At 37.1% G+C, this 1,153,433-nt stretch overlaps 5 protein-coding genes and 3 pseudogenes across 14 annotated transcripts; 4 read left to right on the top strand and 4 right to left on the bottom strand.

The window, feature by feature from the left end:
- Positions 1 to 160,171: 160,171 nt before the first annotated feature.
- LOC121481015 lies at positions 160,172 to 183,578 on the bottom strand (annotated as a pseudogene).
- A 52,486-nt stretch (positions 183,579 to 236,064) lies between these two features.
- On the top strand, positions 236,065 to 769,863 carry SYT1 (synaptotagmin 1). 3 transcript variants are annotated; one of them, XM_041739098.1, is made up of 11 exons: positions 236,065 to 236,414; positions 356,458 to 356,578; positions 419,047 to 419,094; positions 560,469 to 560,651; positions 614,328 to 614,512; positions 620,364 to 620,477; positions 625,360 to 625,527; positions 628,779 to 628,946; positions 674,016 to 674,133; positions 762,282 to 762,415; positions 766,814 to 769,863. In XM_041739098.1, the coding sequence occupies exons 4-11, from the start codon at positions 560,486 to 560,488 to the stop codon at positions 767,018 to 767,020; spliced, it is 1,260 nt and encodes a 419-aa protein (XP_041595032.1). In that variant the 5' UTR covers positions 236,065 to 236,414; positions 356,458 to 356,578; positions 419,047 to 419,094; positions 560,469 to 560,485; the 3' UTR covers positions 767,021 to 769,863. The 3 variants fall into 3 exon arrangements, with proteins under 3 accessions (XP_041595032.1, XP_041595030.1, XP_041595031.1); XM_041739096.1 differs by having other exon boundaries at positions 620,355 to 620,477; XM_041739097.1 differs by lacking the exon at positions 419,047 to 419,094 and having other exon boundaries at positions 620,355 to 620,477.
- LOC121481014 (uncharacterized protein C2orf15-like) lies at positions 553,452 to 554,185 on the bottom strand. Its single transcript, XM_041737986.1, has 2 exons — positions 554,150 to 554,185; positions 553,452 to 553,664 (listed from the first exon to the last, which is right to left on the bottom strand). The coding sequence occupies exons 1-2, from the start codon at positions 554,183 to 554,185 to the stop codon at positions 553,452 to 553,454; spliced, it is 249 nt and encodes an 82-aa protein (XP_041593920.1).
- Positions 580,703 to 581,641, top strand: LOC121481358 (cyclin-H-like). The gene has a single exon (XM_041738663.1). The coding sequence runs from the start codon at positions 580,709 to 580,711 to the stop codon at positions 581,639 to 581,641; it is 933 nt and encodes a 310-aa protein (XP_041594597.1). The 5' UTR covers positions 580,703 to 580,708.
- A 29,022-nt stretch (positions 769,864 to 798,885) lies between the features above and the next one.
- Positions 798,886 to 799,550, top strand: LOC121480940 (annotated as a pseudogene).
- A 38,004-nt stretch (positions 799,551 to 837,554) lies between these two features.
- On the bottom strand, positions 837,555 to 938,777 carry PAWR (pro-apoptotic WT1 regulator). The gene is made up of 6 exons (XM_041738255.1): positions 937,974 to 938,777; positions 872,080 to 872,211; positions 864,651 to 864,685; positions 845,819 to 845,963; positions 843,307 to 843,411; positions 837,555 to 840,160 (listed from the first exon to the last, which is right to left on the bottom strand). Exons 1-6 carry the CDS (start codon positions 938,490 to 938,492, stop codon positions 840,074 to 840,076), a joined length of 1,023 nt encoding a protein of 340 aa, XP_041594189.1. The 5' UTR covers positions 938,493 to 938,777; the 3' UTR covers positions 837,555 to 840,073.
- LOC121481161 lies at positions 865,392 to 871,469 on the top strand (annotated as a pseudogene).
- A 54,442-nt stretch (positions 938,778 to 993,219) lies between the features above and the next one.
- Positions 993,220 to 1,131,404, bottom strand: PPP1R12A (protein phosphatase 1 regulatory subunit 12A). 8 transcript variants are annotated; one of them, XM_041737875.1, is made up of 27 exons: positions 1,131,056 to 1,131,403; positions 1,083,258 to 1,083,388; positions 1,067,115 to 1,067,233; positions 1,057,444 to 1,057,603; positions 1,053,202 to 1,053,346; positions 1,047,031 to 1,047,105; positions 1,046,256 to 1,046,344; positions 1,045,728 to 1,045,885; positions 1,041,739 to 1,041,860; positions 1,034,696 to 1,034,812; positions 1,034,094 to 1,034,309; positions 1,032,172 to 1,032,266; positions 1,031,433 to 1,031,537; positions 1,030,334 to 1,030,501; positions 1,029,763 to 1,029,939; positions 1,022,807 to 1,022,897; positions 1,021,237 to 1,021,437; positions 1,020,830 to 1,020,998; positions 1,018,685 to 1,018,806; positions 1,013,062 to 1,013,127; positions 1,008,600 to 1,008,616; positions 1,007,242 to 1,007,377; positions 1,005,185 to 1,005,289; positions 1,000,331 to 1,000,378; positions 998,630 to 998,642; positions 997,841 to 997,891; positions 993,220 to 995,394 (listed from the first exon to the last, which is right to left on the bottom strand). In XM_041737875.1, the coding sequence occupies exons 1-26, from the start codon at positions 1,131,290 to 1,131,292 to the stop codon at positions 997,860 to 997,862; spliced, it is 3,114 nt and encodes a 1,037-aa protein (XP_041593809.1). In that variant the 5' UTR covers positions 1,131,293 to 1,131,403; the 3' UTR covers positions 993,220 to 995,394; positions 997,841 to 997,859. The 8 variants fall into 8 exon arrangements, with proteins under 8 accessions (XP_041593809.1, XP_041593804.1, XP_041593807.1 ...); XM_041737870.1 differs by lacking the exon at positions 998,630 to 998,642 and adding an exon at positions 996,785 to 996,954; XM_041737873.1 differs by having other exon boundaries at positions 998,612 to 998,642; positions 1,131,056 to 1,131,402.
- Positions 1,131,405 to 1,153,433: the final 22,029 nt, after the last annotated feature.

Raw genomic sequence — 1,153,433 nt, 5'->3', positions numbered from 1 at the left:
TAGCACAAAAATTTCTATAAAAACTGGGAGAATGAGTAACCATTATTGGAGGTAGCATGTTACTCATGTGAATGATATCTTTTAGTTGGCCAAAACAGAAATGTTAAATATCTCTGCTCAGTTATAGTCTGTTGTCTGCTGCTTGGCTGAAAGGATAATGATTTTAGAAGGCACATCCTGGTTCTGTTTTCTTCTGGATTCCTTGGCCTCTCTTCGTCTAGCTTATGCTAAATTGTGTATATCCATTGTCTATTTTTTGTTTGTTTTTTGTTTTTGTTTTGTCAAAAGGAATCTTTAAGTTCCTAATATCTAGGCAAAAGAAATGAACAAACTCTCCTGCGTAAACTTAGATTGTGATATCTTTTTTTTTTGTACCTAAGTTTAAAAACTCACTTGACAGCTGCTGAAACAAGGATAGCATATTTAATGCAGAAAATGAAATTTGCATACTAATTCCTACTATATAAAAGGAAAAAAAGAAAACTAGAGTTTGGATTTTAGCATCTTTTGAAACTGTTTGAGGATTACATAGACATATTTGTAGTTTTGGAGATGATGCATACATTTAAGAATAATCTATAACAGTGTATGAGTACTTACTATAAGCCTAACATCATGGCGGGTACTTCAATTACTCAAATAAATATGTTAATTTCTTCCATCAACAATCTGGATTATAGCTGATGAAGCAGTCATGTACATAGATAATTATAACACAACCTACAGACAATTGAAGTACACTATCATTATAATGTAGATCAACCCTTCCAGAATAAATTAAAAAAAAACTCTAACCTTATTACATTCTAACTTGAAATCCTTAAATATTTTTCTAGTGTCTAATGGAAAAAAGTCATCATTATGAGGTTTCCTGTGATACAGGCCCTGAATAATTTCTAAACTTACTCTTTTTCTTTTAAGTTTTTATTTAAATTCCAGTTAGTTAACATACAGTGTAATATTAGTTTCAGATGTACAATATGGTGATTCAGCACTTCCATACAACAACACCCAGTGCTCATCACAAGCGCCCTCCTTAATCTCCATCAACCTACAACACCCATCCTCCCACCTGCTACACCTATGGTAGCCATCAGTTTGTTTTCTATAGTTGAGTCTTGTCTTTTCTTTCTTTTTTCCCCTTTGTTCATTTGTTTCATTTCTAAAACTTCACATGTAAGTGAAATCATATGATATTGGTGTTTCTCTTATTTCATTTAGCATAATACTCTCTAGCTCCATTTATGTTATTGCAAATGGCAAGATTTCATTTTTTATGGCTGAATAATATTCTATTGTATGCTGCAATAAACATAGATCTGCATGTATCCCTTTGAATTAGTATTTTTGTATCCTTTTGGTAAATACCTAGTAGTGCTATTGCTGGGTAATAGGGTAGTTCTTTCTATCTTTAACTTTTTGAGGAGCCTCCATACTATTTTCTGCAGTGGCTGTGCCAGTTTGCATTCCCACCAACAGTGCAAGAGGGTTCTGCTTTTTCCCACATCCTCACCAAAACCTACTTTCTTGTGCTGTTGATTTTAGTCATTCTGACAGGTGTGAGGTTATATCTCATTGTAGTTTTTATTTGCATTTCCCTGATGATCAGTGATTTTGAGCATGATACATATTTCTCCATCCCCTCATTTTCAATATACAAGTGCTTTTATGCCAAAATTAAATCTCTTATAGGCTGCAAATATATTTTTAAGCCATTTTGTCACCCTCTGTCTTTTGATTGGAGCATTTAGTACATTTATATTCAAAATAACTATTGGGAGATATATTTATTGCCACTATAATTGATTTTGTCATTGTTTCTGAAGATTTTCTCTGCTCATTTCTTATCTTTCTTTCATGATTTCCTGGTTTTCTTTAGTGATGTATTTGGATTTCTTTCTCTTTATTCTTTGCATATTTACTAGTGGTTTTTCATTTGTGATCATCATTAGGTTTGTATGCAACATCTTCTGCAATAACGGTCTATATTAAGTTGATTGTTGTTTAAGTTTGAATTCATTCTTTACTCCTGTCCTCCCCATGTTTTAGGTATACGTTGTCCTATTTTACATCCTTTTATTTTGTGGTTTCCTTGACTTATTTTTAATAGGAATATTCATTTTTACTGCTTTTGTGCTTTCTACATTCATACTGTCACCTTTGGTCTTCTTTTTCTACTCACAAAGACCCCTTTAGTATTTCTTGCAAGGCTGGTTTAGTGGTTATGAGCTCCTTTAATTTTTGTTTGTCTATGAAACTTTTCACTTCTCTATTTTGAATGTTAGCCTTGCTGGATAGAATATTCTTGGCTGCAGATTTTTCCCACAGGCACTTTGAATATATCATACCAGTCCTTCTGGCTCAGAGAGTTTCTGCTGAAAAATTTGCTGATAGCCTGATGGGCTTTCCCTTTGTCTTCTTTTGTCATGCTGCTTTTAAGGTTGTTTCCTTATCATTATAATTTGCTAGTTTAATTGTATTCTGTATTGGTGTGAATCTGCTTTTATTGATTTTGCTGGGGGTTCTCTGTGCCTGCTGGATCTAGATATCTATTTCCTTCCCCAAATTAGGGAAATTTTCAGGTATTATTTCTTCAAATACATTTTCCATCCCTTTCTCTCTCTCTCTCTCTCTCTCTCTCTCTCCTTCTTCTAGGACTCCTATACTATGAATGTTATTACATTTGATGCAGTCACTGAGATCCCTATATCTGTTCTCACTTTGCATAATTCTTCTTTCTCTCTTTTGTTCAGCTTCATTGCTTTCCATTACTACTACTAGTAGTAGTAGTTCTTCTTCTTCTTCTTCTTCTTCTTCTTCTTCTTCTTCTTCTTCTTCTTCTTCTTCTCCTCCTCCTCCTCCTCCTCCTTCTAGAAACAGAAAGAAGAGAGTTGAGGGAAGAAGAGGAAGAGAGAGAATTCAAGCAAGCTCCATACCCCGTGAGGAGCCAGACACAGGGCTTGATTTCATGACCCCCAGATCATGGCCTGGGCCAAAATCAGGAGTCGGACACTTTTTTAAAAAAATATTTTATTTAGTTTCCAAGATCTATAAATAACTTATTAAGCTCAACAGCAAAGAAACAAACAATCCAATCATGAAATGTGCAAAAGACATGAACAGAAATCTCACAGAGGAAGACATCGACATGGCCAACATGCACATGAGAAAATGCTCTGCATCACTGGCCCTCAGGGAAATACAAATCAAAACCACAATGAGATACCACCTCACACCAGTGAGAATGGGGAAAATTTACAAGGCTCCAGGAAACAACAAATGTTGGAGAGGATGCGGAGAAAAGGGAACCCTCTTGCACTGTTGGTGGGAATATGAACTGGTGCAGCCACTCTGGAAAACTGTGTGGAGGTTCCTCAAAGAGTTAAAAATAGACCTGCCTTACAACCTAGCAATTGCACTGCTGGGGATTTACCCCAAAGATACAGATGCAGTGAAATGCCGGGACACCTGCACCCTGATGTTTCTAGCAGCAATGTCCACAATAGCCAAACTGTGGAAGGAGCCTCGATGTCCATCGAAAGATGAATGGATCAAGAAGATGTGGTTTATGTATACAATGGAATATTCCTCATCCATTAGAAATGACAAATACCCACCATTTGCTTCAACGTGGATGGAACTGGAGGGTATTATGCTGAGTGAAATAAGTCAATCGGAGAAGGACAAACATTATATGGTCTCATTCATTTGGGGAATATAAATAATAGTGAAAGGGAATGGAAGGGAGAGAGAGAAGAAATGGGTAGGAAATATCAGAAAGGGAGACAGAACATGGAAGACTCCTAACTCTGGGAAACGAACTAGGGGTGGTGGAAGGGGAGGAGGATGGGGGGGTGGGGGTGACTGGGTGGCAGGCACTGAGGTGGGCACTTGATGGTATGAGCACTGGGTGTTATTCTGTATTTTGGCAAATTGAACACCAATAAAAATAAATTTATTATTAAAAAAAGAGTTTATTTATTCATGAGAGACACACAGAGAGAGGCAGAGACATAGGCAGAGGGAGAAGCAGGCTCCCCATGGGAAGCCTGTTGTGGGATTCGATCCCTGGATCCCAGGATAACAACCTGAACTGAAGGCAGACACTCAACCACTGAGCCACCCAGATTGCGCCTTCATTTCTTTATCTTCTAGATCATCAGTTCATTTCTCTGCTTTTTCCAGATTGCTGTTCATTTCATCAAAGGGGTTTCTAACATCCTTTTTTAACTCCTGTACTGATGTCTTTCATTCTTTTCTCAAATCCAATTAGCACCCTTATTATCATTGCTTTAAATTCTCCATCTTATGTCTGTTTCACTTAGATCTTTGGTCATGACCAAGATAAGGTCATGTTTATATTGTTTTTTCATTTGGGGTAAATTCTTTTGTCTTCTCATTTTGTCTAAATCTTTTTCTGCTTCTCTCTGTTAGAAAAGCCAGTTATCTCTCCTGCTTCTAAAAGTAAATGATGAAGAGGTCATGTAGGACCCAGAGCCTGGCACTTTAGGGAGTGTCTCCAGTGTGTGCTACATGGGTTCTGCTGTTGTGTCCTGGCTACTCTATCCTTCAGGTCAGTCATCTGCAGAAGCTCTCCTTACATGCTGTGGGCAGTATTTGTTCACTGGCCTTAATGTGAGGAGTTTTAACTAGGTGTGCTCTGGCCTGCTTATTAAATGAGACCTGTCACCACTGCCACCAGAACTGAGGCTCTGCAAAACTCCTGAGTCAGAAACACAGCGTGAACAGGGTTTGGGTCAGTCTTCCAGGAGAGGGGACCTGCCACACTGGGACTAACACAAGCATGACTGAAAAGGGCAGTTCTGCAGCAGTGCAGGGGGATGGGGCTTAGTGTAAGCAAGATAGGCAGCCTGCATTGGCACTGCACTGCTTCCTGAAGGTGACTGTTGGTGTTGAAGGGTAGGTGAGGGAAATGGCACTGACCAGTGCCTTTGTTCCCAGAGAGGTGTCTCCATGAACAGTGTCTTTTGGGGCCATGCACCAAGTACAAATAATCTCCCCACTATGTGGCCCAGGTGCTCTTTAGATCACTGTTTCCGTGCTGTATGTCTCTGGATTGTTTGCCTGCCTTTTCCCCAAGAGCAGCCTGATGCCTCTGGCTTCTCCCAGAGTGCAGCCCACTAACACAACTGCAGGGTTTTTTCTTAAGCCCTGCTGGTTGCAGGAACTTATGAAATTCAGCCCCTTTTGCTTTCCAAGCCAATGGTTATGGGGAAATGTTCTTGTACATTTCCTTGTGTGCTCCCCCCTCTCTCACCCTTCTACATGACCACAGCTCCCTCACCTCCACAGAAGCCAAGGTCTTGTTACCCCCTACACCGTGTCTCTGCACTTTGTACCTTTTTCAATGTGGCCCCCTCTCTACTGTTAGTTGTGGAGTTTGTTCTTTTAGTCTTCAGGTTAATTTCTGGTATATTTAGGATGATTTGAGTTTTCTAATTGTTTTTGTGGAACGAGGCAATCATAGGGTCCTACCAAATTTATTTTTCCTCTTCCCTAATTTATTCTTAAGGAACCATTTTAATACTCCATTCTTTAGCCATGCTGAATTACTATGCTTGCAAATCTTCTCTTCCTCTGAGTTTAATTATGTAAAAAATAATTTGATATAACTTGATATTATACACTATAGTGTGTGTATGTGCATGTGTGCATATGTATTTGTTTTTTTTTTATATATTTGATTTCTAACTCCCTAACTAGATTTTAAATGCTCAGAAAAATAAAATTTATGACTTAAATGCATTCTTTGTCCTGACCCAAGGGATAATAGTTCTAAACACATATGAAATTGTGCTGTACAATTTTTAGAGCAAAGAACAGTAAAACAAGAAAGAGAAAAGAAGGAAAAGTTAGTTGAAAATGAAGGTGAGAAGGAGAGAGAAAATGGACTTGACTCCAAAGACTGAGACTTTCTGGAACTGCTGACCTTATGCACTGTCAACTGCAGTTTCCAGGAGTCACATGTGGCTATTTAAGTATACATTTAATATAAAAATTATATGAATTCAGTTCCTTAGCTAACTAGCCATATCCCATGTCCTTGCTATCTCTATGTGACTAATGGCTGTAGTACTAGAAAATGCAAGAACATTTCTGACATTGGAGAAACTTCTGTTGCACAGCACTGATATATGGCATCTAATCAGTCCTGCTCTTAAGTGTTGATATATACCAAAAGTTCTAGAAACCTTCAGATATTTTCAAAGTACATAATGTTAGAGTTTTAAGTATTGTTATAAATGAAATTTGTATGGAAAAGAAGCTCAGTGTGTGATGAATTAACCATATATTTGTGGCTAACCTCTCTTTTCATTACAGAAAGCCATGTTTTAATAACGCAGACCTACTGTCTAGCCCTATATATACCTCTTCAAACACAGTACCTGCTTTGATTGGCAAAAGAAGACCTGATGGCCAAAGGAATATTGTTAATCAATAGTAAGCATTTTTAATCATTTATTGCTTAGGAGATACTTGGCTGTATAAAATTTGGTGTGTTTTAAACATAAATTTAATGTTAGGGTAACATGTTTCTGGTATACATACAAAGTTTCCTATTCATTCTGTAAAATGGATTAAAATGAATAATTAACCTATCAGAACAATCTGTAAGCTAAAGAAAGATCATATGTTGAAAGTTGATTCAAGATATCAGGATGATTATGATTGCAAGTAGAGAAGAGATAAGCCACTCAGCCTTACATGAACCTTTAATAAAAACATTTGTATACATTTAGGCAGGTATTCATTAAACTAATATTTTTATTTCATGATGTACTCAAAGCTAATAACCATGTGTAATTGTGGGCATGTTCTATAAAAATCAAAAACAGTTAAGGGAAGTAAATTCTACTAAGAATGATTCACATCTTGGATCTTAGCAAATATCTGAACATTCCCAAGTGGTTCTTATTTATTGAAAAAAATAAGAAGATTTGAATATATGTTAATAGATTGTTCATATTCAGACCACTGGGTGTTTGAAGCACTCATTTTTCTTTCTAAGGAATTGTTGTAGATCAAGTTAAAGCAATATTTGTCCTAAGTTATTTAGATGAATATCCTTTCAAGGATCACTAGTAGAGAAGTGATGACAGAGTTGAATGTCCTTTCGTTGTGAAAGAAAGAAGGTAAATTAAAACAGTACTTTGAAGCATTGAACCTGAATTTTGAGAATATACTCCTGCTTGCTTTGTGAAATCTGAAGTAGCTGTTAATAAGGTCATCCTAAACTTGATACAAACTTTAATGTTGAATGTGACACTTTAATTTGTTTGTACTATATTACACATTAGAAAAACTAATAGGGTAAATGTGTAGCTATATAAGCATCCAGATTTTCTGTCTAGAATTTTTTAAAATGACTTTTATTTTGTTTCAAAGTCCTATAAACATTTTGTTTTTATTCAAAGAGAAAAGAATGTATTCTACAATAACATTTATAAAATCATGATGGGTATTCTTTGAGCCATTATATAATTTTTATTCTATCTTTAAAGCATTAATAATAACCTAGTCTCCTGTACCTATTCCCTGTCTCTGAATAAGGAACTATAATGAACCTTTTTTTTCCCTTGCTCTGTTTTGCTTCCTTTCTTTTTATGAAGATTTAGTAAACACCTCCTCTGTGCCATAAACTGTGGTAAATGTTGGGTCATTGTCAGTAAACCAAATGGAGATGTTCTTTACCTTCTTGGAATTTACAGCATGGAAGAGACAAATTAAAAATTCATGTGTGGTATAGATATAATTCTCACATCGTATTATGGTATAGAGGCAAATTAAGATCACAACTAATACAAGTTCCCACTGCCAGAGTAATCCATTAATACTCTCTATGTTGGAGTCTCCACTGTATCACTTAGTTTGCTGTTATTTGCAACCAAGGAATAAAATCAAGCCAATTTGCTTTAAAAAAATAAAGGGCAAAATTACCTGCATAATAAAAAGTCCAAAGGGAGGGTGTGGTTCCATCAAGGCTGTCACCTCTGCTTCACCCCTGCTGCCATCTTTCATGCTCCTGACCTCAGAGCAGCATATCACACAACCAGAGAAGAGAGAAACTGTCTCAGAAGCCCTCATCAGTCTTTGTAATTCTCAGCAATCTAAATTGGGTCAAATAGACACCAATTATTGTGTCAATCTCAATAAAACTCAGAGCACAACAGCAAAGTAGGGAGGTCCCTAGATGTTGACAGGGGTACTCTTGGCAGAAGAAAGAGGCAATGGAAGTTGGTGAGATAACCGGAATCCATTTTTTGCAGCACATCTTATACTATACTGAATATCAAATAATGCAAGCTGTACTAACTCTACAGTGGAGAAACAAAGGGCAGTACTTTTATAAAAGTCTTGGTTTTGTGGTCCTTCTTCAGGAAAAAAAGAGTATTTGTAAAATGTTATATTACTTGCTATCCAGAAAATTGTTCACCTTTTTTTAAACTTACTATTTTTTCCTCCCTACTTCCTAGATGGGCAGTGCATGGAGAGAAACCCTGGCATGGAATTAGTTAGAAGACTTACTCAAATTCAAAACCAGTGGATCCTAGTACAATTCATAGTTGCAATATGTGGTCCAACATTTCATTGTCACATTTCAATAAAGACGAAAAATGAGGACATACTCCCGGTGCTTCACATATGGTAAATAAACAATTTATATTGGTTGCTTTTGACATTGCTGTTGTTCTTGTTCGGCCAGTCAGTAATTGCTTGCCTTTGACTTAGTTACTTGATAACTATGTGGCTCGGTTCTTTGAACTCAAAAATTAGATGTTTGAGTTCCTGTTTATGCAACTGAAAACTTTGCAATGAGCATAAGTTTGGATAATGTATATAAGGTTACATGGAAAGATAATATAAAAAATGAGGTAGTAATATTATCTATTGATTAATAATACAGAGCTATAAGCCTTGGTTATCAAACATTAAGAAATATGTTTTAGATATATCAAAGACCATATGTTATGATAGAGACTGGTAACAGGAGTTAACAAATAATTGCCTCAAATATCACTCTTACCTGGGAATTATCCGTCCCTGTCAATCGGACTTTAAAAGTATTCACTTGATGGGGATCCCTGGGTGGCTCAGTGGTTTAGCACCTGCCTTCGGCCCAGGGCATGATCCTGGAGACCCAGGATCGAATGGAGCCTGCTTTTTTCTCTGCTTGTGTCTTTGTCTCTTTCTCTCTCTGTCTCTCATGAATAAATAAATAAACAAATCTTAAAAAAAAAAGTATTCACTTGATAGCTCTAGATGATTAAGGTTGGGTGAAATTCAGTATATTTTTAATGTAAACTATTCTACTCAGGGAGCACAAAAACAGTTTTTATTACACATCAACAAGAGCAGCAGGAGGTCAGTGCTCAATGATGGACTGGGGCAGGGAGAGTTTTTCTAGCTGACAATTTGTTCCTAGGTCAGATGCCATATGGGCCTACTGACATTTGAAAATGTAGCTGTTCCCCCCCCCCACACACACACACACAGATTTTTCTTTTCTGGCATTGAAGTGTTATATTCATTTCCCTAAAGAAGCAACAGGGAAATGAACTGTAACAAATACTGTTTATTTCTGGAATGAACCCCCTCAAGTCCTAGAGAATGGCCTGGGATTAGAGGAATCACTGATACTCCTAAAAGATCTCGTTTCCACCAAACAAAGGAGCAAAAAGCGTGATGGCTGTTACAAATAACAATTATAATTTTAATATAAAATTGCTTTGTGGAAGTGATTTGAGTTCTTTGCAGAGATAACACACAAATTTTGACTAAATAAATCCATAGAGATAAATGTAGTTCTAAAAAATATTAAATGAAGGATCGGAGAAAAGGCTAATTTCATGTTCCTCAGATGACAGCCTTAGATCAGATGGTTAATGCTTTTAATTGATCTTTGATGAGAACCCTGAGGCATAAATCCAATTAAGATTTACATGGATATATGCATAAAAGTCAAATAAGCTACTCTATATTTTATCAAAATGAGAAACTCTTCCGGAATTTTAAAATTGGAGTGTACAAAAGTGAGTATCTTTAGGTTACCCAATTATGAATGCTTAAAATAATTTTGTAATAATACCACTGCTTGTCACATATATGGAATGCTGGTACATTTAGTTGTAAAAGGCACAGTTACAATTAAAAGTATTCTGGGACACTTGGGTGGCTCAATGGTTGAGTGTCTGCCTTCACCTCAGGGCCTGATCTCTGAGTCCTGGGATGGAGTCCCGCATTAGACTCCCCACAGGGAGTCTGCTTCTCCCTCTGCCTCTCTCTCTGTGTCTCTCATGAATAAATAAAATATTTTTAAAAATAATTAAAAGAATTCTACTAAAGATTCATCAGGAAGATGATACATCCAAATTGGGCTTCTTTTTCTTGCATATTTTTTTTCAAGACAAGTGAATTATTTCCCTTTTTTCCTCTCAGATGTGAATATAATACCATTAATTTATCATTAAGGAAGTAATGTCTTTTATAGAGAAAGATGAGGAAATTTAAGATTAAAAGTTGAAGTACCTGACCTAATTCAATCATCTAGTAAATTTTATACCAGGACCAGATGTTCAAGCCCCCAATTTTCTGTTCTCTACATGTAATCATGCCTAGAATGAACCTAGAAATAATTCAAATCAACCTTCTACTCAATATATGAATCAGTTTATAGAAGCTCAAAAAAAGACACCATTTCTTCTCTGATTAAACAGAGATTTGGCATGTCGTAACCCATTTCATTTTTATTTTCATTTTTACAAAGATTTTATTTATTTATTTGAGAGAGAGAGAGAGAGCACATGCATGGTGCAGGGGGTGCAGGGGAGAGGAAGAGGAGCAGAGGGAGAAGCAGACTCCCCATTGAGCAGGGATCCAATGAGGTGCTCAATCACAAGATCCTGGGATCACGACCTGAGCCAAAGGCAGACACTTTACCGACTGAGCCACTCAGGCACCCCACCCATTTCATTTTTAGATAGTTCTAAATTGTTAAGTTCTTTCTAATATTAAGCTGACAGTTGTCTTTGGACAACTATCATTCATTGCTTCTGCATTTATGATCTAGTACAAAAAAGAACATACTTCTTTCAAAAGGTAAGCCAGCTCTTATAACACTTCCACCCCCCTCAACTTGATGTCTTCTTTTTCAAGTCAAAACAGTTCCATCAATCATTCTTTATGCATTGAATGCAGTGGGTCCTCAAGACCTACCTGTTGAAATGAATTTAAATGGCTTGAATTATTTATAAAGTCTTCACCATGATTTCTTAAGTAGGATTCTTTAATTACCCACCTGAAATTTTGCACCTGGAACAACAACCAAAAAAAAAAAAAAAATTCCCTTACCTCATACATACACAGAAACATAATTATAATATGGTTTGACTATAGTATATGAAAGTATACTGAAATTCTAAATGAGCTTTTCTTGGTTTAATAGTAAGGTATATAAGTGTTGTTCTTGCCTTATACCTCTGGAACCCTTAATGTACATTTGCCAGATGACTTGTGTTTACCAAGATGATCTTTTGACATGGAACAGGAAGGATTCAACTATGAAGTGATCACAAGATCATGTCTCTCTTAAATTCATCAGATATATTATATTGGATACCTCTTAATGTTCACTATGTAAAAATGCCCTACAGTTAAAAGACTTGTATGAGAGGCATGTCCCATAGGGGTTTGCTTTCCCGATCTTGTTTCTGGAGACCTAGGTTCTTCTCTCACATGAACTAATAATCGAACCTAGCCAGCTTGCTTGCCTCAAGTTTAATCCCCAGTTTATCCTTCATATTGATAATGGGATTATTTCTATAATATTCATATTTTCATATTTTGCCATAAGTAGAACTTACATTAGGCTTACTTAAAAAAAAAAAATAGGTCAGAAAACTAGCCGGCTTAGCAGGACATTGAACTCCAGGCCAAAGACTGGGAGAGATCATATAGGTAATGGAAAGTTGTTAAAAGTTTTAGAACAGGAAACAAAAATAATAAAAATTTTGACCCAGGGAGACAATTTTTGTAGTGCCTGACAGAAAAGAATTTACTAAAGGTATACTGGAAGTAAATGAAATAGAAAATTTTCACTTTGTTCTTTCTATTACTGACAGGCTAAGGGAAATAATATAAAAAAAAGTTAATCCTCTACTTGCTAGCCTATGAAACAGGAGTGATTCCATTATTTCATTAAAAAAATATGAATTGATGTGATCTTTCAAAATAAATGTGTTACACCTTCAAAGAAAAGACAAAGTAACAAAAATTATGGTGAAAATATAATGAACTAGTCGCATTTTCTTTTTTTTTTCAAATTTTCATTATCATTATATTAATTTACACAGGTAGTAATTTCAACACTATGCCTTTTTAAATACTCCTTAGAATTCAAAGTAATGAAAATGTAAAAATGATGTCCATATTAGTACCTCGATTAAGGCAGATGATATTTAACATGCATAACCTATAATAGGCAACGATAGGCAGATGGGAAGTTATAGGGTCTGTATGTGATCATAATAGAAAATAACCAAGATAATGAAACATTGGCTGTACAGCTCTTATAATTGTTATTCGTTTATTAATCTCATCAGTTTAATTTAAAGCAATACACAACACAGTAAGAAAACCAATTCACGGTTACCATGGTAAAGTCAAACACATAGAAAAAGCCAGCTGTGAATCAGTATTCCAAACATTCAGTTATTAACTCAATCAGCTTCAGTTAAAGGACCAACTACCGTAATACAAAGGCAATTAACAACTACCACAGAACAGCCAAGTGTTTTGCACACTTTTTCATTATTATGTGTCAGGAAATACTTTGATAGTATTATCCACATACCATCACTCACCACAGGGTCACCAGAACTGCAAATAATTTCTTATGCTAGAATAATGAAATAGTTGAATTTATAATATAAATAAGAGTAAGAGTTACAAAGTATTAACCTATTATATTTTAAATGTATTTTATATAAAGATTACAGCAATTGACAAAAAAATGACTATTCTCTTACCTCTCTTAGCCACAGTGAATATTATTACATATAAATGAAATGAGTAATAGAAATAATGCAAATTTCATGACTATGTTAATAAGAAAAATGTAAACTTGTATTAAGCAATACAATCCATTGATTTTCTTTAAGGTGCCAATATTAATATGACCCAGAGTTCTCTCCATGCTCTATCCAGTATGTGTACACACATGCAGATGTGTATGCGCACATATACGGGAGTGTTGTCTATAGACTCAGGGAACAGAAGAGATGGAACAAATATTGAGCATCATCAGAAGATAAGCACGCTGAAGGCAGGGGTTTCCAACCACTTTGGTCACTGTTTTATCCCCAGTGAGATACAGGGTATATTCATGTAAGTTGGATCTGTTCAATAAATGAAAAGAATATTAAACCTGATTTTTAAAAATGTATTTCTAAAGTAAGAGTGCTGGTTCCTTTGGAGTTTGGACTTCATCAGTGAAAATAATTTTAAAAGGGGAATTCCATAGATATTTTAAGAAAATAACCTAGTTGCCTGCTTTGACAGATCTATATCATTTGCATTATATAAGCTCTCTAAGTGCATTCTGTAAAAAATCAGGTCTCATTTATATTCATGCATTTAGTTAGTCTTTAAAATCCATAGTTTAAAAGGAATTTTCAAAATCCTTTACAGAAAGGACAGTTGGATCCCTCAGTGGATTAAGCATCTGACTCTTGGTTTCAGTTCAGGTCATGATACCAGAGTTGTGAGATCGAGCCCCACATCAGGCGCTGGGATCTGTGTGGAGTCTGCTTGAGATTCTCTCCACCTCACTCTGCCACTCACCTCCCCTTTATATAAATAAGTAAATAAGAAAATAAGTAAGTAAATAAATAAATAAATAAATAAATACAATCTTAAAAAAAATCCCTTACAGAATGCAAAAGAAGTGATCTGGTAACAAAGAATAAATTACCTACTTAATAGTGTAGGTATCTACAATTAATACTTTTGGTTTATTTAATTTCTTTGTATATAAAGCATCAAATAAAGAACTAATGTATACACATTCTTAAAACCACATATTTGAGTTGTAGTCCAGATTTTGGTGTTCAGGAAAGGCAAATTCCCTCTCAGAGTGCCTTTAGAGACAGAATTTTGGGGTCAGCTTTCAATTTGTTTCACCAATGTATGAACACTAATCAAATTTTCCTCATTTAGAGTTGACTAACTATGGGTTTACTATCATTTCTAATAATTTTGGAAGTTACCCATTCATTATTAATTTAATGAACAAGTATAGACCACCTCTTCTCTGCCATCACTCAGCTAGATGATGTAAATTCAAGATGAATAAGAACTCATGATCTAGTTGGAATAGGTAGATAATTAAATGTTTTTTTGGGGGGCGGGGGAAACACCAGGATGCTGATCTGAGAGTTGTGACCTAAGAAGATGGATATGAAAGGTGGATGGTGAAGCCTGCAAAAGGTGAGTTTGTAAAGCTAGCCAGGCATAGATCACTTTAAAAACCTGTTTTATTTAGACATTTTTAGCAGGCTGTGGGGTTCAGAAAATGGTATGAGAATTGGTTTGATGAATGAAAAGTTTGCTTTGATGACACTGTGGATGACAAGAGAAAAGAAACAAGAGGCCAATCTGACAAATTAGAAGCATATTTTGATAGATAAGCCAAAAAATGATGAAAGCTGACTCAAGTAGAAGCAGTAGAAAAACAAGAAAGACAATAACCCACAGAGGTGATAAGCTGATATAATCGATAGTACTTGGTCATCACTGGAGGTTGATGACAAGGAAGAGTCTGGAAGGAATATAGAATAAATTGTAAAACTGGGTGAATAATTGTATTCACTAAGAAGGAAATAACAACAGAGATTAAGTTTTGGAAAACAAAGTGATATCCACTTTTGGACACTAGATTTAAGTTGCCAAATTGCAAGTAAAATTTCCAGCAGTCAGATAAATGTATAGCTTTGGAATTTAAAAAAAAAAATGAAGTCTAGGCTAGAGATAACATTTGAAAATGATCAGCATAAATGATAACCAAAGCTATGGGAGAGATGAAGTTTTACCGGAAGAGTGATGAAATGCCATTCGTTTGTTTGTGATTGTGGAAAAAGGAAAATGTTGGAGGGATCACCCTTTTTTTTTTTTTTGGAGGGATCACCTTTTAAGAAAGTTATGTGCCTCAAATATTAGGACTGCTCAAGCAAATGACTTTAAGAATTCTGAATGAATAATAAATGGTTATGGGAAACAGAGAAATTGTTAGAGATATTTGTTCACAAAGTGGCATGCAATTGACTTTTCCCTTCCTTCATATTACCTCCTTATTACAGGATATCTTACACAACAGGATTCTTATCACAAAAGGGTATCTTTCCCTTAACTCTGGATTCAAATCGGAAATCGATTTAAAAGGTCAAAATGTTTGAGAAGATCACTGAATTCATTTTTTTATATTCCCTTAAAATGAGATTCTCCATTCTCTACACAGAGTACATGAGTTAGAACACTTCTAGCTGCAATGATTAGAAAATCAAAACCAAAGTCATTTAAACAATAAAGAAACATATTGACTCACATCACAAAAGACTAGGGATGTGGTGATGTAGTGATGTCATCAAGAACAATGTGTTTTCCATCTATAGGCTTTGACCCTGGTTTTATCCTGCATCTGGTTTCCCATATGATTCCTCATGGTAGTGGGATGGCTGCCAGTAGCAAACAAGGTTATATACTTCCAGGCTCACATGAGAGTTGTAAAAAGAGATCTCTTTTATGAATGAGAAAGATCAGTCTTAGAAGCCTCCACTAACCCCTCACGTGAGGTTAGTATCATTGACCAGCATTATACTACGTGATGGAAATTGCTCCTGCACAGATCAGACCTGCTGCTAAAGTTGAGGGGTGAAGACCTGTTCTCTCAGCTGTATGGATACTGTATTTAATATATACAAAATTGAAGGTCTGTTAGGAAAGCACAAAGCAGGGTGGTTGTTTAGGGGGGTCAGTGTCAGCAATGCTTGCGGCAAGGTGCTTCAGTTCTGCATTATAAATACTCATCATATTAAGAGTTTCAGAGAAATACATCAAGAAAAGTATGAGGCACTTTATATGACTTACCACATTTAATTGTCACAACACTATGTTGGTGACATTTTGCAATTGAAAAAATGGAAGTTATTAGAGATTATGAAATTTACCTGTAGTCCAAAAAATGCAGGTCTTGATTCCAGCTTTGGTTCCCAAGATATTTATCATTACAGTTCATTCAGTCTCAAGGAAACCTCTTTCTCTTTCTGCCTCATTTCCCTTTTGTTGATAAAGATATTGTTTTTTCCAAACAATTGACCAAGTCCCGCTTGGTGACCTCAGATCTTCGGGTGTATGAAGAGTGTGGCTTATATAAGAAATCTCCTCTTCTTATTGTGACTTCCTTCCATCCTAGAGACCCAGGAGAATACCATAAAGCCACATGCTCGAAAACAATGTAGATCCTTAGAGTCTCTTGTACACAACAGGGAATATGCAGCAGTTGTGCTAAGAGGCAGGAACGGAAATAATTCTCTCACAGCTCCTGCTTTATGGAAGTGCTCAGAAAGATGGATAAGTCTGAAGCTTTCTGCTGGAAATCTATTAGTTTTACAAATTAGAACCAACAAGGTGAATGGGAATGTAAACTTAGGCTGTGTCATGAAAAAGCACGTCTAGTTTAGAAAGGTCGCATGGGGAGCCCAGCCTTCTAAAGGTCATAGAGTGGCAGCCAAGTGTTATTTTTCTTCATTGACTCTGTAGTAAGCAAAGTGGAGAAAATTTCTTTATATCTGGCTTGGAAAATACGGGTATAGAGTTTCTTTTATGAAACGTGTCTTCATTAAAACTTTTTTATACTAGATGAAAGAAACCTAAGAAATGAATAAAAATGCTGACTATCAAAGTCTTTACTTGAAGATGCTTGTTATACACTAATTTAATAAATGGTTCATTTCATTCTTTATATGGCTTGATCAAAAGTCTATCAAAAATCTGGGATAAAAAATCTTGGTTTGATTATAATTTTAATTGGGGTTATTGGATAATTTAGGAAGTTATGATAGGAAAATCATTTATTTATTTATTTATTTATTTATTTATTTATTTATTTATAAAGATCTTATTTATGTATTTCACAAAGAGAGAGAGCACAAGCAGGGGGAGTGACAGGCAAAGGGAGAGGGAGAAGCAGACTCCCCGCTGAGCAGAGAGCCCACCTCGGGGGATTCCATTCCAGGACCCTGAGACCATGACCTGAGCCCAAGGCAGGCACCTAACTAACTGAGCCCGGATAGGAAACATTTAATTGTTAAGAATGTACACGACCAGGAAGGAAGTAGAATGTACAATAAACCAAAGTTAGAGAGGAAGAGGACTAACATTTTCTCTTTCAAGAAGCTAACTTACTGTAATGTATTTTCTAATAGAAACTATGTTTATTCATTTACCTTGAAAACATATTTAGTTCATGCACAGAGCTATCTACAGCCTTAGATGTGAATCCAGCCGTAAGTGGCTGAGAGTGGGATAGGGAAATAAGATTTGTATTTAAATAACTGAAATGCAATGTGAAATTCAAAGTGCCATACAAAAGGTAAAGATTATGGTACTACCAAGGGAAAAATGTCAGGTGCAATTGAATAATCAGGGAAGATTTGGTGAACAGGTAGGTTGGCCCTTGGGCTGAATTTGAGGATTTGGAGTTGCAGATAAGAAAATGAAGGATCTCAAAAAAAAAAAAAAATGAAGGATCTCTGCAGCGAGGAGGAAGAGCACAATGATCCAACGGAAGAGCAGTGGGTATGATAAGCTTCAGGCTGGTAGTTCAGTTGGACTAGGGGAGACTTCTGCAGGCCAGTGCCTGGGTCTTTGTTTCTTCTTGAGGGAAGAGACTGACCTTATCTAAGATTAAAATTCTACTCATCTGGGGCTTAAAAGGTGGTGAATATGTTCCCACTCTTTAGTGTCCCCTTCCCTGGACATGGACAAAAACACCCCAGGCTTTTGATCTGAAGCATGAAAGGGCTGTCCAGATTGGCAGTGAGGCTGGCCTGGGACCAGTTGAAAGGAGAGAGTCTAGTGGGAGGGAGCAGGTGCTCTGGCCATGGTGTCTCTGAAAGTCTGGTTTATCTTTCTTGTACTGGTTTCTATTTGCTCTGTATATCTAGTATTTTTAAATGTTGGATTGAAGCATTAAGATTATTTGAGGAGAGAAAAAGTGCATAGCTGCATGAAGGGAACTTGAATTATCATAAGAAAGAATTGGGACTACTTAAGGAGAAATCAGTAAGTCTGTCTTGTTTTTAGGAAGGGGAAAGAACATGACCAGATTTCTGAAAAGGAAAGGGTTATGATTCATTTGCCTTTCATTCTTCAGGATCTAAGTATAGCCTTGCAAAAACCAGATGCTTACTAGGAGTTTTCATTTTTAATTGTTAGCCATATCAACGAACAAGATGAAGTGAGTGAGAAAAAAACTAGTGGCTGAAAAAATTATTTCAAAGATTGCAAGAGGCCAACAGTGAACCTAACTGGGGAGTGACTAGTAAATATTTCAAAGACAGAACTGACAGGAATTGAAAGCCGATAGGGTATTAGAGTCAACGAAGAGAGATCAAAGGTGATTCCTAGTTTTAAATCCAGGGTTTTGTGAATTTGATGGTATGCAAAGAATATGTATATAAGGAAGGCAGAAGGAATATTTTGAAGATGAAAAGTTTAGTTTTGAACATGTGTTTAAGGTGACAGATATATTTTAGATGCTTAATGATAAGTAGTGGTACAGGCAAGCCTGACTTTTGCATGAGATAAGAACTAGAGATAAATAATAGTAGAGAGGCATCTGAGTCAAGGTAGTTAAGAAAAGAAAGACTTAACAGAAGATGAAAGCCTGGGACATATTTTGAGGAATCTATCTGGAGAAGTTTTTATAGATATGATGTCAAGAAGCTATTTTGTTCAATGACAAAATTAGAAATTAATGAGATAGTAGGAAGCAGAAGTACAAAGACTGTGCTTGAACTCCTTGTAAGCCAAGAAAAGAGAAATCGAAATTCAAGCTTAAGAACCAGGATGCAGGGACGCCTGGGTGATCAGCGGTTGAGGGTCTGCTGCAGGCTCAGGTCATGATCCTGGGATGCCGGAACTGAGTCCCACATCAGGCATGCAGCCTGCTTCTCTCTGCCTGTGTCTCTGCCTCTCTCTCTGTGTCTCTCATGAATCAATGTGTAATATATTTTTAAAAAAAGAACCAGGATGCAGGTCCACAAAAGAGCCATGCTTGGCTGGCTTACCACTCTATTCAGTATCTCGGACTCAGGAGTTGATCAATAAGTATACAAAGATATTTTAATAGATTAAATAGCTTAAAAGTCCATAATTTTTGTGGAATAATTATCCTCTCTGTTCTTTTTTTCTTTTTAAAATTACAGATATAGTATATCCTGATAAAAATTTCAAACAGGAGAGTAAAAAGCAAATGGGAAATTACTATGAATGGTCTATATGTGCATTTTGGACATTTTTATATGCAATATATACATATGTATTCATAATGGATTTGCTCTTTATCCTTCACAGTATATTATGGGAACTCGATCATATTAGTAGATGTACATCTATCTTACTGGTTTTAATAGCTATGTAAAATGTTCCATAATATGATTTATAATGATTCTTTTTGCCATACCACTACTAACAGGCACATAAGTAATATGCATTTCCCCTCACAATGTGTTGCGTTTTCTTATATAAATATCTTTGTGAACAGGTGTGAATAATTTTGTAAGATGGATTCCTTTTGGTCAAAGAGTATATTAATTTCACATTTGTTAGTTATTGCCAAATTTCCTTCAAATCGGCAGTGTCAATATAACCTCTTTATATACATATAAAAGCAAATATATAAAGCAACTCAACCACAACTGGTTTGCTCATTGCAATTTGACAATAAGGATTTAAGTCTCCAAGCATAACTTTTAATTATTTAAAATAATGTTTCCTGTGTGAAATCTATAGCAATGAACAAGTATTCCCTATGGTGAAGATGTGCCGGACTGTTTCTCTCCATTGGTCCCCATCTCATGATGCCACTACATATACGTGTTCATTGGAAGAGCTGGGCTTATTGCAGTTGAGTTTCATGGTACAGGTGTGGTAATTCTAACAGGAGCAGTAAGCCCATGTTTGTCCAGGGAACAGTCAGGTAATAAAAATATATGAAATTGGCAAGTTTGATACCATTAGGATTCTGAACAGGAAGATTATATACCTAATAGAGCAGGGATATTCAAATTTAATTTACCTTAATAATCCAATTTAATATTATACGAAAGTCCAAATTTAATGTTATTTAAATATATTATTACATATGCCCATCAAGAAAAGCACATCAGTGGGGCAGATTTTATGAAGCATAATGCTGGTTTTAACTCAGTTCCCTTAGGGCTTGGGGCCCAAATTGAGTCTGATTGGATGATCCACACCTATTGCAGTGTCTGGGAGACCCTTGGCCACCAGAGAGAGGGGAGGCTGTATAGAACTTACATGTTTGCCAAAGGGTAGTGGGAGCTCCTCTGTAAACCTAGTACTTGTCTTATATATCATATATCTATAAAATGGCTTTATTACCCCCAAAATATGTTTATTGTTCCACCTAAATAAAATTTCATAACCTCTCTGTAGATTTTTATCAAGATTTTATAGATCAGAAAGAGACGAGGCCAGGGAAGTAACTTGAACCGAGTTTACACGCAAATAAAGGGCATACTAACCCTCCAACTTCAATTTAACTGTAGATTTCGTGCTTTTTCTAAGATACCGCAGTTATTCCTGTAAGTATCTGAACAGATTCCTGGAGTGAAATTCTATGGAGAAATCCCAGTCCGTCCTCAGGCCCCTCTGTGTTGCATGTTTAGGCATCAGGAGATTAAAAGTGCCTAAGTGGTTGGGGCCCTGTCACTATGGGCACATGTGGCTGACATAGAACCTTGCAGGGTAATTTGTTGCTTCGGGATGAGCACTGGAGTGTTATGTAACGCTACCAACCAGGAAAAACAAGCTACAAATAGTAAGGACTCCACATTCAAACTGTGTCTTCCTGTGGAAAGTGACAAATAACAACCAAGTTCCTAGGAACACAGAAGTGGCAATGTATATCTGGGAATGTCACAGTCCTTGGAAAGGGCGGTTTTAGAATTATGTTGATGTTACTAGAGATTAGCACTTTCCGTGGGGGTAAAAACCAAATAAGTTATAACTGGCTCAGTTAAGACGACCAAAACTTAAATTGTAGAAATTAACATTTAAATAACTTTAAACATATGTCTCACCTCTTATTTATATCCTCTCAACAACTGTGCCACTTCTGTTTACTCCAGCTCTACAAGTAATTTTAAACTATTTATTCCCCGACATCGATAAAATCCATGTTGCTTCATAGAGGATAGTCTCACGTCCCTCTTATCCTCCTATCCATCCACGTGCACTTTATGCCTTTCAGTATCAGCAAAATAAGAGAAAGCAGCAAGCATACGAGTTAAAAAAGTAGAATCAGAATTCATTTTGTCTGTCTTAGACTTGCTAAGTAATTCTCTTTAGGGCCGACCTCATTTATTTTTAAACATAACATATACTTCTTTAAAATCTGGCACAAGACAGAAGTATATTTAGTCACCATATGGTAACAGCTATGACAAACCATTCCAAAATCTCAGTGGCTTCATACAATAAAGTTGTATTGTCTTTCCTGGGTCATAGCCTATGGTAATTCATTGGGAGAAGGCAAGCTCTACTGCATACAGTCACTTAGGGACCTGGGCTCTTTGTATCTATCTCCATATTAAACTCTGAGGCTTTCAAGTCCCTGGTAGGTACATTATATCCAGGCAGCGGACCAGGAAAGAGAGCATGGAAGATCACCTTAGGGAAAGTTTGTGCACCAGGCCTGAAGATGGCATAGATCGCTTTCACCTGTGGCAAACCATTGGCCACAGAATCTAATCATGAGGCCTCACCTAAAACTCCAAAAACAATTAGAAATACGGTTTTAAAGTAGACCAAGGAGGAAACTAGAACATAGACCTCAGTTTGTGCTAGCCATCTCCACCACATGTAGCTACTTGACTAATATTCCTCAAAAATCTGCCTCATTACGTTTTACTTTTACTCTTAACTAGCACTAATAAGGTTAAAAAAATGTTTGAGAAAGAAGAGACTCCACCCAAACATATACAGCTATTTTTCCTATGTCTGTTGTAAAACACCTGCTAGATTCTCTAAATATGAGAAACAAACTTGTATATTTCGTTGTTCATTATATTAATAAAAAATAAAATAAAATATCTTTAAATAGCTAGGAGAATGATTATGTAAATTTTTTACCTACCCATATAGGAATATATTATGCAAGATACTTGGGAAAATATTTAGGGAGACGAGGAAATTGTCCTGATGTGTTTTTGGTAGGTTTATTGAGGTATAACTGATGTATACTACATATATTTAAAGTGTATGGCCTGATGAATGTTGATATATGTATGTATTCATGAAATTATCACTATAAGAAGACTATAAGATAAATCCACTGACCTAAAAAATGTTCTCTTGCTCATTTTACAATCCTTACCCACTGCTGCCCATCTCCAAGTACCCACTCATCTGCTATCATTGTAGTTCTCATTTTATATGGTTTTATATAAATAGAATGATAAAAATGTGCACTTTTTTGCTCTCTTTCATTCAGCATAATTATTCTGAGATTAATCTATGTCAAACTAGGTATCAGTACTCTTTTGTTTTTGCTGAATAATATTATATGGATATACCACAGTTTATTTATCCATCTCTTAATGGACATCTGGATTGTTTCCAATTTGGAGTTATTACAAATAAATCTGCTATGCATAGTCATATACACATCCTCTGGTGGACTTATGCTTTTCTGTCTTGGGGAAATACCTAGGAATGGAACAGCTGGATAATATGGTAGGTGTTGTGTAGAACTTTTTAAATGAAAATTTTCAAAGTACATAATTGTAGCATTTTATATTCCCACTAGAAGTGTATTAATTTCCAATTCATTCACATCCTTACCAACTTTTGGTGTGGTCAATCTTTTTGGTTTCAGCCATGCTAGTAAGTTTGTAGTGGTATTCCTTTTCCTTTTCCTTTTTTTTTTTTTTAGATTTTATTTATTTATTCATGAGAGGGAGAGAGAGAAAGAGAGGCAGAGACACAGGCAGAAGGAGAAGCAGGCTCCCTGTGGGGAGCCCAATGGACTCGATCCCAGGACCCTGGGATCACCACTGGAGCCAAAGCCAGATGTTCAACCACTGAGCCACCCAGGTGTCCCTAGTGGTATTTCACTGTAGTTTTGATGTGCATTTCTTTAATGACTAATAATCTTGAGTATCTTTCCATGTTTATTTATGCTACCTAAATGTCTTCTTAGGTGTTATCTGTATTCAAATATGTCTTTTTTCCATTGAGTTTTGAGTGGTGGCCCTTTTTTTCTAGGTTTTGGTGCCAACACTACTCTGTTCAATGAAGGAGATGATCCAGGACTCTGGACTTTCACCCTCTGGGGCCATGTTGACAGTAGCAGCCCTGAGGGCCTCTGAGTCACCTGAAGAGTTATTCTTTCCTTTTCTCAAAGGACAATACATGTCCACAGCCAAACTGGCCCATTTCCTATCTTCTAGAGTCCCAGAATTCTGACAGCTTTCTTTATTTCATCCCATCTCTGTCCCTTTCCATCCAAGCTGGCAATATTTCTGCTTAAGTGGTTGATTGGATCCATGAGTCGCATGTCTACACTCTCCAGCAAAAATTTGTACAGCCAGACCTTGGCCCAGTTTCAGAGCCCACTGTGTGGATAGGCTGAGAATCTCCCAAATCATCGAGTTCCACTTCCTTTTTGCTTAACGATTTCTTTTTTTAATATACCTCTTTTCTCTCACACTGGCTATAAGCAGTAGGGAGAAGACAGGCTGCATTCAAAACTTGCTCTTTAGTTAACTATCCGAGTTCATCTCACTGGAAGTTTTACTTCCTACCCAATAGCTGAAAATAATGCAGCCAAAATTTTTGTCACTTTACAAAATCATATATATCCTTTTACATATTTAAATATACTATATGTGTGTCATCATACTGTATATAAATTTCTCTCTTTACCTTGCTAATACATTTCAAACATTATCCTATTTTGATACACATACACATGCATAAACACATAAATCTATATAATTCTTCTTAATGTTTACATGTTATTTTTATAATATGCAGTTTTGCATTCTTCTCCATCCCTTAAGAGTTCTGTGCTCTTAGGGCAAGTTACTTAATTTTCCAGTACTCCAGTTTCCTTATCTAAAAACACTGATGCTGATAAAATATCGACCTCAAAGTTTTGTTGTAAGAATTGAATTATACCCCCATGAAGCCATTATAACAATATTTGGCAGATAATGAACACTAAATAATTGTTACCTATTATTATTACTTCCAAGGTTTTATGCCAATACTTGTGCCTGTGACCAGAACTCCTGGACAGGAACAATTCCTTTTGGCATTGTTAAGAGTGAGATATTTCTTCCACATATAGTCTCTCTGCTTTTGTTAAGTCCTCATTCATCTAGCACTTTAGCCACTCAGGTGAACATAAAGTTTGCCAGTGACAATGTGGAAAAACAATTCTGGATTACATGCCTGTCACTTTTCACTGTCTTAGCTGCTTCCCTCTTCATCCACTGCCTGCTAGGCCCCCTTCCACATGGCACCTCTGAATCTGACAGCCTCCGACACGTTGCCCAGAAACATCTTGCTGTGAAGTAGCTACGCCACTTCTCAGTGGCCCTAATAATCAACCCTGTAGGACATCCTAGAAGGTATCTATCCTCAAAACAGAAAACAAAAATCTAAGTTCAAAATAAAATTATATTTAATTCAGTTATTTTTTTTTTATTGGTAGAGAAGGAGATTGACATGAGATCAAAGAAGTGTAAGATCTGTACAATCCTAGAAGGTGGCAAACCATTGCTTTGAAGAGCAGGGTAGGGGAAATGTATTCTCATTTAAAATTTATTGGTAAAAATCTGATTGGTCATTAAATTTATCAGTGTGATTCATCAATTTTCAACCAAGTAAGTTGTCAGTGAGGTAGAATTCTGTAGTGTGTGAATCCTAATCTAATAACTTAATCTATAATCAAGGAGTGAATTTCTCAAAACATCTCCAGTTCAAATTCTCTAGTGAGATTCTTTGGGGCAGGCATGGAGAACATACTTGATGTTGGTTAATATTTAGTCTCCATGTGTCACATCACACTGGTGTTTGAGTTTGCAACATAAATTTTGAGAAAACAAGGAGTCCTCTTCATTGTCTTTGGTATGTTTATACAACTGGCACCCGTTTTTAAGAGATAAGATGAGATTTTGCTGTATTTTGGAAACTGGGACCAGCCAATTTAAGGTGAGACATGTAGCATGTTCCTTGGCTTTTCAGACAATTTTTTAAAGAGAGGTTTGCTTTCGAGATGGTGGCTGCATGAACGTACGTGTCTCCTTTTGCTCCACAGCAGCAGTTAAAAATCCATTCGGAGGTTTTAAGCAAAGTTCACTTGATTGTAGGTCAGTACCCAGTGGATAAATCACAAAATTGCTTCAAATAATGTACATGATTTGCTTTTTCCCTGCTGAGGAGAAGCTCTGAACTGAGAGAGCATGAAGTAAGGATTGTTTCCTCACCCCGAAGGTTAATGCCCCTGTCACAGCTGAAGTCCCTGTCAAGGAAACACAGAGAAGTAGCTTAAAATGCAACTGTTTTCATCAATCTGCCACAGGCAGCAGAAAACAAACGATTGTGGTTCCTGTCTTTGCCAGTGGCAGAGCATTTGTTAAAGTACAAAGATAAGAGAAGGGAAAGGGACAAGAAATCCTTTGGCAGAGAGCATGAATGAAATATGCCACCAAAAGTGCAGGGCCTTTCAAAAATAGTCTCTCATAATCACTGAGGCCTGTTAGGGTGGCAAAGTGGAATGTTTTGGTGAATGCGTTGGGTGAAAATTCCCATTTTAGTATTAGGCTATTGACCCCCTGCTTCGAGAATAATCTTTCTCAAGCACCATTTTCATCATGTCATTCCTAGTCAAGGACCCTTAGGGAAGAGCACCCTGGTGCCTACCATATTAAATCCAAACTCTTGCTCCTGGCATTTGCAGTCACTCTCTCCACCTGATTCCTGCCTTTGTTGCACCAGCAAACTGGCCCTCTTCAAATACATTGGGTTGCTTTTCTCCACGCATTCCCCCCCGCACCCCCAGAAACTGGCTTTAAATTTTTGCTCCTCATCCTTTCCCAGCCTAGAATATTCTCCTTGTTCTCAGTATGCTTATTCTAAATACATACTCACATATGCTTCCATTCCATGTCTGTCGAATTCTCTAAGATTAGCTGTAAATTGGATTCCCTCAGGAAGTCTTTCCTAACCATACTCTTATTAATTTTGATTCTGTATCTCTCCCAACTCATATTTTGCAGTATCTTTACATATATATTCTATACAGTGAATTCCACTTCTACAAACTTGGTGCCCCAAACTAGAGTCAAAATATAACAATGGTAGCATGTTCTATGTTTGTTTTACCGATGACTTGATCATCATTTTATTTATTCAGTAAATAAGTAATAAGTTTACACTTATTATATGTCCAGAACATTGCTAAATTCTGAGTCCAAAAATGGACAAAGACTGTTCCAGGTTGAGGAAATACTTAAATTCTAGTTAATTTAAGACCAGAGTGTTGTGTAAGTGCTGAAAAAGTTCAGGTAAAGCTTTCTGAAAAAAAAAAAAAAAAAAGCAGCTTCATCTTCACCTATATGTGACTGTATTTGGGATAAACTAGGAATTTCTTGGAAAGAGGAAACAAGATCAAGAATCTCCTTAGCATAAAGTAATAAAAAATTTTATGGGGTGTCAGAATATAAATGTGATTCTTAAAAACCTCAACCTTAACTTTTTGCTAGCACAATCATTTTTCTTCTTCTAGGCAGGTTTGCTGAATGCAAGTTTATTTTTAAATTTTGGGTCTTTTAAATAGATGCCATGCTAGGTATTGCATGTTATAGAATTATTTAGAATTTACCTGGTAGTCTCAGAGAGTAAGTAAATTTTATTACCCTCCATGGGTCATAAAATTTAGATATGTGATCACTCTCAAAAGAGTTTCAGGGCAGCCCCAGTGGCCCAGCGGTTTAGCACTGCCTCCAGCCCAGGGAGTGATCCTGGAGACAGAGAATTGAGTCCCACGTCGGGCTCCCTGCATGGAGCCTGCTTCTCCCTCTGCCTGTGTCTCTGCCTCTCTCTCTCTCTCTCTCTCTGTGTGTGTGTGTGTGTCTCACAAATAAATAAATAAAATCTTAAAAAAAAGAGTTTCAGTAAATATACTTTTTAGTGTGTATGGATGGATCTACTTATTTTTATTAACATGGCTTAGTCCTTTAATTTTTTTTCTGTTTTAATTTGGTTTGTCGTTTTCAACCCAACTTCAAAGTAGGTAAGTCTCAGATGAGCTACAGAACATAAATATATGGGATTTTGGATGTATATGTGAGTTTTAGCTATTTAAGGTGATAGCCCATTTTGGAAGCTATATTGGTCAGAGTTCTCCAGAGAAACAGAACAAATGTGTGTGTGTGTGTGTGTGTGTGTGTGTGTGTGTGTGTTTGCATGCAGAGAGAGAGAGAGAGAGATTGAGAGAGAAGAGACTGAAGACCCAGAGAAGATCCATTGTGCAGTGCAAGTCCATCGGCAAAACTCCTTCTTTGAAGAGGAGACCAGTCTCTATTATATTACAGTCTTCACTTGATTGGATATGTTCACCCCACATTATAGGGGGCAGGCTTCTTTCTCATATTTAAATGTTAATCTCTACAAAAAAATCATCCTCAGAAACATCCAGGATAATATTTAACCAATTATCAGATCATCATGGTCCATCCAACTTGACACAAGAAAGTGAAGTCAAAAGACAGAAGTCAAAGGTTTATCTTTGGCTTACATTAGACCTTTTTAAAAGTTAATGGCAAGGGGTGGGAGGGCACATGGGTGGCTCAGTCGGTTAGGCATCTGACTCTTGATTTTGGCTCAGGTCATGATCTCAGGGTTGTGAGATCAACCACCAAATCAGGCTCCACACTGGGCATAGAGCCTGCTCAAGATTCTCTCTCTCCCTCTGCCCTCCTCCCTTCTCTAAAAAAAAAAAAAAAAAAAAAAAAAAAAGAAGAAGAAGAAAGAGGAGGAGAAAGAGGAAGAGAAGGAGGAGAAATAGTTAAGAATGGGGAGGAAACTAGGTCCAAGGCTAAGCTTTAGAATTCATATGACTTGACTAGATTTGTGAATTACAATTCCCATGACTGCCACCCCCTCACAACCACCACATACTCCTACACTGCCTCTGTATTATTTCCTGAAATTTTCCTAATTCTGTATAATCAATAAATATTAAAACCTAAGTGTCCCTTGATAGATGAGTGAATAAGCAAAATGTGGTACACACACAAATATTATTCAGCTATAAGAAAAAAGAAATCCTGTCATTTGTGACAACAAAGATGAATCATTATACTGAGTGAAATCAGACAGAAAAGTCAAATACCATATGATCTCACTTATATGCGAAATCTTTTTTTTTTTACTTATTCATTTTTTTAATTTTTATTTATTTATGATAGTCAGAGAGAGAGAGAGAGAGGCAGAGACACGGGCAGAGGGAGAAGCAGGTGCCATGCACCAGGAGCCCGACGTGGGACTCGATCCCGGGTCTCCAGGATCGCGCCCTGGGCCAAAGGCAGGCGCCAAACCGCTGCGCCACCCAGGGATCCCTTATATGTGAAATCTTAAAAACAAAAACAGATTGGTGGTTGCCAGAGGTGGTTACCAGAGGTGAGGGGTGGGGGGAGGTGAAATGTGTGAAGGAGATCAAAAAATACAAATGTTCAGTTACAAAATAAATAAGTCCTAGGGATATAATGTACAGCATAATGACTATAGTTAATATTCCATTACATATTCAAATATTGCTAATAGAGTAAATTTTAAAACTTCTCATTACAAGAAAAGAAAATTGTAACTATGAGTGGGAATGGATGTTAACTAAACTTACTAGGATAATAATTTTTGCAATACATACATGTAGGAAATTATTGTGTTGTATGTCTAAAACAAATATAATGTTATATGTTGGTTATATCTCAGTAAACAACAATCACAGACTTATACTGACTGCTTATTAGGTTTCATGCACTATTCCAGGTACTGGCCAGTGCATAGCAGCCTATTTTTGTGGACCTTACATCCGATTGAGGGCCATAGACAACAATAAATAAATAAATGAACATAACATACACTCTGTTATATATTTATAGCAACTACTATGAAGAAAAATAAAGCAAGGTATTAGGGCAGAGAAAAGTAGGGAAACTATGTTAGACAGTGTGGTCAGGAAAGTCTCTTTGTGAAGGTGATGTTCCTATTTCAAGCATGAACCTAAAGAAGTGTTGGGACAAACTAGGAAGATAGCTGGGAAAAGTATGTTTTATTCAGAGAAACTAGCAATTGAGAAATCCTGATATGGTTTCAACTTTTTATATTCAAGGAATAACAGAGGCCAACCTGACCAGAAGAGAATGAAAGATAGAGAAAAGGTAAGAAATGAGGTAGCTAGCAACAGATTGTAATTGGGGATTTCAGGGATCTTGCTATATCTTCAGAGAAGTTGCTATGATGATTTCATTAATGAACAGAGAAAAAAGGAATTTTGGTTCCTACTTTCCAGGCCATGGTTTTCAAATGTAAATTCATGTCTGGACTCGTCAGATAGGGAAAATGTGTGGGGCATGTTGATGGAAACTCTGGTGACTTGGAGAGTAAAAACCTTGTCAAACGTGGGTTTCTGGTACCAAGCTCTAGCTTGTTATCATCATACAGGGAATTCAGCTTACAGGTTGCAAATCTGAGACTTCTGATAAAATGGCTTGCTATGCTAATCATTATTGCATTAGGGAAAGGAATATGCATTTATTAAATTTCTTTTCTCTGCCAGGCATTGTAGAAGTAGCTTTCATACATCTTATCTCATTAAATTCTATCACAGGTACTTTTTAAAGAACATAACTATGAGGAAGGTAGTTCCTAACTTACAAAATGTTCGGCAACCATGGCAATAAGTTGGAGGTCTGGATTGGTCCATGCTTTGTCACACAGTTAGGTCAGTAAAATGGCATTTGTAAATGAGGCTCATCTAGCTTGGGCCATCATGGTTTGATAGCCCTCGGGTACCAGAGACAGGTCATTATGTATAAATTTCAACGTTGCCTTCCAAGAACTAGTTAAGTACTCTTAAATTCCTCATATATAAAAAGGTTCTTAAATAATTGAGAATAAGAGAGGTGTTTTTGCAAGGATTTCCTTTTTATAAGCTATGCTATGAGCTCCAGACCCAGAAAGAAAAAGGGTAAGGATATTGACCTATCACTAAAAGCCTAAAAAGAAAGGTTTCTATAGGATTAACTGAGAAAACAGTTGTCTCCTGAATCTGAATCCCATTTGGAAAATCTCACGGGCCAGACATGACAGATTTGATGGCAGGAACTTAAGTAGAAGGTGCTACTGAATTATTATCAGATTATAGAAAATTATGCATAGACTAGTTAAAGCTGTATAAATGAGTGCAGCTGCTTGAGTTACACTTGGTCCTGTACAAAGAGGAAGAAAACTTACCTTGCTAGATATCTACTGATTGAAGAGGCACTAAAAAATGAACTGATATTACATCACGGTGTCAAGGGAAATGCAGATAAGTGGGTCCCAACAAGGGGGAATTTCTGAAGAACACAGAAAAATGTTCCAGGAGAGAGTTTAAACATTGGCCAGGGTCAAAGACCTTGAAACTAGTGTATGGGATTAGCAATCAAGTGAGAATTTTACCACTCCCTTATCATCCTCCATTATATTCTCCAACCTAGGAAAGTGTCAGCCTCCCTCATGACAATGATGTTGATGTATAGAGCACACAGCTGAGTGTTTTCAACAATTACTTCAAGAAATGTTAATGGCTAACCATCTCTAGATCAAACTACTACAGTCTAACTCATACATGTCTTTGCCTGAAAGAAAAATTCTCTCAGACTTCCACAGCCATCCCTTAAGCCAGAATTTGGGAAATTTCTAAGGTAAAAGTATAACCAATAACTATCTTACACTTTGCAAGCCAGATGGTTTCTGTCCCAACTTTTCAATGCTGCCACTTTCAGTATGAGTGTCTCAATAGACAATGCATAAGTGAACGAGAGCTATGTTCCAGTAAACATTTATTTACAAAAATAGAAAATGGGCTGAATTTGTTCCATGAGCCATATTTTGCCAATGTTTACCCTAAGTGGTTTACCCAACCATATTCCTGTTTTATGGGATAGTGTCATTGTGATATCCTGGAAGTAGTGAGTAACCCAATTGCTGAGCAACCAGAAGTCATAGCTACTTAGTTTGGCAGTGACTAAAGCCTTACCTATCCTTGTCTAAACTGTGCTTTTTTCCCCCTCCTCGTTTCAAGTGCAAGAATTCAAACTTTTCATTATCACTCTATTCATTCTACCTTTTTCCTACAATATTTTGGTGACCTGTACTATATTATTTTCTGTGATTTCATTCACTTGATTTTTTTCACTAGCTAAAAATGATGCTGTTCCCTTATCCAAAAAATGAAAACTATTGCCTTTTTGAATCAATTAGTATATTTCTAGATCAATGTACCTTAGATTCTTATATAAACAATCCTAGTAGATCAGTTGATAGTCAAATATAGTCTATGAAGCTCTATAATCTAGTAAGTAGGTTAAAGGTTGGAGAGGTCACTGTGTCCAATAAAATCTTGTCATGCCTAAAGGTTGGAAGTTTCATTTCAAGGACTTTGTCACTAGATTTTCTAAAAACAAAGACATAAATAATAGTTGCACTTGAGGTAAAAAAAATAAGCATAAGAAATAAATTTAATCCATGTCATTTATAACATTGCCTATCTTAGCTTTATTAGTTTATTAGGCATAAGTATGAGAATCTAATGAGGCACTTGATTAATTGATTTTTAGGATGTGACTCAAAGTAGAACTATATGTTACACATCATGGTGGAAATAAGAGAAAAATTACTTTAGAAGTATACCAACCAGAAAACAGCAATTAGGGAATCAATCATTGACAGAATATTTAAGCAAATTACTGGAGTAGAAGATTATTTGATCAGAAAGTAAGCTTATCATGTAATATTATTTTGGTTGGAGAGAGATAAAAATAGGTAATAAAGCAAATGTAATGAAGATGGAGTTGTTTGTTTAAAGGGGGAATCTATAGGGATGAAAGTTTTGTGCTTTTTGTTATTGTTTTGTTATTACTAATGTTTGAGTTAGAGTGAAGATGCTTTTTTCCTATTCTCATACATAGATGTTAGGTCTAAAGCCTACATTTTGAGAACTTCATAAAGGAGTTTTTTCCTCCAGAACTATGGAAAGTTAAAAAAAAGATGGGGGTGAGGATAAAAACGGAAGTCTCATACAATCCTGAGACTCTTGAAAGATTATAGCTAGTGAAAAAGAAGACTGAAAAAAAAAATCTACTTACTGCCTGAAGGAGGTGACAAGGAGATGTCTGTATCTATCTGCAACATGGAATAAAGGAAGTTCCTAAGAATAAAAATTCATAGTATAGCAGTTCTGCAAGTGTGAGTTTTGCATATAAATGCAAATACAATGCAAAATACAATGTAGGGTTCAGAAAATAAGAAAAATAAATAAATTGCAGGGTTAATAGCTCCTAGAGTTATGTGACAGAAATAAAAGCAATTTTTTTTCTTAAAGGACATGCCTTCATGCCATGTCTCAAGGAATTTGTATGGTTAAAGCCACATGAAACATGGATTCACAGACCAGATTAAAAGCACATATAGAAATAAGCTACCTTGAAATCATCAGAAACAATAGTATAATTAAAATTGTGAGAATAGAATTTAATTGAAAAATCAGAAAATGAATAGAAAACATATATTAAATAAATTCAGAAAAAAGAAATCACAAATATAAGCAAGGTGGGCCTGAAAAAGCAAAAGAAAATTTGCAGCAAAGAAAACTATAATTTTTAAAATTAAAACTCAAAAGATAAATGAAAATACATGCAACCCAGCTTAAAATAGAATTAGTGAACTGGAAAATCAATTTGAAAAAATTATGCAGAATATCATAGAATAAAACAAAAAATACATCCAAAAATTAAGAAAATATATTCTCCTCAAGTATACATAGAACAGTGCTAAACAATTGTTCTCTAAATAAAGCAATTTAGATACCAATAACGAAAGAAGTTTAAAGAGAGTAACAGGAAAATTAAAGACACACTGCAAAGAAGCAGTATTATAAAAATTAGAAAATAATTTGACTCTACTAACATTATATATCAAATCTATGAAAAATAGCTGAAGTGGTATATGAAGGAAACATAAACCTTAACCATTTGCATTGGATAAAATTGTCAGACTAAACATCCAGCCAAAGAACTTAGAAACAAAACAACAAAATACACCCAAATAAAGTTTGAGAACGGAAAATATAAACATAAAAGCAAATGTTAGAGAAGATCAATAGAACCAAAACTTTATTTAAAAATTTAAAAGAGACTGACATAATAGACAATTTTTTGACAAGAATAATCAAGGAAAAAAAGAAAAGACTTGAATAAATGTTAGTAAAATTAAAAAAGAAATGTAATTATTGATTAGAGAAGAAAATATTAAAGGAAACACTAGGAAAAACTCTAGATCATTAAATTTTAAAATATATAAACTGAAAAATTTCCTAAAACAAGAAAAATAACTTATTTAATAATGACTCCGAAAGAAATAGAAAATATGCATATATTGTTGATCATCAGAAAATATAATCAGATTAATGAGTAGCTATAAATCTGCCAGTCAAATACTATAGCTATTCAACTACTAGGCCTATAGTACCATTTTACAAATAAATTCTAACAATTACCTAAAATACAGAAAGGACTAACAGTATAAATTAGATAAAAAGAAATGATATTCCCAAGTTCTTCTTATGAGACTAGTGTGATCTTGATAATGTTTAGCCAAGGACATAAGAAAGTTATAAGTAAATCTCATTTGAAAAGACATACGAAAATCCAAAATGAGTATTATTAAGTTCATTCTAACAATATATGAGATTAACATGTCAAACAGAGATGTATTTATCCCAGTAATGCAAATATGGTTTAACATTAGAAAAATCTGTCAGTGTAATCCTCTACACCAACTGAAGGAAATAACAATATGACCATCTCAAAAGTCTCATGAAAAGCATTTGATAAAATGTAACATTCATTAATATTAATCATTAATGATAAAAATAATAATATGCTTCTATTAAAAGGGATTATAAATCCCTTAGTCTGATAAAGGAAGACTACTTACAGAGTGTCACAGGAATTTATAAATATTTCTGTTACAGTCAAGAGTAGGGCGATAAAGTCCATTGCCACCACTCTAATTCCACCTGGGACTGAAAGTTCTGATGAGCATGAAAATAGAAGAGGAGTAGTAAAGGAGAATAAAGATTATAAATGGCTAAAATATATATAATCATCCAGAGATTATGTGTTATCCACATAAAATGTTCAAAAGAACCTAAAAAAAAAACAGAAAAATAGGGATACAGCAAGATGGCTGGACACAAGTTTGGTAAAGAAGAATCACTGGCTTTTCTACACAATTTTAAAGAAATACATAATTTTTAAATGTCACTTATATTAAGAACAAGAATATAAAATACCTAGGTATAAATGCAAATCATGCTTGAGAGCTGTGTGGAAAAAATAACACTTTATTTAAAGGCATTAAATATACCTAAAACAAATAGTAGAGATATATCACATTAATGGCAGACCTCATTATCTGAGAGATGACAATTTCTTCATTGCGATACAAATCAAAATTCCAAGTGGGTTTTTCATGAGCTTGACGAGCTAAATTTTTAAAAAAATTGTAAGAGCAGATGGCCAAAAATAGACAACTCAATCTTAAAAAAGAATAAAAGGTGATGAGTTCTCAGTTACCAAGATTTATTGTCATATATTTATTATAAGATACCAAGATTTATTATGAGTGAATCATAAGGATGCATCTATGAAAATTTGATTTATGATGGCAGAAGCACTACAGATTAAGAAGAAAGGATGAATTATTTAGCAAAAAGTGGTGGTTGATCAATTAGTAAATCAGGTGGAAAATAAAATACAGTTATCTTCCAACCTTGCAACACATACACACAAATTATGGATTGATTAAAAACATAAATATGAAAACCAACATTTGTAGAAAAATACTACAGTGGCTTTTGTTACGAAAGGATATCTCAGGACACAAACAACAGCAAAACCAAGAAGAAAGATAGTTAAATTTTATTGCATTAAGATTAAAGACTCCTGGGACGCCTGGGTGGCTCAGCAGTTGAGCGTCTGCCTATGGCTCAGGCTGTGATCCCAGGGTTTAGGTTCCAGTCCCGCACTGGGCTCCCCGCGGGGAGCCTGCTTCTCCCTCTGCCTGTGTCTCTGCCTCTCTCTGTGCGTCTCTCATGAATAAATAAATCTTTGGGAAAAAAAAAAAAGGATTAAAGTCTCCTATTCATGAAATGTGACCAATACAAGGCAGACACAGGGAAAATGTGTTGCAATGCCTTTAACTGACAGAGGATTAGTGCACAGACTATGAAAACCAAGTCCAGATTAATAACTAAAAGACAAAAAGTCTCATAGAAATGTGGCAAAAAGATACATTTTGATGGAAGAGATAACCCCAAAACACAAGGATATTATAGAAAGTTTATCAATTGCACTAAATAAAGGGACTCTAAAATGAAAACACAATCATGTATAATGATTATCATGTATAATTTTACACCAAACTGGTAAAAAAAAATAGTCTAATGATTCAAAAAGTTGGATACATGAAAGCTACACTACTGACACAAATGTATTTGGTATAGCCTCCTCTGAGAGAAAGTTGGTTTACACTATATGGCACATAAAAAAATGGAAATTGGGGCACCTGGGTGGCTCAGTCAGTTAAGCATCCAACTGTTCTTGATTTCCACTCAGGTCATCATCTCAGGGTCATGAGATCGAGCCCTGAGTTGGGCTCTGGATTGAGTGTGGAGCCTGCTTAGGATCCTCTCTTTCCCTCTTCCTCTGCTCCACCCCTCCACCTCTCCCCTTCTCTAAAAATAAATAAATAGATAAGTAACATTCAAATAAATGGAAATAACTGGTGAAATTCTACTTCCAGGTATATAGAGAAACTCTGCACAAGGAGGCATGCACAGTAGCAATGTTCTAACAGTCATAAAGAAGTGGACTGTATTTATTTAACACTATACAGCATTGCAAATAAATAATCTAGAGCCACATAGATTAATATTGATGAATTTCACAAACTGTATTGAATAAAGATGTTATTTCATAGTGATAGGAAGAGAATAAAGTGTGCCTGAGACACACAGAATACAGAATATTTGGGTTAGTGTTTCCTTCTGAAGGAATGGAGTGTGAGATAAGAGAAGGTTACACTATACTTTAGTGGCGTTCACTGTATTGTTTATATATTTTCTCTTGTCTGAAATTGTTCAGAGTAAAATGCGTAAAAGAAGGAGAAAAGAAATGCTTAAATACTTTAATCTTTTTTTTTTCTTTTCCTATTATATTGTCTACCAGCCTATGCCACCATTTTTAAATTGTGATCCCCAGAAAAATCTTGGCTGAATTCCTTCTAGAGTATTTAACTTCACTACATGGAGCTTGAAAGTGTATACTCTGTCCTTACTGCCTGATTCTTGTATTGTTCCAGATTCACAGCGGTTCTTGAGCAATTAGTGTGAAAGAGAAAGTGTCACGTTTGCTATACAATAAAAACTAAAGAACACTCTAAGGATTTTCTCAATTTTATTCTTAAGTTTCAGAGGCTGTTTGGTATCAAGAATAGATCTGATCTTACAGCTCTGGAAGCAGTTTGGCTCTTCAGAGAAGTACCCGAAAGCCCAAAAGCTATTCCATGAAAATAGAATTAGTGAAGCCCTGTTCAATCATTCATTGTCATCAAGTGAATTAAAGCGTGTATAAACAGCACATCCTGCTCTATTTAATTGAGGAGAGTAAGTATATTCAGTGACGCAAGCAACAAATAAAACTTGCGTGGTGCAGGGATTTAGGAGATGTGATGGAATTTCTTTTTAAATATGTATTTTGTAAAGATACAAGCAACCCCAAATCAAGGAAGTAAGAATAAGACATATATAGGCTAAATGGAGGAATTCGGGATTGATATTTTTATTAATAATCTAAAAAGGCACTAAATGTTGCTTCATAGGAGAACCAATATATTAGTACAAAAACTACAATGAGCAAACTTTGAACAAGCATCTGTGATGGAGTAGGGATGCTAAAGACGTAAGGAGGAGGAGATTATCCAAAGTGGGTGACCCTTAGAAGATGCTGATAAAAACTTCTCCTTTGAAATGAAGCAATTAATAGAATTATAAGGCTTGTGTGCCATAAAGTGGCAGCAACAGGCCCAACATGAGCTTAAAGGATACCATCACCCTATAACTGCTGCAGTAGTTGGCACAACTCAGCTATGCGGCATGTGTGCGGTAGGGTGTAGCATTTATTGTCATTAGAATGGTTCAACAGCTGCTGTGGAAGAGAAAGTAATACATTTTCTTGCTCGAGAAGCAGAAACAATAAAGGACACAGCCCGCTGTGGCACAGTAGGGTAACCAAAGGGAGCAAACCTACCAGCTTGCTTCTAGCCACACAGAATGAGTGGGTCACCCTGGAGGGAAGAGGCAAAGAGACACAGAGGGGTGGGCCCCATAAGCCAGATGCAGCTGTGATCCAAAAGGACATACTCAGGAGCAGAATTTTGCAAAGGAATATCCTTCAGGCATTTTAACTTGAGGGCCAGGAATTATTTTTTGCTTTTAATATGTGCCTACAACTCTGTGTATATATAAAAAGAAACTCAGATTAATAACCGTAACAGAAGACAAGGAATACATATTTGAGTTATACTTGAATGAAAGTAGCTGTAAGCACCTCTTATTGTGGTAGATTCCTTGCTGAGTTTTAGAGAAATAGTTGCCTTTAACTCCCAGAGTTTAGATTCCTTTGAGATGTTTGTAAATTTCCAGTGAAGCAAAAACATTTGTAGAGTCATCCTAAAACACTGTAACAGAAAACACTGCATGACATATTTAGGTCCAGAATGAAGAAAAAAATGTAGATTATATGAGGTCAAAAAAGCTTTCCTGGAGGGTAAGTTACTTGAGACGATCTGTGAATACTTTGCAAGATTTTGTTAAACAGATTTGAGTGGAAAGTGTCTTCTGTATAGACAGTCCCCGTGTCAAAGCACAAAGACAAGAATGAGCTTAGAGTGTGCAGGCAACTGTCAATAAAGCGGCCTAAGAACAAAACAGTATTTTGTATTCTTAGCAAATGGCATTGGATAGCGTGAGATTCCTGAGAGCTTTGGATTCCTGGACGGGGAATCTCATTGCTAACTTACCGAAGAGAGGAAAGCATCCAGTTATACGAACTGAGCTGCTTAGAACGGTGTGTTAGAAAGATTAACCTCTCTGTAAGTGTGGAAGGACCATTTGAAATGGAAGATTAGAAACTTAAGAGAAATAAGGAAGGATTTGCATTAACCAATGTAAGCAATGATTAGGAGCTGGGCTCCCGGTGGTAACAGGAAATGGTTGATTCTACTCACATGCACCGTTATTTTTAAATGTATTCACTCCATTTGTTTATTCAGCTAATATATAGTGAATGCTTACAATGGGCAAGCTCTATTCTAGGCAGGAGAGATACCGCAATGACAAAGTAAGTCAAGCTCCCTGTTCTCGAAAAAATTACAAGAACCAGGGAAAAACAAAAAAATAAATAATTTTATATAGTGTTAAGACTAGTGAGAAAATAAAGTAGAATGATAGGATAGAAAGTAATGAAGACAGTGGTTAGTTGAGAGGGAGTGTGTGGTTAGGGAAGGCCGCAGAAAAGATAGGTTTGAGCTGGGTCCTGAATGAAGTAAGGGAATGATCCTGAGCAAAGAACATCCTAGATCAAGGAAATAATAATCCAAAGATGCTGAGCCAGAAGCATTCCTGGTGTGGAGATTCACTACAGACAGCAGCATATTAGCTTCAGAGTCCTGTTTAAAATTTGCTAGCACTTCTCGAATTTGTGCGATCCCAAACTGTACTTACTATTGCGGCTGTTTTTCCTTAAACACCTGTTAGTGTATTGTGCTAGATATTTTCATGTCAAAGGCCTAATCACGTTGCAAGCTCGCTTTTCTCATGCGTAAGAGAAAACATGTGAAAACAGGTAAAAATGTCACCACCTGGAATACTACCTGCCTCATAAGAGTGAATTTGCACTAAGTAAATGAAATGCCAGGTGTTATTCTCCTGGTTCCTGGAGACTAGCTCAGTGATGCATCCTCTCAGCTCCTCTGGTATTGCCACCACACTGCTCCGATCATGCCCCCCTCATCAGGGAACACCTCCCCGGTCAGTGTTCAAGTCATCTGCCACCTTCTGGGCTCATCTCATTTTACAACCCCTACTGGGGTGATCATCTTGAGAAGCAGCTTCATCTAGTTGCTTCTCTGGTCAACAACTGATTCTACTTCGGTTCCAGAACAGAGTTAACGCTTCTTTGTATGAGACTCAAGGCTCTTTTTCCAATGACACCTCAATCTCCTTTTTGAAATTCTTATCTCCCCCCGTTAGCCCATGTTGAAATTTCCTACCCATTACCGGAATACGGTGTTCCTCACCACCTAAAAGAATATTTCCCTCCCCTTAGTGTAAATCTAATTCATGTTACTCATATTTCAAAGCCTATGTTGTTTTAAGGATCTTTAACCGAGACCACACAGCTCACAATTTTCTCTCTTCCTTCCCAATTTCTATAACATTTGTTGTGTGGACTTCTAATGTGAGATAGGTAGATATATCTGTGTATTCTCTCTCTCTCTCTTTCTCACACACACACATCTATCATCTATTGTAATGTGCTGTATATATCACATCATACATAGATATTTGTTTATCATTTTTCTAGTCATGAGAGTATATACAGGTATGTCTATTATATTCTGAGCTTCTGAAAGGCAAGCATGGTTTACTTACTTCTGTTATTTCTTCTAACACCAGAAGAGTTGTCAGCTCATAAGAAATACTCAACATTATACGTTGACGACTAAACAGCTACATATAAATTATAGACAAATACAATTCATGAATTTGCTGATATATTTGTGTTTACTCCATCATTAGTCAAGGTTTGACTTATTCCACAATATGTTTTCCATTTTCCCCTCTTACCCCACATATATGTCTTAAAATGTGCTGTGTATATTCTCTCTGTCTCCATATACATATATATGCACATACATATGCGTTTGCACATACATAGATATATATACATACCACCTATGCAGAGTCTTTCTATATATAACATATATGGGATATGAAATACATATGGTACACGGTTGGCTTGACAATATAAAGTCACATTTAGAACTACTGTAGGCTCTCATTTATTATTTTTCATTTTAAAATGTATTACTGGGACACCTGGGTGGTTCAGTGGTTGAGCATCTGCCTTTGGCTCAGGTTGTGATCCTGGAGTCCTGGGATCTAGTCCCACATCGGGTTCCCTGCAAGGAGCCTGCTTCTCCTTCTGCCTCTCTCTGTGTCTCTCATGAATAAATAATAATTAAAAAAAACCTTTAAAAATAAAATAAGATAAAATGTATCACTATTCTATTTTTATACATGTTATATATATACATATATATGCTTAGAATATAATATCTTGCTGATAATTAACCTGTTATTATACAGTAAATCTTTTTAACTCTAGTCATGGTGTTTTTTTTTTTTTTAGTCATGGTTTAGATTGATACTCTATTTTTTTCTTTTTTTTAATTGAAGCATAGTTGACACTCTAACTTTTATTTCTGAGAATTAAATAAACCAAGAGTTAGCAAATCTGACCCATTACCCATTTTTGTAAATAAAGTTTTATTAGAACACAGTCACACCCATTTATTTACATATTGTCTATAGTTGCTTTTCCTCTAAAAACAGAAGTTAGCTAGATGCATTACGGAGCATATGGCCTACGAAGCCTAAAATATTTACTATGGCCCTTTACAGGAAAAGTTTACAGACACCCGATACAAAATAGGAAAGAATGTATTGCTTTTGGTTTGTATAGTCCTTGAGACCCAGGTGTCAAAGATCAATCAGTATTCTTCTGTTTGACTTTATTCGCATTTTGTATAGGACAAATTCACCCAAAGGGACATCATCTGCAAATCATTCTTTTGTTGTTCAAGGCATTCAGTTTGAGATACGCTGATCTTGAAAATGTGGAAGATATTACAAGGACATGTCAGAAGGTGTAGAAGTTGAGCTTAATTCAGAATTATTTTCTTTCAAATTTCCTTTGATTATGCAAGGCCTAATTAGCAAGCTAAATCATAACACGAAGAATGTGTTTGCTTTGCAAAATCAAATCAATTGCACAATTTATGTTCCCTGCAGCTGCTACTTCCCATTTTTATAGAAGCAGACCCATTCCAGCTGTGGATATGAGCAGCTCTGCCTCCTACTCATTGATAGTGGAGATATTTCATACTCATCAATATGATGTCAACAACCATAGCTTGTAAGCAAATTTCTTTAAAAAAAAAAGAAGAGGCCTGTATTTTGGAACTGAAAACTGACTAAATTTTAATATATTGTAGGTATTTTGTAAGCCTGAGGAAGTAGAGTAATATTAAAGTAATATACTATTATATCTTAACATATCAATTTCAAAGTTCTGTCTATTAACTTGGGGGTTTGAATTCTAGGAGTCTTTTTGTTCATCTCAAACTGACACATTAAATTATTAACTTACGACAAATTCTAAAAGCATAACACTGAAGAATAATATTTTTTATTTCTTCGTAACATAACCTTAAGCAACTAAAGAGAGGTTATACCTCATTTTAAACAACCAGTCTCTTGTTAATGAGTTAACAAATGAAATAATTTGACATTCTCAATAAATTTCATTGACCTTATCATATTCAAGCATATATCTGTGCAATATCCAAGGTATGGGTTTAGGCTTAATGTTTACTCATCAATATATGTTTTGCTTAATAAGTCTCTAATTTAGTCATGTTGTTATTTTTCTAGTTCTATAAACCATTTTATTGTATTGTATGCCATTAATTTTGCAATATGGCGCAGTGATTATTAAACAGTCCCAGAACCGTAAGAATATAAATTTTTGCCAAGCAAAAGCAATACCTAAGAACTTTAGTGATTGGGTAAGAAGGATGATAAGGATATTCTTGTTCACGGAGCAAGATTCTGAAGTGACTTTCATTAACTTTTCCTGTGTGTTGAGAACCTTTTTTAGATGAAAGCTGAGACGTTAGCCAAAGTTATTTTTCACACAATAACATGCTGCATTTTTATTGTTATACATTTGGTAATTAGCACTTCATGTTTCTACATTTTACTTTTACTGTGGTAAGGGTAGAATTGATTCTGGCAAGGACAGAGGAATAAAAGACGAGTACACTGTCACTATGATAACATGTAATATTATTTTAAAGTCTAATAGATTTGGAATTCGTACATTAGCATGACATTTTTATTTGTGCATGTGGCAGTTACTTTTGAGCCGACATATTCATTTAAAACTTAATCTAAGAAAGAATATTCATGTGGCATGTCTTATAATGCCATTAGCACCAGTTGAAGAAATGTTCCTGAGCTTCCCTCAGGATCTGAGTCATGCAGAAAAGAGTTGTGTATATAAATAAGGGAAACATTTGATAAGCCTATCTAGGAGTAAAGAAAATTCAATGGTATTGATTATTATTTCATAAAGCATAGATTTATTTTATAGTTGCATCATCAAAGTTAATGTTTCCGGGGTTGAATAATTTTTGGAAAACATTACATGTTATTTCCATTGAAAACTCAGTGTTCAGTTATATAGTAGAGTCTCTGAAAAATCTTAATTCAGGGCTCCTACATTTGTTTTGTTTTGTTTTACTTTACCCTTCATTCTCCAAATTTATTTAAGCATAGAATGCTTTCTTAAAACAACATCTCTTGTCATCCTCTGGAAAAAATACTCCAGAAAATACTTTGGGAAGGATGGAAATAGGTCTTTAAAAACAACAACAATAACAACAACAACAAAAACAGATGAAAACACACATGGAAGTGTGCAAAGCTCATAGAGTCCCAGCCACTCTCTCACTGGTTTCATTTACAGTAGGTGCCAATTCTAGGTTCATTCAGGTGTTTTCTGGTTAAGAAGTGACCCTGCAAAAGAAAACTCTCAAAAGGGAGCTGGGAGTGTAACTGATCCACAAGCTTCTTAAATGGGTACTTTCCAACTGGTAGGCACCTTTCCAGGAATACCTCGTTGTCCTCTACGATTCGTTCTGGGAATTTCTATCTGCTAAGAGTTACTTGCTTCCTACATGCCATATCCTTTGTTAGGCCATAACCCACAATCACGCATTTAACAGTAAAGAGGTAATAAAACACATTTCTTTCCAAACCAGGGTGTTTGGTAATTACATTAAACAAATTTGGAGCCCAATACATGTGTCTATCTCCGTGTTAAGGGTGGAGATTTAAAAAATGATAAAGTAAAAGCCTCAGAGGAGTAACAAGTTAGTGTAGGAAATAGTCATATAAGCAAAAAGCACAATAAAGTATGACAAATGCTGTGCTAGTGGAGCAATTAAAGGGTCATGGGATTGCAGGGGTGAGGGAAAGAATACATTCTGCTTGTGGAAGACAGGTAGAAGGTGGTCACAGTTTCACCGAGAAGGTGACATTAATCAGAAATAATTTTATAGTAAATAAAATAATATAATGGAAAGAATTCACACCATGAAAAAAAATGAAGAAAGCTGTTGCCTGTGAGGTGCCTGGGTGGCTCAGTGGTTGAGCGTCTGCCTTTGGCTCAGGTCGTGATCCCTGGTTCCTGGGATCGAGTCCCACATCGGGCTCCCTGCATGGAGCCTGCTTCTCCCTCTGCCTGTGTCTCTGTCTCTCTCTCTGTGTCTCTCATGAAAAATAAATAATAAATAAAATATTAAAAAATAAATAAATAAAGCTGTTGCCTAGTCCAGAGTCAAAGCCTCAGCGGTCTCCAACCACCAGGAACGACTCTATCAGGTCACACCACCACTTGGGTCTAGCTATGACCTTGAGTAGTAATAGCTACTGGTATAGCCATTTAACAAACATTTTTGAGAATTTCCTACGTACAAGGCATACTTATTAAGCAGCAGGCATATATACCTGTGAACGAGACACAAACCTCTGGCTTAAGATTCCAACAGTATAATGGGAAAACATTCAAAGAGGCAATTAAAGCAAGTATTTTAAAAATAAATGTATGCAAAATGCTGCCAAGTTCAGTAAGTCTGTTCATTGTGTTTATTAAGAGTTTACTTTGCTGAAATAGAGTGGTAAACAAGTGATTCTGGTCATTGCCCTCAGGAATTTATAGTCATCGATAGACTTTGATAAGGCTTTGATTCTAATTGCGTGTGTATTTATGTGTGTGTGTGTGTGTGAGAGTGTGTGTGTGTGTGGAAAGTTATTTCCTTTGTAAAGTAATCCAATAGCAAGCCTCAATGGCTATATAGGTAATGGTACATCTTCAAAATTTCAAAATGGAACATTGTAAATATTCAAAGCACATGAATCCATACACTTATGCATCACAAGTAAAGCTCTAGTTTGATCACCACTGGAGGATTTTTCTCAATGTGCCATTTATGTTTTGGATATTTTCTGATATTACTAGATCCCTTTATTAAGAATTAGGGATGGAACAGATAGAAAGCATTTCTGTATCTTGTCTCTTTTTTCTTTAAAACTTTGTACAAAGTTTTAATAATACATTTTCTACTTCTTTCACAAGAAAAATCTGGATTTGTGTCATGGGGTAAACACAGTCCATTACTGGCAAACTGTGCCTATTTAGGTAAGGTACTATTTTAAATTGAGCATTCATCTTTAAACTCAGTAATAAAAAAAATAAACTCAGTAATATACACATGTGGATAATTCCAGGAAAAAAGTTAAATATGCACACACTCAAATACATCATCTATCTTCAGTCTCCCCTAGAACCACAAACTATTCAAAATGAATTTGTTAAGGTTGAGTTCATCTTTGTAAAAATTCAATTTATAAACAACGACTCATTTACTCCTTGATTCTTGACATGATAAAACTTCCCTGAGAGTTTCACTGCTGCTGCATAATTAAGACATGATTATCTCTGTTGATGGAAATCTTAGTTTTACAGGTGATAGAGACATCACGTGGTATGCCGTAACGCATGCTCTCAGGTGGCAGGAGCATCCTATGTCGATGTTAACAGGTGTTAACAGGAAGAGCATACATCATCCACGCCAAGTTCTTAGCAGTAAATGGAGCTGCCTTCCAAACTGGATGAACTGCCCTTCCTCCAACACATACACACATTTCTATTCAACATAAATTAGAGATGATTTCTGAACTTTTATTACTTCCTTTCTTTAGAGAAAAATAATGGCAGTTTCTTCATAATCATCTACTAATTAGTAGAGAAGCCGAATGTACCAGTGGCATTCCAAAACTAGTATATCACTAAGAAGAGAGTATCTCGTGCATCTTGACCTATTTTGCTTGTACTTTAAATTTTCAAAAGACAGTGAAAACAATTAAGGCAATTTCTACCCTAGATTCCAATGAGAAAACTGAGACAAAATAATTTATTACCAGATGGAATCACTGAAAATACAGAAAGAGAATTTGTTAAACCTTTGCATGACACTATATACTAAGAAACATTTCTAGGTCTCAGTACTCTATCTCTTGTATATTATACGTATCCGTTCAAATGTCACTGTTAATGTCACTGTTTACATTTCCTGAAATGTAAAGGTAGTCATATCAGAGGAGTTGAAGAGAGCTTTATCACCATTGAAAACTTCATCCTTTCAAAAAGTCTGCTTCCTTATCTTTGTGATTTTTTTCACATTAACTCACTTTTATTACTTGATTTACAAGGTAGTGACCATCCTCTCCAGCAACTCTCATCACATTCTTTCAGACAGCATTCTTATAAGATGCAAGATTGATCCTAACACCAGAGACATAGCTCCAGAGCAGCTGTTGCTTGTTAAAACTCCTCTTTTTTTTCTGATTATGAAAATTCAACGTTAAAGGGGGCCTGTTGCATCTCTAGGAATATTCTAGGAACTCATTCACAGACACACAGAATTATGGACTTCTATTTTACCAGGCTTCTAACCGATCCGTTTTAGTACTCACGGTGGTCCCACAAGCACTGAGTGCAGTACCTATTCCATAGTGGATGCTAATACTGGTTGAATGATTGAATTTGTTGAATGTATAAGTGGATCTACTTGATCAAGTAGATCCACTTATAGATGAAGTAGAACAAAAATGGGATACACTCATTGGTTAAGGAAGATGATACGATGATAACCAATAGCAGAAAAGAGGCACAACTGTTTATCTTCACGTTTGAGAATGAAAATGTTTTCAAAATGTAAGGGAAAGAGCAAATATTTAAAAGGAAATTAATCTTCATGCATGTCAGTATAGACCAGTCTATGCCAGAGTACAAATAAGGCCTACTATTTTGCAATCCATTGTGGGTCTGGGACTCTCTTTGGCAGGAAACAGCTTTATAGGCTCTTTCCCATCTTAAGTTGCTGATATTTTAACCCCACAGTGCCCAAGTACACTACGTAGGGAAGGGTCGGGAATTATACAGAGGTTTTGTGGCAAGAGTTGTAAGATAAAAATAAATGCAGAGATCAATGGGTGATTGATCGCTCAATAGGTAAATATGGTATTGCCTCTCCACATCAGTCACATGGTTTAAACATAACTGCAGAGGAGTCTCAGAAATTTGTCAAACAGAATGCCCAGGAAGAGGAAATGGTGTAGTAAGCACTTTAGACAGTTTTAGACACCGTGCTCAAGGTTGATAGCCACTTTAATTGAATTCAAATCGCTAGCTCAAATTAATTGAACTTCATATTATATAAGGAATTTACATGTTTAATTGTGGAATCGTTACAAATAATCATATTTAAATTTTGGAAAAATAGAAGTGATGCCAAAAGAATTGGGGTGGGAAATGTTTCCTTAGATTTTATTTTTAACAATTCTAAAAACTTCAAACTGGCAACCACAAGTTTTCTGTAAAACTCTAGAAGATATGACTAAACAGATGCTTTATGAACCCCGCAAAAATAAGGGGTAGTAGCTAAGAGCCAAAATGAGTTCACTAAATAGTCAGCATAGGTGGCATAATTATCTTATGGCATAATTATCTTTTTAATTATTATAACTTTATGACCCGAGAAAGCTGACATAGACAGGAGTGGAGTGGATGAAATGATTAATGTTCAAGAATTAGACAAGGAGACAAAACCACCGACCAATGTTCCAATGAAAAGAAAATAACGGTGTTAGTAGAGTACAAACCCAATGTAGGTCAACAACATGAAAACATAATAAAAAAGTTAATCTATCTCAGACTATACAGTGGTAATAGATAAAATTCAAGAGTAATTAGTTGTTTATTAACTACACTAAAACAGTACCAAGCCTAGCAGGTCAAAATGTGATTCTACTTAATTTTTGACACTTGGCAAAATCCCAACTAACTGAATTTATTTTCTTTCTCGTATAACCAATTTCTTCTGCAGTCTCCAGCCTAATCAACGAACTCCACTATCCATCTAGTCCCACAATCTGAAACATGGAAGTTATTCTCCATTCATTCCTCTCTTCCATCATCTGTCAATCACTGTGCCCTTTTATTACATCTCTGTCTCCTGCTTTCCACATTTTCTTTTCTTCTGTAATATTGTAATTGTCTCTTAGGTAGGCTTGTTACTTCCAGTGTCAACTCTCTCCAGCTTCACCTCCTTGCTATTGGGAGTGGTATTTCTAAAATATATGACCTGATTAGGTTATTCCTTTGTTCCTTCCTTCATATTCATTCACTCAAAAGACATTATTTATTTATTTGAGAGAGAGAAAGAGTACTTGAGCAGGGGAAGGGATAGAGAGAGAGGGAGAAGGGAAGCAGACACCCCACTGAACATGATGCAGAGCTTGATCCCAACACCCTGAGATCCTGCTCTGAGCTGAAGCCAAGAGTAGGATTCTTACTTGACTGAGCCACCCAGAAGCTCCATGTTATTCCCTTATTTAAAGTCCTTGCTCTCTATTTTTTTTGTAGGATAAATTCTAAATTCCTGAGAAGGATGTGCAAACTATGGTACAGTGCACTATTAATCAAACACTAGACTGTGATCACTTAGTGGTTCCATAATAAATTTACTTTTTTGTGACCAACATTTCTAAAAAATAAAAAAAAAATTAGACTATACTGGAATCAAAATTGCCAAATAAGTTATACATAGTACAAATAACTATAATTTTATAGAATTTGAAATCATATATACTATGGATAACTATAATTTTGTGGAACTTGAGAGATATATACACACACGTGCACACTAATTTATGACATAAAATATATTTCTCACTGCAGATTGAGGTAAGAAAAAAAATTACTTTGAAAGCCACTGGCAGAGTGGTTAAAAGCATGAACTCTGGGGCAAGATGACCAGAGCTCCAAATTCAGTTCTGTGACTTACTAATTGTGTAACTTTAGGTAAATTACTTACTATCATTGTGCTCCAGTTTTTAGATTTGTAATAAGGCAAAAAATAATTACATTTGTGATTATTTTGAGCATTAATGAGTATACAATATATATATATTGAATTAAAAAGTACCTGATTCAAAGTATGTATTTAATCAATGTTAACTCTACTGTTTGGAGGTTGTGAGGTTGTTTTGTTTTGTTTTTAAATCTGGCTCCTACTCTAGTCTATGGCTTTATTTACCCTTCCCTACCTTACTTTACTACAGCCTATTTGAATTAACATTCTTTTCTTTTTTTTAAGATTTATTCATTTATTTGAGAGACAGAGAAAGCATGGGAGCATGGGGAAGAGCAGAGGGAGATGGAGAGAGAATCCTAAGCAGACTACCCGCTAAGAGTGGAGCGGAGAGAGAATCCTAAGCAGACTACCCGCTAAGAGTGGAGCCCAACACGGAGCTCAATCCCATGATCTTGAGAGCATGGCCTGAGCCAAAAATCAGGAGTCGACCCCTTAACTGCCTGAGCCACCCAGGAGTCCCTGAATTAACATTCTTTTAATGTGCCATTGAGTTTAGATTTCAAAGATTTCTCTCTGAAGAGACTGGGGAGGAGAGAAGTAACAAACTTTGTCCAAATTCACAGACCCAATCACTCTGGTCTGCTCAAGGTCAAAATCCATGCTCCTAAGCTCCATTCCACACCCCCAATATTGCCTTCACTGTAATCATCATCTCTCTAAACTTCCCTCATTCTTACTTGTCTTCATTTTGCATCTCTTAATTAAATTCCCAACTACTTCATTATATATCTGCTTTTCGTTTTAGATTGCCCTTCCTATTCTTGAAATGTCCTTCTCTCAAAAGTTTTTTTTTTGAAAAGTCCTACATGTCTTTCTAGACTCTTCTCATTAACCATCCCTTTCTAAATGCAACTGCTGGCAGGCATAATGAGTTATTATCTCCTTGTATTCCAAAAGTACTTTGTGATTTCCTCTAACAGTATTTCTTAATTTCTGTTATGGGCAACAGACACTCTTATGAGTTTCTTTTTTTAACAGATTTTAAGAGTAAACATTGAACCATTATTTGGTGTAATGCTTACTAATGAACCTCATTTGAAGATACTGCCCTGTTAGTACTTATCCTCCTAAAGTGAAATTTTTTTTTCCCCCCATGCCTACCCTTTTCATTTGAGTATTGGATGTTTGTTGTTTGGGCAATCCAATGTTGCAATACCCTTCCTGTTTTGGAATAACCCTTCAAAGTTTGGGAAACAAAATTTCACCCACCACCGTGAAAACTGAGGGGCTCTATTACCTTTTGATGTTTGATACCTAATTGCCCCTTTTTATATGGGAATTTAGGTATTTGAGGGAAAATTAAGAAAGTACAGGATATTTATTGCTATTTTTGATAAAATCCATGACTGTCAGGGTCCAGAAGTATTGGGGCCATTGTTTTCCTGTGTCAATCAGCTTTTCCTGCATAACAACCAACCACAAAAATCTCAGCAGCATGCAGTAAAAGCATTTATTTACTTCTCACTTCTGAGTTACATGTTAATTGGGGCTCAACTGATCTAGACTGTGCAGGGCTGGACTTGGTTTAAAGCCAAGCCTAGTGTTTAGGATTTCTCATATCACTCACACTCTTTATGAGATAGTGAGATACCTGCCACATGCACATTCCAGACACATCCCAAGCCTTTGCTCTCCCATGCCCACTAACATCCCATTGGCCGCAGCAAGTCATATGGCCAAGCCCCATATCAAGAGACTAGGAAATATGCTTTTTCTACCAAGAGACGATGGCAAGGGTGTGAATGTATAATGATATAACAGAATGGAGAGTTGAGAGCGTAACATAATCTGCCACATGTTCTATGCACATATTTCTGTGGCTGACACTTAGTTGAATCTTCAGTCCTTTGGTTCCTGCTACAGAATGTTTCTCCCGTCTTCCTATTGATTCGTTGAGCTACTTGATAACCTTTAGCAAATTGTGACATTTCAAATAATGTGGCATCATATGGGCATGTGGGAGAGAGTCTTTGACCACAAAGATGAGATGTGATGTCAAGAGGCAGCGTTCCATGTTGCCTTCTGTAAATCCAGATCCTGATTTATAAATCTTACACTCTCCCACCAAATGTTTATTATAGGGAAAACTTGGTCATTACATAATTTTTAGGAATATAATTTTTAAAATAATAAATATCTTTATTAAGATATAACTATTTCAATTTTTCATTCCAAATTCCTCATTTGTATTATCTTTTAAGCCAAGATTTTCACCAAAACACTCACTCTCATGAGTTGAAAGTAATGATATGTGTGTTGTTATTGTTATTTTTTCCTATCAGGGATCAGATTTGGCAGAGGAGAGGGTCTCCAAATAATTACAATAGTAGGTATGAAATAGTTGAGTTCCAGCTTGTGTTAACTATTTTTTTCCTACGAATGTAATATTCTTCAAAATCACTAAATGTAACTGGTACTTAGTTTATTAACTAATATTAAGGTTTAATATTTAAAAGAGTACTTCCACTTGAGGGCAGACAATACATATTAGACATCAAAAGAATGCCAGTTAACAACAGAATAACAAAACCAAGACCTGGAATGAAGACAATTTCTAGTATATGTGGGCAAAAACAAGCGAGCCTGATGATTAGTCAGTGTGAATTTTTCTCAGTGCTCTCCCTTTCGGTTAGAAATTTGAGCATGTAGAGTAATGCACCTGCACATCTGTGACTGCTGAAGGGAGTTGAGTGAAAGCACGACTATCTACCAAAAAAGAAAATAGCATTTTAAAATACCTTGTAATGCAAGATAATGAGCTGATATGATTACAAGCGAATGGACTCCATTACAGCACACAGTGCCACTCTGGGGTCAGTCTGATATTCCTCTTCTCTCACTAAAGATGCCACTCTGCTACTCTTTTATCCCTCTGCTTTTACAGTTAGCATGTAGATTTCACTATGTTGTATATTTAATTTTGTGCAGAAAAAAAAAGTCTTGGTGAATTCTGGTCTAAGTTGGTATTGGAGGTCTGAAAAGTAAATATTAAACCAATGCTTTATGTGCTCTGGGAAAGGATATCAACTAGTAAAGAGATGCATCACTGAGAGCCACTGTCAGGGGTCTACCCATGTCACCAGCTGCAACAAAACAGTCCTGCTTCTTCAAACTCCAATTCTTTTTCCTTAAAGGAGTAATTTTTTGTGGCAGACTGTCTATGCCATGGAAGCCCTATCAGTGAATGCTTGAGTGTATTGAAAGTAACTGAAAGCCTAAATATCACAGATTAAACAAAATGAAGTTTATTTTTCTGGCAAGAAAGATAAATTGGAGAGTAGACCTTAACTTTTACTTATATATCATTGTCCAGAATTTAGCCACCTGACCAATGCTACATGCAAGGCATTATTTATTTGGAAATATTGCTACATTCAACTAAATAGTAAAGACAAAAAGACAAATGGGTATAATAACACTCTTAGTCACGTATCAAGTCCAACAGCAACAGTCCTGGGACCTCATGGTAAGAGAATACCTCATGGTAAGAGAGACAAACACAACCAGCATTTGGAATATAATCTCACTTAATAAGAATAGTAGAGTACTCCAGGTGGCTGTAGAGCAAAGTATTTTGAACTATCAAAGAACAATTATACTATGCAGAGTTAAACAGCCAAGGAGGACTTTATTTAAGATAATTGCAATAGGGGAGAGAGATTGAACTAAACCCTGTTGGAACAGAAGGTGGGAGACTTGTACAAGCACTGGAGTGAGCTCATGGTACAGTACTGAAAGGCCTTGGTTTGAGAGCAGCTGAGTCAGTGTGATCAGGCCATCTGTGTTTGCTAACTGGTGCTTATGGAAGTTAGACTCCTATCCTCCACAGAGACTAGGAGACAGGGGCACTATCTTGAGTACATTTGAAAGGGATGACTCTCATTTTCTAGAAAGAATTCCCCAGTTATAAAAATGGCAAGAGGCTGGGAGAAGATTTACATCTCAAAGGGGAGATACTATAAGAAAAGGAAGTATTACCGCTTATTATAGTTATGAAGAAACTGGTCTAAAGTTTAATCATGCTAAGGACCTCTTGGTTCATCTCATTAATGTTGTTCAGAAACACTAGACTATGACGTTGACAAAAAGCGGAATAAACTTAAGTCAGTTTTTTTTTTTTCTTAAGTCAGTTTTTAAAAGTTGTTCTTAAATTCTCCAGAGACAATTATTTCCCCTTGTTGCCTGCACCTCAGTGCAGATATTCCTACTGCCTCCTTTTCCTCATCCTCTGCTATGTCACCTCAAGTAAGATTAATTTTACGGACTAGTCAATAAAAATTTTAAATATGTGTGTTTAAAGTTCTGTAAGACACATTTGAAATCATGACATTTATTAAAATGCACAAGGAATTAAAAAACAGTTGGCAGAAATGAGATAAAGAAGCACTTAGACATATTGGAAATGAACATTATATTCACTGACATCAACATTTTATCATGTTTACTCCTAGAGAATTAGTGAATTGAAGAGTATTCAGCACCAATGGACAAAAGAGCTCTTTGAAAGATAGCTTCAAAGATACCTTGGAAGATATCTGGAAAAGCTCCAACAAATATTTAACCAGAAGTTTTGAATAAAAGAATGGCGGAAATAGTAAAAAAGCAGTATCTAAGTGGCCAACTACTGCAAATTTTCCAAAACTAAAAATACAAATTATCAGATTAAAAGCTCACTGTAAGTAAGGACCAAGAAGGGTCAATAAACATAAAGTCACATCTAAATCTATTGTTTTGGATGGAGCCTAAGAACATCAGAGAGAGAGAAAAATCAGCAAAAGTCAGCAAAGTAAATTCAAATGAACAACAAATAAAAAATATTAAATGGTCAACAGGTATCTCAACAGAAGGGAAAAATGAAATATTTTAAAGGGATGAGGGATAATAAATACGAAACTAAAATATTGTAGCTTGATAAATTACAAATTATGAGCCTGGGCAAAATAAAGCTTTTTTAGTCATGCCAGATTTTTGAAAGTTCACTCAAAAAAAGTATTTAAGGATTTTTTAAAAGAAATATTTATTTATTTGGGGGGGAGGGGCAAAAGGAGGGAATCTCAGACCCTCCACTGAGCAAGGAGCTCCACGCAGGGCTCGATGTAGTCAGGGCTCCATTTCATGACCCTTGAGATCATGACCTGAGCCAAAATCACAAGTCAGATGCTTAACTGACTGAGATACCCAGGCACTCAGTGATTTTTTTTTTTCTTTTTTTGAGAAACAAGTAAAACCAGGAAGCAGGAAAGAATGTTGCACATATAAATTGATAAAATATTTTGTAAATGAATTGTAAAATAGTGATAATTTTGTACTTAAGAAAATATAGCTAAAGTTTTTTACTGCAATTGCAAAACTAATTTTGCATTTTTACATTATAAGATGTAAAATAACTTTAAATGTATGGCTATTTATAATTTATAGTTAAACAATAATGTTTCAAGAGGATAACAAAAAATTAGAAATGCAATATGTAACTCCCAGACCAGCAAATGAAAAGCAGGATGGAGGGAGGTGATAAAATTTTATGAAGCCATTAGAAGGCAGAAAAGGTAAATATGTAATTAATCATAGTATAAGTGAGCATTAAACTCATTTATTAGAAGATTGGTAGAAGTGATTAGATTAAAAATTCAACTGTATTTTACTTTTGGTCATAGAAAATTTAAGAGAATTCATATAAACCATTAAAACTATAGGAAAATTCAGCAAAATATTTTAAAAATAAAATTATTACATCACAATATAAAATTTAATAATTTTTCTATATCCTAATAAAGAACAAATAAGAAAATACAGTTGAAAGAATACTATTCACACATCCCTAAGTAACACTGAAATAAACCTATAAATATATGCAAGATTTTAGAGTAGAAATTTTGAAAAATTGAGAAGATTAAAAAGAACACCCTATAAGTGGAAATTATAAAATATTTATGGATGGAAAGACTCAATACCTTGAACATATCAAATTGTCCTTAATTAATCTATAAATTCAATGCAACTCCAATCAAAATTCCAGTAAAAATTTCCAAGGAACAGAACAAGCTGACCCAAAAAAGCATAGATATGTACAAAAGAGCAAGAAAAGCTAAGTTAATTTAGAAAAATAAAATATCATGTTTTTTGTCTGCAAAATATAAAAGTATGCTATTAGAATGTCATAATAATTAAGGCAAGTTGTTATAGACAAATATAGTGGAAGAACAGAATAGTTAGCCAAGAAACAGACCCTCATTATATGAAAAGTTGAAAGAATGGATCACTGAAAAAAGAGTGCCAATGTAACTGGTCATCCAAATGAAAAAAACATAAAAGTAGATTTTAATCTTGTAGCATACACATGCATGTGTGCACACACACACAACACAATTTCTATTTGGATTTAAAACTCTGAGAAAAACTTGAAAGTTTTAGGGAAAAAAAGAAAATATGTTTGATTTCAAGATATTAGGTTTTTTTTCTTTTAGAAAATGGCCTGGTGATACATATCATTTTTAAAGTTGAATATTTTACTTAATTAAAATGAAAGACTCTTGTATCACCAAAAACACCATGAATGGAAAGGGAGGCCATAAGTGGGGAGAAGATATTTGAAATGTGCAAAACCAATAAAGGAACAGTATCCAGAATGAATATAAATACTCTTAAATTATAGACCATACATGCACCCAAAATAATAACTTTGGGGAAAAGACAACAATAAAATAAACTGACAATTTGTAGAGTAAAAGCCAATTGACCAAATGTATAAAAAGTAGCTAAACAAAAAAGTAAAACCATTTAATTCATCAAACTGACAATGTTCAAAATGCTATGAAAAATACTTACTGGTGAAGAAATAATTTGTGAGAAATGCCCTTATTGTTGATAAGTGTATCTATTGGTAAAGCAATTTCATTTTTTTTAAAAAAAATGTCTTTATTTGTGAGAGATACAGAGAGAGGCAGAGACACAGGCAGAGGGAGAAGTAGGCTCCATGCAGGGAGCCTGACGTGGGACTCAATCCTAGGACCCCGGGATCATGCCCTGAGCTGAAGGAAGATGCTCAATCACTAAGCCCCCCAGGTGTCCCGGTAAAGCAATTTCCAAGGGCAAATTGATAAATTGGTAAATTAAAGAAACATATATCTTCCTACTCAGCAATTCCATTTATAGGTATATCTCCCTGAGAAGTCCTTGAATGTATGCATATATAAAGATATACAGCAAAACTAATTACAGCAGTGTCTATAGTAATAAAAACTAGAAATATCCAAAATATCTGTTACTCGAAGATTGGATTAGTCGATTTTAATAAGTTTATATACAGGGACATCAACCAGCATTTAATGTGAATGAATAGAGTTAAATATGTCAACACAAATACATTTCAAAAACATAAGATTGAACAAAAGAAACAAATTACAACATGGTAAGTATAATATAATATTTATATAAAGATTGAGAATATGCCAACCAAATTTATGCCTTGTTTATGGATTAATTCATATGTAAAACAGTATAAAATACTGGAGAAGATTCTAAAATTCAGTTTGAGAGGAAAAACATCATTCAACAATTATACAAAGGGATTTAAGAATATTTATTATTATTATGGGTTGTACTTTGCTCCCCCACAATTCATATGTTAGAATCCTCACCTCAGAATGTGACCTCTCAAGGAAAATAGTAGAAATAGGATCTTTGCAGATGTAACTAGTTAAGATGGGTTCATATGGAATTGGGTTGTATATCTGTGTCCTTATATTGGGAAAATTTGGAGAGAGAGAGAGACACACACACACAGGGAGAATAACCATGTGCAGATGGGCTGCCATCATACAAGGAACTAGCAGAGCTAGAAGAGAGACCTGGAACTGATCTTTGTCTCGTGCCTTCACAGAGAACAAGGCTCTTCAACAGACTTCTGACGAGACTTCTGACCTCTGGAACTGTGAGACAACAAATTTCTGTTGCTAAAGTGACTCAGTTTGTGCTATCTTGTTAGGCAGCCAGAGTCATTTTTTGTTTCTTGAAATTTATCTACAGCAAGTACTACAAACATTTAAAAGTTGATAAAAATGAATGATAATTATATGTAGGCATGTCATATTATTCTCTATGCTTTTCTTTGAACTTGAAAATGACATGATTTTAAGAAATAAAAATAGACAGCAATCCTCAAAAACAGAATTAATAAAATAGAAAAGGTATTTAGCCAAGGAAGCTAGAATGTGTTAAGAAATCGGTTTCATGAAGGGCAAGAGGGAAGTCTTAAACAGTAATAAATACTGAATTAGTACACTTAAAATCAGTACCATTTAGAAAGTTATTCTTTAAATTTAAAAAAGCAAAACTGAAAAATTCAATTAATAAAAAAACTTTATACGCAGAAGATATGTAAAGAAGACATTGGTTCTGTAAAGATATACAGAGATGATTTTTAAAAGGATGATGATACAGTTATCAAAGTTATATACTAATATATTTAAATCCCTTTGGAAAAAGAATCTTTTAAAAATTATAAATCACTTGATGTACATCCAAAAGAAAAAATCCTCAAATCCTACTGTACACATGTGGAAAGTCTGTATCATATAATTTATAAAGGAGGAAGCACACAATTTAAAAAATGATCAAGGTTATACATCACACAAGTACAAATTAAGATCATGAAATGTATTGTCATTTACCACTCTGTCTGCTTGAAAGAAATCCTAGTATCCAGGCACGGAAAGTTTAGGTGCCGCAATAGGGTGGACAACTGCAAGGTAGTAACTTAGGATGATAGAGGCTTTGGACGTTTCAAAAGTAGAAACATCCCTCTGAACAAGTCCTCAGCACATTGTTTTGTATTGACCCCTTTACCTGTTTCTCATACTAGGCTCAGAGTATCTTGAAAGCAAAGATTTTGTGTTTTTTGCTTTGATATTCCCCAAAATTAAAAAAAATAAAAATATATGGAAATGCATAATGATGGCAAGGTTGTAGGTGAAAAATAAGTCTATTACATGGTTAGGAAGAATGGACATTGGAAGAGAAATAATTTGGCAATCTGTAGTAAAATCCTTCAAAACACTCTTTCTCTTTTCATTAATAAATCCATTTCTTGAAAACCAGTCTAACGAAATAACCAGAGGGACGCCTGGGTGGCTCAGGAGTTGAGCATCTGCCTTCAGCTCAGGGCGTGATCCCGGGATCTGGGGATCGAGTCCCACATCGGGCTCCCTGCAAGGAGCCCGCTTCTCCCTCTGCCTGTGTCTCTGCTTCTCTCTCTCTCTTTCTGTGTCTCTCACGAATAAATAAATAATAAAATCTTTTTAAAAAGAAATAACTGGAAATGCGAATAAAGGATTTTATCAAATATGGTCAGCTATAATAGTAAAAAACTAGAAATCTCCCAAATGTCCAACAACTAAAAAATAGCTAGTAAAGTATAGTAAAGCACATCATGCAATCCTTTAAATAAACTTAATCACGAGCTTTTAATGGGGTGGAAAAATCACTTATGATATATCATGACTCGGTTTTCCCAATTATACAAAGAGAATCATAACTACTAAACAAGAATCAGAGAAGGGGCACACATCCCAAAATATGAAGAGTGCATATCTTAAAGTGGTGGATTAATGCTTCATTTTAATTCTTTTTTATATTGGTATGTATTTTTTAAGCTTTTTTTTTTTTTTTTGAAATCATGTATGATGTTACAGTAAAAAAAAATTGTTAGGAAAATCAATATGACAGGAACCCATCAGACAACATCTTTCCAATCTAGTTAACATAAAGGTGAAAAGGCATAAAAAGTAATTTAAAGGGCTTATCACCTCTTGCCTCATCTATTCTAACAGATTCACACTACATCTCTCACCTCTTGGTATACCACTCTTCAGTTTATTTTCTGCGCTGTTGCCAGAATGCTCTGTCAAGAGCACAGATGTCATTGTTCCTTTTACTTCCTAAGCTTATTTGGTTCTCTTTTGCCTGAAGCACTGGTTCTCAACCATGACTACACATCAGAATCACCCTGGTTAGCTCTAAAACATGTCCGGTGCCAGACCTTCCTCCTCACTGTGACCCGCAGAGTTTCTGATTTAATTATTCTTGAATACAACCAAGGCATCAGCATTTTCTAAAGATCCCTAAAACTAAATGCCTCACGATGGTGTATAATGAGGGTGGCTACCTCTCTAGCCCTGTTTCTTACCAGTTTCTCTTAAGAAGGCTCTGGATTTTAGGCTGAATATGACATACCAATTTCACAACTTTCTGTTTACCTATGATTCTCCTCCCTGGAATGAACTTTCTTCCCTTATAAAGTGGAATTCTCCTAGTCACCCTTTTCACTCTTTAAAACTCTGTTTAAACAGTCCCTTGCTAAGTAAACCTTCTCTGATACCCTAAGGCAGTTAGATGCCCCCACCCACTTTGCTTTACAGAAGCCCAAACACAGCCAGGCCTGGAGAGATTAGGTCTTGCAGCAGGGTGAACCATTAAAGAAGTAGAATGTGACAGGATTTTGACATTTTGAAAATAGGACCGTCACGTGACAGAGACCTTGATTCATTATTTGATAAATGTTCCCTTTTGCTGTCTTTTCCCACTAGACTGAGAGCTCCTGCAGGCAAGGATCTTACATACTCATCTTTGTATGACAGCTCTTAGTCCAATGTCAGGCAGTTTGTAGATACTCATTTTTTTAAGTCAATATAAGAAGGAATTAATACAGTGTATGATAAATGGCAAATATATGGCACAGAAGAAAATATAGTAGGAATTCAAAAGAGCAAGTTTGCTCAACGAAGTTTTCACCACATCACAGTGCAAGGGGGAGCTCTGGGTTCGCACAGACCAGAGTGCCTCTTGCTAGCTGTATCATGGCAAACAAGTTACCTGACCTTTCTAAGCTTCGACTTCTCCAAGTGTGAGGATGACCATCTTGATCTCACTGGGTTGTCTGTAGCTCATAATGTGCTTGGCAGATACAGGTGGTCAATGAATGTTGGGTCCTACCCCTCTTCTTCAGTTTTTACACTATTATAATGGAAACTTTCTCAACAAGTGATGCACTCCTTGGAAGCAGAGAGGACATCTTACTCATTGGGTGCTACTTCATAGATTAGAATGGTGCTGAGTACAAACCATGGTCTCAATAGATTGTTTTTCAGTTAAAGGAGAAATTACATGGAATTGAAGGTTGGGTCTCATTGGATACACAAAAGTGTAGCAAGATGGTGAGAGGAATAGTGGAGATTGAAAGAGGTGAAGCATGAACATAGTGGAAAATAAAGTTATTAAGGGAGGAGCTATGGAAGAGACGTTAACTCAGTGAGGTAGATGACTCAGGTAGGGAAGGAATTTAACAGAAGAGTGCCCAGAAGGTAAGGTTAAGATTTAAGATTTTATCCTTTATATAATGGGGAGCCGTGGAAGAATTGGAGACAAGTATGAAATGTTCTCCAGCTCAAGACTTAGAGCTGCTCTCCAGATTTGAATAGCATGAAATAGAAGTTGTTTGCAAATAGAAGTTGGTTTTATACATTTCATGCATTTAAAGAGAACTATTATTAATGCTAATCATAGGTGTGATGTAGTCCTGAAGTAGAGTAACATCAGAAGAAATAAAGGTGAAGCATGGTATGCAATTATTATTACTTGGCAGATCAATAGAACACGACAGGGAAAGACAGAAAGAGCATGCACAATAAGAAATGCAATGAACATGAAATGAAAAAAAAAATAAGCTTGAAAACTGAGAATTCAGAGAGAAGATCTATTCAGCATTAGATAGGGGGGATGGTATAACCAAATACAAAAGCCCAGTAGGCATTTGGAGAGGTGGGACTGGATGGACTCCTAATTACACAATGATTACACACATGATAGGTTACAAGATTAGAGTAGATGAAGACACACTGGCTCGAAGTACAAAAAGAAAAAAAAGAAGGCCTAAGTTGCCTCCTTCAGAACAAACTACTAAGTGTTAGGAGCCAAAGAAGAGAATCACACAATCTTGTATGTGAAACAGTCTTCTATGCTTCACATAATTTTAATGTTCTGCTTTGTTTTGTTAACAAAGAACGATAATTCAGGGAAAATTGAGTTTTCTTTGGATCCTTTTAAGGCAATCACTTTATTTTTTTTCTTCTGTTAAAAAATAATTTTATTGAGACATAATGCAAATAGTTCACTCTTTTAAAGTGTACAATCCAGTGGTTTTATCACACAGTTGTATATTGATCACTGATATGGAATTCCAGAACATTTTTATCATCCCCAAAAGAAACCCCATACCCATTAGACTCAGACCTATGCCTCTTTCCCTCAGCTCCTGACAAAACTAATCCCCTTTTTCTGTTTCTAGAGATTTGCCTATTCTGGATATTTCATTCATATCAATGGAATCCTACAATCTGTAGTCTTTATATATATTTTTTAATATTTTATTTATTTATTTGAGAAAGCGAGTGTATATGCCAATGAGTGGGGGGTGGGGCAGAGGGAGAGGGAGAGAGAGAATCTCAAGCAGACTCCCTGCTGAATTGAAGAGCCAGACTTGGGGCTCGATCCCAGGACTCTGAGACCATGACCTGAGCTGAAACTAAGAGTTGAAGCCGGACCGACTAACCCGTTTTGTGCCTCCTTTACTTAGCATGACGTTATCCAGGTTTATCTATGTTGTAGCGTGCATCAGAACATGACTGCATTTTAATGGTTGAATAATATTCTATTGTATGGATATACACATTCTGGTTAGCCACCCATCAGTTGATGGACATTTAGTTTGTTTCCACTTTCTGGTTGTTACAAACAAGGCTGTTATGAACATTCATGTACAAATTTTTCTGTGGATGTATGTGTTTATTTATCTTGGTTGTATGCTTAGGAGTAGAATAGCTGGACGATTTGATAACTTTATGCTTAACATTTTGAAGAAATTCCAAACTGTTTCTCACAGCAGCTGCACTGTTTTACATTCTCACCAGCAATATGTGAGCATTCCAGTTTCTCCACGTTTATACCAAAATTTGTGTCTTTTTGACTATAGCCATCCCAGTGGACATCTCATTGTGGTTTTTATTAGCATTTCCCTAATGACTAATGATGTTGAGCATCTTTGTATGCGCCCATTGGCCATTTGTGTACCTTCTTCGAAGAAATTGTCTATTCAAATCCGTTGCCCATTTTAAAATCAGGTTGTCTCTTTATTGTTGAATTGTAAGAGCTCTTTATATATTCTTCATACTAGAACCTTATCAAATATATGGAGTGCCAATATTTTCTACCTTTTGATTTCACTTTCTTGATGTGTCCTTTGAAGCCCAAAGCTTTTAATTTTGATTAAGTCCACTTTATTTTTCTTTGATTGCTTGTGCATTTGGTATCATATCTAAGAAATTATTGCTTAATTTAAAGTTACAAAGACTTACCTAAGTTTTCACCTATGAGCTTTACAGTTTTAGTTTTTATGTGTAGACAGGGTGTACATTTGCATTTGAAGTGGATTCAACATTCCGGATTTAAATATTTATTTAATTCACTTGTTTTTAGTATGTACCTTTAGCTATGTCTGACCTTCCCTACTGGCAGAAAGTCTGTTTTACTGTCTTTGGAGAACAAATCTTCCCTCTTCTGCCAGGATTGGAGGGGACACACATCTAGGTGGAGAGGATAGAACTGAGGCACTACCAACTCAGGCAAAATTTTAATGAACTCCTTGTAGCCCCTCTTCCTCCTCTAACTTAGAGATACCAGGTGCCACCATTGCCTAAGATTTTCAGCTGTTAACGTCTATGGTATAAATTGGGTTGTTTTCCTGAATTTTCCCTACAATTGCTTTGGGATTCAGCACTCTGAGGACTGGTAAGTTGGTTCTTTTCTATTTACCTTTAATTTTTAAAGATTGTGTTGCTGGGGCACCTGGATGGCTCAGCGGTTGAATGTCTGCCCTTGGCTCAGGTCGTGACCCTGGGGTCCTGGGATTGAGTCCCACTTGGGCTCCCCACAGGGAGCCTGCCTCTTCCTCTGCCTGTGTCTCTGCCTGTCTGTGCCTCTCATGAATAAATAAATAAAATATTTTTTAAAATTGTGCTGCTGTTTTATTTGGGAGCAAATACTGTTCTGTCATTGGGAGAAGTGTCTTTATTAAGTTATGTCTTTCTTGTGCCAAAAACTCAGAAATAGCAAAATTTAAGCCACCAACTCAATAAGTAGTATTTAGTAAGTTTATTGTGCATATAAGAGCAGTTCAGGTACTGGGAGCTTCCAAAAATTAAAAAACCAAACGATAGGAAGTTAGGCGCATGAAGTTACAGGATGGTTCGTAGAGCGAAGACAGGAAATTGTCTGATCTTTAAGTGATTATTAGTGAGGTTTTATAGACAGCAAGGATTGATTAAAAGTGACTATCTCATACTATTTTTTTATCTCATACTATTTTTAAGAAGATGATTTAAGTGTCTTTGATGATTGCCAGAGAAATTTGCAAGAAATAGTTTAAGTTTTACTTATGTTCATGAAATAAGCTCGGTTTAGTTTTTCTTACATGCATGGCTTAAATGGTTTTGTCTGATCAAGGAATACTCAAGTCTGATCTCCATCTTGTTTTTAATTTTAACACTAGAAGCAAAGTCAAGCTGTGCTGTGTCATTTTTTTTTCCTCCCTTTTTCTATTTAATTAATGATTGGTGTTAATTTCTTTCACATTTTATTATGATGTTTTCTGACTTCTTAGTTTCTAAAGTTGTAATTCTTTTTCTAAAAAATTGTCTTTATGGATATATTAGCGATAGGCTGAGAGAGGCTGTATTAGAATCTTCTAGTCACAGACCATTTTGAACCAGATAATATTGATTTAGTTTAGAAAATTGTGTGATACAATTGGATGAAAAAAACTCGAGTTGGGGACACTGGTTTGGATATTCTATTCCTGAAGAGAAAGTCTTTTATCACATTTTTTTAAAGTAACTTTTCCCATCACCTGAAGCTTATTTCAGTATATCCAGGTCATCACACCTCACAGGTGTTCAATGAATATGCTCACGCAGCTACTTTCCTGATGCTTCTCTTACAGCAAAACTCCTTTAAAAAAAAAGATGCCCATACACACTTTATCATGCCTGTTCCCTGGGTAATATCATTCCATTCTATGACTCTAAAATATGATCAATAAGATATCGGATCCAAAACTTATAACTCTTCTCAAGTTTGCACTTATTTAATCAACCACCTCTTGGATGCCTGATAGGCATCTTTAAAAAATGTCTTAAATCCACCTATTTAATCTTTCCCAGACAGAAAAGATGTTTCTATCCCTGTCCATGGCTACCATTTACCCTGTTTCTCAGACCCAAGTCCTAAGAGGATTTTTTTTTTTGAGGTATAATAGACCTAACACCATAATAGTTTCATGTGTACAACATAATGATTTAATGTTTGTGTAGGTTATAAACTGCCACAATAAGTCTAGTTAACATCCAATACCATCTCTAGCAAATGGGCTTCATTCCTGTAAAGTCTGGGCACTTTTCACATGGTTGCTTCTGCCCTGGGCCCTGGAATGAGTGAGTGTGTGCAAGTGCATCGGTGCACCAGCTTTAAGAGGTATGTCTCTGTTCCCCATGAACAGGCAAAGGGTGAGACTTCAGGTAGGGTAAGAATGGGGACCCCCAAGTAGGCTCTGAGGATATTTCAGGGATGCAGATGCTGAGACAGAACAAAGGGATCAGGAAAATGTAGACCACTCTATTCCAATACTAGGGTCAAAATGTTTTTCTAATAATTACATTGTAACCACAGAAAATAAAAATAACCACAAAAACTAATCATGACTCAGAGGAAAACTTCTCTATAAAGATTAATGAGACCTAGCAATTCATATCTATAGATCATAGATGTCACAGAAACAAAACTCTCACACGGTGTGTAAGCATCACGTCTCATTCCAGGTCACTGACCTAACCACCATTGAGTGTCCTGGTAAAGTCCTACTAAAAGGCCAGAGATGAAAACCCTCATTGGCAACCCAGATGGGACCCCTCTCACTCCTGAGAGCTTCCTCTGGATCCGTGTGTAATAAAACTTACTTTGCTCACTCTCCTTTGTCCACGAGATTCATTCTTTGACCCCATGATACAAGAACCTCCCTCTCCTGCTTTACCCACAGCTCCAGGGGACCTCATGGGCATAAGACCCATTGATTTTCAAGCTAGGTGCTGTGTGGGCTTTAAAAGTTGAAGGGCTTGTGAGGGGTATGCATGCTTCCCTCTTCAGAGAAGCTCCAGGGTTTGAGGTCCTTGCTGATTCCGAGTCCCTGTGCTGGGCTGGCAGTGGTGTGAGGGGTCGGGGTGGGGGTTTGGTTTATAGCAAGATTGTGCCTCAGCCTTTCCTACCCACCTTAAGGTGGTTTTATTCTCAGTTCCCCAATATGGAGGAGTTCCACTAGTTCTCAGGGTATTTTGTTGGTTTATGTTCAGACAAAATTGTTCCATGCATAGCTGTTGTGGGAGATGAATTCAGGACCTTCCTACCCGGGCATCTTGAACTGGAACCTACAGCAGTGATCTCAGAAGATAATTTGAGAAATGATCTGCTCTTATGTAGGTTTGCGGCTGAAGGGTGAGACTCTGCCGTGATTATCCCTATCTATTCCCTAAAACCTCCTACTGATTTTGTGTATTCGTATGGGTAAAAGTTAAGAATGATGCTTCTTAGATTTACCTCTGATAAAATGGTTACAGTTACATTTATGTTTTACCATAACTTAGAGATCTGTGGCCAATCGCACTTTGTATAAATGAAATTAAATGGCAGCAGTGTTTTAATCTGAAATAATTCTGATTATTCAAAAAGCATCATTTTCAGCCTTCTTCCATCTGTGCCTTTGATCTGGGTGAACTGATGAGCTGTCTATCCTTTACAAATTAATCTCCAATTAAAAGCTGCTCCTGGAACTGTGGATGTTGCTCATTTTAATCAGGAACCATGAAATAGCAGATTTCCTTTAGTACTTGAATGTGGCAGAAATTCACAGATTCTGAAACTTAGAGCTTTTTAAAATAAAATTCGAAGTCACCAAAAACTGGATGCATTACTTTTGAAAGGTTATTCACAGGACTTCGCTTAACACACTTGCAAATCCCTGGTGAATTAGTTGACTAGATGATCACCTAAATTTTGGGGTTGGAGTATCAAATCATTTCTGTGTGCATTTCCATGCCAACCCTGAAAATGAAATGCCTGGATCTTTCCTAGAGGAAGAGATGCTCTAGTCCATTGTTTCTTTTCTTTTTCCCAGAAAATTGTATCCTTCTAAAAATGAAATACATTTTAAACCAATATTACGCATTGTTTTTTAAACAAATGAAAAAGGGCAATGGGAATTTGCAAGCCTACGTCATAGACTCCACAACTCAATGTATCCCAAAATTTCTTAAATAATAAAAAATGCAAAAGGTAGCAAGATATTTTTTTCCTGAGGCCTGCAGTGTGTGCAGCCCTAGTTGCCTGAAAAAATTGTCTGAGACTGAAAGCTACTTTTGACAAACAACACAAAGACTCCTGCTTGAATGCCAGGAGACTCAGCCTGTCTCCCCACAGTCGTGCACTTAGCTACAGACAGGTGTTCAACACAGCTCTTACTCCGTGACTTCCCGTAGATAAGCTTCAGAAACACCTTTTTACCCCTAAAACAAAAGGCAAAGAAAAACCTGGAAGACTCTTTTGCAATTCATATATGATAATGTTGCCAGTCCTCATCCCAGATCCTTGAGACTTTTGAAAGGTTATTCACAGGACTTCGCTTAACACACATGCAAATCCCTGGTGAATTAGTTGACTAGATGATCACCTAAATTTTGGGGTTGGAGTATCCTGTGGCAAGATCTCACGTGAAAAACATTTGAGTATTAAAGCAAAATAATCCTAATGATTTTATCTTTAATATTTTTAAAGATCTGATTTATTAGCGAGTGAAGAAAAATGTGGGGGAGGGGGAAGGGTGTGGGTGAGTAACATCTGTCACCATACCTAGTTGTAATTTTGTTCTTGTGATGGGAACTTTTAAGACTTATTCTCTTAATTTTCAAATATATGCAATGCATTATCATCAACTAGAGCTGCTGTGCTCTGTATTGCATCCTCATGACTTATTTTATAACTGGGAATTTGTACCTTTTGATCTTCCTCATCCATTTGGCTCATCCTTTCACCTCCTGCCTCTTGCATCATCGCCAATCTACTTTTGAAGATTATACCTACAAGTGAGATCACACGATATGTCTTTCTCAGACTTATTTCACTTGGCCTAATGCCTTCAAGATCTCTCTGTTGTTGCATGTGGCAAGATTTTATCCTTTTTTATGGATGAGTAATATCCTGTTGTATGTATATATACAACCTGCTTATTCATTCATCCATCTACGGACACGGGTTGTTTCCATATCTCGGCTATTTTAAATAATAGCGCAGTGAACATGGGGGTGCATTTATCGTTTTGAATTCATATTTTTGTTTTATTTGAATCAATGCCCAGAATTGGGACTACTAGATCATGTGATGATTGTATCCTCAATTTTTTGAGGAATATCAACACTGTTTTCTGTAATGGTTGCACCAACTTACATTTCCAGCAACAGTGTGCAAGGGTTCTCCTTCCTTCACATCCTCGCTAATGTTTGTTATGTATCACTTTTTAGAACAGCCATTCAAACAGCTGTGAGGTGATATTGAGTTAGGGACACACAGGTTCTTGGCAGGGCTACATAGGGGACCACGGAAGCAGGCTCACAAAAATCCCAAAAAATGCTGAGGCGTAAGGAAACCAGAGATAAAGGAGCAAGCCAAACCACCCTGCCCTAACGTGTGGGTGGAGAAGGTGTCTTGTTATAACAGCTACTTGTGACCAACAAAGAATAACCAGACCCTGAAGAAGAAGTAAGCCATTAAAGATGTTATCAATGGTCCTTACTCAATGGTGACATCAATAGATAATGTTAAAAGGATTTAGGTTCCCTGAATAAAAGACCAACCCTACAAGCCCTCAGTGGCAACCCTGTCAGGCCCCCTTTTGCTTCTGAGAGCTTTCTCTGTATTTTTACTTAATAAACTTCTATCCCTTTACTTGCTCTCCGGTGTCTGCGAGATTCATTCTTTGACTCTGTGCAACAATATTTTGATGGTGGTTTTGCCTTGCATTTCCCTGTTGAGTGATATTAAGCATCTTTTCATGGACCTGTTAGCCAACTGCGTCGTCTTCAGAAAAATGTTTATTCAGATCTTCTCATTTGTCAACTAGGAGTGTTTGGATTTTTTGCTATTGAGTTGTATGAGCTCTTTATATATCAGAAGCTTCTGGTAAGTATTGTGGCTATGAGATTTCTGAGAGATTCCCATCAACCCTCTCTGTTCTGGCACCTTCCACCTCCCATTACAGATGGTCCTCTCGGGAATGTCAAAATTAGTTAATGGGCCTCTACTTTGAAAGGGTTATCACAGGGGATCCAAAAAAGTATCTTTCACACCTTGTCCAGACAAAGTAATGTTGTCTAACAAATTCTACTTTTAGCCAAGTGCAAAGGAGAAATGATTTCTCCATACTTAACAAGGAAGCCATCTGGATGGAGGATGGAGGGAGTGAGCAGGAAAGCTGTACTCGTTTCCTCATGGCTTTTGGAGCCCATTACACTGAGGCCTGTAAGAGGAGCCCCGATGTCTCACTTGCCTCCCACACGTCTCCAAATGGTTTTCTTAAATTCGTAAAGCAGACATCTTTCATTTTCTTTTCCCAGAAATAAAGTTTTAAAGGTCAACTATATTGGAAAAAATGTAAGCATTCTTGGGCAGTTACTTTTTGTTTAAAGAAAAACAATCTAGCTTTTTTGTCTTTGAAAATATTTCTTCACTTATTTTTAAGTCTTTTACTTCTGTATCTCAAACTTCTGAGCAAACTTAGAGTGAATCAAGGCTTGGACTAGTAAATATGAGAATAAGTGGAAATTTATGCTTTCTTTATATTACTGATTTTATTAGCACATGCCCTAAATTTCTAATAGAAAAAAATAGCAATAGGAGAAAGAGTCTATAGTAAAACTCGTGCAATTCTGTAAAATTGCCTATTTGGTTAAAGACTTGCTGGCACAATTCCTATCTGAAAATTCTGAGAAGAGGTAATCAGACTTGGAAGAATAAAATTTTTCATTAGGGAAAGAGTCTGTTAGCCTGTATTACATAATTATGAGAAGCACAATTAAAAGCAAATACTGGAGTCGAAGTTGATCTATATCCTTGAGGTACCACTGTTGAATATTTATCAAATGTCTTAACTTCCTCAAAAGCCATATTGACTCTTTTTTCCCCAGAAAAATTCAGATGGTCTTATCACCAAGAAGATTGAGTGACAAGCTTGCAATAATGCAAAGACAGGACTATTCTGTTTCCCTTCATTAACTATCCCCAAATCTTTCTTGAATGATTGTTCTCACCAAAGTCACTCTCTGCTTAGCCTCACACTCTCCTTAAACCTGTCAGTACTACCATCAGAGTGATCTCAACATAACACAAAATGGACCTTTTCTTGTCCAAACCTTTCAATGGCTCCTCAATGATTATGGGATAAGGGAAACGTGATTTCACGTAATTTTCCAGAACCTTCATGCGTGTAAGCCTGCCTCTGCTTCAGGGTTATGTTCTGTCATTGTCCGTATGAGGAGTAAACCATCTATTTGCATGAGATTCTAAAGACCATTTTATGATGTGAAACCTGGTTTAAGTAAATGTAATACAAGGAAGGGAAATTGAAGTTGACTTTATTCTGAGTGACTCAGAAAATGGTGATGATCATTATAAAGTTAAACCAGAAGAAAGCTGGATTAGTTAGGAAAGGGAATTGTTCTGCATTTCAATTTACTGAGTAAGAAACTTGAAAAATTATCGGTAAAAACTTTCCACATGCAGTTGGTTAAATGGAACTCAGAACTCAGCTGTTAGAGTAAAAGTAGAACTAGAAACTCAATTTTGATAATTTTAGGCAGAATGGTGAAAGTAGAAGCCACACAAATTATTAAAATTGACAAGAAAATTATGTAGGAAGAGAAACTAAAGATGCATTTAACATTTTACAATGCGCACAATTAGTAAGTGGGTGTAAGAGACTCTCAGAAGGGGAGACTCCTTGTCAGAGAAGGTTCCTTTAATGAGCCTCTTTAAACCGGAATGCCATACACACACATCCCATACACTGCACAGGCCTCCAGGTGAACACCTACTACTCCACTTCCCAACCCCAATTCCATATTCTCCTTTTTCTTCCTAGGACTTGTCACCACCACTGATTCATAGATCTTCCCCCTGTGAGAACAGAGTCTTTGTTTCCTTCCCTCTGTATATTTGCTCCTGGAACAGCGTTTGGCACATGGCAAAATTTTAATAGCTCTTTGTTTAAAACTATCTGAATAAAAAGAGTAGACATAGATGCACCCAGTATTAGGACATTTTTTCTAGCATTTCTGATCATTTCAGCACCAGGGAACAGAGAAAATAAATGATTCAGGATCCGAGATAGAGAAATTCCTAGGAATTGTCAGACACGTGGTTCAAGAGATGGGTCAAGGAACCCCCCTATGAAAGAGGCAAGTAAGGCTAGGGGGGGATTAAAGGCTTGGAGAGTATATAGACGCTGGTATTTCACAAGCATGCAGAATCAAGAGGAGACCTTGTGGAGATTATAGTAAGGATAAGAAATGTTAAATTCAAGTTACTGCCTTAGCTCATGTTTCCTTCCTTTATGGATTTATTTTTATCCACTTCTGACTTCAGTTGTCATCTAAATGAAATATATTGAGTGTCTGGCTCTAGAAAAGAATTCAATGAAAATAAGCTATTATCTTTTCGGTATTATTTGTTTATATGCAAAAGCCTCCCACACAGGCTTTCTGACATCCCTAAGATAGCTCCAGATTTATCATTCTAATTTTGACCTTAAGTATCTCAGATACAACTTGTTCAAAATACAATTTATCAATTCCTTTCAAGGAAAAGCTATTGTTGTTCTCCTGTGCCACAGTAAATTCCATCGTATATCCAGTCTTACTGTTAAGGCCTTAGAATCCTCAGTTTCCATCCCTTTCAGACACAGTCCCATCTAGTCTCCATATCCTGCCAAGTCCCATTTGAAGATTTATCACTTACCCTCTCTAGCTGAGACGCCTACCATTTCATTCCTAACCAATTCTGTTCTTCTCATCAGCTGTTTATATATCTCTCCCATTCTCCTCATTGTCATCATTGCTATTTTTCTAAAACTACAATTAAGTCAACAACATTCAAGATACCTGATGGCTCTTAATTGACCACAAAATGAAAACGTTTATTTGTTCACTATGCACCCATTGTGCCAGATGCTTTTCATACAGTGGAAAACAAGGCACTTGTGACCCACCCATCTTATGCTGGTTCCCTTTACTTCATGCTCATCTCAAGCCATGCACTTGCCATGCCCTCTCTTCCCCACATTGAGTTATGACCATCCAAGGGTGTTTCAAGTCTTTCCATAGTTTATTGTCTTTGTCCATGCTGATCCTGCTGTCTAGGAAATACTACCTGCTGAAGTTCAAATGAGAAACTTTTCAGATGCTATTCCTTCTGGGAAATGTGTCTGTCTGTGGCCAAGAGATTTTCTCTTACCTGTCCCAGGACTCTGCTAATGTTTCTATCAGAGTACTTAGTATGTTTATCTTTCTTTTTTCCCTTTATTGTGACTTCCTATAAAAATATATATACCAGTTAATTAACTGAATTCAAATAAAATTTAAAATATATACATATATATAGCTAATAGCAATACACACAAACACACACACATACACCAAAGTATAACATAGTGCTTGACATACTGTATACCCTGAATGAATGAGAAGCATATGAATACTTTGAAGATTGGACAATCAATGGAAGGTTTGTACAGACTTTGTAGGAAAACTTACCTACTTTGAATTCTTAAGTCCTTTGTTTCTTATTATAAAACTTGAGCAAGTAACTTAATATCCTTTTCTTTTTAAAAAAAAATCATTATAATGGAAAACTTCAAACATATACAGTATCAAAGAAAATAATATTATGAACTCTCTTCTATATTCCTTACCCATTATTGGTTATGTGAAATCGTTTCATCTGTACCCTACATCCCCCTTTCTGAACTACTTTGAAGCAAATTGCAAACTTACTCAGCTTTAATCCAAAATTTATCATGTATCAGTAAAAGATAAAGACTGCCTATATTTTATAAGACCCTTTAACATCTCAAATTAATAATTTCTTAATATTACCAAATATATAATGAGCACAGAATTTTCCCCATTATCTCTAAATCAGCATGTTTGTTTTCTAAACAGCTGGTGTGTGTGAACTGGTATCCTAATTTCCACATTGCATGTGTTGATACATCTTTTAATATGTTTTAATAAGTTTCCTTTCTCTTTTTATTTCCTCCCTGATATATAGCTATTGAAGAAACCAGTTTCTTGTTTGCCTGTAGAGCAGTGCTTCCCAAATATTAATGTACTTATGAATCACCTGAAAATCTTATTAAAATGCAGACTCTGAGTCAGTGGATGTGGGTTGAAGCCTGAGAGTCTGCATTTTTGGGGAGGGGGTGGAGTCTGCATTTCTAACAAGCTCCCGCTTAAGGCCAAAGCTGCTGGCCCATGGGCCACACGTTAGACATAAGACCATAGAGTATTTCACATTTGAGACTTTGCTGATTCCATCTTCATGATGTCATTTCCCATGTTCCTCTGTACTTGGTGATATTTTGTAAATTGACAGTTATATCTAGAATCCTACTCCTCCACCTTGGCTACACACGGAACTTTGCAAAATTTTCGTGTCTAAGCCATACTCCAGATAAGATATTCAGGATAAAAATCCCCAATTCCTTTTAGCAACTTTTAGAACAATGAGTTACTTCTCAACATCTTCCAAAAGATTTTATTTAAATGTACTTATTTGAATACATTAGATAAACATAAAATAACCAGAATTCTTAATAGAAAAGGAAGGCTCTATTTTGCAACATATGTATTGATGAACTATTTACATGTAAAATAGTTGCTCTTTGGGGTGGTGGTTTGAGGTGAATGCTTTCTCTTTTTTTGTGTTTTTGTTCTGTATCTGGATACACAAGAGTAGCTGTGAAATGTGCCCTTGTCTGCAGTAAGTCCACCTTGACACGGCACTGACCTCTCTGCCAACCCCTGGCCTTCCTCATGCACAAGCTTCTCCTTCTGGGGCTGCAAATACGTTGTCCTTTTTGCATCCTGAGAGCCCCAGAGCAGTTGCCAAAGTGAGTGTGGTTCTCTGCAGCAGCTCACAGGAGGGGAGAGTCTCTTCTGAGTGTGCCCTGAAGCTCTCTGAGTTTCTCCCGCACACCTTTGTCAGAAACCAGGGATTCTTTGTCTTCTAAAACAATTCTCTTTTCAGCTCTGCAAAATTCCAGAGACAAGGTAATAGTGGTCCTTGCTCACTGGCTAAGATAGACAGAAGAGGGGCAAAAATATGGAGAACAAAGTAAGATATGAGTTCTTGTCACTTAGAGTTGTCACTGACAGGAGTCTCTTGTCTGCTTTCTCATTTTCCTCATCTGGCTTTAAAGAGCACATGCACATGAAAACCCACTGTCAAACTTTACCTTCTAGAAACACAACTAGAGATTTTATAGATGTGGATGATTAAACCTATATGTGGGCCACTGAAAAATTAGTTTGAAGCTTCTAGAAACTATTTCCTTATATGCATTTGTCCATAGTACCATTGAAGATTTTAATCAGCAGTCTGTCTAGCAATCAGGAAGGTAATATTTAGGAATGTGCTTCAAATGGAAAAATCCCCTTACGTTAAAAAAATCAACTTCAAGTGTGCTTTGTTTTTGTAGTTTACAATGGGATTTTAAAAATAAAACCTGTACAAGACTAAGATACTTTGGAAACATTCGTGTAAACTAGCTCTGATTTTTTTTCTTTTCCCAACCTGGAGGATTAAAATAGAGTGAAAGCTGAAAGTGCTGCCAGAAAACAAACTGTACTATATGGTTGGAAAGAAGCTACTTTTTTCCAACTGCTGCTGTTGATTTACATCCACTTTTCCTGCACTGTGGTATCATGCGATACACTGAGGAGTGGGTGCTTTAAAAGTATAGTGGCATTGTAATTACGATTAGCATAACACTGCCTAAATGATAAAATATGTTGAATGTATGTATGTGATTCTATAACAGCCCAAAAACTTAATCCTTACAATATTCCTGTGAGACAGGCACTACTATAATACTCTAACTGAGACTGAAACTGAAGTTCAGAAGAATAAAAGCTCATGTATGAAGATCGATCTATCAGAAAGTAGAAGTCAGGGTGTTTCTTTGTTTTAATGCACAGACTAAATCCAGATGAAATTTGGTCTGAGAGGCATAATTATGTTTAGGACTAATCATATCTATGATTAAGTCCTCAAGAAAAATGGCTTGCTAATGATGTCTAAGATACTAAATAACCACCTTTAGATACCACAAATTTTAAAGTACCTTTACTACTTTAATTTCATTATAGCCTTCCAAGAAACCTGTAAGTTAATATACTTCAGTACCCAAGTGACAGATGAATAAGTAGAGGCCCCGTGAAGTTGCAGAACTTATCCAAAATTAACATGTAATTTAAATTAATTTCCATTGTGATGAAACCAGAAAACTACTCTGTCTTTGACTCCCCAAAGTGACCCTTTCCAGAACTAGAAGCACTTCCTATATAAATATTTATGTAGCATCACTTTTACCAACAAAATCATATTTTGTAACCTACACCCATTTCAGGACTACAAAACTATTTAAACCTCTGCAGTGGGGGGTGGGGGGAGGCGGGCAAATAAGTACATGGGAAAGTACATTTTCTTTTAAAAGCACCAAAAAAATCCAGTTATGTTTGCAATTTGTGGTGACACAAATCTGCTACAGTGTTTTATATGTACCACTGCTACCTTTATCTTGTTAGTTTAATCCTTTGGCCCAATATTTAGCCATAAAATAAATCATAATATAAACATTTGGTGCAGATGAAAACAGACCTATTGTTTCCAAAGGGAAAGACCTTGACCTGCTTACAAATTGCCTTCTGAGAAACATCTTACATCATTAAGACTTTGTTACCAAGATTATACTTTCAGAGTTGTCTCTCTCTCAGAAATCCTTTACACAGAGAAAATGAACGTATTGTGCATTTGAGTCCCTTTTGGGACTCCCAAGCCACACAGCTGTGAAAAGCTCCTCTCCTGAAGTGAGTTGGGCTCAAGTAGAAAGGCTTACTTAGCCCCTTGTAGGAAATGATTCAGGAGGAAAGTAGTTTTCAGCCCAATTACCACCAACTGAGTTGGGAAATCTGTCTTGACACCTTTATCCAAGAAAGAATATTTGGATATCTGATGCTTCATGGAAATTGGTGATGAGGGCTCTGATGTTTCAAAAGCAAACTACTGTACTAGGTCTCACCCTAAAATTTTAGGCACTTTTGATGGAAGAAGAAAGTAACTCCATTGCTTACAGTGACACCAAAGATTCAATGTGAATCAAATATGTTTTGATGATTCTCAAAATCTGCTGGAGGCTTCAGACAGCCCATCAGCAAGCCAGCCATATGACTAACCAGAGGTGACTTCAGAACTGCCAGTTTCCCCAACCAGGGAAGACTTCCAACGAGCCATATGCCACTAGAAATGTGTCTGTCACAATTTAGCATCTGAATGTAAGGTTTGCTTTCCAGCTTAGGAAAAAAGAAAAAAAAAGGTAAAATGCTTCATCATTCTACCAGAGGTTTCCCTTACATTCAATTAAATGGTTACATTAGTTAGTGGCCAGAGGTTACAATGACTAGTTATGAATATAAAAAAAATTACAAGCCACCAGGAAACAAGAGTCCTAAACTTTCAGAACAAAAACGGTCATGAAAGTTCAGCAGTGTTATGGTACTTAACCCTCCACTAACCCGTCCCAGTCCCTCAAGGTCCTAGCTCCTGAATAATGAAACTCAGGTCTAAGAAAGTCACTGGAAAGATCATGCATACAGGTACTACATAAATATGTCTATGCTCCCAGGCTGTTTGCATGTTAACAGAGACTAAAAGACCTTAAGTCAAAGTAATGACACTCAAGGGAATTACCTTCAGGCATCACTGAGCAAGAGGGAAAAGTATATTTCACCCGTCCCTGTTTAGCATCCTGGAAATCCTAGAATATGAACAGATGACTTACTTGCCTGCAAGTTTGGTCCCCAAATCAGGACTGTGTGGATCTGATTGCCTATAAAGCAGCAACTTCTTTCATCCCCATAGTAATGCAATGATAACAATAAAAAATGTTATTAACTCTGTACTTGCTAATAATACATCGTTCTTCCCCATAACCTTGAGTTATGCAAACCACTTATGTGGACACCTCACCACCACCTTGTATTTTTCTAGAATAAAAAAAAAATTATTCTTCTTTTTCTAGAAAAGACAGTCTGGGAGAGTCTAACCTCCTAATAAACAACAGCAGTAGGAACTAGGATTAACGTCTGGTCTGCGGAAGCTGAGTCTTCATCAGTTATGGTAGTGGGCTCTAGAAGCATGCTTGACTGACCCCCAAAATGCACATTTTTCTTGAAAAGAAAGGGAGAACGGTAGCTATTGTTGCACTGGTCTGTGCTATAAGCACGGAGTGTAGGGGAGAGTAAGTACAGATAATTGCAAACGGATGAAAATGAAAAGAATTAATTAAAGGATGTAACAAAAGGAATGAAAGTTAAATAAAAAATAAACGGGGGCTCCTGGGTTGGTTAAGCTGATTTTTGATATCAGCTCAGGTTTTGATCTCAGGGTCATGAGTCAAGCCCCGCCGGGGGTCCATGCTGGGCATGGGGCCTACCTAAAAACAAACAAAACCTATCCCCTAGTATAGCAATAACATGTTTCTGTTGGTAGAAAGGGGAGGAAAAGTGCTTAGGATTGTTGTATTCAAAGCAGGTTTCCTGATCCATTCTCAGTGAGCTACAGATGTGAAATTATGAAAATGTGAGTTTTCCCAGAAGAAACACATTCTTGACCAAAGCACCTTGTAAGCTGCTGCCATATGACAGGAGAGACAGAGCCCACAAAGCAATTCCTCCCGGCATGTGAGAAGTGTGTGCCTGGGAAACTGTTGATCTGATTATTAACTGCATTTTATAATAAGTTCTGCTATTGACCACCAATACGATCTGTTGGCATATCCAAATAAAACTGAGGAAAAGGAGGAATTTTCAGAATAAATAATGAAGCACTTGAAACAAGGATTAGAAATAAAATACTGTGCAAAATAAATAGTTGGGAGTACTCAGAGGTCTTTCTATATATTTAGATATCCCACTTCTTAATTCTCTACCATATTCCTCTTTAAAAAAAAATTATTTATTTATTTTTTCATGAGAGACACAGAGAGAGAGAGAGAGGCAGACACACAGGCAGAGGGAAAAGCAGGCTCCCTGCAAGGAGCGTGATGCGGGACTCTATCCCAGGACCCCGAGCTCATGACCTGAGCCAAAGGCAGACGCCACCCAGGTGTCCCTAAGTCATGTTTTTAAGTCATGACTTAGCAAGTCATCTTGCTAAGATCGTGGAAGAGATTAAAATGGGCCTCCTATTCCCTTTTTCCAATGTGCTTTTAGGAGTGCTTGAATATATAGCAGCATTAGGGATTTTAGCAGTATGTTTCATGCTGATTGAACAAAATTATCTAGGCATGAGGAAAAAAGATAAACTAGGAAATCGTATCACATGAGCTAAGATGCAGTCCTGTAGTTTGACATTCATACCTATCTCAGATTTAGGGTAAACTTTAGGCCTCTGCTAAATGATAGCTTAATTGGTTAACACAATTATTGATATTATTCATGTTCCTGTTGCTCATGCCAGACTCTTGAGGGAATAATATTAGTTTAAGACAGAATAATAAAAGGATATCTGAAGGTTAATGAAGCCAATGGTAGCAAAGAAGGGAGATGTTAGTTCTGGCACACCAGCTGCGTATTTCAAGTACAGGAGCATCTGTCTCCTGTCTTTAGGCCTATTCCTATTAAACTTGTCAAGGCAGCAGCACCCAATAGAGCTTTCTTTTTCTCCAGTAGAAGGGCATTTCTGACAAAGCTGAAAGAATGTTCTTGAGTTCATAGAAAACTCATACTTTGAAAACCTGGTTTCCCTTTTAGATCTTAGACCTTTCATTTCTTGCCTTCAAATCTGAAGGCAAAAATCCTGAACAAATCTGAGTACAGACATCCCAGGCAAACCCTTTTCTTCTATAAGGGCTTGTTCAACTAAAAGAACAGAAGCCCAGCATAAACAGGCTTTAAGTTACTGAGGCCTGAAGAAGGACAGCATAGCCAGAGAGCAGGTCTCAATCCCAGTCAATGAGGATATCAAATATCATGGCCACAGAGGCAGAACTGAGCATCAGGATTCAGGTACCTGAGCTGCCTTTAAGATAGAGAAACAAGCCCCCATTGACCCTGAAACCCATCCTATCCCCTTCAGTATTGGTAGTGGAGCACCAGGATAGAGCGGTTGCCTTTGCAATGATTTCCAGCCTCCCCCCCCCCACCCCCAAACATTACTGACTTGCTGATGAAAAATCCCCATATAATTTTAAGTACTCTCTTCCAACAGATAAATCCTGAAATATTACAGGACTAATCTAATAGCTATGGTGGAATTAGCTATTCGTCAAGCAAAAATGCTGCCTCTACTTCCTTGGAGTTGAGCTGTCACTGGGAAGAAACTGTCCAGGCAAGGGTTTTATTTTATAGCCCTATGGAATCAAGGGTGATTGTTACTGAGCTGTGACCAGTGGAATGTAGGTAGTAGAAACTTAATTCTACTGTCGTTTCTGTCCCTGAAAAAGGAGACCAACAGCGTATCTCACATATGCAATCTTCTCTTTAACTTCCTTTCTCAACAACTTGTCAACATCCAGGGAAAATGGTTAGAAGATGGCAAACTGCATTCAGCTGGATTTCTGATTGAGTCGAAGTCCCCTACCTCAGCCCCCTGCAATTTGAGGGAATTTGCAGACTGGCTAATTCTTGGTCTCCTTCATCTAATGCTTGCTAAATGCTGCCTACTGCAACTCCTAACATTCTATTTCCATCCTCATTCCTAACAGACAAAGTCATGGGTCTCCTGCCCTGCCTTCCGAATTATTGTGTGACAATTTAACCCAATGTTTTGTCATTGTATAACATGAATGGGCTTTCCAGACACCAATATCCATTTCCTTATTACCCAGTATTCAATTATTGAGCCAATGCTACAGAGTTTCATCTACTTTTATGACACCACGTCACTTCTGATAGCAATTTCTCTGAGTACAAGGAAACACTAGAAGTATAACAGAGAAATCCTAGGGTCTTAGAGTTAACACAATTACCTGGTTTCTCACTCAAGTAGAAGTCAGGTGACAGCGGAAAAGGAGAAAATTCTACTTGACACAGCCATTCTGGGATCCAGGATGACGAAGGTTTTGCTATCTTCATGTGATCGACATGAGAATCCACTCGGGGAATGCAAACCCAGACATTGGGAGTGATAAGAGACTGCATGGTGGTTATCCAAAATGTCTCAATGGGACAGGGCCTAAAGTATCACGTGACCAGCCCAACCTACATGCAAAGGACTAGTGTCAAAGGAATGACTAGAAACCTACTTCCTGGCTAGACAGCCTCTGTTCAAAAACTAACTATACCATGGTAATCCCTCGTCATCCCAATAGAAACATCAGAGATAGCAAGAAACACAATTAGAATAATAAAAGTAAACACTTACTGAAAATCTAATGCATACCAGCCTTTTATAAAGATCTATGCTAATTCTCAAACTAATCTAGATATAACAAATATTATGCCTATTTTATCACAAAGGACTTGCAATGCAGACTGTTTTGTAATTTTGCCGAGCTCCTGTCATACGATCATACTCACATTTTGCACTGAGGTTTTCTTAAGCCAAAAGCTGTGTTCTTTCTGCATTTTATGCCTATCTATATCTAACCATGAGTTGCAAGTTCTGGCAAATAGAATGGCTAAGACTGGAAATAGAAATAAGTATAACTCATAGAAATTAAGCAAAAATAGTTTTAGGCAGCGTTTACCTAAAATAGTCAATAGAAAAATAGCATAAACAACATTCAGCATTCTTATATATTGTTAGAAAAAATTGCTGTCTAATATTTGACTGATCCGAATTTAAATGAAAATATTTTGGAAAGCAATTTTTTTAACCTGATAAATTATTTTTAGGAAGTTAGTCTAAGCCAAAAAAAATTTGGTATAGGAAAAGCATTAAGCACATGGTGTTTTTCTAGCTTTATTTATACAAATTAAAGACAGGAGGCAATATAAACATTTAACAACACCAAATGGATAAACATCCTCTGGATGCAATCTTACACAGTTGTAAAAATTGCTCTTTGTATTCACTCAGAATACAATGATAGAGAAAATACTTGTTGCTGTGACAAATTAAAAAAAGGTATACTAAGTTCTTTATACATATGTACATAACTCTTTGTTTCTTAATTTATATTACATAATGTACAGAAAACCAGAAACACTGAGCATTAACTGTGGATATTTTTAGACAATGGGAAGATAGTTGTTTTGTCTTTAGTTAATTGGGTATTCTTTTTCTCACAATCCCTTGCATGGATAAATTTTATAATGGAAGATATCTGACCTTTTATTTCAATGAGTGCAGTAGAGAATTAGATTTGTAAAAGTAAGAGTGATTAATGCAATTATCATCTGCAATCAGTACTCTGGGTATAACACCTTCCATGACCTACTCAATAAATGCACAATCATAGATGTCTATAATATGCTAAGTAGCTTTTTAAACCCCATCAAATTATGTAGCCCTATACATTTCATTTTAAACTAGTTATGTTACTTTTTCCTACAGAGAAAATAAAAGCTCTGAGCCTTTAAATTATGACAGGAAGGCATTATTATCTTCATCATTCCTATGATCATCTCACTTTTGATATTTAACACAAGTACTCAGAAAATCTACACATATTGTTCCAGACTAGCCCCCTATCAAATCCAAAGACTTCTGATATGAGTTTATATTTCATGATCTATGATAGATAATTTTTGCTTAGCAGTCCCTTATCCAAATTATTTTTAGCCAATTTATTCCTGAGAGAGGGCATAATTCCACTTTTTAGAGCAATGTATCATCATTACCCGTTTTAAGAATCCTTATCCCAGGGATCCCTGGGTGGCGTAGCGGTTTAGCGCCTGCCTTTGGCCCAGGGCATGATCCTGGAAACCCGGGATCGAGGCTCCCGGTGCATGGAGCCTGCTTCTCCCTCTGCCTGTGTCTCTGCCTCTCTCTCTCTCTCTCTCTCTCTCTCTCTCTCTCTCTGTGTGTGACCATCATAAATAAATAAAAATAATAAAAAGTTCTTTAAAAAAAAAAAAAAGAATCCTTATCCCATGAATCCCTATGCATTTACATCTGATTTTGTTACTTTTGTTACATCTGATAACTATTAACCACCACCTCCATCCTGGAGAAAGCCTTGATAAAAGAAGCTAATTTCAAAATACTTAATGATACCCTACCATTTGACCCTAACATTTTCTATTTCTACTTTTTAAATAAATTATTATAGAGTTCCTAATTCACATCTTATTATAGTCAAACTTTTTTTCAATCCTGATACACAAGTTCTCTTTAATAACGGAATACTATTTAACATACCAAAAATTGAACACTGATCCTCTGTCCTTTCAACATACAATGGTCCAACTCACTTCACTAGAAATTCACATTTGTGTTTTTTTCCCCAAACCTCTCTGGTGCTACCTCCTTCTGGAAATTTTCTCTGACCCTGCAGCCTAGGTCAGAGACCCTGACCTAGGGTCATGGGAACCCAGAGGTGGGGTTCCCATGACCATCCCAAGCTTCTTCCAGTCAGGGAGAAACTACCCAAATGGTAAATTAGCACATGACAACTGCAGGCCACCCAACATGGCTTCCACTCTAAGCATTATTGACACAGACATAAGTCACATACAAAGGAAAATGGCCGTTATATTAGATTCATGAAAATCTCAGTGTCAGATCATGTCTATCTATATGATCCTCTGCAAAGTGTGACTGTGACTAAAATCACATAAGCAATTTGTCATGCCTGTTCTCATTGAGAAAGCAATCAATCCCGAGGCCTTTAAGCTTTAAATGTCTGGTACCCAATAATGTATTCCCATTATTTCCTCATCAGGCTTGTCAAACATGACTAATCACCTGTACACATGGAAACAGTATAGTCTTAACCTCAGGCCATATAAATTATATGTATAAAATATACAAACTGTAGAATCGTGGAACAGAAGACAGCTGCAATATCTGGTGGAATAAAAGAGGTTAAGACTCAAAGATAAGCTTGATTGGTCCTTTTTGTTCTTTGTTGAGTTTAATTATCTCCAGCGTTTTAGTCTACTACTATCCCTTTTTAAAAGAGAAGATCTGAGAGAGGCACATAGGGTCATGAGCCTTGAAATTAGGCTAAATTCTGGCTTCAGATCCATGAAAAGAGAAGTCCTCTAGGGGATGCCATGGCCGATGAGAAGAGGTTGGATAAATATCATCTAATCAGACTGCTGCATTCTCTAAAAATGTTAACAATGTAGTGACCACAATTAAGGGATGTGTTGTCTGGGCATGTTTACCAAAATTATTAATGAACCAACCCTGAAAATGTTCCATCTGGCACAAAAAGGGTAAAGTTTCTTTAATATGAAGTTACATCAGACAAGACAAAGCCCACTGAGTCATCCAGGAGCTCTGAGGAGTCTTTTAATGTGCCCTAATACCTCTCTCTCAGGGAACGAGCCAGAGCGCTGCATTTTCTGTCAGAATCTCTAACCCACTTAGTGCTCTGTTTCTGGGCCTGGCCTATTGTTTATTTGCCTTAAGCCTGGACCTGATTTAGTTAGACAAGCGGCCCTAGCCAGATTCTTGTCATTCAAAATCACTTCCTGACTCTTTTGTTTTTATTAATATTATTAGACTGCTCCTGACACCCTGAGAAGACATTGTCAATTATTGTCTTCCTCCTATATAAACGTTTAAATTCCCAGATAAATTTAAATAAGCCACTTCAAGCTGGAATATTTATAATAATATATTTAAAAGCTCACACCACAAGTTTGCGATTTAAAGGAAGTGTGTAGACATGAGTCCTCTTACAAAGCAAAAAAGGCTAAAGGAAAGCAGAGAGGAATATGCATTGAAATAAGCATTGGACCGAGAGAACCAGATCTAGGTCCTAGATCTCAAAAAGCCTTATTGTGTAATCTCAGGCAAGTAAATCGTCTAACCTTTCAATTTATAAATGGAGTGTTGGATCAGATAATCTCATTAGCTTTAAAATTTTACTAAACTGCCTTAAACCACCACCTGAATTATGAGCACCCAGCCTCAACACAAATGACCCCTTACATAAAGCAGTCTCTAATTCCACTGTGAACTACTCCTCTCATGTGCTACCCACACAAAAGTTGTAGATTCTTGCTCTGAATGCAGAGCGTTGTAGCTCAGTGTCAAAATGAGACCTTGATTAATTTTCCAATCTTTTCATTATGCACATTAATTCCTCATCTTTAAAAAATGTGATAATTGTTTCTTTTTTCACAGAGCTATCACAAAGATTCAATAAGATAATACCTACTCTGGTGCTAATATTCTGCTCTACTCTCTATGCTGGGGAGAAGAGAACAAATTTGACTTTTGACATTTAGATAAATTTCTAACTGCCTAAAGGCCATTGGCTATTCTGGTCTGAAACCATGAGAGATTGAACAAGACATGAAATTGTTATTAGTCAAATCTATTTTTCCCTCTACTTGCCACCATCCTTAACAAAGCTATAAATTAATCTGTAGCAGGGCCCAGGCTCAGAATTGAATTCACTGGAGTATCTATAGTATTTGTCCCCATATGTAGCATATGATATGTCTTGATGCTTCATGGAAGTCATGGATTTGGCGGTATCCAAGAAGGAATAGATTAGGAAATTTCAGAGTTAGAGGGCATTATAGAAATGCAATAGAAATGTTTATAACTTTAAAAATATTATTAGCAGTGAATATAGAACGATGTGGATGTACTTGAAAGACATTGACAAAATAGAAGAAGTAATACTAGGTGATTAAGTGGTTGTGAGTGGAAGGGAGAGAAAATCTGCCAGGTGTTTAGCTTGAATTGGGCAGAAGATGGTGTCATTTACAGAGTGAGGAGAGGTTTTATACATATTACATCTGAGATGACTGTGAGCCATCCAAATGTCAAACAGATGGTTGGATATGAGAATCTTGAAATAAGAAGCAATGTGAGAGCTCTAGAAATCCAGCATTCAGACTATCACTGAAGTCTTGGAGCGCATCGTATTCCATAGATGAAAGGATATAGAAGAAGCAAATCTAGAAGAGGATCCTGGTAGTTTCTAACATTTAGTGGTACAGTTCAGAAGAAAAAGCCAATATTGAGACTGATAAATAGAGGACAGAGATAAGGGAACAGAATTTGAAGAAGTGATACCATGAAGATAATGAGCTTTAGAGACATCCATTTGGTTTAGTAACATGGAGCTCATTAATTCAGTAAGAGTAGTTCCAGTGGAATGGAAAGAGGGGAAGCCAAATTAAAACCTATTGAGAAGTAAGAAGTAGAGATACTGAGACTCTGAGCACAAAGGTTTTTTTTTTTTATTGTTTCATTTGATAATGAGAAAAGAGAGTAGTGAGTGGAAAAACCATAGTGATAAACGAGATTTTTTGGGGGGCTATTTATTTTTAAATGTAGATGAAATGTGATCATGTTAAGGTGCAAATTAGAAAGGGTTGGTGGGGAAGTCAGGTTTGAAAGTATAAAAAGAAAGAAAAGAGATAAGTGAAACAATGACATTTTTGAGAAGACAAAGCAGATGGGATCCCAAACACAGAGGAGTTGTTATTTCTCCCATTGTAACTAGAAAGAAAGAAGAAGAAAGAAGAAGAAGAAGAAGAAGAAGAAAGGAAGGAAAAAGTAAAGCCATAGATACAGGAAAGTTAATAACTGTAAGCTGAAGTAGTTCTTATCCAATGGTAGCAACTAAGTGAGGGTGAAGAGGGGAATCCAGAGATTTGAAGAGAATAAAAAAGTATAGAGTAGCGATTGGAAAGAATAAGAAGTCTGTAGAAGAGAAAAAAACCAAAAACCTTCCATGAAGAAAACAAATTAAAATCAGAAACAACACAAAAATTAAGACTGGAAAGGGGAAAAAAAGTCATTAGACAAAGTCAGTAGAAGCAGGTGCATGTCCATCTACCCCTGTTTTCTCACAGAATGCACCATTAGCAGACCACTTCATTCCACTGTTAAGTTTTCCACGACTCCTACTATCCTGTCTTTTCTAATCTCTCCATTTAATTCCAGAAAACACTTGACTCTTTCTCTTTAGCCTGAAGGATTTCTCCTTTCTTTGTTCCATTTGTGAACTTGAGTTTTATTCTAGTCATGGTTCAGGAGTTGTAGTGTCATGCTAGTGAAAATACTTGCTTCAAAACAAACATAAGAACGGGCACTGAGGGGGGCACTTGGCGGGATGAGCACTGGGTGTTATGCTATATGTTGGCAAATTGAACTCCAATAAAAAAAAACATAAGATAAACACATAGTTTGCGATGAAATAGGCATTATAAATCATGACTGTCCATCAGTTCCAAGCAGATTATAAACCCAATTGTTTATCTCTTTTGCTTGAGTCTGCTTTAGGTTTAGTTCCACTGAGTCAGAATTTTAAAACCTTTTCAATGTTCACGCCATTGTCTTATATATCTGAAGATGAGCCTCTTATCAGATTTGTTTTGCAAATATTTTCTCTCATTCCATACGTACCCACACTCACATGTTCATTGCAGCACTATTCACAATAGCCGAGATATGGAAAAAAACTAAACATGCATTGACAGATGAATGGAATACTATTTAGCCTTTAAGAAGAATGAAATTTTGTAAAATGCAACATAGGTGAATCTTGAGAACCTTATGTTAAATGAAAAAGCCACTCATAAAAAGACAAATGCTGAATGATTCCACTTACTTGAGGTATCTAAAATAATCAAATTCATAGAACCAAAGAGTGGAATGGTAACTGTCAGGAGCCTAGGAGTAATCATAATCAATGGGTGTAAAGTTTCAGTTTTGCAAGCTGGTAAGTTGAATCAGCTCTAGAGGTCTCCTGTACTATATTGTACCTATAGACAACAATAATGTATTGTGCGCTTAAGGATTTAAGAGGGGGGAATCTTAGGTTAAGTGTTCTGATCATGAAGAGATTCTAACAATAAAAATTAAAAATATTTATACCATTTTCATATTAACAACATTGTAAGTAATTTGCAAACTACAGAAATCCACGCACACAAAAAAATCACTTATAATTTCATCACTCTGAGATAATCTCAGATAACTTGATACTTTGCCTACTGGTGCTTTTTGGCATGCACAACCCTGATATTTCAAATGGACCCTAGCAATATGGTCCATTTTATGTTTTCTTAAATAATTGTAATGCTGATAACTGTAGTACCATGTTAAGTCAGTCACTGTAAATCTGTTACTTAAAGACACTGTAGGTTTTAGGCACTATAGGTTATCAAGACACAGATACCTAAAATGTACAAATTGATAAGGCATGAATAAAAAAGTAATAAGAGATGTGAACAGTAATGGAAAAACAAGCGATTGCTTCAGGAAAACACCCACAGAGTTAAGCATTTTTCAATCCTCTGCGAGATGCCTCATTATGGACCAAATTTTATCAGTAAGAAAACTGAGCTACAGAGGATTATTCACTTATCCGAAGTCACACAGCTAATGTGAGATATGGCCAAGATTTTAATCCTGGCAATCTGAAGGCAAAACCCATGCTCTTATAGTCACCAAGGTGATGCTATCTCCGTTCACTAGCATGACTTTATTTTGCAGACGGTCTGCACAAAGGCAAAGCAATAAAAATCCATGATAGGGGGATCCCCGGGTGGCGCAGCGGTTTGGCGCCTGCCTTTGGCCCAGGGCGCGATCCTGGAGACCCGGGATCGAATCCCACATCAGGCTCCCGGTGCATGGAGCCTGCTTCTCCCTCCGCCTGTGTCTCTGCCTCTCTCTCTCTCTCTGTGACTATCATAAATAAATAAAAAATTTAAAAAAAAATCCATGATATACTCAAGGAGGAGCCAGATATTTTCTCTAGTAGTAGTAGGAGAGGTTCAGTGTGAGGTAATGGATGAGATGAGACTGGAAGTGTGGGTAGCAGACAAATTTTAAAAATTTTAATTCCTTGTTAAGCAATTTGGACTTTATCCTGCAGGCAATAGGGAGCCGCTGAAGAAGTTTAAGCAAAAAGAAGACATGGTTTCTGTGTGGACCTCCAGTTCATAGTATTGGAATCAACAGCTTTAAAGTTAGAAATAACTTGTTAATTTGTTTCTTCGCATCTTTATGTTTTTAATTTGTTTTGTTTTGTTTGTTTGTTTGTTTGTTTGTTTGTTTGTTTTTAGAGGGACAAAGCATCAGCAAGAACGTTGACAGTAGTTACAGCTTAGATGGAACAAGAAAATCTGAGTCTAACTTCACGGGAAAGTTGGAAAAGTGGTAGGACAGGTAGGGTGCACCTTTGTCTAGATGCACAGGGCTTCACAGCTTTTGCCACCAGCTGGAAGGGCCATCTTCTTCCTGTTACTTATGTTGCCCAGGTGGCCTTGGTCACCCTGTAAACACTGAAGAAGGTGCAGGCCAATAAGACATTAGCTTTGAAGACTAAAGGAATACAGATGATTATGTGAACTATTAATTTACTATTGGAAAGAATAGCAAGCTCTGATTACTGAATATCGTTTTTAGTTACTTGGCTGTAGTCATTTTTTTTAAAGTACCTAATGACTACATCAAATATGTATTCTCTAATTTCATTTTACTCCTTGAGAAATGGACAATGTTTTTACTAAAATAAGTAACAGAATTTCAAATCAAGGATATAATTGATCACAGACGCCCAAGATAACGCATATCCACTTGGGAATCTGTCTTTTGGTTTTCTATGGTATTAGATATCCCATAGAGCAATTGTTTTGGAGATGAAACAGTTTCTATTTTAAATTAGTACTCACAGTTTTTACCTGTCCCTCTTTAAAACACCAGCAACCAACAAAACCCAGTAACAACAAAAATACCTCATTTTTTCCTAAAACCACTAAACGTTAAAAAAGATTTGGTTGACGTTTCAGACCTCGATTTTTTTTTTCTTTCCTTTTTCCAATTTGGAGTTCCAGGAAAAAGAGAATGAACAAAAGATGAGAAAAAAGGCATAAAAGGATAGAGCTGGATCATATTCAGAACACTCATAATAGGACTTGCTCATACTCTCTCTTAGCAGATACGCCCTGCAGGGACAGATCATGTCTTCTCATTGGCAAATTTGACCATTTCTTTTCTTATCTATAAACAAACAGCCAAACATGGAGCTTCCTTTATTTTGCAGCTGCATTTTGCAGAGCTATGGACTCTGCTATTCTGCTTCCTAGAGACCAAAGGTAATTAGTCATGGTTTACCAAAAATCTAGTCTCACAAACAGAATATTAAATTAAGGTGAATAAATATACCCCTGCTCCTAGGAAACTTAAACAGTGGAACAAAGAAAAGATAGATTTTGCTATTGGATGGATTAACAGCTAAAATCGAGGCTTGAAATCTAGGGCTGAGCTCCGCCCTTATCTCTTTATAAGAAACTTCCTTTAAACCAGAAAGGCCCTGTGCAAACATCCAACCTTGTTCATCCCTTACCTCCGTTCCTCTCTCTTGCCTCCCTTTGTTCTGTGTGTCACCTGCCCACCAGCTGCCTCTATTTCATTTTTTTTCATTTCATTTTTTTAATCTAATTCACACGGAGGTAAAAATAAGTTGATTTTAGTGGATGATGTCAGGAGCAAGCAAAGCCGATCCCCGAAACACAAGTGTGTAGTAATAAACTTCAAACAATAGAACACCCGGATCAGCATATAGTTTTGAGGACAGTGAGTCTAGGCAGTTCTTTTAGGTCTCACTGAATGATCTGAATGATTGTTGTGCAGCAGGACTTTAATCTTGAGAGTCATTGGATCTAGAGGCTTGAATCCTAGGTTCACTGCAGATATCCACTCAGATGCAGCTCTGGAAACCTGTTTGAGCATAACACTTCATGTCAGTGGTTTTAGTTTCCTCATCTCTAGAGATAAGATGATAGAAGCCATGCCAGCTTAACGGACTGATGGAGAATTAAAGGAGTTATCACATATAGAGTGTTTAAAACCATTTGACCGTGGCAAGCGCTCTGTTGTTAACTGTTATTTATGCATTTCTACATTTTTTTTCCATTTTCTAAAAGAGAAAAAAAAAGATGCCTGGGATCAATTTTGATATCAGTTCCCAAGGATCATGATTATTACAACATGAGACTGTATGTTAGTTTTGATCTATGATTTGTGGGTTCAAATAGTTGAAATTTCCTCCACCAAACTTACTGTTTTCACTGAGTTACGCTTCTTAGGAAGATGGTGGTAGAGGCAGGAGAACAAGCTGTTATCCTACACAGTAGAAGGAGGCTTGGATTTACTTATGAAACTTACTTCAAATATTGGCTCTGCCACTTAAAATCTAGGCTGTTTGCTAAGTTTCTGCTAGTTCTCTGTGAAGTGGAGGTAGCAGTTGTGCATTTTGTTGAGTCATGGTGGTAAATGGAGGATAACACTCCTACTTTATGCCCTATTAAAGGAGAAAGAAGGTTTGCGGTGGGGTGTTGGTTCAGCCACGGTAAGAGTTACATAAATCTCCATTTCTTCTTCCTGCTATATGTCCATTGCTACCAAGTGATCCATTAAGTTTGATCGGGCTTGAATGGGCCCTGGCTTCATAATGTCCCTTGGGGAGGCTAATCGGGCAATGTGCTGTGTTGACTAACTTTCTCTGAACGTTTTTCCCTTGGCTTCAATAAGATTTCTGATTTTCCTCCTACTTTATTGGCCACTCTTTCTAAGATGGTTATTTATGGGCTTATCTCTTTTTAATAACTCCATTTAAAAGTCCAAATTATTCTGTGTCCTTGGCTTGCCTCCATGCTGTTTATATTCCTCTTGAATGAGCTTAATAATACCTTCAACTTGCATTTGTTGGGGGGCAACCCACAACTGTCTCCAGCTCAGCATAGTGCTTTGCTTTCAACTAACTGGCTACTTGCTTAGAGCTTCATGGGATGTCCCACAGTCATCTGAAACTCTATAGTCTAGTACTGAACTTATCCCAGTTCCTAGGTAAAGAATCTCTTCTTACATTCTGTCTTAGAAAATGGCAAGCCATCGACCTGGTCATTCAAGCCAGAAACCTAAGAAATATCTCAGACCATGGCTTTGTATGTAGCTTCCATTATCACTTTTATATATTTTTCCTTAATAATATCTCAAGTCCACTCCTGGTTTGCCCTCATAGTTTCTTAACTGAGGGTAATAAAAGTAGTCTATGTTTAATATCTCATCTCCCAGTCTTTCCTCATCTTGTGATCATAGTCATCTATTTTAAGGCAAAACTGAACTTGTCTTTCTGCTGCTTAAAAAATGTAATGCTACCCCCACTCCACTTTGCTGTGCGCATGTATGCATGCACACACACGCACCCCCCCCACCCACACAGCTATAATGACTTTCCACAACCTTTAGGATACCTTTTAAAATATATAAACTGGTCCATGGGTACTTCACACTCTGCCCTTGTCTCTTTGTTTTATCACTGGGTGTGCCTGCAGTATCCACTTTTATCACATTTATAACTGTCCTGAAGTCACAGGACAGTTTGTGACAGAGACAAGCGGAACATCAAGAATTCTTTCTATTCAAAGAATTATACTTGAGATACTTCTTCCACGGCACCAAATTATTTCCAGAGACAAAGGAATGAAGTTAGAGCTAGTTACCCATCATTTGGTGGTTGTTTGCTGTGGATTTTGGAGGTTTGGTGACACAGTATTTAAATGACATTAGTTGGAATCTACAAGCTAGTGCGAGCCAGGTGTAGGAATCCTATCTTAATGGACATATCTATACTTAGTGGTTAATACAATGCTTAGCACGCATGAAGCACTAATTAAATGATCACTTAGAGAATAAGAGAGAGCAATAGGGGAGGATGTGATGTGAAGGTACTTGACCCTGCCCTCCCTTAGAAGGATGCAGAAAAAGTGTGTGAGAAGAGGAAAGAATATAAACCAGAATTTTTAAACATTTTGTATTGAGATAGAATTTACAGATAATAAATACAGTTCTTAAATGTATGGTATGATGTGTTTTGTACAAATGTTCACCAGTATAAATACCACTCCAATCAAGATGTAGAAAATTTCCATCCTTGTTTTTTTTTTTCATGTTTTCTTTCAGGCAACCCCCTACCCAAAAAGCCAACTTTGCTCGCCTCCAACACCATAAATTAATTTGCTTGTTCCTGAGCTTCATAGAAGTTTAATCATGTAATGTATACATTTTTCTCTTTGGTTTCATTTAGTTATTTTAGAGAGTAAAATCTTTTAAAGATTCATCCATGATGTTGAAAAGATCAACAGTAAATTATTTGTTGCTAATAGCTTATCATTGGATATATAAATAGGTATATATATATTTACACACACACACACACACACACACACACACACACACACCAAAATTGTGTTTATAATTAACCCATGGTTGGACATTTCCACCTCTATGGAGATCTTATATATTTTTTACTAAATATAACCCCTTTTTTATTTTATTATGATTGGTTTTGGTTTCTAAATTTCATTATTCAACTGTTCCTCATTTAGCAAACTGCAACTGATGTATATATAGTGTCCTTGTGAACTACAACCTGGATAATTTGCTTGATCTAATATTTCTTTCTTTGCAGAATTTCTGTGGCTTTATTATGAACAAAATTATGTTGTCTGGAAAAAATATATTTTACTTTTCAATCTTTATTATTTTTCTTTTATTTATGTTATTGCACTGGGTTGCAGCTGATGCTAACTGTAGGTTTCTTTTTCTCCTAAGTGACCTCTATCAGATTTAAGAATTTTCTTTTTATTTCTATTTTCTTGAGAATTTTTATCATGAATGGGCATGGAGTTTGATCAAATGCTGTTTTTGTACCTATTGAAATGACAATATAATTTTTTAATGTTTCCTAGAATTTACCATTGAAATCATTTGAGCCTAATGTTTTATTTTTGGGAAAGTTTTAAATTTTGAATTCAAGTTATTAAGTATATATTGTTCAAGATTTTTGAGATGCCTGGGTGACTCAGCAGTTGAGTGTCTGCTTTTTGCTCAGGACATGATCCCAGCCCCAGGATTGAGTCCCACATTGGGCTCCCTGTGAGGAGCCTGCTTCTCCCTCTGCCTGTGTCTTTGCCTCTCTCTGTGTGTCTCTCATAAATAAATAAAATATTTTAAAAAAGATTTTTATTAGTTTCATTTTGGTAACATGTGCCTTTCAAGGAATATCTCTGTTGTATCTGAGTTCTCACATTGATTGGCATAAAATTAATAATATTCCCTTATTGTTTTTTGAACACTTGTAGAATCTATAGTAATTATTCCTCTTTATTCCTAATATTGGTAATTGGTGTTTTCTTATTTTGTTGTTCATTATAGTTGTAACTCTATCAATTTTGTTTGGCTTTTCCAAAAACTGGTTTTGGGTTTCACTGATTTTTTTTCCTGTATTTTCTATTTCATAATTTTCTACTCTTAATTTTATTATTTTTGTTTTCTTACTTTGGGTTTAATTTGATCATCTTTTAAAGCTTCTCAAGATGGAAACTTGGATCAAAGATTTTAGAACTTTCTAAGTCTATACATTTTCTCTAGGAACTCTATAGAAGCTGCACTGTGCTCTGTCAACTTTGGTTTTTTTTGTTTTGTTTTGTTTTGTTTTGTTTTGTTTTTGTCAACTTTGAAGACTGATTTCTCCCTGGTTACTTTGCAAATGCTGCTTTTTTCTAATCCCCCAGAGAAATATGATTTTCATTTTTTTCTTTATTTGTCTTATTTTTTACCATGGGAGAAAAGGCCTTTCAAGCCCTGTACTTGAAAGAGATTTTTCTCTTTTTTAAAGAGATTTTATTTATTTTTTAAGAGATTTTATTTATTTATTCCTGAGAGACACACAGAGAGAGGCAGAGACACAGGCAAAGGGAAAAGCAGGCTCCGTGCAGGGAGCCCGATGGGGGACTCCATCCCAGGACCCGAGGATCACGCCCTGGGCGGAAGACAGATGCTCAACTGCTGAGCCACCCAGGCATCCCACCACCTGTACATTTACTTGGTTTTGGAAATCTTTTTTTGTGTCTGTGTTTTCTTTTAAGAGTAGATGTTCAGAACAGACTGAGGTTCTGCTGATAGCCAGTTTAAAAACACTCATTCTAAGCATCTTTCCCCATTTTCTTAAATTACCCTTAAGTAAAATGTTAGTATACTAATTCTGCAAGATCTCAGTAAAAATTACAGTAAAAATGGTAAATATAAAAGATTTAGCTTTTCTAGGAAAGAAAAACAGCTATTTAAATTATTTCCTCTATAAGTGTTGCTAATCTGTTAAATTCCAAGATGTGGTTATACAGAGTATTTCATTCACATCTTTTTATTTCAGCTTTAAAATTGATGTCCGGAAATAATAAAATGTGCTAGAAAGTGATTCTGCAAAAGTATAAGTGTAAAATATCTTCAAAGAAAAAGGTTGGAGAATGAAGGAACATTTTAGTCTATCACAAGATTCATGTATCAGATAGTACATCCTTTTAGGTAAATTTTTTTCTACCTTTTCATGAATGACAGCTATTACTTCAATTATAGAACATGTATATTTCAATATCAAATTGCCATGGACCCCCAAAGGGCTACCTATTATTATTACAGATGAATCATGTCAGATCACCCTACTGTGAGAAGCTAAAGCCATGCCCACTTGATGATTATATTTCAATAGATCTCATTTTCTTTTTTTGACTGCTACTTTACTCTCTGCCTGCATTAGAAAAAGGAATGGTTAAAAGAGTCCCATTATGGAGAGAAACCAGGAAAAAGCTTTGCTACAAGGCAATAACTAATTCATTATTCTGCAGGGGCTGATATTCATCTATCCTTCAATAAAAGCTAATGGCTCAATAGGCCCAATGCACTCAGCTAATCTAGGAAGAAGTTGATGCTTGGGAACTGGGATTCAATCAAGGATCATGCATAAGTGCTATTACTGCATATAAAAATATACTAATATCTACTTGATATAAAATATGACTAAATTTTAAAAAATCTAACCAATTGGCTTTAGTCTCATCAATATTAAATAGACATTTGAAAGGTGTTAGTTTTGGGATGAGGTACTACTGAATATCAACTTGGGTATTACAGCAAGTTATGGAATCTGCCAATTAGAAAATAAGTAAGTAAATCTCTAACCTGGAACTCAGCCTTGTTTTCCCAAGGTCCTTTAAAGGTTTAGAAATACTTAAGTAATGCCATTTTAAAATAACTCAATGATTGTTATTATTTAGTATTCAGACATCCTAATTAAAGGAAATAAGCTTTCCCATGAAAAGTATTTTTGCCAAATATCCCCAAGAGTAAGAGTAATTTCCCTTGCGTAGCATATTGGCTAAGATGCTGCCATGCTGTACATATCATGTCCTGCAAACAGAGAAAAAAATCATAAGTAGAGGAAGAAAGCAAGTGGAAGAAATAAGCCTCATAAAATTTAGAGACAATTGAAGTTCTTGTACAGGTGAAGAGCGGGGTGGTTTTTTTAAAAAAAAATTTAAAGATTCCCTATATCAGTTTAGGAATACTATGTCCACAGTGTGAGTAATGAGTAATTAGTGGGGGAAAATAAAGCCTCTTATAAAATACCTTCTCTTCACTTATTTACATGCTATTTCTTTAGATGGTTCATTTTAGTTAGTCAAAAACAAGAAATCATAATGTTAAATTGCTTGCAATTACATGAAGATATAGCAGTTTAAAATTTTTGATTTACCAAATACTCTTTTTTTTCACTACCAAATACTCTTAATAAAAGAATCATATGCTACTATTTATGTCATTGCAACCACAATACCTAGTTTCAGTTTTATCTGGGATGATGTTCTGCATCTAAAAAGTTGACTAGTGAAAGTGATGCCTTCCTTATATGTTAAACGTAGCCCTGTTTATGCACAGGCATGTGAAATTTTATATAAAACATATGCATCCAATATATATTTATTCTCTTGACATCCTCACATATGTTTGAATACTCTCTATCATTGGAGTATTATTATATATGTTGAATTTTTAAATCGTCTTTTGCTGAAACAATTAGAGTTTTGGTCTAAGCAAATAGAACATGCACTACTAGGAGTTATTTCTCTTCAGTATAATAGGATATAGACCAAACCTTAAGAGTTGTATTATATATTGAATATTCATTATGAAAACTCTCTACTAGGACTTCAGTTTGCTCATCAGAAACTGTGTGACCTATATGAACTCCTACACCTCTAAAAGTTTTAATATTCTATGATTGTGTGATTGTTGACATTGTTCATTATAAGGGATAGAAGTATCTTTACCCAAGGAAGAGCTTTACAAAATTTCTCAGATAACTGGTGTCTTCCTTAGGAAGTTGTGACCTTTGAAAGATTCAGGAACATCAGAAACGATTGATCTTTTATTTTCGAAGGTTAAAATGCATTGCTCATTCCCTGTAAAGAATTAATTTTGACATTCTGTACAGGCTTGCTTATCTGAAAAGGGGATATAGAACCAGAGTGACTTGAAAATGGTAGTTGTTTGGCTTAGAGGCACATCTGTGCTTATTTGTGAATCCTAGAATAGACTAAGCAACTTTACTATAGTTGATTAACAATAACATCTAATATTTATGGAGCGATAAATGTGTCAAGAATTCTAAATGGGTTAAACGTATAAACTTATGTAATCCTAACAACAATATTTGAGACCATTGTTATTGTTATGCTCATTTTAAAAATGATTCACGAAGATTAAGCAATTTGCACAAGGTATTAAATGGTCAAGCTGAGGATTCAAGCCAAGCATTCTGGCTCTGCAGCCTGCGCTTGAAATCAATACACTATCATGTGTCTATGGAATGAATAAATATTGGATTGAACACTGTCAACAATAGTTCCAGGTCATTGGTTTTATTTTTTACCACCAAATTGGATAACATGGAGTTTTTTTTTTTTTTTTTTTTTTTTTTTTTCAGATTTTACAGATTTATTTTTAAAAAACAAAAACAAAAGGTTAAAAAAGTCCTTCATTTCCAACCCTGCCTGGGGGTGTGAGTGGGGAATAGAACAAGCTGAGAAAGGAGCCCACCCTCTTCCCAGGGAGAGCCCTGCTCTTCCCCCAGAGCCTCCAAGGACAGGGCAAGTCGGAGGCAGGCCCTCGCCCTTCCTGCCCTACCTCCTCCGCAGGTAGTTCAAATTGCTAGCAAGTTCGAGAGGCAAAGAAGTGTGGAGGCAGGAGGCCCAAGGCTGCTTTCTTCACGGCCACATCACCCTGGGGGCTCTTCTCTGCCTTCGGACGTTCTCTGGGCCCCCACGGCAGGCGGGTGGGCAGGCCAGGAGGCCTGGCCCGGCCTCCAGCGGCTCCCTTAATGCTGTTTGTGGCCCAACAGGGCAGTGGGGGGCTTCACAGTGTGGGAAGGGCTTTAGTGGTCTGTGGCAGCTGAGTTTTCCTGCTTAGAGCGAAGATTCCCACACCAGAGCTATCCGGATCTTTCCTTTCCAGACCCTGATTTATGTATGTACTCATTCAACTATTGACTATCTATTATGGAGCAGTGATGTAGTTGGCTTGCATTGCTAAAACAGAATGCCACAGAGTGGCTTAAATTACATTTTCTCACAGCTCCAGAGGCTAAAAGTCTGAGATTAGGATGCCTGCATCATTGTATCTGGTAAGAGCCCTCTTTTGACTTGGAGAAAGCTGTTTTCTCACTGTCTCCTCCTCACATGGCAGGTATCCTGTCTTTTCTTAAAAGGGTATTAATTCCATCATGGAGTTTCACCCTCCTGACCTCATCCAAACCTAATTACTTCCCAAAGACTCCACTTCCAACTACATCACTTTGGGGGTTAGGGATTCCACGTAAGAATCTGGATGTAGGGGCGCACATGTTCTGTCCATAATAAGCAGACATTGCTCTAGGCACTGGGGATACAGAAGTAATAAACAAGATAGACAAAAAGTCTTGCCCATGTGAAACTCATAGTCCTATGGAGAAGTTAGATAATAAGCAAGATAAGTAAAGTAAACAGATTGTATGTGCTAAGAGCAAGAATAGGCTAAAATATCTAGGGGGTTGCAATTATGGGTAGAGTGGTTTAAGACTCCTGAGAAGGTAACTCAATCTGAATGAACCAAGCTGTAGGAAGACCCAATGCAAAAACTCCCAAAGAGGCGGAGCAGAGCAGGGCTGTACAAAACAATGACAAGACAGCCAGTGGGATAGATATGATTTAAGGAGAAAGTGGAAGAGATTAGGTTAGAGACATAAAGGGGCCCAGACCATTAAGGTCTTCATAATTCATAATAAGAACTTCAGATTTTATTCTAAATGAGATGGAACCTGTTGGAGGAATTTGAATGGAAGAGTGACATCATCCGACTTCCATTTTATTGTGTTAAAATGGCTGGCTTCTGGCTTCTCTGCTGAAAATAAACTGAAGAAGGGAACATGAGCTGAGCACTGATACCAGTTAGAAGGTTATTATCTGTCAAATTATTAAAAGAGATTAGGCAAATGGGTGCTAATCATGTCTCATCTGAATTGATCAAATGTTTTGTTTGCTGCACTAATAAAATTTGAATGTTATTTTAATGCTAATTTGGGAAGACTTCCAAGAAAGTTGGCAAAGTGTGCAAAGCATTAATCTCAAAGAAGAAAAATAATCTCAAATTGGATATAAACTGTCTAGATACTAAATCAGAGGTGATAAAGCCATACTTATAATTCTAAAGGTTTCTGCTAGATTATATACAGTTTATACCTAGATAAATTCCTCAACAATTAAACTGTTATGTATATTCTTATTTTTAAGTGATTTATTTGAAAGAGAGAGAGAGAAAGAATATGTGAGTAGGGGAGAGGGGCCAAGAGAGAGGGAGAGAGTCTTAAGGGGACTCCAAGCATGAGGCTCAACCTCATGACCCTGAGATCATGACCTGAGCTGAAACCAAGGGTCAGATGCTTAACAAACTGTAGCACCCAGGCACCCCAGGATCACCTATAATCTTGAATCTGATAAAGAATTAGGAAGGTGGCGAGTACTACTAAATTCTCTATCTTGGAGGTTAATAGTGGAAGATACTTAGGGACTCGTTCTTATTCCATGCAACAAGGAGGATAGTGAGACTGAGCAAGAGATCTTCTGATCACACAAAAATAACTGTCGTAACCAAATAAAAAGGAAAGGGCAGAGATTGTATCTATAACTCGGTCAAAGGAAAAACAAAGAAACAATAGTACCAGGGACATTTTGGGTCTACAAAGATATTACGTGAATAGATTCAGTAGCAAAATCCTCTGAGCCATCAAGATTCCCATCAGATGAAACTTTTTCCAACGTGGTATCACTCCTGAAAGCCTAGTCATAGAGATCTCATTCTGACCTCACAATTAATTGACCAGATATGCTAATAGGAGACGGAATTTAATGAATCTGTAGGAAAAGTTGACAAGAGGTTGGCTGCCTAATGCCTTTTTCTCTCAGTACCCCTTCCTCCCAATAGTTGAATAAGCTGAACGTTGGACAAAAGAAAAAAATGACAAGTCCTCACACTTAAGACAGCAAAGTGATGCCATGCTTAGGGGTTGTAAGGTCAAAGAAAATCTCTACATAGTATTTAGGGGCAAATGTTGGCCTCAGTGGGATTGTTTATATTAAAGGTGAAATTAAAAATAAATGCAGGGGATGCCTGAGTGGCTCAGTGGTTGAATGCCTGCTTTCGGCTGAGGGTGTGATCCTGGAGTCCTGGGGTCGAGTCCCACGTTGGGCTCCCTGCATGGAGCCTGCTTCTCTGTCTGCCTATGTCTCTATGTGTGTCTCTCATGAATAAATAAATAAAATCTTTCAAATAAATAAATAAATAAATAAATAAATAAATAAATAAATACAGTATTAATGCAAAAGCTCTCACAACAAAATGAAAAAATACTGTGTGCAAAGCATAGGCAACCTCAGATTTTGGAATTTTAGGAAATAATTGCTTTGCCTTTTTAGGTACATTAAGGATACCAAAGGTAAGCTATAAAATACTAAATTATTAATTGGAAGAGATGCCTGGTTAGCTCTGTTGGGAGAGCATATGATTCTTGATCTTGGGGTCATGAGTTCCAGGCCCACCATGGGGTAGAGTTTACTTAAAATACATATATTTTTTATCAATTGGAAAAGAAACTACCTGAACTAATAAATTAGATCATTTCAAAAACATACTGAAAAGGGGCAAAATGATATTATTAGTATTCATTCTATAGCATGCCAGACAGACTTGAGTATAAGTAGATATTGCAGTAAAAGGAAAAGAAAAAAAATATGATCAGTGCAAAAATTGACTTGACAAAATAGATAAGGAGGACTTTACTGAAAGCTATTACATACAATAGGTGAGAAAGAATGCAGTCTGAACTCCACTCTGCTGACAAAAGGGGCAAGAGAGTTTTTAATTCCTGAGGTGTGAGGACCATTGGCACCATCTTGTATATTTATGATGAAAGATTTTGGAACTAGGTGAGTTAGGCTTCCTACCCTCTCACAGAAACTGGGAGATGGGGAGTATTCTCGCCCATGATAATTAGGGATGACTCCCAGGTTTGGGGGAAAAACCATGGGAGGTTATAAAACCAGCAAGAAGCTTCTAAAAAGATGTAAATCTGAAAGAGACAGAGAAAGAATTTATAATGAGAAGTTTTCTAATGTAAATGCTCTAAGAAAAGGGAGAAGAGAGACCTCTGTGGTTAGGCCATGTAGGTTTCCTAAGGCACATGAGTGGTCAGAGGAAGGAAAAAGCCTGCCTGAAGTTTAATCAAGCTGAGGGAAAGGGTAAGCTTGTCTTGGTCAAGACAGATGATAAAACAGGTGATATGGAAGGCCAAAGAAGATTCAATCTATACAAGAGTGCAGAAAATACTTTCAAAGACCTAATGAAAGAATAATTCCTGAAATCAAATAACATATGGACCACTACGTATTCAGATCACGTTCTAGGGAAATTTAACACCATGGTTTATCTTGATAAAACAATAAATTTTCAAGGATTAAAAAGAAAAAAAAATCCTACAAGTTCCAGGGGAAACAACATAATACACTTTCAAAGGGGGAGAGATATTTAGCCAGGCCACCTTTACACCTCAGGAATTGGCAAGTATGGTTCAATATCATTCAAATATTTTCAGAGACTGGTCAGATTGCAGAAGGCAGTAAATTCCAAGCTAAGAAATACTATCATTTGTTTTTTTCCTGTATGTACATTTTAAAAAACAGTCTTATTGAAGTATAATTTTAAATGAACTACACATGCTGAAATGTGATAAATTTCAACATATGTGTATACCTATGAAACCATTATCACAGTTGAAATAACCTTTCCATGAACTCATAAAGTTTCCTGATGCTCTTCTGTAGTCCAGCTTTCCCACTCTGCCACCAATGTGTCTTCTGTCATTATGTTAATTGGCATTTTCTAGAATTTTACATAAATGGAATCCTATGTTATACAATCATATGTGTATGACTGTATACTGTATGTGTATGGGAGAGGGAGGATGTGGCTTTTTCGCTTAGCATATTTGTTTTGAGAAACTCATGTTATTATGAGTCAATTTTTTTAAAAAATTACTAAATAGTATTCCAATGTGTGATCATACCACAGTTTGATTCACTTATTGATTGTCATTTGGATTGTTTCTAGCTTGTAGTTAAAAATCCTAGATTTTATTTATTTATTTATTTATTTATTTATGAATGAATGAGAACGTGTGTGTGCACACACACATGAGCCAGGGAGAGAGGCAAAGGGAGAGGGAGAAGCAGACTCCTTGCTGAGCAGGGAGCCCAATGAGGGCCCAGTCCAGGAACCCTGTGATCATGTCCTGAACCTAAGACAGTTGTTTAATGACTCAGCCACCCAGGGCCCCCAAAACTTCTAGACTTTAATAAAGAATTACTAACAAATATCCTGTGAGCATTTGTGTTCAACAAGTCTTTGTGTGAAAATAGGCTTTAATTTATTTAGAGTATATACGTAGAAGTGGAAATACTATAGCATAAGGGAGCTGTGTATTTAATTGTGTGAGGATATGTTCCCACCGGCTGTCTAGGGGAGTTCCAGTTCCTCTTCATATGCACAAACACTTGTTGTGGCCAGTCACTTTAATTTTGACAATACAAGTGGATGTTTTATGGTATCGCATTGTGATTTCAATTTGCACTTCACTGGTGACTAATGATCTTGAACATGTTTTCTTGTATTTGCTTTCCATTAGTAATACTTTTTGGTGGAATGTTTGTCCAAATCTTTTGTCTATTTTTTTTCCTTTTTAATTAGGATGTGGGTCTTTTTATTATTGAGTTGTAGGAATTCTTTATATATTCTGGATTCAGGTTCCTCATCAGTTATATATTTGCCAGTATTGTCTCCTGGTCTGTGGCTTGCCATTTCATTTCCTGAAATGAGTATTGAAGAATAGAAGTGTATAATTTTGATAAAATCATTTATCAATTGTTTTGTAGCTCATATTTTAATGTGTTTTTTTCCATAAGAAGCCTTTCCCTAACATCACAAGAGTTTTTTTCCAGTGTTTTTCTAATAGAAGTTTTACAGTGTTAGAACTTATATTTAGATGTATGGTCTATTTCAAGTGAATTATTGTATATAGTTGAAGTAAGGGCCCAGATTTATTATTTTGTATATGGATACCCAACTAGGCCAGCGTATTAAATCAACTGCAATATATAGACAGTACTTTATCTAGACTCTCCATTTTGTTTCATTACTTTATATATCTATTTTTGTATCCATATTACATTATTCAGGTTATTGTAATAATGAGTCTTGAAATCTAGTAGTAGAACTTCTCCAACTTTCTTCTTTTTCAAAATTGTATGTTTCCGGACCTTTTCACTTTCATGTAAATTTTAGAATAATCCTGTCCATTTCTACCCAAAAAAGCCTTCTGCGATTTTGAATATGATTGTGTTGAATTATATGTCAAATTGTAGAGAACCAACCTCTTAACACTAATTAGTGTGTGAATTTATGATCATGGTATGTCTCCTTTTTAATATATATATTACATAAATATATACCTTCTAAATTTTCCTAAGCAATGTTTTGTGTTTTCCTTGTGAAAGGATTGGAAACAGCTTTAAAATATGAATTTGATAAAATATTAGTTTTAAATTTAGTTTTGAAATTCCAATTATCAGTTGTTAATAGTATACAAAAATAATTTTTATATTGACTTCATACCCTCCAATTTTGCTTTCTTTGTGGATTCCTTATGCATGTCTCTCTGTTCCTCAGCTTTATTTGGTGTATAATTGACAATTTAAGATTGTATATATTTAAGGTATACACTTTGATGATTTAATATCTGCTGTATACATTGTGAAATAGTCATCACAGTCTGTCTTGATTTTATGTCAGCTATTCCCAGCTGGATGTTCCAGAATCAATGTATGCTTCATTCTCTCTCATTCCTACTTTGAAGGTTCATTTCATATATTAGCACGTTAAAGTCTTAAATTCCACACAAACATGCAGAGCTTTCTCAAACAATGTTTTCTGAATATATTTGGGTAGAAAAACTTTTTAGGGAACAACTTTGAATAATCAAATTACAGCAATATCCCCTAAAATTTCTGCCTTAGGTCATTTAATCAAAAGATTGGCATCAACAAATGGGTGTTCAGGGGGGATTAACACAGTGTCTGTGAATAGAATGGATTGGAAGCCAAGAGAGTTTACGACAAGAAGGCCATTGAGATGGCTGCTGCAATAAGCCAGTCAGGAGGAGATGAGAGCCTAGAGAGCTATAAAGAAAGAATTGACATAATGTCTTGCTGACTCCCTTTGCCTGAAATGCTCTATTCTCTCTTTTCCAACACAGATTTTAAAGAACTATTTTTGTTTGAGTAACTACAACAACAAGGAAAATAGGGTGACAGTATCGACTACTTGACAAATTATAATCATAATTTTTCCCTTTGTTTCTGCAATCCTCTCACCTTCTTTATTTGAATTGACACGGAGCTTGTTACCAACAGATTAGCTAGCAAAGATGGATATAATAATTTAATATTAAAAATCCTATTGGTGGGATCCCTGGGTGGCGCAGTGGTTTGGCGCCTGCCTTTCGCCCGGGGCACGATCCTGGAGACCCGGGATCGAATCCCACGTCAGGCTCCTGGTGCATGGAGCCTGCTTCTCCCTCTGCCTGTGTCTCTGCCCCTCTCTCTCTCTCTGTAACTATCATAAATAAATAAAAAAATTTAAAAAAAATAAAAAATAAATAAAAATCCTATTGGTAAGCTCGACCTCCATATGCCATCCCTAAAAATTACTGTTTTATTTATTTTTTTTAATTAAAATTTTTTTTATTATTATTTATTTATGATAGTCACAGAGAGAGAGAGAGAGAGAGAGGCAGAGACACAGGCAGAGGGAGAAGCAGGCTCCATGCACCAGGAGCTCGACGTGGGACTCGATCCTGGGTCTCCAGGATCGCGCCCTGGGCCAAAGGCAGGCGCCAAACCGCTGCGCCACCCAGTGATCCCAAATTACTGTTTTATAACATGAGTTAAATCTCACTTTTTCACAAAGAATTCCTAGACCATGCTCTCATGTTTTTACTCTCTCATCTTTGAATTACCTTGGCATTCATTTTCGATATTACTATAATATATTCAGCTTTAATTTGTTGTCTTCTTTATATTTATTCTTCCCCTACATCTATATTATAATTATATTTCATGGAAGGAACCTTTTCTTAGATAATTGCTTGTCCTCGCACAGCACCATCTATGGACCTATTGCATTAGGTACAAGATAAGTAATAATTAGATTTAAATATTAGATTTAAATATTCTACTTTCTTTTATGTTCTATTTGATAAAGAAGTTGTGAACTTTAATATTCTATATACATTGGAGAGAAATGGCACAGAATAAGGTAATTTCTCATGGGATGGTAAGTTCTTAGCCTTTAAAAAAAACTTTAAAGGGAACATATGCACAGTTAAATTAGTAGGAAATTATTCTTGTGAACTTTCCATTAAATTTATTATGTCTCAGCATCAAACAGGATAACTAAGAATACTTAGCCAAATCTATTCAGCATTGGAACTTATATGGAAATGAAATGTCATTTCATTTTTAACCCAGCATGTAAGTTGCCTACCTACTCTTCATTTTTTTTTAAAGTATATTTTTGAAGAAAAAGGACAGGTACCAATAGCATTTTCTTTGACTCTTGCTTACAAAGAGTAGGTTAAATAAAAATATCACATGAAGCACAGTGATGGAGTATATACTCTGGAGTCAATGGAAATTTGGTTTAAATTACAGTTTCTGTTTTGTTAGCTAAGTGATCTTGTACAAATCACTCTGTAACTGTCCATTAATATCTTCCCATGTTGAAAACGATAGAACTTTCTACAGAAGATCACTATGAGGCCCATAATATAATAGTTGTAAATAAATGACAGTTGTAAATAGCTGTAAACAGTAAAGCAAGTATGTTCTGTTGTTTTTGTATAATTTATTGTAAGATGTAGGGAGATATGTAAGCAAAAGAACTTTTGGTAAAAAGAAATGAAACATCTAAATTTGGGAACAATTAGTTTTAGAGATAGGACAGTAAGAATTCAACTTCACTGAATTTACTCATGTTGAGAGGAAATATAATAGACCCCATTAAGTTTTTAATTTTCAGGAAAAAAGGTTTGTATAGCCCATTGGCACAAAGTGTTTTTTCTAGTGTGTTTTCTAGAAACTTTATAGCTGTAGGTTTTACATATACTTCTATGCTCTATGTTCAGTTAACTTTTTATGTGATGCAAGGTGTACACTGAAGTTCATTCTTCTACATATGGATATCCAGATAATCGAAACAACTATCCTCTCTCCACTGAATTGCTTTTGCACCTTTGTTGCCAGCCAGTGGGTCATATATGCGTGGGGCTATTTCTGACTCTCTATTTTGTTTCGCTGATCTCTTTGTCTAGGCTTACACCAACATCATCACACTATTCTGTTTATTGTAGCTATATAAAGAACTTAGGGAGTGTTAGTCTTCTAATCCTTTCAAACTTGTCTGCTACCCTAGATTCTTTGCATTTCTGTACAATTTTTAGAATTAATTTGCCAATCTCTACAAAATCATCTCTTCAATTTTGATAAGAATTGACTTAAATTTATAGGTCACTGTGGGGAAACCTGGCATCTTAAAAATATTGAATCTTCTAAGGCTTATCTCTCTATGATATAGGAGACCTTGGTTCTTGTCTCATGGAGTCAAAGAATGAATCTCCCAAAGGCGAGTGAGTAAAGTGATAGAAATTTATTAAGCAAAGATATAGAGAAAGCTCTCAGAATTGAGAGGGATTCCGAGACAGGGTTGCCACTGAGGGCTTGTAGGGTTGGCCTTTCATTGAAAGCCAACCAGGGAACCTAAATCTTTTAACATATCTATTGATATCACCATTGAGTAAAGACTAGTGGTAACATCTTCTAGGGTCTAAGAATTCTTTGTTCACAAGTAGCTGTTATAACAAGACCCCTACCTCTGGCACCTGCACAAGATGGTCTGGTTTATTTATCTCTGGTTTCCTTTCATCTCCACGTCTTTGGGATTTTTGTAAGCCTGATTTTGTGGCCCCCTGTCTAGCCCTGCCTACCCTCATTTGTCCCTAACTCACCTAGATTTTTAATTTCTCTCAACAGAAATTTAAAATTTTCCGATGCTTTTGGTCAGGTTTATCCTCTGTACTCATATTTTCTATTGCTATTGTAATTAGTATTGCATTTAAAATTTCACCATTTTGGAAGCTAGTTGGATAGTTTCTTAAAAATTAAATATACTTCTGACATATGATCTACCTGTTTCCTTTTTAAGTATTCACTCAAGAGAAATGAAAGCCTGTATTTTAAAAAGATTGTACGTAAATATTCCACAGCAGCTTTATTTGTAATTGCCAGAAGCTGGAAACAACTTAAATATCCATCACAACGTGAATGAATAAACAAACTGTGGTATAAATGTACAATAATATAATACTTAATAAAAAGAAATGAACTATTGAGCCACAGTTAGAACCTAAATGAATCAAAAATTGAGTGGAAGAACTCAAAAGTGAACACTATATATGATTTCATTTATATAAAATGGTGCAAAATACTAACTAACCTATAGTGAAATAAAGAAAATCATTGACTTGCAGATGGCTGCCTTCTTATATTTATAAGCCCTTTTCTCTCTGTGCCTGCAAGCATTCTTGGTATCTCCTTCTATCCTTAGAAGAGCACCCATCATACTGGATTAGAGCATCACCCGTATGAATTCATTTAACCTTAACTACTTCCTTAAAGTCTCTAATTCCAAATACAGTCAACTTGGGTGTTAGGTCTTCAACATATGAATGGAGGGGCACAATTCAATCCATAATATTCCATCCTCTACATCCCCTAACTTATGTCCTTCTCTCATGAAAAATACATTCACCCTTTCTGAAAATCCCCAAAGCATTAACTCATTCCATTCCAGCATCAACTGTAAGTTTAAAATCTCCTCTGAATATCTAAATCAGGTGTGAGTGAGACCATTTCATCCTGAGGCAAATTTCTCTCTACACTGTACCTGCAAAATTAAGGAACTTATGTGCTTCCAAAATACAATGGTGGGACTGGGATGGGATAGACCTTCCATTCCAAAGGAGAGAAATTGGAAAGAAGGGGAGATAAATCTCAGGCAAGTCACAACCTAACAAGGCAAATTCCATTGGCTTTTAGGGATCAAGAATAATCCTCTTTGGTTTACTGCTCTGTTTTCTAGTCCCAGTGGGAAGGCAACATCTTCTGCTTAGTGGCTCTAGGCAGAGGTCCCACCTCCACAACTCTGGGCAGAAACTTTATCCCTGAAGCACTGGGAAGTGGCAACCTGCCTATTGAGCAGGAATGGGGGACAGCCCATCTTGGGAACACAGGATGAAAGAGCCTTACTCCCTCCCATCTGTGCAGAAGTGGCTGACCTGCGATTTCTGAATCATCTTCAAAGTCGTTCTTTTCTTGAAGTATAGTGCATTTTCACAGACTAATATTTGTCTCCTCTTGTAGAATCCAAATGGTTCTATAGCTTTCCATTTTGGCCATTGCTGTTCACTTTAGTTCCACCTAGCATTGTTTTCACTAATTTAATACCATCTCTATTTCTGGTTTCTGCTGAGATGGTCTACAAATCCTATCTGTGATCTCTTTGCCAAATGATTTTCCATGCATATTCTTACTTTTCCCTCCAGAACCTACTTTCACTTGGGAAATTTTCCAGTTTCAAGTTCTGGTTTATTTTTACTTAACAATTCATTCCATTTCTGTCTCTTACACTTTATGTATTAAGGAGAAACTAGACCACACCTTCAAAAATTGCTTAAAATCATCCTCAAGTAAATATCTAAGAAATTAAAATTATATCAGGTATATCACTTTTAACTTCTTTCCACAGAACATAGTAAAACACAACTCAGCCAGGCACTTTGCCACTCTTTTATAGGATTGGCTTTCCTCCAGTTGCCAATGACTTGTTCATTTCCATCTAAGACCCTACCAGCATCACCCTTAATACCCATATTCCTATCAACAATACCTTTAGGTCAATCTAAGGCTTTATTCAACATGAATCTCAAAATTCTCCCTGTTACCCACCTCCAAAATCACATTCACATTTTTGGGTATTGTTACAGCAGTACCCTACTTGTTATTAAAATCTATGCTAGGGTTTCTCCAGAGAAACAGAACCAATAAGATGCATGTTTATGTAGAGAAAGAGATTTATTATGAAGAACAGTTACATGTGATTTTAGTGTATGGAAAGTCCAAAATAAGCATTTTAGGCCAACAAGACCAAGAGCCAATAGTGCATGTAGAGACTGATGGCAGTCCATTGAAGTCTTTCTTGCTTGGGAGGCTCTGATCCTTTTGTTCTAGTAAGGCCTTCACCTGATTTAGATGAGTCCCATTCACAATATAGACAGCAATCTGCTTTGCTCCAAATCTTCCAATTTAAATGCTAATCTTATCCAAAAACACCCTCCAAGTTGACACATGAAATTACCATCTCAGGATTATATTATGTTCATTTTCTTGACTGTGGTAGTTTCATGGGTACCTAAAAATGTCATCACTTAACCAGTGTATTCTTGAAATATTTGCAGTTTTATTATATGTCAAATATATCTCAATAAAGCTAGTAAAATGTTAATGAGAAACAAATAAGACTATTATACATGCATATTTGAAATCAGTTTATTGACCAAGACCTATTAGGTGATTTTTTTTTTTTTTTAAGGAAGCAATTAAGCACATTGTTGGCAAGCAAAATTAACTAGAAACAGGTGTTTAAAAAGTAGGGGCTGGCTACAAGAAAAGTTACAAAGTTTGCATCTACCTTTGTACTTACTTTTCATCAAATGATATATATCACCAAAAGAAATATATGAAATCCAACAAAATAAAAAAGGGTAAAAAACTTGGCTCATAGCTATGGATTTATTTTAGCACCTTGGTGGCTCAATTGGTTAAGCATCTGCCTCTGGCTGGGATCATGATCCCAGGGTCCTCTATCCCTCCACCTCTCCCCATGCTCATGTTCTCTCTCTTGCTTGCTTTCTCTCACATAAATAAAATCCTTTTTAAAAATATGTATGTTCCTTTACCTAAAGTTCATGTTCTCTCTCTTGCTTTCTTTCTCTCTCAAATAAAATCCTTTAAAAAAATGTGTGTTCTTTAACCTAACACCTTGAAAAATTGTGTTTTAAGGTTGTGGCTAATGAAATTATTTATATTGTTTGCATAATTGGTGGTTTTCCATTATAACTTTTTTTTTTTTTATGATAGTCACAGAGAGAGAGAGCGAGAGAGGCAGAGACACAGGCGGAGGAAGAAGCAGGTTCTATGCACCGGGAGCCTGATGTGGGATTCGATCCGGGGTCTCCAGGATCGCGCCCTGGGCCAAAGGCAGGCGCCAAACCGCTGCGCCACCCAGGGATCCCCTCATTATAACTTTTTAATAAGAGGTAGCAAGGTCAATACAGAAAGAATCTAACATCAAGTACCACAGATCAAAATGGGATGCAAAGTGGAGTCAGTGAATATCTTTGAGAACTAAGTCGTTAAAACCTGTGATATTTTAAAAATTCACAACTGGCTGGTTCTCCCAAGTCGTTTTACATAGGAGCTTAACCTGCTGTTTTCACTCAATATTGCAATATACCTCCCAGCTGTTAGTATTTAATTTGGTATGAAGTGGCTGTTTACCCAAATGGCAGGTCTGAATTACATAGTGTAATAACTAATGACTATGCCCTGATGTAGTCTCAAGAATTCAATTAGTAAATAAAACAAATTTAGGGGAAAAAGTCATAATTTGGGGAGCTCTCTGTATCTGACTCCAAACACTAAACAGGATTTCTTATACATACTCTATTTTTCCTTTTAAATAGTCTATTTTTAATTCTAACATATTACTTATAAAGTTGTTAGTAGTATTTAAGTCACCCACCTACCTAGAAAGGGAAATAAAGTGTAATGCCATTCTTTAGAAACAGAAGGTATTATTCATATAGAAGAATAAATGCGAATGACGTATAGGTATCTTATTAATAAATACAGCAAAAGACACCCTCTTCTTCTTCTGCAGGTACTACCTACTTTGCTTTTTAAATGTCATCCATATTTATCAGACTGCATGGTTCTTGACATTTAGAATTTTTTTTAATCAAATTGTAACTGAAACTTTGACAATAGGAGCTAATTATCAAGGGACTGAAGAGTAACTTTTTTTTTTCCAAGAAGCAGGCTACAATAGATGTGTGAATTATCAACCATTTGTAATACTCTGTTCTTTCTGAAAGCACTTATTAATTTTTGGAAGCATCTATGGAAAGTTTCAGGAATTAAGCTGAAATTATTAGATAAGTTATTCTATGTTCCCAAATCATCTATGTACATCATACTGATAAGTGTTTGAAAATCTCTCACAAAATAAAAAGTCTAATTTGAAAGATATATTTAATAGAGATAACTATTTCCCCATGAAAAGTGCATGAAACCAAATGTTATAATGTCTATTGTAGATCATTAAAACTAATCTCTTAAAAGTCCCATTTCTAAGTAGATTCATGATTAGCCAACATTTTATAAACTTTGATATTTCCACTAGATATATTTGCAAATTATTAGTGGTAACATCATTGTTTTCCTGCTCTTAAACAAGTTATGATGATATATATCAACCAGCCTAAGTTAATTAACCTCAGGGAGACATCGTGTATGTAGAGAAAATATACTGGCAAACTGTTAATAAAAATAGTGGATTTATCAAGGACTGTGGAGTATCTGAGATTTTTTATCCTCCTTCAAGTTAACAAGGTAGCCTGCCATAGTTTTAAAAGTGTTAAGATAAGACCCATGACTTCTGGATCAAACACTAATAACACTTCATTTCTCAACAATAGCAGTAGACTGAGTATCATTCTTACTTGGATTTTCTGAGCTTCAGATCTCACAGGGGAGTTTACAGGGGACCAGCTAACACCTGTAAATACAGTAGATTGAATTATAGAAGAGGAACCCTAAGCTTGGGGAACCCAAATATTTTATAATGGGAAGTAAATGTACTGACCTTTGTTCTGGAAGGAGACTGTATCTTTATCTTTCAAAGTTGTTTGCTACTCTGGAAAATACAGTAAGGAAAAAAGCACCTCTGATCTCAAGACATGAAAAAACATGAAAAACCTGTGAAGAATAGTATCCCAGTTGTATTTTCTTGTGTATGTATTTTTAATAGTAAATTTCTCTAAAGGATATCGATTGTGTGAGTAATCTTAAAATTTTTTAAAGTTTAGTATATTGAGGTCTGTGGGATTAAACTAATTTATTAATTCACTTAACATAATTTAGGCATTATATGCAAAAATCATATTTTCATATTAAAGGAAAGTTTATTCTGAACAGTGCCTAAACTAGGCATCCTTCTTTAATAATTCTGGTTTCTATTACAAAGTTCCTTCCTTTAAAAATCTAGTTAATCTATTTCTTATTGAAGTGGTTATTAATGCACCTTCATAGCACTGTTTTCATTGTTCAATTGTTTGAAGATCTATGGTGTGTAGATGATAATTTTTTTAAGTGAAGTACGCTAAGGTAACATTTTGCTGTAAGATGTCCCTGTAGATGTCTGGAGAAAGAGGCAAAATAAGAACAAATCTGCCAATGATAAAAATTACTCCGCTATGTAAGATGAAATTGAAGGTGTGATTTTAACATTAGCACTCTATGTACTTGATACTTCCTCAATCTAAGATCAGCTAATGCAAATTCCTTATATGTAAAAACCCTTTATCTAATTTGGTAACTTCTAATATTTTTTCTAATTATTTCTGTTAAAATTAGAAAGGGAGTAATACATTTTCATGGAGATATTACAGGCTTAGGAAATAGACAAATAGAACTCAAAACTTGATTCTCCCATTTTAATGTATACAAACTTGAGAAAGTTATCATGTCCTCCAAGTCTTAGTTTCAGCATCAGTAAATTAGGACTTATAATACCTAGTTTGCACAGGTTTTGAGATCTATGACATGGGTACACAATAATAAGTGCATTACTTGGACTCAATAAATACTTAAGAAATGAAATTTGATATGAGAATGGAATTTTTGCCAATCCTATGCATATTGTACTTTTTTCTGACACTAGCTAATCAATCCCTTAAGGACCCAAGTTATCTTTAATATAAAAGGATAATATCATTATTTTCCCCAGGTTTCTTTTTATTCCTCTGACATATTAATATTATCCATGCTTTCTTTAAGTTTCCATAATTTGCTCTTCCTTTTTGGTGGTGTGTGTGTACATGTATGTACACATGCAATCATATATGAACACACAAATATCTGGATAAAAGGCACAGCAAATGAGAAGTTGTTTTTTCTGGGAAATAGCATGGCAGGTAGGGGAAGAGATGCAGTTACTTTAACCATACGTAATTCTGTACAATATATATTTTTTCACAATATGACATCGATACATAATAGTATGCCATACTTTCCTATTAAAGTGATATTTAAGCTAAGAGGTAATGCTGGTTTTATTTGCTAACTCTTTGGCTTTGAAATGTTGAATTTCTTAATTCAAACTATCTTTAAATTTATGCAGTGGCTATCTTTGCTTTCATGTGACCTTTGCACCATCTACACCATCTTTTAAATCAGGAGACAAATCATATTACTTTAGTTATTATATTGTCCCTCTTTTTTTTTTAAAGATTTTATTTATTTGAGAGAGAGACATAGACAGAGAAAGAGACAGAGATAGCACAAGCAGGGAGGAGAGGGAGAAGCAGACTCCCCGCTGAGCAGGGATCCTGACAAAGGTCTCAGTCCCAAGATCCTGGAATCATGACCTGAGCCAAAAAGGCAGATGCTTTTTGCTTCAACGTGGATGGAACTGGAGGGTATTATGCTGAGTGAAGTAAGTCAATCGGAGAAGGACAAACATATGTTCTCATTCATTTGGGGAATATAATAGTGAAAGGAAATAGAAGGGAAGGGAGAAGAAATGGGTAGGAAACATCAGAAAGGGAGACAGAACATAAAGACTCTTAACTCTGGGAAACGAACTAGGGGTGGTGGAAGGGGAGGACGGCGGGGGGTGGGGGTGAATGGGTGACGGACACTGAGGGGAGCACTTGACGGGATGAGCACTGGTGTTATTCTGTATGTTGATAAAATGAACACCAATAAAAAAATAAATTTATTATTTAAAAAAAGGCAGATGCTTAACTGACTGAGCCACCCAGATGCCCATATATTGTGCCTCTTTCATATACCAGTTGAAATACTAATTTTAAACTTCTTACCAGGAAGATTTACTTTAAAAGAAAAAAAATGATAGTCTATAGTGGATACTGAAGTTTATTATAGTAATAACAAGTATTATGCAGCAATAATTTTCTTTATTTAGATTGCATGTGGTCATAAACAAAGAATTGATCCTACACAAGCCGACTTATAGTTCCTATGGGTCCAGAGAAGCATTGTAAAGTAGTTACTATAGTAAAAAAGATTTCGTATGCAGTGTGTGTCTTATAACATACTGCAGTTTTGTAATCTCCAAGGAGCCCTTAAAAATAGATTTTCTTTATGGCAGGCTTTCCTATGCAATTCATTTTTGATTAGAGTTTCCTTTTTTTTTCTTCAGATCTTTCAAAGGCAGCAACACCTGAGTTCACAAAACAATGTCATTGTTATTCTTTATTACGTAATTTTTACAGACATTAAGCTTTTTATTGTCATTTTATGACTAAATGATATATGTTCAAAGCAAGACTGCTATTTAGCCCATAAACACTATTTTAAATCATGCCAGATGTTCCAGATATTAGAATTTATGATAATTTCTAAACCAAAAAAAAAAAAAAGAGTCACCACCTCAGTATCTCCCTTCAGCATTTTGTCCAACCTGTTAAGACTGCATTACGATCTAGGGCTAATGGGGTAACATTTGAACAGTATGGACCTCTTGAATTCTGCTTTAGCTCTGCTTAGTAGGTATCATAATCATTTTTAAATACTTTGAATATCAAGCTATATTGTCAGGAAGGTAATGCACATTGCATACTATTTTTTTAAGAATTTTTTATAGTTAGAAAGAGGTGTACAGAAAAGCTTAAGAAATCCTTTGCCTGTAAGTGAAAAAATTGCACCTAATGTAGATGAACATTCCTACCTCAATAGGCGCAAAATAGAAGAAATACCCACAAGTTGCAAAAACTATCTTAGATTATTATCATCCAATAAGTTAAGTATTTGATATTGAACAAATAAATTTTTAAAATGCATTAGTGGGAATCCCTGGGTGGCTCAGTGGTTTAGCGCCTGCCTTCGGCCCAGGGCCTGATCCTGGAGACCGGGATTGAGTCCCACGTCGGGCTCCCTGCATGGAGCCTGCTTCTCCCTCTGCCTGTGTCTCTGCCTCTCTCTCTCTTCATGAATAAATAAAATGAAATCTTTTAAAAATAAATAAATAAATAAATAAATAAATAAATAAATAAATAAGCAAGCAAGCATTGGTTCACCAGTTGTTTTTTTTTTTTTAATCCTACAAATGTTATTCTATTTTAAAGATGTTATTTATTTATTTGACAGAGAGAGAGGGAAGGAGAACACACAAGCAGAGACAGGCAGCAGGCAGCAGGAGAGAGAAAAGCAGGCTCCCCACTGAGCAGAAAGCCCATGGGGCTCCATCCCAAAACCCTGGGATCATGACTGAGCTGAAGGCGGACACTTAACCAACTGAGCCACCCATTTGCCTCTTACCTGACTCTTTTTTACATGTGTTTTTTATTGAAGTATAATCAACTCGTAGAATTATATTAGTTTCAAGTGTACAACATAATGATTCAATAAGTCTATGCCTTGTACTCAGTTTTTACCACAATAAGTGTAGTCACCATCTGTCACCAAGCAACATTATTATAATCTTTTTTTATAATCTTATTGACTATATTCCCTATGCTGTACTTTTTATCCCTATAACTTGTTTTATAACTGGAATTCTATGCCTCTCAATCCCCTTTATCTATTTCACCCCTTCCCCTATCCACCTCTCCTCTGGCAACCATCCTTTTGTCTTCTGTATTTGCGGGCCTTGTTTTATTCATTTGTTTTATTTTTTAGATTCACATGTGAGTGAAGTCTTATGATATCTGTCCTTCTCTGTCTGACTTCTTTCACTCAGCCTTATACCTTCTAGGTCCATCCATGTTCTTGCAAACGGCAAGATCTCCTTCTTTTTTATGACTGAGTAATATGAAAACCAGAATGAGCTATTATCACCCTACACCTGTTAGAATGGCTGGACTCAAAACGATAAGAAATAAAAAGTGTTGGTGAGGATGTGGAGAAAATGTGGAGGATGTACTATTGTTGGGAATGTAAATTGGTACAGCCACTGTGGAAAACAGTATGGAGGTTCCACAAAAAATTAAAAATGGAAATACCATATGATACAGTAATTCCATTACTGGGTATTTACCCAAGTAAAGCAAAAGCACTAATTCAAAAAGATATATACACCTCTATATACTGCAACATTATTCATAATAGTAAAGATATGGAGGCAACCCCAGTGTTCATCAATAGATAAATGGATAAAGAAGATGTAATATATAAATATATAAACAATGGAGTGATTCACTTGATTCTTACCTGGCATGTTACTTCCATAGTTATTAATATAGTTTACTTCCCATACTCTTTCCTTTTCCATAATTCCCCTTTACCTCCACGTTTCTGAGTACCTAATGGTGCTCTATTCTAGCTAATGTTCTATTCCACCTTTGGAATAATCTTGACAACCCAGGGATTTCTGATGATGCTGAAAATAATTCATCTCTCTGTGATAAATATAAGATTTAATTAGAAGCAAGAGAATAAGTCCAAAGGGAAAAGATTTGAATGTCAAGGTGAAAATTATTTTTTGTTTCTGATTCTCAGGCTATCTTCATTTGTTTTGTTAAAAGAAAACAGAAATCTCAGATAATACAATGAGAGATCCAGCTTATTGTGTAAATGATTCCACTATTTACTTTTATTTTGCTTTCAAACAAAAAGAAAAATGTCAAATAAAATAATTAAATAAAATCTAACTGCAAAATTTGAGCTAATCCACTAATGCTATATGTTCCCTAAAATAACCATCGTTATATCCTTATCATGGGGGTAAAATTAGGTGATTTTTTTCTCTGGCCTAATCTGAATATTTTGTATGTTATTTATAAATCATCATTGTTCATGGAAAATGTCTACCATGTTAAACTGAGCAGCCTCCCAAAGTTATACTATTAACTCTTGCTTCAGAACAATTCATCTCAAACAAACAAAAACAAAAATCAAAGCTGATTGATCTGCAACTATAATTTTCCCAATGAAACTAACTGGTGCAGCCTCTTAAATTTCTGGAATCTTTTCGTTTTTGAAGGTAAACCGTTCTCTCAGCCGCCAAAGTTCAGCTCTATGCCAAGACAGTAAAGTGCTAAAATTAAATGCCATTCTCATTTTAAACAACTGAGAAGAAAAGCCAGCTCTTATTGAATAAATTAAACAAAAGACTTTGACTTCAGAGGATCACTGAGAAAAAAGCCCAAACAAAACCATGTGCAATATTAGTCAGTAAATCCGTGAAAAGCCCTGACCGAAGACAAAAACATATTGTAGTATTTTAATATACTGTGGGATTTTTTCAATTTACATAAAATGGATTTAAAAGGGTTTGAAGTGAAGGAGTCTTTATTCAATAGCTTATCTACAAAAACAATCAATAGAAGACTTAGACATCTTTGTAAAACTTACCTTTTCACAAACCTTCGTGATCTTACAAAGCCAGGCAACTGAAGGAGATTTTAATTCACAGGGACCCTTGATTTGGCTTGGCTTGACTCTGCAGGACAGAGGAGATGCTATCATAGCATGATTGCTCATCAAACACTTCTCTTTGCCCTAACAACAAGGTGTCTGTGGCAATGCAATTAGTACAGAGTCCTTTGAGATAAAGTAATTGTTGCTTCAACAATTTTGTACTATGCAGTCTCTCTCTCTCTCTGTCATCTCGTAACTGAGAATCAATGAGTAGAACTAAAGTAGCAAATGGATAGCCTCAAAAAATGTACAATGCACTGGAATCATTAATCAGTCTTGACAGGAGCTTAACCTTGAGCTGAGTGGTACTCAACTTCAGACCTAAAGAACGAGATTTGAGGGAAATGGACTAAGAGACATACTATCATCTATTCCCTGAATTCTTAAAGTTTAACTTCCTATTAAATAAAATCATCAAGCAGTGATTTATTTGGTTCCAAGGAGAATATAAGAATTACCCATCATATACATTCTCCATCTCTTACATCATTTACAGATCACCTTCTTCCTCTTTTGGTAATATGGTCTATTAATTTTTTTTTTTTTTTTTTTTTTTTACTACTTAGAGACAGCACTGAACAGCAGAAACTTCAGTGAAATGCAGAATAAGAAAAGTCTAGATTCCTATTCTGGCCTCTTGATACTCACAAGGCTATAATCTTTTATAAAGCACTTAATCCCTTTGGGCCTCTGTTTTCTCATTTGAAAGAGAAGCAGGTCAAACCAAGTAGTTTCTACTTTTCCTAGCTCCAAATCTTCAGAAATTTTTTATTATATTATCTCTGGTATAGGGGGATAGCATGTGTGATGTACCTATTGTCTCTCAGCTCCAAAACCACTACTAGAAACTCCTGCTCTGTGATACTCAAGGCTAGGACCCTGCAGACCCATTTCTCTTTCACTATCTGGTTCCCTGATTGATTCTCTCAAGAGGAGGCCCTGAAGGAAGACTGTGAAGCTGAAGGAAGGATATGGGACTTGTTCCTTTCTTTTTGTTTTTTGTCTACGAGCAAGGTCTAGCAACCATACATTGCCTTAACAATTTATTTTGGTTTCCAGCCTCCTTTAAAACTCACACTTCTTTTTCAGCCCTCTCTATTTAGCCATACATCTTTCTTATTTTGAATTCCTCCTTGTACTTTCCAATGTCCTGTGTGGACAGATTGGTACTTAGAGCATGGTACAATGAGAGAGCCATGTCTGTCTTCATCTCATTCGATGCTGCATTCATGGTCTGAAACATAGTAAGCTCTCAATACAAACTGAGTAAATACAGACTTTCAAAGACTGGTGACCCTGAATCAAGCCCTAGTCTTACCATTTAAAAAGTTCTGTCATCCTGGGAAAATTTCCTAACATTTCTGACCCTCAATTACATAATCCCAAGAGTAGAAAAGAAGAAATTGTATTTAGTAATTCCTGGTTACTTAAAAAAAAGAAAAACTGGCTTAAAGGATCAGGTTTTTCTTACACACCTTAGTGTCCCCAGCATTCAGCAGATTGTCTGGTTCATGGTTGATATTCAATAAATTTGTGTTGAATGAAAGAATGAAAGTTGCACGTGATCAAAAAAGTTATAATTAGCCAGAACATGGTAGATACTTGAAAAATTCTGTCTATAACATGTTACTATTTTTTTGAGTCCGTATTTCCCAAAGAATAGAAGGTTTATGGGTAAGGACCATATTTTCCACAGCTCTTTGTTCTTGATGTATATATAGCACAGCACCTGTGCATATAGATACTAATGAATAGTTGAATGAAGCCTATTGTAATTGTGCTCAACTACAGTAAGTGCCTCATCTTGATACTGGTTGCAATCATCTCTTTTATTATTACCCTACCTGCCCTGTGTATGACATGGTAAACTTGTATATAAGAGTTTAGCTGCCAGTGTTCAGAACCAATTTCCACAAATTACTATCTGTTAACCATTCTGTTCCACAGCTCTCTAATATATAACAGGTCTTATTACAACTTTCAATCTCATAGAAGTGTTTTGAGGATTAAATGAATTACTACATCAAAAGCTTTTAGAACATTGCCTAATATATGGTAATCACTCAATAATAGAGCTAGTTCATAGCTGCTAAAATCTGACACTTGAAATAGGTGAAGTATAGATTATAAATAAACCAATTACTAAGTTAAGTATATTCTAGAAAAATAGTTGAGGGCATTCTTTTGATCGTGAGAAAAATAAGATTGTTATTCAGTTTTTATGAATAAAAACTCATCCGTATACACAAGCCCCTTCTCTGGTTCCCATGTTCCTTGAGAGTTTGCTTGCTCTCCTCCCCTCCTAGAGAAGGGTAGCCTCTGAAGTGCCATGAGCTTCTGGGTGGACTTGTGCTATGAGGAACTTCCCCTCTCCTGTGTCTGCCTACCTGTCCTCTATTAAATCTTATTGCATGTTGCTGCATCTCATGATCACATCTTTTTCTTTAACTGGCCCTCAAATCTCTCTTGCTCGTTTTTTTTTTTTTCTTTTTGTTGTTGTTGTTGTTTAGCATTTCTAACATTCACTCTTTGGTTTTTATTCTTGTCACAGGTGCTATGGTTCAAGACAATCATCTTTAGCCTCAGCTTTTAAAATAGGCTTGAAGCTGGTCTCTTCACCTCAGTTTACTCTCCACACAATCATCAGGATGACCTTCTCAAACATAAACCTGATCTTGTTATGTGCTGCTTAATGTCTTTCATTAGCATTTCATTGCACTGTGCCTTTGTTGAGTTGAAATATACAACACAGACATCTAATTCTAAACTTTTAGGGATCCCTGGGTGGCGCAGCGGTTTGGCGCCTGCCTTTGGCCCAGGGCGCGATCCTGGAGACCCGGGATTGAATCCCACGTCAGGCTCCCGGTGCATGGAGCCTGCTTCTCCCTCTGCCTGTGTCTCTGCCTCTCTCTCTATCTCTCTGTGACTATCATAAATAAATAAAAATTAAAAAAAATTATAAAAAAAATAAACTTTTAAGGTAAATAACATAAAAATAAATAACATATATATAAATATAAATTAGAATATAAATTAAAATATAATAAGTTATAAATGATGTGAAAACATACAGGATGATCATTTTAATGAGAGGCAAATTAGTATTAGTCTATATATGTAAAAAGACCTCTAAAAAAATCTTCATAAATGCTTCTAAAAAAGCAGATTTAAAATTATGTGAGTATATTACAGTGATTTTTCAAGTAGGTCTGTGTTATTTCAGTGTTCATAAAGAGAATTGTCACTCATTTATAAAAGGGTTCAAAAGGCATAGGATTTTAAAAAGTAATAGAAAAAATAAAAATAGCAATATATCTACCAAATGTGCAAATTTACATGCTCATTCTAACCAAAGTTGTTTGGGTCAGGTTGGATTCATTTGTCATTTAATAATTCATAAATTAATCATAAAAATTCTAAAAAAAATCTCTTGTGAAATTATTAATCCTCTTTCACCAGATAATTTTCTAATATCTGGAATGTTATACGTGTTTCAAAGGTCAAATTCCAAAGCTGTCTCTCAATATTCATTCACCAATTTAACTTCCAATTTCTAATTTTGTATTATATACCAAGCTCTGTGCTTGGTGTTGATATAAAGACAAGTAGAAAAGATCCTTGATCTGTAGTAGTTTATATTCTTTTACAGGGAAAAAACATATAAAAAATAATTGTCACTGAATGAAAATGACTACACACCGTCTTGTTTATACAAGATATAGGCATAGTTTAGAGGAGTCAATGCCCTTTAGGTAATCAACCCTCTTTTAGTGAATGGAGAAAAGATTGCAAAGAAATTTTTGGCCTGGATATTAAAGAGAAATTCTTTAAGACAGCATGATTGGAAAGTCACTGCCAACCAGACACTAGCCTGTCCCAGGATCTTAACTCTTAAATAATTTGACATATGGTATCAAATATTATCTCTAATAGATTTTTACCATTTTACTTCATCATAAAATAGTATTTAAAATTCTCACAATCTGCAGTTTAAAGGAGAAAAATATATATACTATAGGGATTAAATATGATAGAAAAGAAATCATCTGTGCCTCTACTTCCTCATGTAAAAATGGAATGCAAAAACCATATGTAACATAAGGTTATGGAAATCATTATTATCTGTGCAAAATGCTTAGAAGAGTGTCTGTAACACAGTAAACTCTAGTTAAATGTTATTTGTTGTAATTATCAACATCATCCTCATTGTTAAAATATTCTGAATGCTCACAGATAAATTTTAGTGACTCTTTAAGTGAGACAAAATAGTATTTTTATGTTACTTCTATTATATTTCTTATTGTAATGTAGAAGTAATAGTAATTCACCATAGTATATATGATAAAATGATTTTATTTATAACTTATTACTTAGAGGTTAACTTAAGGTGGTATGAGATGCTTTGTATTCAACCCATAACATCCTGGATGAAGGACCAGAGACAGCATCAGGAAATAAATGGTTCCTACAATTTCGAGCCCTGGAAGTGTGTAGAGTCAGAAGAAAAACATGGATTGAAAGGTATTAAACCAGAGGCTAGCTCAGTTAATAGAGCATTTGGCTCTTGATCTTGGTTGGGGTGGTGAGTTCCAGTCCCACATTTGGCATAGAATTTACTTAAAAAGAAAGGAAAGAAAGAAAGAAAGAAAGAAAGAAAGAAAGAAAGAAAGAAAGAAGAAAGAAAGAAAGAAAGAAAGAAAGAAAGAAAGAAAGAAAGAAAGAAAAAAGGAAGGAAGAAAGGAAGGAAGGAAGGAAGGAAGGAAGGAAGGAAGGAAGAAAGAAAGATAGATAGATAGATAGATAGATAGATAGATAGATAGATAGATACTGAGCCAGGAACTAGTCTGTGAAAAGTCCTCCAATCTTAGAGCTCATACATGAGAGAAACCTGACCAATGTTTTCCCAAATTAGATGATGATTCTAAAGATCTATGTGATATTGACAATAATGATCTTTAAGTCTAAAACAATCATTTCAAACTATCAATAAAAAAATCAATCTACTCTGGTAGAAGGAATTTTTATATTTCTAGTTCTAATAATCTCTATAGAAAATGATTTACAAAATTGCTATCATAGGAAGATGCAACCAAGAGGTTCACAGTGAAGGGACACCTGGGTGGCTCAGTCAGTTAAGTATATCCTTTTGGCTTGGGTATGATCCTGGGGTTTGGTATGGAGTCCCACATTGGGCTCCCTGCACAACGGAGAGCCTGTTTCTCCCTCTTCTCCCTGCTCATGCTCTCTTTCGCTGTCTCTGTCTCTGTCTCTCTCTCTCTCTCTCAAATAAATAAATAAAATCTTAAAAAATAAAAGTTTGAATCCAAAATTTGTAGGGAAGCAGTATTATAAAGGCAGTGTTGATGAATATAAATACTGCTTTATTTCCTCATTTTTATGGTAGTTGTAGTCCCAATCAGCTTTTAGCAAGTTGTACTTTATTTCAATTCCTTTTCTCTCAATAATACTTTTCTCTCAACCATACCGTGCCAATTTCTACTCCCTATTTTGTATCTTTAAAATATGACAGTGCCCCTCAAAATTGTTAGTCCTGGGCCTCTCTTGCTGAATGTTGTTTTTACATCTGATTGACGATGGAAGAAACTGAGGCACAGAGCCAAAACTCACATAGCTGGTCAGTGACAAAGCAGGATTACTGCTATGATGTGATAAATGTGATGACAAATATATGAATAACAACGATGAATAGCGAACCCGGGAAAACAGATCAAATGTTCAATCGATGGAAAAAAACCTAAAAGAAAAGAATTCAATTATATGTATTTGAGGACAGAGAGGCATATCTTTGTGTCCTGAGCAGATTGATGGAGGGAGCAGAGACCAGTAGAAGTTTGCAGACTGAGTGAGGAGGTGCTCTAAGGATACTTTGGGAGGAGGTGGAGAAGCAAAGTCGGGAAAGGGAGACAAGATGAGGGAATAAAAGCAAGCTGAGGATGAAAGGAAAAAGTGAGAGAAAATAAAGCTTTTGGTTTGACTGAACAATCTGTTAGGGTTCTGCCTCCAAAGAATAGACGCCTACTTGCAAGTTTGTTTTTGAGTAATATTGTGTGAGGAACATATGTGAAGTATCTAGTGAAAATTTAATATTTGGCTCTCTTAATGTTACTTCACAGTTAAAAAATATATAAAAAATAAAGAAAATTGAATACAAGAAGGATGAAATAAAAAGAGTAGTTGTTCTAGGTCTAAGTAAAAATTACATTAAGATTATTCAAAACTTTGAAATATATGGTAAAATAACACCATTATAGGCTAATAGAAGTTTTATAAAGCCCAGAACTTTTGAGGAAACTTTATATAAGGTAGTAAGAGATAGATATAAATAATGAGAATAGTACCCTTATCCCTTAATTACATTACCACATAGCACCATCAAGATGAAGTTAATCTGATGACATGAAATATTTTATCTAGATTGTTTAAACATGTATTCAATTGTTTCTATTCTTTTCATTCTAGATCAGTTGATACAAGATATCTTAATCAAAGACTGAGCCAAGGACCAGAAATATTGGCAATCATTCCTTCATTTATTCACTTATTCATTCAAAAATATTCAGTACAAATTATGATGCAAGCACTAAGCTTTGAGCTGGACCATGAATAGCAAAACCAGGCACAATAGCTTCTCTCAGGGAATTTATGTAATACATCTCCACAAATCAATCACAAAAATGAATGTAAGATTACATTAGATGAGATAAATGTTATACAGGAAAGTAACTGAACGAGAAGACCCTCCTGAGGATGTGTCTATCCAAAACAGAAGTGATGGAGAAAGAATATTCTAGTAGAGCAAACCAGTCTGGTTAAGGTCACTGTACCCTAGCCTAAAAACAAAGTAATTCAAAGATGGAGAATGGATTGAAAAGGAAAAAAAAAAAATGTGATTAAGAAAAAGTCAGGATGACAAGCAAAGTAGGAGAAGACAAAGTATGTCAGGATGGGCTAGGGGTTAATGTTGGAGATTGAGAGAAATGGAAATATTCAAGAAATATTTCAGAGAAAACATAAAAGATTTACTAATAAATTGGATATGGCAGGAGTGGTGAAAGGAAGAGCAGTATCAGGAATGACTTTCAGATTTTGTTTGTTCTTCTGATAGATGTTTTACATACTAACCTGGAAGACACCAGAAAGGTGGGGTGGAAGCATGGTAGAGATAAGGAAGGTTATCTTATCAGATTGCACTAAACTATGCCAAACATCTACTGCTAATACATTACTCTAGGCCTCCGGGCTCTACACTAAGCCACAATTACCTCTAATGAAAAATGGCCATAGAGGCATAAGTCACTTAGTAGTGAGCAGTATTTCATCATCTTCACAGATAATTCTATAACAGGACCAAGGGAAGAGTAACAGCACAGATTACATTCTGTTCTTTAATTAGATGGTTTCTTCTGGTTCATATAATTGTTAATTTGGTAGCAGAATGGAAACAGAATATGTAAGAATATGTAAACATAGATGCAAGAACAAAGTTGGCCTTTTAAAACTCTATGCTAAATGTGTTTGTCTTTACATTATTTCTAAGTAGCCTTCCTGGAAGATGTAGTCAGTTTACTATAATCAGCTTATTGATCTTCTTTCCCAACATAGTTTAAATCAGAATAAGATATTTCTACTTAACAACAAAAATCTAGATAGACTTCATACTTAGCTACAAAGTTGTTTACTTCTAAAGAGACTCATGATAAGAAGAATATCCTTGCATATACCCAAACTGCATTTTTACACAATTTTCTTTTCTTTTTTTTGGATGATTAATGGCATGTAAAATAGATGAGAATTATTTCTTTCTATTCAATAGAATTCAGCCTCCATCAGAAGATAATGTATTTGGAAATATACTCTTCTGGATATGATTCTAGCTATTACAGCCCATGACTTACCAAATTTTAGTTAAGAGTAGATTTTAAGAACAGATTTCAAATACATGTCAGATTTTGATTCAATCACTTTATTCCCTACAGTGTTAAAAACTCAGTAGCTCATGGAATTAAAAAAAAAAAAAATAGAGCTAATTTTTTATGAGAAAATCAAGGCCCAAGAAGTGAAGCCAGCCTCATACAGCGACGTAGAAAGTTCCTGACCAGATCAGAGCCTGGGCTAATACTGCATAGGCTCAGGCCAGTGTTTGTTTTACTGCACTACATGCTGCTTCTCCACTAACGTGGGCTCTTGAAGCCATTTTATTTAACACTCAGCAGATGCTATATCAATTCCTTGATAAAATCTCCAATGTTTGGTCACCTCTAATTATTCCACTTTTATAGGGGATAGAGTTGAGCCAGAAAGAGATCAATACTGTACTTCAGTAAAGGGTAGAACTGTATTCCAAGTTATGAAGCCTGACTTTTGCATCAGTGAACTTGATTAATGCATTATGCTGCCTTTTCAGAGAGGCTCCCCAAATAACTAAACCTGAAAATGCTGCCTTTTTTCTAATAATTTATTTTTTATAAAATATGGCAATATATATACTTAAACCACTAATGTGAATAATTTAAACATGTTCAAGGATATTTTTAATTATTAAAATATAAGAAATTCTCATGGAATCTCAGTAATCCCCTAAACTTAATTTAACATATTTACCTCTTCATAAATTATTATTCTTTATATTCTTCAGAGGAATTCTAATTACTATGACTTGAGCCAAGTGTAAAATGAGCATAGAACTCCCTAATAGCCTTTAGAAGTAGAATAATTTAATTCACCAGAGGTTCTAGTCTTGTTAATTTCCTTCTTTTTTTTTATAGCAAGGAAGTGGTAAGATAGCAAAGAAAGTCCAAAATGGATTACAAGCTGATCATAATGTCCTTGTTTGATTAACATTCTACTTTGCTTTTTCTTAAAGACTTGATTGAAACCTCAGATATGCATACAAGAAAATATTTTGAATGAAGTGAATTAAAAACAGTTGATGTTTTATGAAATTTCCCACCACAATAGTGTCTATAGAACTAGAAGCTCCATTAGAACTGTAGATGGGGTGTGGTAAAGGATAAAAATCACTTTTGAATTAGGTGTTGGGTATTTTCACACAAATTATCTCATTTTTGTCACAGCCCCAAGATATGCATATGTTTTCTTCATTTTACCAATAAGGAAATGAAGGCACAAAGGGGGAAAATAATATATAACATGTGGTCAATTATAAGAAAATTGAGGACCCAGATTCTGGAATATGTGTATAACTGGAGCTTTCTCCATTATTTGAGCCCCATAGTGTGAAAATGTACAAATAAGAGAAGTAAAGGGGATATTTTTGTCTAAGGAATCCAGGAGCATTTTGTGGAAAGGCGTGTAAAAGGGAGAGGAGATATACAAGACAGCATGGGTGCAAGAGCACAGCTGGGGAGAAAGACAGACAGACAAATGGAGACAGATCACACTCTGGGGTGATGGGAAATGTTGACAGGATAGCTGAGATGCCAGAAGGAGAGGGGAAAGAAAAATATTTTCTAGTAGTTACTGTGTGGCATGGGTGAGAAATAGGGAGTATCTAATGATAATATGTTAAAAATTGCTTTCACAATTCATGGACTGAGATTTTTAAAGCCCGAGCAAAGATTTAATTTTTTTCTGATAGAATGTTGTTATTTATTTTATTGTAACTTTGCCTAAATGCTGGACCATGTGGGCTCTCCATTTTATCAGTTTTACATATTAATGATCTCTACTGATAGTAAATTCATTCATAGGCATTCCCTCATGTTACCTCCTGTCTTGACCTTCCCCTTTCTGTGTACTATGAGGGAAAGAGAAGAAGATAAAAGGCTACACTAGACCTAGAAACATACCTATAGCATTTTATTACACTATAGGAATCAGTGGAAATACAAAAGAATGGCATTTTGGCTAAACTGAAGTAAGTTCACTTTTAAAATGTTTTGAATTGTGAAAGTATTACTAATAGTGAGATTATGAGTCACTCACATGTGACTATGCATCTGAATGGGCATATAAAAAATGCCTTTCTCATTACCCAACATTCTTTTCCGATACTCATCTCTCTACCACTTTCTTTTCTTCAAACTTCACGTGTTCATTTATTCATCTGTGTATCTTTTGTTGGTGAAAAAATTTCTTGATTTTATTCATCTATCCACTTAATGATATTGCAAAGCTGAATTTATAGTTTTATTTAATTTTAACTAATTTAAATATAAATTTAAAAGCCACATGTGTTTAGTGGCTACTAAATTAGAAAGTGTAATCCCAGACACAAATTCCTTAGAGCATGAATATATATATGGGAGGAGGGAGAACCAACTAAGTACCATGAACTATGCTCAGAGAATATACCCTAACACTAACCCTAACCCTAACCCTAACCCTAACCCTCAGTCTTTCCATCTTGACACAAATATTCAATTTATCTTAATGTAAGCAATATTATTAAGAGTATTCATAGATCTATTTGGCTATGTTGACATTCTCAAAAAATCTTCAAAATTTAAGAGAAAAAGTCTGGTAGAAATTCACTTCTATTTTTATAAAAATTCCCCTAGAATGAAAGTTCCTTGAAGTCTAGGACTTTCTTTTTTTTTTTTTTTTAATAAATTAATTTTTTATTGGTGTTCAATTTACCAACATACAGGACAACACCCAGTGCTCATCCCGTCAAGTGTCCCCCTCAGTGCCTGTCACCCATTCACCCCCACCCCCCGCCCTCCTCCCCTTCCACCACCCCTAGTTCGTTTCCCCGAGTTAGGAATCTTTTTCTTCTCCCTTCCCTTATATTCCCTTTCACTGTTATTTATAGTCCCCAAATGAATGAGAACATACACTGTTTGTCCTTCTCCGATTGACTTACTTCACTCAGCATAATACCCTCCAGTTCCATCCACGTTGAAGCAAATGGTGGGTATTTGTCATTTCTAATGGATGAGGAATATTCCATTGTATACATAAACCACATCTTCTTTATCCATTCATCTTTCGATGGACACCGAGGCTCCTTCCACAGTTTAGCTATTGTGGACACTGCTGCTAGAAACATCGGGGTACAGGTGTCCTGGCGTTTCATTGCATCTGAATCTTTGGGGTAAATCCCCAACAGTGCAATTCCTGGGTCGTAGGGCAGGTCTATTTTTAACTCTTTGAGGAACCTCCACACAGTTTTCCAGAGTGGCTGCACCAGTTCACATTCCCACCAACAGTGCAAGAGGGTTCCCTTTTCTCCGCATCCTCTCCAACATTTGTTGTTCCCTGCCTTGTAAATTTTCCCCATTTTCACTGGTGTGAGGTGGTATCTCATTGTGGTTTTGATTTGTATTTCCCTGATGGCAAGTGATGCAGAGCATTTTCTCATGTGCGTGTTGGCCATGTCTATGTCTTCCTCTGTGAGATTTCTCTTCATGTCTTTTGCCCATTTCATGATTGGATTGTTTGTTTCTTTGGTGTTGAGTTTAAGAAGTTCTTTATAGATCTTGGAAACTAGCCCTTTATCTGATACGTCATTTGCAAATATCTACTCCCATTCTGTAGGTTGTCTTTGAGTTTTGTTGACTGTATCCTTTGCTGTGCAAAAGCTTCTTATTTTGATGAAGTCCCAATAGTTCATTTTTGCTTTTGTTTCTTTTGCCTTCGTGGATTTATCTTGCAAGAAGTTACTGTGGCCAAGTTCAAAAAGGGTGTTGCCTGTGTTCTCCTCTAGGATTTTGATGGAATCTTTTCTCACATTTAGATCTCTCATCCATTTTGAGTTTATCTTTGTGTATGGTGAAAGAGAGTGGTCTAGTTTCATTCTTCTGCATGTGGATGTCCAATTTTCCCAACACCATTCATTGAAGAGACTGTCTTTCTTCCAATGGATAGTCTTTCCTCCTTTATCGAATATTAGTTGACCATAAAGTTCAGGGTCCACTTCTGGGTTCTCTATTCTGTTCCATTGATCTATGTGTCTGTTTTTGTGCCAGTACCACACTGTCTTCATGACCACAGCTTTGTAGTACAACCTGAAATCTGGCATTGTGATGCCCCCAGATATGGTTTTCGTTTTTAAAATTCCCCTGGCTATTCGGGGTCTTTTCTGATTCCACATAAATCTTAAAATAATTTGTTCTAACTCTCTGAAGAAAGTCCATGGTATTTTGATAGGGATTGCATTAAACGTGTAAATTGCCCTGGGTAACACTGACATTTTCACAATATTAATTCTGCCAATCCATGAGCATGGGATATTTTTCCATCTCTTTGTGTCTTCCTCAATTTCTTTCAGAAGTGTTCTATAGTTTTTAGGGTATAGATCCTTTACCTCTTTGGTTAGGCTTATTCCTAGGTATCTTATGCTTTTGGGTGCAATTGTAAATGGGATTGACTCCTTAATTTCTCTTTCTTCAGTCTCATTGTTAGTGTATAGAAATGCCATTGATTTCTGGGCATTGATTTTGTATCCTGCCACGCTACCAAATTGCTGTATGAGTTCTAGCAATCTTGGGGTGGAGGCTTTTGGGTTTTCTATGTAGAGTGTCACGTCATTGGCGAAGAGGGAGAGTTTGACTTCTTCTTTGCCAATTTGAATGCCTTTAATGTCTTTTTGTTGTCTGATTGCTGAGGCGAGGACTTCCAGAACTATGTTGAATAGCAGTAGTGAGAGTGGACATCCCTGTCTTGTTCCTGATCTTAGGGGAAAGGCTCCCAGTGCTTCCCCATTGAGAATGATATTTGCTGTGGGCTTTTCGTAGATGGCTTTTAAGATGTTGAGGAATGTTCCCTCTATCCCTACACTCTGAAGAGTTTTGAATAGGAATGGATGCTGTATTTTGTCAAATGCTTTCTCTGCATCTAATGAGAGGATCATATGGTTTTTGGTTTTTCTCTTGCTGATATGATGAATCACATTGATTGTTTTGTGAGTGTTGAACCAGCCTTGTGTCCCGGGGATAAATCCTACTTGGTCATGGTGAATAATTTTCTTAATGTACTGTTGGATCCTATTGGCTAGTATCTTGTCGAGAATTTTTGCATCCATGTTCATCAGGGATATTGGTCTATAATTCTGCTTTTTGGTGGGGTCTCTGTCTGGTTTTGGAATTAAGGTGATGTTGGCCTCGTAGAACGAATTTGTAAGTACTCCATCTCTTTCTATCTTTCCAAACAGCTTTAGTAGAATAGGTATGATTTCTTCTTTAAACGTTTGATAGAATTCCCCTGGGAAGCCATCTGGCCCTGGACTCTTGTGTCTTGGGAGGTTTTTGATGACTGCTTCAATTTCCTCCCTGGTTATTGGCCTGTTCAGGTTTTCTATTGCTTCCTGTTCCAGTTTTGGTAGTTTGTGGCTTTCCAGGAGTGCGTCCATTTCTTCTAGATTGCCTAATTTATTGGCATATAGCTGTTCATAATATGTTTTTTAAATCGTTTGTATTTCCTTGGTGTTGGTAGTGATCTCTCTCATTCATGATTTTATTAATTTGAGTCTTCTCTCTCTTCTTTTTAATAAGGTTGGCTAATAGTTTATCTATCTTATTAACTCTTTCAAAGAACCGACTCCTGGTTCTGTTGATCTGTACCACAGTTCTTCTGGTCTCAATTTCATTGAGTTCTGCTCGAATTTTAATTAACTCTTTTCTTCTGCTGGGTGTAGGATCTATCTGCTGTTTTTTCTCTAGCTCCTTTATGTGTAACGTTAGCTTTTGTATTTGAGTTCTTTCCAGTTTTTGAATGGATGCTTGTATTGCGATGTATTTCCCCCATAGGACTGCTTTTGCTGCGTCCCAAAGATTTTGAATGGTTGTATCTTCATTCTCATTAGTTTCCATGAATCTTTTTAATTCTTCCTTAATTTCCTGGTTGACCCTTTCATCTTTTAGCAGGATGGTCCTTAACCTCCACGTGTTTGTGGTCCTTCCAAACTTCTTGTTGTGATTAAGTTCTAATTTCAAGGCATTATGGTCTGAGAATATACAGGAGACTATCCCGATCTTTTGGTATCGGTTCAGACCCGATTTGTGACCCAGTATGTGGTCTATTCTGGAGAAAGTTCCATGTGCACTTGAGAAGAATGTGTATTCAGTTGAGTTTGGATGTAAAGTTCTGTAGATATCTGTGAAATCCATCTGGTCCAGTGTACCATTTAAAGCTCTCGTTTCTTTGGAGATATTGTGCTTAGAAGACCTATCGAGGGTAGAAAGAGCTAGATTGAAGTCACCAAGTATAAGTGTATTATTATCTAAGTATTTCTTCACTTTGGTTATTAATTGGTTTAAATATTTGGCAGCTCCCACATTCAGGGCATATATATTGAGGATTGTTAAGTCCTCTTGTTGGATAGAGCCTTTGAGTATGAGATAGTATCTCTCTTCATCTCTCACTACAGTCTTCGGGGTAATTTTTAGTTTATCTGATATAAGGATGGCTACCCCTGCTTTCTTTTGAGGACCATTTGAATGGTAAATGGTTCTCCAACCTTTTATTTTCAGGCTGTAGGTGTCCTTCTGTCTAAAATGAGTCTCTTGTAGACAGCAAATAGATGGGTCCTGTTTTTTTATCCAGTAGGACTTTCTTTTGTTCACTGTTATACGTCCTTGCTTAGAATGGAGTATGGACATAGTAAACATTCATTAAATCTTTGATGCAAGGAAGAGATAAAGAAAGAAAGAAGAAAAAGAGGAAGGAATGAAGGACAAGTATATGTGTTTTCTTTTTCTATGAAAGCTTATAATGTTGGATTGTGGTGTTGATGTTAAATCATATGATTACACTGATACATAATGTAAGAAGAGATAAAATGGGATTTCCTTGCCTCTCAGCTATGTACAAGGCTATATCAGTTGGCCCACACAAGATTGCTCCAAATATCTAATAAGTTGTGCTGGAGATATTGAAGAATTTAACTTTTTTAAGAAGCCAAACATATTTCAAGACTTCCTATTGCTATTAATGACCAATTTTATGTTAATTTAGCCAAGTCATTTACAGATCAAAGACAATTATAATGTATTCAATACTATTGTTAGAATTGAAAAAGTTTTATATTCAAAAAAATTACAAATACTGAATTGGTAAAAAGAATGGATTAATGTCAATTGAGGGGGTTGGTGATCGATGTAGACTCAAAGGTCTGGAGACCATGAAGGTCAAAGTGAATGCAAACCCATGATCCTGAAGGCATAGTATAAAGAAAGAGGATGTGCTTTAGAGTTAGAGTGATCTGAGTTTCAGTCCTTTCTGTGCCAAGTCCTGACTTAATGACCTTTAGATTCACTGTGTGTAATTCTCATGGTGATATTTTGTCGATTGATATAAAGTACCAGCATTGAGTCTGATTCATAGTTAGCACTTAATAAGTGCAAATTCCAACATGGAAACCATCTTTCCCCGTCTAGTATCTCCCTACTCTTTTTTGCAAAATGGTTTATCTCATGTTGAGATGGCATTTTGCATTATTGTACCAGAACAGATTCTTTTTCATGTGTTCCCCAAATTTTACTAACAACACACTGAAAACGATGATTTTTGCAAACATATTAACTATATTTGCTGACGTAGTAGGCTTTTCAGTGCCATAGAAAGTTTTTGATGAAAGGTTTTCCTTTTCTTGAAATTCTAAGCAGTAAAAATGGGAATCTTTCTTGCCCTTCAAAGACCCAGTTGTGAATAAATCACAAAGATCATACCTTGTTTAATAGAGATTTTCAGTTTAATCAAGGAAGTCTTTCCATGTAACTCACATCTTCTGAGCTAAAATAAGCAAATTATATCAGTTATAAGTGTTATTTCTCAGCAAGTGTCTATAATGAATTCTTTTTCAGAATTTCCATTTTGACCTTGAATGACTCTTGCATTATTCCCATACAATCCATGATGGATCACAGGGAAAAGTAGGTTGGGATGGAAAAATGAAAGATGAGGGTAGGACCAGGAGAACATTTCGACCCAATTTTCACTTATACTCATGTTCCAAAAATGGAATGAAAAATGTGAAATGCCAAAGATTCATTTTTAAAGTAGATTTAAATGGGATCAGAAGAACATTGTATGGTTACTTCTCATTAGGATGTAGAGACAGTAAACTTGAATATTAAAAGTGATACAGGGGGGTTCCTTATCAGCTCCTTTCTGAGGATGGCAGGAGGAAAAAAACATAGAAGATCTCCTATTTTTGATTTTGAGATGCTCTGTTTTATTTCAGTCTAGACTCAGTTTTGTTTTAAGATTGACAATATGGCCTAGCTTCATAGTGCATTTCTTCCAAAAGCAGTGTACTGAAACAACATTGCAGTATTGATTCATTCTACATGGTTGATAGTGTGATTGTATAATTAGAAGAACTGTGAAGAAAGCTTTCACACCTCTGCCCTGGTTGAAGAAATAAACAGCTCCATGGGATGAATCTTTAAAACATTAAAGGATTTAAAAAATAAGTGTTGTGTGGGTGAATCATGCAGCCCATAATAATTTGGGTTACATTTGTCCTTTAGTTACAAAGAATGATACTTGAGTGAACACTTTCTTGGCATAAGGGAGACTTAGATATTGCTTGACTTACCATAGCTAATAGCAGATAATAATAATGAATGTTAACAGTATTTCTCAAAGTTTAGTATATGTATATAAATCACCTGGAATCTTATAAAATGTTTATTCCCAGGCCTTACACCTTGATATAATAGGCAAGATTTGGGCTTAGGAATTTGAATTCTGAATAAACCACCAGGTTATTTTGTTATAGGTAATCTTAAAACCACATTTTGTGAAACACTGGAGTAGAACACAGCCTTCCTATGAATCAGTTAACGAAAGAGGTATGCATCTTATAATGGGCATAAATCTCTGTCTACAAAATCAGACAACTTTTAAATTCTCCTAGATTTAAAGACATTTATAATGAGGCATAGTAAACAACCTCAGAAATAATGGGGTTTTTGCTTGTTTGTTGTTGTTTTAAGTACCGGGAACAATTTGATGACATAGACTATTAAGGACATAAAACTATTTCAACAAAATGACCATGAAAATTGAGTCCTTATTCAGATATCCAGGAAACCTGAAATAAGGATCTAATAAAAGAAATTACTAGCTTCTGTTTCACCAGCATGGAAATTCTAGGAATATTAAAAGAAAATCAGAATATTATAGTCTGGAAGGCATTGTTTTAGTTTCAGTTGCAACATGTAAAGAGTTTGGAAGTCTCATTCTTGTCCTTACAACAAAAAAAGCTGGACACACAGAAAATCAATGACTTTTCTTAGATGCGTTAGAGAAATAAGGTTGCAGGGCAGACTGACACTGAAATCTGGGAGACAGAGGCATATTGAGAGTCACCTTATATACTTAATTGGAGCAGAAGACAAAGTCCTAAACTAGTAGAACACTTAAATTGTAATCTTGACAAATTGCTAGAGGCTAAATGTAGATTAGCATAAGAATGAGAAACTCCTGTGATTTCGATCCTTAGCAGGTCCTTCAGGCCACTGTGGGATTTACCTCCAGGAATCCCAATATTCTCAAATTGAAGAGCTGGGAAAAATCAATTCCTGGATCAGGTGGGGAGAAGAGTCAGGATGAAATACACTTGGTATCTACTCCATAGCAAACAAAGGTCTGCTCTCCAGGAAACAATAATTTGTGAACCTTATCTCATCTGGAAGAAGGACATATAGAGAAAGTAGGCAACATGCAAGGACAGATAGATAAGGTAAATAAGTGGAATACAAGAAACAGTACAGATGATCACAGGGGAAGGAAGGGAAAACTGAATGGGAAGTCATCAGAGGGAGAAAAACCTCGTAACCCTCAACAAACTGAGGGTTGGAGGGGAGGTGGGTAAGGGGATGGGGTAATTGGGTGATGGGCATTAAGGAGGGCACATGATATGATGAGCACTGGGTGTTATAGGCAACTGATGAATTATTAAACACTACATCTGAAACTAATGGTGTATTATACGGTTAGGGTTAGGGTTAGGGTTAGGGTTAGGGTTAGGGTGTTGGCTAACTGAATTTAAATAAAGGAAAAAACAGGTAATGTTAACAGAGATGAACACTCTGGAAAACAATAATAAGGAAATACTGTATATCGAAAATTCAGAAACAGAAATGAAGAATATTCTTTGGATGCAATGGTGTGCTAGAATGGCCAAACTGTGAACTTGAAAAAGAAGTCAGTAGAAACTTAACTGATCTGCAAAGAAATACAATGAAAATATAGACAAGAACATTCAGCAACTATGAAGTAATTTCAAAAAGTATCATATACATGATATTGGAATACAAGACTGAGAAGAAAGAGAATGGGCAGAAGAAATATTTGACTCAACATTCCCAACAATTTTTCAAATTAACGAGAAACTCTAAGCCACAGATCCAGGAAGCTCAGAGAAAATCAAGCTGGACAAAAATAAAAACACAAACAAAAACCCACCAATGCATGTAGTTTTTAAACCACAAGGAGCCAAAGAAAAAGTCTTAAGTAAAGCCACAGGAAAAATATATTTTACTGATAGATGAACAAACGTATGAATCCTAGAGGACTTCTTGACAAGCAAGAAAAGAATAGAATGAAATATGCAAACTGGTGAAAGAAAATAACGCACCAACCTAGAATCTTACATACAGCAAAATTATTCTTCTAAAATGAAAGAGAAATAGACTTTTTCATGCAAACAAATATAGAGAATTTATTACCAGCAGAACTGCCCTGCAAGGAATGTTAAAAACAGTTCTTCAGACAAAAGGAAAATTATATACGTCAGAAACTTGGATCTATGTTTAAAAAGCGGTGGGGGGGGGGGGCACCAGAGAAGGAATAAGTAAAGACTTAAATGTCTTAATTGTCTAAAATAAAGCTGGTAAATTAACAAAAGTGGCAACATATTGGGTAAGTATAACTGATAGCAGTACCCCAAGGTATGGGAAGGAAGAATTAGGAATACATTATTCTAAGTCACCTGTACTATATGTGAGGAATATAGTGTTATTTGAAAATAGACTTAGATTAGCTAAAAATATATGGCTTTTCAGGGCAGCCACTAAAATTTCTAAAGTGTAATATGCTAAGAGAGGAGATAAAATGGATTAATATATAAAATGCTCAATTAAAATCAAAAGGCAGAAAAAAAGGGAGCAAAAGAAAGTGGTCACAAACAGAATATGAATCCAACTAAAGCAGTAATCACTTAAAATATGAAAGATGTAAATGCACCAATTAAAAGAGAATTTACAAATGGGTAAAAATACATGACCCAATTATATGTTGTCTACCAGCAATCTGCATTAAGCAAAGAGACCCAAGTTAAAAGAAGAAAGGTGTGCTGTATTAACACTAATCAAAAGAAAGCTTGAAATAGCTATTTAATTTCACAAAGAAGACTTCAAATCAAAGAAAATTATGAGGGATAAAGATTAGCATTACATAATGATAAAGAGATCAGTCATCCAAGAAGGCATAGCAATCCTAACTATATAGCACTTAACAAGAGAGCATCAAAATTTGTTAGGTAAAAACTGATAGAACTTGAGATCAGTGAAAACGGTGAAGTAGGAACCTCTGAAAATTCTCACCTTAATGAAAATACAACCTCCTCAAAATTACAAAATTTGTCAGTACCAACTTCTCCAGGACTTTGGGAACTAACCAAAGGCCCAAAGGCTTGAAGAAACCCAGGAAGCATTTATTACAGAAAAAAAAAAAAAGCTAAATCTTGGTAAAAACTGAGCTTTGTGGCATTTTAACTTGTCCCAATCCCATCTCTTGTCCCCAACGATGCAGTAGTCTTAAAAAAAATAATAGCCCAAATTCCTAGTGCAGTCTGAAAGCCACCTGGGGGAACAGAATGTAGCTAGAGCTCTTTGAAAGTCTTATTTCAAAAATGTTGTCATTATTTAACGTGTTTGCTGGTTCCCTGGAAGACCCCACTTGTGAGACTGTTTATATTTGACTTGACAAAGGATATATCCAGTACCAAAAGCCTTTTTCCCCCAGAGCAGTGTGTTTAAAATAATTACATCAAGCATTTTAACTTCCTAGCTGTCTGAGGGGGGTAGATAACAGTGGGGGCAAACAATAGACTAACTGAAATTGTAAAAGGAAATTATGGGGACTGATGATCTGTCCATAAGGGCTTTGAAACACTCCAACATAGTTTTAGGAATCCAGAAAGTCACATGCATGCTGTGGACATGCTCAGGACAGACCTGGGAAGGCTGCAAACTCTCACCTCCGGCTCACCTTAAGTATCAGAGAAAGCAGAAAGTGAAGGCCAAGACCAAATAGGTTCACTGCTTTACTGCATGTAGAAGATATGCCTCACATGCACAAAGAAACTTGGCAGCTTCATTTATCATCACCCAAAACTTGTAGCCACCAAGATGTCCTGAGACAAGTAATGAATAAGCAACCTGTGGTATATCCATGTAATGAAATATTATTCAAGCAGTAAAAAGGAGCGAAATCTTAAGCATAAAAGGTATAGATGAATCTGAATATATATTTTTTTTTTTAATTTTTCTTTATTTATGATAGTCACACAGAGAGAGAGGGAGAGAGGCAGAGACACAGGCAGAGGGAGAAGCAGGCTCCATGCACCGGGAACCCGACGTGGGATTCGATCCCGGGTCTCCAGGATCGCGCCCTGGGCCAAAGGCAGGCGCCAAACCACTGCGCCACCCAGGGATCCCGGTATAGATGAATCTGAAGTGGATATTGTGAAGTGAAAGAAGTCAGCCTAAAAGGACAATGTATTTTATTATTGCATTCAAATGAAATTTCCAAAAGACAAAACTATAGAATATAGTAAGCAGAACAGTGGTTGGAAGAGTCTTGGGAGAGAAGGGGTAAATAAGTTAAGAACAGAGGATTTGGGGGGAGCAGTGAAATTATTCTATAAATACAGTCGTGGTGAATATGACTATGTATTTGTCAAAACTCATAGAATTTTACTGCCATAAGGGGAAGCTTTCATGTATGAAAGTTTAAAAAAAAAAAAATATTCGGCGGTCAAAGGATCCCAAGATAGAATGTGGATTATGACAGAAGAACCAAACTGTTTAAGAAAGATGTGAAATAGCTTCACTTACTGGAGCTGGGGAATAAGGCACCAACTTGAGTGACAGTGAACTGAGTAGTGTCTGTAAAGCAGCAAGCAAAAGAAACTGTGCATAAACATTACACTCTAGTTGATAAAGTTGGCTCCGACTGGCTCATGGGTTCACAGTTCTGAACTCACCGTCTACTGGAATTGAACAATTAAAGTAAATGGAAGGGGACAGTGGGAGGTCTGTTTTCTCACTGCTGGAGTGGAGATAACTTGGAAACAAGGAAGAAAGCTGGAATGACTCAAGCGGTTATGCGCGGGAGCAGAAACATCAGTATCGACTCATATTCTGCTTAAAGTCAGTACAGATGTTTGCATGTGGAGATATTTATAGTCAGGTGATGATACACAGATTAACACACACACATATTTTCTTACTCTGTCAGCTAAGAGAGGCTTTGTACAAATAGTTGAGACTGTTTATTGAGATTTTTGAACTTCCTTTCAAAATTCAAGACCTTTTTATTGTTTGCTATGTTAATCCAATCCCGATTAGGACATCTTAATGAGTGTGGATAACAGAATATCGACAATGGAGTCTACTCATTGGTTCATTTGCTCATCCAAGAAGTATTTCCTGTGTCCAATAATCCAAGAATGTTCCACCCTGGGTGTAAAATCAATAATGTCCATTGACCTCACAGACTAATGAGGAAAATTCAATAAATATATATTTACTGTATAACTTCAATATAGTAGGTTCACCTAAAATAAGTAAAAGAGTTTTGATGTTATTACCTTGTAACAAAATTTCAGAGCCAAAAAATATTTAGTTCTCTAACTTGGTGTTTGACAGTAGGGACAGTTTGACAGTGCTTGCAGTAGGGAACATCTAGTCTGATGACTGCAGTGATTCATTAATCCAATTATCTACTCAATTCAACAAATACTTGTTGGCACCTAATATGCTATATATATACATATATCCTGTCAAGAGTTAGAAATATCCATTCATTCCCTTAGTCAACATTTATCGAGGGGCAACTATGAGACTATATTTAGAAATTTCCAAAGATGAATTAGACATATTTCTTGTCTTTAAATAGGCCAGTATAATGAGAGAGAAGTACAATTAAAAAAAAAAAAAACTGAAACACTCTGTGGCAAAATGTGCACAAAGCATTATGGAGCTACAGGGCATATCACTTAACTTAGCCTGAAGGCCAAGAAGGATTCTTGCTACATGGCTTTTCTGAGCTGCAAGACTAAAAGTTTGAGAGGGTAGTTAGGCTCCAGAAGCAGATAGTAAGAATATAAGGAGCAAGGACATACACCACAGAGAACACGAGCAATGAGAAAAGAAACAAAACAGATTATGTAGGGCACTATGAGCGCTTTAGTGTGGCCATTACTTCAGGGTCAAGGCAGTAATGGTAGCAGATAAGGCTGGACAAAACTGGACAAAGAAACAGCAAGATTGTAGAGAAGCTTAAGCCATGTTGTAGGCACTTGAATCTTATACCATGGGGATGGTACGTGGGTTTTAAGCTAAAGAATGATACAGTCAGATGTAGAAGTAAATGATGTATTCCTCTCCTTGAAAATCTTGGAATCTCAGAAATCAACATTCTCTTAATAGGATTACCCTCAGTCCTTGAAGAAATCCAGAGTTGAGGGATAAAGGAACAAATTCTTGACATCATACCAATGCCAAGGAGAGATACCAAGGTCTCAAGGAAAAATAAATATAGTGAGAGTTATCTTAGTAATTTTCTTTCTTTCTTCTCTCACTTTTTTTTTTTTTACAAGAAAGTTGGGACTGTGAATTCTTGAGTTCTGAGGCTGATCTTTAGAAATATCTATTTTAAGGACTGAAACATTTAAAGAGCAGGATATCTCTAGAACAGGTTGGCATATGTAGGAGGAGTATATTTTGTATACTCTCAATGATCTAAGCAGGATCACTCAAGTGGTCACAAGCAAAGGATGATCATAATTGAAATTAACCTTTTTGGTTTCTTCTTATTAAAGATTTGCCTTTTGGTTGGCATTATAAAATGCTCAACACATGAAAGCACCTTTTTTGATGTTTCTACAGTGATCACAGAAAAATATAACTCTCCTCTTGGTGAATTAAATGAAGCAAATTATAGTGAGGGCTATGAAGAAGAAAATTACATGTTGTCATCAACTGAGGCAATAGAGTAATAATTTTAATAAAAACTTTCCCTATTAATTTTGTCAGTCATTTTCCTTCTATGAGTTACTGTTGGATGACTAACCATCCCAATGGTCTAGATGGGCTCACATTAACAGTTTTGTTCTTTGGCAAAAGTTTTCTGAGAGCTATCATAGAATGTAGCATTCCCACTCATTTGCCAAAAAAGTATAATGAAAGTGACACATAATAAACCCAAAGTTGTTGAGAAGAGAGCTAGTTTGAAAAACTCTTGACAACTCACTAGATCTCAAATTTCATGCACCACAGAATCACCTATGAGTATGGTTTAACATATAAATGCTTCAATCTCAATCTCTGTCATTCTCAAGAGGGAAAATACCATCTACATTTTAATGGCCTCCACAGATATTTCTCCTGCATCCCAAAGCTTGAGAATCAGAGTTAACAAATACAAATCCAGAAAATATCCTGGATCAATTTGGAAAACCGATTTTTATTTTTTTATTTATTTTTATTTTTTTTATTTTTAAATTTTATGAGAACAAGAATGCTTCTTTGCTGCATACTTAAACATAAATTTCGAGCATGCTAAATTCTCTTTAAAGTATATGCATCAGCTAGAAGATTCGAATTTACGTAGAGGAACAGAAGGTAACTAATGTGTTGAAACAATACAATAAAAGAAAAGTTAATGAAAAGTAGAAATTAGTGTAGTTTCATCTGAGAATGACCAATGCAAATCGAGGCAGACCCCATTGGGAGGGAAAAGAGTTTATGTCTGTGCAAATGCTCTGAATATAGTAAGTTTCTATGAAAAAAATGAAGTGTGAATATATTGAAATATCTGTTTTTCAGGTACATAGAAAGAAAAGGTGGAAAAATGTATGTTAACTGGGAAAAAATTCAGAAAAGTAATTGCCTCTAAAACCTGATTTTGGTTCTCTGAAACCATCAGTAGCTTTTTTGTTTTTGTTTTTCTTTAAACTTGTATGACATGAAAAGAAAAAAAAAAAAAAGGGTGTACGCCAAACAAGCACATGCTTCAAGTTTTTAGATATTGGTACAAAGAAAACTCAGTGTCTATGTGCAGCACAAACATTTAATATTGATTCCATATGTATAACTCGATGTTTATGAAAAGGGTTCTTTCCCAAAAGTTAAACTTTTCTAATGCTGTGAAATTTCCATTTGTCTCCCCAGAAATAATCTATAAAATTAAATTTCTAAGAGTTAAATGCATTAACCTGTGACATCTGGTATGTTGTGGGCCTATCACCTTAAACTGCCAAGGTTTACGTAATCCTACTGGAATGAGTAGGGCATTGTAAGTAGAAGGGACAAGAGGGACTAGCAGGCACAAATTTCACAGTTAACTCCTGCTCAGCTCGAAAAATCAGTCTCCTGTCAGATTTTTGTAGATATATGCTTCCCCGGGGCTATTGCAAACTTCTAGGTTCTGCTCTTCTGATTCAATTGTTCAGCTCTCAAACAAATACGGTGGATAACTTTTTGAGTGCACAGAAACAAAATATGGAGTCCAAAACTCAGCTAAAATTGTAAAATGTCAGAATGATTTCCCTTGCCAGGCCTGCAAGTCCTTTGTTCTGTGTTGAAGTGAAATGCAGCCAGCCCTGTGTTTGTATTGGAGTGACCATTAGGAAAATATACTGGACAGTGTATTCACAACCGCCAAAGTAAGAAACACAGTGGGTCAAAGTGTCAGGTTAATGTTAGAACTGGATTCAAATCCTGACTCTGGTGGTATGTCTATGTCGCCCTAACACCTGTCTCTCAGCCTTTTTCCTCATCAGAAAAGATGCTTCCTATATCTTGATGAATTCTTGTGATGACTAAATGTAATTCACATAAAGTACTTAGAGCCATCTAGAAATAGTATCTCTGAGTAAAAAATATGTAGCCAGAATCATTCATTCCAGATATATTTACTGATCACCTTTGTGTAGTAGGGGTGGCTGGTCATATCGAAATTGCCTAGAGCACCTGTGCCATTTTTCCCTTAGTATTGCAGTGTAATTAAGCTCTAGGGAATGGGAAAGGGAGCCAAACTGTCACATGCAAAGATTTCCAAGAGTTTATGAGGGATTATAAATTGACAGTAGCAAAAGATAACACAAGTAAGTTACTTTTTCAACTGTACTGAGACTCCCAGAAGACAAGGAGAAGAGAGAATGTTAGAATTATTCAGGATTAGAGTACTGCTGCTTTTTGGTTTTATTTTTATGGGCAGTTAACAAAGATCAAAAGGAAGCAAGGACACAAACGATGTTGCAAAAATGTAGTTGAAGTCACAAACACACACACACAAAAAACATTGAGAATGGAATATTGGAGTTTAAAATTTTGAGTTAGAATAGCTGAGAAAAATGAGCAAGCGGTTTCTGATATATGACCCTGGGTGTGCATGACTTGAGTAAAGAAGAGGTTAAGGAGATTAAGACATTCCAAAGGAGAGCAAGAAGACTAGATGTTTATTCATACAGATGTCAGAGTGCCTCAAGGTTGTGTTGAGGCTAGAGATGGACAGACACACGCTGGGTCAGTCCACTGCATCCTCCGATGGCTATAGATGCAACCAGGGCCAGGCTGGTAAATAACACTATTAAGGAGAGATAATAAGATTATATGGGTATATATCAATGGGTATCCCGAATCTCAAAAGAAAAGGGTTCCTATCAACATATAACTTGACAATGGAGAACAGAAGCTAAGTGAATGCTGACACCACCACTATCAACATGAACATCGAAGCTGTGGTCTATGGATACAATGAAATATTCCTCAGCCATTAGAAACGACAAATACCCACCATTTGCTTCGACGTGGATGGAACTGGAGGGTATTCTGCTGAGTGAACTAAGTCAATCGGAGAAGGACAAACATTATATGGTCTCATTCATTTGGGGAATATAAAAAATAGTGATAGGGAATAAAGGGGAAAGGAGAAAAAATAGGTGGGAAATATCAGAAAGGGAGACAGACCATAAGAGACTCCTAACTCTAGGAAATGAACTAGGGGTGGTGGGCAAGGGTGGGGGTGACTGGGTAACAGGTACTTGATGGGATGAGCACTGGGTGTTATTCTATATGTTGGCAAATTGAACACCAATAAAAAATAAATTTATAAAAAAAACATGAATATCAACACAGTGCTTATTCAGTGATGGGAGGAACTGAGCTGAATGGATTCAGTAATATGAGGTAATTAACAGCTAAGGAAAACTACAGGAGCAAGGGGAACTGTGAAATAGTTGAGTATGTGGCAAAGTTTGTTTACCATTGCAAGGGCCGTTCCAGAGGCCAGAGAGATGAGTTAGGAGGGAAAAGAACAACAACAACAACAAAAAAGGATTAGAAGCAGGTGTATGGAAGGTATAGGAAGAGGTTATGAGAAGACATGTGTCAGGAAAGGAGGCATTGGCGTGATATCTAAGGATGTGGTGTGTCACTACAGTTGGATGGCTTAATCTCTAAGATCCCAAAGAATTTTTATTTATTTATTTTTTCAGTTTCTGAAGTCTAGATGGTTCAGGTGGCTTGCTTATTGGCAGGAAGCGTATAATACTAGTTAGGTGCATGGATTGTGAGGTCAGGTCACCTAGTCACAGATCTCCCTGCAGTGTCTAGTGGCTGTACAACCTCAGTAGAGTTACTTAATCTCCTTAGATCTTGGTTTAACCATCTATAAAATGCTCAATGTCACAGGCCATCCTAAAGTTGTTGGATTGAATGACGTAATGTGTGAAGCATTGAGATTTAGGCGTAGCACACAATAAGCTAAATGTAGACCGCTTTTGCTATCGTACAAGAGGACGGATGATGGTGTAGATGGCCCACCTTTGCAAAGAAAAGCAACTTAGTGAAGAGGGGAAGGATGCAAAGGGGATTAGTTTCCAAGACTGCCGCCTTGATTGCTACAAAACAAACCACTTTGAATGTAGTGACTTTAAATAAACATTTAAAAAGTGATGCTCTCTCCTAGTTCTAAGGTTTACTGCCCTCAGTTAGGCTTCTCTCTCTCAGGCTTCCCCATGTGCCTAAAGTCTGGTAGTGACTCTAAAATTCATTTTTGTTTCATAACTTTTATATATATAAAATTATCACAAAAATAGAAAATTCCCATATACATCATACCCAGTTTCCACTATTACTTGCATCTTATATTAGTATGGTGCATTTCTCAAAATTAATGAATTGATGTTTATGCATTACTATTAATTAAAGTGGGTAACTTATTCAAATGCGCTCAGTTTTGCTCCAATGTCCTTCTGTTTCAAGATTTCATCCCAGGTAACACATTACGTTATATATACATCGTCACCTCTCCTTACAGTCTTCTTGACGGCGAAAGCTTCTCAGACATTCTCTGCATTTGAAGACCTTGTCAGTTTTAAGGATTGTTGGTCAGGTGTAGTGTATAAAGTGCTTCTGTTGGGATTTATTCTGGGTCTTTCTCATGGTTAGACTGGAATAATGTGTTTTGGAGGGAAGACCACAGATAGCGTGGCATTCCCATGACAAATGTCAAAGGTACATATTATCAATATGACGTCTCCCTGTTGATGTTACCTGTATTCATTTTCTATTACTGCTGCAACAAGTTACCACAAATTTAGAAGCTTAAACAACCAAACATATTCTTACATTTCTGTAGGGTACAAATCCAACATCGGGATCATTAGGCCAAAATCAACATGTCAGAAGGGCGGCATACTTTTCCAGAGTGTTTAGAGTAGCGTATGTTTTCTTGCACAGAGAGGTTTTAGATGCTGTCCATAGTCCTTGTCTCTGGGCTTCTTTCCTCCACTTTATAGGCAGCAGTATTGCATCTCAGTGTTTTGCTTTCATACTCATTTCTCCCTCAGATTTTGTTCTTCTTCCCCCTCTTTCATTCCTTAAGTACCCTTGTGATTACATTAGGTCCATCTGAACAATAAAGAATAATCTTCCTACTTTTAAGTCAACTGATTAGCAAATTTCATCTGCAACCTTAATGTTTCCCTTTGCTATGTAACATATTCACATGTTCTGAGCAATGGCGCATGGACATTTTTGAGGTCATTATTCTGCCTAAGATAGTAATCTTGATTAATGAGGTGTTGTTTTTTTTCTCTTTTTCCATAATATACTATCTGGAAGAAAGTCACAATATACAATCCACACTTAGGGGTGGGAAATGATTCTATACCTCTACAAGGGCAGTGTATCTACATAAAGTATTTGGAAGCTTTTATCTATTTTCTCCCCTTATTTTTGCTAATCATTATTATTATGGACTAATGAACATGTATGAAATACATATTTGGATTATAACCTAATAATATTTAGTTTCCTTTGTTCCTAAGTATCTCCAGCTTGGCTATGGGAAGCTCTTTCAGGTGACTCCTGCTTCCCCTTGACATACCGTCATAATTGCAGAGGGGGTTTTCTGGTTTTTTTGGGGTTTGTTTGTTTTGAGCACTTTCTTATAAGTTGCCCTAGGTTTGTCTTACATACTTCCTGTTCCATTGCAAGAATTAGTCATTTCCCTAAGGAGCTTTTGCTCCTTTCACAGAAGTCCAGAGCCTGGTGCTAGGTGTGCTTGTTGCTTTTATAGTGTCATTGCTTCTAGGACCTCTCAGCTGGAGCATGGAGCATGAAGATAGATATGTGTGCACTAACCTATGCATATGAAGATATTTATAAGTATTTTTATATTTAACCACCTGAATCTATATTAAGCTACGGGTTGATAGTGATGTCTCCAAGTCTGATTAGTTACTACACGCATCTTCTAGCTTCCGCCCTTTGCCTATCTGTAGCCTCCCACTCCAATATTGAGAAGCCTTACTACACCCCCTTCTTCTATTTCTTTAATTGTTCGATTTCGTCATATGTATAAAGCGCAGCTGGAATTGTTAACCTCTATGCCCGTGGGAAAAATCTTTAACAGCAAGAGTGCATTTGTTACGTATAATTCCTTTTGCCTTTAGTCTAATATTCTCCACTAATTTCCAAAGTTACTCAAGTCAGCAACCAGTTCCTCCGCCCCATTCAGTGAGGTTGTTTCATGTTTATAATACAGTTAGATTTTTAGTCACATTAAGCATTTCGTCCTGTGATTCCTATAAACCCTGGAATAATGTCACAAACATCTGCCTACATTGAGACTCATCGTTTGAGCTGTAAAATTCTGTGACTTTTGACAAAGGCTCAATGTCCTGAATTTACCATTAAAGTATCAAATGGGTCAGTTTCACCACCTTAAAAGTTCCTATTCCTTCACCTAACTCCTAACCCTTGAGCTCCTGACAACCAACCAATGTTTACCTTGTCTAGTTCTGCCTTTTCAGAATGTTATAAGGTAATATACAGTTTGTAGCTTTCTTAGACTGGTTTATTTTACTGCCAATATCTATGGAAGATTTATCTATATATTTTTTGTTTTTTTAAAGATTTTATTTATTTATTCATGAGAGACACACAGAGAGAGGCAGAGACACAGGCAGAGGGAGAAGCAGGCTCCATGCAGGGAGTCCCATGTGGGACTCAACTCTGGGACCCCAGGATCACACCCTGGGCCAAAGGCAGGCGCCAAACCGCTGAGCCACCCAGGGATCCCCTATATTTTTGTATGGCTTGATAACTCATTTCTTTTTATGGCTAAGTGATATTTCGTTGTACAAATGTACCACAGTTTGTTTATCCATTCACCTATTGTAGGACATTTTGGTTGCTCCCAGTTTAGGTGTGATAAATTTACTATAAATATTGATCCCTGGGTTTTTGTGTAGACATAGGTTTTCATCTCAATTGGCTAAAAACGTAGGAGCCCAACTGTGGCATTGTATGATAAGGCTAGATTCACCTTTGTAAGAAACTGTCAAACTATCTTCTAAATCCATGATACCATTTTGTATCCTCACCAGTAAGAGTTCTTGTTGACAGTTCTTGCTGAACGTGTCTTTACAAATATCGATATTATCAACGTTTTTAGATTTTGGCCATTCTATTCGATATATAGTATTCTCTCACTATTATTTTAATTTGCAGTTCTCTAAAGGTAAATGATGTTGAGCCTTTCTTTATATGGTTATGTCACCATTTTTATATCTTCTTTTATGAGGTGTCTGTTCAGACCTGTTGCTTTTTTTTTTTTTTTTTAATTGTGTCCTCTGTTTTCTTATTGTTGAATATTAACACTTGCTATTTTGGATACATTTTTCCCCCAGATTTATGTTCTGCAAATACTTTCTCCTAGTCTTTGGCTTGTCCTGTCATTCTCTTAATAATGTCCTATGCAGAGAATAAATGTGTTATTTTTTTTTAATGAAGTACAACTCAATTTTTATATCATGAATCATGCTATCAGTACTATATTTAAAAACTCATCACCAACCCAGGGTCTTGTGGATTTTGTTTTAAGTTTCCATCAGAAATGTCAATGCTTTCAATTTCACCTTTAGGTCTATGATGCACTTTAATTAATTTTGTGTGAGGTGAAAGGTCTGTGTTTAGGTAAAATTTTTGCATATGGACTGCCAATTGTTTTAGCACCATTTGTTGAAAAGACCATTATTACTCCTTTGAATTACACTCATAGCCTTATCAAAGATTAGTTCACTATATCCGTGTGTATCTATTTCTAGGTTCTCTGTTCCACTGATGTATGTATCTTTTTGCTTCAAATATCATGCCATGCTGATTGCCATATAACTAGTGTTATAATAGTTCTTGAAACCAAGTAGTATGAGACTTCCAACTTCATTCTTCATTGGTATTGTTCAGGTATTTTAGGTCCTTTTCCTTCAGAAAAATTTGGCATCTACAAAATAGCCTGCTGGGAACTTATCAGGGATTGCATTGAATCTACCAACCAGGTTGTGAATATGTGAAGTTTTAACAATCTATATTACCTAGTGATTCTAGTCATCCAGGAGTGAGAGAGGACTTCTTCGCAGTGTTTCTGACCTTGATGGGAAAATGTTGAGTTTCCTACAATTAAGTATGATGTTAGCTGTAGAGTTTTTATATCAATTCTTCATCTGAGGAATATAAATAAGAAAAGTTACTTCTATTCATAGTTTGTCAAAATTTTTTTCCCAAGTTGTCTACTGGTTGATACTTGTTGATTGGGGTCTTAGCTTAGCCAGGGGTGTCACAGAGGTGTATATATGTGACCTCTCCAAATGGATTGGTCTTTTTCACATCTCAGTACCTGGTTTCTATAGACAAACACCCTAAGTGAGAACCTGATGGATATTGTCTCAACTTAAGTAGCCTACTCTTAGAAGGCATGCAATGTCAATTGCACTGCGTTCTATTATAAGCAAGTCACAAAAGTCAGTTCATAGCCAAGGAAAAAGGAACTAAACTATATCTGTTAATGGAAGATTATCAAAGAAATTGTGGAAATATTTTAGAAATCTCCACAATGACAATATCTCAAAGTTGGAAACATTGGCACGAGTTCTTTGTGTGAAATGAAAATACTGCCTGATAGACTAGTTACGGTCTGATTTTAATTGTGCTTCTGGAGCCTCTCAGCACAGGTAGTCTAGGTTAGTCTCTGTTCACACTTTTCAAGTCAGATGAGCACTGGCAACAAAAATTTAACATAGCCCTTAGAAATGAAGATGCTGTATGCAAATACAGGAGAAAGAGAGATAATGGAAGAAAAAGTCAAGGACCAAGGAAGACCCCTTGGGAGTTTTGAATTCTGGTATCATCTATGTGTTTCCTTCTAAAGAAAATACTAACATATAATGTATAGTAATTCTTTTAATTGGAAGTGAGTTGGTACCTCAACTGTATGACTATTAGACTAAGTTATTAGTTAATTGATACATCTGATTATATCAACTTGATTTATCAGACTGATAATGGATATCTAAAATAACTAAACTTTTGTATTTCACTTGTATTTTTGTACACATTTTGATTTATTATTTATTACTATTGATTTGAATTATTTATCCTCTTATGACAACTTAACGTTGTTTGGTACAACTAGGTTTAATGTTGCTCTGTTTTAATTGGTGATCTATTTTCTACTTAAAACTGTGTTCAAGTAGAAACATCACAAAATTTGGAACATAGGACATGAAATCTTACCGGGAACTACTGCTTCAGAAAACTAATATTAACTCTTGATGTACAAGCTCTCTTTTTTAATGCACAAAGTGATGTTTATAAAGACATCATTTTTATAAACAAAAATTCTACATACTCACTTATTTCTTTGTGGGGAAATTTGTATATGTACAAAATAGGAGTCTTAAAAATATAATCCTATGCATTTCAACTAATGTATATGGAACCATTTAACAAATATCTCAAGGTACAGAACATTTCCATCATACTGTTAGATTTGGTTGTGCTACTATCCAAGTTTTCTCCACATATTGTGATTTTTACCATCATACATAATATTGCCTATTCTGGAATTCATATAGATGATATCATACAGTCATACAGTATGCATACTTTTATTTGTTTTCTTTTTCTCAAATATTATTTTTTGAGAGATATATATGCTGTTGCATGTATCAGTAGCTCAGAGTTTTTCTTACTGTCAAGAAGTACTCTATTCATAAATATAAATTTTATCCATCTTTTTGATAAAAGATATGTGAGTAGATATGTGAATTGTTTCCAAGTTTGTTTGTGGTGGTGATGGACCATCTTCTGTGGAAATACTTTTATTAATTTGTCTTTAAGACCCTTCATTATTTGTTCTTCACTCTGCTGAGTCCATATACTACTTAAATTTTTTTCAGATTATTTCAGTTTTCAGGATTTTCATTTAATGCTTGTTTTTATTTCTCATTCCTCTGCTGAGAGTTTTTACTCATTTATTCAACATGGTCATCTTTTATTTAAGTCTTTGAATATTTATAATAATTATATTAGTGTTTTTTGCCTGCTAATTGCAACACGTAGGTCATTTTGAACATCTGTTTCTACTATCTGCTTTTGTCTTTATTTTGTGCATAGCTTCTTCCTTATACTTCTATAAATATTTTTGAAATTACGTTCTGAACATTGTGGTTGATGTTGTAGAAAATCTGAATGTTGTCTTTCTTAAAGAGTATCAGATTTAGTTTAGTCAGGCACATCAATGACTACCAAATAATTCATTTTAACTTGTCAGAATGTTGTGTCAGTGTGGTGTTCTATTTTTTTCTCTACTATACACAACATAGAGAACCACTGTGTGGAGTTCTGTGCCCACTTCTCTGGGCATTTTTCTTCTCTGTCCTGCCTTGCCCAGTCAATTCCAGGTACCTCAGCAGCGTCTCAGATATCTGCCTCTCAGCTTAGCAAGACTTCTATGCTCTGCTATGTGTCCATATCCTGGAAGCATAGTCTAGAAAAGGTACCACAGGCAGGAAATGAGGGTAAATGTGCAGTTTCTCCTTCTCTGGAGAATCAGTCATGTACTGCTTGTGTTTGACGGGTAGAGACAATTTTCTCAAAATTCTAACCAGTTTTGTAGTTTGCAGAGAAAGAGCAAGTCTAGTGTTAATTACTACATAAGGAGTAAAAGAAGCTTTGTTTTATAAACGTTTTATTATTTAACAACCACACATCATATTATAAAATGATAATAATTGGTATTCATAAAAATGTTTTCTCTACCTTTATATTTTTGTTCCTGGCTGATACATAATCTTTAAGCTTCGTTGTATATTTTTTTTTTCATATTCTTTCTATGAAAGAGTGTTGGTTAAAAATAAATTTAGAAAATAATTTAGAAACTCCTTGAAGGGTGGTAATTACATTCTGCAGCAATAAAATGGTAAAAAGATATTAAATATTGGAGTGGTAAGTTAAAGTGGTTAGGATGATAACAGGAGAAGTAGTGTTATGGAGGATAATATAAAGAAAATCTGCTAAAGGAGACCTTAGAGTGAGGAAGATTACTGCAAGCTCTGAATAACAGAATGATGTAGAAATAGAGAAAATTAGACAATAAGAGATAGAAGGCTCTGCTGGCTCAATGTATAGAAGTATGAGTTTATTACACTTCATTTCAGAAATGTCTTTACATCAAGTTTATAGAAATGTAAACACTGCCATGGAATACAAGTAAATTACTAAATCAAGAATAAGGAAAACTTTTAGATCAAAACATTAACATTAACATACAGTTTGCTCAGAATAACACAACTACGTCTTCTGATGCTCAGGGGTAGCATTCTTTCCTTTACCCTATTCATCTATTCTAGTGCAAATACATTGACAAATACAAATATGTTTTATTATAAAAATATTGGTAGTATGTTTTCCTTGATCTGCAGTAATTGTCCTTAATATTACTTGTAAATACACTTCAGCTTTTTTTTTTTTCATATTCAGCTACATTCATTCTTTCTTTTATGTGGAAATCTATATATCATGTAGATGATTGGATGGATGCATGCATGGATTAGGAGCATGAAAAACACTCAAATCCTAAATAATAACTTCCTGTGTTGGAAGCAAAAATGTATTTCTTGCAATGACAAACATTCATTTACCAGTATGCCAGTTGACCAAATGGGACATTTAGGAGCAGTAATCTTCCAGAAAAATACTGGATCAGGGCTTACAATTGACCTTTTTGATATTTATTATAGTTCAGTCTTCTTGTTTCCTAGCTTTCTTTAAACTCTGAAATGTTGGGACTATGCTAATCTCAACAGGAACTTTATAGCTTTAGCCTTCCCAGATATAAGAACATATTTGCATAGCATGAACTTTATATTGACTCTTATGATTCCTCAATAAATGTCTTTGATAAATTTAAAAATGAATAAAATCCATCTCACACAAAACTGAGATGGAAAATTAAAGACAAATTTTGATTTGTTTTAATTTTAGATTTAAAAAGCACCATCTTAGTAGAACTAAAAGTGTTTTAAAACTTTTGACTCCCACATTTCATGATCATGACCTATAAATGAATAATCTTAAAATGGGAAGTAGTAATGAGTATTGACTTTAATTATTTTATTTGTCCACACTCATCTTTTATCTTACTGTCCACATGAGTATGAGTAGTTCATGGGGAAAAAATTAAATGACAATTCAAGTTTAAAACACCATGAAGAGATTAGGTAAAAAAGGAGAATTTTTAGTAACCGAAGAAAGATTTTCACCAATCTTTTTAGGTGCAACTTTTTATTTTAAAGATGTACTTCAAATGACCCCATTATCAGTAATTCTAAAAACTAGGTGAAACCTTTATCAGAGTAAACTACAAAGTCATTTATATTATGACAAACTGACTAGACAAGAAACATGGGAAAGAGACAGGAGTTATGATGTGAAACTACAGTCGATATTGTTCCTGGTTAAATTAAATAAATGTGATTTTGAACCTCTTTTTCTGACTCTAATAGAATGACTTGTATGAATACATTTCAGAAAACATAAGCAATAATTGACTATATGACAACGCTGCTTTGTCAAGGATTTTTTTAACTACACTGCAGGATATCTTATTTGGTTGGGATATTTCTAAAGTGATAAGTATATCCCTTTAATTAAATATTTTTTTCTAAATTGTAAGCATGTTTCATAAACTAGGAAACAACGTATATTTCCTTTTTTCTGGAATATTACATAGAATTTGCATTTAAAATAATTGAAAACGTTTTTTGTTAAATGATCTATGAACATTGCTTGCTTTTTAAATATTTTAACAGACTTTTTGTTTACTCATTATTTTTTTATATTCATTTCTAGTCATTTATGTTTTCCTAGAAAATTACCAATTTGCCCAAAATTTGAAATGTATATCAGCATAGAAAATATTTCTAAAAATTTTTAGAGATTTTAGATTCAAGAATTGTTAACATATATGCCAAGAGATATTTTAATAAATTTGCCTATTACAGGCAAATCAGATATCAGCAATATGTCTTAACCCATTGTTTATTCTGAAAAATCCTACAGTCAATATGTCTCCTCATTTATGTTTAACCTGGTATTTTCTAAACATTCTTGAACATTGACAATTTTACCACCACACAAAAATATTCCTATAAATATACTATAAAACAAAGCTTTGTGGGACAATGGCTTAGAAACACAAACACGGATGCCTGGGTGGTTCAGCTGTTGAGCATCTGTCTTCAGCTCAGGGCATGGTCTCGGGGTCCAGGATCAATTCCTCCATCAGGCTCCTGCAGGGAGCCTGCTTCTCCCTCTGCCTATGTCCCTGCTTCTCTATCTCTGTGTCTCCCAAGACTAAATAAATAGTCTTAAAAAAAGAACACTAACATACAGATATAAAAAGCAATCTCCCATATTTATTATACATTGCTTTTATAATTGCAAAATATATACAAACATAAATGTGCATCAATTTAGTGAAAATCCTGATTTCTCACCCTCCATATATGTTTACTTTTTTTAGATTTCTAAGTAAGTGATTATTTGCTTTTTTCTTAAGTAGTAACATATTACGCATATAAATTCCTAACTGCAGATTTTACTGTATAATTTATAATGTTTTATTTACAATGCTTCCAAATTTTGTTTGTTTCTTATTTGAAATAATGACTGTTTCTTTTCTTAATTTAATAGTGGATGAATATTTCTTATATAAACTTTTTTCACTATCTAGTTTGTTACGCTATAATTAGAAATCACACCTGACTTTAAAAATATTTTGAGTATAGTTAACACACGTTACCTTAGTTTCAGGTACACAGCTTGGTAATTTGGCAGGTTTATACATTGTGCTATATTTGCCACAAGTATAGCTATCATCTGTCCCATCACATCACTATTACAACATCATTGATTATATTCCTTATGCTCTGCTTTTTATTCATCTCACTTGCTCATCCCATAACAAGAGACCTGTATCTCCGTCTCTTCTTCACCCATTTGGTTTACCCCTCTCCCTTCTGGCAACAATCAGTTAATTCTCTATATTTATAGTTCTGTTTCTGCTTTTATTTGTTGTTCATTTTTTTTAGATTCCATTCATGCATGGGATCATATGGTATTTTTCTTTCAGTCTAACTTATTTCACTTAGCATAATAACTTCTTCAGTACACTCGAAGACACAATCTCATCTTTTTTCATGGCTTTGTAATATTCCTGTGTGTGTGTGTGTGTGTGTGTGTGTGTATCACAGTTTTCCTTATCCATCTGTTTACTGATGGACATTTAGGTTGCTTCCATGTGTTGGCTACAATAAATACTGCAATAAACATAGGAGTGTGTATATATTTTTGAGTTAGTGTTTTGTTTTCTCTGGGTAAATACCCAAAACTGGAATTAGTGGATCATATGGCATTTCTATTTTTAATTTTTTGAGGAACCTCCATACTATTTTCCACAGTGGCTACATCAGTTTACATTTCCACCAGCACTGCACAGGGGTTCCTTTTTCTCTACCTCCCCACCAACACTTGTTGTTTCTTACCTTCTTGGATTTTAGCCATTTTAATGGGTGTGAAGTGATATCTCAAGGTGGTTTTGATTTACATTTCTCTGATGATGAGTGATATTGAGTATCTTTTCATGGTCTCTTGGCCATCTGTTTTGGTCTTTTTTGGAAAAATGTCTACTCAGGTCCTCTGCCCATTTTTTAATAGCATATTTGGTTTTGGATGTTGAGTTGTATAAGTTCTTTATATATTTTGGATTCCCGTCTGGTTGATCTATCCATTGATAGAATGGAGTTTTAATGTCTCCTACTATTACTGTATCTCTGTCAGTTTCTCTCTTTATGTTGGTTACTATTTGCTTTATGTATTTAGGTTTTCCGGTGTTGGGTACATAGATATTTATAATTGTTACATCCTTATGTTGGATTGGTTCTTTTATCTGTATGTAATGCCCTTCTTTTTCTCTTGTTAGAGTCTTCGTTTTAAAGTTTATTTCGTCTGATGTAAGTATTGCAGCCCTGGCTCTTTCCCCTCCTCCATTTGCATAGTATTTTTCCAGCCCTTTACGTTTAGTCTCTGTGTGTCTCTAGGTCTGAGGTTAGTCTTTTGTAGGCAGCATGCAGGTGAGTCTTATTTTTTTTAATTGATTCTGCTACTCTGTGTCTTTTGATTAGAGCATTTAGGCTATTATTTAGGCTATTATTGATAGGTATATACTTGTTGCCATTTTAAAAATATGTTTTCTAGTTGTTTTTGTAGTTCTTCCTTTCTTCTTCTGCTGTTCTCTTTATGATCAATAAGTATCTATAGTGTTTTATTTGGTTTTCTTTTTATTTTTTTGTGTACCTATCATAGGTTTTGGGTTTGTGATTACCAGGAAGTTCATATATAACATTCTAAGTGAATAGTAGTCTATATTAATTTGATGGTCTTTTAAGTTTAAACACATTCTTAAAAGAGGGAAAAAATATTCTTTTCCTTTTTCCTCCTTCTCTTTCCTTTTTACTCTCTTCTTCAAATTTTATATATATGTTGTCTTATTTTACATCTTTTTATTCATGTTTTTCTTTATGTTTAATTATGGTCATTCCTTTCCACTTAAAGAAGTTCCATTAACATTTCTGTAAGGATGGTTTAGTGGTGATAAACTCCTTTATCTTTTGTTTGTCTTGGGAATTCTTTATCTCTCCTTTAAATCTCAATGATAACCTTGCTGACTGCAGTATTCTTGGTTGTAGGTTTTTAAGTTTCAGTACTTTGAATATATCCTGCCAGTTTCTTCTATCTTGCAAAATTTCTACTGAAAAATCAACTGGTAGCCTTATTATTTTTCCCTTGTAGGTAACTTTTTGTGTCTCTCTTGCTTCTTTAAAGATTCCCTCTTTATCTTTAAATTTTGATATTTTAATTATTATGTCCTATGGTGTGGACCACCTTTGGTTCATCTTATTTGGAACTCTCTGTACTTCTTGGACTTAGATGTCTATTTTTTTCCTTGGTCAGGATATGTTTAGTCACTACTTTTTCAAATAAGTTTTCTATTCCTTTCTTGCTCTCTCCCTTCTTCTGGGACCCCTATACTAGGAATACTTGTTCACTGGATGTAGTCCAAGAGATCTCTTAATCTATCCTAATTTTTGAAAATTCTTTTCACTTTTTGCTGTTTAGTGTGTATGTTTTCCATTACCCTGCTTTCCAGACCATTCATAGTTCTTCTACATCTTCTAATCTACTGTTGATTCCTTCTAGTTTTTTTTTTTTATTTCAATTATGGTATTTTTCAACCCTGTTAGTTTTTAAAAAATATTTTCTCTTTGTTGAAAGTCTCACTGAGTTTTTCCACTCTATTTCTCCAGCCTGGTGAGTATCTTTACAGTCATTACTTTAAATTCTTTTCAGGTGTATTGCTTCTCACTGTTTCATCTAGGCTTTTTTCTGAGTTTTTTTCTTATTCTTTCTTTTTGAATATATTCCTCTGTCCCATTTTGCTTGACTTTCTATGTTTGTTTCTACGGAGTAGTCAAAGTGGCCATTTCTTTTAAAGCTGAAGGAGTGGTTTTGTGTATGGTGTTCCTTAAACAGCCTCTGATGACTTTTGCTGGCTGGCTGGACCTGTGGGCTGTTATTCTAGTTTCTCTTCTAAACGTGGCGTGTTCTTCTCTTGATCTCACCTTCCATTCTCTCTTTGTTAAGTAGCTGTTTACTCAGCCCTGAGTTCTTCAGGAGAATTGTTCTACTAATGGGTATAATATGGTGTATTCCATGGAGGAAGTGAGTTCAGAGTCCTCCTACATTGCCATCTTGAACTGGAACCATAAATCTGACTTATAGGTGCTGATTGAACTATTCTGTTTAATCTAGAATATAATAAAGTTTGTAAATGTTTGCAAAAATCTATAGTCTTTTCTTGTAAAGTTAGATATTTAATATTAATCAGTTTATTATATTAATATATTCATTACCCAATATTCATACAGCATTCATTCAAAAAAGCACATGAAACATGCCAATGTTGTGGCTTTTCGAAGTAGAACATTAAAGAAAAAGGGAGGCCTGAGAGAATTAAAGGTATTTGAAAAGAAGTATTATTAATAATAATTACATTAAACTTCCACGTGATGGATTTATCTATTTTGCCTAACCATTCTGCCTAAACTTTGAACTGTATTTTGGCCAATTCAACTAGTCTAATTCTCTCTAATTTTTGTTAAATTTAGGAGTTTTTGATTTAGATTGAGTCATTTATTCCTTCAACATATCTTACAGACATTCTTCTAGGTACTGTGGATATATTAGTTAGTAAAAAAGTTAACAAAAATCCAAAAGTCCCTGTCCTTATTGAGCTCATGGTACTGTCTTTGATGCTGTAATATTTGACACTAAAATATAATGAAAGGTATTCAGAGTAAGCTGTTAACAGTTAATATTTCCACTTTTGCTTCCTTAAATTTGTATATGCCTGGTAAAATTTTACCTATACTTCAAAAAAATTTTTGTACTTATTTTTCTCATCTCTTTGTCAATTATCTGTTGTATAGAGAACATGCCATTCTTTTATACCTTTGATATTATTGTTTGTTCTTGTCTTTTCTGTTTAATTCAGTACTCTATTTATTGGTATATAGCTGGAAGCAGGCAGCTTTCTAATCTCTAGGGATAGAGCAACGTAAATTATATCCTAGTTTCCCATTTCTCTGGAATTTACCTTCAGGTAGGGGGAGAGATCATTTTTAGAAATTAGTAGTGCGACAGAGGTAATAAAGCAGTTGAATGAGACAAGGGGGATCAGGGAAGCTCTTTCTAGGTAGGTGGCATTGGCTACTTTCTGAATGAAGATCTAGTTATGCAAACATTTAAAATAGTGTCCTAGTAACAGGAAACATCCAGGTGCATAAGATGCAGGAATTTAAAGGACGCCATTGTAGATGGATTGCTTGGAGCAGGTGGGAATGAGGTTAGAGGGTGTGTAGCAGCTAGATAAATAAAGCCTTTGGAATTATGCTGTGAGTTAAGTATGTCACAGAATATTAAAATAAGACTGCTCCCATCATGAAGTCTGGCCTCAAATCTGAGAATAATTAGTGCAAAGTAACCTATTATTCTAAGTATAAAACTTTTATGCAGAACATACCAAAGAAGTCTCTCAAACTGGTCCTGTTACTGTCAATCCCTCTCCCACCAAAATTTTATATGAGCGAAGACTAGGAATTGTTTAGAGAGAGCAATTTCTATGAAGAAAATAAGGAATTCTGTGAAGAGAGTGCTTGTCTCCTCTTCTCTCCCCAAGGGCACAGACCTGTCACTGCCTCCCAACCAAGAAGACAGCTCACCCCAGAGCAAATGCAGAAAGACTGACAGGTGTCCCAGAATTGGGAAGGTGCTGCGGCTGGTGCCTATAATATACAGACAAAATAACTGATGGCCAGAGGCTGGCTGGAGGGGCCTGGCCTGACATAGGTGAAGGAGATGTGCCGGAGACTGATTGAGATTCAGAGCTGAGCAAGTAAGGACGTCGTAGGTCTTCCTGTGGAGCACTTCTGAGGAAAAGAGCTCCCATCCCAAAGCTGATCAGCAGAAGCAGCCCTGCTCACATCACATGCTGCATGTGAGATTCCAGTGATGGGTTCCAAAAAGCCCACACAAGCACTGCCCAGACAGAACAAAAGAAGTGTTATTTACTTATTTACGTACTTATTTTAAGATTTTTATTTATTTGAGAGACAGGACACTCGAGCTTGACTGGGGATGAGGGGGAGAGGGACAGGGAGAGGGACAAGCTGAGCAGGGAGCCTGATGTGGGGCTGGATCCCATGAGCCAACTGAGGTGCCCCAGAAGTGATGTTTAAATACCTGATACAAATATGGTTCCAGATTGCTGGACTACAGTAGCATCTGCCACATAAGGTGGCGCATTCTTGTGATGTCCTACTTTTACTGAAGCTCGAGAGAAAAGAGGGGAAAAAGAGAAAACCTGGAACTCATCCCCTTTCCACTTGGTGGTTTGTATCTGGCATCAGTGAGGGAAGAAGGAAAGAAGCTTTGAAGGGAAAGAGGAAGTCAATGTTGGCTTTGGACCAAAGGAGAATTTATGAATTAGAACATGAAGCTTTTAGGGGCCCCTGGGTGGCTCAGTGATTGAGTGTCTGCCTTTGGCTCTGGGCGTGATCCCGGATTCCCGGGTTCCAGTCCCACATTGGGTTCCTTGCGTGGAGCCTGTTTCTCCCTTTGCCTATGTCTCTGCCTCTCTCTGTGTGTCTCTCATGAATAAATAAATAAAATCTTAAAAAAAAAAAAGAAAGAAAGAAAATGAAGCTTTTAGCCAGTATGTGTGGGGCTGAAAATCCATGAAATCTAGATGGTATTCAGGAGCCAGGAGTATGATGGAGTCAATTTTAATAATTATAGTCCTACAAGTATATTTTGTTCAGTAAATTGACTGCCAGCACTTCAATACACAGACAAATATTTTAAAATCTTTATCCATTTATTTTCATAATTGACAAGTTTGGTCTTACTTTCTGCCCACATTTAGTCTCTTACTGATGTTATCTGAGAAGTATATTAATATTTTACAATTATTTATTTTCCTGTTAAGAATAGTGTTTAAACTTTACATTGCTTTTAACTCTAGGGGTTTGTAGACTACATCTTTCTCTATCTCACCTTAAAGCTTTTTAAAATCACAACCTCTTTGTTCTTCCATTATTGTAATTTATCACTCAAAGTATCTCTTTGACTAATTTTTTCAAGGAAGTATATTGGCCTTTTTTTTAGATACACTTATTCAGTATCATGATACGACTATTGCATTTAGCAATCAATAGCATAGGAGCAAAAAAACCCAACCAAACAAATAAAAAACCCACTACATTAAAGCCCTTGTTGGGAGGCTTTACACTTTCCACAGAGCAGAAACTAAAATAACCTCTTATCCAATTAGTCATAAATACAGTCCTTGAGTTTTTTACCCATATGCATGAGTGTTGTCTAAGACCTGTCCGCTTGTAGCAGCTAGGCCCTGCCACCACTGTGCTTGCCTGAGTTCACCAGTCTGTTGTAACCTGTAGTTTCCCTGTCACTGCTTGGCTCTCCTCTCCTACTGAGCTGTTTTCTGGCAGGAGTTAAACCCTTCTGTGACAGCCCTAGCTAGTGCTGCTGCTGTTGGAACCCGCAATAGCCACCTTGGTATTGTGATTTGGCAAAGTATTGGCCTCCACCACCAAGGGGGCCAGAGTTTCTGCCTCCGAAGTTCATTCCTTTCATGGGTCCAAAATTTGAAGATTGATTTGTAATTGCCAAAATCATTATAGCTTCCACCACCTCCAAACTTGATTGTACTACCACCACCACAGCCACCTCTGCATCCTCTAGTGTCACAGCTGGGCTAGCTGCCACTCTTGCCGTAGCCACTGCCCTGTTTCCATAACCCTGTCCTCCACTTACATAGCCTCTGCTCCCCCCAGAGTAACCAGGGCTGCCTCTTCCATAACCATCATTACCAAATCCATTATAGCCACCGCTACTGCCACCATATTTACCGCCACCTTGCCTGTCATCACAGCTACCTTGCCAGCTGATGTTTCCTCCACGGCCAAAGTTGTCACTCCCACCAAAATCACCTCCATGACCACCACCAAAGTTTGCAGAACCACTTTCACCTCTTTGGCTTGATGAAACACTACCTATCCCTTGCTTAGATAGGACTTTCTTTGCTTCCCAGTTGTGGCCATTCACATTATGGTATTTTTTAATGAAAGTCGTGTCTACAGAGTCGTGGTCGTCAAATGTTACAAAAGCAAAGCCTCTCTTTTTTTGCCACTGCCTCAGTCAGTATGATTTCAATCACTTCAACTTTCCCTTTGTGTTTAAAATAATCTCTGAGATGATGTTCTTCAGTGTCTTCTTTAATGCCACCAAACAAAACAAAACAAAACAAAACAAAAAGCTTTTTCGTACTTAAGTGGGCACCAGGTCTTTGAAAATCTTCTCTTGAGACAGCCCTCTCCACCCACTTTGCATGGTCTTACATTCATGACTGCATCCACCTCCTCCGCAGAGAGCCTCTGGAGTGGTTGGTGTTTGGATGTCTCATTACCACAGTCCATAAGCATCCCCCCCACCCCCGCCCATTGCTCGTAATGGCTCCTCAGACTCTTCTCGATTTTTTCAAAGCTCAAACCTCTGATGAAGAGCTTTTGCAGCTGTTCAGATTCTTTGGGAGACTGGTTTAGACATGACAGTGGTGGGAGGGTCTTTAAGAATGCTTACTCAGAAGGGACATTGGTCTCTTCATGTCCGAGAATGGTGCCCTATCATCTTTGTAGAGGAATGACAATTTGCTTGGATAAATATTTCCCAAACACGCAATCTTTTTTACTTTAGAACTCTTTTTTTTTTCCTGCTCAATATTGCACAAATGTCTGCTGAAAATCTGATTTGGTTTCTAAGGGTAGTTGTGGAATTTTGTTTTGTTTTGTTTTCCCTTCATCCTTCTTATTACCAGACTTCGTCTAAAATTAGGTCTCTTTTCCTTATTCATAATTGCTTTAGAAAGAATTTTAGAACTTTTCCAGGCCAAAATGTTTTCTCTTTAAATTTGTTTGATCACTGCTTGTAATCCATCTATCCTGTTTCTCATTCTGACAGGTGTGTTCTATGCAAGTTTAAAGTCTTTATATCTTGTATAAGCTGGTCTCAAGGACAAATATTCCATTTTGAATCTGTAGTGATGTTATGAGTCTCTGCCCCATTGCTTCCCCAGCATTTATACCTTCATATAAGAAGTTCATTTGGCATGCATACTAACATAGATTCATTAAAGCTTAAAAAGACTGACTTTTTCAGCACTGATATGGGTTTTCCTCTTTTGTTTCTTCCTTTTTGCCATTTCTGTGGAAATCTAGGAGAGAGATGTATCCATCTCTAATCTAATAACAAGCTTATCCAGAAATCCAAAAGCACTAATTTGAATCACTGTTACATGTTATGCCCTTATAGAAATGTCTATGTCCATGTTACTGACTGTAATACCTAGGATAAATTTATATAAGTAGAATTATTGGCTCAAAATTATGAACATTGAAGCCTTTTTTTTAAATTCGAGTACTAGTTAACATATGGTGTCATGTTAGTTTTAGGTGTACAATAGTGATTGAACAATTCTGTACATTACTCAGTGCTCATCTTTCGAAAAATATTTTATTTGTTTGTTTGTTTATTTATTAGAGAACAGGGAGAGGGAAAGAGGGAGAGAATCCCAGGCAGACTCTGCTCTGAGCACAGAGCCCAATCTGGGCTCAATCCCACAACCCTGAGATCATGACCTGAGCCAAAATCCAGAGTCAGACATTTAACCAACTGAGCAACCTGGGCCCCACTATGTGCTCATCTTGATAAGTGTTCTCTTAGTCCCCTACACCAATTTCACTCATCTCCCCACCCACATTCCCCTCTGGTAACATGGAAATCTTCTGATGGATGTTATCAAAATTCATTCCAGAAATGTAATGTCAAATTAAAAGTCCTCTGTCAATAAATAATATGTGTGTTTGTTTTGATAGGCTAAAAATTATATCTCAATATTTAAGCCAATTTAAACTTTCTTCCAGTGAGGTTGGACATAATTTAATAAAATAACTTGATACTGCATAAATTGTCTTTTTGGGGCCTTTGATCTTTTGAAAAATAGATTCCAGTAAGTCCCTTAAAAAGTGCGATTAGTTATTTGTATAGTAAGTATACTAAAGTCATACTATATTATTTACAGTAAATTCACCACTATAACAAATCGACCTTTAAAAGAATCTTTTATTGATATGCAAATTTATACATAGTTGCAATTATTCTACACATGATTTTTGAAAAAAAAATTATTTATTCATGAGAACCCAGAGAGAGAGAGGCAGAGACACAGGCAGAGGGAGAAGCAGGCTCCCTGCGGGGACCCCGATGCAGGACTCGATCCCAGGACCTCAAGATCATGCCCTAAGCCAAAGGCAGATGCTCTATCACTGAGCCACCCTGGCATCCCTCTAAACATGTTTTTTGACAGTGGTCAACACAAAAATCTTTAAGTGTTCCATCTTTGTCAAGAATTCCCTTTTTGGAGAGGGTAGATTATTTTGTTGTTGTTTAGCTTTTCTTTGAGCACAATAATTTTAAATTGTTTTTTTTTTTAAATCAGGAATTTCATGTGAATTGTATGATTAAGGATGTGACTCAAAAATCACATTTTCCATTAGCCTAAAAATTCAGAACCAAAATTTATCCAACCCATAAGAGAAAAACTGAACAAATAAAGTGAACTTCCAAAATCAAGAACCAACTACATTAAAACCTAAAAAGTTCTTTCATACTATGTGTATGTTTTAGATTTAGATTGTTGTCAGGTTTTTTGTTTTTGTTTCTGTTTTATATTTTTCTCTGCAAAGCTCTATGAAAACAGGGTCTACTTCTGTTTTCATCACCAACTTATCCTAAATCTTTGCAAAATACATGCCATATTATAATAATTGCTAAATATAACAAGAAATCTTAAAGATATATGTGTGGTGTGTGTGTGCGTGTGTGCATGCATTAATAGTGCATTCAATAAGTGTTTAGATGGTATGCTTTCTGAGTCCTTGTATGTCTGAGAAACTCGTCTAATGTGAGAAAAAAAAACTTGGTTTTCTATAAAATTCTTGAATTTTAAACTTGTTTCTTCAATACCTTTAACTATTTCTCTACTGCCTTTTAGTAATTTTTAATTTATGATATAAATTCAAAGCTATTCTCTTTTTGTTCAAAGTATATAGGCTTTGATCCTCCTCTCTTTTTGAAATTCAGAATTTTACCAAGACATGTCTTGATATGGATCTTATTTGGCTGATTCTGGGAGGAGTATAGTAGTCCCTTTTTATCTATATACCTAGTTTATATTTTAATTAAAATAATTTTTCTTATTTTTAATATTGTTTCTGTTATTTGTTCTTCACCCACATTTGTAATTCCTAACTTCCTTTCCATCTTCCTTCTTTCATATTCACTACTTCCATCTCCTTCATTTCCAATTTCTTAGATTTTAAAATAATATAATTATTATAAAAGGAAAAAATAGAGGAGAAGTAGCAGGAAGTCTCTGCCACTGGAAAATAAAATAAAAACTCTTTAAAAATCACCTCTTATACCAAGGGACAATAAAAAAAATTAAATTGTAGAACTCAACAATAGTTATTATTTATGAGTATCTATGGGAAGCTGCTAAAATAGCACTGAGAAAAATTTATAACATTGAAATGCTTACATTAATAATAATAATAATTTATTCAACAACTCAGAATAGACTAATGAGAGAATTGAAAAAGGTAAAATGAAGGAGTTAAAGGTAAATGCATAAATGAATAAAAATGGAAACAAACACAGTAAAGTAGCAAAGAAATATATATTTTTAAATGGGCAAAATAGACACAACTAATACTATTTTTTTAAAAAATAAATAACTAACTAACACTAAATAAATAACTAACACTAAATAAATAAATAAATAACACTATTTTTTAAAAAATAAAAAATAAAGTTAATATGACTTCAGACCACAGTCTTGCACAATAACCCACTTGTAGTTTACAAATTCTGAAGGGAGATTCCTCCCCTTGACCTAGTGTCAGGGTGAGGATAGACATGTTTCCTTGTTGACCCCTTCTGCATGGTGAGGTTCATTTTTCAAAGAAACAAAAAGAAGGGAAAAGAAAAAATACTGCAACATGAAATTTAGTGATTCTTATGTCAGCTGACTTTGTATAGTATTTGTATGTAATTTTGAAAACATTAAGATGAAATGTATAACTTTCTTAACAACTATAATTATCAGGGCATGTGAGGTGGCTCAGTCAATTAAACATCAGACTCTGATCTCAGCTCAGATCTTGATGTTCGAGTCCTGAGTTCAAACCCTGTGTTGGGCTCTGTGCTAGGCTTGGAGCCTACTTAAAAAATAAAACAAAACAAAACAACTATAATTATCAAAATGACACAAATAGGAAAAAAATTGAAACTCCACACTATTATAGGAAAAGCTGAGTAAAAGTACCAGTTTTTCTGAAAAACAAACAAAACTCAACACTGGGAAACAACAACAAAATAAGACTGACATATATAGCTTCACATTGTACGTCTGCCAATACTTGAAAATCTCTAACTAAAAGTTACTTACATGTTATAGAGAATAGGAAAAGGAAAGCCATTATAATCTAAACCTGATATTGACTACACAAATAAAAAACATTTCATTTATGAATACTCATGGGAAAAAATCTCAAAGTACTAAGAAACATAATCCAGTAGCACATTAATAAAATAATGTCATGACAAAAATGTAGTCCATTTAAAGAAAGTATAATTTGTTCCACGGTAAGGACTCATTAATATAATTAATTATGTTATTAGTTCTAACAAAATCATATGTTATTTTTTTTCTGTATATGGGCAAAAAATTGGACAAAATTCAACCTTCATTCCAGGTTAAAATTTTAATTTGAAAAAATTTTTAATTCAATAAAATGGAATTGGTGGATGTATTTTTAGCATAGTCTACTCTTCTGTCTTTTTGGTTTTGTTTTTCTCTCTTTTTTAAAAAAGTTAAATTCAATTAATTAACATGTAGTGTTAATTAGTTTCAGAAGTAGAGTTTAGTGATTCATTAGTCTTATATAATACCCAGCGCTCATTACATCACATGCCTTCCTTAATATCCAATATCCAGTTACTCCATCCGCCCCATCCTCCTCCCCTCCAGCAACCCTCAGTTTGTTTCCTATGATTAAGAGTCTCTTATGGTTTGTCTCCCTCTCTGATTTCATCTTGTTTAACTTTTTCCTCTCTTCCCCATAATCCTCTGTTTTATCTCTTAAATTCCACATATGAGTGAAATCATATGATAATTGTCTTTCTCGGGGGATCCCTGGGTGGCTCAGCGGTTTAGCGCCTGCCTTTGGCCCAGGGCGCGATCCTGAAGTCCCGGGATCGAATCCCATGTCAGGCTCCCGGCATGGAGCCTGCTTCTCCCTCCTCCTTTGTCTCTGCCTCTCTCTCTCTCTCTCTCTCTCTCTCTCTCTCTCTCTGTCTATGATAAATAAATAAATAAATAAATCTTTAAAAAAAAATAATTGTCTTTCTCTTATTGACTTATTTCGCTTAGCATAATACCCTCTAGTTCTATACCCGTTATTGCAAATGGCTAGATTTCATTCTTTTTGATGGCTGAGTATATTCCATTGTGTTATGTATATGTACATATATACATACATATACCACATCTTCCTTATCCATCTGTCAATGGACATCTGGGGTCCTTCCATAGTTTGGCTATTGTGGACATACACAAATATGGGATACAGGTACCCCTTTGTATCACTACACTTGTATCTTTGGGGCAAATATCCAGTAGTACAATTGCTGGGTTGTAGGGTAGCTCTATTTTCAACGTTTTAAGGAACCTCACACTGTTATCCAGGGTGGCTACACCAGCTTGCATTCTCACCACAGTGTAAGAGGGTTTCCTTTCTCGGCATCCTCAGCAACATCATTTCCTGATTTGTTAGTTTTGCTATTGTGACCAGTGTGAGGTGGTATCTCATTGTAGTTTTGATTTGTATTTCCCCGATGCCAAGTGATGCCGAGCATTTTTTCATGTGTCTGTTGGCCATTTTCGTGTTTTCTTTGGAGAAACATGTCTGTTCATGTCTTCTGTCCATTTCTGGATTGGATTATTTGTTCTTTCGGTGCTGACTTTGATAAGTTCTTTATAGATTTTGGACACTAGCCCTTTATCTGATAAGATATTTGCAAATATCTTCTCTCGTTCTGTCAGTTGTCTTGCTTTTTTTGACTGTTTCCTTTCCTGGGAAACAAAGGCAAAAATTAGTTTTTGTTTTAAATAATTATTTTATTTCCAGGGCAAGATTTGTTTGTAGGGTGAGTATGCTTTCCTGTTCCGCTGATTTTAGACTTTACTCTACAACTTCCTTTGACCAATAAAACAAGATTGAAGTACTAGTTTTCAGTTCTAAGCAGATACTTCAAAAAGATATGTTTACTCTCTTTCCTTGAACTCCTGACCTTCATATGAAAACAGTATGTTCCAAATAGTGGAACATTTATCTCTTTAATTCCTTTTACTTTAACCTGGATTTTAGCATGAAAAGACATGTGCAGTAAACTTGAACCTATAGCCCAGAGTTAAGCCAAACTGAGGTCAGAGGAGATGGTCAAAGTCACAGTCAACCCATCAATCTGATAAGGAGAAATAGGTGCTTACTATGAGGCTCATTTAATTTTAGGATTGTCTGTAGAAATGTTGCCTAATATATTGAAAGAGTAATACATTGAGCACACATTGACTTGAATTTCTTCAAGTCTGAAAAGAGTCTGCCACCCTTATCATTTTTATTTAACATGGTATTAAGCTATTAGCCAATAACTTAGGTAAAGGAATGCAGTTAGAGGAATGGAAATAAAAATTGAGATGAGTTTTACAGAAAATATGATTATATTCCTGGAAAACTGAAGAGAATTAGTGGGAAAACTACAAAAAAATAAGAGAATATTATAAAATCATGAGAAAGAAATATACAGCAATGAATATAATTAATAATCAATTAGAAGATATGCCAGAGAAAAATCCTATTTTCCATAGCAACAATAACAAAAAGAAAGAAAGAAAGAAAGAAAGAAAGAAAGAAAGAAAGAAAGAACGAACCTAGGTACAAATTTTTTAAAACTGTTTAAAAATTATATAAGGAAAAGTTTAAACCCCCAAAAAGATACATAACAGATAGAAACAAATAAAAAGCAAAAACATATACTGTTCTTGGATATGAAAACTCAATATCATAAAAATGCCATTTCTTCCTAAGTTGTAAATTTGCATGATTTCTATAAAAATATATATAGTCTTATTTTTCCATATTAGAAAAATAAACAAGTAGAAATTTCTAGAAAATGCACAAAAAGGGGAGTGTTGGGGTATATAGTCCTATAATATAGTAAGACATTTCCAAATATGTGAGGAAATAGGATTTTTTACTAGATATTGTTGTGAAGTCACTTCAGAAGAGACAAATTTAGATCTATATATCACATCATAGCACACAAGAAATTCCAAATGAACCAGAGATGAAAATGTGGAAATGTAAGCCACCACGTACTTAAACAAGGCATCAGTAAATTGTTTTATAACCAGAGAAAAGGGAAAATTTTAATTATGATTCAATGTTACTAGGTTTGAGCACATTAAAACTTGCATTCCAGAAAATAGTAAAAAAAAATACAAATGATAATTTACATACTGAGAAGTATTTGATATCTTTAATATACACCAAAGGCTAATTATTCTAATATATGAACAGACTTTTCAGAGAGGAAGAAATAAAAATCTCCTAAATATGTGAAGAGATGATCAAGCTTATACATAATAACAATTAAAATTAAAATTATATCTCTTAGTTCTTTGCTCAAAATCCACCAATTTGAGAAAAAAACTATCATATGAAAACATTAAAACTTATACATTGTTGATGAGAGTGCAAAATGATTCAGCACTTCTGGTGAAGAATGTGGCAAGATCTAGAAAAATCGCTAGGCATTTACCAATTCACTCACTAGTTCTTTTTTAGAAGTCTATTTCTAACATAGATCAACAAAAATATGAAACTACTTCTGTACAAAGTTATTCTTTGTGGTATTATTAATAGTGTCCAGTTACTGGAAATGACCCAGATATCCTTTAATTTGGTTCTGATTCGATAAATTATGATCCGTCTACACAATCATTACCATGCAGCTGCAAAATGGAATAAGGAATATGCCTATAAATTGAAATGTAGCAATCTCCAGGATATAATGTGAACTGGAGAAAAGCAAAATGTCAAACAATAAATAGAGTTTGCTATCTTTTGTGTAATAAATACACAAACATATATATAGATATTTTCTTACATTTCCAAAAAAAGCAATCACTAGATTGGTAAACTAAAAACACAGTATTGATAACCCGTAGAACTGAGGAGATTGAATAAAAGGTTTGGTGAAAAAAGTAACAAAATACAGTTACAATATTATTTTTGTTACATTATTTTCTGATATTTTTGTTTCAATCTTACATTTCTGGACTAAGCATAAGATCACTGAATAATATAAAAGGCATCTCTTTAAGGAGAAATGTTTGCATCCTTTTTAGGTCACAGTGCCAATTTGTTTTTAATTGATATTTTGTTGGCTTTGTAATTATTAGAAATTTTTAATAGAATCTGACAGTGAGTTGACTATGAGTCTCACTTTTTACATGTAATAATCTTCTTGTTATAATAATTATTATTGTTAAGATTTTATTTTTAGGTAACCTCTACACCTAATGTGGGGCGCAAACTCATGACCCTGAGATTAGGAGTCACATGCTCCACTGACTAAGCCAGCCAGGCACTCCAGTAATTTTCCTTTTTTTTTTTTTAATCTTTTCATAGGCATTTTTAAAAAATGGAGAAGTTTGCATTATACTACTCATAAAAATTCACTCTCTATGAAATTCTAATTATCTTTATGATATATTTTAAGATCTGACATGACAAGTAATCTCATTCTCCTTTTAAAAATGTCTTGGCTGATCTTGTTTATCTCAATTTAGTTAATATTCCAAGTCATACTTGCAAAAAAATTCAACTTTCCTCATTTGAGATTTTGCTTCAAATTGCATAAGCCCATAATTACCAGAAAAGACTTTGGAGAGCCTATAGAGGCTCATGACATAAGTTTTGATTTCTAAGATTTCTGTCATATTTTTAAATATTTTAAAATAATTTTTATAGTAGTTTCATATATTTATTAAAACTTTTCTGAAGATTTTATATTTTTGTACCAATTATAATATACGACATCTATTTATTCTGGTATGATTATTTTGTACCTAAGCACTTTGCTTTCCCATTAGTTCTTATAGGTAGAAAAGCGTGTTTGCTATATTTATGACTATGTTGTCAAGTTTCCAAAAGTTATAACCAACATATCTGATTTGTGGCTTATTGACTTTACATTAAATCAAATATTTAATATCAATTTAAAGTGAAAATTCTTTGAGTTGCATTTAAATATGCTGATTATTCTTCATAGTAAGAGAAAACCTATCTATTCTTACTTTACTATTAGGAATTTTCTCTGCTGTTCAATTATTAGTTTCTACTTTAAAAAGTGGGAATTCCAGCAGGTCTCTTAAGAACATGTTCCAATAATTAATAACCTTCATTATTAGGAAATATCTTTTACCTCACTTAAATTCTTAGTGCTTCAGTTCAACTCAACTACTTATACTATCCCTCATGAATTGAGATAGTTCATCATCAACATTTTCCTATATCTTTCAGTGCTCATTTTTTTTTTAAATTTATTTATGATAGTCACAGAGAGAGAGAGAGAGAGAGGCAGAGACACAGGCGGAGGGAGAAGCAGGCTCCATGCACCGGGAGCCTGATGTGGGATTCGATCCCGAGTCTCCAGGATCGCGCCCTGGGCCAAAGGCAGGCGCCAAACCACTGCGCCACCCAGGGATCCCTCTTTCAGTGCTCATTTTCTTCATGTCAACATTGTTTCTCCTTCTTCAATTATTCTCACATATACTTCAAAAATATTCAATAAAGAGTATGCTCATCTTAATAAACACATCATAGGCTAAATTTCAACTATTGCTATAAGCTTTAATTCCCTTAGATAACAATACTTATCATGCCTGAATAAGTTTCAAGTGGCTTTTGGCCTGGTTTTTAAAATTATTTGGAAATCATTTTTACCTTTATCATATAAAGAAAATGCTAACCAAAACGGATTATTCTAATTTTACTATAAGGAATCATTAAGTAGGGACACCTGGGTGGCTCAGTGATTGAGCATCTACCTTTCGCTCAGGGTGTGGTCCTAGTGTCACAGGATCGAGTCCCACGTGGGGCTCCCTGCATGGAGCCTGCTTCTCTCTCTGTCTATGTCTCTGTCTCTCCCTTTCTGTGTCTCTCAAGAATAAATAAATAAAATCTTTAAAACAAGGAATCGTTAAGTAAAAAAAAAATGCTTTTTTAAAAAAAGTTTTTATTTATTTATTCATAAGAGAGACAGAGAGAGGCAGAGACATAGGCAGAGGGAGAAGCAGGCTCCCTGTAGGGAGCCTGATGCAGGATGCAATCCCAGGATCTTGGGATCATGACCTGAGCTGAAGGCAGATGCTTAACCACTAGCCACACAGGTGCCAGGAAATGAGATTTCAGATGAAAATGAATGTTCTTAGAAAACTAGTTTAGACACATGAAATTATTTTTCTAAAGCATTCTTCATTGGAGGTGATATTTTCCAGTTGTGAATTTTTTTAAAAAAAGATTTATTTATTTGAGAGAGAGTGAGTTTGAGTGAGGAGAAGGGAAGAGAGAGAGATAGAATCTCAAGCAGGCTCCATGCTCAGTGGGTTGCACAGTGCAGGGCTTGATCTTAGGGCCCTGAGATCATGACCTGAACCAAAATCAAAAATAGATCACTTATCCAACTGGGCTACCCACTAGCCTCTCCAGCTATGCTTTTTAAATTGAGTTTAGAAAACAAATGTTAGATGATTAGTCAAAGGTAAATATGAATATTAGAAAACATACATAAATCAAAATGGACTTTGTTAAATACGTAATATCAGTAGTTAACTACATAAGACAGTAAAAATAATAAATATGTGAAATAATTTTTTACTTCTATCCAAAACTATATGGTTTGATGTTTTCATGTTAGATAAGAGCAAATGATTTTTTTTTAAGATTTTATTTATTTAGTCATGAAAGACACAGAGAGAGAGGCAGAGACTCAGGCAGAGGGTGAAGTAGGCTCCATGCAGGAAGCCCGATGTGGGACTCGATCCTGGGACTGTGGGATCACATTCCAGGCCGAAAGCAGGCGCTCAACCGCTGAGTCACCCAGACATCCCTGATTTTTTTTTAATTTTAAGAGAACATTATTTTCTAAACAAATATAGGGTAGCTCAAGAGGCCTTAAAAATGAGGATTACACTGATATTATTATTATATATACATATACTTGGAACATTGCTTTCAGAAGCAATGCTCAAGATTTGAGACAGAAAAATAATTTTGTTTATTTTAATTAAAGTTTATTGAATGAATGTATACATTTATTAAAATTAGCTTAAGATATTTTTAATGAGAGAAGGTTCTGAGAATACCAATGAAAGGCTTAGTTTTATGTTAACTTTTTATTCAAAATTGATTTGTTCCCTGAAAAAAACTAGAAATTATGAATACCTAGATCCTATGATCTACTTTTTAATTCAGATCAGTAGAAATAAAAATGGCTTTTTCTCTTCATCTCTAAATATGTCTATTTTGCTTCAAGGGCTGTCTTTATCAGTAGAAACAAAATGAATATAGACTCTTCTTCTGTACAATACAAATTACTCAGGTGTAGGTCTGTGATGGATAACTACTCCTTCTTCACAAATTGCCAATGACCTAAGCCAAAAAAAAACAACAATCAAGAAGAATTATGTTTTGAACTTCTAAATGCTGCCTACTGTGATTACCCATCATAATTAAAATCAGAAATCTTTCAAGTGTCACTAATTTAAATAGGGCTCTTGTTTTGCAAAATCTAACGGACCATTCAGAATGGCTAAATCAATTTTTCTTCTTTTCCATGGCACCAGGGGCCTAATTCAGTCATTATAAAACAATTCTTCAAATAAATAAATAAATAAATAAAACAATTCTTCCTATATTCCTATGGTCTAAGCAAAAGTGAGTTGAAATATTACAGAAAACAATGAATATGATTGGTGGAAACCAGAAAGAGATATATTACTCATTAACTTTGATTTTTATTCTCCTGATTAACTTGGGCTTTTCAATGAGAATGGGCTGTAGAGCTGTGGGTAACATGTTTGTTATTCGGGAATATGGAGAAATGCAATACAACTGAAGGTTGACTCTGCTGTGAAGTATAAAAACTCCTTCGCAAATAGTGTGCCATCTTATTGTTTAGAACAATCAAGAAAGTAAAGAAATTTATGGATAATGAAATCTAATAGAGATGGTAAATTTAACATGGGTCTGCTCATTCCGGAATGAGAGAGCTCTATGCTCTGAGCCTTGTCTCTGTGACAATAGAAGGAAAGAAAGAAGGAGATGGTGTTTATCTGAGACAGGGGTTTCATGAGGTCACTGTGTATTTCATTTGTTCAATACAAATTTATTGAGTTCCTATTATGTGACAGTTACCGATTTTAGGCACTTGGATACAGTGATGAACAACACAGATAAACTCCTTGCTCCCATTAACATATTATAGACATTGGAATACGACTGAATACATAGAGTACATAATCTCTGAAAAACAGTACTTGTAAGGTTAAGCAAACCAACAGTTTACAGTTACTTCTTTCCTTCGGTTCTGAACAAAGGGCAGGAGACTGATGAGCAAAGAATGTACCAGGGAAAAGGCCTCTACTAACACATAGAGAAGGAGCATAGCTCTACAAGGATGGAATAACAAAAAATAAAAACAGAAGGGACTAAGATTTCAATAAGATGGGCTGTGCAGAGGACTAAGATCAATACTATGTTAGTTTCCACTCTAGATATTTGGCAAAAATTAAAGCTATCTGAGGCACAAGATTGAGCAGCATGAAAAAACTCTAAGGAGTGAAAGAAAAATTTTGAGTCGTCTACACATGTAGGGAAGACCTGGATTAGGGTTTAGAATTCACCAGTGAATACCCGAAGCGTAGTTGGAGGGTCTCATATCAAGCAGCTTATCACCTATATGTTTTCTTTTAGGAGTTTTATGGTTTCAGGCCTTACATTCAAATCTTTAATCCATTTTGAGTTAATTTTTGTGCATGATCAAGTTTTCATTCTTTTGCATGTGGCTATCCAGTTTTCTTAGCACCTTTCAGGGAAGACACTGTCATTTCCCTATCGTATATTCTCGGTTCCTTTATTGTAAATTAATTGACCACACAGGCATGGGTTTATTTCTGGGCTCTCTTTTCAGATCCGTTGATTTATTGTGTCCATTTTTATGCCAGCAGCATATTGTTTAGATTATGATAGCTTTGTAATATAGTTTGAAATCCAGGGCTGTGATATTTCCAGCTTTGTTATTCGTAAGATTGCTTTGGCTGGTTGAGGCCTTTTCAGGGTCCATACAAATTCTTAGATAGTTTTTCTATTTGTGTGAAAAGTGCCATTGCAATTTTTCTCTGGGTATGATTGACACACACTGTTATCTTAGTTTCGGGTGTACACAACTAGTGATTTGACAGGCTTACACATTATGCAGCGTTCACCACAATAGAGCTATCATCTGTCTCATTACATCACTACGCAATATCTTTGACTGTATTACTGATGCTCTGCTTTTTATTTCTGCCACTTAGCTATTATATAACTAGAGGCCTATCTTTCTCTCTCTCTGCTTCACTCATCTTGCCCAACTTCCCACCTCTCTGGCAACCATCAGTTTGTTCTCTATATTTATAGTTCTGATTCTGCTTTCTTTTCATTGTTCACTTTTTTAGATTCTATTTATGTGTGGAATCATATGGTCTTTGTCTTTCTCGGTCTAACTTATTTCACTTAGCATAATACCTTCAAGACCCTCAAAGGCATAATTTTATCCTTTGTATGACTATGCAATATTCTATTTTATATATATATTATATATATGGAATATTCCATCTTATATATATATATATATATATATATATATATAAATATACCACAGTTCCCTTATACATTCATCTACTGATGGACACTTAGGTTGCTTCCATGCGTTGGCTATAGGGAATGATACCACAATAAACACATCGGGGTGTATATATGTTTTTGAGTTAGTGTTTTTGTTTTCCCTAGGTAAATACCCAAAAGTGGAATGAGTAGATCATATGGTATTTCTATTTTTAATTTTTTGAGGGACTTCCATACTATTTTCCACAGTGGCTACATCAGTTTACATTTCCACCAACAGTGCACAACGGTTCCTACAGTGCACAAAGTTTCCTTTTTCTCTACCTCCTCACCAACACGTGTTTCTTGTCTTCTTGGATCTTAGCCATTCTAATGGGTGTGAGGTGATATCTCATTGTGGTTTTGATTTGCATTTCCCTGACGATGAGCGATGTTGAAGATCTTTTCATGATCTCTTGGCCACCTGTCTTGGTCTTCCTTGGAAAAATGCCTACTCAGGTCCTCTGCCCATTTTTAATACGATGTTTGGTTTTGGGGTGTTGAATTGTAGTTCTTTATATATTTTGGATACTTACCCTTTATTCAGATATGTCATTTGCAAATATCTTCTCCCATTCAATCATTTTGTTTTCTTGTTGATATCCTTTGCTGTGCAAAAACTTTATTTTGATGTAGTCCCAATAGTTTACTTTTGTTCTTGTTTCCCTTATCTTAGAAGACATAGCTAGAAAAATGTTGCTAGGGCTGGTGTTATAAGATAAATTACTGCCTGTGTTTTCTTCCAGGACTTTTATAGTTTTGGGTCTCACATGTAGGTCTTTAATCCATTTAAGTTTATTTTTGCATATGGTGTTAAGAAAGTAGTCCTGTTTCATTCTTTCACACGTGGCTGTCCACTTTTCCCAGCATCATTTGTCGAAAACACTATCTTTCCCCCATTACATAATCTTGCTGGTACCTCCAGCTCTCTTCTTCATTCTCAGGCCTGCTTTGACTCTTCAGGGTCTTCTGTGATTCCATATAAAGGCCAATGTCATTTATTCCAGTTCTGTGAAAAATACTATTGGCATTTTGATGTGGATTGTATTGAATCTACAGATTGCTTTGGATAATAAGGACATTTTGACAATATTAATTCTTCCAATCCAAGAGCAAGGATATCTTTCCATTTGTTTGTGTCATCTTCAGTTTTTTTCATCAGTGTTTTATAGTTCTCAGAATACAAGTCTTTCACCCCTTTCGTTAAGTTCATTCCTGGATATCCTATTCCTTTTGGTGCATTTGTAAATGGTGTGAATTTTTTCTTAAATTTCTCTCTCTACAACTTTGTGATTGGTGTATAGAAACACTACTGAGGGATGCCCCGGTGGCTCAGCCATTAAGCGCATCTGCCTTTGGCTCAGGGCGTGATCCTAGAGTCCCAGGAAAGAGTCCCACATCAGGCTCCCTGCAGGCAGTCTGTTTCTCCCTCTGCCTGAGTCTCTGCCTCTTCTTTCTGTGTCTCTCATGAATACGTAAATAAAATCTTTAAAAAACAAAAGAAACACTACTGATTTCTGAGTATTAGTTTTGTATCCTGACACTTGATGACATTTTTTACCTCTAGTAGAATTTTTGGTGGAGTCTTTAGGATTTCTACATGCACTATCATGTTGTCTGCAAGTATTGACAATTTAACTTTTTTTTTTTTTACCAATAAAGATACCTCTTACTTCTTTATTCTTTCTCATTGCTGTTGCTAGAACTTCCTGGACTATGTTTAATAGATATGGAGAGAAATGGATTTTGTTCCTGACCTTAGAGAGAAAGCTCTCAGTTTTCATCATCAAGAATGATGTGAGCTGTCAGGGTTTCATATACACCTATGGCAGGTGTGCACTTGAGATCTCTGGGTTTGCTGAGGTTGCCAGCTCTCTATGATAACTGGACCCACCTTTTGTGACATCTGGATTTGCCAGTTACATTGTCAAGATTCTCCATTTATGGCATCTAAACTCGTTCTTTATGGCATCCAGACTCTGCTCCAGTTGGGCTTCTAAGGTAGGAGAGGAAAGAGTGTTCTCACATCTCTTCATCCTTCTTAAGCTATGGCTTTTTTTTCCATACCCCATCCTGAGTGGGGTTGGTGTGGGTGTGTAGACAGTTGGCCCACTAATGTTGCAAGCTCAGGGATGATAGAACTCACCAGTTGCAGCCAGACCCTGCTCCATTCAGCCTTTTAATGTGGGGTAGAAACATAAACCATGTCATTCTCCAGTCCCTTTGACCCGGAGAGCTTCCCTGTAGTTTCCCCACCACTCAGCAGACTTCTCATGTTATATGCTTGTGCCTTTTTTAAACTGTGGCTTGTTTTCTGTGCCCAAGGACAGAGAGTGATCTGTTCCTAGTCCCTCAGCACTATCCCTCCCCACTGCTCTTTGCAGCATCCAGTGATGGGAAATCCCTTTGTTACAGGATCTCTTTATCTTTTGCTGTTTTCTTTTCATTCTGTCTTTGCCTGTTCAGTAGCTTTTCAGTCAGCCCTTGGTGCTTCAGGAGGATTTGTTTCCGTCAGTTGGTGTGATTTGCTGTGTTCTGTGGAGTGGGTGAGATCAGTATTTGAACAGTGTTTAAAAATCTTGATTGGGAACTCCCCACCACTGGAATATTCATACAGATTGGATTGAATCAATAGACTGTTGTGGATAGTAGGGGAATTTTAACAATATTTTGCTAATCCATAAACATGAAACATCATTCCATTTCTTTCTTTTATTAATTTCTGTTTTCAGTGCACAGGTCTTTCACTTCCTAGGTTGTTTAGTTCTAGGTAATTTATTCTCCTGATGGAATTGTACATGAGATTGTATTCTTTATTTGTTTTTCTCACAGTTCATTATTAGTATACAGAAATGAAACAGACTTAGTATATTGATTTTGTATTTACAACTTTACTGAATTTGTTGATTAGTTCTAATAGTGTTTTGGAGGAATATTTAGAGTTTTCTTTATATGTCATCTGTAGATAGTGACAGTTTTATTTCTTCCTTTTCAATTTGGATGACTTTTCTTTATTCTTTCCTTCTTTTTCTCTTTCTTACTTTCATTCATTCAACTGCTGTAGCTAAGACTTCCATACTGGGTGGAATAAAAGTGGTAAGAATGATCATCTTTGTCTTGTTCCTGATTTTAGAGGAAAAGCTTTCAAATGTTCAACATTGAGAAGGATGCTAGCTGTGGCCCTGTTATATATAGCCTTTATTATGTTGAGGTATGTTCCCTCTATATACATTTTTGAGAGCTTTTAAATCATAAATTCCTGAATTTTGTCAATTTTTTTATTGTATCGATCGAGTTGATCATCTGATTTTTAGCCTTCATTTTGTTAATGTTGTGTATCATGATGATTGATTTTTCAGATGTTGAACCACATTTTCATCCTTGGAATAAATTCCACTTAAGCATGGTGTATAATATTTTTAATGTATTATTGTATTCAGTTTGCTAATTTTTTTTTATTTGTTTTGCATCTATGTTCTTCAGTGATATTGGCCTGTGATTTTCCCGTGGGTTCCTTGTCTTGTTTTGTTATAAGGGTAATATTGGACTCATAACATAAGTTTGGAATGATTTGTCCTTCTCAATTTGGAAGAGTTTGAAAAGGATTTGTATTAATTCTTCTTTGAATGGTGAGTAGAATTCACCAGTGAAGCCATCTGGTCTTGGACTTTTGTTTGTTGGAAGGATTTTGATTACTGATGCAATTTCCTTACTAGTAATCCATCTATTTTTTCATGATTGAATATTACTAGGTTGCATATTTCTAGCAACTTATGCATTTTGGGTGTTGCCCAACTTGTTCGCATATAATTGTTCAAAGAGTATATTATGATTTTTTATATTTCTGTAGTATCAATTGTAACATTTCCTTCATTTCTCATTTTTTTTATTTGAGCCCTCTCTCTCTCTCTCTTTTTTTTTTTTTTTTTGGAGAGTTTATCAATTGTATTTATCTTTCAAAAGCCAGTTCTTAGATTTATATTTTATATTATCTTTGTAGTCTCTATTTCATTTATTTTTGCTCTGATCTTGTTACTTCCTTTATTGTACCAACTTTGGGCTTTGTTTTATCTTTTTCTAGTCATTTGAGGTGTAATGTTAGGCTTGTTTTTTTGTTTCATTTTGAAATTTTTGTTCTTTCTCAAAGTAGACATTTATCACTATTAACTTCTCTCTCAGAATGGTTTTTGCTGCATCCCATACATTTTTAACGTTACATTTTGTCTCATGGTATTTTTTCTCTTTTGCTTTATTCTTTGACCCATTGTTCAGTAGTATGTTGTTCAATTTCCACATATATATTAACTTTCCAGTTTTCATCTTATAATTGATTTCCAGTTTCATACCATTGTGATTGGAAAAGTAAAGAAAAAAACTTCATTTGTATTAAGAAATAGTTTATTTCCAAATATGATTATTTATGGAAAGATAATTTAGTGGCAGGAATCTATTTGCTAATGATTTAATTTCTTAAACTTGTTTTTTATCTAAAACCTGAAACCAGAAATTTTGAAGGGAGTAGGAAATTCAATTAATGGATGATAATGAAAATAATTGGAAGAAGGAAGGAAAGGAGAATGAAAGCCAGACTGGACAGGTTAACAAGTGATCAAATATTTGAGCCTTGAAGGTCTTTGTGACCAATATATGTTAAAGACTAGCTACTATCCCTGCTTTCTAGAAAATAAATATGCCTTTGAGAATCTTCTCAAACTCTGGTCAATGAGTTAGATCTTAGAACCAGATTCTATTTGTTTTAGACAGGAAAAAAAAAAACAATATGGCAGTCATTTCACTTAACTGTTTTAGAGCAAATTTTCATTACGAAAACATTGAAATCTTACTATGTTCCAGAAAAACTGCTAAGCATTTTCACTTTAATTATGTCATTTAATCTTCATCAAAATCTTTTTTTTTTGTATTTTTTTTATTGGGGGTTCAATTTGCCAACATATAGTATAACACCCAGTGCTCATCCTGTCAAGTAATCTTCATCAAAATCTTTCAAGAGACAGTGCCGGGTTACACATCAGCTCTGCTTTAACTATGAAGCACAGGGAGTTTTGTCGCAGAGGATATTTTGAGGGATAGTGCAGATATATGCCACAGTAGGACATTTGGCAGATCTCAATAGAATGTTAAAGACTTGTGGTTACTTAGGGAAAGGAGTGTAAGAAATCTTGTTAAATACCAAAACATATCCATAAAACCTTATAAACATATTGTTATTTCAATTATTTGGATAAGGAATATGATCTATTACTCAAAGTGTGCAAGATAAGCAGCAGCGTCTATGTTACCTGGTAGATTGTTACAAGTAAAGAATCCCAGACACATTTTAGACCTACGGATAAAAACTTGAATTTTAACAATATAACCGAGTGAATCTTATGCACCCTATACTGCATTAGGAGACAGAAAATCTGGATATGAATTTTGGTTCTACTTTTATGACTTTGGCCAACTACAAACCATATTCTTTATCCAGAGAGAGGTGAATGCAAAGATATTGAAAGCATGATATATGCAAGATTAGCTTGTTACAACATTGGAATAATTACAGAAAGAGTAATTGAAGTCTTATATATATTTTTCTACTATAAGATGGCAAATCTTGGGATGGAGGAAATGCTTTCATTATACCTTTACTAACAGAAACAGTCACGAGGTGAACAAAAATACGTGCATAATGAAAACAACCATACCATATCATACTCCAGTAGGGCAGTAGGGGGAGTGGTGGGAAAGCCCTCGAGTTTTAGGTAGGTTTTTGCATATGGTTTCTGCATCAGTTTAAACAGGGATTGGCCTTGCCTTTCCCCTACTAAACCAAGATGGTTACTGAGGAGGAAGGTAAAATACAAAGAAATAGAAATTTTCTTATTTCCTGTAGAAATTGAACATGATTGGATAAGATTGCTAAAAATCGTTGTATTTATTGAACTAAGTGTGAAAGATTTCAGATATTTGGCTAGATGTCATTCCTCCTACCACACACATACAAACACACACTTGCCTGGTAACTGCCTAGAGGGTATCAAGTAGGTGCTCATGAGCTCAAATACAGATCAAATACAAACCAGACCAAATAGAGATAAAATAAATAATTCACTCTTCCTCTCCATACCTGAACTGTACAGTGAGCTAATTTTGCAACATTAGTGTGTAAAGATTTGGAATATAACCCATTCATGACCTACTACTTGTGCTTTTAAAAATTTTGTTATATTGTTATACTTAATTAGAAGAATATCGATAATAGTTGGTGGCAGTATTTTAGATTATTGTTTAGAATACTTTACTACTAATTTTATGAGCAATACTTCAGTGAACCTGGCTTTTGAAAGTTGTGTTCAGTTGCCTTTAATGGTTACTTAATAATAAACATAGTCAGGGTTTCTAAGAAAGATATATAAATTTGGGGAAAAATGAAAAAAAAAACAATGAAAGAAACCATAAAAATGGTGATTGGATTGTTTTTAAATTAAGTGTATTATTTATAGCTGTTATGATTGAGTTACTCACATGAAACTGAAAAATCAAATTATATTTTCTTCTACTGGTTTTTATGGTTAAAACCACAAAGGCGGCTGTTTTATTTTTAATTACAGTCTTTTCAGGTTTCTGCATTTCATTCCTCTTGAAGCATATGCAGTTCACTATGTCAGTTTTCACCTAAGGGTGACAGTCTCATTTTCTGGAACCTCTGAGAACTCATGAACCATACTTTTTCATGAGTTTTTAAAACGTCATTTTCTTTTGACCTGACACATGAAAATAGTTGAAGTTAGTAATAATAATAAGCCTATTTCTATGGAAATGGTCTAGATATTATTTAATCAATCCTGCTAGATGCTGAACAATTCATGAACTGCTTTTTGAAATTCAATAAACAGTTTATGAATATTTGAATGGAGAAATTCTTTAAAAAAAATCAGAAACTGGTAAGTTCCAATGGTGACAAATGCTAACCAGTCCAAATTCAAACTGGCTATGAAACGTCTGTTTTTAAACTCATCCTGAGTTGGCTCATGGCGGTGAGAATAGACAAAGTGTGACTATAAGGTAATGAAATTCATTTTCTTAGCTGGTTTGTAAAACAGGTTCTCGGAACAATTTCAGTTAATGAATTCCAAAAGTGTTTCAAGCCTTAGTAGCATCATTATAATTAATGTACACAGTCTCCCAGGGTGATTTCTTAGAAGGACAGAACTCATTCTGGCGTTTGCTAGCAATTGTCCTTATTTTTTCCTGGTCACACCTTTTAAGTTGGTGTAAAGCACTCGGCACCTGAAAGAATGCCTTTTAGAGGCCCTTGGAAAGGATGGTGCAAGGAGCCCCCAGTCGTGTCTGGTGTAGGGAAAGAAAATGCAATGGCATCCCTTGTGCTATGGGTGCTCATCCTTCTCCTGCCACGGATGATTTTTTTTTTAATTTAAATTTTAGTTTGGTTAATGGTGCACTATTGGTTTCTGGAGCAGAATTCGGTGATACACTTTTAATTGCTGTCCTTACAACCTTGATTCAAAAGCCTCAGAAGTAAACACCTCTCTATCATTATCCTATTATGAGTGAACAGTCTCTCAATCCTGACCTAATTTTTAGAAAGGAGAGAGGAAAACACACACACACACACACACACACAAGCATTTAAAAATTCATTCTGAAATACAGTTTCTACAAACGTTTTCCTGGGGGTGATCTTACTATAGTTTATTAAATAGTGGTAAGCGCAGAACTTAAAATATGGAACCACCAGCATGTTAGCACAGTGTGTGATCTGAGCGCTCGCAGAGTATCCAGCACTCACAGTGAGCGGATTTCTAGAACTGTTGCTGCACCAGCTGTCCGGGGAGCCGAGGGTGCCAGGCCACCCTCCTATGCCCCGTGGAGGAGAAGGGGTGGTAGCAACAATCCCTGTGGGCGGAAACTGAGGAAATGGAGAAATAAAGTAGAGGAGGGGGGAAGGTGGCTCCCGGCTGTGATGGAGTAGATGACACAGCTTGAATTCAACAGTGCTCCTGTTCCTGTTTTTAGACCGCTGATGTGCAAAGCCCTTTGTCTCCCCCCACCCCTCCTTTTTAAATTAGCAAACATAATCCTTACTAAGCACCTGGCTGCCTGGCTTCTAGACCGCATCGAGGTCTGTCTCCTTTCATCTGTCATTTTAATGCAAAATATGAATGCAGTTTCACTGCTTTAAGACATTCACTGGGAGCCTACTGATATTTTTCCAAGGACAAGAACACTTAAAAATACATCTTTTATCGGAATTTCAAGTATTGAAATAATAAAGGAATGAGGACAAGAAGAAGCAAATGGCTTAGGGGAAAAAATCATAATCTACCTTCCAAAAATAAGTTTTTAAGAATCCTATTGCTAACACAAGTCATAATTAAATTGTTATGTAATTAAAATGAAATATTAGGCTATAAGAACTAAATGTTATGCTTTCAGTTTGTGTCTCTCTTCCCCTTCTTCCCCAAAAGGATGAAGAACACCGGATGTCGCAGGATTAGGCTGCAATGAATAGTCCAATTACACAAACATATTTTTGGTTGATTCGGATAAATATTGAAAATTTTGTTACATCAATATATCAGCATGACCTTTTCTTCAACAACACAAATGTTTAAATCCCCTTTGGCTGCTCATGTGAATCCAGCCCAACCACCAGGCATGTACCTGACTGCAATTAGCTGTAAACATACAATTCCCGAGATAGACTGCTTCAGGTTGGGTGGAAAGGCTGCCATTCGTATTTCTTGGACACAATCAGATAAGTTATTGCTGCATCAAGGCCTAGGCGTCCTCCCACTCAGGAATGTGTCTAGCTGTGCGAGTTTCTAGCTCTAGCTACGTTCTTCACAGGATAGTCTATCATCACACACTATTTGAATTAAATATATACACAAATAAGAAGAGACGATCTGAAAGATTTCAAAGCTCCAGTTCTTTGGGGTCCTGAATACAGTTATCAAAGTAGCAATTCACCCAAATCCGTGCCTATGGCCTGTACCATGAATCAGAACACCAGTTATTTCATGCGCCCACTTCTTTATAGTGAATGTGAAAGCCTGCATACAAAAAGCAGGGTAATAGCTATACAGAAAAGAGGACAGGTGAATATAAACGTAGAAAAGATGTCAAGTTGGCCATCTACCTTCCAGGACACTTGGCAATGGAAAAAACAATCAGAGTGTGAAATTGAGGGAATCAAAAAATAATTATGCATGGCAGGAACATGTCCAACTATGTGGACATTTCAGAATGCTTTTGGGAATTCTCCATTCAAATGTGGGTGTAGATACCACCTTATTTCATTTGTGATATGTGTTTTTTACAAGTTCCACATTTAAAGCAGGTTCTAAAGTCTGTGCTACAAAGCCAAGTTGAAAATAGCCTAATTCTAAAATTATATTCCTGTTGCTGTTACTGCACGCATCTACTTTGGAAAATAATTAGACTGCTTAATATCTTAAAAACTTATGTTGAGAAATCTCATGAATAAATATTCACCAGGGTTTCCATTTGACAATGTGTGAAATAATGGATCCCAGTACCGTATTTATGTTGTAAATTTGTAGCTCCACATTTGACGAAGAATCTTCTAAACACAGACTAAAGATCTTTGGTTTATCTTCTCATTTTAGCTATACTGGACACTGTCAAGTTATCAGAAATTCTGATAAAAGTTAAGTCAGTTGAAGATCTAGTTCTTCATGTCAAAGATTATAGTTAATCTAAACTGTTAAACTCTGGATGGATTACCTCCGATCCGATTCCACAGAAAATACATTTCTGTTTTCAGAGAAGGTAACTATTTCAGAGACTCTCTAAACACTTCCACAACTTTTAGTCAGTAAGATTGTTTTGTGAAGTAAGATACACTATTGATTAAGATAATGGGATTTTGGATTCAGGCTGACCTGGATTTTATTCTGTGGTCTACCACTTGCTTTTCAGACCTAGACAAATCGTAAAGTCACAAAGTCTTGGCTTTCAGATTTATTAAACGGAGATGGCAATTTATCTCATAAAAATTTTTGTGAGGATTTAAATGATATGAGTAAGTTGTTTAGGACAGGGAACAAGGGGATCCCTGGGTGGCGCAGCGGTTTGGCGCCTGCCTTTGACCCAGGGCGTGATCCTGGAGACCCGGGATAGAATCCCACGTCGGGCTCCCGGTGCATGGAGCCTGCTTCTCCCTCTGCCTGTGTCTCTGCCTCTCTCTCTCTCTCTCTCTCTGTGTGACTATCATAAATAAAAATTAAAAAAAAAAAAAAAAAAAGGACAGGGAACAAGAGGTATTGACCTAAAATCAGCAAGTTTAATCAGTTCATATTCAAAAAGAAATTAGGGCAATCTAAGCATAAGGAAGATGAAGCCCAAGAGAAAAATGATCTTGCTTCAATGAAATAAAAATGTCAGAGGTATTTAAGATGAGGTCTTATCTTCCACCAATAAAGAATGCAAAGAGATGGAGGAAAAAGGAGGGATGAGGTATTACGTAATTTAGCAATTCATATTGAAAGTTTTCCTCCTCAGGTCAGTAGATCAAACACGATCTCAGGCGGTACAGAAGACTCTAAATATACCGATTGTTCCTGCTGTGAAAAAGACAGAGTATATAATTAAGCTCTCATCCCACCCAGGTCCATACCAGACTCGGCTCACCCAGGAATGAGTCACGGCTCTGATGGGCTGATTGCCCTGGGCAGAGCCAAAGTAGTGATTAAATAGCTCAGAGTTTGAGGGAACCTCTGCTTTAATTCTCCTTCAAGCTTAAATGAGGCTCATTCTGGAGGAGAGCCAGTGATTGCTAGGGATTTAAGAGGATGGTCTTCTGCAAACCATCCACAGGAACTGACGCCAACAGACTCTTCACTGAGCAGATGAAGTGCGGGTTGGGGAGCTCTCGGGCTAATTTGTTTCTCATATATGATGAATGTTTTCAAATATAAATTATTAATTGTGCTTTAAAATTGACTGTATAAAATGAATTTTCAGTTAACCTACACTCCAAATGGTCTGCAACAAATAAACAACCAAAGACATGAAAACATTTCTTTACTCAACATATGACTAAGTTATTCCTTTGAATAAAACATTACTTTTTCCCCCCCTGGGCTCTATATTACACTAATTAATTCTTGTTTTGTCACATGAGAAGATTTTATTATAAAGATCCAAAAAGACCTTTTTTTAAACTGCTCAAAATAATATATTTTAGGTTAATCGGCCCAGAAGGTTATATTGGATACCGATTAGTCTCACTGGTTAAACATGAACATGCTGCTGAGATCCATGGCTCTAGTTTTGCATTTCCAGGTTATCCATAGATTATTCATGCATTGCACATCCAAGTTATCCATGGATATTTGTGCATTGCTTATCCAGCTGTGCACGGAGAATAATTTAGCTCCATACCCACGGTTGTGCACATTCATGGTGATAGGAATTTTAAAACATCTACCATATTACATATATAAGAAGGATTGTATGCAACCCATCACCACTCTTCATTGCTCAAACTGAATATATTTGGGGGAGTAATGGTTCTAGATTTCTATAGGCTTATAATCAAAGATAAGTGAACAGAATATTCCTAGAGTGTATATTACTATCATGGTAAATAAGCTCCTTTAAAAAGGTATTTGAACAAGCAAGACACCTTGGTGGCTCAGTCAGTTAAGTGTCTGACAATTGATTTCTGCTCAGGTCGTGATCTCAAGGCCCTGAGATGGGGTCCCATGTTCAGCAGGCAGTCTGCCTGAGATACTCTTTCTCTCCCTCTTCCTCTGCCCCTCCCCTGTGTACACACACACACACTCTCTCTTTCTTTCAAAATAAATAAATAAATCTTTTGGAAAAGTATTTGAACAAGTTGGATTTCCTTTTCAGTTATAAGTAGCTGGAAATGCTTTCCTTCCACTGGAAAGAAGAAGATAATACATAGTTCATCATGAGTAAAATCTCCCACTTTGAGGCATTTCCCCTCTCATACATTTATAGTTTCTGTTTTTCCAATTTGATTCAAGGGGCCTTGAACAGTGAACTTTTTTTTTTTAATTTTTATTTATTTATGATAGTCACAGAGAGAGAGAGAGAGAGAGAGAGAGAGAGGCAGAGACACAGGCAGAAGGAGAAGCAGGCTCCATGCTGGGAGCCCAACATGAGACTTGATGGATCACGCCCTAGGCCAAAGGCAGGCGCTAAATCGCTGAGCCACCCAGGGATCCCCATTGGTTTTTTAATTTGGTAAAACAGTCTGGAAGCTGATAAGTTTATATTGTATTTTAAAAAAGAAATTAGAAGTATTCCCCGAATTCCCTCATTATGCCTAGCTGTCTTAGACACTAGTACTGTTTATAAAACCACATGGTGTCTCCCCTGATCCCCCCTTTTTTAAATAATTGAGGTATAACTGACATAAAGCATTGTTTCAGATGTACAACATAATTATTTAATATTTGTATGTATTGCAAAATGATCACTACAACAAATGTAGTTAACGCCTGTCACCATACATAGTTACAACTTTATTGTGATGAGTTCTTCTAAGAACTACTCTCTGAGCAGGTTTCAAATATAAAATATAGTGTTATTAGCTATAGTCACCATTCTATACTTATTTTTTTTATAATTTAGTTTTCATCTTTTGACCCCCTTGACCCATTTTGTTCCTTTTCCCCTAACCTCTGGCAACTGCCTGTTGTTCTGTTCTCTGTATCCACAAGCTTCTGCCTTGTTTTGATTTCACATGTAAATGAGATCATGTGGTATCCGTCTTTCTCTGACTTATTTCAATTAGCATAATACCCTCATGCCCTTAGCATAATTTCCATCCATGTTGTTGCCAATGGCAAGATTTCTTCTTTTTAAAATGTTCCATTGTGTGTGTATTCCATGTATATCTACATCCTCATATGTATACACACACACTCACACACACAAACACACACCATCTTTATCCATTCATCCTTTAAGGGATACTTAGGTTGTTTCCATATCTTGGCTGTTACAAATGATGCTACAATGAATATGGGGATGTATATATCTGTTCTAGTTAGCATTTTCATTTTTCTTTGAATAAATAAATACCTGGGATTGCTACATCATATGATAGTTCTAATTTTTAATTTTTTCAAGTACTGTTTTCCATAGTGGCTGCACTAATTTACATTCCCATCAACAGTGCACAAACGTTCCCACATCCTCACTGGATACTTTCATATCTTGTCTATCTAATAAGAGCAACTCTAATAGGTGTGACCTGATACCTTGCGGTTTGATTTGCATTTTCCTATGATTAGTGATGTTGAGCATCTTTCCATGTACTTGCTGTCTATGTCTATGTCTTCTTTGGAAAAATATCCATTCAGGATTTCTGTGTATTTCTTTATTCAATTGTTTGGGGTTTTTACTATTGTACTGTATGTGTTCTTTATATTTTGAATATTAACCCCATATCAGATTTTTTTTTCTCATTCAGTATGATATTTTTTCATTTTGTCGATGGTTTCCTTTGCTGGACAGAAGTCTTGTTTTTTGTTTGTTTGTTTTTAAATTTATTTTTAAAGATTTTATTTATTTATTCATGAGAGACACAGAGAGAAAGAGAGAGGCAGAGACACAGGCAGAGGGAGAAGCAGGCTCCATGCAGGGAGCCTGATGTGGGATTCGATCCCGGGACCCCAGGATCACACCCTGGGCTGAAGGCAGGAGCTCAACCACCCAGCCACCCAGGCATCCCATGGCCAAAAGTGTTTCAATTGAATGTAATCCCACTAGCTTGGGAGTAGGATTTTTTGTGTTTTTGTGCCTTTGCTTTTGGCGCCAGATTAAAAAAAAATGATCACCAAGACTGATGTCAAGAAGTTCACCATCTTTTCTTCTAGGAGTTTTAAGGCTTCAGGCCTTACATTTAAGACTTTAATGCATTTTGGCTTATTTCTGTGTATGGTGTGACACTGTCCAGTGTCATTCTTTTGCAGGTGTCTAATTTTCCAAGCACCATTTATTGAAGAAATTATTCTTTTAACTTACCTTAAACAACAGTCAAAATAGATGTATATAACTGGCTACCATGAGGAATACAAGATAAAATAATTTTGGTAAGAGACCTAAAGGAAAAACTACTTCTAGTTAATGATAGTTATGCATTTATTTTATCTTCTGTATTTATGTAAAACCTTTAAAACTTTATAACTAATATTTTATGTTTTGCAATCCAATGTATGACAACCTCAAAAAACTAAAAATTAAAAACCAACATCCAATGACATTTCCAGTAAAACTCAGGAAGAGATTTTCTTCAAACTATTCTTTCCCGGAAAATTAATTGCCCATATATGTGTAGGTTTATTTCTGAGTTCTCTATTTTGTTCTTGATCTAAGTGTCTGTTTTTATGCTTATGCCATATTTTTTTATTACTTTAGATTTGTAATATAGTTTAAACTCAGGGGGCTGGAAGTTTCCAAATTTGTTTTTCTTGACAATATCTTTTCTTTCTTTCTTTCTTTCTCTTTTCTTGCTTTGACTATTCAGGATCTTTTGTGAGTCTATACAAATTTTAGGAAGCTTGGTTCTATTTCTGTGAAAAACACCATTGGAATTTTCATAGATTGCATTGAATCTGTAGATTGCTTTGGGTAGTATGGACATTTTAACAATATTCTTTCAGTTGGTGAGCCCAGAATATCTTTTTATTTATTTGTGTCACCTTCAATTTCTTTCATCAAGGTTTTAATTTTCAGTGTACACGCCTTTCATTTCCTTGGTTAAGTTTATTCTTCATTTTTTGTTGTTGAAATTTAGATGACACTGTGTTCTAATTTTTCTTTCCAATAGCTCATTATTAGGAATGTATAGAAATACAACAGACTTTTGTATAGTGATTTTGTATCCTGAAACTTTACAGAACTTGATTGATTATCACAATTTTTTAAGTGAAGTCTTTAGTGTTTTCTATATATAATATCATGCTATCTGCAAATAGTAACACTCTTTCTTTCCAGTTTGGATGCCTTCTATCTTTTAATTTTTTAAATTTTTTTCTTGCCTAACTGTTGAGGTTAGGACTTAAAATACTTCACTGAATAAAAATTCTAAGAGAGTGTATTTTTGTCATATTTCTTATCATACCACAGGGTATGTTAGTTGTAGGCTTGTTATGTACATATGGCCTTTATTATGTTGAAATTCATTCCCGTTGTCTCACTTTGTTGAGATTTTTACCATAAATGCATCCTGAATTTTGTTAAATGTTTTTTCTGCATCTATTGAGATGATCATATGATTTTTATGCTTTGTTTTGTTAATGTTATGTAATCAGTAAATCACTGATTGATTTGAGGATGTTGAATCATCTTTGCATCCCTGGCGTAAATCTGCTTGACCACAGTGTATGATCTTTTTAATGTATTGTTAGATTTGATTTCAGGATGTTGAATCATCATTGCATCTTTGGCATAAATCTGCTTAATCATGTTGCATAAACTTTGCAATGTATTGTTGAATTTAGTTTGCTAATGTTTTGTAATGAATTTTTGTATCTATGTTCACCAAGGTATTGGCCTGTATTATTTTTTTTTTTTCTTTTGGTATTCTTGTCTGCTTTCAGAATTAGGGCATACTGGCCTCATAAAATTAGTCTGGAAGTGTTTCCTTCTCTATTTTTTTTGGAAGTGTTTGGGAAGGATTGGAATTAATTCTTTGAATGTTTAGTAGAATTCACCAGTAAAGCTGTCTGGTCCTGGAGTTTGGCTTATTGAGAAGTGTTTAATTACTTTCAATCTCCTCACTAGTGATTTGTTCATATTTTGAATTTCTTTTATGATTCGGTCTTGGTGGGTTGCATGTTTCTCGGAATTTATCTATTTCTTCTAGGCTTTTCAATTTGTTAGCATGCACTTGCTTATACCAGTCTCATAATCCTTTGTGTTTCTGTAGTATTGTTCCCTCTTTCATCTGATTTTTTTTTTTTGAGTACTCTTTTCTCTGGTGACTCTAGGTGAAGATTTGTCAATTTTACATTTTCAAAGAACCAGTTCTTAGTTTCACTGACTTTTCTCTTGTTGTTTTTTTTTTAATCCCTAGTTCATTCATTTCCACTTTGATCTTTGTTATTTCTTCCCTCTCCTAACTTTGGGTTTGATTTGTTTATTATAGTCCCTTGAGGTACAAAGTTGGGTTATTGACTTTTTTTTTTTAAATTTCTTGAGGTAGGCCATTTATCACTATGAACTTCCCTCCTAGAACTGTTTTTGCTGTATCCCATCAATTTTGATATGTTAAATTTCCATTTTCATTGGTCTCAAACTATTTTTTTGTTTTCTCTTGATTTCTACATTTACCATGAATATGCAGGAGCATGTTGGTTATCTCCATATATTTCTGAATTGTCCAGTTTTCTTATAATACTTACTTCTATACCATAATGGTGAGCAAAAATACTTCATATAACTTCAATCTTAAATTTATTAAGACTTTATTGTGGTTTGGCAGATGATATGTCTGGGTGAATGTTCCATGTACATTTGAGAAAAATGTGTATTCTTTTCCTTTTTGATGGGACATTCAATATATATCTGCTAAGTCGACCTGCTCTACTGTGTCTTTTCAAACCAATGTTTTCTTGTTCTGTCTGGATGATTTCATTGATGTAAGTAGGGTTATTTATCCTTCTAAACTACATATTTAAATTTATGAACTAACTCTTATAACTTGTTTTTTTTTTTTTAATTAGCTTTTATACTTGTCTTTACCTTAACCAACAAAGTAGATGTATATAACTGGCTACCATGAAGAATCCAGAATAAAATCATTTTGGTAAGAGAGCTAAAGGAAAAAGTGGTTAATGAGAGTTATGCATTTATTTTATCTTCTGTATTTATGTAAAACCTTTAAAACTTTATAACTAATATTTTACGTTTTGCATTCCAATGTATGACAACCTCAAAACACTAAAAATAAACACCAACATCCAATGACATTTCCAGTAAAACTCAGGAAGAGATTTTCTTCTCTCCTTGTCTCAGTCAATACCAGATTAATTTCTTTTTCATCACATACAACTGTATCACAAACTACTTTTATGAGTGAACTTGAATGTGTTAGATCAGTTGCTGTTTCGGTCCTCTTATGTTATTTAAATGAAAGAACAACCTTAACTGGCAGGAATGCATTTATTAAAAGGATTTGTTAAATATTTTTCTAATTTTTACCCTTCCTTGAGAGCTACAAAATGGCAAAGGACACAGTGATTTTTTTCTGTTCATATCTAATCAAATTGTATAATGTGGAAATAATGTTAACCTGCTTATCACATCTGGAATGCAGTACAAAAAACATAACCATATGGAAAAATTTATTATTTTAATTAAAATACATGAATGATTTGAAATACTGAAACTGTGTATATATGGCTTAAATTTAGTTATTTAATTTGTCACTGCCTTCAGCCCATGGCGTGATCCTGGGAACCTGGAATCGAATCCCACATCGGGCTCCCTGCATGGAGTCTACTTCTCCCTCTGCCTGTGTCTCTGCCTCTCTCTCTGTGTGTCTCTCATGAATAAATAAATAAAATCTTTAAAAAAAAATCAAGTTTAACTCAATTAAGTAAAATAATGTAATATGGGTACATTAATCTCTTTAATTTGGAACTTTTATTTTTATTATTTTTTTAATTTGGAACTTTTAAATGTATTTATTTGTAACCATCATGGATTTCTAGTTTTTGTTTTCATCTCATTTTTCTTCTTTATTGTCTTACATTATTTGTTCAGGTATCTGGTTCTCCAGCAAAAGCTCTATCTTCCTCAACTAGTATTCCCATTTAGCTGCTATATTGTGCTTCACCTAATACAGGAGAATACCGTTTATTGTAATAAAGAGTTATATAAATAATAGTACAGATATAGACTATTATGTACATATTAAAGTTTTGAAAGAATGTTTAATGACATAGAAAATATTTTTAAAATAATCTAAAAAGACCAATGCATGATTTAAATTTATCTAATCATAAATATAATTTCAATTTCACATAGAAATATACACACATATGTAAAAAATGCTAAAGATTACTACACCAAAATAATATTCTATATACTGAGAGTTTAAAGCCAGAAAATGAGATTAGAGATAATATTGCTTTTCTTCTTTGTATATTTTATCTCCAAAATTTCTACAGTGAATATGTATTATTTTTACAATTAATATTAATTAAATAATGTTTTAAAATATATTTTGAATATTTTTATAACTAACAGCATTGAGTGTAAACTTTTTAATAGCTACTACCTTACTTCATTCATATCCAATCTGATGTTTTTCCTGGAAACAATCATGTACCTTTTATTACTCTACCAAGAACGGAAAAGTACAGCTAAGTTCCTTATTTACTACTACAAGTTGAGGAAATGAATTACTCCACCTTCTCCTAATTATATCTCTGATTTAAAACAGCCTATATTGAATAGGAAAAACTAAAGCAAAAAAAAAAAATTCTGATCTGTCAACTTCAAAGATTTCAATATGAAGATAACATCAATAAAATTTTACTTGTGAAGCAGTTACTGGTTTTCAGTTTTACACCAAAAAAAGTTGTTGTTGGTTTTTTTTTTAAACAGAGTTGAAAGAGCACAAGATAGAATTATGTTGTGATTTTATCTTTTAAACTTTAGTATGAGCTTTAGATTAGTGTGCAGATCAATTTTTATATATTCTTTCCTTTGTGAAAGTAATAAACTTTGAAAGTTTCTGTAAAATATAAGAGCTGCTTGATACATTGATAAAACAAAGCTACAAAGAGCATATCATACAGACAAGATCCAATTGGGCATGAGTCTTAACTGTAATCTTAGCTGACATTTATCTAAGATTGTCTTCTACTTCGTCTTTACACTATTAGAGGTTCAAGTTTGGCCCATAAATCAGAGATTCTCTAATTCTGTCTGAAAAATCAAGGTTGATTTATTTAAATTTATCTAGAATCCCAAGGCCATTAGAGGATGGATTATTAAATAGAGATGTATGGCTCTCTTCAAGGTAGCCGACATTGCACTGTGGTCCATTAAAGCTCTATACTTGCTCCAGTCTTTTAACTGGTTTACCAAGGCTCTCTAGTTCAGAATAGAAGGTATAAAAAAATAATCTTCATTTTATTGAAAAGCTTTAACCTATCCTGTTTTACTCATAGAAAGATTCTCTTAAACTGACCTTGGAAAGCTATCTAAAAGGTTGCAGTTTTAAAATGAAACCTTCCGTACAAGAATTCTACCCAGAATGTTTGGAGATGGTTTCATGTCCATGAGGTACATGGAGATTCTGAAGAGTTAGGTAAATGTTCTGATCCATTGTATGAATCAGTGACAGATTCCTGTCTCCCAATTTACTGCTCTAATAATATTTTCTCATTCAGCATGCGTAAATATGAGGACAATGACATATGTGCCCATATATTAAATTACTGCCATCTTTTATTAAATTGACATCTCTAAATGTTTGATTTTCAAAACAAAAGATGTGGGTCCTTTAAATAGCATCCAAAACAAACCAAGGATGACAAAACTCTAACCTTATCTTAAAAAAACCATAAACAGATCTGAAGTTGAATAATTATTTTGTTAAAAATCCTTGTGCTTGATATATTCTTATTTGAAATTTTGATCCTAAGTTAAAATTTCTTATTACCCAAAATTTTATATAAAGAGTAATTGCAGTTGTTTTGCAATTCATTTCGTGCCTCAGTAAAACAAAATTTATTAACTTCCAAGTCTCCAGAAAGTATTGAGTTTTTTTAACTTCTAATTGTACTTTTAAAAATGTAGTCCATAATTTTCTCTTTTGAAGGAAGATACAGTTTTTAAAGAATATTTTGTTCATGTATTTATTTGAGAGAGAGAAAACACAAGTGGGGGAGGAGCACAGGGAAAGGAACAAGTAGACTCTGCACTTACTGGTAGAGCCTGACATGGAACTTGATCCCAGGACCCTGAGATCATGACCTGATCTGAAATCAAGATTTGGAAAACTTAACAGAATGAGCCACTCAGGCACTCTTGAAAGAAAATATAATTTAAAATTTATTTGCCATGATTACCAACTAAAGCAAATACTTTGGCAAAACAAACACCTTTTAAAAAAAAAACTTATTTGACAGAGAGAGAGAGAGAGAGAGCACATGCATAAGCAGAGGGAGTGGCAGAGGGAGAAGCAGACTCCCCGCTGAGCTGGGAGCCCAGGTTCAGAGCTAATTAACTGAGCCACCTAAGTACCCCTAAACACCTTTTTTAAAATCTAAAATTATTTAAAAGATGAAAATTCCAGAATTTATAAGGCTACCTTCTATCATGAATTTCTTTTATTAAAATCATAATGAATAATATAAGTTAATGAAAGTTTCAGAATTATGCCAGTTGAAGAAATCGTTCATAAATGTTACAGAAACTTAATATCTTCACTTTGTAAAGTACCATTTTACACTTTGCTTACACTTTGGTTCCCTTCCATGAGATCAATGTGAGGTGATAAATTGAATATACCCATGGAGAAAACCATACAAAGCTTCTAGGCTTCTGTTTTGAATTCGTATAAGTTTCTTGTGTCAAGAGTGCGGAAGAAAGACAGAGGATAAAATATTTGGCTTGGGTCATGACAATGCTGCAGAAAGATAAAGTAGAAAAAGAACTTAGAATCTTGTTCTTGCTTCTTCCTGCCATTACCTTAGGACAAATAGTTCCTGCCTGACACTGGCAATGATTCAGAGCACTGCTTAAAGATTTGCTAGGAGTAATCTGAAGCCCTATGCACTTAAGAATTTGATTAAAAGAGATATATAAATTTAGGCAGTGCTTCCCCACCTCTCTTTTTCTAAATTTACTGGCCTGATAAATTCTAACCCAAAGAGGATCTTCTCCTAATGTTTTATCTGTGGCGAGGATAAAGGTAAAGTTTTTTCTGACTCTAGATAGTAAAGACTGAATTGTCCCTAGTTTTCTGGTGAATCTGGATCTGCATCTGAGGGCTCATTTTCTCAGCTCTTTGGAGCTGTCACAGCCTTTCCACTTTGTCTGACAAATAGTTGATATACTAAGGGCAAATGAGCTCAATGGGTAATATAAAATAAAAAATAACCTCTCCCAGTGCACCATTTATTAAACGAACTGTCTTTCGCTCTGAAGGTAATCTTGAACTAATAGATGAAATCACCCAAACTCATCTATCCCCCATCCACAAAATAATCTGTTATTGCTGGTCCAGAAAAATATTAAAAAGCTTATCAACAACAGTAAAAAGAACCCATCGTTCACAAAAAGCTAGTGTGAAAAGAAAAAGTAAAAATCAAAAATTTTCAGCTGAAAAAATATTCCAAACCATAAAGCAGAAAACAACTGGTACATAACACCAATATAAATTAAACCCAATTAAATAATCATTGCAGATAAAGTACACTATAATGAATTGAATATTCAAAAACTGAAAATAGAAGTGGAAAGCCACATTATTGAGGAAGTTAAGTGAAGAAAAACAGAAAATTAACTCAGAAATAAATATTAAGATATAAAATGCCTAAAGAAGGTAAATATGATTGAATATACAGTGAGACATACAGAGAATATAAATATAGCAAGGGAACAGAAATAAAATCTGAAAAAAAAAATAAAATCTATTTTTTAAAAGATATTGAAGACAGGCATAGGAGATCCAACATACATACAATTAGAATCAAAAGGCCTAAAAACAAAACAATGATAGAGCTAAATACTTTCAATTTTTCTGAAATAAAAGCAGACCTGATCTCTCTACTAAAAGGATTCCCCTCTTTGTACCTAGGAAAATTAACCTGGTGGGGTCAAGTCCAAGAGTAAAATTATTAAGAAAAAACTGTGCTTCCAGACCAAAAAATGTCACTTATGAAAGAAATTGGTATAAAACTTCTTTTGTGAAATATCTGTTGAAAAATTTTCCTATTGTTTAAACTAGGTTGGTTCTCTTATTATTGACTTGTGAGTTCTGTATAAAGTCTATTTAAAAAATTTTAATCATACACATGCTTTCAAATATTTTCTCCCAGTTTATAGTTTGCATTTTCACATGTATTTGTTAAACATTTGAAATGTGACAAGTATGACTAAGGGAAAGGAATTTTTAAAATGTAAATTTAATCTAAGTTGAAAAGCAAATAGACAAAAGAAGATAGATGAATGCCTAATCAGCACTTAAAAAGATGTTCAACACCATTAATCATTTGAGAAATGCAAAATAAACTATAAGATACCGCTATAGATCCACTAGTATGGCTAAAATGAAAGGAGCTGGCAATACCAAGTGTCTGTGCAAATGTAGAACCAACTAGAAATCTCACATATTACTAGTATTAATTTCACATTAGAATATACCTTACCAGATGATCCAGCAGTGCTACTCCTAGATTATTTAATCAGGAGAAATGAAAATTTATGCTGTAAATTGTTGGGGTAATGGGAATATTCTATACCTTGATTATGGTAGCAGTTATATGAGTACATACATCTGTCTCAAAACTTATCATGCTGGGGTGCCTGGGTGGCTCAGTCGGTCAAGCATCTGCCTTCAGCTCCGGTCATGATCTTAGGGTCCTGGGATCCAGTCTCGCATCAAGCTCCCTGAGTAGTGGGAAGTCTGCTTCTGCCTCTGTTCTCCCCTCTGCTTGGGCTCTCTCTTGGGCTCTCTCTCTCTCTCTCTCTCAAATAAATAAAACCTTAAAAAAAAAAAAAGACAAAATTTATCATGCAATTCATTTAAAATTGATGACTTTTGCTGTATGTGAAATATCCTCAAGCTTATTATAATATTCCTAGAAATGAATGATTGTAAAACTAGTACTTATAAAAACCTATAGAATTCAAAACTGCTGCTTTGTAGAAATCTTATAGTTTAAATATTTATATTGCGAAGATTGGAAACACCAAAATGAATGAGTTTAACATCTAAGAATATTTTTTAAATTGCTAAAGAATAAAACCAAATAAACAAAAGGTAAAAGAAAAATTTAAATCATAATGTGTGTGTGTGTGTATATATATATATATATATATATATATATATATATGAACAAATGTAATAAAGAGGACATTACAGCAGCTAAGAACAAAAACATACACAAACTTGGCAAGATCAATTAGGTTTTCAGTGGTGAGTTCACTGGTGCTTATTGCATTATTTATTAAAATTAATGACCAAACAAAAATGTGCTAAGTACTGACAATGATGAGTATGTTCAATGAACCAGAGGTTATTTTTCATCTAATTCTGTGCATCTGAAGTACAATGGAGAAAACACTCTTTTGGAAAACCTTGATTCTTGTCTTTACAAACTTAAATAACAATAAAAATGGTCTGAAATACAATTGATTCTTGAACAATATTGAGGTCAGGGATGCCAAGCCCCAACACCGCTGAAAATCCAGGTGCAACTTCTGGCTCCCCCAAAACCTTACTACCGCTATTCTGCGGTTGACCAGAACTGCCTTACTGTCAGTTAGTACATATCTTGTGTGTTCTATGTATTAATATTACATTCTTATAATAAACTAGAGAAAAATGTTAAGAAAACCTTAAGAAAGGGGAAGGGGTGCCTGGGTTGCTCAGTCAGTTGAAGCATCTGCTTTTGGCTCAGTTCATGATCCATAGGTCCTGGGATTGAGCCTCATGTCCTGCTCCCTGCTCAGGGGGAACCTGCCTTTCCCTCTGCTGCTCTCCCTGCTTATGCGCTCTCTCTCTCTCTCTCTCTCTCTCATGAATGAATAAAATAAAATCTTTTAAAAAAATCATAAGAAAGGGAAAATACACTTAGAGTACTGTACTGTATTTATTTTAAAAAATCTATAGAAGTGAATCATGTAGTTCAAACTTGTGCTGTTCAAGGGTCAACTGTATTACTTTTTAGGCATATGTATCAAGATATTACATGTTTGAATTTTCTCAGCTTTCCAGATTTTTAAAAAATATTTTATTTATTTATTTATTTACCTACTTACTTATTCATTCATTCATGAGAGACACAGAGAGAGAGGCAGAGACACAGGCAGAGGAAGAAGCAGGCTCCTCGCAGGGAGGCTGATGCAGGACTCAATCTCAGGACCCTGGGATCACGCCCTGAGCCAAAGGCAGATGCTCAACCACTGAGCCACTCCAGCGTTCCCCAACTTTCCAGAGTTTTGAGGATTTTTTTTAAGGAAATATCAAGATTAGTAACCAGATTAATTTTTAACAATTTCATTAAATTTCTAAAATAGGACAACACATGTTTGTGATTACGAATAAGTACTATAAAATATTTCTGATTCAGGAAGTACATTGTAGCATATATGTATACACACATACATATAGACACATATATACATATATATCTTATATGGTATATATGCCATAATATGTTGCATATAAAAGTATGTATGTATATTTGCACCTTCTATTCATTATTTTAGTAGGAAACACTTTTTAAAGCTTGCTTATACAAGTACTCATCTCTACCACTGTAGAAAAATATGGCATATTAGGAATTTGTAGTTTATGAAGAAAAACCACTGGGGAACATCAATATTAACCCATTTGCTTTTCCAGTGCATGTGGTTACAAAACCAGAAACATAGCTTTATTGCATCCCTCATATTTTTGAGGAATATAATTAAAGTTCTTCATTTATTGGCATTCTTTGACAGTTTCGTAAGTGTTGACAAGAGCCAAATTCAAAGAATTTTATAGACCTATAGTGACACTTCTTTTATATAAATGTGGCTTTAAAGCTTCTTAGTTATCATTTAATGTTAAGTGGTAGGTATGTCTGAATACAACTAGTTCCACACTTAAAATTATACTTAGGTCTTCATTTTTATATGAAAATCAGTTTCCTTTCTCATATAGCCTCTCCCTGCAAAAGCACCTGCATGAATTTCAAATGGACTGGTCACTTTAATCTGCTTAAGTATTAAGATTCTAAGAAGCCAGTAAGAAACCCAGAGATGTAATGCAAAGCTGCAGATACAAAATTTTAGTGACTAACATCCAAGAAAAGTTTAGTTCTTGCTCACTTATCAGTTCAAGGGGTGAATTCTGATCTGCAGATAGTTTTTCCGTGAGTCGTAATCAGGCGACCAAGAATTCATTCATCTGTGGTCCTACCATAGTGGATTCTCATTATCATTTGCATCCAGCTACGGGGAGGGAGAAACAGTGTGGAGTTGACCCACACAATTTTTTTAAACCTTCTCCCAATAAGACACAGAGCCTTTGCATTTGATCCCATTGACTAGAACTCCATGATACATTCTCACCAACCGCAAGCAACCTGGGACATGTAGCCTATTTGCGTGCCCAAGAAAAAGAACAAATAGATTTCAATAAATAGAAGTCACTGACACTGAAACTAATTCTATGCTGTTAACATCTGGATGATGAAAAGTGAAAAGGCTAAGTTCCAGTGATGGAAAATGTGCATAGCATGGTGTCATAACAAAAGGATGAATTAAGAATGATTATAGGTGGGCCCTATGCTATCTCTACCTTAAAAACTGAGTAAATAGGCAAGTCATTTTGTAAAATTCTATTTTGAGTTTTGTGACTGGATTATCTCTAAGATTAGCTACAGCTCTAAAATACTATAATTATACTTTTGACAGTTTCTGAGCAGTTGAGTGAGACTTAAATGTACAAAGTTCCAGCAAATTGAAAAAAGGTGAAGAATAATTTCTGAAATGAATATTAAGGTTCATCTGATTGATTTTTATTACATATCAGAGTTAATCTATTCTTTTTCTAGGAATTAAAATGAAAGTCAGTGAGTAATTATATTACATACCAATTGATTTTAGTCACAGTTTTTCAAAACTTATGTATTTTTTTTTACCATTGTGTGCTGACACTGTTATTTTTGGCACATTGTAAGTACTGAATAACCATATGCTGAATGAATAAATGCATGACTAAATGGATAAAATGAAATTTAACTTTAATAGACTGAATTTGAGTCAAAAGTACCCCTTACCTTATAAACTATCTCCACGGTTAATAGAAAAAAAAGCATACAAATAAAATACACACAAGAAATGGGCTTCTGTAGAATTTAATACTTAAATGCAATGCTCTCTTTTTCTTCAGAGCATGTTGTAAACAAAATTTATATTGGTCTCATAACTAAACTAACTCTAGCAAAAGTCCAAAAACTATAATTTCACAACTGGGACTGACAAATGTAAAGACATAACATAGTTCACATGAAGAAGAGTGCATTTTCCATAATATATCACTTATAAGAATTGCTATTTTTAGAAGAATTTCCTAAGGGAAAGAACTAGAGAAGAAATGTATTACGTAAATGTTAGAGGATTTAGATTCTGAAGCTGGCAGAAAGCTTCGAGACACTATGGGATAGACACATTTGGTCCTTTCATATTCTTGAATATAGCTGTCATCCCATTCCCCTACCAACTTAGAGAAGAGTTTCCCTTTCTCCAGTTTTATGGGAGAGAAAATTTTACTTCCATTCAGGTAAATGTAAGCTAATTTCTTCTACATTTATATAATTATTGCATTTGTCCATTTCTTCAACAAATATTTTTTTGATTACACAATTTTCTTGTAGTTTTCTTTTCTAAAAGATATAATTGGCATATAATACATTAGTTTCAGGTATACAATGTAACAATAGGATGTTTGTATATATTATGAAAAGATCACCATAATAAGTCTGGTTAACTTCCATCATCATACAGAATTACAAACTCTTTTTCTTGTGATGAAAGCTAGTAAGATCTACTCTCTTAGCAACTTCCAAATAAACAGCAGTATTATGAACTATAGTCACCATGCTATATATTATATTCTCATGACTTATTTATTTTGTATCTGGAAATTTGTGGGTTTTGATCTTCTTCACCCATTTGCCCAACGCTCTGCTACCTCCATCTCTGGCAATCACCAATCTGTTTTCTGTGTCCATGAATTCAGGGTTTTTGTCTATTTTCTACAATCTACATAAATGAAATCATATAGTATTTGTCTTTCTGTCTGACTTATTTCATTTAGCATAATGTCCTCAAGTTCCAATCATGTTGTTACAAATGGTAAAATTCCATCCCTTTTTTACGCCTGAATAATATTCCTTTGTGTGTATTTATCACATTTTCTTTATCCATTCATTCATGGACACTTAGGTTGTTACTATATCTTGGCTCTTGTAAATAATGTTGCGATGAACATGGGGTGCAGGCATCTTTTTGTGTTAGCGGTTTTGTTTTATTTGTATGAATACCCAGAAGTTGAGCTGCTGGATCTCATGGTAGTTCTATTTTAAATTTTCTGAGGAACCTTTATACTATTTTCCATAGTGGGTGGGCCAATTTATACTTCCACTACAGCTCCCATCCTCACTGTCTCTTGTTATTTCTTTTCTTCCTGACATTAGTCATTCTAGTAGGTATGAAGTGATGTCTCCTTGTGGCTTTAATTTGCATTTCCCTAATGATCAGTGATATTGAACATCATTTCATGTACCCGTTGGCCATCTGTATGTCATCTTTGGAAAAATGTTCAGATCTTCTAGTTTTTTAATTAGAGTGTTTAGTGGTTTTGTGTGTTCTGTTTGTTATTGAGTCGTATTAGTTTTTTATATAGTTTGGACGTTGTCCTCTTATTAGATACATGGTGCATAATATTTTCTCCCCATCAGTAGATTGCCTTTTTATATTGGTAATGTTTCCTTCATCCTGCAGAAGGTTTTTAGGTTGATGCTGTGCCACCTGTATACCCATAGCTGTTATTTTTCATAGATTAATTGACTGTATGTCTGGGATTATTTCAAGCCTCCTTATTTTGTTCCATTTGTCTGTCAAATTCTATGCCAATATCACACTGTTTTGATTACTATAGCTCTGTAATATAGTTTAAAATCAAGGAGCATGATGTCTCTAACTTTGTTATTCTTTCTCAGGATTGCTTTGGCTATTAGGATTTTTTATGAATCTATCTTCAAATATTTATCAAACAATTTCTATGGGCAAAAAACAGCTCTAAGTCTGAATATATACTAGTGATATAAACATGTCTGCTCTCATGCAATGTATAATCTCCAACAATAAGTCCCACATTATAGTACTGGATTGAGTAAAAAGAGAAAAAAATTGGCATTCATCAATTATAATAAAGGAAAACATTAGAAAATTAAAATTAGTATAGAGATTACTTTCATGTGAAGAGTTAAATGAAGTGGGGTAATAGAGGGTTAATCCCCTTTCCTCTATCTTTTAGTATCCAAAAGGGTGTGGAAATGGTAGGAAAAATATTACAGATCTAAAAATTTAAAAAGGGCCTAACTTGGAAGATAGATTTTGTGAATTCTATTAATTCATTTATTCATTCTGCAAATAGTGAGTTCCTACTATGGGCCACACACACACACACACACACAGATTAATATGATATTCTCTAGATAAGAGAATGTACAATGTAACAATTATTTGAAAAGCACAAAATATAAAGAACATGGAAGGGCCACTTAATACAAGCAAGCATATGTCGTGATTTAAGAAAACTTGGGCACTTTGTAATTTAAGAGAATTTGAATGCATAAGAAAAAAATTCCAAGGACGATCACTGTGTAAAATAGATGTTGTACAGAAAAAAGACTATGTTTGAAGTAGAGATTCAACTCTGACAGCTGACTGTGAGTTTGGACACATGACATGAGTTCTCTGAGCCTCAATTTTCTCATACATATCAAGGAATGACATCTACTGCAAAGGGTTGTTGTAAGGATTTAAAATATAGGCCCAGAGTCTGATGCATACTAGATCTTCTATAAATGGTCACCAGAGTTAAGACTGTATATGGAGTCTTTTAAATTCAAGTAAGAATAGTCAAGGATGTTCCAGATAAAGGAAAGCACAAATAACAAGGCTATAATAATAAAATGACTTTGTATGAGGTCTCCAGGTAACAACAGAGAAGGTGGTAAGCAGTGGGCAGAATAGAGAAGAGATTGGTAGAGAACGACTCTGGAGAAGTAAAATAATGAAGGACTGATAGGATATGATACAGAATCAGATTTTCGGTTACAAAAAATTTTCTTGGTAGCAACTGGAGTGTGAATTGGAGATGGAGCAATATGGCAGTAAGATCATATATAAAACATTTGGAGATAAGTATCCATTCCTCCTATGCACCAGCACAATAATGCATGATATTAATCCACAAATGAAGAGATATCTACCTTTAAATCCAGGAGGGAAATGATGAAGATTGGCATAGTGGAAGCAAAGGGAAATGTGAACCACAGGTTTGGGAGAACCTTGGAAGTATGATTGACCGGAATATATAACCCCATGGATGTGAGATAGGAAGAACAGAGAAGGGTCAGTAAGATTCTCGACCTGCTAATTGAATCACTGGGTAGATTAGAGGCTGGCTAGCCCTCAGTGCAGAGCATAGTCTCTAGAGGAAGGCCTGCTTGGGTTCAAGTCCTAGCTTCATCATTTTGTAACTGACATAACTGGAGTAAGTAACTAACTCCTCTACTTACCAGTGTTACACCTACAGTAGATCAGGAGAGACTTGGAGTTCAGTCAAGTGGAGAGATTTTTCTAGAGTAAATTTTTATAATAAATAAAAAAGCTTGAGGCAGAAATATAAGCAAGGTGTTTGGGGAGGTTTGGCTGCTGTCCTGCCCAGTGCAGGAGCTACTAGCATGTTACATGTGGTTAATAAAGCTTAAACTGAATTTTAAACATTTAGCTTTATGGTCCACTAGTTGTACTTTTAAGTGCTCAGTAGTCACGCGTATCTAGTGGCTACCATATCAGACAAAGACTGCACAAAATATTTTCTTCACAACAGATCAGTGGACAGTGCTGAGCTCCTTGAAGAAATTAGAACAATATTAGAACATTTTAAAGAAGGAGGAAGAAGGGTATTCTTGAACCTTTTAGGGTGAGACATGTGTTTGTTCTATGTGAGTGTTTACCAAATCCCTCTCTATTGAAGAGAAATTTAACCAAGAACATCATATCATTCAATTTTATTCCAGCTACCTGATAGTTTGTCCAAAAGGTTATTAAATAAAGTACTTATTTGATAGTAAGGAACAGTATTGATCAGCTCAAAAATCATAGTCTTTGACTCAGTACTGACCCTGCTATACCACATGTAAGAACCCAATTTTCCAGAAAGAACTACCATCCCCGAGCCCCTAACTCAATAACATACCCCAAAGGGTGCAGCCAACTCCATTCCTGATGTTAAGCATATGACATTGTACATCTTTCATTATGGAGGGACATGAAAGACATATATTCTAAGTTTAGATGTTTTTCTGCTCATTCTATTATACCAGCACAAACGTTCATAGACTTGCTGAATGACTGGTCCACTCTTCTGACATGATGATATCATCACCTTAAGGAAATTGCATTGTGGAAAAAGCGAAGTGATTATGATTCATGGGCCTTATCAGTTAACTGATGATGATCAAGATGCAGCTAGCATTATAAAATAATGCAATTCCTATTAAAAATTTTCTGGCATAAGAATTCAAACTATTTTTAGGTTTGGATACCATCTTATGCTTAGAGGATGCGCTATATGGCCTGTATGTATGTCGTCTTTCTATCATACAAGAACTCATGTGTTCAGTTTCCTCGCATGGAGTTTGACATGTACCTGCCCCTAGGAAAGTAAATGACCCACTTGTTTTTTTTATGTAACTGAAACAATATCTCTACCAATTTAAAACTGATACTGCTACTTGGCCAGTTGAGGTTCTGCATGTCACTCAGTGAGAAATTCTAAATTTAAGTTTACAGAGTTGCCATATGGGCAATGGATCTGTTTTAAGGAAAACTGGGTTACAATTCCCCCACTACAGGAATTCCAGCCCTGTGTATGCTTCTCTACATATTCTCTCTTTCATACTTTCTTTCACACTTATTACATTTTAACATCATAAAAAATTTACTTATTTAATAATATTTAGTGTTTGCTATACATTACTTCATTCTTCATTCATGTTAGTGACTTAGGGACAGGGAGATTTGATTTGCCCACCAAAGTATCCCACTTATAGAAAAGTGCCTAAAATATATGAGTTATTAAACAAATATATATTGAGTGAATTAAAGCTGAATGGAGCCAGAGACTCTCCTAATGTCACCTGTTTAGTGATAGAAGGTAATGAAAAAACACTATAATCCATTATAAATAAGATCACTATAAGGCTCAGATCTCACAAAAATATCCTGCATCTTCCTTACAAGTTGAAACCAATAACCATAGTCAATGTTCTGGCTAAAGGTAAAAGTAATAATGAATGGGTCATAGGGTTAAAAAGTCATAAATAACAACTATGACCCCAAGACAGAAGATGGCTATGTCTGCAGAAAGAAAGGATATTGTCTATGCTTGCATGTTTCCTTCTTTCCTCTCTTTCTTCCACGAGCATTTATAAGCCATTTTTATTGAGATGGGATAATAATAGGCTTAAGGAAATAGAAGATGTCACCTAGAAGTCTTAGACTTAGATACCTAGATTCTTGGAGTTGTGTACAATAACTGATGAGATTTTGGATTGTTTGCTTTTCTGGAGGGGATTGGGTATGTTTGCAATCTTAAGGTTGGTTATGTTACAGGCAAGTATTATTTTTAGAGATGTAGTTTAGGTAGAAGGATATATGAGGAAATCTAACAGCCAAAGGAGTAATTTTGTTAACATTTCATAGTTTGAGCGACCATCAATGTTGAACTCTCCTTCTACTGGTAAAAAAAGGAAACAACATGTGATTGTTCTATTTCTCCCTATGGAAACAGCGAAAAGACACCTATCAGCAATAAAGGTATATAAAAGTACCTAAAGCTCAGCCTTGGATATTATATCTGAAATGAATGATGTAAAGAAATAAGATGGGTGATATTTATTAAAGTGGGCTCTGACTGTGACCATACATAGAAATATCCTATTTATTTTATTTAGTAAGTACACATATATGGGCCTTAATATGTGCCAAGTCCAGCTCTAAGTGTTTTGTATATATTAACTCATTTAGGAACTGGTAGTAATCACTGGTGCTCCTTGCCAAATATTCTGGGCTCAGTAAGACTGTACTCCCTGACGTCCTTCCTAAGCAAGTTATCAGTTTCGTTTTAAGTAGAGTGCATTGTAAGTAGAAATGATATGTGTCACTTTCAGGCCTACCAACACTCCAATATGATACACTCCAGCCCTCTTTTAATGGCCATTTACAATGCTCCAGAGAATTTCTCTTCCTTCAGCCAGGATTTAGGAGTTGTGATGACAAAAATGTGGAGCTGTCACCTAGCCAACCGGTAATGAACATGTTCTACGAGCATAAAATGAATCTTTGTTTTTAAGTTAGTGATATTTGAAGGGGTTATTTGTTATCAGAGCATAGTTTGCCCTCACCTAAAACCAACCCTTATGACGTAGGTACTTGTTATTCCCATTTACAGAGAAAACTAAGCCACAGTGAGGTTACATAACCTAAATGAGCTCACACAGTAGGAAGCAGCAGACACAGAATTCAAACTCAGTAAAACTGGCTTCAGAGTCTATACTCCAACAGATAGGCTATGCTGCCTCCCTAGACTATCATTTATAAAGGATAATTTCTGTTCTTTCTGATTTTTGGAATCCCGGAATGACTGTGTTCCTGTATGACTTCCAAGATTCTCCATTAGCTGCTCATTATTAGTGCAGGCCTTCCAATAAGCTCAACTTTTCTTTTTTAAAATAGAGTCGTTTTGGTGCTTATAAACAAGAACCCTGAAAGGAATGTGTGTGTTTGTGTTTGTGTGTGTGTGTGTGTGTGTGCGCGCGTGCACGCGCACGCACGTGTGTTTATCTTAAAAGCAACAAGGATTTACTGAAGCAGTTTAAGCAAAGGAATCGCGTGATCCAGTTGTATTTAAAATAAGCCAGATGACCTTTATATATAGTCGCAACTAATTAAAAGTATATTAAAACAAATTGATTAAAAATAACAATGTTGATAGAATATCTCTAGGTGTCCAACAAACTGAGTCACAAATCTCAGAGAATTTTAAATATTTGGAAAACAATATAATAATGCTCTCCTCTCATTATAATGCTATCTTCAAATAAATCCCAATTCAGACACAGTATACTTTTTCCAATCCTCAGAAATGGTTTCTATAATGGTATGACCAAGGAAATATATTATTGAGCTACTTTTTATATAGAGCTACTTTTCTATTCACTACTGATTTTAAAGTGTTTTCAAAACCTCTGGTTAAACATTTGGAACTCTATTTTAAAGGTAACAAAAGAAGCTCTGAAAAACTAAGACTGAATTTAACATTTAATAAAACTGTCAATTGCTTTTCAAATTGGTAGCTGAAAAAATATTTAGAGAGTAAATTGAAAGTTTTTATATCTATCATTGAAAAGTGGTGTTTATTTCCAGGATGTCTAAGGTAGAAATATGTAATCATGTGGAGGCCTAAGGAAATTTTTGCTTACAGTAGCTTATATTCAATACTTATCTCCTAGAAGTGAGACAATGCATGTTGCCAACTTTTGTCTTTCATTGTTTCCATAATTGCCAGACTCTTTAAGTCAGATTTGAAGAATCTGAAAATAAAGCAAAATCACAATTTCACCCATGACACTTGAAAACTGCAGAAAGTTCTCTATTAATCGTATGTATTGAAACCTTGCTAAAGAATATAGGTCTACATATTATCACACAAAATCAACAATAATTGTTAGTTTTTAAGGTTCCTACAGTGACTAGACATAAAATAGAAGGAACATAATTTTCATTTAGGTCATATAAAAGAGAAAAGCTATGCTTATAAAGCTCTTTTTTCCTTGTTTAATAGAAGAGTTGGGTATATCCATGTGTGCATGTTTATTTTGATTTGCTGTTATGGGTTGTTTTTTTCACTATCATTCTGATTGCAATGACTTCTTTCTATGTGAATAGATAATATTAATAAATTTAGGGCCGTTGTTCCTACATAAAGTTTGCCAGAGGTCAATGCATTCTTTTCATAGAATGACATTTGCATATTTGTACTTAGGAAGAATGAATTAACATATGCAAATCCTATGGCTTTTTTTTTTTTTTTTGGTAGATATGACCCTTTTGTCTTAATCTAGCTAGAGTGAGGTTTGTCCATTTGTTTAAGGTCTAATAAGATTGCTAAGCAAGGACCTTTGCCTAGCAAGTACTATTGGGAATAAAAACCAGGGATGCAGTGAATAAATTTTTGTCATTAACATTGCCTAGTCATGGTATAAATTTTTATCATAAGCTTTCTCCAGTGATGGAATGGAATGGTCAGAAACTTGCCTGCTGAAGGAAAACTGGAGGCTAGAAATGACCTTGGTTGGTGGGAGCATCAGCAAGCCTGGAAGCTTACATGCCTGGACCATTGAGACCTTGAAAGTATCAACTACTGGAATGGGGGACTGGGAAGCAGTCATGAAGCAGTGTGGTCTGTTTATTACTTTTATTTTTTTTATTTTTTTTATTTTTGGATATTACTTTTAGTACAATTTTAATGGGCATGGCTTGACTCCTCAAGTCGAGACCCTAAAACAATGAATTGACAGTGTTTATTTAGAATCCAGTATAAAACACCTAGGATAGGGACTAAGATGATTTCAACATTTGTGCACCATATTTCTCCCATAGTGAATATGAATAAACTGAGCTTTGATGTTTGTGCTGGAAATTTTACCATTATTAATCTCCTCATCTATCGAAATACTTACTATGTGATTATTACACGGACAAGAATGTAACAATGAAAGGAATAAGCATTAATTCCAAATTAAGGTTACCTCTGAAGTCTGTCAATTGTACATTTTCTTAGTCCCTTAAATGAGGAAAGAATAGTCCTCATAATTATATTATTTATTTACCTGAAAGAAACAGGAAGAGCTAAACATATGGTTTAGAATCACAATTAGATGGTTCCGTGCAGTGAGCTCAGTAATCCATGATAATTTGATACAAACTGACATTTGGCTAAAACTGTGACAAGGAAAAAAGCCAATTTTCTTTGGGAAATAAGTGAATAATCTCCTAGGATCCTGAGATTGGGGAAAAAATAGGAAGAACAGGATAAAATGTAGATTTGTGGTTGGCTATAAGCTCGTAAGTACTATAGCACTTTCCTTTCTCCAGATTTCCAGCAAGACTATAATTCACAGTGGCCCCTTGATCCCTTTTTTTTTTTTTTTTTTTTTTTTTTTGCCTTATGCACTTGTTTATTTTTCTTGAAAATGTCCCCAGTGACTGCAGACATTTTTCTTAACAGGTGATTTTTCAATGAAATGTCATTTTGGCTTTGTGAGTTTCCTTAGTGGCATGTACCAAATGACTCATTTCATTTGTGACCAGAGCCAAATTCAAATTTAATTTTCCAGAGGGGACAAGTTAATGTATAACCTATTGTGCCACCTGGCATCCTAAATTAAATTTCCTGAACTGTTTTTACTGAGAACAGAATCAGGTATAGGTTTTGTAAAGGCATTTTCAACTGTCAGCTGTGCCTTCAATCACTTTTATAGTTATATAATTAATCCATTTGTTATAATTAATAAATAATAAATACCCAGGATTCTTAATTTTGAAAATGACAGCTGGATTATTTAGTTCTATGGAACTGCAATGATGTATACGCTGAACATTTGAGAAATATGAAAACCTCTCATCTGAACTGCCATTATAAATCATATGCTAGATACTGTGCCTCATGAATGCTGTCATAGAGTGAAATGTTCATTAGAGTCAAACCCAAACCAGCTTAATTCCAAAGCTCATGTTCTTTCTACCACATAATGGTAGAGTTATAGGTGTTTTCAGATCCTGAGTCAGATTGAAATCCCAGGTCCACCATCTCTTAGCTGGGCAACTTTGGGAAGTAGTATGATCTCTCTGGGTTCCATCCGTAAAGTGGGAATGGCAGTGATGATAATAACAACCATAACACTGACCTCATTAAGTAATTATGAGAATTAAACAATTTTATTTATGTGAAGAACCTCAGGCTCTCTGCTTATATCCATTTGACAAACAGCTGCATCTTCTTTTGCAGTGCCAGCTATGTCCCCAAGACAGTGAAGGTCAGAGCAGATGGATTTCACCATATGGGGCACCTGGTCAATAGGGCTGTTTTTACCCCCGCAAAGTGGATATTATCACCATCAGTGATTCCCTTTATTGATCTCAACTACTTGGTCTACATGTTCCAGTATGATTCTACCCATGACAAAGTCAACAGTACAGCCAAGGCTGAGAATGGGAAATTTGTCATCAAGAGGAAGTCCATCTCCATCTTCCAGGAGCAAGAATCCACCAACATCAAGTGGGTGATGCTAGTGTTGAGTATGTTGTGAAGTCCACTGGGGTCTTAACCACCATGGAGAAGACTGAGGTTCACCTGAAGGATAGGGACAAAAGGGTCATCATCTCTGCCCTTTCTCCTGATGCCATGTTAGTGATGGGTTTGAACAATGAGAAGTATTACAACTTTGTCAGCACTGCCTCCTGTACCACCAACTGCTTAGCCTCTCTGGCTAAGGTCATCCATGACGACTTTGGCATTGTAGAGGGATTCATGACCAAAATCTAGGCCATCACTGCCACCCAGAAGACCAAGGACAGCACCTCTGGGGAGCTGTGGCATAATGGGCAAGGGGCTGCCCAGAATATCATCTCTGCTTCTATTGGCATTGCCAAGGTTATAGGCAAAGTCATCCCTGAGCTGAATGGGAAGCTCACTGGCCCGGCCTTCTAAGACCCTACTTCCAATATGTCAGTTGTTGATCTGACGTGCTGCCTGGAAAAGGTGCCAAATATAATCAAATCAGGAAGATGATGAAGCAGGCATTGGAGGGCCCCTCAGAGACATCCTAAGCTACACTGAGGACTGGGTTTTCTCCTGGGGCTTTGACAGTATACCCACCCGTTCTTCCACCTTCAATGCTGGGGCTGGCATTGCTCTCAATGACCACTTTGTCAAGCTTATTTCCTGGTATGGCAATGGGTTTGGCTACAGCAACCAGATGGTGGACTTTATGATCCACAATGGCCTCCAAGGAGTAAGAGCCTCCTGGACCTCCAGCTCCAGTGAGACCAACAAGAAGAGAGAGAGGTCCTCAGGTGCTAGGGAGTCCTTGTCCCAACTCTCATCCCCTAACACACTGAGAATCTCATGACTTCTACACAGTTTCCATCCCAGACCCTCTGAAGGAGGAGAGGGGCTTGGGGATCCCTAGTTTGTCAAGTACTATCTATAAAGTATACTGTACTAAAAAAAAAACCCTTCAAACTGTACTTACACATAGCGAGTATTCGAAAAACATCATGTACTACTATTAGTTGTTAAAGTCTTCACATTTATAGTATCTTAGCATGATAGCTAATCGATCCATAATACTCAGTTCCCACTCACTACTATATTTCTTTCTCCTTTTCTTCCTTTTTTGCCTCATTTCTTCTGATTGTGGTCGGTAAATAATAATGGTGAAATATTTATAAATAAAGAAAATCCATGATGTCTTTCCATCTAAGCACATGCACTATAAATATTTTGGAGTGTTTTTTCTCAGTCCTCCTTAGGTGTGTGTGTGTGTGTGTGTGTGTGTGTGTGTGTGTGCGTGTATGCTGTAGTCATGTTACATATACAATTCTAGATCTTGTTTTATTCACATAATGTTAAAAATTTTAAAAACCCTCTTCATTACAAAAATGATTTAAGGTATAAACATATAATAGGTTTTAATGGTTTAAGCTATGAATTTATACCAGGCTATTCAACAATCTTATCATTGTGAATCAGTTAGTTTACTTTTATCTCTCTCTTTTTCTTCTTTTTAAAATAATGATAACTAATGCTGTGATTCATTCTAACTCACCAAGTTAGAATCTTTCCTGGCTAGATGATACAGTAGGGAACAAAAAGATGCAAAAGCCCTACCTTTCTGGAGCAAATGTTTTAGCTGAGGAAGGAGCAATACACACATAACCTCTCTATACATATAAACGAATGGCATGTGCTATAAAGAACATTATGGTAAGGTGTGGGTATACATGGTAATGGGGAGGCTGTCTTTTAGAAAAGCTGAATTTGGAAAGCTTCTCTTGGGTAAAGATATTTGAGCAAACACCTGAATGAAATGATTAAGTCATAAAAATTCTAGTGCATAAAATTTATTGCAGATCTTTTTGAATACTTGTATTTCTATATGCAGATGAAAACCAATAAATGTAAGAGATGTACATAATTTCATGTCACATCCTAAAGTTAGTTCCCAGCAAGCATTTAGCATAAAAAGATCTAGCACTATACCTTATTAACAGCAGCAATATAAACATACTCGGTGGTTCACATACGAGAGTTTCAAAATACGGCTCAGAGAGTTCCATGAGTACTCAGGCCAATTTCCTTACCTGATGGGTTAGAGGTCATAGACCTGAAAACCAATTTTGGTTTCATATTTGCCAATAAAATCCTCATCTATTTACAAGATGAGATCAAACTCCATGGAACATCTATGGATATGATTTGAACAGGCTCATCTCTTTGGGTTCAAGTTTATTGGCAGCAGCACCTACATACCTACTTATCTTTATACTTATAAAACAACCCCAAATCTCCTGTGGAATCCCAGCAGGCAGCAACCAGCTATATTCAGCACTATGTAACCTGCAAAGGGTTTCTGACAGTCAGGGTACATCACGGAGATTGCCTTTGCTTAGAAGTTTACATAATCACTTACAGTCAGCCTTCCTGAAGAAATTCCCACATTCAGCACTACAGCCCTTTGATCATAATGCAGTAGAACAAATGTCAGGAAATACATTCCCATAAAGTGAAATAAATCTTGTTCTTTAACCCAGAAATGACTATAAACATTACCTTCATGGAAAATTCTCTCATATGCATATTTTCAGCTTCTGCACGGAGAACACTGAATGACAATTAGATAGTGGTGTTTTAATTGAGGACTAGATTAAACCTTATTTATCAGATTCTCACAGTGGAAACTGATCGCTTTGGTCTGTATGCGATGGTTAAAGACATGACACATTGACCTCAAAGCATTTGAGAATTGTTTAATTTTCTTTGGCTAAAAGAAAAATTAAATGAATTTTAGTAAGTTGTCTTGAGAAAAAACTATACAGTATTTGTGTATCTATCCTTTTGTAGTAAGCTCATATATTTAGAAATAGCACGTTTCCTTTGATTTTCCTTTTGTAATATAATGCTGTAGGTTTCTATCTCACGTGGGTTGGAAGTTGCAGAGCTTAAAAAACCCTAAACAAAGACACAGGTATAAGTCCAAGCCTCAAATTAGATTCAAGAAGAGGAAATAATGACTAAGAAAAAGAAGAAAAGCAATGAGATAAGAGGAGAGCTAAAAATTATAGAGAAGAATTATGCTAACATCAGGCATGTAAGGGTCAGAAGTACCATGAGAGGAGAAGGCAGAGAGAGAAGCAGAAAAAGAGACCTAAAATGTGGATAGAAATTAAGACGCAGGAGGGAAAGGAAGAGAAAATAAATGCCAGTAGAGAGAATTATGTCAGACCTCAAATAATAATTAAAAAAAAAAAGTATCAGGGCAGAGAGTGGAAATAAAAGATCTAGAGAAGAGGCAAAAGACCCTAAGTTAGGATTCTTCTGACTGATACAGAACTATCCCAGAGAACACAAAACATAAAAGTTCAACCAGGTCTTTCCAAGGACTAGCACCAGAACTAGAAAACTGACAATGTCAAGGATTCTTTTTCTTCTATTCTTCCCTTTTTCCTCCATTCTTCCCTTTCTTCAGACTGTCTTCTGGTTGGAAGTTTGGTTCTTCCAATGTCTTCCTTTCATTGCTAATTATTCATCCACTTAGTGAATCAACATCAGAGAGTGCTAGGATTTCCGAATTTAAATCTTTTTTTTTAAAGATTTTGTTTATTCATGAGAGACACAGAGGGAGGCAGAGACACAGGCAGAGGGAGAAGCAGGCTCTTCAAGGGGAGCCCGATGCCTGAGATCATGCCCTGAGTCGAAGGCAGATGCTCCATCATTGAGCCCCCCAGGTGTCCCTAAGATTTCCTAATTTTATTAATTAATCAATTTATTTATTTATTTATTTTAATAAAACAATTTCTTTTTTTATTTTATATATTTATTTTTTATTGGTGTTCAATTTGCCAACATATAGACTAACACCCAGTGCTCATTCCGTCAAGTGCCCATCTTAATTTTAATCTCAAATTATCAAAGAAGATCCTTCAATCCAGTCAGGTCACAGATCCACCTTCGGTGTAATTGCTTCAGTCATCCTACATGAGGGAATGGTAATTAAATTGAGAGGAGTCAGTCTTCCACTTGTGGGATGGTAGTTCTCAGGGAAGGGAGTCCTGGAACAGGTAGGGAAGTTCAAAGATACCAACAGTTTAGAAGTAAAGAAGATTCATTAAGGGAGTAATGGGTGAAGAATGAAGAAAGTAAAAGGAGTTTTGGAGAAAAACAAACAGGAAGAGAGAATGGGAGAGACGGGATGTGTTAAAGAGGAATCAACCCAACTATAACCACAGCGCTTCCCGCTGACACCTATGCTTGTGAAACTACCTAATGCCACAGAAATTGATTTTCAGCTCTACATTTTTAGGAAGAACGGAATGCCTACTTATGAATTCACATAACTTAATCTTCCACTACTGACATATTGAGGGCAAGGATTGACTTTTTTTCCTGATTGTGGTGAGAAAATTAACAGGAAACCTACTGTTAATAGATGTTTGCATGTACAATCCGGTATGATTAAGTATAGGCAAAATGTATAGCAGTTCTCTAGAAATATTTGTCTTGAATAACAAACTAGATACCCCTTGATTAGCAACTTCCCAATTATTCCTCCCTTCAGCCCTGGCAACCATTCTTGTCTCTGCTTCTATGAGTTTGACTATTTTAGATAACTGATATAAGTGGAATCATTGTTTATCTTTTTTTGTGACCAGCTTATTTCACTTAGCGTAATGTCTTCAACTTTTATCCATGTTGTCACATATTCCAAGATTTCTTTCTTTTTTAAGATTGGATGACAACTCATTGTGGGTATATATCACATTGTCCTTATCTGTTCATCTGTTGATGGACATTTAGGGTTTTTTCCCCATGTTGGCTATTGTAAATGGTGTAGCAGTGAACAAGGGAGTGCTAATGCATCTTCAAGATCCTGATTTCAATTATTTTAGTTAAATTCTCAGAAGTGGGATTGCTGAATCATATGGCAGTTTTATTTTTTTAGTTTTTTTAAGTAATTTTCCCTACTGTTTTCCATAGAAGCTGTGCAGTTTTGAATTCTCAATAACAGCGTAGGAGGGCTCCAATTTCTCCACTTCCTCACCAATACTTTTTGTCTCTTTCTCTCTCTTTGGTAATAGGCATCCCAACTGGTGTGAGGTAATAGCTCATTGTGGTTTGATTTGCAGTTCCTAGTTAGTGATGTTGAGCATTTTTCAGAGATTTGTTGGTTGTTTATATATCTTCTTTGGAGAAATGTCTAGTCAAGTCCTTAGTCTTTTTTAAAAATTAGGTTATCAGTGGGAGGTGTTTTGTTTTTGAGTTCTAGGAATTCATTATATATTTTAGATATAAATCCCTTACCAGATACCTGGTTTGTATCAAATATTTGTCCCATTTTAGATTCCCTTCTTGTTTTATTATTTTCATTGATTTGCAGAAGCCTAGTGTGATGTAGCCTCATTTGCTTATTTTTGTATTTGTTGCCTATAATTTTGATGTCATAGCAAAAAAAAAAAAATCACCAAGACCAACGTCAATCTTTCTTTAAATGATTTCATCTGGGAGTTCTACAGTTTCAGGTCTTACATGTAAGTGTTTAATTCATTTTGAGTTAATTTATGTGTATCATATAAGTTATGGGTCCAATTTTATTCTTTTGCATGTGGTTGTCTAGTTTTTCTAACATGTTTATTGAAGAGACCATCTTATCTCTATTTTGTATTTTTGGCACCACTGTTGGAGATCAGTTAACCCTATTTGTGTGGATTTATTTCTAGGATCTCTATTCTGTTCCATAGGTCTATATATTGTTCTTTAGTCTGTACCATATTGTTTGACTACTACAGCTTGTAATATTTGCTAACAGAAAGTGAGATGCCTCCAGCTTTTTCTTTTATCTCAAGTACATTTTGGACATTTGATTTCCTTTGTGGTTTCATATGAATTTAAGAACTGTCTTTTTTATTTCTATAAAAAATCTCATTGGGATTTGAGAGTTATTAGCATTGATTAGTATGGACATTTTAACAGAATTAAGCCTTCCAATCCATCAACGTGGGGTGTCTTCCCATTTGCTTCGATTTTCTTTAATTTCCTTAATCAGTGTTTTGCAGTTTTCAGTGTACATGTCTTTCACCTCCATAGTTAAGTCTATTTCTATGTATTTTTAAAATTTTTGATGCTATTGTAAATGATAGTGTTTCTTTCATTTCTTTTTCAGATTACTGTCACTGCATGGAAATGCAACTGATTTTTGTATGTGGATTTTGTATTCTGCTACTTTACTGAATATATGTTTATTAGTTTAACAGGTTTTTTTTTTTAAATTCTTCAGGGTTTTCTGTATAGAAGATTATGTCATCTGAAAATAGGGGCTATTTTACTTAGTTCTTTCTGATTTGGATGCTTTTTATTTCCTCCTCTTACCTAAAAGTTCTACCCAGAACTTGTTGAATAGAGTGGCTAGAATGGGGACCTTTGCCTTGTAGTTAGTGACTTTTTTTTTTTTTTTTTAAATCACCACTCCATTTTATGTTAAGAGAAAAAAGACAAATCATTGTCAGGCTGTAGTGCCTACATCTGGCAACTGGATATAATCGCATTGGACCTAGAACACCTTTCCTTGTGGGAAGAGACACGGAAAAAGATTATTTGAAAAAAAGTACAATCTAGTATGAGCCAGGCAGAGATGTAAAAAGGTACAAGTGCTCATCTTGAGAAGAAAGTGGGACCAGGTTAGGCCTGAAGGGAAGTGTAGCTCCCTGGGCAAAGACAGTGAAGTAGCTTCCGTGTGCTATTCTAGATGGACATTCCAGAAACAGCAAGAGGGAAGGTTGGATCTTAGAAAGAAAAAGTTAAGTTTTTCACCATTGAGTATGACATTGGTTGTTGCCTTTTCATACCTGGGCTTTATTATATTAAGGCAATTTCTTTCTATTCTTAGTGTGTCAAGAGTGTTCATGATGAAAGAGTGTTGAATTTGATAAAAACACTTTTTCTGCATCTATCTATCAAAAGTATCATATGACTTTTATTCTTCTACTAAAATTGATACTTACAAATGTTGAGCTATCCTTGCATCCTAGGGATAAATCCCACTTGGTCATGATGTGTGAAACTTTTAATGTGCTATTGAATTGAATTTGCTACAATTTTGTTAAAGATTTTTGCATCTATATTTATCAGGTATACAACTTATAGCTTTTATTTCTTGCATTGTCCTTATCTGTCTTGGTAAGTATTTGAGAAGGATTAGCATTAATTCTTCTTTAAATGGTAAAATACACCAGTTAAATCATCGGATCCTGGACTTTTCTTGTTGGGAAGTTTCTGATAACTGATTCAGTCCCTTTACTATTTATTGGTCTGTTTTTATTTCTTCATGATTAAGTCTTGATAAGTTGTATTTTTTTCTAAGTATTTATCCATTTCTTCCAGTTTATCCAGTTTGCTGTCATATAATTATTCATAGTAGTCTATGATCACTCTCTCATAGTAGTCTCTCATCATTTTTAGTTCTGTGATATCAGCTGTAATGTCTCCTCTTTCATTTACAATTTTTATTTTGAGTCATCTTTTTTCCTGAAGTAACCTAAAATTCATCAATTTTGTCTTTTAAAAAATCATTTTTTTCTATTTTTCTTTTCTCTATTTTGTTTATTTCTGCTCTAATCTTTATTAATTCCTTCCTTCTAATTTTGGCCTTAGTTTAATCTTTTTGTTTGTTTGCTTCTCGTTCTCTGAGGTGTAAATTTAGGTTTTTTATGTAAGATCTTTGTTGTTTAATTTTTCTCCTCTCTTTTTTTAAATGTTTATCGTTGAAAACGTTCCTCTTAGTACTACATCCCATAAGTTTCGATATGTTATGTCTTACTTCCATTTATCAAGATATTTTCTAATTTCTCTTTGATGTCTTCTTTGATCCATTGGTTTAAAATATTTTATTTTCACATTTTTTGAATTTTCCATTTTTCCTTCTGCTTTCGATTTTTAGTCTTATTCCATTGTTTTTGGAATGATGGTACTTGTTATGATTGCAGTCTTTAAAATTTTTTATAAGACTTGTTTTGTGACAAACGTGTAATCTATCCTGGAGAATATTTCATGTGTGTTTGAGATTATTATTCTGCTGCTTGTTTTTTATATGTCTGTTAAGTCCATTTGGTCTATAGTGTCCAAGTCTGCTTTTCCTCTATTAATGTTCTACTTGGTTGTTCTATCCATTATTGAGAGTGCAATATTGATTTCTCTTACTATTACTATATTGCTGCTGTTTTCTCCCTTTCATTCAATCAATATGTTTTCAATCTATGTTTTGTTTATATATTTAGGTGGTCTGATAGTGAGTGCATACATATTTATAATTGTATCTTCCTGTTGAATTGACTCATCCTTATTTAATATACTTCTTTGTCTCTTGTGGAAATTTTTTATTTAAAGTCTATTTTGTGTGATATAAGTGTAGCTATCCCTGCTATCTTTTGTTTACTATTTTCATAGAAAGTTGTTTTCCAACCTTTCATTTTCAGCTTATCTGTGTCCATAAATCTAAAGTGAGACTCTTGTAGCCAACATATAGTTGGATTTTTAAAAATCCATTTAGCCACTTTTGATTATCTCTTGATTGGACAATTTAATCCATTTGCATTTAAAGTAATTATTGAGAGGAAAGTAAATTGATTTAAAGTAAGTTTTATTAATTGTTCTGTTTGTCTTATAGTTCATTTGTCACTCTACTCCCCTCTGGCTGTCTTTCATTGTGTTTCATTGATTTTTTTGTATTGATATGCTTTGTTTCTTCTCTCCTTTTCTCTTATATAACTTCTATAGATATTTTATTTGTGGTAGCCATGGAAATCACATAAAATGCAACAGTCTGTTGTAAACTGATAACAACTGAAATCTCAGAGAAAAATCCTACACTTTTATTTTTCCCCAGCATATACTTTGTTATTGATGTTGCAATTTACAACTCTTTTCAGTTTGTATCCATTAACACATTTTTTAGGTATATTAATACTTTTGTCTTTTAGCTCTTAGACTAGAAGCAAGTGATTTAACTACTTCCATTATAGTAATAGGAGTTTTATACTTTGTTATCATGTTGCTATTTAACTCTTTTATTTATTTCAACTGAAGAACTCTCCATAGCAACTCTTTTAAGACAGATCAAGTAGAAATTAGCTTCCTCAGCTTTTATTTACCAGATAATGTCATTCTTTCTCCTTTATTTTTGATGGACCAATTTGCCTGTAAGCATTTTTGCTTGGTATTTTTTTTTCCTTTAACTCTGAGTAAATCATACCACTCTCTTCAGGCCTAAAAGATTTCTGTTAAAAAATCTGTGTGCAGTCTTAAAAGGATCTCTTGTGCATGATAATTTTATTTCCTTTGCTGCTTTCAAAATTCCCTCATTGTCTTTAACTTTTGACAAGTTGATTTTATACTTTGTCTCAGTATGAATTTCTTTGAATTCACCTTATTCCAGATCCTTTGAATTTTCCTGGATGTAGATGCCCATTTTATTTGGAAAGTTTTCAATCGTTATTTCTTTGAATAAGCTTTTGGGTTTAATTTCTTCTTCTGTGACACACATAATGCATATATTGATCTTCTTATTGATATCCCATAAATGCGTTATACTTCCTCACTTTTTTCCTTTTTGCTTGTCTGAGTAACTTCGAATGTCTTCAAGTTAGCTAATTCTTCTGCTCAGTCTACTCTGACATTGAACTCCTTTATAAATTTTCCAATTCAGTTATTATAGTCTTCACCTCTAAAATTAATGTTTGGTTCTTTGTTTTTAAAAAAAAGTATTTATTTATGATAGACATAGAGAGAGAGAGAGAGAGAGAGAGAGAGAGAGAAGAGACAGGCAGAGACACAGGAGGAGGGAGAAGCAGGCTCCATGCAGGGAGCCCGACGTGGGACTCAATCTGGGACTCCAGGATCATGCCCGGGCCAAAGGCAGGCTCTAAACCGCTGAGCCACCCAGGGATCCCCTGTTTGGTTCTTTTTAAATATTTCTCTTTGTTGAAATTTTTACTTTATTTTCATGTATTATTCTGAGCACATTGAACATAATGAGGATTTGATAATTATTATTTTTAATTTTCTGTCAGTCTGGTAATTCATATATCTCCATTTCATTAGGGTTATTTTCTGGAGTTTGATCTTGTGCCTTTTGAGGAGGGGGGAGGGAATCATGTTTCTATGTATATTTTTCATTTGTCTTGATTCTTTGTGTTAGTTTCTGTATGTTAGGAAAAAGTGCCACCTTTTTCAGCTTTTGTGTATTGACATGATATTCACTAATCAAGCCAGTCAGAGCTTCTGTAGGCCTCTCAAATATTTGTGTTAGTCCAAACCACCATGTTTGTTCTTATTCCTGTAAGAGATAGAAACTAATCCTTTGGGTGGTAACTGGAGAAATCAGAACATCAAATGCACCGTCCAACTCTTTCTCTCCCGAGGGACAAGCTGGGAACTGGAGTTTTTCACTAGTTGTACTAGTATGTGTGTGTTTATGCGGGGTGCTGGTGGTGGGTATTTGTGTCATAGTTCAAATGACCTTTATTCTCAGTGATTCTGACATGTAGAAAATGCCACATCCTATCAGTGCTCTGATTCATGCAACAGAGAGGCCAGTCCCTTTGGTAACCTCTGGAAAAGTTGGAACTTTTGATATGCAGGCCAATTCTGTCCCTACCCAAAGAAAAGCTGGGAGCCATTTGTTGTTGTTTTTAACCTGCTTGTTCCTTGTTGAGCTGGAGGAGGAGCCCTGGTAAGTGCTCATACACTACAAGCCTAATCTATTGCCTTGCTCTCTGTTGACCCCGAACGTACAACATATTCTGAGTCCGACCAGTACTCTGAGCCAGGCAAAAGTTAATCCCACAGTAGCACTCAGAAAACTTGGAATGCTGAATGTGAGACCCAACTCTTTCCCTCCCCAGGAAAAAGCTAGTGGCTAGTTTTATTTCTATTTTTGTTTTTTTGCCTGCTCATTCTGTGCTGAGCCAGAAGGAACTGTGGTGAGTGTGAGTTTGGCATACTAGCTCAAACTACCACCTCTGTTCTTGGTATCCATAGGGGTCTAATGGATGTCAGGCCCTGTCAGTGCTTCAAGATAGGTAATTAATTCTAAAGATTTATTTATTTATTTATTTATTTATTTATTTATTTATTTAAGATATATATAGAGAGAGAGAAAGAGAGAGGCAGAGACACAGGAGGAAGGAGAAGCAGGCTCCATGCTGGGAGCCCGACACGGGACTCGATCTCGGGACTCCAGGATCGCACCCTGGGCCAAAGGCAGGCGCCAAACTGCTGAGCCACCTGGGGATCCCCCATTAATCCTAATTCCTTGGATGGCACCCCAAAAATTTAGAACTTTGAATGTGTAGTCTATATCTTTTCCTCCCCAGAGAGAAGCTGGGAGCTGTTCCCACCCCACCCCACCCCCATCCACTTGTTCTGTGTTGAACTTGAAATGTAGCTGCAGTGAGTGGATGTGTTCAGATTAAATTGCTTTCTTTGTTCTTTATAGTTCCAGGGTTCTAGCATATGTTGATTTTGTCAACACTGAGACCGATGAGATAGAAGCTGTCCCCTAAGAGCACTCAAAAAGGTTGGAATGTCATCTGTGTGGTCTAATTCTCTCTTCAGGGATAAGCTGGGATCTGGAGGTTTCTTCCTAATTATGTGGCAATGTATCAAGGCTGTGGATCATGGCAAGAAGATGTGTCCAATTTTCCTATCAGTTTTGTAGCTAGCTTCATAAATGCCTAGGCTGCAAGAAGAGCCTCTCATTTTAATTAGTTTCTGGATTTCTCAGAATAAGAATTGATCTGTGTATTTCTGTTGAATCAATGTATCTACTGGGGAAAGAAAGTCCAAGGTTTCCTAGTCTGCCATCCTGCTGACATGATCTGAGTCTTACTTGTTTTTATAATGGCATTTGCAAAATATCAGGCACTTAATGCTTATGGATTAAGGATAGAAAGTAACATACTATTGAAACTTTTGTGCTATTGATTTATTGAATCATATATTCATTTCAATAAATGAGTCCCTTGTTACTAAGCTCCTTTTTTCTAAATATGAAAGATTCCCAATAGGAAAGATGAAGATAAAATGGCCAACTCAACATACCTAATGTACAAATTGCTCTAGGCTAGGTTCCTTGAGAAAGTCAAATGAAGAGTATCCCTCTTTCCTGCCTGGATCCTGGACAAAATGAGAGGCAAGATAAAAGGCCAGCAGATGGAGAGTCAACATATGTCCTTTACTACTGATTAAAGGTTAAGAAGAAGGGTATAATGGAAAAATCAAAATTGTTTTGCTTACTGGATCCACAGAAATTGACTGATTTACCAACGGGACTGCTTTAGACTGGATCAACCACTCTTACAAAAGAACCTGCCCTCTGAGAAAAATATAAAGGAAATACGGTATCTGTGAGCACTCCTAGGAGGTAGGAAATAGGAATGGTTTATCCCTATAGCACTCCAAATTAATGCACACAAGTCTAAATTATAATGAGTAAGATACACAAATACTGAAATGAAAATATCAATGGATTATTTTTAAAAATGAAAATGTTTTACTAAATTTTTAAAAATGAAAAAGTTTTACTAACTTTTGTCTCAAAGATTTAATTTCACTCATTAATGACGTCACTGATTTCAGCTAGTGATTAATATCTCATTACAGTTTTTATTTCTTAATGCCAACAAGGCTTTGGTTATAATTCTCCTACATTAATTTAGTGGAAGCTATCCAATGGCAATCTATTACATTTTCCCAGTTAAATTAGCATGATGGAATTTTAATGGATCTTTTAATAAACATGATGATGATCAAGAATATTGTGAAATCAAAATCACTCTCAATGACATTTTTGACTTTGTGTAGTGACAATCCTCAGTCACTGATTCTGGTCCTCTGAGTAATAACTCAAAATGTATTATTAATATCTTTCTCTACTGTTAGCAGTGACAAAGTGAACATGGACTAGGCCAGATTAAAAAAAAATAAGCTATTTAATTAGCTAATCTAAAGTTTTCATTTCCTGCCATTGTGGTTCTCCAACTTTGTGATCTTTCCCAATAAAATATAAACAGAAGAGATGAGATTTGACTTGGAATTGAAAGAGTAATAGACCACCTATTTGCATTTATAAACTTTATGTCTTAGGGTTTTGTGTTTAGACCATTCACAAAGGCAAATCTTGAGTTTAATGTAACCCAAATGTAAAACGACATTTCCTCTGGAAACAAATTCTTAAGATATTCATGTTCAGTGGGGTGGCTGTTTTTCTTTGCTCTGTGAAAACGCACATCTAGACTCGAATTAGCAAAGCAGGAGAAGCTCAATAACCGAACCTGGTTTGTGTCTTGAGAGAAGGCTGCTAAGCTGCATGCTGAGATTCTCCTAGGACATATTTGAAAGAAATTTCTGCAGGTGGTTGAGAGTTGTCCTTTATGCAGCTGTGGTAATGGAATGAAAATTGCTTACTCTGGGAACATTGACTGTATCATCCTTAAATTATCTGTGCAATGCTTAAATAGTTTACATTGCTGTAGGGATAGGAAGGTTCAGTTATGTTGCCATCCTGAGATCATCACTGCCTGTAAACACTGAGTATTCAATGCAAGCAAACCAAATCATACCATATTTTTTATTTTAAACTTTTATTACATTTTTATTTCTATGTAATATATTGTGACTAAGAAAGACGAATATACATTTAAAGACAAACAGGGATTTAGGAAAGCTTGTCCTATAATCTATCATTTAAATATAAACACTGTTAATATTTTAGTTAATAACCATTTGATACATTTATATAAGAAGTATATATATTTTTATTTTCTTTCAAACACTCATGTAATAAGGGATCATGTAGCACTAATATCTCATGAATGTTCTGGGATGCTTGGCTGACTCAGAAGAACATGCAACTCTTGATTTTGGGGTTGTGAGTTCAAGCTCCATGTTGGACCTAGAGCTTACTTAAAAAAATAAAAATAATATTCTATATTTTCCAATTAAATACAAATATTACAGAAAATCAGAAAAATGAAAAAAATTATAATAATTTGGGATAGCTATAAATCCTTGCTCTCACAACTACTGGAAATATATTAAGATATAACTATATATTTCATTTTCCCAACTGGTATTCTGAATAATTGGTATATTTAAATAATATATTAAGAACATATTCCATGTCAATAAATGTAGAGAGCCATATGAGGCAGAGTCCTCACTCCTCAGCGCTCTGAGTGCTGATGTAGTCCTGCAGGAGTGCCTGTGCCTCTGCCCGCCCGCTCATCTTGGTGGCCTTGCCCTGGAAGCGGCCTTTCTTCCCAGCTCCTTTGCCCTCCAGGACCTCAGCCACCCTGGGGCCCAGGGTCTCCACGGCCTCAGCTGGCCCTGCCAGTAGGAAGAGCCCAGCACCTTTCTCATCGCCCACAGTTAAGAACAGGAGAGTCTCCTCTGACCCGATCTCATTGGCGATGATATTCATGAACTCAGAATCACCCTCCTTCCTATGTAACGTGACCACACCTCCCCAGTCCGGGCTGTTCCGAAGGCTGTGGGCAACGTGCACGGCCAGGTCTCTGAGTAGATTCAGGTTGTTCTTCTGCAAGAGCTTGGTAGAGTTCTGTAGCTTCTTCACTGCTTCTACGTGATCCTCCACTCCACATTTAAGTAGTGCAGTGAGTGCTTTTTCAGTTCCATGGCTTCTCTCCATCCACTTCAGCACCCGGTTCCCAGCCAGAAATGCCAGGTTGGTTTTGTTCTTTTTCCCCTTTTCAATGCCCAGAATTTTAATAACCTGAAGGTCACTGAGATTGTGATCAAAAGAATTGTCTCTCTAGAGTCAGATTGCCTGGTTTTCTAATCTAGGGCTGCCATTTACTTGTGAAACACAGGACAAATTACTTACCTCTACTACACCTCATCTCTATACTGGGAAATGAAAGCACTACCTCCCTAATACAGCCATTATAAAGCAACTAATACATAGTATTTTACAGAACAGAATATAAAGTCTTACAATTGTGTTTATACTATTACTGAGTAGTTTGTCAAGTGAGTAGATATACCAGAGACTAACCAATTCTGTTTGGTGGATTTTTATAGCATTTTCAATTTTTCGCTTTTAAAAAGAATATATAGTCCTTATACCTTCATCCTGATACATTTGTCATATTATTTTCTTAGAATGCATTGTACTAAATGGGAAGTCAGAAATTATTCACTTGAAAGAATTTTAGGAAATACAGAAATGTTTAAAAATTATTATTGTAGTATAATTGGCATATAATGTTATATTAATTTCCAGTGTATAACATAGTGATTGGACAGTTCTACACATGACACAGCGTTTACCACAATAAGGGTAGTTACCATACATCACCATACAATGTTATTACCATACTACTGATTACATCCTTTATGCTGTGCTTTTCATTCCTGTGACATATTTATCTTATAACTGAAGTTTGTACCCTATAATTGAAGTTTGTACCACCTATTTTGCCCATCTCTCCATGTCCTTACCCTCTTGCAAACCACCAGTTTGTTCTCTGTATTTATATCACTTTTAAACTCTGAAAACATAAAGGAAAAGTATTTATGTGAAATGTACAGTGAAGAAATGAAATAAAATCTTAGTGTTTTTAACAACAGAATTCTAATGTACAAAAAAAGGACTTTTTAAAGAACATGTAAGATCTTGCAATAGAAAATACTTTCATAATTAGTTTTAATCAGAAAACTGCCCTAATCCATTGGAATGAAAGCAAAAGAAGTGAACTCCTGCAGTGTTTTGTGTCTGAGAGCAATGAAATATCTTCAGTACAAGCGTTAACAGGCATTTTGAAAGACTATAGAAAAGCACAGAATTGGTGTGCATTAAAAATGAAAAGGGAAATTGGCATATGTGTGCTAGTTGCTCCATCTTTTCCTGAATCTCACCAAATATAAAATACCCCATCTCCGTAATCCTGTAAAGCTGTAACTTGTAAAGCCAAAGAGTTTGTAATTATTTAAGGTAAAAATAACTTTTGAATAACCCAGAAGTGAATGTTCTAAACTCTGACTTGTGTATCAGAACCACTTAGCTATATAGTCAGAGCTTGCACATGTGATGCACTACAATTTTGAGAGTGCATAGAAAGTTTAAGAGACTCAGAGTGATTAAGTGATCATAAGAAGAGGCTAAAGGAACAGGCTAATATTCAAAAGAAGAACCTGTAGTTCCTCCTTTGAGGATGAACTACAAACTATTGTTTGTAGACAAACTATTAATTTGTCTAATATTGTGGACACCGAAGGAATACCATGTTATTTCATCGAGTAGGGTCATTTGTACTATGATGTCCTGAAAATGTGTCAGATCTATCTAGAAGATCAGAGTAATTAGATTCAGCATTACATGTTTCAGTAAATTTCTTATATAGATGTGAAACTGTATGTAGCTCCCTTAAAGAAAAAACTTTAGTGCGGGACCCCATCTACACTCAATTAGAATACATATTCCTAGAGTGTCCTAACCATTCCCTTGATCTCTCTTAACCATACTACACAGGGTCATCGAAAGTGATATTCTTGACACTTAAAATATAATGCCATTCTCTTGTCCCACTCTCTCCTTCTGGGCACATGGGATCATGTTTTATTTCTTGTTGATTTTTTTTATTGTGGTAAAATATATATAACATAAAACATATATAATATATAACTAAAATTCACCATCTTAACCATTTTAAAGTGTATAATTCAGTGGCATTTAGTACTTTCACAATGCTGTTCAGTCATCCCCACTACCTGGTTCCAGAACAATTTCATCACACACACACAAAAACCCACAACACTATATCCTTTATAGTTAAATCCATAGAGACATAAAACACGTTATGTGACCTTTTGTGTCTGGTTTCTTTCACTTAACATAATGCCTTCAAGGTTTGTCCATGTTGTAGCATGTATCAATACTTCAGTACTTTTTATGGATAACCAGTATTACATTCTCTGTCTACTACATCTTGTTTATCCACTTATCAGTTGATTGAGAGATACTTGGGTTGTATCCGCACTTTGGCAAACGGGAATAGTGCGGATATGAATATTTGTGTAGAAATTTTTGTTTGAATATCTGCATTCAACTATTCTGAGCATATATGTAGGAGTGGAATTGCTGGGTCGTATGGTAACTCTGTTACTTACTGAGAAACTGCCAAACTGTTTTCCATTGCAGCTGAACCATTGGACAGTCCCATGAGAAGTATATGAAGGTTAAAATTTCTCTACATCTTTACCAACATTTATTTTGTTTTTTTTTTTATTATTGTACCTATCCTAGTGGGTGTAAAGTGGTATGTCATGGTGGTTTGTAGTTTAATTTCCCTAATAATTAATGATATAGAGCACTTTTCATATGCTTTCAGCAATTTTTATAATTTCTTTAGAAAGATGTTAATTGAGTCCTCTTGCCCATATTTTAATAGGGTTGTTTATCTTTCTGTTGGTGAGTTGTACATTTTCCTTATATATTTTGAATTCTAAACAACGTGATCAGATACAATTTGCAAATATTTTCTAGAAATTTGTGAGTTGTCTTTGGCTCTCTTGATAGAGTCTTTTGCACAAAAGCTTTAATTTTTCTTTTTAAAGATTTTGTTTATTTGAGAGAGAGAAAGTGAGAGAGAGAGAGAGAGAGGGAAAGAGAGAGAACAAGCTGAGGGAGGGGCGGAGGGAGAGGAAGAAGCAGGCTTTCAGCTGAACCGGGAGCCTGATAGGGGGTCAATCTCAGGACTCCAGAATCATGACCTGAGCCAGAGGCAGATGCTTAATTGACTGAGCCACCCAGGTGCCTTACACAAAAGCTTTAAATTTTGATAAAATTTCATGTTTTTTTTTTTAATCTTGTGTTGCTCATACTCCTTGTGTCATACCTAAGAAATCATTGTTAAATGCAAGGTCATGGTTTACTTGTTTTATTCTAATAGTTTTAGCTCTTAACTTTAAACTTTTGATCCACTTTGAGTTAATTTTAAATACGGTGTGAGGTAAGGGTACAAATCCATTCTTTTGTACATTGCTATACAGTTTTATCAGTACCATTTTTTGAAAACACTGTTCTTTCTCCCAGTAAATGGTCTTAGCGTCCTTGTAAAAAACCAATTAGCTATACATGCTTGATTTCTGTACTCTCAAGTCTAGTTCATTGGTTTGTATGCTTATACTTAAGTCAGTGCTACAGTAGTTTGATAACCATAGCTTTGTAGTTAGTTTTATAATCAGGAAATGTGAATCCCCCAATTTTGTTTTCCTTTTTTGATATTATTGTGGCCACTCAGAGGATCTTAAAATCCCATATTAATTTTAGGATCAGATTCATTTCTGCAAAATGGTCATTGGACTTTGATAGAAATTTCATTGATTCTGTAGATTGATTTGGGGAGTATTGCCATTTTTTAAAAATTTTTTTTTTTAATTTTTATTTATTTATGATAGTCACAGAGACAGAGAGAGGCAGAGACACAGGCGGAGGGAGAAGCAGGCTCCATGCACCGGGAGCCTGATGTGGGATTCGATCCCGGGTCTCCAGGATCGCGCCCTGGGCCAAAGGCAGGCGCCAAACCGCTGCGCCACCCAGGGATCCCCTAAAATATATATGTGTGTAGGTGCATATATATTGAACATATATATGTGTGTTTGTGTGTGTATATATATGTACATATATATATAATTCCAAATAATTATTTCACAAATAAACTTTTAATTTATTGATTGATTATAAGTAAAAGTGTCTCTTCATTGTATTCTTTATATTAAGTTAAGATCTAAGGAACTTTTTAAGCAGGGCTAAGCTCATTGAGATTCTTGCTTATTTCCTTGTTAAAAATTTTATGCTGAAGTAATAGTACAAATGGATTCTTGCTTATTTTCTTGTTAAAAATTTTATACTGGAGCAATAGTACAAAAGGTGAGAATTTTTCTTTCTTATTCCTCTATATGAAGCCAATCACAAGTAACTATCTCTATGTCTTTAAGTGATTTAAATTCTTTAGACAAACGTTTTTCATAGAAGATGAATAAAGCAATTGAACTATGATTTTCTATATATTCATGTAATACACACCCTCCCTCTGATTTCAAAGGGAATTAGTATAAAATCTAATGTTGCTCTTGTTCTTTTAGTGAACTGTTTTCACCACACTATGTTCCTTATATAATAGAGTATTCGAAAAATATATCATTTGTTTTCTAAGACCTTTAGCTAACATTAGCTCAAACTACTTTTATTTTGCCCTTGAGATAGATTCACCTAAATAATATTTTCCTTGCTAACCTCAATAGCCTGACACAGTATATTACTTTTTGAGTCACTGTCGTCCTTTTCATTTCCAATATTTTCTTAGTCATAACTTTTAAGAAAAGGCTTTTGTAAAGCCACATTGAATACTGCTAGCTCTTTATTTTCCTTGGAAAGTGTAAAGTATTATAGTTCAATTATGGGGCTCTTACTCTCTTCCCTAGAGACTTGACTCCCATCTGTATTCATTTTTTCCCCTCACTCAACTCTAGATTCTCTTTATTTAACATTCTGTGTGTCCAGTTTAAAAATACGTGTGGTTAATTTCTCTTTATCTAATTCTGATACAGAGTCCTGATGTTTTTTTCCTTGCCAGTTAGCTATAAAATTATTAGCAGTACTGCCAGACCAAATGATCTTGAGAAAAGGAAGTGGAAGGGAAACCAGAATGGATAGCTCCTCTGCCTGTAAGTGTCGTTAAAACAAGTGGATGACTCCAGTTGTTTGCTAGAGAACGAAACCACAGTGTTCATAAGTTTTTTTAGCACTAGAATCAATTTTCTCTTAATTTTAAAAGTAATATAAAATAAATTTTAATGGAAAAAACAGTACTTATGTGCACATTCTCGAAACATAAAATCGCTAATTTTCTAAAAGATTACAGTTTAAGACTAACATATGCCAGATAGATAATTATTGACATTTTATGTGTAAACGCGTTCTTATAACATGGATTTAATTTTCTTCTAAATTCAGTTTTCACAGGTGAAGAGCGTACACCTCACTATTAGCTTAAGTTGACTGGATGATGGGAGGAAATCAAATCTCGAAATTAGAAGTCTGAAAAAGTGGCAGTAGTAGCAGTGATAATAATGATAAAAAAAATAATAATGGTTAATATCTTTAAGTCCTTGATGTGTGCTTGGAAGTAGCACTTTACGTACTCTACTTTATCCTCACAAGAAAACTTAAGGATATATGTTGTGTCTTTATTTTAATTTAATTTATTTATTTATTCATGAGAGAGAGGGGGGGGGGGCAGAGACACAGGCAGAGGGAGAAGCAGGCTCCATGCAGGGAGCCTGAGGTGGGACTCGATCCCCGGTCTCCAGGATCACACCCTGGGCCTAAGGCAGACGCTCAACCACTGAGCCACCCAGGTGTCCCTATGTTGTATCTTTACGTATATATTATAGATGAGAAGATTAAGGCTTGGAGGAGGTTTTGTACATTTTCAAGATCATACAGATAATTAGTGGTGAAGCTGGAATTACATCCAGATTCCTACCCCAGAAAACAAACATTTAATCAATTCTGTGACCTGGGAAGGAAGGAAGGAAGGAAGGAAGGAAGGAAGGAAGGAAGGAAGGAAGGAAGGAAAAAGAAAAAAAGAAGAAAAGAAAGAAGGAAAGAAAGAAAGAAGAAAGAGCTGTATCTTGAAAGGCAATGGCAGAAACTGTATAGACATGAAATTTTTAAAAAGCTATGAATATATACAAATAATAGGCAAAATTTAGAGAAGTTGATTATTTTCATTTTTCACAATCAAAATGATACTTATGAATAGATTTTACCAGACAACAATGTGATTATTAAAGGTATAACGTTTTTTTTTTTTAATTTTTTTTTTTTTTTTATTTATTTATGATAGTCAGAGAGAGAGAGAGAGGCAGAGACACAGGCAGAGGGAGAAGCAGGCTCCATGCACCAGGAGCCCGACGTGGGATTCGATCCCGGGTCTCCAGGATCGCGCCCTGGGCCAAAGGCAAGCGCCAAACCGCTGCGCCACCCAGGGATCCCAGGTATAACGTTTAATGATATGTGAAAACCTTAATGAATTGGAACTCTGTAGTACTAGGATATACAAGTGTTTCCACCAACATGGAGAATTTTCTTGGTACCTCTCTTATATATCATTTCTGTGGTCTACTGAAAGTCTTGGCTAGGTTTAGAATTAATGAATTTCTAAAGGCTAATTCCCATGCTTGCCATAAGACAAACTTTTCTCCTCAGTACTTCAATCCAGTTTAGTTTCTATTCTGATTCAGTAGCTTAAAATAGATGGTGAAGGGAACGTTAGAGTAGTAAATAAATGAATAAAGAAAATGATGAAATGAGATCTTAATCAGAGCAAATATGTGAGGAAAAAATGACAATAATCTCTTAATGCAAAGAATGGAGAAGCAAAATGTTAAGCAAAACATTAAAACACTTCTAAAATAGGAAATAGTGTTTAAAAAATCTCATACAGTGAGGGGATAAATTAAATGTCAGTGGATTAAAGAGTATCTGAGAAATGAAATAAAGAGAGAGAAAGGACAAATGACCTGATTCTTCTTTTAATGAAGATAAACCTTCTATAAAGGGCAAAGAGGTGATGTCCACTGATCTGTCAACCTGGTAGCACCTGGTGGAGGTCTTCAGTCTATTCCCAGAGTTTGGGTAGAACATACGAATAGGAGAGAGAATAAAAATCTTAGTCTCGGGGGACCTGAGTGGCTCAATCCGTTAAATGTCAGCCTTCAGCTCAGGTCATGACCCTGGGGTCCTGGCAGCAAGCCCCATATGGGGCTCCCTGCTCAGTGGGGAGTCTGCTTCCCCCTCTCCCTCTGTCCCTCCTCTCCCTGCTTGTGATCTCTCTCTCTGTCTTCTTAAATAAATAAATAAAACCTTTTTTTAAAATCTTAGTTTTGCAAAAACTAGAGTAGATCTATATCCAGTGTGTAAGTAGAGTTTTCGTAATATTCCTGAACAGAAATGGTATTAGTTGTAAATTTAATCTCAGTACACAAGTAAGGCCCATTTCTTGTTAGCCAGTAGTCTCCTTCAGGGAACTTTGGGACACACACATTTAACGCCTTAGTTTTTAATAAGTGGGATCTAGAGATTGTGCCAGGAGTATTTTTAGAATGAAGATTTCTTGGAGGGATATTATGACGATCCTCTCATACAAAGACATTTATCAGAAAACAGGATTAGAGAGGTAATTGATTATTCTTTTTTCTCTTCCTCCTTTCTTCTCCTTTTTTCTCATCAGATACTTAAGACTGATTTTAAATGAACATCTATGACCTCAATTCTCCAACTATGAAACTATTCTAAAGTAAGGATTGAGAAATACTTCAGAAAATGGAAGACATTTACCTCAAGCTACAATCTTGCAGGACACACAAGCACCTGTCATTAAAAGGATTCGTTTATATTAAGGTTGTCTCCTCTTACCCCTCCACTTGGACTAAGGATCTTAATCTTAAACATTACATAAATAGGAGTGATTTAATTAAAACTTCAAGAAATGTGTTACTGTTAATTGAATTCTTGCTACAGTTACCTTTGCAAACCAATGTTAATGAAACTCCAGTTCAAAGTGGATGGGCTTGGGGAATTGAGATAGCTCTTCACTGCCTCACCTGAGATGCCACCACACCGTCTTGTCAGTCAAACGGGAGAGCCCAATTTGTAGCTATTGATCCCCTTTTACACAAACTGCTAGGATTTAAAAAAACAAACAAACAAACAAACAAAACCGAACCAGGGGTTCCAAGGCCATGAAGCAGGGTCAGTGAGTGAGAAAGGGAAATACTTCTGAGCTTCTGGAAGCCTCTCACCTGTGGTGCAGGGCCCACGCGGTGCTGGGTCCCGCTCTGCCCCTCCCCCAGCTCCCGGCCCCCCGCCCCCCCCCCCCCCCGCGCGGCTTTATCACCGAGCTCTAAATTACCCTGGAGCTTAGAGACAATCAGGTCAGCGCCGCTTCACTAGGGAAAAGCTTCTTACTTCCCAGCAGAAGCCTTTGTGGAGGGGATGGAGGGGAGGGGATGGAGGGGGGAGGATGGAGGGGAGGGGATGGAGGGGAGGGGATGGAAGGGGGGAGGATGGAGGGGGGAGGATGGGGGGAGGCGATGGAGGGGGGGAGTATGGAGGGGAGGAGATGGAGGGGGGGAGGATGGAGGGGAGGGGATGGAGGGGAGGGGATGGAGGGGGGCAGGATGGAGGGGAGGAGATGGAGGGGGGAGGATGGAGGGGAGGGGATGGAGGGGGGAGGATGAAGGGGGGATGGAGGGGAGATGGAGGGGGGATGGAGGGGAGGGGATGGGGGTAGGAGATGGAGAGGGGAGGATGGAGGGGGGGATCGAGGGGAGCGGATGGAGGGGCCGACGGGGACCGCACCCCCGGGGGTCGCCCTGCACCCGAGCCCACGAACTTGGCGGCGCCGCGGAGTCTCCTGTGCACCTGCTCCGCCCGCAGCCGCAGCGCCTGGGCGGAGCCGCGCTCCCCGGGCCCCACCTACGGGCAGCGGCCGCCCGGGCGTCGTGGTCCCGGCCCCCGCCCCACAAGTCTGCAGCCACCAGCTCGCGAGGCCCCGGTTGTGGCCGCACCGCCCCCCCCCCCGCGCCCCCCCGCTCCCTCCCGCTCCCCGGAGCCCTGCCTGGAATCCGGGGAGCAGCCTCGGGTCTACACGGACCGTGCACGGTCCCCCCCGCCCCCCCAGCCCTGCTGGCATCCCGGCAGCAGCCTCGGGTCTACACGGACCGTGCACGGTCCCCCCCGCCCCCCCAGCCCTGCTGGCATCCCGGCAGCAGCCTCGGGTCTACACGGACCGTGCACGGTCCCCCCCCGCCCCCCCCAGCCCTACTGGAATCCGGGGAGCAGCCTCGGGTCGCCCAGCGGACCCTGCACCGCCCCCCGGAGCCCCCCTGCCCCCCGGAGCCCTTCCTGGAATCCGGGGAGCAGCCTCGGGTCTACACGGACCGTGCACGGTCCCCCCCGCCCCCCCAGCCCTGCTGGCATCCCGGCAGCAGCCTCGGGTCTACACGGACCGTGCACGGTCCCCCCCCGCTCCCCCCAGCCCTGCTGGAATCCGGGGAGCAGCCTCGGGTCTACACGGACCCTGCACGGTCCCCCCGCCCCCCCCCCCCAGCCCTGCTGACATCCCGGCAGCAGCCTCGCGTCTACGCGGCCCCCTCCCCGAGTGTCGGGCCAGGCCGCCCCGCGCGCTCGCAACTCCTCGGGGTCGGGGGGGCCGGAGACAAACTTTGCCTCCTCCCCGCCCCCCCACGTCCCCAGGCACCCGCAGCCCGTGCGCCCACACACCTCGGGACTCCGAGGGGTGCTGTCGCGGTCTGGGCATGCTCAGTATCGGGGCAGGATTTGATTGAAAGTTAAAAAAAAGAAAGAAAGAAAGAAAGAAAGAAAGAAAGAAAGAAAGAAAGAGAGCGAGGGAGCGCGAGGAGGCGTGGGGGCGGGGGCGGCTGTGCGCGGGGCCTGCGGGCGCGGAGCGGGTTGCGGGGCTTCCCCAGGCGGATGCCCTTGAGGCGGTCTCCTTGGGGGGCCGCCCCCGCCCCCGCCCCCGCCCCCGCCCGGGTCCCCCGCCCCGGTCCCCGGCCGCCGCGGGCCGCACACCCACGGAGGGCGCTGGGCTGGGCGACGCCGGCCGCGCGGACCCGCCCCCTGCGAGCCGCCCGGATTGGCTCCTCGGAGCCGCGTCCCGGGTGCAGCCAATGAGGCGGCCGGGGCGGGGGCCGCGGGGCGGGGCTGCGGGCGGCCGCCTCCTCCCGGAGGGATTCCTGGAGGAGCTGCAGTGTGGGGATGCTCTAGCCCGAGCGCTGCCCGCCGCGCCGCGCCTCCTCCGCCTCCGCCTCCGCCTCCTCCGCCTCCCGCAGCCGCAACTTGCAGCCGCGCCCGGGCCAGCCCCCCGGGTGGTGTGCACGGCGCCCCGAGGGGTGTGTGCAGCGCGGGGGCGGCCCTGGGACCGGCTGGCGGCCCCGGGGAGCCTCCCACGCACCCACACCCACGCGCCCCTTTTGTGTTGCAGGCTGCCCCTCCACGAGCAGAGGCAGCGGGAGGACGCGTGCGCCCGCACGGGTCCACGCGGGCAGAGCCGCGGGGACGGACACCGGCACCCCCTCCGGGTCCTGCCTGCAGGTAAGACGGCGACTCCCGCCGCGTGGCCGCCTTGCCCGGACCCGGCTGCAGGACCGGCCCCCCTGGCCGCCTGGGTCTGGGCGGTGGGGGCTGCTGCAGGGGAGGGCGCTCCGGGGGGGGGTCGTGATCCGCGCGCCCCGGGGGCAGCTCCTGCAGGAGCGCCCGCGATGGAGCCCGGAGTTGCAGCTGGGCCCCCCGCCCCATCCTCTTGCTCCCTCTCCCCTGCTCATCCTTTCTTCTCCATCGCATCTCCCACCTCCCCCGCCCCCGGGCTCGGGCTCTCTCGCGTCCCCACCCTCCTCCCATCCGAAGGAGGCACAGGGTTTCCTTTCTCTTCCCGGAGAGGATCGCCTCTTCTCAGAGCAAAGAGGGGGGTCTACGGGGTCGCGAGGGGTCGCGGGGGGTCGGGGTGGTGATGGTGGGGGGACCAGGGTAGAGACAAACCTTTGCAAAAATTCGAGAACTGAAAGCAATTGGAGGGAATAAAGGTAGTCAGGCTCCAGCCCGGGCTGTCGGGAGGGCAAGCATCAAGTTTGACTCCTTCTCCTCCTTGCAAGACGCTGTGCCTCTCACTTGATTCCTTCCAACGAAGCAAATGTAACCCACTGATCTAACCCACTTTCAACTGCTTAATTGCCGTCGCTTTGAGGTGCCACCATCCCACTTTGCCCGTTGGCCTCTGTCCTGCGGGGCCGGCTAGGGGCTTCTGCCCATCCGTGGTAGCCTCTGCTGAACTTTCAGGGGAGGGGGGGGGTTCTCGTGTAAAGAAAAAAAAAATTCAAAAACCAGATCATTACTTAGTCCTGAGGTTCCCTGCTATGGCCTTTGCGTTGGGGGGCAACGGATGTAAAGTTTCAAAACATTTGCAAGGGACACCAGTGTGACCGGGAGGGTTGGATTTCTACTTTGAGAAAGCTAATCTTCTCGTTCGTTTTGCCTACGTGTTGATTCCTACTTTATTGACCATTAACCCTTCAGTGAAATGAAGCAACTGTTTCACTGATAATGTGTATGCAGTTGCCAGCTCTCTCGGCCCTTTCACTCTGTGTGCCTTATGTTGCCGGGATATCCAGGTCCTGCCTTGCCTGATTTTCTTTTAATGAGGATGTTGGGCGATGCAGACGTGGTGTGAGTGCAATTTCAGTTCTCCATTTGGGAGGCACATGGAAGCTCAGTTGGCCACGAATCCTCTTGTAGTGGAACAAAGTTTAGAAAGTAATCGTAGGGAGATAACCTCAAATTTTAAAAATCTTAAAAGGCAAATTTTGTTCTCGTGTCTTACTATAAGAGGAAGATATCCAAAGAGCCCTGTTCCCTGGCTGCCCACACCATAGGTCGAGCAAAAGGTCCTTGTTGGACAGAGCCTTGACAGCAGCTTCAGCAACATGCAATTCCCTCATCGGCGCTGTACACCTTCCTTTCCTGTTATTCATGACCAGGATGGCTAAGTGATTGTTGTCGGACGGGAGGAGGTAGAGAGCAGTGCCCGGGAAAGCATTCCAAGTGCTTCCAAGCATTCCAGAGGGAAGCCAGCAGATGTTAGCGTCCAGCTGAATCCCTTCTTTTGGTTTATCAGGGGAAATGCCAAGTCTCACTTTTTTTTTTTTTCCTACGTGCACCCTTGGGATAAGAAAAGGTAATCTTCTTTCTAACTCTATCGGCTCTTCCACACTAATTTATGTACCCCAGAAAGCCTTTTTTTCTTTTTTCCAGCACATAGCTTTGGTGTATAAGTTTATACGTTGACTTAGAGAAGGCCTGGTTTCATTTGCCATCACTGTAAATGCACATTTTCTAAACCCATTTTCCATTTGAGGCACTTATCTTTCCTATCTAAGTAGAATTGTCTAGTCACAAAAACAAGATCTTCCATCTAAGGTTTTGACATTTAAATGCCTTTTTTTTTTTTAAATGTATCTCTGTTGAAAGCTAACTAATTTTTTAGAGGTACCACCTTTTGGATACAAGGACAAAAGGACAATCCCTTAATTGCCTCATGTGTGTACAACTGAATTAACAAGTTTAGACATGAAAAGATGTACAAAGAGGAACCCAATTACTTCCCATGTGAGCAAATTAGGATTTTGTTTGCTTATTTCTCTCCTGTCTTAGGAAAGGTAAAACTTTGGGCTTGATTTGTGACATTTATTTTCATGTCTCTTTACAAACGTTAATTATAGCAATGACATGTGAGAGAGATGCATAGGAGTGTTTGGTTTCTCGCATACTTCTGAAAAATTAAGCCTTTTATATTCTAGAAGTCAGAACTAATTCTAATATATAGTGAGTGTGTTGAGAAGAGACTTGAAATGATACATTGTAAGAAATTATTTCCCTGTCATCCCATAAAATGTTCTAGCATGACAATTTTATACAGTCTTCATATTTTCTCCTTTAAAAAGAATGTCTTAGTAAATCTTATCAATGTTTCAGGGCAAATATGGTAAAGAGGCTTTAACATATATTTATCAGAACTAAGGGCTGCTCCTATACAGAGGAGATGCTAAAATATTAATTCTACAAAATACCACACAATAGAGAGTTGCAGAGTGGTTTGAAGCTTCGTTTCCTAATGGAGAATAGTATTCTATTTGGTCCGATGATCGGATAGTTCTAATCAAGAAATATGAAAATGGATAACATGGTATTTACATGATAAGATTTGCATCTTAGGCTTGGTGCTAACTGAAAATAAAACAATATGCTAGCTTTATTATTATTTATTATGAAAATAAGCTATGGTTACATTTGCAAAATGAAATGGAAGATTAGTAAATAAAAAGCAGAATGTGTTAGAAATCTGAAAGTTAATTGGAACTCCCCGTTAGCCTAATGACACCTTGGACACGATATCAATTCCTCTCTTTTGAAGTCAGTTTATGAAGTCAATTTAGAGAAATTCCCTGAAACAGGTTTTGAGAACCATCTAATCTTAAGGAATTCTACTTAAGACAGACAATTATATGAGCCTGAAATACTTATAGCTCTTATGATTTCCAGTTTGTGCATGGCCGGGAAGAGATATCATTAATGCCAAATTGGAACATAACATTTTTTTTCTAATGGTAGTGATTAGATGATTTGGGGGAGGGAAAGCAGAAATAAAACAGTTTGATTACATAATGGAACAAATTTGTTCTGTTATTACAAAAAGCCAAGACCAAAGTTTGACTTTGTGCCATAGCATAATGTAGGTATGGGTTTTGCAAGTGTTTTTGCTAAGCGGTAATGCTTTTTTTAAATTAAGTATCTGATCTACTTGTGGATTTTTAAAATTTGTAATTGATTTGCTTGTCATAAATCCATCTGTATCAAAAGTGTAATGTATAAGAGATGCTTTTTAGTTGAATTTGTTTTCCATTCATTTGAATTTGCTTTTCCATTGAAATTGGCCAAAGCTATTTAAACCGGAATAAAGTGTATGGCAGCCTAAATACATAAGTATTTAGCATTTAGGGATATATATACACACATATGTGTATATGTGCACACATATGCGTTTACATGTGTATACATTTTTAAATTATGTAACTTTTTCTAAGAGGATTAGAAATTAATGGACAGTGTCAAAACTGCTGAAGCTAGGGAGTACTCCTGTAAAAAAGTACCATTTAAAGAAAAATAACAATGTCTTGGGGATGCTTTTAATGGTATTTTGGATGAAAGCCTAGGAATACCCAGAGGCAAAATGAATGGGGGGTCTAGATCTTTCCCTTTATATAGCTCTTCTATGGCTTTGGCAAGAAGTTATTTTTGCATGAATCATGGTTTAAAAAAAAAAGCCTCTTAGAACAAGAAAATGCACTTCTATATACAGGTAACAAGCTGAAATCATATTTTTACATGATTTGGACATAATGGAAGGATAAACTTTCTGTTTTTCTAAGGCTCTTATCAGGTGTTTCTTTCAACATTTGCATAAAGATAAACTTGTTCCTAATCTTTTACATAATTGAATGGCATGGTTATCATTGCTTTTTCAGGTAAGGGCTTGTGAATTGGTATCTTTAATACTTACTCTAGTAATGATCAATATTTTTTGTAATATTTTTGAAAACTTGATTTAAACCTCTCCATTAAGGGTGCCCCCCCCTTTTTAAAGCACAATTTCTCTAGTTAGAAGAAGACAGTATTTTTCCTTTAGCTTCTCTGTCATTTTAAGAGTTCTTGAAGAACTATTTTATGTTGACTATAAGATAAACTATGGTAGCAGGGCATATAGATATCATTCTACTCATGTGTTAGTAATAGGAAAATAAACTTATTTTAAATTATATTGCAAATATATTCATGGTATCTATTGCAAGAAAGAGAGCATGCTGTCCTTTCTTGTATCTATGAATAAAAGTTTAACTTTTACTATTTTTTTAAAATTATTTTAAGGTGTACAGTGAGAAATTTGCTATGTTGTCAAAAGAGTAAGCACTGGAAATGCTATTTGTGTAGTTTTAAATAGAATTATAGAGGTCTTATTGCAAAGAAGCCTCCTTTTCAAATATGTTTCCTTCGTTTAAAAAGTGTTTAAGAGAGTTCTAAAACAAATTAAAGTTCAATTTAGAATAAAAATAAAATAGCATTAGAAATGAATTTTCTGCCACATGTTTAAAAAGAGGCAAAGCATTTTTTAAAAAATCATTTCTCTAATTTTTATATTTAGTTTAATTATAAATTTTAATTGTATAGAACTAGTTCTTATTCTTTCTGGGTTTCTTTTTGTGTCTACAAAGCTCAATGCTTAGTTTATGTGGCACGCTGGTTTCCATAATTTACCAGTAATGTAAATGAGGGGAGGTCAAAGTTCATCTTTTTGGTTACCAATATTGTGGAGATATAAAGAAAAAATACTGGTCATTCCTATATTGGTCTCACATGTTGTATGTTGAACACACTAATTATACACATAGGGAGTAATTTTGTTAAAGAGGAGCCCTGGAAAATTGTAAAGCAGATGAAGATAATAAATGCCCTTTATTTCTTAGCTGTTTGTACAAAATGGGAGCTGAAAAATTTCCATGCAGAACAAGAATGGCCTTTTTCAGCTAGTATAAGAATCTAGTGAAACTATTGGGTTAAGATATAATTTCCTAACAGGCCTGTAAGACAACATTTCATCACACATGCCAGACGGCAACTCGGCTAGAATAACCCCAAATACTGTGGGTAAGACATGTGGTTAAGTGCCTTAGTCAGGAATTAATTTTCGGTTGAAATATCCAATGAATCAAATCCAGGTATGGTACTGAAACTTGAGTCTGACTTCATCCCAGTGAACCTGTTTCTCTCTCAGTGAAGTGTAGCCTTGCTTTTAATTCTGTATAGCGTAGAGTTCATATCATTATTTGTTTGTTTGCCAAAGAGTATTATGAGTAAAAGAGGTTGTATTTTTTTCCTTCAATAGGTAAATGTTTTCTTTTTCTTTTTTTTTATTCTCTAAATAATTCAACTAGATAATCAAGGATAAAATGCACACAGGCACTTAAACACAAATAGAATCAGAGGTATTGAAATGTAGATCATTCTTATACCACAATTGCTTAAATGATACACACTATACCTTGTTGTCCTCCCACATCTTCCCTGACTACAACCATCTTTCCAGTCTCAGGGGGTTTGAGGGGGGAAGGCAGGCCAGGCCACCTGACGCCTCCGAGGAGTAGTTCCCAGGTGTGGCCTCCAGGGGGCAGTCTCTTGTTTCTAGAGGTCCCCTCTCTGGGACAACCTTGGGGCCCAGACTTCACTGGAGCTTGGAAGCTGGTAATTGGATTTACTAATTGCTACTTAGAGATTTGTGGGCATATTTTCATCAAGATGAAGGCAAAAGCACATGCAATACTCAGACAAAAAAACATACACAGCTATTCCAAAGTTAGTGCTAAGACTTACCAAATGTGATGTTGACCGTCTGTGTTTTACAGTAACTCATGAAAGAACTTTTATCTCATGTAATTTCCTTTCACTACACACACAAAGGATCCAAGCAGATGGTGAGATTGTGAAACTATGAATCGGTTCACAGTAACTTTCTGTGCTTTTGAATACCATTGGGTAAAGCTGAAATTACTGTTAAAAAAGAATTTCAGATCCTTGGATTGGCTTTAGTACTTGTGAAATGTACACCTGTGTCTTGTTAGGGAGCCCCTATGCATTTACATTACTTGTCCTTATCATCACAGATAATCGAGGATTGGTTTGCATTTCATGGAACCTCTGGATATTATTTTGAGATCCCAAATAAGGTTGCTTTTAGGATGGGTTATTATTTTCCGACATAATTTTTGAGGGTTACTGTAAATGTAAACCATAGTATAGCCTCACGGCAGCAGTCTAGACTCACAAAAATGTCAATGTGTCATTGTGTGCACTCTCCTTGAGGAGGAGAAAGAGCAATCGAGACTATCTTTTCCTTCATGACGTACTGTACCCAGTATTCTAGCCGTATAAGCAGAGGATAGGACCTTATTTATCACCTATAAACTATAGACACTGCTTAATTCTGAGAAAAAAAAAATCAACAATAGTTTTTAGACCACTAATGACTTTTGAAACAGGGACAAGTAGTGTAACACGGGTTGCAAAGGCCTAGCTGAACTTCCCTAGCAATCACGCTTTGAGTTAGCAAGATTATGAAAAAGAGTTGACACAATTTCTCAGGAGAAAGACAAGGGAGCAAAGCACCGAATCTGTTTCTGACTTGGACTGCCTGCCAGGTCCTGGTTTACAAGGCTGGCTTTCTGTGTAATCCCCAGCATTTTTATCAGATTTGAGGAATGAATAAAGTGAACCATTGGACATTTGAGCATATTTCCAGAGCACCAGAATCTCCTCTATAAATAGAATAACATCACCATCCTATTTTAACCAGTTTCCAAGCTCCAAGGCCACAGTTTTTATATTTAAATGTGTATAAATCAGACCATTATATTCCTAAAAATGCTCGAGTTTTATCTCGAGAGTACAGGAAACTCTCATGTTAAAAGCGTAGTTCACGACATGATAATACATATATCTATTTTTAGTATTTTTATTAAGTTATAACGTTAAATTAAAAAAAAAACTAAGCAATCACCTTGAGATATATCTAATAATTCAGGAAAGTGACATTTCAACCAAAAAAGCCAACATCCTCCTCAATTGACCAAAACTGGCTTGGCTTTTAAATTGTGAAAACGAAATAAGACCAAAAAAACAAAATGTACTTGATATGCAGGTTTCCAATTTTTTTTTTTTAAATCAAGAATCCTAGATATTTTCTAAGCCACTTCTGGACACCACAAAATGAATATTGATGCTAGCGGAGAGCTAGCTCCCTTAGGAAAGAGTAGACTAGTTCTGCTAAGGCTTTGAGAATGTTTCAGGATTTACATATTGAACACATAGCAACAGTTTTATTTCTCTTGACTTCTGGACCCTTGGGCCTCTTTGTGTTGAAGTGCATCACTACCCCCTGCCAGAGTGGAAAAGGTCTGCTCAGCTCTCCAGCCACAAGCGATCTAGTAACTCCCTTGCCGTCCCTTGCACTTTCTTCCTCACTCTCCTCTTCCTTTCCTACCCTCCCCTTATTCTTTCTTCTTTCCTGTTTTTTCTATCTTAATGAGTTATCTTCCTATAGAATCACTAACCGGGAGCTTAATACTCTAGGACCCATACTAATCTCTAGCAGCTGGATTTAATATTATTTTTTTTGTCAACAAGCAAGAAATTTAATTCTTAATTTGTATACATTTTTAGGTTAGCTTCACAAAACAGCTAGAGGAATAAGGGAGCAGCCTCTTCACTTGTTTATGGACTGTGCCATGATTTGAATGTTTTTAAGATCTTGCAGGTGAACTCTAGCCTACTGGTAATTTCAGGAACAAATTTGACTACAAAGCGAATGAACAATAATGTTTGAAAGTGCACACAAATGGCATGTCCTATTAGGCACTTTTTTCTCCCCATTTTGTTCTTCTAATGATAGCAATTAAATCATTATTTTCGTGACAGTTACAGAGCACGGTATTTTTAAAGAATTGCATTGCCTTATTTGACTTTGATGATGAAGAGATTCTCCATTTTACAGTTGCAATAAAGGAGATGAAGTTGTTTGCTTGCAATTACACACTTAGGAAGCCTTTTATAATTTTTACCTACTGGATCATACTGACTCAGCATTCAATAGAGAAAAAAATATGTTTTCAAATTTTCTCAAAATATAAGTAGTAGTTTGCTATTTCCTATAAAGATTAGAAATTAACATCACTAAATTTGGATACACTATTTACATTGAGGAGATAGGGAGGTTTTAACACACTGGCATTTCATTTGTGGCCCTAACTTTGAAGTAAATTGTATGTATATTTTAAAATTATCCAAAGGACAGTTTTCTTAAATTTAAGAGAAGTCACTAAGCCTGAGTCACTAAGCTCAGTTGGCCCTTAGTCATTGCTATATCAGTGCAATATGAGATGTCATCACACTTGTTTTTTTTTTTTTTTTACTGGTCAACTATAGGATCCTAAGCCACCTCCCAAGTGCACAGAGATGTGATCGAGATAGTGAGGGATGTAGCTTCACCCCAAGTTCTTTATCCTCATCTCTCATTATCTGCCTCATTCACACTCACACACACAACTTGCTACTGCTTCCTGAACCTAATATTAATGGAAGTCGTGAATCTAGCAATGCTTTTCCCTTCTACTCCATGATAGAGGATGTTAAGCAGGGAACATATCCAAGCCCCAGTTATTTTTTTTAATATTTTTTTCTTTATTTATTATTTATGATAGTCACAGAGAGAGAGAGAGAGAGAGGCAGAGACACAGGCAGAGGGAGAAGCAGGCTCCATGCACCGGGAGCCTGATGTGGGATTCAATCCCGGGTTTCCAGGATCGCGCCCTGGGCCAAAGGCAGGCGCCAAACCGCTGCGCCACCCAGGGAACCCCCCCACCCAGTTATTATTCAGTCGTCACTGAAGTCCATCAATTGACAATTCTTAATGTGAAGAAATAAACACGTTTGTGAGTGTCAAGAGCCATACATGCTGTGATGTGGACTGACTTAATTGACTCTCTCGCTGATCCGATATGAGGAAACAGGAGTTTGAATTAGGAAAGACCTATAGAAAGAATGCAAGATTAACTAGAGCATAGGAGAGGTATTTATAGGGATTCCTGGACAAACACAAGGTAATCACATTCTTGTGTTCTTATTACATGTCAGGCACTTTTCTGTGTACTTTCCATGCTTCATTCTTTTCAGTATTTTCAATAATCTATAAGGTTTAAGTGAGAAAATTGTGGAAAAAAGTAACTTGTCAGAGTGGTATGCCTGTTCTGTGGTAGGATATGGATTCAGACACAAGCAGTCTATTTACAGAACCAATACTCAACCATAAGCAATCATGTAATCGTTAAGTTCCTCAGTGGATGAAGGGGAACAAATGGTGACCAAGAAGTAGAGGTGTCTGAAATAGATCCAGGAGTCCCAAGCAGACTTTATCTACTTCATAATTTGAATCAATATGGCCATCAAGGTGATGTGACACAAGCCTGAAACTTACAGACCTGCATAAAATACCTACTCTGTCATGGTAAGCTTCAGTAAGATATTTCACTGCTAGAAGTTTCATTTCACCAGAAAGAGAAATGTAACAATGTTTGCAAATTGTCTCATACCCTGTTAGTAGGAGGCAGATCTGGCTGGCCACCCTTGTCAGCCATTTTTTTATTAGAAACTCTTTCACTTGCAGAACTTCCACCTAACTCCAAATGGTTTAAGAAAGAAAAGGGTTTTGAGAGCTCAGGTTACCATAAAGTTCAGGAGTATTTTGGATTTGGTTGTAGCTGGAAATGGGAAATGAAACCACACAACCCCCTATTCCCTCCTCACCTCTCATCTTGGTTCTTTTCTCTGCCATCACTTTATTTGGAGTCAGGCTCTTTGTTTACAGTGGTAGGAATGCATCAAGTGACTATAGGGTTATGTCAGAAATCTCCATGTAAAGATAACATCTCTTTTGCAAAAAAAAAAAAAAAATCTGGGATAAGCTCGATGGGAACAACTTGGATCACTTGCCCTGAACTCTTGAAATAAGATACTTACCTAGGCTGAGCATAGTGTCATTCCTGGATTTAAAAGTTGGAAATAAATAAATAAATAAATAAATAAATAAATAAATAATAAATAAATGTTGGAAATAGCATTACTTAACGGAAAGAGAGTTTAGCTGTTATAAGAAGGAAAAATGACTAGATTTAGGGCAGGCAGAAGCAGCACTCAGTTCATAAGGTACAGGCACTGACCCTGAGAAAGGATGTGAGCTGGCATTAATGATGGAGCAGGCTCCTAGAAAGCCCCTCTTGTTCCAGACACTAACCCCTCAGTTGGTGAGTCAGGGGAAAATCCAGGGGATTCTAGGGAAAGGTCCATAATAGTTGAGGATGTAGAGAGGAGTGGCACTCAGAGGCTTGGAGCAATGGCCATTTACCAACATTTTCCATACTATGGAGTATGGAAATACTCAATAGTCTGTTAACAGGTATGACTGTATTTGTGTAGGAAGACTGAATATTCAGAGGCTGAGGGCTAAGTTGAGTGTCATTTAATTCTATTTGGGTCCTTACTGCCTTTCTTTCTCTTTTTTTTTACTGCAGTAGGCAGGTACTTGTAGAACTTGAGGATTCTTAGACTTTGAGCTCAGGAAAGCCCAAAACAGCAAACTGAAGATATGTACGGGGCCAGCTGTGCATAGGCCACTACTTTAAATGTTTGTTGGGTGTGTGGGGTTACTTCAAGTTTATAACCATCCTAATTAATACCTTAACCACTTGTATATTGCCATAGATACAACATAATGAATTTGCACTGCATTTTCTCCTTGCTGCACCCCAAAATGAAAAGGAATTATTTTAAGAACAACGTGTGTTTCTCAGGAAGTACTCACATGCTTTTATTACATGCCAGGCATTATTTTGGATGCTGGGAAGTTAGAAGCAAACACAGCAGACGAGGCCCCTGCTTCTAAGGCAGACGACGAAAACCAACATCACTTAAGAGCAAAGCACAGCTAAGCTGGTTTGAAAAAGAAATGCTATGAGATAATAAAACAGGCGAGTAAATAAAGCAACATTGGAGACTCTGGTCAACTAAGAATATGCAAGTTGAGGCATAAAAGAAGGGACCAGCTACCTAAAAAGCAGAAGAGCCCTATGGACAGAGGAACCCTGTGCAGAAGCGCTGCCAAGGAAGTGAGTGCAGTTTGCTCATGGAAGAGACAAAAGGCAAATAGAGCTGAAGTGTAAAGATGCTGGGTCCATGAGTTGAACCCTGCTTTAATATTTTAACTAAACCAGTCTTAAACATGATCAAGGGAACTTTCAAAATGATACGATCACACAACCCCCACATCATTTAAAGATATGTGGTATCTTCTATCTGTGGAATCATTTCCAGTCTGGGTCCACAGGCTTACATTTTTTATGGTTGCCATCATGGAACATGTACCATTTCCACTCAGACTCTCAAAATGCCTTCTTAGGTGTCTTTCAGGTGTATATTTTCATCTTCCATATTCATCTTTAGAAGTGTAGCTCCTTTTCTTTCACGGCATGTATTCCTGAGACACCCTCGATGTACCTTCTGTTGAATCTTGATAACCTTTCTCATTTTGCCCTCATTTCTAAGGGAATCGCATCTGTGGCCTACGCCCACTTTTATGATTTCTCTGCATTTAAGTGAACACCTTGGCTTTTTATCACAGTAATGATTTTTTTCAATGTAATTTCCTTTTGACTATATATTCGATTATATCCTACAAAACTCTAATTTAGATTTTGAAACAAAAGTAAATAAACACTGGAAACATAATGAAACAAATCCTTTTGTGTCGATTGTCATTTAGACAACATGGGTCTCAGAGCATTAACCGGAAATTATTTTTCCTTTATCTGGTTTCATATCCTGGTTTCAAGAACTCAATAACCGAAGTCTACCTAGGTCATTTTATGATAGTAAACTGGGTGCTGACAGAGGCATATTAACTTCTGTGAGATTGCAGTACCACTCAATACACCGCAGCAGTAATGAAGTAATAATTAAAGCGTCAATCTTGAATGGCCTTCTGGTCTCCCTTAAGATTCCTCTGGACATTATACTCTGATAACCTATTTTGAAAATGGAGTTTTCTTTGCTGAAACCACGTAAGGCCACCTTTGTATGAATATTGCAAGAGTATTATGATAAACTCTTCTGGTCAATACGTGATATGCTCTGTTTTCCTTATCTGTGGAACCAATGCTCTTTTGGATCTTGAATAGCTTACGTTTTAGTACATATATATTTGCATATATTTGAATATTTTAAAATATCGCTGATTGCACCACTAACTGCAAGTGTTTCAGGATTTTGCAGTGGTATTTTTTTTTTATCATCTCTGACTTGCCAGTGCCTAAGAGACAGAAGGAAGAGAGCGTTCTCTAGAATCATTGCGTTTACTTAATACACAAACACACACAATAGGAACAGAAATTCAGTGAAATATTTTTTATTTTTTATTTTCATTATTAGTTGTGTTCTAATAATTCATCTTCAGTTCTCTTTTTTCCCCTCATTCATTAAATAAATATGGGCATGACCAAGTAAGTTAACAACGTACTAACAGGTAACAATCTGTAGTTTTAAAAATACTTCTCTTAAAAGTATTACCAATTTTCAAAGAATTACAGTGCATTTAAAATCCCATCAAACATATGTAAATAAAATGGGTATGCAGAAATACGCAGTGGCTTATTTTGAATATAAGGGATCATCATACTGCTTCCATACAACACCTGGTGCTCATTGCCATTGCACTCTTTAATCCCCAAAGACTATTTCACCCATTCCCGCTACCCACCTCCCCTCTGATAACCATCAGTTCGTTTTCTATAGTCTGTTTCTCGGTTTTCCTCTTTTTCCCCCATGACCATTTATTTTATTTCTTAAATTATATGAGTGAAATTAAATTACATTTAATTTAATATAAATTTTACGAGTGAAATCATATAGTATTTGTCTTTCTTTGACTTAGTTCACCTAGCATAATACTCTCTAGCTCCATCCACATTGTTGCTGCAAATGGTAAAATTTCATTCTTTTTTATGACTGAGTTATATCCCATTGTGTGTGTATGCATGTGTGTATATATATGCATCTTCTTTATCCATTCATCAGTCAGTGGACATTTGGGCTCTTTCTATAATTTGGCTAATGTTGATAATAGTTGCTATCAACATTGGGGTGCATGTATCGCTTCAAATTACTACTTTTGTATTCTTGGGGCAAATACCTAGTAGTGCAATTGCTAGATTGTAGGGTAGTTCTATTTCTAACTTTTTGAGGACCCTCCATACTGTTTTCCAGAGTGCACTGGATTATTGTTTTTAACGTCTACACAGAATCTGGCACCAAAGCTGTTATTGGTCATCCCCAATCAAGCAGATCCATGTTGGTCAGCTACGTTTTGAGAAATTCAGTTAATAGCTACTAGTTATAATAGCTAACAGCTAAAAACCATTAAGCTTTATTTTTGTTGAAACTGTGTCAGCGTGCTGTACTCCTTTTTTGGTTAGGAGCGAATTTTCTTGTAGAGTAGATACACAGATGTGGTTAGAATATAATTTCTCTTCCTTTAAGGTAGTGAGTAGAGAACTAGTCTATGGAACTAACAAAGACTGAGCATCGATACGTAGAATTTTGTGTTCACATTTAAAAACAATCAAATGATATAAAAACCTTCAGTCTGTCTAAGTTAGTGATGTGATTTTACTAGATTATCTCTCTGACACCTTTCATGATTCTTTTGGCTTTCCTGCTGACTGTGAATTTTTGCATAATGGTGCATAAGATTGGAGATTATGTCCTCAATCTTTCAGTCATTTCATTCATCTGCTCAAAGATATTTTAAGAGTACAAACTCCCAGACATCCCAACCACCTATAGAAGAACAAAGTATAGGTTCAGTTGAGAGATACCATAAGCCAGTAAAGATAACATACCCAGATGTGAACTGTGAGAAGGTCAGGATAGGGTAGGATTCGCTTTGATAATAAACAACAGGAGAACATGAGTGGCTTAAACACATAAGCCTTATTTCTTGCTCCTACTACTTAGCCATTGTGGATCTGTGTGTGTGTGTGTGTGTGTGTGTGTGTGTGCACGTGTGTGTGTGCGTGTATACACTGGCATGTGTGTGGCAGAGGGAGGGGTGGGGGACGAGTGTTTCTCAGATTTACATCCTCCTTCAAGGACCCAGACTGATGAGGGCCTCAGTGGCTTATAACACTGTCATTTCAACATCATGTTTAAGGATTCATTGCAGTAGAGAGGGAAGCACTGGAAGGTTCCTCACCGGCATTTAACTACTTTGACCCTATAAGAGGCAAAAATAATTTCTGGTCAGAGGTGATTAGCCAGACCCAGTCTACATGTCCTATAACTACAAGGGCTCAGAACGTAAAACTCTCCCCTGAGCCCTGGACTTGGAAGGAGAGGACGTCGTCAAGGTCTTAAAGCCTCTTCTCTAAGTTGCAACCGGAGACTGCAAAACATTTTGAAACCACGTAAGAATGAATGATCAATGAATTGAGGCAGCCATGGCTTCATAGAGGAGGCTATGCATGATCTGCACTCCGAGGGACTTTTGTTTTATTATGGGGGATGCTTAGTTCATACTTTAATGGAAGCTTGTCTTTTCTTGACCTGCATCTCAAACAGTGGGTATGTATTTGATTTAAGAAGGCCAGCCCTCCCGCGGCACTTGGCTCTACCTCAGTCAGCAGAGCATGTGATTGTCGGTCTTGGGATTGTGAGTTCAAGCTCCACGTTAGGTGGGTATAGAGGGGACTTAAAAGTAAAATCTTAAAAATGAAAAATGCCGGTACTCCTGGCATTTGGAGCATAAACTAAGTCATTTGTGACCTACGAGTCATTTCATTCCTGACATGAAAACAGCTGCCAGTTTAATAGATCAGTTTGGATATGTTAAAGACTCCTCAAATCCACCGCATCCAAATCTGAACTCATTCATTTCACCAACAAATCTAGTCTTTCCCCAAAGTCTTTGATCCTCATGAATATTCCACCATTCAACTAGTTGTGTTATCTAGAAACTCGTTTTCATAGGCTTCTCATCCTTAACCCCAAATCCAAAATATTTGATGTTTTGATCACTTTTGGCTCACAAATATCTTTTAAATTTGTTTACTTTTCTCTACCTCTATTGCCATACCATAATCAAAACAACCTGGCCTTAAAAAAAAAAAAAAAAAAAAAAAAAAAAAACAACCTGGCCTTATTAATTCTACTGTTAACTTGAGTTACCAGCCTAATTTCTCATATTATTTCTCTCATCTTCATGCTCTGGTCACATTGGTCTTCTTACAGGTTTTTAATATTCCAATCTTCTTCCTGCCTCAGGACCCTAGCACATGCTAGGGTCACTAAGTTAGTGATGTGATTTTACTAGATTATCTCTCTGACACCTTTCATTATTCCTTTGGCTTTCCTGCTGACTGTGTGAATTTTTGCATAAAGGTGCATAAGATTGGAGATTATGGCCTCAATCTTTCAGTCATTTCATTCATCTGCTCAAAGATACTTTAAGAGCACAAACTCCCAGACATCCTCAACCACCTATAGAGGTTACTATTTCTTTTTCTTTTTTTTTTGTATTATTAAGTATTTTGCAATATAAAGTTAGAATTTATTTCTATTACAATTCTTTTCTTTGAGAACTGTGGAATGTATCTGCTATGGGCAGACAATAACATTGTAATTCAAAAATGTAATACGGCTGACTATGTAAAAATAAATTACTATTATTTATGTTTGAGAACATGTTCAGTTTTTCCACATTATAAGAATAGGAATATATTACTTTTGAAAATTACAGAGCTGTCAAGAATTGGCAAACTGTGGTAGAGAGGGATTTGAACAGTAATTGAAATTTTTTTTTTAATTTTGGGAAACTAAGAGTTTAAGTTTGAAAATGTTGAATACTTAATTGCTTTTAAAGAAGAAATCTATTTATAAATTTTTATCTTATAGGTGAGGATACTCATAAGATTAAATTGAAGTAAAGTAAATCCTAAGTGGGATGTAAAGAAATGCTTAAAATATATATTACTGAAATTTTAATTTTAATCTTAGTATTTTTCCCAATTATTTTGGTAATGTGTTGTCTCAAAATCATAGCATCACAGATTTTTTTTTCTTGTTTGTTTCTTTTCTTTTTAATGGGAACACTCTGTGATCGAACATCCTCTGGGTGTGAAAACACATTTCCAGAAAATATCTGGAAAAAAATGCAGTGAAAAATAAATCTTCTGGCTAAACATGAAATAGTGAGATTGTAACAAATACAGGCTGATATGATCTTTAACATTCTTTGATTACTGATTACTCATTTGAGAATAATTGTGTCAAAAAAAATCTCTGAGATATGTTTTCATTTCTATACTCTTCTTCCAACAATAATGCATTAAACTATAAAATTATAGCAATCTTCTTTGTTCATTAATGTTTACTACCACAGTGCAGAAAGTCAGATTGAACTTGAGTGCTCTCTGAGTGCAGGAAGCATTTTTATGTTGTTTCCAATTATATACTCATTGTTGACCTACCTAGAGGTCCTTAGCACTTACTAAGTAAGTACTTAAAAATCTTTGATGAATATTACTGGATGAATCATCCTTGCTGATTTTGTTTTCATTTGTTTCTCACTCATTCCTATTTTTTTTCAAACAAATATAGTAACTTAATGTGTGATCTTGGTAATAAGAAATCTTCATGAACTGGAATTAATTATAGTTGACTCTCATTTTTATATAAGGTGAAAGATGACTTCCTTGTTTTTACAGTCTTTACCTCCCCAAATAAATTGGCCAGAGAGCTCATTATTAAGTTCCAAATGAATGTGTGTTGATTTAAGTGTTCATTTTGTGATAATTAAGAGTGTAAACATGTTGAAGAATATATTTCAATTCTATTTTGAGGGGACCACTATTTTAGATTATTTGAGGCAATGCTAACTATCTTTCAAAGAGATAATCATTGTTTTGCTTTACCTTTTCCCTTTATACTCCTCTTCATCTTTCTTACCACTCTGTTTTTAATTTCCTCAATTATATCAAAATCTGTACCATATTCAAGGCACAGAGATTTCTATTACTGAAAAACAAAGATACTCGTTCTGTATAGATTTTCGATATATGTCTAGTTCTCTATATTGGAAACTTTTTTAAAAGTATGATTTGTTGCCAGTAAAGAAGAATGCTTTAAAAAAATATTTTAACTTTTTAAGTGAAAATGCATTCTAAAAATTATTTAAAATATTCAAATAATCCAAAAATGTGTAAATTGAAAAATAGTTTTTCCCAAATCCCTTGTTACTTCCCAGATGTAACCACTGTTAGGAGCCTCTTATACCTACTAAGAAAAGTATTATATGCATATGCAAATATAGTACATTTAAAATCAGTATTCCATTATATACAATGTGTGTAATGCACACTTTAAGTGATTAGATGATTTTACTTGGGGTAATATTTCATACAAACTATAATTATTTTGAAATGTATATATTTTTAATATTAGAAAGAGTTATATAAATTATTCTTGGTTAATACAACATGGAATAATTCTATAAAATATGTTAAATGCAAGTGGTTTGGTTTACTTTAAGCTAATTCAGTTTTATAATTTTAAGTATTTTCTGGTATAGTTTATAAAGATTGTGTCAAAACACATAAGATATATTAAGTGCTTTTATAGATTTGAACATATTTAAAGATGTTTTTAAAGTTCCACTTTTATCATATTGCAAAGTATTCTTGGGTAGCAGATATTATAATATCTTGTTTACAATTAATACTTTCATCAGTTATTATTAGTGATCATAATCTTCTATAGTATTTTTAATGTTTGATTTCCTTTATATATTCAGACAGTATTATAAATAAAAATGTTATAATCACATTTAGTATATCTTTGAAGGCTGAAATATGCTAATCTTAAGGACTTTAAAGTATTTCAAGATCTAATGTTTTTAAGAATGATCTTGCACATTTTAGCTATGTGACAAATATTTTAAAACAAAGAGTATATGGAAGATATTCTAAGGAACATGAGGTTTTCAGGAGTTTAAACAAAATTCATTACATTTACTACAAATAGTTTACATGTAGAGAGCTTTAATTACGTGTCATGTGCCATTCTAAGAATTTTTGTGCATTACTCATTTAATCCTACTTCAAACCTATTGCGAGCTTTGTACTATTATTATGGCCATTTTGGAAATGAGAAAATTTAGGTCACAAAAATGATGCTTTTACTCACAATTATACCACTGGTGTTACAGCTGGGATTCAAGAGGAGGGTTTCGCTTTAGAGTTACTAAGATCTAGATCATTTATTCTTTCATTAATTCAGAAAACTGAGCATTAGGTTAAAAATACTCAGTATCAATAACCTAGAGCCTTCAAAGAGCCTACCTTTTATCAGGGGCAAAAAAGAAGTGGAAAAAAAAGGGAGAGAGGGAGGGAAGGAGGTAGGAAGGAAGGTAGAAAAGGGCTTTGATGGTGGTATATTTTATTTAGCAAAGTGCCATTAAGGAAGTAAAAACACAAGCAACAAAACAAGTTAAGAAAGCAGAGACTGCCAGTTTTGGCAATAAAGGCATAATGCATTTTATTACTATTTCTTTTTTGTATTATTAAGTATCCTTTTTTCAATATAACGTTAAAACTTATTTCAATTACAATTCTTTTCTTTCATGCTACAGCTATTGTAACCTTTAGTAGCATATAATTATTTTAGAATAGATCATTTTTAATGATTCATTATGTATGATGTCATTTGATGAACTAATTAACTTTTTAAAAATTGAGTTATAATTAATATACAGTCATATTAGATACAGTATACAATATTTCAGGTATTCAACAATTCTATGTATTTCTCAGTGCTTATCATGATCAGTGTAGTCTTAATTCCCTTTGTTTCACCCATTCCCACCCACCCACCTCCCCTCTAGCAACTACCAGTTTTTCTCTGTATTTAAGAGACATTTGTTTCTCTCTTTTTTGTTGTTAGTTCATTTGTTTAGTTTCTTAAATTCCACATATAAGTGAAATCTTAGGGTACTCTGTCTGACTTATTTTACTTAGCATATACCCTTTAGGTCCATTCATATTGTCCATCATTCTTTTTTATGGCTGAGTAATATTATATATATATATATATATATATATATATATACACACAAACAACATCCTCATTATCCATTTATCTAGTGATGGACACTTGGGTCACTTCCATAACTTTGTTTTTTTGTAAATAATGGTGCAATAAACATTGGGGTACATATATCATTTTGAATTATGTTTTCATTTTCTTTGAGTGAATACTCAGTAGTAGAATTACTGGATGATATGGTAATATTATTTTTAATTTTTAAGGACATTCCTACTGTGGCTACACCAATTTGCATTTCCACCAACAGTGCAAGGGGTTCTCTTTTCTCCACATCTTTTTCAATACTTGTTATCTCTTGACTTTTTGATCTAATCCTCCTCACAGGTATAAGATGGTATCTCATTGTGGTTTTGATTGCATTTGCTGATGATGAATAATGTTGAATGTCGTTTCATGTGTCTGTTGGCCATGTGTATGTCCCCTCTGGAAAAATGTCTACTCAGGTCCTCTGTCCATTTTTAATCCGATTATTTGGGGGGTTTTGGTGTTGAATAAGGGTTATTTTGTATATTTTAGATACTAATCCTTTATTGGATATATCATTTGCAAATATCTTCCCTATTCAGTGGGTTGCTCTGTCAACTTGTTGACAGTTTCCTTTGCTGTGCAAAAGCTTTTTATTCTGCTGTAGTCCAATAGTTTATTTTTGCTTTTGTTTCCTTTGCTTGAGGGGATGTATCTAGAAAAATGTGTCTGTGGATGATATCAGAGAGTCTACTGCCTATATATTCTTCTAGGAATATTATGGTTTCATGTCTCACATTTAGGTCTGTAATCCATTTTGAGTTTATTCTTGTGTATGGTGTAAGAAAGTCCAGTTTCATTCTTTTGCACATAGCTATCCAGTTTGTTCAGCACCATTTAAGACTCTTTCCCCTATTGTATGTCCTTGTGGCCTATGTCATAGATTGACCATATAAGTGTGGGTTTATTTCTGGGGGTATCTATTCTGTTCTTTTAGGTCTCTGTTTTTGTGCTGGTATCATATCATGGTTTTGATCATAATAGCTTTGTAGTATGTCTTGAAGTCTGGGATGTGATACCTCCAGCTTTGTTCTTTTTTCTCAAGACTTGTTTAGCTATTTGAGATCTTCTGTGGTTCCATACAAATGTTAGTATTATTTCTTCTAGTTCTGACATTTTGATAGAGATTGCATTAAATCTATGGATTGCTTTGGGTCATATGGACATTTTAACAATATTGGTTCTTTCAATCCATGAGCAAGAAATCTCTTTCCATTTATTTGTATCATCTTCAATTTCTCTCATCAGTGTTTTATAGTTTTCAGAGTATAGGTCTTTTATCTCCTTGGTTAAGTTTATTCCTAGGTATTTTATTTTGGGGAATACAACTACAATTTGGGTTGTTTTCTTAATTTCTCTTTCTGCTAACTCATTATTAGTGTATAGAAATGCAACAGATTTTTGTAAATTAATTTTATATCCTGCAATTTTACTGAATTCATTTATTAGTTCTTGTGGTTTTTGGTGGAGTCTTTAGGGTTTCTATACTATACTATCAGGTCAAACACAATTGGTGCAAGTTTTATTTCTTTCTTACGAATTTGGATGCCTTTTATTTCTTTTTCTTACTTGATTGCCATGGCTAGGACTTCCAGTACTATGTTGAATAAAAGTGATGAGAATGGACATTCTTATATTGTTCTTGATCTTAGAGCTTTTCCTAAGCTCCTAAAAACTAAGAGCTTTTCATTGAGTATGATGTTAGCTGTGGGCTTTTCATATGTTTTTTACTATGTTGAGATCTGTTCCCTCTAAACCTATTTTATTGAGAGTTTCTTTTTTTTATCATCAATGCATTTATCAGAATCGGATGGTAGGTAAAGGTTACATTTGAACACAGATCTGAAGGAAGTGAGAAATTGAACTTTAATAAGAGGTGTATGGTGATTTGGGGAAACCAGGAGCCATAGTGCTCTGGTTAAAGTAGTGGAGGAAGCAAGAATTTATTTCAGTGAGGTAACATGGGGGGAGATGGTGCAGGGCACTGGGTTGACTTTGGCTTTTATTCTGAATTATATGGGAAACCATTGGAACGTTTTGAATAGAAGGGTATAATGTTCTAAATGAGTTTATTTAAGAGTCATTTTGAATAAAATGTTTTTGCTCTATTGCCTGAGTGGGGTGAGAGTACTCCCCCCTTCTCCTCATCTCTAAAATAATGAGTAAATAAATAAATCTTTTTTAAAAACAACAAAAAAATGAGTTTAATTTCCATTATGCAAACTAGAGCTTATCATAACACTGATTTTTTTTTTAGCATTTTATACATGTGTTTCCCAGCCACAGTGCCATCTAATTCATTGAGCAAGTAGATAAAAGTTGGGTTAACTTTAAGGCATCTGGAAAGTGGCAGAGAAAAAAAATTTTCCTATGCTTGAAAGACTTACTAATGTACTCTCAAAGTCAGAGGAAGAGAAACATTAAGGGTTCATGAATATAAAGTGAGTGCAATCGTCTTTAAAAGCCATCCTCCATAAAATACCTGGATTGGCACTGATTTTCAAGAAAATTGTTTTTAGACAAAATGCTTTTGCTTTTCAATATTTTACATTTAATCTCATTTTAAACAAAAATACATCAATGTCAACATTTAAATGATACTCTGCTGAAGGGTGATTTTGAAAATTATCAGACATTTGATGTTATTCTCCAAAAGTAACCATCACCTAAATGTTGCTTATAGTTAAATGCATATCAACACATTAGCAATTAAAAGATATTTATAACCCTTACAACAGTGACGATATATATTTCAGTCAGTATGTATTCCTGATGTTTTAGGTACCCAGTCAGCAAGTATTTTTCTATTGCTTACTATGAGATGAGCACTTAGTCACATATTCCAGATTTTTTTTCCTAAAAGCTTTGTTTTTTTCAAGGAGAACAGAATATAGTTAAAGAGCTAAGAAAGACTCAAAAAATACGTTTAGTGAAAGTATAAGACAGTGCATTATTTGTTGGTGAAGCAAAAAAGAATAGATAAATAATAGACATGCTGGATAAACAGATACGAGGTATTTAAGATTAAGTCATTTAATAAGAAAAACAAGTCATTTAATAAGGTTTCATGATCTGTATGCGCTCTTTAGTCATGTGATTGGGAGCCTCACAAGTCATACATTAGTTTAAGTATCTTACAATACAATACGGTTGTTTGTATACATTGTTCACCTTTTCCATTACAACATGAGCTCCTTGAGAATGGGGAGAATGTCTTCATTTTCTTTAAATCCCAAACAGTATGTTTTACAGAGCCGATATTGATTACTTACTGATTGAATGAGGTATGCGCATTCCTACGATGGTAATACATGGAAAAATAGGTTACTATTGCTTGTTTGAGAACGCCAGTTATGTTTCTCAGATGTGATGTTTTTGGCTTACAGAAGAAAAGCTCACCTTTTCTAGATGGAAATATTTAAAACTAACTTCTATTTCTAAAGAGACATTCTCAAGTTTCATACTCCAAAACTATTACTAGAGCATATAAACCAAGTTATGTTGAGAGGATAGTGATCAAACTTATTACATGAGAAAATTGAGATGCTAATTAGTAACAGTAATAGTAGTAAAAAGTATAAATTGGTGGAACCGCTGACATAAAAATCATTTTTGAATCAGTTTTAAAAGTACTTTAACACTTTTTTTTGTGATTTGGAAAGATTAAGTATTGCCCTTGTATATAGAAGACTACACAACTGTGTAATGTGGCACAAGTAAATTGCTCATATTTCAACTCATTTCCCATTTTACTTTCATTTTCCTAATATCATTGTGTACAATGCTCTAGTTGGATGGATAGATCCATTTTCATTTTTAAGCTGTAGTGAAACATATTCAAGCTGCTGTGATAATAAAATATATTCAACCTACTGAGAAATAATGCATGCGAAGTGATTCGTATGATGCTTGACACAGATAAATGTTCAATGAATGATAATTTTATCTATGATGACTATTATTATTCTTACTAATCTTGTTGGAGTTGTTCACTTTCTGAAATGCTTCAGAGATCACTTCTTCCAGCTACCTTCTGAACTCTACACGGTTCAGCCTACCTTCTCCCGGTGATTGGTTAATATCTTTGGTAGCTTCTGAGTCATGCTTCATCAGGAAACCAAGGGTGTGATTTGCATCCCCGCATATCCTCCCTCCTCCTGCTCACTGTCACTTCTATTTTTTACTTTGGAGCACAGGATTCTTTAAGGCATCTTATATTCCAAGGCTTCCTACATACACAGATTTACTACTTGCTCCCCTATAAGAAATGTGTACTTGGTGACAAATTTTTACTAGAAAAAGGCAGCTATGGCTAGGTTAATACCCAAAGCCAAAGCTTTTCAATTTTCCTAAATCCCCTACTTGTTCCCCTTCCTGGATTCTTAGCAATTTCCTGCCCCATTTCTCCCAGGGTTCCTGGTCCAGTTAATTTTCTTAAACTGATCAAAAATTATTTGAATACTTCTAGTTAGTTAATCCATTGACAAGCATGCATTGAATTCTTTATCAAGGGATGTTTGTTCAACACTAATTCAGGATATCTTATCCTGGCATTTGTGTTGCCTCGGGGGTTTCAGAATATTCAGAATTGTGTCCAGAAAGTGGTGTGTATGTTTGCATAAGCAGTTTTCTAGGGGATTGAGCTCATAGCTTCCATCAGATTGTCAAAGGATGAAGACTCTAAAGAGATTAAGATTTACCCACTAGAGAGGCAAAAATGGATAAAACATTTTTCTGGTTAAGGAGCTTGCAATATAAGTGAAATTGACATAGTAAATGACAATATGAAAATAAGGGTGAAGTGGCATACAATACAATAGGTAAGAACAGAAAAATCACTTAGTGATAAACTGGAGGGAGGAACTGGGATTTGATCTAGTTTAGAAATAGGTAATTTAGTAAAGTCTCATGGGACTTCCATCCTGTGGGGAAAAGAGCATGGGGAAGGCCTTGGGGTTAGTACTGGTTAGTGTTTGGGAAGATAACGAAGAGACTATGTCTTGAATAATATTGGATTATAAAAAAAGTTTTTGAGAGGCACGTGGGTGGCTCAGGCTGTTAAGCGACAGACTTTTGGTTTCCACTCAGGTCATGATCTCAGGTCATGAGATGGAGCCCCACCAGGCTCCACACTCAGAGGGGAGTCTTCTCTCCCTCTCCCTCTTCCTTTGCTCCTCACCCCACAAGTACACATGTGCTCCCCCACTAAAATAAATAAATTCTTTTTAAAAAAGTTATTGAGTACATGAACTATTCATAATTTTCATGGTTTAAAATGTTGAATAGTAAAAAGATGCATGGCGAATTATCTTTTAGCTAATCTTTAGATTTAAAACCAGTTAGGTTCTGAAAACCTTAAATAATCTTCAAAATTTTTTTGGTAAAATAACTGTTAATAACAACAGTCAGCATAATATATCATTAAGAAGCATGCTGTGGTCCATTTCACAAAAACACAATGCGCAGTTCTTCATTAGCACATTGTACTGACCTAGACTAAATGTTTATATTTCAGTTTTTAAAAATATATCCAATGTTTCTGGACTTGTATTTTATCCAGTTGGAAGGGGGGAAATGCTCAGATATCATTGATTAAGAGAGTAGATATCTCCACTTGAGTATAACAGTGGCATCTCAAAATTAATGTTTCTTAAACTAGACCTTTGACAACCCTCTTCTTCCTTCTCACATCATCTTCCTTTTCTTTTTCTTTTCTTCAGTGCTTTACAGTTTCTGTCAGTTGCAATCAATCTTTTATTCTCCACTTCACTCTTTCCAAAATTGGCCCCTTTACCCCAGATATCCTTCTTAATCTTTTCCTTACGCCACATTGTTCATCTTCACTCCCCACTGTACTTGCATTTCCAGGACCCCCAATCTCCTATTCAGAGTCCAACTCTTTTCTTTCCATTGATTTAAATATCACCCTACCTTCAAGGCTTAGCTGAAAAACTTCAGCTAGAGTGTTTCTAAATAAAAACTATGCAAAAGTGATCGTGCCACCAATATGAATACTAACAGATTTTGGAAACATAGATAGTACCCTATTTTACACTGTCTTTTCCTTAAAGATCTATTTAGAATTAATCCTACTTTTCATGTATACGTTTTATGTGTACATAAATTACTTTTCCTTCCTATCTGAGCTATAATCTTGCTGGCAGGGTTAAGTCTCTTCTTGGTTTTTTGTTTGTTTGCTTTGGTTTGTTTTTATTCATCACATCATTAGGCACAAAATGGGCTCTCAATATGTAGTTTTTTGTTAAAACATTGGCAAGATATTAGGAGGCAAATGACACATAATCAATACTAATACACATTACAACTTGTGGTGTACAAGGCATTTGCATATGCTTTTTCTCACTGAGCATAACATTATTATATATTCTCTTCATTTTGCAGATAAGGAAACAGATTTGGTCAAGATTAGGAAACTAGTAAATGGCTGGGCTGGGCATAAAACTCAATACTATGACTCCCTACCCAGCTTTCCGTGTTGCCAGAGCTGCCCTCCAAGATTGCATTTTATAAAAGAAAGTTAAAGACTGAATAGTTTCTAATATCTTTCTGATCAAAGGGAAGTATATCCGAAACAAATTTGTCAAAATAGATAGCAGGAATTCTGGACGTTACTGAATTTTAAAGTATCCACCATGAAATGACAGTTGGGTGATATTATACATGGAAGAAGACATTTTTAGCAGCTTTTTAAGGTGTAAAACCTAAAGGTATTCAGAACACGTAGGATGAAAGGAAGCTTGGTCAGAAACGTCCCTAGAAACCCCGTCAATTTGAATTGTGCTCAAGAGGCAGATCAGAAATCACTGCTTTAGTGATATCCACTAAGCATTCTGTCCTGTTTTAGGAGCTAAGTAGTGGGTTCCAAAATAAACAAACCACAAAATGAGATATGTCTCATCTCATGCGTGTCTTCTTAGATCCACAAAGCCAGTGAGTTAAACTTAAGTGCTGAGAATTATTCTACTAAATTCTCTTATATATGACAAATATTCAAGAGATAATAAAGCTAAGAAAACTATGAATAAGTTAATAGCTATATCATCATTGTATATATTAGCAATTATCCATTCTGTTCCTCTTGAGGTATGTTATTTTTGTCTTTGGGCTTATGAATCAAGGGTCCAGGCCTGTCTGGTTTCCTTCCATTCCTTCTATGATTTACCTGAGCTCTCAGGCTGGGGAATCCTCACCAAGTTCGAACTATCCTAAATGGTATGGTTTGATAAAAACTAGATGGATTCCTTAACTCCTGAGACTTGCTAAAATGGAAAACACCATCTTTTTGTGTTTTTAACATAAAAACCTACCTAGTGCCCATCATTAATTTTAAGAATAATAATTTTATCATTTGTCAAATTATAATATCTTTTGAGTCCTACACATAAAAGTCCTCAGAAATTAGCTTAGTCACACACAACCAGGGGATCAGTAACTGCTATTTAAAATGTAAAAGAAAAAAAAAAGATTTTAAACTGTTCTTCAATATAAAAATAGAGAAAATAGTTTAACAATCCAAAAAATCACCAGCATTGGACCCCAAATAACTGATTTATATCCTCTTTCCCTACTTCCCTGCACACACTAATTATGATGAGAGGGATGAGTTATTTTTGAGAATTCCACAATATTTTATAGATAACTCAATATGAATTCTAGTTTGAGAAGAATCACTTTGACAGAGATAAGCATAATTAAAATTCTAAAAGTAAAAACTGTCACTTGTAAGTATTATGATGTTCTCATTATGATTTGTGTTCACTAGTAACCGAATTGCCCAGCTATGTTTGATCTGCTGATGGCCTTTGCCAGCAGGTGTTTACCAAGACCTACTAGGATTGCGCAGACAAATGGATGACTGCCATTGTTGCAACCGTTATGAAGGCGCTGAACATGAGCATCCATGCAAAAACAATTCCAGATTTGCTGGCAATTGCAACATCAAAAGCAAGAGTAATTATTAGTGAATGAAAAGGACCTTTTCAATTCTAACAATAATTCTTGCCTTATTTTTTTGTTTTAGGGGGGAGACTTTCCATTGGCTGATTTATCAGAATATATAAACACTGATAGTAAAGTTATTAAGCATCTAGGCCAATAATATTATTTCTTAATATAATAATATACATATTTGTAAATTAAACTTTTTAAATGTGTACAGAATTTGATTTCAATACTAAGCATAATTTCCAAAGCCAGCATATGTGGGCGTATACCTTTCTTTCCATCTGTGTTAAAGAGGAGGAAAGTGTAAATACCAACATTGCTGAATACTCAAAAAACACAAAGTTTGAAAACTTATACACTCATGAAGTTCAGGCTGTAAGAGAATTTTATGGAAAAGTTTAGTCAAAGATACTAAGCTTTCTATCTGAATAAAACTTAATGTACTATGATTTCTGCTAAAATGAGGCCAGTAGGTGATGAAGTGTTACTGAAAACAAACTTCTCTTAAATGAAACGGAAACCTAAGCCTAAAAGTAGGCTACAGACTGGATTCATGTCACATTAAAAGAGAACTGAAATAAATGAACATAAACCATGATATATTAAGTTAATAAATTAGAAATTAGTTTAATGCATACTGTTTAGACATATGTTCCTGTCATATCCAGTAATATAAAACCTAATAAAGTACCCCCTATGTTTCTCCTTGATACCTCAATTTTCAAGGTGCCTCATGCACACAAATCCCTCAAGGTAATGGGGGAATAGGGAGCCTAGGAGTGGATATATTTTTTTGGTAAAGTTTTTCAAAAATAAGATAATTTAACCAAAATTTGTGGGATAACTGTTCTTTCTGCCTAACTTTGTGTGCATTTTGCCTTTACTGTCTTTTCTTCTGATAGTCCCTCAGAATTATACAAGTGTCAGGAAACTCAACAGCTGGAACTGCTCCTCTATGCTTTCCCTCTGCCCAGACCTCTCTTTTCTCTTACAAATATCTCTTTGGTGCTGGTGTTCTGATTTGTTACTGGCACTTTGATCATATCTATTTTTAGTGTCAATCTTACCCAACCTTAGTTTATTGTATATGGTATTTCTTGCGTTTTGTCACCAGCATAATCTAGTACCAGTTGGCTCAAGCCCAGCAGTTAGACTGACGAAGACTTTCTGCCAAGCCTATGACTTGTGGCCACGCAAGTCACTTACTCTCTTACTCACTTTGTGACTATCAAATGAGGATCGAAATAATAGTACTGTCATGTAGACTTGTGGCTAGGAGTAAACAGAGACAGAGTTTATTGTAAAACCTAGATAATAGTAAAAACTTATGAATTAGTTCTTAACATGTTTATTTAAGTCAAAATTTATGACGTACCTTCCTTTTAGGTTTCCATAGCACCCTGTAAAATACCTTAAAAATAAATAATTAGGGGGCAGCCCAGCCCAGCGGTTTAGCACTGACTTCAGTCCAGGGCATGATCCTGGAGTCCTGGGATCGAGTCCCACTCAGGCTCCCTGCATGGAGCCTGCTTCTCCCTCTGTCTGTGTCTCTGCCTCTGTGTGTGTGTGTGTCTCATGAGTAAATGAATAAAATTTTTAAAAAAATGTAGTGAAATAAATTATTCATAGGAGAATTGATTATTTCAAGACAGAATCAATTCAAAATACAAAATGAGAAGAGACAAAGTGTTATCTTCATAAAACTAATTTATGAAATTTAGGATTATAGGATTAAGTAATCAACATAGTACATAAGGCAATCAAAAATTCTTTGATATAATATTTATCCTGTTAAATGCTTAATGTAAAATAATATTTGGTTTAGCAATTACTAAAGGGTTGGCACTTACGTGTTTACCATATCCTAAACAAACTCCAAAAAAAAAAAAAACCAAAACACGTTTGGTGGCTTGATCTGTGGCATTTTCATTTCAAAAGTAAAACATGTTATCACAGAAACATTTTCATTTCTCTCATTGACATTTTAAAAATATTTTTAAAGTTATTCTATAAAAACACTGTTTCTGAAGTTATTCTATAAAAAAACATGCTTTTTCTTAAATCCAATATATTAGGACCATATATTTAAGGCCATAGGATACGATAATGAATTATTGTGATATGTGCAAAATGCTCTAAGAATACTAGCTAATTCGAGTCTCTCTAGGACACTAGAAAAGTACAAGAGTAACAGTAACTGTGTCAAATGCTTTAAGTTTATTCCGTATTTGAATTTATGGACTACGTTGCAGTTTGCATTTGACTAGCTGAGATTCCAACCTAGAGAAATCAGGCCTCCCACTGTGCTGAGAACCTTACAAACAATGCAGTCAGTGGTATAGGAGAAAGAAAATGGACAAAAGAAACCTAAGGACAGGGAGCAAACTCAGCTATTTAGCTGCCGTACGATAGACAGTTCCTTTATCCCTGAGCCTTTTCCTGAAACGTAAAATGGGAGTGATTATACCAACTTTAAATGTAGGTGATTCTTAAAGCACTAAATCAGTTTCTAGTATATAATCCATGAATTTGCTATATGAATAAGTGAATGAAAGAGTGTGTTTCTAATATCCAGCTCTGTATAACACAAATCTCTTTCATATGCTCCTGTTGATCGTTCAACTCCTGTTAATCGTTCACTCTTTTCCACTAAAATTGCTACTTGCCCGTTTGAATAAAGAACTGGCTATTTCAGGCAGCTCGGGTGGCTCAGTAGTTTAGCGCTGCCTTCAGCCCAGGTCCTGACCCCGGGGTCCTGGGATCGAGTCCCACGTCGGGCTCCCTGCATGGAGCCTTCTTCTCCCTCTGCCTGTATCTCTGCCTCTCTCTCTCTCCGTGTCTCTCATGAATAAATAAATAAAAAATTTAAAAAATAAATATACAACACATTTGATTAAACTAAAATGTGTTATGGAGTAGGTTTTGTACTTTCTTTGAAATATCATTTGAAAAAATATTAAGTGTAATTTATTTTTATTAAATGCCAGATATTAAATATCAGGCTATTAATGATTTCTGAGCTTAAGAGAAAAGCTACTTTTCCTTTCTCATAGTTCAATGGTATCAACATAGACATATGACTTTATAAACTCTCCTTAGAGCACTTTAGGATAGGATTCAATGTTTGGTGACCAGGAGCTAAAGTGTGTTTTCTATTAAACCGAGTCTTGGACACTCTGCAAAATTTGGAGGTGGATATTCACCATTGCATAAAACTGTAAGCTTGAATAATGATGGCCTGAGACCACTGTGTAGAGGCATATGCCTCAGGTTGACCTGATCCTTGAGAAGCAGTGGACGATGATGCTTTGACACTGACCCATATTGGATCCCATCAACTGATTTGCTCCATACAACTAATAAGGATCTATATAATTTACTAAGTGCCACAGAGGAAATTCTATGCTAGGGCTTTACATCCATCATCACGCAAAGATCACAATTAACTTATTGATAAGTGTGTATTGCAAGTTAAAATTTTGGTAGAGGGGAGGTTTCCTTTCCTAGTGGTTTTCGAATTTTGTGTTGAGCAGGGAATACAGTGCTGAGTATCTGTGTTCTCACTGATTTTTATTTTGTGGAGCTAGTCCCCACAACACTCTGGGCAGAGCTAAAATTCTCAAGTTAGGAAATGAACCAAATATAAAGGCCCATTTAGGCGTTGCGCATAGGCAGCCTTCCTTATCTTCAGCTCCCTAAGGGGTGAAACATCTCAGATTGAACTATTCCTATTAACCAAGACTCCTAACCTTACTAACGAAACATTTCTTAAAGCATTCATAAGTGCTTGAATGTCAGCAGTTCTGGTTTAGAGTGATATAGATGATGTCTTTTGTTCTGTCTATCTGGTTGAAAACATGTTGTCTGGAATAAGAATCTCACACTAACACTGTACTAAATAACTCTACAATATTGAGCAAAATACTTAACCTTGCTGCCCCGTATTTCTTACCTGTAAAATTACAGTAAGAATAGTACTACCTCACAGACTTGTTCAGAGGGTCCAAGTGACTTCATAAATGCCAGTGTTCTTGGAACAATGCCCGGAAAGAGTAACAATAAATGTTGATTATCATTACCGTCACTGTTTTTATTGTTATTTTCTCATATGTAGGACAACCGTATAGCACACCAAGACAATTCAGGGGGAAAATATCAGTCCAAATAGCCAGTTGGTGCAGGAGCGTTTGCTTTCCGTTTGATTGTTTTATCATTGTGTCAAGGCATAACAAAGAGCATAATCTCTATTCTCAAAACTTCCTCAGTCCCCTGATCTTCCCATAGTCACAGAAAGTAGGATTTGAATGGCTTTCATCTAGTTTGTCTTAGTAATAGACCCACAGTCCATCAAGAAACAAATGCCATTCTATGGCCCTAGTTAAACAGAATTCATGATTGTCTTTCCCCCTAGGACTGCCTTGCAACCGCAGATGAGAATGGCAGCCTGCCAGCGGGCCCTGCCAGCTGGCTTTCCACTGCACTCTGGGCTTTGGAGAACAGGAGCATAGATATTTTTGATTCTGTAGGCCAATTCAAGCACAATTTACAATGGGCAGGAAAATCTTTAATGGCCGTTTCACATGCATTGAAGTTACATCTTTACATTAAAAAATGCAATTTCTTTATGTGTAGCCTTTCAAAATGGATGCTGGTAAATTATCAGCTAAAATTGGACATTTATGAAAGAGTATGTTTTCCAACAGTTAATTGCGGATCCTGTAATGATACAAAATGATGGGACTATTGATAGCGAAGTGCTTCATTCATCCCTACTTTGATTCATCTCTTCAATCCATATTTAGTGAGTGCCTACTCTGTGCCCAGTACTTAGCATGAGACTGCATTTACTTCATTATTGATGGTTTTGAGTTGGCAAATTCTGCTGTGATACTATTACTTACACTAGACTAACACCCGAAAATCTTGCTTACTAAATGTCACCATTTTCAAACAAAATGTGAGATTACAAGCTTGCATTTAACAATATTTGAGGTTATTGATGGTTTTCTTATGGTTATCTCTAGTATAGGACTTTGCCTTGTCTTCCAGTACATTCTGAGAGCTAGAACATTGCTTAGTTCGAGTTAAAAGTGCAACACAATAAATAATTGAATGAAGAAAAATCACAATCTAAGTGATGCAGATTGTCCATTAGAGGAAGCAAGCTAATGATGAAAAGCTATAAGCCCTGGGAAAAATGTTTTTATTTCAAATTTTATGTGGTAACCTCCAGATAATTTTTTATATTAAAAATGTATTTTATATATTAAACATATTAACGTATTATGTAGAAAAGATGTGTGTAAGTGTGGGTAGAGATGGGTACTGTCTACACCATGTAAAATATTTAAAATGTACTTAGGAAATATTAATATTTTTCCCCTAAAAAGATTTTTCTTTTTCGCTTTCTTCTTATCCAAGAAGACTTTACTCTTTGAAACTTAATGTAGCTTTTAAAAATGTTCTGTCCTCTGTTTAATCTGCAAACTCAATATAATTGGATTTTTTGAAGCCGACTCTTGAAACACTATGTGAAAACTTTTTCTCTAATATCCTTAGTTCAATATGCTTTATGTTTCTATCAATGCTTTTTAATGAAACTCCAAAATAATTTTATATCTAGATTATTTTATAGGTAAAACAGAATATTTTCCCAATATAAAGAATTTTTGAAGGAAGTCATTAATTTTGTATAATTGAATTTAGCTCCTAGTTTTTTTTAAATCTGTTACCTTTAGAAACACAAATTAAGAAAATCATGTGAATAGACTCCTATCTAAATTAAAAATATCATTATCTCATTCATTGAAATTGTAGTTCAATAAGACCAACACAAATGTGACAAAATAAGTTAAATAAATGGTCATTGGAAGTTGCTAATAGATCCACTGGTGATGACTGAGAGACAATGGATAAGGACAGGTATATTTCCATAGTTTTCTGGCAGAATAAATGTTTTGACAGGAAAAAGATGCTGAAAAGATGTTTATTTACTATTCCTTTGTTGAACAAATCTTCATTTGGCCCTTTTGCCAGACACCCTTCTGTTACTAGGGCTAGATTGGTAAGCCAGCTAGACAACACACTGCTCTCATAGAACTTACGTTCAGGAGGAGAAGACAGACATTAATAAGTACATGAGAAAACAAACAGGGTGAAATCGAGTAGATTTGAGTAGGGGAAGAAAACCACCAAGGCTAGAGAATGACTGTGGAGACATACAGCCAATTTTGTTTGAATAATCAAGGAAATTTGCATTTGACCTGAGACCGAAATGACAAGATGCCAAATACTGGGAGATCTGTGTCAGAGGCTCTAGGCAGAGGAGAGAGCTAAAGACCCCAGGGGAGAGGCTTGAGCATAGTGTGAAGAGAGATGGAAAGAAGGCATGTTTGGAGTATGTACAACTAAGGAAAGGACAGGAGAGGAAGTTAGCGGCAACAAGGAACACCCCATGAGTCCCTGAAAGCCATGGGCAGAGCTGGACTATACCCCGAGTGCAGTCAGAGTGGTGAACAGCATAATGGCAGGCTGTTATTTATAATTTTAGGAGAAAACTCTTTTATGCGAAAGATTATTGGTTTTATACTCCTTAAAGTTATAAGCACTTGGATCCTTGTTGGAGAGAATATTCATGTTAAAGTAAATATTCAATACTGTCAGAATGTACAGAATTTTTAAGTAAATTTAATGTAATTTATCAGAACATTGGAAGGAAGTCAAAAATCACTTGACATATTTCCTTTTCATCCATTTGCACAAATCCCTTTTTAAGTTCTTTTGTAATGAGATAATTAAACATCCAATTTATGTGTTTACTTATTTACTTACTATGCTGTGCATTTGATTCCTATGACTTACTTATTCCATAACTGGAGGCTTGTATCTCCTTTTCGCCTTCACCTATTTAGACCATTCCCCTATTTCCCTCCCTTTTAAAGCCATCAGTCTGTTCTCTCTAGTTCTAATTCTTCTTTTTGTTTGTTTGCTTGATTTTTTAGATTCCACATATGAGTGAAATCATATGATATTTGTCTTTCTCAGTCTGATGTATTTCACTTAGCATAATACCCTCTAGGTGGCATGATCTCATTCTTTTCGTGGCTGTGTAAATTCCAACACACACACACACACACACACACACACAAACATATATGTTGCTTTCATATCTTGGCTATTGGAAATAGTGCAATAAGGGTGAAAATATCTTTTCAAATTGGTGTTTTTGCTTTCTTTGGATAAAAACCCAGAAGTAGAACTGTTGGATCATATAGTATTCCTATTTTTAATTTTTTGAGGAATCTTTGTACTGTTTTCCACATCAACTATACCAGTGGTTCCCATCAACAGTGTATCCTGGTTCCTTTTTTTCCATATCCTCTCCAACACATGTTATTTCTTGTCTTTTTAATTTTAGCCTTCCTGACAGGTGCAAGATGATGTCTCATGTGGTTTTGATTTGTATTTCCCTGATGATTAGTGATGTTGAGCACTTCTTCATGTGACTATTGACCATCCGTATTTTGGATAGTAAGCCCTTGTTGGAGGTACCATTTGCAAATATTTTCTCCAGTCAGTAGGTTGTCTTTTTGTTTTGTGGATGATTTCCTTCATTATGCTAAAGCTTTTTATTTTGGTGTAGTCCCAATAGTTTATTTTTACTTCCGCCCCCCCCTTGCTTTGGACCTATCTGGAAAGATGTTGCTACAGTCAATGTCGGAGAAATTATTATGTTCTCTTTTAGGATTATATGGTTTCAGGTCTCACATTTAGATCCTAATCTATATTTAGTTTATTTTTATGTATAGTGTAAGAAAATGGTACAGTTTCCTTCTTCCTTTTAAACTTATTTATTTGAGAGAAAGAGGGAGACAATGGGTGGAGGTATAGAGGGAGAGGGAGAAACAGACTCCCTGCTTCTGATGCTAGGCTTGATCTCAGGACCCTGGGATAATGACCTGAGCTGAAGGCAGACACTTAACCAACTGAGCCACCCAGGCACCTCTCAGTTTTATTCTTTTACATGTAATTATCCAGTTTGTTCATGTCTTCAATCCATTTATTTAACGATATCCTTCCTACATAAAAACTTTAAGCATTGAGGGGATCCCTGGGTGGCTCAGCAGTTTAGCGCCTGCCTTTGGCCCAGGGCGTGATCCTGGAGTCCCGGGATCGAGTCCCACATTGGGCTCCTGGCATGGAGCCTGCTTCTCCCTCCTCCTGTGTCTCAGCCTCCTCTTCTCTCTCTATGTCTATAATAAATAAATAAATAAATAAATAAATAAATAAATAAATAAATCTTAAAAAAATAAAATAAAAATGGGAACATCCCATATCTTTAAAAAAAACTTTAAGCAATATTTTTAAAGGCATCCATATACGCGTGTATATTGAGCTAACTTGATACTAATCCATCGTTTCTCTAACTTGAAAGAATAATCACGAACAATGTTTTCCAGTTCAACTATTTAACTGTCAACATTTTTCATGATGATGAAATTTTGTATCTTCCAGAAACAGAAACTGAATTGAATTTGCATCTCTTCAAACAACTTTTTCCTTAAAAAAAGATAGTCTTCCTACATGATTGATGAAAATTAAAATTGGTTACCAAGTTTTTGAGATATTATTTTGGTCCAGTATTTTCCTTCTCTTTATCTTTCAGACATGAATATCTGCCAAGCAAACACTATATTTAAACCCCTGAGAAGTTCAAAAGGGTTTGGAGACAGCAAAGGGAGTTCTTTTATATTTCAATATCCTCTGTAATTAACATTTATATCTCAGCATTAATGAAACTAAGCTTTTGCCTGCTTTTTATTTTCATTTTAGTGGTGAGGCCATTATTATTTGTGAGAAAGGACAGTCTAGCTGTTAAAAGTAACACAAGTGTAAATTGGAGGGTAATTGGAAGAGATAATGTGCTGTTAGGGAAACATGTCCAAATATTTGTTTGTGTAGTTGTTGATGAAACGGTGATCATCAGCCCAAACAAATTCTCCTTCACAAGCACGAACTGGTTGTTGTTGAATGACCTTGGCAATATTCGTGTGATCACATTCCATCATACATACCTGAAACTGCCTCTTAAATGGAGAATACTCTTAGTGAAAGAAATGTGCATGGTGCTTCTTTCTCTTTACGTCTTAAAACTTATTTTAGCTACCAATCCTTATACTAACTCTGATCATAGAGATGTTTAACCTTAACATATGTATGTAACTATGCCCACTGACTCTTAGAAAAGAAAAAAAAATCTGTGTAAGAACACCTATTTTCCAGGACGCAAGTGAAGGCAAGCTCAACATATAACAATTGTCAAAACATAAAAGATACTTTAGGAACATCTCTGAACCCTGTACATTAGAGCTTCATATATATCCCCTTCCCAAAGTGCTAATGATTTATAAACTATGAAGCAAAATGGCATTTTAGGCAAACTAAAATGAACAGTAAAAACAATACTTTATCAATTGTCATTCCCGTCACTGAAATTTAGAAAATTATTAAAATTTTTGATATTTTTTATTTTCCCCCCCAGGAATAATCAGTTTTTCTAGAAACTGGAAGAGCAAGAGCTGGTTAACAACAAAATAAACATCACTGACTAGTTATCAAATGAAGACAGATAAGAAACTAAGAAATAATTTATTGTCCTTCTATATAGGCACATCTACATTAATCCAAAATGATAGTTAAGGTAATAATTATTTCATTGATAATTATTTGTTTTGCATGATTTGACCCTTCAGGGGAATTATATTTTATTTTCTGATTGTCGTGGAATTTGTAGCCTGCCCTGAAAGTCTTATATAAAACATTATTAATAATTTGACATCTCAAATAAGCACTGGATATATCTGATATACAATATTTGGTGTATCCAGTTTTCTAAAAGTAATTTGCGGGATTGTATCATAAAACAGGGAACTTGAAACTCAGATTTTACTATTAGAATTTCTGGCTGCTGAATTGGGGTTAAAAATTTGGCCACAGTTGTACAGAATTAATTAACAATTCTCAACTCAGAGAACAGAAAATAGTAATTTATATTATACACAGTTTTATTTATTTTTAAAGATTTTATTTATTTATTCATGACAGAGAGAGAGAGAGAGAGAGAGAGAGACAGGCAGAGGAAGAAGCAGGCTCCATGCAGGGAGCCTGATGTGGGACTTGATCCTGGGTCTTCAGGATCAAGCCCTGGGCTGAAGGCGGCACTAAACCACTGGGCCATTGGGGCTTCCCTATACACAGTTTTAAAGTGGGTTGATAGCTCAAAGCTGGAAGTAAAGTAAAAAATTGTTAAATCTCAAGTCAATCTTTCAAGGTAAACATGGATACATCTTTTTGCATTTTATATCAAAAACGTTGGAAAAAGTATCAAAATTTTAGTTATTTGCATTAGAATTATGTATAAAAACAATAGGTTTCTGTTCTTTCTGCATTAAACCTTTTGTTTGTTGGTTAAAATGATACACAAATATAACAATTTGAAAAATTGCTGAGTGAAAATGATATTTTAGGATATTCTGAGCACTTAAATTACAGGTATAGATTTATATATACATAACTAATTCAAAATGCTCATAATTTTCAATGGCAAAAAGCCCTTCACATTTCATAAGTTATTAATTTCATTGGAAACTATTTTTTTAATTTTTTTATTTATTTATGATAGTCACACAGAGAGAGAGAGAGAGAGAGAGGCAGAGACACAGGCAGAGGGAGAAGCAGGCTCCATGCACCGGGAGCCCGACGTGGGACTCCATCCCGGATCTCCAGGATTGCGCCCTGGGCCAAAGGCAGGCGCCAAACCACTGCGCCACCCAGGGGCCCCCATTGGAAACTATTTAACATAAATAGTAATACATTAATGTATATAAAATATGAAAATATTTTTTAAGAGTCTCTTACCCGTATTTTAAAAAAAACGAGTCATTGTGTCCTTTAAGGTAGGAGGCAATAATGTTACCCCACTTGTTTTTCTTCAGTTAAAGAATCACCAAACGTCTTATAAATATACTTTATTTTATTGCACTTCACTTTATTGTGGTTCACACGTACTGTGTTTTCTTTTAATAAATGTAGGATTTGTGGCAATGCTGTGAGGCCTAAATCTATTGGTGCCATTTTTCCCCACAACATTTTTTCACTTCGTGTCCTTATGTCACATTTTGGTATTTTTGCAATGTTTAAGACTTTTTCATTATTATTATAGTCATCATGGCAATCTGTGATCAGTGATCTTTGATGCTATTATCACAATTATTTTGGGGTTCCACAAGCTGTGCGTAAGTAGAAGGCACACTTTACTGATAAGTATTGTGTGTGTTCTGACTTTTTCACCAACCAGCTGTGCTCCCCATCTTTCTTTCTCTACTTGGGCCTCCCTATTGCTGAGACACACCAATGTTGAAACTAAGCCAGTTAATAATCCTACAAAGGCCTGCAGGTGCTTCAAGTGAAAGAGTTGCATGTCTCTCACTTTCTTTTTTTTTTTTTTTTTTTCGTCTCTCACTTTCAATCAAAAGCTAGAAATGATTAAGCTTAGTGAGGAAGTCACGTTAAAAGCCAAGATCATTTGAAATCTGGCCCTCATGCTCCGGTTCACCAAGTTGTGAATGCAAAGGAAAAGCTCTTAAAGGAAATTATTGAAAAGTGCTATTCCAGTGAACACATGAATAGTAAGAAAGCAAAAGATAGTTTTATTGTTGATATGGAGAAAGTTTGAGTGGTCTGGATGGAAGATTGACATTTCCACCACATTTCCTGAAGCCAAAGCCCAATCTAGAGCAAGGCTCTAACTCTCTTTCATTTTATGAAGGCTAAGAGTTGGGAGGAAGTTGTGGAAGAGAAGTTTGAAGTTGGCAGAGGTTGAACCGACCATAACATAAAAGAGCAAGGTGAAGCATCAAGTTTTCCAGAAGATGTAGCTAAGATTAATGAATGAAGGTGGCTACACTCAACAAACAAAAACACCTTATATTGGAAGAAGATGCATAGAACTTTCATAGCTAGGGAGGAGAGGTCAGGATCTGGCTTTGACGCTTCAATGATAGGCCCTCTCTTGTCACGATTCATGAGAAGAGGTCAAAATATCCACATTAATAGGAGTTTGGAATACGTTGATTCCCACTCACATGGATGACTTGGAGAGGTTCGTCAGTGGAGGAAGTAGCTGCTCATGTGGTGGAAATAGCAAGAGAACTAGAATTGGAGCTTGAAGATATGACTGAATGGCTGCAGTCTCGTGATAAAACTGTAGTGATGAGGAGTTGCTTCTTATGGATGAGTGAAGCTTCTTGAGATGGAATTTATTCTTGGTGAAGGTGCTGTGAGAACCATTGAAATGACAACAGAGGATTTGGAATTTTATATAAATTTAGTTGATAAAGTGACAGTGTGGCTTGAGAAAATGGAGTTTAAATTTTAAAGAAGTTCTGTGGGCAGAATGCTAGCACACAGCATTGCCTGACACAGAGAATTGTTCATGAAGAGTCAACTGAAGTGGAAAAGTTCACTGTTGCCTTGTTTTAAGAATCCGCCACCGCCCCAACCTTCAACAACTGTTACGCTGATCAGTCAACAGCCATTGGCACTGAAGCAAGACCCTCCACCAGCAAAAAAGGTTATGATTTGCCGCAAGTTCAGATAATGGTTAGCAATTTTTAGCAATGAAGGGTTTTTTAACTAAGGTATACATGTTGTCTTTTGGACATAATGCTAGTTCATGTTTTTTTTTTGCTAGTTCATGTTTAATAAACTATGTTGTAGTGTAAAATATATCTTTCATATGCACTGAATAATAATAAAAAAATTAACTCATTGCAATATTTGTTTTATCGCAGTGGTCTAGAACTGAACCCACAGTACCTTTGAGGTATGCCTATATATCCCCTGAATCTGTGTGATGCAAAACTTGACCTGTCTCATCAGTGGGGCTAAACAACGTATTAGGTAAAAATAATAATTCAAATAGCTATGCCTAAAAGTATTACAATCCCAGTTAACTAAAATTTAGTTAGAAATCAAATTTGTCAATACCTTTTTTCATAATTAAGTGCTAGACTTTGAAAAGCAAATTGAAAATACTAGTGTGTATCAGAGTTTAATTAATCTTTTTATGGAGAAGGTGGCCCATAAATATTGTAAAATTTCAGTTCAGTCGTATCTTTGTAACGGAGTCCTTAAAAGAATTGTTTATGAGCATATGTGATTCATTCATTAGGAAGCTAATGCAAAGCTGAGATGTGTTGTAGGTAACCATCATTATCCCATAAAAGTATAAAAATTTAATTGTTCAGTAAGTATTTAATGCACACCTATCCTGGGCAAATCAATAAATTGGTCTCTGGTAAAGAAAATCAATGGATCTAAATGTTGGGATGCTGCATTTCATTAATGATATGCATTATCCTCAAAATTGTGATGAAAATAAGGTAGTAGATGTGTGCAATACTATGATAAGCAACTAAAAGTCCTTACTTTTAATTATCATATTAAAAGCATATATAATTCCAGAAATTATCGGGGGATGTCTAGATTAAATCAAATTGTATTTTACTGTTTTAAAAATCTGTTTTAACTTAATAAACATAAATTAATATTCATTGCTTGCTTACTTTCTATGAGCCAGGTACTGCTCTAAATTCATTATTGCTCAGAACACTTATAAGACCGATGTGTGAGTATCTACATGATACATGAAGCATGCAAAACTAGTGAAGTGGAAGCAGTTTTCAAAATTGTTCCTATATTCATAAATTACAATTCAATTTGTATATGTTAATCTAAAGAAAAATCTTTTATTTCCTACAACTGGCTAAATGTTTTATAATTTCTTAATAGGCGTTTGAAAATTATTTGCATTCTTAAAGTCAGAAGAATTAAAAAATCATTTTTTTGTCTTTCTGTAAATCCCTTTAAATACTAATGAAATCTTGCAAAAGATAGTATATTAAGGAGAGATTACAGGTTATTCAGATTTTGTTTATATTGTTAAGATGGGAGAAACAATGGGTCCGCATTTTTCCTTTCTAAAAACCCTTTGAATCCTCATAATATATTGCATAATGTAATACAGTAAGTAATATAGTGAAATAAAGTCAAAAATCATAGAAAAACAATGGTATTATTTCCCTAAAAAGTGAATATAATCGAGGAAGCAATCACTCCCTGTTTTCTATATAAAGGAAAATTAAATAAACACTGTTAACTATAGGAATAATATAATAATTAAAACCACTGTTAATACTTAAAGGCAACACATAAAATGAGAGCTTTCAAAGAAACTTGATATCACTCACAGTGGTTTAGGTTCAGCGTGATGTTGGATCTATTAGGTAGGCATTAAGTTTCTTTTTGTCTTATAAATTCCATGAGGACTTTAAGCCTCAGTGCATGTAAAACATAAACAGTAGTTTCTTGAAAAGTGTTCTCTTTAGGTACCCCCAAATAATTGTCTAGCTTCTCCCAGGGAACCAGAGTCATTCTTCAAGGTCTTCTGCTTCTGACTCTTTTAAATTAAAGAAAAAGAAAGAAAGAAAAGTTAAATTTTAGCTGGTGAAGAGTGTCAGATACTTTGGTAGTTTCTTAATGTGAAATATTGCACAGGTGACTTTTTCATATGCTGCGATGAATTCTTTTACCAATCCTATGTCCTGTAAGAAGTTGCTCAACACATCGGCTTTAAACATCAAGTTCTTTGAAAGTTCTAAGTCCAAGCTTCCTTGGAGTTCTAATTGTATGAAAATACATTCTATCTGATTGATTTTTATTATTAATAATGAACATTCAAAATCTAGTATATTTATTTAAAAATATGCTTTGGGGACTTAAAGGATAAATCTTGTATGCAGTTTCCATTGTGCATGCATGTTTATTCCCACAATGGCACTTACATGGCATGACCTGAATGAAATCTAGAAGTGAGGTGGGCTGGGGGATGGGGTAGCAGTGACAGGCGTTAAGGAGGCCATGTGATGTAATGAGCCCTGGGTGGTATATGCAACTGATGAATTACTGAACTCTGCATCTGAAAGTAATGACACACTATATGTTAACTCATTGAATTTATATAAGTTAATAAAAAAATAAAGATAACTTGCCTGATAACTTTTACAGAGCCTACAGTGTGGTTTCACACAAAAGATTTTGATTCAAAAAGCAAAATCTGAGTTGCCATTGTATTGGAGTAGACTCCACATGCTTCACCCTAGATGAAATATAAATAGGATTAGGAAGAGGAACTTTTCTGAACAGAAAATAGTGGGGTTCATAAATGAAAGGATGTGCTCACAGAAAAACAGCTGTGTTATTAAGTTATTCTAAACTATTTTTTAGAAGACAAAGACAATTTTTTCAACGCAGAGAGTTTAGATACAATGATGGCCAGTGTAAAATATCAACTGAGAAGCTCCAAGTATTAGGAACCCATCCTGGAGACATAAAAGCTGAAAAGATACATAATGAATATTTAAAAAGCGATTAAAGCTATGAAAACTGGCTAGAGACATCATTCACTTCCATTTCCAATACTGACAAGTGGCTGAAAGAATAGAGTATATGGAGAAATCAAGATAGTAAACGAAATTATATTTTATTTAAGTTAAATGGTTAAGTTATGAGACTGTGCCAAGAGACAAAAAAGGCTAAAACTGTGATTTGGACTCCACAATTTTGTATTTAAAATAGGCAGATAAACTATAGTTATCATGCTGTATATGACATCACCAGGGCTTATTTATCTTATACTTTGAAGTTTGTATCTTTTAACCTACACTTAATTCCTTCTCCCCTACCGTCCCGTGACAACCACCAGTCTGATATGTGTCTAAGAGTTCAAGGATTTTTTTAGATTTCATATAAAAGCAAAATCATACTATTTGTCTTCCTCTGACTTACTTCACTTAACATGATACCCTAAAGTCCTATCTGTGTTGTTGCAAACACACACACACACACACACACACACACACACACACACATTTCTTTATTCATCAACCAACTTAGATTGTTTCCATGTCTTGGCTAGAGTAAATAATGCTGCAGTAAACATGGGGGTGAAGATATCTTGGCAAATTAGTGTTTTTGTTTCCTTTGGATAAATACCTAGAAGTGGCATTCCTGGATCATATGGTAGTTATATTTTTAATTTTTTGAGGAACCTCTATACTGTTTTCCATAGTGGCTAAACCGATTTATACTCTTACCAACAATGCACATGAGTTTCCTTTTATCCACTCCTCAACAACACTTGTTACTGTTTGTCTTTTTGATGACTGCTGTTCTAACAGGAATGAGGTGATATTTCTTTGTGGTTTTGATTTATATTTCCCTGAAGATTAGTGATGTTGAGCATTTCTTCATGGACTTATTAGTCATTTGTATCTCTTATTTGGAAAAATGTCTAGTGAGGTCCTCTACACATTTTTGAATTATTATCATTTTCTTGCTACGGAGTTGCATGAGGTCTTCATGTATTTTGACTATCAATCCCTTATCAGATTAGCAAATGGAAGTAGCAAATATTTTCTCCCATCCTGTAAGTTGCCTATTCATTTTGTTGATGATTTCCTTTGCTTTTTTGTTTGATGTAGTTTTCAATTGTCTGGTTTTTTTTATTGCCTTTGCTTTGGGTTTCAAATAATAATAATAAAAAATCATTGCTAGGACCAATGTCAAGCTTACCCTTTGTGTTTTCCTCTAGGAATGTTCAATATAATGACTATAGTTAACAATACTATATTCTACATCTGAAAGTGGCTAAGAGAGTAGATTTTTAAGGTTTTCTTTCTTTTTTTTTAAGGTTTTTGATCACAAGAAAAACAATTTGTAACTATGGGAGATAGTGAATGCTAACCAAACATTATTGTAATCATTTTGCAACATATATATCATTATGTTGCACACCTTAAATAATAAAATACATGTTATATATCAGTAAAATTGGAAAATATTTTAATAAGTTAAATAAATAAAATGGTCTATTAAAGAAAACTAAGTATATTCTTATCCATACCTTTTTCTATGTTAGAATATGATGATACCCCTCCGTTTAATACATTGCCAAATGTAGAATATGGACTCAATACATAAAAAATCAGCCACTGCATAATATTTTCTGAATTTTTTTTGTAATTTTTTTTTCTACTTGAATGCTCTCCTATCACAGTTCTTTCATTGTTACAATTTCTTTAAAACAAATGGAAGTCAAAATATTTTTGCCTCTATTTAATTTGTTAACAGTTCTCATGTTTTCTCCAGGAATCAGTTAGTCAAAACCTATGATGAGTTTGTCAATGAAATAGTTTCTGGGGACACATTAGTAAACAAAGAGACCCAGGGACTTCAAGAAGCTTCCACTCTAAGAACTATGAGAGATCATCAATGTCCTTTCACTTAAGAGCTTGCCCAATACTTTGGCACAATTTATATATTGTCCAATAAAAAAGCAGAAGCGCAATTGCTAAAGTCTTGAAACTTAAAAAAAGATATAAAAAGAAAAATTTGTAAATAAATTTGCAGTTTTGCTTTCCAAGCATAAGTCCTAACATGCTTGGCACTAAATATTTTTGAACCCAAGTTTTATTATTTATTTATTTATTATTTGAAAGATTTTATTTATTTGAGAGAGCAAGAGAGCATGAGAGGGGAGTATGAGAGGGAGAAGCAGACTCTCCAATGAGCAGGGAGCCCAGTGTGGAGCTCAATCCTAGGACCCAGGGCTGAAGGTGATGTTTCAGTAACTGAGGCCCCCAGGAGCCCCTGAACCCAACTTTTAATTTGCTAAGTACATTCATATATAAGTTGAAAGCACTCAGCTATTTTCTATAGAGCTTTAAGTTTATTGGTTAAACAGAAATTTTTGAAAATTGATTATAAAATTTTCTAAGCATCATATGATATTCTCAAGCATAAAATGCCTCAAACCCTATACTTGTATTTTCTAGTTATCAATTAATAGAACCTCTTTTTAGGGATAACTATGGTTGAACAACTGCTTTCGGCTCAGGGAATGATCCTGGGGTCCTGGGATCGAGTCCTGTAATCGATCCCTGCATGGAGCCTGCTTCTCCCTCTAGAGTTCGGTTTTGCTTAGAGTTCACTTTATTTTAATTTCAGTTTTTGTAAAATAAATACAAATACCTAAACATAAGAATACTATTTTTAAATTGAGATGTATTTGACATAGAACATTAGTTTCAGGTGTAAAACAATGATTCACCATTTGAATATATCGCAAAGTGATCACAAGTCTGGTTAACATTTATCTCCATAGTTACAAAAATTTGTTTTCTTGTGATGAGGACTTTTAAGATCTGTTCTTTTAGCAAATTTCAAATATGCTATAGTATTATTAACTGTAGTCACTATGCAACACATTACATGCCCATGACTGACTTCTTAATTCATAATTGAAAATTTATACCCTTTGACCTCCTTGACCTATTTCACCCATTCTCCACTGCCTCTGGCAACCATCACTTTGTTCTCTTTATCCATGAGCTTCTTTTCCTTTTTCTTTTTGATATTCCACATAGAAATAATATTATATGGTGTTTGTCTTTCTCTGTCTCATTTATATCACTTAGCATGATGTCCATCAATGTTCTTGCAAATGGCAAAAAAAAAAAAAAAAATCATTCTTTTTTATGTCTGAATATCCCACTGTATATGTACTACATTTTTAAATCTGTTCCTTCATGATGGACACTTAGGTTGCTTTTATATCTTGGCTATTGTAAATAATGCTGCAGTGAACATAGGGGTGCATATATCTTTTTCAATTAATGTTTTAATTTTCTTTGGTTAAATACCCAAAAGTGGAATTACTGATCTTAGGTACCTCTTTTTTTTTTTTTTTGAGGAAACCTCATACTGTTTTCCATAGTGTCTGCACCAATTTACATTCCTACCAACAGTGCCCAAGGGTTCCTTTTTCTCCACATTTTCACCAACACTTGTTATTTCTTCTCTTTTTGATAATAACCATTCTAACAGGTATGAAGTGGGGAATACTATTCTTTGTAAGAGAAATGACCTTGGAAAAGGAAAGATAGACTAATTGGCCTATTTAAACAATTAAAGAATTATAGTACATTACAGTGCTATTAAAAATATGTAACATAAAACCTGTTTTAATCTCTGACATGAAGAAAGATAGTTCTGATTATATGTGATAGAGCATCAGGAAGTTTTTTTTCCCATCCCCACAGAGGGCTTTCTCTTATTTCATAAACACTGATGAGTTTTCCCTTTCCTCAGGTAAGATAAAAATATTTATCCTCCTTGTCATATATTTCCAGGAATCTAGAGAAATCAGAGTACTATTTTTAGCATACTCTCCATCAAGTCAGTGAATAGAGATATGAATTAAATAAATGTGTGTATTAAGAAAATACAATTACAAAGTTTTCTTTTTCACCCTTTTTTCTTTTTTTTTTAATTGAAGTATACTTGATACACAAAGTAACAGGAGTCTCAGGTGTACAACACAATGCTTTGATAACTTTTATACATTATGTCATGTTCATAAATGTAGCTACGATCTTTCACCGTGCAACACTGTTAAAATACCACTGATTATATTCCTTATGCTGTACTTTTCATTCCCAAAGATATTTCTTTTAGTAGAAGAAGGCGAAGGCTTCAGTTATTTTCAATATTAAGAAAATCTTTAAAAAATCTAGAAAAATACAGTAAAATCTTAGTCCTATTAACTGCTAATGACTAATTTTATTCTGGGCATCTGTTCATATAACTAAAAGAATAGGAAGGAGTTAGCATGTAAAACTGCATTTCCTCATGATAAGCAGAAGTTCTTTGAAACAGTCAGCAAATAGTTAGGAGTCCTCACCAAATGCCGGACTCTAAGTGCTGAAGATAGGTGACAAAACAGGTAGAAGTGTCTGCCGTTGTTGGAGGAGGCAGACAAATACCGAAAGGTAAAATATTTAGTACGTCACACGACAAAAAGTGCTACGGAGACAGAAAAATGGGAAGAGGCACACGTGTTGCTGTAGGAGTGTGGGTTGTCTCCTGGCCACCTGCTCAGGTGATTAGCCTCTGAGTGACTCTGATTAGAAGAATGACTAAGAAGGGAGGTTGAAACAGAATTCTTCCTGTCTTGATGCAGTCGTGATCCAACTGTCAGAGGCATGGATGGGAGAAAGTAGGGTCTGGGCACCATCTTCCCTGTACCCGGGCACACAGCATCTGTGGGTCATATTCATCTTTCTGTCATTTCATTTCATCTCATCATTAAAATATCAATTTTGGTGCCTACTATGCCAGGGGTTGTGCTTCATATTGTGAGTACCAAGACAGCTAACACTTCCTAACTGTACATGAAAAGCTTACACTGTGGCACCTTAATAATATCTACTGGTATAGTCAAAGAGCTCTTTGACATAAATTATTTGAAGATTGTGTTTTCATGTTCTGATTCATTACAGGATGATACTTAGGGTGAATTGTTGTCGGGAAGGGAGTTTAACATCCATTAAGGACATTCTCTTGCTCACATTCTAGGGAGAATGTTTCAGGTACATTACTTCATAAAATCAGTAAAATAATCCCAGTATTATGATTCTCACTTTAAGATAAGGGGGGTGGGAACAAAAGGGTGTCCAAGTTCATGGACTAAGCAAGTAGCAAAGCAGACACTGAATCCAAAGCCTTCATTTATTCTTTGTGTCAAAATATGTGTGTAGAAACCACCGCTCCATGAAAGAGATTCATTTTGTGGCCTGATGAGATCATCATGATTGCACGTATAATGTGGAAAAATGAAAATTATGTGAAATGGGTTAGAAGATAATTCAACAGAAATATACAATATATGTACACAAATACACACGCACGCATGCACTCACACACGTTCATACATACACACTTCTCTGATGGAAGACAAAGAGATTGAACTCCTCCAAGCGAAATGATCAGGTTTAAGTGATGATGCTTAGAGATTTACATCCTTGAAGCAGTTCTCCTTTCCGGAAGTTGCATACTTATTAGACCATTAACTACTAAATTCTCCTTTTATGTGCTGATGGAAGTCTCAAAAGATGAGCTGTCTGTAGCCAAAATGTAAAATGCCGTGTGCAGTTGGGTCAAACACTCTGATCTGCCTCCCAGTTATTACTGTCACGAAGCTACTTTTTATTTTGTCAAATGAAATAAAAATGTGAGTTTGCTTATGCTTTGTAACCAGAAAAACACCATCAAAACCACAAGTTCTTGGGATTTAACAGAAGCAAAATGATCAAGATGGCTGCTGATACAAAACACTGGTCCAGTTCTCTCTGCCTTATGCTTTGAAGGGAACATGTAATTTTAATTATCTCTCATGTATAGAGGGGAGAAAGCCTTTTCTCTAGCCATTTCCCTGGAGTCTGCAATATTTGGAATTGCTCAGCCAGCAGCCATGTTTTTTGCATGAAAAATCATGCAAGTTTCATTTCAATTTCATTTTATGCCCAAAAGGTGAAAATAATTGGGTTTATTTGAAATAGAAATTTTCAGACTACACCACAGTCCTATTTTTCTCTGTTTTTCTTATATCCTTGTTTACACAGAGACACACATACTTTTGTATAAATGACTGTTATATATATACACACAAAGTCACTGTGTTCCTGGCCAATGGTAGAAAGCCAACGTTTTAAGAAACTCAAGGAAAAGAGTCTCAGAGTCTCTGGACTTACCGACTAACCTTCAGTAGCTGGCATCCTGGGGCAAATCACTTCATACACCTTAGCCTCAGTTCGATTACATCCATAACCTCCAAACTCAGTAAAAAAATCTATTTACACATCAATTCATACGCACAGAATTTATAATTTCCAGATTCAGGAGGTCTTTGTTATTGCATTATTTTATTTTTATTTTTTAAAGATTTATTTATTTATTTATGAGACACAGAGAGAGAGAGACAGTCAGAGACACAGGCAGGGGGAGGAGAAGCAGGCTCCCGGCAAGGAGCCCGGTGTGGGACTCGATCCCAGATCCTGGGATCATGCCCTGAGCCAAAGGCAGATGTCTGCTCAACCGCTGAGCCACACAGGCATCCCGTTATTGCATTATTTTAGTTGAAGTACTGATTTTATGCTTACAGAACCTGAAGACAGATGAGGATTTTGAGTACTAATTATATTATTTCCAAGTGTAATGTTATCTTAAAGGTAATGGGTGCTACTTCAGAGATACCAGAAGCTTGGGCCACAGTCTTTTCTAGTTTCGATAATTACGTATCTCAATAATTTATAAAACTGAAAATTCAGAATGCAGCAGTTCACTGTGAGTCCAGAATCTGTGTCAATCATTCTGCTCTACTGATCAGAATTTAAAGTCATAATTTTCCTCCCTAATCACTAAAACAGTGTTTCATGTTCCTGTGGTTCTTTGATGTTTCTAGTTTGCCCTGTGTTGTAACACTCCTTCTATCTGTGAATAGCATTTTCAAGACAATGGGTAAAGAAAGACTCGTGGATAGGCTTAGGACAGAGCCCACTCTCTGGCTCTTGGAAGAATCTCTAGGTGTTGAGGTGAAATCTCCTATCAGGCATTTCGAGGAAATCAATGTTATTCACTTAAGACTGATCAGGTTCTGGGACACTGGTTTATAGTCTACATTTTTTTCAAAGAATTGATTTAAATATCAGAACACAATTCATTAATGTATAATGAAAGACATTTTGCTGAACTAAAAGACTCATAATCTCTCCAACACAAAGAGGACATTTTATAGCATACTCCCTGCTCATCCTCAAATGATGGAATAATTATCCAGAAATGTTTATCTTATGGGCATAGCACTCAAGAACTACATTATATTTCTCTTTTTCCCCCCTAACTTCCATTTAAAGCCCTTGCTCCCATTCATATTTTCATTTACTTATTGTAAAAGCCCTTGCTCCCATTCATATTTTCACTTACTTATTGTAAAATATTCCCAAAGTGATTATATTATATAAATGTGTGATTGGTTTAGTGACTTTCTGATGTCATTATTTCTTATCAGCCATCCATTTATTCACAAAACATCTCTGTGTTAATCACTTCTAAATTGTTTTGCTTCATCAATTTGTCTCCTTATTTTTCAAGTAAAAAGGATTGATTTTTTTTTTTTTGGTCTTGTCTTTAAATTTTTTCAGGACACATAATTGTGTTCTACCTGTTAATATTCCAACAAAAATCATGAAAACAAGCTTAGACTTTACACATATGGAAAAAAGTCTAGGGACATATATACTTCATTTTTCTATTTCCAGAGAATTGTAAAACCTATCCAAACCAGATTGTTTCCATATTTTCCTGATAGGTAAGCCTTGTTTATTGTGTGTGTGTGTGTGTGTGTGTGTGTTGTTTTGTTTGTTTTTGTAATTTAAGCCAGTATAGATATAGGTTTGTTCTTCATTATCCTCCATGAAGGAAAAATACAGATGGCTATAAATCAATATATGTTTTCTGAAGATAGCACCAAACTGGCATTTCAATAACATCCACCTCAATATAATCCATTATACTTTTGATTCTCCTGCAATCTGATAGTGTGTCATTCTGGTTTACTCTTGAAAGTGTCAAATGCCACATGCAATATGTTATTTTAATTTTTAATGAATATGTTGTCTCTTTAACCAGTAGCCATGTATAATGTTGTTGAGTACTACTGATGCTCTAGAATCATCTCCAATGTTGTCTGAGTGAACTCCTTCCTCTTCTGTTCACATATCCATCTAGGCATTATCATCCTTCAACCCTGCCACTTTCTTTTGTCATGTGCATTTCAGAATCATTGCAGTTCAGACCTAGATATAGATTAGAAGCTCCTTTTTTACCATTGGGTAGGCCTCAGAGCCATTTGTCCATCATATTGAAAGCTTTCTAAGGGCAGGCATCATCTTACCTTTGTAGGCATAATCCTTAGCATAGTCCATAGTGCATAGTAGACATTTAATAAAGTTTTTTAAGTAAATGGATGAATAATTGAATAAACTAAGGAGTAACCTTAAGCCTTGACCTCCCTTCCTAATGCTTGCTAGTTTCTTTACCACATATTCAGGGTCCCAGTTCTCAAACATTTAAAACCTAAAGTTTTATATTAAGCCTGGATAAACTTTCCTAGGCTCTAGATGTCAAATAGTAAAACTTCTTAGGGATTTATTTTCTTTATGCCCTTCTTATTCATTAGCCAAACCAGCTTAAGCCTCTGGATATTTACACCTATCCAGTTCAGACCACAAACATTAATTTGTTCATTCATTTAATTAGTGTTCATTGATTTCCTACTATGTGCTGGGCATTCTGGATACAAAAAGGAGCAAAAAAACTAGCAGAGCCTTTGTCTTCTTGAAAATTATAGTCTACAAAAAAGAAAGAAAAGAAAGAAAGAGAAAGAAGAAAGAAAAAGAAAGAAGAAAGAAAGAAAGAAAGAAAGAAAGAAAGAAAGAAAGAAAGAAAGAAAGAAAGAGAAAGATCGGGCACCTGGGTGGTTCAGTGGTTGACCGTCTGCCTTTGGCTCAGGATGTGATCCTGGTCTGGGGATCGACTCCTGCATCGGGCTCCCTGTGAGGACCCCGCTTCTCTCTCTGCCTGTGTCTCTGCCTCTCGTGAATGAATAAATAAAATCTTTCATGAAAGAAGAAAGAAAGAAGAAAGAAAGAAAGAAAGAAAGAAAGAAAGAAAGAAAGAAAGAAAGAAAGAAAGAAAGAGAAAAAGAAAGATTATAGTCTAGAAAAGGAAAAAGGAGTAGATAATTGTAAAAAACATAAAGTTTCAACTCTGCAAAATGCTGCAAAAGAGAAAAAAGATATACAGTATTCTGAGAGTTCATAATAAATAAATTTTACTTTAGGGGTAAGCTATGCTTTCCTGAATGAGGTACCCATGAGCTTCTATTGAAAGAACAAATTAGAAATTAACAAATTGATAAGTGTGGGGGAGAAAAATACAGGTAAATCCTTGAGAGAGAAAAACAATGGATGGAAAGGACCACTATGCTAAAGCACAGGGAATGTAGAAAAGTATGCTAAGGAAAACAATTAAAGAAATAGAGATAATCAGATCACATAGGATTTTTAGGTCATATCAAAATTTGTCTAAGAGGAATGAGAGGCCATGAAAAGTGTTGAACAAGGGTGAGAAGTGATCAGATTTTCATTTTTATTTTGTTTCATTTTAAAAGTTTTATTTATTTAATCATGAGAGACACAGAGAGAGAGGCAGAGACACAGGCAGAGGGAGAAGCAGGCTCCATGCAGGGAGCCCAATGTGGGACTCGATTCCGGGACTCCAGGATCACTCCCTGGGCCAAAGGTGGCGGCAAACCGCTAAGCCACCCAGGGATCCCCAGATTTTCATTTTTAAATGATCACCCAAGTTTCACTGTTGTGAGTGAAGTAAAGGGGCACTAAGGTGGAGGTGGATAGATTAGTTTGTCATCAAGATGAGTTTTCTGGCTTGTACAACTGGATGGATGTGGGTGTTATGCATTGAGACAGAAAACTCAGTGTGTGGGAAGATCGTGAATTTGATTTTGGACATGAATATGTGTTTGGAAATAAGTCCTAGGAGAGATGCCTTATAGGATTTTGGACATGAATATGTGTTTGGAAATAAGTCCTAGGAGAGATGCCTTATAGGAAATTGAACATACTGACTTAAAGTCAGAAGAAATTACTTGTATTTGGGAAGTAATTCAAAATGTGGATGTGAAAGACAGTATAGAATAAAAGTATGAAAAGCCTAAATCTAAACTTTGAAGTACTCCACCACTTAATGTCTATATACATAAGAAAGAACTGCAAGCAGTGAAGAAAGAGCTGACCCAGAAGGAGTGAAATATAGTAAATGTGTGACAAGACCAGGGAAAAATATGTTTTGAGAGGGAAGAATGACACTGTCAAAAACTATCATGATCTCAAAATCTGATAAATGTTCATGAGATTTAGGAACATGGAAATCATTAGGAATCTCAGCAAGAGTTGTTTCACTGGACTCATGAGACTAGACTAAGCCCGAATGATGGGTGAAGAGTTGAGTGGAAGTCAAAAATGGAGATAAGTGTAGACAACTCCAGCTTCTCAGGCTTTGTGATTATGATATTGGTGACTCCCTGGGGAAGTAAGTGACATAATGCTTTGGAAACTCTTTTGCCATTGCCTTGTTTCTTTTCTCTCTTTATTCTAAACAAGCTAGTGATGGAGTCCTAGAGTGTTTCCTAAATTTTTGCTCTCTATACTGCCTAATTGTATCAGTAGATTTTTTTATTTAAATTCCATTAACCAACATATAGTGCATCATTAGTTTCAGATGTAGAGTTCAGTAATTCATCAGTTGCATATAACACCCAGTGCTCATATCATGTGATGTGCACCCAGTGCACATCATATCATGTGTCCTCCTTAATGCTCATTACCTAGTTACCCCAACCCCCACCCACCATCCTTCCAGCAACCCTTAGTTTGTTTCCTATAGTTAAGGGCCTCTCATTTGTCTCCCTCTCTGATTTCTTCCTATTCAGTTTTGCCTCCCTTCCCCTATAATCTTCTGCACTGATTCCTATATTCCACATATGAGTGAAGCCACATGGTAATTGTCTTTCTCTGACTTACTTATTTCACTCAGGATAATACTCTCAAGTTCCATCCACATTGATGTAAATGGTAAGATTTCATCTTTTCTGATGGCTGAGTAATATTCCATTGTGTGCGTGTGTGTGTGTATATGTGTGTGTATATATATATATTGTGTGTGTGTGTGTGTGTGTGTACATATATTTATGGAGAGAGAGAGAGAGAGCGCACTACCCCAGGATCCAGCAATCGCACTACTAGGTATTTACCCCAAAGATACAAATATAGAGAGCCAAAGGGGCACCTGCAATGTTTATAGCAGTAATGTCCACAATAGTCAAACTAAGGAAAGAGACCAGATGTCCATTGACAGATGACATCTGCACAGGTCTAAAAATAAAGAAATATTGGTTATTGTAATAATCCAGATAACAACTTTAGAGAGTAAATGTAAATAAGAAGCATTATGTAATGGAAGTATTCTCAAGACTTAGTAATTACTGGGAACATGTCAAAAGGAGCTTTACATGCAAGATACTTTAAAAGGGAGAGATTTTTATAAGTTAAAATATAATTTTTGGCTTCTTAGTCATCATGTGATGGTAGGACATCCAAGCATGCAGAAGAAAACACAAGCCCACTGAGAGCTATTGTGCAACTATCTAAAAATTTCCTCAAATGCTCCCTGAGAAGGCCCACTCAGTAACCAGCATTCTTTTTTTTTTTTTTTTAAGAATATCTATGTTGTATCAACCTACATGTGCTATAAGATCTAACAATGACCAAGAATTGTTAGGTAATTTTAAACTAAGCCAAGTACACTCAGTGTTGTTTTTCCATATTAGTTGAATAGACATTTGAGTAGAACCTTAAAGTTTGAAGAATAATTGTCCAACAAAGTAACAGATTTCTATTTAATGTTATATTAAACACTATATTGATATTTAAGGAACTATAAATATTTTTCTCTAGATCTAATGATTTTAAATTCATACATCCTTTAAAAATGGTTCATCTCATTTTACAGATTATTTGAAAATTTTTCTCAGATGATAGCAATTATATTTTTGAGAGAGAAAGAAAGAACAAGGGGGCAGGGGCAGAGGGAGAGTGGACATGTGAATCTCAAGTAGGCTCCATGCTCAATGGGTAGCCAGGCAAGGGGCTCCATCTCATGACCCTGAGCTCATGAACTGAGCCAAAGTCAAGAGCTGGCTGCTTAACCGACTGAATCACCCAAGTGCCCTAGCAGTTATGATTTTTATAAAACGCAGAATTCTTTCTTCATTCCTTACTCTGAACAAGTCTTTAAGTAAATGTTCCCATTATGTGAGTTGTTATGTTTATTATTTTTGGTTTTTTTTGTTATTTAGTTTTGCTTGATTAATAATCAAGTATTTTACAATATTTTCTTTATCTAGTAAAATATGTGATTTACTTGACTCAGTGATGTATACAGATAATGATTAAACTCACAGTAATTGAGGTCTAATTATTAACCAGTGATCTAGATAATGAACAAATGAGCCGTATGCATCGCTGTTCACATACTTGGGGAGATTCAAAGGGTGTAGTGACACTTTCCTATCCAAAATATTGTTTGTGTCTTTAGGAGTCTCCTAAAAACTTAAATATCTTTGGGAAAATTAGGTATGTTGGAAAGGGAACTGAAGTGGATCTACTTTGGGGAAATCAGTTAGTCTTATTTAGTTTCAGTTTTTTTCATTTACAAAGTACAGATCATTTTTGTCACATAGATTGTTCTCTTAAGATAACATATGTGACTTTTAAAAACTAGAACAATGGTATTAATCTTCAATTATTCTTTTGACCACCTTGGCATTCTTTTGATGCATCCCTGAGCAAAATTTTGAGGATATAAGGAAGCTTTCAAATAGGCTTTGGGAAAATTATTGTGGGACTCTGACCCTGGAGAAATGGAGACTATAGTAATGATACCCAGGAAACTATATCCATGGGTGGGAAGAAGAGGGAGGTTGAGCTGATATGGAAGAGAAAGATGCATAACTAGGGACCAGAATCACAGTGAAAAGACATTTTTATTCCCTGGTTTTCTTTCTGGAATATAGTCTGTTAATAACCTATGACCTTCCACACCAGATGTTTTCAGATGCTTTAGCCACAGAGCAGTTCAATGAGTTAGGCCTACTTTAACAGCAACAAATTACAGAGTAATTTGTTTTCTTTTATTGATATACATGTTATATATATATTTCCACTGTAATGTCCTCATTTGCATAAGTTTAAATTGGCGTATGAATTATAGCTCTGAGGCTGATGCACAACAGTTTATGGGTCCCGACACCTGATGCCGACTTAACCCCACATACAGCTCAAATGCTCTTAGAAACATTTCTTATCTTTCTCCTTACAAAACCTCTGAATTTAACTCGAGTCAAGAATGCTATTTTGTTTTCTATCTCTTCATGCATTAATTAATATGAATCATTATCTATTTGTGTGAAATATATATGCAGTATACAGCTTGATAATCCATTGTCCCTATCCTCAATTACATGTAATCTAATGCAAAAAGTAAAACAAGGAAGATATTTATAATACAAAAGTCAAAGTCATAAGCACCACATCGATGATACAGCATGTTATGGAGGTTCCAAATAGGAAGTGATGACTTTTATCATAGGCAGTGAAAGTGGGCATCTTGGAGAAGGTGTCTTTTGATCTGTACATTGAAAGATGATTGGTAATCTCCTGAAAAAGGCAGACTAAAGATCATTTATGAGCTATTGAAAGTTTTAGAATAGGAAGGTATTATCAGAGAGATGCTTTAGGAAGTTTGAAGTGGTGGCTTCAGCTAGATAGATTAGAAAGGAGGGCATTCTGCAAGTATAAATGCAATTAGGGGAACATTTTAGCAAGAGGTCAGTAGGGGCGCCTGGGTGGTGCAGTTGGTTAAGTGTCCGCTCTTGGTTCTACTAGGGTCATAATCTCAGGGTCCTGGGATCGAGCTTGTAGTCAGGCTCTTCACTCAGTGTAGAGTCTGCTTAAGATTCTCTTCTTCCCTCTGCCCCTCCTGCTCATGCTTGCTCTTCTCTATCTTTCAAATAAAAATCCTAAAAAAAAAAACCAGTCAGTAATTCTCAAGCACTGACCCCTTGCCACAGAAGTATTTGCAAATATTGTTTTCCACATTTTACTGAGATATATCTGGCACATAATATTAGCTGAAGGTATACAACCTAATGATTTGATATATGTGTCTCTTGTGAAATGATTACCACAATAAATTTAGCTAATATCCATAACCTCACATAGTTACTATTTTTTTCTTGTGATGAGAACTTTTAAGATCTATTCTTTTAGCAACATTCAAATACATAGTACAGCATCATTAACTGCAGACATTGTGAAATACATTGCATCCTTAGAATTTACCTTATAACTAGAAGTTTGTACCTTCTGACCACCTTTAACCAATCCTCCCCATCCCCACCCCTGGCACTCACCAATATGGTTTCTGTTATCCATGGGTTTGGGTTTTTTAGATTCTACATGTAAGTGATCACACAGTATTTGTCTTTCTCTGACTTATTTCACTTAGCATAATGCCCTCAAGGTCCATCCAGGTTGTCAAAAATGTCAGGTTTCCTTTTTTTTTTTTTTGGCTGAATAATAGTCTATTATATATATTGTTTTGTTTATCCACCGATGGACCTTTAGGTCATTTCCACGTCTTGGCTACCCTAAATAATGTTGCAATGGACATTTGAGGGCAGATATCTCTTAGAGATACTGATTTTCTTTCTTTTGGATGTATACCCAGAAGTGGAAGTGCTGGATCATGTGATATTTCTATTTTTAATTATTTGAGGAACCTCAACACTGTTTTCCATAGTGGCTGCACCTATTTACACTTCCACCAACAGGGTGTGAAGGTTCCCTTTTCTCCTTGTTTCTGCCAACATTTGTTATTGCTTGTCTTTTTTGATGATAGCCATTCTAACAGGTGTGAGCTGATATCTCATTGTGGTTTGGATTTGCATTTTCCTAATGGCTTTTGAGGTTGAGCATCTTTTCATGTACCTGTTTGCCATTTATATATGTCTTCTTTGGAAAAATTACTTTTCAGTTTTTTAATCAGATATGTTTTTCTGTTGAGCTATATGAGATCTTTATATATTTTGAATGCTAACACCTTACCAGATACATGTTTTAAACAGAAAATTTCCAGGTTCCTCATGAGACTTTGATTCAACGGGTGTTAGGTATGGCTGCAAAACCAATACTGAAAACCCGCCAAGTGATTTGGATGCACAGACAAATTTAGGAACAACAGCTTGCAGTGATAAAGCTTCTGGCCTTTATTGGTAGAGACTGGAATTAGGATAAGATAATGAGAGCAAAAAAGAAAGAAATGTAGGAATGACATAGAAGTTACTTTACTACTATTAATTTCCAACATTCAAAATGACATTTTTTACTATTATTTGCATTTTGTAAAAAATGCATTTGCAAAAAGTCTTCTTCTTGTTTTATTACCATATTTATAGTGCATTTAATGTCTATGTTTGCCATTTTTTTCTCTTGACATCACAAATTTGTCAAAATGTTTCAAAAGTATTTCTTCCTTCTACTTTTGCTGACTATAGTTCTTTCTAAATTTATTTTTAATTTTTATTTAATTTTTATTTTTTAAAAGATTTTATTTATTTATCAGAGAATGAGAGATCACAAGCATGGAGCCTGAGCAAGGAGCCCTATGTGAGGGCTCAATCCCAGGACTCTGGGACCAAGACCTGAGCTGAAGGCAGATGCTTAACCAACCACCCAGATACCCCCGACTATAATTCTGAAGTTATTTAAAATTTCAAATCATTTTATAATCATACTGAATTTTAAAATTACTTGCTATCATATGTATTTTTAGGAAGAGAAATATCAGCTGATTAAGAAAAGAATATTATACTTCAAACAGTTTTCAGGGCTTTGTTACCTACTTTACATCCTCAATTCTCTCTCTTTATTAAGATTCCCAAATGCATAAGAATGGAAACTGGGATTTACTTTTAAATGTACATTTAACATATTGTATTTAATTATGCTCTGTTTATAAGGATGTGCTATTCCAGATTTTAATCAGATGTTTCTAGGTCTAAATGAAATGTAGTCTTATTGTAATTAAATGGTAGACTATGCTCAAAAAAAAAAAAAAAAGATGGAAAAAGCTAAAAGAAACCTAATGCAAGATTCACTTTCAGTTGTTGATTTGGTAAATGTAAAGTAGCTCAGCTTTCAAGCTGAGCCAGCCAGATAAGTTTTGAAATTATGTACGGGACCCATCTGTTAAACCAGGATTTTCTTGTATTTAATTTCACTGAAATGCCTGAATATATTACCTAGACAAATATATGTGTTTTTTTGTTAAATATTAGAATTGTGGCAAAACCAATGTTCTTTTTGGAAGTAAATGATAAAACAGGTAATTGTAGATAAGGTCATTCAGAACTTATTTTTTAGTAAGGAAGACTCAGATTGTTTATTGAAACTAACATTACACTTGATGACATTTCTCTTTTCAGTTCCGAAGTTCAATCTAGCTAAATCCATTTATTTCCCTTCTTTTTGTTTACTAGACACTAAATATATTTAGCTTATTGCATACTTATTGATCTGTTCTCTTGAATTATACAGTTTTCTTTCCCTATTGTCGTGCATAGAAAATGAGTAAAGTATTTTTTTATTTATAAGTACCTTGTTTAGTTTCACCTACTGAAATTATGAAGACCCCCATTTAATTACATCTAGAACTTTACTATCTGTCCAAGTCTCTGGGCTGAATACTTATGAAAGCATAGTTTATTAATGCTGTTTTGCTAACTCATTTCTTTTCAAGAAATATACAATTGAAAACTTTTCCGTTCAGTCTCAGCATAAATTCTCTAAGCAGTAAAAACTGACCCTGTGCTTTATTAGAAAATTCTTTCCTATATTGAGTTGAAATGTTTTTTTTTCTATTTCCACCTATAGCTGAATCCCTGTGGCTATGCAGAACAAATCTTATTCCATACAACAGCCTTGCAAGTATTTGAGGACAGTTATACTCCTACTCCTACATTATTGCAGTTTTTCATGAGTCATGGCTTTGGTTTCTTTACCATCCTGTCTTCAAATGTATCCCAATTGGTCAATGTACCCAGAGTTGACTGCAGGACACTGGCATTCATCTGAACATAACAAAATAAAGCAGGACCTACACTAACCTTGTTCTTGAGAATATTTTTCCATTAAGAGTCCTCACCACCTAGCCACACATAAGCACACTTGCCTGATCAGATTAGCTTTTAAATTGTTTCATAGTGTTGTCTCTTATTTAGTTTAAAGTTAAATAAAATTTTGGGCATGAGATAGAACTGAAATATCAGTTATTGGATCGAGTAAGAACACAAAAAAATATTCAGTTAAATCTTAAAAACTCATGTATTATACTGAACAAATCTTTTAGAAAAAGCCATATACATTGTCAAGACACTTTTAAGTCTTCCATTAATTTTTTAGTACTCTCATATCAAATCCTATATAAAGTAATTTAACTCAGATGTTCAGGGTAAGTAACATAGACGTGTTTTCTTAAATAAGACTGCACCATATATGCTGAGTGGGCTTAATTTCTGGTCTCAAGGGAAGAGACCAGAAAGCACCGACGCAAGATGAGACATTCCCTTGCTAGTCTCTCCATTTCAGGCTGGTTGCCTGCCACGGCCTCGTTCCTACCTGTACAGCTGCCAGCATCAATCCATGCAGCATGCATGTGTAATTTGCTTTTCTGGGGAGCTATATATCAGGGCAGAGTTGACTGATTGAGAGCTACAGACTCAGATAAAAGGGCTGCCCTGAGGACATAGGAAGCTGCTTACATTTTTGCCTTTTTTCAAGCTACAGAGATAGAGCTCTTGGTAAATATAGAAAAGGCAGTATTGGCTAGATGGAAAGTGCTCTCCTGAACAGTGCAAATGATCTTCAATGTAGTTACGTTTTTCACGTAGCATTATTCATCAGAGCACCGCCTAGACACACACAAACAGCAATATAGAGAGAGATCAGCTGGGCCAAATTTTATATACAGGATAGTGTTCATAGAATTACTTATAATTGGAAGAAAAAAAAAGATACTTTCTCAGTGGCCAGCAATTACAGTATTAATTATAGTACCTCCATACAAGGAAATGCTATACATACATGTATGGTGACAGTAAAGAAAAACCTTCAATATTTCCTCGAAATATTGATGAGATACTAAAAAATTTCAAGGTAGTGTGTGATGTATGTGGAGAGATACTAATTGAGACTGAGATGCAGAGACAGAAGGAGAAATAAAAGATTATAAACCATAATTTTACATTATTTATTTCTAGATGGTAGAGTTACTGGTGACTGAATATTTTAATGTCTGTATCTGTGCTTATATGTGCTTATGCAAACATTATATAGGCAATAAAGTCACAACTTTTATAATAAATGTATATCGTTAGAAAGTTAAACAATTATGACAGGTGTAAAAGTGAAGTTTCTAAGTTACAAACAACAGAAATCAGCCCTAGCAAACTTGAACAAAAAGGGAGGTGTTCAATCTGCAGGGTGGCTGGTTGCATGATTGAGAAAGATGTCAAGAGAGCAGGATACCAGGATTCCAAGGGAAGCCAGGATAGCCAAATAGAGAGCCAAATCAGGCAAAATAAGGGAAGAGACTGCTTAGAACTATTCCAACTGATACCTTTACCAATAGGCAGTCACTTGACACCTCTGCTTCCATCCCTGGAATAATCAGTAATTCTCCTTACATCATGATTACCTCACTTTGTTAAGATACAAAAGTCCAAGATGGGATGGTGTGTGTTAATTGGCTCACAGCACAAAGCATGTGTCTATACCTAAGCCTCCAGGAACTTGCATGACAAATTTTCTGCTTCTTTTGGCTTCAGGTGGAGACACATCTTCCATTTTGGAATTATTATTACCTCCCTCCAAACAAAGGGTGTTGAAGGTTAATTAGTGACAAATGTGCTGTGCATCAAGTTTTGGAATGGGATAGTAAAATACTGGGTTAATATTTCTCTGGAGATTCTTAAAATCCTTAAATAGGATGTTTTAAATAGATTTTCATCTGTGTAAGAAATTGTGTTTGCCACAATTCCTATGACTCTGGAACATTTCAATCGTGTATATATGTGGATCAGGAATAACAGAAATGCATTCTCCTGAAGACCAATACATAAACTGATTGATGCACTCATTGCCAGCCTTAGACAACATATATTAGTACCAGTGTATTGTAGAGTATCATCGCAATGGTTTTTGCTCAAGAGGGCTATGACATTTTGATTTTTTTATTTAATACTAAGGAAAATGAATTACTGAACTGACAAAATTCAAATTAAAAAATATATAAACCTTTTTATTTTTGAGTGATATGTAGGAGTCTTTTTTTAAATTAATAGACTTAAGAAAAATGTAAACTAAATAATGGTCTATATGTTTAGATAGCACCAGTGAGATTATTACAATGCATTTACAAATTTTATTTTATTTGGTATTCATACCATGGCTTGAGTCACAAAAGGTTGCAGAGATATGGGTTAGGAAAGGATAAAAGGTGGTAAGAATTAGGTGTAAAATTTAATAAATAATGCTTGAATTTTATAAGTAAGCAAAAGAGCATCATTTTTTGCATGTCTTTGTACTGGATGAGACAGCAAATGTAGGTCTAAGAGAAGATAATACATAATACTTTCAAGTCAAAATATCCTTTACCATCACTATAGAAATTTCAGTGTATTTTATCTTGTATCAAAAAAATAATACCTAAATATGTATTTCTTTTTTTATTTTTATTTTTTATTTATTTTTATTTAAAAAAAATTTTTTTAAGATTTTTATTTATTCATGGTGGGGGAGCGGTGCAGAGGGAGAAGCAGGCTCCATGCAGGGAGCCTGACCTGGGATTCGATCCCGGGTCTCCAGGATCACACCCCGGGCTGCAGGCGGCGCTAAACCTCTAAGCCACCTGGGCTGCCCCCTGTGTTTCTTTATAAAAGTTTCCTTAGGGCTACACAGCAAACCCAGAGAGGTACAGAATTACTTGACTTTTCTCTATGCAATTCCAAATCAACTAGGATTCTCTGAACTATGAGCTTCTGTGATCAATTGGAGATCTTGAACTGGACTGTCCCTTATACTGAGCATAGGAGACAGTTCTGTATTTTCCACACCACTGTCCCAGTATGTACCAGCATTTCCATACAATGTATGTGCTCAACAAGTTACAGTAAATGCATAACGAAAGGAATCGTTTAGCATAAAAGACTCGGAATTGCAAGACTTACCGTCAACCCTAGGCTTTGCCACTTGACTACTTCTAATTTAACATCTTAGAATGTAGGCATATTTATAAAATAACTTTCTTGGACCATTTTGAGAGAGATACATAAACAACCTTCCAAAATTATAAGTAATCATTATAGAGTCATTTCTAAAGCAGAAAGGCAGTCGTCTTCATATCCTGGAATCACAGTGTCTGTATTGAAAGAGACCTTAAAAGTCATTAAGTTCAACCATACCTCTGGTGCTTGATTATTTTTTTAAATAAATATGTGATGGATATAAAATGCGTGTTTTATTTTACACAGAAGAGATCATTAACTCTGTCCCCCCATATGTCTTAGGAACATTTCCTTTGAGTTATAGAGGAGTGTTATTTTCTGTTCTTTACTCCACTCTTTTAATCCTCACACAACTCCATTAGATAGGTGCTATTCCTATCTCTATTTCATAGACGAGGAAATCTAAAAAATAATTGTGATGTCAGTTGCCAAGGATTCACTGCTAATAAGTTGTAAAGCCTGGACTTCATCCCAGACAGCCAGGGTGCAGACAGTCTCCAGAATTTTAAGTAACCATAACCAGCACAGCATACTGTCCCCAGGTGAAGTGGGATGTGGGAATCTCCTTTGCTCCCTGCATGTAATTGAAGAACCAACTTTCTAATTTTAATAATTTAAATTTAAATTAAATAGCTACATGTGGCTAGCAGCCACATAGTGAGCACTTATTGAACAATGCAGTTCTAGGTTTAGATCAAGTCTCTCCTGTTTTCTTTCTTCGGCATATATGAAAACTGCATTTATATGTGCGGCACTCTCCCTGGTTGGAGCCAGGCAAGACAAAGTAGTGGTAGGAATTTAGAACAGTACAAATAATTCCTGTATACCTTCACTTGTAACCTCCAAGGTTAATTCCCTCTCTGTGTATGTGTATGATTATTTCCCTGAACCATCTGAGAGCATACTGAAGGCATGATTCCCCTTTCCCTTATGAAATATTTAAATGTATATTTCCTAAAAATAAAGACATTATCTTAAATTAGGAAATTAGCATTTATTAGTCATAACGCTATTATCTAATCTGCAGACCTTATTCAGATTTCAGCACTTGTCCCAATAATGTCTTTTATATCCAAGCAAATGCCATCTATGCTTTGCACTTGATTTTCATGTCTCTTTAGTATCCTTTATTCTGAAACAGCTCCTCAATCTTGATTTGCACTTCATGACATAGATATTTTTTAAATGACACAGGCCAGTTTTCAGGCTTTCTCTCAATTTAGGTTTGTCCAATGCTTCCTTATTGTTAGATTTATATTGTGCACTTTCATTAGGAATAAACAATAAAGTGACGGTAGGAACAAGAGACTGATGTGTCGTTTGTGGTGCCTATCAGGAGGCACATGATGTCCATTTGTCCCATTAGGGTGATGTTAACTCTGATTACTTTGTTAAGATGCTGTCTACCAGGAAGGTGTTTGCTAGTCAAGCTTATGATCCTTTATTTCTTTTTATGCTCAATTGTCTACATTTGGACAGAGAAAGCCTTCTCAGCTGGTCCCTATATCTTTTTGACATGACTCCAACATTATTTGAGTATATCCCTTATTTCTGGCACAAGAAGAGCTTTAGACGTGTTTGTTTGTTTTTTTTAACTTTCCCCAACTATCCTTGGAATCAGTAATTTTCCCAAAATGCCTAGATTTCTTTTTGTTCTTTTAGATTACTTTTTGAAAGAAAGGTATTTTGAAATCAAGATCTTGGGACCAGTTATGCTTCTTGTCACTGCTGGATGTGATTGTTCTTAGGCCTTCTGCAGATAGAACTAGGAAGTACACATACACTCATCGTGTACATATGGTACCTATACCCAAATCCCTGCATGTTTTGTATTATATAACTATATATCTACATGTTTCTGTATCTTAAAAGCCATAAATTCAAACTGATATGTCACGGTGGAGTTCCCATATAGGAACTCTCTTCTCTGACAGTATAAAACCAAAATTGAATGTATTTGTTCATTCCTAAGATACAAAAAAAAAGTTTCTAAATTATTAACCCATGAATCTGAGAAAAGATGGCTACTATGCAGTATTTGTTTAGAATTCTTTATGTCTTCAGACTGAGGATATATAGTCCAAATAATTTAAAAGTCACCTGAAATCTCCCTTCTGCCCCCATTGCTGATATTCATAGGAAATTTAACTCTTCTGTGTTTTTTTTTTAGTTTCTACATTTTTTTCTACTCCCAGTCTTGTCTATTTTTTTTTTAAAGTAAGTCAAACATTACAAATTTCTCAAAGTTAAAACTGTACCAGGAATTACACTCGAAAGTGTTATTCCTTCCACATTTTCTTCATAAAAGTTTAGAGGAGGTTATTAATAATGTGATAAATGTTTAAATTTTGTACAGCACCTGGTACCTATTCAGGTCCCCCAAAAGTCTGATCTAGCTGCTCATTGAATAATATTGCTTTACCTATGTTCATGCTTCATATCTTTTCCCCTCATCTATGAAACCAATTAGAATGCAAGTATGTGAAAATGCTTCTAGAGCTTGGGTATTTGATACCTTACTAGTAATTGATTATTTGAATCTTTGTTACAATTGATCACAAAACACTATTGTGTTTAGTTTCCTAATTAAGAATTACTGGATGGTTTTATTCCTTCAAAAGTAGAATATGGTTATTGCATCTAGGATAAGCATGATGTTATTGCAGGAGTAATGTACAAAACATATCAGTCAGGCCTCATTTCAGTGGTTCCTTAAATGTGAAGAAAATAGCTGTAATTCTGTATGAAGGTTATAATTGTTAGTCAGAGTGAAACAAATAAAGAGTCCTGAGGCATGCCTGAAGAAATGAGCGCATTACATGCTTAACTAATTATGAGTGATAAGGTTTCCAGATTAGGTCATGCTCCACAAAAGGAAGGGAGGAAGAAGTATTACATCATTAGAATCACTTTCATTTTTAATGAATTTCTCTTACGAAAAAGCTTTGTTTCTTGGAAGCATTACTGCATTTCCCTCCCGAATTCTGTGCATACTTTAAACTAGTCATTCTATTATGTATATGTTGCTAATAGTATTTGATAAATATTTCAGAGAACAGATTTCTTGTCATGGTTAAACATTTGCAGTAAAAATCCTGGATCAAATTTGAAGCATTTCTTCCATTGGGAGAAATATATATATTTCTTTTTATGATCACATAAAAGTTACTACATTTCATAAAAAAAAATTTTAAGACACATTTGATTTTACTGTGATTTTACAACTAAGCAATAGAAGAAACAAGGAAAAGTGTATTTATAGAGAACTCATAAATGACAAAAGTAACTATGAATCTAAAACATTTAAGCTTATGGAAAGTAAATACAGAGGATATAGCAAGACCAAAAATATTACATTTTATCATGTAGAGATCAACAACATGACAATCTCCCTAAGATGGTTACTTTTAAATACTCTTTCTACTTTCTTGATAGTATATCAAAACATATTTTCTTGTCCCTATCTTAATAGCAGTGGGAACTTAAGGTCATTAAATTAAATGCAAGTTGCACACACTTAAAATGTTAGTTCTAATACATTTTTAGTAAATGTCATTTCTCAATTTTAAAGAGAAAATTTAACATACTATATGTTAAATATGTATATATTTATATATATAAATATATATATTTTAAGATTTTATTTATTCATGAGAGACACAGAGAGAGAGGAGCAGAGACACAGGCAGAGGGAGAAGCAGGCTTCTTGCAGGGAGCCCAATGTGGGACTGGATACTGGATCCTGGGACCCTGGGATCATGACCTGAGCCGAAGGTAGATGCTCAACAGCTGAGCTACCCAGGTGCCCCTTTAGCATAGATATATTAAAATTTCTTTCTTTATGAATAAGCATTTTCTAATATATCTCCAGTTTCACTACAAATTTTTTAAAGCAAGACAAAGCTGTGTCTTAGTTGTTTAGTACCCAGTTTCCACATTTGTGGATCTCATCTTCCAAATGAGGTACATACAGCAGCCCCTCAGAACCCAACTCTTCTGCATGCCATGGTTTCCCTGCACCACCAGCCCTTCTGAAGATTTCTTTCTCATGCATCCTTTATATGTCCACCTCTATCCTTGCTGCTGGAGAGGAACTTTCAGTTATCATCACCAGATGTCTTTGGGGTCCAGCTGCATACTGTCCCCCAAGATTTCCTTGGGATGCTTTTGGAAACCCAATCTTTATTTAAGTTATTTCTGTGAGAAATTGAGGTGCAATGTTCAAAGCAATTTAGCTATAAGTTTTAAGACTACCGTGGATAATAACTTTAAAATTTTTATCTCTCATCATTGTGATATTTCCCATTCTTTAAGTGGGACCAGGGGATCATGCCTAAATTTTCTTGGTCCTTTTGAAATACTTTTCCAAATATCTAGAATAGGTTTATAACTACCTAATGTTATCCCCCTCCTTTTTTGGTCTGAATTAAATATTGAAGAGAAATTATCCTAATAACTTTCTTTTCCTTCTCCAAATGAAATTATTATCATGGCAAAGAAAAACATTTATTAGCTTTTCCAGTTCCATTGCAATAAGGTTTTCAGTAGATATCAGGAAACTCATCAGACCCCTATTAGTACAAAGCTTGCTTTTCTCTCACCTGATTTTGTAATTATCATTAGGAATAAAGCACCCATAGCCTCCAGCCAGGCATCTACAGCACAGCATACCCCCTTAACAGGATGCTTCTGTCTGCATTTTTATTAATTTCTCCCAGTGCTCCTCTATGCTTCTTCTAAAAAATATATAGATTCCTTGATACCATATGTTACAGTATTTCTCTCCTCTTTTCCCTACTGGGATTTGAAACTGTGTACTTAAACTCAAAGTAAATAATACTAATTGACACAATTTTAAAAAATCTGCTATTGTAAGATGGGCGAAAGTATAGCTTTGAAAGATGTAAGTTATAAACAGTAGTAAAAGAGTTTTGGACATTTTCTCTTGGCTGATCTCATTAGTAATTATTGTAGGAGTCATTTGACACTCCATTTTAAAGTGTGAATATTTGATTCATGCTCAACGGGGAATAATTTATATATCATATGGTGATTTACCTTTGGGTATAATTCATTATCCCTGCATTTAATAATTTCTAAAAGATGATACAATTGAAGAATACAGATATTTTTATTTCTATGCTTATTTTGCCCTTGGATCAAGTAAGTAATATTCCACCACTAAATTCAGCTTAAAAAAAAAAAAGGTCACAGAAAAGTGATGACCTTAGAAAAGTTTGTGACTTCATTAAAAAAGAGAAAAAAATAAGAAACAGAAGAAAAAATTCAGAATTTGGGAGACAGAAATGATATAACAAATAGGGCATGTCAGAAAATCTGAGAATGTTGTTATTGATAGTTATGCTTTAAAAATATAGTAAATTTTAACACATTCTGAATCATGAATATAATCACATTGGGAGTTATCTTGTAGGGATCATCTTAATCTAGCTCATACGTCCATTTTGAGAACAAATTAAAAGCTTCTGTTTAATTTTTCTTGTGATTATCTGGAAATATGGTGAACAGTTTTAATCTAAAATTTCCTGTGTAAAAAGAGAATAAATTAGAAATAATGCTGATGAAGCTAAAGATCAGAGACTCTAGGCAATAACAAGGAACCCAGTATGAAACCAAAGTTTAAAAATGTTAGAAATCTAAAGCTTAAAGAGAAAATCAAGTCCTGTATTTCAGGAAGGATAATAAAGCAAAATGTTATCAGTTGGATCATATCAAAGAATGTGGTATTATTTTACCATAATAGTTACAGTTGATCATTCCAGTCTGAACACTGTAGCTAGAATGTGACACCGTGACCATCTGGTACCATAACCCAACTTACATCTAATTCAGTTCTTTTTTTTTTTTAAGATTTTATTTATCTGAGGGAGAGAGAGAAAGAGCAAGAGCCTGGGCAGGTGGGGAGGAAGGGCAGAGAAGAGGCCGACTCCCCGCTGAACAGGGATTCCCCACCTGGGGCTCCATCCCAGGTCCCTGGGATCTTGACCTGAGCCCAAAGCAGATGCTTAACTGACTGAGCCACCCAGGTGCCCCCTAATTCAGTTCTATTCTAACCATGATTTAAGTAAGCATCTGCTAGTCACAGGGTAGTTTTAAGAGGGAACTTAAGACTGCTAACCAAAAACAAAACAAAAAGTAGCATTGCAGAAAATTACATATAGTGTGTCCTGTGTCTGACTTAATAATAAAGGAAAACTGAATAAATACACAAAAAGTCACTAAGAGTAATTATTTGGGGGAAGGTAGAATTTTTATTCAGTAATTGTATTTTCAAACGCTTCTTACTCATGAATGATCATCAATTAGCAGTTATCACCTATCTGATTAAGAAAAGATAATTTTTTCAAAAGATAAACTTTACAGAAAAGCCAGATGATATAAGAAAGCCAGAGAATCGATAGTCAAAACATGACAACTATCTAGCCACATGACTTCATAGATGTCACATATTTCTTCTGAACCTCAGTGTTCTTATCTGGAAAATATGATCGATACCAAAATCACCAAGCTAAAAGGTTGCAATGTATGAGAAAGTGCTTTATAAGCTGCAAATAGCAAAATACCTTTGGTAGTAATATATGTACAATTTTTATATTAAAATATAATTAATATGCCATGTTAGTTTCAGAAGTACAACATACTGATTCAACTATTCTGTATATTACTCAGAGCTCATCAAGATAAGTGCACTTTTAATCTCCTTTGTTCTCTGTCGTTGAGGTTTCTTTTTTTTTGTTTCTTGTTTTCTTTTTTGGATTCCACATATAGGTAAAACCATTCGGTATTTGTCTCTCTCTGACTTATTTCACTTAGTATTATGCACTCTAGGTTTATCCATGTGGTCACAAATGGTAAGGCATTATGATTTTTTTATGGGTGAGTAATATCCCATTATGTGTGTGTTACACACACACACGTATATATAACATCATTGTTTATCTATCAATAGATATTTGGTTTACTTCCATACTTTGTTGAAAATAATGCTGCAATAAATACACTGATGCCTAGATCTTTTTGAATTAGTGTTTTTGGCTTTTTTTTTTTGTAAGTATCCATTAGTGGAATTATAAATTGTATGGTATTCCTATTTTTAATTTTTTCAGGAACCTCCTTATTGTTCTACATACTGTTGTCTACAATGGGTGTATCAATTTACATTCCCACCAACAAACAGTGTAGAAGGGTAGTTTTTTCTCTACATGCTCATCAACACCTGTTATTTATCTTTTTGATTTTAGTCATTCTAGCCAACATTTGTTATTTCTTATCCTTTTGAATCTAGCCATTCTGACAGGTGTAAGGTGATATTTCATTGAGGGTTTAATTGCATTTTCTTGAGATTAGTGATGAGCATCTTTTCATGGTCTGTTGGCCTTGAGTAGGTCTTCTTTGGGAAAATGCTAGTGTGGTCCTCTACCCATTTTAATCAGATTATTTAATTTTTTGGTATCGAATTTTATAGATTATATACTTCAGGTATTAGCCCCTTATCACATATGTTATTTGCAAATAACTTCACCCATTCAGTAGGTTGCCTTTTCATTTTGTTGATGACTTCATTATGTAAAAGCTTTCTGTTTTTGCTTCTATTCCCCTTGCCTGTGGGACTACTGTAGAAAAAATGTTGCTAAGACTAATGACAAAGAAATTACTGCCTATGTTTTCTTCTTATATTTAACTCTTTAATCCATTTTGAGTTTATTTTTGTGTGTGATGTAAGGAAGCTGTGTAGTTTCATTCTTTTGCACATAGCTGTCCAGTTTTTCCAGCACCACTGAAGTGAAGAAATTGTCTTTTCCCCATTGTATATTCTTGCCTACTTTGTCATAAATTAATTGACCGTATTAGCATGGGTATGTTTCTAGGCCCTCTATTCTGTCCCACTGATTTGCATGTCTATTTTTGTTCCAAGACAATTGTGTTTTTATTACTCCAGCTTTGTATTGTATCTTGAAATCTGGGATTGTAAAATCTTCAGCTTTGTTCTTCCTCAAGATTATGTTGGCTTTGAGGCCTTTTGTGGTTCCATACAAATTGTAGGATTATTTGTTCTAGTTCGTGAAAAATGGTGCTGGCATTTTGATAGAGTTTATATTGAATTTGTAGATTGCTTTGGGTAATATGGACATTTTAACGATGCTAGTTCTTTCAGTCCATGAACATGGAATATCTTTCTACTTGTGTCATCTTTAATTTTTCATCAATGTTTTATAGTTTATAGTCCTGAAAACAGGACTTTCACTTCCTTGGTCATGTTTATTCCCAGGTTGTGTGTGTGTGTATGTGTGCAGTTGTAATTGGGATTGCTTTCTTAATTTCTCTTTCTGCTACTTCATTACTAGTGTATAAAAATGCAACAGTCTTCTGTATATTAATTTTGTATCCTACAACTTTACTGAATTCATTTTTCAGTTCTAGTAGTTTTTTGGTGGAGCCTTTAGGATTTTCTATGTACATTATCATGTCATCTGCAAATTGTAATAGATTTACTTATTTTTTGACCAATCTGGCTGCCTTTTATTCCTTTCTCTTATCTGATTTCTGTGGCTAGGATTCTATGTTCATTAAAAGTGGTGAGAGTGGACATCTTTGTATTATTCTTGATCTTAGAGGAAATGCTGTCAGTTTTTTACCCTTGAGTATGATGTTAGCTGTGAGCTTTTCATATATGGCTGTTATTATGTTGAAGTATATCCCCTCTAGACCTACTTTGTTGAAAGTTTTTGTCATGAATGGATGTTGTATATTGTCGAATGGCTTTTCTGCATCTATTGAGATGATCATATATTTTTTTTAATCCTTTCTCTTGTTAATGTGATGTATCACGCTGATTGGCAAATATTGAATCACCGCATATCCCCGAAATAAATCCTACTTGATCATAGTGAATGATTCTTTTAATGTATTGTTGGATTCAGTTTGATAATATTTTGTTGTGGATTTTTGTATCTATGTTCATCAGAGATATTGACATACAGTTTTCTATTCTTTTTTTTTCTTTGTAGTGTCTTTATCTGGTTTTAGTATTATGGTAATGCTGGTTTCATAGAATAAATCTGGAAGTTTTCCTTTTCTATTTTTGTGTAATCTTTTGAGAAGAATAAGTATTAACTCTTCTTTAAATGTCACTTGTAAAACCCTTAGTCTGTTGTTTGTTGGGAGTTTTTTAATTACAGATTCATTTTCATTACTGGTAATTGGTCTGTTCAAAAATTATATTTTTTCCTGATTCGGTTTTAGAAGGTTAAATGTTTCAAGTTTACCTATTTCTTCTAGGTTGTCCAATTTGTTGACATATAGTTTTTCATAATATTTTTATAACCCTTTGTATTTCTGTAGTGTTGGGCGTTATTCCTCTTCCTTTGTTTCTGATTTTGAGCTTTCTCTCTTTTTTTCTTGGGAAGTTTGATTAAAGGCTTATCAATTTTCTTTAGCTTTTAAAAGAAACAGATCTTTCTATTAACTTTGGCCTTTGTTCTTATTTTTCTAGTCCTTTTATGTGTAAAGTTAGGTTGTTTGAGATTTTTCTTGTTTCTTGAGGTATGCCTGTATTGCTATATACTTCTCCCTTAGAACAGTTTTTGCTGAACCTCAAAGATTTTGGACCATTGTGTTTTCATTTTTATTTCATGTGTATTTTTAAATTTCCTCTCTGATTTCTTAGGATGCTTGATAGGATTTTCATCTTCTCTAACTTATTGGGACTTGTTTTGTGGCCTAACATGTGATCTATCTTGAAGAATGTTCCAGGTGCACTTGAAAAGAATGTGTATTCTGTTTTTGGATGTGTTCGCTGTATATATCTGTTAGGTCCATCTTCTCTAATGTGTTGTACAAAGCCACTGTCTCCTTATTGATTTTTTTTGTATAGATTATCTATCTACTGATGTAAATGGGGTGTTAAAATTTCCTATTATTGTATTACTTTTACATATATTAATAATTGTTTTATCTATTTAGGTGCTCCTATATTGGGTGCATAGATACATATAACTTCTACACATTTATAATTTTAAAAATTTCTAATATTTACATAGATATCCTATTGTTGGATTAATCCCCTTATCAATGTCCTTTTGGTTCTTGCTACAGTCTTTGTTTTAAAGTCTATTTTGTCTGAATTGAGTATTGCTAGTTATTCTATATAGCTAGAGGTTGGACAGTGGCCAAAGCTTAGGCATAGTTAAATGATAACACCAAAATTTGATCTATTGAACACAATTCATCTCTTCAAACGGACATGTAATCTTGTCCATATTAGTTATCTTCTTGAAGCCTCATTTTGCTCATCTGTTAAATGAGAGTAAAAATCATAACTATTTCATGAGGTTGCCTGAAGGAAAAAACAATGTGTCTGTTATAATACTTGAGACTGAATAGATGCTCACTAAATGGTAAAAAAAAATTAAGTATGCAGAGAGCTTGCTTCTGTCCTTAACACTGAGAACTTCGATCTGCATCTTTAGAATTAAGATTGATTACTTAGAAATGAGTGAACAAATGCTTAGGCATGATGTAGATTTATTTTTCTCTTAGGAGTTATTTTAGCAAGTTTCTTTTGAGAATTTTTACAGACTATATGTAGATTTCCTATCAGCTTCATTTGTCTTGTGCCTCTTGCTGGCAACTACTTTTTGTCAATAGAGATGAGCCAATTTGTTCGATGTTGCTTTTGTGGGAGAGAGGGGTCCTTTGGGTGCAATGTGTGACTGTCATGCAGAAGATTTTCTTAATCTAATGAATTAGAGAACTGAGCATCCAGGAGAAGTAGTGTTCGTAAAAACAGAGCCTGTTTTCTGTACCCACCACTCTCATCTTAGTACAAGAACCACTTGAAGATGACTCCCATAGACATATCATGTCTGAGTGTGTATATGGATAAGTCTTTCAGTGGGTTTGGACAGCCACGTTCCCTCACTGCAAGGTCCATTTTCTTTTTATCTTTAGTGGGAGTTTGGTTTGATTTGTTTCCTCCTCTAATCTATAACATCCTCAAAATATAAATATCCAAATATAGCTTTTGGTCTGGTTTCATATTATATTTATTTTCTCCTAATTTATTACCATAATGGCTTATCTAAAGATAAAGTAAGTGTAGCTTGTACACTACACTGGCAACTTTGCTGACTTTATGTGCTTGTACCTCAGTTTCCTCATACATATTAGGAGATAGGTCACTATTTTTCACTTGTCCCACAGGATTCATTAAATGTCAAATCATGTTTGTTTTAAAATATGACATGCCTCCAAAATTATCTTGCAAAAAAGTACTGATTTTAAAAGGATCCCTATGGTAGTTAAGCTGTCTGTTTAAAATATTTTGCCTTCAATTTTATTTAAAAAACAAAATCCACTTCTAGTTAAGTTTGCAATGTGAAATTTTAAAAATTTGTGTAAATAGTAACATCACAGAAACAGAAATCTCATTTTGTTCAATTGTATAGCCATCGTTTATTTCTTAACTATCTTTGTAACTTTCTTTTCACCTGCCTGTTAGGGAACATAGGAATTAGCTCTTGAAGAGTTCTCATATCAATTCTTACAAGTAAAAATAAAAAATTATATAAAATTATACATTTTATTTACTTAGATAAGAGGCAGTTCCTTCAATTCAGTTAAACTGATTCTTTTTTTTTTTTTAAGATTTTATTTATTTATTCATGAGAGACACAGAAAAAGAGGCAGAGACAACCAGAAGGAGAAGCAGGACTCAATCCCAGGACCCTGGGATCATGCCCTGAGCAAAAGGCAGATGCTCAACCACTGAGCCACCCAGGCATCCCTAGATATTTTCTTAAAGATTCTATTTGTTTATTTGAGAGGGAAAGAGAGAGCACGTGGGAGGAGGAGCAGAGGGAGAGGGACAAGCGGACTTCACACTGAGCATGGAGCCTGATGCAAGGCTTGATCCCACCATCCTGAGATCATGACCTGAACCAAAATCAAGAGTAGGAGGCTTATTAACTGATTAAGCCACACAGATGCCCCAACTGTTACTACCTTCTGAAACACACACACAAAAAAAAAACCTCAGAAAGTCTTACTCATGTAAAAAACTAACAAAAAACAACAACAACAAAAAAAACTTTAAAGTTCTATCTACATAAATCAAATCTTTGCCACATCAAGATATCCAAAATTAAAAGGTTATTAGGCATCATTCTTAGTATCCTTAAAACTTGTTTAGTTTTAAGGAAAGCCATAAGCAATCAAGTAATATTTTTAACTTTCCTCTTCTTTGAACCGGTGTGCCTGTTGAAGAAATATCTAGGTCATAGCTAATACACTCATCTCTCTTATATCATCTTGTATACTCTCTGTGTTGGGATGTACATGTTTAGATGAATCTGTGTGACTATTATCAGAGTCATCTTGACTCTACTAGTCTATCAACTTCTGTGAGCCTGACTGTTCTCAAAAAATTTATTGATCGAGGTATAGAGTCTCTAAAATATCCTAACTTGAAGAAGTCTAAAGAAGTAAAACAAACAAACAAAAACTCTCTATCCTGCTAAATAAAAATTTAGTCATGTATTATCAAAAGTAGTCCAGGAATGCATTTCTTGAGGCTTCTAAGTCCTTCAATTTAACAATACAAAAAATTTAAATGTTTCTTGAGGTAGCATTTATTTCCATCCTAAACTACTTGTCAAGTGTAGACCATGTGATACAGTATTAGTATTTTTCTAATACAGTCCATTAAATTCATCCCATTTGAAAGAGTGGAGAAATGAGAGTAGTCGAATATCCTCAACTTCGTGTGTCAGAACCCCTTGGAGACTATACATTTTAGGAATAGTTTAATACTTTCTGAATACTTACCATAAGCTTCTATACAGATATTAGCAAGAAATCTAGAGGGTAAATTTTCTTTATACATCCTTTGGCTTTTTGAGAGAGAAAGAGATAAAGTGGAATCCCTCCTGATTTAGAAATTTTTAAAAATGCCTGGTTTGTATATTTAGTTCTTTTCGGGAAATTCATTAGAAGAATTTGTGGATAATCTATATTTAACAAATGCAGTTTATATGTCTTATAGGTCATGGTCTCTCTAATGAAAGAACATTTGTTCAAATCTCTTTACTCAATAAAGATGTTTTAAAATTTGCCATTTATAAAATATTTTGTTTGACCCTTACAGCAATCCTCTGGGGTGAGTAAAAACAGTATTATTATATTTCTTTCTGGAGTTGTTGCTAACTGATTCCTGACCCAGAGTCAGTACCAGTCCATTCCACTTGTGAAAGACCTAAGAGTCAACTAAGGAAACATGAACTGAGATATTAAAACCGTTGTTTCTACCTCACATCTAGAATTGAGAAAGCGTGTCACCCAATCAAAACAGATTGTCTATGTACTATCAAACTAGATATTGAAGTCAAAAATCTAAAGAACCAAATATATAAAAATAAATATGAGTTGTTTTTGGAAAGACAATATACAACCCTGTCTTGAGAGTACAGTAGAAGCACAAGAAGCAGCTGTGGGACCCTCAGATTCCCTGGAGGCAAATAATATCTCGAATTTACAGATTCTTACAGGTCATACGGAAATATTACATGTTAGTAATTGAAGTTTGAAAAGCCAAAGGGTCATCCTCTGGTTAGTACTGCACAGAAATCATGTCTTGCCTAGTAGGTTTAGATTTTGTTGTGTCTATTTCCAGTGAAAGAAGGAGAGGAGCTTTAAGATGACTAAAATTTGAATCTTAGATAATTTGGAATCTGTCTTTGAACAGAAGAACAACCATAGGGAGCAATTAGGCTTCCTGTGATGACATCAGAGACACCTTATCCCCTGAGTGGCACCGGTTGCATTTCTCAAGAAGGTTAGTCTAAAGTCTGAGGTAGATTCTCCACTGATAAGATTCTGAGAGGTGAGTTTTGGGTCTCCCTGATTTATGGAATCATTTATTCAGTTAATAAATTTAGCTCCTGCCATTAGGCAGAATGCAGTACAACGTAGATATGGCTCAAGTTCTGTGCAAACTTAAAATGTTATTGCTTTACTAAAAATAATATTACTTATGAGAAGGGAGGCTCAATATAATATAAAAGAACGGAGGTAGGACCCCTCCATAAGAGGAGACAAATCCACAAGAATAGAAGTTGAAGTGTGGGTTCAGGTTGGGCAAATAAAAATGAGATTAATGGCTCTTTATTTATGTTGAGAATTAAGGTGGTTGGGGAGGAAGAAATCTCCCATTATGTTACTCCTAAGATTCACATGCTTTTACGTATTGGTTTCAGTTAGTTATTTGCCAGTGAGAGTTGTTGTTTTTTAACTTTTAAGAATTTTTTATTTAAATTCAATTTAGTTAACATATGGTGTATTATTAGTTTCAGGGGTAGAATTTAGTGATTCATCAGTTGCATATAACACCCAGCGCTCATTACATCAAGTGCCCTGCTTAATGCCCATCACCCAATTACCCGATCCCCTATCTACTCCTCCAGCAGAGAGAGCTTTTAGATAGCAGTTAAGGGAAATCTGTAAGTCAAAACAAAAAGAGATAATCCTTAGTATACCAAATTATTAGAGATAAGAACATATATTAAGAAATTTGCTGTACAGTCATTTGAAAGGGTGTATTGTAGCCATCTTAGCTAGCTAGTCATATAGATAAAGGCTCATCTTGATCAGCCATCTGAAAACCTGTACTTTGACAGTCTCAAAAAATATTTCAAAGTAAAAGACTCAGATTTTCCTTGAATAAAATAAAAAAAGGTATAGTAACTAAGCAAGGCTTTGGAGATAAGGTAGGAAAGAATTGTAAAGAAAGTCAAGTATTGAAGTTCATTGTATTTAAGTTACTTTTAGTCACTTTCAAAGTGGTAAAGTTAAAAAAAAGAAACAAAGTGGTAAAGTTAGGAGAAAGTTAAGTTTTGTGTTCAAAGAATGTATAGTTTAAAAGGAAAATTTCAGTGTAGAAACATTCAATTTGGAAATGTTTACTTCTTGAAGAACATCCTGTTCATGCTTCTTTATTTGTGATGGTAGTTAACCAGCATTATCTTTAAGTTTGCTAGTAACTTGAACACTATGATTTTTTAACTTAAACCCTAAGGAGTCAAGTTCAAATGATGGCTTGTATGCTCGTTATTATATAATTGAAAATTTCAACCTTGCTTTTTTAAGGTTTTGAAAATCATTACATGAATGTTTCATCTGTAAAACAGCTTTAAGTATAATCCTTATGAATTGACTTTGCAGATATGCCCTTTTTTTTTTGTTTTTGTTTTGTTGTTTTTTCTCTCTCTCTTTAAAAGGAGTATTTATAGGTAGGTAGCATTAGGAGAGTTTAATTGCAATTTTTTCCCTATAAAGATGCCAAACTTTCATGTTCACTAATTTTCTCTGAATGTAACCCAGTGCTACAACTTTGCATGAACAAGCAAGGAAGCCTTAATTCAAGGCTTCTGCATTAGGAGAAACCAGAACTCAATCTGAGTTCTACTCCACTGAAACAAGGGCAAGAGAATTTTAATGGTCAGGTGGAGGCTTCTGTTTGCTAACTGGCTTTACGTACAGGAAAAGGAAACTTTCCCCTATCCCACAAGACAGGAGATAGTTTTACAACTTGGACCAGGCCAGCTAAAGATAGGGGCATTATCTTCCTTGGTGATTAAATTTTAAAGGGATGGCTTCCAGATTCTTGAGGAAGACTATTGTGGGTGGTAAAACCGGTAAGAAGCTTTTAAAAAGATTTACATCTCAAAGGAGCACAGAAGGATTTTACAGTTACAAGCTTTCTAAAATGCCCTTAGAAAAGAGAAATCAAAGGCCTAGAATTAGGAAGAAGACTCTGAAGTTTAGTCAAGTTGAAGGAAGCCATCTTGATCAATATATTAGGTTGTAATAATTATGCTACAATTTGGACTTCTTTGCCAAGGTTCTTTGTCGACCTGGGTATAAGGTATTTGGATATGGAAAAGGGGAGGATAAATAGTGATGATGCTTTTGGTACTCTACTCTCTGTTACCCAGTTTCTTGAGAGGCTGCCTTTTATGACTTTTAAATGTTATAGTTTGAGAAATTAGATTTTATCTTATAAATGAACAAAACTGAAATCCTATCTTAAATTATTAGAATTGCACAGAAAAGAATGATCATAGAAATACAATTAGTAGTACTTTTAGTACTTTCATTGAACATACCATCATGATGCATAAAAAAGAGACATGGTTGTAATATAAAGACAAACAAATTAAGGTAAGTCATGCTGAACAATTACTTAAATAGCCATATTCTTATACCAGGAGCTTCTTATTTTCAAACTGGAATTAAAGATTGTTTACGTGCCATTTTGTCAAGGAGACAGAAATAATTATAAATTCTCTTAATCCTTCAGATTCTTTTAAACAAAAAGCCTCACTTTAAAAGATTTTGTCATGCTCTAATGCTGAAACATTGTTCAGAACAAAATAGCTCATAAAAATGTTGATAAGTGCTACCTAGATAATTCTTAACTCTCTGAAAGCTAGAATGCTCCAATATCTTTTTTTTTTTTTTTTTTTTTTGAGTGCTGTTAAAGATCACTGAGTATGGTTTTCCAGTTACTTGGGGAAGATATTCCTGAAATCCTAATTTTATGCCGTTTACTGTGATGCTGACCATACAAGATAATATGAAGATGTGAGGCAGTATCAGTAAGGATTTAGAACTGTGAATCTTGGGACCCCTGGGTGGCGCAGCGGTTTGGCGCCTGCCTTTGGCCCAGGGCGCGATCCTGGAGACCCGGGATCGAATCCCACATCGGGCTCCCGGTGCATGGAGCCTGCTTCTCCCTCTGCCTGTGTCTCTGCCTCTCTCTCTCTCTCTCTGTGACTATCATAAAAAAAAAAAAAAAAAAAAAAAAAACTGTGAATCTTTGAGCTGTATTTTAAAGAATTATAGCAAAAGCCTAAAATCATCTTATTCTTGCTTTCCTTCTTTCTTTGTTTCCTTCTGCCATCCCTTTTCAGCTGAATTCTTAGGATCTCCTTCCTCTCTCTTCCTTTCCAATTTTTTCCCTCTATTTCTTTCTCCTTTGACACTGATCTTTGCTAGGAAAACAGGACATTGAAAGAATATATAACTTCAAACAGCTATCAGGGAATAAGCTCTTAATTATGCCAGTACTCGGTAAGCCATGTCTGAAGATGCAACTTTTCCTCTGGGTTTAATAGGATAAAGCTAGTAGTGGAATAGAAATTGAGAAATGTGGTCCAACTGATAAGGAAACCTCGCCATAAAGTATGAATTAGCAGCAGTTTGCAAGATTTACTTCTGGAGTATTTCATCACTGTTATAGCACCTATTTTATCCTTTGACTTCTATGGACATATCACCTAAGTTAGTGACCCTCCAGCTATTTGCACAGGTGCAAGAAAGTGGAGGGGGCTGAACTATACACACAGACACACAGACTCTCACACACACATAAGCCTGCCAAACATACTAGATGATAGAAAGAATAACTCATCAATGAGGTAAATGTTATATAGTCCTGTGACTCATCATTCATGATTTACTCATTTCAAAATTACTTTTTAATTTGTTTTATAAGTCGACAGATTGGACCAGAGGCATAAATCTAAGCTATCCAGGAGGTGTAACTCTACAGTAACACTATGGGAACAGCTGCTGTGTTTGTGTGCCTCATATATAGGTTGCTTTTGTCGATCTTAATGATGACAGAGCCAATTAGCAGATTAGAAATTGCCAGAAATCAGGGATACCTTGCTTAAGAATCACTAAAAATGAAAAGTATTCTGCAACTGCTATTCTTTGTTATTCTTTATTCATCTAAGAATTTGTAGAATAAGAGTGTTATGTGTGTAAACATCTGCTGCTTCGGGAGAGCATCTCTCATGCAGTTGCCAAATGACAAGGAGAGACACTTTATGAATCTGGAAAGACCTTAGGATCTATGGCACTGCTGAATTTCCTACCACAGATTAAAACTTTTAATCAGTATTTTTAAATAAAATAAACCTAGTTCTTAAAATGATCTGTTGAATAGTTTGACATAGAAGAAAGCATCTAAAAGGATATTTCATTTATTTATTTATTTATTTATTTATTTATTTATTTATTTATTTATTTTTATTTATTTATAATAGTCACAGAGAGAGAGAGAGAGAGAGGCAGAGATACAGGCAGAGGGAGAAGCAGGCTCCATGCACCGGGAGCCTGACGTGGGATTCGATCCCGGGTCTCCAGGATCACGCCCTGGGCCAAGGGCAGGCGCCAAACCGCTGCGCCACCCAGGGATCCCAAAGGATATTTCATTTAAATGTAAATGTGGACTATGAGTTATTAAAGAGAATGTGCCTTTCGTATTCTTGTTTTCTAGACACCTGGGATCAAAGTCACCTTTGGAACTTGCAAAGGAAGCTTCTAAACTTAAATCTTACTGTTAGGATTTAAGTTCTTTATTTTCATTGCCAAAAGACAAATGCTACCTGAAGCTTTATCTGTAGCATTAATTTTCCCGTAAAGACAAGGGAACTGAATTAACAGGGGAAAGGGTAGGACTCTGGAACATTTAGGTCATGGCTTTGGAATCAGAGCTCTCAGCAGTTTCGTGCTTTGTGGATAATTAAAATCGATACAAAATAATTACACAGCTAGAAGGATCTCCAGATACTTAATCCAGTCCCTTGCCTCTAGAAGAAACTAGCTGTAGTCTAAACTAACCTCCTCACAGGCATTTAGGTTGTTAGGTGAGAAATGGGAATCCTAGATTCACCTCCTACACTTACTTAGAACATTGCAAATGTGGCTTGGTAGTAAGAGAGTGTTTTTATAAGTGTGATGAAAATATCCTACAACGGTCTTCTACAGTCCCGAGATTAGCAATAGAAGGTCATGATGGCCAAAATGACACTTACTTTCTTATAATCACATTGACAGAGATTTTAGGATTTCTGACCATGTCCCATCTGCTAAGTGGTTTTGCCATTTTTAGTGTCTATTACCTCATATCTTAAAAGTACAGATTAAGGGCAAATTCCTCCATGCAACTTTACTAATCTCAACGCCTATTGGTTATTTTATTTTTGCTTCTTTAATAAGGATTTTAGGATGTAGAAATAAAGCACAGGTATAGATAACCATATAAAATAGCATTTGCTGTCTCTCCACCATAATGAAAAATCCTTGAGTGCTAATTCCTGGAGCCTACCACAAAGATCTCTACTTAGTCATTATCCAGTAAATGCTGGTTCATATTATTTTCTAAATTTGGTTGAAACTAATTCTCCTTATCATTTGTCCTCTGGGGAGATGAGGTCAATGGTGAGAAGTGTTGAGTGCCTTGGCTGATTTTAATTCTCTATTTTGACATTATGTTTCTCTTTACTTCACTTTTAAGGTTCCTTCTTTGTTTTGTAGAGGTCAGATATCATAAGTTCAAAGTAAAACAAATATTTCCAAGTTCCATTAATGTTCCACTTTCTTCCAAGTAAAATTTAATGTGACAAAATTAGTGTACAACAAAAGATTTTGGATAGTCTTTTGGAGTTCAGCTTTATTTTTATTTTTTAAAGATTTTATTTATTCATGAGAGACACAGAGAGGCAGAGACATAGGCAGATGGAGAAGCAGGCTCCCTGCGGGGGGCCTGATGTGGGACTCGATCCCAGGACCCCAAGATTATGCCCTGAGCCAAAGGCAGACGCTCAACCACTGAGCCACCCATGTGTCCCTCAGTTTTATTTTTTAGATGCACCATTCCTAAGGAAAAGGGCAATGGTTCTTCAAGGTTTTGTAAAAAAGTAGAATCCAAAATCCCTGAAGTAATGTGTCAAATTATATTTGTGGATTATTCCAAGGATACCTGAAAGTTTTAGGGAAACTTATTACATTAATTACATGCTTTGGGAAAAAAAATGGAGAACTTTTATCCTATATTGAACTTCAGCCACCGTATGGAACTGCATCCTATTTAGACCCATTATATGTCCTTTAAGTCTGCCACCGTTGACTACTGATAAAAATACAAGATTTCTATTAAATATTTTCCATTGATTATCATGTCTACAACTAACTGCCTTCATGATCTCTTTATTTATGACCTATATCTTACATTTCTTTATGGAATGATCCTTTTTTTTTTCCCCCTTGAGATTAAACAGTTACTCCACTCATAAAGAAATTGAAGCAATCCAAGTGAAGCTGTTCTTCCCTTACACCTGGAGTCAAGTTGGGGAAGGGGAGGTTTTCAAGTGGGAATGACATTCAAAGTTACCATTCGAAGATCATCACTATCTTTTCATTCAAAACCCTTCCTCTGCACATATGCAGTCCACTGATCACTAAGGTCACCGAAACCCAGCTCACTATTTTCCTTTGACCACAAACCCAACCACCCTTTTGTACAACCTTTGTAGAGGCCCCATCAATTTATTCTAACGGTTTCAACTAACACTCCATCAACACACATCATCAAAGCTCGAGCCCAAAGAAAATACTTTTCATTTGAGTCGTTATTAGAAAAGGTCTCTATTTAGCCTACATGCCCTTCAACCCTGTAATTACCAATGTAATCTTCCCCAAACACCACATTAATCCATACAGTTGCCACCTGTTGAGTTGTCTTAGTCTGGTTTTCAGAGACCATCAAAATTGGTCCTTGACCTTTATCTGTATATATTCTTACTAATTGTTGAAGATTATAATTAATATAATAGTTCTCCAAATATGCCTAACTTTCTAAACCTCAACATATTCTCATGGCCTTTTATCCTATCCTACCCCTGCAAAAACAAAAAACAAACAAACCAAAAAAACCCACCACTCCTTTTTAGCATCCAAATTACTAAGCTTTTATGTCCTTCCTATATGAAAATGTCTGTATCCATATCAGAAGTTCCATAGAATTGCACCCCACTATTTGAAAGCATTTATTTCTTTATTTTGTGGTTAACTATGTATTTATCTAAGTCTCTTTACCTAAAATGAGGGAGCAGCTTACTGTATTAGTAGAGTATTAGTTCAGTGTCTGCCTCTAATTAGCTCTGTCTGACATCACGTTGCTCCTCTGAACTACAGTTGTATAATATGTAATACGAGGATGTCAGTTAAAATAGTGTCTTAAATTTTGCATGTATTCTATGAAATCATCAGAAACATTAACCAAGGCTTTCTGTATTTTTTTTTCCTCCATATCATTTTCGGTATAGTAGCCTGGAAATAGTTAATAATAAGTATTCATTGAATAAGAAGGAGATATTTACTAAATTACTTTGTACAGACTATAATAATTGTTAAGGAGCTAATAACCCACTTAAGGACATAGTTCTCAGTCTACTATAGTCTCAGTCAACTGTTAAAACTAGTATAAAAGCATGGCATGCCAGGTTTGGAAAAGACTTAAGTTTTAATGACAAGTTGTATGATACTGCCACTCCCACCACTTTTTTTTGGAAAAGACTTTGCCAAACCTTTCAATTATATCTCATTGTTATTGTTCTTCTGTCTTCCTGGATAGTTCTGTAATGAAACTATGTAAATTTGACTTTTTTGTTCATCATTAACAAAGCTCCATCATATGGTTTATTTTGTTTGAACTTCCTAATGAATCATAAATTAGAACTTCTTTCTGGTATACCGGTTGCCTAGAGTTGTAAATTTTGCATAATTATAGATTTTTTTTCCAAATGATGGTAGCTTAATAAACATGGCAAGATAAATCTTTCAGAAGCTCATATCCTTTTGGATTTATGCATTGATAAGCACACAGGAAAATTTACTTTATTTTTACAAGGACTTTAGAATTTTAATCTCTGAAAAGGGATATATGCCAACAGATGCTGAATTTTCAGTGTAGCCCAAATATAGCCTATGCCCAGAGGACAGTTTTCCTTTTTAAAATATTTAAATAACAGTAATCTCAACGAATACCATCCTTCCCCTCACCCCCACCTTCAGTGTGTAGTACAGGAATGATTTTGTTAGCTGTTAAAGAGATTAATTTCATTTGTCTTTGCCCTAGAGATAAAGAGTAAGCAAAAGATAGGAATAATTTTTAACAAATTAGTTACTACAAACAGTGGTTTTGATTTAAAAAATGAAAATAAATTACTAATTCAGCCTCAGGACTTTAATTTGATTTGTGTGCCATCTAATATTTGTTAGTGGGGATCCCTGGGTGGCGCAGCGGTTTGGCGCCTGCCTTTGGCCCAGGGCGCGATCCTGGAGACCCGGGATCGAATCCCACATCAGGCTCCCGGTGCATGGAGCCTGCTTCTCCCTCTGCCTGTGTCTCTGCGCCTCTCTCTCTCTCTCTCTCTGTGACTATCATAAATAAATAAATAAATAAATAAATAAATAAATAAATAAATATTAATATTTGTTAGTGGACTTGACTTTAGGCTTATCTTGGGAGTTCAGAATGCCAGTATAACAACAAAATTCCTGAAAAAATTTTACCTCATGAAAACCCCTTCAAAGAATTGTTCAAAAGATAGGTTACTTTCTTTCTGCAATAAATAAAAGATCATCGTGTGCAAAATGTGAGTGAAATGAGGTTAATTTGTATTACAGAAAGGAAATAATAAATTTAAAACAGAACTGTACCTTACTTATAATTAGCTTACCTTAATTACCTCAGTATTTGATAATTCCTTTAAATGTAATTTTGGTTAAACGTCCAACTCTTGGTTTTGGCTCAGGTCATGGTCCCAGGGTCATGGGATCAAGCCCTGCATCAGGTTCTGTGCTCAGCCTGGAGTCTGCTTGTCCCTCTCCAGACCCCTCTGCTCCTTCCCACATTTTCCCCGTGTGCACGCGTGTCCTCTCTTTCTCTCTCAAATAATTTTAAAGCCAATGTAATTTTGGAAAACTTGTGCTTTTTTGGCCAAAATTTTATTTTAATAAACACATACACATTGGCAGTGCAGCCCTCCATCATAATACTTTCTGATGATGAATATCAATATACAAACGTGTTTTATTCCTTTAGGTCTGAGACATGATTCAGCATTCAAAACTTTGTACTAAAATTAAAAAAAAAAAGTTTTTGGAGCACCTTCTGTTTTTATACACCAAAGTTTGGAAACATGTGCATGAAAAAAGACAAGTCACCTGACCACCACATTAGTTCTCATTTCTGACAATATCCTATCCTAGTAAAGCAGTTTAAAAGCAATGCACGGCCAAAGATATCTGTGTTAGAAATAATACAGCAATTCATCTCTTGGATTTGTTTTAGAATGAATAAGGGACTATTTCATAAAATATCCAAATACATCATCCATATGTGTATATGTACACATATTCATACATATGTGTTCTCTCTGGAGTTGCACAATTTCTGGTTAATCAATGATGTGCTTAGGCAAAGTTACAAAGTCAAACTCCTCTGTTCAGGAAATGAGATCAGCAGGACTTATATGAAACACTCCTGGAATCATCAGTCTTTGGTGTTAACTTAGTCACATTAGTGTTGTGCTTCACTAATGTGGGTTCTGGCCGTGAAGTCACAGACACAAATCCAACGATATATTAATGGGAAATCACTTCTGTTTGTATCAAGAGAGTAAAGGATAGATAATGGTGCTAACTGCGTTTACTCAGTTTCCCATCCACTCCCCCAGAACCGTCACGCCTCCCCATGTCCTACCTAAACTGAAGGCAGCCCTTCTTGGCCTTATTACTTTTCTAATATTTCTTATCCTCATAGGAGAAAACCTGAGGAGGAATTTTTTAAAAGTCCGATTTAAAATATATAGTTTCTGGGACACCTGGGTAGCTCAGTTAGTTAAGCATCTGCCTTTGGCTCAGGTCATGATCTCAGGGTCCTGGGGTAGAAGCCAGCATCGGGCTCCCTGCTCCTCTGTCTCCCACTCATGCTCTGTCTCACTATCTTTGTCTTTCTCTCAAATAAATAAATAAGATCTTAAAAAAATATGTGGTTTCCTCTTTAATGTCACCACTGTACTTAACATTGTTGAAAGAAAAACCCTGAATCTTTTTTTAATGTTACAGCAGACTTTATAAATGAGGGTCCTTTATATATGAGAATTCTAACATAGAGACCTTTTATTTTTATTTCAGTAAAATGTTCTTTTAATAGTGTTTAAACATCTGAAAGAAATATTTTCCCAAAATATAATCTCTTTTACAATAAGGGAATAAATTGATTCGTTTTGTAAGAATTCAGAGGTATCTGGTATATGCCAGCCACCTCTTAACTGGCAATATAGCAGGAAACAAGAAAAGCACAGTTCCTACCTGCCAAGGAAGTTACTTTCCAGTAACACTTAATGGATAAAAGCATGTATTTATAAAACCAGAGCTACTCTCAAAACCACTTCACTCAGTAACTTTATAGTGTTTATAACATCTTACACTAAATATGTAATACTTGTTTCGTTATATATTAACTCACCAAGTTGAAATGTCAATGAAAAATACACTTTTAGTCCAAATATCTCAGCTTTAAAGTGACCAAACAAAAGCACTGAATTTGATCAGAATGCAGTATAGAGTTACTGTGTACTGTTATGAGTCTACCTTTAGTATAAAGGATATGAGATTATTTTATATCTGTTTTCAAAAAAAAAACAACTTTAATGACCTTAATTAGCAATGGTTTCTTAATATACTGTGGTAGAGCACCACCTAAGTTTTTCCGTTGCTGTTGTTATTTTGTTTTATTGAAAGATTTGCAGCTACTTTCCCCCACCAGCTTGGTTCTTCCTATTTCTTCTTGGCACATAGCTGGAATGTTAAGGATTTAGGAATTAACCCTCAAGAAGATGCTTTAGATGGTGATGTACTTGTGGACTGCCCAGTTCTGTAGCCTCTCTTTTGGGCACAATTTGGCAAAGTGAAAGTACGAGCAAAGATAGAGGGGAAAGAGGAGGGTAATTTTGCATTGGCAATTTTTCACTGGTAAAAGAGACACCACTCATATTTAGGCTAGATTAATACACTATGACCTGGAATTAGAAACCCAGTGGGTAGTGAGTTGGGACTCTTCTGTGAGATAAGCAGAAGAATTTAAGTTAGAGTCCTGGACTCTTCACACAGGCTGTCACATTCAACCAAATGAAACAGTGCTTGATAAAAGTTTGACAGAAATCGGAGAAGAAAAACAGATTCACCTAAGAGAAAATGGCAAATAAGAGATTACTGTTGTTCAGGCTGATAATATTCTTAGTGCCCACCAGACCACACAAATACTGGAAGAGCTAGTATAGCATTAGAGGATGACAGAACTTTTGTTTGTTACTTATATTTTATTCAAATGATTGTTCTTTATGGAACTCCTTGGGTTATTTTCATTGGTTTAGAAAAGCATGGGCCTGTTGCAAGAGGTACTCAAGAATATGACTGAATTTAAAGAAGTTGTGATTCTGTATGGATGAGAGGAAAAATAGGGTAGGTCTAAACAAATCTCTTAAATTAAATCTTAATATTTTAATAATCTAGCCCTACAGTCAAGTAGTGTTTTTGAAATACCAGCTATAATTTGTCAAGTTCATTTTTTTCATAGCTCTTAAGGAAGCCTAGGAATGCTGTTTGTAAAAACTAATAAACAGTAGTGATAGAAAAACACGTATATATAAAACACGAAGTGTCTTGTGGATTATTTTAACCATTTAATTAAGAGGAAAAGAAAAGCACCATTTCTCAAATGATTTTTTAAAAGTCACTATTACTATAACTCAGCATATTAAAGGCTCTCAAAATGAGGGAATTAGCTATGTAATAAAATTTTCTACAATTAATGACTTACTTAATTTTCTTATTTAGTCATATTGCTATCTTTACTACTAATCAAAATATAATTTAGAAAATGTATTATTTCATCTAGAAATTACCAGCTGGCTTGTAAGAAACACTTATGTCAGGTTAATTACTGCCTTTTAAAATTTTATAATATACTGTGACAGAAAATTAATGATGTTCGCAGTGTTTAGCATGGTTCATAACCCATATTTTAATGAAAATATACTGTTATTAATGATACACATTCTACAGATATAATATACACCAATTGTTGGTCATTTTATGTTTCTTCTCTACAGTTCTATAAAATAAAGCCATATTTATCCTATTTATTAATTTAGGCTTCATGGGGTAAAATTTGCATTCATTATATTCATGTGTATATAGGATTATATGAATTTAATCAACCCAAGGCCTGGCAAGTGGTATTTGATTGACAGTTCCCTCAAGATTCTAATCTGGTCAAGAATTCATTTTCCTTTCATCTTATCACAGATATATGAGCATCTTAAATTAGACTGAGCATTTTAGCATTTTAAGTAGTATCCATTTCCTTCATGCTCACTATGCCAAAATAGAGATAAATATTTGCTTAGTGTCCACAGAAAGAAGCTTCCATATCATGCACTGATATTAAATGTATCTGGTTCCTTAAATGTAAGTTCCTTACATACCTCAAGTTAAAGCCCCTTTTTCCTGTAATAAAAATGCTTTTTACAGGTGGTCCCTTACATCATAGTACATCAGTTGTAAAATTCCAGGTTTTTAAACAAGACCACCTCTTTCTTTCTCCAAACCAAGGCTTACAGTAATAGGAAAGACATGCTACATTCCAAGGCTAATGTGGGAACAGTCAATTTTTAGAACCAGAGATCTTTAAAAAAAAAAATTGGAGATACTTTGGAAATGTGCAACTGCCACAGAATACTTGCAGAAATATTGAAAACCATATTTTATGAATTGTCAGGATATCTACATTAATAAGGGGAAATATTTTTTTTCATAAAATAACACCAGCCAGTATCTGCAGAGCTATGATAATGAGTAAAATGCATTCAGTGGTTTCAAAATAGTTCCAAGTCAGTTTAGAAGGGATGAATTGTCACAATACTACAGTTAGTTTTCTAAGAAAAAAAACAAAACAAAAACAAAACCTTAAATAATACCCAGTTTGAGAGACTTCAATCACAACACCATTTCATTTATAATTCACTTCTGAGTCCTTGCTAGAAAAAATATCTAAGATGGAAAGGAGCAGAAATAAGTTCCTCTAAAAGGAACTAAGTAGAGAAATTCATTTCTGAGTGAAAAAAAACCACACACTTTCAAATCTCTTTTTAGCACATACCTCACATTGAAAAGGAAGCATACGAAAAAAACAGAGGAGCTAGAAAGAATAGTAAGGTAGTTCCCTCTCATTAGCTGGAAAAGAGAAAGAAGGGACAAAGAGTATCCTAAATTACACTGAATTATCTGAACTATAAAAACCTTTGGAATATGAATTTCCCTCTAATTTAATAGGAACAGAGTAGATGTAAATGAATACTATAAGCCATGTCTGTACAGGGCAACAGAATAAGAATTTTTTTTCCAAAAGTTACAAATGTTTTAGCCTTTTTTGGTTACATCATAATTCTCAAAAATATGAGGGGTACAAAAATAACCCCTAAAAATAAAAATAACTAAAAATTAAAAAACCCCTAAAAAGTAATTTTCAGTCTCATATGGATCTTTTCAGATTTTTTATACATTATATACACTAACCATATTTTTACTTTGTGTAATACTCTTGTGCAGACTATCTTTTCACTCAATCATATAAGATATAGCATTTATACATATGAACCTACTTTATAATTTTTTATCACTATCATGTTTCATTAAATGGATGCCCTGTAACTCATAAAGCAATTCCTTTCTAAGTATATTCTTTTTTCTTTAAGATTTTATTTATTTATTCATGAGCAATGCACAGAGAGAGAGAGAGAGAGAGAGAGAGAGAGAGGCAGAGACACAGGCAGAGGGAGAAGTAGGCTCCATGCGGGAGCCCCACGTGGGACTCGATCCCGGGTCTCCAGGATCACGCCCCGGGCTGCAGGTGGCACTAAACCGCTGCGTCACCGGGGCTGCCCTCTAAGTTATTCTTATTATGATAATATAAACAATCATGAAATACACATATTTCTAGTGAAATTAACATTCTGACACTGTTTCTGATAAGCCCCAGTGATCAGTTGGGACTAGTTTCAGCGGAGTATATACAAAGTTTTCACACAGTAGTTCATGTCATCACAATGACCTTTAGATGTTCAAGTCTTAAGCATTATTTTCCAGGGCAGAACAATATAATTAAGAGAGGTTAAAAAGTTTATTGAAGAACATGTAGCTAGTAAATAACAAAGCTAATATTTGAAACCACTTATGTTTGAGTTATTCCTTTCTCTTGCCATGTCCTAGTAACTGTGAGAAAGTCACTTCAAGTGCATACATTTTTTAACCATGCCTTTTTAGTCAAATATTTCTTTAACTACAAACCCTTCATTTTATTTCTAAGAAAATTACTGAAAAAAATTGTCCTATTTTATTTTTCCCCTAACATCCATAATAGGAAACCCAGTTGCTCAAATGAAAATAGAGTAGCTATCATGCTATCACCAGAGTACCAATTTACAAATAGTTTCATGAGGAATGATGAGTTTCTACATTAAAAAATAAATAAATATAAAAGGTCAGTATCCAAAACCTATAAAGAACTTATCAAACTCAACACCCTCCCAAAAATTCAGTTAAGAAATGGGCAGAAGACATGAGCAGACATTTCTCCAAAGAAGACATCCAGATGGCTAATAGATACATGAAAAAAATGCTTAACATCACTCATCATCAGGGAAATGCAAATTAATACCACGATGAGATACTACCTTACACCGGTCAGAACGGCTAAAATTAACAACACAGGAAACAACAGATGTTGGGGAGGATGCAGGGAAAAGAGAACATCCTCTTACACTGTTGGTGGGGATACAAACTGGTGCAGCCACTCTGGAGAAAAGTAAGGATGTTCCTCAAAAAGTTAAACATAGAAACACCCTATAACTTCACAGCTGCACTAAGTATTTACCCTGCACTAAGTATTTATCCTGATGTTAAACATCACCCTGATGTTTACAGCAGCATTATCAACAATAGCCAAACTATGGAAAGAGACCAAATGTCCATCAGCTGATGAATGGATAAAGATGTGTGTGTGTGTGTGTGTGTGTGTGTGTGTATACACACAATGGAACATTACTCAACCATCAAAAAGAATGAAATCATGCTATTTGTAACAATGTGGATGGAGCTCAAGTATATTATGCTGAGCAAAAGACGTCAGAGAAACACAAATACCATATGATTTCACTCGTGGAATTTAAAAAACAAAACTGAATAACATAGAGGAAAGGGGAAAAAAACAGAAGCCAGCCATAAAAAACTTTTTAAAAAAAGATTTATGTATGTATTTTAGAGAGACTGGGCAGGAGGCAATGGGCAGAGAGAGGGACTCTCAAGCAGACTCCCCACTGAGCAGGGAGCCCGACCTGGGGCTTGATCCCACGACCCTGAGATCATGACCTGAGCCAAAATCAAGATTTGGATGCTTAACCGATGGAGTCACACAGGCACTCCAAGAGACTCTTAACTATAGAGAACAAACTGAAGGCTGCTGGAGGGGAGGTGGGTGGGATGATGGGCTAAGTGGGTAATGGGTATTAAGGAGGGCATTTGTATGAGCACTGGGTATTATATGTAAGTATGAATCACTAAATTCTTCTCTTGAAACCAATATTACCCTATATGTTAAGTAACTAGAATTTAAATAAAAACTTGAACCCCCCCCCCCAAAAGATAAAGTTTTACATTCAATACATTTTTATCTTATTTTGGAGGTGGTTAGTTTGAATGGGAAATGAGGTAATCCTCTATGTAAACGTGCAGTGTATCCCTTCAGAATATTAGTTAAGTCCAGACTCTCAGTATATGGATTACCTTTGTCCTAGTTCAGTATAACCATCCCCACTTTTGTCATAATAAAATATCACATTTAACTTTTTTATAAAACAACAATTTTTCTTTTGGATAGAAGTTCTCAGCATCTGGTCATTATCTACTGAGGGACCAGGAGCTTCATTCATTTGCTTATTAAGAAAAAGCTTATTAAACAAGTATTCACTAGATTTATGCTGAACCCTAGGGATGTAAACATGATTTAGAAATGAAGACTATGTCCTCAAGGAGCTACCAATGTTATAGAAAAGGTATATGAGAAAGGAATTGGTCAAAAATATAAGGCAAAATGACAGTCCAGGGATAATTTGGGGTCCTGATACAGAAAACATTGAAGTTTAGGACAACAATATGGGAGATATCATAATATACAAATTATAAAGTAATTAGGATTCCCCAAGGCAAGGGAGTGGTTCTTAGTTTAAAATTTATCATTTACTATGTGATGTCAGTTTATAATTGTATATAAACAAAATGTCTGGTTAACATTAAAATAAGACCCTCACAGTCTGTGTTATGTTAGTACAGTGAACAAGTTAGTCAACCCAATACAACCAGATTTTTTGTTCACCTGAGTAGATGTTTTGTCACAGTCTAGTCACCACCACCCTGTAGCTCCTAGTGATTTGGCTACAAGAACACTTGCTGGACTTTATGTGTCACTCAGAATGTCTCTAGCGTCTCAATTTCTTTCTTTTTTTTTAATATTTTTTTTAAATTTTTATTTATTTTGATAGTCACACAGTGAGATAGAGAGAGAGGCAGAGACACAGGCAGAGGGAGAAGCAGGCTCCATGCACCGGGAGCCCGATGTGGGATTCGATCCCGGGTCTCCAGGATCGCGCCCTGGGCCAAAGGCAGGCGCCAAACCGCTGTGCCACCCAGGGATCCCTGCGTCTCAATTTCTGACTGTTCTAATGACCATGCTCAGCAAGCACCAGCTTTCGAAGGAGACTCAACTAATTAGCCTAGTTGATATAGCATCTGGTAACTGGTCGGTGGGATAAACAAAAAAGACTCCTGAAGTGAAGGATGGAAAAATGACTTCTCCAGGCCACGAAGACCCAAATGAAATTAAAAACATACAACCCGAAGCCATGAGCAGCTTGATCGTTTACATTAGCCACGTCTTTAACATTGCTTGGCAGTAAATCCTGGTCCAAAATTTAGATAATTGGAGTTACACAATGCTCAGCACTTCACTTTGGCATCAGTTTCATAATATAATAAAATTTATCATTTGTAAGCCCGTCTGCTTTTTGGGAAAAAAAAAAAAAAAACAAGAACAATTTGATCTGTCCTGCTACAGCAGACACTGATGCAGGTGGTTTAAAAACAAAGCATTTAATCAGGCAGGGTTTTACTTAAACTACTTGATGATTCATCATCCAGCCTCTGCTCATTGTCAATTGTGCCTCTCTGAGCTATTATTTATAGAATATTTAAAGAGCCTGGACTACATGTGCCTCTGTCTTAGGTTCTATTGTACTATAAATTATAGCTCCAATTTGTTTCAGATTCAGCATGGACTGTCAGGGTACGATGACTCATACTTTGTTGAAGTGAATACTGTATAGTAGTTACACCAAAAAGCACTATTGTCACTATTAATTTATTAGTAATTCTTAAATATTTCTAGACCACAGTTTTGTCACGTTTTGGCCACATAAAATCATTCTACTCCTACATTTCCTTAGTTGTTTTTTTTTTTCTACTCCTACATTTCCTTAGTTTTTTTTGTTTTTTGTTTTTTTTTTTTTAAGGGCAAAATTCAATCAGTGGCTTAATGAACACTGTAGATTCTGGTCTCCTATAATGGCCATTGCTGTATGAGATTCCTTAGGTTGACACAACCCTTTCTCCATAGAGAAGATCACTATTTGTGGTATTCCCTTCGTAGAGACTACATAGATTTCTTGGATCACTTTCTATACCCTGAGTTATTTTTTTCATATTCTATTAAAAACAAAGCAAAGTAGAATGAAATGAAAGACAGTTTAATCTTAAATGACAATAATTTTTTGCTTGACATGCTTAGCACTTAGAAACTGCAATTAAATCGTGATTTCATTTACTTCACCCCATAGGTTCCCTGGAAGAACAGTCTTGTGTTCATCATTGTTCCCTCAGCCTTCAACCACATAGAGGGGCACAGCAAAGATTCATGGCAGGAACTGATGCATGAATGAATGATTCCAAAAGACAAGCTATGGGGCTAGACCATTGGAATGCTGAAGGAAGTTAGAAAAAAATAGTAAATTATAAAAATAGTGCTGAAAACTATGGAGAAGGGCTGAAACAGCCTCAGAGTCCACCTCTATCTTCATTTGGGTTGCCATAACGAATGAACAGATGGACACCTTCTTCTTGCTGTTTCTTCACATGGTGGATAGGCTCAGAGAGCTCTCTGGGGTCTCTTTCATAAGGCCACTAAGTCTATTCATGAATATTCCACCCTTGTGACAAAGTTCTATATCCTAATATCACATTGATGATTAGGAATTCAAAATATAAATTACGGGCAACATTCAATCTATAAGAGCAACCTCAAAATGAACATCCCCTTCTCAGAGCACATATTGCTTATGTGCTATTACACTCATTAGACTTATTTTGTTATAACTCCAGAGGTACTTGGAGTTTGTTCATCTTTTGTTTCCAGCATAGCATATGGCGCATTAATAAATACTCAGAGCGTTAACGGATGGACTGAAGCAGTATGTACACGGTATCATCATCTCCAAATTCTAAAGTCTCACCCAGTTTAAAGAGAGTTGAAGTGTTGAGAAACAATGCAAACTGCATGATCTATCAGAAACAATGCCTGAAAGAATTTAGGCATTCAGCAAATATAAATTTCAATGAAATTTGAAAATTCAGACCACAGTATGATGTTAAGAAAACACAAATATGCTTTGCCAGAGGGAAAGGTTTTTTTTAAATTTTTCATTTAAAAAAATCAAGAAGAAAAGAAGGTAGGGTTTGGAGAGGAAGAGTAAGTAGTAGGGAATACATGAGAGGGACTAGAAGACAACGTATCAGATTTCTCAAACTAGCCTAGCTTGCTTTGGGCCCCTAGCCAGGGATGATTTTTATACCTATTCAAATTTGGAAACAATCCTCAATGATGTTTCAAAGTCTACTAATATCTTAGTCATATTTTAGGGTCTGTGATATGCATAACAATTATTCAGATTTACATGGCAAAGACATTTAATAGAACACTTGGACTACTTAGAGAATCTGAGAAATGTTTCCTCTAGCTACTTCATTTGTGGCCTTAGAGAAATAAATGCATTAATCTGCAATTAGATCATGTCATCTTTCAGGATGTTTAGCTAAGGTGAAACGTGTAATTAGACATTTTAAATTGCATGTCACCTCCACCCACAGGGTTGACACATGTTGTTTTCTCTTTGGTACAGTTCTGTGTAAGGATTCACTTAAGTATTATCCAGAAGTCACCTTGACCATGAAAATAGGGCTGCTGCAATTTACAGCTTCCGAATTAAATCAAACATTATCTTCCATTATTTGTGTACTCTAACTTAAATGAGCATGCATTTGATAAATAAGTTTTTCTTTTTTCTTTTTTTTCTTAAAGATTTAATTATTTATTTATTCATGAGAGACACAGAGAGAAAGGCAGAGACACAGGCAGAGGGAGAAGCAGGCTCCCTGCAGGGAGCCTGGTGTAGGACTCGATCCCGGGACTCCAGGATCACACCCTAGGCTGAAGGCAGGCACTAAACCGCTGAGCCACCCAGGCTGCCCTGATAAATAAGTTTTTCTTTTGACTTACTAATTTAACATAAATGTTATATTTGAAGCCATAATTAAATTATCAAAGCAATTTAAAGGTAATGAATGATAGACTTAAAAATGCTCTTACATGTACCCTGCATACCATATCTTCATTATGGCAGGAAAATACACGGAAAAGATCGGTAAATGTATCTATAGAGTAGAGAGGGGAATATATGTAAATATCCTCGTACTGTTGAATCCAATTCAGTTTCATCAGTTTGTTGTACATGTGATAATTATGTTAGAACATTTTTTAAATAATGGCATGTTTGTTATTATAAATAACTTTTCTACTTTTAAATAACTTTAAATATGTATTTTTCATTTGAGATTTTGTTACACACTAGCATGTACAAGAAGAATAAAAGATGTGTATATGTGTATAATAATAAACATTAAATGTTAAAGACCCGTTTACTACAGTGTACTTAAACTAATGCAGCATCGCTTGCGTTGTATTTCTCTACTCTTTTATTGCAATGTTAATCAGGAATTTAAATTCTATTTTGGGGCATGGTATCCTGAGTACTATGTGAAAAGGAAGTGATGATGGAATTTTTATTTTAGTGTTAACAACAGTTTTCAAGGGAGCTAATTAAAATCTTTATCTGTACCTTGAAGATGGGAAAACTGTGAATGCATGTGCTGAGTTCATATGCCTTTGAGATTTTCTTTTCAATTTTATAATTTCCCATTTCTAGTTTTTTTATCCTTTCTCCTACAAAAGCAGTATTTCTTGATATCATCGAATGCTTTTTCAATTTAAAGTGACAGTTAAACAGAGTTTCTAAGATATTTTGAAATACCTTAAGAGAGAAAAACATGATTTTTTAAAGGTTTAAGAGTATTTCAGAAGTCCCATTTCGTTTCAGCCAGCTGCCATACAATATGTTATGGTGAGGTGCTGCCTAGATGATCAGCAGGATCAGAATCCAGAGAGGAGAAAAAATGTTACTTGATTAATTTTCAAACACACCATTCAGGTTTTGTCAGTATATCTTGAGTGGGATAATAATGGTTGGACCTCAAGGAGCAATAAATGCTTATCTGTCATGGAAGGATTTAGTTGGTATCATTGAACTGCAGCTTAATAATGACCAGGAAAATAGGAAGAAAACACATTTTCCTTGTCCTTTATCTTACGGTTTTGTGGACTATGCATCTTATTTTCTGCCAAGATATTACATGTGTGTAAGATAGGAAGGATGGGATGGATGGATGGATGGATGGATGGATGGATGGATGGATGGATGGATGGATCAATGGGGTAGATAGGTAGGGAGTATATGTGTATATGTGTGAGAGAGAAATACTCAAATACAGTGTTTCTTTGCTCTGTGGTCATCTGGAAGATAGATCAATTGCATTTTCTTGCCTTTCAGAATTTCAAGGTCAAATCCATAGTTTAAGATTAATATTTTTCTTTGGTGGAAAATGTGTTGGTAAATGTAGATTGAGGTGGCATAAGAGGCCAGGATGTGTAGGTAAGGATAGAAAGATTATAGATATAATTTTCTATAATAGGGAAATTATGAAGAAATGAAGTTGCTTTACTCTATATTGAGTTTAGGTCTTATTTTTCTGAGTGAAAACATACTGCGTAGTGATTTGGGAGGGGATCCTTAGTAACAAAGGAGTACTAACATTGATGAAGGGACTAGTAGTGTGTGCGTGTATTTAATAAGTCTTTCACACAGTAAAATAACATTCTGAGAAATATTTCAAACAATTCAACATAATATATTAATATAAAGTATAGAGTCAAAGGAACTGAGTGAATCCTGGCTCCGCCGCCTGTAATTTCCATCATGGGCAATTCATTTAATTTCTCTGAGCCTCAGTTTTCTTATCTGTAAAACTGGGACAATAATAGCCTCTACCTCATCAAAATGCCTTGAGGATTAGATGAGTTAATGTCCCTCTCCTCCTTTTGCTAAAAAGGAAACTCCAGGAGGCTTTCATGTGGATGTATTTAAATAGCTGAAACGATGGTGGCAATCACCTTAACTTTAAAATACTCGTTAAAAGAAAAAAGTGTTTATTAAATAAAATTAATGACTGGTGAGGACATTTGTAAATAGGTTCTATATTTTAACAGCAGTTTGTTGTAAGATTATGATGTTTATTGAGATCTAATCTCCTAATATCGTCTATAGATTGATTAGCAAAGAATAATTTTGGAACTCTAGGAAAATACAGGTTATCATCTTAAAGTTTGCCTATTATGGGGAGTTCCCCTTTGAATTTTATGGAAGAAAAGAATAATTCTAGAAAATGGAGGTGGGACATTATCTTAGCATCACAGTTTACTGACTAAAAATTGGAGGATTTTTTGGATTTGTGTTTTATTTTTTTTAATTAATTTATTTATTTATGATAGTCACATAGAGAGGGAGAGGCAGAGGCACAGGCAGAGGGAGAAGCAGGCTCCATGCACCGGGAGCTTGACGTGGGATTCAATCCCGGGTCTCCAGGATCGCGCCCTGGGCCAAAGGCAGGTGCCAAACTACTGCGCCACCCAGGGATCCCCTGGATTTGTGTTTTAATGACAGATACCTTAAAAGATTTTGTTGTTGTCCAATATCATGAAGGCCATTAGAGTAAAAAGCTCATCAACTTCCTGAATAATTTTTGTTGTTGTTATTGTTAAATACTAATCACCGGTTAAATAAGCTTGGTGACCAACATCAGAAGTCATTTCTCTAGTGCTAATTGTAAATCTGTTTTGTACTATGTAATCTTTTTTATGTTTCCTTAATCAAACTCTGTCTTTGCTCTATTGAATGTCACCTGCCTGTAGACCAGCAGCACATCTCTCTCTCCACAGATGCACCTGCCATAACAAGCACAGTGCCCAGCTCTTGACAACTGGTGGTTGAATGGTAATGAACGAAATGTGTCATTCCATTTTATTTCTATCTTATCACAAATAGTTCATTTTAAGGAGTAATAAAATTGATATTAAGACTCTTGCAGTGAAGGTACCATTGTGGGAACCCAAGGTGTTGAGGTGAGGTTGAAGAGTTACATGGTCAGAGAGGACAATCAGCACTTGGACAGAGCTCAGATCTATGGAAATTGGCAGCTGTTGTATAGATGCATGCATTATCGACATTTGTTGACATGCTAAATATGATTTCAAATGCTTTGGCTTCTGCTCAAGTCTTTACCTTCTAAAAAATCACTGCTTTTAGTGATTGATGACTTCATTCATAATTGAATTAGAAAACCAAAAGCATAAGTAAAACAAGTAGAAAAAACCCTCACATTATATAGAATTCTCTTTTTTTTATATATAGAATTCTCTATTAAAATGCTACCATATTTCATATTTCATTGATAAGCAAAAGTCTGCTGTTGATGACTTGTTGGTATTCATATGTAAGAATCCTGGACTTACGAAGACTGAATTTAAAAACAATTTCAGGGACACCTGGGTGGCTCAGTGGTTGAGCATCTGCCTGCGGCTCAGGGCGTGATCCCGGGGTCCGGGACCAAGTCCTTCATCGGGCTCCCTGCGAGGAGCCTGCTTCTCCCTCTGCCTGTGTCTTTGCTTCTCTCTCTCTGTCTATCATGAATAAATAAATAAAATCTAAAAAAACCACAATTTCATATCAAATCTTATACTACATACTTGTGTTCCTTCTTCCATCTGTATGGCCTGCTTCTATTTTTTTATGATTTTTTTGCTTAAACGTGTTTACAGGCCTCCTTTCTTTGGACCACTTAGCTAATTTTTAAAAATTCTTGTGAAAACCCCTCCAAACCACAAAGCCTTTCCTGACTAAAATGAGAAAAATCAAGTAGGAAATCCAGATCAGTGATTTTGATGAAAATGTCCAATGGAGTGAACGTGGACTCACTCTACCCTCCGGTCATTTAATCAGAGCACCAGACAGATAATACCACAAAAATAATTTGCTGTTGAAAGTTGTATATACTCCATTGTACCAGGTGTCCAGTGATTGAGGGAAACTAGTGGATATTCTATATAGTTCACTTATGACTTGTCAACTTAATGGAAAATATGACAGTGTACCTTGGTTATTGAGAAGAGTAACAAGTATTTGTGGGGTTCTCTTTTCTGTTTAAATGAACATCTTCCTATTTTCTTATTACCACTTGCTGAAGCATTTACTATATTTCAAGCATTGAGCTTAATACTATAACTGACAAAAACTCTACGAGAGTGATGTTATTATATTCTGCAACTACATGGACCAAAAATGATTGACTACTTTGCTCATGGTCATATAGTCCAATAAGTAGGTAAAACCAGAATTGGATCCTAACTTTCTAAATAGAAAGCCTATGTTCTTTGCTTCTCTTGGGATTCAAAATTCACTGGATTGGCCCAAATACAATACACTTTTTCTTTGACTCAGATGAATTTGTTTTTAATGTACACACAATCTTGCAAACACCAAAGATCTTAACCTTATAAGTTATTTTTTTTAAAAAAAAAAAACCTCCCCAAATATATAAATATAGAAATCCTGCAAAATATTAAAAAGTAGTAACATTATACCATATTTGGTTAAGAAATCATTGAAGACTTTAAAATTAATTTATTCAACCTGTGATTTTATATTGTAGTATTAGATGATTTTCAAACATCATTAAAAACAACGTAGAAATTTCTTTTCCCTCAATTTCCTCTCTTATCCCCTAAATCCTTACATAGCTTCATTTGCGATCACAGCCTCCTCTAATTCTGTTCAAACTGTAATGTTCAAGGAAAAGAAAAGCCACTTTTGAGTGTACCTTTCATCTTTCCTTATGAAGAAAGTTACAGTCACAGATAAAGGTTTATCTTCCTTCTCCAAGTACCCTTCAATAAATGGATTATGCTTCTGAGGCCCAGGTAGTTCCAAACCACAACAAAATCACTGCACACAAGAACTGTCACTTAGAAACCAAGGAATCAATAGATACTTCACATTTCTCTCTAATTTATTTCACAAATCTAAACACGGTGGAAGTTTGTCGATCACTTGCCATTTGTTCTTCCTTTTCTATATTCCAAGGTTATAATTCTTACCTAGTCCCTACCAGGCAAGTTCAGACACATAGCAAAGATCATAAGAATAGCATGTATTATTCTTTCTTGCAACTGAGTTTTATTACTTGGAGCTATAATTAAGTAAAAGAAAGTACACTATGCAATAATCTCCTTTTGTATCATTTATGCAAGTGTGAAAACATTCAAGATCCATTTAATATCAATTGAGAAAAAAACTGTAGGGCCCAAGAGTCTATTGTAAGTAATATATGTGAAATTGTTTTATATGTAAATATTTATTCTCAAATATGCTAATTTTAAACTAGTCTCTCCATTTTTTCAGCAAATTTTTCAGCTAATTATTTTTTTTTCCTACAAACTGATAAAAAGCTCTGTTTTCTAGTACTCAGCTCCATTTTGTGGAATTTAAGCAGTATTCTAAAAGGATTAAATCAGCTGGAAGAAAGATTTTCTTATTAAATAAATATATAACACATTTATAATAAAAGGCTATGTAACTGCAAATAAGATTTTTAAATGTTTACATACAGGTATTGAAGCAGCAATCTTATTTAAGAGTAATTATAATCAAAAAGCATCCTTACCTAAAAATATTGATTTTATTGTGTTTCAAATGTCCTTTAATCCTTGTGCCCCTGCCCATTATTACAAATATGTTGTGTATGAACTGATGTTTCCACCTTAAAACATAAATGATGGTGTAGTCCACTAAACAGATTTTTCTACATGAACACAAATGTGACAGGTTAATAGATGCAATAATTCTGATGGATAATTCTTACAAGAGGCTCTTAAAAAAGAAATAATCAAATATCTAGGCTCTATTCTTATTACAGAACAACAGATGTGAGGGCTTCCTTAGAAAATGTATGCCCATCACAGAATGCCACTGGAATCTACCCTGTTTCAAACTAATAAAGACACAATTGCAAATGCAGCAACACAAGCTTAGGAGGAAGTCAATGAAGAGGTGAGAAAACAGTTGGAAATGCTTCCATGTCCTCAAAACAAGGAAACATTATTTATGATTTTTGAGAAACCACAGAAAGCCAGAGTTGCAAAGAACTGCATTCCTTTCTAAAGTCTTACATTTATTTTACAGTCTAATAGTCAATGTGTTAGTAAAGAAACTTAATAAATATGGCACCTTTACTACCTGTGTGCTTTGTTGGGAGTTTTGCTGGTCATAAAAGAAAATAAAAGAAGGCAGACTAGGAAAACTTAACTATTCTATTTTGTGTTTTAATCCATTCTTTTAGATTCATTTCTAATCTTTAGCCTTTCCAGAGTTTCTCTTAATAAGTACTTAGAGTAATGGCATAAATTTTAGGGAATTCAAAAAATATTTTCTGCTGTAATTTAATATATACAACAATCTGGCAATATGGTGACCTGCAAAGTCAATGCTCATTTCTTGAGTGGATAAATAAATATGTTGAATAATTTGGAAAATAAACACACCTTTCTGAACCATTTTTTGTCACTTAGTTCTTCATTTTAAAAAGAAGTAAGGTCATTTAACAACTAATGAAACCATTTGGTGAGCTAGATGTAATGAACAGATGTATTAACATGCTCCCTGCCTCTGGGATATCAGACTCTACTGGAAAAGACCAGCAAGTAAAAGATGCCAGTGCAGAGCAGTAGTATGAGTATCATTAAGAGGGGGTCATGGGATGCTCTGGAGTACACAGGGGTGACTCTCATTTAGATCACTAGGGTTAGGGATGGTTTCTGTGAGATGTGAATTGGAATGAGGTGCGCTTCTGAAGAATTTCAAATGAGGAAAGTAGTCTAGATATAAATGGTAAAGAAGAACTGCTTTCCCTGTAGAACTAAATATATTAGTTTATACTTGATCTACAAAAATTTCTATTAGCCCAGTGGCCTTTGTGTCCACATACTGGCTAAGGCACAAGTAATGGAGGCTGGAAGCAATATAAAACTACTGGGATCCTACTTTTTGTAGCCCCAAATAAATTTGCCATCTATTTATTATCTAAAGTTTTCTTCATTCTTCATAGATAGTTATATTTTCATTCTAGCTCTTTAAAATTCTGCATGTCTATACTCAAAATACCCATTGTGTGGAATTTCAATATTTGTTATTGCCTCAAGTTTGCTATTTCAAGCTTTTAACAGTTGTCACTCCCTTAAATTCTAGTGAGTCAAGATAGCTGCAAACAAGTTCATGTTGACCCAGTCGACTGCCTTTGTGTCTTTATAGATGTTGATTACATGCTTCTTGTTTTTCTAAATGGAGATACTATCTTTCCAACCGTGTCCCCCAAAGTAGTCTGCTCCTTCTCTGGATCACAAGCAGTCAGTCATATAAGAAAAATGAGTAGGTTACATTGCTTAAATAATGAGCACTTCTTCAGTATTACTAACAGTAAGTTGAAAACTATTTAATTGGCAGAAGGACACTTAGCACCAGATAAAATAGTCATCCTTCCAGAAGATGTAAGTTCTATAATTGAACTGGAATAATCGTGAGGCAATGGATGCATCCTTCCTTTTCTACTTGACATAGTTAAGTGGACATGATATTTACTATGTTACCGTGGTGCTAGACTTTAGCCACTTCAGAGTAAAACATTTGACTCAATTACTCAGAACCATCAGAGACTAAATGCAATAATGTTACATTCCTATAGTTTTGTTAGAGGAAATTTTGTGACATTAGAAGTGTATTGAGATGAAATTATCAGATTGGGGTTTTTTTTTAATAGAGTTTTTCTTTTCTTTTCTTTTCTTTTCTTTTTTTTTTTTTTGCAATGGGGGAAATTTTTAAGGCTCGTTAGTTTGATTTTGCTTACTTCATACTTTTGGACTGTGTTGATATGAACCGTGCAGAAATTTGAGTCACATAATTTAGGAAATGATCTCAATGAGGTTAGTTACATAATAGATCGTACATCCATAGAAATTAGAGAATTGTTACAGATATTAAGTAACTTAATACAGAGCAAAGTATAACACTGCTTGGCACACAGTGATCAAACAATAGCATTTTTTTTTTTTTTTGCCTATCATAATTAGTATCACCTGGAAGTGAATTACCTTTACTTTTCTTCATGCAAACCTATCCTGGATAAATGATCAATAAAAATTGAGTGTCACTACTAGATAACTAGCTCAAAGTTTATGACCTAACTACTACATCAAGTAAATATGTCGGCTTTGCAAAGAGATTAGAAAAATGTGGTGAGTGGATAAATGTGTGTTTGTGGGGGAAGCAGAGAGAAGCTGACCTATGTACATTCGTAGTTCTAAATCTGTATAGGATATTCTAAAAACCAGCAGTCCTTAAAACTTAAAAAAAAAAAACTGGCTCATGAGAACAATGAATTTGGTCAATTGGGATTGCAAATAAATAATGTATAACTTATCCATTATTTTTTTTCTGAAATCTATCCACCACGCCACAGCCAAAGTGGTTTGAAAATTCAACACTGGTCAAAGTCCTACCCCACTTAAAGCTTTCTGATGATTTTATAAAGTATAAGTAAAATGTCCAAAATCATTGCTGTGACAAACAAGAGGCCCTGGGATCTGTATTCCCCATTCCAAACTTATGGCTCCTCATGCCCTTTTTGCTCTGTGTGGTAAAGCTGCCTTGGTTATATGCTCAGTCACTTCAGAACTTTGTACATGCTGAACCATCTCCCTGGAACGCCTTCCCCTCCCCCTTCGTAACATTGCCCAACTAATTTTTAATTATAATTTCGATATCAGCACATAGTGTAAGTGCCCATAAATATATATGTAGCATGAATGAAAAAAAAAAGCGAATCCTTAACTGAATGTGCATTTTCTCTGAAACTCTGTAATAGAGGATAATTTGAAATTTTTTCATTAGTAGTTTTTCCCTCTATATGAATTATATTAAAGTCAAACTCAATTTTAAGATTCCCTTCTTTGTATTCAAATTTATGTATCTGAATTTTTAAAAGATTTTTGCCAGGTTAATAGAGGGGGGGAAAGGTCCTTTATATACTACTGTATTCTTTTTCAGATTTAGAGTTGATTTATAATAAAGGGGGAGGGAGTTCATATATTCTCTCCAGAATTTTGGGAGATTTTGAAATAAGGCCCCAAACTTAGCTCTCCAAAAATGGAATGACTGCACCTATCAAATATACATTGAATGTCCACAACAGTGAGCATGCTGTACATGGCATAAAAGCTCTTTTATAACTTGTGGTGTAAAGATGTGGTGAAACTATGGCCATCCATATGTGTAAGCTTTACAACAGTAAACCTCCTGCAATTGTCCCGGTCCCTTCTCATGACAACTTAAGTTGTTTACAGTGAGGAGCTGTGAGAAAAAGAAAAAGAATTCCTTTGGAAAAAACACAATGTTGGGGACCCAAAGCTGATGAGATTTCTTTAGCTCTTAGTGTGGAGAAAAGAAAGATGTAGCCTCTGAGCTGTACTCTATAGGTAATAGGGTTGTTGTTACCAAATGAAGAATTTAGAATTCTATACATTTCTATCATAATGATACAGACAATGACAAGATTTTATTATTAATTACCAGTAATGCCAAAAAAATCTATATTCTATAGAGGAAAGTTATTTCTCATGGATGAGATAAAAGGGAAATGAGGCCCAATCTGAAGTGAGAAATTATTCCTCATGTTGTTTCTACACTTTAAAATATCGTTCATAATTTTGAATTCTTCAGGAATTTACTATTCACTTTTATCTCCCATCTCTTTGTTAGTGTCACACCATCTTGAAAAAAAAAAAAAAGAATATTGTCTGAGTTCTTAGAAAATAGGAATTAAATATTGTGGGATATTTTTTTAAGCCTGTAAGAGATTTTTTTTTTTTAGTTCTTAAAAATTCTAGTCAGTATCCATCCCAAATGTCCCACACTACTAATGTCCCCTGAATAATAGGTAACAGCGCACACTTAAAAGTATTGCTCTGCCTTTTCTGTGTTATTACGTAGCAGTACCTTTTATTCCATTGCCCATTGTGTGTTCTCCCTCATTGTGTCTCTGAAATAACTCTTCCAAGAGATATACTTTGAATCTCTAACTTAGCTTAAGGACACACTCACGACTTTTGGAAGTTTTTTCCTACTTTGTACCCCAACACAATTCTCTGTTTCTTTGACTGATTCTTAACCATTGTACTAACTGTTGGTATTCTCTGCTCACCTTGTATTAAAGGCTGGTGTTCCTTAAGGATACTCAGCCATCTTCTCTTCTTACACTTTATAGGTCCTTGGGAGATTTCAGCTACTCCCTCTGACTCGGTTTTTCATTATACATGAACAATCTCAAATCTCTACCCCTAGCTCCTAGATCTGTTCCTTGTTCCTCGGTTTTGCAAACTAGGGACAGTGGTTAAGAGTATGGGCTCTGATGCTAAAACACCTGGATGAGAATGTCAGCTTTATTTAGTGGTTGTGTGACCTTGAAAGAGTTATTTAATGTTTGTGCCTCATTTTCTCATCCGAAAATATGGCACCTACTCCATAGTATGGTTATAAAAACTAAATGAATTACATATGTAAAATTCTCGGAACAGAACCTGGCACATGGTAAGTGCTCTATTAGATTTGTTTTCACTGTTGTTATTACTGATTGATCAGATACTCTGAACACAGGGAAATATATTACTGAACAAACAAGATATGACCACTGCTTTTCTGAAGCAGATAGTCTATAATCCTCTATTCCTGCCTCCTACTAGATATTTATGCTTGGTCAACCTGCTGGTATTTCAAATAAAAGATATTTAAATTGAAATCAAGTACATGGTTCCCTCTCAAATCTATCTCTAGTCCTAATACCATTTAACATCTTTCAAATGATTATCACAGGTGGGAAACAGCATCAGCCACTACCCAGTGATCATATAGCTAGTAAATCCTAGAGCTGACACTAGAGCCATGATTGCTCTCTTGACCCCAGAACCACATTATAGTCTATTATTTAAGACATCATGTTGCCTGGAATCCAGTAGATCATCAATAAATATTCTTGAAAAAAATGAATACAATACAATGAAACCTTTATTAATTCAGAGGTCATATTTTTTTACTATGTCTATTTTCTGTTCTGTTGAAAGACAAGATAGTGAAAAGGAACCAGCATTTGCAGAGCACTAAACATTTACATATATTAATTACTTGTCATACTTTATCTTATTCTCTTCTCTTAACTATAAGACTGGGACCATTATTACCATTTTAAAGATAAGAAAACTCAAGAGTTTAAAATTTTTCTCAAGATGTCTGAGCTAGTCCATGTTAAAGTCACAATTCAATTCCAAGCCTGTCTAATTCTAAGGACCCAAAGTCTTTAACTATTATATCATCTTGCTGATTCATTTTGCTTAGAAATCTGTAGAGGCTAGTTTTTTCTTACACCTCATTTTTAGCTTTTCATAACATATATGTCAAAAATTCATCATATTACTGGTTTCAGACAAGTCAGAAAAAAAACATTGACAAGGTAAGTCACCTATCTATTTACAGAGCATTGGACAGAAAACAGAGTTATCAAAATTCAAGCATGTGATTTAAATCTCCTTTTGTATCTTTTGGATGTGATTTTGGTAAAAGGACAATTCCTTCTGTGTTCCTTTTACACATATAAAACATTAAAAAGGCTACTATTCTTAAAAGCATTGTCTTACACATAGGTACTGAGATAAATTCAAGTGAATTAATCATTCATTTCTGAATTTCATAAATAGTAAGTCAATATATGCTTCTACTCTCTTTAATTTTTCCAGTGTACTATTAAGCAATTATTTATTCTAAAACTAAATACCAAGGATAATAAATATTACCCAATATTGAGCATCAACTATTAGGGACAATAATGTAGTGTTATTTTCTCATGTCATAGTAGAGAATAGCATTTCAGCAAGACTTGTACAATGATGACATATTTTCTGAATTGTTTTTTCTCACATATCTTATCTCAATATAACAAACATTTATTAAGTGCACACTATGGGCAAGGTGACACTGTGGAGGATATAAAAGGGGCTAAGATACCACTTCTGCCCTTGAGGAATTAATAATCTGATGGTAAAAGCAGATGTGTATGCAATCAACTGCAGTATTTGGAAGAATAAAGTGAATCTTTTAATAGCAATACAGAATGTTCTGATAGTGTTGAGAGAGCAAGGCTAGAGGGCAGAGCGATGTGGAGCTTGCATTGAAGTGGCAGGATATTAAAGGGAAGACATCAGTTATGAAGCTAAAGCACATATAAGCAATAACATGATAAGGGCCTGTAGTAGTTAGTGGACTGTAGAATCCAAGGGAAAGCATAGCAGGGACATTTCAGGGGAACAATCAATAATACGTGGCACTTAATCAGATGTAGGAGTAGAAATTAGGTGGAGTCAAATATAAATTTAAATTTTCTTATCAAATACTGAGCTAGGAAACATAAAATAAGAAAAAGCTGTGAGGGAAATACTCAACATTTCATTGGAAGCTTGTGGATTTTATATGCCAGGAAGACATTTATAAGTAGATAGCCATCAGGATGAAATCTGGGTCCAGAGTATAGCAAAGAAGTCAATGCTAAATATATAATGTTAGCAATAGTCTGCAAAGTAGTAATATTTGAAACTACCAGAGTACACGCAAGAATACAGAAACAGTAGATCGCTGAAGAAAACCTTGGGGAAAAAAGTCAACCTTGGAATTAGACGTGGATATGGCAAAGGAAGAGCAAGCAGAAACAGACTGAAATAAAATATTAAATACCAAAAAACAAAAAGTGTGTGCATCAATACAGAATCAAAGCTTTACAATACTAAAAATGGTCCTCAATAATCCCAAAGATGTGGAGAAATTGAAAATGGACAAGTAGGTGTTGGATTTGACAGTCATGAGGTTCATAATGACTTTAGTTGAATGAATGGGGAAGCCAGATTGCAAAAGATTTAATATCTATATGGAAGTAAATGCAGAAAAGTTACTACAAAACATGAGATACTGCTAACTCTGGGAAATGAACAAAGGGTTGTGAAAGGGGAGGAGGGCAGGGAGATGGGGGGACTAGGTGATGGGCACTGAGGGGGGCGCTTGATGGGATGAGCACTGGGTGTTATACTATATGTTGGCAAATGGAACTCATATATATATATATATGAACTCATATATATATATATATATATGAGGGTGTGTGTTTATAGATATATGTGTGTGTGTATATATATATATATATATATATATATATATATATATAGAAAAGTTTACTACTAACACTTTATAGCCAAGAGGAGAAAGTTGAGCCTATGACTAACAGGTAGTTGATGTGGAATCATTTTGGCTTAGTATGAAGAACACTGAATGTGTCTGTAAACTGGTAGAAAACAGAAAAAGAAAAGAGAACGAATAGAATTCTTAACCCAAGGTCCATAGAATAGGAGTCTGTTTGGGGCTCAATTTGGTTTTGATCTCTTAAAAGCATAAGTAATATATTGAGTGTGTGTGAATTTTTATTAAGAGAGTCATAAGATTCTCATAAGGATCCATACTCCCCATAAACCCCCCAAAAGAAATTCTGAAATCTCTGAAATATACAGAAGGAATATTTTATGGACAATACCCAAGGAAACAGGAGGAAATTAATTTGAGAAGATGTGTATTCTCATTTCATTGAAAAGCTAATCTGTGAATCACATAGTGTTTCATGTATATTTTTAAGAAGTTTGAAAGGATCTCTTATTTTGAAGGGATTCAGACTGAATTATGAAAGGAAATAGATCTAAAAGGACCTTCACTGTATTCATCATTTCAATAAATGGTTACTGAGCCTCACTTGTCTACTCTGTGGCAAGTTTAGTACAGGGTAAACTCAATTAACCAGGATGTCTAATCCAGAACCCCTTAACTTTAGGAGGTCTGTGGCAGTGTAAGATTCAGTAATATTTTTATTATTTTTTAATATTTTATTTATTTATTCATGAGATACATGGAGAGAAAGAGAGGCAGAGACACAGGCAAAGCAGGTTCCATGCAGGGAGCCCAACGTGGGACTCGATACTGGGACTCCAGGATCACACCCTGGGCTGAAGGCAGACGCTTAACTGCTGAGCCACCCAGGGATCCCCAAGATTCAGTAATATTTTTAGCAGACATAATATTGAGACTGAGACGTGAAGAATCCATCCATTCACTTAACAAATGTTTATAGAGTGCCGAAATGGGCCGGAAACTGTCAAAGGTGATGGTATCATGGCACAAATAAGACCAAACTTTCTGCCTGAATGCATTTTAGCATGGGAGAAACCAAATAAACAAATAGACAAAAAATTATATAAGGTCAAGTAGTAATAAGTGTTACAGAGGACATATGGGGCAAAGATACAATGACAGTGGAAGATGTCCCCATGTAGGCAACATCTGATAAAAGACTGGACTAAAAAAAAAAAAAAAAAAAAGACTGGACTAAACTGAGGGAATAAGCCAAGCAAATATCCAGGGAAACTTTATGAGATGTAGAGGGAAGAGCAGGTGCAAAGATCTTGGGCAGGAACAGGGCTCGTTGGGAGAGAAATGGCCGGTGTGTCTAGAGCAGACTGAGGAAGACAGAGAACGGTGGATGAGGCTAGAAAAGGCCCCCTAGGACATAGTAAGGAATTGGAATAGGAAGTTGTCCAGTGAAAATTAGAGGAAGTAACTTGACTTATTCCAGAAATTCAATTTGACTGTGACATAAAAACTGAGAAGAAGCATGGGGAAACAAGGTTGGAGAAGTTGGCAGCATCCAGAAAATAAAGTACCTTGTAAGCATAAGGAATTAAGACATGTCCTTAGACCAAAAGTGAGCCTTGAGAACTTTAAATGGGGGAATAACATAATGCATCAGTTTTGCATTTTTAGTTTTATGTTTTTGCTGGATACTTTATGAAAAACGCTTTTCAGGAGATTAAGATTGTCTTTGGAGAGAAAACATCTAGGTTTCCCCAGACTCATTGTCTTTTGTTCTTTAAACTAGTACCTTCTCTGCTAATAATGAGACTTGTTATATATTCAAGTATTTGGGGAAAATTAATTTGATGTTGGTATTTAGGACAGATTGAAGGTAGAAGATTATTCCAGAGGTGGTTGTAGGAATCCAGTGATAAAGACTTGAATTGGTGGTTTCAATCTATTAATGGTGGAAAAGGAGAGAAAAAAAGCAAGATGCTACTGTAAACATTAAAAATCAATAATTGATAGACTTGTGGCTGGTTATAAAAAGAGGAAAGAGAGCCAAGATAACTCCAAATGGTGTTGATGATGAAAGTAACTATCATTTTATTTGTGTGTTTAGCCCATTGTAAATCAACAAATGAATGAACACGTGACCAAATGAGAAAGAGGGGAAAGGAGGCTGATTGAATTAGTTTTAGTTTGGGGCATTTTGAGTTGTAAAACGAAGTTTAAAAATCTGCCTAAATTAAAACATGTCATCAGCATACAAGGCCCACCCTATACTATTTCAGCAGTATCATTTTTAAAAAATAGCCAATTTAGCTAGGTAATCCTATTATTTTGGCCATCCATTGAAAAATACAACACAGTGTCATGTCACTGAGGATTAGCCTAAAATCCTGATAGCCAGGTTGAAATCTCAGCTCAATCTCTCACTAGTGTGACCTTTATCAAGTTATATAATCATTACATTTCTGAGTTTCCTAATCTATAAAATGGAAATAATAGTATTATCTTCCTCATAGAATTGTAAGGACTTCATAAACAAGCCACAAGCCTTCAACCAAATGCTTGAAACCTGAGGTTTGTAGAGCAAAGACATTACTAGATAAACTAATTATTCAAGATTCTCGACCAAGAGATACTATCTCTGTACAAGACACTATGGAGTACAAAGCTTCAGACTGAAATAGATATACTCTAATATAGTAAATTTAGGTAATTATTAACATTTTCTTACTTTGCATTTGCTAAAGTTCCAAGAGTTTTCAAAGTAAATATATTTCACTGATTTATATGTATATATCTTAAAGATCATTAAAATAAAGTAGCTATTTTTTTTTAGTTTAAGTAATTCTAAAATTCCATACGTATTATGAACAAATGGTTCAGTCATTAATTGGGCTTTAACAAAACTTTAATAAATATACAAATGATAAATGGATGATATATCATTTAAAAATAGGTAATCAATAAAGTTTAGAATCAAAAGTGTGTGGCTACTATTACATGAACAGGCTATTTCAATAGAGTCTTCCTTGTTCTATTGCATTATACTTGTATGGGTTTTCTCATATCTGGGTTCTTCTGACACTGATAATAATAGGATATAAAAATGTAGAATGTCCTAAGTATTTTATTCAAAATAAACTCTTCTATCATAAAGTACACTTTAAAAATTATCATAATTTAAATAATTTATTGTTAAGATCTTTTCTTCTCAAAGTGTACCCCCTTCTCTAAATTATAAAAATTTTTATTGTGGCTTAACTATAAATATCAATAACTTAATTTATTTAGTGCTTGCTCACATTTAAAAAAAAGCTAAAATCTATGAGATAATAATATAGAACCATTCTATCATCAGTTTACCCTGTCTTCATTATTGTAGTTAATTTTTCATGATTTTGTTGCCTTGTTATGAAAGGTTATATCTTTTGCAATTTCTCACATTTAAATACATTTTCTAAAATATTTACTATGTATATATTTATGTCTTTATTTTTGTATTTGGCTCTCCAACATTGGCACTGGTAACTGAATTTAGCAAAGAGTAACAGTTTTAACTGAGCTTTATAAGAACTTAAGCAACATGAACGTGGAGACTTTGTCTTGCTTGCCCTTTCAACTTCAGACCTACAAAAGTACCTACCGTAAGGTAGGTACTCAATAAATATGTGTTGACATAAAGTGAAAAAAGAGAGACAGAGGACAAGTGATAGGGGAAAAAGAATTAATCTTATTTTTGCCCTCAAGATACTTAAATGCAACATAAGGATATATGGTATGTGCATAAAAAAAAACAGGAACAATTCGTACAGTGATATACATACACTTCAATGTCCTGTAGTATTTCCTGTACAGCATTTAAGAATGGGAACCTCTGGGTTGTAGTGTTTTCAAATTTAAATCTGCGTTAACTTTATATTAGGAAGAATAATTTTATCAATAATGAGGGTAAAATAGCTGACCCAATAAGACTTAGTATGTGGTAGTATTTTAATTCAATTAATTTATCCAATCCTTTTAATACTGGAGAATTATTATATCCTATTTTTTTATGAGGAAATTAAGGAATATAGGTAAGAAATCCTAGAGCCTGGATTTGAACTCAAGCTGACAACAGACCCAATGACAACCAAAAATAAGTCTTTGAAAGATCCATAGAGTCCTTTACTATAAATATCACTCAAAAATTTTTATACAAGATTCCGTTCATTTTTTTCTTAAATTGAATTTATAGTAAAATAGTAATGGTTATATATAACAATGTAAATGTTACCTCAAATTATTTAAAAGTTTAAATTTGTTAAATAGCATAAGTGCTAATGAATTGTATTTAATCAAAAAATTTATTGGGCAGCCTGGTGCTTTAGCAGTTTAGTGCCGCCTTCGGCCCAGGGCCTGATCCTGGAGACCCGGGATCAAGTCCCACGTTGGGCTCCCTGCATGGAGCCTGCTTCTCCCTCTACCTGTGTCTGTGTCTCTGCCTCTCTCTCTCTCTCTCTCTCTCTCTCTCCCTCTGTCTCTCATGAAGAAATAAAATCTTTAAAAAATTTTTTTAATAATAATAGAGTACCTTTTGAAACAAGCAACTAAAGAAAATCTAAGAACATGTTAATGTTCCGGTTCTACATTTTGTATCTCTAGATTTCTAATCTTGCCTACAAATTATTGCTTGTTCTCTTTCCCCACTCCATTCATACATATCAGAGAGTCTGCTGGAACTTGAGCAACTGATTGCTGTGCAGAGTATATTTTTAATCTCTTGGTTTATTCAATCCAAGAATTATTGCAAAAAACTGAGGCTGTGACTAACTCATTGCTGTAAAATTAATTACTTTGGCTTTAGTCTCCTAAAATGCTTTTTGTATATACACACACACACCCTAATACATATATCCTATCTCTCTCTCGACACACACACACACATATATATATATACACACACACACACAATGTGTATATGTGTATATATACACAATATGTATATATATATACACAATATATGTAATATATTTAATATTGCATTTTTATTTTATTTATTTTTTTAGAGATTTTATTTATTTATTCGTGAGACACACACACACACACACACAGAGAGAGAGAGAGAGAGAGAGAGAGAGAGGCAGAAACACAACACAGGCAGAGGGAGAAGCAGGCTCCATGCAGGGAGCCCAACATGGGACTCGATCCTGGGTCTCCAGGATCACACCCTGGGCTGAAGGCGGTGCTAAACTGCTGAGCCACCTGGGCTGCCCTAATATTGCATTTTTATATATACACATACACACACGCTTATATGTAATGCATTTTATACATATACCTTCCAGAAATCTATTCTTTTATTTTAATTTTTACCTGCACTTCAGATCAGAGTTCACCTATATTCCAACAGTGGTCAACTGCTGCTGGTGTTGCTTTTGTTAGATATCTGGGAATTAATATACCACTAACAATGGTCAATGGGGTCATGTGCACTTTGGCTAGTTTTAGCAGATCTTTAGACTAGATTCCTTTCTTTAAAAAAAATGTTTATTTATTCGTGAGAGACACAGAGAGAGGCAGAGACACAGGCAGAAAGAGAAGCAGGCTCCATGCAGGACCCCCATGCAGGACTAGACCCTTGGACTCTGAGATCATGCCCTGGGCCAAAGTCAGATGCTCAACCACTGAGCCACCCAGGCTTCCCAACTAGATTCCGTTCTTAACTAAATTTATCTTATAAAGCATTTTAAACTTTTTGAATAATTTAGAATCAAACATGGATATATTTCTCTTTTGTAAATTTATTTTCATTTGTCCCCACTAACAAAGGAATTGAGAAGCTGAAGTCAATCAGTTGAACAAAAACAAGTTGTCAAAATTTGCAGTGTATTCTATGTTGAGACTTCAGAAAAAAAAAAAAAGATGAAAGTAGATGCATTGTTTTGTGTATTAAATCAAATAAGAGAACCAAGCTTTTGAAATGTACGTTTTCTGATTAATTCAAGAGAAAAATTATGTAAAATTTCTTGTGGCTTTCATCTTGCATTGACTAATATGGTAAAAGGATTTCTCTCTGACATTTTTACCAAAAATGTCCCAATACTAATAATAAAGCGAACACTTATTTAAGTATTTTAAGCTGTTTTAACTCTATATTTCAGAGAGTTTGTAGACTTCTTGGAGCTGTAGTCCTCACCAATAGGTAAAAAAAACTGGGAACTAGACAATCCGTAAAATATTTTTGCATTCTAACAAAATTTGCAAACATTTTCTCCTAAATTATTATCTTAACTACAGAAGAATTCTTTTTCACTTGAATGGTACAAGTAAAAGCCTATCTCTCCCACTTTCTCCCCTACTTTTTGCCTTTGCTCATTGCAGACAAGATTTTTCTATGCAAATATTCCATAGGGCATCTTGGCACAAGGGATTTTTGAATGCAATTATTCTTTGAATTGTTATGTGCTGCGTAATTTACTGGTATACCACTTGTGATCTGCTTATACATAAGGTCAAAAACCTGAGTAATGCATCATAAACTAGTCTTTTATATTGTCTTTATCAAGGTTCACTGGATCTTTTAACCTACATTGACTACTATAAAGTTAATTTTCCATAATAAAGCAATATTCAAATCAGCCTTTTAAAAATCACACTATAAAAAAATGAACATACGTAAGTCAAAATTAAGGGCGTCATAAGCAAATAACCTTTGGCACAGTTACTTTCATGTGAGGTTTTATTTTTCATACATTTGTTTTACCCAAATTGGTTTTATTTATACTTTTCTCATAAGCTACAACAACTCTAAAGACTGTTTTTAATGACAAATCACCAGGAGCATATTTTGTTATTCTGCTATGTTCCCCTTCACTGTGCAAAATTGACCTCACATGAAAGTAACTTTGGGAAAATAAGAACACTAAATGATTGCTAGCATCTGGGAGGCAATTTTCGGAATTATCCATTCATTTGCACATTCAAGATATATTTGTTAGGCTACTATACTCCACACCAAAGATGTTCCAGGCCCTGGATACTTATCAGTGAACCAAACTGGAAAAAAAATAAAAAGTGTAGCTCCCAGAGATTTTTGTTGAGGTGGTGGTTGCAAGAGGAGGAAACAAACAAGCATATATGGATAGTAATAAGTACTATGAAGGAAAACACGGCATTATTTAAAGGAAAGTATGTCAACTAATTTCTAAATCAAAATGGTAAGTTTCATTTCTAAGGATAGGTAGATTTCTTTTAATCATGATACCTACCCCCAATCACCCTACTCAAAAGTAACTAAAGGGATTAGATCTTGCAGTGGTTCCTCATGGTTCCCATGCCTGCCTCCAGCCCTAATTAACACCTTCCATGCTTCTCTATGCACACTAGATTACAAACACATTGATTTTTGTTGTTGTTGGTTCTCAAACACGTAAACCTCCTTTTTTCCACATATTGTTCTACCTTGAATCTAATCTACCCCCTTTACCCCACCCCAGCTCCAAATCCAGCTAATTCCTAAATGTGATTTCTGCATGGGAGCCAACTCTGGATGAGGCTCCCTGCTCTCACTCTCCTAGCATTTTGACCTGTCCTTTTAGGAACTTATTACAATTTCTATTATGTAATGAGATAAGGCATCTTGTGTATTTATCATCTATCTCTTTCATTAGCCTGCAAGCTCCATGGGATGAGGGGAGGTGGGGCACTGGAGGCAGCTGCTTCTGAGCATTGCCAATGTACTTTCAGTGTCTTGCAGCCTGCCTGATACAAAATAAGCATTTAAAAAATTGTGAGAGAAAGAATGATTTTCCATAAAAAATATCTCTGGTTTACAGCACATGGTTTTATGCAACACATGGCAAAGTGGGTTCTGGTGAGAGCTGGTAATATCTTTTAAACCATGTGACTAAGCAAACGATTCTAGTTGAATCCTTGTGTTTTTAAATCTGTGTTACACACTGTTCCTGCCCCAAACTCTGCTGGAAGTCTACTGCTTGCTCACAGGCTCACAGTCTCAATGACAGATGGTTTTTAATCTTTGCTATTTGGCTTCCAGAGTGGGTGGATATTGCTAACTCATGTATTCTCTCCAACATGTAGAAAATGACTCTGGTGGCCATACTCTGTAAGGAAGCAGATACTTTCTGGGATCTGTAGCTATGGGAGAAAGGTTTTAAATGCTTTCAGGTGGGAAAAAGCCACTTTTTCCTTGGAATTATTGTTGAAAATAATCCAACTGTGAAAAGCCACGGTTGTGTTAATCATAAAATAATTCCAGGACTTCACTGTTTCACCAACTCATGCCCAGTACTCTGAATGGCACACATACGTATCAGTAGAAACATACAGTGTTGGTAATACTTCCTACTTGTTTTGACATGAAAAATGAGAAATCTCCTTGAGAAGACGAAGAACCCTTTCTCAGCACCTAATATGGTCTAAATTTCCATTGTGGCACTTATCAATTTATAGAGTGATTTTTTTTCTACATCTGTCTCTCTAACTCCTTCAACAACAAACTGTCTTTTCTCTTCTTATCCCTAAGACCTGACCAAAAAAATAAGGTTCATGATACACATTCAATTAATATTCATTGAGTAAATCACAGATAATAAATAAGTCCCTACATTGGAAACAGCTTGGGTTGGAGGAGACACTCCCTTGTCTATTTCAGTCAGGCAAAAATGGAGCTCGGTAGCCACTCAGGAAACCAGGCTCTCTTATGCAGCATCTATCCCTCTAAACCAAGGACTAAGGTTTTCTCAAACCCAATAAATCCTCAGAAGATTTTCCTATGTGGATTTATGCCAGAACAATTCGGTCCATTAGTTGGCAAATAAGGACCCCTTAACAACTGCAGAGGAACTATAAAATTCTATTCAGAATATAATGAAAGCTGCAGGGGATTGTGTATTCATTTATCTTGTAGTAGGAAAACTTGAATCCTCAAATAACAGGGTGTTGCCATGTTAGCTTCCTCTAGAGAATTGAAACCCAAGCTGTAAGAGAGTAGAATGGTCTGATTGGTATCAGAGCCACTGGAATCTGCAAAGCCTCCATTCTTAATTGGGACCAGAAGATTCAGCCGATACCAAAGTCTCCCTACCTGTGTCTCTACATACGTGAAAGGATTGTGCTACTTCACTTAGTATTTTGAGATCTCAAATTCTAAAATCATGACTTAGAAAAATAATAATAAAATCATTACTTAATAGCCTAAAATATAAGGTAATGGGGGTTGCTCTATATCAAAGAATAGATAAACGCAGGAGAAATGCATTAAAACAGAGCAAAAGGAAGACAAGCAAAAGGAAAGGAGTGGAGGGAAAGAAGGAGAAAGGATGGGAGGAAAGAACAAAGTAAGGGAGGAAGGGAACTGTTAAAATGTTTTATCAAGCTACTCCACATCCCCGATGTTTTGTATGTGCAGTATTTCAATGTCCTTCCTAGGTAAATAGCAAGGCTTTTCCTTTTTATTAGCACTGCTGCAGCTGCTGTTGCTTACAAAGAGATTCACAAATCAAAATAGATTCAGTTAGCTTTTCAATAATTCTAAAAGGTGGGGGAACATTGCCAGGGAAGCCTAGCACTCCAGTATCCTAACAAGGAGTCTTGTTAGCAAAACAAAGTGTGAATTGCTTAGAGATAATTCCCTGCGGTTGGTAATTCCACTGGGCTCCTCAGTGGCAGCACGAGCTATTTCTCCTCAATAGACCAATGCCACCGAACAGAATGTGTCAGAAGAAATGCAAAAAACAGGCTTTCTTGAAACATTTATTCTCCTAGATTTTTCTTTATGTCAGCATGATTCATACTTATTGGTTCTTAGCCTGGAGCACCTAGCACAACCAGGAATTGAGGAAGCTAGAGCAGAGTGTGAATAATGAATGAGCTACATAAGCAGAAGTCCATACACCCAATCAGTAGCAAATGCAAGTGCAGAGTTGCAGGCCAGCATTTTCATGGATTATTTCTATTATTTTCTCTCAAGGGAAAACACGAAAACAAGAACCAGCAAGAGCTTGAGTGACAAACGCCTGGCTTGAGATTGGAAGACTGTTCTTTGCCTATTGCTTCATTCCTCGAAATTGCATTACAACTGCCAGATTAAGGTATATGGAAAAAAAACGAAACTTTGATAGGTTTTGTTGATGCATCCCTCTGTCTCCATATATATTCTTGTGATGTGGGAGGGGGGGAAAAGCATTTGTTTAGAAGATGAACGAAAAGTGTTTCATGATATTAAAGGAAATATTAATATTTTTTGCAACTTCTGAAATTATTACTAGTATTAATGCCCTTGAAGTGCTAGTTTACTTGATGAGGCACTGGTCACTTATATAACATTTGTGCTTTCTCTCACTTTCATTTTGTACTTCATCAAATCTGAAGTTGTCATGGTTCATTATCTGTAGATGATCTTGGGCAGCCTTGCATTCTAAAAGAATATGCCATGGCATCTGCCTCTGTGCTTTTGTGCCCTGCTGTACAGATGATATTTCAGCATGAGTATTGGGTAAGGGGGTGAGAGTGGAGGCAAGATTTGTCTCAGACTGATGATGTTTCTTTGTGCCAGACTATGTCTTCTTCTTTTGTGTCTGCCTGATTCAGCAACGAAGTACATATATCACATTGTGACTATTACATATGTTAGAGTACATAATTGGGGTTGTAAAGTATATGCTTGAATGTCTTAACTAATGAATTCCATCAAATTCAATTACCATTCTTGGACTCTTCATTAACCAATCAAATTGCTTCTTTGGTCTAAGTCATTTCCAAGACACTTTCATAGGCATAAACACAATTGTATGAAGTAAATTGGGGGTGATTAAATTATCTTACTAGTCATTATTTGGAGCTGAAGTTTTGGATTCCTAAAGAATGGACTTTCATGTTATTCCCATTGTATACAGGAGAGAGGATGTTGGAGCATAAGATTATGTCTTCAGGAGTTTATTTCACTATTTGCATCTTTACTCTCTTTTCCGAGGAAGTGGGTTACAGTAGGTCACCAATACTAAAATTACATAGAAGTAAACCAAGTCTTATAAAGTTTATGGACTTATTAAATAGATCTGTCCAACAGGCTTGTGTTATACCGCAAGTCCTTCACCTTTCCAGAATGAACTGTTCAATACCAGAAGTTTCTCCCGTCTCTCCTGCAGTGTGATACTTCAGTCTAAGATCACAGTTGTTACTGTTGAGGAATGCTTTTTTCCTAATTCTCATATTTTCTTTGCATGACTATTAAAGTAATTTTGAAAATGCATATATATCCAGAGCCAAACGTAGTTTACTTTCCTAGGAAATCACTGTCACCATGCTAATGTATAATACTATTTCAATAACTTTACAATGAAGGACATGTGCTGATGTTGTGGCATGTTCTCTACACTTAGGTTTCCAATCAGTATGTCTTTGTCTTCTACTCTCCCTTGGCCCAACAAACATTGTTCATCCTGAAGCCTGAGTTCATTTATTTATCCAATGATGATTTTGTTAAGTACTTCATATGCCAGTCATTTTTCTAAGCCCTATGTCCAGGCTTCTGTTCTCACGGCATTTTCATGTTAGTGGAGAGGCAGACCTTTCTCAAAGAACAAATACATAAATATACAGATCCACTAAAATGTTGGTTATCCAGTATCTAAAATCATATTTTTTCTACATCTTTTTTTTATCCAAGTTTTTTCCAGTGATCCTACTCTTTAATCTTATTGATTCTTACTGTTGTCAACCATGCATTAAAATTGATCCTATCGGGATCCCTGGGTGGCGCAGCGGTTTGGCGCCTGCCTTTGGCCCAGGGCGCGATCCTGGAGACCCGGGATCGAGTCCCACGTCGGGCTCCCGGTGCATGGAGCCTGCTTCTCCCTCTGCCTGTGTCTCTGCCTCTCTCTCTCTCACTGTGTGCCTATCATTAAAAAATAAAAATAGAAAAATAAAAAATAAAATTGACCCTATCCACTTACTTCAACTCTCTTAAGGCTTTACATTTCCTTAAATGGAACAGACAAGGAAATGTATAAATTTACATATTAGACAAGCTGTTTTGCCTGAAAAATCTAATCCAGATAGCTGGGCCCAAATAACACCAGGATGGCTACACTGTGGCCAGTATCAAATCAAATACCCTACAACCCATTCACAAAAACTATCTTTCTGATCCTGAGATTTTTCTTAATTATATTTTCCAGTGATTAAGTGTTCTATTCTGGAACACATCAGAATAAATCTTTTGCTCCATTGTTCTATCAGGCAAAGTGACTTTGGTACGGATTAAGTTAGACTAGCCACTTTTTAATTCTATAAAGATTGTATGCATCTAGTCAATATAAAACAACAATAGACGCCAGAGGATTTATTGTGGTAACAGAAAAAATGATTTAATCAAAGATACTGGATATAAAGCAGAAAATAGATGATAAGAATATACATGGCAACTTATGTATATTTTTAATATAAGAAGAGATAAATCAATATCCTGAAAAAGTCGTAGAAATTGTATATGTTAATAATTTCCCTTAATTATCACTTAAACTAAAAACATTTAAATGCAACATATAGAGAACCACTTTAATATTAAAATGATTTTTATATTTGCTTATGTTGATACTTATTTCAGCCTAATAAAATATTTTACAGAGAGTGAAATACTTTTTATCATAATTTAATAAAAGCAAAAGTTTTGATGCTTTCATCAGTTTATTTAGTTTTGATTCATTTTTTTATTTGAATATACTTTTTCCAAGTGTTAGGCATTTATAGAATCTTTATTTTACCATACATGGACACCTAGTTCACATGGACATGGGAGAGAACTTGATATAATCTTATAGAGAAACATAACCAAAGTAAGAACTGTATATAATAGATAGGAGAATATATTTTATTTTTTATTTTATTTTATACTATTTATTTTATTTTTTATGAGAATATTTTTTTAAAAAAAAACCAGTAAGAAAAAAAAAATAAAAAAAATAAAAACCCAGTAAGAATATGACACAACAGAGGGATATGTTAAAGGGTAGAAAATTACTTCAGGTGCTATAGTAATGAGCTCTGGAAAGCTGTCCATTCCCTCACATTGTAAAACTCACACTTAACTACCTGAAGCATTGCCTAATTTTACTACATGCATCTAAGTTAATTATTGATTACAATTTGTATCGGCAATTCTGCTGAACTGAGCTGAAGCACTCACCACTCCTATTCATATATGCCTATCTTCACAGCAACATTATTATAAATATTTCTAAATATATAGATCAGTGCACAAATACAAAAGTAAAAATCCTCCAGGGTCAAAAAAGGGACAATTCAAAAGCAGAGTACGAAGTAGAAAGACTAAGAGCTGATGTCATGACTGAACAGGCAGGGATGCGTCCCTTATCAAGTCTCTAATGATTAGGGATCTGGAACTGAATATCTCATATACATTCAAGACCCAAGAAGAGCTGTCTTCTCTTTGATGAAGCAGCAAGAAAATTGTACCCACTGATCCACGGAAGTGACTAGAGCTTGTCTGCCTAGGAATCTAGATGAAATGGGGAAAAAAGTAGCTCTCCTGTGACAAATAAAAACACCAAGCTGTGGTATATACCACTTATGGGGTTTATATTTATATTATTCACAGCACATGAATCCTTCAAAATTTTATTACTTTATTTTATTTATTTTTTTAAGATTTTATTTATTCATTCATGCTCTCATGAGAGAGAGAGAGGCAGAGACACAGGTAGAGAGAAAAGGAGGCTCCACACAGGGAGCCCGACATGGGACTTGATCCCGGGTCCCCAGGATCACGCCCTAGCAGCACTAAACTGCTGAGCCACCCGGGCTGCCCCCTTCAAAATTTTAAAGAATAATGGAAACCTACAATTTTGTATAGAAACATATCTGGGCCAGAGACACAGGACCCTTTAATTTAAAAAAAGAAACCCTGAAAATGAATTTATAATTAAATAATGATAAAGCCCTCGCAGGAGAATTGTCCAACATAATGATGAATAATAAGCAGACACCGCAAACTACAATTCTAAAAATTTTAAAAATAATTGCAAACATTAAAGGAAAGAAATAGGGACACCTGGGTGGCTTAGTGGTTGAGTGTCTGCCTTCGGCTCAGAGCGTGATCCTGGGGTTCCAGGATCGAGCCCCGCATTAGGCTCCCTCCAGGGAGCCCGCTTCTCCTTCTGCCTGTGTCTCTGCCTCTCTCTCTCTGTGTCTCTCATGATTAAGTAAATAAGATCTTTTTTAAAAAGGAGAAGAAATAGAAACCAACAGGAGGGCTTTATAAAAATAAATTAGCAAATTTGAAAAAGAAATAATACTCAAAGAAGAGAAAAATATAGTTTTCAAATTTAAAAACATAATGAAAACTTTAAGGAGGAAGAGAGAAATGGCCTAAGAGAGTATTAGTGGCTACAAGTTAAACCTGAAGAAATTATCAAGAATGAACACAAGAGTGTTAAGCTATGGAAATGCTGAGAGATATGAAGGAATAATATGAAGTACACCACATACCTACTAGGAATTGCAGGTGGATAATTGTAGGATAATAGCTGAGAGGTTTCTGTGTTTGAAGAAAGACATAAGTACCATAAAGGATCATTCCCAGTCACAAGCCAAATAAATAATAACAAATCCATGCATAAATACTTTAACAAGTCCACAGAGCACCAATGATAATGCAAAGACCTTAAAAAATCAATTAGAGCAGATAGTATATAAAAAAACAATGAAAAATAATAATTTCAAGTGTTGAAGGAAAATAGAAAACTCAAATTCGATGCTTATGTAAACTATTTTTTCAAGAGTGAGAGCATATTTGTTCATATTTGTGAAATCCTGGTTGTGAATGTGTTAGCCTTAAAAAGTTGGTTATTCTATGACTCACTAAACCAAAAGACATTATCATCCATGGAATATTGTTAAAAGACCAAATTCATTGAAAACATACCTTTACATATCAAATGTTCGAACATTTTAATGGCCTTAGAGAAAAGCCCTTTGGACAGCTAGTTAAATGGCCTGAAATGTGGAAACTATGCACTGCCCTGACCATTTACCTGTTTTGGGTTGTAAGCCATACCACTGCCATTCTTCTTAGTAGCAACGTCAAGTGTGAAATCTGTGTGCTCTCCTAGGTTCATCCTTCTAATTCTTGAACTGTCATTAGAGTAGCCTTGTGCATTGCAAAAGGCACATCCAGACACTTATATGTACATATACATGTGCAAATAAATATCTCTTTTGCTCAAATATTCTGGAGTAGTATGAAAATTTTATAAATAATTCAGTGCCTAAAACTTTCTACTGACTCCTTGTCCAGCACACTTAAGAAATATAGGACAGCTGAGCTAGAGGTTGTAGAAAAGATTGTTGGGAGTCATCAGAGTAAGTTGTTACCAGACAGCTTATGATCATTCACAACTTCTCTGTATTGAAACCAGTAATTCTGTGAAGATGACAGAAGAGCATAGACTAATGACTGAGCAGCTTACCAAGACTGTGCCTTTACCTGGGACAAAAATTTAAGAGCTCCTAAAAAAAGGCCCAGTTATGAAGACAAATGTGTGTAAATAACTTCTCTACCTCTTAAACTGGAAAGAACATTTACAAATCAATTATAGTCCTTTATATACCTGTGATGTTTTCTTATGTCCTGGACAGAATGTGTCAAGATAATTAACAATTCAGACCCTCCTAGCAAGACAGTGATATATAACTATTATATAATCCCGTTCTATTTAATTCTCAAAGCTAATGTACTTATTTGTTTAGATGATCATAAATTAGAAAACAATAAAAGAATGAATTTAATAGAAAAAAGCAATAAACATATTCATGAAAGAAATACAACTCCATAAAAGTGAATTAAAATTTGCTATCAAATATACAGAAAATTAGATGGAGTTTTTGGTTCATCAGTTTTTGGTTCACAATAGCTTACTGATTGGCAATATTAAAATGCTGTTAAAAATGAGCCTTATTATCCTAGGCTATATATGTAGAAAGAGAACAGGAATAATTCTGGCCATGATCACTGTGCTGGAGAACTAAGTTCAAATTTAAGTCCATAACTGAAGAATATCAAGAATAAAAATGTAGAAGGAGCAAAAAAATTAAAGTTTGTGGAATAAACCTGTAAAAAAAAAAAGAATAAGGAAATTTCAAGATGTTGAAATGAGAAAACATGAAGAATCAAATGCGGTCATAGCGTAAATATATGCCATTACAAGAAACATTGTACACTAAGGGCCAAAAGGAGAGAAACTTATTTAAATTGTAGAAGAGTGGTAGATGTGATGATGCAACATTCTGCAGGAGAGAATGTTGAAATCTGCTTCTGAATTTGTTAAAAAATGATATTTATCTTTTCTGAAAACTTTTAATACAATTCTAGCTGACAAGGAAAGATGCATTTTTTTAATATTTCCTAACTCTCACATATTTATAAATATTGAAGCTGCACTTGGGAAGCTTATTGTAATAAATCTGAAGGTTTTCTGAAATATGAGCACAACGTGACAGTTTTCTAGGTGATAAGTTATTTTATGATTTTGTTATTATGCTTCAAATGGGCAAAGGAAAATCTGGGGAAAAAAATTCTAGGAAAAAAGTATCTTTCCAGAATGGCTCCCTGTCAAGATGGCAACTGAGTACAGAGATGGACTAAATTAATCCTTTGGCTTTAATGGTTGTTTCGATGTTCCATAGGAGAAATGATCATTCTGTCTTGACATCCAAGAAAGCACTCCTCCAGGGATAGGGTGATCTTGCTCACATTCCTCATACCCCCTACATTTTAATGGGCACATTCCAGGCAGAAAACATGATAATAAGTTTTATATGTTGATTTAGAACTTTTAATTCTAAAAACTTTGGAGATTTTTAATCTACTTATGTTTAATTTTGGGGTATAAATGTAAAGATACTTGGTTTTATAATTTAGTTGCTTGAGTAACTTTTTAAAACTGATTTATGGTCAGCATGCTCCAAGTTTATCTTGGATGCAAAATTTTCCTCATGCAATTGACCCAAATCAACAAAGGAAATCATTCCAAAAAATATTCATCCAATTAAAATTGTATGTAGTCAGGAAAGTTGATATTGATCTCTTTTCATTTACCAACATCCTTGCATTTTTCCTTATGAAAGCACTTTGGAGAAGGTAGAGAAATTAAAGGAAAATGAAGAGAAGGGAAATTTATAAGCAACTTTAAAAGCTATATACAATTTTGCCTGATTTTCATGTAGCCTAGTATTCAATTCTTAGCTGGTCTTCTCTGATTCCGTTATGCCATAGACAGGAGAGGCAGTGTTTTCCCATCAGTTTCTTCTGTATAGATAAAAGCATTCAAACCAAACATCTAACAGTTTGTATTTTTCCACTAAAAGAAATGTCTCTGGTGAGTAGGAAAGATGATTTACGTGCATGTACCTGACCTTATAAAAAATAATATTTGTGTTCATCATAAAGTTGAATTTATATTGCTATCAAACATTTACTCCAGTTCCTTTTTGTATATCTCTAATATACTATTTAGGTTATAGATCTCTGATACCTGAGAACACCGGACAGTTGAGAGAAATCCATTGTGTTTCCCTTCCAATTTTTTTTTTTAAGTTGGTAGTTTTTCTTCTTCCTTTAACGAAATATAATTTAATGGTTACAAAAAAGTTTGCAAAGCTTTAGCTAACACATTACTGAGACCAAAAATTGGCCTTCCTATTATTTACTGTTCAGAAAGTAAATGGTAAATATATTTATTTATCTGTAAGATGGAATAAAAGTTATTTGGCTTCTTATACCAAAACCTCTTGTTTATATACGAGGAAGTTCCTAACAGGGGAAAAGAACTCTTGTACATTAAGCCTTTCCATTCATATTCTGAAACTACCTTTTTCACCCTGTGGAATAGAAGCCATATATTTATTTGATATGGATGCTGAAATTTAGTTCATGGAACAGAATATATATCTCTTTGTTTGTCTCTATATAATAAGACTCTAGACTGTGATGAGTGGCTTTCCATATACACATGAAGGATTAGATGCCTATCTTTCTTCTTTCCCAAAATGCCATCAGTATTGTCAGGCCTTGAATGTAGGTGGAAAACTGACTCAATAATGCTCGTGTTTCTTGCTAAAAAATAGCCACAATGCAGAATAGAGCAACACTGAAATTTTATGAAGCATGACCATGAAATAGCAAAACTCCTCCTTTTAAAAAAGCTCGTGTACTAGAATTTATATCCAAATGAGTGTTGTCTTTCACTGCGGTCATCTTAGATTTTAAAAATGCTGCCACTGTTGAAAATATTTTGGTACTGTTTTTAGAGCCAGTTATGCACAAGGAAGCATTTCTCAACAAACCCCGCAAAGGTGCTGTGTTAATTACCATCAGCGCAAATGTGGAGGCGGCCTTTCTGGGACATTTCTTTCAATGAGTTTTTTGACCTCATCAAGTATATTTTTATTTTAAATAGTCCTTTTTTCCTCTAGACAAAAAGATAGATATATCATATAGAAGAAGGGTGCTGAGGCTGGTGGGCCCATGAGGTCACATGTTGGGTAAAGAAAGCATTAAACTCTTTCCAGATATTAAAAACAAAAAACACACAGGAAACACTAAGTTTCAGGCTGGATCGATGAGTATGGGCTCATTGTTTTACTCACTCCTTGTTGTATCATTTAGTTACATACTCATATAAGTATATAAGGTCCTTACTAGACCCTGAAGACTATACATAACCCAACCCTGCTACTGCTTTTAATTGGGACATAGAACTTTACTGGAGCCTGTAGTACTCTGCATACCCAGTTACCGCTTGATAGTCAGTTTGCATAGGGATGTATAAAATGGACCCTAAGAAGCCAGTCGATACCAGGTCCAGATGGGTTCACTCATGAATCTTACCAAACTTTTAAGGAAGAAATTGTACTAGTCCTCTACAGTCCCTTCCAGAAGATAGAAGCAGAGGGAATACTTCTAACTCATTCTATGAGACCAGCATTATCCAAACACCAAAACTAGATGCATGCATTACAAGAAATCTACAGACCAATAGTCCTCATGAACAGAGATGCAACAATCCTTGACACCAGCCAGACTATAAGCAATCACGCCAGGTGAAAACTGTAATGGAGCTTGGAGGGATGCTCCACCTCCTACAGGAAACTGTTCATTTATTCCACCAGCATTTACTGTTCAGAGACTATTCTATACGGTCATGAGATCACACTTCCTACTAGCCCTCAGTCACTTATTAATTCAGTCATCCAACAAATACTTCTCGAACCTGTACAACATATCAGGAGTTGTAGGTGGGGTTGGGGGATACAGCAGGGAGCAAAATAGGACAAATAACTGCCTTTGTGGAACTTACATTCTACTGGGGAAACAGACAGTAAACAAGATCTACATGTAAAATGTAGGCTTGTATACAATAAACATACAACCTGTAAAATTGAAACACGTCATTGATATGTGCATGTACATGGGGGTGATATTTGCATAGGTTGTTCAGACATAGCCTCTTTCAGAAGGTGACTTTATGCAAATCCCTAAAGTATGTGAAGGAGAGAATTTTGACAACATCTCCTGGAAAAGAGAAGATAGTTGGAGAAGACACAGTAACTAGAGAAGGACGTGAGAAGGGATGTGATTGGAGATAAAGTTGAGGAGTTGGGTTGACACTGACAAATGCGTGGCCTTGTGGGAAGTGAGACGGAGCTTGGCTCTTCCACCTCATCTAATGGGAAGCTACTAGAGGGTATTCAATGGGGAAATGCCATAAAATGATGATTTTAAAAAGCTCATTATAGGACGCCTGGGTGGCTCAGTGTTTGAGTGTCTGCATTTAGCTCAGGGAATGATCCTGGGTCCCGGGATCAAGTCCTGCATCAGGCTTCCTGCAGGGAGTCTGCTTCACCCTTTCCCTGTGTCTCCGCCTCTCTCTCTGTGTGTCTCTCATGAATAAATAAATAAAATCTTTAAAAAGAAAACTATCTTTAAAAAAAAAAACAAAAAATAAACATGTCATTCCAATTTCTGTGCAGAAAGGTATATTTAGGTGCCAAAAATACAGGCAAAGAGCAGGAGAAGTTATTGCAGTATTACTAGCAAAGAAACTACCAGAGTTCAGTAGCTTTAATGAGGCTTATGAAAGGATAATGGTGAGAAGAGACTTGAGACATATTTTGAAAGTAGAACCTATAGGACATGTTGAAGGATTAGTTATGGGGAACAAGAGAGAAAAAAATAAATCAAGAATTCCCCCTACGTTTTTGCCTTAAACAACTTGGTGAAGCCATTTACTGTGATGGGAAAGACCCAAACAGGAACAGGTGAGGGAGGAGAAAACATGTTTAATTCTTGCACAGCAGTTTGGAGATTCTCAATGGACTTCCAGGAGATGTCAAATAGGCAGTTAGATATGGGAGGCTGGCCCCAGGGGAAAGAACTGGGATGAAGATATGAGAATGAGGTTTGCGTGAAGTAAACTCCTCAGTAGCAAATTAAGGAACACCTTACTCAAAGTTGCTTAACTATTAGTGACACTTATTATATCACCTTATTATGTCTATTTATTAATTCTAACTTTAGGGAGTACCAGGGTTGATGCTGCAGATAATTGCTATCAGAAGCCAGGTCAGCTTCTAAGAGAGTCTCCTGGCATATACCCCATGTTGGCCAATACTGGTGCTGCCATCTTAGTATCAGGTCTTTGCATGGCAAGGGAGAGAGCAGGATCACTGAAAGGAGAGAGTGTGGCAGGAAAGGGCTTTTAAGAAAAATACAGCTCTCTCTTTTCTAATTGGAGAGCAAAATCTTTTCTAGAAAATTACCAAGAGACTTCCCCAGTGTCTTCCTGCCCAGAGCAATATCGAATACCCATCCCTAAACCATTCCTTGCAAAGGGAGAAGGGTATTATCTAAACTTGATAAGACAAGCATGAGTCATTTCTTCTGGCTGAGGTTCCTTTGTTAATGAAAAAGTAAGGATATATTGGGAAGGTAAGCATCCATGTCCACTACAGGAGGCACTGGCTTGGAAATGGTACTTAAAATCAGGACAGGATGATGACACCAAAATTAGATCCACTGTACACTCAAAATATTTTTACCTTCTCTCTGCAATGTCCATTTTATATGGCCGCTGGTAGAACAAAATCATACACTCACCTAATGTACCACCTATCAATTAGTTGCTTTTAGAAGTGAAAGAAAAGCAAAACCCAGAACTTAAGCTGGTAATTACGAGGATTATCTCTTATCATAGATGAAAAACAGACACACGCAGAGACATGCAAACACTCAGTATAATTTCCAGTTACTTCCTGTTTTTATGAGAGCTTAGGGGAAACAGGGCCCAGACTATTTTGATCTTAAGTATATTTATTATGGACTTAGATTCAGCAGATCTAATGGCCATTCTATCTTCATGAGCCATAATTTACTCATCTTTGAAATACCTCACAGCTTTTTCCCTTTGCTGTTCATTCAGGATTTTTTTTTCCTTTTTTAATTCACATTTTCTACTTCAAAATACCAAATGAATTAAAGTACCTGACTATGCTTTCCTGGCCACAGTAACTGGTTTAAGGATGGGCACTAAATGCAGGCAAGTTAATTATGAAACTCCTTCCATGATTATAATGACTTTATACGCACATACATTTTTATACTTGTCAGCTATTAACCTAGGTTTTCCTCTCTTAATTTAAAAATGGAGTGAGAACAATGGCCTGCAATTTTGTACTATGTTTTTATAATGTTAAAATTAGTCATTGGCTTATAAGCCAAGATACAAATAAAGACATTTCTTGTGAAAAATGTACCTATATTTGTGAGCTAAAAGCTATAAATTGGAATACAGAAATATCACAAGGACTACCTCCACTGGCTCCTTAGTTTGCCTATCTACAAAACATGCCTAGTAAGTTTACTAACTTCATTGCCCTTTTTCAAAGCCCACAACCATAGGATATATACCTCATTTGGCCTATTCAGTGACCCATCTAGGGAAGGTGCTTGATTAAGTTATCTGAAATGCATTTGCTGAGTGACAGGAACCAAAGTAGACATTAGAATTTTTCATGAATAAAATGTGATCAATGCATCTGAATGTTTCACAGCCTAGTTGGAGACTGCCCATAGTATATTGAGTAAAATAAACAGAAAGGGGAACAAGAAGTGTCTAGGATAAATGAGACCCAGAGAGAGAAAGAACTCTGAGAAAAAAAACAAAAACAAAAACACAAAAACCAAGAATGCAGATGTAAACATATTTAATTCAGGGACTATGCTAGAAAAGTTAATGAAATCAGTAAAAAAAGGGGGTGGGGGAGGGAGGAGATTGAGAATGGGGAAAAGACCTGTTGAAGAATCAGAAATAGCACCAATCAGAAATATTAGAAGGAGAGTTTAGAAAATTCACAGAATAACCTGAATTCCAGAAAATCAGCTGTTGGGTTTTTAGTAGAGGGGTCACAGGATAGGGTTTAAACATAAACTTACGGATGTGAATGTGTTAGGGTGACCTGTGAATGTTGCCATCCACCTGCCACTTCCGTGAGCGGGGTTCGTAGATATGAACTGTTCATTTCTTTACCGAGACTCTCCCGAATGCCAAGCCCTGTGGCAGAAGCGAATAAAAGGCTGAGGCCTCTGTCCTCAGGAAGTCATCACCTCTGATACACAGATAATAAGCAATGTGATAAGATATATTTGCCACGATTCCTATTATTGTACTCCCCCCCCCTCAATTTTAAAAACTAACCCAGCTAGCCCATTGGCATCTAAATCACGACTCTCTGGTCTACGCCATCCTTCCATACTATTACTTTGTTCTATTTGTTCTACTATAGGAAAAAAAAAAAACAATGCGAGTTGATAACTGCATGTGTTTTCAAGTACAAACTCTTATCTGTGTCTGCTGTATCGCACTGTATTGTGAGAAGTCCGAAATTCAGGTTCTTTCTGAGATTTAATTATCTGGTATTTTCCTACAGCAGTCTGTCTCCTATTGACATGTCAAATTTCATTTTGTTCACATATCTTTGGTGTGCGTCTCCTTGATATTGATAACAGTGGCTGGTGTAAGAGCTTATCTACTTTTGATTCTGAAAATGTAATAAAGAAGGGAAATACAAAGCAACAGCCAGATGTACTAGTTATGCAAGCATCCATCCAACCTCTCTATCAGTGTTGGGGGAATATGGTATGCACGCTGCAACTCCGTCTCACTGCTATCAAAGACAAACACCAGTGGCAAGGGACAGCCACTTCTTTCACAAGTGATTCCTTTGAAGGAATAAATTATTGAAACAAAACAAGCTAAAATAGTCTTATGTGAATCTTTGTTTTACTTTTAAGGTATCATCATTTCATGAATGTGATTTTTTTGGATTTCTTTTGAACTTATTTTTTTTTTTAACTTAAGAACCACAACAAGGCTTTTATTCTTGCCTAATGATTTAGGAGTAGAAATGTTGTGAGAACTAGGAGAGATTGTATTTTTTTGCCCTTTTTAAATTTTAACTATGGTTAGTCCATTTGAGTAGATCTTAGTTAAGTATCAAAATTAAAGAAATGTTTGAGAGAAAACATAATATGAAAAGATATCCTAAGAAGTGGCGTATTTTTTGCCTGCCTGAGCAGGTTCATCCATTTGTAAAGGCCTTCCAAAAAGGGAGTCTCACAACATCTTGTAGAAATTCTTCCCTGTATCTAACCCAAATCCTTTATATTCTGTATTACCCTGGTGTTTTTTCCTTTCTTAGAGAATTTCTAGTAGAAGATCATGTCTCTTTGGCCTATAGCCAATTCCAAAAACAAGAAAATTAATGTAGACGCTTAGTAATTGTGGACCCATCGATAATTGATGCTGTTTCCTTTGGATTTCACAGGTAAAAATAAACTTAGATTTATAACTAAAAGAAGGGAAGAATTAGTCATTTGGAATCATTCTATATAAAGGTTTTTTCATCATTGATCTAAAATCACAAATCAGACATTTTTATCCAATAAAATTCTAGAGAAATAAATTTTATTTCCAAATGTGATTTGAAAAACTCACAGACATTGAGCCTTGCCCTTTCTATGAACTTTTTCCCAGGTTAACAAATTTTCTTAATCCTATCATTTTTGGTGCTGTTTATAAAACTAATAGTTGCGTGTAAGTACTAAATTTATTTATAGATTTTATAAAATCATGTTGAATTGTTTGATGGGTAAGTGTGTTATGCCAAGTTGATTTGGTTCTATGTGGATTACTGTTTGAGGGGATAAAAGCTGATTAGTTTGTAGTGAGGGTTATTACATGAAGAGCCATTATTTCCTGGAACATTTATTTTGGGCCCTTCCATGGAGTCTGAAGGCCATGGGCAAGCTGAAGGACAGGCTTCTCACCAAGGTCATTGTCCCTCTCATACTATCAGCCTTTTCTCCAACTTAGTATCACCCTGGGAGGAAGATTGATTTATAGAAAAAAGAAAGGGATAGCTCCTTCTTTACCTATGGAGCTACAAACAGCAAATAATGCCTGGAAGTCATTTTGGAGGGTTGAAATATTTAAGTTTTAGAAGCGGTTACCCCCAGACTCGAATCTTAACTCTACCAACTACCTGTGTGTGGTTAGGCAAGGTGATTGACCTCTCTAGCATATTGTCTTTCATATATAACAATTTATTTCTTTTAAATTCTTTTTATATATGCAATAATTTAAGAGTCCTCCCAACATTATCTCAGACAGGAAGTGAAGGTAGATAAGGTTTTCTAAACTCCTTTGACTTCTAGTTTGTCGGTGGCATGAGGTTCTTTTTTTTTTTTTTTTTTTTTGGCATGAGGTTCTATTAAGAAATAAAATGCTTGTTTAATACAGGTGGTGACCTATGAATGGGTCTTGGAATCATACTAATGGTTTGTAACCACTGTTTGACATGGAATATAATAAAACAGAAAATATGTTACATCAAATGCCATGAAAATTAATACTACTGTAAGAGACATTTTACTTACATATTTGCACTGTGTGCACTGAGTAGTGCTATAAATATATTTCTTACCATGTGTCGAAATTTGAAAAATCTTTAAAAGATACTGGTTAGAGAGGTGGGTCATGCAGTACAAGGTGAAAAGAAAGCCAAAAAGAATCATCATTCAAAATAGCACAGACCAGCTATTCAGGAATCCTGGAAGCAAGCCGTGTAGTGATATCTCCAATGTCTGTGACTGCCTTGGGTCTTCTTGGTAGTCACGTTGTTGCATTAAGTAAAGTTGCTGAGCTGTAAATGTCTATGTGCAAGGGATATATGGCAACTCATCATGTTCATCTACTTGGACACTTGTGGGAAGAAAGCAAATAATTTAGTACATCCTTGCATAAGAAATGTTTTTAGGTGCATAAATTAGTACATCCTCGTATAAGAAATGTTTTTAGGTGCCTTTCCTCAAAATTCACCATGCTAAGATTATTACAGAGAAAATTCTCTCTTTGTTTCCTTATAGAGGATGTGATGTTACTGCTTTGACATTGTGTGTGTGTTTGTGTGTGTGTGTGTGTGTGTGTGTGTGTGTGAAACAAGACAGCTGCTCTACACTAATAAAATTCTCATGCATCATCCCACAACTCATCTATTCCGATAGCTGGATATCTAAAGACTTAGAGCCTGCATTACATTTCTCTATTTCCCATAACAGAATATGAAACTGTTGGGCCTAAATTATCCTGAACCCCAATCTGTGAAAGGACACATAATCATGGAAAAAATATATTCCTTATCAGAACAAGCAGCTGTGCTCAAATATTGACTGAGCTGCATAATCATTTGGGCAGAGTATATCTTGCAAGGAAGGACAGTAATATTAAAATGCTTATATTTTTATGTTCTGTGAGTTTGGTATTTTCCCTTCAGAGTAATCATTTTCCACATTCTTAGTGAAATCAGGCTGATACATCAAATCGGCCATCCTTGAATATTTTAAGCCTTTGACATTAGGTCCTGTAATGTTAATTTGCATATTGCTTACTGATGTGAATGCCCAGTCAGAAATTCAGCTAATTCCACTGGGAACCTACTTTTGTTTTTCTAGAAGCAGTTGCACATCAATAACATTCATCTCCTGGATAGAAAAACTTTCAAACTAAAGACCATGCTCATTTATGTTAAACTCATTTTTTAAGAAGCAAATAAAAGAAAAAAAGCACATTTTTGAACCATATAAAAGTGCTATTTGGCTCATTTTGACCTATAAGAATGGCAATTTCAAACAGTTTAGTCTGATACTTTTTTTTTTCCAATCTGATAGTTTTGAAGAAGACAAAATCCTGTGTCCAGTATACAATTCCTTTTAAATATCCGGACTTTCTGAGGTTCACCAGGAGTAGATATGGTCAGAGGATTTTCTTTATTCTTGTATTTAGTAAACATTTTCCTAAATTTCTATTTGATTCAGAACACCAGGCATGTGGTGAAGACAGAGATAAAGCCAACAGACTCTTAAGAACTGTATAATGTTGTTTTTCTTTTTTCTGATAGTAAGCTGGTGGCAAAATAAAGAAAGTTAAATGCTTCTTTTCACTCATAAAGTGACACAAAACTTGATAACCCATCAAAAATGTGTAGGTTTTCTTAAATATTGCCCCAGTTTGGGATAATTGTCATCAAATGGCTTCCTATATTGGCCCTATATGTACTTCCTCCTGCTGGCGTAGTTTACTCTTTACCAGGTATTTTTCTCCAATCTTTAATATTAATGATCTAATCCAAGAATTCAGCTCCCTGAAGTCTCCCTGTGTCTTGAAGCATTAACAAAGCACCAACACAAGTCTTTGACGTTTAATTGTTCCAGCTCTGATCAATAAAATATTATAGTTGTTCATATGTTCCTGACCTTTGTTTTTGAGGAGAGGCTAATGAGTGGATGCCCATGTAGTTTGCCCCTTTCTAAGACATTCATTGGATGATCTATCTGTCGCTGTCTCTCTCACATTTACGTTAAATGTTGCATCTTTTTGTGTGTTTTGTTTAGTTTTGACTGGAGGGAGTCCTTTGTACTGTGTTACTATTTTTGAAACTACTGCTTCCACCTGTCAATAGAGAATGCAGTAGGGCTTTTGTTTTCTCCTTAGAATCCTCATTGTGTCTTCTTATTGACAGTCCCCTCTGTGACTGCTGCACTGAGGACCCCCAGATGCCTGTAACCTGAGTAACAGGAGGCCGCGCAGCTAAGCCAGTGATTCTCAACCTTGGCTGCATGCTGGAATCACCTGTGGGGTTTAAAATATACTGACCCCTGGGTTCTGCTCCTGAGATTCTAATTAAATTGGTCCAAATAGAGGGCGGGGCATCAGGATCTTTCGAATCTCTCCCGGAGCAAGTGTAATACACAGTAAAGTCTGAGTACCACTGACAGAAGTTTTAAGAAATCCCAGGCATAGGGGCATCTTTGAACTCATTGAAGCTGGGCCCAAACTTTGGAGTAGGCTAAAAAATGAATGTTTATTATCCACTTTTAGTAACCCATTTTGGTGATGAGCTGGCTACCATTTCTAGTTTTTGCCATCTGCCCTAAATTCATCAAAAGTAGAGTTCAGATCTCAACAAAGGTGAGAAACAATACCCATAATAGCCCTAGGTCACTTATCCACTGCAAGATTATTCTACTCACATGACGATTTGGGCAGCTTTCTCCTGAGAGTAATTAACATCTGTGTAAAGATGTAATCACCTGGAGCAGCTATGTAAGCCAGAGCAATCTCAAGAGTTTTCGTTTCTAGAGGCAAAGAAATTGTATTACAGCAGCATTTTGCCAGCATATCTTGGAACATCAGTGTAATCAGTATTAGAATGAAGCATTGTAAGACTGAATAACAGAAAGAGATTAATTTCTATTAAATATCTACATCTTTTGGTTCTCCAAAGTAGATTAGGCTGGGATGGAATAATGGAGGAATTTACTCAAGCTCCTTTGACTCTGTACACAGTTCCTGCAGTTGCTGCTGAGGTTCACCAGAAGGGAAAAAAGGGAGTAAGAAGTAGCCCCAAACATGTAACTAATCCCCAAATTAATGGCTGTTTGAATGAACTGTATTGTGATTTTCTTATTCAGTTTTAATTTACATTGACAATGACATCTCTTCCCTTACAAAAAAAAGATTTACTATGTAACATACACTTTTAGAGTCAAAAGCTTACCTGAAATTTCTGAACTGAATTCACTATTGTCCACATGTCAGTTTCATAATAATCCAGGGCTGTCCCCATCCATTATTGTTATAGAAAGGTTGACATATGCAATTACGGGTATAATTTTACCTCTTTCTTTCCACGTTCATACCATTTTAAAAGAATTGAAAGATCTTTGTCAGGTTTTGCTGTGACTTTTAGGTTTCAAAGCCTCAGTGCATTCAGTAAACTACTAAAATAGGCATCAATAGTAATTTTTAATGAATATGACGTTTCTGTTCCATATCAAAACCCAGCTGCTCTTGATAGAATCTCTTGGATCATCTCTGCAGCTATGATTCTGGCTTAGGGAAATGTTACCAAACACTACTTTTTGCAAAGGGGAAGAGTTGGTTTCAAGATTTTATAGGAGAATCTCACAAAAATAACTTTCTTCTTTAACTACAAACTATACTACATTGATACCAGCTTAAGAGCAAAGCATGAAATAGGAACTCTACTAGGTTTCTGACGTTTTGGAGTCTTACTGGAACTTTGGTAAAGCTCTGGGGAAGTGCTTTAACCTTTCCTTGATGGTTATTTCTGTTGCTAAGAGTAAAGGGTGTTCAGAAAGACCACACTGACACTGTTGTCTGATCAAGAGATAGGTTTATAAATACTGCATCAAACAGCATATGTTAAGAATGACCCCAAAGCACAGTATGAGTTGAGGATGCTATAGAGTCCTACATCATACCCAGTAACCCCATGGAACTGCTTTACTCCATCTTTATGAGTCCTATCAGGCAAAATACAGAAAATGGGTCAAATAATTCAGAAACATAAAGAATGAAGAGAAACTCACACAAGTGGCCTTGGAATTACAATGCTTAAAAGAAACTCAGAGAAACAAGGATTGGATTACTCACAAAATAAAAAAGGAGAGATAATCAAACTACAAGCACATTTTTGTATCATGTTATTCCCAAAGTCTCAGGCTTTTCTATTTTGCCTAAATTATCTCATATTTCTGACTGCTAAATATTATGTAATTGTACATTGAGAGAAGATGGTGATATTTTGTTTTTTTTAAAAAAATAGGACCATGAACAATATTGAAAATAGACATCTTTCCTTTCCTCTTGAGTTTCTGAGGGATTGAAAGAGGAGCATGACACTGGGATGACCCTCTTTCTTCACAGAAGCTGACTTTTACCCTAATCTGTCTCCTTCCATTTTCTTTCCCTCTTTTCCTTTCCTAGTTTTGGAAAGAGAGATGGTGAGGAGAGACTGGAGTTGGGGTGAATGGGTGAGTGGGAACAAAGAGAAATGCAGTGAGGACAGAAGAATGAGGAAGAGGAAACACAGGGGCAAAGACAGTCTTCCAGAAAACACTATGTTCAAAAAATGAGTTTCCTCACTCAGTAGCCTCATGGAAAGTTAGGGGGAACAAGTGCCTCAAGGAGCAATTTTAGACAACTGAGGCTGAGGCTGGCTCTTACCATCACGTCTATCCATTTCCCATGTCCCTGCTGCTCAAGGTGACTTTACAAGAGCTCAGAGTCTTCAGTCTACATTTGGTAACAAAAGATCCAATTGATGTAAATTTAAAACAACTTGCAAATTGACTTGTATCAAAGCTTTGCTCAAAAATAAGTTTTGATAGACTTGGAGAGGAACAGAAGAATTATTATTATTTAGATTTTATTTATTTATTCATGAGAGACACACACACACAGAGGCAGAGACACTGGCAGAGGGAGAAGCAGACTCCCTGCGGGAAGCCCGATGTGGGGCTTGATCCTAGGACCCTGGGATCATGACTTGAGCCGAAGGCAGACACTCAAGCACTGAGCCACCCAGGTGCCCCCAGAACAGAGAATTATAATAACCTAAAAGGAAAAGTAGGGGAAAGTGCATACTCGGAGAACTCCCAAAATGACCTTTAGTCTCCTTATAATTTGCCCGGTGCTGTCCTTAATTAGAAGTCATTTTATTTCACTTACCTGGGAGAAATGAAAATACTGAAATTCAGACCAAGCCTGGAGATATATTAGAGACACTGACCTTTAAGTTAGCAGAAGGGAGAGCTGGGGAGTCAAGAGCATAGAGGTCAGGATCTCACAAAGAAATTTCATTCACTCTCCTTGGAAGGTAACCCTAACTGTGTGAATTCAGGGGAACCCTCATCCTTTATCTGAAAACAAGCTTCTTTTCCAAGTAAAAGTGCTTCTTGCTTTGTCCTGGCCACTGGAGGGGAAGCAACAGGAAGGCAGCTGTCATATCTTATGTACGAGATATGAATACCTAGCACCTAGCACAGGGCCTGCACACAGAGGCGCTGAGTAATCCGCTGAAAGGAGAGCCCTGAAGCAGAGTCTAAACAACAATACGAATTTTGAGAAACGTGGAGAAGCAATATAGAATTAACACAGGGTTTGAGAATGGGGGCCCTTGCATGAGACCAAATTCTTTCAAATCATGACATTGCCAGTTTCTAGCTCTGCGATCTCTGCTGATTTGTTTAATCTCCCTGAACTCCATATCCTTCTCTTCAAAACTGGGGTAATAACATGAATTTTCTCATTAGACGGGTCTTGAGAATAAATCAGCTGTTGGACAGAAAGCACTTAGCACATCTCCCACCACACTGGTGCTCAGACATATTAAGTATAACAAGTTGTCATGAAGAGTTACGTGCAAAATCCAATCAAATTTTGTAAAAGACCTTGAGTTTTAGTATTGGTAGAAATATTTACTCTTTACTTATCAAGGGATGGATAGAGTAAAATGAGGAGATAAAAAGGTCCTATTCGGGGCTATTACCATCGACGTTCTGTAGCAGCAATGCTCTGTGACTGTGTATCAGAGTATGGGGTATTTCAGTTCCCCATCCAATCAACTAACCAACAAATAAGCTATAAAATATTCCGATTGGAAGCTCTGATCCACCATGAATTTTTGGACATTCCTACCTGCTGTTTTTCTTCCAATATCAGCATGACTCAAAAGCATTAGCATGTTCTTGGCTGTGATTGCCAGTGTTTTGGAACCTTCATTTGTAACACGTCCCTAGAAGGGCAGCAAGTAATTTGGAGGCAACACGATGGTGTGATTGCTAAGGGGAGAGTCTTTTGTGTATGTAGAGTTTCATTTCCTGGGCTTTATTTTTAAAGAGCCTAGATCTTTAACATGTTTTTATGTTTTTTGGCTAAAAATGGGAGATTACTGGCGCTGATGAAAAGCAGAATGACCACGGCATATACTACTTCTGAAAGTCTTTCCAATGACAAGCTCAGCTCTGATTTTTATCACCATTACTTTTCTAATCACTCCAGCCTGGCGGAAAAAAAATTTTTTAAGTTTTATTTATGTAAGTTATCTCTACACCCAATATGGGGCTCAAACTCACAATCCAAGATCAAGAGTCACATGCTCTTCAGACAGAGCTGTCCAGGACCCTCCCCCACACCCCCCCACACACACCAGATAGTTTATTTTGGATTAAAATTTTTGTTTGTTGGACATATATGCTTAATAGCAACCAGAGCTAAGAGCATCTCATACTCAAAATTTGAAATTATGTGTAATAGAGATGAAAGGGGTGTGTAGTGCAGGGCCCAATGCAATATGTTGTCCACTATACTAGAGGTTTTTTCAGGAATCATTCACTGTCAGTAGTTAATGTATTCAATGTGTTAGTGAGAAGGGGGGATGGGATCATCAGTGAAATGTAGAATCTGGTTAATATTCCCACAAAGAATTCATTAACTTCAACAAGATGTGATTTGAGAGCAAAGGTTCTAATCACCACACATTTTAAATAAGCACTTGCACTTAATAGGTGCCAGGGTTTTGATTATACAACTGGGTATTTCATACTGAGAAATGCTGACATTTTTTAAAGGTTCTTCTTGAGGTTAGTAGAAACATACAAAATGACTGGAATGTGTAATAAATGCAGGCATTACAGATATTAGATCAGATTATATTAAATTGGATTGGGGTATGTTAAAAATAGAAGACAGGATATATTTCAAAAGCAATTCAAAACTAATTCACCATAAACTGTGATTCAGATGCAAGCAAAATGGGATGTAGAGTGCTATTTTTCTTTTTCAGGTAAGCAGTGGAAAGATGAAAAATTGTAAACTTACTCCAGGGAAACAAAATACCTCTCTTGCTTTTGAACATAGATAGTATTTTAAAAAATCACTTTTTAGAACTACCTTCCCACTTCCTTATGTTGGGTGTAAAACTATCCTTAAAGGAAATGTATACTTTGTCTCTACAACTGAAGTTATCGAGTCTGAAGCTGGATTGCCTAATAATTTCTTACTTACAAAACTCACCCCAGGCCAAAAGACTCTAATCAGTATTTTGTTTTCAAAACATTTTGTCATCATCTTTTCATGAACTGAATATGGTTATTGGGCCAAGTGGTTTACCCTTTATATCAATGTCAATTGCGCAAATGTCTATTTACACTCCAAGCAATGCCAGTTTAAATTCCCAAATATATCTTTACTTGAAAATAGTAAACAATAGAAAACCATCTTAATCAAATTGTCAACAGAAATTATTTTGAATAAATTAAGTAACTGAACAGTATCTTTTAAAGAATGCCAAAGGGTCAGGGGCGCCTGGGTGGCTCAGTCCGTGAAACGTCCAACTCGATTTCTGCTCACATCTTGATCTCAGGGTTGTGAGATCAAACCCTAGGTCAGGGTCCGCGCTGAGTGTGGCTAGAAGCAGGGCTTAAGATTCTCTCTCTCTCTCTCTCTCTCTCTCTTCCTTTGCTCCTTCCTCAACATCCAAAAGGTCATACTTCCAAGTAGTTGCTCATGGGATCCTTTTTCTATAGGCAGAGTGCCACTATGGTCTCCATCTTAATTCATATACCATCATGGTGAAAAATCACAGTAAGTTTGGGATGCTCCAGGACAGGACAATTCCCGTTTAACCTTTGCAATCACTAAAAGCTGCCAGTATGATACTCAGTTCCTCTATTTTACATGTTCTATTTGATAGTCTAAAATAGTGACATTTTACAGATCCTTTACACCTTCTAAAGTTCATTTCAGTTAAATATATAAAATAAAATTCTCCAATCTCACTAACAAAGCCCCTCCTCGAGTGACAGGAGAACATTCTGGAGATTTCATCATTCACAGATTATCTAGAAGACATCCATTGTGGATTCTGATTAATTGGATTAAGTAGTCAATAAATTAGGGTTTGGGGTTTTTTTTAGTGCAAATTGTAACTCCAAGCCATTTTATAAATAAGAAGACAGTAAAATGCGTTATTTAAGGAGAGAATGTGACTGGGATTGGGAAGACTCAAGATGTTACTCTGCTTTCCCCCCAACCTGTTCACTTGGTTGGAAAGAGTCTGTGCCATTAGTGAGTACAGAGGCTGTGAGAAGTGAGCACACCACCATTATCTGACTAATTGCTTTGTGAAGTGCTTTTAGAAAAACTGGAACTGAAAGGCACTCCATACTACCCATTTATGGTCTATTCTTAGTGCCAATGATGCCCGAGAGAGCAGCACATTGTAAAATCTGTTTTTCAGATGGTAATATTTTTGACAAAGTGATTCAGATTTTAAAATACCCTCTTACTGAAAGGTGCCAAGTGATCATCTGCTTTTCATGATGAGAAGTTCATCCGGAATGTTCGCTTTCACTTCAACTTTCTTCATCTGAATCAACTTTCTTTTTTGGGGGGGCAGGGGCACTTCAAATTTAAAAGAAAATGAACAGAGTACGTGGATTAATTTCAGGAGTTGGATTAGCTGAGAGGTTTTGCTTAGGTTAATTTCAAAAAGCTTTATCATTTTTTAAAAAGGAATATTCTCTGTTTTAATAATCTTCGTGGTAAAATAACCAAAATATTTAAGGAAAAACTGCTGTTGTGGGGAACATAGAAATATTTGCAGATTTTTTTAAAAAGGGATGGAAATATACATTTTGTTTCTCCTTATATTATTCAAAAAGATTAAAACAATTTTACATAATTTTTACCATAAATCTTTTCCTGGTTAAAAAAGAATGGCAAAATGGCATTGATTAAATAAATTTGAAGGAGGATGAAGCACCTCAGTACGGTGTGCTCTCTCCCTAGCAGAAAGACTATAAATTAAAAGTCATCACATCATGTGCTTTCTGAATATTTTTACAATTTTTCTTTATGGACAACTTGTTTGTTTTTAGCTAAAATTTCTTTGGCAGAAGGAGTAGCAATGCACTTGGCTCCTGCAAGATGAATTTATTCCTTGTTTGGCTTTTATTCTCATTGTCATGTTTTTTATTATGAGGGAAATTTTGCTTAGAATAATGTTTTATCAATTCATAGTTTTGAATTTCTTTTCAAGTGAATAAAATTTGGCTTTTGAACCTCAGGTTTGGTATCTAGGTAGCAAGTGAGTTCTACAGAAAATATTCTGGAGCTGTCCTGAAATCTTGCCCTGAACTTATTTCATTGATATTCCATGTCTATGCAAACTTTGAATTTAGGTTAGCATGACTAAACACATTACATTTGCTTAATGAGTGTGTATTCTTTGAATCTCAAATTCACCGAGTCACTCTTTTGGGATCCTTCTATCGTTGATAAAATAGGCAAGAAGGGTAAGGTATGGCAAAATGAGGAAAAAAACCCACAAAAAAAAAAAATACTTGAACTCTTTTTGCTTTGTTTGGAGGTAATTTCATTAAGTATGCAGTATTGGGCTTTAAAATATATATATATATATATATATATATATTTGTTATATTATCATCAGTATGTAGCTTTCTTTTAAAATGAGTAACAGGATATTTCATTTATGCAGCACCTTTCACCTCCCAAGGAGTGTTATAAACTATATACAGAACACAGAAACCACTTTACCCACCACTGAAGTGGAACACAGCAGTTGTTTAACAGGACACAAAAGGCAAAATCATTTAACAAAGGAACTGAATGAGAATACAGCCTCCAAAAGAAACTACAGGGGGATTTAAGAAAAGCAGACTACAATCTCTCCGCTTAGAATTTGGCCAGGACATTCAAGCCAAGCACTCCACTTCATTCCTGTTTTTCTTTTAAATATTCTAGTGCCTCGACTCAGTGATTGGTGTCTTGACATTTTGGTATTTCTATCACATGACATCTCCTGAGATCTAGTCCCTTAATAATTACCGGTCCAGAACTGACCCAGAAAGAAAAATTCCAATCAATGACTTTTCAATTTTCACTCTTCTAATGCACCTGGGTTCCCACCTTCACGTGACCTTGCCAAATGCCACTAGTCCATGTTAAAAATACTACAATGTCTATGTTATTTAAGATTCCAGGTGGCAAAGTTGCAGGTTATAAGATAGATTTTTCTCATTTTTTGTAAATATGAAAAGACACATGCTTAAGACATGACTGAAAAGTTTGAAAGATTTTGAGAGATTCAATGAAGTGAATAACATGCAGGTAAAATAGATCTAATGTGTGTCGTTGAGGGATTGTTACTTCTTGTTTCTTATTATAAGAAAGGTCTACTTTAATTTATATTATACTGTAGATCTTTCCAAAGAATGATAGTGATTTTTCTGTAGGTAAATTGATTTTTAAAATATGTATGTGTATTTCATTTTCCCTTTAAAGGACTATTTGAAATGTTCATAATTTCTATGATCTATTCATATTTTATGTTTTGGTGTTGTATCCCATCTTCTCAATTTGTGTGTTAGACAGTCCCTTTTCATCTTTTATAATTCTATAGAAATTCTTCTACAAAGAAGAATGTTGGCTTTAGAATTAGGTTAGAGCTATATTTTTTCATCGGCCAGATTTGAATCTTCACTCCCCTACAAGGATTAATTTCCCTTTTTCCAATTTTAAAATAACAATTGCCAACATCTTGAAAAGCATAAATTATGTGGGAAAACTGCCATAAGTAGAAACTATAATGAAATAGCCAAGTAATAATGTCATCAAGAATGCAATTTTCTGTGCTTTCAGGTATCTCATAATTCTGTTTTTTACCTAATATTCTAATGAAGAGAAGACAATACCATGTAGTTGATATATATGCCAAATGATAATGAAGAAAACATACTTACATTCACTGAACTTTTGTTTGATTTACAGTTGTTAATGGTGAAAGTTACTACTTATCTAAATTTCTTAGAGTAATATATTTGAACATTTAAAAGTAAACAGATCATAAAGGTGGTGATAACTATAGGTTCTCTTAAATAATTATAGAACGTAACTAATTCATCTAATTCTTACTGACTTTTCTTATGTGTCTAATTAATTCTGTGATTTGGATAGAAAAGCACTTAGAACAATGTTGGGAAACATTGAGCTCTATACAAATTTTGTCATAATTATTGTAGGATTGTTTTCTTTGGTGAGCATAACTAAATGTATTTGAGAAAATTTTCAGTAATATCATATGTGTAAGCTATTTTGTTTTGTTGATATGGAGCTAAAGATGAAAAAAATGATGTTGCTCTTGTTTTGGGGTATTTCAATAGTATAGTGGCAATTGTTACTATCTACAGGGTAGAACTAAGAATGTGAATTGAATATAAACACGAACTTTTCAAGTATCTAATATGTTCTTGTGTCCTGTAAGTACCTTATTTCATTTTACAACATTATGAGGCAAACATTATTTCTATATTTAGATTTTAAAAATGGACCAGAAAAGCATTCATTCAGTAACTTACTCTAAGCCACACAGTTATAAAGCAATAGATCAATGTAACTGACTCTAAACTTTCCGCTCAACAATGATACTGGTTTGCTGAATAATGTGCTCATATAATGTCAAACTTTCAGAGAAGAACTCACATAAAACCTTGAAGCTCAACTCTAACATAACCCTAGTAGATGGTATCTCACAAAGAATCTGGTATCTTTACAGTGAGGGCACCACAAGATTTTCTGATAGATCCTCTGTATCTTAGCAGCTAAGAAGCTTCCTATATAACTATGCTAATTTTGCTCACCCCAGCCATAGAAGATGAGGTCAGCAGAACAACCTGTGTCAAAGGTCACAGCCAACATCATATGTTAGAGGCCAATGATAGAATTTAGAAAGGGAACATGAATTAACTCATAAAATATCTGAACCCATTTAATAATCTTTTAATATTATTTAATATTCAGATGATGGAATCAATAAAACAAGTATTTATTAATAAGAAAACCCACAGAAATTTAAAAAAAAAACAACAAACAACTTTAAGACTTTAAGATCACACAAACCTAGATTACTATACTAGTTTTCCTTTCCTTTTACTAGCTCTGGATTGAAGGGAAATCATTTCAACCCAATGATTTGCAGTTTCTTCCCAGGAAAAATAAGGCTCATAATAGCATCTCACAGGGGCTGTGGTACCATATATATTAAATGAGATAATAGGGACGCCTGGGTGGCTGAGCAGTTGAGTGTCTGCCTTGGGCTCAAATCGTGATCCCAGGGTCCTGGGATCGAGTCCTGCATCGGGCTCCTCACAGGGAGCCTGCTTAAATGAGATAATATACGTAAAATACAGATATATGACTCATTGGAGGCACTTCAGAAATGATGATTATTTGATCATATTCTAGCATTATTATTAATATATACCAGATAGCATGGAAGATCCTTAAGAGCAAATAAACATGCCCCCTACATAGACATGGAAGTTTTGAACTAAAAAGATAGGCAGTTAAACAAACACTAACCATGTAGTTCATAATTACTATGCTGGAAGAGAATTGAAATCTTCAGGGGTTCCAAAAGCTTTCACTTAGTTAAAAAAAAAATCCAAATTGAGAATGAATCCCACTGAAGGTATGTATTTCACGAGGCTCCCAATCCAATCTCACATCTTCAAACTATCCTCACCACCATGGAAATACCTCAGTGCTCATGGTACCTAGGGAAGTACTGCCATTTGGAGGGTGCTCAGTTTGCATGCCTTTTTTCTCTCTAATGGGTTTGCTTTGATGGGTGACGGTATGGTTTGGGGGGTGCAAAAAGATCATACATCTTAGTTTCTAGCAAAAAGGTATGACTGAGTAGAAACAACAAAACAGAAAACAAAACAAAAAATCAGGAGTTTCTTACTCAAGGTCCTCTTCTAGGGAAGACCAAAATTTTGAAACTGACTGGAAATACTGATTTCTATTTCAGCTTGGAGAAGTAATGGTATTCATTACTTTAGGATTTTCTATCTCAGGCAGGTCTACTTGTGACCATGTATGAAGATCACTTATATAAAGCATGGGAATTAAAGTATTAGATTAGATTCTGTGTCATAGAGAGAATACTTGGTTAGGACTGGCCAAGGCAGTAATTTGCCAACAGCTGGCCAAAGCTGCCAAGGCCAAAGGGTGGCTATTCTGCAAGGAGTGGTTTCCATAATTGTAATTGGAGTCTGTTATGAGGGGAAAAGGAAAGGCAGATATGGCAATGACCATGAATGAGCTCCAGGCAACAGATGCTCTTTTTTGGAAAACTAGTCATATTACTAAGAATGATGACATTGCAGGCTAGGATATTTGGCTTTCTTGTCTTTTGGCAGTCAGTAGGGATGAATATTTGGTGCCATCTTCTGAGAGTCCCAGAAATGACATCTGTCCAACCTATTTGTATTTTTTTCCTTTTGTTTTTGGTTATCTAAAATGTACGATGTAGGATCATCAGATATTCACAGAAAGCCATTGTCAGAAAGCTTTGGAGATTTACTTAGTAAGTTTGATTCTAGAACAGGATAAGAAGGAGAATCCTTCTACACAGTTCCCACTTTCTCCATGATGAGCCATGTCAAAGCATATGGCAAAACACAGGACTATCATGATTAATTCCCTTGAACGACAGTTTAGTTTCAAATGATTAAGATGTTTTGCATTGATTATGGACTTCAGTAAATAGGTAGCTCCTGTTTATTTTGTTGCTTTTTACATTTTTAAAACCTCTGGGAGAAATTTAAAAGAAAAGGATTTGCATCCATACAAATAGACTCTTTGTTAATGGGAAGGTGTTCTTCTTCCCATAAGCATTTCAATCTGTGGAAGTTTTAAATGTTTTCAGCCTGAAATTATTCATGGTTACCTTGTTGGCCATTTTTCAGCTAAAGGGCTGCTGCTGTTGACAGGCATGGCAGCCAGCCAGGAGAAACTGGGCAGAGAGGAGATGCAAATTTCCCCCTCAAAATTAGGTGAGGGGAAATTATGTGACTAAGTATAGCAGCTATTTAAATCCAACAGTAATTCAAGGCCCATCTCAAGTCCCTCCTCCTCCTCCAAATGCTTCTTTAATTACTCCAGGCCATGATGACCTCCCTGTCCTCTGTATTTCTACAGCTCACAATTAACTCAGGTAGTCATGAAATTAAAATTAAGATGTATTTTATAAGTTTATGTGTAAGTTAGTCATTTGACAGATGGAGCTATTGGGGATCATGTTTTATGTGATTGTTATGTGTTTTTTATATCAGCTTTATTAATATTAATAGGAAATTAATGTCTGGACCAGCCCCAGAGCCACTAACCATCTTATTATAGCAGTGACAGTATTACAATAACTTGATGTCCTAGGAACCTCTTTGTCCCAACTTCTAGAGTTCTCTTTCTCTTAAGTTAACAGATCATCTGAACTCAGAGGGTAGTGCAAGGTCAAGTTGGTAATAGTGAGGAGAAACTAAATAATATTTATACTTCTTTTTGTTGCCATATATCAACTTTCTTCTCCTAGGTGGTGTCAAGAAAAGGCTTTGGGAGCAGAAAGTAAATAGAAGAACTATGGGCTCAGTTCTCATTAGAAAAGTAAGGAAATATTTTCCATGTAAAAGCTCAGCGAAGACAGAAAATAATTCTGGGAGTAGATGGCTTCAGAGATAGGGAATATATCTGGATGAAAGGTATAGGTAATGACAACCTTCAAACATATATGGAATAATGAGTATTGAGTTGAGAATAAATAGAAAGCCATTTATATAGGATGGTCATAGAAAGTCTCTGAGTCAAAACTTAGAGTAACAACCAAAACAAATAAATAAACAGCAATGAAAAAAGAGTAACAACATACTGGAATAATTGCAGGGGAGGGTTCCAAGCAGAGCATTCAGCATATATGCAAGAGTGCTGAGACAAGAATGACCTTCATTTGTTCTAGGGGCAGAAAGTAGGAAGAGTTTAGTACACAGAGAAGGAGAATGTGAAATAACACATGGGATCATATAATCCATAAGAAATGGTTAGATTTAATTCCAACTGTAATAGGGAATAAGTGAAATGTTTTAAACAGAGAAATATTACAACCAAACTCATAGTTGACAAGAAAATGTAGGCTACAGGTCAGATATTGACTGTAGGTGGAAAAGAGTAAAGACATTAAAGCATTCACCTAAGGAAAAGATGAAGGTGTTTTGGACCATGACAGTGGCTGTGGAAATGGTAAGAGACAGTCAATTTTGGACCATTTTGTTGAGGTGGAACAGGTAGGTTTTAATAATACAGAGATTGAGGGAAAGAAAAAAATCACAGATGATTCCAGGATCCTGGGCTCACCAGTAGGTTGGATGCATAAGGTATTCCAAATGATTCCTGAGTTATCGTCTACTGTTTATGCCTGTTTTTTGTTCATCTTATTTCCCCAACAAATGCCCACGTGAACAAATTCCCTAATGTCCTTCTGTATCCATTGTGTATGTCCCAACAGGGTTCAATAAAAACTCCATTAATTTATCTTCTCTGCTACTTGAGCAAGAAAACATTATTCAAGAACAATTTTCTTCCATAGGAGAAACACTGTAAAACTGTTAGCAGTTTTGGCTTTGCTCTCTATATATTTATGCTCCCAAGATTACTTAGAGCATTATTACTCCATTTCATAGCCTTGCAACAAATTATAAATCTGAGTTGTTCACTTTCATTAAATGTTTAACTTTCATAATGCTACCTCTTTTTGTTACCTGTAACAAATTCTGTGATAGCTGTTGTGAAATCTGAAGTGGTACTTTAAAAGCTTTATGAATTTTTAGTACTTTCGATGAGAAAAACAAAACTCTTTTAGCACTCATGTATTGTATATTCTTGTATCAATACCTCAAATCCTAGTGGCTTTATCTTTACCATTTAGATACAGATCCCTCTGATCTTCTGTTTGTTTTGGATTTCCAATTACTTATGCAAGACCATTCACTCTGCGGATTGTTTAAGGCAGTAGGCAAGCCTACTTTCAGTTTTCTCCTGAAACCCAGAGTAATCTTTGGTTGTCTCCACCATTTCATTATTAATGAGTATTAGCAAAAGGCAACAAAGCAAATCATAGCTATTAATACTAAATTACATGCATTAAGTTCCTACTTGTTTCCCAGCACCACGATGAACATTCGTATGTTCTACTTCACTTATTCAGTGTCAATATGTTATGAAGTTAAGTAGCATAATCATCCCCATTTTACTGATAAAGACCGAGACTTAGAAAGATTTAAAGGCTGTGTGTCTAAGATCAACCAGCTGTCAATCAGAACTGAAATAAATACAAAGGTACAAATCGAACTTTTAACTGAAAGGTATTTTGCTATTGACATAAGAAAGTCAATCCAATTGGTTGATATTTTAGTTATTTTATAATTTGGTCAACTGTAAATTTATATTTTCCAAAATGTTGAAATTCCACGTGCTTTAACCTGTATCTCCTCTTTGTTTTCCTGTCAATCTCAATTCTATTTATTTCATTAATCCTTTTCTTTACCTTTCTTTCATTTTCATCTTTTCTCCCCGAACCAGATTTGGTGCTTTAGTCCATAGGTTCTTGAAGCTTAGCCAGAGGAGGTGTTCCCTCTATATTTCATGACACCTTCCTTCATTGCTCTCTATTGGATTTACAATACTGAGCTCTGATAATATTCTGAGATTTCTTAACTTGCTTGCCAGTGCCCATGAACCAAGTAGTGTGAGCCATGTGGAGTCTGAGATCTGTACCAGAGGTGTTACGCGTTTCTTTTTATTGCTAGATGAATACTATGCCATTCCTATTACTGCAGGTTAATGTTTTTTTTTATCCTGTTCTTTCAATATTTTTCTAGTACAATAGAGAAAGAGGTGGAAAAATCAATAGAATTAGAATTGAAAAGAGACCATGACAAGATGAAAATTGGACAGAAACAAACTGAATGTTATTTTTTTTTCTCAGTCTTAGCTCAAGATTAGACTAGATGTCCCTCACTTCTCTCAGAAAATAAAAGGTAAGGAATAACTCACATGTATCCACATCACATCCTGTTTTCACTTTGGTTGCCTGTCATGGAATTCTCCATTGCATTATGAACAAACTCTCCTCCCCAAATGACGTCTTGTTATGTGTTCATACCACGGATGGTTATCTGTAATAACTTTCCCGACTACTGTCTTTCACGAAGCTCTTACTTTTGCTGCTCTTCTTGATATGAAACCATATTTGAACCCTCCACTTATCAGCCCACTGAACTGTATTCTTCATTCAATCTGGATTCTTGATTAGCAACTTCAGTGTCTCTTAAAATGCCTCCAAGACACTCAGATCCTGATTTTTCGGTCTTACCTATTATACTTTATGTGTTCCTATACTTTAGGTTTATAGTTCCTGTCCTGATAGCAGTTTTCATGCCAATCCTGTCGATGTTCTTCCCCCCAACACACCCCAGACCTCAATCTAGCCATTTTGTCTTTTTGTCTGTAAATATAATTATTTCAGTCTTTGAAGACAATTTTCTTCTAAAGCTAGATCTTCTAAACCTACTTTTTAATTAATACCCATCTAATTCCTGAGCCATCTTGCTCCTATGGGTATGCTTCTATTTTTCAAGCCTATTCAATATCCCTTTCCGGAAAAGATAGAGACATTTTCGACTATGGTCATGGCTGCAAAAATGGTGAGAGATGGCCAGATTTGGGCCATTATGCCAATTACTGTTGAGAAGTTCTACCAGAATTTTATGTCTATTTCTTAAATGTACTCCAAAAAATTGCTTTAGGATCTAATATAAGACCTTAAATGAAATAGTATCTTTTCACTGGAGGTTAAGAGAGATCACAGTCTTCAAGTAATCAAAACATTTAACATTTCCTGCACGTTTTTTTCACTCAATAAGCATTTTTATTAAGGGTTTCTTAAGTGCCAGGTACTCTGCTAGATATCAGCAATTCTACTGAGCATAAAATAGACAGTGTCTCCCAGAGTTTATAGATAGTTTAGAATAAAAATAATCCGCTTTATTACGAAGGAGTATGATGAGTTATTTGGGAATTACACAGAAGGATGTGAATCTACAGAAGAGCATGCCATTCAGTCAAGAGGCAATGACATTTTGTCTGAGATCCAAAGAATGGTAATAATTAACCCTCTCTTAGTGCTGAAGAGAGAAAGTTGAAAAGGACAGCGCTCCTGACCTTGAAGAACTTATCATATAAGGGTGTATATGATTTCTAAGAGATCTTCCTAGAAATAGTTCAAATAAACTAAGAAATATTTTACCCCAATAGCTCTTAACTTTGCACTTAAAATTCACTTAAGCTTCATTTTAAAAAAGATATTTGCCCAGTCACCCCAAAACTCTTGAATTAAATTTCCTGAGTGTGGATCTTGGGAATTTCCATTTTATAAGTTCTTTGGTGACTCTTACATATAGTAACGCTTGGGAATCATTGCCTAAGACCTAAACATAGGTTTTCCTGAGAATCCTCTATGCACGTTTTATATCTGCAGATTCTTGAGCATGCTTGAGAATCTTGAGGATCCAGAATTAAGAGGCCCAAACTTTTCATTTTTTTAAAAATCAGTTCAGTTGATTCTGGTTCAAGAGTAGGGAGAGCATATGAGGATAAACTGTGCTGTAAAGTTTTAGAACAATATTATATGTTAAGACGATAACTATGGCTGGATCAGATATTGACTTAAGTTTTAGAAGATTGGTCTCATTAACTGGATAATGTCCTTCCTTCTGGCCACATCCAACTCAAAAGTCGTCTCCCACTCAAGCCTAACTGACTAGTTACTACTCCGATGTACAAATGGCAAACCACATTTCTTTGTTCGTAAAAATTGAAGTGTATGCAGAATTTCCTATATGTAAGGAAAGCGCGTGGGCTTTCCCAATTCTCTTATTTGTTTTTGTAACACTTCTGAAATCTATGGGGTTAAGTCACATTGTATAGCTCTTGCTTTCAGAAAGAATGGGGACAAAATTACCATACCATCTCTTGATTTTTATAAGGTACGTAGGCAAAACTTGACAGTTTTCCGTAGGCACATGTTAAGCCTTCTGAGAAAAGCTTAGTGCACTTTGTAGCTGCTTCCCATACCTCTTCCCAGACTATCCTTGCCCTGTGACCAGTATGTAATTTTCCTCCAGTGGTTTCTCATCATCTTTAAGATGTAAGTCATTTTTTAAATGAGGCCCACCATGCTCTATAGGATGTGCCCCAACCCTCCTTCAACTGCCTACCTTCTCTTTCTTTGCTTCATTAAATGTGCCACACACCTCTATGTAATAGGGCCTCTTCTCTCATGCAGTCTCCTCTACCTGGAGACAGTCATCTCTGACACTTCCGTGTCAACCCAACTAAATACTCATCTTTCATATGTCAGCCCAAAAGTCACCTACTTAGAAAATCCAGCCTTAATTCTCAGTCAAGGTCAGTTTTTATCTAACACTATTTTTAGAATGCTTTCCAGAGTGTTATTATACACTCTTTCTTGCATTTATTTGCTTAATATCTCTTTAATTAGACTGATAGAAACTATATGTGTCTTTTTTTATTGACTACATACAGTAGGTGCTTAATAAATATTTGTTGAAGAAGTGAATGAAAAGTTCAAAATACTCTAAGAGAGTCAGGTTTGTGATTTCAGTTCATTCCACTGGTTCATTTTATACTTTTTAATATTTGCTATGTGCTGGACCCAGTAATAAGCACTAGGAAAGAAGAGATGAATTGTTTGTGAGCTACAACCACATTATGCATCCTCAGTTTTAGCCAACTTTCTTGCAATTAGATGTTGCTGTATCACCTGTTTGTATCAGTGGTAGCCCTTTCTCACTAATGCTTCTCCCCTACTTAGCTGCAATCAACTTGGGCATATTCCATTATATTATTTCTGTTTTTCCCATACAACACCTGGCTCATTTCCAGGGGGTCTGAATAAGGCATACAATTCAACCCAATTCTTGAAAACAAACCAAAATCCAGATTAAGTCCTGGTTTAGTATGTGAAAAAGCACTTTTTTCCTATGTAATTATAAAATGTAGGACTGGCAAGGTATATAGGAGATTAAGTAGTCCATTGCTTTTTTCTTTATATGAAAATAAGATTATATCATTTATCATTTTGTTTTAAAAATCTAGGGTATTTTTGATAATATCTAGTGAAAAAGCAATTCAAATACTTTCATCAAAAACAACTCTCATAATAGCGACCATTTATTTTTCCTTAAATCTAGCCTAAAATCTACATTCAAATATGATTACAACTCTTTCAAATACTTGATGCCACTTAGAATGGTGTTTAGAATTCTTCTTCCCTTTAACCATTCTATGTCATGCTTATATTTGGTGCAAATATTTTTTTCCCTTTAAAAATATGTTCAAAAACTTCATATTAAATTTAAGTTAAAAAATTCAAAGCTAAAGTTGTACTCTAATATAAGCTTATTCTTCAGAGGCCTACTCCGTTTTAAATATTTGTAATCTTGTGCTTTCATTTTGAATAATAATAAGTCACTAACTTTTAATATATTTGCTTCTCCTCTTTTTTAAAATATGTACATTAATTAACATCGCCTTTGTTTCTGGGAGTTTCCTTATCTGATTAATATTGTTTCTATCTATATCACTTACTACCTTGTTAATGGTTCAGAATAGAAGAGTCACACTCTAAAAATCAAAATAATAAAACTGTATGTATTACAGAGTCTCACACAATATAGATTATAGTATTATAGTTTTATACAGCCAGCAGATCTATATCTAATGGACCAAAATAAGTACCATAGCATCTATTTAAATAAATTCAAAGTACATAGTTGTCCGAACAGTTCTATGTGAAGACAGTTTGTTCAGAGGTTTAGCTTAGTGACACAGTGATATTCTTAATCCACCATGGTTATCCTTCATATTAATAATCTTTCATGGTCATATATCGAATATATAGTGCTAGTGTTTGTTTTTGCCAAAGTGAGGTAGACCAAGATTAGCTATACTTTACAAATGAAAAGAGGTAAGGAGAAGTTAAATGACTTTGCCAAGGTCACACAGTGAATACACAGAAGATCTAAGATGAAAACAAAGTGCAGTGAGCCATGGTGCCTCCCTACCCAGGAAATCATTTATCAGGCAGTTATCCCAAATCAAGATTAATTGGGTCAGATGATAGCTCTTCCTTCACCAAAGTACATTCAACTAATATAGCTGAGATCTGTTATTTGTGTGTTACTGTTCTACGTAGAATATGTAATGAAAAAAAAACACAAAATTAAAGACAAGTTACTTTCCTCTAATTACATCAAAAAATGTTCTATATTTTCACTATCACATCCATGTGAGTTAGGGCCTTATAGTGAATTTTCTAATACACTATGTCCAGCCAAGAAGAATACGTTCATGGCTCTTCAATGCTCTAATCTTATACTTGTTGTTTTTAGAATTAAAGCTGCCTCCAGTACGTTTCCAGAAGCATTATGTTTTCCTTTGGAGTCAGACTGTTCCTATTTAAACAGCTGTCCTCACTTCTAATGCTGTCATACTGGTTGTAATTATATTTCAACTGAAAACCATTGTTGCATTTTTATTTATAACTTGGCAAAGGAGAGCGACTTAAACTACACAGAGGTCGGTTTTTCAGAACTGAGATCAATTAAATTATTTACTAAGTGCACCGGTGTCAGAAATACTATCCCATGGTATATTTATAAACTTAAAGGGGAAAAACTCAATTACAAAATCCATGAGCATTGGATGGGTAGCAGTGCTTTCTGCAACTTAATTTGAAATGGATTTTAAACTGAGTAAGAGCTGTTCCTAATGATGTCATGGAGGAGGCAGTGATTGTTAAGTTCCTGTATATGCTTAGGATTTAAATATCTACATTTGGTCTCCTAGTCACTTTGTAACAACTCAACAACTCCCAATGAAGCATGCTTTGAGAAAATTATTAACATTTATTAGAAGGATATGGTAGTACGATGGAAAGAGGCCACCACAGGTCCAGACTTCACCGCACACTAGCTACAATCAGTTTGGACGTTTGAAGAGACAAAAGACTGGTCTCTCCAATTATCTACTCCCAGATATGAACAAAGGGCTTCTTGTGTTCCTATCAATTCTCATACTTCCATCACCCCCTTTTGAAGATACCAGTGGTTAGAATTTGTTGACTTATTTAAAATCCCTGCTGGGAATAGGGGAAAAGCATAATGACTCCATAATATTTCATAAGACTTCCAAAAGTGGTGTTAAAGAAAACCACCTCAGGACAGCTAAGTGAAACCAGGAAACTGCTCTGCCTTTCAGATCAGATATTCACATTTAAGGAAAGTAGGACTTCAAATCAGGAAAAAAAGATACTATAAATAACAGTATGCACATTCCACACTTATCTGTACGAGTCACTTGTTTTGTGCCAGGAACTGTGCTGTTAAGAATACAGAATTAACTAAGCATGGTTATCTTCAAAGATCTTACTAATTAATAAAATAATCAGGCACGTAAGCAAATAACCACAATGCAGTGGTCATCTCTCTCACCGTGGCATGTAGATAAACCAGGAAACATGACAGGCTAGTCTGAGGAAAGAGTACAAGTTTCACTGGAAACTTGGTTTCCATAATGGTTTAATGGTTTTGCAAAGGTTTTTTTTTTTTTTCCTTTTTTTTTTTTTTTTAACCACAGAATTGCTAGATAGGGAGGGGCTGTGAGCAATGTGTTTGACACAGCATTGGGAAATATAAAAGATCATGACACACAGTGGGTTGGGGACTTCAACATGGTCAGAATACGCTGAGTTGGGAGACAATATTGGAAGAAGGGTTCAAAAATGTAAAGAGGCATTAGGTTGATAAAGGCCTGGTATGCTTTGCTGAGGAATTTCAGGAAGCAGCTGTTGAAGATTTTTAACTGGACAATTGGCATGACTGGACTGTGCCTTGATTAAAAAAAAACTGTCAATAAAACAACAATATAATAAGTGGACAGGAGAAGGATCCTAAATCGGAAACTCGTGATGGGGAGTCTAGGAAGGAAGCCATGGCCATGGTTCAGGTAGAAGGGGAAGAGGTCAGTGGGGATGTTTAAAAAGGAATCTATTTGAAAGAAAATTGCTAGTGTTTATTAGGAATGCAGCATGGGTGGCTCTGGATAATGGAAGAGGAAGAGGAGACCAGGTTTATATTATTAGTAGGAGGATCTCTAGGTTAAGAGCAAGAGATATGGTTTTCAAGGTTTTTCTTATAGCTATTAAATTCTTTATTTCAAGTGGTAAGAGATTTTGATGAAAGCCAAGTGCTAGGGAGGAAATAAAGGTGCTAGAAACAGGTGTCATTTGGGAGGAGGGGAGAGCGAATCCTAAGCAGGCTCCACTTTCCTCGCAGAGCCCAACGTGGGGCTTGATCTCATGACCCTGAGATCATGACCTGAGCAGAAATCAAGAGTCAGGTGCTTAACCAACTGAGCCACCCAGGTGTCCCTATTATCATTAAGATGGGAGAATAATACCCCCTCATACAATTATTTTGGGGATTAAATGAAACAACGAAGGTAAGATGCTTTATGTTCTTCTCAGCATATAACAAGCACTTTGTAAATGGTAGCTATTTGCAAATGTTTATTGAAAGCAGAACATGTATCAGTTAAATTGAGTTGCTATACCTCAAATTTATATTCCTTTCGATCTTGCTCACTCCTTTATTCATTCAGTAGGCAGTTTTTTTGAGCCCCTGTCCTATATCAAACTACATCTGGAGGTACAGATTGTTGACTATGGTCTAAAAGTCTAATGGGGAGAGAAATGCAGTCAAAATAAAGACAGCACAACTTGATCTCATGGCTTATAAATCTGTGGGCATGATATTTCATTAACATGCATTCTTTTAATATCCTTCTTAAAATAATTTAATTTGGGGGTGACTGTTTAAAACTACCGCGGAAATTTGAATCCCAATTAAGTTAACCAAAAGGTAACCTGTTTGAATTACCACAAGCCATCCCAGAATTATAATGCAACACTCACAGAGGCTGTGGCTTCACAAATTACTGTATATGGTGATGATCAGTATCATAAATGCAAACATAGTCGGTACTTTGTAGAGATGTAATGATCAAAAGTAGCCAACAGGAGAGAATTTTTTTTTAGGAGATAATTTTTTTAATGATTCATCTATCCTGTTGGTATTAGGTTAGTTAGTTGCTTTTAACTTTGTTAGGCAAAATACCACTTGGGTTTTTTGTTTGGTTTTTAATTTTTGTTTTTTAGAAGTGTGGAAACAACGTACAGCATTTTTTTCTGACTAAAATCCATTTATGCCAGAGAAAAATTGTTGACCAGAAAAACCAGAAGCAAAATCTGCAAATGAAGTAAACAAAATACTAATCAATTTTTATATGTATTAAAATGCTTCCATTTTCCTAACCCATTTAACAAGTAGGTGTTTCCTGTGATGCAAAGGTACATTATTTTTTCTCTTTCAACACCTCTACAAATTGCTTTTGCGTAAAATACGGCACATAGGATACTCACCCAGAGAGCTGATGCAAAACCTCATTTTGAGAAACAAAAGCAGTGTCAATTTATATGGCAAGAGAATGAATACTGCATTCCAAGTCAATACAGGATCTGACACCTCAAATCTAAAATAAATTATTTGGAAGGCCTACTGTCTTTTTTTCCCTGACCTTGGTATTAACAGCATTTGTGACCTCATATGCAAATGAAGTAAAACACCGAGGATGTTTTTCATCAGTATGAATTAGCAGATTTTTAATGTATGTTTCTGTGATCATGAGTTTATTTCCCAAAGTGTAATTTCTATCTCCCTAAATCAATTGAACCGGCAGCATGTTGCGAATGTGACTCATTTCATCTGAGCCTGTGGTTAGCATTATGTTGCTGCAACGAGACCACCTGACAGATTTTTCAGCGTAGAAGTTGTCCCTTTCAATTAACAGGACACTCAGGACATTTCCCTGTCAGGATAATAAAAGCGTGTGCTGCTTCGCCTCCTCTCTTGAAAAAAGAAGAAAATATTACGTACTGTTAATAGGAAGTCAACTTCCCCTTTTTTCCTTTTTTTCAGAACACAAAGTCTCAGCAGAAAGTGAATATAAATAATGGAAAACCATTCTGTAGGCTGGGACTTAGAGAAGTGGGGTTCCTTTTTTCTCCACTTTGTAGTGTATGCGCCTGGCATTCCTTTCCCAATTGTGTCACTCCTGGAGAAAAATAGATGGACACATCCGTGGGTTTATACTGTGCATCTTGCCTGCTGTGACCTGTCCACGGCAACAGATCTGGCTTTTCTGGGCTTTGGAAAGGAAACACTTTGAAGACAATGCACCATTCTAATGGTCAAATATTGTTTCCTATTTGAGTCCTTTGGAGAAACTTAATGGTGTTTAATTCTCAGGCCAGCGCTAAGCCAGGCTACCTGATGGGTAGTATAGCAAAGGTGCACTGCAAAGGCAGCTCCAAGTGGCTTCGTGAAGAATTGGTGGGGCTTTGCAGTGATACTCTGATGAGATGAGAAACTCTGACGTCATCCCATACTTAGTCAACACTGTTGGCTGCTCGACTTTTCCTATCACTGCATCTGTAAACCATTGCTTCTCTGGCCCCATTGAATCTCTCTGTGCTCCACTCTTGATAAATGTCTTTTTTCTGATAGTTCTAGCAAGCCAACATCAGAAAGGAAAGCAGCCTGTAGCAAAGCTTCTTGCAACTACAGCAACATCCCTGCAAGTACACGCAGGCCCTCGTTAGAGGGACCGTTCTGTAGGGTTCAGTTTCACGGGCTCATGCCGGCAGCATGCTGCCCGTTTAGCCGAGAGACAACTGTGTCAGAAAATTCGTTTGGGACTCCTGAGAAGAAAAAAACGGAGCTAAACAGCAGAGACTCTCTCATGAGGTATAAGATAGGAAATTTTTCTTCCTATGGTGAGTTTTCCTAATACTGGTTGCTTTTCCTTTGTGTGGAGAAGGGGCTTTAGCCAGGTCGCTCCTCCCGCCCCCCGGGCACTGGCCTGCAGTTAGCAACGGGCCTATATTCGTGGTGATGAGAAGAGCCCAGCACGTTGCAAATACCTCTTTTATGGTAAAAACTCCAATTATTTTAGAGATTTGGGAACTGAAAGGATGAGCACCTAAACCCTCTAAGAATCATTATAAGGATGAAAACTGCTGTTCCAAGAGGTTGATTTTCTCCAAATCAGAAAGGCAGCTAGTGATGGAAGCACAGAGTGCCATCATCTGCCTCCTAGAAAAGCATTTGACCTTTCTGTGTGCTGCTGTATTACTTGACAACAAGAATCAGGGGCTGAGACGATTTAGAGCACCCACACCTAGGCTTCTTAAAGAAATAATTTAGCATAACTGATGTTTTTATCTTATCTTTCAAAGACTTGAATTTTGTGTAAGCAGCATACTTTATTTGCATTCTGCTGCCAAAATAAGTGCATTGCTTATAATTCAGTGTCCCTTTTACTTTTTTAAAACCTCTTCAAATCACTGTCTTTTGTCACTGTTGCTGACCTTACAGGACAGCTTCCTGTATCAGTTTGGGTTTTTTTGTTTGGTTTTGTTTTTTGTTTTTTTCTCCCCCACTGAGGACACGGAAAACAAGGGAGGTACGATACAATCATACCAAGTTCACAAACCAATCCACACAGACATTAAGAATGTAATTATGGGTACTCCTGGGTGGCTCAATCGTCCAGCCTCCAACTCTTGATTTCAGCTCAGGTCAGGATCTTGGGTCTCGAGCTGGAGCTCTGAGTTGATCCCATATCAAGCCCCATGTTGAGCCCTGCCTCAAGCTCTGTGGCAGGCTCCACACTCAGGGGGGAATCTGTTGCAGATTCCCTCTGTGCATCCCCAACTCTCTCTCTCTCTCTCTTTCAAATAATAAATTTTAAAAATACCCATGTAATTATGAGTGCCAATGACTTTGCAGAAGAAAGAGAGAGATAGGAAACTTCCTTTTACCAAGTATGAGTGATTCGTGCTAAACTATTGGGAGAAGCTTTATGTTATTTCATTGAATTATTCGTGAAGGAGTTATTATCTCTATTCCTTAAATGATATACTTAGTCCCTTACAGGGTAAATTTAACTAAAGCCGTAAAAACATCTAGAGGCAAACCTGGGATTCAAACTCAGGATTGTCAATCCTAAACTAATGCTTGATCTTAAAGAAAAATAAATAAATAAAAATAAAAATAAAAAAAAAATAATGCTTGATCTTGCAGATTAGTGGTTCTCAAAGCATGGTGTGAGGACTCTGCAGGCCCAAAGAACATTTTAGGAAGTCTATGAGATCAAAACTATTTTCCTAATATATTTTTGAATTTCATTATCTAACAGTTTCACAAGGGGGTTTTCCAGAAGTTATACATGATACAGTACAACACAACAAACTGACTAAAGAAGCAGACACGAGAATCCAGCTATCTCGTATTAAATCAGATGTTTAAAAAGATCTGCAGATGTGTAAGACAGTGACCCTCTTCCTTTTTTTTTAAATATAGTTTAAAAAAACATGTTAATTACATTAACACATTATAGATTTATTGTTGACTGTTGTTTTAAGTTAGTAATGTCTCACATTTCCTATTTTTAATTTCTAATAGGTTATGTATCTGTAGATGGAACTTAGAAAAAAAGTTCTCTTGAAATTCTCAATAATTTTTAAGAGTTTGTAGAAGAGTTCCAGAACCAAAACATTTGAGAACCACCATGCTAGATGACCCTTCTTCACGGAGCAAAATTGGGAGCTACAATATACAGCAAAATGGCCCAGAATCTGTCTTTCTAAACTAAGAAAACCTATGTGTACATCAACCTTAATACTAGAAATAACGTTTAGATAAACCTTGCTGTCCTGTCATTTTTAAGTGTAACTTATTCTAGAGAGAAATCCATAATTAGTTCATTACTTGGAGGTCCTGAGTTATGAATTATCACTATAACCAGGAATTTAAATCTAACTTTTGAAAGCAAGTTTCGTTTCAGCAAGGGCCTCAAAGGCCAGGAAGGAAATGACAAGTGATAAAACCTGTACCTTCCAAAGTTAGAGGCTGGAATCTACGCAGGACTTTTAGAAGCAATTTTTAAAGTTGGTTTGACAACCTCTCTCCTACCTGGATGACATAAAGGGTAGAATTTGGAGAAGCCAGCTTGTTAAAGAATTTCTTCAAACATACTTCTCCGTACGCTCTGAGTCTTTTATCGGGGAGAGATGAAGAGAGCATCCCTCTCCCAAGAAACCTGGAGAATGGCAGCTTAGGGAGGCCACCTGGAGATCCTCGTCTATGACATACAGAGTCTAGGGGGCCCTGCAGCTGATGCCTGACCTAAGCAGGAAAAGCCCAAAAGCAGGATATTGTGACTGGCTCAGCCCTCAAGTGGAGGAACTTGAAAAAGAGGCTTCATGAGAGGACTCACAGAGGTCAACAGGGCCAAGTATGGTGAGCGCTTCCTTTGGGATCAAATATTAATGACACAGCCTTGAGTAGTTATTGCTAGTAACTTCTAAAATTTTTATGATGGGTTTTATAATTCATAATAGTCTATTATAGCCTAATTATAATACTCTGCTCCTACAGAAAAGTCACAATAGTGTAACAAACTCCTATACATTCTGCCAAGATTCTGCGATAGTTTATATAACATTGTGCATTTGCTTTATCATTCCTTCTTCCTCTGTCTCTATCCGTCCCTCTCTCCATGCACATGCATACAGAGGTGGTTCCCTTTAACCATTGGCCTATAGGTCAGAGACATCAGGCCTCTTTACCCCTAAATACTTGTGTGTATTCCCTAAGAACAAGCACGTTTTCCTTTTTTTTTTTTAATTTATTTTTTTTATTGGAGTTCAAATTGCCAACATATAGCATAACACCCAGTGCTCATCTCATCAAGTGCTCCCCTCAGTGCCGGTCACTCAGTCACCCCCACCCCCCCCCACCTCCCTTTCCACCGCCCCCCCCCCGCCCCGTTAATTTCCCAGAGTTAGGAGTTTTCTTATATGACTTTTTATATGACATTTTCTTATATGACTACAGTACTGTTATCAATATCTGCCAACTTCTCATTGATACCATAGTATTCCCTAATCTATAGCTACAGCTTTTTCAAATGCTCCCAAGAAGACTGCCTAGAAGGGCATCCCGACCCCACATAGGGGAAGAACTGATGATTTCCCAAAGATGGAGAGAGGAAGTATGAAGGACAAACAGATGAACATTCACAGGTCTCTAAACCAGTCTTGAGTAACTAGCAAAGAATATAGGAAATTGAGGTTGGGGATAGAAAGGACCCATTCACTGAAGAACAATTCAAAGGCTTATTTTCTGGAAAGCAGATTCAAAGGGGCACCTGGCCAGCAAATAGCAAGGGAAATTCAAGGATGGATGGGATAACATTTACCCCAGATCCTAGGCTCCTGCTTGTGCCTTTGCCTAACATTAGAATCAACTGCAGAACCCAGGGTTGTGCCATGTCAGCAAGTAGAGATAATTCACACTCGGTGGCCAAGATTATCCGTATTGGATGTGGTATTGTCATCCAAAGCCAGGATTTTGCTCTACCTTATACTGATGTGACCATTCTAGAGCTGCAGAGCCATTTATTTACTTAATAATCAAATTGTAACTGCATGTCTACATTGTTAAGTACTAGACAAGTAATAAATTCCTGAACATTATCTTCAATATTCATTGATTTATTTATTCATGTGTTCACTCAACTTTACTGAAAAGTATAAGGTGCCATACTTTCTAAGTCCTAAGAAAACAGTATTTGACTAAAATGGGCAAGATCCCTGCTCTCCTGCAAGTTACTTTCTAGGATGTGTTCCGTTGTTCTTGTTTAACTTGAACTATTATCTCTGCAAGGGGATGGTGCAGTGATGTTTTATTATGTCGCATGTTATAGTTTTTATGCTGTAGTTATTAAGGAAAGGATTTGGATCAGAGAATGATGCTAGCAGAGAATTTATTCCAGCTTTGTTCCCCTATGATGATGCACTGTCTTCTTGAAGTCCTGCTTGTTAGCTACGGATTTTTTTTAGTAATAGCTCCAAGATAGGGTACTTAATCCTGCATTTATTGTGACCTTTTGACAGTCAATTCCAAGGTAGAGCACACTTATTTAAAATATGCTTATAAAATATTTCCTCAGGCATACTGAATTCATATTCAAAAGCTAAAGTCCACATGTGTATATACTAATTAATTTTTGTGAACACCAAGTATGAGTGTTGATTTTCTATCCAAAGCTCTATGTATGGCTTTACCATTTAGGCAGTTCTGATTTGTCTGGAATTATTTGGATATGATACATATATTAAATGCTCAAGTCTGAATTCAGAAGAATTGTCCTTTGGAGACAAAAAAAAAAAAAAAGAAAGAAAAGAAAGAAAGATCTGAGCCATCATTACTTTATTTCAATGGGAATCATGAGTCTCATCAACATGATTCCATTTTCTCTAAGTTGACTTTAAAAACTCTTAAGCTCAAAGCCAAAATATAATGATATTTGCTTGTTAAACTTTATAGAAGCACTGGGAAGCTGGGAAATGATGCTTAAATTATATTGAAACCTTAGAGTTTCTAAAAGCCATTTTTAAAATCATTAGAAACTAAGTTTAATAGCTTGCTTTGGGAATGTCATTTGGAATTCATAAATCTAGAGAGAAAAATCAGAGGTACACTTTGTGTCAGACTTCTGGTTATTATTTTACATTATTGAATAAAAAAGTAATTTATTTCTTAATCAAATATATACACACATGCACATATATATACAACACATGTATGTATCATGTATAAGTGCATTATTTATGTATGTGTTACATACAGGTACATATGCTGTGTTTTATTCTTCAGTGTACACAGGAGTGTGTGTGTGTGTGTGTGTGTGTGTGTGTGTGTGTGATACCTTTTAAGTGGCAAGAAATGATAAAAAAAAAAACAACACTGAACACAGCTTTTTTTTTTTTTTAATACTACATACTACCTGTATAAGTGTCTTTTTGAGAAGGTTGGTAATACAGATGCACACATACATTTTTGGAAACTTTGTTTTTGCTAAAGAGAAGTCACTTATGTCTACATATGAGGGCACAGCTGCATCAAAATGAAATCTTCCTCCTCAGTATAAATAAGAAAACCTAGGTAGGTACTGGAACTGGAACCAGGGATATAGTAACTATTGGAATCAAGGCTATGGCAACTATGGATATAACAGCCAAGGTTACGGTGGTTATGGAGGATATGACTACACTGGTTACAACAACTACTATGGATATGGTGATTATAGCAACCAGCAGAGTGGTTATGGGAAAGTATCCAGGTGAGGTGGTCATCAAAATAGCTACAAACCATACTAAATTATTCCATTTGCAACTTATCCCCAACAGGTGGTGAAGCAGTATTTTCCAGTTTGAAGATTCATTTGAGGGTGGCTCCTGCCACCTGCTAATAGCAGTTCAAACTAAATTTTTTGTATCAAGTCCCCGAATGGAAGTATGACGTTGGGTCCCTCTGAAGTTTAATTCTGAGTTCTCATTAAAAGAAATTTGCTTTCATTGTTTTATTTCTTAATTGCTATGCTTCAGAATCAATTTGTGTTTTATGCCCCCTCCCCCCAGTATTGTAGAGCAAGTCTTGTGTTAAAAGCCCAGTGTGACAGTGTCATGATGTAGTAGTGTCTTACTGGTTTTTTAATAAATCCTTTTGTATAAAAAAAAAAAAAAAAAAGGGCCTTTTAGGCCCTTTTAAAAGGCCCTTGAAATGCATTTGGCATAATATTATAGTAAAGAATTATATCTTAAAGTTTGATTTATTCACTTTATGCATTGTTTATTTTAGTTTTTCATAATTTTTAAGGAAATATTCCTTTTGAGGTGTTTAGAGGTTTTTTTCTCTTCTAACATATTGACCACAGCAGTTTATGCTTCTGTGTGAACACCTCCAAGAAAGAAGAAAGCTATTAATCTATGAAGAATAGGAATTAGGTCTGTTCTATAAACATATTCTAAGTACACAGAGTTACTATTATTTCCTGATCAAGGGAACTAGTGTCCTGGTTATAGAAATGAGGAACTGAAGACTCAAAGAAGTAATTGCATTTTGTGCATTTGTCTATTGATCACTGGAAAACATTGCCCATTCTCATCCACATAGCATGTTTTTACCTGATAAGAAAATGACATTCATCAATTAAAAAAAAAAAGCCATATTAAATAAAACACTTGAAATTACTTGATTTGCCTGTTTGTTTTTAGCTGTTAGAATGTATTTAAAACTCTTTAAAAATCCACACAGCATTAGGGATGTGTTCCTTTTATACCTTTTAATAAACCCTTTGAAATTATTCACAAGGCAATCTAACCTGAATAGTTGGAAAATGCGTTGCTGCATTAAAGCAACTTGTGTGCTTGCTCTTCTCTTATATCCTGAACCTAAGCAGCTTTGCCCTGCCTCGGGCCACTGTGCTCTCCACCTGGGAGGGTCTTCCCTGGATCCTTACAGAGCTGCTCTTTTCACTTTTACTCTGGTCTCTGCTCTAACCTCTTTCTGGAGCTAACTTTCCTGACCACCTTATCTAAAAGAGCATCTTCTGTTATGCTTCATCTTCAACATCTTCTGCTTCCTGCTTCATTCTTTTAAGCCCTTCCCTGTCTATATTTTTCCTTATAGCCATTGTTACGACCTGGAGTTATATTGATTCACTTTCTCATCGATTACATGAGAGTAGGGAATTTGTGTGCCATAATATTCACTTCTCTGAACAGTGCCTATTATATCAGAGGGGCTCAAAAAAACAAAAAAGGTGTGTGTGTGTGTGTGTGTGTGTGTGTGTGTATCAAACCTCTGTTGAAAGAATATAGAAGGAAATTTATGAAGCCAATTTATGATTAAATAATATTACATCCAAAATGTCTGAAAAAATGGATTCCTTTTTTTCTCAGAAGTAGTAAACACAGTATATGATAGCTATTTTAACTTGGAACAATAGAAACAAGTTATTTAAAAACACAAATTTTATTAAGATAAATTATGTTGCAACAGTTAAAGATATACCATCACACCGAGTATTTTGAATTTGCTTTAAATAGAGACACGCTTAATCATGAATTTGCATCAAACACCGGCCAAGTGTTAATGGTCGGTTGCCTCTCTGGGGTTAGATGTATCTCCTAATAAAATCCTGGGCATTTGAACTTGCCTGTTTCTTTCCATAGGCATAGTATGAACTGATAAAAGATTTCACTGTGATAAAAGAGTAAAAGCAGCATACTGAATATCACCCAATCTTTAAAATGAGATTATTGTTTGCTTATTCAAGTAATATTGTAGGAATACATGATTACTTTTATCATCTTAGATTATCTCCATAAAAACATGTGGTAGAAAACTTCAGAAAAATAATAGTTGACAAGCCGCTTCAAGTTTCCTTTCTGGAAAGTTATTTGTGTTCTACTGGCCTTGTAAGACCTCATCAGATGTTTCTTTCCTTCAATATATTAAAAAAAAAAAACACTTTTAAACGTTATCCCCTCATATCCTTCTTCTGAAATTTGAAGTGTAAATGTGGTGATGTAATGCATGTGGCCAGCCTGATGCTTCAGAGGTTCTGAGTGCAAAAACATGAAGCTAAACTAGCATGGATAAAGCTATCGGTCTTTTTTCCCAGAGAGAAAGTTAGAGCATACGTATTCATTGCAGAGATTATAAGCACCAGGAGAGTAAAATCCATACGTGTACTGGGATCCTTTGTATCCACAGGATGTTAAGAACTACATCTGTCATATGGTAACCATTCAGTGTACCTTTGTTAGATTAAAAAAAATGAGTGTGTCAATGACCCTCACCCCAAACCCAAAAGAAATATAACCCACTATTCATTATTTAGGTGTGACTGATTAATGGCTACTAATACAGTATTATTTTTGGTCTAAAACGTGTCTGTTTTTCTGAACATGGTATTACAAAGCAATGAAATATATCAGCATGATAACTGTGCAATTGGAGGAAGATTTTATGCTTTTCCTTAAGGAAAAACTACACTCTAACCACTGACCTTCTCTCAGGGGCAACACAGTAGTTGGAATAAGAAATAGGAAACACATGTAGGGGTTCCTTCCTTTCAGCCTGGAATAATAGCAGTTACAGATTTTCTGAAAGCATTATTTCAAAGGAGTCTTTTATGTTAACAATAGTCACAAATATTTCTTCTTCCTATGTTCAGTGGTTGGAACATTACTCTCTTATTCAAGAAGCTATACAAGAGATACTTGGTTTTTGAAGTCCTACATGGTAGTAGGATACTTTCTCATCTCTAGGTAATTTCTACTAATGCAGATATCAATTATGCTTTCAAACTTTCTAATATTTCGCCCTTGTGTATTATAGGTAGTGTAGATTGTTTTTGTTTTATAGCCTTTGTTAATGCATTTGCAGATTGCATTGAAAGAGCCTGAGAAAATTACTCCATACATCAGCATCAATAGTACAAAGTGTTTTTTTGTGTCTTTTTTTTTTTCTAATCTGTGCGTACTGTGCTTGTGCTGGTTGTACTCTGTACAAACCAGCAAAGAAAAAATAAAATTAGGTGGCTAGCATTGGTTGGGGAAGACTGTAGAGCTAAAGAAAATATATTTTTGAATGCTTCTCAAAACTGAGCAACAGAAAAGGTAAATAAAAGATGAAACCAAACATATACTCTCACCTCTTCCAACCATACGGATTCAGAAACATTTGCAACTTCTGACTTGGTGATTAATTTAGCATCACTTGTGAAATTAAAATATTTTCTATGCATGTAATACTATGCTCTAGCTACTGGACCTTAAATGAAGTTTTCTTTATATAGATATGGTAAGTGTGAATACGGGAGGTTACATGGTAATTGCCAGTTCGTTAATTGATCATAGCTGTTGACAAATGTTCCTTTAAGAAGTCATATAGTAACATTTTGCAAGTAAAAATAATTTTATAGGCAACTAGTTTATCAAAATAAAGTTCCTCTTTTGAAAAAAGATTTTATTTCATTGAGAGATCGGAAGGGAGGGAGGGAGAGAGGGAGGGAAGGCACGAGCACGAGTGGGAGGAGGAGCAGAGGGAAGCAGACTCCCCACTAGATGCAGGGCTCCCCGATTCTAGGATTTCAGGGTTCCAGAACCATGACCTAAGCTGAAGGCAGATGCTTGACAAACTGAACCAGGTACCCCAAAGCTCTTCTTTTTTACTCAACTATGTATGCAACAGTTACCTTAACTGCATGTTAACACTGATTTCTAACCACAACACAATAAATTCTAATACACTTAAGTGCCATGGTGTTCAATTTTATGTCAGACTTGCTTCACTGTCTATGTTTCCTTTTCTTTTTCCCTCTTAGGTACAGAGTGTCAGTGCCATATAGAACAAACTATAGGAAATATTGTGACTTTAAGTCAGGCAATTTCTTTCTCTCCAATGCATCATGAATTTCAGTGTTAAGAACCCTTTCATGAAAGGAACAAAATCGTTAACTTTATATACTTCATAACACACTTTTTAAAATTTTCCTTGCAATATTTTGCTCTATTTTATTCAAGACTTTTGTGGTACAAAGTTAAGTAAATTATGACCAGAAGATCATGACCAAATTGCTTTGCTATGTTGATCTTCTGAGAAACTCAACTGATCTCTTGAGAAACTTGCATTTGCTCCTTGTCACCTTCTGCAACCTCATTCTAAGGTTGTCCACAGTATAGCCCAGTCTACTTTTCCAGCCTTGTTTCTCTCTCCTTCCATGATTATTTTCCTACCATACCGACTGACTACCAAGAACCCAAACATGTCCATTGCTTTTTCCCCTCCATAAGTTTGTTCCTCTGTTACTGGTACCTCCAACTGAGATACTTCTTCCTATCAAAACTCATGCAAAGAATGATCATCCCACAAATACCATATGCTCTTAGGGCTTTTGCTACTCCAGTGGGCTTTAGTTTGTATACACAGAGAACTCATCCTAGTCTTCCTTCTTTAAGTGTTATGAGTGGATTCAATTATCCCTTCTCCACCATATCTTCTGTATTCAAAAATTATCGAGAGCAGCAATTCCTTGAGATTTCTCTTTTTCGCATGTGGAACAACGTTTGGCAAGTACTTTTCCAAGTGTTCCATCAGGAAAATAGTTACTGAATAGGTATTAGGAAGGAATTGCATCAATTGCTTTGGTGAGGCCTTCACAGAATAAAAGAAAAAAGAATAGTTGTTTAGGGTGCCTGAGTGGCTCAGTCAGTTAAGTGTCTGCCTTCAGCTCAGGTCATGACCTCAGGGTCCTGGGATCGAGCCCTGCATGGGGCTCCTTGCTCAGTGGGGAGACTGCTGCCCCCTCTCCCTCTGCCTGCTGCTCCGCCTGCATGTGTTTTCTCTCTGTCGAATAAGTAAATATAATCTTAAACATAGTTGTTTAAATAGCTTTATATTTAAATTAAGTGATGTGATACTGTCAGTTCTATTTTGTCTTTAAGTACCAGTGCCTATATTTTCTTTAGTTAATGACTAGATTTAAAGAAGGCAAGTTGAGTTTCCTCAGGTGTATGTTGTCTCCAGTGGTGTTGCCTCAGTTCTTATCACTAATGCACACTTACCTCCATGACTAGCACCTATCCAGCTCCTTATCAGATATATGTGATATATACATTCATTCATGAAAGTCTACATGGTGTGTGCACACAGGTGTATATATTCTGTATGTATATATGTATGTACATACATATACATACAACAGAAAGAATAGAACATGCACAGTTAAGTACAGAATAAACACCTAAAATTTGACGATTTATTTACCTAAAATTAACTTCCTCAATAATATTGAGATTAATCGAAATAATCATCAGATTAGCATTGTTTGTGATTAAATTAACTATTAATGCCACAGTTATTTTATTCCTCCCACATTAAAAGTGTATTTTAAGTAGTCAATAAGAAAAGTTTCCTTTGTTAAAATACTATGTAATTTTTATATACCTCCTGCAAATACTTCTAATCAGTTTTAAATAATACAAAATTTGAGATTTTAGTAGATTATGATGTGTTGAGTGGGTCTTCCATGTTATTTTCATGGCATTTGCTTATTTCTAATATAGGAATATGAAGACTACGATACAGAAACCAACTCTTAGGATCATGTGTAATCTATTATAACTTAACAGAAAATTCAGATTTTTTTTGTTAATTTTTGGCTTGAATATCCCTAATTCACCAACTCAGTCAGGTCTTATTCCCTGTTAAAATGACAATCCTAAATTCTAATCCTTCCATACTAAACACATCACAAAATTAACTCTGCCTTTTTTTCATCGACCCTAAAAGAAAAGTAAATGGTTACCCAGTGGGAAAGAGGCTAAGGTTTGAGGGATAGCAGTTATCTACTTGGAAGAGAGAAAAAGTAATAGTATAGAATAAGATAGTATATTCTGCAGTCAGACATTTCTGACATGAGAAATGTCTAAAGGTGCTCCTACCTGCCAAAATGTCTCCTATGCCCCTTTTCCTTTCTACTGAGGATCACAAAATTAATTTAATTATGTAAGCTCCATGTAAGCCTCTATGAAAATAGATCTAAATAAATAAATGTCAATAAATAAAAGATCTAAATAAATAATGTCATTTATCTAAATAAATAAATGTCATAGGAGGGACACCTGGGTGGCTCAGCAGTTAAAGTGTCTGCCTTGGGCCCACGGCATGATCCTGGAGTCCTGGGATCGAGTCCCACATCAGGCTCCCTGCACGGAGGCTGCTTGTCCCTCTGCCTATGTCTCTGCCTCTCTCTCTCTCTGTCTCTATGACTCTCATGAATAAATAAAATCTTTTAAAAATCATAAAAAATAAATGTCATAGGAGATAATTAAAAACATTTCATGCCTTATGTAATAGCTCAACACTCCATAGATGTCAAGTACGTTTTTTGCATGCATAGAAAAACCCAGAGCAGACTTGGCATTAAGTCATCTACAAGTATCTGTAGCTCCGTGATACAACTATGCCACCAAACTGGCAAAGTAGATTTTTAGTGAGAGGATGCTGTGTTGAGAAAGGAGATGGATTTGGGTTCTTCTAGAGTTTAGTTCAACAAATATGTATTTAGAAATCCTATATATGCCCTAAGTACCATGAACTGAAGATTGGAGAGCTTCCATTGACATGGAGTTTACAACAAAAGAAACTTTAACATTTTGTACTAAATGTTGAGATAGAGTCATGAATTGGGATTTTACAGACAGGGACTTTTCTTCTACTTCCTTTTATTCTGCAAAACTCCTAGAATAGTACTAAAGAAACTCAATATTTTTTGTGATTTGCCTGATTACATAGAGATGAAATATGGTGGCTTCACGTGGGGCCACCTCAAGTGTACTGACAATAAGACTGTGATTGGCATTCGACTAATAAAAGGTCTGTGCTTCCCATCAACCTCTGCCAACCAAGTTTACTATCCTTAATATAATTAGCATTCAAATGATTTCTTATATTGATATTTTAGTTCGATTGTTAGTAAAGTTAGAAATCCACATGTGATAGATAATACTGCATAGACTACATTAAAGTCTGTTAAAGTGAATTATTACATGATTATTTCCTGTTTCTCTGTATCAAGGATATGAAAGTGATTATAATGAAATCAGTTTCTTTTCAAAAATGACACGACCTTAAACTACAACTAAGGAGGAAATTACAATGCTAGGGGCTTCTATGGCAAATACCACAGTGAGAGCACTGAGAACACAATAAAATTCACTTGCCATTGTATGTAATTCCAAATGAATTTTGATTTCAAATTGAAGGTAGGGTTCTTCGGTTGAGTTTCCTATCAGAGGGTCCAGAACTGACCATTTTAACCCTTGCCTAGAGTCCTCCGGGGAAATTTGCCAATTCTAAGGACTTTGTTCTAAGAAATTAATCATGATCGTATTCTTTTTGTCAGAAAATTAGTTGCTCTTCACATTAGACAAGTGAAGGATTAAAGAATAAAAGCTGAGAAAACAACTCACCCATGTTTTGCCTCATTTGTTCTGCTCTTATTCTATTCCTCATATCATTTCATGGATGACATGAGCGTCTTTTTCAAATCCAGGTAAAATAATATCAGTTTTTTAATTGAAATTTTATTGAACCATCACCTAAATATCTAATGCTAATTGCTTCCTCTAATGAAAAATGTAGTAGGACGTACCTATACATTCCCCTGTGATTTGATGGCTAGTCTCCATTTTTTCTCACACATGTTTACTTTTTTTATCTTCTGAATTCTCTGAATTCATTAATTTAGGATTTTACAAGATTTATAAAATTGTATTTATGGCCATTTTAAGAGATAATACTTTAATGAGAATTAGATTGTTGTTTCTTACTTATGGAAACCTATTTCTTAGTCTCCATCTCCCTTGGTCTTTTTTTTTTTTTTAAGATTTTATTTATTTATTCATGAGAGACACAGAGAGAGAGAGACAGAGAGACAGAGACAGAGACACAAGCAGAGGGAGAAGCAGGCTCCATGCATGGAGCCCGACCTGGGACTCGATCCCAGGTCTCCAGGATCAGGCCCTGGGCTGAAGGCAGCACTAAACCGCTGAGCCACCCAGGCTGCCCCTTCTTTGGTCTTTTCAATTTATCAGTTTGGTTTAATCCATTGATGGGAGAATCTAGAGTCTAATATTCCGAAACAATCACTTCATATTCTCCTTTAAAATTGAAATCCCATTCTGTTCTTTGGACTTCTTCCCTTGTACAACTCCTCAACATCTAAGAACTTTTTAAAATGTTAAAAAAAATTTTAGGCTCTAATTAAGAGAAGATGTATCTCTAGACTTTCATGACCTCACAGTTTTTCTTCCCCCAATATAATTTTATGTGAAGTATGTAGATGTTTAGAGTTAAAAATTATAAGACAAATGTCTTATAATATTAAATCCTCATATGTAGATGAAACTGTGAGGTTGATTTGGGATTCTTTTGTTTAATGTAGGAATAATGATATTCAGGTTCCAGAAGTTCTAATTTTAAAAAGGTTACATGTTGAACATTTTTTGAAAAAGCTTCTATTTTTAAGGTTTCTTTTCCTCTAAGATTAGATATATTCAGTTACTTTTCGAAACCAAAGACACTTCAACAAATTGGCTAATCTAATCATTTCCTTATGGTAACTATTGTGTTATCTATCCCATTTTACAGATGAAGAAATTAAGATTACTTCTTTGAAGTGCTTCAGGGGATAAACATCTAATATGTGTTAGAGAAATAACCAGAAAATAGATTTTCTACCTTCTCAAAATTTATTCTAACAACACAGAGACTTTGTTGCTAGGGGAAAACAGGATTTAGGTATAGACAGAACTGAATCTAGGTAGACTTTGGCTCAACCACTTACTAACTCCAAAAAATTGTAAACTGAGTTTGTTCGTATGTAAATAGTTTTAACAACTACTTTACCATATCCTTGTAAATCTGAATGTGGTAAATTTATGCAATCTGCTAAATGCAGCTTATTAAATAGCAGTTATAATTATTTTTTAATCACTCCGTTTCTCCTGAAATACAACCCTACCACCATGCATCTTGAAGAGGGCAGTTTTCATGTAAATGTCAAGGTCCAGGCTGTCTCTGAACCAATGTGTATTGCTGTTTATATTTGTATACTCTATATTTAGCAGCTAGAAGGAGATAAAGATGATGCTTTGAGAATAAATTTGACATAAGAAATCGCTTATTTTCTTTTTTATGTCTATGATTGTTCCCTACATGGATGTTAAATAGAGAAGACCGGCGACTGCTTCTTAGTTGTGGTTTTGTCATGGCTGGCCTTGAACTGCCAGCTTGGTACCTTCCCATGGTGCTGAACTAAACTCAGAACATAGCATAGCACTAAAGCTGAGGGAATCGTCATAGAACTATCATATATTCACACCCTAGCCCAATATCCCACTTATTTGTTCAATGGCACTTTGCTGGGCTTGAGTTTGCAACAAACCGAGGTTTAAATAAATCAATTTTTCTCCTTCAGCCTTAAGTGTATATAATAGAATTGCTACTACACTCTCCACACCCAACTTCCAAAACTGGGAAATGTGAGTCAACTTGTTTTCATTGCTTGTCACTTCACCAATACCCTCTGTCCTGCTAGGAAATGTGCAGTTTTTATACCTACCTTGGAGCCCTTTGGAAAGATATTGAGTTGGGTTCTGCTTTTTGTAAAATTAGCAATTATATATCTACTTTATAAAGTATAGTAAATCTATAAATATTCACAGTCTCCAGTTGTTGGGAGTACTAGAATTTGTACAGAAATAAAAAATTCTCTGAAAATAGTCTAGTTCTTTCATGTTCTCTCTCTCTCTGTTTCAGACCTTCCTTTTCTTTTCTACCCCCTCTTTCCCACAGGGACTAATTTTGCCATCTTGACACCCCAACTTTCTTATAAGCATATTGCAATCAGTTGTCTTGATTTCAGTAAAGAATTATAAGAAATATTCCACTCTGATCTGACAAAGCTGAGCAAGTGGCACATGCTCACCTCTGCTGTGGGTCAGACCTAAGTGATAAACTTATTTCAGGTTACAGCTTCCCATGCCTTCAGGCTACTTGACTAGACTTTTCTATTTCAAGAACAGTATACTTTTCATCCCCATGATGGGTCATCAGCACCTCTTCCCCAAAATGCCTAGGGAAATAGGCTGATGAGAAAAAAACAAGGTAAGGGCCTCAAGAAAGTCCCAGGATTACCAACCATACTTGATGTCCAGGAAGTCATTTTTGGTAGCTGCCGATCAGCATTCCAGTTCCTTTTTTGACCTCAAAGTGTATCATGCCCACCCCCACCGGCTGACAAGTGTTTATTGAGCATCTAACTCATCTTAAGGACCACCCTAAATACAAATGCAAAGCACATGGCCACCTCTGGTTGCCAATGCAAATTCAGCATAGATGGAACAGAGGAAAATAATGAGATTAAGTAGAAGTAAAAGCTAAATTATGTCTTGCAGAATGTAGATGCTCACCAAGCTTATAGAAAAGAAAATGCATGGGGAAACCAGTGTTAATTATCAAAGGTTTCGTGGAGGTATAAGAGATCGTGCCAGGTGGGTCTTGAATTAAATTGCTCTTCATGATATTAAATACAGATCCTGAGAGCTACTTCAGCTTTCTTTTCTCCAAGATGGGCAGTCCCAGTTCTATGAATTTGTGGTAAAAGAACATTTATATAAACTCCTGCCATCTATGGCTTCTTTTGAACGTTCTACACTTCTGTCTACATGAGAACGCCTAAGGTGGAAGCGGGGAGTGTATACAAGTCACTCTGATAATAATAAAAAGAATAGATGAAGATCTCTACATCTGCATGCCTGTATCAATAGTACAAATAAATGTCACCTCTAACAAAACCATAAATCACCTTGATTCCCTTCTATATTAAAGTCTCTTTCGATAGGATTTATTTTCCATTACTTGAATCGATGCATTGCTCTTTCATTCATGTTTTCTATTTCTCCCCATTTCTCTTCATTTAAAACTCATATAAGGCTGTTCTCTTCTACAAAACTGTTCACAGTTGCCCATTTTAATAAACAGACCATATACAGAAATATTTAGATCTGGAAGGCACCTTGGAGAATCACCTTTTTTTCCACTGTCTCATTTCACAGCTGATAAAATTAGATTAAATGATTTGTCTAAAGTCACACATTAGACAGAGACAGAAGCAGACTCAGATTATATAACACTAAATTTTACTTTTGTCAATATACCATTATTCATTCAGCAAACATTTATTCATGTGGCAGGCACTATTGTAGGGGTGGGAAGCCAACAGGAGCCTTCACAGGCATAACTCTGCTCCTCTACACTCCTGATTCTGCAGGGTTCATTTTCTCTTGGGTGTGCTGTTTCTGCTATACCTTTTATTTTAATAGTTTTATTTCTTCATGCTTTGATAGTGTCCTTATCTTCACTCATTCCCAATTAACTTCCATGAGCTTCTCATTTAATTAATTCCCATCCTCCTTTTCAAGATACAAACGGACTCTCCTGACTTAGTGCCATTCCGCCTCATTATCAGCCCCCCTTCTCAAATAATTATTTTGAATATAATGAAAATGTTAAACATGGTTGAACCCAATATGTCATTATTGTAATGACTGCCAACAAATGTTTTTGTGTGTTTCGACTTGTGTAATAAAGTGTCACAACAGAAAAATGAGTAGAGCCTTCATCCCTGTCCCCCTCTTTTCCAGTCTGTGTTGGTAAACATTTGCTTCTATCATAATGAGGACAGGCTTATAAAATTAGGCCTCCTAAGTGGCTGTCAGTGGTTAGATACAAAAAAGAAAGAAATAGAAACATCCCTTTGTCCACAATATGAGGCAAAAATATTTTGCCCTTCTACCTTTCTTTCAAGGAAAGCCCATCCTCTGTGTTATTTCCTTCCTAGCGTTCCTTCCAGAAGCACCATAGGTACCAACAGTGATTGCATTTATTAATAGAACATTTGTTTGCTTACTCTATTAATTGATGCATTACTTTTCTTTAATTGCCTAATACTCTCCATTTTCCAGGTAAATGTCACTATCTTTTATAGTTGTACATAGAATGTAACAATCTTGTGCTTAATGAACGAAATAATGTAGCCACAGTTCAGTGAAGTATTTTGTAAAGATACTGAAAAATGGCACTTTATTTTTATTTTTTTAAGATCATTTTATAATCTCATTTTTTGGTAATGATTGTTTTACTCTTTTATAAAAACTCTCAAAAAAGGGTTGCAAGGATAGTCTGAGAAGTTCTCATATGTCCTTTACCTGGGTTACTGGTACGATTTTGTTCTGTATCATTTTCTCTGTCTATATTGTTATATATGTTACATATATTATTATATATGTCTATATATACACAGTTCATAATATTTTCCTAGCCATTTAGAATTAGTTGGAGATCTGGTGTGGCTTATCCCAAGTATTTTAGCGTGTATTTCAGTATAATTCCTAAAGTAGGACATTTTCTTACACACAACAGTTATCAAACACAGACAATATACCACTGATTTAATACCATTGTCAAATTCAGAGTCCATATTCAAATTTCATCTACTGTCACAGTAGTGTCCTTAATAGCTAATTGTTTTTGTCTTATTGGTCCAGGAGCTAATCCAGAATCACGTGATACATTTAAGTGTTGTCACGTAATGCTTTATTTTAGTGTTTGAAATCTTACACTCAGTCACTAATGACCTGGATAGTGTTTCTTTTTAAAGTAATCTCTACTTGCTGACCACTGTTCGAAGAATAAGAATTTAAGCCAAAAGATGTCTAACAAAATTGCATAAGGATTAGGGATATGTGTGTTGAGGAAATGACACATCAACTTTGTAACCATGTTCTAACCACAAGTTTTGGCATTTCAGTTGGAAGATGTCCAAGGAAAAGAACTTTGAGTTTACCCACAGTTTGCAGTTTTCAGATTTAAAACATGGGGTAGGGATTTTGATGCCATCCCAGTCTACCTGGGGCAAAAAGGTAATGTTTACAAATGTCCATGTTGCAAGGATTCATACTGCATACTTTAAATCCAACTCTAAATATTTAGTTCAGTGAAATGTTAGTAAAAGCTCCATTAAAATCAACATTTTCATCAAGATGAAATATTTGAGATTTTTTAAAACAAAGGTTGAATACATGTTAGTTGTCATTCTTGAAACTAAGCCCCTTTAAAAAAAAATACAGCTGTGCATTTTTAAATATTCATTTAAAATGAATACAGATAGTGCCCTCCTCCCACAAAACAAGTCAAGCATTTGTAATATTTATGCCTAAAGCATACAGTGCTTTTGCTTAGTGCTGTAAAAGGTTACGATTAGGGCTGCAAGGTACAGTAGTTTAATTTCTAGCTGTTGTCAAGCAAAGTAATCCCTAAGTCTCAGTTATTTTCTTTTTTCCCATATCAGGCCTGCTTCTAAAACTGGATTAAAAAACATGAGAGAGTTTTGCAAAAAATTTTGTAAAAAATACATAAATCTACCTTAAAAGATTCGCACTTTTTCAAGTATCATATAAACACATGAAAGTACCAAGTCTCAATACCAGGAAACTGTCAGAGTCAGAACTACCGATACCAATTACATTACTGAACAACCAGATAGTTGGCAGAAAGTGCAAAATCATCCTGTGCTATTTTCACTTTTTTCTTCTAAAATAAATAAAGATGTTTATACATGCAAGAGACAGAAATTAGCTACCAGAAAAATACTACGCACATCCATATTCAGTGCACAGATTAAAAGTAAAATAGTTGTTTGTCCCCTAGAGTAGAACAGGCTTGCCCATTCATCCTTGTGATAGATGTGCAGGCAAAACAAACAAACAAACAAAAAAATCAAATCCAAAAATGAAATCAAGTCCCTGCAGATGGCTCATAAGTCACAAAAACTGTTTCATCCTTTCACTGCATCCCTCTGGGAAGCCAGCCCCTTGGTAAGTCTTAATGTACAATAAACACAATGTCAAATATTCTCTTAGTTTTTTAGTAGAAAACCTCCATTTACTTCAGCAAGCCCCTCCCACCCCCATCATTTCCTGTAAGGAGCACTATATCACTCTGGTTCCTTAATATGTACACTCATAGAATGTGGTTGTAGTTTTTGTTTTAATAAGAAAAGTGTCAGCACACGGGAACTATATATAGAAATCTTATCAAAAATTGATTGTGGCTCAAAGTCATATTTTAAGAGTCGGCCAGGCAAATCTAAATGCATTCTTACAATGCTCTTTCTAATGGCTTTTACTAGAAAACAGTTGGAGTTTCAATCAGAAATAAAAAGAAAGCAGACCTTGGAGGCTTAACCACTGAACAGATGCAGTAAATGCAGCTCTGAAAATATAGCTGTCACTTCAGATCTTTTACGCTGAGTACCTATACGAACCCATTGCCAGAGCTGCTAGCATTATAGTATTGTTGTAGTTCTGCTGAAAACAGACACTGTAAGAACCCTTAGAAACAGAGCAACATGCCTATTTTTAAATATTTCATTCTTTCTTGGTTTTCATTCTACCTAAATTTTTTGAAGACTAAAACTGATGAGAACTTATATCAAAAGGCACTTGTCTCTAGCACTGTGAAATTTTTCATTTGTGAGTTGCTAACTTGTCAAATCAAATCAGAAATTCTTGACATCTTTATTACATTAAAGCAATTCCTAATATTGACTCAGGAAGGATTTCATTTTCTTACTCCCTAAGCTAGGATTGTACTTTTTTTTTTTTTAATGCAGTGATGTGAGATTATTTTTCTCTTTACCCCTGATGGGGGACACACACACACACACACACATATATATATATATACACACACACACACATACATACTTGACCCTTGAACAACATAGGTTTGGACTGCAGGGGTCCACTAAATCTGTGGATTTATATATATATACGTATATATATATATATATACTACTATACTGTCAATGTATTTTCTTAACGTTTCCTTTTCTCTAGTTTACTGTAAGAATGCAGTATATAATGCATATAACATAAAAATATGTGTTAATCAATTGTTTATATGTTATTGAGAAGGCTTCTGGTTAACAGAAGGCTGGTAGTAGTCAAGTTTGGTAGAAGAAAAGTTATACGAGGATTTCTGATTGCAAGGGCTGGTCAATGCCCCTCACTCCCACACTGTTCAGGGGTTAACTGTAATCACAGCAATACAAAATATGGCACCACGTACTTAATTGAATAATAATCATATGATTCTTTTTAAATAAATAATGTAATATTCTGTAACAACGTCTACCTAGATTAGTATTATTTCATTTTTCAAGTTGAAAAACTGTATTAGGAAGAAGCATAATTAACTTGCAACAAAAATCAATATATAAACTACTCACAGAATCTTCATCTCTAGCTCTTCAAACCAATTTAAGACCCCTAACTATTTATCTATCTTATTCTATAGATACTAAATATACACATACATGACATTATATTGTATTTGGATATATATGAAGATTTTTAAGTAGACATATAACATAATAAAATTAATCATCTATAATAATGACAGTCTGAAATGATCCTGAACTATGTAGTCAACTCACCAGTGGCTATGTTGTTTTCCTTTTAGATAAAAAGAATCTGAAAGAAAGAATACCCCAGAATTCCTAACAGAACAGTAAGTATTTCACAATACAATAATATTACTAGAGCTTCCACAAAATGAGAGGATCCTACAAATTTGTTACAGAAATATTCACCTTTCTATTTTCTAAGATAAGAGATTAATATAGCAAGCAAGTGGAGCCTTCTAAAACTCAATCCCAATTTACTGGAGCAACTGAAAATCATTTATCCTATAATCCTCTTAAATAAGAGGCCCAGGTAATCCTTGGGATACACCTATGCGACAGAAATGTTTATGTTGGCCCCACCATATCTTTTGACTAGCATTTGATCATTCCAAATTCAAAAGAAGAAAAAATTAGGTAAAATTTTATCAAAGTGCCTCACGTTCTCTGTATGTGCCAGAAAATTTATTCATTTTGAGCAAATTCTGAAACAGAATCAAGATACTTTTGTTTATAGTCATTAAATTAGAATTATTAAATAAAAAAAGGCAACCATCTGTAGGCTTTACGTCTATAGTTTAATCTCATTAGTACATTTCTTCCTAATCTTCTTACAACTTAACTATGATATGTATGTCCTTACATAGCTATTAATTAATAGTAATGTTTGTTTACCTAAATATGTCTTTGTGAAACACAGTTAAAATTTTTTGCTATCATTCTTTATGGCAGAATTGGTAACATTATGATTTCCTAGGTGCAAACAGTTACAAATTTTAAGTGTGTGACTATCAAAAGTAATAAAGGTAGAAGAGTCCATGTTGATAAACCATGTTGTATCACTTTAACGCCCTGGTTGTCTTGAAAGGTTTGCAAATTCACTTCCGAATTGAATTTTTGAGTGATAGAATCATACATATTTGTTTTACATACTTTATACAAGACCCAGATAATATTTACCATACCCCCTCACAATTTCTTAGTCATCTTATAATTTCATTGTGAACAGCGATCAGTGGCTGTTTTTCTGATCTGTCCTTAAATGATTTTGTCCATTATTCAAGTGTGACATATAGAAGTTGTTTGAATTGTACTTTACATAATTATATTAAAATAGGATTTAGTATGGTTTCGTTTAGAGAAAATTGATTCAAGTAATGAGGTCTTCTGCTCATTTGGAATAATCCTAGAGAAAATGATATATATATTTCCAAGGAAGAAACCATGCATTTTCTGATGTGTTTTGTGCTTTGTGGTAGTTTTTCCTTTTAGCCTTTGTCTTTTATTTAACAAGAACATGGTAAATGATTCATAAATAACTGTAAGGAAAAATGACTAGCGCAAGCCCAAACTTAAAAGTGTATTTCATGCCTTAATGACTTTATAAAATATTTATGAAGAGAAATACTGAGTTAAAATGACATTGTCAAAATATTTTAAGTACCTTAATACAGGTCGCATCTTCCAAAGATTTCATGAATTAGATGTATCACTACATACTATGAAGTATGATATAACGTGAAGACATTGGAGATAACACAGTGACTATTTTTCTTGTCTTTAAAGAATATGTGTGTGTTGCAAGCTCATGAATAATAAATTAGTTTTATGATTTGTATTAAAATTAAGTCTTCTTAATTAAAATTTTTTAGCATAGGAAAGCATATAAACCTGTAAGTCGGCCTCCAAGCCTAAAGCTTAACAACAATTTGGTAACTGATTAGAATATTACAAATGATCTTTGGAGCACATTGCACTTATATTTCACAAAAGTTCCTTTTTTTTTTTGCTTAAGAAAGCTAAGAAATATAATGAACGGACCATTAAACATTGTATTTTAAAATAATAATTTTCCTCTCGATGACTGAACGCTCAGTGGTACTTTCAAGTCCTCTAAGGGTCAGTTCTCTATAAACTGAATACACTCGATAATAATAATAACAAAGACACATTAAAAAAAATTCAGATGCTCAGGCATGCTTCTCAGAAACTATTCACATTATCTTAGACCTGCCAAACCTCTTTAAATACTACTGAGAGTTGATGTTCTTACATGAAAGCATGATCATCATTAACAGTTTCTCTTTCCTGGCACACCAAATAAAACAAGAAGTTTTCAGAAGAAATGTCCTAAGAGAAAACAGATTTTCACTAGGGAAGTGTTTTGTGATTCACTAGTAAATAAATATTATTTGCAAATGTCCCTCATAAGTTTCAGTAAGTCAAACCATTCTCTATTTAAAGTAACAAGTTCTTATAATCAAAAAGTATAGATGTGTGTGTAATAGTAGCATGGAGTTAAGAAAAAAAAAACCTATCTAGGGTAGTATATTCATTTTACAGACATTACCTCCTCTTACATCTTCATTTATAAAGGGCCAGATAAGTCAACATATTTATCCAAGCTCTCCTAGTATCCAGTGACAGAGTCAAGAAAAATTCTGGCTTAATTAACCACCAACTTTTTTTTTCCTGCCATATCAACTGAAAGTACTTCTATAAAAACCGAGGGTCTCAGATTGGTTCAAGAAGCTTATTCTGAAAACTTAATTTTTTTCAACCAAAACACTAATCAAATTTTGTCCTCTCTCTATCTGCCTAAAACTGCATTTTGATACAGCTCATTAGAATGATGTTTATAGTGGAAAGAATTCTATCACAGAGAGAATCTGAGTTCAAGTCTTGGCTTCACCGAACTCCCCCTTTCACAGTGAGGAGTCCTGGAGCATAGTGGGAGATCACACAACTAAAAAACTACCATATAATAATAATAATATGCAAGAATAATACACACATACAATCTGCCATCAACAATAGTTAAGCAATTACCTCTCTGATTCTCTGTTTTCCTATCTGGCTAGTGGGAAAAAATAATCGCCAAGTCCACTTTCTAAGACTTTCTGACATCACTTTAGATACATGAGTAGAGTGATGTTTATTATAAATTTTGGTTATTATGTGATTATGAAAACCTTATATTACTATAAAAAGAAATTCTTTTTCTATGAAAATTTGCCTTTGCTGTTTTGGGAATCCAATATATTATTTTACAACAGTGCATTGATGATGAAACCAAAATTGTTGATTGCTATCAGTTGTAGACAATAATGGTCTTCCAGGAAAAAAAAAAAAAAGTCCCTTTTCCTTGAATTTATAATTTGCCCTTCATCCCGATTAGCTTTCTCACCCATAGGCCTTAGAAGAGTTCTTATATAAAATAAGGAGAGTTAGTAAAGAAAAGGGTACATTTATAGGGTTCTTTGTCATGTCAGTTGCTCTACTAATTATATAATGACATTTCATTTTATTATCAAAGGAACATTTCCTATGTTATCACAGTTTTGTAGATAAATGAAAAGGAGAAACAAAAGCTTTATAAAGTTAGTCTAATTAGTAAGCAACGGTTACCATATGGACCCAGGTCTGATTACTCCTTTCTGGTTTTCACTCCTAACTAAACACATCACAACTAGTGAAGGCAAGGCATGGTGTATTTTCATGCATGGATGATGGTCTGGTGAGAAGAAACGGAAGTAAAAAATTGATCTTTTTAAAATGCCATTGATGCACATAACAAAATCACTTTTATCACTTATCATCAATAAACATGAAATTGAATCATGAAAATTTGTTCTTCAGATGCTAAAATTAAACCAGTGTAGGAGAATTTAATTACTAAAGACAACTATCTTTAGATAGAAAAAGTAGGAGCAAAGTTGAAATGGATAATAGCCATAAGTATAAAAGGTCACCTAAAGGAATAGAATTATATTTATTTGGTTGTAAAGGATATTACCACAAAATGAATGCTCACAATTTATGCTTCCTAGATTTTTTTATGCTTACTACATTATCTGGACTTATTTCCTTTAAAATCTTTGATACTACTTTGGAAATACATTTGTTTCTTTATGCTAGAGTTGCTATTGAATACCTACTGTATACATTTTCCCAATTGTTGGAGATACAGGAGTGAACAAAGCGCAGCCTCTGTCAACAAGTAGCTTATATTTAGTATAACCACAAATACCAGAATGTTCACTTTATATAGATAATAATAGTACTTTGACTTACAGTAATAGACCATATTTTAAGACATTCATCTGAGAATCATGGTCAGAATCACTATGTTTTTATTTAACAAATGGTTGACAGTCTTGTCACATTCTTTGGGCACTGGGTAAGATGGGTTTTCCACAATCACTATTATCTACAATAAAGCTAAAACAGATTTCATGACTTAAGTATTTCCTAGGATAGTAAAGAATGATAATTCACTCGCTGTGATCAAATTCCAGCTTCACTACTTATCAGCTATGGGATCTAAGGCTATTTAGTAGACCTCCAGATGTTTTAATTTCTCCAATGAGTTATTGAGATAGTCAAATGAATTCAAGATATACAATAACTTTGTTTATATACAGTATTTTGTTGGTAGTAGGTACTATATAAAGTTAGCTACTACAATAATGGATAGAATTCTATCCATTATTTCTAGGAACAATATGATTTGGATGCTCCCATTGATACGTCTTTATTTTGTTCTGAAAACTTTATCATCTCTCATGACTCTGAAATATAACTTGTATAGTATGAAAGAGATAAAGTAGAAATGCTTTAAAACTAACTACATGGCTTAGTATATATCATGTAAAGTTTAAAGTTAATAAAAGGTTAAAACTAATGATTCAGCGATCTGAATAATTTATGCTAATTTTGATCTGCTCTAACATTCTGATTTATTCACTTATTTGTCTGTACCAGGTGATTATTTTAGATTGCATTATTTATTTTTTGTATTTTAGAATGTTGACAGTGGACTGAAAGAGCTACGTTTAAGTTCTATTTCTGCCACATACTGGATAAATGACCTCATGAAGACAATTTAACTTCTTTTCCTCAATGTCCCCATCTATAAAAACAAAGATAATAAATCACATTTTATTCCTTATATGAGAATTCCATACATGTTGATTATGTGTTTATTACAGAAGTTAGTATAACAGTATAAGCAAGTAGCAATTTGTTATTTGCTATTAAGATATCTCCTTTGCAATATTAAAGGGGCATTCTTTTAAATTATAAAACATATACAAGTCTGCAAAGAATAGAGGAAAGAAAGTATGAAGGAAGAAAGAAGGGATGCAAAGGATGGTTAGAAATCTTGAGTGCAAGATGAAATTTGGTTTTGGTTCAGTAAGATGTAGACATACTCTGGGAGGGGTCTGCAATGAGTCCTCTCCTTGAAGACCTCTTCCCTCTTAAAGCAAATACTAAGATTAGATAAGGTCAGTAGCATGATTCCCCTTCAAAGAGGTCAAAATAAGACTTGAGACATCTTGATGGTCTTCATGGCCTGATAAGTAGGCTGAATCAGTCCATATTATGATGTGTAGGTCACCAAAAAGGCTTTCTCCCCTATCATGAAATTACTTACTTTGGAGTCACAAATGGGGTCATTTTCTCCAGAAAAAATAAACCTGACCCAACTGTAGGGTGAGCAGGCTTCTGGAAATAAAATATATGTAACATATGTTATTACATAAACCATTTTAAAGTTGATAGTTTTGTGCCATTGCATGGCAAAATGATACATTCTTCTTTCAAAAAATTAATAAAACTTGTATATGATATCTGACATTAAAATCACAAAATTTACATTTTTCACCAAAAAAATCTCAGAAAGCCATTTTCCCCATGATAAATAATATTTTATGAATTTTCTCTGCATTTTAGTACTTGAATTATTTTGTTAGTTTTATATCTATCATTTTAATTGTCTTTGTTGTCTGAGTCATTCTTCTGAAAATACTGTAAAAATTCTCTTTATAATACTGACATAGAATACAGGTAGAGGGATCCCTGGGTGGCGCAGTGGTTTGGCGCCTGCCTTTGGCCCAGGGCGCGATCCTGGAGACCCGGGATCGAATCCCACATCAGGCTCCCGGTGCATGGAGCCTGCTTCTTCCTCCGCCTGTGTCTCTGCCTCTCTCTCTCTCTCTGTGACTATCATAAGAAAAAAAAAAAAAAAAAGAATATCAGTAGAAATACTAGTCTCTCTTTTAACGTCAAATCTTATTCTGCCTCTAAATAGAAATATATCCCAGTCTTAGTAATAATCATTTCTCTATCAGCAAATTTCTGGTAAATATCTTATTTTTCTCCTCTTCAAACTTTAATCCTTGGGTACCCACCTTTGCTCAGGTCATGATCCCAGGGTCCTGTGATCGAGCCCCAGATACCCTGGGGTGGAGCCCCATATCCAGCTCTCTGCTCAGCAGGGAGCCTGCTTCTCCCTCTCATCTGGGCTAGGGCTATCTGGGTCATTATCTCTGTCTCTCTCTCTCTCAAAAAATAAAATATTTTTTTTTTAAAAGTTAATACTAATATAAACTGCAGACAATTTTCTGAAGTATGAAAAATCTGGTTCGGTATATGTTCTATTGTATATTTGAGTAACTTATGTTCCCCGTTATTATGGTTAATATAAATTACTTAACTTGCTATTGTTTTTATTTTCCACTTCCAAAAGAATCCTGGCAAAGCCTGTGTTTATGAATTGGTACGGAATGTTTCAGAGTAAGGAAATAATGTCTCCAAAGGAATGCACAAATGCATTTGTTTTGCTTCCTCAATGACCCCCAAAGTGATACTATCTGAATTTCCAGTAGTCTGAAATATCTGGTAAGAAATCGTTCTCAGCACTAGTTTTGCAGGTTGCTCAGGGTTTTTGCTTATCCGTTTGATGTTTGCATCTAGCACAGACACGATTTGCTATAACCTCTCCTGGGAAGTTATTTATTCTTTATTAGGAATGTAATGTTTAAACTATGAAAGATTTAGCCTTGGATTTTCCTTCTCTTTTGGACTTTAAAATATTTTTTTCTAATTTTAGAGAAGATTTTCTTAATGCCCTCAAATTATATCTTAGAGCATTATATATGTGGCAATATTTATAGGCGTATTATAGTATAGAATACCAGGTTTTTTATTTATCTGAATTAGGTCTATTAACAATTCTAGAAAAAATGAATTTGCATATTTGTAAAATTATTAATATATCCATTACTTCCAATTATGATATTTGCACAATTATCAATATATATTTTACAAAGGCAAAGCCAAATGTGTCATTGGGACAGTGGAAGTAATGGAGAAAATACAGGCGTCCTCAACCTGGGAAAGAGCTACGGAACAAGATATATTTTAAGATGTTTTTCTTTCCACTTCATAGGATAGATATTTGCTCTGAGTGTTTGCAAAAACAGACCCATGAAAACCCACAGTTGCACTGAATCACAGTATTTGCAGGCTTGGGGATGGGCCTGAATGAGTGAGAGGAAGACAGGGGCAAAATGCTTCTCCATTTTTGCTGATACTCAGTTGACCCTGCCCCAAAATGTGGACAGTAAGGTCACCCGGCTTTCCACACACGCGCTTATCTCTTTCTAACCTTTGCTTGTTTCCTGAGGTGATTCTGCTTCCCACCAAATAGTCTCCAGCCGCCTTCTCTTTAAAGTGGTGTTGCCTTCAAATTTTGCAGCCCCATTTTTCTCTTCATCAAAATGCCTCAGTATGACTGGTCTGAGGGAACACCTAAGAAAAAAAGGAACTGAGTCAAAGTATTTCCACCAGCCCTGCATTCTCGCTGCCCTTGCCCTACACACACAACTGCAAAACCAAATAAGCAGATGACAAGGGCAGTGAGAGAGTCTGAAGTGAATTTAGGTCGGATGGGTGGAGATAATGGGGGAGAGGAACGCAGCTCCTAGATGCAGCATCCCTGCACTGCTCTTTACATTTCCTTCCAGTCCTCTATGCAGGAGCCCAGAATGCCTTCATTTTCATACCTACAAGTTTTCCCAGGAGGTTTTTTTTTTTTTTAAATATTTTATTTATTTATTCATGAGAGACAGAGACAGAGAGAGAGAGAGAGAGAGAGAGAGAGAGAGAGAGAGACAGGCAGAGGGAGAAGCAGGCTCCCTGCAGGGAGCCTAATGTGGGACTTGATCCTGGGTCTCCAGGATCAGGCCCTGGGCTGGAGGTGGTGCTAAACCACTGAGCCACCCGGGCTGCCCTTCCCAGGAGTTTTGGTGAGGCTGGTGATAGATGCTTTCCATGAGGTAGAGTAGGCTAGAAATTATCCGTGCTTTTTTTTTTCTCTCTTGAAATGTATTGAAAGTACACGATTAAGTATAATTTATCTATATTTAAATTTTTTAACGTTATTTTAAATATCCCAAACATAAAAGCATCAACTCATGAAATATTTAAGGTCCCTTCCACATGAAGGAAATGCCTTTGTCTGTACCATTGCGCTCATCAGATCAGTCTGCTATAATGAACTATAACAGGCTGGGTGGCTTATAAACAACAGAAATTTCCTTCTCACAGCTCTGGCGGCTGGAAGCCTGAACTCCCAAAGACCCCCCACCTCCTGACACCATCACAAGGGTGTGAGGATTTCAGTGTGTGAGTTTGGGGGACGCGGGGCAAGCAAGCATTCAACCCATTGCAACCAGCTATACCATTCATCCTGTTTGACAACGGAGATCAAGGAAATCATCTTGAAATTTTAACTTCTAATTTTTATTACAACTATGGTTGTAAATATATGTTTTCAATTATCACCCCACTAGTAGTGTTGATCAGACAAATGCCATGCTCTTTCTGGGCTGGCATCAACAATCCTGGAGGTGGCACAATGAAGCCTGGGCCAGCCTACTGACCTGATTTTGCCAGACTAATTGTCAGGTGGCCCCCAACAAGCCCGTACCTCTGTCCTCGTATTACTACACTGCAGTGGCCACTGGGAACTGAACACATACTTCCTCCTGAATGCCTTGCAAATCATTTCTCTGAGAAGTTTAAATGCATATTTTGTAAATGAGGAATTCTGAGAGGCAAACTAACTTCCTCAAGGTAGTGTACCTTATAATTTTTGAGCCTGATGAAGACTAGGGCCTGTGTAATGCTGAAACTTCTAATCTTAAATACACAAATTTCTCAGACTTACACCAAAATGATGTTTGAAGAGTTTCTCTTTGCATGAGACAGACGGTCAACTCCCTCACTATGGGCGGCAAACCATCTTTTTTATCCCAGACCCTGACACAGGGTAGGTGTTCAATGCCAGGTGAACCAGAGTGATGACTTTTTAACCCTTTTAGCACTGGCTTTATCCAAAGTTCTCTTTTCTCTTGTCTTCACTTAAAGCTAGATTTAAGTGAAACACCCCAAACACTCCATTACACTGCTTTTTATTTTCAAGAGCTGTATCTTTAGCCTTAGACAAATATATAATTTATTTATTTTTTACCTTTTTTTAAATTGTGATAAAATACACGTAAGATTCATCGTTCTAATCATTTCTAAGTGTACAGTTCCGTGGTATTAAGTACTTTCACACTGTTGTACGATCATTACCATTGGTACCACACTGTTGTGTCCATCATTACCACCCCCAGAACTTCCTCATCTTTTCAAACTGAAATTCCATGTCTATTAAATAATAACTCCCCATTCCCTCTCTCCACAGTCCCTGGAAATCACTATCCTATGTTCTGTCTCTATGAATTTAACTCTGCTACATACCTCATGTAAGTGAAATCATGGGTATTCTGTGTCTCACTTACTTCATTTGGCATAATTTTTCAATGTTGTAGCATATGTCAGAATTTCTATCCATTTAAGGCTCAATAATTCCTTTGTATGTATATACTACATTTTCCATGTTTATCCACTTACCTATAATTTATTGAATGATATAGTTGTCTTCAGTGGATTTTTTTGGCCAATTCCCTAACTAGAGATGCAAATATAGAAGTGCAGTAACTTTGTGGCTTCCAGGACACCTCTCATTTTATATCATAAACCCATAAATTAATCACAGAAAACTAGCTCAGTACAGGCAATCAGCAAAAGACATAGATGAGTTTAAGGTAATTTAGGGTTCCTAAGTCATAAATATGCCACATCTTAACTGCTCAGACTAGAATTTGCCTGTCTTCATTTGATTATCTGATGTTTGGATATATCAACTGTTCTTTAGAAGATTTGCAAAGCTAGAGGTATTTTTAAATTGACTTTTCTCTAAAAACAAATAGAATAATAGGGAGGGGATTGTTGATTTAAAATGGAAATACAAATTTATAGCCTTCAACTTTTCAAATGTTACCATTTAACTTCTCATCCACATTATGAAATATTATTCCCCAACAATTACTGGATGAATCTTAAATCAGTAAGTTCCTTCATATTTTCAATATATATTCCTTATGTGCTTATTAATAGTTCTATGGCTAGCATTTATTGAATGCAAGATACACACATACATATGTACGTATCTGTATATGTCTTCTAATAGACAAGCTTTGTCACCATTCTAGAGATAAGGAATCTGAGGATAAGAAAGATTAAGTGACTTTCACAGTTAGTAAGTATAAGAGTTGGATTTTGAGATCAGGACTTCCAGGGGGCAGGGCTGGTTCTCTCCGCCACCTTACACCGTCTCTACTCTGGAGTAATTCACATTACAGTGGGACAATAGGACATACTAAAATTAAATGTAATAGTAGGAAGTTAAGAAATACTCGGAAGCCAGCAGGTAGATGTGGCTTAACACTGCCCGAAAAACTTCACAAAGGAAAGGGCATTCCATAGTGACCTTACAGGACTTACTCCCATGCTGGATTTCCACGTCTCTTAGGTGATCTTCAGTAGTATGATCCATAACATTTTGTTGTTATTTTCTGGCCTGTTGGGCGAGGCACTGAAACCTGCTTCCCAAGGTCTATGTTGCTTTAAGTTACTGTGGTGAGGAAATTTCACAGTCCTGTCATGCTTTTGGTTAATACAGTTTTGTGTTTTGCTTGGGAAAGACTATTCTGATAGTGTCCTATTGATTCAGATGTTTTCTGACAGTAGCTGCCTACCAGGTTTGCCTTCATTGACTTTTCAATGTTCTGTTACAAATAACTTGCATGTACAATTTGATACTGAAGGACACAGAAGGTTCCCCACTGCGCATGAAGTTGGAGCAGCCCTGCACATGGGGTGGTGGGTACTTATTAACATTCTGAAAATCACCCACTTGTCCTGGGTGGCTGCCATAAAAGAGCTGTGTTTTCTGTTATTTTTTCTTCTCCTCCTTGTTTTATTTTTCCAGACATTCCAATGCATCTCTTATTCTTCAAAGGTTTAAACTTCACTCTTAGAAATCCCCCATGCTCACTGAATCTTGAAATATAAAATCATAGGTATTGTCTCAGTTTTTGAACACCTGGAATCCCAAATAGCTTGAATGGCAAGGATTTATTTGTAGAATTTAAAAGATGTCTTTTTTTTTAATTTTTCTAAAATTGTGGATGGTTAAAAATGTCTGTTATAATAATAAAATAATTATCGTTATTAAATTATTAAATTCCTGCTGTTTATCAGTCTCTGTGCATAGCAGACTTTACAGGCTATCTTTAATTTTGCCAATTCTATGAGGTAGATGTCATTACTTTATTTTACAGAAGAGGAAAGTAAGACTCTGAGAGGTTAAGTCACTTGTCCAAGACAATAATAATTACTTCTATCTCTCTAATCATGCTTGGCTATTAGTTATCGAAAATGATAGTAATATTTTTTGGATTTGCATAGCACTTCACAGTTTGTATAGCAGTTTCACATATGGTACCTCTTTAACCTCACAAATCTGGTATCTATTCTTTGCATTCCATCTTACTTTGGGAGACCATTTAGAGACTCCCGATTCAGAAATGAATTATGGATTTTCTTGTGCTAAAATATGTTCTTTTGGCAAGCATCATGTGAAAAGATGGCTTCATTTCTACCACTGCTAGTTTATCTTTGGACTTTATTGGAGGAGAAGGCAGCTGGAGAATTTGCCTGTCGATGCCCTTGAAGAATTTTTGAGATGAAGCTTACCCAGGCAATACTTGCCTGAAGCAGAGCATAATAATATTTTTGAAACCAGAATTCTATACCCCAGAAAACTCTGTAGGAAATATATACATAGCTATTTTCTATTTCCTACTAGGACCCTAGCTCATGGTGTCTTTGGCCTTTAACGACATTCCAGTCTATGCAGTCTTTTCCCAGGTCTCCATAGAAACCAAAGCATCCTAGTCACTCAATATACATGAATAAACAGAGGGGAGAGGATAAAGAGACACACACACAGAGAATACTTTACAATATTACACAAAGATTAGATAACATGAAAATGGGTAGTAAGTCTATTTCTGTCCAATCACCAGTATTTCCAAAACCCATTGACATCAGAGTCTCTGAGGTCCTTTGGGATGGGAAGTAACAACTGGACAATGGGAACAACAAACAAAAAGATGGGAAGATTAAATAAAAGAGAAGCTAAAACAGATAAAGTAACATATATGTTATCCTGCAGCTCCATGGAAACACAAAAACACCCTATTCACCATTCCAGAAAGTATGATGTTCTCTCAAACACCAGAGCTCTAGCTCAAGGTTTGACCCTGCTTTACCTAACCTAACCTCTTCTTTTTTTTCTTTTTTTTTTTTAAGATTTTTATTTATTTAAGAGAGAGAGAGAGAGGCAGAGACACAGGCAGAGGGAGAGGCAGGCTCCATGCAGGGAGCCCAATGTGAGACTCGATCCCGAGACTTGATCCTGGGACTCCAGGATCACGCCCTGAGCTGAAGGCAGGTGCTTAACCGCCGAGCTACCCAGGCATTCCAACCTAACCTCTTCTTAAGCTGAGTTATTTTCTCCCTCTCTCTCATATTCCCAGAGCACCTAGAACACGCCTCTAATGCAGCACCCATCCGATCTGCTGGATATGAGCAAAAGTAGCCAGCAGAATTGGAATCTAGACACCTCCTCACCCCCACCATTCCAGAAAGCAATCCAGCATTTTATGCACAATGCCTGGCACAGAGCACATCATTCTATGCAGTCATTCAACAATACCAGACCTTATGCCAGCACTAAGGGCTGTCCTCAGAGAATATTTGACAAAAAATGAAGAAAGGAATACAGCAGGTAGGGGAAGGAGAAATGAGAGAAAAAAGGACTTAAGGACAGGAAGAAAGGCAGGACGGAAAGCAGGCCAAAGATATAAATAAAAATGTGATGATTTAATCTCTCACAGAGTATTTCATATAAGCATGTTTTCTTTCAACAAAGAAATTTATTTGAAAAAATAACTATTTCAGGTAAGTTTTATATAAGACTTTTCAATATGTTTTTATAATATAACAAATGAAGTCAGAAGAAAAAAGAATTTATCTCCCAATTCATGTATTAAAATATTCCTAAATAATGATGTAAAATCTACCATATGCATGTGTGAGTGGGCGTGTGTGTATATGTGTATGTTTTCTTTTTGGTGTCTATGAGACTGATAGTGCTAATTTACACCAGCGTTCCTAATAGGAACTAACTACTCCCTGCATAAGCACCACTTACTATCCATTCTCCTGCTAGTGTACTAGTGTCTTCCGTTTTATCTCTTCAGTATTACCCTCATCAATCCTAAGAAAACCTCCAATTTCTCTATTGCTTCTGAACTGTGAGGGGTTGCATACTGCCATTCTACTGCTTTTCGTGCATTCCAATTCAAGATTCAGGGATAGATCAGAGGAGGCTTTCTTGCTCTGTTTAATGACTGACACTTGATGCTAACTCTTGCCATACCTTTGGGCATACAATGCATTAAATAAGGCTGATATTTGATTTTTCTTCCTCTCTTGCTACTGCTTAACGAATATCGCAATAACTATAATTAGCAGTCACTGAAGGCAAGAAATAGAAAATAAATCTTCAAGAAAAATAATCAAGGATGACTTTTTAATATTTATTATAGTAGCTTAAAATTTGTCAAAATCACTTCCCAATTCTGAATCAAATCTGACAAACACCTGCCCCACTGTCTGTTAAATCTATAGGACAGTCAGTTATACAATGAGAACAGAGCATTTATTAGTCTGTGTATTTACATGCATAGAAGATGCTCTGTGAATTGGTTTGAATTTTCCTTCTTTTATCTTATAGTTTAATTGGCAATAAGCAGAAAAAAATGGACATAAAGGAGAGGAAAAGTTAATGCTCTAGAAAAGGGGCTGCAGGAGTTATAAAAGAATAAAGCAATTATTTATAAGATAGAAAAGTAGATATTTAACAAAAATAAATTAGATCATGAAGTGGAAGAGAAAGACCACACACATACCTACCCATGGGCATGCACATATCACCCATATACAATATAGTGACCACATTCCTTCACACACAAAGCTGTGCACATGTGCAGACTCCACCACACACATATCCCGCATACGGAAGTACTTGTACATATGCTCAAAAACACATGCAGACACAGCAAAGTTACGCTCCCAATTTAAATACTAAGCAAGAGAATTTTATCAGAAGCAAGGTAACAGGATAGGAGTAGATCTCGTAGCAGCTTCTCCTGCTCCCCAGCACCCCAGAGGCGGCTCATAACTGCCTATAATGACATGCAACCAGACCCATAAAGCTCATTTCATTTTGCAGCGCTGCACTTTTATATACCATTGTATAGAATCATTCCAGAAAAATCTTAAGTTTACAATCTACATGCTTCAGATTAACAGTAAGTGTCACATCTTTTGGTTTGCAAACCAAACACCTAGGCCATGTCATCATCTAGAGAGAGCAAACAGTCAGTGCCCAGGGGCCATGAGCATTATCACATTTCCTTGCATTAAATACTATGGTATTTAGTCTAATATTGACTAAATGCTCAAAAAAAGTAACAGAGAAGGGTAAGGCATATTTTTACCTCTTTGTTATAATCGATGATTTCTAGCTCACCTTGGTTTGGTCAGTTTCTCTTACAAATCCACTAGCTTAGACCCTAAATAAGTAACCGCATTTTCCAATTGGGTTTTTTTTTAGGGTTCTAATATCAATAAGCACTACTGAGTCCACATTAATATCTCTGAAGTCTAAATAAAACCTTACAATGTTCAAACATAGATCAGAAATACACATTGCCTAAGTGTTAGCTATATATTTCCTCAAAGTAGTCGACAGAATATCCTTTTAGATCATATATCCATACCATGGAGAAAACTCTCTGCCATGACAAGCCAGTTAAGTCGTAAGATTCATCTGTCAGTTTATAAAAAAATAAACATTTTATTAAAGAACAGATTTTAAGACATTCTTTGAGATGTCAGGAACATGTTATAGATGTTGGCTAAAAGTAGTTTTATGTTATCAAAATCATAGAGCTCATGCTCATCCTTTCTTTCAGATGTTCCCCTATACAAATATACAATCCCTGTGTATACTGAATTCTTCAAGTTGACTTTAAATATTGCTTCTGCTTGTATTAAGCAGAAAAATAGAGTTATGAAACTATGGAATTGGAATTCAGAGATATGTGATTTAAATATTAAAAATATTAGGAAATTATACTGATAAATTGTTATTTTTGAGAGTCAGTTCTACGTAATTTTTTGGTCAATGTTAATTAACCTTTAAGCTGGTTTACTTGGAGTCCCATAGAGAAAAATTTCCTATAAAGCTAAGATCATATAAAAAGCCATTGCTTTCTAAACAGTTTTATATGAACTTTGAAGCAAATAAATAGCAGAATACAAGCACAAGCAAGGCCACAGACGGTTCTCTCTAGCAGTTAGCTTAGAAGGAAACCTTGTAGATTTGTTGAAGTTTTCAGATAAAACATCAATACCAACTGTACTTTCATGCTCGGTGGTGTAAAAAGGCAGAGGGAGGAAGTCAGGATATGGGTACCTGGTCCTAGACTTGAAATATTCACTTAAACTTCCCCTAGTTCTTTATCTTAGTGTACATCCACCCCAGGACCAAACTTCCCTGGGTCACCTAGACTCAAAGAATATATTTGTTCAAGACTGCCCACATCATAAGCAGGAGCTGATGGAGAATAGGTCATATACCTCCGCATTTCAGGGTTGAGCATTATCATTTGGCTATACCACCTCTGTACTTTTATTTACACAAGTGTACACCCATGCAGCAAGCGTGAAAGTGGAAGGCAGGAGTACAGTCCATGCCTAGAGCTCCTGCCATGCCTTGGATTTTGTTCTTATTAATTTGAGTTGTAGTTGCAAAAAAGCCAGGCCAGAAATGACCTTTGATTATTTTATGAAACCCAAACACACTTGTCAAACCCAACCATGCAAAACGACACAAATTAAGTCAACTTTCACTCTGGTTTCATGCCAAATGGAATGAGGCCTCTGGTGGGCTGGACAGCTCTATTTCCTGCTTTCAATTTCAGAGAGTCCAATTAGTAAATCAAACTTTCAAAGGCTGTCTAAAATAATTAATTAGGTCATAATTACTCAGAAGCATATTTTATAGTGTACTCTAATCTAGTATCTGGTCTAAATGCTTGAAAAGGGTATCAATTTCATTATTAAAGAATTAATTATAATTGGGCCTAATCCTTTGGTGATAGAGGTTGAAAAAAATACTCTAGGGATAAACTGTTCACATATGTGAAGTAGATAAATTCTTCCAGAGCTCAAGAGCTAGTTGTGCTCTGGAATTATTTGCTGCTTCCTTTGTTAAAACCTTACAGACATGATTGAACAAATAAATGCCTCATGGGGAAAAAAGGCCCTCTGTCTGAAAGTATTTATCATGTTTGGACCACTGATTTTTCTCCTACTCTGTCCCAAACATTTTCAATGATCGACACATTGGTTCTATAAAAGATGAAGTGAGGGCATGTGTTATTGGCTACTCTACTAAAGAGATTTCCCATTTTATCTCATTTAGTCTAATGATACAAGATAATAATTATATAATCCTGTGAGGGATGCATCGTCTTTACAGATTGAGGAGCAGTGGTTCAGGGAAACTGAATGATTTTCACAGAGCTAATAAGGGAAGGAAGTGGGAATTGAATTCAGGCCTAGTTCATTCCAAACCTCACCCTATGTTTATTATTTCAGTGCTTGTCACATTGGGGGCCCTCATAGCATGTATCTGTGAGGGTTCATGAGTACCAGGACACCACTTTTAAAATTTTTCTTCTTTCATTTCAATAATAATGTGAAAATGTATACATTTTACCATTTATGGATACAAAACAGCTGCTTGGCAGTGATCATCCAAAAATGAAAAATATTTTAAGAGAATACAACCTGAGCTGTTATGTCATGATTTCTCAAACTCTGTCCCTCCCTCAAGTCTCCTTGAGGAATTCTCAAAGAATTTCTTGGGTTTTTTTTGGAAAGGTGCATACACAAGACTTGTGCTTATAAAGCTGTGTCTTGCACAGCCATAGAATATTCCTTATGGACTCTTGAGTATTTTTAATTAATTCTTCAAATGCCAGGTTGTATTTATTTATTTTCACAAGCATTAATAATATTTCTGACCCACATGTTACAACATCACAGGTACAAAGAAATATCTCATCATGGACTCTTGAGTTTGGGTTGCATCACTGTTCATTATGGGAAATTTTATTTGACCAACCAACCATTACGAACCAATGTAAGCATCTGAAACAAGAACAGTTAGTTGGCTAAATGATTCTTAGAGGAGATAATTCTTGCTGTTTTATGCATTTAATATTATTATTACTTAATTTTAAGCAGACCGCTGAGTTCTCTTTTATATATTATTTGCTCCTGGGTTACATACATTTTAATGAGCTCCCTGAAGCCTGCTGAGATAATATCTTTGTCCCTTTCATATGCTGGTACAGTTTGCTTTTATTTGACAAATAGCTTTTTTTTCAACTGACATTTTAATGCCACATTCACAAGAAATCAAGCAGAAATGCTAAATACAATTTGTTTTGTCGGTGAGGTAGGGTAGGATTCTAAAGAGATTTCCATTCAAAAAGCTATATGAAAGAGAGAATACATGAAAGATGGGAAAATATAGATAACTACCTCACATCTTAATATTTACACAAGATAATATAACTTATTATTGGTTGAGAATAGAAAAAAATCTTCTTTGGAAGGCATTACCTCATCCTTTAGGGACTAATTCTCAACTTTGTTAAGATTCAACAATAGAAGTACCCTATGCAAAAGTTTCTCATTTGCTGTGACTGCTTTTTAGGTGTGCATTCTTCCTAAGTGTTACTATTTTTAATATAAAGGCTCTTAAGTTATACGAAGGACTAATTTTCCCCAATCTTCTTTTTCATGAGCTACGAAGGAGAGTGCCACGGGGGAAACGCTACCGCATCTTTAAGTTCCTCCTCATTTCTTCTTGATGTTTCTTTTAGGATCTAGCAAATCAAAGAAAAAATCAGCTTATCATAAATAGTAATAATAGCTGAGATCAGTATAGCTTACCTGTACCTATCCATGCCAGAGAGAAGGTATAAATATGGGCTATTTCAATATCCTTCTTGTGTATTTAGGCCAAAGGGGATTGTAAAGCCAAAGCTATAGAGCCCAATAAATCAAATACAGCTAATAATTACAGTTTTATGGGTGATTTGTTGTAGTAGATTGTTGTGTTTCTCAGAAGAAAGAGAACAAGGCGGGGGCAGATGCTCATCTCTATTTGGCAATGAGTAACATGAAACCAAGAACACAGGTAATGTACCCACTCAGGGCTTCACAACAGTTTAAACCACAGCAGCTAAAAAAAAAAAAAAAAAACTTAGATCCATAAGTAGACAAAGTAATCAAGAACCTCATTCAAGTACTGCTCCTTCTATTTTATTAGGCTTCACAAAATATATTACATGCATAACTAAAGCCATAATGCTGACTTACGTTCTCATTTAAAATGCATTCTTGAAAAATTAAGAAACTTCTCATATTCTTTGTATATGTTTATACACATTCCTGTTTTTCCACAATTGTGTTTGAGTGTTGAGACTGAGTTTTTTCCCTTTTAATATTTATTGCAACATTAATTTTAGCAGTGATTAAAAATTAACATGAAGATCTACAAAGGAATCTAAAAATTTCTGTTATAAAGGATGATGGCCACTTGTAATGCCATTTGACCAACAGAAAAATGTACAAGTATGTCTGCAATGAATACATGATAAATACAAACTCTGGATAGAGTCAGATGTTAAAATCCCTTTCTGGAACTCAGTCCTCTTGGCAAATATAAGTATCGTGTAACTCTGTATGTTTTAATTGGAGAAAAAGTGCTTGGGTAAAAGGATGATTTTTACTTTTCATCTCTTGCCAAAATGTATATGCTCCTATTTTGAGATGCAAAGTGGAAAAAAAAAACTGAATAGAATTAAGTATCTCATTGTCCAACAGATTGAATAAATAATAAGAAAGTAAATACAAAGAGATGTTCAAAGATAACCTTGAACATAATGCTTTGTAAGGTTGTAAGGATTCTCCAAATGCTTTCCATTTTCATCCTCTTAAATGTTTCAAAAGCTACTTAAGATGTCATAGATAAATAATAATGCTTCCATTATAATGGTAGCCTCTCTTTTGAAAGCTGTTTATCCCCAATTCCTGCTGTTTTTTATAACGGACCTACGAACATACAGAGTGAGTGACATATAAACTGACCAAGACAGACTTAAGAACCCAAGTGCACGTCCATGCAAGAATAGCAATTTGTCTAGTCTTAGGATTTTTTTACTTCAAAATGCTTTATGGGCCTCAAGAAATTCTAATGACACCCCTGAGAGATAATTTGTGGTTATTGACAGTTTATGGCAAAGAAACGGACGGCACCTAATGTGCCCAAGGCTAAAGAAAGTCAAATGAGGGTTTTCTGCCTCAAATTTTCAGTCCAATTGATTATTGGCATTGCACTTTTTCTTTTAGGAATGTGGCATCATTTGTTTTTGCAAATCTATAGTCACGGCTATACTTGTACTTGAGATTACACTTCTATTTTAAAATTCCTATTTCCGTCACTAACAGCTTTTTGAAAGTTTTTCTCCTTTTTTTTTTTTAAACTTGATTTTATTCCAAAAAGTTAAACTAGGAAGTTGTAATAAAAACTGCTTGGTCATGTTTAAATCAGGCAAAACTTGACATAGGTAACAACTGCAAATGATAGAAAATTCGTTACGCTCTGCGTACACAGAATGGGTAAGTCAGACCTAGGTTCCCCCAAAGCACAGTCTGAATGTGAGAACAGAGTTTTGACTTCCAAAAGTGAGGATATGTAGAGAAAATAGAACAAGTGGCTTGAAGTCCTGACCCTCCCTTTTTGAAGAAACTACATCTGACGTGGAAAAGCAATATCAAAACAGAGGGAATTCAGTCTGTGTTTGACTTTATGTGGATGTCTGAAAACAACAGACTCGTCTTCAATACGTTACCGCTAAAGTGCAAGAAACCTCTGTGAATCAATAGCAGTTTATTTTAAAGATTATTTATTGATGAATTCACATATTACTTACTATCTTCTAGGCCAGACACCATTATGAGCACTGAAATTACAGTAATACGTGATATGGACCTTGCCCTTAAGAAGCTCAGTTTAAGAGAGATGAAAAGGAGAAAAAGGAGAAAGGAAATAAATATCTAATAAATTTGGGCTATGAGAGTACAAAGGAAGAAGTAATGACTTTTACTGACATTAAACATTTTAGATTGGAAAGCTCAATCCTGAAGAATGAATGTTTATGAATTACCTAGCCTATTTCTTTCCCGGGATGCCATAACAGATTATCACAAGTTTGAATGGCTTAAAACAACAATTTTGTTCTCTCATAGTTCTGGAGGCCAGAAATCCAAAATCGACTTGTTGAGTTGAGCCATGCCCCCTGTGAGCCCTCTTAGGGAAGGACCCTACCTTGCCTCTTCGAGCTTCTGGAAGCCCCAAGCATTCCTTGCTTTGTGTTAGCAGAACTCCAATCTCAGCTTCCACCTGCATATGGCTGCTTTCCCTTTGTGTCTGCGTCAGTTTTCCTCTTCTATTAAGGATACCAGTCTTATTGGATTTAGGGTCCTTTCTACTCCAGTATGGCCTCACCTTAATCACATTTGCAAAGACCCTACTCCCAAATGAGGTCACATTCACAGGTATCAGGGTTAGGACTTCAACATAGCTTTTCAGAGGAGACAGTTGAACACACACTACTATCAACTAGGTGCTCATTAAAACATCAGATTCCTGTCCTTCTTGGTTTAAAAAAATAATAATGGTTTAATTTAAAAATCAGACAATAAAAGAATTCATAATCATTTTTTTCAGTTCACAATTCTCTATTTTTGGTCTTTTATATATTCAGTTCTTAGTATTTCATTATCATCTGTAGCATTTATTATTTCATCTTTAAATATGAAAAAGATTATCTTCTCTGAACAAGGAAAAAAATGAACTAGATTTAACTAGCAATTGAAAATGGGGCTGGGGTGCCTGGATGTCTCAGTTGGTTAAGCATCTGCCTTCTACTCAGGTCATGATCTCAGGTTCCTGGGCCTGAGCCACGAGTCTGGCTTACTGCTCAGAGGGAAGTCTGCTTCTCTCTCTCCCTGTGTGCTCACAGTCTCTTAAGTACATAAATAAAATATTTTTTTTAAATAAATATGAGGATAAAAAGAGCAATGGCCCTTCAAACACACTAATCATGGATATTGTGGCATCACTTTCTCTAGTAATTTATTTAAATAGGTAAACTAATGAAACAGGATAATGAAATCTTGCCCACAGCTGAGGAAGTTTCTCCTGGAATTATTAATTCATATTAAATGATCTCCTGGAATAACTTCGATGGCAATAATTTGAATGTAATAAAATTTGAAATTTTTTAAATTAATAGGACACATGAGCAAGAATATTTACATAAGATTGATAAATTTTATCTGTAATACATGTATAATGCATTATATTTAAAATGCACATACAACCTGAAAATACACTATTTTATTATAATTGAGTTTCCTACAGTCTCTAAGAATGTGTAAGTGGTACCTAAAAATATTTTCAACTTTTTGCTTCCTTTAGTTGAATGTTACAAATTTATTGCATCCAGCAAATTCCAAACCACACATTAGATCCTACAGAGACATTTTCCATGACATCGAGAAGCATAATATTACTCTAAGAGTTACATCGGTATAAATATGGGCCTTAAGGAAATTTTACCAAAATCGTAATTGTGACACAGGATAGATATCTCAGAAAAAATGGAATGTTAAATTCCTTCATTCAACCAATATATATGAAAAGCCTGCTGTAAGCCAGGCACTGGTCACTGTCCTGGGAACAGAGCAGTGAACGGTGTTCCAAATTCCTGCCTTCAAGCAGCTTACATTTAGGGGGATGGGGGTGGTGGTGTCACCAGGTAAAAAACAGGATGCCTTGTAAAACTGAAATTCTAGGTAAACCACAAATACGTTTTCAATGTAAGTATGTTCCATGCAATATTTGGGACCCTTGAATAATTACATAATGAATAAGCTTTCAGTATAACTAATGAGAAGTAGTAATATTTTAGTCTAAGTACGTCTAATGCAATATGTAGGACACACTTACACTACAAAGTTTTTTGCTGTTCATCCAAAATCCAAACTTAACCGGGTGCCCCGTATTTTTATTTGCTAAATGTGATGGTATGAGAAGGATGAGGGCAGACAGAAAATAAACACACAATAAAGGAGGATGCCATTGCTGATAAGTGTAAGAAAATAAAATGTGGTTGGTAGAACCGGACGTGCCGCAAGAGTTGGGGTTCACCGCGATGTGCCACAGAGGCCATCTCTCCACAGGAGGCCCTGCCACCAATGGGGGGAAGTGCTTTCCTGGTTCAGCAGACAGGCCTGAGGCAGGACTATCGCAGGGTCCCCAGGGACCCAACGGAGTCCAGGGTGCTGCTGCAGTAGAGAGAGCAAAGACCAACATTTTATTACCCTTTCAGAGTTTGTCATGAGCCAGAATTAATTCTGTGACATAACTCCGCATATAACCTTTAGTTGTGTGCCTGCCCGTCTCTCTGTACGTCTCATCTTTATCTCTGCTGCTTTGCAAATGTGTGTGTGTGTGTGTGTGTGTGCATCTTACTTATAGACTAAACACAAAGTAATCTCTGCTGCGAGAAAAAATAATGAGCCACTTAATTAATTTGGGCCTTATTTACACTGTCTTGTCAATTTTGATCATTTGCTTATTTAACTAAAATGTTCTGCTTTCATTATAGTCATTAGCTTCCATCTATAAATAATAACGTACTCACATTCCATAAGTACGTTTGAGTTCCACACATTTTGTCTTTTGCAGTGGAGACGAAGACACAGGGAGTATTTTTATTTAATGAAACCTCCAAGCAAACCCTGTGGACTTGCTAGCAATGGGTTAACCTTCGAAATAACACCACAGATCAGGACTGTGATGTCCAAATTTGTTAATTTCATTCTTTGTTTTGAAAATCAGCCTCCATTTGACATTGTCGCATTGTCTACTGCCTCGCTCTTGCCCCTGCCGCCCTTGTCCCCACACAAGGACTCCATACGTGGCCCGCAACATGTGGATGCAGCCCTGTTCCCGGTTTTAAACATCAGGGATTTAAAGGCTCTAGATCCAGGGGACACTGGCACAGCATCTGTGTTCAGGTTCTGCTTCCATCCTTGTGTCTAAATCTCTGGCTCCGTAGCTTCCCAAAACCACAGCCCGTAGAAGCCTAGAACTCTATCTTTGTCTTGTTATTTGCTCTTTTTAAAACCCACTTCTTCTCTGATCTCTGGCCTGGCTGTTGAGGTGATTTTACCTCCTGATAAAACTTTTTGAATAAAATGTTTGTGGATTAATAAGCGTTCTTCATCCCCGTGTTTTGCTCACTCATAAGCTGGGACATTCCAAATCAATTCCTCAGGTTCCTATTGTTGAGTTTTCATTTAGACTTGTGTCCTGCTATTGTCTCACGGTTTGCCTAATAGACTGAACTTTTCTGAGCATGGGCAACTGGATTGGCTCTTAGTGTGCACAAAACTCAATTTGTGCATGTGGTTCCAGATCCTATCATCCCATCTGCCCTCATTGGATTTGGCAGGGCCGGGACACTTGGGCACATAAGCTAAGCTCCTTCCTTTTTCCCCTGTAATGGGACCAGCTAGATATTTTTCTCCTTGCTTTCCAAAGAGTGAGAAAAAAACAAAAATTACTATGTACTTTACTCTGAATCCTCAAGACAAAAGTATCATATAATATCCTACATCTCAAAGATATTTAATTAGAGGCACCGTGCATATATTATTAAATATTTCCAGAACCAGCCATTAGAAAAGCCCTATATTTGCAGAAATTAGAAACTTAACTACATTTTTAATCTCTTCACTTTTAGGTTCTCTTGCAGAATAGATAACATGAGTTCCTCCCTCTCAATTCATCCAACCTCTGACTTCCTAGACAAAATCATCGAGGCTTCTGATTTGAGAGTGGATTTCTCTTTTTGATCTATGGACCCACTCTCAATCTTTGCTATGTCTGAGTTTTTTCCCTTAGACCCATTAGAGCTTCTTTTTGTGGTGTTCCAACTGTCCGGCTCTGACTGGCAGACATTTAGCTCTTTCTTCCAAGCAAGTACCTGTCTCTGATGTCTCATGCACCGTTAAGCCAAAGGACCCTCTTTCCATGTAAATACCTTTGCCTAGGTATCCAGAAGAGAGACGCAATATTGTCCTTCTTGCTTTGGGGAAGTGCTTCTGATACTTTAATATTTATGTTCTAGACCTAAAATTTCTAGATCTAGTTAGTTGTGTCAACCTAACCCCCAGTCTCAGTTTCCTCATTTGCAAAAGGAGGCTATTGAGGATATTACTATTTCATCTCCAAGGTCACCTACACTCCTGTGCACCATTCATCATATTTGGCACATCCTCTCCTCTTTATAAAACTCAAGTCTATTTGAATCAGACAAAGAGCATGAAAATGATGGTAGGCATGATTTTGTTCCAACAGGATTTCTATCATCATAGTCATCTACTCATTTTTTTTAGAAAACCTTAAGAGGAGAAAAATATGCAAATTAAAGATAAATACATATTAAATAATTATAAACCATAAATTATGTCAGCTTTAAGAATAGAGAGAACATCACTAAACTCTTCTAAAAAGAAATAAAGTGACTTATAGGGGCAGCCCCCAGTAGCTCAGCGGTTTAGCGCTGCCTTCAGCCCGGGGTATGATCCTGGAGTCCCAGGATTGAGTCCCACGTCAGGCTTCCTGCATGGAGCCTGCTTCTCCCTCTGCCTCTCTTTCTGTGTCTCTCATGAATAAATAAATAAAATCTTTAAAAAAAATAAAGTGACTTATATATTGTTATCTTTATGTGTCTGCTGATTCTTTACTGCTTTATTTGGAAGACAGTACATACATAGTTTTAAATTTTTAAAAATTAAGTAGATCAGATGAAACGTAATTGTGATTCCTGCTCCTCTGTTATTTTTCATAGTGGAGTCTGCATGTTTAAACCATTCAGTGTGAATCTATTTCTAAGAACATTAAGTTTGAGGAATATTTTTATCATATGCCTCACACTCCAGGATTGGCTATAAGTTAATAATGCTCATTGGTGTTAATAAGTGATGAATCACTAAATTCTACTCCTGAAACCAGTATTACACTCTATGTTAACTAACTAGAATTTAAATAAAAACTTTTAATTAATTAATTAGTTAATTAAATGTTTAAAGAACTATTTTGAAAATGAAGACTCATCCAATCACATTATCTGGGAGATCCCGTATAATTAGAATTATGGGTTTCAAAATGAATTGGGATGATTTCTTAATTCTCTATATAAATGTACACAGTTTACCAGTGGGTTTGTCTTTATACCCCCATTTGCTAGATCTATCCTGTTAATTCCAGAGTAAATCCTGACGACGTGCAGATGCTTTAGGTAAGCCTCAGCCCAGCGGTGCACTGGGTTTGGAATGTCTCACTATTATATGCTCAGCAAGTTTTAATCCTGCCTTCATTGCTCCATTTCAGCCACAGTATTGACCTACTGTGGAGCTTTTGCTTCAGGCTCCTGCTGGGCCTGAACTTCCTTGAATAAAGCATTGGCCCCACTTGGTTATTATCAGCCCCAATTCTAGAGAACAACAAACTACTTGTTCCCACAGCATGGCCATGTTCCCTCCAGGAATGAGCTCCTCTGCCCAGAGACGGAGCGCTGTCATCCAACTACTTTTGACCTTGAACTACTGCTTGTCCTTCCAAAACTATGACCTATTCATACCACACAGAGATTTGCCATTTTACTCAGGATAACCCCATGCTAGCTAGGTCTGCTTTCCAATTTCCAGATTTTTGTCCATACCTCTCCATCACCTCTTGTTACTGAAATGGCACTCTGACCCATCCTAACATTTCCAAATAGGAAGGGAAATTGCATAGCTGTTTGGGTCATTCATGATAGACTTGGGCATTAAATAGGGGAGGTAATTGAAATTGTTTACAAAGTTTCTCTTTTAAAATTAAACATTAAGCAAGGTACCAAGACGATTCACCATATAATGCTTGCAAAGATAAATATGAGTTATTAAAAATATAAACTTTGATAAGAGCATGATGTACCTCTTGTTTTTCCTATGTTGTTAGTGAAGGGGGCTATAAAAATTGGATTAAAATTGAAAATAATATAAAAATAAGCATTGGAACATCCAATATTATCATATTAATCTTTCTGGTCCTTTTAGAAATAATGAGCTCATTTCAAAAATTGTGTGCTCTTTTTCCCTGGTCTGGTAATTTTTTGCATTTAACTTTCAAAACATTAAAAAGTACTATTTACAAGTTTTTCTGGGTCATTTTCTGAAATATTTTTTCACAAGTTTATATTTTAGTAGAAACAAGATCATTTTTAAGAACTAAAATTTGAGCATGTATTCTTGGCTTTTAAAGCTGTTGCTTCCCATGAAAGATTTTTTCCTAAGATTTCCGTAAGCTATCCATAGAACCATCAATTTAAGGCGGTGGTCTACTTTCTGGTATGTACGGGTTACTGTCCGGTTCAAATTTAAAATCCTGACAATCATTTGAGGATTTTTCCCAATGATGGGAAAGAGCACGATGATTTCAGAGTTAGCAGAACAAGGAGCTACTTCTGGTTTCTTTACCTCTCCACTCTGTTCTCAGATCTTGCCCTCTCCAGCCCTAAAATTCCCTATTTAAGTGATAAGAATATATCTTCTTTATTCAAGGGTCAATGTGAGGAGTAAAGTAGATAGTATATGTAAATTACTTAGTTCAGTGCCTTACATATAGTAGGAACATAATAAAATTATTTAAAATAACACATAAATTATGTATCTCTGAAGGAATTGAGGCAGGTGTTCATTATGCAATGCTTGAATCTAATTCTACTCATGCTTTTATTAAAAACCTTTTCTATTTTCCACATTTTTTTCTAATACTAACAATTTGCCTTTTAAAGCTAGAACCCATGACTGCTTTTTGAAGTGAAAAAATATTCTGCGCGACTCCATCTTAAGCCAGAATCATTTTTTTCAGAAATATATATATTTATTCGGAAAATATATATTTCTCCATATCCATCCTGGTTTAGATTTTCAAAAAGGTCTAGTACACATTGTCCTGCCCCTGGATATTCTGAATAGTTAAGACATATGGTGTGACTTTATGGAGGGTCGACTCTCCTCAAAGAAATGTGACAAACTCAGCCATCTAAGGGGGTGGAATTAAAAAGTCACATCAGTTCAAGTAAGAGTAATGCACAAGATCCACTTAATAAATTCCTTTCTGACAGGGGACTAATTTAGGCTACAACCCAGAATCTCCAGCACATCGAGCCCTTCTGATGTTAAGAATTCCCTACAAAAGTTTAAAAAATAAAGAACAAATTAAAAAACATTCAACATGCAGTGACAGCAAATTAAGAGTGATACAGGAGTCATTGCCACAAACTGTAAAGAACATGAGAGGGATATTACAACTGATTTCACCTTCTCCCTATAGCAGAGATTAATACAGTAGTAATTTTTACTTTGATGTATAATCCATATTAAAGATAGAGAGTGACTTAAATGGTGTCTGTGATATATGGAACTTGAGATATATCACAGGCCCTTGAGCACAGGCACTAAAAATCTTCGAATTTTATAAGACAATTGGCATATATTTGTGGCATTATTTTGGGGAGATGTAGAATAGGAAGTTTAACCTAGCTTATTTTAAATTCCCATTAATATACATTACCATCTCATTTAAATTATGTTGCTGTTTGAGTTAGCTACCTAGATAGGTAAATCCAGTGAAATTAATGTAATACAGTATGATGATAAAATTGCTCTGTTTTCTTTCTGAATTACAGAAGTGTTCTCATGGGCCACAAAAACTGTAGAATGTGTATATTATGTTATAAACATAAATAATGTTATTTTCAAGTGCAACAGTAATTTCAAAAAACTATTTGCAGTTGGCATACACAATAATGAAATATACTGAAGTGATAAAAGAGCCTGTGGTTCTTAAGGTTGAAGTGGGTGCTATTGACATTGAACAGATCCATAGACATGAAAAATGGACCATCTGTCCTTTTTGCTGACTCAGTGAGAACAGTTTAAAAACCAGATCAATGCTTTCAGATAGCTACTGATTATAATAGATAAAAAGAACCTTAAACTCACAGTACAGTATTTTGTAGCCCTCATATTTGAGTCTTTGTTACAAAAGTAAAACCTCCAGTTACCCAAAAATAAATCTACTCTTTCAATGAAATGAAGCATTTCAATGATACTCATTTTAAATGTAACATCATTGGGTCTTATAGGAAAACAGCCTGAGGATTCAGTATGTAGACATTTACCCATTTATATAACATAAGTATATTCAGACAAAAAAAAAAGGAAAATTATGCAAATTACTTCTATCTTTTTACATTGTACCAAACATCTGGATATTTTGGGACATCTGTGTGTTTGACAACGACCAACCTCAAAATGATTAACTGAGCACTTCATTTTTTATCTAAATGATTTGGCACCAAGGAGAAACAGATCTAATGATTATTAATTAACCTTCCTGTCCAAGGAGAGTTCGAAATTTTTCTATTGTGAAACACACAGAGAAGCTATTCACTACACTAAAACTGTGTTGCCTAAGTCTGAATCTAAAAGCAATCACAATTAATGCTTGTGGATATACATAAAAATACATTTTCTTCTATCTTTAAGATAAAACAAATCACAGAAGGATGGTGGAATTGAATATTTGGGTTTTAAATCACCAGTGAATATCAATATCACACTAACATGAGTGACTATCAATATCACAGTAGCACAAGTTTTCACTTGATGAGAAAGATTTGCATATAAATGAACATCCACAACACCAGGCAATATGTCAGCTCTAAAATGCCAATATTTAAGCTCCATTATCCTTCAGGATCTTAACAAAGCCACTCAAGCTTTCTGCATGGTTGCCACAACTCCAGAGAGGCAACAGGCAGCCACAAGGATGCTTTTGACTAATCACACTGGTCACTTGCATCATCAATACCTTCTCAAAATAGTTAAAGATGACAGACGGGTTAGGCAATTTAGGACTCTCGACAACAGACATAAAACTAGAAAGTCTCAATGGCCAAGATGTGGCTTATTGGTAAGAACAGATTGAAGGGGGATACTATTGGGACTAGACTGGGCGGGGGGAGTGGTGCAGAAACATGCTATGGCTCAAGATGGTAAAGAGCTTTATATGTGGTCAGTGAGGCAGCTGAGTATGATGAGAATGGGTTATAATGAAACTGACACAGTTTGGGACTGAAAGGATTTAAAAAGTGGAGTTTGGAAGAATTAGATATTATGTCTGAAGCAATTGTGTATGTGCATATGTGTGTCTGTGTGTTTGTGCAAACCTGTACACATAAAACCCACCACATTCTCCTCAACTCCCTCATTTCTTCTTCCCTTCCAGGGAAAGCCATATACCTAACAAACATTTTAGAGCTTGTGTATAAAATCTACAAAGAAAAGACAAAAGGTTTATTACTACATTTTTGCCTATACAATATAGACATCATATGTCCATATGTCTCACACATTCACTTTTTGTCCAAGTTACACATGAGACATACTGACTTATATCTGGTAACTGATCCAATTTCTCTTATTCCATAGTCTCCTTTCCTTCTCAAATTATCAGTTGCCCTGTATAATTTATTTCTCTGACATTCTCCATCAATTCAGGTACCTCTACCAGCTTTCTTTGGGAGCTTCTAAGACCACAAACAAGTGCTTTACCTTTGAATTCACCCTCCTGTAAAGGAGTGTTTGTCATTATAACTCTCTTACCTTCTTACATGTCAACTGACTGATCATGTGACTTTAAAACCTTAATTTCTTTGCATCTCAATTTTTTCTACAAAATAGCACTGACATTAAAAACAATACACATATAAACACATACCTCATAATAAGTGCTAAGAAACAAATAGCAATGACAGGGAATCACTAATAGGGAATTATGAGATGATGACAGCTACCTTTGTGCTACTCTTTCTGTAAACCAAACAGCTGCCTACACTCATGTGCTACTGGAGTCTTGAGAGAAAGAGCACGTGCAGGAACTTTTGCTTCATGAGTCAGGGAGGAAGCAGACCCTGGTAGGTGAGAAATCTGAATGGAGTCCCCACTGAATGTGGTAAATTCTGGGGAAAGTCTAGCCTGCAGGGTAGATGAGCAAAGCCTGCCCAAAGAGCGGTCCTTGCTGGGTCTACCAGTCTCCTCTGTCCTTGAGCAGCTCCTAGATGGAGGATTTTTTTTTCATCAAGAAACAAAAAAGCAAAAACCATAAAGGAAAAGATTGTTAAAAATGACTCCACTAAAATAAAAACTTGAGTGAAGATAAACTAAATAAAAGTGAAAAGGCATATCAAGATTAAAAATATTTTTTAAAAAAATTAGCCTAAAAGAAAAAGGGGCAGAAAGGTAGGTATTTGAGAAGAAAAAAGTTAGAATGCAATAATATATCCAAAAATGTTAAAGCTCACTAATAGCTTCTGAAATATTAATTAAGAGAGATTGACCAAAATTAAGTTATGGTACCAAGGTAATAATGAAGATGTGTAAAGCTAAGACTCATATACTTTACCAGTTGAAGGATAAATTAGTACCCCACAAAGGAGAACACCTTTGAAATACCTGTTAAATCTGAATATGCTTATGAGCTGAGCCTCCAAAGTTTTACTACTAGGTGAATTCCCCAGTGAAACTGGCAAAAAATTTCCATAAGAAGTATGTCCAAGGATGCTTAGGTCCTTTCCCTCATTAAGAGTGAAACACAGCAACAGCCTAATTATTCTTCAGTAGGGAAATGGATAAACTCTGTTCACACAGTAGGATAATGAACCAAAATTAAAATAAACTATATTTACATATATCAACCTGCGTAAATTACAATATCCATGGTGATTTTTCAAAAGTGAGTTGAAAAAAGTATTAAATGCCTTAAAGCTGTAAAAGTGTATTAAATGTATAAAATGCATTTATTTAAATGGTTTTATAAAATCCTGAAGCCTAAAAAAAACTTTCAACCTAAAAATAATATTACTTGCGCTGTTAATACAGATATCCATATTTCATAAATATAATGCTGTGCACATATATACATATCAACTTCATGAAAGTGATTATAGCTGAGAAAGAGAGGGCAAAAGGACAGGAGAGGCTTTAGCTGCATAGACCATTTGAATTCAAGAGAGACAGAGCTCAACATGTCAGCATCTGCTTTTTCATGGAATTGGACATTCTCTGTAATATTTTTATATTAATGAAATCATGATTATAGTGGGAAATTTCACAAACTGACATACCTCATAACAAGAACACAATGGGGTGAGGTGGAATGAAAGGCTCCATGTTATAGAGTGGCCTGGTGGTGTGCTCGGGGATCAGGTGTGGAATGATCCAGATGCTTATCAGACCTGCATCATTGAGACAGTTATTTAACTTTGTGAAGATTCGAGTTTTTCCCCCACAAAATGGAATCTGCTTCACAGTATTATTATGAAGCAAAATGTACCAGGACAGTGTATATAAAACAATTGGCACTATGCCCAGAATAAATGTTCCATAAATGTTGGACACACGGTCCATTCATTCATCATTATTAAAATTTCCAGGCTAAAAACATAATGTCAGGAAGACATTATGAGGGCAAATGGAAGGATATGGTAATATAATAGCAAGCATTAATTGAACATCAGCTAGGCTCCAGCACTTCAAATAATTTACCTATAATCCTCCAAATAACCATGCAATGGCAACTTTATCATGCGGTGTAAAGAGACCAAGGCCCTAAGAGGTTCAGGGTTTTGCCTAAATCTCTAAGCCTGTTAAAGTTGTGAGGTACAGAATAAATCCCACATGTGACTCCTTAGTTATTTTATTTATAGTTATATTCAAACTGGGCTCCCACAGGCTATGGCAGCTTCAAAATGTTTGAGAACTGTTCTACACCATATTGCCTTTCTGAATACTAGATGTTTTCTAAGGTTCAAAGGAAAACCAGTATGTACCTTGATACCAGTATAATACTTTGATTGTGATATAAGATGTAATGCAAGGAAAGATTATGAAGAACAAAGTCACTTAAGCCATAGGCATATGATTTTTTTTAACTGTTTTACAGTGTATTGTATACATATAGATAATTTGGTATAGGTAATTACAATGACCGGATGTTATGTTATTGTTTTAATATGCACAGCGAAGTGGCTTTCAAATAGACTTTCAGTCCTGAGACTCCTTTATTTCCTTGAAATTGTAAGTAAAAGTCAAATACATAAATTTGAGCTTAGAAAGGGGACTTTAAGCATTCTACCCAAATCCTTGGAGATGTTTCAAGGAGCACCTTGGGGCAAACCAAAGATAACTTAGAAAAAATTAGTGTACAAGATAAACTCTAAGATTAAATAAATTAAGGAGAAAATTCTGGGCTCCCAAATATGACCACCTGGGTTTGACTCCCAGGTCCTCCACTTACTAGTTGTCTGACATTAACCAAATCACTTAACTGGTGAAAAAAAAAAAAGAAAGAGAAAGAAAAGAAAGAAAGAAAGAAAGAAAGAAAGAAAGAAAGAAAGAAAGAAAGAAAGAAAGAAAGAAAGAAAGAAAGAAAGAAAGAGAAAAGAAAGAAAGAAAGGAAAGAAAGAAAGAAAGAAAGAAAGAAAACCAGTACCCTCTAACCTACCTTATAGGATTACTATGAATATTAACTAATGCATGTCAAGCACTTAGAAAGGGGATCAATAAAGTCATCTATGACCAATCTGCGGTGGCCACCATCATTATTGGTTATAATGAAATTAATCAAATGTGTGAAAAATCTAGCTGGTGCCTGCCACAAGATATGTGCATGAATGCATGTGTGTATATTTAACCTCCAACATTTTTCCTACTTTTATGCCTAGAAATCTACTCTATATCAGGCACTAGAAATTTTTTTAAAAATGCTATTAGATTAGATTAAAAGGTAATGAGGAATGAAATAGCAATCTCAAAACACAGTACTGAGACATGATTATTTTCTGTAGGTTAGAATAAATATCGAGCCGATGGTATTTTTGTTAGAAAGTGTCCTTCATCCTCTGTAGTTTAGTATCTGTTCTTCTGGATATTTTCGTAGTTGAAACATTCCTGGCCACACAGAAATGTGAATTGTTCATTAAAAGAAGTGTCCTCATCACTGCCTTATAAAGATGATTCTGACAGCTTAGTTCTTTATGAACTATTTGTGTGTAGTCTTGCCCTGACTTTGGACAAGTTGGCCACTGAAGCAGAAAAATCACTGCCAGAGTTGTCAAATATCATTGGTGCAATGTGCCTTTCTATGTGCCTCACTGAGCAGCTTCCAGTGACATTTGACATGGGGTTTTCTCCCAAGGCCATGGCATGCTGTGTGCAACGGAATCCAACCTGAAAGACTAGTGCGTGGCAGGGTATTCTTGATACACCTCCAGGCATTCCATGTTCATTTATAAAATGCCTTCTTTCTCCTTCAAATTAATCTTATATTTTTCTCCCATCACTATTCTAATACTTTTTTGACTTTTTATATTTTGACACATTTCAAACAGCCTGATAGGACTGAACTAAGTATGGTATACAAAAACCCAAGTTACAATGGTCAGAAATAAGTAAAAACCAAAAAACAACACTGCAGAATTACCTTTACAGCTGTATTAGTATCCACTTCAGGCCTTTTCTTTTTTTTTTTTTTTTTTTTTTTTTGCCTTTAAATTATGTCTTTGTTTTTAATTAAGCTGTGTGTATTACATTTACAAAACCGTTAATCCACCTCCAAAATTTGTAACGCTCCTGGTCATTCTCTTTCTCCACAAATGCAAGTTCAGTGCCTGATTTGTGGTAGAGCTACTAAAACAACAGGAGAGTGATCACATGTTTCTTTATGGAAGGCATTAGCTGCAATAATTAATCTGAGTAGTACATTTATATTGACCCATCTAAGTAAACCAAACTATACTTTTTTTTTCTTCCTGCATATATAATTCAAAGCCCAGTTAGGTTCGAATATTTCTTTAAATTTTTAGCCACAATGCGTGTTGTTGGTTTATCCATCCATCTCCTAAGCCTGTATGTGGCACCTCCTATGTGCCTGCCTTTTGGGATTCAGAGGATTCCTAGTCTGAGGGAAGAGGACGATAAGCAAATAAGCAATGTGTGAGGTGTGTGGAACTCAGTGGTAGTAATGTGCAGTGGGCAGAGGGGCAACAGAAGAGAATAGGAGTTCAAGGAGAGAAGGTAATGGAGAAGGTGATATCTGAGCTGGACAAAAGGGGTAAAATAATGACAATCTGAGATAAGAAGTCAGTTTGGTCATTTGTTAACCAAAAGGACACAAGTAATAACAGAATTAAAATAGGGCAATTGAACAGGTTATATGAAGCTCTATATTTAAATGGCACTTTCATATATTCACTTACTCACTCCTTCCTTCTTTCCTTTATAAGAGCCCCTTGAGATATACAAGCCAATATGTCTCAGATTTTTCAAGTCAGAGACTGGCTCTCAGAGTACACGCTCAGTGTTATATGAATGAAGAAACTCAACAAACATTCATTGAGTGCCTGTTACTTCTGTGTGCCTCAATTCTTTATCTGTAAAATTAGCAAGATAACCATACCTTTTATTAAGATTACAGGAAAAAATAAATGAGACATCAGTGTTAGGCTCAAAGTCAGTTACATAAGCAAGTTATAATTACTGCTAGTAGTAGTGCTAGTAAGAGTACGCCGGGTACTATTTTAAGCACTGATTTTGAGCAAAATGAAAGCTGGCTTTCACGGAGCTTACACAGCGAATTAAGTGGAGTGATAAAGGGGTCGACAGGCAAAAGGAAATAAGCTTGAAAAATTGATTGGCAGAGAGAAAGGCACAAACTGCATAGAAATCACAAGCCATGGTAAGAATTTAGAATTTTAAGCAAGAAAGGGAACATGATCTAACTTATACACTAGAAGAATTACTTCCATGCTGAACAAATTGAAGGAGGGCAAGAGTGGAAAGACTTGATCAGTTAGAAGATTATTCAGACGATATGGCTTTGGGCCAGGATGTGTGTGCGTTGGGGCCAAGGGTTGATGGATGCAGGGAGAAATGGTCAAAATTTGGATATATTCTGGAGATTTACCAGGCAACATTCCCTGATGGATTAATTGTTTTGCAAGAGAGAGAGGTTCCAGAATTTCAGCCTCAACAGACAGGTTGAGGTTGTCTTGTCTTGAGATGGAAGATTTATAAGGAAGAAAAATGGTGGTAGAAATCAAAACTTCTGTTTTAGACTTGTTCATACTAAACAGATCCATGACTATGATGCAGGATTACAAAACCAAGGAACCAACTTGGGTTAGGAAAAATGGATAGAAATGAAAGGAAGAAAGATATTAGCATGGTTTAAAAATTCAAAGTCAGGGATGGAAGACAGAAGGCTCAAAACGGGATCTGAATGGGAAGGATCCCATGGAATAGTAAAAAGAATTAAAACTGGAGAGAAACAACCAGGCCTTGAAATGCTAAGATGAACAGTTTGCCTGACGTTTACTATGATTGGCAAGAGTTAAGATGTTCAAAACAACTTTTCCCACTCAAAAGTTAGAGGGGGAGACAAACCATGAGAGACTCCTAACTCTGGGAGATGAACAAAGGGTAGTGGAAGGGGAAGCGGGCAGGGGCTTGGGGTGACTGGGTGACGGGCACTGAGCGGGGTACTTGATGGGATGAGCGCTGGGTGTTCCATGTTGGCAAATCAAACTTGAATTTAAAAAAAGGAAAAAAAGATTCTCAAAACGAACTGATTCGAGCTAAGGATCTTAGCATTCATCACATTATATTGGGTTAACTGTGTTTCTGCTTTGTTTGCGGAAGTAAATTGAAAAGAAATGGCTTGTGCCTAAACAGGAACTCTAACTGGAATGTTAGAGTCATTCTGGTAGACTAATCATTCTGAGTAGCCCAGTCATTCCTGCGTCTACTCTAAATTCAAACTTCTCGTGCTTATAGAGCATCCAGGGTTACGGAGAAAGCTCCAGGTATTTGTCTTAGCACAGCAAAGAATGGTAACTCTCACTTCCTCCAGTCTGAAAACAACTCTGAGCATCCTGCTACTACCTCATGTTGCTTCCTACCAGAGTCAAGAGCCACATTTCGGTGTTTCTCTTTCTTTTGTATTTAATTTGCTAAACTCCAAGTCAGACCGAACCCTGGTCTGCTTGAAGAAAATACAGAGACGTCATTATTCCTCCCCTGTGCACGTTCCCCTATCTATACTCTAGTTCACTCAAAACTCAGAGAAAAACACATCTGTATTGAAACATTTGTATGGCATTGATTGCTCCCCATGGGATTATTCCACCAACAACTGTGTAACAACGTTAGGGTGAAAATCATCTCTGTGGCTTGTCTTGTGTGGGCTAACACCCTAGCGAGATGGACAAATAACCTAAGATGTGTCTCTACTTCTCTCTGAGACCCGTCTTTTCAATAAGTGTTTATTTATTATACCTCCTGCTTGCTTTTAGTGAGTGATGTTTCTTGAAGAGAGAACAAATTGTGTCTTTTCCACTTGAAAACACAATTTCTTTTTATTGTAGTAAAACTAACCCATTAAAAAAAAGTTTTTAAAGATGTGGGAGTAGATGGCATTTAAAGTTGTAGTGTTCAAATTTTGATTATAAATCAGACTGAAAGTGTAGGATGCACATCTTTGTTTTCCACTGCCCCCCCCCACTTACAGCCACGTACACATCATTCCAGAATCTCAACCTTCATTTTGTTTCCTACTCCTTCTTCCCTCCCCATGCCTCATTATTCTGTTTCCCGTAACACCTCCTTAACTTTCCTGCCTCATCCATCAACCCAATGTTTCTTCTTAATTGGACATTTGAGGCCACCAGAGACCCCTAAGCAGTACCGGGACTTGCAAAAATCACATTGGCCAGGTGACACGAAGTTGGCCAGGTGGAGCAGTATACCTCCTCATAGTGATCTTCCAGTGACTGGAGAGAAGGACACATCAACAAACTTTGCTAAGTGTGATTCATGCTTCAGTAGATGTTGTCCAGAGGAGAAGGCTTTAACTCTTTCTAGGACAGTCAAGGAATATTTCACTGTAAATGTGATGTTTAGCTGAATCCTACAGGATGAGTAGGAATTTGCCAGTGAAGGAAGGCATTTTTAGGTGGAAAAAAAGCAGCATGTTAAGGGAACAGAGGAATTCAAGGATACAACCCATTTGGAAAAAAGAAGTTAGTGCCTGGAAAGAAGGGTACTGAAAGGTGAGGGGTCAGACATTAAAGGATTTTGATCAGAGGCCTCCCATCATCACATTGGAAGCAGTGTGGAAGACAAAATAATTTGGATACCAAGTTCAGATAAAAGTGTGTTGCCATATTTGCAATGATGTCAAGGGGATTAAGAGGCTGAGACAGAATTGAGAGAGTTTTAGGAATCAAAATCCACATCAGTAAATGACAAAGCACAGGAATGCAAGATGAAGGAGGCAGAAGAAGAGGAGGAGGTAAAGGGTAATACCCAGGTGTCATTCACAAAAAAAGAAGAAGAAGGAGGAGGAGGAGGAGGAGGAGGAGGAGGGGGGGGGGAAGAGAGAGAGAGAAAGAGAATGAAAGAGATATTGACTGGGGTTGAATCAGCATGGGAAGATGATATGCCTGATTTTGGAAGTGTTGAGCATAAGGATCCTGTGATATGAGTCAAGTTATACACATGGGAGTCTTTCTGTAGGCAGAAGTCAAAGTCATAGGTGTGGATGGAATTACTCAAGTTAGAACATGTAGAATAAAAAGGACATGGGATGAAGGAAAAATGTTTGGGACTGTCCCAAGAATACAGGTTTATTCCCTTACTGTTATAGCCAAAATCCAAAGAGACTCTAATAAGCTTGGTCCCCCATGGGTCCTCCTTACTAACGTAAGGGTTATCAACCATACTTCTGAGAAATCTCAAGTATATTTTCTGTATTTATAAAAGTAAAATATTTTGATCCTCTAATGACACATTACAGTGCCAGAACCATCCATTGGCCACTGATACTCTCTCTCTGTAAGGTTTAATAAACCCCTGAGATCTTAGAAAGCAGTTTTCAGAGGGGTATGGAAACAAATTTCTCCTCTTTCTTATGAATACCCATAGGACCTGGTGTCACTATAATCTACTATGTAATCTTTGAAAGTCCCTCCAGAAAATCAAAACACTCATAAAATAAAGCTAAGATCTTGTCAGGCAAAGCTTTAGCCGGCACTATTCAAGGAAGAAAGCTATCTTTTGACCTCTGAAAAATGACCTATTTGCCTCCTCCTCTAAGGAATAGTAGCAAAACCATTACAACTATAAATGTGTACTTAATAATGATAAAAAACATTTGACTTTCAGGAATCCTGTTTAGAAATGGTTCAGGAGGTGGTAGTTACCACCTAGACAAGATCCTTGCTTTCCTCACTTCCTTTAGATAGACCAGTCACTTGTTCACTTGTGCACACTCACACACACGTTTACCTGAAATCCAACAGACATTCCATGATCTTTTAAAATTTGTTTTGTTTTCCCAAAACTTTCTCTAGATATGTTTTTACCTAACTCCTTTGGGCTAATATTTCCTTATTGCTGCCATTTAATGAATTTTGATGCTGTGCCAAACCATAAGAGCTTTGTGCTCTTTATTTCACTTCCTCTTCCAATGAATGAAATGTTCAAACCGGTTTTATACATAAATCTGAACTTATAAAAGGCTAAACACCTTGTCCAAGGTCATGGATCTACAAAGATGCATAGCCAGGGTCTGAAACAAAGTCTCTATGACCCTAAAGCCCCAACTCCTTTCAAACGCTGTCATCTCCAGATGAGCTGGGTACATGGTAGTCTCTACTAATTGTAAGTTATCCGAAGTCTGTTAATTTCAGCATTCAGCATTGAATAGCAATGTTTTATATTCCAGTAATAAAAAAAAGAATGGAAAATTCCGAAGTACTGTCAGCAGGAGCACAATAAAAATGAAACGCCCAGCAAGAGGGATTCAATTTATGTTCACTGGATCTGAACTTGTCTAGGTCAAACAATATTATTGACGTCGTCCTATCTCCAAGGGTACGCCATAACTTCAGGTTGTGAAGATGTAGTTTCAGTTAAATATTTTTAAATTATATTCAATAAGAAATTATTTTACAGAGTCCAATTTATCACAAATGAAACCTTTTGGCTAGTAGGGAGAGTCTTGTTCCTATCCGTGCGCTCTTGGCCCACTGCCCTCTTGCCATGTGGTACTCTGCAATGGCAGAGGAGGACACAATCACATGCCAGCAGAGGCACCTGTCAGGACCTTTTGGGGGCTGAATCTCTTTATGAACTAACAGGCAGCTCCCAAAACAGATCTGATTTAAGCAGAACACGATCCCCAAATTGTTGCCTTTCCACATGTTATTTTAGAACATGTGAACAGCACCCTAAATAAATTGGTTAAAGAGTGACTTCAACTGGCTCAATGTATGAGTATTGACTTTTTTTTGTCCTTCAGAGTTTTACGGTAGCCACTCAAAGACAAATGAGGAAATAGTTTCCAAAAATGCAGTCAACAGTCATTTTCTACATTGTGAGCACAGGAAAGGGGGAAATAAAAGATGAATGTTCTACCTAAGTGCTATCCATAGTAGCTCTATCTAATCTTGGCAATGACAAAACTATACAAACTTTACCAAATGAAGGCAATGCAGCCAGAAGGTGCATTTTTTTCAGAAGGTACATTTTTTTTTTTGGTCACTCAGTCCATTTTGTCACTGATCCTGCAGAAAAAAAAAATTAATTCCTCTATGATGTCACTTAATCCCTCACCAATAAATACATTAATTCAAAAAAAATCTGATTTTTGCCATAGAATAGAAGCTCCAGCACAATAATGAAGTGGTTTTTTTCTTTTTTTGTCAAAACATTATTTATTCATTGCAACTGGGAGTGTTAAAACAATGCAATTTGGAATAAACATATGCTTGGTTAATGTTATCCTTTAGAGAGGAATAAAAATTAATAATTTAAAGCCATATAATTGTTATGCATCTGATTTGATAGAAATGTACCCTTGAGATACAAGAGTGAAGAATTATTCAAAAATCACAAATACTGAAGGAATCACAACTTCCTGGATGGTTAATGTAGTCCTCTGTAAACACAAAGTAGGAGTTTCAAAAAAATTATTATTATTATTATTATTTTTTTTTTTTTTTAGCAAGAGAGAATGAGCCAGCAGTTAAAGAGGGGCAGAGGAAGAGAGAGAGAAGTCCAAGAAGGCTCCATGCCAGCTCGGAGCCTGAAAAGGGGCTTGATCTCACAACTTTGAGATCATGACCTGATCCAAAATCAAGAGTCAAGCACTTAACTGACTGAACTACCTAGACACCCCCAGGAGTTCCAAAATTTATGTAAATTGTCATTTCTGATAATGCAAAGAAAAATGTTGATCAATATCTTTGATAATTAAGTATCTTTTAAAAACTAATTTTTTTTTGTAAATCTGTGTCTGTATTAACAACAAACTCTCATACACTTTAACATATCAGTTCTGTCCAGTGTGATTTTATTTAAATGGCATAGACACTGGCCTTTGATTAGAACAGTGCCCTCTTGACTAGATTCAGATGGAGCTGTATCTAGTTTAAGGTACCACTAAGCCTCTATGGGCTTATTTCAGATCGTCCAAGTCAATCTCAGGGGTTGCAATTTCCATTTAACATCTCAGTGATTCTTATGCATGCTGAAATTCCAGGCTTCCAGTAATTTATATGGTGCCATAGAAATTTCCCAACTTTTGTCAAAGTTTTAAATAACTTACATGGCTCTCCAACTTTAATATAATAAATAATATATTATCTATATATACTATAGATTTTATGTTAAACAAAAACCACCAATACCTGAAGTGTTTATTTGGTGTAAGTACTGTTTTAGGTAGCAATTCATCAATTTACTGAATACTCTCAGCAATGGCATGAAGTATTATGTTTGTTAGCTACAGAGCTAATTTTGGTCTCATGTACTCTGGCTTCCCAAGCTTCATCTTAACTACCAGATTATACTATATTTTAAATGTCTGTCGTTGAAAACTGGACTGCTTCACAAGTCATAATAAAAGGGGGGAAAATGCTCCCAATATATAGCAGAATGAGGAGGAAGAAGAAAAAATAGGATTTTATCTAACAATATAGACACAGCAATAAAATTGGATAATATCACAGTAAGTTGGCTAACAGAAGTGAGAAAAGGGCCTTTTGTAAGGGAGGACTTACTGGAAATACTGTATTTGAGCAAATGCTAAATAATACATCTGAATAAATATTAAAATAAATTTAATGAATATTGAATAAATATTTAAATGTGAACATATATTAAATATAAGTAAAATATAATAAGCATAAATAAACTAAAAATAAAATAAAATACCAGTCTTTCAAATATCCAAGGAATAGAGCATTCCAGAAAGAGGAAATAGGTTTTGATGTGTTCATGCTGGAACAATAATCATCTTAAATTCAAGAAATAAGAAGTCCAGGGTGGCTGGAACAGAATAAACAGGGATGGTTCAGCATGAGGTCACCTTAGAGACTAGCAGAAGCCAGATCGTGAAGGATCTTAAAGGAGACATATTCCACCAAGAACCGCAAAAGTGCAGAAAGAACCCAGAATGCAGTGACATAATGGTTAAACGCACATTGAGTTTGGAAGCAAAGGACTTTGCTTCAGGTTCTAACTCTTCTGCTTCCTCATTGTTTAGCATTTGCCAAGTTCCCTATTTTGACAGGCCTTAGTTCCCATGTCTTTGTGCAAAAGTAACAATGATGCCTACCTTGCAGTTTTTGAATATTAATTCATATAATGCATATAAAGGGCTTAGCCAAGTGTCTGGCATGAACAAAAGTGACTATTTTAGAGCATTTAAGGGAATGCAACTTAATCCAGTTTGACTGTTATAGATGGAGAAGAGTAATAAAAGATGAGTCTACAAATATAACTGGAACCAGAAGAAGTGGAACACAGAACACCAGACTTTTTCATACCCAGGAGAGAATCACTAAAAAAAATTTTAGCAAGGATGTATCAGTGCTAGACTTGAGAAAGACTGATATAGCAGTTATTTGCAGAGATCCTGGAGATACAGAAGTAGAAAAATCAGTTAAGAAGCAATTTAATTTGTTCTACGGCGGGGACCAAAAGGAGAGGATAGATTGCCAACCTTAGGGAGGGCAAACCGACAGGACTTTGTGACTAAGTAAATGAGAACAGGCTTCAAAGCTGGGGGGCCAGAGAGAATAACTGAAATAGAGATGGTGGTGGAAGAACCCAGTTTGAATCAGAAGAAAATGACTCAGCTGTACAGACGCTGGTTTGAGATTCCAGCAGAAATCCAGCGAGCAGTGGAAAATGTAGAACTAAAATAAGAGGGAGAGTCCTGGTTGGAAATGAAGGTGGAGTACCATCAACACCCAGATTAAAGCTAAAGCCCAGATGGATGGTGGGATATTGTCACCAAGAGAAAATGAAGATAAAAGAAAAGAATGTAAAGGTGTAGCACCAACATCCAAGAACATTCGATTGCTAAGACTGGGAGAGGGAGTCTGGGAACGACAGGGAAGGGAGTGGTCCGTATGCTCAAAGGACAGAAGAACACGAGGAACAGATTCTATATGTCAACCGCTCAAGGAAATGCTATCTACGTAACAAATTGAAATACTTTCATTTAGTGGATGCCAAACCACTGACTGAAAACTTGTTGATAGTGCTTTTCACTCATAATGAAAAAGGACATAAAAGTTTTTGGACCTGTGGTTTTTTTTTTTTTTTTTTTCTGGTATATATCTTATTTCTTGACAAGCCCTTATAAGGTATTTGCTTTAAATGTTCTATTTCTAAAGTCTAGAGTAACTTCCTGTGAAAGTTCTGAAGTATTCAGACCCTGAATAGCTGCCTACAAAATAGGTCTGCTAACAGCATATAAATATGTTTCCTTTGATAAAGGAGCTAAAGGCAATAGAATCATTTCCTCTTTAAAGACTCAGTCCTATGGCAGCATTTAGGAGTACATATTAAATGAGGCATTATTACAAAAGCTTTTAACTGCTACACCTTTTTCTCTACCTTTAATACCAAAGGAAACAAAGTAGAAACAAAATGAGGCAGTATAAAGAAAACTAATATACATTTTTTTTTATTTTACCAGCTACTCACCCCCGTATCTCATTTGTGTTGTACAGACTAGAATTCCAGTTAATGGGAGAAAAAAATTTTTCTTCAAACAGGTGGACTTCGGGATCCCTGGGTGGCGCAGCGGTTTGGTGCCTGCCTTTGGCCCAGGGCATGATCCTGGAGACCCAGGATCGAATCCCACATCAGGCTCCCAGTGCATGGAGCCTGCTTCTCCCTCTGTCTGTGTCTCTGCCTCTCTCTCTCTCTCTCTGTGACTATCATAAAAAAAAAAAAAAAAAAAAAAATAAAAAAAAAACAGGTGGACTTACTTATATAGATAAAATTATGAATGAGATTAAAAACGTCACAGCATAAAATATTGAAATACTAAGACCAGATATATGTTAATAAACTTGAAAATGCCAAATAACTATCCAAAAAGCTAAAACTGATCAAAATGGAAAGAATCCTACATGAGAAATAGAAGAGATATAGTTGAGTTATTTCCAATGGGGGAAAAAAAAGGTGGACTGAGCTCCAGTATTTCCTCCTGCATTTTCTCTGAGATAAGGTACAATAAGGAATAAAAACTGACTTGAGAAAAAGAGGCAGCTTTCTTCAGTACCATAGCAACCTATGAATAAAAGCTTCAGCAATCCTTTTTTTTTTTTTAATAAAATAAAAATTGGGGGATTAGATCTTATTTTCCTGTTAGTAGTTGGGGGAATCCAATCTCTTTAAATAGTGGGAAATCCATATAAATCTAGAAAACATTTTATTGTGAATTCATATATAGTATACTTATATTTTCATCCTAAATCTAATTATTGAGGTAAGAAGTTTCCATCTTAGCTATATTATTGATTAATAAAACAGATTTTTAACTTTATAAACTTTTTTTTTTTATTTTATAAACTTTAATACTTAATCTAGTAGTCTGGTTTAATCTATGCTTTTAAAAAAAATTATCGTTAATCTAGGCAGAGCTTTAATTAAACATGTATAGATGTGCAAATAAAGCAAAAATGGAAGTGCATAGAAAAAATGATTATTGGTTATTAAATAACAAAGACAAACAGTTGTTGAACTTTTTATCAGATAATGTACTTACCAATTGCCTGTGTTGCTTCCTTTAATGTTTACAATAATTTTATAATTAAATACTGGTATTTTATAGTCAAATGATTAAGTAATTTGCCCAATGATGTACAACAATAATGTAATGAAGCTGGACTATGTGCCCAGTGGTCCAACTCTACAAACAGTGCTCCTCACTCACCACTCATCTACACTATGGGTAACTTTGATTTTACTTATTTTTCAAAATATTCACTATATATAGTCTTAACAGTGAGAGTTCTAAATCATCCTCATTTAAAATGTAAAAATTCTCATTTTACTGTGAAGAAAGTCCTTATGTGTTTCCACAATTTAGAATAGTATTCCTAACAGAGTTTAAGACAGAAGGCTGTGGAGCGAAAAAAGAGAAATACATCAGAGGAATATATCAAGGAAAGGTATTTTTATACTACGCTCACCCCATCTCTGAAATCCAGAATTTCTCCTTTCCTTTTCATGCTTTATGTACCATTTCAAATACTCTCCCTCTTCCTGGAACACTCCTTCTGCCTCTACCCTCACGTTAGGCTAAATTTATCCTATAGGCCGCCAGTCACATGTTACCTTCCCCAGGAAGCGCTCCTGTCACCATTCTTTGTTAGGTGTCTTTCCTCTTCTTGCTAGTAGCACTGGTGTCCCTCCTTCCTTTCATATCATATGTCTCCCCCCATCAACCCCACGCACACAGTATTCTAACTCTTTATATATATGTTGGGCTCTTCTAACTATCGGTCCTTCCAAGCAGAGACCATGAGTTTTGCATTCATCTTAAGGTAGTATCAAATTGTAAAAATAAAAGACTATTATTTTTTATCTCCAGTGACTTCTGTAATGCCTACCAGAGACTCAACACTTAAAGTATTTCTTGAATGAAGAAATATTTTTTAAAGTATCTCATGGTTTGGAATGTATTTTCTCATGTGTTACATCAGTGAATTTTTAAGTTAAGCTTCCATGGTGAGTATTACATTCTTATTTTTAAATAATGAGGAACCCAAGACACAGAAAAGTTAAGAACCTTGGCCAAGGTCACAAATGCTACAACAACAAAAAATGAGACTCAACAGCCTGTCTTTGGACTCTCAGTTCAGTGTGGTTTCTTTTATAACTCAGATGACAAACTGGTCTCCTAGGAAAATACAAGTAGTGCTCCTGGTATACCAAATTTCATACTCAAAACTTGTACTACCCTGAAGTGGTAGCGTGCCACAGAAATTTTTTTAATTTTTTATTTCAACTTAAATGGACAAAATAGTGTTCTTTAATTCAGTAACTGTTTAATGCAGAGTGTATTAGTGGGAAATAATAAACACAATCTTTGCCCTTGAGGGAACATCAAGTCTAGTAGAAAGAGTCACAGAAAAGCACAAATAACTGTCATTCAAGGCAATAAAGAGATGCTAAGAGAGGGTTAATAGTTCATCAGACACATCTTTCTTGAATAATTAATTTTGAATGTCAAGGCTGGCGCCATGTGCTAGGTAGAGGAGGATTTTCAAACAGGGAGTTGTAGGTTCCCAAAGGCAAGAGATGTCATCCAGAGGGCTGGATTAAAAACAGACTCATGAAATGGGATGATCTGAGAGGAAGCTTAAAGAGCTGGTGTCAAAGGACCAGGATTAGTCGCCATTCTGGCAGATATTGAGACATTAAACAAAAGGTACAAGAAACGTGGGGGGCATCTTTTGAAGAGAACCAGATTAATTAGTGATGAAGGAAAACAAGAGTAAGAATGTAATGTTAGGATCTTAAATGACAGCCTAAGGAGCTCACTTCTTGATAAGCAGTGAGGAGCCATTGAATTTTGAGCAGCAGAATGACCTGACTGGAGCTGGGATTTGTAAAGACTTATCTACCAGGTGAATGTAGAATGCAAAAAGAAACTCAAGTTCTCCAAGCTAAGGACGATAAAGCAGCATCATTTAATTACACCATTATATTACAGAAAATATTTAGGTGTTCTAAAATAAACACATTCTTTTAGTTTCCCTAAAATAGATGAAACAATTTTGAGAGAATCCCCACTGATGAGTTTTCATACTAAACAAAATGCCTATTAGAGTGAGAGATTGCACCTCAGTACAGTTAAATTAGATTTGATATTTTTTGGAACTAAACTCCCTTTGGTAGTTGTAGAGAACATCTTCTGCAGATTAAAAAAGAAGAAGAAGAACATGAAGCACACAGCAATTTTTCATAGTTATTACAGGTGACATCTAAACTGGCAGATGCAGACAAAGGAAAGGCATGTAAATTAGATAAATAAAAGGATTTCTTTGGACTCATCTACAAACACCAACAGAAGTATATAAAGAGATAATGAACTTGTTGAAGCGTAGCTGCTGCTGGATGAGTAAGTCCAAATATCTTTCAATTCCAAAATGTCAAGTCAATTTTGATTGCTGTTTTCAAAAGTAGTTATTTTTAGGATATTTGTGCCTCACATTTAAGTTAACCAAAATATTTTATGTATTAGGTGTCAAATTTAATTGTGTTGATACTAAGGATACACTGCTAAATCTCACTGTAACAATTTACATCCCTCCATGCCTTAGAGGATCCACTTCAAAGAATTAACTGGATGTTTTTATCAAATAAAATCTAAGAAGATACTGTTATAACTGCTGTACCTTTCGGGGGGGGAAATGTGCTACCTTTGAATGTGGCACTTATGGGCATTGAATAAGTCATCCTTTAAAGATAGATATTTTCTGCTAAAGAGATACGGCTTTCAAACTAGATGGTGTTGGGTGGCCAAGAAACTCTCTGGGCTATAAATTCTGTGAGATAATCTAGTAAAGAAAAATTCTATTGTAATTGAATTTGGAAATTTGCATGTCTTTCCTTCGGAGCTACATACGGCGTATTAGGCAGCATATATCTGACTCTAATATGCTAAAAATAAAACTTATTTAACTGCATTCAACCCAGTGCCTACTAAACTTAGGTGATCATAAAATCTATTTTTCTTTAATATCTATTTATATTCCATGCTGACTTTAGGAAATACTGAGAGAGAGCAAGAGAGGCAGCATTAACTACCAGGGAAATGTGAAGTTTTAATAAAAGATGTCTTCACCACTATGCCTACTTCCCAGAAAAGTTGCTACTAGAGTTCTGGTTTGGGTCAAGCCATGGGGTGTGCTCCAAATCTGACACTGGGATTCCCAGAGTCCTATTTAGTGCTGCCTCAAAGATAGAAAATGATCTCTGATTATTTTGTCTCTCCATCTCTTCTGCCTCTACTCTATGTTTTCTGTGCTCTAAATCTGTAACAGGGAGCATAATACATTCCAAATATAAAATGGTGAGTAAACCCCCATAAAGGCCAGGCCTTTATGGATCAGATTACATCTGGACAAAATACTAATTGGTCTTTAAGGAGGAGGTCCACAGGATTGTGAATAACCCCTTCACACTCACAAAACAAGCGGTGTAGCAGAAGAAAGAGACAAGGGGAGAGGCCAACGTGTTTTTTTCCCAAGGACGACACCTTGCACTGGGGGCACACAGATCTCCTGTGTTCATACTGCCTGGATGGATTCAGGTAGTCATGTGAATGCACTGAAATCTGAGGAAGGAGTAGGTAAGATACAAGGAAGAGTGTCAGTCAAGATCTTGATGTGGAAAAGCGTTACTTGTAGGAAAAACATAAATGCAGCAATTCATCCAATCCATGCAGTATGGAGCCCAAAGGAAGATCTTTCCTTATTGTTGAATTTCCCTTCTCAGGAAAGTTTAGAAACACTATCTGAACCCTTGGACCTGTAGGATAATCCAAAGGTGAGGGGAGGTAGCATCGCACCTGTTAGAAGCTTGACCTTAACCAAGCTCCTTGGTTAGGTAGTTGCTATTACTTGGAGATAAGGGGTGGATGCTGGAATCTCCCCACCCCCCCAATGATTTAAGCCCAGAGCTACCAAGGAACAACACACCTAATCAACAACTATGCCTGTGGTGCTCTTCCTCCCGTGCTTTCCGACCTTGGAAAGATTCCTTCACACAGCAACCTTCCATTTGAGGCCATGATTGTGATTTTTCACTCGGGGCCAGAAACTCTTCTTAATTGAGGCAGAATATACTTATTTGAAGTATGTTCACAGAATATAGGACATGTTTGGATACTTCTGGCCAGGCCTTTATGGATCAGATTACATCTGGACAAAATACTAATTGGTCTTTAAGGAGGAGGTCCACGCGATTGTGAAGTCAATGTGTGTGTCACACACAGGCCAAAATAAAAAGTTTCTAAAGTTGAAAACATTAGCACCATTCACACAAACTCAGTAACACCAAATTGGCAACATCCTAATAAAATGAAGATTAAAATGTTTTATAAATGAAAAACTAGAATATGATTGCATGTGACAGTTTTACATTTTTAAAAGGAAACATTCACAGGGGGATGTGAATCATTTATCATCCTGACCAGACCTCTCCTAGTCTTTTCTCTTTAAAGTTGAAAATAGTGCAATTATTCTGTTATGCTTCATAAAATAGTAAATTATCTCCAATTACTGCAAATGCATAGTAGCAATAAAATGCTTGTGTAGAACAACACACTCCCCATGGTCATCTTGGAATTTATTGCAATATCATAAAATTATAACTCTGAAAAGAGTTTCAAAAATACATCTAGCTCACTTTCCTTGCCTCTGGGCAGGACTGGGTTGCAAATAATTCCAGAAAAATAACTGCTTAAAGAGAAGATCTAACAATTATTCTTGTTCAATTGCACTTACATAGAGACAAATCTTTTTTTTTTTCATATGGCACATTTCAGAATGTTTCCTTATGTTCATATTCAGCTGAATTCTCAAACGTTCACATGCCACCACCTCCAGTGAATGGTCCTTAAGCAATGACAATAATAATAAATCTATCGATGATTTTACCTCATGAACTTTTGAAAAAACTCTTTCATTTTTTGGCCTTTATATTTCTGTTTACATCTAAAAGACAGGACTGCCTACACAAATTTTTAAGCATCTCTAGGTGAAATATCAAAAAACACTGTCTTAAGAGCTGTAATCTAGGTTCTGCATGAAAAACACTTTGTTATTCCCACAGAAACCATAGTGAGCACAGCTTCCTCTACTGACATTAATGGATATTCGTAATTTTTAAAAATTATAATTATGAATTTTTGTTGGATACATGGGAGATGCCAGAGGTCCTCTGTGAAGTTTTATACCATCCGCAGTTCTTTTATCACTCTGCACACTCTTTAGGGTCCCTTCCAGAGCCTGCCCTTCCATAATTTAGGGCTGCGTTGAGCATCTCTAGACCAGTTCTGAGACTAGTCTGCCAACCAAATATGCATTAAGTTCCTGTAAAAATTTCCCCCTTCTCCACATTCCAAAAACTTCAAAGGGCAGAGGGGTAAACTCTAGTGGCCTGGGCAGGATGGCAGGTGATCTTTGAAGTTAGAAAGATCTGTTTGATAGTTGGGTCTGTCACTGACTTGCCAGATGACCTTGGAAGTGTCACGTATCTTCTCTGAGTTTCAGGTTCCTGGTCATTTAAATGGAAGTAAGGATGCCTACCTCACAGAATAGAACAAGGGTTAAGTGAGATACTTTATGGGAAGCGAATAATGGTCAAACAAATAGACCCTCAGTCCATGTTTGCAGTGTTTCAATTATTGTTGCTAATGTTCTTGTTGTTAGTGGTATTACTATGTCTACTGGGAATCCTGGAGCATAGGGACCCAAAAAAGCCCAGCAAAGAAGGTTAGAATTGGTATTAATGTTCACTGGGAGACATGGTTGGGATTTTAAGCTGGCAAGAGGATGTACGACATGGAATGGAGTAAAAGTGGCATGCCTATTAAGAAGACAAGGTATTTTATTTACAGGGTGATAAGGTATTGACTTAGAATGCCTAGAAAATCTCTGATAAAGGAAAACATCCTCTTACCTATATCCCACTTTATAGATGGGGAGCACAAGGCTTACAGTTGAATGTGGCATGCCCAGAATGGTTCAGCTAGGCTTCAGACTCTGGATTTCTGAGTCCAAAGTCAAAGGGCCCCCACGCGGACAGCCCCTGAACGCTTCACCCCCTCTGTGGACCGCCCAGCCCCCACCTACAGCAACATGGAGGAGGTCGATTAGCAGGTCCCTGGCTGGTGGGGTGGGGTGGGGACTGGGTTTGGGGAATCCCTGACAAAGGGCCAGCTCTTTGCCACTTCTCTTTCTCTAACCCAGAGGACACTGGCTTCATCAGTTTGGGTTGGGGGTATGATTGAGGTGGGAACCTCACAGGTTGGGCACTCTGGTCAGCTTGACCCTCCCAACCCATGGGTCTTGGCTTCTCCAGCCACCCCTCAGTGCTGCGTGATTTGATTCTCAGTTGTACCTTCAATTCTTTCTGACTCGCATCATAAACGTTATAATTTTATTCTTAAAAATTGTAATTTTTTTTGCATTTTGGAAGTGATTGCTGCTGTTTAAATATATTTTAAAAATAAATGATAAATAAGCAGAAAAAAATGTATGCTTTATACACTTTTACCAGAATCTTTCCCTCTTTTAGGACATCAGTCCTTTCTCTATTCTTCTTCAACCTCTATTCTTCTTCTTAGTCATTGCCAAGTTTAAATTCACCTTGTGTGTCATGCTCCTTTTATTACAGCATAATTATTTGCTATATTTTATCACTTCCTATTCAATTATGACCTCCAAGAGGCCAAAGAGAGGTCTTAGTCATCTCAGTATCTCAAGGCCTACCCCTGAACAAGGTTGGGTGGACAAGTCATCTCTCCTCCACTTCAGAGAGGAGGACAGTCAGGGTTCTTTCCGGGCTCCTCTGAAATCCACAAACACCTCTACAAATGGAGAAACTTCCACGTAGAGATTGGTGGGTCACAGAGGCTGGGGTACAAAATTTAAAGCCTTTCAGATCTGGCCTAAGGATAAGTTCTTGAGCTTGGGAATTGTTTCTTGAAAAGTTCTGTTCCCGGAAAGATTAATCTACCAGCAATAATCAAAGACAGACTAGCAAGAGATGAAAGTTCCAGTGAAATCATTCATTGGCTAATTAAATTCCCTCTTCACTCAGTTTTGCTACAGTTAAAATAATAAAAGATCTGTTTACATCTCTGATGCCTTGATATGTACTGAGAAGCACAATATTCTTAAGTAGGTTTTCCCTTTGCTTTTCTCTGCTTTAATATAATACAGTCATTATCCGTGTGGGCCCACAGTGCTCTGTGTTAAATTCGCCAACTGCTGTTCTGCACATTCCCTCAGCCAATTTATTTCAATTTCAGAAGGAGCAACCAACTCCACAGTGGATGACTGCTGACTGCAGTTCCACACCATCACTCTTGGGGAGTAAACGCATATCAAGCAAAAAGCTTCCACATGTGAGCACGAATGTGCTCAGTCCCCTGGCAGCAGCGGCAGCTCTGGGCTTGATAGACCCATTTCTGCACCTGAGATGCAGACCTAGACAGATCACCTGCCTCTGGCACAGGACTGCATTGTTATGTTAAAAAAAAAATAAAAAACAGCTACAGAAAATGTAAGGGGGAAAAAAAAGAAAATGTAAGGGAAAATAAACAGTTTGCACAGAGAAGACTTTCAAACTAGTCGTTAGCCCATGTAAAAGCTAGATCGTGTTTACAACATAGTTGGTGGTGACCAGATATCATAAATGCTTATGTTTACTTTCAGAAAAAAAAATGATAGCATTCTTAGGGTAACCGTTTAAGACTTATAATTTTCATGGTTAAGGGTTTAGAGCCAACATGCTCAGACATTTTCCACAAATGTCTATCATCAACTTAAAGTAATTGTGTTTACTAAATAAATTTGTACTGCACTAGACACATGGGGTAGAAAAATCTACAGCACAGAGCCAGTAAATGGGCTCCTTTACCCATATGACCTCCTTGCTCTTGTCTCTTATTTTCCCTACATGCTGATTCCATCAAATAATTCGATCTTTATAGAAATGACCTAGCCTGTTATTTGACAAGATTCTTTATTCTTGAACAACATTATCACTTGCCCCATTACCTTGCTGTTGAATAGTACATTAGAAGAGCCAGGTCACTATTGAACATGTGTACTTACGAATTACTGGTTATGTGTTACCCACACTCCAGCTAAAGCCATGATTTTAATGTAGAAGTGGACATTTCTAGGGATGTATGTATAGCAATCCATTTACAAATTTGGGTTATACATGATCACAGGTTTAAACATTTTTTTTCAAGTGTAATATTAAGCAATTCTTTCGTGCAATTTGAATAAACAAGCCATTTCATTTGAGTCTACATACAATTTTCATGTGTTGGAACTGGCGCAAAAACAAATGGCACGCTTTCTGCTCTTGTTTAAAGCAATAATCCAAGGTACCATCTCTGCTACGTGATAAAAGCAACAGCACTAGTATAGAAATGAGGAAGAAAGAAAAAGAAGCATTTAGTGAATTTCAAAAAAAAAGCCGAGTCAAACACTGTCCATGTGTTATCTCCTCTGGTTCCACAGCACAAAAATGAAGTAGCTATTATCCGAGTTTCTGGGCTATTAAGTAATTTACCAAATGTGTCCTGCTGGCTCTTTAAATGCTGTAGCTCCACAGGCTCCTCTCCCGAGCACTCTGTTTTTCCATGGCACATAATTTCCCTGGGTGCTCTGGTCTCTTCGCATGGCTTCAGTTGCTACTTATAGACTCTGATTAGTACCGAATCCATTATTTCCCAATATCACCTTTTTCCAAAAACTCAGACCCATATACCCAGCTGCCTGCTAGATAGCTCCCTTCCTGGTCCCCCAGACCCTTCCACCTCCAAACATCCACTAATGATCTCCCTGCTGTCCCCTATATTCCTCAGTGGTTGCTGGTACCACCATCCAGCCAGGGGAGGAGAGGATTAGTCATTTTATTTTTCTCCATTACCCCTAATATCCTTCTATAAATTTTACCTCCTTGGTGCCATCCCAGTGCAACTACTGGATCTGTGCCTGTTCTCTCCACCCTCACTAACCTCTCCGTACTGTGCCTGTGAACACCTGACGGGGTTTCTTCTGCCTTCAGCTTTAACCCCTTCAACCCTGTCTCCTACAACACTGCTGGAGAAATCTCTATAAATAATGCAAGCATGCCATTCCCCTTTTAAAGGCCTTAAGTGGCTTTCCATTCCCTGTAAACAACAGGCTGACCTCCCTAGGGAGGCCCTCGGTGACCTGGTGGGTGCCTACCTCCAGGAGTTTCATCTCTCTTCATCCCTGACCCCCACTTTATTCTCAGAAACACCAACTCCTTCTATTTTTTTTTCCTCACATGACTTTTCTTTGGTCACAATATCCCTTCAACTTGGAAGGTCCTTCTTATCTACACCCTCGCTTTTTCCAACTGATTCGTCCTCACCCTTTAAGACTCAGTAAATGTCACCATCACCAGAAATCCCTCTCTGACACAGTCCTACAAAAACCAGAATGGTGGGTTTATATTTGGAAGTTCCTAAGTGTCTAGAGAGTTGAGTTGACATCATTGGTGTTTGAGCTTAGTGGGCAGAAATATATGCTTGCAAATGAACTTGAAAAGACTTGCTGAAACTAATAGAGAGGAACACTTCAAATCATTTTGGAAAATTCCTTTATTTCCTGAATTAACTTGTAAGTTTTTCTTTTTTCTAAACCAAATTACTTAAATAGCTTTATTCTCCCCTTGAGTAAGGATGGAAACTAATCAGGCATCCTCCAATGCACAGATGGGAAAAGTATCATCTCCCTTCCTCTTATCTTAATCCCCAGTATAACCAGATGTAGTGAAGATCCCAGCTGCCTCCTAAAGCCCTGCTGTGGAGCAACAGGATCCAAGAGACTGGGCCAGCCAACCAAGCTTAACGTTTGCTTCCACACGCCTCCTCTGAAGCAATGAATTCAGCTCCCCAACTCCCTACTCATTCTCCTGCTTATGGGAAATATTACCACACAAAGAAACAGGCCTGTGTTCAGGAGAAAAGAACATGATGTCTGGGTGATGTGAACCCAGTCAATGCAAGAGAACAAAGCAATTAATTTATATATAATTTTTAAAATACAAAAAAAAGAGAAAATTCAGGTCCAGTTAGCATTTCACACTTGCAAAATAACTCGATTAATTTTAAGTAATTAGAATAGCAGGTGCTATTCTGAAATAGCACCTGCTATTATTATTATTATTATTTACAATTTTGATAAGGGAACACAGGGAAAAACACTCATAATTGACCTTAGAACAAACATTTTCCTATTCTAGTCTTTGTCTCTGTGAATACGTATTTTTACAAGATTAAAATGATCTTGCAGGCAAAAATACAAATTGCAAAATTTTAAATGGAAAGCTGCTTAGTACAGCTTCAGGGTGCCCACGTTTTTTGAATTTCAATTTAGCAGTCAGAGTTTTACAGTCGCAGTATGCAACTTGCCCAAAGTAACATAAAAGCTATCAGGAAAACTGGACTTACGTGACACATGCTTATGCAGTATCTTCTAAGACACTTTTGTTCCCCCCATACCTCATCTGAGTGAAAGAAAAGCATAGAAAAAAAAGGACTCCAGATGAAAAATGTATGTTTATCAAAACATTATATGATGTTTCAAGTGGTTAAATATGTGATTAAATTTTTAGAGAATTTCCTTAAATGTTTTATTTCTATAGCTTGGAGGTAGTATGGGCATCACCTGAGCCAAATTTCTTGCTTTGCAGCTGAGAGACCCAAATGCGTGTAGCAGTTTAAAGACTCACCCAGGATTACGCCTCCAAAATCAGCCTTGACCCCCAAGTCCCCTGACCCGGAGGAACTTCCACTGTATCTTGCAAATTCTTCCTTTCTTCAAAAAGCAGTGACTTACAAGCATGAGCCTTTGTGCTGAATAGCAAGGTATATATAATAGTGTTTCACATCTTCGGAAATCATCTATCTATCTTCTCGAATTATCTTTTTTAGAACAGTGGTGGGCTCTGAGTCCACAAGGTCACACTGTTCTTTGTAGGTGCTCCGGGGTTAGAGTCTGCTTCTCTCCCCTGCAATTACTCCTAGTCTGTCTTTCGTTCTTTTTCCTCTGGCAAACCCATTCCTCAATCATAAGGATCCTATTGCTCACGTCCACACCACTCATTGCTCTACCTGCCTCCTAGCATGTGGCGATTGAGTTTGGCTACCCAGAGACATACTTCAAACCACCTCTTTTCCAGGCATTACTGGAGTTGGTGTGTGAATGGTATTGATCTGCAGAAGCAGGCAACTTCATATGCTAATTGAAGGTGAAAGCTTTTTCTCTCCATTGGGTTTCTCTAATATCTTAGAACGATCTGAAATAAAATGTAGAGTACACTTTTAAGTAACAGCAAATAAATCTAGGTAGACCACTCTTGGACATCATTAGCCTCTGGCTGATTTCAGCTGCAGGGCCTCTGTAATGGTTCAGTTTTATCCTTTTGCCCTCTCCCCACTCGGGGCCACAGACAGTCCTCCTCCACCCTCCACTATCACCCACAAGCTACCCCAGGGCCCATTCCTAGCTATGTATGCCTTGGAGAAGGTGTAAGGTCAGCTTAGTGAATCTGCTAAACTTGTGTATTGAGCCACCTGAGATGCTAGCAGAAGGGAAGTTTCCTTACTAGCTATGTAAAAAAAAAAATCTGGAGTGCTGCAGTGTCTTGAATGTCTCCAAGGACAGACTTTGTATGGAGGAGAAGTCAAACCTTATATTTTCTTAATCATCAATAACCTGCCTGCCAAGGTACTGAATAATATACAACACAGTAGATGTTTTTCAAGTCCACGCACATTTATTCCTAATACATGACAGCCAGACGCATCCAGAAATGAAAAATTCTGCTCCCCCCAGTAGAGGGGAACTAAGGAAAATTGCTTTTAACCACATGTTTTAATGAAACTGTTCCCCTCATCATTGCTTTTTAGCACTTTTTGAAATGGACACCTTCTGTGTATCATGCTTCCTGGCAAGACTTATAAGATCCTCCAAATTATAGAACTAGAGTCCATGTCTTAAGCATACCCTCTTTCTTCAAACTTAGCATCACTCATATAATTAGATATAAAAGACTGTAGAAGCAATAGGAAATTCCTTCAACAAAAGGTCAATAAACAGATTTACATTCCAAATAAGTGTGTTGATTTTAACTAGTTATTAAATGTTTCCTATCAATTAAGCTGTTACTGAACTTGAATATATCTGATTCAGATTCCAAATGTGATAAATAAAGCCAATTTTTTTTCTAGTCATATATAAGTCCCATTTATTTTGTTGCCAATAAATTAAGTCTGGTAAGTTTGCATGAGAAATATGGAAATAAAATATTGGGAGCATGATGACATTTAAGGTGATGCTCTGTTTCTATCAAGTCCTTAGTAAATAATAAATTCTTCATGATTTTGAGAAAAGGGGTTTTGATCTTCCCCATACTGTCTAAGCCTCCAGGTTATGATTCTATTAATCCAACTTGCCCAATTTTTTTACATAAATGATGACATCTCCTAACTAAGGTGATCATTAACATCCATCATTTTTTAAAGTAGTTTGACGGAAAGTGACACATTATGATGAGAGGTGAGCCTGGTTTTACAAGGGAGTACTTTTCCCTTCCCGTGGGAGACAGGTTCTGCAACAGCCCACAGAAATGGGCATGTTTAATTCAGTTATGATGAGAAGAATGAACTATCTTTCAAAAGCTTCAAACTCGTGTGCCATCTAATTCGCATGTTTCTAAGAGGTTCTAACACTAAGCAAGACAGAAGCTGGTGGATTCCTCGAGAAAACCTACTTTGCATCCCCATCTATCTAGAAATGGGTCTTATGTCGGCTGCCTCAGCATTGCAATTCCTGTCACTGAGCCCAACTCTTCGAGCCACCCCATGGCTTCCAGTTAGCCATCTCGGAGCTGTGTGTGTGTGTGTGTGTGTAGTTATAGAAAGAAAACAGAAAAGGATAAATGTCCCATTGCCACCTTAGTAGAACTGATTATCAGATTCCTTACTCCCATGTCAGAAATCAGAAGGGAAGAGAGTCCAAGAAGAAACGAAATAGGCAATTATGTTAAAAATAGTAACACCTGATGTTTATTTCATCTGACCAGTTGACCCTCTAGATACTAACATCATCTCCTTTCTATAGATCAGGGATGGAGTGACTTGATCAAGCCTGTGCTCCTCACCACAGCACTGCATTATTATATTACCAACAGTTTGTTCACTTTTAACTTAAGAAGCATATGTACTGCACAGGTCCAGTTCCTTTGCGCATTTAATCTTACTACAGATTTTTTCCTCTGGCTAAAATAAAATGGAAGCATTTTGCAATTGACAGCAGATGTCTGAAGCTTTCGTTTCCCATTTCTGGCATTATAACTCGGGGGACTCAAATTAGTGATTCCTTATAAACCTCAAACAAACAGAAACGCTTCATAAAAGTCACTAAATAAAAGTTTCTATTTCCATGGCCAGTAAATTAACAACAACAAATACTGAATAGCTTTACTTTTCAGTGAAGTGAAGAGGAGGCTAATTAAGGACTCCTTCTAGATACTGGTAGGAGAAATATCTTTCTCTGCTCTGCTTCTATTTTGTTGTTGCTCTGGTCATGTTTTTAACTAAAATTAGTCAAACACATAGGATGTTCCAGACACAGGACAAGAACCTGCATTTATGTACTGAAGGCTTGTGACCATTCCGTAAGGTTTTCACAGACTAAACCACAGTGAAAGTGTCAAATGAAACTTGCAGATTGGAGACCAGGATTCACTCTCTAAAGCTCCCATTTTTTACTCTACCCTGAACGAAGCCAGAAGTATGTCACCTTTCAAAATTATGTAGCCTACTTTAGGGAAGAATTCTCTAGCACCAATGGGATGTTACAGGAATAGGATAGACAACCCAGGTATACAAACCCAGAGTATAGTCTTTACAACATTTTTGTGGTATCATCTTGAGACAATACCCAACCTCACAGAACTTCCATTCCCTTATCTGAAAAGGAAATTGGGACACCAAACCCAAGGACATGAGGAAGAACTTAGACAAACTACAGACAACCTGGAGATAAGAGAGCCCAATAAGAGTATTTTTTTTTTCATCACCACCACCACCATCTTTATTACATTCTATATTCTCTGATTCTTTGGGGAGAAAAATACACAAGAAATGAATAGAAAATGAGAGTTCTCCAAGTAGTGGTTGTATACATTGTATATATACGAATATATGTGTGTGTAGGTATGCACATATCTACAGGGGTGGATTTTTTTATTTGGTGACTAGATGACTATATCCCTATTCTTTTTTGAGATTATCAAATGTCCAGCCCTTAAAAGTTTAGAAAGTATGGAGTAGTGTTAGCATTATTAAAGGTGTTAATTCACTTCAAACGAAGCTGAAGGGGAAAAAAAGTTTAGATATTAGGATAGATATGAGAGAGAAGTAGGAACAATTGAGGGAGAGGGGGAAAAAGACATTAGGTATTTCTTCTCCATTCTCCACCCTTGTGTGATTTTCATTGTTAGCAAGACTATATAGCATCAACATAGGTATCCGTGATTCTTGTTACTTCTGATGGAGACTAATTCATTCTATCTTTGGCGTGTGTCTTAGGGTTTAGCAGATCACTTTATCTCAAAAAGTTAAGTCATAAAACCCTCAAGAAAATTGAATAGAAACCATTAAAAACTGTGGAAGTGGAAAATAATATGCCAGTTATTTTTTTTCTTCTTCCTAATTCACGACTCTATTCTTTCTTGACATTTTAAATAACAAAAATGTTCATACTTCTTTGGCTTATTTACACAAATTTGAAAGTATGAAAAAAATCTATCATTTTCTCAACTGCCCTAATGTCAATATCACTTTGTCAATAGGTTTGTGATATTCTTGAAACAGGAGCAAGCACTCTTCCTGGAAAAGGCAGCCCCCATGTTCCTCTGGTCCCTATTCTAACCCCACCTTACCAAAGATGCCTTTCCTAATCTCCCTGTGGGCAGCGAGTCCCCCACCCCATTACTCCCCATCCTGTCTATCCTAACTTTATTTTCTTCAGAGCACTTATTATCGCCAGGTGACATGTATCTCTCTAGTGTCATTCTCAAACCATTGAAAGGCAAGCTCCCAAGATGACCAGAGACTTTTGTTTTGTTCACTTCTGTATGACATGGAGAAAGAATTTAGTGATTACTTGTTAAATAAGTGAATAGCGAAACAACAAACGAGCAAAAAAACTATCTCTATTAGAGAAGCAAAGCCCTTATTTATTGGGTTTCAGAGACTGGCAAAAACTAGTATCAGTGCATTTAAAATATAGCTTATATCTTTATTATGTAATCTTGTGTGGGTCTGTGTATGTGTCAGACAGAGAGAGGGAAAAAGAGAAAGGCACTATTTAAAATGTTTTATAATATGCTAGAATTGTTATTTAAGCAACTGTAGTGCAACAGCCACTTTGGAGGATTTACATATGCGGTGTCAAATGATCTCATTTAGAGTGTCTATCTGGACACCTCAAAATGGTGTTGGTGAGAAGTATTTTTAGACCCAGAATAAGATAGGGTCCCAGATGTCCTCAATTACTGAATGAGCTGCTATAAAGGGGCAGTGGAGTGAAAAGAGCTGGAATGGTGACTCTGTTACCAAGACTATAGTTAGGGTAGGGCCTACCAATTATGTGAATTCTGAGGTTGTCAACCTTGGGGTTTGAGTAATGAATTCAGTAAAACTCAGGCTTTTAACTTGAGAATTGGTGCCTATGCTATATGATTACAATTCTGTGTCATTCAGATTCATGTGAGACTCCTACTTAGGACCACGCTTCATCAGGAGGAGGCTGCTAGAAGCATCTCATATTCTCACACAATTAAGATGTGGCCCTAAAGTTTCATATCTTTTTCAATAATATAAAAGCTCAGGAGCGATTTAGACCTACCTTCCGTTAAAAGCAGACAAGTGACATTTTTTTACTTAAGCATAATCCTTTAATGCCTTAGAGTCTCACCCCTGTCACCTAAACTGCTCATCAGAATGTTCTTCCCAGAGGCAGAAACAAACTCTGGTATAATACAAGTTTCTCTGTATTCTTACAATTCAAAGACAAATTTTAGTGCCACTCACACATTGGCTTTCTGGCCTTTTAATCTTAGTTTGCCTTAATTTAGTACTGGTTGCAAGAAAGATATGGAAAAAAGAAAAAACACCCAGAAGTACAATTTTCCATCATGAAATAAACTGAAGGTCAAAAGTTTAGTGGTGTTTAAGAGCAAGAGCTCTCAAGCAAGTTTGGTTTGTATTGCATCTGAGTTTGCCAAGTGGAGCTACATGAATATGAGTAAGCTACTCAATATGTGTAAAGCTTGGATTCCTCAACTATAAAATAATAATGATAGCACCTAGCTCAGAGGAATGACGTGAGGGTTCCAAGTCCATCCTGAAAGTTGTCATGAGTACCAAGTACAGCAGTGGACATGAAAGCGGCTGCCACCAAGCAGGTCAACACGTCCATTTCCTTTGCGTCCCCCCTTCCCCTGGGGCAAAGTCATTTCCTGGGGCTTTCACAGGCTTTCAAGGCAGAATCCTGCCTTGGTGTGGCTGTTTCTGTTTCCAGCTGTCTTTAATCTGCCACATACAAAAACAAAAGCTGATAGGAAACTTAGAAAACAATGATTATCTTGTCTTTACTTATAAGAACAATGAAAGGGGCCTTTCCTTAGGGATAAATGTTGAATCATGTTGGTGGAAGTAATTAATATAATTTAATATTGTTTAAATATAGTTATTTAGAAATAAACTATCTAGCCAGATAGATAGATGTTATAGGGTGGATAGAGTTTGAAAAAAAAAAATCACAATATGAAACTTAGGGTAAGGAAGGAAATTCTTAGAACCCTGTCTCCTGTTTGAATTATAGCCAAGCACACTTAGTCTTTAAACCTATGCTTTTCAGACTGCGTGCAGCATGGTGTACTCAGGTTGAAAGACAAACCTGGTACGTTTTCCTAGAAATTCTATACATTTTCAAATATTTGGAAGGTGTTCCTTATGTTTGTGCTTCAAAATTTACAAATATATTATGAAATAAGTTGGAAAATTCCTAGGTATTTTTCAGGAAAAAAAAACCTTCAACGTGACCTTATGCTAGAAAAGAGTGGCCTGGAGTTACAGTTCCCCAGACTCTCCTGATTGTATGCGTTCTCTCTCCTTTACCTTTATAGGTACTCTGGTTAAAAATTTTAGAAATACGTTGTCAACCAAGGGGTCACAATAACTAGTGTGGTATGAAACACAGACTTTTTACAATTTTTGTTTTGCTTTGATTTCAGCAATGTACATACTAATTTTTGCTTAAATTAAATATGCATGCTCTTGTGATAAAGCTGATCAGATGAAGTATTGCACAGAACAAGCTATAAGATGCAGTGGAGAACAGGACACAATTTGCTATGACTAAGAGATAAAAGACACATTCATGTCAAGCCAAAAAACTTTCCCTCTTGAGTGGTTAAGAGCACAATCAGGCCGATGAAAGTTACTGAAAGGAAGGGTCCCTGCTGGGATCCCTGGGTGGTGCAGCGGTTTGGCGCCTGCCTTTGGCCCAGGGCGCGATCCTGGAGACCCGGGATCGAATCCCACATCGGGCTCCCGGTGCATGGAGCCTGCTTCTCCCTCTGCCTGTGTCTCTACCTCTCTCTCTCTCTCTCTCTCTCTCTCTCTCTCTCTCTCTCTCTGTGACTATCATAAATAAATAAAAATTAAAAAAAAAAAAGTCCCTGCCTAAGGAATTGAACCGTGCACTGACCGTGAGTGCTTTTCTAAAGCTACATAGGAATATTTTTGTACTCTAGGAGAAATTATATTGTAAAATACACTACCTCATTCACCATATTTAAGGATGTGTGTCACAAAGATTTAGTATTTGACAGTATGTTAAAGAACGCAAAAACAGTTGGGAATCTCTGGGTTAAATTTTGCAGTTTAGATCAGAAGACTTACTGACACCTGTTGGCAGCATACCAAAAGGGGCTTTTAATAAGTGAGTCCAAGTATAAATGTGTAAAAATACATTTAAGACACAAAGCTTTGGATGGAATAGAAAGTTATATCAAAGATTATTCAAGTGAGTATATTATAAACATTTTTGGAGATGTATTATTTTGCAAATGGGCATAGATGTCTGCAAATGGACAGATGGAGAGAATTACACACACACACACACACACACACACACACACACACAACAAACCCAAATTATATTTTTAGATTAAAAGTTTTCAGTTCTTTCTCAGAAACCCTTATATAAACAAGTAAACTTTTTTCCCTCTTTATACATAAAAACTTGGGAAATTTGCTAAAATTCACCAGGAATTCTTCAGTGTAGAGTCCTAGCCAGCTAAGAAGAATTTTTATGATCATCTGGAAAGGATTCCTTTTCAAAAATTGAGTGTTTTTTCACAGTGAGCTATTACTAGGTGACCCTATCATGTATATACTAATGTGGAACACTTTTGAGAGTTAGAGGAGGTGCTAAAACAAGGTATTAAATTGTTCTACACCAGGTTTGCCACGGACAAACTGGAACATAGAGTCACGCTAGTAATAATAGCCATTACCTATTATTTGTCATCTCATGCAAATTGTCCACCACCTTCAAACTAACAGAGACCCATCATTGTATTGCTCAGAGACGGTTCATAGGTGTCCTGTTCTGCACAGCAACCAGCTGCCTTGGCTCCTAGTCTTCTCAAGAACGTGTATATGGCAAACGGCTCTGGAGCTAAACATCCAGAGCAAAAATCAAAGCTGGCTCGTAAAAGATCTCATTGGCTCCCATTATAAAAGAGTTGGGTTTTCTCCACTGCAGATTCCTCAGCTGCAGTGTGTATCAGCCCCCCAGGCCATGCCAATCACCTTCAGAGGACCGGGCATGTCAGAGGGAACTGACCCAGATAGGAAGTGGGTGCTGCCTGCTGTGCCACGAGGACTACTACAGTCCTTTTAAGCAACTCTGGACACATTATTGCACTTCCCTTTGGTCTTCCATTTCCCCATCTAGAAAGTGGTCAGGGAAGAAAGTGCCTTTTAAGGTCTTCCTGAGTCTAAACTCTTTGGATGTGACTCAGTCTGTCCTATAACTCTGTCCCTCGTTGCCATCACATTGTTTATTTATGTGCGGCTGCATGTGGGAACTTACAAATCACGGAAGCTCCTTAGGGATGATCTATTCTAGATATTTCTGTCACTATACTCTGATAAATCCCAGGATTCTTCCAAAAAGATTTGGGGATTCTAAAATGCTTGATTGTTTTAATTTTCATATAAATTTTCACTAGTTTTTTCAATTTAACTCCATTGTGCACAGACCAAGCTCTGCACACTCAACTGTTGAAAGTCAAATACTAACACACAGAAGACCAACAATGAACTAACATATCCTGGTTGACCTTACAAAATGCAAATACCACATGATCCAAACTCTAAAATAAACTTAAGATGTGAAACATTTCTTTGGGCTCTTCTCTATGTGGGGAGTTAAAAACCACTTTGAAAGGCTGATTTTATTGGAGATAAGAAACACTGATATGTTGCAGGAACATTAGTTCTAATGAAAAGGAATATCATGAATTGGGGTAAAGGAGAAAAGAATATATAGAGGCAGGAAGCTAATCATCTATGTTTGAAGCTGTTATAATTTAGTTCAAGCTGTTTAATTTTTTTTCCCTTCTGAGTTAAAGATCCCATTTTGTTTCCTTTGAAGTCATGTAGTTGAATCCTGCAATAATTTGGAGCATGGGTTTACTAGAGTGGTTTTTGTTCCCATTGGACAATCAGTATTAAAGGTTTCCTTGAACAAAAGGATTTTTTGGTCATTGTTCCTGCCTGGCACTGCTTCCACAAGGACGGGAACTTAGGGTAAGGAAGGAAATGCTGAAGGAATGAAAGACTTGAATGTGGAAGAAACTAGCCAGAATGGAAAAGAGTTAGGTATGAAAGGCAGTCCCAAAGAAGAATCACAAAATCCAACGGTTGCTTCATGACCAGGAAAATCTAAATGTCACCCCTAGCGTCTCAGTGTCTGGGGAAATCATGGCAACTTTGTTAGGAAGAGGACAGATGAACAAAGTAACCAGTATTGAAAGGAACGATTAGGAGCACAACTTTAGAGAGTCGGAGGTTGAAGGGACAGCAGGCCATTTGGTATAAACCTCCAACAAATAGACCAGAATTCAAAAGAGAGGCCTAGCTAGAGTGGTGGATTTGGTAGTCATCGTGTCTATAGATCACAGGCTTCAGATACCAGAAATTATCTGTTATTCTTTAATTCGGAAGTGCCAGTCATGCTGGCAATTTTCTGCCACTCTCTCCAATAAGAAGTCCATTCTGATTTCACCGTGACTCTGTGAATTGCCTCAAATCTCAGAGACTGCATTTTCCTTGTTGCAGGGTATCAAACCCAAATCTATCTCCACTCTAAGTGTAAAAGTTTTAAAAACAGTGTTGCGTATACGTAAACGGAATAATTACATCTTCCTCTCCCCGAGCAATATGGAAGTGTGAAAAAAATAATGAATCATTTTCACCAATCAATGCAAGTATTTCAGGTTTACAAAGGCATAGTTGAATTCCTATAAAAGAAAAGGAGACCTGACAATTTCTGTTTGATTGTGGAATGTATGGCATCATCAAAATGACAAGGTAAATGCTGAGGAACATTTTTCTGAATTTGGAAGAATTGACTGAGTATTCAGCAGAAGCTAAATGAAATGTCAAGGTAACGATGAAGATTTTGCACTTTAGCACACTCTGATGATTGGTGCGTAGCAAGATTTGATTGTGGCTTCATGGAAGTAGGCAACCAAGCTTTCAAAGACATTGCCTGTCCTAGAATAGTAGAATGAGCCTTCATTTTGCATTCAGGGTTTTTAAAAATATAGACATTTTTAAATTTTATGTTGCTTGGTGAATGTGTGTGTCTCGCTCATCACATTTCATCCCTTGAATCTATAGTTTTTCTGTTTCTTTGTAAGTATAAAATTAGTCTAAGCTTTTCGCAGATGCTAATAAATAAGGAAGAGGGTTTCATTAAGTATTTACCATGTGCCTACCGCAAAGTTGGACACTCTGGAGTTCAAGACGAAAGAAATTACAATCTACCGGGGAGGCAAAATTGGACATCCGTGAAATAATTATTCAGCATTTCATTCTGTGATAAGGAGGAAAAGGAAAGCTGAATGGGAAACAGCTGCTTAGTTGACACAAGTATCTTGCTTTTGATTGGAAAAGGACCTCAGCTTGATCAACACCAGGCCTTTATTTTCAGGGCTTCCAGGAGACAGGGGTTGGTGGTGGTGGTAAACGGATGCTTACTCTCCTGGCAGAAGCAGAAAGACTAAGGGATTCGGGTGTTTTTTTGAAATGGTTGAATTTCCGAACAAGTAAGATTCTGGCAAGAGTAATTAAAATAAGCTGTTAACTAAAAGCTTTTGCTATTTGAACTGAAGGAGGCAAATCAAAGTGGCAAGCTTTTACTCCAAGCCTTGCCATGGCTCTGAAGTCCAGAATGGTAGCCTGAGACAACACTGCCTGGAAATTTCCTAGATGCCTGAAACGGTTTGGGCTGAGTTCAACTTAGCCTGGAAAATAGGTCTATGTTTACGATAAATGCTTTTATTTTTAAATTTAACATTTAGACAGAAATTCTCTTAATTTTCCATTATTATAAAAATAAACACATCATTCCAATTAGTGGAGTAGACATCCTTTCAGCTGCTATCAAGCTCTAGTTAACAGCCAGACATCTGCTCACTGCGTCACCTTGGTTAAACTTTGCACAACAGTATTTTACCTCATTTTTACACACACACACACACACACACACACACACACACACGAGAGAGACATGGAGAAGTTAAGTAACTTGTCCGAGACCCATCAGCTCGCAAGAGGTGAGGCTGGGCTTAGAACCCAAATGTGAGGATCCTAGAGTCATTTTGTCAACCCCCACCCTGTACTGCCGGCCTTGACCAGCAGCAACCTTCAGGTATTACACACGCGTGCACGTGGGGCGAGCTATTTCCTTATTGCAAACAGGCCTTTATTCCTCCCAAGGTTTTTTTTTTCCTTTCTGTATTTACACATTACTATTACACTATTTTCCATAGCTTCATAGTAATACCCCAACAATGACATTTTAGTTATTATTGAAGGTAGCTTAGTCTATCTCTGCAATTTTCATTTTTTAATGTCACCCAATGCATTTTTTGCTCAGATATTTCTTCTTGGTCAGTAACTTATTACTTTTGTTAAACCAAAAGAAAAACCTATTAAATGAGGTTATTTCATGTAAATGGTAAATCCCTTGTATTTAGAGGGAAAAAAATCATGTTTTTCAATAATTATAAGGACACATAGCCAATCTTAAATATGGGCTCCCTCTGCATATTAAAACTGATTTTCCTCTCCATTTTTAATCCTGCAGGTATGACTTGTCTGGGAAATAAGAAAAATACCAATTATTTTCATTATTCCACGTATGCAAAGTGTGCATAGTCATTTCCATAGGTCATATCAAATATTTGTTCCAAAGCAGTATTCCTTGCCTCCAAAAACAATAGTTAGGTCTACCATTTATTGCATTAACTGATACATTTTAGGTATTGTATCTGGAACTTTTTTAGTGCTTGGAACTTTATATCATTAATATTCATGACCACCCATAAAGTAGCTATCATTACCCACAATTATATAAGAACAATGTGGCTCAGAGAAGTTAAATGCCTCTCCTAAGTCATAAATCATAAGCAACAAAAGCTGTTCCCCAAACCAAGGTTGCCTGACTCCTAACACTAAAATTTTATCCTATCTCTGGGCTGCTTCTAAGGTACCTTTGAAAATACTGAAAATTAAGCCGTCAGTGTAAAAATAAAATCTTGAACCTGTTTAGTTTTTAATATGTATTTCATAAACATTTTAATGTACATTCTTTGATCTTAAATGAAAAAAATTATAGTTCGCTGTAATTCTATCATTTAATTCTTTAAATATTCAGTATATTATTAACTTTTTTGTGAGCATTGCTGACCTTTCCCAGCACTGGTATTTATGTATACGATTCCGCTTTTGTATTGACTATGGATATTTCCTTCTTTATCCCGGCACAAATCTCTTTGCTGTCATGTTGTTAGCAGATATTTATTCTACTCTGCAAGCAGTAATGCATAAAAATATGATCATAGATATTCATGTCCTTTCTCAAACCCCAACACATACTGATTTAACCATCACGTCATTCATAGATATTTATTTCGCCATGACAAGAAGAGCAACATAAATAATTAATATTGATTTCCCCTATCTTACCTCTAACTCATATAGCTTTCGCCTGAACTGATTAATAGAGAAATACTTTACCTCTGAAGCTCTCTGACATTTAAATATTTGTACTTCTATCTCCTAGCTCACTAAATAATACTGGGGTACACAAAAAAAGAACTGCTAAAAAAGCAGTCATTCAAACTAAGAACTTGAGAAATCATGTGTAACCAAAAAATTTCCTATAAAATTTTAGAAGGATAACATTAGAAACTTACATTCTCAGCATCGAATTTATATTTTTAATTTTAGTAAAAGAGGGGTAAACATAGCTTTTTAATAAAAACTTGAATATTTTTTGCATTTCCCAAATGCAATAACACCAATAATTATTAGTCCATTAGTGTTTATGACTTGCTTTCAATTTACAAACACATTACTCTGATGTCCATTCACCTTCTCCTTTTGACCCTAGCCCTGCAACTTTGAGCCAGTTATTTAACCTTCCCAAGCTATTGTATTCTCATCTCTCACATATAAAATCCATGGACTAAATGTGTGTTATATAGCATATTTGTTTTATACATAAATATATATATCAACACATATGTACTATAGGATATATATCAGTAAATAGATATTATGTGATACATTGTATTTTTATATATAAAAATACACTCTCTAGCATATATGTAGTAGTCTCTCATAAATGTGAATTTCTTCCCTTTCTTTCATTTGCATATGTTAACCTCTGTATCACATACTGTGTACTTACCTGTTAAGTGCATTGCACTTATCAAGGCTTCTACTCAGGGTGGGACCAGGATGAGGCAAGTAAGTCACCTGCCTCATGCACAAAATTTAAGATAGTATACAAATAATCTGTATTCAACTACATGATATTTTAATATCATGTTTTTTTTTTTAAGATTTTATTTCTTCATGAGAGACGCATAGACACAGGCAGAGGGAGAAGCAGGATCCATGCAGGGAGCCCAACGTGGGACTCGATCCGGGGACTCCAAGACCACGCCCTGAGTCAAGGGCAGATGGCTCAACCACTGAGCCACCCAGGTGTCCCAAATGCCATGTTTTTTAAAGTCATAATTCATCCAAAATTCAAGGGTGAGCAAAATATCCAAATATTAAATAAAGGCAGGACCGGTAGCACTGGTTTGTCCTTTAGCACAGGCTCTTGTACAGCTCAGCCACACGCTGCTTTCATCAGAATCACCCAAGCCTGTCTCATAGCTCCCAACCTCTCCACTGAAACAAGACTCCCCATGCCTGTGTTCTTAGTCCTGGGCCTTAGGCAGGAGGTAGCTCACAGCCTCATTCTCTGGCCATTTTGGGGCTGAAAGGTTGAAACCTCAAACTCGGAGACAGAAATAAAGGCTAGAATGCTGAGGACTTGAGAAAGCAAGAATGGGAATGTGGAGAGTCCCAGAGATCTAGTGATGAGAGTTTCTGATCTAGATCTTGCCAAGCTCAGAGGGCCACAGACGACAGTCTCATTGCCAATTCTTCTTCAATTCCTTATCCAAGAATGAATGATTTCTGACCATGGCAGTAAACACATATTCGTGTTCCTATAACGTTTGGAGTGCAGGGCACAGGACAAATCTCTGTTCCTCTTAGGCCTATGACTTTACCAGAGTACTCCATAGTTGTTTTTCTTTCTACTGGACTTCAAAAAAAAAAAAAAAAAAAAAGCCCCAATGATTAATAGGCCTCTAAGTACTCAGTAGATGTAGAGTTGATTTTAATAGTGCTTTTGAGAAATTATAGTGTTACAATCTCTTCCTATAATGTTTTCTTATCATTTCATATTGCAGCTATTCCCAGATATTTAAGTAGGTCTCTACCACAAAGCCAAATTGTAGATGAAGTTACGGTGCTAGATGTTACTTGGTTTTGGTTGATTCTTTCACTAAGACAAGACCTTTCTCTCTTTGGGGGGAAAGAATTATATTACCCATAGGCAACCCGGTAAGCAGAATAACAAGGCCGCTGTGCGGAATGAGTGGGTGATGGTTCTATCCCTCAGTTACCAAATTATTCACAAAACCTATCTGCAATTTGTGTTGCCATGTATGCAGCGTTTCAGGGGGACTAGAGGTTGGCAAGAAAAGACCATCTGAACCTACAGAAAGTTCTGAATTTTGTTAGCAAGTGTGTTGAAATTAATAGAAACACTGTGGCTCTGCACAGCAGGAGCAGAAAGGCAGCATATGGCTTTCCTCTTGCCCCTGGCTTCCCTGAGGGGCACACAGCTGCCAGAGACTCACTTCATCTGGGGGAGGCCCTGCTAGCATCAGAAGCATAGCCAAGTTCTTGCTATACCACAGTCTTTCAGAATGTGGGCCATTCGGCACAGTCCAGGGGAACTTTGGCTAATAACCTATGTGCTTCTATTAAGGGAAAGCCTACCAACTTTAGACTCCACAGATTCTTCTACAAAGTCTCCAGGAAGCTCACATCTTCTTCTGGTATAGGAAGCAGAGTCAGGTTTCCCTTTATAGTATAGTGCCCTCTAAAATTCAGGTATCTCCAAAACCCATTTCCTAACAGAACACTTCTTTAGATTTAGTACTATTTTACTAGCTGGTTTCAACATACAATTAGTCTGAAGATGACAACCACTTGACTTCTCTGAAATATATTTAGTTCTTACTATATGCAGCGTTAAGTTCCTATTCCCATGAATGAGTTTAAGCCCAGGCCTACCAACTTCTAGAAGACTGTGCGCCTCTTTCCCATGCACCAGAGTCATCTGGATCGCTCATCAAATGCAGAATTTCTGGATGTTTCCCCAGATTTACTACTAAATCATAATCTCTGGGGTTAGGGCCTAGGAACTGTTATTTTTACAAACTCCCAGTTGACTCGTGTACGTTAACGCTTGGCCATCACCAATTTATATCCTGGCTGTATTGACTCCCTGAGGATTTGAAATTCTAAGAGGGAGAAGCCCTTAGGTAAACAGGCTGCCAGCACCTCAGTTACAACTGCTCATTGCCTCGCTCAGAAAAACTCCATGGCTACTTGGCATCACTATGCTCTAGTCACTACGCCAACCTGAGCTCAGCCTGCCTACATCAGAATGATCTGCTGTCAAGGCCACAGAGTCAAGGGAGGAGACTCCCTAAGTATTCATCTTTTAAGAAGTAGGCCAGCCTGTTCCCCTTGCCTTCTATCCTGAGTTTCATTAAAACACAGACTATTTATATCTGTGGAAACACGCATGTATGCCATCTGTTTCCTTTCAGATATCAAAGTTCTATAATGTTTTTCATTCAGCAACAAATATTTCACCCCTTCTTAAGTTTATTCATCATTATCTCCCCTTCTATACCTGCTTTATCTGATCAGATTCAGTCTATATACTGATACATAAGCTTTTTTTTATGCTTATTTTTTTCCTAATTTAGGCCAAAGGAATTTTGTATTTAAATATGTTTTGAGGGCATAGATTCCTTACTTCTTCCAAAATGCACTCCTTTGAAAATGTACAAATAATATATATTTGTATCTTTCCTATTTCTTAAGTTTACTTATAATTTAAACGCCTGCTATTAAATATGATATTGGACAAGCTTAGAATGGATGATTTAACCAAAATAAACCATTTCATTTGCTTCAATTAATACTATTGTGGTTATACAGGTTTGTGCATTTGGAAAACATGAGGAATATATGCTAGTGAAATTATTTTGCATGTCATAGCACAAAACACGGAAAATCAACATTCTAGTATCATCAGCGAAAAAGAGATCATTGAGTAACTGGGGCAAAGACTGAAAATATTTCGATGAGTAATGATTATTTGGACATGGAAGGCCAGATATTAATTAAAACAATACGTGAGAACCTAAAGCTGCTGTAAAACAATTGTCGTATGTATATATACATAAAGAGACATATATTTCAGAAATATTTTACACCTGACCTAATTAAGTTGGGCCCAGGATGTGATATTCATTGCTTCTACTGCTTTCATGATTTTTTGTTGTTATTGTTGTTGTTGTTGTTGTTGATCGATCCCATATCTCCTAAGGAGCGTCATGGGGCCATAAGAACACATTGCATTAGGATGCATAATTCATTAGCTTCAACAGCATAGGGCTCTGGGCTTAGGTTTCCTTCTTCGGGGTGCTCCTGAGGTACATCAGGACCCAGCTTCGCTAGCCGCAGTTTGAGACACAGAATTAGCATACTGCTTCTCCGAGAATGCCCTTGAATGTGCCTGAGTAGCTGTCCTGTGTGAGGCCTGAGCAGAACTGCTGAGAGCTGGAGAGGAAACAGATTCCAGGCACCATGCAGTCATCCTGTGTGGCTGGGTCTTGTTTGGTATCTGAGGACAGGGGCTCAGGCAGTGCCAGGATCACCGTTGACTGAATGACAACAGACAGAGCAGGTCAGTGCTGCACCTGGGGACTCCGCAGCTCCCCCAGGCTACAGCCCACCGATGCAGGATTCCAGAGCGGCCCCTGTGGTGCCAGGTAAGCATCCCACCCTCACCTCTACTAGTCAGAAGGTACTACTGAAAAATAATTGAGAAATCAAGGCCCTCCTTTGCTACTTGAAAATCTACATCATTTATCTTTTTATGAGAGGGCTGAAAAATGTGCATTTTCTGGAAGGTGCTAAAGATGGAAATAAATACATGGCTGGCTGGGATAAGTAAACTAAAGCTGTGGCCAGAGAAAAGGAAAACAAATCAACCTTCACATAGACCAACCAGGAGAGACTTAGCAATAAGACTTTTTATTAATCTCACATGCCAGGAAACAGTCACTTACCAAGATAGATAGAATAGAATGTTTCCATTTGGCAAAACGCTTGGAGGTGGAGAAAATGCTAATCAATCAAGTGTGCCCATTAGTAAAATGAGGAGAAATAAGACACTATTGGCATATCACAATTTCATATAAACTTTCATTTATCTTTTGAGCAGCAGGATAAAATGACTGCCACTGCTTTTAATCACTTGAGAAGCAATTCTTTTCAGAGTCCTATCACTTATTGTGGAATATACCTGCATGAGTCCAAGATTCAGGGTTCTGAAATGGAATAGTTTATTTGCTTTGTATTAGCTCCAAGGTGCTTAAGGAATATCACTTTTGCTAACAGAAAACAGAAATAGATATGGAGGATATATTCCTAGGCCTCAAGTGCATTTTAAGACAGGAGGTGAAACTCAGCTTGTCCTTGGGCAATTAAGAAGCAGGAATAACAAAACTCTAAACCCTGGGTTGTTTTCATGTAACTCTATGGGTCTGTGATTTTGAGAAAAATCTTACGTTTAAAAAAAAAAAGATGGATGATTAGCATAGAGAGTGGTATCATCAGTTTTCTCTGATAATGCTCCAAAAATGGATTCTCAAGAGCAGATCCTGTCAAGATCTTTTCATGTTGCTAGGAGAATTGTTACCATAGGAACAATGGTACTAGTAAGCATCACTTACCACACAACACGTTACCCGAAAAGTAATTTAATTTAAAAATCTTCAGAATTTTATAGTTATCTTTTGCAGGATTTGTGTGTGAATAGTATAACGTAAGCCCTCTTTTAGGCAATTTATGTATAAATTTGTCCACTAACAGATTTTATTGGCTTAAATCATCACTTTGTTACATTGAAGTTTTGTCTTTCTTCAACATGTAAGAAAAAAAAAGCTTCATTATTCTCAGCTCAACTGTCATTTTTATTGAGGACATTGAGTTGCAGCAGTGGTGGGTGCTTGGTCCTGATGGGCTGCCATCATCAAAGAAGAAGACATTGCCATTGCTGCAGATTTAAGTCATGCTTCACCCGTAACCCAGTCATTTTTTCTTGAGTATTATTTTGAAAGCATAAAATCAGAACAAGTAGCCATCCTCCAATTACCTTAAGACACACTCTTTTCTAATATTTCATTAAAAATCACTAACTCTGTTCAAATGGAAGAGAGCTCAGCTCAAGCTGTCCTCCTTTACTTCCACCTTCAAGATAATATTTAATAAGACTCCCTCACCCAAGATACTGAGTACAGGCCGATGGTTTCCTGTTCACAGAGTATGCTAGCTCAGGGTACAGATCTCTCTAAAACCAAAAGCTTGAAGCCTGAATTCAGGACTTAAAATATCAACCTAATACCAGAAAACAAATTGGGAGATGCATGCTCACATCATGGTTGTGAATTTGTGCAATGTTTGTGGATTCCCTGAAACACTGTAAGTAGGGAGTTTTAGAGAGGTATTAGGGAAGATAAAGCACACCACTTAACTACAACAGGCTTCTGCTAATGTAACATCCATCATCACTTCTTTGACCTACCATTTCCTCCAAAATTAGCTCATTTTACTATAGATAAAGTTAGACTTCTCAATTTCTGTCAATACAATGTGCTATCTATTACTGCGACTATGCAATATACTGTCAAAACACCAAAGTTATAACCCCTGAATTCCAAAAGCAGACGGGAAAGCAGAGTCAATAATGCCAGTCAATACAGATTGTGCATCCAGCAACAACATAAAATAGCATCTTCATGATTTAGAGAATAGAGCCACAGGCCCTAGGACACTAGTCTCTTCCCTGACATTCCTTAGCAAGACACTTCTTTTTTCCAACCCAACTAACGTGGGTTAGTGAGCTCAGCCCACCCTGGGATGAGAAAAGGGGGCTGCTGACAGTCTGGGGAAGGATATTTCCAAGAGCACCCCGATCACAGGCATCCATAGCCCAGGTGGCATAATTCCCACTTAACAAGTGGCTGAGTTAGACAGCACCCGGAAGCGATCCTTTCAACCAGACCCTTGTACCCGGGTCAGTTATGACAACTGCTCACATAGCACTGGGAACACCAGAACACCTCTTCACACCCTGGCTCGGTTTGCTTTGAGAATCTTGTCTCCCAAGGAATTAGCTGTGGGGTAAGCTTTCAATAAGCTTTCACTTTAAATGAGCAATAATTCTGTTTTACCTTTTCCAAGATGGAAATAGGCCGTATCTACCCATACCACCGAAATCAAAAACTTTCCATCCCACTTAGCTGTCAGCCTGAAGAAACTCTGTATTTTCATCATATCAGTGCTATGCATCATATTCAGCACATGGTACTCTTAGCAATCAAGAGTCAGAGTCTGACTTTACCCTGAAAATTTACTCTCCCTATAGTCATCTTAGAAAGAGCTAGAATGTTGGTATTTGCAAGCCTCAAAGCCTTAGTTTCCACATATAGAAACTGAAGAGCATAACCTAATTCCATAAGTATCAGAGTATTCATAAGGATTAAACTAAATAATACATATAATACATATACATATAAATACTAAATAATACATATAAATAATACATATACTAAATAATACATATAAAGGTACATAGCATAGTATCTGGAATATACTCTTGAATGGATGATAGTCCCTGCACAACTGGTTAGAAGGAAATTTGACTAATATCCCTAATTGTGATCAGTTTTATTTGGGTTATTTTTATAATTCACTCCTCTTTGTGACTATCATTCATTTATCTTTAACTCTGAAATCTAAGATTAATTCAAATTACAGATTGCTGTTTTTCAAACTTGCCCTTGGGAAATGCCCATGGGACAGCAAATATATTGGTTTTAAAAAAAATGACTGCTACATGAGGCAATGACAACATTTGTTCATAGTAATTCAAGAAGTGCAATGTAGAAAAAGAATAAAATCATAGAAACCTGAAAATGTTAAGAGCTTAAAAAGTCATCAATTCTGTTTGCCTACCCTTGAGGGTATGGTCCAGTCTTTGTTTCTAAATGTCCCAAATGATGAAACTGCTTCTATTCATTCCCCTTGAAAAACTCTCCAACAATCAGTGTATATTGTCGAAGACCTCTCCTAATAGACCAAATTTTATATTTCTACTCATTCCATTCTGTGATTTTTAGTTATGACCCAGAGTTTTCCCAAGCTTTGCGACTCTGCCTTCCAGACTCCCATATATCAGATGGCAAACCTACCTTTTTTTTTGGTTCGTGATTTCCTAAAGATTTTCTCTCACTTTTCTGAGCAAAGAACCAATGCTTATTTACATATTCTGTAATATAATTTTTAAAATCCCTAGTGTTTATTAGTGTAAGGTTTTCTAGTTCCTATTTTTCATTAGATTGCCTCAAAAGATAATTTAATTTCATCTTATTCCTTTCATTGTGTTGGTACCTCATTATTTTACCTATTTTTTTATGATTCCCAATCTTAATTATATCCTTTTAGATCCTCATAGATGTGTACAAAAGAAGGACTCCTGAACACAAATGTACACATACACTACACACTGTCAAAGCTCTTTTGGAATAGAAACCATGAGTTGTAAGTCTTTCTGGTGCCTAAAATCACACAGCTGAGAATTCTGTACATAGTAGTTGCTTCATTAATATACTGAATTCTCTTCTCATATAGGAAGTTGAAATAAAAGTAATAACATTCTTGAGGCTGGAAGGTATAATAGCAAATTTTACTAATTTAGAATGAAAATATAAAGACTATTTTAGAAAAACTTCTTAAATCAGAAATTATCAATGAATAAGTGAGATTCAATGAAACTCAACTTTTAGGCTGCTGTATAAAAGCCAGCCACAAAATTATAAGCAATAAAATCACGAACATCCCCATGGAATCCCCAGAAGTTATTTTAATCCCATCTGAAAAAATATATATTTCTACAAGCCAGGCCACAGAGGTTTATTCTTTTACTGGTGCTTATTTCTCCATTTCAATTACCCTTTCTTTTTATCACTCTGTTTCCTACCTTCTTGTAATCATTTGTCATAATTACCCTTACATGTGTCCTGCACAATGTACTTCAGGGTCATTTTCATATTTCTTTGGCAAACCTCCCATGCAAACTTCCAGATGAATATTTTAGCCTTTTAAATATGCCTAGTTATTGATTACTCCTATTAAATTACTTTGCATGGATTTCATTCCCCCACCTTTTTAAATATTTTATTTATTTATCCATGAGAGACACAGAGAGAGAGGCAGAGACACAGGAAGAGGGAGAAGCAGGCTCCCTGCAGGGAGCTTGATGTGGGACTCGATCCCAGGACCCTGGAATCACAACCTGAGCCAAAGGCAGATGCTCAACCACTGAGCCACCCAGGTGCCCTGACTTCAAGCATTGGATGCTCTGATAAGACCTTATACTTTTTCTTCATATAATCCATATCAAAGGTAATTATGCAGTCATCTCTTTGTTTACTGAGTCTTCTGCTAAATTGAAGGCTCCATGAAAGGAGTTTTGTTCACTACTGTATCTCTATCTTAACTCACTACCATATGTCTGGCACAGGGCCTCACATTTAATAGTTAGATAGCAAATACTTATTGTACAAGGAAGAAATGAATAAAGGGATGGATACAATTTTATTCTGATCAATTTCTACTCCCTTAAGCAACAGATGAACTTACCTAGGTACATCTTTTTTATTTAGTACTCCTTGTATAGTTACGAATTACCTAAGAATATACTTACTAAGTTACCTACGGTTTGTCTATGTATAAAAAAAGAGCTAGTGATATTTCCCATGAAAAGGGCCCTTAACAAAGAAACTGGTTGGAGAGAATCTATTGAATTTCTTGCTGAGTCATTTCTCACCATTGGAACTTTATTCTCCTAATAGAGAGGTACACACAGCAGGAAAATAGAAGCTGGACTGGGTTAAAGTATCCTTCACAAAGGGGAAAAGGCTTGGCCTTGAGGAAAAATACAGACTTTTCCCCTTAACAATAATTAAACAACAGATCAACTAACTCAAGGTTAGTCATTTGAATTAAACACTGTTATAGCTCTTGATGTCCAGAGGATGAAATACTGATATGATTCTTTACGTTTTAAGTTTCATAGGAGATTTCTGTACTAAATAGGAAAGTTCCAGTCATAGTCCCTATGTAGTACACATGTGTAGTGTTCACTATGCAACGTGATAGGTCTCCCTGTGTTCTAATGATAAGCTCTACTCTGTATTTAACAAACTCTGTTCTCTTCTCAATAATTATTTCATCGATTTACTAATTATTCACTCCAGACTTTACAGAACAATATTCAATCTATCAAGACTCTATCTGCTCATTTCTATTCTTACCTCAAATACTTTAGATGGTAACGAATTCACTTAGTATTATATAATGTATGCTGCATGCCTAATATTATGTTACCCAATTTTCTCAAACTATGTAGCTTTGACTCATTCTCATTAAAAATCTATTTTTCTAACTTTATTTGGAATGTTAACTTTTTTAAAAAAATATATAGTTTGGTGTATCTTATTCTGTTATATATGCATTTAAAAGATCATAATCTCACATTACTCATCAAAAATACATGTTTATTTTTGTCTAATTCATTCAGAGCTTTTGAACAAAATAATACTGTTCACAGCAAGAACCATTTAGCCATACTGAAACTAAGTTACTTAAAAATTAGTAATAGATAACAGGTGCATGTGTTCACAGTATGCAAGGTGCCATCACCATTCTTAATGGTTTTTAATGTACTAAATTTGCTCCTCTCAGGGATCCCTGGGTGGCGCAGCGGTTTGGCGCCTGCCTTTGGCCCGGGGCGCGATCCTGGAGACCCGGGATCGAATCCCACATCAGGCTCCCGGTGCATGGAGCCTGCTTCTCCCTCCGCCTGTGTCTCTGCCTCTCTCTCTCTCTGTGACTATCATAAATAAATAAAAAATTTAAAAAAAATAAATAAATAAATAAATAAATAAATTTGCTCCTCTCATAGCAAAAACACAATGGAGATTGGCATCATTATCAAGAGACCTATTTTGCAGATGAGTATAGAGAGGCACAAAAGTTTAAGTAACTTCCCCAACATCACAGAGCCAATGAATTAAACTCAAAACAGTTGGGCTCCAGAGCCCAAGCTTTAAACAATTATACTATCTACACAGCCTGTCTTTTTACATATTGTAGTTTAGGTCCAATGGAGAAAGGGAAAAGGAAAATGCAAAAAACAAACAAAAAGAAAACAACCACAACAAAACAAAAATTACTTCAGACCTCAAAGAGCTTTTAATAATGAAAGAATTTAAAACCCGATACATTAACCACACTCCTAGTCCCAAAGGTATTCCCAGAGATAAGCTGCACATTTGCACACTCAGAACCAACACTATACACACATCCACATACACCTTTTGAAGTACACAGCAAGTTACAGGAGAAAGTAAATTAACCTTTGTGTAGGAAACAGTTTATTACAAGGAACAGAACCAGTATTTAGAGATTTTTAAATCATATAGCAGGCCTTCTCCCTATATTCTCTCATACAATTTTCATCACTTTATAGAAAATAAAACAGAGGCTGAAGGAATTTCAGTAACTTGCTGAGGATTGTAAAGATGATTATGAAAGATCTGGAATTTAAACCAAGTTGAGTCCAAGCCCTTGACACCAGCACACCGCGGTGCAGAAGAGATGATGCTTTGAGTGGTGTGAAATGCTAATGTACTCAAATGACTTGTCACAGAATCCAATAGGAAACATACACACACACAAACACACACACACACACAGTCTGCATTTTAGCAATTTTGGAAAATAATTAACTTTAAGATCTGGCTTTGTTTTACAATGTGGTATAATAATCAGAGCCTGTTGAAATTTATCATAGAATATTTTCTGGAAGTTTTAGACCAGACCTGGGTTTTTGAAGAAATTCAAAAATTCTTCTTTTTCTTGGGGAAATTGTGATAAATGTTTACAAAGGTAAAGGTTACAGAACAACCATATAGCATATATCTACTTAAAAATGCCTAAATCTCTAGAGTTAATTATCATTTATAAAATGAATCTTCACAATCATTACTAAAAATAAAAATTACTATTTAAGCCACCTAATATTTGTTCCTCTCCTTCATCTCTTATCTAGTATCATAACTATTCTTAACAATTACCTTCTTTATTCTCCAAGCACATGAAAACACAGACATTTGTCAAATCTACTTTTAGTATTCTCTTACTTCTAGACTTCCAGATTGCAAATATAATGAAAATTAAAGAAAGGAGCTGAAGTACTATTCTTTAAGGTCTACTCCTGTTTTATTCTAAATTTAAACTCATTTTTCTTAAATCTTTGAGCACTGAAAGTGGAGAAGGGTTTGTTATAATACTCATTGCAATGCATTTAACGTGGTTTTGGACAATCTTAAGTAGGCTCTGTGAAATTAACCACATTAAAAGACCTTAAATTCAAAAGCTTGCCAACTAAGAGCTATGTTTCTTAAAATATGTGTTTCGATGCCATACACTAGTAGCTATGATATTTAACTTGAACAGTCCCATCACAATGACTAATGTCAACTGATGAAAAGGAACAGATATACCACAGGAGTGCTGAAAATCTCAGATTAAATAAAACTCCTAAGATTGATACTTCATATTAAAGTTCTGGTACTTATAAGTCAGGATGAGAGTCAAACTTAAAATATTTCAAGGATGTAAAAGGGGATCTTTATTTGGTGAAGCAGCAATGAATTCCAGTACTAACATATAATTGGTTTGAAATAGGAACTTTTGATGCCACATCTGGAGAGTACAATAATACAAGCCACACTACAGGTAGTAATTACTGAAGGTAATTGTAATGCAGCTTGAGTGGTAAACATTAATGGGGAAAAAAAAGAAAGATTTCTAAGCAAATAAAATCTCAAGCATCAAAAAGACAAAAAGTTTGTGATAAATGGTTCATTTAGGCATGCAGTGCTGTGTGGGCAAAATTGGATTGCAATCATAGCCATTTCAAAAAGTGAAAACATTAGGAGAAAAGAAAATTGGGCAGAAATGGCATGGAAATTACAGCCTTTGATCCACTCTGAAGAACCTATTTTTTTTTCTGAAGCATCATCATGAGTGGGCAGCAAACTCTTTCCAATCTCTTGTTAAAACCTTTATGAAAGCCTGGAGACCCTGAGATAGAAATAATCAATTCAGGACAGACAATGGAAATATTTTTCCATGATCATTTTTTTTCCATAAAACTGTGAAAAATTAATTCCACCGTTAAATTGCTATCTGATTTTGCAGTAGACACTTTTAATTTAAGGAGAAGGTCCTTCCTGAATCATGCTTGACCTGTCCACCTAAAGATCAGTTAATAAATACATACTTCATGGCAATTAATAAAGAGATTACACAATTTCACATAAATAAAGAGTATTTTAATGTTCCTGGGTAGTATATCTTGGGTGCCAGAATCATTATATGAATAACAATGCACACCTTGGAGCATAAGTGGGCCTCATTCTTTGAAAATGGATCTTCGAGCGCTACAAATGATGCATTATAGTCTCCAAAGACATGCAGTGCTAGGTCTGTATTTGCAAAACTTAAATTAGTTCCTACAGCTTTGAAACAGTAATGATCACAGACTTGTTCAATCACTATTAAAATGTCTATAATTTGATTCTAAGACACTAAGTATTGAAATTACCCATTGGCTTTCTTTATTAAATACTGGTAATTAGTAATTTCATAAGGTTTTTGACCTATTTTGGTAAATCCAGGTTTTTTAAATTAGCTTCCCAACAATCATTTAAATTAGTTCTTACATATAAAATCATTTAGGTTATTATCTTTGGGAGAATGTAACATCCTGATGTTGAAAAGAATTATTTGTAAATAAGTATTAAAACATTACTTTACATTTCAGTAAATAGCAGCTTTAATCTTCTGAGAAGGCTATTTAAATCAGATTTGCAATGCCAGGAGCAAAATCCTGGTTTATTTTCTCATTTTATTTGACTTGACTACATTCTGTTTTCATTAACATTTTCTATTTGACCTTTGGAGTTATATACCTCTTCCAATAAAAAAAGTTATTATGAAAGAAGAATGTATCTGTTTGTTTTATATATTTGAAAAGGACTATCGGTTTTATTGCTATTTTAAAGTATTATTTATAAGATAGTGGGGAGTGAGATGCCTGAACGGCTCAGCAGTTGAGTGGTTGAGTGTCTGCCTTTGGCTCAGGTCATGATCCCAGGGTCCCCAGATCAAGTTCCACATCAGTCTCCCCACAGGGAGCCTGCTTCTCCCTCTGCTTATGTCTCTGCCCTTCTCTCTGTGTCTCTCATAAATAAATAAAACCTTTAAGAAAAAATAAGATAGTGGGGAGAAATTTTAAACAAAATGACTGAAATACAGTTTTTTTTTTCTGTCAAACTTTTTAATTCAACCACAGGTGAAACAGTTTCTTACTAAGACTTGTTAGTCATACATAATTCCTATAAGAAAATGACCCAATTTTATGGCTCTTTTAAGGCTTTCATGATTTTTTTTCTAAATTATCTCTGAAGTAGCATAAAGTAATTTTCTAAAATAGACTTTCTCTCACATCACTGCAACACACAACACATATTTTTCTAATCTGAAAGAGATGAAAATCCTAGCCCTGGCTCTTGAAGAACCTATAATCTAATGGAAAAGACAGACAAGTAGCCAAAAAAAAAAAAAAAATAGTATGGTGAGTGCGATAAGGGAGGTACTGAAACATCACTGCTTCAGGAACCACTACACTAAGTTACATTCCCTTAGAATATACTACCATAAGCACATTGAACTGCTCCTATTAAAATACCTCACATCCTGTATGGTAATTACCGTTCCAACCTGTAGCTTCTCTCTTGCTCACCATGGGATCTTTAGTGCCTACTACCATTTCTGACATCTAATAGCTACTTTAATATATTCTTGTTGAATAAATGAATCAAGAGTGAATGAATGAATGAATGCTATGAATAAGATGTTCTGTTATTTAACCCAGACTAGGCCATTTTAAAATGAGAACTAAGCCATAAAGGGAAGTCCAGATGAACATGAGGAGGGAGGGCATGAAAAATGAGATGAAACACAGAGGCGAGAAAGAACACAGAGCAGCCAAGATCGATGGCAAGTAATCTGAAATGGCTACAACATGCGTCAAAGTTGAAAAGTGACAACGATACAGGATATTTGTTGAAATATTATTTTTTATTTTCATCTTAACATTTACTTCCCTCTCAAGCAAGTAAACCATTTCTTGCCCTAGAGGGATTTTCTTTCCAGAGAAGAAAAAAGAAATAGCCAGAAGTCAATAGCACCAATTGTTTTTTCAAGTATTATTTTTTTGGGGGTAGAATTAACCTATGGTGTTATATTAGTTTCCAATGTACAACGTAATGACTGAACAGTTCCATACATGACACAGTGCTCACCACGGTGACTGTAGTCCTCCATCTGTCACTAAACAACGTTATTAAAATCTTATTAACTATATTCTCGATGCTGTACTTTTTGTCTGTGACATATTTCATAACTAGAAGTTGGTACCTCTTAATTCCCTTTATCTATTTCACCTGTCCACCCACCCACCTCCTCACTTATTTTCGATAAGGATGTAAACACACTGAAGAGAGATGCTTAATACCCAGGGAATGGAGCACAAAGAAGGTGTGCCTTTTAAGAACAAAGATTCTTATGCCCCAAGCATGGAAGAGAGAAAAGAAAACCACTGGAGTGAGAAACTTGTTGTGAGACCATGCAGGCCGAGCCACTGGGCATCTCAGGGGTAACTAGGAAAAGCAGATGAATTATGACCAGAGGAACTTCTACAATCTGGATATGCTGCAAGTCTCTGGAACTTTGGAACAAACATTAGGTGATGAAGTCTGTATTTACTAAGACTGACATCCCTACCCTTCTGGAAGGATAGAAGCTCGGAGTCAGTTTTAAAGTAATTTAAGAAACATAAAGGATGCAATATTTTTTTGCCATTTGAATTTGTAACTTTGGATTCCTACATGCTACCCAAACAAGATAGTTGGGCTGGAGCCACTTTGTTGAAGGGCATCATATATCAAGCTAATAAGTCTGAAGAGAGTCAGCCATTCATGGTTTTCAATCAAGGAATTCAGAGGTTTGTTTAGAAATTTTATAAACATCACCATAATGATAATAGAAGTTTGAATTGGATAGCAACAAGACTAATGGGAAGTCAACCAAGTATGGACAATAATGCAATCAAGAGATAATGAGGGATGCCTGGGTGGCTCAGCAGTTGAGCGTCTGCCTTCATTCAGCTCAGGGCGTGATCCCAGAGTCCCGGGATCAAGTCCCACATCAGGCTCCCCGCAGGGAGCCTGCTTCTCCCTCTTCTTGTGTCTCTGCCTCTCCCTCTCTGTCTCTCATTAGTAAATAAATGAAATCCTAAAAAGAAAAAGAAAATGGATTTTTGAAAGTATCATGTATGACATCTTAGAGATACATTATGTAATTGGACCAGGAGAAGAGACAGAGACCCCAAGAGTCCAAGGACATTTCTAAATGGACTTTAAGATCCAGGAAGTTGAGTGATCTTGGTCTTGATGCTGCTTCATGAGGGAGATTTGAACAGTTTATAGAGTGGAGGATGAGAAGGGAAAGCAGAGGAAAAGAGTTTAAAGAGAAAGTAAAGAAAAGACAAAGGAACGATATCCTCTGGCAGCAGAAAGAGGCAAAATACAGGTAGACATGGAAGGTAAGAAGGTTAGAATTTTTATGAAATCAGGGTCATTTCATGCCTTTTGTAGAGCAAAAAGAAATGGCTGAAAAGTACAAAATATCAAGGAAATCACCGCCTGTTTTCACTCTCTCTGAGAAAACAGATGAGAGAGGACTTGTCCATTATGTGAGGAATAATCTATTTTCATGCAATCTCATATCATCTAAATATCTATCTATTACATCTATTCTGTGAGGAATGATATAAAGGAATCTCCATTATATCAGGGAGGAATTGTCTGCAGAGGATGAGGACACAGTTGGGGAGACAGAGTTTAGAAGTGAGCATAGTAAACATTGGAGGAAGAGAGTGGGAGGGGGAGCTGATTGGGGATAAGTGGAATGATTACATAGTAATTTCTGCCAAGAGCAAAAAGCTTTCCTTTTGGGGACTCAACTATGGAAGTTAATTTACTGATGATGGATTATAAAAAGCAGGGGGAAAAATGTAAAAAGAAGATAAATTTAGACCTAGGAGAAAACTAAGATTTCATCCAGACATACTACTCTCCTCATTTATACACAAGGTAACTCAAGACCCAACAGGTCAAAGTTGTTACCGGAAACTCAATGGTGACACCATATTCCAGCCCTCCCTGCCACACCACAGGTCTCAACCCTGCAAGCTGCCTCTTGACAGATGGCCTGCATCTACATCTAAGAAAGATCTACCAGGGGGCCTGTTTTGCAAGATCAGCAGAGCACACAGAGCCCCGCAGCCACATGCACAAGCATTTAAATCCATAATTTTCTCTGAATTTCTACTGCCTATTTAGTTTTCAAGAACTGGAAATGTTTGTGGCTTCAAGCACCCTAGTTATTAAGTATTTGTTAAACACTTAATTTCAATGGTGAACTCTCGCGACTCAGTCCTTAAAAGGAGACATACCTCAATACCCACATTCTTGGGGATGTTTTACTCCAATAATTGTTTTGTTTTTAACAAATACAGGAATAATTTCATGAACAGCTTATTTAAGCTTCTGGGTGACAGGAAATCACCCGCCTTCTGAATACAAGATCTTAGGCCATATTTTCTCAGGAACAATTTTGCCGGCCATTGGCTATTCAATGACAACATCATTTCATTTCTGGCATGAGATGGATGTCACAAATTGTGTTACAAGTTGTGTTTTTGTTTTTGTTTCTCATTTTCCCCAGTGATTATAAAATGCCTTCCGCCACCCCTACCCTTTCCTGTAAATACTTAATGCACCGTATTTTTTAAACCTTTTAGAAGGGAAAAATATTAACATATTTTTTAAAGTAAAATATCAGATTTTATAAATATGAAGTTCCAAAGAGTACCTGGTTTCCAGTTTGCACTTCATTTAAATCCAAAGAGAAAACTCAGGATTTTAGAAATACTGTAAGCTCCAATAGACCAAAACAGGGGAGCCTACAGAATGTTTCCACGTAAGGGAGAGAGAAGTATTTTAGTCGTTCCATATCATGGGATTGTTAATTATAAAAGAAAAATCTAGTTTTGGGTTTTGTTTTGTTTTGTTTTAATGATTGAAATAGCACTTAGCTTCACCCAGCCTTATAACTGTCCTCATTTATATATAAGAAAGTTCAAGACTCCAAAGGAAAACTATTTTTGGACAATGAACCCAAACACCTGTTTCCCAAGTGTGAATCCATGGCTCAATAGAAAGCATGAATTACAGGGCAGCAAAATCACAGGAGGCATGACTCAAAGAAGTGGGGAGATCTGGAAGGAGGTGGGGCTGGAACCCAGGGTCTCAGGATTAGCCAAATTACTTCATTTACCAGGTTTCTCAGTTTTCATCATCTGGAAAATGGAAACCTTAAATTAGACAGTCTTTATAATCCTAACAATTAAAAGGATGTCAATCAGCCCAAATTCTACTGGATTCAGTCCTAACAATAAAACTCTGCTTCTGGCTACCTTTCATCAGAAACTATGGGTAGGGTAGAAAGATCCAGTGAATATGCAGGAAAATTTTGTTCTGTTTCACTACCTAGAAGAAAATTGGAGCTTCAACCTTTAATGGTTTATAGGCTACTCTAATGCATGTATGTTCTAGAATGGCTATGATTAAAAGCCCAACTGATGAACAATGGGGGCATATCAATTTTAACTAAGAACATAAACATAAGCAAAGAAGAGATACTATGTTTTACATACAAATTACCCTGCTATACAGAAGGTTGATTCAAACTGTAGCATTGGTAATCCCTCTTTTACTGAAATGTTATTTTCAAAAGCTTTTACTTCACTGGGTGGAATATCTCTGGCATAACAGATCATTCAGTTGTCATCACAGTTTCTTAGGGAATTTGAAAGTTCAGAGGTCTTTACTTAAAATGAGTCATTATGGTGGTGCTCTTTCTCTCTGTGTGGTCTACCCATGTATTCAATTAGACAGTTGAGGTTCAGAAATGAAGTTGAATGTTTATCAATCACACGAATGATGTGCCAGCTATAAATTACTGTGCTAATAATATTGTCTCTATTTCACAGTAAGGGAAAATGATGTTCAAAACGATTGAAGAACTTACAAAGCTAAGTAGATACTAATTGGTAAATCTGAGAATTGAGCCCTTGACTTTATAAAGTTCAAGTCTGGTGATGTCCTCACTGTGTTATACGGTCTTTAACTACCTTCTACTAATTATTAGTATGAAGCTTGACTGAGATTTGTATTCATTCTAACCTGATTCATTATTAAATTTGTACAATGTTAAATCAGTTAAAATACTCTGTAAGACATTAAAGAAGTCATGAAAGATCTAGGATTTGAGAAATTACAGAAAAAGAAAAAACTACACATAAAAAGCAAACCAAAAAAAAAAAAAAACAATTATTTTAAATTACTTCAATGTTACCTTGAAATAATAGCTAACACTCCTTGAGTGCTTGCTACATTGTGTTAAGAACTTTACAAGTAAAACCTTACTTAATCTTCAAAACAACTCTATGGAATAGGTATGATTTTTCTTCCTCTTTAACAAATGAGGAATCCAAGAGATGGAAGTAAAATATTAGGTCACACAGCTAGTATATTTTGGAGCAAGGCTATGAATCTGACTCCAGAGTCCTTGGGCTACACCACTCTAAGGTGAGGACAAGAGAGGGGAGATTATAACATTTTATCTGAGTACTTATATAGTACACTTTGGTAGAAAACAGGAGAAATTCTGTAAAGTGAAGCATTGAGAAAATACTGCTGTTGGAGCATGTAACACCGAAACGGTGACCACATAATGACAACGGGGAAAGAATCTGAAATGCCTTGAACAAAAGATACTGAAGACACATGCCTTCATAGTTTCACCTGGGAATTTGTGACAAGTATACTAACATAAAGTTAATGAAAAAAATTAGATTGCTCTACTTAAAATATGTGATATCTTGTTAAAGAACATATTAAACAACTATATCTATTGTTATGGAGGATCAAACAAATCCAAGAGAGATGGGAAAATAGCCAGACTGCTCATTTTCATACAAAGTATAGTTTTATCAAAAATAAAATAGTAGAATGGGCTGCCAAGAGGAATTACATAGCTTCTGGATATCAGAAGGGATGCCATTCCTTTTAATTAATTAAAAATTCAGACATCTAAATGTAGGAACTCCACTGTCTAATATAAAAATCCATATTCAGCTATAATTATTGTCTCTGAGGCAGTAACAAACCAAATATGGTTGAATTTCCTTGTTGACATTAAATTCTTTTAAAATTCTTTTCTTTTCATCTAGGCATCAAATCAACTATACATATTTTGTTTAAAATCTATGAATAATTTAGTAGTGTCCTAGATTCACAGACTTATGTCTCTAAATAATACAAATTGTGTTTTCAATGCACTTTATATATCAGAGCCTATCAGAGTTATGATTTAATGCACTTTTTTTTGAAAAACTGGAAATATCTAGTTTAGCTCTTAAAATGGGCATTAAAATGGAATAAACTGGGACACGTGGGTGGCTCAGCAGCTGAGCATCTGCCTTTGGCCCAGGGTGTGATCCTGGAGTCCTGGGATCGAGTCCCACATAGGGCTTACTGCATGGAGCCTGCTTCTCCCTCTGCCTTTGTCTCTCCCTCTCTCTCTCTCTGTGTGTCACTCATGAATAAATAAATAAAATCTTTAAAATAAAATAAAATAAAATAAAATAAAATAAAATAAAATGGAATAAACTTTTCTCTGGCAAACTTTTACTAGTGACTCCATTTCAAAAAGAATAAAACCCCTTTTGAGTACTCCCCCTTATCTAGTAGAATTTGAGTATTTTTAACTACCATTCAATGGGAATTTGATAACAATTATATAAGTTGGGTGTATGATTTGTTTGCCTAATCATCCATTGTTCTATGTATGGAGACTACTACATCATAAACTCAGTTTCTAACAAGTATTTCTAAAGGAACCACATATTAAAATTCACTTGAGTCCAATAGTTGATCATTACACACCTACATCAAGTACTAGGCGTCATGTGTGTTACGACCTCATTCTAAGAACCACCTTGGGCATGATGGGTACTACCATTCCTCTTAAGACAAATGATAAAGCCAAGACTCAGTAGGGTCTTACAAAATGATACAGCAGAATTTGAAGCTAATTCAGGCAGATCTATTTGACTATAAGATCATGATCAATGCACTGGGCCATATGGCCTCATTTTCACCAGGGAAGATCACTGAATACTCACTTCATACACCATTGCTCTGACAAGGTAAATATTGTATGTGTTTAATGCTTTCAGGTAGAGTGCCTTCAGAGGTGATGCTTTCCCCAAGCTACATGAAAATACAGACTTCTCAGTTTCTTTAATTCATTTGTTCATTTACTTGATGGAAAAGTAGTAAAAATTTAGTACAATTGAAAGTCCTGATTAGATGTAATCAGTGGCATCACTCAGAAAAGTCCTCCTTGGCAAGTATTCCTACCATTTAACACAAGCAAATATTTGCGGGTCACCTTACCACTCACGGACACCTTGCCAAGTGTCCAGACCTCCAGGACCGTCTCAGGCAGGAGAGAAGGACAGACTGATGAAGGGAGGAAGAAAAGGGAGCAGTGGAAGAAGAGGAAGAGGAAGAGCCCATACAGGATCACTGGCCCATTCGTGGGGCTCAGTCACCATTCCTTCTCTGCCCTCTCATCCCCCACTGCACTGAGGACCCTGTCCTTTCCACTCCAGGCAAGCTTGTTCTACAAGACAAAGTGACTTGCTGGCAGTTTATTGCAAGGGAACATTTTAGCTGTGACCTTTAAAAGCACAATATTCTATAGACCTAAATATCATTCATCCATCGCATCGATGCAGCTGGTTGGAGTTACGACCCAGGTCACGCTCCCTGGGCAATTAAAAACTGCGAAGGACAAAGTGACATGAGGTGAGAAAACTGAAATAGCAACCTCAGACACAAGCTCAATCCCACCACTATGCTAATACTGCCCGTTCCAAGTAGGAGATGACAAGAAATATCCCACTTTATATGAAACCCTAAACATTTTTAAGTCTCTGTACACAGAATCGGACAAAAATAACTTCCCTGCTTCACCAAATATGACAGATTTGTGCTTCTAGTCAATGTTTAATGGATGGCACTCTTTATTAAGTGCTTATGGGATGTGGACACGTGTCAGGAGCTAGACTGGGGGTAGAAGGTGAAAGGAAAAGCAAGATATTGTCCCCATCTGGGAAAGGCTTGCTCTTTAATTGATGAGGCAAACAATTATTGGGCATTATGCTAAAAGCTATATCTTTATTAGGCACCTCGAGCTCTCCTAAGTGATTTGAATGTATTAGCACATGTAATTTCCTCAACAACCTTGTAGGTAGTTTCTATTGTTACACCCATTTTACCGAAGGAGAAAATGAGGCATAGAGAAGTTAAGCAACTACTAATTTATTGAGCCAGTAAATGCTGTGGCTGGACTCCAACTCAGGCAGCCTGACTCGAGATCTCACACCTACAGCCACCTTGCTATAAAACAAAAAATAGAGAGCGACTCAGAAGATCCAGGAAAGGCTTCTGAGTGATGATGTTAAAATGAAACTCTAAGAGATAGGTTGAATTTAGGCATAAGAAAGTCTTTCAAGACAAAAGATACAGCGCATATGGAGGCATGACAGTTTGCTCAAGAAACATCGATAAAGTCTGTGAAAATGGCATTTAAAGTGGGTGAGAAAAATGAAGAAAGGCAGGGAAATTACACCAGGATCAGATAGGGAAGGGCCTTTTATGTTATGCTGAGGAAGTTTAGATTTTTATCCGGTGAACAATAGACATCAAAGATTTCCCAGGCAGGTAAGCAGAGGTAAACATTAAGTTAGAGTATATGCAGGCTGGTAGATTCTGACCAAATAACAGAAAAAGTAAAATGTGAAAATGAGATCGGCTTAGGGAGTATGCCAACATCTCATATTTAGCATTTTGTTTTCTAAGACTTGTTCTGACTGCTCACAAAAAAAAGCCACTAGGGATCGATGAGACTGAGAAAACAGGGAAGTCACAGAGGCTGGACAAGTAGTCAGAAAACCACTAGCATGTTTCATCAAATCCAAGGCACCATTCGTTTTAGAGTACAAGGATTTAAGAAACAAAAATGCTCCCAATTAAACACCATCTATCATAAGATGCATTCCAATTTCACAGATGTTACCCAGTGCATCCTAGAATCTATGAAATGTACTATAATAAATGGAATAAAGAGAATAAAGAGACAGTAGATTTAATTACTGGCTTCAGTCACCCCTGTGTTCACTGAAGCATTATTTACAGTAGCCAAGATATGGGAGCAACCCAAGTGTCCATTCATAGATGAACAGATAAAGGAGATGGAGTATATACACACAATGAAGGGTTACTCAGCCCTAAAAAGACTGAAATCTTGTTATTCGCAACAAGAAGGATGGACCTAGAGGGTATTAGGCTAAGCGAAATAAGTCAGACAGAAAAAGACAAATACCATATGATTTCACTTACATGTGGAACTTAAACAAATAGACAAAACAAAACAAACAAAAAAACACAAAAACACCCAACCAGAAACAAGACTCAAAGGCAGAGAACAAACTGGTGGTTGACAAAGGGGAGGAGGATTGTAGGATGGGCAAAATAGGTGAAGGGGATTAAGAGGTACAAACTGCTAGTTATAAAATAAATAAGTCCCGGGGATGGAACAACGTACAGCACAGGGAATACAGTCAATAACACTGTCGCAACTTTGTATAGGGACAGTTGGAAACCATTTATCGTGGCAGGTATTTTGTAATGTACAGAATTGTCAAATCACTATGTTGTACACTTGAAATTAATATAATATTGTATGTCAACTATACTTCAGATTTTAAAAGCAGAACAACTCAAGCAAATGTCGATTTCATTGCTGGTCCCAGTTACTGAGTAAATGAGAACGTAAATCAATTGATCAAATACTGACTGAATGTTGGTATGCAGAAATACAATGGAGATGTGGAGAATAAATGGCAGTAATGACTGAGGGAAAGAAATGATAACAGATATAAGATATTTAGGTAATATATTGTTGGGCTTTGTCATATTACTAATTGTAGATGGTGAGGAAGAGGGCTTTAAGGATAACCATTAAATGTCTAAGATGGCTGACAAGGTAACAAACATCTTTATGACCAAAAGCACAAAAAAAGAAGAGCATGTTGGGTACTGACATCATGAGTGTAGCTTGGGACATGCTGAGGTTGAAATAAAATAAGACTTATAAGTGAGGGTGTTCAAGGGGGGTTGGAGTAAGTGCCCAGTCCCTGCTCAGGAAAGAGGAAAGGGCTAAAATATTAATCAGGGAACATCCTGATGATGTGTTGAGAGAATCCATGGAAGGAGATCGAGCCACCTACAGCAACAAGCCTGGCTGAGAGGTGATGTTAGCTTGAACAGGAGAAAGCATTAGGAATAAATGAAAGGAGATGCTTTCAAGACACACTCTGAAGATAAAATTTCTCGGTCTTGATATCGATGGTCCTTAAGGTTGGGAGAAAATTGGCTCCATTAAGTGACTGGGGAAGCTAAGAAGTACATCACGTTGGTTGTGGAGATGAAAAAACTTCAATTCTAGGTGTGCTATGCTGAAAAGTGCTGCCAGGATATGCAAGTGAAAATGACCCCAAAATAGCTTAAACTATATGGTAGTCTGAAAAAAAAAAGGCCCTGTATGTAATCTGTATGTCTGGAGATGGCTCAGATCTGGAGATAAAAATTTGAGAGTCATTTATTCATAGTAATGGTTGCTGCTGTGGTTATAAAAACTGCCAAGAGAAAAATATAAAAGGAAAGTAAAAATAATTCAATCATAGCCCCTTTAAGTCATATTTAGGTGAAAGAAGGAGTTCTATCTTATACTAAATAATACTATAGGAGATTAAACAACTAGGATTCATTAAATCTTAAATGTGTAAGACATCTGACATCTGACCTTTGTAATACTTTTAAATAACTGCATGAGACATAATCAAATATTCACTTTACAAATGAGGAACACCTATGGTTTAGTAACTTTCCCAGGGTTACACAACTAGGAAGTGGCTGGGGGGGTGAGGGGGGAGTCAAAGTCTTTCAAAGCAAGGATCTTGCTTAAAAGCCCTGTGCTTTCTAACACACTCCCGGCCTACACAAAGCCAGCATCCTGTAATGTCGTACCTTGTTCTCCTCTCTGGAGCCCATGAAACAAATCCAAGGGCTTGCAGAGAGGACACACACACATAATGGATTTCAGACACTTGAGCTGTCTGTCCCTAATGGTGTCTGGAACTGTGTGCTTCTGACACTGACACCCTTCTTTTGGCTGTGAAGATGTATGATTCGCTTCTATAAAAGAAAGGTTTTCTTCAAATGTGTGATCCTCTGGGGCACCCGAGTGGCTCAGTCAGTTAGGCATCTGACTCTTGGTTTGGGCTTAGGTCATGGTCTCATGATGCTGGGATCGAGGTGTGGCCATTTGGATACTCTCTCCCTCTGCTCCTTCCACCCACTCACGTGCTCTCTCTCAAATAAATAAGTAGATCTTGTAAAAGAAAAAAACATGTGATCGCCTATTTTCATTTTTCCCAGTTTTGACTGAAACATGGAAACAAAGAAATGTTTCTCTCCCGTAAGAAAACAACGATCTAGTATAATGGTAAGAGCAAAAGACACTCGAATTCAGTGCTGAGGATAATAGAAATGCTGAGGGCTCTGGCAAAAACGCGGGGTAAAGCCCCATCCAAAAAGGTGACAATGCCTCAAAGTCCAGCATTACCAAATCTTCAGATTTTATAAGGGAAGGTGGAAATTTAAAAAGGCCAGGTTTCACCTAACACTGTAATAGAGAATTCATTATTTTCAACTCTGCGGGCTAAAGGAAGCCTGCCTGAGTAAGATGAATACAAAATGGTACCAATTCATGTTTACGATGTGCTTCCACATGACAACCTTCAGCATTGAGGACATCACTCTGCCTTACATTCTCCAAGTGTCATATTCCCAGATCTTTCCAATGTTGGGCGAGGTACAAAACTTTACTCTCCTTTAAACAGAATCCATTCTGTCAGTGTTCCTCTTAAAATATGACAACAAGAGCTAAACAGTCATGCAGCTTCTCTCTGGGACTGTTACTGTCGTCACGCTGAACACTGTATGCTCGCGCAGTCTAGTATTGCACAAGCTTTTGGGGGACATTTACATAATTTAATTGGTACCTGAAGGAATTTTAGCCCCTAAAGCCCTTACTTTTTTATATTGACTTCCAAGATAAACTTTACACATCTAATACTTGTAGAGTTGTGATTATTGTGTTTTAAAATTCAACGAAAATTCAATGAAAGACTTCATATTTTCCTTTTTAAACTTTATCTATTTGGGCCCATTATTCTAAATTTTGAGTGGAGTTTCCAATCATCTATCTCTTTCCACTGCTCCACACAAAGCCAGCAATTCACCCCAAGGGCTATTCTCAGACACTGAATATTCGTGAGAAATCTTGTCCACCGAGATGTACATAGTTTCAAAAGACCCAAAGCAAAGTGAACCCCTAATAAGAATATTGCATTATTCCATAAGTAACCCCCAAAGCACACACACTATTTCTTACAAATCACCACAACTTTGCTTATATTTGGCTAAACTACCCCTACGCACTAAGAAATACCACACTCATTGGCACATCCGCTTACACATAGGGTTAAGATTTCAGTGAGCTCAGCTATTTGGCTTTTCTTCTGCCATCATCCAGAATTCTAGCTTGTAAATTATCTCCTATACTTGTCTTGATTAAAAAATTCCTTGCTGGTAACTGCAAATATACATTTGATCGTAAATGAAAGAACATGCTCTTCTTGCTCCTCTGCTTGAAAGAGGACACATCCATGAATAGCAGTTAATCTGACTGATTGGGGCCTTGTCCTCCACACAGTTTTCTTTCAGCAAACTATGCAGGCCCTAGTATCAACGATGGCTCATGCTATCACGCGCTAGGCCAAGCACTTCATGTAAGTCATCCCCCGTATTCTTCAACACCAATGCTTAGGGACTTATCATACGTACTCAACAGCCAAGTTACCAAGACAAAGAATTTGTGTAGCCTTACACAGTCAGTAATGGTCTGAGTCTGTTTGCCATCTAGTTCTGTCTGCCCTGAAAACCCTGCTCTTAGCCCTGGTTCCCATCCCTTGGCAAGTAATCTGGACTTTCCTCCTTTGATTTAGTCAAATAAATTACCAATTGGAAGGTGACACCCACAATCACTGACAAGTCAAAGTTCTGTGAAAGAACAAAGCCTATTTGGCAGGGGTGTATCAAGGCCTCGAGCAGGAATGCCCTAGTAGTCTACTAGTAGGCCTCTACTTTTTAACCATTTTAGGTCCAAGGGAGAACTTTTTCAAACATTTTTAAAGTCTTAACCATCTGTTAGTTGTGTGATCTAGTATCCAGCGCACTCCTTTGTTTCTTCAACCAGGTTGTTGGTAGAATACTGAATGAGAGAGAGAGCTGGGCTGTCTCCCTCGGAAGTGATTTTCTGCCTTTTTTCCACCATGACATGGATGATGATGGTATACCCACCAGTACCACATTCACAATCCCCACTGCACTCAATATTGCAACTTCTTTTCCACCAAAAAATAAGGGGGGAGGGGGAAATAGACCTGATGTTGTCACAGGGACGGCCATCGCATCAGTTATATTTTTTTTTTTAATTTTTTTTTTTTTTTAATTTATTTATGATAGTCACAGAGAGAGAGAGAGAGGCAGAGACAAAGGCAGAGGGAGAAGCAGGCTCCATGCACCGGGAGCCCGATGTGGGATTCGATCCCGGGTCTCCAGGATCGCGCCCTGGGCCAAAGGCAGGCGCCAAACCGCTGCGCCACCCAGGGATCCCCATCAGTTATATTTTTTAATTAAATAAGAAATGTTGGTACTTTTCTGGATGATGGATTACTGGTATACGAGAGCACTGTGAAGAACCACTTAGTTTGGAAGCATTCAGGAAGAAGTTAGAGTGGCCTTTTCTTTTGCGGTTGCTGTTTTTGTTTTGTTCTGTTGTGTCCTCCTATTGTTCAACCACCTGTGAATCCATTTAAACTAAACTGGCCTTTCAGTCCTCATTTTTCTGCTTGTTTTATAAAAACATCACAAGAAATTGTGTTAAAAGAAATGCCTTACACCATTAAAATACATAGATGAATGAATATTCACAAATTCATCACTTACATCAGAGTTAGTTGTCATAGACTAGCCACCAGAATAACAGGAAGGAACCATGTTTGTTTACCTGGTTTGGGGCATCCCCAGTGAAACACAACATAAAGAGAAAAACCATAGTCATGGCATTTTGCAGTGGCTTCAATCCCTGCTGAACCCCTTGTTTTGTCTTTGGGAATTCAATGTTCAGCCATTTTTTAAATATGTCCAAATATTAGTTTCTCCTGAGATGGGGCATACAGTAACAGGCACTGTGCTCTGCAAAGTACCTGGATTTGATTTAAATTTAGATTTAGAGTGGATCAAGAAACAGTCCAGTTTTGCATGTAACATGAGAAATGGCAAATGCACAAAGGTAAATGGTGATATAGACAGAACACTGGTAAATACCTCCATTTATGTTGATGGAGATTTACCCTTTTACTTTTTAAGAATTTCAAAGTAAGAGATAAATATCTATAGTCTTAAGTTTCTGGCTATCCCTTGTTTTTTTTGTTGTTTTTTTTGTTGTTGTTGTTGTTGTTTTTGTTGTTTTGTTTTGTTTGTAAAAGAGTTGGCTCACATTTTGATAAGAGGTAGGAAGTGAGAAAAAAATCTTGTATCTGGATCCTTGTGGAAGTGAGAGAAAAGCAAGAATAGTTGTTTTTCTTCTCATCATCCTAAAAGTTTTGCTTAAGGATGTTCCATTTGTGTTTAAAAATAAAACTTCTTTAGACAAATATCTAAGCTAATTTAAAGGAATTTTTTCTGGGGGACATTTTTGCTCTATTTATCTTTAGAAACACTTTTTAACTTTATTATGTCATTTATGGTTCAAAATTATAATGGAACAGTTAGAAAAAAGTGTTAATTATATAGTCTACATGGTATTTAAATAGCACATTTATTACATATCTGTACTTTGAGAGACTTCTTCACAAAAACTTAATTTTTTTTTTTATTTTAGTGGGCTGGGCACCATCCCACCAACCAACTTAGATTTAGAACAGTGTTGAAAAGGTTTTGTTCACTGAATTAACTCTGAAATTTCTAATGTTCTATAATCTTTAAAGAAAATGTGATTGATTTCATATGATATCTTGTGAAGACTCTTCTATTAAAATGTATTTCACTGAGAATTTATTCTTTGAGCATACGCCTAAGAAATTTATCTTGATTGCAGTGGAAGATGGCAATTTGGAACAATTATTTATCCTTATAATAACTCAAGAGCTTTTATCATCAAGCACTTGCTATTTGAAGACCTGACTCCCATTCCTAAATAAGTGAATATTAATCTGCTTGTTTTTAATCCTTGTAACACAAGAAAATTTTGCTAGCCTATTCTATGGGTAATGAGTACATATTAAGTGGAAACTGAATTATCAACCTTCTCTATTGTTTTTAAAGATATATATTAAACATACACAATAGGATGAATACTAAAGCACATTTTCTTTTAAGCATTTACATTATAGGAAACTTTCTCTAGCCACTTCAGGCTAAAGTCTAATTACTTCCTAAAACTTCACCCACTGAATTAATCAAGTCTCCCTCTCCTTTTCTCATTTTGACTGCCTGACTTCTTAAATAAAAATATATTACTGTTTATAAGAAATCATTATCCTTTATTTTCAGATGAAAATGGCAAACCAAAGACAAAAATCAAAATTGGATATTATGCCAGATTCATCCACTGGGGGTTCCAAGATTTGATTATAGAAAACATGGACCAGGGCAGCCCGGGAGGCTCAGTGGTTTAGCACCTGCCTTCAGCCCAGAGCCTGATCCTGGAGACCCGGGATCAAGTCCCACGTCGGGCTTCCTGCATGGAGCCTGCTTCTCCCTCTGCCTGTGTATCTGCTTGTCTCTCTCTGTGTCTCTCATGAGTAAATAAATAAAATCTTAAAAAAAAAAAAAAAAGAAAGAAAGAAAGAAAACATGGACCAGTACCTGTAGAAAAAATTTACCTTTTTTATGTCATCTGGAACTTAACAGCCTTAAGACCTGCCTTTGCAAAACACCGTTTTGACACGATTTTTCAGAAAGCAACTCTGAACTTTCAAATATATGCCAGTTTTCAGAGTCTATACAAAAATTCTACTAGTAATTTTTTTTAAATTTCAATTCTCCCATAATAATCAAAATAGAATGCATCAATAATGAACGTAAAAATTTAATGCAACATGTAGAACAAAATTCAGCATCTAATTGTAATCATGGTCGCTTCCTATCCTATGCAGGGAAAAACAAGCTCTATACTGATATATACACTACAGAGACTACCTAGATGGCAAAGATGATGTTCTACAGAAGCGTATTTTAGGGAGAAGAAAGTACAGTATTGAATAGCCATCTAGGTCATCTCCTTAGACCAAAATTTCACTTAATTTTATTTTTTGTGATGCTCTAGTAATGCTTCAATAGTATTACAAAGAGCCTTAAGTCCTCAGTGATAACATGTTCCTCTTCCAGCTTTAGAAATTCAGTGAACATCATAATAGGTTTAAAAATACCTCCTTTCCTGGGTCTTCTAAGAGTCAAATGACATAACGTACATGAAAGCACTATAGATGCTATACAAATGTTAGCTGGATTCTAAGGGAAAGCTTTTTAGAGACCAAAGCTTTGGCACAGTAGAAGGACACTTGGACTCAGTGTTGGAAAATCTTAAATTTGCTATCTGGTTTCTCTTAAGCAAATCACTAAATTTAATTTCTGTGAGTTTCACTTTGCTATATCTAAAACAAGTTTTAGATAGTTTAGATAGTTTCTACTGCTGTTTTGTAAACCATCTCTAATACAATGAGATCTGAGATAAAAGTGCTTTGTGTCCAATGAAGCACAATATATTATTATTTATTAAATGTAATGAACTTAAAAGAATGCATTTCAAGTAAATAATTGTTTCATTTATTAATAATTTATTTTTATTTATTTCCCTAAATAAATACAATTGTTTAATTAAAATATCTATTTAGAAAGATTAGGCATTTGAAGTGAGTTCTTTTTTCTTTTTAAGATTTTATTTATTTACTTCCTTATTCATGAGAAACACACAGAGAGAGAGGCAGAGACGCAGACAGAGGGAGAAGCAGGCTCCATGCGGGGAGCCCGATGTGGGACTCGATTCCAGGACTCCAGGATCACAACCTGAGCCAAAGGCAGACACTCAACCACAAAGCCACCCAGGTCCCCCTGAAGTGAGTTCTTCATTGAGTTCTTATCAAATAACCATCTCAGTGTCTCAGTGGAGTGGGCAGAGAAATGGTAGGCAAGTCCTGCCTGGCCTTGAACACCCCACCATTTCAAGAATAAGTATGGCATACTTTGAATCTCTTCAAGATATAAAAGAAATAAACAAAAACCCAAAATTTGCTCATGTTATGTGCCACTTTAGTGGTTAAATCTGTCACCTAGCATCAATAATACTTAAGTATCATGTACAAACATCGTACAAAAACTGTATGCACAATATTGTAGGCAAAATGTTGTCCTATGCCCTGATTCATGGTCTGTGTGTGTTTAGGGGAGAGAGATGGAGTTGAAATATGTACTGTAAAAAAGTATACATGTATGTTTCCTTCTCTGCCCTTCACTTGTGAAACTTACGGGTTTTATAATATAAAGAAGAATGTCAAATGACTTTTTCAAGGATATATTATTAAAACTTACTGAGCCTGTTACACAGACACTGGTCTTTATTCAAAAAAATAAATGTTAAAAGACTAAAATGTCAGGGGCCACATATTATTTGGCCATACTTTCCCTAAAGTCCAATAAATAGAATTAAAATAAGGAATTAAGAATGCATTATGCTAAAGTCTAACACACACATACATTAACACACTCAAGTCTTTAGTCTTCCAGTGATTCATTTAGACATGTGAAGAGGCAGGGAGCTCAGCAGAATCAACGAGATCTGGGAAAAAGCCTTATTTGAGTGACAGTTGTCAGACCACCTCACTGCACCTCAGTTTCCTCATCTGTAACTCACTGGGTTGTTTTAAGGAGTCAGCATTATAATGAACAAATGTGACCAAAAGTATACCAGGCAGATGCTTGGAGCTCAAAATGTAAGTGATAATATTCAGTAAGTCAAGGATCTTCATTTTTAATAAACCCACCAAATGATATTCGATTTGGCAAAGATGGGACATCCTGCACTAAATTTAATTACACTTTCTCTTCCCCACAGAATACTGGGAGTTTTTATGGGTGAATCATTAATATTTATGGAATAAAGACATCTATTTCACATTTTAATTTCACATTTTAAATATTTTCAATATAGTCACTAGGAATATAAGAAACAGTATTTGCTATGCTTAGAAAACAACACACAACTCTCTTTAATGGAAAGATAGAGCTTTGTCCTCAGAAATATTTGAGTTTAGGGGGCGCTTGGATGGCTCAGTAGGTTAAGCATCGGGCTCCCTGCTCAGTTGAGAGATTTCTTCTCCCTCTCCATCTGCCTGCCACTCCCCTTGCTTGTGCTTTCTCTCTGTCAGATAAATAAAATCTTCAAAAACATTAAAACATAAAAAAATTATTAAAATAAGTATTTGAGCTTGGGTATATTGTATCATTTGAGGCTAACCAAGATGTGATTTTTGAGGTCATAGCTCTTGTTTATTGAATGTGTTTAGATGTGAAGCTAATTACCTGCAGGTTGATCTTAATGAGCAGATACCATCTTCTAACATTGCTGGGCCTCAACAGTAATAAATAGTCACATTTCTAAACAACTTTTTCATATCCTTTGGGGCCATGAGTTTCCTCATCTTTAAAGTTTTCAATATTCTTTTCAAGGCATCTTGAATACTGGAGCAGCAATTTTCCCTGTTTGAAGCAATCACCAGTTGAATGCTCTTGTGAATGGGAAATTAAATGGATTTTCAACAATGTAGATACTTTTAAATGAGAGTCCCAATGAAATTATGGATGAATCAAAGGACAGCAGGAAGTCTGCGATTTTTCTGCATTCACAAGTGTCCTTCTAAAAAATGCCATCCTTCCAAACTCTAGAGCCATTAACTCATTAATGCCAGTCTGTTTCTCTCTTAGATAATTCTTACTCTTTTTTAAATGGCTCTAAAAACTCACACACAAAAAGTTGAGTATCCAACAATATTTAATAAGTTGTATAAAGAGCAGTAAATACTACCAGTTACATTCCTGCCTTCTTGAAGTCTAACGTATAGATAGTATGGGAAAAAAAGTCTTAAAATTCAAAGAGAATAAAAGATATTTATGCAGGGGGAAATTACATGCAATCTTATGTAGCTACCTATTTATTATTATCACATGAACTTGTTTGCAAAATGACCCCGACTTCCCAGATATAGTGACGCAAACAGAAGTTTGAAGCCTTTTCTGGAAGACAGATTTAGTGAAGTCTCAAAAATGACAGAAATTTACCTGTAAAAGATGCAAGAGGATTTGACCTGACAGTGGTGGTGAGATGAAGCAGCTGCCTTTGAAAACAGACTTTTGGGATTCACCAAAGATGCTTCTGAGGAGTGTGGCATGAGGAGATCAATATTTAAAGAAGAGGATTCTTGCTGTTACTAAATTACCATAGAAGAGGAAGGATCATTGGACCTCCCGTATTTGTCATGTTGACACATATAAAATAGGTTTTTCAAGTTAATTCCCACTATTTTCATATATTCCCTCCAGAATTCAATTACTCATTCTATTAAGGGTTAATCTGAGAAAACCATTGCATGCTTTTCCAGAAGGGGAATAAGTTAGCAAATGATGAGAAACACAGGCGCTGGAGCTACACCACCTGGGAACAGATCTTGCCCACACTCCTTGCCAGCTGTGTGACTTGGATGAACTACTTAGTCTCTCCCAACTTCAGTCTCATCTGTAAAATGGGGATAATTTAAGATCCATCTCCTGGTTTTAATAGGAGGATGAAGTAACAGAGTGCTGAAAAAGTACTTAAATAATATGAAGTTTTATAAAGACCCAGTAGGTGCTAATTAAGATTTAGAAATGCAGGGACTCCTGGGTGGCTCAGTGGTTGAGTGCCTGCCTTTGGCTCAGGGCATGATCCTGGGGTCCTGGGATCGAGTCCTGCATCAGGCTCCCCACATGGAGCCTGCTTCTCCCTCTGCCTGTGTTCCTGCCTCTCTCTCTCTCTCTCTCTCTCTCTCTCTCTGTCTCTCTCTCTCTGTCTCTCATGAATAAATAAGTAAAAAAAATCTTTTAAAAAAAATTAGAAGTGTAAAGAAATCATTTATTTTTAATAAGATATCTTTACTGAATCATCATGCAAACTTATACCTTTCTTCTTGATTTCTACAATAGAGGAAAAACTGTCAAAATTGAAAAAATCAAAATGAATTTGAAATATATCTCAGTCATTTCTAAATAGAGATATAGACATTTTAAAAAAGGTTGTAACATTTTAGTTCACTGTGCTTTTTGATTACTTATAAAGGGGTTGGTTTTAAATACCTTGGACTACTTAAATTTCACGGACTTTGGGATCCCTGGGGGGAGCTCAGCGGTCGGGCGCCTGCCTTTGGCTCAGGGCATGATCCTGGGGTCCTGGGATCGAGTCCCACATCAGGCTCCCTGCATGGAGCCTCCTTCTCCCTCTGCCTATGTCTCTACCTCTCTTCCTCAGTCTGTGTCTCTCATGAATAAATAATTAAATCTTTAAAAAAGATTTCACAGACTTTATTTTCAAAGTATATATATTTAGTAATCTAACTCAAGTTATATTAGGACTTCATTTTTAAAGGCTTTTAAAGGAATAAAACATTTACTGACAATAACAGGAAAAATCATTGTGAAAAATTATGAAGACAATATCTGGGTGATGAGGTAAACTTCGATATCTACTTAAAAGTAGGCTTTGGTAATTGGAAAAGGTTAGATCTTTTATATGGGTCTTTTGCTATAATTGTTGTTTTTGTTGTTTTGCTCTCAGACTTTTTCTAGGACTAGGATTAGTTACACGTGGACAATCTGATATGATAATATTGATAATGCTCTGAACTGAATTTGATCTAGAAAAATACCATTCATACCACTTTGAGGATGGATCAATGTTCTAGTGAATTATGGTTCTTCGTTTTCAATCAGTTTTGATTCTGGAACTTCCATGATCTATTCTGCACTTCTTTCAGTTATTATTTTTAGAGTAAGACATTTTCTTTTAAGCCTAAGGCAGAAGTATCTTCCCTTGAAAATACTGTGATCATTTGTCAACAATACAGTCTCAGATTCCAGATGCCTTTTCACTTTGGAATCATAGTCCAATGAATATGTATCAAGATTTTATTACCTACAATGCAGATCAGTGAGAGCTCTTGCCCTCAAAAAAGGAGTTTTGCATCTAATAAGAGAGATTCCTGGCAAATAAAATGATGTGGCCTAAAAGGCATACAAACGCTTGGGATTTAAGGGGACTGATTAATATGACTAATTAATTTGGACTTTTCCTTCAAAGTCCAAAACCATGGGAGAGGTAGGCTGAGGAATTAAGCTACTACAGATCAAAATAGCTTTAGGGAGCATATTAATTGCATTATAAGGCTTAAATGGGTAACCTCAATGTAGTTCTTTGAATTGTGCTTATAAATAAATAAATTGTGCTTATAAATCTACAATGCTCCCTGAAAGTGTGGGGTATAGTCCTCTGTAAGTTCACTGTGTATCCAACAGCATGCATCCTCTCTGGAGAAGCAAATGCACAGTAAGAACCTCAGACTACCCTAGGCCACCCATGCTCAATTTCTCTCCCCAAATTCATCAATCAGGCCAGGCATTCCTCCCCTGGGGAGGATGGAAGAAGGGAGCCAACAAGATGGAAATGTCTTCTTCCCCTTAATTTTCCTTTGGGAAGTGCAATGGAAATTCCCCCTTCTAAGAGATGGGAAAAGACAAAAGTAAAGTAAGTGTTCTTGTTCCAACAGAGACAACATGCATGGAGTTCAAAGGATGAAGGGTCCAGACAGTGAGAGGATCAGGAAATAATTCAGAGAGGAGGTAGTACCTGAGATAAACTTAAAAGAAGAATATATATATATATTCTTATATATATATTATATATTATTATATATTACATGTTATATATATTATATATTATATATAATTTTATATATTATATATTATTATATATTACACATATATATTCTTATATATTATCTTATATATATTCTTATATATATTCTCTCTATATATTCATATATATATATATATATATAATATAAATTAGGCTAGATGAAGAACAGGGTTACCATGAGGAGCCTGGTAGAAAGTCCAGAAGAAAAAGCCAGAGGATCCCTGGGTGGCTCAGCGGTTTGACACCTGCCTTCGGCCCAGGGTGTGATCCTGGAGACCCGGGATCAAGTCCCACGTCGGGCTCCCTGGGTGGAGCCTACTTCTCCCTCTGCCTGTGTCTCTGCCTCTCTCTCTCTCTCTCTCTCTCTCTCTCTGTCTCTCATGAATAAATAAAATCTTATAAAAAGAAAAAATCCAGAAGAATTCCCAAGCATCATAGAGGATCCCAAGTGACACTGAAGTGAATTTTTAATGAACTTAGAATGATTTAAGATTCTTTTTATTAATATTTGGGAGGCAAGGAATAGCCAGTCATCATAAGGTGTTTAAGATTAGCAAGCACATGTGGTATATGTTTCAGTGGATGTGATTCTGTGGAAACAGTATATTATTCAAATAGACGTGGTAGGTTTCAGGCTCAGTTGCTGGACAAATGAAACCAGTATCTGTGTCACAGTCTGGAGGGGTAGAGAAGGAGAAAATGAACAAATTTACAGGGAAAAGAAAACAGAAGGCCACAGCGAAAGAATTTTAAAATGTGTAATACAGAAAATGGAGCAATGCCCAGAGATGAAACCCAAATGATAATTAGAAATTAATATTTTAAAAAATAAAAGAATTGTGAGGACCAGAATGCAGAGGTTCGTCAATGGATTGAAATCCCTCAAGGATATTAGCAGAATTCAGTATAAGCCAGTAGAGGAAGATGGGCACCCATCCTAGAAGTTGTTTGTGACACGGATGAAGAATTAAATACCCTCAGTACAGAAAACTTAAGTGGTAAGTGCTCGTGGTTAAGCCTCTGAAAGCAGTAGTGACAAGCCCAGCTACTCTCTTGGCCTTCTAAGGAAAGAAGAGGCAAGGGGACATCAGTGAGAAAATGAAGTTTCAGTTAATAAAAGGTACAGTTTAGAAGAAAGATTTGAGGATTTACTACAAGGGGCAGTGAAATGCAGGCAGTCAGTAACATGCTGGGCATGATACACTGAGAAGGGAATGGACCCGAATTTAAGTGACCTGGGGAAGAAGAGCAGTCTCAGTAAGAAAAAGGATGTGCGCAAAGCATCAATAGCAGAAATTAAGAAAACCATGGTCTGAGAGACCAGCTGCAAGGAACTGTGGACAATGCAGGAGGCGACATAATTTAATCATTTTCAGTCCAGTATGATTGTTGAACAATCATATCCCTTCAATATCTTTATAATTAGGATCAGGAATTGGCATCACCCTATTGGAGCTTGCTATTAACGATGTGAGTTTTTAGAGACAAACACATGATCTTGCCAACACAATCTAATGTGGTCACGGTGCCATCCAGCGGTCAGTTTGATGACTTTTACAGGTACTGCCCATCACACTCTTAGGAATGTTTTATTTTATAGTGAGTATTCATTTAAGTTTCATCAAGCTTCTGTGAAAAGCATTTTTTTACGGTATTTTCAAAAATCACATAGGAGGGATTTGATTTGCTCTCCACTTCTAAACTAATGGAGTTATATTCCAGCTTGTCTTCTATATGTGTTATGCTCTGGGAAACATGATTTAGCCTGTCTTCTATCGAAATTAATGCAATAAGGAACCATGAAATAATGGGCCTTACACTGTATTCAATTTTAGTCCTAATGGAAACACAATAGAAAATAACATCTGCAACATAGGCCTGGTTGATCATAGGAAAGTAATGGATATTTTCTGCCGTGATTTTATTGGTGCTCTGGGTTTTATCCTTCATCATATGCTCATCAGTATAGTAATAATGTAATACATACTTAGACTTGACTTGCATTTAGTCTCAGTTTGTCTGTAAGGTCACATGGGTAAATTTAGCTGGGAGACTTTAATTTGGCTGCTGACAAAGTAGGATAAATCAAGATGCCACTAGAAGGAATCCTCCTCAAAATCTTTATAAAAGCACAGCTTTTAAATTTATTGCACACATCTTTAAAAATATATTTAACAGTAAATTTTAGTCACATCACATTTGGGACATTCAAACCTTTGGCAATGAAATCCTTCATTGACACTGAAATTCATTATTTGAATCTCCATGGCAAATTGGCTTTATGAGGTAGCTATTTTCCTGTGAATCCAAGGCAAGAGTAGAGACAATTTCATCATCTTTATCATGGTTTATATGTGGAAGTACCGAACAGTTTGGCCATGGAGAACCTGTGAAGGCCTTTCGGTTTACCCCTTTCCTGGCAGGCATGAACATGTCTAGCCACCTAGAAAAATGTACATTAATATCTGGTTTTGTTTCTAAACACCTCGAGGGAGAGCCTCACTCATCACAATTGACTATGTCAAACTGATACAGTATTTAAAATCACTTCAATTTGAAAATGATTGGTGCCACTTATCATTTGATTATTATCACACTATTTGTCTTCAGATTTCTTGAATTCAGCTCAGGAAACACAGAATTGATTTGGAGAAGGCACTCTTGATGTAAATGATGGCACTGTCTGCAGATTTTCAAGGGTGCAAGAGCAGGAGATCTAATGCTACCCAGAGTACGTCGCATAAGTGATGATGATTCTCCAGATGGAAATGCTTTTATTGTTCATGAGTTATTACATTTGATCTTAACTCATGCAGCTCAATACTTCATACCATTTCTCAATATTAAATGAATACAGCATGATTTTTTAACCTAAATTCTACAATCTGCAATCATGTGATACGTTTGGAGGTGGTTTTGTTCTTGCTGTTGCATTTTATAGTTTTTGAACTTTGCATTTGGGCAAACTTTAAATTTACAAAAAAAAAAAGCTGAAGGAATAGTGCACGCATATACCGTCTGCTTATACCAAATGGTAACACTCTGCCACACTGGCTGTGTCTATATAACTATTTACTTTTTTTTTTGGCTGAACCATATGGAAGTAAGTAAGTCGTAGGCATTTCATCCCTAAGTCCTTCAGTATGTATCTTAGGTATAAAAACGATAATATTCTTCTTCATAACCACAACACCATTTTCCGACACTTGGTCTGGAACATTGGTATAATTGCTATAATAATATTATCAAATGTAATGTCTAAATGCAAATGTCCCCACTTGTCCAAAATGCCCTGGACAGCTCTGTTGTAAAGGTTCACTTGTATCTTTATAACTAATATCCTCTTCCCCTTTTCCACAATGGTTTTTGCATCTCTGGATTCTGGCCTGAATCACTATTAAATTGGCTATTGAAAAAAAAAAAAAGGTGATTTTCTACTTTTATTATTACTTCTAACATTTTGAGATAGCCCTCTGCTGTGAAGAACGAGGTTTTAGTCCTTTCACTTAATAGTATCACCCTGTGCTCATGGTTTCTTTCTTTCTTTTTTTTTTATTTAACTTTTTATAACCTATTACCATCATTTTTCTTTTTCATGCTCACATTGTCCTAAATTATTCCAGCAGGAGCCCCTAAAAGTCCAACTCCTGTGTCTTCTTGACATGTCCCAACAGATTTGGAGCATGTCTTTACTTTCTTACATAATAAGGTTGGTCTGCCTTGCACCTTCCCTATCCCAGACGTAGAAACAAGAAGTCCTGGGATGCCTGGGTGGCTCAGTCAGTTTAGCATCTGACTCTTAATTTCGGCTCAGGTCCTGATCTAGGGGTTGTGAGATCGAGCCTCGCATTGAGCTCCACGGCTGGGCATGGAGCCTGCATTCAAACTTTACGTCTAAGTCAAATGCAACACCACAGGCTTCCTCCTCACCTTTCCCATCCATCTCATATGCCTATTTCACACCTTCCACTGTGAGGACACTACTATCTACCAACATCAGTTTATTTACCATTTCCTCTATCATACAACACACAAAACAGTTTCAGAATTACTTCAGGTTGGCTGTGTTAAGAGCAAACCTACCACGTCAAGTTCAATATTTTTAGCTATTCTTTTATGTCCTTAGATTACATACCACTATGGCATTTCACTTAACAATGGATCCTGAAACTCACACCATATCATTTTAGAGAGAAATATTTTATTCTTTTTTTTAGTGGGTTTCTATAGTACCCCAATTTATGGATATATCAGAATTACTCAACTGATCTGTCGTAATGGCATTTAGGGGCTTTTTTCAATATTGTACCATAATTATTATATTTGTATATATCATTTTATATTTTTAAATGTGTATCTTTAGGACAAATTCCCAGAAGTAGGATAGCAGAGGCAGGGATTACCAAAAATGTATACTTTTTTTCAAAAATTACCAAAGTCCCCTCCACAGATATTATGCCATTTTGGACTTCCATCATTGTACTTCTCACAATAACCAAATCATTATTTGTCTCTGTAGATATTAAAATATTAACTGTTTCAATATTAGGCAATAAAAGTTTTTTTTTAGCACAAATGTTAAAATAAGAATTTCTTATATAACCACTTCCTGATTCCAAACTCAAATTTAAATAATAAAGGTGGTAGGTGCTACTGCAGAAACAAAGCCAGACTAGAATTCTAAACAAAGCTGGATAAGCGGTATTTTGAGACCATAGTATTTATGATTTCTTTTCTCATGCACTAATGGAAAATACAAAATAAAACAAAATAATTCATATGTTGGAAGTTAAGAGTGGGAAGAAATCTCAGTGATTTATCGGTGAAATACTGACAATAAAAAAGAAAAGACTGAATGTGCATCACACTATTTCTTGCAATATGGTGCTATTTCTTACTCAAAATATAATTTCCTCTCTCTTTTTTTCCTAGGGCTCTCAGTAGTCTACATATCAACCCTGTACCTTTCTAAATTTCTACTATTTCTATTAAACAGGTCTTAAGAGCCCACAGTCTTATTTTTCAGTCCCCATCCTTAAGCCACAGAGTATGAAAGATCAACTTAAATGCCTGGAACCACTTGATTCCTCTCATGTGACATCAATGAGATTTCACTGCCACCCAGCGGTACCACCTTCTCCAGATCCAGAATCTGAAAATCCACCCTCAATATCTTCTCTCTCAGCTGATCTTTTTACTTTATGCGAAAATCTAAAATATTTCAACTAGAGTTTCGACCAACTCTACCCTCCCTTTCCTACATTTTAATTTTCACTCTTTGTTTCTCTTTTTCCAGGCTAACTGTCCACGTCCAACCCCCACACACACACCCACACACTCTTCCTGTGGAGTTATGTTTCATAAATCATTTCTTTTTTAGCTTATAAGTTTTTTAATCTTTTTCCTAGCAATTTCTCTTTGTCTACACACATGCTTAAGTCTCTCACATTCTAAAGAAAGCTTCCTTCATCGTATTACCTTGAATTATTGCTTTGTCTTGTCCTTTCAAATACAAAATTCTGAAAGGGCCTGTATTAAAATCATAGCTTCTGTTTTCTCTCTTGTTGAGCCCTTGCAATCTGACTTCCATCTCACTAAAGTTGTCTTAAAAGTTTCTAATGACTTCTAAACCTAATTCCAGTATTCTCTTACTGGTCTCCTCCTTAAGCTCACTGTGAAGTTTGCTACTACTTATTGCCTCCCTTTCCGTGATTTTCAGGACACTTTGCTATCACAGTTCTCCTCCTGAACATTCCTTCTCTCTCTTGCTCTCTAGTAAGTCCCAACTCCTCAAATCCTGAAAGTTCTTTCATAAACCCTAGTTGGGCATTTCACCAGATGAAGAAGCTGGAGGACCATATGTGAGGATATGTCTCCTAGATTATGAAAATGGCACATTAAGGAGCCCATTGCATAAAGTCTGAAGGTAAATAGATATATAGGTAGGTTCAGATTACATGCCACGTAGTTCTAGGACTTTATTTTTGGGTTACTGCATGTCAGAATATTTATGGGCCACCATGTCTTCTACCAATACATATCAAAGCAACAGTTTTTAACTGACTGGAAGCAGATGTCCAAACTATAATTAAAAACACAAATGTTAACTTTTCCTTTAGCATTTCTCCTGAAAAGATTCTCTCTTAGTCTAATACCCAAAGAAAAATTACATCATATTACTATATTCAAACTTCCCTTGGTTATGGCATTAACATTGGTCTGTTACATGTGTTAGAAATCAACTCTATTTCTTTTTAAAGGCCTAACAATTGTGAATATTTAAATATTGTCTACAATAATATTGTTACAGCTTCTATTAATATAGGTCAATTTCTGATGTAACCTGGCCTTTATAGTAATCATTCAGAAAAAGAAACCAAACATGCTATGGTCCTTTAGTCAGGAATTTTGGCAATATTTATCACACATCCATTGCCTGAGTTATAGCACATATTTATTTGCAATAACTATATGCAAGTCACTATTCTGGATGCTAAGGATTCAAGCCAGACCAAACCTTTGCCCCGGGACTGGCTTTGATGTTATGGCACGTGTAGCTTCTTGCAGTGAGCGGTGCTGTATAGCTTGTACCAGCTTTTAGCGGACACACTAAGATGGACAGGCGAGAAGATATTTTGTCTTTTTTTTATTATTATTATTATTTTGATATTTTGTCTTCAATAAAAAGACTGTTCATCTTGGCCAGCAGTTCAAAACTAAGGTGATCTTGCCTTAGGGAATTTGGGGCAATATGTGGCAACATTTTTGGTTGCCACCGTGGGTGCATTACTTGCATCTAGAAATGCTGCTAAACATCTTAAGATGCACAGGACAGCCTCTTAGACAAAGAATTATCCAATCCAAAATGCCAACAGTGCCAAGGCAGAAAAACCCCGCTGCAGGCTAAAGGGCCCACTCTGGCTTAGGTTCTCTCTTAGAAGAGGAACATAAACCACATTCTCCCACAGCCTCTCCTACATCCAACCGTATAGATCTCCCTTCAAATTCATTCTTCTAATCTTCCTTGTTCCATGGGCAAACACATAATGTTCAGTTGAGATCTGTACCTTCTATTTGTTTTCTGGCCTGTTCTCAAGGGTCAATCAATGCTTACTAAAGTTTTCGAGCAAGCACTAAGGTAGTAAGTTCTGTGCCTGCTGGGCATAATTATAGGAAACAACTTCATTTTTTTAAAATCTCATAACAAGAAGCATAAGCACAATCTACAAATTACGACTCCTTTCCAATGTGTTTGTGCTCTCAGCCACTCACAGCAGGCCCAAATCGCAGCCTCCTCCAACCACCATTTTTCTAGCCACCTTCCTAAAATATCAGAAGCAACAAACTTCCCTGGGTGAGGCAACATTCTGCAGTTTTGCCTACATTTTCCCATACACTGATCATGTTGCTATAAAATCACCAAATAATTATTTTTATTTAAATCATGACTACAAGGAGGAAGTTAGACTGATTCATTATCTGTATTATATATCATTTGGTAGGAAGCGTACAGGAGTCTTGGTTGTTAGTCCAAAATTCACTTATATTTGCCCTTTCATTCAAATGCCGTGGAAACTCTTTAGGTTATAATCCTACTTCTATAACTGTGCGACAGGCTATAACCTGTCACTTAACAATATATGAGTTCCAGATGGAATTTATACCCTACTATTATGTAACATTAGACAACTCATTTAACCCTTCAAGAGTTTGGTTTAGTAATGTATTGAGTAAATAGGCTGAGCTAGCATCTGGCAAGCGAATCCTGGGTTTTAAGTCAGCATCTCCAGTTTCTGGCCATATGACCATCAGCAAGCTCCCCTCCCACACTCCGATTTAGAGAGATTATAATGGATGACTTTAATTTGAGTATTAAAGATTTTTGGCATTGCAACTGTCACCACCAATGGTTATCCTCAATGTGTCTTCTAGCTCTACAGATACAACTTAATATCACCCTAAACTCTATTTAACAGAGGATATCCAATATTCAGGACGTCTAAATTGACCAAAATTAAATAGGTTCTTAAATTCTGTTTCAGCTTTTTTCCCTAGTAAAATAATTCAACTCTGTATCTAGGCACAGAAGCATAAGAGTAGAAATATAATTTGCACCCCACTGATTCCAACATTATCTTTCTATACATGCACACTCTGTTTTAGACTCACTAGGAAAGAATAAATTAGAAACTGAAAACTTCTCTTCCAGTCTAGTGAAGGTGGAAACTTTTTTCTGAGAGTTTCTATTCTTTCCTGACAAAAAACTACATGGGCTCTATTCTTACAGAGAAAGAACATCTTCCCTTGCACACAGAAATGTTACCTAGCATCAGGAATAGATGGGGAGCCAGGTCCTCTCTTCTATGAGAGGGCCATTTTGGTCAGTAGCAACTGATCCTCAAGAGCACTAGTAACACTCAGGAAAGGACCCCAGACCTAATTTTCCATTTTTCGTAAGTTTCTAATTAATTCTTCTCTCATGAACTCAATCACCAATGCTGATGAAGAGTCACATATTTGAATTGCAAGTAGATGCTGAGGGACTGTCATAATAAAAATCAAATGCAACTTTATTTACTCTTCACCCAACCTCTTACATTTTTATCTATCCAGACCATTTTTCTAGGCAATCCTGTTTGGTATGGAGAAGTTCGTCAAACATGCTTGAGGTAGGATGCATGCTGGAGTGATTCCAGTCTGATAGTTTACAAAATGACATCTCACTCTTCCAAAATCCCTCTGTGCTAGATTTCTTCAGAGGACCCAGATAATCATGGACATATTCTTACACTGGTTTGCACTGCAGAAGGAATGGTCCAATTCTTTAAGAAGCAGACACCTTGGGATCCCTGGGTGGCGCAGCGGTTTGGCGCCTGCCTTTGGCCCAGGGCGCAATCCTGGAGACCCGGGATCGAATCCCACGTCGGGCTCCCGGTGCATGGAGCCTGCTTCTCCCTCTGCCTGTGTCTCTGCCTCTCTCTCTATCTCTCTGTGACTATCATAAATAAATAAAAATTAAAAAAAAAATTAAAAAAAAAAGGCTGACCCTTTAAAAAAAAAAAAAGCAGACACCTTTATTGGAGATAAATGACAAATACCTGTAAAAAAAGAGTCACCCATTCAAAAAGTAAATACTACCAGTATATACAAGTGGTATATACTAAAGTAGCTATATACAAGTGGTATGGACTAAAGTGCCTAACAATAGCATTATACTTAAAAAAAAAACTGGTTGGAAAATATCCATGAATATGTACCAGTTTCACCTAACCAAGTAACTTATCATCTAATGATTAGGTATTTTATAGCAAAAGTTAACTATCCATGCTTTTTTATAAGGCATATCCTGTATTTCCATTAATTTCCATTAGAAAATATGAGAGATGTTCTTATTTTTAAAAATCTTCAATATGTTTGATCAACAGAAATTGAAATGCAATCCTACAGCATGTCAGGAATTGAAATGTTTAATCTTCTGACATTTCAGTCCTCAAAAAGAGTTCACATTGCTGTTATAGCTTTTGTTAGGTCATCTTTCTTTGTCCAACAAGCTCCTCCATCTCCTTTTTCCTGAAACTACAGGACTTTTTTGAGGCTCAGGGATCCCCTCATATTCACATTTTCTAGGACTTTACTCTTTCTTTACCTATAATTTTCTAGGATCCTTTGGATTTTACAAAAGTATAAAATACTGGTAACTGACATGGCATAAATTTCAGCTACTCACTTTATCCGTTGTGCACATCCAAACCTCCTCGTTATGTACACGATACCTATGGTTCATTTGCATTTTACTTATGTTTGTTACATGTAAGCCATCACTTTGTAAAGAATTATCCTCAGGGAATAGTGGAGAGAGAGTGTGTAGGAGACTTTGCTTCTAAGTTCCATACAGTTTGGCACTTTCTTTCCTCAAATGCACAATGGGAACATTGGAATTGTGTTCCTATTCCTGTAGCTTATTTCCTAGGATAGGGTTTTTATTTATATGCCGCCCTTCAATGTCTTACTCTCCTCGGGTCTAGAAACGAAATGAAACTTTCAGAGTTCTTTGAAAGAAAGGAAATAATTGTGTCCCTGATGTCGATTTCACTTAGTAAAAACATCTCTGAGAGGCTGATTCCCCAAAGATTAAACGTCCAATAAGTGGTAAAGTCGGAAGCAGAATCACAGCCCCCTCATTTCCCATACCGCACACTAGCTGTGAGATAGACTTCCTCCTGCCAGATTTCTCCTGAAAATATAATTTGTCATCGTCTAAGTAGTAGACAATTAAGGCCTGAGATTCATTTTCATTGCAAATGAATAATTAGTGAATGTCAATTTCATATTTTCTCAATCCATGCAGAAGACAAAAAATAGTCATGTTAAAATACTTAACAGGCCCTTTAGCTGTGATGACACACCAATTCTTGGAGATGATGAACATAAATATTATTATTGTTTTTCCTCCTTAAAAGATCATCTAATCTGGTCTCATTTAAAAGTTTACCTAACATTTGTCTTCTCTATATATAACTTTAGGAGTGTTTTGCTAATTAGATACAAAAGAAATAGAGTCATCTCTTCTAAACATTATTTTATTTACACTTGGTTTTTGCTTTTTTTATTGTTTCTTTTTTTTCTTTCTACACCCCCTCACAGCTCAAGGTATCTCAAACTCCAAACGGCTGCCATCTGGTTTGTTTTACATAACTCTCTAAGCCTATTCAAGTGGCAATATACCAGTGAAGAATAAAATATATATATTGGATGGAGCCCAAGAACTGTGCCCAAAATAACTTTTAAAAAGTCATTGAGCATAAAAATGGGAATAATAGGGAGGTCATAGCAGCAGCTGCTCAGGGAGCACTGTACCAGCTAGCTCTCCCATCATCGTGTAGCAGGTAGAGTTAAGAAAGCCATACTCTCAGCACCCTTACCTTCTCTTTTAGTTTTTATGCTTGTCTATCACTTGCATCTCAACAGCTGACAAGCACCGGGATTTAATTCCTGATGGATTTCATAAATTCATATTAATTTTGATAATTTCCCTATCATATTAGTGACAACCTCCCCCCAATTGGGCTAGTAGCTTTGATATTTCATTGCATATTCATGTATCACCCTGTGTTATTTTTAGTTTCTAATAGAGCAGACGAGGCTTCATGAAAGATTAGTAAGAGCCCTACAAATAGCTTTCTCACTGTTCTAGTAGATTGTTTTTTTTTTTTCTTTTCCTAAGAGGGCAGACAAGAATTCCCTTCAAAGATGACATAACTGGTAGTGAACAAAAAAGTAACTTCCCAAGTCCATGAAGAATCTTCATGATATGTGAGAGTTGCTTATTCTGATTCCCCCTCAAGACAGCCTACCACAGCGTCTCCATTACTGGAAAGCACCAGCTAATGTTCACATTTTGTCTCTTTCCTCCTAATTCTTCTCATTTGTATCATTTAAAGAATTTGTCCTGTTTCATTATCTCCACATTTCTTTCAGTGAGATGTCAGGACCCCAATGGGAAACAAATTTATCTTTAAAAGAAAATGTTCCCTCATGTGCAATAACAGTTTACTCCTTTTGAATTGCAAATAATTCATTCACTCCATATTGATGTCTTGTAACGTTTGTATTTATTGGGCTATTTTTTAAATCAATTTTCTATTCCATTTCTCTTACTCATCCAGAGATTTTTATAGGAATGTATAGCATGCAATATAGTGAAAAGCCCTAAGTACCAGAAAATATTTTTAGAATGGAGACATTCTACAAATGACAGATTTTTTTCCATTTTAGGCCTTATGAAAAATGGATTTGAAACTTATAAAAAATGTATCTGGAACATCTGAGTGCAAGGTTTTTGATTGGATTTTAGAATTCAGATCTATGATTCAAAAGCAATTTCTTCTTTTCTGAAAGTGGTCATGCCAAATTGATTTTTAAAGGAGAAAAAAAGGGTGTAATTTGGATTTTGAACACTTTTCTAAGGACTTATATTGTTTTCACTTATGTTGACTTCCTTCACCCCTATTGCATCCTTATGGAGGAAGAAAGTATGTGTTATAACAACTTATTTACAAGGGTTGACTTTAGGCAAAGCTATAAATAAGGCTTCACCTTCTTTTGTCCTGCTTTACCTTTTTCATTCCTCATTTCCTATTATAGACCAAGTGTGGTTTTCTAGCTAACTTTTTTTCTATCTTGAAGTGCTACTAAAAGAATTTACTTCCTCCCCCACCCCCATGAAGAATAAAGAGGGGACATAATCAACATAAATGAATCAATCAGTAATGGTAGACCTCCAGGTAAAAATCCAGTGAATGTGAGATAGATGTCAAGGAGAGAAAACTGGAAATTTCTCAAGTTTATGAAAATGCATAAAGGAATAGGGGGAATTCTATTTCATTATTCTTATGAGAAACCAAAAATCAATAACACTATTTTAAAAGTGTTGATCCTCAAACTCTGGAAGTTTTTCTTCACTCAGATTTCATATTTCTGTGATAGTTGCATCAACTTCCACTAATTTCAATACAGCTAATGGAGTAAACAAAACAAAACAACAGAAAAAGCTAATTGAATAAAAAAGATGAGTCAGTTGAAAATCGAAAACCAACCTGTCTGATTTGCCACAGCTAGCTTTCTGACTTTGGGATGCAACTGGTCCTTTCTGAATGTTATTTTCCACCTCTAAAATTAGAAAGCTCGAGCATGTTTTTTAAATAGTTCTGCAACAATCTTCATATAAATTTGAACTCAACCACTCCACTTGCTGTGTGATCCTATATAAGCTATGTCATCTATCTATACTTTACTTTTTTCATCTATAAAATGAAGATCATTGCACTACCTACCATGGAAGGAATTATATCAAATGAGGGAAGTGCTTAGTTAGTTTCTAATAAATTTTAGCTATTATTTAATTCTAAGGCCTACGTTCATGTTATTACGGATATATTAAACAGTTGGCATAACTGAAAATGTGAATAATATGATTTTAAGTATTTCTATAATAGCTGACATTTATCAAGTGCTTATTATGTGCCAAACATTAAGTCCTTCATTTGTAAATCTCATTTAAGCCCCTCAATAACATAATGTAGAAGATATAATTATCCTTGGTTTACCCATGAGAAAACTGAAGCTTAGATAAGCACACAGACACAAGCGGAAAAAGTACTACAGGTGATAATAAGCAGTTCTTCCCCTAAGGCCACTTTTTAAATCACACTGCCATATTGCTTTCCATTCTAGAATTTTCTTCCTTCAATCTAGATGATTAATACCCAAATAAATGCAGCACTAGATCCTCGTAAAAATCTACCTTTTCATCTTCTGAATCATTTTTATATCCCTATGTGCTTTATATCAATTCTTTGCCAAACCTATCAGTGAACTTTGGAGTATGGCATGCACACCCATAAAGTCAGAGTATTTTCAAACTACAATGTGTTACTCACTCCCCTCCTTTCCTTTGTATATCACATATGAAGGATCAGATTTCTCAGGAAGATCAAGGACTTGTTTAAATGCACCTAAAACAAGATAAGATTAATGTTGAAAGTTCTAAAAGACCCCAATAAAAGAAGCTACATCAAAACACACACACCTCTTCATTTCAAGTGGAAGAAGCCAGAGTTATCACCCCACTGTTTTCCACAGATGGTCCAAGTCACGACATTCGAAATTGATACATTTCAATCTCCAGGTTCTCAGGATGCAACACTCCACCACACTGGGAAAATTCTGTGTTTCATTCTCCAGATTAATTCTTCTCTTCCGGAGAAATGACTTTCAGCTATTTTAGACAATATGCCCTTCATTTGGAAAGTGATTTATATTCATTCACTCACAACCATCATTCAGGAACATCATGGATTAATTCTAAAAGCCTAGCTTTTCATTAGTTCTGTTTGCAAGGCTAATTTTTACAGCAATTGATCATTTACTCCCAGTTGCTCCTTTTTCCAGGACTTTGTGTCCCACAAACATTCTTCTGATGCAGTAGTCTATTACACGTCTCTACCTAGACAGATGCGTCTATGCCCCTAATAATGAGAGCAGGTTCTTACCAAAGCAAAAAGGTTCATGTTTATTATGCAAAGAAAGTTCTACCTTTCACTTACCAATGAGAATTAGAATGTGAGTCTTGGAGCAGAGAGGATCAGGAGCCTTGTTGCTTGCATAATACATATATTATTGGCACCTAATTTGCACTGAATATATGCAAGCTCTTTGCTCCATTTCTCAAGTATCCTATTATTGTTTACACTTGCAGCTGTTATTATTGCTAAATTCAAATTAATCACAGGGTGTTTCCACATAAGTCACTACTGCCTTATCAAAGCCAATGATAAAATAAGGAATGACTTGATGATAGATATGAATATAGATATTCCTAATCCCTAAGTACACATACTTAAGAGATTTTCTCCCTTGTTAAATTTTACTTATCAAGAGTATGCATTAAAAAAAATCTAATTATTTTGCTGTTCCATGGCTCACACATGAAATAGTCTTCCAGAGTGGTAAATTCTAGCACACGAGGAGCCTGTGGACTAAAGAAGAGATCATTCCTTTCAATGATGACTCCTTCTAATTGAATATCCATAATTACAGTATGACATCTGATATTTCAGTTGCTATGCAATTAACATTTGATCCCTTCTTCTACCTCCCAATACATAAATCGTGAGGATGCATGAACTTCATTGTGCCAGGATGGTTGGGTAGAGATATTTGTTGAGATTTTAAGGAGAATTTTAGAACATTTTCCAGACTCCAAAAAATGAGCAATAAGTAATTAATTTTTTGCCATCAACAAACTTGAACTGGGCACTACTTTAGTGTGACTCAGGAACTTCACACATCCATAAGATCTCAATTAGTGGGGTACTTGCTGATCTAATGTGGAAGACGGGACATATACTTGAATGCCCCCAACTTAAGACATAAAAGGATGATTGCCATAAGCACAGTATGTACTACCATAAAAACAGAGTACACATGTGTGCATACAATAGCTGTATATCCAACAACAGCTATACGGAGTAAAAAGTTTCATTCTACCTGAAGAAGTTAAAAAAAAAAAAAGAAAGAAAACCCTCCTTTAACAGGCAACATTAGGATCAGATCTGAGGGTAAAAACGTGTTTTCACTTCAAATCCTATGACTTGTTCTCTTTAGATGTGTATCAGTAGCATTATTCTTGTGTTAACTAAACAAGAGAAGGGTGATACTTTGACAAAATAAGAAAAGAAGGTGGGCATGCAAAGAAGGAAGGAAGGTATAGAAGGCCAGAAAACATCTAAAGTATGTAGTAAGGACTCTGAGTGAGAAGGAAGAAGAGTAAGTTCTTGAGAAAGAGACTATAAAAGATGAAAAGAACCAAGATCTTATTCCCAATGAGTTAAAAATAAAAGAATGGGGAAGCAGGAAATTCACTGCTGTAACGCTTCCTTGATACACCCACCAGCTAACACCATCAAGGCAGCCTAGTTTATCTGGTGCCTGAGCTGACATAAGTAGCGTCAGAGGAGAATCTGTCTACAGATCACATGTATAAAACATCTGTGGCTCAGGTGCTTGTTCAAGAAATGCAGATGAGGGTGAAATAAGAAAGTACTTCATTTGTCGATGGTCCAGAAGTTTACTAATGTGAATGCCTAGATGTAAAGGAAAGGATACAAAGGAAGAAAAATACACTTGTTTTGATGGTGGTGGGTATGACCTTTTTCCCACAGCCCATGCTGATCTTGTTATAAGTAGAGTATTATTTTGTGAAATCATTCTGGCTTGCTCAGGGGACCAGCCTGTTGACTGTTTCTCCACCATTCCTGGAAGGACAGAATGACTGCCCCAAACATCACCCAATGTTGTAAGAACTGAGTAATGTGAATGCATTTATCATCTATTCAAATATGAGGACTCAATGATCTCTGATACAAAGTTAGCATTTTTTTCTCCTACTCCTTTACAATAATTTGATATCACTGTGCTTTTCACAAATGCTTCTCTAGAATCAGGTGATTCCTTTCAAAACTGTGGCTATTCAAACTGGCAAATCATACCTAAACGAAGGTCAGTTCTACTTAAGTGATCCTACATTCTGCTCCACACAACGCCATAGAAAACTGCCCTAAAGATCTCTAAATTTCTTAATAGCCTGAAAGAGTCCATGTATCTTTCCAACAAATTTCAGGAAAAACCCATATCATAACAAAATAAGTCCAAGAAATTATTTTTTAAAGCACCCTTTTTATACCAAAGATTGTTCTACACCTAAGGGGATGCAGTGATGCTCCTACTAGATTCTCAAGAAATATATAAGAAAAGTATGTGTGAGCAATAAATACCATGCCAGGCAGTAAGACACAGGAGATACACAGTACTGGGAAAATAAATTACTAAATTCTAACTGGGCTGGCCCAGAGGGGAAGGAAATGGTTGCCTTAGAACTCAAAGCATTAAAATGATTAGGGTAGTCAAGAATTTTGTGGAAGCACAGTTTGGAGCAAAAAGTTTGCCAGAACTGGGGGCAAATGGGATCCTATCAATATAATGAATGATTTAAATGAGTAGAAATTCAGTGTGTTTCCTACCAAAAAGTTACTCTAAATTCTCTTTAAATTGTTATAAAAGAATTTAAGTTACTTATTTCCTTATTTTTATTTACTACTAAGATCCATCAAGACCATGACCAAAATATATCTTGTTTTGTATAATAATATTTTTTAAAAGAGATGAAGCTAATTTTAATATCTTCCTTCATGTCTTCAAATTTCCAAACATTTTTGCTTTTTCTATTTGTTTTGTTTTTGTTTTATTTTTCACTACTTCTTAAGTATTTTTAAATCCCAGTAGGCTCTGATAAATAATTACCCTGGAGCATATTAGAATTACAGAGCCTCAGATTAGTTTAAAAACTGGAATTTGAAAATGTAATTGGCTATAAAATTCATAGACTCTTATTACGGTAATAATCTAGCTTCTGTTGAATCCTGAATTTCAAGTCCCTGCTAAGCACTGAAACTTGTTTAAATTCATTCAGAACAGAAGTGTTTTATGCGGGGTGAGCATGTGAAGCATAAATTATCTATAGTCTAAATAACCCTTGAAAATAAGCCTACCATAAAATTCAGTAGGCTAATTTTTCCCGTCTCAGTAAATCTAGCACAACGTTGAAAGAGATCGCTCTTCTTAGTATGAGATCTAGGTGAAATAATCACCCTGAGTTAGAAGCCATGTCGTATGAAAAAATTTAATTGTTTTTTTCTTCTGGGTGGGTATGGTCGATGTTGCTTATGTTTAATTATACAACAACTCAAAGATAAACATGCATCAGAATCACCTGGAGGGCTTGTTAAACTAGACCGCAGAATTCCACCCTCTGTAGATCTGGAGCGGAGCTTAGAATTTTCATTTCTGAGTTACCAGTAATAGAACTGCGGCTGTTCCAAGGACCTCACTTGGAAAATAACTGTGTGTACAGACAGACAGAAACACACACACACACACACACACACACACACACACAGACTTTCTGAAGACTTTTTAAGAAGATAACTGTATGTGTGCACATCATTCAACCAAATTACATCCTTTAATCTCTCAGTCCTTTCTTAGTTATTTGGTAGTAAATATAATCACTTCCATGCAAAACTTCTGTTTTGACGTGCAAAGCTGGCAAAACCAATTCCCAGCTGCTGGGAATGCCTTAATGCTGAGGCCACATTTGCCAATAGAATCCTGCCTGCTTGGATTTAAAGCCAGGAGGATAGATACAAAATTGGCATTTCAATAAAGCTACTTTGCTAAACTTTAATAACACCAATTCTGTTAACCTTGGAGGCCTAATCGGAACACAAAAAAATGAGGAAATCCCTACTGTTAACATTTTGCATATTTATTACTATAAATATAGTAACTATAAGTATAAGTATACTATAAGTATAGTATTACTATAAGTAATACTATAGTATAGTATATACTTTATATACTATAAATATTTATAGTAATAAATATGCAAAATGTGTAAATATAAATATAATATGCATATTGTGTAAGGGCATGTCAGACTATAACATGAAATCTATTCTTTACTTTCTGGGTCTTTACTTTTGCCTTTTCCCCTTGTTTTACTAGATGTGGACACGTGAGGTACCTTCAGTAGCAGCTTTTCTACATTTGTAGAAAATACAAAAACCTTTGAAACAGTGTTTGAGGTCTCCTTCCCTTCTTAACTTTTGAATCATTTCCTATCCTTGGTTGATAATCTGCTTTCAAATTTTTTAACTTTTCACTCCACCAAAATGAAAATTACATCTATAGTTATATTAATATCTGTTTTAAAAAGAAATGTCATATTTTCTTGTGTTAAGTAGTATAGTCAGATTCTAAGATGTTTAATTCAATGTTATCCCTTGTCTATCATGTAACTCAAATAACGAGAGAGAACCCTGGAAAGGAGAATGCAGTACAAGCAAGCTGGGGTTGGGGAGTGTGAGAATATAGAAATTCAGAAAAACATGGAAACTGTGTGACACCACAGAAGGTGATCACATGGTCATCATCAGGCTTTGGGATTGATTATGGGGAGGGAAGAGAATGCCCTGAGTCAGATAAGCAAGGATTTGGGTATAGCAGATCAAATTTAAAATTCAAAATTCCCAATTAAAATTTAAATTCCCAATTTAAAATTCCATCACATGATCAACCTTCTTATGCCATTCAATTTGGGAGGGGCTAAGGTAGAAAATACACAAATGTAAAAGTCAAATTTTCTACTTTTTCTTTTTATAAGGTTATGTAAAGTTATAGAAGACAAGGTTAAAACTGCTGATGTATGGATTACTTAGAAGTGCCTCCAGGAAGCAGCACAAGTAACTTCAAACTGCTGGCACTGTTTATATTTGAAGATTGTAAATTCTATTCATTCATTCATTCATTCATTCACTCAACAGATATTTATTATGCAACTTCTATGTGCCAAGTGTAGGCAAGGGAAATAAAGTTGTGAACACACACGCCTTGCTCAGCCTAGGGGTTAAAGCATACCGAGAAACAACTCATTGCACTAACATGTGTTGACTATGGAAACAGAGGTACATGCAACTGTGAAGGGCTCACGGGGGTCGAATCCTAATTGTAATGTCTAGGTGCTCCTGCCAAATTTAAAGAACACTAATTTAGAATTTAAATTATATGCTGGGGGAAAATGAGTCTAACCTATATTTATTTTCCTTTAGCAGTAACTACAGAGAGGAAATGTGTCCCTTTAACTTTGGAGAAGGCTATTTTCCCTTCCTGAAGGTGGGGAGGGGGGAGACTTAGATCAGAGCTAATTGTTCTGTGATTAATATTTTCCCTCCCATTGCTCCGTACAGCTGGGATGACATCCATTGTACACACAACAGGAGGTAAGAGAGTCAATCAATTAGAGGAACAAATTAGTTCCAGTTCCTACAATTTATTTGAGGTTGAAGATAAAATTGCCTGAAAATATTAAGAATATTAAAGATCAGTGATAAAACCTAAAGAAATACATTTATACTCAAGTTTGAAAGGCAGATGCTTAGTTGACACTGCTTCTCTGTAGATACGTGACGTTAATGCAGTAATAATTATAGTTTGGCAGCAATTAATAAATAGACTGTCAAAACCAGTCAAGTTGTGTTCATGGTTTTGGAAGGCTGCTGATTTTAGCTTTGACATGATGTGGCTGAAGTGTTCTTGAAAAGCTCAAAATTGTTAATTAAAGGATGCAATTCTGTAACTCTCCTTCTACAGGTCTAAGGTTGGAAATTTTTGGAAAAAAAAAACATTCAGTTGCAACCTGATGTCTTCTTTGGGGTCCATGTATAGTTGACAATTTGTATTTAGAAAGACATAGTATGTAGAAATATTCTAAGATTTAGGAGATTGTTAAACCTACAACCAAGAAAACATGAGTCAACTTGAAGAGATGGAATCTGATGGAATCCTTAGGCCACATCGAATTCTAGGTTGCTTGTGTTGCAATATCCTAATGTAAAACTCAGGGTAGGGACAGAAATCATGGTGGACTAATAATAGCCCAACTGTAAGTGAACTCAAAGTCCTATCTCATGCAGAATAACCAGGAAGTTTTAATCTGCCAAGAGACTAAGGTTTCCTCTGGCTCAGGGAATAAGAAAACAGAAAGAAAGGAATTAAAGTGGTCAAGAAAATTTCATTTAAGCAGTGAAAAAGGCAAGATGGTCAAGAATATTAATATAAGTTCTATTCTTTTAAGATTTATTTATTTATTTTGAGAGAGAGAGCATGAGCATGTGCAGGGGGCTGGGCAGAAAGAGAGGGAGAAAGAGAATCCTCACGCAGCCTCCCTACTGTGCATGGAGCCTGAGGTGGGGCTCCATCCCAGGACCCCGAGATCATGACTTGGGCCGAAATCAAGAGCCTGACACTCAACCAACTGAACCACCTAGGTGCCCCTAAATTCTATTTTTTTAAAGCAGTGATAAGAAGAAATTTAAAGCCATAATTTTACCAAGTTTTAAGCTTAGAGATTAGCCTATATGATCAAAGCTGCCTCAGCCCAGAATGTAAATCCCTGATCAGTTTCACACATCTGCTAGCTTGCCAGACATCAGCAAAGGAACGAATAAAATACTGATATTAGTTAACATGTGTGTGCCTAAAATTGAAGACCCAAGCACGTTCTGAGAGTAATGCTCTAGAGCTATTCAAATTTAATCCCTCAGAGAAAATTCATATTTTTTAAAAGGTAGCACTGTACGTTGATGAATAAACATCATCATCTGTTTAAAAAAGTGATAGATACAAATAAAACAGCTAAGAAATAAGGAAGGCAAACAGACATCACTACCACCCCCTGAAAAGAAGGCAAAAATAACAGAAAATGCTAAATATTAAACTTTTAGACCAAAACAAGAAAGAATTCATCTCATTTCACGCAAGTTTTCCTAAACTCTAAGTAAATATCTTGTAGAAATTTGTTATAAAATTCCACTTTGTAATTTAATTCTAGGATTTAACCATGAGGAAAAGTAGATATTTTCAGCTCCTTGTCTGTGGTGGTTAGTACTTATATCAACTTTTATGCCCTAATAATTTTACTAATCCCTTTAGTTAATGAATAAGTAAATCAAGACTGTGGGAGGGGAAATCCATCCATTTCAAGAACAGGGGTAGAAAATTGTTAATTCAGAAGTGACCCACAGCTACCAAAGTGTTCTTGTCAGCATTGCTTTGCTCTCCCATTAATATTTTATTTTCTGTTTTATTATTCTTCATAGAGCCAAATGTCTCACAGTTAATCTCTACGGTACCTTTGTTTCTAAGCTCTCGGAAAGACATTGATCTGGCAGGAGGAAAATATTTGAATATAAATTGATTTTTATGCAATACACAGAAAACAAGTATTTTATTGATATAAATGGTTTCTTTGGAGAATTACACCAAAAATTATTTTGAAACAGCATGATCCCTCTCTGGACAGTATTAGAATTTCATGCCTAAATCAAGTTGAACATTAATTTTATAGGAGTTTTCTGTCTTACACAACAGCACAAATGTCTATGGTGAGAAGTGTCGAGGGGGCAGAGATGTAGATAAAAGCTTCCAGAAAGAAGACGTTAAGTGAGAAAGATGACAGAATGGCCACATGGGGAGAAATTGTTCTAGTTTCTTCTCTTTTTTTTAGGCCTCTTCATAAAGATAATAAAGATTAAGTCACTTTTCAATCTGGTTTTTTTCAATCTGGTTGTGAACAGCAGAGGAGTCGGGTCTAAACTACATATGCAGCACAGGAAATACACTGACGTCATGGAGACAGGTCACGTAAGAAAGGGGAAGGCTGCATGACTTTGGGGCGCTACGGACCTTGTGTGTAGACATTCGGAAATTAGCTGACATTGTGGCATCGAGTCCCAGGCGCCCCTCACGGAGACGGTGGTCCTCGTCTCTAACCAGCATGGCCAGAGACAAGTCTTAAGGGCAGCAGAGACTCCCTGCATTGTTCGCTGCCTCCGTTCTTCTAGTCTGTTCAATGCCAGGCCATGCCTCCCTCATCCGGAAGGCTGTGTTCTCACTCGGGACTATATTCAGTCTTTGATGATGGACTTCCAGAAAGTGCCATCTTCATCAGCTGATTTCTACAGACTTTTCTTCTCTCCAACACCCTCTGCGAAATGCTGGCTTGCTTGCTTACTTGTGATCATGAATAACATCATGATTTTGCACACTCCCCTTTTTCAACACTGAATGCTCTACATCCATTTTCTCCCTACCAGCTGCCTTCTCGCTCTTCACATGTCAGCATTTTGTGATAGAAAAGATTCAGTAACAATGTGTGCCCAATATTGTGTAGGTTTTATATTCACCCTGGATTTGAAGCAGGCCTCCATCTTTCACCACTGAAAATGCTCTCTCAACTCCCCAATTACCAATCCTCCCCCACATTGAACTTAATCTGCTCTAACATGCAAAACTTGGAAGTGCATTCCATTAGGTACGCTGTTATTACTTTCATCTTTGCAGCTTTAAACTTCCTTTTTTATTATTTAAATTCAAGTTAGTTAACATATACAGTATTATTTTCGGGGATAGAATTTAGTGCTTTGTCAATTGCAGAGATCACCCAGTGCTCATTCATTCCATCACATGCCCTCCTTAATGCCTGTCACCCAGTTACCCCATCTCCTCTCCAGCAACCCTCCGTTTGTTCCCTATATTTAGAGTCTCCTCCGGTTTGCCTCCTTATTTTCATCTTATTTTTCCTTCTCTTCCCCTATGTTCATATTTTGTTTCTTAAATTCCATATGAGTGAAATCATATGGATTTGTTTTTCTCTGACTGAAGCTTTAAACTTTCTAGTAAAACTACATTTTCCCTATTCTTTCTACCTCTAGCCTCGAAAATTCTTATATTAAGATGCCAGTCTAAAAATCTCTCTCTTTCAGTTTGACTTTATAATTTTCCTCTATTTATATTAGTGGTGTGTGTGTGTGTGTGTGTGTGTGTGTGTGTGTGTGTTTAAGGCACAAAGCTTTCACACAATCTTTTGTTTTCAAGGATTTTTTTCCATTGATTTTTTTTGTCTTTGATTGCAAAAGCCCCTGAGTGATTTTCTACCAACAAAATATCCAGTAAACAAGCAGAATTTTATTAAGTCATATCTCCTATTTTTATTCTATATTTCACCTGCAATACAGGGTGACTCAAGGATGATTGAAATCAACACTCATATTTTATTCATATGATCAGTATACTTTTATCTTAGTAAAAGTGTTAGTTTATCTGTAATATAATATCCAGTTATGAATTTGTAACAGTGTGCCCTCACTCTGAAATATCTCCTTAGCCAGGTGGGTATTATTTGAGCTTCTAAGTATTGATATTAACCATTTTAAGGAAAAGCAGTGGTATATTAACAGCATAGAAAAAAAAAAACACTTGGTTCACTTGGCTAAATAAAAACATATTTTTTCTCAACAAAATCATCATAATTTATAACCAGACTCATGAAACTAACTTGAGATTCTAATCATCAGTGATCTTGACCTACACAATAGGGAACTTTGCAAATCTGCTCATACCTGTTGTTCTACAGTGAGGTGGAGAGGATTTCTACTTAATGTTAAAAAGTCATGATAATACATCATTTTGAAATTAAAAGTCATCTGACACCTTCCAAAGAGGAAGTTGGGTACTTAGATCACTTTTCTTTTAGTATGTCATAATATTACATTTTGATCAATAAGTTTAGGAAAAAGGCCTAAAAACATGAGAGGATTGCCTATAGAATGGCCTTATTTTGATGAGATTATAGTGTATAATTACTGAATATAAAATGAAAAGGCAATTTAGCTCCATATATTGCTGTCAGGAAGCCAGCATGCCTGCTTATGATGTAAATGAGAAAGTGTTTACAGATCCTGCTTCTCAATGCAAACTATTACACTGTACTCTTTCTCTGAATATCTGAGATGCAAACTGTGTTATATTCATCAGTCTTATTACTGAGCTACTCAAATGGAAATGGCATTAAATCCAACTATTGGCCAAAATGAAAGTTTACAAAAACCCACAGATAATGATTTTTTATCAAAGTCACATTTTTTCACAATGATGCTTAAATGTGACATGGTGACTCGATGGTATTTGATAGGATATCTGTTCTTAAGCTCTCTTTCTTGAAGTGGTATGATCTGGGTTTTTCAAGAGGAAAGAGACGCCATGAAATTTTTTTAGAGATGTATCTCTAACTCTGTCAAACCTTAACTTGATGGAGAGACAGAAAATAAGCCATTGCTTATTAAGAGACAAAAGCGAACAAGGAGGAGAAACAGCAGCAAAAAGAACCCATCACAAAACAGGTAGAGACTATGTTACATAACGAAGATAATATGCTGTCTCCCTTTCAACTATTCTTTCTAAACCTCTGACTCCCCTGATTTACTACTTAGGTGCTCCTGAGTGGATCAAGGGGTAGTTGTTCACTGTCCCCTCACTTAAAGTACCACACACAAATCCGAACACCACCAACAGGAGAGACACTGCTTTCTATATAAGCATCCTTAAGAGTTAGAAACACTTCCTCAGAAGTCACCCAACAGATTTCCTCTCCTATCACAATACTCCGGAACTGGATCACATGCCCTTTCTTGTGTAAGCCAACAATAGATAAAAATAATGAGATTACCATGAATTATATATATATTATAGAGAGAGAGAGAGTGGGGGGGGGGAGACTAACGAAGTTTATCTATGAGTGGAGGATAAGGAAATAGTTGCCCGGAAAAAAAAAATAATAGTAAGGCTTATCTTAAATCAGAAAGAGTGAATAGCTGTTAGGTAAGTAGTTGACATGTGATTTTATAATTATTTTATAAATTGTGAGTATTGTTTATTCAGGTCTCATGTCCCCAAGTTAATTTGTTGGCACACAATAGAAGATAGAATTTAGAATTTAGGCACACACACACACACACACACACACACAGATATACCTAGCAAATAAACTTAGTCTTCTGGCCCCACTACATTCAGATATGTTAAATCTTCTCAATGGTTTTCTATCTGGAATCTTCTCTCTGTAGCCTCCTATAATTATTTCTACTACAGCATATAACACATTGGATTCTAACCATCTGTATGCATCCCCAAGCATACAGATGGTAAATGAACTACTTGAAATTTATCCAAAGCACCGAGTATCATGTCAGACACATTGTAGGCACCCAATTTATTCATTCATTCAACATCTATCTATTCATTTATTAGTGAGGCAGAGTTCCATGGACCCTGGAGCTAGCTTGTTTCACTCTAAATCTTTGCTCTAACGCTGTGCATCCTTTGGCATGTTTTCTCATCTATAACAGAGAGATAATAATTGCCTGACACCCAGGGTTTATTTTATGAGCATTAAATGAGCTTATATGTTTAAAGGTCTTATGAAAATGTCTGGCTAATAGTATAGGCTTAAAAAGGGTTACTATTTTTATTTACTAATACAGTATTTCTAACTGTAGTCTGCAGAATTTCTCATCTTGTTTGCCACAATCTGAACTGTGAATGGATCGATTTTAAAGCTTTGCTTCACTGTGTGACAAAACAATGACAGTTTGAGCACAGTTTGATAAAAGAGGGCTTTGAGTTGCAAGCTTAGATTTTCTCTCAAGTGCCTGCAGCTCAGAAACAGCAAGAGTTCAGAGCTGAGTTTCAGCAAAGCAATGGAAAATGGGAATTCCAAATTATCTATCTGTAGCTTCTATAGAAAACATTTTGAGAGCCAATTGGCTTGATTTGGCTATGCTGCATCTCTTCAATCACTGCCAGAAGCATCTAGTTTCATCTTACTATGCAAAAGTTAAAAAGAGGTAACTCCGATTAATATTGTACACAATGAGCATTGTCACTTAAAACTATGTTAAAATGATCCATGCAAGATCAATTTCATCTCTAGGTTTTCACATCTACTTTTTTTGACAAAAAAATTTTTTTAAAGAGATTTTGACCCTTACTGCACAATTTTTAAAACACAGTGAATATTTATTTGAAACCTTTACAATGGGGCAGCCCAGATGGCTCAGCGGTTTAGCGCTGCCTTCAGTCCAGTGTGTGATCCTGGAGACCCGGGATCGAGTCCCACGTTGGGCTCCCTGCATGGAGCCTGCTTCTCCCTCTGCCTGTGTCTCTGCCTCTGTGTGTGTGTGTGTGTGTGTGTGTGTGTGTGTGTGTGTGTCATGAATAAATAAATAAAATATTAATAAAAGAAACCCTTACAATGCATTTGAAAGGCTATTTTGGTATCTCTTCTTGACTATGACTCTGCCATTCTTAATAAAATCTTAAGAGGCCCCGTCAAGCCATCAAAGTTTTCCATTGAATGGTGCTTTTAAAATAAATGGCAGCTTTTAAAACTACAACAATAAAATATTTCATTAATAGAGAAATGGGTACATAGTAAACCAATTAGAAAAACAGTATTAAATTTGTGAATTCATTATATGCTTTTCGAAACTGCTCTCATATTCCAATTTTCAAGATTTATTTGCCTATTATAGGTGGGAAGCTTTCAATTTTGTTTACGACCCCTTGATTTTCTGTATCATTTTACAGTAATTCAGTGCTTGGGCTTTGAATTGGATATGATTTACTTGTTTCCATTATTTTTAATTCTCAATCTTATAGGTCTGAAGGGGGAAATACTGTAGCACTAAATATAGTTTCCATTTGGCTCATGGATTTATTTTTATTTTAGCTAGTTCCTCTGAAATTTATATTGCCCTCAATTGCTAAATATAATTGTGGTGATTGATCTTCTGGGAGTGAGAAACTCAGTTTGTTAAAAATTTTATCAAGTTTATTGCTTTATAATACATTATTTGTAAACAATGCTAATGCTTTCTCTTTGTTCTGTAGGAAATCTGTATTTTGTGTACTCTAAGAAACCATGAATTACAAGATGCACCATTATTTTATAGTTGAAGAAAAAATGCCACAAATTAAGCTATGTCAAAAATGGTTTCTTATCACTTGAATTTTTATTTTGTACTTATTGAAAAGTCATTCAGACTTAGACTTTCTTTTGTGTCACTTTTATACATGCAAATGAGGAAATTAAAGGCAAAATAGATTGCTTAGTAAGTTCCTAAAATTTCTAAACCTGTCACAATTCAGAGTTAATGATGCCCATCTCTTTTTACACACCACTTACCTGTGTTTCTTTAAATATTGCTCCACTAATGCTTCCAAAATCTTCCAAGACACTTAACTCTCATTCTGCTGGTTTCGTTGTAGAAGCTTACAATAGAAATCTTTCAACCACAACAGGGATTCAGATTCCTTCCTCAAATGGCCTTTCAGTATTTGTTGACTGGAACGTCAATGGCAATAGCAAGCAGGCAGAGTGTGCTGGCCTGGCCAGCAGCGATAGTAAGATGCCACAGAGTGTAAGGCAAAACCCCATTTCTGAGATGCAAAAATGCGAAAAAAAATGTATTTAATGGAATGTTTTAAATCCTCAACCATCAGTTGGCCTCCACAGCATCTGCGTAGGCCTGCAGAGCACTCCATACCATCAGTTCTATCACTCTTCACCTACATTAAGGTAGGAATGCAGGAGAGACTTAGTAACAGAACTCACCACCTCCAACTATGAATCTAAATATTCAAAAAAACTACCAAGCTTAGTGAACATGGTAAGTTTTACTTCTCACTACACTTTCTCGATTACCATGAACAGCTACTCCAATTCTTATCAATATTGGGTTTTATAATATAGTACAATATACTATATACTGGAAACTCAGAGCTGAAAACTAGGCCAAAGGAAGCAGGATAACTGGAGGAATGACACCGCACCATGGTCATGGAGCTCGGAAGCCAGGCTTCACCACTTCTTAACTCTGTAACAATAAGCATGTTTCTTCTCTCCGCCTCAGTTTCTCCTGAGTACTTCATAGCGTCAGACCCTGAAGGAGAAAATCTATGAGCCTCACTCCTGTTTTCATGTCAAATAGTGGCATTGGCCTCATTGGTCCTGCTCCTTCCATAAATCCCCTGTGATTATGGTGGAAGGGGGCAGCCATGTAATCTACCTAGACTCTTGCCCATCATGAGTCTGTGAGCAGGACAATATCACCGGACAGGAGCTACTAACAGATAAGCACTGGAGTTCACATCTCGAGTACATCTCCCACCCGCTATCTGCAGGATCCATTGTTAGATGAGTCTCTCCCCAGAGAAAACAAAGTTTAAAAAAGAAAATAATGATTTTGAAGTAGATGGGCCAACTTGGAAATAAACCTTAGTAGTGATGACATTTTTTGACATAGGACATTTTTTTTTAAGATTTTATTTATTTATTCATGAGAGACACAGAGAGAGGCAGTGGACATTATTTTTTTAAGCAATCAAAACTAGGGCAGCCCCGGTGGCCGAGTGGTTTAGCGCCACCTTCAGGCCAGGGCTGATCCTGGAGACCCAGAATCGAGTCCCATGGCAGGGCTCCCTGCACAGAGCCTGCTTCTCCCTCTGCCTGTCTCTCTCTCTCTCTCTCTCTCTCATGAATAAATAAAATCTTTAAAAAAAAACAATCAAAACTAGAGCGAGATGGGAGGACAATAAGTAAATTCTTATTATACCGAGTATCTTTCCGCATTTAAGGAAGCTGGATCTTGAGCAACTAACTGCTTTTGCTTGTCTTGGGAAGATAAGAATGGAAGGAGATGAACACTGGTAAATCTAAAAAACTAAATTATATATTTAAAGATATGAAAAAAATTAAATTAAAAATATAAAAACTGGAAGTTGATAAGTCAAAGTTTTCCAACTTCTAGTAACAGCATCTGTCTAGCCATTTCAAACATTTGAACTCTGGTTTTTAATACAAGTGTTTGCCTCTGAAGCTATTCTGTTTGGAGCACCTCACATCTATATCTCTCACTTAGTTCCTTTGGATCCAAATTTCCTAATTTCTGGTCCTACTTGTTACTCCTTATTCATGCTTTTCCATCTGTCTCCTGGCAATCAGAGACATGTTTTCAATTGTTTCACTACATCAAGAAGATAACTGAGTTGCAATTTCCCACTTTTGGAATCAAGAGATATGATCATGGGGCATATTGAGTTTCCATAATGGCAGGAAAGACAGCCAGGAGAAACTCATGGGCCGTCTTGAGGGTGAGGATCAGTGTCTTATTCTCCTTTCCTCTGCCTCCACATAAAGCAGAAGGCTCAGTAGACACTCATACATCAAGGGCCTAGTACATGATAAATTAGACCTACACTAAATATTGTTCTCCCCTTTCTTTGAAGGGAAAGAAAAAAACTGAGAAGAAAAGCAAAGATAAGGAGAGCAGAAGGATTTTGATCACAGAGAAAGAAGGAAAGCCAATATGACTATCGGTGGCTGTGAGAGACAGGTTTATAAGAAGGGAGAGAGAAGACATACGTAGCCCTCTGCATAGAGCCAGGAACTAGAGACCGTGGTGGTGGTGTCTTGAGTGTACACTTATCTTCAAATCATTAAGTTGTATACAGTAAATAGGTCCAGCTCTTTTTTTTTTTTAATATAGATGTCAAATTGTTTAGGCACTGTTTTTTTGATCACTTGTTAAAGAAATACATAATTAAAATATGTTGGTACCGGGATCCCTGGGTGGCGCCTGCCTTTGGCCCAGGGCGCGATCCTGGAGACCCGGGATCGAGTCCCACGTCGGGCTTCCGGTGCATGGAGCCTGCTTCTCCCTCTGCCTGTGTCTGCCTGTCTCTCTCTCTCTCTGTGTGACTATCATAAAAAAAAATATGTTGGTACCATTTAAATACTGTTATTCAAAAATTCTGATTTTTGATGAGGATAGAATACCAAAGAATTTTGCTTTGAAATTTGGAAAGCTTTTTCCCCCAAAACAACATTTTTGAGTATGTATTTAAAAAGTCCAGTCTAAGATGATTCATAAATAGTGAAAAATATGCAATTGTCTTCCTTCATGTTGTTAGGTTTTCCTAATATGGTTAAGTTCTCATTCAACATGTTCTCTAAGTCAAAAGCAAATTCTCCTTTCTTTGGCAGTAGGTACAAATATTTCATTCCACATCTGTCATTTCTTTTCCATCACTTTCTTTAACATATACCACAGAACCCAAGGTTTTCTCTGAAAGACATCCTGAAATCTCTTTGTTCCTTGTAAAGTTTTCTTGGTTTGTGTCTTCTAATCTTATTTTCTTGGTGTTTTGAAATAACACTGGTTCCAGCTTGCTTTTCTCAGTCCGTCGCATCAAATGATCATCCACTTTTGATCATTAGGTCATGCCTCGACCTAAATAAAGTGGCAAGTAAATAAATAAGTAGATTCCTAGGAAATGCTGCTGGTGACTGTTCACTATTTCCTTCCTGCTCATGCTCTTCCAGAATCACCCTCGGTATAAACATCTATATACCTTCTTAGTGTTTGTAGTGTGGTATTTTAGGGTTAGGGAGGGATGCTGATTCTATTCTTAAAGTAAAGCTAAGCAGACCCACTTAAAGTCAATGTGCAAAAGTATTTATGACAGATACAGCCTGAGAACCATGCTCTTAAGCAGAATTCTCCCCGTACCTCTTAGGAAGCTTTTGTGGCTTACTGAGTAAAATCTGGAGGTAACTAGATCTATTCTGTTAAAAAGAAGAAGAAGACGATGACGATGACAACCCAGGAGCCTGTACTTTTTATGGTTTCTGAAGGTAGGCGGCCTGCTGTGCTTCCTGTGGCTCCAAGGTCTGAAAACAACCTTTCATCTCTCACCCTTTTACTGGGACTATCGCCAGCGTCAGCTGTCATTGCCATGAGAGGGACCATACATAATGTCTGGCTTTCCTCTTTCTTTCTTCAAGAGAAAGTATCTACTCAAACTAGAGACAGGATATACCTGACTTCAAACATCTGCAAACATGTGGAAGCTTTAGATAATTCTGCTAGACTTCACTTTCTGCCTAAGGATCCTTGAGTTTGGAAAAAATTTAAATGAAACTTTGACAATGGTTCAGGTTTTTTGTTTTGATTTTTTTTGTTTGTTTGTTTTTGTTTTTGTTTTCCAAAAATCTTCCAGAGTGGGTACCGTAGGTCAGATTCCCTGGGAAGCTTCTCTGAGTCAGAGATAGCCTACTGTGGAATGCTTTCTAGGTGAGGGAGTAGATAGAGCAGGTTTGGACAAAGGGAGCTGCTGAAGTGAGGTGCAGTCACCAGAGGCTTTAGTTGATCCTACGGGGCCCTTCAGAGATCACACTCGGTCAGGCGGGGGGCCAGGCCCTTATACCCACGTCTACCAGCCACTGGATGTGCGCAGTCCCTGGGGAAGTGGGTTTAACCTTGAGCACGGCAGCTCCTTTCAGCCAAGGGCAATTATTTAGGGGAGACCACTCAGCTCTGAGCTGTCCTTAGGCAGCACTCTCTGAAACCCAGAGCCCTATTTCTGAAAGGAAGAGAAGGATGAACATGGCATCCTCCTCCTGTTTCCGCCTACACCTACAGAAGGTCAAGGCAAGTTCTGCTGGAATAAAATCACTACCATTCTGTCCTCCATCTCAAAAATGCATTCTAACATATTCCATGGTATCTGCTGGACTCTTTATGATAATCACTTCAATAGTTACTTTCAATTTGGGGTATTTCTGCAGTAGAATGCTTTTTTTTTTTTAAGTAGTATTTTCAGTGTCTATTTGACCTTTTTCTCCTGCTTCTTTTTCTTCTTTCTTTCTTTCTTTCTAGAGGTAGAGGCTGGGAAGAGGGGGAAGAGAGGGAGAGAGAATCTCAAGCAGGCTCCATGCCCAGTGCAATGCCCAACGCTTGGCTTGATCTCACAACCCTGAGATCGTGACCTAGAGATCACAACCCGAACCAAAATCAAGAGGTGGACACTTCACTGACTGAGCCACCCAGGCCCTCCTCTCCTGTTTACTTTTTAATTTTGTGTGCTATTATTATAAAATACAATACTTAAATAGAAATGGGAACACTGCTTTCTCCAGAAATGATTATGCTTATGCGGTATGGTAGGCTATCTCACTATATAATCTGAGAAATCTATATCAATTTATAGACCTAGAGATAGACATAATTAAAGTCCTACTAAGAAGAATACAGGAGCTAAAGGGAAGTTGTCATGGCAACCAAAAATCCTGATTTTCCTCATTTTATACTACAAAAGGATTAACCTCTATGATAACTTAGTATTTTTTTCTACACTGTATTTTAACCAGTGGCCATTTTATACATTATATTTGCTAAATACATAACTAGAGCGCTAATTCTTTCAATTTAGCTTTTTACATCTTAAAGTATTTTTGAAAATCTGGCATTAGGAAAATACTTCTTTCTGCAAGATCCAGTTTTTCTTAAGAGCAAGCAGTGTTAAAAGTTTTTTCTTTGTGTACTTTAAAATAATTCAGGTTCATAATATATTGGCAGTGTAAACAAACAGAATAAAAGCGATTATTCTACAAGTTTAACATTTTAAATGTATTTTTGCAACGTCTTTTATACAACAGTGCATTTGGAAAAACTGGACATACTTTACTTACTGTTTCATACTTTGCTTTTCTCATCTAACAGTCTAATGTACTTCTAGTTTTGTAAACATTTACTGTTAATTTTAATAACTTTATTTAATTGATCACCATAATTTAACAAGTCTGTTTCTGCTCTCCTAATATGATCAATAAGTTACAACAAACATCCTCAAATTGCTTGTACGTCTCAGATTAATTCTTTATTGTGAATTGCTAGAAAAAGAATGAGAATTTCTGCAGCTTTTTCTATGTTCTGTTACTTTGCCTCTGTGAAGTATTTTTCTACCTTATGGTTTTTTCCAATTGCTCACTTTTCTGAACCCTCACCTTGATATCTACATTTAGCCACATTTGCAAATGAATATGTATTAGCTCACTGTTCCTTTAACTTTCGGGTTTTTGACTATTTGTGAAACTAAACACCTTTTTTTCTGTCAGGAGGGATCTGTATTTCTTTAAGAATTGCTTGCACATGTTGTTCGTAGTGAACTTTCTCCTAACAGAATTTATTTTCTATAAAATAATATTTTTCTATTCAATAATATTTTTCCTGGTGTATTTCAAGATGCCAAATTCCAGTTTAACCAACTAAATGGCTACACCTCTAAAATTAAGCAATCAGTTTCCCACTGGTAAGAGGATTTGTGTTTTCCATTTACCGGTAAACCAATTCAAAAGAAAATCATAATTATCTTTCCGGTACTGATTTAATTGTTTAATAAAACACAAATGTTATTATTAGAGTAGACTAGTAGAAAGAACCTTAAATTAGATTAAATCTTTGTAGGACAAATCACTTAACCTACCCAGTTTATTCTGTAAAATAAGACCAAGTTGCTTTTCAGGGTTGTAACGAGAATGGAGAATATCATACCAAGGATAGTATTTTGGCACACAGTAGGTTAACAAGTGGCATCTTTAGTTTTCATCAGCCCCATTAGTTTTATTTTACCTTCACGTGTCCTTTCTTAGAGTGGTTTTCCAAACTGTGGGTCTCAAACCATTAGAGGATTATTAAACCAGTGTATACAATTTGGAGGCACAACTAGAATTTTTTAGTGAGAAAGAGCAGAATTAAATATATTAGAATATTTCACACATAGTGAAGACAAGTGTTTTCCTGTGAAGCTTTTTGTTCAGTATATAACATACAGGTGGTGAGAGCACGTATACTAGAGCATGATGTAAAATGTACTTCTCACTATGGGCTATGGTCAAAAACTCATTCAAAATCCACAGTTTTATTGGACACTTGTCTCACAGTGTGCAAATCCCTAACACTATTGTGACTAAGACATCTAGGTTCAAATCCCACCTCTACTAATTACTACTGTGTGACTGAACCAACCGCATAACCTCTATATACCTTAGTCTCCTCCCCGTTAAGTGGCTGATAATTATACCTCTCATGGGAGTGGTGTGGGAGCTATATATCTTCACAGATCTAAACCACTTAGTGGGTATCAATGACTTTTGGCTGTTATCAAGACTTGAGTATAATATAATCTTTTCTAAATAAGCAAACAATGCTACATAAAGAATATAAGGTTATCATGTTAGGCAGAACTGAATAATTGGCTAATTTTTCCATCTACAAAGTGATGGAGAATAAGAAATAAGCATCTTAGTTCTATGGATATAAATTCAAGGGCCATGTCACTGTTCTGAGTTTTGTGATTTACAAACAGCATCATCTCAAAATATGAAGGAAAAAGAAGAAAATATTGAGCAAACAATTAGTCTTTGTCAGTATATTAGATCCTTAATTGCCCATTATGTTTTTGTATTTTATGAAAGACCTTAATTTCACAGTGGTATACATTAAGGAGCATTGTCTATATATTTATAATCTTTCCTTGATTTAAAAATATCAGAAATGATAGAGATAATATCACTGACTAGTAACAGCTAAGTTTATAGCTTTAACCTGTTTCGATAAAACACCTGTAAAGCATACCTTGTATCTGAAGACGACTGTTTTTGGAAATGATAGAAATATTTATTGCTTCTTTAAATATATATATATATATATATATATATATATATATATATATAATCGAGTAAACTTCAAGTCCATCTTCTAGATGTTAACTTTACTGAACCAGAAATTTTTTAGATTTTTAGAAAGCCTTTTAGATTATTCAACCTATATGTAGAAATGTTTTATATTCTATTCTAAGCTGGGGTAACATGAAAATATTTAGAAACCTGAGCCAGTCATCTGTGTGCAGAAAGGCTGGAAACAACTGTGTAGCCACTTTGAGGTAACAGCTGATCAGTCCAGATAACCAGCAAAAATATCTCAGTTCCAGAACATGACAAAAATTAAGTAAATATATAATTAGATAATATACTTTTAATTTAATGATGGCACTGTTGTATTTATATTTAATGCAATAGTTTATTTTAAATTCTATCAGTAAACCATGATTCCTCAAGTATCCTCAACCAACCTGTGGAGATAAATAATAATGCATATCATAATGGGTGATTTTCAAAGCAGAGGACCAAAATCAGTTTTTGAATACATACATACTAATATTTCATACATATGTATGTGTTTATGTATGTGTATATAATTTTAGTTTTGCTGATGCACATGAAATATAAAAAGTTATGGTGTTAAAATACCGATAGTTTCACCTAAGTTATACAAACAGAACTCCAAATTTTTGCAGGGATACAGATCCTAAGCTAAACAGAATCAACAGAATTAGAAAAATCAAGAAAACTTTATAGAAAATGACCTTGAACTGGAAAAAAATACAATTTTCCACAATCTGGAAAATTCTGGATTGCCAAATATTACTAGGGAGGGGAGGAGGAAGGATGAAAGGATTGATTGATCAATCGATAGAGGGCTAAGTTCATGGCACAGATTATCTCATTTCATAGTCAAAATCTTATGTCTTTGGAATGACTATTCTCACTTTCCAAATGAAGAAACTAAAGAACAGAGAAGAACATGGCAACTTGTCAATCCACATCCACATCTGTCTGATTCTATCCTTTCAGGTTATATAAGTAGTTACTAGTGGAAAATTAAAAGCTTTAAAAAAAGAATATATTATAAAATGAAAATCAATTATCTATGTGTGTGTATTAGCTTCAGCCATCATCTTCTTTCAGGAGACCCAAAAATCTCTGGATTTTGATTCATATTCTATAATAATTCTGTACATCTGAGATTATTGTGCTTTTAATTATACTAATATATAATTATACATAATTAATTCACAAAAGATTTCAATTCTATAAAAATCCCATGTCTGTTTGTTGGCTATCTCCATTTCTTTGCAAATCAAAAGGGTTTTATAGGTCCATCAGCTAGCCTGCCGAGACTGTGAAGTAACTTTTGACAAGACATGCTTGTATTTATCTATTTCTGCTCCCAATACTGTCCCCTTTCTTACCAGCCCTGCCTGAAACCTTAAGTCACACAGTAAAATTATGAAAGTCCAGAATATATTTAGATTGGAGAATAGGACTTCAAGCCTACCTCTTTGGAATTCCTTCTTTTCATTTACAGAGCACTTCATATGTACTAGTAAGAAAAATCCAGGCAGGGTAGGTTTCAATTCTTCGTATTTCAGAAGGCAGGTAAATGAAGAAGTCAAATGCCTCATCAAAATTCATTTAGTTACAAAGAGGTCTAGAACAGAGGTCTTCTACACTCAAGGCGAAGATTTTTTTCATTGGCTACCTTAAGGATTGTTTTTTAACACTTTGGAGGTAAACAAACATTTAAAGGAACTGAATAAGTTAATTTAATAGAATAATTCAGTAATATAATCAAATCAAATAAACTGAAATTATTTGACAGGCAAGGCGTGTTTCATCATCAGTTCCTTGATATATATAGTCAATCATGCCACATTTATAGTGGCTTCAAACATATACCCGGCAAGACCAGTGAATTATTGATCACAGTATTGTCTACAGTAAATGTCAAAAAAAATGACTGGGAGGAAAATGTGCCATCAATAAATGAGATTCAAACACTAACTTCTTTGTGACACTCACGACATCGTACAGTATCTATGTTTATAACCGCATTGCTTATAACCATTTTAAAAGTCACTTGTGTTTTGAATGCATGCTATCATTCATCAACATTTTCAATATAAATATTTTATTTTTATTTCCTTTTATAAAAAAAGAAAATGTGGAGATCATACAGAGTGTATGTTGTCAGCAACTGTTTCCTACAGAGTTCTATAATGTATGGATTGGAAGTTAAATCTGCACAGTAAATAACTGGCAGTATAAACAACTAATAGATTTGACAGCTCACATGTTATTGTGAGGAGAGTGTTTTCAGTAAGCACGCCTGGTCTTACCTTCTGGGAAAGACTCTCCATAGTGGTTCCATAAATACTTTATGAACCAACATAAAGTAATATGCTAATGATGGGCTATTTACCCATTGGCAGGTGCACCCTCTGATGTGTTTCATCTCCACCTTTGATGTGGGATCAGTTCAGCCATTTTGAATTGTTTTCTCTCTCTCTCTCTCTCTCTCTCTTTTTTTATTTTTGGCTTCCCTCCCCTCTTAGATTCACCTGAACCTAAAATGGTGAGCGAGAGTCATCATGAGGCCCTGGCCGCCCCGCCAGTCACCACTGTTGCAACTGTTCTATCACATAATGCCACAGAGCCAGCCAGTCCTGGGGAAGGAAAGGAAGATGCCTTTTCTAAGCTGAAGGAGAAGTTTATGAATGAGTTGCATAAAATTCCATGTGAGTACTACTCTATATACTTGGTTAAAAGAGAAATGCTTGAAAATGACCTTACCCACTGGGGGAAAAAAGCAGAACTTCTCTTAACATACTATCAACTTATATTTGAGGTTCTTTTTTTTATTATTGGCATAGTAGCATTCTGTTAACAAAATGGAATTTTTGTCTTTAAAAATATTTTATATATCAAAGTCCAGTTTATAAAAAATATTGTATCTTGTGTTTAATGCAGGTGGGTATTTTTTTTTCAAGGTCTGTTTTTCTCTAGAACAGTCATGTTTATGGGTTGTGCTGTATATATTTTAAATTTGTATTAATGAAATCATTCCATTTGGAAGATTATTCCTAGGCAATAGCTAAAATGTGCCTTCCTGATATTACAAGCTTGATTTTCTTTTATTAATATTTCAAAATCTTCTGCACAATTTTAAATTTTTTCTTTGCCCTTATCAGGAAAACAAATGACTACCTGTTCCTAAGTGCATGAGTATGAGTGAAGCACTAAGTTCTATCAGTGCCATTTTAATCTGAAACTACAGGATGGTCTGTTTATTCAGATTTTAACACTTACGATGAACTAGAGAGTTTTTCAGGTGCTGGGACAATAGGTTTGGACCCTCACAAGGCTTATATTCTAGTGAGAAAAAGAAGTAATAAATCAATAAAGATGCAAATATTATATATATATATATAATATAACATTTGTAATATATATAGGAAATCACATTAGGTAAGAAATGATATAGAAGAAACTAAGGAAGAAGAGTAAGTAGAATATGGAAGGGCACAGAGGTAGTACATTATTTTTGAGGATGACCAGGGCTGGTTTCTTTCTTTCTCTCATAAGGAAGCTTAGAGGAAATGGAAGAAGTTATAAAACCTGGGAATTTTGGATAAAGCCCTTGGGCAAAAATTTGCTTGTAACAGCAAGGATCCCAGTGAGCTTTACACAGGATGAACCAGGTGGAGGGTGCAGAAGGTGAATTCAGATTGTAGACAGGCCTTATCGTGTGAGGCCTTGGGCCTTATTCTAAGGAACCTGGATTGTACCATGAGTGAAATAAAAGGCCTTTGGAGAGTTTCGAGCAGAGGTGTCCCATGATCTGACTCAGGTGCTTTTTTTCAAAGATCACTCTAGCTACGGTGTTTAAATGGGTTCCAGAAAGGCAAGGGCAGACGATAAAAGCAGGATGTTGTAGTAATCCAGATGAGAGATTTATCAAATTATAAGAAAATTATTCTATAAGAACACTGAGAAACCAAGTGAAAAAAAAAAAAAAACACAAGGAATCAACTTCTTGTCCCTCAGTGACTAACAATTTGTTGATCTGTCTACTTTTATCAAATTCAATTTCATCTGACAGACACTCTCAGCAGAGTTGCCAGTAATTATCATTCTCAACAGGAAAATCCACAATCTAGAGGAGGTAGAGATGGCCCAATGGATGAGAAATGCAAGTCCTCTCCCCTGCCTTGCTGCAGAGCTGATGGGATGATCCCAGTACCATTGTCATAACTTGGAGGTTGTGACTACAAGGTGCAAACCAAAATGCATATGTACAGGGGCCAACTCTCACTTGAATATTTTATCAAAATAATCACTTTAACAGAAAAGAGCTAGCAGAGAATAGCTATGGACAAACATCAAATAAAATGCGTATTTTGTCTGGTCTTCAATGTCACCATCTCCTCCTTCTCTAGAAGAGTAAACAACATGAGTGGTGTGGCAATCTTCTATGGGATTGTATGTTCCCTATGTATCCACATAACTCATTCTCTCTTCTCCTTTAGGCTTTGCCAAATGTCATCTTCTTAGTTAAGGACTTCCCCAACCACGCTGCTTACAGTGATAACACATTCATCCCACCAAATCTTTGCCAGGAATTCTTGTCTTCACCCTTGCTCTAAATCTCACTATAATACTTCGTATAGCACTGCAGATGATGCTCCTTATTTTTTGTTGTTAAATTGCTCTGGATCTCTCCAAAATACTCAGCTCTAGGAGGGCAAGGAGTTGGAACTGTTCTTTGCACAGTCATATCCCAGGGGTACCTCATACATATGAGGCACTCCATATCTACTTATTGAATGAATGAATGAATGAATGAATGAATGAATGTCAATTTAACTTGTATCCTCAACCACCCTCTTAGACTTTGGGGCCTTAAGTTGCTGAAAAATTAGAGCATCTTAAAAATCTTAGATTTTTGACATTAAGAATCATTTCAGTGCTTGACTGTGTCATCACATTGAAAAAAGCAATTTGTTTTTATCCTTATAGTGACACCTCCATCTTTTAGCCTTTCCCCCTCAGAACTGATAACTATTATGTACTTTATATTTCACTCCATGTTCATCAGCAAGAAAACAGTCAGCTGGGGAAAAAAAAAAAACAACTATAAAACACTCCCTTCCTTCCTTTCTTTCCCTTAGCTAACCTCTTTTCTTCCCAAGCCACTGTTCCACTCCCATGTCCCTTTCTTAGACACTGGGCATGAAACCAGGTGATTCCTCTGCTCCTCCACAGAGATTTGCTTTTGATCAGCAACCTAAAGCAACAGAATGCTAGAGGATCTGGGGAACACCTATAAAAATATCATGCTGCTGGAACTCTCCTTGATTTAATAGAAGGAAACAAGTCCACTACCTAAATCTTAAAATATTATAGTAAAATTACAGCTACAAAAACTTACCATAAACACAGCCATGTAGTTCTATTTAAAATATGTAGCCGCATGTTTTACCCTTTTATTTTAATCCATCACAATTTTTAACTGCCTGTGTAACTGAAATTTCTAATGGGATTTGTACGCAGGGAGCAACACCACTAAACAAAAATGAAACAGTCTCCTAAAATCAAATTCCTTTAGGAGCATATGTTATATAAAGGTTATCACTTTTGACTTGGCATAATATAGTGTGATGCTAATGACAGGTAACAAATTAGAATATTAATTGATTTCAGTCTCTGAACTAAATCTTGGCTATCTGGCAGATGTGTTTTTTGCAAAATTGATAGCAAACAGCTTTAGTCTGTCACTTGAAATTCCCACTTGTGAGAAGAGAGGTGTCACAATGGCAAGGAGTATGCATGTCATTAGTTGGGTAATCTGCACAGTCCAGCATGGAACATATTCAAACCAAATTGCCTGATGATATCATCCATAACACCATTGGGCTTAAAATAAAATTTAAAAAAAAAAGAAAAAGGAAATGGTAAATGCTGAGCATTTTTATCTTTCAATTCATTCTGCACACTGTTATCTAAATGAAGCAGACAACGCTTTTCAGGACATTTCTTTATTTTGCAGCTTTGATTTTAATATGACTAGGGCCATGGTTGGTTTGTAAAGCATGAACTCGTGTCATCCGAGGAGCTGTGATTAAGGTTTTGATATTCATGAGCTTCTTGAAGTAGAGTGCACCTTTCCTTGAGCATAGCAGAAAACCAAATAGCCAGAACCTGTTCCTTCGTCCAGAATAAGAGTGGACTAAGGGTAATTGTGTAATTCGTGCAGAAATACTATTGGATAGACAGTTTTAACAGAGGGATTAAAAATATAAGCTCTGGACACAGACTACATTGGGTTCAAATCTAAGCTCTACCACACACTAGCTCTGGGACCTAGGAACATTGATATTTCTGTGTATCAGTTTCTTCCTGTATAAAGTGGGGATGAGAATAGTTATCTCCGCCAGAGGGTTTTTGGGTAATGGGAGCAATGCATATAAAGTGCTTAGCAGAGTGTCATTCTATAAGCATTCTGTAAATGTTAGCTAGTATTAGACTCAAGCTGTCATTTTAACAAATCCATTGCCATTTTAGAAAAGCCCTCTATTCAGGTCAGATAGAAACCCAAGTCATGAAAACACCAAAAACTTTGCAGCCAAATATAAGCACATTGCATTCTTCTAAGCCCTTTCCAACAAAGTCTGATCAAGCAAAGTTGAATTCCCTCATGGTGTTTCCTCTGCCCATTATCACCTCCCATTTTCCTTTTTTTCTTAAATAACTCTTATAATTTCACTGTCTCCCCCTTCATCCTTTTTGGCCCACACATATGTCCAAGGGTCTCCTATTCAAAAGTGCCTAGTCACACCATAAGTGCTCATGAAATGTTCTGTTTTCTTCTTTCACGCACTAAAATCTTCTCCTTACCTTACCTGTCAAGCTACCATTGTAACGTCTGCCTTCATATATACACCAAAACTTACTGAAAAACATAACCTTGATCCTCATATCTATTTCTTCAATTCCCATTAACTACTCGACTCCTTGCACTCTGATTTCCATCCTGCATGTGCCATTAAAATGGTTTTCACTTGAGTCACCAGGTACTACCTTATGCACAATTACGAAGGCCATGATCAACCTTCGTTCAGTCATCGCTTCTTGGCCTTTTGGCTAAGATCAAGTGAACCTTCCTCAGTCAGATATTTCTGTATCATTATCACTCTCAGCCACCATTATCTCACATTCTTGCTTTCCAGGACTCTGCTTTTTCTCCTCTTCCTTCTCCCATCCCTCACTCTCTCCCACCCGTCACTCCCTCATTGACTGGTCCTCTTCTTTCATTGTCTTTCCCTCCCTAAAGTGGTAAAGGATCCAGGATTACGTTATTTTTAACACTGTTCCACTTTTTTTTCCCCCAAAATGTTCTCCCTGGAATGATCTCATTCACCTAGTCTTTCAAATAAGAGATCTCCTTGTCTCCCAGATCTATTTCACCTCCAATCCTTTACCTGCAATTCATTTCAGTCCTGTTAATTCTACTCACAAAAAAACCTCTCCAACCCAGCCAGCATTCTCATATTCCGGTGTCTTCTTTTATGCTTTTCTCTCTTCCTGGACCCCTTCTGCCATTAACACTGACACAATGTTTTCTCATCCAAGAATCACTTCATGAAAAAAAGAAAAAAAAGAAAGAAAAAAAAAAGAACCAGTTCAGATGTTATGACTTAGATGAGAAGCTTCTTCCTTTCCCAAGGCAGAATCATTTGAGTCTTCCTCCCAACCTTTCGAAGCACATCATGAAAATCTGTATCTTGGTTATTTGGTTTTGTTTGGGGTCTTTCTCACTGAAATGTAAATTCCTCAGAGACAGGAACCATTTCTTATACATATTTATATTTCCTATACTTTGAAAGTATCTGACACCATGCTAGAAACTACATAAATGTTATAATCCTACAAACATTATTATACCAAACAGTGTACCAAATTCTCTCTGTGCCATCTTGAAGAAATGGACCTAGGCAGTAAGTTTTTGAACCATTTTAGCCAAGGATCCCTTTGTTCAAATGAAATATTGTAGAAGCCTAGATTTACAATGTAGATAACACAAATCAAGCTGATGTGATGAGTTAATAATGTCTTCCTTACTCACCCTCTCAAGATACTCCTATATCAGCACCAACAATGACACCTGACTATATGGAACACAGTTTGAAAGTGGTGGCCTGGGAAACTAGTGCGTAAAGTGGGGTTATCTCACAGCAACACCAATGAAACTCAACAACCAGTAGTGACATAGGGAGCTAAGTACAGAACAAGCCGATCAGTGATGAAAAATGCAGTCCAGTCACTGTGTCCTCCCTCATCTGACTGCAGAACGAACAGAGTGTCATTGTCATGGATCATGTCGCTGCCTTATGTTAATGTCATGAACATAATGTTAATGCCAGAAGATAATTTCAAGACCAAATGAAGAGAACCCGTAGGAACATACAGGAATCCGTGGCATGTGAATAAAAATAATTACTGTAATGATCGCCAATCTTTATCGAGGACTTTATGTGGAAGTATGTGCTGTGCATTCTGTAAAACCAACCTCCATTCTGCCCTGTAAAAACCCTACTAGGTGAGAACAATTATCCTCATTTAATATGTAAGCATGCTCAGGCTTAGTAAGGTAAGCGATGTGGCCAAAGTAGTTATGTGGTACAGGAGTGTGTCAGGAAAAAAATCTTGAAATTTATAAGTTTGCCATAACAGAATATCACAAGGGCTGCAAATCATCTCTGCCAATCCCTATCACAACTAAGACTTGAAACTACGAGGGTCTTATGTGCCTGTTCAGAGCTACTGCTCGATATTTGTCTTTTGATAGGTTTTAAAAGATTGAACACTTGGAACACAAGTTTAACACTAATTCAGAGTTTCTCATTGCATTGTCTGGATTTAAAGCAGACACTCATTCACTTTATGCTCCTGCATTTCTTTTATTGGACTCACTTACTCAGATTGCCATGTTAATAACTCATGACCATCTAAGTACAAAAAGCCAGATTTTGTTGCATTGTATCTATGAACTCTGTATATGACTCAGCTTCAGCTATCATCTGTTGACTCAATTCTTCCTCACACTTCAGAAAAGCATTGGCTAAAATGTGTTATTCTTCACTGTTGGCTTCTAGTAAATTGAAATATCTCTAAGGAAAAAAGTTACAATACTAATGAGTGTTATTTTCAGAGCAAAGCAAGTCCTTTGTAATACTGAGTGACTTCATCAATGCAATGCTGAGGGGATCAATTTGGGACAAGGGCACTTAGAGATAAGGGCTGCAATCCATAACATCACAATATAGTAATCTGTGCTTACATTCAAACATTTTTCATTAAATCTTAGTTTATTTCACCATCTTTTTAAGTTGAATTCTGGTTTAAAACGTAGGAAATACGCACGTGCGTGTGTGTCTGTGTATACAGAGAGAAATGTTTACGTGCTACCATTAGTAAAAACTTATTCCTTTAGTGACAAGTCAGTAGAGTTAACACTGCCTCCTACAGGATATTCCAAACATTGTTGGGGCCATTTTTAATGTGTTAAACAAAATGGGTGTGAGGAATGGCAACTGGTATTTAAAGACTATGGGCCTAAGAGTCTACAGATCTTGCAACATGTGAGACAGTTTCATACAATGAAAAATATCCCCACATTCTGCACACTTCTTAAAATCTCCAGAAGACATGCATTTAGAAGGAAATCTTGTTTACAATTATCTAAGCCAAGCACTATTTGCCATATAAACATGGCGACAATGTATTTGTGCGTGGTTCTAATATAAACAAAATGTTCTCGTAACATTCGCCCAACCTCTGATGTTTTGTCTCCTGGTTTTGTAAATCTTCTGATTGTCTTACTTCTCTAAATCCAAAATCCCTTTTAGCAGTTGCATTTGATCATTTCGTTGTGTCTTCTAGTGTAGTTATACCTGAAGATGTTTATATTGAAATATAAATGTATTATAAACTGTTTTGTTTTTCCTTTTTATACTTACCACTTCTTGATTTCTAAGAATTATATATGTAGACATGTTGTAGTATTACTTATACTTGGAGAGTAAAAGGAGCATCGTAAACGCTCTGTTATAAATTGGGACATTGCATATAATATACATTTTAAAGAACAAGTCTGAAAAGAGTCCTGCAACAGCCTCTGTTCAATGTGGAAACATAACAAAAGCATATGCTACTGATAATTCAGGAAAGTTGCTTAAATGTGTCCTTGAATTGTGTTTCCCTCTTGGAAGCCTATTATGCAGAAAATTCCCCCCAAGAAATTCATGCCTTTCAAATGAATTAGTGTTGAGGGATTTTATAAATTTCTAAAGCCTGGGTAATACAGAGTAATGGTGAGCCCATAAAGCCACCAAGTGAATTAGGATCTCAACTAAGTTTCTCAACCTCACTTAGCAATATTCCATTAGCATTTCAAAGACATCAAGTAAAGACACCTGAGGACAAATAAGGGGAGGGGATATTTTGGACATATATTAAAAAGAACTCAGGAATTACCTTGCTGAAATGCTTTACAAATATGCAAATATATTTTAAAATAGCCTCAAATGTCTACTCCTCACCACATACCAGTTGCATGTCACAATGTAGGTTACATTTTCACGAGAGCAAGCCTGACTGCAAATGCAAATATATAAAGAAAACAGCAGAAAGAGAGAAGCTGAGAGACTACAGCTTTCTCCTCACTTTTAACGACTCCCTTGATCTTTTATGGTGTGACTGACAGGTTTGTGCCAGTTTCTATTAAATAGGACAAAGAATTTAAAAGCAGAAACCAGCAGGAAAACATATGATGTATTATTATATTTTTAGCACTTGACTTTTTTTTTGTTCTGATTTTCATGTATGAGAATACTGTAATACTATCATAAAGAAGTTAAACTTGGTATCTTCTGATCCCACATGTCTCCGCAGCCTGCCTTTTAAGTGCACTTAGAGAAGTTTAAGATAAAAATTAAGAAGCTATTGGCCCATTTAAAGGTTTCCTCATCAAACACTTTGAATGAAACTGCTGTCCTGACATAATATAAAATCCGCTTAAACCCTTTCTTCTCCTTTTCTCTTTCGAGCTGTTTGTACACATATAAGTTAAAAAGAAAAGAAGGCGGGGGCATCAGTGGTAGACTCTAAATAATAGAAACATATCTGCCTGGGTAAATACGCCATTTACTGAAGTAATGCGCACCTGTCCGCAGAAACAGGAAATACTCAGGATCTCCATGGTAGTAAACCATAACTGATGGAGTTACATTCCTCATTGACTTCAAAGTAAATATTTTTGAAGATTTTTATTTACTTATTTGAGAGAGAGACAGAGAGAGAGAGAGAGCACACAAGCAGGGCAGGGAAGAGCAGAGAGAGAAGCAGGGTCCCCACTCAGCAGGGAGCAGGACGTGGGGCTCGATCCCAGACCCTCATGAACTTGAGCCAAAGGCGGACGCTTAACTGGCTGAGCCACCCAGGTGCCCTGCCTTGAAAGTACATTTTATGATAATAATTTCCTATTCAGAAGGATTTAGAACCAATCCTATAAAACCAGTAAACCATTACACAGTGATTAGAAACATTATTATTATAATTATGTGCTTATTATATACCTAACTCTTTAGTACTACTCTCCGTAGCCCTGAAGTGATCATACTTTGTCCAGAATGCTACGTCAATCACTCAGAGACTCTGGCCCCGTCTCAGTAACCCACCCAAGTTGGGACAGCATTGTTTGCTATAACTGAAGGCCAGAGTGTGAGCTTTAGAGTTGGTCTGTCTGGGTTCAAAATGTGGTTCTGTCATTAGTAGTATATGATCTTAGGCAAATCATTTAATCTCTCTGTAACACAGGGGTAATAACAGTACTTGACCTCTGGGAAGGTGAGAGCAGTGTGGTATTAACATGTAAAGTGCTATCTATATAAATAATATTCAGACTTCCAATGCATATTTATTAGCACCTGCTGTGTACCAAGCTGTATAGGACACGCTAAGGAACTCAGCCAAAGCCCATGATTTTAACTAGTTTCTAGGTCTCAGTGGCATTTCAGACCCAGAATTCTTCTCCCAGAGGACCTCTAAGTTAAAATATCTCAGCAAGTCATCAATGGCTTTTTATGAGATGATCCGATATGGCTCACACATATGTTGGACGTATCAAACCTCATGTCCGACTCTTCACCCTCACACAGTTTACTTCATCAGGACAGAAACGCTTAGAGCTACTGACCATATTATCCGTGGTGTCCCATGCTTTGCGGTCTTGGTACAGATTCTCTCCTCTGCCTGAAATGTCGTGCTTGCCACTGCTTGTTCAGCTGGACTACTTTCGGTTATCCTTCAGAAATCCCCTCTGTTTTGAAGGTCTCCCTGTCACCCTCTCACCTGTCAACCAGCAATTCGCCTTCTGTAACAAGTCTTCACACGTTTGTAATTTTTACTTTATGTTTTGCTCATCTATTTGTGTTTTCTCTCTTATTACCAACCAGTCTATTCGAGACCAGAACACTGTCTTTTCATCTTACTGTCTCCAATCCCAGTACAAAACCTGTTTCACAGTAGGGAGAAGTATTCTCTTCTAAGTCAAAAGATCCTAGATAATCATATTATCAAAAAAAGGGGGGGGTGGGCTTTCACTCATAGATACAGAAAGCAGATTGGTGGCTGCCAGCAGCCGAGTTGGGGGATGGGTAAGATTGGAGGCAGGGAGTCAAAAGGTACAAAATTCCAGTTGTAAGGTTAGTAAGTCTTGGAGATATAACGTATAGCAGTGACTAGAGTCAATACTGTATTGTATATTTGAACGTTGCTAAGAAAGTAGATCTTAAAACTTCTCATCACAAGGAAAAAACTAGTAACTATGTGTAGGGACGGATATTAGCCAGACTTCATCGTGGATCACCATTTTGCTATACGAATATCGAGTTATTATGTCGTACACCTGATACTATTGCCATATGTCAATTATACCTCCATTTAGAAAAGAAAAAAAAGGAAGGGAGGAAGAGAGGGAGGGAAGGAGGGAGGGTAAGAGGGACTTCCAAAGGGGTCTTACTGGAAAGGAGAGTTAGAGAGAGGAAAAAATAAAACAAGAAAAAATCAGAGGAGGAGACAAACCATAAGAGACTTAATCATAGGAAACAAACTGATAACCACTGGAGGGGAGGAGAGTGAGGGGATGGGGTAAAACTGGGTGATGGATATTAGGGAGAGCACATGATATAATGAGCACTGGGTGCTGCATAAGGCTGATGAATCACTGACCTCTTCCTCTGAAACCAATAATGCATTATACATTAATTAACTGAATTTAAATAAAATTTTAAAATAATAAAAAAATGAGTAGGAAGCAAAATGGAATATGACCCTAGATTAAAGATGGACTTACCTACAGAGCCATTTTGCTTTGCCCTCAGCCACGCAGCATGACACAACCACCTTTTCTCTTTCACCCTTTTTATTTTTCTCTCTCTTTCCTCAACCTTTTATAACTTTGTCATTCCCTGTTCTGTTTTCTACTCCTTTTGCCTGTGCTGTTCCCTGTTTTTTTCTTCTCCAGCCAGCTGGCAGCCCGGTCTCACCAAGCACTAAGATACCAGCAGCTGCCAAATTGGTCCTCAGAGTAAATGGTTCTCCCCACAAGCATTTTTACTCAAGTGGGGGTCTGGGACTTAGTTTCATTTTTTAGTCTTAAAAATATGTTGTATTGGAATGCCCAAGAAACAAGACGAACTCCTTTCTTATGACTATTGCTGCACAACACAGGCCAGTTTCCTGTGCTTTCATGGAGAGTTCAAAGACAACCGGAAGTGTCCTTGTACAGCACCTTTCCCAGCAGTGGGTACCTGGGTAAGGTTTTTTTGGGTGAGTTTCTCTGTTTCACCTTATCAGCTACACCAAACACTGCAGTTCAGTTTTTCAGCTACGCTTGCTTCCAAGAATGCCACAATTGTGGACACCGTTTGAGTGGTGCTTCAAATGGTCTTGCCAGCCATTGTCTGCCCACACTAGCTGGAACGGTGCCATGTCGCCTCACCTTTCCACAGCTGCTGGCATCCACCTACCTTTCTCCTCCTTATTCGCTATTGGTGCTCTAATGCAATTTACCTGGCTGCCCTCCAGAGCCTAATCAGTAGACATTTGTTTTTGCTCTGATGCATTAAGTAGTCTCCAGCTCTAAGTCCACTGCTACTGATATGAAAGTCCAGGTGCTTCCAGAGAGTTTGAGCTTAATCTTTCTAAAAGCTGAGCACCGCATGATTTTACCAATGCTTCCATTGTAAGAGAACTTATGGACAGTTTCCCAAAGTCAGTTCTGTTTTTGTCTTCCATTGGAGTTTGATGCAGGCTTGCTGCTAGCTGGATTACTCAGTCTGGCCATTCACTCAGCCGGAGACAGTTGGACCTATACGTAAAAGGCACCCAAGGCCTTGTGCCTTACCCTTACTGATATCTTACCCCAATACCCCTTTCCCCTTAGTTACTTCACACTCTAATTCTCTTCATTTCTTTCTGAGCGTTCTTTCTCTCTTCTTCCTCCAAGCACTTACAAGTAGGTACTTTCAAGGATCTGCATTGGCATTCTTCTATCACTCTGATTTCTTCATGATTGCAGAACTTCCAATATTGTCTTTATGTAAATCAGACTCAAAACTCAACCTCTACGCTGATGCTTCCACTGAGATCCCCACTTTAATAACTTTAAGGAATTTAACTTTATTAAGGACTGGTTTATATACAGTAAGATGAACCCACCGTAGATACATAGTTCTGTGCATTTCGACAAATATATGCCATGTAATCATCACTCCAAAAAATTGCTCTAGTCCCATCCCAGCAATTTTTACCCTGGTTCTAGGTGATAATTGATCTGCTATCACTGTAAATTAGTTTTGATCTAACATTTCCTAAAAATGGAACCATACACTGCATAGTCCTTTGTGTCTGGTTCTGGTTTCTTTCACGGAAAACATAGTATTTTTGAGATTCATGAATGTTCTTATATGTATCAGCCACTCCTTTTCATTGCTTCAGTACTTCCCATTGTCAGGATATCCACAATTTACCTAATGGACATTTAGACTATTTCAAATTTAGGGCTCTTAAGAATAAAACTGCTATAAATATTCTTGTTCAAGTCCTGTAAACAGGAATATATGTTTATGTTTTCTTTTCTCTTGGGAAGTACCAAGTACCTAAGTGTGTAATTACTGAGTTGTATAGCATTTACATATGATTTTTTTAAAAAAGTGTCAGACTGCTTTTCTACGGTGGTTGTATTATGAATATCTCACCAGTGATGTAGGAGAGTCCAGTTGCTCCATAGCCTGGAAGTTCCTACCCTTTGGTTGATATCTCCCCACTTCCTCTTCCTGGCAAAGGTTTTCTTAACAGCACATCAAAAGCATTAACTTTAAAGGAAAAAGTTGATAAATTCAACTTCTTCAGAAATAAAGATTTTGCTTTTTGAAATATACTATTAACAAGAAGGCAAGTCACAAACTGGGAGACAACATCCATAATATGTATCTTCTTTAGTAAAGAAGATGCTTCCAAAATATATTTGGAAAAGATAAAAACCTCTTACAAATCAATACAAAAATGAGCAAAAGATTTTATTTCCTATTTATTTACTCATGAGAGACACACACACACACACACACAGAGAGAGAGAGAGAGAGAGAGAGAGAGAGGCAGAGACACAGCAGAGGGAGAAGCAGGCTTCCTGCAGGGAGCCTGGTATGGGACTCTATCCCCAGTCTCCAGGATCAGGCCCTGGGCTGAAGGCAGATGCTTAACCGCTGAGCCGCCCAGGTGCCCCAGCAAAAGATTTTAACAGACACTCCATGAATGATACACATGACTGATAAATTCATGTAAAATGTTCAATGTTTTTAGTCATTAGGGAAATGCAAATTAAAACAACAATAAATTCCTTTTTTTTTTGAAGTGCTGTACACTTTTCAGAGCTGTACATCTGTATACTCTATTTGCAATTGAAATTAGGTATATCAAACCAAACTCACCTTTTCCCTCAGCCAAACATATAGAAACACATATATATTCCTCTATCCTGAAACTGGATTCCTACTACCCCCTTTCACTCTTGCCACATTTTCTCCCCATTGTCTAACTTCTTAGTAAGTCCTATTAACTCATTCTCTGTCCCTTGTCTCCTTTCCACTCCCACTGCCACTGTACTATTTGGGTCCTCATCCATATCACAGTCATTAGAGCCTCCGAAGAGGTCTTCCCACAACAATTTTCCACTGTTGGCCAATCCAATCATATATAAATTTTCCAGATGATTCTTCCTGAAGCCCTGCTCTGAACCCACACGTCTCTTGCTCAGGTACCTTTAGCAAGCCCCCTTTGCCAACTTTTGAACTCCTTCATTTGTCACCCAAGACCCTCTGTGGTAGAGCCCCAAACTACCTTTCCATCCTTATTTCAACTTTTCTCAATTGAACTAGTCTCTGTCCTACAGACACTTGCCTGCATTTCCTGCCTTTAAGCCTAAACCCATCATATTCCTACATTTGAAACACCATTACTCCCATCCCTGCATATCCAAGCCTCCATAACCTAAAGGATTAAGGCTCCATTAAAATGCTAGCATTCCCATGACGCTCTTATTAAACAGCCATCTCATTCCTTTAATATGTGCATCTTCTATCATGTAGTATTATTACGCTCATATCTTATGTTCCTTCCTGGACTTTAAGTTCTTAGAAGACAGTCTCCTCGTCTGGACCCAGTCTTTCCTTCTCTAGACTACAAGCTACGTGTCTTACAGGGAGCAGGCCGACAATAAAGGTGGGTGGATGGCTGGTGGTGGAATGTCCCGTAGAGCAAGTTATCATTCTTATAATCTAATAGGAAAGATAAGGTATGCATACCAGCAGTAACAACGTAAGACGTGACGCAGGCTGAAACCTCAGGGATGTACAGAGGAGCCATCAAGAACAAGACTGGAGAAGTAATTTGGAATTCGTTTGGAGAGGGCCATAAATATCAGGCTAAGGAGTTTAGACTTTATTTAATAGTTAAAGAGGAGCCAGGAACCATTCAAGATATTTAAACGTGGAAGTAACACAATTATAGTTTTGTTTCAGCAACATCAATCTGGCGGCTGTGTGTGGGTAGGACAGATCGCAAGGGGAGGGCTGGAAAGAGGGACAAGGCAGAGAGGAGGTAATTGGGGGAACACTGCAGATAATAAAAGCCTAATCCGCTAGGGAAAGAAAGGCAGGGTTGTGACAGACTCTGCGAACGAGCAGTTGCCAGGCACTGCAAGTAGATGTGAGGGTGTCCAGGGAGAAGAAAATAGGAAATGGTTCCAGAGAAGCTGGGCATTATTACTGTGGCAGGGTCATGCCCTGCAGGGAATGGAAATGCAAGAGAGGGATCAGCATTGGAAATGGAGGTCTGGAAGTTGACCACATATAAATTGAGGTTGTGGAAGGGGGTAATTGTCATTATTAAGAAGATATAATAGGGTGGAAAAGAGAAAGTGAATACATGATTAAAATATAAAACTCATGGATGAGTAAAGAAACCGATGAAGAAACAGATGAGCTATTGTAGAGGAGTGGGTATAGCAGAAGTGCAGAGTGTCAGAGAAACGAAGCAAAAAGAGTTTCTGAGAGACAGTAGCCAATTTGATTTAAAACTTATTAAACATACTCCCTGAAGTTTGGGAGAAGCAAAAATGACAAAAGCATCCATCTGCCCTGGAGGTATTTTCGGTCCAATGCGGGATAAGGGACAGGTATCATCATCACCACCATTAATGTCTGAGTAATTAGTACAGGCCTTCATCAATATATTATGGTTTGACCAATTATTCCCTCATGACCCTGTGGGGTACAGATTTACAATCCCAGTTTTGGGAGAGCATAAAGAATCTCAAAGACTTGGGGATCCCCAGTGGCTCAGCAGTTTAGCGCTGCCTTCAACCCAGGGCCTGATCCTGGAGACCTGGGATCGAGTCCCACATTGGGCTCCTTGCATGGAGCCTGCTTCTCCCTCTGCCTGTGTCTCTGCCTCTCCCTATCTTTGTGTCTCTCATGAATAAATCAATAAATTCAATAAAATCTTTAAAAAAAAAAAAAGAATCTCAAAGACTTTGAGCGACACATACTTTAGTCCAGGGCATAATGAAGTATGTACATGTAAGCAAGGTACAAAGGAGGGAGAAATGGTATGGGAATAAAAGAAAAGGAGCTAAGGAAAAAAAAAAAAAAAGAAGTGACCTTTCAATTACACCTTGAACCAGAGGAGGTGATTTGCATAACCAAGGAAGTGATACTGAGTTGTTCAATATGAATTGAGGACCATCACAGACAGAGTTTTAGGGTTAGCAGCTTGCCTGCTGCAACTGGATTAGAAGATACACTCAACATGTGATTGGAAAAGAAAGCATGTGACCCCATTTTTGAGAACACTTAATGCTTTTCTCTGTAAGCCATAGAGCTTTGTGAGATATATCATAATTTACTGTGTAAACCATAAGGCTTTATGAGATTTCAGGAACAGAGTATGGTCAGCCTTGTTTTCTTTTTTGACCAGGAGAAGGAATAATGAGAGATTTAAGCATCCAGGCATGATCTACTACAGATAGATCACAGAAGATTATGCCTGAGAAGAGGCCAGTGGAGTTAGACCTCTTTGTTGACCTTGGAAAGCCTTGTTTCATTAGGGAGCTGGAATCAGAAATCAGCTTGCAGGGTGTGAGGTGACGAGCTAGGAAGTGAGAAAGTGAAAGCAGTGAGTGTGATTTCTTCTCTCCTGCGAGGACAAACAGAATGATAGCCCATGCACTTGACAGGATGAAGAGAAATTGGGTAAGTGTTAGGGCAGTGAATAGAAGGAGAGAAAAGAAATAAACTGTCATTACCCTATGCAAACCTAACTCTTTCCTGGCTACTTCTAAACACCACCACCTATCTACACCCCCGGTATTATCGTTGATCCCTCACAGGTTTTTTTCTTTGGTTGGTTGTTTTTTTAAATTCACATTGCTTTTTTTTTTCTTTTAATTCAATTATCCAACATAAAGTACATACTTAGTTTCAGAAGTAGTGTTCAATGATTTATCAGTTGTACGGAACAGCCAGTGCTCATCATATCATGTGCCTAACAGAAGTTACTTGGGAACCTGTAGGTTGGACAGCCCAGTAACAGCTAGAATGTTAGAAACTATGATACACTCAAATGACTAATGTACTTTGGGGTGTCCAGGTAGTGCAGTAGGTTAAGTATCTGACTCGGTTTCAGCTCGGGTCATGCCTCAGGATCAGGAGACTGAAACCACCACCCCCCCTTGCCCTGTCGGGCTCCCCACCCGGTGTGGAGTCTGCTGGAAATTCTCTTTCCCTCTCCCTCTGCTACTCATGCGCTCACATGCTCGCTCACTCTCTCTCTCTCTCAAGTAAATAAATAGATGTTTTTAAAAATGACTAATGCACTTTGACTATAAAGTTCTGCTCGGACCACATGCTAACACATTTGGACTATTTTTCCTGCTTCCTTGATCAGAGGCTCCTGACTTTCTATAGGTCTCCTGCTTATGGCACTTCCCAATTTTGTTCTTTTGTTAGAGCTATTTGCCTTATGTTTCCAGATTAGTCTAAACTCTTTGGGGGCATAGATGGACATTATCATATATATCATTCCTATAGAGTAGACAGTAAATAATTACTAATTAAATTAATATGAGACTATGCTATGCTCTACTATTATGAATATATACTAAAAAAAAATGGTCTGTGGAGAGATCTATTGGTTTTCTAGTGCTGCATCGAAGGTTACAACAATGTAAGACAACATAGTGACTTAAAGCAATACACAATAAATTTATTTTCCATTTTATGTTGATTAGGAATCCAGGCATAGTTTAACTAGAACATTTGCTCAGAATCTCACAAGACTGCAGTCAATGTTGGAAGACTCAGGACACTCAACTCCTTCAGATTTGGAGAAGAAATTCAGTTTCTTGCCATTTTTAGGATTGAGACCTTCACTTCCTGGAGATGCCCTTGTCAAAGGCAGGTTTACAACATGGCTGTTTGTTTCTTCAAGGCCAGCAGAATATCTCTCTCTCTCTCTCTCTCTCATCTCAGAAAGGACCCGGGTTCCTCTTGAAAGCCCTTCACCTGATTAAGTCTGACCCACCCCCAAACCATCTGCCTCTGGATTCAAAATTAACTGATTTGGAACCTTAAATATATCCCTATACCCTTGCCGTATAAAGTAACCTACTATGACTCAGGTCTCATTCACACTCATGGAGAGAGGATTACAAAGGGTGATACATACCAGCAGTGGGGCAGGATGGGAGGCAGAAGTCTTGGGAACCATTTTAGTATTCTACTTACCATGGATTTGGAATGGCAAAGAGCAAAAGAATTTTTACCTAAGAGAAGTCAATAGAGATTTTCATTTCCCTAACATCAATTTGTACTACATACATTTTTTTTTCTTTTTACAAAATTAAGTGGGTTTGACCTGGAAAGCATCACTCTTATTCTCATTTTGTTCTTCATTCTGGTGGCATTTCATTGTAACCACTAATATAGTATATTTTTGCAACGTTAACAGCAGCACAGTTACGGTGGTGAGATGTTACAGTGCAGATTCTCTGGTATGTGAGCAACGTGAAAGAGTGTGAAAGCTAAAGCCGTCTGCTATTCATACCTCTCAGTCTAGCAGATCCTTCAAAGGTTATGTTTTGGTGATGGTAGTTAGTTCATTTCAACAGGCTTCACAGTATCTATGAAAATACCATTGGATCCTGAGTTGGAGATGTTTCTCCAATTCTAAACTTTTGCTATAGAAAATTGACTAAGAAGTTCAGTTTCTGGGATCCCTGGGTGGCGCAGCGGTTTGGCGCCTGCCTTTGGCCCAGGGCGCGATCCTGGAGACCCGGGATCGAATCCCACATCGGGCTCCCGGTGCATGGAGCCTGCTTCTCCCTCTGCCTGTGTCTCTGCCTCTCTGTCTCTCTCTGTGTGACTATCATGAATAAACAAATAAAATCTTAAAAAAAAAAATAAAAAAGAAGTTCAGTTTCTGTTTTTAGTATGAACCCAGATGTAGGAGTTGGAATTATGAGCTACTACTATGAGCTATACTCAATATGATTATTAGAAATTGTAAGTTTGACATATTCATGTTTTAAGATAATTAGGTATTACAAGTTTCTCACACTCTATAAGAAATATGCATGTGAACAAAAATGTGGAGGCAAATATTCTTTAAAAAAAAAAAAAAGAATTTCTCTGTATCAATAAGCCCTCCAAAAGAATTAAGGTTTAGATTCTTAGCATATCTCACATTCCAAAAGCTGTTTCAAACATAAAGGAGGTGAGCCTTTCAGACTTCCTGAAACTGATAATTCTCTGGGTAAAGTGAGTCTTCAAAAATACTCAGAATCTTATTATAAAAAGGTTAATTATATTTAAAATCCCAGTAATGAAAATTCTACTTTAGCCAGGGACTACTGAGAGGGGAAACTCATCATTTACTGATTTTGAAAACCGGTTTAATCCTAAACCACAATAATGTCAGCCAAATAGTTAAGGTTTATACACTGATACCCAGCAGCCCTATCTATTACGTGTATCACATTTCTACAAGGAGTTTGGTTTCTTCCTAGCATTGATTGTAAAAGAATGGCAAGAAAATCCTATGAGGAAAGACTCTATAAAAAAACTATTTGTTTAATGAGGACTTTTTCACACTGGCAACTTTTGAGTGTGTTTTCAAATGTAAAAATTGTGTTTTTAAAAAACAGAGGAAAATAACTAAATAGAAAATAAGTAGTGCTGCTAGAAAACAAGAATATATCCACATTAAGAAATGAGAAATATATTTTTCAATGCAGACGTATATAGTGGGTGTTGTGGGTTGAACTTTATCTCTCAAAAGATATATTCAAGCCTAACTCCAGATACCCATGAATGTGACCTTATTTGGAAATAAAATCTTCACAGACCTCATCAAATTAAGCTGATAGACTGGAGTAGGGTAGCTCTTAACCATGTAGAACTCATAGCCTAAAAAGAAGAGACACAGACACACACAGGGAGAAAGCCAGATAGCAATAAAAGAAGAGATTGGAATGATGTGTCTGCCAGGCAAGAAAAGACAAAGACTGCCCTCAACACCAGAAGCTCAAAGAATAGCCTCAAAGAAGGCTCCCCGCAGCCTTCAGGGAGATCCTGGCCTTGCCAACACCTTGAGTTGGGGACTTCTAGCCAGCAAAACAAACGTCTGTTATTTGAAGCCACCCAGTCTATGGCAATTGGTTTTAATAACTCTAGGAAATTAATCTAGTGGCCAAGTTACATGAGAATCACCTGGGTTTTGTGAAGGCGAGATCATTTCCCAGCTCTGCCCGTATCATTCCCAATCACCACCTCTCTGCCAGGAGAGAGCCTCACTTGACAAGGAGAAAGGGGCTGAGAGGCTAAGGAAGCCAGGAACTTCATCTTCATCCTCCCTCAGGCCATTTAAGTGTACTTTCAATCAGGGGAAGAAGACAGATTTTGGTCAGACAGTTTTGCCCAGAGAGAACTCCCCAAGTGCTGAGCTTATTGGAAGCTGCTTTATGCGCTGGAGCTTCATTGTCCTAACTACCACTTACTGAGTACGCACCCAGGAATCCGCAGGCACTGTACATTTCTTACTTGGTACAACTACCCTATAAGGCAGATGCTGATATTACTTCCAGTCCGGAGCATCCGGAGATGCTCGCGGCTCCGCGATGTACCACAACAGCAGCCAGAAGCGGCACTGGACTTTCGCGAGCGAGGAGCAGCTGGCGCGCCTGCAGGCCGACGCCAACCGTAAATTCAAATGCAAAGCGGTGGCCAACGGGAAGGTTCTTCCAAATGATCCAGTCTTTCTTGAACCTCATGAAGAAATGATACTCTGCAAATACTATGAGAAGAGATTATTAGAATTCTGTTCAGTGTTTAAGCCAGCAATGCCAAGGTCTGTTGTGGGTACAGCTTGTATGTATTTCAAGCGTTTTTATCTTAATAACTCAGTAATGGAATATCACCCCCGGATAATAATGCTTACTTGTGCATTTTTGGCCTGCAAAGTTGATGAATTCAACGTATCTAGTCCACAGTTCGTTGGAAATTTGAGGGAGAGTCCTCTTGGACAAGAGAAGGCACTTGAACAGATTTTGGAATATGAACTACTTCTTATACAGCAACTTAATTTCTACCTTATTGTCCACAATCCTTATAGACCATTTGAGGGCTTTCTCATTGATTTAAAGACTCGCTATCCCATGATGGAGAATCCTGAGATGTTGAGGAAAACAGCTGATGACTTTCTTAATAGAATCGCATTGACCGACGCTTACCTGTTATATACACCTTCCCAAATTGCCCTGACTGCCATTTTATCTAGTGCATCTCGAGCAGGAATTACTATGGAAAGTTATTTATCAGAAAGTCTGATGCTGAAAGAGAACAGAACTTGCTTATCACAGTTACTAGATATAATGAAAAGTATGAGAAACTTGGTAAAAAAATATGAGCCACCCAGATCTGAAGAAGTTGCTGCTCTGAAACAGAAGTTGGAGAGATGTCACTCTGCTGAGCTTGCCCTTAACGTAATTATGAAGAAGAGGAAAGGCTATGAAGATGATGATTATGTCTCAGATGTCACTTCTCAGAAGTGAAGGTGAAGGAGATTTAGTCACCAAGGCCATTCAACCACTAAGTAGCAGCAGAGGGTTCCAACTGAAGCATGGAGGTCCCAAATCCATCCAGGCTCTAAACTCTCTTGCAAGATGCCCTCTCCTCCCAAAACATCCATAGTAAGACTGTGTGTTGAGCTTTATATTTAACTTGTAAGTAAGGGTGCTATAGACTGAATGTTAGTGTCCCCTCACAATTCATATGCTGGAACCTAATCCCAACAAGATGGTATTTGGAGGTGCGGCCTTTGGAAGGTGATCAGATCATGAGGATGGAGCCCTCATGAATGAGATTGGTGCCCTTATAGAAGAGGCCCCAGAGGGTCCCCTTGCCCTTTTGTGCCATGTGAGGATGCAGCAAAAAGACAGCCATTTGTGAACCAGGAAGTAGGCTCTCACCAGACACTGACCTGCCAGTGTCTTCGTTTTTGCTTCCAGAACTATGAAAACAAATTTCTGTTGTTTATAAGTCCCCCAGTCTACGTTATTTTTGTTATAGCCTAAATGGACTCAGACAGGGCATTTGCCACTTTTCTCCTAAAATTGTCTCCAAAATTTGAAGAGAACAATTTCCCCGTTTCTTCATTTTTCCATGACTTGTTTTTCTCTGCCGTGTGTTAAAGAGAATTTCTTAAATTACTCAAGTATAACCACATGCTTTCTCACATTTCAGTATCAAACAAAACATCAGGCAGAGGGCATTTTTTTTCACATTGATGCAACTTCGCTGGTAAATTAAGATAAGAACACTTGTTAGGTCCTTCTTGTGTCCCTACTAAAAATATTCTAAAACAAAATCAATGCAGCAGAAATGAATTTGAGAACCTTACCCAGGAGCAAGGATGCTAAAATTAGAGATGCACTGCAGAAAATCTCAGCCCTTTCCCCAGTTTCCAAACTCCAGGATCATGAAGCCTTGACACTGGCAAGCAGGAGGTCTCAAGTCAATCATTCTGGAGTGGCATAAGTTGTTGCTTTTAATGGCTGGCTTTACAGGAAATGTTAATTCTCACAAGTCTACTCTCTAAATGTGCTAAGTATCTTTAAATCCGAGATGGAAAGCAAAGTTTAACAGGGCCATCAAGAGGGTGGGGGGATGGCAACATTACAAATTCAGTGAGGGGGGCGGGGAGAAGGGAGGGAAGGAGGAAAGAATGTGGCCGGGGTAGGGGGAGTAAATTCACACCTCATAAAGCTTAAGAACCTAATATCAGTTTTATTACTTGAAAGCATAATGCTGTATACTCAAACATAAAGCAAAATAGTTATCCATTTAACCCAGTTTCAAAATGGACTCTTATGCCACATTTTTTAAAGGTGTTAGAACAACTGATCAATTCATTTCAATTACATTCTGGGCACTTTAAAGCACTGCAGGGAAGGATTTCATACTGATCACCATCAGCGTTCTCTGCTCTTTTCTGGGCCTAAAATTCAGGTGCCTTTGTGGATACCTTCTTCATCACCATCACCGGCTTTGCACACTGCTATGCCCTCACTATCTTTACAATCTGCTAAAGGTTTTCCCTGTCCGGTAACCTCACTCCTCAAGAAGCTTCCACATGATTTCCTTCAGAGGTTTTGCATTTTTTCTCTCTCTCTTCACAGAGACTTTCCTTTTCTATACACTTCTGCAGGAAATATCAACATTTGATCATAAAGCTAAAGAGATCTCTACTATATTAACCTATTAACCTTCCCCTCACCCCTAAGTTTTAACACATTTCAATCTAGTACTTATTGAGCTAGTAAAACTGGGCATCTAATTTTAATTTTGAACAGCTTTTATTTCTAAACTGAAATCTCGCTCTTTAGTTTTTTACGTGGTAAAAATGGCAAGAACATATTTAAAGTTACTCTAAAACTTAGTCTTATAAGTAGGCAACAGTCTTAGCAAGTAGATACAATTCCTATAAATTCTAGAAATTGTTTCCATGGAGTGACAGCTGTTATGATGGCAAAATCCAGTATAAGCATTGAGTTTTTTCACCATGACTCTGAAATTGTTATATCTTTAAACAGAAACCATGCTTTAGAAAATACCTTGCTCTTTACTTGAAAACTCAAATATAAAGGAAAAACTTTTAAACCTTGCTTTGACTTTTTAAGCAGAACGTTGTATTTTTGTGCAGAATTTTATGACGTAATGTTTATGGGAAGAAAAATCTAACTGCAAGAATTGTGGCAAAAAGAAAAGGAAAGTGAAGATAATCTTTTTCAATTTTGTTAATTCTTTCCAGCATTAAGACCAGCTTTTAGAAGGAACAATTGAGGAGATAATCTCAAACTAGTATCTAATTGTACCAAAAATGATGTTTTACAGAAATCATCTAAAAGACATAAACTAGAGAATAGATTCTAGAGATATTAGTGGTCAATTCTGAAAGATGAAAGTCCTTTTGAGGGTATTGGGTATAACAGATATTGTAGGACATGGGGATTGTTTTGAGTGTGAAAATCAATGGAAAAATGAAAATGAAAAGATTATTTAAACTTTAAATCTAGGGAAAGCTGAGAGAATGCGGGGTGGCAATGATAACTAGAAAGTTCAAAGCACGTATTTCACAAAGGAAAATGGAGATAAAACTAAAAGTGAGTAGAGCCCAATTATCAATTGCCTTGAACACCATGCTTCACTGGGGACCACTGAAGTATTTTGAGCAGGGAAATAATCTAAGTAGAGCTTAACATAATTACTCTGGACATGTATTTCAGAATGGACTGGGAAGGGGAAAGGCTGGAAAAAGGGGACTATCTAGGAAATGATCCAAATAATCTAGGCAACACGTACGAAGTGCCTGACTTGAGTAGTAGAAATAGATATTCCAACATGAGAATCTAAGTAAAAGATATTGTTCCCTTTTCCAATCTGGTAATTATTTTTCCCTCCATGCTTTTATTCACATTGCCTGTACATTCCCCCATCAGCTCCACACGTGTGGATTCTGTGCATCCTTGATGAGGCCATTCTGATTCTTCTATTCTTTCTCTGAATTTCTACATTTTTTTCTACCTTTGCCTCTGAGGCAATTATCATTAATTCTACCTTGTATCATAACCATTTGTATTCACCTCTTATCTTGGTTACTGTTAGTTCCAAGAAGATTGAGATGGTGCCTTTCCATCACCCTTACACAGCCTACCAGCTAGAACAAGATTTCAGTATAAAGGTGACAGAGCATTCATTTGCTCGGAGTGCTACATGGATAAAGTGACAGAACTTGAAATGTATGGGAAGTCAAAGAACAAAAGCAAGAGTTTCGAAGGAGGAGGGATTTTTTTTTTTAACTTAAAACTGTTAAGCCTGTCTCTGACTCCAAGTGTCATAAGAGGTAAGGGAAAGTAAAGATAACTGAATTTTAGTGATTATCTCATCATCTGTGAGTTTCTAATGTATAGTTTTTACAGAGAAGACATTAAGACACCAAGGAGGGTGCTCTAAAGTCAAGAGCTCTCAGGCATCTCCGTGTAGTTCTTTTTTCCGTTTACTAGCACTTTTGATTCACTACTGTTGAAAAGATATTGGAAGTTGCAAACCAGCAACTTTCGAGGTGTAATTTACGAGGTAGGAATGATTTCCACCATAGTTAGACTTTACAATATTGTTTTTAAACATTTTTCCATTGAAATAACAATACTGCTGGGATATATAGGGCATAATGAAAAGTAGTGCAAGCAAAATCAATGATTCACAGCTCTTTTCTGTAAGAGAAACAATTAATGAGGCACTTATTCATGACACCAGGGTTATTAACATCTCACTAGCAATTGGAGAAAATAAAAACATATAATCCCTTCACACATGGTAGATTGTTTTACTACCACCTACACATTGGCAACTGATCACTCAATATTTAATGGGTTGCCTGTTGTGTGCTAAACGACCTTCTAGAATACACAGTAATGACAGTTGGGAGGGGGGAGAGTTACAATACAATAGATGCTTACAGCACATAAATCTAGATACCTAAAAGCCTAATAGTTAAAACAGAAGAAAACAAAACAAAACGCGTATTCAAAGAGTTGGAGAACATTTCCAGATTAGAAAATCAAAAACAAGCACAGGAAACTACAGTAAAAACTCTGAATTTGCACTAAAGGAGCCCACAGTGGAAAAGTAAGAAGAGCCATCTTGGAGGCTGAAAATATTCATGAGAAAGTACATTTCAAATTGGGTTTTCAGAAAAGTCAAGGTCAGTGAAGATCTTATCGGTTAAAAAAAATAATAGCAAAGGTTAGTTGGACTGGTTAAGTCAAATTTTTAAAGTTCTCTGTGGCAGACCTAAGCTCATTTGACCTGGTTAGTATCACAGGCCATTTTAATCCCACCCAGGATGCCCCATATTGTAGCAAGCACACTAGTCACTTAAAGGTTGGTGCAAGACTGATGACATTTCTGAGGAAATACTCAAAGTTGAGTTCTCCCCTGATGGAGAGTTAAGAACATTGTTTTTGTATCAAAAAGATAAGATTACCTGTAAGTGGAAGGAGATGGATGGAGAGTACACAAGAGTAGGTCACTTAAAAGGGAAATATGTTCTAAACAAGGATTCAATGAAGGGAAAGGTTGGATTGGGCAGGTGATGGAGAACCTATTGCACCTTACTGACATTCTTAGAAAAAGGAAAGGAAAAACTGGGAAAAGAAAAATTATTTGAATAATAGTATGAGAGCCAAAGACCTTTCTTGCCTCTTTGCTAGAAATCATGCTGGCAATTCAGGTATAGAAATATCAAAAGCATGGACAAACACAGTGTTTGGAAAATGAGGAAGTCTTGAGTCTCAAAATGCCATCAAGAGGAATTTAGCAGTAAATAGGATGTAATTATGCAGCAAAGAAGACAGAGAGGCAAAATTAGCCAAAAAATAAAAGTAGAAGAATAATAAAATGTTCTTTAAAAATGCAAAAGCTGAAAGGCAGCTCAGCTGGGATACAAGCAGGCAAAACAGATTTGATGCAGATACCAGTGAGACAAACACATAAACACCACTTGGGCAAAAGTTGAAGTCAACCAGAGACTCTTGACAGATAGGAAATCCTAGTTGAAAGTGAGCCCTGCAAAGGAGGTTGCTGATAGGATCGATTCTAACACCAGTAATTATATAAAAAATATGAGAACCCAGCAAGAATTCATGAAATCAATTCATTTTCTGGCTTTGGAGATAGGAGATCCTTGACAGAATAAACTAATTTTGTGGGGGTTTTGTATCTTTTAGTTATTTTCCCACTCTCAAGTATGTTATCTGGAGCTATATGGCTTTTCCAGGCTTAGAGGTTGAAGGGCTACCATTTTGTGACTTATTCCTGCTTTTCCTCACATGGACCCCCAAGTGTTCCATCCAAAGAGTTCAAAGTGTAAATGGTGAGGAGACAAAGCTAGCCAGGGCAGAAAGAGTCGTGGGGGACACATACAGTATGATGAGGGAGCTGCTGCTTAATCAGACAGCAGGAGAGAGATCACAGGTAAGTTTTTTAGGCAAATGTCCGGCAAAGCATTGAGCACAAAGTAGTGAGTACCGCCAGGGAGGACGTAGAAACTAGCCTCTGATCATTTGAAGATATCTAGGCAGGTCATGTGACAGTTAATAGCAGGAGCCTAACCATAAGCATGGTCTCACTACTTTGGAGAGATCAACAAGATTAAGTCTTCAATCCTAGAAAAACTTGTTTGAGACGTTTCATCCCAACAGTAGTTCAGAAGAATAAAGCCTCATTATAGATGGACTAGAATGTTAAAAATGATGATTTTGAAGCCCATATACTAGAAGTGGATTGCTAAAACAAAACAAGGCTGATAGAAAGCTAAAATTTCGTAGGCTACCAGACAAGAAACAGGTTATGCTCTGAATCTTCTGATAGTAATAATGATTACCAGTAATTAATAATACCAGTAATTATTAAGTAGTTTGCCTGAATCTTACTTAATATAAACCTGTAGGAAGGACGCCTGGGTGGCTCAGAGGTTGAGCATCTGCCTTTGGCTCAGGGTGTGATCCCCGGGTCCCGGGATCGAGTTCCACATCAGGCAGGCTTCTCTCTTTGCCTATGTCTCTGTGTCTCTCATGAATAAATAAAAATAAAATCTTTTAAAAAAATAATAAAATAAGAATAAACCTATAAGATAAGCATTATATTTCCATCATAAAGACTAACTCATTCAAATTTATACACTTGTATATAGGGAGGAAAATACAAAGCTCTTAAGTGTGTGACAAAAGATGCCACTGTCAGGGATAAAGGAAAATTCAGGCCAAGAGCTGAACTTGTAACAACACTCCTTCTAGAAGTCCTTCCAGGAAGGAAAAGGCCACACTGCTGAGTATATCTGCCTTCCAGGATAAGTTACTCCTGGTCCTAAAGAGCTCTTGGCTCCTACTCTCACAAACTCTTTATTAATAAATAAAATCCCAGTATGTAAGTATATCTCTACTATTACTCCCATCAAGGGCTTCTCTGGAATTATTCCCTGAAGTTGAAGCATCCTCAGATATATCAACTCCCTTGAGCCATTTAAAATATTTTAAATTTGAGAGTAATGCTCATATACAACTGTGGTCTCTCTCTCTCTGCAGATGGTTTTATGGTTGCTGTATGAGTGAAACGTTCAAGTCAGTGACTTAGAGTAATACAGTCTGGGTCATCCATTCTAATAACTTGGATCTGGAAGAGTCTTCACACAATAAAATGGGGATATATTCATCAATCTTCCTTTGGCGAGATCCAACTCTCACTTAAATAAGTGATAAGTGAATTATTTGTTCTTGGAACTCAACGAACCAATACCCACCTCCCCTGGCTTCCACATATCTGTGTCCTAAAGCTTCAGTTATACCATCAGTATTCAGTTTTTCTCTTTCAATCTTGGCTTAGATTTCTTCAATTTTCGCTTTCTTCTTAAGGCAAGCATCCACACGGTAGCTTCCTTGCAGTTCAAGGCTAACAATCAACCAGTGTAGCAAGATCAGCATAAAGTGACTTCTTCATTCATTCAACAAATACATGTTGAGCGCCTACTATGCTAAATGCAGAGATAGATCATGAAGATGGGGAAATTTCTGCCCTTCTGTTGACTTTTCTAGATCTAGCATTTGTCACAACAGTCCAAACCTGGGTACTATTACACAGGCTTGAATAACGTGCCCATCTATGGACCACTCATGCCTGGGGTGGGGGTGGGTGGGGGCAGATGGAATGCTCTCATTCACTGGACTAAGACTCACACCCATGCTCTGAGAAAGATCAGTAACACTCAAATAACCTTGATTAAGAATGAGGAAGCACAGCACGCCTGGGTGGCTCAGCGGTTGAGCGTCTGCCTTTGGCTCAGGGAGTGTGATCCCAGGGTCCATGATCGAGTTGTGCATCAGGCTCTCTGCCAGGAGTCTGCTTCTCCCTCTGCCTATGTCTCTGCTTATCTCTCTGTGTCTCTCATGAATAAATAAATAAAATCTTAAAAAAAAAAAAAGAACAAGGAAGCAGTAGTTTCCATAAGAGGAATCTTACCAAACAAGACATTGTGAACCTGAAGGACGAATTTTTCAATTAAAACTCCATAATCCAAATTTCAAAATCCAAATTCAGGAAATCTCCCCTGTAAATGAACAGAACTTGCTCAGACAGACAAGAGAAAATTAAAATCTGAGTCAAATAAACTTCCAGAATCACAAAGTTCAGATGTACCCTTATTTAGTCTATGAGTACCAGTAGGAAAATAGTCTTCCAGTGAAGAGTAAGCTAGATGTAATCACACTTCTATGAATAATAACTATCTGCAGTCATTATCTGAATGTAAGGCTTATTTATGCACAGAATTTGAGCATCCACCAAGTGATTAACTCTGGGCTATGGGTACCCTCTTTCTTTCCGTGGATGATGAAAGGTGTGTTCAATCTTGTTTCACCCCAGGTGAGTAGAGCTCATGCTATTAGTGACTGAGGCCTCAGGCTTGGAAATTTATAAAATTTACTTTGCACCTCTGAGTTATGGAAGAAAAACTGCCCCCCCTCTTGCTTTGGGAAAACTGATTCAAAATTTGTCTAATATTTTGACGCCAGCTCACAGGGTAGTAACTGATACACATTTTCTAATGAAATTTTATCTTATGTTTTTCAACAGAGGTATGGTAGTTGCACATGTTTAGTTTTTCTTAACATAGTAGAAAACCAGATAACAGACAGACAATAGATATGGGTGTGTATGTGTGTGTGTGTGTGTGTGTGTGTGTGTATTCAAAAAGCAAAACTGTTAGAGACATCAGACCTGGCAGTTAAGAATATGGGCTCTGCAACTAAATAGCCTAATTTGACATCATGACTCCAACATTAACCTACTAATGATTCTGAGCAAGAAATTTCTGAGACAATTTTTCATCAGAAAATGAGAATAATAGTACTTATTTTATAAGATTTTTGTACATGCTGAATACAATAATGTATGTCAAGACACAGAACAGCAGCTGATACGTAGCTAATATTCAGTAATTTTAATCATCATCCTTACACTAAGGATGCCTTCTGGGGCACATAACAGGATTCTCAACTTAAGCTGATACAGTTATCATCAGTACTGTTCAGCAGGTATTTCTGATCATTCTTTAAGGGCAGATGGCATAACAGTACTTCCTTACCTTCTTGTAGGTGTTGCTCTGTGACCAGTTCTGAGAGGTTAGTTGTGACCAGAAATGGTATATGTCACTTCTGGGCTAGAGCACTTAACAGTTCTATCCAGAACTCTCTCTTCCCTCTGGAACTGAATCCAGCAATTTTGGAGATGCATCTACTCCATCAATCCAGATCTTTGAGTAACTACAACAACCAGAAGCTCTGTTGACCCACAAAGACCTCCAACATGTATGAAAAATAAGCCTTTGGTTGTTTTAAGTTCCTGATACTTTGGATTGTTTGTTACTGCTGCATAATCTAATTTATCCTGACCCATACAGGCAATTTACACAATAAAGCATTTAATGGCCTCAGATAGAATTAAGCCTTGGCATAGGCAGTTCCAGAGCTAGTTTACAGCTGGAGCCAGGAACTCTGAGTAACTCTCAAGCCAGTAACTGAGCTTCCCTTGACCTTCTCTGCATAACTGCAAGATAGCTACGACAGCTCCAAACATGATATACAGAACAATCCAATCAGGAAGTGGGATGGTGGGGAGAAAAGGCAAAAGGAGTCTTTTTCACCTTCAGAACCATCTCTTTATCGGGAAGAAAAACAATACTTCCCAGCCATCTTCCGCAGATTCCCCTTATATAGTATCAGCAGTCCTGGCTTTTATGCCCAACCCCAGGCCAATGATTGACAAAAAAGAAAAGAATTACAAACCTGACATAATCCAGTCATCAGTCATCCCACAGATCTGGAAAAGGAGCCTACTATTCTTGAGTATTCTAATAGCTGTATGATACCTAAACAAAAGTGTTCTCTTAGTAAAGAGTAAAGGAGAATGGTTGTTTTTCTAAGGAACCAAGAAGTTAATGGCCTTTCACAAGAGCAATGGCCTTCTACAGGACTTCTTTTCCTCTTTAAAATGAGATTCCCCCCTTACTCACAGTACATGCAGTTGTTCCAGGAGAGGATTCTAAGTCTGACAAGACACTGTGGTGTACTGCTAAATCTCTCTGCTTGCATATTACAAGGGATGATGTGGATTTCTAAACAGATTTGCTCAGCCACATTATTAGACACCTAACCATTTAGGATACAGTGATGTATGTTAATAGAGAGAAGGTGTTACATGAATTAATTACCTAGATTATGATTATCGCAACTTTAAGCATCCCTTGAATTAAAACACATGCCTAGAATTAAAAAAAAATGAATTGTAGCTTACTTTGTCCTAAGGTGAGAGATGTAGGAAGAGAGGAGTTTACCGGAGAATGATGATGATCTACTCTGCAACCCCCTTACGGCTTTGAAAAATGACACAATTTGCAGGTTGAGAGCATGGCTTCCAATAAAAAACTAAAAGCAAGTGACTGCATGTCTTTCTATAACATGCAGATGACAAGAAAATCAGCAAAACAAATTCCATCTTCTGACACACACTTCCCTTACTAATATTTGCAATTCCTTTTTTTTATTAGCACAGATGTATCTAATTGCCTCTGAATATTAGAATGCAAACCCATCCAGTGTTGAGAATAGGAGCTCAAAAAGGAATCTCAGGTTCTGTTGGTCTGCAAAATCCCCTAGATACTAATTTTAAAATATCCAGGACTTTAAAAAAAATTTTTTTGCTATTGTGCTTGCTTGCTTTGGAATGGCATTTAAATTATCAAACCATAATCCTCTCAAGCACAATGATTTCTGAGCTATTTGTGTTAAAATGACAAGAATTTTACTGAACGTTTTCATCAAGTATATTGATAGAAATATAGGAAAATGTGTATTTTCCTCCTGCTACAGTTCCAAGATCTTTAAAGAGGCTGGGTTGGGGCACTTGGGTGGTGCAGTCAATTAAGCGGCTAACTCTTGGTATCAGCTCAGGTCATGATCTCAAGATGGCGGGAGCGAGGCCCATGTCAGGCTGCACACTCAGTACGGACTCTGCTCAAGACTCTCTTTCCCTCTGCTGCTCCCCCTTCCACCCCCAACAGTCTCCCTGTCCCTCTGTCTCTCAAATAAATAATTCCTTAAAAGGGTTTGAGTCAATGAACCCAAACAGGTTTTTTTGACCAAAAAAAAAAAAAAAAGTGTAATTGGAGCTGGAAGAGTCTTCACACAATAAAATGGTGATATATTCATCAATAATCCTTTGGTGAGATCCAACTCTCACTTAAATAAGTGATAAGTGAATTATTTGTTCTTGAAGCTCAACTAACCAATACCCACCTCCCCTGGCTTCCACATATCTGTGTCCTAAAGCTTCAGTTATACCATCAGTATTCAGTTTTTCTCTTTCAATCTTGGCTTAGATTTCTTCAATTTTCACTTTCTTCTTAAGGCAAGCATCCACACGGTAGCTTATGTACATATAGTACACTACTATAAAGAGTATGTGGTTTTTCAAAAGTTCATTAATAGTAGGAATACTTCCAAAAAGCTAATGCTAATTACTTTGCCTGATGCAGAAGTAAAATGCTGCCCACCCCAATGTATTAATTCACATTTCTCATTTATCCCACACTTGAATTGCACTCTGAGTAGCAATATTACAAAGACTTTGTATACAACATGAGGATACTGTATTTTTTCCATATATATATATATATATATATATATATATATATATATAAATCACCTCTAAATTAACTGTAAGAAGTCTCAAAGCTAGCTACTGAAAACTAGTACCCTCTCCAGTAGAGACCATTTCACTATCAAAAGTAGCTTGTAGCAACTGGCTAGGTGAATCTCTGTATGGCCACTGCCAAGATAAATGACCTTGAAGATTTAGAGCAATAGAGACAATTTTGTTAAATTTTGCCTCCACAGATATTTAGCGACATGCATCAAGACTGAATTTTACCTGAAGCTAAAGGAAATGTATTTATTGAAGATGAAAATAACTCACATTTAACCTTGCAGACAAAGATACTAATTGAGATGTGGGAAAACAGCCAATCCCTCTCCTTCTACAAGTATAGTTCAGTATGTTTGATAGCTACAAGTGTGGTTTTGATGATTAGCAGTCATGTTTTGAGGTTAAATGACACTTCTGTATCATGGCTAATACCAACTACATCTATCATCTTGCCAGTGGTTATTGCAACGAAGTCACACTTTTTGGTGCTGAACAACACTCGGAATCTATCATCATCATCATCATCACCTCACTAGAACTATATGGTTAAGTGAACCAAGAAAGAAAGAACAGCATCTCACTATTAACCTCAAATACTTTTAGAAATGGATATTCATGTCCATATCCCCTCTCAGATACTGGGTTATGGCCTCGGAAGCGAAAATTCCTTTCTGTACATAGTGGATCAATAAAGCAGGAAGCAGGGGTGCTTGGGTGGCTCAGTGGTTAAAGCCTCTGCCTTCGGCTCAGGTCATGATCTCAGTTTCCTGGGACCAAACCCCACATAGGACTCCCTGCCCAGCAGGGAGTCTGCTTCTCCCTCTCTCTGCTCAGATGCTCTCTCTCTCAAAATAAATAAATCATTTTTTTTAAAGTAGCAAGCAAACTAACTCATGATTTAAGACACATCACAGTAGTATCTGCATCTTTTCTTCCAACGCTTAGCATTTTATTTCCCTAAGGACAAAGCTCCTAAAAGGAGAAAAAGATCAACTGCTTAGATGAAGCAAATTAAGGAGTTAATGTAAAGAGAGATTATTTGTTTTGCTATAAAAATAAGTAAAGTATTTTTCACAGCCTACAACCAACTTAAAGTACACCTTTATTTTATGTATCCCTATGGATTGCACATTAAAGAATAATGATTCTGATTTATTTGGTTTCAAAATGATTGTGACAGTGTTAGAAGGCAGAGTTTTATGTTTGTTTTCTCTGATTTAGCATCCCTAATTTCAAACAGTCCAAATGAGATGAAAATGCGGACCACATAAGGCACGGAGGTAGGAGGCTGCCTAAAAGTGTCACTTTTGTAAACTGTAATGGTCCCACCAAGGATACAGAGCGTGACCGCTACACAAAATACACATAGCATGGATTTCAGGGTGTGTGGGAGGTCTCTGGTAATTTGGAAGACAAATCATGTATGGTGCACTTCCTACACTGCTGTGGTTTTGAAGTTAGGCTATTTTGACTCTAAGCCATGAAATTCAAAGAACGGTTAAGATTTTTGCTATGATGTGTGCTACAGTTCTCTTAGGAATAAAACATCTAAAAAAATAGTTAAGTCTAACAAGTTCTTATGAAGACACTTATGTAAAATCATAAAGAAATGTGCAGGAATAAAAAAAAATGTTTGATTTCATGTAGAGGTTACCTCTTGGGAAGAGAGAACAAAACACAATCAGAGGTGGTCGGAGGTGGCCTCAGTAGTACCTATAATCTTTTAGTTCTTTAGCTTAGTGTGGGGTAAATGGACATCATGATTTTTTAAAAAAATATTTATTTAATCATGAGAGACACAGATAGAGAGAGAGGCAGAGACACAGACAGAGGAAAAGCAGGCTCCATGCAGGGAGCCTGATGTGGGACTCGATCCCGAGACTCCAGGATCACGCCCTGAGTTGAAGGCAGGAGCCAAACCACTGAGCCACCCAGGGATCCCCAGACATCATGCTTTTTCCTTCTTGCTTAAGTTTTAATAATAATCTTTGAAAGAATTCATCAAGTCCATGTAGTAAAATGTGAAAATTACTAATAAAAAAACTGAATACAAAACTGCATGTGCCGTGAAGGCCACCCTAAACATATATGTATGGATAAGGACAAGAAGGGAAAACATAAAGAAGCGACCGATTGTTAAAGTGGTAAAATTATGGGACATTTGGGCTCAGAAATTCATGAGAGGTGATTTGAAGGTTTGGTGATGAAGAAAGAGAAAGCATAGCCTGAGGGGAACTGAAGTTTCTCTCACATAAAATGAAGGAAATATTCAGTATAAGTCAATTTAAATACTCAGTATACAGTGGACCCTTGAACAACCTGGGGGCTAGGGACACACCCACTCCCACAGAGTCAGAAACCTTCCATAGTTTGTGACTCACTGATACCCTCTGTTGGCTGGAAGCCTTCCCAATAACATCAACAGTCAATTAACATATTTTGTGTATGTATCATACTATATTTTTACAATCAAGTAAGCTAGGGAAAAGCAAATGTTAAAAAAATCATAAAGAAGAGAAAACACACTCGCAGTCGTATAAAAAAAATCCATGTGTAAATGGACCCACACAGTTCAAACCGGTGTTGTTCCTAGGTCAATTCCGTAATCAGTTTGAACCTGGGCTTTCTCTTCCTCTTCTCTGTACTCACTGCATCATTTTCCATTTTTCCAATTAAAGAAAGACACGCCATTTGGCACGCACATCTAGACTTAACATTGACCGCCCTACAAGAAAATAGAATTCAGAGCCCTAAATTCAAAACAAGGGGAAAGTCTATTCACAGTTTTTAAATATTATGAACAATAGCGGGCCTTATACTGAATTTCCTGTTTACTGCATATTCAGGCTTGGATACAGCCTAACACGTCTAGGCTTAGAGCTGAAATGAGGCATCAGAAGAAGACAATGACTGAAGATGTATCTTACTTCTACCATAACTAGGCCATTAAAGAACCTCAGCTTTTTTTTCAAAGGTCCTTGATTATGTGCAGACATACAAGGCAAAGGGCAAACACGCTTCAGAAAGATTTACAAATACCTATTTTTCCTACAGGCAGCCACAGCCTTGGAAAGAACAGAAACTTGCTCAGTCTCATTTGCGAGATTTTCCTTTGTTTTAATTTCACTGCTCCTTATTTCCCATGGCCTTGGAAAAATTCAAATACAGGACTGCTTTGATAAACCTCAGAGCAGAACCTCCAGTTTTTCTACTATTGTTCTGGTGGATTTGCTTCATTTTGATCCATTTCAGTGAGGCTCTCTAGGTTGCTCTGAAACTGGAAAGTAAGTACTCTGAATGTCTTGTCATGAGAGGTTGAAGTAAATAAGCAGTTAGAGAAAAAAGCTATTTCATTGAACTTCAAAGTAGACGTTCAGGACTTTGCTGTTGTTCTCTGGCCCTTAATAATGCCGGCAGCCCCAAAGTTACAGAAATATGCAGTCTGAGAAGACACTTTTCCCAGGGGCATACTTCACATACACACACCCCAAAACCCCTTCAGAAACTGATACAAGATGCTTCCTCAGAGAACCATAAACACCAAAAAAGTTCCATTTTTATATAATACCTCTCTAATAAGAAATTCAGATTTGTGGAATCAAAGTTACTGCAACAACCCAGCATTTTCAAATCTGTCCTAATACCCACAAAGTGATGGCAATTTCTCATGCGTCATTAACTCTGGGCCAGTGAAAATGAACTGTAAAATAACATTCTGTTCTGTTCTGGTAATCCCATCTTTCTGAACTAAAAGTGTATCTTGTGCCTAGGATGATGCCAAGCCGTGAGGATCTTAACCTTTCCCAGATCTAAACTTTCTCACATGGTTGAGCTCTTGCAGCTCCTAAATCTGCACCCCCATACTCCTCATCCAATGATCAAATCCACTCAAAAGTTGAAATTCAGAACCCTCCCATGTCTATCTGAGTGTTAGAATTGTCCTAAGGAAAAATTCAATTTGTTTGTACAGAAAAGCATTCTTGTTTTCCGGTAGACCTGTGTCTCAAGCCATTCTGCTAAAGAGAGAGAGGGATCATTTTATGATATTAAAATATCTGACCATATTATGAGACCTAAGGATACTCCTTGCAAACTGCTGCATATGACGCAGGGATCACCTCGCTGCTGGCACCTGAGTCACCTCTGGCAGCCCCTCTGTCATTGTTCCTCCCGGGTATAAGGGCCAAGAGTGCTCTGTATTCTCATACTACTATAGGTCCCCCAAACAGTATGAGTAAACTTTAAAGCCACAGACTTAAAACCCAAAAAAGACACTGTATGTGATGGCCAGGCATGAAAAACAAAACTGTCTGCTAACCTCCAAACCGATAAGACTTGACCATATGCCAAATCTGCTCTATTCAAAATTCTTTCAATATATGTTAGCTCTTAAAAAGATCTCTACCTCTCTGCCTCCAACATTTTCAATCTCTTCTGCTACAATGGTTATTTCTTCTCACTCTTCCTTCTCAGAAATTAGAGAACATGTTCTTAATTCTTGTTGTAAATCTAAAATTTAAATATCTTCTTTATTTTACCCTGGGCTAACTCTAAATTATCTATGTTCCTTCCAAGTTGTAGAAGTTACATTGGGTCAGTTGTATTTTACTTTGATTTTTAGAACAACATCTTTGGAGGAAACCCAGCAGGTTTTACAGTTTTATTCTTTGGATCCAATCATTTTAAATATGTTTCCAAGAAATACTTTTATCTTGCCACTTGGGACAATTATGGATGGACCTAAAAAGGATTATGCTAAACAAAGTAAGTGAGACAGAGTGACAAATACCATATGATTTCACTCACATGTGGAACCTAAAAAACAAATAAAACAGAAGCAAACACAGATATGGGAAACCAACTGCCGGTTACCAGAAGGCAGACAGGTTGGGTGGGGAAGGGGATTGAGAAGTATAAATTTCCAGGTAGTAAATCATAGGGATATAATGTACAGCATAGGGAATATAATCAATAATATTATAACATCTTTCTATGACAACAGATGGTAACTAGACTTATCCTGGGGATAATTTTGTAATATTTAAAAATACTGGCTCCCAATGATGTATACTTGGACCTAAGAGGATATTGTAGGTCAATTATATTTCAATAAAAATACTTTTAGGATAAAAAATAGTAAATTTTAGAATAGATTTTGATATATATTTCTTATTATTTATAATGGGGGAAAGAATTAGCATTCTTTAACCCCATCTGTGTGCCAGGTATTCAGATGTCTCATATAATTCTCACAATTATTATTTAGTGTGATTGCCACCTTTCATGTAGAGAATTGAAGGCTCAAAGAAGACAGAGACGTACTGAATTTTAAACTCAGAGTTGACTCCAAGCCTCTAGTATCTTCTAGTATACCATGATGAGTTGAACCGATACATAACATTATAACTGATTTTCTATAATTTTAATGTTATTTAATTTCACATTTATTAAAATTCACACATAAACATATTTAACTTTAAGACACTGTGAGGTCAATCAATCCAAATCTATTCTGATCCAGAAATGCAAAACCCTGTGTGTTGCTTTATAACAATAACAGAGTAATCATGTTTCAGGCCATCTGAGAAACTTATTTTCCATTACTGTATATTGATTATGATTCTCATCAGTTGTGTTAAAAAGACTTTTTCTCTTTCTACCTTGCTCCCCCCTCCCCCAAGGAGCCTATTTTGTTTTATAGCATAGTTGGAGTTTTGCCTAGAAAATTACAAAATCACTCAAAATAAACAGTATTTATCCCATCTTTTCAAAGAAAAAGAAACTTATCTAACTCCAACCTTATGACTCTTCTCTGATATTTTTCCAGCCGTAGGTGTTAGCATCTGCTGTTGTGGAATCTTTGGGTTTGATTGGTGGGGACTGGGGTGAGGACTAGAGCCAAGATCAGTTTTTACATTAACTATTATATAATCGCACCACATGTCCAACTCCACAGAATACTCGTACTTCATGAAAGAATGTACATCTCTAAGTTTGTCTTCATCATTTTCACATTTGCATTTTTGAGATTGTACCGGAAATTCTCACCCATAAGACCCTGAAATAAAGCAACTAACACCCTTCTCATAATGTAGGGAAACATGGCAATGCCAACCCCTTTCTCTGCCACTTCTGAGAACTGCAGGAGGAGAGGTCAGGCTTCAGCTCTTCTGAAATGCACTGCACTCCACACACTATTTACCACCTCTCCTCCCCACTTCACAATTTCTATGGTTGCTCTGGGACAACCAGAGAAAAGGCCAGGGAACAAAACAGTTCCAAATAGCTTCCCCAGACTCTGTTCTATTCTCCCTCTCTTCACTCCCCTATGTGTCAAATACGCATAAAGCAGCCCACGGTGGAGGTAGAGTAAATGGAAAATGAGGCAGCCCCTTGTGCTTCAAGATGGACGAGGAGTGGAGTCTGGAACACAGAATTCAGGCAGGGGGCTAAGCCAGGTTAACATGAACACAGGATTACTTACCGCCCCTCTTGCAATGCCCACAGAATGCTTTCTCAAGCTTCATGCCGTTTGTCTCAAATGTATGGTAGGTTTCAAAGAACACTGATTTTAAAAATGATTTAGAGCAATCAATTGCCACTTACAAGTCAATGTGCTATCCTTCTGAGGTCAGCTGTAAGCTTTTCAAGAGGAGATAATGTTCTCTACTTCTTGATTGTTTTTTCTCAAGATCCTTCTTTCTGATTATCTATTTTACGTTAAGTGCTCTGCTGTTTTTTCCCGTCTATCAATAATTTAAAGTAAACATTCTTTTCACAGAGAATAGTGTGACCCCCCCCCCATCAAAAAGATTACTCACATCAGCCCACCAAATTCTCTTTTTATTATTTCACTCTAGAGCATTAAGATGAACTTCAAACATAAAATTTTACATTGCTTGAAAGACATTTGCCTGGATGTGTTAAGTAACATATCCACTATCGTTTTTCAAAGAATCTTAAGAGGCCACTAGTATAGTAAGGTCATTATGTTTCTTACAGGCCGTATCCCAATCTAGTGATCCTCTAAGGATATAACCATTCTAATAGTTGCTCAGTGACCTGGTTCTTGACTTAGATGATTACGGGTAGGTAAAGTACTGAAGAAAAACAAAAAACAAAAAACAACAACAATAAAACAACTATTTCTTCCAGTAAGTTTCAGTTTTTAATCATTAAGGAAATTCTCTACCTCACTATTTTACAACATACTAAAATGTAAATTTCAGCTACATGAATCCATTTTCTTGAAAATTGTGGGCAAATTAAAAAAAAAGAAAATTGTGGGCAGAAACAGCAAAAAATTGATGAATAAGAAATATTAAATGTATATGGCATTGGAAAGATTTAAATAGTAAAGGACCAAAATCATGATCCTAGGTAAACTTAAATGTTATCATCATTGATTGATTTGAAAAGGAATAATCAGAGCTTGGATTAATAGAAAGATCTTGATGGCTCAAAGGCTTGAGTTTGAGATTGGGCCATGATCCTTTCCGAGGATCTTTGGACAGTGACATTATTTCTGGTACCTTAAATTTTCCACTTATGAATGAAGATGTTAGTATTTAAATGAAATAATAAACTCAAACTATGTTATGTATTATTTAGTGGAAACATATTGCATACAAAGTTGGTTCTTAATAAAAAATGTTTCTAATTTAAAAATGTAAATAATTGTTGAATAAAAAACACTGAATTCAAGGTAGCTGTTTTAGTCACTTAAAATAGTGGCCAATTTTGAAGGAAAAAAAAAAAACAGCATCCTAGAGCATACTATTAATGCATAAGCACCACAGAACTAAGTGTAATCAAGCAAAACCTACCATTTTGCCACTAGAAAGAGTAAAATTCTTGCCACAAATATCTTTACTGCTGCGTTAAAACATTTACCTCAGGTGCATTAGCTGGGCTAATTACTGAAAATACAGAACAGTGCATATTGTGTTTGTTTCCATTAGTACAAATTTTAATATTATTCTAATGCTCTTCACTCTATTTGAATAAAAAACAATGTTTGGCCACTGTGATTTTAAAGAACTATTATTTATTCTCTCAAAAGTTTGATTTATTCTATTATTTATCCATGAATAGCTTAAACACTATCAAAATGCTTTGCCTTTCGGTTTTTTGACAGCAATCTTTATTTTAGAATGTTACCCTGACATTCTGCTGTATCATTAGGGCAGAGCACGTTGAGTATGCTGGGAATTGTACAGACATACAAATTGCTTGTATTTCATCTTTTATCTATGTAACTTTTAGAGTTTTCTTTTTCAGTCAAGTTTTATGCATTTTCAAAGTATGAAATTTCAATAGGACTTGCTGGCAAACAGTAACTGGCCTTTAAAACCCTCCATCTCATTACACACCATACTAAGTACTTTGCATATTACAAATTTACATGTCACAGATCACTTAAGAGTTCATAAAAGAGTCTCTTCTCTCCACACATCTCCCATTATAGGTGTTGAATCTACGGTTCAGGAAAGTTTAAATAACTTGGATCAAACTTATTCGGCAAATTCGAGTGGCAAAACTTGGAGTCAGGATTCATCATCCTTCGTATATCTGATATTGCCCATTAATGCTATGACTATTATCAATCAGATTTTTTGACAAACAACTGTCACTGATTTGGCATAAACAATAAAAAATTATTTCACTTCGAAGAAGCCTGATAGTCATATACAAATATACCAAACTAAACTCTTCTTAGCAAATAAAATTAATGAATATTTGCTCAGTTTTCAATGGGGACATGAAAATACATGGAAAGAGCATGAAAACTAAAGAGCTAAGTCTGATCCCGACTCTAATATGAATCACATTATAGAAGCCACATTTCAGATCCTCAGTGTTCTCACCCATAAATGAAGACTCTGGAATCCACCACCTTAGCTTCTCTGCAATTTAGTTTTAGGGTCAAATGGAGTAAGGTCATGGGGAAGAGGCTCATGAAGTGAAAGAAGTATGTAAATGAGAAATTAAATTAGGGAATATCACAGGTGCTAGATGTAAGAAAGGAAAAACCGTATCAGTATCAATAATACAATAGGGGATACACAGCATAAAAATTAGGAAAAATAACAGACAGGAATAAAATGAACTTCATTGCTTTTTCCATAATCTTTTATAAGAAAAATAAGGGATACTTGCACAAATTTTCCAAACAATCTGGAAAATACATCTCTAAAGTTTAATCAGTATTTGATCTTTAGTATTTTAAAAAAAAGGATATCCCTTAGTTTTAACAAGGAGTCCAATGGAGCCACATCCTCACTAGGTCTAAAGAGTATTTGAAGAAGGCTTTCTCTGCCTTTAATTATGCTTTCATTTACTCAATAAGCGTTTGTTTATGACTCCCCACATACCCAATCCAACTGATACTTCATAGAAAGCCAAGGAAAGGAAAGTACCATTATCTCTCTTCAGGTAGGTAGCCCCCCCCCACCATGTTGAAGAGGTAAATTACAAAGCTACTAGAAAACAAGGATCGATATATGATAATACAGGGATGCTTGGGTGGCTCAGTGGTTGAGGTCTGCCTTTGGCTCAGGGTGTGATCCTGGGGTCCTGGGATCGAGTCCTGCATCAGGTTCCCCACAGGGAGCCTATTTCTCCCTCTGCCTGTGTCTCTGCCTCTGTCTGTGTCCCTCATGAATAAATAAAATCATATATATATATAATCATATATATGATAATACAAATGAGAAAGTATAACTAAATGTGCATGAGAGGCAATATAAAGTGCTCGGGTGTGGTATTACTCAGGCAGACATTTGGAGGAAGTCTATCGAGAGTCTTTTTTTTTTTTAAGGTTTTATTTATTTATTCATGATAGACAGAGAGGGGGGGGGGCAGAGACACAGGCCGAGGGAGAAGCAGGCTCCATGCCAGGAGCCCGACACGGGACTCGATCCTGGGACTCCAGGACTGCGCCCTGGGCCAAAGGCAAGGTGCCAAACCACTGAGCCACGCAGGGATCCCCTTGAGAGTCTTTTAAGGGAGGAAATGGCTATGTTTGACATGTTTGACACAGAAAAGAGAATAAAGAAAATTGTACATTCTGGGCAAATTTACAAAACCAAGCAAGATTCACGAAGGGCTTCGAGGTCATGTGCTCCCAGTTGCAGTGCTTGAAGTACCACTCTAAAGGAAAGGGATAAGATTTAAATGGGGGGATAAAAAAAGAAACAAAAAGCCACTATATATATGTATATATATATATGAGATGGACTCGCATAGAGAAGTTCTTTCAAAAGCAAGAACAGAAAATAAATCAAGAATCACGGGAACTGTAGAAAAATAAAGATGAAAGTTCAAATCCAAAAACCGAGAAACAAAAAGAAGAAATGATGCTACAAATTGCCAGGGAGAAAAACACGTTGAGAGACACAGAGAAAACAACAAATGGAGAGGAAAATTAATAAGTTGGGTCTGTAGCAGCAGGAATCCATTGGATAATCAAGGAAAAATGTCCTGCGGATAGCGAGACAAGCAAGGGGCTTTGTTTTCCCTGTGTCTACCTGTCACTTTGTATAGTAATGAAATTAATGAGCCTGACTCTTCCTTTTCATGACTGGAAAGACTCAAACATCCTGCTCTTCTTTGCTCATGCATAGCAACCACACAGCTCTCCTGTCAGTACAATCAAATCGCTCCAAGTTACAGGGAATTCTGAAAACATTGTCACTTGCCCCTAGAATAATAAACAGAAAGTACGGGGGAGGGGGATGTGAAAATCCTTCCAAAACAGGAGGCTGACAAGGCTAAGGGACATTTTTCTTTGTTTCTTATGACTGCTGGCCTGAAGTCGTACACCAGCATGAAGAAGCATCAAGAATCTACCTGCCTGTCTAGCTGACGTTCTTTTACCATAACGGGATTTAATCATACTATGAAATTGCTTAGAAAAGAAACAAGTAGAGACTCGGATATTGAAATAACCAAATGTTGCCATCAGGTGCCATATCCAATTCTTGGAATCGATTTTTTTTCTTGGGCCTCTTTGCCAAAGCTAGAAAAAGATTAAAGACAAGGTTAGCCAAATCCGAAGCATAAAAAGAAAACCAAATACCAACTGAAGCAGAATCCAAAAGATGCTTTTTAATGATGATTTTTAATAAAAAAGAAGAAAGGTAGCTTCCACTAGGAGAAGAAAAACCTGAGACATACTCTTTCTTAGTTTTGAACTTGGAAATCAGAACTCAAGAGCGACATGCTACAAATTTGATAGGATAAATGGATTTGCCTTTAACCACGAAATTGTGTTGTCCACAGCATGACTGAGAACTGTTACAAACTTCCAAAGGCTTCCGAACTGATTAGCCCGTGAATCGCCTTCGCCTCTGCCAACTTACCTGGCATCCTTTCCTGTTTACCAAAGCACTTCTCCCCGGAGCCTGCAGACAGCAAGCTCCCGGGCTGACTGGAGCCTTATCTAAATCCTCTGGAAGTCGTGCTGGGGCTTATCTCTGCCTGAAGACCCAACATCATTTTCCATGTCAAATTTCAGACATTCCAATATTGTGAAGATATGGATGACTTTGCCTTATCATTGAAAGCAGACTATTATTATAGACATTTTATAAAATTAATTATTTGGCTAATACCTGTGCAGATAAAAGGGCCCTCAGTCAACAAACTTTTGTTATCAAGACTAATCACTACATTCAACAAGAAACATCAATAACCTTAGGAAGTTATTCAGCAGGGGCTAGGAATTTGTTCTGTAGCCGAGCACACACCAAAATCACATCAGCAGATAGAGGTTCTGGTAAAAATTTCTCAATGTAGAGGTTGTGACATTCTGCTTTTCAAAGTAATCTATTTTACTGAAGCTTTTTAAATACATTAACGGTTTTTTAAGAGTTTATGGGCAGAGAAGCAGATTTCCCAGTTTCTTGAGTTTTAAGTTTTTAAAAATAATTCTCAACAAGAGTTCTTTTGACAAGTAGAGAGAGATTTCTATGACTACATAATGGAATCAGAGTCAAGCAAAAGACCCCATTTAATTTGGCATTTAACATGCTGTCCTGTTGTTCACAATTTGCTTCATGTATGTTAATCATATCTGCCCACATGGATTATAAACTGTTTAAGCAAATTAAGCAAATTTGAACTTCATTATTCCTTCAATGTCCTGAGCATCAATGTGTTAAATAGACACTCAAAGGGATGAATGAATGAATGAATGAATGAGCCTCTGTATTACTGTTTAGAAATCCATCTGCATTAATAAGTAGCTAACTCTACTCAATGGTTTGGATTTTTTTTTAGACTTTTAATTTATTTATTTGAGAGAGAGAGAGCACGAATGGGGGAGCAGGAGAGGGAGAAGCAGACCCCCCCCCCTTTGAGCAGGGAGCCTGATGTGCAGGGCTCCATCCCAGGACCCTGAGATCATGACCTGAGCTGAAGGCAGATGCTTAACCCACTGAGCCACCCAGGGGCCCCGACTTGGGTCCTTTTTACAACCTAGCTATGCAGATGTATCTTCCAGTTTGCTTTTCCATCAGGAGCACATACTGAAAAAGCTATCTTTTCAGTAAGATACTATCTATGTAAGAACTATCTATGTAAGAGGAGAATGTGAAACACATTCAGGTAATGCTGAAGGCTATTTAGGGAAGGCTACATGTGTTTACCGCAGGGAACTCTCTTTTCATTTACTATGACTCTTTCCCAAATGTCTTATTGAGAGCTTTATTTAACAAAGTAGTCACTGGGTGAGAAGATAGAGTAAAGGGAATCTAAAAACCAAAGGAAAAAAGAGAAGGAAGGATCAAGGAAGAAAAGGAGGGAAGAGAAAGACAGACAAGATGGGAGGGACTCAGGAAAGGAAGGAGGAAAAAACTGGAATCCCCAAAATGCTGTTTTCACTGTGTAGCAAGAAAAGTTTGGGAGCTTACCTCGGGACTCACCTCCTGTTTGGAGCTTTCAGGAACGGGAGGACTCTTTACGTCGCCCTTTCCTAACCTGGCACCTACAGAGCCCACCCACTCTGTTGAATTTTGTACTTAATCCTTTATACAGTCTCTTCCTAGTTTCTTCCTGGAAGGTAGTGTTTGCAAGCTCCTAGAGAGAGGGACCTGCTTCCTCTGTTCCTTCACCATCCCCAGCACAGCAGAAGCACATAGCAGGTTGCCAAGAGGGGGAAAAAAAAAAAATGACCAAATAAAGGAGTAAGGTTTTTTTTGTTTTTTGAATTCCCTCATTTCTGTGAATTTCACCATGATGCTCTGGGAAAGGAGTTTTTAATTTGGAATCCAGCAGTCTTTTAGACCAGGCACTGTCATGTCCATAAGGGTACCACACATTCCCAGGTGTATAGAAACTTAAACACATGGCACACGCCCTGTCCCCCTGCCCCCCCCCAATGTCTACTTTCCCATCAAGACACTATAGATTTTGTCATATTTTAAAAGAAGCATATAATTCAACAGAGGCTTCGGACTCTATCCTCAAGACTGAGGGAAAAAAGTAAGTTTGTTTAATACCCAGGAGCAAAGAATGCACAGTCTTTGAAGCTGGTTTCAGTCTATAATGAGAAACTCTTCATTCTGACCTTTGACTGGTTGGTTTATTCTTAAGCCATATTCTGTATGACTTCATACAGTGTTTCAAATCTCACATTTAATGCGCTGCTCCAGAGGTAGTTAATGAGTATATTAATCCACATATTTCCAGTGCTTCATTTCTATTTGCATCCTGCAATTTAGAGAAAGCTTTAAAATGCAAGGCTTATTTGGCTTTTTGCCAATTCTTGAAGAATTATCCTTGTGTGTTTAAAATTATTCATAAACAGCCTAAAAGTAAAGCTCTGAAATAGATTCTTTTTTCTTACTGTTTCACAGTAAAATTATTTTCACATTCTTACTCTGCATCTTGCATCAATGCCTGATGATCTAGAAAGACTGTTTGGGGTAAACCTGGAAGATGGCAAAAAAGCTGCAGTAAATCTAAGAATGAAGAAATATGTGAGTTATTCATAAGATAGATTATACAGACATTAGTGCGGCTATGAGACACTCATGACAAAACAGATATGTCAATGGTAGAAAAGGCTTGAAGTTATTGCTGAATTTTTGTAGTGGCCATAGCAACAGTATTACCCAGATCATCTTGAGGCTCTTGGCTGAAATACCGAGGACTGGTGTAAATGGACGAGGTTCTATTTCTGAGAGAGGAAAATGCAGCCCATCTTGTGAAAGAGATATGGATTTTAGGTTGTTTCTTAATATGATGAATGGGAATGCAACCTGCTAGATAATGCAGAGCTGCCCTTGAAAGTGAAATCGAGGCAAAAATATAAAATAAAAAACACAGCAATGAGTTTTGCCCTAGATTTTATCAAAAACCCAATGAGTAAACCCACCAGAAGTTTGCCAGCCTAGGAGACCACAAAAGCTGACTACATGGGGATATGGCAGGAGAGAATCGGAGCTAAGGAAATGTGACTGAGTAGCAGACCTAAGGAAAACATATTTGAGACAGTCCTGTACTTGAGAGACCATCCCATTCTACTTGTACTTGAGCCCAAGAACATGGCTATGTGGGTTTCCTTTGAGCCACCTAACGTTTACTGAGCACTAAGCTGGTAGGACTGTGTCAGGATTTTAGAGAATGCAAAAAAAAAAACAAAAAAAAAACAAAAAAAGTCTACTTAGAAGTGAGAGCTTAGAATCAGAAAATCTAGAACCGGGCTCCTCTTGGCCATAGGGCACTTTGTGTAAACTTTATAAAGCTCCTTTCCTCAGCTATTCATTCTGTAGGACTCATCTGTCTGTTGAGCAGATTTTGGATTTGAGGACAAATATTGGACACCCCAAGCTACTCTTCAGTAACAGTAAGAGTTTCTTTTTCATAAACGTGCCTTCCACAATACCTTTGTTCCCAGTGACACTTTGCTCTATTAAAGGGAAGGAAATTTGGAGTGTCTACTTAAAAAAAAAAAAAAGTTTATGAGGGCCTTTTAAATAAATAATTTTTACAAATTTGCTCAGTGCCAAAGCCTGCCTCAGGAAAAAACAAAAATGTTGTTTTTCAATCTGAGAATAACATTTTTATTTTAAAAAGAATATTTACTAGCAGCTTTCATCAATAAATATCCCCCTTAGAGCACTGAATTTGTACACAAGAGCACATAAAGCCATGTAGATTCTATCTGAAAACACCATATTAAGCTCTAAATACTGAGTTTGGCAAATTTAAGAAATTCACTTCTCTGAAAAAAGTAAGTAAGACCTAGTTTTTAACATGTAGGAAGTAAATAGTAAGCTTCATGATTATATAAACCATGCTTAGCACCATATTACAGGCCTATAAAAAATGCCCGGCAAATAGATGTTCAATAAATGTGTTTAATGAAACACTTAATTTTCTAAACTGCTTAATTTATGCCAACGCCTCATGAAAGAATGGCCTCTCCTGAAAGGGGGAAACAGTTGTTTGTTTTCCCCAAAAAAGAGACCTGCTAATGCAAATTTACTTCTTAATGATTCTAAATTTTTTGTGTTTTCATTAAATATCAGTACTGCAGTTGATGAACAATCTACAAAGACCTGAATGTTGAGTTATTAAGAAATGAATTTCATGTGTAGAAAGGGATTATGTCAAAACGCCTTAGATATATTTATACAGATTTTTTTTTTATTTTTCAATACTACATCTTCTTATTCTAGCCTAACATAAATGACCCAAAGTATTTCACCACTGTCACTATTTCTCACTGGGTGGGGGTGGAAGGGCACTTTTAGCAAACGTATGTAGTACTTTTGCTTACAAATCTGTAAACACTGACACTTTTGCTGAGCTTTGAGAAATAATATCATTTAAATGGCTGAAGAAGAATAGCATTTCAAGAAAGAAGGAATATATTTGAGGAAGACCTGGGGATAGAACTGAGCAAAGAGCAATGAGTGACTCAGTCCCATGGGAGGTAACCTCAGGCCCACACCTCACAAGAAGGAATAGATGTAAAGGAAGCATAAAATATATGAGAGAAGAAATGACACAACTTTCCACTCAATCGGGCTTGGAAGAAAATTTTCCACACAGTGCTAAGATACAACAAGCAGGCAATAACTGAAGCACTGAGAGGAGCCATAGAGCTGGCTTGGCAAACTGGTTGAGGGGACGGATTCGTAGGAAATATTCTACAGGCTGTAGGAAGTACAGTCCCGGCATGTATAAGAGGGAACAGAATGGAAGAATTGATGTAAAAGTTTAAGGCATGGGCAACAATCTCCTCCATAGTGAGTGAACGTGAAAATGAACAGGGGCTAAGAGCTTCGAAGAACAACTCCATTTAAAGACTCCAGAACAGGAAAGGAGACAGAAAAAAAAATGTCCAATCCACACACGAAGATGCTGCTAAGGGCAGCAGAAACAAAAGCAGGAGGAAATTTCAAAAAGGAACATATAATCAAGATTTCCTCCTACCATGGACAATGTTGTTTGTGTTTAGTCACAAGAAAACCATTGGTGATCTTTGAGCGAGTCTTGAGTACAACGTTAGTGTCATGGGAATGGTTGCAGAAGAGATAGATAGGTAAGGGTGGTGAACAGGATCACAGAAAATATAGAAATAACTCACACTAATATTCCAATTGTACAATCATCTATATGTGGCAGGTCACAAGTCTCTTGAGGCAATCCCAAATAGTTTTCACTGAGCCAAACTCAAACTTTCAGAAGAGTTGATTCTTTTTTTAATCCCTGACTTTGAGATATAATTAACAAATAACATTGTCTAAATTGAAGATGGACAGTGTAATGATACATATATACATATATATGATACATATATATATATATAGATATATAGATATAGATGGACAGTGTAATAATTACCACAATTGGGCTAGTTAACACAGCCTTCACCTCATAGGATTACTTGTGTGCATGGTAAGAACATTCAAGATCTGCTCTCTAGTTGATTTCAACTATACAACACAATCTCGTTAACTGTAGTCACCATACTGTATATTTGATCCCCAGAACTTCTTAATCTTAGAATTAAAAGTTTTGGGCAGTCCGGGTGGTGCAGCGGTTTAGCGCCACCTTCAGTCCAGGGCGTGATCCTGGAGACCAGGGATCAAGTTCCATGTCGGGCTTCCTGCATGAAGCCTGCTTCTCCTCTCTGCCTGTGTCTCTGTGTGTGTGTGTGTGTGTGTGTGTGTGTGTGTGTGTGTGTGTCTATGAATAAATAGATAAAATATTTAATAAAAAGAAAAGAATTAAAAGTTTTTACCCTTAGACCAACATTTTCCCATGATCCCACCCCTGAGCCCCTGGTAACCACCAGTCTACTCTTTGCTTCCATGAGTTTACTTTTATAGGTTTCCCATATAAATGTGACCATACAGTACTTACCCGTAGGACTTCTCTCACAGACTTATTTCTCTTAGCATAATGCCCTCAAGAGTCATCCATGTTGTCACAAATGGCAGGATTTCCTTTTTATGGCTGAATAATATTCCAATTGTGTGAATATATTCTACATCTTCTTTGTCCCTTCATCCATTAATGGACTTAGGTTGTTTCTTTATCTTGTCCATTATGAATAATACCGCAGTGAACATGGGGGTGAATATACCACTGCACAACAGTAATATTTTTTTTGTTTCCTTGGGATATATACCCAGAATGAGATTGCTAGATCATATGGCAGCTCTATTTTTAATTTTTTGAGGAACCTCCATCTCTTTTCCATAATGGTTGTATAAATGGATTACTTCTTAAAAACCATAGGAGAGGACACCGGGTTGGCTCAGTAAGTTAAGCAGCTGCCCTTGGCTCAGGTCATGATCCCAGGGTCCTAGGATCGAGCCCCGCATCAGACTCCTGGCCCAGTGGGGAGCCCACTTCTCCCTCTCCCTCTGCCATTCCCCCAGCTTGTGCTCAATGGCTCTATCTCTCTGTCAAATAAATAAAATCTTTAAAAAATCAATCAGTCAGTCAATCAATAAAACTATAGGGAAGAATCCATTTCCTTGCCTTTTCCAGTTTCTAGAGACACCTACATTTCTTGGTTCATGGTTTCTTCTTCCATCTTCAAAATCAGCAGCACAGAATCTTCAAATCTGATTCTGAAAATCCTGCCTGCCTTTTTTATAGTTCAGGACTAAATGTAACCCATGAAAACCTCTCCATCTCAAGATCCTAATTCACATTTGCGAAGTCCTTTTTGCCACGTAAAGTAACATATTCACAAATCCCTGGGAATAGCATGTGGGCATTTCGGAGGAATCCTAATTTTTCTGTCTACCACAAAGTCTACGTTAAAACATCAGAAGCAGTTCAGAATTGACTTTGACTTAATTCTTATGCATCAGTTTATCTTTGGGTTAAACAATGTGAGATTAATTCATTAACCAGAAAATGAAAATAACATTTTTAATGGAAAGCTTTATGCTAGTCTATTATTTTCTGCTGAAAGGTCTTTTAAGTTAAATGTTAAAATTCTTGTTGTAAAATTCCATTTAATGATAGTTGGGTGGCAATAACAATAAGCTAATAGCTTTCTGCCAATAGCAATATTTTGATGAGCCCATTTTTTTTTTATTGTGGCTAGACTATATATTATGGAAATCACTCTTGGCAACATCTTATGCTGTTTTTTATTTTCACTGTTTTTTAATATAAAATGTTTTATTAAAAGGTTTCAAAGCCCTAGATTTTTCCTTTTGTATACATTTAAAATATAAACACTTTTTACCTAATAATATAAAGATGTATTTGAATTTCTCAAACTCTTGGATCTATAGCTTTTCCTCTGTATAAGGCTTTTCCTGTATAAAACTGAAGGGATAATGAAAAAACTACCATAAATATTAAATGAGATCATGTATGTAGCAGCTAATAATTGCTAGCCCATATTAAGTAGGTCTTCAATCAATTTTTAGCTTAATATAAAGATTTTCTCACTAATATTGAAGCATTTCTACAAATACTACTAATGAATAATGCTACAGATAGTGTTTCTTACCAAACTAGCCAAATTCTAAGTATTTGGTTCATCTTCACAGAATTTAAGATGAAAATTCAATTCAAATAACTGAATTTAATTAAAAATGGTGGTTTATATTCCAAGTATCTATTCAGCCAGGCTTTCGTAGGGGTACACAAAACGATAACCTTAAGGCTTTTTAATTCTCTCTAAAGGCGCCAGTAAATTGTGAGAAAAACTTTGTGAATTTCATATATCCTCTACAGAATATTCGAAGTTGCAAATTAAGCAATTCAGGAGATCACATCTAGAATATGGCAGCACTTTAAAAAATAAAAATCATAAAAAAAAAAATAAAATAAAATAAAAATAAAAATAAAAAATAAAAATCACAAAATGTCCTCAGTGGTTATACTTTACCTTCGAGTTGCACTATTTAAAATTTCCTCCTGTAATTCCATGTCCCTACCTCTTTTACTCCTTGTGATTAAATAATGTTCCTGTGCTTTCACTATTTTCTTTTTGTGAAGTTGTCAAATGATCTCTGTCTCATCCTGTGTAATTTAAGAGACTTTTATGTAGCCCTCTGAGAGACTGTCACACAAGTCCGACTAGAAGAATAATTTACGAGGTTCAAAATGAAGGGTCATTATTAATACTGTCTGGCCTGTAATGAATATGTAGACTCTCTCGTCCATGCATGGCAGGGTTTTAGCTAGATCAAAAGAGGTAGAATGTTTTAAATGAGGTGTTATGAATGATGTCATTGGTTACATAAGTTTAATTTACATTTTTAAAATATGATTGTTTAATGAGATTAGACAACATGAGAAAACATGTTGTTTGGTGTGGGCTTATGTATTGCTTTCAACTATTTCTTTGCCTGAAAACACAATTTCAGAAATTGTGCTTTTATAAATCCTTAGGCTAACATTTATTAGCCAATCCTAAGCTAGAATAATACGCATAGTAAGTGTTCTACACTATAAAGCTAAATGCGGAAGGACAGCAAAGAGCGGGTTTTCTCAGTTTTGAAGGGGTTAGTTTTTAAGTGCTTCTACTTTATCAAAGTATTCCTGACTTGTGTTCACCCATCATTGGTACTAATCATGTTTATGTAGCTTTTTCTTACCATTTCAATGTCCAGTGTTTTTTCTTAATTACAGCAGGCAAATCTAGTTGCTTCTTCTGATTAATCTCAATAGTTGAATAAAATTCCTTTCTGGGCAAGTGAAATCTTAAATATTTCCACAAGAGTTTGTTTTAAACATAAGTACGTGGTATAGGATATGCCAAATAAGGAAACAGAGTAACTTCAGTAGATGGACAACTATAATAGAAAAATGTCTATGTGTTTATTTATATATGCTTTATTATTTTAAACAGTCTCTAAAACTGAAGCTACTCTTCTCATCAAAAAAAAATCATTTTTTATTCCTCTCCATTTCCCTAGATATCCACTAACTCCTGTGTTTTTTAAATATGTACTTATTAGGGTGCACGTTTTACATCCCCACATATACTCTGAGTGTTGTGTGTTACCCATAATACTTAGCTGTATACCTTGAAAATAAATCACTAACATCTGGCTCCTGCTATTTGCTGGATGCCATTCTAAGCTTTTTAGTATATTAACTCCCTTAATTTTCAAAGGATACTAGAAATAGGTACCATTATCATCTTCGCTTTACAGAGAAGGAAACAAACTCAGAACAGTTAGGCAATCAAGCCAGAGTCACACAGCCTGAAAACGGCCAAGCCTGAATCAAAGCCTGACCTTAGAGGCACCGAACATAACCCCTGCCCTGCCTCTGGAGGCCGTGGGCAGGTAAGCGTCCATCCTACTTTTAGAGTGGGTGACTTGCAGAGCACCAAGGACCTCTTCCTAACCTTGGTTACCATTATGATATTTGTTTGCTCTGGTTCTTTGATTGTTGTCGCTCCTCCCATTATACCCAGAACATATTAATAGAACCTCTACTACTTAATAGATGAGTCTATTTATTAAGACTCATATTTATTAAGCTTTTACCATGTGCCAGGAAATGCATCTGATTTTAATCTTCAGACAGGCTATGATACCGACCCATTTAGAACCACTTGAGAGATGAGGATACTGAGGCAGAGGGAGGTTAGATGACTTGCCCAAGATCACACAGCTAATACACGGTGGAGGCAGGATTTAAACTCCAAGGCCAAACTCCAGAGCTGGGCTCCAGATGAAGAAAGGAATAGATGAATGGAAAGCCAGCATGGAGGAAGCACATCTGGCCTATGTGGAAGGATGAAGTGGAAACACAAACCTGCATCGAGGCAGAAGAAACACGGGTAGCGAAGCGCAGGACAGGGTGCCTGCAGCGCTCAGTAAACACAAATTAATCAGTGAATACTTTTGTAGCCCATAGGTCAAAAGGCTTTGCCTAGGTAACGTCTGTTACTAACACTCTCCACGTATTTTCCTCTTTCAGTGCCACCGTGGGCCTTAATCGCTATAGCCATAGTCGCTGTCCTTCTAGTCCTGACCTGCTGCTTTTGTATCTGTAAGAAATGTTTGTTCAAAAAGAAAAACAAGAAGAAGGGGAAAGAGAAAGGAGGGAAGAATGCTATCAACATGAAAGATGTGAAAGACTTAGGGAAGACCATGAAAGACCAGGTAATGTTTTCCTACCATATCACTTCTTTGATGATTTTGTTACAAGTTCATAGATGACTTATAATTTGATGCCAGAGGAGTGTGGAAATAAACAACTTCTGGACAGATGTCACTGTTGTCAAAATGCTTTGCAATCCTTTCAGTAATTATGCAATGTCCCAAAGTGCAAGGAAAACATTTGGTGGGGTTTTTCCAGGCTCCTAAACATGGGAACCAGGAAAGGGCATCCACCACCGGCAGGGCCATCTTGACAGGCCCAGCAGATTGGAATGATGCCTGAGTATTTTGGTGACATCTGCTCAGCCAGTCTTAATTGCATTTAGAGTTAGAAAGAATCCAGAGTGGCTGACTGCTCTCCCTCGTGGGCAGGCTGCCTTTGTCACATCACCACTGCTCCACAGTCACTGTTAAATAACTCAGACTTACGGCCGTCTACCATACTTGACGAAAACCACCACTCCTACCCATTCATCCGCCTCGAAAATTAGCGCTCAGCAACAGGGAGCTAAACAGTGAGTAAAAAGGGAGAGAACTGCCAGCTAGTCCTAAAGAACGGCGCATAATTTTAAGGCAAGATTCTTGTTTCATGAGTTAGGGGCAATGAAATCATGATACAGGCTATGGAATCCATCGGGCTGGGTTATCTTCCCGAGGCCCAGGAAGCTCTTTGGATATTCTTTACGTTATTGTCTATTTTTATTGAACTAAGTGGATGAGTTGGTTCAGAATAAAGTTTACTATTAACAATTATATTTAGATCCCTCTTGTTTTTTGGAATCATTTTCATAGTGGGTATCTTTAAAGAACATTTAATTCATATTAATAATGTAAATGTAGAGCTTTTTCACAGAAAACAACATCTTCCATGATCTTTGTTTCCTTTCTAATAATTCAAAAGTTCTACTTATTCCCAAATAGCAACATATATCGATAGTTTTTTGAGTTCTTCTTATAGTATTAATTACTATTAACTGAACTCTCGAATAGGTGAATCTCCTTAAGAACAGTTTAGTCGAGGAGGGCATTTTTAGTACATTTGCATAGTTTCCTAGTTAACCATCCACTCAGGGCACCAGCCCCACTCCCCAGCTTGAGCTTTAAACACTTCTTCTCAAAGACACTGTAATATCTATTGACAACAATTTCACAAAGGCTCTTCTGCATTCGCTGAACTGGTTTCAGAGCTATAGAATGTATGCAGCGCCTGCACTCACCCTCAGCCAGCTTTGTCCTGAGCTCAGAACAAGGTTTACGTTTTTCTGAGTTTTAATCACAAGCACAGAAGTCCATGTACCCACATCTGACCACAGTGGTCTAACAAGGATTTTTCTCTTGAGTTAATTTGTTACATAATAACTGCAATTTGAAAACGTGCCTTGCTCTACTTCGACATTTTCAGTACAAGCAGAACTTGACAGAGATTTCTTTAAACAATTTATTGGGAGCTTAAGTGTAGAAAGAATGTGCTAGACGGGCAGAGACTGAATAATCTGTGTGAATTTCCAGCTGTGTGTATGAAACAATTTGAAAATACAGCCCTACCATTTTCATAACTATAATACAACACAAATGTGATGTTCTCATATCCAAGAATTAACAATCAAAAGTATTAAATAATGATAAATTATAATTACAGGATTTTTTTTTAGCATTAGAAATTTGTTTTCTTCTTTGTGGAATTTGTTCTGTATGACATAAGATAGTAACTTGGAGTATAGTTGGGGTGTTTGTTACCCCTGTAATGACCTGGATAAATGACCAAGATCTCTAAATACACAGAATTGGTGGTGGTTAATTTTTTCACTGGTCATCAGTTCCTTTGGATGCGAGAGGAAGAGAAAATGAGTCAAATACTCAAATCCTAGTAGGAAGTCAATGATAGTTGATAGTGATCTACTATTACAACAAGGTGTTTAGGATTTCAACCACTCAAAAAGATATCATTTCAAGCAGATTGCTTGTCTATGTAGGGTTTTATAGATCTTATTTTAATTTATGAACAATTAATTGTACAAAATGAAATGTAATTTGGACAAGGAAGAATAGGCTTTATCAGTAAACAGTCATACTATAGCAGCTTATACTACTTCTTAAGGCAGGCAATAGTAGCTAATAATGGATTCTATTGTTTTATGAAGAGGAAGGATAAAGAAGCAAATAGAATGTATGGTTTTAAGACATATGTCACAGGGTGACCATTCAATCACCCAACTTCAAAACAGCATAAACAGAAAGTAAAATGCTTAAATAATTACACTTACCGAATATTTTAAACAGAGTATTGGTGTGAACATGGGGAAAACAAATACAGTCTATGCCTCTCATTTAAAAACACAACAGATATGAGAGGCATTTAGGACATGATTTCTTAAGACACACAGTCTCTAGGGCAACCAGTAAGTTTTTACCATTTCAATCTACGTAAAAATACACCGAAATTCAAATTCCAATGTTCATGGCCACCTGTCGCTATGTTGAAATTTTATAACCAACAAAGAATTTTAAAATTCCATAATGACAACAATATATATTTATACAGCATAAGATTTATATTTGATGGTTTTTATTTTGTTTTTGTTTTTTAATTCCCAAAAGCTTGAGAACACTGAAAAATGCAGAGAGACATTATCAATTTGCAAAGTCATAGGTCTGGAAGGGTCATTTCTCCATGGTTTTCACTAATGTGTGTGGATATTTTAATTTTTATTTCTTCCTTCTATGTCCTCCTTATCTGTGTTATGTCTCATGACTGTTCTGGACTGTCCCTTGCGGTAGGTTTCCTCTGCTCTTTAGAAACCCTCGTCAACGCTCGGATATACATTTAGTGGCCTGGCAGCTGGGCTCCACAGCTCAGGGTGTACCATTCTGACACACATCAAGAGGCTGAACTAAATTGATTTTTTTTTAAGCTAAAGGGTTCTCATTTTAAACATTACTAACTGATTAAATAGAACAGTATTAGAAAGCTCAAGTTTTTAACTGATGGGCACAGAAAGAAAATTCAGTCCCTCAATGCTACCTTTTATATAAGTGTGCCTTATCAAATTCAAATTTGGACAATTTAACTTAAAATCATTTCTGATGGTTGTAAATTAAGCACCTTTTGAATGCTGAAGCAAGACAGAAGCATGTACACTTTGAAATTTAAGACAAGATCTGATGCTCCCAGCACATGGCTTTCACTACCGCAATTTAGCAAACCATCAAAACTGCTGGGTTTACAAGCTTTTTTCTCTGCATTTTGTTAAGGGGGAGGGAGGCGGAGGGAGTATTGCTCTTGAGATATTATAATAGCTACTGATTTAATAGGCCTGAATTTAATGTGATGGTCGAGAAGACGTCCTGCTTAAGCTCAGCCTTCAGGACAAGAATAGACTTAATCACTTCAGTGATGAACAGTGGCACTGAGAAATTATCAAAAATTTAGCCCTATTTCATACAGAGTAATTGCAGAGATGGTCCTGTACCTTTTATTAGGGCAAAAACCACTTAGGAAGAAGGAGATTTAATATCTCAGCTATTTCAAATTGCACTGGGCTGAAACATGATATGTAAATTGTCAGTTCTGAAAGAGACTTTTGAAAAAGTATTTTAATCCATGATTTTTTTTTATAATTATGATAGAGTAACGTGTAGATTTTTCAGACAGAAATATGTACTAAATAGCTTGCTATTATTTTTAAAAACTTTAAAATCTTACAGGGAGGCAATTTACCTAAGCTGCAATTTTCTAAGCACATCTACAGGAGTGTTAAAGACTGACACACAGCTAAGGTTTTGAAAGGGCTAGGTGATTTCACTGCCTCAGCTCCTCTAATTAAAGTCAGTAGTCTTTTCTGGTCACTTTACTAGCATGTTCCCTTTAATGATCTATCCCCCCTCACCCCCACCCCCCAAGTTAAAAGATGTACGTTTTCAGTAATTAAATTGTTTCCTGCCTTTGGCTGTCAGGAAACCAACATTTTACTATTGAGAAAAACATTTAAGTATAAACTTTCCTACATAGATGTAATTAATAATGATAATTTTTAATTTTCCAAACTCATTATAGGCTCCTGAAAATTTTCAAGAAGCACAGAAATGGAGGCATCTCCAACTACATCTCTGCTGTTTTATAAGATCTTCCCACCCAAATGAGTTCTATTGATGCAGTGCCATCAAGTCTCAGGGGTATTTTTAGGATCAAACTGGAGTTGGCTGAGTAGAGCCAAATTGGAAAATCCTGTCAATTTCAGTGCCATTTTGAAGCACCACAGAGAAATCTCTGTGTAAATGTATGAACAGTAAAGCTTTCACTCAGCAGAGAAGAGAGAGCACGAAATCTGGAAGGTCAGGAGAAGCTAGGTGATAGAGCTGCAGTCTGACGACTCATGCCTTTCTGAAATCCGGATATACTCCTGGCATTTGAGTTCGACAAGAATTCTCAGATTTGACTTGCTGACAGGGGTTAAAATTCCTTTACTTTATCATAGATACAAAGCATCCTGCCACATTGTCTTATTTTGACTTACACACCTATACATGAAAGGCAATAAAAATGCCATAACCAAAAACTATGGAAGAAGATTTGCATTATATATAAAAGCTGAGACCACTAAAATACAAAGAGTCTCTAGAAATCAATAAGAACCAAACAAAACAATAAAAAATTCAGCAAAGAATGTATACAAGCAGTTCCCAGAAGAACAAATACAATTGGTTACTATGAAGATTTTCAAATTTTTCCACTCACTAGTGGTCAGGGAAATGTAATTTTATCATTTTTAATTTTGAATAACTATGTATAGCTTTTTAAATTATTTTTTCCAATTCTCTAAAGCAGTAAGAATGCATATCCTTAGAAACAAAGCTCCTAATATTTACCATCTTTATAACCTTTGATTTTTTTCAGCAGAGTTGTTGAACTCAATGTGAAATACATTATCTATTTTTATGTTCAAAAGAGAGGAGCATTAGAATATATTTTGTGAAATAATGAGCTTTCTAGTATGTCAATTTACATTACACTAAGGTTTAGATGATGAAGAATACCCAGTTGGTCCAAACTGAGTTGAGAGTTCAGAACCATGATTTTTGTTCATTAACGCAAAATAAATGTTTATACTGATTTCAGCTTGACAAAATTGCAAACATAACTGCTCTTGTTTTTTGGTATCAAATAGACCCATAAATCAATTTAATTCAGCCTAGCTTTCTGTGGAGCTGTTATAAAAATAAAATGGTAAACTTAAACTGGAAGCGGGGTAGATTTTTCTCTCAACATGCATTTGCTGGTGGCATGTTTCTTCCACTTTTTCCATAACCATTATAAATGTATATGTGAAACTTAGGAAATGGAAATTCTTGGAGAATCACTCAGCTACCTTTCTCATAGGAAACAAGGCAAGAAAAGGCCACACATTTCATATAAATACTCCGCTGCATGTAACAATGGTGTTTTACATGATGCTTAGCTTAGATCTCTTTCAACTACATGAATGTGAAACCTGGCCTGGTTAATAGCATGTTTATCATACCTCTGAAAGAAGCGGTTTTAACCAAAGCCAAACATTTTACCAAAGTGGACATTTTCTTTGCAACAACTTTACATTTTTCGCTTGCAATATTCTGAGGGGCTTCTTCCATTGCTTTCATGTTGCTTGCTGATTGGGAAGAAAATTCCGTGCACCAGTGGAATTTTAAAAATCTATAAGCAGCAAATGTGAATGTGTGTCAGACAAATGGATTTCCAGCATCTTAGTGCTTGCTTCTAACAGCTTGGAAGTGTAACCACAGGCCCAGGTTGATGTGGGTTTCACTGAATTCACTTGAATTCACGTATCATTCGTTTCCCTACTCCTAGGCTCTAAAGGACGATGATGCTGAAACTGGATTGACTGATGGCGAAGAAAAGGAAGAACCCAAGGAAGAGGAGAAATTGGGCAAACTTCAATATTCACTGGATTATGATTTCCAGAATAACCAGGTCTGAGGGCTTGGGGGGGTGGGGTGGGGGTTGAATTCTAATTCCATTATGTTTTCTGAAATTACCAAGTAGGAATTGAAGCAAGATACTTCTTAAAACATTTCGTGTGCCGCGAGGGGAAAATGCAATTATCAAAGCTATTGATGAAATAATTTCTAAGTACAGGCAGTCCCCTACTTGCTAATTTAACCTCTGGTAATTAGAATTCACAGTATTCAACCGATTACATCTACTTATGGCACTTAGAGCAGGCAAGCAGAATACAAATGAACTTGGCAAGTAGTCCAGTCTGTTTCTGACGGCTCCCAGCCAGTCGGGCTCCCACTGGCCCATCAGCCTGAGCTCCAACAATCGCCCTTGGAATTCATGGCATTAGATCCAAACAGGGTGAGGAACTGTTGAGATAAACCACCATTCAACCAAAGCTTTATATTATTTTTTATTGGAGTTCAATTTGCCAACATATAGCATAACACCCAGTGCTCATCCCGCTAAGTGCCCCCCCAGTGCCCGTCACCCAGTCACCCCCACCCCCCGCCCACCTCCCCTTCCACCACCCCTAGTTCGTTTCCCAGAGTTAGGAGTCTCTCATGTTCTGTCACTCTCACTGATATTTTCACTCATTTTCTCTCCTTCCCCTTTATTCCCTTTCACTATTTTTTATATTCCCCAAATGAATGAGACCATATAATGTTTGTCCTTCTCCGACTGACTTATTTCACTCAGCATAATACACTCCAGGTCCATCCACATCGAAGCAAATGGTGGGTATTTGTCGTTTCTAATGGATGAGGAATATTCCATTGTATCCATAGACCACATCTTCTTTATCCATCATCTTTTGATGGACACTGAGGCTCCATCCACAGTTTGGCTATTGTGGACACTGCTGCTAGAAACATCAGGGTGCAGGTGTCCCAGTGTTTCCGTACATCTGTATCCTTGGGGTAAATCCCCAGCAGTGCAATTGCTGGGTCGTAGGGCAGGACTATTTTTAACTCTTTGAGGAACCTCCACACAGTTTTCCATAGTGGCTGTACCAGTTCATATTTCCACCAACAGTGCAAGAGGGTTCCCCTTTCTCCACATCCTCTCCAACATTTGTGGTTTCCTGCCTTGTTAATTTTCACCATTCTCACAGGTGTGAGGTAGGATCTCATTGTGGTTTTGATTTGTATTTCCCTGATGGCCAGTGATGCAGAGCATTTCCTCATGTGCTTGCTGGCCATGTCTATGTCTTCCTCTGTGAGATTTCTGTTCATGTCTTTTGCCCATTTCATGATTGGATTGTTTATCTCTTTGCTGTTGAGTTTAATAAGTTCTTTATAGATCTTGGATACTGGTCCTTTATCTGATACTCAACCAAAGCTTTAAAATGAAACCTGTTTGATAAGCGGTCAAAGATGAAAAATTGCCTGCCTTCCATGAATTTCAAAGGCAAGATGCCTTATGTAAATCACGAGACTGGGCAAAATTCCTAGTACCGTTGAGCTCACCATTCCAGGAATGCAGGCAACTTGAGGTCTAGTGCCTGTGACTGCTGCCCAAAAAGGGATAAGGAACTGACAACAGTAACCAGGCATTCCTGCTTCAATTTCTCAAAAAGCAGTGAAGCACCACCGAGATGAATGATAATATCAGCTACCTGTTACTAACCGCATGATGGAGGTAGCTCAAAGGACAATGTTAAGAATCTCTGTGTTTAAAAAAAAAAGAAAAGAAAAAAGTCTTCTAAGACCCATGAAACTGACCATGTCCCTTTATCTTCTGATCTGTTAAATGGAATAGCTAAATAAGAATTAGTGGAGAGGCGCCTGGGTGGCTCATTCAGTTGAGTGTCTGACTTGATTTCGGTCAGGTCACGATCTCAGGGTCCTGGGATCGGCCAGCAGTGGGGGGGGGGGGGGGGGGGGGGGCGCAGTGCTTGGAGGAGAAGGTCTGCTTGATGATTCTCTCTCCCTTGCCTCCCTGCCCCCCCCCCAGAGATGCTCGTGCTCTCTCTCAAATAGATAAAATCTTTAAAAAAATAAAATTAATGGAATCAGCTGAATTAGAGATTGGGCTCTTAAAATCTTTAGGACAGTGTCCTTGTCAGACAAGGTAGTTTTAACTCTGATTTGTTTTGCTTCACTCATTTTTTTTTGAATGAGGAAGAAGTGATAGAAATCAATACATTTACTACTAATGCCACTTGCCTTAATTATTTCCAGTTTGATGGGGAATGAACACTACATAAAACAAACTCCAGGGCTCAGCTTTGACAACCAAAGTCCGAAGTCAGTCACACTCTGAGAATTCTCTGCAGTTGCAAGAATTCTGGGTGCTATTTAGAAATCAACAATTTAAATAATGTCTTCACTCTCTGAATTTCCAAAGGGTTCCTCCTCATGGAGAATGTACTGATTCGCTCTACCACACTAAAAAAAAAAAAAAAATGTATAGCCCTGGTGAGTTATTTCATAATATATTCCAGAAAGCTGCATTTTTGTTACAGATACAAGCTTAGAAGTATGGATTTACACACATTTATAGATATACCATTTATAGTGAGTTAAATAGGGCATTTGAGATCATTTCTACCCCGGCTACCAAAATTTGGCAATCAGGAGTTGGTTGAGAGCAAAATTTCCTAATATTTACATATTCTGAGAAAGATAAAGGTCAACGTATATTATCTTAACATGTAACATTTCTTCCAGAAATGTAACATGACTTTAAATATTATCCAGTATTTTTTTCACTAATTTATTCTATTCATATTATCCAGTAGAAGTCTAGGGTTAGTCACCCTGGTTAGTCATAATTTTGAAACTTTAAAGTTAGCTTGAGTGCTTTAAGTATCATTTCATAAAGCATTTTTAAGAAAATAGCACTGATTTTTTTTCTCAAATATAATGAGTGCTTTCACTGTTCCCCCTCTGGCAAACATCATATTTTTTAAAAGGTATTTCATTCTGACGATCTAGAAGATCCCACCTGACGAAATATCTTTTTAATTAGTATGCATCGATTTTTCTAAGTGTTCCCGGCTAATCTGATTTATAAAATGATCCCTATGAGTCATGAAAGATAAAGTCTGAGGAACTTTATATATTAAGCTGTAATCAAATACACACGTTGGCTTACCAAAACTGAAGTCAACCCTGAAGTACTCTAAGTGAGAAGCTCTCCTGGCAGAAGGAAATGTGATACCGATACTGCAAGCACGAGAGTGGAGGGTGTAAAGTAACTCCACCCCTTATCACCAAAACATCCAAAAATCTTTGAAATGTAAGTCATCTAGGTTTAAAGAGTTTAGGTTATATCACTAGTGCATTCCCTGCCCCAAAGAACATTTATTTTAAGAAGCAAGAAGGAGAAAATAGAACCTTGCTTCTTCACATTGCCGTCTAAAGGCAAGTTGCAGCAAACACCAACTTAGCAAACCAAGAGACATATGTGCTTTTGTTAATCGTGTCTTTATAGTCTGACGTCTATTTTCGCTGTTTTTTTGACCATCTCTCTGTGTTTTGCTACAATCCAGCACTCTTACTGCTACTGTTGTATGATGATGTCACAGATATATTGAGCATTAAAATGGAAACATCCAGAGTACTGGTCCTGGTAAAAAATTAGGCCAACTAGCCAATGTGCTCTTACAAACATGGTGGGTCAGTTTTACAGAAAATGAATGTGTCCCCCCCCTTTATTTTAAAGGAAGTGAATTGTGTTTCTACTCTCTTTGGCGAAAAAAATATCACAGATTCAAATTTTCAGGCCTGATGTGAAAAGCTATAATGTAACTGCATTGACTGACAAGTAGAGATCTTGAATGCCTTTGAATAAAGGTCTACTTTTGTTTCCCATGTGAACCTAAACTGGTCTGTGATACAAAATGTCTGATGACAGGGCATCTAGAACAGCCCACCCACATCTTTTCATTTTCTTTGTGAAAACATTAACAATGCCAGCCTACACTAACATTCATAGTAAGATAGGAATGTATCACTGAGAAAACAGATATGGAGAAATCTCTGCATTTGAAGAAAATCAGAAACTTAGTCATTTAGCATTAAAAATCGTACCTGGAATCTCACTTTCACTTATGTGAAGCTGAAATTACACTTCTTTGATTCCACGTCCTATATTTAATTTCAGAATAAGTAACTATTTTACTCTAAGTTAAAATAAAAAGTAGGCAACATACAAATAAAGATCAAATATGATAGAAACTTCCACATCTTTTTATCTCAAAAGGCTACCCAGTTTCAAAGAAATTTCTATTTTGCTGGTCTGAAGCTTTGAGTTCAGAACAAAAATTTCCTACTTTTAATCATAGACCTGTTATCATTTAACGATTTATTTCCACTTACAAATCATGCCCTGAAAAGAAAATAATGCACAAGGACTTTTAGCAACTGGAAAGTTATTTGATTGCAATCCTTTTGCAAATATGAATTCCATATTTAACTGTAATCAGCAACCTTTTAAAAGCCTCTTTTGTGCTTAAAACCAGGCTTCCTAGAGCCTGCGTCTGTCGTAATTGGGTTTCTGAAGTCTACATGGCTTGCTTCACTTGCCTTCTGTGTTAATACCGGTAAGAGAAAAGTTTATTGAAAGCAAAGAGGAGGGGGATCCCTGGGTGGCGCAGCGGTTTGGCGCCTACCTTTGGCCCGGGGCGCGATCCTGGAGACCCAGGATCGAATCTCACGTTGGGCTCCCGGTGCATGGAGCCTGCTTCTCTCTCTGCCTCTCTCTCTCTCTCTGGGACTATCATAAATAAATAAAAATAAATTAAAAGGCAAAGAGGAGGAGAGAGAGATCACAATATCCAACACTGCGAACAAGTCCATCTTTTCCCAAAGGTCCACCAATGTTTGTTTGCTGTATTCTCTCATTTCAGCTGCTGGTAGGGATTATCCAGGCTGCCGAGCTGCCCGCCTTAGACATGGGGGGCACATCTGATCCCTATGTGAAAGTGTTTCTGCTGCCCGATAAAAAGAAGAAATTTGAGACAAAAGTCCACCGAAAGACCCTTAATCCTGTCTTCAATGAGCAATTCACTTTCAAGGTATTTTTTTTTTTGTACTTACTAATAACTTTTCCTCTGTGGTTCTTAAAGACAGATCTCATCCTGACATGTCCATAGACATGCACATAGCCATGCGATCAGAGGCTCACAAATGAGTCTATTCAGAATATTTAAAATTCTTATCTTCAGTCCCCTGAGGATCCTACACTGCATTTAGATTTGGTCAAAGTAGGATTCAGCTCAGCCATTTCGGAATGGAATATAGATTGGAATACGACAGGGATGTTATTCACATCTAAAAAGGGAGGTCGGCTTCAAGTGAGCAAATGGACTTGGACATTGCCCCCTCTCTGAAAGAAAGCCAAAGCACTAATGAAATTATCATTTTTCTAAGTCTCAAAGTTCCTGAGAATAAATCACAATCACAGAACAAAGCAAAGCTGTGCTCCACTGTTTAAATGGTACAAATTGGTTTTACTCTCACTGCAAAATTCTGGGTGTACAGGGGGCAATCCAAGCACACAAAACCATTCTTAACCTATCAATAAAAAGAAGAGGAACCTATTGTCTTCCTGCATTTCTAGTATTTTCCCTTGACTCTCATTTCTTCCCTAGTGTTCTTCATCTTGTTGAGACACCTCAGTTGACAAACAGTAACAAAGAGATTCTGGCCATATAATAATACTTGGACAGGAAAATGTGCTCTGCGAGCCTCAGGCAACTCTGCATACACAAGCTCTTGTCTCGAAGTCATGCGTAAAAACAGTTCTTTGGTAGCTATCTTTAATATGTGAAAAAAATTTTTAATGCATTACTTAAAATAATACATTTCTGAAAAATGAAAGGTCTGTGAATATGCCAGCAGGCAGATTCAAAATCACTCATCTATTAGTCAGGCTTCGCAACAGCATGTGCCTCATGTTGGCAAATACTGCGTATAAAATAAATGGATGAAACTGAGGGCATGAGTCATTTTCTCGAGCCTTGTTTCCAATTTCATAAAAGAGCAGTGTCTTTCTATTCACTCTGAAATTTGAGGTTTTAAGTCAAAATGATCCCCAATGTACTGTTAGTAATCTTACCTAAAAAACTACACTATTCTATGTCCAGAAAGCTCATTCTATGCCCACAGTAACAATAAAAACGTTCTGAAATTACTCAGCTTATGAAGAACTAATCACCATGGCCAAAACACCACAAAATGAAAATAAAACTAATAAAATATTGCAAATGGTAATCACACTCATACTATTTGACTATGTTTTAATCTTAATTTAAGGTCAGCAGTTTCTAGCCACAATTTAGCAAGCAGAGTCTTAAATTATTTGAAATACTAGGGAAGCTTTCTGTTTTGAGTTACCTGTATGTTAACTCGAAGGAAGAAAAAAAAATGTATTGCTACAACTTGATGAGCTTCTGCGGCTTCAAGTTTAATTACTGAAATTTTTTAAATGCCTCTAAAATTTTATCAGGTTCCATTTTATTTCAAGAACGTTGATCAAACCATAAATCAATCCAAAGTGTAATATATTTTGATACACTTAAGGACCACGCTGCTGTTTCCAAAGAATTGCTTAATTTCGCCAGTAAATGCTGTAGATTATGCATCTTGAAATGCCAATAGGCAAGATGATAGAAGAACAGAAGCGTAATAGTTTAAAGAGGATCAGCTTTAAAATGGAGTTAAAATCCACTTGACACGAACTTGACATGCTCCAACCTAAATGGTTCTTTGCCTCAAAACAAACTCCCACCTGAAGGAGCTACTAATCATTCGAATCGCAAATACAGAAGTGCCTACTGTGTTAGCACCGTGCTAAATACCTCAGGTATTCATTCAGCCTCAAACAGCCTTGTGAAGTGGGCTCTATTATTATCACTATTTGGTACATGAATATTGTGAAGTTGATTCACTTGTCCCGGGCCTTTCAGCTGGAAAGTGGGAAAACCTAGGCCCAAGCCAGCCTAACACCAAGACAAGTCCAAGAATGTTTGGACTAACGTTCTTTCAGTAGAATCACCAAAAAATCCAGGGTGATTTCAGAAATAATATGAAATTTTAAAAGTTTATCCTCATTTCCTCATTCTAAAATTCATCTCTTCCTTTGAAATCAGTGGTTTGGAGGGGTTTATTTTTTTTCTTCTAAAATGGAAAAAGTATTGTTCCTATATTTTAATCAAAGTATTTTAATCAGACTCCAAATAGATGACAAATAAGTGACAAAAAAACAAACTCTTAAACTAAAATTTCTTATACATATATGGTCAAATATGCTTCCCTAACCTTCCCTTAATATACAGAGTTCACGGAGAAATGTGTGATGGAGCAAAGACAACCATTTACACTGATAAATAAAAATTGATTGAAACTTCAATACAAGTCTAAACAATTTCTTAATTAGGCATTTCTACCCAGTTACTGAAGTGTAGCTTACTTAGAATGCACTACTTTCTCTGCATATTAAAAATGTCACTAATAAAAATCCCAACCCATAGCATCTATCCCAGATCTTTCTGAACAGCTGGAGAATTCATTAGTTCTTGGCCTTTTGCCATGACTCATCCTAAAGTGTCATACCTAAGAATGAATTTCAAGATCTATATTACAATGCATCTCTGATACTCAAAATATCAATTTTCTAGTCAGCTCTTGTCAATCAGTAAATTATTTTAGGCAATAGGTGAGGCAACTTGTGAATTTCATTTAAATCCTTTCTGACTTCTAGCACGTCTTTTCCTAAATTACTGCTCCATTCAACTGTGGCATCCAAATGGCTCGAAAGAGTTAACAGAACTTTTGAAGCAAGTTTTGTACCCCAAATAAGCTATACCCTGACAATGTAACTAATCATAACAATGATTAGAAAAATCTTCTACAAGTAAAACTCACACGGTCAAATGCAATTAAGCTTGGTTTATTCTTCTATTAAACAAATTCCCACCTGAAAGAGCTACTAATCATTCAAATGATAAATATTTAAGTGCCTACTGTGTGCCAACACCACTAAACCTTAAAGTGTTCATAGCATGACTAATAGCAAGACTTATTATCCTTAATGCTAACAGCTTCAAGAACTTTAGGATAAAGTAATAAAAATGACTATGGCTAAGTCTCTATTTTTCTCCTAACTTAAGCCTTGAGCTTCAAGTGATTCACTTAAAAAAAAAAAAAAGCATGATTATCCCGTTTTGTTTATCCAGCTTGAGTATTAAAATTAAATACTGTAAACAAGTAACCTGTTTTAAGCTTTTTTGTGACCAGACTTTTATCTTCACCTCTTTTTATTTAGGTGCCGTACTCAGAACTGGGAGGCAAAACCCTGGTGATGGCTGTGTATGATTTTGATCGTTTCTCCAAGCATGACATCATTGGGGAATTTAAAGTCCCCATGAACACAGTAGATTTTGGTCACGTAACTGAGGAGTGGCGCGATCTGCAAAGTGCGGAGAAGGAAGAGGTAAGGAAAACATTAGCATTTTTAATATGACAAGCTGTACTTGCCAGTTGCTCCTCACATTATAACCTACTGAGAGACGCTCTCTACGAAGGATGATATGGGCCTCCAGCTGCTGACAGCTGGCAAAATAGGGTTAAGGGATTGCATAACCTCATTAAAAAGTATACAGGTCTTCTGGGTCTTATTTGAAAGAAAAGAGAAAGATTTATGCACTGTGTCTATTGATAATTCCCTGGACACACACACACACACACACACACGCCCATTATCTGCTACTAAAAAGCTTACAAAATGCCAGACATGCACACATCTACTTTTTTAAAAGGACAGTGAAAAATCATCTTATTCTTTGTATTTTTCCACAATCATTTTGTGTTTTCTACATAGGTTATGTAGCTATTAAACAGAAATAAAAGAGCACTTTTCCCTTGATTATTTCTGCATACCACAGACTGTTCATTGTTTCTCCTACAGATATCAGAGCATGATGGGTGGAATATCAAATATAATTCACAAAGGCTGATATTAAAATCCATTTTTTAAATGACTCACATTCTTATAGTACTCTTCACATTGTTTTTTTCCCCAGTTTTAATAGTTCAGCCCAGAATTTTTCTGTGATTTAAAATGGGAAGTTAAATATCCTTAGTGCATTTAAACTACATAATAATCAATTCTATTTGATTATGCTATGCCTGCCTCATGCTTTTCTGTGCAAATATCTCAACAGGCCAATATCAGAAAGGCAAACAAGTCTAGCTTCTCTGATTTCCTAAGGCGACTCCTTTTCTAGCCATTTTTTGGGTCCTGACAATCCCTTGGGGAGATCATACACCCATGGGATTGTCAACAGCCTCCATCCTTCAGGATCCCTAAGACTGTGTAAGGTGTGATCACTTTGAGTCCACTAGGGAGATCAAAGAGTGGCTCAAGCCTTCTGAGAAACTCAACCAAGCCTATCACCTGGGAGTCCTCTCAACCTAATATTTTCTGGGACCAGTGTAACTAAGTGAGGCTTTAGAGCAGGTTTGTTGATTGCTATACCGAAATCAAATCTTATTAGTGCTCTAAGATTATTATGTGGTTGTAAAAAAGGAATAAAAAGTATTTGAGTTAAGCTCTACTTTCCTTTTGGAAAGAAAGATATATAACTTAACCAAATATATTAGTTTAAATTAGATTCTTGGATATTGAAATGAATTTAGTCCCACTGTGGATATTCAAAAACCACCCAAGAATAATATTGAGTTTTTAAATTTTGTTATTTTTATAAGTAGTTCTTCTTTGAGTGAACTAATATCAATATCAAATCCAACATCTCTTTGAAAATAATCACTTGATTATAATGTTTCTAATCATTTCACAAAGTAATGAGTTGTTTCATTGAATTTTTATATTTCATTGAAATGTTTTACTCTGTAAATGCCTTGCAGTTGGGGTGCAAAGTGGGACTGTAACAAATATTAACCAAAGGGTTTTCATTAGCTGATTGGCTAATGGTTAGCTTGTTGGTTAAGTGTTGAAATATGACTCACTCAGGGCACCTGGGTGGCTCAGTTAGGTTAAGCATCTGCCTTCAGCTCAGGTCATCATCTCAGGATCCTGGGATTGAACCCCATGTCCTTGGACTCCCATTCAGCAGGGAGCCTGCCTCTCCCTCTTCCTCCACCCCTCTCCTGCTCATTCTCTCTCTCTCTCTCTCTCTCTCTCTCTCTCAAATAAATAAAATCTAAAAAAAAAGAGACCCACTCATGTTTCAAAATGGCTCCTGGCCCACAGTTTCTGGCTCATACCCCTCACTTTCACCTGATAACTATCAAGTGATGGTGGTATTCCAAGATCACACTGGACTGGGTTTCTGAAAAGCTGACCAGTATTTTTGCCTGAGTTAAGAAAATGAAAGCCATTGAGCGGTTTTCCTCTTTCAAAAATTCTCTGAATATGGGCAGAGTTTGAGACTTGGCAGTAAGCTGACAGGCTTACCTCTAAAATCTAAAAGAGTAGATAGACTGCCTCCAAAGAGTCACATTTTTCTTCTCACCCTCTTACTTGCCCTCTTCTTTCTCTCTTCTGTGTTTCTTCTTCATGTCTTCTCTCCCTAAGACTTTTTGTAGCCCAACTCATTCAAAAATATTATGTGGATATTTACTATACATTGCTACATTTCTGGAACTGTGTAGGTACTAAAGAAAGTGAAACAACATCACTTTTTAAAGAAAGTGAGAGCTCCTGCTCTCATGGTGTAGTGTGGTCTCCTCGTCCTTCCCCATGTTAGTGTTTGCCTTGTTTATTGTCAGTGACCCTGGTTTCTGGAAAAGTCATCTTGGAGATCAACCACTCCTGGGTTTCAATTCTGATGAGTCCATTTACTAGCTCAGAGAAGTTGGACATATCACTTAAGCTCTCTAAAATTCAGTTTTTTGATCAAGAAAGTGGTTTAACATTATCTACCCCTTGTTTTCAGATTAAGTAGGACAGAGTATAAAGTGCCTGGTATAGAGCCCAATATGTGGGAAGTGTTCTGCAAGCAAGAGATCTCCCATTCTTTCTTCTTGGCCACTCTTTTGTGTTCTCTTTCACTCTGTGTTTTTACCTTCCTATTCATTCTGGCCTTTCCCCTCTATCCAAATCTACTTCTCTCCTTTTTCTCATCACCATTGTATTTACTGAATGTCTCTGCAAGTTTTTAATGGGAAATAATTCTATAAGTACATTCTTAAGCTCCTGAGACTTCCCTCATTGATATCTACTTAGGAATAGTAATTTTTGGTTTGAAGTTGAGTGACTATTTTCTTTTATCATGTTATAGGAAGTCTCATAAAACAGATATCTAGCTTACAAAGTATCTCTGGATGACTAGAACCAGGTATAAACTTCTCATAATAAATGAAGTGAGATTCCAATCACATTTTTTTTACCTGAAGAATTATTCTTGCTGATATATGCTCTATTTTTTTTCATGCTACTGTCCATTAACTGCAGAAAATTATAGTTGTGTGAATGAATTGCAGTCTTAAATTGACTTTGGTTCTCACAATTTTAAAGATATTGTTTTTCCGTTCTACATGAACAATTCTTCTCATGATTTTCATTTTTCTTTCATCTCATAGTGTTAAGTATTATTTTTAATATCATAATGAATGGAAGATATCTACAAAAGAGGGGAAAAAAGAATTCAAGAAACAGCTTTGGAATCTAGAAACTGAACCATTCATCACAGTAGTCTGGTTCAGGGTGACAACTGGATTTAAATGGGTTAAATCCAATGCACTGAGATCCAACCCTGTGATTTTTGGCTTTGTTGCCAGAAAGCTGAAAAATATAAAAGTCATAAGATGATGAAGCAACTATGCAAGTTAAAAATTTGTTATTTTAGCGATCAACTAAATGTGCAAGCGATTTGGGAAGGAGCCTTACCTGAAAGCTACCAAACACATGTTGAAAACGTAAGGTGTGTCAAAGAGATTAGCTACGCCAGGAAGAGCCCTAGCAAGCACATGGCTCCCAATGGTAGATTCTAGCCCTTAGGGAAAGCATTTCTGGTTAGGTTTCCATTCTGACTTGATAAGTTTCTCTGACAGAATCAAAGCCACCTTATTGGTTTAAGTTCACCCACATTCTCTCTCCTTCCACCTCCCAACAGATGAAGATGGAATTTGACTTTACGGACCACTAGATCTTTTTCTTCCTTTTGTTTCTTTAAAACAGAAATGTATATCCTCGGAGTGGAGAGACAGTAACATAAAACTTATTTTCCCTTTTTTTTTAGAATAGAGTCTCAAAAAACATCCTTTTACAAAAGGTTTTTAGACACTTATTTGCAAAATGTTTCTAGCATGTATAACTTCAGGCTATGTTCTTGAGATATTCTTCTTAATCATTCAAAAAATATTGATGCCACCCACAAGTCAAACCTGAACCCAACCTTCATGCTTTTAGAATAGTCCATTAATGTGAGACAGCTGCTTAATTTTTTCAGATGGTACAATCAATGGCTATCATTCCATTTTTCTTTTTAAATTTTATTTATCATTTAGAAATTGTCTCAGTTCTGTACCCCAGCATCATCTGTAGTCCAGCATCTTTAGAGCACTTAGATTCTTTTTATCATTTTGTCCCTAATTTTACTTTTAACCCCCATGGCTTCCACTATTATTTATCTCTAAAGACAGCATAAGAAATAGATACTACCAGAAAACAACTGAGGGTTTTTTGATTTTCAAGTAAGTCTAGCTTATGACTTTACCAGTACTATTCTTTTTCCTCCATTAGAGAATAAGTCTATCACCTCTGCTTTGTGTAGAATTCATTAAAGAGTGATTTTTAAATGAGATTCTGTAATCCAGTGCAAATGGAAAAAAAATTGATTGCTGAATTAAAGCTAGTTGGGACATAATTTAATTAGTACCCAAGCAGAAGGGAAGAGAAACTACTTTAGTGCCTTAATAGAAAATCAATTTTGCAACAAAATTTCACATTTTTAAGCCTAATTAGAAAAACATTTACTTCACAGGAAAGCATTTGGACAATACATATTCAGTCAAATGGCAAAAGCTGTTCAGCATCCAATGGTAAATTACTTGATATTTCTTTGGAATGGGTTAAACTCATCATTCCTTATGACATATTTTATGTCCAAAGATCATAAAAGAACTGATGTTATTTCTAAGTATACTTAGCAGTCAGATGGTAACTCATGCCCTCTGAGAGTCTCTGCACAATAAATCAATGCCCTGAATGAAAATCCTCACAAAAGGTTAACTGGTGGAATTTTAAACATGGATGCCAATAAGAACCTTCCTCGTCATTCACAAACTATCTCATTAGAGAAATCCAGCAAAGACACTTATTTTGATCCATAACATTCCAGAACTTATATTTATTTGTCTTTGCTTCCTTGTGCATCTTTCCCCCTTCCCTTTTCACCCCTGCCCAGACTCTAAGCTTCATCCCAACAGTGGCCATATCTGTTGTTCCCCACTATGAAACCAGTTTGATCACAGAAGCAAGCACATAGTAGGTGTGCAAAAATATATTTTTTAAAGATGTATTTATTTATTTATGATAGACAGAGAGAGAGAGAGGCAGGGACACAGGCAGAGGGAGAAGCAGGCTCCATGCCGGGAGCCCGATGCAGGACTCGACCCTGGGTCTCCATGATCGCACCCTGGGCCAAGGCAGGCACCAAACCACTGAGCCACCCAGGGATCCCCCCAAAATATTTTTATCGAAGGAATAGAGGAAGGTGTTTATTATGCTGTGAGATGTTTCAAAATTCTCTTCTGAAAGTCCATATCAATAACAGTAATTCTGGGGATGCCTCACGGGCTCAATCCCTTATTAAGCATCTGCCTTGGGCTCCGGTCATGATCCCATGTCCTGGAATCAAGCCTCACATCAGGCTCCCTGCTCCATGGAAAGCCTGCTTCTCCCTCTCCCTCTGCTTGCTGCTCCCCTCTGTATGTGTGTTTGCTCTCTGTGTCAAACAAAATCTTTAAAAAATAATAATAGTAATTCTATTCTTGTATAAATGAAGTCCAGAGTTTCTGAAAGCTCAATAACAAAATATCCTAGCACTAAACGATGAAAATTGTTTGATGCCTTTTGAGTATTTTGATCTGTTTTTTAAAGATTTCATTTATTTACTTGAGAGAGAGAGTGAGCGTGCAAGTGAGTGGGGGTAGGACAGAGACAGAGAATCTCAAGCAGACTCCATGCTGACCATGGGGTCCAATGCAGGGCTCTATCTCATAACGCATGAGATCATCACCTGAGTCAAAACCAAGAATTGGATGCTTAACCAACTGAGCCACCCAGGCACCCCAGTCTGTTTCTTTTAAAAGAGAGGCAGTTAGATGCTTAGCCAGACCACTGTTGTTACTGCTTTTGTTGATGGTCATAAAAATGACAGTTGCTTTTGTTAAGGTTTATTCAGTATGTCGTTCTTTTTAACCTTCTTGTCATCCTGTTTCAATGATGCAGAGAGAGCTTGCAGTTTAGCTTAGTTTAACATTATCTAAAGTTAAGACTTAAATCTATGATGTTAGTCTCTGCTTGCAAAATGGAAATTTACTGAGAAGGAAGTGGAAAAGAATCAGCTCCAAGGAGAATTCAAAGAATATAAACAAATATCTAAGTTTATCATGGAGTATTTATTGCTAGTTAGATTTATAACAGAGTAGGTATGATACAGTGGTACTGAGTTGTCTTATATTAAGACCATGGTATATTTTAGTGCATTTAGTATGGGACTTGAAATATAATAATTCCATTTCAACTATTACAAAACTAGAGTTGCCTTTGATTTTTTGGTATGCTTTTGGCCATAGCTATGGTTTACTTGATTTTGAGTCTTTGGTCAGAATCTCAAATCATAACTATATTGCTATGCATAGTAAGTATTATCTGCTCCACGATGTGGTTTCTGAGAACATCATAGGAAAAAGCAAGTAACTTGAAATATCCCTCTAGTGTGTAGTGTATAATTTGATTGCCTTTCTAGTTAAAAAGACTTTTCATGCACAAATGGACAAAACCAAATTCTCACTTCACTGAGTTTCTAAATGAAAATTTAATATCATTTTATTTTTCATTATGAATCCTCTAGAAAAGTAACCTAAATTTAGACTTTAAAGAATGAAATTGGAGAAATGAATGGGAGACTGAATATTTTCAAAATACCCTTTGATGACCTTGCATTGTCATAGTTTAACCTGCTGCATTACCCTCCCCTTCACAACTCTCACCACCCAGACACCCATGCTTTCATTTCCAAAATTCACATTCATTAAAACTTACTTTAACTTCTCTACCTAAGCTATAGACATAAGTAATAGTAAAAGCTACCTTTTATGAGTGTCCACTGAATGCCAACAAAAGTAATTCTCACAGCACTCTTCAAAACTGGCGTTATTATATCTGTTTTACAAAATAAAGGGATAAGACCTGAAGCCAAGCAAAGTCTAAGCAATTTCACCAAGTTCATACAACCAATGCCAGAGCTAAAATCCGAACACAGGTCTCAAGCCTGTACGCTTTCTGTTTAAACATACCATCTTCATTAGACAATCTTTTCCAGTCTTTTCAGCCCCAAAATATACCTGTAAATTCTTTTTTTTTTTTTGTAAATTCAAATGCAAAAACAGAAAACTAACTGATGCATACTAGTTTTTCTCAGCTTTGGCCTTTTTTTTCCCCCAGAGTCTTGACATTTGGTCAGTTTTTTTGACAACTTGCAACTGGTTAAAGCCTCCATATATATTTTCCCTCTCAAATTTATAATACATTGCAAATGTATGTAACATAGCAAAAAAAAAAAAAAAAACCAGCTCTAGCATTTTGTTACTTCTTAATATTTCACAAATACTCAGCATGAATTCCTGCCCAAGATACAAAGTCTTAAATACAAAGGTACTCATTAACACAAACATGTTATTATTTACTCATGAGTGCTAATGAATTTAATGAAGGCAGAAGGATTTTGCTTTCCATTTTAAAAAAATTCTTCATTAAATAGAATGTAAACTCCCATATATTCATTTAAAATATATTGAGTATCTGTGAAATCAGTATATAAAAGTATATTGTAAAGTGTATGAAGTATATAAAACACAAAATTAAGCATCACATATGGGAAGTGGCAACAATAGTAAAAAAAACTTTATAATGCAAAATTACAAAAGCTTCAGGAAGAGTCAAGTAAGAAGTATAAATTCAAATGTACCATATGTTTTAAACAAGAAAAGGTATGGACAGGGAAGCTCCACTGAAGACTTGAAAAACGTGAACCAGTCTTTAAACAGGAGAATTTGAATAGGCAGAAAGAAATGGAGGATGCCCTCCAGAAGTGAAAAAAAAGATCAGCAAAAGCAAATTTAAAGAGCTGAAACTGCCAATGACAGGCCCGCTAAGAGTGAAGTGAAAGCCTGAACAGATAACCTCCAACCGAATAAATGAGACTCGAGTAGTTTAGTGACAGTTTGTCCCTTAAATATCAGCCCGATGAATCTAGACTTGGGTCCCTAAGTGAAGCTTGTTCTTCCCAAAGATTAAGAGTTGGAATAGGAGGGCAGCCTGGGTGGCTCAGCGGTTTAGCACAGCCTTCGGCCCAGGGCGTGATCCTGCAGACCCAGGATCGAGTCCTGCATCAGGCTCCCTGCATGGAGCCAGCTTCTCCCTCTGCCTCTGTCTCTGCCTCTCTCTCTCTCCTCTGTGTATTCTCATGAATAAATAAATAAAATCTTTAAAAAAAAAAAAAAGAGTTGGAATAGGTGACCCAGACCCACATCTGCGCCAGACACACTACTAACTGCTTTTCCCACACTATTTCATGTAATTCTTGGGGGCAGTCCTATGGGGCAACTCTTCTTACCCCTATTTCACTTAGTAGAAAATATAATTTGCCCAAGGCCACCCAGAAAATAAAACAACAGAGCACAGATTTAGACTCAGTTCGGCCTGAATCAGCGGCCCGTTTTCTCTCTACCATATTGCCACTCAGTTGACTAAAGTTCAGTGAGTACAAGGATGCTGTCTATCTCATTTACCTGATCTCCAGGACCTAGCACTGCATCTTGAACATCCAAAGTCCTTAATTGTTTCCAACTGAATTGAACAAATTAGAATCAAATGAGAATTTTCTTTATCAACATACATCCTGAGTTTTACCACCTTCAGGGAAGTCATGTTTGAAGGATGCCCAGGTCTCCGTATGGTACTTTTGAATTCTATTTCCTCTCTCCAGAAGTCTTTCTTAGTGTACAGTACATTCTTTTCTCCTCGATAGTGACTTGTTTTTGTCTCCACAAGGTAATTTTTTACCTTCACCTTTGCCATAAACTAATTAGGGTCAAGTAGGAGTTGATGATCAAATTGAGGAAAATAGTTTTAGTTACTGTGGTAAAATACAGAGGATGAATGCTCTTGTAAGATTTATATTCTGACTCTGACCAAAATGTTTTGAACATCGGCATGATTTTGTGGCCTCTCAAGTGGGTCACCATGGGAAAAATTATTAGGAGATACAAGTTCTGACACATACAATACTAAGGAATCCAACTGTTTTAATAGAAACTGATTTAGGGGTTAGTTTTCCTTTTAACTCAAAGAATATAAGGGTTTTCAGTTAAGTTTAGATTAAAGCAAAGTGGTTGGAGGTATAGATTTTTGAATATGGATTGGTAGAGCAGCAAGTGAAGAGTGGGAGTCGAAATGGGAACAAACAGAAAACCGAAGAATGAGAAAAAGAACACAGATCAGAGCAGTCTTGCCTACATCAGGTTTATTACTGAAATAGTGAAGAGGTTTTTGAGTGGGAAACGTGACTGATGCAGGAGAATGTCTTAGTCTGTTGTGACCTCCATCTTCCACACAGTTGGATCCTTTGCAATGTAATCCTTTCTGGAGGAGTTTATCGTATGTTTTGGAACACTTTTTTATTATCTTGTTTGTGAATTCTTCACACTAAATGTTTTTACCTTCTCTCTTACTCCTACCACACTCTAAGCAGGCCAAATGTTTGTACTGTGAAATCTGTAATCCTTACAATCTGTTACTCTGCAAGTAGATGAAATGTCAGCAATGGAGTTGTACTATGTGTAGTACAGAATAAAGGAGAATGAGAACTCACTGAAAAACATGAGCTCGAATAATTAAAAGATAAAAGAGAAGGGGCACCCCCCACCCACACTTGTTTTAAACAAGGCTAAACGTTTTTTTATGAATTTTACAAACAAGAGTCTTTAAATCATTTTTAATTTTATTAACTTATTCTCTTATTTACTCAACATATATATAGAAAGCCCCTTTTATGAGCCAGGGACCAGGCTAGTTTGCAAGAATGCAATGGTGAAGGAGACAGACCCATTCAGCTTAGTCAGTTATACTTTAATGGTGAAACAGCACTGTAGGGGAGATTTAAAGCTCTGGCCCTGGACTCAACCTACCCAGACCCAACCATGACTCCCCTTGCTACTGGTGTGTCCTTGGGCTTGTTACTTAACCCTTCTGTAAAATGGGTTATTACCTACCTGCATGAGCTATCGTACACTCCAAACGAGAAAATTCACATGAAGCATGTAGAATAATTCTTGGCACCTAACAAACTCAAATAAATGTCATTTTTATTATTGGGAACACAGACCGGTGCCCTTCTTTCCTTGTCAGTAGAAAAACCATTGCTCTGACCTGTATCTTTCGTCTTACGAAGAGAGTTGGACAGACTAAGGGTTCAGAGAGCTTTCACTGTCATGCATGTTTTAATAAAAAGGAGGTATCTGAGCTTAGACCCCATGTCTGAGAGACTGTGGGGCATGGAAAGAGAGCATAAATGATAACGCAGGGTAAGACTTACCATGCAGGAGTGGAAGGTGGCATAACACAACATGGCTCCAATGACTGTGCACTTCTCAATGCCCTGACACCACAAAAAAGAACTCAAAGCTCAGGCGCTCCTATAAGCCAAAAAAACTGACCATGACTAGTGTTTGCAAGGATGTGGAAAAATCAAAACCCTCATGCATTTCTAGTGGGAAAATAAGATGGGGTAGCCACTTGGGAAAAACAGTTTAATAGTTCCCCAAAATATTAAATGGAGAGTCATTATATGACCCAGCAGTTCAACTCCTGAGTATATACTCAAGAGAAATGGAGACACATGGCCACACACACACACACACACACACACACAAAAACCTGCATGAGAATGTTCACAGCAGTATTTTTCATAATTGCCAAAAAGTAGAAAGCACTCAAATTTCCATCAGCTGGTAAGTAGTGTAAACATGCTAAATCCACACAACAGAATACTTTTCAGCCACACACCAAAAAAGGAATGCAGCACTGATACATGCTCCAACACGGATGAACCATAATAGACAAATCCACAGACAGGAAGCAGACTAATGGTTGCCAAGGGCTGTGAGTTGTAGGGGGAGGAATGAATAATAACCACTAATGGGTATGGGTTTCTTTGTGGGGTGATGAAAAGATTCTAAATTTAGATAGTGATGATGGTTACACATTTCCACATATACCAAAATCCATTGAATTATATACTTTTTAAGAGGATGAATTTTATGTTAGGTGAATTATATCTCTGGAAAGCAGCTTTTAAAAAACAGTTTCAAGCACTGAAACCCGAAATATGGAAGCATGATGTCTGACGTTGATTGAGAGCTTCATTTGTAACAGCACTCAGGGGTGCTGGGAGTTCTCTCCTGATATGGTTTGAAAAGTTTAGAGATGCTTCCTCAGAATATTCTAGTTTCCCTTTGAACCACAGCATTTGTCTCCAAGATCATGCTCCTCACCACATGACTCTTTTTTTTTTTTTTTTTTTTTTTTATTTATGATAGTCACACAGAGAGAGAGAGAGAAGCAGAGACACAGGCAGAGGGAGAAGCAGGCTCCATGCACCGGGAGCCTGACGTGGGATTCGATCCCGGGTCTCCAGGATTGCGCCCTGGACCAAAGGCAGGCGCCAAACCGGTGCGCCACCCAGGGATCCCACCACATGACTCTTGATTTAAAGCCAATACTAAGATCCCCAGGCCATGTGGCTAGCCAACGAGAACTCAGGAATTCAAACACGTTTTTTTTTTCTGATTCCAAAGTTATGTTTCTACTGGCCTCTGCCTCTTGGGGTAGAAAGCGTGAGCCTTAATTCTCCTGACATAAAAACACTGCTTGAAATATGAAGACTAATCCATTTATAGCCTGTCTTCATACCATAGCTTCTCAGATTCTCCAAGTCATTTGCTTGCTCCTTTCTGGACCTTTTCTAGCAACATTACACCTTTTTTGAAGTAGAAGCTGATAGATAATAAAATGCACTCCTATGAAATGTAATTCAATGCCTCTTGACAGTTTTGTCCACCAGTATTACCACCACTCCCGGCAAGCTGCAGAACGTTTCTTACCCCCAACAAGTCCCACATGCCTCTTTGCAATCAATCCCCAGCTCCTAGAGGTAATTTGTTCTGCTTTTTCTCACCATGGATTAACTTGTCTGTTCTTGAACTACATGTAAACGGAATCATGCTATTTTGTGTCTGGCTTCTTTTCCCTCCAGATGTTTCTGAGATCCTTCCTACAGTTGCATACACAGCAGTTCACTCCTTATTACTTAGTATGAATAGGCCACAATTTATCCATTTTCGTGTTGATAGACTTTTGGCATTGTTTTCCAATTTTGAAATATGATGAACAAAGCTGTCATAAATGTACAGCTTCCTGTGGACATATGTTTTCATTTCACCTAGCACTGCCAGGTCATAAGTAAGCATGTATCATGCATTTTTAAGCTAAAGCGACCAGAACCCCAGGTAATAGTCTATGTAGGAAAACACTGTGATACTCACTGTCTGAGATTCAATAGCATTTTCTTCTCATTCTAAGGAGCCTCCCTGATGATGCTCGGCTCTCTTTTGTCTTTGACCGTGGCAGTGTATTATCTATGTGATACCACACGCTTGACACCTCATTACCCACAGCTTTGGTCTCCAGGTGGAAGTGTTTAGCCACATAATATGCTCATACATGGAAAGATGCCTTGTTCACCTGTTTCGTCGACAACACAGGTGGAGTATGAGCTCCTTATAAGTAAGGAAAGTATTTCCTTTTGCACAACATAGAAGTTAAATTTCAGGAAAAAGTGTGGCGCAGGTCAAATGAGGATGTAATTCAGGGTCCAAATCCCATAAACTTTCTGAACCTCATTTCTTTATCTGAAAAATGTAATATAGATTATGTACTTTTATGTTTGAAAATTGTTTCCTCCAATGATTTTCAGTAAATATAGAGTCAGGTAACCCGTTAAAACAACCTAATTTTAGAATATTTCCATCACCCCAAAAAGAAACTTCATGCCCATTTGCAATCACTCCTATTCCTATGCTCTGTCCAGAGGCCACTGTTAATCTACTTTCTACCTCAATGGATTAGCCTAATCTAGACATTGCATATCAGTGTAATCCTGTAATACGTGGCCTTGAAAGGACTGAGATACCTGAGTGGCTCCGCTGGTTAAGCATCTGACTCTTGATTTCAGCTCAGGTCATGATCTCAGGGTGTTGAGACGCAGCCCCGTGTGAGGCTCCGGGCTGGACGTGGAATCTGCTTAAGATTCTCTCTCTCTCTCTCTCTCTCTCTCTCTCTCTCTCCCCCTTTTCCTCCCTGCCCCAAGCCCCTCTCCCCACCCCCGCTCCCATCCCCACCTTGTGCTCTCCACCCCCCCCCAAAAAAGTCTAATGTCATATAAATTCCTAAAATAAATAGACACCTTGAGTAATGAATCACTGTTTCGTGGGGGAAAAGTCCACTGTTTGCTGTTTAACAGTTTCAGGTACTTCCCCTCTCACTGTAGGGCCAGTGACGGTCTCAATATCCCTGGGCCACTTCTTCCCACCCTTTCCAGATTTCAGGTGTCTGCAGGCAAAGTGGAATGGCACCTAAGCTTTTGGAAAAGCGAAGGGAAAAATTCTCTGTCGGTCTGCTTCCAACAGAATGACCGTTGGCACCTGCTGGGTCCTGCCAGCTTCATCTCCTCTCTTCCCTGTTCTTGGTCTCTTGACAAGAGGGAACTTAGGGAACAAATAAACTGTGTAGCTTTTTTGTTCCACTTTCAATGTCCCTCGAGTCACTAATACTGTGCAATTATATTCTCCCCAAGATGGCCGGGTGTACGTCACTGTGCCCACTGGCGCGTCGTTCTCCTGGGCTCCAGGAGCTGGCAAATTTCTGGCTTGGAAAACAAGAGAGCCTGGGGCGGGAGGAGAACTCAGAGCCCAGCAAACCCAAGCCACGGGCAAACCATCTAGTGTACCCTTAAAATGCTTAGAAGGTAGTGTTCTTAGAAGTCCTGCCTTCCGTCCTAGAGTGAGCCCCTGCTTTTTTAACATCCTTTCTGAAAGTAACTTTTAAACCTGTATCTCTTTTCATGGAACACAGTCAGTTTATATTTAAAGACAATTTTCTGGACTTCAGGTAAGACCGGAGTGTAGGGATGAGTATCTGGAAGTGAAGCACAAGGCCCCACAGACAATGCTATTAAAAAGGAAGTTTTTTTGTTTTTGTTTTTGGAAAATACTTGTAGCCCAGTCTTCTCATTCTCAAAGTTTCAGACACTTTGGAATGTGGTAAGAGGCCGTGTTTACCAAAAGTTAAGCAACTGCTCTTTAGTTTAAAATGTTGTTTCTACATAAATACATCAATATTCTGACAAGGCACTCCCCTGAAGTTGTGCTCTCTGCTAGCGTTTGAGGAGAGAAGGGGGAAAAAATGTCTTTCTGGAACCAGCATGTCAGGAGTAGTCTGTTCTTAATTGTATCTCAGTGTCAAAAAATAAAAATAAAGTGAGATTAGAATTTAAAATAGGTCAAGAGTCTGGAGTAGTTATATGTTTTGAAGATAGAACACATTTTTGAACAGCCTAAGCCATCAAGAGAGAATGCAGACAGCCTTTGAAATACTTGCCTAATATAAAATCAACATCTATGTTTAACTTAGATTCTGAGGAGAGATGTACGCTTTGTTTGAGGTCACTGACTTTCCAAGTACTATCATACTGATATTTTGTTTATATTGAGGCCATGTTTGAAAATCACATAAAGGCTATGGGACCTGCATGTCACGGTAGGCTTGCCTGATTTTAGGGGGGGGAAGCCATTCGTGTTTCTATTTGGTACACTGTATTTGCAAAGCTCTGTTACCTGGAAAAACCAGGTAGAGCAAGACTTACCATATTTATTTTTATTTTTTTTTTTAAGTCTTTACTCTCTTTTTTTTTTAATTTTTTTTTTATGATAGTCACAGAGAGAGAGAGAGAGAGAGAGAGAGAGAGAGAGAGGCAGAGACACAGGCAGAGGGAGAGAAGCAGGCTCCATGCACCGGGAGCCCGACGCGGGACTTGATCCCGGGTCTCCAGGATCGCGCCCTGGGCCAAAGGCAGGCGCTAAACCGCTGCGCCACCCAGGGATCCCAAGACTTACCATATTTAAATGCACATCTCTTGAGGGTTTATATGAGCCAGGCAGGCACTGTGCCAAGTATGGTAGCTCACTGATTCTTCACAATGACACTATGGGTGTTATTATTCCAAATGTATAGACAAAGAAGACAAAACTCAGAGAAGTTAAAAATTGCACCAGGTCCTGTAGCTAATGGGATGGCTGAAACTCAGACTTTTGTCTGACTCCAAACACTCATCCTTTCTGCTAAACAGCCTCTGAGAAGCAGGTTATAAGGCCTGTGCTAGGGATATTTTATTCTGCAAACACACGAACATACTGCACATGTCCTACAGTTTGCTTCCCTGACTCTGTTCTCCCAACTCCAAGGCCACTACCACACTGTGCAAACGGAGGGCTGCAACAGCTGCCTCAGTTTGATGCCCTCCTTATTCCCAAGTCTCTGAGCTGCTCCCAGACTTTCTGGGGCAGTCTTTCCAGTGGCAAAGATAGACCTGTGAAAGGTCCCACAGAATATTCACATGTTTCTGCTCCCAAGTCTCTCCATCCCATCTTAGGATTTGTTCCATTCCATTATGCTCCAAGTTCCTGGAAACAGGAAATCATTGCTTCCATGTCTTTCTCTGCTTTTCCCTATAGCGGGTATGATGATGAACAGGGAGCAGGACGTCCTACCTTGTAATCATGAATAAAACACTAAAGATTATGGCAACGTCTTAATGCTCTCCAAACAATGTTTAATTAGAAACAATGGAATGTGTAGACTTTTTTTTTTTTCTGGAAAACAAGATACCTTTGTATGCTTAGAGTTCTCTAAGCCCCTATGATTCATAAAGCAATAGAAGAAGCTCCTTATTAACATCTAATGGAGAAAGTCAGATACTGAGTTCTGCAGAAGTATACAATTTTTGTCATTGCTAAAATCATTTTTAAAGAGCAATCTGCCAAAAATGGATGATTCCCCTATAAAATAATACAATTTGAAATATGGCACTATCCTCCTAGATTTCCATTTCAAAACCCTAACCCTTACAAGAAAAGGAAAAAGGACAGAAAAAAGCAAAAGCTACCTCTTATGAAACTAGATGATTACTAAATGAATGCCATCTAGTATCCAATTTGTTCTTTCTTCAAATCTCAAAGTTTCATATTTTGAAAAAGCCATTTTAGCATTCCCACCTGGAGATTTTCATGTCATCTTTGTAATAGGAGTTCCTTTAACCAGTTTCACATACAACTTGGCCAAATTTTTAAATATTTCTTTATGTCAGGTCTGAATTTTAGTGGGATAACTAGCCTTTATGAAATGAGTCGTGGCTGGTGTCATTTCCAATCATGATTTTCAAAGCCCTGCAAAGTTGCTGCCAATGCAGGAAACCACATCTGGCACCATCTGTATCAGATGATTTCTGGAGACCTTGATTCTCATCACCACGGCCACTGCCACGGCCACCACCACCACCCCACCACACCCAAACCCAACCTCTTCTACCTGCTAGCTGCTTGTGCTCCCTCTTCATAAATTCCCTAATTTGGAGATTCCAATTGCTCATCACAGTTTCCTTGGGAAGAAAAATAACTTACAAATTCAATTCAAATGTGAAATAAGTAAGTACAGTAGCTCATGCAATCTCACCAACTGTACGATAGTTAACCAAGTTTGCAAATAAAGAGAAGAGGCTCACAGAGGCTAAGAAACTGTCCAAAATCACATAATGAGGAAGTATGACCAGAAATTCAAAGTCCATGGGTTTGACTTGTTTCAAAGTCCACATTAATTGTTATTTCTTCTATTTTGAAGTTCTTTTAGACCAAGGACTTCATATCAAATTCCTAGCACTGGAAGTTAGGAATGATTAGAGGAATGTATAAGGGACCCTGGTAATGAACTCATTAAGACCTGCAGCACATGATTCTGGTGGCCTTTTATGTTTTGTTTTGTTTTTTTAAAATGGACTGAGGGACACCTGGGTGACTCAGTCAGTTGAATATCTGACTCTTGATTTTGGCTCAGGTCATGATCTTAAGAGGTGGTGAGATGAAGCCCCACATGGAGTTCTGTGCTCAGCTGGAGGAGATTCTCTCTCTCTCTGCCCCTCCCGCTGCCTGCTCTTGCTCTCGCTCGTGAGCTATCTAAAATAAATAAATAAATCTCTTTTAAAAATGGATTGAGGTTTTTCCTGAAGAAGTAATCAGTATCAGAAAGGTGCCTCTTTAAATTCCATGTGAGTCTGAGTTCCTGTACTTCACTCCTGGTATGGTAAATGAAAGGAAATTATTTAGCTCAGTGACTATTACTCCAAATACAACAGGGCTAAACCTGAAGATAGAAAAGAGCTGAGACCTAGCTAAATTTTTAACAAGGCTGATTTAAGGCAGAGCTGCTCTTTGGGGCATTTGGTTCAAGTCTGAGATAAGTACTTACACCAGGATGTGTTGTACAAGTCACCAGGGGATGATCTCATGGCAAAACCCAGTACACAATCTCAAGGATCAAACCTCCTTTCAGATCCTCATGTTCTACACATAATGAATTCAGTGCCTTGGGCTAGAACTTATATAACTGGGAGCAAAAATCAGCTCGTCATTGTAACTTCTACAGGAAGGTAATGCTTGAGACACAGAGTGATCTGTGGAGCACAGAGCCCCTTGCCCAGTGAAGTTAGAGCGCCAGGACGCGAAGTGGGAAGCCGAAGCTGGGAGCAGATCTGGGAAGAGTGCGGAGCAGTCTGTCTCCAGCCCAGGTGCTGACCAGCCATCTCGCACCGCCTCTCCCAGCCCTGCCAATGTTCTCTAAGAAAAGGCTTAAGGCTGCCTCCTTTCTGGATAAAATCGTAGGCACTTGGACTTCAGAACTGACAGTGGAAATGGTTCAAATCCTCAATGCAAGCTCTGGCGAACTTAAACCAAGATTTTGTAAATGTTAAGTTAAGCTCAACTCTCTCAAAGAGTTTAAGACCTAAATTATTCAAATAAATTCTGAGACTGTGACAGTTAAGGACTAATCTATCCCCAAACAGAAACTGCCACTGACATCCTCTATGCTTCATCCTTCTGATTAAAAGCTCTGAGATTACTTTCTTACTTAAAAAGCAATGTCTGTTTGGATTTTATCTCATGCCCCACATAGTTTAACTTGTATTAGTTCACATTTGTCCCCCAAAATGTAGATCATTAAGCAAATGATGAGTTTAAGATTTACATGATCTCCATTCTTCTGAGTGTCACAATGAATATGATTAATATTGCCTCACATTTGCATTGACACTTTCATGTGTGCTGGAGGCCACTGGGACTCCGCTCTATGCTTCTGAACCAAATTCTGTCCTCCCTCAAGTCTCAGGGCTTGGCCTCTGCGGTAGCCACCCATCTGATTTGGCCTCTCATAAAAGAACTAGATTCTCTTTCGCAAAATGAGGGAACAGAGTATTTCATGTCCATTTAAAATATCCATTTAAGGCAGCTTACCATGACCTTCTCAAGCCACTGGAGTCCAAAATAAAAAGAAAGGCATTCAAATGTGGCATGGAAACCAAAAAAAGAGCCTCCTGACAGTGTTGAATGTTGAAACAGCTCTCTAAAAGAGCCTACCTCTCTGGAGGCTTTTTAAAAATAAGAATTGGGACATGGGTTTGTAGTCCTGCTTCAAGGTAAGGGAATAGACAAGGTGATCTCTCATGGGATCTACTAGCCTGGTGATTCATCAAAGATGTTTAAAAAACAAAGCCATGAAAGAAACAGAGCTCTGGCATCGATCTAAATCAAGGCTTACATGGACTTTCTCTTTTTTTTTAAACTCCTAATCTCTCCTTGCATTTTCATAAGACCTATCTCAGTAGGACATACCCTCTACAATTACTTTGACAAACAACAGTATCAGTACTTATGTTTTTAGTCTCTTTCAAAGTAATCAATTTTTGACAATGAAAAATAGCTGAAACCGACTCCTAAAGCTCTGGACCACAGTGATAGATCTGGGGAGTTGATTAAGCAAAGTGAGTGTCCATACATCAGCCCCTCGCTAACTTTCTTGGGCAAGTGCCCATGGGCAGCATAGTCTCAGTGGAAAGTTAAGACAGATACAATAAAAACAGGAGTTGTGTCATGGTGACTTTCCCAGCAGGTACCTTGTAAAGAAAGGTACCAGGTAAAAAAATTTTTTTTCTTTTTTATGTTTAATGAGGAGTACTTGCAGCAAAAAAAAAAAGAAAGAAAAGAAAAGAAAAGAAAAAAAGAAAGAAAAGAAAAGAAAGAAAGAAAAGAAAAGAAAGAAAAGAAAAGAAAAGACAAGAAAAGACAAGAAAAGACAAGAAAAGACAAGAAAAGAAAAGAAAAAGAAATCTGTCCAGAGTTAGGAAATTTCACATTGTAAAGAGTTCCTGCAAACAGAAGCACTAACAAGCTGAGCCTCTGGCCATCATATTTAAACTATGTAGATGTTCATATTCTCGGATGCCAACCTACTCTAACTTATTTCAATATAGCAACATGCACTCAGCATTCAACAGTAAGAAAATGGTTATGTATACTCCTACTTAGTGGATAGTAGATAGCCAATAGACATAATTATATGGAAAGATACATTTGTATGTTAAGCAGAAAAAGCAAAATATAAAATTTATATATATGCCTTAGTTGTGGGTCTTTTTAATATTTGCACAAAGGACAGAGATAATTTGGGGATCTCTGAAAGTGAGAATATTGTCTTAGGATGCTGAAGATATTTTTGTCCCCATTTTTGACACACATATATAAATATAAATGCCCATATGTGATGCCTGACATAACAAATGACCACTCTTCCAAAATTTAGTCTAGTATATTCTTATTTCAGAACAGGTTTTCAAGTGCTCTACCATGAGTTGTAAGAAAATGGGGATAAACTCACCTAATCCCTCCTACATTCCCCTCTGTGCTCCGAATACCCCGATACCAACTGCAGTGTAGACACGTTGAATGGGTTTCCATTTTAGCTTATGTTCAGCTGGTGAATTTCTTTTCCTTGTTCCAAATTAGTTTGCCCCAGAAAATTTCCCACCAATTATACCAGGAAAGCATTTAGTATTTGCTCTTATGAAATTAGAAAACAGGAAGGTCAAAACAGATCAACATTTTAAAATAAGACCCAGAATACCTCTGCAGTACTGCAGAGCTCAAACCCCATCGGTGCATCACTTATGTCCTGTATCACAGACAGCAAGAAATTTGGAAAGGGCTAACAAAAGCTGTTGGGGCTGAAATAAAATCTTGACCGGCAAAGAGAAGTTTTTGTGGTGAATCTTGCCATGCAGCACAAAGGAATGGGGCAAAATAACAAGATGAAGGCTTATACCTTCGGTTAAAGCAGCAGCAAATCTATTGTTAAAAGGCTTTCAACGCCTTCGAGATACCATCACACAATCATATCGACCTAAGACTTCCTCGAAGTGTGGATTTTAAAACACTTACATTTTAAATGCCAGCCAAGCTCTATGATACGTAGCCATCAAATTTGTGTTCCCCTCTCCCGGCCACACAGGAAACTCTTTGGTGTCTGGCAGGTTGGCTCCGTTGTAGTAAAACCTAGTAGCCTTTGGACGTTCTGCTCTAACATTTGAATCCCGCTTAAGTATCAGGGGGAGTGTGGGACCTGAGGGAAGCCCAACTATTCTCTCGTTTCTAGAAGACTTTAGCCTATTTCTGGTAGCTACGGAGACTGGACTTCCCGGCTGTCCTACCAGAAGCTCAGGGAGTGAGACTTCCCAGGACTGACTGTGTCACTTTCCAAATCACCGTTTCAAAGTGTGACACAGAACACCCTCTTGGTGGGGAAAGCAGTATTCTAGCCAAAAAGAACAACAGCATATAATCTCCTTGGTGGATGTAGTAAAACAGACCAACAGGTACTGAACAGAGGAAAAAAAAAAAAAAATACCGTCACACATCTAATTTCATACTGAAAAAAAAAAAAATAGAACTTTTTCAATGCCACGTTCAGGTCCCTTTGTAAATGCCAGGTTTGAGTGATAAATAATTTCCATAAATCATTTCCATGAAAAGCAGAGGAAATACTGCCCACTTCGTGTAAGGCTTATGGTTTCCTCTTTTCCTTCAGATTTAGTGTGACTGCTGAAGACCCCCAGAGTAGGAAGGCCTTTGTACTCAGGTTGCAAGTGCCTCTGCCACTCCTGAACCCTGCAAACAGAAGTCAGCTAGCCTCTCATGCTTTTAATTTCCTTATGCATCAGACAGAGAATACAAAACCTCATTACAATGTCAATAATACCTCAATTTAAAACAAAACAAAACCCTCATCACAAGCAATTGTAATAAGATGCAGTAAGGTGAGAACACTTAGAACCAGGAAGTAAAAAAAAAAAAAAAAAAGAACCAGGAAGTATGCAATGAATACTAGCTCACTCTGCTCTTTCCTTCATTTACAGTCTGGGGCAATTATAGCTCACACAATAGCTATTTGTGTTAAATTGCCTGCTACCTCTTTAAAACACAAAGATGATATTTATTGATAAAGGGAAAAAATACATAAAGCTTAAATCCTGCACCATAAAAACATTTCCCAACAGTGTAGTCCAACAAAATGGGACAGGGCTCTTCTTGCCATTCACAGAGAGTTAATTTTAGCATAATCATTTAAGAACTCAACTATTTGGACTTTTTACAAGGTCTGGCAGTCCAAACCCCTTTCCATCATATGACATTTCCTCTGCATGCTGCACGTTGGGCTACTCTGTCTGAGAGGCCTGTGACAAGCTATAGTTAATAAGTTTTCCATGGTGTCAAAAGTAATAATATTAATGCGCCGTTGTGAGTTAAATTAATTTTGTTTTGTGCACTGGCCTGCATAAACATGAATGACATTTCGAAATATGATCAGATAGGAACTGAGGAAGAGCCAGAATGAGACACGCTCACCAGAGCAGGGCAGCCAGCTGCATGCACGCATCTGGGGACACAGGAAGAGAAGTGCAGGATATTATTACAGCAAGGGGGGGGGGGGGTGTTGCTTTAGTTCATTTTGTCCCTTAAAAAAAAATAAAATCCTAAGAGAGATTTCTGTCTTTCGAGAAACTAGAGATGTTTGACATCCTGGCTCTCTATTTGGAAATGAAAGAGCATCTCTTGGCTAATCTCTGATTTCAAGTGTCTTCAATCCACAGATTTTTTTTTTTCTTCTCCTGCAAGAGGCAGCTGATTGGTAATAGCTTTTAAATGGATGACCATCAAGTGGCTTTTTAAAGTCCTAATGGTTGTGTTTATTTCAGAGACTTCTTCAGATTCTCCCCCCATGTACCCTGCCAATGGCACCAATAAATAGGCCCTCTGTACACAGTTAAAAGATACTGCTGAACCTAGAAAGAAAACATGTTACAATGACCCAGGGATCAGATGAGCAAAAGCAAGGGGCGTGTGTAATATCTTGTCTTTTTCCATTTGAGCTGTAGTATCTCAACTGTTGCAACCAGAAATCAAATTATGAGGAAAATCAAGATTTCCCTATTAAATTGGTCTTATTGGGATCCCTGGGTGGCGCAGCGGTTTGGCGCCTGCCTTTGGCCCAGGGCGCGATCCTGGAGACCCGGGATCGAATCCCACGTCGGGCTCCGGGTGCATGGAGCCTGCTTCTCCCTCTGCCTGTGTCTCTGCCTCTCTCTCTATCTCTCTGTGACTATCATAAATAAATAAAAATTTTAAAAAAAATAAAATAAAATAAATTGGCCTTATTATTACCTCTATAGGAGCTCTATAATCATTTGTACACTACACAGAACTATTATATGTTACATGGGATGTTATATGGACACAGCGATGTGATAGTGTGAAGGCTCCTCAGACCCTAAGCTTGACAATTTAGGCTATATCCTATAGTAATAAGCTTCTACATTTCTTTCATGTATCTGTTAGCACCTTTTTTTTCCTGTTTAGAAGTACTCTTGATGTGCCACCCGATTTTTAAACTTTTATTTACAAGTTCCTTTTGTTTTGTTTTATTTTGTTTTTTAAGAGAGCATGTGGGGAGGGGCAGAGGGAGAAGAAGGGAGAGAAATCTTCAGCCCCATGGTGAGGGCTCGATCTCACAACCCTGAGATCATGACCTGAGCCAAAATCAAGAGTCAGACACTTAACTGAGCTACCGAGCTACCCATGTGCTTCTAAAAAGTTTCTCTATTTTAATAAAATTAAGAGCACTGTACTCTGGGCTGTTCATATATTGTTTGATATCTGCAGCCTTCCCACACAATATGGAAGTATCGTTACCATCATTTTATAGAGGAAAAGTGAAGGGACTCCCCCCAAAGTCCTATGATTATTAAGTTACAGAATCTGTATTTTAACTCAGGTCAATCTGACTCCAAAGCCAGGTGACACACTCCACAAAGACCCTTGCCTTGCTTCTTCCCAGCAATCAACCCATTAAATACAAGAATTGCCTAAGTAACTATATGCTCTATACCTTCTACCTTTAAGTATCTCAAATGAAATCACATAAGCAAAGGACATGGTTCCTTTGTGAAAGATTTTTTTTTCATTAACCTGATGATGTAACTCAGCAAACACACATCTACAGATCATTCTCTGCTGAACCCCGGTGTTCTACAGATGAATTAGACCTGGTTTCTCCCCGCAAGGTGTTTATAGGTGTCTGAGGAAGGGATGTTGCTGTCTGGAAGTAGAAACTTCAAAGGGATGATGTGAAAGTGAATCTGAAGTGAGTTATAAAGGAGGACTAGGAATTCAAGTTGAGAATAAGGACTTCCAAGCAGAGGAAGCTGGGTGAGCATGTGGAGCATTTCAAGAACAAGATGCCTAGACCAGGCTAGGATCGAGTACACATAAGAGAAAAACAAAGCGGGGAGGGGGGGAAGGGGGATGATCCAGAAAAATAAATAAGGGTAATATCTTAGGGCCTTGAATGTGGGAATTAACATTTGATTCTGGTTGGCTGCCATAAGGATATTAAAGCTGCCAGTTTAGAAAGCTAGCGCTGGCAATACAAAGATTAACTGGCATCTCTGGCGTCCATTTAGGGGGTTGTTGCAGAGTGTACAAAAATCTATGACAGTGAAGAAAACTCAGATTTGTAAAAGGTTTTAAGAAATGTATTTACAGGGACACCTGGGTGGCTCACTTGGTAAGCTGCTGACTTTTGATTCTGGCTCAGGTCATGATCTCAGGTTGTGGGCCTGTAATGGGGCCCCCTCGCTCAGCATGGGGTCTGCTTGTCCCTCTCCCTCTGCTCTTCCCCCACTTGTTCTCTTAAATAAGTAAATATTTTTTTTAAATGTACTCAACATAACCTTGTTATCAATTAGACAGGTGGGAGACAGAGAACCATTGAAAATGATTCTAATTCTAGCTTGGCTGACTGAAGTGAATAAACAGGACAAATTAAATTAATTACAGAAAGAAATGCATTAATTTTGAGGAAAACCATAAGTTCTATTATGGACACATTGGTTAAAACAGTTCATTTCAATTTAAAATATTCATATCTTTTTCCCCTCACTAATAACTTGCTTAATTTAAATGCTTTACATATAGTATTTAATGTCTCCAAAATAGTACCATACCCATTATCAACTACCATTACTTAGTTTTTTCTACTATGTCCTCACGAGTCTAGTATTTCTCTAAATTGCTCACAAGTCAAAAGCCATATACTTTCTCTTAAAAAAAAAAAAAACCTCCAAAGGAAAAAATGTTCTGAAGAAGAGAAAATAGCCTTCACTCTTGCAGTTTCGGCTGGCATATCTTCTGGCTTCCCCGTGAGCTTTCTGATTTCCATTTTAACTCTTCCCAGCCAAGCAGCCAGATGTAATACACCTGCTGTGCTGACCCCAGCTCAGGACGACTGAAGAGTCAAGTGGGAGGCAAAATCCAACCCATGTTTTACCCAAGGGTAGGATTCGGTGGACTTCAACTTTGATAGACTGACTATGTGAGAAGATCCTGTGCTGCCCTGTAGAAGGAGAACCTAGGATGGGTCCAAGGGTGGTGATACCCACACCTTCACACAGACATCTTTCCAGGCCCCATTCCTGATTGTCCATGTGCTCTTCTGTGTATCCAAGAACAGTCTAGTGAGACAGCTGACTAGAGTGGTGGGTGTGTCTATATAAACATTCACAAGGCATTATCCGTCCATCAATTAATACAACAAAAATATGAGCGTCTGTTATGTGCCAGGTACTACACCTGGCACTAGCCAAGCAGTGAGCCTGCAAAGATGGATAAAATATCATTTCAAAAAATCCTTAGTTGTTTATGGATAGAAATGCTACTGAGAAGAATAATAACTAGCAGGCACTATGCATTTACCATGTTCTAAGCACTGCTCTAAGCACTTTACCTCATCTCATTGAGTTTATCTCATCTCACTGAATCCTTTCAACAACTAGTTGCGATCAGTTCTATCGTTATCCCCATTTCATAAAGTCAGAAAGAGAAAGCTCAAGGAGATGAAGGCCACTAGCTAGACAGTGGCAAACAGGGTTTCAAATCTCCATCTATAGGAGACTTTAATTCTAACCTCTACTACATGCAGCACAGTAAGTACTTCAATCACACAATCCATTGGCCTTTGGCCACAGGAGAACTGAGAAGATAGCACTTGCCTCTTGGTTAGAGAAGGTGGCTTGCTTTTATATTTTTCTAATTCACTTCTTAAAATAATCCCCTTTTGCATTTATCCCCTCTTTTGCAGAAAGCCTATCCTTTCTTTTTTTTCTTCTCTGACCTCACTAAATCCCTAAGAGGCCAGAGAATAAGTTTTATTATCCCTTCTGAATCAAGGCAGTTTGATACATCTCCTTTAGTCAGTGTATTTAGCTCAGGCAACCTCATAATGTAAAGGGAAATTGGGGAGCTTGTGTTTGGACATGCTTCTGCTCCTCTGAGAAACACTTTCATCTCAACGAGTCTGCAGATAGCCGTGCAAGACCTTGAGACGGTCATTCCGGAATTGTAGTCTGCTGATTCTTGTGCATTCTGTAAGACTTGAAAGCAATTACAAATTGCTTAACAGACGATGCATAATATTAGAGATAAAGAATCTGGCTGTGAACACTTACACCAGGGAAATCCTGCCATGTTTTTTTTTTTTCCAGTTCAGCATCTTATGCTAACAGTAGCTTACTGGCATAGAGTTTAATACTATTGAATAATGATCCACTATAAAAGGAAAATTAAAATTTCACAAGTTTTGCCACATAGAAGAACGAACATGGACTCTGGTACTTAAAAGACCTGTGTTCTGGCTTCTAAAACCCATGTTAAAAAGTTACTTCACATGACGGAGCCTCAATTTGTTCATTCACCAGAGAGAATGATGACCTGTATTTCATGGCATGGGAAGATCTGAAATCCATCAGTGAGGGCTTATAATCAAAAACAACATTTATTGAGAACTAAGTGTCAGATTCTATTGTACTATATGTACTGCGCATATATTAAGTCTTTAATCCTACTCCTTTGATTTAGGGTCTTTAAATCCCACTTTACTGGTGAGGATACAAAGTCCCACAAAAGTTCAGAATATTCCCAGATCATACAACTAGTGAGAAGCCCTGGTTTGAACTCAGTAGTTTAACTGCAGTCTTAACTATCGCAGTTACCGTTTCCAAAATAATTTTTGAGAACCTAACATCTTTTAGGAATACAGATTTAGGCTCCAGTCCATTTTCCTTTCTTGATATACTTTTTTTTAAGAATAGGAAACTTTTTCAAAGACCCTAGGAAAAACTGCCCCAACTTATTTCTGTGAGCTGTTCAATTTTAAACTTTACCTTCACACACAATTGAGGAGCTTTTTTTTTTTTTTTTTGGCTCTTTGTTTTTATTTTAATCCCAGTTTATTACCATACAATGTTACATTAGTTCAGGTGCACAATACAGAGTTCAACACTTCCACACATCACCCAGTGCTCGTCAGGACAGGTGCACTCCTTAATCCCCATCACCTGTTTCAGATACCTCCACTCTTCTTCCCCTCTGGTAACCACCAGTTTGTTCTCTATCATCTGTTTCTTGGTTTGTCTCCCTCTCTTTTTCTCCCTCATTGTCCATTTGTTTTGTTTCTTAAATTCCACATGAATGAAATTACATGGTATTTGTCTTTTACTGAGTTATTTGGCTTAGCATTACATACTCTAGGTACAATCCATGTTGTTAAAAATAGCAAGTTTTTTTTCGGTGAATAATATTCCATTGTATATAAATCACACATCTTTACCCATTGATCAGTTGATGGACAGACACTTGGTGTATTCATAATTTACAATAGAAACATCTCCCTTCAGAAAGTTTTCCCACCTAACTCTGTACCATTCTCACCTGTAAGTAACATCACTGATTCATTTCTTTACCTTTAATTCATTCTAGATAAATTTTGAATTAACTGTTCTATAATATTATACATTCTCTAACTTTTTTTGTGATTTTCCCCATAAGCTTAAAGATTCTTCTATTGTAACTTCTCAAAAAGTGGTCATATGTATCTACGGTTCATCTTCTCCATCCAAATGCTTTCAAATATTCAAAGATTCATACTATCTAAAGGTTTCTTACAGATAACACAATTTCTTTACTTAAGTATAATTAATATACAATGTTATATTAACTGTAATCATTCAACATAATGATTCAACAACTCCATACATTTCTCAGTGCTCATCACAATAAGGGTACTCTTAATCCCCTTTACCTATTTTATTCATCCCCCTACCCACTTTCCCACTGGCAACCACTAATTTGTTCTCCGTATTTGAGTATTTTTGTCTTCATTCATTTGTTTTATTTCTTAAATTCCACATATGAATGAAATCATATGGTATTTGTCTTTTTCTGATTGACGTTTCACATAATATCATGCCCTCTAGGTCCATCCATGTTGCAAATGGCAAGATGCCATTCTTTTTTATGGCTGAGTAACGTTCTATCACACACACACACCCCACACATCTTTAATCCATTCATCTATGGATGGGCATTTGGCTTGCTTCTGTGCCTTGTCTATTGTAAACAATGCTGCAATAAACATAGGGGTGCACATATCTTTTTGAATTAGTGTTTTCATTTTTTTCAGTAAATACTCAGTAGTAGAATTACTAGATCATATGGTAATTCTATTTTTGTTGATGTTGTTTATTGTTTTCCACAATGGCTTGCACGAATTTGCATTCCCACCAACAGCGTACAAGGGTTCCTTTTTCTCCACATTCTCATTAACACTTGTTATTTCAGATAACACGGTTTTATACAATTCTTTTCAGTTTCAAATTCAAAATGCTCTCCCTTAGATTTCACATATTCTTTCTCCTAGTTGAAAGATTTGGGGCAGTCTTCTGAAACTTGTGTGATTTAAGTTTTTTTCATTTATTTGCCAAGAATTAATTTTCATTTCAAAGCAATGGAAATAAAATTACCTCAGGCTCTTAATTTATCCCTTTGCAGAATGTACTGAACAATGGTCACTACTTTTCTGAAGTAGGTTTTGTGGAATCTACAAACTATTTTAGGGTACAATGTTGGTAAACATGCTTTTATGTGATTTCACAGTTGAAAAAGTGTTTCAAAAAAATTAGTATTGATTTCCATAGTAGGATATCACATAATAGATAAAAACCACAGATAAAAACAAAATCCTAATAAAATGATAAAAGCCATCTGGTGATATTGACGAGAAATGTATGGGTCAGTTTTCTCATTTACATCTCCTAGAAACTTAAGAAAATTTCTTTCATAAAAATATCCTGATCAAAAAGATGAAAGCCAGAAAGCCATTGCAAATAAGGAAGAAAATCATCATAGTTTAAAATGCCTTGAGTTACCAATTGCATAACACAGGTCTTAAAAAACTCTTTTAGTAATCATTGCTCGCAAAAATCTGCGATGTATTTTACATTACTAAAAACACCCTGACATCTCAGCAGGGTCACTCCAACGCTCAGCCTGAATACATGCAAAATGAAGCAAATAGATGTACCTGTGTGCTTTCTTTGTCTGAAGAGAGTGGCTGCCGTTCAAATTCATATCATACTCACCTGCAGATTAACTGTATTTTTGCATTATGTGATTTAGTGACATTCAAGGGACCACTGAATTCTCTAATGTTGTTCTGATTTTCTTAACAATGAACACCAGTGAACTTTCCCCTAGGCAAACCACACGGTAACTAAATTGTTTCTGCAAAATGAACAATTTGTGAAATCTTGGCAAACGAGATTCCAAATATACTTAGAGAGGATCTTGACTTCCTCTGTAACTGCCACAACATGCAATGCATTTATGGCCTACAGGAGAAATACACTAATTACCTGCATAACCTTTAAGCAGAAATGAATGAGAACAGAAGATCACCACCGAAGAGACAGAAGTCAAAAACTGAAAAAAAAGTAATATGCAGATGAGACAGCTTCACTAAGAAACTGCGAGATCAGTGGAGATGTCAGGAGTGTTCACTTCTCACCTCTGACTTGCTCACTTTAACCTATTTTCTAAAGGAGGTAAACTAACGTTGCTTCGAGTCGGTTACACATAGTCAAGATGAAGAAGTTCCAATTTCTAGTCTGTACGTCTATGTACATGGCTCCATAGAATCTCAGGTATATCCAAAAACTGAAGGGACTCTGCATGAGAAAGACTGTTTCTATTGCCCACAATCTGATGAGATGGTTTTCACAGTGACTCTATGAAACTACCAAGTTGGTACAACAGGCCTATAGCACAAAAACTTTATTTCAGGTAAGGAATTCCTTACAATTCCCATAGCATTCCATCTATAGAGGGTTATTATTCCCCTGGAAATAACTAAAGTGGCCATAGTCTTAATTGACTTTTATACCAACTCAGAAATTCAAATATTCCACCTCAGCTATTAAGTCATCAAGTAACAGAGGGTTCTTTTGCATCTTTACAAGATCCAGCTACTTGATATCTAAAAAAAGGTAATAATGAAGCAAAGAAGTAGAGGAATTATTTTTAAATTTTATTCTGTTATCAAGTTAGCAAGAAAAATAATGTTAATACCTTTCATTTACAGATTACTATTTCAAAGCTCTTTTATATCTTTGATCTCATTTTATTCTTAGCATTTATCATCAAAGGTAGTTATTATATTAATCTGGTTACAATTTCTCTCCTACCATCAAACTAGAGAAATTCCCAGTGTTACTCATGTTATCATTTTTAAAGCCTACTGACTCCTCCCAAATTGTGTTATCTGTTTGCCTTTTCTACATTTTTACTCTGTCAAGTTATTTTCCCAATGATCTTTATCCATTGCTTTTGGCATACCTTCTCCCAGAAAGCCTTCTCCCAAAACACTACTTCCATTTTTTTGCTTTTCATAAGAAATCTAAATGATATTTTAACTCTAAAAAAAATGTGCTATGTGCTAGACCTAGTTTTTCTCCATCACTAGTGCATATAACATAGCCTTTCATTTTTCCCTCTCAGTCTTGACCAACTAATTGCAAACTTTTCCTACCATAACACACAAATGAAGAATTGTCATCTTTCTCTGTCCTCTGCCCTTCCTACAGTAAGACACAATCTCTCTTGATCTGACCCTTTATACTGACGTTTAGCCATACGGCAGACACACTGTTAGTCAAAACTGATTAAAACACAGGGCTTCTTTAATGAAAGAGGCAGACAGGTAAACAGATATGTAGAGAATAGTACTACAAGTGCTACACTGAGAGTTTGGAAAGGTGTGGTGGAAGCACAAAGAGGGAAGAAGGGCCAGACTCAGAGTATAGTAGAGACTCAAAGAGGTAACAGTTGAGAAATAAGTAGGAATCCAGTAGAAAAACAAAGGGAGGAAGGTTATACCAGGCAAAGCAAGAGCATGTCCAAAGATTGAAGGCACAGTAGAACACGGGGCAATCAAGAGCATGCAAGTAGAGCTCTTGTCCTGTTTCGTGCAAACCCAAATGAAATCGCTTTCAGGTAGTAATGTCTCTGCTCCATAGTGTGTATCTCCCTTGACACTGCTTTGTACAATACTTTTATAATTTTCCTTTTTATGTCCATGGACTTGGCTGCCTACTCAGGCATCATCGGCATAAATGCTGTTTGTACTTTTAAACATCTTTTCAAAATGAGACCAACATTTCCAAGAGTCTATCTAAAAGCTGGCTGTGTTTCACCCGGATGCTTACATTTCTGCCACCTTAGTTCTCCTTGCTCATGAAGACTGGGAGAGCCAGGCCCATTCACAAAGCTGGTCTTTTTTAGCTTTTGTCTTTCCCGCTACATATTCACACCCATGTTTTCCCTTTCCAAGAATCCATTCCCCCACTCTGGGTGGTAGTCTTCCCCCCATTAATGAGTATCAACCTCCTCTTCCCCAACCAATCTCTTCTGGAGTGTTAACTTCCCTCTCTTTATTGTAAACATTGATAATATTTTCCTTTCGGTCAAAAATAATTTCCTACATCTTACCAAAAGGTACCCAAACAGCAACTTTTAGGGGCCATCTACCCCAAAACACATACTTTCCCTTCTTGCTAAACTCCCCATGCTACCTTATTTTTATTTACAACTTTTTATCCTCAGGTATTTTTTCCTCATACGATTTGTTGGCATACATGTAAAGGGCATCTCAGGCTGTTCCAGCCACCACCAGAATGCATCTCTGTTCTGGATTAAAAGCAACTAGAAGCTAGAATGCCCATGTTCTTCTCAATGGCTTCCTATTTCACACTTTTCTATTTCCCTATTCTAATGTCAAATCTCTCTGCTGCCATTAATGGAACTCCAACATATCATAGAATCTTTTTCCAATGAGACTGCTCTAACCTGTATCTCCTACTTCAATCTGCGAGAGAACCAACAGTCTAGATTTAGCTTGGTTCAGGGAAATCACCACAGTGCTTTGTGCTTTTCCTTCTGACACAGTCTACAAAATATATCCTGTCATCTGAGATTCAATCAAATTCTTTATGTCTGTGGACCTGAATTACTGCAAATACGTCTCCTGGGTTCTTCCCAGTTGAACTAATAATTAAGGTCCCACCCCCACAGTCCCTCACCAGGCAGCAGGTCTCATCTCTTATGAGTTGAGTTGACATAAAAAACTTTCAAAATCCTCCCACTGCTTTTCTTACTATTCCCAAGCTGTTTGATTTTCCTTATCATCTCCTTCCTTCTGCCCTCTTTCTAATAGAAGATGAAATAGATAAACTTTTTTTTCCTTACTCTCATCCTCCAATTTTTTCTCTCCCTTCTATTCCTTTCTCTATTTTTTCCCACTGCCTTGCCTCCCCAACCCCAATTCATCAGCTTTTCTTCTCCACCTTCTCTTTTCTCCAAGGCTCCCATTTGCTATGGACAGACTCATTGGCCAGCTGAATGAAGCCAGAGTGGAGAAGCTGCTCCCTAACCTTGCTATTAAGTAGCTTTTCTCTCTTCACCAGCTTCTGTGTGACTCTCCTATCTATACCACACTCTTTTTATCACCTTCCTTTCAGTTCTCTCCTGGATTTTGTGTCCCCCCACCTCAGGCTCACATGTAGATCTTATGTAATCCTCACAGGAAGATACAGCAAGTGCTACTTATATAGTTCAACACGAAGGGAAGAATTTGCTTAGAGCGTCCTCTAGAGCTGGTGAGCAGCACAGCTTGGGTCTGCTCAGCATTCCATCTCATTTTTTTTTACCCAGCCCTCCGTGAGGAGGAGAAGGAAAAACTTACCGTGCCAATGAGGCTTCCTAATTGTGTGGCACTGCCATTTCCTCCAGATTTCCCCCTTGGTCACCAGCATCCTGGAACTAAAAAGGGAAAAGTATTCTTTGGATTAAAAACAGCACCTTGGCTACTGAATTTTCTCTGTCAACACTCCATTACCCCATAGTATCCTTTCAAGTTAGTTGGGGTGCACAAGTAAACATAACTACGAGCAACAGAAGGTCAGGATACAAAGCCTTTGCTGTTGCCGTGATTGGTAAAAATTTAATGCTGCTCTATCAGTAGAAGACTATGTAGAAATCATTCAAGTGCACATCTCTGCTGTAAAGAGAGAACACTTGTCAGGGTGAAAAGTGCCCAACAATCCCTTCCAAGGATTATCTGGCATTGTTGTTGTTGTTGTTTTTAATGAATGCTCCAGGATCAATGGCCCACCTTCCACATAATATTTCCTAGCAATGCTTCCTTTTAAGTGCAGAGGTCAAATCTGCATTTTTATTTAGAAATATGTTGCCCATACTTCAAAATTACTTGGTATCTACATTTCACTATAGAAGATTAAATTAGTTATTTGAATTATGGGAACCAGTGTTCAGGATCCACTTTACCACAGAGCCTCAAAGTCACATGTGGACAAGAAAATGGAATATTGAAAATTAGGCCTGTCCCAGGAAATCAAGGACATGTAGTTAATATAGGAAGAACATTAATGGGGCAAGGTAACTTGGTAAACGTTTGTCTTTGGATACCTTCTAAACTGTCTTCCATTATTTCCTTTCTTCACATGTCCTCATACTCATATATGAGTATGAGTATGTCTATACTCAGGTTATAGACATAACCAGAATCACCTTCATTGTTGCTCATTTCCACTCAGTTAAATCTTCCATATTCCAAGAAACTATCAACTAAAATGTAATATTGTGATGGATTGTCATATCATCCACTAGGGGGCAAAACAGTATTTCATATCATTTTAAAGGACTCCTAGCAATCTAGAGCTTACCAAAAGGGTATGAATGGTGATATTTTAGGCATCATATTCTATATTCTTTTCACATTCCCCTACCCTCCAACTCAAAATTCACATATGAAATTAACCAAAACAAATTCCTCTACCTTCTCTAAAGTGGTTCTTCCTAAGATATGTTTCTATAATGGCACTTACCATTTTATGTTGAACTTCTATTTTATGTCTATTCTCCCTAGCAAAGGATAAGTCTCTTAAGGGCAAGAGCAAGCTTTAGTCAGCCTTTTTTCCCCAGTACATTGCACCATGACTGACATATTGAAAATATAAGTGTTTGGTAAACTGAATTAAGTGTAAGATTAAGTGTTTCTCATTTTCTGCAAACCACAGAAAGTGAAATGGATTACTAATCCTACTTGTAAATTCTGACAAACAGCTAGTAGTCTCTGACAGAGTAAAGAATTCGGTAAACATTATTCATTCTTTGGCTCAATAAATATGTACTATGGGCTAAGCACTATGCATACAGATAAAAGGACACTTTGCAAAAATGATCAAATTTATGGGAGTGAGATGCAATGCAATAATCACACAAATACATGATTGCTGTTCATGATTGCAGGTATCGTACGTGATTATAATACATGATTATATAATCAATATTTCAAAGAAGAGTATGGAGGGCTACTAAAGAATATATAAAAAGGGCCTTTTGTAATCTGATAAGTCAGGGAAGGCTTCTCTAAATAAACACTGAAGTGCTGTCTGAAAGACGAGTATAAGTTAATCAAGCAAAGGGTGAACAAAAAGAGAACAGAATGTCGGGACACCTGGGGGGCTCAGTGGTTGAGCATCTGCCTTTGGCTCAAGTCATGATCACGAGGTTGTGGAATCAAGTTGTGATCCCGGGGTCCTGGGATCAAGTCCCACATCAGGCTCCCTGCTTCTCTCTCCACCTATATCTCTGCCTCTCTCTGTGTCTCTCATGAATACATTTTTAAAATATTTTTTTAAAAAAAGAGAGAGAGGACAGAATGTGCCAAGCAAAAGGAACAGTTTATGAGATGGTTCTGAGTATGCAGTTAACATGACATATTTGATCCTATGAAGATGACTGATGTGGCTAGAGCACAGAGCAGGGCCAAGTGCCATGAGAGAAGGCGGAGGAGTAAGTAGGAGCCAAATCTTGAAGAATATTATTACTGATGGTAAAGATGTGGGGTCTTTATTCCTAGATAGACAAGATGATTTTGAGATTTGTTATTTATTTATTTTTTATTTATTCATTTATTCATTCAGAGAGAGCAAAGAGAGAGGCAGAGACACAGGCAGAGGGAGAAGCAGGCTCCATGCAGGAAACCCGATGTGGGACTCGATCCTGGGTCTCCAGGATCACACCCCGGGCTGCAGGCGGCGCTAAACCGCTGCGCCACCGGGGCTGCCCTTGAGATTTGTTATTTAAAAGGTGGTTCTGCCCACTGTATTTCAGAAGTAAATTTTAAGGAGACCAGCTAAAACAACTGGAATAATCTAGGTGACCAATTATTGGATTTGAGTGGTGAATATTCTAATGTTGGAATATGAGATTTAGTGGGTAAGGATGAAAACAAGTGAACCCACTTGAGAGACTTCCAATAGATAAAATCTGAACTCTAAAGTAGTTAGTGGTCAAAAGTAATGCCCAGTTTTCTGGCTTGAGCAAGTAGCTGGAGGCTGGTAGCAATTACTGAAACAGAGTGAACCAGGTTTGTGAAAAAGATCATGAATTCAGTTTTTGGAATTTGGATCAAAGATGTGTGTGAAATACTCTTAATGTGGAAATGACAAGTAGACAGTTGGATATGAGTTTGGAACTCAGACAAAATATCTAAAGTGAAGATACAACTTGGCACATGGCAATCACATCTACTTTGTTATTAAAGCTACAGACAGGGATAATGCATGCATATTTGTTTTATTGCACTTTACTGAGCTTTTTACAAATTGAAGGTTTGTGAAGCAAGTCTATCAGTGCCATTTTTCCAACAGCATTTGCTCACTTTGTGTCCCAGTCACATTTTGGTAATCCTTGCAATACGTCAAACTTTTCCATTATATTTGTTATGGTGATCTGTGATCAGTGAGTACAATATGTTGAACACTCAGGTAATGGTTAGCATTTTTTGGTAACAGAGAATTAAGGTATCTACATTTTTTAGACATAATGCTACTGTACACTTAATAGACTGCTGTACGGTATAAACTTCTTTACGAGGGGATCCCTGGGTGGCGCAGTGGTTTGGCGCCTGCCTTTGGCCCAGGGCGCGATCCTGGAGACCTGGGATCGAATCCCACATCGGGCTCCCAGTGCATGGAGCCTGCTTCTCCCTCTGCCTGTGTCTCTGCCTCTCTCTCTCTCTCTCTCTGTGACTATCATAAATAAAAAAATAAAATAAAATAAAATAAAATAAACTTCTTTATGCACCAGAAACCAAAAAGTCCACTTGATTCACTTTATTGTGGTATTTGCTTTATTGTGGTAGTCTGTGAGCAAACTCGCAAGGATCTCCAGGGCAAGCCTCTATTAGATTATGAAGAAAAGATGTGGCTTAGGACTAAAGCTTGAGAAAGACCAAGACCAAGGATGAGTGGCCAGAGAGCCAGATAAACAAATCAAGAAAGCATTGTATTACAGAACCCCAAAAGAGAGGGATGTCAACAAATTTCTGCTGAGACTTCAGGTTGAAAAAATATTTATGGTTTACCAAGATGGATGCCATCTGAAACAGCTGTTAGCAGCAGCTATTTCAATAAAATGGAGGCAAAATCAGTGAAACCTGAATAAATAGGGACAGTGATGGCCACCAATTCACTCAAGAAGTTTGGCTCTGAAAAGGAGCAGAGGGATGTGGCACTATCTAGAGAAGAAGTCCGTTGAAATAGGATTTTTGTGAAAATGCAGTATGTGAGTGCTTGGTATTACATGTGCCAGGCACTCTTAGAATCACTTTGCCTTGTATCTACTATGTTATTTTGCCCATTGATTTTTGTGTGCTTTATTGTGTCCCAGTGTCTGTATAGGAGATGTCCAATAAATATCTGTTGAATGAGCAAATAGTAAATACCCACATCTCAGTCTACTGATCTTTTCACCATTCTGTACTTCTTTTTAACAAGCATTTTGACTTTCTACTTTCATCATTCTTATTTTGATCATGTCAGAATATATATGTTTCTATTATTTCTAAAAGGACTACAAGTGTATCTCCTATTGACAATAAATGTATTAAGAGAAAATTTTGAAGATCTAAATCATAAAGCAGGTATCTATATTTAATTATATGAATTTTACACTTGTAGCAGAGTGACTTGGTTTAAGTGGTATCAAGACTTTGCAGGTGCAAAGTCAAGAATATTTTTTGCCCTCTCCTCTACACGGTTCACGCTGACTCTTTCGGTTGACCTTCATATATCAGCTTAGGCACTGGCTACCCCAGGACATTTATTTATCACTGCCCGCCCCCATAACAGCTTTGACTGAAAGGGGAGAGCTAGACCACCTGTTTTAACACTACATTTGCATGGCAAGTACCTAAGTTTTGCAAAGAATGTGCATTTGGGGTGGTCAGAGAAATGGATGATGATTATCAGATGTAAAAATTTCCAAGTAAAGTCCTCCCCTCTTCAGTTCTGTTACTAGACCCTAGGAAGTTCCAGCCTTCTCTTTGCTCCCATAGCATTGGTGCCACCTCTGTGGTACAGTTGCAATGTATTATTATTATTATTCTCCATATAAATCTGTCACTCCACTACATTCAGAACTTCATAAAGTCCCCTTATTCATTTAAGTATCCATGGAAATTGGACTAGAAGAGTCTTTGGTAGAACCTATTTTTTTAAGTAAGAAATGAAATAATTAAATGAATCCAGAGTTAATTTATATAGTATCCTCATAAAGTATTCAAAGACAAAATACACTGTCTCATTCACCTGAGCAATTCACTGCATATTTGTACACAAAGCCAGATTTGGTCTTTTTAGCCTCAGTATATCCACAGCAACATTTAATACTGTGACCATCTGGACCATTAGATGTAAATACTGATTTGGCAGATAGGTTAGTGGTATGAGTACAGTTATGGGAATAAAATGAATTTGAAAGCTACTACCACCCAAAGAATATATTTAAAGCTATTCTTATTAAGATGAGAAACTTGACATTATCCTTTTTATAACTGGAGAATGTCCTCGTATTTTTATAAATGAAGAATATGCAAATAATCCGAATTTTCATTTTGAGATTTTTGGACTGCCATTTTTTATTTGTCACCTCTAAATAGACTTCCAACCTCAGAGAAAAACCCTGTACTCGGAGAAACTCACCAATTTGACACATAGAAAAATCTTAAGATTAACATAAATAGAATATGTCCTTGTAAAATGTCACAGCATTAAGTCAATTCAGGTACCTTTTAAAACTCATTCAAGAGTACAGCATTTCCAACAAGCTCGTGAACTTAGCTCCATTTGCAAAGGTCACTAAAATGAGCCCCTCTTTTCAGACGTAAAATGATTGATGGTGCTGTAGAAGCCATCAAATAAATATTCATTTTAAATCAAGCTTTTTATTTATGTGTTGGCAATGACCTCTGTTCTAATATCTATATATAATGCTTTTCAAAAAGGAAAGGCATTGCTGTAGTTGTCTATTAAATCATTAATTTGTGTCTACTCTATTCAGTGGCTGCTTTAAAAAAAATAACAGAATTATCAAGCTGCTCAGAACAAAGGTTCTTTCTGATTGTCAGCTCCATATTCTAAAAGAGCAGGTTAATTTCTCTGAATCTCCCAGTTGGAACTTTCTCACACTAACTGGCAGTTTCCACCTAGTGATCAAGGCAATTGACTAAAATAAATTATACATAAAGCTGAAATTCCTAATAGTAATAAGGCCCCTTCGTGAGATAATCACATGAGCAAAAGCACTCATCTGTTGGCTGCAACTCTATAGGGTTTTGAAATTATCTGATAAAAACTACATTTCCAGAAATGTTTTCACTTCTAGTTTTATGAAAGGGCTAACATGGCAATGTCTATGGCATAAGGTACAAAGAAGGAGCTCCAAATAAATTCATTAGATTACTCGTTGATTAAACTGTATATGATGTTGATAAAGCACTAGGGTCCATGCTGTTTACAAACAAACTGTTGGTGAGGTGCTCATTTCAAAACAACGGTTATTTATACAACTTAAGAAGGCACATAATAAGAGCTTATGAAGTACAATCCCTGCTTCTCTGGAGTTTAGGATGAGGGAAACTCATATATGAAATAAATAGGAAAAAAAACCCACTTTAGGCACAATGCTGCTGGCTATAAAGCAACTGCTAGCAGAAACCTACAGGGGCTAGCATAGTAAGGGAATACTTTGTTAAAGATACAAACTTGGACTAAGGCTTAAAGATCGGAATAATTTTGTTAGGCAGAAAGGACTAAAGAAATTGCAGATGGATTTCCTGAATATGCAAAAATTTGGCGGTGAAAAGGAACAGAACTCAGAAATGCAGTAATCACTTTGGTGAACTGTGCCCCCCACACACCAATCTTGCACCATCTTTATGAACAAAGTATTTATTCCACTGGCTGCCTAGAGTGTTGATGGCTGGTGGCCCATAACTGGGTTCCTTCTTCTCAACATCACCCTCAGGAGAAGAGAGCCCTAGCCCAAGAAGTGGGAGACAGCCCACATCCAATGACTGGTGGATTCAGAAGCATAAAAATTTCACCCCTTTTAAGAATTCAGAACTTAATCTGAAGAGCTATCCTAGCTCCAGAGCTCCCCATAGGATTGGCTGAGACCTCTGATAGAACTACATCACAGCCCAACTTTTCCACCTGTGCAGTTCTGCTTCCTGCACTCGCCCACAAGTTTTGATCCAAAGGACACAACACAATAAACTTCCCACTTGCAAATCTCTGTGTCTGCTTCCCTGGAGAGAACTTCACCTGTAGCGATAGAGGATGACGTGGGGACCGACCTCACTGTATTTGACAGAAGGCAAGCTACATTTATTCATTCAACAGGCATATATGGACCTTGACTCTGTGCCAGCCACCATTCTAGAACTTAGAACATAACAATCAGGGAAAAAAAAAAAAAAACCACTTCTCTTCTCTTGTAGGCCTGATATTCTAGTGGGGAAAACCTACACAAACATCATAGAACTTTAAGTAACGTGTGCTCGGATGAAAAAGAAGCAGGGCAAAGGGAAAGGTGGTGTGTATGTTTAGAAGCAGATAGGACTTTAGATACGATGGCCATATAAAAACTCTAAAGAAGTGACATGTAAGCAGAAAGCTATACAAACTAATGGGACAATCCATGATGGTATCTGGGGGAAGAATATCGCAGACAGAAGGAACACCAAAAACAAAGGTCCTGAGGTAGAGGTGTGCCTGGCATGTCTTGAGAAGAAGATCAGGAGCACAATATGAGGTGGGGGTCATACCACATAGATCTTTTTGTTTAAGGAATACAGATTATTCTAAGTCAAATGGGAAGACATGGAAGGGCTCTGAGTAAGACTAACTCATGATCAGATTTCCATTTTAAAAGGATCTCTCTCCCAGTGGGTGAGAAAGAATCTAGAAAGGAGAAAGACTGGAAGCAGAAAGGCTATTAGGAGGCTACTATTGAGGTCTAAGCCAGAAATGAGAACCCAGGTTTAAGGTTATGAATCATTACAGTTTACCTGGGTCTGAGGCTTCTCGGGGTATACAGGACTTTTAGGGCTAAAACCAATAGTCTCTTCCAAATCAAGAGGGTTGGGCTCTCTGCCTGTAGTGGAGTGAGGGGCCTTTAAGTAGGGAGGTGAGGTCAGATTCAAAATATATCCTGAAGGTTGAGCAGACAGTAAAGTAGAAGAAGAAGTTTTAGATAGCTGGGGCAGAGACAAAGTACAGAGCTTCTTAAAAGTCAGGAAAAATGGGTCTGGACCTTTCCAAAGATTAGCCTGGCATTAATATACAGTCTACACTGGACTTTGGAGAGACTATGACTGATGAGATCCTTCCTCAGACTGCTGCAGGAAAAAGATGACAGATGTGTTTAGAGCTTGATTTAAAACAAAGTGGAAGTGAAGTGATGGAGGTGGTGGTGGTGACGGTGACAGTGGCAAGTATCACAGTAGAGATAGAAGTCATAGCAGAGGTAAAGGTGATGAGGGTAGAGGTCATATTGATGAGGATGATAGGGAAAAATTAAGTAAAATTTAAAAATCCAATTAGAGAGACATTGACAAATGTCAAGATCTGTGGGCTGAAGGACTAAACAATAGAAGGAACATTGGTCACTGGAAACGGACTACTTAGTCACCTTGACAGAAAGGAATGTTGGAGAGGAGAACAGGCAAGGGGAAGATTTGGTGATAAACAACCATTTAGTTACATAAATTTAAAGTGAGAGTGAAATATCTGAATGGGTGCTCAGTTGGAGTATTAGTTTGTCATTCCAGATGGCAGTCCGAAATAAAGAAAACTCATTATTTTGAGTCAAAGGACCTTGCTTCAGTCCCACACTGAGATGCCTATGTAATCGTTATGTAACCTCTGAGGCTTAGGCTCTTTATGTATAAAAGGCACACGACGGTACGTAATTCACAGGGCTGTTGTAGAGAAAACAAGATGGAATTGTCGAGAAGTATGGATCCCGAGATGTAGACCTGGGGATCATCTTTCTATGTAAGTTTTCCAAGGACCACTTCGGTTTCCCATTACCACAACCCCACTAAAGAAAGCTTTTTTTTTTTTTTTAAATATCGAAAATCTTGGTTTCTCGAACTTTAAAGTGATACACATATCACTTTAAAGTGATACACATACACATTGCTATGAAAGGAGTATATTGCTACCCAACCATCTTTCTTGCAAATGGACATGTGAAAACTATGAACTGAGAGGCTGACATGAAACTGTCCATAAAGCTCTCAGATCATTCCAGTCCTTCTGTGCCAGTTACAAGAGAGAGAGAGTAAAACCTTCAGATGTTAGAACAAGACTCAAAAAGAGAAGCACATCTTCATCCAATCACAGAAGTTCAGTGAAAGACTTATTAGAAGGAAAGAAACTACTTGTTTTCCCACACCTCATACCAGTATGAGCATCTCAATCTAAGATTCTGAAGTAACAACACACACTTATGATGTAAGCCTCAGACCCAAGGCTTGTTTCAGCTGCGGCCAAGGAGAACACATCTTCAGAAGGGGTCGTCGGCACAAGTGCAGCTCGGCCAGACATGGACCTAGGAGGGTGGTTTCAGAGCCTCCCCATGACGCACATCCCTGCTCTGTTTGCTTCACGAGAATTTCAGGTTCCCACCTCATCCACATCATATGAAAAACACATCGCAATCATATTAGGAAATGTCCTAGACCCAATTAATCAAGAGTCAAACCAGCATGTGGTTGTCCCAATTCTGAAAATTTGTTTTATACTATCATTAAAGCTGTTTTTTAAAGAATTAGAAAAACGCATATATTTCTACCTTAGATCCTTACAACTCAAAAAATATAACTCATAAGATAAAGGTTCATATGAGCTGAATACTTTCTTTGCCTTTTTCTAAAGAATGAGTTTCTGTTTACCTGCTTGATGCCACAAAGAACACAAATTCCAGAATAGTGATTAGCTTTCAAGTGGCTTATAGATACAGAAGTACTAAGATTTTCAAACGCTGCAAAGTAACTTCAATAGATTAGTATAAAAATACATGTTTATTTTAGCATACCAAGTACAATTTTATAGGCATGTGAAATTTTATACATTCAGGTTCCTAAATTAAGGAGTTAAGTGTAAATCTGAAAATGGTGCTGAGATGCCATTAATCATAGATTTAAACTGTGGGCTATAGAGAGAGGCCATTTAAAAGAGAACAGTCGTGTCTAAAATGCCTACGTAACTAGAATGGTTAGAGTAACCTGGTTCTGCAACAGAGTGAGTTTCCCAGGGAGGGTATTGTGGCAAAAAGATAGAATCCTGCAAAAAGAACCCTCCTCCTAGTAAGTATTTTTGAACTGCAATTTTGTTCATTTACATTTATAAGGTTCAGATGAATTCGTCCACACTTTGTATTAATTTGTGATATTTATTCCCATTCTGTATTTTCAAAGACCATGAAAAAGAATGCACTCTACTAGATTTTCCTCATGTGTAAATTCCTAGGGAGTAAGTAGGTACTTTGGGGGAATTTAGCCCATTAAGTAACTATTATCTACACTAATGGAAGGGAGAGAGGACCTAGATAATTCAAACCATGGATAGTATTCAAAATTCCATTTACTTTTTGAAATGCATGGTAAGTGGTAATTCAGCCAAGGACCAGTTTCAAGGAGTTTGCAGTCATGTGGGAATATTCAGATGTGTGCACAATAAAACAAAAACAAGAGTCTTCAGTGACATAATAGATATATGGGTAAGGTGCTGAGAGGACTCAAAGAATCAAAGAACTGGGGTTATAAACACACATGGTGATATTTTCAATAAAGCATTACTGAGGCAGAAAATCTATCCCTTTCCCTGACCCTCTCCCCACCCCCCAACCACACAGAATGGTAACTTCTCAGCTATAGAAAATCAGAACAGACGGATACCCTTTCCTCTTTTTTTTTTTTTTTTAAGATTTATTTCTTTGAGAGAGCAAGAACATCACACAGTACACAGGGCAGGGGAGGGACAGAAGAGGAGGGGGAGAGGGAGTGACAAGGGGACTCCCCGCTGAGCATGGAGCCCTGCTTGGGCTCCACCTCATGACCCTGAGATCACAACCTGAGCCTGCTATCCAGAGTCAGACACTTAACCCACTGCACCACCCAGGTGCCCCATACCCTTTCCTTTTTTACAGATGGATATAATGAATACCCAGTAAAAGAAATTATATTTCCTTAAATTATTAGATTATATCTAGGCGATTATATCCACACTGGGGACATGGGCTGATTTAACATATACATGAGGTTATTAGATATAGTTCTAATAAGAACGTAACATGAGAAGGCCTTCTGCACCTTATTCTTGTGTTGAGCCTATCTGCAGAAGTCTGACACAACCATCATCTTTGGAATCAGAATTCACTTTTTTATGAGGGGGTAGGGGGAGCACATTCTAAGAAATAAACATTAGTTTGCTGTATACCTAATTCCTTGTATCAGAAAGCAATCTAGATACCTTCAGCCTCCTGCCCACTCTCATGCTTATAAATGTGAATTCAAGAATTCTCATGTTGAACAATATCATGGTTCTTAATTTATTAAGTAAGACACTTATGGTATAAGAACCCATATTTCTTTCTGGAAAAAAGTCAAAGTTCTCTATATCATTTTTTTAAACCCTGAATGAAATGTTCAGAAATGCCAGAGATACAGGATTGTGAATGTTTCTTGGATCAGGATGACCATGAAACAACAGGAGGGGCTAAGAGATGCACTGTATTACTGCTTATTTCAATTTTCCAACATGCTGCTTAGATTTGTACAAATATTAGAATAAGGGGGAAAAGTTGGATCTCACTTGAAATGAGTAAGACTGAAAAACTTGTACTTGCTGCCTCTTGGCTACTAGGAATTTGGAGTTTCCCATTAACAGTTCAGTCCAGGGGCACCCTCCTGGCTCAGTCGGCAGAGCGTGAGACTCCTGATCTCAGGGTTGTGAGTTCAAGCCCTATGTTGGGTATAACGTTTACTTAAACATAAATGGAAGAGCTAAATCTTGAAAAAAAATTCAATCTAACACATATACCAATCCTTTCTCCAAAAATCTAAATATAAATTATTAGACATAATCCTATCTGAAATGTAAAAAGACAAAAATTTAGGTAGGTTGATTCTACTAAAGGAGTGTTAGGCTCTTTTCAAAACTATTTAATAAAGTCATGAAATTTTGCCAAGAGCGTTGCAGTGCTATTCAGAGTAGAGTTTCTAAAAAAGTCATCTCAGTCTCATTTCCTGAACTTTTGAATTATGGATATATTTTGATGAATGATAAAGTATAGATGAGCTATTTAAAACTGAAATGGGGGGGAACCCTGGGTGGCGCAGCGGTTTGGCACCTGCCTTTGGCCCAGAGCGCGATCCTGGAGACCCGGAATCGAATCCCACGTCAGGCTCCCGGTGCATGGAGCCTGCTTCTCCCTCTGCCTGTGTCTCTGCCTCTCTCTCTCTCTCTCTCTCTCTCTCTCTGTGTGTGACTATCATAAATAAATAAAAATTAAAAAAAAAATAAAACTGAAATGGGTTACAATCACTCTTCATACCGCAGTGAATGAAAGACCACTGGGTAAAAGCCAATGAACCTAAGAGTTTTCACACTCTAATTGTCCTAATCCTCCTCCTGAGGAATTTGCCATGAATGTGTACAAATGACATTTACCTTTGTTCAAAAAGTTACTTATGGTCTCTTATTGGTTTTCACAGCAAGAGAAATTGGGCGATATTTGCTTCTCCCTTCGCTATGTCCCAACTGCTGGCAAGCTGACTGTTGTCATTCTGGAGGCAAAGAACCTGAAGAAGATGGACGTGGGTGGCTTATCTGGTAAGACTGATGTTTACTGGGCTTTTCTAAATGTGGTTTCATCATGGATATCAAATGCATAGCACACATGCTGCGACTCCCCACTCCTTATTGAGCACAGCTCCCTTTCCATGGAGAACTAGAAGTGGTCTCAGAACCCATCCCAACACAGTGCTCCAGAAGCCACTCTCAATTTATTGGAATTGACATAAAAGATGAAATTTATTTTCCCATTTCACAGCCAGAGTATCAATAACTAGTTCTACAGCATTGAAAGCTGGACTTTTTTTCTTCTCCTGTAAAAGGCAATGCCTATGATCATTGGTTTTTTTGTGAGGTGTTTTGTTTTTTTAACCAAAATTTACCCATGACGGGAAAATGGTATTTTAACTAAGACTTATTTATTAGGATTTTGATAGTCTAACATAATTTTTAGTAATGCTGTTCTATTAAAGATGCAGCATTTAAAATATAAGTAAACAAAATCTATTTGAGGATGGATTCCCCAAAGGAACACATTTATTTCTACAGTTTATGTTGGAGGTAGAGGAGACTTTTAGATTTAAAGTTCTATATAATCTAAACTTGTTTTTTTTTTTTTTAAAAAAAAAAAGTGTTCTCTTGCTCAAAAGCTAAGTCAACTGAAGGATTTCCACAACTGAATAGGAATTTTTAAAAATTTTCTCTCCTGTGTAATTATATTTTAATTATATAGTAAATTATTAAAGCATGAGAAATTTTCCTTATATGCCACAAGGTCATCATAAATAGACTACAGTTGTCATTGTTTGTGGCTGTAAATTAGAACCAATATTACTGGTTATTCAGTGCTTTCTCTAATAAAAATATTGCAAACTTCAAAAGGTCATCCTAATGCAGCATGGGTCATTTTATATTCTAGAATATAACAGCTCAAAAGTGTTAAAGCTCAGTTTCCACTTGCTGAACTACTAATTTGTCAACCAAATTCTGGTATTGAAGTTTATTTCTCTTTATAAATAAGTTGCCTGGGAAAGCTACACTAATTCATGTCACAAAGACCCCATTTAAAAACTTACTGTTTTTACTGCTTAAAGAATAACAGAGCAAATTTAAAGCAATGAGCAGTTTCCTCTAGAAATGTAAGGGAAAAAAATTTAATGTGCCTAAGATGCAAAATATATGCAGATATAAATGTATATGTGTATACACATACACCTTTTTTGATTCTGTCCACTAACAAGGCCTAGAAACAAAGACTGACCCAGGGGCAACCAGCATCCCTAGCACCAGATATGGCTTGAAAATATGCTTTCTCACTGAAAGAACCTGGTACTTATTGAAGAAATAGCAGGAAGTATACAGGCCTAGAACAGCTCATCTAACCAGAAAGCAGGGAAGCTACCAAAGAATACAAGGGTCATGTCAAAAGACTTGGAAGCCACCCCAAAGGTACTTTCACTGGCCAAAGCTGTGATCATTTGAGTGTCGGTAATCTAATAAATATAGGGTATTCAAATCTAAAACAAAAAAGCATTTACTGTACGGAGAAAGTCTCAACTTTAAGAACAGTTCACTCCCAGATACTACTTAGTACCTGAGGTACGACTTCAGACAACTCTGACCTCTCTTTCCTTTGGTACAATGGCCAAATCCTATTCTACATGGTGTCTTGGTATCCTGCCTCTTGCGCTCCATTCCCAGCTCCCACGCCAACCACCACCTCATCGCCTGCGTCCAGTACCCCTAATCTTCCTTCCAATTCATCGTATTCCCTTAACAGAGTTCCAGAGGCAGCTTAACCATTGAAGCCAATGAAACCTCAGGGGCCCTCATTTGTTTTGTCTTCTTCCAGGGTCCTAGAAATGAGTTCCCATGATCCCTGGTATTTCAGCCACAATTTGTCAGTCACAGTCTGAGTCTCTGACTTCACAGCCATCATTCATCTCTTCTTGTTTATCAGCAACTGGGTGGCTACAGGCATTTCTGAGATTTCATTATGGGAATCTGGGTCTAGCGGAATATATGTAATGTAGCTTGTAATCACTTCCACACGTAGGCAGGTTACTGGGGGTGGGGCTACAGGGGGAGGAAGGGCTGCGGGAGGACTCCTACCACCCACTCTGCTTACACTGTGACATGAAAGGGGCAAGGCCAAAGGTCATATCTAATTTAGTATTCATCATTTCCTATGGATTTTTTCCTTCTTTATGTTCCTTTTTTTTTCAAATGTCAAACTACATTTGCTAAAATGGCTAGTTATTTGAATCAAAGTGGCTGTTTTGCCAGGGTCTAAGATTATATTAGCTTCGGGATCTGTACACCCTGCGTCTACCCCTATACTGCAATTACCTGGAATGATTTTAAGGATATTTCAAAACTTCCAATCTCAAGGGATCCATTTGCCTGTGAAATTAAGTCAATCATTCAGGTCTACCTATCATAGATCCCTCCAGACTATCTCCCACTATATTTTTATACTTTAATCAAATTAGCACATAGTTCTTCAGACTGTATAATTTGCTGCCTCCATTATTTGCTTAAATAATTTCCTTCACCTGGAACTCTTCCTTCAAACAATGCCTAAATACTATCCATTTTTAGGCCAAGCTGATGTCTTATATTCTCCATTTGTTGAACAAATAGTGTCTCCCTACTTTGTGTTAGGCATTGTTCTTGGAATTAGATTTATATCAGTGGACAAAACGACTTAAGACCTTACCCTTGTGTAGCTTACATTTTAATTTGGGGAGACAGGGAACCAATAAATTAGCATCTAGCATGCCAGGAGATAAGTGCTATGGAAAAAGCAGTGCTTTTTGAAGTCTTTTCTGATCCATCCTGATAGAACACATCTTTCCCTTTTTTAAATGCCAACAGCAGTTTGTTTACACCCTTCAAACATCACCCTTCTCTCTCACTAGACTCTGCTCTGTATTTATATCTCCCACAATGCCCTCAGTGACTGGTAGCACTGAACATAGCTACTGAATGAATAATGAATTATTTACAAAGGAGCTATGGCCTGGAAAAACAAGTCTTGCATTTCAAATCTGTCTAACCTACTTACCGTTAAAATAACTTTAAGCACTTGGATGGTCTATCTCAAAGTAATTTGACCTATGTCCGAGGAGATGAAAATTATATAATGAGATCATCCCAGGTAATTCAAATGTTTAACAACAGTTGCCAGAAATGGCTACTTACTTAGAACCAAAGTGGGCTGTTTTATTAGGGTTTGATTCCCACTCTACCACTACTGGCAATTTGACATTGAGCAAGTTATTTAGCCTTCTGAGCTGTAGTTGCATTATGTATAAAGTGGGAATAATAGGACTTTTTTTTTTATAAAGGTGCTGTGAGAAACAATGTACAGAAGTTGGCACACCTAAGTGCTCACTAAATATTCTTGTAATTATTTCTATTAGTGACTTTATGAAATCGTTGGCTAAATATGCAAAATATGAAAGCAACCAATGAACAGTTTAATCAATTACTTGACTGGGATAAAAGAAAAGTTTAATAGGATTGGCTGGTCAATTAAGGCAAAATGAGATTAGCAGTCCTATGTTTTACATAGATCAAACAGTGAATTAAGACAGGGTAATGAACTAAACAAGAAATATTGGGGGAAAAAAGAAAAACGTTAAATAATTTTTCTTACTACTCTACTGCAGGGTTTCTTTTCTACTATGTAAATTTAAAATGCATTGCATAAATATTTTGCTTCTATCATCTACCCAAATAGTAAATCATGCAAATTCCAACCCTTCTTATAGGACAAACTTGACTGGTCCATTCACATGTCTACAGTAGACCTTTGCACTTACATGCTTAATATTCCAATTCTCAAGTATTTGTGAGCAACAGCTAGAGTTTCTGAAGCTAGCTATTTGCATTAAAATCTTGAATCCTGCAGATTTCAAGACTGTCCTTCAGGAGTAAGTTGGTAGAGTAGAAAACAAGTCAGGTTTTTTTTTTTTTTTAAGATTTTATTTATTTATTCATGAGAGACACAGAGAGAGAGGCAGAGACATAGGCAGAGGGAGAAGCAGGCTCCATGCAGGGAGCCCGATGTAGGACTCGATCCCGGGTCCCCAGGATCACACCCTGGGCTGAGGGCAGACGCTCAACCACTGAGCCACCCAGACTGCCCACAAGTCAGGTTTTTTGCCCCATACCTGGAGGAAAGGAAAAAGAAAAATCAAGCCTTCTGCCTAGTAACGACTTCCCAGTATCTTCACAGCCTCTTATACATCTGTGTGCTTAGAGTAAATTTCTCTTCAAATAAATGTTGTATTTTTTTGTGAAAACTGGGGAAGACTATGAACACTGTATTAGTCCAGTTAGGCTGCTATACCAATTTCATAAGCCGAGTGTCTTCAATGGAAACTTATTTCTTATAGTCCAAGATCAAAGCACCAGCAGGTTCAGTGTTAGGTGAGAAACTGCTTCCTGGTTTATAGGTGGCTATCTTATTTTTGGGTCTTCACATGGCAGAAGAACGCAGCTTTCTGGGAACTCTTTTATAAGGGCACTAATCCTATTCATGAAGGCTTCACCTTCATAACGAAATCACTCCCCAAAGGGCCCACCTCCAAACACCATCACATCAGGCATTTGGTGTCAACATAGGAATTTTCGGAGGATGTTAGCATTCAGTCTGCAGCATAGAAGTCTAAGATATTGAAGGCATTAGAATAGTTGAAGATTCTCAAAGGTGTGAGGTTGTAGGTCTTGTATTTTTGAGCTATGTATTTTTTAAGATTCAAATCTACACCTGTGCAGACTCTCAAGTTACTCTCATGGAGTAAATATCTTGCTCCTAACTGAACCTCTTGTTCCTGTTTATGTTACAACAATTACTTGTCTCACATTTTGTTTTTGTTCGTTTTCTGTGGATGCATGTGAGTGTGCATGTGTGTGTGTTTGGAGGGGGGTTGTCATACCAGAAATTTAAAGATTTGTAATTACGGCTTAAATGAGAAAGTTCAAGACTAAGTTCATTTGGGCTTTCTATCACAAATCAAAAATTTTTTGGTCTTCTAAGGATATAGCTGTTTGAAGAAGAGAAGACCAAAGTTCTGAATCAGCAAAATGGAAGGAAATAGAGGCTTTTAAATTTCAATTACATTGAAACTTCTCAAAAAAATTTATTTTTCAGATTTAGGTTAACACTTAAGTAATTATAACACTGTTATAGAACACTTTCTAGCATAGAAATCCTTTCCTAACTTGTTTTTTTCATGTGGTTTTCATGATAGACCTCTGAGGTACTTTCTGAATGTAATATTCTCAGAAAATTGGAGCTTAGAGGCATGAGATTATATACATAGATCGTCTTGCTCCATGTCTGACACATAGGAGCTGTTCAATACTGACAATTGCTTTTGACTTCACTGACCTTCAAAGTCAGCAGCTTGTAGATGGTATACCTGGGACCAAAGCCCAGATTCTTATTCCCAATGCAGAATGTCTCAAAGACCATTCCATTTCCCTCTTTCCCTGCAGCTGACTCATAGTCCTCTTGAAAATTTTCTGAGTGGTTTGTACAGCCAGAAACCATGGCAAATAGACAACAGTTAAGTCTGTCAATCCTGCCTCTTTGATATGGGCTGTATTCGCCTAAATTGTAAAGAAAACAACAAAAGCACATCGAGCATGTCAATAAAAAGGTGTTGGGAAAATACAGATGCAGAACCAAAGTCTCATAAACACCTATTCCAACAGTCTCCTGAAAGTCAAGGAGCGAGAGAGGTGGCTATAAGATGGCATCAGGTCAGAAACATCCTAAGGGATGGCTGGAGGAAATGTAGTTGAAAGCGCTCATCATCTTTCTCCCTTTTACTTTCCACCCCAAGCCCCACCCCTAGTTTCCTTCTGGTCACCCCCAGTCCTGTCTTTTTTTACTATGGAATTTACATTGTGTGAAGCAAAGGGTCAGGGCTGTAGGAGAGATTCCCCCTAAAGCATCTATGTCCCCCCAAGGGAAAAGGCAATGATAATTCATAAATGGCCACAATACTCAACGGAGATAAGGAAGAAAGGGGACTTGCGGTGGTAGAGGAGTCACCATCCCCATGTAGCAGACTACTAGGATGTGGTTGAGCCAATTGAGACCTAAGCCAGTAAGATTTACCCTGCCTACGCCACCCAGCCCTCCATACGTTAATACATGTTAAGATACAATTTTCACACTGTTAAGATACAATTTTTAAATAGGTATGTCTTCTCATTTCTAGTGTTTTAGAAATAGAGTTTGAAATCACCTAGGAAAAAGCAACTCCCCCAACCTCAGGGAACCACTTGATTCCCCATAGAAACCAGGAATGAACAGAGGTAGGTCATTCTTTCAGGCATAGGTAGGTAGGTAGATAGAGTATCACATCACATGAAGAGATGATATCCTACCTACATAAGAATCACCCCATTGTAAATGTTAACATTTAGGATTTCAGGGACTACCTCAGACCAAGCTATAACTGAATATAAAGGGGGTGGGAACCTGGAAATTGTGTTTTTAAAGTCCTCCATTTATTCTCATGCACCTTAAATTTGAAAATAACACTTTATTGAAAGCATATAGAGTATTAGCGGAAGCCAGGCAGGAAATCATATGGCAGTATATAAATGTATCAAATCAACATGTAGTATACCTTAAACTTATACAATGTTATAGGTCAACTCTATCACAAGAAAAAAACTTAAGAAGAAAACTCTTAACTAGAGGCTTAAATGTTACATAACTTTAGCTGAGGTCCAGGCCAGCCAAAGTCCAAGTTAGAATTCTTTTCCTGGCCAGTGAGGTAAAATAGATACTTTGCCTTATATAATGGAATTTCCTTAAATAAGAAGTTCTATTTATTTTATCAGCCCAGTATCCTCTTTCTTGAGAAATACCTTGTCCACATGTCTAAATTATTGTCTTCTTCAGTCTGTTCTACTGAAAGATAAAAGCAGTAGATTGTTCCTTTATACATTCATGACCGCCACCCTTATCTGTCCTTTCCATCCATGCTGAAAGCATGACAAAGATAAACCACTCTGAACTCAAGTGATTTGAGCTAAAAGACACTAGGCTGGGACCTGAGCCAACAAATATAAAGTAGCAAAAACTTATTTGAGCCAATTAGATAGGGATATACAAATTAATTGGCCATGATATCAGGGTCAAGCAATTATATGCAAATAAACTAGCATTTTGAGCTAACAGGACAGGAATATGCATAATAAGTTGGCTGTGATGTCAAAAGTTTCACCCTAACTTTAGGCTTGAATGTTACAATATAAAGTTCCATGACACTTCAAAATGCTTAGTTATAATATTGATAAAATAATCTGAATCCCTAATATGTGAACAAATTGATCTAAGAAAAAAGAATGACATATCTTTAAACTGGACCATTACAGAAATTGAGTTATTAAAAAGGGTTATATCAAAGCTTAATGCAAGTTGAGACCCAAACACAGTTCCAAAAAATGGACAGAAATGCTATGTCTGAAGGATTAACAGTGGTTTTGATAAAAGGAGAAGAGCAGATGTAGAGTGTGGGCTAGATTTGAAATCCAGAAATGAGAGATAGGCTGAAACATATTAGTACAGAACAGTTAACACAAAAATGCCTAAGTCAGTCCTTTAGCCAGCAGGTACATCTCCAATCATTTAACAAACATCATTTGAATACCCACTCTCTACCAGGCACTGTGCCCATCCTTGGGTACATAAGTAAAAATAACAGCAGACATTTACATAGCACAATGTGAGCCACTGTTCTAAACACTTTATATATGTTAACTGATTTAATCCCCATTACAATGCTAGGAGGTAAATATTATTTTTAATGTTACTTTATTAATGGAACTGAAGAGGTAAATAACTTTCCCAAGGTTACAGAATTAATTTTTGGCAGAGTTAGGATGTCAACCCAAGCAGTCTTCAGACTCCATGAATAAAACATGACTTCTAAGTCCTTATCCTTTCTCACCAGGTTCAACCTGGAGAACAGATGGCTGACTACATGCTACACTTTGAGCATAGTCAAAAATTCTACTCAATTCCATAATTCCTTGAAATCCAAACTAAAATTCCATCATGGAAGCCACTAATATAAATTAGTTGGTTGACTTTTTAACTAGTTTTTAGTTACTTGGACAGCAAAGACAGGATCAATGAGTACCTAAGACTGGACAACAAATATTAATAGATTTCTGGGCTAGAAGGACCATGTCTGTTTCCTTCTTGTGTACAGATTGGTATGTTATTTTAGTAATTGAGTCTTTGCACACTAAAGAAGATGAGATACAAAACAGTGTAGTTTCAACTACATCACTGGTAGAGGTGTAAAGATGTTACACATTATGGAAGAAAATCCAAGTCTAAGGGATTTGAGTGCCTATTAGGTGGTAGAGAAAGACTAAAAAATTTTACCTACAGCTCAATTTTATCAAGGGTTGATTCTGGAAGACACTGTGTAATATTGCTGGGAGAATGGGGCAATATGATTTTATAATACAAAATCTTACTAACCCTTGTCAAGTGCTACGGAGTTCTATAAGTCAAAAATTAAATTTAAGTAACTCTGATGAAATTAGAATTGCAATTGACAGCTTACTAGGAAGATAGAGCTCAGCTGAAAAATCCACAGGAGAAAAAGTAGAAATAGTTTCAAAGAGGTTTGTACTAAGACATTTTTACCAGTCACCTTGAAACTCTCAATTTTGAAGGTAACAGAAATGCTTCCAGTCATTGAAATCTAAGATCAGAGAATAAATAAAAAGATCCTGCTAGGCTGAGTAAGACAAAGTATGTTAGATGAGCTTCAGTATTGGCAAGCTTAGAAAAAATACAGTGAAAACAAAGGGCGAAAAATCAAATTAGTAGAAAATAATAGGGTCAATAATAAAACAAGAAAAAAGTTACATAGAACCATCCACTGAAGACATTCTCCTAGTACACAGCTACAACCAAACAGGCTTGGCATTGTCATGGAATTATTATAAATACAAGAGGGGAAAAAATGCCCGTTGTCCCAGACTAAAGTTCACCCATGTGTGGAATACATGTAGTTATGGCCGCCCACCTTAGGAAAAATATGGATGGTGTTAGATGACCAATTGCCAGGGGAAGTGGATAAAACAGAGGGATGAAGGGGCTATATGTGAGGACAGGCTTAAAAGATTGGGACTTTATAGTCTGGGAAAGGAAAGCTGAGCAGACATATGATTAAAGTCTGAAAATCCTGACAGGTAGAGCTAGGGTAATACCTACCTGTTTTCACATCCCACAATACTAGAATTAGCAAGGGACCTTGATGTTTGAAAGAGAACACATAAAAGGCGGGCCATTCAGAATGATCTCAAAGGCACCTTTCTACTCAAAAATTCTTTGTCAAATTTTCTTTGCAGCTGGGTAGTCCAAACCTGTTACTCTAGGATATGGAATACTTTGAGATAAATGTATAAACCTGCTTTGAGTGATAGGCTTAAGAAGGGACATCTCTAAATCTTTATTTGGTGTTATTGTCTTATAGGATCCCATGTGTTTCCATGAGTTTCCATGGGATCAGAAAAAGATCCCACAGCTGCATATCTCAGTAATCCAACCCAGAATGACTATATTTGCATCCTTGAATTGGTCATTCTATTCTCTACTGTACATTAACTATACAAGAAAGGAATAAGGAAGTTTAGATTTTCTTTTTTATAAAAAAATTATTTATTTATTTATTCATGAGAGACACAGAGATAAGGCAGGGACACAGGCAGAGGGAGAAGCAGGCTCCTTGCAGGGACTCTGATGGGGGACTTGATCCCCAGACCCCGGGATCACGACCTGAGCCAAAGGCAGATGCTCAACCACTGAGCCACCCAGGTGCCCCAGGAAGGATTTTCAATAGGTATTTGTGTTGCCAGGATTAAAGCCCCAAAATATTCCTGTTTTTTAAACTACGTTTGGTGAGCCTCAAGAGATTTGATTATCCATATCTGATAGCATTTTTCTAATAAGGTTATGAAAAATATATAGCAAATATCTATACCATTTTTCTCTTTTATGAGGCTACCAGATTCCTTTTATGCCTACAACAGATGGCAAAAAATGGAAAATACTATCTAGTCTTAAACAATGACAACCATGCTCAAAGAAATAAATCTCAAAAACAATCGTTAAAAAAAAATTGTACTTGATTCTTTTGGAAGTAGAAGTGACTACAATGTACTGTTTGTACATCATCCCTTAATCCTGTGTTCCTGATCTCCACTATAAATTTATCACTCTATTCCCTTCCCCCCCAACCTCTACAGTTTTGCCATCTGTTGCACCATGAGCTACTTGGAGAGCAGAGATAGTCTCTACTTACATTTGCCTTCTCAGAGGCTCTAGCACTCATATTAGGGGAACAGACCTCGATGTTCTCCAACAATGTTCAACAACCAGTTATGAACCTGCAAATTCTGTCAATCTAACTGGTTATTTTGTCTTCGTCTTCTAATTGATCTGACTTATGTGTTTTCACTTAATGAAATTCTCTTGGCATTACATAGTTGCCATATAATAGAAATAGCTAAGCAATAAAATCAGAACAAAATGTAAGTGTTGAAATCTCAGCTATCATTTTCACATTTTTCTTCCTCATTCCCTCACTTCTCCAGTAGAAAACACACACACACACACACACACACACACACACACACAATGAAACAGACTATCTCCAGGGGATAAAGGAAGAGTGACCCAGAAGTGTACACATCATTACAGTTATTCCTCAATGACAGACATAAAGACATTTTCCAGTGAAGAAGACAAAAATGGTCCACTAGTCACATCTTTTGCCCAGCATGAATAGATAAGGCAATGATTCATCATCTTACTTGTTCACTGCTCTATAGACTAACGCCTTACAAAAGAAGTCATGAGACCTGCTGGTTGCCTTTCTACATTGCTAATGACCCAACTTATGTTATATATCATTCTTAGTGATCCCTGGAAAACTAGGAGGCTTCTTATAATTTTTCTCGTCTATAAATAAATGATTTTATGTGTTTAAGAAATTAAGTTTTTAACTTGCAAATATGAAATCAGTAGGGACACTTGGGTGGCTCAGCAGTTGAGCATCTGCCTTCAGCCCAGGGCGTGATCCTGGGTCTTGGGATCAAGTCCCACGTCGGGCTCCCTGTTTGAAGCCTGCTTCTCCCTCTGCCTGTGTCTCTGTCTGTCTGTCTGTCTCTCTCTCTCTCTCTCTCTGTTTCTCTCATAAATAAATAAAATCTTTAAGAGAAAATATGAAATAAGTATTATTAATATCCTCAGTGACTGCTTTTACTCAAAACTAAAGCAAATCAGTTGAGTAACTTAAGAAATACAGATTTCAAACTGACTTCAGCCAACAACATGACCATGTAATTAATTGTCCTCCATGAGCCAAAAGGATCTGAATATATATTTAGTGACAATATATTTGGTAGAATTACATATACACAGGGAACTGAGCTTTCGTAGGTATTGACCAATATTATAACTGCCATTTGTTCATAAGAACTTTCATATCCTAATTAAGGAAACAAATGCTTTCATGGATAGTACTATTAACAATATTTCCCTAGATTTTTAGTTTTAAAATAATAGAAAAGCTGAAGAGGGGCACCTGGGTGGCTCAGTTTAAGCATCTGCCTTCAGCTCAGGTCCCGATCCTGGGGTCCTGGGATCAAGCCCCTGCTCCCTGCTCTGACCGGGGAGCCTGCTTCAGTTTCTCTCTCTCCCTCTGCCTCGGCCCTTCCCCCTGCTTGCACTCTCTCTAATAAAAAAAAAATAAGTAAATAAGAAAAACTTAGGAAGTCAAAAGAACCCATAATTCTACAACTTACTTTAATGTGTGAGGTAAAAATAAGTCCCCCAACCAGTCCTTCTAATCCTTTCCCATTCAAAGATAGCTACCTGCCTCAAGGAAACAATTTGAAATTTCATCTCCAGATTTCCTTTTCTGCTTTATTCATTCACATGAATACGTGCATTTTACAAAAAAATGGAATAATATCAAATATTCTCTAATATTTTTTCACCTAAAAATATAGAACGGATCCTTTGGGGTCAGTATGCAGAGAGATGTACCATTACTTCTACTAGTTGCTTACCATCCCTTTGTTTGGATATATCATGATATACTTAGTAACCCCCTTATAAACATAATTTTAGGAGGAAAACTTAGAAAACTTCAAAGGACCTGAAGAACTTTAAAATAAATAGAATAACATGCTCCTGGATAGGAATATAATATAGCAATGATGTCAGTTCCTTCCAAATTAATATCAAATGCCATAAATGAAGGTAAGATAAGACAACTTTTGGGGATCCCTGGGTGGCTCAGCGGTTCAGCACCTGCCTTTGGCCCAGGGTGTGATCCTGGAGTCATGGGATCGAGTCCCATGTCGGGCTCCCTGCATGGAGCCTGCTTCTCCCTCTGCCTGTGTCTCTGCCTCTCTCTCTGTGCCTCTCATGAATAAATAAGTAAAATCTTAAAAAAAAAAAAAAAGGATGAGACAACCTTCTTTTTTGGAAAAAAGCAGACAATGCATCAATACCCCTGTAATACAAACAGGTCCTACATCAACAATGGCAGAAAAAATGGGGGAAATTTCCCATTTTTAAAATGTTCTTGGAATTTCCTTGCTGCTGCTTCTACTACTGGCTCCTGTTGCCAAAAACTAAAATACTACATTTATACAGTCTCATCATGCCTCTAAATAAGAAAGGATTTTAAAGTAAGATGCAATTACCCTCAGTTCAAAACCTAAAAATGTGTTGCTTAAAAAGACAACCTCAATTGATTGCAAAGAGTACAAAAAATAAATTAGGTCATTAGCTGGTAGATTTTCAGATTTTTATCATCAGCTATCTTTGCAGGAGTTTGAATCCATTAAAACACTCAATCCGGTGGCATTATTTTGATACCAAGTTGAAAGTGTCTGAGTCACTAAAAGAGAAGGTAAAAATGTATACCTTTACAAAAGTCAAAACCAACATTTAAGAGAATTTCTCAATTTCTACACTTTATAAAATTACTTAAACATTTGAAAGCTATGTATATTAAAGTTGCAACTTAAAGCGTATATTTAGAAAATACTCTTTAAAAAAAAAAACCTTGGTTTTTATAGTAACTTCTTTGCATGCAGTGAAAACATGATAAATGAAACTAGCTTAAAGAGCTTATTATATTACAGTAAAGCTGTAGTTTACTATAATTAGAAATCTATTTTAATCTTAACTGAAAGTTGTGTTCATATTTTATCTAAGAATTTCACTAAAATGTTTAAAAAATAGTTTAGTGGCAGAGATTTTAAAAGAGGCAGTGAATTGAATGCTTATGAATTATGCAAGTCTGAACTTTCATTTTAATAACTTCATTAAAATATAAAAACCTTAAAAGCCTCCCAACAGGAACTTAACTTTATAAAAATGCTTTATACGTGCCCTGACCTTGCCAAAAGGCATGCTTGAGGCAGAATTTAACCATTATTACAAGGCAAAGCCTAATAATAAATACCTATCTGAAAATGCCAGCATCTGTCCTTGCCTGCTTGGCTTCCAGTGGAGTTGCAACTCAGCCATAAACAGACCCTCTCCTGTGAGACAGCAGGATACAGCAGACAGGGAACAGCAACGAGCATTGGGAAACCTGGATCTGAAGCCCTTAACCTTTCTGATCCTGTCTGTTCACCTATACAATTGGGTATCAAGGACACCAGTGTTGTTGCCTAAGCAAATGAACTAATGTCGGGGGGAAACCAAGTTGACAGCACTGAATCAATGTTGATTATTTCTAAGCAAAAGACAGTTCTGGGTGAACTGTTTTTCTCACCCTATCCTGGCTCCTTAAAAAAATGTTCCTGTATGGCTAACATGAATGTTCCATGTGTTTAAAGAATGCATCTCCATCATTCAGATGGCAGTCATTTGCTAAGACTAACTTATCCCAGGAGAACATCCTAAGGCTAGACCAGCAAACTCTGCCGCTCCTTTCTGTTATTTGGCCACAAGAACCAGCTTATTTTATAAGAAATAAGACTAACAGTATATTTCTCAAGTAGTATATATATCTTTTTAATTTTATTTATTAATTCATGAGAGACACACAGAGAGAGGCAGAGACACAGGCAGTCTGTGGGGAGCCCGATGCAGAATTTGATCCCAGGATCACGACCGGACCCAAAGGTAGACGCTCAACCACTGAGCCACCCAGGTGCCCCTCAATTAGTATATTTCTACCACCTTCAACTCCTTAAGTTGTTTCTAAGAATTTTCTAAGGTACCAGAGTTGTCTTCCAAATGGTTCTTTATAACAGACCCAAGACAAACACAGCTAATTGGATCAACAAATTGGAATAAAGAAAAAGAACGGAGCCTTCCTTAGTCATCCTAATTCTCAAGTTAATGCCTGGTTGCTGGACAAACTCTTCCCTCTTTCTAAAATGAAACACTGCAAGACATAACCCACCGTTGTTATGTGAATTTGACTAGAAGTGGCAGGGCCTGGTCCCAAAACAACTCCACTGGTCTTTCCAAATCACAGTGCCCCAGCTAATGAATACCTACTTGGATACAACAGGAGTCTGTGTTCATTACCCACGATTGCTGCTTAATTGAATAGTCAAGATTCCAACTTTCTCTTACCCTGCAAATTCTCAAATCTTCACAAATAAAACCAACACCAAAACAAGAGAAGTAAGTGAACTCTCATATCCTCATGCTCCTTTGACTCTCTTCAGCTTGTCTTCCTCCAGCTGAAATTCTGTATCAAACATACTCCCACATTGTACCCAGCCTGACATTTTAAAAAATGGAAAAAAAACTCTAGTTGGATTATGCATCTACACAGTCTTCACCTTAAATCAAGGGAATTCCTCTAACTTCTAATACAAAAAGCAGCTCATGTAAAATACTTACAAAGAACAGGGGAGGAATGCAAAAAAAAAAAAAAAAACTATTTGTGTTTTAGTTCCACAGCAGAGTGGGTTCTCTATACCACTCTGGCTTATTAGTTAAATAATCACTACATTTGCCCACATCAGTAATGTTGAACTGTGACTCTCTCAAACTGCCAGCCAGCCCAACCCAAGGTTAGTTAAACCAATTGCTTAGGACACATTTTCTGTGAAGCTTTGAACCCAAAGATTATCTATATTCCAGACTCCAAGGATAAAAGTAGCAGAGCTTCACAGGATACTAAGGCAGATATAAATATAAAACCAGGAAATACATTCCCCCCTGATCCTCAAATTGAAAATACTTCATCAACATATTGCAATCAGGGCTACATTTTTTTTTCTTAAATAAAGGTATCTGTATAGTTATCCTGCAATAGGATTCAACAAAATAACCTATGAGAACTAAAGTATTATGTAAATTTTGCTCAAAGATGAAGAGAAAAATACTATCCTCAAGCCAAAGTCTATCAATCTATATATCACATAGATACATATATAGTCTTTGAATATCAATTCACCCAAACACAAATATAGCATAGATTTTGATTCTTATAACTGCCACTTGACTTTTTAAAAAATCTTAACAAAATAAGGCAATCAGAGAAAGAAAATTATCATATGGTCTCACTTATATATGTAATTTAAAAAACAAAACAGAGGATCATAGGGGAAGAGAGGAAAAAATAAAACGAGAGGGAGACAAACTGTAAGAGGCCCTTAATCACAGGAAACAAACTGAGGGTCACTGGAGGGGAGGGGGTGCGCAAATAAGGAAGTGAGTGACGGACATTAAGGAGGGCACATGATGTAATGAGCACTGGGTATTATATAAGATTGATGAATCACTGACCTCTACCTCTGAAACCAATAGTACATTATATATTAATTGAATTTAAATAAAAATTTTTTAAAAATATGCAGCTAAAATACAAGATAATAATAGATAAACCTAAATTACTTCAACCACCTTTCATATCATCAGAGGAACTAGTAATTAAAGCTACTGGAACGTGGTATCTACTTATGAACAAGCTACAGGAATAGGATTCTTCTTTTTTATCTTGAGTGGATCAATGAGCAAAAAAGACATGTCTTTTCATATCTGTTCCACTACTATGGTATGGGTGGTTCTTGTCATTGCCTAATTTATCATTTATATTTCAAAACGATTTCATCTAAAATGTGACACAGCAGTGAAATCATTACCAACTGAGATTATTAATTTCAAAGATGAGAATCCAGCAACAGAGCCTCTGTACCCGACCCTAAGAAGTCTAAAATACTGCATTCATTTCTGGAAACACTTAAGAGGATAGACATTGGCTTTCTGAAGCAAATCCAAAGAGAAATCAGGGTCATGTAGAGGGTAGATACAGTCTCAGCTGAGGAACTATTCAAGGAATTGGGGCTATTAATGCTAGAAAAGAGAAAAATTAGAGGACATAATAACTGCCTGCAAACATGTTAGAAAAAAATTCAACTTGCTCTTGTTAACTACAAAAATCTGAACTGGGATCAATAGGAATAAGCAATGGAGGTCCATACTGGATTTTTTCAATTTCAGTACCTACGCAAAGGCTAGAGGCAAGATTAGCACAAATACTGGGTTGGGATGATGCCCTGCTCGGCTCCGTAAATTATATGGCTAACCTGATAAATCCCTTCAATCTCCTGAGACTGTGTCATTTCAGGGGAGAACTGAAGCTCTAAAAGATCATCCCCAGCTTGAAGCTGGTATGAATACAAGGGAGAGCACAAAGACAAATTCAACCCCCAAGAGCCATTACTTTTTTTATTCCTCTTTAAAAAAAAATAAGGATGAAAGAAAGACTACTACTGATGATGATGATAATGATGATAAATAGCTATAATCTAGTCAATGCTTTTATCTTGTTTAAGCCTAATCATAATCCCATGAGGCCAATATTATCTCCATAGCAAATGAGAAAACTAAGGCTTGGAAAAGTTAAGTGACTTGCTCAAGGTCACAGAGTGAATAAATGGCAGGTCTCCACTCCTTACTCCAGCTACATCTGTTACCTAAGCCTGTTTGCTTACCCACTACATTCCACTGTCTAGACTGTGCACACTATAATTTCAATTGCCCATGATCCCCAAACCAGAGAAACCTCAACCCTAGAAGATAATAAATGCTTTTAAGCTGCAAAATGATCATCAGTTGACTCACAATTAATACCCTCTACAGATTATTTTGACAAAGTAACCATATCCAACTGTGCCTGCAAATGCCAACACATGAAATCTCTGTGACTTCATAGATCAACAGCAAATGCCCTCATGAGCAAAATAACAACTGCTCTTTATTCATTTTTTCTGGTGTTTCTTTTTTGTGCTGAAAAATAATGCCCAGAAGGAATCGGTGTTCTTTTCAACAACTTAAAAAAAAAAAAAAAAGGTTAGTGTTTACACGTTTACATAATACAAAAAAGACCGGCCAGGAAATAGTGAGCTGTGGCTTCCCAGTGGGAAGACAATCATATGCAGCCAGTGAGTTCCTGGGCAGTTTTAATTTACTTTTAATCATTTCAGAAGTTGTGCCTCAAAGGTATGAGCTAAAAAGCTTCACAGCATCTTGCCTTTCTTTTTTTCTTTGTCCTTCCTTTTTCTGTTTGGCAAAAAGTAGCAAAGAAACAAACCTGTGTAGAACCAACTTAAGTATTTGCTTCTCCAGGAAACTTTCCCAGATATCCTAGCCTCATCTTTGCTATTCTCTGTCTTTGCACTGTCCACATATTTCACTTGATCAGTGACTTGTCTTTCTTTGATTGTAACCTATAAAAGCCTTTTCTCACCTATGAGACTGGGTTCTTTAATCATCAGGGTTGCCAGGCACCCTATTTATTCCTTTTACTGTGTTCCCATGGCACACTATAGTTATCCCTTGCCATGATTTATCAGACACTGTAGGTATCTCTGGCTCTTCCTCTGAATTCCTTTTGCTAAAGATCTGATCATTTGTTTTTGCAGGACCATCATCTACCATTGCCCAACATACACAGTAGGCCACCATAAGGGCTGAAATTAAATGAAAATGCAAACTTTTCATTTTATCCCACATATTGGGCTTATCATATGAGCTGAACTGAATTTAATTAGAACAAATCAAATTGAACTGAATGTATTAAGACATTGTATGTTATAGTAAAATTATCCAGATTATATTTATAGGAAATTGATTAGCACAACCTAGCTATGATGTTGTTTGATTCTAATCACTGATACTCCTGGGATTACCTGTTATGTTACCACGGAAAGGGCAGTAATCTTGAGGCGTAATATTGTGGTCGGTTCTTTTTTTTTTTTTTTTTTTTTTTTTTTTTTTGTGGTCGGTTCTTTAAAATGAAGCCTACGGGTGCCGGGCTGACTCACTCAATGGAGCATGTGACTCTTGATCTTGGGGTTGTTAAGTTAGAGCTCCGCGTTGGGTATTGAGATTACTTAAAAATAAAATTTTTAGAAAATAAAATATAGAAGTAAGATATAATGAAGCCCAAAATAGAGCTAACCTAAAATAGATCATTTTTACCTCAAGTCATGACTGACAAAGAGCTCATTCTAGAAGGCAGGCAGATGCCAGCTCTGTCATAGTCTTATTTTTCACTGGTGTGAAATAAATTTACATTATCAAGTTTTCAAGCCACAGTTGTTTTCCAGGAATCTCTGTAAGCAACATGCTCACTGCATGAGGAATTAGTTTGGTTACAATTAAATAATACAATCCATAAATCAGTATTACTTGCATAACTTGCTCATAAACTGCTGCATATAGCAAAACACTCAAAGCAAATAAACCAGGGAGAGTCCCTCAGGTACCCCAACCTCCACTGTGATGCCGCCATGCCTCCTTCTGGAACCCCTGAGTACTGTGTGTGAATCATACCCAAACAAGGGCAGCACCATGGTTCTGTACCTCAAATCTTAGTAAATCCCCAAGTCCTTTTTTCTTCTAAAAATAAGTAAAAAATCTAATACTTTCTTCCTGATGGGGAGCATCTAACTCCATACTGGAGGCCGTAAAAGACTAAAGTTTTCTAGTTTATAATTCAAAAATTTGCCAGTCATTTTCCTTTGTCATACCTCAGACAGAAAACTATATCACATTGTTTCAATTTTTGTTCTTTTTTTAAAAAGATTTAATTTGTTTATTCATGAGAGGCAGGAAACAGGCAGAGGAAGAAGCAGGCTCCCTGCAAGGAACCTGATGCGGGATTCAATCCCAGGACCCCAGGATTATGACCAGGGCTGAAGGCAGACCCTCAGTCACACTGAGTCATCCAAACGTCTCTGATTTTTGTTCTTAAAAAAAAAAAAAAAGTTAATCTATTCATTAACCCAGAAGAATGGCACATTGTAGTTTACCAATGGGATGTATAGGCGTTTTTTGTGTGTGTGTTTTTTCTTTTGATGTATAGTTTTTACGTAAAAATGGTATGTTCCAATAAATGATACACCCTTTAAAAATTTCAGAGACACCACAAAATTTAAAAACACACATGTAAAGAGATACTAAAGCCAGATTAGTCATGTCACACAGTGTCACACAAAGAATGGGAGTCATTGAATGTTTAGCCTATAAAAGGAAAGACTGTGGATGGCACAATAGCAATTCGTAAGTATTTAAAGACCTGTCCTAGAGACAAAAGTATGAAGGCATGTGTTCACCAAATATGTATTAAATGCCTACCTGCTGAGTATCATAGTGCACTAGGAGCTAGAGATACAGAGATGAATAAAATGAGCTCCTACCTTCAAGGGGCTCAGAGCCCAGTCAGGGAGAGCCACTTAGAAAGAAGAAGTATATGTGATTTAGATTAGGAGTCCACAAATTTTTTTCTGTCGAGGACCAGAGTAAATATTTTTGGCTTTGTAGGCCTCAAGGTCTCATGGCAACTACTAAATTCTGCCCCTATAACATAAAAAAGCCATAAACCATATGTAAAGAATAAAGGTGGCTGTGTTCTAATAAAACCTTATTTGCAGACACTGACATTTGAATTTCATATAGTTTCACATATCATGGGTTATTCTTTCAATTTTTCCCCCAATCTTTAAATAGCTAAGAACCTTCTAATCTGGGTGCCTGGGTGGCTCAACTGGCTAAGTGTCTACCTTTGGCTCAGGTCATGATCCTGGGGTCCTGGAATAGAGCCCCACATTGTGCTCCCTGTTCAGCCAGGAGCTTGCTTGCCCCTCTGCCTCTGCCCCTCCCTGCTTGTGCACTTGTGCTCATGCTTTGTCAAATAAATAAATCTTAAAAAAAAAAAAAAAGTATGCCCACATCAACATGCAGCAGCCAGATTCTGTCTACAGACAGTAATCTGATGAGCCCTGATAAAGATTAATAGGAATTTACTGGAGCCCAGAGGAAAGGTAGGTAATGCCAACTGGGGATATCATGGAGGCTTCCTGGAGAAAGAACTGAGTGAGAGATTATGCAGCTCAAGATGACAGGCCCACGGGACCATAGAGGCAAAACAGCTGTGTGAAACAGATTGGGGAATGCACGTGAACCTCTGCGACATTGTTTAAGCAGCAGCTGGCGAGCAAGGATGTCACCGAGATAGGTAGGACCAGATCAAGGAAACAAACTTTATGCTTTGGATGTAGTGAGTAGCCATTGAGAGCTTTAAGCAGTGAACTCTCGTTGGAAGGGTCAGCGGTGAGGGGTGGATGGGGGGCTCCAGAACGGCAGATCTAGCCCTGGCTGTGGAGTTGGGCTGCCTTGGGTTAGATAGGATCCCCGTTCCGCCACTCATAAGGCATAGGACCTCAAACCAGTTTCTTAGCTTCTCTAGAATTCAGTCTCCTCACCTGAAAACCAGACAATCCCTACCTTAGCATTTGCTATTCCCTATTATTGCACTGTTTGCTTCCCTGGTCACACAGTGTCACACCAGTAATGAGTTTCATCGCTGGCCTTGTGGGAACCAAGTATCACCAATGTACATCAAATGCCTCGCATGCTGTCTGATGGAGCAGCACTCAAAGGCGGTTAAGGAAGAAATGAACAAGATAAAGCCAGCATTCTCCTGCCTTATCATTTTATCAATGTTCATACCTGCTTCTTATTTTGCAAAGACAAGTACGTTGTATCATTTATTTAAAACTTGGATCAAAAGCATTGAGAGAAAAATGATCTCTATCAAACTATCTTATCCATAATAAGTTTATTTTCCTGAGAGAGTTATAATTACATTACATTTTGGTACATGGCTTCCCCTGCCTTTCTTCCAGTGATGCATTTCCCCTCAAGAAATTTCTTTCTCTAAATAGGCAATTTCTGGTTTATATTGCACTAAACTTAAAGTGAAACTAAATCTTTCCAATGCAGAATTCATCAGGCTAACTTTATAACTTAAGCTCAAACATAGGGTGACAAGTGGCCCATTTCATGAATGATACAAAAGAGAGAATACAGTCGTTTGTGGAAGTTGCCAAAGACTTTCATATTTTACTATCCAATATCACATCGCATTATAAGTTGTACATATACAAATTATCTAATCACAAGATTTCTAGGACTTTCTTCAGAGCAAACCAGAAAGCAACACAATCCATGTTGATTTTTGGCTCAAATTGCTCCTTATTGTCCAAGTGCATTCAATCATTTCAATAAATATCTAGTGAGAACCTATATGCAATGCACTCTTAAATCTTCCCTTTCAGAGTGATTCATGTAACATATTTTTTACTTTCTAAATAGTTTAACTCTTACCCATTTTCCATATTTTATGTAGGGGTAATAATGGCCTACACAGAGAAAGCCTATCAATTCTAAGGATAGAATAGAAAAATTCATAGGACTATTTAAATCATGGGACGCCTGGGTGGCTCAGCAGTTGAGCATCTGCCTTTGGCTCAGGCATGATCCTGGAGTCCCAGGATCAAGTCCCACGTTGGGCTCCCTGCATGGAGCCCACTTCTCCTTCTGCTTGTGTCTCTGCCTCTCTCTCTGTCTGTCTCTCATGAATAAATAAGTAAAATATTTTTTTTAAAAAAAAGGACTAGTTAAATCATACAAATTTTAAGAAGTACTATCTTCAATTTCTGTCATCCTTCTAGTTTCCAAGAAATCATATCTGCATCCTGAAATCTAAACTCATTTACATATGACAATTGCTTTTGAAAATTCAGATGTTAGCCATATTGCCATTGTTGCATAAACAACTTAGTTCCTGTTCTCCCTTTGAGTACTACAATCCTTTAAGACTGATTATAAATTGAGAATATCCAGGATGCTAAAATGATATACAATTTACTCAACATACCAAATCTGTTATTTAGAAAAGCCCTGTCATTTTCTAAGGAGTGCTTATAATTACAGTCCAACACATATTTTGTCATCACTCCAGTCTCAAAATTAAACAGGGGATAGTGTACATGAGAAAACAGTTTAATTATATTTCTGAAAAAGCTATTTCCAAGTAAACTCTATCCAAATGTGATGAGGTCCCGTGGGATTTTTTAGATTTTAATTTGCAATTACTAATTTGTTCACCCAAATAAAAGGGGATATATTCACTCAGCACTACCAATATACAATACATATACTTATATACTATGTAAAAGTATTCAAATATGCTTATGATGTATGTATTCTATGACATGTATTCTGAAATTATTTTATACAAGAATCTAAGGACAGGTTAGCATCTTAATGCAATATATATAGTTTATACAAGATTTAGAAACTTAACATTCAAGAAGACATATAGTAACTACACAAAAATAGCTGTTGAATAAATTAAGAGTAATTTCAATTTAATGTTTGTTGCCCCTTCGCCTTTCTTCCTTGATATGTTTATTTGCTCATCAACTCAAGGAGTATAAAACCTCTATGTACTAGGCAGTTCTGGAGGTTAAGGATACAGCAGTGAATAAAATAAGCAATCCTCCTTCATGAGGCTAATATTCTGGAGAGGGAGCAAAACACTAAAGATAAATGAGTAAAATATAGAGCATTAGATAGTAAGTATTTAGGAGAAAAGTGAAGCGGAGAACATTTATGAAAAGTGATCAGATTCTGAATAGGAAAACCCAACAGGATCTCCTTCTGACAATGGAAGAGAACAGGGGAGCCAAAGGTGGGTGAACTGGTTTTGGTCTGAGCAATGGCAAGAACAGAATCGCTAAACACTGGGTTGGGAAAATCTGCAATATGCCAGGTTTGGGTAGAATGGATATAATGGGCTACCTTTAGAACATGTTTATTTTATGATACCAATTAGAAAAACAAATGGAAATACATAGTACATGGTTAACCAAGTTTAAAACTTATTTAACTTTTTTTAAAGACTTATTTGAGAGAGCTGAATTTGGGCGGCAGGGGGATGAGGTGTGGAACAGGATGGGAGAGGCTGAGTGGGCAGAGAGAGAATCTCAAGCAGACTCCACAGTGAGCCAACCTGGGGCTCAGTACCATGCCCCTGAGACCATGACCTGAACCAAAACCAAGAGTCAGACGCTCAACTGACTGAGCCACACAGGTGCCCCAAAACTTAACTTTTTAATCGAACATGGAAAAATAATTTTTTCTTCATTTAAACCATGATCAATTATTCCTATGTGTTTATCGTATCAAGTCCATTTGAAAGGTATTGGCTAGGGTATCTTTCTCACTTTTTTCTCCCCTCACTCGTTCTTCATGTTATTTAATTCTTGACTATAGGGATCCCTGGGTGGCGCAGCGGTTTGGCGCCTGCCTTTGGCCCAGGGCGCGATCCTGGAGACCCGGGATCGAATCCCACGTCAGGCTCCCGGTGCATGGAGCCTGCTTCTCCCTCTGCCTGTGTCTCTGCCTCTCTCTCTCTCTCTGTGACTATCATAAATAAATAAAAATTAAAAAAAAAAAAAAATTCTTGACTATATAAAACACAGGACACAAACCATGGAATTTACTCTCATCCTCACTTTTAATCTTCACTCTAGATTTGTATTTCTTCTTTTTAATTAATTGATGAGGGAGCCTCAGTGGCTCAGTTGGTTAAGCGTCCAACTCTTGATTTTAGCTCAGGTCATGATCTCAGGGGTGTGGGATCAAGCCCCCATTGGGCTCTGCAATCAGTAGGGAGTCTGCTTGGGATTCTCTCTCCTCTCCTTCAGCCTCTCTCCTTCTGCCCTTCCCCCTGCTTGCACACCCATCTCTCTAAAATAAATAAATCTTAAAAAAATCAATTGATAAGGTGAGTTTAATGGCCTCATAAATTTCTACATTAAAAGCTAGTCCGAGTAATAGCAATCCTTCTCAAATCTTGCCCCAAAACAAAACAAACTAAACCAAAACAAAAGAAGAGGGAAAACTCCCAGACTCATTTAATAAGTCAGCATCACCCTACTACCAAAACTAGAAAATGCCACTGATAGAAAAAAAAACTACAGGCCAATATCCCTGATGAATATAGATGTAAAAGTTCTCAATCAAATACCAGCAAATCAAATTCAGCAGCACATTAAAAGGATCATTCACCATGATCAAGTGGGACTTATTCCTGGGATTCAAGGGTGGCTCAACATGCACAAAATCAGTTTGATGCATCACATTAATAGAATGAAAGAAAATCATATGAACATCTCAACAGACTGAGAAAAAGACAGAGAAAAACAAGCAGAGAAAAACAACAGACAGAGAAAAAGCAAAAATTCAACATCCATTCATGATAAAAACTCAACACATTAGATATAGAAGGAACATGTCTCAACATAATAAAAGCCATAATTCAAGCTCATAGCTATCATCATATTCAATAGTAAAAGGATATAAGCCTTTCCTCTAAGATCAGAAACAAGGCAAGGGTGCCAACTCTTACCACTCTTATTCAATGTAGTATTAAAAGTCTTAGCTAGAGTGATCAAGAAAAAAAAAGTTATCAGACTTGGAAAGGAAATAAAACTGTATTTGCAAAGGACATGATTTCATATATAGAAAATCCTAAAGAATCAAACAAAAAAAACTGTTACATCTAATGAATGAATTCAATCAAATTGCAAAATATAAAATTAACATACAAAAATCAGTAACATTTCTATATACTAACCATAAATTTTATTTAAAAAATCAATTCCATTTATAATACCATTAAAAACAAAGTACTTAAGAATAAACCTAACTAAAGGGGTGAAAGATCTCTACTCTGAAAACTATAGGACATTGATGAAAGAAACCAAAGAGGAAAAATAAATGGAAAGTCATCCCATACTCATGAATTAGAAGAATACTGCGAAAACTTCAATACTATCAAAAGCCATTCATAGATTTGATGAAATCCTTATCAAAATTCTAATGGCGTTTTTTAATGTAGTAGAAAAACACACTCAAAATTTATATGGAACCACCAAAAAAAAAACCCAAATAGCTAAAGAAATTCAGAGAAAAAACAAAGGAGGAGGCATCACTCTACCTGCTTTCAAGCAATACTACAAAGCTATAGTCACCAAACAGTATGGTACTGGCACAAAAACAGACAACTAAACCAATGGAACAGAATCAAGAGCCTGCAAATAAACCTAAGTACATATGGTCAACTAATATTTGAAAAGGGAGCCAAAAATACTTACAGAGAAAAGATAGTTCACAATAAATGGTTCTGGGATAATTGGATATTCACATGTAAAAGAATGAAACTAAACTCATATCTTACATCACTTGTAAAATTAACTCAAAATAGATTAAAGACTTACACATAAGACCTGACACCATGAAGTGACTAGAACGAAACACAAGGATAAAGCTCCTTGACATAGGTCTCAGTACTGATTTTTTGAAGAGGATACCCAAAGCACACCAACAAAATCAAAAACAAACAAGTGATCTACACCAAACTAAACAGCTTCTGTATAACAAGAGAAACCATCAATGAAGTAAAAAGACAATCTACAGGGATCCCTGGGTGGCGCAGCGGTTTGGCGCCTGCCTTTGGCCCAGGGCGCGATCCTGGAGACCCGGGATCGAATCCCACGTCGGGCTCCCGGTGCATGGGGCCTGCTTCTCCCTCTGCCTGTGTCTCTGCCTCTCTCTCTCTCTCTGTGACTATCATAAATAGATAAAAATTAAAAAAAAAATAATTGGATTATTTAAAAAAAAAAAAAAAGACAATCTACAGAATGAAAAAAATATATATTTGCAAACCACATATGTAATGTTTTAATATCCAAACACAGGAAGAACTCCTACAACTCTATCAAAAACAACCTAAATTTTTAAAACATGGGCAAAGGATCTGAATAGACATTTCTCTAAAGACAAACACAAGGCCAACAGGTACATAAAAAGATGCTCAACAACACTAGTCATTAGAGAAATGCCAACTTAAACCACAATGAGGTTATCTTCTCATGCCTTTTAGAATGGCCAGCATCAAAAAGAGGTAACATGTGCTGGTATAGATGTAGAAAAAAGGAAACCCTTATACACCATTGGTGGAATTGTAATTTATCACAGCCACTATGGAAAACAGTATGGAGAGTTCTCAAAACCTTAAAAATAGAACAACCTTATGATCTATTAATTCCATTTCTGGAAACATATCCAAAGACAATGAAAACACTAATTCAAAAAGATATTTGCACCCCTATGTTCATGGCAGCATTACTTAAAATAACCAAGATATGGAAACAGCCTAAGTGTCCATGTATGGATGAATGGATAAAGTTGTAAGATGGACACACACCCACAACAGGAGTATTATACAGCCATAAAAATGAGGAAATCTTACCATTTGCAACAACATAGATGGGCCTATGAAGGTACCATGCTAACTGAAATAAGTCAGACAGAGATAGATATCTCACTTATAACATGGAATCTTAAAACAATAACTACCACAACAATAACAACAAAAACCATAAAATAAAAGATCAGACTTGTGGTTAGCAGGGGTTGGGGAACTGGAGGAGGGTGGTTAAATGGTACAGACTTACAGTTATAAAGTAAGTACTAGCAATGTTATATACAATATGGTGACTGTAGTAAATACTGCTATATGATATGTAGGAAATTTGAGAGTAAATCCTAATAGTCCTCATGACAAGGAGAACATTTTTTTTCCTTTTTTCTTTTTTTATTTATGAATAGGGAAAGATAGATGTTAGCTGAATTTATTGCAGTAATCATTTCACAATATACATAAATCAAACCATCCTGCTGCATGCCTTAAATTTATACAGTCTACTTCTCAAGAAAACTGGGGGGAGGTGGGGAAGGCCACTCTCAGTCCTGATTTGTCAGTGATTTTCACATCATCCTAATCTAAGAACCACTTGTGAAGGTCAAAAGCACAATTTACTAACCCCACTGGCTATAAAAACAAACAAAACATGACTCACAGTTGGGCAAATGCTCTTAACGAGATGCTAGCATTAAATCATGAACTCATGCCAAGAACAAAAGTATAAATATTGGAATCCAGATCAGCAGTGATTAACCCAAAGAACATGCTGGAATGCCCACACACTGATCCAAACTAAGTGCCTCATTTGGGAATCACTAAATATAATAACTAAAAATGGTTAGATGAATTTACTGACCAAATTGAAAAAGCTCTTACATCATCAATTACTTGCATTTAGATCCTAGGAGATTTGTGAAAGTCATGACAGTGACTTCTTAACTCAATACAAAAATGAGTATGGTCATCATACTCAGTGGTAAAAAACTGAGAGTTTTTCCCCTAAGGTCAAGAATAAGATAAGGATGTCCACTGTCAACATAGTTTTTAGTTTTTCACTTTTAGTTTTTCACTTTTAGTCAACATAGTTCTAGAAGTCCTAGCCTCAACAGTTAAACAATATAGAGAAATAAAAGGCACCCAAATTGGTAAGAAAGAAGTAAAATCCTCACTATATGCAGATGACATGATACTATATATAGAAAATCCTAAAGAATCCACCAAAACACTACTAGAACTGATAAATGAATTTGGTAAAGTCACAGGATACAAAAATCACTGTACAGAAATCTGTTGCATTCCTATACATCACTAATGAGGCAGCAGAAAGTGAAATTAAGAAAACAATCCCATTTACAACTGCACCAAAAACAATAAAATATTTAGGAATAAGCTGAACCAAAGAGGTGAAAGACCTGTGCTCTGAAAACTATACTGCTCAGTTAAGAGAAATTCAAGATGACACAAAGAAATGAAAAGATATTCCATGCTCATGGATTAGAAAAATAAATATTGTTAAAATGTCTATACTATGCAAAGCAATCTACAGATTTAATGCAATCCCTAACAAAATACCAACAGCATTTTTCACAGAACTTGAACAAACAATCCTAAAATTTGTATGGAACCATGAAAGGCCTTGAATAGCCATAGCGATCTTGAAAAACTATCACAATTCAGGTTAAGTTATATTACAAAGCAGTAGCAATTAAGACAGTATGGTACTACCATAAAAATGGATGCATATAGACCAATGGAATAGAATAGAAAACCCAGGAAGAAATCCACAATTAATGGTAAATTAATCTTTGACAAAGAGGAAAAAAGAATATACAATAGGAAAAAGTATCTTCAACAAATGGTGCTGGGACAACCAGACAGGACAGCAACAGGCTAAAGAATGAAACTGAAAAAAAAAGAAAAAGAAAAGAAAAGAATCGAACTGGACCACTTTCTCTCACCATACACAAAAACAAACTCAAAATGGATTAAACACCTAAATGTGACACCTGAAACCATAAAAATCCTTGAAGAGAACACAGGTATAATCTCTTGGACACCAGCCTTAGTAATATTTTTCCAGTTATGTCTCCTGAGGCAAAGGAAATAAAACTAAACTATGGGACTTACATCAAAATAAAAAGCCTCTACACAGTGAAGAAACAATCAACAAACTAAAAGACAACCTACAGAATGGGAGAAGATATTTGCAAATAACCTACCTGATAAAGGGCTAGAATCCAAAACATATAAAGAGCTGATACAACTCAATACCCTGAAACAAATAATCCAATTAAAAAATGACAGAAGACAGGAACAGACAGTTCTCTATAGAATACATAGACATGGCCAGCAGACACATGAAAAGTTGCTCAACATCACTCATCATCAGGAAAATGCAAATTGAAACCACAGTAAGATATCACCTCACACCTGGCTAAAGGGCTGAAACAACCACCCAAGGAAAACAGGTGTTGGCGAGGATATGGAGAAAAAGAAATCCCAGTGTGCTATTGGTGGGTTGCAAACTGGTGCAGCCACTGTGGAAAACTATACAGAAGTTTCTCAAAAAATTATAAACAGAACTACCCTATGACCCAAGAATCACACTACTGGGTATTTATCCAAAAAATACAAAAACACTAATTCAAAGGGATACATGCACCCCTAGGTTTACTGTAGCGTTGTCTACAAGAGCCAAACTATAGAAACAGTCCAAGTGTCTATCAATAGATGAATGGATAAAGAAGTGACACATATATACATACAATGGAATATTAATATTATTCAGCCATAAAAAGAACGAAATCTTGCCATTTCCAACAACATAGATAGAACATAGTGCTAAGTGAAATAAGAGAATGACAAATACCATATAATCTCACTCCTATGTGGAATTGAAGAAACAAAACAAATGAGCAAAGGGAAAAAGAGAGAGAGAGAGAGAAACCAAGAAACAGACTCTTAATTATAGAGAACAAACTGATGGTTAACCAGAGGGGAGGTGAGTTGGGGAAAAATAAAGAATGTGGACTGAAGAGTACAGTTACCATGATGAAAAAAAAAAAACTAAAATGAAACAAAAAGTAGACTGCAGATTTAAAAAAATAATAACTCAGAGACTCAAGAGTACACCATTTTTTGACTCTGCCAGAAAGCATAAACCAAAATGCCTATACAAGATATTCTAAAAATTGCCTTTCAATTTCTGAATTTACATTGTTGGACATGAAATACTATTTTCTATCCAGTTTTTACATGTAACTTCTCCAAACTCCAATCCCAAAATGAGTGCAATGTATTAATTAAGGTGTAACAAAACAAACAAACAAACAAACAAAAATGAGGATGTTTGAAAACAAGGCTTGTGTCAAGATGTTTCTTTTCAAAATGCGAGATCAGGGGTCTGTTACCTCCTACCTCACTACATGCTAATTTCCTTCAGAGAAAAGAAATGCATTTAATTCTAATGTTCCTGTAACATTTCTGACAACTGATATCCTTTCAGTTCTGAGATTATGCTTTAGTAAATGGACCTCAGACCCAATAAACTTTTCAGCAGATAATTTTTTAGGTAGTTAATCAAAATGCAGGCAAGAGAATGGGATACGCTTGAAATAACAAATCACTTCTTTCATTAGGTTAGGAAGACCACCAGGAAACGAAGCCTGTTGTTTTTTAAAACCTCACTTGAAAATACGTCTGGGTAATGACATGTACATTTTCAAGGAATAAAGAAAATTGGCCTTTTGAAGGCTATCAAAAAGTGCCAGCTGTGGTAGCATTCCAAGGAGTCCTCTAAGGACCCTGAAAATACCTAAGGGTTTTGTTAATCATCTTAAAATCTCAAAGAGCAGTCTAAACTACACAATAATACACTAAATCCACATAAAGCTTCCAGGTGTTTTATGCAAAGTCTTAGTTAGCCCAAGTGTTTGGACTGGTTGAAATCTTTATTTCCAAGCTCGGTAGCAAACCTCTGGGGATCTGGGATTGCAAAACAAACCTCTCTGCTGTGTCTTTTGCCTCTCGTTACAGTAATCATAGATATTTGTGTACCAAAACAGCAACTGATAGAACTAGAACCTTGACAGACAAGTTTACTAATACTCGGATTACCCAAAACAATAAAAATAACAATAGCTACTTTTGAGGGTTTACTATCTGCCATTCACTGTGCTTCTTAGTTTACATCCAGTGTGGCTCTTAGAGTCACAACAAAGCTGAGATGGGTATTATTCACCCCCCATCAAAAGGCTAGGGAAACAAGGCTGAGAAAGTTAAATGCCTTGCCAGGTTCTCATCAGAGAGTAAATGAGTAAACCAATCATCTAAACCAAGCCTTCCAACTCCACTTGGAACATGTTTTCTGATTTGTGAGCCTAGACCCACTCTCCAGACACAATCTGACTTCTTTGGGAGACTTTCAGAGTTGACTCGTTTTACCTAAAAAGATCCCATTTGCTATTAAGATGAAAATTTCAAATCTAAAATCCTGATCTTTCAAAATTCCTTCAACTCCCCCTGAAAAAAGAAGGTGGAATAGCACCAGTCGTTTAGATCTTTTGAGAAAATATTAACAGCAGGAACTAATTAGCATACCCTGAAGACAGAGAGGGCTGGGGGTTGAGAAAGACTCCTTGGCAAAGATACAATTTGAAATGCGTTCCTGGGGCGTATTTATTCACATTGGTATCTTATTCAGTCAGCCAATCAGCAAGTGCCCATCACTCCTCCAACTGTGCAGGGGGTCAGTCCAGTGCTCTCCTCAGTGAAGACAGCTTGTTTCATACAACTGGAAGAGGCTTTCCTTGCCATCCCTCAAATGGAACTTCGCAAAAGAGGTTCTCCCCCCCACCCCGCCCCAAACTCCCCATCTCCTAGAAAGCCCTACTTGTTCCTTCTTGAAACCCTGATTTTTCTGGTCCTGCTTAAGCATTCCCATATGTAGAATCCTCAAGTTAGGTAGAGAAATGTACCATATGGCCCAGAGTGCCAAACCCACAAAAGATTTCATTGATGCATAATCATACCATATGGTCTGATGGAGCAGAAATAACAGCTACCTTATTCAGAGCTTACTATGCTCTGGCACTGTGCTTAATATTTGACAATCTTTGCCTCATTTTATTCCTAGGACAATTCCAGGAAATATATACTATCATTATCAACATTTGGCAGCCAAGAGAACTATGGCTTAAAGAACTAAGAAATCTGAAGTCCGTGACCCTAGCTACTCCACCATACTTTTTAGTTCTTGAAAATTTGAAGATTAATGGCCCATATTAAGCTATAATATTGTTATCCTGAATTCACTGATTTCTACTTTAAAACACAGCAGCATCTTTTTTTTTTTTTTAACAGTATTAGAGATGCATTTCTTTTGCTCTCCCCAAAGGAGCCTATCCCTTTGTTCAAAGGCAAAACTGTATACCTAAAGTTTGTAAAACCCTGTAGATGAGACTGTCTCAAGTTCCATCGAATCAGGTAATCCCAACAGATCTCCTTAAAGAACATAAATGGACCACCATGGTTACAAAGTGCAGAGCAACAAAAGCCAAGGTTCAGGTAACAGCTCTGCACTGAAACACAGAAGCATCTCCATGTACTTACTCCACATCTTAGCACACAGCATGGCAAGGGGTTTGAAGGATTTCAATTCTGAATTTCTGTCAGAATAACATCTGCCAAGAACAAGTCCTGAATGTACTACTTGTCCCCATAGAGAAAAATGAGGAGCTTATCATGCAGGTCTTTGTCAAGATAATACCTACACCTGTTGTCAGGCTAAAGCTTCAGATACTCCTGGATGAAATGCCACATTGGCTGTGTGCAGGTTAGGGAGCGTGGCTGAGCTACAAATTACTTGGAAGCAAGCTGATTTTAAGTTGCCATGGCAAAGAAAATGCAGACAATGAAAAGCTTTTACATTGGTATTTTCCATGTCTTGTTAGCATAGGATTGTCCAGCTGAAAGGTGCCCTTTTTTTTTTTGTACTTCTGACGTGAACAGATAAAATAATAAACACTAATTACAGAATATTATAATGATTTCTGGCTTCATTTCAGAGGTGCATATATCTGACTAGGTAATTACCTCTGACAGATAGGTTTTTACATGAGAATTGAGGACAAGGAGCCTATTTTATTGCTTGCTGATGAGACCACAGGGGAGAAAGGCCATGAGGCAGGCTTATAAAACCATTTTCATCAATGTGTTGAGTTGTCAAGGTTCCCATCCCTGGCTAGAGAAATGTTTTATAGGGAAATGACCCAGTGGTTCTCAGTCATGGGAACTTGTTACTTCAGGGAAGTGACTGAATGGTAATAGATGGTTCTCGGGTTGAAGTGAAAGGCATTTCTGGAAAAAAAGATGCCTTTGCCCATAATGCTCTCAAGTTTACTCCTAGTACAAGAGAGAAGCCTGAAGTCTTTATTACACTCACATTCCCTGAGACATTATTCTCCCCCTGCTAAATCAGGTTCACGTTTTCTATACAAGTCTGGACAATGTTCAGAAGGCACTCTAACCTCAGGGAATCTTCCAAGTATAGGAACGTGCTTTGCTCCCTTTCACATTTTCCAGAGAAACTCCTTTTCCAGCACTCAAATGGACTTAGCCAGGGTTAAAAGGGGTGGGTGTATGATCCTCTCCCCTTGTTATTTATGCAACTAAGACTCTATTAAAGGAAAAAAAAAACCAGAAAATTAGAGAAATCAGAGAAGAAGGTAGAAGAATCCCCAAAAAAATTTTTCCCTCAAATTGAGAATGTATGCATATGCTACTCTTCTGGAAATGATCCAGCTTAATAAAATGATATAGTTTCAGCACTTTTCCCCTTAGCCCTAGTATGAGTATAGGGATTCAGAGGGAAAAAGTCAATTAGGAACTACGGCCATGGTTTGTACTCCAAACACCAGAGATTCCTGGGTTTTGATGACGTGTCAATGTCACAGTGCAGTCTCCTTTTTGAACTACTAAACAAACTCAGATATTGCAGAAATGCAAGCATTTCTAGACTACTCATAAAAGATTTTTCTCTCAAATAGTCTGCGGTATTTGGTACTATATATAATATAGGGTCACTTACCCTGTCTTCACAAATGCTCTAAGGGAAATTTACCCACACTTAACACAAGTATTGAAATATTTATTCCTAGCCTGATAGAGGCCTCAATATACTTTGTAGAACAGACACACATATTTCGATTTTCTAACTATATTTTTATCCCAAGCAATAGAGTACGATAGCAAAATAAATTCATATGGTGCAGATGGCTATTCAAGATACCTTTATTTTTTAAGTGTTTTTCCTATAAAAGCAAAACAAAAAAATCTTTCTGCTTTTCTAACTGCCCTTTATGAACATTTTGCTGTTGTCCCTTGCAGAATTGACAGTTAGACAAAACATAAATGGAATGATCAGAATTTAATTAGATTTATTTGTTGTCGCATCAGCTTTCTACTTCTTTCATCTTATGAAGGAGTGAATCCCTAGATTACAGACACATGAAAATAAAACTTAACCATAGAGAGGAATTTTACATTGTACTTCTCAGTTCTTAATCATGTAAAGCACCTGTGCTTTTCTAAAAGGCACAAATCCTTCTTTATTATCTTGATGAGTTAATAAGATGAATTCACCTCTAGAACAGTCTAAACATGAAATTGTGATAAATGGCCCCCAGAATATAACCTCTCCCTGATATGTATTTGGAAATTCTCTGGGGAAACTGGAATCATATAGAACTTATCTGTCTCTTAGTTATTCAAATAGAACATTTACCCTCCCCTGAAGAACCTAATATTGAGGATATGCTGAGAGGTGATCATTTTAATCTAGATTTTTTCATAAGTAAAGAAAATTAAGGTTTAGTAGAGAAATTCTCCATATGCATCACATTTTTGTTTTTCACTGTGTGCTGAATTATACCAGCAACAGAGCAACTGAAGAAAAGTTTCCAGCTTTGAAAATATCTAGCAGATTTAAAATATTATTTACCGTAACCACCTCTTAAGCACATGCTCACTGCAATTGTTAATATGCAACTTTGTGTGAAAAATTTTTTTTTTTAAAGATTGATTGATTGATGAGAGACACAGAGACATAGGCAGAGGGAGAAGCAGGCTTCCTGCAGGGAGCCTGATGTGGGACTTGATCCTAGAACCCCAGGATCCCCACCTGAGCCAAAGGCAGACGTTCAACCACTGAGCCACCCAGGTGCCCCTATGTAAAAGTCTTTATGGCACATATTTCATAAACAAAGAATAAACCAAAATTTTTATTATTAGATTTATATGCCAAAATCTCTAGACAGCCTTTTCCAGGCCTACTTCTTTAACTTGTAGGTATTAAAGATAAGACTAACTGAACAGTTTTGTATTAAACAGAAATTTATCACCTAACAGGGATTTGTAACCAGAGTGGTCTGTATCTAGAATAGGTATAAAAAATGTTCATATCCAGTTAAGTATTGGCATGTAAAATTTGAGTTCAATTAAAAAAAAATTTTAAGTGGCTTTACATTGCCTGACCACATGGGTTATAGACAAAAATGCAATGGCACTGAGATGAATGACTATTTTGACAAACATTTTTGACAGTCTCTCCTGGGAGATCTGGAGCACCATATACTCAGAGTCATGATGATGATTTAACAGTTCCAACATTTCAGGTTTTGAATAGAAGCATATCAGCAAACAAGAATGAAAGTTGATTCCGTATTGTTGGCAGATGTGAGAAAGCATCATCACTTATTATAGAATGGGTTTAATTGGCTTTCTCCTGAATTACGCAGATATTATGTTCCTAATCTGTTTATACAAAGGTGTTTAATACCCAGTCCTTTGAGTTATTGATTGTTTACTCTTTTTGCTAATGGTTATTTCCACCAAACAATTTATAATAAACAGCTGATAGGGATGGGGGAAGTACTTGGGACAAGCAGATATCAAGAAATTCCCCCTCCCCCAAACTCTATTGAGACAAGGATTCAGTTATTAGAAATGAATTCTCAGGACTGTTTTTTTTTTTCTATTTGTGGATGCTCAATCAAGGTTTATGTATATTCATTGATTTTTCACGTCTGATTAACTTTAAAAACATAACTTGAATCTTTATGCTCATCCCCCCAAAAATGTCACCAACACAATTAAAGTCATGATACCCAAATTAATGATGTCAGTGCCAGGATTTACAATTTAAAATGGTGTCAGGTCAAAATTATAAGCCAGAGTATATATGTTAGGATATTATGTACTTTAGAATAAATTGTTGTATTAGGCCAAAGTTATTGATTTGAGGGGAGTGTTCAACCGTAGGTATAAATTTGATTATCTATTTCTTAATTCAGGAAAATATGTTGTATATAAGCATAGTAGCTAAAGGAAATAAAGGCATGAATAGAATGTGCCTCTGGTATCTCAGGTGAGATAATACATGGTGATTCATAGCTCTCCAAAGATTGCTTCTTTTCCAGCTTTTGTCACTTAGCTGGATAAAGTGGTCTATCATTGAGTGAACAAGCTAGAAAAATCCTACAGTCAAAAGGAAAAAAGGAAAACAAACTTTGTTATGGAAACTCAGGCTTGCTCAAGATGAAGATGGTGCACATGAAGGTCATGGCCATGGTCTCTGATCTTGTTCTTGTTCTGTTAGAACTACTTTAAATCAACACTGGCACATCCTGGGCCTTGAATTAACCTGTGAGAGTTGTCCAGTCCTTTGCCCTCCTATTAAATAAAATGGCTTTAAACTATTCCCAAAGGAAGCACACATCCCTCTGCAGAAATTATTTGATTCTTCACATAGAAAATATGTATTATTTTATATGAAGTATCTATTTAGAAATGATGTGTCCAACCAAAAAAGTTCACAAATACAAGATTCCTTTGGAAATAGCCACACTTCTCACCAAACAAGTCTCTGGAATTCCTTCTTCCCATTTTCTTCATTTGTTTCCTACTGCATAGACTACCTTCCATGACCACTGTGCCTTTATTTAAAATGCTAGGGATGCCTGGGTGGCTCAGCGGCTGAGCATCTGCCTTCAGCTCCGGGCATGATCCCAGGTCCTGGGATAGTCTCACACTGGACTCCCCACAAGGAGCCTGCTTCTCCCAATGCCTGTGTCTCTGCCTCTCTCTCCATGTTTTTCATGAAAAAATAAATAAAATCTTTAAAAATAAATAAATAATAAAATGCTAATAACCCTGCATGCCTGGAATGCTCTAGGGTTTAGGTCTTTAAATACCTTTTACCATTTCTCAGGGCCATTTCGTGAAGTTAGTCATTGCCAGGCATCCCTGCCTCCCTGGGTCTGCGGGCACCCCTGATACCTCCCCACAGTGCCCTTGGCTTCACCTTCAAGGCCTGCCTCCCTTTTCCTGCCATCCCATACACAGCCTGGGCTTCCACAGCTCTGCACACTTCTCACCCTTCCTGCTTGCTCTTACGACTTTGACCTCACACGTGTCAAAGACATTCTATTGGAACAATAGCACTTGCAGCCTTTTGCAAAGTCATTCTTTTTTTTTTTAAGATTTTATTTACTTATTCATGAGAAACAGAGAGAGAGAGGCAGAGACACAGGCAGAGGGAGAAGCAGGCTCCATGTAGGGAGCCCCATGTGGTACTCGATCTCGGGACTCCAGGATCATGCCCTAGGCCGAAGGCAGGCGCTAAACTGCTGAGCCACCCATGGATCCCCTGCATAGTCGTTCTGAACATACTGGACACCAAGAAGTCTGGCCCGTCACCTACCTGTAGGGGATCAAGGAAATGAGCACATCAGAGACATGTGTACTACTCCCAAACCCCATTGCAGTTAATATCTTAACCTGTCTTTACCTTATTTCAATTTGTCTTCATTTTCAGCATTTCTGTGATCTCCACCCTCTTACCCATTTCATCATCTCTGAATATTTTATGTCACTGGTATCTCTTATAAATGTTTTTGACATACTGTATACTTGTGCTTGAAGACATAGCCCCAATCACACCGTAATGAGAACCAGAACCACGGGCCAGTCGCATAGCTTGTCCAGACATCAATCTCTTGAATGAAAGAATTAAACTGTTTGACATCTGAGGCCTTTTTCATCTTTAAATCAATGATTCAACTACTTTTTAATTAAGTAAGGTTTAGAAAGCTGGCCTGTCGAAATCACTGTAAAGAATAAAAATTATAGTCAAATAGCTTCACATATATATAAGCTCAGAGATGAAGCTGTTTAAATGTCAGCTGTGCAGACATTTCTGAAATATTTCTAGCCAGTTATAATCACAACTTTCTTATTCTATTATTCTTTCTATGTGCATGTGATTCAGCTTGAAGCCCAAAATTCTCTTTTCATATGCATTCTATTGGGGTGCCAATTAAGATTTAGCTCATTTTTAAAGTTATTTATAATGTCAATACATTCTTAAGAAATGCCCAAGTAATAGTTGCTAGGAGAGAGGCTGCAATGTCTATAAAATGGTCCTGGAAATTTCTATAATATCTAATTACGTATAGATCCAGACTATTCATGCTTGGCATACAAATAACTGTTGGGAATTAGAATGGTTTGACCAATACATGAGATTAAGTGGACACATTTTAACTCTTTTCTTACAAAGTAGTTTTTATAATGGTAATATCATGTAACCATATTATCAGTATACCAATTAGGTGATACGTTCAATCCAAAACCTTTGACATTTCATGAAAGTCATTAAGTTCTCATAAACAAAGTCATGTTGTTACACTAAAATAAAAGAGCCTCTATGTCCTGTGCACGTTTTCTCCTATATATTGTACAAATATTTAAACATGTGTGCATATAGCTATAGGGAGCTATATATACCTTGAACTGGGCTGGAAAATATCTACAGAGCTCTTGTAATAATTTTCCAGTTCTTCAGTCCCCATCTTTTACCACTAGTGCCTTCACCTGTGTCCTTTTTCTCTTCAACATGTATACATACACATTTTGTCTTCCTTCAAAACACAAAGACAAAAACACAACACTACTAGTTCCAAGGAAAGAATTATGGGCTTTAAACAGTATAAATTTTGCAGTGGTAGAAATTTCTGAGCAGAGTTTCTTTCCATGTTCTATTCATGGGAAAATTTATGGAAGAAACCAGTACTTTAAATCCCAATTTCCAGCACTAAATATGTTAGGAAAAATATCATTCAAGGACATGATATACACATATGTGATTTCAGCCCTCTTTTGCTAAGCCTGTGACACACCTAAATCCTGCCATTTAACCAACTCCAAAGGAACTCATCCTTGAATACCGTTAAGGATGTGTATTCACAATGTTAGAAATCTGCCTACCCCATAATGTTTAGAAAAACTTGCCAGTAAGATTTATCCTACTTGCCATTACTCTCCAGGACTCTATCTACTTGCAACAGAATTATATGTAATCATGTTATTCTCATTCACATTTAACAAACCCTGACAAGAAATAAAAATGTGGAAATATCAGTTCTCTGACTCAAGACACACTCTCAATTGACTAGGGACTATCTTACTACTCCCATCTTTCAGCAATGCAGATGTCACCCAGGCTCTTATAGAAAGACAATGAATCTATAGCATATTGTAAAAATTCCACTACGAGCTGTCTATGCTTTTCCCTGTATTATGTCTTTGATAGGCCTCATAAGCCCTAAATTACAAGGCAGCCAATGAAAGCTAAGAACATTTTTAGTTTAGCTGGAGTAATTTAAGATTCTGCATTGGCTAGGTGCTTGATATGAATCAGGCACTGTGCTACATGTCTCACAGAGAGTAGCTCACCTAACCCTCACAGTAACCCTGGAGGTAGGTACTGTAATTATCATTTTGCAGGGGAGGAGACTTTAAGAGCTTACATAACTGTCCATGATTTCAGAGGCGAAGCCAGAACTCAAGTTTGTCTGGCTCCTGAATCACTGTTCTATACAACCCAGGCAGCCTACTGATATTCTGGTCTCCTCTGCTATCTCACCATAAAAAGCTCCACCTCATAGGAACGCTGGAAGTATCGTAGAACACTTAGCTCCGTGTCCAATCTCTTTAGTTGAATTCAAAGCCTTTGATATACTTCACTCTAGCCACCCAATGCGAATTATATTGCTAGAAACACAGCAAGAGTCGTTACTGAAAAGATCAGTCACAGACACTGGGCCCAGTGGCTTACCAGTTGTTTTCACTCAGCAGAGTGCATTAAAATCTCCTGGATTACTAGGTTACCCAGGTGCCCAGACCCAGAGCACAGGGATTCCGATTGTGAATCTCTTAAACAGGGACTCAGGTATCTGAAGATTGCTTACCCCGATTTTCTGATGCAAAGTCCTGAAGAATCACCCTTTGAGAATCACTAGCTTAAAGATACACAACAAAAAACAAAAGGCAAGAGCTTTTTTGAAACAAACAGTAAAAGCAGCTTTCAAAAATTCCTTTCCAGCTCTGAAATGTACACATCTGGGGAGGCCAGAACCCTATTGCTTAAGATTTTTGAAAGCCGCTCCCCCCACCAGGAACAACAACAAAAAAAAACCTAATTTAATAAAGAAAGACATAGTCTGTAGGTCATTATGCCAAAGCATGTATTAGGAAGACGATCCAGAGTTAAAGCAGCCTATTTTCATTGTTTTTTGAATGTGGCACAGATGTTGCCAAAAGCAAAGACAAGATGACACTACCCTTTGTAATCACTGTAATAGAATCTTTGGTTGATCCCCCAACAGTTATGGTAGCCAGAATTACACATGATTACACCCCTTAGGAAATCAAAAGAAAAATAAGTGATTTCTATTCAAGAAGGCTGATTCGTTGTGATCAGAAACCAAAAAATTTTAAAATACCAAGGAGTGCAAACCTGCATATGAAGTTTAAGAGGCAATGGGGTAGACTACTAGGGGGTCATGACTGACAATGAGGCCATCAATATGCAGTAATTTTGTAAGCTACGTGGAAAACATCAATCTGTTGCTGACAGATTTGTATACTTTTAGACTTGTATTCCAAATATGTTATATCCACACCACATAAACAGCATGTATCATCATAAAAATGTTTTGTGAAGAATGAGTGGGTATCAATAGATACTGGAGGCAGGACAACCTATTAATCACTGTATCTCCAAAGGAGGAACAATTTAGATGTTGTTTTGAGAGAGTATCTCCAATGGCCAGCACATTTTCAATCTTTAAAAAGTATGTTTGAGATTCCTAACAAGGCAAATTTCCATGGAAATAGACTTTGGACAACAATAATCACCGTTTTCTAAGAAATGTTTTCATTTTCTGGTGTACCTACAAAACCACATCAACTTTTTACCATTGTGAGAAACTATACATGTAATACAAAAAACAAGTAAGGATTTACTATAAATTGTAACATCAGCTGTTCAAAGAGTATATATAAGAACATAGCAAATACAGATCATTGATACTTTAGTGATAGCAGGAAGTGATTTGACACAGCAAAGGTTAACAGGAAAGTGGAAGATACTTCTTTTCTCCCCATTCGTGATCTACAATTTCCTTAGGGTATAAAGGAGAAAGAGTACAGAAAGGGTATCGAGAGGTATAGGACAATTTAAATCAATGCAAAATTTAAAAAGTCAAATATACACAGACATTATGTACATTACGATGATCCGGTTTAATCAAGATTAGTCTGATCCAGTTAAAGAAATCCAAGATCTAGTCTGTGTCTGGATAGGCAATCCTGAAAGTCTTTCTTTAGACTCCTGTCAGCCTCCTTCCATGTTCCCCCATCTCATCCTGCCCTGACTTGCCCTGCCCTTTGAAAAACAAAGACTGAGCAACTCTAATACCTACCCCTCCGCCAAACCCTAACATCTCTATGCTGTTCCATTCTGGGAAAGTCAGGACCAGAAACAACTGCCATTTCAGTGTATACCTTGTTTCTGACTAACTTGAAAACCAAAGCAGGAACTGCATGGAAGAGATAATACATTATTTGAGTGCAATCTGTTCTAATGCTTTAGCATCTGGTCACATGTATTATTTAGAATCAGACAAATACATAAACTGTTCATGTAGCCCAGATAGCTGAGTGATAAGTACCCAGTAAATGCTAGAGGTATACAGCTAGGTATTAACTTGAATTGCAATAGACCGGCAGATAGGGATATAATTTAGGATATCACTGAAGCAGTTGTCAAAATGGAAATAATATTGCTTTTACTGGAAAGGAAAAATTGAAGACAGTGAAAATGCAGCTAGAAAAAAATTACAGGAAGAAGCTCAAACACTGTGTCAGGTTTAACCTGTGTAGGCAATTGATAAGCACTGATAAAGACAGATTGCTATACAGTATATAAAACAGTCTTGAGGCCAATTCAGTATCCCAATATGAACCCATTTAAAGTCATAAAAATCAATACCAATCAAAAGTTGACAACATATAACCTATCCTTTACTCTAATGTCTCATCTTAGAGGATGACACATTTCAAAATTCATACTTTTAAAGATGCCTGACTATTGAGTCAGGCATATTGACTATGAACAGATCTTTTTGGCTTATGTTAAAGAATACTTGTTTCAAACAATCATGACTATTTTTGTTTTATTATGGCTGCAAAATAATAATACTTCACATGCTAAATTAGTTACTACACCTAGGCACATAAGTTTTAATTAGTTAATACTCAGATATGTATCTATGACCTCCTCTAAACCAAATGTTAATAAATAAATAATAAATAAATAAATAAATAAATAATAAACCAAATGTTTTAATGCTTTAGAAACTGAGGTATTTATTATGCTGATCATTTTCTAGGCTTCAAAGAGTATTGAACAGATTTCCAGGCAACAGTAAGGGATCTTTATGAAGGCTAGTTATCATCTGGGATCATTCTCACCACAAGATGATTGGTTGAGGTGGTTCCTACCTAAATTGATACTTTGTATTTCACTTGAATACATGCTAGGAGAATATATTTGATGACTGTATAGCATATTTAAATATTAAAATATTGAAATATTACATGGGATATTAGTCCAGTCTTCCTCAACCCTCTTTAGTACATCAGAGTCACCCTAGGAGATTTTTTAAATACAGATACCCAGACTCTATCTCAAGAGAGAGAATTGAAGATCACAGGAAACAATTATTTTTTCAATATTTCCCAGGTGATATTAATCTAGCACAAAACTGGGTTAAATGAAATCATTCTTTTTCTGATTAAGAATAAAGAAGTAGGGCTCAAAGAATGAAAGTTTTAATAGATCACCATGCTAAAGGGCACAATGGCAGCCTACATGGAGAAAAGGCTCTGAAGATGACACACAGAATCACGTAGAGGGTGAATCCAAGTGTGGACTTAGCTCTGGAGAACAAAGACGCTTGAAAACCTGGAAGAAAGAGTTTGAAGAACAAGAGAAGTGAGTGCCAAGTCCTGAGATGGGACAAAACTTTGTAGTTTGAGGAATACTTAGAAGGTTGGAGTGGCCAGATCTTGGTGCACTACCAGGCACAGACAGGGCATTAGGTCTGAGAGGCAGGTAGGAAAGAGCTCTTGCAGGGGCTTCAAGGCGCAGAAAGGACTTTGCTTGCATTCCAATTGCACTGGGAAGCTAGCCAGAGAAGGTTTTTAAATAAAAGGACAATGAGGAGACCTGCCAGCGCTTTGGAATGTTACCCTGGTTGCTGTGTAGAAGATGGCTGGGGGAGGGCGCCAGAATGGAGGTAGGATGCCCACTGCAGCAAGACGATGGTGGCTTGGTACACAGAAGATTCTTACTCTCCCCTCAGTGTCAGAAATCACAAGTTCTCTTCATCATCATTTTAGGTTAAAGATTCCATACTGCAAGTCTTAAAAATATGAGGGCTGGTGGGGGGTATGGGATTCATGAAAGGAACAATCCTGATAGATTTTTTTCCTAAGTATATGTGATGTTCTAATCCCAACATGTTCTAATCTAGGTAAAGTCAAATTCATGTTTTCTACAATCAACTTTACATTCCATATTACCACATGGAATTAAAATCTCTGAAGTTTTGTGTTTCTTAGAACATTCTGAATTTAGTCTTATAACCGAAGGAGGTTATTAGATGATCTTGTTACCAACATTAGATTCTGAGTTGCTGTTTAAAGCTAAAAGGTGGCCTTCTCGTTAAATTAACTTCTAAGGACAATATATCCTTCTTGTTACTACCAGTTATACTCCATTTGTCCTTTATTACACTTCAGACAGAGTGATCAGTATGCAAGGTCAGTCTGATCCACAGAACAAAAGAACATTGGGGTAAGAGGGACCTTGCTACAACATAGCTAAGCCCCTCTGAACTACCAGGGAAATCTGTTCAAACCCTATTGAGGGAATATCACATTTTAGGTCAATAGAATACTAAGGCCTATGCTCAGTTCATATCAATTGCTAACTTGTGTTTAACATTTATTTGGCTTTTAACCAAGTATCATCTTTAAAAAAATCTTTTGAATTATTATGTTGAATTCTTAACTTCTCCTGGTTTTGCGTGATTAGCCAACTATATTTTCCTGGGTTTACTTTTGGCACTTCTTAGTGTCTTAGTGCCCAATATGGTGGAAAATATGCAATAGCAAATCAGTAAATGTCTGCTGATCAAAATAAACATTTATAGAATATGGTTCCTATACTCTAGAAGCAAGGAAAAAAATACAGATTTTAAGATATGATTAAATTAATGTTAACTTATAAAACCAACATATATAAAATGTTGTCAACAATAGATATATATCAAACATTTGCAGACAGGACATTAAGGAGAAAAGTTTTCTGGGAGAACCCATTACTATTTAAAAAAAGAAAAGATGTGGTATATGGAATGGCATGTTTTAGGAATGGAGGACTTAGGTGAAGGGACAACTTAATGTTGGGAGCCAGAAACTATATTTTTCTGTTCAACGGGAATTTCTTTAACAATATTTTTTCACAGCTTTTCTAGCTGTTCCCTCCCTACACTTCTACTTGACATCACTCTCCAGCTCAAGATGATACAAATAGCCAGGCCATAAAAATAAATCATGTAATTTCAATTTCCACCTAGCCAATGTTGGCAATGTTAATACATAGTCCAGTACTGCCGTGCCTGACCTCTTTTCTAATTCTGCACTCTTAGAATCTTATTATTTCAAAGGTACTTCTTTTCTTGAGGGATGGAGATAGAGAAGGAATCTTTAACTTTTCCTTGGTTTTTCCAAGTTTTAAAAGGATTATTGATATCGTTATTTTTTACAATCAAATGGTTATAGGACTTTGTAATAAGCCACCTGTGGTAATCTGAATAGTTTTTTCCCCTCTTAAAATTTCAATCATTGTCTTCAGCAGATAATGTCAAAGAAAATAATACCGTGATAAAAGATAAAGTCAAAATTCAGATGTGATGTTCCTGTTATTTAGATATTATATTTAATTTTCTCTAGAAGTCAATTAAACTATTCAAGTACATTGCCAAGAAGGAAAAAAAAAAAGCTTTGTACTGCCATTTTTTATATTACGAACAGTTGACAAGTCGACATTATTACATTTATTTCATCTTCCAGAATATATCAGGGGAGAAAGCAAAGTAAGTCTTACCATGATGATTGCTGATGGGTTTTTTAAGGCTTTTTCATATATAAATGAGGAAAGAGATTAAACTCCTCATGTAGTAGATATTAAAGAGTAAAGCAGCAGTTCTCAAACTTGGGCAGGCTTTCATAATCATCTGGAGGTCTGGGTAAACTGCAGATTGCTGGCCCCACTCATGTAGGTCTAGTCATTAATTTGTATTTCTCAAGAATTGTATTTCTCAGCATCTCAGGATCCTGGTGTTGATGGTATTAAGAACCACTGGAAATAAGGATGTTTTTCCATCTCCTACTTTTCCTGAGGAATAGAATTTAAGACAATCCATCATACCCACAAGAATAACATCTTTTAAGTGAGGCTTCCATAGATCTTGAATCACAAAGACCTTTCTTTTATAGATCTTTTATTTGCAGCTCTGCTGGACAAACCAAACGGACTTAAAGAGTATCTCAGCATCCTTCTCTCTAAAGCCAAGATGACTAGACCATACCTAGCTCCACCCTTTCCTCCATTCTTGGATCTCTACTTTTCCTCCAGGCATCTCATTCGTACCCTCCACATGGAGTCCAAGCTCCCCACTCTCGCACCTGTATGTTGAACCTATCCGGTATGTCTACAAAGTGTGACTACATAGAAAGAAGTGGGCACAGAGACAGAAGGCAGATTACAGAATTGAGCCACAATTTCTCCATCAAAACAAAGATAATAATACCTACTTCTCTTGGCTATTGTTGCTGAAAAAATGAGAGGATAGGTATACAGAATCAAGCATAATGCCCAGCACACGGGGGGCCTGCTCTCCTGCCTGCAGAACCAATTTCCTTTCCACCCTCCTAGAGCTTCTAGCCTCCACATATCATTTTATTCATCTCCCTGCCAACTGCACGTTGTGATGCTCCCTCCTCCCCTGAATATCCTTGAGTGTACCAGGCAAAAAGTAGAAGAAAGCAAGCAGAGTTGTCTGTTTTTCAGAAGGCAGAGAAAAAGAAAAGAGGACAGATAGATAGATGGTTGCTTGCAAGAAAGTAAAGTACCAGCAATCAGAGCTACTGAATGTTCTGGCCATTTTAATCATGTCTGGCTCAACAGTTCTAGTTACAGGTAACCAGTCCATCTGATAAAATTCAACAGATCCAACCACACAAAGAAGTCATGACAGTAAGCTTTAGACCAAGGCTGCACAGCTGAAAGGCGGGCGTTAGCTTTTTTCACCTTTTTAAACTCACTGTTGTTTCTGTGTTGTTGCCGTATCCATAGGACATGCTAGTCCTTTGGTTTCCATCAAGTCCATGCATGAACCTAACAGAACCAAACCTCTAATCCAACAGTGGAACAAATATCTGTTATACTTTCCTTCACCCATTTAGACAATATAACAATAATCTATGTACTCAAGTAATCAGCCCAGCCAATTTGAGAAGCACTGTAGGAACAGTTAGGGACATGTCATGTGGGTGCCAGTTCTAATAAACAACGTGACCGTGAATAAGCCTCTTCTGTGTCTTGGGTCTATAACCTCATCTGTAAGACATTATGCCAGCTGGCTAATCCACTTCTCATTATGATCCAGAATGCATCAAAATGCTTTAAAAAGTAAAGATGTCAAACAAGGGCAACATTGATACTGGTGGTTAAGTCAAAATAACTATTTTAACTAGAATCAAGTCAATTATCAGCTTTCACATATTTACTGTATCATCAAGAATGTGCTAGAATATTCCCAGAATGCTTTCATGTAGCACACACGAGGCTAGTCCTAGAAGCCCGACCACCCTCGTGATACAGCATTGGACAAAAATCCATTGCCATTCTTCCACTTTGGAATCCATATCTTTTCTGAGTACGTTTGTTGGCTAGCAGATTTCTGTGAAAAAGTTTATTTTTCAATTTGTTTCACTTATCAATAGGAGATAACCACTTGGAAAAAAAGTACTAACAATTAAATCTCAAACCTTTCAGGAGAAAGGATTAAGAAGTTAAAGGGTCCCTGGGGTTTACACTCATGGCTCTGGTCTATACTCACAACACTTTGCCAAGTAAGTGCCTTAGCATTTTCAGAAGCGTAGAGCCCTTCACAGAACCTTCTGACACTACAGCTGGGCCTCCAGCTTGAGTCAATGTACACTCCAGCCCTCGAAAGCTCGGAGAAGAATTCCTCCCGAGGAAAGTCACCCTAACACCACGCGCGAATCCTGTGGCACTAGCCCCTCTCTGGCCTGGAGGGGCTGGTGCACCGCAGCTGCCGTACCACGCTCGGCCAGTAGGTGCTGCCATCTAAACACGTGTGATTCTGCAGTCTGAGCACAGGTTCAAGGTTTCCAGCTCTGCGAGAGAAAATCCGGGTTTCGAGTTTGATAAAGTCTTTCTTACACTGGTTATCCAGGATTGATCAATTCTGAAGGCCCTAATTTCTGTTCTTCAAGCTAACTTAAAACAGGGCAGCCTGAGAAGATTTTCACAGATGTTTGTGCAGCAAACCTAAGTAGCCCCCTCTGTTCAATCACATCAATGCCAGAGGCGGAAGAAAAACTGCAACAAAGGATGAAAGGAGAGCGAGCTCAGAAAGCTCATGGCTCCCCAAGAGCTGTTTTGATGTAGAAATCTCTGTGAAAGCTCATTAAGTCCTCTGTGTGTGAGGCAGGACTTGGGGAAAAGTCAAAATGAAGATAATAAGACACCATATCCAGCCATCCTGACATACGTGTAAAGCATCCCCAGACTTTGCCAAAAAAATTTCACGTGACTCCCCAGCATGTGAAGGGCCTAAATCAGCTCTTCTAGTTAAACTGCAGTCCAGAAGAACAGTTACATACCTGGGAGGTAGTTACCTTTGTTCTAACACTGACCACAAACAAAACTAGTTAAAAAGCAACTTCAAGCATGAGGGTCCCCACAATGGAAAGCCAGCGAGGTCCTCTTCATGAGCAAAAAGCAGTCACCACACACCATGAATATCCAATGCATTGGAACAAATCATAATAAAAGACATTAAATGATGGCTGTATACGAGAAAAGCCAGTAAGGTTCTTTTTTCCCCAACACTTTCACATATTGGAAGCCCTTCGTAAGAAAGGGTTGATCCTCAGGCTTCAACCAGAAACTGAACGGAATGAGACCTCGTACACAGCGCCCTCCAGAGAAACCGAACCCATAGGATGTGTATGTGTGTAAAAAAAAAGAGAGAGAGAAGAGAAGGGAAAAAAGAAAAGAGACAAAAGAAAAAGAGAAAGAGAAAGAAAAGAAAAAGAAAAAGAAAAAGAAAAAGAAAAAGAAAAAGAAAAAGAAAAAGAAAAAGAAAAAAGAAAATATTTGAAACAAATGACTCAAGAAACTGGAGGCTGGCAGGTGCAGAGACCCGAGGCCCAGGAAGCACGCATGTTGCAGATCGCACCTGAAGGCAGTCTGCTGGCAGCATTTCCTCTTCCTCAGTGGTGATCAGTTTTATTTCCAGTAAGTCCTCCCTTTGGACTCAGCTCGCCTCATTTTAACGTAATTACCTATTTAAGACCCTGACTCCAAATACAGTCACATTCTGGGGTACTGGGCCTTAAGAATTCAACATATGAACTGGAGAGTCCTGGCTGAGCCCAAGACAGATGTGAATAAGCATTATAATGATGCAGAGATCAAAACAGAAAGAGAGAGAAGGAGAGGTTGGTAAAAACCTGTGTTTCTCAGAGCTGTGATTCTCAAAGTGTGGCTCCAGGCCCCGCAACATCTACACCACCTGGGAAATTGTTGGCAATGCAAAGTCTCAGACCCCATCCCAGATCTGCTGCACCTGTGAGTGGGGCACAGCAATTTCTTTTAAAATTTTTATTACCAAAGTACAGTTCATACATAACGTTATATTCGTTTCAGACTACAACATAGTGATTTGGTAATTCTATACATTACTCAGGGCTCACCATGACAAGTGTAGTTACCACCTGTCACCATAGAACGTGATTATAATATTATTTATGTTCCCTATGCTTTACTTTTCATCCCCGTGACTTATTTTATAACTGGAACTTTGTACCTTTTAATCCCCTTCCCCTATTTCACCCCTCTTCCCCACCCCCCACTGGCAACCATCCCCCCCTCCCCCGCAACCATCAGTTTGTTCTCTGTATTGATGAGTCTGTTTCTGTCTTGTTTTCTAGATTCCACATATAAGTGAAATTACATGGTATTTGTCTTTCTCTGTCAGATTTATTTCACTTAGCCAAATACCCTACTAATGTCTAGAGGTCCATCCATGTTGTCACAAATGGCAAGATCTCATTCCTTTTTATAGCTGAATATTCCATTGTGTATATGCATACTGCAGCTTCTTTACCTATTCATCTATTGATGGACACTTGAGTTGCTTCCATATCTGGGCTAGTGTAAATAATGCTTTGATAAACATGGGGTATTTCTATTTTTAGTTTTCTGAGGAACCTCTTCCATATGTCTTACATAATGACTACACCAATTTACATTCCCACCAACAGTGTGTGAGGGTCCCTTTTCTCCACGTCCCACCAACACTTGTTATTTTTTGTCTTTTTGATACTAGCCATTCGGACTATCTCACTGTGCTTTTGATTTGCACTTCCCAGATGATTAGTGATGTTGAGCATCTTCTCAGGTATCTGTTGCCCCTCTCTAGGTCTTCTTTAGAAAAATGTCTATTTGGGTCCTCTGCTCATTTTTCAATCAGATTATTTGCCTTTCTAATGCGAAGTCTTGTAAGTTCCTTATATATTTTGGATATTAATCCCTAATTGGATATATCACTTGCAAATATCTTCTCCCATTCAGTAGGTTGCTTTTACATTTAGTTGATGGTTTCCTTTTCTGTGCAAAAGATATTTATTTTGGTGGAGTCCCAATATGTCTCCTGAGGCAAAGGAAACAAATAGCAAAAATAAACTACTGGGTCTACACCAAAATAAAAAAAAAAAACTTTTGCACAGCAATTTGTTTTTAATAAGCCCTTCAGCGATTCCAATGAAGGTTAAAGTCTGAGAACAACTATCTTAGAAGTTACTTGATTACAAGAACAATGTCACCTAAGAAATTTTCCAACAAACATGGGAGTATATATTATTTGATCTATGTGGTTTCTTGAAGTATATTAAGCTGAGTCTTATTTTATAAATGGGCCTTGGAATCAATTTTACTCTTATAAATTTGAACTGGAGCCAGAGCTCCAATGATAAATATGATAACACTGCATAGGAACGTGGCCTCTAAGTACAGATTTCACAGGGTAAAAGCAAAAACTGTTGGTACCCGATAACGCTTGCTTATCAAATACCAGAGCAGTCTATTTGCTGTCTGTCTGGTTGGACACCTCAATTACCTTATACAAGACCCATGAATGGTAGATTAAATTACAATGATTGGACTTACTAAAATTCATTCTACTCTCTTTAAGGATTTAAAAAAAAACAAATAATTTTTAAGTGGTCATGTTTGAGCAAATACCAAATTTACGCCCTGCTACACCTGGCCCTAAAACATGTTCTAGACCATCACAACATTAGCCTTTGCTAACACACTGGCCAACAAACCTGTGGCCATGCCTACTACCATGCCCTTTGAGAATCTACAGCATTAGGAACAAAAAGATTGAATTCATCTGTGAGTCATTTTCAAGCCTCAGTGGATGATCAGATCTACAAGCAAGGATACACACGCCATTTATCTAGAGAAGTCAGCTTCATCTGAGACATATATGCTAGGTGGTGGTCAGGTACGTGCCACCAAAGGTAGAGGTTCTGTCCAGAAGGCTTTCCTGCCTGCCTAGCATAGTTCTCAGAACTTAAAACAACTAGATCACCTTGCACAATACAACTAGATCCAAAACTCATAATTCTTTTTTATTATTTTAATAAAATAATATTACACACCCAACACGGGGCTTGAACTCATGACCCTGAGATTAAGAGTCACATGCTTTACTGACTAAGCCAGCCAGGTGCCCCAACAATCATAATTCTTTATGTAATTTATGTGGCAAGAGTTTTCCAGGTCTTCAGAAAAAAATATTATGTGTGGAGCCTATGTTTTTGTATTGGCTATCAAGAAAAAGATTGTCAAGTGGCCCTTTCAATTAGGCTGGGATCTACATATACCCTCTTTGTGACCTTCTGTCACAGACTGACAACTATGAGGTTAACATATTTGGGCAGGACCTATGTGAGCAAGCTTAAGGACTACTTGCATGTTGCAGTATTTAACTGTGTCCAGATAGAAAAGAGAGCATTGCACACTAAGCAATTGTATCAGTGGGTCATTGAGAAGCTGAAGTTTGTCTGGTGCCACAAGAATAAGGGCAGTCTTACTACTGGAAGCTAGTGTTCTAGACAAACCGTCAGGTACTGTCATCTGTATTCTTTTTTACTCCCCTCTGACTCACACTTCTCTGGGTTTATCACTAGAACTCTCCCTGCGGTGGATCATTACCTGTGACTAATCATACTGTGTGGGCCTCTCCCATTAATAAGAAGTGAAATTAACTTAAATTTAGCATCAAGAACTATCTTGAAAAAAAAAAAAAGAACTATCTTGAAAGGAAAAGAGGCTCATAAGAGTAGCCTCTTATGGTTTTGAGAAGGGCCCATCCCACAAATATGGGAAGGACTTTGATGATGTGAGTGGTAGTGTAACATCACAGTCATGACTATTTAGCACCAGGTGGTAGTATAACCACTTGTGTCCCACTTCCCTCCCACAGCCCAGTTACCTAGCTGCCTCCCATTAGTTGGGAAGCCACGAGAGAAAGAAAAGATTGAACCCTGGAATGGTTATGTCCATTTGCCATACCACTGGGATGGCTCTGATTCTCACATTCTCAGAAATGCAAATACTAGGCTCTGAGAAGATCCAGAGTCCTCTTTGTGTACCACTGCCATCTCAGTTCTTGGCCCCACTCATAGGTGGGGTGTATCTATAGCACAGTCTGTGCTTCTGAGGTACATCAAAACTCCTCTGATGCACCCTCCTGGAATCAGAAGAGCATCAGATGTCCTATGTTCCTTCACTTCTCTCATGCATGGCCCGTGCAGAGATTTTAGTTTCAGACTAGAGGTGTTTGTCCTTCATCCAGTATACTCAGGGTAGGCATACATTGCTGCTTCTTTTCCTCCATCTCTGGCCACATGGAGACTTCTTTTCCCCAGCTACCTCCTCCTACAAACAGTAATCTTCCCTCCCTTACTCCTGTTCATACCACCTTCCAACACTGGCCACTTCCAACCAAAAGATGTTGCTTCCAGAACAGGTTGAATGGGGAACCTCACATGCACAAACAGTATTCCTGACTCCCCCGGAGGCAGTCTGGCCTGGGTATCACACTTGAATTTTAAGCAAATGTATGTTAAGGGCAGTTCTGGGGGAGCCATTCTGAACAGGAGATGGCAGTAGGAGCCAAGGTATTTGGGCACCCTGGCTCGTCCTTCTAAGAAAGGGTTTTTCCCGTCTGCTGTCACTTCAGGGCATAGTTTGGCCTCACCAAAGCCAGGGTGGCTAAATAATGTGTCCAAAGTCCCAGACTTTGTGGAGTCCCAGAACTATCGGAGAACTAAAAACCGCTCAAATTAAAGACTAAACAACCAAATGAACAAGGTGGGAAGTTATTGTTAAGTCACACTTCAAAGGAGAGGAGGAACCCTCCAGAAAGCACAGACACTCCCTCTTGGATCTGCATTAGTGAGATATTTGGAGAAAGCAAGGATTTGAGATCTAGTGCACATTCTTATAGAGACTTTGAGCAAGTTATTTAACCGAAGTGACTCAGCTTATGCCCACGTGTGGATTAAACAGGTAAGGAGGATCTTCCCCACAAATTTTATAAAGAGCCAAATAAGACAATAGCCAGGAAAACTTTGTAAACTATGACGTGCAGTGAACATACAAGGAACGCATTTTTATTGGTTTGTCCCTGTTTTTTCATTTTTTGGTTGTTTTGGTCCAGGTAATATGTCCAGAAGCAGTTTGACCACGGGATCTACTAGTTTCTGATATTTATAATTCCCCAGAGAGTTATGGCACACAAATTAGTTTGTAACAGCTCTAAATTCTTTGCTTCATCCTGAGTCTACAATTATGCTCTCACCCAGGCCCCTGTCATCTGTTGCCTTGATTTATGAAAGCTTCTGTTCTCTGATCTCATTTCTTGCTCTGCCTCCTTTAAAACTCACAAAATGTGGCTGCAAGGTCAAATTTCTCATCATTACAGCATTACATCCTCAGGTATCATCATTACTGTCTTAATAAAGCAGGCAGTTAGTTCCACAATAGTCTGTTTCATCCAATAGATAATTGCTCAGCCTTCCTATATAATCTCCATCCTGTCCCTTGCTGGGATTCCAGAACCACTGCTGTGGTTTGAAACATCTATTAGTTTGTCACATGTATTAATTAAAAATTTATTTCTAGTCAAGAATGTGATGGATCGAGTGCTGCATGTAAGAAAAATATAACTAATGTTAACCAATTTTACTTGGAGTGAAAACAATATGACCAGAAAGTTTTCTGGTACCTTCCATACACTTACAGACTTTGCAAAATTTGAGGGGGGGGGGGAGCAAACCTAAAATTTAAAATATTACAGAGTCGGTTAGGTCTTATGGTAGAAGATTTATGAAGCACACAAAATTTTTCATGTAGTTTATAAGACAAAGATATATTATTTAATTTTGCTCTACTTGTGACCCAGAGCGACTTCTATTCACAGTGAAATCAGACCTAACTGGGTCTTCGTACCTGCATGGCCAAGAGGTATAGAAATTTCCAGCACAGCTTTATTAGCAAGGGTGATATAACAAGACCATACTCTAAAGCCAGTCCTCAGTTTTATTATTTATTTTGCTGCCTTGATCATTTTTCTGCACTCATTTGGCTTGAAGGCACAGACATTCCCTGTTGATTATCTCTACTTGGCAGTGGGTTTCTGCTACACATTTTGATTCCTAATATGGTAGCAGGAGAGGGTTTTGTATGAGTTCCAGGGAGTTTCTCTGGGCTTGTGGAATGCAGTGAGGAAAGAATCCTACAGAGATGAAAACATGAACATTTGCATTGATAAAGAGAAAAATAAAATAAAGAAAGGAAAAAGGGGATGTTTCTCTAAAGAAATGTGTTCTTTTTTTTTTTTTTAAACTCTGGCCACTTTCTAATAATGTCTTATATTTGGGGGATTAGAGGAATTAATGTGTTTCTTAATTACTTGTATTTTCATGACCATTTCAGAAAGTCATTTAAAAATGTCTGAATGTTTTTACAGAAGCAACACTAGCAAAATAAACTTTCATCATCATCAAAGTTTAAATCCTTGAAGCACCCAATGACGCTACCCTGTAAATTAGTCATATAATGATGAAATCTGAGAAAGTATCACATCCCCAAAAGAGACTAAGATAATGTTGTCTATTCAAGGTACAAATCATATTATTATCCTTTAATTTTTGTAGCAATATGAACTAATGCTAAAGAATCTACTTACTGGTCTCAGAGTTTAATACAGTTTTTCTCTCAAAGTCATGTTAGTTCAAAGAAATATTCATTTGGTAAAAATTCTTTAAATGATACATCCAGATGATGAATTCTTCAATAATGAGCTCATTTTCCCTAAATGTATTTATTTATTAAAGGGCTCTGTACTTTAATAAGCCACATTTGCACTGGTGTTAAAATGCCATTATTTCCATCATCATTAACATCCATTTAATGTTTAACTTTTATATAATTAAGAATTGCATTTGGAAGCTATTTCCTCCAAACTGGCTATATCAACATTTGAGGTTGTATCTATATAGGCTTATCTGCTACATCTAAAAAAAAGAAATCACTAAAGAAAGGACTCATCTTGAAATCCAAGAAATGTAACATGCCAGTTTAGATATCTTTGAAAATATGTTTTATATAATGTTCCAAAATTTTTCTTTTTCTGGACAACCAATTCTAATAAGCCGTTCAGTAAAAGGTTCTGATCAGTTAGCAAAACTAAATACAATGTGTTTAGTAAGAAGGGAAAAAGAGAAAATAAGGGTGAACCCATGCTCTTTCGTAAAAGTTCTGCAAGTCCCACACAGAATTTCCACTTATATCTCAATGGTCAGAATCTAGCCTTGACCACCTTACTTGCAAGGATAGCTGAGAAATATATAGTCTTTTATTCTGGGTGGCAATATGCCCAGTTAAAAATTGTGGTGCTAAAACCAAAGAAGTGGGTATTAGAGTAGGTAACATACAGTCTCCATCATAGTCAGGTTCGCAGATTCTTTAACTTCCTATCATTGTCAGGGTCGTAAAATGACTTAGCTCGCCATGCATATTCATATTTACTTATTTAAGCTACAAGTAGTGTTTTTGTTTCACTGATGTAATTATCTATAAATGATAGAAAATTTTAAAATGCAAGTAGAAAGAAAAGTTTTAAACAATCTTAACATTCACTACCCAGAAATAACTTGGGTTAATTTTTTGGTATACCATTCTATTAAATCATGATGCCTATCTTTATGCACATATGTGTATCTATATACTTTCCATAATAAAGTTGGAATATACAAAGGATACTAATTTTTAATCCGCTTTGGTAATGACACAATATTGTGAACATCTTCCTGCATCAGACATTTCAGCATTGCTTTAAAAGGCTGTAGAGTATTGCATTCATTGTATGAACAAACCATGACTGATTAGACCAATGTCCAATGGATGAACACTTTAGCCATTTCAAATTTTGCTGTATTATAAAACACACTGCAATTTATATCTTTGTTGCTAAATCTTTGCTCTTACCCTCAATCACCTTCCTTAGAAGGTAGACTTTCTTATCAAGGAATATATATATCTTGAAGCTTTGATATCCCACACTCCCCTCCAGAAAAACCGTTGACATTTTACATTGTTACTCTCCCATGTAAGTATATGACAACCCTTTGACCAACAATGAGCTTTACATAATTTTAAGTCTTTGCCCAATCTGACAGACCAAAACATGGAGTCCTGTTTTTATTTGTATTTCTTTGATTACTATTAAAGTTGAATACTTATCCCTGCCTTAGATTCAGCCTTCTTTATTTTCATGAAAATAAAAGGCAGGAGAGAAAGAGGTTCGATGGGCTCAGATTTGTAACTACTAACCTCACACTGAAAGGAACAAGGCCCTGGCTGTTAGATAAGTCATGGACACTAACTCATGAATAGCAACCTAAAAGAACAGGTTGTCCTTCCATTTCACTTGACACTCAATGAAGTTGCCACCTTGACCACTTCAAGTAAGGTACCTCAATCTGTTCTTCCATTGTTTAAGTGAGAAGCCACCATGATCTTGGTTCAACTTGTGTCGAGTTTAAAGGACAATGCTTCATATGTCATTTATCCATTCTCTCCTATTCCAATTATTCCTTTGAGTTGACTGTCAAGCTCTTGTCACAGCAGAGTGGCAAGTAGAAATATTCAGAGGGGCTCAATTTTAATTCAGGCAGTCAGTGAACCAACCACAAGCTCTCTCTGCTCAACTGCTTTCATACCAAATAGATTATCTCCACTCTAAATTTGGAACTGAGCTGAAAAACAGATATTTTGTGCCTTTAAATATCTGGTGATGTGTCACATATCACTATATCTGAATCCAGAGTGATGTACAATAAGTAGCCAGATCACAACATGCCAGTCAAACAGCTGTTTGTGTCATTTCTTGATATTTGCTGAGTAGAGAACTTCCAGTGTCTTACACACGTGCTCTCTGTGAGTGGGTTCTATGCATCACTCTGGAGTAGTTTACTTCTGCAGCTTTTTAATCCTTTCCTTGGACACAAAAGCCAATTAGTTAAGTTAAGTGTTAATATAAGAGAAGTCTGAATACCATAGAATAAATGCCAATTAGCCTTTAAGGACAAGCTTGAGATAAGTGCATGTCTGAATTTAAAGTACAACTCAAAATAGGTGGAATGAAAATAAATTTCATCCTCTCCCAACAAAACCAAAAATTAAACATTGAACCACAACTATCTCTTTTTCTCTATAAGCCTAACAATTCTTTTCCATATTATGTAAGGAAGGCAAATACACGTTTTTGTTTACAATGCAGGCTAGCCTTGTACATATGGAGCACATTCCAGTGAAACTTCAATGGGCAATAACGTGGAGCAGTACAAACCCAGAGGACTGTAAGACACCATTGGGATTTGCCCCTCCTCCACTATCTTGCCAGAGTCGCTTTTGCTCCCTCTATGGAAGAAGCTATTTAGTTAGAGCCAAACATCATTAAGTCAAAAGGCAAAAGAAGGAGAAATGAATATGGGTTAACTGCATTTTGCATGCTATTGAGCCACAGTTGGTGTAAAGTAATATTGTGGTATAAAAATGCACTGTGTGTTCCAGGAGGACGAATGACTTGGTAAAACTGGAATATGGATGTGTACAAGGAAGTGCCACAGATCAGGATTCCCTGTGTGTGTGCGCGTGTGCCTGTGCCTGGGTGTGTTTATGCACATGCATGCTTGCTGGCAGGGTGAGGTCGCATATAAAATCTCATTCTTCATGCTAAGAAGTTGGGACTTTGCCCTGAAGTAGGAATCTCCCGGAAGAACTGCAGCTACTCCGCTACTATGCAGGAATGTCCCATTATGGTAATTTGGTACACTCTGTGTGATCATCTCCCCTTTATTGCACAAAGAAGCCCTTTCCTGGCAACCTCAGTAGAGAAGTAAAACCCTGATGCCTAATCAGCATATCTGTAGAGTAACAAAGGGAACATTGTGATGAGAGCAGGTATAGTTGAGCAGGAGACCTATTGTGCCATCCACTGCCTGGAGATAAAAGGAATACGGTCAGTATGATTAAAGGGCAGCTAGGCACCAACTCTAAAGCAATGAATTTCTTAGAATAGGAGTGGAAAGAAGGCAGAGACCAGGCAGGCCACAAGAAACACAGAAGGCTTCTCGGAGGAGGTGATGTTTGCTATCCCAACCAGACTTAAGCCGTAATCTTCAGGGTCCTGAAGGATCAAGTGACAGTAGGACTCCAGAGAACCATTCCTTCCGTGGGGCTATAATGATAGGCAAAATAATCAAGTATCTCGTCTCATGGGCCACCACAGAAAACACAAGGGCCTCTGTTTTTTGCAGGCATTGTTAAGGTGCTTGCACCCAAAAGACTAAGATAACTGCCCCTTTTCAATGGCCTTTATCTCCATTTTATCTACTTATATATGTAAAATTGTTTGTTTAAAATTTATTTTTGAAATAAAATACATGTTCATGACGAAGACCAGAAGTGTAGAGCCTCTTTTTCACTCCCATGCCCAACCCTTCCATCCAGAGATATGCACTATTTCAAGTATAACCTTCCAGAAATATTTCATGCCTATACATGCATATATTCTATACTATGTGTAAATATTATACTATTTTACTTTCTTATGTGACTATGCTGTAATGTTAGCTCTAGAATATCAATTGTCTACATCAAAGAAAGGGGAGTGCTAAAAAGTAGGGAACACTAAGCCCCACCAAACAATTCCTTGGCTTTAGGAATCTTTGCATAAGAGCACAGATAGTTGGCTACCATTCCATTAAGGGAATGGACCACAATTATTAAATCATTCCCCACTAGTAGATACAGAGATTGTATGTAGGGTTTTGGCCTTTATAAACAACACTACATTGAACCTCTTTGGGTACTTGGGCAAGGGAACCTATAGCACAAATGCATCCAAGTAGAATCCCTGAGTGGAAAAAGAGTCATAAAATGTTGGTAAATTGTTCTCCCAAGACATAGTTCCAATTTACAGTCAATGGGAGAGACAATTTGTATAATCTAAGATTTCCTTGTAAAAACTGCTGAGCTATGCTGCCAAAGAACTAGTTCTGCAAGCTTAAGACTCAAGATCAAATTACCTATTTGGAACTAGGATCCCAGCCATGCATGCAAGGTCAGCTCTCTCTGAGCTTTTGATGTCCCAAAGGAGTTTGCATTAGTAGGGCCCGCTAAGCTGTGGAGTGGCATCCCATTGACATTAAGAAGCAATTTTGTTTTAGCTTTCTGGAAGTATAAATAGCTATGGGAGGGTTTCCATTGCAAAGCTAGGGAAAATTCTTTTGAGAATGCAAAACTAATAAGAGAGAGAGAGACATGAAGGTTAAATGTGAACTGCTGCTGTCAGGAAAGCAGACACAAAGAAATAAGGCAGAGAGGTAAGTTCAGGAAATTGAATAAGGAACTGTGTAGCCATCATGTGACCATTTTGGTCTCCCGAAAGAAAAGGTAGATATTTGCCTCAACCACCACCACCCCCAACCCAGTGAGGGATGGCAGCAAGGCTGGATGGCGATAACAAAAAGTTCAGCTCTTCTGCTGTTTTCACCTCATGTTCAAATGCTTCTCAGAAACATATGACTTCACCTTCATTACCATATTGATGTTTATATATATATATGTGTGTGTGTATCCTCTTCCAAATAGAGTTTGGGTTAACATTCATGCTAATATTCATCTGTGGTAAAGTAACAGATGATCAATATATTTTCAAAAATATAAAAAAATATGACATAAAAATGACAGCATTGGTAATTTAATTTCACGTTTTGTCAAATACCTTTTTAAAATGCAGTTAATATACTAAGCCTTCTCATACATAATTTATGTTATTGATTAAAACCTAAAAGTGGAATGGAAAAGTCCAATTTTTTTTTTTTTTTTTGCTAAGAGAATCCGTAAAATATAATCAGCCATGTTAATATTTCAAACAGCAAACTACTGGAAATTTATTTCTGCTCTTAAAGAAAAGTTTGAGACTAATAATTTCTATTATACATGAACTATAAATAAAGGAATGGGGTATAAGAGGTACAATATACTTTAGGAAATAATTACACCTCCAATGAGACACGCAAAGAATAGCTCCTCTGTTAATCAGTAAGAAACCCCCTGTAGCTTGAAGGCTAAAAATGCAACAAAAATCCTCATGTGCACATAGCTGGTGTGTATTCCTCTGGTTTTACAAATTTCCTACGATATTATACAACAGTAATATGTTTTCTCTTCATCTAAACTGTAAAGCAAGTATCAATTTTCAGTCATCAAAAGTCTCTGTTTAGGACAATTTGAGACGGCACCGAAACAACAGAATGACAAACATTTCCATAGTCTTTCCTGCTCCTAATATTTGTCATGGAGAACTGTTTTCCTCCTAACCAGGTTTTATGTTATACATTTATCCAGGATTAGGCATTTGAGCATTTAGGTTTTTCACTTGTTTACATGTTGGTCTTTCTTCTCCTAGTGACCTACAATGTATTTCTAAAAGGATTTTCAAAGAAATGGGAATCGTCATGTAGTAATAAGTCCTGTTGCTCAGCTCTCCTGAAAAGCTCCCTGTCTCTACCTCTGCCTCCCTTCCCAGGGGCCAGCCTGGGTTTATGTCCTTACCACTTCTCCAGTGATGGCAACAGCCTCCTAAAGCTGGGTCCCTTGGGCCCTCCCTTCACCTTCCTTCCATCCTACACTCTACTGCCAATGGCATTCTCCTAAAGCAAAAATCTCCTGTTTAGACCTTTAATTGGCTCTAATTAGCTTCTCGCTGCCTTCGTGACGAAATCCAAATTCCTATGTTCTGCAAGCCCCCTCATGACAAGGCCCAGGCCTGCCTCTCCAAATGGCATCACTTGTTCCTCATTCACGCTATGCTTGAGCTGTAGTGGTACCAGACCACTTCACACATGGAAGCTTTCGTGTCATCTCATAAAACCTGGAGAATCTTTAAACCTTCCTCTAAAATGCTTCTCAGGCCTTCATGTCCAGATGATGCTACTGAGGATCTTGTTAAAGTGGAGATTCTGGGAGGTCTGGGTGGCTCAGCGGTTGAGCACCTCCCTTCAGCCCGGGGCGTGATCCTGAAGACCTGGGATCAAGTCCCACATCGGGCTCCCTGCATGGAGCCTGCTTCTCCCTCTGCCTGTGTCTCTGCCTCTCTCTCTCTGTCTGTCTCTCATGAAAAAATAAAATCTTTAAAAAAGAACAAAAATAACAAAATTAAAAATAAAGTGGAGATTCTGCTTCCATGGGTCTAGGATGGGGCCTGAAGTCCTGTTCTGCACCTCTAACAAGCTCCCAGGTGGTGCTGAGGCTGCTCAAAATGCATGTTGACAAGACTCAAAAACATGACTGTGTCAAGCCCTCCCTCTGTGCAAAACCCCTCTCCAACAAAACTGATCCACACAAACCTTCCTCTTTCCTAATTTTATAACCCGTGTACAGGACGTGCAGACTGCCTTCTACATCTCACACTCTACGGCAATTGGTCACATGTGTTCCCTTCTAAACTCTCCTGTGAATCATCTAAGGGCTGGGATACTGACTACTACTCCTTGTAGTCCCAATGTTAACATCGGAGCAAAATGTATAGGCATTTTATAGAAGTATTTTAACGGGGAACTAACAAAGACTTAAAGCAGTGTCTGCATGGCCATCCGACGAGGTATTGTTAAAGATATCTCTACTGGATTGGAAGTTTAAACTAAATTTTTAGCTCTCAAATTCATGCATTTTTAAAATGTTATTACAATTGTCTCCAGTGAGATCAGGGATGGGATGGAGAAGGGGGGGCGGATGCCAGGACTATTCTATTCTTTTAGCCAGCATGTACGTCTAGAAGCTGACTGAGACTTTGAAGAGCCCAGGCCTGTTAGACGTTACAAAAAATCGATGACCTTTGTGGCCTTGTCAGTGACATCTCCCGACCCCCTGATTCCCCCACTCCCCTACCTCTGCTGCATAGCAAGTGTTTTTTCCAAACACTTGGCCTTGCACAAAAGAACGCCAAGGCATGATGAATAATCTCCAGCAGAGTTTCCAGGCAAGAAATGGCACATCAAAGACATTTGCAGGTCTGAATAGAGAGAATTAGTAGAAACAAACAACAAGTGCCCAACGTTTCTTCCATCACAGCACAAACAGGACAGGATGGGCCAGCAGTAACCACCCCAACCAGAGTAAACCAATAGCCATGAAGATGACAACTGCAGCACAGTGGTTCTCAATGCTGAATGTACATTAGAATCACCTAGGAAGTGACAGTGATAAAATCTGACCACCTGGAGTGGCCCCACCCTACATGAACTATTTCAGCATCTCTGGCGGGGAGCAAGGCAATAGTTTTTAGAACTCTCCAGTGATTATAATGTGAAGCCAGAGTTGACAACTATTAATAGGAGTTCACCTCATTGGATGCTTGAAGTCCCCCCTACAGGTGCCTCAAAAGTGAATATCTAATCTCAGTTTAGGTACGCAACAACTGGTCTCCAAGTCTTATCCATTATAGGTCACATAAAACCAACCCAGGATGTTTTGCCTTTTTCCTCATGCGGCATGCACTCATGATTCTATCACAGAGAATTTCTTCATTTGGACCCATATCCTTCATCACACAGTTTCTATTAAGAAATTGGTACATTGAGAGAGAATGTGACCCACAGAAAGAAGTTGAATTCATTTGGAAAAGAAAATTCCAAATCCACTTGGTACCCTTTCTTAATAGTAAGTTTTAATAATTTACCTTGCCTTCCTTCTCCTTCCCCCTGTAACCTCTCCTGCAAGTTTATCAGTCAGAGTGGTGAGCTCACGGCATCGGGCAGGAGGTCAGGTAGGGTCACATTCACCGGATCTGAAAGTACAAGCAGAAGTTTCAGGATAATGGGATTCTATTGCACTTATGAGCACAGATTCCACTGGTATCAGCTATCATACTGCCAGATGTGGAAGGGCACTGTACTAGATACGTGACAGGAATTTTATACATTTTAGCTGAATCTAAATCAGAGCTCCTCAGTTTTTCTAATGAAATATTTCAGACCTTATAATAAGTATAATATAATGAATATTCATAAGTATTATGAATACGCAAAAGAATCAAAACACAATATATATAATCAAAATCTTGCGTGCCCTTCCCTATATCATGTTATGGGATTTCCAAGCCTATTTTCATGTTTTGTGTTCATCATTGCTATGTTTGTTTTTAGTGCACACAGTTTTGGTTTCATTTTCAGTTATGTAAATGGTATTACACTCTATGTATTTCGTGTGTTTACAAACTTTATATAAATAATATATTATGTATCTTTATGCAGCTAATCTCTCCATATCATATTCTTGAGATGTGTGCATGTTGATTAACACAAACTTATTTTTTAATTGCTGTACAGCATTCCATGGTAGGAATATATCCCAATTGATGCTTACAGCTTTCTGCTGATGGATATTTGGGCTGTTTCCAATTTCTAGCTGTCATAAACAATGCAACAAGGAGCATTCCCACACTTATCTCCTTATGCAAATGTGGGAGAGTACCTCCAGGATATTTACACGAGCGTGAGGTTGCTAGGATATAGGGAAGGCACATCTTCAGCTTTTCTGGACATTCCCTGATAAATACCCCAGGAGAATATGAACATTCCTTCTGCTTATATCCTTGTCAACACTGATGTTGACTTTTAAAGGTTTAGCCAGTTTTAACTGATGTATTTTTCCTTAAAAATCCTGCAGAGGGCAGCATATCCCGGTATTCCTTCTTAGGACGCATTCCAGTTTCTGGGCCCCTTTGTTCACTCCTTGGAATCCCTTGACCTACTCCTCAACCCGCTCTTAACTCAGTCAACTCCAAGGCAGTATCTCACAAGGACAGATAAATGCAACATTATTTGAAAGCTGCAAGCTCCCTCCAGCTTTTGACTCCACTTTGCTGGCCCATTTGTGTCTTCTGACAGGATGGGAGGGAAAGAGAGACAAGTCCCTCTTGATTTACAATACTTTTTCCAGGGGTGCCTGGGTGGCTCAGCTGGTTGAACCTGGCACCCCTGATTTCGGCTCAGGTCATGATCTCAGGGTCCCAGGACGGTCTCAGGGTGCAGTCTGTTTCTCTCCCTTTGCCCTTCCCCCTGCTTGCAGGTGTGTCCTTTCTCTCTCTCTCTCTCTCTCTCTCTCTCTCTTTCTCTCTCTCATAAATAAATAAATCTTTACAAAATAAAATACTTTTCCCAGTTCAAAGTAGCATAGGAGAGGATGTGAGTAGACAGCAAGGTCCTTCACCATTCTGAAGCCGTGGTGTGTCACCTAATTAGGAGGCACTGCACACCGTCAGAAAGTGCTTGTGTAAATTGGAGAAATGCTGAGAAGTAGGGGAAGGTATTGCAAAGCAGCAAAGACTTTGTTTTTCTTCTGGAATAGAAGATTTTTACTCCTTTGCTTTCTCACATTGTTCCTGGCTCCCTAAGGAAGAAAACAGGGTTCAGTTTCTCAACACCTCCTCGGATTTCTCTTTTTGTACTGAATTGAAATCCTGCCCCATCAGAGTTCCATGGCGGGAATGCAGCCTTCAAAGATGCATTCCTTTTAACAAAGAGGATGTGAAACTGAGCTTTGCTTGAGGATTTAAAATGGCTGCTTTAGGAAGGAATTTACCGTTTGTACTTTCAAAGTGGCCCTACAACCACCACTCTGCTACAAGTACTTGTTCCTTCCTGCAACTATGTTTTAAGATTTCAGTACTTCAAAATGAATGAATGAATAAGTGAATGAAAAAATGCTACTGCTGTCCTTGAGGCAGAAAGTAAACAAATAAATATGACTTGCTTTTGGATTGGTTACTTTTTTGAGTTGTTAAATCTTCTCCCCTTCCAGTATCATAGATGAAATTTTCTCCAAATGGAATCTGTCAAATACCCTTATTTTTATTTATTTTTTTAAGAAAGCTCTACGCCCAATGTGGGGCTTGAACTCACAACCCCGAGATCAAGAGTCTCCTGCTCTATTGACTGAGCCAGCCAGGCAAATGAAAATACATTTCAGTGGAAATGCTGGGTTAAACCATGTTTTATAAAAGAAAATCATGTTCCTGGGGTGCCTTGGGTGGCTCAATGGGTTAAAGCATCGGCTTCTTGATGTCAGGTCAGGTCAGGATCTCAGGGTCATGAGACTGAGCCCAGCTCGGGTTTAAGGTGTGGAGCCTGCTTAAGAGTCCCTCTCCTCCCTCTACCCTTCCCCCACCACCCACCACTGCCCTACTCACATGTGTGCACTTTCTCTCAAAAAACAAAACAACAACAACAAAAACAGGTTTCTCTAATGAAAAATGTCTTAGAGTCATTTATATGCTGATATATATTATAAATCTCTAAGGCAAGACTTTTGAGAGGTTCTGTATTTTTTTTTTGAGGTTCTGTACTTCTAAGTGATTTGAGCATAGTTCTCTTTTTCATGGAACACCTGAAAGGATTAGAGTCCAAAAGATACACTATGGAAACTGCTAAGATAGGTATTCTAAGGTTGACTACACTCTAATCATTAAGCCCAAGGATTCACAGGACCCATTTATTTGCCATCCTAGACTGTAGGTCTTTCATGATGGAATGCCTATCTCGACATGTTGGCCCATCTACGCATTGCTCCTGTGCTGTTACTGTGGACGCATTTGAGGCCAGCCTAATTTTTGCTCCCTTCTCTGTGACTTTTTTTCTGCTTCAATGCCTCAGGAATGTCTGTCTTCTTGAATTTCAATTATTCAATCGGGAATATGTTTGTAGGCTGAGCCTTCTGTTACTAATATTTCCCAGAACCCAGTATACCCTTTCAGTCCATAGATGTGGTTATTCTTTGTCTTCAGTGAAATTTCTTTGTATGATATTTGTGAATGTTTCCGGTTTTGTGTATTGGATCCTCTTCTTCAGGGACATCAATTTTACTGATGTCAAGTGCTTTGGAACTCAAATCAGTTATCTTGTAATTCTCCCCTTGTATTCACAAGCTTTTCTTCTAGCTCAATAATTTTATTTGTAGCCATCTATTTTTTCCCTTGCTATGCCACCTTATTATTTGCTCTATGATTGTTTTTGTTCTCAGCTTCCTCAATTCTGAAACCTTCTTGTTGTTCTATCATCTCATCTTTGAGCTCATATTTTCCTGAGTTCATGTTCTCATTAACTTGATTCATAGTGCAAAGCACTTCTGAGGAATTTTGTTTTGTTTTTTGGATTATATTTTCTTTAAGAGTGGGGGTTTTATCATTCTTCAGCATGCTATGTTCCTCTCTTTTAAGGGTTGGTTGGTTTTGTTTGTTTTTATTTGGGAGTGTTGCCTTAGTGTATTTGGATATTTGCCACTGCCTTCCCCCCACCCCATCTTGCTCATACCTGAATAGCTCTATCTAGACCTTCTCTCTGTTCTGATCTAGGGTAGAAAACTTCTCCTTGACTCCATTTTCATGGATTCTAACTTGCTTTCCCTCTGAGTTATGGTGTGAGAATACCACCTACTTTACTGTAGACTGATGGGGGGGCGGGGGGAGAAGGGAAGGGGAAAATTCTGTGGAAGCTACGTAACATCTGTCTGACATGGAACTCCCGGGTACTGCTCTCTCCTCTGGGATTTGTAGGTGTTGTGAACTAAGTTTTAACCCCTCCCTTTAATCAGGACTCATGTCTACCCTGAAAGGTTTTTTGTTGGGGGGAGAGAAGGGGGTTCCAATCAGTCAACCAATTTTTATTGAGTACCTGTTATCTGCTAGGTACTATTCTAATCAAGGCACTGGAAATATAGCTGTGTGAAAAAATGGAACAAAAAAGAAAATGGGCTTTCTCATGAAGTTGTATTCATTATGGTATCTTTACTGGTACAACACATCAGATAGAAGCAGCCCACGTCTGCCTAATAGCCATGCCAACCATTCCTCGGTCAAAAGAGGGGTGGGCGGAATAAAGACAGTCAATCTGAACTGATTGATCTAGATTTGAGGGCAATAGTGAAGTCTTAAGATTCATCGACTCAGCAGTAAAGTTTCGGAGGGGCAGGGAGAAATGTCAGGGTTAGGAGCTGCACCCTGTCATTCCAGAATCCTCTTTCCTTGGCCAGCATTTTGCATGTGTGTGTGTACATGCTCATGTTTTGTTTGAGTGTCCATAATATTAAGTTGCACTTCTTGCCTTATTTGGTGGATTTCTCATTGGGGAGGAAGAAGCTAGTGTTTCTTGTTGGCATTCACTTTTTCAGTTGTGAGAGAGAGAAGATTCTATGAATCTGTTTTCACTCTGTCACCTTCAGCTAAAGGCTTCAACTAGTTCTTTTAACTCTAATTGAACATCATACCTGTGGTCTGCAAATATAAGCTTGCCATGACATTGCTCCTTAGGAATTAATCAAGTATTTTAACACGCAAATAAAAAAGCATAAACTGAAGTGGTTTGCTTGGGTTATATGCCAGCTTCTCTTGGCTAAAAAACATTTCAAGGACTCAAGCTCCAGACTACTTCTAAGAAGTCAGTTAGTCATATCCCTGGACACTAAAAAATAGGTTCCCTCATATCTAAGAAAGAAATTTTTCAGAAGAGTTCCTCAATTTCACAATATCTTATGCTCAGGACTGTTTCTGCACAGTCCCCTAAGAATCCACTCTCTCTCGAATATGTCAAACACATATTCAGATAGTGGCAGACGGAGACAACATGTGAGAATCAACACCAATCCCCAGACTTCTACCAAGACATGGACTTCTGGGTCAGCATTGGAAATACCAAGCTCCTAGGTCTATCCTAACCTAAAGACTAAAAGAAATAACCAAACACTTGTGTCTTTTATTATGTACAGTAAAAGACCAAACATTACCTACAAAAGCCTCCCAAATAGATTGTACTTAATTTAGATTATGATAAGGATATTTGATAAATACTCTACTTGTAAGGGAATTTTAATGGCACTAGATTGCATCTTCTTGTGTTACTACCATGCTTCTAATAAAATTTCCCCCACCCAGAACAGTAATCCTTAGCCAGTTGCCTTGAAAGCTGGTTACCGTGGAGATGATTATCAGTATTATGATGACCTATTTAGAGGAATTTCTGCAGTGCCAGAAAACAAAACACCATTGAGAATGCCTAACAAATCAATGATGCTCTTTCCCTGAAAATGCCTTTACAGACAAATGGCAGAGATGTAGTGTGTGTGTGCGTACGCACGAATGCATCTGTATATGTGTGTGCACGAATATGGTGTAGATTTGTTCATAAATAGCATTTGCAAAGACTTTTGTGAAACAATGGTTGTCCTCAAGCACTTCAACAGTAAAAATGGTAGTACGAACCACAGCAGGTATGAGCACATAGAACTTTTTCTTCTTCCTACAATCTGAAATGCATGGCCATAGTTGTATTGATTTCTCATCAATGTTAACAGAGAGCTTCCATTTGAACTGTTTTTTTCTTGCTCAGCCTCTGATTTTTGAGGATTGTCTATGGCTGCCGGAGTCTGGCTGACAGGTGGTTGGTGCAGATGGATTTTTACAAACCAACTGGCCATGAATAGTTCCTAAATAAACTGAGACTATTTGATAGCTATTTTTATTTCCTCAGAATTATGCCACCTAGTCTACACCCTGATCTCTACTTGGTCTTTGTGATTATACGCAGATCTGGGTGTTTCAGTTTTTAAGTTTAAATGTTTTTCATTAATCATTGTGCTGTCCACTGATGCTTCGACGGTTGTCTTTTTTCGGTTTGGGTTTTGATTTTGGTTTTTTAGAGAAATTTTAGGTACTACTTTCCCATGTATCTGTAAAAATTCCAATGATAAATATTAAACTCTTATTATTAAAGAATCAGTAAAAAAAAAAAAAAAGCCAAGCGTTACCCTAATTAGGACAAATAGACCTAATTTCCTCCTCAACATTATGTTTTGTGTCATTTTCATGTTTGTCCTTAGGTTTTCAAGTGAAGTCTTTTTTTTTTAAGATTTTATTCATTTATTCATGAGAGAGACAGAGAGAGAGAGAGGCAGAGACACAGGCAGAGGGAGGGAGCCCCATGTGTGACTCAATCCTGGGACTCTGGGATCACACCCTGAGCCAAAGCAGACGCTTAACCGCTTAGCCACCCAGGCGTCCCCTGTCAAGTGAACTCTTATCTACTCTCATCTCTCATTTATTGTAACTTCTTCCAAAGTAATAGCAAGGTGTCCATGTTTTCCACCATGTTCTCCTATCCTCCAGCAAAGTGCTGGACATATAATGAAAATTCAACAAACATGAGTCTTCATATAATTTGTCCTCCAAGAACTTTCAAACCTTCTTCAGCCATGCTAACTCAGTGTTCATCTGTTCATGTTCACAATGGCCTTCCTGCAAAATTATGTAGGAATTTCTTTCTTTAAAACCATATACAGTGAGTCCGTTTTCCACAGAGCATCTTGAGGAAAGGTCAGTTAACTCATTGAGCTCTATTTTCAATTTCAGTACCACAGACTTGTCTTTATGTCTGAAATCACATTTCTCTGAACTGAGGACAAATATCAAATTTATATGAGTTACCTCACTAAATTCTTTACACTGGTCTGACTGCCATATTGAAAATGCCATTGTAAGAAAATTTTCTTCATTTGACAAAATGTTATGTTTATGTTGGATGACCTGTCATGTTTATATTTATGCTGGATGATACATATTTCTCTTTCAACATTTTAGAGAGGGAAATACACTAATATTTTAATTGATTTCCAGGTCAATCTCAGCTTCAAAGAATCCAGGACAACACATCCAAATTTATCTTGCAAAACGCTGACTTCTTTCCATCTAACAGAGGCATCCAGAAAAGGTTCTACCTAAAAGCATTAATATTGCTTACTGCCTTATGGCCTTTGACTCATGTATACCATCTCCCAAAAAAGCCACTGAAAACACAGAGCGCTTCTTATCCATTTAATTCAGAGCCCATAAATGGTAGCTTCTCTTACAACAACGCCTGCCCTCTTATTCATTTATTCAATAAGACATTTAACTGTCCCTTTAAAATGGCCTTCATTTTAAGTAACAAAAGTTGTGAGTTGTTTGAAGTATATTCACATCCAGCACTGATTGGAAGAATTAACCCTTTTGAAATAAGACTTAGAATCTTAATCATTCAGAATATTTCCAAAAAGATTCAAAATCAGACTCCCAACTCTGCATAACAATTCCACTAAATTAATTCACTCTGCATTCTCCTAGATGGATTTTTCAAGGCAAATCATAAGCTTGCTTTAGAATATTCCTGTGTCTAATCTTCACTCCTTGAGATGACAGTGCTTAGAATTTAGTACTTGCAACCCTTCCCACCCTGAAGCTAAACTGGGAAGAATGAGAACAGAATGTTCTAACCTCATCCATACCACAGGCAGTTATTCAAGGAAAAAAACATATTTCATAGCCATTTGCTAGATAAACTTGCTTTACAAAGAGGGCACAATCTTCTGAAGACTGATGTGGAATAGCTTTTCTCCAAAAAGTTTCCATGGCTTTACTTCTTCTGCTCTAAGAAAACTCATATTCTTAACTGCTAGCGATCCAATGCGAGTCATTTTATTAACTGACTACGATTATTCCAGCTGGTAATTTTTGTCAAGGTCTAAGAGCAGTACCTCTTAAGAGTGTTTCTGATGAAAAACTCAGAGAAAGGGTTTGGGGTAAATTAGATATTTTCACTGAGTCCCATTTACCATCCTTTTAGTGGATTACAGAGATCCTTTATGAGGATAATAAAAGAAGCTGTTTTGGGGTCCCTGGGTGGCGCAGTGGTTTAGCGCCTGCCTTTGGCCCAGGGCGTGATCCTGGAGACCCAGGATCGAATCCCACGTCGGGTTCCTGGTGCATGAAGCCTGCTTCTCCCTCTGCCTATGTCTCTGCCTCTCTCTCTCTCTCTGTGTGACTATCATAAATAAATAAAAATTTTAAAAAAAATAAAAATAAAAAATAAAAATAAAAGAAGCTGTTTTAAAATGGAGAGTCAAAGTGTGCTCCAGGAGGAAGTGATATTAGAGCTGAGCTTCATTAAAGAGGTGTAGAGTGGGGCATGAAGAGGAGGAGCCTTCCAAGCATGAAGGCCCAAGAGGAGAGGGAATACAGTGTTATTCAATGAGCTTTCAGGGCAGGGCAGCTGGAGCAGAGGCAGTATGGGATGGTATCCTGAGAGATGAAACGAGAGATAAATATGAGACACATCATTCAGGGTCTCGTAGTCTAGTTAAGAAACATGAACATTTTAATTACAATACAGTTACTGAATTGAAAATATAAGGAATTATATCATGTTTTCATCATCTTCCCTTATAAAATGTATATAGTCTAACACTGATAAAGTTTATGAATATTGAATTAAGATGAATGTTCAAAGTCATAGGACTTATATGACAACTAATATTAATTGTGAACCAATTAGTCTCAGGTTCTTCAGCTGTAAAATGGAGGTAATATACCTATCTCTCAGGACAACCATGAAAAATAAATGAGATAAACTAAAGACAGTAAACAGTACAGTGCCTGCTAAGAGCTGTTTAAAAATTGCACAAACTATGCAGTACGGAACAAACAATAACAACAAAAAGCCAAAACAGAATCATAAATAAAGAGAACCAACTGATGGTAGCCAGAGCAGAGGGGTTTTGGGGCTGGGTGAAATAGGTGAAGGGGATTAAGAGATATAAGCTTTGGGGCACCTGGCTGTCTCAGTTAGTTGAGCATGTGACTCTTGATCTCAGGGTCATTAGTTCAAGTCCCACATTGGGTGTAGAGGTTACTCTAAAAAAGATAAAAGGAACAAGCTTCCAGTTAGAAAATAAGTAAGTCATGGGGATGAAAAATACAGCACAGGTAATATAGTCAATAATATTGTAATAATGTTGAATGGTAACAAATGATAACAAATGATAACTACACTAACCATGATGATTACATAATACATAGAATTATCAAATCTTCATACCGTACACCTGAAATTAATATAACATTGTGTACCAACTCTACTTTAATTTAAAAAAGAATGTGCAGTACAGCCCTTCACTGTGGAGAAGAAGGGATCCTGCCCTAGAGCGCAGAGTTTAGAGGGCCCCACTCTGGTCCTCCCCTAGCCACACTTGCAAGGGACAAGGAGTCCAAAAGAGCCACAGAACTTATTTATCTAGAGGCTGCACCTAACTTTCCATTCTAGACCAGGCCCTGGTTCCCTGAGACCCAAAGTACACTGTCAAAATAACCCCAGGTTGATTCACTGTCTGAAGACATTTTTCCCAAGTCTGAGCACCTGAAGGTTGGTACATACCCCACAGCTGAAGGGTGGCTAAGGATCAGTTTGGGGGGAACTGGTACACAAAGCTTGGACGTGCAGGCCAGGGCATCCCCATACACATATGTGAACCTTACGGTGCACGCTGGAGGTGCAAAAGAGAGGAACAGGGCAGGCCCAGGAGCACTCTCCCACCATGCCAGCTTCTAGGGCAGAGCCTCAAGGAGTCTGACAAGTCTCCATGAAAGCTGGGTTTCCCGGTCATTACGTATGTGTATTTGTTAAAATATGAGAATAGAAAATGCCTGTCTTTAAGTTTGTATTTTAATTTATAGCTCTTAAAAATTTAGACATAGAGCATATGGACTTGCATTTGTAGTCTTACCCTGGGCCCCACAAAATGTTACAGGCAGGCCTAATCCTCTAATTTATAAAAATCCTGTATATCTCAAAAATTCCATTTCATTTAAACCATCTTAAAATGTAGGGATTGCCTATTCATGAGAATCACATTAGGTTAACCATGAAATTCCATTATGCACAGAAAGACTGGAAAAGGCCCAAGGAAAAAAACAAGTTCAATCCATCTAGTGACCTCTTTCTTTCTCTACATAGCATTAACACTATGCAAATATCACTGTATTTATGTTTTATGAAATTGCAGATCTATGTGTGGAGGTGAAGGGAGAAGAAGGCATGGGGGGTGATGATTTTTAGTATTAACAAAAGGTCAGTTTTCTCTTTGTGACATTTGTTTGGACTCCTTAAAGGTGGAGCCTTGAATTCAAACTTAACATTTCTAAGTGAGTGAAGGGTATTTGTCTGGTGTGAAGTCCTCTTATGGTCACCGCTGTGCAAATAATTTAGCAAGAAAACATCCACTGTCTTGTTATCTTCCCTACCACAGAAATACGTGGGTTGGTTTAAACCTAACACAGAAATGTATGTCTTCTCTTCCCAACCCTACTGTAAGCTCTTTGAAGAACAAACTGGCTTCTATAGTTTCCTGTATCCCCTCACTCTCTTCCCTAAGAATTGCTCAATAGATATGTATACTTTGCTGATTCATTCAGGCATTTAGCAAATATTTACCGGATCCCGATCAAGCACCCGGCTCTGGGTCAAGAATGGGGATACAGGATGGAATGGGATGCTGGCTGAAAGATAAACACCTGGCATATGATAGGCACTCTGTGAGTAGGTGAGTGAGTGAGTGAGTGAGTGAGTGAGTGAGTGAGTGAGTGAATTCTGTACCCCAGAGCTAAGAAATAATACCAAGAAAAATGGAATAACCACTTAAGTTATCTTATGCCAAAGGTCATGAAGGTGAAAGATGGCAGCCTATGGAATATCTGTGATTCAGGAAAATGTAAAATTGGGAAAAACAAGGCCAGCTCTCATCTTTGTACATCTGGGCCATCTCTGTGGCCATGTTGTGTGTGCCTTTGAAATCCTGCAAAGACTTAAAGCATTTCATAGCAACCAAATCTTTTATATAAAGAATTTGGCCGACTCTAACACCCCAACTGTCACTCTTCCCAGATTTAGGGAGGAAGTATCTTAGGTGAATGTCAGTGCCAAAGAAATCAGTGTGCAAAATAACATTATTGTGAGTTTTTACTGAGATGTGAAATACTGATATGTGGTGATTGACTTTAATCACAAATTTGCTTCATAAAAAGCAGTAAAATCACCACAGAATTACATTACTTCATGTTATTTTCCTATACGCAGTATAATATTAAAGCCATAGCTTATTTTTATTTTCTCTTTACAATATTATAAGAAAACCAGATTACCAAGGTAGAAGTGGATCTCTCCTGCAAAGCAGAACACCAGCTGATCTCAAACAGATTCACAGCTTTCGGAAAGAGACCCATATTTGGCCATCAATAAACCAAAATGAAATATCTCTCTTGAAGGATAAGGGAAATCAACATTCAAATAAAGAAATTTAATAACAAACCAACCAGGGTGCTCAAAGTTTTTTTTGATTTTTGAAAGGACACGCATTATTCATACTATAAAATCTCAAACCAAAGGTGGGAAGTATGAGTTTTCAATGATATTATGATTCTTAAAAACATTATCTCTTTTTCTAAAGGGGAAATGAAAGCTGCATCATTAATCCTCTCCTAGAGCCACAGGCTCAACAGTGTCGTTTAAATGCAGGAAGGAGGACAGCAAGGGGAAAGAAACCCTCCTGAAAAGATGAACGTATTTTCTTTTTCAAGCAGAGAAAGAAGCACTGAGACATTTCCAGCTAAGACACATAGGAGCCATTCCCTCACTCCCTTGGTAATACATGCAGACACTTGAAAAGTTCTAGAAACAGTTCAAAATGGAGACATGGAGAGAGTCTCCTCCACTCCATCTGGAAACATTTCCAAGTCGCTCCCTCAATTACTGTAAGGCAGTCTCCGTCCATGAACTTTCTAATGCTGAGACAGCAAAATGTTTAGAAGACACATAGACATTTTAAAGCAAGTTTGTGCAAGAGATAGGGAGTTAATGAGAGTAAAATTGATTCTGGCTAAGCTAACCTGAGAACTGAGTGAGTCTGAAGTCACCCCACTGCAGAGCACTAACTCTATTTAGTCATATTATGTGTAAGAGCATCCTTATTCTCACACTGCTTTCAATTTTCACCCCGTGCTGAGGTGCTGGGAACCTCTTTGTGGAGAAGGAGTAGCATCCATCCGTCATATTCTGTGTGCTTACAGGTCCTAGCAATGTTACCGAGTAACACTGCTACCAACACTGTCTCATCCAGTACAAATGTCTAATGCTACTTTAAAATTTAAAAAGAAGAAGAAAGATCTATCACTAGTGACCTTTCATCTGGCATAAATAAGAGGCAAACCCCAAATCTCCAGAAAAGACAAAAAAGAGTCAAGTCAAATTTACTGTTTGCAATTTTGTTTGCTTTACTGAAATCCTTTGACTGTTTTTGTTATTCAGTTCATACAAACAGTTTAGACTTGGTTATTCCACCAAACTCTTTGTAGTCATCCAGAAAAAATTAAACATAATTACTACTGCTCCTGCTCTCAAGTTTGCCCTTTCTGAAAGATTTTCCAAAGTACAGGGAAAAGAAGGGTGAATTATATAGATGAAGAATTTCACCTTAAAAGCCAAAAAGAAAAGACTTGTATTTTGCCAACTTGATAAACCCTTTCTACGAAGTGCGGCACTCAAACCCTAACTCTGCCCTCGTACATGCCCAGAAACTTGTCACATCAGTGAAAACTGTCTTTGATGTATCCTCATTCCCCAGTTTTGGGACATACATGCCTACATTTTTTTTAAAAAGATTTTCTTTATTTATTTGCAAGAGAGAGAGAGGGCGCGTAAGCAGGGCAGAGGGAGAAAAAGCAGACTTCCTGCTGAGCGGGGAGCCCAATATGGGGCTCCATCCCAGGATCCAGGGGTCACGACCTGAGCCAAAGGCAGATGCTTAAGCAACTGAGCCACCCAGGTGCCCCCACGCCTGCACTTTTAATCAAGAGGCCGACAGTCACGTACAATCCATTTGGCAACATTAGAAATGACTGTTGGAATTCAGTGGCTTCCTCCACCGACCAAAAATGTTTTCCATTTAATTCACAATAACAGCATTTTGCATTTACGTTTTTGTCTCCTCAAAGCACTCTGCCACCATTAATGGACTACATCAGCCTTTGCTATTTTACGGTCTCATTAAAATGAAGTTGATTTCCTCTTTGGCAGTCACTTATCTAATGTTGTTTTCTTCTAGCAAACACTGCACTTAACTAATGTAAATTCATTTTTAAGTTGTGTGCTCACACAGAAAATTCTCCCAGAATATATTTTTAATGCTACATTTTTATATAACATTACAGGGAGCATTTTAAACTATAAGACACATAAACTCCTCAGTGCAGTCTTCTCTAAGTACTTGCAAATTATTTATAAAAACCCCCTCAAGTAACTGCCACTGACGGAAATTGCTCTGTGAACCCTATTACTATTTAATTATTTGTATACTATTAAATGTTTGGCTAACTGATAAAATAGGCTTACTCAATACGTGCACAAGAAAAAGCTGTAGTTAGCAAGGAAACTCTGACTACTGATTCTGCATGGTTTAACTCTGCTGTCTCTGCCATTGCTGGACCACTTGTACAAGTGCCCAATGGCTCATTTCTAGGAATTTGATCTCAAGTGGGAAGGAAATGTCTCTCTGCAAAGAAGTGCACACATACTTCCAAGTTTAGACAGAGATGGAATCCCAGAGAAGAGAAGCGAGGTTGAAAAACTACAAATGTTGGAGGGTTGCCTCCCAACTTCTACTTCACACTCTTTTGTTGAAAGCCTTCTAATTCCTGTTTGAGGAACCACCATATTCTTCTATTCTTAGCATTGTGCTTAGAATAGAGTTGAACCTATCGCCAACTCCAAAGATAGGACTCCTGACTCCTCTGATTAGTTTGGGGATGGATGCATGACCGAGGACTAGGCCAACATAGCTCATCACATTCTCTTCACCACAGGGACTAATCGAGTAGACATTTCATCTTTGTTAGTCCAATCAGAGTGAGATTAGACTTTTCCTGGGAATTCTGATGTAGACTCTCTTTTCCCTTGAATGGTAGTGTGTGACAATATGAGACTTGTAGCTAGTACAGTCATTTACATCCTTACAAGTAGAGTCCAGGATGTCTGGGAGAGGCCACCATGTGGAATATGAGGACTCCACAGAAAACAGAGTAGTGATACAGATAACCTGGGACCGAGCTGGTATTGATGAATCTGTGCTAGATAGGGAACAGGCTGAAGTGCAGTAACAAAGGGACTCCAAAATACAGTGGCACAAAAAGATAGAATTTTTGTTTGGAATTCTTCATCTCCCACATGTGCATATGTAGGTGAGTGGACAACATTGGTAGGTGGTTTTGGGCTGCGGCTCATTTAGGAACCCAGGACCTCCCTATCTTGTGCGGTCCCTTAGAGGATTGTTTTCATGTTGCAAGGTAAAGGTTGATTCACTGCTATCATATCCATTTTTCAATTGTAAGAAAAAGAAAGAATGGAGGGTGTGAAGCTTATATTAAGGCACTGTTTATTAACTTTAGCTCTACTGACATTTTGGCTTGATAATTCTTTACTGGTGAGGGCTGTCCTATGCATTGTAGGATGTTTATTTTTTTTTTTAATTTTTATTTATTTATGATAGTCACAGAGAGATAGAGAGAGAGGCAGAGACACAGGCAGAGGGAGAAGCAGGCTCCATGCACCGGGAGCCCGACGTGGGATTCGATCCCGGGTCTCCAGGATCGCGCCCTGGGCCAAAGGCAGGCGCCAAACCGCTGCGCCACCCAGGGATCCCATTGTAGGATGTTTAATAAAATCCCTGGCCACTACCCACTCAATGCCCGTTATCACCTCCCCTCCAAATTATGACAATCAAAAATGTCTTCAGACAAATGTTTGAGGGACAAAACAGACCACCGTTTTAAGGATATGCTGTGGCATTCCCACTCACCACTTCCATTTACTCCAATAGACAGAAGTTAGTCAGTTGCCCATACTGAGTTGCAAGAGAGTCTGGGAGAAGTATTTCCAGCTGGACCAAATGGTGCCCAGGTTAAAAAAAAACTTCAGGATTTGTATTGCTAAAAAGTCGGGGGAAGGGATTTCAGAGGGCAATTCACAATCCTTGCCACCCAGCCCTACTTCTGGACTTTTCCATTACATAAGTCAGTAAGTTACCTTTACAATTTACACATTTTGAAATGGGTTTTAAGTTACTTGAAATTCAGCACCCTAACTGATGCTAGTATTACTTTCTACATCTAACACTAGAAGTTGAAATTTACTGAATATTATCCAAAGAAGAAAAGATAAAAGGAATAATGCCCATAGTTACTCAGAAGCTGGGTACTGGCTCAGAAGGATTGAACAAAACAGCTGAAACAAGGTTATTTCTTATCTAGAGAAGTCTTTGGCTAAAATGTAAAGGCCATGGTCACAAGGGCCCACGGTCACTGTGGTAGTTAGGAAAGAAGACAGTATAATTACACAAAATTGTCCAAATGAAAACTGCAGGCATCTTGCATTATCCAGCTTTGAACTGCTGCTCTCTCATTCTCATTGTAAATACAAAAAGCCTTCAGTGGCTCTTTGATATCTCACACAAAAGGATCATTGCTCACAGGCAGCTGTTTTGCAATTATATTTCCATGAAGTTGGCATAATTTGACATTAGAACTGCCTAAGGGAAGAAGGGGGTGACAATGTGCCAGGGTGTTAAAGTGGAGTATGGAATAATAATGGAAGAAATTCCCATGTTACACGTCTCCCCAAAGTTCATCTTGAAGCCTGTGGCTCCAAATTCAAGACACATTTCCCATAGGAATATTATTTTTCTGTCATTCTCTTACCACAAAAATTCTCCAATACCAGAAAAGAAAGAGATATGTACTTTGCAAAACTACAAAAGAAAATGCTGCAGGGCACAGAAAGGTCTGTCTGAAGGTTCTGACTGAGGAAATCTTCAGGGAAGAGGTGACTTTTAAACCAAGCTTAAGATGGGAAAAGAAAGAAAGGGCATTTCAGGCTAAAGGACAGCCAGTTCAAAGCCATGGCATTTTAAATTCTCTCTGAGGAATAGTGAGTATTGACCACGAGTAGAGCACAGAGTTTGTGGAAATACTAAGTTAGGAGGGGGCTGTGAAGGTCATGATAGAGTTTGGCAAGGCACTAAAGACTTTTAACACGGTAGTGGTGTGATCAAATATAGTTTTAACAATTATACGAATGGTGTGGAATTGAGGGTGAAATCACAAGAGAGATTGGATTTCTGATCTTGAGATGTGACAAGTTAGAAAGGGGGAACCAACCAGAGAGAAATATGAGGGTAAATTGGCAGGATGTGGTGGCTAACTCTCCACTGGGATTAGAGAAGAAGGAATCAGAGACAGCCCCAAGTTTTCTTTTTGGTCGAGGAGGCTGGAATCTCAGCACAAGAAGAAGCTTAAAGAGGAGGTAATGAGCTCAGTAGGTGACTGTCTAAAAGATAAGAGAAGAGCTAGGTGGTTCTGACCTTATAGCACAGCATTTAGGCTGCACTTATAAAATTTTCTCATGGCACAAAAGAGTTGAACAGAAAAACGAAGGGTGTAGATTTTACCTTTCTCCAACAACCTATAGATATTACCCCATCCCCAATGACAGGAACAAATCTCAAGGCTGAGGGCTTCCTTTTCCCTATTTCCTCACCTTAAGCAACATAAAGCAAGCAGATACTTCATACGCCCAAGTGTATCAACATTAGCTGGCCTCAGTATCCGGAAAGAAAACTCAATGAATCATAGTTTTGACTCACACTATCCGAGAGCCTTCGTAAAAAGTTTCCAATTAGAATTCCCAAGATTAAATTTTCAGCTGTGAAATTTCATCTACTGACTTCAGGAGGAGGAGAAAACTGTACAGGATGTTGAATTAGTTTCCCATCTCACAACTCGACTACCTCACCCGGGGGGTAATGAAAGAAGCCTTCCCTGTCTCTTTCATCTCATACATGATTAAATTCTTCATTAATGAACCAGTTGCTTAAAGTAGGTATGCTTCTTTCCAGAAATAAATCTGGCACGGGGGGCAGCTTGGTTTACTTCTGCAGCAAGCAGTGCAATGGTGGGCACCAAGTTAGCAAAGCTGGGAAAGAGTCTGAAACCTAGATGCTGACCTACATGTCAGCCCTTTCACAAAACTATAATAATAATTAAGAATTAATAATAATAGGCATTGGTCACGCATTTGAAGCATTTTCCACGTGATAACTCAATTTAATCTTCACAACTCTACAAACGAGGTCTCATCATTCTCAGCACTTTATGTTGACGGAAGTATGACACAAAAAGATTAAATAACTTGTCCAAGACCACACAGCTAGCAGCGGAGCCAAGATTCAAGTTAGTCTGGCTCCAGAGTTTGTACCTGTAACACTAACACTCACAATTGAGTCTCTAACACATCATAAAAGAGCAGCAGGTTCTAAGACCCTGGTGTGAATTCTTGGAGGGAAAAATCAGCCTTCAGGAGCCCCAGTCTCTTTACTGGGTTGGTTATAAGGATTAAAGGAGATGATATGATTTTTAAATATATATATATATATATATATGTACATATATATATATATATATATATATAATCTCAAAGCACTTTAGAAATATAAGGGAACGTTACTACATTAAACTTTGTGATGGATCTTACTTTAAAAATTATTCAAAGCTAATATTTCATTCATTTTCATTAACTTTATCATGGATTCTAAAACATCTGTACCTAGCTATTATCTTCTGATTGTATGCTCTAAGTTAACCTTTTTTTAATTGAAAAGACTTAAACTTTTTGAAGGTTTTTGCTTTGAAGAACAGAGTAATCATTCTTAGAAGTTTGGGAGAAAAATATGCCTTTTTCCCAAAAGATCACTTCCTAGACCTATTTAAATTTGAGTCTCATCCTCAAGCCTTCCTAGATAAACAAGAGAATCCTCTCTTCAACTTTGGTTGTTGTATTAGTTTTCTACTATTGCCATGATAAACTACGGCAAACTTCATTTTAAAAAACAACATATGGCTATTATCTCATAATTCTGTAAGTCATAGATCTGACACCGGTCTCACTGGGTTAATACCACGGTGTCAGTAGGGATGCATTCCTTTCTGGAGGCTCCAGGTGAGAATCCATTTCCTTGCCTTCTCCCGTCTTCTAGAGGCCACCTGCATTCCATGGCTTGTGCCCCTCCTCTATCTGCAAAGCCAGCAATGTAGTTCACCTCTGACCTCCTTCTATTGTCTCTCTGACCACAGCCAGGAAAGGCTCTCTGTTTTTAAGGACTCATGTGATTACTCTGGGCCCTTTTGGATAATCCAGGATAATCTTCTCATCTCAAAATCCTTAACCTTAATCACATTTGTAAAGTCTCTTTTGCCATATAAGGTAAAAATTCTCAAACTCTGAGGATTAGGATGCGGACATCTTTTGAGGGAGGTACTATGCTGCCCATCATAATGGTGAACTTTGGGAGCAAAAAAAGAAAAAGCCCCCAATTTCATATATTAAAAGGGCCTGTCAACATATAAAAGTTTGAAAGTGATATCATTACAGTGTCCTGAAAAACCTCTTAGTCATAACAGCTATTATGATAGAAAAGAGATAAAGTTCAGTTAGGCTGATTTTAGATGAAAAGAAAACCTGACAAGTAGTGAGTGAAGGATAGCAATGCCACATGAATAAGAAAATCAAATGACAGACCTCAAAATCATCCAAAATTAGACGATGAATCTACACTCATTTTACCTGCAGTTTATCATCAGGAATGAAGAACCTTCTTTCTGATGTCCGTGCATCCTTTTTTAGAACTACAAGCTTACAATCACATACTATTAGAGACTAAATAGACATCAGAAAACAAACTTTCCTTTCTATCAAAGTTAGAAAGTAAAAAGGCCCTACTCTTTTTTTTTTTAAGATAAATTAAAAAAGCAAAGTGTCCCAAGTCCTGCACATGTTTCAGTGGCACCAGAGTTTATCTAAATGGTGTTGAAGGAAGGTTTTCAGTATTTAGGTGATGATGAGTTCCAGGAATGCTTGTTTTGGGGGGCAGAATGAAGTGATACAGCCATAGAGATATGAAGTCCCTGAGGACAGCAGCCAAATTTTATAGCTGGCATATTTCTCCATGCCATTTACATTTTTACAAAACCTAATGGATATTTGGACGTCACACATGGTGTCCAGCAGTTGTACTCGGGAAAAGCAACAGCAGCATTAGCAAATCTCATTACAGCCTATTTTATCATTTCAGTAAAATTATGTCCTATTGTGTAATGACCAGAACTTCTAAGCTACCAAGAAACTGAAATGACAAGGATTTGCTTTTTGTTTTAGGGGAAACAGCCCCTAAAACAGAAGAAATTTAATTATAAACAGTCCTACTTTGCAGGAAAGGTGATCCTTATTATAAAAAAAATATGTGCATTCTTAAAGCACGGATGTGACTTGTAGTTAAGTGACTCATGGTTTCCATTTAAAAGACCCAGCCATATTTAGGGAGAGAGGAGCAAGGTCTAGATTCCAGAAGAAGTTACTAATGAGCTAATCAAGAGATTAGGGCCATCTCCAAAGCAACCAGGATTCAGGAAAAGACTTAGTGCAATGAAAGAGTGAGAGGACACAATCAAGCCAGGATGAATGACAATGGAGAAGACTGGAGAAGATGGAGAAGCAATCTAGGACTTCAGATGGTTAAATCAAGATGATCCTCAAATGTATCCACCTTGAATACATATCAGGCTTAGACAGTCAAGACTTATCCAGGCACAAAAGGTAATAAAGAATATGATCTCTAACAACCTACAGAACGTGAGAAAATAGTTTCAAATATATTAGATAAGAGCTAATATCCAAAATATTTAAGGAACTTATACATCTTAATAGCAAAATATTATCTGATCAAAAACAAACAGAGGATCTAAATAAACATTTTTTCAAGAGAAGACCTACAAATGGCCAACAGGTACCTGACAAGATGCTCAACTTTACTAATAATCATCAGGAAGCTGCAGGTCAAAACCATAATGAGATATCACCTCACACCTCTTAGAATGGCTATTATCAAAAGACAAGAGTTAACAAGGACTTGCTAGGATGTGGAGAAAAGGGAACCCTCCATGCACTGTTGGTGGGAATGTTAACTGGTACGGCCACTATGGAAAACAGCATGGAGTTTCCTTTAAAAAATTAAAAACAAAACTACCATATGATCCAAAAATCCTATTCCTGGGCATACACCTAAGGGAAATGAAATCACGATCTCAAAGAGAGACCTGCATCCCTATATTCATGGCAGCATTATTCACAATAGCCAAGATGTGGACACAACCTAAGTATCCACTTATGCATGAATGGATAAGGAAGATGTAGTAAGAATATATATAATATACACAGTTAATTTATATAAAAATAAAATGCTTGGGCAGCCTGGGTAGCTCAGAGGTTTAGTGCCACCTTCAGCCCAGGGTGTGATCCTGGAGACCCCGGAATCAAGTTCCATGTCGGGCTCCCTGCATACAGCCTGCTTCTCCCTCTGCCTGTGTCTCTAGCTCTCTGTCTGTTTCTCATGAATAAATAAATAAAATCTTTAAAAAATAAAAATAAATAAAATGCTCTAAATATTACTAATTCTAATTACTATTCTACATAATATTGTAAAACAAAAATGTAATATATATAGATTTAGAATATTATCCAGCCATTAAAAAAAAAAAAAAAAAGAAGGAAGTCCTGCCATTTGCAGCAACATGGATGGACCTTGAGGGCATTGTGCTAAGAAGTAAGTCAGACAGAGAAAGACAAATTCTGCTTTATCTCACTCACATGTAGAATCTATTTTTTTTTTTTTAATTCCACACTCATAGAAAAACAGAGAACAGGATGGTGGTGGTTGCCAAGCTAGGGGGTGAGGGAAACGAGGACATGTTGGCCCAAGGGTACACACTTGAAAGATGAGCACCTAGCATGTAGTATGGTAACTACGGTTGGCAACACTGTATCGTTCAACTGGAAGTCCCTAAAGAGAGTGGAACTTAAATGCTCTCCCTGCATACAAAAAAAAAAAAAAAATGCTGTAATTATGTGACAGATGTGCTAACTAAATGTATTGTGGTGATCACAAATGTATGTATATGAAATCATCACACTGCACACCTGAAGCTTACACGGTGTTACGTGTTACGTGTCAATTTTATCTCAACACAGTTGGCAGGGGAGGGCAAGACCTCTGGGTTACTGCCAGCCTTGATTACGATTAAGATGGAAATTCCGCCTGCAAAAGAAGTTGCTTGGATACCCGTATCAGATGAATCTGCAAAGACGAGAGCCCAACTCTGCCCATTTACGGTGATCCCACACCTACTCCTCTCTGAGCCCTCGGTCCCTCCTGGTCGGTATCATGCCATTATAGAATCGCTCTGAACCACTGTCAGCACTGGCAGATTCTGCTTATGAAAGTGACAGGTCAGCAGTGACCCCGTCCCCTTTGCTTCCTTCTCATTCCACAAACATGCAGAAGGACGTGCACCTTACGGCCCTCGTGGGTACTGTTCCTTTTGGCTAAGAGAAGGTGAAGGCGCACCCCACCTTCAAATGACCGGTTCCTTCCTGTCATTTGGTTCTTAGCTCAAGCCTGGCCCCCTCAAGGAGGACCTTGCTGAGCACCCTTCTCTTAAATGACCTTGTTCTCCCCAAGGCATTAATCACATTGCATCAGGACTCCTATCTGGATCTGAAATTATCCTGTTGGGTTTTTCATTTGCTTCCTCCAATGGCAGGTGCACAGGAATTCTCTTGTCATGTACTGTTAAATAAATATGTAGTCCTCATGCGTCCCTTGAGACAAGCTGTAATTTCGGCTGATAAAGTTCCAACACACGAACCTGGAAGGCATACACATTGCTTTATGGGTATTTAGTACCTGAGTATTCAGCCAGCGCCAAAAAGCAACTGGAGGCTGGACCACCTCTGTACACAAACACGGGGGTCTGGATGGAGGCGCCGGGGAACTGGAAGCAAACAAGTTCTCTGAACCCAAAGTCAGTTCTGGCTGCGCAGAGCAATATGGATCACAGATGGAAAAAACCACTTTCCCCGTTCATCTGCAATCACCTACAGTGGGTGGTTTAACTGACCAACTACTTAGTTGCGGGAGCCGGTTCTTCATCTCTAGGCTTGGTTTCTGCAAACACCCTTTCATCTGCAATCACCTACACTGGGTTGTTTAAGACCAACTACTTAGTGAGGGAGCCAGTTCCTTGTCTCCAGGCTTGGTTTCTGCAGATGTCCTTTCATCTGCAACCATCTACAGTGGGTTGTTTAACTGACCAACTACTTAGTTGCAGGAGCTGGTTCCTCGTCTCCAGGCTTGGTTTCTGCAGACCCCCTTTCATCTGCACCCTGAGCCCCTTGCGTGGACGCAGCCCCGAGTCAGAAGCCCCAAACCTCCCATCCCGAGTGTGCGGGCTCGGGGCCACATCAGGTGACCTCTCCTCGCGCGGAGACCTCGACCAGCCAGACCACGAGGCCCTAAGTTCATGCCACTTATTCACCCAACATAAATTGAAACGGCTCCAAGCACCCCTCAGTCTGTAACCAGGGGGCCCTGCAGACACAGTCTCTGTCCCTCGGGAATTAGGTTCTACGGCAGATGGGACGAGAAAGATCAAAACCACCTGTGCGGCCCCACGGGCGGCCCCAGGGAAGGTCACCTTGTCTGGTCCCAAGGCAGCATCCTCCCCGGCGGCGGCCTCTTCGGCTCTCGCGTGGTTTAGGACTCTCGCGTTGTTGGGGACTCTAGCAGGGGGGGTCTTGCCGGCTGCGAGATGACGGACGTGCACGCAGGAGGCAGGGCAGGAGAGTGAGGCACCTGCTGATGGGCCGGACGAGGGTGAGGGAGATGCGGGAGGGGGCGGGGACCGAGGCGGAAGAGCGATGACGACGGGGAGGCCCACGCGCAGCCGCAGGGGAGGACGCGGGTCACGTGGACGCCCCGGAGCGGGAGGCGGATGGTGAGGAGCAGGCCGCCATGACCGGAGTCTCCTAGACGGTCAAGGTCGGGGCACAGGAAGAGACCACAGGCGCTCCGCCCGCACAGCCCGCACCTAGACGCGATGGCGGCACAGGGACGGAGAAGAGAGACGCGGTTCCCGAAGCCTGCCGCGGTCCTGCAGGAAGGAGGCTGTGCCCCCGGGGCCTGCTGACGTGTGCGCGTGCTCACCAGTGACGTCAGCGCTTGAGACTCTCGGCTAGAGCAGCAGCCCTCGGGCCGCCTGACCAGCCCTGACGCGGCCTGGGCCGTGACCACGTGTGTGACCATCTGGACGGGGCGGCCCGCCCGGCGGTTAGAGCCGCCTTGACCCAGGGCGTGACCCCGGGTCTAGGAATAGAGACCCGCGTCGGACCCCTGCGTGCGTGGGGCCTGCTTCTCCCTCTGCCTGGGTCTCTCCCTCTCTCTGTCTCTATCTCTCTCTCTCTGTCTCTCATGAATAAATAAAAACTTAAAAAAAAAAAAAAAACCTCAGAGGGGAAAACAACACTCGTACACACACACTCAACACTCTTACTCTGAGACTTACGGTAACATTTTTTTTTCGTTTGCACTTAGCTGTCCTATCAACAGCTGGCTTCTACGAGATGGTTCAAGAGGCCAAAGATAAAAAGATCTTTTTTCCTTTTTTTTTTTTTTTTTTGTTTTGTTTTGTTTTTTTGGTCTATGAAGTTGCTTTCGGCCTGTTTGGCCTGTTTGATGTACGTGTAGACAATGCTGCTGAAAATAAACCGGGATTTTGTTGTACTGAGAAAACTACAAACCAGAAAAGGTTGTCATCTAAACATATGGGGGCCTTAATCAAGGTTATCTGTGGAGTTTCCCCAAGCTTTACACATACTGAAAGGGAGGAAAGACAGTTTGGAAGGCTTAGCACTGATTATTTTAGGGGAGTAAAATCCTGCATGATTTTTCGATTTTTTTTCCCCTGCTTTTGATTATCATCGTTTTCTGATGTTTATTTTTTTTTCCCTGTAATGAGTATGCATTACATATGAACCAGACGAATATTTAAGAAAACAGATTTTACTGTCAAACCTGGGTGTGGGTTCTTAGTAACCTGAAGGTACACCGTTCATTCCTCAGTAATGAGAACCCTGTGGGAATCATCTTACCCCTCCATTGATTTGCTTATTACTTTACCTTTACATAATGAGGCTTTGGGGAAATTGCTAAGAGGATCCCACTCCTTTTCTCCTTAACTCTCTGTGCACTGACTTACTCTCTACCTTGGAATGATCAGGTCCTGGATCAATAGATCTCTCTGGCTCTTTCTGCCCACACCCCACCCCATCACTGCGTGTGCAAAACACACACACACAAAGATGGCCTCTAAATCTCTGTTTAAATGTTACCTCCAGAGAGAGGGCTTACCTGAGCAATCTAAGTATAAGAATTCCAGGGGATCCCTGGGTGGCTCAGGGGTTTAGTGCCTGCCTTCAGCCCAGGGTGTGATCCTGGAGTCCTGGGATCAAGTCCCACATCGGGCTACCTGCATGGAGCCTGCTTCTCTCTCTCTCTTTTTCTCTCATGAATAAAAAAAAAAAAAAAAAAGAATTGCACTGCTACCTTAGGCTCACCATACTACCCCTGCTATTCTCAATCCTCTATTCTTGCTCTGTTCTTCTAGAGCACTCTTGTCAACTTGTAATTTCATATGTATTTCATTTCTTTGTGATCCTGCTGTCTATCCCCCCTCCCCAAGTCAGAAGTTCCATCGTGAAAACAGCAATGATCTGTTTTGTTCGAGGCTGTATCCCTAGGGCCCAGCTAATATTGAGTAAATGAATAAATGAATGCATGAAGTGGCTCCTTTGCCTTTTCTCTATCAAGAGCTATTCCCGTGCAGTGGTATGCTACAACTAGTACTTTCCAGCTCATAAGAGCCAATTGTTAATATCTCAGGGATTTAGTAAGCTTGTTATTAAACTATTTAGTAGCTTGAAATTAGCCATGCTAAAAGTATTTCTGCAATGAACATTGGCAAATGTTACATGTTGAGACTTTTCCCCCCAAATTGCCGGTTTATTAGCACACTACAGCTCTCATCCCTTAAATCCAGCTATAAATGCTGAGATATTGTGGCAAAAAGTCTGGCCCATAGGTTACATAAAATCTTTCAATAAAGAATGCTGAAAACTTTTAAAAATATTAAATATGTGCTATAAAATGATTTCCTTGTTGGGAATACTCAAGTTTTTTTTAAAAAGCTAGATTATAATCCAAATTTGTATCTCTGATCTCCTGAAGTTATTGTTTCTGTTTTTCAGATCCCTATGTGAAGATCCATCTGATGCAGAATGGCAAGAGGCTGAAGAAGAAAAAGACAACAATTAAAAAGAACACACTTAACCCCTACTACAATGAGTCATTCAGCTTTGAAGTACCCTTTGAGCAAATCCAGGTAATGTCAAACATAATTTTGTCTTCCCATTCAATTTTATTTCTTCAGACCACAGAAGTTAAAGACACAGACCTTGTAAATGATCAGCACACATGCCTTCATTAGAGTTGCCATTCTTATTCCCATGCACACTTGACAATCGAGCTACATCAAGAAGGAAATGATGAAATACATAGCCTAGGATGTGCTGACTCATCAGCCAAAAACAGCTGGCATTCTGTTGAGCAGAAATAAAGTAGGAAAACAACTCTGCTAACTCAAAAAGTACTATAAAGGTTAAAAGGCCAAGTGAAAAATGAGCTTTCACTATTTATTCCCAGGCCACAGTATGGAGTTCTCCTTATCACAGTTTTATAATAAATAAATAAATAAATAAATAAATAAATAAATAAATAAATAAATAAATAAATAAATAAATAAATAAAATAGAGATACAGAAAATATTTTGGTTGATGCTAAATATGCAGCATGTTTAATCTTTCATTATTAAGAGGTGATTAACAATATAAAAATCAGACTAAGTTGTATTTTTAGTTGTTTAAATTTAGTTTCCTATTTCTGAGTCGGAACGGATGGATATTTTTGTAAAGATGAAATCTTAGTCTGATAGATAATAATTGTCATGAAAGGGAGTAATCTTTTAAAGGAATCTGTGGATAACATGTTCAAAACAGGATGCTCCATGTACCCACAACAGTATATGATATTATTTAGCAATTTTTAAATAATAGTAGTTTCTCTTACCTTCTATCCATAGTAAGACTATTAGAATTCAAAGTTCACATCCAATAACTATCAACTATTTCTTACTAGTCCTTAATGGACATTGGATATTAGAAAGCCAAATGTCTTAAAGCAACACTATTTTTACATTTTATTAAATAATTGATATGGACCTATCTTTTCAGTCCTATAAAAGTTTGCCCACAACAAGAAGGAGAAATGAAGGGTAGACATCAAAACTACCCCATGGAAATTTCTAAAGGTTCAGAATATAAAAAATCAGCAAATATTCTTCAGTTGCATATTTTTACTTTTAATCTGTAATCTAATTTAGGATACAGTAATACAATATCTTATGAACAAATCATACTTTTATTCCATGAAGAAAGCTAATATAATAGCTACATTTATTGTATATTATGTGCCTAGGCCCAATTTAAGCACTTTGCATACATAATCTCTTTGAGTCTTTACAATAACCTTATGAGAGAGGTTATTATCCCTATTTTATAAGGAAACCCAGGCTTAGAATTTCCTCACATATAAAATAGGAATAATAGAATCCACATCAAAGAGATTATGCATATAAAAACTCTTGGAACAGAGAACACTCAGTAAATGGTTCCATCACTATTATTCGCAGTGCTAATTTTTTTCTGTTTTCCAAATTAACATTTTATTAGAAAATATGTCTAACAATACAATTTAAACAATATATAAATCACTGCTGTCTACTAGAACTCTCTGTGAGAATGGAAATGTTTTATCATCTCTGTGGTCCAATACAGTAGTCACCAACCACAAGTAAGTAATGAGCACCTCGGCTACTATTGTGATCAATGAACTTTATTAATTTTAATTTACTTAAATTTAAAAAGCTACATGTGACCAGACTACTGTATTATGTAGGACAGTTCTTGAAAAATTACCAGTAATCTCATTATCCTCACATCGGTTCATGGTCTTTATATAACCTTTCTTGTATACATTTTCACATGGTAGCAAATTGCACACACTTGTTTACTTTCAACAGTTGTTATATAAGTAAATGACATTGCAGAGGACACCGATTTTCTGTTCCCAGTCACTTGTTTACTGGCCTGAACCAGTGAGGTCCTGCTTTGGACCCACTGGCAAACCCCTAAGACATCCAATAGTCTCCAATTTATTTTGCAATAGATAAGAGTTCAGTGAACTCTTTCCTTAAGTTCTAAGAACGTACTCCTATCAAAACTAAAACCTCCTAAAGTTTTGTTTTTTAATATTGTAAAATAATATAAGACAGGATATTGTGATGAAAAATCCTATTGTAGGGATCCCTGGGTGGCACAGTGGTTTAGCGCCTGCCTTTGGCCCAAGGCACGATCCTGGAGACCTGGGATTGAATCCCACGTCGGGCTCCTGGTACATGGAGCCTGCTTCTCCCTCTGCCTCTCTCTGTGTGACTATCATAAATAAATAAAAATTTAAAAAAAAAAAGAAAGAAAAATCCTATTGTAAACTTTCTTTGAGCTGTAATTCTACAACTATTAAAAAAAAAGTAAATGTTCTTTTTCAGCTATAATTTGCAGCAAATGTCAATATATTAAAAATGAAAAGGGGCGCCTGGGTGGCTAGTTGCTTAAGTGTCTGACTAGGTCTCAGGTCCTGATCTCCCTGGAGGTTGTGGGGGGCAGGTCATGGCATCAGGCTCCCTGCCCAGTGGGCAGTCTGTGTCTCCCCCCCCTTGGCCCCTCCCCCTGGCACTTGCACATGCTCTCTCTCTCAAATAAAATATTCTTTAAAATGAGACACGTTAAAAATAAGACATATTGTGGACTTTCTGGAGCAGCATATAGAAGATTTAATTTCTAGCAGGACAGAGACAACCTGAACCCATCAGAGTACGTCAGGCATGGAAATAATGAGCGCATCTTTGACTTTGTCCCTCCTCCTCCTATGCTTGTCAGTTTGATCTTTCTCTCTCTCTCTCTCTCTTTAGTTTTCCCCAGGAGACTGCCTTCTTACTTTTCCTAGAGAAACAAACAAGCATATTTATATGTTAAATAGAGGTCTGGGTTTCCTTTATTCTGAAGATATAAGATTTTCTGCTTTCTATCTATCTCTATCCCTACAAAATATATTTTGAGTAAAATATGCTGATTTCCAAAAGTACATATAACTCATCCCCCCCCCCCAAAAAAATGTATAGATAAACTACATTTGCAGCTGGAAAAATTAATCCAGGGCCTTCAGAAGGATATTCTGTCTTGAGTACTGTTAATCAGTACATTCTTAGATGAAATAGTTGAAGCCCACTCCAACCATTTGCTCCAACCTCCTAAAACCCCGTTACCTTCGTGCATAGTGTCTCTAATGCTCCTACCGCCCATGCCCTGCAATGTGATTTCATCCTGATGAATTTGCTTGGGAAAAGTTCTGAGAATTTTTCAGAGAACCAAAGTGATTCTGTTCTCTATTCCAAATACCCTCCAGTGGATAAATGATGCCCTTGATAATGGAATCAATCCACGGCGGCACAAGGGAAGATGGAATTTGTTTCCTTTACTGCCAGTGGGTTGCATTTTACATTCTAAGTTCCACTTTCAAAAGTGGTCATTTTCTCTGATGTGAAGATGTACATAGGTGCCATCTCTTAGCACATTGGTACAATAATGCAGTCCTCAGAGTACAAAGTCCAGAAAAGGGCCATAACTCAGCAGGAGCTTCAGTTGGCCCTGGCTTCCAGCATTACATTTTCTGTTCCTTTTAACTCTGGCCACAAATGTTGTGCATTCTACTTTATTCTAAATTCTTCCTTTATCTCTGCACTCAGTTTCCAGATTAAAGCCATCACATATTTTGACTAAGCAAACCCATTACTTAGGAAGCAGAACTAAAATGTGCTTTTTAAAAAGTGTGTGTTTTATATCGTAATGGCATGGGTTTGCTTTCATCAATTCAGGCAGTTTAAAAAAGTAAGTTATTAAATAAACTCTCACAGTGTAATGGAATAACTGAAGTAAATCTTGTGCGGCCAGAAGGTTATTTCCATTTGAGATCAATGCTGGATACCCAACAGTTACTCAGCAAATGTTTATCGAGGAAATGTATAAATGGGGAAATTATCTTTAGTTATTACTTTTTTTTAAATACTTTCACTGTATGGTCACATTTAATACTCAACAATAATCATGTAATTATTGTACCGAACACCAATGCCAGAAATCTTGCTGATGAGACAGTTGTAACAAACGGACTTAGAGGTGGACGCAGTTGACAAAGACAGAATGGCATGGTGGGTTACAGCCATCAGGAAAACCAAACCACTCATTCCTTAGATGACCCCAGGCAGGATACTTCACAGCATCTTATTTGTGGAATGGCAATATTAATAAGGTCTATTGTGAGAAGTAACCGAATAGCTCGTGCAAAAGACCTAGAATTATGCAAAATACCTGACAAAATCTAACATTTATTCAGTATTTTGAAGAAGCTGAAGGAGGTGATGATGGTGATGTCATAATGGCGAAATAGGGATAGGACCAGGGTTTTCATATTCAAGTCACTTTCGGTCTTGGCCTGGTGTTTTGAGATGGGTTCTTATTTCCAGTCACTTAGGTCTCAAGGCAGCTTTGTAACAGGGCTTTATCTGTGGGGTTGGATGATTAATGTTTCTTTTGTGTCCTCTTTCAGAAAGTGCAAGTGGTGGTAACTGTTTTGGACTATGACAAGATTGGCAAGAACGATGCCATCGGCAAAGTCTTTGTGGGCTACAATAGCACCGGGGCGGAGCTGCGACACTGGTCAGACATGCTGGCCAACCCCAGGCGACCCATCGCCCAGTGGCACACCCTACAGGTAGAGGAGGAAGTTGACGCCATGCTGGCGGTCAAGAAGTAAAGGAGAGAAGCCTTTCTGCGTTTGCCCACATAGTGCTCTTTAGCCAGTATCTGTAAATACCTCAGTAATATGGGTCCTTTCATTTTATCCAGCCATGCATTCCTAACACAATCCAGTGGTACTTCAAATCCTGTTTTAATTTGCACAAATTTAAATGTAGAGAGCCCCTAAGCCCTTCATCATGCCACTGCCCTCCAAATCTACTCTTCTTTTAAGCAATATGATGTGTAGATAGAGCATGACTGAAATTATTTATTGTATCACACCGTTGTATATACCAGTATGCTAAAGATTTATTTCTAGTTTGTGTATTTGTATGTTGTAAGCGTTTCCTAATCTGTGTATATCTAGATGTTTTTAATAAGATGTTCTATTTTAAATTATGTAAATTGACTGAGATATAGGAGAGCCGATAATATATTATATGGTAAATATAGTATTGTCTGCATTCCAGCAAAAATATCAACCTGTAAGGCACTAGTACAGTGAAACTGACATCTTAAAGGACAACTTAAACCTGAGCTTTCTATTGATCATTTGAGTACCAAGATACACTCACGCCACATATTTGGTGGGTGAATCCAATTTTGTAGAATTTCTTCACAGGCAAATTAGCATGATCTGAGCAGCATCCAGACTGACCTCCAGGAAGCATAGCCACAAACTAGAACAGCGTCTGTCTGTACGTATATCTACAAAGCTAAAACCAGGGCTTCACTCTGACATTAGAGGAAGCAACTAACAGGAGTCAGTGATTTCACATTACTGCATATAGAGTAACAACGTGATGGTGTTCGTGTGCGTGTGTGCGTGTGCATGGGTGTGTGTGTGTGGGTGCATTTGTTCAGGGATGGGGCGGGTGGGAAGAAGCTGAGGGCAGAAGTCAGCATTTCTGAAATATTGCCTGACTATTTAAAAAGAAAAAAAAAAGTAGCTCTCCGTTATCACCTTTATACAAATATGCATCCTGCGAATTCTGTTCCGGATTTCATACCTATAATAATTCCAAAAGGTTTGCACATTAGACTTTGTAACGAAATATTTTATTACACAAAACCATATTAGAAGGAATGCAGAATATTTTTAACACAGCAATCTGTGCTTATTACACAAAAGTACTTTGTGGTAAACAGTATTGTAATCCCATCAGAAGATGAAGAAACAAACAATTAGCCATAGTTCTGAATGCACTTCGATTAAGCCAAAACAGACAGCTAGTGATCTTTTTATATGCTCTTTTTACTTCAATGAGTTTTAATTTGTCCTTTAAAAAACAAAGGTGAAACAAATACCAAGAACAAGTTCTAGCAAACTGAAGCAACCTCTTATGTACACTAGATGCTTGATTTAGGAGGAGTTTTTAAATGTTTTCAATGTCATTATGTAGTAAATGGCACTATTATGAAGCTACTAGTCATTCCATAAGAGTCTTCAAGGACTGCTCTGTGTAACACTGTGACTGCCGTGTGTGCTTAGACACGTAGTTTCCTCAGTGGATAGCACTCAATTTATTCCGTAGTGATGTTGTAACAATACTGCCATTCCCTTCTACTGCACTGCCCAAGGTGTGTGTAGCACAAACAGTTCTCATTACAAAGGACCAATTCAGAACTGAGAAGCTATGCATAGGACAAGAAAGATACATAGGCTGGGGTGGGACACACAGCATTTTGTCAAGCACTGTGCAATATTCCATACTTTTTCCCCACTATGCTAGACAACCCCTCTGTGGAAGGGCAGCCCGTTATCTCACGCCGCCTCCGCTGGCTTCTGGGGCCCCTTTGAATGCCTAGGCCATAGTCGGCGGCGAGGCCCTGAGTGAGGGTTCATCCCCACGGCCACCAAAACAGAACGGAGGGGAAGCAGGCGTCAGCCTGGCGTTCAGACGTTAGGGTATCAGGCCACGTTCTTTAAGAACTACAGAGAGCTCCAAAAGGGCTGACGGGAGGCTTCCCACATGGGGTTGGCTGTTTCCCGGTAAAACTAGAATTCCCCGTCATTATTCTTTTCTCATCAAAGAAGAGGCAAGCCTTTGGCCTTCCGGCCCCGTCACGGCCATCTCGTCGGGGCTGGGACAGACGCCTCTCCCTCTTCTGTGGATGGTCCATCCTTTCTTAAAAACCCCAGATAACGGAAGACGCACAAGTCATGATGTGAGATTAAATATCAGTTTGAGCAGAAGAGTCCAATGACAGTCTTCCCAGTCGCAAAGACCAAACCCAACGGAAGGGAGGGAGTAGGCCAACTTGTAAATGTTCCTTCGGCATCACAAACTGACATTTAATTTCACCATATTCAGCTTCCAGTTGTTCACGCTGAGCCACCACTAAGGCAAGCAGGTTCGAGCCGCCGAATACCCATTAGTTCTCGCATTAAACTACTACTAATGCATTCTCTTGCAACACTGCCAGACATGGGACTGTCACCACGGAGTTAGCGGGGACCGTGCCATGTCTCACACGTCAGTGACCGAACCTGCTTGAAGACCAAGACTCATCCTCAGATACGCCACGTGTACCTTTCTGACAAAGCGGTGTCGAGTATTAGAAGCTGATGCTCTAGAAAGATCCTAGTTGCCTTTGTGTATATTTACTGCCTGCTTGAGTGTTTCTATGTGTGGGTTTCCTCTGTACCTTGTAGAAACGTTGGGGTGTTCTCCTCTGCCATATGGCTCGTGGCCCGCGAGCCAACTACTTTAGCTGTATTTACCTTCATTTTTGATGAGGTGGTTCCAATTTTGTTTCACTTTGTGTAGTGACCCCACAGTAGTTTTCTGATTGTTGTTAAAAAAAATGACTTAACATATTACATGGATATTCAATAAAAATGTTTTATTTCCTGTTGATGCTGCTGCCTCTCGGCTCTTTCTCTCTCATACAACCCCAACCTTTCTTGCTCTACCCAACAGGTGTCCCCCGGGGTTTGTATTCTACAGCCCGAGTCACGCAACCTCTCCAAAATGGGACTGAAAAATAAGATTTTTTTCTTGAATTTTGTTCTCAGGGGGACAGCATGACACACAAAATTCCCTGCCTACTGCGACGACTGGGTAAAACACGTAGACATCTTTCCTCCACCACATTCGACACTGGTTAGTGCCTACTGTATACCATGCTCTTACCGAGTGCCTACTGTATACCATGTTCTTACCGGATACTGGAGAGCCAACAAATGATGTAACAAGGTACCCCTGGCCCCAAGGAGCCCGCAGGCCTTGACAGACACGTAAGCATACGGTCACAGTGTGTAGTGATAGCGCCCGGAGTCTCTGAGAACTTCTCTAGGCCAATCACCATGGATGCCAGGCTGTGTCACCATGACCCCCCTTCGGCCCTGAGGCAACTCCGCCTGCAGCTGCTGGAAGCATTGCTTGGTGGTAGCTCCCAGCTGTGTCCCTCCGCCCTGTGCTGAGGAAGCTGGCTGCCTAAGGCCCCGCATCCTCCCGGGCCACGTTCCATGCCCTCACAGGATCTCTCTGAAGCGCTATCTCAGTTTCCAGCCCCAAGGGCAAGTTGAGAAGGCGATTGCAACTGCAGCACCTCCCCCCCCCCTCCATTCTCCTCGCTCCCTTACAGGTGTGGTTCCCTACAGCGCTTCTCCATAAAAGCCCTTCATCTCCGAATCTGTATCCCGAGGATCTCAGCCTGTATAATAAATACATCGTTTGGGGGAGGAGAGAGCAAGAAAAGTCTTAGAGGTTAAGTCCTAAAGGAACTGGTAGGAGGCATCCAAGTCAGAGTGAGCAAGGCTGTGACAAAATGTATCCCATTATCAAGGCTGGACACACTCTACTCCCTACAGCCAGCTTTTATTAGGCACTGCCAAAAAAGGGTAGGGCCTGAGCCAAAGCTGCTCAGACAGTCAGCAGAAAGGCCACTTAATTATGTACACCCTGAGGAAGTCGTTGACAGAGCTCTAAATGTAAGTTGAGAAAAAAGAAATTCAAGGCTCACTAGGGGTTGGGTGCAAAAACAAAACAAAAAAGAAATCGGTATTAAATATATGCATTTAGCTTTCAATAGTGAGCATTTTGTTTTTCTTAAATAGCTCTCAAAATTAGGCACAAAACTAAAGAATATTTCTTAATGAATTACGAGGGAAAAAAAATCACCCAAACCTTTGTCCATGTCTGTTTTCCTAAAAAGGTTCTTAGGTCTAAGATACATACATACACTTAGGATATTTATTAGGTGTTTTAGTCAGGACAGCAAAACTATCCCAGTTATTTCAAAAAGGGAATTTAAGAAATTGGCCACATAGCAAGGGCTAAGAAAGTCAAGTACAGACTGTGGGTTAACCCAGAGATGAATAGATGCCACCTATAATTGTATGTTAGGGCTGTCCTAACAAAATACCACAGACCTGGTGGCCCAAACAACACAAATGTATTTTTCTTACAGTTCTGGAAGTCAGCAGTCCTAGATCAAGGTGTTGGCAGGTTTGGTTTCTCCTGAAGCCTCTCTCTCTGGCTTGTGGATGGAGCATCTGTGTCCCAACCTCCCCTTCTTATAAGAACACGACTCCTATTGGATCAGGGTCCACCCTAATGACCTCATTTTAACTTAACTACCCCTTTAAGAACCCTATCTCTAAATAAACTCTCCTTCTGAGGTACTGGGTTAGGACTTCAATATATGAATCCGGGGTGAGGGTGGAACATGGCGAAACCCAATTCAGCTGGTAAACACCACCTGCAAGCTGGGTGAATGAAATGGAGGAGCACCTGGGTGGCTCAGGCACCCGACTTCGGCTCAGGTCGTGACCTCGGGGTCCTGGGGCCCAGCCCCAAGTAGACTCCTTGCTCAGTGGAGAGTAGCAGGTGTCTGCTTGTCCCCTCTGCCCACCCCATCCCCTGCTTGTGCTCTGTCTCTCTCTCTCTCTCTCAAGTAAATAAATAAAAGCTTAAAAAAAAAAAAAAAAAGGAAAAGAAAAGAAAATGGAGAAGATAGTGTTACTGTTGGCCAGACGCTGAAGGAGGGGCTAGAAGCTGGGTGAGGTATGAGGGAGCCCTTTTTTTCTGGGCCCACCAAAGGGCATGGAGGGCTGGTGCTGGCACCCACAAAGAGGCCTCCCACTGGAGGGCCTGGGAGTGCCCCAGATGCAGATCCAGCATCAGCCCGTGATGGCTGGAGGAAAGCCAACAGAAGCTAGCAGCACCAAGAGGATTTTTTTTCTCCTCCCCTCTCCTCCTGCCTTCCAATTCAACGGGCCTTCCCACTGAGAAAACCTAACCAGACTCAGCTGGAAAGGAAGTTTAGAGAATAGTCGGCGGGGTCTCGGAGCCCCCAGTCTCAGAGCAGAGCACAGAAAGGTGGGAATGAGGATGGAGAACAAGCAGGCAAACAACCAATATGTTAAATGTCTTCGTCGCTTCCCGCTAAAGGAGCAACAGGACCATAGACAGTGCTTTAAGCAACACATTTATTGCTCAGAATTCTGGAAGATGAGAAGTCCAAGACCAAAGCACCAGCAGATTCAGTGCCCGTTGGGAGACCATCATCTGGCTGTGTCTCACCAGAGACAGGCTCTCAGGGTCTCTTTTAGCAGGGCACTAATCCCATGCATGGGGCCTCCCCCCTCCTGACCTAATCACCTCCCAAAGGCCCCACTTCCTAATACAATGGCAATGATGATTAGGATTTCCATGTAAGAATTCGGTGTGTGTGTGTGTTGGGGGGGGGGGGCGGTTAGGGGAGTTGGGGTTGGGGGGTGGGACCCAAACATTCAGTCCATTTCATTAGGAAAGCTTGGGATGCCTGGGTGGCTCAGGGGTTGAGCATCTGCCTTCAGCCCAGGGCGTGGTCCCAGGGTCCAGGGATCGAGTCCCACGTCGGGCTCCCTGCATGGAGCCTGCTTCTCCCTCTGCATGTCTCTCTCTCTCTCTCTCTCTATGTCTCTCATGAATAAATAAATAAAATTTTTTTTAAAAAAATTAGGAAACCTTTTAGCAGCAGCATAGACTTTCTAAATGCTCTCATTTCCTCCTTGGAGGATTCAGGGGTTCCTATCTGAGCCACACAAGTCACCCCGCCCCTGATGAAACAGCTGTATAGGAATCACACTCTTATTCAATTTATGTGGAGAGTTTACTATTACAGATTTGAAAATTCCAACCATGATTACTGTTAACCCCAGCCTGCAAAACATCTTTATTATCGATGCACGGGACTCTTTGATGTTCAGCAAGTGATTTAAGCTGCACACAAATTTTTACAGTAAAACAGTCAGACGGTGACTTTGGAATAAGAAGGTAAAAGAGCAGGAAAATAAAAATGAGAAATAGCCTGATACTAAGGGTACAAAGAAATTTTCCAAAGCATCCAGAATAATAATTACGTAGGAGTAACCATCAAGAAGGAGCAGTAATAAAAACACCATGCAAACCTGCTGCTGATTTGTGTGATCCAAGTTCCAAGGCTGGCTCTAAGCTACTTGCATTTTTAAAATCTGCATTTCAAAAAATAAAAAATAAAAATAAAATAAAATCTGCATTTCAGACATATTGATTTTTTTACCCTCCCCCACCAATACGCCTCCCTAAAGTTCCCACACTCATCCCTTTTCTTTGACAGTAACGCTTATCCTGCCAGCAGGGCTTTTTCTCTTGTGCAAAATGTATTTGCTGCTGGCCCAGTGCACACGGGTTTAAAAGCGTTTTGTAGCAAACAACTCACTTCCTCCTCGGCTGCCCACTTTGCCCGTCACCTTCTCCCTCCCGACTGGGATGCAGCCAAGTGTTGACATCTCTTAATAGGCAGGATTGTTTGTGGAAGGAATCCAATTTAATTGGATTGAAGAAAAGACAGAGGGAAGGAAGAAATGGGGAGACGAAGAGAGGGAGAGACGGAGAGAGCACCTCCTGGATGTCTAACCAGGAGAGTGTGATCACGTTCCAGAACAGCCCACATCAAGGGCTTCAAACCCTGTTATCATCCCCATTCATTCTCTCCGTCCTCCTACCTCCAGCTCTACTGTCCTCAGACCGACTTCATTATCAAGCTCCAGGGTCACCATGTGGCAGCACAGATGGCCCCCAGCAGCTCCAAGCCTGTAGTCTTCCGGCTTGGCATGCTTGCAGACAGTGCTACTTGCACAATTATATCACCCAAACTCCCAGACCTGACATATATGCTTAGGTCACAAGTCCTTCTTCGAACGATCACTTTGGCTAAACTCAGGGTATGTCCCCAGCCCTAGAGCCACATGGCATAAGGACAGCTCCTCAAGGGGAAATGGCAATGGCACTACCAAGGAAGAAAAGTGGATACTGAGCAGACCAGGACAACAGGTGTCTACCCTTGGCAGCTGCCACACCTCCATCTGAAGAGGAGGGACACTGAAGGCATCAACTCAGGCTACAGCCACAGCCTGGTCACTCTTCCCTATAACCAAAACCAACTATTGGAGGGGCACTTGGGTGGCTCAGTCGGTAAGCATCCAACTCTTGATCTCAGCTCAGGGCTTGATCCCAGGGTCGGGAGTTTGAGAGCTGGGCTCCAGGCTGGGCATGGAAACTACTTACAAGACAACAGCGACAAAAACACGGTTGGAAAGAAAATTTCACAAGTATGCAACACTTTTCAATTACCTGAAAACACCTATTCATCTGGCTATTTATTGTCAGGAAAACCTGACAATATAAAACAATATAAACAATATTAATATAAACAATATAAACCTATATAAAAAGGCTGCTATATATCCTAAGCAGCCTTTTATCAAAAGCATTGAGACATTAACGTGATTTTAGATTCTTGAAATCATTTTAAAATATTGTAGAAACTGGACAGGAAGAAATAGGAAGAGAGTCTGGGGCACCTGGGTGGCTCAGTCGGTTAGGCCTCTGCCTTGGGCTCAGGTCATGATCCCAGGGTCCTGGGATGGAGCCCTGCTCAGCGGGAGTCGGCTTCTCCCTCTGCCTCTGCCCCTTCCCCTGCTTGCACTTTCTTTCTCTTTCTTCTTTCTCAAATGAATATAATCTTCCTAAAAAATAGAAAAAAAAATCACCTTACACATGCTTGTGGTTTTTCCATATTGGTCCATCTACATCCACCTTCTAAATAGTCTTACTCACAATGTATATACAATTTAGTATCAATTTCTTTCCCTTAATGTGAAAAATGAAACTATTTTTCTTGTGGTCCCATAGTCTACAATTCCTATTTTTTAAAAATTTATTTATTTGAGAGAGAGGGGAGGAGCAGAAGGAGAGAGAGAGAGAGAGAGAGAGTCCCAAGCAGTCTTCCTGCTAAGTAAGCCCTGAGCCCACATGGGGCTGGATCCCACAACCCCGGGATCACCACCTGAACCCAAACCAAGAGTCAAACACTCAACTGACTGTGCCATGCAGGTGCCCCCATAAATAACTGCTTTTTTAAATGGCCATCTGATTTTTCTTCAGACGGATAAACAAAATAAAACAAAAGAAAAATCAACCATTTCCCTGATATCAGATACTTAAGTTGTTACTAATAAATTTCTGTAAAAATATATTTATTTATTTATTTGAGAAAGAGAGAGAGAGAAAAGACAGGTGGGGTGAGGGGCAGAGGGAGAAGCAGACTGAGTGCTGAGCCTGGGGGCTCAGTCCCGGGACCTGGAAATCATGCCCTAACCCAAAGGCAGATGCTCAACTCCCTGAGCCACGCAGGCGCCCCTGCTGATGAACTTCACACACAAATCACATTGCAGGGGAGCAGTTATTTATGGGGGCACCTGCATGGCACAGTCAGTTGAACGTTTGACTCTTGGTTTGGGCTCAGGTGGTGATCTTGGGGTCGTGGGATCCAGCCCCATGTGGGCTCAGGGCTTACTTAGAGGGAGACTGTTTGGGACTCTCTCTCTCTCCTTCTGCTCCTCCCCTCTCTCTCAAATAAATAAATTTTTTTTTTAATTTTTTATTTATTTATGATAGTCACAGAGAGAGAGAGAGGCAGAGACACAGGCAGAGGGAGAAGCAGGCTCCATGCACCGGGAGCCTGATGTGGGATTCGATCCCGGGTCTCCAGGATCGTGCCCTGGGCCAAAGGCAGGCGCTAAACCGCTGCGCCACCCAGGGATCCCATAAATTTTTAAAAAATAGGAATTGTAGACTATGGGACCACAAGAAAAAAAGTTTCGTTTTTCACATTAAGGGAAAGAAATTGATACTAAATTGTATATACATTGTGAGTAAGACTATTTAGAAGGTGAATGTAGATGGACCAATAAGGAAAAACCACAAGAATGTGTAGGGTGAGTTTTTTTTCCTATTTTTAAAGAAGATTTTATTTATTTGAGAAAGAAGAAAGAGAAAGAGAGTGCAAGCAGGGGAAGGGGCAGAGGCAGAGGGAGAAGCCGACTCCCCGCTGAGCAGTGAGATTCTGTTTCTCTTTCTATTACTCTATCAGTATCCGTTAGTAAATAGATTGTATTTATTTTCGTAGGCTAAGTCTCCAGAATTTTCCAGTTTGGTTTTTTGGGGGAGTTTCTACCAAAATACACTGCCATTGGTGTTGCGTGTTACCCAGTTTCCCCACAGGGTCCCCAACTGGGGCCAGGGTGCTTTTCATGTCTGACCCCGCGGAGGGTCACGAGCCTAGGTGATGGCAGGTCCAGACCTGGGATATGGGTCTCTCCGTTCCGGGACCTCTGGCCCTGTCCCTAGTCCAGGCAGCTTGGTCAAAAACTCGGTGGCGTGAGAAAACCATTGGTGGCAGGCCTGAGGAGAGAGGACTGGGCCAGGGAGAGAGGCGGCCAGCTCTGACCCTTCCTCTCCCCCCACGCCCCACCTTCAGGTCAAGCCGGGGGTCGGCACTGGGGGGCCTTTCCGGGTCGCTCCCTGCTCTGTATCTCCACCACCACCTGCTTCAATCACACTGGTCACCTTCAGGGTCAGGGACCTGCCAGCCACCCTGCCAGGCCCGCCCGGGCCTGCTGCACTCTCACTGCCAAAGGCACGAGCAGCCGGGCCCGGTTCCCCCACTAAGCTGAGGAACCCAGGACAAGCCCCTTAATTTTTGCAAGTTCAAGATAACAGCTATTAAAACCCAGCATTAAATAAGCATCTAACAGGCGGTGCTTGGGATTTTTCTTGATCTAGCCTGGATTTGGCGGGCTTTACCTGTACAGGGACAGATTATGACTATTCGGGATTCTGTGGGTGGTCCCTGTGTCCCTCCTTCCTTCCCATCTTTCCAACCCTTCCAGAAGGTAAGAACTGCAGCTCACGGGCCGTGCAAATACACGCAGCTGTAACTTCTGACTCCGTTCTCCTTACAGGCCCCTCATGCTTCCTCGTCCCTACAGGGGGACATTCCCTGTCCTCTGCGAGGCACTCAGCGCTGCCCTAGGTGTGACCCCCCAGCCCTGCCCCACGGCCCAGCTGCACGCTTGTCTCCCAGCCCGTGGGGCCCCGCAGCCAGGCGCCCCCACTTGGCCTGTCCCTTCCGCCCCAGGCTCCTGACCACATGCTACAGGGGGTGAGCGAGGTGGGAAGGAGGGGTACGGAGGGGCCCGGGCTGGGGCGCAGGACGGACGCGGCCCTGACTCCCCAGGGCCCTGGCGGGGCCCTTCTGGCACACATGCTTCCTTCCACCCTGAGCAGAGGACCAGGCTCCTCACACTTCCCGAGTCTCAAGGTGTCCCCAGCTGGCCTTGAACATAAGGCAGAGCTTTCTTTTTGGTTCAGGGGGAAAGGAACACATCTCAGAAAGCAAAAGCAATGCCTCCTCCAGCAAAGCCGAGATGATCAGATGGTTCGTAAACTATAAGAAAGGATTGGAAGACAGGTGCCTAATTCCTCGGCAGCCTCACGATTGCCTCATTTTCTCACATTTCCCTAAAATGTGGGCTTCTGGCCTCTCTCAGCCAGGCCCCAGGCCCAGGAACTCAGGTCAGACAAGCCCAAGGCAGTGACTTATGGGCCCAGCGGTGCCCCCGCTTGTGTCCCATGGCTGGGGTGAGGCCCCGGGTCGCCTTTGTGTCCCCCACCTGCCACCCCCCGAGCCCTTGGGGACCTCACACTTCCCAGACCTGCATTTTTATCCTGCAGGCATGCTCCTACTTCACCAAGAGGGCCTTCGGAAGATCTATACCGTCCTATATCCCTGGGAACCAAGTGCTGACTCTCTGGCTGGGTGTCTGGGGGAGCCTGACCTGGGATCTCCTTCTCAGCTGAAAATGTGTTTCTCCCAAATGCATGTGGCAAAGCCCTAACTCCCACCATGTCACAATGTGACTATCTTTGGAGATAGGGCCTTTATTTATTTATTTTTTTAAGATTTTTATTTATTTAGTCGTGAGAGACCCAGAGAGAGAGACAGAGACACAGGCAGAGGGAGAAGCAGGGAGCCCGACATGGGACTCGATCCTGGGACTCCAGGATCATGCCCAGGGCTGAAGGCCCAGGGGCTCAACCGCTGAGCCACCCAAGGGATCCCCAGATAGGGCCTTTAAGGAGGTGGTTACATTAAAATGAGCCCCTTGGGTGGGCCACAGTCCAGTCTGACTGGTGTCCTCATTTAGGAAGAAACACAGCAGGTGTGCGTGCACACAGAGGGAAGACAAGGTGTGGCAAGAAGTGGGCGGCCAGCTGTCAGCCAAGGAGAGAGCCCTTGGAGGAGAGCGACTTTGATGGCACCTTGACTGTGGACTTCTCAACCCCACAACCACGAGGAAAGAAATCTCTGTTGCTTAAGCTGCCCGACCTGGGGTATTTATGGCGGCCCATCCCTTCGGCCCTCAACAGAGCTCAAAATGTTTCAGCCCAAGTGACACCAGCCTTCCCAGGCTACAGATCAGACCTCCCTGGCCCTCTCTTATTTGAAACAGAATACGTGCTCTCTTCCCAAAGGCCTTCCCGTCTGGTTCCCCCCGCCTCCCTCGCATAGGCGGTATAGGACCCCACTCACCCACTCTCAGGCTGATCACTATTCTAGAAAACTCTGGATTCTGGACAGAGAGAGGGGAGGGGCTCCAGACAGGGTGTGTGTCTTTCTTTTTTCTCCAACACATGCTATCTCAGTCGGGGTTCCCTGGAGAAACAGAACCAATAGGATGTGTGTGTCTATGGAGAGAGAGAGAGAGATTTGCTTCAAGGAAATCTGGCTCACGTGATTGTGGGGACTCGGGAGAGTTGCGGTTTCAAGTCCAAAGACGGTCTGCCAGCAGAATTCCTTCTTGCTCAGGAGAGGTCAGTCTTTGTTCTGTTAAGGCCTTCAACTGATTGGATGAGGCCCATCCACACGAGGGAAGGTAATCGGCTTTACTCAAAGTCCATTTAATTACTAATCTCATCCCAAAAAAGTCTCCAAAGAAACACCCAGGGTAGTGATTAACCAAAGATCCAAGCTCTCTGACCCAGAAAACTGACATAAAATCAACCAATACACACATCTTCCTCGCACTACCCTGCCTTGCCCCGTCCTCACCAAGTGCAATGTCCAAAATGATAGTTACTAGCCACATGGGGCTACTAAGCATTTGAAATGGGTCTAGTCCAAGGTGAGATGTGCTGTATGTGTAAAATACACACTAGGTGTCAAAGACTTCGTAAAAAAGGATGTAAATACCTCATTGATAATTTTTTATGTTGATTTCATAGGGGATGATCATTTATGGGTTAGAGTGAGGACATTCCTTTCCTATGACTGCTATACAACTTATTTCAAACTTATTGGCTTAAAACACAAATTTATTATCTTTTCTGTAGTTCAAAAGTCTGACGCGGTTCTCATTAGGCTAAAATGACATTTTGGCAGGGCTGTGTTTCTTCTGGAGACTCCAGGTGAGAGTCCACATCCTTGCCTCTTCCAGCTTATAGAGGTTGCCTACATTCCTTGGCTGGTGGCCCTCTGGCTCCATCTTCAAAGCCTCTCTTACCCTCCTTCTTCCTTCTGAGCCATCTCTGACCACTGACAGCAAGACTCCTTGTTCAAGAAGTCAAGACTAGATTGGGCACACCTGGATATTTCAACATCCTCTCCTCGTATCAAGGTCCTGAACTTTAATTATTTCTGTAAAAGCCTTTCTCTACATCAAGAAGATTCAGAGTTTAGGGATCTCAAACATCCTTTGGGCCATTAATCTGCTTATCACATTGTGCCATATAAATATTAAAATTATTAATTTCACTTTCTAAAACTTTTCTTAAGGTGGCTACTAAAATGTTTTTAATTACATATGTGGCTCTCATTACATTTTTACTGGACAAACTCTATTAGAAATTGGAAAATACAAAGATCAAGGGACTTGTCAAAAGATATAAATCAGGTCAATAATGATGCTGAGAACTTTGAAGTGCCTCGGGATCCTCTCTTCCCACACTCATCCTGGGTGATCTCATCCTGTCTAATGACTTTAATGCTATTTATGTGCTGATGACTCCAAAATTTTATCTCCAGCCCAGACCTTACCCTTGAACTCTCGTCTCATATATCCAACTACCTACCGATGTTGCCATGTGGATGTCTAATGGGCACCTCTGATGTAATATGTCTCAAACTGAACCCTTGCTCTTCCTCAGCACCAATCCCATTCTTCATCCCAAACTGCTGCCATACACTTTTCTCCCATCTCAGTAAGACCCAAAACCTCAAAAGAATCCTTGATTACTCTTTTTGCTTCCTGGCCCATATGCAATATATCAACAACTTTAAATATATATATTTATTAAATATTAAATATTTAATTTTTATTAAATATATATATATTTTTATATCTATTATTATAATATTAAATTAAATATATTTAATTTATATACAATAACTATATATTATTGTGTATATATATATATATATTATCAGTCCAATATATTAGTTAGCTCTACCTTTGAAATACGAGTATCTAATTATTCTCAAGAGCTCCCCAACCTAGTCCAAACCACCACTGTCTTTCACTATGGTTAATTCAACAGCTTCATATCTGGTCTTTATACTTTGATCCTTCTCCCTTTTGGTTTGTTTTTAATAGAGCAGCCAAAGTGATCACATTAAAATATATAAATCATGTCATTCCTCATCTTAAAATTCTCCAGTGGTTCTCTATATCACTCGAAAGAAAGGCTGAATTCTTACCATGTTCTATGAGGCCCTGTATGGTCTGGCCTCCAGCTGCCACTTTGACCTCATTACCCCCCACTCTCTCCTCAACTTATGCCATTCATTCATACTTGGCCTCCTTGCTGATCATGACATGCCAAATATGCTCCTATCTCAGGGCCTTTGCACCTCCTGTACCTGTTTTTCCTTCACTCTACTTCAACATTCTCCAAGGAACCTAGATCTTATTTCTTCATTTTCCTTAGAACCTCACCTAAACTTCAACTTTCAGCATCTCCAAGCCATCACCCTCTATCACCCTACACTGCTTTATTTTTCTCCATAAAAAATGCCATCTAGCACTAAATGGCTTATGTCTACTCAGTGTTTCTTCTCAAAGAAATGTTTCCATAATGACTAAGCCTTTCACTTGCTTGTTCCTTTCTGTATCTCTGGCACCTAAAATAGTGCCTGACATACAGTAGGTACTCAATAAGTCTGGACAATAAATATATAACGAATTGACTCAGAAAGAATTAGCAATGTTAGGTTGAATAATTAAGAATAAGCTAGATAACCACGTATTCAATATTATTTTTTCAGAACTGCATTATTTAGTTCCAGCGGGTTTTTAAGGCATTTTTCAAGACTCATCAACCATGTTAGCCAATTTTCAGACAAGAATCTTATCCTTCAAAGAGCTGATGGTTTCAAACCCTCATTGCCCTTTTGCCATTCAAAATCATTTTCTCTCACATGGATAATTATTTAAATCTAGCCTTTAGAACTGGCAGAAGAAAAAATGCAGATAATCGCTGTTACAATAAATGGAAAAGCAGAAAAAATTACCAATATTTTCAGTTCATTTAACCCCTAATCAACTGTCAGGCAAAACACCCTTCCCGACTGACTGCTTCAGTTAGAAAACCAAAGGGCCTGCTTCTCTCAGGTTCCTGTCACATCATCAGTCTCAGAAAGCAAACTAGTTGCTTATCGCTCATGCAGAATGGGAACGAAGGCATTATTTTTTCTTATTACTGTACAACTCTATTTCCTATTTGCTAATGTTTTTAGAACTGTTAATCTTAACTTTCAAATTGCATACAGAAAGCACCTGTTCGACATAAATGTTTCCTTTGCTTTGTTTTTCTAAAATCACATTGCCCTTGATGTTATTATCTATATGCAATACTGTCATGTTTTAAAGAAACTTCCAAAGTACCAACAATCTTTGTCTTCTTTCCAGAAAATGTTAGGTAATGCCTACATGTTTTCCCAAGTCTTTACCAATCTTATCACCCTTTGAGACATAAAAAGTACAAGTTGTTCTGCTGAATCATTTTTTAAATTACCAAAAAGTTGGACCTACGAGTATCTCAAAGTTGAAAAGAAATATCATAATTGATAAGTTAAGGGCAGTAGTAACTCTTACCCTAGATATTAAAAATCCTACTCCTTCCCCAGATATTAAAAACTTGCTCACCATACTATACAGGTAAACCAATGGAATAGAATAGAAAAATCCATACAGAGGCCAAAACATATATAAGAATTTGGTATATATGAAAAAGCAGCTGGGCAGCCCAGGTGGCTCAGCGGTTTAGCACTGCCTTCAACCCAGGGCGCGATCCTGGAGACCTGGGATCAAGTCCCACATCGGGCTCTCTGCATGGAGCCTGCTTCTCCCTCTGCCTGTGTCTCTGCCTCTCTCTCTCTCTCTCTCTCTCTCATGAATAAATAAAATCTTTAAAAAAGAAAAAGAGAAAAAAAAAAGCAGCAGCTGTTTTAACAGACTATTTTATGATTGCCCAATCATTTGGAAAAGAGAATATTTTTTATCATTAAATATTTTTTAATTTTTAATTCCAGTATAGATAACATACAGCATTATATAAGTTTTAGGCATACAGCATAGTGATTCACGATTCTTTTTTTTTTTAAGATTTTATTTATTTATTCATAGAGATGCAGAGAGAGAGAGAGGCAGAGACACAGGCAGAGGGAGAAGCAGGCTCCATGCAGAGAGCCTGACATGGGACTCCATCCAGGGTCTCCAGGATCACACCCCGGGCTGCAGGCGGCGCTAAGCCCCTGATTCACCACAGGGGCTGCCCTGATTCAACAATTCTATACATTACTCAGTGCTTATCATGGTAAGTATATCTTACTCTCCTTCATCTATTTCACCCATCCCCCCCATCCCTCCTCTGGTAACCATCAGTTTGTTCTCTATAGTTAAGTGCTTGGTTTTTTTGTCTCTTTTTTTTTCTTTTTTCATTTGTTTTATTTATTAATTTCCACATATGACTGAAATCATGGTATTTGTCTTTCTCTGACTGACTTATTTCATTTAACACTATGCTCTCAAAAAAAAAAAAAAAAACACTATGCTCTCTAGATCCAACCATGTTGTTGCAAATGGCAAATAGCAAGATTCCATTCTTTTTTATGGATAACTAATATTCCATTGTAGATACACACCACCTCTTTATCTATACATCTATTGGTAGATACTTGGGCTGCTTCCACATCCTGGCTTTTGTAATTAACGTTTCTCTAAACATCGGTTGCATGTATCCCTTTGATTTAGTGTTTTTGTATTCTTTGGGTAAATACCCAGCACTGGGATTCCTGGATCATAAAGTAGTTCTATTTTTAATGTTTTGAGGAACCTCCACACTGTTTTCCACAGTAACTTTACCAACTAGCAGTCAGACCAATAGTGCAACAACAGCTCCTTTTTCTCCACATGCTCACCAACACTTGTTGTTTCTTGTGTTTTTGATTTTAGCTATTCTAACAAGTGTGAAGTGGTATCTCATTGTAGTTTTGATTTACATTTCCCTGATGAGTGATGTTGAGCATCTTTTCATGTATCTATTGGCCATCTGTATGTCTTCTTTGGTGGAAAACAGATTATTTAAATCCTACATCACTTAGGAATGCTCTACCTGCAAATAACAAAACAACAAAAACCATCAGAGACTTCGTATATAAGGATGCTGAGTTTCATATAGCGTGAAGTCCAAAAGGAGACAGTCTCAGGATTGGTTCACTACTTAAGGATGTTTTTGAGTCCTTGGATTCTTTTTATCTTTCCTATCCAACATCTTCAGTGGGTTCGCTTTTCGCCCTTGGGCTTGTTGCCCCATTATCCAAGATGGCTGCCATAATTCAAAACATCAAGTGCTCACATACCAAAGTAAAAGTAGGCCAGGCCCTCCTTTAGTATCTCTCTCCTTTTATTAGGGAGTTAAACTGTCTTTCTAGAAGCCTCCCAGAATTTCTCTTCTGCTCATTGGCTAGATTAGGCCCAGAATCATTCCTTGCTGCAGAGGATGCAGGTTAAGCCAGTGTCTGGCTTTTTCAGTCTGTAGTTGGGAAGTGGCCAAGGGAAGGGGGCGCTGGAAATGGCTATTAGGTAATCAGACTCTCCATAATGCATATCAAATACATGCTTCTGGCCATCATCAGAGTAAATGCCACTGGTCTAGTACTCCCCTGATACACGACTATAAAACTAGAAAAAATATGTGAAATGATTGTTTTCAGATAGTGGACAGCAGAATAAACAGGACCAAGCTTATTGAGAATGAAAAACAAACAAGGTGAACCATGTAACTATCTCAGCTTTCTTCTGGAAAAAGTTTTCAGACTGCAGCAACAGATGGATGGAGAGTCCACACAAAGTATGGTGGTCTTACTGAGTTGAGGAAATAAGGTTTGTATAATAATAGCTTGTAGCTATTAAGGTGGCTGGAATATGTGAGATAGGGTACCAGAAAAACAAAGGGAGATGTGCCAACAAGAGCTCCAAAACTCTGCAAGGGAGTCCCCTAGAATCTTTGGCCAAATACTAAACTGTGTGTGTGTGCGAAATGAGACTCCACGCATCTGGGCCAAAAGAACTATCAGGGCCAAAGGACCACCAGGTTGCTGTGAACTGAACAACAACCAAAGCCTGCATGTGCCTGGGAGACATTTGAGGTTTTTTTTTTTTTAAAGGAAAATCCACTTTATTTTTTTTTAATTTTTTTTATTTATTTATGATAGTCACAGAGAGAGAGAGAGGCAGAGACACAGGCGGAGGGAGAAGCAGGCTCCATGCACCCGGAGCCTGACATGGGATTCGATCCCGGGTCTCCAGTATCGCTCCCTGGGCCAAAGGCAGGCGCCAAACCACTGTGCCACCCAGGGATCCCGACATTTGAGTTTCAAGCAGTTGAAGTAAAAAGACCTTGTTGTATACTCTGGGAATTCGGTGGAGACTCCCAGAAAGGCTATGCCTAAAGTATGGCTAATGTAGCCCTAGGGTAGACTACTCCAGACCTGCCCTAACAAAGCTGAAACACAAACCTGGAAAGACCATGCTGATTCACAAGTACATTAATTGCTTGCTGAATAAAACTTACTATTAAAGGAGAAAAAAAAATCCAGATGCTCAATTGTGTACATTCATCACACTCATATACAAGCAAATATTATTAAAAGATATATGAAGAGGGACACCTGGGTGGCTCAGCGGTTAAGCATCTGCCTTTGGCTCAGATCCTAGAGACCTGGGATTGAGTCCCACACCGGGCTCCCTGCATGGAGCCTGCTTCTCCCTCTGCCTATGTCTCTGCGTGTGTGTGTGTGTGTGTGTGTGTGTCTCATGAATAAATAAATAAAATCTTTTAAAAAAAGATATATAAAGAAAAATTATGACCCATAACCAAAAGAAAAACAGTCAGTGGCATGCCTGGGTAGCTCAGTTGGTTAAGTGTCTGTCTTAGGCTCAGGTCATGATCCCCAGGCCCTGAGAGTTGGGCTCCCCTGCTCAGTGGGGAGTCTGCTTCTCCCTCTCTCTCTCTGCCCCTCTGTCCCTCCTCGTGCGTGCTCTCTCACTCTCTCATACAAATAAAATATTCTTTAAAAAAGAAAATCAATCAGTAAAAACAAAACCAAACGTACATGAGTAAAATACTTGAGGGCAAAATGGAAAATGTAAATTGCTAGAAGAAAATGCAGGTGGAAATTTCCATACTCTACACTGAAAGTAAAAACTATCCATAAAATGGTCGCTAAACTTGACTTCCTACAAATTTTTTAAAAACTGAATCAACAACAACAGAACATTTGTGAACTGAGTTTAAAGAAACAAGCAGTGCGGTGCCTGGTGGCTCAATGGTTGAGCATCTGCCTTTGGCTCGTGATCCCAGGCTGAACAACACATGCATGCAACAACGCATGATGCAACCCTGCATCAAATGCAGGGTCTTGGGATCGAGTTCCACATCAGGCTCCTCTGCAGGAAGCCTGCTTCTCCTTCTGCCTGTGTCTCTGCCTCTATGTGTGTGTCTCTCATGAGTAAATAAAATGTATATATATATAAAAGCAGCAAACTGGAGGGAATGTAGGTTCCCTGAAAAATGGTTAAAGTTACTAATATATAAAGCCTTTCTGAGATTAGTAAGAAAAAAATGATGCAAAATTTCAAAAAATGCAATGCTTATAAAAAAAATACTGAGGCTGGGGATTAAAAAGTACACTTATCATGATGAAAAAATAAAATAAAATAGAATACTGATGGTCAATAAACATAAATATTCAGCTTCATTAATAATAAGATAAATGCACCTAAGTACCAAAAACTTATTTCACATAATACACTGGTGCAGATTAAAAGGTATAATACGCTGTTAACAAGGATAAAGGGAAACTCTTAAATACCATAAATGAGGAGAGAGGTATGGATCCATTTAAAAGGTAATTTGGCAGCATTTGGTAACAGCAGAAAAACGGTTTATAATGCCCAACTCTGCAGTTCTACGAACATAGCCTAAGGAAATAACTAGTCAAGTGCCCAGGAAATGCATATGATGACGTTTGTCACAGGGTAGTCTATAGCAAGCAGCAGATTCCAAGGACAAAATGGCAGCAGACACTGGTGCGCCATGGACTCAGCCAAGCTGGCAGTGCATATACATGCTAACGAGATAATGTATGTGAAAACTAAATGACCCAGCTCACTAAACCCTGTCACAGTTCAGGGCTCCTTGGGCCTTAACTGAACATTACACTGTGAGGAAGGAGCCATTGAAAAAGCTCGCCAGCTCTGTGCAGATCATGAAGGCGAAGAACGTGCTGGATAGAAAGGTCTGTGTCAGAGCAGCTGAGGTCCGTAGCTTGGCTCCTACATTGATCTGCATCACATGCAAGACACTCGTGAATCCTCCCAGAAATACTCACGTGGGGGTCCATTTAGCAAGGGGCTCAAGGAGGCAAGAGAAATGGAAGCAAGACCCAAGGGATTTGAGTTTTCTGGTTAACACTCACCAGGAAGTGAGAGGTAGGAACAAAACCTACCTTCTCTAGGATCACCTTCCCTATTGAGCCTCTTCCCATAAAAAGCCAAACCAAACCAAACCAGGCTTCTGGTGGACAGTCCAAAGCTGCTAGAGAGGTTCATTTTTCTTACTTGGTTTCTAAAGTCCTCTTGCATATTTCTTTATCTTCTCTCTCTGTAGGACAATCCATCGTTTTTACCGAATATACTTTTTTAAAAAACACAGATTTCTACTCTTAGCTTTTGGAGATAGGGGAATGACAAGTATATTATTTATCTTTACTTAGTTTTTTTATATGACTACATTTTGAAATTTAAAAGTAATTGGGAAAAAACCCTAGCCATGTATCCTTTGGGAAGCAAAAGTGAGAATCACTCAAAAGCAATCCTGACACACTACGCCTTAAATGCTGTTTTTATATTTCTATCTTGTACTAAAAATATTCTTGATATAATACTCATCTCCACTGGACTACGTTCTAAATACATATCCAGGAAAAAAAAAAAAAAGCACATTCTCTAAAATGAACCCGTTGAGAGCAGGGACTTTTTCCTTTCATCCATTCTTTTATTCAACAAAAGCAATTATCAAGGGCTTCAAAGTGCCAGGCACTAGGTTTTGCCCTGAGTTTATAACCTGAGCAAAAGAGATGCAATTTGTTCCAAAAAAGAATTTTAGGTGGAGAGGTTGTGCTTTTTTCCTTTATATCCAGGGGTCTCACAAATGCCAGGAATAAAGGACACACTGGATAAATGTTGGCTTAACTAATTGCTAACCATCTTGGGCACCAGGGCCTTTATCTCAGCCTTAATAATAATAATAATAATAATAATGCTGCCCAGGGCATTATTTACTCAACCATCCGTCGTCCATTCAACGTGTTAATATGACCTATACATTTGCAGATACCCTGGTCTGCAAGATGGGACAACAAAAACCACGCGAAGGACTCTGCAAATGAGGAGTGTGGGCCGTGGGAGTGGACATAGTGGAACATCCCTGCCTTGGCTCTGTTTATGACGCCTGTAGGAGCTTAACACATAGAGGCCTTTGATGAAAGAGTTAATGACGGGGTATGTGCTATTAAAAAATCAGAAAGAACAAAAATGAATGGCTAGTTCTTTATTTTTTATTTTTATTTTTTTGGAATGCCTGGTTCTTTAAGGAAAAAACAAAAAACAAAACCTCGTGTATGTGTGTGTGCAGGTGGTGAGAATTCCAACGATTTTGCTATTGCTCAAAATATTTTCAGAATTCCTTTTGGTAACAATATTCGTAAAAACGTCCTAAGGAGTGGCACCTAGGTGGCTTAGTTGGTAAAGTGTCTGCCTTCTGCTCTGGTGATGATCTTGAGGTCCTGGGATCGAGCCCCAAGTTGGGCTCCCTGCTCAGCAGGAGCCTGTTTCTCCCTCTCCCTCTGCGCCTCCCTGCTGCTCATGCCCTTGCTCTCTGGCTGGCGTTCTTCCTCTCAAATAAATAAAGTCTTTTTAAAACAAATATCCCCCCCCAAAAAAAAAGAGAAAAAAGAAAACAAATATCCGAAGGAGAGGTTTAACTAAAGTTTTTGGATACAGCTGAGATAGTAAGAATTTCTTTCAGTCAATCACAAAATAAAATCCCACTCATTTCTCTAATGTTCTTTTCTACTAGTCTTAAAAATAAACCAACAAAAGAATTCTGCGGCCAAAAAAGTTTAGAAGCTATTTCAACCTATGCTCCCCCCTGGAGATTTGCAAAGCATATTTCTATCATACTATCAGCCCCTGCTGTGTAACCATGGGATCCCAAACTACTTTGACTCAGAAGTCTTTTATGTTTTCTAATTTTTTTAAAAGATTTATTTATTTTGGAGATTGAGAATGAGAGCTCCAGCAGGAGGAGGAGAGGGAGAGAGAATCCCAAGCAGACTCCATGCTGAGCACGGAGCCCGTCTTGAGCTCAATCCCAGGACCCTGAGATCACCACCTGAGCTGAAACCAAAAGTCCAATGCTTAACCAATAGAACCACCCTCTGGAGTCTTTTAAGAAAAAATAATGCCTCCTAATATCTCCTAGAATGCACATTGGGCAGTCTTTTATTGAGATAATTGACAAATAACGATTCTTTTTTTAAAGTAACACATGACTATCTCATGTAATTTAAATTTTTTTTCTAAAGGCACTTGCGTGGCTGACTCAGTCAGTAGAGCATGCACCCTCAATCTCAGGGTTGAGTTCGAGCCCCACGTTGGCTGTAGAGATTATCTATAGATTTTAGAAAAACATACCTATTTTTAAAATCAGTTACGGTAGCCAACATTGCAAGTTGTATCTCTCATATCCATTTTTCCCTTCTGCCTCTAAAAAACAAATCTTTTCTGGTCAATGTAGCAATGTGCTTGGCTGAAAAACACCTAATTTCTATCCCTTTCTGGCCTTGTGACCAAGTCATAGCAAATGAGACCGAGGCAGAAGTAATTCGTTTTGGTTTCTAGGAAAGCTGATTAAGAGGGATGCCGCTGGTGTGCCCATCAAGCCTGTGGCCTCTGTCCCTTGGTCCTGGCTGGATCACCGTCCTGACACCTGAGGTGCAGCCAGCATCTCGTAACCAGGAAACCGAAAGCTGTGCTCTCAGGAGAAGAGCAGAGAGAGAGAGGTGGCCTGAGTCACTCACTGATGGCATTATTGGGCTGTCCTGGGCTGCAGAACTATGTTTGTTCCAGAAAAATTAGCTTCTTTCTTGTTTAAGCCATTGTCACATTGTCTTTTAATTTCCTTTTTTTTTTTTTTTTTAACATTCTTCACTGAGAATCACATTGATGATTACATGTCACATAATTTTTATCTGGGGATAAGCTGACTGTGTTTCAGACTTAGAATGTTTGTACTTTCATCATAATTCACCTCAAACCCTCTTGACAGTAGGTAGAGTAAATCTAAAGCAATAAAAATGTATGTATTTATAGCCATTGCAAGCTCTACAATGCAAACCTCTCTAGGTTAGCACCGAGACGTGAATATGCAAGTATTTTGGGAGCAACTAGTTGCCTCAGCTGTTGGAGTATGCAGCTTTGATCTTGGAGTCCTGAGTTCAAGCCCACATTGGGCTAGAGCCTGCTTGAAAAAAAAAAAAGAAAGAAAGAAAGAAGAGAGAAGAAAAAAATATATACAAGTGGTTTGCTAAGATTTCCCTAAACCTGAATGTTGATCAAAGAATCTAAAACCATTAGTTTGCTTAATTTTGTAGCCATCACCTCCCACCAATTCTGCTTGTAAATAGAGTTCTACTAATAATTTAAATAAACACAAATAAATTCTGTGGTGAGAATTCTGTTCCATCCTTTGTAAAAACTATAAATGCCCTTGCATATTGCTGTCTTGGATTGGGGCACCAGAATCCAGATACACATCTTTAAAGAATTTCTACTTGGTTCTCTTCACATGGAGAAAACCTGATTCCACCCCAGTTCCCAGCACAGCTGCCCTTGGGAATGCTGGGAAATGGGCAGCCTAATATATGTGAGGAAACGAAGGAGATATAAATTGCTGAGTATTATCATCATCTTGATGGCAGTCTCTTTTTCTCTTCTTTAGGTACTGATTCAGCACCCGGGAAAAAAGATAAAATTGAACTCTGTAAGTCTAGGCAAGAATGGAAGGGCAATGACCCAAACCACTCTTGAATTTCTGTTGAAGATGAGCTGCTTTGCCGTTATTGCAAATTGCCCTGCAATTTTTAAAGGTAACTATAAAGACTTGAAGTTTCTATCTGTGGGAAAGTGATGGGACGGTAGCCAGGCTTGCTTAGGAAGTTTCCCCCGATCAGAAAAGAGTCAAGGAAATCAAACTCAATTCTGGAAATTTCCATGCATATTAGTTCTTCGTAACTACAAATGGAATTTCTATCCAGCGCTGAAGCTGTCACTTAAAGACCTTCTAAATTACTTGCCATAACAATTGAGACATCAAAAAAGAATGACGTTTAATGTATGGCAAGAGTTATTTGAGATAAACTACAAAGAAGATGCCTCTCAGCTTTGCCTGCAAAAAGAATCTCCATTAGATAAGGAATTAATTAATCCAAAAGAGATCCTGAACAATTGTTACATTTAACAAACTTCACTGAGGGCCTGACATCGTTAGCAACGACATTCACACCAAGCCTACAAAACATTTACATGGCAACCTTTAAAAGTTGACAACTGAATAGTAAATATAGGACATATATAAAAGCAAAATAAATAATGATAATAAATTAAATACACCCAAGTGACACAGCCAGATGGACTACAGGAATTCAGGGAAATACACAGAGTGCCATGGCTAAGGCCTTTTTGTTCTTATTTATTTTTATTTTTTAAGAAATCAAAGGGTTTCCTTTTTTTAAGATTTTATTTATTTATTCATGAGAGACACACAGAGAGAGAGAGAGGCAGAGACACAGGCAGAGGGAGAAGCAGGCTCCCTGTGGGGAGCCCGACGTGAGACTCGATCCCAGGACCCAGGGGTCACACCCTGAGCTGAAGGCAGACACTCAACTGCTGAGCCACCAGGCGCCAGGTTTATGGCCTTTTTAAACAAGCAGAACAGGCTTGCATCCCTTTCCATCACCTCCACCTATGTGTTCTAAGCATGTTAAGTAACCTGTCTCAGTTTCCTCATATGTAAAATGGGTTCAATAATTGTAACCACTATACAAAGTTATTTTAAGATGGAAGCATGATAATGTATGTAAAATCCTTGGCCTGGAGTCTGGCAAGAGGAATAATATATTATTCCAATAAATATTACCCATCATAATTAATTACTGGAGGAATGATAACAGAAGACTGGGTTTGCAGCTGAGCTGCAAGTCTTTCCAAAGACATTATGAAGGTTCCAACTTAGAGGACAGAGGGAGAGAACAGCTCAAAGCAAGGACCAACATGAGTAAACACAGGGAAACAAGTAGGCCGAGGGCAGTTTCAGACTCGGTAAATTTGAACATAGCTGAGCAATAGTTCTTAACTTTTAAAAATGAATAAAGAAGCAAAGGACATGAGCAACAAATTCACAAATTAGGGAATAATTAGTAAACAAACACATGGGAACATATTCAGTCCTACTAGGAATCAAAAAATGCACACTAAAACACAATGAAAAGGAAATTGACCCAAAACGGTGGATTAACCCCACAAATCTAACTCCTCTCTTAACCCCAATCCCCAAAATGACAGGAATGATACAAAGAAAACAGAACAAAGTGCCATCAGCAGACTAAAAATGTTGTGAAATTCTTGAACTATAAAAGAATCCCACTGCACTGGATTGATGGACGGAAACCAAAAGAGTCTGGAAAAAGAGAAAAAAGACCACTGCAGTGATGCTAGCCATTCCGGAGGTTATCCAAGTTCATAGGTAATGAAAGCATGAAGGAGCTGGGATGATCTGTGGGGGACTTATTGGGTACCTGCTGTAACAGTTACAGGCTGACACCTCACTGGTTTGACACCACAGAAATCGATCTCCTTTACTTACATCACATGCCGTGGGCAGCAGGGATGGGCATGGGAGTGCCCGGGAAGGGGGCCCCGACATTTTGTCATCCAGACTGATGGAAGCCCTACCATCATCTTCAAACTACAGCTTCAGTATTTCCCTGGGAGAAGAAAGAAGATGAATGGATCATACCCTTAGCCTGGAAGGAAGCGGGGTACCTGTCCTGAATTACACCCCTCAGGGATCCCTGTACTTCGGAGCATCTTCCTTAAGGTTTCCTAAGTCTGGGGCCTGGAATTGCCTGGGGCCAGTCATCCACGAGGGCCGCTTCAAGTCTGGACCTTGTCCAGTGTGGGTCATGCCCACCAAGTCTCTCTTCCAAGTTCCCTCCATTGACTGGGGGAATGGTGGGGGCTAGTTGAATGCTTTTCTCTCCTTTTCCCCTCTTTTTCTGGGAGCCCAATTACATACTGTTGATTGCTTGATATCGTTCCATAGATCATGATGCCCTTTTCTGAGGTTTCCTGCTCTCTGTGCTTTCCTTTGGATGGCTTCTGTTCCCGTCTTGAAGTTCACTGATCTCTTCTTCTCTGGTGCTTCTTCTCTGGTGCTTCTTCTCTGGTGCTTCATCTCTGTCAAGCCCACCTGGTCTATTCTTCATTTCAGATAAGGTATTTTTCATCTTTAAAAGTTCCTTTTGGGATATATATCTTCTATTTCTCTTTTCAGTATGCTCATATTTTCTTCTACCTTTCTGAACATACGGAATCTATTTATAAGAGGCGCTTCAATGCTATTTTCTACTAGTTCCATCGTCTCAAGATTGTTGTATTCCTTTGAATAAGGTTGGATATTTTTTTCTGGCATACAGATAAGTTATGGTGTCACTTGAATGTTTGCAAGACTTACTTTTTTTAGGGGCACCTGGGTGGCTCAGTCAGTTAAGGATCTGACTCTTAATTTCGGGTCAGGTTGTAATCTCAGGGTCCTGGGATCAAGGCCCCTGTTGGGCTCCCCTCTCAGCAGGGAATCTAATTGTCTCCTTCTCCTTCTTCTCCTTCCCCTGCTCGTGCTGTCTCTCTCTAGTTAATAAATAAATCCTTTTTTTAAAAAAGAGGGACTTTTTAAAATTTTATATTTATTTATTTATTTTCAGTAAACTCCATGCCTAGTGTGGAGCCCAATGCAGGGCTTGAACTCACAACTCTGAAATCAAGACTGGAGCTGAGATCAAGAGTTTGACACTTAACTGAGTGAGCCACCCAGCCACCTCAAAGACTTACTTTTAAGCTTTGCTAGGGTAGGTCCAGAGCAGTCAGTGGTCAAGGGCTAACTTAGGTCCAATACTAAGACGATATTCCATAGAGGTTTCTGCACAATGCTGTATAAAATGAGGTCTTTCCACGATGGCTGATGAAAACATGAACTATTCGCAGCCTTATCTGAGTTCCAGTAATTTTTCTTCCTTCCTTCTTAAAGTTGTTCTTCTGGTCTCAGAGAGTTTTCCTCTCACAAAAGCACAGGTCTACTCAGCCAAAACCTCAGGAGGATCCCTTGGCAGCTTACTTGGTTGCTCTCCCGCCTTTCTGCCTGTCACTCCTCCAGCCTTCTCCCCACACTACATTCCCTGGGGTACTCTGACCTACAAATTGTTGACATCTTAACATCCCCAAACTCAATCTCTGTCTCCACAATTAATTGGGACTACCTGGTTCTGTTTGGGTTCCCCCTCCTTGGGCTGTGGCCTGGAAATTGGCTCCAGGCCGTGAGCTGGTGCAGTCGTAGACCCCACCTTGTTTGTTTGCCTTCTCCTGGGAATGTATCTCTTGCTGCTTCTTATCCAATGTCTGAAAACTGCTATTTCATGTTCTCTTGTCCAGATTTTTTAGTTAAAGTGAGAAGGTAAGTCTTGTCCCTTCATTCTTTCTGGTACAGAAACCTCTCAATGTAACCTTAATTTACATTTCTCTGATGCTAAGTTTTTGATCAAAGGACATGTATATTTTAAAATTATGAGCCATACTACTTGCACTCTCAAAAAAGATGTTAAAAATTTATATTCTATCAAGAGTTCTGGAGACTGCCTATTTTCCTACACTGATGCCAATACCAATATTGCCGATCTTAAAACACTGGATATAGATGGTAATCAGCATAGGAAACACAGATGCCTTTAAACATATGAAAATATGCTTAATCCTGGATAGAACATAGAAATCCAAAGCACAAAATTAGGGGGAAAACAATTTAGTAAAAATGGAGACCATGCAAAAAGAGAAAACATTAAACAATATGATATTAATCAGAGAAGATAATGCATTCATGAAACAAAAACAGGATGCTATTTTTAAATGAGATTTTCAGAGAACAACAAAAAAATCCTCGCATAAATTGAAGATGTGATCACAAAAGTTAACAAAAATGTAGAGGGGTGGAGGAAATTTCCCATATGTGGCACACTTACACATAAAAAAAGACAAATATCTGGGAAATAAGAGAAAAGGGATTTTAAAAATTATGAAATACAACCCAGGAAACCCAGTGCCTGAGCAGTAAAAGCTCCAGAAACAGAGAAACAAAGAAGATGAAATTATCAACAAAATAATTGAGACATTCCCCCAAACTGACATGCTGGATTGAAAGGATCCACTGAGTGCTCAGAACGGTGGATGAACATAAATCTAGATGATTATTGTGAAATTTCAAAACACTGGACCAAAGAAAAGATTCTGTAAGTTTTGAGAGGGAGGGAAGGTGGAGGCAGAGGAGGAGAGGAAGAAGAGGAGGAAGAGAGGAAGAAGTCCATGTAATTCTGGACATCTCAGGAGCTATCCAAAAGGCTAGAAGACAATGGAGAAATGACTTCAAATGATAACCAACCTAGAGTTCAGTAACTCAACCAAGCTATCAAACAAGCATGAAAGTGAATATGGGCATTTTCAGACATTCACAATCTCAAAAAAAAAAAAAAAATCAATCTTCCACTAAGCCGTTAGTAAGTAAAACTGATTAATGTGTTCCATCTAAATGAGGAAGTAAGCCAAGAAAGAGAAAAATACTGGATTTAGGAAAACAGGAGGTACAAAACAAAAGGGAATCAAATGGAATCTCCAGGGGAAACATGAAGGAAGAGCCCAAGATGGCAGTTATAGCACAAGTATTTAGAGCAATCAGAACAGTGTTACTCCAAAGACTGACACACTGAGGACTACGGCCACTAGCAAGATCCTCTTGCCTTTTGCCAACCTTACAATCTGAGGACTGAACGCCCAAACAAAGCCTGGCCTGGTTTCTCATATGCACTCAGCTTATAAGAACCATGTGCTAATGCTTCTCTTCTCCACTCCACTCCTGGACTCTTATCAGTTGAGAATATTCATTTCTTTCTAGAGAAATGTTTTGCTTTGATCTATTCCTGAAAGTATGAGGTAGACCATGGTAAGCTTAAAATGGAAAATAGAGTGCAGTCCCTTCCTTTCATCCTACTCCTAGGACCAGATGTCCATTATCAGGCCCGCCTATACTCCCACCGGATGCAACTGTGGTAAGTCCTGCTTCCCAAGATTCACCTCCTAACTATGCAACCTGACTTCCCCACGAGGGGCTTCTAAAAACTTGGGAAAGCTGAGGCCAAGCTACAACCCAGGGGCCCTGCAAGACATGTGTTCTGTTTCATCTAAGAGCAGCCATATTGCCTTTTCCTTGGGTTTGTGCTTACTGGTGAGTTTTTTTCAAAATGAAAGCGTGTATTGTTGAAGGATACATGCATGGGCGATAAAGCTGTAAAGAGAAACACCATATGAATATAAAATGAACATAACAGTTCCTCTAGAAGGGTGAAAAGGAGGAACCTAGAGTTGTTTCTAAAGTGTTGGCAATATTTTGATCTAGTTAGTGTATTTATAACTCTTCATTTCATAATTTTTCTTTAAAATACACATATGCATCTTAGACACTCTTGTATGTGTGTGATACACTTCACAATAAGAAAACACACAGCAACATAATAATGTTCATAACTGGAAAAGTAGGCCATAAAATTGAATGCATGCTATGATTACAACTATGTGCATTATATGACCGGGGGAAAGAATGGAAGGCAGTTATACCCAAATGAGACCAGGAAATTATGGTTGAAAGATCATGTGTGATTTTCTCAAAAACCCAACAGTTTTTAAATGATTTCAAATGCATTTTTCCATTTAATCCTCACCATTCTGTGAGGCAAAGATGTTCACAATCCTCATATTACAAAAGGACAAGCAGAGACTTACATAGTTTAACAAATATGTCCATAATCTCGCAGCCAAGGAACAGTTGGACCTGAGACTCAAGCCTCAGGAGACTGTATTGCCATACAACCTCTCCATGCCACTCATTCCTCTCACCTGGGTCAGGTAACAACCTCACAAAGCCTCAGCATCGTCATCTTTAAAGTAATAATGATGATGATGGGGCTTTATTATAAGAGTTGTCAGGATTAAATAAAGTATGTAAAGCACATATATACAACCTAACACATTGTAAATACTTGATAACTATTACACATCAGTAATAGTAATGTTAATATAAGGATTAATTAGATAGTTGACGTTCGGCATAGAAGAATGAATACAAATCAGTGTCCAGCAGAAACAGACAATTAAATTCAAGAACCTGTGGAAATGATGGAGGTTTATGTATACATGTGATGCTGTGGGAACAGAGTAGGAGAACCTGGATTGGGCCCGGCCCGGTGAAGGCAGCTAGGGAAAGTTTCCCTGGGGAAGTGTTACATACTCTGAGATGTACGGTTGATTTGGAAAGGAGTCTATGTCCATGCTGTGCCCTCAACTCTCACATGTAAAAGGAAAAATGATGATACTGAAGTTGAGGTAAGGATGTGACTCTCTCAGACCTTAATATTACGTACTAAAATGGTCTACAGTGGGGCCCCCGTGTGGTTCAGTCAGTTGAGCATCTGATCTCATGAGTCATGGGATCGAGCCTCCTATCAGGCTCTGCACTCAGTGAGGAGTCTGCTAGAGATTCTCTCCCTCTGCACCACCCCCTCAGCGCACATGTGCTCACTCTCTCTCTCATAAATGAATAAATCCTTAGAAAAGAAAACAATAAATGGTGTGCAGTGACTGATATATCAAAAGAATAAAGACAAAGGGTCACTGGTTTTGACAATTAAAAGATAACTAGTTTCAGAAAAACTCGAGTATGCACATACTCGAGTATGTGGGAATTGCACAATACCAAAGTGTTGTTCATTTTGTTAGAAGTGATATGGTGATTATACTTTAAAAAGAGAGAGAGAGAGAGATTTTATTTATTTATTTGAGAGAGAGAGAGAGATAGTGCACAAGCAGGGTGAGTGGCAGGCAGAGAGAGAGCCTGACATGGGGCTCAATCCCAGGACCCTGGAATCAGGACCTGAGCTGAAGGCAGATGCTTAACCAACAGAGCCACCCAGGCACCCCGTGGGCTATACTTTTTTAATGTCTTTCTGTTAGAGATTTAGAGTTCAATTTGCAAAGTTACCATGACTTACACAACTGGCCCACAAAATGGGAATGGGATGGGAATGAGAGTGATAATTATAAAACGAAGTGTAAGAAAGAAATCACCAGGGATTCAATGAGAATAATCCAATGTCTACTTATTAAATATATTTGGCATTTTCCATGGCATGTATTTTCCACGATAAAAATTTCAAATTAAAAATGTCACTAGTGACCTTGAAGGAAGCCATTTCAGATAAATGCTGTGGGGAGAAGACATATGGCAAAGGGCCAGGAATACATGGGTGATGAGACATGAAGACAATGAACACAGCTTGACTCAATAATTTTGGCCATAGTTCATTGGAGGATCAGGTTGAGAAAATGATGATAAGAAAGAGATAAATACATAGATTACACAGAAATAAACATGGCTTGGTTATAAGGGAAATCTAAACACACTTGTAGGTCTAAAGGAAGAAGCCAGAGGACGCAGAAAGATTGAAAAGTAAAAGAGAAGAGATAGAAGATTAAAATCCCAGATAGGAGGAAAGCAGAGGCAGCAGGGGAAGATGGCGGTGGCTGATCCACAGCGGGCCTGGATGTGGAGCAGCTGCGCAGCGAGCAACTACCCAAGAAGGACATTATCAGGGTTCTACAGGACCACAGTCCAGATTCGTTTCTTACAGAACATAAGTTATTAGTAAACATTTAAAATGTGGCCAAGACAGCTAACAAGGACCATTTGGTTACAGCCCACAACCATCTTTTTGAAAGTAAATGTTTCAAAGGTACTGAAAGTATTAAGTAAAGGGTCTGAGCAGGTGAAAAATGTGAAGCTTAATGAAGATAAACCCAAAGAAACCAACTGTGAGAGACTCCGATGAGGGTCCACCAAAATATACAAAATATGTCCTTGAAAAAGGAGATAAAACCAACTTTCCTGAAAAGGGAGATGTTGTTCACTGCTGTCATACAGGAGCACTACAGGATGGGGCTGTTTTTGATACTAATATTCAAACCAGTTCAGAGAAGAAGAAAAATGCCAAGCCTTTAAGGTTGGAATAGGCAAAGTTATGAGAGGATGGGTAAAGCACTCTTAACTATGAGTAAAGGAGAAAAGGCTCGACTAGAGATTGAACCAGAATGGGTTTATGGAAAGAAAGGACAGCCTGACACCAAAATTCCACCAAACGCAAAACTCATTTTTGAAGTGGAATTAGTGGATATTGATTGAAATAGCAATGCTTCAGATATAAAGACATCAGAAACAATAAGACATGGCCTTGAAGAAACTTCTGTAACTAGAGCTGGTTACTATTGTAAGGGAAGAGTCAACTGGAAAATTCAAGAACTCAGATATTGTTTACCCAATCCCCAACTTTTAATATATGTAATCCATCATAATTCCCTAAAGTTTGAAATGTTTTACTACAGCTGTGTAAAATATTAGTTAAGGTGAAATGACTTTCCTTTTACCTTGTGTTGTAAACTAAAAGGCTCAATAAGAATGTGTTTAGTGTCTTGAAAAAAATAAAATCCCGGATAGCAGGCATGGGCCCTAAGAAGAGAGATGATTTAGCCATCAATAGGAGGGCAAAAATCCCATGTCAGATGGAGAAAAATCTACATCTCTCCTGCCAGCCCGGGCCCCACCTGTTTCAGAAAGACAGCGGCCATTATCACTATGGCCACCATGGAGCATTTGATGTAAGGCCTGACACAGAAGGGCACAGGCTACCAACAAAAAGGAGGGAAAAAATGAGTGAAGAAACACACGGACTGCAGGGAGACAGCTACTCTGAGCAAAAAATCTGATACTGAAAAGAATTTGACATCAGAGTAAATCGTATCATTCACCCACAGGCCTGCTGCCCCCCCCCCCCAAATGCCCTCAGATTCCAGCCAAGAGCCTGCACACAGCCTTGGGTCTCTAGTTCAGGAAAGAGAATGGCCCAGGTTGGAATTCACAATCTACGAGTTCATTTGGGCTCTGCCTGAGGTAAAGGTCAAGGGGTGGAAGGGAGCTGTGTCCATGTCCCAGAAGTTCCAAGCCCCAGATTCAACAGGCCCTGAATCCCAAGAGTCAGTCCCAACCTCAGCCAACATTTTTGGTGTGCAATGGCAGCAGCCTGCTTGCACGGCCACTCACTAACAGAACCCATGTTATTATCCGACATCAAATTTAATGATGCAGGAATTTGGGCTCCACATTTCTCTGTAACCCAATCTCCTTAAATTGGCCCATGGTGGGAGAAAAGTACTCCAAAATAATCACCATGAGAACAAAATTATTTCAACGAGATGAATAATCCCTCTCCTCCACGCAAAGCAAAGAAAAATGTCCCACCTTTTCCCCAACATCCATCCAAAAAGGTACCCGAACCAGCAGTCGTTGGAGAGCCAACAGGAACTTCCACTTGCTTAGGAACTAGAATTCCACTAGAACAAGTCACTTTCTACCCAGTGGCAGCGGAGGAGCTGCGAACTACTTGCTGCACTGATTAGTTGCTTTAATAGGGCATCGTTAACATTCCCTCTTCGTCCCCCCCTCGAGAGGCGAAGGCAGGGAAATGGTCCACCAGGTGTGAGTACAGACTCTCTAATGAGTGCCACTGTAACTAGGGTTTCTGCTCACGGATATGCTAAGTCAGGCGCGTGCATCAGTAGTGAAACAACAGTGGCGAGTGTTTCGGATCTGCCTCCTGCGCTGAATCCGTATTCTGGTTCTAATTAGAGCTACAAAGATTTCCTATGTAAAATTTCACATTTCTAAAAAAAAATAATAATAATAAATAAATAATAAATAAATAAATAAATAAATAAAATTTCATATTTCTAACTTTGCATCCATCTGGTACTGACGCTTCCTTGGAGCCACAGTCCTCAAGGCAATAGTCACTCCTGGGCGTGTGTGTGTGTGTGTGTGTGTGTGTGTGTGTGTATGTGTCTTCCTGGGACAAGACCATTTGACCTCACTGGGAGTTCTCAGTGACAACACCTGAGAACTACTCTCAGACAACAGCCTGCCCAGGGCAGGGCTCCATTTGTCTTTCCCACGGGTCATCTGTCCCGGGGAGGTGGCCTGGTGAGGTGAATCCTAACTGAAGGCCTGTATGCATGAGTAACCTGGATGCCCGCTCCGAGCCCCATTCTGCTCGCTGCATGCAGGTGCACCGTACAGAACTGGAGAACGTCCCACCAGCCGGCCCGGAACATGCCCCATCACTGTTGTTGGAGAAGGACTCTTCCGATTCTTGGAGAAGAACCATCATAGAGTCAGGCACCTGCCATGTGCAAGCTGCGGCTGCCACCACGCTGAAGGCTGTGGCTCCCACGGTAGCTTCACCACCTGCATAAACCTGGGTGTGTTTCTGCTCCCATCTTCTTATCCTTCCTCTGCCTGCACTGGCCTTGTCCTCATCCACAGAATTCATTTCTAACTACCTCCGGCTCATTCACTCGTCCAGCAAGTGCGGGTGCAGGCCATGCAGCCGGCCCACTGCAGGCACACGAAGACCCTGGAGGAAGACAGCAGTTTGATTTTGAAAGAGAATGACCCATCACAATGCTCAAACCTTGATTGCTGATTTCCAGCACTCAGAGGGAATCTGTGCATGGAGTCGTGATACTTAATGCACAGAGCAGAATGTGAGTGGTGGCAAAAGTGACAAAGTAACGACGCAAATGACAAATGCTGGGAAGTGGAAGGGAGGGGATATTTCTGAGGAGAAGGCTTGGGGGATCAAGAGATACTTCCTAGAGTTCATGGAAGAATAAGTAAAGGTACAAACATCGGCGCCAGCAGGGCAATTGTAGTTGACATTACTGGTTCCAGTCTACTGGTTCCTGTAGTAGACATTACTGGTTCCAGTCTACTGGTTCCTGTAGGAGACATTACTGGTTCCAGTCTACTGGTTCCTGTCTACTGGTTCCTGTAGGAGACGTTTCTGGTTCCTGCCTGCTTGTCACCTCCCCGCTCATCGCCCGCTTCCCTCTGCCTTTTGCTTGTTTGCAGAGCCCCGATTGTATCCAGAGCCCAGATTGTCTTCATCTGTCCAACGTTCTCCTTTGGAATCAGGTGCTGAGGAATGACTGGGGTAAATCAGGATTCATCTAAATCGTGGTAACTCCACATTCCTTGTCACTCCTGGGGTGTGGGAACGTGGCTGGCTCTTGCCAGAGACACAAGGGGAAATCTGCGCTGGCCTGCTGGCAGATATATGGGGGGAGAAGTAGCCAGCCTCTCCTACGCCTTGAGACATTATCCGAATTAATTAACCTTATAGCTGTTCCCCCATCTTGGAGCACCTTATTGTGGGAAAAGACATTTTCCTCACTGCTTAAATATTTGGAATTGACTTTTTTTTCTTACTAGAAGTGAAAACAACCTAACATACAATAGCTCATGGAGGAAACTAAAATGATGGTTTGATGCAACTGCGTGGGAGGCAAAAAGAAGGAAGGAGGAAAGAGAAGTGAAGTAAATTCCCACGTGTGCTTGTGGAAGGTCAAGGTCAATGTATTTTATACGTGATTATATATATACATTTTTAATTTAATTTTTAAAAAGGATTTTATTTATTTATTTGGCAGAGAGAGAGCGAGCACAAGGAGGGAGGAGGGTCAGAGGGGAAGCAGACACCCCCCACTCCCCACCCCACCCCTGCCACTGAGCAGGGAGCCGGTTGCGGGGCTCCATCCCAGGACCCTGGGATCATGACCTGAGCCAAAGGCAGATGCTTAACCGACTAAGCCCCCAGGCGTCCTGATTTTATATAGTTAGAGAGATGGAGGTAGTCATCAGAAGAAATGAGTTAAAAATGGGACTGGAGCTGAGGAGGGGAGGGATAAGTAAATGTTCCTTTCCTTTATAAGCCCTTTTGCACTATTGTATTTTGAAACCATGTGCACGTGTTATTTTTTATAAAAGCTTTAAAATTTACATAAAGGCGAAGATGGATTCAAAACTAGAAATTAATTTCCTCTTCTGGAGCCACTAGAGAGAAAAATAAGGATCTTTTCAGACACCAATCGGCAAGGTAACGGAAGCACTTTCCACCCAGGAGTTGTTCCAGGGCCCCAGGGCTCTTCCTTGTGGATCAAGGCTGGAGTTGTCCCTCCTCCCTCCCCTCCTCCTTCCCCTCCTCCCTCGGGGCCGGATGTGGTTTAGGCTTTGGCAGCGCAAGCCTTTGAAACAGAGGCGACCAGGGAGCTGGAAGGCCAAGAAAGGGAAAATCACCCAGCTGCAGTGCCCCCGGTTCTCCTCTCCCTCCAGATGATGCAAATGACACAGACTCTCAGATGGCACCGGGTCCTTAACACAGTAGCAGCCAGAGGAGTGGGACAGCTAAGCGCGCTGAATTTCTCCCACCGCAGCATCGTACAGATTTTCTCCAAGCTGATTTTCACTCTTCGAAGATACAAGAGAAAATTGCCTTGGTTATCTTGACAGCCTCCTCGGGGATGTGAACAAAGATGCATTCTTCAAATTGCATCACACACACACACACACACACACACACACACACACACACACACCGTGACACTGTTGACTGAAAGGGACTAATGACCCAACTTGAGCCACCAGCATGGTTTTGTATCAGCTAAAGACATCCCTCTTCAACGAATCCCAAAGCTCCCAAAGCTGCAATTTTGTTCCCGGAGGATCAGAGTTACTGATACAAGTTCTGGGAAGAAGACAATCCCATAACTTCTGGAGTCCAGGAGAAGGAAACATTGTTTTTTCGACCTTATTCACTTGACCTTATTCACTTGATGTCCCATTGAACTCAGGGTCACTAGGCCGTTTCTCTTAAGCTGTTTTCCAGTAATGTGAGCCATACTTGTAGGTTTAAAGTCAGCTAAAAGAAGTCCTAACTTGACTCTAGTAAAGTTTTCTAGAAACGAACCTATTACTATATCAAATATGCACTGACCTTGACATGTATATTTCTAGGAATATATCCTACAGAAATAAAACATACAGGGGGGTGCCTGGCTGACTGGGTCAGTAGAGCTTTTGACTCTTGATCTCAGGATTGTGAGTTTAAGCCCCATGTTAGGTGTGGAGCCTACTTAAGAAAAAAAGAAAAAAAAGAGAAGATAGAAAACATATAAGGTTGTACACCGTAGCATCATTTGTTATGGCAAAATAAAATAAGATTTTAAAACCCCCTAAGAGTCAAATAGCTGGAGATTGAAATAATAATGACATATCCATTCTGCAGAGTATTAGTTATTAAAACAAAAAATAAAAACTATAGAACTTCATGAATTTTCATAGAAAAACGTCTATGATACATTGCTACATGAAAAAAAGCAAGTTGCAGAAATACGTGCACCACATAATTCCATTTTTACAGAAAAGCACGTGGGTGTGTTTTCATGTAACTAGCGAAAGAAATGAAAAGGTACACATCAAACTGTTCATGGTGTGATCATCTCAGGGCATGGAATTAGAAGGGAATAGATTTTTACTTCATATCCCAGTGAATATTTTGAATTGTTTTATCAACTATGCAACACAAAATAAAATTTGCTGGCTATGTGAGAAAGGTTATCGAATCTCCTTTCCCGGGACCATACCTAATATCACAATTTAGTGAAAATCTGTCCATTTTTTCAAAGTCTTCAAAGAATATTTTACAACCTGCTTTTGTAACTTTGTCCTAATAATGGTTTCCATTTATTGAAAGGTTAGCGTGTACCCGGCATGGTAGTAGATGCTTCTCATAGAGTTATGAGAATTCATAACCTCTCAGTAACAGCACAGGCTTTATTAGGCCCATTCTACAGGTGAGACGATGAAATTATTCAAACAAGGTCACATAAACCCAACAAAGCAGTCTACTCAGGATACCAAAGCGGATCTAATTGGAAGGCTTGTGTTCTTCCCAGGACTACACGTATCTATTAAACACATGCATCTAAGTTAAATCACTCACTTCACTAAAAACTCAATTACTTTTGTAAATGGAAATAGCACACACTATGGGAGTCCAAAAGCCTACCCCACAGAGTCCTTAGAAAGGAATCAAAGGAGATCTGTCTCCATTCCTTTCCCCTTCCAGTCATTAGGCTCGTCTCCGAAAGACAACTGTCATTCCCAAGCCACCATGTCCTCTCCAAGGTGCCCCAAGGCGTACTCTTCTAGCCCTATCTTCTCCCTTTAACCAATTTTTCAAAAACTCTCCCGGAGAGGCCTCTCCAAACTCTGTAGATTTCTCTAGGTGTGAATTCTGAAGAGGCAGCCTCAATGTTGAAGGTTACCTCACAGCTTCTGAAAGATCTTACTTGTTCCAATAGCCTGGAGGCACGTTGTCCTGTTTTGAGTGTTAACAAAAACAAAAGGAGTGTGGACTCATGGTCATTTGACTAACACCTTTTTAGCTCTTCCTGCACGTGGCTTGTCACTCCTGGCCCTGAATATGTAATATCTGTTAGTAACTCTGCGGGAGGGATAATGGTCAACAATTTTGAAAGGGACGGGGTTCATTAGAGCCAAAGAGGAAAACTCAGTAGGGTTTAGATAATGCAAAGCACAGTAATAAAAATGGGGGAAATACAAGAGACACTGGAGAGGCGGTCGCTCTGTCTCCTGTCGGGTACCCTGAGACATGACTGGATTTATTACTGATGCTGTATCCTCACACAGTTTCAGTGACCAGAAATGCCTTTCATCCCATCTCTGGCTGGTGCAAAGATCATATTCCCCAGGGACCTAGCACTTCATAATAATGATTCATTATTTATTCCAGCCCCAGGACATTTCAAATGAGTGTTTCAAACCACTGCTGGTTATTATATTGGATTTAACTCTACTGATGCATTTACTGACACCACAGGAACACCGAAATGCAGTGGAGGTCTCCATCACTCTTCGAAAGCTTCATTTTATTTGATTTTCTTTCATGAATCTCCACACCTAGCATAATCCTTTCTATGGTAATTAATCAAAATAGATACATTTGCTGAATGTATTAATAAATGAATGTTTAAATAAGCTAACAGAGTAAAAGACTAAGGACTTTAAGGTTTTTAGAGGAACGAATTCTTTTTCCTAATGAGTATACCAAACATTTCCCAAGCCTGTGCCAAAATAACCGTGAGGGTAGGAGCATCTGGTATTGCCTGGCATGCTGAGCCACTCAGGAAGTGTCCTCTGACGTAATGAGTGACCAGCTAGATTGCCTCGAGTTTACTCTCGTTATTTTTCCCGATGACATAAATGTTGTGGACTAGAAACTGGAGATTTGTGTCTGCTCCCCTTTTTTTTAAGCTACCTTTAGTTTCTCTACTTGAGCTCACTGTTACCTGAGTCATGGTGTTTACGTATCCTACAAATAAAAAGATACATACCCATCAGAGAGAAAATTCAGTAGGCTGCTTCTAAGACATTTCCAGAAAACAAATCTGCACAATCAATAGAAGGAAAGGAGACAAAACAAAGCAAAACAAAAGCATTGCCACAGTAGAGCTATAGCTAACCGGAAAGGATTCTTTACGTTATCAGAGGAAATCTCACCTCTAAATGTCCTTGAATCGGAAAATGACTCAGGCGATCACATAATAAAGCAATTACACTATAAAAGTATTTTTAAGCTACTGGTTTTAACTGGTTTGGCAATTTTCTTTCTCTGATCTGGAAGCATGTGCTTATGGAATTTCAAGAAGGCGCATATCATGACTTTGTCTTTCCTAAAAGACTCTGAAGACACCAATGGCTAAATCACAAGCCTATGTATATGGATGGATGTGGGGGGAGGTCACAGGTCTGGGGACACGTGAAGAGAACGTCTCTTCATTTACGTTTTATCTCCCTACTGTTGCTATAGTGGTTTTTCCAGTGTGGAAAGCTAGAGAAAGTCACCGCCACATATGAAACTCTTCAATGGCTCCCCGTTGCCCTCAAGATGACCTCCTCCATATGATGTCTATCCCCTTTCTGGATCCAGTGCAAAGTTCTCAATCTAGAATCTCCAATCTAGAATCTGAGAATATATATTCACAGGGGGGAGAAAGACATGATCTATCTATCTATCATCTATCCGTCTATCTATCACCTATCATCTATCTATTTATCTATTTATCTATCTATCTATCTATCTATCTATCTATCAGCCCAAAAAATCAGGCATTTTTGATATAGTGGCTCTCTTCAGTAGGGGTTGTTGAACTGAAGACGCTGAGGGATTTACTTGTGTTCCCTTTCTTACTCTCAGGGCTAATTTGTATCACTCACTTGATAGTCCAAAAGCCTCTGCAGCCAGTAAGCAAACTATTCAATTGAAAACAAAATTATAACCTGGTCGTCTATTTCCTAGAGAATTAATTAGAATCCCAACTCACTTCCTCAATACCATTTTTGTCTGGGGAAAAAACTAACCGGAGAAATCACGTGATACCAGTATTAATGTTTCATCCAGGCCACACATTGCAGGCCATTGAGTACTAGGACCCAACTGTCACCTGAGAGCATCTGCATGGACAACACTAGCTAAAAGTATTAATGCAGACTTCTAATTATTACATCAGTAGGAGAGTTTGGCACAGAATGACTGATGTCTTCCACAAGTCTGAACAGAATCCTTTCTGTTCATAGAGAATCATTTGTCTCTGAAACCCCCTTCTAACACCACAAGAAGCCTTATTCAACAGCATCGTCATTTACTCATCACTCAGGTCAAAAACGTCATGGCCATCCCTGATTCTTCTCCCTCATAGTCTATGTCCAGTCTGTCCAAAGTCCTGACAGCCTTGACTACAATAAATACCTAAGCTGACCATTTCCCACCCTCAGCATCGCCACCTAGTCTACACCCACTGATGGGTCCCTGCCACCACCCCACCTGTCCCATTTGTCCATCCTCCCCACAGCAGCCAAATTAACTGTTCTCATTATGTCAGCCCGCATCCCCTTCCTACGTCAAACACTCAAGGACTCCTCCTTGCACAACAATAAACTCCAGGCTCCTCACCTTGGCCTGTAGAGCCTTTGGTGACTGGGCCTCTGCCTTCCTCTCCTACCTAATCCTCCTCTCCCCCGTGTCCATCAGAGCCCAATCCCAGGGCCCTGTTTCTATTAAACATGTGGAGCTCAGCCCCTCCACCCTCACAATGGTCAAAAGGCTGCTCTCTTCCCAACATTCAGACTTCTGCTCAGGTGTCACTCCTCAGAGAATCTTTCCTGACCAATAGAGATCAATCTCTATCACATCACCCTATTTTATTTCTTTCATGGCTCAACTTTTACTATCTGCCTGTTCACTGAAGTGAAGGCAGGAACCCATCTGGCTTGTTCTCTGCTCCATCCTCATGGACTCTAAGACTTCCCGGCACAAGCTACAGGTGAACAGATATGTGCTGACTAGCTAGTACCGCAACCCAAGTCCCATGTGCCAGATGCTAGTGCTTTGCCAGAATCAGCACACCTGGAAGGCCCTGGAGTCTGAAAAACAACTTATCTCCCCAAAAGGAATATTTCAGGCCACTGGGAATATGATTCACAGAATATGATCCTAGAGTAAAGAAATGGCTTGTCATAAGCAGACACAAGAGTCAGTCATTTTTCACTGTCTTTGGATTAAGATCTTGATGTCTGATTTCAGCATTCTGAGATCTTCAAAATGAACCTGATGAGTGATATCCCCTTTCCTGTCAACTGATAAACGGAAGCTGTTGGTCAATTCTGACTCTCATTTACTCCATCTTTGATCTTTGAAATTGTTTGCTTCATCTCAGTGCAGTTACAGCTCCACTCTGTGGAAAAACAGGGAAAAGAGGGAATGCAGTACAGGTGTGTCACCTACGTGACCACTAAGCACATTTGGGAAACTGTAGAGAGACTACAGCCTGTCAACTGATGCACAGAGTATCAAAATGATGACGGGTCTTTTACTCGTATTTGGATTGGATATGATCTAAAAATTAAAGATGACTCTCAGGCCTATAAATGTTTGATGATTTATTTGTTCCTTCCCTTAGTCCCATCTTCCCATATCTCTTCATTTCCATAGCAGGCCTGAAACTGTTCAGCAAGTTTCTCATTTTAGTAACACGTCTGTCGGTAGATGCGGTGACATGTATAAAAATCACAAACACAAAACACAAGGTTCGTTTTGGTCAGACCCAGAAATCAGACAATTAAAAGCAAATGACTTCCTATGTCTAGAGGCACAGAGATGCAGCTGTAGAAACTAGCAGAGGCAGCACTGCCTTTTCTTAAAAGGAAAAGGATGTTTTTCACTGATAGCCCTTGACCCTTGCCCAGGACTAAGATCCTTCATGAAGCCCCCAGTAGTTTAGGAGCAACATCATGACCTACTCAATGTCCAACTGGTTCAGTTTCTAAGAGATGGGGTGTACATGTGAGTTGATGATCTTTCCCAGAAAAGCCCGGAGATGTTTTAACATTTCTTAGGGTTTAGTGCATTGCAGTATGGGGTCTCCAAGGCATCGAAGCACAGCCTGGTTTCTAGTAACCCAGCAACCCCCGACACAAGAGCTATACTGCTTCCACCACTTTGCCATCTGAGAGTTTAAAACCATACGGACCCAGTTCCAACATATAATTGACGGACAACAGGATTCATCTTCCTTTCTCTAGCTTCAGTGGGTTGAGCTCCACTCTACACTGGGCTTCTCACCGACTGACTCATTAAAAAGCCTCAACTTTTAGTGAAATTGGAAACGAGGCAGATTTATCTTCAGTGACCCGAGATAACCCTTCATCTCCGCCCTCCACCGTGTGCCTCCCCTCTTTACCTCTCAAGTTCTTTCCTTATCAAAACAGCCTCTCATGAAGAGATCGGAATGCCTTAGCCCTAAAATAAATCTCTGCTAGGAGCTTCAGGGATGACTTTTCTCAAGGAGCTGAGGGAATAAATAGGAATCAAAGCTTTGAATTGCACAATGTTTTCAAGAGTAAGAGGACAAGCATAAAGGACAGATTAGTACAAACAGGAAAGCTTCACAGAGGAGCCGGTGACTGGACTTGGTTTTCAAGGATGAATAGGATTTGTTCAGCAGCGGAGGTTAAAAGAGATTTTAAGCCATGGGATCAAAATGTGGGGCGAGAGCACTGCATTGGCTGCATGGCCTCTCAGCCACCTCCCTCTCCCCTCCCGAAGATCCTGACCTTCGGCATCATGACCTCTGCTTACAACCATCGGAGTTCAGTTTTAGGACGTAGGTATGGCCTGAGACCACCACTGATGGCTGGTCACTATGTGGAATATGATGAGGAGTCAGACCCAGCCCAAGCGCAATATAATGGAACTGGATAAAAGGCCAGCTCGCCATAAACTTAGCCACTAGCTTCCAGAAGTCATGGTGCATGGATTATTTTAAAATCCCACTGAGTGATGAGGTCAATGTTACGCTGTCCTGCCTGAGTTGGAGGAGACCGGGGTGGGGAGAAGTCGTGGCCTTCTGCTCCATCCTAATACTTCCAATCTGTTGAATGAACCCAACTCACAAAGATCGGGTTATCCCATAGAAGGCCAGACACTCAAAGGTTTTACATTCTCCACATCTATTAATTTATCACAGAATCCCTAATCACAAGAGGATGCGCCCACAGCTTAAATCGTGTGGGAGCATTCTTATCAAAAAGTTGCATGACCACTTCCTGGTTGGCTCTGACCCCAAAACCCATCTTCCTTGAAAAAGAGATTAAACCTCAATATCCTGCTGATCCCTCAAAATCTTGCCTCTGTTCCTAAGGGCAGTGTGGCCTGGCCATGCGGTTGCCTTGGACACATCACCTCTCAGCCTCATCTCCGTGGTGTGGGGCTGCATATAAAGATCCCTCAAAACGAAGTTCGGGAAGTCTCCCAGCCTGGGTAGAGTTCTCTCCATATGGCTGCCAGCAGCTGTCCTGGCTGAGGCCAGCCCTCCCTCAGCCAACAGGATGTAGGCCAAGTAGAGCCCGGGCGAGATGGGCTGCCGCCGCAAAGGTTGACAAACAGCCCTCCACCTGTGGCCAGATCAGGGGCCTCCGTGTTGAGCTGGAGCTCGCTAGGAAGCCTCTGACCTCTTTGGTCAGACATCCAGCAGATTGTTCTGGATGATACGAATTGTGTAAATATTTTCTTAAGGCTGAACATTTTTAGCAGTTTGAGAGAATGTTCTTCAAAGCTTCAGGTGCTGGGTCAAAAGTACTTTCCCTTTAAAGAAAAAAGGCTCATCTTTTCTCTTTTTACCTTTTAAAGCATTATGGACAATATTTCAAAGTGCTTTTTTTTTTCTTTCCTCGTTTGCTTTCTTGAGTGTGGAAGAGCCATCTTAAGACAGGCTTCCCTCTTGAGAAAGCGTCTCACGTCCAATCACATACCTACGGATTCCCACCGAGGTAATAACATAAGCTCTCATGTAAAATGAAGGCACAAACAGGGGATAAAAGCAACGTCAGTAAACACCGAGTTTTCTATTACATGAAGAAAAATATGAATAGGTTATTCTATAGTTTCAAATCACAGAAGTATAGATTCAAAAAGACTCCTGGGTGTTATGTGCAAGTGATAAGCCACTAAATTCTATTCCTGAAACTAATCTTACACTATATATTAACTAACTAGAATTTAAATAAAAACTAAAAAAAAAAAAAAATCAAAAAGACCTCAGAGACCATCTCCTCTAATCTCTTATTTTAGGATTTAGGGAATTCATTGTCATTCACTCATTCATGCATTTAAACTGGGCAAGATTCATCCTAGGCCAGCATTCACCCCAGTGATTCTCAAAGTGTGATTTCTGGACCAGCAACAGCATCATCGCCTGGGGCCTTTTAAACATGAAAATTCTTTTTTTTTAATTTATTTTTTTATTGGAGTTCAATTTGCCAACATATAGCATAACACCCAGTGCTCATCCCATCAAGTGCCCCCCTCAGTGCCCATCACCCAGTCACCCCCACCCCCTGCCCACCTCCCTTTCCACCACCCCTTGTTCGTTTCCCAGAAAAAAATGAAAATTCTTGAGCCCCATCCCAGATCGACTGAATCGGACATGGTGGGGGTAGAGCCCAGCGACTGGTATCTCAGCAAGTCTACCAGGTTATTCTAGTGCACACGAAAGCCTGAGAATCATTTCCCTACACCCTATACTTGGAATGTATTAGGGTGATTTATTTTAACTGGATTAAACAAAAAAGGGCATCTGTTAGGCCATACAATTAAAGAGTTCAGAATAATCTGTGAAAAATACCATGTTTGGCTTTTCTTCAACGGCTGCAAATTTCCATCAGCTACACGCTGCCCTGTTAGGGTTGTCCGTACCATGGGGCCAAGCTACCCATCAGACTTGACTCCCCGCTGCTCTCCAACAGCCACCTTGGCCATGATCCCCATAGTCTCTTCCCCGTGCCCCGACCACAGCCCATCCATTCTCTCATTCTCATTTCACCCATGCAGTTCTCCTTGAATGAAACACTGCTGTTCCTTCAGCCCATCAAATCTCCTGTCCTGACTTTAAAAGCAAGCTCAAGTTTTACCACGTCCATGAAAAATCCTTTGTTGGCTCCAAACTTGTCTTAGAACTCTTTAGTGAGCTCCTACAACTTTCAGTGTGTGACACACACACACACACACACACACACCCCTCAATTATATTTTTAAGACAGGGGCCATTTTGGTGTAGGAGAAACCATTTGCACTCATTTCAGCACGTAGAGATGGTTGTAGGGATGCAGAGGGACTCGGCATAACCCAATGACAGGGTCATTAGCTAAACCTCAACAGTGTTCAAAAGGTCACACATATTAGACAAGAACATTTATTCCTCAAGCTTGAACAGGCCCGGCCTCTCTCCCTGCCCCTCAATCAATTTTGATTATCTAGTGGATTCGTGAGTAGAAACCACACATGCTTGGTGTCGCCCTTTCCTCCGTCCTTTCTGGGGACTTCTGTAGGGAGCATTCAAGGGCAGGTGCTGGGGGGAGGAGGGCAATGGAGATGGGGCTGCGGGCAGCATGGCACTTTCTGACTCTGCCACTGACCAGGTGGGGAAGTTTCTTGTAAAGGTGAAGACAGGGAGTCCCTCGTTACTGCAGGGTGGGAGTCGTTCTCCCAACAGTCTAATGGGTAAGAAGGGTAAGAAAAGTGACACTTTTCTCTCCATCTGTTTGACTTATTTGTCCCTTAATTGGTTCCCACTCTGGAGAAAAAGCAAAGGGTATTATTACCGGTCACCTAAAATTTAAATAAACAGGCAGCTATTCTCTCTTTCTTTGTCTGGAGCTGCATATTTATCGCCTCTGCCATAAATCCACGCCAATTCCTCCCATTCTGAAAATTAACTTCTTTTTCACTTGGGCTTCTGGCTCCTCATTAACTTGGGCATTTGTGTGGAACCGAGTGCTGCTGTTAGTGACAGACTCTAAGTTCCCTCTCCCATATGTAGTCCCCCCTTCTTGCTTAGGAACAGAACACCCACATTGTGCTGGGCACAGGGAAGCCCAGAATAAAGACTACCTTTCCCAGGGCCCCTGGGTGGCCCAGTGGTTGAGCGTCTGCCTTTGGCTCAGGGCATGATCCCAGAGTCCTGGGATCAAGTCCTGCATCAGGCTTCCCCAGGGAGCCTGCTTCTCCTTCTGCCTGTGTCTCTGCTTCTCTCTCTCTGTGTCTCTCCTAAATAAATAAATATATAAATTTTTAAAAAATAAAATAAAACATCAATAGCTTGAAATTGGCCATGGTGGGGATATTCCTACCATAGGAACCAGGCAATGCTGATTCAAGGCACCTCCTCCCCCAGAGCCAGCTCACCAGCGTGGCGCTAGACAGAGGATACGCTAGAGATGACCACGTGGTAACACAGGAGAAGCCTGAGGCCCTGATGATGGCTTGCCTGGTCATGTGAGAGAAATAGGAGTATCTTGTTCAGGCGTCATGACTTGCTTTCCGCCCTTCAAAGCCTAATGAAGATCCAACTGAGGTATTGGGCCTAACTCAACAGAACCTAGTCATAGTTTGGGGTCATTAGGAAACTAAGAAAAAACCTAACTGCTTCAGCTTACGTTAAGTTTCCACACCGTTGGCACAAACTAAGGAGAACAGGGGTGTGGTGGGTTCCATGGTACAAACCTGGTCAACTAAACTCATCCATTTAGCGGGGGCTATGGGTTTCCATCGGAAAACAAGACAAAACAGATTTGAGTGGTGCAGGCATCCCAAACTGTACTATAGTTGAGTATAGTAATATTATATATATTATACTGTATATATATTATATATATACAGTTCCCTATATACCAATTCATACATTAGATAAGTTATTTAATGTCATTCATGCTGTGTCTGTTCTCTATATGCCTATTTGTCTGAATTCTTTTCCAAAAATATTTTATAAATCATTACTTATATGCATTTTCCCCACAACTGATATATTTTCCCCTATGCCCTGAGTGCAGTGGACTGACTACACTCTCTCAGCCCCCGAGAGCTCTACTGTGCTACCCTAAGTGTCTGGTGTATTCCTGTGGGGTCTCTCTCCACTTGTTTTATGTTCTGGCAAACAGTTCTGAACAATCATGCCTGACAAAAGCTATTCAAATGCTAGTGCTGCACCTGCTAAAAGGAATGAGAAACAGTGTCAGAGGAAACCTCCAGTGCCTGCTTTACTCTAGCTCTAGGCACCTTGCAGGAGACTAGAGTTCCTCAGGCGACAAGAGACTCATGGAAGTCCTTTAACCTTAGGAAAAGCCTCGTAAACATTACTGCATCCAGGCAGACAGACCAACAATCACATAAGGAAGCAGCTAGAGAAAGATACAGTTGGAGGCAGAGCTTTAGGGGAGCTGAAGGGGCTGAAGAAAGCCATTTCCAGTCTATTCCGAGGAAATGCATTTCCAGCAGACTTTGCCATAAGGACCTTGTATGATGCTGATCCAGCTGGAGCACCCAAGGGCTAGGAGAGACAGATGAGCACGGGGTAGTGTTCTTGGTCGACTCCTCAATATCAATTCTGCTCCACATGAAGATTGTAATCGAGTCATGAGAATCCCATTCCCTTCACCAGTCTTTGGTTTAAAAAGGGGCCTAGGATCCAACCTTGGACACCAAGACATGAAAATAAGTGGAAAATTTTCTCACTCCTAGAAAAGAGACACACAGAAAAAGAGATGCTTCCTCTTGTCCTCTGGACTTTGGGGTCAACCACCTGCCCAGTGGGCTTACTCTAAGGCCCCAGGCACTATTTCAGCAGGTGAACAAGAAGGCCTGGAAAGATGAAAAAGCAAGGTATCTGAGTAGAGAGACTTTATGTGCCACAGGAAGAAGCAGCAATTATTCTTCTCACAGCCAGGAGATAAACGTCTTCAGAAACCAGCTGCTTGGGACGCCCGGGAAGCTCAGTGGTTAAGCACCTGCCTTCAGCCTAGGGTGTGACCCTGGAGACCCCGGATCGAGTCCCGCATGGGGCTCCCTGCATGGGGCCTGCTTCTCCCTCTACCTGTGTCTCTGCCTCTCTGTCTCTCATTAATAAATAAATAAAATAAAAATCTTAAAAAAAAAAGAAAAGAAACCAGCTGCTTTTGCTTTGTAGGATATTTACAGACTTCTTATCTTAACCCCTATTCTCTACCTTGTTAGAGGGCAAGGACCTTGTCTAGAGCAAGGCCTCAGGCACAGTGCCTTGAGCAGCCTAATCAGCAGTGATAAGAAAAAGGTCAAGAGCCCAAACTCCAACAAATCTTTTTCAAGGAGTGGGATTGGGTATTTGATGGTGAGAAAAACAAAATCACTAGAAAGAATTTGGGGGGAAATAGAGAACGATGCCAGGATCCCCTCCCCCAGTTCCTCCTCCCGTAAACCACTCCTGCAGAAGCTACTTTCTTCATGCATCTCAAGAACCTACTTGTCACTTCAGAACCGAATTCTAAATCCTGTCATTCAAGCCCCCCCGCCCCCCCCCCCCCCCCGCCACCCTGCATGGGTCATGGGCAGTTCTGACCCTTCACCCTATGCCAAAACCACAAGGAGAATTTTTTGAAGACCACTAAGGCCAGGTCCCACTCCCGGACTGAATGCAATGCGAAGCTAAGACAACGGAGCCGCAGGTCACCGCGCTCGGACTGCCGTCGGGCGCTCCATGCAGGGACCATGGGGGTGGGGGGGCCTGGGGCTCAGAACCGAGGCCTGGCCCGCCGTCCATGTCTGGGGGGCTTAGAGATGCAGGGACACCTTCACGCAGGAATTGGGAGACAAGCCAGCATCTCTGCAGCCCTCCTCCTTCTGTGGAGGAGGAAGAATGGTAGAAGAAGGGGTTGGAAGGGTAGAAGGGTCACCTCTTGGGGGGCAGGGGGCGCGTCCCGCAGAGTGGCCACTGTCCTTCCTGTCACTCATCTGCGATCAGGTTCATAGTCTCCCGGGGGCCCCGCACAACACGACAGGCCCTAGACATCGCTTCCCGCCGGCACTAGGCCGCGGCCTGGACACTGGTTCTGGCTCGGGGCCGCGGGGCAGGAAGGGGACGGGGAGCAGGACGGAGATGCTGACGCCCGGAGCGAGCCTGGGAGCAAGGGACAGCAGGAAGGCGGCCGGGCTCAGGCCGTGACCTCTTCCCCGGGGCCACATGGCCAGGGGCAAGGGGAGCACCGCGTGTGAGGGGGGCCTGGGCCTGGGGGCCTGAAGGGCAGCCACTCAGCCCAGGAGAGGAGCCCTCCTGACTTGTCCTACAAGAGACCAAAGGACAGTGAGTGGCAGCCAAGCAAGCAGCCACGGCCCCAGGGAAGAGGGAAGTCCAGAGTCCTCAGAGGAGGAGCACGGGATGGGGGCTGGGATGAGGAGGAAGGCCCCAAGCTCCCCCCCCCCTGCCCCCACGAGTACTGCGCCTTCTGGGGGTGGGCAAGGGAGGCGGGGGTGAGCCCCAAACACAAAGTCACTTCTACAACCACCAACTGGGGCTTGGGCCTTCAGTGACACTAATGAGCCGGAAGGGACACAAGTTAGGGAGTTGGGTTGAGACACCATTAGGGGAGCTTCCTCCCCAGCCCCCAAAGGAGTTTGACAGGATGCGGTTAGGAGCACTTACAGGGAAAGTGACCCCCTTTCGTGTTCACTCAAGAGTCTGACACAGCAGGTGACATAGGCCAGTGTTCGCACGCCTTCCACGGGAGCTGGAGTGCTGCCCACTCTCAAGTGGTTACGTGGCCAAGGAGGTTTTACGGAGACAAAGGTGGAGCGGGGTGGTGGCAGGAGGTGGCTGCAGTGTCTGGGGGTGATGATCGCTCTTCGGCAAGAGCCAGACACGCCTCAACATAACAGGTGAATAAATCATTCAAAAGAAGAGATCCCCGGGGGGCTCAGCGGTTGAGCGCGGCCTTGGGCCCAGAGCGTGATCCTGGGGTCCCGGGATCAAGTCCCGCATCGGGCTCCCTGCGTGGATCCTGCTTCTCCCTCTGCGTGTCTCTCTGCCTCTCTCTGCATCTCTCTGTGTCTTTCATGAATAAATATATAAAATCTTTAAAAATATAATAATTCAAAAGAGGAGCCTCAAATTACCCATCTGCTGCCCACATCAGATTCCTCCAATTGTCACAAAGGCTCTGACTGTCGTCTGTGCGGGTTTGTGGGGCATCCTCATAATTGTGTGAGTTAAGTAAAAAACAAAAAAAATAAAAAATAAAAAATAAAAAATTGCCGTGGACGGAGAGCCCAAGGGCCCCCAGTGGTATTGGCCTGGTCCCTGCATGCTTTCATCCGGGTGACATTTGCCATCCAGATTTTTGCCCTGTGGCCCATGTTACAGAAGAAACTGAAGGCACATACTCCATGCAGCTATGTGGGAGTCTCGTTGCTTTTCACATTTTCAGCCTTGGGAGGTTTACTGTCCATTAGTGCTGTGGGAGCCATCCTCTTTGCCCTTCTGCTGGTTTCCATCTCTTGTCTCTGCCCTTTCCACCTCATTCGCAGGCAGCTTTTTAAAGAAAACATTCATGGGCCTTGGGATGAGGCTGAAATCAAAGAAGACCTGTCCAGGTTTCTCAGCTAAGTTAGAGACTTCCATTCTGTTATTAAGGCAAGCCGATAGACTAGCCTCCCAACTAGTAGAAGACTCGAAGACAGTCCCATCCTGGAAACAGCATACTGATGTGGGTAGGGGAACAGCAGTCGAAAGAACTAACCAAAGGCATGGGTGGTGAAGATGCTTGTCCTTTCTGTTATTTTGTGGATGAAAACGCTTTCTGGGGCCCTCCTCAATTCTTGCCTCTCATTTGCTGTAACAAATGAAGTGGTGTGGCTTCTATTTATTAAAAAAATAACATCCCCCCCAAAAAAGAGCCCCGATGGTGGCTCTGAGTCACACTCCTCCCACCTTCCCCGCTGCTTCCCTGTGATGAAGTCAGGCTCCGCCTGACAGCTCGGCCTTGGAAGACCCCGGCCCCGGCTGCCAAGGCCCTTTGCTGACCAGTCATGGCCACGTTGCAGCAGGGGAGTCCCATCTGGGCACCTAGAGCGGGGGTAGCAGTGCGGGCGGTAGCTACACCCCCAGCCCTAGCCCGGGGGGCCTCTGCGCCAGGGCAGAGGGGGACCCCAAGACCCAGCCCTGGCCTCACAGCCAGCTCCACAGCCGCAGGTGATTGTGATTGTGGAGATCTTTGAAGGCCCCTTCCCTCCCCTCCCCTCCCCTCCCCTCCCCTCCCCTCCCCTCCCCTCCCCTCCCTTCCCTTCCCTTCCCTTCCCTCTGGGCCAACACTTTCCTTCCCGTGGGTGTGCAAAGTAGTGCCTGAGATGCTTGGCATTCCTGTCATTCCCTGAGGGCTCAGGCGGTCTCTAAACATTCTTGCCCGCAGGCACCTGAGGAATGGGCCCCCAGGATCCTGGGGCCCTGGAGGGGGCGGGAGACAGCAGGAAGTTAAGTGCATGGTGCAGAATATTCGGGAGATACTGGGGGGGGGGGGCAATGACAACACGGCCCAAAGGGAACACAGAGGGGAGTGGGGTGTGCAAGGTAGGGAGCTGGGTGGAGGTGAGCAGCTGCGGCTCAGCGAGGTTAGGGACCCACCGTGGCCTGGACGGGGCAGGGGAGGCAGGGACAAGGCCTCGGAGGCTGGAAAGCAGCCCGGGGCCCTGGGGCAGGTGCATGGTGCGGGGCTTCAGCTGGAGGGGGCTGGCTGCAAGCCAGAGGCTACGGGCCCACGGGGGCCCTAACCGGCTTTGGGGGCCCGGCCCGTGGCCCAGGCAAGGCCACACACAAGAGCTACAGGCCCAGAGTCCTGCCTCCCCTCTCTTCCTCCTCCCTTTTTCCTTCCCACACACAATCCAGGAGTTAATCTGAGTAGAACTGGGGGGACGGGGCTCCTCTGCAGACTGCTCACTGGAGCCACAGGCGGCCACTGGAGGGCAGTGTCACCCTGCAGTTCCCTTGGTGAGCAAAGCACCTCAGGGTGGATACAGCCTGTGTGAACCCCCGGGGGGGGGGGGGGGTTGCTGCATCCGCAGGGCACAGCTCAGAGGGCCCAGGGCTGGAACTCGCATTTTTGTCCTGCCACGTTTCTTCCCCAATTTGGGACTTTTGCTCACACTCCACGCTCTGGAGCAGAAGGAATTCTTCAAAGAAAGGGTCAAGGAATCTCGCACAACCTGTTTGTACAAGATCCTGGTTTGCCTCCATCCTCAAGTTGCAAGTGTTTGGCTTGCTCAAAACTGGCCGGGAGCTATGAGGGGATTAGTCATGTGTGCAAACACGGGCACCGAGAGCCACATGCTCCTCTCTCCTAAGGGCGCTGAGAGTGTAAAGTGGGCCCAGGAAACTCGGTCGTGGTTCAGTATGCCAAAAAAAGCAAAGTTGCTAGAAGTTTTGGCCTTTTTTTTTTTTCTTTCTTTCTTTGGCATTATTCCCCTTCCTGTGAGTTCGGCTAGTGCTCCTAGGCATAGACTTTGCACCCTTGCATGGGGGCAGGCTAACGTCTGACATCTCTGAAATTAGTATTTTAAGAAGCCAGGCAAACTAAGCCACTGACTGAAGACCTGGATGCGATGATAAATCATCAGCCAAAGGTCAGAACACAGGCATGGGCATTGCTGCTCCAATGCTGGTGCTATACTTCTTCAAACAACTGCTTTCTGCTGATATGGAGTCCATCCCGGGTTTATCAGCAGAGGCAGATAAGGTAAGGGAAACATTTGCAGCCAGAGAGATTTCTGGAATTTTCCTACAGTGCTGAAATACCATCCAGAGTACAAGTGGGCCATATTTGGACAAAGATTGCTATGTTATTTTTTTTTCCTGTCTTTTGTATTTTCCCTGCTATGTAGTAATGTTAACACTCTTTACACAAGTCAGACCTATTTACCTAAGACCTTCGCACGGGTTTCTCTTCTTTCCTATCATCTCTTCTCATAGGCTCATGAGAAGATGCTGTATTTCTCTTGAGGGCTAAAAACAAAACAGAAGAAAAGTGTACAGAAACGAGGTGGGGACTGTTAACTCAGCAAGGTGGGGACTGTTAAGTCAGCAAATCCACATTTACTGAGGAGAGGATGGAGCTGAAAATCCGTCCCAAGGTTTAAAGATTATGTTTCCACAGAAGGCTTCCAGAGTTGGGCCAACATTGTGTTTCGCAGCAGGCGAGGAGAGAAAAAAAGTACAGGAAAACAAACAGAGATAGAAGAGAATTCCAGGAAAGCTAACTCCCGAGTAAAACCTCCCTAGGTGAAATGTTGACAAAGGGCGGAGATGGACGCCGGGCTTTGCAGATGGCACCCATGGCCTCAGTCCACCTACTCCCAGCCCCAGGAACCTTACCAAGAAGGCGCTGTCCTTTCACAGCCGTGCCCCCAGGAAACCAGGGGACAAGGATCTCTTTGCTTCCAGCTCCCCTTTACAAACCCAAGGTTCTGGCACACTGGGACAAACAAGGACAGGCAGCCAGGAATGGACAGACAGCAGGTGAGATCCCCGCTGGCCCTGGCTAAGTAGGGTTGCTTTAGAACCCCACACTTGGCTTTAGCCGGTATTGTTCTGAATGTATGATCAAGGTGGCCCCTCTTTTTCCAGGAAAAGAACTTCTGTTTTGCTTTCTTTTCTTCCACACTTCCACTGGGAATGGATGGCTTCCTCATTCGGCAGCATTCACACGCCCTCAGAAACGGGTCTGGACTAGAGAGTCCCTGGAATCGCAGATTAAAATGCCAGCAGAAAAATAAATAAATAAATAAATAAATAAATAAATAAATAAATAAAATGCCAGCAGAGTAGGGTATGCTCTTCCCCCTTCTGAGCTGGCTAAGTGAGAGCTGCCGCCGCTCTTCCTCCAAGCAGGGACCTTCTCAGGGAATACTGCTAACTGAAGCCAGGGAGCCCTCTACCGAGTGTGGTCATTAAAATCCAATGGCCACTCTGGGGAACAGCAGGTAAGTTGACAGACAGGACGTCTTTTCTTGTTCCAGCCTCTGTGTTTCCTGAGTTCACAGAAGCAAAGCAGGCAGGAAGGAGTTAGGCCCTCCCGCCCACTCTGGAGGTATTAACTGAGCACCTACTCACTGTCTTAGCCCCAGGAGTACAATCGTGAACAGGAGCGAGCAGCCCTTGCCTTCAGAGTCCAGTCGTGAGGGAAACAACCCAGTTAAAGGCAATTATAACTTCTCACTCACTGGGGGTCCTATCATTTAAAAAAAAAAATCCAGAATATAACAAGTATTGTTAGATTGATTATAAGAGGAGGTGGAAAATTAGAACCTTTGGATTGTTTCGGGAACATAAAGTGGTACGGCTGCTGTGGAAGAGTTACCCCATGACCCATCGATTCCATCGCCAGGAACAGATCCAAGAGAATTCAAGACAGATGATCAAACAAAAACCTGTACACAGATGCTCACAGAAGCATTACTCATAGTAGCCCCAAAAAAGGAAACGACCCACACTAATAAATCAAGGAACAGATTAACAAAAGGTGGTATGTTCCTACGTGGAGTATCACGCAGCCGGAGAGAGGAATGAAGCACTGACGCATGCTACAAAGTGGCTGAACCTCACAGCTGCTTCCAGTGAAAGGAGCCGGACACAAGGAGGACAGATATTGTAGGATTCCAGTTATAGGGAGTGCCTAGAGCAGGCCGATCCATAGAAAGGAGGTTAGTGGGTGTCTGTGGGTGGGAGGAGGGGGAGTGGGGAGTGGCTACTGGTAGGTGTATGCTTCCTCTTGGGGATGAGGAGAAAGGGCTCCAATTATAAGGTGGTCATGGTTGCGTAACCCCGGGAGTATAAAAACCACTGAGCTGTATACTTTAAAAGGGTGAATTTTGGGCTGCCCAGGGGCCCAGCGGTTTAGCACCCCCTTCGACCCAGGGCCTGATCCTGGAGTCCTGGGTTCGAATTCTGTGTTGGGCTCCCTACATGGAGCCTGCTTCTCCCTCTGCCTGTGTCTCCGCCTCTCTCTCTCTGTGTCTCTCATGAATAAATAAAATCTTTTTTTTTTTTTTTATAAAGGGTGAATTTTATGGTATGTGAATTGTCTCCCAATAAAATGCGGTAATTATGACACCGTGTGGCAGGTGCCTCGGTAGGACAAGGCGCTGTCTGACGTATTTGGATCAGAGCTGGGCAAGAGGCCAGACAGGGACCCTCTCGGGGAGGCTCTCTAGCGGGGACCACAGGAGCCCAGCAGGAGCAGGAGCAGGAAGGGAGGAGGAGCAGTGGCCCCTCCGGGGAGCGAGCCAGGCTGCCCAGGACTGGGGGGGCAGCAGGTGCTGGGGGGCAGCAGGTGTTGGGGGCAGCAGGTGAGGGGGGCAGCAGGTGCTGGGGGGCAGCAAGTTCTGGGGGGGCAGCAGGTGCTGGGGGGCAGTAGGCACTGGGGGGGCAGCAGGTGCTGGGGGCAGCAGGTCCTGGGGCGCAGGAGGCGCTGAGGGGGCAGCAGGTGCTGGGGGGCGGGGGGGCGGGCGTAGTGCTGCTGAGGGCAGGGGAGAGGAGGGACCCCAGGGCCTGCAGGGGATTCGGACTTGGTCCTGATCCTGGGGAGCATCGCGCAGGAGCTACGGCCCAGGAGCAGCAGGAGCTGCCCACCCCGAAGGCCGGACGGAAGGTACCCGGAGGCCTGCCCGGGCTCCCTGCAAGGCCTGCCAGGGAGTGACACGCGGCTTCGTGGGGACGCGGTGCTGAGCCTGACCCAAGGCCCCGGCCCTGCTTTTGGCCTCAACTTTGCTTTCAGCCCCTGTTGACCCCGCTTCCCTGTTCAGGCCACCGTGACCCCAGGGTCCCCACCGTGACAACGGAGGGCTCGTCTGCCCTTCGTAGAAGAGGGTGAGCTGGAGGCTCGGAAACACTTTTATTTCCTTTTTTTTTTTTAATTAATTTTTTTAAAGATTTTATTCACTTATTCATGAGAGTCACAGAGAGAGGCAGAGACCCAGGCAGAGGGAGAAGCAGGCTCCACGCAAGGAGCTGGATTCGGGACTCGATCCCGGGACCCGGGGTCACGGCCTGGGCCCAAGGCAGCCGCCCAACTGCTGAGCCCCCGGGGGTCCCACCGCTGCTCTGCCTGGACAAAGTCGGGGAAGCCACCCCGTCCTGTCTCCGGTTCCCTCGGCTGAAATGTGGGCGATGATCCGCATCCCAGAGCGCTCCCTGGGGCCTTGAGCACTAGGCGTATAAAGGGGCCTGGCCTGGTGGGGTCAGGGGCCCGGTAGAGGCGGCCCTGGGGACGCGAAGTCCCAGCGGTGGCCCGTGCATGGGAGAGGACACCCGCGGACCGAGACTGATCTCCCGCAGCCCCACGGCAGGGTCTGCCCAGGTGACACCCAGGGGTCTGCCCAGGTGACACCGGGAACCATTTGCGTCCACGGCTCCCTAAACACTAGTTCAAAATCAAACGCCTGCACATCGGTTCCTAAAGGGAGAGACCTGAGGCCCTGGGACAGGTCCCAGCCAAGCAGCAGGGCCCGGCGGGAAGGTGCCCGGGCTCCGCATAGCTGCGGGGCAGCCGCCCATGCAGGGAGCTGGAGGCCCCGCTCCGGGAAGGCTCGGGAAGGCTCGGGAAGGCTCGGGAACGCTGTGTGCAGAGAAAACCAGGTCGGTGTAAACACCGCGGGCGACTTAATTTAAAGAGCCACGTGTAACGAGCCACCTAGAGCTTTCTAGGCACAAGTGTCTGGTTCGGTCCTTATGCCTTAAAGAGCAGGCAAGAATAGAAAGGTCCATGGAACGGCCCGGACCCTCACGGAGCTCACTGCTACCAGCACTGGAAGCAAGGCCTTCGCTCTCCTTTACCAGGTGGCCGTCGCCGGCGATAAAATGTCATTTTAAGGCTGATGTAACCTAGTGAACGTGCCCCCAGCTGCCTCCCCCCCCCACACACACACGCACATACACAATCATCTTCCATGTGTTTGAAACGTGTCCCTGTCATCCTCTTCCCACACTAAGAAGATTTATCTGCAAAGAAAGGACCAGGGCCCGAAGCTCTTCCTGCCTTCGGGAGGCGGTGGTGGCCCGAGGGCAGCAGGTGGCAGCAGCAGGCCGCAGACGCGCCGCAGACCCAGCAGGCCCCTTCTTTCCCACTAGAAGAAGGAATGTGACCCCTAAAGCTCGGGAAGAAAGAAGCAGGTCACCCAGAGATGGGGCAGGGGGGTTAGTTCTTGTCGCAAGGTCCCCAGTGGCCACGGTCACGCTGGGCGCGCAGCTGTGCCGCTGCCTCCTTAGCCTGGAACGGGGTGAGCCCCTCAGAACCGTGCCTACTCGGGCATCGCCGGTTCCAGGGCGGCTTCATGTGCCTATGGATTTGAAGACCCTTTAAAAAGGTCTTTAACAGCCCACGGCTCGCTGAGCCCGGCCACTCCTCACTGCCACCAGCCACCCCGCGTGACACATAAGCGGCAACGTCTCGGCCACTGAGTTTGTGTTTTTAAAGATGCTGTTTCCAAAGACAAAAAAAAAAGGCCAGTTCCCAGAAGCAGAGCTGAGCAAGTATAACAGTGACTGTTTTTTTTCTAAAACAGCAAATGTCACCAAGTACAGGATATGTGGTCTCTTGAGCTGACCTGGAATTGGATCTTATTTTTCAAACCTCTACCTGTAGTGTAGGATATGTCGTATGTGTGCCTGTGTAGTTGTAGATTTATGTCTAATATTATATGTAGAAAATATTCTGCAATAAATTCATTTTATAAATGTTTAAGTTCCTGCCCAACCAGCCGAAAGTCATTTATTACGTTTAGATGACTAGGGACGCCCGGGTTGAGCATCTGCCTTTGGCCCAGGGTGTGACCCTGGGGTCCCCGGATGGAGTCCCATGTCGGGCTCCTTGCATGGAGCCTGCTTCTCCCTCTGCCTGTGTCTCTGTGTGTCTCTCATGAATAAATAAATAAAAATCTTAAAAAAAAAAAAAAAAAAGATTGTCACTAATTAGATTTGCTCCTGGAAAATGAACCAAAGCCAAAATTCATTGCTGCTTTGGCATCATGAATCTGAAGCCGAAAAGAAGTCTACGCAAGTACCTTTGGCAGAGCCACCCACCATCACCCCTCCATCCAGGCGAGGACAGGCAGCAACCACGTAGGAAGTGGGGTGCTTAGAACTCTGTAGCAACTGGAAAAATTTTGTGTTTCAGTTCCTCAATTCATGCCTTTAACCCCCAGGTCAAACTGAGAAATTCAGAGTAATGTGACGACTCCTCCCCTCTTCTAAATGAAAACTTAATTTGCTGTTAAAATGAACAAAATACTGAGTTCCATGGGAGGGGAAATCCAATTGTCAGGAACAAGTATACTTAGGGTCAAGAAAGTCCTGAAGGTAACTCCTGACTCTCCTCTGTGAGAACTGAGCAGGCCATCACCTGAAATACAGTCAAAGAAACACCAGGCTCCGGACTCCCCGACCCATGGCGCACAGTGGGAACTCCGCACTGAGGGCTGCGCTCTCTGGCCTGCCTTGCTCCCTCCCAGCCTCGTCCTTGCCTGGGAGCTTTGAAGAAGTTTCTCATTTTATTCAAATGCTCTCAGTCAGTGCACAGAGGGGATGGATCTCCTCTCTTCTGAGCACCAAGGTTGAGTCTTCAGAATTCAATAAATTGCAAGTTGGAAATAGTTGAAGGGGGAAAAAATCAGCTTAAAGAAATGGTCAGTGTAGGAACTTCCTGCGCTTTCTCGACATTTCCTTTCCTTAGGCCTATTTAAGAGTCTAGATGATCCGACTACAAATAAACTCAGTGTCACAGACACTTTTTCTGCCTCCCTGATTGCTGAGGTTCCCCCAAAGATTGGGCTTCCTTACCAATTTCCAGAGCCCCAGAGAAGATGAAAAGGCAAGAACTATATTAAGTAACAAGCCTTGTCTACGGAGCATCCACATGTTAAATAAAAGCTCAGAGATTCTGGTTTGGGAAAGCTAAAAAAGTAAACACCAACTCTGATGACTGGAGAAGTTAATCTTTCCTTTGCTCAATCTTATCCCTAAACTTCCAATAAAAATAATTTAGGCTTTTGCCCTCAGAGCTATTCCTTCCAGAAACTGCCTACCATCATACAAGAATAGCTTCCTCTATTTTTTGTTTATTTGTTTTTCCCCTATTTCTATTCTTTCCCACATAGATTAAACCAAAATAAGATTAGCCAGACCTAATTTGATTCCAATCCAAACCACACACCCTATGTATTCCATTCCAAATCAAGTTTAATTTACTGACTTCCTTGGGTCCCAACTGAACGCCCTACTGGAATTCATGAGCAAGGTCACAGAATATTACTGCAGGCCAAAAAAAGAATGTGCAAAACACAAACAAGCCTGGAAGCAGATTGGCCCAAAGACATACTGGGTTAAGATGTTTCTTTGTGGAATTCAAATGATAAAAGATCAAGTCTTCCAACAGGAAAAGCAGCTAACAGAGAAGCAGATGCAGTCGCATTTACACATCATTCATTCGTGCGTTCGTTCACTGAACAACCCGCTGTCGAGCACCTACCGTACACTCAGCCCTCCCAAACTCAGGGACCTCAACATAGGACACTTGGGGAGAACATGTGGCTTTTCCGGTGTCAGTTCTGCTCTGAACGTAAGCTGTGACATCTCTGGGCACAAGCTTTACTTTCTATCTGTTTTATCTTTTGGTAATTTAGGAACTGAATTTACAAACCCCCCTTTTGATTCTGGCAACTGATAGTTTTGGGGTTCTTTGATCCAAAGGATTTTAGACTTTTTTAAGCCTTCTTTGAAGTCAAGATTGACCTCTAAAGGATAAAGCCAATTTCCTTTGATAACAACCGGAGAGCTAATAATATAATAGCTGGATATGGTGTCGTACGAGGTGATAAGTCACTAATACGCTGTAGCTCATGTTACAAACCTGCACAGTATTTCCGACTGAGAACTCCTCCTAATGATGTGGAAGATTCTTGCTGAGTCCGAAATCTTTGGTTTTGCTTTAATAATCTATCATCTGGCCCACTTGATTTAGAAACAAAAAATTAAACACATGCTAACAACAGACTATAGATAGCTCAGACTTTCACAAATAGAACAAAAACGTTCACCTCTTGGTTGGAGCGTATAATTTTGGCGGACAGGAAATCAGAAAAAAACAATTTAGTCCCCATTGCAGCATTATTTAGTTGACTAACGTTGGGCACGTCCATCAAGCTCTGTGCCACAATTTCACACACTATCCAAGGAGTAGAAAAACTGCCCTTTATGGTTTACAAGCAGTACAAAGTCATAAATTCTAAAATATTTTAATTTTACATAGTTCCTAGTGCCACTGGTACACAAATTCTGAAAAGGCACAGAAAAAAACCAGCTCATTTCCAGTTTTATTTCATGTAGCATCTTAAGAGACAAGGTACATTTTTTTTGAGGTTTCTTGTTTAATATCTAGAATATTGTGTTCACATTCAGCGAATTCTTTAAATTCCTTTTACTGACATTCATTTGGACCATGAATCCAGAATTATGTAGGCATTTCCCTATTACGCGAATGGTTTGCTCAAGTTACACAGGAGTTCGTAGCAGGGTCAAAGGTCAGAATCTCTGCTGGATGGCTTGCCTCGCCTGCCGGGATCCTTAGGTGACACCTCTGCTAACAAGTGAGAACTGTGCCGCCCTCCCTGATATCAACAGAGTTTCTAGGCTGAGCCTTCCTCTCGCCACCAGTTTCTCTCAGTGCACATACTAAATCTTTTTACCAGATCTGCTGCTTTCTCCTTCTCTGCTCATGCCTACCAAGCAAAGGCACAGATAAAAGGAAACCTGTAAGTGCAGAGGCAAAGAATGTGAATAATCCACAAGCCGGAACAACCTGACCAAATGAGAACTAACTAAGTGGATTTCTTTTCTACAGTCGAGAAAGCGAATGTCCTGAAATCAGATGGGGAGTCTCCTCATACAATGCGAGCGCAGCTGAACTTCATTTCCCTGAAAGCTTTTTCCCCAGAGTCCTAACGTAGCGATGAGAAAGTGCGTAAGTTGGTTTACTAAAAGAGAAAGAAAAACACCTGTCACAACTCTGTCCCCAGGACAAAACCTTAGAGAGTCATGGAAACCTTTCAGAAAAGTTCTTACAGCCATCCAACGTAATTTTTTTTCTTTTTTCTTTATTTATTTTTTGTTTTTTTATTGATTAATTTTTATTGGTGTTCAATTTACCAACATACAGAAAAACACCCAGTGCTCATCCCGTCAAGTGTCCACCTCAGTGCCCGTCACCCATTCCCCTCCAACACCCACCCTCCTCCCCCCTTCCACCACCCCTAGCATCCAATGTAATTTATAGGTTGGTTGGAGAAGATCTAGTGGGCAGACAGACCTTGTCCTCACAGACTGGGGAGAACCAAATGGGGAACACAAAGCTCATGTGGAAATAATGACACCAGGCTTCTGCATTTGCCTTGTCACACATACTGATCCAGGTGCTCTTTATTCTATTTATTTATAAATTTTTAAACAAAATTTTAAAATATTTTATTTATTTATTCATGAGACACACACATAGAGAGGTGGAAGGAGAAGCAGGCTCCATGCAGGGAGCCCGACGTGGGACTCGATCCCGGGACCCCGGGGTCACCCCCTGGGCTGAAGGCGGACAGGACACTCAACTGCTGAGCCACCCGACCGTCCCTGCAGGCGTTCTTTAAATCTTAATTCCTACAAATGCTAGATCCTTAAAAAGTCTCACCAATCCTTTAAGAGAATTAATCTCTCTTTCCTCTGTGCTTATTGAGGTCTATACTTGAGCCATATGTAAATTTATTGAAAACAGAGGCAGTCTGGTTGCTTCCAGTACCACCTTGGGCATCTATCATCGTGCCCTGCCCACTAAGTACTAGAGTTTAAACGGATGGATTTCAGACTTTGGGTACATGAGAATTATCAGCATTTTTCGTTAAAAGGGCAAATCCCCAGGCCCCAGAAAACTAGACTCAGTCAGTATAGCTGAACTGAACCTAGTGATTAATTCAGATACTCAATAAACATTTACTAAATACTTTATGTGGTGTTATTAATTCCACTTTATAAACAAGAAAACAAAGCCAAGGGTAATTAACTTCCTAATGGTCACAAAATTTGTAATAAATAAGACTCAGGGTTAAGCTAACATAACAATCAAGGGCTCTCGTTCAGTCATTGTCACATTTACTTATTCAACAAGTATTTAAAACTCTCTTTTGGGCTTTCAAATGAAAAATGCTGGCAGACACTGAATGCCAATTTTTTTCTGTTCTTTTTAAGATTCATTCATTCATTCATTCATTCATTCATGAGAGACAGAGAGAGAGAGAGGCAGACACAGGCAGAGGGAGAAGCAGGCTCCCTGCAGGGAGCCCTATGCGGGACTCGATCCCCCAACCCAGGATCACGCCCTGAGCCAAAGGCAGACGCTCTGCCGCTGAGCCCCCCGGGGGACCCAAAGCTGATTATTTCTATATCACTAGCTGACAGTCCTGGAAAAGCTTTCTGCTCCCAATGTAGCCCAGAGTAGCCATCAGAAAGGATGCAGATCTAGAAGAGCAAAGGGGTGTCCTAGAGTTTTATTTCTAGATACAGCAGCACTTCACTATTTTAGGAATAGCTTTTCCCTTGGTACATAGAATTTTTTCAATTGGAAATATATATATTTTAAATATCCCCTCGATATGTTTTCCTGTGTAGTGCTTAGTTGGCCATTTTCAAGATGTTAAGAAAATCCAACATCTCAATCCGTATTACCTCTGGTAACCCCCACCAATTTAAACTGAAGCCCCAAATATTTTTAGTTGAAAAGAGTCTATCGCCTGCCTTAATTTTTCTCATTAATCTCACTCATAGGGAAAAAAAGAGTTCCTATTTCTGAACTTGATTCAGAATAGAGATTGGGGCGCCTGGTGACTCAGTTGGCTGAGGTCCGACCCTTGATTTCAGCGCAGGTCATGATCTCAGCGTCAGGAGACGGGTCGGGGTCAGGCTCTGTGCTCAGTGGGGAGTCTGCTCAAGATTCTCTCTTCACCCCCTCCTCCTTGCATGTATGCAATTCTCTCTAGAAACAAGTAAACCTTAAAATAAATAAAATAGAAATTAAACTTTCTTCTACTCTACAAATTTCATATGGCAAGTCACCTGTCACCTTAAGTCACCTTAAGCAAGGTATTGTCCTACTAGAGGGATATTAATCAGATATTTAAGATCTAGGAATGGACAAGTATATAAAATCCAGTATTTGAGGGGAGAATACAACAAAAGGAATTAGACTGTGTGTACAATTAAAATTAATATACATATATATTATGCTCTAATAGGACATAGTATACGTAGAGTATAATATATATATTGTCCACATTCCAGTTAACTATTTTAGGCCAGAAGACAAACATTACTTTCAAATTTCTGCAATTCAGAGGGAAAAATGTTTTGCATTGTGTCACAGTGATAAAAAAAAATCATCCCTGGTACCGACGCTATAATTGCCACCGTCTGTGTCGCTGCTTTAGAGCGCGTGTAGCCACATCAACAAAAACTGCTTCTTGTTATTGAGGAGCAGGTCCAGTACACAAACAACCTCTTGCTTTGATACGCTTCCTGTTCTCTGTTATCAGGACATACTGGTCACTGGCAATCAGGTTCACTGAAAAAACAAGTGGAGAAGTAGAGAAAGAACTTGACTGGTTGCCAACCCTCATGAATTCAAGCTGAATCACCCTGTTTGTTTAGTTCCCGTATCAGCTTGGTTAATGACACTGCCCTGGAATATATTTGTTCAGGAGTCCAGGCAGAGGCATTGCTTAGCAGGAAAACAGGCCCAGGATGAGGCTGGGATTTGGAGAGAAGAGAGACCTAACTGGGAAATATTCAGAGCTTCTTGAGAACATGAACTAAAGAAGCTCTTTATTTCTAAGAGATTCCTTCCTTTACCCAAGACTGTACAGGGTTCCTCCAACAGCCACAGCTAGCAGGGGACACAGAGGTGATACACGAATCAACACATACTGCTTTCCTTTTTAGGACAGGGTTCTTCTGACTCGCTTCAGGTGGACCTCTACGGACAGACAGCCTCTCTGAAGAACAGAAATAGAAAACCAGATGCTAGTTTTATTACTTAGCCAGAGCTTCCTGATTTTTTTTTTTTTTTAATTTCAGGAAAGAGAACCATTATAATGTTCTCAACTTCACTGGTACAAGTCACGCTAGAAGAGTCACTTCAATTCCTGTACTGAATTCCCACCACGGCTGTGAACAGGCATTGCATTGCACACTCTATGCGCATGACCTCATTTATTCTTCACAACGACCCAACTAAGTTGGGCGCTACTTTGTCTTTGCTGCAGATGGTGAAATGATAAAGCAGCTTGTTCAAGGTCACACCAGTCAAAATACCATGGACTTTCTTCACAGAGCTGGAACAAATTATTTTAAGATTTGTGTGGAATCAGAAAAGACCCCGAATAGTCGGGGGAATTTTAAAAAAGAAAACCTTATCTGGGGGCATCACAATGCCAGATTTCAGGTTGTACTACAAAGCTGTGGTCATCAAGACCGTGTGGTACTGGCACAAAAACAGACACATAGATCAATGGAACAGAATAGAGAACCCAGAAGTGGACCCTCAACTTTGTGGTCAACTAATATTCGACAAAGGAGGAAAGACTATCCATTGGAAGAAAGACAGTCTCTTCAATAAATGGTGCTGGGAACATTGGACAGCCACATGCAGAAGAATGAAACTGGACCACTCTCTTACACCACACGCAAAGATAAACTCAAAATGGATGAAAGATCTAAATGTGAGACAAGATTCCATCAAAATCCTAGAGGAGAACACAGGCAACACCCTTTTTGAACTTGGCCACAGCAACTTCTTGCAAGATACATCCATGAAGGCACGAGAAACAAAAGCAAAAATGAACTATTGGGACTTCATCAAGATAAGAAGCTTTTGCACAGCAAAGGATACAGTCAACAAAACTCAAAGACAACCTACAGGATGGGAGAAGATATTTGCAAATGACATATCAGATAAAGGGCTAGTATTCAAGGTCACACCAGCTAACAGTGGTACAGCCGGGATCTGAATTCAAGTAGCTCTAACTTGGAAACTAGTGATCAAGTGGGTCGAATCTGGAAGCTGCCCCTTCCTGAGGTGGTGCCTACAAAGAGCATTAGACGCGGTCCCTAGCTTAATACCAGGTTTCGTCCAGTGATGAATAAATCTTCTACATATTCCTGACTGTGGTGGATACCAACCTTCCCTCCCCAACTCCTTCAGAGTTTGCTTCGAATGCTAGGTCCTAAGAAAGTCCACCCCAGTCCTTTAGGAATTCAATCTCTCTCACTCCTCTTTTGCTTGTGTAGGTTCTATTCTTTAACGGTATGTAAGTGTTCTGGGAACACAGCCCGGTTCCTTTGAATATTCCTGGGGATGCCAGGGGACTAAAGTACAGGAAGAGAGGGACTATCCCACTGAAACATACTGCCTCTCTCTGTAACACTACATTGAAGAGGCAAAGAAAAAATAAGGGTTAATTTCTACTTTTCATCAAAAAATGTTTTATGACCGTTTGTATCTTACAGTATCTTGTAATCTCTAACCTTCCCTCTAAACAGCCCTGTGTTGCAGACTAATCTTGTGAGTAGTCAGACATTTTTCTTAACACTGTATCAAACGAATGCATTCTTACCAAATGTGATTTGCAAGTTCTTCAAAATGGGATTTCCTATGCCTTTGACTGATAGCTTTGGTTTTACTTTTGCACTACAATACTAAAAGAAATCAGGTACCTTTCTATTAGTTTTCCTTAATAATTTTTTTCCATAAAGCTAAAATGCCCACTGATGACATCATCTACTTTAACCACAATAAACAGTTCCCAATATTTAAAGACTTTATTCATTTGACAGAGAGCGAGCAAGCACAAGTGAGCACATGCAAGCAAGGAGGGGCAGAGGAAGAGGGAGAAGCAGACTCCACTGAGCAGGGGGCCTGACTTGGGGCTCCATCCCAGGGCCCTGGGATCATGACCTGAGCCAGAGTTAGACATTTAACTGACTAAGCCACCCAGGCACCCCAAGAGTTCCCACTTTAAAGGGCTGCAAATATTTTTCCGGATAAAAATTTGTAATATAATAGAAAGACTATGAATATTATGTCCCACGATATATCTAAACAGGAAGAGCAGCTGATTATATATGAATTAAGACCACATACTGAACAATTTTGCACATTTTAACGTGAATAACACACTTAGTTGTCAAAACCCTTATTTCATCTTCCACCTGTGTAAAAAGTCAAAGTCCGATCTACCTTTCCTAACTGGTTCACATTAACTTTTTTGTATTGCTCAACTATCTGACACCAAGTAGAGAGCTTCTTCCTTTATTAAATCCATCTTGACTCATCACAGAAGCTTTTTTAAAAATGAAGAGTAAAATTATGCATTCAGTCTACTATTAAAAGGTAGGTTTTTGCTTTCTAGCTTCCTTTTTAACCTTATCTGGTTAGATATCAAAGTAAAATGAATGAATTGTAAGGGTTATTAGAACAGTGCTATCTCCTTAACATGAAGGTCCAACATTACATAAATTCTTTCCAAGAAGTTGAGTGGGAAGAAAATGTAACCTCTTGCAGAGGTGAAAAGAGAAACTAGACACAAGAGATTAAGAAAATATGTGGGTGGTATACAGCTACTGATAGAATTGTGTGCATGTACAGAGTGACTCTCGAAGAATGAAAACAGAGATTTGACAAAGTCTAAGATAAAGGGCTCCAGGTCCAATTAAGACTAAGGCACCTTGCAAATTTTTTCAATAGGCTTGCTAATGGAGTAGGTTCTCCTAATAAGGACTTGAGGCATTGTCTAAACAGTCTAACTGAAGGATGCTTGTTCACTACACTTGTTCACTTGTCAGACATGTATGACATTACTGAGAAGATTGATTTAGAGTTCTAGAAGTAAAGAAGACTGATTAGCTTGTGCAGGTGTATGAAGAATGACACATTAGCAAAAGGTTATGTAAACCATTTACTCAAAAAACAAAGACCAGGGTTTTACATTCCCAGACCCCTACTTTTCAAACTATGAAAGACCTGAAATTCTTTAACACCATCGGATTTAGCTGAAAAGAGTTCATTTTGAATTAAGAAATTATTAATGTAGCTTTAAAACACAAAGACAATTACAATTTTCAGTTAGATTCAATATGTGTGCACTTCCTCACTTACTCAAGAAATCCCACCATTAATGTGTACAGGTCTTATCAACATGGAATTTTATTTTTTTTTAACTTTTTTTTTTAAATTTTATTTTATTTTATTTATTTATGATAGGCACACAGTGAGAGAGAGAGAGAGAGGCAGAGACACAGGCAGAGGGAGAAGCAGGCTCCATGCACCAGGAGCCCGACGTGGGATTCGATCCTGGGTCTCCAGGATCGCGCCCTGGGCCAAAGGCAGGCGCTAAACCACTGCGCCACCCAGGGATCCCTGGAATTTTATTTTTTTAAAACATTATTCCTCCCACCATAATGTACACGTATTGCATAGTTTTAGTAAGAGGCACACAGATTAATTAGAATATTAACATTATCCCTTAACTCCAAAAAGTAAAACTCATGGTCAAGGTTTTGCTGATAGTTCAGGGAGAAAAAAATAACCAGTGTTGAAAAATAAATGAAAACTTATTTTTTATTATTTACTATTTTACATGCAAAGCATATTAAAAGTGAATCTCCATCAATTTGACTATTCCACATTGAAACTCTATGCAACGGGAATTATGAAAGCTCTCTACACAATCCTAATGTGGTCAATAAATTACCCAGGTGTTTTCCTACAAATATTTAAGTATCTGAATTAATTGATTCTGCTACAAACAGTCCATTTTAGTTTCCATACAGTCTTTATAGGTAGCAGCAGCCATCTGATACTTAAATGTAGAAGAAAAAACTTGAATAAAATAGCCAAATCTTTCAAGAAACAAAGTTCACTGAAAAAAAGTAACGTTTAATATTATTATTATCTATTATTATTATTATAGGCATTCAGAAGGGGAATCAAAACAAAACACACATGTAATTAGTGTCCATCAGGTGATCATCACTAACATTCTGTTACTACCAAAGCAATATGTGTCAGTTCATGAACTGCTTATTAGATGTAAATACCTAAAAACAAACCAGTAATCAATATGTACAGAGAGAATGCCAGTAACAGTTTGTTGTATCTGAAATACACTGAATTCTTTTTGTCTCATTACTTCTATAAATTCCTTAATGTTCTTTTCATAAACCATAATTACCTAAATAAAATACCGTAAGGTATTTCCCAATATGCATCACGTCTTCCACTCCACCATTGGGTTAAATCCTGCAGCAAATTAAACAGTACCTATTAACTAGACCTAAGAGACAATGGCTAGGTAATAGAAGAAAACCAAAACCCAAAAACCAAGTGTTGAATGAACTCTTCAGATTAGACCAGCTAATGCTAATTCAGATTGCACTTTGTGCTACTGACACACACCACATAGATTGTCCACTGGTCCATGTCCATTTTTAAAAATGGCTATAAGGAACCTACTAGACTAATAAATACTTACTAAAAGAATAGTTATGAAAATTTAATGTATTTATATTCCTCATCCATATTCCTCTCACATATTCACATGTAATTATTTTTAGAATAGGGATTTGGTTTTAACATGCTATGAGAGTCTAGCTAAGTAAAATAAAAAACCAATATGGGTTTAGGTTTTCCAGGGTAATTTTTCAAGTCTTAATACTGAGAATGAACCAACTTCTATACATCAATGAGAAATTTAACAACATGGAGCAAGGCACCTGATGAGCAAAATACTTGTTGTCTATTAGTATTATGCTTTCAGTTTAATGGAACAACAAAAGCGGCACCAGCTCTCAGATAAGTAATATATAAATCGCAATCCTAGTTGATGGGATGTCCTCTACTTTTCCGACTGAGCATGGTTCCAAAGCAAAAGAAGCCAAGTCTGTTACATATTGGGAATGGTTCAGATACAGTGAGAGAATGTTAGCACTGACTTCAACATGTTATAAATTTTGACTCCTGGATGCTAGTTCTTTCTCACTTATTATTTTTCCCAATGAAAAGCTGGTGTGTTTGATTTCTTACATTACGAAATGAAAATCTATGCCCGAATCTTTTAACAGGCTATTCACTGAACCTTGTATAGTTATTAAATTAAGTGCCAACACTGCATGGAACTTACTAGGCACAGACTCAAGATTATAAAATACAAAAAAAGATGAAAGATGACCATCACTATACAAATGAATATTGTCTAGGACATCAGATCAGTGATCAAACCCAAGGTCTTTTCTGTTTTATATTACAGTGTTGCATACAGACTTGTATTATTTTCAACAAAGTGTTAGTGGGCTCAAAATGTTACATTTTAATTTCTAATTATAAAAATCCAGGTTAATCCAAAAAACATAAATCCACATATAACTGAGGTAGGTTTTTCACCTTAGGAAAACATTGCTTTAACCGCAATTAAAAAGTTACTTTAAAAAAAAAATACATTGCTTCATATGTCTGCCCCTGATATTTAATTTTCTGTTTTAAACTACTTGAGCCAATGTGACAGTGCTAATCTCTACATTTAGTAAATTCCCTAAGAAATATATAAACACTACCCTCTTCCTCTCTAAAGGTAACTGTGGTGCAATAAAATGATTAACAATCCTAGAAAAATGAAATGGAGGTTACTTTGCTCAAGTTAATGTATGTCAGAAATCAGGGGACGACAAGTCATGTTCATTTTAAAGTTAGTGAACTGTTTTGAAAATAATATCATAAACACATTAAAACTTTGAATATGCTTTATTATACCATAAATTCCCAGGAAATATAAGAAATAAAATTTCTGAATGGAACTAATAATTTCACAAATACTAGCACTTTATTGACAACAGCCAAATTTTCTAAGGTAGTGCACATGTATTTAAGTTACCTTCTTAAAATCTCAATGCTTTTTATACATTTCAAAGGAAAATTATAGGAGATTCTAAATTTTTCAAAATTCAGTGTAAAAATCTACATGTGATATATATATACATCTTAAGGGCAGGAGGAAGGACTGCTTGTAAATTGCTTTGCCTGAGCTGTCAGGCTCCTGATTTGCACTAGGTACCATTATGTTTAAGATCATTGCTGGACATTTTCCTAATAAACTGAAGAAAAGGATAAGTTTAAAAAACTGCTCAGTCTTTAAAGGCATTAAAAACTGGTATAATTCTGAAAGGGAAATGAAATATCCCTTACATACAGACTAAATAGAAATTTCAAATACTTTACTGAAAAACCAGCACACGAACATATTTTAAGGCTGGACACGGACAGCATTTTACAACATCCAAAGCTTGCACGCAAAACTAGGTAGTACCAATGTTTCCGCCACATGCCTAAGGGTAAGTGAAGGGGGACGAGTGCCCCAGGGCCAGCGCAGCGCCGGCGCCTGGCACGCCACTCGGACATGTGGACAGCAGATCACTCTTCCAGGATGCTCACTCTTCCAGGACGCTGGGTAAACACTCTCCGAAAAGGATGCCCTTATGTAGTAATTCTGCACCTACATCCAGTTTGGTAATCGAACATTGAACTTTTTGGTAAATGTATTTAAAACCTATGAAAACTTCCCCAGAGACCAGATAAATTATTAAATAAACTATAAGGGGGACAAAATGCTGGTAGCTAACGTATGTTCATTCTAGGGTCTCCAGTGGAAGAGAGAGGAGGAAAGAGGTGACAACAGCTATTTCCAAACCTAGGTTATGATCAGAATCATCAGATGGTGAAATTTAAAAATTTTGTCCAGGGTCTCACCCTAAATCTCTCTAGAAATTACAGCCAGGGAATTCTCTGTAAGCAACCCAAGTGATTCAGCCAAGGTTGAAAGTGAGAAGCCAATCTAGGTAATCACAAAGAATTTTAGGATTCAATGTGTGACATTTATCATTTACTCTACATTTGTCCAAATGTCTCACTTCCCTATTTTTCTAATAGTAAATAACGAAGGGACTCGGCAAGTGAAGAAAGAGTCAATAGGTTACCAAAATGGATTTTACTATGTTTAACTGGACAAGACAGTATGAGCATATTGCTCAGGATTCAACTACCAGACATTTTTTTAATGTTAATAAATCTTAAAAGAGGGGGTTTCCTTATTCAACATGAAAATTCAATATAAAACGACTCTAAACACTAAGTGATATTTAATAGAAAATTTGTACAATTCTTCAAAATTTTTAAAAATTGTTTTACAAAAAAAATCCAATGTTAGGAAAAAATAATCCCTTAAATTTGAGGTAGGGGAATAATTCTCTCATATGAGAACAACTATCACAGTGTTACTCTCCAGGTTAGAAATAAGGAAAATATTTCAATACTCTTTCTGTTTATGTACTAACTTTGTAAATGTAAGTATAAATGTTTTAAGTGTGGATAAATATTTTGGTTTTGTTTTTAATGCAAATAATAATTAAAAATATGGATTTTTTTTCTTTTACACTGAAATTGTACACACTCCACAAGTGACGAGTGAACAACTTTTTAAACATCTATTTTCACTTATAAACCTTGGAATAATAAAAATGGTAGTACCTACATAAGAAACTTTACAATGAAATTACAATTGTATGTTTTTCAAAAGCTAAAGTGATTTTAGATTTTTTCAACATTCAGATACAAAAATTATATATTTTAATTCATTGTAGCACAATTCAAGTATTCTCTAAAATTTTATATTTAGCCAACTAGTACATGATATTAAATGACTTTTCATAATAGCTTCTCTTTTTGAAGATGACTGTTACACAAAATGGTGTGACACTCTAGGACTCTAAATGGCTTAAAATAAGTTGAAAGAACAAATGACAATAGACAAAGCCTTTATGAGTAGTACATCAACAACACATATAAGTTTGCACACATCAGTAATAAGGCAATTGTGGGTAACTCCCCAAAAGTACTGGAATTCATGTAAACAAAGACTATGTATATTCCTTTAGGGAGAAAACACACTACCATAGATAAAATATATTCAAACGGTTGTGACTTTAAACCATATATTATTTGAATACCACACGGAACCAACAGGCATAACCTATCAATTTAATAACTGAGAGATGTTACTTATTTGTGAAATAGAAGGTTGATACTTTTTTGAAATAATGAAAAAGAAGTATTTTGAAAATAGACATCCACTGTTTTCTAGAAATAAATATACATACTTAGTGTATTGCAGCATAGGAGTATTGTCCTAGCATTAACCATAACATTCAATCAGTAGTTTTAAAATATTTTTTCCACATGGGGACTTCAATCTTCTACCTTGTTAGCTGACCAACAACTTTCAAAAGAGTTTTATTTTCCTGCTTTAGTTGTTCATTTTCATCTTCTATGTCATCTAGGTCCTTAAGGAAACAAAAAATAAAATATTATACGAGTTTTTTAAATACTTAAAAATATTCTGAAGATAAAAACACTTTAAAACACATACATGTGGGCAGCCCGGGTGGCTCAGTGGTTTAGCACCGCCTTCAGCCCAGGGTGTGATCCAGGGGACCAGGGATAGAGTCCCACGTCAGGCTCCCTCCATGGAGCCTGCTTCTCCCTCTGCCTGTGTCTCTGCCCCTCTCTCTCTGTGTCTCTCATGAATAAATAAATTAAATCCTAAAAAAAAATTTAAAATACATACATGTGCAGCAATGTCCACAATAGGCAAACTGTGGAAGGAGCTGCAGTGTCCATCGACAGATGACTGGATAAAGAAGCTGTGGTCCACGTATACAATGGAATATTCCTCAGCCATTAGAAACGACAAATACCCACCATTTGCTTCGATGTGAAAGGACTTGGAGGGTATTATGCTGAGTGAAATAAGTCAATTGGAGAAGGACAAACATTATATGGTCTCATTCATTTGGGGAATATAAAAATTAGTGAAAGGGAATAAAGGGAAAGGAGAAAAAATGAGTGAAAATATCAATGAGGGTGACAAAACATGAGAGACTCACAATTCTGGGAAATGAACAAGGGGTGGTGGAAAGGGAGGTGGGCGGGAGGTTGGGGTGACTGGGTGATGGGCACTGAGGGGAGCACTTGGCGGGATGAGCACTGGGTGTTATGTTAAATGTTGGCAAATTCAACTCCAATAAAAAAGAAATTTAAATAAATAAATAAATAAATAAAAATAAAAAAATAAATAAAATAATGGATAAAAATAAAATAAAATACATACATGCAAAGATAATTCATACAAGCATTTAATTTGGAAAAAACAAGTGCCAATTCTGAAAACAACTTTAGATGGAATACACCCCACCTGAAGGGAGCACCCACTTCAAGTCCTTCTCATTAGTATCACAATAAGATAGATCATCTCGTGTCAGATTTTTCAGTTTAAGAGAAGCCAAAAATCAGAATTCTTTAATTTGTATGTCTTCCAATTTTTAATCATTATAAATACCTAATTTTTTAGCTAAAAACAGATCTCCACTTCCCCCAAATTGAGGGCTAAAGAAAATACATATGTGGGTAATATAAGGCTCAGGGCCTTGGATTACAGTCTGTCAAATGGGGCATCAAAAAGATCAAGGTGTAAGGGTGTTTTTTTTTTTTTAAGATTTTATTTATTTATTCATGAGAGACACACACAGAGAGAGGCAGAGACACAGGCAGAGGGAGAAGCAGGCTCCATACAGGGAGCCCAATGTGGGACTCGATCCTGGGACCCTGGGGTCATGCCCTGGGCTGAAGGCAGCCGCTGAACCGCTGAGCCGCCCAGGGGTCCCCAGGGCGTAAGTTCTGAATGCACTCCTCTCACTCTGTAGGATCTTGAACAAGGGTGCACGTTGTGAGGTGAAAATCTGAAGCATAGAGTTGATCTGGTTCAATTTGTGTTAAGCTTTTCTCTAACATCGTGTTTGAGGAGCTTAAAGAAAAATGAAAGCCACTAAACTAAGTAATTATCCTCCAGCTTTAAAGTCATATGATTCCAGGTGTATGTTCCCTATATCAATCCTAGTGCCAAATATATAACCATCTGGTAAATATGAAGATAATCCACTCTAAGTTTCATTTAGAAGAAACTATTTCAAGGCAGTATGTTTACTGATAGTTGTGAAAGCACACATTTTAAAATTTATCCTTGTATTTCAAAATACTAAAACTTGGAGTAATCAATTTAAATTATAAGTATTCTGCTGGATAACAGCATTCTAATAAATTTAGCATACTACCTTTGGACAATAGGTAAACGTTTTAAAAACAGAACAAATTTACTCAAAACAGAATCAAAAACAGCAAATGCAGCAAATGCAAAACAGAATCTGCATTTACTCACAAACTAAATGAATGATGTTGGGGAACTTACCTGTTGAAAGCAACAACAATAAATATACAAGATTTCAAGAATTACTACAACTGAGACCCAAGATTTATTTTTTTTTGAGACCTAAGATTTAGAATTAAATAATAAATTATATTCTTGTATCATCACTAAGTTATAAGCTATAAGAGCAGGTGTTTTATCTTTTTAATGCACACAGTGCCTAAGACAGTACTAATATATCACAGACATCAAAACTATTTTCAGATTTTATTAAATCATATTCCAAAACCAACAGAGGCAGATTTCCCGTGTTCTAACCAAGATGAAAGACTGTCTACAATCATGGAAGATCTTAGACTTGGGGCTATGGAATACCTAATGTCAAATACTGGCTCAGATAGTTACTATGTGATTACTAACTATGATTTTGAGCAAGTTAAACTCTAGGTTTCGCAGTCTTCATCTATTAACTGTAGTTAATGCTCCAGAGCTTTATTAGAATGGATCTGCACGTAGGAAGCCTCTATTTTCTCTTCTTTCACTGTTAGAGTTAAAATTGGCTTAGGAATCTGTTCCCCTTTTCCCTGAAGCAAAAGTATTTCCATCTTATTTAGAGCCTTTTAATATGCAGAACTATGGAATCTCTTCTCAACACTATCACCTAAATATGGCTTAGCACTAATACCTGCTTCTTAAGCAAAAAATAAATTCTAGGGCTGAATGCAAGAAAAAGAGTTACAAAATAGTATAATAGAGACCTGGGGGGGGGGTAAGCTAAACCTAAAGTGGGAGGTGTCTAAGTATAACTGGAGAGGGAAAAACTGGTGAAAATACACACAAAGACATCTGGAGTTTCTTATGGCAAGAAAGTAGCAAGTTTAGTTGTTCACTGAGGCAACACTGTGCCAATATCCTTTTATGTGTGGTGGTGACCAAGCTGCCTCTCACCTCCAGACTCTTAGCAAAGCACTGAACAAATCCATTCATCAGTCCATCCCCAAAAGAATAGTATTAACTGAATACAACTGATAATTGGCCAGAGGAAATCAGTTTATAGAATGAAATGATGATTCTTACTATCACAAATTACCATCTCATTAAAAAAATGAAATTAAATAATCTCTTCATATACATATATTTTCATGTATACATATACATATTTCTTTCAGTTGCCAGGAAAAAAAAAGAAGAAAAAAAACTATGAAACTGGAATGTGTGAATACTCACTCTATTTAACAAATCAATTTCTTCTTTGAGTTTTCCGATCATTTCCTCTTTATCTTGCATTAGTCTCACAAGTCGTAAGTTTTCTTGCCTTTCTCTTACTACTTCCTGGTAGATATAATTACAAAGTATTAATTGGGAAGTAACTAGCTGTTTTTAACCTTAAATGACATGCGTCTGTCAAGTCTGGCGGAGTGCCTTAGACATAGGAAGATTTCCAATGCATTTCTTAAGTAACCTGTGAGGGAAGGAAAAACCTATCCTAAGAAAGACCCAAAGAATGAGAGGAATACAGGAGTTGTAAAATGTATTTTTTTTTTTTGTCTCAAAGATTTATTTATTTGAGAGAGAGAGAGAGTCCGCAAGTCCAAGTGCGTGTGAGCATGGGCACAGGAGCAGAGTTGGACAGGCTCCAAGCAAACTCCTTGCTGAGCATGGAGCCCCAGGCCGCCTTGATCCCACAATCCATGAGATCATGACCTGAAACCAAGAGTCGGATGCTTAACCAACTGAGCCATCCAGGTGCTCCATATTTCTGAATATGTTTACACAATTCTTTAACACTATTACCCGGGGCACCTAAGTGGCTCGGTCAGTTAAGTGTCTGCCTTGATATGACCCCAGGGTCCTGGGATCAAGCCCTGGGTCGAGCTCCCTTATTCAGTGGGGAGTCTGCTTTTCCCTCTCCCCCCACCTCAACTTGTTCTCTCTATTTCAAATAAATAAGTTCTTAAAAACAAAACAATACAAATACTAATACCCAATGACTTACCCTCTTTTAACTTTTCACCACCATTAGTAATGAATAGCTTACTTTTTTAATGGATAATTTCCTGTTTGAGGAAATTCAAATTTTTTATTCAAAATACAAGGTCTGGGCCGCCTGGGTGGCTCAGTCAGTTAAATGTCCGTCTTGGGATCAGATCATGATCCCTGGGTCCCGGGATCAAGTCCCACATCGGGCTCCCTGCTCAGTGGGGAGTCTGCTTCTCCCTCTACCTGCTGCTCTCCCTGCTTGGGCTCTCTCTCTGACAGATAAATACAATCTTTTTAAAAATCTTAATTCAAAATACAAAGTTGAAGGGGCACCTGGGTGGCCCAGTCCACTAAGCCTCCGACTCAGGCAGTGATCTCAGAGTAGTTAGATAGAGCCCCTTGTCAGCTCCACCTCAGCAGGAGTCCGTTTAGGATTCTCTCATTCTCCCTGCCCCCACAATAAATAAATAAATAAATCTTTTTAAAAAATACAAAGTTTAAGAAAAGGTGATGGCTGTACGGAAACCTCTAAACAGAAAAATAATGGTCCTTGAGGTTGCCTGTGGCTCTGCTAGTTAATAGATAAAATAAAGGAACTGAAATAGATTACTGGTTTTTAAACTTTTTTTCTTTAAATAACACAACACTTTTTCCAAAGAAATCTTATTTAGAATCCAGGGCCTTGGGCTGGGTGGACTATTTTGGGGGCGAAAGAAAAGCAAAACTGAAACATTTTGCACAGAATTTAATCTCTTTCCTATTAACCCTCAGAAAAGGTGGCCAGTCACCCTCATTCATCAGCTGTTGCCAAACTACTAGGAAGTGGATCCAAACTTGTGGGGAGCTGTAAAAGTCTTTCTGAAGAAACACTTGAAACCTATTAGACTATGTATTCCTTAAAGTTTTTAATTTAAACTCACAGAAACTGGTATCAAAAATTGAGATGTGAACTAGAAACATTCATAATGCCATACAATTTTTTTAAATTAAATTTCTATGTAAAACAATCTTTATATCACAGGGAATAATTTCAATTCATCAAAACAAAACATATTTTCAACAATCAGAAAGTAATCAGCACCATTAGCAACTTCACAGATTAAATGTCGACAGAAGAAAACCTGAGTATATGGTTAATAAATTTATGCCAATATTCATTTAACTTGTTTTCAAGGATACTCCTAAACAGGCTTATTCTGACAATAGTTTCAAACACCAAAGATAGCTCTAGGGTCAAACTAGAAACCAGAAGAAAGTCTACAAATGATAAACTGTACAGATAACGTAATAAACGCACAGCAGGACACACTGCCAGCATAGACTTGTAACCATTTCAAAGACAGACTGTCTTTAATATATTAGAAGTAACTTGGGGCAGAATGGAAGTGCCCATTAAATTTTTTTTTTTTTAGTGCCCATTAAATATTAAGGAATAGGCTCCATTCCTAAAAATCTTAACATCAACAGAACTGGATAGGAAAGTATTAAGGCCATCAGAAAATGCCTAGCCACAATGCATCTGGAAAATATATACTTAAGACCGTGATTCAGAACTGCTACTTGACTATATATGGAAATGCCAATTAACACTAATGATATCTTCCACTAGCGCCTCTCATTTTTTCCCCTTTGTTGGCACTCTCTCTCCCATACAAATTTCAATTTGTTTTCTCAGCTGCTATAAAAGTAAAAAAATAAAAAAAAAGGAATCCCAATGGTATATTAATTTTATCAATCTTAAGTAATTTGTAATTCATACCTTTTCAAGATCTTCAATTTTCTTTTCCAACATGCTACTTGAGAGCAAATTACCTGAAGTATTTGCATCCCTGTTATATCGGCTGAACCCACTTCTATCTGTTCGGGGATATCTACTTGAGACATCTTCTTCAGAGGCAGTTGTGCTATGGAAATAAAAAGATGTATTTTATAAGTACGTAATACTCAGCAAGAAGAATGCCAGAAATATTTTCTATTCACCTGAGATAACTACCATTCCCTGAGGACACATGGTTTTAGAAGCCGACTCATTTATAACTAAAGAAATTAATCATTATTCCAACACAACCAAAAAAATTTTTTTAGTTAATTCTTTTGACCAATAATTACTGAGTAGCTGCTAAGTACCAGACACTGTTCTAGGCATGAAGATGTAACAGCAACAAAGACATGGACTCTGCCTTTCATAGGGCTTTCAGTTTACCAGGGAACAGAACCAATCATAATAAAGCAAGATGACCGTGACAATAAGGTAAGAGGCCTAAGGTACTATGACAACTATGACAGGAGACTTAAGGTAGATTATCTGTGACAGGAAAGCATTTTGTTTCCTTTTTCTTAAGTTCCAATCCATCATGGACTAATACTTCTTGTAAGATCAAATAAAAACAAACTAGTAGAAAAATAAAAATTTAGAAGGCCATATAAAATACAATTTCAATGTTTTATTAGCCATGCCCACAAAATTAATTTCAATAATATAATTAGAATGAACAGAAAAAAGAATTACATAAAACTGTGTGCTTTCACTGACGTATGCATATAGGCAATCACAGAAAACAGCCATCACACTAATTAATAACTTTTGTCATTTCAGAATTCTAACTTAACTCAAAGTGATGACTGACTGAAATGGCAATTCTTCATATCAAATACCAGTTCAAACTCTCTGAACTAATAGTATATAAGAGTTTTTAATGTTGTAAGTGAGTCTGCTTCTTGTTTTTTTGTATTCGTTACCCATTACTGCATTAAAAACTACACCAAAATTGGTGGCTTAAAACAACACACGCTTATTATCTCATAATTTCTGTTGGTCAGAAATCTGGAAGCAGTTTAGCTGAGTGGTTATGTTTCAAGGTCTTTTATGAGGTTTTGGTCAGGTCTGCAGTCATGTGAAGGCTTGACTGGTCTAGAGAATTCGCCATTAAGTTCACTCACATGGCTGATGGCAAAAGGCTTCAGTTTCTAATTGGCTGTTGACCAAAAGCCTCAGTTCTCAGTACGCAGGCTTCTCCACTGGGCAGTTTACCACATGGCAGCTGGTTTCCAGAACAGACAAGACAGACACGCATATCTGCTATGACCTAATCTTACAAGTGACATACTATCACATCAACCCTATGCATACTGCCGTGTGGAAACGGATTGCAAGATGTAAATACAGGAGGCAGGGCATCTATCTGGGAGCTCTCTCAGAGGCTGGCTACTTCTATGATTTCTTTTAATTGCACTTAACAGAGAAACTGGTTCCATAGATGTACATTGACAGGAATAGAAGATATTTTAAAGCAATTTCAGCTCAGGGTATTAATTTTTAACTTTTAACTCAAAATCCAGAAAATCATGCTTTTTAAAATTTGTCCTCAATCCTTCGTTGGTAGCCAAAACCAATAACTTATCCATCAAAATTATAATTCAGTCTAAAATAGCTTTTGATAAAAAACAATGGATTCTTAAACTATTAATTTCCTATGCATTGGTTTTCTTTCAATGAAAAATGAAATTCAAAGTGTATCTTAACCAAATTTGTAAATGTGACAAACTTCTTACCAAGTTTGTCTTACCCATTTGATTTTAACATTTATAAATGTGCACTACAAGAATTACCAACTACTTTACTGATAATTGTTACTATACTGTGAAACCCATCATAACAATTTATGGAAACTTTTCCCCCAAATTTCTAACTTTCATTTTTGTCCTTTGATATTATGTAACATTAAAAACATCTGACATTCTTTTTTCCGTGGAAGGCTAATAAGGTCATTTTTTAAAAAGAGTAAGGCTATCAGATAAATAAGTCTAATTCACATATTTAATGAGTTTGGGGACCAAACTGGTTTCATCTTGCAAAAACACTGAACATTCATCCCAAAGTTCAAACACTTTTGTCGGAATATTTTCCTTTGAAAATTACTGTATTCCTTAGCGTACGGTAACAGTCGACTGGCTTGGCTTCCAAACTATCACTTACTTTTAAAAAAAAATCTCAAATTTATTGCATTAGTGTAAGCAATTCACACTTTTATAGTGAACTACTGCTAATCTAGCTGATATAGCAAGTACACTGTTTAGTTCAGCTGACATAGCAAGACTTTCTCAATGGAAGAAGCAGGATGTTGCTTTACATTATGGCACAAGTTCCAGCATGTTTTTCTTGTCACCAGCTCTCTATAATCAGAACATACTCCCACAAAAGCAAAGCAAAACTGCAAACCACATTGATTTGTTAACCCTTTAAAATTTTAAATAACTCATAGTAAGCTACATTTGTCAGAAAGTAAGCTGAAAAATAAATTCTGCCTTCGTATCACTGTCATATTAACAAAATCAACGTGTTAATCAAATTATAATAAAAATTGCTTTCCTAAGCTTGTCTCAGAGAGTCAGTCGGTCTTCTGTATCACTAAATTATTCCCAAGTATATCAAGCTATGGTGTTGTCAAAAAGTATTACATAAACTACCTTCTTTGCTACAGATTCATCCAACATTTCCAAACAAACATCTTTGTCTTTTTGTTTGTATGTAGTTGTTTTCAATGTTAGCAACATGAAATGAGACTTAAAAAGAAACGAAAAAAGCCCTAATGATTACATATGAAATCATGGAGATCTGCTTCTGTCAGCTTCTTAACTGTAATATTTCTTCTTTCAAAATGCATTTGTGGTTGTGAATGTATTTATGTAATACTTACAAATGCCACTTAAACAACCCACTGTGGTTTTAGCACTTCCCCATCAATTATGGCTAAAAATTGAACTCAGTACAGGCATTCCTCAGAGATACTTTGGGTTTGGTTCCAGACCACCACAATGAAGCAAGTCTCGCAATAAAGAGGATCAAATGATTTTTTTTGGTTTCCCAGTGCATATGAAAGTTATGTTACACCATATTGAAACCTCTTTTTTAAATTTTATGTAACTATGTCAGTAAGTTTTTTTACGTTTTTATTTAAATTCTAGTTAGTTAACATACAGTACAATATTGGTTTCAGGAGTAGAATTCAGTGATTCATCACTTACATACAACATCCAGTGCTCATCATAACATGTGCCCTCTTTACACCCATCACCCATTTAGCTCATCCCCAACCCACCTCGCTCCATTAACCCTGTTTATCCCCTATCGTTGAGTCTCTTAAGGCTTGTTTCCCTCTCCTTGCTTTTCCCCCTTCCCATATGTTCACCTATTTTGTTTCTTAAATTTCACATATGAGTGAAACCATATGGTTATTTGTCTTTCTCTGACTTATTTTGCTTAGCATAATACACTCTGGCTCCATCCACATTATTGCAAATGGCAAGATTTCATTCTTTTTGATGGCTGAGTAATATCCAGATCATCTGTATCCATTCAAACTATGGAAACATAGTTTGTCTAGTGTTGATACTGCTGCTATAAACATCAGGGTGCATATATCCCTTCGAATCTGTATTTTTGTATCCTTTGAGTAAATACCTAATAGTGCAACTGATGGCTCATAGGGCAGTTCTATTTTTAACTTTTTGAAGAACCTCCATACTGTTTTCCAGAGTGGCTGCACCAGCTTGCAAGACAGAATGCCCACTCTCACCACTTTTATTCAACATGTACTGGTGGTTTTAGTCACAGCAATCAGACAGTATAATGATATAAAAGGCATCCAAATTGATAACGAAAAAGTAAAACTCTATTTGCAGATGATATGATACTATATACAGAAAACCCTAAAGAATCTATCAAAAGACTACTAGAACTGATAGATGAATTCAGCAAAGCAGCAGGATACAAAATAGATATACAGAAATCTGTTGCATTCCTATATATTAATAATAAAACAGTAGAAAGTGAAATTAAGAAAACAATCCCATTTACTAAAACTATACCATAAGCAACAAAATATCTAGGAATAAACTTAACCAAAGAGGTAAAAGATCTATACTCTGAAAAGTATAAAGCACTGATGAAAGAAATTCAAGATGACACAAATAAATGGAAAAATATTCCATGCAGATGGATTGGAAGAACAAATATTGTTAAAATGTCTATACTACCCAGAGCAATCTACACATTTAAATCCAATCTTTACCAAAATATCAACAGAATTTTTCACAGAACGAGAACAAACAACCCTAAAATTTGCATGGAATCACTAAAGACCTCAAATAGCCAAAGCAATCTTGAAAAAGAAAAACTAAACTGGAAGTATAACAATTCCAGATCTCAAGTTGTATTACAAAACAGTGGTAATTAAACAGTATGGTACTGACATATAGAAATAAATGCACAGATAAATAAAATAGAAAACCAGGAAATAAACCCACAATTATACAGTGAATTAATCTTTGACAAAGAGGGAAAGAATATACAATGGGAAAAAGTCTCTTCAACAAATGGCGCTGGGACAACTGGACAGCAATAGACAGAAGAATGAAACTGGACCAGTTTCTTTCATCATACACAAAAATAAACTCAAAGTGGATTGAATACCTAAATGTAAGACCTGAAACCATAAAAATCCTTGAAGAGAGTACAGGCAGTAATCTCTCAGGGCCATAACAACATTTTTCTAGATACGTCTCCTAGGCGAAGGAAATAAAAGCAAAAATAGATTATTGGGATGGCAAAAAATAAAGTTTCTACACAGCAAAGGAAACAATTGAACTAAAGGGCAATCTACTGAATGAGAGAAGATATCTGCAAATGACAAATCTGATAAAGGGTTAGTATCCAAAAGAACTGATACAACTCAGTATCCCAAAACAAATAATCCAATTAAAAAATGGGTAGAAGACATAAACAGATATTTCTCCAAAGAAGACATACAGATAGTCAATAGACACATAAAAAATTCTCAACATCAGTCATTATCGGAGAAATGCAAATCAAACTACAACATAATATCACCTCATGACTCACAGAATGGCTAAAATCAAAAACACAAGAAACAAGTGTTGACAAGGATGTGGATAAAAAGGATCCTCCTGTACTATTGGTAAAAATACAAATTGGCACAACCATTGTGGAAAACAGTATGGAGGTTCCTCAAAAAATTAAAACTAGAACTACCCTACGACCTACGAATCACACTGCTGAGTATTTAACCAAAAACTATGAAAACACTAATTCAAAGGGATACATGCACCCCTATATTTATTACAGCTTTTTACAATAGCCAAACTATGGAATCAGCCCAAGTGTCCATCAATAGATGAATGGATAAAGAAGAGGTGATATACATACATACATACATACACACACACACACACACACACACACCTATTCATGTATCATTCAGCTGAATATTATTCAGTCATGAAAAAGAATGAAATCCTGCCATTTGCAACATGGATAAAGCCAGAGGGTATAACACTAATCGAAGTCAGTCAAAGAAAGACAAATAGCATATGATCTCACTACTATGTGGAATTTAAGAAATAAATAAATTAGCAAAGGAAATAAGAGACAAACCAAGAAACAAACTCTTAATTAGAAAGAAAAAAATGATGGATACCAAAGGGAGTTGTGTTGAGAGATGGGTGAAATAGAGGATAAGGTTTAAAAAGTATACTTATGGGGCAGCCCCGGTGGCGCAGTGGTTTAGTGCCGCCTGCAGCCTGGGGTGTGATGCTGGAGACCCTGGATCAAGTCCCACGTCAGGCTGCATGGAGCCTGCTTCTCCCTCTGCCTGTGTCTCTGCCTCTCATTCTCTCTCTGTGTCTCTATGAATAAATAAATAAAATCTTAAAAAAAAGTACACTTATGATGATGATAAACACACACACAAAATATTCAAAAAAGTCAATGTAATCCATCACATCAACAGGCTAAAGAAGAAAAATCAAATGATCATACAAATAGATGTAGAAAAAAAATATGGCAAAATCCAACACCTACTCATGAAGAAAATTCTAAGACAAATTAAACACAAAAGGGAATTTCCTCACCTTGGTAAAGAATACCTACAAGAAACCTACATCACACTAAATGGTGAGACACTTGAAGCTACCTTGCTAGGACCAGGAACAAGGGTAGAATGTCTCCTCTCAGAACTCATTTGCAACATCTTAGAAGAAGTCTCAGCTAATGTAACAAAACAAGAAAAGGAAAAAGATACACAGATTGGGAAGACAAAAATAAAACTATTTGTTCAATGATGACATCATTGTCTATGCAGAAAATCCAAAATAATCAACAAAAAATTCTTGCAACTAACAAACAATTACAAGTTATAGCAAGGTTGCAGGATACAAGTTTAAAACACAAAAGTCAATCAATCACTGTCCTATATACTAGCAATAAACAACTGGAATTTGAAATTCAAAACACAATATATTTACATTAAGCTCCCCCCAAAACAAAATATTTAGGTATAAATATAGTAAGAAAGTACTGCATCTGTATGAGGAAAACTACAAAATTCTAAAGAAAGATATCAAAAAAGAACTAAATAAATGGAGATATTCTCAGCTAATGAATAGGAAGACTGAATATTAGCAAAGCATCAATTCTTCTCAACTTGATCTGTAGTCAATGCAAGCCCAACCAAAATCCCAGTTATTTTGTATTTTTTTTAAAGTTCTTTTTTTTAAAATTTTTATTTATTTATGATAGTCACAGAGAGAGAGAGAGAGGCAGAGACACAGGCGGAGGAAGAAGCAGGCTCAATGCACCGGGAGCCCGATGTGGGATTCGATCCCGGGTCTCCAGGATCGCGCCCTGGGCCAAAGGCAGGCGCCAAACCGCTGCGCCACCCAGGGATCCCAAGTTATTTTGTATTAACAAACTAATGCTAAAGTTTACACGGATAGGCAAAAAACAAAAACAAAAAACAAAAAACAAAAAGAGAATAGCTAACACAATATTGAAGAACAAAGCTGGAAGAGTATACTATAAAGCCACAGTAATTTAGACAATGTAGTAGTGCAGAAGGAATATAGGGCAATAGAATCGATAGGGAGCCTAGAAATAAACTCATATAAATAACCCACAAATATCCCCACAACTGACCTTTGACTAAGAAGCAAAGGTAATACAATGGAGCAAAGATAAAAGATAGTCTTTTCAACAAATGGTGCTAGGATAGCTGAACACCCACATGCAAAATATGAAAAATTAAAACAAAGACTTTATATCTTTCACAAAAATCAACTCAAAACGGATCACAGACCTAAATGCAGAATGCAAAACTGTAAAACTCCTAGAAGATAATTAACATAGGCGAAAAACTAGGAAATTCTGGTTTTGACAATTACTTTTTAGATTCAATGGCAAAGGCATAATCCATGAAAGAAATAATAGTTGGACTTCATTAAAATTAAAAATTCCTACTCTGTAAAGGACAATGTTAAGCAAATAGGAACATAAGCCACACTGAAAGAAAATACTTATAAAAGACACATCTGACAAAGAATTATAATACAAAATGTACAAAGAACTCTTAAAACTCAACAATAAACAAACTCTATTTAAAAAAAAAAGGCCAAAGATCTTATCAGATACCTTGTCAAAGAAGATACACAGAAGGCAAATAAGCATATTAAGAGATGTTCCATATTATGTCATCAGGGAAATGCAAATTAAAACAATGCACACCTATGAGAATGGCTAAAATCCAAAACAGTGACAATCCCCAAATATCGTTGAGCACTAGAACAAGAACTCTCATTCACTGCTGGTGGGAATGTAAAATGGTACAGTAATTCTGGAAGACAGTTCAGTAGCTTCTTATAAAACTAAGTAATACTTTTAACCATATGATCCATCAATCATGCTTGGTATTTACCTGAAGAAACTGAAAACTTATGTCTACACAAAAATCTGCACTGCGAAGTTTACAGCAGCTTTATTCCTACTGCCAAAATTTAAAAGCAATCACAATATCCTTTCCTAGATGAGTGGCCAAATAAACTGTGACATATCCAGATAATAGAATATTATTCAGTGCTAAAAAGAAACTTAAAGGCATATTACTAAGTGTAAGAAGCCGATATGAGAAGGCTATATACTGTAGGATTTCAATTATATGACACTGTGGAAAAGACAAAACTATGGAGAAAGTAAAGATCACTCGTTTCCAGGAAGCAGGGGGGAGAGATAATTCGGGGAGAATAAATAGGTGGGAGGTACAGATGGTTTTCAGAGCAGGAAAAATACTCTGTATATCATAATAATGAATATTTGTTATTCATTTGTCCAAACCTATATAGCATGTACAACACTAAGAGTGAACCATAGTGTAAACTATGCACTTTGGGTGATTATGATGTGATATGGAAGTTTATCGATTTTAACAACTGTGCCTTTCTGTTGGGGAAAACTGATGATGCATGAGGCTATGTGTGAGAGGAGGTAAGGGATATACTGGAAATCTTGGTACCTTCCCCTTAATTTTGCTATTAATTTTAAACAGCTCTAAAAAATTTGAATTTAAAATTTGAAATTAAAGAATCATGGCACTTCCACTCCGTTAATTTCCTATTCATAAAGGAGTCTACTGATCATGCAGTTGGGTGTGATGATGACAATATTAAAATGCAATTCAAGCTTCTAAGTGTTTTTACTCTCAAGTTCTGTTCTTATCTTGTCAAGGGTTGGTAACCAACAGTTCAGGGACCACACATTGAATAGTAGCACTACGCATGCTAGAGAATATTTATTTATTTTTTTAAAGATTTTATTTATTTATTCATGGGAGAAAGAGATAGAGGCAGAGACACGGGCAGAGGGGGAAGCAGGCTCCGCACAGGGAACCTGACATGGGACTCGATCCCAGGACTCCAGGATCACATGCCGGGCTGAAGGCAGAAGCTTAACTGCTGAGCTACCCAGGCATCCCGCTAGAGAATATTTAAAATCAGATTTAAGGGACGCCTGGGTGGCTTAGTGGTTGAGGTCTGCCTTCAGCCCAGGGCATAACCCCAGGGTCCCAGGATCGAGTCCCACGTGGGACTCCCTGCATGGAGCCTGCTTCTCCCTCTGCCTGTGTGTCTCTGCCTCTCTCTGTGTCTCTCATTAATAAATAAATAAAATCTTAATATAAAATAAAATTTTAAAACTTTTCACTTAACACTCCAAAATAAGCATATCATAATAATCTCTTATAATCATAATAAGAGATGATGATGTCCTAGATTGATGTGTTGGCATTGTTGGCATTGAAGATACAAAGTCAGTAAGACTTGATAAATGATTGAATGTAGATGGGTAGGGGGGAGTGTCATAAACAATGTCCAGATTTCTGGCTTGAGATCATCAAAGTGGACTTTGATTCCAACTACTGAAATCCACCAGGTTTCACAAGTTTACTTTTGAACATGCTGAGTTTCAGATATTTCTGAGATACTTGTAAGTACATATTTAAAAGTTGTTGGTTAGACAGGTATAGAGTTAATGATGACTTGGGATTCACTGGTATATATACAGGTAGTGACAGAAGTCATAGTAGTAAAGAAAATTTCTGGCACAAACACAGAAAGCAAAAAGAGAATAAAGCTGAAGACAGAACTGAGTAAACCAACACATAAAAAAACAAGTACAGGAAAGGAAGAACTACAAATAAGACTGAGAAATAGCGGCAAAGTGATAGAAAGGAAATCGAGAGAGTAAGGTATCACTGAAGCCATATCATATTATAGAAGGTCATCAGAATCATTTTAAAAAGTTTTTCTCTTAAAAAATTCAATTACCTGCATCAATATTATTCATGTAGAAATTACAATGCTGACAACCATAAACACAAAAATCTAGAAACATGAATATCCCCTAACAGCTCTGTATTTGTTTGATGCACAAGCTTAAGACAGTATTTTAGAAAATTTAACCCACTGACAATTTCTGAAATCCTTCATATTAGGCTTGTCATTACATAAATGAAATTATTATACAAATTCAAAACAAGGAATAATTATTACTAAAAAAATTAGTGCTTTATCCCCATTATATATAAGGTTTATAAGGAATACTATTAAAATTGTGAATAACTGTTATTTGATCTTCTGGCAAATTTAGCTCTATTTTAAAAACAAATGTTTTCAACTTATTTTGAAGGACATATATATACAGTGCAAAATACATAGAGCAAAAAAAGGTTGTGTCAGAGGCAACTGAGTGTGGCTTAGTTGGCTAAAGCACCTGCCTTCAGCTCAGGTCATGATCCCAGGGTCCTGGGATCAAGTGCCACGTCAGGTTCCCTGCTCAGTGGAGAGTCTGCTTCTCCCTGTAGCCCTCCTCCTGCTCATGCGCTCACTCGCTCTCTCTCTCATGCTCTCTCTTTCTCAAGTAAATGAATTTTTTTTAAAATAACACTTGTTTCATCAACTTCAAAAAGTTTGTAATATTCTACTTAGGAATGTTAACACAAGTTTCTAATAGAATTCCAAAAAGAATCCCCTCTGTCCTTAGCTATAAAAATATTAACCATAATGTCCAGAAAAGGGAAAAGAATAAAGTGTCATCAAAGATAAATACTTCCAAAAAAAAAAAAAAAAGATAAATACTTCCATTTACTGAAAGTTTTTCCCACCTGGGAATTTTTTAACATCTTCTTGTGGAAAGACAAGGAGGTGTTATGATGGGGAATAAAACATTGTTATTCTAAAACTATCATGAGAACAAGATTGGCACAGCATTATAAGATTACAGCTAGAGGAATTTTCCACTAAAATAGGTATTTTAAGGCTTAGCAATTAGAAGAAATACAAGACTCATGAATAAAATCCTACTTTTAGAATGGATATCAAATATTTAGCAGTACTGGATAAACTATGAAATCTCTAAATAATCAGCAAGTACATGACTGGCCTTCATATTTTTAACATATTTTGCTATCTTACTCTGTTACTCCCACTCCTCAAAACAGCCCCTTACTCTGTACATCTCTTTCTTCTTCCTTTACACACACACACACACACACACACACACACAAACAACTAAAGATCAAAATAAAAAACTCAGACGCTACTCAAGTCGATAGATATTAACTATGGGAAACAAAAAATATAAATAATTTATCTCCAGTAATCCCACCAACCCAGAGATAACTGTCGATACATTTTACAATATAATAGTTTTTAACTTTTTTGGATCACAGCTCCCTTTGAAAGTCTGACAAAAAGATAAATATTTATTTATAAGCAAATATTATATTCTATTACATAGAATTTTAGTAGATTTCAAGGGTTATGAACACTTGATATATATTATGATACTTCATTTTGCATCATTCTCTTTATAATATACTCTCCCTCTCTCCATTTAACATAAATAGGTAATAATTATCCTATATAATTCATGGTTTTCTAAAGCATCAGTTTAATGTCTGCATTATAACTATTTATACTATATTAATAAGTTATAGCTTATAACCTACCTCATTGTTAGAAATTTAAGTTTTCCCTGTTAGGGGCTACCTATCATACACACTCACTTCTGGTATATTACATATAGTGAATTATCCTAAAAAGATCAAATATAACAGTTATCTCATCAAATGTACCTGGTGGCTAAATTTCACTACCCGAGGTATAGACAAACAAACCCAGAGAACATTCTTCTAGATGTAAGTCACTGCATTAGGTAAGAAGAGCTAAAATTATACACTTTTCATTATTATCTTAACATGTGTCTCCCAAACAGCCAAGCATAGTACACCTTGCACCTCAGAATTATTCAACACATATTTGACATAAAACATCTATTTTATTTTTTAAGAAAAATCTTCAACTAAGCAATATGAAAAATTTCTGTGTATTAAGAGGGACGCCTGGGTGGCTCAGAGGTTGAGCGTCTGCCTTCGGCTCAGGGTATCCCACATCGGGCTCCCTGCAAGGAGCCTGCTTCTCCCTCTGCTTGTGTGTCTCCCTCTCTCTACGTCTCTCATGAATAAATAAATAAAATCTTTAAAAAAGAGAAATATTTCTGTGTATTATGAATAAATAGGAACCACAAAAATTTACACGTGAATATTCACAGCACACTATAAATTACATATCCTAATATAATTCATATGAACCAAAACGTGGAAACACCTCAAACGTCCATCAACTGATGAATGGTTAAACAAAATGTGGTATTATCCAGGCAGACTATGTAACACAGATAAACCTTATAGATGTTATGCAAAATGAAAGAAGCCAGACCAAAAGGCCACATATTGTATAATTTCATTCATATGCATTATCCAGCATATGCAAATCTCTAAAAACACAAAGCAGAGTACCAGTTGCTAAGGCTGAAGGGAAAAATGGAGATTGGCAAACTATTTAATAGGCATGGAGCTTCCCCTTTTTTTGGAAAAAAAACTGGGGAGGAGAAGCTCTAGAACTAGATAGTGTTAACAGTTATGCAACACTGGGTAAGTACAATCGACCACAGAATTGTACACTTTCAAAGGATAAACTTTATGATATTTGAACTACATCTCAAAACTCTTAAAAACAGAGATTAAATATGGAATAGCAAATTCAGATTCGTGCTTAGTTTCCAAGGAAATATAATACTTAAAATGCACTTAAAAATAATATTATACCAAATATTATTACATAATTTCTCTTTCTTGATTATAAGGATAACTTAAGCTCTTGCTGGGTCTGAAGAATATTGGAACAAAAGTTATTTTCCCATACTGTAGCTAGAACAAAGTAAAGATAACTGAGTAGACTCTATGACATCCAAAGCTACATAAGTTGAAGTTATTTTGCAAAAAAAAACTATGTTAAACAAAAATATCCGGTTATTGGTACCTTCCAGTTTGTTGGGAGTCAAAATAAGCTAAATTAAACTCTGACCAAATGCTCTGCATTGTACCCATACTAGGCAAATAATATTACCCTGAGGTAAAGCAACCTATATTGATAAAACCAACCGATCTCTTTGATCTCACACAAGTCATTATATGCCTCAGTTTACTCATTTTTAAATGGGGATAATAAAACATCTCCCTCATAAGACTACTGGGAGAACTGACTGAATTAATGTATATGGAAAGTACTCTGAACAGTGTATGGTACATAATAAATACATAAATCTTAGCTAATAATATTTATAACATGGATAAAAATTCAGATCCACAAGGGAACAATTAGGTCCACAAAATGTACTAGTATCTCAATTACTTTTAAATTACCATTTTTTGACATTCGTGTTCATTTGTAATACCCATTAAGCATAGCTAGAACATATAGCTATTGCATGCCTTACAGCATTCGGTAAAATACAGAATATATTAATATAAAAATAAGGCATCTTGAGAAGAAATAGATTTCCTTAGAAAACACACATAGGGGATCCCTGGGTGGCGCAGCGGTTTGGCGCCTGCCTTTGGCCCAGGGCGCGATCCTGGAGACCCGGGATCGAATCCCACATCAGGCTCCCGGTGCATGGAGCCTGCTTCTCCCTCCGCCTGTGTCTCTGCCTCTCTCTCTCTCTCTGTGACTATCATAAATAAATAAAAAATTAAAAAAAAAAAAAAAAGAAAACACACATAGTCCAAGAAGACTGGTTTCTCTTCAGCTACTGGAAGATTCATTTGGTCTTTCAGTCTGCAATTAAAGAATATGGCTGATTGTTTTGGTTTGATCCCTAACCAATAAATCAAAGAAATTTCTGGTGACTCAGTGGTTCTCAAAACACATGTACAATCAAACAAGAACTACTGGTTTTAAAACAATGGTTATAAAGACGGTCCCATTTAGAAAAAAGTTGCGACATCTTGTATCTCTGCATGAAAATTGTTTCTTCACTTCCTAAACTTAAATAGGTTCTATTCAATTTCCTATGAAAGAGCCTAAGAATCAAGTGACAACTAAGGATTTGAACTCCTCTGTATGGTAGCTCAAAACAACAGATCTGAGATAGAAATAATCTAAGATATAGTATCTTTTAAAAGTGATCCCTCTTTTCTTCCCCACATGAAGTGTAAAAAGCAGAGTTATCTGAAATCAGATGGGAAGTCGTGATTCCACATGTGAATGAATAGCTGTGGCTCCTACTGAGGTCAGCTGGTAGATGTTTGCGGTGTGTGTTTTGTGTCTTCCTACATAGTTCAGTTGAGCTGGGTGCAGTTTCTGTGTTTACCTAGTGTTTCTGATGAACAAAATTATGCATAAGCAAACATAAAATCTGTGTTATGGTCAAACTGTTTCCTAACATATCAACTGGGACAAATTCAAGTTTCCAAAAACATGTATTATAGCAGAACTGACTGGAAGCGGATGTTGGCTCTTAAGGAAAAGAACTGTAGTCATGTTTTATCCAAATAAAGAATGGGGGGGGGGGGGTACCTGGCTGGTGCAGTCAGAATAGCATGCAACTCTTGATCTCAGGCCCATGTTGGGTGTAGAGGTTACTTAAATAAATACAAATTTTAAAAATAAAAAATAAAGAAATTATGGGCCTCCAATGCAGTTATAATGAGCGCCTCTGGTAGGTTTATACTGTACTTCATTGAAAGGGAGAAGAGCAGAGACTGCTCCGCTGATACCAGCCATTCTTTTTAAAACTTAAAAGAAGCAAAACAGAATGCAAAATCCAATATGCTCACAATCATGCAAATAAGAAGCCTAAAAAATAAAATGGAAGCAAAAAAAATAGAAATAAGGTTAATAATGACTGACTTGGATGGTAAGTTTGTGAGTAGGCTTTTCCAATTCAAGTCTTCAGTAGTGAGGATTGCTTTTAAAAAGAAGAGAACAATTTTTTAGTAATCGTTTTTAGTAATTGAAAAAAATTGTGAGGAAAGAAAAGTCCTGAAAAAGGTACATGCGTTATAGCTATAGAAAGAAGTACAATAATAACATGAAACACTAGGTCTGAAATAGGATTTTGCACCTAACCTACGTTTTAACTAAGACAATGCTTACTCTTTCTAATGTTCATATTATGATGTGTTCACATACTTTATAAAAGCAAGACCCTGTGGTGGCTCAGTCGGTTAAGCACTGGACTCTTGACTTCAGCTCCCGTCACGCTCTCACTGACCTCTCACTGACCATGAGATCAAGCCTCGCGACCAGCTCAGCGGGGAGTCTGCTTCTCTCTCTCTCCCTCTGCTCCTCCCCACCCCTGCAGCATGTGCACACCCCCCACCCTAATAAAAAATAAATCTTTATAATAAAAAATAAAAATATTTCTTCTCTTGTAACTTAACTAATTTCTGCTCAGAGGGAATGTGGTATACCAAAGGGTTCACAAAGTAAAGCCTTTTTCCTCACTTTGGAAAGATGATGTCTGCCCCCCAACCTATTTGTTGGGTAATGTATGTCAAGGTGCTTTGCATACTATTAAAGGCTACATAAATATATCCCATGTAAGGTTACTAGAGGGGAAGGGGACTTAGAACACTTATGACTTTGCACACTTAATAAAACACTGCATTAAATATATTTGTGAAAACAAAGGGACCAGTTAATTACTGTGAGAATGATAAAACTTAGTATTTGTCTTAACGTGCTTCCCATATTTTTTATTCAGAACCATTCCTGATGGTTGATTATACGCTTAAATAAAAATGGTAAATTATACACCCTGGTTAATCCTGCCCTTTGCAAGTCACTTAGAACTGTCTTGCCCTTTTCTTTTTTTTTAAGGTGTATGACAGTTTTATTTAGATATCACATCAAGCAGGGTATCTATAAGCTAATAACCTGTCTTGTCCTTAAAAAAAAACTTTAACTATTGGACTATAAACTTAACCAAGTAAACATATTAAGAAAAATCACGGGATGCCTGGGTGGCTCAGCAGTTGAGCATCTGCCTTTGGCTCAGGATGTGATCTTGGAGACCCGGGATTGAGTCCTCCATCGGGCTCCCTGCATGGAGCCTGCTTCTCCCTCTGCCTGTGTCTCTGCCCCATTCTCTGTGTCTCTCATAAATAAATAAATAAAATCTATTTTTTTAAAAAATCACATATTGGAAAAAAAAACCTACAAAAACATACTGATCCATCTTTCCTAAACCTTGAGTCTCAGAGACTTCATGATCCTCTCACCTCCAAATAGTTTCTAAACACATTTTAAAAAGGAAAGTAGTCAATATATAAAAGATGCTCTGCACAAACAAGAGTTGATGAATTAAAATATAGCCTAACTATAGTGTTTAACAGACTCAATACTGAAAAAGTACATTCTTGATATTTGTAAGAAAAAAATATTTAATTATAACAGCACATATACAAACTAGTCTTGTCATTATATCCTCTAATGACTTTTTAAGGATTTGTCCAGCTATTTGTCATACACCTTTAAAAAAAGGTGTATACAGTATAACATAAGCTATCTGGTGCACTGAAAACATTTTCTAACAGATGAGGACAAATTTCTATTCTTAAGGCATTCTTCCTTTTTTTTAAATGCCAATTAGTCAGCAGACACCCTTTGCAAGAACATCTATTCTCTAGTCATTGCTACAACTTGAGAAATTAATGAAAGTAATGAATTGTAGATGTATGATTTAACAAATTCCTCTAGATAAGGAATTGATAATTTTAAATACAGATTCTAGGTTTTATGTTGTTTTCTTTTAGTATTTTTTTCCTTTTTAGACAGTATTCAAACTGCATGCAGAAACGAATTGCTGGAAGTCAGAGTGAATAATGACTAGCAGCTTTAAAAAATTTTGTTTTATAACAGTATTAAACAGGGCTAAATCTTTGAAAATTGAAAAGTAACAAAACATGCTCTAGGTCATGGAAATTTAAAAAGTACCAGCAGAGGAACTGCTCCTAAGTAAAATAATGGTCTGAAAGCTTAAAAATAAAAACAAACATGGTGGAAAACCAATCTTCTTCCTGATTTAACACAGTGATATGTAAATGAATCTTCTGATGAATATTTATAAGAAAATTATTCTCCTGTTGATTCTAGTTAAAGAACAGTAATCTGAATAGTGTCAATTATAATTCAAGGTTTACTATTTAACAAGTAAATATTTATATATTTATTAAGTTACTGAAGTTTTATCTTTATCCCTAAACCAAAAACTAGTGATAAAAATTTTTTTGGTTTGAGAATGTGGCCTGAAAATAAGCCAAATCAAAGCTATTTCACTGGCAATAATTTCTGGCAAAAAAACAAAAACAAAAACAAAAAACAAGATTCTTTCCAGTTTAAGCTATTCATGTTAAGTAAAAATTATTAAGCAATGTATAAATGTCAGATGCTTAAAAGATTCACAGGTTTCATTATACCTAAATTAAAATTACTCAGAAATGAAAACTGAAGCAGAAGTAGCAGCAAACATACTAGGTTCACCTGAGACAGTTTCAGACTTTCCTACTCTACTATTTTGGCCTTTTTACCTCTTGCAACCACTAGTAGATATTACAGCCAATAGTAAAACTTAAAAATTGAGTTTTATTTATATGTAATAGTATGGAAATTGGAGCTTCTCTTAATGTTTTGTTTTAGATGGAATATAATAACCAACTTTCAACAAAATACTTCAAATGTTAACAAATAGAGAAAATTAAAGGTTTTATATATGTAAACTTAGGTAGATGGTGCAAGCATGTGTGTTCTGGAATCAGGCTGTCTGAGTTCCAATCTAGACTTACTGTTGGCCAAGCTTGTATCCTCATAAAATTATTTTACCTCTTAAACCCACTTCTCTCATCTACAAAATGAAAGTAAACATTGTACCTTCTGTACCTCTCTTTTAAGATACCTGTTGAGAACTGAATGAGATATCTCCATGTAAAGCATGTTGGACATGATAAGCGCTTGATAATGTTTACTATTATTCTACGATTATTAGCACACGTATGACCAACATCTTCTGCAACCTTATGATAACACCTGGGAAAGAGGAAGCTAATAGCCCAAGCATCTCCATTAAACAACTTCGCATATTTAATTCTGATTTTCTTCCTATATATGTACATACACACTCAAACACATTTTTTGGTAAAAGCATTACTCATTGTGTAGAAGACTTGGTATGATCTGAATGTTTTACATTCCCCCAAAATTCCTATGTTGAAATCCTCGTGTTCCGTATGATAATATTAGGAGGTGGGGCCTTCTAGAGGTCTTTCAGAGGTGCTTAAGTCACAAAGGTAGAGTCCTCATGGATGGAATCAGTATGCAGAGAAGAGAGATCTGAGAAAGCTCCTTGGCTCTTCCACACCAGGGTTAAGGACGGTGTAAGAAGTTCTTAGTCAGCAACCTAGAAGATGGCCCTCACCAGAACCTGACCTTGCTGGCTCTCTGATTCGGGACTTTCAGGTTCCACAATTGTCAGAAAAGTAGTTTCTATTTAATCTATCCTGTCTACCGTGTTTTGTTATGGCATCCCAAGCTAATAAAGATAGTATTCTTGTATTTTCAAAGTTCAAATATACAAGGGAAAATGATTCTCAGTTTTTATTTTGCTAATTTCACCAGTTCCATACAAATTCACAGTATGCAGTTTTCAGAGACAGCAGGGTACGTCAAAGTCATGAATCAGACAGATGTTACCACGTTCCTGCCTACAATGTAATTCTTCTTAACAGCACATTAAGGTTTCTTAATTTTCAACAAGCTGTTTGAAACAGTTCTAGTTAGTTAAGCCACAGACAGACATTACAGTCATATCTACAATATGTTGTAAGTTAAAAATTAAGGATTCTCACCTTTTATATCTGCCTGAAACTGTTCTAGATGATTCCTGTAAAGCAAAAATAATGACATCAGTTTGGGTGAGTGTGCAAGAACATAATTCCAGATATTAACACAAAACCGTTAAAAATGTCTAATTTTGAAAGAAACTAATTTGGCACAAGTGTTGCTTTAAAAAAAATTCACAATGCTGGCAAAACAAAATAAGACTCTACATCTGATTTTTCAGACAAAACCAAACACTTCTTTAAATTTTTAATTTAGAAGACTTTTAAAACAAAATTGACAAAGGAAGCATCATTCATCAATCAATTGGCTTAATGGAAGCCAATGAGCATTCAAAAACACAATTAAAATCAAATATATATATGTGTGTATTTGTATATATGTGTATATATACACACACATGGATTTCCCTTCTTTTTTATATATTCAATTTAAAAAAAAGATTCACCACATACGTATAATGATTAATGCTTATTTTCAAAGACAGCTAAAAATTAAAAGAAAGTACTGTTCATGTTGATTGTATGCTAACCAAAAGGAAGTGGCTAAAAGTTAACATTAACCACTGGGGTAGGGAAATTATTATCTTGTGATTAACCAGTTATTTTTCTTTCTTTCTTTCTTTCTTTCTTTCTTTCTTTCTTTCTTTCTTTCTTTCTTTCTTTCTTTCTTTCTTTCTTTCTTTCTTTCTTTCTTTCTTTTAAAAACTTAGTCGTTCTTTTTTTTTTTTTTAAGATTTCATTTATTTAGTCATGAGAGACACAGAGAGAGAGAGAGGCAGAGACACAGGCAGAGGAGAAGCAGGCTCCTTACAGGGAGCCCAATGTGGGAGACTCGATCCCCAAACCAGGATCATGTCTTGAACCAAACGCAGACGCTCAACCACCGAGCCACCCAGGCGTCCCAACCAGGTATTTTTCTGTTCAATCTTTTTTTTTTTTTTTTTTTTTAAGATTTTACTTATTTATTTGGAACAGAGAGAGGGCAAGTACATGGGAGCAGGAAGAGGAGCAGAGGGGGCTGGAGAGGGAGGGGGGAAGAATCTCAAGCAGATTCAGTGCAGGGTTCAATCCCTCCATCCAGATCATGACCTGAGCCTAAACCAAGAGTCAGACACTTAACCAACCGAGCCACCAGGGCACCCCTGTTCAATCTTTTTTTTTTTTTTTTAAAGATTTTATTTATTTATTCATGAGCGACACAGAGAGAGACAGAGGCAGAGACAGAGGCAGAGGGAGAAGCAGGCTCCCTGCAGGGAGCCCAACATGGGACTTGATCCTGGGTCCCCAGGATCAGGCGCTGGGCTGAAGGCGGCGCTAAACCACTGGGCCACCGGGGCTGCCCTGTTCAATCTCTTAATAGCCCCAGCTCCCCAAATAATTTTTGCAGTTTCATCTTAATAAAACTTAGTCAAAAAATGCTAATGCCATAGTTTCCAAAACAATACTTCTCTCTCAGTTTGATTATAATTGAAATATTTTAAAACATGACACCAAATGAACAGCTTGATTGCCCAGACTGCCTTTTACTGAAATGGAGTAAGCTGAATTGCTAAATGAGAACAGCCTTTATTGGATTTACCGATTTGTGGGTTGCTGATACACTGAAATGATATGAACAACACTGCAATAAATAATACTTCTGAAGCTTAACACAGAAGCATTTTCCTGAATGTGGTAAAACTTTGATTAATACAGATTTAGAGCAGAATTTTAACAAGTACAAAAATGTGAGATGAAGGCTGTTTTTAGCAATACTGAACTATAGTGGCATTATACTAATTTTATACTTTGACCCACTTAATAGACTTAAAGTCAGTATTAGACAAATTTCTAGTTAAGTATACTAATAAGAAGTTGTGTAATATCAGTTTTCCATATTTCCGGCAGCTTTTTTTTTTTTTTTAAACAATTAGTCACTTAAAAATGTATCGCAGTTAAGTTTCACACAATATTTTCTATACTGCTAGTTTGGTGCAATTTGTAGAATTAGAACTCCGATCAAATCATTCAATGTTCATATCCAAGATATGTAAGCAATTAGAATTTAAGCTTATTTCTATATAACTACTATTTCAATAGTTAAGATTCTGAAGCAGACAGAAGACACTCAAGCTTATTCTTTATTGATATATTTAAGTAGGGTCTTTTAACTACACATTTTGTAGCTAAAGGTTATTTCACAGTAATTCTAGTAATCAAATGACATTCCTTAGCAATGGAAAGTTCCCCAAATTGGATAGACTATATTAGTATGAGAACTAGTATCAGAAGAAATTGGGAGGAGTGGTAGGTAGTCTGCTGCTCCTCTGCATTCAAAGTGGTCAATTAAAGATGGAATTTAAAGTGATCTCTAAACTCTTGCCAAAAAGAGGAACTTGGGCATTTCTTGAATGAGAAATATTAGGTAGAAAAAAACTAAATCAATCCCTATAGTGCAGCAAGAGTCCCTTATAATTTTAAGAAGGAAAATGCTTGATGTTTTTACACATTAAATACACAAATATAAACTTCACCTCAGATTTGTTAACTAGAAGCCTCTGTATTTCTGTGGCAACAAAGACTTCCAAGCAAAGGATGGCAACTCATTAATTAGTATCCCTGTTAAAGTTGACAAGTGCATTCTAAATGGGGTAGGAGGTAGGAGAAATACCAGTATCACTGAAACTACGTATAAAAACTGTAAGTGCTAAGACTGACATTGGTCTTAAAAGTTTCAAAGACTATGTAATTAGACCTTACAATAACCCCAAAGCCTGTTACACAACTGATTTAAAATTATACTTTGCCTGAAATAATCTTCCCTGCAATGGGATGGTTTGTATTACTAATGAGAGGGGGAGAGACCTACAGTGAGCTTAGAAAATGTTGGCAAGGCACAAACTGTTTTGTGTAAGTTTAAATAAAACATTCTGCTTCAGTCAAGCTTAGAACGCTCAGTAAGGAAATCCCATGCATTTTCTTTACAGGTGCAGTGGCAGATTAGAACTTGTAAAGTATAAACAAATATAAAAGCATATGTGAAATAAGATCAGAGAAATACAAGCCCAGCTAAATATAGCAAAAGAATACTGAGGTTATTCGATTAGACTAATTAGTGACGAAGCCATAATCCTCAATAAAATTGTGGCATAGCATGCTAACTGGCCTTCCAGACTAACTTCAAGTGCCTATACTGGTACACTTAATGTAACAAGATACGCTGTTGAAGATGAATGCAGAACAAAATATCTGTAATGGATCATTGATAAAATAGCTAAGAAAATGAAAAACTAAACAAGAACTTTATTAAAGTAACAAAGATTAAAAAAGGAAAAACTCATTATTCCCCTTCCTTTCTGAATGAGTCAGTACTAAAGCCATTAGGTGAGACAGAGCTAGATGCGAGGGAAATAAAGAGGCCCAAATCAGTATCAGAGTACTGGAACACTACATGAAGAGCTGCCTGGCACAGAGAAAGCGTCCAAGCTAACTGCAGAGAACATCCACATAGCAGGGGGACTTGGCTTGGCCGGAGAAATCAGGGCCAGAGCAGAAATAAGGGTATCTACAAAGTGGGAAAGGAAGTCAGGTCCTGAGGCAACATCAGGAAGGGAGTCCCACGTAGAGACATCAAGAGGCCCAGGTAGGGTGTGATGGTCATTCTTTCAAGAGGGTGACACATAAGAGTTTTAGAGCCTCAGAAGGTTTAAAAAAAAAAAAAAAGCAGCATGGCATGGAGAGTTCATAGCCCTTGCAGAGAGCCTCTCTGCAAAGAGATGAACAGGGGTGACATACCAGAGCCTTAACAGGATCAAGAGAGTGTCCATACTGAGTAGTAGTCTGGCCTGGAGGTGTGAAAACCCAACCAGGTTAATGAGAGGTCTCCATGGAGAAACAATCCAGCCTGAGGTCTCAGAGTCTGAACATGAACAAGGATAGTAGGAAAAGGAGCCTATTGCAGGATGACAGAGGCTAAGCAGTGTACGGAGGGAATCCCAGGGAGTGTGTGTGTGTGTGTGTGTGTGTGTGTGTGTGTGTGGTGGGGGGATCCAGTGTGGAGAGTCACAATTCAAGCAACGTAAGGAGGGCATTCTATAGCCAGCCTTGCATGCGATGCCCAAGCCTGAAGACTGTCAGCAGGGTGTTCATGTGCAAAGACAGCCAACATGGGATGTCAGAACCCACTTGTGGTGAAGAGGGTATAAATATGGGGAAGGGGAGGCAATGGGAGATAGGTTACATATAAGGGGACGGAACAAATAAGAAGACATTCAGGAGAATGGGAAACAAGTTTCTCAATGTCATAAAAGGGAGTTACAACTACTACAATAAAGCCCTATAGTATTAGATTAGAAGTTATCAGTATAAATTAGTATCCACAGAAATAGATGTAGGTGAGTAGGCAGACAGCAGCCAGATATGTACATTATTTGATGGGCCCGATATAGTCACAGGAGTCATTAAATGAGTGGAAGACAGAGGTAGGAGGAGGTCAGAGGGAGATATGACTAAGAAGAAAGGTCAGAATGACAAGATGTAGGAAGTACTCAACCCACCATTGCAGGCTTTGATGGAAGGAGGGCCATAAGCCAAAGAATGTGGGTAGCCACCAGGAGCTGGAAAAGGCAAGGAAATGGATTCGTCCCTAGAGCCTCCAATAACAAACCTGGTCCAGATTTTAGCCTCTGATTTTAGTCCTTGATGCTGGCCAATGAGACCCATGGAGGACTTCCCATTGAAAAAACTTTAAGATGATAAATTTGTACTGTTTTTAAGACAACAAATTTGTAGAAATTTGTTAGAGCAGCAATAGAAAACTAATATGGATGCTAACAGGATATAATCCAACAGAGAAGATAGTAACAGCGAGTCAATACAGATATAAGCACAGGAAGATGATAGAGATAGAAAGTCTGATGGGGATTAAGATATCTACAGGATTCAAAGCACTTATCCATAAAAAAATATATATTTTTCCTGTTAAAGGATTTCATGTGAATCAGCAGTTCCACAAAATATTTATTAAGAAAGGGAAAGCAGAATCTGGAAACAACTACTTTAATCACATGACCAGAGTGATCAACAGCAGCAATAGAACAAATTACAATTATGTGCCCCAATAGGAATCACAGTGAGAAGAACATAGCATCAATTCTGTGATATTCCTGACAAAGATCTATAATGTGAATACAATTAGAGTAAATATTAGGTAACCCAAACTGAAGGGAAAAATCATAAACTTCTCTGTAGTCTTTTAAAATGTGAAGATTAAGAAATTTAAAGAGAGACACTGTGGAACTGCTTCAGATTAAAGGAAACTAAAGAAATAACAGCAACTAAATGCAACTCATGATGCTGAATGAGATCCTTTTGCTAAACTTTAGAACATCACTGGGACAACTAGTGAAACCCAAACAAGGTCTGAGTACTGGATGGTAAGAATGTGTCATTTTTAATTTCTTATTTTTAAGGACCATGTTGTGGTTACATAGGAGACTGTAGAAAATACCCAAGCAAGGAGAGAGAGGCTCTTTCCTTTCGGTCTGGTGGCGGTCATCAGCCCAAAGGTAAGCCATGATGGGCGCCCAGCAGTACACCCAGGGGCTACGGAGAAAGAAGCAGTCCCCTGTAATGTACTTTCTTCTCCGGGTGCACTGCTGGCAGTACCACCAGCTCTCTGCGCTCCACGAGGCCCCTGCCCAACCTGGCCTAAAAAAGTGTACAGACCAGGGTAAAGGCCAAGCAAGATCATATCATACATAGGATTCATGCGCAATGTGGTGGCCACAAACACCCAGTCTCTAAGGGTGTGACCTATGGCAAGCCTGTCCATCATGGTGTTAACCAGCTAAAGTTTGCCTGGAGCCTTCAGTCTGCTGCAGAGGACAGAGCTAGACACCACTGTGGGGTCTGAGAGTCCTGAATTCTTACTGGGTTGGCAAAGATTCCACGTATAAATTCTTTGAGATTATCTTCACTAACCTATTCCAAAAAGCTATCAAAAGAAATCCTGACACCCAGTGGATCACCAAACCACAGGGAGATACAAGGACTGACATCTGCAGACCTCAAGAATGTGGCCTTGGAAAGAGTCACAAGTTCTACCGTAGGTATTGGGGGTTCTTGCTGTGTGGCATGAAGATGCAATGCTCTCCAGCTCCACCATTACTGCTAAGATAACTAATGCTTGTAAAATTAAGTGTTCCTTAATTTATCTGTTAAAATAAGTTGTCTGCAGAATGTTCCATGAGTGTACTGTCAAATTATGAAAGTTAAAGTGCAGTAATGTTTGAAAACTGTAAGTGGTAGGATATCTCTGTTTCTTGTAAGATAAACGCTTTTATCTTTGCTTTATTTTATTATGGAGTTTATATATCAATATTTACAATGCTATTTGGAATAACAGGTATAATATAAATTCTGTAAAAGTGGACTGCAGAAGCTAGCCACATAGATCTGTTGGTGCATGTAATAAAACCTACAGCTTCACTGAGATGATGTAACGCTTTGCTGGTTTACTCTCAAATGGCTGTTTCTAGGGGTTCAGTAAGAAGCTTCTTAAAATTGGATTTCATTTAGAAACGTGAAGAATTTCCTAATCTTTTATATATCTTAAATATATATGTAAAATCACATGCAGAATAATAAAGTTAACTAGGGCCCACATCTTTAGGTTTAATTTAATATTCCATTTATGTAACTGCTGCTTCTGAAAGAATAAATTAAGAGAATTCCACCATTTTTAGGAGAACTGAATAAATCTGTTGCAAGAGGGTTCTCTTACAAATGATGGTATATCTTGCTTATTAACCTCAGCAAAACTGCCTTGGTCTCCACCGCCAGAGTTCCTATAAAAGATGGAGGCTTCTGGTTTTATCCCACAACCCTATGGGATCTGTAGAATACTAAATCTCATATACAACAGTTAGTAAGGGTATTTACACTGGTGTATACTGAAACTGAACATTAGGTAAACAAGAAAACTTAAATGGAGCTGATATAACCAAAAGGAGACTAGAAAAAAATTATTAAAAGCTATTTAAAAATTATTATTAAAATAGCAACTGACATCCCGGTATTTTTAAATATTCATTTGTAAAATTAAAAAATTTTAAAAATAAATGTTTGGGGCACCTGGCTGTTTCAGTTGGAAGAGCATGTGACTCTTGATTTCAGAGCTCACAATCAACAGTAACTCATAAGAAAATACATTTTTAAGATAATTCTTTAAAATTAAATTTAAGGGGCGCCTGGGTGGCTAAGTTAAGTGCCTGCCTTCGACTCAGGTCATAATCCTAGGGTCCTGGGATTGAGCCCCATCTCTGACTCCCTGCTCAGTGGGGAGCCTGCTTCTCCCTCTCCCTCTACTGCTCCCCCTGCTTGTGCGCACTCTCTCTGTCAAATAAATAAAGTCTTTTTAAATTTTAAATTTAATTTAATTTAAATAAATACTCACTTGTAGCAAGTAGGAACTGCCTGGATCTAATAAACTGACAGCTTCATTCTGCATCGTGTTCTGTTGTGTAATTGCATCTTCGCGTTTCCGCTCTTTCTGCCCTGCTTCGTCATCTTCATATTCATCTAAGCACTGAAAGAAAGAATAGTTTCTATTTTATTTCCACATAATATTAACAGAATATTTTGATAATATATGAAGATACATTTAATAGCACTAAAGAAGTATCTGGGCAAAGGTGGTCCTTTCAGCAATATATAGATTTAATTCCTATAAATTAAATTATCTGCTTAAACACCAACATCCACATTCACACCCCTGACAACTTATCTTTTCTCTAGACTCTAAATAGCAGTGACAGGGCTTGCCTAAAGGTAAGATCTACTACTCATTCTTTTACATTCATTCAACAAGTAAACGAATGGTGTCTACCTTAAACAAGGCACTATTCAGAGAGTAACAAATGACACACTCAAGACACAATTTATAGTCCAGTGGGAAGTTAAGATTTAAGATCTAAGTTATATGTAGATATAGATGCAGATAACTTAATATAAAGGCCATTTTTCAGCTTAGTAGTACCTATGAATATATACCGAAAGAGTATTTTCACCTGGGGAAGAAGTCTTCGACAGAAACTCCATAGAAAAATTTGTAATTTAAGGCGTAGGTTAAATTTGGAATTGCAGACATAGAAAAAAGAAAACTGGGCAGCCCCAGTGGCTTAGCGGTTTAGCGCCTGCCTTCAATCCAGGGCCTGATTCCGGAGACCCGGGATCGAGTCCCACGTCAGGCTCCCTGCATAGAGCCTGGCTTCTTCTCCCTCTGCCTCTCTCTCTCTCTCTCTGTGTCTCTCATGAATAAATGAATAAAATCTTTGAAAAAAAATAAAATTTCAGATGGTGGAAACAGCATATGGAAAGGTTATTGCCAGAAAGCTGGATCAACACCTGCATTACCTCTCTCCCGACTCTACGTGAAAAAAAGAATCATAGAAAGAAACAAATTCTATCCATTACACCAACTGTGGAATGGGTTATCTGTTTCTTGCAACTGAACTCATTCTTAACCAATACTGCCCTAAAGGGTTCTGTGAGAGACAAAAAAAAAAAAAAAAAAGTTTCGGCAGGCACTCTGTAAACACTAAGGCACTAACCAAAGAAAACAGGACTTACAAATTATAAAAAGAGATAAAAGGGTAGGGGACTGTGCAAACCAAGAAGGGACTCTGGAGTATGTGGAACAGGAAAGAACACAGTAGATGAGCAGCACATGCAGATACAAGGTCCGCAACGGAGGATATGGAAGGAAGCATCTGAGGTGGAGTCTTAAAAATTAGGAAATGAGGGTAAACAATGAAAGGAGTGAGATTCCAGCGAATGCTCCTATCCTCCCAGTAATGGGACTGTGTGCACAGATGTCATCTGATCTTTGTCATGTCACTTGGTGAGAACTGGAACTTGGATATTCGGTACAAGAAAAATGAGGAGACCATGGCTATTTGACTCTGACCCAGGAGACTAGCGTGTTGTCATGATCCATGAAACCACAGCAAGCTAACACTGTTAGCCTGCAAGCAGGGCAAGACCTCAGACCTTGCACAGTTCTTGACAGAGGTGAGGACTGGAAAGGCAAGTACTCTGATCACAAGGAACAGAAATAGTCGCAGAAGTATGAACTTTTCCTTCATAACACAGAAAGATGTTTCGGTCCTACAATTTCTTGGAATATGAGTAAAACATGATCAAAACTGATTTTGGGAATAGAACCTACATACAGCAGTTCAGAGTGAAAATTAACAGGGACCAAAAGTGGAGAGTAGACAACAAAAGAGATAACTTGATCCTATGAAAAGTAACGTATCCTAGGTAAAAAAAATACAAAAAAAAAAAAAAAAAAAAACCCCAAAAAAACAGAAACAATAAGAAAAAAATCTAGTAAGAGTACTAGAAGTTTAATTAGTCCTGATTAGAAAAAGAATCTCTTAGGGCTCTTTAAAACCTTTCTCAGACCAACAGACGGTATCATGTTTAATGGCAAAATATCAAAAGTCAAAAGCAAAATGAGATGTAAGACATTGATATCCATTCCACTATCTACATAGTTGTCAATATTGTTCTGGAACTGCTGATAAAACCAGGTAAGAAAAAAGATTTCAGCAATAAAAAGAAGGCAAAATTCCATCCCTTCAGATGATACAATTTTGTTGATAACATAAAAATATTTAAAATTTACTAGAGTTCATTATGGTCTTTATAGAAGTATGCAAAAATAGCTTCCCAAAGTAACATCAATAGCCAACTAGATTGTAGAATTTCAATGGTAACCATAAAAATAAAGCAAAAAACTTTATGAAAAAAAAAAACTACAAAGCTTTACTGAGAAATACAAATTAAAACCTATTTTTTATTTCTTTTTTTTATTATTTTTATTTATTTATGATAGTCACACACACACACACAGAGAGAGAGAGAGAGAGAGAGAGAGAGGCAGAGACATAGGCAGAGGGAGAAGCAGGCTCCATGCACCGGGAGCCCGACGTGGGATTCGATCCCGGGTCTCCAAGATCGCGCCCTGGGCCAAAGGCAGGCACCAAACTGCTGAGCCACCCAGGGATCCCCAAAACCTATTCTTAAATGGAGAAAAAACTAATATTGTGAAGGTGTCAATAATTTGTAAGTCCATTTATAAGTTCAATAAAAATTCCAATCAAAATCTTAAGCAGAGGTGGATCATGTGGGTAAATATGTAAGACATCCAGAAAAATTACTTTTTAAAAAAGTTACGATGGGATCCCCAGGTGGCTAAGCGGATGAGCGTCTGTCTTCAGCTCAGGGCGTGACCCTGGGGCCCCGGGTTCGAGTCCCACATTGGCCTCCCTGCGGGGAGCCTGCTTCTCTCTTTGCCTGTGTCTCTGCCTCTCTCTGTGTCTCTCATGAATAAATAAAATCTTAAAAAAAAAAAGTTATGACAGTTCACTCTAGTTAATATTAAAATGTGTAAGACCACAGTAGAAACTGTGGAATCCAGGTCCCAGAATGGAAGAGAGAGTAAAGTAAAGGAACTCGTCAATACATAATAGTGAGAGAAGAGGCCAATCATTTAATGCACAGTGGGGGCTGAGAAGCAAGTGTGTAAAATCTGGAAAAAATAAGGAGTGATCTCATTTCTAGCCTTCTACTCCGTGAAGGAATCATCTCAGTCTTCTGTACCTGGAGCCCTGACCGTAAAACCGTCAGCAGCTTAAGAACTCTTAAATCCTAAAGCAGTGTAGACAGCAGGTAAAAGCTGAAGCGGGTAGCCGTGAACTCCCTGAGCACTGGGATTTTATTTATCTCTGTTTTCACTTCCTGAGATCCAGTCCCTCAGCACTGACCTCCCCTCCTTTCCCTCACCAGCGCATTAGAAAGAAGAAGAAGACAAATTCAGTGAATGCTTGGTAAGTGAATGAATGAGTTACCAAGATGAGACAAATCAGAGAGATGGGCGGCATCACCTCAGGTTAAAATGGAATATTCTTTTCCAAAAAAAAAAAAAAGAATATTCTTTTCCATGGCGACACTCTCACTCACGGACCAGGGAACCTAGTCATCACATATACTATCTCATTTTACATTCCAGGCAGCTTTGAGAATAGGGATTACTTGACGAATCACAACTTCCCTCCAAGGTTCTTCTAGCAACTGGTACAGTTTTTTTTTTTTTTTTGCATCCTACATATTTTTTAAGTTATTTTATGTGACTGCGATAAATACTCCTGGAGGAATACTTTGGTGGAAATGGTGATAAGTAAGAATAAAAACAAAAGAGAACTGAGTTACTGGACCAAGGTTGGTTAATACATTTTCTACCTGTATTTCTTGCAAAGATTCATGATTCTCTAAGTGCACAGCTGAGGGCATCTTTAAGGGAGACAGAGTTATTTTTGGTTTTAAGATTTTTTTCATTTGTAAGTAATCTCTACACCCACCATGGGGCTCAAACTCACAACCCCAAGATCAAGAGTCACATGCTCTACTGAGCCAGCCCGGTTCCCCCACCGTAATTTTTAAATAAATACCAGCAAAAGAGAACCAAAAAGAACCCAAACCTTTTTAAAAGTCTCTTTCTACTAATAAATAAGCTTCTTATCTGCGAGAGAAAAAAATGAGATGAAAATAGATGCTGATTTTATAATTATACCAATAACATGGAACTGAATGCCCTTTCTCTCTTCCCAGCTCTCATTTCTGGATAAACATTAATCATGTCAAACTTACTCTCTCTTTTTACATAGGTTAGAGAAAGAACTGTATGAGAACTGGGTTAACAATTATTTTAAATTGAAACTAACAAGCCGTTTCTTATAAAGTGACATTTTAAAAACAGAAATGAGAAGTATCACTGATTGTCACCAAGCTCTTTGCTACTCCCAAAACTGCATTTTAGAGCACCAATATTTTGGCAAATAAAACCCCCGAACAAGAGTATGATTTTCATTCCTAATAACAAATTACTAACATTAACATGCTATAATATGTTCTAAAAATTATTCAGATTATTGCTACACATCTGACAGTGTAGCCAAGTAAAAAGGAAATCAGGATATTTTTAAAGTCCTATTAGTTGAGACTCAAAAAATGTAATTCACAGGAATAGAATAGGAAATCCAGAAATAGATCCAAATTCACAGACAAACTGAGTTTACAGTAAAAGTGGAAACTCATACCAGTGGGAAAAGAGGAACTTTTTGATATGTGGTTTGGGGATAACTAGAAAGCTGTATTTAAAAAGATGAAATCAGATTTATTCCACGTATCACACACCAGGATAAATTTCAGTGCATCATTAAAAATGAGCAAAAACAGTCACTCCACCAAAGAAAATACAGGTTTTGCGAATAAACACAGGAAAAGAGGCTCAGTAGAATTAGTTATTAGGGAAATGTGAAATAAAACCAGAATGATCAGAATTAAAGACTGATAATACCGTGGGTTTTTGTTGTTGTTGTTGTTGTTTTGTTTTTATTTATGTATTTGAGAAAGAAAGAGAGAGAACATGAGTAGGAGGAGGGGGGCAGAGGGAGAGGAAGAGTGAGACGCGGGCTCCCCAGTCAGGGGGGAGCTTGATGTGAGGCTCAATCCCAGAACCCGGGATCATGACCTGAGCTGAAGGCAGACACTTAACTGAGCCACTCAGGCGCCCTGGTAATATCAAGTGTTAATGAGGATTTCAAACAAATGAGTATCACCTATCCCGCTGGTAAAAAAACTAAAACTGGAAAATAGTTTGGCAGCTCCTTATAAATTTAAATATACACTTATCATATGACCCAGCAATTCTACTAGTTATTACCAAAAGAAATGAAAACATGTTCACTCAAAACTTGTACAAAAAAAAATCAACTTTTTTCATAATAGCCAATAACTGAAAATTGTTGAGAAGTCTACCAGCTAGTAATCAGATAAACAGTAGTAGAGCCATGTAGTGGAATACTAACTCAGTAACAAAATACATGAAATCTCAAAAGCATTATGCTAAGTGGAAGGCATCAGAAAACAAAGATTATATAATATATGCTTCCATTTACATAAAATTCCAGAGGAAGCAAAATCCTAGTGACAGAAAGCAGATCAGTGGTTGCCAAGAGCTGAGTGTGAGAGGATGGGGCTGACTAGAAAGGGACAGGAGTGATGGAAATGTTTTATACCCTGATTCTCAGGATGGTTTACCCAGATGTATACATTTGTCAAAATTCATCAAAATGTATTTTTCAAACAGTAGCATAATATTGTAAATATATGACAATAAATGACTTATAAAAGATATAGTGGTGGAGGTATTGAACAAACAACATGCTAAAAAAGAAAAAGAAAAAAGAAAAAACCTGAACCTACATCTGTTTAAGTTTCTAGATCCAACTACTAATTACAAAAAATAGAGGGGACATAAAAATATATTCGATAACCACCATGGAGATGCAATCATGAAAATCCAAATAAAGCAGGGGTCAGAAAACTGAAAAAAAAACAAGGAAATATTTTAGTCTTCTGGGCTACATAAGATCTGTTGCTTTTTTTTTTTTTTCCTAAAAAATCCTTTAAAAACAAAAACCATTCTTAGCTCTGTCATACAGAAACAAGCCTCTACTAGGGCTTAAAAGATAGCCAGCTTTTACAACTAAAAAACTGCAAGAGAAAGGGACAGAGAAAGAAGAGACTCATAAATGTGAAACTCAAAGGACATATGAACCAATACCGACATACTGACCTCTGCATCCTCATTAAAATAAAACATTTAAAAAATTTCATTTAAGAGACAGTTTGAACAATGTATATATGGTAAAAGTATGTCTCAGGAGTTTCATGAGATTAACTTTTTTAGGTGTAGTGATTTTGTTTTAAAAAAGGATTCTGGGATGCCTGGGTAGCTCAGCGGTTAAGCGCCTGATGTCGGCCCAGGACATGATCCTGGGGTCCTGGAATCGAGTCCCACGTCGGGCTCCCTGCGTGAAGCCTGCTTCTCCCTCTGCCTGTGTCTCTGCCTCTCTCTGTGTCTCTCATGAATAAATAAATAAAATTTTTAAAAAAGGATATTCCTTGTCTTTAGATATACTGAACTACTTAGGATGCATGCTAAAATAATAGGTCATCTAAGATTTGCTTCAAAATAACACAAGAAATAGAATGGGTAGTGTGTGGTGGTCCAGATAAATGTAGCCAGAAGTTGATGACCACTGAAGCTGAAGGATGGGTACATGGGGGACTTCATTATACCATTTTTCTTATTTTCGCATATGATGAAAGGTTCCATAATAAAATCCTAGAAAAGCAATAAAATTTAGCTGATCAGGATTAAATAAAAGTAGACAAATATTTTATTCTATGTAGTATAACACTTCTGTCTCTGGAGAGCAAAGTGATGGAGTATTACAAAGCGTTTTCCAAGAAATGGGAAATGTTTGTAATTTCACGTAGAGTGGGGGAAAAAAGATACAAATGACACAAAGAAAAATACACATTATCTTTAGATCTTTTTTTTTTTATAGTTGTAAGGCACTATGTTTGATTAGAAAATTTTAAGATAAGACCTCAGAGTTTGGAATCCAGAGACCTAGATTGGAATCCAGAGACCTAGATTCGAATCCCGTGTCCGTCACTTAGAATACTTAATCGCGTCTACAATTAAGTACGTTCCAGGTGTGCAGGGCACTGTTTAGCAGCAACATCTAATATCACGTAAAATTCCCGCAAAGACCCTGGGAGGCGCCTACTACTTGGCAGAAGAGGAATCTGAGGATTAGGATTAAGAGGCTCAGAGACGCGAAGCCGTCCGGGAAGCGGTGGGACCTGCAGCCTACCCCGAACTCCCTTCCAACTGCCAAGCTGCACCTACTCCCCGGTCACGGGGTTCACGTAGAGCAACCCAACCCACGATTTTTATGAGGAAAAAGAAAACGGAATGGAAAATATCAAAGAACGTCGTTCTTCTGTGAGGCTTTTGTTTCGGGTCATCTGTGGACGCGCTGGCGCCCGCACTGCGGAGCCCGAGAGGCTGAGGGGAGCCGCGGGGCGGCGCGGGGCCTACCTGTAGTCCTACGCAGGTGTTCGTATTTCCTCCTTCTTTGATTTTTCGGAGACTTTCTGGAGGAACCCCCTCAGGCCTCATCTCCGCATCCACCTCGGCCACGCGGCCGGCCCAGCTTCCTCAGACCTCGGCCACCTCCGCACCCTCATTTCCACCTCGCTCGCTCCGAGCGTTGACACCTGGGCCAACCCTGTAACCCCCCCCCCACGCCGTTCCACTGTACCCTGAGTCCCTCAGATTGAGAGTTTGCTCTCCTCCGCGGCAGAAGGAAGTCCCTGAGAAACCCCTCTCCGCGGCAGCCGTCTCCCCTCTCAGCCGGACGCTGCCGGACGCTACCCGAGTCTTGAGCTCCCTGGCGCTCCCCGGCTACCCTCTAGCGCTAGGGTGGCCTCCGGCCGGCCGCAGGGCCCCCGGACTCTCCGTCAGTCGCTCTACCCCCTACAAGGCATGGCATTCTGCAAAGGCACTTTTGGTGGCATCCAGGACTAAGGGATGCGACTGGTTTACGGGTCGGGAGCGTGGGAGGAGGAGGCTGCAGTTTGAAAAATTAGTCCCTCTCAGAAAGACCCGACCCGCATGTCATTCAACCACACAACGTAATCCTGAACAGTCACGCAGGTGAAAACCTATGGATATATCTGAGCCTAACCACGTATTACCTCTAAAAAACTGTGTGTGTGCGTGGGGGGGGGGGGGGGGCGTTGGATGCAGCATCTTAAAATATATGTAGATTTTTCCAGGATGACCACTATATCCTGTAAATGATATTTTGTTAGTAACCTTATGAAAAAAATTTGCCTGACATTTCAGAAAATGTCACTAACAGCCAAACTATTCATGGTATTTGAGTCGTTAATAAAGCACACTTTTATCACTCCAAAACAAAGTTTGAAAGCCACGGCACTGTGTTCTCCCAGCTCTGAGACTCTGCTTGAGGCAACAGACGGGCCACCACAGCAGCAGCATCGCCACAGCATATGGCACGGGAAAGGTGGCCTGCGTAGTACACCGTCAGTGTCTGCTGGACCGAATCCTGGGGCGCCTCTGAAGGCCTCGACTAGACTGCACCAGGTAACGAAGGGCCCTGGGATGAAGGGGCAGGTGTGGCTTCATGTCCTGGATACAAAGCAACCCACCAAGTATCCCTCAATTTCTACAAATGAGAGACACTCGTGTGTATGTGTGAAACAGGCCCATCAACTTGACCTGGGCATCTTAAGGCCTCAGTTCCGCACTACGACTCAAATTCCTATTACCACGCCTCAAAGGTCTGTTTTTTTTTTTTCCAGTTCAAACTCATTTCCTTTTTATTTAATAAAAGTCCAAGAGACCATGACATGGTTTTGTGTTCAATAAAGGAAAGCCTTGGGGATACCTGGGTGGCTCAGCGGTTGAGTGCCTGACTTCGACCCAGGGTGTGACCCTGGGGTCCCGGGGTCAAGTCCCCATCCGGCTCCCTGCATGGAGCCTGCTTCTCCCTCTGCCTGTGTCTCTGCCTCTCTCTCTCTCTCTCTGTGTCTCTCATGAATAAACAAAATCTTAAATATATATATTAAATAAGTAAACATGATTTTATTAAGGTATTTTTAAGTGCTTCTAATATATGGAAAACAGCATACTCCATAGGACTTTCTACTTACATTAGTAGGAATTTTTGGACAGTAGGGCTATAGCTAAGCATAACAGATAATCACCATTCACAACTATTACTTATCTAACACTATGCATATAAAACAAAATACAGTTTAAAAATTTTTGATTCAAACACATTTAAAGTTGTTAAAATTTATTTTTGTTAAATATAAAAGCTTAAGCCAAGTGTTGTGACATTGATATTTTGACAGAATAAATTTGTGGTATACTATCTAGTTCCTGGAAGAGTTCAGCTAGATAATGCTTCACATTCCTTTATATTTTTTCACATCTGTTCTCTTTCATAAGTGATGAGTCTTATAAAGAATGAAATAATTCATTCATCTCCAAACAATATTGAACAGTTCATAAAATCCATTAAAAAAATGCTACTTTCTGGAACACCCGGATGGCTCAGCGGTTGAGCATCTGTCTTCAGCCCAGGGCGTGATCCTGGGGTCCTGGGATCGAGTCCCACATTGGGCTCCCTGCATGGGGCCTGCTTCTCCCTCTGCTTGTGTCTTTGTGTCTCTGCCTCTCTGTCTCTCATGATTAAATAAAATCTTAAAAAAAAAATGCTACTTCCTTTAATTTTCAGAATCCTCCCCCTATATTTTAATATTCTCTTCTATCCAAATGCTAAAGTCTATGTAACATATGCACATCTGATCTTGAAATAATCCACACAAATTCCTTAGGTGTTCTGGTTTTTCAATAAATTTTGCAAAGTATAAATACTTCTCTATAAAGCTCTAACACCAGGGAACAGGGCAACATTTTCTTCATATGAATCAGAATGAGGACAAAAATTACAACAGAACTAAAATGAGATGCATATTTCAAACAACCAAGTAAATTTAACTATATCTATGTATAATAAATCATATAAATGTGGCCCTAAAAGCATGCTGGATTGTCCTTTGTACTTAAAAGAAAATTAAGTAAGCAATCCTAGCAAAGCTTTTAGGGAAAAGAAAGAAAAGCTATATAGCTCCAAGAGAATGAACAAAGTTTCTATTTAGGATCACACCATTACAAACCATGAATATGGGTAAGTGGCTGTGCTCTCCAAAATGAAGTTGCCATATCCCTGAAAGGCATGAGAGAAGTTGAGATTTTCTTCAGTAAGGCCATGTCAATCCCATTAGTGCTGCTGTTTCTTTATCTGCCTCCCTCCCTGGTAAATACCCTTTCACATCCTCCATTAGCCCTTTATCTAGCATATACCAGTCTGTCATCACTCAAACCCTGCCTAGCTTTTCCTTACCTTCCCTCCCCTGCTCCTAAGCTGAGAGGTTTATTTTGAATGGTTAAACAAAAGAAACTTCCCAACATAACAAAAAGAAAATGGAAATAAGATCAAACGAGTAAGTATCTCTACATGAAAAGAGTGAAGGAAAATGAACAAATTATGCCTGTCTTCACTCATCAGGTGGTTGAAGAAAAGGCATGTTATCTGTATCACAATGATTAAAAACTACTACTATTACTACTACTGCTACTACTACTATTACTACACACACACACAGTATGAGAACTAAATGGAGTAAATTCAAATGTATGAAATTTCCAAAATAAATTATTAAACAATAATTCAGTAACTGAATTAGTTATGCTTTCTAACAACACTGAAACATCTAACAGAAGCACTCTGATTTCAGAGATTAAAAAGCTGAATTTACAATAAAAGTTATTAGCATTTTAAATTAAAAAATCGTATTTGTAAAGAATCTCAAAATATAACTGTCCAAAATAACAGGAAATGAGATCAGAATTTCATTCTTACAGTTTTAAAGCACCTTTCTCACCACTAAAAGCTACACCAATACCATCAGATACAACTCATCCGTGGTCAGACCCAATCACACCATCTTGTGCTGGGATCCCACTGGACATCAGGGCAAAGCAGTGTTAAATGCTTAAATAGCAATATTCATCATTAGACAGATAGTATTCTCATTTTCAGCCATTTCAACTAATATTAATATTTTTTAAAATAAAGTTTTTTAAAAATAATTTTTTAAAATTAATTTTTATTGGTGTTCAATTTACCAACATACAGAAAAACACCCAGTGCTCATCCCGTCAAGTGTCCACCTCAGTGCCCGTCACCCATTCCCCTCCAACACCCGCCCTCCTCCCCTTCCACCACCCCTAGTTCGTTTCCCAGGGTTAGGAGTCTTTATGTTCTGTCTCCCTTCCTGATATTTCCCAACATTTCTTTTCCCTTCCTTTATATAAAAATAATTTTAAAACTGTCGTTAAATACCTTTATTTACACAGAAAATGACACTTTTCCTGATTATAAAATTAATGTACATGACCAAAACACTTAAAAAAAAAAAAAAAAAAAAAAAAGAGGAGCACCTGGGTGGCTCAGCTGGTTTAGTGTCTAACTCTTGATTTTGGCTCAGATCATGATCGCAGGGTCTGGAAAGCAAGCCCTGCATTGGGTTCCACGCTCAGTGGGGAGTCTGCTTCTCTCCTTCCCTCTCTCCCTTGCCGCCCCCCCTCAACTCTCTATAAAATAAACAAACAAAAAAATTGGCAAGTTATCACTCTGGTACAAATCTTCTACTAGAAGTTTTTTTTCCTTAAATTCAGGTAATTACAGGCATCCTGTTAAGGTGTATTTGTATGTTTCTTCGTTTTCAACAAACATTTTGGTAGCTGCATGGTATGATAGCTCATTATAAATACATCGTGGTTGTTTAACCATAGCTGGTTATAGGTCATACAAGCTGAATCATCTATCATGAAAATGCTAGTGTACGTCTCTAATTTTCACGGCTTTTTAAGCATGCTGCCAAATCTTCTGCCAAGAAAGTTGTCTCACCCTTATTTTTAACTCTCTCCAAACATATTAGGCAAACAATGGTTTGATGGAACCCTGGTCAGCAGAATGAACTTGTGTTATCTTTACTGGCTTTTTTTTTTTTTTTAAAGATTTTACTTATTTATTCATGAGAGACACACAGAGAGAAGCAGAGACGTAGGCAGAGGGAGAAGCAGGCTCCATGCTGGGAGCCCAATGAGGGACTTGATCCCAGAACCCGGAATCATGCCCTGAGCCAAAGGCAGATGCTCAACTACTGAGCCCCCCAGGCGTCCCTTTACTGGCTTTTATGTACCTTTACTTTCCTCACTATGTCTTCAAATTTTTATGCCAGCTTCTTGACTTCCCTAGTATTTCTCAAAGCTCTTAATACAAGTAAGATGGTAACTTCGGTCTGTCATACAGCCAGTTTTTTTCTAGCTCACCTTTTAATTCTGCTTAAGTTTTCCTTTTGAAACACACTTTCTAACTTTTACTCATTACTTTAATGAGTTAATAATCTCATTATTAACTTTTTAACTCATCTCACAATTTGTCATATAGTCGGGCTGGAAACAAATGTGTTTCCTTTTTTTTTTTTTAAGACTTTATTTATTTGAGAGAGAGAGAGTGGGTGCCCACACATGCAGGTGGGGCAGGGCAGGGGGCAAGGGAGAAGCAGGCTCCCACTGAGCAGGGAGCCAATGTGGGCTCAATCCTAGGATCACGACAGTTAACAGGATCTAGTAAATATCTGGCAGTTCTATTATTATTCATTCCTAAAACTCTCTAGGCCATTCCCAGCCAACACATTCTCCTAGTAGATTATTTCAATACATTTGAAGTAATATATAAATTACTTGGAGAAAACTGACATTTATTAGCTGTGTGACCTTGTAAAATGGGGACAAGAGCAGTGCCCACACAATAGGACTGTTGCTATATGCGCTAGCAGTGAGTTAGAACTAAGGAAATAAAAGTAGATATGGACAATGGATAGACACGGCAAACAGAAGTAGAACTTGACTGGACTGGGAAAGCCAAAAGCAATCAAGCAGCAGCAGTAACAAGAGGACTCCTAATCATCTAGCTCATGGTGTCATTCATGCACACAGAAAATTTAAAAAGGGAAATGAATTTGGCGTTGAGCATTTGAAATATTTGTGGGAGATATAAAAGGAAAGAAAAAGACCAAAGTACAGATTAAAGGCTAAACCTCTTCTAAAATTGCAGGGAAGGTTCTCAATATGAATCTAAATGCAATAAGTGAGATAATACTAATACAGGCAAAAAAAAAAAAAAAATTGAGGGAATTCTGACCGAGGGTTCTCTAGTTTCTTCTTTAAGAAGTTAATTATGCTTTTCTGCTGACAATCATGGGTAGAAGTTTAGGATAAGGTAATGGGTGTGAGGTGAGTTAAAAGTTTAAGATACCTATAGTAGGAAACATAAAAGTGAATGAAATAAAAATATGAAAAGGACTTTCAGGCAAGTGCTGAGGGTCTAGCTCAGCATGAAGAACATAAGACTTCAAAACAGCGCTAATCTCTGATACCAGGTATTACTACTTTAGAGCTCATCAGAGCTAGTGAAAACTTATTTATTAAAATTTTCTGGACATCCTGGGTGGCTCAGCAGTTTAGCACCACCTTCAGCCCAGGGCGTGATCCTGGAGACCTGGGATCGAACCCCGCATCAGGCTTCCTGCATGGAGCCTGCTTCTCTCTCTGCCTGTGTCTCTGCCTCTCCCTCTTTCTCTCTCTCTGTGTCTCTCATGAATAAATAAAATCTTTAAAAAAAATGTTTTTCATCAAGTTGTCTATTTCTGGAGTGAATGTGAAAAAGGGTCTTCCCATATCCCTCAATTGTTGAAACAGGTAATTCAGAAGCAAGTCCTGACCAGCAAGATAGTGACTGTGCAGTTATAGTTGAATATATTAACTATATTAGTATCATTTTCCATCAATATCTGACTCCCCTCTAGAATCTTTTTAAAGTTACTACAGGATCATACTACTTTTAGGTGGAAATTCTTTCCACAGCTTTATATTATACACTTTCTTCTATTATCTACAACCTAGGTCTCAACCTAATTAGACTTGTACTGATGCTTATTAGCAGTGGGGAGTAATAGGCCTGGGTATTTATAACATAAAAATTCCTCAACATGAGTCACACAAACAATACTAAGAAAACAAACCAGGCACCAGTACAAGTAAAGAGACTATCTTCTGAAGGAATTATCAAAACAGAAAAATACGCAAGACATATTCAATCTTAAATGTATCAATGATGGCTCTTCAGCACAGTGCTAAGATCAGAAAAATAAGCACCGTACTCTTTAGCTCAATAGTTCACACATTATTGATTATAGTCCTAGAGAGCAATATGAATAATCAAAGAAAATGAATAATCCAAATTATCTATTTTTAGTTTTCAATAATTATCAGATTTAAACAATCCAGGATTCACAGGCTTTCTTCAGTTACATCCAATGATGCAATCTACTCTCATGGTAATTATTTGTTATCTTGCAAGATATCTGGGTAATATACTCAACCATTCTATGCTCGTTTTGTTCTTCTACAATATGGAGAGAACACCAGTAACTGTGCCCTCACAGAACTGTAAGGATTAAAGGAAATGATGTGTGTGGAAAAGCTAAGAACACTAACACACAGAGCACTTAGTAAATGTTCTATCACCGTGACTCCCGTCAAAGAAACTCAGCTGTACATTTCAACACGCTAATGACAGTAATAGTTAACTTTTACTGAACACCTACTATGCATCAGGCATTTTTCTAGTATTTCAGTTAATTCTCACAGGTAGTACTATTACAAATTTATTTGGTCAATGCTGCTTCCACTGGAATCTCCTCCTTACTTCTCTATGCTTCCAACCGCCAAGTACCCAATTCTTCCACATTGTAGGTATATATTTATTGAACGAAACCTTGCCTGTTTATTTCAAATGTAAAAACCAGATTTTATAAGTTCCCAAATCCTTAACCTTTAACTCATTCTAGTTCCTGATTACGTACTTCTGAGCTGTTCCTTCCTTTCATGTTCCCTACTTAATCAGACATTCAGGTTCCCCAAGGCAGGGACCTCATCCAGTATTGTTTCTGGATCCTTCAGTCTCTTGTCACTAATACCTACGTAATGGGAACTTAACACATACAAATGTATACATCTTAATTTAATATTTCCGGAGAACCTCCTATATTTAAAAATAGTTTTAACAGCAAATTTATTCACTTACTCAAGGACATTCCTTCTGTTTAAAGATACAATTCAAAAGATCCTCAGGCATATAGAAATAACTTCTGGTAACCGCTTTTCTTTTTTATTCCAATTTCATTACAGATTCTAATGAGAAACACGGGATTTTCAAGAACTCTCATACATACCATGCTCTGAGAAACACTATACAAATGCAGTAAAGCCTGTTTCTTCAGCACTGAACAAGCCAAACTTCCCTACGTCCTAAGTAATTAATATGGGTCACTGTCCACCTCAAATCCTCCCCCCTCAAATAATGAAAAGTAGTGATTAATAAATTCAGAGGACTTAAAATTAAGCCTAAAAAGACTGCAGGCAGAAGTTTCAACTTTTAAAATAAGTTATGTCTTTCTGGTTTTTGTGGGAATGTTTATTTTTAAAATCATTTAGAACTTCCTTTGAACTACCTATTGAGATTTTGGGAGGGAGAGAAGAGACTATGGAACGGAAGGCAACCTACCACATGTCGAGATTTCTCCAATGCAATGTGCTTTTTCCGAGAATTTAGAAATATTTGGATAAACACAATGACAGGATAATTTGTATACATACTTGAACAAAAGGAATGATAGCACTGAATCCTTTGGAACTGAGTAATTATCCTGGAATCTCTTTTATGCTTGGAGAAACAAAACCAGCAAACAGCTTCTCTCTCTCTATTTTAGCCACAATTTTCAATAAAGAACATTACACCATTTGGTCAATACTACTAAAAAGAAATTACTAAATAAGGGAAGGTTATAGGAAAAGGAATCCTAGAGAAGAACAGCTTGAGCGTCATAGTCTTGCTAAGTTTCCACTTACACAGCACAAAGCTCCATAGAGGCTCCACAGAGAACCTACCTTTTTGGCTTCAGTCTTCTTTTTTCCTTTAGAAACATTCATCTAACCCCTCCTTAGGAAGCTTTACATTTCCATTTCCATTTCTTTGTCCTCTCTCTATATATGTTTACTCCATAAAGAATGGTTTCTTTCACAAAAAAATAAAAAGTGTATGTCTATATAAAACACACTAAAACTGACCTTGAATGTAAGCTAGCACTTGGCACAGATGCTGACACACTACAGGTATTTAAAAATTAAGTAGATGAATCAATGACTTAACAAGCAAACTAATGATTCCACTTTTGCCTAGAATGCCCCTACCCACCGAGGCTCTTCCTTAGTCCTAGATCCTCCATTTCGCTTCCATCCCTTGGCCCCAAGACTCAAAGATTCAAGTCATATTTGCTGTACCTTATTCTTCCATCCAGGCTTACAGTCACAGTGTGACCCAAAAAGGCAAGCCAACCTGCATAACACCAAGGGATTCTGATTTCATGAGCTCTTTAGTACTTTGGGTACTCCTATCTCAGGCAAGAAGGAGACAAAGAACCTTGGAGAAAGAGTGCTTGGGGGCACAAGGATGCGGCTTAAAGGAAGTCAATCCTAGAAGAGTTTGACAGGTAGGGATCCTGGACGATTGCTTATGAGTTATATGTACCTGAGAGCCTGAGATCAAGAGGAGTAACTACAAAACTACTGTTTTGTATTAGCAGGGGCTAGATGGCTGGTAAAGACAATAAAGGGAGAACCAAAAATTTAATCTCAATTTTGTCTAATTACCATGTAACACCCACCATTCATTTTACTCTCAATCTTATTAGATAACCTGAAACTCTATTTGTGCCCTTAATTCTCAGACTTTATTGACTATACATATATAGTTAAACTTATTTTTTCTAATTTGTTAGTACGTGATCCTGCTAACTCAAATGCAGTAACAACAGTAACAATTAACAATCCTACATCACTTCTGTGTCAGGCACTGTTTTAAGTGCTTTTCAGAGAATAAATTTTTTAACCTTCACAGCCCTGTAAGATAACTACTATTATTAATCCCACTTGACGAATTTGGCAGCAAATAAGCAACTTACCTAAGGTCACAAAGCTAGCAAGTGATGGAAGTGTAATTTGAATTCAGACAATGTGGCTGCAGAGCCTAGGTTTTTAACCACTATGCCATATTTATGATTCTGTGGTGACGAGATTATTCTCTGCTCTTACAAAAATAAAAAAAAAAAGTCTCAAATACAGCACATACTGTATACAATGTCTATTAACAAAATTAAGAAAATCTAATGATTTACCAAGGGGAACTGTCTATCCCCTCTCCTGAGCATTCTGAAACACCATGCATATTTATCTGAGATGCTGTATAAGATGGAGGTGGAGGAGAATAAAAATAGAAAAAACATTTTATTAAATCAAAGATGCCACTGATTGAAAACACCATTATTTTACATGCCACTCACCAAAAAATTCTGCCAAATATAATACAATGTTATTTTAAAACGTATCTTAAATAAAAAGTGAACAAAGGTATAATTATGTCAATGTGCTACAGTCATTTATCAAGGAAACGTCAATATACGGCTGCTTAATAGATGAAACCATGTAAAACAAAAATATTATTTCTTGAAATCTGCTATATTATCCTAGGAGTCTACATACATGGGAGAAAAAGATTTGAAAACAACCTAAGACTCGGGCTTAAACTGAGATTGTAGAGAATTTCAAAAACTACATGAAAAATTGGTTTACCAACCATACGCCTAGATTAGCTGGGGCTTCCATAACAAAGTGTCATACAACGCATGGCTTAAAGAAGAGAAATTTAATTTTGTCACAGTTCTGGAGGCTGGAAGTCCAAGACCAAGGCACCAGCAGGTTTGGTTTCTACTGATGCTTCTCTCCTTGGTTTGCAGCCATCTGTCTTTTCACCGTACCCTCATACGGCCTTTTCTATATGTGTGTCCTTCTGGTGTCTCTCTCTCTTCTTCTGGACACCAATCATATTGGATTAATGCCCCACTTTTAACAATCTCATTTAATCTTAATAATCTCGTTAAGAGCCCTATCTCCAAATAGAGTCATGCTGGAGGTTAGGGCTTGGCTGAGTGGGAGGAGACAAAATTTGGTCTCTAACAATATACAAGACCTGATCTTAGTAGAACCCATTCCTAGAATGCAAAACACCATTGCTGTTACAGGAAGCTACTGCTGAGGTAAGAGTATTCAGTATAGTCATTTCTATGTTAGGAGCAACAACTCAAACAAAACAAAACAACTGTAATAGCTCTTCATGTGAGACTAAAATAAATTATCCTGGGATTTTTAAAAATGGTTTAAGGCTCAAGAAAGTGCCCTTATTTCTGGTTCTTGCTATATTCTCACAGAATCAATTCACATTTTATATTACAAAGGCAAATACTGCTTTCAGGGATTTTTTTGCACATTATTCTCTATATTACTTAAGGTAAGAATCACCATTTACCTTTGACTCACTAGCGCCTTACAAAGTGCCTGGCATGTAGTAGCTACTAAATAAATATCAGAAGGGGAAAACTGGAGAAAGAGAAGAAAGAAAGAATTTGTCAATTTAGATACAGCACTCTTTTAACTCTTACTAGCTTTTAGTAGATACTCTACAGATTACCTGAACCAAAATGCTTAACATTCAAAGAAGGTATAAAGATACAGCAAATTTAAGGTCTAACACAGACCTCAGCTAGTTCTTAGTTTCATGTTACAACTCACTGAAGTAGAAAGAAAATCTTATAAACAAAATGTCAGCTCCTCCTGAATGAGCATTTAAATGTTATTTGAAAGCAGAAAACAGACACAGTTTAGAAAGACTTTTCAAAGCTTAGGGGGTCTATTTAACTGCCAGTAAGTCTACTAGTTCAAAAGCTGGTTTTTGAAGCCTGTTAATTCTACTGTTTCAACAAGAAACTTTTACAGAATTTTATCTGCTCTGTCCCCCAAAGGGCCTTCATAAACACATATAATGCCTCCTCTAAACCCCTAGATATTCAGAAACCTTCCACTAAATAAGCTGTCAGCTCATTCAGGGTTTATCATTTGAATGTCTCCACTCTACAAGGGGAAAAGTGGAAGCACAGAGAAGGCCCGAGATAGGTGAAAAGAAATATTCTTAATGGCTACCTGCTATTTTTCATCTGTCAAGGAGTATCAGAATGTATATACAAACCAAAAATAAAGTAGTATCTAAATATTTGGCTGAGGGGCATCTGGGTGTCTTAGTTGGTTCAGCATCCAACTCTTGGTTTAGGCTCAGGTCATGATCTCATGGCCCTGGGTCAAGCTCCCTGCTGCTTGAAGATTCTCTCCCTCTCCTCCGCCTCTACCCCCCAGACATTGGCACCCTTGCACTAGCTCATGGGCACTTAAAATAAATGTTTAGTTGGGGTCTTAACCATAATAGATACATAACAAAAGTGGACTACTTTTAGTTTATTATTTGTGTTCATGCTTCTCCATAAATTTATTTTTTTTTGTTTTTTTTCTCCATAAATTTAGACAAGTATGAAAGCAAATAGTAATAACGCCACTTTGACTTGACACATCTGAATCAATGAACATTAACACACAATAGTTATTTAGAAAGGAAAACATTCCTTCAGTACCAATGTGCTTATTATGTGGTTTCTTGTCTTTGTAATTGAAATTTAAGATTTGTTTAAATTGCCAAAATCCCATATCATTGAGTTTTAGTTTATTTTAAAAGGATCCAAAGTTCTTGATCTCGTATGTCAGAAGAACTGAACAAGACTTCTCTAATGACAGAGAAAACAAAAATGCCTACAGAAAATGGTACGTTCATTTTGTCTTAATTCTGACATTTACTGAAAAATGTTCTTGTACAGCGTACTTTTCAAAGCCTTTCAAAGAATGATAATAATATGCTTTTCCTATTACATAGTTCAGATCAAATTATATGCCTAACAATTACAAACATGAAGTACTCATTTACATACCTTCTTTCGGGGCTCAGAACACATTTCCTATTATCAAATCACTTAATGCGAAAGATTTAAATAAAACATTAGGTAACAAAAATTCCATTTCACCTTAGTTGTTTTCCTATTTTCTTTATCAAAATACTTTCTGAGCCATATCCTTAAATATCGGTATCTCCTCATTATGCCAACTATAGTGTTGCTTTGTAAAATTTGAAGGCCCTGGAGCCAATTCAATGTTGATCTGGTTGTAGCAATTCAAACAGCTCCTTTCAGTAGCAAGCCCAGTATCTCAGAGCTGCAGTCAGGTTCTGCTGGCAGGTACCCTTAAACTGGTCTAACTCCTGAGTCCCAGTGTCCTCAACCATAAAAGGGACCCTTTTATATAACCACATTTAGTGATGTTCAAATGAAATCATGCTTATTAAAACACTTCATAAAATGTTACTTGTTACACAATCTAGTGGATACCTCATTCCTTCAAATATTTACATGCAGGGCATTGTGTTAGCAATGGGGACTGAGAAATAAACAAAACAGAAAGAACCCCTCTCTTCATGGAACTGAGATTCTAGCTGTGGAAATAATTAATATATTTAATCTCAGTTTCCTCCCACTAAAAGTGACAATGAAAAAATGATAAAAAGATACGAGCACATAATGACAAAAAAAGTGAGGCAACAAAATGAGAGATGACAGCTAAAATCCTGGACCACAAAAAGCAGATGGGCAACTGCAGATTTAGTAGAGCAGATAAAGCTGAGATCTACATATCAATTAAAAAAAAGAAAGTATACCAAGGAATTGAAGAAAAGGCTTAGGAACTGTAAGTACTAAAGGCCTTTAGTACTTGCCCCTAAGGCAAGAGGGTGGGGGATTGGGCAAAAAAAGGAGGAATACTGAAAATCCTGCCTAAAACAGAGTTAGGACAACTTACTCCCTACCCTCCTCAGTCAACTATCTTCTCCCCAACAGAGGGAGGTTTACTCTCTACAAATACTGAACCAAAGAACGCTGGGACTCAGACCTCAGTAACAGTCAAAGGTGGAGGTAGGGAATGAATCACACTGAAACCAGGAGTGAACATCTGTACGTATAAAATAGAGTCATTTTTTTTTAATAGTGTCATTAAAAAAAAAAGTGTCCTTTTCAGTCCCCTTTCACCACATGGATCTCAAAACATCAAAATGAAAAAACTATAACAAGTACTCCCCATAATTTCAGACTTCTCCAACTTACTAAAAATACAGTATAATTATGCTTCTTGTTCACCAAAAAGCCATATTTCACTATCAAAATAATATTTTTATTATGTTCAAGTTTATATAGAAAGAGAACAAAAGGAATCATTTTTAGAGATTAGAAAAACACCCTGTCAGGGATGCTTTAGGCAATGAGTAAAAATGAGTAAAAAGGTAATCTACTCAATCTTAAATAGCACACAAATGGTTATATAGTTATTTTAATGTACTTTAGAAAAAAATATTGCTAGTATAAAATTCACAGATATTATTGCTTAGTCAAGGCTAAATTTTAAAAAATATTACTGTAGGTATTAACAAGACACTTTGCGGAAATAAGAGCAGTATGTAAATATCTAAAGGTTGAGGCACACTACTGTAGATGCAGTGACTAAACTGGCTGGTGAAGTTAAGACCAGATAAAGTTCCTTCAAACTCCAAGGATTTCTTTTTTTTTTTTTTTTTTTTTTTTTTTTTTTAGAAAGTGAAGATTTTTTTTTTTTTATTTATGATAGAAAGAGAGAGAGAGGCAGAGACACAGGCGGAGGGAGAAGCAGGCTCCATGCACCGGGAGCCCGATGTGGGATTCGATCCCGGGTCTCCAGGATCGCGCCCTGGGCCAAAGGCAGGCGCCAAACCGCTGCGCCACCCAGGGATCCCTCCAAGGATTTCTTTTTTTTTTTTTTTTCCTCCAAGGATTTCTTAATTATGATTCTAAACACATTTTTAATAGGGGCACCTGGCTGGCTCAGTCCGTAGAACATGCAACTCTTGATCTCAGTGTTGTAAAAGTTGGAGCCCCATGTTGGGTGTAGATTACTTAAAAAATAAAAGAAAGGATCTAACATTAGACAAAATTTATTCTTTGAACTACAGTAATTTAAAATTTTGAAAACAGGGCACCTGGGTGGCTCAATTAGTTAACCGTCTGCCTACAGCTCAGATCCTGATCCCGGGGTCCTGAAATCGAGTCCTAACCAGGCTCCCTGCTCAGCAAGGAGTCTGCTTCTCCCTCTCCCCCTTCCCCCTTCATGCTCTCTCTCTCTCTTGCTCTCTCAAATAAACTCTTTATTTTGAAAACAAAATAATAATGAAGAAACAAGGAAGCACTTAGAAAAGGTAGAGGAGAATTAGAAGTTATATTAATAGGGACTACCATTTACTGAGGTTCTATTATATATATTGAGTCAGACAATAGAAACAGGCAATCTTTACAAAACTTCCATCAACAGGTTAAAAATCTAAGACTCAGAGATGAAATAATATAGCTGTGATCCCCGTGGGGGTAAGGTGAAGGGGAAAAAGTTGAGACATAAGGGAAAACATTATTTGATAACCAACTAAGCATCACAATTAAATTCTCATTATAGTTTTCTAACATTCCTAACAACCAAAAATACTTATGAAAATCCATACAGTAAATGACCAAAGACTAGTTGGCAAACAAAATGGTCAATAAATTAGATTTACTACAATTAACATTCCAAGGAGATATTATCCCCAGAAAAACCTTCAATTTGATAGAATAGATTCATCATGTTTGTCTTATTGTAGCTGAGGATTTAATTACATGTATGCTGGTTCAGCCAATGAAGAGTCATAGCAAAAAGAATGCTCAAAACTTAAATGGTCACATATCTACTTTTCAATTAAACAAAGTCAAAAGTTACTGAGCAGCCCAACAACTTGGCCATATGCTTTATATTTCTATGACCTGTGTCCTTAAAATGTCAGAGGACGTTTTAGCAGTTAAATTCTCTCAGTTTTCAGAAATCCTCCCATATTTGCATTATCATAAAAAGTAGTAATTTTGTGAAACTGAAGGGAGACTCTGCTATTCATGCTTTTAAAATGTGCTTTTAATTTTTCTGACTACTAAAGGCTATAATAATGTCACTTGGAAAACAGAAGGCTGAGTGAGCATCTGAGGGTAAAAAGGAATGTTTTCACAGGCACAGTTGGTAAATACCACTGGCTCTAGATGAACATTCTTCCCTAACTGGAAGCCAATCACAATTTAACTTGAAAAATCTTGTTACATAGAGCAATGGGAGATCGTATTATCTCAATTATCCCTTCAACTAAAACATAAGAGGTTCAACTAATACTTTTTTTTTTCCCAACTAATACTTTAAACACTATCAACATCCTTTCCCTTTTACGGTGTTTCCAGCAAGCCCATACCCAGAGTTAAGACTTCGCTAAACTAGTCAAAAGCTGATTTTTATACTCCATGCTTTCCATTTAGATTGTGCAAACATCAATTTGCAAGTTACAATACAAGTGCTCTAGGGGAAGAACTTGCAACCCCTAATTCAAAGCTTTAATGTCACAATAATCATTCATTGTATGCTACACAGCAATATTCAGCACAGATGAACAAGGCCAGTATGATAGGAAGAAAGAATTCTATGCAATTCTAGAGTAATAAATCTGCAATAAGTAAATCTAATTGGATACTAGAGTAAATGATCTTGAACAGAAAGAACTAGGTGTCCAGGAGATGCATGAAGTATAGTCATATGAAATAAATACACATTTTAAAAATTAAGCAAAATATTACATTTCTGAAATTTAAAGTATTTTCTTTCTTCTGACTTACATTTTTACTCTGTGTGACTGAATAGCCAATACACTGTAAACATGAATTCAGGAAACACCCAGTTAAGTAAGTATAAACATGTACGATCACAAAGAAAAGCATATTACAACTAAAAGAGAAAGAACTGCTTAAAGAAATTACAGAACACAATTTGCATTTGCAGCTTCCCCTGAATCTTCAATCCCATATCTTATTCTTCTATATCTTGGTTCAATCTCTCTGTATTGAGAGATGCCCCATGTGGTACCTCAGCTTCCATCTGGCCAGAGGGTCAGGCTATTGTCACCTCAGGCTGGACTAGCAAAACAAAGACTCCAGTAACAATAAGAAAATCGAGGAAGAAAAGAATAGTCCCAAGGCTTAAATTCCTTGGTCCCTTCCATAGCAGATTTCTACACCACTGTTCATACTTGTAAAACACTAGAAAGGACCGATATGATCAGTATTTAAGATTTATGCTATAGGGGTGCCTGGATGGCTCAGTCGGTTAAGCGTCTGCTTTTGGCACAGGTACTGATTCCAAGGTCCCTGCTCAGGGGGGAGCCTGCTGCTCCCCTTGCTTGTGCTCTATCATAGAATAAAAAATCTCTAAAAACAAAAATTATAATAAAATAAAATAAATGCTATAAAAGGAAAGAAAAGGGAGCACTCTGCATCATTCAACTGAGGAATGAACAAACAGTAGTATACATGTATACAAACAAAATATACGTGTGTGTGTGTGTATACACACCTACAACCTTAACAGGGAAATTCTGACACATGCTACAACATGGATGAGCCTTAAGACATATGCTAAATGAAATAAGCTAGTAACAAAAGGACAAATACAGTCTTCTTCCACTTCTGTGAGGTACCTAAAAAAGTCAAACTCATAAACAGAAAGTAGAATGAGGGGAAATGGGGAATAACTGTCAAAGTTTCAGTTTGGGAAGATGATAAAGTGGCTGCACAACCATGTGAACATATTTAATGTCACTGAACTGTACATTTTAAGATAGAATGGTAAACTTTATGGTATGTATATTCTATCCAAGAATAAAAACGAAAAAGGGAAGATAAAAACAATTAAGCTTGCAACTGCAAAGACCCTAAAGACTTTCAAAAGCACAGTGGAGTTTAAATATTTAACTGCCTGAGTAATACAAGTTAATATTCTTTGGCTAGATGCACCTTGTAAGACAGACTACAACCTGATGAATGTGAGGATTTGAGCTAATAAAGGAAAGGCTTTCAATACAAGTCACTTAAATCTTTCATATGGAACAAGCTTCAGATTTGTGATTCTATGGAGAATGTCATTTCAAAAGCTCTTTGGAAAGGGTTCAATAATAAAGTAAGATAAAAATATGGACCATCATGCACTTACTTATTTTCCGACCTCTATATTAACCTTTTCCTGAAATGTATTTACAAAGAATGCATATTCTGCAGCAAATCTTTTCATCAATCACCATGTGAAAACCTTTGGCAGGGACACTGTGCATTCCTGGGAGGATTTAAATGAGTTTGTATGAGATTGAAACCTGGCTTAAAAGCAAAGAATTGGATTTAGAATTTGACAAAGAGTTTCTTTTCTAAAGAACTTAAAATGTTGTATCATGAGTTTTCATATTTATGTTCTCCATCATTAGCAAAGAAATAAAATAACACAGAATTTCAATTAAAATTTCTACACATTACTGCGCTGACTTTATCTGTTTATACTATCGTCCTGTATTTGAAATCACATTGCTATTTTTAGCAAAAAAGGAATAAATTAAAAATTCTAATGACAGGAAATCCTATTTCAAATCTGTCATTTAAAAACTCTTAACCCATCTACTTTTGAACTAGTCCTCTACTAGAAAGCAGGATGATTTTTTTAAATGATGCAATTTAATCTCCTTAAACACTTCATGTGAACTGATGTTACTGCTTATTAAAAATAAATCCACTCTATCTTTTATTTCAAACTCTTAGGGTTTTTCTTAACATTCATTTGACAAATTATGTTAACTGTAAACAACAGACACTCATTTAATTCTGCAACATTTAGTTTATACCTAAACACTGAAATGGCTCCTTATTCCTGGTGTGGTAAATTACAGAAAATCAAGTACCACTACAGGTGCTATCTGAATGATACAAAATCTCCCTAGAAGAGCCAAATTGTCAGATCAGCTTAATTTAAGTACTCAAACATGTTAAAACAGCTGCTGTAAACCCAAGAGAACAAGATGAAAAGATTAACAAAAATGAACTGACAGTCCTTAAAGAATAGAAAGGGGGAAAACCAAAAGATCCTTGTGAAGAACAGTCCAGTCCTATGACTCAGGGAAACAGTATCCTATTGGGACAATAACAGAGATTAGAAAAATGGATGAAAAGTCTACCTAAAAAGGCATCACCCACCATTTTCATAAATACTGTTTGCTTAAACCTGACTGCATTTAAAACTCACCTTAATTATAAATAATATTCTCCTAAAGCACTAGCAAAGTGTGGGAGTCGGGAAGAAGACGTGGACTGAGCCATCGGTCATAAAACACGATCAAATATAGAAACAGTACTCATAAGGCAGGCTCTGAGCTCGATATATTAAAAAAGGGGGAGGAACATGCTCCGGTGTAACAGATGAAGGTTTGCATCAACTATAAGACAACGACCCAAATGAGAGCACCCTTGTCCCTCAGCACAAAAGCAAGGTGTTTCTCCTTCCCATCAATCTACTGACCTAGGAAGGCTCTGGTCACATCACACGCACTTTGTTTTCCCTCTTAACGTGGAAAATGCTCAAAAAGCCCAATTTTAATGGTGCTTTATGACCTCACTGAAGGGGCAGCTATGGCTTGGGTACTGGAGGCTGCTGGCACCTCGTCACCCTCTTCTTTTTGGTGACCATCAAGGAATCCTTCGCCTTGGGAAGCAGCTCTCCCGTAGCTGAGGAAGAAACTGAGGAAGTTGAAGGAAGTTCATTTGTTTTTATTAAAGTCACTTAATGTCTGTTAGTTTTCCAAAGAATTTAAACTGCTAAAAATGTAGCATCTCAGGCCTCGCCCCAGATTCTTCTAACAAAATCTGCATTTTACAAAAGCCTCGGGTAATGTGTAAGCATATTAAAGTCTGAGATGTTTCGGGCTAAAAGGGCCACACTTGCCAACCCGACATCCCCAATTAGCCCAGGCTTAATAAACACATCATCACTCTCCAAACATTTTTAAACTTTAAGATGGAATGTCAGGGGCACCTGGGTGGCTCAGTGGTTGGAGCGTCTGCCTTTGGCTCACATCATGATCCCGGGGTCCTGGGATCGAGTCCCGCATCAGGCTCCTCTCAGGGAGCCTCCTTCTCCTCTGTCTCTGCCTCCCTCTGTATGTCTCTCAAGAATTTAATTAATTAATTAATTAATTAATTAATTAATTAATTAAAATAAAATGAAAGTGCAAAAGTAGCTCAAAATCTGAATATGAACTAACAGTTTCTCCATTACCAGAGTAAAATGAGAGAGAACTTTAATGAAAGCGTAGGTTCTTATTCCTGGCTCTCCTTACGATCCTCTTGGGAGTGTTACAAAAATATTGATGCCCAAGATGCATACCACAGGATGAAATGCCAACCATCAGTCCCCCAGGGGACTGTAATATACATCTAAAAAGGATAAACAAAAAAACTAGAATCTGACTCCTCACATTTCAGAGCACCTATCACCTGTGAAACTGTAAAAAAGCAGATGCCAATCCATTCTCTGGATTGAGGCCTGAAATACTGCATTCCCAAGAAGACTCGGAGAAGGAACAGCTCAGCCTCTATCCATGTGGTCCAACAATGCAGGACCAGGTTGTCAAAAACAGCGGTTTTGCGTTTTTGCTCTCCTCATTCTCAACAGTCAAGTGTGACTGTGGATGATCTCCAAATTCAGAATATTCACGTTATGTGTCAGACATTGTTTTATTTATTTATTTTTATTTTTTTTCTTTCTTTTTTCTTTTTTTTTCAGACATTGTTTTAGACAAATCACTACAAAAACTTAACAAGATACATAAAACTTCCTACCCTCGCGGAGTGGATCATGTGATACTTGAAAGAGATCAGCAATTAAAATAGTGCTGATGGAGATTCCTAATGCAGACCCTGGGATGGAGAGAGATTTCTCAAGTACCATAAGGCAGAGGTACCATGAGCACATCTGGGATGGAATTCCCCCCCAAGGGGCACAGGACAGTACCTGTGAAGGTCTTGAGGTGAGCAAGAGCACATCACATTTCAGGAACCCGGTGTTCACTGGGTCTGAAGTCCAGAACGTGAAGGATAGAGAATCTGACAGACGAGACCGAAGGGGCAGATGGAGCAAAGGCCAAAACATCAAGTCTTATAAACGAAGAGTCTGGAATTTTCCTAACTCCTTTTCCAATAGGAAAACAACATGACCAGATTGGTGCTTTGAAATCCAGCTCTCGTTACAGGACGGAGAACAGACTGGAGACAGATAAACTCCTGAGAAGCTACCACAGTGATCCAAATTAAGTGATACTGGTGGTTTGCTCTATGGCAGTAGTAACCGGGATGGGAAAAAAGTAAATGAATCTGAGCAATATCTAGGAACTAACAACATGTGGTGAATGAACAGATGTGACTTGGAGGTGGAGCAACAAAGTATGGAAGATAATCATGTGGATTCCGAGCATTCACATCAATATCTTGGAAAAATGTGATACCTTTACTACTCACAAGTTAGAGAACACAAGAACAATAAAGCTCAGCAGGAACAGATTATAAATTTTTAGGGAAAAAAGGCAGAAATATTCAGTAGGCAGCCTGGCACACAAATCTCAGGCTCAAGAGGAAAAAAAGACACTGAAAGTACAGCCATAAATTAATAGTGATGACATCTATTTCTGGCCAAGCTGGAGTAATAGGGACCAGATTTACCTTTCTGTCTGAAAAAACAACAAAAACCAGATCAAACATATGAAATAATGGTTTTCAGACAATGAACATAAGGCTGCACACAATCATGACCCCTGAGAGAGAACTACCAAAGTAAGCTCCACAGTTACTGCTTTGTTCCCAGACAACAGCGGGTGAAGCCCAGCAATCTCCCAGAGCCGAAGGAATGGATGTGGGAGTCCTGGAAGACCGAGGTGGCTAGAAGTTGCAGGGCAGACTCTAAATCTAATCCCTTCTCTAGATTTAAGCTAAATATTGATCAGTGCATGCACATGAGGAAGCACCCCCAAAGCTGGGGAGAGAATCATCTGTGAGGCTTAGTGGGAACAAATCTAAACACAGCTGAAACAGGCAACACCTCCTCCACCGTGCCGAAGGAAGCCAGATTCAAAAGAATACATACCGTATGATTATAGGCATATAAAATTCTAGAAAATGCCAAGTAATCTATTGTTTCAGAAAACAGATCACTGCCTTGGATAGGGCAAAAATTACAAAGGGGTAATGGATAAACTTTTGAGAGCAATGGATGGTTCAATTATCTTAATTGTAGTGATGGTTTCATGGGTGTATACAAATGTCAAAACTTGTATATCACGCACTTCAAATATGTGGTTTACACTGTGTTTATCACATCTCAATAGAATTTTTTAAAACTATCAGCAGGGCAGCCCGGGTGGCCCAGCGGTTTAACGCCACCTTCAGCCCAGGGCGTGATCCTGGAGACCTGGGGTCCAGTCCCACCGCTGGGCTCCCTGCAGGGAGCCTGCTTCTCCCTCTGCTTGTGTCTCTACCTCTCTCTCTCTGTGTCTCTCATGTACAAATAAATAAAATCTTAAAAAAAAAAACTATCAGCATATATAGAATCTAAAGCTATGGGGGTAGCTGAGCTTGCTGAGCAATCACATATAGACTCAAATGAAGATCTAAGATAGGACCACAAAGAATGCCAACATCTAAAGTAATAGAGCAAAGTGTTTGTGAAGGAGTGTCCAAAGAATTAGAGGAGAAATCTGGAGAGTATGACATCTCTGAAGCAAAGGACAGAGTTTTCTCTCAGGGAGTCTCTTAAGGAAAGAGCAGTCTGTAACACGAAATGTAAGATAAGGCCTAAGAAAGGTTCAATGTGCAAAAGAGACGAAGATTATGAGGTAGGCAACATGGTTTAGGAGAAAGAGCACCAAGACATTCTTTAACCAATAATTTGTCAGTTTAACAAGAAAGACTAAGAAACAGGGTGAAATTTTGTTTTAGGTTTGACAGTTCAGAAAGACCATGAATCCTAGGTGCCGACACTTTGTTACATCTGGCACTAGCACCCTCCTAATATACTATATGCAACATAAACAACAGCAATTAATTTTCCTTAATTGAGCCTTTAAAGGAAATTAAATCAGAATCAGGCTAAGAGTTATTATTCTCATTAAGCATGAGGAAAAATCCAACTTGGAGGTCTATCTTCTCATCTAAATTTAATAGGAAACTAAATACTTGAAATTCTTCCAGTTTTTCTTTTTTAATGAGTAATAGGGTTATTTATGTTCTTCCTATCAACCAAGCAAGCAAGCAGAACAGGACTGTTTTGCCTCATGTTAAAATAAAAATTTATGTTTACATACAGATGCACATCATCAGTACGCATTAAAGTTAGTGAACACTCTAAAACAAATGCAGATTTATCTATGTTATATAACACTAAAATTCCAAGAGAATAAACCAGTCATCCTTCAAAGTAAACACCAGAAAAAGTGATTGTTTTATTGTCCCTTTTAAATGTTTATACAGATTCAACTTACTAAATATCTCAAAATGAAAAAGTTATAAAATAGATTCTATGTTTCTTGACTCAACATATATATATATATATATATATATTTTTAAATCTAAACTGAAGCTACAAATATCTGTACTATTTTTAGCGGGAGCAGTTTAGATATTGGATAAAATAAGCCAATACAGAGGCCAAATACAGCCACAGACATTCACAAACACGGACAGGCTTTATTTGATCTTCTCATGAAAAACATTCTACCTCATTTTAGCAGCATCATCTCCACCCGTACAGTAGTAATGCATGACTGGAGAAAATCCACTAGTTCACATATTATCCAGACCAACTGATTGATCCCTAAATATGATTAAAGTGTCAAAAAAAATTTTTCATAGTAAATTCCATTTTACAACTATGCGTATTTCTATCTGCGGTCACTCGGAACATTTATTGCATTCTTATGTAAGGGCAAGAGAAAAATAAGCTATAGTCACTTGAGACTACATGTTAACTAAAAATGTTATCATTGGGGATCCCTGGGTGCCTCAGTGGTTTAGCGCCACCTTCAGCCCAGGGCGTGATCCTGGAGACCCGGGTTCGAATCCCACATCGGGCTCCCTGCATGGAGCCTGCTTCTCCCTCTGCCTGTCTCTCTCTCTCTCTCTCTCTGTCTCTCATGGATAAATAAATAAAATCTTTACAAAATAAAAAAAAAATTTAAATAAATAAATAAATAAAAGGCAGTAAAAGCAAATGTTACCACAAAGTCAAAGATGCAAGTACCTGGGAGCTCTGCGACCACCTACAATGAGCAGCCGGTGTCTCTGCTGATTTACCCTGGTCAGGAGCAGCAAGGGAGGGAAGCGAGGGAAACAGGAACAGCACAGTAAAGGGCTTTCCCCTAAGGTAAACTTGGAGGTGACACGGCCAGGAATCTGGTTCTTTCCTGATCAGCTAAGAACATGTTACGAGGCAGAGAATGAAGGTACATAGTTATCAGGTTACTACAAGACAGAACCAGCAGCAGAAGTGCCAAGAGAAGGCACTGGGAACTGCAGAAAAGAGAGGAGAACGAGGGAAAGCAAAGATTAAAAAAAAAAACCCTCCTGAGGATAGCCCCCTTGCACACACACTAACCACCACCATCACCTCCCTTTCCTACCACAGGCTTTCAGAAAGGCCCAAACCAAAGGTTGTCAAGCTCTAGCCCCTAACAGTGTCCACGGAGCTTGCTGAAACAAGAGGCCCAGAGCGAAACACAAGAATTTTAATTTCTAACAAGGGTGTTAGAAATTTTAACATTTGATGAAGCTGCCAGACCCAGAACCAGAGTTTAAGTATTGCTCTCTACTTACCTTTTTTAACACTTATCCTAGTCATCACCCTTTATTTAATATATTTATAATATATTTATAATATACAATATTTATAATAATATTTTTAATATTTATCTGTTATGTGGGAAGGGAAAGACTGTTCAATCCATCACTGTATGGCTATCACCCAGCACAATGGGTGATATTATCATAGTCTCCAAATATTATTCAAGGCATAAAAACCAAGGGGAAAAACCTGGAATGCATATAGAACAGAAGTAAATGGGCGGGGGTTGGGGGAGATTCACTAGAAAGAGAAATAAAAGTACAAAGATGTACAGAACAAAAGCACAATATAAATTTACAAGAACTTACAATAAGAATTGTCCAAGTCTTAATGAGAACGGCAGCAACTGTACAGTAATTTCCTAGACAGGTCATAAGCTAGAAAAAGGTGTGTGACAATGAAATAGAAGTAAAGGAAGAAAAATCAGAGTATTTGGTATCATGAAAAAGATGATTTTTAAAAAGGAAATAGTGGTAAATGACATTCAGGTGGAGAAGAGGATCTGTTATGGGCCTACTGCTGTTAGATAGCTAAGATCCTAATCACCATCATCATGGCAAGAATTCATTAAGGACCTATGAGTCAGATACTACATTAAGCAGTTACTTTTAATCAACCACTTTAGATAGCTGTTCTCTACCTTTTACAGATAAGGAAACAAGACCGTAAGTGATGAAACCATTTGCCTTTAGAGTCAGAAGGACCTAGACCTGAGTCCCTAGAATAACCCTGAGCAAATATTTTATTTAGCCTTTTAACCTCTTCCTGAACTGTTATTCTTTCCATTAAGTCAGTTTTTTGTTACAGTTGCTTTGTTTTATTTTTAACTTAGCATTTAATGAGTACCCTGTGTGCTCAATAATGAGGTGGTGAAAGCACCAAAGTGTAAACCCAATGAACTGAATGCTGCCTGGGTCTAAATTCCAGACAAAGCCAATTTCTTCATTTATAAAATGGATATAATAATAAGACCACCAGCCACACAGGGCTCAGAAGAGTGTCTAGCAATAAAACCTAGCATCTATTATCATTAGCATCATTGCTGTTATTACTATTAATCCATATTATCAACACAGAGATGAGTGTTAGTCCTAGCCAAAAGAGAATAGGACCTAGGATCTATAATGAACTATATCTATTAAAGTATTTGTTGAGTTTGGTTATTTTATCTATACTCAAAGTGCTGAGTTTTGTTTTGTTTTGTTTTTAAGATTTTTATTTATTCATTTGACAGAGACAGAAGGGAGCACAAGCAAAGGAAGCAGCAGGTAGTAGGAGACGGAGAAGCAGGCTCCCCCCTGAGCAGGGAGCCCAATGAGGGGCTGGATTCTAGCTAGGACTCTAGCATCATGACCCGGGCGAAGGCAGACACCCAATGGCCTGAACAAACCAGGTGTCCCGCTACTAAGTTATTTAAGTTACAGTTTACAAACTTTAGAGAATTGAGTCTTCTCATCTATAGGAAAAGATTTTGTATATGTGACGGCAGGTGGCAGGGAGGCCACTGTGTAACAAAATGAACCTCTAAGGAGAGGTAGTATAAAAGAAAAAAGCACAAGACAACATTTCGTGTTACGTCCAAAACTAATAAAAATAGGCCCTCTAGATATAATTGATTTGATCTATTTCTACTTTCTTGGAAGCTGTATTTCTCAGTTTAGGATAAATACAACCTTCCTAGAAATACACCATGAAATCCTGCTATGTAGAGGCACAATACATGCATGATCTATTCTTATAGCACCAACTACATTCAAAGATGCAGGAGGCAGGGTGGTAGGTAGAGGAGAGGAGAGGAGACCTCAAAGAACTGGGCAATCATACCAGCACGACTCGGGCCACTTGAGATACACAGAACAGTATCCTCTTTTGCCCAGGAGTCATTTGGTGGCAGTTTGAGAAGCACTGGTTTCTATAATAAACCTGTCAGCAGTACAATATTAGATATTTTTCTACAATTACCAAAAATGAGGTCAATACGATCAAACCAGATAATGCATGTACATTTTCTTCAAACTGTCAAGACCTACCTAATTAGTATTCATGTCCTCTTCACTTTTAAAAAATTATGATTCCCCCCCTTGAGGAAAGGCCTCATGTAACAAATAGCTATTTTTCTCTCCAGTCATTTTTATAATTGACATTTATAGAAGATTCCCTACCACTATTATTTTTAGAATACCTATGCAAACTGCTATTATCGAGCCATTTAAAGACAACAGATCTGTGTTAATTTTTTTTTAAAAGGATTGAGTTATTTATCTCAAAGCACACATGTGCACATGAGTGGAAGGGGCAAAGGCAGAGGGAGCTAAAATCTCAAGCAGACTCCAAGCTGAGGGGGAGCCCAACCCGGGGCTCAATCTCAGGACCTGGGATCACGACCTGAGCCGAAATCAAGAGTTAGGCCAGTCAGTTAGACTGGGTTACCCAGGCACCCCTGTATTAATCTTTTCATAAAATTACATGATTCACTATCTAGGTTCACCTCTTTACTCCTGTACAAAGTTTTTTCAACTACTGTGACTAATACCAGAATATTAAAAGTTAGATGTTTCTATTGTGATTTTCCCCATTCCCAGATCTGTGCTGTCCAATGGAAATAAACTATAAGCCACAGATTGTAACTGTAAATATTCTAATAGCCATATTAAAACAAGTCAAAAGAAACAGGTAAAATTAATTTTGGTAATATATTTTATTTCATCAAATAGACCAAAAATTTAATTTTAGTATGTAATTCATACAAAGTTTAGTATCTTAACGTTTTCATAATTTTATATTAGTATTTTTTCAAATAAAGTCTTCAAAATCCAGTTTATATTTTATTCTTTTTCCCAGTGTGTATTTTACACTTACAGCACATCTCAACTCAGACTAGTCAGGTGCTGAGCAGCCACCTGTAACAGTGGCTATCATACTAGATACAGAAACCCCACAGGGTGACACAAACAAGTTTCACTGACCTGAACACTACAAATTCCTGACATCCGTGCCTATCTAAACTGCTAAAGAAATTGAGAGAAAACTTTTACTCCCTCTCCTTTCATTGTATATCAGAGTAAAACTGAAATTGAACACAAAATAAGATGTAATTCAACAAAATAAATATAAAAAGTATAAACCTCTGCACTAGCAAAGTCGAAAAGATTCAGCAGTAGTACATCAACCATCCAGAAACCAAAAAAGACCATATGGTGAGACTGAAAATTCATTACCTGAGTACCTACTGTGTCTAATATCATTCTTTAAAAAACACAACCAGAGGTATCACCAATTCTCCAACATGGCTGGAATTCAAAGACAGGCAGACTAACTCCAGAATTAGAAACACCACTAAAGCTTTCTTGCTGGTACCCTGTTCCTTCTGTCATAAAACCAAATGACTTTCGTCTTGGTAACCGCCAACATTTTCCCCACTTTTACATCACACCCACTTCCCCTGGGCAGCCTGGATATAGAACAGTCCCCTCTGCCCTCCAGGCAGGTATACAGACCTTTGCTTTAAAACACCTACATGCTTTCCTCAGGAATTTCTTAAATCTTTTACCATGTCTTGTGTATCCTGAAGCTTCTAAGAGACAGCAATAGAACACAAAAAAATTTCCAAATTTAGCTAATTACCAGAACTCTTCTCCTCCTCCTGGACAAGACCTCACCCACACTTCACCCCATTCCTTGACTCCATCAACTAAAGATGCTCAGTGCTCAGCCCTCAGAACTTTGCTCTTGTAGACCTAAGCTACCTCCCTAGATGATCTACCTACTCTCATATGGTTTAAACTAACACAGATCATTAATTCTCAAAGTGTGGTCCCCACAGGAAAAGCCACATCACTTGGGGACATGTCAGAAATGCAAATTCTTAGACACTGATCCAGACCTACTGAGTCAGAAGCTCTCTGGGTGGCCCCCAGCAATGAGTGTTACAACAAAAGCCCTCTGAGTGATGTCAAAGGATGCTGAAGTTTGAGAACCACTGCCACAGACAGACTTACCAGCTCCAAACTGCTATCTCTCGGCCACACCTCTTCCTTGAAACACAGACTCGGCCTATCCAGTAGGACAGCCAAAAAACATCCCATTGTATCTTTTTTTAAAAAATGGAATTTACATAAACTAGAGAATTAATGTAAACAGCAAATATACACCGACAGCTAAGAAAATAATCTGCCCTTAAGAACTATTTCAACTCTTAACCATATATAATATATTTTTTTTAATTTTTATTTATTTATGATAGTCACACACAGAGAGAGAGAGGCAGAGACAGAAGCAGGCTCCATGCACTGGGAGCCCGACGTGGGATTCGATCCCGGGTCTCCAGGATCGTGCCCTGGGCCAAAGGCAGGCGCCAAACCGCTGCGCCACCCAGGGATCCCATATATAATATTTCTAACTAGAAAACTTAACAGTAAAAGATTTCAAATTGACTATGGTGTTCATTATCAGCCTTGAAAGAAAGAATCTCTGGGGATATCCATACATTTTTGTTGGTTAAAAAAAAATATCCCTAGAAGGCACACAAGAAAATAATGTGGTTATCTGTGTGTACCATTTGAAATTTTGTCATAAGTTGTAAAAATTAATCCATTTAAGGTAATAGTGCACTTTTAGTAATAGGAAGATTGTTTTGTTACTTTATAAAAATTTTCTATTAGTAACACTTTGATTTATTTAAAGCCACATTAAGCTGAGAAACTAACGACAAAGTCTGCTCCTGCCTTTGCATCATTACGTGCATTAATTCAAAGCCCCATGCCCCCATTTCATTCCCCTTATCCTCATAATCATTTCAGTAAACAGCTATGAAAAGCTCATGTGTCATCAGTAAAAGAGAGTCAGTCAGGGTCATACCGTAAGGAGGGCTCTGAGACTTCAGGGTTCAGGAAATCATAGTACAGGAGAATTACAATAGTCTGGTTAATCATACCCAGAAAGTAAAGTGCATAGCAATAAAAAGTGAAAATAAAAGTACCTCAAACAAGGGCACCTGGGTGGCTCAGTTGGCTGTGTCTGAATCTTGGTTTTGGATCAGGTCATGATCTCGGGGTCATGGAATCAAGCCCTGCGACAGGCTCCCCACTAAGTGAGGAGTCTACTTCCCCTCACTGTCTCCCTCCCACTCCCCCCACTCAGGCATTCTCTATAACAAATACATAAATAAGTCTTAAAGAAAAAAAAGTACCTCAAACAAATGCTGCCACTCCAAAGAAATCCTAGAAAACATCCTCAAACTGAAATCACTATGTTGCACACCTGAAACTAATAAAACACTGTGCATCAACTACACTTTGATTTATAAAAATAACTAAAATTCTTTATTTTTTTCTAAATTTTTAAAAAATAAGTTCTCTGTATAATAAATAAATTACGTGTTTGGAAAAAAAGATTCTCAAACTAAAAAACAATATTTTCCAAAAGGCCCACTGAATGCAGGAAATGCTAACTGAATTACAGAAAAATGTCTGTAAGTACAATAGGGCTTAGAAGATCCAGACATTTGGGACAGGACACGTTTGTAAAAATCATTTGTAGAGGTAATACTTAACATTTGACAAAATAATTTTTACAGATAACCTCTCATTTGATTCTCACAACAACCCTATAAGTAGAATGTTCTAATAAATAAATAAAAGATCAGAGAAATTAGGTTAATTGCTCAGTCAGCCACAGAAAAGTAAAAACCATTTTAGCCCTTAGCCTGTGGCTTTCTACGGTATCTGCATACAGGGAAATCTAGATCGTCTAGGAGTACTAATCTTTTGCTTCTGTTCACATCCTTGTTCTGACCCATTCACCAACAGATTCACTGCCACGATGAACTAGAATTTAGTTCAGCTTGCTTCCCTCCGCAAGGTAAAAAAAGTATTATTCACACATAAAGGCCAAAGTAGGAGCCCAGCTCTTATGAATTCCAGAGTAAGAAATCTACGGAAGGCTTAAACCAAATCACATAAAGTCCTTTTAAGCATCTGCAAACTCGTGATAAAATGGCATCCATTCCAAACAGGCCAACTCCTACTGAACAAAGGAACAGAGATAAACATAGAAATAGCTCTAAAGGGGATCCCTGGGTAGCGCAGCGGTTTAGCGCCTGCCTTTGGCCCAGGGCGCGATCCTGGAGACCCGGGATCGAATCCCAAGTCGGGCTCCTGGTGCATGGAGCCTGCTTCTCCATCTGCCTGTGTCTCTGCCTCTCTCTCTCTCTCTCTGTGACTATCATAAATAAATAAAAATAAAAAAAAAGAAATAGCTCTAAAATCAACAGGGAATCAACACTTAAAAGCATAAGAGAGACAGGAAAAATGGGCAAGACACCACCAAGAAGCTCAGCAGATCCCCTTACTGCTGGTGAAATACAGAGTAAGTGACTGGGGTTCCATGGAAACAGTGATCTTCACATTATCAAATATTTATCCATTTATCATTTTCCTACCACACAAAGTATTGTTAATTTAACATTAATTATTAAGATTTATTAATTATTAATATGTTCTTCATACTAATTCTTAGTAATTATTATTGAATATTGCTAACTATTCATGATGTTAGTTATTAAGAAGGATGGCTGTGGGAGTGAGATAAATCTGAATTTCAATCTTGACACTATCAGTTAGTAGCTGTTTAAAACTGGGAAGGGGCACAGGTGGCACTCTAGAAAAATGGAGATTCACTTAACTTACTTTTTTTTTTTTTAGATTTTATGTATTTATTCACGAGAGAGAGAGAGAGAGAGAGAGAGAGAGGCAGAGACACAGGCAGAGGGAGAAGCAGGCTCCATGCAGGGAGCCTGACGTGGGACTCAATCCCAGGACTCCAGGATCAGGCCCAGGCCCTGGGCTGAAGGCAGTGCTAAACCACTGAGCCACCTGGGCTGCCCCTCATTCAACTATCCTTAGTGTCAGGATTAAATAAATTAAAAGTGCTTATCTAAAATATCTCCCATTTAACAGTTCTCAGATAAATAGTATCTATTTGTATTAACAATGACGATATAGTATCACTTTTATTATTTCCTTATGACCAATGACTAGCAATTTTTATTTTTCCTTAAAGATTTCTTTCTTTTTAGAGAGGGAGAAGAAGAGAAAGAGTGAGTGGGAGGAGGGACATAGGCAGGGAATCTCATGTAGGCTCCTGCTGAGCACAGAGCCTGATGCAGGGCTCAAACCCATGACCTTGACATCAAAATCGGAGATAAAACCAAGATTGGAATGCCCAACCGACTGAACCACCAAGGCACCTGAGGGATTAGCATTTTTTAAATTTTTTTAAAATTTTTATTTACTTATGATAGTCACACACACAGAGAGAGAGAGGCAGAGACACAGGCAGAGGGAGAAGCAGGCTCCATGCACCGGGAGCCCAATGTGGGATTCGATCTCGGGTCTCCAGGATCGTGCCCTGGGACAAAGGCAGGCACCAAACCGCTGCGCCACCCAGGGATCCCGGATTAGCATTTTTTTAAATAGCATTTTCTCAATGCTTCCTTACTCCACCTTCATACATCAAATACCAAGAGTTTAGTAACCCTAAGAAATCTAAGAAAAATTAGAATTTTTTAAATGGAAAAAAAAAGAAACCAAACTTGAAATGGGTAATCTGTTTTAGTTAACATGAAGCTATTAGTAAATTCTGTAAATCAATGTTTCTCATAGATCTTGATGGTCCATTTTTCATCGCAATTATTTGGTGAGATCTTTAAAATACAGATTTCACAGGTCCCATCCTAGGCTTACTAACTCTCCCTTAGTGATTGTATAGCAGGTAAGGTGAGGGAACATTTGTTTTAAACAGCCTAGGATGAATTGACACAGCAACTTAAAAGAGAAATAAGTTATGGTACATATAGTGATTTACTAACATCTGAATTAAAAATAATATGATTAACTAAGCTATGTATCCATAACGTAATAAACTGACAAAAATAAATCCAACTGCAAAGCATATATGCAAAACATACATTACAGGAAAAGTGCTGGAAAATAGGATGCTGTTAAAGGGAGTCATAGCTCAGGTCTTTAGTCTCTCTGGGCTGCTGCGACAAACTGCAACAGATTAAGTGGCTTGCAAACAACAGAAATTTATTTCTCAAAGTTCTCCAGGCTGGGAATTCCAAGATGAAGGTGCTGGCAGACTGGCGGTCTGGTGAGAGCCCAATTCTTGGTTCACAGACTGAGGTCTCTTTTGCTCTCCTCCCAAGGTGGAAGGTGCAAGGGTGCTCACTGGAACCTCTTTTATAAGGGCACTAATCCCATTCCTGAAACTCTGCCTTCATGATCTACTTCCCAAAGACCCCACCTCCAAATACAATCATCACAGATTAATTTGGGGGGAAAACATTTCATCTATACCAGCTTATAAAAAAATTGTTTTTTATGTTCTAAACAAAAAACTGCCCATCACAAATCAATAGACCTAGTAAGAAATTTACAATTTACCTACTTTTCAAAAGTGACATTTTCATAAGAGGTGTACAAATCTCCTGAAAACAGTCACCAAAGCCCACCACTTCAAGGGCTGAATGGCAACTAGCCCCTAATGTTTCTTTAAAGATGTTATTTGTTTGCTAGAGAGAGAGAGAGTGCAGGGTGCTTGGGCACACAGACAGGGGGAGGGACAGACAGAAGCACACTCCCCACTGAGCAGGGATCCTGTCTTGGGGCTTCATCTTAGGAGCCCGAGATCATGACCTGAGCTAAAGGCAGATACTTAACTTGACTAAGCCACCAAGGCGCCCCACTCCTTAGTTTTGTTTTTTTGTTTTTTTTAAGTGAGTTTTCATCACTTAAAATGATTTGGAGATAGGATTTGAATGATCCTCTTCTTCCATTACACTTCAGCAAAACCTTCCCTTCAATTAAAAAAAAAAATAAATTTAGGAAATTAAATACTCAAAAAGGAGGTCTCTTTACTAAGAATCTTCTCTAAATTTTAGCCCTTTAGGATCATGTAGTGCTTTTGGATTATTAATTACCATGAACTATCATTACCAAGTTTTTAAACTGAATCTATATTTACTGGAACATGCCCTGAAAGTATATTTTTATTTGTTTTTAAACCCATGACATTACCTTGTTTTGGGTCATATTATTGTTTTTTACTAAGTCTGTTGTTTTTTTAATATTTTATTTCTAAGTAATCTCTACATCCAACATGCAACTCAAAATCACAACCCTGAGATCAAGAGTCATGTGCTCCACTGAATGAGCCAGTTAGGCACCCCAGAAAGCTAATGTTTTTAAACATAACATTAAAAAGGAAGTCGTAAGTGTGATACCAAATTACTTCTCCTTTTTCTGATATCAAATTATGTTAATAAACCAAAAATTTTAACTTTGTAATGAATATTCACTCACTGCATTCGTTATTTACAACTAGACAATTCCTCTTTAATTTCCAGGAAGGCACCTATTTTTCCAAAATTGATATTTTAGGGTTCAATTTTGATATATACCTCCAAGAAATATTATTTAAAAAACAGGACAGACTTTAAAAAACAGGAGTGGCTCAGCAGTTTAGTGCTGCCTTCAGCCCAGGGTGTGATCCAGGAGACCCGGGATCGAGTCCCACGTCAGGCTCCCTGCATGGAGCCTGCTTCTCCCTCTGCCTGTGTCTCGGTCTCTTTCTCTCTCTCTCTCTCTCTCTCTCTCTCTGTGTCTCTCATGAATAAGTACATAAATTCTTAAAATATATGTGTGTGTATATATATATATATATATATATATTCTTTAAAAACAGATTAAACAATGAAAAAAACATTTAATTTCTTTTCGAACTGAGACGTGTCCATGGAATGATGGTGGTTATTCAAAAGATTCTCAAAAAAAAAAAAAAAAAAAGGTAGTTTTTTTTTTCCAAAGGAACTCTATAAATGCAAAAACTATTAAATTTTTAAAATTCTTCTTATAGTCTACAAATACAAACTAAAATAGATACCTTCAAACCATTACTATGCTATTCTAATCTCTAAAATAATTTTCATCAGGCCCAAGAACAACAAAAGAGTAAGTCTAACTAGAGAAGATTTACTTTGCTGACAGATTATTCTTTGTGGTTCAGCTTCCTTCTATCCTTCAACTCACATCCTTCTCACTTCTAACCCACATTAAACAACAATTTAAACTGCCAAATATTTTAAGATCTATAGATAGTTGGCTCAATAAACTTGTCTCAACATGGTTCTATTGTATTGTAAAAATTCCAAAAGTCAATTAAAATTAAAATTGTTAAGTACAGGAAATTTGATGCCACATTTCATCTCAAGTATACACAAGTAAGGAATTAAGATGATCTCCCCTCTTTCACTTGTGAAATTTTATTATGACTAATTAATCTATTGCTTACACTATTCTGACACATATCTCCTCTCTCCAGACTTCATTCCATTCCAAGTTTTAGTCCCTGGGCTTTATCATTTACGACAGCTTACAACTCCCAGTCTTGCTTCAAGAGTGCTCAAATTTTGGAAGCAATTCTGGAAGTAGATTACACAGTTCAGTTTTCTAAAATCAAACTGCAGCAAAATCTAACATCCCATTACAGAACCTATATTATTCCTTCTATGGAGTTAATAATGTATCTCACAATAACCAAGAGCTTCAAACTATTCACAGACATTATCTTGTTAATCTCTACAACATTTCTATAGGGAAGCAAATAGGTAAAAACATCAGATAACTTGGAAGCTTCCAATCCTTTTTAAACTCGAGAGTCTTAAAGATTATAATGTTATTTGATATACTACTAAAATAAGCAACCTGTAAGATACAAACTGCATCTTAATAATTTAAGAAGGCAACTCAAATGGATTGGCGGAGGGCTTCATTTCCCTCCTAGGAGCCTAACTGAAAGTAGTTTCAATTAGTACAAAGGGGGTTTTGTGGTCCTCTTTATCTTTCTCACAAGGTGAAACAAATGCAATAAAGCTTCTATCTCCCTAAAGAAAAAGAACAAATAATTTAACCTACCTTATTTGTACAAACCATATCTCAGAGTAACTAAATAGTTGATAAAAGAAAAGTTCTCTTTATAAAATACTCCAGCTATTAATTTTTTTTTTATTTGAGAGAGAGCGAGCACAAACACACATGCAAGTATAGGGGGTGCAGAGGGAGAGAAGCTCTAGCCGACTCTCCACTGAGCGAGCAACCAGGGCAGAGCGCCAAGACCAAGAGCCTGCTGCTTAACCGTCTGAGCCACCCAAGTGCTCCTAGCTAATAAATTATAAAGGTAGGAGAGAATTAGAATAGGACCATTTTGCAACCCCAAATAAAATGTAGGGGTACTGCCCAAAGCATTGTCTGGACACCTCTGTGGGAACCTAAGACCCTTTCAGAGAATCTGCAAGGCCAAAGTTATCACAATAATACTAAAACGTTACCTACATTTTCCCCATCTCACGCTCTCATTACTGTAGATGAAGTTTCCAGAGGCTACATGATATAGGTATCATAAGAAGCTAAATGATAAAGTAGATATGAGAATTCAGCAACCCCTCCTTAAGCCAGATAATAAAGAGATTGACAAAAATGTAAAAACAATGACACTTTTCTAAGTTTGTTTTGGAAAATAGTTTTCACAAAAATGCTATTCATTTAAACATGCAACTATTGTTATTTTTAAATAACTGATTATTTCTAAAACTTGTTTTAATTTCTAATAAAGTAAACACCAGTAGATAAAATGACATTTACACAGAAACACAGACATAGTAACCAACTGAGCGTATAAACCTTATTTAGGCAAAATACAAAAAACATATATGGGACAATCATGCAAATGCAAACAATGGATATTTGATATTAAGGTATTATTATTTACATGTAATTGTACTGTAATAGTAATACTGTGATTATCCTTAAAAGAGTCTTCATCTTTATAAACTTGTACTATTTACAAATGAAATGATAGGATTCAAGGATGTCTCAAAATAAAGAGGACTGAGGGAAATGAAAATCACTGAACCCAGATAGCTATGGTCCTGCACAGGGTTCATTATACTATTTTGTTTACCTTTGTTCTTTTAGTTTTTCTCTTAGGTTGTTGCTTTTTAATGTTTCAAGTTAGGAGAAAATGTATTTCCATAGGCAAATTCATTCACTCACACTGTAACCAAAGAGAACAATAATCAGTGTTTCCTCTAAGCAGCTTGATAATAGCCCTGAACAGTTTGTCTTTGGTTATTTCAGCATCTCACTTCTAAACTCTTCACCTCCAAGAATATTAAAACAAAACAAAACAAAAAACTGAGAGAGGACAAAGAGAGGAATCAGGACAAGTTGGGGACTTCACACAAGAAGGAAATAATCTCTTCCTAATAGAACAAATACCAGCAGGCTTACACACAGGCACATGTCGTCCATTACAGCCCAGAAATAATGGAAAAGTTCAAAACAGAGAGGGAAAGGAAGGAATGAGTGCATTTTAAAGACTGAGTAGTCTTCACATTTTGATTTGAAAGTCTTCAGTCCTAGAGTTGTTAAAAGGCAAACCCTAAAAGTACTGCCTTTGTTATGTACAGGATACCCCATCCAACAGAAACTATATAAAGATCAAGGATTTAAGATCAATAATCTTAAACTGAGTTTCTTGCACATGATATTATTTGTTTTTTAAAAATAATCTGCATGACAAACTTATGAGTCACAAAGGCCTCAAACTTGTCCAGCATGGAAGGGAAGGGTAGGCCACAGAGTAGGGCCATGTCTATTTATGCAGGATCATCTACATTTCAAGTATCCTATCTTGTCATCAGGTCTTACATTCTGACTACTAGTTTGGGAAATACAGTCACCAGATCCATAGGAACTTAAATAACTAAGAAATATATTCAAATAACATCTAACAGAATAAGTAAATAAATAACATCTAACATTTTCCCCCATCTAATAATATGTTTCATTTTCAAATGAAACCTCCAAAAAAAGCAACTCTATCAATAATCTATCCTGAGTTGAATAACTCTCACTGAAGTATTCTTTAAAAAAAAAAAAAATCCTATAATAAATGGAATAACTCTCACTGAAGTATTCTTTTAAAAAAAAAATCCTATAATAAATGGAAAAAGAAACTGAAATTGTTAAGTAAGTTATTCTCTATGGGTGGTAGTTAGTCTTTGTTTCTAATGATTACTTTTCCAAAAAAAGGCAATATTTTTATTTATGGATGGACGAAAAGCTAAAGAATGATGTTTGTTCTAAACAGGAAAGAAAGCTCTTTAATGACACCATTTCTTTCCTTGAACTAGAGCAAATTTTTATGATTTTTCCCCTCATTTTAGCAATGTAAACAGTTTACACAAAACAAAAAGTTTTTTTTTTTTAAAGATTTTATTATTTATTTGTTCATGAGAGCCACAGAGAGAGAGAGAGGCAGAGACATAGGTGGAGGGAGAAGCAGGCACCTTGCAGGAAACCCAATACAGAACTTAATCCAAGATCCTGGGATCATGCCCTGAGCTGAAGGCAGACACACAACCGCTGAGCCACCCAGGTGTCCCGAAACAGTAAGTTTTAAAGAACTAATGGATAGTATGTAACCAAGGTCTAGAAGAAAAACACAAAGGAAAATTACAAAAGGGTTTTTCTGTTTGTTTTTAAGACCTTATTCTCAAAGATTACCATGGAATCACCTAATTTAAATTTTAAAAATGAAACTATCATCCTAGTTAATGTAATTAAGAAAAGAAAATGTATACAGATTGGAAAGGAAGAAATAAAACTGTCTTTGTTCACAGATGACATGACTGACTACACAGAAACCTGAATCAACAACAAAAAATGCCAGAAATCGAGCACCTAGGTGGCTCAGTCAGTTGGGTTTCTGCCTTTGGCTCAAGTCATGATCCCAGGGTCCAGGAACGAAGCCTTGCACTGGGCTCTCTGCTTAGCACAGGAGTCTGCTTCTCCCTCTGCCCTCCCCCTACTAGTGTTCTCACTCTTTCTCTCTCTTGCTCACTCTCTCTCAAATAAAATCTTTTTTTAAAAAATGCTAGAAATGATAAGCAAAATGCTAGAAATGATAGCAAGGTTGCAGAATACATGATTTAAAAAAAAAATCAGGGGATCCCCCAGTGGCTCAGCAGTTTAGCGCCTGCCTTGGGCTAAAGGTGTGACCCCAGGGTCCCGGGATCGAGTCCCATATCGGGCTCCCTGCAGGGAGCCTGCTTCTCCCTCTGCCTGTGTCTCTGCCTCTCTCTCTCTCTCTGTCTCTCATGATTAAATAAATATTTTTTAAAAATTAAATAAAAATAAATAAAAAATTGTTTTCTCATATGCCAGCAATGAACAAGTGGATTTGGAGGAGAAACACAATACATTTAACGTTAACACCAAAAAAAAAAAAAAAAAAAAAGATACCTAGATATAAATCTAACAAAATACGTGCATCATCTATATGAGGAAAACTACAAAACTCTGGTTGAGAGATGTCAAAGAAGAGCTTAATAAACAGATATTCCCTACTTATGGTTAGGAAGACTCATCATTGTCAAGATGTCAGTTCCTCCCAACTGATCCATCAATTCAATGAAAGACCATTCAAAATCTCAAGCAAGTACTTTGTGGATATAGTCAAACTGATTTTAAAATTTATATGAGAGGCAAAGAACAGGAATAGCCAACACAATACTGAACAAGAAGAACAAAGATGGAGGACTGACACTACCCAACTTCAAGACTTACTATAAAGTTACAGTAATCAAGACAATGTAGCGCCGCTGAAAGAACAAATACTAGCAATGGAACAGACAGCCCAGAAATGGATCCACATAAATATAGTTACTTGACAAGGAGCAAAGGCATTACAATGGAGCAAAGATGTCTTTTCAACAAATGGTGCTAGAACTATTGGATATCCATATGCAAAAAAATGAATCTAGACAAAGACCTCACAACTTTCAAAGAAAACTAATTCAAAATGAATCACACATACACACACACACAAATGGATCACAGACTTAAGTACAAAATATAAAACCCTGCTCTCAGTGGGGAGTATGCTTGAGATCCTCTCTCTCCCTGTCTGTCCTCCTGCTCTCATGCATGCGTTCTCTCTAAAATTTAAAAAAAAAAAAAATTTAAAGATAAATAAATAAATAAAACTAAACATACTCTTACCATTCAATCCATCAATCATGTCCAATCCATCAATCTCGATATTTACCTAAAGAAACTGAAAATTTAAAAAAAAAGAAAGAAACTGAAAATTATATCCAAAACCTAAACATGGATGTTTGTTATAGCTTTAATTTTAATTACAACTTGGAAGCAACCTTCTTTAGTAGGTGAATGGAAAAAGTGTGGTACATCCAGACAATGGAATATTATTATTCAACATTAAAAAGAGCTATGGAAAGATGGAGGAAACTTAAATGTATATTACTAAGTGAAAAAAGTCAGTATGAAAAGACTACACACTGTATGATTCCTATATAACATTCTGGTAAAGACAGAGCTACGGAAATTGCTTTGCGATTGCCAAGGGTTGGGAAGCGGGCTAAACAGATGGAGCACAAAGGGTCCTTAAGGTAGCGAAACTACTCTGTATGATGTTGTAACAATGGATACACACCATTATACATTTGTCCAAACAAACAGAATGGACAACACCAAGAGTGAACCATAATATAAAAAATATAGACTTGGGGTGATGATGATGCGTCAGAGCAGGTTCATCAATTCTAACGCATGTATCACTCTGGTGGGGAATGCTGATAATGGGTGGCCCCTATGCATGTGTGGGTGCAAAGATATATTGGCAATCTTTCTATCTTCTGTTCAATTTTCCTATAAACCTAATAAAACTGCTCTAAAATATAAAATCTATTTTAAAAAACTATCAACTCTGTTCTTGGAACCAAAACAAAATTAAATGAGTAAAACATCTTAATATTAGAATGCCCATCTTGGGAGATGCCTGGGTGGCTCAGCGGTTGAGCACCTGCCTGCCTTCAGCTCAGGTCGTGATCCTGGAGTCCCGGGATCGAGTCCCACATCAGGCTCCCCACACTCAGCCTGCTTCTCCCTCACCTGTGTCTCTGCCTCTCTCTATGTCTCTCATGAATACATAAAATCTTTAAGATTAATAAATATATATAAAATGCTCATCTTATGTATTACAATTTTTTTTCTTGAACAAAAAATTCCAATTAGTAAGACTGAAAACTCTTCACAGAAAAATCACTGGGTTTCAAGAATACTAAAAATAGCTTATTCAGGAATGCCTGACAGGCAGGCTCAGTCCACAGGATTCTAAGAGCACGCCTACGACTTCTTGATCTCAGGGTTGTAAATTCAAGCCTCACATTAGGTGTAGAGCTTATGTAAAAATAAATAAGTAAACAAATTAAATTAAGCTTTGCTTTTAAAAAAATAGCTTATTCAGTTTCATTCTGAAAAATTCTATTTTACATTTAAAAAAAAAATGAGGTTTCCTGAGATGCAAACGTTGCAAAAGGAGTAATGTGCAAAATATCAAGATAACAGCAATTGCTGTGACTGACTCTTTCTCATGCCCAAACAAAATTTTTGGCACTTATTTTCTACTATTTATGTTCAAATATTCGTTGGAATAACAGAACTATTAAAAAAACTGCAGTTCACAATAAAAAATGGCTATCATAGGTTCAACTCCAAATTTTAAGTCTCCCTCAAGATTCTGTGATGTTAAAGCAGGAATCTAGGCAAAAACACAATTTATATATGAAATCACTTCTCAATCAAGACATCTGTGCCACATTCTTAATAAACATTCTTATTTGTACACAGCAAGCAATGAGCTGAGTATTGGCAATACTAAGTAAATTCTCAAGGAAAACTAAGTTGAAAAAAGAAAATATTATATTCAAATATTCACTTCATAATCAACCATAGCCTAAAGTTGTTTTGTGGGCATGCTTTTAAAGATCTGTTGACTTTAGAGACAGAGAGAGCACCGGGGCACACAAGAGGAAGCAGGAGGAGGGGCGGAGGGCGAGGAGGGCGCAGAGAATCCCATGGATACCCCCCTGGAGGTGAACCCAATTCAGGCCCTGAAATCATGACCTGAGCCCAAGAGTCAGAGGCTCAACCAAGTCAGCCACCCAGGCACCTCTATCTTCGTGCTTAAAAGCTTTAAAAACTTGAACTTAGCAAAGTGAAGTGCTGAGAAATGTAACAACAGTCTCTCTTCTCTAATCAATTTACCATCTCAAATATTCTACTAATCTCAGAGCTGAATCCCTTCTCTGTGAGAATGATATGGATGGACTTCACGGACACAGGAAAGATTTTAATCAACATGCCAGAAACACAGGACCTCTGTCTGTGTCCTGAAGGTGGAAGTAACTTCCGTGAATGCACACGTACTGCCATCTGGAAACGAAGCTGGGCAGAAAGAAGGCACTTAAGCTACAAATGCTTACTCTACACATCTCATGGAATCAATGCAAATGAGTATCCCTTGCTAAGGATCTTTGGAAAGTCACAGGTAGATCTGACTCCTTGTGAAAACACTTGATCAGATATTTAGAGGAGGGTGTCTGGTGGCCCAGTCAGTTAAGCCACGACTCTTGGCTCTGGCTCAGGTCATGCTCTCGTGGGGTCCTGAGACTGCAGCCCCTGCCCCGGGCTCCACAGTCAGTGGGGAGTCAGCTTGAGGATTTTCTCCCTCTGCTCCTCCCCACCATTTGCACATGTGCATGCGAGCTTTCTCTAAAATAAATAAATCTTTAAAAAAAAAGATATTTAGAGGAAAGCCACATAAGAACAAGTGTGGACCAAGAAGTGATAGGATTAATATTTTAACATAAACATATTCTAGTTAACATGATCAGGTAAACATTAGTATCTTCTCAAAGCTTTATATACACCTTACGAAGCTGTACACATTCAATGAAAATACCATCATTAACCAAAGTATTTTTTGGTGACCTTCTTTTCGAATTTCCATTACAGCTTCAGTATATTTTCCAAACAACTGGTCATTTGATAAATCAATTGATCACCTCAGCTGTGCCATTAACTCCTTAATGGTAACAAATGTTTGTCATTTGAGGGTAGATCTGACTTTTTGAAATCTACCTGAAGTCCTCTGGGTTACTCAGATTATTAGGTTAAGGAAAATAATTAATGATCAAAAATGAAATGTTAGACCCTTAAATGCATATTGCTAAAATGAAAGCAGCCAGTCTAAAATGGCTTTATACGGTAGCATTCCAGCTATAAGACATTTTGGAAAAGGTAATACTATGGAGACGGTAAAAAGATGAGTTAGTTGCCAGGGGAGGGAAGGAAGCCTGGACAGGTGCAGCACAGAGGATTTTTAGGGCAGTGAAACGATTCCCTAGGATACCGTAATGGTTCATATACGACATACACTCAAAATCCAAAAAAAGTATATACAAAGAGTGAACTCTAGTATCAGCCTTAGTTAATACTGGTTCATCAGGGGATCCCTGGGTGGCTCAGTGGTTTAGCGCCGCCTGCCTTCGGCCCAGGGCGTGATCCTGGAGTCCCGGGATCGAGTCCCACGTCGGGCTCCATGTGTGTGTGGGGCCTGCTTCTCCCTCTGCCTGGGTCTCTGCCTCTCTCTCTCTGTCTCTCTATGTCTATCATGAATGAATAAATAGAATCTTAAAAAAAAAAAATACTGGTTCATCAGGTGTAACAACGTACCAATGCAAGATGTTAAGAGAGAAACTCGGGCAAGAATGTGAGAATTCTCTGCTTTCTACTCAATTTCTCTATAAACCTAAAACTGCTCCAACATGTTACTATGAACTAATGTGAGTGATTCAGATGATCCAGAGTAGAGAGAGCTTTGAAAGGAACATCAGGGACGCCTGGGTGGCAGTAGGTTGAGCATCTCTTGATTTAGCTAGAGTTGTGGGATCAGGCCTCACATCGGGCTCCGAGCTGGACACAGATTCGGCTTGAGATTCTCTCTCCCTCTCCCTGTGCCCCTCCCCCCCACTCATGCTCTCTAAATAAATCAATAAAATCTTAAAAAAAAAAAAAAACATCAAAGCAAACTACCAATTATATTACCTGTATCCCTCTTCCATGTGTTTCAAGATTGAGATTTTATAGTATGTACATTTTCAGTTATGAACTTTCTGCTTATAAGATGAAATTCTCTCAAAGTTCAAGGACAAATTAACAAGCCAACAGCAGTAAACATCAGTATGTCTTCAGATCAAACAAGCCAGAAACAAGGTTAAATGATTTGAAACGTAATTTGGGAGACTGGCTTAAGAGAAAATATTTAGAATTCTAGACCCGGAAAATACACAACCTCTTCAAATACCCCAGGGATATCTACAGAAACGTCCCGTGCATTAGGTCATGGAGAGAACCTCCACGAGAAAGATCACACAAAGAACATTCCACCAATGAACGTCTCCTTAATTCTACCATCCAGAGAGAATCACTGTTCATCAGTGCACAGATACCTTCCCAAGCCTTTTGCTGGGCCTCTGACGCTCACATGTAGCTTTTACTCCAAAATAAGCAAAAAAAGAGAGAAAAACCTCTTAAAATACGTAAATAGAAATCTGAAAGCAAGTTAAATACGAGGAGGTCAACTTTGCTCGGGCTAAGGGGATATTGGGAGAAAAAAAACCAAAGAGACAACTAATCCCTCAAATCAGTAATTCAGTATGGTTTATCATATCTCTGTGCTTCACTTTCCTGATCTGTAAAACAGGAAGACCACTGACCTGCTGGAGTCTTCTAAAAACGCAGTGAGTTAATACCCATAAAGGACCTAGAAGAGTGCCTACTGGCCCAGTAAGCGTGCAAGTGCTACCTACCTATCAACATGGCCCGCTTATCCTGAGAAACGAATGCCTTTCTCTTCACCTACAATCAAAATAGTAAGGCATTCTAAACCCCAGTTTGTAGTATAAGTGATGTCTGGTTTAATTATTGTCTTTGAAATTATCATGTGACTCATAATAAGTTCCCCTAAGCGCTTCAACTAAAGACAGTAATAGTCCATTAAACAAGACATAAAACTGAAAATGTTAATGAACGACACTCTACTACCATGTGCTTTCACACACAATGTTGCCCCGCCTGGTGCAGGACAGCCTCCCAATTCATCTCCTTACTACGTTCTCCGTTCTCCGCTCCCTCTAACCTAGTCTACACACCACTGCTCAGCTGACCCTGTTATATTCCTGGTATCACAAATATCAAAACATCCTGCTCGAGGTTCTCCTACAGGCTGATACAAGAAGCCTAAAATCTTCAGCCCAGTTTTCAAAATCCTTCACAATTCTGCTCCTTAACTTCTCTATTATTATGTTCTAATATAAACCCTTTATTCCAATCGTGGGGGTTGCTAACTCCCACCTTTCTATCTCAACCCACCCTGCTCTCTCTGTCTGAAACAATGACTCCTCTTTATGTGTCCACTACTTATAGTCCCTCACAATCAGCTCAAATCTCACACTCCCTCCAGGAAACTTTCTGGGCCATCCAGTTCTCTAGGGATCTCTCTCACTTCCCTGTACTAACAGCACAGTGTAACATTTAACATATTTATTTTTCATGTTTCAAAATTATCTTAGGTACTCTTCTTTCTCCAAATAAGATTGTAAATTGTTCAAGGACAAAAGGATGAACCAGAGTTCATCCAAATCCTGAGTGTTGGTAACAGAACAGATAGAGCAATTCAAATGCCCAAAATGCCTTTTTCAGTGTCTAAAATGTATTAAGTACTGAGACTGAAAAGTAAAATAAATAAATATGCACTTAGACTGTGGTAAATGTATTGTAGCTTTATCAGAGACCCAAATTATGAAATAGTCCATAGCCATTAAGAATAACAACAACACAGTGGGGCACCTGGCTGGCTCAACCAGAACAGGTGACTCTTGATCTCAAGGTTGTGAGTTCAAGCCCCACACTGGGTGTAGAGATTACTAAAAACTATAAATAAACTTAAAAAAAAAAAAAAGCACAGTATATATTTACTGGCATACAAAGATATTCATAAGATACTGAAAACAAAAAGGTTTAATAGTATTTGTAGTAGAATAGTCTTTTTTTTTCTTTTAAAGATTCATGAGAGACCCCAGAGAGAGAGGCAGAAATATAGGCAGAGGGAGAAGCAGGCTCCCTGCAGGGAGCCAGATGCTAGACTTGATCCCAGGACCCCGGGATCACGACCCGAACCAAAGGCAGACACTCAACCACTGAGCCACCAAGGTGTCCCAGTATTTGTAGAAAGATTAAACTTCTAGAGATGTATTTTTCATGTGTATAACTAAAAATATACTCAAGAATTGTATACCAAAACTATAAAGTTATAGTCATCATTGAATAGTGGGAATTATGTTTATGAAGCAAAGAAACATGCAGCAGTTAATATCTCCTTTAAAGTATTTTATTTTTTTTAATCTCTTTCAAAAAGCTTAAAAGTAATATTATTATTGGCCATATTTAATGATATCATGTTTAACAGTTTCTGAAAATATACATGGAATATAATCTTATTGCATAAGTAAAAATGGAAAAAAAAGTCAAATTGATATAGTAATCTATAGCTAACCTTTGGACAATCCTGTTTTTGCTAATTTTTAAAATTTTATTTCTAATTTTTATTTTAGAATTTTTAATTTCTAATTTTCTACAAATAAGTAAGCATTTTCTTTGTATCACCAAAAGTAAACGAACACTATTCCTAAAACATGGTTTGAAGCAGCACTTGATTCCTCTAAAAGAGGGCAGGAGGGATGAAGGGGGCAGGGTGCTTCTGTGGAAGTTGAACAAATAATATGGGAGGACAGATTCAAAGGCAATGCTCACTCTTCAGCACTTGCATTCTAAGCATCTATATTGCAAGATCAACTGGAAGAATATAGGAATGGAAAAAAACACCAGCTTTTCTATCAAGCACAGGGCCAAATCTGAACCCAGGGACAATATTAAACTATGAACTTCTTCACGGTAACACTCCGTACAGAGCCTGACCATTTAATGGCATCAGAGCCCCCATCTCCACTCCATCATGCTCCACTAACAAAGTCACTCCCAAATCTATCTACACTACAGAATGATTTTTGTAATAAAGATAATTACTTGGGCACAACTTTACTTAGAGGCTATTCTCTCCTCTCATTTCTTTCTAACCCACATGGAAATTTGGGATTTATTTATCATATGCATATAATTTTTACATGATGTTGTGTTGTCTGTTATTCTCGAATAGATGCCTGTCCCCAAACAAGAAGATCCCCTTAATGACTTCAAACTAGGCAGGCAAAAGTTTTCCATTCCAGAAGCTGTCAGAGCTACTGTATATACAGGTACAGAGAGAGGAGAGAAACACCCAGACAACACCACTAGCAGAGAACAGCAGAGTTAACGTCTGAATTCCTCAGCATGACATTCAGAGCCATCACGACTGGTCCATATTATTCCTCTTCGGCTGTTCTCCATCCACTCCCCACCATGAATTCTCTGCACACCAAAGTTTCCTCTATTAGAACGCATCTCTCTCTCTTTCCACCAATGATAACCAATGTGTGTGCATTGGGACCCAAACAAATCTAAAGCAAATCCAATTTCTGTCAGTATGGCCTTTGGGCAAGTCACAACTTCTTTGAGGGGTCTTATAAAATAAGGAATATAGTTTTAAAATCTACCTCGTGAGTTAATGTGGAGACTACAACCAACACATGGAAATCCCCCAGCACAGTGCTGGGTAGACAGGAGGGATGTATATGTAATAAAATGCTATTATTTCCTGGCTTTGTGCCTTCACAAATGCTATTTTCCTCTACATAAAATGTTACCGAGTCAACCTTCTCCATTTGGGAAATCCTTTGTATCAGTCAAGATACGAGGCTTAATACTACTTTATTTTATGTAAAGCCCTCCTTGACTCCCTTATGTAGCTGATGGCTCCCTTTTCTGAGCTGGTTCAGTATACTCTATGCTCTTCTCTACCATAGTTCTTATTACATCAAATTCCATTTATGTGCTATGAACTGAGCATTTGTGGCTCCCCAGAATTCCTATGTTGAGACCCTAACCGCCCAGTACAACAGTATTATCATAGATGGGGCCCTTGAGAGACGATCAGGCCATAACAATGGGGCCCCTCACAAATGGGATTAGTGCCCTGATAAGCGAGATCCCAGTAATCTCGCTCACCCCTTCCACCATGGGAGGACAGAGTGAACCAGGAAGCAGCTCTCACCAGACACCAATTCTGCTGCTGCCTTGGACTTCGCAGCCTCCAGAACTGTGAGAATGTCTGTCGTTTGTAAGCCATCCTGACTAGGGTATCCTGTTATGGCAGCCTGAACTAAGACATCACCTTTTTCTCTGAGAAAAGACTGAAAGTTCCTTGAATACTGGTGAGCATGTAATCCATCTTTGTATCACCTAGCACTGAGCCTGGGACACATAGCAGGCGCTCCAATGTTTCCGAGTAAACCAAGTAAAAAAGAATCTAACAAAAAATGCAGTAGAATCCAAGGGAGGGAAGGATAAGGGCAGACACTACAGGAGAGTCAAATAGGCTCAAAGTAGAAAAGCTGCCGCCTCATTGGGCCATTAGGAGGTCACAAGCAACCTTGAAGAGACCAACTTCATAGAAGGCAATGAGCAATGTAACGGGAGTCAGCAGGTGAAAACAATGCTGCAAGTTGAGCAATTAAGAAAAGTTGAAAGTGGGACCCCTGGGTGGCTCAACGGTTGAGCGTCTGCCTTCATGCTCAGGGCGTGATCCTGGGGTCCTGGGATCGAGTCCCACGTGGGGCTCCCTTCATGGAGCCTGCTTCTCCCTCTGCCTGTCTCTCTCTCTCTCTCTCTCTCTCTCTCTCTGTGTGTCTCTCATGAATAAATAAATAAAATCTTTAAAAAAGAAAAGTTGAAAGTGAAGGAGAATTAAGGGAACAGTTCTTCATGGCAAGATGAACCAAGAGGAATAGGCCAAGTATTCAAGAAAGAAGGAAAACAATAAGCAAGATTTAGATAGGAATCAGGGTATAGGTAGCCCTGGGGGGAGGGAGTCCTGGCTCAGCTACAGGTTCGGAGTTTGAGGTTGAATCTTCCAGCTCAAAAGTTTGTTATGTAATTTCCTAATTACCAGTGAAATCCCTCTTAATCCACCCATTCCTCTCCTTCCCTACCACCACTGCCCTAGCAATCAGGATCAGTATGCTCTTAAATGAGAATTCTTATCTCTAGTCACATCTGCTCCCTGACCCTTTCTCCATCTCATTACTTGGAATGACCTTCTCAAGCCACTGGTGCATGGATTTTGGATGGACAAATGTAGGTGTGCACATAATTGTATAAACAGATGTATAATATGGGTATATACATAAAAACTAGAATATTGGTTTAGAAAACTGGATTCGTTCCAATGCACCAGATATATTAGGGAACAAGTTGAGCACAATACAAATTTCACACCTGCCTGTGGGCAACTGAAAGAAATACTAGGTAAGCACAGAAAATGCAACCAGTCCCACAGAACATCACAGAATGTGCACATCTCAGACGTGCACTCACTCCTGTTACAGGCCTCCCCACCCACATCTGGTGTTACGGCTTCAGTCCAATTTAAGATGACTCTTCCTCCGTCACTTCCAAATTGCCACCCTTTCGACCCCCAACCCCCACTTCTATAAGAAAACTCAAGTCTTTTTCAAGGTCACATCTATTGTAGTATTTATACATTCCTTAAGCATTTAACATGTAAAATTGTGCTATATATATAATTTGCTTCTATATCACCTGCTTTTAGGTTTCTATCTTTTTACACTTCACTTACAAAATTTCTGAGTGTTATGCCCCTAAACTCCACTTTTCCTTATGTCCTAATTTTAATTGTGTGATCCTGCACATATGATTAGGAACTTTTATATGATGTTATTACTTATACACACTCACAACTATTGCAGCTCTGATTACTAATTTCCCACTGAAATCAAAGGCTACAGAGGAGGTTTTAAAAAAATGGGCATGGGGAACATAGGGTAGCTCAGTCAGTAAAGCATCTGACTCTTGATTTCAGCTCAGGTCATGATCTCAGGGTCCTGGGATCGAGCCTCACGTCTGATTCTGTGCTCAGCCAAGAATCTGCTTGAGGATTCTCTCTCTCCCTACCTCTGCCCTCTCTCTCTCAATAAATCTTTAAAAAATATAACTGGGCATCCTTCACAATTATTTGAAGGTCCTAGTACCTATGAGGTGTTTTGAAAGATCCAAACACTTGTCTTGAAGAACACTTCAGGAAACTTCAGGAAATACAATACATGGGACGCCTGTGTGGCTCACTGGTTGAGCGTCTGCCTTTGGCCCAGGGCCTGATCCCGGGATCGAGTCCCAGGTCGGGCTCCCTGCATAGAGCCTGCTTCTCCCTCGGCCTGTGTCTCTGCCTCTCTCTCTTGGTCTCTCATGAATAAATAAATAAAATGTTTAAAAAAAAAAAAAAAGGAAATACAATACATGAAAAGAAATATACTGCTGTTTATCTTAAGACAACTTACTTATCTGTCAATCAGACAGCTCTATAGGGCACAGAAGTAGTAGAGTCCTTTACCAATTAAGTAATGCTTAAGTTTTTTCATATCAAGCAACACAAACATATCCATCCCTAAAGACAGAAAGTGTAATGGTGGTTGCCAGGGGCCAGGTAGGTAGAGCGCAGTTATTATCTTACAGAGTTTTAGTTTTACAACAGGAGAAGAGTAATGGGATAGAGAGTGATGATGACTGCACAATAATATATTCAATACCATTGAATGCACACTCCAAAGCAGGTAAGATTTTATTAGTATTTTACCACAACACAAAGAAAAAAAATTCCTATATTGCACACCTGAAACTAATTTTTTAAAAAATCCATCCTTAATTTTAAAGATCACCACCATAAAAATATTCATGATGAACTACTAAATACACACAAAATCTGTATAGTGTGGTTCTGTTTTTTATGTAGATATAGAGAAAAAGGGTCAGAAACAAATATATCAAGGGACGCCTGGGTGGCTCAGCGGTTGAGCATCTGCCTTTGGCTCAGGGCCTGATCCTGGGGTCCTGGGATTGAGTCCTGCATCGGCCTCCCTGCACGGAGCCTGCTTCTCCCTCTGCCTGTGTCTCTGCCTCTGTGTGTGTCTCTCATGAACAAATAAATAAAATCTTAAAAAAAAAAATATGGGTAAGATAACAGGTGATGTTTATCTTTTCCTCGACTTCCAGAAGGAGAACTACAAGGAACACATTCCTTTTTATTTTTAAACACGTTATTTTTACCAGCAGAAAAAATTTAAATCTCAGTTATTTGTGTTTCTGGCTATACACCCACTGGTATAGCATCAGGCCTTAGCCATTTATCACATTGTCCTTGGGTTAACTAAATTCCTTCACCAAATTCTTACGGGTCAAAATGTAGTTTTCAGTTATAGTTTTATTTGTTTTATACGGTTGGATTTTTTTTTTTTTAAGGCTGTTGTATTCTGAAGGTATTTTGTTAGGGTTTTGCTGAAATGAATAGAAAGGAGAGAATTTATGTTACAGATTACATTTCTGTGATAGCTAAAAATTTGTTTACAGTTTCTTTACATAAACTCTAGAGGACTGAAAAATAAAAATAATACAATTTGAAATACAGGATGAAAACATGTTTTATAATAAAATTCACTTTGAAAGACAGCATTTAATATTAAGCTTATGAGCATAAAAGTAAACTATTTAATCTTATTTCTACATTCAGGACCTTGAGATCATGACCTGAAAAATTTACAAGTTATACAAAGTATGAAATGATTTTCTATTACTTTTGGAATTTCTTTCTGAATATTTTTAGCAGTACTTAAAAAAGAATGGAAATATTAATTTAAAAAACAATATTAAACATACAGAAGATGGTACTTGAATAAAAAGTAGCTGAAATAGTCAAAGAAGACATCATGGGTTTCAAATTCTTGACAAGACTTTTTGATATCCTATAGTGCAAACCAAAGTTGATCCACACCTAACTTACATAATCTTAATTCTATCACAGAATAAATGTTTACTATCCAATTTTCACATGCTAGGTTTTGAACTCACTGGAGCAGCTTCTTCCTTTGAAGTGTATAATTCTGCTTTTAGAAATTAAATGTTCTTACAACTTCATTCAGACACGGTGCCTATTGTATTTTTACTTAACCCAAAGACAATGTGATAAGTGGCTTAGGCTTAATTCTATACCAGTAGGTATATGGCTACAAACACAAACACCTAAGATTTAAATTCAAAGTTCCCTCAGCAATAACTATTTTAAGAAGCAACTGGCTGAGAATGCCTATAGATTTAATATGTGAGAGTAAACAAGAGAAAAAAATCATTCACTTGGGAATATTTTGATAAGATGGACAAAACCTGCTTTAAGAGTTTGAGCTACTAATGAAATACATTTACAAACATAATTATATGCTTTCCCTTAAAGATATTTAAAAATGAAAAATGAATGAAAGTTCAAATTACACATTAAGTAGAGTTTTTGGTTTTTCTTTTCCCTGTAGTCTAGGCTTCTAATAAATTCAGGACAAGAAGCAAGGCAGATGCAACATTTTGCACTAACTGTCTATTACATAAATGTTTAAGGTGCTTTGAATTTCCAAGTAGCTCTGTTAAAATGTCTACGAAGTTTTTTTATTATAAGGAAAAAAAGAATTTTCAGCATCCCAATAATAAATTTCCATTAGACATCAGCAGCCAGTTATCAATATAAACCTACACATTAACTATAATTTATCATTTTATCAGTTTTAGGACACTGACACCAACATTATTTTATCTGATCAGGTAACAAACCTGTTAGACAATCAGTATCAATTTCCCTTGACGGATCAGTAAACCATTACAGGGCATCTAAGTCAGTTCTCTCCAAAATTTAGAGTGTATAAGAATCACTCAACATGTTAAGACTGCAGACTCAGATACCCCTCCCTGTCCCCAGGATGAGGTGGATCCCAGAAATTCACATTTCAAATAAGCAACACAGGTGATACTGGTATGCAGGTGGCCCCCATCCCCATAAGTCCCGGGCACATCCTTTCAGACACTGATTTAAGTAACATGACTAAGGTTTTAGGTGGTTTAAAACTCCATTTTTACTTTGAATCAAAGCTCCCATATGTTTAGACAGTAGAGCATTGCAGAGCTCCATGAAAGATATGCAAAATTTTAAATTTTTAAAAATTTATTTAAAAATTTTACCTTGAGTTAAATACCTCTTATACTAATCTCCTATACAAACAAACGGTAGCAGGTGTTTTAAGAAACATAAAACTGTTAGAAAATTCCATCACAGTTTCTTTCATTTTCTCTGTGATATGCAGGAAAAACTGAAATTTAATTATTCGGATACTGCTGCATTTTATAGGGTGGGAAGCTAAAACTTAGGTACTACAGGTTTTAAAAACATTAAGATGAAAACACAAAAGCACTTAGAGCACAGCTTTATGAATACACTAACTACTGAACTGAATAATTTAAAGGATTAATTTTATGATAAATGAATTATATCTCACTTCTTAAAAGCACTCAGAAAATTTTAAACTCTAATATTTGCCACTCATTTTAAAGACATATATTAATTAGCCTTGCTATTAAACATGTATGCCAACTTTGCTATAGTCTGACCTATAACACAGGTGCTAAAAACCAATGTAGAAATAATAAACAGCATAAATAAAGCCACTAGCTTGATAATGATTTTAAGGAAGAATTTTAGTGTCACTATTTACTCTCAAGTTTTTCTAATGAAGTCCCACTTTATCTGCCTTTTATTAGAGGGCTATTTTCAAGGTCTATAGCAATGTTAGCATCTTCTGGTTTACTAAAATAATCTTTGTCTTTCTTAAACTAGGTATACAGTATATGATACACTGAAATAGATTAAGATGGCTATTAAGCATCAGGCTTTAAAGGCAGGCTATCTCTGCTCCTCACCACATATGTGACCTCAGTCAAATAAGTAACTTATCTGCTCTACCCCATTTTACCATAAGGTTGTGGTGAGAATGCATCAATACATGTAAAGTGCTAAGAATAGTGCCTAGAACCTAATAAGCACACCATAAATGTCATCTACCTTAATTACATAATTCTTTTTATAGAAAGAGGCTTCTCACCTTAGACAACTCATTACAATTCCTGAGAATATTAAAATTTCAATTTATTTTACCAATGAGTTCAAACATTTAGGAAAGTTGGGCTATCTTAAGGCAGTCTTAGTGTTCGTACTATACCTAGCCTACTGACAAGTCCAATTTTCTCCAACCCTGAGTCACTATTAGTTCCTCTTCTGACTCATCACATAGAAAGGTAGACAGTCTGGAATATAATGGGCATACCAAAAGGCATTTCTTAATCTACCTGGATTTACATGATTTACCAAGTAGAACTTGTCCTACATAATGTTCAATAAATATGCTGAATAATTATGACTTAAAAGTGTGCTCACCTAAAAGTGCTTTCTATATATTATATGCTCCTTTAAATAACAGGGTAAGTGTTTTAACCCCATCCTGACAGAAAAACAACGTAACACTTAAGTAAAAACAAAGAGTCAGTTTCTTTGTTTCTGACTTCTAGCCAAAAAAAGGATTTTGCCTGGTGCTCAAAATTTTGCCAAGTCAACTATAAAATAAGAGGGTCTAACACAAGACCTGAATCTACAAATTTGACCTTAATTTCTATTCAGTTCCTTTTACTGTTTTCTCCCCAGCCAGATGTTTATATTACTTAAGATAACCTCTAATAAAAAGTCACAGAAAAAAATTTAAAAAGCTATCAGGAAATAAGCTAAATAATGCAAAGTAGGTTCTTTTTTAATTTTAATTGTTTTAGGTTTTTTTTTTTTAATTTTAAGTAGGCTTCACAATCGATGTGGAGCTTGAACTCAGGACCTTGAAATCAAGATTTTCACACTCTACTAACTGAGCCAGCCAGGTGCCCCCAGAGGAGGTTAATTCTTAAAAAACACTTTCCCAAGAGGCACAAGTACACCAAAAACAACAAAAGAAAAAACGTTTAAAATATTGCTCTACCACTGATTCACTTTCCATAGGATCCTGAGTCGTTTAAATTTTCCAAGCCTCCATTTTCTTCTCTGGAAAGGAGGATAAAGAGAGAAACTGTAACTACCACATGGCATTGCTCTGAGCATTAATTAAAACAACGCATAAAGCAGCACTCTAGCCAACCACTATGAAAAAAGTAAGCTGCAATATATGCTAACTTTATGGTTTCAATCAAAACTGGAGTGCCATTCCACCTCTACCTATTGATATTTATATTTTCTAGGGTAACCCTCTCTGTTAAAGTCCTCGTGCAAACCTATTAAATGGCAGTGACTTCATAAGCACTCTGAAAACAGCAGTGGTCCTGTCTAGGAATCCCTCTTCAACCAGCCCCCTCCTTGAACTAGGTGCCCTGGCTCAGCAACAGGCCGCACTTCCAGGACTGCGCCCAGCTCTCTACAGCCCCTGAGAGGCCTGCGACAAGGCCTGGCTTCTATTCACGCCCAAATCCCCAGACTGTGGCCCAACAGTTCTAAACCCTGACTCACGCTAGAATCACATGAGAAGTTTATCAAAATACTAATGCCTGGGATCCATCCCAGACCCATTAAATCAAACAAGGGTCAGGGAGGGAAAAGCGAAGTGTTCTGCACGGGGAGCATTTTCTTTTAAGATCCTCATGTGATATTAACTCTCTGCCACAATTAAGAAGCACTGCCCTCTGATATTTACAATACTATACAAACAGGTATGTATACATGTATGTGTGGATATACATATATACATATATACACACGTAACTACAGAAACAGAAGTCTCAGCTCAAGACCCTCCTCGGAAGTTTCTCATGGCCCAATCCTCTCTTCCCTCCAAACACAAGATTTATATATATATATATATATATATATATATATATATTTTTTTTTTTTTAGATTTTTAAGTAATCTCCACATCCAACGTGGGGCTCGAACTTACCAACCCTGAGATGAAGGGTCACACGCTCCACCAACTAAGCCAGTCTGGCACCCCTACACACGAAATATTCCTATTTCACAATCTGCTGTGTTAGGATGGCTTTTCAACTATTAACTCAGTACTTGAGTTTTTTCACATAATTATGCCTTATGCCTCCTCCTGGATTACAGTCCTGCTCCTTGAGAATATACACTGCCTCACTCTTCTTTTTTTCCACAGCACTTACAACAGTGCCTCAAACACAGACGTGTAATAAACATCTGACTGATCTAACAAACATATACAAGAATTATTGGCAGGAAGTATATCTAAATTATCCAATTTGGGCTACTGCCTAAAAAAATAAAGTAAAAATTCAGGAAAAAAATCTTTTTAAATTTTTACCCTAGTAAATGAAAGCCAAAGTCTGTCTCACTAACAAGCTACTGAATATTTGCACTTTTTATTACACTCACAAGTAGTAGCCCACCCAGCTTCCCATCCCCATCCACCACTCTGAGTTTCTGACTTGCTTCCCTGCTAAAACTATCTTCTGCTTGGCTGTAGGCTCTTTAGCTAGTGTCAGGTATCTCTACAACAATTTTATGATACTCTGTAATTAGTAAAATAAGCTAATGAAAGTCACCGTGAATGTGCCACAGAGGCGTTTAATAAATACTTCCTGAAGGAGCTTCAATGTTTATCAACCACCAAAATAGATGGTTTTGCAAGATGCAAAACATCTTGCATGTAAGTTACATGTTACTCCTCTACTATAAACTTGGTTGACAATACTGTCTGAAAATAAGAGTCTTTCTCAACAATATATACAGTACAAGTCTACTCTTGAATAGTGACAGATTGCTGATCTTCTGTTTTTATGATATTTACAAACCTGAAAATTCTGTAAGACATTTTATGGCTGCTTCCCCCAGGAGTGCTAAGTTCTATTGCACAAGAAACTCCACAGCAACGGACCCTCTCAATGTTGAAACTACCAAGAGAAATGAATGGCACACAATCCTAAAACAAACCACTGCCTAAAGATATAAGGATGGCCCACCTTTAAGGTTTTGTGTCATATATTTACCACTATTAAAATAATCTGAAAGATTTAAGTGGCTTTTATGAAAAGAGGAGGAGGCCCTCCAGAAGTATGCCTGCTAATTATTAGATCCTGCAGTAAAACATTACCATGTTTTGTTGCGTCCTACAGCGACAGATAGAGCCATAGTTACCACAAAAAGAAAGCAGTCCTCAATTCCCTATTCAATAAAAAAAAAAAAAAAAAAAAAGGCTCAAATTCCACAGACAAAAAAAAATGGTACCCTGGGTTGTTTGTTTTTAAGGAAGATTAAATTTAGGAGTTGCCAACACCCAAACGAAAAACATTCCAGAGTATTAGACTCAATTGTAGTGGGGAGTCATCTACATTCTCGGCACTATGTTCCCTAACCCGAAGCAGGAGTATTAACAAAGGATGTTTCTTAGGATCCTGCAAGATACACCACACTTATTTCCCCAGTAAACATTACCCTTGTTAAAAACAGAAAAGGTACTTGAAAAGTAACAATTCCAGCACAAGCAGCCAGACCAAAAAAAAAATGAAGTCTAACATCTGCCAAGATATTTCCCAAAATAAGACCCCTGTCAGATGAACAATGAGGAAAAGATTGAAAATGACTAATTCTTTTATTTGGACCATCAGCTACTCTTAAAAATAAAGTTGAGGAATGTAGCTTTTCCAAAGCCTTGTCTTTAGTTTCCCCCTTAATCTTCATATTTCTAACTTACAAAAAAAAGAAAAAGAAAAAGAAAACCCTAGAAATTTGATTACCACTTTCATGAATTCCTTTTAAAGCAATTTAATGAATAACAGATCTTTTGTGCAAGTAGCAAGCCGCAGAGGACAGTTTTGCTGGCTGATAAAAATCTGTCTGAAACTTGCATATAAAAATATACCCTTCAAAGGGCAAACCGTGATTTTTCCAGGTATGGAAAACATATTAACACTTAAGAAGCTGGGTATGTCTGGCACTGCCCCTAACTTACTGTGCGTGCTTTTACTTGAACCACAAAGTTAATACATTCTTATTAATTATTTACTGGGTATCAAAGCTGAAAAAAATCAGAAAGCCACGACGGAAAAAAAAAAAAAAAAAGTTTTAACAAATAAAGAAAGAAACCCTAAGGAGCCAATGGGGAAAAAAGAAAGAAACCCTAAAGAGCCAATGGGAGGGGGAAAAAAAATGCAAGTACTACTTTGGGTGAAAGAAGGTTGTGGAACCACTTCCCAAACCCGGGGAGCTTCTATTAAGGTCACCAAAATTGGGTTTTGTTTTGTTTTGTTTTCCTTGGGGGTAGAGAGAGGTGCGGAGACACGTCCTCCTAGGAAGAGGCTGCAGCCTGCCGGGGGTGGAGGCGGCTGGCAGGCCCCAGACACCAAGCCCGCCGCGGCCGTCTCCCCGTCTCCCCGCTGCACGGAGCCCCGCACTACGGACGGGGACCGGGACGGGGACGGGGACGGGGACGGGTCGCCCGCAGCGTGGTCGCGGCGGCCGCAGCCCCCGTGGCCCCGAGCACCCCTGAGGCCCAGGCGCGCGTCGGGAGCGCTCGGCCCGCGGCTCGGCGCAGGGGGCGCCGCGGGGACTTAGGGCCTCGGGTTAGAGACGCTGCCAGCCGGGCCCCGCGGGGCGGGGTCGCGCTCCGGCCGCGGCTCCGCGCAGGTGCCCCCGACACGGGCCGAGGGAACGGCGGGCGGCGCGCCCCGGAGGCTCGGGAGGGCGCGGGGGTCGCCAGCCGGGCGCGTCGCCATCCCCCGGCCGCCGGGGCTGTGCCGGGGCTGCTCCCGGGCGCCGACGCGCCGAGGAGCACGTGTGCGCGGCCGCGCGCTCACCTCCGCCGCGGGGATGTTGACCACGCCGGTGGAGCGCCGCTTCTCCCGCAGCTTCCTCTTCTCGATCTGCCCTTTGCCTTTCCTGGCGCTGGGGCCCGCGCCCTTGCCCCTGCCCGCCGCGCCGTCCCGCTCCTCGCGCTCCTCCTGCTCGGCGGGGGCGGCGGGGGCCGCGGCGGGGGCGGGGGGCTCGTCCTCGGGCCGCCGGGGGCCGGGGCCGGGCCGGGGCAGCGGCGCGGGGCCCCCGGCGCAGTTCACGCCCCCGGAGCCCGGCCCGGCAGGTGCGTGGCTGCCCAGCTCGGCGGCGGCGGCGGCGGCGGCGGCGGCGGCGGGGCCCGGAGTCCCCGCCGGGGGCTTCCCGCCCGCGTCGCCGCCGCCCCCGCCCCCGCCCCCGCCCCCGCCCGCGGCGGCCGGGCCCGCGGGGTTCTGCTTGGCGCGCATCTTCTCGCGCTTCGCCTTCCACTCCTCCAGGAAGTCCGTGGTGCTGCCGCCGCCGCCCGCCCGGTAGCCGCCGGTCGCCATGTTCCCCGCGGGGCGGCCGCGCTCCCCGGCCCCGGCCCCGGCCCCGGCCCCGCCGCCGCCGCCCTGCACAGGCCGGAGGGACGCTGCGGCGCAACGAGCCCGGGCGCGGGGCCGACGGTCTGCGGGGCGCACACGGGGGCGGGAAGGGAAGGCTGAGTCCTCGCCCGGCCGGGTCCGCCCGCCGCCGCCGCCGCCGCCCCGCTGCCCCGCTGCCCCGCGAGCGGCCGCCGCGTCCCCTCCCTGCCAGCGGCTCCGACGCACCTACACGGCGGCCCGGGCCGGTCGCCGCCCCCGGGGGCGGGGAAGGGGCGGGGAAACGGGCTGGCCACGCCCCCAGAGGTCGGCCCCGCCCACGCCCCGCCCACGCCCCGCCGGGGTCTGCGCCGGACCCGGACTCGGACCCGGCCCCGCCACCTGTCGGCGCGGCGCACCTCCGGCCGCTCGCCCCGCCCCGCCCCGCCCCGCCCCGCCCCGCCGCCCCCGGGCGACGCGCGAAGCCCCAGGCTGGCCGCTGTGCAGTTGGGGCGCGGGCGGTCGGGGCAGCCCCTTACCTGGGAGGAGGTGGGGGGGCGCCCAGGTGAGGCCCCGCGGCGGCGCGGAAGCGGTTGCCGCCAACCAGCGGCCGGGGCTCGCGGCTTCCCGGGGCCGGCCGGGCGGAGGGAGGGGCGGGGGGAGCCGAGCGGCGCCGGGGCGCGGGCGGAAGGGGCCGAGACGGCGCGCGAGGGGGGTGTCCTGGCCGCCGCCCGCCCCGCCCCGCCCCGCCCCGCCGCTCAGGTGCGCGCCGCCGGCTCCCGGCCCCGCGCCTCCCGCTGCGAGCGCGACCGGCCGACCCTCCGTGGCCCCCCCGCCCCCCGTGGCCCCCCCGCCCCCGTCCCCCCACGCAGCACCTGGGGCCGCCCTCCCATGGCCAGCGCCGCCCCCCTGTTCGCCCCCCGCAGCCCCTCGGGCCGCTCCCCCGCCCCCCGTAGTCCCCCGTGCCCCCTCCCATGCACCCCCTTGCACCCCCTCCGTCCCCCCAATCCCCCGTCCCCCTGATCCCCCCCGCAGCCTCTCGGGCCGCTCCCCCGCCCCCCGTAGTCCCCCGTGCCCCTGGCCCCTCCCGTGCACCCCCTTGCACCCCCTCCGTCCCCGTTCCCCAATACCCCGTCCCCCTGATCCCCCCCCGCAGCCCCCCCGTGCCCCCTCCCGTGCACCCCCTTGCACCCCCTCCGTCCCCCGTCCCCCCAATCCCCCGTCCCCCTGATCCCCCCGCAGCCCTCGGGCCGCTCCCCCGCCCCCCGTAGTCCCCCGTGCCCCCTCCCGTGCACCCCCTTGCACCCCCTCCGTCCCCCGTCCCCCCAATCCCCCCGTCCCCCTGATCCCCCCCGCAGCCCCTCCGGCCGCCCTCCCGTGGCCCCCCGCCCCCCGTCGCCCCCGCAGCACCTGGGGCCGAGCCCCCGGCCGCCTTCGTCCCCCTGCCCCCCCGCCCCCTCCCCTGCCCCCCGCCCCCGCCGCTCTTCCGCTTCAGCTGCGGACCGCGTGCCGGAGGGCGCACCGGAGCTGCCCGCGGGGGGTCCCTGAGGCTGGGGGTCGCCGAGTGCCCCGGGTGCGGCCGGCGTCGCGCCCCTCTTCCCGGCGGCGGCCCGTCTTGGGGTCGTGCGGGGGCGGCGAGCGGAGGGGCCTCGGCGTCCCCGGGCGGGGTGGCCGTGAGCCGTCGCCCCGTCGCCGCTGCACCGAGGGACCGGGGCCCCCAACCGAGGCGCCCGGGGGTGACCGGGGGGTGACCGGGGGGTGACCCGGGGGCCGGGCATCCAGGTTTGCGTCTCTCGGGTGCAGGCGGACCGCGGCCCCCGAGGCGGCGGCGCAGGTGCTGCGGCCCGGCCCGGTGTGCTCGCAGCCTGCAGACGCCCGGTCACCGCTTTGGCAAAAAACAAAAAAGCAAAAAAAGGCGAGCTCTGGGTCCCACTCTCCCCTAACCTAAATCGTTCTTCCTACTCCTGTCCCTTTTCTGCCCGGGTGGCACCCGGTGGGTGGGCGCCTCCGCGAGAAGGTGAGTCACGTGCCGTGCACGGAGGGAGAGCCCCGCGTCCTGGCCCTCGGGGTGCTGTTGGGGTGCACGTGTGGGTCACGGGGAGGGAGCCCTGGAAAACCCGCAGAAACCTAAAGGCCTTCCTTGGGAATTGGTTTCAAAGGCTGAGCCTGGCTGGTTCCGTCTTGGGTGTGCCCCCCGGAATTCTTCAATTAGGGTTTCACTGCAGGATTTTTGTTTTCTGAGTTTTAAGGGGGCAGTAGGAGGCTTGGGCATGAACCAGATCTCAGCTCACTGCCTCGAAACTCACAAGTTGCAAGGCTTTGCACACCCGGAGAGGCTGCAGGAGCTGGGTCTTTGCACACTCTGGGGGGCTGCAAGAGCTGGGGCTTTGCACACCCAGAGGGGCTGCAGGAGCTGGGGCGGGGGGGGGGGGGGTGCAGTGTGCAAGGGAAGGAATTCCTAAGTAGCTGACGCGTCCTGGATGTGTTGTCGGTTTAAATCCTCTGAAACTCTGCTTTCTCTGCTATAAAATCACCAACAACAGCGTGTATTTTTTAAGCTATTGTGAGAACTGGCACTCTGTGCTTGGTTCAAGGAAGACACTCCGCAAATAAATTTATGTGGCGTTAAGCGTCATTCTAGTTCATTCTGGGTCTGTAGTTTTCCAGTTAATATGGTGTATTCTCTACCTTGTTCTTTTTGCTTGCCTTTTCTTCCCCTTCCACCCCCTCCCCCCCCACTTCTTAGAGACCAAGAACTCCTCAGTATCCTATCAATCAGTATCCTATCTTCCTCTCTTATTGTTAGGATACTGAGGAGTTCTTGGTAGAAGACTAGAATGACGCTTAACGCCACATAAATGTATCACTGCACTCGTGGACTAGTTCCCTTAGTATTAATAGGCTGAGTCAGGAACTGGCTGCTACCGACTCCTGGGGCTTTGGGCAAGTTGCTTAACTTTTGTGCCTCCGTTTACGTCCGTGTAAAATGGGGCTAATGATACATCCTACATTGTGAGAGTGTTGTGAAGGTGCCTGCGCTCTTTGGATAAAAGGTGGTATATGAGAACCAGAGTGGTTATTATCAGCCTATAAAGGGCCCGGGGAACCATGGATGAAAGAGATTATTGAGGTACAACGCCCTGTGTAGTATTATTGTTATCATTTATTATACCTTGTGTCTTTACCTGACCATTCTCATCTCCAAAGATGTATTATAGCACAGCCAGACTGCGTCCAGCACTGCACCAAGATACTCCACTGAGTCAGTCCCAAATTGCAAAATGTTTGCAGGGCATCAGTCCTTATGGTTAGCGTTCTCATGAATTAATCCTCAAAGACGCAGAGCTTGGTTTCTCAGCTGTGACACTGTTGCCATTTGGGACTGGGTAATTCCTGGGGGCTTGTTCTGGCCCTTGCAGGATGTTTAGCAGCATCCTTGGCTTGTATCTGCTCGATATCTATCACTAGTTGCCCCCAACCCCCCAGTTGTAATTTTGCCAGATATTCCCTAGAGGGAAAAAAACCTTCCCCTGAGCTATCCCTAAAATGACCAATTTTGGTGGTACACCTGCCCTTAGTAATAAAGGGAAATATGGTGATGCTAACAAAAAGTTTCATTTTTATATGTCAGAATGACACTTACTCTAAATGTTAATGTTTTCCAGGCAGTGGATTAGCTATGATATGAAATAGCTCATCTGTATATGTTGAAATAATTAATAGGATATTGAGGAATAGCCACTGTGCCTTCAATACAAATATTTCTGGAGCAGATGCAGTTCACCCTCTAAAATCAAAATGACACATGTACTTAGTCTTAAAAGTTAAATACTTTAGTTCTGCAAGGATTCTTACAAAAGCCAACAATCCCCTACCTAGCCTTCCCACTCCCAAAACCCTCCCCCAAATTTTGAGTTCTATCTTTTTCTGCCAATAGGAATCATCATATTTATCTTAATACCCTCATCAACTATTGTACTTCTTGATTTCTTCATTTTTAGACCTACCTTATTGACTTCCTGATATGGAAAAAAGAAAATTTGCCTCCTACCCTAACTACACATACACTTTTTTACTCCTAAGCTCCTGCTCTGTTTATATCACAGTTTTATTAAATAAACTTTTAATGTTCATTACATTATGACTCTGCAAATACTGTTCCCAGCAGAGCCAGGCAGTGTACTATGATTGCATTTTTACCACTTTTTCCTCTACAGTCAAAACTTACCATTTTTAAAATCATTTCATCATATTCCTTTACCAGTCACAAACTGAAACCCAAACTTTCCTCCTCCCAGTGCAATTAATCATACCGGGGAATCTACAGTTCTATTTCTCTTTTTCTTGGAGATCTCTCTCCTGGAGCCCACTGTGCCCTGCCATGATCTGGGTTGATTTGAAGGCTTGTGGCTCTGTGGTCATCCTAGGATTAGGTTTCCCTAACATCCCGGGAATCGTTTCCTATGCAGACCTCTGGTTTCCTGAATCCCAGATTGTCCCCCTTCCTTTTTTTCCCTCATCGTTTCAGCGGAGTACATTTTCAGTTTATTCTGGAGATAGGATTACACATTCTTGAAGACCTTGTATGTCGGAAAACATTTTAATGTATCCTCGCGCTCAGTTTGGTGGGGCATGGGACTCTAGGTTAGAAATAATTTTTCAGGGATCCCTGGGTGGCTCAGAGGTTTAGTGCCTGCTTTTGGCCCTGAGCGTGATCCTGGAGTCCTAGGATCGAGTCCCGCATCAGGCTCCCTGCATGGGGCCTTGCTTCTCTCTCTATGTCTCTGCCTCTCTCTGTGTGTCTCACATGAATAAATAAATAAAATCTTTTTTAAAAAATCACTTTCCTTCATAGTTTTCAAGGTATCTATCACGGGGCACCTGGGTGGCTCAGTCGGTTGGGTGTCCAACTCTTGATTTCAGCTCAGGTCATGACCTCAGGCTCGTGAAATGGAGTCCTGCGCCAGGCTCCTTGCTCAGCACAGAGTCTACATGAGATTCTCTCCCTCCCTCTCTGCACAGAAAATTAAAGAAGAATTAGCAAAGATAGAGAATAAGGAAATTTCCCAGCTCTAGGGCAGATGGCAGACTGAAAGGGCTCATGAGGGCCTAATATAATAATGAAAGAAAGGGCTAAATCAGGGCAAATCCTCTGTGCCTCTGTTCTCTCTAGAACTTGTTAAGTAGATGTTGGCCTTCTAAACATTCGCTAATAAATATTTGATCTTTTCTCTCCTAGTTTCCATTTCTTTGGCGTTTTCTTTTACTGTCGGGGAAGTTTCCTCCATCTTACATGCCAACCTTCCTCAAGTTTCCTGTTTCTGCCACCATTATTTTGGGGTAAGATTTGTTTCTAATTCTCTAAGTGTTCTTTTTCCATATCATCCCATCCTTGTGTCATAAGTTCACCATCTTTTCTCTCCCGAAGGAAATTTCTTTAACTTTTCTTACTCTGGCCCTGCACTCGGTCTCTTGTCCTAGGAGTTCCTTTTTTTCTTTTGGATGTTTTCGTCTTCATCTTCCGGGTTAGAGGATTTCTTCTCCTGCCTGCCATGCATTCATATTTAAGGCAGAAGTACTGGAAAGCTGACTGGATGCTCTTTTGTGCAAAGCCAGAGCTTGTTGGTCCTCACCACGGAGGCGGCTGCCTGGACACAGACCTTTCACGGAGGCACGTGTCCAATGTCAGCATCCATGGGCCTCTTCTCTTGGCCAGATCCGCCTCCCTGAAGTTGCGCCTCTGCCTGTGTCACCAGTTGTCAACCATTCCAGGTGCCAAGGTGGGAAAGCAGAGAGGACCTTACCATACCCCGTACCTAGGCTCAACGTTCCTGGGACACGCGAGTTCAGGACCTTTGTGACTCAACACCCACAGCCTAGTGGACTTTCGCTTCTCTGCCAGGACCAGGAGAGACAGCCTCTGGGCTACTGGCCTTAGAGAAGGAACTTGAGAATCTAACTGTTCCTGACGTAGATTTTCAACTACTTCTGTTTTCAGAAGTACATGCTTCTGCCTCCAATTGCTGAGCTTTCTTCCGGACAAAAAACATTTCTTCTTTGTCTCTTGCAGGTGCGTGGGAGTCCCCTTTCTCTGCTCTGCTCATGTGTTCCCCACCTTCCATCCTCCAACATTTTGTTCTCCTCTCCCATCCTCTTTGTTGTGACTGGTTTATTACTTTACTTTTGTTTTAGAAAAATTACCTGGGGGATCCCTGGGGGGCTCAGCAGTTTGGTGCCTGCCTTTGGCCCGGGGCACGGTCCTGGAGTCCCGGGATCGAGTCCCGCGTCGGGCTCCCTGCATGGAGCCTGCTTCTCACTCTGCCTGGGTCTCTGCCTCTCTCTCTCTCTCTCTCTCTCTCTCTCTCCGTGTCTATCATAAATAAATTTTTAAAAATCTGAAAAAAATAAAAGAAAGGAAAATTACCTGTGGGAGTAGGCATAAACATGTATGTTCCGCCTGTGGTGTTCAACAGGAGGCCTCGTCTCTCCCTTTTGCAGATTTCCAGGTGCTCTGAAATCTAATCTCTGATGAGGCCACATAAGTAGAGACCTCTACTTCTCCATGTTGAATTATATCATAAGCTCCTCTTGACTGACACTATTACAGAGAACTCCAGGAGATGTATTTTCTGTAGCCTGTCTATAAAGGTGTGGCACGTCCTATTACATAACGTCTCTATTATCAAAAAAGACTAGAGAAAAATGTCTGACCGTATCAAAAATAGTTATATGGTATGGTAATAGCAATGTACAGCCATAGACTGCAGCTACACTTGCAGAGAGTACAGCATAACAGATGGAGTCGTCGAATCACTGCATTGTACGCTCAAAACTAATGTAACGTGTCAACTATACTTCAATAAATACAAAAAAATAGGGCAACCCAGGTGTCTCAGCGGTTGAGCATCTGCCTTCAGCCCAAGGCCTGATCCTGGAGTCCTGAGATCGAGTCCCACGTCGGGCTCCCTGCATGGAACCTGCTTATCCCTCTGCCTCTCTCTCTGTGTCTCTCATGAATGAATGAATGAATGAATGAATGAATGAATGAATGATCTTTTTAATAAATAAATGCATAAAAATAAAATAAAATGATGGTATCAGAAAGAGCCTCTCACACTGCAGTCATGACCCCTTAAGGGGCCACAATCTAGTTAGTAGGCTGTGAGGATTGTTTTAAAAAGAAAGAAAAAAGAAAACTATTAGAGAAAAGCCCTCATTTTAAGAGTGAGTGCTATTGGTGAGCCATTGGCCTCAATTGTTTGTGTGGGGGAGGTGAGGCACTGTCAGCATGTGAGGGTCATTCCTTAAGGTAGGCAGAGTCAAAAAAAAGCATGAAAACCAATATTATAAATAGATATTTAAAGATATGGAATACTAAAAGGAATAAATAAATAAAGATATGGAGTCGGGTTTATCCAACTAAAATGCGAAAACCAGTTTACATTACCAAATGCACCTTATTATCCCATTCTGTGAAAGAAAAAAAAAAGAATAGTTGCATCTTCCTTTTGTTCCTGGTTTTGCAGGTGTTTTAACCAGAGTAGCACCATGTGCCCTCCAGCTAGTGAGGTTTGCCCCTTCGGCTGATGGCCCCTAACCCCCGGCTGCCTTGGTGGCATGTCCAGGAAGGACCTGGGCTTTGACATCTTTCTCCAGCACTATTTTGTCTGCATTTTTATGGCTGATCTTATTTTTACTTACTGCAGCGTTAGATAGGTGACTTCACACACAGATGTGTCCTTTCTCCGCAGTGCAAAGACACAGAGTGGTGAACCACGAGCGGGCACTCCGACAAACTCTACTTCACACTATTCCCATCAAAAAAAAAGCAAGTAACATCCTTGGCGTTAGTGATATTAGAGCCTGCTTGGTGGAACCCATCCCCAGAGGAGCGGCCTCGCGGCCGAGAGCCAGCTCCCGGCGTGGTCCAGCCAACTGCCCCTGGCCGACTGTCCTCTTCTCTTGCTTGTGTCACTTCCTAGTGATGAGATGTGGAGACAGTGGGTCCAAACCCCTGGCATCTCAGGTTGGCTTCACTTGCAACCACCTCTGCCTCTTTCCCCTTTTCAGTCCAACTTCTCCACGGTCCGCCTCTTGGCTCTGCCATCACCACCCAGTACACCTCCAGATTCCCAGTTCAAATCCCCCGTTGCCCGGCCAAGGCCTCCGTCCCCCGGCACTTTCTCTGGTACCCCCACTGTGACCCCTCTTTGTTCTGTTGGTCCTACCAGCTCTTCACTCCCTATTCTTTCAGAGCCCAGCTTCCTTACTCAGCCTAAAGTGTATTGCCACCAGCCTGCTCTATGCCTGCACCTGCTCAGCCACGTAAGATTAATTGAAAACAGCAGGGCGCGGGACCCCTGGGTGGCCCAGTGGGTGAGCTTCTGCCTTGGGCCCAGGGCGTGACCCCAGGGTCCCAGGATCGAGTCCTGCATCAGGATCTCCACATGGAGCCTGCTTCTCCCTCTGCCTGTGTCTCTGCCTCCCTATCTCTGTCTCTCATGAATAAATAAAATCTTAAAAACACACAGCAAGACCTACTGTCCAGCCCTACTTTAAATGGCCCCAAGGGGACAGGCCAGGCTGTCGGGCAGTCCCAGAGCTTGCTTCCCTGCTTCAAGAGGACTCGGGGTCAGTCCCTGCATCCCCACACTCACATCCTGCCCTCCCCGCAGCTCATGACCCTGCTCTCGGCCCACTGGCTAGAGTAGGGCAGGTGGGAGCGGCCCGTACCCCTGACAGTGTCCCCCCTCCTGTGTCGGAGCCCCTCGCCACCCTCTGACCCGGCTCGCGCCTGGGCCACCCCGGCGCCCCTCTGGGCCCCTTGCAGAAGCCGGTGTCCCTTGCCGATGTCCTGCCCCCTCGGGGGCTCTGCTCCTGCATCACTCTCCTCTCGCGCAGGTCATCAGTTGCTCCTCTTAGGCCGTGGCCTCTGTGGGGACTGTGCCTAGGCCCCCCGGGCAGCGCTGCAGGGTTCTGCGCCGGTGTCCCGCAGGTGTCGGGCTGGGCCTCCCTCCCCGCGGGGCTACATTCCTTTCTGGAGGCTCCTTTCTGGAATGTGCTTCCCTGGCCTTCCCAACACTAGAACCTCCCACGTTCCTTGGCTCCAGGTTCTCTTCCTCCTTTTCAGAATAAGGAATGTTGTTCTCTCTCTGTGTCTCTCTTTCATCATCGCCAACTCCTATGGCTCCCTCTTGGGCCTCTCTTCTCCACGTGTAAGGATGAATGATTGCACGGAGAGAACGTCTGCGTACTCCAGGAGCCTTTGCTTTAAAGTCCCCTGGTTAACAACCTTACTTCCATCTTCAGCCTTCATTCTCCTTTGCTGTAACTTAATACACTCACCGGTTCCTGGGATTAGGGCCTTGAAACTCTTTGGGGGCCTTTGGGGGCCGTTATTCTGACCACCACACCCTCTGAAGGCAAAAAAAAAAAAACAAAACAAAACACCTTCCCTTGAAGGACACGCGGGTGGCTCAGCGGTTGAGCACCTGCCCTAGCCCAGGGTCCCAGGATCGAGTCCCACATCGGGCTCCCTGCAGGGAGCCTGCTTCTCCCTCTGCCTGGGTCTCAGCCTCTCTGTGTCTCATGAATAAATTAAAAAAAAATTTTTTTTTAAAGATTTTTATTTAAGAAAACATTTGTTAAATACAGTGGGAGTGGGGAGGACCTAGGTTCTTTGTCATTTACTTTCTGTACTTTTTATATGTTTAAAATGTGCTATAATTTAACATAATTTTTAAAGGAAAATGTCTGGACTTGGATAAATCACTTCATGAGAAAACATTTGATTCTAAAAGGCCAGAATTTTAACAAAATTGAACTTGCCCATGTCTTGGGGGGCAACCTTAACATGTCCCTGTTCTTTTTTATGTCAGGCAAAGGAAGACTCAAAATTGTACAAAGTATAATGAAGCCATGTACCCTGGAGATATTTGAAACGGTTCATTGCTTGGGACCAAGGAAGAAAACTGAAGGCATACCAATCTCGAAAGTCACGATCCCCTTGGTAGTCCCTGATCTTTCTTCTAATATCTGGAAAAAGGTCCCTACAGTGGCTCCGCAACCACCTTCATTCAATAGGCAAACTTTGGAAGAAACTGCTGATGCCTCTCATTTCAGCCAGTTCTTTATCATCATTCTTTATTTGCACACCGGTGCCACTCACTCAAGAAGTATTCCGATCTTTTTTATTCCCATTTGGAAACTCAACAAGCCCTTGTCATTTTCCACATGGTGAAAAAAGTGGCTTTGTCAAGGAAAACTTTGTGTGGCTACAGCGTTTGGTTCTCTGGGCTCAGTAGCATACCTGGCCAGGCGGCTTTGCTGAAGGCAATCCACGTGCTGTCATGACTCATTGCCCTCAGCATCCACAGGAATTGCTTTGTGCCAGCAATTCTCAAAGGAGTCTTGTTTACTGCCCTGAAAGTCATCAACTCTATCAGAGCCTGGTCTGGACCTCAGCCTTTTCAAGAAATGTTGACTAGAAAAGAGATCAGAGTAGGAAGCTCTTCTCTGTCACATGTAGTCCACTAAGTTTACAAAGAATACATCCTAAAGTATGTGATTGAACTTCATGCTTAGGTCGTGTGTGTGCTCTAAAGAGAGACAAACAGACACAGGAACAGAGAGAGAGGGAGGGAGGGAAGGCTTCTCAGAACAGTTTAAGAGGAGTTCATCATAAGTTTTGTTTTGTTACATCATAGGTATTTCTGACCATGAGATTAAAGCAGATCTTCAGATTTAAGGTTCTACATGGGGTATTACAGATACTGCTAAAAGGAACCCACCAACTCACAGCTCAGCATCCTTTGAGGAAGCGAAGACAATGCGGGCAGCACTGTAGGCTTCCCAATGAGGAGAAGGACTTCCTGTGGTCTGAAGCCCACTGAGAAAGTCTTCCTAATTTCTCTACAAGCAGAAATCTTTAATACCTCAAAACACCATAGAATTCTTCTGCACGTTACTCTTGATCCTATGACTTTGAAATTAAAACATGAATCAGTCATCCTTTTTGGCCCACAGAAGCTTCAAAGATGTACCTAACCAAAGATGGTTCCATTAATTTACAGTGGTGGTGATAAGGCACGAATTCAGCTGCCTTCGGGTATGTTCTTTGACCTATCTGGGCCAATGTTTTCAGTGTTTATTGCTGTAAAATGAATTGAAGTCAAGTGGATGACATAAATGACATAACCCAACTTTTTTTTTTTTGACATAACCCAACTTCTTTTTTTTTTTTTTCCCCAACTTCTTATTCAAATCAAAAGCATCCTTTCACCGGAATTTACTACTAAGTAAAGTCAAGGTTGCCTTTGATTTTGTTGTCATTCAAATTAATGAAGACAGGGGCAGCCCGGAGTGGCTCAGTGATTTAGCAATTTAGCATGGCCTTCAGCCCAGGGCATGACCCTGGGGTTCCAGGATCGAGTCCCACGTTGGGCTCCCTGCATGGAGCCTGCTTCTCCCTCTGCCTGTGTCTCTGCCTCTCGCTGTGTGTCTCTCATGAATAAATAAATAAAATCTTTTTAAAAAACCAAATTAATGAAGACAATATTTTGCATAATACCATTTATAGCAGCAAGTCATTGCTTACTACACACTAGGGACTGTGCTGTCACTTTATAATGTCTAACAATTCTTTTTTTTTTTTAAAGATTTTATTTATTTATTCATGAGACACACACACACACACACACACACACACAGAGAGAGAGAGAGAGAGAGAGAGAGAGAGAGAGAGAAGGAGGCAGAAACGCAGGCAGAGGGAGAAGCAGGCTCCATGCAGGGAGCCCGATGTGGGACTCGATCCCAGGTCTCCAGGATCACACTCCAGGCCAAAGGCAGCGCTAAACCACTGAACCACCGGGGCTGCCCTAATGTCTAACAATTCTAAACAATCCTCGGAGGGGAGCACCAATATTCCCTTGGACAGATACGCAAAGTGAGACATGGAGAGAGTAAGTAATTTGTGCAGTGTCCCACAGCTAATACATGATAAAGCCAATTATTTCAGCACACAGCTGTCTGATTCCAGAGCCCATCCTATATCAAATGTCAAAAGCATTAATTTTCAAGGCTATAAAGTAAACTAAGTGCAAACAGCCCAGTTTCTGTGCATTTTTCTGTGAAAGACTTGTTTTGATTTCATCAACAAGTTTCATAATCAGTGAGTCTTAGGGCTAAGAACAACAGGACTAGATAAGCCACAGAACTTGGGATACCTGAGTAGCCCCTTCCCTCCCTGTCTTTGCACCATGATGTCTGGCAGACAGCAGTGCTCTATGTATAAATAAGTGTCAGATGGCACGGGGGCAGGATGGCAGTCCTAAGGTTGCCCCGGACGTATGCCAACTGTCTGCCAGGGCTTACTTGAGAGGTGGGGACAAGTCTGGTTGGAGATTTCTTCCTTGGCCTTGCCAGCCTTTGATCCTCAGCTTTGCAGATTCAGAACTCTGATTTTATCAGCAATTAAAGAGCAGATTAATTTTCAGCAATACATTCACATTAATGTAGTGCACTTGCCTGATACCTAAGCGCCAAATAACTCGTTGACTTATTACAAAAAATATGAAGGTCAGAAACACAGGAATGTCAAAGTCATCACTAGCAGCGGGTATGCTCCAAGAAGGCAGACCTACATGGGAGTGAAAACATAACTGGAAGTTTACTTGGTAAATATGGAAAATGAACAATAGGGGTTAATTAGAGGAATCCAGCATTTATTGGCCTTTGGTAAGAGAGCCAGAGCATTCATCGCCACAAATAAGGGGAGTCTTGCCAAACTGAACAGAACAGAACAGAACGGGCTCTCCCCAGGACCTTCGCATTCCATCTCTTGTTTGCTAAGGAAGCTGCTAACTTGGCTACTGATGGACACATTCTTTCTTTGTATATGCTAATGATTTTAATCTGGTTATGGTCAGGTTTTATTGGGCAGACTTCTTTCAGGTGAATTTGAATATTTCCACAAAATCCACTTATTAAGCTTTTCTAAAATTCTTTTTTTTTTTTTAAAAAAAAAAAAAAGATTTTTATTAGAGAGAATGAGAGAGCACGGGTGCAGGGAGGGGCAGAGGGGGGAGGAAGAAAGACTCCAAAGCAGACTCCTCACTGAGCTTGGAACCAGACCTGGGGCTGGATCCCACAACCAGGAGACCATGACCTGAGCCCAAACAGACTGAGCTACCCAGGCACCCTTTATTGAACTTTCTAGAAGTTTAATTCTCCCTGGCAATGTTACTGGTGGGCATTCTACTGTAATTTGAGTGTGCTAATGACTAACATTTTCTAAGGCTGCTCAGTAAAAGTCCCTTCATCTTCCAACAGAAATTGCTCCTCATTTTAAAGTTAATATATAAGCTACATGAAGAAAAGGATTGTGAGTCATTCATGGACATTTTGGGGGTGTACGTACTGTGCTCAAGCTTGATCCATGCAAGTTACCATTTAACAATGGAGAACAAGAATGAATGACAGCTCCAGCCTTCAAGGAGCTTGCAGGTGGGTAAACACACGTAAACAAAAACAGATACCGTAAAAGAATATCTGTGGGGATCCCTGGGTGGCTCAGTGGTTTAGCGCCTGCCTTTGGCCCAGGGCGTGATCCTGGAGACCCGGGATCGAGTCCCACGTCGGGCTCCCTGCATGGAGCCTGCTTCTCCCTCTGCCTGTGTCTCTGCCTCTCTCTCTCTCTCTCTCTGCATCTCATGAATAAATAAATAAAACCTTTAAAAAAAAAATCTGTGTAAGAAGACTTGTAAACAGGGCACTTGGCTGACTCTGTCCAGAGAACATGTGACTCTTGATCTCAGCATCATGAGTTCAAGCACCATCTTGGGCAGGGCCCCTGCTTATATAAATAAACAAACAAACAAACTTGTAAACAAACTGATGGTATTTTGTTCTAAGTGGAAATAAGAACAAATGGTTGTGGAAGCACAAAGAGGACAGATGGCTTCACTGAGAATGAACAGATTTTTTTAAGTAGACAAGGGAGGAAAGTGCATTCCAACAGATGGAGCCAGGTCAGCTAAGACACAGCCATGTAACAGTGTGCAGAAGGAATGGGGAAGGCAGGGCCCTTGGAAGGCTGGGAGCAGAGACACAGGTGAGCTGGAGGGGACAGAGGGGTCTTGAGCTCCTTAGGGCCAAGGATACAGGAGATATTTCCTCCCTCTCCCACGCTCCTTCTCTCATCCCTTGAACATTCGACTCTATGTTTGCTTCCTGTGCCTCTAATTCTCTGTCTCCAGAAGCTTCTGGATCTCAGGGTTATGAGTTTCAGTCCTGCGTTGGGTGTAGAGATTACTTTAAGAAATAAATTTTAAAAATTGGGTTTTGATTATATAATACATGTTTGTGGAATGATGTTCAAGAGCTATTAGACAAAGTATAAAAAATCCTACCTACAATGGCCACCTGCACAGCTCTGCTCTCCTGCTCTGAGGGACAATGGCTGGCACTGGCTTGCTGTGTATCCAGCCATAAAGGCTCTGGATGGGCTAGCGTGTGTGCGTGTGTGTGCGTGTGTGTGCATGTGTGCACGCGCTCATGTATAAATGTGTGGCTATGTGTGCATACATTTGTGTCAGTATGATTTTTTACACCAAGGCTAGAATACGACTGCATTTTGCTTTTTTCATTTTAAAACGGATTTAGGATTTTTCTATATCTGTTCATTCTTGTATTCATTCATCCGACAGGTAGTTACGCAGTGTCTATCAGGTGCCTGGCACTCTTAGATGGTAAAGATAGAGCGGTGGCAAAATCTCCGCCTTCATGGAACTTATCTTCTAGCAGAGGGGTGCAGGACAGACAGACAAGCAGCAAATCAGCAACAAAATGTGTCTAGTATGCTGGATGCTGGTGAGTGCTGGGAGAGAGGACGTAGGAGCGTGGCCCCAGCCGGGTACGTACAGGAGACACAAAGAAAGAGAAGTCTGGTTCTTGCATTGGTCTGGTCGCAACCTGTCAGATAAACACACACCAGTATTTGTTGAATCAGTCCCCTGCTGACATTTACTTCGTTTCCAATATTTTGCAGTTAGTGTTGCTGCCTGCCTTGCATCCAGGTCACTTGTCACGCCTAAGAGTATATTTGTAAGTTAAATTCCTAGAAGTGCAAGTGCCAGTCTAGGCATTTGTGCAGTTTTAATTTTAACAGATATTGCTCAGTTACTTTCTAAGGAGCACCCAACTCCAGTTCCTTCAGCGATCAATGCGAGGGTCCCACCTGCATCAACACGGTGCTGTCAAGATCTGTGATGCTCGCCAACCGGGCGACTAAGCCATGCAATCTGGCTACAGGTCTCATTTGCATTTTACTTTTTATGATTCAACTTACATGTCTCCTGTGTCTAAAAGCCATTTTTATTTCTTGTAAATTGTTCACGTCCTTTGCTAAATTTGCTACTGTGCGTGTGTGAGGAGTGGGGGGAGTGGTTGCTTTGTTTCGTTTCATTTCTGAGTCGTAGAAACTCTTCTCAGTAAAGAGTTTACAGCTTTTTTGGGAGGTGGGTGGCAAAAGTTTTATTCAGTTTGTCAGTTCTTTTTTTTTTTAATTTTGTATTTTTTTATAAATTTATTTTTTATTGGTGTTCAATTTGCCAGCATATAGAATAACACCCAGTGCTCATCCCGTCAAGTGCCCACCTCAGTGCCCGTCATCCAGTCACCCCCACCCCCCGCCCACCTCCCCTGTCAGTTCTTTTTTTTTATTATGTTTATAATAATGGTTTTTATAATGCAGAAAATTTTCACTATAATGTAGCCCAATTATACCATCTTTTAATGGTTTCTGAAATTATTAATTACACTTTTTCTTCTAGTACTTTAACAGTTTGTTGTTTTTTTTAAAGATTTTATTTATTTATTTGAGAGAGAGAGAGCACGAGTGAGAGGAGGGGCAGAGGGAGAGGGACAAGAAGACTCCCTACTGAGCAGGGAGCCCGCCAGGGCTCCATCCCAGGACCCTGAGATCGTGACCTGAGCCAAAGTAGGACACTTAACCAACAGAGCCACCCAGGTGCCCCAGTGATTTGTTTTTTAACATTTAAATATTTTATTCACTTGCAATTCATTCTATGGAAGGCGTAAGGCATGGCCCTAATTATTTTTTTTTCCAACTGGTTACTCAATTGTCCCAACACCATTTATAGGAATAGTTTCTCTTTTTTTCCATGACTTTTTAAAAAAAGATTTTATTTGTTTAATCTTTATGCCCAACATGGGGCTGAAACTTACAACCCAGAGATCAAGAGTCACATGTTCTACTGACTGAGCCAGTCAGGCACCCCTCCATGACTTTTAAACCCCACTTTTTCTCATGACCCAATCAGAATTTGGGTCCAATTTAAGTTTTCTGGACAAATCCATTGATGTAACTATTCATTTAATCAACAAGTGTATGTTATATGTGCCAAGTACTGTTCTGTGCATGCATTAGTAACATTTTAAAATGTTAGAGTTTATAAAATATAGTGTACTATCTGATAGAAAAATACATCTTAGTTTTCTTGTTCTTTTTAGACTTTCCCAGGCTCTTTTTATTTGCTTATTTTCCACTTGAACTTTAGAATCAGTTTGTCTAGTTCCAAAATAAATCATCTCAGTGTTTTTATTGGGATTACACTGAATTTACAGATTAATTTAGGGAGAATTGACATCTTTGTCCTACTAAAATTTTCTGAACAAAAGCATAGTATGTCTTGTGGTACATCTTTTTTGTGTGTCCCTCAGTAGCGTTTTAGTTTTCTTCATGTAAATTATTCACACTTTTTGAATATCTTACTTTTTTTTCAGTTTTCTTCCTTCAAACTGACTACATGGATGCTTTTATGGATTTTGAATTCTCTTATTGTTTCTAACAGTTTTGCACTAAATCCTCCTGCACTTTTTGGTAAACAACCATACCATTGGGATCCCTGGGTGGCGCAGCGGTTTGGCGCCTGCCTTTGGCCCAGGGCGCGATCCTGGAGACCCGGGATCGAGTCCCACGTCGGGCTCCCGGTGCATGGAGCCTGCTTCTCCCTCTGCCTGTGTCTCTGCCTCTCTCTCTATCTCTCTGTGACTATCATAAATAAATAAAAATTAAAACAAACAAACAACAAAAAAAAACAACAACCATACCATTAGCAAATAATGATGATTTTGCTTCACTTTTCCAATTTTTTTTTCATTTCTGTTATCTAATTATGTTGGATAAATAGTAGCAGTGATAAATAAGACCCTTAACTTATTCCTGATATGAATGGGAATGCTACTCCAATATAAGCTTCTTTGTCACAGCTAGAAGCGGAAGGCTCTATTCAGAAATTTTTAATCATAAGAATCTGGGGTGCTTACCAGAGATCAAACTTTTAGAAAATGAGGATGCTCATGTACAGGTTCTTTCTAGTGACGGGGATTTATCCTGGGGATATTTAGGAAAATGAAAGACATAAGAAACCGTGGCAGTGTGGTTGCTAATTACTCACTGTTTCACTCTTTTTCCCCCTAACCTAACACTGTGCTAACATTTTTACACACATGAGGTTGTTTGAAATTGATCTCCTCCGGGAAACCGGGGTGGCTCAGCGGTTGAGCCTCTGTCTTTGGCTCAGGTCATGATCCTGGGATCCAGGATCGAGTCCCACATCAGGTTCCCCAAAGGGAGTGTGCTTCTCCCTCTGCCTGTGTCTCTGTGTCTCTCATGAATAAATAGATACATCTTAAAAAAAAAAAAAAGAAATTAATCTCCTCAAGAGTTACAGGTGAAACCTAAGTGATAGGGGTTTCTTTGTCTTGCTCTGAAATGGCTCGTTCCTTTTTTTTTTTTTTTTAAGATTTACTTATTTATTTGAGAGAGAGAGAGAGAGCAGAAGGAAGGGGCAGAGGGAGAGGGAGAGAGAGAATCTTAAGCAGACCTCCTGCTGAGCAAGGAGCCTGACCTGAGTGGATATCAAGAGTCAAGTGATTAACCAGCTGAGTCATCCAGGTCCCCCTGAAATTGCTCTTTCATGAGTGTACCAGAGGAGAATAAAACTGCCAAACAAAAAGAATAGAGAGTATGAAATCCAAATAACCCAACAGTATGCTAAGTCATCAGCCTCTAATTAGCCAAAACTTGGCCTTAATTTAGACACTATTTCTTTTCTCTCAAATGCAAAAAAAAAAAAAAAAAAAAAAAAAAAATTGGCTCCTGCTTGTCTAATCTATCAATACTCAAGTTTTCCTGTTTAGAAAAGTTCCCTTAAGATTGTTCAAAGGCTTTCATTTATCTTCCACAATGTCTTAAATATAACCAATGTTTAAAAAGATCCATTGAATGAGTGAATGTTAGGCAATTAGTGCACCTTGTGTGGTTTTCTACTAGTGATATGTCGCAATGTCCGTCGAACAAAGGAAGGGCTTTAGTGAGTCTGACATAGGCATCTGCTTTTTAGAAGATAATGAAGGTAGATGTTTGAAAATATATTGCTATGAAACTACATTTATGGGTTGCTGACAATTGGATTAGTGCTGAGACCTTATCAATCATTACAGTTAAAATTTGCTCTTTTGCTGTTTTATTTTGTGTGTGTGTGTGTTTTTTTAAACACCCCAAAGCGACTGTAACTCTGTAAATCAGATATTCGTTAACAGCATGCATGTTAAGGTAAGGCAATTTCTAAAACCCCAAACTGCTGTCTTTTCAGAGCTTTTAGGTACTGCTTTTTTTCAAGTTGCAATGTAGGAATAAGAGTTGAATAACGTATGTACTACTCTACGTGGAGAAGCTGAAACTTGGAAAATGTTAACAGTCTGCAAAAGGTTTGTCAAAACACCCCCTTTGTTTTAAGTCTCTAGACTTTATTTGGAAGATCTAATTGGTTTGGTTGTCACAATACAGGATCACTTACTTCCATGGGTTAATTCCTACCTCAAGTTCCCGGCTGCCCTGTGGGGTCAGCAGCTTTCAAGCTTTGGGACCAGGATCCACACTGATAAATGTATTACACTGTGATCTTCAGCACGTGCATATACCCATTCGGTTTCTTAAGATAACACTTAAGCCATCTGCATGCTTTTCTGTTCTTAATGCAGCCTATCCTGCCTATCCTATCCCATTCTGTTCTATTCATTTAAGAACTTGCTCGTTGTGACTTGCTAAACTGATTTCATAACTCTGCAGTTTGAAAAACAGTGCTATAAATCAGTGCTTCTCAAATCTTAATGCTCATCCAAATCACCTAGGGATCATGTTAAAAATGCAGATTCTGATTCAATAGGGCTGAGAACCGGCACTTTTAAGAAACTCACAGGTGCTGCTGCTGCTGGTCTGTCGACCACACCTGGGAGGAGTCAGCCTACAGGTATTTGTCCCCCCCACCCCCGCCCCTGCCCCCAGCCCAATCTCTGGTTTAATTGGCTGAGGCAAGGGTCTTAGAATTTTAGTATAAGGCACAGAGATTTACCACAGGCATGGCTACCTCTTTGAGAGAGGGCTGGGCCCATAGTAGGCCCTGAGAGCATCACGGACTCCTTTAGTTCAGCCACACGCAGGACAGACTTTGAGGTCCATTGCATCTGTTTAATGAAAACTTATTCATTTTAAGCTAACTGTGTACCAGGCCCAATTCTAAGACAAGCTAAGTCCTTCTTTTCATATTTCACATTTTTCTAGGCGGACGGTTAAATGGCTAATTACAAGTTGTGCTAAGCGCAAGGAAGAGAAATGAAGCTGGCTGAAGGAAAGATCCTGGGAGTGTGGGGCTCTGCTCTGGAGGTTTCAGGGTGGGTGTTCAGTCAAGGCCTACCTGGGCCAGCGACACTTGACAGAGACACGAAGGAAAGGAGAAAGCCAAGGGAAGATCTAGAGGAAGGACAATTGAGGCAGAACAAAGACACAGGTCCTGGGGGGGGCGGGGAGAAACTGGTAGTGTCTCAGGGGTGAAGATGGTAAGACTCAGGAGAACGAAAGGAGAGTCCAAGATAAGTCAGTGAGGTAAGTGGCCCTGATTATACAGGAGGTGATAGGCTGAGGTAGACTTGGATTTCACCCCAAGGGTGACAGGAAACATTGGAGGGTTTTGAGCCAGGAAATGACGTGGAATTTCAGTCTTATTTTATTTATTTATTTATTTATTTATTTATTTATTTATTTATAAAGATCTTATTTATTTGTTCATGAGCGATGCAACGAGAGAGAGGCAGAGACAGAGCCAGGACCCCGGGATCATGCCCTGAGCCCCCCAGGTGCCCTGAAATTTCAGTACTAAGGGATGCCCCTGGCAGATATGTGGTGATCCACTAAGGAAGGATGGGAGGGGAAAGTACGCAGACAGGCAGGACATCAGAACAGTGGCCATTGTTGCCACGGGTAGGATCGTGCCCATTTATTTTTTAGAATAGGGAATAAATTCAGGTATTTTGACTATGAAATGATACGCAAGTAAAACTACAGAGACATGCATTTATATCATGAACTTTTGTTGATAACTGATACCTAGTAATGCAGGATGCCACATTCAACAAAAGATAAGTCAGTTAAAAAAAGAATATGTTTTTTGCCCCGTCTTCCCACAAACCTGCCCTTCTAGGTGAGCTCCAAACCTGCACACCATCACCTGAACTCCATCCCTCCATGTCCAGCTTCTAGAGTTGGACATTTCACCTGCCTCAAATAGTCAAGCATCCCATGTACAGCAGAACAGGAACGTGGCTTCTGTTCTAAATAATAAAGTAAGGCAAAAAAATAAAAATAAAGTAAGGTATAATGCTTAAAGTACCATTTCCCTCCTCTCTCTTAGGTAATGACCTTTTCCCTCCTTGCCCTTGGGCCCAAATCTGATCTTTCTGCTGTGTTCCTGATCTTATTTCCCATAGTTTACTAAGTATAAGATGTCATCATGTAGCCGATGCACCATTATTTATTGTCTCGTGGAGTAAGAACAAAAATACTGAAAACATTTGGTAGACATACCACAGAATAGAAGATGGGGCTCAATTTCAGAGATGTTTATACGCGAAAAGAAAAGTGTGCTTTTAAGGATTAATGAAATATATATTATTATAATCCTTCCAGTCAGAAACCTGGAGGTAATCGTAGGCTCCCCTCGGTCAAGTCCCATACGCCATCAGTAACTCCTCCCTGGAGTTTCAACTTCCCAAATCTCTTAAATTTCTGCCCTAGCTCCCATTTTGGAAACTTATCTGTTCTAACCTGGATGACTTATTTAACCACTAAGTCATTCTCCACAATAAAAGCAGGATGACATTTTAAAATATAAATCTGATGATTATGTTATTGGATTAAAATCCTTCATTTTTGCCTAGTGTGCTTCAGGGTGAAGTCTAATCTTAGCATAACCTAAGTGAACTTTGGAATTAGGTCTCTGACTCCTTTGCAAGTAGGTTCAGGTACATAAACCAAACCAGGATATACACATTTTATTCTCTCCTTCTGTAGTGGCTTCCTTTGCTCCCTTTCTGCCTTAAAAATACCTATTTATTCCTCATTAATCAGCTGAAATGTCACCTCCTAAGTGAACTCCCTTGGATTCCCTGTGTGCTCTCTTAGCTCCTTGAAGGAGCTAAGTGCTTAATCCTCTGTAGTGCTTGACTCCTAGGCCCCTACTTTAGCCATCACCAGAAAATTTTATAATTGTCTGTAGTTTTGGATTATGGAGCCCCTCAAGCTGAACCACCACATTTAACCCATTTTCATATCTTTTACCATTAATCCTGGCACACAAGCAGACACTTAGCAAATGTTTGCCAAGTGAATAAGCTAATGATGTAAAACTGAAAAAGAACCACCCTTACTAAATAATAAGTTCAAAGTTATGAAATATCTTTCACTCCGGCTTTGAAGAGTCAGGCTGAAGAAAAGACTTGGCCCTCTTGCCCTCCTCAGCCCCTAATGTAAAGTCTACTGGTGTTGCATGGAGTCCCCGAGCAGGATGGAACCCTGATCCTGGGACCCTTTGTGTCCTCAGGCTCCCTAAACCCATGTTTGTGAAGCCACAAACCCAGGTGGCCACAGAACTTAAAGTGCCTTTTTGTTGGCCACCTCCATACTTAAGAAATCTAGACTGATGATCAGTTCATCCATATGGCTAATCATTAGAAATTATTTTGTAGAGGGGCGCCTGGGTGGCTTAGTTGGCTGAGCATCCAACTCTTGATTTTGGCTCAGGTCATGATCTCAGGGTGGTGAGATCGAGCCCTATGTCTGACTCTGCTCTCAGTGGGGAGTCTGCTGGATATTCTCTTTCTCTCCTTCTGCGCTCCCCCCCCCCCCGCTCTCATGTTTGCATTCTCTCTAAACTAAATAAATAAATACATACATACATACTTTTAAAAAAGAAATTATTTTGCAGAACTATCAACTACCATTTCAAAAGAAAAACATAATTGGTAATTTGAAAAGTCAGTCAATAATAAGGTGAGAAAGCAATAGCCCCTGGCAGGTTTTTCTTTACAACCCTCCCTCAAGGACATATGGTCAGAAACCAGAAAATTCAAAGGAAAGCTTAATAGTTAAGTATATAGGCTCTCCTTTAAATTCTTCCAGGACCAATATGATGTTGTTGCTTTTTTCATTTTCTATCTTTCTACACCTTACTGTCATTAAAGAGTGTCAGTACCTTGTGGGTACTTGATACATGTTGATTGGAAAATGTTGAAAAAGAAACTGACTTTCAAAATTTTTCCAACTTTATTTTGGTTTGGTTTGTTTCTTTCAAACCTGGATAAATAACAGGAAAAATATACTCACTATAAACCACTAAAATCATGACTGGTATCCCTTTGTCCTATATTATTCAATGTAAGTATTACAATGAATGTACAAAATGATGTTCAAAGGTAGCAGGTCAGAAGGCAATAGGCTTGTATTACAAGAAAGGTGAGACCCAAATTTCTTATTCTATTTTTCTACAGACTTGTAAAAGGATTGAACATTAGGAGAGAGCATATGGGTGTTCAAGAAATGAAGGAAGATGAAAGGACAGAGTTATATTGAGAAAGCATATTAAAAAAATATATTGGGGTGCCTGGGTGTCTCAGCGGTTGAGCATCTGCCCTCAGCTCAGGATATGACCCTGGAGTTCCAGGATCGAGTCCCAGATCAGGCTTCCTGCATGGAGGTTGCTTCTCCTTCTGCCTGTGTCTCTGCCTCTCTCTCTCTCTCTCTCTCTCTCTCATGAATAAATAAATAAAATCTTTAAATATATATAGATAGATAGATATGTAGATAGATATGATATATATAAAATTGCCATTTTCATGAATGGATATCATCCATTTCATATGGTTCTATAGAATACAAAAAGGAAGGGAAAATGGAGGGAAAGTATTTCTAAAAGTAAAAGATATGTTTGATACCATGTTAATATTTGGAAGAACTCAACAAAAATGAAGACAGCCTTTCAGTATGAGAATCAGCCAGAGGCTGGATAGTATATTGGTTAAGATACGAATTTCAAAGTTGGACTTCCTTTCACTGAATCCTTGCTTATACCACTTACTGTGTGATCCTCGTCAAGTTACTTAATTTCTTCCTCTTCAGTTTCTTCACCTGTTAAAGGGAAAAATAGTTAACACTTACTTCATTGGGTCTTAGAATAGATTGAATAAATAAACCTGAAGTTGAAACTCTACCTTAATACAAGCCAAGTTTCAACCAAGTGAATGATGTTATTTCTATCATTCTTCTTCAATCAGAAGGGAAACCTTGAAGTTAGCAGTCATCTATGTGAGGGCAAATTAGAATTTGAAGTTCTTCATTTTTACTTAAGATTTATTTATTTATTTTAGATAGAGAGAGTGAGACTGTATGTGAGCAGGGGGAGGAGAAAGGGCGAGGGAGAGAGAGAATCTCAAGTAGACTCCCCACTGAACATGGAACTGAATGTTGGGCTTGATCTCACAACCCTGAGATCATGATCTGAGCCAAAATCAAGAGTCTGATGCTTAACCAACTGAGCCACCCAGCACCCTTCCTGATTATTTTTATTAAAGATATATTAGAGAATATCAGGCTTTGTCGTCAAAGAGATCTGAGCTTGTCTTTGGGGAAATTTAATTTACTTATCTTTTCTTTTTTTTTTTTAAAGATTTTATTTATTTATTCATGAGACACACAAACACAAAGAGAGAGAGAGAGAAAGAGAGAGAGAGAGAGACGCAGAGACACAGGCAGAGGGAGAAGCAGGCTCTGTGCAGGGAGCCTGACGTGGGATTTGATCCCGGGTCTCCAGGATAACGCCCTGGGCCGAAGGCAGGCACTAAACTGCTGAGCCACCCAGGGATCCCCTACTTACCTTTTCTAAGCATCATCTTTTCATCTATAAAATGAGCAAAAGATTATACTTAATTCATATAGTTGTTGTGAAAAGTAAATGGAATTTATGTAAAATCCTCAACAGGAAAATCAGTAAGTACCTAATAATTTGCAGCTATTACTGTTAAAAATAATTAGCAACATTGGCTTGAATATTACAAATACACCTTCTTTCATTGTACTAACCAATTCAAAAAAGAGGTTAAAATGTTTATTTCAGAAATTTCCTTGAATATTCTATAATAGTCATTACCTAGTTAATTGTTTTAAAGTATGTATGTATGTATGTATGTATGTATTTATTTAATTGAGAGAGTGAGAAACACACAGAGAAACTCTTAAGCAGACTCACTGCTGAGCACAAAGCCCACCCAGGGCTTGATCCCACGACCTTGATCATGACTGAGCCAAAACCAAGAGCTGGGTTCTTAACTGACTGAACCACTCAAGGGCCCCTAGTTCTTTCTTTTTTTTTTTTTTTTAAGATTTTATTTATTTATTCATGAGAGATAGAGACAGAGAGAGAGAGAGAAAGAGGCAGAGACAAAGGCAGAGGGAGAAGCAGGCTCCATGCAGGAAGTCCGATGCAGGACTCAATCCTGGGACTCCAGGATGATGCCCTGGGCTGAAGGCAGATGCTCAACTGCTGAGCCATCCAGGGATCCCCTCCTAGTTAATTCTGTAAGAAATGAAATAGAATTTTTTCTTAAAGATTTTATTTACTTATTCATGAGAGACACAGAGTGAGACACAGAGAGAGAGGCAGAGGCAGGAGAAGCAGTCTCCATGCAAGGAACCTGATATGGGACTTGATCCTGGGTCTCCAGGATCATGTCCTGGGCCAAACGCAGATGCTCAACCGCTGAGCCACCCAGGCATCCCATGAATTAGAATTTTAAAAAATGTATAAATTCCATAGACATACTCAGTCTGTTATATAATTCAAATGTATGAACCATGTTGTATTTTCAAAATGGGCACCATAAAAAAACATTAGAAATATTACTTAATGTAGCATAAAATCATAGTTCAAAAGTCCTATGAAACAAAAATGTGAAAATAAATGGAATGAAAGAAAATGCTCTTTGGTCTTCCAAAGGGTTGAACCCAAGAGGGTTGATGGGGGGGGGGTGCCATATATCATAAGAGCTAGCTCATGTTCCACCTTCCTTTGTTGAATCCCCACGCAGCTCCGACATTGTGGTGTTGTCATTGGCTTCCAGAAAGTATCTAGGATATTCTTCCAACCAGATGCTCTTATAAGCGATATCATTTAAGAGGCAAAGAAGAAAGACCAAGATCATTTGCTGAAGTTGACTCCAAAAAATTTAGGAGATAAGCAGATAGAATATGAACAAGAAAAGGTCAGCTCAAATCGAATCTGATTTTGTTTAGAAAGACACTCCTAGGGATCCATATGTTCCAAGAGAAAAAGAGTGAATTCAAAGATAATATCATTGGGATGCATTTTGACTAATGAAAAGGACGACATTAATTGTTAAAGGAAAATAGTTTTATATAACTTGAAAAGGTAGCACTGATACTCAACCTCATCATACTTCATTGACTAGGAATGTATTTTCCCCTGAGGCTCAAGTGCTTTAAAGCCACATAAAATATTTCATTTGTCTTGTGATTCATAATGCTGGCACATCTTACATCACACTCATTAAAGAACAGTGTGTCCTTCTCCACATCATCTTCCCATAGGAAAACTGAGGAAGACCAAAGCCAGTGACTTTGTCAGGAGTACAGTCTTCACCTCCATATGCAATATTTTTGTTCACTTCTTGTTTGGTAATCCCTGCACCTTACTTTGACGTGTCTGATTCCAGCTAGACTCAACTCAGACGCAAGACCTGGCATATTTACTTCAAGTCTCTAAGCCTTACTTTTCCCCAGTGGTAAAACTGATGGCCGCACTAATGCGTATTATGGCATTAGGCTGTTGAGAGGATTAATTGCGTGTAAGACAACCAACATAGTGTCTGGCACATGGTAAAAGCTAAAGACATGATAATTATTTTTGAGCTCTTTATTAGATAATGTTGGAGAGTTACAGGACTTACGTGATGGCATTTACTTATTAGGATGGGAACTCGAGTCGTTTTTGCTTCGTGAAGTGTCCTTAACCAGTAACAATCTCTTCTGCATTTGACAATAATTGCACACTCTGAGATACCTTTATTATTATTTTTCTACAGTAGAGATTATTGCCTCTACACATGAGATAAAAAGACTAGAAATAAGACTCGTACTTCTGGGAAGAGGCAGCAAGTGTACATTTCCGTATTTCTGCCATTAAATAAAACTTAAAACTCTGCACAAACATAAATGACTCTGAAAGGTGGAGAGGAGACAGACCAGCTGGGGGTCTTGAAACCCAAGAAATGACATGATGGTGAATCCCCTTGGTTTCCTTTTTGTCTCATATATCCAAGAACAGGTGCTAGAGAAGCTCCTAAACTAGACCCATCACTAAGCACAAATAGAAAACAAATACAGCAGCTCTCTCTAACCAAAGAGCCAAGAAAGCAGTAGCCTGGCAAGATAGCAAACTTTGAGACAACCATTCTATGCCAGTCAACCACCACGGAAAAATCTCTCTCCACCCCTACCCACACCAGGGAAAGCAAAAAGGGAGGGTCGCCTAGATTTCCATCCTCTTCAGGCTAAAATGAAGCACCCCACTTACTCCTAGAGTGTGGCGAGAAAGGAGGTTAAGGAGGAAGCTGGAGCTTTACCCACATTTGGAAGTGATGAACTCCCTACCTCCCGCTCCACAGGGACGGTATAAACCATCTGGACTTCCACCCCCACCTGGCAGTAGTGCAATGTCCTTCCGTCTCCCATCGTGGTGATGTCATAGGAGACCTAGCGGAAATACAGGGCCTTCGTCACTGCCCAGAGATAACGGCTATCAGGCCAGTCTCTCCACCACTCTGGGGTCAACAGACATCATATAGAGAGCAGCAATGAGGCGCTCCTCCTATGCCAGCCAGGGGGATGCCAGGGGGGGTCTAGCTGGAAGCCAGAATGCATACCCCTGCCTAGCAATAACAAGGAGCCCCCACATGAGCTGTCGATAGAGACTGAGTACTAACCTCTACCCTACCTGAAAATAATCACCACCTATTCCCTGCTGGAACACTGAAGAAGGAGGAGCCAGTTAAAACAAAGTTTAAAAAAGATTCAGTCTTGAAATATAATAACTAAAATATCCCCATTTCCCATTTCTTTTTTTAAAAAAGATTTTATTTATTTATTCATGAGAGACACAGAGAGATAGAGAGAAAGGTAGAGACATAGGCAGAGGGAGAAGCAGGCTCCATGCAGGGAGCCTGACGTGGGACTCGATCCTGGGTTTCCAGGATCACACCCTGGACTGAAGGCGGCATTAAACCGCTGAGCCACCCAACCCGGACTGCCCAAATATCCCCAGTTCTTTATTTTTATTTTTATTTTTTTTAATATCCCCATTTCAAGTGAAATTCAGTCAACATACCAGGAGCCAGGAAGGTCTCTAACTGAATGAAACGAATAGGTAGGAACTGCCAGAAGAACTAATGCCAATTACACACAAACTCCTGTTTCTTCTGGAAAATATAAGAAGGAAAGCTGTCATTTTATGAAGCAGCTGTTACCCTGATAACAAACCAGACAAAGACAGTACAAAAAAGAAATTTACAAAACAACATCCTTCACGAATATAGATGCAAAGATCCTTAACAAAATATCAAGGAAATTCACACATACACACACACACACACACGTACACCTACCTACATAAATGCATATGTATGTACAGATATACATAAAGAACTACACACCATACCAGTGCGTTTTACCCCAGGGATGCATGGTTAGATTAATATTTGAAAATCAACCAATGTAATTTGTCATATTAATGGGGTAAAAATGAAAAAAAAAAGCATAATAGCAACTGATGCAGGAAAAGCATTTGACAAAATTCAGTATGCATTTATGATAAAAATGCTCAAAAAAAAAAAAACAGGAACAGAGGAAACGTCCTTACTTTGATCAAGAACATCTATAAAAAAAGCTACAGATAACATCACACTTAAGAGTGAATGATGCTTTCTCTCTATGAGAAAGAACAAGGGAAAAACATCTACTCTTATCACTCTCCCTCAACATAGTGCTAGAAGGTCTACTGAGTGCAATAAAGCAAGAAAATAAAATAAAAGGCATATAGATCAAGATGGAAGAAATACAACTTTCCCTGTTTGCGGATGATGTAATCGTCTACATAGAAAATCCTAAGGAATGTACAGAAAAGACTCCTACAACTAGTAATTGAGTTCCTTAAGGTCTCAGGATACCCAGTAAGAATATTAAAATCAATTATGTTTCTATATACTAGCAATTAACATGCAGGTACCAACATTAAAAATATAATACCATTTATAATCACTCAAAAAGTTGAAATACTTAGGTGTAAATGTCACTTAACCAGGTACAGGATGTATATGCTAAACACTACAAAACATTGGTAAAAGAAATAAAAGGTCTAAATAAATGGGAGAGTTAAATTCTGTTCACAGAAGACTCAACATAGTAAAGATGGCAATTTCCCCTTATTTAATATGAAAATTTAATGCTATTCCTAGCAAAATCCCAGCAAGATTTTTGGAGATATAAGCAAGACCATTTTAAAATGTAGATGGAAAGGCAAATAAAGAATGATTTGAAAAGTTACTGAAAAAGAAGAATGAAGTGGGAGGAATCAGTTTCCATTTCAATATTTTTTTCATATACTTCATTAATCAAGATGGTGTGGTATAGAGGAAGAGAGAGACGCATAAATCAATGGGACAGACTGGAGAGCCCAGGAATAAAATATGCCCAATTGATTTTTGATAAAGTTACAAAGACAATTCAGTGGAAGAAAGATGGCTTAAAAAAAAAAAGTAGCTTGAAGCATTTGGACATTCATTAAAAATGAAAAATTTCAACCTAACCTTCAGATCTTATCCAGAAATTAACTCCAAATGGATCATGGGGGCACAGCCTGGGTGGCTCAGCAGTTGAGTGCCTGCCTTTGGCCCAGGGCGTGATCCTGGGGTCCCGGGATCGAGTCCTGTGTTCGGCTCCCTGCATGGAGCCTGCTTCTCCCTCTGCCTGTGTCTCTGCCTCTCTCACTCTCTCTCTGTGTCTCTCATGAATAAATAAGTAAAATCTTTAAAAAATGGATCATGGACATAAATGTAAAACAAAAATTATAAAACCTAAAAAAAAGTAGGTGAAAAATCTTTGAAATCTAGAGATAAACAAAGAGTTCTTAGATCTGACACCAAAAACATATTCATAAGAGGAAAAATGCATAGACTGGATTTCATCAAAATTAAAACTTTTTCTCTGTGAACGGTTCTGTTAACAGGATGAAGAGACAAAGACTAATGTTGGGAATACATAAAGATCTCTTAAAACTCAACTTAAAAAAATTCCACTAGAAAATGAACAAAAGACATGAAGAGACACTTCGTCGAAATGAATATACAGAGAGCAAATAAGCACAAAGAAAGGTGTTCAACATTATCAGCCACTAGGGAAATGCAAATTAAAACCGCAATGACTTTTCACTACACACCTATCAGAACGGCTAACATTTTTTTGAAAGTCATGCAAACACCAAATTCTGGTGAGGATGAGAGAAAGTGGATCATGCCTCCCTTGCTGGTGGGAATGGACAGTGGCACACCTGTTCTGGAAAACAGCTTAGCAGTTTCTTAAAAAAATTTAATAAGCGACGACACAGTGACTCAACCGTTGCACTCCTGGGTGTTCATCCCACAGAAATGAAAACCTAGGTTCATGCAGAAATCTGTACACAGGTGCTTATAGGTGCCTTACACCTCAGGGCCCAAACTGAAAACAACCCAGATATCTTTCAGTGGATGGATGGTTAAAAATCTGTGATCCACCCATATCATGGAATATTCTTCAGCAGTCAAAAAGGAATAAATACTTGATACATGCAACAATCTGGATACATTTATAGAGAATTATGATGAGTGAAAAACTAAATCCTAAAGGGTTACGTACTCTATGATTCTCTATGATTTCTTTTTTCTTTCTTTCTTCTTTCTTTCTTCTTTCTTTCTTTCTTTCTTTCTTTCTTTCTTTCTTTCTTTCTTTCTTTCTTTCTTTCTTTCTTTCTTTCTTTCTTTCTTTCTTCTTCCTTTTTCTTCCTTTTCCTTCCTTCCTTCCTTCCTTCCTTCCTTCCTTCCTTCCTTCCTTCCTTCTTTCTTTCTTCTTTCTTCTTTCTTCTTTTCTTTCTTTCTTTCCTCCTTTCTTTCCTTCCTTCTTTCTTTCTTAGAGAAAGTGTGGTTGGGAAGGGCAGGGGGAGAGGGAGAGAGAAAATCTTAAGCAGACTCCAAACTCCACACCGTGGAGCCCAACTTGGGGCTTTGTCTCTCAACCTTGAGCTCATGATCAGAACTCAGATCAAGAGTCGTTTGCTTAGCTGAGCCACCCGTGCACCCCAATGTATGGATTTCATTTGTATAACATTCTTGAAATGAAAAAAATTAAAGAAATGGAGAACAAGTTAGTGGTTCCCAGGGGACTATGGAGGGAACTGTGTGTAGCTATAAATGCACAACACAGGAATTTCTGTGGTGGTGTAATTCTTCTTCTTTCTTCTTCTTCTTTCTTCTTCTTCTTCTTCTTCTTCTTCTTCTTCTTCTTCTTCTTCTTCTTTCTTCTTCTCCTTCTTCTTTCTTCTTCTTTCTTCTTCTTTCTTCTTTCTTCTTCTCATCTTTCTCCTTTCTTCTCCTTCTTCTTCTTTTTAAAATAGGCTCCATGCCCAGAGCAGAGCCCACCGTAGGGCCTGAACCCATGACCCTGCTATCAAGATCCAAGCAGAGATCAAGAGTTGGCACTGTACTGACCACCCAGGTGCCCCTAATTGTTCTGTATCTTGACTGTGTTAGTGTCCATACCCTGGTTGTGCTATAGTACTTTAATTTTGCAAAATGTTACCATTAGGAAAAACTGGGTAAATAGTACATGTGATTTCTGTTATTTATTTTTAAAAAGATTTTATTTTTAACTAATCTCTACACCTAACATAGGGCTTGAACTCATGACCCTGAGACCAAGAATGGCACACTTTAAGGACTGAGCCAGCCACGGGCCCCACTCTGTGTTAATTTTTTTATAACTGCATATGAATCTATACTTTTAGCAAAATAAATAGTTGGATAAAAACACACACACGCACACAAACAGAAGTTATGGATTCTGATCCTATGTCCAGGTGATTTTTAGAAACACAATCCTCAGTCTCAGTTTACTCGTTTATAAAATGGAGAAAATAATCTGTACTGTATCCTGAAATTGGGTAAAGTTAAAAAAATGTTTAAGAAATTGCACATAGCTACGTATTTGGGTCAGAATTCTGGAACATAAGGGACCTTCGTAATTTCCTATCTCACTGGTCTCCAAATAAACGTTTACTGGGCGTAGGGACCACAGGTTGGACATTGTGCAGAGTGAAGAGGGGTAGAGCAGAAGGGCTTCCCATCCATCCTACCCCTTCTAACACTCCCCCAGTTCCCCGCCCCTCCCAGCCTGGCTTTCCTTTGTTCTCTGGATTATGTTCCTGAGAGATTTTGGGGAAGTGTTTTTTACTTAATGCATTTTGATATCAACTCTTCTAGTCCTAATCTTTCATTTTTTACTGATTAGGAGACTGGTGACCGGGGAGGTTTAGTGACTTACAGAAGACACCAAGATGGTGGTGAAGATGAAAACAGAGCCAGAGCTATTGGCCCTCGGTCCAGCATTGTTTTACTAGGTCGTGGTGCTTTGTATTTTGATCGACTGCTTGACATTTTTGTCAAAAGTGCAGGTTTTTAAGCAGCTAGTAATTTGCTAAGGTGATAACACTGAAGGTTGTTGTCTAGAGCCATAAATTTACACAGTATTCCTTTTTTTTTTTTAAGATTTTATTAATTTATTCATGAGAGACACACAAGAATATTTGGGGGCTTTAATCCTGGCAACACAATTACCTATTGAAAATCTTACCTTCCTGGGATGCCCAGGTGGCTCAGTTGTTTAGTGCCTGCCTTCGGCCCAGGGCATGATCCTGGAGACCTGGGATCGAGTGCCACATCGGGCTCCCTGCATGGAGCCTGCTTCCCCCCACCTGCCTATGTCTCTGCCTCTCTCTGTGTCTCATGAGCCGAAAGCAGATGCCCAACTGCTGAGCCACCCAGGTGTCCCTACACAGTATTCTTTAAACAGATGGATTACATTTTTTTAAATTTCTCATTTCTTTTTTATAACGCAATTATAATAATATTTTAGCATTTTTTATATTCTTTCAGTATTTTTTTTTAGAATTTTTTTCTTTTTTTTTTTATTGGAGTTCAATTTGCTAGATGGATTAAATTTGTAGACCTGGTGGTAGTGATTGTATCAGGTACCGTTCAATAAGTAGATGGAATTCAAGGAGTGTCTTGCACACACATCCTTTAATGTACATATTTGGAAAAAGCCTGTTGGTGCCACCTTGTGGTGCAAGGGATAGATGTTACACTGGCAGTAATTCAGAAGACATTTTAGATTCCCCTTTTGTTAATGCTGTTTCAATTAATATGCTAAAACTCATCGCCAACTTCCTCAGCCACTTTATTGCTTTGATGTTGTAGGTGAAAATGCTTTTCAGAATATAAAGGAAGAGGCTCATTTTTGGTTTAGCTATCCGGTTTATCTCTGCCAAATAAAAACTTCCTTCTTGACAGAAAAAACTATTTGACAGAGAAAAAACATTTTTTTAAAGATTTTATTTTTATGTAATCTCTACACCCAACGTGAGGCTCAAACTCTCATAACCCCACGATCAAGAGTTGCGTGCTCCACCAACTTGAGCCAGCCGGGGACCTCAAGATGAGTTATTTCAAGCCCAAATGATTATTAATTGCAACTCATTTTCAAATCAAAAGAGTGAATTCTTACTTAGTACAGATCCTTAGAATTCCTGTAAAATCAATAGTCAAGTTACACAGTAGGAGCTGAAAAGTACTAACATCTTTTTTTTTTTTTAAATCTGCAATTCAGACTTTTCACTGAATCAGGTGTTATTCTGTGTAAAATAAATAAATAAGTAAGTAAGTAAATAAATAAATAAATCTGTGACCATGTCAAAGACTAATACATAAGGGCTACACTTAGAATTTCTAAGTGCACAATTTAACCATTAGAAGGGATTCGACTCTTATGAAGTCTTCTAATGAACATACATTCCTTTCAGTGAAAACTTAGATATAATCCTTCTCCTAACACTAATTATTTCGGCGGACCAAACCGCGTATCAACAACTACTGAAGGTTTAAAGGGTTTCCTTGCTTCTATATTCTCACCCTATAACGATTTCCTTTCTTTTACAAGGGGTCGTGAAAGGAGTGAATCATGAAGTGATGTGTTTGCTCAAGGTATTATAAAATTTAGCAGTTGCTGGTCTGCTGGGCTGGGCCACTTATCAAAGCTATTTTTAGAACAATAATGACTAAACTCAAGTACAGGAAGGACATTTGGTGGAGAAGGATAAAGGAAGTCTGTTGACAAGTCGCTGGAGGGAGGCAATCTGGAACCAAGACTAGCAGGACACAAAGCAGCCATCTGAGGAATGGAAGCAGTGGCAGAAAGGGAAAAGGGGAAAGTTTTGGGAGCAGAGGTTGAGGCACCACTGTGGCAAAAGTGACAAAAGCGATGAAGGTCTCACATAATTTTTGAGGAGGCTGAAAAAGTTAACTAACAATACATTTGAAACACAAGTTTAAGTCCCAATTAAAAGTCTCAACCTGTGTCAATTAGGCTTTCGGCTGTTCCAGATTTTATTTTAATAAATGAATATTTTTAAAGCATTGCCGAGAGGTATATCTCAGGCATCGCAAATACAGAAAAAGATTTATTTAAGAAAACGTGATGCAACTGTGGCCCAGTTCCAAGGGCTAGGATCAGAGATGAGCTTTACAGGTATCTCTCATTTGTTATTCTTGGCAATATGGAGTTCATGTACGTTATGACAAACTAAAGCTATTTCCTGCTAAAAATAAGATGGGAACACTATTGGAATACCTTTGGATCTTGGCAGTTAAAACAATTGATCTGAAGATCAATTGTTGAAGACAGGTGGGAAGAAAATAGGTTTTGATGAAAAGTCCACAAGGCCTTTTATAAAATATTTTATTTTTTAAAGATCTTATTTTAAAGTAATCTCTATATCTCTATACCCAACATGGGGCTCAGACTCACAACCCTGAGATCAAGATGTGCTCCTCTAACTGGGCCAGACAGGTGCCTTTTATGTTGACTTCTTGAAACTACTTGAAGTGGAAGGGGCCCTGAGTCAGATACGGCTCAGATCTTGGCTTCATGGCTCATGCCCTGGGTCCGTGACTTCAGTTTCTCCTTGTAAACTGGGAATCACACTGTTGTTGTTGTTATGTGGACTAAATCATATGTATCTTGTGCATAAGGTGCTTGTGAACACTTGGCACACAGTAGGCGATTAAGAAATGTTTTTTTCTTTTTTCTTTGAGACTAACGTACTAGACAATATTGAGTAAAACAATCAGCAAAGAATTCAAAGTTTTTCTCCCATGGTCTCTGGTTTTACTGGCAGCACAGACTTGTGTTAGCAAAGAAGTCATGAGCTGTTTTTAATAAGATTCACATAAAATTCTTAATGCCCTGAGAATCTATTATTATACATAATTATAACAAGTAGATTTTGTGCCTGGGGATACATATTTTTAAATCTTCTAATAATTACCAGATAGTGAAACTCACTTGTTCCATTTTAACTTGAGGCCACAGATTTCTTAGTTTGGAGTCAACACGTAGCTTTTTAGAGAATAAGGGAATAATAAGTATGTCAGCTCCATAAAGGGCAGTTCTATTTTTAGGATCAGGATCAACCAAATGTGAAATGGTGGTGGTGTCAAAAGAGATTGTTGTACCAAGATTTGAGAAAATATTCTTGTTTCTTTCTTTTTTAGAGATTTTATTTATTTATTCAGAGAGCAGGGAGAGAGGCAGAGGAAGAGAGAATCTCAGGCAGACCCCGTGCTAAATGCAGAGCTCAACTTGGGGCTCGATCCCACAACCCTGAGATCATGACCTGAGCCAAAATCAAGCTTCGGATGCTCGACCGACTGAGCCACCCAGGTCCCCCATACTTTAGTTTCTATTAACATTTGCAAAGATGTATAAATGAACACAGATTATAATTTCAAGGATGCTATTCAAGACTCACTATCCCAGGATCCCTGGGTGGCGCAGTGGTTTGGCGCCTGCCTTTGGCCCAGGGCGCGATCCTGAAGCCCCGGGATCGAATCCCACGTCGGGCTCCCGGTGCATGGAGCCTGCTTCTCCCTCTGGCTCTGTCTCTGCCTGTGTTTTAGGCTCTGTCTCTCCTTCTATCTCTCAAGAATAAATAAATAAAATCTTTAAAAAAAAAAAATTAAAAAAAAAAAAAGACTCACTATCCCTTCTGACATTTTTTACTGTCCAATGTCCAGAACATAAACATGTTATAATAACTGATACAATGTTACTATTGGGTTGTAGTATCTATATTAAGGACTCTTAACAATCGTTTAGTACTAACACAGTCTCACATTAATAAGTTGTGCTTAAAAAAATAAGTTGTGCTTATAGATACATTTTTAAAAGAGATTTTATTTATTTATTCATGAGAGACACAGAGAGAGAGAGAGAGGCAGAGACACAGGCAGAGGGAGAAGCAGGCTCCATGCAGGGAGCCCGATGTGGGACTCGATCCCAGGACCCCAGGACCACGCTGTGAGCCAAAGGTAGATGCTCAACCGCTGAGCCACCCAGGCATCCCAGATAAATACATTTTTAACTCAGTGGTGTACTGATGGACTTAGCAAAAAAAAAAAAAAAAAAAAAAAAAAAAAAAAAAAAAGTTGGCATGTTGGAAAAGGGCAAATTCAGCCCTTTTAAGAAAATCTGGCGACATTTAAAGTGAAATCATAATGAAAATTTAAAATAAACTTTTAAAACTTTGATTATATGTAAGAAATAATTCTTAAGTATGCCTACTTATACAATTTGCCATCTGAAATATTGCTTAACGTTTCCCCAATTAAGCCGCTCTCAATGGGGGCACCTGGGTGGCTTGCTCAGTTAAGTGTCCGATTCTTGATGTCAGCTCAGGTCATGATCTCAGGGTTCTGAGACTGAGCCCCGAGTCAGGCTCTACACTCAGCACAGAGTCTGTTTGAGGTTCTCTCTCACCTCCTTCCACCCCTACCCCTCTTGTGCTCTCTAAAATAAATAAACCTTTTAAAAAAACAAGCCAATCAATACATTTTGTCTCATCTTTTCCAACTAGATAATTTAAAATGTAAAGCACTTCAGTGTTTTTCTTTGCTTTTTCAAATTTACATTACCGTCTCTTTACTTACATCTACCATTATTCTATAGTATAAAATATACTATACTACTTAGCGATTTAACCATTCTTTTGTTCACTCGGTTCCGGGTGTGTCTAACAATAGGTGTGGGTTTGCCTGTGTCCCTAATGCATAGGTTGTAGCCAAGGCAGCAGGAGAAATGCTTAGAAGTGCGTTTCTTTAAATGTATTCTGAACAGTCACTGGAAGTGAGTATAGGAGCTGCCAAATGTTCCGATCCCCCCAGATCCAGAGGGAAAGGAAGGAGAGCACGTGTAGGGGATGTGTACAACCACCAGCACTTGCAAGGAGCCTCCTGTGGTGTGTGAAGTCTTTTTACATCGTGATTGTAGCTAGCACCCACTCCCCTCCACTCTTGCTTATCGTTCTTCCTTTACGCTCTGTGACACCCTATTCTATTCACCCAAGAATCGTCTGCCAAGATAAGGAGAAACAGACCTTTTAAAAGGCTACAAGATCAGGCCTAAGTCTGCAATTCTGTGATGTTCACTAAATCTTTTTATTAAATTTTATGAATGATAAAATGTTTCATTAAACTTACTGTTGCATTTTTTAATTAGATTGAGCGAATATCGTTTTTTTTTTTCCCCCATGTCACTGGGCTCGTTTTACCTCCTAGCATATCCTACATATTGTTCTTTTCAGCTTAAAATAGTCTTTAAAATGAATTCAATTTATACAAGTGTAAAGAGAAGAAATGACTCATTTCAAGGCTTCAGACAAAAATAAGACGTGCTGCTGACTTATGGTCTGGTGGGAGGAATTGATGTACTCATAGCCAATTACACCTACAGTGGCAGAGGCAGAAGGAGAACCGTGGGAGCCCAAAGAAAATCAGGCTTCATCAGAGGGATGCTGTTATAGCTGAGTCTTGACAGCAGCATAGGAAACAGTGCAGGTCATGGGTCAAGGTGCTGGAAGTCTGAGGCCTGTTCCAAGAATGCGGCTGGTGCGGCTGGAGCATGGGGAGGGGCACATCAATATGTGATCAGAGAAGTAGGCCTGGCATGGTGCTTGGCATAGACAGCAGGTACTCAGTCAACGTTGAAGGAAACGAAGATGGATCATGTCACTCTCATGCTCCAAATCTTCCCATCATATTTTGAATACAATCCCCAGATCTTACTCGGGGTCTCAGGACCTACATTTCCTGCCTCCTTAACTCTCCCACTCTGTCACCACTCTTCACCCTGGCTAGTTTTGCTCTAGCTTACTATCTCCCTTCTCTTCCTCATGCACGCTGAATTAGTTTCTGTCTCAGGATTTGCAGTTGCAGGTCCCTCTGTGAATACCACTCTCCTCACACATATGCATGCAGCTCCTCTGTCACTTTTCTCAGGTCCTTCCTCAGGGATGCCCTCCTTGTCCACCTCATCTGGAAAAGTCACCCCATACCCAGTTGCTCTACAATTCCTCTATTTTGGTTTTTCTATATAGTGCTTACTACTGCCTGGTATCACATCTTTTGTTCACTTGTTAACTTTCTATCTTCTGTCCTAGGCTATAAACTAAGTCACTGAGGATAGGGACTTCATTTTGTTGACCATCAAATCTCCAGTGCCTCTTCCTGGAGGTCTCAGTAAGTTATTTGGGGAAGGAAAGGAGAGAACAAGGGGCCAATTGGTAGAAGGTTTAAGTGCCATGTCCAGTTATTCTGCAGATACATTGTCACCAGTCATGTTTATTTATCTCTGATGAATAAATTCTCATTGTCCTTTCTTTCATTAATCAGGAATACATTAAATACCAAGAATGTACTCAATATATTATTATATATGAGAAGGAAAGAAATCAATGGACAATTCTTTAAGTCAACAAATATTTGTTGGGGCATTTTTTTATTGCCAGGTGCTGGGCTAGGTACTGGGAAAAAGCAATGAACAAGTCACGTGTATTCTCACTGAGACTAGAGGCAAGTAGGGAGAGAGAGAGTGAGGTATGATGAGTGTTTTATAAAAAGGAAAAGCATAGATAGTCTTGTCTAGTTGATAAAAGCTTAATGGAAGAAAAAATGTTCAAGCTGAGACTTGACAGGTGAGTTAGCCAAGTAAAAGGAGAAAAATGAAGACTATCTCAGAATATGGAGAAGATGGTGTGAAAAAAATCACAGAAATTGATGTCCGAGGCCTTAAGTTTTCAGTCTTCCAGCTACTTACGTTCCAAGTGGAGAGATGATGACATTTGAGACAGTTAAATATGAATGCATGAACCAGGGGCCCCTGGGGGGCTCAGTCTGCTAAGCGTCCAACTCTTGGTTTCAGCTCAGGTCATGAACTCAGGGTCGTGAGACAAAGTCCTGTATTGGGCTCCTTGTTCAGTAGGGAGTTTGCTTGAGATTCTCTCACTCCCTCTGCCCCTTTTGCCCCCCCCCCCACACTCCTTACCACTTCTTGCACATACTCTCTTTAAATAAATTCTTAAAAAAAAAAAAAGAAGAATGCATGAATCTATAGGAATAAGGCCAGTAGTTGTACTTATTGAGTGAAGCAGACCTTCAGTCTGATGGAAGAGAGAAATGAGGCGAGTGCATGAGCTGCAGGTAACTGCAGTCTTCAGGGAGCAGATGCATGAGAGCACAACATGGAGAGGTGGTTGGGATGTGGTGAGGTAGACAGAGAGGCGGTGAACCTTCTCATCAGGAGACCCTGGGGTAAGACTGGACTGCTTGGAGTTTTCAAGGAGAGGAAGCAGTGGTAGATATGGTGTGTAGCCAGCTCACAAAAGGAGGGTCTTGAAAATGAGCTTGAGGAATTTGGACTTTATCTCGAGGATGGCTGGGAGAGAATGAGAGTAAAACGTGATGGAATAAGTAATTCAATAGCAAATATTTATTGAGTACATACTATGTGCCAGGTACTAGGATATGCCGATACAGCAGCGACTAAAAGTTCCTGTCCTCATGGAGGTTACGTTATAGGAAGAAATCATGAGGTGATAAAAGTATGCAGGATAAACTGGATAGAAAGATGAGTACTTGGGCAGCCCAGGGTGGGGTGGGGCTCAGCAGTTTAGCGCCGCCTTCAGCCCAGGGTGGGATTCTGGAGACCCGAGATTGAGTCCCACATTGGGCTCCCTGCATGGAGCCTGCTTCTCCCTCTGCCTGTGTCTCTGCCTCTCTCTCTCTCTGGGTCTCTCGTGAATAAATAAATAAAATCTTTTTTTTTTTTTTTAAAGAATGATTAGTACTCAAGGACACACATGAAAAGTTATTTCAAAATACTAAAAAAAATAAAAAATAGAAAATAAGCCAACCATGAGCAGTGATTAAATATAGTGAACAAAGGCAAGACAAGAATTTTGGATTTTTTTTCCCCAAAGATTTTATTTAGTAAAGAGAGAGAGAGTGAGAGACAGTGAGCATGAGTGGGGGGAGGGATGGAAGGATAGGGGTAAGCAGACTCCCACTGAGTGGGAAGCCCGACCCAGGGCTCCATCCCAGGACCCCAAGATCATGACCTGACCTTCGGTCAGATGTTTAACCAACTGAGCCATCCAGGTGCCCCAAGAGTTTTTAAAAATCTTTGCTTCTTTTTTCCTACCTTCAAGTCTGCTTATCCTTATTACTGAAAACTTTGTCTGAAGTTAAAACTTTCAAAGAATTGAATATTGACTGAACCTGATATGTTTCAGGTTATTAAAAATCTTAATTTATTTTACAAACAACTTTACAACAATTTAAATTATTTAAAACAAGGATTCTATCAATCTCTCTGTTAGCTTTCATGGGTGTCTTACTCAAACTAGTCATGAACTGTGTAGTCAGTAAATTACAGTGATCGTTGAAATAGAACCAGTACATTGCACACAGTAGGTATTTAGTAAATACCTGTTAAATGAATGTTTTCTAATTATTTAAGGACAGAATCAAATTTCTTGGGGTAATAATATTCTCACTTACTTGAATTCTAATGTATATACATTTTTTTTTTAAAGATTTTATTTATTTATACATGAGAGACACAGAGAGAGGCAGAGACATAGGCAGAGGGAAAAGCAGGCTTGCCGTGGGGAGCCCAATGCAGGACTCGATCCCAGGACCCTGGGATCACAGTCTGAGCTAAAGGCAGATGTTCAACCACTGAGCCACCCAGGCGCCCCTGTATATATATTCCTGAGGGGGAGAGGAAAAGGGGCGGAGGGTGGGGGGGCAGTGTTTTACTGCAGGCCAAGAAAGAATTTCCCATAATCTCTAGCATCTTCTTATTTGGGCCAGAGGCTGTCTAGGAATTCCATGGGGATGTCAAAGTCACCCATTATACGCATCCCAGAGGGGAAAAAATTGAGATCTACTGCCTTAAAAATCATCCCCAAATTTCATCACTCTACAAATTGTTTTCCTTTTTCCATATCCCTTTCTGATTTGCATCAAGATGCATACATATTAGTTGTATATGTATATTAATTATTTTATGTAATATTAAGTTGGAAATTTTTTTAAAGATTTTATTTATTTATTCATTCATGAGAGACACACACAGAGAGAGGCAGAGACACAGGGAGAGGGAGAAGCAAGCTCCATTCAGGGAGCCCAATGTGGGACTTGATCCCGGGTCTCCTGGATCACACCCTGGGCTGCAGGCGGCGCCAAACCGCTGTACCACCGGGGCTGCCCCTAAGTTGGAAATTTTTAATGAAATATTTAAGTTTCTCCATGGCAGATTCAGTTATTCTTCTACATCATAAAGTAATCCAGCAGGTTTATAACTCAAGCTACTTGGCAATGAATTGAGGCTAATTGCCTCTGTATATGGCAAAGTTTGCTTGTTTCTTTACACTTCTCCACCCTTGCAAAACCATCCTGCTCCCACCTAACAGCTGACCCAAAGATGACTCATGCTCTTTATATAAACACACCTTTTACCTTATATACTTCTTACTATTTGTAATGCCATGCAAATTCTATCCATTAAAAAACTTTTATTAAAAGGCATTACATTATAGAAAATTTAGAAAATAGAGGATAAATATTATCTATAAAACTGTTCTCTAGGACAATATACAATAGTTTGGCCCATATGTTCTAGCCTTTTAATTTTTTAATTAATTAGTTAATTTTATTTGTGTTTTGGGGGGAGGCACTTTATTTGAAGGGAGTGCCCAGGAGGTGTTGGTTTGGGGTTCAGACTACAAATGAATTGCAAGGTTAGGGGGCTGCAATGCCAACGAAGCATGTTCCTGCTTCCTCACTACTGCCCTTGGTGGATGACAACCCATGCATGTGTTCCTATGTGTGCGAGGGTGGGTATGAGAATGTGCATGTGAGAGTGTACCCACTGGGGGCCAGTGGACACACGTGTTTGGAGTGGAGAGAATGAGGCAAAGTCTGATTTTACTTTTTTTAAAATTTTATTTACTTTTAAAGTTATTTTTTATTTTATTTTTTTAGTAATCTCTACACAAAAAGATGGGGCTTGCACTCACAACCCTAAGATCAAGAGTCACATGCTCTGCTGACTGAGCTAGTGAGGTGCCCCTTTGTAAAAACTAGTTTTTAAATTATAAAAGTAATACAGAGATTTTGCTTTCAGTGCTGGCACAGTAGCTTATATTGGACTAAGCCTCCCACAGATAACAACTATGGAATTTGGACAAAATATGAAAACTAGCTGGAAAGCAACCAAATACAGGCCTAAACTAAAGAGGACTCAACTCTGAAAAAGGAAACCACACTTGGTGAGATGCATGTCTAAACAGATTCACCTCCGAGGGCATTCTCCTTTGAATGACGTAGAGGGTGGCTAGAACTTAAACTGCAGTCTTACTGGTTTTAGGTATCAGAGAGGAGAGTTTGGGGCAGCCAGAACAACTGGAAATTAAGGGGGAAAATTCTGAATTCTGAAATGAGAGCCACAGAAATGGGAGTCCCAAAATCTATGTACAAATTTCCTTCAAATCTTTGGATGAATTGCCTGGTCTCAAAACAAAAACAAAAACAAAAACAAAAACAAAAACAACAACAACTCAGGAAGAGAACAGTTAGAAAACAGAGCAGAGATTTCAGCTATTGCCAACATAGAAGACACAGAGTTTGGATTTTGAATACTATTTAGTCCATTTGGTCTACTATAACAAAAATATCACAGGCTGAGGAACATCTGGGTGGTTCAGCGGTTGAGCGTCTGCCTTTGGCTCAGGTTGTGATCCTGGGGTCCTGGGATCGAGTCCCACATCGGGCTCCCTGCATGGAGCCTGCTTCTCCTTCTGCCTGTGTCTCTGCCTCTCTCTCTGTGTCTCTCATGAATAAATAAATAAAATCTTAAAAAAAATATCACAGGCTGAGCAGTTTATAAACAATAGAAATTTATTTTTCACAGTTCTTAAAAAAAGTCCAAGATCAAGGTGTCAGCATGGTGGGGTGAGGGTCCTCTTCCGGGCTTCTCATTGTATCCACCCTAATGGAAGGGGCTATGGATCTCTGTGGGGTTTCTTTCATAAAAGCACTTATCCCATTCATGAGTGCTCTATCCTCATTACCTAATCGCTTTCAAAAGGCCTCACCTTCAAACACCATTATATTTGGTGTTAGGATTACAACATGTGAAATTGGGGGGAACACAGACATTCAGACATTCAGTCCTACCAAGTCAGAGGGGCTTGGTAAACATTTCAAACTATCAATCAAAACTCAAAAGGGGCTACAGCTTTGGTGTAAAGACTAATTTTTGGGACTAAAGATTTGCTCTAAGACTAAGAATCAAATTGACATAGGTCCATCCAAAAAATATAAAAGTAAGTAAGCTTACACAAGTTCAAAGTCATCAGCCACTAAAGTTATCAGTAACTTAGCTGCCTACGAGAATGGAAGTCAGAACCCTTTAGAGGAAGATAAATTCATATATTATCTACAATGTTTAGGATAAAAAACATTAAACATATGGGGCACCTGGCTGGCTTAGTTGGTGGAGCATGTGACTCAATCTCAGTCCTGTGAGTTCAAGCCCTATGGTGGGTGTAGAGCTTACTAAAAACTTTCTAAAATTTAAAAAAAAAAAAAAAAAAGAAAAGAAAAAAGAAAGAAACATGTAAAGACATAGGAAAACATGATCCAAGATTAGAGAAAAATTTGTCAATATAAATAGACGCTGGGATGACCCATATGGCTTTAAGAGACTTTAAAGTAGTTATTATAAATATTTTCAAAGACTTACATGAAAAGATAGCCCTAGTGAGTGAGCAGATGGAGGAATTTCAGGAGAACAATGAAAACTATTTAAAAAAACTAAAATGGGGATCCCTGAGTGGCGCAGCGGTTTGGCGCCTGCCTTTGGCCCAGGGCGCGATCCTGGAGACCCGGGATCGAATCCCACATCGGGCTCCTGGTGCATGGAGCCTGCTTCTCCCTCTGCCTGTGTCTCTGCCTCTCTCTCTCTCTCTCTCTCTCTCTGTGACTATCATAAAAAAAAAAAAAAAAACTAAAATGAAATTCTAGCATTGAAAAGTACAATATCTGAAATGAAATATTCTCTGGAAGGGTCCAACATCAGATTGGAGATGGCAAAAGCATCAGTGAATTTGAAGAAAGATCAACAATAATATGCAATCTGAATAAGAAAAAATGATAAGAAAATAGAAAAGCCTTAGTAAGTTGTTAGACAATATCAAACAGCGTAACAGGCATGTAATTGCAAACCCAAAGGAGAAGAGAGAAATTATGTAACAGGGAAGAAGAAATATTTGAAGCAATAATAGTTGAAAATTTCCCAAATTTGGTGAAAATATCAACTTACAGTTCCAAAAATGTCAGTAAACTCCTAGCAGGAAAAGCACAAAGAAAATCATATCTATGCACTACCAAACTGCTAAAACCAAAAATAAAGAGAAAAATCTTAAAACAACCCCCCCCCCCTCAAAAAAAACATATGAGGGGAAAATGAAAAAATATTTCTCTCATGAGAAACAATGGGGACCAGAAGACAATTGTATGACAACTATAAAGAGCTGAATGGAATAAGAAATAAGTTAAACTAGAATTCCATATCTAGAGTAAATCATCTCCATAACGAAAGGCAAATAAAGACAATAAAGACATAAAGATAAAAGAAAGTTGCAAGAATCATCACTAGCAGGGCTCCATTACAAGAAACACAAAAAGATATTCCTTAAAAGTAAACAACATGATAGGACAACTTCTATCTACAGGAAGAAATAAGGAACACCTGGAAAAGTAAATACAAAATATACCTATAGTGGTTTTTTATTGCTGCTGCAACAAATTACCACACAGTGGCTAAAAACGAGACAAGTATTGTCTTAAACTTGGGAGGTCAAAGGTTGGACATGGGCTGCACTGACCTAAAATTAAGGGGTTAACTATGCTCCTTCTGGAGGCTTTAGAGCAGAATCCATTTCCTTGCTTTTCCAATTTCTAAGGGCCACCTGCACTCCTTGGCTTGTGGCCCCATCTTCAAAGCCAGCAATGTCATGCTGAATCCTTCTCATGCTGCCATTTGTATTGGTTTTCTTTTGCCTTTCTCCATTTTAGGGATCTTTGCAGACTATGTTATAATCTTTACAATAATAATCAGTTGTCCTTTATATAAATTAAGAGGAAAAACAGTTGGTGTGGGCAGTGGAATGATGCTCCCCCTCCCATATGGCCATGTCCTAATCCCCAGAAGTTGTGAACATGTGAATATTACATGTCAGAAGAGAATTATGGGATTCTCTTCAAAAGAGCAGATGGAATTAATGATAATAATCAATGGACTTTATGATAGGGATATTGTCTTTAAATATCCAATTAGGGAGGATCCCTGGGTGGCGCAGCGGTTTGGCGCCTGCCTTTGGCCCAGGGTGCGATCCTGGAGACCCGGGATCGAATCCCACGTCGGGCTCCCGGTGCAAGGAGCCTGCTTCTCCCTCTGCCTCTCTCTCTCTCTGTGACTATCATAAATAAAAAAATAATAATAATATTAAAAAATAAATAAATAAATAAATAAATAAATAAATAAATAAATATCTAATTAGGCCCAAAACAATTTCAAGGATTCCTAATACTTTTTTTAAAAAGATTTTATTTATTATTTATTCATGAGAGACAGAGAGGGAGAGAGAGAGAAAGAGAGAGAGAGGCAGAGACACAGGCAGAGGGAGAAGCAGGCTCCATGCACTGAGCCTGATGCGGGACTCGATTCCGGGTCTTCAGGATCACACCTTGGGCCGAAGGCGGCGCTAAAGCGCTGAGCCACCCAGGCTGCCCACCTAATACATTAAAAAAAAACTCTTTAGTAAGTTTTGAATTCATCTTTGTACATGGAGGTGTAAGCCAGTGGTTCAACTTCATTCCTTTGCATATTGGCTGTTCAGTTTTCCCACATTATTTTATTGAAGAGACTATTCTTTCTGTATTGTATATTTTTGTATCCTTTTTCATAAATTAATTGACCATATATGTATGTATGGGCTTATTTGTGGGGTTTCTACTCTGCTCTTTTGACCTATGTGTCTGGTTTTATGCCTGTGCTGTACTGTTTTACTATAGCTTTGTAATATGGTTTGAAATCGGAGCATGTGATATCTCCAGCTTGTTTTTCTTTCTCAACACTGCTTTGGATAATGGAACCATAAAAGACCCCAAGTAGCCCTCTATTTGGGGGGCTCAACTTTCTAGTGAAGGCCCAAAGGTTGGGGTGCCTGCTGTGGGGCATGAACCCCCAGGTCTCAGCAAGGAGCTCAGGCTTTGTGCTATCTGTCCTGATTTTGGGTCGCTGCTTTGGGAGTGGGCTTTTTGGTGAGACCATGTCTTTCCCTCCCACTAGCCTCAACGTGGCCCTTTTATCTTTTGTTGTGGAGGAGCTGCTCAGGCTAGTTTTCAGAGGGAATTGTTCCATATGCAGCTAGAGATTTGCTACATCTGTGGGAGGAAGTGAGTTCAGGACCTTCCCCCATCATCATCTCGGACTGCCCTTTCCAATTTGACTCTTCTTACAGTTTCCATAACTGTTGAATTTCCTTGTCTATTCATATTCCCTATCTTTTCCACTTTAGGCCTAACATATTAATCATAATTATCTTAGATTCCCTATCTGATAATTTCATCCATGCCATATCTAAATCTGGTTCTGATTGTTTTGTCTCTTGATGATGGGTTTTAAAGGTTTTGCTTTGTATTTTGTACTTGATTGCTTACCCCATCTAATGTATAGAACAGTAGATACTAAGGCAAATAGTATCTATTATTGGAAGTGACCCCCCCTTCTTTTGCTAGGCCTGTAGAGGGTTGAGTCAATACAGCTGGAATTGAGATAGGTTTGTCTTGTGTTGCTGCTATGTCTACTTTCCATGTCCCATGTTTTAAATTCTACTGGATTTTTCTTGTGGTTAGGGTGGGAGTTGGTTTCCCAGAGACTTTTTCTCAATGTTCTGCTTCTCCCTTAAGTCTTCTCTTTGAGTTTGTTCTTCAGAGCGGGGGGTGGGGGGGGGGGCTTCTCCATGCACTTGTCCCTTCCCCAACAGACTTGTGTTGCTTGTTACTTGTTATTTGGTGCTTGACAGGAGGGTGTGGAGGGTGGAGAGAGGCCAGAGGAACTGTCTTTCTGGTTCAGCCTCAGCCTCAGCCTTAGACTGTATTTCTGGTTCCAGGGGTTTCAGGGGTGGATGATCCTGGACCTCACTTTGAGGTAGGAGATCTTTATTAGACTGGGGCTTACTTGTAACTTTATAAGCACTGAGTAACAAACTCATTTTATAGTATAACCCTATCTGTCCCCAAACAATAATTTATTGTTGGGTTCCTTTTGAAGACTAAAGGAGATGCTTTCTTCATTTGAGATGGATATGCTCCACTTCAGATTAATTCATCTGCTTATGACCCTTCTCAATCCAGTTTCAAAAGTAAAATGTTTCCTGGAATTTTTCAGATTGAGGGAATAAAACCGGCAGCATGGTCTGGATACAGCTAGAGATTTCTTACTCCCTAGTGATCATTCTTTTCACTCTCCACTAATAAAGTATTTTGAGAACTTTTTTTTAAACATTTAATCCAGGGGATCCCTGGGTGGCTCAGAGGTTTAGCGCCTGCCTTCAGCACAGGGCGTGATCCTGGAGACCTGGGATCAAGTCCCACATCGGGCTCCCTGCATGGAGCCTGCTTCTCCCTCTGCCTGTGTCTCTCACGAATTAATAAATAAAACCTTTAAAAAATAATCCAATTTCAGTCCAGATTATCTGGATCTAAAAACTTTAGACCAACAATTCTCAAATTTTATCTTGCACCATCTCTTGGAGGGCTTGTTAAAGACCTTTGGGCCTCATCTTCTGGTTCTGATTCATCAGGTCTGGGGTGGGACCCAAGGATTTGCATGTCTAATAAATTCCCAGTTGGTCCCAGGATAACAATTTAAACTCTGATGGAGATTTATACATCTGTATCTATCTGAATTTAATCCCAAGAAGTTTAGCTCTATTAAGTAGCAGCCCTATAAAGCTAGCCACTTAGGCCATCCAGGAAAAAGTGATGCATGTTCAGATGTTGTTGAGTCCCTGTAGCATGCTGTGCAGTGTTTATGATGCACTTTATGTAATGCAGGTAGCTTGGGCTTTACAGGTAAGAAGGTAGTTAGGTTGGCTTTCCTGATTTAAGCTTGCAAGAGAGCTAGATTTTTAAGACATTTGCCTCCGCACACCTGGAGTTTTAGACTTTTAAATCTACCAAGTGGAGAAAAAGGAAAAGGTTACCCTTTTCCCGACCAAATGTATGGGACTGTTGTCAAGTTGCTTGTCTCATATGAAGAAAAAATCCTTTTCTGTTTTGATTTTTTTCGGCAAACTGTATCTGGTTTGTTTGCATGTGTCCTTTTCCTTAGCTTGGGTATATGTGTTCTGATTGGACACATGATCTTTTAAACTATCACTGGTGTTACTCAAGGTTTGTTATCTCTGTGATCTCCCTTTAAGTATTAATATAGTATATCCACATTTTGGTTTCTCACAAGAGACTTTCCTTTTGTATTCTCTATTTCCATTTAGGAGATGGACAAATGATACTGTAATGCCATACATCTCAAAATACAGTCCCTCAACCAGCAGTATCAGCATCACCGTTTAATTTGGTAGAAATGCAGATTCACTGGTCCCACTCAAAACCCTGAATACGGAATTAGAAATAGGAGGGGGTTCAAATTGTGGCTGAACAAGCTCACCAGGTGACTCATCTTTGAGAACCTCTGTTGTAGAAGAATGATTAAGCTAACCATTCCTAGGGCAAGAAAGATGGTTGAAATCACACACTGGGATTAAAATAATGTGATCCTTCTTGGAGCTACAGCTTAGCAATTATAGAAGCACATCTTACATTCTAGGTTTTGTTCTTTTGAAAGCAGAAATGAGAAATGACCATTTGAACAGAAATACTACCAAACCCCTCTCTCCCCACAAATGAGGACAATGCACTAGGTGTACAGACCAACGGTAAAACCGATGAGAAAACTTTTGAGAACTGACCTAAAATATTCATTTTGCTCAAAGAACTGATGTGCTTCTTTTATATAGTATTGATGTTTATAATAATCCATTTTTCCATTTCTAACTTGGTTGTCAGGAGTCTCAGCAAATGTTTTACATTTATTTTTCCCCTTAGGAGACCTAAGTATAAGTTTTCTAGTATTCTTTTTTTTTTTTTTAAGGATTTTATTTATTTATTTATTTATTCGAGAGAGAGAGAGAGAGAGAGAGAGAGAGAGAGAGAGGCAGAGACACAGGAAGAGGGAAAAGCAGGCTCCATGCAGGGAGCCCGACGTGGGACTCGATCCCAGGCCTCCAGGATCAGGCCCTGGGCTGAAGGTGGCCCTAAACCGCTGAGCCACCCTGGCTGCCCTAATTATTCTTAATTCAAAATTTATAATCCAATATTTTAAAATAAAAAATAGTATTTGTGGCTTTTATTATAAAGAGCTACAAATTATTGTTGGCAAAAGGGCATAGATAAACTAGTTAAGGTTGTTGAAGAAGCAAGTCTATCATTCAGGGGCAAGGCTAGTGAAGTCTGTGGCCCATACATGTCTAAATGAAGTCCCTAATCTAGCTCTTGGTTGACTCTCTGATCTCTCCTACTCTTCTTGCTCACAGGGCTGGAAATTAGCCTGTTTGTCAGACACTTGAGAACATTGGCATCTCAAGGTCTTTGCTTTCCTTGGTCCCTCAGAAAATGCTCTTTTCCCAGATATCTGTGGTATTTTCCCCTTCTCCTTCTTCCAGTTTTTGCTCAAATGTCATTATTTTTTTTTAATATTTTATTTTTAAAAGTAATCTCTATACCCACCATGGGGCTGGTACTTACAACCCTGAGATCAAGGGTCACATATTCCACTGAGTGAGCCAACCAGGTGCCCCTCATGTTACCTTCTCAGTGAGGCCTTTTCTAACCAGCTCTTCGTGAAATCTCTTACCTTACTCTGTTTTTTCCATAGAACCTAGCTTCTACCATAAGTGTATCTGCCTGTTTTCAACCTTTCCACTGTCTGAGTGTAGCTTCTACAGGGCAACGATTTTATACTGTTGCCTGCTTTGCTTCTGAGTGTGTACCCACCACACAGGGCTCTATCTGGCATGTGAGTGCTAACACGAGCTTGTTGAACGACTGAAACAAAGTCTGCAGGAATCAGAATGTTTATATTCAGTAGCTTAAAAAACTTAAAAAATCTAGAAGCTGGCTGAAATTTCTTCTTCCACGAAGTGTATGTATCACAATTTAATTATTTGGGTTTACTCTTTCCTTTTTAAAAACATTCAGCAAAAAAAAAAAAAAACAAAAAAAAACAAAAAACATTCAGCCAACACCTACTATACGCAAGGCACTGGGTTAAATGCTGAGAACAAAAATCAAAGAGACCCTTTCAAGGAGCTCATAGTAGAGTAAAATAAAAGAAACAGCCTAATTTTTTTTTCTCTAAACCACAAAACCAAGATATGTGTAGGATGTGGTACACATAAAATAGTGAAATTTAGCTTGCCTTCCCTCTGTTTTTTCTATTTTCTGGTTACAGTAAAGTAAGTACCAGACAGAGGTATGGTCCAGCATAGAGTGAGACACAGGACTGTAAATCTCAGACTAAAGAATAGATAAGGTAATAAAGGTTTTATGCAGAACATTGTTACGTAACAAAATCAGATCTAAAGGCTGATAAACCGAGATGATCTCAGGATATTTTATGAGAAGCACCATGTACACTTTAAAAGCATCCAAAATTAGTGATGATCCTGACATTCCAACAACTATAAATCTTAACAAGAAATATTGAGTAGCACTTATTATCAGCATTAAATCTTTTACTAGCCCATACTTACCACCTGCCTCTTCTATGGCAAATAAATTTTATATCATATTTGTAAATTCTCTGCCACTTTCCCCATCTCTCCTTCTCTGGTACCAGCGACTGGGGTCCATAAATGGGTTAGATTCACACCACTAGAGTCAGTGTCCCTGGGATCTGTTGGCACAGGTATGGCATGGTTATAGAGGTGTACCTTTTCCTTCTTTGCAATGGTTGAAGAAGCCCTCTGAAATCCACCTTTTATGTATCTTTCTCCCTTTACCGATCCTAGAGCAAAAAATTAGGTGTACTTTTAGGTAACTTAGGTGTAACTTTTAGGTGTAACTTATGGTAACTGGGCAAGTCATTCCAAAATTTTGTTTTAATATATTCTAAGAAGAAACTATTAAATTTTAAAATTACTAAAAGCTTCTTTGGGTCATGATCTCAGGGTCATGAGATGGAGTCCCACTTGGGGCTCTGTGCTCAGCAGGGGGTCTGCTTGCTTTTTCTCTCTTCTTTTCCCTCTGCACTCCCCCGCCCCCATCCTTCTCTAAAATAAATGGATATATCTTAAAAAAAATGCTACAAGCTTCTCTGGAAATAAACAATTTTAGCAAAAATAAATTACATTCCAAAGTATATTAGTACTTTTAGAAAGTCACAAATTAACTTCTTCAAAATAATAATAATTGTGACTTTGAGCATCTACCCACTAAACTCTAGGACGTATTCAAGGCATTTTGTAGAGATGTCATTTACCTGAAGAAACCGAGTCTAAATGGTCAAGTAATTTGATCAGTATCATATGACCATAAAGTGGTAAAGCTGAGATTTACATCTAGATCTAATTGAATCTAAAGCTCTTCTTCATAGTGTTTAAAAGCATAAAATAAGTAACAAATGAGAAAATATTGCTGTACTGCCACTGTCTTAGGCCTATTTTAACTTCTGAGTACTTTCTTTTGGGCTGAGATCATTATCTAGGAGTTAATGTAAATATAATTTTTATGTTCTATACTGACATTCCACAAGTTTTCACTGGGGAGAAAAACTTGCTGCTAAAACCATGGCACTATCAATATTGCCTGTCTTACTTGGGAATAAAAAAGTGGGATTGAAACTCTGATAACCAATTAAAAATATCTATTTTTTTAAAAGATTTTATTTATTAATTCATGACAGACACAGAGAGAGAGAGACACACACACAGGCAGAGGGAGAAGCAGGCTCCATGCAGAGAGCCTGACGTGGGACTTGATCCTGGGTCTCCAGGATCACGCCCTGGGCTGAAGGCAGGCACGCTAAACCGTTGAGCCACCAGGGCTGCTCAAAAATGTCTATTTTTTTTTTTTTTTTAAGAATGCAGAAGCCCTTTTGCATGTGGGTAGTGAAAATATTTTTAAGAACTTTATGATGATGTACCAGATAGTGAGAATTTGCATCAGGGAATCAACTAGCTGCTTGAGCATTAAAGCATTCATCTAAAAAGAAAATCACATTGTAGGGCAAAATGGTTTAGTATTAAGTTCTGAGGAGAGAAGGAGAAATTTAGTGAGTGTGGGGGTGGGGATGTAGAATTAAAGAATGCAAAAAAATCAAGAAATGCTATCCTTATTTTAAGCTGAGGCATATAAAATAGGCTCATAGATAATTTATCCAATTTCATCCAAATAAACCATCAAACTAACTGATATAGTAGAAAAAGCCCTGGATTAAGGGATGGGAAAAACAATGACAACCACAACCAAGTTTGGGTAAGAGCTCCACTGTGTATTAGGCTTGCAATGTAAAATCAGTTAATAATCTATACATCTCAGGTTTCTCACCTTTAAGTTGGAGATGGGACTTTATTTACCCAGTCTGTTGTACAGATCAAATGAAATATCCTACTGAAATGGATTTGTATCAAATCAGATCTGTAAGAAAAGCGGAGGGTGAGGAAGGGGAGAGAAGGTAAATTTCTTCCTTTTTCGACTACCAGTCTCCCAGTCATAAAAGCACAAGGTACAGGCCCTACTAGCTGTATATTATTCAGGACAAAATCTACCAATATTGATAATTTCTTTAACATTTCCCCCTTCTTTTTCATTAGCCTTTTAAAATGAAAACCTAGTTGATTTTTGAAACATATATTTATTGGAATTCAAGTAGTGACAAGTTGTGACAGCCTGGCTCAAAAAAGCTTAAACTTTAAAACACTTGTAATAAAATTTCAAGTTATAGTCATAATTTATGTTACCTTATTATAAGAACCTTAAACTTCTGACTCTAATAGAGCTATTAAAGTTATTCTTTGTAATCTAATCATTTTGTAGTCAAGGTACAGAAATATGACACTGTGTCACTTACCTCCAACAAAGAGCAATCTGTTGTTTAGATAGCACTTAACCCCAGAGAGCTTTTCCAAAATGGAAAGTCAAGAAATGAATTTAGTTAGAGGTATGTAATAAAATAGGAAAAACAAACAAAAAAAAAACCAAAAAAAAGAGGAAAAACAGTTTCATTCTGTACCCAATCCTTTTTGGGTCGTACATTACACCTGTTGTACATGCATACTCACTCACAAAGATTGCACACATATGGTATACAACATGGACATCACAGAAAAGATGGCCAGTCAGCCTTCATCTTTGCAGCCAAGGGTTTTCATTAGTGGGTAGTTAATAATTGTTATTGGGGTCTGCTCTGTATTCTGCTTATAATTACAAAGTAAAGGACAAACTACAGGTTTACTATGTCCTATGGGAAATACATAGTCCTAGTCTGGAGAGAATTTGGCCTCCTGGATTATTTTCTTACAACAGACTCAGTGAGTCATGACTGCTTCATTTCAGACTGGCCAGGAAAGACTAAGTGATAATAAACCTTTAATCAGAAGAATAAGATAGCCTAATGGATTGATGAATATCTACTTTTTATATGAATACTCTTCAACACGATTCTATTGCTGCTTTTCATTTGGCTTTCAAGTACTGACATGTGAAATTCTTTTATGGAGGACAAATAGCAGTAATACCTTTCAATCCGTGAGCATGCATAGGGTAAAGTACTGGAAATAGAACAGAATTCTATCCTTACTGTATTTAGTTAAACATAGGCTTACTACAAGTCCTCAACCAAAGTTCCAAACTGAAAAGTGCCTCCTATGATAGTTATATTCAGTTACGTATGTGTAAGTAGATCGGGGATTGGACTTTGGACAAACCTAGGTCGAAGAATGATCTAGTATCTTATATCTCAATGTAGTATTATCTTTATATGTATTCCCAAACCCATGTTTGCAGCTAAGAAAAAGCACAGGTTTAATTTAGAAACCACAAAATGTTTATGTAAATGAAATCTTGTGCTACAAAGCGACTATCTTAAGACTCACTGTTATTATTTTTTTTACCCACTTATTATCATAAAAAAACTAGTTCTCAGATTCTGCATACAGACAGCTTTATGTAAAATATATAAACATTTGTCCAAATTGGTACACAGATTGCATAAATATGGCAATTAAGATTGCATTTACAGATGTGCATGTACAATGTTGTGCAAATTATCACAATATTACAATTTCAAAAATTACTCAAATTGGAATCCAAGTAGAGCAGTTAGTGAAAAAATACCCATGCAGAATTTAAATATCTCAGAACAAAATTTAAATGTCTTCAGTAAAAGGTCACACATTTAAAATAGTTTTATTCATTTTATTTGTATATGTCAAAATACATTTTTATTTCCAAAATAGTGGGTTTTGCAACTAGTTTCATGCAGAAACAAGGTCTGCTCAATACTACCAATAAAATCAATATAGCACAGTAGCTGTTCAGTTTTAGATACAAAGAATAAATAACCTAAATACAAAACACTAAAATATTAGAAACATGTATTTAATCATTCTTCACAGGCATCCAAACTTCACAAATATAATCCTTAGCATGCCTAACTGTTGTGCAACCAGTATATGTTGCAGTCACTCAAACGGATCAATTATTTGTATATTTTACGTCCACATAAGACCCTGGAAATTCTCTCTATTCAGACCCACCATTCATACAGTTACCAAAAATAAAATTCCCATAACTATCCTTGTACCTTTAAAAATCAAGAATCCTGAGCTTGGTAGTAAGAGCATAACCTTATATCTTCATAAAACCAATCAAGAGAGAGAGGACTTAAAATCCTGCTTACCAAAACACCCTTTCCCAGCCCCAAAGTAATCTAAAATAGGCAGTAGAACACAATGACCTTTTAAAATGAAGGGGTACAAATTCACATTTAATATAGTATACAATACAATCAATAATACAATTAGCTACTATAAGCTTTACAATGTACAATTTATTCAAATGGCTGAACTGTTCAGTGGTTAAGGAGACAGTTATGTGCCAGAAAGATGTAATATTTTTTGCATGGTTTGATGAAAATATAAAAGCTATTTGTCCAAATAAAAGCCATCTTCACTATGTAGTTGGTTTTGCTTTTTTTTTTTTTTTTCTTTAAAAAGGCCACTGAAATGTATAAAATGGTCTGAACATGATGGTGGTATCAAAGTCAATGCCTCTTCACATGGCAATAACAGTGCATTTAACATTAACTCACGGGTTAAGTCTGCAAATGATTTCATAGCATTACTTTGGCTAGCACAACAGTTTTAGACAGCACTCAGATAAATATCGGTATGTGAAATGTGAAGCAATTATCTTATGCAAATTTAATTGTGGTTGAATACTATCAAATGAAAACTGGAAATAAAAGTAAAAAGCACTTTACAGTAGAAAACTTTTGTAAAGATAGGGCTCCATTATAATGTGTTACTTTTAAAGTCTTTTTATCACATTGTTAGCAAATTTTGTTTTTAACACTATTTTGGAGTAGCCTACTTTGCATTAACAGATGTTTGAAATAAGGAAATAGTCAAGCATGCCATGTGGTGGTCTAAAAATCAAAACAATACACTTATTTATATATACAGCATCACTCAGTACCTGCTAAAATGAATGTGAAGATTACAGAATCTAACATCTTATACTACAATAATAAAAAACAAACAAAAACAAAAAAGTGACCAATGAAGGAAGAAAAAAGGACTTAAAAGAATCTAATCTCAATTGACTTTAAAGCATTCATATAAGAAATAAATGCATATTGCACAAACAGTGAAAGCAAATGTTCCACCAAGCAATTCAGTTCCAGGTGGAAGACAACACAGCATGAGCCTAATACAGGACAATGTTATCAGAAGAACAAGTGTGTTCCTTTCTGTAAATGAGAAAGTTGTGAGAACATAAAAGAGTCTGCCACATGAAGAGTTAGAAGGAAAAAAATACAAACCCAAACTTAGATGTAAAGCAAAAAAATTAAATATCGAAAAACTGGAAACTGTGGCACATCAGAAACTGTTGAATAACTGTCTTCTGTGAGAGCTGAAAGTTTTTGTCGACACAAAAGTATTTATGTACAACTAAGGCTTACTGGTTAAATATCTGAGGCATATCTGGCCTTGAACACTTTCCTTATATGCTGGAGCTGTAAACAAGTTTTCTCAGTCATTAAAAAAAAAAAAATCTTCTCAGCAGCTGCATTAACATGAAACAATGGTCTTGATACAAGAAAAAAAAAAAAAACAGAAAATTAAACAAAACAAAATTCCTAGATAAGAGGGCATTTGGCAGGATATCCGAAAATGACAGTCTCCAAGGATTCCTCCCAGGCTTCCAGTGACTGTCAGTTATGGTCCACTGGGTTGCTAATATGTGCAATTCTGTTATTTGCTGCTTTTTATTTGGAAAGTTTGCTTATAACTCTAATCAAGGCCCCATTTTCATCCTTTAGCCTCTGGTTGTCTGCTTTTAGGTCTGGTAACATCTGTGAGGGGAAAAAGAAAAGTTTTATTTCAATTAGAAGATACAATGTTACTCTTAGTAAATTTTGTTTTCATCACAAGACACATAACAAGCTCTGTCAGTTATATAAATTTCTAGTGGCTAAAACATATATGAAAGAAGAAAAAACTTGATTTGTGAAGCTAATTAGTTTAATAAATGATGGAACTAAAAGTTTATTCTTCCAAAGTTATCAATTGGAATGTACTAAATCACTTGCTATTATGACTCACAAGCACACCATATTAGAGCAGCCAAAAAAATGAAGCCTGTTTTTGTTAGGATAGGCTCTCAAAGGGAGTTCCTCTTAGACTTCCTGTCGGCACCTAAACTGAGGTCTTTTACTTTATTTACATTGGACCTCAAACCATCGTACTTACTATTATTCCACAAGAAAACCAGCCTATTTGGCAAAGTTTTAATTTGTTCTAAGTTACTAAAATCCTTTAAAGGATTCACCTGTAGTCCCAAGTTTAAGCGTGTAGTACAATGTCTGATCCAAGAAAGGTGCTCATTACAGTAATTACTACTATTATAATAGTATAAAGTATAAGCCAAAGTAGTCAGTTTGTATTTATGAAAATATCTAAGCGTTGAAAAAAAGCCACCAGTATTTGGAGCAAACAGAAAAACAGAAGGAGTGGGTGGAAATGTTATCAGTAAACTGGATTTTCCACTAAGAACAAATTAAATTATATATGCTCTGCCAGATTTGCTAGGAAGTGTAACAGCTTATATTTTGGACATTAAAACATACTTTCCAAAGATTCCAAAATCTTTCTTTAGCTATCAAAATGTATTAGGTGAAAAATCAGATAAAAGTAGAACTTCTACTTGGCAAAATTACCTTAAGCAAAATCTTTATGAAGAGTTTATGTGGAACCAATCAATTCTTGTGTTCACAATGTATGGATATAAAATACAGTAATCTCAAGTTTTTATATTAGGATACCTCTGTAATAAAGAACTAAGTGAATATTAACTACAGTGGTTCTGATAGAAAATGACATTATTTTGAAAAACTGATAAAGCATGCTTAATCTTCAGTTTCAACATATTAATTAAATATAAAATGTTATACTGCTTATGCTCCATTTTCCTTCTAGTAAAGAATTTAAGTCATATTTTAATCTCTAAAGTATCTGTAGAGCCAAGAATGTACACAAGCTTTGCAAAGTGCAGACAAATCTTTAAATCCCTAAATCATCTCCTAAATTTATTGTAGTTTATCAGTCAGAATATACAATTAGTGACACTTTCTAACATTCTGAGAAGCCATGCATAATTAACAGTTATATGATAAGCTTCAGACACAATGGCATTAATTTGTAAAAGTGAGCTTAAGACACGCTTACTAATACAAAAACACCTGCCTGGCTCTACCAAGAAGAAATGATGAAACTATAAATTATAGGTTCACAGACTGCAGTTGCCTACAGAACCCTGAGCGCTTGGCTACCACTCTTGTCAAGGCCCTATTCTCAGTCAGCAGTCGCTCATTTAACTCTCTCAGAGTTTGAATTTGCTTTATTTGGTGCAGGTTCTGCAGGAATTGAAACATAAAGAAATAGAAAATAAAAAAATAAGAAAATGGAAAAGAGTACAATAAAAACACAAAGAATCACAGATAATGAATACAAGAAGAAAAAAACTAAGAGTCTTGACTATAAGGATATTCCATGAGATTTACAAAGGTAAACAGTGCAGTCCTAAAATTCCATATCAAACAAAATACATATACAAAATCCAAAGAATTTGTCTCCAAAGCCATTCAATAATAATGTTCTAATAAGGAACCAATTCCAGTAATATAATAATTAAATCCTGAAATTCTAATTCTATGGGCACACCTTCCTATGTACCAGATCATTAATTCATAATGTGATAAAGATATTTTATGCAAGATAATATGATAAAAGGTAATCAATTAACTATGCTATTTTTCCCCCCCAGCAAAGAGTGTCCCTTCCAACATTCAAAACAAATAGTTACTTCTACAGGTAATTTAGAGTTAAACAAAACATAGCTCTGCTAGTCCACTACTCTAATGTCCTTTATTTTCAAAAGAAAACATTTTTGTATTGAAACCCCCTCCACCATTTACTCTCTAGGAAACAGAGTATGTGAAATGCAAAGAATAATAAATCCCAAATCTTATAGTTATTATCGTCTAATTTCTTTCATACCTGAACATCAAAAGACCCATAAAAACTATCAATTAACAAAATGATCTGAATTATAAATGTTTTCCTAACTCACATAAAACCTGGATTTAGGAAGAGAAGCACAAAATATAGATAATCCACAAATTACATAATCAGGATTGAGAACAATTAATGTAAACAATTAATGTAAACCTATAATAGTACTGAAAAACTTGAATTCATAAACAGCACTATTTCTCGTAACTAGTAGCATGGTTTACTTACTTTGAGTTCTTCTTCCATTTCAGATATTCTTCTTTCTAGAGCTCTTCGTTCCTAGATCAATTTAAGGTACTGATATTAATCACATAATTATTATATTCTTAATTTTCTTCTAAATTGTGAAATAGTGACACTTTAGAGTCAAAAATCAAATCAGGAGCGTGTGGAAAAAGATGTGATGCCAGTGATGTGTGAAGAGCTTTCCAAATTTTGAGAGAAATAAATACAAAGATTATTATTTTTATTAATTTCTATAAGCTCTTTCTTTAAAGCTCTGACTTTCTGGTAGCTTGGTACATAACATGTTGATACTATTTTTTTAGTTCAATTAAACTTAGGAATAGAATAAATCAATATTCAAGACTGAGGATTATATAGAAAAGAAAAAGAACCACACATAGATGCAATTATTCTACAGTGAAAGAAGCAGAAATGCAGGAAGCAAACATGCCTAAAATATGTGTACTTTAAAATTTCAAAAGGATCTAAGACCTCCACCTACAATGTATACTAGCCATTATTTATCCAACTGACTTTTACAGTTTTGTATTTAGGTTGACATTGTGTGCAGCATTAACGCAGTGAATCTAATAAGGAAGAAGCAACTGCAGCACTTATTTTAAAGTACCTCCTTCAAAAGAGTGACAGGCAAAGGCAACATACACTACTGCAGTGTCTGGTTTTATTCTCCCTTAAATAATAAGCATTCTAGGGTGTTATGCAAAAAGCAAGCAGCGGTAATTAATGTGCTGTAAAACTTTGGTTAGGTCATACCGCCCAGAAGATACTGACTCTTGCCGGTCACCTTTCAGATACAAACCATTTAAATTTAATCACTATGAATCTCCAAGACATTCTTTCCCAGATTAATAATTGATGTTGATATTTAGTAAAGCACTATATTTACTGTAAATGTTAATGTTTTTAGATTATGTGATGTAAAAAGTAGATGGAATCCTATGCACAGACGTTTAAGTATCATGTTACTCTGTTGATAGCTTGTTTAAACACGATTATATACACAAAACCATTATTTTCTATGAACAGAACTTTCTCCTAGTTAATAATACAGCCATGACTAATTCATAAAAATCACTGTATTTCCCCAAACACTGGGATATATAATGTTATATGTGATCTTCATAACTTGGTGAAATCTCATAAATAGCATATTTTCCTTCAGCCTCATCATCAATTTTATTAGATACCTTTAAGATTTTAACTACTTTCTGGTAAAGCAAGACAAGAACACTATACCAAGCTGTCATGTCACCAAATCAGCAACTATAAAGTTGCATGGGATTTCTTCTGTTTGACAAACTTTTTAACATAAAAAAATATGGTTAAGAGAAAATACATGTAAAGTGCTTAGCCCAGTTCCTGACTGGTACATTAGAGTGCTGAATAAATGTTACCAGTTATTATTAAAACTATGATTACTAATGACTTTAAATTGAAAGTGAATTAGCTACTTTGTAATTTATCTGCATTTGACAGGCAGACAAAGGAGGTCAGGTGACAATGTCAGAGTATGAAGATGTGTATCGTGTGCACAAGCCTAGAAGAAAGGACAGACATCATTTCTCTCTCTCTCTCTTTTTTTTTTTTTTTGGTCAAAAAGGTAAATTCGCTATTTTTATAATGGAATGGAAGAAAATGTTTTATCAACTGCTCCTGATTATTTATTCTTTGACTTAGCTACCCAGGATGTACTTTCTTCTCTGGCTGAAGCCTTGTAGGTGTAGCCACTGCTCACTTAGACTAAGAGACACTCCTTTCTTTAAAGTTTGATCATTTATACATTCTCAACTGCTCACTAAACTTGTAGAGTTATTCCTATGGCCACTGGCAGACCTCTGAGCAATAACAATAATAAAGAAACACAAGTGAATATATCATAGGTAAAAAATTACAGAAAGATATAAAAGAGCAAAAGGCTTTTCTAGTAATCATTTTTTTTGTTTAAAATATCCTATTTTAAAAAAATATCATATTTAAGTTAAATATTCAAATTCAAAATTAAAGTATCATTAGTTTTAAAAAGATTTTGAGAACTTGATATCCTTAGAATCTTTACAAACTTTAAGAATGTATTTAAATTTTCCAAAGAGTTAAACTAAATGAATGTATGATCAAGATATTTTAAGTATACCACCACAGAAAACCAAAGAGAGATAAATGGCATTTCAAAAATATCAGATTCACTATTCACAATGTGTACATTTCAGAATCAAGGCAAGATTTTTTTTTAATCTGTTAAAAGAATAACATGGTAAATTTAAGTCTTACTGGCTAGACAGGTAATTTCATGCCTAGAGAGATCCTACAGAACTGTATAAAGAAGCTAAGCCAGAAAACATTCTTAATTAATATTAATCTACACTAACAAAAACTACCAACCATAAAAACAATACTAAAGGACAATAAAAAGATCTTTTATTGCTTAAGTAAACTAAAGGGGGAAAATGATTATTCAATAAAATGGACACTTACCCTTTTTTCCATTTCTAATAGTGACCTATCAGCAAACCTTTCTTGTCTCTGTAACAAAGTAACAAATATAAAAAGGGATGTAAGTGCAATAAAGGTGGAAGGAGGAGAAGGAGGACCACAGTATCTCCTCTAGTGGTCTTCAAATAAATAACAATATTCACAGAGTACATATAAAGTATTCACAGGTATAAATAAAGAAAAAACAATTTTGTATTGAAACGATAAAGAGTTAAAGAAATACTTAGAAATAGAATGGTCTCTACATTTCTCATGGCATACCCGTCACTTTTCCTCAGGTCTTTATACAATATAGTGGGGCTAAGGATGGATAAGGACTGTTCTGTGGAACAAAACCAAAAATATCCTAGAGTTTCATCTCCAAAGCTCAAGATCTCTCTTTTCTTTTCCTTTCCTTTCCTTTTTTTTTTTTTTAATTTTATGTATTTATTCATGAGAGATACAGAAGGAGAGAGAGGCAGACACACAGGCAGAGGGAGAAGCAGGCTCCATGCAGGGAGCCCGACGTGGGACTCGATCCTGGGTCTCCAGGATCACGCCCCGGGCTAAAGGTGGCGCTAAATCACTAAGCCACCGGGGCTGCCCAAGCTCTCTCTTTTCTTATACACCACTAGGAATGGAGGCTAATCTGAATGATCAGATTCTAGGACCTTGACTGAAAAGTAGTTCAGACTTGGATGTGAGTATCCAAGCAGCCAAACCAGTAAACTGGCCTAAATTTTGTTGTCTCTCACAGCTTCGTCTTGCTCACTCTCTGTCTAGGGTTTTCTTTTCCAATCATCCACACTCAAAAACTGGTAAGAAGGTTCACACCCCTTGTCACTTAAAAGAAATTCTAGCTATACAGCTTTTCTTCTGGCGAGCTTAGGGCTTTTCTTTTTCCTGCTTTCTGTACTATGCTATCAACCCAAAGTTGACAAAATCCTGAGATTTGGGGGATGGAGAGGGCCCTTGGAGTTTTAAGCTACATGTTGCAGCCAATACCTGAGAGCTGTGCATGTGGATACTGAATAAAGACCCGGTTAGAAACAAGTGGCATCCTAGGGGTGCCTGAGTGGCTCCGTCTGGTGAGCATCTGCCTTCAGCTCAGGTCACGATCTCAGGCTACTGGAATCAAGCCCCTCATTGGGCTCCTTGCTCAGTGGTGAGTCTGTGGCTCATTCTGCTCTCCTCCCCCCCAACACTTGCACACTCTCTCTCAAATAAATAAATAAAACCTGAAAAAAAAAACAACCCCAAAACAAAGAACAAGTGGTATCCTGGTTCTTACTTATATTGACTTCTGTACATATACCAAATCATCAAATGACTCATTTCCCAAAGTGACTTTGCTGAATAATCAATTTTACCAATTTACCAAAATCGTTTTTGACTTTAACAAGAATGCTCTTTTATTAACCACAAAATATACTTTAAAATATATTTCATCAATTAAGTGTTCCTTTTTTCTTTTTAAAGATTTTATTTTTAACTAATCTCTATACTCAACGTGAGGCTCAAACTTACACCCTAAGATCAAGAGTCACATTCCCTATTGACTGAACCAGTCAGGTGCCCCTAAACATCTTCTTTATCTAATTTTTTGTTCTGTCAACTATTTCAGCATTCATAATTTAGTATCATCAAGGCCTGTCACCAAGTTACTTTTTGATCTTCTTTTCACAGTTTTTTGTGCGAATATGATATATAAAATTGAAAGATCTGTATCCTTCCTTTTTTTCTGTTGTTTAAATTTTTTTTTTTAAGATTTAATTTATTTATTCATGAGAGACACAGAGAGAGAGGCAAAGACATAGGCAGAGGGAGAAGCAGGCTTCCTGCAGGGAGCCTGATGCAGGACTTGATCCCAGGACCCTTGGGATCATGACCTGAGCCAAAGGCAGAAGCTCAACTACTGAGCCACCTAGGTGTCCCATTGAGCCATCCAGGTGACACACTGTTGTTTTAAATGGTTTTATGCTTTTGTGCTTACTCTTCCTGGAAAAATAAAAGTCAATGTATTTTAATTACTTATCAGATTCAAAATTTCAAATATGATGAGACTTTTCAGCTACTTCTGATTTCTTTTTGATGTTTTAAAATTTAAATTTTGCATTTTAATTGCTAAAAATATAAAACAAAAGCTAATATGCTCTTTGAGGATCTGCAAATGAATCCTAAAAATGCTTTAAAGACTGAAAAATACAGGGGTGCTTGGCTGAATCCATCAGTAGAGAGTTACTCTTGATCTCAGAGTTGTGAGTTTGAGCTTCATGCTGGATATAGAGATTACTTTAAAAACAAAAAAGACTGAAAAATTTAAAAATGACATTCAAAAGCACCCAAAATAAATCAGAAATAGCTGCAACAATGCCATTACATAATAAGTTGATAAAATTTTAGATGGAAAATTAGCACTTTTTGAGGATTTTTCTTCATATAGCAACATTTTAGCAATTTTATGATTCATCTGCTAATTTCTTAGATTAAAAAATCAACTTTAGTTAGTATTCTGGTGAATATTCTAGTCAAAGCGGTTAAAATCATAATCAGTTAATCTAGTGAATGGCATTTGACAAAATATTATTCATCAAACTGGTTTCTGGTAAATCAGTCTATTTCCTCTGTTGGAGATTACAGGAAGGAGGGTGGCTGGACTAGGGCAGGATTCAAGAATTCTAGAGTCCCTCAGAAAAAACTCCATGCAACTGTCAAACTGCCACCACTATGTATACTCATGAATAATTATGGAAGTAATGCCCCAAAAGAAAATAAAAATCAGGTGGAATGATTCATAGTAGACTTAAATGCTCAGGATAAATACTCTAAAATTGAACAAAAAGTTTAATGTTTATCAGTTTTGCCTTTATATGTGCCTTTAAATTTTAAGGACATTTATGTAGTTTTCCCAACTAAGATATTAACTCAGAATATGTACCAATGTCTTATACTCTGAATTACCCTTCTCATTATTCACTGACTATGCTGGGCATGGTACTCAGAATGTCTGCTAAGGCAGTTAACAGTAACTTGTTTTTCTAGACACAATCCATAGGATCAGAAATTGGTACATGCCCAAAGGCAACTTGCTATAGGTTGTCCAGCGTCCTATGAAATGGTCACTAACAGGCTCATGAGCCATAACAGGACTGTTTCATGCTGATAATAACTGGATAATTCTATCAGTTTCCCTCTCTTTTAGGCTTGAATGAGAGACATATAGGAAGAATTAAATGACAACAGGGGAAGCAAAAGAGCAGAAAAACAGAGAAGGTAATAATAAGCAGTAAAAACACAGATTAGCTGACTCACCGTAATGACAGGACACAGCAGTAGGAAGCAGTGGACTTTTTTTAAAAAAAGCAGTGGATATTTTTATTTAGAAAACACTTATGATCAAATCTCTAGAGCTAAAGCTATTTTCAGAAAACTAGCTGTGATATTTTTGTGTGAGAAGGCTCACGAAACTATTAATGCAACCCAAAGAATGATGACTTTCCAGTTTACCATGAACTCAGTGTACCCCAGCAAGTTGTAACTTGAATGACATTCCAAGGTTTTATGACACCTCACTATGAAACGTATTCTTGTTCTGACTTCTTTGTGTATCTTTATAGTAAACTCTCATCAACTGATGGAATCTGCAGAACCTTTTTAACCTCATAAGGTTAGCTTAACTCCTGGAATTTTGGCAAAGCCTCCACTGTGTGTAAACAACTGCTTCACAATGTAATAGTGGTTAACAACAACAAAAAGGGACCTGGTAACAAGTTAAGTTCAACACAGAGAATTAACTTAAAAAATTATAAAGAAAAGATGAATGTAAAAGAATGACCAAAGAAAAGTATACAAGTTTCATTTACAGAACCAGAGATGTCATTTCTAGAGCACTGATATTAACTGGATTTCAAAAGCTAAACTGCAGAAATCTACAAAGTCTCAGTTTAAAATTAAACAAGTTTGTTTTCTTAAAAAATTACAGGACGCTTAGAGCCTTTTAAAAAAAGGCCAATTAGCCAATACATAGTACAACTTTAGTTTCAGATGCAGTGTTCAATAATTTATCAGTTGCATATAACACCCAGTGCTTGTCACATCACGAGCCCCCCTTAATGCCCATTATTTTTTAACACATGAACAATATTCTGCAAAATCTCCAAGATGTAGTACAGTATTTCCCATGAAATACTTGGGTCAAAAAATGTCTTTTCTTTGAAGGGAGACAGGTGGAGAATGGAGGAAGGAATGTGCCTATTACTATCCCTTCACAATTAGTATTTCACGGAAAAAGCTTGGGAAACAAGCTAGATCCTACATAGCCTAGATCATAAGTATATAGCTGTGAATTTTGTTTGGCTATCCCAATTTTGTCTAAAATGGTCTTCTACAGGCTGTTAAAGAGAAGGTAAGTTAAAAGACTTAATGACAAACTATCTTCTTCTAGAATTAGTATATCAAATTAATTCTGGGAACAAATAAAATATTTATAATGAATAAAAATGATTATATAAATTTTTAATGGCTTTAAGAAGATTCTGTATAGATGCTATTAATGCCTTGCTACATTTGGTATGCTGGAAATAAGCATTTAATCCCTTTATGTATCAAAACATTGGTATTTTCCCCTTAAAAATACTTCACCTTTCCATTCTAATACTTCCACCATATTTTTAATTTATTCTAGAAAGAAGTAAATGAAGTTATCAGTAAACTGTATTGATTCCTTATTTTAATAAGCTATATCAGTAATCAAATTTCTGTTTTGAAGAAACATCTGAAAGTATTTCAATATAATATTTTAGATAGAATAAATCATAACCATTATCTTCAGGGTAACAGAGAGAAAAAGGTACAAACCTGGGTGGCCTTTTCCAATTGTAATTTAAGATCGGTCAGTTCCATATTTGTATCATGTAGCTGTGCTTTCAGCTTTTCATTTTCAGCTAAAATTTGTTCATAAAGCTATAAAAATTAAGGGATAACAACAAATTACTTTTCTTTTCTCTTAATATTTTAAGATTTCCCACTGATTACTTTGCAATATTAAAACCGAAAGATTAATTTACATATGAGCCATTAAAGGATCCATAAAAAATATTTTAATGTTTTACAGTTGCAAGGAAAAAATTTTTGGTTTTGCAAGTGTTTGTCTCATGTAAACTCTTTGACAAATTAGTTCCAGTATTTAAAATTTAAGACTTCACTTAAAAATTTTCTATTTTCAAAAAAAAAAAAAAAAATTTTTTTTCTATTTTCACTAAAAAAAAAAAAAAAATTCATATGATAAAGAGGGACTACATATCTGCAGAGCAACTATAGCTGGGGCTGAGGAGTCATTAATTTTCATTTGGGGCCTGTGAACTTTTCTGCCTATTATTCTCTCCTGAATTCCTGGCACTGACATGGATCTTCAGTAGTATTTATCATTATAATTGTATTACTTTTACTAAAATTTAAAGGAAAGTGAAGTATTTCTTGATACTTTCATTAATACTTGAACCTACTACTTCTTTCCCTCTCATCTCTACTATTATCAATACAGATGGTTAAAATAATCTCTCATCTAGACTATCCTTCTAGTATTAGAATTATTTTCCTGACCTCCCTCTAATTTGTCCTATACATAGCATCAAGAATTAATTTTTTAAAATGATAATCTCAATTTCATATGCTAACCATTCCATTAACCCTGACATTAGAAACCCTTGAATAGCTTCCCAGTGTTCTCAGTATAAAGGTATCCTTAAAATAGCCTGTAAAGCACTATATGATCTGATCCTGGCCAGTACATCTAACTGCAACCTCACACTACCGTCCTTTCTGCTCTACTAGCCATACTGAGAATCAATTACTTCAATGCATCCTGTGTCCTTCTACCACCAGGTCTATGTCTTTATATTTCATTCCATGCAGAAAATTTTTTTCTCCCATTTTGCCAATTCACTAATCATCCTTCTACGATTGGTTTCTGAAGCTTCACTTCTTTAGGAAATCTATCTTTAGGCCCTGTCACTTTCCTTTGTTACACACTTTTATGAAATGGATTCCTTACTTTAGGATAATTGTTCCAATTTTTAAATCATACATTTATTAATATGACTGTCTGATATTGTTGGTCTCTCCCACTACATGAAAGATGTCCATAAGAGCAAGGACAGTATCTTCAGCTCTACTGCTCATACGTAGAAGCTCACTATTTAGGACAGTTCAGTGTTCTTTACTGAATGAATGACAATCTTATGCAAAAGGCAAACTGACCCCTCACTTTCCTTCTTTTGCAGACCTGGCTTATAAGAAAGTAATTTAAATAGCTGCCAACTACCTGGGGAAGGGGAACATGTACAAATATCACAAGCCTTCTTTTTTCCCAGAAAACTTCATCAGGTTTATTCTAAGCTCATAATATTAAGAATTATGTTAGAATCCTAGACTGTTGAGTTTCCAGGACTTACTTCTTAAATACTTCCAGCCTTAAGACATAATAGCATTTATGTTACCATAGGTTTTTTTAGTTACCTAGGAAAAACTTGATTCTCCTAGGAAAAGCTCTGTTCTTTGTTTGCTGCCTCTTACTGACAAACAGGTAAAGAAAAGTGTGTGTGCATGCTTGTGTGAGTGTACACACACACAAACACCCCCGAACCCCCACGCCCATGCCTCGTTTCAGCTCAATTACAGTGTCCCAGTATCCAAGCACTGGCCAGAGACACTTAAGTGTGAAATAAAGTCTCTTCCCTTTAAAAAACAAACAGCTCTTTATATTACCCCTATCATTTAGTGCCCCAAACTGAAAATCAAAGTAAGTTATTTCAAGATACTGATTTCATTATGAGTTTCCAGGAATAATATCCAAACATAAATATATTAACACACAAAAACATTTCTAATTAAATATAGTTAAATAATCCAAGTACCTTTTTAAAGTCAGTTGAGTCATCCTTTTCTAGCCTGCTACTGTAAGGTTTTCTTTCTTCTAAGTAACTGTATGATCCTGAACGACCCAGCAAAGAATCATACCGATCACCAGCTGATGTGGAACTGGTTTCGTATCTTTAAAAGATGAGTTAAAGTCAAAATCTTTATTACAGACCTTTACAGCTCACCTTAACATGCATCCTAGCATATTTTAACTTGACATTCCAAAATAGTACATAACATTCTCTTTCATCTATTATCATTCGTATTTGTGATATACAATGGAAAGTTATTTATAATATTATTAATTTCTATCATTTGAGAAAGAAATTCAATATATCTGTATCTAAAAAGTCAAAACTGGTTTTACATCATGATAAATTATTTCAACAATTTTAAGCCATACACCTTCTCTACATTTTAAAATCTCTGAAATCAGAACATGACTTTTAACTGGTGGTGCATTATAGTTTAACTGTTAGCACTTTTCTTTTAAGTGGCATGTAATTATTTAAAAATTAGTAACATTTTAGGGACGTCTGGGTGGCTCAGTGGTTGAGCATCTGCCTTTGGCTCAAGATGTGATCCCATGTCCAGGGACTGAGTTCCGCGTCAGGCTCCTTGCAAGGAGCCTACTTCTCCCTCTATGTCTCTGCCCCTCTATGTCTCTCAGGAATAAATAAAATCTTAAAAAAAAAAAAAAAAAAGTAACATTTTAGATTTGATAAACTTGTCTATCCAAAGTGATAGATTATAGGTCTGTCCTAAACAGAAAGAACGTAGCTCATCTGTACATGAGAATTTTCTTCTCTTGTTCTGAATTCAGGTTACTTTTTCCTGATAAATGCCTATACATTTCAACTCAACAGAATCATCAGTATATAAAAATTTGTTCCTGGTTTTACAAGGTTTTGGTTAACTAAAATGAGTGAGGGAAATGGAATGCAGATTAGACTAAAGGACACTGTGGAGGTTCTCCAAAATGAGTAATTTTGAGCTAAATGACAATTTTTAGCATCTTCATTGTTTTTCTTTTATCTAAAGCAAGGATCAGAGAGATTAGGAATACCCTATCAAATAAATTTCTGGTGGGTTTTATCAGCCCCTGCTGTTATTTAATGACATAGTTAAAATGAAGTAACTTAAAAAGTTATCACTGTTATACAGATTTAAGAAAATATTTTCTTTCTTAGTGACTTACTGTGACTAATGAACTAGACATTAAGGCTTTGACAAAGAAAGATGGTAAAAATTATTGGGTCATCTAAATATCTACAGATTTTTACTATTAATTTACAAAATCTATAAATATCTAAGCAACCACAAATAAAAATGTCAGTAAAAATGTAAAACATACCTAGGAATGGAATCCGTCTAGAAAGAGAAAAACAAACATAGGCATATTAAAATTTTATACTCTCATTAAAGTAACTTAACTGATGAAGTAAATTTAAAATTTATACTGTTTTCACACTATCAAATTAACTTATCTATTTACTATACATATATGTTTTAACTTTACTGTGACTGTTCCTAGAAAGAAGTTCTAGAACAGAGTCACTATGCATTTTTCATGCACAATGACCACCCATACAATTACACTTGGCAATTTATGGTCATCTTTTATGAATTCCTACAAATGCCACCAAACAATATTTTTAATTAGAAGAAAAAAAGGAGACTAAGACATATACCTATTACTTCTCCCTAATCAGCAGGAGAAAGCAATATGTTTGTTTACATTAAGAAATATAAAGTTTAGTATGTGACATCCCAAAGCAACGATTTTTCTCATTTTTTTTCTGTTTTTGAGGCAATAACTCAAGTGGGAAATGAGTACTTAAGGTGTTTATGTACAAGAACATGCACATAATTTTGCTTAAAATTACTTTCTAGAAATCCAGCTACAAAGTTTTACAATTGGAGGTAGGAAATTATGACTTAACTTTCTCAAGCAAGTGGTATACTTTATCAATGTTTCGTAACTCTTCTTATCTACATGGTGAAATGATTAATAGGGTAAAAGAATCTTAGTTGGAGACAAAGTAGTTTTTTTGGTGGTCATCTTTAGCTCTTTTCTTTGCTATTAAAAGTCTTGCTCAAACTACACTTTTCTGTAAGGCAACTATTCAGAAATGGTTTGTTAAATTTCTGAATTAGGTATTTGTATTTTCCCATTATACTTATCTTTGAATGCACTGTAAAATTATTGCATTCCTTTGGGATTGTTTCAAGTCTAATTAGGATTAAAAATGCTTTACTAAAGTCTATTCAAATTTCCTTGCAAAACCAATTTTAATTTTGCACTTGCTTCCTAATCTGTTTGATGTAATGCTTTAATTTCATTGATTTGTTCATTAGTTTTATGGCAATTAATAATTTTGAAGTTAAATTTCAACTTTTAAGAGATTCAAATTCACACACTGCTAAGAGAATAGACTTTGAAAGTTCTTATCACAAGGTAAAATGTTATCATGTGTGGGAATGGATGTTAACTAGAGTTATTGTGGTGATCATTTTGCAATATATACAAATAATGAACCACTATGTTGAACACTTGAAACTAATACAATATTGTATGTCAATTATATTTTAATTAAAAAATAACAGAACCAAAAACCTCCAAGAGATATTCAAATTCAAAAAAATATCTGTATGTGAAATAAAATGTGTACCTATCAAATGAAAACATTGCCATTCTCCTGATAGTTTGCATTCTGGTTCACTGATTTAAATTTAAGAAAAAATAAAAACTCCAAGCAGTCACAGAAATCACTCAAATTCCATTTCTTTAAAAATCATTTTGCTATCATTGGTTACATTTTACACTTTTGAGATTATAATAAAAAAACACATGACATAAAAGTTACCATCTGAACTATTTTTAGGAGTATAGCTCAAGAGTGTTAACTATATTCACATTGTTGTGTGATATATCTCTAGAACGTTTTCATCTTGCAAACAAACTTTATCCCCATTGAAAACTCCCCAAATTCTTCTATCCCCAGTCCCTGGAAACCACAATTCTACGTTCTAAGAGTTTGAATAGTTTGGATAACTCATGTAAGTGGAATCATACAGTATGTCTATTTTGTGACTGGCTTCTTTCATTTAGCATATGTCCTTATTTCATAAAGTAATGTTCTAGCTTGTGTGTTTTAAAATTCTTTTTCCAAAGTAAAAATACTTAATTACAGTACTGTAAACTCGTATAAAAGTACCACAGCATAAAAAGTTCCTCTATAAGCTCCCCCGATTCCAACCCTTTAGATAACAGTACTGTGATTTTTTTTGTATACGTATCCACATATGAACTTCTGATTTGTACTGTTAATCTCCATAAATACTATTTCAATAGTGATCATACCAAATCTGAGCCTTTGCCAATTTCACTTTTTATATTAACTGTCATGTCTTTGGTTATTAATGAGATTAAATGCATTTTCAAGCTTACTGGCCATTTATATTTCTTTTGTAAAATTCATAAATTTCATGTATTTGGTCTTTCTTTTCCTTGAGTCTTTTTATTTTTTAAAATTTTATTTATGTATTTGAGATAGAGAGCAAGAGAGAGAGCACAGAAGCAGGAGGAAGGGGCAGAGGGAGAGGGAGAAGCAGACTCCCCGCTGAGGATGGAGCCCAAAGTGGGGCTTGATCCTAGGACCCTGGGATCACGACCCAAGCAGAAGGCAGATGCCTAACCAACTGAGACACCCAGGCGCCAAAGGATACCTAATCTTTTAAATGTTATAAAAGACAGCTAAGACTATTTGCTTTTAACTGAGCAAATGTGTCTCAACTTTAATAAGGGTATTTTTTCTGACATATTCTAGTTTTACATGTTTAAATAATCAAATCTCTTATTAATCTTTTCTTTTTCTTGCCTTGGTATCATACTTAAATCCTTGATTTATTACTAATGTCCTTTGCACGGTAAAAGTTTATTCTATAACCTGAATGGACGTTCTGTTATCAAACACGCTTTTCAGATGACGACGTAATTTATTTCAGAAAATACACAAAAGAATTTTGCTGCTAATACTTTTACACAGAAAAGTAAGGGCTGATGCTACAAGTTTTTAAGAGTGGTATACTTAATGACTAGAAGCACTTTTCTAGTTTATTGTAGTAAGACACTGTTAGTGTTAACCTTCATTCTTCCTTTTCCTCAGGGTGTACTAGTGATTCAGTTTAGGTGAGATGGTATATAGCCCACATTTGTAGCAAAGTGGCTGCAATATCCTAGTGGTGGAACTTGTCTGGCCTAAGCCAATTATTGTAATCCTAGCCCTGTGAGGTTAACCTGCTCGAGGATGAAGTGGACATAGAGGGTTGTGCAATATAACTGGAGAATGTAATAAATTCTCTTTGTTTAATTCGGTTTGAGTTGGGTTTTCTGTATTTGTAACTAAATGCTAGCACAAAAGCAAGTGCTCAATAATCCCGTTTAAAATGAATGAAACCTATTGAAATTGTTTGGAACTAAGAAAATGTTTCTTCTTAGGAAGAATTTTCTACTCAATCCTAGTGTATCTCATGTATAATTTTAATAGGAAAACTTAAACACAACAATTATCAATATGCTTTAAAGTCACAACTTTGAAGTCAGAAAATCTTTTCCCTTCTCTTCCAGCTTGGTGGGATGTGGGTCCATGTGATAAGGCAGTGAGAAGTGCCAGCTGGGTATGGTTTATTAACCCATTCCCTCCTTTTTACCCTTCTATTGTCTTTTCCTTGAAAGATAGGTATTCATAGGGTACCACTGGGAAGGGAAGACAATGGTTAAGTTTACGGAAGATAATAAACACAAGACATAGGGAACTGGGGGAGTGCTGACAGTTGGATAGGCAAAGGGTTTAAAAGTGATAAAAACCCTGCAAATAGTTTACCCTTGGCAGTATTTAATTCTTCAATATCTGTCTGGTTACTTAATTATAAAATAAAAGTACTTTTTTGGACAAAATAGGAAACTTCGCCCTAAAAGTAGCATCCACAGACATATAGAACAGAAGTTGTTACCTGTGCACTTCATATTATTGTAGATCCTTGCTGACTGAAAAGAATTTCAGTAGCTCTACTTAGGAATTCCAAGTCAAAAATAAAGATGATATGACCAGAAATGTCATTTCAGGTTAGATCCTGCTGAGCTTAGAAGATTAGAACTAACTCATATTATATGGCTCTACCCCTATGTAAATAGAGCTCTTTAAAGCATGTCAGCTTTTCCACAGCCAAATGCTAGGGAATAGAGACGGGAAAATAGCTAGTGGGAAGAAACTTTCAGTATTTGCTAGTTATGTAACTTTTTAAGTCATTCAAACTTGCCTTAGTTTTTCATCACTACTGAGGAAAAAAAAATGCCTTTTTTGAGAAAATTGTTGGTATGATCAGTTGTGATAATATAAAAGTCCTTTAAAGCACCAATTGTAAAGAATGTTAAAAAGACCTACTAGACCTACCATCATCTCTAGAATGTAACTTTGCTCTCCCCTATTTCTCGATATCCCTTTTTTTTTTCAACTTTGAAAATTAATTTACCTACAATAAACTATACACTTAGAGTATGCAGTTTGATGTTTGACAGTTGTATATATTCAGAAAATCAGTACTACAAGCAAGATCTAGAATATTTCTATTGCCTCTAAAATATTCCTTGTATCCCTTCCAGTCTATCTATCCCTGAACCCAGAGAAACAGTCTAACCTTAGCATGCAGGTACAGTGTGCAGTAACTGTTTTGCATGAATAAATATGAACACGAATAAATAGTAATCCTTAAAAATATGGATACTTCTAAACACACAGAAAAATGCTTTTTACCTGAGTTTCTTTCTTATTGGATCCTTCTTCTGTATCTGATTGTTGTTCTTGTTCATTTTCGTCACTCTAAAATAGATTGTCAATTTACTTTAGAAAAGTGAAAATAAATTTCAAAGACTTGATACTTAAATATTTTAGGATTTCTTAATTTTTAAAAAAGACTTATTTATAATTTACTATTATTTATTATTTGAGAGAATGTGTGAGCAAGTGGGAGTAGTGTGGGGGGCGGTGGGAGGGGCAGAGAGAATCTCGAGCAGACTCCTACTGACCAGGGACTGTGATGTGGGGCTCAATCTCATGACCTTTAAATCATGACCTGAGAGGAGATCAAGAATTGGTCCCTTAACCAGTCTCTTAACTGCAGGCACCCCACGATTGATTTTTAAGTGGGAATTTTTCTACCCTATTTTGTCTGCATGACACAATCTAAAGTAGGTTAATATACCTGGTGAAAAAAGACCATCTACCTAAAAACATGTTTTAGGAAACACATTTATAGTAGGAATGAAGAAACTGGAGGCTCAGTGGGAGAAAGACGGTATTTTATATTTGTCGTGCTGTTAACTCCCAAGACGTTGATAAACTACCTAAATATAATAGGACCTTTGCCTAAATCTTGCCAAGCTTATGAAATCCAACTTTTCTTACTTAAAATAATGGATTTCCTTTTGTTGCTACCCCATTATAGTTAAGTGTCTAAATAGTACATTCGAATGTGTACCTTTAGAATGTGTTCAAATTTAAGCAATGGCCATTAACTTGAGGTAGACTGTTATAGGATATTATATATGAACCTCATGGCAAATAGATACACAAAACCTGAAATAGATACACAAAAAACAAAGAGAAAGGAATCCAAGCATACCACTAAGAAAGTCCTCAAATTATAAGGGGAGAGCAAGAGAAGAAAGAAACAGAGAAAAACTACAAAAACAACCAGAAAACGAACAAAATGAAAGTACCTATCAATAATTACTTTACTTGTCAATGGACTAAGTGTTTCAAAAGACAAAAGATGACAAACTGGTTAAAAAAAACAAGACCCAATGGTATGCTGCCTACAAGAGACTCATTTCAGATCTGAAAACACATACAGACTAAAAGTAAAAGGGATGAAAAAAAATATTCCTTGAAAATGGGAGAAAAAAAGCTGGAGTAGCAATACTTGTGTCAGACAAAACAGACTTTAAGACAAAGACTGCAAAAAAGAGACAGAGGGCATTACATAATGTTTTTAAAGAGATCAATTCAACAAGAGAATATAAGAATTTTAAGTATAAGTGTACCCAGACAGGAACACCAAAAACATAAAGCAAATATTAACAGACATAAAGGAAAAAATTAAAAATCACACAATAACAGTAGGGAACTTTTAACACTCTACATATATCAATTGACAGATCATCCAGAAAGAAAAATCAATAAAGAAGCAGTGGTTTTGAAGGACACATTAGTCCAGGTGGACTTAATAGATTTATACACAACAGTCCATCCCAAAACAAAGTACATTCTTTTCAAGTGCCCATGGAATATTCTCAAGGACAGATCATGTTAGGCCACAAAACAAGTCTCAATAAATTTAAGATGGAAATCATATCAAGTATTTCTCTGACCAAAATAGTATGAAACTAAAAATCAGAAGAAAACTGAAAAAAAGCCACACGTGGTAGTAAACAACATGCTACTAAATAACCAATGGGTCAACGAAGAAATCAAAGAGGAAATATAAAAAAAAACTTGGACATAAACCAAACAACGGTTGAAATCTTTGGGATGCAACAAAAACAATTCTAAAAGGGAAGTTTATAGCAATACAGGCCTACCTTAAGAAACAAGAAAAATCTCAAATAATCGAATCTTACATGTAAAGGACTAAGAAAAGGAGCAAAACCCAAAGTTAGCAGAAAAAAAAGGAAATAATAAAGATCAGAGTAGAAATAATGAAATACAGATCAAAAAATAATTAAAAAGATAAGTAAAACTAAGACCTGGTTCTTTGAAAAGATAAAATTGACAAACCTTTAACCAGCCTCATCAAGAATAAAAGAGAGTTGAAATAGATTAAAAATGAAAGAGAAGTTATAATAGACATCACATGAGTACAAAGAAATATAAGAGTCTACTAAAAACAATGAAACGCCAACAAACTAGAAGAAATTTCTAGAAACACATAATCTCAGACTAAATCAGGCAGAAATTAAAAAAAAAAATCTGAACAGACTGATTACTAGTAATGAAATTGAATCAGTACTCAGAAAATGCTCAGCAAAGAGTAAATTCCAGAACCAGATGGCATTAGAGGTGAATTCTACCAAACATTTAAAGAGCTAATACCTATCTTTTTAAAACTATTCCAAAAAACTGAAGGGGAAAGAATGCTTCCAAATTCACTCTATAAGGTCAGCATTACCCTGACACCAAATCAGACAAAGACAGACAAAAAGAAAATCACAGATCTGTATCACGGATGAACATACATGCATAAATCCTCAACAAATTATTAACAAACCAAATACAACAACAAAAAGATTATTCACCATGATTGCATGGGACTTATCTTAGGGATGAAAGATACAATATCCATCAATCAATCAATATGATACAACACATTAACAAAATGAAGGATAAAAATGATTATCTCGATGCAGAAAAAGCTTTTTTTTTTTTTTTTCAGAAAAAGCATTTGGCAAAATGCAATATCCTTTTCACAATAAAAATTCTCAACAAAGTGGGTTTAGAGGAAACATATCTCAACATAAAGGAGGCCTTGGATGAAGCCCACAGCTAACATACTTTATAGTGAAATGCTGAAAGCTTTTCCTCTGAGATCAGAAACAAGACAAGGATAAGGATGTCTACTCTTGCTACTTTCATTCACTATAGTACTGGAAGTTCCACCCATAGCAATTAGACAAGAAAACAAAATGAAAGTAATCTGAATCAGTAAGGAAGAAGTAAAACTGTCATTATTTGCAGATTACATACCATATACAGAAAACCCTGAAGATTCCACCCAAAACTATTAGAACTAATAAATGAGTTCAGTAAGTTCAGGATACAAAATCAATATACAAAAACATATGTTGCATTTCTATACACTAATAATGAACTAGCCGAAAGAGAAATAAAAAGAAATTCCCGTTTACAACTGCATCAAAAAGGATAAAAACCTAGGAATAAATTATTTTATTTTATTATTATTATTATTATTTAAGATTTTATTTACTTATTCATGAAAGACACACAGAGAGAGAGAGAGAGAGAGGCAGAGACACAGGCAGAGAGAGAAGCAGGCTCCATGCGGGGAGCCCGACATGGGGACTCCATCCCGAGTCTCCAGGACCAGGCCCTGGGCTGAAGGCGGCGCTAAACCACTGAGCCACCCTGGCTGGCCACCCAGGAATAAATTTAACCAAGGTGGTGAAAGACCTATACTCTGAAATGATAAGAGACTGCTGAAAGAAACTGAGGATGACAAATAAATGAAATGATACACAATGCTCATGGACTAGAAAAATACTGTCAAAATGTCTACACTACCTAAAGCAATCGACAAACTCATGCAATCTCTATCAAAAAAGCAATAGTATTTTTCACAGAATTAGAATAATCCTAAAAATGTATACGGAACCACAATGGCCCTGTGAAGCCAAAGCAACCTTAAGAAAGAATTTTAACAACACTGGAAGTATCACAATCCAAGATTTCACACTACACTACAAAGTGATAGTAATAAAACCACTATGGTACTGTCACAAAAATAGGCCTACAGATCAACAGAGCAGTACAGAGCCCAGAAATAAACCCATGCCTATAGTTAGTCTTCAACAAAGCCAAAGAATATATAATAAGAAAAAGACAGTCTCTTAAAAAAATGGAGAACTAGAAAGCTACATGAAAAAGAACGAAACTAGACTATTTTTATACTGTTCACAAAAAGACACGCAAAATGGATTAAAGACAAATAAAATACAGGGAATGAACTCTTGGATAATCAACCTTATGCAGTATTTTTTTGGATCTGTTCCCTCAGGCAAGGGAAACAACAGCAAAAATAAACAAATGGGACTTATGAAACTAAAAAGCTTTTGTACAATGAAGAAAATCATCATCAGAATGAAAAGGCAACCCACTGAAAGGAAGAAGAAGAAGATACTTGCAAATAATATCTGGTAAGGGGTTATTTAAAAAAAAAGAAATAAAAACCTCATACAACTCAACACAAAAAAGAAGCGTTGATCAAAAAAATAGGCAGAGGACTTAAAAAGACATTTTTCCAAAAAGACACATAGATGGCTAACAGACACATGAAAAGATGCTCAATGTCACTAATCAGGGAAATGCAAAAAAAAAAAAAAAAAATCCCACGAGATTTTATCTTGCACCTGTCAGAATGGTTAGCTTCAAAAAGTAAGAAATAACTAATGTTGGTGGGATGTGGAGAAAAGGGAACCTCTGTGCATTGCTGGGAGAAATGCAAATTGGTGCAGCCACTATGGACAACAGTATGGAGCTTCCACAAAAAATTAAAAATAGGGATGCCTGGGTGGCTCAGCAGTTGGGCATCTGCCTTCAGCTCAGGGTGTGATCCTGGAGTCCTGGGATCGAGTCCCACATCGGGCTCCCTGCATGGAGCCTGCTTCTCCCTCTACCGTGTCTCTGGCTCTCTCTGTCTTTCATGAATAAATAAATAAAATCTTAAAAAAAATAGAAATACCGTATGATCCAGTAATTCTCCTGCTGGGTAATTCACCTAAAGAAAACTAAAACACTAATCCTTAAAGATAGATTTATCCCCATGTTCACTGCAGCATTATTTGTGACAGCCAAGACAAGGAAGCAATCTAAGTATTCATCGACAGATAAAGAAGATGTGGAAATATATACAATGGAATATTAGCCATAAAAAATATGAAATCTTGCTATTTACAACAAAATGCATAGACCTAGAGAGTATTATGCTAAGTGAAATAAATCAGAGAAAAATAAATATGGCATGATTTTACTTCTATGCGGTCTCTGAAAGCCTGAAAAATTAACAAACAGAAAGAGACTCATAAATACAGAGAATGAACTGATTGTTTCAAGAGCAAATGGGGGACAGGTGAAATAGATGAGATGGATTAAGAGGTCCAAATTTCCAGTTATATAGTAAGTCAAGGTGATGAAAAGTACAGCTTAGGGAATATAGTCAATATTACTAATTAATTGTATAATGAGAGATGGTAACCATACTTATTGTGGTTTCATATGCAATTGTTAAATCACTATGTTGTATACTTGAAACTAACATGTAATAATAAAAATATGTAAAGCATCTTTCTTTCAAGAATCTTCCAGATAAAGCAGTTTAGTAGCCACTATACAATATATCTCCTGAGCTGTAGGTATTATTTTTATTTCAAAATTGAGACAGAACTCTTGCTTTTTAAGTAATACCAAAAATCAAAGCACTCATTAACTATCCTTATAAAGAACTTTTCTGATTTAATGACTTGACTCAAAACACACAATGATGATCTCAAGAATATGTAATCTGAGGTACATAAGAAATCATTAGTATGTACTTCTGAAAAGATTAAATATACTATCAAGTAGTTATATGTTAATAGGTTCTCACATCCTGTGTCCAAAATGAAACTCCTGTGGATCTCCTTTTCTCTCTTGGTCGCCGTCGTTCCCGGATTGATTTAGGTTGTGATTTATCTTCTCCTTCTTTTTCCTCTTCTCTCTTTTCTCCTTCTGTTAAGGATTACAATGAACCACATGGTAGTAATGTACTATGACACTATTTTATAAGAAAAATGTAAAAACAATTCAAAGTCAACCTCCTTCAGGAAACCTAAAATTCTATCAGGATTATTTTTTGCCTCTCAGTGCTCCCATGAAGTCAGTTTATACATGTATTTGTATCTCTCATTGGACAGGTCCTTGACCAAGACAAGAATTTTAATTATTTCATTTTCCTAGGGCCTAATACAAAATTTCTGCCAAAAGACACACTTAATATCTGCTGGACAGAAAATAATTGAATCCTATGAAAAGAATAGGGCTTGAGTTATTAACGTCTGACAGAAAGATAGTTACTAAACCCAAAGTTAACACTTCAAGAAAACCAAACAGTACCTACTGATGGAAGAACAAGCTGGCATCCAAGTTTATCAGGGTCTGTTTCTACTATTCCCAGTCCTCATTCAGTAGTAGAATAAATACAGTATTAATTCCATTTCTATTAGACAGTATCTAAGAACAAACCCTTTTTTTCCAGAAAAAGTTTTATATTTTATTAAAAACAAATCAACATAAAAAAAATTTAGCCTCAAAATTTGTTTCTAGGACAGTTAAAAATAGCTTTAGACCTATACTAAAAAGACATTTTTAATGTCTCTAAATCTGTTTTAAAAAGCAGACATCTATTTAACAAAGTAATGTTAAATATTATTTTAAAAAGTTTCCTTGTGTCACAGCAAAAGAAATTCCAAAATTATAATATCAAGAGGGTTTCTTAGAGTTGTTTTTAGAACCAGTATAGAGCAAAAATCTCAAACTCCAAAGCCTAGAGTGACCATCCAGATAATATAAATGGATAGAAAGGGTCAGGAGAGCACTATTCCAAGGAGTTCAGGGCTCGCTCTAGCTAGCTGTTGATATGTGAGAATTTTTAGACACACTGTTGCTAAATCTTCCAATTTTTCAATATAGGATGAAAATCTAAACTTTCATGCAAATATCCCTAATTTTAAAAATTGGCTTAAAATTTTTACAGACATTATGTGGGCCTCACACTTGTGGGCCACACACTTTTTGGTTTAAAGAACTGGAGGGGCACCTGCATGGCTCAGTCCGTTAAGCTGTCAACTCTTGATTTTGGTGCAGATCATGATCTTGGGGTCATGGGATCAAGCCCCAAGTTGGGCTCCATGCTCAGCAGGGAGTCTGGGGCTTGAGATTCTCTCTTTCCCTTTGTTCCTCTCACAAGAGCCGTGTGCATGTGCTCTAACATAAAAATAAATCTCAAAAAAAAAAAAAAAAAAGAAAAAAAGGAACCAAAATACTTCTGGCCAAAATAAGTCAGCTGAAAATTAAGAAAAATTTAATTTTCTTAAATTTATCCTATATGATGACTGGTATCCTGATTAATACTATGAGATTTTCCTTTAAAATATAAAATGTCTACAATTAGAAATGATTTGATTTTATGTGGTACCCATCTCTGATTTAAAGTAGGAATTTACAAAATTTAAATACAAAGTTTATATGAAATAATATGAAATATTAATAGTGATCATCAATATGCCAGCATTTGGCTGAAAAAAGAAATCTAGTTATCAAGAAATAGGCATTAAAAACAATTCTGTTTTAGCAAGGACATGACACGTGTAGGTGATTTTAGTTTAAATATTTCACACACAAAAAATTTAAGAACTATGATTCACACAATAGGCAACAAATAAGACACTAATAAACTGCTGGGAGAAAGAGTCTTCCACCAGTTCTTCTTTACTGACTTATTTCTATGTTGGTGGACATTAAAGATTTTTGTGAAGTCTTGAATTATAAAGATATATGTATCAATGCCAGACTACGTAATTTTTTACTTTTATTTTCTACTCTTCTCATTCTCATCCATCATATTCTCTAAGAATGGCAGAATGATTCCCAGTTTAGAATGTAGTTTCTTTTCTGTTCAACTATAAAAGAAAAAAAAATAATTCAAAGGATTATTTGTAGAAAATATAGTGTTTTCAAAATTTGGTCTTCTTACCTCTTTCATTTTCTTTTGTTAATCCTCTGGAGTAAGCAGAAGTTATACCTACAAGACTATTTGGCCTGTTTAGTTGACTGGAAGCATAGAGTGAACTGCTCATGGTAGAAAGTGAAGAGGATGGAGTGGTTGAACTTGAAGTTGATACTGGTCTGTAACGCTGGTAAGTCTGTGAAATATTAAAATTAATATCCATTTAAAGTATTAAACAGTTAAAAACACATAAATACTAAGTTCATTTGAAAGGAAAAATAATGATCTAATCATCTCAAAATAATTCAGATTTCCAGTTAAAATCTTTTTTAAGTATTTTGTATACGGTCTGTTGGTATATAAATCTTTTGTATTTTGAGTCACACAAAGTATTCATACCATTTGACCTCGCTGTGTTGCTGATATACCATTACCTCATCATATGTTCTAGAGTACTTTTGTTTATATTCATCTTCTCTAGATGTTTCGGACTCCTTCTTTTCTTCTTGCTTCTCTTTATCCTGTTTCTCTTTTTCCTCTTTTTCTTTTTCTTCATTTTCTTGTTCTCTGGTTCGGGTAGAACGATTTCTTCCTATTGTTTTTTCAGCTTCCTGAAGATCAGTCAATGTTACTCCCTGTACACAAAAAAAGGTAAATTTAATCATGAGAGGCATTACAGCTTATTTCAAAGAATATTTTATAAGTAGACAAATTTAATATGAATGTATTAAAAGTCAAATACACATTTTTGGAACTGGTTTGAAAATTGAAACAATTTCTATCTGGCAAGTCACATTCATCCTATGAAGAAATTATCATGAGCAAGCACAATAATAGGTACTGGGAAAGACATAAAATGTGTGTAAGAAATAGTCTCTATATTTGAGAAATTAACAAAAACAAAGGGGAGATGACAGAAATATCACATGAATTCCTAAGAAGTTCAGAGAAAGAAGGAAAAACTGATATATACATTGTTTATATACTGAATTTATACGTATTTATATTTTATGTATATATTTGCAAAGATAATTTTGGCAAAGAAATAATTTTGAAGGATAAGGCCTGAAGAACAGGTTGGATTTCAAGAACTAAAGGTACAAAGACAAAAAAATATGTTAAGATTGTAGCAAATAGTTCAGCTTGAAATGTGAATAAGAATAAAGATCAAGGAGTTGAATCTGGACTTTGGCGCTCCTCAACCATAGGAAAGGATAGACACAAGGTGATATATTAGAGATAACTAGAACAGCAAAGAAGTTACGGAGATGGCAGCTAGATTGAGTGACATATTATTCATACCTGCACATTAGCTGTTTGAAATATCTATAACATAATAGACCTATTCCCCTACAAATATTCATAGAATTCTAATAATTACCAGGCATATTGATTAATTAACACTTACTGAATTATCTGTGCCAGATACCATCTTTGTGCCAAAATATAATATTCAAAGATACACAAAGGCATATGTTAATTAGATTAAATATAATATTAACACTGTGACCATATACAAAAGGCTAGGGGAGGATTACTAAAGCAATCTTTATTTATTTATTTTTTAAAGATTTTATTTATTTATTCATGAAAGACACACAGAGAGAGAGAGAGAGAGAGAGAGAGAGAGAGAGAGAGACAGGCAGAGGGAGAAGCAGGCTCCATGCAGGGAGCCCAACGTGGGACTTGATCCCAGGTCTCCAGGATCACAACCTGGGCTGAAGGTGGCGCTAAACCGCTGAGCACTCAGGCTGCCCCAGCAATCTTTAAGATTTACCTGCATTATACAGTGGCATCGATAGTTTTTTTCTTTAAGTTTTTAAAATCTTATTGAAGTAATCTCTACACTCAATGTGGGGCTCAAACTCCTGACTTCTTCCTGACCTAGCTGGCTTCTGACGGAGCCAGCTAGGTGCCCTAATGACATCATTATTTCCACAGAGAAGTGAAAAAGAGAAAGGCAATTTATTTTGGAGCTTTATATATGATACACATTAAATATACCTGTGTTGATCTTCTAGACTGTCTTGCTTGTCTGGATCTTGCTTTTCTTTGGGATTCAGACTCTTCATCTCTAACAGGAGTGAGGTATGATCTATAGTAATAAGTAAAAATTGTTAGTTGGAGATACATGTGAATAACTATATATGAACATGTGAATGAATATAATAATTATGTTCAGCATTTTATTTTTTTTAAAGATTTTATTTATTCATTCATGAGACACAGAGAGAGAGACAGAGAGAGAGAGAGAGGCAGAGACACAGGCAGAGGGAGAAGCAGGCTCCCTGCAGGGAGCCCGACACGGGACTTGATCCCGGGTCTCCAGGATCATGCCCTGGGCTAAAGGCGGTGCTAAACCGCTGAGCCACCTGGGCTGCCCCATTTTCTGGGTTTTAAGAAGTTTTCAAATATGGTTACATCCATTCAAAAATTCAAGGATACACTCTGATAAATTTTTGATTGGAAATAATCATATTAACTTTTATTTTTCAAGTTCTTCCTAACACTTTTTTTTTTTTTAAAGTCATGCGACATCAGTCCCCTGAGCCCCTTTGTTCCTTCCCTGCAATACCACGCTAGATGATATGTGAAGTTATCTGGCTGAACTCTAGACTGCCAATGTCTTTTTAGGTATAATGATAGGACCGAAGGCACCATTCAACACACGGGATGGGGTGACTACACCCCCTACATTCCTACCACTGTGCGTTTATTAATGATATTTTTGGCAGACATCATAGTCTTGTTCACACTTTGAGTTCTCTAGAAAGTCCAGTGTTTTATACATAAACTGCTTTAGAATCAACATCTTACTCCTGGTGACTGATTTTCTGATATAAAGAGGACTTCGTATTTATCTTCACTACATTTCATCTGACACATCGAAGCCCAAGTTCCACCCTGTCATAGGACACGCACCATTTCAAAAGCATGCAATCTATGTCAAGAGAGTAGTAATTAATTAATGAAGAGCTGAATAAGCAAAGATAAGACAGAGCCCTGCAACACAACAAAAAGCTTTCCTCCAATGATTAATATTATTTGGAAAGTTCAATCATTAATAGTTTATGTAGTGATATTACCATCTAATCCACATTTCCAAGAGAACCCTTGGAAGTAGAGTATCTCTATTTTCTATGCTGTTTATTAAATCTATCTAGCTTATACCACTTTGCCCCTCCCCTTTAAATTCTACTTTTTAAAAGAGCTGTTTAGTTTTAGTATGCTTTCCAATTTGTAATTCTCCCTTTAAATTCCCTGAAACTATACATATATCATAGCAAACTTCAGAATTTATTCCTGGTTTTATGCCTTATCTTTTATTGTTTCTATCTGTTCTCTAAAGCTCTAAGTTCAGAGAGTATAACACATCTCAAACTGCTTAGAATCATTTAATTTCTTCAAAATTCTTTCAGAAAACCCCATTCCTTTTGATTTATCTTTCGTTTCCTTTGAGCTCTTTATTTTTTAGAAATCTGTCTCTCTAAAACTAGAATACATGATTCATCATTTCTAGGATTAACCCTAAGATGACAAGGTCACCTGTCACCCAAAATCCCAGTTGCCTCAATTCCATCAATTAATTCTTACTTATTGGTTAAAGTTATTTCTAAAGGACTCGTTTTCTGTATTGCTTCTATTCTAATTACAGACAAACTTTACTCAAGGTAAGTCAAGAACTTCTCTAGAGGGGGTTTTTGACTAAGACATCCAACAGATTTAGAGAAAGATGAAAATTCTCTCCCTACTTTATTTTGGCTTGTTTTTATCATCTGGTTTGAGAAAGTATCACCTCTTTTCTCTATTTGGTTGAATGACTTATGCACTATTTCATAATGAAATAATTTAATGTTTTTCTCTTTCTCCATATGTTCTCTATCTTGTTTTCACCTCTAGGTTTCTAGACTATCCTGAAAGATTATGTCTTTTTGGTATTATAGTAGCATTACATATAACTCCTAAGTCAGGCACACCTCATGAAGCATTAGAAGAGCTGTATCTTACTAAATGTTTCTACTAAAATACTGGTATTGATTTATGTTTTTAAACCTAAAAATTTTTTTTTAAATTTAATTATGATAGTCACAGAGAGAGAGAGAGAGAGAGAGAGAGGCAGAGACATAGGCAGAGGGAGAAGCAGGCTCCATGCACCGGGAGCCTGATGTGGGATTCGATCCTGGGTCTCCAGGATCACGCCCTGGGCCAAAGGCAGGCGCCAAACCGCTGTGCCACCCAGGGATCCCTAAACCTAAAATTTTAATTAAAGAATTAAATGTCTAATTATTTGTTTTCTGTTACTTTTAATTTGACCTCCTAAAAGCACAGGGCAAGAAAAAAATTCACTAAAGAAAACATTTTAGTTATCAGTATTTCATTTGTTTGACTTTCTTTTGGAGATTCTGCAACACATAGCTTCATCTCTACCAATGCACAGATCCAAAGAGATGAGCATAACTGGTAGGATACCTGCCCTCTTGACGGCCCACGATGCTACGCTAAGCTTAATACTACTCTTTCATCCACTGTTCTATAATTTTCACTATTTATCAACTTTAAGCTTTTTATTTAGACATAACATACTAAAAAATAGATATAACTAATACTATTTTTATAACAGGTCTGATGATTTTTCTGGAACAAGTAATTTAAAGGTGAAAGAGAAGAACAATAAATTTGTTATTATAGTTTCAGTTTAAGAAAATTATTCTGGAATATAGTGAGGAGCTTCTTTGTGGTAGAAGTTGGTTATATGGATTTGGAAAATGCTATGCATTCTAACCTTCTCTAAGAAAAATCACAACATGTTAAAGGCTCTGAGAAAAATGGAAGGAAGAAACCTGTTTAACTTTATGCATTTCCCAAGATTATTTAAGTAGAAAATTTGCAGTATACCTATTACATGTGGAAAAGCGCTCTGTGGAACATCAGCTTGGAGAATATGTCCCGATGGCTATTTTTTTAGCCACTCATTTAGTATTTATTTATGCATTTACATGCAATTTATTGCTTTTGGGACTTCTCCGGGATGAGGAAAAGAAAACGTAAAAGGATATGAAACCGAAACGTAATAGCAAATCTGGTTAAATAGAAAAACTTTATAGCAGCTTAGATGGCTGCACATTATCACTTTAGCATTTCAGAAGCTGCTCTGAAAATAAGCATGAACATGGATTTCTGAATCTGATTCCTCTATGTAATGGAAAAAATTTTCATATTTAGTTTAGAACAAGGAAGTCTGCATTGCCATTTGCCCTTTTAATCCCCATGGCAGACAGAACTGATCAACCATTACACTCTATTGAAATGAGCCTCGATTTTTTTCAACAGTTTCAAGTTGCCATAAAAGTTAAATCTATTTAACATACCTATTTTACAATATACAAGTACAGGGGGTAAAAATTACTAGATAGAAGACTTACAGTATCTGTTCATTTAAATTTTCTATATATTTCCTCCAAATTAGCATAAAAATCTAGTTAATCAATTTGTAATACATAATGTATTTCCTACTAATAGTCCTCATCTCATATTCAGCCTTTCTCCTCTCCTGGGGCTCCTATATAGAGCAGACCTCCGCAAACAAAATATAGAGAAGAAAATGAATTCATATATTTTATGTGAATTTAATTAATAGAGATGACCATCAAAAAACAGAATATATCAGTCAAAATCCACTGCTGTCTTAAATCATTACATACATATCATACCATTATACTGGATCTCTTTCTTAAAACTACCTAGGGCGCATAATTTTACTCCTTAGTAGTTTTAGATTGCTTACTATTTTCTGAGCAACTGAAAGGTTATTTTTAAATTAAGAATTTTCTATTAATTCCAATTATTCTATATATTTTTAATTTCACTGACTTTTAATTTTTATTTTATTTTTAAAAAAGATTTTATTTATTTATTCATGAGAGACAGAGAGAGAGAGAGAGAGAGGTAGAGACACAGGCAGAGGGAGAAGCAGGCTCCATGCAGGGAGCCCGATGCGGGACTCAACCCAGGGACTCCAGGATCACGTCCTGAGCCAAAGGCAGAGGCTTAACCACTTAGCCACCCAGGCATCCGTTTCACTACTTTTTTTTTTTGTCTTACTACTTTTTAACAAAAGATTTACTGCAGAGAGAAAGAGAGACAGACATAGACACACACACACACACACACACACACACACACACACAGAGAGAGAGAGAGAACACAAGGGGAGGGGCAGAGGGAGAGAGAGAGAATTCTAAGCAGACTGCCCACTGATTGGGGAGCCCACTGTGGGGCTTGCTTTCATGACCCTGATATTATAACCCAAGTCAAAATCATAAGTAGGATGTTCAACTAACTGAGGCACCCAGGCACATCAATCACTGACATTTATTAGCTGAAATATTTATATTTATTTATAATATTTATATTTTGGGTAGTCAACAATTTACATTTCTAAAAAACTGAAAACCGATCCTTGTTTTCCATTTAGCTTTTTTCCTTGCCGAGGGAAGATAAATGAGCAAATGCAAGCTGGCTGAGCCAAGGGAAAAAGGTGGAAGAATTATACAAAGCAACAGTTCATGTAAATTCATGCTACAAATATGAACTTATTAGTAAGATACTGTTTTGCAGTTTGAAAAGGCTGTAGAACTAGAAATATTTTTAAAAATGAAAAGAATTTGCTATCATGATCCATCTATTTAAAGCTAGCTTCTCTACTCCCACTCCTCACCACCATTAACCCATTGAAAATCTTAATAAAGACAGAAAATCCTCATTCAATCTTGACCAATAAAAATAACAAATCAGGAATACTATGGAATGTAATAGTGAGTATGGTAATTTTACATAATATCTGAAAGTATAGATGTAAGGTTACCTAAAAAGGAATACATGTATTGACTTATTTTTACCCACAATATATATATTCAAATACTAATATACACATCTTGAGGACAAATATCCACCCATACACATTTCAAAACCATTATTGAAATTTAATTGAAAGACAAACAGAAGAGGCCAACAATGTATTCAAAATTGCAAACAATTACTTGACATGAAACAAAACACCAACAATAATTACTGCAAACATCATTGAAACAAAGTAAGACAAATATCTCTAATATATACCAGAAAAATGTCAATAGACACATTTTGTTTCTTATGCTATTAAAATCTGTTCTGTCCTATTAATATCTCCAAATATTTAATTCTTAATCTTTAATGTCTCCTAGGATTAATTCTAAAAAGTGGAAACTTAACTCTCTCCAACAACCTTATAATAAAGAAATCTGAGGTTAAGAATCATACTTTGCTTATTTTGAAACAACTGATGATTCTGGGAGATATTCATTAGGCTTTGTCACTGTAAACACTTTTAAAAGCATGGAATTCTATAAACAGAAAGTATCCTAAAAGTTAAAAATTATAAAATAAAATACCTCTTTTTACAGAAGAAATTCTGACCTGGAGAGCACTCTAACCTTAGGATTAAAGCAGAGAGCACTCAAAGGAGTAAAAGACTAAGGATGCCTCGACCTTTTTTCCTTCACTCCCCCTAGTCCATTAGCAAAGTCCTCAAATTTTTTTTTCACTATTAAAGAATGATGAATGCCTATGATCCACTAATCTCTGTTGGCTATATGGCCTTACCTGAAAACACCTCAAAAGTCTAAAACTAACTTAAATTTATAGAAAAGTGAAGTATTAATTTATTGTATGACCTATTCTGGTATTCAAATCACCAAATGTTAACAGCTTATAATGGTTTTATAGAAGTATCATTAAATTTCATCATAAAAATAGAATCAAAATGTAGACATATTGGTAGAAAATAAAGATGCAAATATAGAAAATAATTAATATTTACAAATTTAATGTTTTATTTTTCATATATTCACCACAAATATTACTGTAAGGATATTAATACGACAGGCCATGCACTTTGCTGGCACCAGAGACCAAGACTAGAGACTATATATGAATACTACTTGCCAGAAATATGACAAAGTTAATCTGGTTGGTATTTTCATTAAAAAAAAAACAAAGTTATGTAGTTAATTTAATTTTGAAAGAATAAAATATAGAAATGGTTGCACTGAGTTTCCTAAGACTTCCTTTATCTTCAAGATGAAAAACAAAATTCAAAGCCAGGAACTATGCATGATATAAGCAGAAAAAAACAGTTGACTGATTCTCCTGGAATCTTGGGCTTTGTCTTAGTTCTCATACTAATTAACTAAATAAAAGTGGAAAAGTCACTTAAAATAACTCTGGGTCTTAGTTTCCTTCTGTAAAGCAAGGATATCACAGGTAAGTTCCTTTCCACATCTATGATTCCGAAATACCAATTAGCAGCAGCAAGAAGCACACAAAATAAATTCATCAACTATTTAAGAAATTTAATTAATGAGTACCTTTTATGTGCTATTATTAAAACTAAATGAATGTATTCAATGTTCTTAAAAATTATTTGGCTTACATGTATGCCTAAAAGACCTTTCTTTAAGAGAATCTCAGAATCTTAAAATCTCAAAAATAAGAACAAAAACAGTTAACATCCACCTAAGTTTTTAATAATTTGGAAACAGAAGAATGAAAAATCTGTTTTTGTCACATTAGATCTAGTCTTCCATAAGTCTGATCTGATTGGGTGTGTTTAGATGTTCATCACAAAAATACCTTGAATTAAAACAACCACTAAAGAAATGAAGATGGCTAAGAAGACTACTAAGTATCTGGCTCACTGCCCTAAGATAAAAACATCAATTCTGTCAGAGGGAGTCACCAAGCTGAAATGCTAATAATTGCCTATTATATCAATCTGCAAGTTCAGAGCTGATACAGGTTATTTCGTCATTTATTAACCTACTGAAGAGATGGTCACCAACTTGACAAGATCAAAAAACAAAACAAACAACTTTCATCACTGGGCAAGATACATCAGCAGTCCTGTGAGGATCTTTACACACCTGCGTCTCTCCCTGACCTCTGATGTGGAGGAGACAGTGCCAGCAGTAGTTGTAGTCAGGGTTGTGGTTGAGGCTGCAGCATTTACAACAGTTGGAGCAACAGGGATGGTCAATGCCGTAGGAACACTGTCCTTTTCTTTTTCAGTACTATCCTCAGCCCACAAACGATTTGAGGTACTATCGCATCATAAGCAGCAACACAAAAAGAGAAAAGGAAAACAGCTAAACAATGAAAGCACTTTCTAGCAGCCAAAACATGTGACTACAGGGATGGATTTTTTTTAAGACACATAGCAAGACATCTTTCAACTATGAACCAAAAAGCTCACCCAGAGCTGTTAAGGAGAAATTTACATTTTAAGTAGCCTGATTCAAGGAAAGTTAATAATTCAGGAACTTTAATTTTTTCCCCAGACATGCATAATTGCCTCTTTTGGAACCAATTTTTGCTTGTAAATAATTTTAATGAGGTAAATGAAAAAATCCAGAGCCCCACAATCTTCTAAACAAAAATGCATGCACGTACATAAGCACACAATAGGCTTGAACACAAAATGTATCTGTGACTCACCTGCTTTGTGTGCCTGCTGAGGAAGAACCCGTTGTAATCTTTGTAGTAGTGCTTGTGCTGGAAAGCAGGCTTTTCTGAAGCCCAGCTGCAGAGGTAACTGTTGGTGTTGATGTGGTGCTTGGAACACTAGAACTAATCAAATCATCTGGTCTTCTACCAAAGGAGCAACTAAAGGAAAGAGTCATATCTATAAAGGATGTGTTTATATGTGTATTCTATAGTTAATGTCTATATATCATACAGATTCACAAGACTAGGAAAGATCTAAGAAACTGTGTTCCTAAATACACCACCAGCTCCAGCACCAAGAGTTGCATCTACAACTTGCTAGGAGTCTGGATGATTTCACTAATTTGGTGGTGTATCATTTTACTGCCTCCCCCCTCCTCAAAAAGGACTCAAAGATGATCTGATCTGGAACTGTTTTTTTACATTCCTGGAACTGTTTTTTACATTCTTGGAACTGTTACAGATCATGTGGTCATGCCAGGCTGGGTCTGAGAAAAATAGGTTTGGTTTTATCAAAACCTTAACCAGGGAAGGTTAAGACGGATCTTTTTGAAGAAGAGTGTTTCAGTAATGAGGCATATCCTTAGGAGTGACCCATGCCTGTATTATTCTTGTTCATCTTTTACTCTTCTTTCTGGCTGCTTTTAGGCAGAGAAATATTTATGTCCCCCCCGCTCCTTCAATGTGATATTATTCCCAACATTTTCATTCAAGACATTTCCTTATTTCTGAGTTCTAAGAAAAGTGGAAACTTCCAGGTCACTAAATAATGACCAGATCACTGAAGACACTGATCTATTTCAACTGCTCTAGTCAATTATATAAGGAGTTCCTTTTAAATACGCTACAACCTAAAAGATACTTCTAATATATAAAGTCTAATTAAATATATATACAATAGGAAGACATAAATAGAAGCAAATTTTCACCCATCTTTAAATATATATTCTGTCTTTAAGTGATGTTTTATTTAAATAACAAAAGACATATTTGTTAAAGCATGTATTTTCTCAATGATATTGAGGGCTCCAAAAAATTGCCTCATATTTTTATAAAATAATACATGAAAGTTACTTAAGAATTATATTACCTTTTATGGTAAGTTGATCCTTCATTAACTGAGCTATTCTTTTTGAGATCATCTTCCCATTTTCTTCTTGTATAGGAACTACTTGTTCGTAAACTTGAAGAATCTCTGCGAAAAGAACATCCTTCAAATTCTGGTATATAATTTTACAATAGAATTAAGAAAGCAGTATATTAATAAACATTAGTAGAAGCAAAAACCAGTAAAATCCTTTGGGAAAACACTTTGGTACATTTACTTTTTCTTTTTTTAAATATTTTTTCATTTATTCATGAGAGACACAGAGAGGCAGAGACATAGGCAGAGGGAGAAGCAGGCTCCCCACAGGGAGCCTGAGGTGCGACTCGATCCCAGGACCCTGGGATCACGCCCTGAGCTGAAGGCAGATGCTCAACCACTAAGCCATCCAGGTGTCCCACTTTGGCATATTTATTAAGAAGTGAAAGTAATTCCAGTTCTAAGATTTTATTCCTAGGGTATATTCCTAATTATAGGAGGGGAAATTAAGATTTTATGGAAATTTTACTTATGATCATAAAATATCAGACAATTTAAATGTCCCCATTTGGGGAGGGGAGAGGGGAGAGCGAATCCCAAGCAGGCCCAGCAAAGGGCCTGAGGCGGGGTTCATGTCACAACCCAGAGCTGAAGTCAAGAGTTGGATACTTAAGCAAATGAGTCATCCAAGCACCCCAATAAAGATTTCATAGTAAAAACATAAAGCAAATTATAATGAATGCACCTGTTTTCTTTCTCTTCAATGTCAGATGTACTGGCTAGTCGTCTTGGTATTGTAGGCGCAACATACGCAAGCCTAGTTCCTTTACTATCTTTCTCCTACACAAAGGAAAAAAAAAAAAGGAGTAAAAACAAATCTGTGTGATATTACAGGAGCTGCTAAAAGTATTAAGGAAAGAGTATTAAATAGTGTACAATTATACAGCCATCACAGTTCACTTTACTGTATGTTTCCAAAGTTCCTAGCTACACTTTAAAATTAATCTCTATTAATACTATAAATACTAAAAGCCTATTTAAACCAATTTTCTTTTCTTTCTACTTTAATCTAGATTTAGACAATATTTTAATATAAGGAAAAAACTTCTTCTACACTTTAATGACTTTTTTTAAACTTCTATAACAGATTATGTAAGGTAATGCAGTATAATAAAGTAAAATATTCTTATTTTTCCAGAGAAATAAGGTCTCAAATATGGTTGATGGGTTAAGTCTCAGTTATTTATGTTATGTACGTTATTTACTACTTCGATGTAACATTAAAATATGCAGAACGAAAATTACTTAGATTATACTTATCGAAATCAGGTTGAGACTCTAGTAGTAATAGCATCTGATATATTCCCACTATACTGGCATCAAGTACTTGGAAAATAATTGGGCAATCAATTTATAAAAATAAAAAAACATTAAAATTACTTGATGAGAAATTCCATTTCTGAATCTGATACAAAGAAACACTTTTAAATAGAGGAAGGAAACTATCTGGAAAAAAGTCCAAGCACTAGAAATGCAACAGAAAATAAATAATCTAGCTAAATAAATTATCACTGAATGAACTGTGGTACATTCTACTTGATATAATTTATAACTTAATACTACCTTCCAAATATAGTTATTAAAACTATTCGTCAGAAAGAGGTTGCTTTTGATGTATCAGATGAAATAGCAGATAAAAAATTACAGGTATTGGATGAATGGACCCTATGAGTATAATTACATTCTGGAACAAATAAATAAATTTTAGAATAAATGCCCCTTAATACGTTTTATTGCAGGCTCTTAAGTAGGGTGAAGTTTTTTTTTGAGTATAGTCTCATAATCTAATTTTTGGGTGAATACATCTGATCTTCCTAATACTTTTAGAGGTGAACTTCATTTTATTGCACTTAACAGAAATTGTTTTTACAAATTGAAATTTGTTACAACCCTCCATCAAGCAAGTACATTCCAGCATATCCAACAGCTTTTGCTCACTTTGTGTCTACGTCACAAATTGTCATAATATTGGTGATTCCCACAATATTTTAATATATTTTTTTAAAGACTTATGAGCAGGGGAAGGGCAGAGAGAGAGAGAGAAGGAGAAAGAATCTTAAGCAGACTCTGCACTGAGGGTAGAGCCCTCATCATAAGCTGAGCCCAAACCAAGAGCCAAACACTTAGCCAACTGAGCTGCCCAGGTACCTCCAAGTGTTTTCATTATTATTATATTTGCTGTGGCGATCTCTGATCAGTGATTACAAACTGCTGAGAGCTCAGATTATGATTAGTGCTTTTTAGCTTTAATAAAGTATTTTTTAATTAAGGCATGTATATTTTCTTTAGACATAATGTAACTGCACACTAAGTGACTATAGTATAAATATATTTTTTAAATACAATGGGAAAGAAAAACATTCATCTGACTTGCCCTATTGTAGTGGTCTGGAGTCAAACCCACAGTATCCCTGATATATGTCTGTAATTCCATATGGACATTTCTTTAAGGTGGGTATATTTGTATTATCATGTGATTCCTTAAGTCAGGTGAATTAAGTTCATACACAGATCTAATAATGATATACAGTAGAAAATTCATATTTGATGTTCCTAAAAAACAAATTATTAGAATTTTGATAGAAATCAGATTGTGAAATAGATTACCTTTTCTTTATTATCCAAAGAGGAGGAAAGCCTGGGACTTGAAGCTGAACGCATAACACCTGCAGTGTCTTTGTCTTTCTGAGCTTCTTTAGATGCTGTGATTTCTGCAAGTGCACCATAACTGCCAGTCTTTCTAAGTCCTAATCTCCAAGATGCAGGAGACTCATCCTTTCTCTCTTCTTCTTTGGGAGAAACTTTTGTAGCTGAGGTTGGAAACTGTTTTTATTTTATTTTTAAGGAAAAGAAAAAAAATTATCAAGACTAATCAATCCTAAGCTGGAAATGACAAGTTTACAGATAATATGTTTCATATTATAGTTAATAGTTTCAGGAGAAACACTTTTACTAAGTAGGTTAATGTCTTAGTAAAAAAATGTAAAGATCTAAAACTGAAAAAAAAAAAAAGAACTACCTTTCCAAAAGTTAGATTTAATAACACACTCCACACTTTATATCACACAGAAAAATTATGATGCAAATACAGAGAACAGAAATGAGCACACCATAAGGACTATAAAACCATGCATCTTTGGAACCAATATTCATATTAAACTTGTTATGCTGTAACCTAATATAAATCCTTGCACATAGAAATGCCTCACCATAGATTTTTCACCCTTATTGGGCACAAGAACAATGCCAGTTTTGCGCAAGCCCTGCCTCCATGATGCAGGATCTACTGATTCCACCACAGGCATGATGGGAGCAATGAAATCATACTAAAGCCAATTAAAATAAGACAGGTAAAGAGATAAAGATTGAAAGCATAAAAACAGAAAAGGAAATTATGATCAAAAGACACTTTTTAAAAAAGAATTTTATAACAAATTAAAACCCAATAACTGGGTAATGATTCAATCTTAAAAGTCACTGGGAACAAGTTCTAGTTTTAGCATGAGAGAGATTCTGAAAGAATCTAATAAAGAAATTTCTAAAGCAGTTAAAGGCACACAGAGCAGATAATGTTGCAGTATATGAATGAACAAACTATTGCGCTTCAATTTTGATTTTATTCATTTATATACTTGAGTTAAAACATTTTTAATTCAGCATAATCAACAAAAAGTAATAACTGGTAGATCTTCCACTTATAATACTTAATTCAGTATTTTTAATACCATAGCCTTAAACTTGTTATTTGATTTTACCACCAAATGCTAATTTAAACATTCTAACTAAAAACTAATTTTTTGTACAAATACTTTCCAAAAGCCCTAAAAATGAAACATGTGGTACCTTTAACTAGTTCATTTCATTAACTCACAAAGTTTAAATATTTAACTGCAATTAAGAATAGATGGTTAAATACAGTAATTAACTAGTTCCTATAAGCATAGGATATGGGTAATTTAAAAAACCCACTTTTTTCCATAGTTATTACCATAGTTGTCTATAATTAAGCAGTTTAAGAGAGCTTGTTAAAGCACCTAGGATGTCAGAGGGCTATTTCATAGACAAAACTATTGTGTAATATATTTCCTGTAATTAATTCCTATCAATAGGGTAAAAAAAATAGACTCATGATATACCGCATTCCTCAGTTCCCAAAATGTGCATTGAGGTATTCTAGGGTGCCAGAGTAAAATCACAAAGGCACTGTAAGATATTTTAAAGTTTTGAGAAAAAGCACAGTGACATCTGTTGGATGTTGCACAAACTGCCATTGTTAACTTACTTGCACTTAACTACTTAATAAACGGAACAGAGGTACTTGTTTTGGCCAAAGGCACTGTGAAAAAAATTAATAAAACATTAAGGGTTCCAATGACCGAGAAAGTCCAGGGACTTCAGTAACATTTATACAATAATACAGGCACTGAGATGATTGGTTATTGATTTCTGAGCCTGAAGTCATAGCATTCAGGAACAGGGGTTGGTAAACTTTTCTATAAAGGACCATTTATGAATTTTAGGTTTTGCAGACCATAGAGTCTCTGTTATAACTATTCATTTACACTGTTGCACAAAAGCAGCCACAGGTAATACATAAGTGAATGAACGTAGCTGTTGATCTAATAAAACTTTATTTAGGCACATTGGAATTTCAATTTGTGTCACAAAGTATTCTTTTGATTTTCTCAACCATTTAAAAATATTAAAACCCTGGGCAGCCCGGGTGGCTCAGCGGTTTAGCACCACTTCAGCCCAGGGTGTGATCCTGGAGACCCAGGATCGAGTCCCACATCGGGCTCCCTGCATGGAGCCTGCTTGTCCCTCTGCCTGTATCTGCCTGCCTCTCTCTCTCTGTTTCTCATGAACAAATAAATAAAATCTTTAAAAATAAATCAATAAAAATATTAAAACCCCAAATGGAAATAAAGGTACCCCCTCCATGATAAAATAGGTAACCTAACATTTACTGAATGTTACAACAGAAGCTAACATTTAATAGATGTTTACTCCTGTCAGGTTCTAAGCTTAAAAGTGCTTTTGATGGGTTATCTCATTTAGTCTTTGCAACCACCCAATGAAATGCTATTATTACTGCTGTTTTAGAGTTGAGAAAGATGAGGCAGTATTATTCATTTTGAAATGGACATTTGTTTGCACTGCAATGATTGATATACCTTCATTCTGCCTAATGCAAATTTGTGTTTAAGGGTTTATGTGTTTCAGAGCTCCTTTCAATTTTATTTGGTCTGTATATAAACATCTCTGAAATACTCAACTACACCTGCTCCCTGACACTCTTCTTTTGGTTTTTGTAACAGGGCACTGTTTTGACTTTCTTACTCTTCTGACCACCCTCCTTCTTGGTCTTCGTGTTGTTGTTAGCATAGTCCTGCAACATAAGCATCTCAGGAGTCTGTTCTCAGATATCCCAGCTTCCTTTTCTACTTCCTTCTCCTGAGGGTTAGGAATAGGGTATTCTATCCTTCCTCAAGCTAAATATTAACTGTACTCAGCTTATTCTAAAATTTATCTCTAGTTCAGTCTGACTCCTAAATTCCCAGCCCTGAATTTCTATTTACCTAGAGAATGAACCATATAGAACTACCATTAGAACCTGAAACTCGACATATTTAAAATCAAACACCTTTATTTCCAAACTGGCTCTCCCTCAGTTCCCTATTTCTGTTAGCAATGATAAATTTCTTCAATTCCCTATATTTGAAACTTCATAGTCATGTTAGACTTCTTAGTCATTTTCCCCCATGTCTCTGAATCTCCTCTCCTTTATAAGACCACTGCCACTTCTGTTGTTTATCATCTTGCGCAACTTCAATGACTTTCTAATCAATCTTCTCTGAATTAGCCTCTCCTCAAATATACCTGTGTGTTGCTGCCAAAATATATCCTATAAAGAATAATTCTCTCATGGCCTTGCACAAACATTTTCTATGGTTCTCTACTATCTATCAAACTATAAAAATGTTACCAAAGAAATGAAGACATTCCATAATCTGGCTTTATTTTCCTGTTTTACTTTGTATATGTACCCTAAAATCAACCAAATTTCAAAACTTATTTTTTCCTACAAATTATTCCACATTATCCCAACTTTGCTCACATTGTTTATCTTCTCTTCCTTTCAGTAAACTTACAAACTCTCCTTCTCTCTGTCAGCTGAAGAACTATCTACTCATTCAAGATCTCAAATGTTGTAATTTTATTACCTCAAATCAAATATGATCTCTTCCATTTTTACTTTTTCAATATTTATTTAACTGAGAGAGCGAGAGAGCATGTGTGTGTTTGCGCACGCACTTGGGAGCAAGCACATGTTACGGGTTGGGAGGGACAGAGGGAAAGGGAGAGAGTCCCAAACAGGCTCTGCTCAACTTATTATGCCACCCAGGCAACTCTCTCTTCCGTTTTTAAGCCATTATTCTACATTTGTACACTTTTACTGGCATATATCATATGCCCACAGTACATAGTTTTTTTTTGTGTGTGTGTGTTTTCCTTTTTTTCTTTTGAATCTATGAGAGACACAGAGAGGGAGAGGGAGAGACACAGGCAGAGGGAGAAGCAGGCTCCATGCAGGGAGCCCAATGCGAGACTCGATCCCAGGATTCCAGGATCACGCCCTGAGCCAAAGGCAGATGCTTAACCGCTGAGTCACTCAGGCATCCCAATACAGAGTTTTTTTTTTTTTTTTATTAAATTCTTATTATACTTAATTGGACCCAATCAAAATATGTAATTCCAAGAAAATTTTGAATTTTTACCATCTAGTAAATACAGTTCACATTTATCAGAATTTATGTGTCTACAGCAAAATAGGTAATATTTTTCAGAGATCCCAACAGTATTTATTTTGATTAAAGAGAGTATATAAACTTACTGTTAAAATTTCAGTTTACTTATTATTTTTTTTTAGATTTTATTTATTTATTTATTCATGAGCAACACAGAGAGAGAGAGAGAGAGAGAGAGAGGCAGAGACACAGGCAGAGGGAGAAGCAGGCTCCACGCAGGGAGCCCGACGCGGAACTCGATCCCGGGTCTCCAGGACCACGCCCAGGGCCGCAGGCGGCGCCAAACCGCTGCGCCACTGGGGCTGTCCTCAGTTTACTTATTATTCAGTTTTTAATAATCTCTACACCCATTGCAGTTTTAAACTCATGACCCCGAGATCAAGAGTCACGTGGTCTCCTGACTGAGTCAGCCAGGTGCCCCTATGGTTAAAATTTTAAATCATATACCAAACTGGTAATTTTATAGGAAACATCTCTACAAATCACTGGTGTCACAGCTACATAAATAGTTCTTTAATATTAGCTGAAGAGTTAAGAACTTAAAGGAAGATCATTTAAAAAGAATGTATCTACATTTCTCTGTAGCTATCCTGAGTTATTAGAGAATATAAGTGATATTTAATGCTGTTATAGAGCTTCCTGTTTTGTGATCTATCCCTTGCCATGAGTATGTGCATGTTTTAGCACTGGTGGAGAAAGCAATAAAACTGAAGATACCTTTGTCTAAATATCAAAACCAGAGTAGTGAGTAGGAATCTAAAAATAGAGCTCTTAACCACAAAATCTTTTAAGATGCATTTACAGATTAACAATTCATCTAAAGAAATTCATCTGTTAGGTCTAAGTAAAGGAAAATTCTTGAAACTTAACAAAACATTAAAATGCTAAATTAACATAGAAAGTATCACTGAACATAACAAGGTTTAAAAGTCTTACAAAGGGCAGCCCGGGGGGCCCAGCGGTTTAGTGCCGCCTTCAGCCCAGGGTGTGATCCCGGAGACCTGGGATCGAGTCCCACGTCAGGCTCCCTGCATGGAGCCTGCTTCTCCCTCTGCCTGTGTCTCTCTCTCTCTCATGAATAAATAAAATCTTTAAAATAAATAAATAAATAAATAAATAAATAAATAAATAAATAATAAATAAAAGTCATATAAAATAAGATTGTTCTATCCATTAAAATAATACTTCAAATTATTTGTATACCATGACTTTATTGATTAAAATAAAATTTGGCTACAAAACCTTAAGAATAAAGACTAAAAAAACATAATCTTCAAAGTAAGCTATGATATCTGAAATTGAAAACAAAATGGAGTTTCTCAGTATGCAAATCATAGAAGCAGATGGTTATTAGATCAATTTAATTACAGAATCAGAAGTAGTTCTGAATAAGGATTTTTTTATAGGAAAGAGGTTACTGGCGTAACTCTTAACAGTTATTATTACTCCTACAGTAAGTTATAACTTTAACAATTATTAAAAGTTATTACGAGCAATTAAGTTATTAAATTTGGGGCTATGCTTGAGAAAAATATAATTGATCAAAAGAAGTCTAGTGCAATTACTGGACTATAGTAGGAGACTGCTTAGTTAAATACTCAAAAGAATGAGAGCCAGTTAGTTATTTGTGGCCAGATATTTCAAGGGGATGAGCTTTTGGGAACTTCTGATAATCCTACAATTTCAACATATATTAAATTAAAAGAGCTAAAGTCTGGTACTTATTGAAGAAGTATACAAGGGTTCTAGAATTAAATAAAGTTTAAAGCAGCCTATGATGACTCCTGTTATAGCATGATAATTATCTTTAAAATTCTGCAATTACCCCTGGAGGATTTCATTTTTAAGAATATACGATTATTATCATGTGAACATAGGTTCTAGCTGAATTCAGTGAATTCAGGAAGCACTCAGTTCTGGCATACAGAAGGTAAGATAAATCATTCGCATCATTTCCTGATATTCAAACTGTACCAGTGAAATCTATACATTTCTACCACTAAGAATCAACATTATCTCTTTCCTCAGTAAGAGTTTTAGAAAAAGATTATTACCAGCAGTATGGATTTTCAAAAAATTCTCTAGTTTATTATTCTAAAAGATTCATATTTTGACCACTTGGAGCCAAATCCAAAGATCAAGAATGTCGAAAATATAATAGAAACACTATAGGGATTTAAAATCAGTCCTCAAACCCATGCCAACCAAATAATGTCAGATAAGCAACAAAATAAGAAGTCCAAAGGCAGAGACATGACAGTTAAACATAATGTGCAATCCCTCAGTGGACCCTTGACTTAAAAAAACAAACAGAAAAACATTAGTAGGAGGACAATTGAAAAAATTTTGACTAAGATTTGTATATAATAAACATAGATAATAGTATTATATCATAGTTAAATATTCTAAATAGGATCATTTTAGTATGAGAATGAAGGAAAATGCTTTTGTATTTAGGACATTCATACTCAAGAATTTGTGGGTAAAGAGTTATATTGATTGCACTCAATTCTTAAATGTTTCCACAAAAAAGTGTGTGTGTGTGTGTGTGTGTGTGTGTGTGTGTGTGTATACACAGACAGGGAAATGAGTATGCTCATTAAAGATAAGTATGGGTTGGTGGAAAGAGGGCTTTAAAAAGAGACCAGTGGTAAAAAAAAAAAAAGATAAAATAGAACAACGCCCATAATCTTTAATTTGGGTTAAAATAACTACAGGTTTCAGAGTAGCAGGAAAAGAAAAATCTTTAAAAAGATGAACACACTAATTGGAAAGCACTGTTTGGTGGAGAAAAGGAGCAAAAAGAAGGAGAACAAATTGGAAACAGAACAAGGGAGAAGAGGAAGAAATGAAACTAACAATTTGAGAGCGCTTAGTCAATTAGCCAGGCTCTCTCTCTCAACCAAAGTCATAATACTAATTTATTTTCTCTTTGTTTATTATTTTTGTTTGGCTTTCTCCTGATAGATAAGGAAGACAGTAACTTGCTCAAGGTCCTTACAATTAATAAGCAGTGGGGTCAGGAGTGGATCTCTGGTTTATTCGACATCAGATATCATACTCTTACTGGCATAACATACCTGCATGCCTGGTGCTTTATATAGAGTTAGAAAATCTAGATTCTAGCTGTCTCCTTGATTTTTGGTAGTATTTTCTGTGCTTAATTCACACATATGTCAAATTATCAAAATGCACCTTTACTGAACAGGGATAAAGAATATAAAACCCATGTTTCTCAGAAGTTCAACAGAAATAAAAACTACCACGACTATAAGTTTTTATGTGCAAACTAATACTTTCTCAGTCAAATTAAAAATAAAAATATATTCTTATTCTAACCCTTAAATATTTTTGGAATAAACCATAAAAATTTAAGAACTGTCTTAATGCTTTAGTACTTAAATAGAGTTTATGTATTTTTAACAAACACAATTTTAGCTTACCTTTTTCATAGGTGATGTAGGGGTTGCCTGACCAGATGACACAGGTGTTGTGACAGCCACAGGAGCCGCTGGTGTACTAGAAGTATTGGCATTAGTTACAGAAGCCATGGGCTTTGTCTTATCTATTACAAAAACACAAAAAATATTGAGTAGGATTCAGTATGGATTGTTTCAATGCTAGAAAAATAGTATTTTATATTTATTTTTGTTTAAGGTTTTGTTAATTCAAGTCTTTTCTAGTTTTCTCCCTTATAACAAGTGATTTTTTTTCAAGGAGTTTCTAGAAATGTCTCAATATGTATGCTGAAATAAATAATAGAACATGATGACATACAACAAAGCTTCTAAGAATAAAAAGTAAAAACAGAATCTGACTAATATATTTAACATTACAGAAATATAAAAAAAAATGATACTTAAAAGCTAGGCGGATGAATACAGCATTACTTAAAAGGTTACGAGAACAAACCTCAAGTGTCCACCATCCAATTTATCATTATTAATATTGTTAAAGCCCTTCTATTAATTTGATTTCAATGAAGAATAAAAATTTCAAGTCCTAGAGGAAAAAAAAGCCCAAAAGCAAAATATGCTTCCCTTGTTATTTCTTCAACTACCTCTCAAATTTGTAAATCATTTGGAAGGAAATTAAACTTTTGGTTGAGTTCCTATTTCCAGCTCATTTATGAGGGGAAAAAAAAACACTTATAAAAAACCAGTTTGGTAAATACTTTATGAAAGAAAATTCAGCAAAATCATTATTTTACATCAAATAGTTTCCCAAGGAAATAACCTTACAAAAAAGTAGTAAAAGAAATAACTTACAAGTTGTCAAATCAAGCTGTAGCTCTACAGGGAAATGACTGTTTTCTCAAGCTTGCCAAATAAAGTATGATAAAACCTTGATGATATTAAAAGAATGAGACAGAGGGAACTATACAGCATTTACATGGATTAATTCTTGAGATAGAGTCAAATTTTCCTGGCAAAACCAACCACTAGCAACAGGAAGAACAAAATTATCATAGTACAATGTTTCAGAGGAACATTTAAAGTTAGCTCAGTGAGAAACTGAGCAGAGAGTGATTGGTATGCTTAAACTCCAAAGGAGGAATACAATGCAACTTGATGGCAATTAGTTCTATTTGTAGTTACAGAACAGTATAGTTTATCATAAAAAAAAAGAAAAGGAGAAAGAACAAACTAACCGTTTACAAAGAACTATCCAGATCATTTAGTCCAATTCTTATTTAATAAGCAAGGAAATTTCAACCAAAGAGGTCAGGAGACTTGCTTGTTAATGGCAAGACTGGCCTCATCTGAAGTCTTATTTATTTATTTTTTTGTCTTGTTTGTTTTAAATAGTTCCCTAAAGCCCAACATGGAACAGTGAATTAATTATATATAAGGGGCCAATTAAGAAAACATTAATAACAAAATCTCAAAAATTTCTGTGAGATGCTTGGATTCTTGAATTCTACTACATAAGTAGTATAAAAACTGACATATTAGTTAAAAGATCCAGGTACTAGTTCTGGCTTTCTTGTGCACACATACTGTGATCTGATTAGTAGTGATACATTCTACCGCAGATTGGGGGCCAAAGCATGTCTCAAAGGGAGGAGAGTAACTACATAAAAAATAACTTTAAAACTTGTGGATATCTAAATCTAAATTTAAATTTCAATAATATCATTTCAGCTTCTAGTTTTCATAAAATGAACAAAGGAAACAGCACAAATTTAACTGAAATGATATCTACCTAATATCATGTGATATTACACTAATAGCATGTGTATTAATCTTATTTAAATTAGCAGAGTTGAATTTTATAAAATTATTATGCAAAGTTAGCACTTTACTACAAAGCATTGTTTTACAGTACCCATATAAAGCAGGAAAAATCTAGGAAATCTGAGATTACAGAGATATCTGAGATTAAATAAATTAACCACAGATACAATTACTCATAAACCAGTCCATGTTTTTAAAAACTGTGCATGCCCATTCTCATATAATTTACTTTTATAATTAGAAATATTTTAATTAGCATGTCATAAAATCAAATTATAATATTCAATGACTACTCAGTTGCTTTATTTTCCAATTTTACCCATACTGTCACCAAAACAAAAGATAAGCTGATTTATCTTCCAGCAATATGACAGCAATAAATTAAAAATTATATTCCTGGTGACTAAAATCTAGCCATTTACAGATCTCAAAAACTCTTTGTGGTTTTACCAAAAAATAATATACTTGTAGGGTTAGTAAGCTTCAAAAAAATAAAGGAATTTAAAACACACTACCTGGCAACAAAGCTAGCCTTTATCTGTTTAACATTTTGTTTTTAATGGGAAACAGATAATGAGTAACTTTTCTGATAGGTTCATTTGGTAAATTTTAGCTTCTGCATTTTCTTACAGGAAATATTTTGCTGAGCAAAAATAAAATGATCTAAAACTGTTATTGCTGTGTCTAGAGGAAATAAGGAAGCCCAAGAAATTCTAGAGTTTCATATTTACTGATGACCACCATACCGATCCTGATAAGGATACATTTTTTTTTAATCAAAAATCTTAAAAAACAAAAAAAAAAAAATCTTAATGGAAATGGACTATTTTTTCTGATAAATTTACATGTTAAAACATCAGGCTATACAACTCAAAAAATGGCAATAAGGGAATTTCACATTGGTCAGAAGATATGAATGATTAACTGATGCACAATAAGAAAAAAATGTTATTTAATAAAAAGCACTCTGAGTTGGTAAATTGAACTTCGATAAAAACAAATGAAAAAAAATAAAAAAAATAAAAAGCACTCTGATAAATAAAATGTGTAAAAACATGTGGGTCAGATGAAGCAATGCAGAAACCATACCCTTGAAAATAAAAAGGAAAAGAATGTAAATTGTGATAAAGACTTTGTAAAGAAATCTGGCAACATCCATGAAAACTGAAAATGTGACTAAATAATTCAATATTTAAGTATACCTAGTAGAGAATCTCTTACCTATATAAAGAGGCAATTGTACAAATGATCACTACGTCACTGTCAACAATGGAAAAATGAGAGTAAGATAAATTTTTATCAGAAGGGAGACCAATGTATTTAGTGAATACTATACAACAACCAGAGGTAAGTTATGCAGGTAAAGATACAGACAGATGTAAATAAATCTAAAAAATATAACTTCTGAGTGAAAACAAAAAGCAAGTTGCATAACAACTCCTAGGTATAAAAATAAAAACACAAAATTGTTCTATAATTACTGTATTTTACTTCTGAATGTATGAGATGAGAATGTAAAAATAGAATGGAAGATCAAAGAGAAAACTCAAGGTAGTTACTGACTTTGGCAAGAAAGGAAAGGGAAACAGACTAGGGCTCATGGTTAAAGAAGACAACTGTAATTTTAAAATTTTATTAGAACAAAAATTTGAAGCAAATATAACTAAATGTCAACAACTGTTCATTCTTGGTAGCTGGAATATGAAGATGTATTATACTTTCCTGTATCTTCAACATTTCTCGAAACAAAGCAAATTTCGCCACACCCCACAGGAAAGTATCTTGACTCAGCCTCAAATTTCTAAAATTTTACTATAATTTAGCAAATATTTGGGATGATACTGGGATCAGCTTCCTGGGTTTCTGGGCTTCAGGAAGTATCAGGAGCATTCTTGAATTGCTGGGAACCCATTTATACCCTATCTGTACCATCCTAAGAGAACCTTCACCTTCTTCAAACCTAAAAATACAGTTCAGCAAAACGCAGAGATGAGTAAGAACCTCCAGGTCATTAGAGAACAATAATCCACAACTATATTCAAGTTTCTAATACTCCCTGAAAGATAATTTACTGGCTTGTCAACATCTGAACAAGTAGCAAATCAGCCAAAAAGTTTCAAAATTAAAGCCTAAGTTTATCCTACTTTACATTCCATCAAAATGCAGTGAAAATCCCGTTATGCTTCAAATTTTACCTGTTTCAGCTTCTGATTCTGAGTCATCTTCTTCATCTTCTTCACTCGAGCAGCTAGATTCATCTTTCTTTCCTTCTTCTTCATCATCAACTTTTTCTTGTTCTAGAGATTCAATACGGGATGCATTTTTCTCTGGCTCAATAATCAGTGTCTCTTTGCTGTGAAAGGAAAACAGTTTTCAAATGATTAAAAACACGAAAGACCAAAAATCATTAATCATTAATTTTTCTCAGATGCACAAAAATCTAATAATCATGTCTATGGTCTTCATGCCAATTCATTCATAACAATAACAAAATCTACTTTAATATTTTACTTACTTTTAATTTTTATTTATTTATTTGACAGAGAGAGAGAGAGCACAAGCAGGGGGAAGGGCAGAGGCAGAGGGAGAAGCATACTCCCCGCTGAGTAGGGACCTCGACATGGGGCTTGATCTCAGGACCCTAGGATCATGACCTGAGTTGACATAGTTATTTGTCACCCTGACTGAGCCACCCATGTTGCCACATAGAATACTTTACTTACTTTTTAAAGGTCTTCTGTGACTGGTTATTGTCCATATTGGCTGTTGATTCAATTAGCGGAGATTTCTTTTCCCGTTTTTCACTATGCAGCTTTATAAAAGTTATGCAAATAAAAATAAGAATACTATTAAAATAGTATTCATGAGTAAAACACAGTATTTGAGATAACAACAAAGTAGTTTTCCAAACATGAAACAAAACCAAAACAAAACAAATAAAAGATTTAAGTTTTACCTGGAAAAAAAAGGGGGTGGAGGCTTGAATAAAGAATAAACAGAACTAAATAGTTAAAAAGCTAAATGAAGGACAAAGTTGAAGTTTTTGCTCCCTCCAACTTTAGATCACTGAAAAAGTCAGGACCAATGAGCCACTTAGGATGTTTAATGGTACTCTATACTTAAAAATGTTTCCTACTTAGAAAATTTCTTCCTTTTCTAGGGCCCGCTATTTTAGAAATCTGAGATTTTTTTAGTCTCCATCTTCTAAGCAAACTTTATCATGAAATTACAAAAACCATGTTATTCTTGGGTACATTATACATTATAGAAATACTCATTTTGTGAAGGGGAGGTAAGAGAAACGGGCATAAGCAATACAAAAGGTTGAACACTACTACTATTCCTTTATTCTCTTTTACTGTCATATGGTTTTGACTGTCAGGAAGAACTTAAAATCAAAAAGTATAAAACATCACAAAAATACTTTCTCAACTGTCTGAAAGTTAATGCTATTAGGAAAATTCACTACTACAATTTTTAGACAGTCATCACACATACCAGATTTTGTTTCTTTTGCAATTCTTCTAAATATCCTAAAATATCTTCATCTGCTACATCAAACGCTGTCTGGCCCTAGGTAGGAAACAAAGGGGGTTGGTGATGGTAAAAAGTCAATAAACTATAATCATATCGAAAGAAGTTAGATAACATTTTGTTATGTATGCAGTTATGTATGTAGTTTGTTATGGATGTAGTAACACAACAGTATATGACTAAAGGAGATGTATGAGAAATCCATATGAGAGAGAAGCAGCTGATATATCTCCCCTTACTCTCTTTGGTAACAGCTTTATTGACATAAGACTCACCATACAAATAGCCATTTAAAGCGTACAACTCAACTGTTTTTAGTATATTCACAGAGAATTACAACCTTCACCATAATCACTATAGGACATTTTCATCACCCCAAAAAGAAATGACCTCCCAACCTCATCTCCTTTCCCAATCCTCTAGCCCAAGGCAACCACTAATCTATGTTCTGTTACTATAGATTTGCCTGTTCTGAACATTTCATGTAAGTGGAGTCATACAATACATGGTCCTAAAAAAAAAAAAAAAAAAAAAAATACATGGTCCTTTGTGACTGGCTTCTTTCACTTTGTATGTTTTCAAGTTTCATCCATGTTGCCACATAGAATACTAACTGTAATCTTTTTTTATTGCTGAATAATTGCACGACATACCACATGTGTTAATCTATTTATCAGTTGGTGGATATTTGCTTTTGCTTTCTACTTTTTGGTAATATATAACAATACTGCTATGAACATTTGTATACAAGTTTCTGAGTGAACATTTGTTTTCATTGTTGGGGGGACATAGCTCTAAGTGAAATTACTGGGTCATGTGATAACTATATGTTTAAGCTTTTAAGGCCTTTTTTCTTTTGTTACCTCCATAATAATTAAAGTCTTAACAGAATAACAAAATAAAAATATATAAAATATATATATATTTCTAAACTGCCTAAAAGTTCAGCCAGCCACAGGTATGCCTTCGTTTCAAAAATTAGCTCAGATGCACATCTGTCAATCTATTTTTATTCACTGTGGAAAAGAAAATTTCAAAGAGCTGTTGACTAAACATAGTAAGGTTTTCTCCCATTGCCTACATTTGTCCTTATAATAACCCTACTGGTACAGGTTTCCAGAATGTCAAAAAAAGTTTGGTATTATAATACATTCTACTTTATATGTTGGCCAATATATGATCCTTTCTTAGAAAAAAAATTTTTTTCAACTAGAAAATATATCATTCTGAAAGAAAATTCAAATTTCTTTGATAAAAGGAATCTTGCAGCTACAAAAAAGCCAGATGAGTAGAAAATAATGACTTCTAAAATCACATAAACTCTTTCATTAAAAAATAAATCTACAACTCTCAATTCTAGACCAACATTAGGATGTTTCCATCTACTTGAATGGGAGTTACATTTCCCAGTACTATAAAATGAGATAGAAGCTACTAATATCTGAGTTGTTTTTTCCATTGTCTGTTTATAAAATAAAAAAATACGCCCTATATAATGTATTCTAAAAATACATGAAATGCTACTTTATCAAGATAGGGGAATGAATGTTTTTAAAATTTACAGGCTTCAAAAACACTTTATATATCTGCCTTTTCTCATTAGAAAATCTTCCCAGCAGGGATTTAAGAGGTAGTCTATCCTTTCCCACTCAGGCCAGGAGAAAATGTTTTAGCTTTAATAAACTTCCCCCCCCCCTTTACAACCTTGAGTATTAAATGCTAAGAATTAAATTCCTGAAGAATAAGTGGCTCTGAAACAAAATAACTGGCTCAAATTTTGAAGGCACCCTTTAGATTAGAAATACATGTTAATCCATTTTGCTATATCATAGTCTCTTTGCATAATTAGTTCTATAATGTTACACATGCTATGTTATGCATTGTTTTCAAGATCATGTTATATGAAAATAACTCATTGGCTTCTTTTTAAGTATTATTTTAAGCATTTATCAACCCTTCTAATGAATGAAATACTGCATCTTAAAAATTTTTTTTTGAATTATAATTAAATTTTAGCTGTGGTTAAATGCAATGGGGTTATTTTAGTAACCAAGGAATTTTCCTTTATAAGAAACTGGATCACCTTACTAACCTTTCTTTTCACTTTCTCCCTTGATAAATGAGTCTACTTTGCAAACAGCAGCTGATAGAGAATAAAAACTAGAGTAAAATGCAGGCTATAAACAGAGAAAAGTTTCTAATTTCAGAAAAGCATAGCCCTCAACCATGCTCATTAAATAATATATAGGACAGTTATGAAGCTAGCCAATTGTAAAGTCATAAACATGACCTGGTTCCTAACTACTATAAGGCTACTATGCTTCATTAATGGGATGCTAACACAGGGCATACAAGCAGAATCACTCAACGCAACCAAGAAACAATAGAGGAGGGCACAGTGCTGAGGTATGAGAAAATAAGAACTCTTACCAATCAAGAAAACAATCTTAAAAAAATTACTGCTTAAAAATTAGTTTACAATACATCTGTAAATTACCAGAGTCACATCAGACCTATTGTTGAAGTCTAACTTCATAGACTATTTATTCTTTTCTCATTTATTCTAACTAAATTGCTTTTGCAGGTGTGATCTCTCTTCATTTTCACAGCAACCAGTGAAGTAGTCAGGACAACCATTATAGATCCTACTGCCTAGATGAGGAAACTTAGGCTGACAGTATGACATCTGCTCAAGGTCATGCAGGCAATGAAAGCAAAGTGGGAATAGACTCTAGGTCTCTACTGCTTCACTGTCTTTATAGAAAATAAGAATAAGCTCAGATAAAAGCAGGAAAAAAAATCTGTATGCTCATTAAGCAGAAGTGGTTTTGTTATTCATTTAAATCTTTGTAATAACAGCTATCAAACTAAAAAGTTGTCTACTAATCACTGTAATATGCATTAAAAGAAAATTCCAATTAGAAAAATATCTTAGTTAATACTTAAAAAGGGACAATATTTGGGTACATTCTAGTAAAACAATTATTTTAATAAATTAAAGAAACAAAAATCCTTATGTTTAAACTCTGTATCACATAATTTGTAACAATGAGTTAAAATGACAGCAAATGTCTTTAATAAGTTAAAGAAACAAGATAAAAATCTGTTTAAGAACATTTCTCCTACTTTTATGTAGAAAGACTTTCAGATTTTCTATAATTTGTTGCATTTTCTATAGTATACATTTACCAAAATTGTATTTTCTATTAGTAAAGATTCATCTAAACTGTGAAAATTTTGTAAGTACATTTCTTTGATATCATTTTTAAAAGAAACTTACTAAAAATCTTTAATCTACAAGTACTTACAGTACCAAATGACAAGATCAATTTACCCAAACAGGCTTACATAATAAAGACTAATTTTGATTGAACATGAAGTATGACATTTTTAAAAATGCAGCCAGTGATAAAAGATTAACTCACACAGGTAAAATTATAAAATTAAAATTTTAAAAATTAAGTCTTGTAAAAGTATCTTCCATTACTATAGAATACAGTCTCCCTCCAAATAACAACAAAAATGCTTGCATTTTGGAATACTTATGGCATAAAAGCCTTTAGAATGCTATATACATTATGTAGCTTCTTGCTGTTAAAAGATATCTTTAAAATTTGATATTTTAAGAGAAAATCCAATTTTAATAAAAATTTTAAAAACATATTTTTATAACTCATGAGTTAGTATCTGGAGATATAAAACATGAGAAATAAAAAACTAAGAAGAAGCTGCAGAGAAACTTAGCAGAATAAATTATTCTTTTTTTTTTTTTTAAGAGATATACTTATTTATTTTAGAGAGCAAGAGAGAGAGAGAGTGAGAGCACGCATACGTGCACACGTCCAGGAAGGGCCAGAGAGAGAGAATCTGAAGCAGATTCCCAGCTAAGCACAGAGTTCAATGCAGGGCCTGATCTAATGAGATCATGACCTAAAGGCTAGTACCAAGAGAGTCAGGCACTTAACTGAGTCACCCAGGCACTCCCAGAATAAATTATTCTCAATTAATTACACTAATTATTAGGGACTTATAGGAAAATCACTTGACTTCTCTGATCATGTCCTCAAACTGTACAGGGTTGTTAAAGGATAGAATTAGATAATATATGTGAAAACAAATTGAAAAGTATAAAATTCTAAGGAATTATGGGGCATAACTCTTTTAAGATCATATAAAGATATACTGAATGATTAGGGGAGTATGAACGTAGGATGGCACAAGAAACTGCTACTAATAGATAGAAACAAAAGGAGATGAAGCAAAACGACTTATATGCAGTCTTTCTCCTCGAGCATAATTATAATCAACTGTACTGCATAGGAATTAGACAATTATAGAACATATTAGAATAATTTTTTCATACATACTATATATTACCTATGAATCACTACCAAATATGTTTAAACTGGAAAATGATACAATGTTTTTGGAAAACCATTTCTATTAATAAGCTTCTCTTTTGGTCCTTATCTGGAGACCCCTACCAATGAATGAACCAATTATCAGTAATATCCATGTCAACAGACAAATGGCCTTTAGGGGATGCTGTTTGGGAAAAAGACAGGAATGCAGAACAGAGATTAGAACATAAAAGGTATTTACTAATTTCTTCAGAAAAATCCCAACTGCTGGGGGAATTTCTATACGAAGGAGAGGAAATATGAAATATCAAGCTAAAATTAGCAGGCCTTTTACCTAAAATTTAACAGTAGCAACATCTGTCTTCTCATGCTGATTACAAAACAGAAAACTGTTATAATAAAAAACAATAGAGCAAATTATCAAAAGTTTTGACTACAAAATTAGGTTGAAGACTTTATACTTATGTATAAGAGCAAACCTGTACTTAGAACCTCAAACATTTGAATCTTTCAAACATTTTTTATCTTGATTTTCCTGAGATTTTCACCACTTCTAGGACTTTTACCTGCCTGCACATTTCTTACTTAAAACATATTTATAAATATACACGTGAAATGCTCTAGAAAGAACAAAGGAGTTCAGAGGCTTCTTTATTGTTTTATGTCAGCAACTAGGACATAAATCTGCACTGTAGTGCAGTATCCCAACCTCCAAACACTCACAGGAAATCTTGGGCATATGGTATATCATATTTGTTCTCTTCCCTTTGTAGATCCCCAGTTAGAAACTGCAGTTAATCAGAGCATAATCAGTACTAGCACTTATATTAATGGACACAGCAGAGTCAGATGGTGCCAATGGAATAAAATGAGATCATCTTAGGAACTTCTGCTAAGTAATCTACTACATTATCTTAGACAATGCAATATATAAGGGATATTCTATGCAAATTAAGGGTAATCAAGCCCACTAGAGGAGATGTGTTTTTAAGTTCTTCAACTGTTGGTAGATGGTAAGGATCATGAACACGGAATAGGAGGGAACTAATAGGAATATTGATGACACTGGTAACTGACTGATGGTGCTTAGAAGGAACAGAGGAAAAAGTATCTGATCTAATAGAAAATCGGGTAACTTGAATCTGTTCATGATTTTGTACAAAACACTGAAATGATATTCACTCCTCTCTACCTAATTGGGTGATACTAAGTAAATCTTTTACCTCATAAACGGTTTTCTCATCTGCAAAACTAAAACTAGATGTCGGATCTCAATTATTTTATTTGGGATAAAGCTTCCTGGTTGTTACTATTCTTACGTACTGTAAGACCCCACTATCCAAGTCATTTAAAAAGCTACTATAAGCAAGCTGTTAAGATAATCAGCTAAAGAGAAATAGAAATATATTTCTGTATGTGTTTCAACTCAGAGTGATGGGAGAGAACATTCACAGAGAAATGCAAAATTTTCTTAATTTATGAATTCCAAAGTACCCAAATCTACTCCATTATGTATGGTTATCTGATTACTCAAAGAGTAATGCTTCTTTCTTTGAGGAACAAGACCAAAACTACCTCACAAGTAGCTGAGAAACACTTTAACAATCAATAATAAAAATCATAAATGGTTGACAAAATGTTGTACAATTCATAAAACTTAATACAATTATATAATTTATATTCCAAAATTTGGGGGATTTTAAAACATTTATTTATAAAAGCTATTGGATATTTCTAAAAATTTAAATATTTAAAATACACTTAAAAGGCCTACCACTTTGTTGACCATCTCCATATCACACAGATTGTCCACTAAAATTCGACATGCTTCTTCTTTACCCCAGTGAGCAGCAGCATGAAGAGGTGTCCAGCCATCATAATCTTTAATATTAACATCATAGCCTGCCTGTATTAAAAGTCTAAAGAAATTATAGTAAGTTAGATAATCATTAAGAAATCTAAAAATGAGCAAATATAACCTCTAGCTTTATACCATGCAAGTTAATAAAACTTTGTGATGCATTTCTTTTCCTAGTTCACATCTTCTCCCTTCCCTTCAATGAATTAACTAGGACAAAAGAAAATAATTCTCAGAAAACTTTACCAAAGAGGATCTTGAACTACCGCCATATTAATGCATTCAGTTTTAATTAATTCCTAACGATTAGTAAGTCTTATGGTTTGGTGTAACACTAACACTGACTAATTCTTGTTAGTATGAATTATAGCTGAAATTTTCATAGGAAAGCCATTAATTTTTCATTGTGAACTCAAAAACTCCTGGATCAATTTGTATGTTAAACTGATTTATTGTAGGGAAGTCTTCGGGTGTTCATATAATATATCATCTCAGGCTAAATGTGTTCTAAAAATATACTGGGATCAAACAAGTTTATTTTGTAGTTTCTGTTGCCTTGCAATTGAGGAAAGCTTTCACAAACCTTAATGATCTACCATGGCTAATTTTTAGAGGGAAATGACAATCTTTTAGGAACAAAACAAAGCCAAACCAATATTACGGGGTCGATTCTACTTTTCTGCAGCAGTAAGAAAGCAGGTATTCTAATTATCAACAAAGCTAGAAAGGAGGAATACATTTTAATACAATGCAAAGAACTGTATAAATTATGTTTGTATACCCTCCTAACTGTATATTGACATTAACCTTTATTTTGTTTAGAAACTAAGCTCAAAAGAGCAAAGAATGGTTCTATAAATTGCACATAGCATAGCCTCACACACACAGGCGAACAGTAAATTCTTTACAACTCATGAAATCTGGTTGACCTTTACCTTACTTTCCAAGAAGCTGAGCTTGAGAAGGGCTTCTTTTTACCTATAGGAGGGGTGGCAGTGATAGCTAATACACAACCCTTCATTTATTTATGTTACAAGAACAGATCCCCTATTTCCTATGAATATGTAAAGCATCTGTTTCCAATTCTGGATCTAAAAACTATCCTGAGAGCTTGTTAAAAAAAAAATATTCCCTAGCTCCATCCCAGTCCTATGGACTAAAGCAGTACATTCGGAGATGAGCCCTGCCAATTTACGTTTTTAGTAAGTCTCCTGTTTACCTGCCTGCAGACCAATATTTAAGAGCCTCCAATCTAAAGAACAGGCTAACAGATATAAGTCTAAAGATTAAAGTTTAAAAAAAATGTGTCCATTACCATATATTATGAGAAACTTTGTTAACAGAGACAGAATAATACTGCAAGATATTAAAAATAAAACCCCCATTAAAAATATGAACAATAATATTAAATATTCTGAGCAGCAAAAATTATATAAGTACTTGGGAGTCTATGTGGAAGGGAAAGACAGAAAGGTAGATTTTTTTTTTTTTTTTCCATGAACACATGGCTCTCTCTTTATGCCAGGTCATACAATACTGAAAAAAAGAAGACAGTTACTTATTATATTCAAGGAGATTCTGATGGAAGACAAAAGTCAGGTAAAACAACCCTCAAAGACATGGCGATGCAACGGCAGTATAGAGTTGAAAATCATCAAAATCAATTGAAAGGGGTTGTGTGTGTTTGTGGGGAAAAGGGTGGGAGTAGTAAGTGGGGGGAAGGTTATATCTGAAACCAGTATCTTCTATTTATTTTTCATTTCATACATATTTTTATTTATTTTCATAATAATATATTTACAAAGTTCAAAAATATAAAAGAATGGCTATATAGGGAAATCATACTCCCATTGCTGACCTTTAGCCAACCAGTTTTCCTTCCCTTAGATACCTATGTTACTAATTTTTTTTTAAGAGTTTATTTGCGACAGAGAAAGACAGAGAGAGAGAGTGAGCACGTGCAGAGGGAGAGTGAGAGGGAGAAGCTGACTCTATGCTGAGCAGAGAGCCTGATATGGGGCTCAATTCTAGGACCCTGAGATCACGATCAGGGCCAAAGGCAGATATGCTTAACCGACTAGCCACCCAGGTCCCCAATATACTACTAATTTTGAATGGATCCTTAGAGAGATTTTACGTATGTATCTGCAAATACAATTTAAAAAATGTTTTTTTCTTGAAGATTTTATCTTTTAAGTAATCTCTACACCCAACATGGGGCTCAAGTCCACAACCCTGAGACCAAGAGCTGCATGCATGCTCCACTGACTGAACCAGGTAGGTTCTCATAAAATTTTGAAATACAAACACAAATGATGAATACTTCTGTCCTTGTTTTTTTTTTTTTTTTAACAGTTAATGATTCCTAGTGCTCTATTATCTATATGTAATGTTTTAACTGCTATAGGAGTATTCCAGTGAAAGGAGGTACTAAAATTTCTTCAATATTCTCCTATTCCTATTACAAACAATGTGGTTAGCACATACCTTATTTCCTGTGAGAAATCTGTAAAAAAATATTTCTAGAGGTAGAACTAACTGCTAAGCCAAAGAATAACTGTTACTTTGATAGAATCTGCTCAATTGTCATACTTTCACCAGTAACGTAAGAGTGCCTTTTCCTCAATCTTGCCAACACAGTGTGCCAAACATTTTAATCTCTGCCAATATCACAGATGAAAAATGGTAATTCATTGAAGCTTTATCTGTATTTATTATGAATAAGGTTGAGCATGTTTTTTCATAGGCTTAAGAGCCTTGAATTGAGCAAAGGATCGAAAGGAATTTGCCTCCAAGTTGAAGAGATGGTGAATGAAGGTATCTAGACAGAAACAAAGTAGGCATTAAGACATCATGACAGAACTTCAAGTAGATATATATAGTTGGAATAATGCACGCCGGAGGAGCAATGGTAGCAGCTTAGCTTCAAAGGACGACTAATGGTCTCATGTACTGATTTGAGGAATTTAAAATATATCCTGATCTTCACTGAGAATCTTAATAAAGAATTTTAAGAGCCTAGACTACCTAATTACAAAGACCACTTGGAATTTGTTTAGAAAACGATTTTACAGTGCAATCTAGTACTCAAAAAATATTACCTCTCCTATATGCAATCCTCTAATATTTTTAATTTTTTCTTTTAAAAAAATGCTGTTGTCAAGTCACTGAGTTCATCCATGATCTGCTAATGGGATTTGTGACTTTGCTAAGTTTTATTTTATTTTATTTTATTTTTTTTGCTAAGTTTTAGATTAGAAAGAAGCACATAGGAGGACAAGAAAAGGTAATTAAAGTTAATTGCACTATTCTAGAGATTTCAGTTATTGAAGTGAATAGGGATTGAAAAAAGGAGGAAACTTGGGAATAGCTGACCCATTTGAATTTCACTGTTTTTACTGAGCAGAGGGAATAAGGAGAATAGTTTGATACTAGAAGCTCTAGTGGAACATAACAACATAAAGGGTGCAGAAGATTCTGCGGAGGGCTAGTCTTATTTCCTTTCACATACACATAACAAAAGTTATGCACTGAATTATTTTTTCATATGGCTACCAACACCTTTTCATTGCATAAGTAGAAAAAAAAATGTATTGTGATATAACAAAGTTATGTTTCAAGGAAATTTGCTGATCCCTATAAAGTCTCAGTTACTTATACCTTGATATTTATTATTATGCTAAAAGCATTCTGAGTCCCAGTGTTATGTAGTCAAAAGAAAACTGCATTTTAGATAAATTACATGTAAATAAATATTCACTAGGAATCAAGTTCTCTGAATTTGATGATTATGTTTCTATGTTTATATATAATACTGTTCTTAGTCTCAGTAACCAGAGTTTGCCAATCTGGGAACATCAAAATGTCTTTGTAGTAATTTGCCAGCCCAGAAGGTAATGTATGATGGTTGTCTGACACTAAGTTGACTTAGTGAAAAACTACAACCAAAGAAAAGAATAGTAGAATAATCAAAATTCAAGATTAAAGAAAGGGCTTTAAAAATTAAGCAATAATATTCAAGGTAGTCTTTTTCCCCTATAAATAGACATTAAATAACTTTTATAAACTTTCAAAATAACGTCTGCAAATATCTTAAGGGGACAGTAAATAAAGAAAATAAACTAAAGTAGAAAAATGACTGTGAAAAACAATACTTACTTTAAAACTTCTGTATAGCCTTTAGCGGCTGCAACATGAAGTGCTGTCCCTCCAGATTTTGCATGCCGAACATCATTTATATGGCCGCTATTTAGCCACTGTCTTGCATCTCTAAGCATTATTCGTTCTTCTTCTTTTCGAGCTGCTTCTATATCAACTCCTGATAAAATAAAAATTGCTTTTATTTTTTATTTATAGAAAATGTTTTTTCTATGTTGGGAAATAAAATTATCCAAATCATTTCCAGTTTAAATAAAAATTAAAAGTGAAATTTTATTTTTGAAAAATGAGCTGTCAATAATAAGTTGGTTCAATGAAGAAATGTGGGAATACTGTAGCTATTTTATTAGCCTTCTCTATTGATTAGCTTTTGGCCCACAATATTATTTCGGGTTTTTTTTACCTTTTCTGATAAATCCTTTTGTTTCTAAAAATTTGATTATTTCCTTACATATACCATCCTTTAGTTTAAAAGTAAGACAAAACAAAGCATAATTAAGTCTTAAATTTCAGTTTAACTGCTTTGACTAGTCTGAACTCTAGCCTACTAGGTGGAAATATTTACTGAACTCTTGAAACTTCAACTCAGAAGTGCTGTTTTCATCTAAAATTTACCAGGCTTTCAAGAAGATTCTCTACCGAACTCTTTATATACAACATATATAACATAGTACATTCTTCACTAATAATATCAGCATTATAATTTTAGTAAGTTAGATAGATGTTCATTCATTTAAAAGCATTAATTAAGCACTAAGTTACATGGAGTTGGTAAGAATGGGAAGAATTCAAGAATGAACAGGATATTCTACTTCTTTCTTACTTTCAAAGAGCTCAAAATCCTGAGAAAAAAATTAAAATAGAAAAGATAATCTTGAAATTCCTAAATGGTCTCATGTTGTCTCATGGCTTCAAATGCTGGCTATTTTATAAGCAGCATACACCACAATGCATCTATAGTTTGACTCCAAGAACCTATGAACTTATTAAAGGTAAAGAAATTGCTTTTTTTTCCCTGTATTCCCACTGTCTAGATGAGTACCTAATAAAAAGTAAAAAGGGATCAGTAAATGTATACTAACTACGTGATGAATGAATAAACAAATAAAAACAATTACACAAACATATCTTTTCAGCTAAGATCTCTCCTATAATTCACATCCATGTATCCCACTGTCTGGTCAGAATTTTTTTCTTTCATTCATCCATTTACCCACCCAATGAATATGTACCGAGTGCCTACTAGATGTAAGGTACTTCTTATTAAGGTGCAATGGGTATAGAAATGAACTTCTAACATGGCAGAAAATGATATATATATGAAGAAAAATAAAACAAGGTAAAGGGACAGAGGGTAATGATAAAAAGCTGTTATTTTATATGGTTTGGTAAAGAACACTCTTTTTGTTAAGCTGACATTACAACAAAAAGTAGAGTGATAGTCATACTCTAATCTGGGAGACATTCTAAGCAGAGGAAGTCCTAATAGGTTCTGAGGTAAGAAGCCTGCCTGGAATGTTCTTCTGTTTAGAAGGCCAGGCTATCTATAGGGTAATGAGAACAATGAGCAGGGTGACACAATCTGACTTAATTTAAGAGGATCACTTAAGCTGAAAAGTTAAGAGAAGAAACTGAGGTATCAAATTGGAGGCTACCGCAATAATTCAGACAAGAGATGATACTAGCTTAACCTAGGAGAGTAAAGAAGTTGGATTCTGGATTCTTCAAGGTATACCAACAGAATCTGTTGTTCGTTTGGATGTAGGAGAAAAAGAGAAGTCACATATGAAAGGTTTTTAATTGAAAAAGTTAAATTTTCAGTATGAGAAATGTGAAGTTTGAGATACTCTGAGAGACATCTAATTGGATATCAAGTAGTCAGTTGGATATCTGAATTTGGAGAACAGAAAAGAGTCAAGACTAGGCAAATGATAAAATTATATGCCATAGGCACCTGAAACTTAATGCTAAAATCTTAACTCAAATTCCTTAGCCAGTTGGACTTGCTGGCTTTCTTGTATTTACTATACCACTGCTTACCCAGCAACCTGGAAGACATCCTTAATCCTTCCCTTTACCTTACTCCCAGCCCTCATCCAATTAGTTCACAGACTATGAACCACTATCTCCAAGACTGTCTTCTTGATGGTAACATAGTTCATCACTGTCTTAGTTCATGTCCTATATCCCACACTTTGACTACACTATTGGCCCTTAAACTCAACCTCAGTACCTTCTGATTCATTTCCTACAGCACTGTCAGACTGGTTTTCCATATCAAAATATAATCATTCACTTTTCTACACAAATTTGTCAATGGCTGTTCACCTTCTATAAGACAAAATTCAAGCTTTTTTGTGTAGACAAAGCCTTTTATATGATTTGGTCTCAATCACTTAATATCTACTCTTTCTCTTCTGGCATCATCCAGTGTTCTTACCATCTAGATCTCTACAAAGGTCAAGTACATCACGCTGGTGTGCTGTGGTACAAGCTATTATCTTCTACATGGACTGTAGCCTTCCCTTGCCTAAGCAAATCACCATTTATTCAAGGCACAACTAAACCAACTCAAATGAAGTTCAACTTTTAAAAAGTAGACCATAACTGAAAACATTTTTTAAATCCTCAAATTACATTAAGTACAGGTAAAGTCATCTTCAGACTAGAGAGTTATATTTCATTATCACATTTGAAAGAAACTTTGAGTAAGATTCCCCCAAAAAGGGGGTTATCTTTATCTAAGTACAAAGCAATTACCCTCTTTTGCCTCCAAATCATGCTCATATAAATTATATGTAAAAACAAACAGCTCAAGTTTAAAATTAAAGTATGTGTGAAGGGAAATTTCTTATGCTTAAGAAAACCCAGTTAGGAAGAAAGACTTTTCTTTCATATTTAAAAAAAATTAAATACTATTAATTACAAACCCTGCTTTAGTTCATTAAAATCTAGAAAAAAATCCCATACTGTACTACATATTACCACACTTCTTTTTCTAGTTCCACTGTTTTAACTAGCTGATGACCTTGAGAAAGCTATCTTTTTTGAATATTAGTATAATGCGTTAAGAACACTGAAGTTGAATCTAGATTGCTGGGTTTCGATCTCTCATCTACCATTCACTAGCTCTCTTATTTTGGGCAAGACATTTAATCTCTGGTAATATTCAGTTTATTTGAAAAATATTATCTGTAAAAAAAAAAAAGGGTAATGAAAGCACCTATCCCCTAACGTTGTTGTGAGGATTAAATTAAGATATGTGAAATGCTTAGATCAGGAGTAAGCACCAAGATACTAATTATCACTATCAGCTCTAAATGCCTATAGTTCTACTTCTCTTTTCTTGCTTTACAGTCTAAAAGAAAGAAAAAAAATTTAAGATTTATTTATTTGAGAGAGAGAGAGAGAGAGAGAGAGGAGAGAGTATGTGCACAGAAGCAGGGGGAGGGGCAGAGAGGGACAGGCAGGTTCCCTGATGAGCAGGGAGTCAGATGCCAGGCTTGATCATGACTTGAGCTGAAGGCCAACTCTTATCGGACTGAGCCACCCAGGTGTCCCAGAAAACTCTACAATCCATTTAACTGGTCCTTAGCCCACCTACTTTATTGCAAGGTTTTTAAATAATGAAACGATAGATACCAAAACTAGATTGAGTATAACAAAGTGATTAGATTATTAACATCCATCACTACTACTGAGAAACAGTGAATATAAGATTGAAATGTAGCCAATCTCTTCATGAGAAACAATAAAAATAAATCGGATTTTGGGCACAGTTAAGAGATACAAAGACTGACTGACTTGTGTCCCAAGCTAAAAAAAGACAATTGCATTAAAATATAAACCAGAAGTACTTTTAGCTACTGCTCAATCATTACTACTTTGTTTTGTTTTCTTTTAAGTAAACTCTACACCTAATGCGGGACTCAAACTCATTACCCTGAAATCTAGAGTCAATATGCTCTACCAACTGAGCCAGCAAGGGAGCCCCAAATCAGGATTAGTTTCAAAGGCAATTTACTTAAGCATAATCAGTTATTTTTTTAAAAAAGATTTTAATTATTTATTCATGAGAGACACACAGAGAGAGGCAGAAACACAGGCAGAGGGAGAACTGGGCTCTCCCAGGGGGGAGCCCAATGCAGGACTCGATCCCAGAACACTAGGATCACGACCTGAGCCAAAGGCAGACCTCAACCTCTGAGCCCCCAGGCATCCCAGCATAACCAGTTATTGATCAGATATATTAAATAAGAAATTAGAGCTGAAAGAATTGAAGAATTTAAAAATATTAAGTAAAAATGTTTATATCAGGATAAATAATTTGAGAAATCTTATCACTATAAGAGGTACATTTAAGGTGTTCTTTTTATTTTTATTTTTTTTAAAGATAAGGTGTTCTTTTTAGGATTATTAAAATTTATTAGAAATATCCTTATAATCTGTTTCTCTGGAATAAAGTTATACTATATAAGTTCATGTATTCCCGTAATACGAGTAAAATGAACACCATGAAGTATTTTCTAGGAGACATTCTTAATAAAATACAGTATGGTACAGTGGTGAAGAGTGTGGGTTCAAGATATCTGTCATACTATTTGGGATTGAACTACAGTAGTACTTCCTACCTATATGATGTTGGGTAAGTCACTGATCCTCAATCAGCCATCTGTAAAATGGGGGTAATAGTAGTAGTAATCTCTTAGAATTGTTGTGAGAATGAAATGAAATGAGGCACTTAAAGCCCCCTGGCTCAATGCCTGACATACACTGTCAGCATTTAATAAGAGCTAGCTACTATTATTAGTATTAGCTTTTCACTTTTCAGTTCCAGGGTCATCTCATCTATTTCCCAGAATTCCTCCTCATCTACTATTCTCTTAAATGTACATTTTCCATTGTGACAGTGCCTAAGCTCCAACAAAGCACCAAATACTGTCATCTGGATGTCCTTTGGCTGCCACAAACTCAATATATCCCAAAACAAACTCATGTACTCCCTAAATCTGTTCCTGTTTCATCCCACATTTTCTGAAATTAATCATCACTAATACTTCTTCTTCTTTTTTTTTTTTTTTTAAAGATCTTATTTGTTTGAGAGAGACAGAAAGAGCATGATTAGGGCAAAAGGGAGAGGCAGAGGGGAGACAGAGAGGGACAAGCAGACACCCTGCAGATTCTGATGAGGGGCTTGATTCCAGGACCCTGAAATCAGGACTTGAGCCAAGTCAGAGGTTTAATCGATTGGGCCACCAAGGTGCCCCAGCCATCATTAATTCTTAAACCGGAAACTTCAGGAGGCAAATAGCCTCAATTCTTCCTTTACCTCCACATTCAATTATTCACCAAAGTGTTTTAATTCTATCTTAATATTTCCTCAAGCCAGCCTGTTCTTTTCTATATTAAATGTAATTGTTTTATCCTTTCAGCTGGACTAATTTAAGAGCCTTCTTCAAGGAAGATATGCCACCATGTATTCTCCATTCTAAATCATCCTCCGAACTGCCATCAACTATACTTCTAAAAACCAAATCTGATCAGGTTCATTTCTTGCTTAGAGATCTTTGCTGCATCTAATGCCTATAAAATAGATATCCTTCACCATTTGGATTCAGCAAATGTTTTCAGGTCTCACCCTCCTACTCCTACTAATTCCATCCTGACTTTGTATCTCCATTCCTCTTCTAATGAGTTCTCCACACATGCAATGTCTCCAATTCCTTTTCTTTGCACACACTGATACTCTGCCTGACAGGACTTTTTTGTCCACCACCTCCTTTCTCTGCTAGGCAAACTCATTTTCTAATGTCATCACTCTGAAACCCATACTGACTATTGGAAGCAGTTAGTCAAAAGGCTTTTCTGTTCTTTGGCAACCTCCTGTCCCTATCTGTATTTTAGCACATAACACACTGCATTGTGAAGCTCTGTTTATATATCTGCCACTTCTGATATACTGTGAAATCCTTAAGAATAAAGATTCTCCTTCCTTCCTTTTTCTTTCCCTCCCTCCATCCCTTCCTCTCTGTCTTTTTAATAATACCCAGCACTCAGATCATTTGCTGGCACACTAGTCAATACTGAATGAATCATTACAATTAAAATCAGTCTTGCAAAAGCTTCCTTTATATACAAGGAAACCAAAGGAAAGAAATTTTCAGTACACCTCTATGACTTTCCTAGTTTATAATTATTGCTAATTTTAGATAGTATAAAAAAATTTAGTGTTTTTTTAACAGGAAATGGTCAGCTATCTATCCAGGCATTCATCAGAGCAAGATAAGGTAGTCTACTTCCTAGGTTGTGATGCTTTATATCTATTCTTCAGCTTCCTCAAGTCCTGAATATCTCATCACTCCAAAATGCCTGCCTAGAACATGCCTGTTAAAAGCTCTTCTGTGTACTTATTCAAGCACCAGTTGTCAACTACTTTTCCAATATGCTCTGTTTCTCCTGGGCCTCAGGGACCTTCAACTACCTATTACAATTCCTCAACTCTGGGGGATCCCTGGGTGGCTCAGCGGTTTAGCACCCATCTTGGCCCAGGGTGTGATCCTGGAGACCCAGGATTGAGTCCCATGTCGGGCTCCCTGCATGGAGCCTGCTTCTCCCTCTGCCTGTGTCTCTGTCTCTCTCTCTCTCTCTGTCTCTCATGAATAAAGAAATAAAATCTTTTAAAAAAAATTCCTCAACTCTACTTAGGCACTTAGCTATTAGCTTTGGCGTCTTAAGTTTTTTGTTTTGTTTTTCTTGAGAGAGAGAGAGAGAGAGAGAGAACATGCATGTGAGGTGGGGAGGGGGCAGAGAGAGGAGAGAATCCTAAGCAGGCTCCAGCCCAGTGTGAAGCCTCATGTGGGGCCTGATCTCATAACCCTGAGATCACAACCAGAGCCAAAATTGAATCAGATGCTTAACTAATAACTCAGCCACCAGGCACCCCTTAAGATTTTTTTTTTAAACACTTAGCAGTCATTATGAATTTTCCTAATCCAAGGAATAAAAATCTCTTTCCAAGGGACTAATTTAGTACTTTAGCTTCTACTCCTTTGCTTCTATTTCATGGTGAACCATACTTCATAAGAGCCAACCTTCTAAAACAATATCCCATACCTTTCCTTTAACAGACCTTAGAACACAGTTCTCTCCTGATAATACTCATTTAATTGCTGTCTAAATAAAAAAAAATAGGGATCCCTGGGTGGCGCAGCGGTTTGGCGCCTGCCTTTGGCCCAGGGCGCGATCCTGGAGACCCGGGATCGAATCCCACGTCAGGCTCCCGGTGCATGGAGCCTGCTTCTCCCTCTGCCTGTGTCTCTGCCTCTCTCTCTCTCTCTGTATGACTATCATAAATAAATAATAAAAAAAAAATAAAACAGGAGTTTAAATAAATAAATAAATAAATAAATAAAAATATATTGCTAACTATAATGGAATATAGTGGAAATCATGCAAACTTATTTATACATATTAATTTTTAATTGTGGTACAATACACATAATATAAAACTTACCATCTTAACATTTTAAAGTATGCAGTCCAGCAGTTTTAAGTACATTTACACTGTTGTGCAACCCATCTCTAGAACTCTTTTCATCTTGGAAAACTGAAATGCTACATCCATTAAACAAAAAAAGACCCTCATTCCTACCTCCTGACAGCCATCATTTCACTTATTTTCTCTATTAATCTGATTCTTGAAGTACTTCAGGTAAGTAGAATTATACAGTATTTGTCTTTTTGTGACGGTCTTATTTTGCTTACCATAATATCCTCAAGGTTCATCCAAGCTACAGTATATATCAGAATTTCCTTTTGAAAGCTGAATAGTCAATTGTATGTATATACCACAATCTGTTTATTCACTCATCAGACACTTGGTTTACCTCCATATTTTGGTTATGTGAATAACACTACTATAAATATGGGTGTACAAATATCTTTTTGAAACCTTCCTTTTAATTTTTTGAGTATATACCCCCCTAAAGAATTGCTAGATTATATAAAGATATTATATATACATATAAAACATAAATATATTATTATATACATATCTTGAGATACGATTCATGTATCATTTACAGTATCAGTGGTTTTTAGTATATTTGCAAAGTTGCGAAACTATTACTACCACAATCAGTTACTACTCATTGCTCCTAAATAATTCTATCCATAAATAATCATTCCTCGTCTATAAACTGATGTCTCTCAAATATATAGCTCTACTTCTGTAGCTCTCTCTATTCACAGATTCAACTGTTTAAATATCTAATCAGCAAAACATACTTGACACATTTGAAAATAAATTCCTGAACTTTCCCCACAAAACCTACTTTTCCCACAATATTCACATCTCATTTACACTTTCATTTTTGCATACTCTACCCTTTAATCACTCAATAATCCTCTGGACCAAACCTTCAAAATGTATCTAAAATCCAATCTTTTCTTATCACTTTGTCTACTACCACCTACTTCTGCTCTTACTTTCCTACAATCTATTCTCAATATAATAGCCACAGAGATCTTTCTAAAGTAAGTCAGATGTCACTCCTTCATCTCAATTCCTCCACTGGCTCCTACTTCTGTCTGCCTAAAAAGCCAAAGTCGTTTTTTTAGGCAGAGTCATTTTTTAAGGCAAAGTCGTTCCAACAACCCAAAAGGCCTTAATGTGATAGGGTTCACTGTTACCTCTGTGATATCATTTCCCTCTAGTCCCTTCCTTGTTTTGCCTATTTTAGTCAAACTAGTCTACTTACAGTTTCTCTGAATAACCATGTACCCTCCCATCCTTTCACTCACAGCTCCCTATTTGGAATGTTCTTTCCTTAGATGCATGGTTAGTTGCCTCATCTCATTCAGATCTTAGCTTAAAAACCCACTACTGAGTGAGGATTTACTGACCACCCTATTTATTTAGAAGATTTTATTTATTTATTCATGAGAGACAGACAGAGAGAGAGAAAGAGAGAGAGGCAGAGACACAGGCAGAGGGAGAAGCAGGCTCCATGCAGGGAGCCGGACGTGGGACTCAATCCTGGGTCTCCAGGATCGCGCCCTGGGCTGAAGGCGGCGCTAAACCTTTGAGCCATCCGGGCTGCCCTTGACCGCCCTAATTAAATTTGCAATGTATCTCATTCATCCTGTGCGCTTCCCCATTCTCTGCGTATTTTCTCTCCAAAACTTTTACTACCATAATTTTATGTCTGATCCTACAACTTATGACACTTCTTTCAATTTAAAAAGTATTAAAAAGATGTAGAATTGAGAATCCTATATTTTTCAAATAGACTCATACTACACATATTATTATCAAAAGTGATTTTTTCTAATCAAATTATGATTTCTCCCTCAATATCAACAATTATTTTATTGAAAAAATTCAATATTCAATATTTCAATAAATATTCAATTTACTGAAAAAGAATATCATATTCTTTTTAAAACAGTTTGTTTTAAAAGATTTTATTTATTCATGAGAGACACAGAGAGAGGCAGAGACACAGGCAGAGGGAGAAGCAGGCTCCCCATGGAGAGCCTGATATGGCACTCAATCCCTGAACCCCAGGATCACTACCTGAGCCGAAAGGAGACATTCAATTGTTAGAGCCAACCAGGTGTCCCTAAAACAGTTTTAAATGTTTCTTCCATTTAGGTTGCTTTTACATTACCTTGCCGATTAACTTCATTTTGAAGTAGCTCTTCCATTGCCTCCTCCTCAGCAATATCTAATGGTGTGTCTCCTTCACTGTTGACAGCTCCTACATGTGCTCCCTGACCAATCAAAAATCTATAAAATGAAAGGGAAGATAGTTAAGTAACGACAGTATCAGTAAGACTTAACCGCATAGCAAATGAGAAAAACTCCTATGTAAAAACAACACTAAAAACCAACGCTAGATGCATTAAGTTTTAAAGAAGTAGAGCATGTTTTATTTTAATTTATATTTCCTAATTTTTCAATAATGTACATATATTGCTTTAGTAATACAAAAATGTTATTTAATGATAATTAGAAAGTCTTTCATAGGATTTCATACTGTTTCCACTAAAATTTTTTATTAGCTCTATATTGACTGGTGGGCAAAGGGAGAGAGAGAATCCTCAAGCAGACTCCCCACTGAGCATGCAGCCCAGTGTAGGGCTTGATCCCAGGACCTTGAGATCATGACCATTTTGTAGCCTGATTCTTTTACATTATACTTGATAATTTATTGTAAACATTTCTTTCTCTATAAGGTAACATTTCATTTTTATGATCTTCATTAAATTTATAATCATAAAAATTTATAAGCAGCTCATGCTGCCCTTCCCCCTGCTTGTACACATGTGTTCTCTTCCTCTCCCTCTCAAATAAATAAATAAATCTTTTTAAAAAAAGAACTATTGCATATGGCATGAGACTGGAGACATGGAGATCAGTTAGGAAACTAGTCAATATGGAGGTAATGAAAAATTTTGGTGGAGACAGTCTGAAATGATACTATGAAAGACTTTTTATTTTTTTACAAAGTCATATTAGAATTCAGGCAACTTTTTGTTTCAGAGTTTTAAAAAATGTAATATAAAACTAAATGAGAACATTTATATACTATAAATTAATAAATGAGACCAGAGCAAAAGAGAAAAAAAAGATGTAAGTGGTATAATAAGCTATGCTACATGCCAGGAGAATACATAAATAATCTGCTAGCTAGGCAAAATATCAACCAAACAATTAGGCATCCTTATATGAAACACTTTTATTTTGCTTAGGCAGAAATCATTCATATGATATAAAAACAGAAAGGAGTACCTCAGAGTTGCTGCAGTGCTTGCAGCACAGGGAGCTACATGGGAAGCAGAGTCTCAAGGAAATACCAGGTCAAAGCCAAATACAGACAACCCAAAATTTATATAAACAGGAAGGATGTTAAGAGAAACTAACAAGAGTAAAGTTCCAAAACTACTCGCAGGAAACAGAGCCTGAAGCAATTCTTGAGCCCAAAGTTTAGGTATATGTATACATTCATACAATTCACAAAAATCTGCACTCCAGAACTGTCACTTGCAAATATACATTTTTTAAAAAGATATAAACAAACAAACAAATCCCATGGTATTAATTCTTAGCTTCCATGAATAATCTCAAAAAGCCATTCAAAGATTGGTTATGGGGGAAAAAAAACACAAACATTTAGGTTCTGTGTACTTTGAGTTAGGCTCCCAACTCTGCTTCTTGACAGCTGTGTGACATTCATTAGAATATTTGAAGCCTAATCTATGGACAAATTATAGGGCTGGGCGAAGTTTAAATGAGTTAATGTCTAAAAATAAAATAAAAATTCTATCTTTTATCCCGTCATGCAAAATCATCACACTTAGCAATGTTTAAAATAATGTGAAATAAAATAGTACAGACTATCTGGAATACCAGAAATTGACTGTGAGGGGCCCTCGAGATACTGAAAACAGATAGCTATATTTCCTTTAGAACAAAAAAAGCTGGGGTATTATAAGCAGCTCATGTGACTGCTAATTAGGAAACACATATTTATTTTAAGATTTCTTGGAAAGAAAAAAGCAAAGATTTCACATAGAAGTCCCAAATTGAAAGTCAGAAAATTGGGCTATTTCTCAGATGAGTAGTTTTTCTGGTATGCTTTAGAGAAGAAAAAGGAAAAAGAAAGAAAAGAAAGAAAAGAAAGAAAAAGAAAGAAGGAAAGAAAGGAAAGAAAGGAAAGAAAGAAAGAAAGAAAGAAAGAAAGAAAGAAAGAAAGAAGCAGTTTTATTGCCTTAACAATGGTTAATGATTTTCTCAAGCAATACAAATGAGGCCAACACTGGAGATGCCTACAAATGATGAAATTCTTTATAGATTATAGAAATAAAAAAACTTAAGTTGCCAGCTTCATTGAAATTTATAATAATGTAGCACCTTGAGCCAGTAAGTAATTTTGGATAAATTAATTAACCACAAAATCAAGACATGATCCACATGGATTTTTACAAAATTATTTGCACACGTCCTAATTTAAAAACCTGACAGACGGTATAGGATTCTTTTTGTTGTTGTTGTTTTTGACAGAGAGAGAGAGAGAGAGAGAGAGAGAGATAAGCAGGCTTCCCACCGAGCAAGTTAAATAGCGTGAAGTTCGATCCCAGGATCCTAAGCCAAAGGCAGATGCCTAACAACTGAGCCATTCAGGTGCCAAAAGGTATAAGTTCTTAACCAAGTTATTGGCTGCAACTTGGATATGGTACCTTAAATAAATTCACAGGATTCTGTCTGGGTTAGAATTATTTAGTGTTAATTGAATTTGGAAGACAAATTTTGACAGTCTCTATTAATTGTCTTGGATTATGAGTTTTGTAAAAAATCAATTCGTAGACGAGATTATGAGAAAAGGAAATGGTTTTCATTCAAAAAATTTAATCTTTTAAAGAAAATTGTCTTTAAAGTAGAAGCTAATGAGAACATAGGGATCAAAGAGAGAAGGGAGAAGACACTCCATCATCAAGAGCTGAATATATTTAGTGTTCAAATTTAATGTATATTGACTTTTTTTTACTCACTGTAGGGACACTAGTATCAAGAAGTCATTATAACCAATACGTGAACTTTTCATGTAATCAATACAGGAGTCTTTAAAAATCAGAAAGTGAGTACAGCCTTAAAAAAAAAAAAAAAAAAAAAAAAGGAGGGGATCCCCGGGTGGCGCAGCAGTTTTGTGCCTGCCTTTGGCCCAGGGCACAGTCCTGGAGACCCGGGATCGAATCCCACGTCAGGCTCCCGGCATGGAGCCTGCTTCTCCCTCTGCCTGTGTCTCTGCCTCTCTCTCTCTGTGTGTGACTATCATAAATAAATAAAAATAAAAAAAAAATAAAAAAAAGGAGGAAATTCTGTTACACAGCTGAACCTCAAGGTCTGTGCTAAGCATTAGAGGATAGTCACAAATGGACAAATACTATATAATTCCACTCATATGAAGTATCTAAAGGTATCAAGATAATAGAAACAGAAAATAGAAAGCTGGTTACCAAGGGCTTGGGGTAGAGGAAAGGGGAAATTAGTGCATACAATTTCAGTATTACAAGATGAAAAAGTACGTATCTGCTGCACAATGTGAATATATTTGATGCTACTGAATTGTACACTTAATGGTAAATTTAATATTATGTGATTTTACAATAAATTTTTGTTTGTTTATCAGAGAGTCAGAAGAATACCACTGGAATAGTTGTTCTTTGAAAATCAAAATGACTTCCTCAAAGTCATCTAATGACAGAATTATGAACTACCTGAACTTTTCAAAAATGGATAAGTAGAACATTATACTATTAAGAAGAAATATATGCTGTTTTCTTTGGTAGTCTCTGAGCAACAAAAATCCTAAAATAAGTATAAACCCTTAGGCATCTTCCGTGGAAGTGCATTTTGCTATTTCATTCTTGAAGTTCTATATCACAATGAAAAATAGCTGACCCATCACTTGTCATTTCATTAAATACTTTTCCAGCCGTGCATTCTTTCTCCTCTTCTGGGACTCTAATGTCAAAAATGTTAGGTCTTCATTATAGTCCCACAAGTCTCTAAGGGTCTATTCATTTTAATTTAGTCTATTTCCTCTCTGTTGCTTAGATTTGATAACTTCCATTGATCCATTTTTCAGTTCACTAATTCTTTCTTCTATCCCTTCCATTCCACTCTTGAGCAAACCCACTTTTATTCTGGTTATTAGACATTTTAGTTCATTCCCATTTGATTCTTCTTAATATCTTCTATTTCTTTGCAGACTTTCTTTTTGCTGAGATTTTAATTTTTTGGTTTCCAGTATGCTCATAATGGTTGAAACATTTTCATGATAGCTGGTCTATACTTTGTCAGATAATTTTAAGAGCAGTATCTCTGTCATTCCATGTTGGTCTCTACTGGTTGTCTTTTTTCATTAATTGGGGAATTTCCTTGATATGGCGATTGATTTTCAATTGAAATCTGAACACTTTGAGTGTTATGTTAAAAGACTCTAGATCTTGCCTAAATCTTCTGTTAGCTGGCTTTGTTTGGCTCTGCTGCAGCAGAGGAAGCTATGGAGGTGCCATTTCATTACCACAAGGTGGGGGTAGAAGTCTAGGTTCCCCACTCAGCTCCACTGAGGCCAGAGATGGGGTGGTGGCTCCTTGTTCTAGTTTACCACAAAGCCTTCACTGATATCTCCCTGGATGAAAAGGGTCTAAGTGCTTCATTACTACTACCATGTGGCTTCCGACTATAAGGTGAGGGAGGTAGGGATCTTTACTGGTGGGTGGTGGTGAAAGTATTCACTCTCCACTAGGCCTCTTCTGACACACCCCAGGAAGGAGTAGGAGCTGGCTGGTATGTAATCAGGTGGGGGGGGGGGGGGCTAGTTAATCATTTGGTGGGGATTAAAGTATTGGCTGGCTCTGGCCTAATCTGACATCACTGCAGTAGGACTATTGGGCGTACCTCAATATAGCCTGGTAAGGGTGGAGGTCTACACTCCCTACCTAGCCTTTGCCAGGTGAGGGCATGGGTGAGACTAAGGTTTTTTCTCTGTGGACTTTGCCTGGTTAAGTAGAGTGGTTATTACTATTTTTAAGTTTTCTGTCCTGCTAGGGTACCCCTCTCCCAGTATTTGGCTAAAAAGATTAGGCTTTTGTTGGGACTTTTTCTCTTTTTTTGGTGTGCCCATTTGTGCTTCTGGATTATCAGTGTTTTTCAGTTCAAAGATACATGAGGCAAAAAGAAAAGCTAGGACATTTTCTCCTGTGGGTCCTGTGATGTTTAGCCATCAGGCCTTCTCTTTCTACCTCTCAGAATCTTATGTTTTATATATAATGTTCAGGGTTTTTAGTAGTTCTTAGAAGGAATAGGAAAAACCACATCTTGTCTATCTCCCCAGAAGCAGAAATTCTCTTTTATTTTTAATTGTCAAATTGCAATGTTTAGAACATTACCGATTTTAACCACAATTATGTTACAGATATAATTAATTATGCAATAGCAAAGACCAGGCTAACACTAGTGAGAGAAATGAATATATCTGTGAAACTAGGGCCTATTTTTCAGTTGTCTAGGAAAATGGATTATCATTTCTTAAAAAAAAAGAATAAAAATGTGGCAAAGTATTTAAATTGTTTCTATTGTCCTTTACATATAGGACATCCTCAAGGTTCTGTCTTTAGCATTTCCTATTTCTCTCAATTACTCCCCAGAACCGTAGTTCTATACTTCTTTAATGATGCACTAACTCCTGAAAAGGCATATTTGTTTAATAAAATCGATTAAATGCACTACTGTCTTACTTTAATACTGCAACTTTCAATTCCCAGAGGCAAAAATCCTACTCACTATACAACAATTCTAAAATGTACATTTCCCTCACATTTTAACATCACTGAAATCTTCTACAATCAATGAATGCTATAATCCATGATATCTTACAATGGCTACTGGGCACATGGCACACACAACATGGTTGTGATTATATGTCCTCATGTGACCTCAGTCATAGCTATTTATACTATTTTCATTTCAGTCAACTTATGTGCATTGTTAGTACCTTATTCCTTGAACTTAAAATGTCTTCCTGGATGTCATCTTAAACTTTTGTTGATACTTTCCAGTAAGATCAAGAAAACATGAAAATCAAAATGGCTTAAAATAAAATCCCAAAGGCAATAAGAAAACATTCTTTAGTAATGTTGCATCAATGGCACTCTAAATTGCACAGAAAATGATACTGTGTGAAAAAAAACATAGGTGATTAAACACAAACACACACAGTATTATAGTTTCATTTTTTTAACCTTTTTTAGTTGGCATATAAAATAATGACAGTGATACAACAATGGCATCTTAAACTTCATGACATTCAGTATATGCATTATAAACACATTCAGTATATTCCTGGCTTCCTACAGCACTACGGTTAGCATGTCAATTAGGGCTTATTTAAAACCACATTCCACTACAATCTCTTCTCTGCTTCCCTCCCCTCCCCCCAGTCCTGCTCGTTAGATCTCTTAGTAAGTCTAAAGGCATCATTTTCCGAATTACAAAAGTCAGACAGGGAGGCAAAACAGTGTTATGGTTTAAAGTACAGACTTGAGGGATCCCTGGGTGGCGCAGCGGTTTAGCGCCTGCCTTTGCCCCAGGGCGCGATCCTGGAGACCCAGGATCGAATCCCAAGTCGGGCTCCCAGTGCAGGGAGCCTGCTTCTCCCTCTGCCTATGTCTCTGCCTCTCTCTCTCTCTCTCTCTCTCTCTGTGTGTGACTATTATAAAAAAAAAAAAAATAAAGTACAGACTTGAAAAGTTAGACTGGTGAGGTTCAAATCCTAGCTCTGGCACTTACTGTGTGTGATTAGTCTTTGATTCAAGTTTCCTCATCTATAAGAGAAGAATTATCATACAGGCCTACCATCACTCACCCAAACCCAAATTTCAAATGTTTCACATTTTAGAAAGATAATATTGCAGATTATGTAAAACCCCCACTAAATCTGAGGCAGTACTTCGTAACCAAACACATTAATATTTTTGCAGAAAATAAACATATAGTAAATGGGATAAACAAAGACTATAAATAGCTTCATATAAGTTTAGATCACAGTTTGCTGCCAAATGAGCCTACACCCAAATTTACAATTTGTTTGCCATTCTTCCAAGTTTTTGAGGTTTGTAATATTGCATATAAGCCTGTGGGACGGTGGTAACAACATGTTTTCATGTGATTGTTAGGATGACTGAAATAATATATATTTGAAGGACTTAGAGCAGTGACTAGCACATACTAAGCACTCAATGAACATTAACTATTATCAGGCATTATTACCACCTTTGGTTTTTCCTCCTACCTCACGACCTAGATCCAGTGAATCACACCAAACCATATCAATTCTATTTTCCAAATTTCTCTTAGACCTGCCCCATTTCCAATTTCACTACCATTGTAGAGATCTCTTGTCCAACAATACTAATCTGTGAAGAATGTTATTCCTAAAATATAGAGTGCATATCCCTAAAAATGCATCACCACTAAAGGTCAAACTTAAAAAGGCATACAAATTCTTCTATGCTGTGGCCTCAGTTCATCTTCCCAATCAAATCTGATCTCTCCATATACCTACTGCTAATGTTCTTTTTCCTGAAAAAATATGGCTCCAAAAAAACTTCTCTTATCCAATGGAATCAGAACCAGTATTTGCTTGGTTAACCAGAAAAGCTGATTAAAATAGGGAATCAAAAAATGTAATACATATATGAAAATAAGCACATGTAAATAAGATATTTACTTCAACACAGAAGGTACTGGAGAATGTCTCTAGTGACTTAAACCTATGCTACCGGGAAGCCCCGGAGGCTCAGCAGTTTAGTGCCACCTTCAGTCCAGGGCCTGATCCTGGAGACCCGGGATTGAGTCCCACGTCGGGCTCCCTGCATGGAGTCTGCTTCTCCCTCTGCCTGTGTCTCTGCCTCTCTCTCTCTCTCTCTCTGTGCCTCTCATGAATAAATAAATAAAATCTTAAAAAAAAAAAAAAAAACCTATGCTGCCTTTCTTGCACAAACCATATTCATAACGCATTTCCTAAGACTTTAAAGTTTCTTTAAAATGAAGCAAAAGTTGAAGTCAACAGGACAGCAAAGTACACAATCCATCTAGATCTTTTACTTTCAATCTTTCAGTTGTCTCAACCACATCTACTTGAATAGCAATTATATATGTATATAAAAGATTTATTTATCTACTTTAGAGAAAGAGTGAGAGTAGGGTGAGGGGCAGAGGGAGAGGGAGAGAATCTCAAGCAGATCCCCTGCTGAGGGCAGAGCCTGATGCAGGGCTCATTCTCACAACCCTGAGATCATGACCTGAGCCTAAATCAAGAGTTGGACATTCAACTGATGTAGCCACCCAGGCACCCCATCAGCAATTATATTTTTAAAGCCTTGTCTTTATCAAGTCTTTCAAAGTATTTGACTTTGTTATAGCAATAATTTTCTTTTTTGTACACATTTCATGAGTTTTGGGTTATCTAATAAATAATCAAGAATCAAGAATGATCAATAGTCAAGAATTGTTCAGAACATGCACAATTAACTTTTGGTAGGCTTGTAACTCATTCGGTGAAACTGAAGTAAGTTTAGGAGAAGTAGCCTATTTGCTGCAATGTTCAGTTTTAACAACTTTATGGGAATCAGTCATTATATTTTAACAAAGAAGTGGCAAATGTCAGTTAATAACAGTGGAGGCCAGTTAAAAGAGCTATACCATACATTATTTCTCATTCATGAATAACATTTTATTCAGACAGCTCCCAATTCTCACAGGCATAAACCCTGCCCACTGTTTAATGTAGCAGTTAATGTCACCTCCTCTAGAATCTTTCTCAATAATTTCTTCCTCAGTGTTCCTTTTACATGTCTTGGTCCCTTTCTTGTATGTAGTTTAGTTAACTAACTTCACATATAACTGTAAGCTTGAAGATTAGGAATGGAGCTGCAGCCATTTTTATATCTCACAAAGCCTAACACTACTGTAGGAGATAGTTGTAATATAATGAAAAGAATATCAGAATTTGAGTCCTGAGAAGGAAGGTTCAGTTCTGATTGTGAAATGGATGTGATACTGAACATTCCCATAGCATTCTTCAAAAAAGTAGTAGAAAATGATCTTTACAGTTTTAAGCAAACATACCATAAATATCTTAGATAAAATTTTAATATTTTCATAGAACCCTAGACTTAGTTTCACCTTCTGAGACTCCTGACAGAATACGTAATCTACTTTAGGCAAAGTATCATTCTTGACAAGCTAAGTAAATAAGAGTTTTATCCTCAAATATCCTCTTATCAAAGTACAACAAATGACTACTTTATTATCCTCTGTTCCTCTCATCTAGTTACATTTACCCTCACATCAAATGACATGATAATTTTTTTTATAAATCCAGGAGAACCAAGAGCTCAGCTATTTTTCATTAAAAGTAATGACCAAATATAGTATTTTGAATAATAACAATTAATTTATTTAATGTTTACTGAAGGCTAAATATGCTGTATATTGTGCCAAGTGTATTATATACATTATTTCATCTAATCTTCACAATAATCTCATAAAATAGGGATAAGTATTATTATTTTCATTTTACAGATCAAGACACAGAGGTTCAGAGAAGCCAGCAATTTGCCTAAAGTTAATAGCAATTAATTGACAGAGTTAAGATTAAAATATCAGGGATATTATAACATTTCTCATGGATGTGGTGGTGAAGTTTATAGATTTCTTAAGTTAGTTAAGAACTTCTGATTTTTTTATCCAAATAACAAAATTACTGAATTCCGGATACAAGATGCAACAGGTGCAGACTATGAAGCAAGATGTCTACTTTGTTGAAAGGATCAGCAAGGGGATCAAGGTGGCTAATAGAGAGTATGTGGAGAAGAGTGAAGAATATAAGACCACAGGAGTAACACAGAGCCCAAACTACAGACATGTAGGACATCTGGAATGTAGGAATTCTGGCTTCTACTCTGAATGCATTATGAATCCACTAGAAGGATCTGAATAAAAATGTGGTGCTATCTCACTTGTAATATTTTAAATGGATCATTCTGGTCACTTTGTGGAAAACAGATGGGGGGGGTGTGTGGGAAGAGGATGGTTATGGTTAGAATTTTTGCAACTATAATAATTCCAATAGAAAACAATGGTGTCCAAGATCAGGAAGAAATTAAAGCGGCAATGAAAATAGTCAGATACTGGATATATCTTGAAGGATAAACCAGGTGAAATCTTGAGGATTATATTGGATGTTTATGGAGTAAGGCTATAATGAAAGCCATAAATAAGCCACCACAAATATTTAAGAGTTATAATACCCTTAAATAGCTGATATTTTAATGATAAAGTGATGAAGCTCATGAAATTTTTTCCATGCTGTAAATAAGACCATGAAAATGTCACTGACTGTAATCCTACTAGCATTTTATAATGATATAAAATCTTCAATTGTAGCGGCTTTGAAACTACTACAAACACAAAAATATGTTAAATATACTAATTAAACACCATCTTATCCCATGTACTATAACACTACATAATGTTAAGCTTTATACAGGGCTAATTTTCTCTACTATTGAAAAATTTTACAGCAAACACGAAAGCTACTCAAGATAAAAGCACACCTAGGGATTCCTGGGTGGCTCAGTTGGTTGACTCTTGATTTTGGCTCAGGTTGTGGGATCAAGCCCTGCATCACTGGGTCCCACTCAGCACTGAGTCATTTGGGATCCTTTCCCTCTTCCACTCCCTTTCATACACTTTCTCCCTTTCTCTAAAATAAAAAAGTAAAAAAAAAAAAAAAAAAAAAAAAAAGAAAGCACTCCTAAACATCTGTGGTGGAAGCCTAAAAAAGAAATGTAGTGACAAAATGAAAATACAAAAAGATAACAGAATAATGGCATCAATAACCAAAATGTTAATAAAATGGTTTTATTATTCAAATACAAATTTTTTTACATAAACATAAAAATTCCTATGATTTGCAAAAATGAAAGGACAATTCCAAGGTCTAAAACTAGAGTCATTCAAACAAATAGCATTCATTGGTCAACCAAGAAGGACCGGCTGAATAAACTACAATGGCATACTACACAACAGAATACGGAAACCTAAACAGAACAATGAGAACTAGCTTTATATACTCCATTATATAGTGATCTCCAGAATAGACTATTAAGTGAAAAAAGCAAGTGAGGAACTATGTATATAGTATTCTAACATTTACCTACAAGGGGAAATAATATTTTAAATGATACTTGTGTTAAAAAACAAACTGATAAATAAAACTGATAAATAAAATATTAAAAAAATAAATAACTGGGATAAAATACAAAATTTGCGAAACAGGAAGCAGGATGGTAGAGCAGGGATTGCCATTAGAACTCAGTATTTTACGTAAATTATAAAACAAAATTAAATTTAAAAAAGCAAACTCTAAAAAGTAAATGAAATTAATAACGAACCCAAGAGTATATCTAGTTGGTGGCATAACACACAGAAAAGAACTATTTCAAAGAACTATTTTGTGATTTCAACACACGGTAATTTGACTGTATATATCTGAAGTAGGATTCCTTAGGACCAAAAGAAATGCCCCCATACAAAACTTCAAACTGCTTTCAGTAATCGGTATTGTTGTTGTCAGTGCTATTGTTGCTATAAGTAGTCTATTGTATATGTAATATATAATGAAGCAAATTAGTAATTGTGGAAATGGAACAAAGGGAGAAAGGAAAAATTGATACACGATACAAGAGGGTAAAGGAAAACACCTTGGTGCCAAATATGAATTTGAAGCAGTGACCAACTCAGTAGCAATGAGCACTTCTAAGGAACAGGGCTCCTTGGAGAGAGGCAGAGACACAGGCAGAGGGAGAAGCAGGCTCCCTACAGGGAGCCTGCTGCAGGACTCAATCCTGGTACCTCAGGATCACACCTTGAGCCAAAGACAGATGCTCTACCACTGAACCACCCAGGTGTCCTCCTGTGGTCTTTTCTGTGTACATGAACTAGGTGTCTCTTTTTGCATCCAAATTTCCTCTTCTTATATGGAAACCAGTAAGACTGAATTAGGGCTGACCCTATGGACCTCATTTTAACTTAATTATCTCTTTAAAGGCTGCATTTATACAGTCACAATCCAAGGTTCTGGGGGGCTAGGGCTTCAACATATAAATTATGTTGCAGACACAATTCAGCATACCAAAGGAAGAGAATGAAGTTAATGCATACATTTCAATACCTGACCCATCAGTATTTAGCAAAACAATGCACATACTGAGCATTAACATCATACTCCCCAAACTCACCTCCGTTACTGTTCCTCTGGAGTTACTCTGGAGAAGGGGCAGTATTAAACAATCTCTATTTTTAGTTTTTCCTAAGACTTCTACCTTATTCAAAGCAGGGAGAGGTTGAGAAGAATTATTTTGGTGAAAAGGTAAGATAACAGCCAGAAAATGAAGAGCTATCACAAATCAGATGTGAAATTGTTAAATGTCTAAAAACTAACTGTAATCTCATACTGTTTGTTCTATCTCCGCCGGAGCTCAAAATTTATTTACTTTTTTGGTAAGATTTTATTTTTAAGGTAATCTGCACACACAATATGGGGCTCAAACCTTGAGGTCAAGAGTTGCATACTCCACAAACTGAGCCAGCCAGGTACCCTCAGAAGTAAAAAATTCAGAACTCACTGTATCCAAACCATCCTCACAACTTCAGAGTAAACTATGTGTGCTTCATTGTTTGTTTCATCTCTCATTTCAATAGGGATGAATTAGAACTATTCTGTGCATGATGCAGTTCCTAAAGAATCATGTAAATAAATATCTGATGCATTGTAGAGATGATGAATTAGCCAGGAATATCCAAAAAGTTTTTGGAAGAAGTGACCCTTACATAACTACATTTGAGAATCTGGTAGGAGCTGGTCAAGCAAAGAAATAAGGCAAATGAACCAATTTAAGAAAAGACTCATTAATATGAATCAGCAGTACATGCTGGGGAATTAAAAGTAGTCCAATATTGAAGACAGTGAAAAATATGGAAAGTGTTAAGAGAAACAGAAGTAGGAAGAAGCCAGATTATTCCTGTTGATTGTATAAATAATATTAATCATTGAGGCCACATAGCTTGGCCAGGGGCATAAAGTTAGTGAATGGCAGAACCAGGATTTTTAACAAATTTAACTCCAAATACTTCACTTAGCAGTGACCCAACTTTCCTAGGTCATTACTGTTTTATAACTATTATTTCTACATCATTATTAACAGGGCTTTCTTTTACCCTATAAACACTGTAACTTGGGGATATCTTCACTCTATCTCTTAAGCCACTATGCTATACTTTTCTAAACCAAAGAAAACATTAGTGAGACTAACTGGTGGAACAGATAATGTTGATAAAAATAATGGTGTATCTGGAAGGGTTTTGGACTATCATCACCTTAACAGATAATCCAGTCAATATCTATCAGAGTTAAACTGTCTTTTATAAATATTGTCATTACTTTAAAAAGTCCAAAAGAGCAAAATAGAAAAAGTCATCATTCTTCTACATTTAATTTTGTTCAAAGACACTACAGATTTAAATACTTCAGTTATACTACAGCCATAAATTCAAACTGCCTAAAGAAAAGTAGTTACATCAGCAAAACTCTAGTGAGCCTTGGCCAAATCAAGTTACTTTTGTTTGGACAAGTCCTATGAAGCACTTTGTTCCACAGCCTACCTTCTAAAAAATGAAAAGTTGTAGTTGTTCCATTGAAAATATGAACACCTGCAGCAGACTGCTTACCCTTCCTCATACTTCTTTACTGACATGTAAAACACTGAATATGCCAAGTACTTGCTTTTCCCCAGGTAGACATGGGCAAGTGACCAAACCCAGGCCAACACAAATCCCTGAAGAGGATATGTGATGTACTCAGAGGACTCTGAGAAAAATTCCTCTCTCTGGAGAAAATAATTTTCATTCCCCACTCTTTATTTTGCTTTCAGATGTGCATATGTAAAAACACTACTGAGGAGTTGAAGCAATCATCCTGCAACCAGGAGGGGACAAGGCTAAGAAAAAAGTTCTTATTTTGGAAAGGCAGAAGAAGAAAAAAACTGAAAGATCCCAGGCCCTTGGGTGATATCACCAAGCAGTTTAATAAACTTGAATGACCTTCATCTAAACTATATTATATACCATCAAACAAGGATCCTTACTCTTTAGGTCATTTTAAATTTGATACTGTTACTTGCAGCTAAAATCATCCCAACCAACACAGTGGGTTATCAGTCAAGTGGAGGAAATTATTCCGGATGATTATCTTTTCCAACTCAGAAGCATGAATTTTAAAAAGGAAACATAGGGATTAAACATTTGAAGAAAAGGTTGAGTTTTCATTTCCCATGAGAAAGTAAACAAGATAATGGTCAAAAGTTAATATATACTGAGTACTTACTATATGCCAGGTACTTTGTTTAATGGATTCCTCAGTTAATCCTCACAACAAACTAGGAAATACTATTCCCATTCTATAGGAAACAGAAACATTCATAAATTAAGCAACTTGCCCAAGGTCATACCCCTTGAGAATGGAGGAGGAAGTATTCAAAATTCACATTATTTGACTCCAGAACCCGAGTATCAAATATTTAAGGACAGCTAACAATAAATGCACATTAGGCTATTTTTTCTTTGAAGAAGAGATCTGAGTCCTCTGTTGGGCATGACAAGAACAGAAAGGAATAAAGAAATTAAGAATCATGATTGTAATTATGAACAACCACCATTATTTTGCAATGACAAAAGACTACCACGTTTTACACATAAAGAAATCAAGGCCTGAGGCACCTAGGTGGCTCTGATGGTTGTGTCTTGACTGTTGATTTCAGCTGAAGTCAGGATCTCAGGGTCCTGGGATGGCGTCCTGAGTTGGGCCCCAAGCTCAGTGGGGAGTCTGCTTGAGGTTTCTTTCTCTCCCTCTCCCATGCCCCTCCCCACTATCTCAAGCTCATGAGCACTCTCTCTCAATCTCTACTATATAAATCTTTAAAAAAAAAAAAAAAAGAAAAGAAAAAGAAATCAAGGCCTAGAAAGGAAAAGATGTAAGTGTAATTAGCATTATAGGCAGTAAATAAAACTCAAGTAACTCACACATTCTATTTCCAGGCCAGAGTACTTTTCATTTTCCCAAATGCTGCCTCCCCTTTAAAATGATGTACTGGGGCACCAAACTGACTGGATGGCTCAGTCAGTTAAGCGTCTGCCTTTGGCTCAGGTCATGATCTCAGAGTCCTGGGATGAGTCCCAAGTCAGACTCTGCTCAGCAGGGAATCTGCTTCTCCCTTTCCCTTTCCCCCACCACCTGCTTGTGTGCATGCACGCTATCTCCCTTCTCTCAGATAAATAAAATCTTAAAAAAAAAAAAAAAAGACATATATCATAGTTCCAATACATGAGGGGAGAAATGAAATACACAAAGAAATAACAATATTTAAGGCTTCCTATGAGAGATTCACAGAGTAGAACTCCCATATTCAATATTTACCAGTTGGTAAGCTTTGATAAGAACAGACAATAAAACCTATTTATGGTGTTGGATACATTGGATACATAGTAAGAAGAAAGTGAAATAACTTAGTGAAAAAATTATTTTGTCAGGATAACTATACTTCCTTGTTATATGTTTGAAGAATCAGGTTTTCTTGGTAAGTACCCGCTCATTAAAGGTAGATAAGAATAATGACCATTTCTCATTGAATTTTTTAAAAAGGCTTCTTTTAGAAAACAATCTTAATAATAAGATTAAATAAGTAAATGTTTTGACTAATTAGAAAACTATGTATCATATTCTCCCTATATAGTAAAGTAACCTAAGTTATTGTTAGTTTCCCCTAACAACTCATGGTTACACAAGAATAGACTACACTAAGTATTAACCTTGAATCATTTGACAATGCTCTACATATACTCAAAAGAAAAGGAGATGGAAATGGAGAAGTGTACAATTAATTACTCATATCAATACAAAGTACCAAAAGCCAAAGAGGGTGGGGAGAAGGAAGATCACCTCCTAATGAAAGACTTAATACATGAATTCCCAAGAATGGCTTATTCTTTTTACTGGGAAGAAGAGTTTTCATGAATTAAGGTAATATAAGTGCTCACTCACTTATCTGTAATAACAATTTCTATAAAATCTCAGGTCTCTAAAATAGTGTTTAGGTATTTAAATAAAAACACAGAACTGGCTTACTCTGCAATATCGAGATATCCACAGGAAGCAGCTGCGTGAAGTGGTATCCAGCCTTCATTATCAGGTTGGTTAATATTTGCTCCATTTTCAACCAGAAACTTCACCATATCAACATTGTCATCGATGCAAGCCTAAAAACAAAATAGAAAGCACAATCAGAAAAATCTGAATCAACACTCCTAATAAACTACAGTTTTTATAACATAAATATTCTTTTAGTCTGCTATCTGGATTGTTCTGCCATCAAACAGGCTAATGATATCAACTAAATGCTAAGGGTCCTTGCTTAGATACACATACAGCAGTACTCTGGGTGACCAAACCATGCCAATCTCACGATGAAAATAAGTACATGTTAAAATAATATCAAAACATTACATAAGTACCAATAATATCTTCTATAGCAATGGTTCCCAAAAATGTGGTCTGTTGAGGGAGGAGGGATCCTTTCAAGGAATTGACAAGTCAAAACTACTCTCAAAATAATACTAAAATGGTGTTTCCACTTTTCACTGTGTTGACAGGTGCACTTGAGGATACAGAAAGCACTAGTGGCAAAACTTACTGTGCCTTAGCACAAATCAAGGAAGCGGCCAAAAAACTATTAACAGTCACTATATGGTGAACACCATGCACTCATAGTTTTTTTCTTTTTTTAAGCTATTTTTATTTATGAATATCCTTGACAAAGTAGTAAAACCTATAAATCTTATTAAAATTTGACCCCTGAATACACATCCTTTTTAATATTCTGTGGAACAAGACAGGAAATATGGATAGAACACTTCTTCCAAGTATAATGGCTGCCTTGAGGCAAAGCACTTGTACAACTAAGATGCAAGCTAAACTAGCCACTTTTCCCATAAAATTTAATTTTTACTTAAATGAGAAACTATACTTAGTCTAACTTGGATTCTTTGCATTCTTTTTCTTAAAAAATGAACACTGTCATTTCAAGAAAAACAATAGTTATTTGTTGTCAATGATAAATTCAAGCCTTAAGAGCAGATGAATCAGTTACTTTAATTTTGAAATGTTATTTATGTAACATAGGTACAGTACTGCTGCTTTAAAATGAATTAATAAGTACTTAAAACCCTCAGTTTTAACTTCTATTATTGTCAAATATTAATATACACACACCACAGGAACAAAAGGTCTTTGAGATCTTTCAGTCATTTTTAAGAGTATAAAGCAGTCCTGATACAAAAAAGTTTGAGAAACTGCAGCCTATAGTAGGTAAGAAGGGACGTTTATCAATGTTTCTTTTGTGCCAGGTAGCATGACTGGTACTTTGTCTATTTTACTGACTTATATACACTATCCGCACATAAACTCTTTTGAGAACAGGAATTCTGCTGCATCTGCAGCATCTTATACAGTTCTTGGTATGTGGTAGGGGCTTAATAAACGGATGAACAAATGAGAAAGCTAAGATTCAAAGAGATTAAGTTGCTTGAGTAAGTCAGACAGGTGGGAGATGACAGAGCTGGCATTCTAACAGATGTTTAGATTCCAAAAGAATAAGCTCTTTTCCACACCTCACTGCTTTCCACAGATATTCCTAGTTTATCAACATATTTCTCACCTAATTGTAGCGTCTGCAACAGGATATCATTAAGTTCTAGGCACTTACAAAGTGCTATATAAGTGAAATCAATTTTCACAGAAACAGAAGAAAACACTTTTAGTAGCATTTTCTTAGGGGGGGAAAAAGGAGTGTCAAGTAAAGCACTATGAACAAAGTACAAAGTGGAAAAGTACTGACATGGAATCATATCTTTTGTTTCTAGGCTCTAGTATCAGCTCTGCCACAAATTTTGTAGTGATGGACAAGTAACTAATCTTTTGAGGCATTAGTGTCTTTGTTTTTCAAGTGGAGGAAAGAAGCTAAAACTCCCTAACATGTTTAAGATTCTTATGTATCTATGATTCTTCTCCTTGGAACAAGTTATAAGCAACTTGATGGCAAGGTCCCATAGTGCCCAGAATAGTACCTTACATATGGCAGATGGTAAATGAATATATAAATAACAATTCATTTGGACTTTAAGTATATACTGCTCAGGAAAAAAAAAAAAATTTCAAGAAGCAGTAGTTAAAGGGTTGGAGAGAGATGAAAACCACAGCTAATAGCAAAAAAAAAAAGAAGAAATGTCAAAATACTATTAGAAAGCACTCTATAAAATGTTGAGATAGCTAATGCCCCACAGTGATTTCAATTAGTATTAGATTTATAGGCTTAATCATTAATTTTTCTTGAGAAAAGATATAGATTTAATTTTATTACCCTATTCACTCAACCTGCTTTAATTCCTACAGGCTCCGTAACAGTATTTTTTAAATCACTGATATAAAAATATAACACTCTATTTGATAAATAATATGAATCTGATTTTTTTTTTTTAAATGAGAGAGAATGTCAAGCAAACAAGAAATGATTCTTTATAAAGGGATATGAGAAAATGCTCACAATATATTAAATTTTTAAAGAAGAATCCAAGAAGTTTACCTAATATGATTCCAATTTTACTAAAAAATATGTTCACAAAGAGACTATATATACTGAAGGTTTTTAAAAAGATTTTATTTATTTATTCATGAGAGATACAGAGAGAGGCAGAGACATAGGCAGGGGGAAAAGCAGGCTCCCTGTGGAGAGCCCGATGCAGGACTCAATCCCAGGACCCTTGTATCATGACCTGAGTCAAAGGCAGGTGCTCAACCACTGAGCCATCCAGATGCCCCTGTACTGAAGGTTAATAGTCATTATCATTAGTTGTGGGACTAAGAAAAATTTTTATTTTCTTCTTTAAATTTTCCTTTATTTCCAAATGTTTACAATGAATAGGCAGTGTTTACATAAGAAAACTTGACACCTGATTCTTTTTTTTAAAGATACTATCTTTTTAAATATATTTTTTAATTTTTTATTTATTTATCATAGTCACATCACAGAGAGAGAGAGAGAGAGGCAGAGACACAGGCAGAGGGAGAAGCAGGCTCCATGCACCGGGAGCCCAATGTGGGATTCGATCCCGGGTCTCCAGGATCGTGCCCTGGGCCAAAGGCAGGCGCCAAACCGCTGCGCCACCCAGGGATCCCTAAAGATACTATTTTTAAGTAAACTTTACATCCAATGTGGGGCTTACACTCACACCCGGAGATAAGAGTCACACACTCCACCAACTGAGCCAGCTTGTGCCCCAACACTTGATTCTTAAAAGAGAAATATTAAATCTATTTTATTTTAATATGGAGAAACAAACTGTTGATGAAAACGTAAAATTCATACAACCCCTTCAGAAAACTATGTGACAGTATCCACTAAAGTATAATAGTATAATAGAATATCTATCATACTATAAGGTATAATAGAATAAAGAATAGTAGTAAATAAATAAATGGCATGGAATGTATGTGTGTAAGGAGATCCTATTCATGTAAAAGGATCCTATACATCAATGAGAAAAGAACATCAAGCACAATGAACAAACCACTGCTAACCTCAAGACACATGATCTTCACAGACAGATGAGTGAAAAAAGGATGACAGAAAGGATATATACTATGGTTTCTAAGACAAAACTAATCTCTGATGCTGAAGTTCAGAATCATAGTTAAATTGGTAAGGAAAGGAAGGGAAGGGCATGAAGGAGCTTTCTGGAAGACTGGAAATGTCTTTTAACTGATAGCTTTTAAATGCTATGAAGAACTCCTTGCCCCCAAGAATTCCCACTTTTTTTTTAAGCTAAATATCCCGAATTCCCTTAGCTATTCTTCATATTATATATACTAAAAACCATATAAGCCAAGGCCCTAGAAACACAGGGAGGGGGGAGGATTGTACTGTAATAGAGCAGCTCATCCATAAATTGACTATGATCATATAAGGGCACAACGGCAATGGATAAAAAACTACTAAAGTATCACTGGGATACAGAGATAACTTCTTGCAACTAAGGTGGTCCATATAGGTCCATATACATGTGAGGGGCGCCTGGTTGGCTGAGCTGGGAGAGTGTGTGATTCTTGACCTCAGGGTCATGAGTTCGAGTGCCATGTTGTGCGTAGAGTTTACTTTAAAAAAAAAGAAGTATGCCTTTGAGCAAGGTTTTGAAGATTACATAGGAGTTGTTCAACTAGCAATTTAAGTGGAAGGACCTTCACTGGGCAAATGCACTGTGATTAAAAAAAATGGATGAAATAAACTAAGTAAATCATCCAGTGGTATAGAGAGTTTTGGTAAGTTATGATAAGGCTACGTGCTACAAGGTCTCAATATATTTGTAAAAGATCTGAATATAATGCAAAGATGACTGGATTTGATGCTATAGGTGGTTTTTAACCCACTTTCTACTCCCACACATCAAAGGAACAGACTATAATACTCCCATCAGTCATACTGCCTCAATTCAGCAGTAGAGAGAAATAGAAACATTTTATAACTTTAAGAAGATAATGTTCGAAAAAAGCTCTTTAGTTTTTTTTTTTTTTTTAAGATTTTATTTATGTATTCATGAGAGGCACAGAGAGAGAGAGAGAGGCAGAGACACAGGCAGAGGGAGAAGCAGGCTCCACACAGGGAGCCTGATGTGGGATTCGATCCCCAATCTCCAGGATCACACCCTGGGCTGAAAGCAGTGCTTAACCATTGAGCCACCTGGGCTGCCCCTCTTCAGAGTTTTTAACCAGAGGGGTGACATGATCAGATCAATATTTCAGAAAGATTACTGGAAGCAATAGGAAAAGAGAGGAGCCTAAACTGAGCCTTAGAAGTCATTCAGACTGACTATATTGAAAAACTTAAAGAGAAAATATGCAAGGCTTAAAGAATGGATACATTAAAGTGAAGGACAGGGAGAAGCCATTCATGAAAGTAAACACTACAGGTTCAAGAAACAGACTGGGGAAAGAAAGATGATTTCATAGCTTTGGACATGCTGAATTTATAGGTGTCTGTATATTTAATGAGGCATATCCAGTGGCCAATTGGATATGCAGATCTAGAGCTTTGAAAATAAATTTGAAATGAAAATATCAATTTGGGAATTATCTGCATTAAGCTAATAATACAATGGGGCTTGAAATCATGAGGATGTAGAGAAGTGATTCTGAAAACAGAAGTGTTAAAATTAAATTATACATTCTATTTGGAAAACAGACATTTGTGGTATTTTATCCAGTCAAAGGGAAAGTTCACAAGCAGCTTACCAGCTGGTATAAAGATAAACACACAAATAGATAACTATATTAAAAGGAATATTATATAATTATAGGGCTGTGCACTACTTACTGTGGGAGCTCAGAAAAGGAGAACTAAGGAAGAATGGTGATAGTCTGCGAATATTTCCTGGAGGAGGATCTGTATCAGAGTTTAACATATGAACAAGTGACAGGCATTTCCTGGTGTATGAAGATGCAAAGTCACATATAGTGAGGAAAAAGGTTTGCAAGATCTAAAATAGAGTTTATTTGCCACCTTTGAATAAATCTTTGACACTGAAGATAAAAGATTTTCAAGATGAATGGTTACTTTTTAAAGTTTAAGAAGGCAAAAATAAATAAAATAAAAATAAAGTTTAAGAAGGCAATATTCAAAAAAAAAAAAAGAAGGCAATACTCAGGCTCTTTGAAAAAATTAACCTATGGGTACAGCTAATTCCCAATAAATGAAATGTTTATTCTGATTTAAAATATTTGTGTTTAAGTCAGTATAATGCAAGAAAAACCAATAAAAATCCCTAAAGTAGTTAATGCTAAATCTGCTTGTTCCTTTGTTTATAAATGTAGTAAATTTCTGAAATGTTTTAATATAAATTAAATGGTAAAAATACTGTCACAAAATATATATATTACATATGAATCTCAAGTTTGTGGAGCAAGTTGTTCAAAATGTTCTCCTAAACATTTATAAAGCATACACAAGCAACTGGCAAGGCATGCCCATAAAAATATTGTTGCTAAAAGAATCAAAACCTAACACATGCAGCACATTAAGAGACACATGATTTGCTAACTTTAAATATTTGACTAAATATGGTCAGTTTATTAAGCCATATATGGAAGGAAACAGAATGACTCAAACTATGCTAGGAAGATTTTGTAGGTAGATCTTAAATTTTTCATGACTACATATCCAGAGCAACCACCAATAATAAATAGCTGTGTGAAGACACATTTGTCATTTAATTCCAGGTACAGAACAGCTTTGACAACCTGAGCTGTGAACTAATTCAACAAACTAGTTCAAGTACATAAAACATCTGTTTTTATTGAAAAGGAAACCTAGTTATTTTTCTCAGCGAATAAGCTCAAGGATAAGCTTTGTTCCCTACACTAAGAAAAAAGTTGCAAAGCCTAACAACAAAGTGTTGATAAAGGGGCTATACAATGTTGGCTGAAAGTAGACAAAATTCATGAGTTAATGACAAATTTTGGTTAAGGCATGAATAGCTTTTTTTTTTCATTAAATTTCATTCCCAGAGAAATAAAACCAAAAATGTTACGTGACTATGTAATTCAACTGAGTAAAATCACAATTACAAAATTAGGAGCATTTCAAATAAGTTCTAACACCATAATATTCCTTTTCATAAAAGTGAGTTAAAAAAAAAAAAAAGGTTTGTTTAAAGTGCATATCCTAGAGCCAGACTGTCAAGGATTAATCCAGTTCTGCCACTTACTAGCCAGATGTTGTTGGATAAATTACTTAACACCCTGGGTGCCAGTTTCCTCTGGAAAATGAGGGTAATAGTAGTACTTAACTCAAAAGTTGAGTATGAGAAGCATATGAATTAATATAGAAAGCAATTAGGGTAGTATCAAATAGTAAGTGCTTATGTTTGTATTAATGCATAATCAAAACGCTAAATCATCTCCATTTAAAATTTTCTTTTTTATATTCATATCTAAAACTTGCTTTCTCATCCCTCTATAAACTATAAAACAAGGTTATATGTTGGAGACTCGTCAAATATTCCTTTTAGTATCATTTTTGGTAAAAGTCCCACCCACGATTATTTCTAAGAGGATTAAATTTCAAAAGATGCACTTACGGGGTTTCAAACTTCCTTCAAACAAACTTTTATATATAAAACTTTCAATATAAGCTCATACATATTATATAGGACTCAGGAGAGAAAAGCAACAGAAAAAGATTTAGTCGTACGTCATTTGAGAACTTAAGTGAAAATGAAATCAACAGCCAATTAGTTGAAATGTTTACAATTTGTACCCAATCATTAGTAACACAGTTCATTAAGACAAATTAATTTAAATATGGAAGTTCTCTAAAACCAATTTGCACTTCCTTGAAACAATTCTTTATGACTCTTACTAAGGAAAACTCGGTTCTGGTCAACTGCTGGGAACAGAAATTTGTAGATATATTCGAAAACAGTCCATTCTCTAAGCATTCAGAGGGACATACATATCAGTGAGTATGCTTAAGAGGAACTGAACTGAAGCTATTCAAGCAAGTATTTGTCTATTTTAAGGAAAACTGAATTTGGATTATCAAAGGAAGAGTTATGAATGTGGTTTATACAAGAAAAACAATGAAGAATTCTAAGCAGTACTCTCATACTGAATAATAAAAAGGTAAATAGCTTGGTCTTGGATTAAGAGGAGCAAATAAATGAGCATGTATAAGCTTAGGAATCATCTATTATATTAGTTATGAAAACAAGTAAGTTCAGCACTATATCTTTAAAATATATCTTTAAAATATTTTTGCCTTTTGACTCTTATATACAAGTAGATATATACAAGCAGATATATTTTATATACAAGCAGATATATATTTATATTTTATATTTTATATACAAGCAGATATATCTTATATACAAGCAGATATATTTTATATCTTTAAAATATATCTTTAAAATATTTTTGCCTTTTGACTCTTATATAAAAGCAGGTAGGAAATCTAGATATAAAAATAAAAGCTTGTCCTCATATAAAAAATCTTGTCCCTTATACAAAATGCTGGAACTCAGGAAATTCTTCACGTGGATTAAGAAAAAGTTCAGGCTTATGGTATCCTAGAGAGAATAAAGGAGACATATATCTGACAAAGAGAATATCCAATATATATTTGTGGATTGTATGAACTAGACATGGCAAACAGACGATAAAAATATCTGAAAAAAATTTTTGAGACCAAAAAAAGTTTCCAGGGGAAAAGCAATCTAAGTACTGCTTGAACATTCATGCTTCATCCAACAAGCACTACATATTTGAAAGATAACCCTAGAAATTGCAAACTATAAATATTCAAAGATTGAAATATACCCATATCTTCTTATTACACAGCTCTGTTATTTCCTTTATTGATAAAGATCTAGGGGATCCCTGGGTGGCGCAGCGGTTTGGCGCCTGCCTTTGGCCCAGGGCGTGATCCTGGAGACCCGGGATCGAATCCCACGTCAGGCTCCAGGTGCATGGAGCCTGCTTCTCCCTCTGCCTGTGTCTCTGCCTCTCTCTCTCTCTCTCTCTCTCTCTCTCTCTCTCTTTCTCTCTCTCTGTATGACTATCATAAATAAATTTTTAAAAAATTAAAAAAAAATCTATAAACTACTAAGTTAAACCTAGATCTTCAGAGGCCAACACTTTTATTTGGGGACTTAGTAAGGGAAGAGCATTTCTTTTAGAGTTTAAAATTCTTAGGATCTATAAAGAATCGATCTTCAGGATCATTCTCTCACTGTAAAAATCATGATTTGTATTGATTGCCTACTATATATAATGCATTCTAGTAAATATAAGATGAAACTAAAAAGATTATATTCTCTGTTTCCTTCATGAACAGTCCCTGGCATATAGAAAACAGGTAATAAATACATGTAAAATGAATCAAAACAAAATGCTAACTTGTCCTTAATGAGTAGGCATTTATGATCTAGTGTGTGCATGTGTAGGTAAAACTGTCCTACGTACTGTGCAAGACTTTTTTTTTTTTTTTTTTTTTGGTATTGTGCAAGACTTGCTGCCTTTCTGGACGCCTAAGTGGCTCAGGGTGTGATCCTGGCAACCTGGGATCAAGTCTCACATTGGGCTCCTTGCAGGGAGCCTGCTTCTCTTCTCTGCCTGTCTCTGCCTCTGTGTGTCTCTCATGAATAAATAAAATCTTAAAAAAAAAAAAAAAAAAAAGACCTGCTACCTTTCTTATTGTTTCATATGTTCCAAATCTTTTCTCCCATTGAGATGACAGTTCCTTAAGAATAGAAAATGTCTTTATATACCCCACAATACCTAACAGCCACCCAATAAATTTTTGCTAATGAGCTAAAACAGAATGCTTGTAATCTAATTAGGAAAGTAAGATAAGTATATAAAACAAAAATAATAAGCAATTTAAAAGAAATATAGCATTAATGAAATTGTCAGTATGGGGGTAGAGATGAGTTAAAGAAAAATTTTTGGAGAAAATAAATCTTTGGCCAGGTTTCATTATTGTCTGAACTCTAGACAGGAAGGTAGTTATAAGGTTGCTGTTTTGCTTGTTGTAGTCTTTCATCAGAAGTGATCACTCACTGACCTGGATGGAAGGGTTTAATCAATGTATATACTATTAAGAAAATAATTTAGTTTCAGGAGAAGAAATAAAAGCTTCTACCTAATATTTCTATTAAATTAAAAAAACAGGTTACAAAAATATGCATAATATGATACCATTCTTGCTACTGATATGCCTAATTAAGAGTTCAGAAGAGAGGATCCCTGGGTGGCTCAGCGGTTTAGCGCCTGCCTTTGGCCCAGGCCATGATCCTGGAGTCCCGGGACTGAGTCCCACGTCGGGCTCCTGGCATGAAGCCTGCTTCTCCCTCCTCCTGTCTCTCTGTCTCTCTCTCTCTATCATAAATAAATAAATGAATACATCTTTAAAAAAAAAAGAGTTCAGAAGAGTACGTGCCAAAATGTTAATTAACAGAAGTTAAAGTCACTGAATTATTTTCCAAAAACGTTTCTACAGTGAGGACATAAAGTTCTTACAGTTTTCCAAAACAAAACAAAGCAAAAAATTTCAGATAGTTGTGAGTTATGTTTCTTGATGGATTTCTTCAGTGTCCAGAAAAATATGTGGCCAATAAAGAGAAGATTCTTCATTAACTCAGAAAGTATTAAGTGTCTACTTCAGCCAGACACTATGCTGGCTGCTAGAAATATACTGGTGAAGGATACAGACCAGATTTCTGTACTGATAGAGCTTAGAGTCCAGCAAACGAGACAGAGAACTAAACAGCAAAAAGAGGTATAATAAACGCTATAAACATAACTAGAGTACTTAACTTCAATTTTGAGAGAAAGAGGAGAAAGAGGAGTTTCTGATGGTGGTGCCCAGGAATTTCCACTTTAAAGAAATTCCCCATCTAATTTGAATAGACTAGACCAAAAACTTCTGACATCCATGGTAACTGAAGCTAGAGAAGAAATAATGCATAACCAGTATTTGTACGATGTGATCAGAAAAGCAATGTCAAACTTGGAGGACCACCAGTATTTAAGAAAGGGGAGACAAAATATAAGGAAAGAAAAAAAAGTTTACTAGTAGGCAAAAATCCAGAAAGAGAAAGCAGTATGAGGGAAAGCACAACTTGATGAGCCAAATGCCCCACATTTTGGTGCTACTTAATAACGTACTGAGTAAAACACAAGATCAAAGGTAAGATGATAAACCCTATTTCACAATAAAATCTATGCAATCAAATGAACAAAATACATTCATAAATCAAGACAGCATGATCAAAGGAGTCATAAGTACATTTAAAAAAGAATGTAAATATTATAAATTCTAACAAAGTAGAAATATTAATACAGCTAATAAAATGAAATGAGGGGAGAAAAGACAAAAATGGATGAAAGCTAATATGCTAACCTTTCTTAGAGAATAGTCAAATCTTTCTAAAATTGGAATGTGCTCATTAAAAAAAATCCGATGTCACTGTATTCATAGGCTATTTTCTTAACCTTAAAAAACATTTAAGGAGATACCCTGTCTAGTTATAAAGAAAACTTAATTTAAAATTTAACTTTTACTTCAGTCTTCAGCTGTCTTCTTTGGCAAATTAAAGCAAAACTAAATTTAACACTTTTTAATTAAAACAGTATATATAATACATGTCCTGTTTAATAAAACTGTGTCAAATGGTCTACACAGAGATATCCTAAAATAATGTTCCCTAAATGATGGTTAGTTATGGATAATCAACATTCATTGGGCAATTATCACTACTATTTTTTTTTTAGCATACAGCACAGTGCCTAGCTCAAAATTAAAGAGCCAAATCCTGCCTATAACTCACAGTCTAATCAGAAATAAACATATACATAGAATCACAAAATGATAAACCTCTCTAATCTCAAATTCTCCTCTGCACTTTAGTATATATGGATTACTTCAGTAAATCTTTTATGGAACCTCACAATGTTAAATTTTAAAAACTATATATATGTATACAAATAAATTCAAATTGAAAAGGGGAGAGGCTTGGGAAGAGAAACAGATTTTTTGTCATGTCCATGACATAGATGGGGAGGGGAGAGGAAGTACAGGGAAGAAATAGGCTAAGTCTTTTTTTTTTTTTTTTAAAGATTTTATCTATTTATGCAGGAGAGACACAGAGAGAGGCAGAGACACAGGCAGAGGGAGAAGTAGGCTCTGCACAGGGACCCCAATGTGGGACTCAATCCCTAAACTGGGATTACACCCTGAGCCAAAGGCAGACGCTCAACCGCTAAGCCATCTAGCCACCCACCTAGGTCTTGAAACTATATCCTTGATTCTTTTCAGAAAGGGAAGAGCAAAGATAGGTCTGAAAGACTGAGAACCTGGTACTTGTTCTGCTATATTCTGATATGCTTTGGCAAAAAAGCATCAAAGATGAAGTTAATGATATATAATTCTGGGTCCCAAGAAAGAAAATTAAAAAAAATTCTATTTGGTCATTTCAATCAAATATTATTTTCCATTTCAGACTACCAAGTTACTCTGTATTTCTGGGACCACTGATGGAGGAGTTAAGGAAACAGGAGCGAATATTTCCAAGTCACAAAATAAGAGTCACCAAACACTGAAATGGAGAGCAGAGGGGGATAAACAAAAACAAAAGGGCAAAGATATAATTGATTTTCAAGTACTCTGTTGAACAGTAAGAGAAGTAAAGTTACTAGTAATAGTAAGCAAAGTACTAATAGGAAGCAATTCTTAAATATTTACTAATATAGATTGAGGGATATAAAATGCCACAAAAATTATTTTATTTTAGTTTGCTGCCATGGTAGGTAGGCTCTAAGATGGCAAAGATGTTTGCCTCATGGTAGTTACACACTTGCTTGCAACAAACTGAACAGGGTAGAAGTGATGGGATATTATGTATTTACTCTCCCTTGCCCTCTCCTGGATCACTCACAACCTGGGAGCACTCAAATGTCACAACAAGAGGCAGTCCTGCTGAGAAGCCCAAGTGGCAAGCAAGCAAAGCCTGTCCATAACCACATGAGGAAGCTTTGAAGTAGATCTCTACTTACCCAGCCCCCAGCCCAGTTAAACCTTCAGATAAGACTGCAATCCCAGCCAACAGCTTGAGGGCAATCTCCTGTGAGATTCTGAGGTAGAAGCACCTAGATAAGCTACATTCAAATTCCTGAACCATAGAAAATATGATAATGCATGTTTATTATTTTAAGTTTAGAGGTAATTTGCTATACAGCAATAAATAGCAGCCACAACGCTATATTTGGGATGAAAGTAAATGGTATTTATATCAATTTTCTTTGCTTCAACTAGTGTATATCTGAACATCATGCTCCCTTCTCTACTTAATCTCTAATTTGTCATTTCTCCTATATTTCAACTCCTTTTGAATGCTATCAGGTAGTCCTTTACACTAAGAGTTACCTAAATTATCTAAACTTGTCTCTCCATTTCCACAAATCACACTGGACCATCCACCACTTCTTGAATATGCCAGAACGATCTGAAATTATAACTTTAGAGTAGATAAATAATGTAATTTAAATTTTATTATGTATTCATGAGACACACACACACACACACACACAGAGAGAGAGAGAGAGAGAGAGAGAGAGAGAGAGGGGCAGAGACACAGGCAGAGGGAGAAGCAGGCTCCATGCAGGGAGCCTGACACGGGACTCGATCCCGGGACTCCAGGATCAGGCCCTCAGCTGAAGGCGGCGCTAAACCCCTGAGCCATCCAGGCTGCCCCTCTTCAGAGTTTTTAACCAGAGGAGTGACATGATCAGATCAATATTTCAGAAAGATTACTGGAAGCAATAGGAAAAGAGAAGAGCCTAAACTGAGCCTTAGAAGTCATTCAGACTGCTGAGGAAAACATGACAATAAAGAGTCTTTAGATAAAATCCAGTACTAAATATCTTAAATAAACATATTCTTAGGTTCCATCACAAAAAAAAAAAAATTAAAAAATTAAAAAAATTTTTAAAAAGGCTGGTTGATGGGAGGAGGGGGTTGAATTTAGGTGCCAAGAAAAAGTAACCTGATAATGAAATTTCATTTCTTTTTGATAAGACTTAACTAAGGCAATTTGGAAACTATAACTTCTCTCGAAGATAAAGGGTACACATGGAATAATGGCTGAGGCACTGCTGGACCCTATAGATTACTCCTCAAGTTAGTCTTCTTTTAACCATCTTAAGCCTTTATTTCTTAAGCTTTCCCCAGCTTATGTGTTAATCACTCTCTCCTTCCATTTTTTGTAACACTCCAAACACATCTGTCCCATCTTACTTAAAACATTGTGTTGCAATTATCTTCCCATACATACTATCTCTCTACATTCACTTTCCTCTCCTGCCTCCAACTATACCATGAGCTCTCAAAGCCAAAGGATCCCATTAAGTATTATAACATGGTATCTAGAATATATCAGACAATAATCAAATGTGAAATGGAGGAAGCTACAAGTATGATTTAGCTTCAGTGGTAGGACTCAGAAATAGGTTGCCTTTCTTTGTTACCTATAGTTGACTATATATCAGAGAAATTAATTTTTCCATGTGATATCCGACTTACCACAGATCATCTTATGTTAAGGGGAATAATACCTTCCCTCTTCAAACACAAAAAATTTGTAACTGATAATACGAGTTTTAATATCTATAAAGTATTAAACTCTCTTGGTGTTAAATATATGAATGAGTGATAATCATATGATCACTCAAAAAAATCACATTCTCCAAAGCAAAAAAGATGACTAGAGCTAAATAAGATCATAATAGTGTAGAAATAAGTTATTGTTTTAGCAGCCCTTTCGTTGGCTAGCACTGCTGCTCTTGAAGGTTCACATCTTTTTCACCTGTGTCCCCTAATCAACTACCAGGAGTTTCAAGGAAGAAAACTCCAAGCAAATAACTTCATCTTCAATTCCCTAATACCTGCCATTAATGAAACCTACACTTTGAAAACTGCACCACGTGCAGCTATGATCCCCTCCTCTACTTTGTAGTAAGATACAATAAGTCAGAACTGCTTTTAAGTTTCCTTAAAAAACACACACACACACATAAAGAAAAACCCCCAAATTATATAACCAATAGCATGCAGTGTTTTGTTAAAATAACATTAGCATTCTAGCATAAAACTACTGCCACAAAAGGAATTCCTTCCATTAGTAAGACAGACTCCCAATGCACATGAGGTTCTTAGTAATTTAGCTACCGTGGTAATAAAAGCAGCCAAGACTGTACTGAAGACAAAGTGAAAGCCAGCTAGTTTTTTTTTCCTTTCTTTCTTTTTTGGAGTGGTGCCTTGCATTTCACTGAATGTCTAAAAGCTAAGTCTTGACCATATAAGGCTTTGGGATTCCCATGGATGGAAATGTCTAGGCAACAGTCAAATCTAATAACCCTAAAATACATGAAACATAGGTACTAAGCTACCATGAGAGGGTTGTCACATTTTTTTCTAGTTTCACTTATATTATCACAGATAATCCTAAAAGTGTTCCTGCAAAACACTACGATCAAATTCACAAAGTTACAGTATATTTTAAAAGTATATTTAGATTACTGAATTTCCTTAAAAAATATTTCTGATGGTATCTTCCTTTAAAGTCTGTTACACATTCTTTTACACTTTAAACAGGTACAAAAGGTGTTATTTTGTTTTTCTCTATCAACCCATTATGGTATCAACTATTAAAATCTAGTATTATACAACAATGTCCTTGTAGCTAATAGTTTATGCAGCTATAATGATACTTAAAATGCTTTATGGAAATCATTTTTGCTTTTAATAGTTTTCTGCCTTTTATTTTGCTTTTATCTATCATCTCTTAAAACTATGTGATAGCTTCCCATCTTCATTTTAATTTGTAGCTCTTAATTTGCCAAACACTAAAAAAAAAAAAAAAACACAAAACAAACAAACAAACAAACAAAAACCTGAGCCTAAAGAAGAGCACATAGGAATTATGTGAGGGCTTCTTTTTTTTTTTTTTTTTTTTTTTTTTTTTAATTTATGATAGTCACAGAGAGAGACAGAGAGGCAGAGACACAGGCGGAGGAAGAAGCAGGCTCCATGCACTGGGAGCCCGATGTGGGATTCGATCCCGGGTCTCCAGGATCGCGCCCTGGGCCAAAGGCAGGCGCCAAACCGATGCGCCACCCAGGGATCCCTTTTTTTTTTTTTTTTTTTAATTTAAGGACTTCTTAGTAAAATAAAAATATTTGTGCTTAATTAAGTGTGTGGATTCTGCAATGTGTGTTTTGGTTTTGACTAATGCTTATTTTCCAATTCTTTTAGGTCATAAAGTTCCCAATATGAAAAAAAATGTATTAGAGAAGCTATGACCTATATAAAAGGTAGAAGGCTGACCAAGTGACATCAAAACTGACAACCGCTGAAAAGAACTAAAACTGATAAACGTTACTGGCAATGTTTTCTTTGCATGGTTGTGATTACGAAGAACACTCAGGTGACACAACTAGTGCTGAAAGTTTCAGAGTTCCTGAGAAAAACAGTGGTGACCCTAAGAAAATGAGCAAAGATCCTGAGGTAACAAGTTAACTTTTTTATTATTTACCTTTTACTTACAACTTTGCACACTTTGTCTTTAGAACAGTAAAATGTACAATGACTTACTTTGCAATTTTTAAGAAACCAAGAACAAAAAAAAAAGCAGTAGTTCATTTTATAGAACTTCGCAGTATGTAAACCTCAGTGGAATATCCATGTCTGACACAAATGGAAGTATTTTCTGATACAGCTATTTCACGTTAATAAGAGAACAGATTATATAAATGAGACATGAGTTAAACCTCAAAGCTCTATTTTGTCACAGTAATAAATTTCCTCTTCCAGAAAACATCTTTCAGAAGACCAAAACTCTAATACCCATCACCAGCACTGCAGAAGGATTCAGATCTTTTCTAAAACTACTGAACATCATTAGGTACAATATGCTGGGATACAACGATGATCATCTGATACAGATGGTTATGAAATAGATCATTTTAATTGGGATCCAAGCAGGAAAAAGATGATCTTTATTTAATATGGCAAGTGTCATATTTTTTAGGAACTCAGGAGACAGGAATAGTCTAGGGAAGAGCCAGTGCTTCCTGGAGAAACCTAATCTATGTCTTTAAGGGTAAAGAAATGGTGAAAGCCAAAACAATTTGCCAATTTTCCCTTAAAAGGGGGAAGCAGCTGATTGGGCAGAGAGCATTTGGTACTGCTGAAGGACGAGAGAGTACAAGAAGGGATGCTAGGTAATTAGGCAGAACTAACTAGAAATGAGAGGGGGACACTACAGCTAGTCTCATGATCCAGGCTAAGGAGACTAAATTTACTATGCACAACAGTGCTTGTCAAGAATGAGTAACATAAGGGGATCTCACTAAAAGGAAAAAAATTCCCACAGACTTCCCTAAAATTGGCTGCAATTATTATTATTATGTTAAACAGCTATGAACATAAACCTAGACCTTTATACATGCTGTAGCACGTATATAAACCAAAACAAATTTATAAATTTCCTCATCACTTTTTTTTTAGTTTATTAAGAGGGCTGTGATGTCATTTGGTTGGGAATTGACCCCCGCCTGTTACACACATAACATTTTCGTTAAATCCATCTAGGTCTTTCCTCATTTGTCTACGATTGTTAAATCTGTTGTATTTGGCACCAAATCCAAGAGAAATGCAAATGTATGCAACTAAATGAAGAAGCAGTATTCAATTGCAAGACAGTCATTTGTCTGTCTACCCGTCTATCTAGCTACTACTCATGTCGTACAGTTTATATTATCTTCACAATGTAAACGGAAGAATGATTTATTCATGAGAGAGAGGCAGAGAGATACAGGCAGAGAGAGAAGCAGGCTCCCTGCAGAGACCCCGAAGTGGGACTCGATCCCAAGATCCTGGGATCATGCCTTGAGCCAAAGGCAAATGCTCAACCACTGAGCCACCCAGGTGCCCCTGAAAACTCAAGAATTAACACATTCTTGTTGAGATAGAGATTAAGAGAAAAAAAGTTTTAAGATTTTTTTTAAATTTTTATTTATTTATGATAGTCACAGAGAGAGAGAGAGGCAGAGACACAGGCAGATGGAGAAGCAGGCTCCATATACCGGGAGCCCGACGTGGGACTTGATTCCGATTCTCCAGGATCGCGCCCTGGGCCAAAGGCAGGCGCCAAACCACTGCACCACCCAGGGATCCCAAGAGAAAAAAAGTTTTAAGAATGCCTCCTAAATTTCTGGCTGACTGGATGAGGTGGACAATGAGGCCACCATTTCCAAATGTCACTTCTAAGATCTCAGAATGATGAAATTCGCAGAGAAGAGCACAGTACCTCATCCTTCCAACTCTTTCCCCCTCTTTTCACTGAATCTTTTTTTTCTGGGCCTCATTGTGAATTCCTGATTCTTGGCCCATTCTAATTCTTTCCAGCCTATCTTCACTGGCTTTCCTTGCTATTTTCTATTTCAACTATCCATTTGCCATCCCAGGATTCCATATAACCCTTCCTAATCTCCAAGGCTGAACAATACTATCTACTTGCTTTCTATGCTCTAATGCAGATGCTGTTGAGCAATGCTAGAAAAATCATGAAACCATGTTGATGTGCTCCGCTGTAACTTCACCTTAACCTCATTATAATGTTCCACTAATAGATCAGTCTTTTGTCTGAATTTCTGTCACATTATTACACCCTACTGCTCTATGACACCACCTATACTACCAAGGAAACTGAAATGGTCAGCGGCAATTTCTAAGGATTGTACTCTTTTCACATTAGAAGCTCCTACATCTTCACACCCTTCTTTTTTTCCTTTTGTTTGGAGGAAGAAATGTCTTACCATTCATTCCTAAACAAAATTCCTAATGACTTCTTATACCTCTCATTTTTATATGTTTATGGTTTCAATATTTTACCCTGTGCTAAATAGCCAAAGTGAACTACTTACTACTCCAATTCTTATCCTGGTATTTCTTCTAATGCTGCATCTTCCTCCTATAATGCTTTCCCTACATCTCTGCCTAGATGCCCCCTACTCCCCGCCTCATCCTTTCTATTCCTCTAGATCCTAAAAGTTACATAAAACATAAAAATATTTCTTGGTACTACCTTCCACATTAAACATTCTCCCTCTTTTCTTCCCATTTTATTATGAAAAAGTTCAAACATACAGCAAAGTTCAAAGAATTTTACAGTGAATATGTATGCATTCACCATCTAAATTCTACTATTAACATATTACTACCTGCTTTGGCACAGAACTATCTACCTAGTAATTCCTTTATTCATCTATTAATCCAGCTACTTTGAAATTTACCAAAAAAAGTAAACCTGTAGAAATTAGTATAATTACTAAATTAACTAAATAGTTCAGCCTCTATATCATTAAGTGGAGTTCAATATTTGTTTAGTTTTTTCATATAAAATTTACATATTATGAAATGCAAGGATCTTAGATGTACATTTGCTGTATTTTAACCAATGCATAAACCTGTGTAACTCAAACCCCTATCAAGATTTAGAACACATCATCACTACAGACTTCTTTCATGTCCCTTTCTGGTCAAACTGCTCCTTCAATCCCCCAAGGAAACCATTATTTTGGCCTTTTGCTTCTACTATAAATTAGATGTTGCCATTCTAAAATTTCATGTAAGTCCTACAGTAGATCCTTATTTTGTGAAAGGCTTCTTCAAGGAAAACATTCATGAGATTCACATGTAGGTGTACCAGTAGTTCATCCTTTTAACTGCCAAGTAAGTAATCCCCTTGTATGGCTACATCATAGCCAGAGTTGATCCATTCCAGTTTTCAACTGGAAACAGTCCAGGTAGTCATTAGGAATATTAGGAATATAGTTGTTACAAACACTATGTACAAGTCTTTTTAGAACATATGTTTTTATTCCTCTAGAGTGAACATTAAGAATGGAATTTCTGGGCAGGTGCATGTTTACTTTTATAAGAATCTGATAACATTTTCCCAAAGGAATTGTACCAACGTACATCTCCACCAACAATGAGAGTTCCAATTGCTCCACTTCCTCACAACATTTGATGTGAGTTTTTTTTTTTTGAGTTTTTATTCATTTAGACACTCACTAGTATAACATTCACCTTTGTTTAATAAAACTGGCATTTTATGTAAACCTTTCATCTTTCTCTATATAATATTACTTATGTATGTACTTGCCTCTATTAGACTATACACTTCCTGGGGTTACAAATTGAGTCCCTCTTTTTCCCCTATAATGTTTATAGCAGTGGTTTGCACTTGTTGGAACAACAAGTATCAGTTTAATTGAACTGCTTAATAAAATTTCTGTGTCCTTCCCATTACGGCTAAGCCATGAAAAAAAAAAAAATTCAAAGGGAGATCTGTGAAATGAGGCTACAGAAAATTAAGGGTTGGTACCCTCCAGTCTTAAGTCCTCTGCTAAACTATGAAGCAACCGTAAAACCATTTATTATGTTGTTTATCTTACACATCTAGACACAAACATATAGAAACATACAGAAATAGAACTCAATCTCCATATAAACTCCACAAGTGAGATTTTTGTCTCTTTGTTCACTGATGTGTCCTAGTGCTTAGCATAGTGCCTACCACATAACAGGAACAGAAATATTTAAGGAAAATGTTTATGTTGAATATGCACTACATATACGTTTTCATAATAGCAGTGAACTTACATAGGGAACAAAGCTTCTTACAGCTATAGCTTTAACAGCTTTAACCATAATACCTGTGAACATATCCTCCCAGATACAGATTTAGGTTTCTATCTGGGGTTTAAAATATTTTCCAATGTTTATCTTTACACAACCTGAAATGGTTATTTTCTTTAACTTAAGTATATGACTCCAGGAAGCATACTTTGAATTTTGAGAGAAAGCAGTTCCTGAATAGTTCCTGCAAATGTACCAAATCAAGCTGGCAATTAATGAGTTGTCCTGTACCATAGTATAGAAGGACTGCCCACCCAGTAAAAATCTTACTGTAACTATTCACCTGTGTACCTATACAACAAAGAAATTGGGGAGAGAGATTTCCAAATGTTCACTTCTATTCAAACCCTAAGAAGAAGTCTTTGAAATGAGTCACTGAAAAGAATTCTTCAGACCATTAAACATTTCCTGCATGTTTAGCAGTCAGTACTCCAGGTACTGTGCAAGGTGCTAGGTCTACAAAGACAAAATTGAGGGACTTACATTTTAATGGAAGAGACAGTGAAGTTTATAAACTACAAAACTGCTTTAGCAGTTTGAAATACAAGATTTCAAGGACAATACCCAAGAGCATTCTATATCAGGAAAAAGGATTAGCTCTTGGCAGAGGTACCTGCTTGAGATGATACTTAATTGCATGAGCTAGAAAAACAGCAGTGCATCCCTGAAAGAAAAACTCAGTAATCATGCTCAAGAGCCAGTCTTCTCTAGAGCAACTAATCTTCTTCAGGAGGGTTCCTACAATTACTGAAGGACAACTGAAGGGCATTTGGGCTCTTGATATGACAGCTGAGGGGAATTTCATTTGTTTTCAGTTCTTGGTGATCATGAATTAAGCCACTATAAAAATCTGTATGCAGGTTTTTATGTAACAATATGTTTTCACTTCTCTTGAAGAGACAAAAAAGTAAGCTTGCTTTAATTTGTTCCTCACTTAAAACTCATTACTAGAATATATATATATATATATATATATATATATATATATATATATGCATATGACAACTGCATAGCTTCCTTAAAGGTACTATTACCATGCAGTAGAGTCATTTACTATCTGAATCTGCCAAAAAAAAAAAAAAAGGAAGTTAAGAAAAAGTAGCAAAATTAGATTAGGATCTAAAGAGAAGCCACTCAATTATTAAATTCAATCATTCAAAAACTATTTATTGAGAATTCACTATGAACCAGGCACTGTGATATGTTAGAAATGTTTGGGCTTCAATGGCAGACAAATAAACAAATAAACGCATAATTACACCCCAAGAGAAGAAGTATGAAAGAACAAGGTGCTTATAAGGAAAGACAGGTTTGAGGAGAATAAGAAAGTCAGCGAAGGTTTCCATCAGGAAATCAGAAAGCTTAATGAATATGAGTTAGCCAAGGAGTGGAGAGACTTTTAACAGGCAAAGGGGGAAAAAAAAAACATTAATGGGCTGGAGGCATGAAAGAGCTTAGTAAGTATATTTGAGGGTGTGAAGGAATTGTATCTAGAATACAGACAGTAAGCGGAAGGCACTACAAAAGTCAGCAGGTCTTGACAGATCTTGGGATCTTCTTCCCTGCCAAATTTGTTTAGCTAGGATCAACTACTTTACACCTGACAATTCCTAAAAATTGAGGGAGACCTAGAAGTTCAAAGCAGATTTCCATCTCAATACTGTTAAGTGTTCTCTAACAAAGAACATCATTTCCTTTGAGCTTCAACTGTTAATGATACTATCAGTACCAATGTTTAAGGTGAAAATTTGACATTTCCTCTTAAGCTCTTTTATTATAGTTACATTTTATACATCATTTTTACATGTTTGGTATTTCCTCTAATCCTCACAATACACTGGTCCAATTTTTAAAGCAAATACTAGATTTTTTAAATCTCTGATTCTCAAATTGAAAAAAAAAACATGATTCTGATTTTAAAATGACAAAATTCAATTCAGCAAGCTTTCATTTACTTGGTACTCAAAAGATGGGTTTACAAAGACATAAAAAAAACAGATGTTGAGTTTTCAAAGTAATTCTTTGAAGTCTCACTTCTATGCTGTTTAACTTATGAAGCCATTTTAAACTAATTCTACCTAAAATGCCAAACAGAAGCTAAACTTTTGTATTATTCTAAATACCACAATCTGGATCTTGAAATGTTAAAGCCCAAATTTCATGCATATATGCTATCTTCTATTTTGCTCACTGGGAAAATGAAGGTAAATATAAAAGCAGTCATCAATTTAAAAGAATGAAAGTAAAACCACACTATAAACTATGATTGTCTAGCTAAAGTCATTTTCCCCTCCACTCAATCAGGAACTCTGCCTTTCTTCCAGTGCGACATTAGATTTTTACCCCTGAAAATCTGCTTTTATTTATCATCTACAAACAGGGAATTACCTTTATGTAAAAGTTCTGTTTCTTCCCAATTCTCCTGGACTAGAATAAAATACTATTTGTACATACAATTAAACAGAAAAAAATGTTCTAAATGACTAAGTCATTCGGATACATTCATTCTGTCTCCCCAAACAGATTAAAAACTCAAAGGCAGATACATTCCACTTGTGCCCCAATACCTAACACAGGGTCTGAAACTGGATAGTTACTCAAATAATTAGCTCTCTTTCCCTTTTGGTGAGAAAGAGGCTGTGCTAGGTACTTTCCCATATGCCATCTCCGTTTATCCCGGGAACCCTGCTGCTGAATGTTATTCTTCCTTAACAGATTTTGTTTATTTTCTTTTTCTTTTTTTTCCTTAACAGATTTTGAAGGGGAAAGGACTCAGATGGAGTAGCTCATTACAGCGGTAGTCTTCCATCTACATTTTATGATCTCTTAAACACCTACAGCACTATATAACATTTTATTAAGCAACTGGCTGGTTTAATAAACTTGAATATCTGCAGATTTCACTTGCTCCATATTCAACTTTTTGAAAGCCAACAGCTCTAGGTAGGTACTTAGAGGGACCAAACAAAAGTGTGTGATATAGAAGTGAAGCAGAACAAGGTGACAGAAGGACTATCATTTAATTCTTCAAAACACATTGAAGCATCTCCACTTCGCCTGATGTAAATACCAAGCTCACACAAAAGGTCAAATACAAATATAAAAACATTTCTAAAACCTAAAATAACAAAATTCATGTTTGAAGATCCACTTTACCACGTTATACTGTAATTCAGTTCACAAATGGCTTGGCTAATCTTTCTTCCAGCTGCCATGTTCCTAAAATAATCTTTACTAATTCTATTCATGTTTTACCATAGCTATTATTTTCCTGCTAAGTGTACTTAAAAAGTCTTCAATTTTTTATAGGCTGTTATGCAAAAATCTGTGTAACCGTTCTAACAAAGTAAAACTGAAAAGCCCAGTAATTTAAAGATAGCACCAGTAGGAGCTCAATAACACACCATAAAGGTAACAACAATGAGAACCAGAGTTACATAAAGAAAAGCTTTTCAAATACTTTATTCTAGTATTTTAAATTTTTCTTTAAATTTTTTTTTTCATTTTTCTGAAGGAGAGGAATACAGTACCCGGGTACTCTAAATCTTTTCCCCTGACTTCTCGGCAATCATTTTCCAAGCTACATCATCCACATTTCATAAAAGAGGAAACAAGCTCAGAGGAACTATATAAGAACACAGAGCTAAATAAATGACACAGGAAAGATTTAAACCTAAGAAAGAACCAGTGTTCTTTTCTAACTACCATCCTTCTCCTAACAGTTTTAAACTTGACTTGTTGGGATCCCTGGGTGGCGCAGTGGTTTAGCGCCTGCCTTTGGCCCAGGGCATGATCCTGGAGACCCGGGATCGAATCCCACGTCGGGCTCCCGGTGCATGGAGCCTGCTTCTCCCTCTGCCTATGTCTCTGCCTCTCTCTCTCTCTGTGTGACTATCATAAAATAAATAAATAAATAAAAATAAATTTTAAACTTGACTTGTTATCTGTTTATCTGTTATATGTTTGCATAGGTTTTTGCTTCATTCTTTTTTCCCTTTTTTCTTGGGGGGGGGGAGGAAGGACAGAAGGAAAAAAGAAAGAGAATTCTAAGCAGGCTCCACGCCCAACACGGAACCAGGACTTGTTCTCACAACCCTGAGATTATGACCTGAGCCAAAATCCAGAGCTGGGATGCTTAACTGACTAAGCCACCCAGGCGCCCTGTTTTTCGCTTCATTCTTAACTCTTGTGTTCGTATTTTTAATTATGATTCTGAATCAAGTATTTTCTATAGAAAAAAACACTTAAATTACAAAACAGATTACTTACACATATTTTTTAAAATTTACACAATCTGACCATAATACACTTAAATGTTAAAATTTATCCAAACCATCACATTCAACTGAAAGGGGCTGATGATAAGCATACCAAACAAGTGAGGCTCCAGTAAAACAGACTCCCATTTCAAGAGGGCAATAAGCCTGGGACAACCCTTTGACAGCAATTTGGTAATGTGTATAATAAGTGTTTTAAAAATATTCCTAAATTTTGATCCACATGTTTCAGTTCTGAGAATCTATGCTAAAGAAATTATCCTACTTACACAGGAAAAATTCTTATACATTAAAATGCACATCAAAATAAGAGTGCCAGAGCAAGCACACAATAAATATTTGCTGGCTGAATGAATAAATGAAAGGATGAGTGAGCTACGTGTAATGAAAACCTAGGAACAGAACTAGAATGGTTAAGAAAATTATAAACATCCAAATGAACATTATTCGTGGTAAAAATTGAGAAAAATAAACTCTACGGTAAGTGGGATAAAAAAATATCTAGAGGGGTGCCTGGGTTGCTCAGTCGGTTAAGTGTCCAACTCTTGATTTCAGTTCAGGTCATGATCTCAGGGTTCTGAGACTGAGCCCTGCATTGGGCTCTGCCCTAGGCTTGGAGCCTGCCTAGGATTCTCTCTCTTGCTCTGCCCCACCCCCTGCACACACTTGCACATGCTGTCTCTTTAAAAAAAAGAAAGAAAGAAAGAAAGAAAGAAAGAAAGAAAGAAAGAAAGAAAGAAAGAAAGAAAGAAAGAAAGAAAGAAAGAAAGAAAGAAAGAAAAGAGTATCTATAGTACAATCACAAATACAGAAAAACATTCACAAGACACACACCTGTGCCAGATAAGAGTTTTTCTTCTCTTTCTCCTCTCTCCTCGTCTCCCTCTCGTATTTTCCAAGTTTTCTTTAAGGCAGATATATAACCATCAAAAAAGAAAAAAAAAAAAACTAAAAACCTTGAACATTCAGCAAATATCAGTAGAAAAAAAAATCAGCTTATTTTTCCTTATTTTATATAAAACTAATTATACTTCATAAATTATGTTTCTTTTTTATCTGTGCATAATTAAGTTCTAAATTCTATTTTATTAATGTGTAAATATGTTATAATTCTCTGGTTCCTCTCACTCAGTGGTCCCTTAGGTGTATTAGTATGAGAGAGGAGAAAGATAGGTCAGCAGTGTTGCTGCCATCTAGATGAGAGCCCTTGTGAAAAAGATTAAAAATAAAATTAAAATGTTTTTTGATAAGCTTTCTAATTACCCTAGCAGATTATTTAGACAAGTCCTATTCCTTTTCTTACTTCTACTGGAACTCATTTACCCTTATTTTTAATGTACAATATACACACTTTGGCTTTCAAAGACAACTAAGAACATAAAACTCAACTCTAGAATTAACTTCAAAACTGAGGGGAAAAAATGTGAGTGCCCCAAGAAAAATTAGCTTACACTAACAAAAAAATCCTCAAGATTAAAAAAAAAAGTTAAAGAAAACAAAATAAAGCAAAAAATGTAATGTGTAGAGTATTTCCTTGGGAGGGGATGAAAAGAAACTGGTAAGCAGAGCAAGTGCCTTCAAAGAAAGATGAAAGTTCATTCTACTATGGTGTATTTACACTTAATGATGGGCTTAAAACTAAACACATAAGCATAAATCTATTTTCTTTAAAAATTGAGAGACTGTTGGGGAGCCTGGGTGGTTGTCAGTTAAGCATCTGACTCTTGATTTTGGCTCAGGTCATGATCTCAGGGTTGTGAGATTAAGCCCCACATCAGGCTCTTAACTTAGCAGAGTTGGCTGGAGATTCTCTCCTTCTGTCTGCCCCTCTCCCCCACTTATGTACATTTTATGTACATAAAATCTTTTTTAAAAATTGGAATACTGCTACACTTATGGTGTATAAGTCAACAAAGATTCATAATATTTTAAATGGAGTGATTTCCATTATTATTAGCAATAATAATAAGATGGCTTGCCAGATGGCACAATAAGATGATTGTGCCAATCAGATGGCTTGCCACAGTAAATTTCTGAAAGAACAGATTTCTTCATATCAATGGGTCTCTGGGACTGGAAATAAATTCATTTCTCCTATATAAAGCTTTCTATAATCAATGTTAAATTTTGTAGTATCTTACAGAGTAATTGAGGAGTAGAATCTTTCCTGAAAAGTCACTTCTATTTAAAACAGGGTGATAATCCAAGGGACGCCTGGGTGGCTCAGTGGTTGGGCTTCGGCTGAGGGTGTGACCCCGAAATCATGGGATCAAGTCCCTCCCATCGGGCTCCCTGCAGGGAGCCTGCTTCTCCCTCTGCCTATGTCTCTGCCTCTCTCTCTCTGGGTCTATCATGAATAAACAAATAAAATCTTTAAACAACAATAACAACAGGGTGATAATCCAAAGCACTGTATTTAATTATTTCAGATCTTCAAAGATACTGATAATTATCATAACTAAACTAGGATCTAGTTTTACTTTTATTCCAAAATAGGAAGAGAGTAATTCATTGAAAAAAAAAAAACAACAACAAAGAGATGCCTTTGAATTTTCTGCTGAAACTAGGAACTGCTTTTCTTATGATCTTTTCTGTTTTTTAATCTGTCATCCAGAGTCCTGTAAAACGTAGAAGTTCTAAACTTGGAATCAGATTAGAGCCAATAAAAACAAACAGGCTTTTAGTAATGGAAAAAATGACCTAACACAAGAGCAGAAACTAGCAGAAAAGCAGGTGTATGATCCCATATATGTAAATTAAAAATGAAACAAGCATTTAATAAACTTTTTACACAATATCTTCCAACAAAAGAGCATTTTAAAGAACTTAATGAAAACATGTAATACTAACATAAGAACTGTGACCTGCTAATTCTGTTTCACTTTAGTCATTATATGTTGTTAATATTTTTGAGGAAAAGGTATTTAAACCAAAGGGCTGATGATATAGAAATGAGCCATACCCAACAGGATTCTAAATTTCTATTCCAGTATCACTTACAATCCTAAACAATGAGCCTTGGGGCAGCAGAGCATGTTAGCTGGCAAGAGCTAAACCTTGATTTCTCTAGCTATATCTAGAAAGTTTCTTGGAATAAACCATGATACAGCTTCAGGAGGTAACTGACCTACTGGATCTGTTCCCGCCTATCCACTGTCCTATATTTAGTTCCAGGGATTCCTGAGGATATCATATGGATGATATCTGAAGATTCAAGTAGTACAGACGCACTACAATGTAGTATTTAATAGTGTTGAGTCAGACTGCCCAGGTTCAACTCTCAGCTCTGAATTTTATGTTGTTACAACCTTGTATTTAAAACTGTACCTTGTTTTCTTCTCTGGTATAATGGCATAGTAAAAATAAAAATATTTACCACATATGATTGTTATGAGAAAATATAAATGTTTAAAACAGTACCTGTTAAATAGACACTATTACGTAAATGTTAATTTACTATTATTCCAAAGAAATAAAGAAATAGATCCTTCTGAAGATGCAGAGATACTAATTCCCACACTTGTAAGAATCTGTTATAAACTAGGGCAGCCCGGGTGGCTCAGTGGTTTAGCCCCTGCCTTCAGCCAGGGGCATGAGCCTGGAGTCCTGGGATCGAGTCCCAGGTCAGGCTCCTTGCATGGAGCCTGCTTCTCCCTCAGTCTGTGTGTCTGCCTCTCTCTTTCTCATGAATAAATAAATAAAATCTTTGAAAAAAAAAATCTGTTATAAACTAAAAGTTCTACATCCTAACTATAGTGTCTCTATATGTCATATTGTTTTCACAATAAAAAGGGGAAGGATTATTTTGTAAACTGTGACAAGCATTAATTGTTTGGGTGGGAGTAGAGAAGATTTTAGTGGGTAAGAAAAGAGTTTAAGTAAATTAGTCTAAGACCCAATTAGAACAAAATGGGATGGGGTTAACTAGGAGATCTAATTAAAATGAACCTTAAAAAGTATATTTCAAAATATAATCTCCATGAATTACTTTGTTCTTTAAAAATTTTTTCTGATCTTGTAAGAGCTATATAAAACTAAAATGATTTAAATTTAGATTATTCTACAAAGAATTTCACTTTTAAAAACATCAGAATTAATGAATTATTAGAACACAAACTTAAAAAACCCTCCAATTTCTATGGTTTGTCATAGTACAAAAATATTTAACAGTTCAAATTATTTAAAAATTTGTCAATTTAATGTAAAGTACATGCAGCTGTATTAAAACAGAATGTAGCTAATGGCTAAGAAACTTAATGTTACTGACTTGAAGCAGAAAAAAAAAAAGATTTCTAACTTCTTACAGCTTCTAATACAAGTCACTTTGTATCTGACTTAAAGACGGAATTCTGAAGATTAAAATTTAAAATGCAGATTCCCCAAACAACTTTTTCAATAAATAGGAAATTTACAATATCAAATAAAATCAAAGGGTGACTAGAGGAATACCTTCATCTCTAAGCTCAACTACTGAAATGGTTCCCCAGATGCTGTGTCCTAACCTACTCTCTATAACCATCAAATGAATCCTCCTACATAGACCTTAGTTCACTCACTCTTTAGGCTCCTCAATATTTTTTCACATTAAAATAAAATAAAAATTTTAAATATTATTTTTTTGAGACAGTGGTAGATTATAGATGCAAGCGAAATTACAAGAAATAATACAGAGATATCTTTTGCCCAGTTTCTCTCAATGGGAAAATTTTGCAAAACTACAGAATAACCAGGATACTGACATTGATATAATTCATCTATCTTATCACACTTCCCCAGTTTTACTTGTACTCATTGGTGTAGTGTATCTTTAAGTTTTAAGATTATAAAAGGGGGCCTGAAATCAAAAAGTTTGAGAATTGCTGACTTAAGATTTAACATTTGTTTACACTTTTTGGTTTTTATAGATTGTGTATTTATTTACACATTCAGTATTTGCATCTTTCTGAAGTTGCTTATTAATTCTTGTTTTAGGTCTCCTTCATCTCCTCAAAATACATTACAATCAGAATTACAATTAAGAGTAGATATACTTGTTCAGAGGGGTATACCAGCCTCACCAGCCACTGCTGATAACCTAACACATAAATAACCTAAGGTGGATCAATTGGTCCCTTTTCTGGGAATCTGAGTTCCTGGGATTAGAACTCAGAAGATCAAGATATCATGATCTATATAAAGATCTCTCTCTAGATATCTAGACCAGAATAAAAACTCTGAAATTACTGGTGTCCTTATATTTTGCCTTTTGAACCAGGAAAACAAGAAATTTAGCCTGTTATACAAAAGAATAAAGTGGATTTGTCAGAAACGATGAAAAATTTAGATAGAATACTTCCTGAGTTGCATAGAGTTGCTGATTGTAATTCATTCCAGAAGCCCAGATTCCATGAGATATCTCCATAATCTTACAGTTAATTACTGTATTTGATTTAGTATAATTCTGATGAGCTTTTCTTACTTAAAAAATCCTTACTAATATGTGCAAGAAGTCCTACCATTTTCCTACTAATGGTTAAGTAGATATGTGCCTTTGAAAATGAGCTCTCTTTTATTTTCAAGGGGCTCAAAAGAAAACAGCTGAACTGATAAATGTCTTAGGGGACTGGTGTCTTAGGACATATGAAGAACTGCAAGTATGTGTGTGTAGTTATGTATAAATTTGTTAGCAATTCCAGAAAATGGATTTGATATAGGTTTGTTTTTCCCTGCAGAACTTTGTTAGACAAAGCCATACTCCTGGTGAGTAATCAAAAGAAGGCTGTAATTGGTAGTATCTGCTGAAAGAGGAGACAAATCTCAAACTGTAAAACTAGATACCATTCTACAGACGTGATCTCACAGTACAGAGGAACATTTTTAAAAAAATCTATGCTACACTGATTTAGCTTTACAATGATTTACTGTGTTTTAGAATTATTACACTGTTGTCAGACATGAGGCTTGCTGTTAAACTTTTAGTGGCCTTTTTTCATGTCAAGATGATCTTTGCCAACCTATACTTATCAATTATTAATTCAGATATTTTACACTAATACCCAATATCTTTTTATCTTACTTTTTTTTTTTAAGATTTTATTTATTTATTCAAGAGAGACACACACAGAGAGAGGCAGAGACACAGGCAGAGGGAGAAGCAGGCTCCATGCAGGGAGCCCGACATGGGACTCGATCCCAGGTCTCCAGGATCAGGCTCTGGGCTGAAGGCGGCGCTAAACTGCTGAGCCACCGGGCTGCCCCTATCTTATTGTTTAAAACCAACTAGCTTTTTTTTTTTTTTTGGAAGTTTTCAGCTCCTACAGTTTTAGCTATTAAAATGGTAAATAGGATAGGGTCAAAATTGAGAACACAAGAACTACTACTTTAGTCTTCCCTCCTGATTGCTAGTGAGTGATTGATTAATCAGTAGGTTGATGTGCATATGGTAGTTCGTCTAGCAGTTAATCCATCTAATCCTGCAAATATTCATACCACATTTTTGTCACATTAACCACAGCATCTAACAAGAGCCTGTCCAAGTGGTTCACTAAAAAATCTAGCTATTCTTGATTAGCAACATTTCCCTCATTTAAATTTACCAATCTTGTCAAAAAAGGAAGTAGAAGATACAGCAACATAATTTAGTTTTCAGAAAACTCAATCTGGCATCTAGTAACAACACAATCTTTTCTAAAACTATCTGCTTAATAATCGATATCAGAATTTTGCCAGAGTAGAACATTTTAAACACATAAAAACATGTAACTTAAATGCCATGCCATCAGTTACTTCCTTCTATTCTTGCTCCAGTTTACCACTCTTAAAAGCCCTCTTTTTATACAGCATAATGTAGTCGAATGATATAATAATGTATAATGACAGATGATAACTGTACTTATACCAGCGAGCATTGTATAGTATGTACAATTATCAAAAAACTATGTTGTATATCTGAAACCAATGTAACACTGGATGTCAACTACACTTCAATAAGAAGAAAAAAATTTTAAAGGCCTCTATTCACTGTCTTCAAAAGTATTTTCACAAAATTCATGTAACTCTGGGCTTCGACATTCTTGATTCTATTCTTAGAGTTTTGGGGTCATTTTTCAATTCATTCTTAAAACATTTATCATTAAATACTTTTCCTATTCAAATAAAACAAGGCAAAAGAGTTCACTGTATCCAAACTGCTTTTCTAGATCTTTTGTCTACATTTCTCCCACTGGACTTGTTTAAAATTCTGAAATTGAAACTTTATCTTTTAAAATCCCTTTATTCCTCAAAGACTAGCTATCTTTCTGGGAATTATGCTTATCTTTTGTCTGAATTTTCTGTAGTCCACTGGCCAAAAGCTTCAAAATACATTTAAGTAACCCCTTAATTTTCTTAATTGTTCTTAAAGCTCTCCCAAAGTATCCATCATATTGGCAATCAGTCTTTCCTTTTTAAATAAAAAGGTTAAAGAGAAAAGGCAGGCATAAATGCAGAAATAAATATTTAACCATCAACACCAGCCTCCTTGAGTAGCCAATGACTAGGCAAACAAAAATCCATGAATTATGTCAGTATCTCTACACTTATTTAATCCTTAAAACATTACTGGAAGTAGTCATTTAAGCATTCTTTTCCAACTCAGATTCATCTTCATCATTTCTTCTCTTTGTTTTAAAAGATTAAAAAATGACATAATTTGAAATCTACTATATTTCCCTCCCAGAGATAATCACTGATAACAGTTGGGGATTTCCCCAGATTTTCTATGCAAACCACTTTTCCCCCCAAATGGAATCATACAATACATCCTGTCAAAACTAACTTTTTGATACTTTAAAAAAAGAAAGAAATATTAAAGATTTATTTATTGATTCATGAGAAACAGAGGCAGAGACATAGACAGAAGAAGCAGGCTCCCTGTGGGGAGCCCAATGTGGGACTCAATCCTGGGACCCTGGATCACGACCTGAGCAGAAGGCAGATGATCAGCTCAACCACTGAGCCACCTAGGCATCCCGATACTTAAATATTTCTTGAAAGAGAACAATTTATCAGTTCATTTTACACATAAACACATATATCTCTTCCCCCACTCCCATCCCAGATTAGCTTTAAATGTCAAGGGTAGGTTGAAAAGGGAAAAAGTCGCAATGTTAACTTCGCATTAAAGTTTAATATATAACTATTTCCTATTTTGTCTACGCTGAAACAAGTCTAAAGACATTTCCTCACAGTCAAAATAACCCATACAAGCTTTTTGTACAACTGCTATTTTTCTCATTAAATGTACAACTTAATAAAACATTGAAAAAAAATAAAAAATAAAACATTGAAATGCAAAAAAGTCACAAGTACTCAAAGCAACTCTAGTCAAATTTTGAGGAAAAAAAAAACCTTTAAAATATATTATGTAAAAGAACCAGGGAAATCATTACGGAAATGCAAATTAAAACCACAATGAGATATCACCTCATACTTATCAGAATGGCTAAAATCAAAGACAAGAAATAACAAAAGTTGGCAAAGATATGGAGAAAAAGGAACACTAAAGCACTGTTGGTGGGAATGCAAATTGGTGCAGCCCCTGTGGACTGTAAGCAGTATGAAGGTCCCTCAAAAAATTAAAAATAGAACTTCCATATGATCCAGTAAATTCTACCACTGGTATTTATTGAAAGAAAACAAAAACAAATTCAAAAAGATATATGTACCCCTGCATTTACTGCAGTGTTATTTATAATAAATAAGACATGGAAGCAATCCAAGTATCCACTGATAGATGAATGAAGAAGTGGTACATGTACACACACACACACACGAATATTACTCAACCATAAAAAAAAAGAGAACATCTTGACAACATGGATGGTGGACCTAGAGTATAACGCTAAGTGAAATAAGTCAGAGAAAGACAGATACCACATGATTTCACTCATATATGGAATTTAAGAAACAAATGAACACAGAAAAAAGATTTAAAAAATCAGACTCTTAGAGAACAAGTTGGTGGTTGTCAGAGGGGAGGTGGGGGTGGGGAGAGTGAAAAAGATAAAGGGAATTAGGAGTATATTCATCTTGATGAGCACTGAGAAATGTACCGAATTGCTGATTCAGAATATTGTACTCCTGAGACTAATACATCATTGTATGTTAATTATACTTGAATAAAAAAATATATTAGACAAAAGAAAAATATATCAAGTTGTAAATTTCTTATATATAAATAATACTTTATCTTTACTTGCCCTGAAAAAAAAAGACTTAGTAAATTTAGAAACTGGGGAAAGTTAGAGATTGTTGAATGAATGCTTTAACTGTACCACTCTGAGCAAAATTCAACATGCTCTGAAAACAAAAGTACTCTCTCATTTTAATCTATTACCTTATTTTCACAGTGCATTATTTTAAGCAATAAGACTTTTAGATTGTTATTACTACTACAATTTTATTCCTAACAGCTTTGTGCTCCATCCCTGAAACCCCTAAAAACACACACTGTGCCCTCTCCCACAATATCATAAAAGTAAATTTGGCTTACTTATAAGTTCTTAATGGACTTTGCTGAACAGAAAAACACAGAATTTTGCATGTATTTTTAGATAGTTCACCAAAATCTTAAAAATAATCTAATCAGGGGATCCCTGGGTAGGCTCAGAGGTTTAGCGCCTGCCTTCAGCCCAGGGCATGACCCGAGTCCAGGGATCGAGTCCTTCATCGCACTCTCTGCATGGAGCCTGCTTCTCTCTCTGCCTGTGTCTCTGCCTCTCTCTCTCTCTCTGTCTCTCATGAATAAATAAAATCCTTAAAAAAAATCTAATCATGAATCCTTATCCTTTGGTTTTTCTATAGCCTCACAAATCATTTTCTACTTGGTATTCACACATCCAGAGGACCAGGGAGATCTAAAAAAAAGGCTAAGTCCAAGACTAAAAACAAAACAAAACCCAACTCCACTCAAGATTTTGATTTATTGCTTATAATTAGGCCACACTTCCTCCATGGTGACTCAAAAACTTGTATATCCTCTAGCACATTTTGCACTCCATTGTAATTTCTTGAATATTGCCAGTCTCCACCAATATCAAATATACTCTGCTTCTAACCTACACAGTAAGCATGCTGTTATTTACTGAATGAATACACACTGAAAAGCACCTTCACTCCACTCCAAGCCAGAAGCACATCTTTGACTCCTATTACCTCCAGTGAATCCACTTTCAATTCATACTAATTCTGTTTCCCAAATATGTCTTGAGTCCATCTACTATTTTCCAACTCCATTGCCATTAAGTGAGTTCATCTCTTAGACTACTCAACTTCCTAAATTAGTCTCCCTGCCTCCAGTATTGTTCTCTTTTCAAGCGCAGTCTCGGACTGCACCCAAAGTAATCTTTCTTAAGGAGAAAATCTGATTGTCTCATTTAACCTGATTAAAATCTTTCAACACTTCTGTTCACCTCCAGCTTTTTGAACATACTATTCCCTCTCTCTAAAATAATTTCCTACGTCCTTCCATCCCTTACAACCCTAGCTTTTACTCATCACTCAGCAGATCAAACATCAACTTTCCCCAAGAAGACTTCCTCCTCCCTAATTCTAGGTGAGTTGTGCCTTCACAAACTTCCATAGCACTCTGTACTACTACCATTATATATCATTACACATAACTGAAATAAATGTATAATTAACCTGTTATGTTTACCTACATATCCCAGTACCCTACAAACTGTGCTAGTGCAGGGACAATGTTTGGCCATCCTCTTTGCCATGTAACTACAGTGATGAACACTAAGCCTACGTGGGAGTTGGGGGGACTAAGAGAAGATAATTGCAGCCTCTGCCAATGCCTCAATTCTTAGTGGTGAACACAAATAGAGAATTTTATTTTTAAAAAGATATTAATAGCTTATTGAGATATAATTCACACATCATTACAATAGCCCATTTCAAGTTGTAGTATATTCAGGGCTGTGTAACCATCACCATAATCAATTTTAGAACATTTTTATCGTTCTAAAAGGATATGATATACCCATTAGCAGTCACTCCCCATTTCCCCTCAGTACGTGACGTTTGGCAACCATTAATCTATCTTCTGTCTCTACATATTCTCTATTCTGAACATTTTGTATAAATGGAATCATCCAATATGCAGTCTTTTATGACTGGCTACCATCATTCCAGTATAATGTCATTAAGATTCATCTATATTGTATCAAGTATTAGTACTTTGTTTCTTTTCATTGCCAAATAATATTCCACTGATTCCAGTAACATATAGGACATTTTATTCATCCATTCAACTGATAGACATTTGTGTTGCTCTCACTTTTTGGCTTTTATGAGTAATGCTCCTATAAACATAAATTTACAAATTTTTGTGTGGACATCTCTTTTCAATCCTCTTGGGTATATAAAAAAGGAGTATAACTGCTGGGTTATATGGTAACTCTATGTCTAACCTTTTGAGGAACTGCCAGACTGTTTCAAAAGTAGCTGCATCATTTCATATTACCACCAGCAGTGTAGAGTTTTAATTTCTTCAAATCCTAGTTAATACTTGTTATCATCTGTTATTTTTATTTAGGGCCATTCTAGTGGGCGTGAGGTACAGTTCTGATTTGCATTTCCCTGATGGCTAAGTAACTTCACTCTGTAAACTCTGTAAAGGGCAGTGCTGATATCTGTTTTGCTTAAAAATAAAATCCCCCAGCATTTAATAGCATATTGTACAGAAGAGGCCTTTGATTTTGTTAAATGAATACCATAAAAGCTAGTATGGAAATGGGAGCATTTCTCTTTCAGGTATGCATGTAATGGGAAATAGTAATTTTAACTAGGAAGTAAAGAAGAAAACAGATGGCCCTGAGATTTTAGTTTAGTATATGGAAGACTGATGATATCAAAAATAAGATGTGGGGATTATATTAAAAAGGAGAACAAATTATATAAAGAGAAAAGTAAAGCTACAGAAATGAAATGGGAAAGAAAAAACAGACATATGAGAACCTTGGAATATTCTTAAGAAAGAAATAGACTAAAAAGGGACACTGAACAGGGGCATTCAGAAAACAAACAAGAAGGGATTAGGATCATAAGTTACCTATAACTTAACCATAACTTTCTCAGGGATGTCTTCTCTAATATTCTAGGTTAAGTCCTCCTAATAAAAACTTTCATCTCACCCTTTATTTCCATTCTAACACTTACTAATTGTAATCATTTGTTCACACTACCATCCCACTATATTATACACTATATTCAGGCAGGGAACATGGTTTTTAGAGATTTGTACAATGCCAGACATATGGTGAATAATGATTTATGTATTCATTGTACAAATTAATCACTAATTTAAATGAGTAACATCAAATATCTGTAAAATAAATACTACTTAACATTTTAAATAACATACACAAATTTTATTAACATACATGAGCAATAAAACTAATTTTCCTATGGGTGACTTAGAGAAGAAAGATGACATTACCACATTATGAATGTAACAGGTATATGTCAGTGGGAGTATTTTCAAGATTAGTCTTCTGTATTAGATATACCAGAAATTTTACTGAAAATATCTTTTGCATCAACAAGCATTAAAACAGCCTGTTATTTTGAGCAAAACATAAAATTACAAGTGAAATTTCCAAGACAATCCTAACACAGTGTCATGAGTGAACAAAGACATACATAGTATAATATCCACCACGTCATGAAAAATTGGAAATACACTAAAAATTCATCACAGAAAACTGGGAAAATAAATTTTGGGATGTGTACACACACACACACACACACACACACAGAATACTCTATAGCCATTAAAAAGGAGGGTGTTATCAGTATTCATTAACATAGAAATATTTTTGGGGGGCAGCCCGCGTAGCTCAGCAGTTTAGCGCTGCCTTTAGCCCAGGGTGTGATCGTGGAGCCCCGGGATCGAGTCCCACATCAGGCTCCCTGCATGGAGCCTGCTTCTCCCTCTGCCTGTGTGTCTGCCTCTCTCTCTCGGTCTCTCTCATGAATAAATAAATATCTTTAAAATATATATATATATATATATACACATATATGTATTTTTTAAGAGTTTAATTTAGGGGTGCTTGGGTGGCTTAGTCAGTTAGGTGGCCAAGTCTTGGTTTGGGCTCAGGTCATGATCTTGAGGTCCTGAGAGCCAGTCCTGCTTCTGGCTCCATGCTGAGTGTGGAGTCTGCCTGAGATTCTATCCTCCCCCTCTGCCCCTACCTGTCTCCACTTATGTGCACTCTCTCTTTAAAAAAAAAAAAAAAAAAAAAAAGTTTACCAAAAAAATAATAAATAAAATAAAAAGAAGTTTACAAACCAGAAAATTAAATATAGCCCCATTTATAAAAAATTATATACTAAATAAAAATGGATAAAGGAGAGTTTATTAAGGTTTTATGTGGGGCTACCTCCAGGCTGAAAATCTAAATAGTCTTTCTTTTCTTTTTTTTTCTTCTTTCTTTCTTCCTTTCTTTCTTTTCCTTCTTTCTCTCTCTCTCTCTCTCTCTCTCTGTGTGTGTTTCTCATGAATAAATAAAATCTTTAAAAAAAAAAAAACTTCAATACTGAAGATATACTTTTGGAGCTGAAGAGTTCCAGTTCTAAGCAAAAGTGTAAATACTAGACTACATTCATAATCATCTAAAATAAGACTAAATAAAATATACATTATATATAAGTTTCCTGTAAAGGTAATTGGTATGCATGTATGCGTGTTTTGAAAGTTAATCCAGGAAAATAGACTTTTCCACATGGTTAACTTCTAAGAGCGTATCAATTCACATTCTCACAAAATTTCTCCTTTGCACTATGCAAGTATTTAAGAAACTCACACAAACTTTCTGTAACCTTTTATTTTTGTTAGAGAACATGTTAAACTAACAAAAAAAAATGTAACTTCAGCTCAAATATGACTTAATAAGCTAAAGTCACGCTAAAACGTGAAGCTCTTCCAGCAGAATATCTCACTCGATGCACAGAAGGCATTTAAGCAGATCACTAAAAAGGTGACAGCTGAGGAATGCCCTCACTTCTTTCCACGGTTTCTACCGAGTGTCATTTCAGAAATGCCTATACAACACATGACAATGTGGAATGTCTCCACCCATGAAAGAGCATTTGGGTCGAGCAAGCACACTTAGGGCAGTAACACAGAGCTCAAGTTTGTCTTTTTATGGTTAGCCAGCCTAACAATGAAAAGATAAACAACCAAAATACTAATAAGGTCAGAAAATACTGGCATACAGGGATCCACAGTGAAAGGGTTATTTAGAAAAAAAAAAAAAACACACAAAAAACCTGTGTGATTAAAATCATTTGAAAATATGAATTAGCTTCTAACACCGGTATGCTAAGGACACCTTTTCTAAACCAACCAAAATTTTGTTTGAAAAAAATCACTTTTAAAGTATTTTGCATAAGCTGAGCAAAAATCTGCTTGTATTAGTAATCAGAAATATATTCCATTTCAGAAAAATCTAAGATCCTGCTAAATTTTTACTGCAGCAATGGCTACCTCTGCATTTTAAGCATTATAAGTTATTTTATATGCACTTTTATTACAATATTTTTAATGTTTGTTAATTGTTTGTACTTACTCATACAAACCCATCATTTTGCTTTCTATGAACTCAGCTAGCTCTTCACAAGATTGATATACACTGTATTCAATTTTTTTTAAAACCAACAAATAGTCACTGTGCAGCTGCTAAAATAAAATTCAGATACCAAAGGGGATTTAAAGAAAAGTGAATCAAAATCCCTCTTTGAAGGAATTCACTATTTTGTCTGGAGATAAGATATACTAACAATAGTAGGTAGTGTATAGGTGCCAAACTTAGAGTTTAAACAGTAATTTAGAGAATCACTGTGTGCCCCAGTGGTCAAGCAAGTCTACACTTTGTGCTTTGAGTTGTGCTTTAATATAAATAAGCTAAGAAATACATTCCAGAGTAAGATTACATGTGCAAAAAGGCTTATGTTAGTATAAATATGAAACTGGTGGTTCCTAAAATATGAACTGGTGGATCACTTTCACTGGTTTTCTGAATTTCCTCAGAATTTTTTTTGCTCCATCTTAGATAATCAGGAGCCAGGCACTTGTATTCTAATGATCTGGCCTGCCACCACCTGCATGCTATCCTATCCTACCAAAAAGAGGACACAGGGAGTAGAGTCATGAAATCTGCTCACCCTCAACCACTCTCTCTACTTGCATGAAAGACTAACAAGAACATCTATGATCAATACAGCAATAATTTTATAGACTGACAAGAGTCCTCACTTTCCTTTATTTAATTGGATATTATATCCTTTTGTTGTGAAAATATTCTCTTTATGAAAATGGTGTTGATAGTATAAGGTGGTCACATTGGCAAACAAAAATTAGTCACTGAAATTTAAGAAAACATCTTATTGGTCTATGGAATGTAAAATTCTGGGAATCAGTGATTTGATGGACAAGTAAATAACATTTCGAATGATGCTCTCACTATCAATGAGGAGAAAGATCCTATTGCCATTTCCAAGTTAAGACCTGAAACATAATTTTGCTAAATTTGCAAAATGATTTTAAAAATATTTTTATTTCTACTAACAAAAAGCTTCCAATTAAAATCAAAGATGAATAACATTAAAAGTTTGTTTTATTAATTCATTAAGTTAATTCAGGTAATTTTATTAGCATTTCATGTAACATCTCAAGTTCTAATTATAAGCACAAATAATTACTATATAGGAAATAAACTGCAGATTAAATGGTAGTGACAAACTCAAGGTTGTTTTCTTTATTTTAAATACTGATATGAGTTTTCCTATAATTTATCTCTTTTCATTAAAAGTTAAGAGTGTGTGTATGGGTATAAGCAAAACATATTCTGTACATGCATACATAAAAATGCCTAAAACACTAATATAAATTATTAGGATAAAGGAAAATGGAGACGTTTGAAGACTAATAAACTCCGTGTCCTAAAAAAAAGAAAGTTTTTGTTGCCTTTGTTAACTTCCTTTGCAACTTCCCAAAGCACTTGATCAAACATTCTGCACATAGTCAAAAACAATCTTGGCAGTTCCTAAAATTTAGGACAGATTCTGAGATTAATTTAGATACAGTACTACTGCATTTCAGTTACTACAGAAAGCTCATAGAGTTGGCTAGTTAAAACAAAAGCAGATGAAGAAAAAAATTATACACATGTATATATGTATGGTGTTTCATTTGATTCTCAGCTGATTAACAGAGAAACCTCTAACTACTAATCATCAGCCATAATGACTAGAAGATTTAAGAATACTTCTTCAGATTTAAAGAAAAGGAGAGGGACACCTGGGTGGCTCAGTGGTTGGGTACCTCCCTTCGGCCCAGGGCATGATCCTGGAGTTCGGGTATCAGGTCCCACATCCAGGTCCCACATCCGGCTCCCTGCAGGGAGCCTGCCTCTCCTCTCCCTCTGCCTATGTCTCTGCCTCTCTCTTTCTCTCTGTGTCTCTCATGAATAAATGGATAAAATCTTTAAAAATGAATGAATGAATGAATAAAAAGAAAAAGGAAGGAAGGAAGGAAGGAAGAAAGATCTAGTATGGTGTTAAGTTTGGGCTTTGGAATCAGACCTGTATGTTAGAACTCAGCTCTGTTATTACCTTCGTAATCTTGAGTAAGAAAGAGGGGATGCTGTGAGAATTAAATGATACTGGTAGTAAAAACATGCACCACAATGGTCCATATATAGCAAATCCTCAGCAAATGCTACTTCTCAATAAAACACTATGATAATTCATGGCTACTACAGAACTCCAACTTAGAATAAACTTAAAAGGACTGTTGGAGGTTTTCAACCTCTCAAAGAGGATGTACCAAAATGCCAATACTCTCATCTTTTCAACATGACTGTGGAACCCAAAAAATTTCAAAAGAAGAGGTGAAAACAGCAATATTTTTCAAGCAGAAGGGAATGAAAACCAACTTCAGGAACCTTCGAGAAGTAGTATGTTATAGCAGTAACAAAATAATTTTCTATACTCCCCATTCCCCTTAAAAGTCATCTTTCTAGTCATCTTTAAAAAAAATCAACTGGGTTTTTAAAAATTTTTTATTTTTCAGTAATCTCTACACCCGACACAGGGCTTGAATTTACACTACTAGTTCAAGAATTGTATGGTCTACCAACTAAACCAGTGAGGTATCTCTAGACTTTTTTTTTTAAAGTATAAGTACTTTACTTTTGTCAACAGTAATTGTAAAATGTGGTTCCTTCCATTCCATCTAGGGTTTCTTCTACCTGGCTATCCTAGAAAATGCTCAGTCACGGCTTGCAATCACACTAGCTGAAGCACATGAAAGATGGTTTTGGTTATGACACTTCAAACCCAGACCACAAAACTGTTGCCAGGAAGCACAATGGCAGCAACTGCAGAGAAAACCTTATAACAGCAGCAGTCTGGGTACTGGTGCCCTACCAGCACACCCCATATATGGCTAAGGCTGTCCATTTATTTGCAGGAAGTGAGGGGCCAGTTTAGAGGAGGTTAGAAGTTGTTGTTTGTTTAGGTGGTTTTTTTTTTTTTTTCTTTTAATGGATTTAGGATCATTTCAAAAAAAACTTTCAAGAGCAATCAGCATAGTGTTACAGTCTTTCTAACAAGAAAATTATGTAGAGAAAGCAATGTATGCTGCACATTTTTTTCAACAGATATTACTATTACTTACAAGTGATTCAACAGATTCTTCTAAGATCTTAACATCCCTCACCGAAACATTACACAATAAACTCTATACTCAGTTTTAAACAGATTTCTCATATATAGCAATTATACTATTCTCTAACAACAGTCTCAATATCAACTGCTCCAATCTCTCTCCCTTTTGGTTGGAAAACACTTTAAGTAGCCCTATTAGAATACGTTTAAAGAGAGTTACATTTCAGATTACGATTCATTGAAAATGGCTCGGCTGAGAAGATTAAGCACTTAAGACTGCACAAAAGTATTCCTTTTACTGTCAAGAGGGGAGCTACATATTTTTACAAAGAAGCTTCAAATGGCTCCCTTAAAGTTGATAAAATTTGTATTTTAAGAGCAAAAGAACTGAATACTAAACTTATCTGCAAGTCTGTATTGAAAAGGAAAACCTTAAAAAAAATTAATAGCACAGAACACGGGTCTAATTCTAGTTTGTATTTCTCTATAGGACCTAATTCAGACTCTTATAATGAAAGTGGCAAATTAATGATTCAACTACATAGGAAAGAGGTTAATATTGAGAACTTTTTAGGGCAGCCCGGGTGGCTCAGCAGTTTAGCGCCGCCTTCAGCCCAGGGCGTGATCCTGGAGACCAGGGATCAAGTCCCACATCGGGCTCCCTGCATGGAGCCTGCTTCTCCCTCTGCCTGTGTCTCGGCCTCTCTCTCTGTGTCTCATGAATGAATAAATAAAAGTCTAAAAAAAAAAACTTTTTAAAAACTCAAGATATTTTTAAAAATCTACACAGAAGATCTACAACAAAGATTTTCATTTACTTTATAAACACATAAGTTCTACCATGTGTAAGAACATTAAGTACTGGATGTGAAGGCTTTAAAATGTAACTCATAATATACAAATACATACAGAACTCTGTATTTATGGGACCCCTGGGTGACTCAGCAGTTGAGTGTCTGCCTTCGGCCCAGGGCGTGATCCTGGAGTCCTGGGTTCGAGTCCCACATCGGGCTCCCTGCATAGAGCCTGCTACTCCCTCCACCTGTGTCTCTGCCCCTCTCTGTCTCTCATGAATAAATAAAATCTTAAAAAAAAAAAAACCACAAAACTCTGTACTTATAATACAAGGTAAAGGATACAAGTCAGTAACTTTAGCGAGCACCTAATATGTGCCAGGCTCTAGAAAGACAACATGTGGGAAACTGGGTCCTTATCGTGTATCAGGAAAGACAAACTTAAAAACAAACACTATTTAGCAGTACACAGGCAAAATATAAGACACAATGAGACTCCGGAGAAGAGCATTTCTCCAGTACCATAATATTATACAAATTCAAAAAACAGAAAGATTCCTACTGGCTGGCAATTCTATTGAACTCTGAAGAATAACTAAGATTTTGACTGGCAAAGAAGAGAGGGAGGATATTTTAGTGGCAGAAAAAGCAAGACCATAGGCATGGAAATAAAGAATAAAAAAATAGAACACAATGGAGATCTATCAGGTATAAGCTAAATGATGAAATACTTTAAATTTAAGAAGGAGTGACACAACATGATACTGTTAAGAAATTATTCTAACAGCAACATGAATGCTGGATTGGACCAGAGAGAGAACAGAGGCAGAGAAAGCAATTAACCAATTACTATACTCTAGGGATAAAATAATAAAGGCATGAACTAGATTAATAATGAGAGTAGCAAGGAAAAGAATTGATACCAAGGCAATTATTAAGATGGATTAGATATATGTAGAATAAGGGATGAATAAATAATAACTGAAATGTTTAAAGCTTGATCCAGAGATTACTGACATCATTAAAAGAATCAGAGGCATCAATGAGAAGAGTACGTGTGGTGAAGAAAGATTTAAGCTTTATTTCAGGCTGAAATCAAAAAAATTCCTGACACTGATCTAAAACTGAGTAATACACTGAAAAAGGGACATAGGTAAAGTCTACGGATATAAAAAAAAAAAATATATATATATATATCTAAACTAATGTTAATAAAAGTAGATTATAAAACTGAATTATAACTATGAAAATCCATGTTTGAATAAGATTCCTTTGAAGAAACCACAAAACTAAATGTAAATGCAGTAACTGCTATTCTATGGCAGAGGGGGGTGAACATCTATTTACTACGTCACTACTTAAAAATGTATTTTTAAATATAAAATCACAATAGAGTGAATTAATATTTCACTTCATATCAATACATCATCACTAGAAAAATGGAAATGAGGGACTGGAGCTCTACAGAAATGTGAAAACTGGAAGCTGACTTGGCAGTTACTGGCACAAAGTAGGTAAGATTTTAAGGTAAAATCAAAGGTTAAACTCAACACTGATGGAAGAAATCTCAGTCTTGCATTTTATGGACTCCGGTATCAAGAGGTATCAGCAATAAGGCATTCTACAGAAAACTCTATGCGTACTGAAATACAGAGATCACAAGGTAGGAGACTCCACCAGGTACCTATAAAATCAGAACTAATTAATGTCCACCAATAAAAATGAAAATCTAGACTTCAGTTCTAGGACATCAGAAGTTTATTTTAGCTTCAGTACTGTTCAGCATTGTTTTCTAGCTATGGGAGTCGGGGAGGGAGGCTATTCCAGAGACCAAGACAGGAAATTTGACAAGAACACTGCATTTTCTCCAATTTGGATGACATATTTGTATACAGAAAGAATAGTTGAAAATTAAGATGCTTTTGTAACTTCTAATGAGAGGGCACATTCTGCCAATAAACTTTTAAGTATAGGCTGCTTACATTAAAAATGGAAGTAAAAGATGAAGGATATTTATGGGTTGTGAAGTTTCTAAAACTTTTCTCCTGACAGTGAAATTTTTAGATACTTGATTAAAACCAAAAGGGTAAAAGTGTATTCCAAAAGACTAATCAATAATTAGCCCAGCAAAAATATTTTAGGTATTATATGATCTCTTGAAAATTCAATTAAATAAACACTATTTAAGGGCTATTATATCAGTGGGTCAATTTTAGGCTTTATAATTTAAGTACGTAAAACAAGCAACATTCAAGAGATTTCTGAAAAGCTTAAAACTTTCTTGTGATTCTTTTTAAAAAGTTTTATCACCTTTCACTATCTGTTGTCCTGAATTTGCCCAAAGCGAACTCCTTGTTCTCAGTCACACTGGGAAAAAAGTACAAGAGGTGATAATACAGAAATGAAAGTGAAGAAAACATGATACAAATTTTAATGCCTGATATTTTAAAGACTTTTTCACTGACTTAAGGAATGCGCAGATAAATTACAAAAAGATACTATGCAAATGGTTATGCATAAACTTCGAAACTTCTCCTCACAGGCTTGTCAGCTAAAACAAAATCCCCAAAAGACTGTACCCATATGCTGCCAAACTAACTCCTGAATTCAGTTAATCAGGAAAACCCTGAGAAGTCTGGGACTTCTTGCAACACGTCCAAATTGAGAGAGGAAAAAAGCCTTCAGAAGTCTGCTTCCCTGAATTTTCTTTTCCTACCTAGGCCAATACTACTCTAATACAAGTATCCGAAGGTTTCCTCTTCTTCCCAGCCAGTACCATTGGGTCCCTCCCCAAGTGTGGTAACTTTAAATCTCTATGTGAAAATTTCAATAAAACGTATTGATGTAAATAAACAATTATGCAATCGTACCTTGACCTAAGCATACAGTAACTGTGTCTTCCAGAATCAATTCCATCCTGAAACATGTAAAACACGCTTCAAAGATCCTTCATCTTACATAACTACTTGATCATTTTTAGAGCCAAAACTTTCTTTCATTCTCAGCACCATGGTTTTTTTGGAACCTAGACTTTGCTATGCTTTTAAAATGAACCTCAGCCAAACAGAAAGTATGCTATACATTAGAGACTCTAAATTCAATGGAAGGGAAAAAAAAGAACCGAAGACGGCGCTGTAGTTTTTTGTGTGTGTGTGTGTTTTTTTAACTGGGTGCCGCATTCTGAATTCCAGGCTTGCCCTGCAATGTGTCAGTCATTTCAATCCATCCAGTCAACTCTGTAAACAAAGGCTACAAGCCAAGTTTGATAGGAGAATTCAATTAAATGAAACTTAAAAACGGTCATCGTCCACCAAACAGGAAGCGGTAAAAAGGGAAATGCCACCGCAACACCTTTTAAAAAGCCCCAGCAAGACAATATTCATTAAAAAATATATATATATACGATATTCATATATATATATATATATATATATGAAAGCCTCAAGGTTCAACCTCTGAACAGGGTTTTTGTTAGGGTGTTAAATAAAATAAACAGCTGTGAGCTTCCACATATAACCGAGGCACTCCGAGGCAGCTCCACAGATCTCCCGGTGGAGGGAGGGCCACTGCTGCACAAGCAGTTTTCTCGGTGATTCCAAGTCACCCAGCAAGAAAATGTGAAAAAGGGTCTCTAGGTCTTGTCACCTACTACCGTCGCTTGAAAAACAAAAAAAAAAAAATCTTTTTTTTTTTTTAAATGCAGCGCTCTGCGTGGTGGTGTTGCTTTTGGCCTGTTAAAGGCAGGGCAACATTATCTCCGGATTGCCAATAGTTTCTCCTTATTTGGCTAACATTGAGAGATCCCAATCGGACTACTATAAAACTTTAACGTGCACAAAGCATCCATTTTGAGCAAAGTTTGTGAACGGCTTTCCCCCCCCCCCATCCCCCAAAGGAAAATCCTGGTGCCCGGCTCTGAAAAGCGTGCCCCGCGCGCCTCTCCCCGCGTCTCTAAGCTTTGAGCAGTGCACACGCCGAGCCGCGGGGCTGCAGGACCTCCGGCGCGCTCCCGGGCGGGGCGGGGCAGGGGGAGGGAGGGAGGCAAGCCCTGCCGGACGCCCCCTTACCTTACCCACCTGCGCCCCCCTCCCCTTCGCCCGCCGGCTCGCTACACCCCATCTCCCCCTCCCCAGGGACCAGGAGGAATAAAGAAGCCAACAGGAAGCCGTCCGCTGCGGCGATCGGCTCGGGGCTCTCGATGACTCCTAGTATCATCATCATTGGTCATCGAGTCCCCCCCCCAAAAAAAAAACGACAGCAACCCCCATGCCGACCCTCTGAGCCGGGGCTGCCCATCCGCTCGAGGGTCCCTAAGCGCCCCTTGCAGGGTCCCTAGCTCCCCTTGCGGGTCCCTAAGGGCCCTTCTGGGTCCCTAAGCGCCCCTTGCGGGTCCCTAAGGGCCCTTCTGGGTCTCTAAGCGCCCCTTGCGGGTCCCTAAGGGCCCTTCTGAGTCTCTAAGCGCCCCTTGCGGGACGCTGCCTTGAGCATCCCCCGTCGTCCGAGCGCAGCACCGACACCCCCCGGGGACAAGCCCAGGACACTCCTCCCCGTCTCGACCCCAAACCCCAAACCCCAGCCGCACGTCCACAAACGGCCCTGGGCGCCCCCGCGCCGCCCCCGGCCCCGGAAATCACCCGGCGGCTCGCGCCCCCCCGCCCTCCCCCGCCCTCGCGGGAAGCCGCCCCCTCACCCCGCAGCAGGGAGGCTCCCGCCGCCGCCCCCCACCCCCACCCCCCCGCGCCCCCGCGGGCGGCGGGAGGCCGGCGAGAGCCCGCGGGGCCGCGCACGGACCTGGTGCAGGGCGGTGAGCCCGTCCACATTGGCGTAATTGATGTCGGCGCCGCGGTGCAGCAGCTTGAGGACCTCGTCCGTGTCGCCGCTGGAGCAAGCGGCCAGGAAGACGGCGCCATCGTCGAACTTCACCTTGGTCTTCTGGCGCTTCACCACGGGAGGCTCCAGGTCCGTCTCGGAGCCGATCCAGCGCTTCAGCTGCTCGTTCCGCTTCTGCTTCGCGTCCGCCATCTTCATCCCCTCTCCTGCCGCCGGGTCTTCTTATCGCGAGGGGGGCGGGGGGGGGGGGAAGGGGGAGGCGGCGAGGGACGCGCGGGCCGGCGGGGGGGGGGGTGTGACGGCTTCGAGGCGAGCGGGCCCGGGGAGGGCTGGGAGCCGGGAGGAGACGCTCGAGACTTCCAGTATCCCACAGAGCACTGGGGCGGCGCGCCCGGCCGAGCGGACCTCCCTTCCGACCGCAGGAGCCCTCCCGCCTCCCCCCTCCTCCTGCTCCTCCTCGCCCCTCCCACCCCTGCCCCGGCTCCCCGCCTCCCCTGCCCGTCACCGGCGGCCGATCGAACGTAACTTCGCGAGATCCGGGCAGGGAGGCGCCCAGCGGCCCGTGCGCATGCGCGCGAGGCTCCGAGCCCCGCCCCCGGAAGAGCGCTCCCGCGAGCCGCGGCGGGGGCGGCCGGGCCACCGGAGGGAAGCGGGTGTGGTCCCGGCCGCCGCGCAGGGGGGAGGGCGGCTCGGGGGGGGCGGGGACCGACCTGGAAGGGCGGAGACGGGGCAGGAAGGTTGTCTCCGCCTGGCACGGGCTCGGTGGGGAGGACCCGCTGCTGGCTGCGCGGCCCGGCGGAGATGGAGGCGAGGACGTGAGCTAGGCGGTGGCGGTCGCTCTTGCGGAGGTGTCCGTCCCGGGTGCCCGCCCGGCCCCCGGGGTGACCCTCGGTGACCCGGCGGTGGCGTCCTGCCAACCTCCGCTGCACACACGGCTCTCTCCTCTCTGGCTTGTTTGCTGTTGCCCGGTTGTGTCTTTTGGTTTTTTTTGTAGTTGTTGTTTGCTTTTTTTTTTTTTTTTTTTTTCTTACTCTCCCGAGTCCTCTTACCCTTCCCGCCTTGCTCAGCCTTGTTCCTAGTCCTAACCTTTTAAGGGATTTCTGGTTCCTGCTCCGTCGCTTTCTAAGGATGCGTAAAACCCCAGCTGCTTCTGGGCTTCAAAGGAACGTTAATACTACGCAAACCAACTCGTTTGGGGTTTCTTGATTGTTTATCCTGAGCCGGTCATTGTTTTAGGCATTGGCGACCCCTTGACCGTAATGACCTATTTAAGCCACCTTCTGAGGTCACGTGTTTTAAAAAAAAAGTTTGTAATTCGTTATTATCTTTAAAAACAGGGTTTTTAAATTTTATTTATTTTTTTAAAAATCTTTGTCTTGACAACCACACACACGACTCGCAAGAAATACCTGAAGCATTTCAAGCTGTCTAGCTGCGGTCTTCACCAATTGCTGTTTTTCTAGACGCTGCCCCTGTTTTTAGACACTGCGTGTTTTTAGAACATGTAGAGCCAAAGTAAGAGATTTGGGTTTAAATCTTTACCATCAAATGGAGCTTTAGGGATTTATCTAGACCGAGTGCCGGAAACTGGTTTTATTCGGGAGCAGGACTAGGGTGCCTTCAGCAAACATTTTGCACCTGTGCTGCTGGGTCAGGGATCATTCTAGATCCTGGGGATGCAGGTTTCCTTATCCACCAGTCGACTACCCTGCAGCCTGGCGTATTGAGAAATGAAATGATTGAGTAAAATGCATGTAGGAAGTCACCTGCCTGTAAGACTGAATTTTCTGAACTGCAATTACTAGGATCGTCCAGAACCCAAATGAGGGTAAAACTCTTATCCCTGGAAGTACTGTAGAAATAGCGAGTGTAACGTGTATATAATGCACCAAAGGCAATATCAGGCCTTTGAATAATGATAGTGTTAGGTGCTGAAGAACTGTTAGTGCTGAAATACAAAGTTTCTATTCATTGAAGAACTCCAGAGTATAGCTCTTCCTCTGTCTACCTAGAAAAGCTGAAAATAAAATAGTTAACTCTTGGGATCTACGTGCCCCTGTGCTTAATTGATAGCTCACTGCTTTGCCATAATTAACTTACCCTGTTTCCCAAAAAATGTTATGGTCTATTTGGTGGCCCTTAAAAGTGTTCTGGAATACGGTTGGCATATCAAGTTTTCATTTGGACAAGAGTTTGATGGAAAGTTTGCTATTTCTGATTCAAGTACTTCAAAATGTAGAATTAATAAGTAAAGCAAGTGAAAGTTTATTAATAAAACATAAATAGCTAAGTATCAGTTACCAAAGGCTACCAGTCAACAAAACAAACACAGCAAAAACCCACCTGGGCTGTTAATGTTTCCTTCTCTGGCTCTGAGGATCAGTAACTCCATGTTCATCTCATTTGGAGGTACTCTTAAACTGGCACCTGCTTTGCTTTCGGAAGGAAGATTTTTTTAAATGTTATTATTGAATGAATACTGAAGACCTATGGTTAATTCCAAAAGAGACAAAACTTCTTAATTAAAAAACAACACAAAGCTAATCACTTCATAAAACTTTAGTAACTGAGTGAACCTCAAACTTTAAGCAGAAGAAATGAAAATGCAAAATAAAAATTGAACTATATTAATTTGCTAAGTGGTTTTTGCTGCAGCGAGTCGTTTGTCATATTGGGGGGTCTTAATTACATGCAGGAAGTTGTCACAAAGGAATTTTTTTTAAGATTTTATTTTTAAGTAATCTCTGTATCCACATGGGGCTGGAATTCACAACCCCAAGACCAAGAGTCACATGTTCAACCACCTGAGCCAGGTAGGTGCCCCCTAGAATATGCATCCTTTCAAAAACCTAATTCCACTTCAGATATCCCCAACTATCTGTTACTTGTGATCAATTTGAATAATTTTTTTTTAAAGATTTTATTCATTCATGGCAGACAGAGAGAGAGAATGGCAGAGACACAGGCAGAGGGAGAAGCAGGCTCCATGAGGGAGCCCGACGTGGGACTCCATCCTGGGACTCCAGGATCATGCCCTGGGCCAAAGGTAGCACTAAACCGCTGAGCCACCCAGGCTGGCCAAGAATTTTTAATTAAATCATTATTTTTAAATGCTTACATACAAGAAGCATAAGTATTTTTCTATGCTCTCTCTCCTATGTATCATTACCTAAAGAGTCCAGCAATAATATACTACACTTGCATTCAGGTTTATTATTAGAAAAACAACTAGAGAATATAACAACATAGACACAAAAGCTTGTGTGTGTATGGCCTTAACTTAGTACCAACGTCCACAATGTGGAGACTTGTTTATTTACTTATGAATTATTCTAAACTTAAAAATATTATAATATGTGAACACAGAACAGGAAAAGAAAAATTTTAATGTCAACCCAAGCAAAAAATAAAAATCTCAGAATTAGCCTTTTGGTCAATAAAAGACTGGTTAATTGCCAGATTGTAAAAACTTTCTTACACGTAAAAAGAAGTTAATCTTTAGTAAAGAAGATAGTTAAGGGATGTTGGGTGGCTCAGTTGGTTAGGTACCTGCCTCTTGGTTTTGGCAGGTCATGATTTTAGGACTCATGAGATCAAGCCCCATGTTGGGCTCCGCACTCAACGGGGAATCTGCTTGAAGCTTCTCTCCCTCTGCCCTCCTGCTCTGGGTGCGTGCTTTCTCTCTCTGTATGTCTCTAAACATAAATAAATAAATCTTAAGAGAATAGTTAAGGGATCCCTGGGTGGCTCAGCAGTTTAGCGCCTGCCTTCAGCCCAGGGCGTGATCCTCCTCTCCCTGCATGGAGCCTGTGTCTCTGTCTCTCTCTCTGTCTCTCATGAATAAATAAATAAAATATTTTTTAAAAAAAAAGAAAATAGTTAAGAACTCTCGGGATCTACATGTTTCTTGGCTTAATTGATAGCTCACTGCTTTGCCAGCCTTTACAATCTTTATAATAGTGAAGATCTATATGACTAATACAATGTAGCATACCAAATATTCTATGAACCAACTTTCTGTTCAGTGAATCTTTTTCCCTATTAACTTTTATTATACAATTGGAAATACATTTTGGGGGCAGCCCAGGTGGCTCAGTGGTTTAGCTCCACCGTCAGCCCTGGGAGTGATTGTGGAGACCTGGGATTGAGTCCCACATCCAATTCCCTGCATGGGGCCTGCTTCTCCCTCTGCCTGTGTCTCTGCCTCTCTCTCTCTCTCTCTCTCTGTGTCTCTCGTGAATAAATAAATCTTTAAAAAAAAATACATTTTGGTACAAAGTGTGTATAAGATATTGATAAATACTTTTAAGTCATATCTTTAAGTTCTCATCCCTATTTCAAACCTGAAATTCCAATTTACATTTATACAGTTAAGAATAGAATAGTCAGGAAGGCAGTTTGGTCATATCTCCTGTACTCTACATCTGGGCTAGCTTCTCTTCCATTGTATAACAGTTTCTTCCAAATGTTGTTTTTAGGAACCCAAAGAAAAGTTTACAGTCTACCAGCATCATAAGATATCCAGTCCCACCCAGATTGTTGACTGGGACCAACCCTGAATCACCCTAAGTTGCTTCAGACTCTACTTTTAGATCAACCCGATGCCTAGATCATAGTATCTAACCTGTTTCCTTGACTCTAGGTTACAAAGTCAGCCTCACTCCCCAGAGCCAAAAGCACACTACTATGAGGGTTATCATGCTTTTAACTCTTCAGGGTAAGTGTTCTATCACATCTGGCTTAATCCCAAAACCTAACCCTCATACAGTTACCTGTGGCTGATATTCCCATGAACCCCCTCGGGTCCCCATAAACAGGCAATCAGATGAGTGTCTGGCAAAAATTCAGAGCACAGAAATAGTTCTAAGCAGATGATGACTTGCCTCTACTGCACATGACTTACAACCTGTATCATGGTCAGTGTCAGAACATCACATGGCCATTCATATGAATTGCTTAATTTAGTGTTCCCCAAACTTTGTCATGATTTTTGCCTGATCCACAAACCACAGATACTATTAAAATGTTTCCTATAACCTTTTAAAAAAGTTAAATAGATTTACTTTTAAAAATAGATTTATTTTAAGGAAACTTTCTGTCATTTTGTAAGTGGAAAACATTTCCAATTGATATAAATAAAAGAAGACCTTAAAAGCAAACACAATGAAAACAAAATGTTTTCATACTAGTTAGGTTACCTATCAAGGATCTGAGCCCAAGGCCTCCTCTCAATGTGTTTAAAAAGGAAGATTGGCAAGTATTGGCCATATTAGCATTAACCTGTTATTTTTATACATAATATAACCATAAAGACTAACGTACATTGAAAAGAGAATAGCCTTTTTGCTAAGTGCTTCAGTGGTATTTTAATGTCCTATCCATCTAAAATTACTTCATGTACTACCAGTCTACCTGCCCCACACTTTGGGAGAACACTGGCTGACTTTAATTACCATGTATAATAATAATTATAATTAATTTAGTGAGGATTACAAGAAGTGCCTTCATGACACACCCACCTCAGGGTATCAAAGCAGGCCATTGGAAGGCCAATTTATTATTTTTTATTTTTTTATTTTTAAAGTTTTTATTTATTTATTCATGAGAGACACAGAGAAAGAGAGAGAGAGGCAGAGACATAAGGCAGAGAGAGAAGAAGGCTCACTGAAGGGAGCCCAATGCGGGACTCCATCCCGGGACTCCACGATCACACCCTGGGCCAAAGGCAGACGCTCAACCGCTGAGCCACCCAGGTGTCCCTGGAAGGCCAATTTATATGAAAGTATCTATGAGCTCTGGGAGAAAACATGACAAGAACTTCACATAGTAATGAAATTACAAGAGCAAGTAAATGCTCCAACATTTAGGTACATGAGCTCCATCTTGGGACACTAGCATTTATTATTTAGTTCAGGGATTTATTTAACTCAGTGTCCTTCAACTCAAATTATAGGAAAAGCTTCCAAATTCTTCCAGAGACCAGAATGCAAAAAACGTGCAGAGCAGAATATGTGCAGTGACAACAGACACAGCATCGCTGGTAATGACTGCTCAGTTGCAGCAGGTGGGACTAAAGTAATAGCTTCATGTGGTTATTTTTAGATTAAATGTATCATGCATATAACAAAGAAAAAAATTGAGATATTTTTTTTCTTGTATTTGCCTCTTTTTCCTTCCCTCATGTAAACTGATAGCACTCTGCTTCCTTGCCTCAGGGGATGTTTGTGGCAGGGAAGAAACCAGAAGTTGCTTTCAAAACACTTTCCTTTGGAGCTTGAAAAGGCCACCCCCAAATTACCATTTAAGAGAATTTAAAGCTAATAATCTGGTTGGAAGTTGTGTGCCAGGTGGCTATGAAATTTATGGAAGCCACATTTACATAGTATTATAGATCAATACAAACAGAAACATTTTTCTAAATTTTGTCCTCACTTTAACAATGTCCATTCATAATATCATGAATTATTATTTTTATTTGGAGTGGAAAAGGGGGAACCATCTTCCAAGCTGACCCTTTAAGTACTGCCACAGAAAAGAATCACTGAGAATGAAAAGTGATGCCTAAGCTAAAAGGATAAGAAAGAAGTTGGTGGTGGGTCTCTAGAGCAGTGGGAATTTGCTACTTGATCCCTGGAAGTGTCCCCGGGAATGTGATAGGGCTCTGAGGGCGGTTGGCTGTTGGAGAGAGGCTACTATGCCTGGGACCCTCACTAGCCAACCATAGCTGTGCCCCAAAACTGGCAAGTGCTATGGTCTGAATATTTGTGTCTGCCTAAAATTCATATGTTGGAATCGTATCCCCCAAGGTGATGATATTAAGAGGTAGGGCCTTCGGGAGGTGGTTTGGTCACTTGTGCCCATTTGTGCTAAGGTCTCTGAGAGCTCCCTGGCCCCTTCCACCATGTGAGGGCACAGGAAGAGAGCTCTCACCAGCCACTGAATCCTCTGCTACCTCAATCTTAAGACTTCCGAGTCTCCAGAACTGTGAGAAATGAATGTTTCTTGTTTCTAACCTGCTCACTTTATGGTATATTGTGATAGCAGCCCAAATAGACTAAGCCAGTAGCAGTTTGGCAAGACCTGAAGTTGATCAGTCAATTGTTATTCTAGGTTCTGGGGATACAGAAATAAATAAATCAAGTGCCTGCCTTTAATAAGCTTACATTCTAGTGGGTAGGGACAGAAAATGAACACATTTTAAATGAATAAACAAATCCACATATTGCTAAGTGTAGTAAAGGAAAAAACTAGGATGAGAGAGAAACTAAAAGACAGTATCTGAAGTTACTGGCTGTTGGGGCAATGTGGGGTAGGGAAGAAGGGATTACTTTAATCAGGAAAGTTCTGAGCTGAGGGATAATCCAGGTTTTGTGGTGCTTTACATTTATACAATTTGCTGATTCCCCTTCCCCCCTTTTTAAAAAAAAGATTTTATTTACTTATTCATGAGAGCCTGCAGGGAGCCCAATGTGGGACTCAATCCCAGGACTCTGGGATCACGCACTGGGCCAAAGGCAGATGCTCAACCACTGAGCCACCCAGGTGCCCTGGTGATTCCTTTTTAAGAAAAAAGATGGACAATTTCAAATACTCAAGTATAAGGCCTTAGAAGGACCCATTCAAGTGAGAGGCCCTGAAGTTTGACAGTAAATCTACCCCTACCTGGGACCTGAATGTCACAAAGACACCTGAAGACATCATGCAGGCGAGGATAGATGTTGCAATATTAACGAGTGTACAAACATGACAGATGACCGCAGTAGCACTGGGTAGTGTCCCCTCAGAAACTTGGCACACACTACCTTGGTAGAGGTGAAATACCACCAAGAATGACTGATTTAGGGTTTCCCAGGTGTAAGGTTGAAATTAAGTTCTTTATAGAAAATTAGAAAAGATGAGGAGTCTTTAAGTGAGATTCATTCCCAATACTTGTGTAGAGTCCTGCGTATAGTTCACACGTACTTCATTTTCTATTGTTGCCATAAGAAATGCTGACACACGTAGCCCTTATAACAATACCCATTTATAATCTCACAGTTCTGTAGATCAGAAGTCCAAGTGGGCTCAGCTGGGCTCTATGGGAGGGTTACCACAAGGCCAAAAGCAAGGTGTCAGCTAAGCTGGGCTTTTATCTGGGGGCCCTTGGGAGCTCATACAAGTTGCAGTTGTAAGACAGAGATCCCATTTCTTTGCTGGTGGTAGACTGGGAGTCATTCTTAGCCACTAGAGGCCTTTCTGTTTCTTAGGCATGGACCCCTCCATCTTCAGAGCCAGCCACAATGCTGGCTCTCATGCTTTGTTTCCTCTCTCTCTGACTTCTCCTTTGCCACCAACCTGAGAGAGGTGTCTGGTTTGAAATGTTGATGAAATTAGATAATCTCCTTATTTTAAGGTCAACTGAGTGTATAATAGAGACTAATCACAGGGACGATAGCCCATCATATTTATAGGTTCTAAGGGATTAAAGCAGGGACATCTCTTTGAGACTATTTTAGAAGTCTTGCTTGACATAGGGCTCAATAAATAATAGCTTACCATATTACATTTCAATGAATATTTCTTGATTACTTACTATAATCTAAGAACCAATTTAAAGGAAATGAATAAGATATTGTCTTTTACACATTAGTGAGGAAACTGGTATTGAAACAGGTAATTTTAATATGATGATAAGTGCTAGTACTTGGACAGAATTTACTGAGTCCCTATTCCTATTATAAGCACTATGTGTGTATATCATCCTGCAGGGTAAGGAAAGGGATAGAGAGAAGGCAGTATATACCGTTGAAGCATAGAGGGGTATACTTCAGTGGGGGTAGAGGGGAGGGGTAGATAAGCATGGCCTATCAGGGAAGTCTTTGAGAAGGTAGTTTATCCTCAAGGCAGAATAGAAATTGGCTAGTCAGAAACATGAAATGTGTGTGAGAAGGAGATGGGGGAGGCGGTGTAGGGATTGGGAATTTTATATGCATAAAGCAGAAGGACAAACAGGTTAATAGTACCAGAACACAAAACATCAAGAAAGTCATTAACAAGATACAAAACTGGAGAAATAGTAACCTTATTACAGAACATCTTCTATGTGAACAAGAGGACATATTTACCGTAAAAATGATAGGAATGATTGGAGGATTTGTAAAAGAGTCACACAGAACTATTCAGAGTAACTCCGAGAGACCTAGATAAAATATGAAGAAGGCTTAATTAATCTGTGAAACATTTCTTTCCTCCTCAAGCATTTATCCTGTGACTCATTCTTGCTATTAGCAGAGTTAATCAATCCTTGGCATAAGCTGAGAATTAAGATCTTGGTTAATTAAGGCTTAAAATATGACCTATCTCATTTTAAAAGAAAATTTTCAAAGACTGAAAAGTCATCCCTTCAGTGACAAGCCACCCAAACCCTCGTATATTTAGACCAGAATGGACAATGCCTTTTTTTTTCTACTTAGAAGGCCAGTTTGAATGGAGTTGTAGAGGGAAGCTAATGGGACAGTGAGAACTGTGTTCCCTGCCACTTTCTTCCTTTGCTCATTGGTCCATTCTGATTGCATCTTTGAGCATTAGGCATGTCCTACTGGCTTGTCCCCAATTATGCTTCAATCAAGTGGTCTGGCTAGACTAAATGATTCGAACTTACAGAGAAAGTAATTTTTTTTTTAAGGGTAATTCTATTTCTACTCCACCATCATAACTTAAAGATAAGAAATCAATGAAGACTTGGAGCACTACTATTAAGACAGTGGAGACTTGGTTAAAAATTAATAATAAAAAATTGGAGGAAAATTAGCTATAAAATAATATGCAGGGGACACCTGGGTAGCTCAGTCAGTTAAGTGTCTGCCTTTGGCTTAGGTCATGATCCTGGGGTCCTGGGATTGAGCCCCCCATCTGGCTCCCTGCTTCTCCCTCTCCCTCAACACCACCTCCCTCTGCCCCCCGCTCATGCTCTCTATCTCAAATGATTAAATAAAATCTATAATAATAGCAATAATATATAGATAACCAGTTGACTTTTAAATTAAGTATGTATACACACATACATACTTACAGTGTGGTTAACATCTTTTTTTTAAGTTTCACTTCTCTGGCCTGCCTTTCCCCTTCTGTTAATAGTATTGCATAGCTTTTCCTGGAAGGAAAGGAGTACTATTTCATGGCACAGAGTCTTGGAATTATGTCCCCTGGCCAAGAGTGGATGCATGAACTGTCAGGATTCTTGATTGCAAATAGCAGACTGATACTGCGTATTCATATTAGTTTTCTATTGCTTTGCACTAAATTACAACAAAAATTTAATGGCTTAAAACAACACAGATTTTTAAATCATCATTTCTGTTGGCCAAAAATCTGACACATTTTAGTGGAGTCCTCTGCTCAAGGTTTTTCAAGGCTGTAATGCAGATATGGCCGGCTACATCATCAACTAAGCCTTGGGGTCCTCTCCCAAGGTCTCTGGTTGTTGTCAGCATTCAATTCCTTGTAATTGTAAATCTGAGGCCCTCATTTTCTTTCTGGCTATCAATCGAGAATGTTGTGTCCCCTACGGCTTGTTTTCAAGTCCTTGCCATGTGGCCTCCACCATAGGCAGCTCACAACATGGTGTTCAGTAGGAGAATCTCTCTCTAGGAAGGTCCCAGTCCCTCTTGTAAGAGCTTTCTCTATTTATTTGGCCCAATTCAAGATAATCTTTAAAATTTTGTTTTTTACTTTTTAAAATTTAAAGGTTTAAATTGTGTTAAAATATATATAACCTAGATTTTACTATCCTAAGTGTAAAGTGGCATTAAAAACATTCACATTAAAAAAAAAAAAAAAACATTCACATTGCCTTGAAACTATCACAACCATCCATCCTCAGATGTTTTTCCATATTGAAAAACTGATACTCTGTATCCTCTAAAGAATAACTCCATCTTCTGACCCCTCAGTCCCTGGAAATCATCATTTTACTCACTCTATATGAATTTGACTACTTTAAGTACCTCATATGAGAGGAACCATTCAATATTTTTCTTTTGTGATTGGCTTATTTCACTTAGCATGATGTCCTCAAGGTTTATGTATGCTGTAACACATGTCTAAGTTTTCTTCCTTTTTAAGTCTGAATAATATTCATGTGTGTGTGTATACATATCTGTATGTTGCATTTTGTTTATTCACCTGTCAGTGGACACTTGGGATGTTTCCACCTTTTAACTGCTATGAATGAAACTACTGTAAACATGAGTGCACAAATATCTTTTCATGTCCTTGCTTTAAATTCTTTGAGTATATACTCAGTGGAATTGCTGGATCATATGGTAATTGTATATTTAACTTTTTTTAAAAATTTATTTATGATAGTCACAGAGAGAGAGAGAGGCAGAGACACAAGCAGGCTCCATGCACTGGGAGCCCGACGTGGGATTCGATCCCGGGTCTCCAGGATCACGCCCTGGGCCAAAGGCAGGCGCTAAACTGCTGCACCACCCAGGGATCCCCATATATTTAACTTTTTAAAGAACAATCATACTGTTCTCCATAACATCTGTACCATTTTACCTAAGTGTAAAGTGGCATTACAAAAATCTGCTTTTGGCAAACTAAAAATCAACTGGTTTGGGACATTGTTTACATCTTTCACTTTTGTTATGTAATAAAACCTAATCACAGGAGTGAAATCTATCATATTCAGTTTCTCCTGACACTCAAGATGAATGGGTTATACATGGTGTGTACCCCAGAGACAAGAATCCTGGGTGCCATCTTAGAAGTTTGCCCACCATACTTCCATAAGCAGAAAAGATATTTATGGAAAGGATGTTGAATGGTTCCAGAATTGGTGGGAAGCTTGGAGAATGAGCTCCCAGAATGAGCAAGAACAAATTTAAGGCAAGCAATAACAAGTATAGTTCAAGATCATACTATATGAAAACTCTAATAGAATGATATTGTTGGTGCCACCACCACCAGACAGTAGATATTACAACAATTGTGGTAACTAATCTCCAAGAAGGACCTCAGTGATCTCTACCTTATGGTATTCACACTCTGTGTAGTGCTTCCATGTTGTCCCTGTGTTGTTTTGTGTGACCAATATCATACAGCAGAAGTGATGATCTGTCACTTCCAAGATTGGGTGATAGAAGACACTGGCTTCAGTCTTGGTTGCTCTCTCACTTTTATATATATATATATATATATATATAAAGATTTTAGGGGATCCCTGGGTGATGCAGCGGTTTAGCGCCTGCCTTTGGCCCAGGGCAGGATCCTGGAGACCCGGGATCGAATCCCATGTCGGGCTCCCGGTGCATGGAGCCTGCTTCTCCCTCTGCCTATGTGTCTGCCTCTCTTTCTCTCTCACTGTGTGCCTATCATAAATAAACAAAATAAAATAAATAAATAAAAAGATTTTATGTATTTACTCATGAGAGACAAAAAGAGAGAGAGAGAGAGAGGCAGAGACACAGGCAGGCTCCCTGCAGGGAGCCAGATGCAGGACTTGATCCCAGGACTCGATCCTGGGACCCCAGGATCATGCCCTGAGTTGAGGGCAGACACTTAACCGCTGAGCCACCCAGGCGTCCCACTCTCTCACTCTTTAGGATCACTCACTCTGTGGAACTTTATGGAGAGGCCCAACATGGTGAGGAATGGAAGTCTCCAGCCAAGTGAATGAACCTTCTTAGAAGCAGATCTTCCAGCCCCAATCAAACCTTCAGATAAATGACTGCAGCTTTCTTGCCAGTGAGTAAAGAGTGGTTTTTACATCTTTAGAGGATTTTGAACAAATAAAGATGAATATGGGAAAGAGATTATATGTGCACGTAATATCTAAACAATTTACCATCTAGCCCTTTACAGATAAGTTTTGCTGACCCTTCTACCACCACTGCTGAGAAATATCATGAACTTTTCCTTCAGGTTTCCGAAAGTTTCTTATATTCAAAGTCCTTTGGATGAATGCCCCATTGATCTAACGTAGTGCCAGTGACCAAGGTTTAACTGCCAAAAGATTGGAAGAGAGAATGTCCAGCCTCATGTAACTTCTATAGTGGGTGGCATGGCCTTTTCTCCTGACAAGACTCACATAGTGGGCAACCTGGGTGGCTCAGCAGTTTAGCGCCGGCTTCGGCCCAGGGCGTGATCCTGGAGACCCAGGATCAAGTCCCATGTCGGGCTCCCTGCATGGAGCCTGCTTCTCCCTCTGCCTGTGTCTCTGCCTCTCTCTCTCTCTCTCTGTGTGTGTCTCCCATGAATAAATAAAATCTTAAAAAAAAAAAAAAAAGATTCACATAGTGGGAGTTGTCCCCAATTAAAAACTGTGACAAGTAACAAATAACAAAAAAATGACATAGCTCCATCTTAACCAATCAGATTAGCTTTCCTTATCATTTAGCAGACAAAGTTTATTTGTCCAGATGATGGTACCTTAGACAGACTATCTACTCTTGTCATCACTTACCTTGGTTTCTGTACTCTTGGTTTTTTAGCTTTTGTTTTTGTTTTCAATTTTGGGAACTATCCCTATGCTTCCAATTAATTAATCAATCAATTAATTTTGCTTAAAGCTAAATTTAAGAATTTATTTTAGCAGAATCAATTTCTGTGCTGGCAACAAAGAACCCTACCTGGTAGCAATATTATTGATATCAAGTGACAAAGATCATCAGACAAGAATTTCAAGTTTGTTAATAATATTTTATTTCTCTGAGATAGTTTGTTACACCAAGTGAGGACTTTTCCCCATAGGAAATATCTCCATACTACTTCACTTTTCACAGCAAACAACATCACCATATGTTTTGAACACCATCATCATAATAAGAATGAGCAGAAAATTATATGCTATAAAACATGAAATTTAAAACTATACAGAATAAATGCTCAATGATTTCTTTCTACAGTTAGATCTATAACCATCTATTTTAGAACTTGTGTGTCAGAATCCTACTCCCTCTATTTTGCTAGCTATCCCTTAAACTCAGTTTATATCATTTATTTATTGAGCTGTTCATTCAACAAATATTTATGAGCAACTGCCATGTACCAAATTCCATACAATGATATGGCTAAAGTTATAACAATGTACATATATATTCCCTACAATCAACAACTTATAGTGGGCAATAACTCAATTCATGATCAATCATAGTACCAAAAACAAAAGAAGGACCTCCACTATGTGCCTTTGCATTATCTGTGGTATATTTTTTGCCAAAAATGAATAACGTGAGTCAAATTAGGTCTTTTAGATCTAATATTTTGCAACAAGTAAGGAGGCTGGAAGAACATATTAGATATAAGGATTTAATAAGAAAAACCCAAATGTAGGATAGTCTACAGGACAGTTGACCTGGTCTCTTAAAAAAACTAATATTGTAAAAAATACAAAACAGAGGATGCTTTAGATTGAAACAAACTGAAAAGCATAACAACCAAACTAAACATGTAAATTTTGATTAGGTTCTGGTTTGGTAAAAAAAGTTATGATTGATTATTGCAAAAAATTTGAATATAAATTGGATTTTAGATGGATGTTAAGGAATATTTTTGTCATTTGTGTTCAAAGATGTGGTAAAAATGTTGTGATTACAAAACCAGTCCTTAATTTAAAGAGATGCATGTATAAAGTGTCATATGTTGACAACTTCTTTTCAAATGGTTTAGCAAAATAAAACATAAATATAAACACACATACATAAGTAGATAAAGCAAATATGGCAAGATATCAATAATATCTGAATCTAGCTAGTGGGTATTCAAATACTTATTATATTATTCTTTCAGCTTTTCTGTTTGAAATTTTTCATAGTAAAATGTTGAGAGAGGAAAAGAACCTTGGGGGGGAAATCTATGCTGTGCTTTTTCTAATAGGACAAGTACCACTGCCCCAAAGGCATTTTGAAATGTAGATGGGGATATTTTGGTTATCAAAGTAATTGGTGAGTTCCACTGTGATATAATGGAGAGAGAGGAGGCAGCAATGCTAAATAACTTACAATATGAGGAAATTCACATAATATTAAATTACCCTTCTCAAAATGCAAATACCTTCCCTACTGAGAAATGCTAAAAATAAACAGATTAATAACTTTTCCAAAAAAGTCCCTCTTCCTCTGATATAGAATTTTAATGTTTCTTCTTCAAACCATAAAAAATAATCCTAATAGGAAATCTTTATTCATGGTTTCAATTTCATCATTTTTTAATTTATTCCTTAATTCACCCTAGTTTGGTTTCACAACCACCATTCCTTAAAAAATTGTTCTTATCACAATGACTACCGATGTTATCACTAAATCCCGTGGACATTGTGTAGTATTTAACCATGATGAGTATACTTCCTCCTCCTTGAAAATTTTCCTTCATCTTCTCTGACATTATTTTCTTCTGGTTTTCCTCCTAATTGTCAAACTACCACTTTTAAAAAAAGATTTTTATTTTTAAGTAATCTCTACACCCAATGTAGGGCTCCAACTTACAACCTGAAATCAAGAGTTGCATGCTCTGCTGACTGAGCCAGCAAGGCGCCCCCTCATAATCACTACTTGTAAGACTCCTCTCTGCTTTTTTCTCTGCTTTTCTCTGCTCACACCTTATTTCGAGGATTTCATCTATAGCTCTCTTTTCTTTTCCCTTTACAAAGTTTTTCTCAGATTCCCCTCTCAAGCCAGACGTTGCATCTAAGTCCCATACCTATTTTTACACTTGCCTACAGACATGAAATATCCAAGCCCTACAAACATGAAATGGAGCTTAGCTCCCCACATATACTTGCTTCTTCTCTTAGAGTCTTTATTGTAGATAATGACTGGGGTTTACTCAATGCTTTGTGAGACCACTGTAAAGATATCTATCCTAGGTGGCCAGGGAGGGGACGGTTGGCTTCTGGGAGGAGATGACACTTAAGCAAGACAATTAATTAAAGAAGAATTGGATGAGGTGTTTGGGAGTAATGCAGTGTGAGCTGGGAGTACGCTCCATAAGAGGAACAGAAGCAGAAATACAAAGGTAAGTAATACTGTGCTTCTTCTGAAAGTGATAGTAACTTGGAATTGATGAAGAATATGTGCTTTTTTTTTTTTTTTGGCAGGATGAACTGGCCAAGATAGGATAGGAAAGGTAGGTAGGAAATAGATCACGAAGAGCCCTTTATGCCATGTTAAAGAGTTTGGATTTTATTGTATCAGATCAGAGTTGGCGGATTAAATGCCCACAGACTACAAAAGTGGTTTGACTCCTGCTGTGTTTAAAAAGTATTGAATTAGTTGTTACATTTAAAACTTGAGAAATTTCATGTACAAATCTGGACTTCTAGCCTCTCTCCTGTCACCACTCTGCAATAGTCCCAGCTGATCTACTTTATTCCACTTGCATAGACCCTATGTCCATTGGCAATTGCTTCTTTTACTTCTGATGATGGGAACCATTAAAAACTGTTAGCAGGAGAGTAGTTATCGTCAGATAGTTGGGTCAGAAAGATCAGTCTGGAAAAAAAAAAAGAGAAGTTGGATTCTGGGGAGCAGAAAAGGGTACCATAAAAAATGAATCTGTAAATTCTAGAGCAATAGTGGAATGTGGATCAGGAGGGAGAAAAAACTCATAAATGGGTGCCCCCAGCACCATTTATTCTCCAAAACCACTGGATATATCTCTTTGTGGTACCAGAAAGACAGTTGGAGGAAGCCTCAGCAAGGGCAGTGATAGTACAGATGGAGAGGAGGGGCCAGAAATCAATAAGGCTTAATGACTGGCTGTATATGGGGTGTCAAAATGGAAGGAATGTAGGATAGGTTCTGAAAGGATGATGAATGACAGGGTCTAATTTTGCTAGAAATCTTCATTTATTACACTGCTAACTAATAGATAAGCTCTCTTGTGTTAATTGAATAGATTGGCTTTTCACAGTGATCAGGTCATTTTGTATTTTCACATCTCTCTAGTAACTATACATCAATAAATTATACACTCAGTTCCTGCGAAAAACTTTAAGAAAGACATAAAAGGAATACAATGTATTGCACATTTGAAATTTGCTGAGAGTGTAAATCTTTAAAGTTCTCATCATAAGAAAAAGAATTTGTAACTTTGAATGGTGACAGATGGAAATTAGACTTATTGTGATCACTTCATGGTATATACAAGTATGAAATCGTTATGTTGTACTCCTGAACCTAGCATAATATTATACATAAATTATATCTCAATTTTAAAGAAACATAAAATGAATGGAAGCTTTGAGAAGAGTTTGGTGATTACTAGGCACAACTAAAAGCTCTTGGAAAATGAGCCACGCTAAATTAAGCTCAGTGGTTTATTGTTTGCCTGCTTATTTGTTTTGTTAAAAACGGAGGCTAAGTCAGGATAATATAGAGCCAGAGAGAGTAGTTGCTTTGACTTGACAACTACATGATAGACACTGGATTTCTTAGTCTGCACAATTTCTCCAAATCTATCAGCTTCCCATTTTTCTTAAGATTTCTCCATCTTAACCTAATCTTTTTCCTTTTTTTTTAACCCTTCCATTTTCCTTTCATTCGCCAAGAGTGAATCTATCTATCTATCTATCTATCTATCTATCTATCATCTATCTATCTAATCTATATCTATATATACACCTATTGGGCTTTAGATACTTCTAGTTTTCCCAAACTGTATGAATTTTATTTAACTCTCCAATACTATTACACCTATTGTAGATATCTTCACCTCTCATAATCTTTCTCACTGTTGATATACACACATATTAATTCACGTATTATGTGTAAATTATATGTAACTCCTTTGATATTTGTGTTTTAAAAAGTTTGTTTGTTTGTTTATTTTGGGGGGATTGGTGGAGGGAGAGAACCCTTCAAGCTGACTCCCTGCTAAGTGAGGAGCTGGACGAGGGGCTTGATCCCACAACCTATGAGATCATGACCTGAGACAAAATCAAGAGTTGGATACTTAACTTACTGAGCCACCCAAGCCTCCTTTGATATTTACTTCAGGGATCCCTGGGTGGCGCAGTGGTTTAGCGCCTGCCTTTGGCCCAGGGCCCGATCCGGGAGACCCTGGATCGAATCCCACGTCGGGCTCCCGGTGCATGGAGCCTGCTTCTCCCTCTGCCTGTGTCTCTGCCTCTCTCTCTCTCTGTGTGTGACTATCATGAATAAATAAATAAAATCTTAAAAAAAAAAGAAGATATTTACTTCAGAAATTATCTTATTTCACTTTAATCCTATTTCAGATTCATCCTTGTGAGTTTTATCCTTTTTATATCTTATTTTTTATTTTTATAGATAAAATTCTATAGCTATGACATTCTTTTATGCCTTGTTAGTACATACATAAATACATACCTAGTATCTGAGTAGCTAGAAATAAGGACTGTATATGTTCCATTTTCATTTATGGTTGTAAAAAAAGATATGAAAGATATGCTGAGAGGGATAAGAGTTATATTAGCCAGATATGTATAGATACATAAAACAGAAACATATTGAAATTATGAATGAAAATGTCTTTATTCTTACTTTTATTTATTTTCATTCTCTTAAGTTTTAATTTGAATTTTAGGTAGTTAACATACAGTGTTATATTAGTTTCAGGTGTACAATATAGTGATTCAACAATTCCCCATCACCTGGTTCTCATCGTGAGACTTTATTTATTTATTTATTTTAAGATTTATTTATTCATTTGAGAGAGTGTGCAAGTGAGTAGGAGGGAGGGGCAGAGGGAGAGAATCATGAGCAGACTTTTCACTGAGCACGGAGTCTGACTTGGGGTCAGGAGACCATGACCTGACTGAAACCAAGAGTTGGATGCTTAGCCAACTGAGCCACCCAGGCACCTTGAAAATATTCTTATTCTTAATGAATTTATATCCAATTAGGCATTCATCTAAGATATTTCTACCTGGGAAGGTAACTAATTTTCACTTTTTTTTTAAAGATTTTATTTATTTATTCATGAGAGACACAGAGAGAGAGAGGCAGAGACACAGGCAGAGGGAGAAGCAGGCTCCATGCAGGGAGCCTGATGTGGGACTCGATCCTGGGCTCCAGGATCACACCCTGGGTGGAAGGCAGATGCTCAACCACTGGGCCACCGAGGCTGCCCCTAATCTGATTTCTAAGCAAAAATGCAACATTCAATATTCTTCGTGCATTAAAAATAATTAATATAGTTCCTCTGCTAGTTAATTTACAAAATACAGCTCCTTAGTGCTTTTTGGTGTAACTTATACTGTATTTATTTTTTAAAAAAATATTTTATTTATTTACTCATGAGAGACACAGAGAAAAGCAGAGACACAGGCAGAGGGAGAAGCAGGCTCCATGCAGGAAGCCTGATGTGGGACTTGATTCCAGGACTCTGGGATCACGCCCTGAGCCCAAAGCAGACGCTCAACCGCTGAGCCACCCAGGTGTCCCTCACTTTTCTTTTAACATAGGTTAAAAACAAACCTTAGAATAGATAAGAGTCCATTCCTTTGCATGTTTTCCTGAAGACCATTGCAATGTTCTACTTCTTCAGGTACAAGAACGATTGGTATGACATCAGATTAGTCCAGCATGGAATGAAAGCTTGAAAATCTGTCCCTATAGCCTTGGTCTGGTACTTTTATTGCATTCTTGTGTGCTTACTGTGGCACCCTCTCAGGCTTCCTTTATCTCCATCACTTCCATCACACTTCAACACTGTTTACCTCATTTCTTGAAATGAACTCTGACAGTGTAGTTTTCTCTCTTATATCTGGTACATTATTGACTTAATTCTGAAGACAAATGTTTCCTCCAGCCCGAGTAAGGGAAGAAAAGGAAGAACATAGAAAAAGAGAATACTAATATTTTGAAGTGATAGAGCTGTTCTCTATCTTGATTATGGTTATGATTATGTAATGGCATACATTTGTCAAAAATCATAGGACTGTACGTGAAAAAGAGTGAAATTTACTATAGATAAATTATACATCATAAAAAAATGAAAGAGAAACCACCTAACTTCTAAGACTGTCAATATTGTAGCCAGAAAAAATTATGCTATGTTTTTAAAGTCATGTTTCTAACTTGATAATTTTCCTGTTACAATGGTAAATATTACTAATATAACCTTCAATACAGCTTACTCTCTTTAAAACTTTGGAAGAAAACAGGTAAGTTTTCAAAAGCCATCTTACACTCTAGTCATTTATTTTTCAGAAGTTTAAATATGAACTCCAGTTAATAATATCAATCTGGTTAACTAAGTGTGGTAGGGAGTCTGCTTCCAAGATGGTCCCCAGTAAGTCCCATATTTTTGGTGTTATCAGGTGCTATATCTCTCCCTCCCTCCTTTTTAAAAAAGATTTTACCTACTAATTCATGAGAGACACACAGAGAGAGGCAGACTTAGGCAGAGGGAGAGGCAGGCTCCCCATGGAGAGCCCGATGTGAGACCCAATCCCCAGACCCCGGGATCCCAACCTGAGCTAAAGGCAGATGCTCAACCACTGAGCCACCCAGGTACTCCTATCTCTCCCTTCTTATCTCTCTTTTTATCTCTCTATTGCTCTGCCTCTGTGCCTTGATTTCTCTACCTCCTTCTTCCCATATCCCTGTGTTTCTCTCTCTCTCTCCACCCCTCAGTTTCTCCTTTCCCCACTGCTGATTTAAGTTTCTCTCCTCCTCTTCTCTTGTCCCTTTCTCTGCATCCTTTCTTCCCCCTTCTAAATCTTTCCATTTCTCTGTCCCCCCCTTTGTCCATCATACCCTCACCTCTCCTTCCTCACCTTCCCTTCTTCCTTCGCTTATTTTTCTCCACTTCTCCCTCCATTTCATTTTGTATCTCTCTCTCTCTCTCTCTTTTTTTTGTTATTTTGCATCATTTCTCATTACTTATTCTATGTATCTCTTTTGCCCTTTTCTTCAGAAGGATGCCTGCCTTCAAACTTAAAATATAAAGATTCTAAGATCAATTTAATGATTAAAGTCAATTGAAAAGTTCCCATCAAAGTTTTATGGATACAGAACATCTCAGAAATCTGGAGGTTACAAGATCCTCAGCAATCAATGGCAGTATTGAGAATCAAGAAGACAAGAAAGACCTCAGAGCAACTAATGTAAATGTCTCAAAGTTCATGAACCCATTTACATATGAGAGCTCCTACCTTTTCCTCACCAGGTCTTATTCTTAGCCTGCAGTAAATTAGGTTAAAAAAAAAAAAAAAGAGGAGAAATACTGCTAAAGTCAGATACTTGGCAGCCAGTGGCAGGTGACACCTGAAAAGTGAAAGACTATATTGTTTAAAAACTATAACCACAAAAAGCAGACGCAAGATCTGAGAAAACATAACAGCATAGAGCCAATCAACAAATGGGCAGTCTTATACTCTTCAGTAGTCTGGAACAAATTTATATAATAGAGAATATTCATTATAACAAATTATGGAGAGTATCACATTTTATTTAGCTATTTAAGAAGGCAAGGATGTACTTTGTGAATATTTAGGTGAAACATTAAAAAGTGTGACCCTTAAAATGTAAGTTCTGGACATGAAGAAAATTTAGGTGTGAAGACTATCACATTTTCAGATGATTTTAATAAAAAGTCAATTATATTAAATAAAGTCCAACTGTTAGTTTTAGTTTTTTTCATTGTCATAGGAGAAAAATTAATAAATTAATAAATTCAGCTTTTGGTACAGTAGAGTCCAAAAAGTCTTAAAACACTAATGCTCTTAAAATTAGAAATTTAAAATGACACAAAAAGTATTACAGGTCTGCATCAACCTCATTTGAAGCACAAGCATGAAACTGGTTCAACAGTTGGCTAAAGATAAAGTTCCTTCTGCTCACAAACACAAGTTAGCAAGTTTTTACACTCCTTACTACTTAATAGTAAAAAATGGATCCTGTAGATGTGTTTTCATTCTCCAGTTCTAAGATCCTTTAAGGGACATTTAATTTCTTCTATTCTCTTACACTTGAAGCATTATGTCCCTTATGTCGTGCATGCTTGACAAATGCTTATGATTGATTAACTGAGTGATACTGGGTTTTCCAACTGGGGCTGTGGCAAATGAAATAGATTCTTTTCAGATGTGCTGCATATATGACCATTGTAATAATTTTTCAGGGATCATAGATTAAACTTCCCCTTAAATGCTCATCAACCTTATTTTGAATCAGTTTTGTTTTCTGATTATAAAGCTAATTTATTCTTATTGCAAAATTATCAGGAAACAATAAAACCTATAAAGAAGAAAATAATATCACTTGTAATTCTGTTACTCAAAAATTTGCTAACATTTTGGTGCATAGAATATCTTCCAGATTTTTTTTCTTTGAATACATTCGTGAATACATACACATGTATGTTTATT

This window comes from Vulpes lagopus, chromosome 23, assembly GCF_018345385.1.
Source record: "Vulpes lagopus strain Blue_001 chromosome 23, ASM1834538v1, whole genome shotgun sequence".
NCBI classification, from domain to species: domain Eukaryota; kingdom Metazoa; phylum Chordata; class Mammalia; order Carnivora; family Canidae; genus Vulpes; species Vulpes lagopus.
The sequence above is the reverse complement of the archived record's forward strand: the minus strand, read 5'-3'. Positions and strand labels throughout refer to the sequence as shown.

Bases quoted from the DNA above. Each gene is read 5' to 3' on its own strand.
- LOC121481014 (XM_041737986.1), bottom strand. From the start codon at position 554,185: ATGACAGCTGACGCTGGCGATAGTCCCAGTAAAAGG. The intron at 553,665-554,149 runs GTGAGAGATGAA...ATGACCTAATGA, and splicing joins GCGATAGTCCCAGTAAAAGG to TCAAAAGTGGATGATCATTT.
- LOC121481358 (XM_041738663.1), top strand. From the start codon at position 580,709: ATGTACCACAACAGCAGCCAGAAGCGGCACTGGACTTTCGCGAGCGAG.
- PAWR (XM_041738255.1), bottom strand. From the start codon at position 938,492: ATGGCGACCGGCGGCTACCGGGCGGGCGGCGGCGGCAGCACCACGGAC. The intron at 864,686-872,079 runs GTGAGTATTTAT...TTTGCTTTACAG, and splicing joins GCAGTTCCTACTTGCTACAA to GAATCATCTAGAACAGTTTC. The intron at 845,964-864,650 runs GTGAGAATCCTT...TTATTTCCATAG, and splicing joins GTTTCAGGCAGATATAAAAG to CACAACTGCCTCTGAAGAAG.
- SYT1 (XM_041739097.1), top strand. From the start codon at position 560,486: ATGGTGAGCGAGAGTCATCATGAGGCCCTGGCCGCCCCGCCAGTCACC. The intron at 620,478-625,359 runs GTCTGAGGGCTT...CTCTCATTTCAG, and splicing joins ATGATTTCCAGAATAACCAG to CTGCTGGTAGGGATTATCCA. The intron at 628,947-674,015 runs GTAAGGAAAACA...TGGTTTTCACAG, and splicing joins AAAGTGCGGAGAAGGAAGAG to CAAGAGAAATTGGGCGATAT.
- PPP1R12A (XM_041737870.1), bottom strand. From the start codon at position 1,131,292: ATGAAGATGGCGGACGCGAAGCAGAAGCGGAACGAGCAGCTGAAGCGC. The intron at 1,021,438-1,022,806 runs GTATATTTAATG...TTTTGTGTACAG, and splicing joins AGTCTAGAAGATCAACACAG to GGAGTAACATTGACTGATCT. The intron at 1,000,379-1,005,184 runs GTTTGTACCTTT...ACTTTGTTACAG, and splicing joins AATTGGAAAAGGCCACCCAG to AGACAAGAAAGGTTTGCTGA.